Here is a 1,153,433-nt window from a genome sequence, read left to right on the forward strand (position 1 = left end):
TCTTAAAAAAAGGGAGGGGGCCTCCTGGTTAAGCTTCTCAGTAGGTGAAGCGTCTGCCTTTGGCTCAGGTCATGATCTCAGGGTGCTGGGATCGAGTCCTGCATCGGGCTCCCTGCTCGGCAGAGAGTCTGCTTCTCCCTCTGCCACTGCCCCTCCTCCCTGCTTGTGCTCTCTCTCTCTCTCTCTCTCTCTCTGTCTTATATAAATAAATAAAATCTTAAAAAAAAAGAAAAGAAATAAAGAGAGAGAGAGGGAAAAAAAGAAGAGGCAGAGATAAGATTCAGATTCTGGGCCAGCCAGCTCCAGAGACTGGCTTCTTCCTCCTGCAGTTCTTATGTGGTTGAGTCCAAAGCCCCTCCTCTTCCCCAAGCTGCAGCCACGGGCCCACTGCCATCACTGGAAGCTTTGGAGATAAAGATTTCCCACATCCCTCCACTACTCCAGAGTTCACGTTTGGTAGTTCCCTCCCAGGCATTTACCATGGGCAGATTCAGTTTGTATGTTCATTCTTGTTCTTTGTCCAATTTGGCATCCTGCATTTTTGCTTAATGTTAAAGCATTTCTCTTGCTCCTTTTAATGATTGCTCCTTGTTTATAGACTAGTGCAAGGAAATACATTTAGTTAGTAGTCGTGTGTTATAATAGTGCAAGTATGGAATATTTTTCTTCTTTCCCTTATTTTTCTTGCCATATATTAAAAAAAAATATGGCGAGGCGCCTGGGTGGCACAGTCCATTGAGCACTGGACTCTTGCTTTGGGCTCAGGTCGTGATTTCAGGTGTGATCAAGCCCTGCATCAGGCTCTGTGCTCTTGGGATTCTCTCTCCCTCTCCCTCGGCCTCTCCCCGCTCACGTGCATGCGCTCTGTCTCTCCCTAAAGTAAATAAATAAAACTTAAAAAAATATATGGCTACAATGTCAACCCTCACTCGTCGGTGTATTGACTTCTTAGTTACCCCATGTCAGCAGGTCCCTTAGCCGTCCAGGCTCATGTTGTGTTCGAAAGACAACACTGGACATTCTCAATCTGAAGGGAGATAAGCATGGCTTAAACCATGCCTGTGCCCAAGGGAGGGAAAAGTACTCCAAAAACCCAGCAGCTTATGATGACACTTTATCCCACTTCATCATTGTGCCTTCTGCAAGTACAAGGCTAGCCTCGCATTCTGGAAAGCAGTGGCCTTTGCTTGTTCGTGAGGCTGGCATGGGGCCTGGCACATAGTAGGGGCTCAGCAAATGTTCATAGAATGAGAGCAGCTCACGTAGTCAAGATTTAGTGCCCCTGGGGAAGGGATTTAAGGCTCGTCCACAGTTTATTTCAAGGGATCCAAATAGAGATCAGAGAAATAAGGCTTTAAAGTTGATGAAAAAACATCTTTCAATCAACAGTCAGGGGAAAATGCCATGGCCACAAGGCCACAGAACATTCTTCTCTGAGTGCATTAAATCGATCCACCCAGGGCCGCTCTCAGAAACCACCTTTTCCCCTCTTATGAAATCAACTATGTGCCTTTTAATGAGAAATCCCTCGTCATCCAGACAGGAGAACACAGAGTTCTGGCTTTGCTATGAACTTTCCGTGGAAATATACTTTTTTGAGTGTTCTCTCCTGAATCTATATTGAAGATATCGACTAAGGCAGATTTATTTCAGGAGTGAAAAAATAAGAGCATAAATTCACTTGGACCAGCCGCCCTTGCTGCTCCAGGAGTACGAAAAATTACCCAGATATCTGGAGGTGGGTGTCCACACGGCAGGCCCGCTCGTTCTCCCTCACACCATGTGGTAGGCTGAATTACGGTCCCCAGAGATGTTCCTGACCCAAAGCCAGAAACCTGTGAGTATGTTAGGATGTGTGGCAAAGGGGAATTAAGGTTGCAGATTAAATTAGGTAGCTAATCAACTGACGTTAACATGGGGAGATTATCCAATATTATCCGATGTGCCTAGTGTCATCACCAGGGGCTTTAAAAGTGCAAGTGGGACTCAGAGTCATCAAAATCATAAAGACAGAAAGTAGAATGGTGTTTGCCAGGGGCTAAGGGGAAGGAGGTTTTGGGGAGTTAGTGTTTCATGAGTACAGAGTTTCAGTTTGCAAGATGAAGAGAGTTCTGGGGAGGGATGGTGGTGACGGTGGCCCAACAATATGAATGTGCTTAATACCACTGAGCTGTACACTTAGAAATGGTTATATACCAAACACTACTCAATTGTATTTTTTTTTTAAGATTTTATTTATTTATTTGACAGAGAGAGACACAGCGAGAGAGGGAACACAAGCAGGGGGAGTGGGAGAGGGAGAAGCAGGCTTCCCGCGGAGCAGGGAGCCTGATGTGGGGTTTGATCCCAGGACCCTGGGATCATAACCCGAGCCGAAGACAGATGCTTAACGACTGAGCCACCCAGGCGCCCTCAATTGTATTCTTTAAAATGGCACATTTTATTTATGTGAATTATACCTCAATTAAAAGAAAAGAAGTGTGAGACTAAACAATCCCTTTTTCCTCGTTTGATAGATGATGGTGTGATGCCTGGAGCTGCTGCAACCATCTTGGAGTCATGAGGGGCACTGGACACAGTTGACCAAGTACCTCTACCCCCTTCCCAGGGGCAATCCCTGGGCCTGACTACAGACCCCACATGGGCCCTGGCACGTGGCAGGTCCCTAGGAGTTGCTTACTGCATGGACGAAGGAGGTGAGGGTGACTTCGTCAGAGTGCACATGATGAAGTAGATTCTGCCTCTGTCGGTATGTGGGGGATTCGGGCAGCAGTAGTAGTGAGCATACCTACTATGTGCAGCCCCTGCTGGGCTCTCTGCAGGCTCTGAGGCCTTTCACCTCCACAGCTGCCCTGAAGGAAGCACCAGGTCTGCATTTTACAGATGAAGCTGGAGGCTCGGGCCCAAGGTCACGCAGCCACCAAGTGGACAAGTAGCATTCAGACACACTTCTCGCTAACTCTGAACTCTTTAAAAAGAATACTAGCACTGGGGCGCCTGGGTGGTGCAGTCAGTTAAGCGGCTGACTCTCAATTTTGGCTCAGGTCATGATCTCAGGGTCGTGGGATCGAGCCCTGCAACGGGGGTCCAGGCTCAGTGGGGAGTCTGCTCAAGATTCTCTCTGTCCCTCTGCCTCTCCCCCCGACTCACACCTGTCTCTCTCTCTCCTAAATAAATAACTAAATCTTTAGAAAAATGCTTAAAAGAATCCTAATACTACGGCAACAGCTAGCCTTTACGTGGGCACCACTGAGCACCAACAACCCTGCTGATGGATCTACAAGGTGCTGTGTTAGCCCCCTTGTGTAGACCAGGAAACTGGGAGCCAAAGAGGGACAACGTCCCACAGCTGAGTGGTGGCACCCCGCGCGGGAAGCCCCAGTGTGGGAAGCTGGCAGCCACTGTGGGCCCCTGCCCCCCTGGCTCTAGCTCAGGACACTGCGCCCCCCTCCCCCCGCCACCCACAGCAGCAAGGCCAGGTGTGTATGAGCAGGACGTGGGGCGGAGGACAAGGTCAGTTGCTAATGTGGTTTTTGCCTCAGAGCCACTCACATTTCAGGCCTGTGCTGGGGTTACTGAGTGGGTTGGGGGGGGAGCTCCCAGGCTGCTGGAGGAGGCGGGGCTGCACCCACCCTGACAGGTGCACTGGGCAAGTGAGCCGGGTCCCAGGAGAGCAGTGCTCAGGCCAGGGGGGAGGGAGTGTTCCAGAACAAAGGGACAGAATTGAGGGCAGAAGTGGCCCTCCGACAGTGGTGAGGAGAGGCTAAGCCTCCGCACCAGCCCCATCACAGGCTCTGGGGTGAGCGTGAACTGTCCCAACGATACCGTTTACTAACTGTAGGTTCACACTGGCCTCTCTGGTCTTTGAAATCTGACAGACCTGGGTTCTGCCTCTTACTAGGACTTCGTCAGGGGACATATCGCTTCCATCCTCTGAGCTGCAGTCTCCCGGAGCACTAAGTGGAGGATGACCTGTCTGCACAGGTGGTGTGAGGGTCAGGAGTCAATATGTACAGCCCGTCAGGCTTTCCCTAAATGCCAGCTATGTCTCGTCACTGAGCCTGTTCTTCCCCTGAGGGCTGCAGTCGGCGTGCTTCCGGCCCGTGGTGGGCTGAACAGTGCTCTCCAAGATCTCAGGGCCCCCATCCCAGCATCTGTGGATATGCTCCTCGCAGGGCAAAAGGGAGTTTGCCGAGTGCTAACGCTCCCACCTTGAGTTGGCGAGGTTATCCCGATTATCCAGGGGGGCCCAGAGTAGGCACGGGAGCCCTTAGAAAAGGAAGAGGCAGGCAAAAGTGGGAGGGGTTCGACAGCAGGGATGGCAGGAGAGCCTGTGCTGCGGGAGGGACTGCACGCGGGCTTCTGGCCTTGGGGTTGGTGCAGGGGCCTCTGGAGTGGACCTGGGCGCCGGTGAGCTGCCGGCAAGGAAGCAGGGTCTCGGCCCTAAAACTGCCGGGAACTGAATTTTGCGGACCACGCTCCCCGCTGCCTACCGGACTTCCACATTACACAACTGTATGATGATACGTTCTGGGGCTTTACGCCTCCACCTTCGTGGCAGTTCATTACAGCAGTGATAGAGAATGAACGCACGCCTGGGGAGCGAGGGCTCGGTGCCGTCTCCGCCTTGAGCTGCGGCACGGGGGGGCCAGACTGCCCGCCCTGCTCGCCTGAATCAGCCTAAGACCATTTTCCACCGTCTCTGGCCGGAACATGGGCAGGACGGTGGAGCCTTGAAAAGGCCAAGGGTATTTGGCTTTGTGCCCAAATAAAGCTCTGGTTATGAGTGTACTTGTTTAAAAAAAAAAAAAAAAAAAGCGAAGCGCTGACCCACTTTTTCCTGACTGCTCTGGCTCAGACATGTCCCTCTAAAAGGAAATTTATTTCCAGCACACGCTGTTCCCAGAGCTGACATCACCCACCTCAATTGGAAGAAGTACTTAGAAGAGCTCTCAGGGGCTGGCCCCCAACATCTGATAATGGAGCAGAAGTTCTGCAAAAAGCTGACATTTTTTTTAAACTGCATCAGCCTGGCAGTGGAGGGGCTGGGAGCTTGGCGTGAGTTAGACTCTCCAGCCAGGAGAGTTGTTGCACAGCGTCTGGTCCCAGGCACTGAGGCCCAGCCGGGCAAGGTCTAGCGGGCTGTAACGCCGCAGCACAGGCTTCTGGCAGTGATCACAGCTGCTCAAGGGCAGAATGTCTCCTCTGGAGGGCTGTGCCTTCGGAGGGGCACCTGTCTCTGAGCAGGGCTGGGCTTGGCCCAGGGTGGCCCTGCTGATCCCCTGTCGGAGGCCCAGCTAGCCCTGAGATACAGGCACGCACCAGGCCCAGTCGGGGAGAGCGTGTGGACTTTGAAGCCAGCCAGCGTCTGCATAGGTGCCAGCTCTCCTCTCACTAACTGGGAGACCTCTGACGAGCCTCGGTTATCTCATCTGTCAAATGGGAGCTGTATTCTTTTCCTGTTGCTGCAGTAACAAATCACCCCAACCTCAATTGCTTAAACGATGCAAATGTATTCTCTTAAAGTTCTGGAAGACAGCAGTCCTAAAATCAAAGCGTCCACGGGGCTGTGTTCCTTCTGGAGGGTCTGAAGGAGAATCCATTCTCTGCTTTTTCCAGCTTCTAAGGATGCCTGCTTTCCTTGGCTTGCGGCCCCTTCCTCATCCTCACAGCTGGTGGTAGAGCCTCCCCAAATCTCCTTCTGGGCCATCAGCTTTCGATGTCACATCTCTGACAGCAACACTCCTGACTCCTTTCGGGAGGACCTTCGAGACCACACTGGGCCCACCTGGATCATCCAAGGCCGTGTCCCCTCTCCAGACCCTTAATTCAATCACACCTGCAGACCCCTTTTGCCAGGCAAGGTCACATCTGCCCAGGTTCCAGGGATTAGGATGTTGACATCTGTGGGGCCATTGTATTGCCTCCCACAAGGGTGATCATGCCTATTTGGAAGGATGTTGGGAGGTTTTGCGCTACACACGGTCCATGAGTTTGTTAGGACACCTTTTCCTGGTCCCTGTTCGCAAGTGGGGGACACAATGTGAGTCTGGACCCTGTCCACTGGTTGCATGTCCTTTCATGCCTAACATGGTACATCTCCAGGGTCTGTTCCTGCCTGGATTTGACCCCCACCCTCCTCTGCCAAGTTCAGGACCTCACTCTCCTTCCAGCTTCAGTTCTGTGTCTTCTGTTTCTGGTCAAGGGTATCATTTATCTTATTTTTTGCATATTATTATATATATTTTTAGTTTCTCTCTTTTATGTTTTCTCCACCATTGTTCTGATTTGGAACAGAAGGGACATGTCAAAGCTTGAATTTACCCCCATCCTGACTGGAATTCCATTTCCCGAGAAGCTGTCTATATGTCACCAATGACCTGAAGACTTTTTGAAGAATTCTCAAAAATGACACGTATTCCTTTTTGGGCTTTATATAGATAGCTAAATGTTTTCAACTTAAGTAGTTGCAAAAGATGTAAATCCTAGCATTTATAAATACTGCAATTTTAATGTAAAAGTGTTACTTTTAAACTGTATCCAAGGGGGAATGTAAATACCATGCTACTGTAACCCATTAGAAACATACATGTACAAACTTTCCTTGAACCTTAAAGTCATATTCCCTGAGGCACCTGGGGGGCACAGTCGGTTAAGCATCTGACTCTTGGTTTTGGCTCAGGTCGTGATCTCAAGGTCATGAGATTGAGCCTTGCGTTGGGCTCCCCATGCAGTGTGGAGTCTGCTTCAGATTCTCTCTCCCTCTCCCTCTGCCCCCTCCTGCTTGTGCTCTCTCTCTCTCAAATAAATACATAAATCTAAAAAAAAAAAGGTCATATTCCCATTCTACTTCCTGCACCAGATTTTATTTTATTTTTTTGCTGATCATCTGACATATTTCCTTTCGATAAAAATATCTACACAAATTGAAATTTAAAAAAAAGAAACTTCTGAAGCCCACAAATTCTTAGAATGTTTTTCTTCTTTGTTGATTTATCATTAAAGTTATTATTGGCACATAATTGACCAAAACATCACAAATATACTATAAATTTTGAGAAACATTAAATTGACATAAAAGTTTTTTTGAAAATAAATCTCATAATAAAATAAATGTGTTAGTTATTTTATGAATCTGTAAATACTTTTCTTAAAGTAAGCTCTGTGCCCAACGGGGGACTTGAACTCATAACCCCAAGATCAAGGGTCGCACACTCCATCGACTGAGCCAGACAGGTGCCCCATATATTTTTTGCTTGAGTGAGAGAGATTGAGCACCAGTCCTACCCCTCGTTTCAGTTTTTGCATGTAAATGTTGAGAAACAGTCAGTAGATGGTCAGTGCCTCTCAAGTCTCTGGACATCTATAACAAAAATCAAATGGTGATATAAAAAATCATTTATAGTGATTTATCAACTAACAACTCAGCAGGACTTCCTTCAGTTTCATTGAAAAAAAATAACTTAAAGTAGTCAGTTTGCAAATGATTTGTTACCTGGTCATCAAAATCATTCATGCACTGAATTTCTGGGCAGAACACCAAGAGTTCAAAATTTCAGGGTAGTACTACCAAGAATTAGCACATGACTCTGAAATGTACTTGTTACTCTTTGACTAAGAGGCATCCCATGTAACACAGCATAGTCAGAAGAAGCTGGGAAAATTGAAATACTGTTAATTCCAGCTCATCTTTGCCAAGTAAAAACAATTAATATTAATTTACTGTGTCCAATAATATTTTTGGAAATGTTCATGAAAATAATTGTCTACTGAGTCTGAAGAATGGCTATGAAAATTTTTATAAAGTAACCTATGTCGGGGCACCTGGGTGGCTGAGTCGTTAAGCGTCTGCCCTCGGCTCAGGTCATGATCCCAGGAGTCCTGGGATCGAGCCCACCATTGGGCTCCCTGCTCGGCGGGAAGCCTGCTTCTCCCTCTCCCACTCCCCTGGCTTGCGTTCCCTCTCTTGCTGTGTATCTCTCTGTCAAATAAATAAATAAATTCTTTAAAAAAAAAGTAACCTATGTCTACATGTAACACTGAGCTGTCAGAAGCAAAGTGAAATTCTTTTTGCAAAAAGAAACTTGACCTTTTCTTCATTGAAATCATGCAAAATATGCAAATGAGTTACAGTCTGAGCTGGTGGGGAGGGGAGAGAGTAAAAATAACTCAAACCCTTTTCCCTGCTGAGAACAGTAAAAACAAATGAAAGGCTTTGTAGAAAATTGTTTCTCCCCAGCACGCGTTTTACACATCTCCAAAGTTCTAATTGTAAGAAAGAATTACCCAACGTTTAGAAATGAGGCAGAGAGTTTACCATTTGCTTGTTCAGAAACCTGCTGAGTGTGAGTAGGTTTAGTCACGTGGTGGAATTTGGGGCTTTAATCAAGTTCTAAGGGCAGGTGTTCAATTCTAGAAATCTGAGAGAGATGCAGGATTCTTGGCAAACGAATGTTGTGTCCTAGAGATGCAAGTAGGAAGATTACAATCCAAACCTTACAACTTTGTTTCGTATTCATTTTGCAGTCTTGTTTCTGTATTAATTCTTCCAGGGGGTATATATTTGCTTCTCCTTCTCATGGCCTTTTTTTGAAACAACTTTATTAGTCTGCGGTCTCCCTCACCTAGCAGCTAAGTTTGAAACAGCTTTATTTTGTATATTTGCTACCAACTTTATTGAATACCTTATTACATGTAACAAAATGTACCCATTTAAAGGTAGAATTCAAGGAGAGTTGAATTGAATGTACACACCAGCATAGCCACTGGCACAAAGTACAGACATTTCCATCAACCCAGAACGGCCCTGGGCCCCTTTCTAGTCAACTCCAATCTGGGCCCCAGGCAACACATGATCCTTCTGTCATGGTAGGTGAGACTCGTCTTTTCCAGAGTCTCATATACATGAAGTCATCTACTCTTCTATGTCAGACTTGCTCTCACCGGTGCCCTGAGGGGGGTCCGCAACACGGCAGCACAGATCAGTGGTTTGTCCCTTCCTAGGCTTTTTCGTGTCCCGTTTTCCTGTTATTTCCCATTTGTGACAATTAAGAGTGAAGCCGCTGTAACCTTCACAGACAGAAGTCTTCGCTCTTCTTCCTAAGAGGGGAATGACTGGATCATCCAGCAAATGCATGTGTGTGGCATGGAAATTGCCAAACCTTACACTGGAGCCTTGGTACCACGTTATATTCCTGCTCAAAACATTTCTCTTGTTGGGAAGCCTGGGTGGCTCAGCCAGTGAAGCGTCTGCCTTCGGCTCAGGTCGTGATCCCAGGGTCCTGGGATCAAGTCCCGTGTTGGGCTCCTTGCTCAGCAGGGAGTCTGCTTCTCCCTCTGTCTGCCGCTCCCCCTGCTTGTGTACAATCTCTCTCTGATAAAAAAAAAACACAACAACTTCACAACGTTTCTCTTGTTAATCTTTTGCCGGTCTGATGTACAGCACCCCCGGCCAGGACCTAGTAAGGGGAGAGAAGAGGTTTGCGTTCTTCCCTGACACAGGCAAGCCGGGGGGCTGAGCCTGGGAACTCACAGGCAACTTGGGGGTAGCTCTCCCCAGCTCTCGCCTTTCCAGTCTCTGTCTCCTCAACAGTAGTGAAGCTGCAGTCTTTGGGTGAGCCCCTCTGGGCACTCCAGGCAGGAGGTGGGTGATCCCGCAGAGCGCCTCCTTCCTCTTCGGCCCGCACTGCCTGTGGCCCAATGTCTGAACACAGGTTCTTTTTTCCTCCCAGTTTTCTAGTTGTGGACAGTGGGAGGGTCCACCGGAATGCCGTTATTCTCCCTATATTTGCTTTTCACTTTTTGAAAATTACACTTTTGCGTAATTGTTAGATACGGAGCTAAGGCATGGGGCTTTGCCATGAAGCAGTGTCGTCTCCCCTTTTGGCATTATCTACAGTTTCTCTCGGCTCTTACAGACTCTCCCTCGGGTGAGGGTGAGATTCTATTCTCCCACCACAGAGGTAGTCTCAGGGAAATCAATTTAATGAAAGCGTGCATGCGGACACTGGGATTTTCAATGGGGAAATTGAGGCCCTTAAGACGAGACAATGCATAGCGTTCTAAGTATAGTGTATGTCATGTTTTAAGTACTTCGTAAGTGGTAGCTATTATTAGTTCCACATGATAAGGTGGGTGAGCTTTATGTGAATGACTACCTTCTTTGTAGCGTGCTACTTTATCGCATGAGGCCCCTGGGGTCTCTATGTTATCCTTGCTGGCCCAAGGTTTCTGATTCAAGCCTGCTCTCCCTGGGCTACGGCCCGTATTCTAACATCATTGTGTTTTAATTACGTAACAACCTTCCACAGAAGCCCTTACCAGTCCTGGTCCCTGAGCTAGAGACGAAGCTCGTAGACCCACACATGGGTCAGAGACTTGTCAGTCACGGCACAGGGTGGGGGTGGGTGGGGAGTCTTACAGCAGAGAGACACAACAGGGTGGAGGGAGCCCTGAGGACAGAGTCACTTCCTTTGCTTAGGGAGTCAGGGCGGCTGCACAGGACAAAGGACTTGAATTCAGATTGAAAGAGTGGGTAGAAATTTGGCAATGGACATTGTAGGGAACAGAAAGAACAGCACATGTGAGAGCTCAGAAGTGTGGGAAGAATGACATCCAGAAAACTGAACCATGGGGTGAGGCTGGACTGGTATAGACAGGGAGCAATTTTCTTTAAACAACTTTATTGAGATCTAAGTCACAAGGCACCCAATGCATCCATTTGAAGAGTACCGTTCATTGGTTTTTAGTATGTTCAGAGTTGCACGCAACCATGAGGAGCCATTTTTGAAGCCCTTGTAAGGTCCTCTTGAAGGTGGTGCTCCTGGGGCTCCCTGAAGTGACTTTTAGGGGTTGTATGGGTACATAAGGACTCACTAGGAGAAGCTGTGACAACATTTGGGTCCGGGCAGGAAAGAAAAGGGGCAGCAGCAATCCTTGTGCTGAGCAAAGTAGAACTCTAGCAGTGTTCCCCGGGGATTGTAAAGGAGGGAAGGAGACCCCCCAGGCCCCCCACCACAAGCCACAGCTTCTATAACCCGAGGCTGTGTCTTAACGGTCAAAGAAAAGGGGACACCGAGAGCGTGGCCCTGGACCAGGCTAGGCTCCCAGAAGTCCTCCCCTCTGGGAGCCTCAGGAGGCTTAACTGAACCAGGCAACTTGTACTGAACAGATTTCTTAAGCTGCCCCAGCCAGCGATGATCTTGATGAAAAGATGATGGAAGGAAATTGGCTTGCACGTACAAGCTGTTCTTTCCTTTCTGAGGCCATGGAACTAGCTCCTCTCCAAACCTGACTATGCTTTTAAAAATACACATTTTAAGGCCACACCTCTGGCGTTCTCATTCAGTACCTCTGAGTCAGGCCAGGAAATCACGGGTGTATTTTTAACTGCTTGGACTTTCTTTGGAATTCTCTTTTTAATGATTTTTCAACGACTGCAAACTTAAGTCTCAAGTACAGTACAGATAACTTATTCCTGAGCCAGTTTCGTGTAAGTGGCTGACCTGTTGTCCCGATACCCCTAAAGAAGTTAGTGTGTGTTTTCCACAAACCAGGACGTTCTCCTGCTTGACCACAACACAACCATCTACATCGGGACATTAGCACTGATAATGTTAGTATCATCTGATCCTCAGACTGACTCCAGGCAAGTCACCAGCTGTTCCTTTTCTTATTCTTTTTTGTTTCTTTGTTTCTTTTTTTTTTTTTAAGCAGAATGATCTAGTCCAGGATCATGTGTGACTTTATTTGTCCTGTCCATTCTTCTCTAATCTGGAATGGTTCCTCAGCTTGTCCTTGACTTGCAAGACCCCGACACTTGCTTTCGAAGATCACAGGCCAGCTATTTTGTGGAATGTCCCTAATTTTGGCTTATCTGCTGTTTCTTCATGATTAAATCCAGGTCACGCATCTTTGGCAGGGATATCACAGAAGTGATGCTGTGTTCTCTTCACTGCATTCCGTCAGGTGGTGCATGATTTCGATTTGCCCCATTAGCCTTGATTCAGTTTGATCTGAATCCTCTTTTAAATTTTTTTTAAAGTAATCTCCGTTCCCAACGTGGGGCTCAAACTCAGGACCCTGAGATCAAGAGTCACATGCTCTACTGACTGAGCCAGCCAGGTGCCCCTCCTCTTTTTTTTTTTAATTGAGTTATAATTGACTTATAATATTGCACGTAAGTTTAAGGTGTACAACTTAATGATACACCTACATATTGCAATGGGATTGCTACTGTTGTGTTAGCTAACACATCCCATCCCGTAATTATCATTTCTTTTTTCTTTGGTGGGAACACTTATGATCTAGTTTCTCAGCAACTTTGAAGTATATAATACAGTATTGTTGACTATAATCAACTTATTCATCTTCTAATTGTATGTTTGTACCCTTTGACCAACATCTCTGCAATTTCGCCAACCCCAAGCCCCTGGTAGCCACCATTCTACTGTTTCTGCAAGTGATATGAATCCTCTTTCTCTGCTTCAGAGAAAGAAGTAAAGAAATGGCATAGGTATGGATAATTGAGGTTAAAAATACCCTTCCACTTGATCAGTGTGTTTTGAATAATTCAATCGACGTTATTTGAGTAATTCAGAAAAATCCTGTATCAAGTTGTCAGAGAGCAGAGACATAGCCTCAGTCTTTCCTTTAAAAATTAGACTTCATGCTTGGGGCACCCGGGTGGCGCAGTCGGTTGGTGTCCGACTCTTGATTTTGGCTCAGGGTCGTGGGATAAAGCCCGCCTTGGGCTCCACGCTCAGTGGGGAGTCTGCTTGGGATTCTCTCTCTCCCTCTTCCTCTGCCCCTCCCTGCTCCCTGCTCTCTCTCTCAAATAAATAAATCTTTAAAAAAAAATTAGCCTTAGGGCGCCTGGGTGACTCAGTCCTTAAGCGTCTGCCTTCAGCTCAGGTCATGATCCCAGGGTCCTGGGATGGAGCCGCACATTGGGCTCCCTCCTCAGCAGGAAGCCTGCTTCTCCCTCTCCCACTCCCCCTGCTTGTGTTCCCTCTCTCGCTGTGTCTCTCTCTCTGTCCAATAAGTAAATAAAAATCTTTAAAAAATTAGCCTTAATGCTGTAATATTTAAGGCATAAAGAATACTATATCTTGAATTATAATAACTTCATATGTAATACACAACATATATTTCCAAGTGGATTATTATATTTTATTTTATATGTAACACAAAAAATAAAAAATATGTAATGTAATGTAATATAATATGAATTCTCAAACCACCTAGTTTGAGAATTAAGCCAATGCCAATTCAGCTAAATCTCTTGTGAATTCTTCCCTAGCTTGTCTATTTTGAATTTGCCCAGAACTGACTGACCTAGGCTCCCCTGACAAACTGACAAAATCCAAGGTTTTGGAGGCAATTTAAGGCAATTAGATTCTAACTCAGGCCAGACAAGGGTGTTTGGTTTTGGTTTTTTTTTTTTTTTGAGGAGCTACTTAGCTTGTTCCACCATCTGGTGGTCATACATGGAATTGCAGCTACTCCTGTTGCCCCTTCTCAGGATTTTTCTTTAAAAAATTTTTTTTTTCCTTGGGGCACCTGGGGGGCTCAGTTGGTTGGGCATAGGGCTCTTGGTTTTACTTCTAGTGGTGATCTCGGAGTTGTGGGATCAAGCCCCCCATTGGACTCTGCGCTCAGTGGTGGAGTCCGCTTGGGATTCTTTCTCCGTCTCCCTCTGTCCCTCCCCTCATTTACGGGTGCGTGCCCTCTCTCTCTCTCTCTAAAATAAATAAATCTTAAATTTTTTTTCTTGGGGCGCCTGCGTGGCTCAGTCGTTAAGTGTCTGCCTTTGGCTAAGGTCTTGATCCCAGGGTCCTGGGATCGAGCTCCACATTGGACTCCTTGCTCCGCAGGAAGCCTGCTTCTCCCTCTCCCACTCCCCCTGCTCGTGTTCCCGCTCTCGCTGTCTCTCTCTGTCAAATAAACAAATGAAGTCTTTAAAAAAAAAGAAAAAATCATAAAAAATTTTTTTCTTAAACTTTATTTTGAAATGTAAAATCTGAGAGGGGGCAGGGCAGCCATTGAGGGTCCTCAGCTGGGTCCTAGAGGTGCAGTTTAAAAAATGTTTTTAAAAATGTAAAATCTGATTTTCTTAAGTTGGATATATTATAACTGATCTTTAAATCTCTCTGGTCTTACAAGTGACAACCATGCGTTGGTGAGAACAGTAAGTATTAGCTGCTCACATTTATAACTCTTCAGTCTTACATGTATGTAGTGTGTGTGTGTGTGTGTTTGGAGATTTTTCTTTGTTAACTCCAAAACTTATTGCTAATATATGACAGCCACTGATGTAGATGCTAGCACGAAGAATAATCTCAATGTCAAATTAACAGTGTTTCTAACTATACTCTGTGAAACAGAAAATCTCTTTATTAATCTGTAAAAGAAAGAAGCCTAACAGAGTAAATAATACTTACTGATCACCTATTATCTGCTAGATGAATCCGTCATTTCTGAGAAAATGTCACAGCGGGTTTGCATTGTTTGAAATGTAGTAAATTGCAATCATTACCAAGCTGTGTGATAATCATTCTTGAGATTCCTGTGGATGTTAAATTCATTGGCGAAAGTTTGGTGGAAAAAGGATCATTATGTAATTTCAAAGTATCTTTTCACCAATTACTTATTAATCACAACAGAAGTCATCGATTTACAGCGGAGAGACAGCAGACTCCACCTTAGCCAAGTGATCAAAATTATCCCAATGGGACAAACCAACAGTATGTGCCCACTGACATAACATACGCAAGAGGGCTTAGCTATGGCATTCTGCAAAAAATACATAACCTGAATTTGGCATTCATTTCTATGGCATTCTGCAAAAAATACATAACCTGAATTTAATCATGAGAAAGCATTAGAGGAACTCAAATTGAGGAACATTCTAGAAGATAGCTGGCTTGTATTCTTCCAACATATTAGAATCATGAAAGAAAGGCTGAGAAACCGTTCCAGATAAAAGAATACTACAAAAGAACAACTGATTGCCACGTGTGGTCCTGGACAGGGGAAATAACTACAAAGCACACAACTGGGATGCACTTGGAAACCTCTATCCATCTAGAGAATGATAAAACAAATTTGGGAAAAACGTTAATCGTTGGTGAATACTACGGGAGTTATTTTTACGGTTCGTGCCAGTTTTCCGTGACTTTGAAACCACATAAGAAAGTTAACCCAGACAAGTGTTCCCCCAGACAAGTTCTTTGAGGACCAAGAACCGGCCTCTTGAAAATGAAGTCACTGTGTGCAAACTTTTAAAAGGAAGAGTGCGGGAGCATGGCACGGTGGCCAGAGGAGAAACCCCGATCGGCCCCCCGCCCAGCACAGCCTGGGAAAGGGCGCGTGAGCCGAGCTTCAGGAGCAGGGCTGCGCCGGCTGGAGGCCCCTGCGCGGAGGGGAGCGCACGGAGAGCTCCAGCAAGCGCGGAAGGGCTCGGCTTAGGGGCCAACGAGAGAAGAGCCGCGGCTTTGCTCCGAGGAGGAAGTTGGGGCTCCAGCACCCAGCAGCCGGGTGGGGGGTGGGGTGGGGGCAGGCTTTCGGAGAGTCGCCCGGGCTGCAGGGCGGACCGGCGCAGGTGCCAGCGCTCCCCGGCATCGGTGTCTCCATGGGGGACACAGCCGGCGTCCCACGCGTATTCCTGGGCGGAATAACCGCGTGCACACAGGGAAGGCCTTGGGGCCCTTCCCACCCGCAGCGCCCCGGCCGCGCGCGGGGACTTTGGAGCCGCTGACGCACTCGGGACACAGGCGAGGGGCTCGGTGTCCAGGGCGACGAGCGCGGAACCGCGGTCCTCGCGCTCAGGCCCGTGCGTCACTTCCGGCTGCTCGCCTCTGGCCCTCCCGCCTGTGGGGAGGTTCCGATTGGGAGCATCGCTCCTCGGGTAGCTGGGCTGTCGCAGGGGGGCTGGGAGTAGCCAACAGGACTCTGATTCTGCGGGAGGAGTTGTTGGGGACGCAGGTGGATAGCTTCCGTCCCCCGACCAGTCGCTTTCAAATCCGCCCCCTGGGCTCCCCGGTTAAAGGGCGCCTAGCCGCTGCCAGATCTAGAGCATGCGCACTCCCTCCGACGCAGGCTCGGGGAATCCACTGCTCCGGGTTTTCCGCGCAGCCGGTGGGATAGCGGAGGGGCGGTTTGGGGGGCATGGCTGAGGGGCGTGGCGCGCGGACGAAGGCGTTGATTGGTCAGTTAGAAGCCCGCTGGGGGAGCCGCTGTCGACCTCTGGCGGGCTCTGCAGTTTCATTCATTCGTTCATTCACAGAATGGATTGATTCACTCAGCTTTCCCTGAGAGTACGTTGTGTCAGAGCTGGTGCTGGGCGCTGGGGATTCAGACAGAAGTCCAGGATCTGGCTGGCACTCCGCGCTGTTTCCCTCCTTCCTGTGCAACCTCACCGCATCTCTTCTGCACTCGTGCAAAGGGAGGTGACAGCCACCCCATCCTCCTGCAGGGACCTTATCTGAGAGCTCCTTACCCCGAAAGCAGCAGTTCCCCACGGAAAGGCCTGAGCTGGAATCCCGGCCAAGTGCGCAATGACTGAGCCACTTCCACTTGACGTTCACAGGTCTTTGCGGAGGGGTTGTGAGGTTTAAAATGAGCTTTGGTGCTTATCTTGGTGTGGAACCCCAGCTTTGCCCCTCGTTAGCTCGTGCGACTTTGGGCCCTTCAGGGAGACCTCTGGTGTCCAGCGCTGGCTAAGATCATTCTTAGCTGAATCGAGGCTGAATAAATCTAAGGGGAAGGATTTCGTAAACCCAAACCAAAATTTTGGCTCTAGATCCAAAGCACACTGTTCAACCAACATACTGGTGATAAAACTGACTTGTAAATACCCATTGTCTAATTCTCTGCGTTGTTTCTCAGTTGTTCCACACTCAGGAAGGGGAAAAAAGGAATGTTACTGCTTAGTCCCCTTAAATTAGAACAACCTACCTTATAAGGTCCTTGTGAGGATTAAATGAGAAATTTCTAATGACACACTGCACATTACCTGCCAGGTAAATAGTAGCTACCATGATTGTATTATTTTGAGGGAAGAGATGTGAAAGACCCACTCAATTGGTTGGTTTTTAGCAGTATTAAATATATCTAGTTAAGTAAGTGAATCCCTTCCCGTTTAGCTTGAGCACTAGAAAGCCCAAGGGAGACATCGCAAAGTATTTGTGTAGACTGCAGGGTAGAAGAGAGCCCTACAACATGGAAAGGAGTCAGAAACCCTACGTAATACTTTTGGGGGTTCAGAAATCCTGAGGGATGATGGATTTTGCCCAAAGTGCCCCAAATGTCACCCAACCAGAACACTTTTAGTCAGGACACCAGGCATAAACTGGGATTGTTTCAGGCAAATCAAGATACATGGTCACCCTATCCCAAAGCTATACAAGTAGCATGTGACATCATTAAAATGGAACTTCAGTCTGTCCCACTGTGTCTCCAAATGTTTTCTCATACATGATTTTATTTAATCCTGGTGACAGCCTCATGAAGTGCTTACCCTCATTTTATGGTTGAAGACATTGAGGTTATGTAGGTGAGTGGTGGGGTAGGTGCTTTGTACTTGTGACTCATGTTCCAGTGACAATTCTCAACTCCACAAAGTCTCCTGGACATTGGTTCTCATCTTTGGGACTCCATGATTTGATTTTTCAGGGAAGCCTCAGATTCTGCCTCATTTTACTAGAGAAATTTCTTTTTTAAAAAAGGTTTTGTTTTGGGCGCCTGGGTGCCTCAGTTGGTTAAGCGACTGCCTTCGGCTCAGGTCATGATCCTGGAGTCCTGGGATCGAGTCCCGCATCAGGCTCCCTGCTCGGCAGGGAGTCTGCTGCTCCCTCTGACCCTCCCCCCCTCATGTGCTCTCTCTCTCTCTCTCTCTCAAATAAATAAATAAAATCTTTAAAAAAAATAAAAAAGGTTTTATTTTTATGTAGTCTCTACACCCAGTGTGGGGCTAGAACTCACGACCCCAAGACCAAGAGTCACATGCTCCACCGACTGGGGCAGCCAGGCGCCCCAACTGAAGAACTTTCTATTAGAGCTCTATGTCATCGAACTTTCCACCCCATTAGGACTTTTGTAGAGGGGATCTTGTGTGGGTGTGAGGTTGGACCTGATTATTTTAGAGGCTCCTTCCAATCCAACTTGAAGTGTCTACAAACTCCTTGAGGGCAGGTTTTGCTATATTCTTTGAATTCTGAACATTCAGATGAGACGCACAGGAAATGTTAAAGCTATGAAAGGTGAATAACTCCAGGAGTAAGACAGCCCTGGATACCCCCATGGATCAGTTTAATGCAAGCCCCTACCTTCTCTGAGCCTCAGTCTTCTCATTGGTAAAAATACAGGATAGTCTCTTCTCTCTCACAGATTTGCTGGAACAATAAAATAAATTACTGTGAGTACATTGTAAACAGAAACACTGTCCTAAAATAGCAATGTTTCCTTTTGCCAGCTTTCAATATTGCTTTCTAAATTGCTTGCCTTATCCATTTATAAAGAGAATAGGAACAAGGAAGGACTATGGAAAGAGCACAGGCCATGGAGTCAGACAGCCCTGGATCTGAATCCCTAAATAACACCAGCCACTTGTGTAACCCCAGCCAAGTGCTGTGTCCTTTCCGGGCCTCAGCACTAAGAATAGCTACCCTTGCATGGATCTTAGGAAGATAGTGTGAGCTAAGTAGTGGAGCTCTGTTCCTGGCACACAGACCTCCATCAAGGGTGGCCTCTCGTAATGTCTGTTTTTTATAACTGTCAACCTGAATTCTTAATGCCACGGAGCAGCCCCTGTGGGCATCCTTTTGTGGAGTGTTGGAGGCACTCTCCCTCAGTCTCTGGGCAACTCTCTTTTTTAGTATATGTGCTGCAGAAGCGAGCACTCTGGGCGACTCTCTTGAAAACACTTCCTGTCTCTCTGGCATGCTGAAAATCTGCTTCACCTGCTTTGCCCTGAAGATGTGTTCTGCTTATAACTCATTCCTGCTCTTTGGGAAACGATTCAATAAAAAATTGGTTTTCCACTGACCCTGGGCAGGGAGGAGGAATAGCTTATTATTATTTTATAAAAAATATGAATAATAAAATAAGTCCTAAAACAGCACTGCACACATAGCAAAGAGTCAATAAATGCTTGCTGGCTTAAAGCAAACGTGATGACTCAGTTTTTTCGTGTCTGTTGTATTTGCTGAGGGGACAATTCTTGTCTTCTGTTGATTTTTTTTTTTTTTTTTTAAGTAGGGTCCATGATCATCCGTGGGCCTTGAACTCAGGACCCTGAGATCAAGAGTTGTATGTTCTACCGACTAAGCCAGTCAGGCGCCTCTAAAAACACTTTTTTTTTTTTTTTAAGATTTTATTTATTGATCTGACTGAGAGAGACACAGCGAGAGAGGGAACACAAGCAGGGGGAGCGGGAGAGGGAGAAGCAGGCCTCCCACTGAGCAGGGAGCCTGATGAGGGGCTCCATTCCAGGACCCTGGGATCACGACCGGAGCCGAAGGCAGGCGCTTAATGACTGAGCCACTCAGGCGCCCCTAAAAACACTTTTTATTTGAAAAAGAAATACATGTAAACAGAACACAAAGACGCACAAGGGAAACAGCGTCTTCCTCCACCATCCTGTTCTCTCAGCCCTTTCTGGCGATGACACTGTTAACAATGTCTTGTGCATCTTTCCAAATGTGCTATGGACGCTCTAAGGTATGTATGTAAATTCCGGTTCAACACAGAGAAGTTCAAATCCTGGCTTCTGTCCTCGGGAAGAGCTGTTCCCCACCTTCCCTCTGGGTGGACGGCTGGGGCCCTCCAGGCAGGGAGTGGCTCCACCCACGAGAGATGGGGATCAGGCTCTGGTCCCCATCGGGCTCTGACCCTCCGGCGCGCGCCCCCGCCCAGCCCCCACGGCTGCGCGGATAAAGCGCGCCCCGGAGGCACGCCTAGCCTGCAGAAGGGGCTCTTATTCAGCCCCCGGGAGTTCTGAACATTAGCGAGCACGCCTGTGGGTGCTTGGTCTCCGGGGCGACAGGGAGCCTGCTGGGGTCGCGGGCGGCGACTCCCCAGGGGTCTTGCAGGTTCCCCCCTCCCCCACCCCACTCCTCCGGGTGCTGAAATTCGACCGGCGCGCCTTGAGGGGTTAGAAAGCGGCGCGGAGACAGGGCAGGCCCCTCCCTCGGCGTGCACCGCCCCAGGGGCCGAAGCTTTTCTGCGTCTCCTCCCCTCCCTCCCCTCCCCTCCCCTCCCTCCCCTCCCCTCCCCTCCCTCCCCTCCCTTCCCTCCCCTCTAGTCCTCCTCCCCGGCCTTCCCCGCGTTCCTCCCAAAACCCGGAGCGGAGCTCGGGCCCGGAGCGGCTCCGAGCATGCGCAGGAGGGTGCCGGCGCAGCCGCCGGTCGGAAGCGCCAGCTCTGAGTAGGGGGAGCGGTCGCAGAGGCTGCTCGGCCCCGCCGCCTGCCAGGCAGTTGGCTCCCGCTCCGGGCCCGGGCCGCCGGCTGTGTAAGTGCGAGGTGGGGGGCTCCGGGCCGGGGGTCGGCCGGCTGCGGGAGGGCTGCCTGTGTGTGGCGGCGAGCGAGGGCGAGAGGCAGCCCGCACCTGCCCGGGCCGGGGTCCACTTCGCACCCGCCCCAGCCTGCCCGGCGCCCGCCGCACACCTGCCGCCCTGGGGCCTCGGCCCTTGCTCCCTGCGGCGCGCGGCGGCGGCCCCCTCCCCTATTCCGCCCGCCGCGTCCTGGCCCCCGGGCCGCGTGGGGTCGGGGGACCCCCGGCGCACGCTGGTCTCCCTGCAGGGCGGCCCGGCCGGCCCGGGGCTACCCTCCTGTCCCTGTCCTCTTCGCTCTCCTCCGGGTTGAGAGTGCCCGAGACCCAGCTCAGCGGCCCCAGGCGCCGGGTCCTGAGATGAGAGCCTCTGTGGTCAACTCCAGCTGACCCCACGGGGGTCGTGGGGAAGGAAGCGTGCCAGCGCTGTGCTTGCCTGTGGCCATCTCCGTCTCGCGACCCGCCGCCGCTGCACCTTGTCACTGCAAATGCCCTCTAACGCACACTTTTCTGGTGTTCAGATAGGGTGCTTGTTGAATTCACGTGTTTTTATAGAGAGAGGGGTTAAAATGTTGAAAGCAGGGCTCGCTTTAGTTAAAAATGAGCTGAAGGCAGGGGGCTGTGACATCCTCCTTCCATCAGCCCCCCTCCCCCGAGTTTAAACTAGACGGTCCGTTTTTGAGAAATGGTTACAGTAACTTCCTCGTCCAGCCCAGCTAGTATTTGTTAACGTGAAAGGATAGGACTCCAGGCATGATGTTGGAGACCCAGGAATATTGCCATACTAAAGATCCGGCAAGGTTATGTTTGTTTTCCTTAAATTGTGTGGCGGACTAGTAGTATAGAGGGACAAGCGGTTGTCAAATATTTTTAAGAATAACTGCTTTATTGAGATATCATTCACATACCGCAAAATCTACCCTTTTAGAATGGACAGTGCCCTGGTGTTAGCGTATTCACAGTCGTGCAGACATCACTGTACCGGAACGTTTTTTGCCACTTCAAAAAGAAACTCCGTACTCGTCGGCAGTCACTTCTTATTCTGCCCTGCAGCCCCTGGCAGCCACTAATTTACTTTCTGTCTCCAGGATTTGCCTGCAGTGGGCATTTCATATAAATGGAATCATACACTGTGGGGCCTTTTGTTATTCGCTTCTTTCACTGAGCATCATGTTTGCAAAAGGTTCATCCATGTTGTAGTAGGTATCAGTAGTTTGCTCCCTTTTATGGCTGAGCAGTGTTCTTTCCACATTTTGTTTATCTGTTCATTAGTTGATGGACAGTGGTGTTTCCACTCTTTGACTATGAAGAATAATGCTGCTATGAACCTTTGTGGACAAGTTTTTGTGGGGGCATGTGTCTTCAAATCTCTTTGGTATGTACCTAGGAGTAGAATTGCTGTTTATATGGTAGCTCTGTGTTTAACTTTTGGGGGGAGCTACCATGTTGAAGAAATATATTTTTGATTTTTTTTAATGATTTTATTTATTTGAGAGGAGAGAGAGAGCTAGAGAGCATGGGGGGAGGGGCAGAGGGAGAGGGAGAAGCAGACTCCCCGCTGAACAGGGAGCCCGATGCGGGACTCGATCCCAGGACCCCGGGATCATGACCTGAGCTGAAGGCAGTTGCTTAACCATCTGAGCCACCCAGGTGCCCCTATTTTTGATGTTTTAATGTTTGTATTAGTCTCAGAAACTAGAACTGGCTCAGTGCCAGGTCTTATTTTGTCAGCTTCTCCCTTGAAGAAACCAGTGGAAAAGGATGGACCCTGGCGCCTGGCTCCAGTTCATCAGCTACTGATTAGGAGACCTTGAACAGAATGAGCCTTATTTCATCTGTTCGATTGAAGGTAGTGATCTCATTTCTTAGGATTGATGGGAAGTCTAAGTAGGATACATTATAGAGAGCCCAGTGAATGTCCTCTTTCACCTTATATGAGACAGACTTCCTCCCATGTAAGATGCATATTTTGAATTTGGGGCAAAAGTGAACAAGAAGTTTGTGATACTGAGCTGCTTCAGGGAAAACTTGCTCGAGGTTGTAAGGTTTATTGACCCGTGGCACGGATTTGATTGCTGGTGTCTTTTTAGTGCCTAGTCAGAACTGGAAGGGACCCAGAGGGATCATTTAGTCCAGGGTGAGTTAGTTGTTTGGATTTCATAGATTTGCAAATTCCAGAAAACTGGAGGGTCAGTAATAGGGATGTCAATTTTAATTTTCGCCCAGACAGGACAATGGAAAAGTAACCACCATCTACTCTCACCAACATTTCAAAGCAAGAATGTTTTAATGTCAAAAAATGTGGAAGCTCATTGCCTAAACATAAATTACAATACTGGTTAATACTTATAAAGCACTTACCAAATATACCTAAGTTTAGTTTTATTTTTTATTTATTTATTTATTTATTTTTTTTTAAAGAAAGATTTTATTTATTTATTTGAGAGAGAGAGAATGAGAGACAGCACAAGAGGGAAGAGGGTCAGAGGGTCAGAGGGTCAGAGGGAGAAGCAGACTACCTGCTGAGCAGGGAGCCCGATGTGGGACTCGATCCCGGGACTCCAGGATCATGACCTGAGCCGAAGGCAGTCGCTTAACCAACTGAGCCACCCAGGCGCCCCTAAGTTTAGTTTTATGAAAAGTTCATGCACTATTCTACTTTTTCTCATTTTACTTCAGACTAGAGAAATTGAGCATCTGTTCTGAGACCCGTGCCCAGGACCCGCTGTCCCCTATCTTCAGGTGGATCTGCAGCTGAATCCGCTTGCCTCTTTGTGCGTCCCGTTTTCTTGCTCATAGAGGAAGGTATTTGCAGGACCAGCAGCATAGCCTACGGATTGAGGACAGGGCAGAGTCTGGGCTCTAAAACTAGTTGATGTGCTGACCACTAGGCTGTGAGCTACTTGAAGTTGGACCTTCTCCCTTTTTTAACCCTTGAAAAAAAATTTATTTAAAGATTTTATTTATTTATTTATTTATTTGAGAGAGCACACTGAGGCAGAGGAAGAGGGAGAAGCAGGCTCCCCGCTGAGCAGAGATCCCGATGCAGGACTCGATCCCAGGACCCTGGGATCATGACCTGAGCCGAAGGCAGACGCTTCACCAACTGAGCCACCCAGGCATCCCTAACTCTTGAAAAATTTTGAAATACAGACTATAGCAAAGGTATATGTGATGTTTATGTATAGTTTAAAGAATCACAAAACAAATGCCTCCACGTCTGCATTTGGCTTAACTTCCAAAGCCTGCTGTCTCACTCCTGAACTACACTCCTCTCTCAAGCAACCACTACCCAAATTTATTTTTCTTTATAGCTTTACTTTGTGTGTAAATATCCCTAAACAATACGTTGTGTAGTGTTTCCTGTTTTTGAACTTTATGTGAACGGAATTGTACAGCTTCTACTAATCCATGACCTACTTTATTTGCCCATCACACTGTTGAGATTCAGCCATGTTCCCGCAGGGTCACTCTGGGCCATTCGTGTTCTGGGTTCTCTAGTATTCCATTGCGTTAAAAGACCACAGTTTATTTGTCCACTCTCCTGACAGTGGACATTTGTGTTGTCTCTAGTTCTGGCTTCTAGGATCCTTTGTTGATGCCTCCTGCCATCCATATGCCAGAGTTGCTCTAGGAGGGAAGTTCCTGGGCGCAGGATGTACCAGTCCGTATGCCTGCTGTCTTAGGAGGGTTACTATGATCTATATCTTTGTAAACATTTGGTGTTTTTCATACTTAAAATGTTTTGTCTGTGGAGTAGCATGATTCACAGTAGCCCAAAGCTAGGAGCAGCCCCAATGACCTTTGATGAATGAATGAGTAAATAGTGTATCTGTACAGTGGGATATAAGCATCGAAAAAGAAGGAAATTTTGATCCACTACTACAACACGGATGAACCTTGAAGACCTGCTAAGTGAAATAAGCTCGTCACGAAAGGACACAGAATGTGTGATTCGACTTAGATGAGGGACCTAGAGCAGTTCAATTCATAGAGATAGAAAGTCAGAAGGTTTGCTGCCGGGGGCTGGGGAGAGCGGGTGTGGGGAATCATTGTTTACCGAGTACGGTGTCTGGTGGGGGAGATGGAGAACTTCTGGAGACGTTTGCATAGCAATGGGAATGTCCTTAATGCCCTAGAACTGTACACTTAAAAATGGTAAATCTCATGTATATTTTACCACAATACAATTTTTATTTTGTCCTTTTATTTTGGGTGTGAAACGGCCTGTCACTGTGACTTTAATTTGCTTTTTCCTGGTTGCCATCAAGGTGGGGCGTCCTTCTGTACCTGTCCTGGCTATTTGAGTTTTGTCTTCAAAGATGCCTCTTTGAGGGTTTTGCCCATATCCTGATTGGGTGATGTTGTCTTCTTCTTATGCATGGATTACCCATTGTCTTGTGTCATTTATTGGAGAGCCTGTCCTTTCCTGCCATGCCTACAGTGGCACCTTTGCCGTATTTCAAATTGCCGTGTACATGTGGATCTGGTTCTGGGCAGGATTACATTCCATTTTTCTTTTTATCCCTGGGCCAGTACTGTGCTGACTGTAGCTTTTTATTTGGTCTTTTGTCCCCCCACACAGAGGTACTGAAATATCGTTTATATACCATACAGTTGACCCATTTAAATCTACAACTTAGTGGTTTTTAGTGTATTCACAGAGCTGTGCAGTCACCACCACAGTTTGGGACGTTTCATTGCCCTCAAAAGAAAGCCTGTTAGCAGTCGCATCTGTCAGTCGTATCTGATCTTGCTCTTGGGGGGCGGGGAGGGGGGCACAAATGCCCCTCCTCAGTGGTGGTTCTTCAGAAGTTTCTTGGCTATTCTGGACCATAAATTAATGTGTTATATTCCACAAAAATTCTGGTAGGAGGTCTAATCAGAATAGCATTGAGTCTGTATATCAAACTGGGGAGAATTAACATCTGTCTTCTCTTTCTACTCGGGAATGTACCTGGGACGCTGTCTTTTCATCCATACAGAGCCTGGCACGTGGGAAGTCCTTACTAAATGTTGGGGATGTGAATGATGAGATACCTTGTTCATTTCGACCAGAGCCTTTCACAAAAGAGAAAACCTCGGTGACCCTATGTGACTCACTTACGGTCTCATGCAGAATGACAGCCAGGGAGAGAAGCAACTCGATGGGCTCGGTGGCTGCAGTCGGTTCTCTGCCATGTGTTGCTAAGGAGGTAGCAGCATCCTTTTTGCTAATAACATCAGCGGCTCGGCTGCTTTAAATTTCATTAATTCGGACTTATCTGGAGACGGCTGTTCTTCGGTGGGCCTAGGTGTGATGTGTGCCGTGTTACTAAAGATCCGTATGTGGCGGCACTCGTGGCTCATGTCCTGCCTGGCCCAGTGTGCCCACTGAGCACGTGCTTGAATGGGGAAAGCCACAGTACAGGTTAGAATTTCCATTATGACTCAGAATTCCCAAGTTCTGTAACCTGTGGCACCTTGATATAGCCCACCTTCATTTTGGGTGCAAACATACTGAATAACTTGACGAAACCTCATCGCACAGTATGTGGAGGGAGGGCCTGTCTGCTTGTTCTCCTGGGCCTTGCGGAAGCTTCATCCGTCAGCAGGGCTCAGGGTTTGCTGGTGCTGCCACGAAGTGGGCCTTGTCCACGAGGCCTTCCCTCAGCCGCACCAGGCCCCCCTTTCCGTCTCTGCGCAGCGAAGGCCCGGACCAGATAAGTGTTCTGCAGTTGCTAAAAGCTGTGCCTTCTTTTGAGAAACACAGAACCTTAAATCTCTGCCTTCAGCCCCAACTCTTGAGGGTTTGAGAAGTCCCCCAGGGGCTGCCATACCTCTCTGTGGAGCATTGATGTGGGTGTGGTTCTTTCTGAGGGGGTGTAGAAGAGACTGTGCAGAGGATGGCTGCTGGGGGGGCGGGGGCGGGCTGGCATCGTCCCTCAGAGCCCGAGTGTGCGGCCTGAACACTTCCTCTGACCGGACCTCTCTGATCTTGACCAGTGATAAACCTCTCTCTGCTTCACGTTCTTCATCAGTAGAGTTGAGGTGGTGTCACAGAAAGGTTTAAATGAGATAACTACACGTAAACCATTTATGTCCCGGGGAGACTGGAGGTCAAATCCAGACCTTCTGATTCCACTGTGGTCCTTTTCGTTATCTCCTGCTGAGGGGATGAGGGAGCGGTGCATCGATCAGGGAACGCTTTTGGGCCCCAACTCTCTGTCGGTACCCGGCTGGGTGTTGGAAATAGAAAACAAGAGACAACCCCTTTTCTGCGGGAGCTCAGGGCCTCATGCGGGAGCCGTGGTGTTGGGGAAGAGCCGTGGTAGCCAGGTGCAGAACTCCAGGGACGTGGTAGCCCACGGCTCTGCGCAGGGCGCACCCTGCCTCCCGGGTGGTTCACATCAGAACCACCGCATCCCAGTGCGGGCCAACAGCCTTCGCAACCGTGGGCGCCTCAGATCCCCCATGTTCTCTTTGACAGAGTCTTCAAGATGAGTGTCCCTGACTACATGCAGTGCGCTGAGGACCACCAGACTCTCCTCGTGGTAGTGCAGCCTGTGGGCATCGTCTCCGAAGAGAACTTCTTCAAGATCTACAAGAGGATCTCCTCCGTGAGCCAGATCAGCGTGCGGGACTCCCAGCGGGTGCTCTACATCCGCTACAGGCACCACTACCCGCCCGAGAACAATGAGTGGGGCGACTTCCAGACCCATCGCAAAGTCGTGGGCCTCATCACCATCACGGACTGCTTCTCCGCCAAGGACTGGCCGCAGACTTTCGAGAAGTTCCACGTGCAGAAGGAGATCTATGGCTCCACGCTCTACGACTCCCGGCTCTTTGTCTTTGGGCTGCAGGGAGAGACCACCGAGCAGCCACGCACTGACGTGGCCTTCTACCCCAACTACGAGGACTGCCAGACGGTGGAGAAGAGGATCGAGGACTTCATCGAATCGCTCTTCATTGTGCTCGAGTCTAAGCGTCTGGACAGGGCCACTGACAAGTCCGGGGATAAGACCCCCCTTCTCTGTGTCCCGTTTGAGAAGAAGGACTTTGTAGGACTGGACACAGACAGTAGGTAAGTTTACCTGGGGGCCCAGAGGCTTTGTGCTTGGCTTGCTTCCTGACATCACGAAGGGGGAAGCAGGAGGTAGAATTTGATGCCACAGGGGGTAGACAGGTGCAGTCCGTGGTTTTCAGACTTCTAGAAACGGGACAGCCTTTGGTTAAGGGGAGTCCGTTTAGGGTTAGTGTGTGTACTTACTCCCGTTTCAGCTGGCCCTCTTTGTGGGACCCTCTGAGCTGCTGTCCGGGACGGTGGTCACCTGCGGCTCTTGCACACCAGAGAGCTGGCCTGTCTGAGCTGAGATGTGCTGTAAGTAAGAGGCACATCAGGTATTAAGACTTAGTATGGAAAAAAGAAAGAAAATATCTTGTTCATCTTTTTTACATGTCAAAATGATAATATTTTACATATATTAGGTTAAATAAAATATTAAAATTGGTTTCAGTTGTTATTTACTTTTGAAGATGTGGCAGCTAGAAAACTTTATGTACGTGGCTCACATTTTATTCCTGTTGGACAGCGCTGCCCTAGTGCACAGTTATGAAACTTTTATTCAGTCTCATCCCTTCGATTTATAGATGGGGTGCTGAGCCTGGAGAGGTGCTGAACTAGGAGCTAGCTGAGCGGAGCGCAAGCTGGAGCTCCTGTCTCCCGGGCTGGGCACTGTGCACGGGTCAGGCCCTTCTTCCCACCTGGTAGCTGCAGCGTCCCAGTCCTCGCTTACAGCCAGCCAAGGCGAGCGTCAGGGAATCAGCGATGCTACCAGGGACTTCCCAAAGAGCTCCTTCTGCACACGGCAGTGTGTTTATATTCTCTGTGTTATGGGGGGGTGTCAAATAGAGCAGGGAAAGGTCAGGCCTCACATTTCCTGAGATGAAGTCAGCAGCTGAGCTCTGCACCAGAACTGCAGATTACCCTCCTGTGCTCTATGCTTCCCCCCTCTGTCCCCTGCCCTGCCTCCCTGTATCGTGGCCGCTGTGGTGTCCACGCACAGAGGAGGAAGGTGCGTAGGTTTAGGTGGTGATGCTTTGCCTGGACGAGGTTCCCTTCTGCGAGGGAGAGTGGGGGCTTTGTGGCCTTGGGCACCGAGTCCCTCCTTAGTAGAATGTGGATGTGGGTCTCGCAGGTGAGGGTGGAGTGACCTCGTGTCCTGCTGGCAGATGCCCGCTGCAGAGTAGGTGCTCAGTGTGATGTTTCTGGAGTTTACCTGAGGTCAAACACTGACTTGCCATTTGTTGGTAAGTTGGAGGAGAAAATGTCACCGAACTGAGAGAAACAGGCCCGGCCCAGCCCTGGGAGTGGGAAGCACAGAGTGGCCTAAGTTCCACCTGCTCTGGTGTGCTGTGGGGTCTGCACTAGTTTTCATTTCCTCACCACACGTGTGTGTGTGTGTGTGTGTGTGTGTGTGTGTGTGGCTAAGGAAAGGGCACGTTGCACCTACGATCTGTACTCAGTCCTCGCAGTGGCCCCAAGGTCAGCACGCCAGTGCTCCCCTTTCCCACCTTGGAGCTGGGGTGGTGAGGCGGACCAGCCCGGGCAGCCGCGAGGGGCAGCACTGTGCCGCGCACCAGGCACTCTCCAAAGCCGGGCCAGAGCGGCCACCTGGTGACCTTCCCTTGCCGCACGGGGCCGCACCGCACATGGCCCCCGCACTCCCGAGCCACCGCAGCCTGTGGCGTGGGCAGGGACTGGCCTCTGCTACACAAGGCACCAGTGACTTTTTTTTGGTCATTGACTTCTTGGCTTTGAGGTTGCAGACCCACCAGAGAATGCCGGCCTGTTTTTGCCATTTGAAATCTATGCTCAATTTGGTGGGAGTAACAAGACTGTCCTGGGACAGCATGCCAGCCCATACTGCCAGGGCAGTAATGTTACCAAGTCTTTACTGAGAGCCCCCATGTGCCCGGCATGGCTCTAGGCACTGGGAATCCAGCAGTAGATCGAACTGCCCTCCCGGTGGGACCATTCTGGTCTTGGCGTGCCGGAGACACTCAGCCAGCTTTTGAACTTATGTGACATAGTGACGCCAGTGACCTCAGATCAAATACACTCTCCCGTCATCCCTGCTGGTCCACTGTTGCTTTCACTCGTCTACAGTGCTCTCCTTTTTTAAAAACAATGATTTGGTGCAGACACAGAGCCCAGCTCTGTCCCACAGCTCTTGGTAGGAGTGTCCAGCTTGAAATGGGACCGTAGTTCGCAGCTCACAAGGAAACGTCTAGGTGGAGGCCGAGGTTTGGGTGGTGCGCTGATCACGTCCACAGGCCCCGTGGCAGATTTGGCCACTGCAGGCCCCACAGCTCCCCAGAACACACGAGGTGTGGGCGTATTTCACTAGAATGTTCACATGTGTCCCACACCTCGAAAGCCCACGGGAGATGCCTTGGACATGCAGTGTTGTAGCTGTCAAAGTGATTTCTGTTCTTGTGTGTTTCTAATTTTTGCTTGTTCCTCTCTTCTTTCCTTTTCCTTTTTTTTTTTCTATCATACCGCCCTGTGAGTATGTTGTTGGGTCTGAAAAGGTAGGCTGTGAACACACCGCATTGAAAGTAGCTAGATCTCCCTGTGTGCTGCCTTCACCGCTTGAAAAACCAAAAACTTACTGCTGCCTGGATCCATATATTACCCCAATCATCTTTTCATTTTTTAATTTAAAAAATATTTTGCTTTCTTAAGCACGTAACCCATTGTTGTTTGATATCTGTTCAAATATCTGCTTTGGGGAACTTGTTTGGTCTTACTTAGTATTTGGTGGCAAACGAGCCCTTATTAATCCCTTCTGTTTGGAGGATGTGGGATGCTCGTTGATTTCGGCGGCTGCACAGGGACTTTTCCTGGGGTATTTTAACCTGGAAAGTCCAAGACTGCAGCGCCCTGCTCGATCCTGGCTTTGGAATGAACGTAGGAGGCACGTGTTCTTGGCTGTCGCTGTGTGATGTGCATGATGGAGCCTGTACCCAGCGGCTGCCGGTGAGGGTGCTCGGCCCGGGAGCGTGCTGGCCACAGAGGGACGCTGTCCGAGGACGCGGTCACCAGAGGCCTTTCGCTTTCACCTGGAGCATGCCGTTTTCTTTACTTCACCTTAGCAGCCGTCCTTCATAAAAGGGCAGGGGCTGTTCTACCATCTATCTTTTGCCCCCTCTGTGAGGGTGACTTTTCTAGATATTAGGAAAACATGGCCTTCTAAAGAGCTAGTTCATTTGGAGCTTGTGGACACAAGGGCCTCTGTAGGTGAGCGTAGTTTTCTTTCTGCTTTAGCCAGGAAGCATGCCGAGCCGGATGTGTGGTTCACCTTAGCAGCCGTGCACCTGCCTTTCCTTTTGACCGTGTGTGGGTGAGAGATAGCTGTTTCTGTCTTTGTTGAGGCTCATGCCCATCACTGGGCATGATGGGCACATCATTAGTTTGCAGCAGTGAAGCTCCAACATTTAACCAAGGTCGGGCCTAGAGGGAGAACCTTTGGCCGACCTAGCTCCTTGTATTTCTCCCTGACCCAGCTCACCCATGGGAAAAGGTCTGGCCACCACCACCGTGCAGGCCGGGAGGCCTTGTTTCTTCTTTACTGCTCTGGTCCACATGTGAACACTTTCTTCCTTCACTTACTTTGTCTCAAGTGAGATAGGCTGGACCTTCTGAAAGGTTCCCTCACATTCTAGGGTGGGGGAACAAAGCAGAAATAAGTGTAGCAAGTAGAAGACATTGCAACTTCCTGCCTGCAGACATACAGGGCAGGGATGCTGTGATGGCCGGGCTGTGCCCCGCACCACAGGGCCTTTCCTGTTGCTCCCCAGGCCCCGGGGAGCTGTGTGAGAACAGCTTTGCCTGGGCTCCTCCTTTCTTACCTGCTCACCTCTGGCAGGTATGTCTCTCTCTCTCTTTTTTTTTTTTTTAAAGATTTTTATTTATTTATTTGGGAGAGTGAGAATGAGAGAGAGAGAGCACATGGGAGGGGGGAGGGTCAGAGGGAGAAGCAGGCTCCCCGCCGAGCAGGGAGCCCGATGCGGGACTCGATCCCGGGACTCCAGGATCATGACCTGAGCCGAAGGCAGTCACCTAACCAACTGAGCCACCCAGGCGCCCATGGCAGGTATGTCTCTTAACCGGGAGCTCTTCTAGATCTCAGACCCTTCAAAGTGCAGATGACAGGAGAACCATGAGCCCCTTTTTCTGGGCCGTTCTCTTGGTCTTACCCTTGTGAGCCTCACATACCTTCTCTGAGCATCCCGTGCCAGGAGAGACCTCCTGCTCTTTAGAGGGCCGTGACTCAGCCCGCGCTTGCTGTGAGCTTGCTGTGTCCTGCACTGGGTCCTGGGGCATGACCCTGACTATGATGGGGGGGCAGGGGTGAGGAAATGAGGAAATCAAGTAAGGGACTCAGGGTTTTGACTTGAGCAACTGGTCATGTGGTGAGGCTGTCTGGTGGGGAGGACTGGGAGGTTCCTGCTGGGGGTCGAATTCCAGAATTAAATATTGGACATGTATTGTAGATGCCTATTTGACATTCAAGTGACAGTTTCAAAGAGGCAAATGGATTTATGAGCCTGGAGTGCAGGGAAGGAGTGGACCGGAGAACCACGCTCAGAGTTGTCAGTATGTGGCTTGTATTTAGAACCAAGCATGTGGGTGAGCGCCTCCAGTGAGGTGTAGACTGGGGTGGGAGGAGGGGCCAGAGCTGTGACCAGTTAGTGGAGGAATGCCCAGTCTCATGGAGGTTTTGTACGTCATTCTGAGGAGGCTGGGATTTTAGGAGCTGCTGCCATTTATCTTGAAAGTGCTGGTGGGCAGGGCAGCTTCTGAAGGAGTCTGAAGGGAATGGTGTATGGGACCTGCGTCCTGGGAAGATGGCTCCTGCAGCAGGAGGGTGGGGGTGAGCCTCCTCAGGGACCAGAGTCACCTGGGGTGGGGTGCATAGCCCTGCCCGGTCCTTGGAGGGCTCAGAGGCCTGAGGAGTGGGGAGTCCCAGCTTCCTGGTCTGTTCTTCCTGTGGAACAGAGGGTGCCTTGGGTAGGGATCTCCTGGGAGAGATGATGGGGGATTGGGAGCAGAAGCTGACCTATAGAAGGATCTATGGATGGTTCTGGAATTGTCTTTCCCCCAAGTAAGACTTTAAAAAACCCTCTTGAGTACATTGGTAGTTACTTTGGAGGAAGCAGTTCTTTTTTGATCCTTCCAAGTGTGAGGTCCTATACCGGCGGATCCAGAGATGAGTAAGACAGTGCGTCACAGGGCTTCTACCACCGGGGAAAATAATGCCCGGTTAAGGCGGGGAGGGCCAGAGAGGGGTAAGGTGCCAACTAGCCGCGCTACCTACGTGTGTCACTCGACACAGCGGCGGTTATTTGTAGACAGGTCGACAGCTGTGTTACTGGAGGAGGGAATGCTGAAGTCTTCTCTCTCAGTCGGAACAGGGGGCACCCCAGGGAAGCGAGCCAGGCACTGGCCAGCTTTGGGGGGAGGCCTGGCAGTGCTGCTGTGTGCACGGACGGGAGCCCAGGCTTGCGTCCCTGAGCGTCTGTTCGGTTGACGTCGTTCTCCTGTAATTCTGCATCAGGACAGATGCAGAGTCCCTGCACGGTCCCTTGTGTTGCTGTCAGAGTAAGATATATTCACGGTGCTGGAGTGGAACTTCTTTCCCTGTCCAGTCCAGCGGCTGTGACAAGCACGTGAGAGTCCTTGGATTTGGGACTTGGGCTGTGCTTTGCTCTTTGTTCCTCCCTTCCCTCTTCTCATCTCTGTCTCCTCTTCCCAAATGCTCTCAGAGAGGCCGTGGTCTTAAGAGAGGGGGTGGACAAAAACTCAGATAGAAATAGTGCTGTCGTGTTTGGGGGGCAGCCCTGTCTAGGGCTGAGGGACATGGTGAGGGGGATTTTCAGGACACAGAGCTCTCTGCCTTGAGTTCTGGAGACAGAATGAGAGTCAGCCAGGGGAAGGGGCCAGGGGGCAGGAGCAGCCTGGGCAGCTAGGAGGATGTGGGGTGGGGGCGTGAGGCGAGTGCCCCGTGCAGTGCGGTCCATGTCCCAGGCTTCAGGAGGGAGGCTGGGACCCTGGAGAGGACCTGTCCTGCAGGGCTTTGGAGGAACTTGGTTTTTATTAAAACTGACAGCAGAGGGAGGCAGTGAAGGGTGTCAGTGGGGAGTGGCCTTTCGGAGAGGTGTTCGTGGTTTTGATCTGCAGAAAGAGGGGCTTGGGGTGGGCAGGAGCAGCTCAGTCCCTTTGAGACCCATCCATTCATTTGTTTATTCACAACAAACCTGTTTTTGAGTGTCCAGGGGAGAGGGATGGATGCACCGGAGCAAGCAAAGTGTACTTGCCTTTTTGGAGCTTCCATATGTCAGAAGTTGATTCAGCATAGAATGTTCTAGGAACGCAGCAGCAGCATCTAATCCAAAGTGCAGAGGCAGGAGGCAGGGAAGGCTTTTTTGATAAACTGACAGTTGAAATGAGCCCTAAGGAGAGTGTGAAGCAGTTAGGCAGGAGGTCACTGGGGACCCTGGTAAGCAGTAAGGTGAGGCTGTAGAGTGCAGGGCAGTGGGGCAGTGGGAGGAGGGGAGGCAGGGGCAGCGGGAGCAGGGCTAGAACTGTGCTGGGGAACGGGTTTTGAAGCAGGAGGAGTGACCTAATCAGATTTACGGTCTGGGAGGCCCCTCCTGGCTGGGGCGGGGGATGGGGGAGGAGGGTGTGTGTGTGTCAGGGACATGGTGGAGGGGCCGTACAGAGTGGAGGTACCCAGTGGGGGAGGGCAGGGCAGCATAGGTTTGGTGTTTTCTTATGGGGAGGGCTTGTTAGTGGGGGCCATACTCACACTGCCTTGGGCTGGGCAGGAGACTGGTGCTTCCTCTTCTCTCTCTCCCCTGCCTTCTGTGATGATCTTAGTTCAGTCAGTACTGGGAACAGAGACGCCGAATTCCAGGGAGCCGGAGCATTTCTAGGGCTTTTCAGAGTTAGATCTGGAATGACTTAACTTCGTATTGAGGTCTGTCAATAGCATTCATTTAGCTAGAAACTTCACGTATTTTGGATTTCCATGGGGGTTTTATTCTTGACGTGATTGCTTTCTCAGTGAGAGAAAATTTAATTCAGCTGCTATTTTTCTTGAAAAAAAATTTTAAGAAATTTAATATTTAAAAGAATAGGAATATTTAAAAATGGCAAAGGAAGATTTCGGTATAGTTTCTTTGGTTTCTGAGTAGATAGACGTCTCTGCATTATTTAACAGTGTATCCTTGCCAGTATTTAAGGAGCTGTTGGTGATGCCCCAGGCCCCACCCCCTCAAGGCATTACTGGGCTGGCTCTGCAGGAGTGGGGATAAAGGTCTTGTTTGCAAAAGCCAAGTGGCGGGCTTTTGATATGCAGCCCAGCTCTGTTTATACAATAATAGTAGGTTTGAAGTTAAGAAAGTGGAAGATAATTGATTTTTTTTAAAAAGCTGAAACATCAACTTTCTTGTGCTGATGTTACGGAAAATTTGCGAAGGAGAATCCTACTCGCGTATTGTCTAGGTGCAATGCACGGTGGAGGTCACACGTCCCTGCTACCTCTAGACGATAACTTGGCAGGTGTTTGTGAAGTCGAGACCATTCCAGCTCCCACACTGGCCATGATGGTTGCTGCCTTTCAATTATGGAGCCTAAAGTTGCCTTCATAGCATTTTTTTTTTGTAGTGAGAGAGTCAAATAGTGCTTTCGGGGCAGAAGTCGTGCACTAGCGATGACATGTGTCCATGCATTGTATTTTGTAGACATTACAAGAAGCGGTGCCAAGGGCGCATGCGCAAGCATGTGGGTGATTTATGCCTCCAGGCAGGGATGCTGCAGGACTCCTTGGTACATTACCACATGTCTGTGGAACTTCTCCGCTCGGTGAATGACTTCCTGTGGCTTGGAGGTAAGATCATCTCATGTAGATATCAGATATGTGATTGGAAATAAGAGAAAACATAGAAAATTCGTTCTCAAAATGAAGGGTGTGGGAAGAGAAGCAGTCGGCTGTCTGGATGCTGTGGGGGATCGTCTGGGGTAACTGTCCCCGCCTTGTCTGCTGCCGCGACCCCCATCCCCCTGCCCCCGACCCGCACTGAGGTCCTGCTGGCACCTGCATGCTCTTTCCTTGACAATGTGCTGCCTTTCCTTGTTCCTCTGGGTTTTTGGGTTTGTTTTTAAACACATCTTGCCCTCTGCTTAGAATGCCATTCCCCATCTTAGTTACCTCTCACGCTCATTCTTCAAAACCTCATCTGTGCATTAGCTGACGACGATTGACTACATATGGTATATCCATTCAGCGGAACGTTAATAAGCCATGAAAATGTTGGACATTAAAAAAAAAGGAAAAAAAAGAGAGGTGGGGGTTGGAATGGGGTAACTGGGTGATGGTCAATTAAAAAAAAGAGGTAAAGCTGTGGAAGGTGACAGCACAGGGAGTGTAATCAGGAGGAACAGGGTACCGTTGGTGACAGACGGCGACTCCACCTGTTGTGGTGAGCACGGACAGCCGGATCAGTACGGTGTACGCCCGACACAGGTATCCCGTTGTCCGTGTGCTGTGCTTCAGTAAATGAAAGACACAAAGGGCCGCTTCTTTTTTTTTTTTAAATAAAGATTTTATTTATTTATTTGACAGAGAGACACAGCGAGAGAGGGAACACAAGCAGGGGGAATGGGAGAGGGAGAAGCACGCTTCCCGCGGAGCAGGGAGCCCGATGCGGGGCTCCATCCCAGGACCCTGGGATCATGACCTGAGCCGAAGGCAGATGCTCAACGACTGAGCCACCCAGGTGCCCCTAAGGGCTGCCTCTTAATCTGGATTGTCCCGAAAAGGCAGGGGATTGATGACCAGTTGCCGGGGGCTGGGCAGAGGGGCATGTGAGTGCTGGTGGCTGTGAGGCTTCCTTCTGTGGTGATGAAAACGTTCTGGAATTAGATGGTGGTGAAGGTTGCACACCTGTGAATTGGACACTGCTCCGTGGGTGAGTGGTAATGCTCTGCGAGTTACCTTTCAATTTGAAACACTAACAAATGAATTAAAAACCTGCTTCAAAGGAGAGCCTTCTCTCACCCTCTAGGCAGTGGGAGCCTGCGGTGTCTCGTACTGAGCCCTGCCTGTTATGGGGCTTGCCCTTTGTGCTGCAATTGTGTGTTTATGTGTGTTTTCCCTTGGGGGACCATCTCCAGGGGGTGGACTGGGAGGCACGGTCTGTGTGTGTCCATAATCAGCTTATTGTACGTGTCCCATAAATGCTTGTTAAATAAACATCGTGTGAGTGAGGAGTGAAATAGGGTTCTTTCCTGGAAAGGTGAGTCGGGGGGGCCTGTCAGCTACTTATGAATACGAGTCAGAATGAAGTAATGAAGTCAGTTCTTTTTTATTTTATTTTATTTTATTTTATTTTATTTTATTTTATTTTATTTTATTTATTTTATTTTATTTTATTTTATTTTATTTATTTTATTTTATTTTATTTTATTTTATTTTATTTTATTTATTTTATTTTTTATTTTATTTTATTTTATTTTATTTTATTTTATTTTATTTTATTTTATTTTAATTTAATTTAATTTAATTTAATTTAATTTTATTTTATTATTTATTTTATTTTATTTTATTTTATTAAGATTTTATTTATTTGACAGAGAGAGACAGCGAGAGAGGGAACACAAGCAGGGGGAGCAGGAGAGGGAGAAGCAGGCTCCCCGCTGAGCAGGGAGCCCAATGTGGGTTCGATCCCAGGACCCTGGGATCACGACCTGAGCCGAAGGCAGACGCTTAATGACTGAGCCACCCAGATGTCCCTGAAGTCAGTTCTTTCATAGAAGTTTAGCAACATGCTGTAGAACACAGTAAATACAAGAAATTCTTAAAATGGGCTTCTGTTTCAGAATTTGGTTTCTTAAAGTGGCCAGAGATTGACTGATTGGTGGAATATATCCGTACCCCAGTGAGCTATAACATTAGGGCCCCTGCAGCAGGCGCTTATCCAGGAAGAAAGGCCCCCACACCCATGGGGGGCCCACGGAGTGATAAGCTGAGTTGGCGGGGTTCCTGAGGAGGGGGGTGTGCTGTGGGCTACTTTCTCCTGCAGCCTCTCGTAAGCCATGGGCTCCACGACCCGTGGCTTCGTAACAGATTAGAACAGAAGCAGACAGGAGAGTCCAGCTCCCTCGTATCAAGCCAGACGTGGAAGACATTTGTAAAACTGTAAAACAGTGCTGCTCTGCCAGCATATATTTTTGTTTTGGAAAATAGTGTTCATAAAAATGTAACACGTAATGGGCTTATTATGATTTTAAAAGAAATGAACACATATTTAAATCTTTTCTTAGCTTTATTTTCAGATAGGGTAAGTATCTGTAGATGTACCCGGCACAAACCAAAGGTCTTTGTGATCCTCAGTGGGTTTTCACAGTGTGGAGGGGCGCTAAGACCACCACGTTTGAGGACCGCTGCAGAAGTAGGGGCGAACACTGTGGCACGACGTGTCTGGCCCAGGGCACGGCTAGAGACTCTTAGGCTGTAACTGCCCACATAGAAGAACAAAACGTGGCTACCTTCGAGGAGACGGGCTTACCGGTGTTTGCTCTGAGGGTGCCAGATGCATTTAGGGTGTGTGATGGGACGAGGCGGTGTGGTCCTGCTTTGCTGGTCTTGTTTTTGAATATTTTCAATCCAGGGCATTTCCTGCCGTCCAGCTCTGTAGCGTCAGAATCGGGCACAGAGCCTGCCTCCTGGTAAGCCCTAAACTTTTGGTTAAAGAGTCGAGGAGACTGCCCCTTGTCAAGTGTGTACCCAGCCTCTCGGTGAGGCCTTGCGTTTCCTGAGAGTGTTCGGTGTTGCCAGCTTGGGCCTGTGCCCGGGAAAGGTGATGGGTGGCATGTTCCTGTTTGTAACCAAGCCAGTGATCTGTAGGTTCGATCTTTGTTTTGGGGAAACATGGGCATTTCCACATAATCGAACTGTTTAAATCATTCTTAGCCACTGCAGTTTGAGCTCATTATGGGCCACTAACTTTACTGATGGTGCTTTTTTTTTTTTCACACCCAGCTGCCCTTGAAGGGTTATGTTCGGCTTCTGTCATCTATCACTATCCTGGTGGAACTGGGGGTAAGACTGGAGCTCGAAGGTTCCAGAGTAGCTCACTTCCTGCGGAAGCAGCCAACAGACATCGACCAGGTAAGCTCTGCACTTTCCTCCTGCCTGGACTCAGTTACAGTCTGTAAGCAACGTGGGTGGGTGGGGGTGTGTGTCACTTATAACTTCCCCTCTGGGTTACACCTCACAAATGTTTAGATAAAATATAAAATCTCTTGAGTCAAAAATCTTGCATGAGACATTTTCTTCTGACTTTATTGAATATTGATCTTATGGAATCTTACTATTAATGGGTTTTAATGATTGGTTGATTTCTGGAACACTTGAATGAAGTTTCTTGGTAGACTGACCTCAAAGTTCTGGGGTGTCTGGATCTTTTTCTTAATTTTTGTGTATTTAGGGAAGCTGGCCCCAGATGTTGACTTTAACAGCTAATTCAGGGCCTGGACTGTTCCTTATTTCTGGCTTGATGAAATTCTCTTAGTAAGTTGAGTTTGAGTTGCTTATGTTTGTCAGCACCAATGAAGAGTAAAAAATCTTCTTCGGAGGAGCAGACTCACAAGTGCTTGTCAAATGAACTTGACCCTTCTGACCCTTAATGAATGAACTATGGCCTCAGTCATGAAGATGAGAACAAAGAACAGAGGTCAAGGCTTTACACACAATTGCTAGGTGTGTTTTGATTGATGAGGTGTTTAGACACCTTTTCCTCCAAAGAGAAAGCCCACGGTAGTTAATGCGTATTGGATAGGGAAGTGGCCTGAATGTGTGGTTTCCTGAATTATACTTTTTCCCATGACCAACAGAGAGTGCAGATGGCCTTTAGGAGCAGGTTTACTGCGGCTGCACAGCCGGAACCGGGGGCACCTTTTGTAGGACTGCTCAGGTGGATCTGTAATGGTTCTGGAAGATATTTCATCCTTCTTTAGCACTGCGCTCCTCATGATTTCCGTGGCCCCCAGTTACGTGAGGGAAGGTACAGCAGGCCTAGAAGAGATGTGGAGTCTGAGGCTGGGCGGGCCTCTGTCTCCTGTGCTTGGACCTTGACTGGCCTCCTCCCGGTTGCGGTCCTGCCGGCCCTGCTGTGGGGCTCCACGTCCTTCCCCAACCCGAGAAGACCGGCTCCCATGCTCTCTCTGGGAGCCTTTTGTTGGAGGTGGTTGTTTCCCCTGTTTGAAGAGTTCTAGTGTGTTGAGACTGTTCTACTGATGTGATTAGTGAGACTCTAGACACTTTTTAGAGAAATGTTTCATTTTCCCCCTTGGCTGAACGTAGGCAAAGAAAAGGTTTCAGCTGTTTTTGAAAAACTGCTTTGACTGCAGTAGAGGAATGTCTCTCTTCAGCTTCGCGGAGTGTAAAAAGCTCAGGCTCTGCTACTTTTGGAGACAGCCGATGGGAAGGCGGTGCGGCAAAGCCCAGGCAAGGGCCGACAGCACGCCGGTCCCGCTTTACTGCCCTTCCGGCAGACAGGAGTCCAGGCCCGTCACCGCGCTTCGTCTCGTGTGTTGTTTTATCTTGGTGGTGACTTCAGGATTGTCTCTTTGTGGCCCCCTCGTCCTACAGCAGGGGGGCGCTGTATGGCATCTGCTCTCTGGGGTGAAGACCAGACAAACTGATGACCTAATGTTCTCCCTTGAGTTCCTTTCTCAGCAGCTGAAATGCAGGTGTTATTTACTGTTAGTGTGACCTGGAATGTTTCATCTCTTGGTGCCTCAGTTTGTCTATATCTCTAAGATGAGGAAAATAGTGACAGTGCTTCCCTCATAGGGTTCCCGTGAAGGTGTGTGAGATGTGCACGTAGAGGACCTGGGACCTGCCCTACGTGGTCCCGGATAACCGTTAGCGGCCACGTCAGATGGAGTGTTAGGTCTTTTTAAGACTTGGTAATAGGAATTCACAAGTGCAGTTAGAAGACCCTTGACAGCTCAGACCCCAGCTATATGGTTTTCCAGCAGACGTCCTCACACTGAGTTATTGTAGTTTCAAAAGAATTCTGTAGTCCCCTCGTCTTTTGCTCTAATTCCCCTTTTGTTTTCCTTTTTACACTTTCCTAGTATCCAAAAGTTAGAGGCCACAAATTCTTTTTTTCTTGGAGACTTGCATATGAACCTGTAAATCTATATAATAAATAGACAAAACTTGGTTCATTAAAAAAATCACTAGGGCATTCTGCAATTAATCTGAAAAGAAATGTTTATTGACTTATAGATGTTTCTTCTTTGTGGTTACTTCTACTCTTTGGTCTGTCTTAGTTTATTAATCATCACCATCATCATCATTATCAAAATAGCTGTGAATTATTCCGGAGCTCCCTGGCCAGGGGCTATGCTCAGTGCTCCCCTTGTGTCCTGCCTCCCGGCAGGCGTGGAACCCCATGTATCTGTGTCCCCTCTGTGCGGGTGAGGGATCGAGGCTGGAAGAGATACATCCCTGGCCCCCCGTTGTGCAGCTGGGGAGGGGGGGGCTGACTCAGGGCCGGGGCCCAGGTGCTTTGACCGTGCGGCACATGCTCTGTTGCTCTGCTGTCCAGCCTCCCACTGGCTGGTTTCCTGAGCGCCGGTGAGTTCATCAGTGCCAGACTTCCGCAGTCTCAGCCTGACATGGCCTTAAAAGAAGAGACGTCCGTGAGACTATGAGACAGAGGGGCAGATACTGAAATCGGACACTTCTGCAGTTGATTTAGTCTGAGCCAACAATGTAAAAATTAATATTTTAACTCCATAGCACTAAAAATAAAACATTTTAAAAATGATGACAGTACAAAAGAGAAGTGAGCTTTGAAAATCCACCCGTTGCTAATGACTTAGTGCTTGTTTTTCTCTGGTGATGCTTGTTGGGAGAAAAAGTTATACAGACTGAATTGGTTTTATGTAGTCATGAGTACGGAAGAAAAGAGTAAGTTAGTAAATGTTGAGAGAAAGTAACAATCTAGACTGTTTTCTTTCTGATGATGAATATGTAGATTTTATGGGACTTGAGCCTTGTCAGCCTTGCTTTTTATGGCCCAAGTATATTTCCTTACTTGTGGAATTTACATAATGTTACTTAATTTGTGTGATTATGAGAATTAGCTACCTTTTATACAAAGCACCTAAGAGGTGCTTAATAAACATTTACTGTCACAAATAGCATAGATTATTTAGCAGTATCAACTTTGAATACTGAAGAGGGTGGTTTGTTTCTGATGCATGTTCAGTAATATAGGCACATGATAATACGAGTATGATTTAAAGTGCTACGGATACAGTGACATTTTAAATTTTATTTTAAAGATTTTATTTATTTAATTGACAGAGAGAGAGACAGCGAGAGAGGGAACACAAGCAGGGGGAGTGGGAGAGGGAGAAGCAGTCTCCCCGCTGAGCAGGGAGCCCAATGCGGGGCTTGATCCCAGGACCCTGGGACCATGACCTGAGCCAAGGCAGACGCTTAACCAACTGAGCCACCCAGACACCCCTCCAGTGACGTTTTTTAGCACAATATAAAGTTTTGATGAAATTGGTGTTGTTCTCGGGCGCCTGGGTGGCTCAGTTGGTTAAGCAACTGCCTTCGGCTCGGGTCATGATCCCGGAGTCCCGGGATCGAGTCCCACATCGGGCTCCCTGCTCGGCGGGGAGTCTGCTTCTCCCTCTGACCCCCCCCCCCCCGTGCTCTCTGTCTCTCATTCTCTCTCTCTCAAATAGGTAAAATCTTTAAAAAAAAAAAAAAAAGAAATTGGTGTTGTTCTAGTAAGATGGGGAACAACTAAATTGCCTTAAGCTGGAGGACTTGATTTTTTGTACAGAATGTATGTTTTTACAACTCAGAATTCATATTGCCATGTAATCATTCACTAAAACCTTTAAGTAACTAGGAATTTGACCATAGCCAATATGTTTAGAAAAATTGATATTGAGCTGTTTTCAGGGAATAAGCTTATCTCTTTTGTGAGTGAAGAAAATTTTTTTTTCTGTATTCTTAAAAGGTTAACAAACTGAAAATGTTGATTTGACGTTTTTTTAAAATAGAGGGAATAAAAGGGGAGAACTCATGCTGTTTTACTGTGTAAATAAACATTTTTGTATTTCAACACAGTTGTATGATTTATAGTTGCCAGCTCTTTGGGAAGTATTTTGCAAGACACTTAGACTACCTACTGTTGGAAAAACACAGATGTGACTTTTATGCATCCAGGGTTAGTATAGCTCTGCTGGGTTTTGGTATAGTGCAAGATGTGAGGATTAGGCTTTGCTACAGAGTGCTGGAAGGACAGCCTCCCTGGGTCTCAGTCTCCCTGAGAATGAAGGGGCTGAGCCAGACGCCCAAGACCCCTTCCCGTTAAGGTTAGTTTCCATGAGCCTATTCTTGTTTAAGGTTCCAGAGTAAGTGCTGAATACCACTCCCTTTCCTACAGCAGAATTTCGTATGTGCTAGCTCAGCTTTTAGTAAGGTCTCTGAGCATCCTATTTTTAAAAAATCTTACTGATCTTTTCTTAGCACGCAGGCAATTTTTGTTGCACCTTTTCCAGCAACTTGGAAAGCCTCTCTGTGGCCATAGGGGGTGCTGTTGCACCTTTGAAAAGTCTTAATTTTCCTGTTTGTGAAAGACTTAACCAATGTGCCTTTAATTTGATATTTTTGTTTAGTGCTTCAGAATAGTACAGTGTCCATTATGTCTAGGTGTTCCAGTGATACCTTATTTTTATTCTGTCACCTCTCTGAAAATTCAGGTGTGCTGTGTGAACAGTGGTGAAATTGGACTTTTCTTCCGATATTAGAGACCAGTCAGCCATGCTTTCATAAAAGAGGTGGAAACAGTCTGTGGAGAGCCTTGACGCTGAAGAACTCTGAGTTCCCCGTGTGTTCATCAGTGGGGGATGATTTGGTTGCAGGGACCAAGCCTCGTGTTTTGATTGGGTAGGAGTGCGCACGCTGCCACTTGGCCTTGTGAACCTGAGTCCATACTTGCTGAGTTTTTTTTCTCATTTGAAAAACAAGGATGCTAATGTCTGCTTTGGAGAATTGTGAGGATCACAGAGAAATTATGTAAAGTGTTTAGCACAGTGGTTATCTCATAAAAGAGCTCGTGAACTTTGGCTGTTATTCTGCACGAAGCCATCATTTTATAGTCTTTGGGGATTGCTAAGGGTTTAAAATATGAAATGATGGTTTTGGGAAGAAAGATGCACTTAAGAAACGAGCGAACTATTTGAGGAGGGTCAGCAGTTCCTGTACTCAGACTTCCGCAGCAGCACCAGAGATAGGGACTTTGTGTGGTCACTCTGAACCTATGTGAAGTCACAGAACTTTTTGTTAATTAGTGTCTGTTGGGGCTTAAGGGGGCCCAATCACTGCACTCCTATTTTCTCCACCAAGAAATGGAAGAGGAGGCAGGTGGAGACAAACGGCACCTTTATTACTGATAAAGCCCCATTCTCCATGAACTTTAGGGATGCGGGAAAATCGGCAGGCTGTACTGTATCCAAAAATAAACAGACTCTCCCATCCCAGGGGGCTCTGGACCGCAGGGTCCTTCCCATGAGAGGACCTGCCCCTGTGCTCGGCGGGAAGCCAAGGACCCTGCGGCGGGCCAGCACCAGAGGAAGAAGAGGGTTTCACATGTGCAGCTCGCCTCTCAAACGTCCTGAAGTTAGAAGTCAGGCCACTTGAGTGAGGAGGACGAGCAGGGGCACGTGGTCCAGGACTGTTGTGGGGGAGACCTCCTCATGGAAACCAGAGCAGCGGGGAGGAAGGGGCTCCTTCCTTTCACTTTCCACAGGTCATGGGGTGGAGCAGAAGGGCGCTGCCCAAGAACTTGTAAATGGGAAAATGAGGAAGTATGAAAGATGATTAGAAGGGAGGTTTGTGAAATCACCTTAACAGTTACCATTTGTTGAGCACTTAAAATGTGCTACACAGGATTCTCAGTGCTTTACATAAACCAATGTTATCCCTTCATCCTCACAGCAACCCAGCCGAGTAGCCTTGATTATTGTGCCCATTGTACAGATGTGAAAATTGAGGCATAGACAGGGTGAGCAACCTGACCAGACTCACGGAGCTAGCAAGTGTCAGAGCAGGGGTCTTGGCTCCCAGAGACTGGCTTCAGGTGTTTGGGGGTGTCAGCCTGTCTGTAGATCTTCAAGGGCATCTATCCATGAGTCAGGGCTCGGTCAGCCTAGAAAGAGTGGCAGAGGGAGAGTTACATGAGTGTTGACCGTGAGAGTCATAGTGATCAGCCTTGATTGCTCGTCTAGGCAGCAGATCTGTCCCTGTAACAGGAAGGGAGTCCCAGTTAATCTGGGAAAACACCTTCCTGCTTGGCTTCCGTCCGTGCTCACCACGTAACCTCCTGCCTGTGATTGGGCTGTTGAGGAGAAGAGTGCTGATTGTTGAACTGAGATATTTTGGTCTGATTGATAATTATATCTTCTATTACATTAATAAGTTCAACCTCCACTTTTTTTATGTGAGTCTCTCAGGAGTTTGGTTAACGTGAAATCAGTCCACTGGAGCCTGATGATGCTGATAATCAAATTTCTGAGCACGTCAAGGTGCTTCTGTCCATGGAGACCTGGCTGGAGGACACCCTTTCTTTCAGTGTGTGATTTCTTTGGATAGCACCCGCTCTTCCCCCGCCCCCCACCCACATAAGACGAGAGGCCTTCCGAGCCAGATAACAGACAGCAAAGTGCACATACTCCTCTTCCCAATCAGAAAACTATTAAGTGCCTAGAAATGAGCTAATGAAAGGCTTCCAGGAAGTCTAATTAGATAAAGTCCATTTGGTAAAAAGCTGTCCATTTTTTTTGCAGCTGGGCTTTTCCTGTGCTGTTTGAAAAAACTATCTGGGCCATGTGGCTTACCGACTCCCATTAGATAAGATGAAGGGAATGTAAAAGGCAGAAGAGGGTTGTTCCAGACGGTCTGTCCACACCAGTGAGAAGTGATAGTTGGCTGTCTGCATGAGACACGAGACAAAGATTTTTACACATTGAATAGGAGAACTTTAAAGGCTCTGCAATTGGAGTGCACTTAGTATGGGGCCCAGTCCATCACTCCATGTGCTGAGAGGTCAAATAATTGATGACTCTGAGCAGAGGCAGAAAAAAGTTCCAGTCGCACCCCCTGTTTCATGGATATGGCACAGTGTAGTATATTTGATCAAGCTTTTCACTGAACAAAAAGTTTCTAGGGTTATCTGGAAACCCCCCATTCCCCAAGGGTCCACACAGCTGAGTGTCCCCTCAGGGCAGATCTGTCTGCTCTATCCCTGGGCATGGCGGTGGGGACAGAGTGACGGTGGGGCATCCCTGGCCCCTCTGACTGCCGGTCTCCTCAGCAGTGTGCGGGCTTAATCATCCCTGTCTACTTTGCAGGGCAGCTCTCAGAATTACACACAGTGGCTGTCAAGTGTTTGGCTTGGCGTGTAGTTGGCATTCAGTAGAAAGCACCTGTTTGTTTATTATAATCGTGGCTTCTAGATTACAGTGATTTTTTTGTCTGCATTTAAATATAGACGTTGCAGTACACCAAACAGCTCTTAAATAGGATTGTGGGACCTATTCTCTATATAAACAATTAAATAACTGTGCTATTTCAGTAAGAATACGTATCATTGGAATATACTCTTTTGAATGTTAAAATGATTGTAGCTAGTGATAAACACAACTCTTGGAACCAGTACTTCTTAGGGTGTGTTTTGCTGTCATGGGAAATTACCTTCTGCAGAGAAGGCTAATTGGATCTCATTGATACTTGGGTAGTTCAGCAGATGATCAAGGCTTTCAAAGCTTCTTGATAATAATGAAGTTAACTATTTTGCATTGTACCTACTAAAAGTTGGAAATCCTTCGCTTGTGAAGCATCCAGTAATTCAGTGAGTGTGTGTGTGAGTGAGTGTGAGCGTGAGATTTCAGGAGGATGGCGCTGAGTTCCTTGCAACAACTTTGCCCTCCATTCCAAGCTGTGGGCATATATTTGCACAAACAGATTATTATTCCTTGGTCATTTGGCTTATCTGTGGGAATAAGAAATTCTCGTACTTGGTTAAGGAGGTTGGGGGAGCATGCGCTTGGAGGGTGGGAGGGCAGGAGGCAAGGCCCTCCACAGTTTGTGCAGGGTATGACTAATGGCAGCTGTTCTATCTTGCCTCCTAAAGCAAAAAGGCACTGAACTTGTGACATACTCTTACTCAGAATTGCTCTCCGGATCAGATAGAAGTGTCTCAGAATTTACAAGGCGATGTGAATCATGAAATGTGATTAGTAGTTGTCTTTAAAAGTAGTTTTGTTTTCCAAATAAAAGACCATAATCTGTTCTTTCTTCCAGGGGCACAAGAAGTTCTCATTGATCCAGGTACATGATCTATGTGCTTAGTTTCTTTTGGTTCTTTTTTTAAGTGCTTGTTTCATGGTGGTGTGAATGAATGGTTAAAATTTCTGGATTGTGATCTTTGGAACATTCTGATTTAAGTAACTTTAAATCAGAACTGTTAAAAACCTGATTATGGTTTGGTCCTTGTTTGATGGGGCACCCTGTTGATTTATGTTGTCTGTTGAAGAGGGGAATTCTTCCTCCAGCATGGTTAAGTGAATGATTTGCAATGATTTAAAATTCTTTGAATGCATTGAGCATGCTTGTCCAGTTAATTTTGAATTTATTCATAGTAATGACTTTGCTCTGATTTTGTGGTTTGTGCCCTCTCAACGTGAACTTCAATCTTGATTGCATTTTGTATATGTATTCTTAACAGAGAAAGAAATTTTGTGTCTTTTACAGAGGTGGGTTTTCCTTTCTTAATTTCTGTTAATTAATATAGCAAAATCTCTTATTGCAGTGCCTAATTATTTCATAATGAGCTCTATTATTTTCTGGGTTAGTTAGAATCAATGACAAAAGGTAAATAAAAAGAAATGAAAAATTTTCTTCTTTTGAAGAATAGAAATCAGATAGTCATGTTAATAAATGCTTTGTGACCAATGCATTTACGTTAATCTCATTGTGTATCTCCATTCTGAAATGAAATTGCTTCAGGTTTGCAGGTTTTTGTTTTAACATCTGTGTTGAATCCTTCCTTTAGACTGATGTTTCGTGATAGTTTCTTTTTTTCTTTTTTTTAAAATTTTTAAAATTTTCCCCCCTTAGTTTATTGAGATATAATTGACATACAATGGTGCTGGTTTCCTGTTAGGGTTTTTTTTTTTTTTTTAAGATTTTATTTATTTATTTGAGAGAGAGAGAATGAGAGATAGAGAGCATGAAGGGGAAGAGGGTCAGAGGGAGAAGCAGACTCCCCGCCGAGCAGGGAGCCCGACGTGGGACTCGATCCTGGGACTCCAGGATCATGACCCGAGCTGAAGGCAGTCGCCCAACCAACTGAGCCACCCAGGCGCCCCTCCTATTAGGGTTTATGGAAGGTATAGAGAAAGGAAAACAGGTGGCTTTGTTTTCAGGGGACCTGAGTTGGTGATGAGAAAATAATTTGGGGATGGGCTGAAGAACTGAATGACACCCCCCCACCAGCTGAAAGAGATGAACAATCAAATCAGTGTTAGATGCATTGGTATTTGGTCAATAGAAGCTGAGCCCAATCTGGCTAGTTATGCCTGATGGAAAGTACTGAATTTTAGTGTGTCGACCACTACTTTCAGGAGAATTAGATGTTTACAACAAGTAGAAGTAGCTTTGAGCTATCAGAAAAGCAGTCATTTATTGAGATAAAAAAAAGAATACATATTTTTTATTTATGAAACTTTTCAAAATAAGGTTGAATGGAAATGAAACTGAGTTTAGAGTACTGGGGGTAGAAGGGATGGTCTGTGGGCTTTGTTATATGGGAATGTGTGGGGATCCTGCTGTAGAGGTTGAAGCTGGCGGGAAAGAACCCGGAAACCAGCATTGGGTGTTTGAGGGCATCTTCTGCAGCCGTCCCAAATTAAAGAAACGTGGACTTGATCTTTGTTTCCGAGGGAGAGCAAGTAGAACATTGAGGTTCTGCTCTCCCCCCTACCTTCCAGTTCCTGCCACTTGTGCCTTCTGGCCTCTGCTTATGGGGGCTCTGGTGCCAGGGCTGACCACAGCCTCTTCCTCACTTACTAAGGTCTGATCTTTCAGGCCATAGTCTTGAGGGAGTTCAGAGCAAGTCTTCCTAAACTGTGCCTCTTTGGCATGTGGACTCTTTTGAGCTGAAGGCAATTGGAACTCTGTGGGATCAAGAGAAACTTTTGTCCCTCCACTGGCTACCTAGAAGAATCTCAATTTGGTATTCCCAGAATAAGAGTTATTACTGGAGGTAAATTTCATCTGAATGGCCCATCGGTATAGCAGGGCATATAACTAATTACCAATCATGTGCTTTTCCTTTTATTGCCCTGTGAATTGTGCTCCTCCCTCTTAAAACCCTAGGCCTATCCCATTCCTTAGCTCAGGATGGCATGGATCCCTCATTTTATCTGTCTTTGTACCTCTGATGTATGTGGGGTTCCCAAATGTATGAAATTAAATTTGATTTTATGGTTAATTTGTCTCATGTCAATTTTATTCTTAGACCAGCCAGAAGAACCGTTGAAAGATAGAGGAAAATTTTTCCTATGCAACAGTTTCTTTTCTGCTGTTTAAACCCTGGCAAATGGGTTGGTAGGGAATCACTTCATAACTCCTAGGAGCAATGTGGTTATGATTCTCCTTAGTCTCTAAATCTGAACAGTGAACGTTCTCTTCAAGGTTATAAAATTGTTCAGCTCCCTAGAAAACGCATCCACATGAAGTTATGACAGAATTGCATCACTTCCATTTTATTTTTGAAATTTAAATGGATATACTATTCAAAACAACCTGTTTCAGAAATTTTTTTTCCTGCCCGCTTTTCCTACAACTATTTCGAAGGCCAGAAGGGAAAGAGTTTGACAGTCTTGACAGTCTTTGGATGCTTGCTCCAAAGTTTATTATAAGAACTAAGCTTCTCCTCTAGTCATTTCTAGCAGCTAGGCTTCTGAGCCCTTGATCTGCATTTGAAGTAGAATGCTTCGTGGGGTCAAATTGTTTTATTTCTTGTCACTTCTGAATATGTCCTGTCCATTCAGCAACTGTTTCAGGTGAAATGATTTTTTGGCCAATTTCAGTTAATTCAAATTTGCTTTCCCTTTTTCATGTTGAGGGGATTTTCTTCTGCCTATAATAAAAATAAGCAATTTGCGTACTGTGTGAAGGCACTGTTCTAAGGAGCTTTTTTCTTAAACAGCTTTAATATAATCTGCCCCTTTAAAGTATACAATTCTGTGGTTTTTACTATATTCCCAGATTTGTGCATATATCATCACAGTCAGTCTTAGGGCATTTTATCACCCCAGCAGCAAGTCCCGTGCCCCTTAGCAGTCACTCCCCACTTAGTCCTAGGCAGTCACTCATCTGTCTCCGTGGATTTGCCTGTTCTAGACATTTCATGTAAATGGAACCATACAACAATGTGATTGTTTTCACTTAACATAATGTTTTCAAGGTTCATCTGTGCTGTAGCATGAATCAGTACTTTTCTTTTTACTGCTGGTAATACTATTTTGTATGAATAGACCACTTTTTGTTTACCCATTCATCAGTTGATGGGCATTTGGGTTGTTTCTACTTTTTGGCTATCATCAGTAATGGTACTATGAACATTCAACGTACAAGTTTTTGTGTGGATGTATGTTTTCAGTTCTCTTATGCATAAGCCTAGTAAATAGAAGTGCTGGGTCATATGGTGACACAGTGTTTAACTTTTTGAGGAACTGCCAGATTGTTTTCCAAAGTGGTTGTACCATTTTATATTCTCATTGGTGGTGTATGAGACTTCCATTTTCTCTACATCCTTGCCAACACCTGTTACTATCCTTTTGAGCGTAGTCATTCTAGTGAGTGTGAAGTGGTATCTCGTTGTAGTTGTGTTTCGCCTTTCCCTTGTAGCTAATGATGCTGAGCATCTTTTCATTGTGCTTATTGCTATTTGTATATTTTCTGTGGAAAAATGTCTATTCAGATCCTTTACAAACCATTTTTTACTTGAGTTATTTGTCTTTTTGTTACTGACTTGTAACAGATCTTTTTATATTCTGGATATAGCTCCCTTATCTGATACATGATTTTTAAAAATTTCCTCTTATTCTTTGTGTTGTCTTTTTACTTTCTTGATGGTGACCTTTGAAGCAGAGATGTTTTAAATTTTGTTGAAGTCCAGTTTATCTGTGTTTTCCTTGTTGCTTGTGCTTTTGGTGTCATATCTAAGATACAAAGTGTTGTATATAAACTTTCCATATAAAGCAATTTAATCCTTACAAAAATTTTAGGAAGTAGGTGCTGTTCCTATCCCTAGTTTGTAGATGAGGAATTTGAGATCCAGAAACGTTCACTGACTTGCTCAAGGTCACAGCTAGTAAGTGGTGATGTGGGAATTCAGACGCATGAGTTTGTCTCCAGCATCTGTCCTCATAACCACCATACTCTGTTCCTTTCTATAGGAATCATTTATTAAAACCTCTTTGCCTATTTGATTTCTTACTATTTTTTTTTTCTTCATTGGGACCTCATCTCTTTATTTAGCATTCAGAGTTCAGTGTAGGTTTATTTAGGTCTAAGGTAGGTGGAAGCTTTGCTATTAATGAATTTCTGCATTACTCACCTTCTAGTAATGATTGTTGCTAATTGACCTAAGAAAGTCATACTTAAGGCTTTTCTTTTCATCACACTAAAAGTAGACTCATGATACAGAACATTCAAAGAAAGCATTTGGTTGATTTCATTTTGCTAACCAATGAGATAAAAAACCCAGTTTTGAAATAGATTGTAAGTCTCCTGGATTAAGGTCATTGTCTTCCTTATATCCATTTTGTTTGCTTATAGTATCTAGAGAGTGCCTTTTGTCCAGCAGATTAGTTAGAACACGGTGATCATGAATCATCATCTGTAGTAACAGAATTTTGACAACGGTATCTGTTGTTTGTTTCACAAGGGAAAAGATAATATAGAAATACTTCTCAGATCTATTTTAAAAGCTTGGAACTTTGAGAAGAGTTCCACAAACCATACAAAGCTATTTTCACTAATTTTAGATCTATCCTAGACATTTTATGGTTACATAGCAGAGTAAATTCATTAACTAGACTTGACAAGAGAAGTGTAATATTGATTATTTATCTTAATTAAAATGCTTTGGTTAAAGTAATTAGTGCTGTGAGTAAACAAAAATAAGCTTGCATTTGTATGCGACATGGGGATAGACTTCCTCTCTATTTCTGTTTTTTGGGAACATTTTTGTAGCTTTTCAGCAATGTTCTAACTTTAGAATTCTATTTTAAAATCATCACATTGTCTAGTGCAGTTTGTGCTGAGTTTAACCTGTCTTAGGCTCAGAATTTCACTGTTTCCTAGGTAAAGATTTTCCTCTCATTATACTGAGTTAGTGTGAGAATTACAGGAATTGTGATTTCTTTTCTTTAAAGATTTTATTTATTTATTTGACAGAGAGAGACACAGCGAGAGAGGAAACACAAGCAGGGGGAGTGGGAGAGGGAGAAGCAGGCTTCCTGCGAAGCAGGGAGCCCAATGCAGGGCTTGATCCCAGGACCCTGGGATCATGACCTGAGCTGAAGGCAGACACTTATCGACTGAGCCACCCAGGCACCCCAGGGAATTGTGATTTCTAGGTCTTTCCTCTCCATATGTTTGAAGTTGGCTATCAAATATGATTTTCTTTAATTTTTTGAGTTTTCATTATTCAGTTAGAATTTTTGAAAATTAATTTGTTTTAATATGTTCCATAATTCTCCCTAGAAATTTCATGTGTGTGCTATTTAATTTGCAAATATTTGTAAATTCCCCAAATTTCCATCTGTTATTGATTTCTAATATAATTCTGTTATAGTTAGAGATCATACTTTGTGTGATTTTAGTTCATTTAAATTTACTGAGATATATTTTATGATCTAGCATGTTGTCTCTCCTGCAGAATGTTCCATGTATGCTTGAGAAGAATATGTATTCTGCACTTATTGGGTGGAGTGCTCTTAGATGTCTGCTAGTCCTTTTTTTTTTTTTTTTAAAGATTTTATTTATTTGACAGAGAGAGAGGGGGAGAGAGAGAGAGCACAAGCAGGGGGAGAAGCAGGCTCCCTGCTGAGCAAGGAGCCCAATGTGGGGCTCGATCCCAGGACCCTGGGATCATGACCTGAGCCAAAGGCAGCCGCCCAACCGACTGAGCCACCCAGGTGCCCCACAGATGCCTGCTAGTTCTACTTGTTGAAGTCTCCTGTTCTTATTTTATTTCTGCTATAGGATTTTTACCATGCTTCCTCCAACTTCCTTTAGCTTGCTTAAAAATCATAACTCCTTCAGTATTTCTTCCTGAGTCAACTTCTCTCTAATTCTTTTGAAGATATATCTCCAGTCTTATTCCAGGGTTTTAATTTTTTCAGGGAAAAGGAATTAGCCTTCATGCAAGACTTGGTTCATTATGAAGGGTCTGACAGCTGTCATGGTGTCACTTTTATCACCATGCCCCCATGGTGGCTTTTTCAGTGCTCTGTGTACTGCTGTGACACCACATTCCCAGCGCCCAACCCAGTGGCCAGCTTGTTGGAGGAGCACCTGTGGGTTATGAGTGGAAGAATGACCATTCTGCTTGTGGCTTATGATCTAAGTCTGTAATTTGTCTTTTCTAATTTCATTTATATTCCCAAATGTGTATGTTTCAGTGCTCTTATATTTGCAAAAACACATGCTATTTTTTTAAATTAAGGTGTTTTTAGGATTTATGTATATATGTATTTTCAAATAATCTCTATGCCCAGTGTGGGGCTTGAAATCATGACCCTGAGATCAAGAGTTGCATGTTCTACTCACTGAGTCAACCAGGTGCCCCCACATTCGTATTTAATAGACTTGTTCTATGATTGAGTTTACCAGAATTCTAATTTTTTTAACTTTTGATTTTGAAGTAACTTAAAACGTCCAAAAAATTCAAGTTTCCAGAATGGTGCCAAGAACTCTGGTATACTCCTCATCCAGATTTCCCATGGTTATCATTTGCTTTATGATTTGAACTCTGTGTGTTTACATACAGTTTTTAGGGCCATTGCAGAGTAAGTTGCAGACCTGATGCCCCTGCCCTGAATCCCTAAGTGTGTATTTCCTAAGAACAAGATCATTTATATACCAAAACATAGTAAGGTGATTAAAATCAGGAAATTTAAAACTGCTAGAATACCTTTATCTACTCAATTCTACTAACTGTCCCAGTACAGCAGTTCTATTTCTAGAGCCAGGATCCAGCTCAGGATCACACATTGCATTTAGTTTCCACATCATTTAGTAATATTTAATCTGGTATAGTTTCTCAGCTTTTCGGTGTCTTTTGTGATACTGATATTTTTGAAGAATACCAGCCATTTATGTTATAGAATGTTCCGAAGTTTGGGTTTGCCTGAGGTTGCTTCATGATTATGATGTTATACATGTTGCTATGGGTGGGGGGATGCAGCATAAGTGATGTTGGGTCTTTATTGCATTATATCAGGAAACGCGTGAGGTTGGTTCGTCCCATTATTGGCCGTCACTTTTTTTTTTTCTTAAAGATTTTATTTATTTATTTGACAGAGAGAGACACAGCGAGAAAGGGAACACAAGCAGGGGGAGTGGGAGAGGGAAAAGCAGGCTTCCCGTGGAGCAGGGAGCCCGATGCGGGGCTCGATCCCAGGACCCTGGGATCAGCCGAAGGCAGACGCTCAACGACTGCGCCACCCAGGCGCCCTGGCCGTCACTTTGATTGTTGGCTGCAGTGGAGTTGGCTAGGTTTCTCCAGTGTAAAGTTAACTATATTCCTTTTTGTAATTAATAAATACTTTGTGGGAAAATACTTTGAAACCATGTAAATATCGTGTTTTTCATCAAACTTTTACCTACTTGATCTGGCATTCACTGAAGATTTTTACCCGAGTCAGTTGATGGTTGCCAGAAGGTGATGGTCTAACTTCATCATTACTTATCCATTTACTGGTTAGCATTCTCATACAAGTAAGAGCTTTCCTGTCCTTCTCTCAGTTCCTCCCTGCCTCCGTCTGTCCATCCATCCAGCCAGCCAGCCAGCCAGCCAGCCGTCCATCATTACTGTGGACTTAGGGATCTTTATTTAGTGGGTTCTAATCCATTGCTTTCATTCTTTATTTTGCAGCCCATTGGCTAGATTTGGTCAGTGGGAGCCCTTCAAGCTGGCTCTTGTATCCTTTGATATGGTCCTCATCAGTTTTTGAGCCTTTCTTTACATTCTGGATGGAGATATATATGTTCATTTTGTACTTTCCCTGTCCCAGCTTTGAAATCAGACATCCCTCTCCAGTGTTCTAGTTCCTTTTGTTGGCAAATGGTATTTAGAAACCAAAATCAGGCACTGAATATACCATTGCTTGCAGGCCTTTTGAGAAGTTCATAGTGTTATCTAGAGTTCATACTCTACTATCTCTAATTCCAGTCCAAAACCTGAGGGGTCTTTCCACGCTTTCCCTGTGTTATATTTATATTTTCCTTCTCTAACAGTGGGAAATCTGGCTCCCGGTATTACCGATATATTTACTCATTTTCTTAGTCCTACAGTGTATAGAAAGTAGTTTCAGAATTACCAAGCAACGTCACTATAAAAACAAACCTTTAAGTAGAATTTAAGAGTTGTGTGTGCCCTTTCTGTCTTTATACCGGATAAATATACAAGGTACCATGATCAGACGTTGATTGGGTTTGTCCTTTCATCCTTCCTGTCAAGGTAATTATGCTATTTGTTTGAAATGTAGTTAGGCTCATTTGTTTCTGTTTGTATGCCTTCACAGGGCTCCCCCATCTTTCTTCCTCCCTCCCTCCTTCCCTCCCCCTCCCTCTGTCCCCCTTCCTTCCAACATGAAAATGGTTCCCAGAGTCAAAACTATACAAAAGGTATTACCCGGAGAAGGGTCACTGCCTCTCTTACCCCTCGCACCTCATTCCAGTCTACCTTTGCAGGAGACTGCTCTCATCTGTTCCTGGTTTCTCACTCTGGTGGGGTTGTTTGTTTGCTTGTTTGTTGTTGTTGAAGAAAACCAGACAGATGTTCTTATTTCTACTTCTTGTGCAAAAGATGGCGTAGTACACACGTTCTTTTATATTTGGCTTTTTTTGTTCTGCCATGTTTGCCAGCATATCCTGGAAACTGGTCCCTGTCAGGTCATGGGGACCTTCCCCACCCATTCTCATGGGTGTGTAGCACGCTGTGCGTGTGTGTGCCACGTCCTGTTCACCAGTCTTCTCGTGGGCATTTTGATTTCCAGTTGTTTGTAATTACAAATGCTGCTCCAGTGAGTAACCTCATGCATGTGTATTTCTGTGTTATTGGCGTTGGGTCTTCAGCATAAATTCCTAGAAATGGAGTTCCTGGGTCAAAAGGTTAAAAAAATATGTAGACACACTTCTATTAGATTTTACCCCCTTTCCCCCATAGAGGTCCTAGCATTCGGCGCTCACGGGAGCCATGCCCGAGGGTGCGTCTCCTCTCCAGGTTTGTTAGCAGGCGCCTCCCCCCCCCCCCCCCGGGTTTATTAGCAGCGTGGCGCTGTGTTCTTATATTTGACCAAGTAGACGTACTGCAGGTGACATCCAACAGCTTTTTAACCGGCGAGGGCCATTTTATAGTTTCCTTTTGCAAGTTATCTGCTCATATCTTTTGCTCATTTTGTTCTATTGGATTTTAGCTTTTTCTCAATTTTTATGACCTCATTATATATTAGAGCTCTTAGCCCTTTGTGATATATATTGCAAATATTTTCTCTCAGATCGTCATTTATGTTTTAGCTTTGTGTGTGGTATTTTTGCTGTATTTTTACATAATTGAATTTATCAGTTTTTAAAATTGCATTTGAATTTGCATCATAGTTAGAGAGCCTTTCCCTGTATCTAGGTTTTAGAGGAATTCACCCATGTTACTTGAACTCCTTTTCTGGTTTTCTGTTTTACGTGTACATCCTAGAGCATTTGGAGTCGATTCCTGTGTTTGGTGTGAGGTATGGGTCTGTATGGGTCTGTTCTGAGCTTTTTCCAGATGGCCATCCCGCTGTCTCAGTACCATTCATCAAAAACTCCCGCTCTGCCCTGGTGTTCGCGGGGCCCAGGCTCACGTCCCGACCTGCTGGCAGCGCTGTCTCTTTGCTGGCCGTCTGCAGACGGCGTGAGGAGCACCCATGTCTCAGGGGTTGGTTTTTCAGTAGGACAGTGAATGTGAGTGAGCCAGTGGGCGGCTGGCCTGCCTGCTGCTGCGCTCACCACCACACCATGGGTGCCTGCCTTCTCTGAACCCTGTTGCTGCTCTTCTCTCTCACGGTTTGTCTCTCTCCTGCCTCATCTGTCTCTGCTTTATGCCCTCTTACTTCTGCTTTGTTTTATCTCTGCGTGTGTTGCCTTTCCAGTTTTGTATCTTGGATGCCATCTTGCACATAAGAGGACTCCGTAACTCTCTCCCTGGCTCTTGAATGAATGAATGATTGTTGGATGGATGCCTGAGAACCGTTGTGATGATGTTGTTTTCCGAACTTTCCCCCCCACTTCTTCTTAACTATGTCCTCTCTTTTCCTTTCCTCCTGCCTGGCCATCAGCCTGCCTGTTTCATTGATTTTTCCTCTTTGTAGACTCAGGCCGTGGTCCTGATGACTCCTTGTTTCACTGGTTCACACTAACATTGCACGGGGGCTGTCAACACTTTGTACATGTCAAGAAAGATGGAATCTATTGCATACTAGTTTTTTAGAGCTTTTTTTTTTTTTAAGATTTTATTTATTTGACAGAGAGAGACACAGCGAGAGAAGGAACACAAGCAGGGGGAGTGGGAGAGGGAGAAGCAGGCTTCCCGCGGAGCAGGGAGCCCGATGCTTGCCTTGATCCCGGGACCCTGGGATCATGACCTGAGCTGAAGGCAGTTGCTTAATGCTTAACGACTGAGCCACCCAGGTGCCCCAGAGCTTGTTATTCTTTTATTGAATAAGATGAAATCACTGTGACCCTTAGTGGTAAGCTCTCTGGTGAGCTCTGCTGTTAGTTTCCGACATGTTGTGTTGTTCTGGGTTGTTGCCCTTGGAGTTCCCCCAGCATCAATACTGGTGTTTAAGTTAATCCTTAAATGAACCCTCGTTATCATTGGTACCATTTCTTTAAAAGTGGAGGGGGCATTTGCTCCTTGATCGCATACTGTTTGGAGGAGAGGAGGGATCATGAAGAATGAAGGACCCACCTCACTCTGGCTCTTCCTTTCTTCAAGGGAAAAGAGTAAAAGTCAGTGATATAAAGATGAATTGTTGGAGCCTATTAGATAAATCAAAACTGCCTATACACTTACTAAATATTCTTTTAGCCAGAAACAAATGTATTAATGCATGAAAAACACACAAAGCATAGTATTATGTACGCTGGTGAAAAACGTAGGCCCAAGTTTGAATCCTACTTTGGAGTCACTAGCTCTGCAATTCTGAAAACTAACAAAGACTATTTAGCCTCCCCAGGACTTCTTTCCTCACTTGCAGGAACGAGGTACACTGGGAGCCTCCCTCATAGTGTGGCTGGGGGCTGTGAGGGAGAGCATGGGGGGAAGTCCTTAGCACGCATGCTGAGTCCTTCTACGTGCAAAATCATGTATCTTGGGCTCTGCTGGTGGTGTAAGCACTCCGTGTAAACCCTCACTGCTCTGAAGGGATGCCTTGTGGCTTGGAGATGGAATTCTCAGTTCTGTAAGGATTGTGTCATCGGGCCTTGATGATTTGAATCTTTTCTTTAAGAAGGTATACATTTTAGGTTTTTCAAGCGTGCCCTTTTCCCTTATTATTTATAGTTCTATCCTCTCACCCCTTGCTGTGATTTTCACAGAATCTGGAGGAAACAAGATCCCAAGCCACCTGCCTCTTCATGGTTCCCTGTTGTCGTTCTTTCTTCCCTAGCTAGAGGAGGGTTTTGTCTAGGAGCCTGTCTCTGTTTCCCTTTTCTTGGAGTCTCTCTGTCTGTGTGCCCATCTGCCACCTGTCCATCTGTCTGTCTATCCACTCATTCTTTTGTCTTGTTCCCCAAAGCATGTAAGGTAGCTTACAGAATAACAGAATACCAAATGAGCAGGAGAGAAAATTGGGCCAAGATCAGAAGCGAGGGTAGTTCACGAGCTGACATGCGTGTTATGGGCAGTGAGATGCATGCCTGGGCCCCGGAGACGATAAGGGTCGGCAACAGCCTCATGCCTAAGCCCCTAGCAGGTGTCAGGAAGATGGGGTTTGTCTGAGAGATAAACAAGTGGCTTAGCAGGAGCCCAGCTTTTTCTGTTACTGAGGCTTAAAGGGGTATTTTTTGTGTTCTATGAAATAAACTATTTCATCTTTTTTTTTTTTTTTCCTGTCAGAGTTCCATGGGTAGTTGGTTATATTCTGTAAATGGAGATTTCTCCAGAACTCTTCCCCACGTGAGTCTGATGGCCGGGGAATTCGGCCATTCTGTTTAGTGACAGAGGTTGGCCAGAAATAGAAAATGGGAGCCACAGACAGGATACTAGTGTTTGTCAGTTATAGTTCTTTAGTGCTGGACGATTTGAAAAACACTTTCATGTAGTTTGTCTTCGTTTGAGGACATGTGCGGCCTCCTGCTAGCACTCAGCTTGGAGCCGCAAGGTAACGCGTGCCGGCTGTGCCGTCTTCAAGACGGCAGAGCCAGTGATTACGGTCACGTTACTTTTCTATAATGCATCCTGTTTTCTTTAGTAAAAGGCTTCAGTAAGGAGGAAAACTTACTCTGAGTTAATTATTATTTAATACCGTGCTTTGATGGTGAGACTTGCAGGGGACGTACAAGCTAGAAGAATTTAAAAACGGCTTCCTTGTTTAAACTGCGGGGGAGGGGTATTAAGTGTTGTCCCATTTGTGCCCTTCTTTCAAACGAACAAAGAAGACAGAAAAAGCCAAAGGTTATCTCTTCTCTTCCTTTTGGTTTGCAGGTGCCCTCACGACCAATGGCATCAATCCGGACACCAGTGCTGAAATCGGACGTGCTAAGAACTGTCTTAGTCCTGAGGACATCATTGACAAGTATAAGGAGGCCATTTCCTATTACAGCAAGGTGATGTTACAACTAGCTGTGCTGTTCTAACCAGCGGCCCCTGGTTTACACTCTGAGATACTACAGTATCTCCCAATTATCTGGTTCTGTTAAGTATTCGTGTATTATTCCCTAATGCATAATACTATATACCTAAAAGTATTTTTTTATTTCTGATTCAAAATAATGTATATTTAATTTGATATTTGGAGAAGGGGGAAAAAAGACTCTCATAGCCCCACGACTCAGAGATAGTCATTTTAACCCTTTAGTATCTGTTTTCTGGTTGTTTTGTCAGCGCATATTGCCGATACCATAAAACATGGTAAGTGTTCGGTGCTCACTGTGTGGAGCCCTGCAGTTCTGATTTGGCGCATCATGTGTTCCTCTGTGTAGTTAAATCTTCCATGACGTGCGTTTTAATGCTGTGCCTAGCATCCCTTCTTCTGGATGCACCATTCTTGTTACTCTGGATTAAAAAAAAAAAATTTGAATTTCAAATGTCCTTTCTGAAATACTGAGGACAAGAACTCCAGCTGTGCAGGAGTGAGGCAGCAGGGGCAGGTGGGGCCGCCCGCCTCCCCCGCCCTTACTTCTTTGACGAGTATGCACAGTCTGGTACGTATCTCTCAGGACTGGCGGGCCTGTGAAGCATACTTGTGGATGTGTATCTCTTATTTAGGAAAATGAGGCTGTCCCACACGTGTCATTCGGCCGCTTGCTTTGTTGCCTCAGAGGTACCTCATGGGTGTCCTCCCACTGCAGGCGGCTGCCCTCTTGCAGATAGGTGGACAGCCCTCTAACACGTGGAGGTGGTCATTTATTATTTATTCATGCCCGCCTCCCGTGAGAGACTGTTGTGAGCCCAGCGCGGGGAGTGGCAGCTCCTAGAGCAACATGACGTGCCTGCTTCTACAGAGCCCACAGCTTGCTGAGGTTTGCTTCATCATCATCCTCGGATGGATACGCAGGCTTTCTCACTTCCCACTGCTAGAAAAACAGTGCTTCAGTGAACATCTTTGTACATACATTCTTGTGTTCTTTTTTTTTTTTTAAAGATTTTAGTTATTTATTTGACAGAGAGAGAGAGAGACAGCGAGAGAGGGAACATAAGCAGGTGGAGCGGGAGAGGGAGAAGCAGGCTCCCCGCCGAGCAGGGAGCCCGATGCGGGGCTCGATCCCAGGACCCTGGGACCATGACCTGAGCCGAAGGCAGACGGTTAACAACTGAGCCACCCGGGCACCGCATTGTGTTCTTTTTTTTTTAAAGATTTTCTTTATTTGAGAGAGAGTGAGCATGGGGTGGGGAGGAGCAGAGGGAGGGGAAGAGAGAGAGAGAGAGAATCCTCAAGCCGACTCTGTGCTGAGCGCGGAGCCCAACACGGGGCTGGATCTCACGACCCTGAGATCATGACCTGAGCTGAAACCCAGAGTTGGATCCTCAACCGACTGAGCCACCCGGGTGCCCCTATTCTCGTGTTCTTGTCTGATTATTCCTTTAGTTAAGATCTCTGGGAATTTAATCACTGAACGTGATGTTTACATTTATCATAAATTGCTTTCAAGTTACTCCTCAATTCCTTCCCCAACAGGGAATGAAAAGGGGTACAATTATTTATTTAACCAGTTCTCCATTACTGAATATTTTGTCATTTCAGTTTTCCTTCCCACAGTGGTAAACAGAGATCTTATAAATGCCCCAACAGAGAAATCTTTTTGGACTGATTTTTTTTTTTAAAGATTTTATTTATTTGACAGAGAGGGAGAGAGCACAAGCAGAGGGAGCGGCAGAGACAGAGGGAGAAGCAGGCTCCCTGCCGAGCAAAGAGCCCGACGTGGGGCTCGATCCCAGGACCCTGGGATCATGACCTGAGCCGAAGGCAGACGCAGATGCCTAACGACTGAGCCATCCAGGCGCCCCTGGTTTTTTTTTTTTTTTTAAGGGGACAGTCCCTAGAAGTTGACTTGTGTCAGAGCAAACATGGTATTTTTAGAGCTTACTTACACATTGCCATATTGTCCTTCAAGAAGGTTAACAGTCTGCTCTCTCACAAACACTAGCTATTAGGATATTTGCCACTATAATGGGCAAAGTAACCTTTCATTGTTTCTGTTTGCATTTGATTACCAGTGAGATACTGAGCATTTTTCACTTGTTACCATTTACATTTCTTACATGAATTACCCATTTGTGTCCTTTGCATACATTTAAGGTGGGGTGTTTTTCTTGTTGCTTTTTTTATAGTTCTTTGTATATTATGGATATCAGGTTCTTACCTTTCATCAATGTCTATTACAAATCTGTTTCCTAATGTTGCTTGCCTTTAATTTTGTTCATGAGGTTTTCTTTTTGTTTGTGGTCAAAACATGTTTTTAATATAGTAAATCTTTTCCTTATGGGTTTTACCTTCAGTATTATGCTTAGAAATGCCTTGACAATAGAATAAAACTCCTTTCCTCAGTTTTTTTAAATCTCTGAAATAGGGATGATGATAGTACCTTTCTCAAAGGGATACAGTGAGGATAGGCAGAGTGAAGTACATGGAAAGTATTGTATTAGCTGTTGTTAGCATTTTATTTATTTATTTAAAAAAGATTTTATTTATTTGAGAGAGAGAGAGGGAGGGAGAGGGAGAAGCAGACTCCCCATTGAGCAAGGAGCCCAATGTGGTGCTCAGTCCGAGGACCCTGGGACCATGACCTGAGCCGAAGGCAGACGCTTAACTGACAGCCACCCAGGCGTCCCTGCATTTTATTTTTATTTTTTAAAATAATTCATTAATGAGAGAGAGAGAGCGTGCGCCCAAATGCCTGTGAGCGGTGGCAGGGGCAGGGGCAGAGGGGGAGGGAGAGAATCCCAAGCAGACTCTGTGCTGAGTGTGGAGCCTGATGTTGAGCACGTTTGCTCGACCCTGAGATTGTGACTTGAGCCGAAAAGAAGTGGCTGATGCTTCATCGACTGAGCCACCCAGGCGCCCCTATTGTTAGCATTTTTAAAACATTTAGCTCCTTACCTATAGCTTATTTTGTGTACATTATGACACAGCAATATCATTTATTTTTTCCAGGTTACTATCTGATTGTTCTACCATGACTTATTGAATTCATACCTTTTCTCTCTGATTTGAAATCCTACTTACCCATATATTGTTGTCTAATTCTGACCTTTTTATTCCTTTCTATGAATTTCTTTTCTTAGTCTAGCATCATGATATTTTATTTCCTGTAGTTTATTTAATATATGATAGTGTGTCTTCTTTTCTTTAAAATTCCTTCCTCTGATCCCAGATTTTCTTGGCTAGTAATTTGACTTTATTATTCCTAAAGAATTTTGAAATATTTTGTTCAAGTTACAAAAGACAAACAAACAACCAAACAAGATTGAAATTTTCATGGGGCTTTCAATAAGTTTTGATTATTTTTAGGAGAACTTATATCTTTACAAAATTACATTTCTGTATAGAATATGTTAACATCTCTGCATTTATACATCTTATTTTAAGTCCCGCAATATAGTTGCAGTTGTCTTCATCAAGAAAGTGAGTGTTGTTTTTAAGTTTATTTCTAGTTATTGTATGTGTTTTTGTTAATTTTGTAGATGAGAATTTTGCCATTATAATTTTGAACTGCTAATAGCTGATACGTAGAAAGGCAGACTGAAGTTTTAATCTTCATTTTGTAACTGGTTAGTTAAAAATGATAAGTATTAAGTACTTTTTCCAGAGTCCTTTTTTTTCTGTGTTTTCAGTTGTTTCCAAGATTATCAAAGTGATCATAGCTAAGTTCTGTCAGTGGGCACACAGATGGAGAGAAGTCATGTGGCTTGCAGAACTAATTCTAGCAGTTTAGTGACTTCCTTTGGACTGGAGAAGCAGAGGGAACCCGGGTTAGGGCAGGGAAGGAAGCTCTGGACGTGCACAGGAACCAGGCTCTCCTGCCTCTGTGGCACAGCCCCATGGGCATGGCAGGTGGATGCCACCTCACCAGCCAGGTCTCACTGAGAGTTACTGGCTGCCTGTAGCTCCATGTCAGTCAGGATTCGAGACTTGTCTGCCACGGGCGCAGCGGTGGAGTCAGGTGGCCGTGGGTGATGAGTTTTCCAGTCCGAGAGTGGAAGGAGCAGACAGAGCTGGGTTTGAGTCTCTCCTCCTTTGTCTCAGGCTGTCTGACTTCAGTCTAGCTGTGTGCTCTCTTTCAGCCCAGGTTTCTTTTCTCTCGAATGGTGATATGAAGGCCTGCTGCATCGAGCTTTTAATCAGGCTAAACGATTTGTATATATTAATGCCTACTCCCGTGGCAGGCTCATTCGTATTGCTCAGTAAAGAATTGGTCATTGTCTCTCCCTCCCTGGTTGAGTACGTGTTCAACAAAACGTCTGGGAGAAACCAGTTCCTCGTGTTGTGTACGTGATGCAAGTACAGCACATGGATGTCTTGCCTGTCTCTCTGGCTGTATTTTTATTCGTTTGCTTCATCTACCTCTTTGCTCCTTTTCTTTAATCTTTTACGTCCCCCACCACCATGAAGTGACAGTAGTCCAAGAATATTTGTGCACTTCCTGGATCTGAGTGTATTTGATTCACACACACACACACACACTCACACACACACTCTCTCTCTCTCTCTCTCTCTCTCTCTCTCTCATCAGGCTACCTCCCACTTACCGAGGGAGAAACACCGCCTTTGGTTTTCATTCATTGTGAGTGATTACAAAATCTCTTAAGCAGACTCTTGGTGGCTTCATGAATGATTTTTTATTAGATTTCTGATTTGTGGCCAAGGAAATTCTCTCATTAGAAGAGATGATTGGAGACACAGACCTTCTGCCGAGATAATGGTGTTGGAAGGAACCGTAGAGAACATATGGCCCCATACCTTTCCATAGCTGAGATACTAAAGCCCAGAGAGGTTAAGTGACTCTATCACAGTCACACAGTGGCAGTATTTGGACCAGAAGCTAGGTCTTCTGTCTTCTTGTATACACTTCTTGTATACACAGATGAAAAGACAGTTGGATTGAGAGGCAGAGGACCCTCCTTGCTTAAGTTACAGTGTCTGGGCAGAGGTCTCAATATTCACCTGCCTTTAGCTATGTTCATGTAGCCTCTCTAGTGAAGGTCACTTCGTCCCTAATGGAATATTTCCACCTTAGTTTTGGAGTCAGACAGATCTGAGTTCAAATCCTGCCACCAGTCACTAGCTTTGTAACCTTGGGCGAGAAACTTCACTTTTTTTCAGTCTCATTTTGGCACATAAATTAAGGGTAATATTTGTTTTAGGGTTTTTGTTTTAGAATTGAATGAGCTAATTCCCTCATTTATTCCTGAAATATTGGTTGTATGGTTCTGTGTGGAGACCTGTGCTGGTAGGTAATTACTAAGGACCCACTTGTGTTCCAGGAAAATGCTTGTGGGAGACTAGGTATGTAGGTCGTTAGTAACTGCCCTTTCTTTTCCTAATCCCCGCTGTTTGTGGATACCTTTCTACTAATGTATGAACAATTTTTTTATGATCGCAGTTTAAATCTCTTTGTAATATAATTAAAAATACATAAATATAATGTAAAACATGTGAAAAAATGGAGTTGACTTTTATTCTCACCTAAGTGGAGGTTTTAAGGGTTTTGAAGGAAAAGAAGTTATTTAATTTCAGTGGAATAAAGTCCTTATGTTTATTGTTGTTATCAGATGGTCTATAACAATTGGTAGATCTCTGACTTCAGGGTTGGTAGTTAGGGAGGTATGGTTTCTTTTCATAAGTGTGTCTGACAATTGTATATATCACAAATTATGGACATGTCACATATTTAAAAAGAGGGGAACACAGAGGCCTGCCCTTCCCAGCACAGCGATTTCTTTGTCTGCCTTACAGAGATAACTTTAGTAAGAAGCATGAGCGATTCTCCCTTTGCTTCTTCATAATTGGGAAACGGGCAGGTAGGCCTGCCAGCCCTTCAGGGCTCTCAGCACACGCCGGCTGATGGAATGGGGTGACTCCCACTGTTTGATGCCACAAAGAGTATTGGTGAGGGACCTCCTTACCCTCAGGCGCTCATGTACAGGGACTCATCTCTGTAAACCTTTTCTTCACCTGCAAGTTTTTTCAGATACTTCAACTGAAAATCAGTCCAGCTCAGGATACTTAGGAAAAAAGATAAAGCGGGTTAGGAACAGAAAAGAAAACAGGCGGAAGAACGGCGAGCATGCAGAGTTTGGCAGTGTAGCGTTGGGCGGGGGATGGGCGCTGGGGAGCGGGTGCGGGGTGCTCCGTAGCCTGCTCCAGGCTCCGAGCCACGCACATGGCAGCTCTCCCGCCGGAAGCTACCTTGGGCGGAGCCGTGAGCACTGGAGGTGAGGCTTGAGAGCACTCAGCCAGTATTACTATTGAGTTGGGGGGTAAAGTGCCTTTTCTGTCTCCTCTGTCTTCGTTTGTCCTCCATCTCGGAGCTGAGAAGCAGGACTAAGTAACTTAGAGAGAAAATCAGAAAGGCGTGGGACACTTAAGTGCAGGGCACACAAGGATGCAGGGAGCTAGAACGTTTGCCACAAAAGTCAAATGGATTTACCACTCCAGCAGGTGTGAGAGAGCCTAACTGTGTGGCAGAGTATAGGAGATGCTAAGTGGAAATGGAGGCAAGTATCCTTTGACAATATCTTGAAATTTTGTAAAATATCCATCTCTTGTGCATTTGTAGGCTCAATCCACCAACCTCTTCTGACCCCATAACAGATGGACTTTCTCAAACACAAACCTCCAACCCCCCGTCCCCATCATGGGGGATGCTGTCAGGTCCCTGAGCTTGGGGAAGTGCCTGTGGGGTCCCGGAGTCCCCATAGTATGACTTTCATGATGCAACAGAGAATCTTTACTCTTCTTTTTGATGAGGCTCCTCCTTTCTACTGTACAGTACAAGAACGCCGGAGTGATTGAGTTAGAAGCGTGTGTCAAGGCTGTGCGTGTCCTCGCCATTCAGAAGCGGAGCATGGAAGCCTCAGAGTTTCTCCAGAATGCTGTTTACATTAATCTTCGACAGGTGGGTGTGTGTCCTCCTGCTCACGGAAGAGTTCGTGCAGCTCTTTGGAGCTTGTTGTGACGAACCCATCGGACTCTGCTGCGCTAGGATTCAGTGCGGCAGGTGCCAGCACTGCGGCCAGAACTTGATGTCCTAATTAATGTCACTCCTTGTTCTGCTTCTTCACATTATGATACTTTACTTTCAAAATCCCTCATTTTCTATCCTTAAAATTGTTTCTTGATTGGAGAAACCACTTTGCCTCTTGCCAGCTCTGCGACCTTGAAGCAGCTCTATGCTCCTTGCCTCACTCTTGTCACTTGGGACGTGACTGCCATTTGTCACCCTGGGTGGGTCATTGGGTTTCTGGAACATGAAGTCTGTTTTACAGCTCATGTTACACAGTAAGCACTCAACAAATGCTACTCAGTCTGCATCTGGATAGGATTTTACTAAAGCAAAATCATTAGAGCTCTTTGTTGTAGGTTGCTAATGCAAAATCATGAAGCTGCTGGTGTAGAAAGCTTTGAGACGTTTAGCTAATTACTGTAACTTGGATTTTTATGGACGGGGCAACCAAGTCTCAAAAGTTCAGCAGCTTGCTTAAGGATCCATGGCTGGGAGCGGAACACAGGTGACTGTAACAGCAAAGCTGTTTGCTGAGCACAGGCTGTGCTGGGGGAGGGAAGGAGGGGCGGAGGAGACAGGTTCGTGGTAAAGATAGACCTTCGGTGGTGGGGTGCGTGAGAAAAGGGGGATGGGGAGCAAGTGGCAAATGGATTGAAGCTAGTTTGGTGGTGGTGGAGGGTGTGGGGTCCAGGGCTGTCTGAGGCAGTGAGGTTCGAGCTGGGATGGGAAGGATGGACAGGAGAGGGGGAGGTGGGACCCGAGCGTTCCAGGAAGATGGCTCAGCAGGAGTGAGTCTGAAATCAGAGAGAGCACGTTCCCTGGAAGGAACCGGACCAGCGGAGACAGCCCGGAGCAGGAGCATGAGAGAGGGGGCCCGAGTCAGAGCTGGAGGTCTTGTTGGCCAGGGGAAGGGTTTGCAGTTTATTCTAAGCGCAGTAGGTTTTAGAGGAAAGACCTTATAAGCACGGGAATGATATGATCCCATTTGTCTTGAGTAGGGAGGTGTGATGTGGGGGTTGGGTGGGCAGTACGGATGCTTCCACCTGAGTGTGGGACTGCCGAAGGGAGAGAGGGAGCGGACGGTACACACGTGTGGGTGGTGCAAAGGGAACGACGGAGGACTGTGGGGGAGGGGCGGCTGGACCGCCGCCCAGGCTCTGGCTTGGTGATGCTCGTGCTGTGCTCCGAGGGAGAGCTGCGGAGGACGCTTTGGGGGAAAGGTAATAGGTTCAGTGGTGGCTGTAGTGGAAAGCCTGTTGGATATGTGGGCCTGGGGCTCAGGCAAGAGGAAGGGTAGTGGCTGGGAGAGGGGAGAGAGACTAGAGTCATTTTATATTGTGAACACATAAAAAATATGAATAAGAAGACACTCAGGCTTCTACATCCAGATTTAATACATTAATACTTTGCCATATTGACTAGAGATTCTTAGTTTTCAAAATAGGAATAAATAGAAACAAAATTGGAGCTAATGAATGTCTTTGGGTTGATGTGTATCCTACTTTTTTTGATACCTCCTATGTTATAGCCATAATCTATAAAATGATAAATATTTTAGCATACACTTAAGCACAGGGGCTCTGGCTTTACTCCCTTGGGCAGGTCATGTGCCCACTCTGTGTCTCCTTCCCTCCCCTGGGAAGCACCTCACTGTCTCTCAGGCCACTCGTCACAGTGATTCCCCGGCTCAGATGGGCAGGGAGGCTACTGGAGCAAATAAGACATGGAAGGGAGAGACAAAAATAGACAAAAGCCAATAAACCCAGTACAAACAAATAAACCACAAAGAGAAAAATCCTGCAGCGTTTGGGCCATTTAGTGTAAGGGAAACAGCACCACAGAGACTTGGAATGTGGAGTGGCGGTCACTCGGTGGCCTGAGCCGTTTGCTCCTGAGGGGAAACCACTTCGTAGGCAGGCTGGGGCCAGACCTTGTGAGCGGGGAGACCGTGGGCTCATCAGGTGTGCGTGGGGGGGGTCCTCCTGGGAGTTCATGCTGCGGGGTCCTGCAGGCCTGGAGGGCAGTCAGACAGGCTTGGGCTCACACCCTGTCTTTGCCCCTAATTAGCTGCAGAGCCTTCAGCAAAATCACTCCGCCCCTCTCTTAACGTCTTGGTGTGTGAAATGGTAGGATAGCGAGCTTTCCTGGCCATGGGAAGGATTGGTTTAGATGAGACGTGCTTGTCCAGGACTGACATGGTATCTGCCCTGCGGTAGCTCTGCAAGTGTCACAGTCAGGTGGGGGTGGGGGGGCACCGAGAAGGCCTGAAGCCATGGGACTGCGTGGGGTTGGGGGGGGTGGCGCAGGAGGGCTTGAGGCCCCAACCCTCCCCGGGGCCTGTGAACTAGGGCTGTTGCAGGTGCATGTGGAAGGTTTTGTTCCTGGGACGCTGTTCTCACAGTGCGGGCACAAGTGCACATCTTTTATTTCTTTTTTTTTTTATTTAAAGTTTTTTTTTAAAAGGTTTTATTCATTTGTTTGACAGAGAGAGACACAGCAAGGGAGGGAACACAAGCAGGGGGAGTGGGAGAGGGAGAAGCAGGCTTCCCGTGGATTTTTTGTTTTTTGGGTGCTGAGTTTGAGAAGTTCTTTATAAATGTTGGATACCAGCCCTTTATCTGATAAGACATTTGCAAATATCTTCTCCCATTCTGAAGGTTACCATTTAGTTTTGTCAACTGTTTCCCTTGCTGTGCAGAACATTTTTATCCTGACGAAGTCCTAATAGTTCATTTTTGCTCTTGTTTCCCTTGCCTCTGGTGACAGGTCCAGCAAGAAGGTCTTGCTGCGGCTGAGGTCATAGAGGTTGCTGCCTGTGTTCTCCTCTAGGATATTGGTGGTTTCCTGCCTCACATTTAAGTCTTTCATCCATTTTGAATTTATTTTTGAAGTATTGTAATCTTTTATAAAATAAACTATTTTTACAGGAAATGGTAGGTGACAGTAAGAGAAAGTGGTAGTAAGAACCTGTTTGAAAAACTTGGAAAAAGCCCCATACCTCAGCAGATGCAAGAGCATACTGTAGGACCCAGCGTATGTTTATCCCAGCACCGAGGCCTGCTGTACACCTGACGTTCAGGAATGATTCTGGGTCATTTAAGAACATTGTGGCTCATGATTCTCTTGACTAGAATCTGTGACCTCTTTGTCTCTGGTTAATTTTCTCTTCAGAGCCATTGAAATTTTTTGCAGGCTACTCTGTTCAGATATAAGAATATCCTCTTTAAACTTCTTGCTGCAGTTCCTTAATGAAGTCGTTGCTAAGGAAACCCAGGAAAAACTGGTAGATATGCACATGATAATTGTAACCTCGGAACTTTATGTCAAATTAAGCTCAAAATCAGAGGGATGGGGAGATTGAGGAAAGGCTTTTTACGATAGAGGGGAGAAGTGTGAAGATGCAGCCTAGGTAAGACTGAGACGTGTCAGTCCCCGCAGCAGGGCACCCGGCTGTCAGGACGGCGTGAGGGGAGTCCATAGTTCTCGCAAAGAAAGAAACAGTTGCATGGGGAGGGAGGGAAGTCGAGTTCCTTACTGAGAAGGGAAAGGAGAGGGGGACGGAGAAATGTCTGGTTGAACAAGGTATGGCGTGGCATTCTGGTACTTAGGAGAGGGGTGTTGTGGGGAGCAGGCCTAGAAGGAAATCTCCAGGAGAGAAGTCAGAGCTGTAGGGAGCAGATGGGGGTGGGCCTGTGCCACCAGCTGTGCTCCAGCTGAGGTGCTGCCCGCGAAGCCACAGGGTCTGGCCCAGTCCTGGCCTGGGAGCCCAGCGCGCCGATGGGAGAGGGGAGGGCTGAGAGCGGGCGCCCCACGCAGCCCCGCGGGAGCGGTGCCGTTAGCACAGGCTCTGGGATGGGAAGGCCGTTTCCGGACTTGCTGCTTGGGGGTGAGCTGGCCGGTGCTGCGGCGGGTCTTCGTGCTGGGGGCACGGGGGCTCGTGGTCTGTTCCTCCTGCCTCCGCTGTTGGAGGCTGCAGTCGCCCTTACGGAGTACACCTCCTTCGCCGCCTGCATTTTCCTGATTTCCCTCCCCTCGTTCAGTTTGTTCCATCCTCAGTTTCTCCTCACCCCCATTTTTATCTTTTTGTTGTTATTGTTGCTAAATTGTGTTTAAAAGTTGATTTAGATTTTTTTTTTTTAGAATGAGGCTGAATGTAAATAAATGCATAAACAGAATCACAGACACTGCCTTTTGAAATTCTAAGGCGCTTACTCTAGTAGTTACTTAAAAATGGAACTGAATATTAAAGTGATACATTTTAAATAACCAGGTTTGGCAATGCACACGGAGTCCAGATCTGGGGCCGTGGGGTCTCCGTAGTCCCCCGGCCAAGCATGCTTGTTGGGGAGCAGGCCCTCACTAATGTGTGTCTGGTGGCCGTGAGGAGACCGCTGTGGGGAGTGTGGTGCTCACGGGCGTTGGCGCCACTCCTCTGAGTGGCCATGGCCGTGACCGCGTGCGGGCCTGCGAGGCCTTGTACCAGGAGCACTGTGTGTGTGTCCGCATCTCATCCTTAAAGCCCTCCTGTGAGGACTTTACACTTTATTTTGAAAGATTTCAAGTCTTCAGAAGAGTCACAAGGGTAGTACAATGAACATGTGTGTACTTTTCACCTAAAAGGACAGTATTTGTCTTTTTGTGTCTGGTGACTCACTGACCATAACGTTTGCAAGGTTCCTCCATGTGGTGGCAGGAATCAGTACTTCCTCCTTTTTCATGGCTGGTTAATAGCCGTGGATATGCCACATTTTGTTTATTCTATCATCGGTTGATGGAAATTGGGTCGTTTCCACCTCCGGCTGTTTCTGAATAAAGCTGCTGTGAACAGTGATGTGCAAGTTTTTGTGAGGACATACATTTCCAGTTCTGTTGGGCATATGTAACTAGGAGTGGCATTGCTCGGTCATCCCGTGGCTCTGTGTCTGACCGTCTGCAGAACCACCGGCCTGTTTTGCAGAGCCGCTGCCTGCTTCCCTGTGTATGGCAGTGCGTGAGAGGTCCCACGTCTTCACCCCCTCACGGCTGCCCGCTGTTGTCCATCTTTTCGTTGTAACCATCCTGCTGGCTGTGAGAGCTTGTTTGGAGGTTCTAGCAGGGAGCGCAGCTACTCGTACACCCTTGACCGAAGAACGGTCCTCCTCCATCGGGGAAGGTCGTCCTCTTCGACCGAGCGTCCAGCTTTGAGAGGGACGCACATGGAGTGGTGAGGGAGGAAGGGGACACCCGCCTAGCCAGCCAGATCAGCCGAATCAACCCTGGCGATCAATGGGGTGACAGATGTCGCAGCCAGATCGCCCTCACATCCCATCCTGCTGGCTGTGAAATGTTTCATTTTGGTTTAAGTTTTCATTTCCCTGATGGCTGATGATGTGCTTATTGGCCATTTGTATATGCATGCAAATTCTTTGCCAATTTTTAAATTGGGTTTTGTTTTCTTTTTATTGTTCCGTCGTTAGAGTCTGCTATATATCCTGGACACTCGGCTCTTATCAGATACATGCTTTGCAAAAATGTTCTCCCTTTCCGGGGGTGGTCATTTCACTTTCTTGGTGATGTCCTTTGCAGCACAGAAGTTTTTAATTTTAATGAAGTCAGTTTATGTATTGTTTCTTTTATCACTCATGTTCTTAGTATTGCATCTTGGAAATCGTAGCCTAATCCAATGTCACGAAGATTTACTGTTTTCTTGTAGGAAGTTTATAGGTTTAGTTTGTACCTTTAGGTGTTTGGTCCATTTTGAGTTAATTTCTGTCATATGCGGTTGGGTTCAAGTCCATTCTGTCGAAGGCGGAGGCCCGGTTGCCCCAGTACTGTGCTCTGCAGACATTCTTCTCCCACTGAGTGGTCTTGGCACCCTGTGGAAAATTAATTGACTGTACACGTAAGGTCTGATTTTTAATTCTGTTCCATTGATTTATATCCATACTTATGCCAGTACCGTACTGACTAGATTATGGTAGCTTTGTAGTAAGCTTTGAAGTTGGGAAGAGTCCTCAAACTTTGCTCTTCTTTTTCGAGATTGTGTTGGCTATTCTGGGTCCCTTGAATTTCTGTGTGAATTTTGGGATCCGTGTGTCAATTTCTCTAAGGAAGCCCCCTGGGATTTTGATAGGGATTGGGATGAATCTGTAGGTCAGTTTGGGGAGTTTTGGTGTCTTAATATTGTCTTCCATCCCATGAGCCTGAGGTGCCTTCCATATATTTAGGTCTTTTACAGTTTCTTTCATTGATCTCTTATTGTTTTCAGTGTGTAAGTCTTACACATTTTTGTTAAATTTATCTCATTATTTCATTTTTAATGTTATTGTAAACAAAAAGGCTTTGTTTCTTGAGGGCAGGACTGTGTATCATTTATCTGTGTATTCCTAAGATTTCATTCATAGTAGGTGCCAGATCTATATTTGTTAAATGAATCTATTCACCACAGTCTCTCTCTTCCCATTTTATAAACGAGAAACCCAGATTCAGGTTATGCTACCTGAACACATACGTGAAAGTGAGAAATCAGACCCTGGGGTGGGGCACAGTGTGATGATACTGGGAGCTTATTCAGGATGGATTCATCTTAATTTCTTTAAAAAAATCCCTTTGGGTGTATTTAGTCAGATGCTTTAAGTCAGATGTGTAGAGTAGCTAGGGCTATCAGTTTCAAGATAAATTTCTAGTAAGAGGGCTATACTCGAAGCCTTATTTGTATGACTCTTTGAAGAGGATCATGTTTAGGGAGCTTGGCTAATTAGCACTTGTGTTTATTAAATACCTACAGCTGTAAGTGATGGAGCAGTGCTCATGAGAATGAGGGAACTGTCTCCCAGGGTAGTGTTGCAGTTGTGACCAGAGTCGACTCTTGATATGGTCTGCCTTGCTCGTCGCAACCCGCTACAGTGAGCTTACTAAATACTTTGCCAGTCGTCTGTTGAAACAGAGCCACAAGCACTGGTGAAGGTTCAATGAAGGGAAGTCCTAAAGAACAAGATTGAGGTTCATCCTACAAAAGCATTTTTCTGAGAGTTGGTGTTGGATCCGCGTCAAAGAGGGTGGCAGTGGAGTCCACTGTTTGGGATTCATAGGGTAGAGTACTCCTGTGTGGGAGCCCAGGGTTATACAAAATTCAAATTCTAGTCCAAGGGAATAGCAAGTGGCAAGCCCCACGGTGGGAGGGAGCATGGGTGCTTAGAGGCTGAGGCACACGGGGCCGGGCAGGCAGGCGTGCGTGAGGCGCGCCAAGGAGGTAGTAGCAGGAAACGGACTGTGCAGGCTTTGTAGGTTGTGTGCAGTCTCCCTTAGGCTTTATCCTGAGAGCAGTGTCCAGCCACTGGGGATTTTAAGCAAGGGCGTGCAGTGCTATAAAGGATCACTTTTCTGGAAGCCTGTGGAAGACTGGGCGGGAGGTGATGGGATGGTGTAGAGGAGGCGGCTTTGAGGTTTCGCAGTCAAGTGGGTCTTCATCCTAGTTCTACCATTAGTAGCTGTGTGACTCGCATGGCTCACTTAAGGAAACAGAATTTCTCTGATCAGCTGGACTGTTAATGCCCCGACTTCCCAGGATTGTTGTGAAGTTTCAGTGAGATAACACGTCTGCAGTGTGCAGCACGGCACCCAGCTCAGCGTTGTGTTCCTGAGCAGCTCTCAGGGAGGCTGTGCGCAGGTGGAGGTTGATGTGCCTTTGAAACATCTCAGTCAAGTGTCACCGGTGAGCAGGATTCACCGAGGATGTCTGTCCCCGAGCTGAGCATTTTCATAAAATCCTTGACTCTGAGGACCCCGCAACACTGATCCCTGAAAGTGAAGACATACTTTATAACACAAGTGGACAATATTAGCATTTCTGTCGTTGAAACTCAGTGTTCTTTTTTTAAAAGATTATTTACTTATTTAAGAGAAAGGGAGAGAGAGAGAGTGTGTGCACGAGCTGGGGGGGCGGACAGAGGGAGAGAGTCTCAAGCAGTCTCCGTGCTGAGCAGGGAGCCCAACACAGGGCTCGATCCCACGACCCTGAGATCATGACCTGAGCTGAAGCCAAGAGCCAGATGCTCAACCGACTGAGCCACCCAGGCACCCCCATATTTCTTTCTTTATCACTTATTTCACTAACTAGATACTTACTGAGCACTCACTTTGTACAGCCCTCGCCTGGACTCAGGTTACACAATTAAGAGCCAGCAAATCTGCCTTTTTTCCGGGAAGGAGGCCCATGTTGTTGGTAACCTTCTGTAATTTGCCTAACTTAGAGTTCCAGTTTTTGCTTTAATTGATTCTATTTTATGTTGGTCGTTTCCTGAAAAGAAAGGCATCTTATCTCATTGTCATGTTCGGATTAGGTATTTCTAAGAATTGCTGATTTCATCTGTAGTCTGTGTATTTTATTAACCTTGTAGATGGTTTTCTCGTTTTTCGGCTTTGCCCCTTTGTTTATTTTGTATGCCTCTCTAAGTCTCTATCCTATTTGGGCCCTTAATTATTTTTTTAATTAAAAAATGTCTGTTAGTAGAAAAAAAATACCAAATAATGTGTAAGTTCAGAAGATAACTAGTTTATTTTCTTTGGCAATATCATGGCCTAGCAATTCTCAAAAACCCTCTTTGCATGTGTTCCTTAAAGATGCTGATTAGGGGGCGCCTGGGTGGCTCAGTCGTTAAGCGTCTGCCTTCGGCTCAGGTCATGGTCCCAGGGTCCTGGGATTGAGTCCCGCGTCGGGCTCCCTGCTCGGCGGGAAGCCTGCTGCTCCCTCTCCCTGTGCTCCCCCTGCTCGCTGTTGCTCCTGCTCTCTCTCTCTTGTAAACAAATACAATCTTTACAAAAATGCTGATTAAGAAATAAAACTTTTTTCCCCAGTTTTTCAAAATGTATAGCCGGCAAGTAAGAGGAAACCCTCAGGGGCCAAAACAACTAGAAAGCACAAATCCTGGAAGTTAAGTGAGCCTCAGAAGCCAGCGAATGCCGCCTAGCTCTGGGAACACAGTATCAGCAGCCCATATAGGAGGGACAGGAGGTAAACCTTTGGCCTGCCCCCATTGGGAATTGGATGGCAGACCCATGTGTAAAGCCGAGACCTCCCCCAAGCCATGTTTAATGGAAGGGTGAACTGGAAAAAAATAAAATCCCAGTACTCAAAGAAAGAAAATAGGGAAATTCTGAATCTTGTTGGAAGGAAAAAAGCAACCCAAACTGAGGATTTAATTTAAAGTTCCTGGCATGAGAGTGACCATAAACTCCTGGCAGAAATATGTAAATCCTCCTGGAATGAGAAATTGTGTTTTGAATGAATCAATGAACAGTCAATACAAAAAGATCCTCAGAGGGTTTTGAATCAGGATGTTGGATCCTGAACATACCAACATTGCCTTTCTCCCAAGGTCTCATTTAAATATCCAAAAAGATTTTTTATTTTTTTAAATTTTTAAAAAAGATTTTATTTATTTGACAGAGAGAGACAAAGTGAGAGAGGGGACACAAGCAGGGGCAGAGGGAGAAGCAGGCTTCCCGCCAAGCAGGGAGCCCGATGAGGGGCTCGATCCCAGGACCCTGGGACCATGACCTGAGCCGAAGGCAGACGCTTAAGACTGAGCCACCCAGGCACCCCCAAAAAGATTTTTTAAAGGAAAGAGCCATGGTGATAATTATATCCATTGATATTATAATATGCTAGGAACTCAGAGGTGAATATGGAGTAGTCTCCTCTTTTATGGAGCTCATGTTCTATTTGAGGAGACAAATCTGTGTTTTGTGAGCCTGGTGGAGGGAGGTGTTAATACAGTCAGGCAGGAGAGGATATGAAGAAAGTGATGATGGGTGGGTGACATTTGGGTTGTGTATGGTCTTATTTAATTGGCTTTTAATTTCAGGCTCCATGATTGTCATTGGAGGGAATAGATTTTATGGAGAATATACTTAAAAAACTCAGGACTCTTTAGAATTAGAAAATGAATGCTAAGAAAGACATAGTCAAAGTTTGTGCCATCCTCAAACTACACCTCAGCTTGCTTGCTCACTAAATCTGAAGATGGTAAAAGTAGGCAGGACTTCTTGGGGCCAGAGGACTTGGTTTCTAAGATCATCCAAGAATGAATCCAAGGGTACCAGGATGAGCAGAAGTCAGGCTTTGGCTTTGCTCTGCGGCTTCGGGTGTGTGCTGACCAAGGGTGTTGATTGTTCTTAAAAGTTTCATCTCTCTTTAATGTTTGTCAAGGTGTTGAGCACATGGTATGTACACCTGCTCTAGGAGCCTTTTAGGTACCAGCCTAAGAGTGTGGGCACAACTGCGCCTCTGTCATCCATCTCTCCATCCATCTTCTGTGGCTCTGGGAACTCAGCAGAGTGATTCCTTGTTGGCTTGTCTGTCTCCTCCATGACCTTGTCAACCATCGAGGGAACAGGTCTTATGTAACTTTGTTTTGTTTTTAATCCTTTCCTTTTGAATGATTAAAACCAAAAATGGATCCTGTTACTTTAGCAGATGCTTTTTAAAGAAAGGTCCTTGGTATAAGCCTGGTAACCATGCTTTGGGATGTAGGGAAGAGAGTTACATTCTTTCCTTTCCAAACTGTTTTGACACACATATATGGAAATTTGTGTAATTTTGAATATATATTTTCTCTCTGTATAATCACGGCTAGAAATAAATGTGGGTAGAAACAGAATGTGTTTTCCACACTTGAGAATGTATGGTCTCCGCAGTTTTCTGCCCTGCTATTTCACAGTCGTTGCTGGCGTGCCATCACCAGCCCGTCTCACAGTGACTGCTACAGCCTTGTTCTTCAGGTCACTGCAGGCGCCCATGTTTGAGAAGGCTAAAGGCTGGTGAGGCATTTTTGGGAGCATCTCTGGCTGGCTAATTTTGGGTTAACGCTGGTGGCATCCGAGGTATTAACTAACAGTGGTGTCTCTCATTTCTTGAACACTCGTCGTGAGCTTTAAGCTATGCTGAGCGTACACGTTATTTCATTCAGTCTTTCCAACAATCATGATTAGATTTCATTATCCTTATTAATAAGGAAAGTGCCAAAGCTAGTGATGTCCAGATTTGGGACTGGCACTTGGATCTTTCTGATCCCTATGTCTCTGTGTCCTCCCAGATAGCCAGGAGATTCTTCCTAAGCCTGAGTTTCCTGCTGATATTACTGCTTTGTTTCTAGTGGAATAAAGCAGGTGTGAACTTACTTTCCAGTTGGAAAAGGAATAGTGAATTAACATTCGAGTTCCTCAGAGTTCATCTTATGAGTAAAGCAACTTGTCTTGAGTAGTTGTTATGAGTTACTTTCCACTTGGAGCTTCATGCAAACGTCTGGGCCCTGGTGGGCTCAGCCTTCATGGCTGTGCAGCCTATTGAAAAATTAGAACAAAGATGTTTTGATTAATATTCCCTAAAAGAGCAGTGGATTGGAAATAAGTTTGGGAATTTGATTTCATTTCAAAATTTTGTAAGGATCTTGGCCTAAAATTTTGCCTGGGACTCTTTCATATTCCCCAGATTTTGTGCTGTGGATGTCTATGCTGACCTAACTTGACTTTGTCCTGAGGCTCACAGAGCCCATGGCCAATGAGGAGCTTTTCAGTTAAGTGTTTTCCTGGGGCTCTGAAGCATTTGTGTCCAAGATTTTTCCATTAAGAGTCTTTTCTGGGGCTTGGAGTGATTGCAATTCCACTTATAATGTAGTGTTTATCATTTGGTTTCTCGTTATATTCAAATGATGGAAGAAGAACGAAAGAGTCTATTACTGATCAGAGTATTCCAGTCTTTCATCTTTAATAGTGTCCATGAAAGAATCAGTGGGAACTCTGATGGACTGGAGGCCAAGTCTAGTGATCTTTATTTTGGATGGTGGCCTCATTGAGGGTACTGGCTATAACCACTAATATTTTTACCTTCCCCAGTATCTTTTTCCATATTTAAAACCAAAGGGTACAATTGAAGGTCTGGGAGTTTCCAAGCGTGTGATAAAAGCATTAAGTACTCCTGCCTCTCCTGTATAGACCTCCTCAGTCCTCTGCTCCTGGCTGCATCTCACTGCACTGGAATCTCTCTGCAACTGGTACTGTGTGCAAAGAGAGCAAAGACTGTGTCTCTTTGAAATTTGCGTATGCACGGATCCTAGACCTAATCATAAAGCTTCTATAGGAAGACATAGGAGAATATGTTCGGGACTTTGGGGTAAACAGAAGTCCCTTAAGCAAAGGCACAGAAAACATTAACCATAAAAGAAAAATAAATTGAACTACTTTACAATTGGTAAAATTGATAAACTGAACTCCTTCACGATTTCTGCTTATCAAAAGACTTCTTTTGGAAAATAAATGGACAGCAGACTGGGAAAATATGACGTTAAGAATATGTTAAGAACGCCTATGACTCAGTAATAAGACAAATGATCTAATTTAAGAAATGACCAGAAAATTTGAACAAATGCTTTGTGATGGAAGATAGAGAGGTGGCCAGTAATCATATGAAAAAGTGTCTAGCGTCATTAGTTATCAGGTAAATGCAAATTAAAGCCACGAGAATGGCTAAAATGGAGAAGACTGTTAACATCAAATGTTGGTGAGCATGTGGAGCAACAGTAATGCTCATACATTACTGATTTGAGTATAAAGTGATGCTTCCACTTTAGAGAGGGAACGTACCTCAGCATAATTAAGGCCATGTGTGGCACCTCCACGGTGAATATCATGTGGTTGAGAAGCTGAAAGCTTTTCCTCTAAGATCAGGAACAAGACAAAGATGTCCACTGTTACCACTTTCATTCCACATAGTATTAGAAGTCGTAGCCACAGCAGTCAGACAAGAAAAAGAAATAAAAAGCATCCACATTTGTAAGGAAGAAGTAAAGCTGTCACTACTTGCAGATGACATGGTCCTATATAGAGAAAACCCTAAAGATGCCAACCAAAAACCTTTGGTTGGTGAATTCAATGAAGTTGTGGGATATGAAGTCAACATGTAGAAATGTCTTGTGTATCTGTACACTATTAATGAAATAACAGGAACGAAGATGAAATAAACAACCCCATTTACAATTGCATCAGAAGAATAAAATACCTAGGAATAAACTAAACTGAGAGGTGAAAGATCTGTACTCTGAAAACTACAAGACACTGATGATTGAAATTGAAGACAACACAAATAAATGGAGAGAGATTCCATGCTCATGGGTTGGAAGAATTAATATTGTTAAAATGTCCATACTACCCAGAGCGATGTACAGATTCAAGCAGATCCTATCAAAATATAAAAACTAGAACAAAAAAATCCTAAAGTTTGTATGGAACCACGAAAGACCCCGAATAGCCAAAGCATTCTTGAGAAAAAAGAACAAAGCTGGAGGTATTACAACTCCTGAATTCCAACTATCCTACAAAGCTATAGTAATCAGAACAGTATGGTACTGGCACGAAAATAGACATAATAGATCAATGGAACAGGATAGAGAGCCCAGAAATAAACCCACAATTATATGGTCAATTAATCTATGACCAAAGAGGCCAAAGTACACAATGGGGAAAAGACTGTCTCTTCCATGAATGGCATCGGGAAAGTGGACAGCTAGCTACATGCAAAAGAATGAAACTGAACCACATTCTTATATACCATACACACAAATTAAAAATGGATTAAATGTGAGACAGGAAGCCATGAAACTCCTAGATGAAAACATAGGCAGTCATCTCCTGGACATTAGCCTTAGCAAGAGTTTTCTGGATCTGTCTTCCTAGGCAAGAGAAGCAAAACAAAGAACCTATTGTGACTACACCGAAGTAAAAGGTTTTGCACAGCAAAAGAAACCATAAAGAAAACAAAAAGGCAACCCAGTGAAGGGGAGGAGATATTTGTAAACGATATATCCAATAAAAGGTTCATATGCAAAACATGTCAAGAATTCATATAACTCAAAACCAAAAAAACCCAAACAATCTGATTAAAAAATAGGCAGAGGACCTAGATAGACATTTTCCCAAAGATGTTCAGATGGCCAGCGGACACATGGAAAGGTGCTCAACATCACCGATCATTAGGGAAAGCAAATCACAAACATGATGAGATACCACCTCACACCTGTCAGAATGGCTGTTATCAAAAAGACGAAAAAAAAAGTATTGGCGAGGATGTGGAGCAAAAGGAACCTCATGCACGGTTGTTGGGAATGCAAACTGTGCAGCCACTGTGGGAAACAGCACGGAGGTGCCTCAAAAAATTAAAAATGGAGCTACCATACGACATAGTAATTCTACTTCTGGATATTTAAATGGAGAAAATGAAAACACTAATTTGAAGATATGTGCTCCCCTATGTTTATTGCAGCATTATTTACAAAGCCAAGTTATGGAAGCAGCCCAAGTGTCCGTCCATAGACATAAACACACACTAGAACATTACTCAGCCATAAGAAGAATGAGATCTTGCCATTTGCAATGACGTGGATGGACCTAGAGGGTATAATGCTAAGTGAAATAAGTCAGAGACCAATACCATATGATCTCACTCGTCTGTGGAAGCAAAGCAAACGAGCAAGCAATAACAAGAGAGAAACAGACTCATAAATTCAGAGAATAAACCAGTGGTCGCCAGAGCAGGGGAATGGGTGAAATATGTGAAGGAGTTGGAGGGGTACAGAATTCCAGTCATAAAATAAATAAGTCGCAGGGATGAACAGAGCGGCATAGGGAATATAGTCAGTAATACCGTAGTAACTATGAGGTGACAGATGGTAACTACACTTATTATGGTGAGCATTTGATAATGTCTCTAACTGTCAAGCCACTATGTTGTACATGCCGAAACTAGTATTATATGTCAACTCCACTTCAATTAAAAATAAAAAGATTAGTACAAAAAATGATGCTCCTACTTTAGAAAATGTCTGGTGGTCCTGTGGGCTGGGCAGGGGGCGGAGATTGAACGTGAACAGGAATAATACAGAAGAGAGAAATAATATGGTGGAATCCAGAAAGGCTGTGAGAATTTAGGGAAAGAAGGGGCAGCCCACACCAGAGAGCACAAAGACCAGCATCGGGGAAGGGTGGTGGGCAGGGTGCTGCAGTGGGGGAGATGTGGGAGCCTGCCTGCTGATTTTCTTATTCTGCCTGGAATGTCCTTGCCTGGCTGACTCCTTCTTAGTCTCCGTCTTGTGGAGAATCAGCTCTCATCTGTATTTCATTGTAAGAAGGCATCCAATGAACGGGTGTTGACAGAATAAGAAAACACACACATCCAAGTTGTCCCATTTGGCTGGCTCACGGTGGGCAATGGGACCTAGATTTACAAGGGCAGCTTGGGGGGCCAGGGAAGGCTCTGGGCCTGTGGGTATAGTGCTGAAGGGTTTGCCAGTGTTTCTGAAATGGCGTGACAGGCTCTGAACTGTGCTCCGGGAATACTAGCCTGGCAGCTACCCGTGCATGCATTAAAGAAGGTCCCCGAAAGCTGATAAGAAGACCATTTAGATTCATCTTTCAGGTGAGGGTCCAGGTAAGGGCCGTGCCAGTGGGTGTGGAGAAGGGGCATTGAGGAGTGCAGGCTGGTTGTGGTCTGTGCTCACAGAGGTATCTGGGAAACATTTATTGCCCAGGCTCCCAGAGGGGGAGAACCACCTCTGTAAGCAGTGTGGCCTTGAGCAGCAGGACGGGCTGGGGTGGTCCTTCTTGCCAGGGAGCTGGGGCACAGTGCGGGGCGGTCGTGCAGTAATTGGAGGCCCCCCCCCCCCAAGCTCAGGGCTGCTCTCTGACACTCTGGGGTGTATGATTTTGCAAAGATGTTCATTCCTCTCTGAGCTTCAGATTTCCTTGTCTATGAGCTGGGGTGATTCCTGGGATTATTGTAATGATGAAGTAAGGTGCGGTAATGTCGCTGGCATGGAAGGAACGCAAGTTGTTATTACTACATCATGGGGTTGTGGAGAGAATTCAGTCAGGTCACGGATGAAGGAAAACTCTTTATGAGTATGAAGGCTTAAGTCTAAGTTAGGTGTTGTGATTATTGACAATTTGTTGTCCGGTTACATGGTTCCATACATTCTCTGTTTTGAGCAGTTTTGTATTCGATGAAAGTCCCTGCCCAAATCCTAGTGTCTAGGGGGAACTATTCTTTCTCTTTTATAAAGGAGCTAAAAGTAGACGTCATGTGCTATGTAGCAAATGTGTTTGTTCCAGAGAAGACAGGCCTTCCTAGCCAAGGGACAGGGCGAACTTGAAGAGGTGGGCCTCATGAAGGCTTTATGCATCACAGTGCATGGTACAGGCCTGGCCTTCCTCAGGGTTTCATCATGTCTCTGTTTTATGAAAAAGTTTTTTTTTTTTTTTTTAATGTGTTTCCTTTCTCAAAAGTTTTTTTACTCCTGTCTGTGCTTCAGCTTTCTGAAGAAGAGAAAATCCAGCGGTATAGCATCCTGTCTGAGCTCTACGAACTGATTGGCTTCCATCGAAAGTCTGCGTTCTTCAAGCGCGTGGCGGCCATGCAGTGTGTGGCCCCGAGCATCTCGGAGCCAGGGTGGAAGGCCTGCTACAAGCTCCTCCTGGAGACGCTTCCTGGCTACAGTCTGTCGCTGGACCCCAAAGACTTTAGCAAAGGTACTGAAAGTCTCATTGCTGGAACTGAGATGTTGCTGGAATCCAATTACCTGTGCATTGTTCAAGCACTTCCTCTCCCAGTTAGACGGTGGGGTTCAGAGATGATGAAGCATCATCCTGCCCTTGGGTACTTACAATACAGTTACAACAAAAAGTAGTGGTGCTTTGCCTGGGGGCTGGCATCCTTTTGGCTGGTCCCTTTCCTGCCCCTGCTAGTCGTGATTGGGGTTAAGGGCAGAAATAACTGGACAAGCCATGGACACCTGTGGGATTTACAGTCAAAAGGCTCAGTGTTGCTTGTGGAGGAGCTGTTGGAGCTGTGGAGGTGGGTACGAGCTCACTTAGGCCACCTTCCCAAGAGGTTTCATAGAAGGAGGTTAGTGTTTGGGAAGTGGGCAGAGTTTTTAGAGCAATCACACGGTTGCTCTGTAGAGAGAGGATAAAGTGTATTTGAAAAGTTCCCAGTTGCGCAGGGAATGGAATCCCCATTTACTGTGCTTCAGGGAGACTGGAGGCAAGGTCCCACTGGCTCTCCAGGTACCTTTTTATGGTATCCTGTGAACGTAACTCCAGGCTGGCTCCAGAGGGAAAGCAGGCTGCCGGGTTTTGTGCAGGTCACCCCAGGAGTTGTCTGATGTGTCCTGGGATGCATAACATCTGAGAGTCCAGAGTCGGAGGCCTTCTTCTGGGATGCTCTTCCTTGCTCCTCACTGTGGAGCTGCCAGCCGTCCTTTGGGTCTTGGCTGGCTGTCACTGCTGCAGAGACGTCCCCTGTGGCCCCCAGCCTATGCAGACTCCCTTGATTTTTCCTCTTTCTTTTTTTAAAGAGTTTATTTATTTATTTTAGAGGGAGATAGAGAGTGAGCGAGAGTGTGTCCGTGAGCAGGGGAAGGGGCAGAGGGAGCGGGAGAGAGAGAAGCCCCAGCAGGTCCCAGGCCTAGTGCGGAACCTGATGCTGAGCCACCCAGGCGCCCCTTATTTTTACTCTTTCATTTTACTCTTTCACCCCTTATTTTTACACCCCTGTTTTTCTTCCTTATGGCACCCCTATAATTTGCAAGTGCATTTAAAAATCAGTTGGGGTTGGCGCACCTGGGTGGCTCACTCTTGATCTTGGCTCAGGTCATGATCTCGGGGTCATGAGATGGAGCCCCACGTCGGGCTCTGCACTGGGTGTGGAGCCTCCTTAAAGAAAAATCAACTGGGGTAATGATTTAACGTATCCCATGCCAGCCTGTGTGTCTACGAGAGCAGAGCCCCTGACTCTCCCTGTGGCCCCTGGGTGGCACATGGCAGGCATCCCAGGAGCTACGTGGCACGTAGGACCAAACCCTAAAGAGCAGCCGCAGCCTGGGTTGCCACTTGTCAAATAGAATTTCTTGGTCTTAATTTTTAAAGCAGATGAACAAAGTGTTTCTTTTGCAAAATAAAGCAAGCACATCTCTGAGTGATTTGGTACTTTTTACTTAGCCTTCTGTTTTGGGAGGAGACATTTGCCATCGTTTTGTGGAAGAGGTGGAGAGAAGGTTAGGAAGTGAGATCAAATGAAGTACAAGTGATAAATGTTGGCTGGCTGTATTTTTAATAGGAAATAAAAATCACTTTAAACTCCATCTCCACTGTTGCTCTGGACCACTTCAAACATTTCTCAGAGAATTAAATAGAAATGTACTCAAAAACCCTGCACCTGTGAATAGAAGTAAATTGTATTCTCAGGACCCAAAATGTATTTCTGTTTCTCAAAATAAACATTTTCACTAGCTGGTCACAGAAGGTCAGGGCAGGTACACAAATACGGACTGTGTGTATTTGCCCCCTTAATGGGCTGCTGGTTATCACTTGAATCTACTTGTGTTGCTGTATATGAAGATTTAGGAATATGCTGTGTATGGAGATGAGTCTTTTCCCGAGTGAGGGATTCGGTCTTCCCTAGGAGCTCGTACGAGAGAGAGACTGGCAGGGCAGGTGGATTTGCTTTAAGGCAATAGTTGTCATAAACTCCCAAATCAGGAATTTCTTGAATGCAAGAGTGTTGAAAATGTTATCACTTGGTCATATGTTGCGAATCTGGCTTATGAATAAAAAGAATCCGGTTTTATTGGAGGAGCGATTTGAATCACATAGAAATTGTGACTTGTACACTAGTGTTAAGAAAATTTATATTTATTCTTACAGTTGCCTGTGGAAGGAACTGTATCATCATGTGTTTTAAAAAAAAATCAACATGGTGATATTTGCCCAATTTTAAGGTGAGAAAACCTTCTTGATACTGTAGTGTTGAGATTAAATTGGGTTATTTAGAATTCATGGCTTGGTTCGTCATGAAGTTGATTCCAGCTTCTTAATCCTTTTAAAAATCTCTTACTTCATTTTGGCATTTGGTCTTAGCTTGTTTAGATGATGAAAATACTGCAGGGACTTGTCTTTCTGTCCTTCTCTGTCGTGTGATGAGTGCCGCAGCTTTACGTTCCAAAAGGTTTTTGTAAGACAGGCTTTAGGGCACAAGGTAATTTTGGGGTGTGTGTGTAGGTTTGGTCACTTCCAAGAATTTAAATGTAAAAAGTTATTATGAAGTAATTTAAATACATACGAATTAAAGAGAAAAGTACAATGAGTCCATCATCACCCAGAGTAAGCGATTATCAAGACTTTGCCACATGGGCTTTATTTTTACCTTTTTTCCTTTTATTTGTTCTTTGTTGAATTATCTTGGGGCAAACCCCAGAAATCATGTCATTTTACCCTACATACTCAGTTGGATGTCTGAAAAATAGGGGCACTGTGTTTCACCAGGCTTTCAACTCGACGCACATGCCTGTGAAGATGCAATTGTGTGCCAGGCATCCCGCTAGGTGTTAAGGATACTTGGGTGCATAAGACACAATCCTGGCTCCGAGGGAAATTGAAGATTGTGGAAGGAATAAATACACGAGCTTGCACGTGCCTCACTGTACCTGCTGGATAAGGCCTGTGGGTCAGATTTTGTGCACGATGCAGCAGAGGTACACAAAAGAGCTGGCCAGCGTGTGGCGCAGGGCAGTGGGAGAGGAGTTCCGTAGGGATGGGGCAGGAGGAGGCCATGGTTGGAGTCTTCATCTTTCTGCCCAGCCCCCAGGGCCCCAGACACAATACTGTGCCGTAACCTGTTTGTGTTAGAATCCTCTTATGGGGGTCTCCTTCATGAAGGATTTCAAGGTAGAGAATATTTAAAAGTAATTATTGCCAGAAGGGAGATGGAATAATAACTCTAAGAGTCTGTTGTCTTTATGTTTTAAAGATTTTATTTTTTTATTTGAGAGGGAGCACAAGTAGGGAATAGGCAAAGGGAGAGGCAGGCTCCCTGCTCAGCGGGGCTTGATCCCAGGACCCGGGGATCACGACCCAAGCTGAAGGCAGTTGCTTCACTGACTGAGCCCCCCAGGTGTCCCTAGATTGTGTGGTCTTAAAGAGGTACTTTTCACTGGCTGTGCAACCGACCCCCGACCTTAAATTTCAACCACGCTAATTTGTTTGGAGGGAGCAGCTGCAAAATTCAGTTGTTAACCTTTTTTCTAATTTAGCTATCTGCTTTTATGAGTTTTTCTTATACGTTAAATTAAAAAAGCTCATTTTTCTAGTGTCCTTGGTTGTTGCTTACGAAGGCCCATCACATATCAGTATTTTTTTTTAAATTGTATATCTGTAACTCAAATACATGCCATTGGAAACATAGTCTTTTGTTATAACCTTACGATAATGATCTCAGTTGTTATTTTTAAATTGTGTCTTTGCAGAAGAGAAGAAGTATTCCATAAAACATATCTTTTCATGGTATGAAAAAAACCTATCACTTACGATTTCTTTCTGGAGAAAGTTAAACACAGGAAGTGTTTTTTCTTGCCCTTTGGGTTTGATCATTGAGGCATTTGTCTTTAAATCACAAGTTTTACACATACCGTTAAACGTTATTTCCAAGGAAGGCTCGCGTCTTTGGTTCTGTTGCCAACACGCCCTCGTGGAGCCCTTTGAGGACACTTTGTGACTTCCATCACAGGCACGCACCGAGGCTGGGCTGCCGTCCAGATGCGCTTACTTCACGAATTGGTCTACGCGTCCCGAAGAATGGGGAATCCTGCTCTTTCTGTCAGGCACTTGTCCTTCCTGTTGCAGACCATGCTGGACTTTTTGTCAGATCAAGGTGAGTGAATTGAGTGAACGAGAGCACCCTTCATGCTGGCCCGGATAGACGCGAGCTTAGCTTCAGGTGGGTGACGCTTCCCAGTCCTCCACCGGTTAGGAGACGCCGTGCTCCACCGTGTCCTTAGCTCCCTATGCTGCCCTTGCTGTCCCCCCGGGGGGCCTGACGCCGCTGTCCACCATGCCTTCTTCCCTCTCCTCCCGGGGCCCCTCTTGCCCCTCCGCTGCTTCTGTCTCTCGGCCTCCTGCTGGGCTCCCCTTCCCTTTGCCTACATTGTATACAGTAGAAACGTGCAAGTATAACATTTGTATAGAGCGGTGCACCATTCATTCAGTTAGTTTTCACTAAGTGACCGCTTCTGTAAGTGGCAGCCAGATGGGAAATATAACCAGAACCCTGAGGACCCCAGTGTGCCCCCCAGGTACACTCCCCACAAGAACAGCTTCTTACTTTTCCCATCAGAGATGCAGCTTGCCTGTGTTTGCACCGATGGCAGCGTGTGGTATCTCTGCCTGCACGTCAGGCGACTCTCTCCTGGGCTCTCCTGTCCGCCATCTGCTCTTACTGTCACTGGGTGGCCTCTGCTTTTTGGGTTTCAGTCATGAACTGTTTGTTTCCAGCCCAGATTCCACCCTGGGCCCCAGACACGTTTATTTTGCTGCTTGCAGGACGTCTCCCTTTTCACGTCCCACAGGCACTAGAAAGTGAGCCCAGGCACAGTGGAACTCTGCGGCTTCCCCATCACACCTCCCTTTGCGCCTGGGCCACCCAACCAGGCCATGCGTGCTGCCCGCTGGGTTCCGTGAGACGCACTCTCTACCCTGGAGGTGAATGCAGGGCATTTATTGGGAAGTGCTCCTGGGATCAGTGGCAACTGAAGGGATGAGAAGGAGGCCAGACCGGGCAGAGGAACGCTGGGCCTCAGTGCAGTGTCAGCAGAGGCCCCGGACGACTGGCCTGCACTGTCGCCAAGACAGGCTCGGTGACTGGTCGCGCGGTGAGGCAGTTTTTGGAGAGGCTGCGGCGGCTGCCCCAGGGGTCTCTGAAGCTGACATGGCCCTTCAGAGAGATACCTTGCTGTGTGGTGGGGGCCTTGGCCTAATACTCGCACCCCAGCTGCTGCGTGTGCACTGCTCCCAGGACGGGGGCATGGTTTGGGACAAGGCGGCTCTCTCCAGCCGAGAACAGTCTGCGGCGAGGGCAGTGCTCCCGTCGCCTGGGGGATCCGTCCGTCTGTGCCTGGTGGTGCGTCCCCGTCTGCTCCATAGCTGCCCCTCACTCCAGCTGTCCCAGCAGGGACCTGCCTCGGCTCGGCCCCCGCGCTCCTTCTGCCCGCGCCCGGCGCTGGCCGCTGCGCCTCCTCGCCCTCTTGACTGCGGGGTCAGTGCGTGCTGCTCTCCTCCTGCCTGTGGCCGGTCCCCGACTGTTCCCTGTGGCAGTGTCCCGGGCTGCAGGCTGGAAGGGTGCCACGTCTCTCCTTGCGTGGCGGTGAGGCTTAAATACAGGAATTCCAATAACACCAAAACTCAGTAACGGTCAGCTTCAAAACCAAAGGACTGAAGTCGGCGTGTGATTGCCTTCACAAAGCCAGGGAAACGGCCCGTCGGACTCCTGGGCTTTCCTGAAACGGGAGAGGAAGCTATTCTCCATCGTGTTTTAGGCAGAGCCTGGGGGGGACCCTGGTTCCTGATGAAGTTCGGGGGCACGTTGCAGGATTGGGCGAGATTACTCTTGAGTGGGCTCGTCCTCTACATCCTGTGTGTCCTTGAGCTTCATGTGGGCAGGCTGCGTGCACTTCGGGTCATGCGTACCGCGAATGCCCGTCACGCGCTGTTCTCTTCCCTCGGGAACCTCTGTCCCCAGTGCCACTTGCTGGGATTCGGGGTCGGCTGTTTTCCCCAGGTGGCTTCCACAGCCATCTCTGGGTGAGGAGCTCCTGTAGCTTCTGGCTGCTAGTGACCTTGCAGCACTTATTCCTTCCGGGGCTTGTTTGTATCCCTCTGGGCACGGAGTGATCCAGGGGGTGTGGGCACATCAGTGCTCAGACAGAGGCCCCTGTGGATGGTGGGACCACTGCTTCTCTGTGCCCCCTTGGTTTCCGTGGCCTTTGGTGCCCATCGGAATCGTGACCGCCTTCATGCTGCCTGCAGAGTTTGGCCGCTGAGTGGCAAGACCAGCATGGCAGCTGGCTAGATGAATGGTTTGAACCTTGGGTTTCTCTGAAGCTCGAGGGGCAGATGAAGGCGGAGTTCCCAGAACTGGCCGGCTCTGGTGTCCAGTGGGGACATGGGTATGGGTCTGTCTGTTCTTTGATGAATTGAATTTTTGCTGTTTGATGGGTGACTAGCTCTCCTCAACCCTACCACCCAACAGCTGTGATGACGCAGCATGCCGGGCACAGTGTCCGGTCTGAGTGGACTCTGCCCACTGGGCTTCGAGTTCTGGTGCCTCCTGATCCATGGCACATGTCCCTCTCCCCTTTTGTCATGGTTCTGCTCTTTCCTTTGGTGCCACTTTCCCCACACAGCTCACGTTTAACTGTGTGTGGTCTCACATGTGTGAGTCCAGGAGACTGGGCCCCACATCTTTGCCCTGAGCTGCTCACACCTTCATCTGCTTCATCTTGGACTTTTTCTCTTAAATACGCATCCTCCGTCCTGTGGCAGGACGTACTGTCTCCTTTCCCCCACCCCCTGTTCCTGGTCACCACGTGACTCCTCTAGGTCTGGTTTCCCTCTTGGCAGCCTTTGACAAGTCCCAGCACGACCAGGTTCTCCTGCTCTGTTCTCTTCCTTCATGCGCTGCTCATGACCGCAATAGAAGAATCCCTACGTCTTTAGTTGGTCAATGCCTGTCTTCCCTTCTGAAGCTCTGGAGGGAGGGAGCTTGCTGGTTTTTGGAGGTCATGTCAGATGGTGATCTAAAGACACTTGAATTTAAAAAGAGAGGAGCTGGGACATCAGACTGTTGAACAAAGAGCCGTCTCCTTAGAGGTCTGTGTGTAGTGGTATTTGGTTAATTGGAGTCTTGGGAGAAAAGGTCAAAGGTCAGAAGGTCTAAAGAGTTCTTCCCTCTGATGGCTGTAACCTCAGATCAATGATGGTGTTCTTCCTGGGCCTCCATTTTCTGATTTGTACAACTGGGAGGGCACACTTTTGAGGTAGTTTGTTTTCATTTTAATGATAGATATTTTATTTTTAATTTTTTAATTTAATTTATTTAAGTTCAGGGCTTGAACTCACGACCCTGCTTAAGAGCTGAGCTGAGATCAAGAATCGGTCACTTAACCAGCTCAGCCACCCAGGCGCCTCTAATGATAGATATTTTAATTTATTGGATGACCTTTCCTTTGGAGAGCTCATGGTATCATTTATAGAGTTGCTAATTAACATTTCTAAATACCGCTGCATTGAAATGCAATGTGGACCTAGAAGAACAGCCGAGAGAGGAATCACGGGTCCCAGCCTTGAGGGAAGGGCTTCCTAGCCTTCTTGTTGTGTGTCAGCCTGTCTGGGGGTTTGCAGGTGGAGACGCCGTGATCTGGGTGCTTCTTGCCCTGCCCTCCCCCACGTGTACCCGCTCGTGTGCAGATAGACGTGAACTCATAAGTTATGAGGACAGTTGTTACCACAAAAGGCATCAGTTCCCCGGGACTCTTGTCATTTTTTTCAAGATGGAAGTTCTCACTTGAGAATTTGTGGACGTGGGAAGTGTGACTGTGTTACTGTTTATAATCATCGATACGGGGTCCCTTCCTGTATCCTGAATCCCCCCATCGATACGGGGTCCCTGGGTGTGCAGGTGCAGCTTCCATGGCAGCATGGCCGTGGACCAGTGGGCTCCGGGGTCGTGGCTGCAAACCTGTGACCTCGTCCTGTGTGCTGCACACGATTCCCTTGAAAAGGAACGGGACCCCCGACTCTGTGAAGGCTCAGGGTGTTGCACGTCCACACTGTCCAGCCCGTCTCTTCCTGCTTCTGACTCATGGTGCCCTGGCTGTGCCGTTCAACAGATGCTGCAGCATTTCTGCTCTGCCACCTTTGCATGTGCTGCCCTGCCTGCCCTCGGGCTGCGCCTGTTTCTGTCACCTTGTCCAGGAATTTGTCCCTCACTGTGATACCCGCTTCGTGGAGCCTACTGTGTGGGTCCCCACTACGACCCTGGCTCCCAGCACTGCTGGCCTGTCCCCCCCCCAGGCCCCCCAAGCACAGGAAGTGTCACCTAAATCTAGACCAGCACCTGGCACCTGCTAGGCCCCGAAATGCTGCTGAGTGAGTGGGGGCTTCTGTCTCTTAAGTCTGCCCTCTGCTGTGCCGCCCAACTGATGTTTCTTCTAGTTGGTTGCTTTAAAAACCCCTCTGGGGCGCTTGGGGAGCTCGTTCGTTAAGCGTCTGCCTTCAGCTCAGGTCCCAGGGTCCTGGGATCAAGTCCAACATCGGGCTCCCTGCTCAGTGGGAAGCCTGCTTCTCCCTCTCCCCCTGCTTGTGTGTGCTCTCTCTCTGTGTCAAATAAATAAAATCTTAAAAAAAAAATAAAACAAAAACCCCTCTGGCTCTTGATCTCCTGCAACAGCGTGTGGGAAACTACAGCCCGAGGCCAGGGCCAGTTTAGCACCGGATCTGACCCTTGGCTGTTCTAGCCTGTGCGTGTAGTTTGCGTGTGTAGTTGCTGACACCCACGCCTGTGGAAGGAAAGGGCTTGCTGCTTTCACTTCAGATTACTTAAAGAGGGGCAAGGGGAAAATTAGCCCGAGATGGAATCTTACGGCTCCAAGTGGAGGATTCCAGACGAGAGGACTAAGATTAGCCATAGAGTAGGTGTGCTACCAGGAGTGAGGTGCAGAAGAATGACCTGCTTTAAATCACTCCTGTTGGTGCCACAGTGAACACACCGGGGGTGAGGACAGGGGTGCCGCTGAGACTGTGGGACAACCAGTGAAGGAACTTGCGTTAGGAGCTTCCTCCCTCAGACTTGTTTTACCGTGTTATGGTAGCAGGGGTGCCGTGTTCTTGCTCTAGGGCCAGATGCTTTCTTAGGGAAATTTAAACTTCACATAGTTGCTTGGGCTTGTCCCGGCCGGGGTCTAAAGGATTTTTGTGTTTTACCATGTTCAGCATTTTGCTGGAGGACTCTGGGTAGAAGACCTGTCAAAGCTCCAGTGTCAGGACTCCATAGAGTAGAGATAAGTGCATAACAGTGTGTCAGATGCAAAGAGGTGCTTAATAAATGTCCTGAGACATTTATGTTATTTCCCTCCCAGGGGGCCCGGACTCCAGCTCCTCGGTCAGAGGTTGCTGGTTCTTTTGCCCGAGGTACCTTAGGAGGACCCAGGAGAAATGGAATCTCTTGTCGGGGAAGCAGCAGAGTGAGCCCAGAGGGCTAGCAAATGTGCAGGTCTCCTGATTCGTGTCCTATTTGATAATTAACAGTAGTACTGCTCCTCTTGTCTGACGGGGGTGTGGAGGGCTGTGGGTGGCAGGTGGGAAAGAGGGACGAGGGCGAGGGGAGGAACGGGCAGTGCTGCCAGGCACCGTCTCCTGGGCAAGCACTGGCGGTCAGCATGGCTGGCACGCGAGTATGCGCCCTCTCCGTGCTGCCTGACGTCCTGCAGCCGGCACGCTTAAGTGGTTGGGAACGGGACCCTTGCCGCCTTGCCACTGAAGGTGTGGGTTTCGATCAGCCCCTCAGGTCGTGGTCCAGCTGGAGGAGCACAGAATCCCAGGCCTTGTCATCTGCAACATGCACTGGATGTGCGGTTAGAACCCGCGGTCAGGCCACACTGCACGCCGCTGGTCTCTACCCCTGCAGCGGCGTGTGGAAGTGTTAGAAAGTGTGGAGACATGCACCTTGGGGTCCAAGCTCACAGCTAGCCTCAGTGTCTCCATCCCAGAAGGGGATTCCAAGGCGCATCGTCTTGCGAGGGGGGTGTGAGAATAAATGAAATAGTGACTTACCTGAAGTGTGTAGCCCTGTTTTCCCGGCTTCGTCTCTGAGCCCCAGACCTAGGTCTCCGGCAGCCCTTGGATGTTTGAGCATCGCAGAGCTCAGAGCAGCCGTGGTGCGGCCCGTCCCCCCCACAGCGGGTGTCATGCCTTTGCCTCCGGGAAACTGGGTATTTTATTAGACTGTATTTTTTTTTTAAAGAAAATATATTGAGAAAGAACTCCCATACCGTATAGTTCACCTGCTGCAGGTACCCTGGGGAATTCGTGGGGTCACGCAGCCGTCTGCACACCGTGATACGTCCTGCAGGGGCCTCGGACCTGTCAGACTCTGTTCCCCGCCCCAGCCCTCGGCAAGCGTGATCTGCTTTCTGTCTTTCTAAATCTGCTTGTCCTATAGGTGTCTCAGGTGAACGGAACTCTACAATGTGTGGACCCTCGTGTCACCTTCTTTAATGTGCCATGATGTGTCCATGCCCCGCCTCGGAGCACTGTTCCCGTGCCACTGGCCCTCAAATCCACGTGTGCAGCCTGCTCTCCCCCAGACCTCACACTCAGTAGGAGTGAAGTCGCCTTTTCCCTGGAGCTGTTTCTCGCCTTTCCCCACCTGCCTGTTCAGGCACGCCTCCCAGGAGGTCTGTGACCCTGCCCCCCTCCACCCTCCCTGCAGCTGGCAGCTGGAAGGCCATGGCCATGGTGCTTACTGCCCCGTGATCTTCCTGCCTTGGCTCTTCTCTCCCTCTTCAGTTCGCTCCTTACTGAGCCGCCTGCGCGAGCTCTCAGAGGCTGTGTCAGACCACACACCCTCCCGGCTTCCAGCCTCCGTGGCCTCATTTTGCCTTGAATAAAACCTCGATTCCTCCTTGTGGTTTACCACCCGGGTTAGCGGGTTAGCTCGCTGCAGCTTGCCACCTTTTTTGCTGTGTGTGGTCTCCAGCTAAGCATGGCTTTTATAGGTGAACATTTGCAATCAATTCGATGATAAGGATTTGAACTTTGAACCCCAATTAAGTGAAATATCATCACCCTCCAAAAAAACTTTTCTTCTCATTTTTAAATCTGTTATAAAAATTGTACTCAATTATATATTTTTGAATTTCACCAATAAGTGTGTTTTCGCACTTGCTATATATAAGTACCTACATAATATCCTTGATTTGCCCCTTGGTTCACAAAGCCTAAAATATTTCCCGGCTAGTCCTTTATGGAGGGGTTTGCCTTTGCTCACCCATGGTTTTCAGCGTCCCAGGTGCCCTGATCCCCGCCTGCCCCATCCTCTCTTGTTCACTGTGTCCCGTACGCTGCCCTGCTTACAGGTTCCTCTTTCCTTCGAGCCCGTTTGCTTTCTCAGGCCTTTTCCCTCTGCTCAGCGTGGGCGCCTCCCTGTGCCACTCTAGTCTGACCTCAAGCGGTGAGTGGCCTTCCTGACCTTTTAGTGCTAGGTACCCCCAGCCCTGCAGCCCTGTTTCCCACCACCCCCGGCCCCTGGGAGTCTTCATGGGAGGTGTAGCTGAGGGGCTGGGGCTCAGGCCTCCAAGCACATCCTCCTTCATGAGCACACGAGCGGGCTGTTTTCGAAGCAGATTGCCAAAGGCTGGTTTCCTTGTCTGTTTTATGTGATGGGAAAGAAAATACATTTCCTACTGTAAGAGTCATTGTGAAGAACAGGGGAGATGAGAGATGTCGGGGGGGGGCCTGGAAATGCTGAGAGCTAAGTGCCCATTCTGTTCAGTGCTGTGTAGTTGCTCCTTCCTTGTCTCTCCCTCTTTCTGCCCTGTTCCTTTCTAGTCCCTTGTGCCATTTGTCGGCCTTGCATATCAGATTCTGAGCTGCCAGAGACCTGGATTTGGATACCATTGTCTTTACAACTTTTGGGACCCTGGACAAATAATTTAACTTCCATCAGTCCTAGTTTTCTTACGTGTACCCTGAGGACAAGAGCATCTCCTGGGGCTGTTAGCCTTCAGCTCAATGTTCAGTAAAGAGCCTCTCATGGTGCCTGGCCTCATAGCAGGCATTCAGTGTTGAGAACATCTTAGGTGATTATCTCTAGAGAACAGGCATGAGGAAGAGCCTGGGTTAGGGGGAGAGAGAAGTCGGTATAAACAAATGGCTGCGGGAGCATCATGGGGCAGTTGGCAATTCTTTTCAGAGGTGGAAGAATGTTTGGGGTGATGTTCCATGAAGAAGGTGATCTTGACCTTGACGAACAAATCGGTTTTGCCAGACCATGCTGAGCAGGAGAAATTGTTTCACTTAGCAGTTCTTTCTCCAGTGCTGGTGGAATTAAGAGTGTTTGCTGTGGGAATTCTGGGTACGGTAGTTGGGTGTGATTGTGTTGTGTGGGCTTTGGGGAAGTAAAGTGGGTGAACAGGAGTGTACAATATGACCCAGCAGTTCCACTCCTAGGTGTATACTCAAGAGATTTGAAAACATGTCACACAAAAACTGGCCTGTGAGTGTTCATAGCAGCATTGTGCATGATGGCCAAGAAGAGGGAACAAACGTATCTGCGGGAGGATGGACCGAGGGGTGGTGGGTATAGCTGTGGTGCGCCCTTCCCGGGGTGACTCTCTTCCCTGTCCCTTCTCCCTTTCCTTTTTCCCGCCTTCCTTCCTTGGCTAACATTTGTTCACCCTTCACATCTCCGTGTAGCGTTTTTAGTCCTCCAAGGCCAGCTTGCGTTCCTTTGCAGTGTTCCCACTGGTGCATGGAACTTGCCTATGGGAGCCCTTCTGGCCCACCATATGCCCATCGCTTATTTCACCAACAGACTCCCCAGCAGGACTGCAAGCACGCTGAGGGCAGGGTCTCTAACTGGCTGTTTCTCACCCCTGGCACCTTGTGGTACGGATTGGTGTCCACGTGTTGTTGAATGTATGAATAATGCACGTTTTCTTCTTTTTTAAAGATTTACTTTATTTTATTTTTTTAAAAGATTTTATTTATTTATTTGACAGAGAGAGACACAGTGAGAGAGGGAACATAAGCAGGGGGAGAGGCAGAGAGAGAAGCACGCTTCCCCCTGAGCAGGGAGCCTGACGTGGGGCTCGATCCCAGGACCCTGGGATCATGACCTGAGCCAAAGGCAGACGCTTAACGACTGAGCCACCCAGGTGCCCCTAACGATTTATTTTATTTTATTTTATTTTATTTTTATTTTTTAAAGATTTTATTTATTTATTTGAGAGAGAATGAGAGATAGAGAGCACGAGAGGGAAGAGGTTCAGAGGGAGAAGCAGACTCCCCGATCAGCAGGGAGCCCGATGTAGGACTCGATCCCGGGACTCCAGGATCATGACCTGAGCCGAAGGCAGTCGCCCAACCAACTGAGCCACCCAGGCGCCCTAAAGATTTATTTTAGAGAGAGAGCGCTTGCATGCATGTGTGTGTGCAAGTCGGGGGGAGGAGCAGAGGGAGAGAAAGAATCCTCAATCCGAGTCCCCGCTGAGTGCAGAGCCTGACGTGGGGCTCGATCCCCGGACCCTGGGATCATGACCTGAGCCAAGACCAAGAGACAGCTGCCCAACCAACTGAGCCACTCAGGTGCCTCTGTTTTCCTCTTTTTAAAAACAACTTTATTGAAGCTTAATTCATGGAGCGCATGATTCACCCACTCAGAGTGTACACTTCAAGTTTTAGTATGTTCCCAGATATGGGCACCTGTCCTCACCATCTCTTTGAAGCGTGGTGAGCACCTCCAAGAGAACGTTGTGCCCCATAGCTAGTGGCACGTGTTGGCGCTCACATCTTGTGGAATGCATTAATAGTAAATACTTTTCTTCTGTTTGCTTGCTTTCTTGATCTGGTCTGTTTTTGCTGCTATAGGCAGTGCTATGGTGAACATCTTTAGATCTTTGGCTTTTTTAGCAGGAGGGAGATTTTATCCTGAGAGGGCTTATTGGATCAGTCATTTTGAGCATTTTTATTGCTGCTGAAGCATATTGCCAGATTGCCTCTGAAAGCATTGTTCTGATTATCCTGATGGCAGCCGTGCCATTGATTCAATATGTACAGAAGGCTACCTTCTTGTTTTGATTTGTGTTTTCTTGGTAGCTCTCAGGGTTGACTTTTTCCCTGCATGTTTGTGTACTAACTGCCTGCCTCTCACACGAACTTCTACAGTCTTCTGGGTGCTTTCCTGTCTCCTGGCTCGTTTGGCTCTCATTTGTTGGGTTTGGGAGGCAGGTTGGGTCCCGGCCACGAGGCCGACGAGATCCCCGCTGATTTGTGATGCTCAGTAGTTTGCCCTGAGACGCCCAGTTATTCAGGGAAAGCCAGGTCTGGAGCCCAGCTTTAGCCTTGTCAGAGGATGTATGCACAGCTAACTCTAAAGTCTGTCCAGTGCCCTCATAGACCCGGCTGGTGTCTGGCAGGCTTAAAGGGGTCAGGACGCCTCCCACAAGTGCTTCCCTGGACTGAAGAAGAAGGTAGCAGGAGAATGTTCTAAACATTTGATGTGATCTCCTCAGGGGACCTTGATGTTGGAAACAGAGATACACACTCTTTGTCCCGGAGCAGGCCCCAGCCCCTGCCGTCTTGCTCTCGTGGCCCTTCCACCGTGGCTGCAGGAACTTAGGGTCTGCTATCGCAAACTCCCTGTTTCACCTCAGCCTCGTTTTTCCCGAGTGGCCCCTTAGCCTTCTCGCACCAAGCTAGTGGCTCTTGAGCGTGGGAGTTTGGAAGTGTGGGCAGTGCCTCCGGTCTGCCTGTGCCCTGCGGGTCATTCGCGTGTAGTCCGAGGGAACGAGAGCCGAATGCCAGGGTGAGCCAGCCCCGCGCAACAGAGCACGTCCCACTCGGGAGCCCCTGAGGGCACTGCCTCCGTGCCGTCCCTCAAGTGCCTCCTGCCTCTGCTCCGACACCCCAAGTGCCTCGGGCCCAGAGACGGGGTGCCGGCCTTTCCTATTGCTGCTTCTGGCATCCTCCTTCAGAAGCCCCTCTCCTCGTCTGGGCGTGTCATCAGGACTCCCTGCCGCTGCTTTTCCTGTCGTTGGCTCTCCTCCTCACTCTCTCATGGTCTCACCTCCTAAATAGATCCCAGAGTTGGCCACTTGTCACCACTCGCGTGTCCTCACGGGCACAGTGGAAACCACTGCGAGGCCTCGGCTGCCCCGGCCGGCCGTCAGGGTCTCCTTGGCCTCTAGTCCTCCCCCTAGGGTCCTGCCTCAGACCGTCCGTGGGCTCCCATCATTTTCCCCTCCTTAGTTCCCCGGAACAGTCACCCTCCGTGCTCCGTTCATTGACTTAGCTTCAGCCGTAGTTGCTCCTCCTTGTGTCTCTCCAGGGAAGCTCGTTTCCACCCTGTCTCCAGGACCATGCGTTGGGTCTTTCTGCTTTAATCGTCTCCCCAAGATATTTGTGTGACTGCTTTTTCAGTACCCCTCAGGCCTGAGTTCAGACATCCCGTCTCAGTCGGCCTTATGGCCCCCTGTATCTCTTTGCCTTTTTACGGCTAGCCTTCCTCGTTGCTAGAACACGAGCTCCTTGGGGGAAGGATCTGTCTGTCCTGGGTGGACATCTCCCTACACCTAGGACTGTGTATGGCAGGTGCCCACTCAGTGTTTGTTCACTCACTGTCCAACAAGGAAAGTCATCCAACTTCCCTCCACTTCCTCTTTCCTGTTTGTGAAAGGGGCACATGAGCCCGCTGTGAGAATTAAAGACTGTTAGTGCAGATCATCCCTCTCTTTGTCGTACAGCTGGAAACTCATGAGTCCCTCCTGTCTTGTGCAGTACTCAGCTGCTTGTGGATTTGGATATTTGGTTCAAATAACACTTAGCCCTCAGGGGAAATACTCACACGTTGAAAGAAAATCTCACTGAGCCAGCAGCTAGCCCAGAAAGTACCGGGCCAGTTCCAGGGTCCTGCCTGGACCTAAGCCCCAGGAGTGTGCATTTCACCAGGACCTCTGGGAGGCCGGCACAGCAGGTGGGCTGAGAAAAGGCCTCTGATAAGTAGAAATTATTAGTAGGGTATTTTTAACTTCTGTGTTTTCACTCATTTCTGAAAACCAACATCTTCCTTTTCCCTCTGTAGTCATTATGTTTGCTTAGGAAGTGAATGCAGAGAACCACTGCTCTCGGCGGGGGGAGGGGCAGGGGCCTTTAGTGCCCCTGTGCTGTGGGAGCAGTATTTCCCAAATCAAAATTGTTGCCTGACACTCAATGAGATTTCTTGTGGTTTGTACAAGTGTATGTATGAAAAGTCATGCAAAACTACGTAAGGGGTGTCACAGTTACAGATTTGGTGAAATGCTTTCATTGAAAAGAGAGAGCCTGGGGCTGACATGAAATTGGCGGTGGTTGAGGCTGGTGTGTCAGCAGAACAGTCCTCTGTGAGGGAGTCAGGGCGGCAGGCATGTGCAGTGTTGGGGGCAGGATGAGACATGTGTGGCCATGCCCACCTCCGTGTCCCCCCACCCCCACATGCTCTTGCTTACCGCAATCCTAGACTTCTTGTGAATTATATTTTCCTCGTCATCTTTCATACTCGTGGGTATGTTATTATGTCTTCTTTACATGTTTTGAATCTAAGTAAATTATAAAATGGTATGGAAAATAAGAATACATTTGGAATTGGAGATTGTGGGTAAAATATGACCCGAACAGTCAAGAGTCTCCTAGAATATGGACTAACAGATGAAAACACAGGGTTTGGGCTCTAAGTTCTACATGTTGTATCTTATTCCCATTAAGAAGCACATACAGTCTTCAGATTTGAGTTTTTACCCTTTAGTTTTGCATATAGCAAGGCGCAAAGAACTATAACATGAACTCTGGCCAAAAATGAAGGCCATAATTTTTTTTCTTTAAATTTTTTATTGTTATGTTAATCACCATACATTACATCATTAGCTTTTGATGTAGTGTTCCATGATTCATTGTTTGTGCATAACACCCGGTGCTCCACGCAGAACGTGCCCTCCTCAATACCCATCACCAGGCTAACCCATCCCCCCACCTCCCTCCCCTCTAGAACCCTCAGTTTGTTTCTCAGAGTCCATCGTCTCTCATGGTTCGTCTCCCCCTCCGACTTACTCCCCTTCGTTCTTCCCCTCCTGCTATCTTCTTCTTTTTTTTTTTCTTAACCTATATTGCATTATTTGTTTCAGAAGTACAGACCTGTGATTCAACAGTCCTGCACAATTCACAGCGCTCACCATAGCACATACCCTCCCCAATGTCTATCACCCAGCCACCCCATCCCTCCCACCCCCCACCACTCAGCAACACTCAGTTTGTTTCCTGAGATTAAGAATTCCTCATATCAGTGAGGTCATATGATACGTGTCTTTCTCTGATTGACTTATTTCACTCAGCATAACACTCTCCAGTTCCATCCACGTCGTTGCAAATGGCAAGATCTCATTCCTTTTGATGGCTGCATAATATTCCATTGTGTATATATACCACCTCTTCTTTATCCATTCATCTGTCGATGGACATCTTGGCTCTTTCCACAGTTTGGCTATGGTGGACATTGCTGCTATAAACATCGGGGTGCACGTACCCCTTCGGATCCCTACATTTGTATCTTTGGGGTAAATACCCAGTAGTGCAATTGCTGGATCGTATGGTAGCTCTGTTTTCAACTGTTGGAGGAACCTCCATACTGTTTTCCAGAGTGGTTGCACCAGCTTGCATTCCCACCAACAGTGTAGGAGGGTTCCCCTTTCTCCGCATCCCCGCCAACATCTGTCGTTTCCTGACTTGTTAATTGTAGCCATTCTGACTGGTGTGAGGCGGTATCTCATTGAGGTTTTGATTTGGATTTCCCTGATGCTGAGCGATGTTGAGCACTTTTTCATGTGTCTGCTGGCCATTTGGATGTCTTCTTTGGAAAAATGTCTCTTCATGTTTTCTGCCCATTTCTTGATTGGATTATTTGTTCTTTGGGTGTTGAGTTTGATAAGTTCTTTATAGATTTTGGATATACTAGCCCTTTATCTGATATGTCATTTGCAAATATTTTCTTCCATTCTGTCGGTTGTCTTTTGGTTTTGTGGACTGTTTCTTTTGCTGTGCAAAAGCTTTTTATCTTGATGAAATCCCAATAGTTCATTTTTGCCCTTGCTTCCCTTGCCTTTGGCGATGTTTCTAGGAAGAAGTTGCTGCAGCTGAGGTCGGTAGAGGTTGCTACCTGTGTTCTCCTTTAGGATTTTGATGGACTCCTGTCTCACGTTTAGGTCTTTCAACCATTTGGAGTCTATTTTTGTGTGTGGTGTAAGGAAATGGTCCAGTTTCATTCTTCTGCATGTGGCTGTCCAATTTTCCCAACACCATTTGTTGAAGAGACTGTCTTTTTTCCACTGGACATTCTTTCTGGCTTTGTCAAAGACTAGTTGACCATAGAGTTGAGGGTCCATTTCTGGGCTCTCTATTCTGTTCCAGTGATCTATGTGTCTGTTTTTGTGCCCGTACCATACTGTCTTGATGATGACAGCTTTGTAATAGAGCTGGAAGTCTGGAATTGTGATGCCCCCAGCTTTGTTTTTCTTTTTCAACATTCCTCTGGCTATTCGGGGTCTCTTCTGGTTCTATAACAAATTTTAGGATTATTTGTTCCATTCTTTGAAAAAAGTGGATGGTATTTTGATGGGGATTGCATTGAATGTGTAGATTGCTCTAGGTAGCATTGACATCTTCACAATATTTGTTCTTCCAATCCATGAGCATGGAACGTTTTTCCATTTCTTTGTGTCTTCCTCAGTTTCTTTCATGAGTATTTTGTAGTTTTCTGAGTACAGATTCTTTGCCTCTTTGGTTAGATTTATTCCTAGGTATCTTATGGTTTTGGGTGCAATAGTAAATGGGATCGACGCGTTAATTTGTCTCTCTTCTGTCTTGTTGGTGTATAGGAATGCCACTGATTTCTGTGCATTGATTTTCTATCCTGCCACTTGACTGAATTCCTGTATGAGTTCTAGCAGTTTTGGGGTGGAGTCTTTTGGGTTTTCCACATAAAGTATCATATCATCTGCAAAGAGTGAGAGTTTGACTTCCTCTTTGCTGATTTGGTTGCCTTTGATTTCTTTTTGTTGTCTGATTGCTGTGGCTAGGACTTCTAATACTATGTTGAATAGCAGTGGTGAGAGTGGACATCCCTGCCACGTTCCTGACCTTAGGGGGAAAGCTCTCAGCTTTTCCCCATTGTGAATGATATTCACTGTAGGTTTTTCATAGATGGCTTTTATGATATTGAGGTATGTACCCTCTATCCCTATACTCTTCAGAGTTTTGATCAAGAAAGGATGCTGTACTTTGTCAAATGCTTTTTCTGCATCTGTTGAGAGGATCATAGGATTCTTGTTCTTTCTTTTGTTAATATATTGTATCACGTTGATTGATTTGCGGATGTTGAACCAACCTTGCAGCCCAGGGATAAATCCCACTTGGTCATGGTGAATAATCCTTTTAATGTATTGGATCCTGTTGGCTAGTATTTTGGTGAGAATTTTTGCATCCATGTTCATCAAGGATATTGGTCTGTAATTCTCCTTTTTGATGGGGTCTTTGTCTGGTTTTGGGATCAAGGTAATGGTGAAGGCCATAATTTTTAAATTGTCAAGGTAATGTGTATTATTTTGCTTCATGGTTTCCATTCCTGACATGCTTTTTACCCCTTGTATTTTTTTTCCAGATGGCACATGTGGTTTCTTGGAGAGTTTTGATTGAATGGATTTCATTTTTCATCTGGGTGGGGAGAAGGGAAGATAAGCTTGTGAGCTCTTTTGTGGGAGCTCCTCAACAAAGCAGTATAATTTGTTTCCACTGTAGTTTATACAATCCCTTTTGTTTGTTCAGAAATAGACAGAAGGGGTTGAACCAAAACCCGGTAGAAATGAAGGGAAGCTTTTGACTTCCTTTTAGTTCTGTTTGAAGAGATAAGTACTGTGTAGTACAACATAATAAGTACCTGCTAATAGAGTGCATTCTTGGTGTGGAAACCACACATGTAAAATAATGAGGTGAAGAAAAACTATCAGTGTGTCAAAATCCCAAATATATTAGTGGATTTAGTAGTTATGGGAAAATACTAATTTGCCAAGTTTTAGATAAACCAAAATAGAACATCCTGGGGTGGTATCAGAAAGGGCCCTTTGCATGTAGCCTCTGTAGGACGCCGTGGGCCAGATGGTCTGAGCTGTTGGCCCTGGAATGGTGTCTTGCTGTCCTGTTTGCTTGCCCACCGTCGGCTGCACCAAGCACTGGCATACCATTGCCCAGGCCAGACATGGCCATTTCTGGTCTAGAATATGGCAGCATCCCAAGGAATGTTCTTGTCTTCCAAGACCCATTTCTTGCCAGTTGGCCACCTGGAGTATCAAGGGATATTCCCACAGCAGGTATTTGTCCCTAGCAACCTTCTGCTCAGAGAGCATGCAAGGCTTCCCATAGTACAGAACTAGAGTTCAAGTCCCTAGCATGGTTTGAAGTGTGCTTTTCAGTCTGGCCCAGCGCATCTCTTTTGTGGAGACGCTGGGCTTAGCTGCTGTTCCCAGAACAGAGCGTCTGTGTTCACATCTGTGCTTCTTCTTCAGGGTTTGAGCACTAACCTCCCCCACCTCTGATAGCTTTCCTTGACACCTTCTGGGAGCAGAAAAGGCCTTTCTTCTCAGTTTTCCCCCACACTTACATAACAGTGCTCTACATGTTGCATGTTAGTCGCAAGTGTTCATGTCTGAGGACTGCATGTGTGAGGCTGGACAGCTGGGATCGGGGCTTCTTTTCCCCGAAGCCCCAGTCTAGCACAAAGTCAGACTCAGGGGCTCACTCAGTGCTCACTAAATCGAATTGCCTTGTTTTTCTTGGCCTTGTTTCCTCCTGGGTAGGTAAAGTGAGGATTATGCTTCCCTTGCTGTGCTGGTGTAAGGATTGGAGACAGTGTCTCTGAGGAGTCTGAAACAAAGTACGGGCTCAGAAAACCATCTTGTCACTGTTGGTTTACTTCTGACTTGCAGAAGTGTTTCAACACATGCACCTCCTAGACCAGAGAATCAAGGCAAAGACTTGTCTCCAGTACCTTCACGGGCTCACCTGTAATCATTGCAACAGTCACCTTCAAACTGTATTGACCACGATGAGCCAGATTAGACATACACTGTCTGCGTAAACCCAAATGTTTCATGAAGTGATACCTGTTCTTCCTGTGTGTGTGCTGCCCTAACAGAGTATCACAGTGGGTGGTTTAAACAGCAGAAACTTCTTTTCTCACAGTTTGGAGGCTGGGAGTCCAAGATCGAGGTGCTGGCAGGGTCGGTTTCATTGGAAGCTTTTCTCCTTGGCTTGCAGACACGCCCTCCCCCTTGTCCTCATGCAGTCACCCTCTGTGAGTCTGTGTTCTAATCTCCTCTTCCCGTGAGGACACTAGTCAGATTGGATTAGGGCCCCTGTGTGACCTCACTTTATCATAATTACCTCTTTAAAGGCCTTGTCTCCAAATTCAGTCATATTCCCAGGGCCCTACCGGGCGCAAGGACTTCAACATACGAACTTGCAGGGGACATAATTCAGCCCAGAACATGAACTATGATCCAGTCTATCCCATCCCATGACATGCTAGTCACTACCCATTAACTTGATCTTTATGACCCACGAAGAGGTCAAAGTGGCTTGCAGTAAGTTACAACATTTGCCTTTTAGAATTGGCAGTGGAATTGAAATGGAGCTGACTCGTTTGAAATGAGTCAGCTGCGTGCTTTCCAGGGTCTCTTATGACCAGCGGTCCGTATGTGTTAGCTTCTTTTCTGTGTGTCGCATGTGAACAGAATAAAGTTAATTGGCCCACGGCACCATCACATCTCCCTGGTGTCCCTGCTTCATTGATTTAGGGGAGAAGAAGGAGGCATTGGCGTAGGCTTTTCTGTATATCTTTTTTTTTTTTTTAAGTGAGTTGAATATAAATTCAAACTCATATTGACTAAGCAACTTCTCAGTGGTAGGGATCTATTTGGGGGAAAGAAATGGCATATCCCTCAGTAAGATAAAATGCAGAGACCTTCTTTAGACTGTTCTCTGGGTGAGTATCTGTACAGACGACCCCCTTTGCAGGGGAGGAGACCCTGTGTGCCGTTCATAGGACACCGGAACCAGAGTGCAGGATGACAACGCTGAGCGTCTGTGTTACATGGCCGGAGGCAGGGGGTTTGGATTGTGCCCGCTCTCAGGATGGTTTAAGAAACTGGGACATGGCTGGTGACCGAGCCTGGTTGACCACAGTGAGTCTTTGTCGTTCTCCATCGTCGTGAAGATGAACGTTCTCACTGGGTGTCCGTGGGCTCTCCTGACATTCCAGTCATGTTTTATGCACTTCTGGGGATAATTTTAGTGGAACAAGGAAGATGCAAAGGTCCAGGGACTTACTTCTCCTGAACCTCTGGGCGCTACCGTTTGTGTGGCTACGCCCACAGTGGGACGAGAGAGTGTTCCGAGTCGGGAGAAGGGCCGTGTCTGTGTGGCTGTTGATGGGTTTAGAGGATAAAACAATGGCCTAAGAAGTTGCAGGCGCTGGGGGATGTGACAGGAGGGGGCACTTGCTTCTGGCCTGGGCTTTCAAGCTCCCAGAGGCCACGATGTCACAGGGACCCCAAAGGGGCAGCGGGGACCTGTGGTGGGGCCTCGCGTGACGCGGCCGGGGGAGCAGCATGAGAGGAACGCTCTGCTGGCCTCTCAGAGGTGTTCAGTCACCTCTGCGGTAGGGTGACGGCCCCCCCACGCCCCGTGCCCAGCACGGCCCCGGGCACACCGCAGGCCTGCAGCAAGCGTGCCTTTTCCGGTCTCACCTCTGGCTCCCTTTGTTCTGACATGTGGCTTCAGTGAGACAAGTTAATGGCGTCACCAGCAGCACCCCGAGTGTGGCACGCTGACCGTGTGCTCGGCGCTCCCAGCCCCTCACAGCACCGCAGGCAGCCCACCTGCCAGTGGGGAGGCAAGCCCTGGCGGGATGCCCACACAGCCGCCCCTGCACAGCGTGTGGCGGTGGGCCCTGCACCTGGGTTTGTCCCTGCCCTCCTGGTGGCCCCCTTCTCCGGGTGAGTGCTCAGTCCTCGCTTTCCAGATCACCTGTGCCCAGTGTCCTGGTGCTGCCACCTGAAGCCTAACTCATTCCTCACTCACCCAGCTGGAATTTATCTTCTCAGAGTGCCCTTCCATATCTTTTCTCAAGGGTGCAGGGAGACAGGGACCAGGTGTTGCCCGCACTGGGGTTTCTGGGTCCCAAGAAGGTCCTGACCGCAGTCCGTGTGCACCTTCTCTGTGCTGGGCCCCGGATGTGTTCCTGCATGTGCCCCCACGTGTGGGAACCACCTGAACCCTCACAATGTCCCCACGAGGGCAGCGGCCATTAGGCGTATCTCACGGTGAGGAAATGAGGTGTGAAAGATTGGCGCTAACATCCGTGAGGCCTCCTGTGTAGTATGGGGAGGCAGCGGGGTCTGGACCCTGGCCATCTGGCTCCGGGGCTGGTGCTCCTATCCACTGGCCTCGAGGATCCCTCTCGTCAACGTGTCTTCATCGAATGCCAGATCTCCTTGCCCTGCTCTGACGAGGCACTGGGCCCCCGCGCCGTGTCGCCAGTGGCAGATGCCACAGCTTAGTGTGTCCCTGTACCCGGGTTATCTGTCAGCTGGGAGACAGCTGTCATTTGTTTGAAAGACAAGGATTGGATGAGATGGAAGGTGTCAGATTGAATTTATTCGGCTTCTTCATTTGATCGCCAGCTCATTGCTTTGCTACTCAGCCCAGAGAAAATGCGTTAAGGTTTGCCGCTTGTCAGCGTCAGAGTAGGTCGGAACTTGGCCTGGGGCAGGTGCTCTCCTTGGCCTCCCTCTTGGGGAGACGGACTCTCGGTCTCCCATTTGACCGTGCCATGGGGCTGAGGGAGGGCAGGAAGGGAGAGAAGTTGTACATTTTCCAGATGCTTCCGTGGTCCTCACTTCGATGTTGCCTCTGTGTCTCCCAGTTCGATGTCGACAGAGCGGATAGCTGGGTACCCAGAGAGCGGGCAGACTCCTCCTCCATCTGGGAGCTAGAAATCTCTGTAGAACAAAATCTTTTGTTACATTCTAACTTGTGATCACATGTCATAAAACCAAAGTTTTTTTTTTTTTAAGATTTTATTTATTTATTTGAGAGAGAGAGAGAGAAAGAGAGAGAGCATGAGAGGGGGGAGGGTCAGAGGGAGAAGCAGACTCCCCGCTGAGCAGGGAGCCCGACGTGGGACTTGATCCCGGGACTCCAGGATCATGACCTGAGCCGAAGGCAGTCGCTTAATCAACTGAGCCACCCAGGTGTCCCAGAAAGGTTTTTTTTTTTTTTTTTTTTTCACCTCAAGGATGTGACACAGAAGTGTGTTTACTTCACTTACTTCTTGGGGAAGAAACATGAGCATCTGGAAAGATATTTTTGGTTTACAAAAATTATGAAATTAGTATTACATAAAAGTAATGATTTGAGTTTTGAAAAGTAAGGTTATTAAAAAACAAATTACAAAGTGGGTCAATGAGTTTGTAAATTTAAAATGTTCTGTGAAGATTTGTGGTGGGGATTTAAGAGTTAAGCTCTTGCTATATTTAAAATATACTTTTAAAAATAAAAATCCGCTCATGATTTTATAGTTATACTTCTTTTTTTTGGAGGGGCTGGTTCTTTATTTTAAAAAGATGCTTGTCAATTTTCAGTATCAAAACAGTTGCACTATTGGTTTCTTTCTCCCAGTCGGCCCCCAAAGAGAGCCCACCAAAGGAGGGTGCATTTTAAGCCAATGAGCTTCAGGGTGCACATCTAACAGACCTCACAGAAACCTCACCAAAAAGGGGAATTGGGGAGGAAAAGAAACTTTAAAATATCAGCAGACTGTCACCCCACAGACTGTAAAGAGTTCTCAGCCAGACGGGGTGGCCAACGTGTCCCAAACCTAGAGAAACAAAGTCGCAAAATAATAAAAAATGTAAAAGCAGTTTTGTACATAAGCTATTCGAGATTTCTCTAGAGCTAACTGATACAAAGCACAGCAAGATGGCACTTTTAGGGACAGCAGCTTCGTACCCAGCAAAGGGGGAGGAGAGGAGTTTGTTTCGTGTGGCTCTATCTGAGGCAAACACATCATTTCTTTTTTCTTTCAAGGAGGCGAGAGAGCAAGTAAGTGGTCACCTCAACATAAGGGGAACATGATGCGTTCTGTGGGTGGTTGGGGTAAGGATAGGACAAGGAGTTGGTCTCAGAGACAGGTCTCACCCTCTTAATTTGTTGGGTTAAAGTTAAAAGTTGATGAAAAAAGTTAAAAATAAAGTTGCTCAAAGATACCTTAAAGCTGAAACCCCAAGTCACGATTTTGGCCACTTCTCCTGGAATCCTTCCGGGCTCTCAGTAGTGCAGGTGCGTTCCGCTTTCCCTCCTCTTGCCGAGAGTGGTAGGCTGACAAGTCACTTTCCACATATGAGGCAGGGGTTAGCCTGCCGCTTCACGACTGTGGGGTTATTTGGAATATTTTACAAATGGTTGCTACATCAGCAACAACCAAATGTGGACATCACAGCATGCTTTTAAAGACACTTTGCATTGTGCTCACATTCCCTTAAATGTTCCCAAAGGTGCTCAGGCTCAAGCCCAACTGGAATCTGGGGAGAGGCAGAGTCCGTTTGGTGACGAAGACACAGGGGTTGGGCTGGGAGAGGTGGCAGGAGAAGAAAGCAGCCTTCCAGGTAGAGATCAGCCCCCAGTTTGAAGGCCACCTTGGGGCAGGCTGGCCTCAGGCGGAGCTGGGGTCAGAGGGAGGAGCAGCGGCAGGTTGGGTGGGACTGGGGTGCTCCACATCTTGCTCAGGTCAGGCGGAGGCTGGCCCAGCACCTCTGGTGCACAGAGGGGCGCCTCCTTGGTGCATTTCAGCTCCTCTTCCAAATCGTCCCTGGTCTGCTCCAGCTCGGCTACCCATCTCTAGGCAAACTCAGCGCGGGTCTCTGCCTCCTGGAGTTGATCCATAAGAATTTTTGTCTCTTCCTTGTATTTGTGTCCCTTTTGAGAGTGCTTTCTGCCAGCAGCGCTGAGACACTGCCGGGTCTGGTCTGCTCATCCGTCTCCTGGCAACGGGACTCTGCCAGCCCAGCCCGCTCCTCCGTGTGCTCCCGGGCCCCCTCAGTCATCACCAGCTTCCCCGCCACCCCTTCCTGCCTCCCATCTGCCTCTTCTGCAGTGTGCTCGGCTTCTCGGAGTTGGATTTTCTGGAGTTCCAGCTTTTCTTCATCTTTGAGGCTCGGTTCTCAGTGACCTCCATCCCTCTCTCGCTCTCATCGGCAGCTTTCTCGGCTTCCTGGAGCTTCAGCAGGGCCGTGGCCAGGCGCTCCTGGGCGCGCTCCAGCTCCTCTTCTCCCGGCTGGATTCTACAGTTAGAATGGTGGGGTCTCAGCCTCAGCCTGCTCCCGGGCCCACCTTGCCCCTCCACTCCCCACTGCTGCTGCCCGGCCCCCTCCTCTGCATGTTCGGCTTGCTGCGGCAGACCCTGGACCTTGCGCTGCACCGCCTCGATGGTGGTGACCCCGCCATGGCCCCCCTGCCCCGGCCCCTGCTCGCACAGGCACTGCTCCTACAGTCACATTTGCAGTCCTGACCTCTGAGCTGTAATTTCTGCATGAAAGCTGGCCTGTCCCCTGAATGTCATGGGGTCCTAAATCCACTCTATCCCCAGTTGAATTAATTATCTTTTCCTTAAGGGTGTCACCATTTTCTTTTTGGAAGCCTAAAACTTTTGGAGTCGGGCCCAAGTTGTCCTGCCCATCCTACATCCCTTTAACTGCTTGGATAGGTTCTGTATCCATTCTAACGCTTGAGTTTTTTTCAGGTGGGATTCCTCTTCTCTTTCAACACCTATTTCTTGGACTTTTCACATCATGTCCTACTTCCTGGCATTGCTCCTCCCGATCCATTCTTCACACTGAAGCCAGAAATATCTCCTTGAAATGCACGCAGAGTCACACCCTTCTGTCCTTGTGAAGCTGCAGTGACTGGCCCTTCCTGTCTTAATAAAGTCTCAGCTCCATCTCAGGGGCATTCACAATCTGATCCAAGCCATCTTTTTAGCCTAATTTCATTTCACTTCCATCTACGTAATCTGTATTTCCTATATATTGGACTTCTTTGCTGTTCTTTAAGCGTGCCCTGTGGTTTTCCATGCTGTTCCTATTATAGCGTGCCCTGGCCTGCCTGCCCCGTTTCCCATGCTGTGCCTCTCCACCTTCTCCTTACCTCACTTAGCTCTGAATTCGGCATGATTTCATTATGTCCTGAGAGTAATTTTGCTCTGGTTCCCTCACCAGATCACGAACTCCTTGGGGACGGGGCCATGCCTTATTCACCTTTGATCTTTCATCATTCTGGACGGCGCTTTTACCTAGAAAGTAGTCAATACATGCGGAACTGAATTAGTTTATGTTGCCTTTTACTACTAACAAATAACATACTAGCAGGGAACAAATCATTTGTTCGTATATATTAATGGAGATCCCGCCAGGCATAGAAGAAGACTGAGGACTTAGGGGATCATGTTGTCCTTGAAGAGGTGGCATTCGGGTTGAATGTCTAAGGTAGGGATCTTCCTTACACCAACAATATTTGTTGGTTAAAGGGATGTTGAGTGAAATATGAAACAGTTTTAGAAGAAAGGGAGATGGCGGAGCATAGCCTGTTGTTATGAGTGAGAGCCTGGTGGAGAAGTGAAAGGCACCCTGAGCTAGGAGGAAATCTTTCCAAGCTTCAGTTTGCTCATCTGTAAAATTGGGACAACAGTGTCATCGCTCACATGAGCTTTTGGGGGACAGTTTAATGAGATAACATATGTAAGGTGTTTGGCACAATGCCGGGCATGTAGTAGGTCCTCATTAAATGTCAGTTGCTGCCGTGGCTCTTATTTCTGAGCACTGCCGAGAGAACAGCGTGTCGGGCTGGGAAGGACTGCACGCGTCCGTATGGGGAACTCCCGCCTCCGTCAGAACGCGGGCCTCAGCAGCTGCTCGCTCCACGGACATTTCAGGGTGCTGCCTTCTTCTTTTTAAGATTTTCCTTATTTATTGATGATTTTAGAGAGAGAGGGTGAGAGCAGGGGGTGGGGAGGGGCAGAGGGAGAGGGGGAGAATTTCAAGCAGACTCCCCTCTGAGCGTGGAGCCCGACATGGGACTCGATCCCACCATCCTGAGATCAGGGCCTGAGCCAAAACCAAGAATCGGGTAGATGTTCAACCGACTGCGCCACCTGGGTGGCCCAGGATGCTGTCTTCTTTATGCGTGAGGAGCAGTTACAAACAAACCCCGACTTTTCTTTATAAAACTGCTTTGAAAATTCACGTCTAAGTATTTTTGAAATAATTTTTTTTGTACAAATAATGTCTTTTAGAAATCTTGGAAAACATAAACAGAAAAAGAAAAAATGATGTATAATCCTGCATGGGCAAACACTTAACATTTCAGTGTAGTTTTTTGGTATTGTTTTCTATTCCTTTTAAATTGGACTTATCTTTAAATTGAATTTATTTTATAAATATAGTTTTTCATCCTGATTTTCCGTGTAGCAGAAATTTTCCATATTATTGCAGAATCTTTGTAAATGTTGTTTTTAATGATTATGTAAGTTTGCCCTGTTACTGTACTATAGCTTATCTGTTACTTCATAATTGGATATGCAGATATGATATGATTCTTTCTAATTATTTATGAAGTCTTTATTAAGATAATTTTCCCTTCTGTGTGTTTTATTAAGATCTCTAGAGATACTTAAATATTTTGTAGGTGTAGTGCTTTAAATAGATGATGATATAATGAGCTGGCGGCTTAACGTATTTGCCTTTCATTCTGGTAGAACATGTTTACATACTTGGAAAGAACAAGGGAAAATATTTAATCTCCTGGTGTACTTGAATGATTGCTTATCAGAGACTCTGACCTGCCACTACGTAAATTAAGTGAGAAACAAGAACAGAGTTATACGGGTAGGAGACAGCTGAAGTGGCTCACGGGTTTATCGAAGTCCATCTGCAGTCTGTTGAGGAAGGGCTTGTTTTCTTGGTATGTGACAGGGCTTATTCAGTATCTGCTGTTTTGGCAGATCATTAATCTTTATAGTGGTGACACATGAGACCGTTTTGACCTTTGTAATTGGACCATTATTCTGTATGGATGTATATGCAGAATGAAGAAAAGCTGAGTTGGTTTTTTTTTTTTGCTAAGGAAGATGCTTACCTTGCTGGACATGTTGGATTGGCTGTTTTAAGATATTTGTGTTTTCCTCTATATTTTCATATGTTGGAGCAGTTCGGGTGGGCAGTGTGACAAAATGGAAAAAAAACAGAGTTTGAACTTGTAGTTCTGAGTTTGAATGTAATTTAGCCACTTAGTGTCTGAACGACCCCAGGAAAGTCACGTGACCTTCTGAATGAAGCCTCAGATTCCCTCTTTGTGAAATGGGCACAGTAATGCCCAAAGAAGTCGCTCCGTGTGGTGGAAAGAGCACTGGATTTGAGAAGCCTGGACTTAAAATCCCGGTCTTGCTTGTGAGCAGTGTATCCCATCTTGGATCCTGCGGTTCATCATGGGGTGCGTGTTAATATCTAGCGGTGTGACGGTGCTGGCAACAGCCCCCGACGGAGGGCCAGGCTCTTCTGCTGACTGCCTGGACGTGCTTTGCACACACAGTTCCTGCCACTTTGGAAGTGGTTGCTATTGGGTTCCTGTGCCCACCAGAGTCTCCTTCGACAGGGACACGTGCCACTGAACCCCCAGGAGTTCTCGGTCCTCATCAGCCTCTGTCATGTTCACCCCCCCATTTCTCTTCTTGAACAAACACTCATCTTTTGGCTTCTTGAGTTTTAGCCCCAATGTCTGGCATTATTTCTTTTCAAACTCAATTTTCTACTTCTTCCTTTTCTTCCTGCCCTTGACCTCAGTGTTTCCCAGAATGTTGTCCTCGGGCCCTCCAGTATTCTGTTGTCACCTGTACGCTCTACTCTCGGGTGATTTTCAGGGCACCCAGGACCCTCCCTTCTTCCAGTGCTCTTGCCTTGTCACCCTCCAGCCGTCTTGGGTCTCTTCGTCCTTCTGGGCAGCTCCTCCGCACTGTAGACTCGGCGTGTGTGAAGCACTCTGTTGGGGTGCTATGGTTGCTGGCCTCTGAGCTCCGGCATCTCCGTTCCACTTGGCGTCCCTGTGGTGCACCTGGCCCGGACGCTGCCCACCCTGCCAGCGCCCGCATCCGCTCGCTTAGCCGAGTCTCTTCGCTCCTAAATAGCGAGGAGACTTGTTGGACTGTGGCGCCCTTGCTCACGCCCATAGGACTGTGTGTCCCAGGGCCCACGCCACACCTGGCACGCACTATTATCATCGTTATGGTTTTCATTGATTTGTTTTGATCATGGTAAGGTACACATGACATAAAATTTATCATTTTCACTATTTTAAATGTATAATGCAGTGACATTGAGTACATGACACTGTTGTGCGGTCACCACCACCGTCCGTTCCTAGGACTCTGTCTTCTCAAACAGCAGCTCTGTCCCCGTTAAACACTAACTCCCAAACTGCACCCCCGAGCCCCTGGTAGCCTCTGCCCTGCTGTGTCTGTGTGAATGGGACAGCTCCCGGGCCCTCCTAGGAGTGGGCTCATGCAGTCGTTGGCTCTCTGTGACGGGCCCTCACCGAGCATACGCCCTAAGGCTCATCCATGCTGTAGCAGGGTCAGGATGGCCTTCCTTTTTTAAGGCTGAATGCTGTTCCCTTTTATGTACAGACCACATTTTCTTTATCCATTCGTGGATGGACACATGGCTTGCATCCACCTTTTGGCCACTCTGATTCATGTTGGCGCGCACACGGCATGCGAGTGTCTGTTTGAGCCCCTGTTCTCACTTCTTTTGGGTGTCCGCCCAGAAGGGGGGATTGGTGGCTCACGTGTAACTCCAAGGAACTGCCCTACTGCGATCCTCAGGGGCTGTCCCGTTTTACCCACTCCCACGGTCACGTGGTTGCCTTTTGCATCACTCTGTCACATTGCCTTGTATGACAAAAAGAGAAAATAAGTAATGCACATTTCAGAGTTGTTGTTTATGATGTGTATGGCCGCAGAGCAATGGCATGCTCCTCCACAGCTCCGAGCTGGAAGCTGGGCTGGGGCCTCCGCTAGGTGGGCGGTGGGGGCCTGCGCGGTTCAGCACAGCCTGCGGGTGGGGGTGAGGTGGGGGTGGTGGGAAGGTCCAGCTGCCCGGTTCCCGGTGTCCCTGAGGACTTGCATGTCACGTCTTTCAGCATGGGCTGTATCGCTGATAAAGACGACCTGTCATCTCTATCTTCAGTTTATTTAGAAACGAGGTGGGCGAAAGGGGGGCCTGTTGATTGGGAACCCACAAGAGATCTCTCAGCATCATAATGTTGAAAGATCAATATTATTCTTAGGAAGGCAAGTCCAGGGCGAAGTGTGGTTCTTAGTTCTGTAAGTGGAGGCATCAGAATCGATTCTAAAAGTGTAATTTCAGGGCCCCTGGGTGGCTCAGTCATTGAGCGTCTGCCTTCGGCTCAGGTCGTGATCTCAGGGTCCTGGGATCGAGCCCCGCATCGGGCTCCCTGCTCGGCGGGAAGCCTGCTTCTCCCTCTCCCACTCCCCCTGCTTGTGTTCCCTCTCTCACTGTGTCTCTATCAAAAAATAAATAAAATCTTTAAAAAAAGAGTAATTTCAGATTGTATTGGGCCACACCTGTACTTTTTTCCGCTGTATTCTTTTATTTTCTTCTTCCTTAGTTTTTTCTTTCATATTTGGAAGAACAGGTGTGCTTATTTCTCTTCTTCTTCTTTTTTTTCTTTTGCCAGCAAAGCAAGGTTTATTGTGTGATAGTAAAGTGATGGTACAAAGCTCCCGAAGAGGGAGGGGACCCAAGAGGGTGGCCCTTTTTTTTTTTTTTTTTTTGCTGCTTTCTCTTCTTTCACTTTCTACCTATTTAGAATAACGTAACTTACTTAATGCAAACACGGTTGTCTCAGATTATTACTTTATAGGGAACACGAAGAGCTAAATGGTGAAATTGTGATGTGCTGGTTTTTATGCCAGTGTCAACTCTTGAAATGGCAAATGGCCTGTGGCTTTTTTTTATGGTCAAAAGTTTGGGCGATCAGATTTTCTGCTCCTATAAGAAACAATATAGTTAGGTGGCAACTTTCTTTACAAACGTTCTCTTTGCATGATTTCTTTAATTTCTGGGATGGAAAATAACTCTCAAGGGCATTAGGTGCTCTAGCTTGACTCAAATAATTGTTGGGTGTCCTGATCAAGATTGGACGAGATTTATAGTGATGTTATGGGCTGAATGTTCATGTTCCCCCTCCTAAGTCGTATGTCAAAGCCCTAACCACCCCAAGGTGATTTGGAGGTAAGGGCTTTGGGAGGTGATCAGGTGTACATTAGATCTTGAGGGGGGACCCTGAAGGTGGGATGAACGCCCTAGGGGAAGAGGAAGCGACACGAGAGCTCTTTCTGTCTACGCACACATGCGCCGAGGAAGGCCTTGTGAGGGCACCGTGGGAAGGTGCATATGCTGCAGACCAGAATGTGGGCTCGCACCAGGGGCGCCCAGCCTCCAGAACTGTGAGAAACACGTGCTTATGGTGTAAGTCAGCCTGTTTATGGCATTTTGTTATGGCAGCCAGAGCAGACTACAGCAATTGATTTTTAGTGAAATAAATGAAGAGTCATCACTTCCTTCTGACCAAATCATATGCTTATGGGAATGTTCGGATCTATCACAAGCTTCATTCCAGCTTGGCTTGTGGAACACGGGTTAGTACCACTGTGGCCTTGTGTTCTTCCGTGTTTGTTGTCCTGACGCTGGGTTTCTGTGGTCAGGCCTGATCTGTGGGGGCAGGAAGACTCGGTCAACTCTGATTGGAACTCCAACCTTGTTCTTCTCTTGAGCAAATCGTTTCACCTCCCCAAACTCATTCAGTATTTTTGCTTTGAGATGTTTTCAAACGTAAAGGTACAAAGAATAATAAAATGAATTCCCATTATCAGTCACTGGAGTCAATGGTTAGCAAGATTTCTATACATTTACTTCATCTCTTGCTTTTTTTATCTGCTGAATTATTTTAAAGAAAACCCCAAGATATCATTTTATTTCATGCCTTCATTCCTTAGTATGCATTACTAAAAAAAGGACATTTTCCTATATGACCACAATGTTAATATTACACTGAAAAATTAATAAGTTATTTTGGTAGCATTTCATATCAATCCACAATCACATTTCCCAGATTGTTGTCGAGCTAGTGTTTATCACCTTCAAGAGGGGGATAATGATACTCCCCACCCCCTTTCTCGCCTCTGAGCATCTCTACTTAACTTCCCCGGACAGGAAGCCTTCCTTGTCTGCCTGGCAAACCTGGGTCCATCCTCCGTCCCTGCAGCAAATATCAGTCTCTGAGGCGTCCTGTCTCACAGAGCGGGGGCACACGTGGGAGGCGTATGTGAAATATTTGGCAGTCGCTGCCCTGCAAAGCCAGGGTCACCCTCCCCCACTGCAGCCAGAGCCGTTTACTACTTGGCTCTTTCCCTGCAGAGCCCCTGTGCTGCGCACATCCGTCACGCCTTCTGACGTTTTCCATCTTAGTCTGTTCCCTCTCACACGTGCCTTAGGCAGCTTCTCTGCCAGGTTTTCTTCTGTACATACAGCTCATGATGATATATTAGCGTTCCTTCTATGTCCCTCCTCTCCCCCCCCCCCCCACCGTGGGCCTCGGACATCAGATTTCTTCAGTCGCCGTATGTCCTTATTCTTGCCATTCTTTCCCCGCAACAGCAAGACCTCCAAGTACTGTCCTCATGTGTCTGCCTCCGGGGTCTGGTGACCCTTGACAAAGACCAGTATTGCTTCTTCCTTATGAAGCCTTCTTGGCCAAATCAGGTTTCCCGCGTGCTCTTCTCCCAGACTCTGACCCTACTTCTGTGAAGTCACTTACGAGGAATTGTAACGTTCTGTTTTGACACTGTGTTCTCTTTCCACGTGGGACGCCCGAAGCGCCGAGCCCTCGGTGCTTCTGCGTGAGGGGAGCTCAGTGCCACTGTCCTCAGGGCTCTCGCTGGCTAGTCTGCATCGCGTGGATAGAGAACATGTGTTCATTTTGTTCTTTTATTTTACTCTTTTTTGGGGGGGGGTGGGGAGAGGAAGAGGTGGGGGAGGGGCAGAGAGAGGGGGAGAATCTCAAGCAGGCTCCATGCTCAGTGTGGAGCCCGACTCAAAGCTCGATCTCACGACCCTGAGATCATGACCTGAGCCGAAATCAAGAGTTGAACGCTCAACCAACAGAGCCACCCAGATGCCCCTCTTTTATTTTACTCTTGAACAAAGAATGATTCTGTGCTAGCTTTTTGAAGAAATAAGGTCAGCCTTATTTCAGACACAGAAATCCTTTAACACCTTCTGTCTTCTGAGCACTCTTGACAAGTTAGGGAGGAAGATGACAAGACTCTCCCTTTAAGGAAATTGTAGTCCAATAAACTGTATTTTTAGCTGCTATACCTTAAACAAAATTTAAAGGAAAAAATCAGTTACTATCTCACCACTTAAAAAAATTTTGTAAGTTGACCCTTTTGTCAAGGTCTAGAGAGACAGAATCTAGTAGCAATGAGCACCCCGGCCTCCAGATTCTGATCTCTAAACACCACTTTCACACTAGAAGAATCCAGGGCTGCTTGGAGTAATGGTTTGATTCTGGGTCTGGGGCTGAATATAAGCTAGAAGGAGCAAGCTGTTGATGAATAACAGGGCCTTATCTAAAGGACACAGGAATCAACATGAAGGGGCTCCGACTGGACAAAGATGGGGCAGTTTGACCATCAAGAAAGAGTGTGATGGCAATCAGTTGAAATACCAAATATATAAAAATCCACCAGTTTGCAGTGATCCTAAGTCAGGTATAAGTCTCTGGTCACTGTTGGGGGTAGTTCTCTACTCCAGGAAATACATGGAAAGTCTGTTCGCTAACCCTCTTTACTCTATCATTGTGTCTCAGGGGGGCCATTTGGTTGATGAGGAAAAAAAAACCCTTATGGACAAATTCTAGGTTTTAGGTACAGAGAAATTAAAGAATTACAAAATCACCATTTTGTCATCCTTGATAAAATAATAAATCCGGGCCACAATGTATAGCAGATGCTCAAATCCATGAGGAAAAAGGTTGATGGGACCTTTCCAGTGGGTGGGCCACACCAGCAATCGCCCAGGAGCATTTTACTCTGGAAACCGCACTATTGTGACCTGAAGCTGAGAAGCAGCCTGAGTTCCTGTGCCCTGCAGAAGCTCCAGAAGGCGTAGGTGCTCTGGATGGCAGTGAGATGAGAAGGGTAGGAGCAGGAGAATGTGCTGATAATCGTCTCAGGAGCTGAGTACATCTCCGCGTCTCCTCCCCGGCTCCTGGGGCAGGTGGCTTTCCACCTCAGCAGCAGATAAGCGTTTCACCTGCCGGAGAATAAGGAGAAGAGTGATTGGCTGGAGCCCCCTGGCACAGCTGGCAGGGAGGGCCCCACTAACGTCAAGGATTTTGAGATGTGCACCTGCTCCCCTGGCTTCTGCAGAGCCCCGACGATGCCCACAGCAGGTTCATCCCCCACGTGGAGAATGAGCAGACCCAAAGGAGGGGCCGGAACACGAAGGCCAGGGCTTCCCTGGCGAGCTGGCCCAGCAGGAGGAGCTGGCGGCCGCTGTGCCTCCCTGCCGGCACTCACTTCTCTGCGGAGAAGCCAGTCTGTAGCTAAGCCAAGGAACCTGCTAGCCTTGCAGGTGGCACTGAGCTTCGCAAGGAGATTCGTTTCCATCTTCACTTAAGCGGGGTTTACTGAGAGGGCGTAATTCGACTTAATAGGATACCTGGACCGGGAGCACTGCACGTACCTCAGACAGCTTAGGTCATTTGCGCGCTGTCGGCTGGAGCCCTTCAGGAGATTCATCATCTGTACATCGAAGACGATGTCATTATTTAAATAATTTTGTTCATCTTGTGGATGAGCATTACTGTGTCGTATCCAGGATTAATTCTGGTTGCTTTCGTGCCCTCGTGTTCTCCCAAGAATGACAGGTCAGACACAGGAGATGCCTGTGGCCGCCGCCTATCAGTTCCAATGTGTGTCCTTGCCTGGATATTTGTTATTTCTGCTCCCCGGTCTTCGAGGAGCACTGGAATCACTTTGCAGGCTTTGCCTGTTCTCTGGCAACTCTGTTTCGTTTCTCCCAGTTCTCGCCATCTCACTGCACGCCGTGTGCTCTTCTGCAGTCGCTGCTTTTTAGTGCTTTGGCTCTCTCCATTCCTAGTAGTTTCTTTAGAGGCAGCCATTGGCTCAGAGAGGTTGAGTGACTTTCCCTAAGGCAGTCACACCTCCCAAAGGAGGGACTAAGCCAATCCCTATGAACCTGGGTCTGACTCCACTGCCCCAGGCCTCACCGGGTGGGAGTGCCGTGTCCCTCTTTGACCGCGGTCCCCAAGCCCTCCCCCTTTCCCCGCAGGCCATGGCCGAGAAAATAGAGGTCAGATGGTGTGAACTCCCTGTCCCACCCCGACCCCAGTCCCTGCTTCTCTTCATTCTTCTGAAGGGATCAGTGAGAAGACCACAGGCATAGGGCCAATACAAGGTCTCGGAGAAGCCCTTTAACTCAACTTGGTCTCAGGCTTTGCGTTTGCCAGACAGGGTATCGAAATGCTCGTCTTCTTGAGTAATTACGCGTCTTGGGGTGCGGAATGTGCTCTTGAGCTCTAGAGTGTTATGAAGTCTGCGAGCATATGTTTAGAGCATGTCGTGGACGATAAGCAAGCATTTTCTGGTTCCTCTTCCCTTCCTTCCTAGCGAAGGGATGGGGATGGGGCAGAGCAAAACAGTCTGATCTCACAAAGCTCTGTTTTTGTACCAAAAATGTTGACGTGTAATTATTCCCTTAAATATCTGTTATATAGATGGACTATAAACTCCTCGGGGACAGCGCCTGGCATTTTGCTTGGTATCTAATAATTTGTGGAAGAATATTTGTCAGGTAATAAAATATACTGATTCACCAGTCCTGCCTGCTCACTGACTTTCTTGGAATTTGATAAGGATTTATTCTCTTGGGAAATGAAATCTTCTATAAGACAGTAACTTCCTTTTTTCCTGTGTACCTCTAAAATGGAGCAGTTGCTAGTGATTATTTAAATAAAGTGACTAAAGCTTCTGCTTTTTGTCTCTTGTGATCAGTGCCCCTTTATTTCTGTCAGAAGATTGGACTCAAAGGACTGTCATGGATTGGGTTAAGAATTATATTTTGCTCAAACCCCTCCCGCCCCCCCAAAAAAACCCCAAGCCCCCTAGGTTTTGTTAATTAACTTTTTTTTTTTTTTTTAATTTCTCTTCAGAAAAGAAAGATGTGACTCAGAGTCTAGAGAACTACACATGCAAATGTCCTGGGACAATGGAGCTCCTCACTCTCCCCGGCGGCCCCACCCTGCCTCCAGTGCCCTTCACCAAACTTCCCATTGTCAGGTAAGGCGGGCCTGCCTGTGTGCAGATCGGGCCCTTCACTGCCAGCGTTTTCTACAGATCTTTACAAGACTTTCCTTTTTTTTTTTAAAAGATGTTATTTATTTATTTAGGGTGGGGTAGGTTGCGGGAGGGGCAGAGAGAGAGAGTCTCAGGCAGGCTCCACGCCCAGCTCGGAGCCCAACACGGGGCTCGATCTCACAGCCTGGAGATCATGACCTGAGCCGAAACCAAGAGTCAGACACTTAATGGATTGAGCCCCTAAGGCACCCCAAGAGCTTCCATTTTGGATTGGCTAGGTGTCTGGTTCATTATCTCATTAAGGCTCCACAGCAGCACCAGGGAGTGTAAGTGTTGTGTAGAGGAGAGCATCGGGCCAGGGGTATCTTGGCCCTGCCGTGGTCATGTGCCTGTCAAAAGGCAGAGCCGGGTGCAAACCCTGGTGTGCCTGGTTCCAGAGCCCACGTCATGACCTCTGCTGTGATGCCCTGAGCCTGACCTTGCCTCTTCTACTTACAAGCTTCCAGTGGTTGCCCGCATTCTTAGACCATAGGCCCCTACAGCCCAGGAGTGGGCATAGCTGCTCGTATATTCTGTGGTGCCTTTGCTAAGGCTCTGCCCGCTCTGGGAGTCATGCTTCCTCCTCTCCGTTGTAATCTGTGCACGCTCATGCTTTCAGATTCATTACAGACCCCATTTTTAGGAAGCTTTTCCTGATACTTCCTCCTGCTGTCCACCATCTGCTCTTGGGTAGAAGAGTCCTTGGATTCCCAGAGCACCTGCTGCTTACCTCTCTCCCAGTATCTGCCACTGTGTCCAGTCCCTCTGCACAGCTCGCAGGGCTGGAGAGACTGAGGGCCCTTTGGCACATGCAAAGTGCATACTTAAAAAGGGTTTATGAGCTAATCTCATGGAATGATTTTAGAATTTCTGAAAGATTTGTTTGAAGACTGAAAAGAAGCAGTGGAATTTTGACATTTTGCCATTCATAGAAGTGCTGTGACTGTAGGATACCATGTGATGAAGATGTGACCATCTCTGAAGCACTCCCAGCTCGGCTTTTTCTCCCAGATTTCGCTCAGCATTGCAATACGGCTGGGAGGGCCTACAGAGTTACTGAACAAGTCGCTTAACCCCCCTGGGCATCCGTTTGCTTAAGAAGTTTTAAAACCCACGGCATTAGGTTATTAGGAAAAGAACATGTCAAAGTCTGTGGTGCCGTGCTTGATAACTGCGAGTTTGCTTTCTCCTTGCCTTTTCCTGGAGGCTGGTGTAGCACTGCCACATGAAATGGTTTTGTTGCCAAGGTGAGGATTGTGTGCCCCCTGAAAGGTGGGACAGAAAGGGTCACTATGCACATAAGTCCCTAGCAGGCTACCCTTGAATTTTAAGATGTCCTGATGGGCATGCATGGAGTAGTTTATCAGGCACAGTTGGCAAGCTGCCCCATCCCAAAGCCTAGGCCGTGGTCTGAAGAGGTGCTCTTGCTACTACTTGGAATTTCTCAGAGCAGACCTGCAGCCCCCGGCGTGGAGGGCCCCTGAGGAAGGGTGCTGTAGTTTTGTTTTGCACTCTGCTTCCTCGTGGCTCATCCAAACTCAGGAAGTCAGGGTCCTTGCCGGGCCTTTCTGTGTTTAAGTCTTCAGGTAGAATGTATTTGATTTGGGATTAAGTGTATGGTACGTATTTTTTTTAATTAAAATCTAGAAAAGCCTTTCTTAATAATTTTTCATCTTCATCATGACCTGGATGATTCTTAAGTTTAGGCAGCCTTGCATAATAGAACATCCTGAACCTAACAGAACATTCTAGGATTTTGATGCTGCATCTGGATCCCCAAGCTGTCAGGACTTTTGTCAGTGGAGCTGGGTGGGTTGGTCCAGGCAGGTTATTGGGACTGAGGAGGAAAAGTGCCTGTTCTCCACCCAGAGACACCAGAAGGGGACAGGCTGTGTCACGGACGCAGCCCTGGATGGAAGTTAGAAACTTTGGGTTTATTCTTCACTAGCGTGTGGCCTGGGCTCTGTGAGCCTCAGTTTCCTAATCTTTGAAATGGGCTTAAAAATTGTTCCTCATGGGGCTATTGGTTTTGTTTTAGCTGAGCTGATGCATATAAAAGCATGGAACACAGTGGCTGGTACATCCTGAGCACTCCATAAATCTCAGTTTTCTCTTGGAGATATTTTATACCTGCATTTTCATTATTATTATTATTGTGGTTGTTATTATTTAGAGAGAGAGGGAGAGCACGTGTGTGCAAGCAGAGTGGGGAGGGGCAGAGGGAGAGAGAGAATCCCAAGCAGATTCCACGTCCAGCCCGGAGCCCGAGTCGGGGCTCGATTCCACTGTGAGATCATGACCTGAGCTGAAGACAAGAGTCAGAGGCTTAACCTACTGAGCGACCCAGGTGCCCCAGTACACCTAAATTTTCAAACAGTGCACTGATTGAAAAAATACTGTGATGTTAACATTTTAATCCCTTAGCTGCCTAGAAACATAACAACAGATTGGGTGGAAGCATAATAGTCTAACTTTTTGGCAAATACTATTAAATTTTCGGTGACCAGTTTTTTGGCATTGTATCTCTTTCACTGTCAGGTTCTGTGTGGCCTGTATTGGACTGTTTAAGAAAAACTGGTTTTATGTACTAGCCACCTTGTGTAAACATGTTCTTAAGGTTCTTGGAGACTTTCAGCTACAGAAATAAGCCTTTTTTGTCCCAGTGACTCACTGATTGCATCACTCATGCCTGGTCTCATTAAAAACTAGAACTATAAACTGCATGTGATCAGGTATAGGAAGCCTCGTGGATGGGATTTTTACCCCACGGTAGCATTAGCACCACTGGCAAAGCGTAAGGAAATGCCTTTGGAAGATTTGGAAAATCGGTGTATCTCACCGTCCGCTCTGCTCCCTGTTGCTCATAGAACAGAACCCCACGTGCTTGCCTTGCACGGCTTACAAGGCTGCCCGTGGCCTGCTCTGTCTCGGATTTAATGTGAGCTCCTCTTCCTCTGGTCCTGCCAGTGCCACACACCTTGCAGAAGCACTTGGAGTCCCAAAGTGTGTGACGGAGTTTTATTCCTTTGTTCTGGCTTCATCTTCTGCTTGAAATGTCTCTGCTGCCCTGACTCTGCCTATTGTTACTTAGTCATCTTTCAAGATTTAGTTGAAGGATTGACTCCTCCATTGGCGTTTTCCTAACGCCACCGGATAGAAATGGGTACAGCTTCCGTATACATTGCAAATTACCTCGGCTGCAGGTTGGCTGTGGATAAAGGGGCCAGAGCTCTTTCTCTCCTTCAGGGGAGGTCACAGTGAGAGGGCACTGCCTGTGAACGAGGAGGAGGGCCCTCACCAAGGACCCAAGTGTGCAGGAGCCCCGATCTTGGACCTCCAGCCTCCGGAGCTGCGAGAAGGAAATGTTTGCTGTTCAAGGCCCCCATCTTTGGTGTTCTGTCATAGCAGCCTGGGCTGACCCAGACGAGCACTCCGATGGCCTGGATAGTCCCAGCCGTACAGCGGGGAATGTCTCACGTTGTGGGTGGTCTGCATGTCCATCAGGCATGAGTGTGATTTCTCAGGAGTGAGCTCTCGACGGGAGTTAGGCAGCAGAGAACTCCGAGCTGCATTGTCGTGTGCAAAAGCAAACAGAGGTGGAGGGTGTTCTGGGATGCCCCTGGAAGCTGGCAGACCCACGTGACTGCTGGTCAGTACTCGGAGCGTGGCGGGCCCTCGGAGAGTCTGTGCGCTGTGGTTAGCGTGTGGCGTTGCCGCCCTCCTACAAACTCAGCCTTCCTTGTGCCCGTCCGCGGAGGGCCGATGCAGCACTGCAGGCGAGGACAGTGCTCCAAGGACCTGTGCCTGGAAACAGGGACGTTAGCAGTTTAATTAAGAAAACATCCCAACCAGGCATTGAAGAAAGAGCTCAGCAATAGGTACATCTGAGGACTATGCTTCTGATATGCGTCACAGGATGAGTTGGTGGGAAAATGCCCACAGCCATGCGTAAGTGACCAGACCTGCTGTGCAGAATTGTCAGACACAAGCTACTTTGATGTTGGTGACGCCTCCTGGGTACGGCTGTGGCTTTACAAGAAGTGACTGGAGCCATTGCTCCTGTTGAGGACTTTCCTAGTTTTGAACAAACCATCTCATCGGCTTACAGGAAGACACCTACCTGCTCTGTGGGCGTGGGAGCATGACCTGGGCTCATCCAGAAATGGTTTAAAGTAATGATGATGCAACTTAACAAAAAAAGGGGGGGGGGCAAAATATATCCCTGCTGTAATTCTGTTCTAGAATTCAATGAGTCAAATATTTATTGAGTGCCTGAGATGTGCTTGGCCCAGTGGTGAACTCTGGGGCTTCAGTCCTGGTCAAGCAAGGGCCAGATTCACACCAGATGGTCAAGCAGGAGGCTGCCAAACCCATACCTAGTTCCTGCTGGCCAGAGCAAGCACATAGAAGTCCCATTAAAACTAGAAGCCCTCTTATATTCCTTCTAGAACTCTCCATAAAATGGTAATGTACACAAAAGCAAGTAACAGTCATGGAGACTGTTCACATATAGCAAGTTGTGAATTCTTAAAGAAGAAATGGTAGTAGAGCTAAAATGCCATTTACAGTGAACCAGTGGGGCTTTCTGGAGGGGTGGACTGGAGGCGGGCTGGAGGGCGTTCGCTGGTTGTTTTTTGATGAGCTAACACTGAGCTCCTTCAGTCTGGCAAAGAGCTCTGGAGTTAGGGTATTTTAATTGATAAGGACCAAACCCTTCAGTCAGAATGACCTTTGAGTGGCTTTTGAGTGGCTTTGGTGCTTTTAAAACTTAATGATTTAGTTATTTATTTTTAGAGAGGGAGCCCATATGTGCACAAGCAGGGGGAGGGGCAGAGGGAGAGGGAGAGAGAGAGTCCTCAAGCAGTCACCCTGTTGAGCACGGAGCTGACGCAGGACCCTGAGATCACGACCTGAGCCAAAACCAAGAGCTGGATGCTCAACCGACTGAGCCACCCAGGTGCCCCAAAGATTTTATTTTTACGTGATCTCTACACACAACGTGGGGCTCAAACTCACAACTGCGAGATCAAGAGTTGCATGCTGTACCGATTAAGCCAGCGAAGCACCCCTAAAACTTTTAAGTTAATTATATTATTTGAGACAGGATTACACATATTTATTCAAAAAAGGGCTTAGAAGCCCATGATAGTTGGGGCGGTTTTCTTGGTTGATGAAACAGGACAGTCGGCCTCCCAGATCCCAGTCCAGGTGGGGCTCCCACGACCTCATCAGGTGCAATGTTGTCCGGAATCTTCCCTCACACTTGTGTGATTGCCATGCCTGCAACCTCCCTGACGGAGCTCACACTAGAGCTTCATGGGGATCGTGAGAAGCATGTGGTCCAGTCAGGAGTGAGAGTGGGGCACTCACTGACCTGGTGGTGTGTGCGCTCTTTCCAGCCATGTCCGTCGCGCCCGGCCCAGTGTGGGGCACATGTGGCCATTTGAGTCACTGCCCATCTGTGCAGAGATACGCGGTGGGCTCTTAGATATGCTTCTGCTGTGGAGAAGGTAGATGGATTCAAAACCAAGTGAGGGAAGGTAAGCCGCTTTCCCCAACACTCCCGTCGTCCGTGTGTGTCGGGTCAGGATCCCAGCCAGTCCCCTGCAGGGCCCCACTCGGTCCCCGTCAGCCACAATGAGCTGAGCACAGCCGGCCTTTGACGTGGGGCAGTTTTCAGATGGAATCTCTACTTACAAGCCCTGCTTTGGACACTTGACCCCTGGAACTCTGCTTCCCTGTTGGCAGCTTCATAGACTAAATGTGGTCTTACTGGTTCTGCAGGGATTCATGCTAAAGGAGCTATGTGTCCTGTAGGTCAAGTGCCTTGAGTGATTGTTTTTCCCATAGGATACACTTTATAAGAAGATATTTGATGCTAAGTTTCGAGTTATGCATGAACCCTGTGGCCACTGTTGGGTTACTTTTCTGGCTAACCATGTCCTTAGAATTCCTTTGCATGTTTTAAGAGCCTTTGATGTGATCTGGAATTTCTATGCTGGTATAGATGAATCCAGTAGAAACACAGATGACATCTCATTTTTAGGTAGTGACCGTGGCATATCATAGAAACCTATTTGTGTTCCAAGAAAACAGACTCATTTTACACATGAATAAACTCTTAAGGCTCAGATAGACTGTGCCTGGTCCAAGGCTCAATAGCCTGCTTGTAGCAGGGTTGGGACCAAAACTTCATTTCTTTATACAAGTCCAGAGTTAGAGTCTTTGCCCCAGGGGCTTTGCTGTCTGTTTGTAAACAAGTGTTGGTTTAAGGAGGGGAAGAGAAACGCTTTTGCAGCCTGCTCTGTGTGAGGCACTAAAGCACCTATTATGTGCTTATGTATCTTAGCTTGCTTCGTCCTCAAAGTAGCCTGCTACAGTTTGAATATACCACTTCAGATACTCCTCCTTCTTTGCCTGAGTTTGGAATCAATAGGAACAAAGGCCTGTCTCAGACAGATGGAAGATCCGGTGAACAGCATGGCTCAGGTCTGGCCAGATGACGTTACCCCAGTGTCTAGCAGAGCTGGGTGGGACTCTGTGCCTCTTTGGGAGGGCCAGACCCCTTTCATTCTGCGTGGACAGCACGACAGAGAGTGCACCCCTGCGGGCAGGCGGGCCCCACGAGAAGGGGTTGAGCATTGCACACCCTGGTTCTCCTTCCAGATTGGCCCCCTCCCTTAAGAGGAGTGAGGGAGGGGCCCGGTGAGGTGAGGACACCCTTCCCATGGCAGCATGGGACTAGGGAAAGGGGGTGCCCTCTTCCCCCACAGCATTATCAGGTAGCTGGTGTTTCTCCTGTTTTATGGGTGGAAAGATCGAGGTGCAGGGAGATGAAGTAGTCTGTGCCAGTTGTAGAGTGGGTCGGTCCTTCAGATGGTAGTCAGGGTCTGCACACCACCTAAATTTGCTTCTCGGGCAGACTGAGAATTACCTGCAGGGGAACGCCTCTGGACTGGGTGTGCGTGGACATGAGACCCACACCGGGCGTGCTGTCTCGGCCAGCTTTACAGTTTGCTCATCTTAGTCCCCATGCAGTGCACAGGTATTTTTTGCGTGCTTACAAATGGCTAGGGTATGCAACTGTTAGTAATAAACTGCTTGGGCTTGAGTTTGTAATTTTGAACGATTTGGAAGCTGAGTTAGAAATTCAACTCTTGGAGGTGCCTGGATGGCTCAGTTGGTTGAGCGTCCAGCTCTTGATTTTGGCCTGGGTCATAATCTCAGGGTTGTGAGATCGAGTCAAGGTCTGTGCTCAGCAGGGAGTCTGTTTGGGATTCTCTTCTCCCTCTGCCCCCCCCCCCCCCGAGTGCACTTGCTCTCTCAGGTAAATGAATAACTCTTTAAAAAAAAATTCCGGGGGGGGGGCACCTGGGTGGCTCAGTTGGTTAAGCGTCTGTCTTCAGCTTGGTTCATGATCCCAGGGAGCTGGGATCGAGCCCCAGGTCGGGCTTCCTGTTCAGCGGGGTCGGGGGGAGCCTGCTTCCCCTTCTCCTGCTCCCCCTGCTTGTGCACATGCTCTCTCTCTCAAATAAATAAAATCTTTGAAAAAATAAAAATAAAAAATTCAACTTTTGGGAGTTTATTCATTCAATATTTACTGAGGTATCTATTAAAGTATTGTACCAGGCACTGGGTGCCTGGGTGCCCCTGTCCTAGAGAGCTCACAGCTAAAGTGAAACAGATAAATTTTAAGTGATTCTGATCCTGTATGAATAAAGCTTAGCGGAAGGGTCCATGCAAAGACAAGGGAGTCAGAGCAGGTATACAAGATGCAGTCCTTGGCTTCGAGGACTTTGGTCTGCTCCCTTGGATTATTGTGGGAAATGGACGGAGTCATGTGTGTGGCCGTCAGTGACGGTCCAAGGAGGGGACGAGAGCTGGAGGCTGGTGCACTGCTTCAGAGTGCTTTGTCTTGAGGTTGGGTAACATCCCGTTGTATATATGTACCATAAAGATGCTGCGCATCGCTCACCATCAGGGAGGTGCACGTGGAAACCATGATGAGCTACCACCTCACATCTGTTATGGTGACTGTCATCAGGAAGATGGGGGGAGGAGGAAGGGGACTTCATGCAGTGCTGGTGGGAGTCAGATCAGTCCGGCCGCTGTGGAGATTCCTCAGAACATTAACAATAGAGCTACCCTATGATCCAGCAATCCTACTTCTTGGGTATGTATCCGAAGGGAATGAAAACAGGGTCTCGAAGAGATGTCTGCCCCGCGTGTTTATCACAGCATCATTCACGATGGCGAAGACTTGGAAACAACCCAATGCCCGTCAACAGATGAATGGATAAAAAAAAATGTATGAAAAGAGGCGCCTGGCTGCTCAGTTGGTGGAGCATGTGACTCTTGATCTTGGGGTTGTGAGTTTGAGCCCCACGTTGGGTGTAGAGATTACTTAAAAAAAAAAAAATCTTAAAAAAAAACCTGAAAAAAGGCATCCTAAAGGAGCTGAAAGGAAAATAAAATGAAAAGCAAACAAAGGGCTCGGTCCTAGGAGGACATGCATGACTCCCTTACTGCCCCCTGGCCTTACGTTCCTGTGAGGAGGCTACACACACACACAGGGCAGGAGTGCTGGCAGGGTCACTGCCAGGCCACCCCATTTCCCCACCTCAGAACATTTCAGATCCTAACCCTATTTGCCTCGCTGGTCATGGGAGGGGGGTCACAGGTTTAAGAGCGTAGTCTCTCCTGCTGTCACCGGCTTCCGGTCCGGCAATTTGGACAACTTCTTGTCTCTGTGGTGTCAGTTTCTGATCGATGATGTGGAGGCGTTAGTAATAGAAGCCAAGCTAGGAGGGTGGTTGGGATGTTTTGTTGAGACCATACATATGAGGTGGTGAGCAGGGGCCTGGGTGTGCTCAGGCTGCGCAGATTGGCGAGTCCCAAATAAACGGGAGCTACCCGATCCCAGTGTGAGGGGCGATGAGTTCACATCTGCGGCTGGGAGAGCAGTGTAAATACAGGCTGTGCTGGAGGGGGCGGTCAGCCTTGCTCTTCATGACGCAGACGGCACGATTAACCTCTGGCCCTCCCTGTTCTCCTGTGTGCTGGGGGCATGCCCGCCAGGAGGGAGAAGAGAACTGGCCTTGTTGAGCAGTAGGTCCCGAGCCCTGACGTGACCCCTCGCAGCAGTGTGTGAGGGAGGGCCCTGGGTGCGTTCTGTAGACCAGGAGCCCGAGGGTGGAAGAAGGCAAGGCACCCACAGGCATACAGCTGGCAGGCAGTGCCATGCGGATTTCGGCCTGGTCCTTGCGGCCGCTGGAGCCGGCGGGGGGGAGCGGCTGCTGTCCAGGATGGCCCTGAGTGACCACATGCGGTGATCTCCTGCTCTTCCTGCCTAGCTGGAGTGCTTTTCCCTCTGCTCTGGGATGTCCTGTTTTTCTGACACATGGGTTTTGGTAGTATTTACGTCGAAACCGAGCTAACAAGGCAGTTGAAGTATTTTTTGTTCCGTTTGAAACACTAGGCATGTGAAGCTGTTGAACCTTCCTGCCAGCCTCCGGCCACAGAAAATGAAGAGCTTGCTGGGTCAGAATGTGTCGACCAAGAGCCCGTTCATCTACTCACCAATTATTGCGCACAACCGTGGAGAAGAGCGGAACAAGAAAATAGGTAGGTGCGTTCCTCCTGACTTTCTGGCTGTGCCCTGCCGCCTGGCCTCCAGCGGCTTTTCTAGATTCCGGTTCCTTCATGCGTGTCTGCATGGGCTCCATCTCACTTTATGCAGTTTGCTGCCATTGTCAGAACTCTGGCCCTAGATCTGATTTTTTAAAATCGATTTCATCAAAGGTGAGTCTGCGGAAGTTCTAGAAACCAGAAGACCTCTGTTATCAGGGCTGAAGCAGACAACAGAAGAGGGATCGTTGGAGCCCAGAGTGACTTCGGGATCATCCGAGATCAGAGGGTGACTTGAGCTCAGACCTGCCTGGGGGATAGGGGCAGTGCATGCCGTTCTCTCTTGGCCCTTGCAGCCCTGGCTTTGTTTGCCTGGGGGCTGAGGATGCCAATTCTGAGGGGTCTGGGGGCTCAGCAGGGACAGGTGGACCCATGTTTCGGGGTAGAGCAGGAGCCAGCATGCATTCTTGAGCATCTCTAATGCGCTTTTCTGTGTGCCAAGCTCCCCACTGGGTCCCAGCCCTGCCTGCTCCCCTCCTCCCTCACGGCAGACGCAGGGCTCGTGAGCCACCCTCTCAGTCTTCCCAATGCCTGGCCCAGCAGTGGGCCTCACTCTTTGCCAGCTCCCTCTTCCTTGGGCCCCTGACATTTTGGATAATGGTGCTGATCACTGCCAGACATGAGCCTATGTGTCACAGTGTCAAAGCGAAGGGGTCAAGAGGCCTGTCCTGGTGGGTACTTGCTGATCCTCTCTGAGGAGTTTCAGCACAAGACCTGAGAAGCTTTTGCTCTCTGCTTTTGAAGTGCAGGGCTTTCTTCTTCTGTTTCATTTCTACTCGTAATCCCTGTACCGTGAATATAGCAAAAAGGCAGCCTTAGTTCAGGAGGCCCTACTTCCCAGGGTATAGGTGCCCTTGTGCCCTGGTGGTACCACCCACCCCACAGCGTGGACCTCGGCCCTCCGTGACCTGGCCTGCCGTGCAGTCCTCGGCCTGCCTCTCTGTTCTCCGGCCTCTCTTACCTACCCCCTGCTCCTCAGACCCAGCCGCACGGGTCTGTTCTTGGAACAGAACGGCCTTGGTGCTGGCTGTGCCCTCTGCCGAGGCTCGTCCCTGTACCACCCCGGAGAGGATGCTCCTCCCAGCACACTCTGTGCCTTTGAGGCCCAGTGTTCTTCATAATACCTACGTCCACGTTCATGTTTCTGTTTCCCCTCTCTCCATTTGCTCCCCGCCGTACCGAGAGCTGCTGTAAGATTGTTGTACAGATGTGGGGAGGAATGGGTGGGTATTATGAACCCCATTTTACAGATGAGGAAACTGAGATTCAGGGAGTTCAAATGACTTGCCCAAGAACTCAGAGCAGGCCTTGGCTCATGGTGCATTTCGTGCTTATTGGCCGGCATCATGGGGCCCGAGGCCGGAGGGATAGTGTGAGCGTTATGCACCTCACATGGTCTCAGTGAAGAATTCCTACATGAATACCAGCTCTAGAAATCCTTAGCATCTGGAAGCATCTCATAATAAACTTTATTCACAATTAGTAAGTTATTTGAACACCTTAAAAACAAAGGATTTCCTAAGTGAGGAGGTTGCTCCTAGGACAGAGGGCATGACTGGCATAGGAGCACTAAACTGACCCTAAGCTGCTCTCTTGTAACGGCCAGCGGCTCTCATTCACACGGTGCCTTAGGCAAGGGTGTCGTAGTTCAGCTCAGTGCTCTTGGAGCAAGGGTGGTTTTCTCCTGCCTGCAGAGCACACACGGAAGGGGCCTGAGTGAGACACAGCACACAGCCCCTGCTCTGCACAGGGTTTCCAGGTCAGTGTAGGCAGCAGGTGGGGCAGAAACACACGAGGAGTGAGAGGGCAGGATGAGATGTAGGTCAGGTTGTCTAAAACTGTAGGACTGTCACCAGCAGGGCCTGCTGGCTTACCTGCTGAGCTTGGACGGACAATAAGCGCTGGTCCGGCGGGAGCGGGGACACCCCCGACTTTGGAAGGTGCCCCGGAGGCTCCCTTGATGGTGAGGTGGTCTCTCGAGAAGCAAGGGGTGGCTCAGGGGGCTCTGCTTGTTCATTATTTAAATCAAGAAGGCAATAGAAATGTGGGAACATGTCCTTGAAAAATAGCATCGGATTGTAAGTTCTGTTAGGTTTCTGAAATTAGGAGCCCCAAGTGTATAGCATACTGCACTACAGCGTTTGTGTGTGTCTGCGCGTGCGCACGCACGTGTGTGCACGCGCGTGTGTCTGTGCGTGTGTGTGCACGCGCATGTGTCTGTGCGTGTGTGCGCACGTGTGTCTCTCCATTGGTTCAGTCTTTTATCCGGCAGTAAGCTCCCCTCGAGTTTCTCCGTGGCCCCGTGGTTCTAATGGCGACAAGGGAGTCATGGTCTCTGCCGTCGTGAGATGTATGTAGGTAGAAGTTGGAGGGAAGTATTCAGCAGTACTTTCAAGTAGTAAGTACAAGTAAGTGGACCCATAAATAAAATAATGGCTAGTTCTAATTAGTGCCATTAAATAAGCAAAGATGGGCTGAAGTGGAGAAAAATAGTTTCTTCTGCGGTGTGGAACCTTGCCTTTCCTTGACTTTAAATATATTTTATATATTTAAAACGATGAGACTTTGAGCTTTCTCTGACAGTGTTGGAATGTTTTCCATCTGCGTTCTGGGAAATGATTTTGCTTGTGTGCTCTTGCATCCATGGTATGGGCACGAGTTCCCCCTGCTGTGGGTCAGGCGTTGTAAGGGGCACAAAAACCAGTCCACACAGATGGTTACCAGTGGTCAGATACTGCCCCTCGGTCCTCTGACCCCGCCTGCCGTTCTCACTGTGCTGCTTGGGCTAAAAGCCTGAAAACGACATTTCCCGATGCTGTTGGGTCGGCCACGGAGGCCCTTGCCTGGAGTGAAGGTGCAGGAAGGCAGAGGCGGATCTGCTCCTGGGGGCCCCCCCGCTGCTGATGGCTGCAGTGCCGGGAGATGTGGCTCTGCTCGGGTTGGTGATGGCAGCTGTGGCAGCCTTGCCTGGGGTGGCCGTGGCGGTGGCCCCATCTCCGTGGTCCAGCAGCGCCCAGCATCTGATAAGGTGCGAGTAAAAGCCAGTAAATGTTCATTAACGTGAATGAGTGACCAGCTAGCTGCAAGTGTCTCCTGGTTGTTAGGGGAGAGAGGCCTGACCAAGTAGGCATTTGTGGTGAAAATTTGTCTTTGACATTCTGATTTCAGTCTGTTGATTTTGATATGGCTCACCCTCCTGCCCCCAGGGCCCCTGCTCTGGAGGACAAGCTTGAGAGGACTGGAAGCAGGGTAGCTGGGTGGGCCTCCTGGCAGACCGGGGAGGGCCAGGGGGCTCCTGGACCCGCTGCAGTGGACGTTCCCGTGAGCAGGGCCTGTCTTCCGATGGGAACCCTCCTTTGACCTCTTTGGAGGCGGAAGACTTGGGTCCTGTTCCAGTCTCTCTCTTATTGGCTCTTGATGGTGGGCAGATCACTCTCTGGGCAGACCTAGACTCAACATCAAGTTGAAGCTTATCTCCTTTGGGCCGTCTGGGAGTTTCTGGCTGTTCTTTCTGGTCTCATTGGGGTTGGCGATAAGCTTTCTCTCCTAAAGAATGTTTTGAGGAAACTTTCACCCATTTTGTTTAGAGAAACTTCTGGAGGTTGTTTGGGAGATGGGAGGTCTGAGACTCCTTCTCAGGATCAGCTACATGATTTGTGGTGCCCCTTTTCAGAAATTTCAGAAATTATGAAGACTTTGGAGCCTGTGACAGCAGAACATTAACCCTCCCCGCCCAAGCCTGGGCCTGTGTGGCTACAGCTCCAACCCCCCCGCCCAACCCCGCTAGAGCCAGTCCTGCCTCTTTAGTTTTTCCTCTCCAATCTTAAATTGTTGAGGCTTCTTTTTATGAAAGTAATGCCCTGCACTTGTTGCAGAGGGCTTAAACAAACATCATCCAGTGATTTGTGTAACTGCATGATCCTCCAGGCATTATATCCCCAATTGACAAATGAGAAAATTAAGACTGAGCTGAATATAAATGACCTGCCCTTGGTCAGACAGCTAGTAAGTGTACAGCTCAGTCTCCAGCCCAGGTTTCGACTCAAAGCTCAGGAATTTCTTTCTTTGTAATATGGCTTCTCATCACAGTGAGAAGCCCCTGTTCATCTGGGCTGAGGATAAATTCAGTGGATGATGCAAGATTTTTCTGAAATATAACAGAAGCCTCGGCCAAAATGCATGTTATTTGTTGAATACCCGCAGGTAGGAAAATGTAATTTATATTCTGTGGCTTCTAATATGTTTTCCACAGTATTCTCATCAGCAAAGACCTGCCTAGAGGTTTGAAGAATCACGTCTTTAACCTAAAATTCCAATCTCTATAAATGAATCTTTGTGTATAATTGGGGGAGTTATCATCACAGTAGGGGCGTGGAGTGTTTGAGAAGGAGAAACCCTTGGGGGCGGTTTCTGGGACCGTCAGCACTCCAACTTGGAATAATTTACCCATCTTTCTGTCTCCTTGTTGCTAGCGTTGCCACTGTCTCAGTTCAGCTCTGTGCAGAGGTGATGGTGGTGTACGTAGGTCCTGAGCTCGAGCACAGCGGGTGAAGGCTTTTCTGTCGTTTGTGCCAGGACTTTGTGACATGGCCAGGCTCAGTGCCGAGGTCGAGGTCAGTGTTGAGGTCAAGGTGGCCTGCACAGGCAGTGGGCTACAGCCTGGCCCTGCCGCCTCCCACTTGCCACCTCAGACAAGATCCCGTTTGCCCGAGTGCAGTAAGAGGACAAGAGACACTAACGCAGAGGGTTCTTCTGAGGGTCAGGGGAGGTAATATTCCTAAAGGACCTGGCAGCTATGGAGAGAAGGTTCTGAATAGCAGTTGTGTGCACTGTCCTAGGTGCTGGGGATGCAGCGAGAAATCACAGGTGCTTCCTACTGGGCAGGTCCCTCCAATGTTGTAGAAAGAGTGCTGTGTGGCTCCCGTGGGGAGGACCTGATGCTGGGCAGGTGTTGAACAGCCACCCACTGCTGTTCTTCTACGGTTTCTGGGATAGAATCTCGAGGAAGGGCCTCCCCTGTGTGATCTGACACACTGAGGCTTGGAGAGGAGATGGTCTTCTTTCAGACAAAAATAATCATGTGATCAGTGATGTAATCAATGATTTATCTTAGATATACCCTCAGTAGAGTAGGGTGATGCAAGTATAAGTGGTTCCTTTCAAAACCCCAGGAAAATGATTTTTTAAATGTTGATTTTTTGGACCATGACAGAGAAAACACAGAGTTCCTTAGCTGCCAGGCAGAGCAACCTGTTAAAACAAGTGGTATTTTCTTTGGTTGTGCGAAGGGGCTGGGGCCTGCTGCTGGAGTCAGTGTGGGCTCAAAGATGCTGCTGAAGGGCCAGGTCGAGGTGCAGTGTGCTCTAGAGAATGGCTTCTGTGAGCCTGCCCTGGGGGTTTCTCCTGCCTGAGGGTCTGGGAAGCCCCGTGAGGAGGGGTGGGAGGAAGGAGGGAGGAGGCTGGACTTAAGTCCCTATGGCCCCACTTACTAGCTCTGTGATTCCCAGGCACATGTATTAACTCGTTTGGACCTTGAGTGTCCACCCTCTAACAGTGGGGATTATAATACCTGTCTCACGAGGTGGTGATGAAGAGTAATGAGATAAACTGCTTGAAAGTGCCTCACACTGGACAATGCCCAACGCAAGTTAATTGATTTTGAAGTTCCTTGTGATTTGCCTAACAGGGTGTCTTAAAGGAAGTAGAGGGCCATGGAAGTGGACGTGGGCACTGCTTTACTTTTCTCTTGTTTTGTAACAAATCGCTACAAGCTTAGCGACTTAAAACAACACAGGCTTATTTTCTCATCGTTTCTGTGGGTCAGGAGTCTAGCATGTGTTTGCTTGGTCCACTGCTCAGGGTCCTACAGGCTGAAATCTGGGTGTCACGTGGGGCTGTGTCCTCATCTGGAGGCTTGACTAGGGAAGGATCTGGGTCAGGTTCCCTCAGGTTGTTCTTCATTCACTTCCTGTGGTTGTATCCCTGAGGCCCCTGCTCTCTTCCTGGCTGTCAGCCAGGACCCTCCCAGCTCATGGAGGCCCTCTCCAATCCTTGCTACTATGGCCTCTTCCATACACCCACTCATGCTTTGAATCTTTTCACTAAGGAGGGATGTGGGCCCCGTAAGGGCCCACCTGATTAGATCAGCCCACTCCCAGGACAATCTCCTATTGATTAACTCAAAGCCAAGTGATTGGGGACCTTTTTACAAAATCCCCTCACCTTTGTTATAGAACATAATCCAATCACCATATTCACGCTCGGGGAGAGGGTTACACAGGGCATGTACACCAGGACCAGGGGTCTCGAGGTCCTCTCCGAATTCTGCCTTCAAAAGGTGTTGGACTACAGCTGACCTGGGAGTGACCCAGGAGGAGACGCCACCGTCTTCTCTCACATTCTTAAGGAGGAGACAGGGGAGTCATTCTCTGTGCCACTTAATGTTGACTGCTGCACCATCTTCCTAAGTACCAGCCTCTGGACCAGTGAAGATCTGTGTGACTTATGGGTCCTTATCAGGAACAGCGCTATCTGGGTTGATTTCAGTTCTGTAAAGTTGCATTTGACACACCGGCATGAATTCAGCCAGCTTAAGATGGCGAGAAACATCCATTACAAAGTATCCAAGTGGCAGTGATGACTTCCTTTTAGAGAAGGCTACAGTTACACTAGCTTTATTTTCATCTAAAGATGATCATAATGCTCACTGCTTCACTGGGAAAGTAAATTGCCAGAGGAGTAATCTGAAACCATGTGAAATATGCAGAAACACCAACTAATGCATAGATTATTTTGTGTGTGCATTTCTAGATTTCCAGTGGGTTCAAGGAGACGTGTGTGAAGTTCAGCTGATGGTATACAACCCAATGCCATTTGAACTCCGAGTTGAAAACATGGTATGTATCACCAGTCAACAACTTGCCATGAAACTAAGTTTTTACCTAATATTTGAGGCACATATCCTATGATATATGTCTGTTTTCATATTTGTTTTGCCAAAGATTATAAGGTTTCTGTGAAGGAAGACCACGTCTTGTCATGCTTGTGTCTTTAGTGCTCTTTGCTCAATGTTTGAATCAGTGAACAGACCCCTCTGATTTGAACACACATCACGTGTAGTTGATTGGATGTGAGATTTGAAATAATCATGTTGAAATTTACATGAGAGGAGCACAGGTTACAAAGTGTATGTTCTGTTGGCTACTGAGTATCAGCCTTACTTTATTGCTACAGGATGATAAGATGGTCAAGGCCTGAGGGAAGAACAAGGTCTGCACAGTAGGAGAGTGAATTACCGCACCACCAGTGGGAGCTTTCTCTCAGGTCTGAAATCCACTGTTCTGTGTCTACGTTTGTGTAGGGCATTAAAGGCTCACTTTGTAGTGCTGTCCACTGGAGCCACTCACCTAATTCCATAGTCAGTGGGAAGGAGATGTGTACTGGCTCTCCAGACTAATTCTGATGTCTCCGGGCCAGAGCCACCCACCTGCCATGAGGGTCCCATTTCTCAAGTCTCCTCTGTGCTTATTATTATGTAGCGCGGCTGGGTAACTATGGGTTATTACCTAGTACCATGTGTTGCTGTGTAGCTCTGCTTGGTACTATATGTTAGTACCTGATATTACATATTAGCATACAGTATTGCTTTGTGATTTTTTTTTCAGAGACTTGCAAAGGCTGGTTTTGAGATAGTTCATGTTTTCTTTTAGAGTTTTATGACTCATGTTCAGAGTAAGGGGTGGGCTTTTTGTGAAGATACCTTGATGAGCGCTCATGCCACGTATCATGCTGTGGGCAGGGCACTAGGGGGACCTAGACCCTGTCATGGTCAGTGCTGGGGGTACATGAGGTGCTCCAGAGCCCACGTGGAGAGTCAGGGAAGGTTCCCTGGGAGAGACAAGGGCTCAGCTGAGAAGATAAGGATGAGTAGGAGTTCACCAGGCAGACTGGTGGTTATTTAGGATGATGATTAGGCTCTCAGCATGAGACATAGGTTTCCAAAATTCTTTAGAGCTCTGAGAATTTCAGCTGCATGTCAAGCCTACAGCCCTGAGGTCACTCAGAGAGGAAGCCAACAGGGATGAGTATTGTCCTCCTCCTGTCATGCAAGAAACTGCCAGCTTTAGGGTTTGGCTCTCAGGTCAGACCTCTTAATGACTTTCTGTCTCTTGGCTTGAACAGGGAATAATTGTTCAGAGGATTTTTCCCCCAAAGTGCCTCAAGTATCAGTTGCTTGCTGCTCTTTCTGACACTTTTTTTTTGTCTTAAAAAGTAGCTTTCAGGGGCACCTGGGTGGCTCAGTCGGTTAAGCCCCCAACTCTTGATTTCGGTTCAGGTCATGATCTCAGAGTTGTAAGGTCAAACCCTGCTGCTTGGGACGCCTGGGTGGCTCAGTTTGTTAAGCATCTGCCTTCAGCTCAGGTCATGATATCAGGGTCCTGGGATCGAGCTCCGCATTGGGCTCCCTGCTCAGTGCAGAGCCTGCTTCTCCCTCTCCCTCTGCCTCCTGCTCCCCCTGCTTGTGCTCTCTCTATGTCAAATAAATAAAATCTTAAAAAAAAAAAAAAAAAAGATTGAACCCTGCCTTGCGCTCTGTGTTGGGTGTGGAGCCTGCTTAAGATTCTTCCTCTCACTCTGCCTCCCCCGACCCCTGCACTCTCTCTCTCTCTCTCTCTCTCAGAAAAAGTAGCTTTCATTTTTATCTGGTTTAAAAGTAATATGTGCTTTTTAATAAAGAGTTAGGAAGAACAATGAATAAAATAAAAATTACTACTAGAAGGTAGCCCACAAATCATGGTCAGAATTTAAAAAATGAAATTATGAAATATTTCAAGCATTAAGAAATGAAATTATGAAATATTCCAAGCATGTGAAATGTTAACAGGGAATAATAAGCGCTCCTAATATCCACCGTCCACATTTAATGACTGTTAACTGTTGGTCATATTTGCTTTTGCTATTTTAAGAAGAACTAAAATGCCAGTACATTTTGCCTGGAGACAGCAGCCATCTACGTGCTTTCTGTCTTGCACTGTTGCCCACTACCTCTGTCCTCCATGTAGATCATTTCATGCTTTGGCTCAAAATGTGGCTCAGGTGTGCTCATTACCACTAGAGCACCTGCTTCTGGGTGCTTTCTGTAGACAGTTAGGAAGAGCATGCATGCGTGTACACGTAGACATGTAATTACATATAAACCTACATGCATAATCTGCATACGTGCACACACACCTGTGCCCCCCCACACACATGTTCAGGACACACATGCAAAACTAGATCAGCCCGACTTCACCATGGTGCTGCCAGGTCTAGCCCATCTCCGCAGGGCCCTCTCTTGCCTTTGCCCTTTTCACACCTGTGTCCTTTCCCAGTGTGAGGACTGAGGTCCCAGCACCATGGTGCTGACTTCCTTGCTCAGTCCTGTAGCATGTGGAGTAGGTTCAGGGCTGCGTAGGTCGCAGCCCTGCAGAAGACAAACCCCGGAAGGAGCCGGGGCCTCATATGTGCGTGCCCCTGCTCTGTGTCTCCACGGTGGGCTGCAGATTTCTGCAGGGCTGTCTTACATACACATCATTCATTGCTTTGTTCCCTCGCAGTGGACGTTTTTGATCTCTTAGTGAATGGTGTTTTTGTATTTTATTTTCTAATATTTTTTGTTTATTGCCAGATGATAGAAATACCTTTGCTTTTTTTTTATGCTGACTTTGTGACTTTGCTAAATGCAGTTGCCAGTTCAAGTTCCATTGCTGATTCCATCGGGTTTTTATGTTACAGTTCTGTTTTTTCTGAGTAACTGTCTGCATGCCTTTATTTCTGTTTCTTACCTATTGCACTGGGTAGGACCTCTGTTACAGTGTTGAGGAGAAGTGCTGAGCGTGGACATGCCTGCAGTGTTTACAATCATGGGGCAGCTCCTCGAAGCCAGAGGATCTGTCTTGTTCCCTGTCGAGCATAGCCTGGCACATAGTGAAATGAACTGATCATTCATAGATGCATTGAGGGATATTAATTGATGATATGTTTCCATATTTTATTTTTTCTTTATGTTTACATATTTTATTTTTTCTTTACATTTACATTCCAATTTGGTAAAGCAACAAAAAGCACGTATGAAAAATACAGCCAGGAGGGCTGACATCAAGATGGAGTTGTTCAGACACCCACTGTGCTTTCCATTTCAGGGCTCTTTGTGGTAAGCACGCTCTGGCCGTCTCTGTGGCTCTCGTGGACCTTTATGAAGCCACACATCGCTGTCCTCCCGGCAGTCCTGGGGTTTGCCCGTTAGCAGATGTCCTCTGCCCCCGGGGAACCGGTGATGCGGTGGGGGTTTGGGCTGTGCTTCTCATGCCACTGTTGCTCGCTCTAGGGGCTCCTCACCAGCGGAGTGGAGTTCGAGTCTCTCCCTGCGGCGCTCTCCCTTCCTGCTGAATCTGGTCTTTACCCAGTGACTCTTGTTGGGGTCCCACAGACGACTGGAACGATCACTGTGAACGGTAAGGAGACTTGCTGTCTGGTTTCAGGTCGAGCAGGACAGCTGAACCCCTGTCCTGCCCCACTGAGGCCTGTCACCGGTCACCTGGTGTTGGTTCTCACCGACTGAGAGATAATGGAGCCGTGGCGTGGAAAGGAATGGCTTTGAGTGCATGGGATACAGGGGGCCCACAGTGTATACGGTGGGAGGGGCCCTGCTCTGTGTCAGGCCTCTTGTTCCTGTTCTGCTGGCCTCTTCCAGCGGGACTGCAGACATGCCCACAGGCTCCCCCGTGCAGTCCAGTCCTGCTGACTTCCTGGCTTCCTCTCGCTTGAGCCGACCCTTCTCTCCCCTCTCGGCCACCCCCCTTCAGAGGTCCATGTGTGCGCGCAGAATCCATCGTCCCCCTCTGCGTTGGTTGTCTGACCCTCTACATCCTGCGGCTAGTTCTTATCACTCCGCCAGAACCGCCGTCTCCGAGTCCCTAGCGAACCCAGGCTTGTCTGCCTCCGCTGCTCGGCCCCCTTGGGCACCGCTGCCCACCTGCCCTTGTGGGCGCTCGCCTCCCGTTTCTGTGAGGCGCCCCCTCTGCTCTCCTTTGCACGAAGCATCCTGCTGATGCCGCTTCTACACGCCCCCCCCCCCATGGTATTTCTCAGGGCCAGGCTCTGTCCTTCCCTCCTCTCCCTCCCCCTTCCCCCATCTGCCCCTCCCCTCCCCCCCACAGCAGGCTACCTCTAGGCAATCTCAGCCTCTCAGTGACTTTTCTGGTTTCAGGGCCCATCCCTATGCTGCTGATTCCCAGGGCCGTGGCTCCGTCCAGACCCCTTTCCTGAACCTGCATAGTCAGCCTCTAACCAGCCAGCCCCTTGGCTGCCTTGTGGGCGCTTCGCTGCAAGGTGTCCCAATGAGAGTACCCCCCCGCCCCCCCCCCAGCTGCCCTTGTCCTGTGGCCCGAATCTTCAAACTCGGTGAGGTTGTCACCATCCTGCCAGACACCCAAAGCAGGCCTTCGTAGGTGTGCTCACCCCTGCCGTCTCTCACCAGCTCCACACCTGCCCCTACGCTACTGACCAGCCCTTCGGTGCTCCCATCCATGTCCTCGGGCGCTCAGAGCCTGCAGAACAGGACCCTCTTACAGGGTTTGTCACATAAGCAACAGGGCTCGTCATTCAGCATCGTCTTGGTGGTTAGTGAGTCCGTTCTCCCTACTGCTGCCAAGTGGCCTTTCTGCAGGACATGTGTGGCCGTGTCATCTCTTAACCGGAAGTCCTGGCCCCGTGTCCACACCTGCCCCATCAAGCCTCAACTCCTTCAGCATGGCTGTGGAGCCCCCTGTGTGATCTGGCCCTGCGGTGCCTCGGCCCCCCCACCTCCCCGAGGTACCTGCCCCTCTCAGAGGCTCCTTGCACTTCCAGAAGCGTGCCCGGCTTTCTGAGCTCTGCCTGTGCTTTTCCTTCTGTTGGTGCACTTCCGGGCTTGGCTGGCTCCCGTGCTGCTCTCTGTTCTTAGCTCAGACTTCCCTTAGTCTTAGAGACTGCCCTCGGCTTCTCGCTGCTGGGTCAGGTGCCCTGCTCGGCTCTCCTGCAATGCTCTGCTGCCGAGGCCAGTTGCTCGCTGGCCTTGTCTGCCTTGCCATTCCCCAGCGTGCGCTGGGTCTGTAGTAGATACTGGGTGACTGCAAGAAGAGACAGTTCTGGGAAAGGCTGGTGTCTGTGGTGGGTGAGGGGGGTGTCATGCTGGGTTAGGATGTGTGGCAGCAAGCGCTGAGAGGGGCCCAGCACACGACTGGTGGGAATGTCGGGGAGAGGTGACCCAGAAGGGGAGAGTGGGTCGAGAAGGACTTCCTCCTACCCAGGGACCCTGAGCTTTGAAGGCCAACTAGGAATTACCCGAGTGAATGGCGTGGGGAGTGGGGGGGTGGTTCTAGGCACAAAGAACAAGTGGTCCAGAGACCCATGGAGTGTTGGGAACTGGGGCTGGCTCCAAGGAGCTGGTCCCAGGCAGAGGGACAGGTAGTGACAAGGCTGGGAAGGTAGACAGACGCCAGACCCGGAAGAGCTAAGAGGTGCTGGCTTTCTCCCAGGGGCTGCATCTCATTAAGAGGAGAGAGACGGTCAGACAGGCAGTGCGGAGGGACCCCCAGGCTGCTCTGTGGGGTATGGGCTGGAGGTGGGGGCAAGACTGGGGGTAGGCAGACCAACTCTGTAGCTGTTGGCATAATCCTGGGATGCAGTCAGGAAGCTAGGGTCACAGCTGTGGTGGGAAGTGGAGTGAAGGAGACAAATGAGAGAGGAAATAATTAAGACTGATGGGATTGACCCCTGATTAGTAACCGGTACCCACTGGATGAGGAGTCAGAGTCTTAGTGACAGAGCTCTGAGTTGGTACAGACAAGTCGCGTGCATTTTTGGCACACCTTCTGTAGGAAGTGGAAAGACCTGACCTCGTGTTATCAGAAATGTCATTAGACATGACAGAATTTGTCATCAGGTTTTGAATTTCTTTGCAGTCTTCTTCAGCGATACATAAGAAGAGGAAAATGACTGATTTTAATTAAGAAATGGAGAACAAAGGTTGCTTAGGTGAAACCACATTATGTCAGATTTTCTGGAAAGAAAAATAGGAGGGGGCATGTTGCCAGATGTGGGCTTCAGTGGAGGAACATGTTTGCAAGTTAAATTAAGTCTTTTAAGAAACGTATTTCAAAAGGAAGGAAGCGTGGGTGCTGTGAATTGGTGATTTTACGTTGCGAGAGCATTTTACCACTGGCAGAAGGTGAAGGAGCCACTGATGGGCCGTTAGGGCCTGACTCGCCCGGAACTAACCGGCTGCTCCTCTGATGCCTGTAACCATTTACTGTGCGTGCACAGAAGTCCTCACCCTGAGCATGTAGTCACGGGCGTTGTTTACTTTTCTTATACAGTGAACATTGTTTATAATAATTATCTCTCAAAATTTCACAAAAGCCATATTAAAGCTTTGCTTAAATAATTTCAAGTGCTTATCTAACCAGTGGAGGTTTTTTTTTTTTTTTTTTTTTTTTTTTGGCTTGGCAAATTCGCTAATCTTAGATCACAGTGCTTGTACGAATACGGCAGATTTGCCGGATCACGTAGCAGTTATAATAACAGTAATTGGCTCTTGAGCTTTCATTTTGATTTTGAAGACCTTGCATCACTTTTCAGATACTTACTCAGCGCCATTATGTCCTGCAAAGGAACACGAACTATCACTCCCTCAGAGACAGGCAGATTTGAAAAGCCAAATTGTCCAAGTGTTGAGACCCTAGTACTAAGTTGTGTAGAGATTTCTAGTTGATGAAGACTCACATGTGCTTTCACTCGGACCCAGGCGACCCCGTGAGGTAGGAATGTGGGGACTGGCCCCACCCGTCTCTGTGGGCACCCAAGGCTTTGGGCCGAGCTGTGGGTGACAGCTGACGGAACTCGGGTCTGGGGTGGGGGGCCATGCTCCTCCCTGCTGGGGGCGGCCTCCAGATGGGGGCCTGAGTGTGGAGGCCTTTCCAGGGGCTGTGAAGCTCTTCATTTCGCTTCCTAGGTTACCATACCACGGTCTTTGGCGTCTTTAGTGACTGTTTGCTGGATAACCTCCCGGGAGTGAAGACCAGCGGCTCCACGGTGGAAGTCATTCCTGCCCTGCCCAGACTGCAGATCAGCACTTCCCTGCCCAGGTAGGGGGCAGGCATCTGCCTTCCCACAAGAGAGGGCACTTCAGAATCGTTCTAAGCATACATTTTTAGTGGCACCAAGAGTCTGAGTTAATCTGTGATTCTTAGGACCAAAATATGGGCAAAGCGTTTCTTCAGGATAACCAGTAGACTATATGCTTTGCTTAAAGGGAAGTAGAACAGAGTTGAAGTGTTTCTTACCATGAACAGAACAAAATGGGAGATTAGCCTTTGGAATCATATTTTTTTGTGAAAAATAGTTAACTCTTATCTTTTAAAAAGTAGATTTTTTTTTTTTTTTTTTAAAGAGCATTATAGGAAAGCATGGAGAAGAAAGGGAGATACATCTCAGGAGCCCCAGAAATGATTGCTATTACTGCTTTGTGGTTTTTCCTTCCAGTGTGTATCCACCTCCTTTTTTGAAATACATGTTTGCATATTGAGATGATGTTATATTATACATAGTGTCCTGGGTTACTTTTTGCATAGCCATAGAACATAAGCTAAAAAATTCCCATTTTAATTGCTTCAAAAAGGATGTTGTAAAGATACTCAGTTTGGACGATGGAAATGTTTTAAAACAGGGCAGCTAGCAGCGATCATTGTACTGCTTTGTGAGTTTACTAAAAATGATCGAATTACGTACTTAAAACAAGTGAATTTCATGGTATACAAATAATACCTCAATTAAAAAAAGAATTTCGGTGGCTTTAGTGTGGCGTCCATGATTCCTTAAGTGAGTGTTGCTTCTAATTAACATTAATATTGTTGGGACTGAGTTATCAAATTCACTCCCACACATTTATCAACACCTGCCGCATGATCTAGGCTTGGCCTATACGACTAGCCGCCAATCAGAATCGCCCTCGACCTGGACTTTGCCTGTTGTAGGAGCTCCTGTCCAGAAGGGAGATAGATTCACCATGGTCAAGTTTGCTAAGTGCTCCTGAAAATAAGAAGTGGAGGGAGGCCACTCTCCCGTTCACGGTTCAGGAAGGCTTCACAGGTGTGATGTTTAAATTGGGCCTTAGAAGATTCACAAAAGTTGGCCATATGATCAGGCAAGGAAAAAGATGCCCAGGAAAGGGGACATGTCTGACTGCCATCTCCTTACTGTCACTCCTCCCCGCCGGACTCAGCCCCTTTCCGGCTCTAGCTCTGTCGCATCGGACGCTGGACTTAGGGACGGTTGGCACCTGTGTTGGCCGGGCCTTGGGCTGCACTGCGGCTCTACTTTCTCCTACCTTCTTTTCCTATGGTCCTGGTGGGGGGCTGATACCCTGTTTGAGATGCAAAGTAATTAGTCTCGCTGTGTTTTAGTTTTCCTGAATACCTCCTTTGCAATTCAAGTTGACTACAAACAGCTTTTACTTTGAGAAGGACTGCATGTTAAAATACAGAAAGAAGTCATTTATAGTGAGGACAGGAGTCACTCTTCCTTCCTCGACAGAAAAAGTTTACTTCTTGACTCATGAGCAACTTTGAAGGTGTGAGATGCAAAGCAATGCATTCACCTTGATTCCTTATGCTTTTATTTTCTGAAAATGTGGTTTGGATATAAAGCTTCTCTCTCAGAGCCAGCAATGGGAGTCCCCCAGGAGGCGCGTGGTTGGCTCGATAAGCCTGATTTGTTTAAACATCGTCTCTTGGATGCCAGAGGTGTGAGACCAGCATTGTCTGGAACATTCTTGTCTGTCTTTTGGACTGGTGTGGGGATATGAAGCTCTCTTGCGGCACATAGAACAGGACTTGGGTCTGACCCCGGTCCTTTGGACTGCAGCCAGGAGCAGAGCTAGAAAGCACTGGCTCGCAGGGAGGCTGTTGGGTACTTGCTGGGTGGGGTGGCCCTCAGCTGTCCATTTCTGGTTCAGTTAAGTATATGGTGTAGACTCATGGCGCTTTCTGTGGAAATCCTTCAGGTACAAGGAGGAAGAGAGTGGGGAGCCAGATGGACCCTTCCTACCCCAAGAGAGAATGTTGACCCTTTCCTCCAGTGACCACCCCCTTTTTCTTGGGGCCAGACTTCTCCAGAGCATGGTGTATGTGTTTGAACCCAAGGGCTGTGGTGCAGGAACCCCCGGGGAGAGGCGGCAGGCTTCAGGTCTGCACGCTGGGCTGCACTCTCACGTGGCACAGGCCCCACCCGACCACGCAGATGCCATATGACCCCAGGGCTCTGTGTCCCATCAGGCGCTTGCAGCCTTTGCTCGTCATTTTCACCTGTGACGTGGAGTCCCTTGTACATACTTTCCATTGATCTGTCCCTCCAGTGTCCATGGTGTCAGTCGGAATGGTTCATCTAAGTTTTCTTCTTTAATCTATGGGTTTTCACAAGGCAATTCTGAGCATGAGATTTGCAAATTTTTTAAGAGAGCACTGCTTCACAGATCATTTGAATTAATTCATTGTTTCATTTTCGGCCCCACCATAATCCAGTAGTTAAGGATTTTTATACTTCAAACACACACACACACACACACACACACACACACACACACACACACACACACACACGGCTAAGGCTGAATGGGAGTGCAGGACGCGTCTGCACGCGCAAGGTTCTCTGCATGCGGCACTCACCCTGTGCTCCTGATAGCTGGGATTCACGTTCCCCAGTCCCTGTTTCTGGAATGTGTTAAGTCTGGTGATGTGAATAGTTCTGAAATGCCACTGTTTTCTTTGAATCTTTCTTTTTAAAGTTTATTATAACTATTACTGCTATTTTAGGTCTGCACACTCACTGCAGCCTTCTTCTGGCGATGAGACATCTACTAATGTGTCGGTCCAGCTTTACAACGGGGAGACTCAGCAGCTTGTCATTAAGCTGGAGAACATTGGGATGGAACCGTTGGAGAAACTAGAAGTCACCTCCAAAATTCTCACCACCAAAGGTGGGTTTGACCCCAGAAATGTTTATCTTTTTTATTTTCAGAAGAGACACTTTAAATAGCTAGTGCTCAGAAAGTGTAAAAGCTTCTTCCTCTTTTAGTTTGATGCCATCCTGAAATTGACGTGTGAAGAACACACGAAGGAAGATAAAGGAACAAAGAATGCACCTTTGTCCCTGGTGCTGTTTACATTTACCAGATCCTCAGGAAGAATACTCTTGAATGAGTGCAGAGAAACATTAGGGGCTCAGACATGTTACCATTGAGGGATCCATCCATCCAGCCCCGGGTTTTTTGTGGGTTTAAGCATAGAGACTGTGTGCTCCCTTTTAAAGGCAGGTACTTTGTTTCCTGGTCCTGGGACATGTGAGCTGGGGTGTCGTGAGACCTGTGTTGAAGTTTTGGCTTCACCATTTACTAGCTGTTTGTCCTTTGCATGCCTCAGTTTCTTCCTGGGTAGGCAGGGGAGGTAGTACTCAGCATGTAAAGTGAAGTAGCGTGCAGTGAATATGTAGTATATTAGTGGTTAGTGAGTGGTATTGATCAAGGGGAGAGTGTATTGTACACAAGGAGGAAAAGGTACCAAGAGTAAAAAGTGGAAATACAGTCAGGTCATTTAATAAAGTTAGAGAACTTATACAGGCCAGTGAGGCCTAAGACAGAAGAGGGGAAGTAAGCTAGCAGAACTTGGGGGCATTTCCATGCTCCCGAAGTGGGGGTGAGGTGAGCCAGGCATATACAGTGGGAGCTTGACTGCTTGTGGTTGAGTTTCTAGGGAAGGGTGTACTAGCTACATCTTACTCCCCGGCAGAGAGCTCCCTCCTCGGGCTAATGTCATTACAGTGGGAAAAACCAATTGGAGTAAGTGTTCATTAGAAGTAGAGCCACACACCATCTTGTAGTTCCAGTTGGAGGGAAGGGCAGGGGAAGAGTTTGGGAGAATTTGTCTTGTAAAACATTACGCCATGAAGGAAGGAATTTGGATTGTGTAAAAAAGGGTGAATCTGAGCCCATCCCACTGGGGAGAATGCCAGTGCATCTTGCATTCCCTTATTTCTCCCCCAGATTCTGATGAAGGTGTGCGGGAGGGACCTGAAGCGTGTATCTGCCTGTCCTATCTGCCTGTCCCCGTCTGTGCCTCTCCTCGTAGGGAAATTCTGCCTAAGTTCAAGTTCTGGCTGTCACTTCCTCAGTGTGTGTTGCCTTGGGCAAGTTATTTAACCTCTCCTGGACTTTTCTTCTTCTGTAAAATAACACTAATAACAGCATCTACATCACAGGGTTATGAGAATTAAATAACATGATGTATGTACCAGTACCGTACTGTCTTGATGATGACAGCTTTGTAGTAGAGCTGGAAGTCTGGAATTGTGATGCCCCCAAGCTTTGCTTTTCTTTTTCAACATTCCTCTGGCTATTCAGGGTCTTTTCTGGTTCCATACGAATTTTAGGATTATTTCTTCCATTTCTTTGAAAAAAGTTGATGGTATTTTGTTGGGGATTGCATTGAATGTGTAGATTGCTCTAGGTAGCATTGACATCTTCACAATATTTGTTCTTCCAATCCATGAGCATGGAACGTTTTTCCATTTCTTTGTGTCTTCCTCAATTTCTTTTATGAGTATTTTATAGTTTTCTGAGTACAGATCCTTTCCCTCTTTGGTTAGATTTATTCCTAGGTATCTTATGGTTTTGGGTGCAATTGTAAATGGGATCGACTCGTTAATTTGTCTCTCTTCTGTCTTGTTGGTGTATAGGAATGCCACTGATTTCTGTGCATTGATTTTCTATCCTGCCGCTTGACTGAATTCCTGTATGAGTTCTAGCAGTTTTGGGGTGGAGTCTTTTGGGTTTTCCACATAAAGTATCATATCCAAATCAAAACCTCAATGAGATACCACCTCACACCAGTCAGAATGGCTGAAATTAACAAGTCAGGAAACGACAGATGTTGGCGGGGATGCGGAGAAAGGGGAACCCTCCTACACTGTTGGCGGGAATGCAAGCTGGTGCAACCCCTCTGGAAAACAGTATGGAGGTTCCTCAAACAGTTGAAAATAGAGCTACCATACGACCCAGCAATTGCACTACTGGGTAGTTACCCCAAAGATACAAATGTAGGGATCCGAAGGGGTACGTGCACCCTGATGTTTATAGCAGCAATGTCCACAATAGCCAAACTGTGGAAAGAGCCAAGATGTCCATCGACAGATGAATGGATAAAGAAGAGGTGGTATATATACACAATGGAATATTATGCAGCCATCAAAAGGAATGAGATCTTGCCATTTGCAACGACGTGGTTGGAACTGGAGGGTGTTATGCTGAGTGAAATACGTCAATCAGAGAAAGACATGTATCATATGATCTCACTGATATGAGGAATTCTTAATCTCAGGAAGCAAACTGAGGGTTGCTGGAGTGGGGGTAGGGTGGGAGGGATGGGGTGGCTGGGGGATAGACATTGGGGAGGGTATGTGCTATGGTGAGCGCTGTGAATTGTGCAAGACTGTTGAATCACAGATCTGTACCTCTGAAACAAATAGTGCAATATATGTTAAAAAAAAAAAAGATAGCAGGAGGGGAAGAATGAAGGGGGGGAAATCAGAGGGGGAGACAAACCATGAGAGACGATGGACTCTGAAAATCAAACTGAGGGTTCTAGATGGGAGGAGGGTGGGGGATGGGTTAGCCTGGTGATGGGTATTAAAGAGGGCACGTTCTGCATGGAGCACTGGGTGTTATGCACAAACAATGAATCATGGAACACTACATCAAAAACTAATGATGTAATGTATGGTGATTAACATAACAAAAAAATTTAAAGGAAAAAGATGATGTATGTAAAGTGCTTGGAACAGTGCTTGCTGTATTATTAACACTCAGATTTGTTAGCTGTTAACTATCACGGCTGTCACCACCACCATCACCACCATCACCACCATCACCACCACCACCACCACCACCATCACCATCTCCACTATAATCATCACCACCTCCACGTCCATCACCACCACTATAACCACCACTACCACCTCCACCATCTCCACCATCATCATCACCACCATCTCCACCGTCAACACCATCACCACCACCATAACTACCACTACCACCTCCACCATCACCACCTCCACCATCACCACCTCCACCACCACCACCTCCACCACCACCACCTCCACCACCATCACCACCATCTCCACCATCACCACGTCCATCAGCATCACCACCACCATCACCACCTCCACCACCATCACCACATCCATCACCATCACCACCACAACTACCACTACCACCTCCACCATCACCACCTCCACCACCATCACCACCATCACCATCACCATCACCATCACCACCACCACAACTACCACTACCACCTCCACCATCATCACCACCATCACCTCTACCATCACCACCATCACCACCATCACCTCCACCATTACCACCACCACCACCACCACCACCATCATCACCATTACCATTGCTGCTACCACCAGCAACATTGTCACCACCACCACTGCCACCCTTATTACTGTCACCATTGTCACCCCTGCTGCCATCACCATTTGTTTTCATTGCTGTGGAATGCTCTACCGTGTGAATGCACCACACTTTATGACTGAGCACATTTGGGTGATTTCCGTCTTGGGACTATTAAGAGTAGTGCTGCTCTTGAGTATTTTGGCACATGCTTTGGTGGACTTCTGTAGATGTTTCTGTTGAGTATATCGCTGGGTGGTGGGGTATACGTGTATTCAGCTTTAGAGCAAAACACTTTTCCAAAGTGGTTGTACTCATTCACACCATCATTGTGTGAGAGTTCTGGTTGCTCAAGTCCTCACTGATTCTTGGCATTTGTAGTCATTTTATCCATTCTGGTGGTGAGGATGGGCTGTAACTATGTAACACTGAGGTTTTAGTTTGCATTTGATGACTAGTGTAGTTCAATACCTTTAATATGGTTTTGGATACTCAGATCCTTTTTGGTACAAGTGCTTTGTCCCTTTTTCCTACTGGGTGTTCTTCCTTCTCCTCTCTGTCTGTCTGTCTCCCCCTCTCTCCTGACTTGTAAGACTTGTGTATGTTCTGGGTATGAACTCTTTGGGAATAAGTGTGAATATCTTCTCCTGTGTGGTTGCCTGTGCAGTCTCTTAGTGGTGCTTTGGATGAATGGAAGTTATTAATTTTAACATGGTTCACTTAATCATTTTTTCTTCTGTGGTCATTACCTTTTGTGTCTCATTTAAAGAAATTTGTCTACTCTTAGTCTGTGGGAAGCTTTGGTGACTCTGCCTTAGTCTCATCCTTTCTTTCCCCTATTTTTGGGAGCAAGTACATACAGATTAGGTAGGAAATGCCTCTCCAACACGAAATACCTTCATGTGGTATTTGGAATTTAATCATTGCTTATAGGGTGTGGTCATTGTTGGAACCCATGAACTCCTAGTGAATGACAGATAACCACAGAATCTGTAATGGTGAAACATGCCCTGTAACTTACCTACCGTCACAGCTTAGCAACTGGAAACCATCTTTTCCTTTTCTCAAATAAACCCAGATGGTGATCGTGTGTCCACTCTTTGTGTAAATAAACCCAGATGGCAGATCTTGTGTCCACTATTTGTTACGAACTTGCTGCTCCTTTCTGAAGCAGCGTCCTCCTGTTGTCCCTTTTGGAAGTCTTCGAGCAACTTCCTTTTGTCCTGGACCCCAGGACCTGTGTGACTAGCCTCTACCCTGTGCTTCAGCCTCCTCTTTGGCCACCTCTCCCCTTAAACTCCCATCGTGCAGGTCATTCGGATCTAATTTCAGTTGCCTGGACATTCGTGCCCTCTCTTTTACACTTTAGGATAAACCACCTTCTCTCTCTAGAGCTCACCTTGCTGACTTCCGCTCCTGCCCCTTTACCTCCTCATTTCCGGTGAATTTCCCCTCTGGGTTCCTGCTTAGTGGTCACCCTGGGAAACCTTCCCCACCTGGGCTCCTGGGTCCCCTCCTTTGTTGTCTCAGAGAGCATGGTGGGTCCACTTCCAAACAGCACGTTTATAAGTGAGAAAAGAAAGCTGGCCATCTTTTAAAGTTCTCATTGCAAGCTGCGATATGTTATATGTGGAATTAAATTAGTAAAAACAATCTGCTTCCAAAATATACAAAGGGAGTAACTCTGGTCACTTATATTCTACAGTGCCAAAAAGCTGTCAGTATTAATGAATGATCTCATATACAGGAGAAGAGGGAACAATGTCTTAAACTGGGAGCAGGAGAAGGAGTGAGGTGTTTGAGTGGGGGAAGGTAGTGGAGACTCGGTGAGGTTGCGCCGTGGGTAGTGGGGAAAACGGGCAGCATGTCTTTCCACGTGAGCACGATCTTTATTTGAGCCCAATGAGGTTAGCTTCTTTAAGGGCATCTTAAATGTCTGCTCCACGGGAATCTTCCACCTGGAATTAAATGCTTCCTTGTCTGGGCTCCTTTTTTTGTGTTGCTACGAGTTCTTTTATACCTTGGTAGTGACGCTGACTTTTACGTTTTAGCACTTACCACGTGCCGGCTGAGCAGTAAGAGGCCTGACCAGTCTGTTACTTTACTGCTGTATCACCGGTGCCCAAGGGTTAAGCCCAGTGCTTGTCACATAGTGAGTGATTAGTAAGGACAGCTAGTGCACCCACTGTGCAGGGCTGTCATGAGAGTGAAAGGTGACGGCAGTACATGGAAAGCTCTTAGGACGGCTCTGAGCACAAAAGTATGGAGCTTACGCTTGCTTTAAGAATACTTCTAGTTCTCGATGTGTCCCGTCTGCAGAGGTCTGTGTGCTTCAGGCCTTGGCTGTGCGGGAGGCTGTCTGCAGGCCTCACGTTCTCTTTTCTCCCATTCCTGACACCCCAGAAGCACCCAGAGTTTTGTCAGGGGCTCTCACGAGTCTTGGACATGTCCTGTCTCCCCTCTGAATAAACACCCTCTTCTTTAGATAAAGAGAAATTCCTGTTTTTTTTCCCCTATCTTCCTTGCTTTCCTGTCTTGTTTTAATCCCTAATCTTACCAACTCATTTTAAGAATCCTTTTGTATTTAGGATCTGTGATACTAATAGTGAAACAGACCTGTGTGGGTCCTCTCAGGAGTCTCAACCGTAGTTTAGGCCCTTACGGGGTGAGTGTGTCCCTGTGTTCGCAAGTACCTGACGTGGAGACGAGCATCTGTGATCCAGCGCAGCCAGACAAGGGCTCTCTGTCAGCGTCATGTAAATTTTAATTATAATCCATTTGTGAGCAAGTTTTTTTTTTTTTTTAAGATTATTTATTTGTTATTTGAGAAGAATGAGAGAGCATGAGAGGGGGCGGGTCAGAGGGAGAAGCAGCTTGTTTAAGATGAAAATTTCTATCTTTACTTAAATAACCATAGAATTTATTATAACAAAACCCAAATTAAGGGAATTGATTGTATCTGCTTTTTAGCCATCTTCTAAGACACGTGTGAGTGTACAAACCCAAATATTCGCATGCATGTGTACATAAAAACACCTCCCCCTTAATAACTTCTTTCTGCTAGTGTAATTTTTTTGACAAAAAGCAATGATTCCACGTTGGCGTAACTAAAAACTCCTAAGCATTCGGACTGACGCGAGATTCTGTCCTGCCCACATTTCTCATGAGTGCTGTATCGCCGAGTCCCTGCGGTTAGACGCAGACAGGGACGGTTCTCAGATGGTGGAGGTCGACAGCAGTAGCCCCTCCTGGATCACTGTCAACACAAAATAACCAGTTTCACTTGACTGCATGAAGCTAAACTCTAGCATTAAAATAATGACTGTTATTTCTGAAACCGAATCCCATAGGGGGAAAAATTAGAGACAAATGCTACACTACTGATTTATGTTTATCTGTTTGTTCTTTGCAGCACATTGCTGCACGGGATTTTTTTTTTTTTTTGAGGTCAAGCCTGAGAATTTTTTACATCGATTTATAAATGACATACAGTATTATATTAGTTTCAAGTATATAACATAGTGGTTTGATACTTTCATACATTATGAAATGATCACAATGGGTCTAGTTACCATCTGTCACCACACAGAAGTATGTACTGACTCTCTTCCCTGTGCTGTCCGTGACGTCCCTGGGATTTAGTTATTTGATAACGGAAGTTTGTACGAATCCATCCCCTTTATCTACTTTGCCCATCCCCCGACCCCCTCCTCTGGCAGTCACCAGTTTGTTCTGTGTATTTATGAGTGTATTTCTCTTTTGTTCTGTCTATTCATTTGTCTTATGTTTTGGAGTCCACATATGAGTGGAATCATGCGGTATTTGTCTTTCTCTGTCTTACTTATTTCACTTAGCATAATACCCGCTAGCTTATCCACATCATTGCACATGGCAAGATTGCATTCTTTTATGGCTGAGGAGTATTCCATCGTGTAAATACACGACATCTTCTTTATCCATTCCTCAGTCGATGGACACTTAGGCTGCTTCCATGTCTCCGTTGCTGTAGATAATGCTGGAGTGAACTTAGAGGTGCATATATTTTTTTGAATTAGTGTTTTCTTCAGATAAATACCAAGAAGTGTATTTGCTGGGTCCTATGGTAGTTCTATTTTTAATTTTTCGAGCATAGGATTTTGAAAAATTTCTCTGGATATTCCATGTTGTACCACGGTAATGAAAGGAAGAAACAGAAAGGTCCACTTTTGAGGTGTAAAAATGTATTAAACCTGACCATGAAGCTGTTGGGCTTTCTGTCCTGCGGCAGTGGCCCGAGAGACTTCTTGTCTCTGTGCGTTTCGTCTGTTGTTACTTAGATGTAAATACTGTGGTTATTTGCACTGGAGGGTGTTAATAAGCTGTTCTCTGTGAGTGGCTTTACCTATTGTTTGAATGTGTCACTCTTAAGCCACAGAACTTAAAGAAAAATAAGCAGTGAAAAATGTTTCTCAGTATACCACAGGCTTGGGAATTGTTACATTCTGAACAAAGTCCTGAAGCAGGACTTGGAACCTATTTACTGACTCCTTTTTTGTGGGTGGGGGCATAGATTGGGGTGCAGGGTTCAAGTGCATCTTGAGCTGTGCTGTTGCTTGCCTGTGTGTTCCGTGGAACCAGCCCAAGTCCTCTGGTTCCTGTGTCATTTTCCTCCCCTTCCTTCTTGCTCTGGCCACTTAGCTCTGTCCGAGCAGAGTATGCAGCACGGGCTCTCCAGCCAGTGAGAGGCACAATGGGGTTTGGAGTCTGACAGCTTTGGCTTCCAGCCCCAGCTCCGGTACTTATCGGTGACACAACTAGTCCTGAGCAAGCCGTGTGACTCCTTGAGGATGAGAGTTCCAGTGCGGGCTCTCCCCGGGACCCTTCCTGTCTCCGGTGGTCATTCGAGAACAAACAGGAATGCCTCTGGAGCACCCGGCACAGTGCCTGGCACGTGGTCGCTGGTGAGAAACAGCTCAGTTCCCTTCCCTTTATGTGGGGGAATGAGCCAGGGCTTCTCCTCCCCATTTTCCACGTCTTCTGCCCGGCCCTGGGAAACCAGGGCATCAGAGTTGTTTCTGAGTTGCTTTTGTTATGCTATTTATATATATATATTTTTTGAAAATATGGCAATATAGGGCAAAATTAAAAAAAAATTCTTGTAGAAAACTGGTTTATTACTTGTTAGCATTGTGAAAGCATGGAGTGTCTTGGGGAGTGGGAAAAAGGACTCAGTTTCTCAATATATCCCTCCATTGTCATGCCAGGTCCCACTTGCATGCTTGGGCATGGACACAGGTCCAGGGGAGCTGGGAGCAGGCTGCTGTGGGCTGCAGCAGGTTGGGGGGCCAGGAGGACACCCCCAGGATCAGGCCGTCCTCAGAAGTAGACATAGCTGTTGTGATTCCCATTACAGTCTTTGGCACCAAACACATATCCTGGCTTTGCCACTTACTGGTGGCATGACTTGGACGTGCTTATCACTTCTGTGGCAGTCGGATTCTGCGACCCTGGGAGAGGACTGTGTGGTCCTTCCGGGCATTGGGATATGCGTGCCTTGCGTCACGAGGGGTCAGCGCGCAGCAGGTCTTCCTGTCACCTGTCGTCATTGTCTTGACGCCGCCTTCACTGTTATCTTATAAAAGTGTCTGTTCTGGGGCACCTGGGTGGCTCAGTCGTTAAGCGTCTGCCTTCGACTCAGGTCATGATCCCAGGGTCCTGGGATCGAGCCCCGCATCGGGCTCCCTGCTCCGCGGGAAGCCTGCCTCTCCCTCTCCCGCTCCCCCTGCTTGTGTTCCCTCTCTCGCTGTGTCTTTCTCTGTCAAATAAATAAATAAAATCTTTAAAAAAAAGTGTCTGTTCTTCTCTCACTTTTACTAAATGTCTTTTTACATAGCTTTCTTATACTGTTTCTTAGCCCAGCATTTGGAGAAACCTCCCATCTGGCTTGCTGCCTGCTTTCTTTCTTCCCGCCACTGTGCTTGGGAGCAGGACAGCAGTGACCCCTGTCCTCATGGGGTTGGTGTGGGCGGAGGCCGGATGGTAGCACGTGTACTGTGGGCCACGAAGCAGCGGGAAGGTCCTCTCTCAGTTCCTCTTCGCATTTGTCCCTATGCCAGTTGTCCGTCCTTTGGCCCAGGTCTTCAACAAGCCTTTCCTGAGCACCGCCTACACGGTGGCCATTGTGTGGGGCACTGGGACACCCAGGAATCAGCTCCAAGTCCCTGTCCTCTGGGGTGTGGAGTGTGCTTCCACAGTCTTTGCCCCCAGCTACCTGTGGCCACAGTTGGATGTAGTCATAGCTTTGCTAACTCTCAGGTGTCCTGTGTGCCGCTCAATCCCGTCCGTCATTCACGTGCCGGTCCCCACACCACCTCCTGAAAGCTTTCCTGACCCCCTTAGATGGAGTCATGCCGCTCCTACTGTATGTGGCCTTGCTTATACTCTGTTACAGTAACAGTCACTTCACTTGGCTTTGTGTTACTCAACAGTCAGGGATTTATATCACATTTCTATACACTCATCATGCCAGGCCCATGAATAATCCATGAATCCTGTCCTGAAGGAGCTCACGATTCAGTGCGGGGAGTCAGGCATGTTCTCGGAACGGGATTAAGTTCGGACTGCACATCTCGTATGATTTCTGCCACCTGTGAGTAGCCACAGTGAGTGGATCGACTGCTGCACTCCTAGGAAGACGTTGGGATTCATGAATGTGTAGAACTCATCCAGCTCTGTGTCCCTGGTGTACATGACTGCAGTGGCCTTCTCGAACAGTTGGCGTTTTGCACAGTTGTGGGGTCACGATGGAGAAGTTTACAAACCCTGTTCATTGGAAGACCAAGTGGAATGTCTTTTAATCACTACTGTAACACCTGATATGTTCAGCTCACTGGGAGCATGGGTGAGAAGTAAGCAAGCAGGACGGAGAGGACAGAGGAAGTTAGGGTGTCTGGCCCTGCCGTGTGGGAACTTTTTTTTTTTTTTAAGATTTTATTTATTTGAGAGACAGGGAGAGCACGAACGGCGGTGGGGGAGGAGCAGAGGAAGAAGGAGAAGCAGGCTCTCCGCTGAGCAGGGAGCCCGACCCGGGCTCAATCCCAGGACCCTGAGATCGTGACCTGAGCCAAAGGCAGACACTTAACCGACTGAGCCCCCCAGGCGCCCCAGTATGGGAACCTTTGTTGTTTGGGGCCTGTGCTGTTCCAGTCTGCCAGCATGTGCTCTGATGTCCACCTCCGTGGGGCTTGGGCTTCCCCAGGAGGTACAGACGTCCAGGAATGCTGATGCAAACAGTTGAAATGAGGAAGAGGGGTGCCCGGGTGGCTCGGTCGGTTGAGCACCCAACTCTTAATTTCGGCTCAGGTCGTGATCTCGGGGTCGTGAGATCGAGCCTTGCACTGGGCTCTGCACTGGCTCCTTCACAGGCTTGTTGTCAGGGTTAGACCAGGCAACATCTTGGGGTAGGTGGACTCCTGGCTCCCCCCGCTCCTGTGTGGCCCTGGGCAGCTGGCTGAGAGGGGACGGTCGCCGGATGTGGATTCAATGACACGGTGCACGTGAAGATCCTCTCACGGTGCCTGCCTCGTGGAAGTGCTCCACACACGTCAGCCGCCCCGTGGTTGCTGTGTGGGTGACGGCCCCTAGCTCGCACCAGATGTTTGTTTCCTGCCCTGCCCTCCTTCGGGGATGTGTCTGTGGGTGCCCGCCACAGCCCAGCTGAGATCCCAGGTGATGGTGTCTCTAATTCTGCATCTCCCTTACAACCTGCTGCCTCTGGACATCTGTGACACATCCAGGCTTTCGTGCTCTGCAGCCAGGGCTGCGGGGAGCCCCGAGGACATCTCATAGCTCATTTGAGCACAGTTGATCTCTCAGTTGCAACACTTTTGAGAAATGGAAAGTCCTCCAAACAGCCAAGAATAGTGCTGTAATTATAGGTTTTAGTTTCGTTTCTGCCCCCTTCCCCTGGTGATGAATTCCTGCTACACTGGACTGATGGCCGAGAGCATTCGTTCTTTTCTACAACTCTGGGGCCTCAGTAGGTGCACTTCCTAGTTCCAGATCCTAGCACAGCGAGTCCTATCTTAGTTATATGCTGCCCCAATTTGGGTAGTGCATTAGCTCAGCAGTTTTGAACCTGTTCTGTATGTGATGGCATTATAAACTTGTAAGAAATTTTCAGACTGAGGGGCACCTGGGTGGCTCAGTTGTTAAGCATCTGCCTTCGGCTCAGGTCATGATCCCAGGGTCCTGGGATTGAGCCCCGCATCAGGCTCCCTGCTCAGCAGGAAGCCTGCTTCTCCCTCTCCTGCTCCCCCTGCTTGTGCTCCCTCTCTTGCTCTCTCTCTCTCTGTCAAATAAATAAATGCAATCTTTAAAAAAAAAAAAAGGAAGAACATTGTCTGTCACCTGGTCTGAGCTTTTGGGGGGCTTCTCCTCTGCCCTCCATCCTTATTCCTTCCTAAAATCAGAGATCTTCCACCCAGGCATGTGTAGTTTTATAGGCAGGGAGCACTTCTTCTTCTTCTTCTTCTTTTTTTTTTTAAAGATTTTATTTACTTATTTGAGAGAGAGTGAGAGACAGAGAACAAGCAGGGGGAGGGGGACAGGGAGAAGCAGACTACCAGCTGAGCAGGGAGCCTGATTCGGGGCTCGATCCCAGGACCCTGAGATCATGACCTGAGCCGAAAGCAGATGCCTCACTGACTGAGCCACCCAGGTGCCCCACAGGGAGCCTTTCTTATTTACCTCTTTTCCCCAGAACGGAGCAGTGTGCCTGCCCTGGGGACATTCAGTGGCTGTGCGGTGAGTGGTCACTGGGTGAATGGAAGGGGCAAGGTGAACAGCATGGCGCTCTGTGGTTTCCCCAGGCCGCCTTTGTGTGCCAGGCCACTGTGCCGAGGCCGCCATGCCTATTGTATCTTGGTGCCAACTCGACAGTTGTCTCCACCCACTGACGAGGCGTCCTGGGACGACGGAGGAGAGCTGTCAGGGGCGGTGTCAGATTCCTGTTTGATCCCAAAGCTCACCATTTGGCTATTACTTTTGATTTCCTGCCATGTCTTTTCAAGGTCCTCTATCCCATCACCTTAGTGATGTTTTCATTGTAAGTACTCTGCAGTCTGGTTGGGAAGTTGGGTAGGTTAATGTTCCAGATGAGCAGCGAGAGGCAGAACATTTAGTGCAAAGAGCCTGCTGTTTGCCGGTCCTGGCCCTGACCTTGGTTCTTTTACCTCTAGCTGTTTGACTAGGGGTAAGTTGTTTAAACTCTCTGAGCTTTAGTTGCCTCTTTTATAACATGAGAATAATATAGCTGCAGTCTGAAGTTAGAAGATAGTACTTAATAGATGGTTGTATCAATTATTGTTTTTATAAAGAACTCCAGGGGAGGAATCTGTCTTGTTCCCTGGACCTCCCCCTTGCTGCCCCACAGAGCCCGTCAGCATGGGGAGTGGAAAGCAGAGACAGACCTTCCCTTAGTAACTTGGACCAGCTTCTCCTAAGCCTGGTCTGTTCTTCCTGGGCACCTGTGCGGTTTGCACAGTGCAGCAGAGCTAATCCGCTGCTTCGGAGAAGTTGATCCAGCCGGTGGATTGAGTCTGGGGGCTCAGGGACACACGTGCCCCAAGTGATTGCTGTCCTTGTCATCAATCCACATTATTGTTGGGCCCTGTTAGAGGGCACCGGAAAAAGCAGCTGCATTGGCTTAGAACCCCACCTCACTCTCCTGGGGGGGCGTCGGTGCTCAGCACGCTCAGTCCTGTCTGTGGGCTCGCAGGCCAGGTTCACGGGGCTTCTCCCCATGTTACACTGGGGTGGCAGGGGGCTGGGGCAGATTTAGACACCACACTGAGAGGTTAGCGTGTGCGCATGTGTATTATGTTTATGAAAGTGTGTATATTACCTCATTGTGGAAAATTCAAAAATGGAAGCAATTTGAAATTACCTGTGATCCCACTACTCAGAGAGGACCAACATTAACTTATTGGTATGCTATACCTATATTTTTTTTCCATGTGAACATTTTTATGCAGTGAAATCCTAGTGTACATTCAATCTGGTAATCTGCTTTTTTCATGTCACTTTTTCCCCATCTGTTCTAAGTCTAAATCTGAAACGTCTTGGAATACATGCGTCCGTTCCACGTTGAACGCTTCCTGAGTGCCCCCCACGTGGCCAGCACTGTTCCTCGTTGAGTGGGAAGGACGCTGATGGCAGCCAGCACTGCTGCACGCTTCCTGAGTGCCAAGTACAGGCCTGGAGCCTCCACGCGACTTACCTGCTCCGAGTGCAGCCCCGTGGAGGGGAGCTAGGCTTGTTCAGCAGGAATCGCTAACATGAGTTGGGGGCCAGACCTTGTTCTGATTGTTTTACTTTCATTAGCTCCTTTCTTCTCCGTGACAACCCATTTTATAGATGAGCACACTGAGGCACGTGGAAGTTTGGTGACTTATCTAGGGATGCCCAACTAGAGCTAGGAGTCGAACCCAGGCAGTTTTCTCCTAAACCGGGCATTCTTAACCAGCATGGTGCCCTGCCTCTCCAGGAAGTGGTGAGCTTCAAAGGCAAGGTCTGGCCCCTGTCTTGCAGTTGGTGGAAGAGTGAGCTGCTTGACACAGGCTGTGATGTTCTAACAGAGGTGGGCACTTCAGAGCCCAGAAGAGCCACGTGGGATGGGAAAGGCATCACAGCAAAGAAGCTTCAGGGTTGGGTTGTGAAGGATGAGTCAGAATCCACCATGTAGGAAAGTGGGCTGGGAGATCTCGGCGGGGAAGCAGTGTGTGTTGATGGGTAACTGGGGCTCAGAGGGTGAGGCCAGATGGCTCCAGACACTTCAGTGCTGTCGGGGCCCATCCTCTGGTTCAGTGGGAATGCACCCCAGAGCCCTAACCTGGTTCCTGCCCATGCGGGAGAAACCTGTGTCTGAAACATAGGCCTGCTGGAATCTTTGGGAGGGGCCTTTACAGGGCCTCAGGGTCCTACCCGGTGTTGGCACTTTATACCGAAGTTGGCTAGTCCTGCTAGAGAGGATGGCTAGGCTGGTTAAAGAAGTTAGCATGTGCTTCAGTACCCTGGGGGCTTTGGGACCTGGCCTTCCAGCAGGGAGGGCCCAAGTGATGTTCTCCCTGGTGTCCCATAGCCTGGCATCTCGTACCCCCTTCCATTCTGAAATAATGCACTGGAGTGGAAAACGGAGGTAAAGAACAGAGTAAGTAGGTTAACGTGTATTTATAGACTGTGAATTACTGGGTTCTTGAGAGGATTTTGGTCCTTTCACTTGTTTGGGAGCCAAGGCGCTTGCTTCCGTTGTGGAGTCGGGCTGGTGCAGCCCGGGAACACAGGCGGCGGGCAGTGTGACTTCCGGGGCTCCCGCTCAGGCCACAGGTCAGGTCAGCTTGTGACGCTGAATCAGTGTTTTCCAGAGGAGGCTGCTGCTCGTGCTCACAGGTGGAAGAATGCTCAGCGCCCACGGAGTCTGTGCAGAAGATGGTAGGAAGGTGAAGGCAGGGCCAGCGCCGGCATCCCTGCAGTGGCTATGCTGGCACGTATGGGGCAGGTCCAGGGTCACTCAAACAGGTTCCCACTTCCTGTCTCTCTCTCTCTTTTTAAAGATTTTATTTATTGATTTATTTTAGAGAGAGCGAGAGCGAGCGAGTGCATGTACAGAGAGGGGGAGGGCAGAGGGAGAGGAAAAAGCAGACTCCACGCTGAGTGCAGAACCCGAGGCGGGTCTCAATCCCACGACCCTGAGATCATGACCTGAGCTGAAACCAAGAGTCGATGCTTAACCGACTGCGCCCCCAGGCGCCCCTCCTACTCCATCTTTTTAACCTGCCTGGCTTCTCCCCACCTTCCCAGCCATGTCTCAATAGCAGTCTCTCCAAAGGCGTTGCATCTTTGGCTGCGGGCAGGTCCCCCACTGTCCCTGTCTGTGGTGACTCTGCCCCATGTGGTCGTCAGTCTTATGTCCCAGGAGCCAGCAGGTCCCACGATCATCATCCCTTTCCCCACTACCCATCTTTCCCTCGGTCATTCTGAATTAATGTGGTAACGTGCATTTACGGAGCCTCTGCTTACCTGTGAACTAGTGGGATTGGGGATGCTGTGGTGTAGCTGGTACTTACTGAGCGCCTGTTGTATGCCACGTCTTGTACTTACTAGCTAAATGACCTTGATCGAGTACCTTCACCTTCTTGGTTTCCTGTGGGGATGAGAGCCACTAGTCTGCTGGGTTGTGGTGGTGATCGAGTGAGATCATCTGCTTGTGGAAAGGGTCTGGCCTATTCGAGGTGTGCAGTGAGTATCTGAGTCAACAGAGGGACATGGCATGGCTTCTAAGCACCTTGCGTTGACACTGCCCCATCTGTTCCTGCTTGTTCGCACCCGTCTCCGAGGGGCCACGGAGAATAAGTGTGGTCTGGGAGGTGTGCTATGGCCAGAGCGCAGCAGCTGGTTCTGGAGGGACTGTGCCTGGACCACGGACACTGTGTGGACCGTGTTCACAGCATGGGTCGACCTGTGTTCTTCAGTATGGGCCGGGGTCAAGCACTCCATCTTCCACTGGATTCTTCTGTGGGGGTCCCGAGAGCAGGACTTCATGTTTGCCTCTGCCTTGAGCTGTCTCCTTGTGGGAAGTGGATGAGTACAGTGGCCCCGGAACTGTTGGCATGCTCTGGTTTTTGACCAGGGACAAGTGACTTAATCTCTCGAAGCCTTGGCTGCCTTATTCTGACAGAGGACATTTAGCACCGAGCACTGGTTCCCAGAAAGGTAAGTAAGCCAGAGATGGAAGCAGTAGCAAGTTGGGGACTGACGGGTCTGCGGGAGGAGGGGAAGTAGCAGAGCCAGGGAGCTGGGCCCTGAGCGGGGAACCACAGCAGGGCCTTCTTGGTGGAAGGAGGGGCCTGTTTGAATGCTCTCCTATCCCCTGGTTGGCAAGCAGAGGGTCTCGCCTTAGGGTGATGGGGATGGCCCAGCACGTGACCCTCGGCCTCTTGACAGCGATAACAGCAGTTTACTCGTCACGCGTAGAGCCCGGGGGAGGAGGACACCACGGGCACACAGGGCCACGTGGGGGTGACCCTCAGGAACAGAGGGAAGCCAGGGGCTGCGGGAGGCAGGCTCTGTAGTCACAAGGGGGTGGGTGCCCCTGGTTCCTGTGGGAGGCTGTCATTGACTTGCTTGAATCAGTCCATGGCTGGCTGGGAACTGAAACCCGCCCGTGGGGGGTCAGCAGGGACTGCTCCTGGGAGGAGCATTGTTTGGGGGGGGGTGGGGAGGGTGCTGGGGGAACAGGAGCATTCATGGATGCAGGGTGGGGGCTGGACTCGTGGTGAGGCTGGTCCAGGCTCTCCTGGTTCCACGAGATGCTGAGGCAGCACTTGACGTTAGGCCTTGATTTCAGGCCTGAAGCAGGGCTTGTCTGGCAGGTGTGGGAGCCATGAAGGTGACACAGCTGCTTCTGAACAGCACAAATGGGGCCTCCCCGCCCTGCCTCCTTCCCGTCTCCCTTCCTCCCCCTCAGTGCATTAGCGCCTTTAGTTGTTACGGCACTTCACAGACACTGCTGTCCTGTGGCGTGGGAGTTGTCACCCCATTTCTACACGGAGACACCTTGGCTTAAAGGCATCATTACCCTCCGTCTGCTCCACTTAGAGACGAAAAGGCATCAGACCCAAGGCCATCTGGCTCTGACACGCAGGATCTCTCCGAGAAGGAGGCGGATTTGCTGGACAGTACAGAAGCCCCCTCTGCAGGCTCCGCAGGTCCCGGGCGCAGCACCCAGTCTTGGGCTGTTGATTTTGAATCCTTGTTTCCTGAAGAGGGTCTCTCCTACTCACTGTGCTTCTCCCACTTGACGTGGATCTGTTTCTCCTGAAGGTGACATGACCTAGACAGTCCTTGTTGTGCAGAAATTCTGTTTAGGTCCGATTCCATTTATAAGAGCAAAGGATGCATTGATTTTGTTGGCGAGAGGAAGCTGAGCAGTAGGAGCGGGGATGCTCTGGCACCCCGTGCCTTGCACACGGGCACGGGTCATTGCCTTGCAATACCCACGAGTCTGGGATTTTCTTGGTACTTTGATCTATCACATTTTAAATGGTTTGCCTTTTCCTTTGCTTTTGGGGCTGCATCAGGATTTTTCCAGGGGGATTGGTAAGTCACATACTGCCTCAGTTCCGCCGTCCTTATCACCACTGTCATTGTCATTGTAGAAAAACTGTACGGCGACTTCTTGAGCTGGAACCTGGAAGAAACCCTTGCCCAGTTTCCTCTGCAGCCGGGGAAGGTGGCCACTTTCGTGGTCAACATCAAGGTGAAGTTGGATTTCTCGTGCCAGGAGAACCTCCTCCAAGACCTCAGTGACGGTAAGCCCCCCTTCCCCCCGGTCTTAATCAGCAGGTCATGGCTCTTTGGTGCCTGCTGCTTGCTCATCGTTACTTGCTTGCCATCCATTAGCTCGAACTGACTGAGGCTTCTCCTGGGCACTTAGTTCGCCCACTGGGTTCCTCTATAGATCTGAAAGCAATAAAGGTGCTTCCTTGTTAAATCATTTCTTAATTCACGCTTTTTACTATTTTGTGCTCATTTGCCAGGAGGTCATCTTAAATTGGTGGAATTACTGCATTTTTTCAAGTATAACTGCTGTGATCTAATTAGCTATGGTGATGAAGTTCTCCAGAGACTGGTGGTTTCTGCAAGGAGGTGGCGTCTGGAGAAAATGGGCATTTATACTCGTTGTAGCATTAGGACTAGCTGATTAGGAGTAAGATTTACTGGATTAATTGTGTCAGATTACGAATGGGTGTATGCATTCATACGTTCATTTGGAGGCACTGTGGGGTGTATTAGTTAGTTCAGGCTGTCATAACAAGATCCACAGACTGTGTCCACTTGACAGAAACTGATTTCCTGCAGTTCCGAAGGCTAAAGTCTGAGACCAGGGTGCTGGCATGTTCCTATGAGGACAACAACCCTGTTGGATTAGGGCCCCTCCCTTATGACCTCACTTAACCTTTATCACCTCCTGATAGGCCCTGTCTTCACATACAGGCACGTTTGGGGTTTGGGCTTCAACACAGGAATTTGGGGGGCCACAAGCATTGAGTTGAAGGGTATGGTTTGAGGCAGTCAGCAGATTCTGTCGTTAGAACTAACTAACTACGTAAGTTTGGGTGAGCGACTTTGACTTCTCTTCGTCTCCTAGTTTATGAAATGATGATGAGCATCTCTAGGGTTGTTGTGAGGATTTGCACTCCACCTGCAGCCTGGTGAAGGTTCAACAAATGTTAGTTATGTTATGTTCCCCCATCACTCATCCTCCGTGGCATATGACATGACATTTAACTGTCTCGTATTATGAAACAAGCACTGGACTGGGCTCTTGGACCACAGGATGAGTAACGAGGAAGGGTCTGTCTCCTGAAGGACAATAATGATGATAGCAGCTAATATTTAAGAGGTTTACATGAATCAACTCACTTAATCCTCGCAGCAACCATATGAAATAGGTGCTATTAATGTCTCCACTTTACAAATGAGGACATTAAGGCCTAGAGAGGTTGAGTAATTTTTCAAAGGTCACACAGTTAGGAAGTGGCAGAACTGGGTTATGAATCCAGGCAGCCTGACTCCAGAGCCTGTCCTTGTAACTCTTCTGTAGCCCAGGGGTCAGCCGGACAAATAAGTACGGGATTAGAGCGCCCCGAGACGCAGGGACATGATGAGATGTAGCTCACTTTATCTGGTGGGGTCCTGTAGGGGCTCCCAAAGTTGATGTGTGACTTGGGCCTGAACTGGGAAGCTTCCTTGATGAAGAAAAAGCGTGGGCTTCCCAGGCCTTGCAAGAAATCCACTGGTACAGAGGCCCGGAGGCCTGTCAGTTTTGAAGTGGGTTTTACCTCCAGGGATGAGATGTCTGTCTCTCTCTGGGAATGGGACTCTGTTTCCCAGCCAGTCTCTCAGCCGTACGTGGGTGCTCAGGAATGATGCTGTCCCATTGAACTCGAGCGACAAAGCTTAGTCATGGTTTCCTGTTCCTGTGACGGGGACTGTCTTCTTCCCTCTTGTGCCCCTGAGGCATCTCCGGCCACACTGGCCACCTTGTCCCCAGAGCGTGCCCAGCTGTCCTGCCTGAGGGCCTCACCCGAATCGCTCTCTCCCACAATCAGCACACCCACACCTCACTGTTCAGACGGCAGTTTGGAAGTCTCTGCTGTGGAGAGGCGGCCCCCAGCACATCAGCTGGACCAGCACCCCATCCCTCGTCATTCTTGTCAAAGCACCTGCGTTCTTAACTGCACTTTTTCCTGGAAGTGTCATGTTGGTTTTTCCTGTCCATCTGCCTCCATCCTCTAGATGAGAGGTTTTGGGGAACAAGGACCCCATGTGTCCTATTCAGCCTGTATTCACAGTATCTAGGCCACAACGGAGAAAGAGCCTTTGCACATTTGTGGTCAGGATGAGTGAGTGAGTGCCTCTTCCCCATCTCCTTTCCTTAGTAAGCGGGCTCCACGTTGAACGTCATTACCTCTCAGGGCCCCACCTTGGAGCACTGTCATCCTGGGTGTTAAGGCTTCAACGTAGGAATTCGGGGAGGACACAGTCCATAACACTCGTCATGAAATTTGCTCTCCTGTGTGCTCTCTAGTGTTTAACCGTAACGAGCTTCCTTGTATAATAATAATATTTGATTAACATTTTGTTGGGTATATTATTAACAAAGGTAGAAAAGCAAATTTACTGTTGGACACATTAGAAACTGTGAAAATGTCAAGTGGATTTAACATTATACCAGGGCTTAAAGAATATTAGATAAGATGGATTTTTTTTCTGTTTGTAAACTGCTTGATACCACCAGACTACGTTTTTCTGCAAGTAGAGGGTTACGGGCAGAGGTTCTGACTTTTCTTTTTCCCAGGAAGGGAGTTTGGCAGAATAAATGGTGCCTCACAGCTGTCCAGGGAGTGCTTGATTAGCTCTCATCCCAGGGGCATGTCTGGGCTAGTAGACTTCCAGCCAAGCTACCTGGCTGTGAGGAGTCAAGGACCAAGGACGGGGTGCTGAGTTGGCTACCTGCCAAAGGTGGTGGCGCGCTCTCCCTGAGAGACACGACAGGAGGCCTGCAGGGGGAACCGTACCCTTCTTCCTTGTGGTGGCTCTGTGAGTTCATGTGCTCAGGCAGACAGGCTTTGTTAGGTTACTGTGTTTCTGCCTTTTGTTATAGAGCTCTGGAGTATTGCCTTTGCCCTTCCATGCTGAAAGTAAAACTGTAGTCCGAGATTCATAGCCTGGGAATACCTTCTTCTATCCTTTAAAATAAAACCAGATCAAAGGGAGCTAGGATCATGATCGCTAAGTGGTTTGTAAATATAAGACTGGCCTAATTTCCCGTCAGTTAGCTACAGCACACGTGTGAAATAGAACATGGTGGTTACTAACCAGATGCCCTCTTTACTGAGGATGGTTGTTTCCACAGCATATTGTAGGATTTGAGGCACAGAATCTTAATGTCCACAACCAGGGCAAGTCTTATAGAGGAGAAAAGGTGGGCACCAAGGCCCACAAAAGACCTTCCAGGGTCTGGTGAGTGGATGATGCATTGTATGTGTAGTTTAGGCTAAGGAGTCAAGAATTTAAGAAACAAAACAAACAAGAAAACAAAAACTCCCCCAGACTCTCAGATACAGAGAACACACTGGTGGTTGCCTGAGCAAAGGTGGCCGGGGGGCCGGGTGAAGTAGGCAAAGGGGAGCAAAAGAGTGCACTGACCTGGACCAGCACCGGCTGGTGGATGGAAGTGTTGAGTCGCCGTGTTGCACGGCAGAGCTGACATTACACCGTGGGCTGACTACATTGGCCTAACACCAGGGAGGCCGTGTGTAGCCCTGCCTGGAGTCAGCTGTGACTGACTCCTCATCTTGTCCTGGATTTAATAAAAAGACTCGAAGGACATTTTTGGGACCTCAGCGTTCTGGATGGGGCACGGGAGCAAGGACCTTCCTTGGCAGCCACCCTGCACAGCTGAGGAAGTGAGGGGCGGGCTCACACACTCTCGAGTCCCTGAGGGAGAAACCCCAGGCTCTTGGCGTTGAGCTGTGCCGAGGGGTGGGAGGGGCGGCACGGCCCTCCTCAGCATGTCCACTTGCGGAGTTTTTTGCTTCTGTGGTATGCAGGCTCTTCTCCTGGAAGAGAGAAGAGCTTCTTCTGGACTCCTGGACCTCCACAGAGGCTCTCTCGTTTGTGGGTGATTGTCTAAGTCAGTGTGCTTTGGGGGAAGATGGTAGAAAACTCTTACTCCTCTATGATGACGATGCCACTCTCTGCAAAAGTAGTTTTGAACTGCTTTTAATAATTCTTTTGACTGAGATAATATTGGTATTGGTATTCGGAAACTATGTATTGATGTGGAATAAAGTGAGTAGTTAATTTGGTGACAATCTGATTCTAGCATCTGGTCTTGAACTAGGATTCTCGTATGGAAGAAAGGAGGTAATAGATGTAAGAGAATAGAGATTAAGTAAAAACCTTGTAGTCCAGGCCTTGAATAAAAGTAACAGCATGAGAGGGCGCCTGGGTGGCTCAGACAGTTAAGCGTCTGCCTTTGGCTCAGGTCACCATCCAGGGTCCCGGGATCGAGCCCCACGTCGGGCTCCCTGCTCCACGGGGAGTCCGCTTCTCCCTCTGCTTCTACCCCTGTGCTTGTGCACAAGCACATGCACTGTCTCTCTCTGTGTCTCTCAAATAAATAAGATCTTAAAAAAAATGAAATTATGAGGTAATTTAAAAATAAGTCCACCTATCTGTCTGCCCTGTTTGCGGCCAAGGCCTGGAAACTGACCATCTCCCAGAGCAGGGAGCTTTCCGAATCCCCACGTCATGGTCGGGAAGCGCTCTTCCTGACTCAGAGAAGCCAGGGCTCCTTGGAGTGGGCCCGGTCCTGGTCTGGAGCGGGAAGTGTAGTCGGACGATCTTGACACATGGTGTGAGACCTCTAGCAAGGACGCTGTCAGAGTGAACTGAGGTGGTGTCAGGCAGACCGACCGAAGGTGCTGCCGCTGACAGTTTGAGGATCACCAAGGGTGACAGCCATTTCAGTCCTGTGCTCTTCATGCTGCTAGAATCTTCCACCTTTGCACGTGACAGGGAACCAGTTCATTATTTTGAACATGATAAGTAATGGGTGTTTATTCTGCTTTTCCATGCATGTGTACTGTTGGACCCCCCTCAGCAGTGGATGAGGGGGTTTCTCTTTACCCAGGTGCTCGAGCTAACGGTTGAGGAGGGATGATGGAATTGGAATACCATCATTTTGCGGTCCCTGATAGATGAGTGGACCAAAACTGTGAGCATCCACCTAACAGAGGAAGAGACCACCAGCCATTACGTTCCTCCTTGGGGGGAGAACACACACCTCCCGAACATCGCACCTGACACCCATCAGTGCTTTGGATCCAGCTACCGATTTGCAGGGACTCGGACGACAGAAAAACTTGTTAACCAGCACCAGTCCAGACTCGGGCCACCTCTGCAGCCCAGCCACCTGCTTTCTTCAAGGGGAAAGTGTAAGGGGAAACCGGGGTGGAGTCAGGGACAGCTGCACAGGAGGGTGAAGGTGTCAGTACCACTCAAGGACACACTTAAAAATGATTCAAATAGGGGCTCCTGGGTGGCTCAGTCGTTCAGCGTCTGCCTTCGGCTCAGGTCATGGTCCCGGGGTCCTGGGATCGAGCCCCGCATCGGGCTCCCTGCTCCACGGGAAGCCTGCTTCTCCCTCTCCCACTCCCCCTGCTTGTGTTCCCTCTCTCGCTGTGTCTCTCTCTGTCAAATAAATAAATAAAATCTTTAAAAAAAAAAAGATTCAAATGGTAAATTTGACACGATGTATATTTCACCCCCCCTCAAAGGGGTAAAAGGGCTTCCTGGAGTTGAACTTTGCTAACTTAAAACAGTACATTTAAACACCATATTTGAAAACACACCGCACAGTTAAGCACAAGCACTCTCGGCTCTGTGCTTGGGTAGCAAGACAATTAAGAAAAGCACGGAGGGCACCTGGGTGGCTCAGCCGGTTAAGCATCTGCCTTCAGCTCAGGTCATGATCTCAGGGTCCTGGGATGGAGTCCTGCATCGGGCTCCTCGCCCTGCTGCTCTGCCCACTTGTGCTGTCTCTCCCTCTCTCTGTCAAATAAATAAAATCTTAAAAAAAAAAAAAAAAGTAAAGCATGGAAATGAGTGCCGTGAGGCCAGGGCAGGGCGAGCTCCAGGGGAGGGAGGACGTTGTGATGGAGATGAGGCCTGTGGAGGCTCCCAGGGGCTGGCAGAACCCCATTGCTTGAGCTGTGCAGTGATTCCAGTAGATCTTCATTCAACAACGTACTTTATGCAGCTTGGTCAGTGTTCTGTTTTACCATAAAATGTTTCTAAAAGAACAGAAACATTAGAAATGTTTTCATAACACGGCTTTTGCATGATAGCTTTTTCATTGTACCAGATTGAAAAATTACATTTATCCATGAAGTTTTTCATCCAGGCATTGTCTTGAAGATCACATCAGGATGCTGTGCGTGCCTTTTTCTGGGGGCATGTTTGAGCATAATGAACTTTTAGCGAGATTGACGAGCTAGTGTTTTGATTTTACTGGGGTTGATGCTTTGGATGGAAACCGTCCTCCAGGTTTCTGCTTCTGGAAAGTGAATGAAAGCATCACCTGCTTTGGGTTTCCTTTTTAGTCAGTTAATTTGGTTTTCTCTTTCTGTACACTTTTTTGGCTCTCAATTTTTTAGGAGAAACGTGAGCTTTCTCTGCTGACCATTTCTGTTGGATGCGATAACCGAATGTGGCATTTCCGTTTGACTGTGGGCCACGGCGATGCTTAGCAGCAGAGCCCAGGCGAGACGAGACGGCCTCGCGTCCAGCCGGCTTTGCCACACAGGAGCCTGAGTCCCAGCGGGCGGAATGATTTGTTCAACATAATAGTGCCAGGGGCCCTGCTCAGCGCAGGGAGTTTGTCCTGCTGTTCTGTGCCCCTTCGCTCCCTTAGGGAACAGACAGGACGATATTCCCAGGCTCATGTTCGGGGTGGCTGTAGAGGATGGAATGCTGTAGTTCTGTGGACACATGGAGACTTGGCAATTTTCATAATGGGCATGTGATACTAGTACATGGGAGGCGTCTTACCCATCGCAGGGTGGAGGGTGGGAGAGGGTGAGGCTAGATCCTTTCCTTTAGATTATCCACTGCTTTTGCATCTTGAGAAGGAACCAGCTGACATTGCTGAGCAGAATTCACTGTCTCATGAACTTTGATGCTGTGGGGAGAGGGTGCTTCTCTGCCTCATAGACCCCCCCCACCCCGCTCATTCAGAGGCTGCGGACAAACGTGGGTCTTGTCGCCTCCTGCCAGCAGGCCATCCTCCAGTCCTCTTCACAGAGGCCACTGGGCAGAGATGTTCTCAGCTTCCTTCTCGTATCTGGAGTATGTTTGTATTTCCGTCTGTTTGATCCTGGAGGGGGAGTTCTCTCCAATCAGAGGTGAATTCTTTGACTTGCGTTCAGGATCCTCTCCCTTTGGACCTTTCAACTTGACCACTGGTTTTTTAAGTCATGGTCCGCGGACAGCATGCACCAGAGGCTGCTTGATAACATGGAGCTTCCTTGGCCTGCCAGCCCTTCTGAATCCACCTCCGAGGGCCCTGGGCTGGGATCTGTGTTTCTGACAGGGTTCTCTGGGGATTCCTCTGCACACTGAGGTCTGAGCAGTTTTGTACCAGTCCCTCAGTAAATATGCTCAATATTGATCTTAAAATCTAGGTAACAGAGAACAAACCCTTTCCTCAACCATGGCTTTCTCCCCAGCTACTGCTTTTCCCTTTCCTTCCCTGTCCCTGTCCTCAGGCTGCTGAGGCCAGGCCTGTCTCTGGGTTAGGGCACCACTCATCAGCCTCCGTGAGGTCTGGGTGCCCCTTCCTCCCGCCACACTCAACCGCACTGGTTCTGTCTTCTTGTCTGTATCCCAACTAATGACATTCCTAACAGTTGGTCCTTAGCCCCCTTTTTTTAAATGTCATATTGTTCTAAATGATTTTAACGGCTCCCCAAACCTACAATTCCAACTCTGTGCTGAGACTTTAAAATATTTCTGCTCCTGAATGCCACAGCTCTGTTTTCAGTTGGCTTCCTGACATTGTCACCTGGCAGTCCCCAAAGCAGCTCATGTGCAACCCATGCAGACCCCGATACGCTGCGGCTCACCCAGACCTGCGCCTCTTCCTTTGCTTCCTCTGTGGAGGAGAGCGCTGAGCGCTCGGAAGTGGACTGTTCTGTTGCTGCTAAAGCTCCGTCCACTCCCCACTGAGTCGTGTGTGTGCTCTCTCCTAAACGTCCCTGTGTCCCTCCGCCTCTGCCTGGGAACCACTGTAAGAACCTCCAAGTCTCTTGCCACTGGCCTTGCCTTCTGGAATCCATCCTCTGTTCTGTTTTTGCTTTTTCTTGAAAACAAATGTGCTTCTGACTTTGTAGTGTAACATCCTGTATAATCTGGTCCCAACTGACCCCCTGCCCTCCTGGCCTCACTTTTGCTGGGGCCCCCTTGCGTTTCATACTTTGGTTGTCCTGAAATATTGTGTTGAGTTGCTGCCTTTTCCTCCCCTTGCAATGCCTGTCAGCCTCCGCCTGCTGGCCCCAGCTTTGGTCACTTCCTCTTTGAAGGCCTCTGCTGGCCTGGGTGTTACTTTGGCACCTTCGAGTGCTATTAGTTTCTTCCATACCGTTCCAGCACCCAGCACAGGGCCTGGCTCAGAGAAGATTCCCAGCAAATATTTACTGAATGAGGGATGACAGGCATGTCGTGAAGCCACATTGAGTGTCCCTGACCCTGCGGTCAGGGAAGGGAGAGCTGTCTCGGCTGGATGATCAGACTTCTGGATGCACGGCCCTTGAATGGTGCCTCACTGAAGGGACCCCAGAGGGTAGGGTTGGAGGTGATGGGATAGAGGACTGGGCGGAGAGAGAGGGTCTGGGTAGGATGGTGGGGCAGGTGGGCAGGCCTGAAACTCCGGAGAAGCACCGTGGGCTTTATTGGAAGGTCCTGGAAACCCACAGAGAGCGTTTCAGAAGGTTGATGTGATGGAGATTGTTTTGAGAAGGTGGGTGGGTGGATTCCTCTGGATGTGGTAGGTGACAGGTGTAACAGCTCAAGGGTGAGGCATGGAGGTCTTAAGCAGGGGAGAGCCTGGTTGGCTGGGGAGGAGGGCTTCGTGCAGGAAGGAGACGCCGAAGACTTTCTCCCCCGGGCAGCCTTCCCTGAAAGACTTCATGTATGTTTGCGGCCCAGAGTTTAGTAGCTGGCCAGTTTGGTGAGCTCCTGTTAGAATTTATGCTGTTCCCTGTGGAAAAATCCATTATTTTCTTGCCTGAAATGCCTCATGCTTATTATGCTTAAGACAGGCTCTACCTACGGGAAGGTGGACACGTTCAGCTCTTTGTCCACAGTTGCAGACTTATATTAAACCACATTTCCAGGGCGCCTGGGTGGCTCAGTCCGTTAAGCTTCAGACTTGTTCTCAGCTCAGGTCTTGATCTCATGGTTGTGAGTTCAAGCCCTGTGTTGGGCCCTATGCTGGGCTCCATGGGAGCCCACTTAAAAAACCCAAAAAACCCCAACCCTATCTTTCCATCTGGCATCTCATTATGTTTTTCTTCTTCACAGTTTCGTGATAACGGGTACTTCGGCTTACCATTGCGGCCCGGGGCCGAGAGCTGCTGCTGTGGGATATATACTACATCCCCTTGTGCTGGTGCCTCACCCCAGCACTGTGCCCTGAAAGTGGGGCGCTGGTCCAGGTCTTTGTCAGGGTCTGCTGCTCTCTTTGAAAAGAAATACGAATTCTTGGAAATCTCAGTCTTATAAAGAGAAGTGACTCGTTCTGAGTTATCCAGAAATCAAAGGTGGTGGAATCTTGATGCCATATCTCTTTTCTCTTTGCAATTCCTAGATGCCCGAGGCTTTCACACACGTGAGATTTTATGAGGGTGGCCAAGGATCTTATTGAATCGTGGGTTTTTTCTGAGGCTAGAGAGTATCAAGGACGGCAGGAGCTTACCATGTTGAGGGCATGTCCTGTTGGTCCTCGCAGATCTGTTGCCAGACCCCTGAGCTGTGGTGCTGCTGTCCCCTCAGATGGTGTTTGTCTGGCGCTCGCAGCTCTGTGGCGTCTCTCTCCTGGCGCGGGTCCCCAGCTGCTGCGACCGTGTCTGCAGTTTGGTCTTCCTCGCGTACACATCTTACGGGCGGGGCTGGCATCGTCGGTGTCTTTTAATTCCAGCTCCTCGCTCTGTGCCTAGAGCTCTCCGTTTCCTCTGCCGAGTCGCCCTTGTCCCCTTCAGCCTTGCGCACAGAGTTCCTCAGGGCTCCTCCCCAGGCCCTCCTGCATTTTCTGAGTTCCCTCTTTCTCAAGACTCTCTCCTGGGTTCACGTGGCTTCACTAACCATCCCACCCAGGCCAGCCATCCTCTCTGCACTCTTGGTCCGTGTATGTGACCGCGTGTCCCGTGAAGCTCTTAACCAGGGGGGCAGGTGAATCTGGGTGGAGGTTTGGCTGGTGGCTGATGGTCCTGGGTTTCCATCAGCGCCCTCAGGCACGGTCTTTGCCGATCCTTGCCTTGCAGGTTAGGGCTTTGGTCTCGCAGGGAGAGGGGAGAGGCTGGGGCTAGTGCCGCGGCTGGCATTCCCCTCCCAACAGCTCCAAGGAGGCACGGTTTCAGGATCCTACAGCAGCCCCCAGGAGCTTTACACTCTTGGAGCCCATGCAAGGCCTTTAGCAATTCATGAGCCATTTCTAGCTGAACCTTTTTACTGGCTTCTGTGGTGTCGAGCAGAGGCCCACGTGGGCAAATGCTGGGGGCCCTGCTTCTCAACAGAGATTTCAGGTTAGTTTTCCCTGTGACTTTAGTTATCCGATCAGTTTGGGAAAAGTTGGTTTTCAGTTTACCCAGCTTGTTCTTTTTTCTTTTCTTTTCTTTTTTTTTTTTGCAAACCTAAAACATTCTTTTATTTAAATTCAGCCATGGATTCTTTACACGAAAACCATGGGAATGTGAGCAGAAGCCTGTATCCAGCTTTTTTCAAAAAATTTTTATTGTTATGTTAATCACCATATATTACATCATTTGTTTTGGTGTAGTGTTCCATGATTCATTGTTTGTTCATAACACCCAGTGCTCCATGCAGAACGTGCCCTCCTTAATACCCATCACCAGGCTAACCCATCCCCCCACCCCCTCCCCTCTAGAACCCTCAGTTTGTTTTTCAGAGTCCATCATCTCTCCTGGTTCGTCTCCCCCTCTGACTTACTCCCCTTCATTCTTCCTCTCCTGCTATCTTCTTCTTTTTCTTTTTCTTAAAATATGTTGCGTTATTTGTTTCAGAAGTACAGATCCGTGATTCAACAGTCTTGCACAATTCACAGCGCTCACCGTTATCCAGCTTTTTTCTTAAGGGTGGGAGCAATGCTGTTTTCAGTTCTGTACATTTCCGAGCTGAACTCAGAAATCCACCTCCTGGGTTGTAATGCAGACCTGCGGTCATTTTCACATTGTGTTGGCCATTTGTCAGATCACACTGCTTTTGTTTTGTGTTCAGTGGGTTATCTGCTTCCTTTCTGAAGGGCAAGATTAGCGACGCGCCAAACAGCCTGCCCGATGTTGTGTTCAGCCCGTATTGCCAGCCAGCCTTCTGACTCCCCAACGGTAACTTCACAGCTTGGTGGCTCAGCCTGGGGAAAGGTCAGCTTGCCCGGCTTCCCTGGAGCTCTCAGGAGCACATCTGTGGGTGAGAAAAAGCTTCACAACACCCCGAAGCCGAGTTCTTGCCCCAGACCTCCGTCTAGTAACCCGCGGAGGTGCCTGTATCCCCGGGCCACTGTTAACTGCAGGTGGGAAGGTTGACTCAGTTGTCTGATGTAAATTCAGGTGGGAAGATAACTTTTTAAACCACCAGGATAGAATGAAAACCCAGCTGGCTGTCATTCATCAGCAACAGGTGATCCTTTGCCGGCCCCTGTGGAGCTGAAGCCTTCAGGACCATTGATCTCCCTGCTCTCATTACTGCCTTTCCAGCCAAGCTGGTGGGGATTTGCTGGCAAGCAAATTAGGTAGGTGTTCAGTAGAAGGGATTCAGGAGGTTTTGTTTTTCCAAAGAGAAAGTGATGATTTTTATGGGTCACTGCAGGCTGGTTTGCTGTGAGCTCTGCCTGTTGATCGCACCACGTCTTGTTAGGTTTGTCTCCTAAGTATTGCCGGCCCTTCTCTTTAACCCTTTCCACCGTTTTAGGGTTCTGGTTGGTCTCCCAGCTGCTCACTGTGCTCTCTGTCCTTCCTAGAGCAGAACCTCACTGTGTCGTCCTGTTGGATGACTTCCCAGGGCTTGGCATTGACTCTGGATCAAGGCCCCGGTGTGGCTTATGTGGTCCAGCTCTTGTGGCCTGTTTACCCTCAGCCGAGCCTCTTCTCTCTCACTGAGCTCGTATTTCAGAAACAGGAAATCACTTGTGTCGCTCTAACTTGCTGTGCTCTCTCAGGCTTACTGTTTGGGGGCCGGCCAATAGCTCTCTGACTTGGCTGCACTTTGGAATCGTGGCGGGTGGGGGGGGAATCTTTAAAACCTCTTCCTGGGCCCCACCCTCAGACATGATGGCTCGATGGGCGTGGGGTGTGACCTGGGCCCCCCGGGGTTTTTAAAGTGTGCCAGATGATTCTTGTGTGCAGCCACGTGGGGGAGCCACTGATAGGGACTGTCTTCCCTCTGGTTGGAAAACTCTGTCCTTGTCTCAGGCCGGTTGTTCCAGACTCTGGGCAGACGCAGCTGCTGCTCATTATCCATTTCCTGCTGGGGCAGGTCTCCTCTCTAGACTACCGTTGAGGCTTTTAGACATTTTCTGACCTTTGATTTTCCATGTATATTTTAGATTCAGTTTGTCAGAGTCCTCAAAGTAGTCTGTTAGAATGCTGAAGGGTCTGTGTTGACCTGTACATCAATTTGGGGAAAAATTGACATTTTTATGGGAGTCTTCATATCTATCAATATTGTCCACTTATTTATCATCTCGAGTGTCTTTCAATAACACTTCAATTTTCTCTATAAAGGTCTTAAAGTATTTTACTAGACTTATTCCCAGATCCTTATTTTTGTTAAAAAGGTATTTGAGTCTTTTTATAGAAATACGACTTATACGAAGTAATGAGCACAGGTATTACATATACAGCTGGATAAATTTTTATTAAGATTTTATTTATTTTAGAGAGAGAGAGAGTGTGGCATTGGGGAGGAGGTGAGGGAGAGAGAATCCCAAGCAGACTCCGTGCTGAGCACAGAGCCGACATGGGGCTCTATCTCACAACCCTGAGACCACGACCTGGGCCGACATCAGGAGTCAGACCCTTAACCGACTGAGCTGCCCAGGCGCCCCTGATGAATTTATATTTGTATACTCTGTCATCCTTGCAGCCAGCGCCCAGCGCCGGATGGGGTAACTTGCACCTCTCCGGTTTCCTCGAGTTTTGTCACCGGTGAGAACTCTGCATAGAGAGGACTGTAACTGTGACTTCTGTCATCAGACATTAGTTTTGCCTGTTCTCGACTCAGGGAAGAAATAGAGTATAAATAGAGTATACACTCCTGTGTGTCTTTTTTTTTGCTTTTGCTTTAAACAACACATTTATTCAAGTTCTGGAGGTCAGAAGTTTTGTTTTCCTATTCAGCATTATGGCTGAGATTCCCACATGTTGTTGCGTGTTGTGTTTGTTCCTTTTTATTGCTGGATGCTATTCCACTGTGTTAAAATGCCACAATTTATCCACTCATGATGGGCGTTTGAGCTGTTCCCAGCTTTTGGCCATTATGAATAGCTGTAGTTTTTCTGGCACAGGTATTTGGTGGCCATGAACCCACATAAGCCTATGAGTGGTTTTGCTGGATCGTAGATCATATGTATGTTTAGCATTTACAGGTTTATAACCGTCCAGATCGTCAGCGTGCTTGTTTGGATTGACACACACGTCATCTGCGTGAGAGTTCTGCTGCTCTGGATCAGTCTTTTAAATTTTAGCTCTTCTGGGGGCGCCTGGGTGGCTCAGTCGTTAAGCGGCTGCCTTCGGCTCAGGTTGTGATTCCGGGGTGCTGGGATCGAGTCCCGCGTCGGGCTCCCTGCTCGGCGGGAAGCCTGCTGCTCCTTCTCTCACTCCCCCTGCTTGTGTTCCCTCTCTCGCTGTGTGTGTTTCTCTCTGTGTCAAATAAATAAAATCTTTAAATTTTAGCTCTTGTCCATGTGTGGTGGTATTTCAGTCTGGTTTTAATTTGCCTTTCCCCGATAACTAATGATGTTGCCCAGTAAAAACGGAAGAATATATTTTAACAGACACGTCACACAATTGTATGTCTGAGTGATAAATAAGCATATGAAAGGTGTGCAGTTAACCGGCTTTAATTTTTTACAGCTTTATTGAGATATAGTTGACACATGATACTGTAAGCTGCAGGGTCCTGATTTGATTCACTCCAAAATGATGACCACCCATAGCTTTAGCTGACCTCTCCATCACACCCATAATTAATTCGTTTGTGGTGAGAACATTTTTAAAGTTTTCATTTAAATTCCAGTTAACATACAGTGTAATTAGTTTCAGGTGTACAATACAGTGATTCAACACTTCCATATAACACAGGGCTCATCACAACAAGTGTCTTCCTTCATCCCCATCACCTGTTTCCCCCACCCCCACCCCCACCCCCACCCCCTCTCTGGTAACCATCAGTCTGTTCTGTATTGTTAAGAGTCTGTGTCTTGGTTTACCACTCTGTTCCCCACCCATCTGCTCATTTGTTTCTTAAATTCCACATATGAGTGAAACCATATGGTATTTGTCTTCCTCTGACTGACTTACTGTGCTTAGCATAATACCCTCTAGTTCCATCCATGTCATTGCAAATGACAAGATTTCATTCTTTTTGATGGCTGAATAATATCCCATCGTACATATACCACATCTTGATGCATTCATCAGTTGATGGACACTTGGACTCTTTCTGTAATTTGGCTATTGTTGATAATGCTATGAACATTGGGGTGCATGTATCCTTTGATTCAGTATTTTTGTATTCTTTGGGTAAATCCTTAGGAGTACAATTGCTGGGTTGTAGGGTAGCTCTATTTTTAACTTTTTGAGGAAACTCCATACTGTTTTCCAGAGCAGCTACACCAGCTTGCATTCCTATGTGGTGAGAACACTTAAGATCTACTTTTGTAGCAACTTTGTGTGATATACAACAGTTTAATATGTTATATATAATCACAGTGCTGTGCACTAGATCCCCCAGAATGTATTTATCTTCTAACTGAAAGCTTGTACCCTTCAACTGACATTTCCCCATTTCCCCACCTCTCAGCTCCTGATAACCATCAGTCTCTGTTTTTATGAATTTGGCTCTTTTAGATTCCACATATAAGTAATATACAGTATTTCTTTCTTGGACTTATTTCACTTAGCATAATGCTCTTAAGGTCCATCCATATTGTTGCAAATGGCAAGATTTCCTTTCTTATGGAGTAATGTTGGATTGTTGATATACCACATCTTCTTCATCCCATTCCTCTGTAGATGGATATTTAAGTGGTTTTAGTATTTTGGCTATAATGTTAACAATAAGCATGGGAGTCAGATACCTCCTTGAGATCCTATTTGCATTTCCTTAGGGTATGTACTCAGAAGAGGGGTTGCTGGATCATAAGGTAGTTCTAAATTTTTGAGGTGTCTCTGTACTATATTCCACAGTGGCTGTACCAATTTTACATTCCCACCAACAGTGCACAGGGGTTTCCTTTTCTTCACACCCTCGGCAACCTGTACCTCTTTTTTGATGACTGCCATAAGACGTGCGAGGCGATAGCTCATTGTGGTTTGATTTGTATTTCCCTGATGATGAGGGATGTGGAACACCTTTTCAGGTAGCTGCTGCCTTTTGTAGGTCTTCCTTCAAAGACTCAGTTCTTCTCGTTTTCAGGTTGTTGGTTTGCTACTGAGTCGCATGCATTCTTCATATATTTTGATACTAACCCCTAGCCAAATAGAGAATTGGCAGAAATTTTCTCCCATTCTGTAGTTGCCTTTTCATTTTGTTGATTGTTTTTTTGGCTGTGCAGAAGCTCAATTTGTCCCGCTTGTTGATTTTTGCTTTGGTTGCTTGTGCTTTTGGTGTCCTATGAACAAATTGCTGCCAAGACCAATGCTAAGGTGGTTTCCCCCTGTGTTTTCATCTAGAGTTTCATTGTTGAAGTTCCTGTGTTTAAGCCTTCATCTATTTTTGAGTTAATTTGTGTGAATGGTGTCAGATAAGGCTCTAGTTGCATTTTTCTGCACGTTGATTATCCACTTTCCCCAACACCACTTATTGATGAGACTGTATTGAGTATTCTTTATTCTCCTGTCAAATATTAGCTGACAGTATATGTGGTAGTTTATTTCTGGGCTCTCTGTTCTGTTTCATTAGTATGTGTGTCTGTTTTTATGCCGGTGCCATATTGTTTTGATTATAGGTCTGTAGTATAGTTGGAAATCAGGAAGTGTGATACCTCTAATTTTGTGTCTCCCCCCCCCCCCCCCCCCCCCGCCCAGGATTGCTTTGTCTATTTGGTCATTTGTGGCTACATAAACATTTTAGGATTGCTTGTTCTTTTCCTGTAAAAAATGCATTGGCATTTTAATAGGGATTGCATTGAATCTGTAGATGGCTTAGGCTAGTATGGACATTTTTCACAATGTTCTTCCAATCCATGAACAGGGGATACCTCCATTTATTTGTATCATCAGTTTCTTTCATCGAGGTCTTAACGGTTTTCAGTGTTTAGATCTTTCACTTTCTTGGTTAAATTTATCCCTAGGCATTTTATTATTTTTGATGCTATTGCGAATGGGATTTTCTTTATTTTTCAGATATCTTACTGTTAATGCATAGAAAAGTAGCTGACTTCAGTATACTAATATTCTATCTTGGATCTTTACTGGATTTGTTGATTAGACTTAACTTTTTTTTTTTTTTTTGGTTGAGTTTTAAGGATTTTCTGTAAGATCGGATCATTTGCAAATAAAGCCAATTTACTTCTTCCTTTCTGATTCAGATGCTTTTTATTCATCTTGCCTGATGGTTCTGGCTAGGACTTCTGATACTATGTTGAGTAAGATTGTGAGAATGGGCACTTTTGTCTTGTGCCTGATCTCAGAGGAGAAGCTTTCAGCTTTCACCATTGAGTATGATACCTGTGGGTTTGTCATATATGGCCTTCATTATGTTGAGATACATTCCTTCAACATTCAGTTTGAGGGTTTTTATCATGAAAAGATTTTGAATTTGGCAAATGCTTTTTCTGCATCTACTGAGATGATATGAATGTTATCCTTCATTCTGTTAGTATGACATGTCACATTTATTGACTTGTGTATGTTGAACTGTCTTTGCATCCCAGGGAGAGATCCCACTTGATCATGGTGTATAATCCTTTTAATGTGCTGTTGAATTTGGTTTGCTAATGTTTTATTGATGATTTTTGCATCTATATGCAGTGGGGATATTGATCTGAACTTTTCTGGTAGTGTCTTTGTCTGACTTTGGTATCTGGGTAATAGGGCTGGCCTTGGAAAATGAGCTTGGAAGTGTTTGCTTCAGTTTTTTGGGAGAGTTTGAGAAGAACTGGCATTAATTCTTTAAATGTTTGGTGGAATTCCCCAGTAAAACCATTTTAGTCACCTGTTTTAACCTAGTTTTTGAGCTAATTTTTTAAAAAGATTTAATTCATTTTAGAGAATGCTCACGAGCAGGGGGAGGAGCCGGAGGAGAGGGAGAGAGAGAATCTCAAGCCGACTCCAAACTGAGCACAGAGCCTGACACAGGACTCGATCTCATGAACCTGAGATCATGACCCGAGCCGAAATCAAGAGTCGGACGCTTAACTGACTAAGCCACTCAGGTGCCCATGAGCTAATTTTTGTGTGTAGTATTGTGATACACATTAGATGCTCATAAATATTGAATAATGGAGTGGACATTATAGAATATTCGAAGTATGTCCTGGTTGTAAGTATGAAGTAACTACTAATATTCCGTTCTAATCAGGTAACAGGACTTACATGATCTTTTTCTTGGTTTTTATGAAGCACTGCATAGTTGAGTAAAGTAAGCAGTTATAGTGCATGTTTTCCCCTTACAAGTATTTGTGGAGTATCCATTTTATCCCATGGACTGTACTGTTCTGGGGATTGTCCTCAGGAGTAAACTGACACCCAGTCCCTACCCTCAAGGAGCTCAGAGTCTGGTGCGGCACTGTCCAACAGAACGCTCTGTGATGGGACAGCATTCTGTTCTGAGCTGTCCGACAGGGTAGCCATGAGCCACATGTGGCTTTGATCTTTTGTGATGTGGATGGTACATCTGAAGATCTGAAGTTATTATTTGATTTTAATTACTTTAAAGGCCCATTATGTGGTGGCTACTGTTAGCACAAGTCTAGTGAGAGAAACCAGCAATTTTGCAAATGAATGAAAAATTGCAACTTTGCTAAATGCTAGGTAGGAAAGGTGACCATATCATTGGGAAGGACACGGTTTAAGGGGTCAGGGAAGGCTTTGCTTTGGAAGTGATGATGGAGGTAAGGTTTGGAGAAAGGGCAGGACTGAAGGAGGTAAAAGAGGGTGGGATGGGGAGAACGGTTTTTCACGCATGGGTAAAAACCCTATGGCAGAAAGAGCAAAAGCAGGTCCCGGGAAGTTACATTTTTGAACAGTGTGAGTGTATGAGTGAGGAACACATGCACAGTTAGTTTTTGAGAGACTTTACCCACAGGTATTAACACTAATTTGTTGGGGAAGAAAGGTTTTGTGGGATGCAGGGGTGTACTTTTTGATAGCTCCGTAAATTAATGTTCCAAGTGGAAACTGTCAGACATGTAGTTTCTGTGATTTGGCTGGCTGACGAATGAAGAGGTAAGGACATTCCCTGTCTTGTAGGGATGCTCAGTGCTTGAGGACTGCTGTGAAGAGCGCACAAAACATTCAGGTTGTACTTTGAATTTCTTGTTTCTTAGGAGAACAAGCACATGGCATGATTTGCCTTGGGACAGCACCGCTCTCCCTTTATCATCTCGTGAAAAGGCCTACTACATCCAGTCTCAAACTGGCAGTACTCTGCTGTTCCTTCCCTGATTTTTATCCTAAGATAACACATGCTAATTGAGCTATTTCTGTGGCTGTCTTGGGAGAAAGGATGTTTGTTTGGGTTTGTTTTAAAGTAGAAATGGAATAACACGTGTAAACAAGGTGTACAAGCTGTAAGACCTGAGAAGAGCCTTTTATCACCTGTTGATGAGTGATGCTGGCGGTCTTGCCCAGGGCTGGAGGCAAGGGTTGGCAGCCCCACAGCTTTGATTCCGTGTCCAGACCCCTTCCGCAGTCTGCTTCTGGACAGACACAGGGAATACCCTGTAGTTCGAATCCAGGTCGTCTTATCGCTTGGTCCTTTGGGGACTACCTTCCCCTGTGTGCACAGGGAGAAGGCCTGGGCCGGGGGAAACGGGGGCCATGGATGGTGCCACAGCTGCTTGGAGAAGGAGAGAGAGGGGGACAGCAACTCCTGCCTTCTCGGGTGGGGGTCAGGTTACCACAGTCCGTCCAGTTGTCCCCAAGGTCCTGGCCAAGAAGTTTCCTATTTCCCACCTCGCCCAGCGTGGTGACCAGGAACCCCCACTCTTCAATCCATTCGGGCGTTCTTCTTCTACAGAAAAGTGATTTATTGGTGTTTTTTTTTTTGAAAATTGTCCTTGGGGGGGCGCCTGGGTGGCTCAGTTGTTAAGTGTCTGCCTTCGGCTCAGGTCATGATCCCAGGGTCCTGGGATCGAGGCACGCATCGGGCTCCCTGCTCAGTGGGAAGCCTGTTTCTCCCTCTCCCACTCCCCCTGCTTGTGTTCCCTCTCTCGCTGTGTCTCTCTCTGTCAAATAAATAAAATCTTTAAAAAAAAAAAAAAGAAAATTGTCGTTGGATGATTATTCCTTCATGAAGTCCTTCATTCACAAAATCATTCATTGGTTCCTCTCATGTTGTTAGATGCAGGCTTGTAGCTTGGGCTGCCATGTCACACAGCTTTAGGGGGCCTTTGCATCCCCGTCCATCTGACTGATGGCCCTGGAGGTTGGCCCTGGGCCCCCTGTGTGCCAGGCAGTGGTCTGAGGGTGCGAGGCCTTTCCCATCACTTAGTAACGGAGGAAATGATGAGGTGCATGTGCTCACCCAGCAGATCTTCCTCCATATGCCTCATGCTAGGTGCCGTGATAGGCGGTTCAAGTGCAGACGAAAGATGTGCAGTTGCTGCCCGAGGTGCTTCCGGTCTGGGGGAGAGGTACATGCAGGGCACTGTTGTCCATGCCAGGGTCTGTGCGTGCTGACCAGGGGCGCTGCCCGTATTCGTCAGCGGCGTGCAGAGGCGGCCGACTGCTGGAAAGTGTTGACTTCTCTCGAAGGTGTCCAGAGAAGAGAAGGCTGCACTCGCGGACGCACATGTCCGGGCTCTGTCTCCAGCAGCCACGAGCGTTCTTATCTTGGGCTGAGTGTCCCCTGCTTCAGTCTCACCCACTAACCATCTTTAGGGGACACAACTCTGTAATATCCTGATGCCAACAGAACTGCTACATGGTTTTAAAGTCCACTCTAGTTGGTCTCCTGTGTGGCCAGGGACTCAAATGGTGTCCCTTTCCAGCAAAGGGAAGCGTTGTCATCAGGCTCCAAGGTGGGATCTTACTGGAAATTGACTCTTGCTGCCCGTTGTCCCCCTTGGGTGTTGTGAGGAGGCCTTGCTGTAGCGTGGATTTCACCCTTGGTTGCCTGTGGTTCCTGACTCTCGGATGTGTTCTTTGATGAGCGTTACGTGGTCCTGTCTCTCAGTTTTAGAGGTCATGCCCTGTTCTTTCTCAAATTGCCTGCTCATTTTTGATAGTCTCCTCTTCCTTGTTCTTTTGAGTCCTTCTAATCATCAACAAACATTAATAGCTCATTAACAACTTTCTTGGAAAATCAAACATACACTTACCAAAGGACCCAGCCATTTTTCTCCTGGATATTTAACGCAGAGAAATGAAAGCATATGTCCATCCAGTGACTTGTACAGAAGTGTTCAGAGCAGCTTTATTTGTCATAATCAAAAGGTCGAAGCAGTCTAAGTGTTCATAAGTAGGTGAATGGATAAACAAGTTGTCAGAGCCATTCACTGGAATTCTGTTCAATTAAAAGCTGTCTACCGTGGATACACATAGTCTGTTAAAATTAGCTCTTAGATGCATATGCTGAGCGAGAGAAGCCTGACAGAAAAGAACGTATAATGTGTCCGATTCCATCTGAATTAACTTCTGGAAAATGCAAACGCACCTCTGTTAACAGGAGTGCTTACGTGGGGCTAGGAGGAGGCTTGGGGAGGATGGTGATGGGTAGAGGCACAAGGGTGCCCAGGGAAGGTTGCCGTCGGTGGATGTGTTCCCTGTCTCAATCACGTTGATTGTTTGAGGAATGTCAACTCCCCGAGTTGTATACTTTAAACTTCTGCAGGTTATTCTATGCTGATTACATCTCAGTAAGGGTGTTAAAAAGGAGAGGGGTAGAGCTGCAGACCGCCCAGCGCAGGTGTTCACAGGGAGCATCTGGGGTGTGGGAGGAGCCAGGCTGTCCCTTGACGGGAACACGAGCGTGGTCCTAGGTGCAGGTGGGTGGAGGAGCAGTGATGCGGGGGGGGGGGGGCTCGTCCGCCCCACTGCTCTGCTGCCTCTCTGCTTCTCCTGGGGTCGGCTTCTCGCGGGGAGGGGGCAGGGGAGTGGGCGGTAGTGACTCGGGGGGAGAGGGGAGACTTCGGATGTGGTAGGATGCTCAGCGGTGGCGAGAATGGGCCCAGGCGTGTGGTTGTGTGTCTGAAGACATACCGCTTGGCACCGTGCGTGGCTTTCCCCCATTGATCTCGGGCTTCAGGTGCCACTGTGGGGAACGTAGATGGAGTTAGCCTGAAGTGGGGTCTTGTCAGGTGAGCTTAAGGGGAGACCAGGCAGGGGGATGATGGGTGCTTTCCAGGGAGGGGTCACCAGCCGTGCCCCGGCCAGCAGACTCCGGCCTGCTGCCTGTCTCGGGTTCCTGGAACGCAGGCACCCTGTGTGTTCACGGATGTCGGCAGCTGCTGGTGCCCACGGCAGAGACCTGGAGCTCACAAAGCCGAAAATACTATCTGATCCTTTAGAGAGGACGTTTCATGCCCTTTGGTTTGACTGTGGGACCTAAGGCTGGAGAAGGAAGCGAGGGCAAGGGGGCTGGCGGATGGAGAAAAAGTACAGGGAGTAGATGGGAGCTGCCAGAGGTCAGAGCAGGTGTTGTGGCGGTGTGGGGATAGGTGAGTGTCACTCCGGTAGATGGAAAGCACAGAGCATAGGTTCTACCGAGGAGCTCCCGTCCGTGGGCCTAGGAAAGCAAGCTGGGAACCACCCACACGCTCACTGGGTAGTTATAAAGCAGCCACGTACGTGCAGGTTCCTGAGGCCCTCGAAAGCACAGGCCTGAGTGGAGCCTCCAACAGAGGGAGTCCAGCGTCAAAGCAGGGCTGCCGTGGGAGTGAGGACTGCTTTGTCTGGATGGTAGATGAAGGCCCCTGTTACTACATGAATTTTCTTTCCTAAGCCTATCCTAGAGTTTCTGAGTGAATGAACTCCCTGCTTTTCCTATGGAAATTGAGGATGAGTATTGGCTAATTTCTGAGCCAAATGCTTCTACTCTTGGTTTTCTGGAGGATATTTTATGATAGCTGGATACCAAATGGACTTTTTTTTTTCTTTTGGCACCCATGGATTTTAAGAATAAAAATGCATCCTCAAAATATATTTTGCCTGGAATAGCATATTGACAAACCCCTACTGGGAGATCATTGTCTCTTTCTGCCTTTGAAAATGTATTTTGTTCTAGTTACTTCTTATTCCAATCCATGTAACTTGTCAAGAGAGAAATTTATGCTCAGCCTCAAGCATTAGATTCTTTTGAAAGTGTGCAAAAATGGGCACATGCCTTGAGATCCACCAGTGGAGATGGATGCTAAGCCATTGCGAGGCTCCTTACAATGGGTTTAGGGTCACGTGGCTTATGGGATGGTACCTGGTGGGCCACACAACAGCCTGGCTGGTGAAGTTTCTTAGAAGCTCACGTGGAAACAGAAGTGTGTCGTTGCAGTTTTGCTGGGTAGACCCAAATCCGACAGTCCTGCATCCTGTATCCACTTCTGATGAGCTGTGTGGTGTTACTAAGTTATGTTCTCAGACTCTTCAGCTTCATCTACAGAGTCGAGAAAAACCAATGCTCCTTGCAGGGAGTGGGGGACTGTTCAATGGCGTGTGCTGGGGCCCAGGGCCATGCCCATCACACGTAAACACTGTCACCACCCCTCCCCCCACTACAGCTGTTTGTTGTGACGGCCATTTCTTTCTGCCTCATGTGTCCCCCTTTGAGCTGTCAACCTCTCACGTTGTCACTGTGGTTGGGATGCAGCTGAATTCAGGAGCCTGTTATTTTAGTGTACAAAATTGTATTTCTGAATTGCCCACAGAGATGCTCTTAACAGAAAAATTAAGCGCTATAAACAGTAACTATGCCGTTCTCTCAAGCTTAGTTTGGTTCATTGTGATCTAGCAGACTCATCCCATTCTTAAATACCCCAAGAAATCCACTCCACTCTGGTCCTCCTGCTAGGCTGCCTTCGTCTGTTTGTAACTTTTTTGGTCTTGTCTTCCCATTAATTGTCATTCCAATCTGTTCTCTGTTCTATTTGTGATGGCCTGTGTTGGCAGAAAAATTGCCCAAGTGATGGAGCAGAATTTTCTCTCCTGCAGCCCAGCCCAGCTGGAGAGCTGCTCGTCCATGGGCATGGGGGTGAGGGGAGGTGGGGGGGGTGGTTTGCTCCTGGAGCACTGGGTTTGCTCATCTCCTCCCTCCCTTGTGCGGTGGCTCCTCTCCAGCCCCATCCTTGTCTGGGCTCCAGCCTCTCTCCCAACATTCCAGAGGCTCCTTTCTGTCTTCACTCATATTTACCCGTTACCTGTGTTTTTCATCCTCAGTTGGATTAGAGGGCAGAATAGTCTATAAAGACGTTGTAGAGAGATTTTTGTAGTCTTTTTCTGAGCTTGAAGATTATAGGTTTTTGAGATTTCTTTGAAGTTTTGAGGTCTGTGTCCAAAAAGGCACATTTCAGATGTAATTTTCAGCTTTTTTTTTTTTGCTAAGTGCATATCCTAGATGCTTCCAGTTCGAAGACATTGCAGATTTGTATTTTCATGGATTCCCTTGAAGTGGTTCCCATTTTTGAGCCAAGAAAATAGAGGTTCAAAGGGTTGTGTGAGCTGCTCAGATTCTCTCAGTGTGGTGGGAAGGATGGCAGCGTGAAGGCCCCATACCTGTGTCTTCATAGCATATCATTCAAAGGAGGATACCTCCCATCCGCAGCTTCTCCCCCTAGAATTCATGGATGAAATCTCCTACAAAGACTGTGTGTGACCCTTCTGGTATCTTCTGTTTGGATCAGCTACTGTTGATGGGATGCTTCCATTTCTGGCCATGGCTGGATTAAGGCTACTCCTGGTCCTGTCAGGGCCAGCTGGGTGGAGAAGGAACAAGGAGAAGGGGGGAGCTTGGCTTTACGACACCCTCCCCTTGCAGTCCAGGGCTCCGGACCACTTGCAGAAATGGAGACATTAGCATTGTGTTAGTGTGAACAAGGACTGGTATTTCCAAGGCAAAAAAGAACCCGTGTCCTTTGGGAGCTAGTGGTATTTGTGTAATTTGCTGATGATGGGAGCTTTCCCTAGGGAAGAGCAGGGTACATCGTGTCCCAGGTTGTGTGTGAATGTGTGAGTCAGAGTGACACGGACAGTATTTAAAATACTTTTGGGCATCTGGCCTTCACCCATCAGAGGATAACCTAGGGGCTGAGTGACCGTGGTCTTGAGCACCATGCTTGCTCACAGGCAGAGATGACCTAGGGGCTGAGTGACCATGGTCTTGAGCACCGTGCTTGCTCACAGGCTCCATCTGACCTAGAGTCTAGGACAGGTTGCTGACAAGTGTGGGTTTAGGTTTTGCAGTGTCTGTGTTCATAATGTGAGCCCTCTTGCAGACTTGCAAGCCCCATAGTGTGGTAGAGACCTTTTCTAGATGGTGCCCATGGTGCTGGGGGAGTGGACAGCGGGGAGGGGAAGCTCCTTCAGCTGTAACATCTGTGGGCTGGGGCTTTGAATGATGGGATTTCAACAAACCAAGAGTTGATGGTCGCATGTGACTTTGGGGTGATAGAGTTTTTGGTAAACATGGTGTGTAAACCGAGTGAAACATTTGGCTCTGTAACTTATTACTTCATTGCCTTAATATTTACTGAGAGTTTATGACTTGCTAGAGCCTGTGTGAGCTGCTGTGGGGGAGACAGCAGTGAATTGAGAATTCTGTCTTCAAGCAGCTGATACTCCACTAAGGAATCTAAGACCTGTGCGTAAGTTGCTCTAATAACACAAGCTGTTTCTGTTGAACAGGTGCCAGGTCCCAGGCATTGTGACAAACACTCTATATGTAAGAACTCATTCTTCCAGGTAATCGTGCAGCTTATGTGTTCTGGTTGTTCCAATTTTAGGGATGAGGAATTTGAAAACCCAGAGAGATTAAAGATTGGTAAAGATTACTCAGCCAGACGGTGTAGAAGTTCCTGGCCCATCTGACGTCCCACCCCTGGCCCTGCCATGCGGCCTGTCTTCCTGGTAGAGACTACATGCTGTGAGCGTGGGCCATAGGGTGGATAAGGTGTTGGACGCTGAGGAAGAGTTCTTGCTTTCAGCCCACAGTGACTAGGGGTGACGCACTGTGGAAGAGGCAGCATTTGAACTGACAATTTGGGACATCACGAAGATGGTTGTCAGAGGCAAGAGAATCGGAAATGCACAAAGATGAAGAAACACAGAGCAGAATGGGGATTGACAAGGGATATATTTTGGCAGGACACAAGATAATAAAACTATTGTTAAAAACTCACTAATTCAGCTTCTTTTTTTTTTTTTTTGTTAGCTAATTGGGAACTCGTTTCCACAGTAGACACCTCAGACCTGTCAATTTAAGTAGACTTGTTTGCAAATGGAACAGTGTCCCAGAAAGTAGAGGGCCAGGCACACTTAAATGTGAATCCTGACATTGTTCCTTATTTGAAAAATCAGTCAAAATTTTTTTGAAAAAACAAAAACAGAATTGTTTTTTTAAACTGTTTTATTGAAATTAGAAACAGATTCTGGAGGTGGTGGGGGATGGGTGAAATAGGTGAAGGGGATTAAGGGTCCATGTATCTTGGGCCCTGAGGAATGTAGAGGATTGTTGAATCCCCATATTGCACACGTGGAACTAATAACACTGTATGCTAATTATACTGGAATTAAAACAATAAGTAAAAAGTTAAAACGAAAGGAAACAAACGCATAGTTTGAGTTGTTATAAGGTAAACCTCTTCAATCCATCACCTGATCAAATGCCAGAGCATCGCCGGCTGAGTAGTCTCTCATCATCCTTACGCCCAAAGGAAACACTGTCCTGATGTTTACTAATCACTAGATAGAATATGTTATTCTTGCCCATTTATATAAACAGAAGTTTCTCTTAATGTACCAGTATTCGCATTCTTTCCTTTTCCTTGTAATGTATATGTTGAAGAACCTGGGACGTCTGACCCAAAGAGCTTTCTGTAGCGTGGGCTTTGTGGCTTGCACACTTGTGGCTGGGGTTTAACCTGTTCTTCTGTGCCCCTCCCTCCTAAAAATGGGCAGCTAGATCCAGAAGCTTGATCTGGTTCATCTCTGATCCTTCTGGCAAACCCAGTGGTGGTCTTGTGTTCTTACCTCACGAGACAGGGAATGTCTGGCTGTTTCTCTTTTTGTGATGTTAGAAATTGCTCATGCTCATTGCGTAGGTCAGTGGTTCTCAACCAGGGGCAATTTTGCCCCCACCCTTCCAAGGGACATTTGGCAGTTTGTGGTTATTACAGCCTGGGGGGAGGTTGCTACTGGCATCTTATGAGTCGAGGCCAGAGATGCTGCTAAATCTCCTGCATGCACAGCACAGCCCCAACATAAGGAATGTCCAGCCCCACATCTCCGTAGTGTCAAGGTTGAAAAATCCTGGGCTAGGGGTTGTAAAATAGTATTCCAGTTTTATCCCTTGTTTTTCATTTAGTTAGAATACTTTTATTTATTATTTATTTATTTATTAAAAAGATTTTATTTATTTGAGAGAGAGAGAATGAGAGATAGAGAGCACGAGAGGAAAGAGGGTCAGAGGGAGAAGCAGACTCCCCTCTGAGCAGGGAGCCCGATGCGGGACTCGATCCCGGGACTCCAGGATCATGACCTGAGCCGAAGGCAGTCGCTTAACCAACTGAGCCACCCAGGAGCCCTAGAATACTTTTATAAAGATATCTGTTGCCTTATTATTTGGTCATCGAGCTGTGCAGTTCAAATAAGAAATGGAGTTTAAATGCTTGATTCTTTTTTTTTTAAGATTTTATTTATTTATTTGAGAGAGAGCGAGAGAGCGAGAGAGAGAGAGAGCACGAGAGGGAGGAGGGTCAGAGGAGAGAAGCAGACTCCCCGCCGAGCAGGGAGTCCAATTCGGGACTCGATCCTAGGACTCCAGGATCATGACCTGAGCCAAAGACAGTTGCTTAATGGAGCCACCCAGGTGCCCATAAATGCTTGATTCTGTTATTTACCAGTTTTCAGGAAAATGAGTAGATTCTTATCCTCCACGGGGAGCCGTTTACTTTTTGAAAAAATTATGAACACATGGATTAGAAAGGGATTTAAATTGGATCTGTTAACTATGGATTTAAACCTACTTGAAGAATGTCAATCAGTTGCAATTACTATCACTCTTCGAGTTTGAACTGTCTCCTCTTTAGCCGGTGGGAGCCTCTCGAGTCAGGTGCAGAGGCTTTTGACACCACCCTTGTAGTCTTGGTCTATTTCCTTGTTCTCCCGTGGAAGGAGAGGTTCGAAGCTCATCTGTCCATTTCCGGCCACCGCGTTGGCATCCTTGGTTTCTTTGAGAAGCCCTGGTTTCTTTTCACTAAAAGGGCGAGTGATAACTCAGGACCACGGTCTGGACATCAGGGATGCTCATTATTCTGTGTTGGTCATTGTTTCTCCGTTTTTTTTTGGGGGGGATCCACCTGTAAAATTGTCTGCTTTCCTTTTGTTCAAAACCAGTGCTTGAATTCAATTTCAGGAAAACAGATTTAAAGTACCCTATATTATCTATGTGCTAACATCTTGAAATTTTGCTCTTTTAGATGGAATCAGTGTGAGTGGCTTTCCACTGTGCAGTCCCTTCCGACAGGTCGTTAGGCCTCGAGTGGAGAGCAAGCCCGTGAACCCACCCGAAGGCAGCAAGCCGGGGGACCTGAGCCACGTGAAGGTGAGTCCGTCTGCTTGGCAGCTTGGTGTTCATGGTTTCCGCCATGCCTTCAGAGGCGAGGTGTTGGGTGTTTCTTGGAAAGGGAAGGACGCATGTGTTAACAGAATCGTGTTCGTGGGGAGCTGGTGTTTCAGTATTTTCCATTCCGTGGAATGTTCTGGAAAGCAGTTACAGTGTGGCTTGTGTGGCTGAGTTGTTGCTAACTCTCTGTTACATGAAATGCTGGGAATTTGGGGGCTGAGTCAAGGAATACAGTGATTAAAGTGGAAAATTTCCTACCCTTTCCCTGATCATTGAAAAATGTATTTATTGCCTAATCATTCTCAGTTCAGGTATTCATCCCATAAACTTAAGCCTTTGGGAGCTCCTTCCACTAACTGGTTTCTAAGCCCTGAGGAAGACCGAATGAGTATACGACATCCATACAGAGGTACCTTAGGGTTTCTGGTGGAGTAGAGACTGCTGTTTCCAAGGGCCTTAGGAGAGGCCTGAACTGGAGCTTGAAGCTTTGGGGACAACTTCAGTATTTGGGAAAGCTCTGCTTGCCCGCACCCACCCAGGGACAGGGTGTAGTGAGAGGACCAGAGGTCTTCACAGCGACGGTGGGGGTACAAGCAGCAAGGTCACCGGGATGACTTGTCAAGTAAGCACGTGTTGAGGCCCAGCCTTGTGAGGTACATGCCAGCATATCCGAGGGGCCGTGACTGGTGAGTCCCATCAGGAGAGCTTGGCCATGCTGGTTGTGAGTCTGGTACAGTGAATCTGGAGCATGGATGCTATCTGAAGTGAGGTCAGGGTAGGAGGGAAATAAGCTCCTTTTCCTTGACCGAGGTCCTGTCCGTGGATGGCAGTTACGAGGAGGTAGGTTTTAGGGGAGAGTCTTGTCCACTGAGGGCTCTGCAGGGAAGAAGTGTAGCTGGGAGCTGTGCTGCAGCAGGAGTATTCATACTGTAGCTTGATTGCTGGGTGTCAGGGCTCCCCTGTGAACCAATGGGACTGGGGTATGGGAAGATGCTTCCCACCAGAGGAACGAAGGCACGGAGGCGTGAAACAGGACTCAAGTGTGGAACCACAAAGCCCTGGATTTGTGGCACAGTGATGGCGAAGCTGGAGCACTGACGTCCTTGTGGGCTCTTGAGTGTGACATCCCCTGGAGCCTCCTGATAGGCAACGCTGGATGGTTAGTGGTTCTCCTGCCCAGGCCCCTCAGCACTCCAGCTTCCCTTTGCAGTTCAGCTCCGCCGCCATGTGGCCTTCCCGACGGGGCACTCTTGGAGTTGGAGGCCGAACTCTGAAATCCAGGAGGTCATAATTCAGCCTCTTGGGGTAATGGTGGCTGTGGCGTCAATTGTGTTTTCTTGAATTGAGCGTTGCAAGGCTGAACGCGTTGTATTTCTTAGATAAATGTGGATAGATGTAGATGAGCGTAAATGTCCTGAAATGTACTCACTGAAACGTAGTTACCATCTGCTGAGGACATCCTTGTGTCAGGCACTTGTGTAGAAATTGTCCTTCTACATTCTCAGGACAAATTTTTCAGTAGATGGTCTCCTCTAAGGAGAGGACCGTGGCTCCCAGGTCATGTGACATAATCCATCCCCCACTCCAGTCCCTCTCCATTGTACGGTGACACTGTCTTTCCCTGTACCCTCTCCTGAATTTTGTTGTGAACAGCCTCAATGTCTCTTTTTAAAAATTGTAATTCCAGTGTAGTTAACATACAGTGTTGTATTAGTTTCAGGTGCACAATACATCGATTCAGCAATTCTGTAGTTACTCTGTGCTCATCATGACGAGTGTACTCTTAATGCCCGTCATCTGTTTTCCCCACCCTCCACCCCACCCACCTGCGCTCTGGTGACCGCCAGTGCGTTCTGTACGGCTAAGAGTCTGTTTCTTGGTTTACCTCCCCCTTTTTTTTTTTCCTTTTTTTCCTTTGCTCATTTGTTTTTTAAATTCCACATATGAGTGAAATCATAAGGTATTTCTTTTTCTGACTTATTTCACTTAGCATTATACTCTCTAGCTCTATCCGTGTTGTTGCAGATGGTCAGATTTCGTTCTTTTTTATGGCTAGTATTCCATTGTGTGTGTGTGTGTATCCATTCATCTGTCGGACACTTGGGCTGCTTCCATCATTCGGCTGTTGTAGATAACGCTGCAATAAATATCAGGCTGCATGTATCCCTTTAAATTAGTGTTTTTGTAGCTTTTGGGTAAATACCCAGTTCAAGTTGCTGGGTCGTAGGGTTGCTCTAGTTTTAACTTTTTGAGGAACCTCCATACTGTTCTCCAGAGTGGCTGTACCAGCTTGTGTTCCCACCAATAGTGCGTGAGGGTTCCCCTTTCTCACCAACATCTTTGTTTCTTGTTTGTTGATGTTAGCCATTCCTGACAGGTGTGAGGTGATATCTCATGGCAGTTTTGATTCGCATTTCCCTGATGATGAGTGATTTTGAGCATCTTTTCAGGTGACATCCAAATGGCCAACAGACTTCTTTGGAGAAATGTCTGTTCATGTCTTCTACCCATTTTTAATTGGATTATGTATTTTGGGGGCTGTTGAATTATATAAGCTCTTTATATATTTTGGGTACCTCAATTCCCACATCCATGCCCTTAGGATTTGGCCCCCACTGGACTTTGGCGTTCAGGTTCCGTGTCTCAGCACTTTGAAGTATACCCATCACCCACATGAAAACTTCTGTCACTTTCCTCAGAGAGCCTGGGGGCCTCCTCAACTAGTTTCTTACCAAGAAAACCAGAAGGAAAAGAACTAGCATTTGTGAAGTGTCTTCCACAGGCCAGGACTCTGCTGGGTGCTAAACACTCAGCGTGTACACCGGCTGGGCAAACACCCTACTAGGTGAGTAGGGAAGCAGGTTTACGGCGGTTATGTCACTCGCGCAAGGTCATAGGGTTAGCAGGTGGGGGATTAAGGGTCGGAATCCATGTTCCTTCTACTAATCATACCCTGGGATTGGACCCTGAGCAGGGCAGGCTCCTGTGTGTGGAGGACAGCACTGAGGCGACAGCACTTGGCATGGCGGGTGGGAAGGGGTGTGTGAGCATTCACAGGCACGCAGGAACAGCCCTCTCTCTTCGGAGGCCTCGTGGTGCTGGTAACCTATGAAGTGAGGCAGTTTTTCCTGGCTGTGGAGGTGAGTCTTCTGTGGTTTGGTTGTACTCCTGGGGAGTGGGCGGGAGTTGTGCTAGGGGGGGCATCTGTCACCTGGGCTTCTTGGCTCTGCTGAGCTTGTTCCCCAGTTCTGCTCCCAGAAGCAGGAATAACGTGACCTAATTGGAAATGTGCTAAACCTGTAAAATTATCGCCCAAGAATGGTGTAGTCATGGAAACCAGTAATTCAGTAAAAGCAGCTTCTAGGGAGCCCCTCCAGAAGTGGGAGATGGTACCATGTGTTCCTTGAGATTTCCCAGGAAGGTTGCTTCCCATTCCACTAGCTCTGACCGTGTCTATCCGTGTTGGTGACTGGTTTTCCGTGCACTGCCGCACAACAACGTGAAGAATTTCTAGGGTTGAGACAAGAGGTGTGTGAAATGGCTGCATGTTAGAAGTAATATTCCTACAAGTCAGGCTCTGCATGTGGCCTGTCCTGACCCTCAATTTCCCATCTGTAAAATGGAGTAACCTTCCTTTGTAGGGTATTTGGGAGGTTTAACTAATGTCAGAGCTTGGCAGGGGGCAAAAGCTGGATCAAATCAAGAAGTAATAACAAACAGACTTTATTCTTGTATATAAAAAGAAAAGATTTGATTAAGTGAGTCCTGCTGGTTAAAAGGGAGCAGCTGGGGATGGGTGGGGTCCGGGGGTCACTGACTGGAGTAAGTCGTCTGCAGTTACTCCTGCTTAGCCCGGCTTCCCCAGGGTTGGCGAGGCTAGTACTGACCCCTGAGTTACAGCCTGTGTGCACACAGTGTGGCAGCAGGACTGGAGTGGCCAGGGCTCCACTGAAGTCCTCCCGAGGCACCAGGACCTGGGCTGGCCCGCCGTGGGCTGGCGGAGTGAGTGGGAGGCTTCTCCTCTGAGTGGGCCTGTGCTGAGTGTATCAGTGAGGGTCCCTGCTGCCTATTGGGAGCCCTGCCTGTTGGGAGCGTCCAGCTTCAGCCTCCAGAGCTAGACTACACAGCAAATGTGGGAGCTGGCTGAGCCCTGGTGCGAGCGCACAGACGCTGCAGCCGTTCCTTGAACGTGTGCTCTGGCTGCTAACCACGGCCTGCCCTCCGCCGATAGCATGCTCCGCGCACACCCCGTGCCTGCTGAAGGCCTGCTGGAGAAGAACCCGGGAGTCCTAACCAAACCAAGGTTGGCGAGAAGGGGCGGGAATGGGCCTGCTTTCGGGCTCTGTGCGTATCTGGCTCCTGGGAGCTTGTTGGTGCATGCCTGCCCTGGTCAACAACATCTTATCTTTAAAAATCCCAGAGAATAGGTGTAATGACTGTAGCCGCCCTGGCGGCAGCTTCACCCAGGGCATCTCTGCCGGGAGCCGGGTATTGTGCTGGCTGCTTTCCATGGAAGCTTGGGTTTGAGCTGGAAGCTTGGTGCTCATGCACCTTCACTTCCTCTGTTCTCACCGCTGCCCTGACACCCTGCACAACCCAGCCCCTGTCCCAGACACCCACTCACAACACCCAAGCCTTGCTTTCCTGACCTGCGGTTTGGGGAGAAAATCTGTTCTCCCGCTCGGTTGTTAGTGAAGAGCCACTGAAGGACTGCTGGGACAGCGTGGGTAGGAGGAACGACACTGAGCACTGAGGGCTGCCTGAATTGGGGAGTGCAAGGGTGTGCTGAAGGCTCGTCAAGCGCCTTCCTGGTTAGGGAGTAGCAGAGCCCCCCAGCCTGGAGCCTGCCTGACTCTCCCACACGGGCCGGCGTTCTGTCGTGTGGACTTGCCGCACCTCACGCTTCGAGTGCATGCCCCCCTGCACACGCTGCAGGCTGCCACCTCGTCCCCGGAGCCTCCGCAGAGACTCTGCTCCGATCTTGCTCTCCTGCTGCCTTCATTCTCTGTGGGGTCCCACCAGCATGTCCGTCCTGCCAGAGCCTTTCCTCCTGCTGCTGTCCCGTCTCCAGGCCTACAGGAGCGCCTGGCACACAGCAAGTGTTCCAGAAGTAGTTGTGGAGTGAACTAACGCACAAACGTGTTCTGACAGTTTGGGGCAAGGCACTTGCTGGACAAGAGGTGTGCTGAGTCGGAGGCGGCCAGCTGCAGTTCTTTTTCCCTGGCTTCCACGGGAGGCCACTCTGGAGTGGAAGTGAGCATGGGGAGCCAGGGGAGGCTGTCCTCACGGAGCTTAGACCGTTGCACGTCCCGACCCCTGGTTCCCTGGGCTCAGGGCCTTGACGTCCTGGTGGCACGTGGCCAGTGGTGATCTGTTGCTGCTCCCACCTCTGAGATGTTTTTTTTTGGTCTTTTGGTTCTGTGGCTCTGTTCTCTGGGGAACTGGGACTGTTGAAGAGGGCCACAAAACAAATCTCAATCAATTTCAAAGGATTCTCATTTTGCAAGTATATTCTCTGACAGTAATGAACTTGGAATCCAACAACTAAATCTTTGAGGATTTTTCAAATGTTTGGAAACAAAATGACACACTTATAATGAGCCCATAGGCCAAAGAAGAGAGAAAAAAATAAAAAGAGAAAGTATTTTGACACCAGTGAACCTGAAAGCACAGTGTAGTGTCTGTGGCTGCTGTTAAAGCAGTGTTGGCTTGGGCGCGTGGCGTACTTGAGCCCTGCCTTGGAGGAGGAGGAGGAGGAGGAGGGTCTCAAGTCGAGACCCCTGCTTCAACTTTAAGAAAGTAGGAAAAATGAAAATTAAACCTACCGTAAACAAGGAAATAAAGATCAGAACACAAAGCAATGAAATCAGAAACGAAAACCCTAAAAGAGACAAGGAAACCAAAAGCTTGTTCTTTGAGAAAAATGAATGAAATTTAGCAACTAGCAGCCAGCTCAATGGGAGAGAAAGACACGATAGAAGACAGGAGTAGAACAGGTGGCATCACTCTCGACTCTATAGAGAAGGAGAAGGTAGAGAGTTGCCGTGAGCAGCTCGATGTCCGTAAATCTGAACACCGACATGAACTAGACCAGGTCTTTGCTTACAGACAGGGCTGTTCTCAGTCGCTGTTTCTGTGTCCAGTAAGGAAATACAGAAATAGAATTTTTGGTTAAAACCCTCACCATAGGGCAGATCTGGCCCGGGTGGCTTCACTCCTGCATCTCACCAGACACTGAAGGAGGATGAATAGGAGTTTTACATAAACTCTTCTTTCAGGGAGCTTGAAGGTGGGAATACTCCTGACCCATTCTGTGAGGTCCGCACTGCCCCGAAGGCAAAAGCAGACAGAGTTGAAAACAGCAACGAAGACTCCTGAGCACCATTTTAAGTAACGTGTTAGCATATTGGATTCCACAACATGGAAAATACTGATGAGTAGGATTTATCTGAGGAATGCGCGGTTGGTTTGACATTAGAAAGCCGACAAATGTAGTTCTTTTTATCAACAAACCAAGGAAGGAAAACTATGCGAGCATCTTACTGGAGAAGCAGCATCTGACAAGGTACAATGTGGGCTCCTGATAAAACTCTCAGCGAACGAGAACTAGAAGGGCACTTCCTCAGCCAGCCCGATCACATGCACATACAGAACGCTTCCCCTCCCGCTGTGCTTCCGGGCGACTGCTGAGGGTTGTTCCCCGACGGCAGCCACACACTGGTCCTGGCTCCACAGCCGTGCCCGCTCACACTGCTCCTTGCTGGTGCTGGCTGTCCCCTTGGATTGGAGGTTCCTTCTCCATGCCTTGGATTCTGGGCCTGTTCCCAATCCTCTCATAGGGCCACGCTTTGCTGTTAACTTGTCTGTCCAGCCTTCACCCACGTAGAGCCCGGCACTCCTTCCCTGTCCCCACCTGCTGCCTGCTCCCACCTCCATTGTCATTCTGTGTGTATGTCCCCGAGTTCCTGGAACTAGAAGCTCCTCACGGCTGCAGGGTGCTCCCTGCCACCTGGCACAGCACTCAGCCTTCAGTAGATTTCTCTTGATCCATGTGGTCTGGGTTATAGTTCAAATACTCCCTCTCCATGGGAATTCTGTCTTCTCTGAAGAGATTTGCGTTGTGTGGCAAAGCAAGACTGTAAAGTTAAATTCTTCTCAATCATAGTAAGGTTTAACTCTGGGATTCTTCAGAATCCCAACACATTCAGAGGATATCTTACATCATGTTAAATGTTTTGTATTCCTTCAGCTTTTATAATAAAGAACTATAAACTATATAAAGAACTGTGGGATGTTCATAAAGTTCTCATGTGCTCTTATATTTTAGTAATTGTGTTTATAAATGGACTGGTTGGAAGAATCTGCTTAAGGAACTTAGTCTTTTTTTTTTTTTTAACTTGAATACATTTGCTACGTTATGCAAAGAGCATATTTTCTTAAGGAGTGTTATAGGTGAGAAAAGGTTCCATGAGCCTTTTGGGGGCCGGGGGTAGCAGAATTAAGGTTCCCTTCATCTGGGAGGAGAAAGCGTATTAGACCATTGGTTCATGGTCATGTACTTGCTCAAGGACGTGGAGCGTGCTGGCCGGAGCATCTTGGGATGTGACGCCGGGGCGATTTAGCACTTGAAGCAGTATTTACAGATTACTTCTCTCATGCTCCCAACCTCACAGTATGCAAGTGGAAATCACTGCACAGCTCTGGAAGATTAAGTAACGTGCCCAAGGGCAAGCAGTTACACAGTAGAAGTTGAAATTCAAAGCCCGATGTGTCTGAATCCAAAGCTTGGGCTATTTCTACAATATCGTCCTGCCTCTTCATATAATTTCTAAGTCTCCAAACTTATTAGGGAGCACAAAACATTCTCTATTGATTTAAACCATATTTATAGAGCAGTGAGTATAAGCTTTTTGCCTATCTGACCTTCCATTTCAATCTGTAAAATGTGGATAATAAGACTTCCTCCTGGGCTGTTGTAAAGAGGAAAGTGTCTGCTATTAGCTTGGTAGATAAGAAAAGCTTACAAAATGGCCAATCCAATTCAGTTCCAAATTATTCCTAATCTGTCCCAGTAATGGTTAGATGGAATTTCTTTCTACAGAGTAAAGCATAAAAGCTTCAAGGAATCCTTTAATCTGCTCAACTCCTCTAAAACTTAATAAGAAACTCAGCAGTAAGAGAAGTAGAATAGTCTACTGCATGTGGAATTCTGAAACAAATGTCAGGGAGAGTTGGAAGAATGTTCCTTGAGGTTCCGTAACACCTGTGGGACTCCTGTCTGCTGTGGTGATGCTGCTCTGAACCCCCGTTAACCGTTTATCCACGCTGTTCATTGGACGACTGTTGCATGCCCAGTTCTGGATGGTGGAGGGGGTGTGTGTGTGTACGTGTGCACGCGTGTACACAGGATGAAGTCCTGGAGCTCACCTTCTGAGGGAAGGGACAAACAGCAAACAGACATGTCAGCTTATGAAGAGTGCTCCCCTGGAAAGTAAAGGTGGTGATGGGCTGAGGACTGCTTGCTGGTTTTGGTAGAACCATCAGCAAGGGCGTTTCTGCAGAGAGGCCGTAGATGCTGTCGGAGAGAGTTAAATAGTCTGTGAGGGCCGGTTTATTGTACTGAAGTTGGGACGTTGTTTGGAATATCAACATCAACTGCCAAAGTGTTTATGATATACAAGCCACTTCGCCCTGTAGATGGTTTAGTCAAAGCTAAGGATGATCCCTTATTAATCTTTGCATTTTTAGCTCCTGGTACAGGGACGGACACATGATACGCTCTCAGTAAATGTTGAATGAATGAGCAAGAAAGACAAAGAAATAGCTTCTAAAAAGTTGCTATGTTCTCTCAATTCCTTTTGCTATTAATTTTTTGCTACATTGGTGGGTAAACATGAGCACATATCCGAATCACCCAGGGGCTTGTTGAAAGTGGCGCTATCCCCCGGCTGCAGAGTTTGTAATTCAGTAGGTCCAGATGGGGGCTGGGAGCCTGCCTTTCTCACGAGGTCACAGGTGAAGCTGCTGCTGGTGTGTGGGGACCATGCTTGGAGAACCGCTGCCTTAAGGTATGGATTTTTTTTTTTTCCAGTCTATAGGACTGGACCGTAAGTATCATTAAGAACAGATCTGACCTTCCTCAAGTGACTCCTAGATTAGCTCGTGGTGAGCTCTCAGCGCGGTATGAGGGACCTCAGTGACTGATCTGTAGTACCTGGATTCCTGGGAAGGCATTTTCATAAACATTTATGATAAGATCTGAACAGAAGCATACGATTAATATATTTAATAATCTACACATTAAAATGCTTATTTTGGGGAAAGTTCAGAAACCCCCATTTAGGAAATCCATAAGCCTGCCTGATTCTAGGCCAGGCCTTTGCACAGGCTTGAGATTCATGGCGGCACCGTTGGGGATTCTCAGAGCTGGTGGAAAGGCGGTCCTCTGTCCCAGGTCATAGGCGAGCAGGGGACAGCAGGGTCTGAGCCCGTGTTACTCATAAAGTGGTTGGGACAGAGGTCACTAACTTTTCAGGGGCTCAGCTCTCAGTGGTTATTTTAAAAGGTACCTGGGGAAAGGCAAGGCAGGAACTTGGGGCTGGAACCCTAACCTCAGGACCTTATCTGAGTGCACAGACTGGGGGTGAGCAGGCCGCCCTACTGTAGGGTGCGCACAGCGACTCAGGAGTAGTAGCTTTTCTCATCACCTAGTCTTGTTAGCCTCAAAACAGACGAAATGCTGAGGGATAAATCTGACACAAGATGTGCGGGATCTGGGCCCTGAAACAGTCAGGAAGGGGAGGGAGGTCGGAAGAAGTGGGGAGCATGGAGGAAGGGGCCTGCAATTCAGAGGCTGCTTCTGGGCCCTATCGGCGCTTCTTTGTGACACGAATTGGTGTTGAGAGGGCGAGGGGAAGTCCCAAGTCTGGTTGTGAGGTTTGGCCTGAGGTGTGGGATGTAGGAGGAATGGGCAGCAGGAGCCCATTCCAGAAAGAGCTTTCTGTCGGGATGGCCATGCACCAGATGGGTCAGGGCTCCTGGGCAGACTCTTACCCAGCAGTACTCTATCCACCTGTTAGCCCTGTTCGCCCTGAGGTTTAAGATAGGCCATGTGGCATACTCAGGGCTTAAAATCCCTGATTTCCAAATAGGCCATGATGTGGCAGTCTTAGAATTTAAGTTCTTAATCTTATGATTGCCTCTGGATCACAGCACTTAAACAGTATTCTATATTAATGAGATTTACATAACCTTTTTGTAGATGCTGTTAGTGATGAATGTTTTTGATCTTTGTAGCTAGTATAGTTTGGGGTTCATTTTCTTGCTGGGCTAAAAATAAATGAACACATTGTGGCCTTCGGGATGTGACTTCATGGATTGTGTGATAGAAGCTACTTCCTTTGAGCACTTGTGGTTATCGAGTAACTTTCCATTGTTTCTGATAATCTTTGTATCTTCTAAATACCGGTGATACCTTGTTTAAGCCCTGGTAACGCTAAGAATTTTCTAGTCCATGGAATTTTGGCATTGGTCATGGTAACAGACTTCACGATTGCTACTTAACGCCATCACTTCTGCATCCAGTGTGAGTGTTGGTACATGCTTTTCCTTTCCTCCATAGGTGATTTTTGAATTTCTTTCATCAGCTCTTTCCATTAGGTTTGTTCACGCTCTTGCCCTACACCCCTGGCATCTGGCTTAAATTCTCGGCATGTCAATGAAGACTTTCTCTGAGCTTTTCTGTGACTCTTCTGCTGATGAACTCAGATCTTCACCCCCTCTCCCTCACCGGGTGGGACACTACCAGGCGCCATAACTTACCCCCAGGTGCCTCTTCTCTCTCCTCCTTTGATAGAGGTGCGATAGAGGGCTTCTCCTGTTTCTTTCTGTTCTGGCCTCCCGTGTGATGCTTCCATCACTGCCAGAGCCTGGTCAGCCAGGCAGTGTCCGGCAGATGCCCCCTCCCCAGTGGCTGTCGGCCCAGTGCGCTCCTCCGTGGCTGCTCACACCCACTGCCTCAGTCGAGCCTTCTTACCTCCGGCTGCATTCCTTTGGTGTTTTTCAAATGGCCTGTCTCTCTTCCATCAGCTCCACCTTGCGCTCACCCTTCCCCCAAGTACTGATTTTTTTTTTTTTTAATCTCTTTCTGTGAGAGAACTTAGTTTATCACATGAAGCCCCAGGTGACCGTTGTCATTTTCAGTAGGCCCTCGCATAGGCGTACGTGGTTAGCGCTGCTGCCGTCCCCATCTCACCAGCCCCGGGAGATCCGTGGAGCATGGGCACATTTCAGACAGGTAGACATTTTTTATCATTGCAGAAACGGTGCCAGCAAAGAGTAATTCGATTGTGCTGTTGAGACAAGCAGAAATAAAAGGAGTGAAGTTGCGCTTCCCCATGGCCTAGAGATCTCCAGTGGGAACCCAGAGTGTGCATCCTCCTGGGCGGTCTTATTGTTCACGTGTGGGTACGTGTGGATGTGTTTTCATGAACATGCATGCACAAATACTTGGGCATGTTCTTATAAGCATGCATACATGAATACCTGTGCATGTTTGTTCCTAGATCAAAATTAGGTCACTGTATTTTATAACTTTGTTCAATTAATCCATTCCATTTTATATTTCAGTAAATTTTCATTGCCTCTACTATGCAGGAGATATTAAAATTTGCCTCATAAGATCCCCAAGTTCTGTTTTAACTAATTAGTGCAAACCAGAATATAATCTGGGATTACTCATTGTATCTGGTCCGTGTGTCACTTGTTTGTCTTAATCTAGCACTTTTTTTTTTTTTTTTTTTTAATGCTTGTTGAAGAGACCAGGCCATTCATCCTACCTTCTGGATTTGTCTACTTGCTGCTGCATAGCATTACTCAATTTCTGTATTCCGATTTCCTGGAAACTACCACTTGTGTGTAAAGAATGTATTCAGATGAAACATTTCTGGCTAGGACACTTCATTGGTGAAATTGCTACTTCAAATTGTATCACATCAGAGATGCCCAGTATCTGGCTTTCAGCCATCAGTGAGGTTGAGATTGACCCCTGGAGAGGGCGATGGTGGTCTGAGACCACCATGTTCTTCCTCTTGCCACTAGAGAATATTCTGCACGTTGTTACTTGAGCAGTAATACGGATGCATCAGTCATACATCTAATGGTTGTAAAATCAGTTGATTATCCTTGCCTGATTTAATGTCATTAAGATTTTATGAAATGTTTTTCTATATTATGTCTCCACCCTGATCACGTGGCCTTCTCCTGTAAAGTAGCACTTTTAGCTCAACTACAGGGCTGTTCAATTACTCTGATATACGGTGCCTACCGGGAACAAACAAGATGCTTCTGTTTTCCTTTTAATCTTTAATTTCATGTTAAGGAATTGTTTATAAATATCTTCAGATGGTGAGAAATTAGTTTTTTTTTTTTAAAGATTTTATTTATTTAGAGAGTGTGAGTTGGTAGAGGAGCAGAGGGAGAGGGAGAAAGAATCTCAAGTAGCCTCTGCGCTGAGCGTGGAGCCTGATGCGGGGCTTGATCTCACGACCCTGAGGTCATGACCTGAGCTGAAATCAAGAGTGGGACGCTTAACTGACTGAGCCACCCAGGTGCCTCTGGCGGGGAATAATATCTTTATTTCCCTCTAAGGGTAGTTTTGAGAATGCAATGATAAGGGAGAACTTTTAGTTTAAAGTCCTACCAAATGTAATTATTCTATTTATTATGATTACAAATCTCATTGGTCTACAGAGAAGCAGTGCTCAGGAGCATGGACCTTGGTGTCCTAACTTAACGGCTGTGCCGCCGTGGGCAGGTTCCGTGAGCTCTCTTTCCCTCTGTCTCACCTGTGGGACCCTGGGGGTAACACTCATGCTGGCCTCCTGGGATTGCTGAGAGTTAAGAATTGATGTGGACCATCGAGACAGCCCCTGGTATGAGGGGAGTGCTCAGCATTACTCTTCTCACTCTGAGATCGAGTGGCACCCTGCTCACATACACCTGAAAACTCATCCATTTGCCCACCTCTGCTCTCTCCGTAATCCTGTTTTCATTTTCACAACTGTCCGGGGGAGAGCATTCCATTCTCACCCAGGTGACTGAGAGCACTTGGAGGGGGGTGCTGTAGACAGGCGGCCCTGAACCCCGGCGGCATTCTCCTCTCCCCAGGGGATCGCTCAGAAGTGAAAATGTTAGGGAAATTTGGAGTTTGTTTTGTAAACAGTACAGGCTGTTAAGAGTGGAGACATGTCCGTGTTGTGGCGTGCACTTGGAGCAGTTCCGAACCAGCTCTCTGACATTTCCAAACACCTTAGAAGAGCAATGGAGAAAGGTACCCTCTCTGAAGCTTGTTCAAATTGCCTTTTCCCCCGGGGAACTATTAACTGTGAAGGTTGTGGTAATTTGTTACACAGCAGCAGAAAATTAATGCAGCCGAGGAGTGTGCTGGATGCTTCACATCAAATGTGCTCTTGACAAGTGGCCAATAGGGTGTAACCTCTGGCTCTGTCCATGTGGGATGAGGCTTAGCACAGACCCTTCCTAACAGTACAGCGGTCAGTGGCATTGTTGGGGTCCAGAGTCCTTCCCGCAGTGCCGCAAGCTTCCGTGGTCTGTCCTCAGGGCCCTCTCACTCCACCGTGGCTCTGATGGTGTTGCGTTAGGTTAGTCGGGTGCACGCTGTCCCTCGCAGTGGCTTCTAGCGCTGCTGGAGACACTGATCTGTACCTGCATGCTGGTACAGACCCCCAGGCTGGGTCCTCGTCCCTTCCCTGCGCCTCATCCCTGCTGCCACCCTTTCCCCGGTATGGGGGTCCAACATGATGTGTCGCCAGCGCCAAAAGTATGACTGTATTTTCACATTCAGTGTCAGGACCTGTCATCTGCTAGAAGGTATGAATGACAATGAGACCCGAAGTGTGAAATTAGAGCTGTTCCGTAGCAGTATACACAGAGGGCATTGAACAAGTGAGTGAAGCTCACTGCAGTAACGCTTTCCGGAAGAATAAAACAACATTTGTCAAATAGCAATCGAGTGGTAAGAAACAAAGCAGCTGAAGCATCCTTAGAAGAATCCAGGAGTTCTGTGTTCTGTCTAGCCAGACCACAGGACAGCAGTGTTTAGCCAGGAAATAGGAAACTTCCCTCAAGAAACGATCTATACAACACTGGGCTGTAATATTAATGAAAAAATTCGAAAGATACGTGCTGAAACTGCATGAATGTGCAGCATTTCCATCGTAAACATGACACTGCAGTCTCCAGTAGCCATCCATCCGTTTAGAGGGAGCAAACTGGCACTCAGCGGGCTGGAAAATGTAGCCTGCAGGTTTATGTGGGGCCCCGACGGTACTCCCAGAATATTTCATATTGGATGTTTATACTGGCTGTGTGCTTTCTAGGCCATGGCTCTCCTTTCTCCCCCGTGCTCACCTCCTGCCTGCTTCATGCCTTCTTCCTGGCCTCTGGAGGTATGAGAACTTGAGATCCCTTCTGCAACATCCTAACAGTGGTCCCCAGAGAGGCCACTGGGATGCAAGGTTTTATAGTTTCATCTCCTTTTTAAAAAGCACCTTTTTATTTTAGGAGGGATTGAAAGTTGCAGAAAGGCTGCAAAAATAAGAGCGCGTTCCTGTGTATCTCTTACCAGTTTCCGCTGCTGTTCACATCTGGCCCGGCCACAGCAAGATCCCAGCATCATTGCGTTGCTGTGAACAAGCTCTGTTCCTCATTCGACTTTCACTAGTTTATCCCCCGCTGTCCTTTCTCTGTTCCAGGGTCGCATGCAGGATAGGATAGCAGATGAAGTTCAATCCTCAGGTCTCCTCTGGTTTGCCACAAGTTCTCAGTCGTTTGTTCGTGACCTTGAGGATTTTGAGGAGTAGAGATCAGATATTTTGTTGACTGTTCCTGGATTCGGGTTTCTCTGCTGCTTTTCTTTTTTTTCTTTTTTCTAAAGATTTTATTTATTTATTTGAAAGAGAGAGAATGAGAGAGAGAGAGAGAGAGAGAGAGCACACGAGAGGGGGGAGGGTCAGAGGGAGAAGCAGACTCCCTGCTGAGCAGGGAGCCCGGTGCTGGACTCGATCTTGAGACTCCAGGATCATGACCTGAGCTGAAAGCAGTTGTTTAACCAACTGAGCCACCCAGGCGCCCTCTCTGCTGCTTTTCTTAAAACGAGAAAGAGGTGACATGCCCTTCTTGTCACATGTATCACTGATGGCATTGACCTTGATCACCTGGCTGGTGTAATGTTTGCCAGAATAGTTTCCATACTGGATTCTCTGGGAGCAAGTCGCTATGTGTGCAGCCCTGGCTCTAGGGGTGGGGAAGGGAGAGTGGGAGGCAGGCTCCACTTCTGTTGGCAGGGAGCTATGGAAAGTTTCTGGAATTCTGTAAGAAGTTGCCCTGGCATGGCATTGCTTCTAGGCCCCCTAAGAGCTGGGAAGTACGTGTGTGCGTAGTAATCTGTGTATCTACACATGATTACCCGTGGATTTATCCATCTGCTTAGGGTCACACCCTTGAACTTAAACATGAGCTCACACGGATGTCTGACTTGGTCCAGGCCTGCTGGGTTTGTTGCAGTGCCTGCTCCGCCCTGGCTTACCTGTAACATTGCCAACAGAGAGCAGCCTGCCCCGCCATCCGTTTCCTGCATGTTCCCCACCCCAGTCTGCGGGTCACGCGGTTTCTGAGCTGTTTGATGGGTCCCCACGAGAAATATTACCAAGTAGAGCAGAGAGTTTCTGTGCATTTCCTTCCGTCCTTACCACCCCCGCCCCCACCCAGTTTCCAGTCAGACCTTGTCTTCCAAAGTTACTGTCTCATCTTTTTGAATATTTTTGTATATATTTTGAAGTGTACATGTGTATATTTTAAATGCATATTGGGGTGCATTCTGAAGTTTAATTGAAGCATGTAACAAAATTAAGATTTATGGATGTGGGCAGCGGTGCAGATGATGCAAAATATTTACCTTTGACTTTGGGATGAATTCTATTTATTTGTATGGCTTTGCCTTCTTAATTGATTGCTTGGAGCAGACATTTATTGGAAGTGGCATGACAGAGTGGGTATAATAAAGGTTCCAGGGGTTAGATTGCCCTGGATTGAAATTCCAGCTTGGCCATCCGCTGTGTGACACCAGGCGAGTTACCCAAAGGTCCAGGTGAAACAAATTGCTCGCAAGTTAATAGGCATCTCATGGGATTGTTGGGTAGATTGGAATGTGTATCTGGGATACTCTGCATTCTTGCTACTCAAAGTATGCTCCATCAACCAACAGCATCTGTGTCCCCTGGGAGCCAGTTGGACCTAAAGACCATCTGGCCCCAACCCCAGGTGTCCTGAGTTTGGAATCTACATTTTTACCAATATCCCTGGGGAACTTGAATGCTCGTAGAACCCTCTCTGTACTGAGCTCTGAGAAGCTGTGATCAACACCAGCTCAGTGTTTTCTGGCCTTGGCAGTGCTGGCCTCGCCTCCAGGAAGCCCGCGAGCACCCCCTGGCCCCGGGCTTTCAGACGCAGCGTTTAGCCTGCTGTGCCTTCTGTCCTCCGTTTCTAGCGGTGTCTGGCGCATCAAATGTGCTCAATAAACATTTGCTGAATATGAGAATGTTCTTAGTTCTCTGCCAACTTCTGAGAACACCAGAGGAGAGAAATGGTCCCTGCCATTCAGGAGCTGTTGCCCGGTGGACGGTGGTGCCGTGCCACAGGGTCCGATGCTTGATGCTGCGGATGCCCTGAGGAGGGTGGCGAGCCACCTTCCCTGTAGGGGCCTGGCTTCTGTGGAGTCTTGGAGACCAGCCAGCCAACAGACTCGCCCTTCTCCCCTCAGCGCATGGGCATCCCAAGGAAAACTGCTGTTCTCTGTTTCTTGAACATCGATCTTGGGTGCACTAGGGGGAACTGGCCAGTTCATCTCACATGTCCGCAAAGCTTCAGGGAAGGACTTTCTTGAGCCCTGATGTCACCTGCCCTCCTTGTCTTCAGCCTGTGCTGCTGCCCCTATGACAAATACTGATTTTCTTTTTTTTCTATGTTCTTTTTTGTTCTGTGCTTTTGAATAGATACAGCTGTTTTAAAAAGCAACATGAAACTCATAAAATGAAATCTCCCTGAGGGTTGGGTTGTGGCCTGAATGTCTTCCTGATCTGTCTGGTAAGGAGAGAGGAAATTCAAGCCCACATCACTGTTTCCTTGGGAGGGTCCTTGATACCAGGGTGGCGGACAGCCACATGCAGCATGAAGAGGAAAACCCACCCTTGGCTCCAGTCCAAGTTCTGTTCCCTGATTCCTTTGTCTTTGTGACAGTGGTCACAAGGTGCCCACAGTGACAGTGGTCACTGTGCCACTCTGGGCCTCTCCTTTCTCATCTGCAAAATGGGAGAGTAATGCCTGCTCTGCGGCTTCCTTCACGGGCCTTTGGAGAGACTGCTGTGGTAGCCCAGGGCTAGGAGGCTGCATTACCCCTGGGAGTAGCCTTTGTGGCTCCAGGTAAGCATTGGAGGCAGGACCAGACTCCGTGTTTTCCTTTTGCAAAATGACAAAACCAACTAGTTTTCATGGATCAGGAGCCAGCTTTGTTTTCGGTGCTCGCGGCTTTGCGTACGTTATCAGTAATCCTCCGAGAAGCCCTGAGAGCTAAGTGTGTGGTGCAAAGAATGCGAAGATTCTTTCTGCTCTTACAGAGCTTTGTGGAAAAGTTTCATCTTCTCTTTTTCTGGCTCAAATCTGAACTCCTTAAACTTGGCAGTAATCTGCAAAATAGTTCTGTCCTAGATGGTTTAAGCTCCACTTTGCAGACTTATATTTAACTGACTCAGGTAGGCTTTGCAATGTCTACAACACGAAGCTGTGCCCTATCCTGAAGGTAGGTCACTCTTCTCGGGTTAAGTTTGTGTTAATAATTTTTTAAGCTGAGATCTGCAAGAATCAGTGCCTTAGCTCTAAGGGTGTAATTTCAAATCTCTTGTCGGGGGGGTGTGGAGAATAACCAAGATCTCCATTAGAAAGTCACTGTGGAACACATTTTCACATTTCAGATTGTTGAGCCAGGGATTTGAAATGTTTTTACTTGGAAACTTTTCTCCAAGCAACTCAAGAATAGAGGTCTATCAGCATATCAATATATCAGCAGAGGTGTTTGAGACCCATCTTTCCCCAGCAGGATACTGGGTTTACCTCTGCTAGATTTAAACAGCCATTCTGTGGAAGTTGGGGAAAAATACCTAATAAATAGTGACAACTAGTTGTTATTAGTGAAATGGTTAGTAATGACCACCTATGTGACAAGCACACTGCACGTTATTTCTTATTCTTAAAGCAAACCTCCTTGCCGTAAGTTTTTTTGGTTCTGACTCTGAGCTTCACATAAAGTTGCTTTAACTTCCTGGAACAGCTTCCTGGGGCTTGGCTATTAACTCGGCCTGCTGGCCTTCATTGCTTGGATCTGGTTTGCAAATTATAGCCCATTCAAGGAGCCTGGGTTGAAGGCTTGTATTGCAAATGAACACAGTTGATTTAAATTCTTTGGATTAACTATAGCTCCAAGGTGCCAGCATTTTTAGAGAAGAGAAGGGATTTTGTATTTTTCTGATCTCATGAATCCTTGTGTCAGTGCTGAGTGTTCGACGCTCGGCTCCCTGCAGGGAGGTCGGGCCCAGGAAGGAAGCAGTGTCTTCGTGTCAAGTAGGTGGGAGAGCAAGAGAGGAGGTTCAAACTCAGTGTCCCTTGCTCTCAGCCTGTGGCCTTTCCACGTCCGCCTCTTCCTGGGCAGCGTAGTATCACTGAAGGGAATAGGGGACTAAAAGAGTTTTTGCTTGAATGGTAGCCCTGGGTTCACATTTAGGGGTCTGCTACTGTCTGTCACCCATGGGCAAGTTACTGAGCTTCTGTGAGCCTCAATTTCTTCATTTGTAAAACAGAAACAGGACCTCAGAATTTAAAAAAAATTATTTGAATTCAATTACTTAACCTAGAGTATATTATTAGTTTCAGAGGTAGAGGACCTTGGAATTTTTATGAGAACAGAGAAAATGCCCAGGAAAGCATCTAGCATGCAGGCCCTCCAGAAGGTACTCTCCCTCCACTCCTAGTGGCCAAAGTGATGGATGTAGTAGTGCATCGGATGGGGCAGGTGCTGAGAACTTTAGGGCCCCCCCCCATTCTCTACCAGCTCATTTGGCCTCTTGAGGAGACTTCTGCTTCTGCTTATTTGAGAACAGGGTTTGTGGGGTTCATGACTCTGGTACTCGAGAAGCCAGGTGTCAGAGAGCCCCTCACCTGTGGAATGGCGCCCTGTTCGGCTGTGGGAAGTCCCCCTGCAGTGCTTCGAATGTACTTCTTGACCTTCAGTTAATCTGTGTTCTTACACGTTTGACCTTCTTCCTTTGGTAAAGTCTGGGCAACAGAACCGAGAGAGTTCTTCAGTTGGCTGAGGTGTTTTTTTTCTTTTTTGCTTTTGTTTTTGATAAATCTGCTTCTCAAGAAAATAGCAAATTTCTGGTTAGCAACAGAGACAGGAGGCCAGCAGTCTTGTCTTCTGTGGAGCTTTTTGTTGCTTTCCCTCTGAGACATGCCCTTGGGGAGCAGGGTGAGCACCGTTTCCTGACAGAGATCTCGTTCGCTAGTGGCTCTACTTCTGTCTGTTTGGGCAGCAGGGCCCGTCCCTGAACCAGTTAATACCTGTTTGGGATTCCAGTTGGGCCATCATCCCAGTGCTTAGCTGTTCCCTGTGGGGTTTTGGTAAAGTGTTCTCCTCTGGTTTCTCACCAGAGCTGGTAGAGCAAGCAAAGGTTATTAGCTCTGATTTCTCTGGCTTCTCAGTTCAATTCCAGTCTTCACAGAAGTGTTTGTGCTTCAGAACCGACTGTCCAGTGTGGTGGTTGCATGACAGATGAGGGAGGTGGGGGGGCGGGCATCTGCCTTCCAGAGCCTGGCCGCCCTTCCAGCCTGGCGCATGGGAAGGATGAGGAGGGGGAGTTGTGTGCTGAGAGGGGAATTGGAGGGCTTCTGCCAGGAGCTGCAAACGCACAACAAAAGATTTTGGAGTTTGTGCTTTTTAATTTTTTTTAATTTTAATTTTAATTTATTATTTTTAAAGATTTTATTATTTATTTGACAGAGAGAGACACAGCGAGAGAGGGAACACAAGCAGGGGGAGTGGGAGAGGGAGAAGCAGACTTCCCACGGAGCCGGGAGCCTGATCCGGGGCTCGATCCCAGGACCCTGGGACCATGACCTGAGCCGAAGGCAGATGCTTAACGACTGAGCCACCCAGGCGCCCCAGGAGTTTGTGCTTTTACTTGTGTACATTATTCTTTCTTTTTTTTTTTTTTAAAGATTTTTATTTATTTATTTGAAAGAGAGAATGAGAGAGAGAGAGAGAGAAAGAGCACATGAGAGGGGGGAGTGTCAGAGGGAGAAGCAGGCTTCCCCGCTGAGCGGGGAGCCCAATGCGGGACTCGATCCCAGGACTCCAGGATCATGACCTGAGCCGAAGGCAGTCGCTTAACCAACTGAGCCACCCAGGCGCCCTACATTATTCTTTCTTATCACAAAAGTAATGAATGCTGCTTGTAAGAAGAATCTGGACAGTTAAGAAAAGGAGAACAGCAAAATATGCCCTGCAATCTTCCTACCCAAAACTGAGTGCTCTGATCATTTTGGTGTATTTCCTCCTGGTTTTTCTCTGCACGTCTTTTCATATAGATGAGATCATGCCTTACAGGTGATTTAGTCCTCTGGCCGTCCACTAAAACTCTGTCCTAAGCCCCTCCACGCCGCATGAATGACCCTTTGCAAGCATACGTAGAGTCTGCCCATTAGAACTATACCCGGATTCCACTTGTCTGATGCTTGGATTGCTAGTTTTTCACAATAACACTTGGACGACAGGTGCTAACCTTACGAAATGGCGAGCCTTCGGGACATTGTGAGCAGGCAGTTACGTGTCCAGTCCTTCATCTGTCACTCTTGCGGCCGCGTAGCAGCAACGCTGGTGGAGCAGGTATTGGGGGTAGCAGGAAAATGTGATTCATCCCAGCTTTCTTTCAGCAAATGTGCCAGGCACATGTCAGGCCATATAGGAGGCTGTTGGGAAGGCCAAGGCACAGAGGATTCCAGTCTGCATACGGCAGTTTAAGGGAGAGTGGTGAGAAGGGGATTGGTGTGAGAAGTGTTCGGTTGAAAAGCAGTATTGTGTAAGGGGGTGGGGGAGGGGGCGGTTGCAGAAGCAGGTCGAGCGTTACTGGGGACAGGGACAATGGGAGTGGGCAGGTGGCAAAGGGCCTTTGGGACATTAGCTACAGGGCTGCCTGTTGGACACCCAGGTGGATGTGTTCTCTTGAGGAAATTTCAGCTGGAATTTTGAGGGGGGGTCAGGCTGCTGATATCAGCTAGGGGTCTTGGCTGGGGATAATGGCTGAATTGTGTGATTCCTCAGAATGAATAGAGAAGTAAAGAGGAGCAAATGGAGCTCCCTGGGGAGGGTCCCCATTTAAGGGGAAGTCAGAAAGATGGAGTCTCGAGGGGTAGCACTCTTCCCGGATTACAAGAGGCCAAGAGGCGAAGGGCATCACTGGTGGGGAGGCTGCAAGTGCAGGGCAGAGGCGTCAAGGGGGTCAAGTTCATTAGCAGCCAGCCATCACTCTGGGGTGCTGTGCCTTCGGGGACCGGTGGGGCTCGGGCTGGGCTGGAATTCTGGCAGGAGCAGGGATCCCGATAGAGGTATAGATAGGAGATTGCATTTAAAAGACTGTGTGATACGAAAACAATGGATCGTGGATCACCACATCAAAAACTAATGATGTATTGTATGGTGACTAACATAACATAAAAAAATAAACATATTGAATTTATTAAAAAAAAGATGTGGTATATATATACAGTGGAATATTACTCAGCCATAAAAAAGAATGAAATCTTGCCATATGCAATGATGTGGATGGAGCCGAGAGTATAATGCTAAGCAAAATAAGTCAGTCAGAGAAAGACAAATACCACATGATTTCACTCATATGTGAAATTTAAGCAAGACAAATGAACAAAGAAAAAGAGAAACAAAAAAACAGACTCTTAAATACAGAGAACAGAGTGGTGGTTACCAGAGGGGAGGTGGCGGGTGGGGGGGAGGGTGAGGTGACCAGAGGGGAGGTGGCGGGTGGGGGGGAGGGTGAGGTGATGGGCATTAAGAGCGCACTTACCATGATGAACAGTGGGTGTTGTATGCAAGTGAGAATCGCTGTGTTGTACACCTGAAACTAATATAACACTGTATGCTAACTATACTTCAATTTAAAAAATAGAGTAACAACACCAAAAAAAAAAAAAAAAAGACCGTGTGGCAGAGTGTAGAATACTAAGTTTCTAAGAGCAGCACTGAGAAGTCATGTGTTCTAGAGTTCAGGGGAGGGAGAGGTTACTTATATCTGAGCGCAGCATTTGGAGGATCAGGAAAGATGCATTCATTCATGGGTTTCTGTTCATGTTTTTATATATTTGTTAAAAATCCATGTTTGGCGTGGAGCACTGGGTGTTATGCACAAACAATGAATCATGGAACACTACATCAAAAACTAATGATGTAATGTATGGTGACTAACATAACAATAAAAATCTATGTTTGTTAAAATCTGTGGACTCTATTACCTGTATAGTTTTGCATCCTTGCTGATAACAGTGACTTTTTAAAAATTTAAGGCAATGATGCTGTCATTCATTTGTGCTGGGAAAATTCCCAGTGCCCCCCGCCCCTCTGCTAATGTGCTAGAGAATCTTCCAGCTTGCTCGTCTGTTCTGCTTCCCCTCCCCTGTGATTTGAGGAGCGCCCTGTTTCTCTTGGCTGCTTCTGGGTGTTTGAGGGAGCAAATCAGAGTAATGAGAAGAGCAAAAGCTGCTCAGGGAGTGCACAGCCCTGGGGAGCGGGAGAGGGAGAAGCAGGCTTCCCGAGGAGCAGGGAGCCCGATGTGGGGCTCGATCCCAGGACCCCGGGATCATGACCTGAGCTGAAGGCAGGTGCCCAACGACTGAGCCACCCAGGCACCCCTAAGTTCAAGTCTTTAATCCATTTTGAGTTGATATTTGGTGTATGGTGTAAAATAGAGGTCCGGTTTCATCCTTTGGCATGTGGCTGTCAGTTTTCCCAACAGCATTTATTGAAGAGACTGTCCTTCCCCACTGTATATATTCTTGGCGTCTTTGTTGTAAATTGACCATATATGTGTGGGTTTATTCCTGGACTGTTTTGTTCCATTGATCTATGTGTCTTTTTATGACAATTCCATACTGTTGTGATGAGTATAGCTTTGTAACATAGTGTGAAGTGAGGAAGTATGATGTTTCCAGCTTGGTGGTTCTTTTTCAAGATAGCTTTGGTTCTTCGGGGTCTTCTGTGGTTCCATGCAAGTTTTAGGATGGCTTTGTATCTGTGTTTTACTTCCTAAGAAGCATAGTATTTAAGAGGTAGCTAACTTTAATTATTTCTAAATATAAAAATGGTTTAAAAACAGTGCCTCTACCAGTTAGTAAACAATCAGGGTCTACTTTCAGGAATTTTCTTCCAGGCCTTTCTCTGCTGTATGTTGCCTTTTAAAGTACAATACAGCACTTTTAAAGTGGGAGAAGAGCCCCATACTATGTCATGTCTAAATCAGACCATGACACGTTTACAGAGGAGGGATTCTCTTAGAGGATGTCTCCTCAAATATGCCCATCCGCCGTGGGTACTGTTTCCCCTCCATCCTCTTTTCTTCCCGTGTGGCCGTGCCACCACCCCCAGCCCACTCCTGCTGGGCGGCCCCGCTGGGGGCTCGCTATCCAGACCTGGATGGGAGCCAAAGGGTCAGACCTTGTCATGGGGCAGAGAAGGCTGGTGCTCAGACACAGCCGACCTGTTTCTTATTGTCAAGAGCTTCTGGCTGGTCACCAGCTAATGTTTTTGGATCCTTCTCAATTCAGACTTGAACACACAGAGCTGCTACATGCAACGCTAAGTGATTGCCAGGGAGTTGTGTGGCTAATCGTTTTTAATATTGCTCACCCTCTCCCAGGCTGGTTCCTTGCTTATGTCATTGGTGTCGGTAGGCCCCCCACATTGAGGAGGAAACTGTCCGCTTCTGGGGGTATGGACACAAGAAAGAGGAATTTTGTTATGCTTTGTCTGCATGTGTGTCTGCAACCAACCTTCCCTGCTCCCCAGTTATGTTGTGAGCACCTCTAGGCGGGGATCATTTCTTTCATTTTATTCTCTCCTGGTGCCCAGCATAGTGCCTGGCACCTCATGGGCTCCACAAGTATTCTTTGGACTAAAGAATGAGGGAAGACATGATCCTCTCCCTGAAAGAAATTATGGCTTGAGTGGTAGGGAAAGCTGGAACTGGGAAAAAAAAATATGGCAAATTACCTCTTCTGTCCCCTGTCACAGTTTTGTGTGAGAAATGAGTGAGGTGATGTATATGGAAGCTCTGGCTGATGCTGGAAGGTAATATGAAGGCAATTACAGTGACAGAGACAAAGCCCTCTAAGAGGGAGCAGTTGCTGAGTCCTGTTCACGAGCTAGGCTACACTGGGAGGCTGGGAGCTGAGCCATGCTATCATCAGACAGAGTAGAGGGTCACCGTGTGACACCTGGCGCGGGTGCTTGGCATCTGACGGAGGAGTGTGTGGCTGAGAAGAGAGAGCAGAGCCAGGCCAAGAAGGTCTTGATTGTCCGTATATTTTTAGAACTTGAAATTTCTTGAAGTTAGCTCTTAGGATTTAATAGTCAGATGGTACATGGACTTGTTTTGCCAGCTCCTGGTTTTCATTATAGGAGAATAAAATGGAAGGGCTCTGAGCAGGAAGTTGAAAATACACTTAATGAAATGTCACTTTCCACTGGATCAACGTGCACTAAATCTGTTAAAAATGAGTGTGAAGGGGCGCCTGGGTGGCTCAGATGGTTAAGCGTCTGCCTGCGGCTCAGGCCATGATCCCAGGGTCCTGGGATCGAGTCCCGCATCGGGCTCCCTGCTCCTTGGGAGCCTGCTTCTCCCTCTGCTTCTCTTTCTCTCTCTCTCCCTCTCTCTCTCTCCTCCTCTGTCTCTCATGAATAAATAAATAAAATCTTTAAAAAAAAATGAGTGTGAAGGTAGAAGTGTGCAGTTGAAGAATTAGCAGATACCAGTGTATCAGTGAAGTTGTTTTCTGGGTATTGAATAACAGCTTGGGGAAGCAGCCATTCTCAGAAATATTTGTGAAATTGAGTTTAAAGTAGTGGGCAGTTATTTTTGGAAGCCAATCATCCTAAGCCAAATTTCTTTTGATTTAGTTAAAGTATGTAGAAAAGAGATTAATAGACCAAGTTCTTAGAGAAAGGCCATCTTCTGAAATACTCTCTTGCTTCAACCCAGCGACTCTAAATGAATGAATTTTTTGAAAAATGTATACACTGGAAACCTAGAGAGTATGATTTCCAGGTACCCAAAACAAAGAGGAAATTCAAAATCTGACTAAAGCCGAAGTGCCTTCTTGTGATAACGTTGATTAAACAGCACTGGGCTGCCGCTGGCATGGAGAAGGCTGTGCAGGCTGCAGGCCTCTGGTGCTGAATTGGGAGGGCTTCCCAGAAGTGGGACCAGGAAAGCCTGCCACCCCCCCCCCCCCCCCCAGAGCTGGGGACTTGGTTAGGAAGCATTCCAGGGCCCAGGACTTTGGGTATGCAAAGAGCTAGCCTTAGGAAATCCCTTCCCTGAAGCCAGCAGGGAGCAACCAGTTCAGATACAAGATTGCTGTATAGAGACACTCCCCCCTCCCACAGACCCACAAACTTGGCACGTGAGATGGTTTTCTCAGAGGACGGGTGTACAGTCAGAGATTACAAACTCCGCAGGGGGAAGCCATGAAGGGGAATCTACAGGTACCACACAGGAAGGATTTGCACCTCGGGACCTGGAAATAAGAGGGTAACCGGGAGAGACTTAGATAGTCCTGTTTGGAGCGGTCCGGGCGGCATGGGAAGAAATGACATCGCGAGAAATGGAACCAGCCGGATTGGGAAAGGAACCAAGTGGGAACTATGAAAACGCTGAAGTTAAAAAAAATATATATAATATATATATAGCTATCGAAGTAAAAAAATTCCACACAGTGGGTGGGTGAAGAGGAGACTAGATGCAGTTCAAGACTGAGGAGAGAGGGCATTGAGGGGTCCCAAGGAGCCTCCCAGCATGTGCCACAGTAGGACGAGTGGAAAATGTGAGAGCGCAGTTACAAGGGTAGAATAAGAGGCTCTCCTACGTGTCTAATAGGAATTTCAGGAATAGAGAACAGGGGGAGATCCCAGAGAGGAAATATTCAGAGATAATGAGTGACAAACTTAAGAAAACAAACGGGCCCTTCAATTAAACAAGCATTATCAAGTTCGAGTTTTCACGTTGAGGGAGAATGATAAATCCTTAGATCCAATAAGCTTAAACCCTAGTGAGGATAAACATAAAATCACATAATCAAATAGATGAAAACTGTTTGTATTGAGAAAAACCTTTAAAGCAACCAGAGTAAAAGCATGTGTTATATGGGAACAAAGGTAATGATTGTTGACATTTTGTCATTAAGAATGCTGCCAGAAGACAATGGAATTTTATCTTTTACTTGGGAAAAGGAAACCATTGTTAAGCTGGGATTCTATATCCAGCAAAAATATCCTAAAAAAAAAAAAGTGAAGATGAAATAAAGACTTAGAGACAAGCACGTGCTGAGAGAATTACTCTCTATTGGACTTGCTCTGTGAGAGTCCTTAATGGACGTCGGTAAGTCAGAAGTCAGTACCTTAGATCTTGAAATGTGTTGGAAATGGTAGTAATATGGGTAAATATAAAATTATTACTTCTTGGAATTTAAAAATTTCTTGAAAGAAACCACATTTTAAGCAAAACACCCATTTAATGTTTTTTGTTTTTGTTTTTTAACATGCATAGAGTAAGAAATATGGCAGGGGTGCCTGGGTGGCTCAGTCGGTTGGGCGTCTGCCTTCGGCTCAGGTCATGATCCTGGGGTCCTGGGATTGAGCCCTGTGTCGGGCTCCCTGCTCAGCAGGGAGCCTGCTTCTCCCTCTCCCTCTGCCTGCCGCTCTGCCTGCTTGTGCATGCTGTCAAATAAATAAAATCTTTTTAAAATACAGCAAAAATAGAGTGGGAAGAAGAAAGGGAACTATACAGTGCTATATTCTTATGCTGTATATAATACTTGCAGATTAGGACAAGTTCAGTGTGCACACTGCAACCATAGAAAAGCCACGAAACTAAACAGTACAAAGAGTTAGAGCAAGGTCAATAAGGAAGACAAAATAGAATCCTAAAAGCAGGAAAAGAAGAAAAAGGAACAAAGAGATGGGACAAGTAGCAAGATAATAGAACTAAAGCCAACCACGTCTGTAATTACATTAAATGTGTAAGTGGTCTAAACATTTCAATTTAATGGTAGAGTCTATTCTATTGGATAAAAGTTATCAGGATCCAACTATTTGCTGTTTAAGGATAGGCATTTTAAATATATATTTAAATTATATATATTATATAAATTATATATTTTAAATATAAAAACAGAATAAACATAAAAGGATTGGAAAAGACCTGTGCAGACAAAGCAAAGCAGGAATAGCTAAGTAAGCATAAAACAAAGTAGATTAAGAATATTATTTGGTAGAAAGAAGGACATTTCATAATGATGAAAGGATAAATTCAAGAAGAGGTAACATTCTTAAATGTGTATGCATATAATAACAGAGCTTCTAAATATATGAAGGAAAGAACTGAGAAAATTGAAATGAGGAATGGACAAATCCATAATTATAGTTGGAAATTCCTCTATTCCTTTCTTGGTAACTGATACATCAAATAGAATATTGCTAAAGACACAGAAGACTTCAATAGCACAACCAACCTAATCTATTTGATATTTATAGAACACTCAAGGATAAAAGAATAAACATTCCTGTCAAGTAAGGACATGTTGAACATTTAGCAAGATACACCATATGCAGGGCCATAAGTCCAGCCTCAATTAATTTAAAACCATTTAAATCTTAGAGTATGTTCTCTGACCACAACAGAAATAAATTAGTAATAAATAACAATGTCTTGACTAACTCCATTATTTGGAAATTAACACATTTCTGAATAACCCACGGGTTAAAAGAAGAAATCACAAGGGCAATTGGAAAACTTTGTGAATTGAGTAAAAATAGCATATCATAATTCCTGGGTGCAGCTAAAGCATTGCCTTGAGGGAAATTTGTAGCTGAAATTTGTCACTCACATTAGGAAAGGAAAATAGTTTGATTAATGAAGTATGTACTCCGCTTTAAGAAACTAAAAAAGAAGAAAAGAGTGAATTAAAGCCAAAGTTACCAGAAAGGAGAAAATGAAGACTAGAAATTGGTGAAATCAAAGACAAACAATAGAGAAAAATCAATGAAACTAAGACCTTGTTCTTTGAAAAGGTCAATAAAATGCATAAACCTCTAGCCCAAATTGATCAAGAGAAAAAGACCTAAATTATCAGTAGCAGAATGAAAATGACACCAATCTTCCCTATAGACATGAAAAGGATAATAAAGGATTTTAATAGATATTTTTACGTGAGTAAATTTGATAATTTAGATGAAATGGAAGCATTTCTGGGAAGAGATTACCAAAATTGATTCAGGATGATATAGAAGGCCTAAATAGTTCTATTTAATAAACTTAACTCGTTATTTTAAAATATCGCCCTAAAGAACATATTAACTGGGCAGCTTTACCGGTGAATTTTATCACATTTTAATGAAGAAATGCCATTAAAAAAAATTCTCTCAGAAAATAGAGGAGGGTAAAAATATCACATTTTTTTTTTTTGAGGACAGCATTATCTTGATAACAAAATCAAAGATGTTACAAGAAAACTAGAGACCAAGACCCTTCATGAACACATATGCAAAACCCTTGAAATATTATTAAATACTCTTGTGATATACTTATTGCTGGATTTGTTTTCTTTTAATATGTAAAATGGGTAATTCATGATCCAGTGGAATTTATTCTAAGAATGTAAGGTTGGTTAACCATTCAAAATTTAATTAGTATAATTTACCGTATTTATAGAATGAAGGAGAATAAAAACCATGATCATATCAGTTTTATATATATAAAAGCCTTGACAAAACATAGCACACGTTAATGATAGGAAAGTACTCAGTAAATTAGACACAGAAGGAAATTTGCTCAGTTGGCTGATGGGCATCCACAGGAAAGTCTGTAGTTAATGTGGTACTAAGTGGTAGATGCTTTCCTCCTAGGGTTGGTGAGAAACAAGGGTGCTCACTCTTACTACCTGTATTTAACATTGTACCAAAAAGTCTAGCTAGTGCCATCAGGAATGAACAAGAAATAAAAGCCCACAGATTGGAAAGGGAAAAGTAAAACTTTATTAACAGAAAACATGATCATGTACATAGGAAATCTTAAGGAATTTACAGTGTACTAAAGTAATGAAGGTAATATAGCAGGGTAACAGGGTATAAGATCAACATACAAAAATCAATATTATTTTTTTTTTCTTAGAGAGAGAGAGAGAGAGAGTCCTAAGCAGGCTCAACGCCCAGTACAGAGCCTGATGTGGGGCTCGATCTCCCAACCCTGAGATCATGACCTGAGCCAAAATCAAGAGTTAGATGCTCAACCGACTGAGCCACCCAGGTGCCCCCACAAATCAGTATTATTTCTATATACTATTAATGGACATTTAGAAAATGAAGTTAAAATACCATGCCAGTTAAAACACATATCCTAGGTATACTAGGAGTGTACACATCTTAAGAAAAGATGTATGAGAACTGTAAATCAAAAATTACAAAAGATTTATTTTCCTTGAGAAAATAAAGACCTAAATAAATAGAAGCAAGCTGAAAGATACACATGTTCATGGATTGTAATACCTAATATTAAGATGGCAATTCTTGCCAGCTTGATTCTTAGATTCAGTGTAGTTCTAATCAAAATTCCAGCAGGCTTATTTTCTAAAGAGATCATTGCTTGGCTCTAAAATTTATATGGAAGTGCACAGGACCTGACCTATCCCAGACAACAAAGTTCTAGTCATCAAGACAGTGTGATATTGGCATAAGGATAAACACATAGATTACTGGGGACAAAATAGGGAATCTAGCTATAGACCCATCCATGTGCAATCAGTTGATTTTGGGCAAATGTGTCAAGGTAATTCAGAGGGGGGAAAGGATGAACTTTTGCAATAAACAATCTTGGAACAGTTAATTATCAGTATGTGAAAAATTAACTTCTACCCTTACCTCACACAGAAAAATTAATACAAAATAGATCATAGACCTAAATATAAAGTGGTCAACAAGTGTCTAGAAAAAAACATTTGGTCCTGGGACAGGTGAAGATTTCTTAGGACACAAAAGTCATGAAGCATAAAGGACAAAATAGGAAATTAGACTTGATCAAAATCAAAACCTTCGGCTTGTTGAGATCCACTTTTAAGGAAATGAAACACAAGCCTCAGCCTTGGAGTCAGTATTTGCAAAACCTATCTGTTAAAGGACTTGTATGTAGAGTATACATATACAACTCTTACAATTCAGTAAGATAAAGAACCTGATTTTTTATCAGAGGCAAAGGATTGACCATCTAATTCACCAAGGAAGGTAAATGGATGACAAATGAGCCCGTGAGAAACTCAGTAGCAGTTGTCAGTAGGGAAATGCAAACTGGAGCCCTAAGGAGATCCCATTATGCACCTGTTAGAATGATGAGAATTTAAAAAGTGATGGTCCTGAGTGTTGGTGAGGATGTTGAGGAGCCAGAATTTCATTGCTGATGAGAATAAAGTAGTACAATGATTGGGAGAACTACTTAGCCATTTCTTACAGAGTTACCCAAGGCCCAGCAGTTCTACTTTGGGTATTTACCCTAGAAAAGGGAAAACCTAGATCCACACGGGGATTCGACTGCATTCATAGTGGCTGTATTCACAGTAGCCCAAACTGGAAAACCACAAGAGTCCATGAACAGGTAAGTGAAGGAACGAAGTGTGATATACCCATATAATGGGCTTTAACTTGGTAATGAGAAGATGGGAGCTACTATGCCCAACAACACAGATGAATCTCAAAAACACTATGCTCTGCTGAAGAAGCCAGACCCAAAGAATACATACTGTATGATTCGATTTACAGGGAATTCTGGAATGTATAAAACCAAACTGTAATGACAGGAAGCAGGTCATTGGTTGCTGGGGGCTGTAGGTGGGGCACTCACTAACATTGATGGGGAAGAGGCAAGAAGGAACTTTTAGGGATCATGGAAATGCACGATCTGTATGTTAATTGTGCTGGTGGTTACAGCAGTAAATCCATTTGTTAAAGGCGGTGGTTCTATACACTTAATATGGTGGCATTTTATTGCGTGTTGCTTATTAATAAAATTGATTAAAAGAAACTTCCTGTGTTCAGAGCATTCTTTGTCTTTCCTCACCATTCAGCCCACTGATGTGTTCATTGCACCCTGTTTTTCTTTATCATAATACTCATCACACAGTGAGTTGTAATTTCTTTCCTCCTTGCTTCCCCCATCAGACTTTCAGCTTCTTGAGAGCAAGGAATGTGTTTTATGTGTCTATCCCCTGAGCATAGCCCAGTGTTGGCATGGATATTCATTGCTTAATTTAAGTGTGTATTTGTTATAATAGTTTCAATTTATTAATTGCCTCCTGGGTACAATCTTCTGATCTTAGTGGATGTTTGTTGTGCAAATAAAGCATCCACACTGCATTTCAGAAGCTACGGTAACATGGTTGCACCTATCACAAAGTGTATCTGCAAAAAGGCTGAAGCTTAGATGACATAAGTATTGGCTTTGGATTATTCAGCTGCTTCCTGGCAGTGTCAGGATTAAAACCCAGGGAAGTCATTTAGATTCTGTTGTTTCATGTACAGATCTTCAGCTATTGTCTGTGTGTGTTTAAGACTTGGGTTACTTCTCTGTTTTTTAGAATTGGTCTTATCAGCAAGTGGAATGTACTTTGGAGATGTGAGCCTTTAATCTCTTTGACATCAATTTTCTTTCTTTCTTTTTTTTTTTTTTCTGTTTGGGTGACCCACCCTGCCTCCCAGAGTCTGGCTGGGTCTTTAAGTTGAGCAGCACTGTTGCTTGCTTTAGTTGCATGATATGCTAAGGCACGCTACTACATAAGCCTAAGAAACTCACATGAGAACTTTGCCAGTTTCTTCTTGTTCCCTTTTTCTCAAAGAAAAAAAAGAATCTCATCACTCTCAACATAATAGACATTCATGATTCAAAACCAGCTATTTTGGAAATGATAGTATGAATTTTTTTGGCATCCTTTTGTTGGCTGATGTCCTGTTAGCTGTGTGTGCTGTTTTTCCATAGAAATGTGGTAAGGGGGTATCAGTTGGAAATCACATGGTATTGGATGGATTCTGAAACCAGGCAACACCAAAACCACCACTACCACATTTTTCTCTTCTGTGAAACTCTAAAGAGATTTTTAAATGTCCTTGACTTTAGGTCACAGTCAAAAATAGTGCCATTGCATTGGAAAACACTTTGGCAGTTCTTCAAAAAAGAACCCCACAACTACACTGTTACTCATGGCCCAGCAGTTCCACCCCAAGGCGTGCACCCCTGAGAGTTGGAAACATGTATGCGCACACAAACTTGGACAACAGTGTTTGTAGCAGCTGTATTCACAAAACCCCAACAGTGGAAACCATCCAGATGTCCATCAGCTTATGCATGGAGACACAAACTGTTGTGTGTCCATGCAGTGGAATATTGTTCAGCCATAAAAGAAACAAAGTACTGAACCCTGCTACACCATGAAGAATCTTGAAAATATCATGCTAAGTGAAAGAAGCCAGTTTCAAAAGGTCACGTGTTGCGTGATCTCATTCATAGGAAATGTCCGGAGTGGGCAAATCCATAGAGATGGAAAGCAGATTGGTGGTTGCTAGGGAGTTTGGGCGGAAGGCAAGGGGAGTTCAGAGTGATTGCAAATGGGTACAGGATTTCTTTTTGGGATGATGAAAATATTCTGAAATTAGATAGTGGTGATGGTTGCACAATTTTGTGAATATGCTAAAAGCTGCTGAATTGTACACTTTAAAAAGAGTGAATTAATTGTGTGGTGTGTGAATTATACCTCCATTTCAAAAAAGAAATCATAAATCTAAACCTTGTTTCTTCTCCAATTCTCTTCTTGCCCTTTACTCCACCCCACCGCACTCACTTCTTCTGGTTAATAATTACAATAATGTGCTGCCATTCACTAGGATTCTGCCACATGTCATCTACTGTGCTGGGCCAGTTGCTCACAATAACTCCCATTTTATAGATGCTCGTGTCATCAGAGGCTTGGAAAGTAAGAGAGCTGAGTCCCTGACCACTTTCACGTACAGTAAGCTGCAGAGCCAGAATTTGAAGCATATCTGTCTGACTTCTGGAGCACCCCCTTCCATTTCATGCAAATATGTTTCCCTGGTAAATATTCTCAGTGAGTGAATAGCTACGTTCGAGCCCTGATCTATAGACCTATCCTAGGCCAGGGCTAGCAAGTGCTTGCAGGAGGCAAGCAGGTCACCTGCTGGAGTTGTGTGGTAGGCAAGTCAGTCACTGATTTTGATAAGATGTTGAGAGGGCTGAACAGAAGATGTCTTTAACCCAAGGATTCTGGTCTGTGATTTCTCTGAAGCACCCGTCTCTTCTACTTCCCTCCTTTCTTGAAATTGTAAAGCATTAATGGAAAATCTCATCAGTTAATAGGTTGTGTGTAGGTCAGTATAAACCTACTAAAACTGCAGATCCATAGAACGGTAGCATTGTCTTTGCAGAATGGTAGCATTGTCTTTGCCTCTTCAGGGTAGGACATGACTTTTCAGTAGGTTTGTCTCCATAGCCACTGTCTTCTGCATGAAGGCTCCATGATTTTTGGCTCCGACCATCGTGAACCTTTTAACTGGCCCCCCGGCTACTGTTTCTTCTCCTCCAGTCCATTCTCTGCTCAACTGCCAAAATGTAGTGGCTCAGAGGCCATTTTGGCAGAGTACTTGGTAGCGGTTGAACTTGATCAAATTACTGTTAATCTCCCCAAACCTCAGTTTAACTGTCTGTAAAACTGGGAATGTTAGGACTTTCCTTGTAGGTTTATCGGGGGCATTAGTTTTAGTAATAGCAATAGCTCCCGTTGTGGTGTGCTTGCTGCATGCGGGAGACTTTTCAGTCCCACAGAAAGCATTTAGCAGTGCAAAGCATTTAGCAGTGCTAAGCGTTTAGCCAAGTGCCCAGGAAATGTCAACTGCTGTTGTTATTATCATATCTCTTATAAAAGTCAAATTTAATTAGGATATTCCTTTCTTAAATCCCCTCCCATTGTCTGCCAGAGATGGTTTAAGCTAAAAGAGCATCAAAGCTCTTTTCCAACCTGACACAATTCTGGCTTTTCCCTCTTATCTCCTGTGGCTTTTCCTCTTGTTCAAGGAGCACTCCTTACCAGCTCACAATGCCCGGCCACGTGCTGCTGTGTTTCAGGTGCGCTCCTGCCTTCAGGTCTAGCCAGGTCACTTCCTCACTTCGTCCTTCCCTTCCTGTACAAGGCAGCCATTGCTCTTTTGTGCTCTGCGCCGCTGTGTGCACTTGGGAGGTCGCGGGTACTGCGCCGAACTCCGGTGATTGCTGACTGATCCTCCAGACGCCACTTCAGCCTTTCTCGCACTCTGGCTGCAAGCAGTTGTCGTTCTTGCTGCTCTTCTGTCCTCTCCGCTATCCCAGGCCCTCTTGAAGGCAGAGACCTTGTATTCTGCATCTTTGTTCCTTAGCATCTCGGATGGGTACTTCCTGCACAGAGTGCCTTGGTGTGGTGTGGTCATACCCTACACTGGAATGTGACTTTTAATGCACAAAGAGGTCTAAATATTCCTTCCTTCCTGCACCAGGATTCAGCATAGCAATGTCAGGAGTGGGCACTGGGTCCCCGGCTTGCTCCTGCAGCTCCCTGGGGCCCCTCTCTCCCCTCAGCTGCTGTGTCAGGGGTTCATGTGAGTGGTGTCACCAGGGAGTGGGAGAGCCTTCGTGGTGAGGACCTCGCCTCCTCTATGTGCTCTGACGCTGGAGGTTACTTTTATACATCGCTATTTATATTTCCTGCTATTAATAACTCTTAAAAGATTAAACAGGACACAGCTGTAAGCATAATCACAAAGACCCTCAGTGACTTCCAAGTAAAGTTTTTATTTCTGTTCTTCCAGAGGAATTAATCTTCAGTTGCCGAGTTGACTTTCTATATACGTGTAGTAGAGATTCAACCATGCTTGTAATGGGTGAATAAATGAGTAATGTTTGAACATTTACTTAGTAGTTTTTTCTATGTTCTTTTAAGGGATTATTTCCCCTCGCTTATATACACTGCCACCTGTCTGTTTCTGTTTTTAGTGATAGTTTTGTCCCTAATATTTATGCGTAAGGACGGTAAGGTGGAGGAGGGCATTCTGATCGTGTAGCCAGAGACCCAGAAATGCCCAAAAGGTGACTTGCTAATTGCTTCTCCCTCACTGCCTGAGCTCTTGAAGAAGCTGTGTCAGAAAGAAGGTCCAGATGGGATCAGAGTGTCACCTCCCCAATGGCTGTGTGAAGTCCCTGCAAGCTACAGGATTGAATTTGGGAAACACAGGCTTGGGGCAGAAGGCTGAGTCTGGAGGGCCCAGGCGGGTCCATCTTCCTTCCCTGCTGCCCCCTTTCCCAGCTCTTGGTCTTGACCTCCGTCTCTCTGGTCACGGTTCTATAGAAACGAATGGCTAGGTCTGCAGCCACGCCGTCAGTTCTCTCCCCTACGGCCACGCGCTCGTCCCGAGTCTGGATTTCTCTAGCAGGATTCTTGATGCTGCTCATGGCAGAAACCCCAGCCGTAAGTGGGTCACTCAAAAGAGGTAATTGACTGGCTCATTTAATGGGGAAGTATAGGTGTAGATTTATTTTCGGATTCAGGCTTCCTCTCTTAACTCTCTTCTCTGTTTGCTGCAAATTGATAGCATATTGATATCTCAGCATCCCTATGGTGGAAATGTGACCAGCCAGAATTGGCAGGCCTGTGTTCCCCTAGGTTTAAGATGATGGAAAAGGGCATGCACTTCCCTTCTTAACTAAAAATCTTGGTCCTGCCTCCCCATCCCCAGCCACCTGCCCAAGATTGGTGGAGGCCAGCATTGGCTCGTCCTGAGCCTCAGGCCCCCCTTGAGTCTGTGTCATTCCTACCCTGAGCACGTGCACTAGGTGCTGGGTGGGGGGTTCTGGCGAGGACAGTGGGGACATGGTTATCAGAAGCAGCGTGAACGGATGTTGGACTGTGAGTGACCCACGTCCTCTGTGCTCTCCTTCAGAGATACCTTCACAGTCTCCTTGTGAGGACTCCTGATTGTTGTCAGCTTCTCCCTGGGCTCCTTCCTCATGCCCTACCGGGTGTTCCTGGAGCCTCCTGTGACTCATTCCACTATACCTCGTAGTTTGATATCTGTCTCCCTAATTGGATTTTTAATGTACTGTTTGATTCAATTAGCTAGTATCTTGGTGAGAATTTTTGCATCCATGTTCATCAGGGATATTGGTCTGTAATTTTCCTTTTTAGTGGGGTCTCTGGTTTTGGGATCAAGGTAATGCTGACCTTATGGAATGAGTTTGGAAGTTTTCCTTCCATTTCTATTTTTTTGGGGAAAAGTTTCAGAAGAATAGGTATTCACTCTTCTTCAAATGTTTGGTAGAATTCTCCTGGGAAGCCATCCAGCCCTGGACTCTTGTTTGTTGGGAGATTTTTGATTACTGATTCAATTTCTTTAGTGGTTATGGGTCTGTTCACATTTTCTATTCCTGTTTCAGTTTTGGTAGTTTATGTGTTTCTAGGAGTTTATCCATTTCTTCCAGATTGCCCAATTTGTTGGCAGATAATTGCTTATAATATTCTCTTATAATTGTTTGTATTTCTTTGGTGTTGGTTGTGATCTGTCCTCTGTCATTTGTGATTTTATTTATTTGAGTCCCTTTTCTTTTCTTTTTAATTTAAGTCTGGCTGGGGGTTTATCGTATTTGTTAATTCTCTCAAAGAACCAGTTCCTAGTTTTGTTGATCTGTTCAATTTTTTTTTTTTTAATTTCTGCATCATTTATTTCTGCTCTAATCTTTATTTCCCTTCTGCTGGTTTTAGGCTTTATTTGCTGTTCTTTTTCCACTTCCTTTAGGTGTAAGGTTAGGTTGTGTATTTGAGACTTTTCTTGCTTCTTGAGGAAGGCCTGTATTGCTATATACTTCCCCCTTAGGACCGCCTTTGCTGCACCCCAAAGGTTTTAGACTGTCATGTTTTCATTTTTACTTTCTTCCATGTATTTTTTACATTTCTTCTTTAATTTCCTGTTAACCTGTTTATTCTTTAGTAGGATGTTCTTTAACCTCCATGTATTTGTGGTCTTTCCAGATTTTTTTCTTGTGGTTGACTTCACCTTTCATAGTGTGGTCTGAAAATATGCGTGGTCTGATCTCAGTCTTTTTGTACTGGTTGAGGCCTGATTTGTGACCCAGTATGTGATCTCTTCTGGAGAACATCCCATGTTCACTTGAGAAGAATATGTATTCTGCTTTAGGATGAAATGCTCTGAATATACCTGTTAATTCTACCTGGCCCAGTGTGTCATTCAAAAAGCTTGTTACCTTGTTGGTCTTCTGCTTAGATGATCTGTCCATTGCTGTGAGTGGGGTGTTAAAATCCCCTACTGCTATTGTATTGTTATCAATGAGTTTAAGTTTATTATTAATTGATTTATATATTTGGGTGCTCCCAAGTTGGGGGCATAAATATTTACAATTGTTAGATCTTCTTGTTGGATAGACCCCTTAATTATGATATTGTGTCCTTCTTCATCTCTTATTACAGTCTTTGGTTTAAAATCTAGTTTGTCTGATATAAGGATTGCCACCCCAGCTTTCTTTTGGTGTCCATGAGCATGGTAAATGGTTTTCCACCCCCTCACTTTCAATCTGAGGTGTCTTTGGGTCTAAAATGAGTCTCTTATAAGCAGCATATCAATGGTTTTTTTTTTTTTTTAATCCGTTCTGATACCCTGTGTCTTTCGATTGGAGCATTTAGTTCATTTACATTCAGAGTAATTATTGGGAGATATGAATTAGTGCTATTGTATTGCCTGTAAAGTCACTGTTCCTGTAGATTGTTTCTTTCTGGTCTTTGTTACTTTTGGGCTCTTTCCCACTCAAAGGATCCCCTTTAATATTTCTTACAGGGCTGATTGAGTGTTCATGAACTCCATTAGTTTTGCTTGTCTTGGAAACTCTTTATCTTTCCTTCTATTCTGAATGACAGCCTTGCTCAATAAGGTATTCTTGGCTGTATATTTTTCCCATTTAGCATGTTGAATATATTGTGCCAGGCCTGCCAGGTCTCTATGGACAGGTCTGCTGCCAGCCTTATGTGTCTACCCTTTTTAGGTTAAGGACCTTTTGTCTTGAGCTGCTTAGAGAATTCTCTCCTTATCTTTGTATTTACAAGTTTCACTATGATGTGTTGTGGTGTTGACCTGTTTTTGTTGATTTTTGAGGGGGGTTCTCTGTGCCTCTTAGACTTGAATGCCTGTTTCCTTCTCCAGATTAGGGAAGTTCTCAGCTATTAATTTGTTCAAATAAACCTTCTGCCCCCTGTTCCGCTCTTCTTCTTCTGGGACTTATTTGATACAGATATTATTGTGCTTTGTGGAATCACTGAATTCCCTAAGACTACTTTCCTGATCTAATAGTTTCCTTTTCCTCTTCAGTGTCATTATTTTCCATAATTTTATCTTCTGTATCACTTATATGTTCCTCTGTTTCTTCCGTCTTCATTATGATTACATCCACTCAGTTTTGCCTCTCAGGTAGGGTGTTTATTTTGGCCTCACTAGTCTTTAGATCTTTTATCTCTGCAGCCAGGGTTTCTCCAGTGTCTTCTATGCTTTTTTCAAGCCCAGCTAGTATTCTTATGATGGTTGTTCTAAATTCTAGTTCCAGTATATTGCTTGTATCTGTTTTGAGCAAATCCCTGCTGTGATTTCTTCTTGATCTTTCTTTTGGGGTGAATTCCTCCATCTTATCGTTATGTCTAGGTTTCTGTCTTTTGCATATTATGAAAGTTTTCTATGTTTCCTGCTCCTGAGAGTAATGCTGTATTAAGAAGTGCTACACTGTCCAGGGCCTGGCACTTCAGGAGCTGTTTCTCCTGTTTGCTGTGTGCACTCTGCTGTTGTGTTTGATTGCTCTTTCCCATAGGTCAGTCCTCTACAGAGTTCCTCCTTGCTTGCTGTGGGGAGTGTTTGGACCTTTAAGTAGGTGTGCTTTGATTTGTTTGTTAAAATAAGCCTGGTTAAAAACAAAAACAAAACCTGATCCAAAAAAGAGAAAAGGAAAAGGAACAAAAAACCCCATACTGAAAAACAAAAACTATAAGCCTAATTCTAAAGGAAAAAAAAGGAAAAAAAAAAGTGCCTGATCCAAAAAAAGAGAAAAGGAAATGAAAAAATAAGCAAAAAACTATAAGCCTGATTCCCGAAGGGGAGGGGGGAAGACTGGTCCTTTTTCCGCTGGAACTGAATCTGATGCTTTGGAGCACTCTGTGATCGGTAGACTTGGTGCATGTGGGGGGCCTGTGCTGGTCCTCTGGGGGAGGGGCCCACTGTGCTGGCTCACAGTCACACCTACCCTAGTAAAGATGCTCCTGCTGGGTGCAGGGGGTGGGGTTTGGGGTAAGCGGGTCCAGCCTCCGCTGGAGATGCTGTGTTTCTCTCTGAAGTCCCATCATACTGGTGGCAGGCAGGGGTGGAAAAATGGCATCACTCTGCCCTCTGTTCCGCCGGGAGGGGAGCTCGCGCCTGCTGCTGTTCAGGAGGCCCTGACAGAAAATCGAACAATCTCCTCTCCTGTGTTTTGGGCTTTCATGAGATCCCTGCCCTTAACCTGTCTGTTCCTGGTCATCGGCTCCCTGGTGCCACAGTTCTGTGTTTCATCTTTGGCCCATGGCTGGTTCAAAACTCCAACTCTTAAAGGACCCGGCAAGGTGTGGACCCACTCCCCTGCTCTGGAGGAGAGCCTCGCAGCAATGTGTCTGGTGCCATTTTGTCCCAGAAAAGCAGTCGCCGGGCCGCACAGGTGTTTGGAGTCTATGGAGCGCAGTGGGAAGCTGCAACCAGGTTATCTGCCCTTTTTGTGTGCTTTTGTCCCTCGCTGATGCCACCTGGTGGGCCTTTTGTCCCTGGAGAGGCAATATACCCTCTTCCAAATGTACTCCAGGAGGGGGAGCGTTCTCTCCCTATACCACACTGCCTGTTCCTGGGCCTCCACCCTCCCTATCCCCAGGAGCACCACTGCCTGCCTGGCTCGACTCCGACGAATGGCGTGGACTTCTAAAACCTTAGAATTTGAGCTCCACTGTTTGTAAAAACTTGCAATACTTCCTCGTGATTCCCTGATCAGTGGTTTTGGGGGAGTGTTTTTTTTTGCTCAAACCTGATGCGCTGCTATCTCTCCCACTCTCTCTTTCTCTTTCCATGAAAAGGGGTCCCTCCCCTCTGCAGCACGTCAGCTTTTCTCTCCCCTAATTCATGTCTCCACACCTTGCACCTGCCATGTCCTCTCTCTCTAATTGTGCAGATTATTCTCTTAATCCTCAAATCGATTTCCTACGTGTTCAAAATGATTTGATGGTGATGTAGCTGTGTTCGAGGGATGAGGCAAGCCCAGGGACCCCTTACGACTCTGACATCTTAACTCCCTCCTCCCCTAATTAGATTTTTAAATTGAAGTATAATTGACACAATGACCTATTAGTTTCAGGTGTACATCAGAGGGAGTTGATTTTTTTTTATATACATTAGCAGGTGATCGCCACGATGGGTCTAGTTACCATCTGTCATCACAGTTAGGGCAATATTACCGTGTTCCCTCTGCGTACATTACGTCCCTGTGACTTACTCATTTCACAATTGGAAGTTGAATTCCTGAAGGGTAAGGACTGTCTCCCTTCCTCCACAATGCTGGCATGTGACAGATGCTCAACCAGTGCCTCAGAGGGCAGCCAGCAGGGAGCATGGACTCGGCGTCTAGCTGGGGCTGTTGTGCTGATTCACCGAGTGGCAAGTGGCGGTAGCTTCTATGAACTGTTTCCTTACCCAGAGAACAGGTATAACTATGTGTCCTTTTGTAGGGTAATGTGAGGATTCTGTACGGTGCCTAGCATGGCATCTGAGAAAAATTAAAGCTGATGGCTCTGACATGCATGAAGTAGGGGACAGTCCCACTGTAACTTCTGCTGTTCCTCACTGCCCCCTCCATGCCCCATTGCTGTGTCCAGGCCTCGAAAACTGAGTATCCTGATAGGGCTTCCACTCATTAAAACAGCAACCAAGGAGAATTCATACAGTAATTTGTTTCCAATAAACTGCTTAAAAAGGTGATGTAAAATTCACATTTGGGCCATTTTTGTTTTCGAATCTGTTTGGTTCCACTGTTGCTTGGTTCTTGCCTATTTGCAGAATCTTGTTCTTTGCTGCTGCTTCTGTTCCTCCACTGAAGGGATTCGCCAAGTGCTGGTCTTAGGAACCCCTTCTGCTAACACGGACGTGCATGTGCCATAGGTGGGGCGGGGGATGGTGCCTTCAGCCTCGGACCTGGACCGTTGGGAATCCTGCAGTAAGAGCTGCTGATCAGAGTTAGGGGGCTCTTGGCTGATTCCTCACTGTCTTTCAAGTTGAATGCGTATTCCTTTCTGGGGCATTTCTTGCCCCCCTGTCTGGTCCTCCCTATAAAGCTGGGACAGATAGACTGAGAGGCCAGGCCATATAGCTCCAGGCGCCTTCACTCTCCTGCCCTGCCTTTTCTTTGTAGCCCTTGACTACCTGCCATGCATTGCCTAGTTCATTGTGCGTCTCCTTCACTGGAAGTGATGTGTACCTTCTGTCAGGGTAAGGATGAGGTTTTGTTCACTGCTGAGCCCTGAGTGTCTTTTTATTCAAATGTAATTAACATGTCAGTTTCAGGTGTACAGTATGGTGACTTAACAATTCTGTGTGTTTCTTAGTGCTCCTCAAGACAGGTGTACCCTTAATCCCCACCATCTGTTTCGCCCACCCCTCCACCTGCTACTCTCCGGCAACCACCAGTATGTTCTCTGAACTTAAGAGTCTGGTTTTTCTCTCATTTCTTAATTTCCACATATGAGTGAAATCATATGGTATTTCTTTCTCTGTCTTATTTCACTTAGCCTAACACCCTCTCGTTCCATCCATGTTGTTGCAAATGGTAAGATTTTATTCTTTTTTATGGCTACTATTCCATTACACATATACTACATCTTGTTTATCCGTTCATCTGCTGATGGACACTTGGGGTGCTTCCGTATCTTGGCTCTTGTGAATAATGCTGCCATAAACCTAGGAGTTTTCAAATTAGTGTTTTTGTTTTCTTTGGATAAATGTCCAGTAATAGAATTATTGGATCACACGGTATTTCTGTTTTTGATTTTTTGCGGAACCTCAGTACTCCATACTGTTGTCCACAGTGGCTGCACCAGTTTGCATTCCCACCCGCAGTGCGTGAGGGTTCCTTTCTCTCCACATCCTCATGAACACTTGTTTCTTGTGTTTCTGATTTTAGCCCTTCTGATAGGTGTGAGGTGGTATCTCATTGTGGTTTTGAATTGTATTTCTCTGGTGATTAGAGATGTTGAGTATCTTTTCATATGCCTGTTGGCCATCTGGATGTCTTTTTGTGAAAAATGTCTCTTCGTGTCTTTTGCCCATTTTAATTGGATTGTTTGGTTTTTTGGTGTTAAATTATGTAAGTTCTTTATGTATTTTGGATATCAACCCCTTACTAGATATATAATTTGCAAATATCTTCTCCCATTCAGTAGGTTACCCTTTTGTCATGGTTTCCTTCACTGTGTGATGTAGGCCCAGTAAGTTTAATTTTGCTTTTGTTTCCCTTACCTCAGGAGACACATCTAGAAAAATGTTCCTATGGCCAATGTCAAAAGAATTACTGCCTATGTTTTCTTCTAGATGTTTTTTGCCTATGTTTTATGGTCTCAGGTCTCACGTTTAGGTCTTTGATCCATTTTGAATGGTCCACTTTCATTCTTTCACAGGTAGCTGTCCAGTTTTCCCAGCATACTTGTTGAAGAGACTGTCTTTTCCCCATTGGATATTCTTTCCTGCTTTGTTGAGGATTATTGGACTGTATAGTTGTGGGTTTATTTTTGGACTCTCTATTCTGTTTCATTGATTTATGTGTGTTTTTGTGCCAGTGCCATAATGTTTTGATTACTACAGCTTTGCAGTGTATCTTGAAATCTGAGATTGTGGCATCTTTAGCAAGTTTCTTTTTCAAGATTGCTGTGGCTATTCAGGGTCTTTTGTGGTTCCATACAAATTTTAGGATTATTTGTTTTAGTTCTGTGAACTATGTTGTTGGTGTTTTAATAAAGATTGCATTAAATCTGTAGTTTGCTCTGGATGGTATGGGCATTTTAACAATATTGGTTCTTCTAATTCATGAGCATGGAATATCGTTCCGTTTGTTTACCATATTCAATTTCTTCAATGTTTTATAGTTTTTGGAGTAGGTCTTTCACCTCCTTGGTTAAGTTTATTTCTAGGTATTTTATTTTTGGTGCAGTTGTAAGTGGGATTGTTTTCTTAATTTCTCTTTCTGCTACTTCATGATAAGTATAGAAATGCAACAGATTTCTGTATATTAATTTTGTATCCTACAACCTTACTGAATTCTATTTTTTTTTTGGTGGAGTCCTTAGGTTTTTGTATATATAGTATCATGTCATATGCAAATAGTGAAAGTTTTACTTCTTTCTTACCACTTTGGATGTCTGTGGGTTTTTTTTTTTTTTTTTTTTCCCCTTGTCTGATTGCTGTGGCTAGGACTTCCAGTACTATGTTGAAAAGAAGTGGTGAGAGTGGACATCTTTGCCTTGTTCCTGATCTAAGGGGAAAAACTCAGTTTTTCAACACTGAGTGTGATATTTCTTTTGGGTTTTTCATATATAGCCTTTATTATGTTGAGGTATGTTCTCTCTAAACCTACTTTGTTGAGAATTTTTATCATGATTGGATATTGTATTTTGTCAAATGCTTTTTCTGTATCGAGATGATCATATGGTTTTTATCCTTTCGCTTTTTGATGTGATGTATCATGTTGATTGATTTGGGAATATTGAACCACTCTTGTATCCTGGGAATAAATCCCACTTGATCATGGTAAATGATTTTTTTTTAAATGTATTGTTGGATTCAGTTTGCTAATATTTTGTTGAGGATTTTTGCATCTATGTTCATCAGAGATACTGGCCTGTAGTAGTATTTTTTTGTAGTGTCTTTATCTGGTTTTGGTATCAGGATAATGCTGGCCTCATAGAGTGAATTTAGAAGCTTTCCTTCCTCTTTTGTTGTTTGGAATAGTTTGAGAAGAATAGGTATTCACTCTTCTTTAAATGTTTAATGGAATCCACCTGTGAAGCTGTCTGGTCCTGGACTTTGTATATTTGGAGTTTTTTGATTAGTGACTCATTTTTGTTGCTAGTAATCCATCTGTTCAAATTTTCTTTCTTTCTCTTTTTTTTAAGATTTTATTTATTTGAGAGAGAAAGCGCACATGCAGGGGGAATGGTAGAGGGAGAGGGAGAAGCAGGTTCCCCACTGAGCAGGGAGACCAATGTGGGTCTTGATCTTGGGACCCTGGGATCATAACCTGAGCTGAAGGCAGATGCTTAACTGACTGAGCCACCCAGGCACCCCCATCTGTTCAAATTTTCTCTTTCTTTCCGATTCAGTTTTAAAAGTTTATGTTTCTAGGAATTTATCCATTTCTTCCAGGTTGTCTAGTCTGTTGGTGTATAATTTTTCATAAAAGTCTCTTATAATCCTTTGTATTTCTGTGGTATTGATTGTCATTTCTCCATTTCTGATTTTATTTGAATCCCCTCTTTTTCTTGATGAGTTTGGCTAGGGGTTTATCAATTTACTTTGACTTTCCAAAGAACCAGTTCCTGGTTTCATCATTTCTATATTTTAGTCTTTCATTTATTATTTTATTTATTATGTTTGAATCTTTATTATGTCCTTTTACTGGCTTTGGGCTTTGTTTTTTCTCTCGCTGGTTTAGGTGTAAGGTTTGGTTGAGATTGTTCTTGCTTCTTGAGGTCAGCCTGTATTGCCATGATCTTCCCTCTTAGAACAGTTCTTGTGGTGTCCCAAAGATTTGGGATTGTTGTGTTTTCATTTTCATTTGTCTCCATGCCTCCATGCATTTTTTGATTTCCTGTTTGTACCCTGAATGTCTTGACTGGTGCCTGGAATGGAGGAGGCTTTTAAAAACTACTTGTCGAATGAATAAGTAGACACTGGAGATACTGCTGTGAACTGTCTCTAGGGGTCACAGTCCCCGAGGGAGACAGGCAGGTGGACCAACAATGCATGAGGTCAATACAGGGTGAAACATGAGCCCAGAAGGAGTCTGGGAAAATTCACTTATTTTTAACAGTGGACATTGATTATACTTGTAATCAAAAGTAATTTTTGAATGCGCATCAAAACCACAACGAGGTACTGCCTCACACCCACTAGGACGGCTGTTATCAGGAAAATGGAAAAGAAGTGTTGGGTGAGGATGTGGAGATGTTGGGACCTACTTGTGGCTCGTGGGGATGTCAGTGGTGCAGCTGCTGTAGACAAGAGTCCAACAGTTCCTCATAAAGTTAGTTACCGTGTAACCCAGCGATTCCACTCCTGGGTTTAGACCTGAGCATTGATAAGGGGTATTCAAATAGATACCTGGACACTGGTGTTCACAGCAGCCAAAATGTGGAAACCCCTACCAGTGGGTGAATGGATAAAAATGGAAAGTGGACTGTTCTTCAGCCTGAAAAAAGAATAAAGTACTGACACGTGCTACAACACAGATGACCCTTGAAAACACGCTGCGTGAAAGAACAGGATTGCATTTACATGAAATCTACAGAACAGGTAAATCCATGAAGACAGACTACATATGGGTAGTTTATGAGGGGCAGGGCTGCTGGTATGAGGAGCAGCTGCTTAATGGGTGTGAGGTTTCCTTTTGGGGTGATGAAAATGGTCTGCAGTTGGATGGAGTGATGGTTGGACAATATATTGTGAATACATTAACTGCCACTGAATTACTCATTTTAAGATGGTTCATTTTGTGTCAAGTCAGATTCACTTCCATAAAAAAGTTACTGAAAACTTTGTCACCACGATCACTTGGAAGGGCTACTATGAATGCTAAAGACGCCACATCCGTGAGCGAGCGGGATTCCTCCTTCCCTGTGTGGCCGCTGCCATTGTCTGTTAGGCTGGTGACTGACCTGCTAGCGGGAGCCGAGAAGCACCCGCTGAGGAGTGGGGGTGAGGCCCGTACTGTTCTCAGCCTCCTTCTGGCCACCATGCAGCTGGCAGCTTCCTCTCCTGTGCCTGCCACATAGATTTCTGCAAACCTGCACCCTCTCCGGTCTGGCTGCCGCAGCCCCGCCCGAAACAGATCACTCTTGGGAAAGGGAAACAGCCTCTTGGTGAATCACGGGGGAAGGGAGACGTCCCTGTGTGTTACGGCTTCCTTACAGAAGTACTGGGTCAGCCTGTGTGTGGCCTTTTACTTTGGAAAGGGAAAGAACTACGTATCCCTGGCTTGTGGAATATTGACTTAAAACTCCTCTGCAGCTGCACTTTCTTGCCTGGTTTTATTCCTGAATTTCTAGTTTTCTTTGAGGTAGTCCCATTCAGATGCCTTCATGGTTCTGTAAATTCAGCAAGCCTAAAATTGAAGCTGCCTTGGTACTAGGCAGGCTTAGGTTTGAGGCCCGTGTGAGGGTCCGTGACACGGACCACGGCTCAGCACCGTGGTTTCCAGCTGTACAGAGTGGCCTCCACGAAGCCTGTCCTGGGACGGCTCCGAGGGTTAGGGAGATGGTGTGGGCAGAGTGCATGCTGTGTTTTGGTGGGGGGCATAGGTGCAAGGTAGTCCTGTTTTTCTGCCCATCCCACTTACTAAACCACCTCACCATGGTTTGTGAAATCTTTAAAAAGGCCTTTTATACAACCATGTATCCTTCACCTAATTATGAGTGTCACTGTTAGGTCCCCAGAGACTTAGCTGCTTGCTTTCTATTTGCACCACTGTGACATTGCTGTTGACATTGGCTCGGCCTGCACCCCCCTGAACCTGACTGTAAGTTCTAAGTCCTGGATATGTCCCTCAGATGGTGGCCTCGGGTGACCTGGTATCATTATGAAAGTAAAGGAAGCTGGGAGCAAACACTTGGATCTGATCCAGTCCCCTGCCTGTATTCTTCTCCTTGGTGGTGTGACAGAGACATGGTGGCCTGGGGTCCAGACGAGCCAAATAGCAGTTATCCTCGCTGGGAGACTGGGGACGATTCAGCTCCCCTCCAGCTGTTGGGTGGGTGGAGATGATACCCACTCCTGGCTGAGTTGGGAGGGGCTTTGGGCTGCCTGCCCAGCTCAGGCCTGGTCCTAAGCTTGAAAGCCACTGTCTTTGTCTGGGCAGCAGGCAGTAGACAGACATGGGGGAAGGCAGGCCGGTGGGCGAAGCCCTCGGTGCAGGCCTGTGGAGCCGGCCCTGCTGCCCTGCTGAGCCAGCCTGCCTCTCTCCTCGCTGCACACGGCCTTTGGGGCCTCAGCCTGACGTCTCTCGTTGGAGTACCTTGTCACCCATGTCACCAGGTGGCAGGGTACTGCCCTGGGGACTGCAGCCGTCCCGCTCCGGGCTTGTCCGTGCCGTGACGACGTGCATTCATGGCCTTGCCACGTTCCTGTTTGTCCACAGCCCTCCCCTCTCCCGGGTGAGCTCTGGGCCCGGAAGGCAAGGACCGCGTGCACGTTCTGTTCCAGACTCCACATGGCCCTGGGAGTGTGGGCCGCGAGTAGCCCATGGGCTCGCAGGGAGACAGAGAAAGGAAGACTTTGTACCGAGTGTCGAAACTGTGTGCTCCCAGGCTTGGGCGAGAGGGGTGGCGAACTGTAACGGGAAGTTTTGTTCCTCTAAGCTCCCGTCTGGAAAGCAGCATGATGGTGTCCCTGTGGACACCCAGCCAAGCCCTGCCTGGACAGAGTGCGGCGTAGCTGGTAGCACACACGCGTCAGAGTTCTGTTCTGGCCACTTCCTGCCTCACTGCTTGAGCATGATGATTCGGGTCACCCTCTGACGTTTCTCTTCCTGTCAGATGCCCGGCCACCTGGTGCTGAGGTGGCAGTGTGTGGCAAGGGCCCCTTAAAGGAGTGGTAGGTGGGGGGGTCAGTAAGGGCTCCCTGTTCTAAGAGATGAGTTGGGTTCCTGGGGGCATCGGGGAGCAGGGTGAACAAGGAAGTGAATGGGAGCAGGAAGGCAGTGGGTCTCTGCAGTGCGTGTCTTGAGGGGGTGAGCGGTGACAGGTGATGTTCGAAGCAGGCAGAGGTGAGAGTGGCCGATAGGGAGGGTCCAGGGCCGATGGCTGTGGTTTGGTTGGGCTCTGCTTTCCTCTGGGTGTGACCCCTGGTCAGTCACTTCAGCTTCGTGGGTTCAGTTTCCTCGTCTGTGCAGCAGGGAGAGCAGCAGGACCCGTGCCACACAGCAGATGTCGGGACTGAGTCTGCCCATCCTGGGGTGGCCCCTGCTGCACAGCAAGCACCTGCTGATGCTGTACGAAGGTGCGGCCTTGCCCCCAGCAGGGGCCGGCTCACCTGGGACTTGACCTTACGGCCAGCTGTGGCAGGTCAGGTGTGCGGTGTGGGCTCGCTGTTCTGGGAGCTCCAGGAGACTAGGGAGGGGAGCCGGGGCTGCCAGAGGCTGGGCAGGGAGATGGTGAAGTCTTGAACCAGGTGTCAGGGAGGGATGGGAAAAGATGCATGACAGGGGCATTTGAAAGAGAAAATTGGCCTGCCTCGGGACTGGCAGGGTGTGGTGGGGGTGGAGAGGGACGTGGCACGTCCGTCCTGAGTTTTCCTGGACACCGAGCCATGTCCCTGTGCCTTGAAGGCAGTAGCTGGTTATCAGACATTCCAGGGCTTGGGACAAGTCTGAGCCAGAGGAGGGGCCTGGCGGTGAGTGGCAGGCAGGGGAAAGCACCCTGTCCTCGGGGAGCCGTTCTGCTGGAGGGGATGGCCAGGGCTGTGCACCAGCAGTGTCTGCAGGGTGGGGAAGTGGAGAGCAGCGCAGGGAAGGGACGGATGAAGCAGGGTGGGGTATGGAAACTACGGGTCATCAGAACAGATGAAACTGTTAATGGCAGGGAGTTCTGGGAGGAAAACTGTGGAAAGTATCCCCCGAAGTTGTTGGCAACCTTGTGAAGTCTGTTAAGAGAGGTTTCCACAGAGGGTACTGGTAGGCAGAAGCCAGATTGTGAGGTGCTTCGGAGCCACTGGGGTCGATAAGCAGCAGGTGGACACTTCTGCTGCGTTGTGAAGTCTGCCGATACAAAGTAGGAGAAATGAGCCAGAACCGGGAAGTGGGTCTCGCGCATCTTCGTGTCCCCTCAGCCCAGAGCCAGCCCGGCTGCGGGAGGTGCGTGGCACTTGTCTGTCCCACGCTCCGAGAGGAGACACAACGATTTCCCGCTTTCTCACTCACTCCTGCACTGGAGATTTAAGGTAGCAGCTCTTTATTTGAGATAATTTCATCAGGTGAGGTAGTTTTAGCGTCTCAAAAAATTTCTCTTTTTGTTAATTAAACCTAAATTTTCTTTCTAATAGGATTTCTAAGTCCATTCTCGTTTTACAGCCCTTTTCTTGGGCCTGGAGCTAATGGGCTTTTGCATTGACCTTATTCCTTGAGATCGGAACTGGCAATTATATTCTGACCACCCCCCCTTGATTTTCCCTTTAAGATGCAATTTATTGAAACAAAGAATATGATAATTTAATGGAAATTTTGGTGTGTTTCTAAGTATAGTCAGATTGATGTGATTTTAGGACTCAGATGGTCCTTAAAATGTCGGCTTCTGTTTAAGAAACGCAGCATGGTTTTGTGAACCCGCTGGTCCTGCTGCCTGCTACTTTGACATTTATTACTGTGGTCACTCATTCGGTATTTCATTCATTCATGAAATTGGTTCACTTGGCCCTGAGACTGCGTCAGACTTGATTTTGAGTCTCCCTATCAGTCAGTGGCAAGAACAACCTCTAGAAAACCTGATGCTCAATCTCTGCACAATGACTGGCGGCTACTGTCCTCCTAATCTGAGTGCGCACTGGGCTCAGGACTCTGGGCTGGGCTCTCAGCATTGGAAGAGGTCAGTCTCTCTCTAAGGGGCTTACACCCTTAAGTTAGAACCTGGACAGGTCGACTCTGGGAGTCACTGTGAAGTAGATCAGCGTGGGTTGGGGGATTGTTATCTGTTGAGGGTCTTAGATAGGGTGGGCCTGCACCCTGCCTTTCATTAGTGCACCTTCCTTGTCTACATAGTTCCACCCCCATTTAAACAAATTACTTAGTTTGAAAATTATGGTAAAAAATACATAACCTAAAATTCACCATTTTAATCACTTTTCAGTGTACAATTTAGTGGCATTGCGTACATTCACATTGTCGAGCAACCACTTCTGGGTGGCAGAGTAATTTGGCAGTGGTGGCCAGGCTACAAAGAGTTTACGGATTACTCTTATTCATTACATATTATGGGACACCTGTGCATTATGCACTGGACTCCTGGGAATACAGATCAGAAAAGACAGGTCCAGTCTCTATGCAACTCAGACTAATAAGGAGCACCAGGCCTGGACGAGGTGACAGTGTATGGAGGAGCCTCCTACACAGAGGAAGCAGCGTGGTAGCTGAGGCAAGATGAGGAGCTGAGTGTAGAAGGAGCCCGGGGCGGGAGAGGTAGGAGGTGTGGTTGGAAAGTAGGAGGCAGGGGCCGCTGTCCCTATAGCCTTTATTTGGGTTTTCCTCCAGTAGGAAACTGAGCATTTCAGTCCTTCCTGATTGTATGTGGGGTCTATAGGTGCAGTGCAGTACTTGGGTTCTGCAGGTGTACGTGGGGTCTGCAGGTGTAATGCAGTACTTGGGTTCTACAGGTGCACGTGGGATCCGCAGGTGCACGTGGGGTCCGCACGTGCAGTGGGGTCCGCAGGTGTAGTGGGGTCTGCAGGTGTCATGCAGTCCTTGGGTTCTGCAGGTGGAGTGGGGTCCACTGGTGCAGTGGGTCCGCAGATGTACGTGGGGTCTGCAGATGTATGTGGGGTCTGTAGGTGCAGTGGGGTCTGCAGGTGCAGTGCAGTACTTGGGTTCCGCAGGTGCAGTGGGGTCCGCAGGTGTAGTGGGTTCCGCAGGTGCAGTGGGGTCCGCAGGTGTAGTGGGGTCTGCAGGTGTAGTGCAGTACTTGGGTTCTGCAGGTGCAGTGGATCTGCAGATGTACGTGGGGTCTGCAGATGTAAGTGGGGTCTGCAGGTGCAGTGGGGTCTGCGGGTGCAGTGCAGTACTTGAGTTCTGCAGGTGTACGGGGGGTCTGCAGATGTACGTGGGGTCGCAGGTGCAGTGCAGTACTTGGGTTCTGCAGGTGTACATGGGATCTGCAGGTGTATGTGGGTTCTGCAGGTGCAGTGGGGTCCACAGGTGCAGTGGGGTCTGCAGGTGCAGTGGGATCTGCAGATGTATGTGGGGTCTGCAGGTGTAGTTCGGTACTTGGGTTCTGCAGGTGTACGTAGGGTCTGCAGGTGCACGTGGGGTCTGAAGGTGCATGTGGGATCTGCAGGTGTAGTGGGGTCTGCAGGTGCAGTGCAGTACTTGGGTTCTGCAGGTGCAGTCGGGTCCGCAGGTGCAGTGGGTCCGCAGATGTACGTGGGGTCTGCAGATGTATGTGGGGTCTGCAGGTGCAGTGGGGTCTGCAGATGCAGTGCAGTACTTGGGTTCTGCAGGTGCAGTGGGGTCCGCAGGTGCAGTGGATCTGCAGGTGTACATGGGGTCTGCAGATGTACATGGGGTCTGCAGGTGCAGTGTAGTACTTGGGTTCTGCAGGTGTCTGTGGGGTCTGCGGGTGCAGTGGGGTCTGCAGGTGTACCTGGGGTCTGCAGGTGTAGTGCAGTACTTGGGTTCTGCAGGTGCATGTGGGATCTGCAGGTGTACGTGGGGTCTGCAGGTGCAGTGGGGTCCGCAGGTGCATTGCAGTGTGCTGGCACTTATGGACCGACAGGTACACTGTATCATGCGGTGGGGCTGGTGTCATGAGGTACGGCAGTCTGAGAAGGGCTGGAGGAGCACCTCTGTTTGGAGGAGGCAAGCTAGAGTGGTGTGGAGAGCACTCCAAACTCCACGCTGCTGGAGCTCTTGCACTTGGCCTGGGGAGGCTGCTGGGGGTCAGGAATGAGGCTTTCTTGGTTCGTGTCCCGGTGTTGTGTGATTGCTTTGGACATTGTGGCCCCAGGTTGAGCCGATGCTCGTATCTGTAACCTCCGACCGCGCACTGCTCAGGTGTGGATCTTGAGCCTGTTGTGGTAGCCCCGTGGTATGGGTGAGTGAACAGTTACGTCTGGGACAGGAGGACCAGGGAACCTCTGCTACTTGCTGTGTTGCTGTGAGCGAGCCACGCCATGTCTCTGAGCCCCAGCTTCTGCACCAGTGAAAGTGGGCTGAGACTGACGTTGAGCGGTGTGCAGACCGGAGCTCACTTTTGCAGGGCACCTGGGGCTCGGTAAGCAGCCTGGGAATGCCTCAGATGGCTCTGAGTCACAAAGGTTTTGCTGAAAGGAAGAGTCGAGGAGGACTGAGGCGGCTGGCTTCAGCTGACGTCCACCTGGGCTCCCGTGGGCTCCTCAGGTGTTGGCTGTGACGTGTTTACGCAGTCGTCCTCTGTAAAATAGGGATAGAATAGCCCCGTGTGACTAAATCAGACCGTGAGCAGGCACTGGGCGCGTGCCACGGCGCAGAGTGGGTGCGCAGGCACTGGGGGCTCACGCTTTGCACTTATTGCTGTCCTTTCAGAACTCAGGACAGCCTGTTTCACTGGTGTCTGCTCTCCTCCGCCGACTCAGATGGGGAGGCCCCTTGTTGGCCTGTTGGCTCTGGCTCGAGAAAGGAGAAGCCAGTCCCACGGGCCGCGGACAGCGTTGCAGTTCCTCGTGTCAGCGCAGGGGGGAGCCCGTTCTCAGCGGACCGCTTCTCGCCGCCCTCTGTGGGCTCCTGCCCGGAGGCTGCTTCAGAAATAGTAGCGAGTTTGGTGCGCTCCCCCCTTCCTCGTTTACAAGTAAGGCTGGATTTTCTTTGGATTTGCAGAGCGAGAGACCTGATTTCCTTCCTTCCTTTAGCTGTGTGGCTTGGGTGAGATTCAGAAGGAGTTCTGGATTTACCTGTGAAGTTCTGCTTTATTTAGGCTCAGGCCCTCCTTTTCCTTGCCTAATATACCTTACTGCAGACGGGCCTTGGAGGCAGGCAGGTGGGAGGCAAGCAAGCCTTTGCCCAGAAGACACCCTCGATTGCTGTGGAGTTGGAAACCAGTGTTGGGTGGGGGAGAGGTCGAGTCTTGGACAAGAATTCATTGAACACTCGTAGAGGGTCTGCTGCATGCAGGTGCATCAGTGCACAGAGGAGGCAAAGGTCCTGCCCTCGGGGACCTGCGTTCCAGCAGGCCTGGCGGTACATGCAGAGATGAGTATATTCAGGCATTTTAAATCCAAAGTGACCTAAGTGTCATGAGATTTGTGGGAGGGAAGGAGAAGAACAGGGAAGAGAGGCTGGGGGGTTCTGTGGTGAATAGAGTGGGGGGGCCCCCAGCCTGGCTCCCTCCCTTCCCAGTTCTGCGATCCGGTGGGCGTCAGGCTGCACTGGGGCAGGGACGGCGGCATGCTCACTGCTGCCTCTCGCGTGCCTGGAACTTCAGTGTCCCTGTGACAGTAGGTGCTCTCGCCATATGTGTTGAATAAATAAATAAACGAATCTGGGGCAAGTCACTTGATTTCCTCAAGGGGTGGTTTGTTGAGTTGTAAAATGAGGTTGGTCCTTGCGTACAAGTTTAGGGGAAGAAATGTGGGAGATCAGTCCAGTGTAGTACTTGGCACGTGGTAGATGCTCAAAATGTGAATTCCATTTTCTTGGGACAGTGTGCCTGTGGCAGCTGCAGAGCGGATCAGCTGGCAAAATGGGAGTGGGGGAGTGGTATTGAATTATCAAGTACAGTTTACCTTAGAAGTAATGTATTTACTAAAGAAACACTACGTTTAGTAACAATGTGTATGTTTCTTGTTTCTTCTGTACCAAAAACCATAAACTCCGTGGCTTCAAAGAACACACACTTATTGTATTACACTTCTTGAGGTCCGAAGATTCCCAAATGAAAGTAAGGCCTGCCTGCCTTCTGGAGGCTTCAGGGGAGGGTCTGCTTGCTTGTTCCAGCTTCTACACGCGGTGGCATTCCTTGGCTCCTGGCTGCCTCCTCCACCTGGGATGTCTGTGCTGGGGTCTCTTCAGCAATCTCTGGCTTGCCTGCCTCCTTCTTTCCCTTCAGAAGGTCCCTTGTGATTCCTCCAGGGTAAGCTCCTTATCTCGGGATCCTTAACTGGATCACATCCGAAAAGTGCCTTTTGTCTGTAAGGGATCCTATTGGTAGGTTCTGGGGATTAGCAGTGGACATCATTTGGGGGAGGCATTATCTGGTCTACCACAATGTGCAAATCTTTTGACCCCAGAATACCATATTTACTTTATTTTAAGAAAAAGAAATGGGCTAGTGCACAAAGATGTGTATATTAGGTCATTTGTCATAACATTATAACACCAGACTTATCAGAAGCAATATAGACCTTCAGTAATAGGGAATTAGTTAAATTATGATATCTGTATAATACATGACATTAAAAAAGAAGATCTAGAAGGACATGTATTAACATGGAAAGGTATCCATGATTAAGTAATAAAAGCTGTTAAAAAACAATATGAATGGTAGGATCCCATTCTTAGGGAATACATACATGCCTTTGTATGTATGCATAGAGAAAGGTCCAGAAGAATATACACCAAGCTGTTAACAAGGCTTATTTCCGTGTTTGGAGATTATAGGCGATTTCTTTTTGCTTCTCCCTGTTTACTCATGTTTTGACAGTGAAATGTGATAAAAAGAACCCACTTTTTTTTTTAAGAAAAATTACTGAATTGAGTGAAAAAGAACTTATGAGCTAATGCAGGTTGGCATCTGAAAGTTCGACTTTGAACGGATTTTTCTTTGAATTGAATCTTCAGACCCAAATTGGCTGATAGCCATCTTTTTTTTTTTTTTTAAAGATTTTTTATTTATTTATTCGCGAGAGAGAGAATGAGAGAGAGAGAGCACATGGGAGGGGGGAGGGTCAGAGGGAGAAGCAGGCTCCCCGCCGAGCAGGGAGCCCGATGCGGGACTCGATCCCGGGACTCCAGGACCATGACCTGAGCCGAAGGCGGTCGCTTAACCGACTGAGCCACCCAGGCACCCCGATAGCCATCTTCTTTAGCACTTCAACGTGTCATGTGGAGTCTTGTTCTGCTCTTGACTCTTTCCAGAGCCATGTGCTCATTTTGTCATCCACAGAAGGTGGCAGCTCACCCCCGGCCCCTCACCTGCAGGGAGAAGAGCAGGAAGGCTTTTGAAGAGAAAAGGAGCGCTTTTCCAGTTGGCCCACGGCATAATGGTTTTATGGTCCTTTTGTTGGAGGTGTTCTCCTTCCATATTAAAATTTTTATCAATTCTTCTGCTTTTCACATTTTTTTTTTTTAATCTTTACATGTTTTCTCAGCCATGTCTCTGTTCTGTAGGTACTGTGACAGCCTCCACATTGTATCAGGGGCTGTATGCTGTTCTTGGAGGTGTGACGTGAAGATGGCCTCCCTCCGTCCTTCTGAGTGTGAGGCCTCACCTCCTGTGGCTTGCAGAGGGCACGAAGGAGCAGAGCCCCATTCTTCCGTCCATCTGCCCCTACGCTCCTGCTGCGGGTGCAGGTTGTTTGCAGATTTCTTTCAAGGAATCGTGTGTGTGTGTGTGTGTGTGTGTGTGTGTGTGTGTGTTCTCTTGTATACTAGAAGAAAGAAAATAAATTTGTAATTACAAAATAATTTGACAGTATTTTTGTTTGGGGTGCTAACAAAAGTTTAATGCGGCTCTCTGGGCTCCATCTTTTGTTCGAGCTGTCCATAGCCCTGTGAGGGAAGCAGCACCATGTTCACTTCTCAGTGGCAGAAATTGAAGCTTTTGGCTGCTAGGTGATGACGTTGGAGTTGCACAGCTAGTGAGTGTCCAAGTTGGACTGGATGCTCAGGGCTCCTTGTTCCCAGGACAGCGCCGCCAGATGTTTGGCTCTGTGAGACAGGTGATGGCTGGTGTTGAGGGCCTCCTGTCACCAGGCCCTGCTCCCGGGACACCCAGCAGATCCTCACAATCACCCTATTGGTGTTGAGTTTTATTCTTAGCATTTGGCAAGGCGTGAGCCAAGGCTCAGAGAGGGAAGGAGACAGTCGTCCATCACACAGCTAGTGGGTTGGAGGCCTGGGCTCCCTGATTCCAAAACCCAGTGCCTTCCTCTTCTTCCTGCATCCCTTGTGGGCCATAAGCACTGACTACTGTGGTTAGCAAAGTATGCCCTGGAGCGTCACTTGCAAAGTGGAGGCTCTCAGATCAGCTATTCTAAGGGTTTGCGAGTGTCTCCAAAAAAGCGGGATGTCTTTTTTGTTAATAGTTTATAGCCTCTTTTCCTGTTAGGCATTGCCAATCAATCTGGCAACTGCAGTAAGAACCAAATTATACACTCAATTGGTTTAGCTAGCCTGGTCTTTTGGGCATTGATTGATGTCAGGGGGTCACATGTCAAGAGACCCAAAGAAACATCTTTTTGGCCAAAGGGTTGCTTATCTAAGGCTTGGAAGTGATTAAAATTGTCCTCTGTCAAGTCCCCGGGTGCTCTGTGGGTCTTCTCTTATATCGGTGTTTTCTGTGAGCCTCACATTCATGCAATAGGTGCTCAAGAAATACCAAATTAAAAGAATTTAGTGCAGTCTCTGCTGCATGCAGGGATTCTCTGTAGAGCATCTGGACGATGGCTGGGGTAGAGGGAGGATCTCTGCCTGGTCCTGACCAGTAATGAGAGCTCAGGTTCCTCATTACTCTGACATCCACAGCTTACGCGCCCTGGTCACTCCTTCCAGGGCCTGCCTAGCTTTGCAGTAGATTCGTAACGCGGCGGAGGGGGGCGGGGTCCTCCGTGTCTCAGCCTTTCTGTCCTTAAGCTAAGCTGTCCTGCTTTAGAAAGCCATCCAGATGTCCTTGCCCCATGTTTCCCGATGAGAATGTTGGCCCTTCTACACTGTAGCCCCTAGAGCCCACCTTCCCAGGGAGGGAGCCCTTTGGTAGTGAGCTAACTGTTGCATGTGCCCTGTGTTCCCAATGGAAAACAGGAGGCTTCCCATCTATGTGGGGCTCACAGTCCGTAAGGGGCAATCTGTCAGTGTTCTATGGACTCAGCTAGAAATCTGACATGGAAAGTGGGGCCCGAAGAAGGGAGTGTCATTTCTCCTTGACAGTTGCACTGAGTAAAGATTTCAGGTATGTTTATTCACTTAAATACTTACTGAGTGCCTTTCCCATGCCAGCCATGTGCTGGATAGCTGGCACCTAAGAACACTGCGCCTTGTCTCGGGGGCTGGTGGTCTACAGACATAGTGCTCCCATTCACACGAGGGGTTACTTCAAACTGAGATGAAAACTACGAAGAAAAAGACTGTGATTCTATGAGGCTGTAGACTGGGCATCAGACAAGGTGCTCTTGAGGAGGCGCTGAGGTCCGAAAGGATGAGTAAGAGCTCGAGAAAGCGCTGTGGGGATGAGTATTGAGGGCAGAGCTGAGAGGGGCTGGGAAGCTGGAGTGGTGGTAGGGGAACCATGGATGTGCAGCCCTGGAGCGCACTTGAGCTTTGGTGTTGATCATCAGGGTGACAGGGAGCCTGTGCAGGGTTGCAGATGGGCGATGGAGATGAGACCTGCTCCCCGGCTCCCGTGGAGGGGTGGTGTTTGGAGGGAGGCCAGTGTTGAAACAGGGATCCATCAGGAGGCTGTTACACTAAATGGGGGACAACGGTGGTGGCTTGGGGTGAGGTGATAGCACAGAGACGGAGAGAAATGGTTGGGTTGCACTCGGTGATGGAGGGTATGAAGAGAGGAGCCGGGCTTCTGACTCAGATACTTGGAATGATAGTGGAGTTCCTGTTGAGCAGAGGGATGTGGGAAAGAGAAATGGTCTCTTTTTCTTGCAGGGGCAAGGTAGAGATTGTTGTGAGTTCAGTCTTAGATTTGGGGAGCAAAGGGTGCCTTTGAAATATCCACACAAAGCAGACAGCTGTATAAACAGATTTACACAGAGCTCAAAGGTGATGTTTGAGCTGACTCTTGGAAAAAAGATTGCATGGTTTCCAAGTGCACAGTAGGGAAGGACAGGCAAGGCTGCCCAATGTGGAGGGTGTGGCATAAGGGAAAGTTGGGAGACTGTAAAGAGTGCGGTGTTAGGGGAGCTGTGAATGGTCGTGGGGTTTGAGAACTGGGTGTGCAGCCAAGATGGGAAAGGAGAGATTTGGGGCAGGGCAGGTCGTGGGGAATCTTCTATGCCACGTTAAGAAATCGGAACTTTACCCTAAAGGCTATCAGCAGCTAGTGGAGGGCTTTTAGTGATTGAGTGTTATAGTCAGGTTTATACTTCAGAAAAATCACTACCAGTAAAGTGAAGGACTGATTGGGTGAGTCATTCCTTCCCTCATTTGTTTCCCAGTTTCCCGTCTGTTCCACGCTCGGCGCTCAGCACTGTGTTAGATGCTGGGGAGACTGAGGTCAAGGCAGAGACTGTACTTTAATGAGTTGGTTGTCTAAGGAGGACGAGGGACCCAAAAGCATAAAACTATATTCAATATGGTAATTGTGAGAATACCCATGTATATAGAGTATTAACTCAGAATAGCTTACTTAGACTGTGTTTAGAGAAAGTTTCTAAGATGACATTAGACAAAGTTTTAAACAAATTATAGGGGAGATGGATGGTCATAGAAATTGCATTCCACCTTTCTGTCCAGCAGCAGCCATCAGCTCAAAGATAGGCCAAGGTAGGCGCTTGCAAGTCCATCCAGGAGCTACGGAGGAAGAAGCAGTCTGATGAAATGCACTTCTCAGGGTGCACACTGGCAGGACCGCCAGCTCTCTGCGCTCCACAGGGCCCCCCACCCAACCTGGCCCGATAAAGCGTGCAGGCTGGGGTACAAGGCCAAGCAAGGTTATGTCATATATCAGACTCGTGTGTGTTGTGGTGGCCGCAAACGCCTAGTTCCTAAGGGTGCTACCTATGGCAAGCCTGTCCGTCATGGTGGTAACCAGCTCAAGTTTGCCCGAAGCCTTCAGTCTGTTGCAGAGGAGTGAATTGGACGCCACTGGGGCTCTGAGAGTCTTGAATTTTTCCTCGGTTGGTGAAGATTCCACATACTAATTCTTTGAGGTTATCCTCATTGATCCATTCCATAAAGCTATCAGAAGAAATCCTGACACACAGTGGATCACCAAACCAGTCCACAAGCACAGGGAGATGTGAGGGCTGACATCCGCAGGCCCAAAAGCCGTGGCCTTGGAAAGGGTCACAAGTTCCACCACACTTTTGGTGGTTCTTGCCATGCGGTATGGAGAAGATGCAGTATTCTCTGGCTCCACCGTTACCGCTAACATAAGTAATATTTGTAAAATTCTTACCTAATAAACAATTCAGGACAGTCAAAAAAAAAGAAAAAGAAATTGCGTTCCAGGTACAGGGGTAGAAAGAACAGAATCGTGGAAGGAATGAGTAGTGTAGTATATTAGGAGACCTCCAATGGTTTTTTGCCGGAAGACAAAGAGCAAAGGGAAAGTGGTGGGAAGTGAGGATGGCCTGGATTTCCAGTGTCTGCTAGACTAAGAAAGCTGTGATATGATCAACTTTGCCTGTTAGAATGATCATTTTGTAGCTGTGGGGAGAATGGATTTGCAGGCAAGAGCCTATGAGGTCCCCTTCATGATAAAAAAAATACCCCACACTCCCCAACCCCAAAACCTCATTAGGAATGGAATGGAACTCCCTTAAATGGATAAAGACCATATGTTGCAAAACCCAATGCTAACATCATGCCCAGTGGTGAAAGACTAAACGCTCTCCCCTTAAGATCCAGAATGAAACATGGACGCCCATGCTTGCCATTCTTATTAAATATTGTACAAGTAGCTCTAGCTGGATAATTGGGCCAGGAGATGAAATCAAAATCATCCACGGTAGAAAGGAAGTAAAACGTACCTCCATTTGCAGATAACATGATGTTGTAGAAGTAAATTCACTAAAACACTCTTAGAATTAATACGTTCAGTAAGGTAGCAGGATATAAGACCTGTATACAAAAGTCAGTTGTATTAGTAAATAATTAAAATGAACAACCAGGAAATTAAGAATATAATTCTTTTCATAATATTAAAAGTTAATTAGGAATAAAATGAACAAAAAAGTACAAGGCTTGTGTACTGAACACTACAAAACATCACTAGAAGTTTAGGAAGACTGAAGTAATAAAAAGACATCCCAAGTTTACAGGTTGGAAGGCTTCATATTGTTGAGATAGCAGTACCACCCAGACCGATGCACAGATTCCTTGCAGTCTCCCATCAAAATCCCCGCTGGGTTCTTTGCAAAAATCAAGCTGATCCTCAAATGCATGTTTTTCTAGCATGAGTTCCTGGGAGAATGGCTTCACTCAGACATTGCTAACTTAATAAGAGCTTGACAGGTGTGAGGCATGACGATGTCTAAGGCCTTGTTCTAAGCCTCTGACCTATATTCCAGAGGTAATCCTTATAAGCCTGTACGTCCACACTGATGGGTGAGGAAATGGGAAGGAAGTAGCCCTAGGTCACACAGCTGGAAGCCGGGGAGCCAGGATTCCAACCCCATCATTCTGGTCCCACAACCCATGGTCTTTTTTTTTTTTTTTTTTTTTTTAAAGTAGCAAGCATTTATTTAAACTTTTTTTTTAATGTACCAGCACAAAATGTTTTAGATATATTAATCCACAGAGTCTTCACAATAACTCCAAGAGGGAGGCATTATGATTCACATTGTTTTACAGATGGAAACCCTGAGGACCTAGAGAAGTTTGAGCGCTGCCGGATCACACAGTGCTAGTCTGGGCAGAGCCAGGTCTCAAGCCCAAGCAGTGGGACTCACCAACCCGCTGTCCTAACCTGTGCTACAATCTCACTGAGTGTCCTGTCTCTGTGTCCCCCAAAATCTTCAACCTCCTCTTCAGGGAATCCAGGGCGGTGCAGCCGTAGGATTTTAGATCAAAGACTCCAAACCTTTTCCATCACATTCAGCCACTCACTTCGTTCGTATTTGGGAAAGTCAGTACTAAGACATACCCTGGGGTGATTTCTCAAATACTGACAGTGCTCTTGCTGTTTGGGACATCAGACATAAGCTGCTAATTTTGGGGAGCTATTTTTAAAAAGTTAACTTGCAAAAACAAAGAGGCCACAACCCATGGTCTTGACCCCTACTGAATACTGCTTCTTTCCCCAGCGAGACAGAGAATACAAGAGCTAAGTGGAACATTCTGAGCGAGAGGTTTCTGGACATGTAGGTAGAGGTGCTAAGCAGATGGTTGGCTTCATATCTGGAAGTTGAGGAAAGGGCTCGGCCTCTGATCAGGATCTGAGCACCATCAACATAAAAGCAGTATTATCATGGTTGGGAGAAGGTAGTGAGATGGGCAGGTAGGTGATGTCAGACTCATGTTTCACAGGAAATGAGAGACTAAAGGTCAGGGGTCGAATTGGCCTCTCACAAAATTCGTATGTGGACGTCCTAACCCCGGGACCTCACACTGTGACCTTATTTGGAGATAGTTTTTATAGAGACAGTCCAGTGAAAGTGAGGTCCTGAGGGTGGGCCCCAATCCAATATGACTGGTATCCTTATTGAAAGGGAAACTTGGAGACGGACATGCTCACAGGGAGGTTGCATGTAAATGTGCAGACAACCATCTCCAAGCCAAGGAGAGGCCTCAGAAGGAACCGTCCTTGCCGACACCCATCTCAGACTTCCAGCCCCCAGGATTATGAGATGAGAAATTTCTGTTGTCTCAACCACCTGGTTTTGGTACTTTATTCTGGCAGCACCAGCAGGCTAATGCAGGAAGGAAGGAAGAGCATCCAATAGGAGGCTTTATCAGCAGTGTCAAGTCCGTAGAGGACAGAACCCAGACCTGCCTACCGGGTCTGAGCCAGCTCCCAGTACCTGACATCACAGTGCCTCCCAAGCAGGCCTGCTTTGTTGCTGCTGTGACCTGAGGTGACATCCCCTGCTGAGTCATGTTCTGGCCCCTCCGGAGCAGGAGTGGGAGCATCAGGGACCCCTCGATCCCCCTCGATCCCATCATTGGCTGTCAGTCTCAACCTCTCCTAAGCTTGAGTTTTTGCAAACCAGATGTGGGAGTTAGAAGAGTCCTTGCTAAATGTCATCTTACCGGTTTTGATTCTCCACGTTGCCCAGTATAAGTCACTTAAAATTTCAGCTCTGCTGTCGTTCAGGTAAGCTTTCCCCGGAGACCTGTGGTGTCCCCAGAATTGAAAGGGATTTGCTTATTTTGTGCTTATCTAAGTGACTGAAAAGAGAAAAAAACCTGTAGGAGACAATACCGGAGGGGCAGCGGCAGCGGGCAGCGCCCCAGCCGTGCCTCTGGGGTCTGGGGGTAAGTCTGTCTGCTCTTGGTTCCTGGTCCCAGGACCATCTACAACAGCCCTCAGTCCCTGCTTCTTGACTCCTTTGTAGGTGCTTCCTCTTCCCTGCCCCCTTCAGTGTGGGCAGTGCTGGAGCTGGGTTCTTCACCAGTTGGCCTTTATGCTTCTGTGTATTGATGATCCCCTCTCCGCTCCTGGTTCTAGTTCCTGCCTGTGGCTCTCAGTGGTTCTCCTGGCTGATTGCTTTGATCCAGCTAGTATCCGCCCCAGGTAACTCTTGGGCTTCAGTGTTCTCTTCTATAAAACAACGGGAGTAATAATAATATACCATGCGAGGGCATTGAGATGATCGAACAAGGTAATACAATTGGAGAGTTTATTGGCAGTAGTGCCTGGTACACGCGAAGTCCTCCGTACATGTTCCCATTACTATGACCACTGTGCCACCGCCACCACCACAGGCACGTGACTATCACCGACCTCTGGCCTGCGTGTCTCACAGCGCCTCGCCACGCATGGCAGGCTGCAAGTGTTGAACTCTGGTCGGGCAGCTCTCCCGTTGCCTCTTCTCACCTGGCCTGAAATCCTTTGGAGTTTATCAAATGTTGCACATGAATTCTCACCTGTCTACCAATGTGTGCATGTGCGCCCATGTGTGTGCAGTATCCTAGAGCATCCTCTCATGCTGGTTCCTCAGGGCTCACGCTGGTGCTTCGCAAACTCGGTTAAGTTGAGCAAACACTTGGATGAGAGGAGCAGGGGATTAATCAGTATTTGCCAGCCACCTTGAAGATGATGATTTATATATATAACCATCACCGCAGCTCTTTATGGTGGACATTTGATCCCTACATCCCAACTGAACACTTTGAAGCCCAGTTGCTGATCCGAGAGAATATTACTCATACTCCTTCTTGAGTGCTGAGGAACCTGGAGTTACTTAGAACTTCCTGGTCTGTTCAGAACTAGCTTGTCATCTCGGGCCCTACTGACTGTGCCCATGGGACCCACTGCTTGCTGTGTGCAGGGAGACCAGAGCAGTGGGGAGGGGGCAGGGGCTGAGTGCACCATTGCTCTCAGGAGTGTGAGCATGATCGGGCCTGCCCCCTGGAAGGTGCCTTCGTGTATTGTGTTATTTGGCTCCACCAGACAAACTGGTTTAGCACAACAAAGTACAGACTGAAAATGTAAAAGATTTACCTCTGTCCTGTTTCTGTTCTAGATGCAGTGAACCACTCCCAAATGGGTTAACTGCTTCCGGAAACCTAATCAATAGGACATGGCTGTAAATAGTGTCTGTAAATTAGCAATTTGCAGTCCCAATAAAATATGAACAGATTGCAACAATAAATAGAAGAACTGAGCACAAAATGAGAGTAACTCTATTTGTGTTGTTCATTATATCATTCATCTTGGGCTCAGAACTCTGAATGTACCAGTTCCAAGAATCTTTTTACGCCTTCTGTTGCAAGGTGAATGTTAAGTATTATTGGATAGGAGTTTCTAAATGAATTGCCTGAAGTTTTCTCTGAACTTCAACAAGAGAGCTGGAAGGCAGGCACCCAAAAAGAAGGCTTTTTTTGGAGGGGTCTCCTGGGGTTGGGGTGAGGGTTGGAGTGGACCTGAGGCCCTCAGTGACACACTGTGACCATGGGCTGTCAGGCACGCTTACTGAGGGATTCTTACTGTCCTGAGCCTCGGTATGAACAGTTGATGGCATAGTGGTGCATTAAATGTCTCCAGGCAGTAAGAATGAGGTGATTAGTGGACAGTCCTCAAGTTTCTTCTTAGGTACTGAGTCCAGTAAGTACATTGGGTTTTTTTTTTTTTTCTCTGACAACAGAAAATTTGGCATAGAAACCACTTCAGTGTAATACTGCCGACTCTAGAAGCCAGGTATGGAAGTCCGGTGAAAATGTGGTTAATTGCTATGATTGGTGAGTGGAAGTTAACTGTGAAAGTACCGAATCCCGAGTGAGGGAATTAGTTTCATAACAATGGTCTGGAGCTATAAATACTAAATGTTGGGGTATACCTGACCTCTCAAGCGGTCTAGGTACTTTCCTCCCTCCCTGCCCATTTGTGGTGTTGCTGGTGGTGTGGCCCGTTCTTATGCCCACTTGAGGATGAGCTCCCGAGGGCAGGCCTCGGCTGTCTCGTTCATTGCCACACCCCCGAGCCAGCACCCGGCACACGGTAGGATCTCAACAAACATTCCCGAATAAGTGAATGAATGCATGGCTGTCTTCCCTGTTGATTGAAAGTCCCACAGGAGAGGTTGAGTGTGCCTAGCCTCCTACAGCCCCAGAGCCTCCTGGCGTCTGGTACTAGGTGTGGGGGTCCGGGCCTGGAGGTGTGGGTCCTAACACCATACGCTTTCCCCAGGCAGTGGGGTGTCCCTTTGTCTCTGTTTCCTCTTCTGTAAATTCCTTCTCTGTGGCTTATTTTGAGAATCAAATGAAATAATACATAAAAGATGCTTTTAAAACCGTGAAGTGTTATTGGTGATTGAGCTGTGTGTGTGTGTTCTACCTTCCATCACGGTAATTATGCTCATTTAGGCCAGAGTGATGTTCGTGCTTAAGATGAAAATAACTCCAATAATGTTCATCTAAGTTCGGATTTATTCTTTGATTCCCCATCTTCCTGCCATGAAGTTATCAAGCTATAAATAAATATTATGACTTTTATGACAAAGGAGTTGAAACAGCGCTTCTTCCCTGACACAGCCAAGTTATCTTTACAGTGTTAGCCAGTGCCATTTGGTGTCTCCTTGAATTATTGATTATGCCTTGCTGTCTCATGCCTAGAATTAAGGTATCAGCTGAGAAACAGGGTTGTTTATGAGATGTGAGCTTCTGTGTGTATGCTAAGAGCATCTGTGCTGCCCCCACTAAAGAAAATAATTCAAGTGCACATTGAAGAAGAGGTGTGTGGCATTATGGTTGGCATAGGGGAGGGGTTCCCATGTTCTTGTCTCAGCAAGCACTTAGGCTTCATCGGATTTTCTGCTTAAGTTCATACTAATGTGGGTATTTTGCTGTTGAACATTGCAGGTAGAGTAAAACATGGAACTGGGAAAAGAGGCAGTAATACAGAAAGAAAAGAATAAATTGATACTTGAATAGAAACAGGAGGAAACTTGTCTTTATTGAGCACCTGTGTTATGTGATGGATAATCTCAGTACTTCATTGGATTAGTTACCATAATCATACTGCAAGATGAGTGTGCTTATCCCTGTGTTTTTCAAAACCAAGGCTCATAGATAGTAAGTTGCCCAAGGTTATAGTTTATAAATGACAGGGCAAGTGGTTTCAGAGCATGGTGTGTGGGTTACTATAAGAAGCTTATTAGTTATTATTCATTATAAAGTGCAAGAGGCATAGTGGTAGGTGAGCACCATATCATTAACATGGAAGTAAGATTTTTATAGGAATTTAAAAGCTCAAATTAATTATAAAATGTCATAGTGTTGTTATTTAAAAATAGTTTAAAGTAGTTGTTGCTAAGAGCATGCTTTTTTTTTGTAAATTTTTTTTTTTTTTTTTAGATTTTATGTATTTATTTGACAGAGAGAGCGCACATGCGCAAATAAGCAGGGGAAGTGGCAGGCAGAGGGAGAGGGAGGAGCAGGCTTCCCGCGGAGCAGGGAGCCCGATGTAGGGCTCGATCCCAGGACCCCAGGATCATGACCTGAGCCGAAGGCAGACGCTTAATGACTGAGCCACCCACGTGCCCCACAGAGCGTGCTTTCTTAATGGAGATCCATTGGCTTGAATAGAATACACAGTTTTCAACTTGACTATATGTACACTGTCATGTTCATTGCCTGCCCTGCCCACATGCATGCATGGTACCTGTGGACACCTGCTCCCTGCGTGTGAGTGCAGGATTTAGTTCTTCACTGAACCCTACTTGGAACGTGCTGTGATATGAGTGGGTAGACAGGTGCCTGCTGTGGCGACCGTCACACATGCCTTGTGGCCACACAGCTACTTCCTGTGTTTTGTGCCACCTTCCACATGAATTCTGTAGATATACAGTATTTCCTGATACTTTCTCAAAAAAGGTGGTTTTGAAAATTTAACTAGTATATTGAACATTCAGCCACTTGTTAGTTGGATTGAGTCAACTCTATTATGTGCCAGGTATTGTATGAACTTTTATATACACTGTCTCATTTTAGGTAGTAAGTAGTGAACTTAGGTGATATTTTCAGTAAAGGAGAGACGGTGAAGATGGAATTCCAGCCAAGATGGCCCGGTGAGGTCCTGCTTTGTCTTGTCCTTGCCAGCAAAGGGGCTTAGGCAATAACAGGAAAGATTTAAAAGGAGAAAACCAGAAATACCTGTAAGTTAAAAAATTAGATAAATAAATCCCATGAAATAGAAAAAAAAACGAAGCGGTTAGCTGGGTTCTAGGTTCGTTGGTGGCTACAATTTTAGCACAGTGCAAAAAACCTAAATAAAACGGTAGCAAATCAGACTCTGATGGGTATAAAAGGAATAATATGTCACAACCAAGTAGATTTTATGTCAGAAATGCAAGGATGGTTCTAAGCCAGGAAATCTGTGTGACCTATATCATACTAGCAAATCAACTGAAAGAAAAATACAAAAATTTATTAGTTACAGAAAAGTTAAAACTCAACATGTATTCATACTGACTCTTAATAAACCGAGACTGTGAGGGAGTATTAGCTTAATTAAGGGTGTTTGTGAAAAATCTATAAGAAACACACTTAGAAGTGAAACTTCAGACACATGATCTTTTTAAGATATGATAAGAAAAGATTAAACACACAGAGGTGTGTGAATTATAACGGGAGAAACAAAACTGCAGATGGGGGGATTGTCTATGTGGAAAATTCAAGAGACTATGGACAGACCATTAGAATTTGAGAGTTCAAGTTTTCTAGATTAAAGAAATCATATCTCTGTACCAATAAAAGCCAATCAGAAAGATACAACTTAGAATATTCACATTCACACTAGTGACCAGTACTCTGCTATTGTTAAAAAAAAAACCAACTGTGTATGTAAGACCTTTATGAAGGCTGTCACAAAACATGCAAGTAGACCTGATAAAATAGCAAATGATACACTGTGTGGAGGGGAAGACTTGATATTTCGAAGATGTTGACTTACAGCCAGATCTGTGGATTACCTGTAATTCCTAGCAAAATTCCAACAGGAGTTTTAAAATCAACTTGACATGCTAATTTTAGAATTCATAAAGAAGAAGGAGCCAAGAGTAGCCAAGAAGAAAGTGACCAAGTTGTGGAGTCTTGCCCTATGAGATAGTAAAGCTTGTGAAGCAAGAGTAATTAGAACCATCTGATGAATGTACAGGGAAAGGTAGACAAATGGAAGAAAATAGAAAGCCCCAAATCAAATCCATAGGTATAGGGAAATTGGACATGCCTTATTCATTCTATGAAATACCTCTATTTTATTGCTAAAATACAATTTCGTATGTTTTATAATTGTTGTCAGCCAGATGGCAGACCTAACATGGTTTTATAAGAACCTTCTGAGGAGAATTTTAGAACTGATGGAATGTGGAATGGCAGGGAGATGTTCTAAATCAGTGGGAGCAAGGAAGAACCTTTTCATAAATGGGGCTGGCACGTTTGGTTATACATATGGGAGGAACCCAGGAATACCATAAGCAAGATCAGTATCGGACAGGATAATATTCCAGGATGAAAAAGCAACATGTTTGCAGGTTTAGAAGATTGTATAGGGGGTGACCCAGGGGAGGGGCAAGGTTTCTTCAGCTTGGCATACAGAGCATAAACTGGAAAGGAGGCTGGCCAGCTTGATTACATCACACTCTTACAAAATCCTGCAAAGGAGAATGTGAGCAAAATTTAAAGCTAAATCACATGTATATTATGACATTTTATGCATTGTTAGGTCTATATGATAGATCCCAAGTGAAGAAAAAGTTAAGGAGATAGAGGGAGAGAGAATCCACAGAAAGGGAAATGTGATCAGCACCCTTAACTAATAAAGGACTAGATTGTACGAGGGATTATCACTGATGCTCGAATCTGGAAGCAGCAGTTAGGGAAGTGGGTGGTGGAGCCAAGCAGACCTTGCGGGAAGAGGAAGCCTGAGCCAGCTCAGCCTTGCAGATGCTCCTGTTGGTTCCTCTTGCCTAACAGGTGCCTGTGCCCCGCCCTGTGATTAAATAGCAGTAGTAATGCTCTTGTAAAAAACAATGGAGGAAATGCACACTGACATGAAGTAGCAACTCCCTCTCTCCCCTGCTTTATTGTTGTCGGCAGGCCTTCAACCCTCCTGACACTACATTCATCATGCACTTTGTTTTTGTTTATTGCCTGCTCTCCGAAAGGGTGGTGGTTTTGTCTGCTTGCTTGCTAGCGTCTTCAGTGTGTTTAGCACAGTGACTGGCACATAAATATTTGTTGAGTAAGTGGATAGATGGATGGAGGGGGACAGGAATAGGTCCACATTTATAAAACCTGGACTTAGTAGAATGGGGAAATTGAAATAGCAAAGTCTGTAGTACCAGAAATGGCAAGGATGTAGTAAGATGGCAACTCTTGCAGAGTTTGGCCAAAGTATAAATCTGTGCATCCATTTGGCACTTTTAGTGAAGTTGAGGCTGGGTGTATTTTTTGACTTCTTCCCAGTGCTGTTGGAGAAGTGACCACTGAAAAGAGCTCGAATGTCTGTGAATAGGGACTCTTAAATAAAATGTGGTAAATCTGTGCACTGCAGTACCCAACGGTAGTTAAAATGACAGAAGTAAATAAAAATCTATCAGTGTGGTTAAATCTTGGAACAACAGTTTATTGAGGGAAAACAGTAAGTTTCAGAATAAAGTAATTTGTATGATTACATATCCATCGTGTTTAAAAGCATTTAATATTTACATACATGTAATAAACATATAAAAATATATGTGAATAACACATCAGTTTCAGGATGATTGTTACCTCTGAGGAAGAAGACAGGGGCACTTAGGGGCTCTTCGTGTATAAGTAAATGGGAAAAAACGTTAAGATTTGTTACAGCCCTATGGGTTTGGGTCCATGAATGATGATTATGTGTTTTAGACTACACTCATCAGCTTATGGATTCTTAGTGTTCTATCATATTGCCTGCCTTCCAAAGAAATCTGACACAAAAGATACAGTTGACTCAGTACAGCACATAAGGAAACTCCCTGATGTCTTGTCCTGCCTTCCCACTCCAGAACTAACTGGTCCCTGTCCTGAACATGGTGTTTGTCATTCTGAAGCTTGTCAGGTTGGGTATTTGGTTAGTTTGTTCTGGAGGCAGAGGGTGGCTGGGAGGGGCGTATCTAGAAGCGCGCACACGTGTGTGTGTGTGTGTGTGTGTGTGTGTGTGTGTGAGAGAGAGAGAGAGAAGCACACACACCGGCACACTGTACATGGCTGGGATCTACTCACCAGCAGCCACTGCTCAATGGCACACACATTCCTGTCAGATTCATCCATGGCATCAAGGTGAGCTCTGTAAATCCTATACTTGTGTCTAAATTCCTGTAGTGAGTGAGTTTGGTTTTGGGGTTTTAGAAGAATTCTTCCTTCATGGTTTACCTTTCTCCATCATAAAAAGGAAAATGACCCGAGCTCACTGTATTTTTCACCCCCTAGAGGGATTTAAAGATACTTCCAGAGATGGGCAAGACCTATGCAAACAGTGTACTTTTCACATCCATTGGCAGAGAGCCCCCCAAATCCAGGACATTTTCTCTAAGGCGCAGGTGGCAGGGAAGAGAAAGCTGGTGCCTGCAGTGGTCAGGATCCTAGCAGGGTGCAGCAGGAAGGCTCGGGTGTGCAGGCATGGCTCTGAGCAACGAGCAGCTATGGGAAGCTGCCAGTCCCTCTGTGCCTGAGGGGGTGAGGGCTCTGCATGGTGTTACCAGAGCTTCTGAGTGCTAGAGCCATGGAAGCATGGCTGGACAGGGCCATCAGCATGGGATGGGGGGGTCCAACCCCTCTATGCTGTGGCCGAGAGGGAGTAGGGGACAGATAACTCGACATAGTATTGCTTCATCTCGTGTCTTGGACTGACAGACTGACGGAGGAGGAATTGTGACAGGTGAGACCAGAGCCGGAGGCCCGACATCTGGGCCTGGGCAGCGGTTCTGCTCTGTATGTGTGTCCTCGGGCCCTGGACAGAGCTGCAGCCACTCATTCACTCACTGTATGGACACCTGCTCTTGTACTCGGCGCGTGCTCCTTGGACACATAGCTTGGGTGGTGCAGACCCTGCCTCTCAGAGGTTCTACTCCATGGGAACAGGGAGGCGCGGGAGGAAAACTCAGAAGCTGAGCGCTGCCAGGCATCTGTCTGTGCTCTCTCCCCTTTACTCCTCCAGCAGCCCTCTGATCTAGGCATTTCATCACCCCTCTTCATAAATGAGGAAAGGAAGGTTTGGAGAGGCTGATAGATTTACCCCAGTAAACCAATAATGTGGCTAAGCTGGAATTCAAGCCCACAGCTGTCTGGCTCTGAGCCCCCTGCTCCTGCAGAAAATAACCTACACCTTAGGAGGAATGTGGCTCAAGACGTGCCTGCAGGTAGGAGCAGCAGAAGTAGGGGAGCATTGCACCGAAGCAGGAGCAGGGTGGGACACCCCCTTTCTCGGAGCCACTGCTTACCCTTGCCTGTTGTCCTCCCCATGTGGTCATTGCAGGAGCAGCCTTCCCAGTGGGCGCGGCACGTGGAACCCACCGAGGGGTTGCCCTGCTGTGTGGGGTGCCTGGGCGGTGACTTGAGCCAGTCGAAGCAGCACCCCCAAAAGGCTGCCCTTTCTGTGCTGGGGGCTTGTTTTTGGAATGTTACAGTGAAAGAGGAAGGTCATAAAATGTCCCATAGTCTATTGTGTGCTTCCAACATTCGTTCCTTGGCACTTGGAAAAAAGGAAATTAAAAATCATTCTGTGCGTGTGTGAATGTGTGCACGAGATGCAGTGTTTCTGAGGACACGTCTTCAGATGCAAGCGTGTGGGTCTATTTTAGGCATCCTTTCTCCCAACAGTGCTGCTTAAAGATTCAGCTCAGGCTGCTGATAGGTATTTATAACCATTCTGCCGAGGGCCCCGGCGTGAATGCTGCTGCCCATGATGCTATTCTTGGAGGTGGTTGCCATGGTTCCCATTAACCCTTTGCCTTGGAAGAGTCTATCTTCCGGGATGCTTTGTTCCCCCAGGGCGCCCAGGAGCATTTGAATGCATACATGTACTCCGAAATGGAAACAAAAATTGAGTGCATTTAATGCTTAAACAGTGAATACATTTGACAAATGAATGGGCAGAACAAGTAATATAAGTAGAGGTTCCTCCTTTGCCCTTAAAAATAGAACAATAAAGTCAGCTTTGTAACCACTGCTGAGCACTGCTGAGCTAAAACCATCCTTTAAATTTGAATATAGACTCACATGTGAGGAGATAGGACTCAGTCTCTTAAGATACATTGTTCCTGCTTCCCTAGCTAGAATTTCTCCAACTTTGCAACTTAATGGTTTAAAAGAAAATCCAGGTATCTCTTTATTCTTTCCTTAAGTGGAGCACTACTACACAGAGCCCTTAGTGTCCCTTAGGTGTCCCTTAGGGCGTGAAGTCACTTCTGATTTACCTATGTGGACTTACCAGTCAGTGGGTTCAAGATAAATAGAAGAGAGACATGGTGTAATATGGAGACATAGTCCCCTTATTTTTAAAGAACCATATCGTGAGGCATGCTATGTAAGAAAGGGGGTTGGTTCTCCTGCCCATAAGTAGCTTATGGTTAGAAGAGGAATCAAACCATGATTGTAGCATGAAGAACAAAATCAGCATTGCAAAAAGATAGCACAAATATTCTCTGGAAACAGAAATGCTGCATTTGGGCTGATGGTCAGGATTAATTTTGGTTAGCATAGGTGGAGAAAGATTGCTGGCTGAGGGGAGCCTGGCCATGGGTGGCCTGTCGGGCAGTGACTGTAGCGTGAGAAACTTTGATGGGCTCTAGTGGGCTTTGAGACTGGAAAGGTGCCCCGCGGCCTCCCTAAGGAAGGATTACTGTTGTTGGAGGAGCTAGGCAAGGATTTGAGAGACATGGACTTGGCCTGACTTCTGTTTTATGAAGATAGCTCTGTGGATAATGGGGCAAGGTATCGGAGGCAGCAAGATAGGAGAACATGAAGTATTTCTGGGTGGAATTTTGAAATGCACAGATTTTTTTCTTAATTGGTATAGAAGAGCATTGTTTGTTGAATTGAATTATCTTTCATTCATTGATATTTATGCAAGAGGTTTTTTATGCTCTTGTTAAATGCCAGATAAAATGCCAGGCATACTGGGGAAAGCAAGGCATTAAGTGTATGGACCCTGCCGCACCCCCAGAAAATAGAGATGATTCTGGCTATTTAGAACATAGGACTTAGTTGGAAGGCTCTGGAGTGAATAGGCTATCTGAACGAAGTAAATGTAAAATGCATTGTATGACCATGAGTGGTTTGAGGATACAGCGCAAGGGGTCATTGCTGGGAGCCAGGATGTGTGAATTCCAGGCCCAGCTCCTTGGCTCCCATTTCCTTGTGTGTTAAAATGAAAAGGGAGGAGGGAACACTGCTGGGTTCATGGAGTGATCCTTCTGAGGGTATGGTTCTGCTTCCCGAAATTCTCCCTCTGCCCAGATCAGCCCTGGTACCCGCCCTCGCAGGGTGTGGTCTGATTATACTTCCAGTCCCCCTCTGCCCCTCTCCCCTTTCTCCCTCTCTCTCTCTCACACACTCTCCTTCTCCACCCCCTCTCCTCCTTCCTGTTCCTCTCTACCGCTCCCTCTTTCCCACCCCCACCCCTACAGCAGCCTGTAAGCCCCTTAAGGGCAGGAACTAATCTTAATTATTTATGTATTCCCTGCCCCCACAATGAACAGAGCTTGACTGAAAATAGGTACCAGTGAGTGTTGAATGAACAAATGAAAATAAAACTAAGAAATGATTAATGGCATTTTGGTAGAGTGGGTTTTCAAAAAATTATTAGGAATTATTTGAGATAGAACAGAAAGGTATAAAGAATAATATAATGATGAGTCATGTATCTACTGCCCAGTCTAAGGGCTGGGTTCCTTTGGTGCCCTTGTGTGTGAAGACCCCATCAGAGCCTCCCTCTCCATAGAGGGAAACCACAGTCCCCAGTTGGATTTGTACCACTCCTCTGTGTTTCTCTATACTTCTACTAAAAAAGTGCCAATCAGGGGCGCCTGGGTGGCTCAGTCGTTAGGCGCCTGCCTTCGGCTCAGGTCATGATCCCCGGGTCCTGGGATCCAGCCCCACATTGGGCTCCCTGCTCCGCGGGAAGCCTGCTTCTCCCTCTCCCACTCCTCCTGCTTGTGTTCCCTCTCTCGCTGTGTCTCTCTCTGTCAAATAAATAAGTAAAATCTTCAAAAAAAAAAAAAAAAAAAAGACCGATCACTCAATAGTAACTAGTACTGATTTGCCTATTTTAACTTTTGTATAAATTGCACGTGTGTATTGGAGTGGATTGTAGAGACTAGCTTCCAGGATAGTGTCAGACGCTTGTTTGGGGAGACAGCTCGAGTCTTGGAACTTATGGCAGGCTGGAAGGGATGGGTCAGGGAAGGGACCATAACGCAGGGTGGACATCAGAACCAGGGGAGAGGTCACACACGTCCCTGTGATTGAAATGATGAGGGCTCCCCACCTTGCGTATGGGCCCTGTGGTTTACAAGGCACTTTGACAGTCATGTTTTCCTCTTATCTGTATTTGTGAAATCAGCATGGCAGACACTGTCCTAATTCTATAAATGAGGAAACAAAGTTGGGAATATAATAATGCAGGGATTTCATTAATGACACTTGAGAACATTCCAGAAAACCAGGAATTCCCAAGAAACTGAGGAAATTCTGGGTTTTCCGTGGGCACCAACTTTGAAACCTACCTAATGCTGTGAGTTCCACTTATTAATGTTTATTTGTTCAAAAAAATTAGGTAGGTCAGACTTTGCAATCTTTTTTTAACCACAAGAAAAGAATGAGCATATGGTCCAGTAAGTCTTTTCTTACCATTGAATATGCTAGTGGATTGCTGCAGATCAGATACCAAGTACGAATTACAAACCTCTGGAGAATCTTCTAGAAAACAGAAAAATATAACGTTTTCTCAAAAGTGTTTTATTTAAGAAAAAAAAGATATGGCATGAGATGCATTTCCATTCTCTCTTTTAAAATGTTGCCAAAATTGTTTGGTATCAGTTGCTCAGGAAAAAAGTAACCAAATTGGCAAGCAAATGAAACCAGGAGGACATTTCAAGAACATTCTAGCACCTTCTTATGGTATATAGACATTAGAAGATGCCATTTAAAAAATGCCATGGAGTTGTTAAGGAGACTATCAATCCATAGTCGAAATTCTGAGCTTTTTTTTGTATCAGTTTGATTACTCATTCAAGGTGGATTTAAAACCAAGGTCATGTGTGCCTCCCTTTTTAGGGTGGTTTTGGGACTAACCAGTTCATCTGGTATGGAAGTGGTAAATCAGTGCGAGGAGGCTGGCACAGTCGGATGGGGGCTTGAAGACGCTTCTGCTCTGCTGATGGCATGTCTTACAGCAAGGTCCCTCATGGTTGATGGGGCTTCTCTGGCATTTTAGGCTTCAGGTGAAATCAATGTTTAAATTAGTCGAGAACAATCTAGCCAGGAAACCACTCCCTGGAGCAAGCAGGGACCCTCGGGTTGAGGCAGGTACAAACTTGGGAAGATGTCCTTGAAGGTGGAGGAACCCTCCATGTTTCATTCATTCTTTTATTCCCACGTCCACAGATTCATGTCTCCGTGTCATCACCCATGAAGCAGAGATAATGATAGAGTCCTGATGAGGACTAAGGGAGAAGCTCGAGGAAAAGTGCACAGCACAGTGTCTGCCCCTAGTTTAGGGCTCCTGTAATGCGCTCATTCCTCCTCTAGCCTGTCCAGGTACTGGGGATGCTGAGCAGAGAACAAGGCAGGGTATAGTCTGTGTTCAGGGAGCTCATGTCTAGTTAAGCCATGGCAAGACGGATGATTACTGATGTCCACAGTATAGTGAAAATATCATACAGGCTTTATTGTGGAGAAGCTGTTGGTTTAAATCCTGGTCACTGAGTGATGTAGGCCACATGTCACAGGGGCTCTGAGCCCCAGATGCCCGTCTGGAAAATGAAGAGGGTGCCCACCTGGCAGGGTTGGTGGGGAGAGTTCAGTGAGATCATGCATGCATGCACTATGCCCCACCAGGCACTGCCCCATGATATCTGCTCAGTAAATGGTGGCTATTTTTATGAACTTTCTATTGAGTTAGGCATAAATCGTAATACAGCTTCATGAAATACTGACGACCCTTGTGTGCCTGTGGAATTTAGAATTCTCTCATGTCATCACTTCTCAGATCGGGACTAGAACACTAGCAGTGCCCCAGAGCCGCTGTGGTGTCCCTGCTCCCTCGCTGCCTCTCCTTCCCCAGAGTCTGATACCACTGATGAGAGTGCCTGTTTTCGAACTTGACATGAATGACTTTGTACTGCCTGGCTTGTCACGGACTTCATGTTGGTGCTAACATGTTCATCCATGTGGTTGCGTGTGGGAGAGTTCTGTTTATGTTCTGCTGGGGTACAGTGTTCTCTTGTATGAATATACCCCAACTTACTCTCCTGTAGATGGATCTTTGCATTATTTTCTGTTTGGGGCTACTCTGTAAGAATGCTGAATGGGTCTTGTCTTTTCTTTCTTTCTTTTTCTTTCTTTCTTTTTTTTTTAAGAGCGGGAAGGGGCAGAGGGAGAGGGAGAGAAAGAGAATTTAAGCAGGCTCCATGCCCAGTGCAGAGCCTGATGCGGGGCTTGATCTCACAACCCTGAGACCATGCCCCGAGGCAAAATCAAGAGTTGGACACTTAACGTACTGAGCCACACAGGCGCCCTGTATGTTTTTGGTGCATATACGTACATGGTTCTGTGACACAGAAACCTAAGAGTGGAAATGCTGGATCATAAACTCTGTAGCTATTTTTATGAGAGAATTCTTAGGAGCAAAGTCTAGTAAAGGTGAACTGGGTGCAAAGAACAGAGAGGACCTGGGCCTGGCTGAAAGAGAAAGTTTCAAGAATCTGAACGGGCCATATGGTGGGAGGGGGGCCAGCATCCCCACAGAGGGAACAGATGTCACAGGCCGCCACTGAGCCTTGACTTGCCATCCCCCCCTTGGACTCCTGAGTTAAGGGTGCCTTAGCTGCGCCCATCTTGGCTTCTGAAACCTTTCATTTGGCTGCCCTTTCTAGGATGGGCACGTTGTGGACTTCTGTGCCTAACTCAAGAGTCCCCACGTAGCTAGGCTGCATGGCGACTTGCCGCCTGGGAGTGAGCGCTGTCAGGTGTGTAGCGCGGACGGGGTACAGCTGGTATGCCGGGCCGGTCCAGCCAGACCTGTGTGGTGTGTGCTTTGCCTCCTCACGCAGCGCAGCTGGCTCGGGGCCCCAGGCTGTGGACACCACCACCAAGCGGCTCTTGGATCAGGGTCGACTCTGCCCCTGTGTAGCAGAAGCCAGTGAGCCCCCTTTTCTTCCTTTGGATTTGTTTGGTGGTGTTCCATAACCACTTGTCTCCTTCTCATTAAGGCAGAGCACACTAGACACGTTCCTGTCACTCTGTGTTTCTGCTTGCTGAGACTCTGAGCGGACAGGGCCGGATATGCTATGTTCTGAGCTGCTGTTCCCAGACAGGGCGCTGTCAGATGGGAGGAAGAGGCCTTGTCTCTCGCCCTGTGGGATCAATCAGCCTGAACTGACGATCACTGTTAATTCCACTGCACACGGCGAGGAGCCTGCAGAGGAGCCCGAAGCTGCCCGGGGACAACATCATGCAGACAACAGGGCTGGCCAAGCCGCTGATTTGGAGAGGGGGCCCAAGGGCTTCCTTTTGGCCTCTCCCCAGCCCTTCTTACCAACACTCAGAGCAGAGAGAGTGCATGTGCCCAGCACAGGACGCGGTGCCTGCTGCCAACTGGGGCGCTCCCCCAGGACTTGGTGTTTTCATTATTGCCTTAATCATAGGACAGCAATATTGCCGTGTATGTTCCGTGTATTTCATGGAGTTTTGGTGATACCACATGATATGCTTAGGAGTACCGATTTCAGAATCAGATATACCTGGATTTGAATGTCAACTTAGTTACTATCTTAGACAAAATACATAATATCACCAAGCCTCAGTTTTTCATACAGAGAGTAGAGATGCTGATACTTACATCATCGGATCATAAATGAAATACTGAAGTGTGAAGCAGGTTTCTCCGCATATTCTGAAGAGCCTCCGAGTCATCTGAGGGTGGTGGTAATTCAGCAGGTTCAGGCTGGGGCCCAGGTCGGAGAACCTGCTTTTCTAATGGGCTCCCCCCGGAGATCTCTGCTGCTTCTGGTCCTCGGACAGCACATTTTGGGGCTTGAGGTGAAGAGCATGACAGGCAGGTTTGTGTCGGCACCCTGGAAACGATCTGCTGCCCCTTGGGTCCAGTGCAGACTTCTGCGTTCTGCACTGCTGCACCCTCCCTCAGTGTAGACCCTGTGCCCTGCACTGCTTTGCTCTGCGAAGTTGTACCCCAGGTCCTAACGTGGACCCTGCCTGCTGCAACTCGGGGGCTGAGTGTGAACCCTGCACTCCATAGCCTGGGGCCCACAGTGTGCTGTGCACTCCGTGCTGCTGCACCCTCGATCCAAGTGTGGACCCTGTGCTCCAAACCTGCTGTACTCGGGGTCCAGGTGTGGACCCTGTGTCTGCACACCCATACCCTATGTCAAGGTGTAGACCCTGGGCTCTGTACCACTGCACCCCCTGGTTCCTAGTATGGACCCCTGCGCTCGGTGCTGCTGTACCCTGAGGTCTGCGTGCGAACCCTTTGCTCTGCACCCTGGGTCTGAGTGCGACCCTGTGCTGTGCATTGCTGAGCACAGGGTTTGAGTGTGGACCCCACGCTTACACTGTCACACCCTGGGTCTGAATGTGGACCCCCGTGTGTCAGAGTGGAGACCCTGCTGCACCCCAGGTCTGACTGTGGACCCCACCCTCAGCACTGGAGCAGTCCAGATCCCAGCGCTGACCCCGCGCTCCGCCCCTTGGGTCCCCGTGTGGGGTGCAGACTCCACTCTCCGCACCTACGGTGTCCCAGGTCCGAGTGCAGACCCTGTGCTTGCACGGTCACACCCTGGGTGTGAATGCGGGCCCCAGGTCCGTACTGTCTCACCCTGTGTCAGAGTATAGACCCCGTGCTCTACACCCCCCGGTCCCAGTGTGAACCCTGCACTCCTAGGTCCGAGTGTGGACCCCGTGCTTCACACCACTGTGTCCTGAGTCCGAGTGTGGTCCTGGCACTCCATACAGCTGCTCCCCAGGTCTGAGCGTGGACTCTGCGCTCCGTATCCTGGGTCCGAGTGTGGACCACACGCTTTGCCCTGTTGCGCCCCTGGTGTGAGTGTTGTTGATCCTGGCATCTGCACTGCTGAAACTTGGATTTGGGTATAGATTCTGAGCTCTGCCTCTCTGGCTGTGTATGTGTGCTTCCTGCAGCTTATAATGCTCTCCTTTCCATCTCCACCTCTCTGGGACCTACCCACCCTTCTAGACCCCGCTCAAATACTGTTTCTCCTGAAGCCCTTGGCTGCTGCCCCTCCCCCTCTCTCCCCTGGAGTTCCTTTCTTCCTTTCTGGCTACTGCTGTTAATAGCCCTGGCCCTAGGTTTTAAGTTCCTGGAGGACCGATTAGAGTTTGTGATTCATTTCAGTTCTTCCCAAGGTGTCTCACAGTTCCTTGCCCATAAATAATGAGCACTAAGTGTATGTGTGTGCTCAGTAAGGAGCCGAGATGACAGAATTCTGAGGATGGCCTGGGAGCTGAGCTGGAGCTAGAGCGGGCACCGAAGCCCGGAGCCCCTCCTGCCCGCCTGCTTACAGCCCCTCTCCTCCTGCAGGCCCCTCCTGGTCACCTGGTTTGTGCAGCTTTGCTTTGTCTGGTGGAACCTGATTTATCCAGAGCAGGTCCTTACCTTTTCTCTTCCATTGTCTCCTGCCTCATCCACATGCATGCCACTCCCCCCCCATTTTGTGGCATGGCTTGTTGAATGTACCTACCCTTTTCTCTAAATTACCAGAAACATCTCAGATAGGAAAGGGGAGAAGGAGATCCATTTCCTTTTCTTCTCCCCATTCCCCACTGCAGTAATTTATAATTTTCCTGATTACAGCTTAGTAATTTGTCACTTTTGTTGTCATGGTGTATTCTGTCACTTTGCTCCTTAAAACCCTTGCTTGTTGAATGAAAGCCAGACTTCTCCCCTGCCCTATCAGAAACCCCACCCCTACCCCCCTGTTGACCCTTCCTGTCTCCTCCACTCTGTGTGCAATAACTATTTAGAATTCTCTCTTTAAAAATTTTATTGTGATATGAACATATGTCATTTTACCCATTTTTACGTGCGCACTTCAGGGGGTGTTAGTTATAGTCACAGTATTGTGCCACTATCCCTGTTATTTCCAAAAGTTTCCACCGCCCCATTTAGGAGTAACCCTTATTCCCCCCATGTTCCCAGCCCCTGGGACTTTGTCTCTATGAATTTGCCTATTCTAGATATTTCATATAGAATTACACAATATTTGTCCTTTTGTTTTCGATTTATTTCACTTAGCGTTAATGTCTCTAAAGTTTATCTGTGTTGTAGTATGTGTCGGAACTTTACTCCTTTTTCTGGTGGAATAATATGCCAGTGTCTATACACAGCACATTTCATTTATCCATTTTTCTGTGGATGAAAAACTTGGGGTGTTTCCACCTGTCAGCTATTGTGAGTAATGCTGCAGTCAACATTAGCATACAAGTATCGGAGTCCCTCTTTTCAATTTTTTTTTTTGGGGGGGGAGGGGAGAGAACACACCCGGGAGTGGCGTTGCTGTGACTTGGGGTAGTCCTATGGTTAGCTACGTGAGGAACCAGCAGACTGTTCTCCACATTGGTTACACCATTTTACACTTGCACCAGCCACGTACCCGGGTTCTGGTTCCTCTGCATCCTCACCAATTTTGGTTATTTTCTTTCTGCTATGCTAGCAGGCGTGAAGTGGTAGCTCACTGTGGTTTGGATTTGCGTTTCTTTAATGACCAATGATGTCTGTTATCTTTTCATGTGCTTATTGACTACCTGCGTATCTTTTTTGGAAAAAAAATATGTCCTTAAGTCCTTTGTCCATATTTTAATTGGGTTGTCTTTTTGTTCTTGAGTTGTAGGAGTTCTTTATATATTCTCAATATTAAACCCTTACCAGATATGACTTTCTAATATTTTCTTACATTCTGTAGAATGTCTTTTCATCCTCTTGGTAATGTCCTTTGCATAAGAGTTTTTAATTTTGAGGGAGTCCAAGTCATGGTTTTTTTCTTTCTTTTTTTTTTGCTCACATGTTTGGTGTCATATCTAAGAATCCATTGCCAAATCCAATGTCATGAAGTTTGACTCCAGTGTTTTCTTCTAAGAGATTTTATGTTTTTATTTATTTTTGTTTTTTGAGGTTTTATGTTTTTAGTTCTCAAAGTTGGAAAATTGATCCAATTTGAATAAATTTTTGTGTGTTATGTGAAGGAGGGGTCAGCTTCATTCTTCATGTAAAATCCAGTTGTCCCAGTACCATTTATTGAAGAGACCATTCTTTTCGCATGGAATGGAGTTGGCGTCCTTACTGAAAGCCACTTCCTGTAGGCGCATGGGTTTACCTGGACCCTCCGTCCTGTTCCACTGTTCTGTGTGTCTGTCCTATGTAAGTACCGCCCTGTTTTGATTGCTGTGGCTTTGTAGTAAGTTTTGAAATTGGGAAATGTGAGTCTTCCAACTTTGCTCTTTTAAGTATGTTTTCATTATTTGGAGACCCCTGAAATTTCATAAGAAATTGAGGACCAGCTTTTTTCATTTCTGAAAAAGTGGGTTGTTGGAATTTTGCTAGGGTTTGCATTTGTTCCATATTTTGCTTTGGATAGTACTACTATCATAATAATAAATCTTTGAATCCAGGGAACAACGGGACAAGATTTGAACATGGGACAAGATTCCATTTATTAAGGTATTTAATTTGTTTTAGCAATGTTTTGTAATTTTTGGTGTATGAGTATTTCACCTCTTTGGTTTGACTTATTCAAGCTATCTTATCCTTTTATGCGCTATTGGTAATGGAATTGCGTTTTTAATTTTCTCAAAATCTGGTGTGTGAAATACAGCTGATTCTTGTGTGCTGATCTTGTACCCTGCAACTTGGCTGCATTCATTTGTTAGCTTTGCTAGCTTTCTTATGTATTCTTTTTTTAAAGATTTTATTTATAAATTTGGGGGGCTGCAGAGAGAGCAGGAATGGGGGGTGGGGCAGAGAACGAGGGACAAGCACATTCCCCGCTGAGCAGGGACCCGCCACGTGGGGCTCAGTCCCAGGACCCTGAGATCATGACCTGAGCCGAAGACAGACGCTTAACTGACTGAGCCACCCAGGCGCCCCTCTTATGTATTCTTTGATTGGGGTTTCCTAGATACAATATTATGTTGTCTGTGAACAGAGAGAGTTTTACTACTTCCTTTCCAATTTGGAGGCTTTTTATTTTTCTTGTCTAATTGCTCTGGTTAGAACTTTCAGCAAAATAAATAGAGGTGGTGAAAATGGGCAACCTTTCTTGTTTCTGATCTTAGGGTAGAGGTATGATGTTGGCTGTGGAGTTTGCATAAATATCCTCTATCGTCTTAAGGAAAATTTCATCTACTTCTATTTTGCTGAGTGTCTTTATTATGAAAGGGTGTTGAATTTTGTCAAGTGCTTTTTCTGTGTACATTGAGATGATGTGTTTTTTTTTTTTTTCTCTGTCGTATTACTGTGGTATAAAACATTGATTTTTTTCATATGTTGAACCATCCTTATATTCTAGGGGTAAATCCAAGTCTGTCATGGTGTACGGTCCTTTCAGTGTGCTGTTCAGTTTGGTTTCCTGGTATTTTGTTGAGGATTTTGCATTTATATTCGTCAGGAATATGGGCCCGTAGCTTTTTTTTCTTGTGATGTCTTTGTCTGGCTTTGGTATCAGAGTAGAGTTGGCATCATAGAACGATGTAAGAAGTGTTCTCTCCTCTTATAGTTTTTGGAAGAGTTTGAGAAGGATTGCTTCTCATTCTTTAAATATTTGGTAGAATTCATGAGCAAGGCCGTCTGGTGCTGGACTTCTCATGGCTGGGGTTTTAGGACTGTCTCTGCTGAGAGCTACAAGGGCTCATGCTCTCCCTTGCCTGCCTGCAGGCCCAGCACACGCTTGGGTTCTCACCCAAGGTCCTCTGCTCCTCCTCTTCTTGGGTGTTTATTCTAACCAGCCATCCCCACTTCTGAGGGTGCCCTTCCTCTGTGTCTCTGTAAAGCTTTTCACAGTTCCTCTGTCACCACCGGCACCCTGTCATTGTCTTGTGACCTGTTTTCTCTTGCCCACCAGACCACAGTCTTCTGGGTAAGGTCTTTCCTGTTCATCATCGTGCATACCACCCCAGGCACATAGGCACTCACCTGGGCTTGTGGGAGAGAACAGGACTCCCTGTGCGGAGGGGGGGCTGCCATTTGTCCTCTTTGTGTCCTGCTCCATGGCAGTGAGCTTGATGAAGTGAAGTCCAACAGACAAGTAAAGCCCTGATGCCATTTCTTGGTGACTCACAGGATGACACAGGGAAGGGGATGGGAAGCTACTGAGACCGACTAATAGGGAAAGCTTTACTGTTTTAAAAACACCTCCAGCAAATTAAAACATCATTGGGTTTAAAAATCAGAAACAAAGTCTTACATGGGCTCAGCCCCTTTTTAGTGGCCCCTTTCTTCTGAGACAGAGTGCTGCTTTAAGAGAGGCCCCGAAGAAGGAGACTGTGCTTGTGCTGGCAGCTGTGGTTTCTGTGGCCATGGGCATATTACTCTGGGATGTTGTCCCCTGCGTGGATGATGCTGTGCTGGACCCTGGGTGCACAGATGGGAGTGTCCCTGTCAGTCACCAGCCTTCCGTAGCTCCCAGGGAGCAGGAAGAGTGCTTCTCTGGTCCCAGGGTCATGTGTGGCCAGGGTTGGAGAGTAGAGAATGTGTGGGACTCCACGGGTGGGGAAGGAGTGTGAGAAGACCCAGCGGTGTCACCCAGAACACACGGTCCCCTCGCATAGACAGAGATCTGGAGAGAAGCTTTGGTCTAGATGATGAAGCGCACAGGTGGTCTTTCTGCTGAAGCCTGAAGTCGGTGAGAAGTGAGTGAACGTGGGTGCAGGTGTGTGGTTGTTTGGGGCCCCTGGAGTGTCTGGAGGGAGAGGACTGTGGAGGGGACCCAACCTCAAGTTTCTGTAAGGAGCAGGTTTTGGGTGCGATCTCCGGGAGAAGGAAAAGTAAGCGCTTCGTTTACAAGAGGCAGGGTTGGCCAGGACAAAGGGCATGTGGTCCCCAGTATGGGGACCCCAGGTCTGGCCCAGCTCCTGCCCTATGACCTTCCATGCCTGGAGCAGGTCACTTAGCCCACGGAGCTTGACTTTCTCAGTAGGTAGTTGGGGGATCCTGTTTATGTCTTTTCGTCCTCAGGGCGTTGTTGCAGAGGCCAGATGAGCTATGTCTGTCCATGTGAAAGCCTTCTGAGTAGCTGAGTGCTGGGCACATGGCCATCGTGTTCAAACCCAAAGCAGTTTTTAGCAGCTTGTATAGTATAGTTTAGTATAATGTCTCTGTGGGGCAATTTGGCAGTCCTCTGTGTATCAAGAACCTTGTAAAAGTCTATGCCCTATCACCACTTCTACGAGTATACCCTGAGGAAGAAAAATCTGATGCGCCAAAGGATTTGCATGCAAAGAGGGTTATTGTAGTGTTATTTATAACAAAGAAAAAATTGGAAACCGTCTGTGTGAAATAACAGGATTGGTTAATTGAATTACTGAACACATTTATAATGCAGCCATTTTCATATTCAACCATTGAGAAGGTTTAAGAAGGACATTATGAAATATTTTTACAGTGTAATTTCAGTTCATTAAAGAAATCTGTGTATGGAAAGGAGCGTGGCAGGCTGCATGTGGATTAATGGTTGGTACCTAAGTGATGGAATAATGGATTATTTGGATTTTCCATCCTATTTTATAATTTGTTGATGATGAGGATTTACTATGCTTGACATTTTTTTGTGTGTGTAATGTAAAAAAAATTGAAATTACAAACTTAAGTTTTAAGGATAGTATTTACCCTCAGTCAGTTGAGAGTAAGCTGCCAACCTGGTGCTCCATCACCTCCGACACCTGATTGTGTGTTTCCTGCAGACAAAGCCAGTCTCTATGTAGCCACTCGTGTAACAGGGATCCTGTTTCTCACCTTTCAGTCTATTCTCATTCGGTCGTACCAGCACAGACTCCTCGTGTCTTTTTGCTACTTGGGTTATAATCCATTATGGTTGTTTATTTTGATGCTGCATTATCTCAAATTCAAAAGAAATCCCTTCAAGCTGCACTGTCTTTTTGACATACATACATCATTTTCCCCAGTGCTTTCTCAGTTTCTGGAGTAAGATGTTCCAAGTGGACATCGTACTTTCCCGGCTCCAGCTGGGCAGTTGACCATTTCTCCAGGCGTCCAGATTGCTGAGAAGCCCAGATCTGGGAGCAGAATGTGCCCACAGCTATGGAGACGTCCGTGCTCTTGGGCCCTCTCAGCGGACAGGTTCTGCACGTGTGCATGTGTGTGCATGCGTGCCTGCGCACACACACATGCACACACACACTTACCTCTCTATCTCTCTATCGGTTTACATATGGTGAGAAACACCAGTTTTCTCAGCGATACCTCTAATTCCAATCCAATGTCACTGGCTTTATCCTGATTTTCTCTCTCCATATTTCTAACTTCCTTTTCTCTCAGGGAGAAGCCTCGCTCTCATCTTGAACACATGTACTCACTGTTCAGTCACCCATGTATAGTCCATTGCCCCTGGACCCCACCAGCTCTGTGCACATGACCTTCTCATCCCATTTGGGTTCTCATGCCCTGAGTCAGGCTCTCCTCTGGCCCTGGTGTGGACGTCCTTCTCGCTCTGCTGAGGCTTCATCTCTTGGACAGGGTCACACCCAATGTGGAGACTCTGTGTCCCCCTCTTTGATTCAGGTGACCCATGCCAGATTGCCCCTCCACTAGAATTTCCTCCTGTCCCAACTTGGCCTTTCCCATTTAGCTCTTGAGGCTCTGCCACCCATGATAGACCACCCTTCCACCCAGTGCCCTCGCCCCACCCACGGGTGTCCCCCTTGTCGTTGGGCTTTGACTCATTACTAGGCCCTCCTTCACTTGGCCCCACACCCAGCCTCCCCTCCTTATGGATGTCTGCCCTGCTCCACCTGATCCGCGTACATCAGGACAGAATTGTTCAGAAAGCAGATGGGAGGTCAATTTTTTTTTTCTTTTTTCTTTTTTTTGCTAAGCAGATTGAAGTAGGGAATTCGAATAAGATGTGGAGGTGACTTGAGGCTTAGAAAGGAGGACTTGACCTTGTAACTGAAGATCCCCATGCAGGTCATCCTCACTGGCAGAGCAGTAGATGTACAGAAGAGGAGCCCTCTCAGTTGCGGGGGTGGGGGGGGCGCTTCAGGGGCTGTGGAGTTGCCTGCTCCGGAAATGAGCCTGGTCCCTGTGTGTGCAGGCCTCTCTGGGGTGGTGTCCACGCATCATCACAAGGACAGCATCCACGGGGGAAAGTGCAAGCATTTGCATCTGGACAGACCTGTTCCCAAATCTAAGCTCTGCCCTTTGTTGGCTAAACCACGTTGGCCCCTTGGGCAATTCAGAATCTTATGTGAGGGGTGCCTGGGTGGCTCAGTCGGTGAAGTGTTTGCCTTTGGCTCAGGGCATGATCTCAGGGTCCTGGGATCGAGCCCCACGTGGGGCTCCCTGCTCAGGAGTCTGCTTCTCCCTCTCCCTCTGATCCTCCTCCCTGCTGGTGCTTTCTCTCTCTCTGTCTCAAATAAATAAATAACATCTTAAAAAAAAAAAATCTTGTGTGAAATGGAGCACTGATGATCCCTGCCTCATGGGATTGTCTTGAGGATCTACGGTGTGTGGACCGTCGTCGGCTTTGATTAGCGCTAGTTCCTTTCCTTCACAGCTTTGAAAGTACATGAGTTTGCTTCACCCAGACGTTCAAGTATACCCTCATTCTGAATGTGGGGGGGCTCCAGACTTGGTGGTGAGATGCTACTGGATGATTAGAGGCACACCTTCCCTTGAGATGCTTCCTTAGCATTTCTCCGGCCCCGAGATTCCCCCGCCCTGGGTCCTCATCGCTGGTCTTTAGCCTGGCACCACTGTTTCAGACCCTCATTTGTTGTGGCTCATGGGCCAGCCTCCTGGCCTGGGACAGGGCCCACTTCCATCTCTCTGAGCTCTAGCCGGGCTCCCGTCAAAGCCGGGACCGTGATTGGTTTCCACGAAAACTCTTCTTTTGTGCTTCAAGGTAAATGAAGACATACGTGTCGGGATACCACACATAATCGATTGAACTCTGCAACAACAGTCTGAATGAACAGTGACTAGAGAGCCATGGGGAAATCAGACGACTGCTTCTCGCCTTTGGTGTTGATAAAATAAGTTAAACGAATTGAAAACTCTTAAGTTTTTGTATGTCATTGTCCCATTTTTGTTTTTGGCCAAAGCCAATTTAGATCTTTACTGTGAATCATTTTAGTAAGTCAAATAGATGCTATCTTTGTTGGTTTATTACTCACCCTGCAAAAGATGCAGTATTACCTATACTTACATAAAGTAAATTTGGATTTTACGATTTGTGACGTTAGACTAATCTAGTGAAGTCACCTTATGTCTTATTTTTTGGAAGTCTCATTTTTGGCAAGCCTTTGGCAGAGCAACAAATGCAAATATCTGTAAACTTAGACTTTGTTGACCGTCCTCGCTTGGCTCTCACTAGTGTACGTTCAGGAGCAGCACCAGTGGGGGTAATCGCCGTGATGGGATTGACTTTGCAACCAAGAACATACCTCCTTTAAATTTTCATTGATGAAATGAAATAATTTCTGGAATACATTTTTCTTTAATCATCAGTGAAATCTGTGTCTTAAAAAAGAACACATTCTTAAAATGAGTCTTTCAATTAAGGAGGCCAAGAGATACTTGTTTGTCGAACTCACTGGCTGTTTGAGTGCCTGCTGTATACCAGATACTAATCAGACAGCTGGGGATATGGTCATGCATGAACCATGGCTGCTGCCCTCCAGAGGCTTGATCTGATGGAAGAGAGCTGTGTGACAGTGCGTTTTCTGGGGGATGGTATAGAATGACAGCATGTAGCTTTCCTCCTTGAAGATTATTCTAATTGTTTCTTCAGTTGGTCTTATATTCGGTTGTGTGCTTGTATGCTCAGGATTCTCTGTTCATTTATTGTTTGTTCATTCTAAGTCAGTGAGTACGCACATATCAAGCTGCTAGCCATCCCCCTGGTGAGCCGCACTGACTTGGTGCGTGCCCTCCAGGAGCCTCTGTCTGGACACCTGTTCGTTCTAAACCTGTGTGCTCTTCATCAACTAGCAAACCTCTGCTTTGAGAAAAGTGCCCACTACACCTTGTTTTGCATCGGACCCTTTGTTCTGTCGGCCTCTTGGAAGGAGCGTTTCTCTCTCTGCTTCCAGATGGCGAACTGCCAGCCCCACATGCCTCTGTTAGACACAGACATGTTAGGGAAAGGCATGGCTCAGGTTCAGACCCGCCTCTGCCCCTGCCTTAAGAGCCTGCGCTAGGTTCCCGGCCTGTCTGTGCAGGGACTGTCTGAGGTTAAGACTTGGTCTCTCCGTGCTGTGGCCTGGAGTGCGGGGGGCCCCCGGGCTCTGCAGGGTTTCCCCATAGGCTGCCTGCAGCTGGTGGGCTCAGGGACGAGGTTTGGTAAAGTTAGCCAGACTGAGCCCCTTCTCACTACTTATACTCTGGCTGAATATATTGTCCTAATTGAATGTTGCTTTTTCATTTAAAATTCCACAGTGCTGTAATTCAAATGAGAAAGCTGCTATTTTGACAGATGATGTCATTTAATTTTAGGATCATTGTGTGTCTTGTATTCAACTGCAGACTAAATTGGACCCTATCTTGGAGCTTTTGTACATTATAAAATACTACATTTATATGAGTGTCTGATTAACTTGGCTTGATGGGGTGTTTGAATTCCCTTCTGCTGATGCTCTTTGACATGAGTCAGGGGTAGATTACTGAATTTACCTGTTTGGAACCTGGGGACTTGTGAGTCCAGTTCTGAAACAGACCTGTGAGCTTTCATTTGTCTGGTGTTGACAGTGCTCCAAAGGGACCTGCTGCTTCGTGTCTATGAGCTGGTCTTTTCCCCTGTGCCCTTCCCAGTGGATGGCCCTCAACGGGGAGTCAAGGGTGGCCCTCACTTCCTGCCAGTGCCCCTTGTCCGCTCCACCATGTCTTGGAAAGCCACTTTACTGAGTGTAACTTCGGCACAATGAGATGCTGCTCTTGTGCTGGAGTAGAGGGGAGTTTGGACAAAGATATATGCCCGTGAAACCACCAGCGCAGTCAGGATCCAGAGCATCAGTAGGGGCCCACAGGTGCCTGGCTCCCTTCCTGCACCCCTTGCACTCATTCCTGGCACCTCCTGTAATTACAGGCTACATCTGTTTTTCCAGCGCTCCATATAAACAAACGATCTTTTCAAATCTGCCTTGAAGTTTTGGTCTCGGGTCCCCGTTCCATTGTCGGAGTGTAGGTTCTGGTCATGGTTTCCTGGGTTATTTCTACAGTCTCCGGAGTGGCTTTCCCGCCCCCAGGCCGCTCACTCTGCTGTGCATCTCACAGCATGGAGAGACCTTCTGCAGAAACAAGCCAGCGCTGGGGTCCTCTCCAGGGCCTCTACTCTGTGCGTTTGCGGCCCTCGGGGAGCGCGGCGTCCTGCCCTGGGCGCTCGCTGAGCTGGCGCCTGCAGCTCCAGCCCTGGCCCCACTCCCAGCATCCTGCACTGTCCCGCACTGCGTCACTGTCCCGCATGGCCCCTGTGAGGGAGCGGCCATGGGACTCTGCTTTTAAGGATGAGAAGACAGCATCTAGGGTCTACCCAAGTCCTCCTCACTGGGGAACAGCGAGCCCTTACTCCTTTTATCAAGAGCATACCTTCAGAGTGCATGGGCTTTTGCTCTAAAAATAGAAGGGTTTAAACCTGAGGATTCTGAATGTCTTCTCTTCCAGCTCTGCAAAATTGTGTATTCCCTACAGCCAAATAATCCTGTTTTGTCTAGGAGATCACCCCACTGTGGTAGATGATGTGATTAGTACCACACAGTCCCTGCTGCTCCCCTGCCCCACCGACAGGAGACCTGATGAGGGCTGACGGTCTCTTCCCCGTGTGGGGTTTCTGATCCCCCACCCTGGGGGTGCCAGGCTTGCTCTTGGTATTTGCTTTGGCCCATGGGAGTGGAAGGGCCAGGTGGGAGATGGAATAGTGACCCCAGGGCTGTCCGTGTCCTAATCCTAGGCCCTGGTGAATATGTTCCCTGACACGGCAGAGGGCACTTGGCAGGTGTGATTCAGGCAAGGAGTTTGAGATGCGGAGATTATCCTGGGTCATCCAGGCGGGCCCAGCATAATGGCAAGGGCCCATGTGAGAGGGGGGCAAGAGGCTCAGGAAGAGTCGCAGGAGATGTGACCACGAAGCCAGGTTGGAGTGGGGCCAGGAAGGGGCGGCAAGCCAAGGAGTGTGGGCGGCCTCTAGAAATTGAGAAAGGTGAGGAAACGGGTTCTTGAGCTGCAGGAGGAATGCAGCCCTGTGAAGGCCTTGATCCGAGGACTTCCCACCTCTGGAACTCACTGGAGATAGTAAGTTTGTGCTGACTTGTCACAACAGCCATAGGAATTAGTACAGGGCGCATGCTGCTTCTGAGCAGCCAGTTACAGAGCCATCATGGGGGTGGCCTTTTCCTTTTACCTCCAACGTGGGGCTGGCCGTGTTCTGGATAGGACTGCTACTTCTGCTAAGGCCTGGAGCCTGTCCAGGGTAAGCCCCTGTGATTCGGGGCCGGCTGCATGCCCTATCTCCCTGTCCCACCCTCCCAGGGTAAGTTACAGCACCACGCTCCTCAGAGAGAGTGGAAGCCTTCCGTTCCAAGTCCGCAGATCCTTCTCTGTGTCACTCGATGACCAGGCACTGCCGTAGCTGCTGGTTTATCGCAGACACCAAACAGACATTGTTCTCATTCCTCCGGAGAAGTCAGAACATGAGGAACAAGTGAGTGTGACAGGTGACGTGGCAGGAACACATGGGTTGCGATGAGAGCAGGAGGGCGTGGGGGTGCCGGGGAGGGCCTCATGGGAGGCGCCCCTGAGCTGAAACAGGTGGGGGTAGGGGCTGTGCCTGCCGAATCGGAGGTGGGTGTGGCTGAGCCGGAGGGAGGATGGGTAGAAGCCAGGGTAGATCATACTGGCCTCGTGGACCGTGGGGTCAGGGGTCTGGACTTGATTAAAAAGGCAGTGCAGGGAAGGGTTTTTAAACAGGGAAGCAAAATTGGCAATTTCACTAACAAAATAACCACTTTGGCTACACAGTATGAAGAATAAATTGAAGAGGGCAGATGTGGTCATGGGAAGGCTGGCCGTGAGTCTGGGCAAGAGCTGGGGTGTCTTGACTGACCCTGTGAGAGCAGCATTGGAGGGAAGGGAGGGCTTTGCCCCATGTTTCAGGACCGATGACTGGACTTGCTGCTGAGGGGGAGTCGGGGCGGCGAGCAGCACCTGGGAGGACCGTGGGGCCGTCCGGGGCTCACTGGAAATAGTAGGTTTGGAAGCCTGGGGAGAGGGTCAGGTGTGACAGGGGAAACAGACGGTTTGATAGTAAGGAAGCCTGGGGAGAGGGTCAGGTGTGACAGGGGAAACAGACGGTTTGATAGTAAGGATGCCTGGGGAGAGGGTCAGGTGTGACAGGGGAAACAGACGGTTTGATAGTAAGGAAGCCTAGGGAGAGGGTCAGGTGTGACAGGGGAAACAGACGGTTTGATAGTAAGGAAGCCTAGGGAGAGGGTCAGGTGTGACAGGGGAAACAGACGGTTTGATAGTAAGGATGCCTGGGGAGAGGGTCAGGTGTGACAGGGGAAACAGACGGTTTGATAGTAAGGAAGCCTGGGGAGAGGGTCAGGTGTGACAGGGGAAACAGACGGTTTGATAGTAAGGAAGCCTAGGGAGAGGGTCAGGTGTGACAGGGGAAACAGACGGTTTGATAGTAAGGAAGCCTAGGGAGAGGGTCAGGTGTGACAGGGGAAACAGACGGTTTGATAGTAAGGATGCCTGGGGAGAGGGTCAGGTGTGACAGGGGAAACAGACGGTTTGATAGTAAGGAAGCCTGGGGAGAGGGTCAGGTGTGACAGGGGAAACAGACGGTTTGATAGTAAGGAAGCCTGGGGAGAGGGTCAGGTGTGACAGGGGAAACAGACGGTTTGATAGTAAGGAAGCCTGGGGAGAGGGTCAGGTGTGACAGGGGAAACAGACGGTTTGATAGTAAGGAAGCCTAGGGAGAGGGTCAGGTGTGACAGGGGAAACAGACGGTTTGATAGTAAGGAAGCCTAGGGAGAGGGTCAGGTGTGACAGGGGAAACAGACGGTTTGATAGTAAGGATGCCTGGGGAGAGGGTCAGGTGTGACAGGGGAAACAGACGGTTTGATAGTAAGGAAGCCTGGGGAGAGGGTCAGGTGTGACAGGGGAAACAGACGGTTTGATAGTAAGGAAGCCTGGGGAGAGGGTCAGGTGTGACAGGGGAAACAGACGGTTTGATAGTAAGGAAGCCTGGGGAGAGGGTCAGGTGTGACAGGGGAAACAGACGGTTTGATAGTAAGGAAGCCTGGGGAGAGGGTCAGGTGTGACAGGGGAAACAGACGGTTTGATAGTAAGGAAGCCTGGGGAGAGGGTCAGGTGTGACAGGGGAAACAGACGGTTTGATAGTAAGGAAGCCTGGGGAGAGGGTCAGGTGTGACAGGGGAAACAGACGGTTTGATAGTAAGGAAGCCTGGGGAGAGGGTCAGGTGTGACAGGGGAAACAGACGGTTTGATAGTAAGGAAGCCTGGGGAGAGGGTCAGGTGTGACAGGGGAAACAGACGGTTTGATAGTAAGGAAGCCTGGGGAGAGGGTCAGGTGTGACAGGGGAAACAGACGGTTTGATAGTAAGGAAGCCTGGGGAGAGGGTCAGGTGTGACAGGGGAAACAGACGGTTTGATAGTAAGGAAGCCTAGGGAGAGGGTCAGGTGTGACAGGGGAAACAGACGGTTTGATAGTAAGGAAGCCTGGGGAGAGGGTCAGGTGTGACAGGGGAAACAGACGGTTTGATAGTAAGGAAGCCTGGGGAGAGGGTCAGGTGTGACAGGGGAAACAGACGGTTTGATAGTAAGGAAGCCTGGGGAGAGGGTCAGGTGTGACAGGGGAAACAGACGGTTTGATAGTAAGGAAGCCTGGGGAGAGGGTCAGGTGTGACAGGGGAAACAGACGGTTTGATAGTAAGGAAGCCTGGGGAGAGGGTCAGGTGTGACAGGGGAAACAGACGGTTTGATAGTAAGGATGCCTGGGGAGAGGGTCAGGTGTGACAGGGGAAACAGAGTTCAGCTGTGAGGGCATTAACTTGTGGGCGCTTGTGGGACAGGCCAGGGGAGGTCAGGCTGGTGGTTGTGCAGACAAGTCTTGCCCAGCATGTAAAATAGAGGTAAGAACTTTGAGGGCTCAGCATGGCTTTGTGAAAGTGTGTACAGACTGGGTACAAACTGTGAATGGCAGCGGCGCCCAGCTCAGCCGTACCCTCAGGCTCACGGAGTCGCTCCTGTCCTTCCAGGCGAGCTCAGGGGCCCCTGCTTCACAGCTGTGTTGGCGGGTGGCCGTGACTGCTCCAACCTGTGCCCGGAGCGCTGTGCACTTTCCTGGGAGGGTGCGCGTCCCTCCTCAGACACTTGAGGGAGCTTTTTCATGTCCTGCTCCCCACCCCCACCTGTTTCTAGGTGTTTGAGATTCAGAAGATGAGTTCTTCTTTGTGTCAGATCTAGCCACACACTTGGTGAGAGATTCTGCTAGAAACCCCTGCATGTTGGCCTTATTTCTACCCCAGAAAGAGAAGACTTGTCCCAAGGCACATCGCTAAAAAGTAGCAGATCTGGGAACTGAATCAGGTCTTGCAAATTCTAGGATTTTTGTTTATTCATATGATATGTATTAGTAATGACGTACCACGAACTGACTGCCTCAAACCAGCGCAGATTTATCACAGAGTTTCCGGGGCGCAGGACCCCGGGGCACGGCTCAGCCAGGTTCTCACAGGGTGAAGGCAAGGTGAGGCCCAGAACTGCAGTGTGTCACCTGGGGCTCCACTGGGCAGGGATCTGTTTCTGAGCTCCCTCAGCTTGTTGGCATATTTCAGTTCCTTCAACTTTGAGCTGGCCGTCAGGTGGAGACTGCCCTCAGCTTCTCGGGGCTGCCCGAGGGTCTTTGCCCCATGGGGGTTTCCCAGAATGTCTTTGCTTCGCTGAGGACAGCATGGAAGAGGGCGAGCCCACAGTTGCAGGTAACGCCATCACGTCTGTGTGATCACACGTGTCCCCTCACCCTGCCATGCTCTCTGGGCCCCACCCCCACTCAGGTGGAGCGGATCACACCAGGGTGTGAACAGCAGAAGGGGAGGATTGTGGGATCATGGGAGCTGCCACAAGACCCTGTGTGGCCTGGAGGCAGAGGACCATGTCTTACTGATCACGTGAGCCCCTGTTGGAAGGGGCACAGAGCTCTGCAGAGGAGGCCTTTAGTGAATGTCGGTGAAATTTAGGCCATTGATTTCCTATCAGAGAACTTACAGTTGAATCTGCAGGAGGAGAGGCACACGAGTTTTCTTCTTTGGTGATACTTCACAGTGTGCCTATATTTATACGGTCATTGAGGAAACTGGGGCCTTGAATATGCCCTGTCATCTGTGGTGCTGCCACTGCCCTGCCCCTGCCCCTTCTTCCTGGGCCACTGTGACGCTCTGCACCCAGGCCCCCGCTCCCCCCCCCCTTGGTCAGAGCCCATCCTCTCCCTTACAGCCAGAGGATCCTTCTTCAGTGAAGTCTGTGGCTTTCCCAGGGCTCTGGAGGGAAGCCCAAGCTCCCTGGAGATCCCACTCCTCCACGGCCTTTCCTGTTCTTTCTCCTGCAGCCCTGCCTCTTGGTAATCTCCTTCTTGTGTCTCCAGGTCCCACAACACCAGAGCCCGGGATGCCCTCCTCCCTTGGTCTGACTCCTGCCTCATGTCTCTGCACCTGTGTTCTCGCCCTAAAAGGTCCTTTCACTCCTTCCCCTACTCCAGCCTCCCCATCTGTACCTGGCTTGGCAAACTCTGGTTGATCAAGATGCGATGCAAAACTTCCTCCTCAGCCAAGGCCTCTCTGGCATCCTCAGGAACAGCTCATCCTCCTTGCTGTGCCCTGCAGGGCCATGTTGATCCCCATATAGAACCACATATGTTATGTAGTAGTTTGATTTTGTTCTTTGACTTTTAAAACAAATGCAGCTTTGTGCTCTCAGAACCTTGCACAGACTTTGTCAATAGCACACGCTCTGTCAGTTTTGATCGAATTAACGAAAAGGGTGAATGAATGAGTGATGGAATTAAAGTATCTCAGTGATGCTGGGTGGAACCAGACATCTTAAAAGCAAAACCTCTTTAAGATTCCTTTCTGGAGGAAGCACGCTGTATTGTATTAATTAACTCAGAAGCTTGCAAATCAGGGAAATGCTAACGATCTCTTTTCCAGTTACTGAAACGAGGAGCTGGCAGAGCACCTGCTTCATTCATCAGCCTCAGCTTTGGTCTGGCTCGGCTTATTTTTCTGGTAAATAAGGAAAAGAAATCACACCATATTTTGAGCTGAAGGGAGTTTCTTCTAGAGGCCACATTTGCCTTAATTTCCTTTTTGTGGGTACACCCAGATACTACCCAGTTCAGGGTTGGGCCGTGGTACCTCATCTTTGGGCGCTGACCGCAGCGCCTAGAACAGGCCACATGTACACTCCTGAAAACCGCTGGGTCACTTGAAGAAGCAAATCCTGAAGAAGTCTCGTTGGCAGATTTGCCTTCACTGACTTCCTGAACATTTACCGAGCACTTGTTAAGTGAAATGAGGCCCCCAGGAGTCTGAAGATGACTTGGAGTGAGGAATTGGGTCTGCTGGGGTGCTGAGATGGGTGTAGCAATAGGTGCCCCTAGAGGGAGGTACGTCAGGGGTCCCCAGACACGGCTGCAGGACCCCTTTCTGGCTTAGATGAACTTGGAGGGTTTCAGTGGAGGAGGTTTCATTTGGGGGAGACCTCATGCCATGAGGAGGTGGAAGGATTTGAAGTAAAAACTGGCTAGATTCCCTGCCTTATTCCTTAGTAACCTCTGAGATGGCAGTACCTCCCCCTGAGAGGTATACTTGAGACCATCAGGTACTATGACAACGAAAGTGTGCCGTAAGGGATTCAATTCATTTAAATTATTTTGTTGGCGGCGGACCTCAGAGGGTGGGTAGGCACAGTGCATGAGGAAGGGGGCTAAGTGGAGGCGGGGGCCGCAGGAGCCTGGGGCGGGGCCTGGGGGTGCCCCCCCCCCCCACCAGTGGTGTTGGCTGGGTGGTGGGGACCCAGGACAGGTGATTGAGAGGAGCTATTCAGGGTGATCCTGAAAGGACTTCTGGTTGGCTTTATCATGCATTGCATTTTTGTTCAGCCAATTCATCATCCTGATCAGTTTTCCTAGGCTGTGGATAAAATTAGCCTGAGTTTCCTGAACTCAATCCAAATGACAACCCTCCTGCCATGTGCTTGCTGGCTGCTGCTGACCCTGCCTGATATCGTCAGCCTAGCCCCCTGCTGTGCATTCTGGATCTCTGCTCCTCTGTGTGCTGGCCCAGAACTTAAAAATGGCTGTGCCCCCTGGGTCTCAAGAAGACACTTGCCCTTCATATGGCTTAGGTGGGACATTAGGCTATACCTGGGAGGGGCCTGTCTGAATTAAGACTGGAATCAGCAAAATGGCTTTCAAGCTTTTGTAAGCAGAAGAGGGGATGTAGTGGGAAGAAGCTTCGACATGTGGTGGAATGCAGGGGCACAGGGCAGGGCCGGGCTGCAGCTGGGACCCCAGGCTGGGAGCTCTCAGGCCCCAGCATGCCCCAGCTCTCTCTCTCTCATGCGCTCAGTGGTTTCTTTTCCCTCTTTTGTCTTTGGCTGTTCACTGGCTCCCCTGCTTCTTCAACCCCACAGCCCCCAACAACAGCGGTCTTAGCTGTGGGTTCACACCACTGCAGCTGAAACCAGCAGCCCCAACTAGGTAGATTCTCTCAACCCTACTCTGGGCATCCAGGAGATGGCATCTTCTTGGCTGTTGTGTGTCCTCCCCTGGTCTTGTGAGGCTTGAGCCCCTTAGTGACACACATAGCCACTGGTGTCCTTGTCTGCCCAGGAGAGCATAGATGCCCAAGAGGGGCTGACTGTGCGCTGGGCAGAGACTTCACATGTTCTCCACAAAGGTCGTGAGGTAAGCGAATCCTTTTCCTAACAATCTGGAACACCAGGGACCCCTTTGGAGGCTGTTAACAGTTGTAGGGAAGGCCATTCCTTCATTCAGCATTCATTAGTCTTCTTTATGGCAGGTGCTAGCTGGCGTCTGAGGGTAACGTGTGCGTGTTTCTGTGGGTACTCTCCGGAAGTCTGGTGGAAATCTGACTGACCTGTAGCGAAGCTTTGTTTCGGCTGGGCTCCATGCCCTTCCCATCGAGCGCTCAGTCCTGGCTCTCCTGCTGTTCTGTGGGCGCTCTAGCCCTGAGGGTCCTGCTCCCTGGGGGGGGGAGGCACCTAGGTGTGGTGTGCAGGGCTTTCCCCCAAGCACATCTTGGTTCCTAATTTGTAAACTGAGATTAATAGTAACCATCTCATGGAATTGTTGTGAGAAATTAGGTTTTTATGAACTTTGTAAGCTCTTAAATTGTTAGGCAGATGTGGTTGCAAGTGACTAGCCATTGCAAGCAATATCTTGTTAGTCTTTTGCAGGTCTTAAATTTGGGGGGGGGGCGCCTGGGTGGCTCAGTCAATGAAGCATCTGCCTTCGACTCAGGTCATGATCCTAGGGTCCTGCATCTGGCTCTCTGCTCAACGGGGAGCCTGCTTCTCCCTCTCCCTTTGCCTCCCCCCATTCGTTCTCTCTTTTTCTCCCTTAAATAAATAAATAAAAATCTTAAAAAAATTTGGGAGGAATCTATTTTTTACTTTCTAGACGTGTACATTTGATACTGTGTCTCTTAACACGAGTATAGTGCTGAATCAGAATCTATTTTCCAAATTCCTTTTAAGAGAGAAAAATACCAAGCTTACCTTTGCTACTCACTGAGTTCTGTTAGGCAGCATGTTGGAGGCTGTTTCACTTCCTATAGATTTATTTTTTTCACTGCTTGTCACTCATTAGAAGCTGCCATCGTATACCTGCTATGTGCCAAGCAAGCGTTTTATGCTCATTTCATTTTTATCATTACACCAACCTACAAAGAACACAGTATCATCTCCACCTTACAGATGGAGAAACTGAGTCTTAGCAAGTAAAACTGACTTGCCTAAGTTAGTAAGACTCTCAGACTCCAAGGACCACCTTCTCCTCAAGATTCCACGCTGCCTCCCAATTGAGAACAAGGACATATAGCTTCAGGCAAGAAGACATCTCCCGTTTTGCTTGTATCGATCCTGCTTGTGAGCAGTTGCTCTGGTAGCATCTGAGTGGCTGAGAGAGCCTGAACTCTGCCAGCTCAGCCCCCCTTGGTTTTTGCCCCACCTCCGGGGAGCCCCAGGGAGCCTGTGAGCACACTCGGAAGCCATGGATCTCTTTCCCTGCCCACACAGCAACGCGCATGCTTTCTACACCAACAGACAGGGCCCACAGCATCTGGTCCTTCCCCTGAGAACCATCCCCTGTCGGGTCCTGCCAGAGGGTGGACCCCAGATCTGAGCACAACCTGGGTGGCTTACATTTACCATCACAACAGGCATTGATGGTCTTTAAGAAGCAATAGTGGTATGAATCAGTTTTAATGCTTGAGAGATATATGCAGTTCAGTGTAATGGTCCCTGAAAATTTGTAAATTACAGGCATCAGCATCAATAAAGTAATGACAGTGCTAGATAAGTGACTCATCGTCTCCCTCAGGTTTTGTACGATTCTTACCTGCTCTCAGAGGAGAAAAAAAATGATTGTTCAGTTGACTGCTTAACTGGATTGTTCTGAACATTTCGCAAGGAGAGAACATGTCATATGTAGAAATAGCCTGCCTCCAGGGGAGTGACGATCCTCACTTTTGGTTGTGAATTTCCTGCCTCTGAAAGTTGGCCAGAGTTTCTTCCAACAGGTGCAGAATAAACCCTCTCCATCTTTCATAGAGTTGCCAGCATGATCCCTCTAAAATTCAGATCTGATCGCCCCTCACCCCTGCTTTAAACACCTTCATGTTTCCTCCTGGCCTTCTGACTCAGGGTCCACCCCCTTTGCCTGGTGGGCATGCCTCTGCCCCGTCTCTTTTTTTTTCTTTAAATTTTATTGTTATGTTAATCACCATACATTAAATCATTAGTTCTTGATGTAGTGTTCCATGATTCGTTGTTTGTGCGTAACACCCAGTGCTCCACGCAGAACGTGCCCTCCTTAATACCCACCACCAGGGTAACCCATCCCCCCACGCCCTCCCCTCTAGAACCCTCAGTTTGTTTCTCAGAGTCCATCGTCTCTCCTGGTTCGTCTCCCGCTCCGATTTACCCCCCTTCATTCTTCCCCTCCTGCTATCTTCTTCTTCTTTTTTTTTCTTAACATATATTGCATTATTTGTTTCAGAGGTGCAGATCTGTGATTCAACAGTCTTTCTGCCCCATCTCTTTACCCCACTCTTTACCACCATCCCGAACAGTGTGTAGTCCCCAACCCCCTGTGTTTATTACACCTCCTCACTCGGTGCCTGCTGCCCGCTCTCCTTGGCACGACCTTCCTCTCTCTGTGTCCTGCAAGCTCCTTCAGATGCTCGCTATGCACTGCCTTCCCGGCAGTCTTTCCTTCCCTCCAGTAGTTCATAGTCTCCAAGGTTCGTTGACACCCACTATACGCCAGGTGGTCTTGTAGGTGTGTCCAGTCACCTCATCGTCCGAGCACCTGGTCCCGCCAGGTGGCTTCTCAATGATGAGCACGCAGTGCCTGCTCCGTGCAGTCCCCACCCTCGTTCCTGCTACAGTTAGCGCTCTGGTTGTAGTTCATCCCTTTCAGAGGTGTGCTCTCTGCTAGAGTGGGGGCTTCCTGCCGTCAGGGGCCAGCCTTCCGTTCTTCTTCCTCTCTGTGGCCTGCTGTGGGTCTGGCTCTGAGGGGCGGCCAGAAAGACTCGGCTCCATGGGATGGAGTGCGCTGCGCTGGGGTACTGCATCCGCTTGTTTGAGTCCACTGTTCTTAGTCACTCACCTTGGGAAACAGCCTTGTTGTGGATCACCAACCCCTCCCCAGTCCGTTCTGTCCCGGCTTTTACTTTCCTCCTATTCCAGGAGCTTTTTCTGTATCTGCTGTCATTGTGGGAACTTCTGGGGGGACCAGGGTTCTGCAGCCTCCTCCCACGTGCTTCTGTCATCTGTCGCTCATTTCCCTCCTGATCACGGCGCCCCTCTCCTCCGTCGTTAAGTTTCAAATGTAATGACCAGCATCTACAAGCAGTTACGGGGTGATTGCCTCGGTGATGGATGGTCCCATCACGATCACATCCCGTGTTGGGGTTAAAGACCTCCCCATGCAGTGCTGAGGAGACCACATTAGTGCCATCTTTTTGATTCGGCTCAGCCCAGATTTTGGTCAATGAGCATAGCAAGTTAATGACAGTATGGTAACAGATTTTTTCTTTAGGCTACGTGAGCCTAACATACTGTGTGTCTTCTGCAATGTCAGGTGCTGCTGTTAGGAATATCTCCTTTTTGGAGAGAGTTTTAATTTTTTAAAATATCTTTTTTACCCTTATTAACCCCGTGCGAGGCACCTTATGGACATGCTGTGTGGACTGGCTTGCTAGATGTGTGGCCTGGGAGAGTGCTCGGTTTATCCCACACATGGAGCAGGATGTCCTTCCACAGTGGCGGCCGGGCTGGGCCAGGCTATTACTAGGAACGCAGAGGAGAACGGGTCTGGGAGGGACTCAGACAGGGTCCTGGAGTGTGGTAACAAAGGACCACGGAGCGCTGTGGAAGCACTGGGGAGGCCTGTGGAGCTCCGAGGGGGGTGTTGCCGGAGGGTTTTGGAAGTGAGAACAGCTGATTACAGATGGTAAAGTGACTCTTAAAGAGGGCCGTCCAGGCGCCGGCATCAGCCAGTTGGCAAATGAACCAGGAGCCCAGCCGGTTAGAGGCCTGACCTGCAGGTGCGCTGGACTTTGCTTGTGACAGGCTCTGGTGTGGGGGATCAGAAGGTGAAAACAACCCCCTGTTACCAGTAATGCCCCGTGGAGGCTCTGTCCTGGTTCTGCAGCCTCATGGACTTGGGGAAACTCCCCTGAGTTGAACTTACCGCCTGGAAGGCAGGCTTCCTCCAAGGACCTGCCGCTTTGGGACGTAAGGCGGAGACAGTGTGTACCCCCTGCAGACAGGCAGCTCCGGGGGCCACGGTGGGGCTCTGTGCTAAGCAGGCTGTGCTCTTCCTCCTGTCCTCTCTGCTGCTCCCGGAATGCTCTTGCGCCAACAAGGACCCTGCGTGGGACCTGGGTGTCCCTCCCATGGCGCTGCCTCTGAAAACCTGAAGCCGGGGAGGAGGTGGTCTCTTTTCTTATCCTTACCGTAGAAATGACTCCCCAACACTGCTGCAGTTTTAAGAGCGGTCATCCTACCTACGCACGCTAGCGAGCCTGTGTGTGAGTTCTCGCTCCGTGCAGGTGAGTCCGGTCGTACGCCTGTGGCCTCCAGTCAGGGGGACCACGGAGAATTCCCTGACGCGGGTCTCTGCCTTCCCACTTTTGTGCCGTTCTCACATGGGCGTTCCTACTGGCTCGCCCCCGGACGGGACTGCTGCTGCCCTGTTTGTTCTCAAGCCCATCTTCCATGCCTCTCGCTTCCTGACATTTTCCCCATGTTCTCGCTGGAAGTGGCCCCTGCGTGCTGTGCCATGTGACGGTGGGTGTCAGCCTGTACCTAGTGCGGCCCACACTGCCTGGGGTGGTGCTTTTGTCTCCTCCCTCAAGCAGAGGACCTCCTGGGTGAGGGACTCTGTCCGTCCTCTTCGTGGGGAATCTCCACCGTGTGTAACTGCATGCTGGGCCTGTGCTGTTCTCTTTCCTGAGCCTTCTCTCTGCTCCCCAGAGTATGTGGGACTTCCTTCCACGCACCGAAATAGCCTCCTGTATCATATTTACTGCGTGCTCAGTAAATACAGGGTCATTGACTAGTAAATAATAAGCGAATGAGAAATCATGTGGAAGAGTAGTCTTTATTAAATGTCAGTGAAAGAGGAACATAAAAATGAGAAATATCTAGGAGGTGTACAGTAGGAAAGACCCAGGCCTTCGGGGCGCACACACCCCAGGTTGAACCCCACTGCTGCCTCCCCGCAGCAGGGCCCCGAAGCAGAATGCCTCGCCTGTGGATGCAGCTTCTTGGTAACAGGCTGTTGTGGGGTTGGGGACGATGGCGGTGATCCTGCAGCTGAGACTGGCCGCCGCTCAGACAGAGTTGGGCACCTCCTGGGCCTGTAGAGAGGATGTAGATAACATCTAAGCCGGTGCCCACCCGCCCGCCCGTGAAGTGGACGCCCAATGTGGCAGCTTTGTTGCTGTTACCTGACCTCCTGCCTTGGAGGCGGGAGAGGCCAGAGCTCCCGAGGATGTGTCAGTTTGATGACTGCTTCTCTTCTATAAAATGGCCACCCTGATAAAGGAGAGGGCTACCCAAAAATGTTCTTTTCCAGGGAGAGCTGTGAGTGTTTTATGGAACACACCGGAGTCCCACCTCGGCGCCTCCTGCAGGAGTCACCTAATTAAGTGTTCCCTTTGATGGAGTGTGCTGGCCCTCGCAGGGAAGCGCGCTCCTGTTCAGAACCACTTGAAGTCATGAATATTTCAGGGAGTTTTATCTGCTGAGTGTTTCTGTATCTGAATCTATCAAATGGATCGCTTTCGGAACAAAGGGCCTTGTCTGGGTTCCTATCAGGGAGCCACGCTGCTGTCAGTCCCCTTCGTCCCTTTCCTGTTTCGAAGGGACACTCCACGGTGTCCTCCCTGGGCACGTGGCACTCCTGAGGGAACGTGGCCGTGCGCGGTTGGCTTGTGCCTTGTCTCTCGTGTGCGGTGTTTGGTCCCCATTCCCACGTTCCAGAGGCAGCCAGGCTGAGGCAGATGGAGGGAAGTTGAGAGGGACTTTTGAAGGGGTGGCCTCTGAGCTTGCCTTGGAGGAGGAACTGACCTCTCTGAGGCTCAGTGCCCACCTGTGCAGGGGCCAGGGGCGGTCCTGTTGGCTTCACCTGCCTGAGCACGTGCCAGGCCTAATGGTAATTCCTCCTGGACAAGAAAGGGGCCTCTCGTGGGTGTGTCCTTAGGGGGCTCAGTGGCCAGTGGGGAGAGCCACATAAAGGCAGTCTTTAGCAGGTGTGGGGAGAAGCAGCTGGGGCGAGCCACAGCGGGGAGCATTTCACCCTCCAGGAGGGGCCTGGACAGGGCGGTCCAGGAGCCTGCAGTGAGCTGAAGCGCAGAGTTGGTGAAGCACTGGCGGGGAGCCTGGCCTTACTCTCTGCTCACCCATCTCCTGCTGGTGCCTCCCATGGGGGAACTCAGGGAGCCCAGGGCAGGGCGCCTCGCCACCAGCACGTGGGGCAGCCCCTTGGAGCATCGTGCGCGGTGGGAAGCGGGCCTGGAGGAGTGCAGGGAGCGTGTTTGGCACCGAAGACTCGAGTGTGACTCCAGGCTTACACACCCAGTCTCCTCAGCCTCTGGTGACCTTCCTCAGTGTTTGTGAGACCGGAAAATTGGCAGGCGGTGCCTGGGCGTCCAGGGGAGGGCATTGGGCTGTGTCTGTCGTCTGTTTTGATGCTGTCAGGTGGGAGAGGAAATCGGTGTTTTAAGAGTTGAGTAATGTGCCCTGAACGGTGTGGTTTATGGAGGGTGAGCTGGGTGCCCACCCGGAACCGTGCGTGGCTTCTGCCTGTGCCCACTACCCTATCTGCACACGGGCCCGAGTTTGGATGGAATCCTACTGCCTCTTCAGTTCGCTCTTCAGCCCTGGAGGGAAGTAGTACCGCAGTCTGCTCAAGGTCACACGGCTGGCGAGCGGCAGGTGTGGGGCTCAAAGCCACTGTGTTGGTTTCACTGGCCCGTCTTTTCTGGGGCATTTTTTCAGTGGCAGCCATATTTCCCTAGGATCTGACCCTGTCCCTGAGCAGACGATCCCCTTCCCCTGTTTGGATGGGTGATGGCCTGACGTTGAATGAGCTCCATCTGCTTGTTACGAGGTTTGTCCGAGACAGGGCGTGCTCACACCTGTGGTCCTGCAGTGCCCCCTTCCTTTCTCAGCACTGTCCCAGAATTGCTCACGTTGTCCCCCTCTCCCCCCCGCCCCGCACCATGCTCAGCAGTGAGAGGCCTCAGCCCTGTTCCCGTAGGTGCTGGCCCCTGGCCCCGTGAGAGACTCTTGCTGATGTCACTTCCCCTTTGCTTGGGTCTTGTAACTTTTGGTGTATAATTTTCATAAAATTTGAGCATGTACCTGGAGGTACATTAGAATCACATTTGCTTCAGAATGGGAAAAGGAAGTATTTTGGGTAGTTATAAATCACCTCTGTTTTGGTTTTAGGAAACTCCATTTATATTCTTTCTCAGTAGTTTAAAAAGATTTCTTGAAATAAGGAAAAGGAAAAAAAACCCTGCCCTCTGGATAGTAGTTTTAAATTTATTCTTAGCTGTAGTATGTTGGTCAAATGAAATCTTCATAGAATCCTCAAATACAGAAAAGATAAATGTAGAGCTACTCTGTCTGAAGCAAACTAGTAGATGTCTGGGGCTTGGGGAACGTTCATCCAGTTAATTCTGTGTGTTAATGATTATTCCCTCGAACCTCTACTCTGTGCCAGGCAGTGTTCTAGGCACTGGGAACACAGTAGAGAACAAAACAAGTAACACTTCCAGGAAGATGAAGTTCTAAGGTGGGGGGAGCCTAAACACCTCCCCCTCCAGTTCACACGGACTTGGTGCCTTCAACTCACCTGTCCTGCACCTACATACGTAGGAAGTGTGAAGGCTGGGAGGGTGGGGAGGAGGTGTGTTGTAGGCTGAGGGCAGGTGTGCCGGCACTCAAGGCCTTTCTCTCTTAGGTTAGGAAACATGCTACCAAGTCAAAACAACACAGTACCTTCTCTGTGCCAGACACTGGGTCTTTGTTGTCGTTTGCAGAGGGGCGGAAAGACGGAACTGCCCATTAAGATGAGGGAGCACTGAGCATCCTCCAGCCTCCAAGGTGAACAGAGGGCTGTGCCCCTGAGATACGAAGGGCTCAGGGGTGGAAATACGCATTTTGGGTCTAATTCTGGTTTTGCTCATAATCGTGCAACTTCTTGGATAATTGTATAGTTATTTACCCTCTCTTACTGGAAAACAGAGGGTTGGACTGGGTACACTCTTGACTCACCCCTTCGCTACTTTACCCCCACAGACTGATGAATCCGTGATTTTACCCAGATGACATGCACACGCTGATATACGTACACGTTCCTTTCTTCACATTCGAAGCCCGGGGGCCCCATGCTTGCCCTTCCTGGCCTGGGCCGCGGGCATTTCCAGGTCTTGCGCTCTGTCCCCCACATGAGCTGTGTGCATGCTGCCCCGGATTCTGAACCACGTGGTTCCCTCACAGAGGCATGTCTTCATGCTGCCCGGATTCTGAACCACGTGGTTCCCTCACAGAGGCATGTCTTCATGCTGCCCCGGATTCTGAACCACGTGGTTCCCTCACAGAGGCATGTCTTCATGATCCGGCTGTGCCGTCACTGCAGTCACCTCGAGGTCAGGGACTGTTCGTTTTACTTGCTCCTCTAGTCTCAGCACATAGCACCACGTCTGCCGGTGGTAGGCGCCATATTGAGGATTTGATGAGTGAGCGAGCGACCGTTATGCCCTCTATGGTTCTGAGGTCGTGTGATGACTGACAACTTGGGCCGACAGGAATTCCTCTAAGGCATGCAGGAGGCGGTGGGACTGAATTAGGCCATGAAGACTTGAGCAGAGCAGGAGTATAGTTTCCTCAGAAGAAGGTACACATGTGCAAAATCTCCGGTGTAATGTCGGGAGGATCTTGGGCCCCATGCAGCTCGGGAGCAGAACTGCCGTTCTGGACAGAGGCGCCTAGTGACACCGATTAGAACTGCGGCGGGTGTTTATGAAGATGGCACCGTGGGCCAGGCCGACTCGCTGCTGGCGATCGAAGGACGAGCTGCACTCAAGGGGGAGACGCCCCAGATCTCTCTTGAGCATCTCCTTGGAGCGCGGCATTGTCCGGGCCCTTTATGTACATTATCTTATTTAATTCTTGTAACTCCTAGGGAGCGACCTTAAGCCCTTTTCCCAGAGTAAGTGGAGCCTCCGGCGTGATGGCTTTTCCAAGGTCACACAGCAGGTAAGTGGAAGATTTGAAGTCAGGGTTTCTCTTGCTCCGAAGTCTGGGCTCGTGTGTTCTGTGTGACATCCTCACAGGGCACAGCCTCATTTACTCTCTGGCTCTTACCACTCGGGCTGCTTTGAGCAGCCATCTGCTCCCACCTTGGCCACTTCAGCTTGGCATCATTTCACTCTGGAGGCATCCGCATGAGGACCTCCTTTGTGCAGGGACATACGTGGTATGAACGTGGCTAGGAACCAGGAGCCCCTCTTTAGGCTGCTTCTTTTTAATTTTTTTTAAAAGATTATTTGAGAGAGAAAGAGAGAGAGAGAGAGAGAGAGAGAGAGAGAGAGTGCATGAGTGGGGGGAGGGGCGGAAGGAGAGGAGAGGGAGAATCCCAAGCAGATTCCACGCTGAGCGCAGAGCCCCACATGGGGCTTGATCCCATGAGCCGAAATCACAAGTTGGACCCTTGACTGACTGAGCCACCCAGGCGCCATCCCCTAGGCTTCTTGTCTACTACTGTGCTAACTCTGACAGTCGGGAAATTCATCTGGTCTTGTGTCAAAATCGGTTTCCCGGGCACCTGTCTCTCTCTGTAACTTTTCCAGCTTTTCTGAGAACTGCTGTCTGACCCTTACGTGCAAACCTGGCACTCGTTTTGTGGGACCCAGAGCCTTGGCTGTGCTGGCTTGGGGCCTTTGTGGAGGGGCCGAATGCCAGAGCTGAGAGGCTTTTGCTGAGGGCGGTGCTAACCTTGCCTTTGTTCTAAAGGTTGAGCCGAGCCCTGTGTGATTCATCAATCTGGCACTTTGTCATTTCTGTTTCTTTTTGATCTGAGCAGTAGACATTTAAAAAAAATTCATCATTACAAAATCTACACTGCACTTGATGATTTAACTGGGTTTAGACCTTTTGTGGCTCTTTCCCTTCGTTCCTGCTTCCAGGGAAAGGTGAGGGCTGTTACCCTTCTGCTGCAGCAGGTCTGGTGGGATGGAGCAGCGCAGCCCCCACGAAATGCCACCTGCAGGCTCCCGTCCCGAGCACAGACCCTCAAGGTGGTCTGGCTCCTTTGTGGAGCTTCTCCCGCATGGGACGCTGTATCGTTGAGGTCAGTTGAAGGACAGGGAAGCTTGAGATGAGGAAGCGCTGCCCTCAGAGGGTACCATCCCCCTTGAGTCTGGAAGAAAGATGATGTTCTCATCAGGGAGACAAGGGAGAGGTGGAGGGAGCGTGTTTCAGGAGGTGGACGAGAAGTTGGCAGGAAGGGAGGACATGTTAGGAGTGCTTCTACATGAGCTGTTTTCTCTACTAAGCACATAGCTCTATGAAGTCTACCTAGGTCTGTCTGCACGATGGAGAGGCCAAACGGCCAAACCAATCCAAGTAAGGATTGGTCTGGTCAGCCAGGGAATCCTACCCAGGAGCCGGACAGGAGATGATTCAGTAGTTAGGTGACGTCTCGGGAGAAGGGATGACTGTTGAGGATAAATGAGTAATTCATTTGTCAATTGGCCAAGTATTTGTAGAGCACGTACCACATCAGGCCCTGATTTAGCCTGGCCGCATTCATCTGAGACGAGGCCTCTGTGTGGTGCTCCTGTCATGGGATGCTGCTAAAGCATGGTAAGGAAAACAGGAGCCCAAGTCTCTGTAATCTTGCATTGGAAAGGGGGAGGCGCTGGGGGCAGGGGTAGAAATGGGGGAAGGAGAGGAAGGGGGGAGACCATGCCTGGATTTCACACCAGCGGCGTCCTCCCTCAGGTTTGGATCCCCTGCCTGGCTGCGTCGCCCCCTCTCATTAGAGGGCTGAGACAGGCTCGGAGGGGAGGTCCAGGCCTTTTAGGCACCTGTCCTTCGGACTCTGCACTTGTGTTACACTGTGATGCGTTGTTGACAGGGCCGCCTTCCCTGTGGGCCATTTCACCCCTGCATCTGCAGTTCAGTAGGAGGCTTGGTACACAGCATAAGTACTAAGTAAATGTTGAGTGAATGAATAAGCAAATGAAGCAGAGGGATATCGGGGGTCTGATGTCTGAATTGAGAGATGCGTGTTAATAAATTATTCCGATAGCTTCCTTTATCTGTTCAAAAGCACACATCTCTAGTGGAGGAATGAAGTTGGTGTGTGCAGCCTCCCTCTCCTGGGTGGATAGGGCACTGGCTGTGCATTAGGCTGCCCGGGTTTGAGACCCAGTTCTGTCACAACTGACCTCTGGCAAGTTGTGTTGTCTTGTGGAACCTCAGGACCTCCATCTGTAGAAGAACAGTGGTGTGTCCCAACGGGTCATCGGGATTACCAGCTTGGTCACCATGATGGCATCATGAATTACATTCCACCAACTATTTCTCGGTACTTACTAGATTGAGGTGCTGTAACATTTCACACCAGAGTTTCTCAACAGCAACACCACTGACGTTTTTTACCAGATGATTCTTTGTTGTGTGTGGGGGGGAGGGGCGGGCTACTGGATATAGCATGTTGAGCCGCATCCCTGACTTCTACCCACAAGTTGCCAATAGTAAACGACCTGAATCGATTGTGACAACCACGAATACCTACAAATATGCTCAACATCCCCGGAGAGGGCGGCCGGTGGCTTCTTGTGAGAGTCAGTGCCTGCCACGTGCTTTGTCCTTCGCGCTCACAGTTTGCTGAGGTGAGTCTGCTGCTGGCCAGGTCCACAGGTGAGCACGCGAGGCACATGGAGGTGAAGTGATTGCCCTAATAATGCTATGTTGACGATGCTTCTAGAAAAAGGGACGTTCCTAACAGTTTTTCTCAAGGTTCCAAGAGAGCAGAGGGTGTCGTGGGGCTTGAGTGTAAGGGAACCTGGTGCCTCACCCTCTGCGGCTGCTCTGCCGGCCTCTCCTCCATGAGACGGGGGACGTGGGCCCGTGTCCCTTCGGGTTCCATCTCTCTGAGCACCCTTGCTTTCTAGCTGCACAGTTGTCCCCCCGTCCCTGGTCACGGCAGCTGCAGCCTGGAAGCAGCCGACCGTCAGGTCAGGGTAGTCCTGCCCGGGCTCATCGTGTAGGCGTGGATCATCCTGCACCAGCACACGAAGGCATTTTGTTGGAGACACCACATGCACATAAATTTTATTACTCTATTATAATTCTGTTACTAGTTATTGTTAATCTTTTACTGTGCCTGACTTATGAATTAAACTTTAGTATAGGCATGTGTGTGTGGGAGAAAACAGGGTCTGTCCAAGCTTCTCAGCCAGCAAGGCACCTGCTGAATGTTGGGGGCCAGCCCACTCTCTGCCCCTGGTTTCCTTCTCCAGCCCCTCAGCTTCCAGACGCGTACGTATGAGATGGTTATTATTATTATGTTTGCTGTTTACTGCTTTTCTCCCCTCGCTTGAAAGTAAGTGTCTTGTGGCTGGTGGTCTTCGTTTGGCATATCGGACCGTTCAGTAGGAATTCCTCCTGATGGGTGTCAGGACTTTTTTGTGTTTATCTTTTCCCCCTGGCACACAGAGGCCAGCAAGCTTTCTTGGGTCTGTCTGGGGGCATTAAGTGGTGCCGAGCTCCCTTCCTCCTGCCTTCTACGTCCCTTTTGTCTCTCCTTGCTTTTCTCTTTGGAAGCTGTTGCTTGGTAAGAATACAGCTTTTCATTAATGTAACTCTTTTAGGATGACGACCAGTCACCAGCTTTCTAGCCTGTGGCCCATGGAGCTGTTGGGGGGCGGGGGGGCTTGCTGTTCTGTTGGCTGACTGGCTGTGATCTCCCCAGCCCAGAGAAGGTCCTCACCATCACTTGAGCATAATCATGTGCTGGGCATCCTTTACCCTCCCAAGGCTGGGCGAGGGAAATGGGCTCTCTTTCCATTTGACGGGGACCCAGGGTCACCTCCTGTCATCATCCGCCTTGGGAATGTGAAAGACACAGGGTCCCTGCCTGGAGGGCTTGGTGGGCACAGCCTCGGTCTTCCTCACAGACCCTGGAGGTTCTCAGATGGCAAAGGTGCATCGGGCTCTGGGGGTGGTTCACATTTGGGCCAATGAAGGAGAAAGATGAACAGGAGGATATTTGAAAAAGCTGTTTCTCCCACCGTAAAAGTAGTAACAGCTATGGAACGATGCTTGTACCAGACAATGCACTGTGTGCGAAATGCACACCGCTTAAGGCGACTTCACAGTAACCAGTAGGACCACGCGGTTTAGATTGCAGGTTGCCCAGGTTCTCCTAACTAAGTGGCAGAGCAGGCAGACTAGATTTTTCTGACTCTATCCCCTTTTCTTAATCCTTACACTGTATGTTTGTTACAAAATGAGAACAAAAATGTGGAAAGTATACACCATTGTTTCTAGCACGCAGAGGTAGAGGTGATCTTGGTTTTTGCGTGTCCTTCATCATCTCTCTGTTTTCGGGGGGGTGGTGGTGGTGCAGGATTCTGGAAAAGGGACGTGCTTGGGGGTTGACGGCCTGGGCGGATTCCTGGACTCGATCGCCGTGTGGTATCACAGAGGTTCCTCAGTCTCTGATAGCGCTTTTCTGATGTGTGAAGGAAGGACGAAGATGCGTGCAGCATGTGAAGTGTCCAAGAGCGGAGGAAGGAATGCAGTGTAGCTAGCAGGGGACTGATGCAGACTAGGTACTGCCTTAGGGGTGGCTCCGGTTATTCTGTAAACAAGGCACTTGATGAGTGCCTGGAGATGGGCCGAGCGGAGCCAGCCGCAGGGGAGTGGGGGCCAGGGTGCCACCTGGAGGCGTGGTCAGGGTTCTGGGGCTGAGTGTGGGAGATGGGGCTGCAGGGGCAGGCCAGGCCAGATTGTGGAAAACCTTGAAAGCCACGCTGGGGGGTCGGCTTCTGTCCTGAAGCCGTGGGGGGCCACTGGCAGCTGAAGAGAGATGGCCGGGGAGAGCAATCCTGGACTGAGAACAGTTTTTAATTCTGTTATTTTTGTAACTTCGCCACAGCGGGCAGGACAGCAGATCAGAACCCTTTGAAGCCGACTTCAGAGGCCCCTCATGCCCCTGCTTCACTGCCGACTTTCTACCGTCTTTCATCTCTGCTCTCATCTGGGTCGTGGTAGTTAATTATCTCTCCAAATATTAACTCTGTCCGTAACTTCATGATGAGATTTTCCATCATCTTCCCAAAGAGAACCTGCTGATTTCTGCAGGAAACACCCTCGGTGGTGATATTTTGGTGCCCGAAATAGAGACAGCTGAGTAGCTACCCATATGCAAGTGATACTACAGGATCCCTCCTTTGGGCAAATTCCCATCAGTTTGGGGGCCCTGTCTGGGGCTCTGAAAGCCTCTGCCTGCCTCTTTGCAGAGCACAATCTGGGAGAGCTCCTTCGGGGACTTGGCCTTTCCTGTCCCTCCTTCTGCCCATGCTTCTTCCGTGGCACTCAATCCAGGTGGGGTGTCGCCCAGATGCCAAAGCCAGTGGAGCCGTCGCCGTGTGCAGGGGGTGCTGGTGGGTGGACCTCACAGGCAGGTGCGGCTGGGTGGCTGTGAGCACCCGTAGCGGAGTCCTGCACTGGGCTGCCTGGGCCTGGGGGAGGGATTTCTCCTTCCCTGCGCCTTGTCTTCCTCGAGACGGGACGACCTCTTAGCTGCCCTTGTCACTTCTTAGGACTTCTTTCTCTGTATTCATAGTTTGTTCTCTTCCTGCCTCCAGGCTGTGTCTCCTGTGAATCCTCAAAGGCTGGCGTTCAGCTTTTCAGGCTCTGAGGCATGGTCCTCTCAGCGCTGAGCCACGCCAGTCCAGCTCCTAGGGTTGGACAGCTAACCCCGAAGTCCCGTGGTGTGCTCCAGAACTGGGTTCCATGTCCCCCCGATATTGGGTGCGTTCTCTGAGTTGCCCTCATGTGCCTCCCTCCTGGGTCATCCCGTGTTAACCAGAGTGCACTTCTCTGGACTTGGTCTTCCCACTTGTTAGAAATGGCATCAGGTTTGTATGCTCGTAATCCACCACGGAAGCTTCAGGAATGAGGTGACATCAGCCTGGTCTGGCCTTCAGCGATCCTATAGAGGGACCTCGCAGGAAGAGAGGGTAAATCTGCCTGAGAAGGAAACCATCCACATGGATAGGGAAGTGCGTGGCCTGGCCAGCTGGGCGGGTCCCCCGCCCTGTGTGGAGGTGGCGGCACTCGACCCCATCCGTGTATATTGACCCCCACCTGTGTGCGTACACAGCTGAGTGTGGCCCTGTGAGGGAGGGCAGGGATGTGGTGACCGGCTCCCTCTTTCAGTCCGGCCAGCAACCCCATCCTTGCTGGAGAGTCCTCTGCCACGTTCTGCCTCTGTAGGGCTCTTGCCACCCCTCCCCTTGGCATCCTCAGGTCTCCAGGGGTGACATTTTCCAGGATTAGCAACAAAGTGTGGAAAGGGCCTAGTGCAGAACCTGGCCTGAGCTGGCCGGAGTGTCCAATAAATACAAAATTATTTGGATTAGTTCCAACCCCCTGGCCTCCCTGGCGACTGGGAATGCGTCACCTGGTGCCTGGTAACACAGCCAGTGGAGATAAGCACAATGAGAATATTTGTTAACGCGTCAGCTGTTTAACGTCAGGTGAGAAAACAAAACTTGCCCTCAGATTAGGGTTTCCTCTGAACAGGGCATAGGAGGAGCCGACTTTCTCAGTCTTGGTTCAGAGCAGGTGCGCCACAGCGGGAGGTCTGAGGGATGATGGGAGGCAGTATTCGCAGCAAGGTGGTCGGTGTGTTTACATATGTATGTGTTGCTGTAAGGATTTCCATATTTTAGGTGGAACCCGAGTTCAGTGGACGTCAGTACGAGGTCAACCTACATATGTTCTAACAGCTAGTAGAAATAATAGAATCGCTGGTGCATTTGGCTCTGTGTAATTAAACATCTTCCTGCTCTTAGGTTTTTAAGCATGGACTCCAAAGGCCTCCTAGCCTACTCATCCATCAGGAATCGAACATCTGCTTGTTCAGCGCTCTGTGTGGCTCAGAGCATTGGTGAGGGAGAAGGCTGGGCTCCCGTCCCCAAGGAGCTCATGTAGATCTGTGGCCCTTCACGCCCAATTCAGAAATCCAAAAAACTCCCCAAAGAAAGCTTTTCTTTTTATGAAGATGGATCCAACCTATTTGGTGGTGAAACCTGACATGAATTTGTGCCAGGCCATTTAAACTCTTTATTTCACTTAGTAGGACTCCTTGTGTATTTTCTTACAGACCTAATGTGTCTGATTATAGAGTGCTGTATGGAATGGTGTGTGTGCCCCATTGCCTGTCTAAAATCTGAAGAAGTCTTGGTTATGGCAGACTCTTGGCCTTACGGGCTCTGGACCCATGTCCTGACTAATGAAATAGGGAAGCTGGTGTGGACGAGGGCGGAGCTGACTCCAGCGGATGTGTCGGGGAGGGGGCTGGGGACAGGTGGCGCTGGCGATGGGGTGTGCGGAGAGAGTTTTCTGGGCAGAGAAGGGAGAAGAGAAGGCTTTGCCGGGACGTCCGCCAAGTGAGGGCCCCGGGGACATATGCGGAGCCCCAGCCAGGACGGGGTATGGGAAACGACTGTGGAGGGCCTAATGTTTTTGTTTCTGTGTTGGTTTTTAAATGCAATTTGCTTTCATATAAATAGGATTTTCAGTTTTAAAAATGGAAGCACAAAGAAAGGTATTTAGAAGAGAACATTCCACATCCTACCTACTTCCCAGAAATACTGGTGACAAGAGGTGAGCCCCCGAGCAGGCACGGCCTGTGTATTTCCGCATGGATGGGGGAGAGATCTCTGTCCCTGGCAGTAGCGTCATGCTGTACATGCTATTTGTAATAAAACTATGCAGTGTTTTTGTACTTTAGGGTAACAGAGGAAAAAAGTAAAGGAAGTAAAATTAGGTGTGTTTAGTCATGTTTAGTCATGACAAGAGAAAAGATTCCCTAGAATCTCTCTTTAAGATGAAGAAAAGAGACCGTGAAAAACCTGAAATCACATATTTACGTTCTGTTGTTAAACTATGTTCCCATTTTCCAAATTATTGATTTCTTGTTATGAAAAATGAGGAGATTGATACTTTGCTATTCTCTACGCTCCCCCGCCCCGACATTGGCTGTTTCTTCTTTCCAATCCATGGTATTCACGTCTCTTGTCCCCTCACAGTTTCAGAAGGTGCTCTGTGTCCGTGGGGCACGGAGACGGAGGCCGAGCTCGCCACCCGTCCTTGGCCCGGCTGCCCACGCTGAGCGCGGTCTTCTCCTTCATCTCTCGGTTGGTTGGGTCTCCTCAGAGCGATTTCTGAGCACGGCTGCCCTTGGATGAGTTTCATTTTCTCTCCCAGTTTACAGATACTTAGTCGCCACCGTCAGGCTGGTCTGGAGGCGCCAGGGGTGTAACCGCAAGCAAGACAGAGTCTTGTCCTTAGAGGGCTTATATTCTGGTGGGGAGAAGGCAGGATGGATCAAATAATTCCCGAGAGTGACCATTCCAGGAAGGAGTGTGACACAGCAGGACTAGGGAGCATCTTCTGCAGAAGGGACACTTGTTCTGAGGTCTCAGTAAGGAGCGCGAGACAGCCAGGTGAAGAGCCAGGGGGCGGCGACAGTTTTCGAGTGGAAATGTCGGCTGGTGCATAGGGGCAGGATGAGACCAGCATGGCGCTTTTGAGAAGCCGTGAGGCCTAGTGAGCAAGAGCCTGCTGCCGGGGGCTTTTGTCGGTGGCACCAAGATTTGACGGGGGTGGGGGCATGGGGGCCATAGGAGCGGCCCAGGGAGGAGGAGGCCCTCTCTCTGTGCTTGAGAATGGCCACTGGGCCTGCTGGTTGGATGTGGGCTGTGGGACGGGGGTGGGCAGGGGCACGTCTGGGACAAGCAGCCGGCAGTGGCTCCCGATGAGAGGGGTCTAGACAGGAGAAATGCTCAGGAGGAGATAAGGGTGTTCTGTCAGCGGTAGGCCTGAGCACCTGGCTTGTGGGTTGTGATGTTCCCCCTCCCAAGGTGGGGATTGGATCATGGGAGAACTCAGGGATTCTTCTTAGGCAGGTCCCTTTGTCGGCCACTTAGACTCGGGCCGAGGTGTTGGCGCTGGGCTGGTGCTCCTGGGAGGGGTCTCTGCTGGGGGGAGAGGTGTGAGTGGGGGGCGCCTGCAGTCCTGGGTCTGGATGAGTCTATTGAGGGGGTGGCAAAGACTGAGAGCCCCCTGGGGGCCACTTCAGCACCTGCGGGGACGGGGCAGGGGAGTGCGCGAGGGAGAAGGCCAGCCAGTGTGCTGTAGCAAGAGCAGGAGCTGCGGGGCTTGGGGAAGAGGGTCTTCAGAACTAGCACATGGGGAAACTGAGTCAAGGGCAGACGAGGCGAGAAAACTGCTTTGGCTTTGGGACTAGAGAGAGTCCTTCAGGGGAGGGGGAGGGGAAGGGGAGTTGGGGGGGGGAGGCTCCCTCCCTCCATCACAGTCCAAACCCTGAGCTCCTGTTGCATGGCTTGATGACAGCACTCTGGAAGACCCGCCTCTTTCCCCGGCACCACACCCCCCTCTCTGACACCTGTCGGGCTGTGCTTAGGTCACATTGGTGGTTTGGCTGTGGTGTTTGAGTCTTAAAGAGGAGGGATGACCAGGCACTGGCGAGGCTGCCCCGTGTGTCTGGTAGGGAGTGTCACAGCTAGAATACGGACACTTCTTGAGTTGCGGATGCGAGCCTGGACTCCTCATTTTTATGTCCTTCTGCCGGCTTGCCCTTGTAGGGAGCCCAGCCCTTCCAGAGCGGGCGGGGGGAGGCATCATGCAGCAGCCTTGGGAGACTGTTTTGGCAGCACTTTGAGGAAGAAATGTTTATTTTTAACAGTGAATCAGAACTGAAAGGCGGTTCATCGACAGAGGCAGCCTGCGACTCCACACACGGGGAGCGCCAAATCGGGGCATTGTTCGCCAGGGCGTTTGCTCCTGTCCACTTCCACAGGGCTGTGTGGGGGCTGTTCTTCGGCAGGCCTCACAGGGAATGACTCGTCCCTGTCCCTTCTGAGTGGGTGGGCGGAACGGAGGAGAGATGGGTGCTTTGAAGCAGAGCAGAGTTGGCACCTGGTGAAATCAGAAGCTCTGCTCCCGTTTGGCGTGTGTGCTTCAGGAGACGCATGCCCGCCATGCTAGGCCGGCTGAGCTGACCGTGCCCTCCTGGCGTTTCCGTTCACGAGCCTTCTTGGCCGTTCTCAGGGTACAACGTGAAGATCTTCTGCATGGAAGAGAAAGGATGGTTCGTACTTAACGAGAGAAATTTTATCAGGATGCTAAAGATAGAAGTGGAAGTTTCTATTGTTCAGTCTGGTCTCGTCTCGAGTTTTAACCCCCTGCCCCCTGGTTTGAACAGCAGCACCCTTTCCGCAGAGGGAGCCGAAGGGAGAAACTGTGACTGGTGCGGCCCCCCAGCGCGGGCCCTGGGCTCTTGGAGGAGCCTTGGTCATGTGGTCCCTGTCGTTCCTGAGAGAGGGTATCGGCCAGCACTGGAACATAGGGGGAGCCCTCATCTCGAGCAAGTCGTGTGCTTGCCGTGAGGTTTACACGGGCATTTGGGGGGCACACGCTGGCTCTGGGAGAGTGTCTATTTCCAGTACCGACGTTTTGTAGATGATTTGGCAATAGATCGTGGATGCAGAGGCAGAGCTAGCCAGAGGAAGAGGCTGACAGCTTAGCATTCAGAGTCCAGCTGAGCCCTGTTCCTAGCTGTCACCTTGAGCAAGTTACTGAGCCTCCCCAGCTGTCAGTTTCCCATCTATAAAATAAGAACGACGGTGTTCCTGCTCCTAGGATTTATTGTGAGAACTGAAGGAGATACGAGCACAGTGCTACGCTCTGGTCTGGCACCAAACCGTACTTGGTAGAAGCATTCCAAGGCAGGGAGCTTGTCTCTTGAGGTGTCATTTAAAGTGTCAGCTCCAGTCTCAGGGCCGTCACAAGGACCCATCCTCTGGCCAAGAACCAGGCAGGACTTGCCTGGATGCCGGTCACCACTGTGAGCCTCACGTGGTCCTGGTCCCGCCTCGGTCAGAGCAGCCCCATCCCTGGGCAGCTCTCCCTAGAGCTCAGAAGGCAGAATTAGCCCTGGTGACGTGAAGCATTTTGATTTCCATGGTGGCCTTAGGAAAGGCAGGTTGGGCCAGCTGTGAAGGACCTCGTGTTTCATGCAGTGAGCTTAGATCTTGTCCTGTAGTCCACTGATTAAGGGCTATGCTCATGTTCGTCACAGAGTAACCGTTACGTCTGGATTAAAAACTGCTGGACTCCCATCTAAATCAGAGATGAATCGAAAGCAAGGATACTACCACTAATTTTAGTACTCTGTTAGGGTTTTTTAGTGGACGGTTTTACATTTATAGAGATTGATTTTCATTATAATAGTGCAATGCGTTCACTACAGAAGATACTACAAATATAAAAATGTTGGAGGAAAAAAGTCAACCATATTCTGCTGCCCGGATTCAATCCCTGTCTTTAATTCTCTTTTATATGCACAATTGTGATAACAGACACCATTTACTCTGAGTATCTGTTGTATGACAGACACTGTCCTAAGTCTTGTATTAGAACAACGCCCTGTGTGGGTTTTCTCTTTTCTACTTTGCACCCGTGGAACCTGAGGATCAGGCCAGTCATTGGTGGAGGCAGGACGGGAGCTCCGGCCTTTCTGACTGTTGCCATTTTCACAAGTTGTGTTTACATCGTTGTGTCCTGTCTTCTTCCTGCAGTGTCAGTGCGGGACCATGTTCCCATTTCAGTCAACACCGCTCTCAGTGTAATTTTAATGGCTGTAGGATATTCCAAGGTATGATGTAACCAGAATATTCTAAATATTTTTCCTAAATGTTAGACGTTGAGGTATTGCCCCTTTTACTATGAATTTCATAAACACTGCTGTGATAAACATTGTTTATCTCCATGGAAAGATTTTGTCTGAATTCCAGATCATATTCTTAGCACAGATTCCCAGAAGTATCATTACTTAGCCAAAAGGTGTGAACATTTTAAAGTTGCTTGTTATGTGCTGTCAAATTGCTTTCCAGAGAAGCTGTCGTGATTCAGCATCACCAGCTGTGTTTGAGGACGTTTATCTTACCCCAAACTCTCTAGCAGTGGACACTCTCGTTATTAGAACCTCAAACAAATGTGAGCTTAACAGAGACATAAATAATTGTGGCCTGCACGCACATGATCTTGAACGAAAGTCAGACTGGTTGGGTTTCTTTCGTTTAACAAAAGGAGAAAAGAACATGTTAAACGGTCTTTTGCAGAAGCTTTATTTCTAGCAGAAAAATTAATTTAAGCATCTGGCTGGAAAAATAGGAAATTTATAACAGTTTGTCGGGGGCTGGGCTACTCGGAGGAGTATTTTCAGGTTCAGTAGTTTATAATCCTTAACTTCGTACCCCCTTTCCTTTGTGTATCTGTCACCACCTTAATGTTAATTAGGTTGTTAAAATGCATTAAAATATCAAGACTCAGTGACACTTGTCCTCTCTCAGCTGTCTTTATTTGGCAAATTGGAATGTGTTCCCTGCTAGTGCTTTTGGAGTCATTTGTTTGCCAGCCAGCCCCAGACCAGGTGTCACCTGGTTATCTCTGGGCCGGGGAACAGCGGTGCACCAGCAGCCGGAGAAGGCACACTGCTGCCCAATGTTGTTTCAGATTCTTTCTCTCTTCAGATTCTTAGAAAAAGCTTGCTGCTGGGCCCAGGTCATAAAAACATGTGGCTTTCATGTGGGCTGATAAAAACTCAACTTTCAGATAAGGCAGAGGTGGGTCACAGGGTTCTAAAGCTTTTCTTTTCACTGACAACATCTTTCACTTGTTGAACATTCTTCGGTTTCATTTAGTTCCCCAGGGTTGCTTTGAGAAGGCTGGGCCCTGAGTAGTCAGGGGCGAACGGTGGTGCCCGTGGTCCCCCGGGAGAGGCAGAGCTCTTGTCCGGTCCTTGCTAAATGCAGCAAATGCAAGGCAAGTAAATATTCATTGAGTTCCTCCTGTAGGCCAGGCCTCTGGTTCGATGTAGAGGACAGAGAGATGCATAGAGGTGTGTCTGGCCCAGTTTGATTCCCGTATCCATTTAGGGTTGTTTTAGTGGACAGTTTTACATTTATAGATTTTTATTGTACTAGAACAGCGAACTGAATGCACGTGTATGACTATCTTTCCTGATAGCCTTCTCCCGCCGGAAGAACTCCACAAAGGATTTCCTTGATTTCTAAGTGTCTTTATGGGAACTGTCTTGTAGAGGACTCAGATGTACACTGTTGAATGCATCAGTTTTATTCTTCACCTTGGGTATGATGGAGTAAGTACTGAGAATGGAGTAGGGACAGGTTGGGGGCAGTCTCGTCAGAGGAGGGCATTGAGCCGGGCTCTGACGGGTGAGGAGCTTAACAGCTGGAGCTGTGGGGTAGATGGTGAGGGGAGAGGGGAGAAGGGCAGGTGCAGTGTGTGTGTCACGGGGGAGGGCCTGCGGACGTGTTGGCTGGAGGGGCGTTTGGGGACAGGTGGCATGGGGGCAGTTCCACGGTGATAATGGTCTTCTAGGTGCTAGGTCGGTGCCTTCTCTGAGAAACTCCAGTCACACCTGCAGAGCCAGCAGGGTGCCTTCCTGGAGGAAGCAGCTTTCTTGACTAGTGACCCAAGAAGGGTCTAGGGTTTGTGACCGTGGACACAGTGGGTCCATCTCAACACCTTCCCACAGCAACAACGTGAGGACCCCGGGAGATAATGGTTGTACAGCAACTTGAACTCTTAACGCACTGGACAGAAACTTTCTTGTTTGGTGCCTATTTCTTTGGCACTCGGGTCAGTATCCACATACACGTGGCTTGTGTAGCTCCGGCCCCAGCCCTGGGGATCACATAGGCAGGCTGGGGGAGGGGGGTAGTATTCCTAGCTGTCCTGATTGCAAGCGGAAGGTTTTAAATCTCCATGATGCTGAGTGCTAAGTGACAAGGAACACCGTGGAGGACCTTTGCTTGATGCCACAGCATGTTCTTTGTCAGAGGCCTTATTTCCGACCCTTTATGTACTTGATTCTCATGGGTCTTCCAGCATCACTTCCTCTGGGAATCTTGACCTTTTGATGAAATAGAAGTGACTCATACAAGTTGAGATTTCTTAAAACAGAAGTTAGAGATCTGCAACACCATCTGACCAGATGAAAGTGATACCTTTTCGGTTATGCTTGATTGGGCTTTTGTTTCAGCTGTATTATGAAGTGTGTGTCCCCGTCATTATGAAGGGGAGAAAGAGGGCATTGCCGGGTGCGTGGCTCAGGGACAGCGCCCGTGATTGATACCAGCACGCCAGACTGCCATCCTTGGGGCTCTTCCTTTATTCTGCATCTCTCCCTATGCTGTTTTGGGCCTTACAGCCCCTCACAGGTGGGTGTTCCTTCGCTTCTCTGGGGCTTCTTGAGGTTAAGGAACTTGCCAAATTCCCATGCCTGGTGAGGATCAGAACCAGGATTTGAGCCAGAATTGTCCTATTCAGAGTGTAAACTCTTGTCAGATTGGTTTTTGCTACTTCTGGCTTTTGGCTGTCTCAGGCTGAGGAGCTGGACGGTTGCTCAGGGGACCATTGAACAAAGTCGAGTCCTGCGGGTGTCAGAGCTGAAAGGCCAAGCTGTTGTTGGTCAGGCCTCTCATTGACTGGTGGTGATGAGAGCAGACAGGGAGGGGCTGATCTGGGTTTAGGGCACAGGCCTCTGAGTTGGGGTCTCTGTGTCCTCGTGCCTGGGTAGGATGTCCTCTCCATGCCCAGCTGGACTCCTTGGAAGACAGCACATCCTGGACTCTGAGCTGCTGCTTCCTATAGTGGGTTCAGTCCCTGCGTCAGACCCCTGTTTGTCCTGCGGTTGAGGGTTTTGTCCAGATGGCCTCTGGTTCCTTTCTTCACCTACGAAGTTCTTTCCATTCACTCGTCCCCAGCCCAGCCGCCCGTCCCATGTCCACCACTGAGGCCCGAGACCTCACCTCCATCCAGTGTTGCTGTCCACCCCCCCACCCCCGACCTCCGGCCCCCAGGAGGCTGAGGTCTGGGGTTGACTCTGAGCCTCCAGCTCGCAGTCGCTGAGCCTCTGAGCGTGAAGACAGCCTCTTCCAGTGCCGCGGGAGCCACTGCCACGAACCTAACATGCATGCAGTTTTCCTTTTGCCTTTTGTAAAAACAAAAACAAAAACAAAAACAAAACTATTTTAGAATTCCAGAAAACTTTGTACTTTTGCAAGTGACCCCATAGAGATATTTAAAAGCAAGAAAGCAAAGAGGAAATCCTTTGGAACAGATTCTTCTTGTCTATAAGCTGATTGCGGGGCAGTTTTTCTTCTTTGAGAGCAATTTCTAATTAAATGGAGATGAACCACATGCTTTGAAGACATTTTGTCTCACGGTGGTTCTGCTAGTGTTCCTGGGTTTTACATGCTTCGTTTCTAATTATTTTAACTCCATGACAAATGCAGAATAAAGTGCTTGCTTTTTGGAGGAGAAAAACATATTTTTCTGTAAGGACCAGTATGCTTATACATGTGAGGCAAATTTTGTTCTCCATCCAAGACTGTCTGGACTCTCACATCTTCCTATGGCTTTTCTGCCTCTCATCTACCCACATGATTCCTCAGCCTTGGTTGTGTCTGCCCCACGTCTCAATGTTTCTAGTCCTTCCTTCCCAAGGTCTTGCCCAGCTGCCACGTCATTCAGGAAGTCTCTGGATGTCCAGCAGGAAGGGCCCTCTCTCGGACCCTATGTCCCAGCTCTCTTTGTTTACCATGTGATGTCCCCTCTGGGACAGCACTCGTCCTGCTCAAAGGCAGGTAAATGGAAGATAACTAAAAGCACCTTCTCTTGGGGCCACTTGTTAGTCTGTGACTTGTGGGGTCACTTCCGAGTAGGGGTCCTGTCACACCTACTTTGTACATTTTTCTGTGAGAGAAAGGAAAAGAAAGCCATTGGATTATCTGCTTAATTTTTAGCCTCTCCCATTAAGCTACATGTTCCCTAAAAGCAGGGGTTAAGCCTATTCATCCATCCATCCATCCATCCATCCATTCATGCATTCATTCAATTGTTCAAGTATTTATTGAGTACCCAGTGTTGAGCAGATGAGCCAAGGTCTCGGTCTTCACTGAGCTATCAGTCTAATGGGGAGCTGTTTGTTCAAGACACAAATGTCTGTGTATTAGATTAGAATATATTTTTATGGTTGTATTTTGCATTTTATGTTATATACATGGTCACACACACACATGACAGCTGTGATTAGTGTCCTGATAAATTAGTGATGCCCCAGGGGCCAGGTGGTGCTGTCCCTGAGTTTCCAATGGGCACTGAGGCTCCCAGAAGGAAGGACCTAGTGTGGAGTAAGGATGGACATGCACCTGGACCTGGGCAGCCTGGCACCTCTTCTGTGTTCTTCCTTTGTTGTCACATTTTTGATGAGTCATCTTGGTTAAATCCTGGCTTTTTCAGAGAGAGAGCGTGATGCTTGAGGAAGTTTTTACTCTGTAAACTCAGATGGGTAAGGACAAGACCCGTGAATTAGTGTGATTGGAGAGAGCCCATTATCTGGGCCCACTGATTAGCTGGATCCACGCACAGAGCAGCAGGGGAAAGTGCTAGATCTTTTGAGAGGCTCTTGGGAAGCATCTTTTTTTTTTTTTTCTCCTCCCCACAATGTTATCAAGGGAACAGTTGCAGACTGTTCTTAGTGATGCACGTTAATGATTTCTGGATTTCAAATGTTGACGGTGACATGGTGTATGCATGTAGTGCTTAAAAGGGGTTGGACGGCTGACTGCCTACTCACCTGCAAAATGGGGATCATGATAATGCCTCCTTTCAGGACTGACAGGAGGCTTACTTGAATCACTCACGGGAAGTCGGTAGAAAAGCAAGCACGTCCTGTTAGCTCTTGGTAGCACTGTTGCTCTCCTTGCCACCATCGTGTTAAGAGTGGGTGAGCATAAGGGATTTTACTGCCTTGTTTTACTCCCCCATTGTTCAGAATCTGCGACTAGAAGGCAGCTAAGGGGAAGGGATTCACAATGCCCATGTCTCGCTTCAGAAGGGCTTTGCATAGCTTCGGTGAAACTGTGGTGCAGTAGGAAGATCACAGACACAGGGCGGAGGGGGGGGGAGGGTGACACTGGGGAGGGGGGTCCAGGTCACTTCCCTGGCTCCTGGGTACTGTAGGTGCTCCCTCCATGTTCAGTTGTCGGGGCCGATGGCGGTGGGGACGCCGACTGCTCACATGGTGGCGCTGGAGGTGCCTCCGCGGAGCTCAACCGTCAACTATCTTTGCCTCCCCAGTCTGTTTCTTCATCTGTGCAATCAACTTGCCCCACAGGATTGCTGCAAGGATTTAATGAGCTAACAGATGTGAAAGTGCTCAGCAGGCATGGATCTGGGGCATGGTAGGTGATTAAGTTTACAAAAATGTTTATTATGGAAAATTTCAAACATATAGAAAGTAAACAGTAGCATATTGAATCTCCACCTATCCACTAACCAGCTTCAGTAATTATCGACCCTCCCTCCACTGTGCTTTGTCATCGCTGTCGCTGAGCGGTGACAGTGATGATGGTGATGTTGTCAGTTACTTGTCAGGGGTGAGTTGACGCACATTTAATGCATAGATCTTAACTCTACCGTCTTCACAGATGGACACATCCTGTTAATCTTTATCCTTCTCGTGATCGAGGACGTTTCAGCCTCTCCAGAAGGTTCTCTCAGACCCCTTCTCAGTCACTCTGTGCACCTGAATTAGAGGCCACTTCCGTTCTGCTTTGTTTTGTCCTGTCTGTCTTAGAACGGCATAGGATAGGAATCACGTTGCAAATACTCTTGTGCTTGGTTTCTGTTGCTTAGTCTAAGTGTTCATGAGACTCACCCATGTCATTTGTACATCGGCAGTTCTGTTTATTGCTGGATGAGTTTTCCATTGTGTGGACCTACTTACAGTGTGTTTATCCGTTTCCTGTTGGTAGGTGTTGGAGTTGTGTTCAGTTTTTGGCTATTATGAATAAAGGTATAATGAACATTATTATAGAATTTATGGATTTAGGATTTTATTTCTCCTGGAAATACTGGTAGTTTGGAAATACTGGTGTTTATGTAGGAGTGAAATTGGTAGATCCTATGTTAAATGTGTGTTTAACTTTATAAGAGACTATCAAAACTGTTTTATAAAATGATCACACCACTTTACATTCCCATTGAATACGTGTAAGATGGGATGCCTAGGTGGCTCAGTTGGTAAGTGTCTGCCTTTGGCTCAGGTCATGATCCTGGGGTCCTGGGATCGAGCCCCGCATCGGGTTCCCTGCTCTGCAGGGAGCTGCTTCTCCCTCTCCCACTCCCCCTGCTTGTGTTCCCTCTCTGGCTGTCTCTCTCTCTCTCTCTGTGACAAATAAATAAAAATCTTAAAAAAAAAAAAGAAAGAAAAGAAAACGTGTAAGAGCTCCAGTTGCTCTGCATCTTCACCAAAATAAGAGTATTACCAAACTTTGACATTTTAGTCACTCTAGTGATTATCTTCCCACGTGTTAAAGTTGTATTTCCCTAGTTCTAATGACATTGAGCACCTTTTCATGTGCTTAATGACCATTCATAGCTCTTCCTTTTTCTGAAATGTCTCTTCAAACCTTCTGTTCATTTTATGGATTATTATTGAGTTGTCAGAGTCCTTTATATATGCTGGATCCAAGTCATTTGTGAGGTACATATATTGTGAATATTTTCTCTTTGTGGCTTGCCTCTTCACTTTTTAAAAAATTAGATTTATTGATGTATAATTTACATGCAATAAAACTCACCCTTTTTGTGTATTGATTTATGAATTTTGACAAAATCATACATGTAACCACTGCCACCAAAATCAAGATACAGAATAGTTCCTTCACCCTAATAAATTCCCTCATGCCCCTTTGCAGGTAAACCCAGCTTCTTATGTGAGACTCTTGGCAGCCACTGATCTGCTCTGTTCTATGGTTTTGTTTTTCCTGAATCTTTCTGAATATGTGGAATCATAAAGTATGTAGCCCGTTGTTTCAGGCTTCTTTCACTTAACAGAATCCATCTCAAATTTGTTGTTGCATCTATTGTAATTTATTCCTTTGGATATGTGAATGGGACTCCATTGTATGGATGTACTATAGTTTGCTTAATCATCCTCCAGTTGAAAGAACATTTGGTTTGTTTCCAGTTTTTGGTGGTTATATGTGAGTTGCTGTAAACTTTTTCCTGTGTTTTTTTTTTCTTGGTGAAACACCTAGGCACAGGATTGCTGGGTCATAGGATGAGTGTATACAGTTTATGAGGAACTGCCAACCTGTTTTCCATTTTGCATCTCCACCAGCAGTGCGTGAGAGCTCCAGCCATCCTGCATCCTTGCCCACACTCAGTCTTACTAGTTTGGCTTTCCAGTGAGTCTACTAGGTATGTGGTTTCAATCTGTATTTCCCTGATGACTGAGAATGTTAAACAGCTTTTCATTTGCTTCTTCACCACCAATAAGTCATCTTTGCTGAAAGGTAGGTTGTTGGTTTTATTACTGAGTTTTGAGAGTTTTTAGACATAAAACCTTTATCAGATATGTGCTTTAAAAAGCTATCTTAAAAAAAAGTTATCTTCCCCTGTCACTTGTCTTTTTATTTTTTTAACAGTGCCTTTTAAAGAATAGAAGTTTTAAATTAGGATGAAGTGCAATTAATCAGTATTTTTCTTTGATGGGTCATGACTTTGGGGTTGTGTCGAACAAACCTTTGCCTGACCCAAGGCAATAAATATTTTCTCCTTTGTTTTCCTCTGAAACTTTACACCTCTAGGTTTCACATTAGGACCATGATTCTTTTTGATTTGATTTTTTTTTTCCATGGTGCAAGCTCTGAGTTGAGAGTTTCCTTATTTATTTTTGGTTTATAGATGTCCAGTTGTTCCAGAAACATTGGCTAAAAAAACTTTCCTGTCACTGTGGAACTGCCTGCTCACCTTTGTTGAAAAGCACCTGCTACATGTTTGTGCTTCTACTTCTGGGTTCTCTCTTCTGTTCTACTGATTTATGTCTCCCTTTCACCAGTGCTGCACCGTCTTAATTATGGCAGCTCTATAGTATGTTTGGAAATCTGTGTGCTCCAACTTTGTTCTTGTTTTTTAAAGGTTTTTTTTTTTCTTTTGCCATTCTCATTCTTTTGCCTTTCCATATTTTAGTTTATTTTTTTAAGATTTTACTTATTTATTTGAGAGAGAGAGCACAGGCTGGGGGAGGAGCAGAGACAGAGGGAGAAGCAGGCTCCACACTGAGCAGGGAGCCCTATGTGGGGCCCGATCCCAGGACCCTGAGATCATGACCTGAGCCGAAGGCAGACATTTCACCGACTGAGCCACCCAGGCGCCCCTCCGTATTAATTTTAGAATCAACTCACTGACCCCTACCAAATATCCTGTTGGAATTCTGATTGAGATTACATGAATCTTTAGATAAATTTGGAGAAAATTGATGTCTTAACTATATTGAGTCTTTGAACGAACACAGAACACACGTTTCCGTTTATTAGGTCTTGGTTTCTCTCATTAGTGATCTGAGGTTTTCAGTACCCACACCTGGCATGCATTTACATACTTCATGGTTTGGTGCTACTGTCATCTATGCGTGGAGATAATTTTCTTCCTTTCTAACGTATGTCTTTTGTGTTCTTGCCTTATTGCCCTTGGCACGTCTTCAGTATGATATTCAGGGAGAATGGTGGACGTGTGTGTCCTTGCCTTACTCTTGATCTTTGGGGAGGCATTGAGTCCTTCACCGCTAAGTGGGGTGTTAACTGTTGGTTTTTCACAGATGTCCTTTTTCAGGTTGAAAAAGTTACCTTCTGCTTCTAGTTGGTTGAGAATTTTTTTTTTAAATGAATGGATATTGAACTTTTTTTTTTTTAAGATTTTATTTGTTTATTTGACAGAGACACAGTGAGAGAGGGAACACAAGCAGGGGGAGTGGGAGAGGGAGAAGCAGGCTTCCTGCTGAGCAGGGAGCCTGATACGGGGGCTTGATCCCAGGACGCTGGGATCATGACTGGAGCTGAAGGCAAACCACACAGGTGCCCCTGGATATTGAACTTTAACAGATGCTTTTTTCTGCATCTTTTGAGATGATCATATAGTGTTTCTTCATTTTCTGTTCAGATGGTGAATTTCGATTAATTAAAAAATTTCAAACCAGTCTCGCATTCCTGCGATTAGCCCCACTTGGTCATGATGTATTCTCCAGATATCCAACCCTGTCAGTATTTATCTGGCACCTGTTGGGGTGTGTTTATAAATGTGTATTGCTGGATTCAATTTGATAATATTTTGTTGAGGTTTTTTTTTTTTTTTTTCCCTTTCCTTTTTGGCATCTAAGTATGTGAGTAACAGTGGCCTGTAACTTTCTTTCCCTGTAGTGCCTTTCTTGGCTTTGGTCTAAGGTAATCCTTGTGTCGTAAAATGAGCTGGGAAGTGGATGGTGTCTTGTCCTGCAGCCTTAGCTCTCTAATGAGAAGGGTTATATTTTGTAGGCTATTTGTTTTTTCTGGTTGTTAGAAGGGAGCAAGGATCTTGGCAGCTTTTTATATTCTGAGTAGAAGATGGAATTCTTCATTTTCTAGTGGTCTTTTTTGATGGGAAGTTTTAACTTTGATGTTGTCTATTTTATCAATGATTTCTTTTCATGCATAGTTCTTCCTCGATTCTATTTCCCTGTAGTTTTTTCTGAAAGCCATGTAGTTTTATTACTACACTTAGATCTGGGACCTGTCTTGAATGACTTTGTGTAGCTTGTGAGTTAGGAGTTTACGTTTATTTTTGTTCATATGGAATATCCAGTTTTTCCACCCCATTGGTGTAAAGGATTCTCCTTTTGCCATTAAAAGGCTTTGCTTCCTTTTTCAACAATCCCGAGTTTGTCTGGCTCCATCACTTTCACAACTGTGTCAGATCAGAAAAGTAGTACCACCCACCCAGGCCTCTGGTTCTTCATGTGTCAGAGCTCTTGACCATTTCGGGTGGTTGTGAGGCTCTAAGACAGTGTGGATCAAGCAGCTGGTGTGGAAGCCAGCACCGAATAGCCCCGTGCACCTGGGTGATGAGGTGCGGACACTTGGCGAGGCGCTCTTTGGGGTCAGGGACTCCGTAGGTGTTTGTCTAGCGTGTCCGCCACTAACGCAGGCCCAGGTCCTCTGCTTCCTCTGCTTCACGACATGACCAGAGGGTAAGAGACATACGAGGACCTGCTGGCATGTCTCAAGGCCCCTCTCTGCAAGTATGTGCTAGCCCACGGACGGCTTGGATCACCGTGACTCCGCGGAGCCTGCACATGGGTCTCGCTTCAGGGGACGGCCCTGCAGCCGTGACAGTGAGTGGTGAATGGCCTGGTCTTTCTGTGCCCCATGCTTTGAGAACCTGCTGTGGTCTTCCGACCACCATGGCTTATTCCACAGCAAGACCCCGCTCTTCCTCCCCTCCGGAAGCTCCCTGTGTAATTATGGAGCAAGGGCAGTCTGCTATCTAATCCATTTTTTTTCATTGCAGTTATTAATTGTTGATTATTCAAAGAAAAATTCACATATTCACATATCTTTGAGTCACCGTTGTGTGTGTGTGTTTATGCTTTTTTGCCAGCACTGGACTTAAAACAGGTGTGTGGAGACTGGAGCATGAATGTCTCTGTTGCCGATGTAAGTGGCTACAATCTCTTAAGAAGGCTACCTGTTAATATATAGAATCTGTTATAATGACATTGCTGTCTTTTACTTCTTAAAATAATTCAAATGTAGGAAAAAGTATGCATGAAGATGTCCTTCCAAGCTTTATTTGTATAAACAAATGTGAGAACAGCTTCCATGCCCATCAACACAGAACGTTTTTGGTGGCTTGTGGCTCATTTAGGTGATGACAGAGGATGCGGTCATTAGAAGGTCTGTGTGTGTAAGTGATCTACATGCCTTGAGGTTCTGTCCGTTTCTAAATCATATGCCTGTGGACGCGGCCCACAGGGGACCCGCCCCAGGAGAGCAAGGTCACTTCAGACCCCCTTGCTGAGTCTGGTGCTTTGTCTATGTCCACCAAAAACCCCCACCCCAACCCTTCTGATGAATAACATTATCTTCAACTTTTTAAAGCAATAGAGGAGGGGGACTGGGGTGCTCTTTCTTTGTAGGCATAACTGCTCCGAGCTCTGAGCTGGTGCGCACGCTGTGTTTGTGCTGGGACCAGAGTCTGCCGTGGCCACTTGGCTTGTGTGTTTCAGAAAGTCATTTTTTCAACATTATTTTAAAATCCCGTTTTTCTTCTAGGTGTGTTTTAACCTTTACTTATTGTGGGTACAAGGGAAATTCAAGGGCGAATTACTTAATAGAGTAACGCAGATTAAGTAATCCTGTTCTTATCGCCAGTGGAAAGGTTCATGCATAATTCAGGTAGTTACTACTGATTTGATTTATTAGGCAAAGTGGTGTTGCTGTGCCAAATGAAGCGTTGTTACCAGTGAGGATCGAACAAGCGGCCAGAGCAGTGTTGTTTCTGGTAAACTAATTAGGCTTTGATTGCTGCCTGCAAAATACAAATGGACTAATGAAGCTCTTTTGATTTCAGAATTTCATAGTACAGGTGATCACCGATTCTTGTTTAATCTGTTGGCCTGGTTTCATTAGGAGGTTGGCTGAGTTTGAATTGCTTTTTTGAGTGAGGAGTCTTGATGATGGAAAGGTCTTTGGAAATGGAAATTATTTAATTCATAATTCAAAATTCCTCAGTAAATGTCTCTTCCAAATATAAAACTTTTTGTCACTTGGGTGCCTTCCTCCAGTGTCTTGGCCGAGGTAGGAGGTGACCGTCGTGTCTCTTCAGTCCCACCAGGAGTTTGGTCCTCGCTTGTGCTTGGTGTTTGTGACTTGAGGGCTGCCCACTGCCCCCAAAAAACACAACCCAGGACCCACACCTTCACACGTGCTGTCTCCCTTGCTGGGAACTGGGCCCATCCGCTCTCCAGCTGCTGTGTCGCCACTGTTTGTTTCATATATGGCTCAACTGTCACTTCTCCGGGAAGACTGTCCTACGATCCTGGGCAGCCCTGGTCTACCGCTGAGTGCCAGGCACGGCACTGGAGATGAACAGATGTACCTGTCACGATCCTTGCTTCCAGGGAGCTGACAAAAGAGGAGGTTGACAATTCCCATGCCAGGTGATGTGCACACCCAGACCCATGCACACCTAACCTAGGTAAGTGCCAAGCTCAGGCAACCACCCAAAAAAGTGAAGCAACACATAAACACACGTTTTATTTCCCCGGTTAGACGGCTCTTCCCTATGTACAGACAGATACGCCGCCTCGACACTCTGCATGGGGCCTGGTTCTCCCCCTGGTGGCTATAATGCACGACTGTCTCCTCCTGCCGTGGCCCTTCTGAGCTTTGGAGCTGGCACTCAAGCTTTCTGGAATTCTTCCCTTCCTTTGCTCAGCCTTTTCTGTTACCTTGTGGGCTCAGGCCTCTTGCTGACCATGTCCTTCCTCCGCATGGGCTCTGATCGGTATGTAAAAGCACCTATGTATGAGAGAAAACAGAACTTGGGCATTTTATGCCCCCTCCTTCAAGGTACGAATGTAGTGCACTTATTTGTCCTGTGACATGGTGAGGACACTTTCTTCTTTGGGTTTTCATCTTCAAAATGAAGAAATCAGGAAAGATGCCCTCCACATTTGCTTTTAGTTCTTCCCTTTGCTTGGATTTGACCAAAGGCCCACCCCATCGTCACATCAGCTGACGGTGGACAGCAATTTTCTCCTGGGATTCCAGTGACGTTAGAGCGGCTGATTTGCCAAGACCCAAACTTGACCATTTAAATGCGTAGAAGGTTGAAAAGGAAGGAAAGGGTCTTTCCTAGCCATTGCCCACCTTCTGTTGAAACCGAGTGTGACTGGGGTGTGTCCAGGAGAAGTATGTTTTACACTCTGCAGGACCCCCTCTCCTGTCCTTCCAGAGACACTTCCCCAGACACACACCTGGAGCTGGGAAGGGTGCCTGGCACCAGATGGCTTGGATTTCATGGGCAGGTGCCTTTCTTTTTCTTACGTGCAAGCGCCCCACAGAAAAGATGGAATGACCCTTGTCACCGCTCCCTCAGAGTCTGTGTTTGCTCACATTGGGACCAGGGAGTTTTGATCCCTCTTTTTTTAAGGCTTTAAAAAAAATAACACAAAGGTGGTTCTGTGAGCTATCTGCCCTACTCGCCGCTCTTGTCTCTCTACCCATTGGTCAGCGCTGAAACTCCTCCACAAGAGTCAGACCTTGGTTGACTGTTTCCCTAAAGCTAGTATTTAGGGATAAGAAGAGTCCTGGACTCTCAGGGGACAAAGCACAAGTCCGTGGTGGTTTCGACTGATGTCAGACGCCGCACACACCAGTGCACGCCATGTTCCATGTGCAGCAGGGGTGGGGGTCAGAGAAAGTCGAGTGTGTGGAGGATGGACAGGGACAAGGGGAAGGGGATGGCTGTGTGAGCTGGAGGTTTCTGCATCGTCACCTGCTGTCATTTTAGAGAACAGGAAACCAAGATGGGGAAAGACACAGTGTGTCTCCCCCTCCCCCACCCCAGAAGGCAGAACTTTGAAGGATTCTGCTTTCCCAGGATCCCCAACATCCCCCGTCTCTGAGTTGCTACCTGTGTCACAAGATCCCCTGATGGCTGCTTTTCACAGGCACATTCAATTTGAGAAGGAGCCACAAGTTCAGTTATAAAAAAGCAAGGCGAGTAAACAGGTGGTGACGAATATTAATACACGATGTATTAGCATACGTATGTAACGTCTTCCTTTTTATTACGGGGGATGACTACTTACTGGTAAAGTCACCAGCCGTTTCTGCTGCACCAAGTTTGTGCTCATTAGAAGGAGAGATGACAGTTGTGTAAAATGACAGGATCATTCGTTCCCGTCACGGAGAGGACGTACTGTCACTTGCGTTCCCATGGCAAACATCATGTCGGGGGACTCGCATGGGTAGAGGCCTTTCCAGCCCTGGATGTACTGGCGGGCACTTCTGGACCATATGCTCTGTCCCCCTTCGATAGCCTGATGTCCAAACCATTTCCAGAGAAACACCTTCCATAGACCCTCTTGCCAGGAGGTCAGCTTGGTGCCCACACGCATTGACCAAGGTTTGCAAAACCCCAGGGCCAGCTCCTGGAGGTCCCTTGTCTCTCAGAGCTTCCTGCCCCTCCTCTTTGTGCTCCTTCACTTAGGCTTCTGGAGTGTGCACGCAGGCCCCCCCGCCCCCATCTGTCCGCTCTCCCGTTCTGTCACAACCCTGTGCTGGTCACGGGGCAATGCACAGGTACAGCGTGGGTCTTCGCAATCCAGGGGCCCTGCTGCCAGGTGGGCTTAATGAGGGCCATCGTTCCTCCTTGTTTCTGTGAGCCTTTACCATCCATCTGTTTAAAAATGCTTCCTTGTCCCTCCTGTGTTTTTCTGTCCTCCTTTTTTACCATTAGAATTGAAATCTCTAATTCATGTTACACAGAATTCTAGGTATATATCAGAAAATGTCACTTTGTAAAGCAAGAAAAGGTAAAAAGCCGACCATTTCACATAATCCATTATTGTGCGAACACAGTGACATTCTTTGTATTTTTTTAGGAAAGAGTCATGTAGGTTAGTGTATAATTGGCATAGGAATTTGTTATTCCTGCCAAATATATCCATTGAGTTGGGAAAATTAATTATTTGAATATGTCATTGTAGAGAGATATGCTGTTTTGATGCATAGAGTCTCAAAAACCACACTAGATAATAAATGGCTAACTGAAATATAATGACTACACGGAGGAAAACAAATTAATTTTCCCCAGGAAAGTCTTCCCTGAGTGACTGCCATTCCACTGCCATTTCTCTTCCGGGAGCGTAGGGGTTTGGCTGGTGGAGAAGAGGACGTGTCGTTCATGGGGCTGCCAGGCGCACCTCTGGGTGCAGGGCTGCCCTGGGCCCAAGCTGCAGGACAGTAAGCACACCAGCCCAGTGGGCTGCCTCGCATGCTGGCAGGTACGAGGAGAATGCAGCTTACACCCAACCCTCCAGGTGGGGTGTATCTCACTCCTAAGAAGTCGAGTTCTTCTGCAAGGGTGGAAACCCTTTTGCAGTTATCGTTAGTTCGACACCCGCCGAGAGCTCAGTAGACGGAATACGACTCCAGCATCATTTTCCTTCGGAATCAGTGTCTGCTCTTGTTCCGTTCAGCCAGCCATTCAGCACGCATTCCTCGTGGGCCTCTCCGGCCGATGGAAGTAGCTATGGAATGGCTGAGTGCTGACGGAAGCGCCGAGTGGGGCAGCCTCGGGGTGACGTCCCAGCAGGGGCGCCGCTGGAGCTGCCTCGTGAAAGCCTAAGCACTTACTAGACGGCGTAGGAGGTGAGCGTAGGAGGTGAGGCCTCCATGTGGGGGTGCAGACGGGAAGGAGCCTGCAGGTCCCCCGTTCTTCCTCCGATGTTCATCGAGCACCTCCGTGTGCCAGGCCCCATGTGTGCGCTTGCTGAGTCCCGTGGCGTGCCAGGCTCTACGGGATGTGTGTTGAGGACAAGACTGTGAACAGGTGAGGTCCGTGACCCCAGGAGGCAAATATTCTAGTGGGAGAGCAGGTGATATGCAAGCAAACAGGACAAGTGCTGCGGTGGAGTACACGGGGCACTTTGCTGGTGATGAGCGGCGGTTCCGGGAGGCTGGGGGATGTCTCAGGCGCTTCTGTCAAAGCTGTGACCTCAAGAGTAGAAACGCGGCTGGAAGGCCCGAGGAAGTAGTGGGGGCACAGCCGGGGGGGCACAGACCTCAGGGCGGAGAGAGTGGGGCTGGGCCACAGGGAATGGGGAGAGCGAGAGGAGGTGGGGGGTGTGGGGGAGGCAGCAGGAGCCTACAGGAAGCCACATTCGCTGTTTTGGGTTTAGTCCAAGTTGGAGATTATGGTACGGATTGATCTTGCTGGGTGGTGTGGAGCATCTGGCCATCTTGGAGTGGGGACATACGCAGCCCCCTAATTGTGACGTGCCACGTGCAGGGAAGGTGGGGTCCGTCTGCTGGCTTCACGCAGGCCCAGTCAGTGTTCTGGCGTTGTTGGCCCAGCCCAGCTTCTTCCTGCTCTGCCCAGCAGATCCACGCTGCACCCAGACTCCCAGGGGTCAGGCTGGCTGAGAGTGTTGGCTTTATCCTCAGGGCAGGAGGGTGAGCTCCAGGGAGGAGGGGAACGGGAACGTGGATGGCAGCAGATACTGGGCAGTGGGCTTAGCTTGGTTTATGATTTGTGAATGTTTCATTGCATGGGACATGCATCCTGCTGGGATCCCTGCCCTGCTCCTTGCACGTGATAGAAGTGGGTCTGATCTTTAGCAGCTGGTGCTAAGACTGGCCTGGACCCTTAGGGCTTATCGATTTTGGTGCTGTCTTAGGACCGAGAGGTACCCAAAGCCCTCCGTTGCCTGGCCTGACTGCCTCCCTGTTCCCAGCCCTGCCCAGCTCTCCCTGCCCTCCCATTCACGCTCCTGTTGTATTCAGTTTCACATTTCTCTTGCTTTATGCTTAGAGCTTGCCCAGCGGCTCCCACTCCCTTTGCCCACCTCAGCCTCCTTCTCCTTGGGAACCTGGCTGAGACACCCTGTCTTTGGGGCAGCTTCCCAGACTGCTGGAGCTGGCCTCTGCTTTGTGCTTCTGCACAGCCCTGTGCTCACTGTGCTGCCTTCTCCTTCCTTTCCTCCTTGAGTGTGGGCTCCCCGAGTCCAGGCACCAGCCCTCTCCCTGCCCCTGACCCCCTCCCTGCCCCCGACCCCCTCCCTGCCCCCGGCCCCAGCCCCTCTGTCAGCACCTGCACACACGAGGTGTCAGAGCTGAAGAGGAGGCCAGGACAGCCACAGAGCAGGATGGCACCAGCTGCTGGGTGGTCTTGGGAAGTGGCCGTCTTCCCGTGGGCAGCTTGCCCGTTTCTGAGCAAGGGAGTACTCGGAAATCAGGATTACACCAACTGTAGTGTGAAACCACATGGTGGGCTTGTTGTTACGGAAATCTTTCAGTGCTCCCCCCGCCCCCCCCCCCCCCCCGCAGTGTCCGCAGGTCGGTTTTTCACTTCTAGCCTCACACTGGATTTGAATTATCTGGGGATGTTTCTTAAAAAGCCAGGATCCCCTGTGAGACCCACTGAATCCAGACCTGCTCACGTGAGGGAGGGGTCTATACCGTCTCCCTGGGCAGTTTCAGTGGGATGGAGAAATGTGGGCCTGTAATGCTCCCCCACTCTCAGAAAGTCCCGTTTCTTGGCCTGGCTGAACACTGGCATCACCGGGCTGGCCCAGGGCCCCCGCCCAGAAATACGAATTCAGTTGATCTGGAGTGTGGCCTTGCATGGAGGACGGCGGAAACTCAGCAGGTGAGCGTCAGGGCTGAGCAGCTGTTGGCAGGCTTGCCCTCATGCTAGAACTACTGGAAAATTGGGGGAAAATGATTTAAAGAGTGGCTGGCAGGTAACAGAACAAAAACAAAAACAGGAATCCAGCACAGCATCGTGATCCCTGAGAGGAGAGAGACAAATGAGGTGAGCCCTATGATTTGCCTTGGCGCTGTGCCAGGCTGTGTAGGGAGAAGAAACTCAAGCGAAGCCTGGAGTCCTGCTGAGCTGAGGAGTGGAAGTCAGGGCTGAGGAAGGCTGAGGCCGCTGAAATCGTGGGCTGGAGTCCCAGAGGAGGACCTAGCAGAGAGCGCACTCTAGAGTCTGCATAGGCCTCACCTTGAGCTCGTCGCTGAACCCTAAGCCCTTTACATGGAGAGAGACCTCTGGAAGCCAGGAAAAGAGCTAACAGGTGAGCATGAGCTGGTCAATTCCAAGAGCTCACACTAGGGGCTAGGCTGCTCTGGACTCACCCTAAAAGAGCTGAAAAACAGGCCTCGAACTGAGCACGCTGATGCACAAGGACCTTAACAGGCAGGCAAAACCAACATCAGGCTTCAGTGACATGGAGTGTCCAGGGTCGTGCAGAGTAGCAGAGACATGGGGGCCGTCACGTGGGGGCTTGGCTCCTCAGCACAGGCTCAGAAATGATACGGAGGGGCTCGCGTTGGCATGCACAGACTCTGAGACAGTTACTAGATTTGTGCTCAAGGATTTAATGAAAATGTAAACATTCAGAAGTGGAGGGAAAAGAACAAGATGGAACTTTTACTGGAAACATAACTGGAATTGTTCATAGACTATACGAAGGCATATTGTAACAGTGGTAAGACAGCCCCAACCAAAAGTGTGCAAAAGTTTGACCAAATGAAAGCAGGTCTGTGAAGGACCAGCACACGTGTGGAAGGATGGCCAAGGTTGTAGAAATTCAGGGAAGAAAACTCAAAACCAAAGGAGATACCACTGCACACGCAGCGCACCAGGAGGCCCGTGAGGAGCGGAGAAGCTGGGACATGTGTGCGGCCGGTGACCACGCAGAGTGGTGCTGCAGCCACTTTGGAGAGCTGTGGGCAGAGTCCTCTAACATGAAGGAGAGCTCCCGCACTATGAGGTAGTCCCAGTCCATGGCATTTACCCAAGAGAAGCGAAAACTTGGGTCTACACAAGACTTACAGATGAACGTTCATTGCAACTTTATTCGGAATAGCCAAACACTAAATAACCCGGGTCAAGCAAGAGGCAGATCAGCAGTGGTGGGATTGTACACTACTCGGGCCTATAACAAGGACCACACCACGGCACACTCGGGAACTTGGGGGGTGGGATTTAAAAGACGTTCGGCTGAATGCACGAAGCCAGACCCAGAAAGTACATACCGTGTGGCTACGTGTGTATGAATTCTGGAATAGGCAGACCCGTCTGATAGACTGCAGTTGTCCATTTTGCTGGGGATGTGGGGCTGTGAGTTGTCAGCACAGGGGCAGGAAGTAACTTTTGGGGGGTGATGGGGAAGCTTTGTCTTTTTTGCTGCGTCAATTATATAATCGTGTGTTTGTCAAAACTCGTAGTCCCTATTTAAGTGTCAAATTCAATCTATTGTATAGAAATTATTTCACTGTCATGGATTTTTTTAAAAAAATGACCATGACAGCAACTACTTGTACAGGAGTTTTGGTCTGCAACAGAGTTGGAGAGTTGGAGAGCTGCTGCGTACGAGGCCCTTCCGAACGTGACCTCTGCCTGCCCCTTCCATCTCAGCACTGAACTCCTTGTCCAACTGTCACTCTTTATGCCCTGGCCAGAAGCCCACAAGGCATGTCGTGCGGCCCCCAGGCCTTCCTGGTGACCCACTGCCATCCTGGCTGTTGCCACCAGGGCCCCTCCTGCCCCGTCTCTGTGGTCTCTGCTGCACCAGGGGGACAGGTAGGGCAGACCCTGCATCTCCTTGCCCGCCCAAGGTGTCTGGAGAGCCAGAGAGGCTGTAGGCGTGGGAGAGTCGTGGAGGACGCCCGTGATGGGGCTTGAAGAGATGAGGGTGGCATCCGATGCAGTGAAGGGGCTTCAAGGAGACATCCTCAGCAGATTTAGATTCTCACTCACAGGCTCTTGGGTGGACACCATGCCCTGCGAATGGCGGCCGGGAGGGCATTTTGGAACCAGCTGCCAAAGTGACACCACACCCCACCCCTGCACCTTATATATTAAAGAGTCTCAGAAGTGGCGGGAGAAAGGAAATTAATTTTCCGTCTTCACTGACTGATTGTGATCTCAGCTCATTTACGGGCTGACCCAAGATTCTACAGCGAAGCCGGGGACAGTATCCCCGAAATTAGGAGCAGTCACGCCCTGGGAGCTGTCACATTTGCTGGGAGCTTCCTGTATGCGATGTGCTTAGAAAGACAAAGACTTATGTCTGGTGCTGGCCACTGTCTGGTCCATGTGGCCGCTCTGGGAGGTGCGCCACCGCTCGGAGGGCAGCAGATCCAGGGGGCGACGCTCGCACCGCTCCGCACCCATCAGCCTGCGAATGCTGAGCTCTCCTGGGAGCCAGGCCAGCACCGCCGCACCCACACATTTGCTCTCCCCTTTGATGGGACACTGCCAGACCAGCACTATACCCCCGTTCTCCACAAGGGGAAACTGAGGCCAGAAAGGTGGAGAAGCTTGCCCCCACGCTTCATCCACGTAGCGGATAGGTGGGGGAGCCCTCAGGGTCCTGCCAGCCGCCTCTGGGGCAGGTCTTCTCATTGCATTTAAGCACTGGTGCTGCTTGCCTTTCTTTGTTTTTTTCTGACCCAACCTCCCACGTGAAATGACAGTGTTACCTAAGAGCATTTCAAGGGACTGCTTGGAAGATAGGCTTTTTTTGTAAGAGAGTTCTCTCAGGCTAAATGGTGGGATCTAGATGTGAACACTGACAGTCTGGTGTTGTGCATGTCTTTAGAAGAAGTGAGGTGAAATGGGGACAGAAGTGGCTTTGGTCAGGCAGAGGTGGTTCCCGATTCCAGGGGCAGGGACTTTGGTGCCTTGACCTTTTCAAGTCTCTGTTCTCTCTGTGGAATGCAAATAGAATGACCATCTTGTGAAGCTTTGTGAATGGAAACTTCTAGCAGGATGGTAGATGTGTCACCAACACTCAAATGATGGTGTCCTTGTCAGCTCTGCTTTGCCCCAGACCCAGCCTTGATGTTTTCCATGGCCCTGGGGCCCTCCGTTTTCAGAGTCTGGGGTGTAGGGGAGCCCCATGTCACAGTGGAGTGAATGTCCTGTTCTCTAGTCCCCTTCCTCACTACATGTGAGCCGGTGTCAGTGCTCCCAGGCAGGAGAGAAGAGGCCTCCACGATTCCCTTGTGGGGTGACAACCGAGAGGCGCGGGGTCCTTAGATGGCACAGGCAGGCCACAGGCGGGGCATCAGGTACTCAGGCCTTCTGCTTGGAGGCCTCTTTGTTCCCAGTGGCCTCTCTGGTCTCTGGTGCCTCCCTTGGGGTCTGGCCTAGCCTGAGAAGGTGCGCCCAGAGCTCCCTCAGTGTTCCCAGCGGCCTCTCCGGTCTCTGCTGCCTCCCCTGGGGCCTGGTCTGGCCTGAGAAGGTGTGCCCAGAGCTCCCTTCCTGAGGGCCGTGCCGTCACAGTCCAGCCTTCATGATGGCCACATGTACGGCTGTCCTTCGGTGCCTCAGATGGAGCGAGCCTGTGCAGTTGTGGAGGCCGGAGCTCCCAGTTCCTTAGTGGGAGTGCTGGTGTGCGCCAGCCATGCTAGCTGGGGGGGTGGGCGCTGGTATGTGCCAGCCATGCTAGCTGGGGGGGGTGGGGTGGGCGTTGGTGTGCACCAGCCGCGCTAGCTGGGGGGGGGTGGGCCAGGGTTGCTCGTGTGCTCCAGCTGTGCTAGCTGGGGGTGGGGGCAGGGTCGCTGGTGTGCACCAGCTGCGCTAGCTGCTGGGGGGGGGTGGCGCTCGTGTGTTCCAGCTGCGCTAGCTGGGGGGGGGGGCGCGCTGGTGTGTGCCAGCCATGCTAGCTGGGGGCAGGGCGCTGGTGTGCACCAGCCACGCTAGCTGGGGGACTGATCTCCTCCTCGTTCCTCTGCACTGTGACCTGCTGCTTACTGCCTGCAGAGCCTTAGCTACCCTCTGCCTCAGCTTGCTTCCTAATCTGTAAAGTGGGAATACTGCCCGTGACTGTGGGTGAACGTGAATGAGCACATCTGGGAACCGTGGTTAGCGTGGTATCCACCACCAAGTGCTCAGTAAATGTTACTTACTGCTGTGGCTGTCCCTCGCTTGCCGTGAAAAATTGTGTAACTTTATTCTTAATTGTTTACCTATTTTGAAATAGTTTCAGATTGACAAAAAAGAGGCAAAAATAGTTGAATTTCTGTTGGCCCTCCTACTGGCTCCTCCAAATGCGAATGTCTTCTGTACCCACAGTGGAATGATTAACAGGGAATTAACCTCGATGCAGGACTACGGGCTTTACTCCAGTTTGTCCGGAGTTTTCCTTTACCGGCGGTCAGTGGTCAGGCGCCAGGCCAGGCCTCCTTCATACCCTTTGGTCTGGGACAGGCCTTCTGACTTTGTCTTTCATGGTCTTGACAGCAGCAGAGGACTGGCCGTTTTTTTTTTTTTTCTTTAGAATGTCCTTCAATTTGGGATTGTCTGATACTTGCTGGTGATGAAAGGGAGGCTAGGCATTTTTGGTAGGAGTAGCTTCGAGGGATGTGTGCTCGCCGCGAGGCACTTGGTGTCCTTCCAGCTCATTCCTGGTGATGGCGACCTTGATCGTGTGGTTAAGGAGAGGTCTGTCAGATGGCTTAGAAGTTACTTGTTTTCGTTTTGCAATGAATAACTGCGGTGGGAGGCACGCGGAGACCCTGTAGATAGCTGCTTCTCCTCTCTTCACCAGCGTGTGTGCCACTGGAGAGTCCTCCACCTTCAGTGGTTGTGACGGAGGATTTGCCAAGTGGTAGTTTTTCTATTTCCACCCTCCCTCCTGCTTTCGTCAGTGGGGACTCTTTCTGTAGGAATGGGACGCCCCTTCTCCATCTACTCACTGGCGGGAGGAAGTCCTGGATCTCGGTTTTATTCTGTGGGCTAGAATCCCTCACTGCCATTACTTGTTGGGCAAATTTGCTCAGGCTTGACTTGTACTTTGCACACATTTGAAGAGGTTTTCCTACATTTCCTTCTTTTCCCGGACGTCCCCCAGCCGCTGCCCCTCCGGAGCAATACTGTGTGCTGAAATACCTTCAGGTGCTCTGTGGTTGCTGTCGTGGTTTTGGATTAGCATCCTGAAACCTCTGGGCTGTTTACCCAGAGGTGTGCATGCGGTCCCAGCGCTTCTCGGAGCCTCCCCCATCCCTCCGGTGACCCCTTGCTTCCCAGCCAGCCTTCCTCCATCCGTGTGCTGAGAAGAGCTGCCAGAGGAGAAGGGCGTCTCTCTGCACCCCCACCTCCCCCTCCTCTTCTGCTTCTCACACTCTGATTACAACGAAAAGAACCACAGCTGATGCATTTGGATTGGAAACACAGTTACACTTAATGCTGTGCTCTTATGTGAGGATTAGAAATGTTTGGTTGCTAATAATGAGTTTAAATGTGTGCTCTTCTTGAGTTTCTTCTCTGCAGATGCCTCCCCAGAAGTATCTCAGGACCATGAAGTGATTTCTATCTTATAGGAGGAGGAACCATCCTAATTAATTACCTTTAAATAATTATAAATGTCCTTTATACGCCGTTTGGTATAAATCTCTGGTGAATACAACTTCCCTTTTCTTGAGAATATGCTGTTTCATGTTCTTAAGGGCAAAAAAAAAAAAAAAAAGCCACACTGTACTGTTCGGGTATAGATGGGTGGGAGCCGGCAAGCTTCTGCTTCTGGAAGGCCTTGGCTGGTGCGGCTTCCATGCCTTCTTGCCCCCTGGTCTGGAAAGGGAGACTGAATCCCAGGTGGGAGGGAGGTGAGCAGACCGTGAGAAAACTGACTGCGGGCCGCAGAGGGCCGCCAGGAACCCCTGAGCGCCGACTCTAGGCCGGAAGCGGCTGCTCCGTCCATCTTGGCAGGTCACATAGTGATCGTGGGCCTCTCACTCTGCTCTGTGGTTCCATTTTTAAAGGCCCACCTGCTCTTTCAAGTCTTGGTGGGAGAGCAGGGAGGGAAGGGTGGGCAGTAGTTGACCTGAACTCTCTTGCTAGCTGTTACTGGTCCCTAATGCCTCATGCACTTCAGGAAGCTGTCGAAAACCAGAGTACATCCTTGTTGTTAGCATCTTGTACAGAGTGGCCCCAAGTCCCTGTGTACGGGGTTGTGTCTACACAAGTTGAAGATCTGAAAATAGCAACCAGGGACTGCTCTCCTGGTTTCTAGCCCATCAGTGAGAGAGGGGGTGCACAAAGGCACCCCCCCGCAGCACATGGGGGCTGTGTGGCCACCTCGCATCTGCACTCTGCATGGCCGACACGGTTTCTTCCTTCCTGGGGCTATTGATAGTTTCCTCTTGTCCAGTGTTTCCTGGTGAGACCCCAGGCTCATGACCGATCACTTCCTTGGTCCCCCACCTTCCTGTCGCTCCTCCTTTCCCCTTTCCCTCCCCCTCCACACATATTTCTAGAATGTTCATTGTGCTCCAGGTAGAATGTGCTGGGGACTGGGGAAGGTGGCTTGAGTCCCTGGGAGAGCCAGTGAGGGGCCGCGAGCCCCAGAGCGGCACAGGAGGAGGTGGTCCCACAGTAACAGAGGCAGATCCCCTTTACATGGGCAGAGGGATGGTGGGGCCAGCTGGCTGGCCGGGTGGGTAAATGCAGGTACGGGGTGAGGGTTGGGATTGGCAGGCCGTCCCAGGAGCAGAGTGCAAGGAGCCCAGGCTTGTGTTCAGACACATCTGAGTTCTAGCGGAGGCCAGAGGTCAGAGTTTCTTCATCTGTCAGACCAGAGGTTTGTGGTGAGGATTCTATGACAGGATGTTTGTCTAGCACATAGTAGGCTTTCGCAGACGTTAATCCCCTTCTTCCCTGACTCCCTGATGGGAGGCCCTGGACTCCCCTGCTCTGTGCCCACAGCACCTGCCGAGTGTGGTTTGTGCCAGACCCACCACAGCTTTAGAGGGAACTTCCCGTTATTACTTGGAGGAGTTCTTCACTGATCTTTAGGACTCCCCGGGACACCGTTGCCCAAGCTGACACCACGCATGACCACCTGGCATGCACACGGAGGTCCCCACTGCCCAGTCCCCCTGCTGATGTGGTGCAGACCTTGGGTCGAGGGGCCTGGCTGCTGACTCCGGTCTCCATATGTCCCCTGTACACTCGGCCGGCAGGCCGCTCGCCCCTGCTCTGCTCCGCACGTGGTCTGACAGCCGTCGTCGTGCGTTTCACACGACAGGTCGAGCAGGTAGCTTCCACTGCTGGCTCGGTGCCTGTCTGGTGCTGGGACTCGGTGGCAGTGGGGGGAGGAGCTGCCGCCACTCGACCATGGGCTGGTTTTCCCATCCGCACAAGGAGGGATGCAGCTACCATCTCAGAGTTACCTTGGGGGTTCCGTGAGAGACCCTCCATGCTGCCAAGCATGCAGCGTGCCAACAGACACCTGGTACCTCCCTGATAGTGTTCCTTTGTCACGTCCAGCCCCGGGTCAACGCCCCCGGGTGTGGCGGTGGGGGAGGAAGTAGCCCTTGTCCTCCTCTTCTAGCTGATGTTTTCAGAGATTGATGAGCAGAGGGAAGAAAGCATGATGAGGAAGCCTCCGCCTGCTCTTTGGGCTGCTGGAGAAATAATCTGGTGGTCTCTGAAGCCTGCACCGTCACATTCATCGTCATGCTTGATGGCAGGCTTGACTGTAAGTGTCAGCTTTCTTGGAGGCTCTCTCTTGCCACACGTGGGCCATCAGTTCTGTGGGCCATCCACAGGGCCCCTATTAAGAGAACTGGAGCCCGCTTGCAGAACAAGTAACCTTTGAAAGCTCCACTTCCTCAGGCAAATGGCAGGGCTGATTTGGAGCTCATTGAGTTTTCCATTTAGCTCAGGAAGGGAGCACTTCCTTTTTTAAGTCAGAGGATCTGCCTCTTCTTGCCAAAAGTCTTAGGAGCCTCAAGCACTGGGACAGACTCTGGGCCAGCAGCCCCGAGTCCTGCGCCTTACTTGTGGCACTGCCCTTCCCAGGTTGTGTGGCTTTGAGGGAACCTACTTTACTTATTGGAGCCTTAGTTTCCATGTCTGTGAAGTGAGCGAGTCGGGCGGTGGTCCTGGGAGAACCCTCCTCGCGTGAACTGGAAGTGGTGGGGCGGGTTCTGTGATGGCGGGAGTACAGGTGGGGATGCTGCGTGGCCTGGGGTGGTTTTGCGAGCAGATCGGACGTCTGCCTTCCTTCTGCCTCCTACTCTTCATTTCTCCCTTTGGGTAAACCTTCTAGAATTCTGATTGTGTTCCAGGCACTGGGGTTACAAAAGATCACTGACGCCCGATTCCTGCCCTCAGAGAGAGGGTGATGCAGACTCATTGATGGGAGACCCGAATAAGAGGAGTGCAGATTTCTCAGATGCTGAGGACCCAGCAAGAGTGCCCACCGGCCCGGCCACTCGTGTGGCACTGTGGGCCCCGGGCTCCCTCCACGCTCAGCTCTGCTCTTCGGCTGCCTTTACGGCTTCGGCCGAGTCCCTTCGGCTCACAAGCCTCAGTCCCCTCCTCCATACACCGGCCTCTCCCTGCCCCCGATGCAGGGCTATAGGAGGGACAGCTAGGGAGTTGCTTCGCACAGTGGGGCAAGGCTTCCCTGGCCTGTGCTGGCGGCGCCTGGTGCTGGGTGGTGGGGACACCGGGTGTTGTGGTTCAGTGGAGAGAGCACAGCTCAGGAGGTAGACAGAATGTTCCTCCTGGGCCACAGATCCGTGAAAACTGTGTGCCTCCACACCTGAGCTGTAGATAGCAACCTTTCTGAACCTTGGCCTTCTCTCCTCTGTCAGGCAGAGCCCTCGGTCTGCAGTTCGTGGGCAGCTGTGAGAATTTGATGAACTGGCACCCGGTGTATGACAGGCATGTGAGGCCCACGGTCAGTGGTGCTGCTCTCCTGGTCTTCCCACCTGGCCCCCCACGGGCTGCACAGCGATGGGCCCACAGTGTCAAAGTGCATTTCTGGCAGGGCTCCTAGTGAGGTTGTGTCTACAGCTGTAAGCATCCTGTGTGGACAGCAGAGTGTTTGTCCTCTCCTGAGTCATGACAGTTCCCTGAGCACGTTCTCTATGCCACCTTGTGACGTCGTGGTGCTTGGCCACCTCTGCTCGACTGGGAGACGGGTGCCTTGCGCAGGGGTACACGTGTTCATGCAGAGCTCACTGAAAACCTCTGTCTCTGTCTCCAGGAGGGTCATGAGAGGGCCTTCAAGCTCAGCTCCTGCTGGATCATTTAAGAAGATGCAGCTGGCTCTTGTGGCCAGGGCTCCGTGCGTGGCCTTGTTCTGCGTTCTGGTTGGGGGCCTGCGGCTTTGGCTGGGTCTCCCATAGCTGGCCATGTGCCTCTGGCCCTTGGTGGCCTTTTGATTCCTGGGGTCACCCCCGCCCACCCTGGGAGCTCAGCTTAGGACCCCTTCTCCTGGTCTTTTCCTCTTTTGGCCATCTGGACAGTTAGCACACAAGGAAACGGAGTTCCTGACCTCTTCCCCAGTGGTGTCCCTTTGCAAGGTGCACCGCCACAGGGTGTGTCCTGCTGTTCCCGCTGGGGTCTGGTTGGAGTGTGATGCCCGGATCGTGGGCTGACACGAGAGTGTGCGAACATGTCTCCCGCCAGGTGCCGGGAAGGCGCAGCTGTTAGCATCATCCCTCTTGTTCTCTGTGTATTTCCCCAACAGAGACCAGGGAGCTGTCTCCTTGCAAACGGGGGGAAGTAAGCCATGCTGTTGGAGTCCACCAGCCACCCGTGCCTCTTCCGTCATGAACGGTGTGTTTTCTCGTTCCTTTTATCCCACGGCAGTCGCTGGTTTTCTCCTGCATCTGGACATGATGTGACCCGCCTGTCACCTCTGACCGCCATGCCCCAGCTCTGCCGCGGGGCCTCGGCAAATGACTCACAGCCCGTTTCCTCTTGACCCTTACTCTACCCTGGGTTCTTTGCAGTGCATTCACACCCGAGACCTGCCCTGTGGGTCGGAGCTGGGTTTATTGAGCACCTGTGGCTTCTGAAAGGAGCGTCTGCTGGGGGGTGCGGGTGCGCCCGCCAGGGCTGCGTGACCGCACAGCCTCAGATGCAAGCAGCCCTCTTCAGCCGGCTGCCTCTGCTTGCCCTGCCCCCGAGGCTGTGCGGGGGGGAGGCTGGAAGCCCATGTGGGGGCTGCAGGCCTCCTTTGCAGGCCACCCGGCTGAGCCAGTCACAGAAGAGAGGGGTCCTTCTTCACAGCCAGTTCTGCCAGAGAACAGAGCAGTGCCCTGAGATGCGGTGGGAACCTTTCCTGGCTTTTTCTGTACACATTTCTGTTCTTCACAATTAGCGTACAGAATAAGGGACATTTCCCCTGGTTTACAGATGAGGAAGTTGGAGTCCAGAGAACAGCGTGAAGTACTCTGACCAGGCTTGTTGCTGGTGGAGCTCAGACCCGAACCCAGCTTTTCATTTGCAGCTCAGAATGAAGGTTCAAAAAAACCATTTATAACTTAGAGCTATAATACAAGCAGTTATAACTTAGAAATGGGTGAGGGGGGCATTGAACAATAAACCTTTCTGTTCTTCATTCCTAGATTCTTTAGAAAGTAAGCGGTCAAGTATCATTCTCTGAGCTTCTCCCAGACTTTGTGCCTTTTGGCAGGTGTGCACTGCACCATGTCTGATAACCCTCTGTCAACTGTTTTCTGCAGGAGGCACCTTGGAAAGGCCCTCTGAGGCTGTGGTCGGCAGGAGCTCCTGCTGCGACCCCCAGCCTTGCAGATGGTGTGATAGAACCCCCTGTGGGCTTGGCTGGAAGGCCAGGGCAGGCAGCAGGGAGAGAAGGGGCCCAGTGGCTGTGAGGAGTCGGTGGGGGGGTTTCCTCTCAGGCCATCCACCCCTGTCTTTCTAGCCTCATCTTCCAGCACCTGGAACGTCTTATGCAGGTGCTCCTTAGGTAGAATGTGGACTTGTCATACCATGTGAGCCCCACGGACCCTGTCTAGAACCAGTCCCAGATTTCTGTTCTTTCTGGTTAAAATTCCACTGTTCTTTTACGAAGGACAGCAAATCTGTGGACAGTCAACCCCGTTAGAATATTAATAGTTCAAATTGTAGTCTTGGTGATAACTGCTTTTCATTTTTCATGGTTAAATAGACCAATATTGACTCCGAGTGACCGTTCAGTGGAAGGAATGAGGTGAGGGACATAACCAGTCTGGGGCTCCTCACCACGTTGGGGCTTCCTCCTGGGGCACCGTGGGTTTTGTTCCCCGGAAGTCCGTGAGCGCCTGTCTTTGTTAGGCAGTGAGGTGGAAGCGGCGGGAGCCTGTGACTGTTTAACCGGCATCCTCGTTGAATGCTCACACCTGCCCCTCAGGCGGGTAGACTGTCAGTGTGCACACAGGGGCCCAAGGCCCAGCGATGCCATCTGCCTGGGTCACTGAGCCCGTGAACTGCAGAGCTGCCGTCTGACCATCAGTCTCCCCCTTCAGACGCCTTGTCTCCTCCCTTCTTTTTCTTGGCATCTGTGCTGGTGGTGGGGTGACGAGAGGCAAGGACTCACGTGAAGCAGGGAGTCCGGTGCCTTGGTGGCGACTTGGCTCTTGTTTTGTGGGTGAAGTTCTCTGCCCACATTCTGCATCTTTTGTTTTTAATACTAATGATTTTTTGTGATGACTTACTAGTCGCTAATCCTAGCTTACCTTTGGCTTTACTGTTTTCAGCTGACAGAGAATGTTACTCTAATTTTTATTATTTAGCTATTTTTAGTCTTCTGAGTGAAGACATCTTAGGTGAGTTTAATTAGGAATGCATATTTAGCACACAAGGGGTAATATTCTTACACAGCTGTGCATTAAAAATAGCATCTGCAGGACTATAAGGTTTCCATTTATAATACAGATTTATTTTCCCAGAGGCCAAGAAGCCATAATCCTCTGAAAGCCCTTAATACCGACGCTGAAGGTATTCCGTGCATTCGCCGACTCGGTGCGCGAGCCGGCTGCGCTGGGGGCACCACCTTGCCTGGGGGACGCCCGGGAGAGGGGCCCGATGTTTAAATGGGTCACTGCGCCTGTTTTTACAGTGGTGCTGGGGGTCTGTACTGGCAAGGACCTCAGAGCTGGACAGACGTGGGACTGAATCCCGTCGCTGATGAGCGTTGGGATTCATCGTGCCAGTGACGGTCTGAGACACAGCTGCTCTGTTGGCACGTGAGAGGTTCTGTGGGGCCGCGGCCAGGGTGGTGTCTGGGGAGTTGTTGTCCAAGTACAGCGCCACACATCCTGGCCTGTGTGACCTTGTTGTTTTGTTGTTACTGGTGGCTCAGCTGCTTGTGACGCAGCCCTCCTCCCTGGCCCTGAAGCTGCTGGGGCCAGGCTCTGGCTGGCCTGCCGGGCCGTCCCGTTGGCCTCCACTAGTCTGTTTCCCATCTTCCCGCCCTAGCACCTGCCTGCGTTCAGCTGCGGTCAGACATCACACCGGCCAGGATCAGCCTGGTCTCCTCTCTTTTCCAGCTTCTTCCAGAACGGCCGAACCCTCTCCTGGTACTCTCCCAGCAGGGCTGGGTAGCACGGTGTCCGGCACAGGGTGTGTGCTCAGTAAACGTCTGCTGGAGAGGCCAGGCCTGCGGCCCTCGGCTGCCCTACCAAGGAACAGTGGAAGGGGTGGGGGTGTTTGGCTGGCAGCCCTGGCTGTCTTCAGGTGGGTGGCAGGGTTTCAGAGGGTGCCTAGTGACCCCCTGCCTGCACGATCTGCGTGGAGAACAGCAGAGAGGCAAGGGTGTGAGTGGCAGGGTCTGCTTACCTACTGGGAGAAGCTGGGTTGGAAGTCTGGCCTCCCTGCGGCCAGATGGGCTCACCACTGCCTTCCACACAATTCAAGGGTCTGTGTCATCACAAGCAGAGCTGAGGACTACTGTTCTCACCCACAGGGTGGGCTGGCAGGGCCCCTGGAGGAGAGGGGCGGGGAGCCCTCAGGACCTGTTCTTGCCCTGCATCTCTCCAGTTAGGGACGTTGCCTTTAGCTACCATCTCCAGGTGTTGGTTCTCAGAGCGTGGTCTCTGAACCAGCAGCTTCAGCATCCTGGGATCTTCTAGAAATGAAAATTCTCAGGCCCTACCTGACCTGCAAATCAGAAACATGGGGGGCTCAGCAGCCTGTCTAAGTCTGTTCTCCAGGGATGTGGATGGAGGTCCCAGGGCCAGAGCTTCAACTGGCAGGTGTGCTGGGGGCGGAGGTGCTGACCTCTTGGGCCTCAGGGTGGCCGGGCTGCAGGCATATTGTATCTGGCTACAGCGATCTTGGTCTCTTTACCCCTGTGGGCTGCACTCTGCTGACTTCTCTGTGAGCTAGTGCATGGAGAGGGTGAGTGGCAACTCTGGGCAAGTCCTTCATGTGGAAGCCCCAGAACGGAAAATAAGGGTTCTCTGCAGAGGTGTGGTCTGGGACATGCTACCTAGTCCTCCTTTGGCCTCCTTTGGCTCCCCTGTCAAATGGGGCTGAGCTCTTCTCTGACAGATTTTGAGGCTTAAACCATACAATGAATAAATAAAACTGAATTGATGTTTTGTAATAGATGGTCATTAAAAGGCAGTTTCCTTTCCTGTTGTCCTGGAGGATCTCAGAAGTGGGAGCAATTCATAGAGGGGAAGAAGAAACCGCAGGTGCCGGGTTTTGCTGTCACTGCTGCTTTGCAGGAACCCCTCCCTCTCTGTCCCAACCTTCAGTCCACGGTGGAGACAACTGACATCTGCCCGAGAGATAGGAGAGGGGCTCTAGGTGGGGGCCTCTGGTGCAGCTGAGCTGAAGGGTATTCCCTAAAGCAGTGGTTAAGTTGATTCCCCCTGTGGGGTAAAGGGCTGAGGTCCAGAGAGAGGTAGTTGCTCACTGGGGCTGCCGGCTTGCAGGGCCTAGAAGTGTCCCTGCTGGCCAAACAGGCAGGAAGTTTCTGTTTTCTGTTTAAAGAAAAATTTTCTGGAGTGGGAAAGAAGCCAAGGCCACAGGCTGGAAGAGCTGTTGAATCCCCGAGAAGAGCAGCAGAAATAAGTTTGATCTGCAGCAGCCCAGCTCCAGAGAAAGCAAGCCTTATCAGATGGGAGGCTTTGCTGTGCTCACTGCCTTGTGGTCTGAGCAGCCTCGTCCGGCTTTGGCAACAAGCCCTTGCCCAACTGGCCACTCTCAGCAGGGTCTGTGCCCTGCAGGAGACAGCCTCGCAGGGGCAAGAGCACAGGCCTGGGGCTCAGAGTGCATCGAGCCCCCTAGGACCCTGGGCCCTGGAGTGAGTCCTTGAAGCCTGGCTGAGCTCCAGGTATCTCAGCAGGCAAAGGGTAGTACGAATAGCCATGCCGAGGCCTTTCCTGAGGGTGTTGGGAGTCTGTTCTCGGGAGCACCTGGAACCATCCTTCCAGCACGTATGTGCTCTGTAGGGTAGTTACATAGTTCACAGGTTTTTCTTTATTTCTGGAGTCCAGACTCTAGAATCCTTGATTTGTTAATACTTTGAGTGTTTTATTTTGAAAAATTTCAGACATGAAGTTGAAAGGATGGTGCAATTAACAAGCATACTCTTTCCCCTGCTCCTCCTGGGTAAGTGAAAGTACCAGTGGGAAGTAAACTGAAGACTCGATGTTGTTTCCCCTTCCAGTTGTCTTCCCTGGCTCCTGAGAATAAGGACCTTTCCCTCAGTAACTGCGGGACCATTGTCACACCCATGAAATCAGATGTCGGTGCCGTGACATCATCTAATACACGTTCCATATTTACCAAATAATGATTTCTGGATAATCTCTTTTTCCTGATTGATAAAGAGTGCATACTTTATTAGTCTACAACCCCTCCTTCTTCCAATATAGCTTGTTCTAAGATGTTTTCTGTTTTGCTTCCCTGACAAGAGGCTGGAAGAGATATTACTGCTCTCTTGGGTGCCTCTCTATATGGGACCACCTTGAGCAAGGGCCCAATGGAGGGTTCTCTCCATCCCCTTTCAATGGGGTTGGTGTCATAGGAAGGGTCAGATTTGAACGTGAGCCTTGGCCTTGGTCAGGTCAGTTGTCTGTTCCTTTCTGGAGCTTGGATTCTCCAGGTAGAACAAAACAAAACAAAACAACAAGGTTGCTGACTTGATTATTTCTAAGACCCCTTTTTAATTCTGACTTTTTGTAGCTAAGATCACTGAATTTTTGTTGTCAGGAGGGAGAGCTCGAGAGGTTGCTGAGGTCATCTTTGCTGTGCCCTGTGGCTCCAGCAGCTGCTCACTGTTGGAATACTGAGGGAGAGCTCATCACTTCACAGGACTCTCGTGATTTTGACATTTCATTATATATACATGTGTGTATTTTTTTTTCCTGCTGGGTGTGGTGTATCCATGGTATTGATCCTAATATCTCCTTCTCAGGGCCCAGGGATGGAAACTGTCTGGGAGATGCCCAGTGTGTGGGGAGTGGAGCTGGCTCAGGGAATCCCAGTGGCTGAGGGCTTATTTTCTTCTGCTCCTGTTGGGGCTGGTCATCCTTGGAGATCATTCGGACTGTGAGGTACACCATGTAGTTGTAGCCAAATTCATACCTGGATATTGGCTTGACAAGATATCCATTGAAGGTAATACAGCCCTAGCATCCAAGGTTTCTACCTTTGAGTGGGTATCTTTATTGTAGTTTCAGGAGTCCTGGGCTTCCTCATAGCCAGGATGCCTTCCAAGGACTCCTTTAGTGCCTGCATCACCACCTTCTTGATGTCATCAGAATTGGCCACCTCTAGACAGTAGATCATATCCCTCACACCATGTTTGGCAGGGGGACAAAGAAGTCCTTGCCATTGTGCACCCATTCAGCTTAGGGATGACCTTGCCACTTGACCACTGGCCTTGGTAGTGTCAGTGGATGCAGGCATGATGTTCTGAGCAAGGCCATCAAGCTACACTTTGTCAAAGGGGTCACCCCATCCTCTGGGAAGCAGTGTTGGTATGCACTGAGGTCATGAGTCTCTCCACCATGCCATAATTGTCATGGGTAATCTTGACTAGGGGAGCTTGGGTGGAAAGCAGCTTGTGGTAGATTAGGCACTGCTGATAATCTTGAGGGAGTTGCATGCTTTTTGTGACTCCTTCTCAGGAGGGGAAGGAAGAGATGGCAACTCCTTTGATTCCACTCTTGAGGTGAGTGTCACACATTCCAAGATAGCTGCAGACTCCACAACATACTTAATAGTGTTAGCATCACTCCATTTGATTTTGATGTTAGTGGGTTCTTGCTCCTGGAAGATGGATACAGCGTTGTCTGTTGATCACAAATTTTCTGTTTGCAACTTAGATAGACCTTTTTAGATTTGTGATGGGTGGAATCATATTCAGTGGGCAGACCATGCAGTTGTTAAATGAAAAGGTCAGTGCAGAGATCAATGATGGACCTTGTGTCCACTTTTCCAGAGTTCAGAGTTCAGAGCAGCCCTGGATAGAGCAGGTGTCTTAACACATCCCAATCCATGTACTCTGACCTTCATTATCAGGTCTTAGGGATGTAGCTGGCATGATAGCATAAAAGTGTAGCTTTCGGTTAAGCAGAGTAGATCAGTGAGCTTCTGCTATGAACCTTCCATATGCACAGACATCCTTAAGTCTTTTGTCAAGACATGTAAGCGAAAATTAGGGAAGGAAAAGTTGAACACACTCCATGGTTTAATGACTGGAACATAAGTTTTGGATTTAAATATAGCTGGCATTTTAACTATTTAACTGTTGGGCACACATTAAATCATTCTGTTTAAGTTTCCTTACCTATAAAAAAGTGGATAATAGTTACATTTTTTTTTTAAAACCTCATTCAGGGAAGTACATAGTATACTGGGAGACCCTCCAACTGTTTATCTGGTATATGTACAGCTCCCCAAAATAAGAACCTGGCTACTTAGTCCTCATTAACAAAAAAGTATCCTTCCTTCTCTGTGAATTGAGCCTTTCTGATTCTTGTACCTCTCTTGAGTAAAGCCCTAATTGCATTCCAACCATTTGAGTAAATGAACTCCACGTTTTCAGCCTTGGTTAACAGACCACATGGCCCCGTGCCTATTAGAGCAGCAGCATACACTGGCAGTGGAGGGATTGTGAATCCACTCTCTAAGGCTAGAATGCTATTAGGGACATAATGAAGGTGCAGCAGTGTGAGGGAGGATGCCAGGGCTAATGAGATCAAAGACAGACTTGTCACAGATTTAATGTTGGATGAGATCTCATAGTGCATTTGGTTTGGGGCCAGGATTCTAAGATGTGGATTTGAGCTCTTTCTCTCTTCCACACTGATGTACTCAGCTTTCCATGAGTACCAGGTGCCAGAGCCTAATGTTGAAACGCTTTGAGTTCTGTCTCTGTGGACCACAGTCGAGGTGGGAGCAGGCCCGTTCTGAAGCACTGAGCTGCGTCCTGTGGGGGGCGGGGCACAGGATACTGCATGCCTCCACGGAGGAGAGGTGTGCCTTTCACTTGACTCTGAAGGTGGAAATTGGCTATGTGGATCTGACAGAGTGAGCAGATACTGGCACATTTTGTTTCCTACCAAGACTGCTTTGTGGATCTCTCTCTCCTTTCTTAGTGTTTTTGCTTGACCCTACCCAAGGCTACTGTCATGCTTGATACTGGGTGTTTTTGAATGAGGATGGCCACCTCTCTCTTGAATCAGTTGCTGTGTGTTCTGCTTTGTTCCTGTTTTTTTGTAGTCTGCTCACCTAGCAGCACACATGAGCCGGGGTTGGATGTCCGTCCACTCTCATCCTATGTTTGTTGATTATTCATTGGAGATGTTCTCTATATGCACTCTTGTCAACCCAGACATGAATAAGATCTGGCCAACTAGAAACATAAATTCATGCCAGAATGAGATACACATCCACCAGAATAATCATAATTTAGAAAAATTGACACCTAATGTTGGCAAGGATGTGGAGCAACTGGAACTCTCTTATGTTGTTAGTGGGAGTGTAAAATGGTAAACCTAATTTGGAAAACTGCAGATCTTATTAAATCAAATATACATCTGTCATAATGACCCAACATTTTCACTCCTAAGTGTTTATCCAAGAGAAATGAAAATATATACCCACAAAAATCTTGCACAAGAATTTTTTTTGTAGCAGTTTGATTTTTATTATCCGCAAATTGGGAACAACTCAAATGCCTATGAATTGGAGAATGGATAAACAGATTGTGGTGTATTTTTACAATGGAATACTGCTGAGCAATGAAAAAATATGTATCTACGTCTGTCATGATCTGTATCCATCTACGCAATAATGTGGATGAAGCTGGAAGACATGTTGCACAAGGGAACCCAGCTATAAAAGAGAACATACTATATGATTCTATTTATGTGAAATCCAAGGGATGGCAAATCTAATCTGTGGTAAAAATTTTCGGAAAAGTAGTCGCCCATGAGAATGTCTGTCTTGGATTAGAAGGGGGCACAAAGGAGCTTCCCTGGTTGGTGGAAGTGTTCTGTATCTTTGTTAGGCTGCTAGTTACATGGGGAATATATTTAGCAAAACTTAACTGTATACTTGGCTGTATACTTTTCCTGTATGTAAGGTTCACCTTACATCAAAAAGGAAGTACTGACAAATACCAGAGCTCAGTTGGTAGATTTGCTCTTTGTAATAGTATGTATTAGCAATTACGACACCACTTTCTGTGTATCTTATGTGTGAGCAGTTGAGTAAATACATTGAGGATGATGGGACCTCCTCCATTTCTCACAATTAGAGAAGGTTGTTACACCTATGGAAAGGGGGGAGGTTCAAATGAATCTTGTCTAAGTTTGGAACTTGAGGTTTCACTATGAACTCCCGGTTTGTGGAGATTTCTATATCATTATCCATATATATATATATATATATATATATATATACACACACCTGTGTCTATATAAAAATAGATACAGAAATAGGTATCAACATATATGTGTGTATGCATATGTAGGCACAGGCATATGCATGCACTTCAGCCTCAAAGCAAGAGCATCTTAGTAGCAATGAGCACATCTAGGACCCATTTCTTGGTATCATTCCCCACAAAAATGATCCAGTCTTCTTCAGAGAAATGGCTAGTTTCCAGGGCAGGAAAAATATGAGATGATCCCAGAACATCCTGTTGTTCCATAAAGTAAGGAATTGCTTAAAGATCAATGAGGGCGTGTCACAGGACACAGCAGCTAGCTCGAACAGATGCCAGACCTGGGATAGTCTTGCGTGTCAGCACGAGTAATGACCGTAACAGATTATAACCCATTGTATAAAACAAGAAGCTGTTAATCCATGTGGATATTAACCAAATAAATGGGGAAGAAAAATCTCTTACAGTAGATTGGCATCTAATAAATGTGAGCTGAATGATGATGTTAGAAGACTATTAGTGGATGCTGTGCTAGTGGGTGAAAATTTAATGAGGAGAAAGGTATTTACCAATTCTCAAAGCATCTCTACACAAATTACTTATTGATTACTAGGGGAAAAATAGGAACTAAACAGAGGCGAAACCTTGCAGACATTATCTTATATTTATCTATATATTTATATGAAAGAGACTGACAGGATTCTAAAACAATGGGATAAAATGTGAACAATTTTTGCATTAGGTAATGGGGAATTTTTTTGTACTTTCAGCTTTTCTGTCAATTTAAGATAATACTGAAGTTAAAAGTTTCAAAGACAAACTTTAAAGTAGCAGAAGAAAACAGAATTAGATTTTATAACTTCAAAGTGCAGGGTGTTTCCAACCATGATTCAGGAACCATAAAAAAAAAAGTGTAAGAGATGTGAAAGATTGATGCATTAACTAGAAGAATGGTAACCATTTCTGCAAGCCACATAAACAGCGCCAAGACTGTGTCCAACTGTGAAAAATATTTGCGATTTATATCACAGGCAAGGAGTAATTCCCTTAATATATTAAACCTGTAAGTCTGGAAGAAAAAGGACTGATAGGTCAATTTAATAAAAAAGGTCAAATGATATCAACATACACTTCACAAAAAAAGATGTGAAAATGGCTGCTTTTCTTGTTCCCCAAAATCAGATTTCTGACTTGGTCTTTTAACGGTCCCGGCCACATCCCCCTCCATGTGAACCTGGTGTCCCAGCCCATCTCAGCCACCGAGGGACTGCTGTGCCTCTCGAGTATGAGCCATTTTGATGGCTGTTGTTGCTCAAACCCATTCCTGCATTATCGGGGATGTACCATTTAATTTGTAGTCACTTGGCATCTTTAAGGCATAATTAACACTGAAGAAAGACTTTGGCTGAAAGTGATAATTAACTGGAAAGTAATGGTATGGCTTTCATCTGCATGTTTCATTGACCTTAAGTAAACCGTAGGTCTGGTCTCTTGGGAATGAACCCCAGCTGGGACCTCTGGTCCTGAATGTTTGACTTATTAAGTGGATCATATCACAGCTATTAATCTTATGTCCTATCACAGAAATAGAGCAGAAGGAGATCTGTGGTGACAGGTCCAATTAGGGTCTTTAAAAATTAGAGATCTATATCTTAGACATATAAATTAGGATACTGTACAAGAGTGATGGTTTCTCTCTGGCAAGAGCCTTATTTAGATTAGAAGTCATGAAACATTAGTCATACAGAATGAATAATAATAGTTTATTTAGGAACTGGTAAGAACCTGAGGTAGTATCTGGCACAACTCTGATTTTACAGATGAGGGTATGGGGAACTAGAGGAGCGATATGACTTTTCCCAGATTGTGTGAGGTTTTAATTGTGATAAATCATAATTTCACTTGATGTTTTTTGCTGTAGAACCTGGGAATCCTGACGTAGCATGTTTGTATTGAGACATGAGCAGTCCCCCATCAGTGTGGCCCACACTGTTACTTGGAGTCTTTTAATGTTTGCAAGTAATCGTGTGCCTATAAATGGTCAGAAATCAACTTTGAGTATAAATTGCTTTCTATAAAAGACAGGCACATTAACTGTACAGTTTGACGAGTTTTGACAGATGTATATCCCATGTAACCACCACCACCACCACCATGATGTAAAATATTCTCATTACCCCCAAAAGTTTCCCTGACCCCATTATAGTCAATCCTTTCTTGCCCCCAACCCCAGGCAACTACTGATCTGCTTTTTGTCGCTAAAGACTAACCTTTTCCAGCATCTCCTATACATGCAAGCATGTAGTATAGCGTACTGCCTTTTTCACTTAGAATAATGTTTTTGAGATTCTTGCATGTTGTGTGTATCAGTAGTTCCATTTTGTTGCTGAGTAGTATTCCATTTTATGGATGTACTACAATTAATCTAGTCACCTACCTCTTCTTGGACATTGAGGTTATTTCCAGTTTGGGATTATTATGAATAAAATTTCCATGGATATTTACATACATGCCTTTGTGTGGATAGGTCTTTTTATTTTTCGTGGTAGGAGTTTTATTACTGAATAATATGTTAATTCTTTAAGTTTGTAAGGAATTCTGACTAGTTGTTTTCTAAAGTGATTGTGCTGTTTTATATTACCACCAGCAATTTCTGAGAGTTCTAGTAGATTCCTTATAAGATTTTGGTTTTTTTGGTACATGATAGTGTTGTCTGTGAGCAGACAGTTTTACTTCCTTTCTGGCATGTATGTCTTTAATTTTTTTTCTTACCTTATTGAACTTGCTAGGATCTCAAGTACAATGTTGATATAGGAGTAATGACAGCTATGTCCTGGCCTTAATCCAGATAAAAATCTGAACATTTAGTTTACCATGAGATGTGGTTTTAAACTGCAAAAGTTTTTCATGGGTGCACTTTGTAGGTTGAGGATATTCCTTTCTATGCCTAATTTGTGGAGATTTAAAAAAAAAAATCTTAAGTGGATTTTGAACTCTGTCAACTGTGTTTTCTGATGCTACTGAGATGATCATGTGGCTTTTTTTTATTGTCTAGTAATAGTCTCTTAATATTGTGAATGAAAATTAACTGATTTTCTGATGTTATCCCAACCTTGCATTGTTGAGATAAACTTACTTGGTCATGATGTGTTTTTCATCTTTTCTATTACTGAATTTAGGATTTTTACATCTAAATTCATGATGGATATAGATCTGTGGTTTTCTTTCCACGTAAACTCTGTGTTATTTTAGTATTTGGGTAAGACTGCCTTCATAAAATGAAGGGGGACGTTTCCTCTATTTTCTGAAGGTGTTTGCATAAAACTGGTATTGTCTCTAACCTGAGGTTTTGATAGAATTCAGCAGGGAAACCACCTGGCCTTGGCCTTCCTTTAGGAGGGCTGTTTTCAGTCGTGAATCCAGTGTCTTCAGTTGACATGAGGCTCTCAGGTTTTCTATTTTTTCCTGGTTCCGTTTGGTAATGTGTTTATTCAAGTTGAATCTACTGGCACTAAATTGTTTGCAATATTTTATTATCCTTTGAATGTGTGTAGGATCTCTGCTGACATTCATTTTCATTTTTGATATTGGTAATTAGTTTCTTCTTTTTTTTTGATCAGACTTAGAGGATTATCATATTTATTGATATTTTCAGATATCAATTTCAGATATCAAACAGATAGATTTTTCTCTATCTGTTTTCAATTTAACAGTTGCCTAATTCTGCCTTTCTTGCTGAGATGTTGTTCCTTCTCATCCAGCTCCTGGCCTTCCAGGTGTAATAGTCTTTGGTATCCATATATCCTAGGATACTTCTCTGTAACATATAACAATTATCTAAAGATGTCTCTGGCTTGTGTCTTTAGCTAGACTTGAGTCCCCGTAGGTGGCATTGTGCCTTCTGCCATCATCCTTTACACATAGTAGACATTTGTTCAGGGTCAGTGAGTGAGTGGGTAGATGGATGAATGAAGGCTCTTCTGAGTAGTTTGCAAAAATGGCAAGAGAGCGGGCTGTTGCAGCTATGTGGCTCTGCATTTAAATCCTGGATGTGCTGCTTCCTGGGTGTGTGGCCTGGGCCAGTCATGTAACAGCTCTGAGCCTTGTTTATGCAAACAGGGCTTTCCTTGTAGGACTCTTAAGAACATTAGAGTCAGTGTGTGTAGATGACTTATCATGGTATTTGATATCTAGTGGGTGCACAATAAAAGGTAGCCACTGAAAGTCCTTTTATTTTAGCTCAAATAATAAGTTGTATGCCTAGAAAGTTTTTTCTTCAGTTCCTTGCCCATTGCTGATTTCTGTAATAGTCTTTTTTCCAAGTAAGGACTGCAGCATACTCTGAGAAGGGAAAGTCTTAGGGTAGAGTAGCACATTGCTTCTCATTATTTTATGATTGAAAGAAAAGTTGGAGCATCCTATGTCTTTTACCTTACCGACCCACTTTCTGTTTTTATTAAAATATTCCAACTTTATAGAGCCAAGGAGGGGTTTTTTTGTTTGTTTTTTAAGAAAGGAAGGCAGTAATACTCAATAATTTCACAAAATCTTTAATTTGCTTGATTTTTATAAATTGTTTTCCCTGTAATCCTATTTTTTCCTTGGTTCTTTACAGAGCAAAAGACATAGCCAATTCCAAGAAAATAGAAACACAGACTATTTCTTCTTTGTTATGTAGTACTTGATTGTTATGTATCCCCATGAATTTTTTGCTGCCTTCCTAGGTGATTTCTACTCCATCACTCCCTGGATTTTTAGTTTACCTTAAAAAAAACAAAGTCCGTGTGACATTGGTGTTCCTTCACAGGTTTGGGCATTTCAAGGCCATTATTCAGAATGTTTGTTTTCTTGAATATTTTCTTGAGCCCTTTTTAAGTGAGGAAGTGTAGATGTCCTCTTGAATCAGGCGTGGCTTTATATCACATGTAGGCACAGTGAGGGCATTCCTGGTGGTACAGAAGTTGAAGGGAACCTATAAGCTTCTAGGTGTGAAAGACACCTTGAAGAAGAGGGGTGGGAGTGAGCTTTTAAAATGACTCAAAAGCCTTGAACAAACATTTCTCCAAAAACCATAATAAAGGGCCAGTAAGCACATGAAAAGATGCTCAGTATCACTAGTCATTAGGAAAATGCAAATCAAAACCAAAAAGAGACACCACTTCACACCTGTTAGGAGGGCTATTATAAAAAACAAACAAACCTATGAAACAGAAGATAACAGATGTTGACAAGGATGTGGAGAAATTGGAACCAGTAGGCACTGTCAGTGGGAACATAAGATGATCTAGCAACCATGGAAAATGGCATGGTAATCCCTAAAACAAACATATAAAGAAATGAATACCCTAAGGACTGAAAGCGCCATCTCAGGACCGCTATGTGTCTACCCATGCTCATGGCAGTGTTATTCACAATAGCTGAAAGGTCGAAGAAACCCAAGTGTCCCTCAACAGATAGATAAACTGTGGCCTGTGTGTGCAGTGGAGTGTTTACCTCCAGCTTTAAAACGGACGTTCTGACACCTGTTCCACCATGTATGACCCTTGAAGACATGAAGCTGAGTAAAATAAACCAGTCCCCAAAGGACAAAAGCTAGGACTCTGTTTTTTACAGGAGGTTCCGAGAGTCCTCTAATTCATAGAGACAGAAAGAGCATGGTGGTATCCAGGCCTGGGGGAGGGCAGGAGGCGGTTGGTGTTTAATGGGGACAGAGTTTCAGTTTGGGAAAATGAAAAAGCTCTGCCTATGGATGGAGGGTGGTGATGGTTCCACAACTCTGCGGATGTATGTCATGCCACACAACGGTACATTTAAAAATGGTCGAAATGGCAAATTTTATTATATATATCTTACTGAGATAAAAAAATGGCGGGGGGAGAAATAGCACTGAAATCCATTTCCGGTTTCTTCCCATTTTAAACCACGTTGCCTCAAGGTATCAGATGGCGAGGTTGCAGAGGGAGAAAGGAATTCTTTTTAATGAGTGTCTACTTGCTCCGCTGCTGCATTGTCTCAGCGAATCTGTACTGCGCTGTTCATTCCTGTCCCCGTGTCACAGTGGAGAAGCGGGCTGAGAGTGGACGGAAGGCGTGCCCAGGGACCTCGGGGAGCCAGTGGGCCACTCTCAGCCTGGCCTCCGCACCTGCTCCCCGCCTGCTGCACCGTCCTGCTCTGCACGTCTCGAGTCTCTCGGGAAAGTCATTGTCCTCCTCGGGGTGCCCTGTCTCTGAAGACGTGCACGTACAGGGTGTGTTCTTCATTTTAAAAAAGTCTGTAGCTGTGGCCGCCTTTCCCTTGGAAGGGAGAAACAGGTCAGTGAAAGCACGGACAGGAGGCCGAACACTGTGCCTTGCCAGGAAGGTTTATCGAAATACTTGGCTCTTGAACGTGGGGACCAAGGCAGGTGGCTCCTGTGCTCACCTTGCTCTTACCAGGCGAGGGGTGCTTGGGCCCCACCTGGAGCGCACAGCTTTGAAGCCCCAGTTGGCCGTGGCCCGTGCCACCCATTTCTCTGGCTTCTCTGGGCTCCGTGAGCTCTGACTTCTACGAGCGTCACCCGCGGTCAACTGATGGCCAGACGTGGATACTTCCCACCCCCCTTTTTCCAAGGCTTGGCCGCGGCAGGGGCGTTCTGGCCCATCTTCCCGAAGGGCTGCCTGCCTTGGGTTTTTCCATGACACCGGCCTCTTGCCCCTTGTTGCTGGTGTTTTCGGCGTCCTCTCCGTGACACCACAGCCCCATCCACGGAACGGAGATCTACTTCTGTTTTCTTCTTACAGTTTATCAGTAAGCTTTTTACATAGAGAACCATATGGTAAATATTTCAGTTTTGCCGGCCAAAAGTGGTCAGCGTCGTATGCTCTTTGTTTTCCATCGTTGTTGTTTTACCACCTTTTAAACCTGTAAAAACTGCTCTCGGGCCAGGTGAAACCAGCTGCAGGCCACGTTTGGCTCTCGGGCCATAGTTTGCTGATGCCTGTGTTAGGACTTCACGTGGAAGGTTGAGCCACTCTAGTGAGGGGTTGAGCTGGGTTTGAGATTTCTTGTTGCCACGGTTACTTGGGTGCCCCACAGGCTCCAAACTCGCCTGGTGGTGTCTTGTACGAGCAGGGGAGGGGGAGGGGACCGAGGTGCCAGGCGTTTCTCCCAGAGCAGTCATCCTCCATCCTCAGCCCTCCCTGCACGCCGGCAGCACGCGTGGGGTCTTTCCACACCTTTGTTCCTCCCCCACTGGTGCCGGTGGCAGGAGCAGGTGGGACTTCTCTGCTGTGTCCTTATCCCACACTGTGCACCTGGGTCTTCTGTGTTGGGCTCCCTTGGACTCCCTGCTCCTCCCTCACCTAGCAGCCCATCTCTGCCTAGTATCTGGTGGGCATTGTGGATGAGTGGGTTTCCAGCCCGGCTCGGTGGTGGGGGACCTCTAACCGCACTGGTACGGGATTCTGGCTCAGAACTAGCTTCTGCCCCGCCGTGCCGCCACCCCCACCCCCCCCCCCCACGGGAATGGATATTTGTCCCTGCCTTTGTGCCCTTGGCATTGGGTGCCACTCCTCCAGCTTGCTTCAGAGGAGAAAGAGGGGTCTGGATGGGGATGAGAGGGGAGGGTGGGGTTGGGGCTGGGGTTTTGGTTTTGTACCCTTCCTTCAGTGGTTGCTGACCCCCTTCCTCCATGCCGGTGCTACCGTGGAAGGCCCCCTCTGCTGTCCTGCACCCTGGCCAAGTCCTTTGTGTGTATCCCCAGGGAGGTCCATGGTGAAGAGCCGGGAGTGGGTGGGGCCTTCCTTCTTGTCTGGGTTCCCAGGGGGTCTTCCCTGTTATTAGAGCCCTTCCTCAGCCTTTAGCAGTTCATTGACCTTGAGCTAATGCCTTCCCACTGGCCTGTGTGGTGGCTGGCTCTACGTTTGCTGACAGGCGTCCCTACCTTACCTTCTAGAAGGACCTCGTACCCCCTTGGTCTTCTGGCCCCACGGTTGCCCTGGGACCTCATCTCTTGATGGGTTCAAGGAAGTGTCATGAGTTTGTAGCTCGTCAGCTTTACTAAGACCGCCGGCCTGGGAGCCATATGCTACCTCCCTGAGAGAAGGGTCATCCCCCCGCCCCCGCCACCCCCTCATCTCTGTGTTTAAGTGATGCTGATGGAAATGTGTTTTCCTCTCTAAAATGCTCTATGAGCCACAGAAGGATTTTGGAGCCTTTTTCCATTTGCATGTCTAGGCTGGGAATTGTTAGTGCAGACGCAGAGGGCATGATAGGAAAGATGGTGCAGGTGCCAGGTATTGGAGTTGCCCAGTTGGGGTTCTCTTCAGCCTTTCCTAAGTGAGGCCTGCCTTCTGGAAGAATGCTGTTCAACTTCGGGATTGTTAACTTATCATTTTTTCATCATTTTAGACCCTGGAAGCTATCCTGAATTTCAAATACTCTGGAGGTCCGGGCCACGTTGAAGGATACTATAGGAACCTCTCCCTGGGGCTGCACGTGGAAGCCGAGCCATCTGTATTCTTCACCCGAGTCAGTACTCTGCCGGCAACCAGGTAAACAGATCTCTGCTCTGTCATGGCCTTTTTCTAGAGTCCCACAGCACGGCGTTTGGAATTCTGACTTCCGTGTTCCTCTTTGTCCCACCTCTAGTCAAATCCAAACCACTGTGCCAAGTTGCTTAGCCTCCCTGGGACTTAGGTTCTGCATCAGAAAAACAGGCATTATACAGAAATGCTTTTTTCAGTTAGTTGTGAGTGGATGGGCTTTACACCTTCTCAGGTGGCATAACAGTGATGTTAACATTGCAGCATGCTTGTTTGTGGTCATCATCGTATAGGACGCGTTTTCCACGCATTGCCCTGAGCCTGGTCCTGGCTTCAGTCTGGTTCAGCTCTCCTGTTGGTAGGGGGTTCAGCCGCTAGCCCCATGTCTGGGCACTCCTGGGGGAGTCCTACGTCTTTTTCTGTGTCTCTGCTGGCATGCCAGTAAAACTGTGTGCCCCTCCAGGCTGTCCAGCTTCTAGGCACCTCTGTTCATGGAGCCCCCAGCTGTCTGGAGCACTGGCCTGTTTCTGCCCAGGGAGCCCTTCTTGGACAGAAATTTTCCCTCCTAGTTACTTCTCCAGGTCTCGTCTTCCATCAGGGGGAGAGAAGTCAGTGTGTCTACTTCAAACCCAGAAGTGGCGAGAGGTCCTAGAGGTATTTTTCTCTAAGGTGGGAGAATGACCATTTCCCATCTGAAACTTTGACCTAGGGTGAGCTGGGAGTGGTGGGGTCTGAACGTGGTGGGCGGTGTTCCTGCCCACTGGAGACCCTCTGCCGCTCAGACCCCTGCCCCAGCAGCCAGGCGCCTGTGGGAAACAAGTGCTGATTAGCACTGAGTACTTGACTATCTTCATGTCCGTTGCGTCTTACCTATGGGTGCAGGGTGCAGTGGGATAGTGTTTATTCTTAGTAGAGTTAAGGTGGCAGTGGCGACGAGCACCTCTGTGGCCTCGAACTGGGGAAAGAGCATCACATGCGGCATCCCCCTCCTCTCCACCAAAGGATTCTGTACTCCACAGTGTAAAATAGACGGTTGGTGCTACCCATGTTAATGCTGATATAAAACTCCCTTTAAAGTGATACAGCCCCAAATAATAAGTGTAGTTTTAGTTTATAGGAAAGACTATTTTTCTTCCCGGCCATCAGAGAATGGCTTCACAAGAATTAGTGGCTTAGCTTGGGCTTTTTAGCGTCACATTTCATCATCTGTCACTTTTTCAGTCCGTGGAGTAATAGTCTTTCTTGCCAAGGCTCGCCTCTGTTTTGAGTTTGTTGTATAAACCATCAAAGCGCTTGGCCCTGGGGGAGCCGTGGCCAGGACTGCTGCCAGACGCTGTTCGCTGTTCCCGTGTTTTAGGCCCTTCCTGTGCATTCGGGCTGCTCCATGATGTACCTGCCGTGTTTCCTTCTCATCCCTGCATCGCCTGCTGCCACTGCTCTTATAAATAGTTCTTGGAAGCAGCACAGGTTGTCCCTGAGTTGCGTTTGTTCCCCCCTTTTGATATCCGGTTTGCACGTCACGGCCCCTGCTGCTCTAAATGACAATTTAAGATGAGAAAAATGCTACCATGTGGAATGGAACAAACACACACTTGGAAGAGTCGTTGGTTAGCACAAGTGCTGCTTGGCTCCCGGATTCCCCACCCATTGACCCTGCTCTCTTTTCTGTTGGCTTGCATGGTCTTCTTCCTGCTCTTGGGATGGAGATTGGATTTCTTCTAATCCTCCCTTTCCATCCCTGCTAAGCCTAATGCTCCCCAGATCCTGTGGATTGAGCCTCTGAAATGTCTCCTAATCACCCTCTACATTTCACTGCACATCTTGGTTCCTTTTCCTTGGGACTCTAGGAGTAGTTGCCTGTGTGGTTCCCCCTACCTCCAGTTTTGCTCCTGCATTATCCTGTAAATACAGATGTTCCCATGTCACTGTCTGGCTTAAAGACTTTCCCAGTACTTCGGAGATAAACTTCGAGGTCCCTACTGTGATATTCAGGGTACATAACGATTTGACCTAGACCTTTCTCTTGAGCCCCCAGTTCCATTTGCTCCCCAGTTCTCCGCACATCAAGTGGAGATTCTCACTGGGTATGTCAAGACAGTTTCCTGCAATGTGCCTTTGCATACATCTTTTTCTAAAACTCTTCTTAAACTATCATTCATTTACTTAACCTTTTGGAAAATCTTTGTTGGCATTGACGATCTGTGTCACCATTTTTGTAAAATTTTCCCGAATATGACTATATACAGTGGGTTGGCCCTTCTTTGGGTTTCTATACTTCTAATACAGTACTTACCAGACTGTAAACCTTTAAACCAGCACCTTCAATGTTTCATTTATTCTTAAAATCAATACCTGCAATGTTTCACATGCTATATAAAGGACTCAGTGGGGTAAGAGATGGATAGAGCATAGTCCTTGTGTTTCATCAGCCTGATAAAAGCTCATCAGGCAGGAATAATACCGAATGGAAACATGGGTCTATATTAAGGAATGTTGAATCCCAAAAATAGAAATAGCAAGTGAATAAATATCAGAGATTCTTCCCCTTGCTTAATTTCTTTAAAAGACTATTGACTATTTAAAGAAAAAATAAGAGCATGTAATTTTATAGTGCATATCATATATAGAAGTGAAATATGCAATAAGAAATAGCACAGAGAAATGGAAGGGAAATGGAGTAGAGGAGAAGTGGTAGTTCTTACATGTTATGTGTTACCACATTCTAGCTTCAACCATATCATAAGTTAAAGATGCAAATTGTAAACCCTTTAGCAACCACATAAAGTATGGATAGTAAGCCAGAAGCGCAAAAATGGGTTACTAAAAAATACTTAAACTGAAAAGCAGGGAAGAGGTGGCAAGAAAGGAGTAAAGAACTAGGAACATACAATCAAATAGGAAACAGATAGCAACGTGGTAGACTTAAATCCAGTGTACCAAGAGTTACATTAAATGTAAATGGACTAAAGACTGTATTTAAAAGTGGAAGTTGTCAGACTGTATTAAAAAAAAAAAAAAAAAACTAGAGTCAATTAACATGTTTTCTACCAGAAACAGTTATGTACAGTTGAAAAGCACAAAGATGGGGGGAATATATGCCATTCAAACAGTAATCATAAGAAAGTTGGTTTGGGTATATTAATATCAAACAAATAGACTTTGAGGAGAAAAAGAGATAGGATAATTTATATTGATAGAAGGGTCAAATCATCAAGAATACATAGGAAGCCTAAACTCAAATATACCTAAAAACATAACTTCAAAATAAAACTGACATCTCAGGGAGAAATGGAAAATGCCACAATTATAGTTGAGTATTTTAACACATGTATCTTGGTATTTGATAGAACAAGCAGACAGGAAACTAGTACAAATATAGGAAACATGCACAGTTGTAGTAAATAATTCCAGCTGATATTTATAGGATGCTAAATGCTTATGTTAGAAAAGTTGAATGGTTCAAAAAATAGTAAAGAGTAGTGATCATTGAAATAGAAAATGAAAAAATAATATGTAAAGTCAATGCAACCAAAAGTTGATTCTTTGGAAAGATTAATAAATTAATAAACCATAGCCAGGACAATCAGAATTAAAAAGAGAAAGCACAATTACTAATACTGTGAATGAATCGCTACAGATCCTGTACACACTAAAAGAATAATAAAAAGTATTTTATGATAAATCATATTCCAATAAATTTTACAAATGAAAAATGTGTTGAAAGACAAAAATTAACTAAAATTGACACGAGATGAAATAGAGTCCCTGAGATAGTCACATATCATTTAGAGTTTAAAATCTTAATTACAGCTAACGTGAGGCTCAGACGGCTTCACTATGAAATACATCAAGCTTTTAAGAAAGAAATAATACCACTTCTACAAAAATTCTTCCAGAAGTAGACAAGGGAGGGAATACTTCCAGTTCTCATTTTATGACACTGCCTTCACCCTGATGCCAAATCCAGGGAGAGACATTGTGAGAAAGTAAATGTTATGACCAGTATGCATAATTGAAGAAATTCAGAACCAAATATTAATAAATCAGCTCCAGCAATATAAAAAACGGAACACAATATGGACAATTCGGGTTTTATCCAGCAACACAAGATTGTTTTACATTGAAAAATCAGTGCATGAAGTAACAGAATAAAGGCCAAAGTAAGATGTCAGGGACGCCTGGGTGGCTCAGTTGGTTAAGCAGCTGCCTTTGGCTCAGGTCATGATCCCAGGATCCTGGGATCGAGTCCCGCGTTGGGCTCCCTGCTCAGCGGGGAGCCTGCTTCTCCCTCTGCCTGCCACTCCTCCTGCTTGTGCTCTTTCTCTCTCTCTCTCTCTCTCTCTCTGACAAATAAATAAATAAAATCTTTAAAAAAAAATAAGATGTCAGTTGATGGGAAAAAAAATCATCTGACAAAATTCAACATGTATGATAGAAACTGTAAACAAGGCTTGGAGAACTTCTGCAACCTGGTGTAGGGCATCTACAAACCCCTAAAATTATATAGTTAACATTGTGCTTAATTATGAAAGGCTGAGCACTTTTTCTCTAAGCTCAGGATCAGTCAAGGTGAGTATGTTTGCTCTTGCCAGGATATTCATTACTTTTCTGCCAGTTCTACCTAATCAGAGCAATGAGATGAGAAAAGAATGAAAGCTATAAAAATTGGAAATGAACTATAGTTATTCTTTGTGTGTTTTCATGATACATGTGATCATGTACATAAATATCTACCATGAGATCTACCATGCCAAGAGATTATTAGAACTAATAAGTCAAGTTAGTAAGATTGTAGGATGATACCATATTATATTCAGAAATCAATTATAGTTTTATATACTAGCAATTAATTTGAAAATGAAATTTTGAAAATATTTGTATTGTAATAAAAATCATATAACACTTAAGGGTAAATCTTTTTACATATGATCTCTACCCTGAAAATGACAAAGCACAGGCCAGGGAAATTAGCACTTGAAAAATTGGAGAGGTATAGTATACCTTGCTTGTTGAGGTATACCAGTTTTCCCACACTGGATTGTAAATTCAGTGCAATTCCAATGAAAATCTCAGCAGGACTTTTTTTTTTTTTTGAGTGCAATTGAGAAGTTGTTTTAGAAATTATTTCAAAATGGAACAGGCTGTTGCCAATGGACTAGACACATGTCTTGACAAAAAAAGTTGGAGGGTGTAGGGTATGATTTTAAGACTTAATATAAAGTTACAGTAATTAAACGAGTGCTATTGTTAGAAAGATAGGCAAAGGGATTGATGGATCATAATAGTCTAGAAATAGACTTTCTCATATATGATCAAATGATTTTGTTTAAAGATTTATTTATTTGAGAGAGATAGAGCACAGAGGGGAGGGGCAGAGGGAGAAGGAGAAATTTAAGCAGATTCCATGTTGAACGTGGGCCTCAATCTCATGACCCTGAGATCAGGACCTGAGTGAACAGCAAGAGTCAGACACTTAATTGCCACCCAGGTGCTCCTGATCAATTTATTTTTAAGAAGGTATGAAAAGAACTTTATGTGGAATGAAAACGTTTTTCAACAAATAGTGCTGGAAGAACTGGGTACATACGTGGGGGAAACATAGCTCACCCATAGATCACATCACACACAAAAACTGGGTGCCTACGTGGGGGAAAACATAGCTCACCCATAGATCACATCACACACAAAAACTGGGTACCTACGTGGGGGAAAACATAGCTCACCCATAGATCACATCACACACAAAAACTGGGTACATACGTGGGGGAAACATAGCTCACCCATAGATCACATCACACACAAAAACTGGGTACATACGTGGGGGAAAAAATAGCTCACCCATAGATCACATCACACACAAAAACTGGGTGCCTACGTGGGGGAAAACATAGCTCACCCATAGATCACATCACACACAAAAACTGGGTGCCTACGTGGGGGAAAAAATAGCTCACCCATAGATCACATCACACACAAAAACTCACTTGAGATAGATTCTAGACCTAAGTGAAAAAACTTTATAAACCTTTTCAAAGATAAAGTAACAAAGTATCTTTGTAACTTTGGTGCAAAGATTTCTCAGATGGGATCAGAAACTACTAACCGTAAATCAGAAAGTCGATAAAATGGATTTTAACAAAATCAAAAACTTCACCTCATCAAAAGGCAGGCTGCATGCTGGGAGAAAATGTGTGTTACATATGTGTGCAACAGAAGTCTTATATCTGACATATATAGTGAAGTCTTTAAAAATAAACACTAAGAGACAATCAAAAAATGGGCAGAAGATTTGAACAGATATTCGCAAAGGAGGGTGTACCAATGGCCCACACTCACCTGAAAGTACTCGGCATCATTCATCATTAGGGAAGTGCAAAATAAAACCACAATTAGATGCCACTGTCTACCCTCTCGTGCTGCCAAACTTAGGACTGACAAGATCAAATGCTGGTAAGAACATGAAATAGCAGGAGCCTTCAAAAATTGCAGGAGTGTAACATGGAACACACACCGTGAGGCTGTTACTCGCCGAGTGTGACATCTACCTGCCCAATGACCTCGCAGATGTTTACTCAAGAGACATAAACATTTGTATTCACGGAAAGATTCCTGCAAGAATTTTCACAACCGCTTTCTTTGTAATAACCCCAAACTGGAAACTAGTGAAATGCCCATCAGCAGGGAATGGATAAACAATATGCGGTATATCCGTGCAGAGGAATATCCCTCAAATAAAATGAACTACAGGGATGTGCCGCAACACCGAATAAGCTCAAAATCGTGATGCTGATTACTGTATGACTTCATTTATACCAGTTTCTAGAAGAACAGGAGAAAAAGTCTGAACCACGGTGGGCTGTAGGTTGAGGTGGGGCAGGGCAGGAATTGACTCGCAGGGATCAGGTTGCTGACTGTCCCTGTGCATGTGGGACCTCCCAGGTTTTAGCTCTGAAATGCCCTTGCCCTGGGAGAGCCCTCAGTGCTGAGCAAACCCAAACAGGTGGTCACCCTAGAAGGAAGAGCGTCTTTTGAGCTGATGAAACCTTATATATCTTGATGGAGGTAAGGGTTACACGATTGTAGCAAATGTATATATGTATATATAATTGGAGAGAACACCTGATTTTTTTTTTTTTTTTACTGGAGAAGGCTGGGAAGGTGGCATAGGAAATGAAAAAAAGTGTCCTAAATGTTGAAGAATGAGTAGGGTTTTACCACCCATTCCCTGGGAAGAATGGAGGAGTGTTGTTAACTGTTGCTCTGTTTCCTTGGCTAGAGTTTGAGCTCTGTGCAGTCCAGAGCCTGGTTATTAGCCCTGGTGCCTCAAGGCTTGGCACCTATGGCCCATGGTAGGGCCATATGATACTTAAGGAATGATTGAACGAGCATAGGAGGTCCTTGACTTAACGATGGCTTGACTTACGATTTTTCAACCTTAAGATGGTGTGAAAGTGATCAGAACTCAGTAGAAACCATTCTTGGAACTTGGAATTTGGATGTTTTCCTGGGCCAGTGATATGCAGATACTTGCTTGTTATGCTGGGCAGTGGTGGGGGGCTGGCAGTCAGCCAGCAGTTACGCGGGTCAGCAACTGGCAGGCTGAGAGCTGTTCTGCACACACACGGCCCTTCTGTTTGTCACTTCCAGCACAGTATTCAAGAAATTGCATGAGATATTATAAAATAGGCATTGTTAGATGTTTTTGCCCAACTGTAGACTAATGTCAATGTTCTGAACACATTTAAGGTAGGCCAGGCTCAGCTGTGATGCTTGGTAGATTAGTGTATTGAATGCATTTCAATTTATGGTATTTTCAATCTAGGATGGGTTTATCAGGATGTAACCCCCGTCGTAACTGGAGGAAGATCTGAAGATGTAAAATACCAAGAGTACATTTATTCAGGTGTCTCTTGTGTAAAAGGCATGACTTAAAAAAATTATTTAAGCTCTATTTTCCTTAGAGACCCATATGAATTGCATGGCCTAGAATATAGCAGAATTATCATGCATTTAATTTGGACACTCAGTTTTTGCACTTTATTGAATTTGATGTGACACAGTGTATTGTGAATTCGTTATTTTTCATCTTGCTCAGAGATGAAGATTTTTCTGTTAGCATCATGTCATTTTAGAGTCAAGCATCCCCAGAGATGGCTTATTTCAACACATTTGCATTATAAATGAGGTCCAGAGAGGGTATGTGATGTACTCCGCATCCTCACAGCTTGCTGGCGACAGACTGGCATCCGTGTATCATGGCTACAAGGCCTCTGCAGCACAGACAGTTGGATGACCCACTGTACATGGAGCCTGGGTGGAGATTCAGGCTGATTCCGGTGCAAAAAGAAGCCATATAGACATCAAAAGATAACTGTTACTGGCATAAATAGAGCCTACTCTACTTTAAAACCAAAATACAAATGGATATTAAGTTGTTTTGCTCCTTGGGATTGTTTGTGTATCTGCTTCTCTCATGAATATTGATAATATATGCAGTTCTTCTCACTGGTAATTTTCAAATGTTAGTGTTTTGGGAGAGAAAGGGGGAAGGGAAATCCTATTTATTCAGGGCCTGCTGTATTCTAGGGAGTGTCCTGGGTCTCTTGGACTCAGTGTCCCATTAAACTCCAGAGAACCCTTTGAAGCGGGCATTGCTCTTTGGAGACGTGGCCGTAGACTGAGCCGCACGTCCATGAGCAGAGATGATATGGTGTGCATTAGGGTCTTCTTGGCACCAAAACCCATGCTTTCTGTCAGCTGTCCTCTGAACTGGGAGTGCGCAGTTCTTCATTCGGCCCCTTACCCGCCCCCCCCTGCCCCCCCGCCCATCTTTGGAGGCGGTTGGCTCTCCCAGGTCTGCCTTCCTGCCCCTGACTGGAGCTCTCCCCGTGGCCCTGCCCTCCTCACTGGGCTGATGGTAGAAGTAGGTTATGACATAGAGGAGGCAGGTGCGTTCTTGACACCAAAGCACAGTGTAGATGGGGGTGGAAGTTCATGGCTCTTCTCCCTGCTTCTCCCTCACGGGTGTACATAGGTCTCAGCTAACTTTTATTTAGGAGATCAATTACTTTGAGTTTCACAAAGCTGGCTGGTATGTTGGCAGGGACCAGATTGAAATGGATCGGGCCATGCCGCCCCTGTCTCAGTGCCCAGCCTTCTTGCCTGAGGAGCAATTTCTTTCTAGCCTGTTAAAATAAATGATCCAATCTCATACATTGCTGCTCGGAGCTATGTGAAAAATACTCTCCTCTGAGCAGGGCGTAAGGTGTAATCATTATTACATTATTAATAGAAATCATACCACTTGACACATCACAGCACTTATCCCTGGCCATTTAGAAAAATTCCATTTCCCCCCATGGGGTAAGACAGCTCAACTCTGTGGGGAACATGTGCTCATAGACCCATAATAAAGGCAATCTTAATGTTGGGTTTTATCATGGTAGATCTTTTTCAAGTTGCTACATTTATTTATTAAGTTGGTCTTAAGTTAACAAGAATTTAGAATTTTAACAAGCACCAGGATTCAGAAGGAAATGTACCTGTATCTGATTTCAAATTTTGATTCTACTGCTTATTTGCACTGTGGTCTTGAGCAAATCATTTCTATTGCTTTAGCTTGAGACAGAGATAACATTGATCTTGCAGAGCTGTGGTAAGGTTTTAAAAATGTCTCTCAAGTACTAATGTAGTGCCTGACAGGAGGTAGATCATTGCAAAGGGTTGGTTGGCATTTTCTTGCTTGTGTGTGCACGTGCATGTTCCAACTCTGTGCCAGATTCTAGGGATGAAGGGATGAGTCGGTCACTTGAACACATAACAACCTTGCTGCAGCAGGCCCTATGGGCTTCCTTGGGATGTCCCTCCCCTCAACTAAGTGAGTGGTCTGTCTGCCTGTTCCCCACCCTACCGCCAGTTCCCTGAAGGCGAGCGCTCCTGGACTCACCGCTGTCTCGGTAGCACCAGCCAATAAAATAAGCAGTCAGTACTCAATGGAATTGTTAAATAAATATCACAGTGGGGATGTGAACAGTGCATGGTGTGAACTTTGAGGATGGTTACAGGAGGTACGACAGGAGCTTTTTGGGGTGTGGGGACAGGAGAGTTGTATCATCCCCTGTGATGGGAAGCGATAGCCAGAGGAGGGCACACGCAGAGGCGTGGTGGGGCGCTGGTGTGGATCTCAGCCACTGCTGATGGGGGCGTGTCTTAGCCTGGCTTGGCCCCACCTACCCAGCCAGCCCCAGAGAGCAGCTTCATCTTTCGCACATGAGGCTTTATTACCAGTTACACCTAGGGAGCAAAAGACTCTTTCCTCCTCCTCTCCTGAGATGACAGAAGATGAAATGATGTTTGGAATTCTGTTGGGCTGATTCAGACCCCATATCCGTGTTTTTTCAATTTATTTTGAAATAGCTATAGGTTCACAGGAAGTTGCAAAAAATGTACAGGGTGATCCTGTGCAGCCCACATCTCACCTTCCCCAGTAGGATATAAAATAGGTCTGCAGTTGGGAAATGTAGAAAATATTGAAAAGAATTACTTTAAGTGCCAAATTAAGACTCCTTTGTAATATTTAATGAACTTGGCAATTTTTTTTTCAACTTACAGGTAATAGCAAGGTATTTAATGTCAACGAGATGTAGTAGGCCATGAGAGGACTGGTTCCCAAATAAAGGCCTTCAGAGAATGTGTGTCCTGGGCTTCGCTCTGGTGTCCATGCCCAGGAGAGCCCTGATACGTCTGCAGCAGGGGTGGCCCTCCTTCCTCTGGGGGGGCTTGTATCGTTCAGACACTGCTCTTGGTGGTTGCTTCCCATCTCAGATCCTCCAGGAGGATGGTCAAGCCCAGGGTGGAGGACTCGCCTTGTTGCCTCGTGGGAGATGCAGAGGGGTGGTCCAGCCAGTGAACCCATGTGTGCGGGCCATGAGACAGGGCAGCCCGCCACTGCCTCTGCGCCACCTCCCCAGCAGTCCCCGAGGCCGGGCTGTGTGGAGTGCTGTGCGGAGTGCCCGGGGGACATGAGGAGGGCTGCCTTGCTTCTTTTTTTTTTTTTTTTTTAAAGATTTTCTTTATTTATTTGAGAGAGAGAGAGAATGAGAGATAGAGAGCACGAGAGGGAAGAGGGTCAGAGGGAGAAGCAGATTCCCCGCTGAGCAGGGAGCCTGATGCGGGACTCGATCCCGGGACTCGAGGATCATGACCTGAGCCGAAGGCAGTCGCTTAACCAACTGAGCCACCCAGGCGCCCCAGGGCTGCCTTGCTTCTTGAAGAACCTGTCTGGCTGGTGTTGCCGGCCACGCACAGCCCCCGTGCCTCCAGGTGCCATGGCCATCAGTAGTTAGCACGTCAGGTTAGAGGGAGCTTCATCCACCCCTCGCCCCCAACAGCTGTTGGCTTGCGTCCTCTGAAATGATGAGCACACCTTCCATTGTCTTTCCAGCTACTAACATACTATAGACCTGTAGAGGCCAGGAGGTGGGACCGAGCCTGTCGTGGGCCAGAGCAGCTGGATGTAACATCGAGACTGACGCTGACTCCGTAGTTCACACTCTCTGGTTCTGGGTGCACCACCTCCCAGGGACTTCCTCCCAGTTTTCTGTTTCTGCTCACAGGTGTATCTTGAGGGTACTTTTATGTCTTACTGATACGTAAACTATTATTCAAATCAATGGTTTTAAGTGATCCATATTTTATCATAGATGATTATATCATTAAATGTTGCATATTGATGTTCATTTTATAACACTATACTTATACTAAAGACAGTTAAAGTTTTTCTATTTAACAAATAATATACACTAATATATTTTAGAAGTCTCATTTATAAACTTCAGTTAATAGTGCCTATGTCACGGGGCGCCTGGGTGGCTCAGTCAGTTGAGCATCTGCCTTCTGCTCCGGTCATGATCTTGGGGTCCTGAGATGGAGCTCGGTGTTGGGCTCCCTGCTCTGCAGGGAGTCTGCTTCTCCCCCCCTCTCTCCCCTTGCTCATGTGCTCTCTCTCAAATAAATAAAAAAAATCTTTTTCTAAAAAAAAGTGCCTACGTCATGTTTGATTTAGGGATTGAACATATGAGTAAAGGTAGATGCTATAAAAGCACAGTTGGCCAAAGTTTCTTTGCAACCTTATGTTTAGAATTCTTGCATTTTGCATTTTTTAAAGTTTTCCTCGTTTGTTTAATCATCGTAAAGTGAATCTCAAATGGTGACGCATGAAGTGATTTCAGGTAGTTATTTGCAAGTACTTTTCTATAAGCAATCCTCTTTGAATTCAGCTTGTCATCATTCCCAGAAAATGAAGAGCCACATTGGACGTGCTCATCATTATGCGTTATCTTTGTGAGGCACAGGTGTCTTGACGTGCCCAGCTCACATACCTGGTGACAGTCACCCGAGGCTGTCTCACACTCTTCCTTGCTCCTGTCTCTTACCCATGGGGCCTTATGAGTACAGGTTAGGCGATGGAACGGACACTGAGTGGTGGGGTCTTCACAGCTGCTATGGTGTGGTGCTGGTCTGTTGGAAGATGAAACAGTGCTGTGACCGAGCCGTGAGCATGTTTCTTGGAGCGCTCAGCCTCTCAGATGGTTGCTTTCTACTTAAGCATCTTTATTGAAACATCATTTACATACCATACAGTCCCCCCACTTAAACTGTAATTTAGTGTTTTTAGTAGATTCAGAGTTGTTCAGTCATCACCACAGTCTAAATTTAGAACTTTCCATCCTCCCAAAAGAAGCCCCGTACCTATTACCAGTGGCTCCTAATCACCCATCCCAGACAACTGCAAATCTCTTCTCTGTCTCTGCAGATTTGTCTGGTCTAAATATTTTATAGAACTGGAATTACACAGTATGTGACTATTTTCTTTCTCTTAGTATAATGTTTTCAAGGTTCATCCATAGTGAAGTATCATCATACCGTTCGTTTTTAGGGCTGAATAATATTCCATTATGTGGATATACTCCATTTTTTGGTGCATTCATTAGGTGATGGACATTTGGGTTGATTCCATTTTGGGGCCATTAGGAATAATACTGTTTTGAATATTTATGTACAAGTTTTTGTGTGGACATTGTTTTTATTTCTCCTGGGTGTACCTAGGAGTGGAATTATTGGATCATACAGTAACTCTATATTTAATCATTTAGGGAACTGCCAGACTGTTATGCAAAGTGGCTGCGTCATTTTGCATTTGTATTTGAGGGTTCCAGTTTCTGCACAGTCTTGGTGACATTTATTATTCTGTGTCTTTGTAATTATGACCATCCCAAATTGCTTCTCTTATAGGGAAGTTTTTAAAACAGTATTTAAGAACTTACTAACTGAAAAGTTAAAATCAGAGATACTTCATGCCATACTCAAACTGGGGACTTTTTTTTTTTTCTGAAAAGAAGATTGAGAAAATAAGGCTTGTAGAATTTTGATAAAAGACCACACGAATTTGGCCACCAGTGTATGTGGCCATCCCTGCATATTTTGGTTTTGTGTTTTCTCACTTGACTGCACTCCTTGGGATGACTGAGCGTTAACGTTTGGAGCCTGGGCAGCCCCAGAGATATTGACCAGATTCTGAGGGGTTGAGGAGAGCAAGAGCCCCACTTACTTTCTGGTTGAGGCATGACGGTTTTTAGATAGACTCAGACCTTGGCTTGGGAGTTTCTCAGGCTCACTTTGAGCTGAGTCAATATTGAATAATTAGCTGGGATTGCTCTGTTGGCAGGGTTGTGTGCTTTCCCTTTGCTGCACCACTGACAGCTACCAAGCTAATAAAAGCACCACCTCTCATGTCTGTGTAATACTCTGCTTGAGTTTTTTTCCTCCTTGTAGTTTAACAAGGCACTTTCACCTATTTTTCCATTAGGGCCCCCTCATAATTTATGATAAAGACATTCTTGTCACCCTTGGGGAAACTGAGGCTCAGAGAAATTAAATGACTTGCTTAAGACGTTACAGCCTTCAAGCTACAAAACTTGTATTCACAACAAATTTTATGCACTAAGGCCCATCAGACTCATCATGATGTTAATTTTTTAATTGCATCAATTAAAAAAATTTAAATTGACATACAATAAAATTGGCTTTCTGGTGTACAGTTTTATGAGTTCTAAGTCATTTGCAGATTTATGTATTTACCACAATCAGGATAAAAAACAGTTCTATCACCCCCCGAAAAATTTGTTCCTTGTACTACCCCTTATAATCTTACCCTGCCCCACCCCTCAACAGGTGACCACTGATCTGTTCTCCATCTCGGTCTTGACTTTCCCAGAATGTTATATAAATGGAATCATGCTATATATAAACGTTTGAAAGTGAGGTTTTTCATTGACCTCATTGATTTTGAGATCTATCCCATATTGTTGAATATATCAATAGTTTGATTTTTTTTTTTTTGTTATTGCTGAGGAGATTTCCACTGTATAGGTGTACCCTAGTTTGTGAATTCTCTCACTAGCTGAAGGACATTTTGGATTGCTCCTAGCTTTTTGTGATTATGAGTAGAGCTGCTATAAATACCTTTGTATAGTGCTTTTGTGAACATAGTTTTCATTAGGAATTTTTTTTCATGGCCTAGAATATGGTCTATTTCCTGGTGAATGTTGCTGAATGCTTGAGAAGTATGTGTGTTCTGTTGCTCTTGGATGGAGTGTTCTCTCAGTGTCAGTCAGATCCAGGTGGTTGATGGGGTTGTTTCTTCTATATCCTTGCTGCTTTGTGTCTACTTGCTATGTCAAATTGCTAAGAGAGGAGTGAAGTCTTCAACTCTGTGATTGTGTGCATTTCTCCTTTCAGTTCTCTCAGTTTTTTCTTCATGTATTTTTGAAGCTTCTGTAACAGGCTAGGTGGATTTATGTTAAGAATTATTATGTATTGGGCGCCTGGGTGGCTCAGTTGGTTAAGCGACTGCCTTCGGCTCAGGTCATGATCCTGGAGTCCCGGGATCGAGTCCCGCATCGGGCTCCCTGCTCTGCGGGGAGTCTGCTTCTCCCTCTGACCCTCTTCCCTCTCGTGCTCTCTGTCTCTCATTCTCTCTCTCTCAAATAAATAAAAAAATCTTTAAAAAAAAAAAAAAGAATTATTATGTATTCTTGGTGAATTAATGCTTTTATTATTATATGACTTACCTCTTTATTTCTGCTTATTTTCCCTGCTCTGAAAGTATACCCTGAAGTATCTAATACTAATATAATACTAATATCTAATACTAATATAATATAATAATATAATGGTTTTTTTTATAATTTGTTTGGCATATTTTTTCTGTTCTTGTACTTTTAGCCTATCTATATCATTATATTTAAAGTGGATTATTCTAGGTAACATATGGTTCAATCTTGTTTTCTTAGTCTTTTCTGACAGTCTCTATTATAATGTTTAGGCCATTTATATTTAATGTAATTCTTGATATGTTTGGATTTAGATTTACCTATATTTTCTTCTAAAGGATTTAGACATTTAGTTATATGCTCTATTTGAAATTTAACATTTAGGTATTCAATCTATTTGAAATTTATTTTTGTTTTGGTGTGGGGTAGGGATATCATTTCTCTGTGTGTCTGCCTAACCATGTGTACCAGCACTATTTACTGAATCTTCTCATTAACCAGTACTGCTACTTCAGTCATATATCTAGTTGCCTTATATTCATGGATCTGTTTTTAGGCTGTTTTTTTCCATGTATTTTTATATCCTTGCCCCCAGCAGTGCCTTCATTACTACAGTTTTATAACAGCACTTGATATCTGGTTGGCCAAGTCCTTTCCAAACATCTTCCTGACCATTGTTCTGTATGTTCTTGGCCCTTTGGTCTTACATATAAATTTTAGAATCAGTGTGTTGACTTTTTGACTGAAACTGTTGGGATTTGGTATTGAGTTTCATTGACTTTATAGACATTTCAAAAGAGGTGACTTATTTAAACATATTGTCTTCCCATCCTTGAGCATAATACATTTCTGTGTTTATTCATTGTCATTAATACCATTACCAAAAACTTTAAAACTATTCTCCGTAAACATTCTGCAAACATTTTTAAAAAGATTTATTCCTAAATGCATTGCTATTATAAATATACTTTATTAAAAAATTCTTTTATAACTGCTTTTAGTTGATATATAAGAATGTTATTAGCTGTATGGATGTGTCTTTACCTGCTATTTAACAACCTTTAGAATGTATTTTTCCTCACTTTACAAAGTGACTAAACATTTTATTTTGTAAACTCACCTCATCTTTCCCAGGCTTCTCTTGTCACAAGAGTGTGATTTCCATGAAAGTGACGATCCATTTTTCTTGTTCCCTTCCATATTCCCAGGGCCTGGAACAGTACCTGGCACAAAGCAGGTACTCAGTAGATGTTGTATTTGTTAGAGGAACTAACACAGTTCCTAATTCTCAACAGAGGAGACCATGCACACATACTCGATTGAGGTGGGTTCACATGCACCACTCTCTTTGCCTGGACATCATCGTCCCCTTCCCAGGCAGGTGGGCCTGTCCTTCTAAGACTTGCTCCAATCTAGTTCTTCCAGGAAGCTTTCCTGGGTTTCCCTATACTTCAGAAGGATGGAACCAGGAAAAAAAAAAAAAAAGACAAAACAGTAAGCTAGAATTAAAAGTAACTGTAAGCTCAGATGGAGTATAAAAGTTAAGAAGATCATCCAAAGTGATGCAGAAAGATACACAGAGTAAAGGACATTATGGTGGGTACAAAATGCTCCTTTTGGAGTTTAGGAAAGGGAATTAATTTATGAGCGATGGATAGAAAGCAGAGATCTTCCAGTACATTGTGATGCCAACAATTAGGAGGAGCAGAAACACTGGATGAGGAGGCCCCCACACTCAGTGAGTCAGAAAAAATAGAGGACAAAAAAGTGTGATGTTCTGTTGCTCATTCCCGTGCAGTTTTCTAGCTGCTACATTCTGTGAGTGAAAACAACATATATTTGAGTCTTTTCTTCCCTGCTTTTAAAAATCACTTCAGTTTTCTTCCTCTGATAAATGTTTTACGAATTCCCATTCCCAATGAAAGATTTTGCTGTGATTAAAGATTTCATGAAGTTATGACAAAGGCAGAATAGATCTTCATTCTTGAAAGCTCATTTTTCTGTGAGCCGAGTGAAGAGGCCTCTTGTATGCAGCTGTCAGAGCTAATGAATATTTTCCAAGTGCTGAACCTCTGGGGGAAACACTCCCACCCAAGGAACCTAGAATCAACCAGCGTGAGCCGGCTTTTCTGAGGATGTGTGATGCAACACCTCACAGCAATGAACAGCAGAAACAAGAGAGCTGCTGCCCTACCTTCCTCCCCTGCACGTGGGTTATGTGTTCACGTCTTGAATAATCGGCGTTTACAGATGCCCCGTGGCCTCTGATGGTGATGATGGGCGTGTGCTCGTGTGTGCGTGTGCACTGCCAGGGCACTGCTCGCTTCTCCGCCTCAGTTCCCTTCCCTGGAAAGAGCAGACAGCAAGGTTTGGGATATTTGTTTCCATCTACACGAAAAGCACAGGATTTTGAGTTCTGTGTCTGCGGTGTCGGTCACCTTACTGGCGCTGTGGCCATGTGCTGAGCATCACTTTCTTTACCTGTGCGCGGGTCTGGGGAGGACAGCCTCGAGGGCGTCGAGATGAAATGAAGAGCCGACAGCCCCAGCACACGGGGCTGTTTGCCCTCCTCCCTTCCTTTGCTACCGGCAAAGCCTTGAGAAGTAAATTTGAGAATTGAGATGCCCTTGGGAGGGTCATGTTCTGAAGACACAGTAAGCTGAAGGAGACCCAGTGCACAGATGCTTTTCTGAGTCTTTCTTTTCCCTGTGAGAAAGTACTCGCCCCGCTCCAGAATGGCTTCTGCGTCCGTTGCTGACTTCTCTGTCTGCTCTGGTCATGGGTACAGCTGTCCCATCCAGATCAGCACACACTTACTGATTCCTTGCCTTGTGCCCGCTGGGGTACGCGGTATTTAAGACACTGGCTGAGCTTTAGGCAACCTTCCAACTGTAACAGGAGTCTACCAAATGGGGATTAGCACGGACAATGTGTGTGTGGTTGGGGTTTGTTCTGCATGTGTAGTTGATGAGTCCAGAGGGCCAGAGGCTCTGAGGGGCCACTTCAGCTACTGAAGACGTCACGGCGTCCCAGACCCCTCCTGGCCCCATTCGGATCCATAGCCTCTGTGCCTCCAAATGGGTGCTGAGCTGCTTGGCATCCTGTTCATCTCGGGGCAGGGTGGGCAGGGAGGAAATGGGGAGCCTGAGGGGTGAATGCCTTCTTCCCTCGGGGACAGGTCTTCTTGGGATAAAAAGCCTCCAGAAGCCTATCCTTATTGGCTAGAACTTTGTTTTGGGGACCTCCCTGTGGCAGGGGGCACTGGGAGCTTGAGTATGTTAGTGTTTACCTTCTGGACCAGAGATGTATGATGGGGTGGAGGTTTCGGGAGGGTGGGAGTGAGTAAACCTGCAGTATCTTCACAGCTCGTAAGAGAAGGAAGGTGTAGTCTGTGTAAGGCTCACAGCAGGTGCGCACACATACCTGGGATATGGTTCTCCACGTGCCAGTGCCCAGCACCTTGTTCCATACCTGCAGAAGGCAGCAGGCACCTGCTGCTGGGGTCATGACTCGGACGCAGTGTTTGGTGATCGGCACCGTGTGCCGCGTGCTTTCCCCCTGGTGGTCTTACTTCTGGATCGGGTTTCTAGTCCTCACATACACGAGGCTTGGAGAACTCTGGTTACCTTCCCAGGGCCACTTGGTTTGTCAGGGGCACGCCGGGCTGGATGGATGTGTCACCAGGACCAGGGAGGATCTGCTGCCCAAACCCATTTTGCAGAGTTCAGTTAGCTCAGAGTGAGTGCATATGATCCTTATGTCTGGGGCATGTGCCATTGTGATAAATTGCACCTCTGACATCCTCAAGCAGTGGGAGGTCTTTTGGGAGGAGAAAACATCTAAGCTGCTCTCGTTTGGCTTCCAGACGACCCTCAGCTTTCTCTTGTCCTCTGTGCAGCAGCCGGCAGTGCCACCTACTCCTGGATGTCTTCAACTCCACGGAGCATGAGCTGACCGTCCGTGCCCGCGGCAACGAGGAGCTTATCCTGCATGCCGGCGAGTACCAGCGGTGAGTGTCCCCACCTCCTGCCTGGGGGACGCTGGGATGAGCCTCCCTCTGAGATCCCAGAGGGAGGGCAGGCTTGGCTCCCCCTCACAGGAACCCTGGTCGTGATTCAGGTTCCGTGAAAGATTCTGAAGTGGCTTCAACTTGGAGGCAAGTGTGAAGTCAGAGTGAAGCTGAGTGGCATCCATCTAAGGAAGCCAGGGCGCCGGTCCCCCCTCCCCCGCCCCAGGACCCTGAGGCACCTGGACAAGACTTCACTTTTCAGTTCTTAAAGCTGTTATCTGGGAAGTGTTGGTCTTGATTGTGGAGCCTCTGTCAGTATCAGTAGGAAGTCCCTTGAAGGAATTCCACAAACAGGCAGGCATGGCTCAGACTTCTGGGAGAGGGGCAGCGCCACCCAAGCCCATTCCCCAGAGGGCAAAAAGGTGGCTCTGCCAGGCCCTGGCACAGAGTCAGCCATGGGCCGGGCCTCGCAGGATCTGAGTTGGAAGTGAGGGCTGACCAGGAGTGAGGCCAGGCCATGTGGGCATGTCCTGAGGCGGGTAGAGTTCCCTGACTTTGGGAAGATGCTCTTCTGCTCTGGGGACCCCTTCCCCAGGCACCCCCTGTCTGCCTGGTCTCTCCCCAGATCCACCTCTGTGTCTCTAAGCCCGGCTTGGATGTTGGGGGCATGCCTGTATAGATGGAATTATCGTTGGGATAAGATGGAGGTGGAATACAATTTTTATTTTTAGTTGCAAAATACTTCCCACGTGGAGAAAACACTTTAGAAACCAGGCACATGTATCCCAGACATAAAGCACTTTGTTAGCTTTTATTTGCCCTGGATCTCTCTGTGTCTCTTCCTGTCTTTCTCCCTCCTTCCCTTCTCTGTATTGTCTGTGTCTTTCCCTTATTTTAAGGAAATAAAATGTTAAAAAATAGCTAACATTAACAGAGTCAATGGGGGAAATGTATACTCACTCCACACTCACCAGAACGATTGAAGTAAGAGACCCTCCAGTTTCGAGTGTGGGTGTGAAGGTCCAGTAGCCGGAACTCGCATGCCTTGGCGGGAATGTGAACACGTGCGGCCGCTTTGAAGAGGGTCTGCGGTTTCTTACAAAACTAAACATACCACCTACTCGGTGCCCAGCAGTTCCAACTCCGGTAATTTATTCAGAAAAAGTTTAAGTGTTTGTTCACAAGAAGACCTACACAAGAATGCTCATAGCCAAAAAATAGAGCCCAGATGTCCATTACGGGAGAGCGGATAAACACAGGGTGGCATTTTTCCTGCAAATGGAATGATACTCAGCACCCAAACCTAGCACATTCCTAATACATCAGTAGGGTGACTTCCAGGAATGGAACCCTGAGTGAAGGGGGCCTCCCTGGGAAAAGCAGGTACCGTGGGACTCCATTCACCTGAAGTCCCAGAAGGAGCAAACTAGTCTACTGTTGGAAAGCTCTGCCTCTGGAGTGCTTGGGTTGGGGTTTGAACAGGAAGTGGCATGGGGGTTTTCCAGGTAAGGTCTTGGGGTACAACCTGATATGTGCGTGTGGGCTGCACGTGTGTTTGCATTTGTGAAAATTCACATGTGCACTTGATTTGTGCATTTTGTTGTAAGTCAGTTTTACATGCAAAGGAAAACTGCACAAATGTTGATCTCTAAGTGCAGCTATGCCGCTGGGGCGTTGGGAGGACTGTGTGATCTCGGTGGCCCCTGGAATGCCTGAGGACTAAGGTGAATGACAGACGAGGGGTGGGAAGTGGAGAGGCCAGATGATAGGCCGCAGAGTACAGTGTTAATGGTGCGGACTCTTGCAAGGGGCATCGAGGGTGTTCCCGGAAGAATTCTTTCAACATTGTCTTTGACATTTTTCATAAGAAAGCGTTGGGGAGAAAGCGATGTTGGAAAAAACACGGGGAAGACTAGCTCGGCCCTCCTTCCTGTCTCACCATCTTCCTCCCCCTCCTCGGGGGGTTTGCGGTCTGGGAGGCGATGGAATCATTCATACCATGTTTTGCTACTTTTACTGTATTTATATCTACAACCAAACATTATTTTCAGAGTTTTTTATGACAAGCGGTTCTATATCACATATGTCTTTTTTAAAATATGTCTTTTTATAACTTTAAATCAGCATTATGCTTTGGAGATAAATATAAATCTAGTTCTCTCCTTTCGACTGCTATTTATATTTTGTTGCATGAATACACCACTTTATTCATTTCTGTGCTAATCCACTCCGAGATTGCTTCAGAGTGTTGCCATTTAATGTGCTTATTGTTAATGATGCCTGTGAGTGCAGGGTCAGGCCCTGTGGCCCCTAGTGCAGGACCACTGGGGCTGATAGCCGGAAGCTTGAGGCCCAGTGACTTGGGGGCATCCCCCCTGGAGGTCTCCTTGTCTAGGCCCCTGCAGAGGACTTGCTGTATGGGGGCTCCTGTGCTCCCGCATGTGGACCGCGGAGGCAAGCCCAGGGTCTGGCGCCTGGCATAGGACTGGCTCCTTTGTAGGGCGCACGTGCAGCCCCTGGGGTCTCCACCACCCACAGCTGCCTGGGCCCTGTGCTGTTCTCCAAATCGTGAAGGAAGCTGTCTGCTCTCCACCTGTCATTGTCCAGATGTTTTGATGTGGTCTGAGATCCCAGAGGACATAAATCTGGTCATCTTATGACACTGACATGAAACCGGTTGTTACAAAATATAAATCGTTAAACTTGTTCTTAGCTGGATTGTTCGCATCGGTCGAAGGCTGAATGATGTTGGCAGTCTCACAAATGATCACAAATTAGTCTTGGGCTTCAGGCATCCTCATTATTGACCTTTTTTCTTAAATTCATATTTCTCTATGCTCCTAGCTCACACATTCTTTATTCATTCATAAAATATTCACCCAGTAAATAATGATACTTGGAGAACTTGCTCTGCGGTGCTCCAGGAGTGCCTGCGTGAACAGGGGACCCCCCCCCCCACCCAGCACAGGAGCTAGGCGTGGTGAGGGTGACGGGTGTCTCCCACAGCCGGGCTCCAGCCTGACGGGGCATCTTGCTGGCCTGTGGTGGGACTGGTAAACCAGAGGTCAGAAGTCCTCTCTGGCTCTGCGCCTGCTGTCCCCACTAACTGGTGGTGAGTGCTGGGGAGCCCAGTGTTTGTGGGGACGCAGGGAGGTACTTCCCTTCCTCTGTCCGAACGTCTCTGGCCTTGCCTAGATCAGGTCAGACACATGCTCTACCTCTGGGGAGGGCGTCCCAGTGCTCACACATCGTTCTGCCGGAGGAAGCAGAGGTGGCTGAACCTTACCTGGCAGCCCTGGAAAGCGCCTTGCAGACCTCAGCCACGGGTGCTGTCCCTATGGACCCAGGCTTCTCCTCAGTGCCTTGTCCCTTCCAGGAGTCCTGAGCTCAACCAGTCTCCTGCCTCTTGCCTTCCCCCTGAGGAGCCGTCCCCAGCGTACCTCAGGCTGTGCCCACTCCTGAAGAAGCCTTCTTGGTGGCCAGGCATGGCCACTCCGAAGAGGGTCGGGCTCTGCCCCTCGGTGACTCCAGTTTAATCCATCCACCTGCATGTGCTGTTCCCACTGCTGCCTGGGGAGTGGGTGGACGGAGCGCTTGCTGCTGGAGATGGCACAGCCTGCAGCCTGCTCTGTGATGAAAGGCCATGGTCCTGGGACTCGTGAGGCTTTGCTCCTGCTCTTCCCAGAACCCAGGCAGCCCTGGGTCAAGAGGCATTTGACTTCCTTTTAAGGGTGGCCTGTACTCCAGGAGAGGGACCAACTCGAGTCCTCTCGGGTTGTTGGGGTGCCTGTACTGCTCCTCCCCTCCTGGTAGAAAGGGGTGACCTCATCCCACCCAGGACAGGAGCTTGTGTCCTTGGGAGCACGTAGGAGCAGTGTGCTTCCCAGGGGAAGAAGCAATGGAAGGCAGAGTTACTGAGCCCGTGTGTTTGGAAGCGAGGGTACTTGAGTCCTCATGGTACTTTTGTGGGAGGTTTTGTCTGCATTTTACGGATAAGCAAACTGAGTACAAGATCAGAGTCACTTTGTGGGCTCTGCATCTGCCTGACTCCATGGCTCTGCTTGCAATGGTGACTGAAGGTTAAGAACCAGTTCCGTTCCTCTCCCCCTTACACTCGGTGCAGCCTTCGGTAAGTTGTGACCAGCACTGTCAAGTCCACTGTCAAGTGTGAAGGCCGGCAGAAGAAGGGTAGATGGAGAAATATGCTGGGTTCTTGGCATCCAGAGTGTTTATGAATTCATTCCTCACATGTTCCCTGAGCGTCGGGCTGGTGCCAGGCCCTGCCAGGAGGTGAGACAGTGAGCGAAGGTGGCACTTCTGTGTTGGTGTGGAGTAAAGGTGCACAAACATACAACTGGCATGCACAGTGAGGGGCATGGAAAGCACGCAGGAAGAAACCCGGCACAAACGGTTGAGGGGTGGCTGGGAAGGCTTCCTGGAGGAAGGGGTGCTGATGTCGAGCAGAACACTGAGTAGGAGTGAGGTGGGGCTGGTGTACAAGGGGACGGCAGCCCAGGTGCAGGGACAGTGTGCTCTCAGGAGTGGCAGGAAAGGGTTCTCGATGGAAGGCTCATGTTCTTAGCTCAGAAATACCACTCTCATTACCATGTTTCTTAGAGATCTCTTTCTAATCTTACAACTTAAGCAACAGCATTTCAGCAAACGGATGTAGAAAGTACTGTCTCATCTCCCTGATCTCTTCCTTAGAAGGTCCTCTGGGAACGAGTGACTCATCTCTCCCTCCGGAGGGTCTGTGGCATGGTTGGTGCATCCATTCTGTAATTAGGGATGATGAGTTAAGTCACTTTTGCCAAACGTGATTCGGGATGCTCAGTCTGTAGTGATGACGTTTCCAGGGGCTCCCCACCATCCGTCGCCACGTTCAAAACGTCGTCCGCCAGCCTTAGCTGGATGCAGTAACACCCTTTTCCTCTGAGGGCAGCGTGTTGCGCACACCATTTGCGTGGTCCGTAGCATCTTTACGCCTCATGGCCGAAGTTCAAGTGTGAGCATTGTGCTCATTTTTGCCTCTGAGTAAGAGAGGTCAGAGCTTGCCCAGGGTCATGTAGTGGTTGCCACTGGAACCCAGGGCCGCCCATTGACCACTGGGCCTCTCTCCAGGAGCTGTGCGCAGCTCTTGAGGCTGGGAGTCTAATTTCAAAAGATGACCAGAAACCATAGAAAGCTTTTCTGAGTGAAACAGCATCAACTTCCTTAAGAAAATACAATGTTGCCAGTGGCAGATTTACTGGTAAATTAAGATGATGATTATTGTGGTTTATTTGCTTAATTGTCAAACCATTAAAATTAAATTTCATGACCACCCTCATTTATGTATGCATCTTTTTAATCTTTGGTGATAGATGTTATTCTGTGCCTCAAGCTACCCCATTTTGTTCCCTCCATCACACGGACGCACTGCCTGCGTGGCGGGCCCGGCAGCAGCGGGTCCAAGCGCCCCCTCCCCGGGGAGGTTGATGGCTGGTTGGCCACGTGCAGAGCCGCCTCATTGCATGCACCTGAGCGTGGCCTTCGCTCCTGGAGGGTAGCTGCACCTCCGTGGCTCTGGAACTTGGCCTTGATGCTGACCCCGTGGCTGAGCGGGCCAGGTGGGGGGTCCCTCCAGAGCCTCCCATCTCTTGCTAATCTGTGGCGGGGCTGCAGCCTGTAGCCCACCCTCCCTGATCGTCATCCCTTCTTAGCAGATGAGGAAACAGGCTCAGAGAGGTGACTAGCGAGGAGCCGGCCAGGGTCACCTCCTCCTCCAGTGTTTTTGGCTGTGATCTCACCAAAATCTTCACAGGCGCATGGAGGCAGGGACGGCGATGGCATGGCGAGGACCGGCCTGGGTGCCTGTGGCCGCTGAGCGCCTGGCCTCAGAAGTGGGTGACGGTGATCTCCGTGCAGCTTTAGTTCCCATTGCACTGCAGCTTCCTGTATCCCCACGTCTAGAACAGCCCAAACTCACACACCTGCCCCCTCCCCCCCCCCCCCCCCGCCCAGCCACCGTAACCCCATTTGTCTTGTTGAGCTCCTTCATGGGCTCGAAGAACCTCGTGAGGCATCCAGGGAGCACCTCATTGTGTGCAGCCCCATGCTCGTGCTGGGCGTTCCTCCACCATATTTATACTTGCTGCCCATCCTCCATCCAGGGTGGCACAGCCTGCCCCTGGCACCTGATGAGCCTGTGCCCTTGACCTCGGCGGTCCCTCCTGCCGTCATTCTGAGTCGGAGGGCTTTGGGGATTTTCTTTTTCAATCTGGAAGGAATATGGGAGAGTCCTTTAGAAGTGGCTTCCAGAAGCAGGGAGAAAGCATCTTGACACGTTCTTGTCCTTTCAGCTGACTGATGGGGAAACTGAGGCTCAGGTCTGTTTAGCAGGTCCTGGGCAGTGATGGTAGAACCGGGGTGTTCAATCCCCTGTCCAGAGCAGCCTCTACCACCCCACTCTGCTTCCCTTGTAAGGAGCAGTTTTCAAGTTTCCTAGTGGACATGCAGATGGCTCTTGAATTGGTAGGAGCCCCTGACGATTGGTGGGCAGCAAGGAGAAACCCTGGAGTCCAGCCTGGAGGAGCAGTGGGGTCGCGGAGTCAGCACCTTGGATCATGTAGCCATTTGCTGACTCAGATGGTGGAGAAATCCTTCCTGTGAGAAAAGGAAAAGATGACTGGATTGGATCCATACCCCATGCAGCTAGCTCGTCCTCAGAACCCTCAGACGTGGGGCATCTTGTGGGCTTTTGTTCTGTGTTCCTGACCAGAGTCTTCCCTCCTGTGCAGGAGGTGGTGGTCCTCACACGTGCCCCCGCCCCAGCTGTTGGTGGTCTGGAGCTGCTCTGTCTGCGGACCGAGACGGAGTGGGCACAGACCTGGAGCCTCCCCCAGCCCGTGTCCAGGCCCAGCCACCGGCTGGCTCAGCGGTCCTGGGCGAGTGGTTTGGCATTGGTGAACCTCCAAGTGCTTTTCTTTATTTTATTTTACTTTTTTCACTTGTATTTAAATTCCAGTGTAGTTAACATACAGTGTAATATTAACTTCAGGTGTATAATACAATGATTCAGCACTTCCGTATAGCACCCTGGTGCGGTGGTCATGACACGTGCCCTCCTTCATCCCCATCAGCTGCTTCTGCCACCCCCCACCTACCTCCCTTCTGGCAACCATCAGTTTGTTCTCTATAAATAAGAGTCTTTTCCCTGATTTTTCTCTCTCCCCTTTGCTCATTTGTTTTTTTCCTTAAAGCCACATATGAGTGAAATCATATAGTATTTGTCTTTCTGACTAGCTTATTTCATTTAGCATAATACCTTCTAGCTCCATCCATGTTGTTGCGAATGAGAAGATTTCATTCTTCTTTATAGCTGAAAAATGTTGCATTATACACACACACACACCATACACACACACACACACACACACACACACACACCACATCTTTATCCATTCGTCAATCAATGGACACAGGCTGCTTCCATAATTTGGCTACCATAGATGCTGCTGCTATAAACATCAGGAGTGTGCCTATATCCCTTTGAATTAGTATTTTTCTATATTTTGGGTAAGTACCTAGTAGTGCAACTACTGGGTCATAAGGTAGTTCTAATTTTAACTTTTTGAGGAACCTCCATACTGTTATCCAGAATGGCTGGACCGCCTTGCATTCCCACCAACAGTGTAAGAGGGTGCCCCTTTGTTCACATGCTCACCAACACCTTTTGTTTCTTAAGTTGTTGATTTTAGCCATTCTGACCCGTGTGAGGTGGTACTTCATTGTGGTTTCGATTTGTATTTCCCTGATGCCGAGTGATGTTGAGTATCTTTTCATGGGTCTGTTAGCAATCTGGATATCTTCTTTGGAGAAATGTCTGTTCAAAAAATCCATTTTTAAATTAGATTATTCATTTTTTGGATGTTCTATAAGTTCTTCATAGGTTTTGGATACCAACCCTTTATCAGATATGCAATTCTCCTCTCCCATTCCATGGGCTGCCTTTTAATTTTGTTGATTGTTTCCTTTTGCTGTGCAGAAGCTTTTTATTTTGATGAAATCCCAATAGTTTACGTTTGCTTTTGTTTCACTTGCCTTTGGAGACATGTCTAGGAAGAAGTTGCTACGGCCGAGGTCAAAGAGGTTGCTGATTGTGTTCTTTTCTAGGGTTTTTATGGTTTTAGGTCCAAACGCTTTTCTTTAAAATGGAGACAGTAATACCTGTTACAGGTTGTTACAAATACTAATGTTAAGGCATGTCAAGTATGTAGCGCCACCCACGACCCACAGTGGACTCCCCAGGTGGCAAATAGTTAGTCTTTAGTGCCCTTTGTCACACCTTGGGAACAGTTCCCACCAGCCTCGCCACCTTGGCTGGAGCACATCTCAGCCTGGGTGAAGGGCATGCGTTTGAGGGGTCATGTTTCCTTTTTGGGGAGATGACTGTCCCAGAGTTTTGCTTAAGTAATTAGTTGTTCTTTGGAGCCTCATTTCCCTGGCTCCTCAATGGTGTCTGAAGTGGAGGTCGAGAAAGGTCTCATGGATCAGGAGTCAGAAGCCACAGAGAGGATTCCATGTAAAGAACTGTTACAGAGGCATGAGGTTGTAACTAGGTGACTGTGAGTGTGGGGTGCACCAGGGAGGCTCTGGTGTAGCAGCTGCAGGAAGCATCCCTGAGGCTGGCGTCCCAGGCAGGGGGTTAGGATTATTAGAAGCTGGCGACTGTGGGCATGGAGCTGATACTCACCACTCTACGGGATGCCTGAGGTCTGGGGTCTCAGAGGGGAGAAGCATGTTGCTGGGCTGCACCGGTTGGAACCCGGGGTGGAAGGACATCCCTCAGGTACAGACAGGCAGCCCTAGAGGGAACATGTCCCTCCTTCTCCCATGTCCCACATCCTCCTTGCACCACTACGAGGCTGGGAGAGCAGAGATGTGGCTTGCAAAGTGGATGCCTGCAGGACTTGCCAAGTGGGCCTTGTGCCCCCTGATCTCCTGGCTACAGTTGTCTTGCTCTTCTGCATATCCATGGATTCTTGGTTGGTGTTTATTTTCTACTGCACATTCTCACTCCTGCCAGACTAGAGGGCCCCAAGCTGTGCTGCATATTGGCATTACGGGGACCTTTGAAAAAGAGCAATGCCTGTCCTCTCCCCACCTAACCCCATGTCTTGGTCTGATTGGTTGGGTGCCGCCAGGACACCAGGATTTGTGACTTTAACATGAGGCTAAGTGCAGGAACCACGGGGCCAGACAGTAAATTATTTGAGAGCAGTTTGTATCTTGGTTGTTCTCAAATATCCCCCCTCCTTGGTCTAGTGTCCAGGAGTTGGTAGGTGCTCAGGTGATGTTTGGTTAGGAGTGGGTCAGCTGTCGGCAGGCTGCATTGTCATTCCTAGAGGCTCTGCTCTTGGGGGGTCTGAGGTTTTCATTCTCTATGTGGCTCCAGGATGAAGCCTCAGATGCTGAGGTCAGGGTAGAAAATGCTTTGATCAGTTGCTTTGAGTTGAGTCATAAGGGGCCGTGGCCTGTGACAGTGCAGTTGTACCTTTGCATATGTTGTCCCTGGCCTGGGGGGGTCTGATATTCCCCCCACATTCTGCTTGGGAGCTGTGCCGGGGCCTGGGTTCACTGAGAGGAAAGCATGCCTTTTTCTAACTGGTCTCCAGGGGGAGTGGGGTTTTGCCACGCACCCACCTGGAGACAACGTGTGTTTGTAATATACAGGAGGGCACCCTGTCCTCCCCGTAGCCCCGGGTGTGCCCTCCTAAAGTGTGATTCTTCTCATTACCTTAATCTGATAGTAGATCTGTTCCTATGGGGAAAACTTGAGAAGAAAAGTGTAATATTTTATTCCTTCCGGACACCTTGTTGGTTCTTGAAGTTTGGGGCTCACGCTCACATCAGAGTTGTGCCGTGGGTGTTTTATAAGTAGTTAGAGACAATGTCCCTATGACGTGTTTCATTAGAGTCTCTGTAGGTGTTTGGTGGAGGTCATGGGCGTGGGCATGGGCATGGGTGGTGGTAGGATATGTACCCACCGGGGCACATTCTTTAATGCTGGAGGTTTAAAATCTGTAACAGATAACCTTTGGCATTCGTTCATATTTCCATTTGTTCTCTAGTTGGTGCTGTCACAAGAGCTGAGAACCAGACCTAGTGCTTTGTGTGTGCAGCCCAGGCTCACGGCAGACTGCCCACCCCTGGTGGGGCTTGGGGCGGGAATGAGAGGGCAAGGGTCTCATCCCCTAGCAGCCAGGGGTGGGGTGGCTCGGGATAGCTTCTCCATGCAAGACTTTCATGGGAGCCTTGGGCCAAGAGGAAGCTGGCGAAACAAGAGCAAATTGGGTGGGTTGGGGGGTGGCTTTGGCAGAGGGAATAGCCTGTGACAGCCAGGGGGTCGGGGTCGGGGAGAGCACACGGGGTTCTGCAGGCTGGGGACCGTTCAGAGTTGCAGCTGCAGGCCAGAGAGGAGAGGCCAGGGTGAGGCAGGGAGGCAGCAGGGCCTTTGAGCCAATGCTGGGGCTCTTTCTGGGGGGAAAGGGATGGTCACGAGAGGATTTTAGGTAGGAGAGTGTCTGACTGGCCTCTAGGGAGTGTCCGGAAAGGGTGACAGCTGGTGAGAGCCTGGGTGCTGGTCAGGGGAGGTCACAGTGCTGGCGACTGGGGTAACTTTGGTGCTGAGAGGAGAGCCTGGACACCAGAGGCCCTCAGCAGGGAGGAAGAGTTGGCAGGATTTGGGGTGAGTAGTGTGAGAAGGAAGGGAAGTTTCTAGTTTGGGCAGCTGGGTGGATGGTGTTGCCGTTCACTGCCCCTGGGAGCGCAGGGCTTGGAGCGGGCTGGGGGAGGAGTCTGCAGTGTGCACAGGCTGTAGCCACAAGGCTGCCTTCCTTGACCTTGGCCAAAGAGCACTGGATTGAGAGTCGAGGGTCCAGCTTCCGATTGCATCTAGAGAAGATAGAATGAAAGTGGTGTGACTTGCATGGCCCTTTGACCATGAAAATTTGACCATTTTTATTCTGTTCTTTCCTGCGAGTGAGGGAACAGGTCTTCTTGCGAGAGACTGGGAGGGCCAAGCTCTCCCGTGTCCTGGGATGGACATTCTGTGCAATGGAGGCCTTTCTCTGGAGCCCTGTGGGAGATCTCAGGTTGGGGAACCTGGCTCTCCCGGTCCTCATGGGGCTTGCTCTCCAGAACAGCCCAGAGAGCCTTCGGGTACCCGGATTAGGGGCGTAGACCCTCTGCAGGACTCCAGGTATCTGCTCTTTCTGTTTGGGCACAGCTGGTCCCTCTGTTTCCTCAGAGGCTCTTCCTGTGCTTTCCAGCGCAGAAATGCAGTGCAGATCCCACCTTGGGCTGGAGAAGTAGAAAGAGGTTTAAGCGGTTCGTCCAGGTCTGCCCCGGGCTTGGGGCCTCTGGATGGACAGGTATGAAGCCAGCCCAGGGACTTTCCTCACTGGGGGAAGGGTCTTGTGTGAGGCACTCGGTGGCCCAGAAAAACTGTGCCTTCCTTGGACTGTGGCTTCCACAACATTTTTCATGTAATGAAGGAGGTACTTCAGAGTGGAAAACTGTCTTGGAACGTGGGTCACAGGCAGGGTCTTGGAGCTGAGTGCTTGCCAACTGGAACCGTCGATGGCAGACCAAGTGAAATGGGATGGAGATACTAGAGTCATCTAATTTGTGTCAGTTCAGAAAGTCTCTGTGAAGTTACACTAACTCGAAGACGGATTAGCCACTGGAACCTGCCCGAGGTAGACATAGTAAAACCAGCACCGTCAGAGAGCTTTCCTGGCCTTCCAGAGTGCCAACCTGGATGCCTGTTGGCCATGGCAGAGAAGGGTCATCCGAGGCTCTCTGCACTGACCTGTGCTCCACCACCGTACTCCATGTGGTCACGTGAGCGCTCCACCACAGGCAGATGACTTGTGGGTCTCTGAGGCCTCCTCTCCTGCCCTCTAACCGGGTGATCCCCACTTGCCAACTGAGGAGACTGAGGCTAGGCGAGATCACATGACTCGTCCCAGGTGACACTGGGCTTGCATCCGAGCCAGGCTTTGAGCCAGGTTGTAAGATGCTCACGGCACTGAGCTCCGTCCTACCCACTCATTATGACCAAATCGAGAGCTCCTATCAGGAACCACGCCATGTGCCAGGCCCTGAGACGCACACAGCAAAGGCCAGTGGCTCTGAGGCCTCACGGTGTGTTGCGGGGGAAGGGCCCGGGCCCGCGGCGAGGAGAGCAGAACACAGGCCAGGCAGAACAGGAGGCCCGGCGTGCTTGTGTTGTTCCTGGAGCGCAGGTGCTGAGCCTTCCAGTGGGGGAACAGGCCTCCGCCCGTGCGGGGCCACCTTGCCGGCCGCCTTCCCGGATCTTTGTCCGGGGATGCCTAGACTACATGTGTGTGATCCACGCACGATGTATGTCCTGTGTGCACGCGTGTGTTCAGAGACCTGAGTTTATACACATGCAGTAAACTATGAATGTTATTCGTAATACCTGTGGAATATTATCACAGCTCATAGGCTTTGTCTGAATTTGGCTCGGGGCTGACATTCTCTCCAGAAACAGTGTAAAGGCCGGGAGCTCTGGGGCCATGGAGACCTGGGTCACAGTCGCCCTGCATTATTCCTGCTCACTGTTTCATGCCAGGCAAAGTACTCACCCCAGCGTCAGTGCTGGCATCTGCAAAGCAGGGACCGTGATGATGCCTGCCTGGTGAGGTGGGTGTGGGCTTGGGTCCCTGGCATCGAGCCTGTCCAGCATTTAGTAACGGCTCCATACATGGGAGGCTACCTCTGTTTTCCTAGAGAAACTTGGAGTGCTCTCCCGTGTCGGTAGTACATCATTCTGAAGAGGAAAAGAGGCAAAGGCCCCTTACAATGGGGCTCCAAGGGAGTGGACAACGTCTGCTCTTGTGAGCGCATGACCTGGTTGGCGGATGGTGCACACTAGCAGCATCCCAGAACCCCACAGGCCCGCTGCGTCCTACTGCCTGACAGCTGTGCCCTCCCTCCTGACTTGAGGTCGTCCTGGAGACTCCTGAGACTCAAGACAGGGGACAGAGTGGGCTTCCCGTGCTGGGAAAGAGCTGATGACTCCTGAGAGGGGTGCCTGTTTCCAGGGCTTGACAGGGACCCGAGGACACAGATAATAAGCTGGCTCAGAGAGGTGCAGAGGTCGTAGGACTCCAGGGCAAAGGCTGCAGGTTTCCTATAAAAAACAGAGCGTATGCCCATGTCACTTGAGCATCCCTCCCCCCCAGGGACCAGTTTACTGGGGAAAGGTTTTTACCCCCTACTCCTAGTGTTTGGACAAATGTATCATGACCTGCGCGCACCGTTGTAAAGTCCTCTGCGCTCTGCCTGTTCAGCCTTCCGTGCTCCCAACCCTGGCAACCACTAATCCTTTTACTGTCTCCTTAGTGTTCCCTTTTCCAGAACATCCTAGAGTTGGAATCATACACGATATAGCCTTTCTGATTGGCTCCTTCGAGTTAGCGATCCATGTTCATTTCTCTTTAGCGCCGAGCAATACCTGCAGTCTGGATGGACCCCAGCGTACCGTGCACCTCCTGCAGCACATGTTGGTTGTATCCAAATCTTGGCAACGATGAGTGAAGCTGCTATAAGCATCCATGTGCAGGTTTTTGTGTGGACAGACGTTTTCAGCTCCTTTATGTAAATACCAAGGTGTGTGGTTTCTGGATCACATGGTCAGGGTATGTTTAGTTTTATAAGATTCATTGTACATTTTTAAAAACCAAAAACAACGCAGGCTTTGTTGGCCTTTCCACCACACTGTTTCCAGTTATCGTTCCGTCGCAGGAGGAGATGAAAATGACAGCCGCCCTGTTTGACCAGCACTGTGAGGCCCCGCATGGTGCCCACCCATGGTGCACCCCCTTGGTGACCTTTCTCGGGAGCGCCCTGGGCCACGTGGCCTGCCCGACCATCTCTGTGTCCTCTCAGACGGTGTCCACACTCCCTCCACCCCCCCGCGTGATGTCGGCACCTGCTTCCCAGTCTCTCTGCCCTGGGAGCCACTCGGGCCGGGCTCCCGTGCTCGTCAGCTGTCCGTGTTGGCTCCCGGCCAGGGAGAAGCAGATTCGAACCCCCTTCCATCTCCTGCCCTTGCAGCCAAGGTTCTCTGCAGTAACAGGAGACCCAGAATCCTTGTGACTTTGCACAGCGTGTTTCCTGGGCATCCCAGGGTGCTGGCTCTCGCTCTGCTCGTGTTGCTGTCATTCACGACTCACGTTCTATCTGACAGGTGCTGGTTTCGTGGCAGAGGGAAAAGGGAAGGGGACAGGCCATGCGACACCTCAGGAGCATGTTACTTCCACACGTTCTGTTGGTCCAGCAAGTCATAGGCAGCCTGAGATCGGGGTGTGGGCGGACGGTCCCCTAGGGAGGGTCACCGAGTGGGTGTGGACATTGCTGCGACCTCCGCCCTCCAGCCTGGTGCCTTCTGCTCTCATCCTCACCCTCTGTGAAGGAGGCTTGCTTTGTCCTCTGTGAACATTGGCTATGGTCAGCTTATGCGCTTTCCCTCCTTCCAGCGTTTCTGCGGATGGCATTCCTGGTGCCATGGTGCTGAGGAGGGCACACAGAAGTGCCTGTGGGGCCTGCGTGATGCACGTGTGCGTGGGGGCTATTGTGTCTGGGGTTTACTGAGCACCCGTCGGATTCAGGCTACCCTGCCTCTCCCAGAAACAAGCCCGCTCGCTGCTCTTGGGCTTTGTGGTAGCGGGACCGGAACGGACACCCAGCGAGGGCCCAGCACTGTGTGCCTGGCTTGTATCCTTCTCGGCTTCTCAGTGACCCGAAGGACAGGCAGACCTGAACCCCCTGGTAACGGGAGACGGACTGGCTGCCCTGGCCCCGTGGGAGAGCAGCGGAGGGGGCTGCACCCTCACCTTTCCCACGGTGTACGCCCATCCTTTCTGGAAGATTTTTTTTGTTTTCAGAATTGGTATATACCAAGGACCTCTTTCCCGCTAAGCCCCCTCCCTCAGTGAGGCCACACTGCCCTCCCAGATGCCCGTCTGCCTTGCTTCCTTCTGCACTGCTTACTGGTGATTAGGTTAAAGGAGATTCTCTTATTTCCAATTAATCATCCCTCATGAACCTGTTCTGCATTCAGCACACAGCACTCCCTACTTAACATGGAGCTTCCTCTCTCCCCTCTGGGATTCTTCTCTGTTTTTAAAAAGTAATTGCATTATTTGTGTTTGCTCCTTGTGTTTAGGGATGTTTCTAGAACAAGGAACCAGAGGTTATGGTTGATGAATGCTAATGGACACCTTGATAGGAAAATCATAGTTAGCCCATGCCAGCTGGGGGCTCCCAGAGGCCAGGAGGTGAAGCGTCTGTGCTTTGGGAGCCTTTGTTCTTGATTATTTCTATTAAAAATTCATGGAGCCGTCGTTTTCTGCTTAAACAGGCCCTCACGAACACCTCGTCCCCTCACCATCCCCAGCTCCATGCACGAGTCTCATGCTTCCCGTCCGGTAGGGCTGATGCAGACCCCAGTTTGTTCCGAGGAGGCCGGGGGCCCAGGGTTGCTGCTGCTGCCTCCCCCGGGTGTTCAGCCCGCAGAGAAGGCAATTTCTTGAGGGTTGTCACGTGGGGAGAACCTCCGAGAGCCCAGCAAGGCCCAGGATCACAGCAGGGATGTTTCAGAATACACAAGAATATTCTAAATACTCCTTCTCCATTAACAGCCCTTTCTAGATGCCTGGATGTGTGAGGCAGTGTGCCAGGTGTCCGGGTCCGAGAGGAGCAAACCTGGCACCGTAGTTACAGGTGGTGTAGAGGGGAGGTGGGTAGTGCCTTGCTCAGGGTGTGCCCGCTCTAGGGGCCGAAGATGGACCAGGTGACTGTTACCGCCAGCCGGGCAGGCTCAGGACAGACAGCGAGGAGGGCCCTCGGCCTGCCCTGCCTTCACGGGATCAGCATAGGGTGAGGGTTCCCGTTTGGCTGGTTTGGGGACAGCATCCCTCGCTGTCACCTCCAGCACACATATTAGTGCACTGTGGTCATAGTTCTTTGGTAGAAATGTGTAATATTTTGGGACAATTAAAAATCTAGCCTCTATCAAACATGGCATAACTTCAAGCACTCAGCAAATGTGGGGAAAACCAATCTTGCCATGTTTCATTTCCCTCTTCAACCTCTTAGTGTTTTCCTAACTCTTCTTAGTATCATTTTGGAGATGCCGTTCTGAATACTTGTAATGATTCTTCTGAAAAACACCTGACCCTTGACTCTGAAAGTTGCAAGGGGTCTTTGAGATCCCCAAAGCCCAGACCCCATACTACCGATGTGGGTCCTTAAGCCCAGAGAAGGCAAAGTGGCTTTTCCAAGATGTTGTAGCCAGTTGGTGAAAGAACCCAGACTAGACTTGGTTTGGTTTTTGGATTCATGGATGCTCCTAGTTGCTTTATCTTCCCAAAGGCTGTGGGTTCTTGGTGTGGGGTTGGGCCAGGGATCTCCGAGACAGGGTGTACTGTCCGAGTCAGGTGTAGGCTGGTTTCTCCCTTCTCTCAGCCTGGATTCCCTGCTCCTTCTTGACCCAGGCCAAGCCTCATCTCTGCCAGAGGCTGTCCCTGACCTCCTGAGATGCTACTTTCCTCTCCCATGTCCTACGGCACCTGCTACCTGCCTGCCCCTATGGTTAAGGCTGTGCTCCGCCATTACTGAGTTCTACAGGTGCCGCTCCCCAAATAGATGGGGGCGCCGGGAACCGGGACCGTGCTTAGTTATTTTCTCTCTCCCCAGGGTCAGTGGCGCAGTAAGTGGTTAACCAGTGCGGTGGACAGAACAGGGCCCCCGCCCCCGCATCTACATCCTAATCCCTAGAACCTGTGGTGTGTTTCCTTACGGGGGAAGGAACTTTGCAGATGTGGTTAAGTACCTTGAGATAGGGAGATTATCCTGGTGCCTTAGTCTGCTTGGACTCCTGTAACAAAATGGTTTATAAACAATAGCAACTTATTTTTCCCAGTTTGGGAGGTTGGAGGTCCAGGATTAGGGGGCCAGCGTGGTCAGGCTGCAGTGAGGTCTCTCTCCTGGGTGGTGAACGGCTGCCTATTCATCAGATCCTCACATGCTGGGGAGAGGGTAGTAGCTCTCTGGCCTCTTCTTATAAGGGCCCCTCCCTCATGACCTGCTCACCTCCCAGAGGCCCCACCTCCAGATGCCATCGTACTGGGATTAGAGACTCAGCACTGGAATTTTGGAGGGAGGCAAACATGCAGTCCGTTGCACCTCGGGTATCCAGGTGAGCCCAGTGTAATCACAAGGATCCTTACCAGGGAAAGAGGGAGGTCCTCACCTCTGGGGCAGGGCAGCTGTGACAATTGAAGCAGAGGTTGGAGGGAGCCAAGGCATGCAGGGGGCCCCCAGAAGCTAGAAGAGGCAGGGAAACTGGCTCTCCTCCGGAGCCTCCTAAAGAAACGCAGCCCTGCTCACCCATGTGAAGACCTCTGACTTCCAGAACTGTACTGTGATTTGTGTTGTTGGAAGTTTGTTGGGTAATTTGTATGTGGTGATGTTACAGCAGCACAGGGAGCGAGAGGGAGGATGGGGCGCCCTCAGAGGCCAGCCCAGGGATTGGCTCTCGGGCCAGCCCCTCACTTTGATGAGCGCAAGGTGGATGGTAATGCCTGCCCTGCTTTACCTCCCGGCAGTTCTGAAGTGGTTTGGAGAAGAGACGGTGGGGCACATAGCCCTCAGCCACCCCTGCGGGGTACCGAGCAACAGCTCTCACTGTGCTGACGTGCAGTCCTGCCTTCTGAGCCATGGGGGTCTTCAAACTTGCGCTTTCTGAGGCCAACGGCCCTAAGGTTCAGACTTCAGCTGCTAACCATGTTCCTGCTGCTCCCTGGTTCTATATTTGGTCTGGTTCTCCGTCTCTAACAGCTTTAACAGTTCCCTTTATAAAATCTGTGCAGAAGATTTGCAAATGCACGGAGTGTGCCCTGTATCTTACCCGAGCCCAGAGGGCAGTGACGGTGGGCGCAGCTAGACCCTGCGCCAGGGTCTCTGTCCAGGAGCCTGCCTCTAATCTTCACGGTGGCCCTCAGGATGGTGGCCGCTGTGACCGCCGCATCTTACAGATGGGGACACAAAAGCCCGCCGAAGTGAGGCTCTCTGCCCCGGATTTAGCGGCTGCTGTTGGTTCTTGCCCGGGGCTGCAGGTATCAAAAGCAAAGGCTTTCTAGTCCCCACTTTGCTGGACACCCATTATACTCATGTCTGTGGACTATTCTCAGCCCGCCCGCTACATACCGGTAAGAGGGTGGTTTTTGTATACTTCGGGGTAAAAACTTAGAGGTGGAATAGGTTATTATGTTTCTTCTGCACTTCTCCGGATCTCACGCTCTGCGCTCTACCTGGGAGACCACTGTGCTGGGCGAACAATGTGATTGCCTGCTTTGTGCCAAGCCCCATGCTGGGTGTCTGGAAATACTGTGTCCGCTCCTCCTAATAAGGTAGATATTATTCCAGGTTTCACAGGTGGTGGCTGAGGGGATGTCAGGCCCTTTTACTCGTTCCTGCACCAGGATTTGCTGAGGGCCTGTCACGTGCCTGCAGGCCGCCATTTTCAGTTCTGTGGATTTACCTGTGCGCACAAGCCAAGACTCTGCTCTCCTGGGGCTGACATTCTAGTGGGCACATACCGATGGGCGATGTCCGGTGATGAGAAGTGGCAGGAAGGGGTGATGAGGAGGTGAGGAAGAAGAGCAGGATGGAGCCTCGCAGGCTCGTGGACGTGCTCTGGATTTACTCAGAGCCAGGAAGGCCCTGGAGGGTTTTGAGCAGAAGGACTGACATCATCTATTATTTGGGGATCAGCTGGTAGGTCCAGAAAGGGGGTTTCACACCCCATCTTTGTGGCTCTGAGGCTAAGGAGAGGGGACCCTCTCCTTACATCCGGGCCTTCCACATGCTTCTGCTGTCCTTGCGCTGCTGGATCTGGGGCCTCGTGAAGTGGGCTGAGGGCATTTCCCCCATTTTCCCCTCATCCCCCGGTGGGCACAGCTCCTGTGGTGCACAGATACTCAGGACTTGCCCAGGAATGGACCGCAGGTGCTGAGGGATGGTCCCCTGCCTCCCATGTTTGGATGTCCTGCCATGAAATGTTGAGGTTTTCATGAAAGTAGACACATCTTCATGCTGCAGCTTTGCCACAAAGCCACTTGATAATCTTCTAACAAAGAGTCTTGAAAGCTTCCGAGCAAGTGAATGATTCCCTCCTGGAAAGCTCTCCTAGTGAAAAAAACATCTATAGACCAAGTGTTGAACGCAAGGCTTGTATTCGTGTTATTTATAGAAACCAAAATGTCTGACAATGGGGCATGACTGGTAAATTACGCACATTTATATAATTGACTGTTATGCAGCTATCAGAAATTGTGTTTTTGTAGAATTTATGCTGCCATGTTCAGTTGTCCCAGTGAGGACAGTGACGCCAGCAGACACAGGCAAGGGAGACACACTCCTTACATGGCAGCGAGGAAACATGCCCCTGGGTGTGTGATGGGGGGTCATACCCAGAGCAGGAGGCCCAAAGCCGTCCCCTCAGAGGCCCCGATGCCTTGGTCTGCAAGGCCAGGACGCACCGGGGCTGCTGCTGGACCCCTCTGCTCAGGTTCCTGCGAAAGCCCTGCTGTGTCCCTGTCCACCGTGTGCCGACCTTCACGGATGCTTCCATGAGGCTGGGTGAATGCGAAGCTCGATGCTCAGGATCACAAGACACGGCACCTACCTCTAGGCCCAGACTTCAGGTGGACCTGAAGTTTATTCCTGCTTCGTGGAGAAGTGTCCACTACTTCATACGCGGAAAAGGCAGGAGGCAGGCTGGTATTTATGATACGACATGCAGTACCTAGAAGTCCAGTAGCATAAATAACGCATATGTGTGTTCACGGGAAATGCAGCAGAGCGTTCACAGTGAGAATCACGGGGGCATCTTTTCCTTCTGTGTCCTTCAGTTTTTCTCTTGTGCTTGCCGTGTTATTTGAAATACAGACTTTTTTTTTTTAAACTGTCACCACAGGGCATGACCAAGTGCTTTTTGGGGTTCAGAGTGCCCTACTCCCCCTTTATTCCATTTTTATTGCTCTGTGTGTGCATTTGGGTTTGCTTGCCTTCTGTCTACCAGAAATCCCCAGTGTCTCTGGGGACGGAAGCTTCATGTTTATTCAGGCTAGATTTGCACTCAGCGCTGGCCCATCTCGTTGCCGACCCAGCACCTTCCAGCCTTCACCGCCCTGCCGCGGCCACTCTGTGGAGTAGTGTGGGAGTCTTTGGAGATCCAGACTGTTGTTCCTGACCCCGAAAGAAAATCAAGCTTGTTCAGGAAAGCAGCTTTTGGGTTTTCTGAAGCCCTGAAATGATCGCAGCCAGACAGCTGGCCATCCTGTGTTTTCGCTTCTCTCTTGGCAGCGATGGAGTCTTTTCCCACCTGGGTTCGCTCAGCCCCCAGCGCCGCCTCCGCCGTGTCAGAGCGCGTGGACGAAAGTTAGCTGCTTCCCGTGTGTCATCTGTGTGGGGGAGGGGATTGCCTCCCTGTGGGTGACTTCCGATGACCCTCCACCTGGCGGCAGCAGCCCCCTGGCTTACTGTGCTGTGCGCATCTCACCTCGTGCTCCCAGCTCCACGTGGCAGGCAGACGGTGAACGTCTGTGGGCCATGACTGCACACACGTGTGTGTGTGTGGGGGGGGTTGTGTGTTCCCGCTGCTCCTGCTGTTGAAATGCCACCTTAGATGTGTGCAAGGGGGAAGGCAGACATTCCTGACTGGAATCTGATGTCCCCTAATCTGGCTCGCTGAGTTTTCTTTTCCCTGCTTGTTCTGACTCATAAGGACGTGTTTTGTTGTTGCTTGTTTTATAGAACTTGGTATTGGGAACAGTTGGACCCTGCAGGCAAATCTCCAGGCCTTAGGGGTTAGGCCTCTGGGCGCCTTGGGCTTGTTCTGCCCTCCTCAGGGCACCACTGGGAGCCCCCAGGGGCACAGTCATGCGGGATGAGCAGGAGCTGCGGCCCCGTGCCTGCCAGCCTCTGCCCCAGCCCGGGAGGTGTGGGGTGGCCAGGCAGAGGCAGTCAGGACGATGGCTGGGTTTTCTGGTGCAGCGGACGGGGGCCACCAAGTGTGGGCCTTTGTGCAGGCTGTGGACCCAGGTGGTGCATGAAGCTGGCCTGGTGAGGGGTCACACGGTCTACAGGCATAAATAGCCTTGACAGGGGAATCAGGATGGGAGGCAGGTTTGGAACAGGCACAGGATAGGAGTGGGCGTGGGGGCCAAGTCCCTCCGTCGGGTGGCTTCACTGGGGCGTGTCCCTCCTGATGGGAGTCACACCTCGCGTTGCCGCACTTGCCTGTCCAGGCCCCGGCAGTTGGGTGTGGTTGGAAGACCCTCCTCGCGGGATGGGAAGGGGCTTGCCACAGCCCCCCACTGTCAGCTGTGGGGCAGGGTCCGGGGATGCTCATCACAGGCCACGGGGCCAAGCAGTTGTATGTGAATTCCAGCCTGCTGCTGGGTGAGATCCTTAACCCCTGACCTCACGATTTCTGCCTCTGACGGCAGTTCCCTTGCGAACAGCACGCGTGCCACCGCAGATAAGTGTTGGCCGGGGCCCGTGTGTGTGCCCATCAGCTGTGTCCTGCTCCCAGCCCCCCAGCCTTTGTTCCTTCTGCCCAGAGCATTGACTGCCCTCTCTCTGGGCACGTGGCCTTCAGAACCCGCGGTTCTCCTTGTCAGAGGGAGCAGAGTGTGGGTCTCTATCCTTCAGGAGGACGGATTTGACTGAGCTGGGTGGGACTGGGTGTGGAAGTGACTCGGACATTAGTCCTGCCCCTGCAGAGTGCACCGTCCCCGAGAGGAGACAGCACAAGACGCACATACAGACGGTAGACAGGGGGTGCTGCCTTGAAACGGGGGAGGCCCAGACTCCGGTGTCCTGACGGGAGAGCCCCGGAGCCCTGGGTGTGAGGAGCTAGCGTGGCCTCAGGAGGCCCCAGAGCCGGCACTGGTGGAACAGCAGGGTTTCGGCAGGCTGAGCTGATGGGGAAAAATTAAGCAAAGGCATGAAGGTATAAAATAAGTGGCAGTATTTAGTTGGAGGAATGAAGACACTCAGGCCTGCTCGAGAAGTGTGAGGTATTTTGTCAGGAAAAGTGTCCTGGGCTTGGTTCTGGGGCTGGGACAGCGGTGAGGGCCTGGGGCGGCCACTCTTCCTGTCCACCCGTCTCAGGCGTCTGGTGTCGGTTGCCGCCTTCACGTCGAACTGCCTTGTCTTTCATCCCCCCACTGTGGCCTGACCGTGGCCCCGACTCAGTGTGCCTTTCTGTGCGAGCCCCCACTGCCACCTGACGTTCAGGATCTTCCTACTCACAGAGCGGCTCCTAGAGGGCTGTGGGTGGAGCCGGATAATTGGCCAAAAGGTCAGGTATGTTTGGGAACAGAAAATAACAGGTCAGTTTGATTAGAACACCGGGTCTTTGGAGGGAAGAGGAGGCGAGTGGACGTGTAGGCTGGGACAGCTGGTGCCCCCTCTCATGTCACGTGGACCTCATTCTGCGGGTGGTTTCATCCAAGAGGAGCAGAGCTATTTGCAGTGAATGTCCCGCTCGGCACTTTGCTTCTCCACGCAGCTTTAGCAGCGCACAGCGTGCTTCCTCTCTGAGAGCACCGGAGGCCAGCCCCTCGTCGCCAGGGCGTCTGACCCTCCGTTCTCGTCTTCCTCCTGAGCAGCTACAACTAGTGGGGACAGAGCAGCCCATTCACTGAGCGCCAGAAGGGCGCATCCCGTTGTCCCGTGACCCTCCTGTGGGGCCACCTTGTCTGGTGCTGAGGACTGAGACCCAGAGCCGTCTGCCGAGGTCCTAGCAGTGTGCGATGGGTCCCTGAGACCCCAGCTCCGTCGGGCTGCACAGTACCTCTTGCCCTCTCCTGGCTTACTATACAACGAAAGGGCTAGCCTACACTAAAGCATTAAGCTGTCTGTGCTTTTCGCCTGAGACAGGTGTTTGGAGGAGGCAGCTCTGCTGGATGGCCTGTCACCGCCCCCCCCCCCCAGGGCTGTGCCCCCGGGGTCATCCAGTCCTGGGACACCTTGCAGGCGGCGGGCCCTCCTTGCCCACGGTGCCTTCCTGTGTGTGCTGTTTCTATGGCAACTCACTCAGCCTGGGCCAGTCCGAGTATCTGCAGACAAAGGTGGCTGTTGATGTTGGGACTCATTTGGATTGTGTTGGCTATTTTTAGCTCTGGTGAGGAACATCTTTTGATTTAGAAGTGTTGCAGGATGAAATATGCTTCTAGAGCATACCAGCTCACTCCATGTGGAATGTGAGCTCACCATCTCTGAGAAAATGGCTTTTTGTTGCCATTTTCCCTCAGACTCAGAGGCGAGCTCCAGAAGTGCCCCTCAGTTCCCTCGATTTACTTTCTCTTGTGCTTTTAGCTGAAACCCCACAGACTTTTCCGGGCTAATTAGAAGAGGTGGTGGTTCTTTACCAACTAGAAATGATTGCATGTGACTCCCTGTGCCCAGCGCTGGGCCCTCTAAGAACTGGCCTGAAAGCAAGGTGCTTTCCTTCCAGGACGGGGCCCCCTCGGCTCCCCCTTTTGCAGTGCTCTCCCAGGCCCAGGAGAACCAGGCCCTGTTAGGATAGACGGGGTGCCTCTGAGGACAGGCTGTATGTGGACACTGCTGGCCCGCAGGCTCAGTTTATGAATGTTGGGGCCACCATGATACCCCAGAAGTCAGTCCTGGTGCTGTGACTCACTGTCGTGGGTTAGCTGGGCACAGAAGGGCAGGCCTTGAATGATTTCCAAAATTCAGTTCAGTTTGACGGTTGAAGATTCAGAGTCCCATCTGTACTTTCTGCTGTGACCCTCCTGTGGCCGCCGATGAGCAGGGGCCTTGGAGACATGCCCTCCTGGAGGGCGGCGCTGCACCCTCTGCCCGAGTCCCCAGGGGCCCTTGCTCGCTGGGGCTATAGTGAGAAGTTGAACTTGACGAGATGTTTTTGTTGAACTGAAGAGCTGACAGGAATGTGGGCCTATGTGGACAACTGCTGATGGTTCCTTTGATGGTGGCATGCTTGTGGATGCAGTGGTGGGTCTGTATGCTCAACATTTGTCCTCACTCAGAGCATGGAAAACCTTCGCAGGCTGCACGATGAAATTTGAGTGTCTGCCTTTGTTTCTTCAGCATCAGCCAGTGAAGGCTACTGTCATCACCCGAGTGAGCATGCAGACACAGACGCAAGTGCAGGCGCTGAGGTGACCTGGTGGCTCCTCTCATGAGATGGTCATGGAGATGGCCTAGCATCCGCTTACGTTGGTGGGTGACTTCTGTCTCCATCCGCTCGGGCGCCTGTCACGGCACCACAGGCTGGGGCTTCAGCAACGGGCTCTGGTTCCTCACGGTCCTGGGGGCTGGAAGTCGGTGGTCAGGGTGCCGGCCGATGCCTTTCCTGGTGAGGACTCTCCCTGGTTTGCAGACATTGCCTTCTGCCTATGCGTGCATAGGGCTGGCCCTCTGTGTATGTGCGCAGGGGGTGGGGGGAGAGGGTGAGCCCTCTGGTGTCTCTCCTCCTGTGGGCGCTGGTCCCATCCTGGGGCCCCACCCTCATGACATCATCTGACCCTAAGCCACTCCCAGAAGCCCTGTCTCCAAGTACCATCGAGTTGGGGTGCAGGGCTTTGCCGCGGGTGTTCAGGGGACAAACATCCAGATTGCGACCCAGTTTCATGGAGATACAGCTGACACATGATACACTGCACGGATGTAAATCGTACAGTTGGATGTTATGGCATATGTTTACCCCCGAGGAACCATCACCAGAGTCAAGAGAATGAGCATATCCTCACCCCCAAAAGTTTCCCGGCGCCGAGACCCAGTGCCCAGGTACATCCTGACGTGGTTTTCTCTCACTGCAGATGTTGGCGTTTTCTTAAGTTTTCCACCAGTGAACTCTGTGGGACACACTCCTTCCTCGTCTGGCTCCTCTGAGTCAGCGTAATTATTTTGAGACTTGTCCATGTTGTGGGCACACCAGTGTTTCTGTGTATCTTCCTGATACTTGATATACAGTCTTTTTCAGCTTCGCCATTGGAATGGGTGTGTAGAGGGCTATCCCTAATGATCAGCGAGCACCTTTTCGTGGACTTTTTTGCCGTCTGTCACTTATCTTGGTGAAGTGTGTGTTCCAGTTCTTTATTTTTGAAATGGTTAATTGCCTTAGTATTGAGTTTTGAGATCTTTAGTGTAGATACATAAAAATACGTAATTAGATAAATGATTTGCAAGTATTTAATTCCAGCCTGCTTTTATCTGCTCAGGTGTCAAAGAGCAGTTTTTTCCTCTGATGAAGCCTAATCGATCAGTTTGTTCCTTTGTAAATCATGTAATTTGTTGTCCTATCCAGGAAATCTTTGATTATCCCAAGGCCACAAAGATTTTCTCTTATGTTTACTTCTAGAAGTTTTGTCCTTTTAGGTTTTACACTTAGATCTGGGATGCCTTTTGAGTTCCTTGTTGCACAGAGTGAAAAGTGCGGCTCAAAGTTTATTTTTTTCCACAGAGATAAGCGACTGTCCCCAGCACTCTCTGATTGCTGTCGCCTTGCTGCTTGTGACCTGCAGTGTGGTGTAGGGCTCTGGCGCGGGCCTGCTGGAGTCCAATCCCACTTACCGGCGGCAGGACCTTGGGAAATCGACTGTGGCCTCTTAACCCCCAGTACCTCATCGGCAGAGTGTGGTTAACAGCAGAATGTACTTGCTGGAGTTGATGCAAAAACTTCTTAGATACTCTTCCTGACAATATAATTTGTAATAATTTAGATGATGTATTTGACACACTTAGTGTGGGGTCTGGTGCATGGGAAGGGCTCGGTTCATGGTGATACTGGTGTCCTCACTGCCACCATCACCGTGCATGGTGAACATCCTGCCTTACCGGCCCCTCAGCCTGTCTTCGGGTGTCCCGGCATGTCTTGTAATATCACGTTCTCAAATGCAGGCACCCCTGAACATTCACAGCTGTCTTTCTTTCTGTTCCATTTTCTTGGCACAGTGTCCCCTCTGGTTCCCTCTTCCTGGCTCACTCTCTGCTGTTCTGGGGCGGGGGGGGGGGGCGGTCGGGGTGCCCTCCGACCAGCCCAGCTGCTAGGGGCCTGTAACATCTTAGCATTCTGGCCCAGTTCAGTTCATTTTACCCTAGCCTTCCCTGATTTGGCCACTTATTTAACTGTGTGACTTGGCAAGTCACTTAAGCTCCCTGAGCCGATTATTCCTTAGAAATAAGAAAAATGACTTCTCAGCCTTGTGAAGATTGGACGGGACATCGTGGGACACCACGTACAAAAGTGCCTGTCTCACCGTGGCACACACTTACCGTGCATCTGTCTTTGGAAGTAACACGAACCAGGGCGTTTGCCCCAGGAGAGCAGAAAGAAGAAACACAGCAGCCATTCCGAGACTGAATTTAGTAAGAGATTAAGTTGTGGAGTAGAGGGAAGGCAAAATATACCCTTAGATTTTCAGGCTGGAGACATGCTCCTTTCCTGCTTCTTACACCTCAGAAAGAAGGAAATCAGAAGAGAAAACGTGTCCTTTTTCTCCCTCCTGATGATGCTCAGCAGGCACAGTGATGGCAGCGTATGTCCTCTTACTTCCATGCTCCAAGGGCGCGTCCCCTGGGTTGCGCTGAGCCAAAACGACTGAGCGGTGGGCTTCAGATGGTCTTCCTGTGCCTCCCTCCCATCCTGTTGAGGCCCCAGTGTGGAATCGGAGACCGTGAGCCCCCACCACCTGGGGCAGAGAGCAGTCGTGGCCATCAACTCCGCCGCCCTGAGTAAGCCTGTCCAGAGCCTCAGCTCCTTCCCTGCGGAACCCACATTCGATCCTTAAACAAGCCCCTTTGTGCTGCTGCCCCAGGGACAGGGGACGGTCACGAAAAATTGCCACATGCCTGCTGTGACCCAGACATCCAGGTGGGCTTGGGACACGCTGGTCCCGTTGAGCTGCCACATAACCCTTCAAGTTGATGTAACTGTTAGCCCCATTCTACGGGTGGTGGACGTGAGACTCGGGACCCTACAGGGATTCCACAGCGAGGGGTGAGTGACCTCGGAATAGAGAGCCGGTCTACGTGATGCGCGTGCTGGTGGGGCCTGTTCTGTATCAGGACCCTTGTCGGGCCTCTGCTTCCTGAGATCTTCCTTTGTGGGGGAAGGGCAGGGCTTGAGCCGGGTAGTTGGGGAAATACTGCCCAGCCAGTCCCCCTCTTGGGATTCATAATGGACATGAGGGATTCTCCTTCTTCCAAGTGTCCATTCTCCACAGGACTCTGCCTGCTTTCCTTCACCCCCCCAGTGCCTTCACTTACTGGTTTTTAAATATTTTGTCCAGAATTTATAGTTGTTTTCTGCAGGAGCAGTTGGGGCTTACTCAGACATACTAGAACTTTTCTGTTTTTTAAAATTTCATGTTTCCCAATTTATCTGACGATGGTACCCTCATTACACCGTGTGAACACCAGCAACAGTTCTGGAAACAATTTTTCTATGCTCTCATGCATTACCTGTCCTGGAAGCTTTGGGATTCCTATCACTTGCCCAAATGATCAATTCCTCCTCCAGAGAGGGTGCTTTTTGGTCAGTTTCCAAGCCGTCAGTAAACAGCGACCATTGTTTGCCCTGCCTTTGTCACCTCTTGGAGGACAGGATGGGAGTGCCACCCAAAGCCCCTTCACCGGCTGCCACGAACGGCCCGCCTGCACATCGTGGTTTTGCTGGAGCTTGGTACACAGCCTGGACGCTTCCCTGTCTCCTTCTGCCATCCGCCTCCCAGGATGCAGTCTCCACCCTGGCCCCGGGCTTCCCAGTCTAGCCGCCTCCAGGCCGAGGGTGGTTGGAGGCAGGTGCCATCAGATCCTTTCTCCTGAAACGCTCCAGAGCTGTGAGTGTGGGGAGGGAAGGGGGCTTAGTCCGAGGGTCCGCTGCTCCCCACCCAGCTGCTGTGCTCACGGCTCCTTGGGGGAGGTTCTCCGGGTGAAGTTGGGGCTGCTTTGCCCGCCTGTGGTGTGCAGGCCTGGGTGGGGTATGTCCTGCCGTGTCCCGGCCACGTGCCGCGGCACCTTGTCCCCTTCGCTGGCCCGGCGCGGGCCTGCCGCCCCCCCGAGTCCCGGGCTGTGCTCCTCCCCCATCGTCCTGCGTGTGCTGGTCTGCCGTCTGCATCGCTCCCGTTTGCGTTCTCCAGTCTTCCCTCATCTCCCCGTGATGTTTGGTCTCCTTCCATCTGGGCCTGTGGGCTTTCCGCAGCATGAAGTTTAAAATGAAGATGATGAAGATGATCTCAGTTGGGATAGAAAGTAGAAAACACTCCCCCATTAAAATAAAGCGCAGTTCTGGTCCCTTCCTGTTGCTCTGTGCAGGGGCTCATGCAGTACATGGAGCGATGGCAGGGAACCTGACTCCCAGGGCTACTCCGAAGTGAGAGTACCTTCCAGGCAGTGAGGAGCCCCCAGAGCCGGGCCACAGCCGGAGCAGGTGGGGAGGGGCACACCCTTCTAAGGACTGTGCGTGGAGGAGGGCGTATGCCAGAGAGCCCTAGGCAGAAGGCCAGCGGGCTGGGGGCAGCTCGTAGATACATTTGGTCTGCCCTGTGTCCATAAAACATGGAGCCACCATCTAGAAAACAGAGAGATTTCAGATTCAATGTGGTTTCTGGTGCTCCTGAGGAGTCAGGAGATACAGGGTAGCAGGGAGCCACGTCCTGCAGACCACCTGTTTGCGGGAGCCAGACCCCCTGCCCTGCCCCCTGCCTCCCTGCACATAGGGGCCATGTCAGTGCACAGAGGGGGAGACCGCCAGGCCTGGGGGCACTGTCGTTGCCACCCCGAGCTTACAGGTTTGTTTCCAGTTCCAGGACTTAGGGTTCAAAGATACTTTGACAATATCAAATGAACTGCTGCTAGAATGGCTAAAATTAACTCAGGAAACAACAGATGTTGGCGAGGATGTGGAGAAACCCTCTTACACTGTTGGCGGGAATGCAGGCTGGTGCAGGCACTCTGGAAAACAGTATGGAGGTTCCTCAAAAAGGTAAAAATAGAGCTAGCTACCCTATGACCCAGCAACTGTACTACTAGGTATTTACCCAAAGACACAAATGTAGTGATCCAAAGGGGCACCTGCACCCCAGTGTGTATAGCAGCAATGTCCACAATAGCCAAACTGCGGAAAGAGCCTAGATGCCCTTCAACAGAGGAATGGTTAAAGAAGATGTGGTATATATGTCTAAATGGAATATTACTCAGCCATCAGAAAGAATGAACTCTAACCATTTGCAACGACATGGATGGAACTAGAGAGTATTATGCAAAGCAAAATAAGTCAGTCAGAGAAAGACAAATACCATATGATTTCACTCATATGTGGAATTTAAGAAACAAAATAGGGGATCATAGGGAAAGGGAAGGAAAAATAAAATAAGATGAACTCAGAGAGGGAGACAAACCGCAAGAGACTCTTAGCTCTAGGAGACAAGCTGAGGGTTCTGGAGGGGAGGGGGGTGAGGGGTGAGGGGATGGAGTAGCTGGGTGATGGGCATTAAGGAGTACGGGTGATATAATGAGCGCTGGGTGTTATATATAACTGATGAATCCCTGAATTCTACCCCGAAACTAATAATACAGTATATGGTAACTAAGTTGAATATAAATATAAAATTTAGAAAAAGAAAAAAAGATGAACTCTTGCTGGATGTGATCAGGCTGGTGTGGTCCATCACAGTGTGAGCAGTACCCACTAGGGGCCATTGCAGGGGACAGAGGGCCCCAAGCACACACACTAGCTGCTGACACTAGGGCCCTGCAGGCTCCAAGAAGAGAAGTAAAGAGAAGCCCCCTCGAGCTGGCTGTGCAGGGGCAGAGCCGCCCTAGCAATGGCCTGGGAGGGCAGGGTGGGGGGCTGCTGAGCTGTCTCCGCGGCCCCATCGGACACGCAGACTTCTTCCTTTGGGGAGCCTCCTGCCCCCTGTGACGCCTCCCTCTCCTATTTGCCGCCTGCTCCTGAGGCTGCTCCTGCTCGGCCTCGTGGTAGTCCTAGCTCATCCTCCCCACTTCCCTCCCTGTTCCACCACGCAGCGCTTGCCCCTTCCATCTCACAGGCTGGCGTAGCCCGCAGCTGAGACGGCACCTCTCCCAGGACCTTTCATGGCCTCAGTCAGGGCTTTTGCGCGTTCTCTGGCTCCCGTGGCACATCCCCCATGTGGAGCACTTTCTGCAGCAGGCTGTGGTCACCTGCCTACCTCTCTGTCCTCTCTCCCATGAGACGGCCAGTTCCTTGGCCATAGAAACTGTGTTTTATTGGCCTTTCTGTCCCAGGACCCCGAGAATAGGGGTTACTCTGTACCCGTGTGTGGGGAGGAAGGGCGGAGGTCAGTCTGGGAGACAACCGGGGTATCTCTCTTGCATGTGTGGAAGCTTTCACTTAAAAATAGACTATTTCAGGGGTGCCTGGGTGGCGCAGTCGGTAAGCATCCGACTCTTGGTTTTGGCTCAGGTCATGATCTCAGGGTTCTGGGATCGGGCCCCACATTGGGCTCTGTGCTCAACATGTAATCTGCTTGAGATTCTCTCTCTCTGCCCCTCCTGATTGTGTGCATGCTCTCTCTCTAAAATAATAAATAAAATCTTTTAAAAAAATAGACTATTTGAAGTGACAACTCCCTATTTGTTTTCCCAGGATTTCCATGTAGGGACCACTGATGGGGAGTTTGCTGGGGGCTTTGCTGGACCCCTGGAGACACTTGCTGGGGTCCATGGGGGAGAGGCTATGGTTATTGGTTCCTTCAGAAATTCTTTGTTGTTCCCGTCATCAATTCCATATCGTAAAGGACTTTCCCCTACTCCCATTTCTGTGGCTCTAGGGTTTTCGATATCAGCCAGACTTCTGAAAGATTTTTCTAGTTGAATCAATGTCCCACAAGGTTGATTTCTCTGTTTTCGAATCCCCAAAGGTGCAGAGCAGTTGAGGAAGCATACCTCTCTTTGCAGGTCTTATTAAGGTGTTTTCGCCATGTTTGCTTTTCTGAGCCGTGTCGGCTTTGGAGCAGATGGACGGGTCAGGGTGTCACTGTGTAGGGCTGGCTTGGTCACCCCATGCCTAGCTCAGAAGCACAGTGGCCAGCACAGTAGCAGGTCACACTGATGACCATTGCCTCTTCTCACTCTGCCTTCCTGCTGTTTCCCTCTGTGGGCCATCCCGCGGGCCAGGAGCCGTTCCTGAACTGCCTTGCCCTAATCCTCTTCGGACCTGCCTGCTTGCGGTCTCCTGCATGGATGCTGCCCGTCTCCACCCGCTTGCCCGCCATGACCCTGTTTGCTTTGGCCACGTCATCATCCCCTGTGCCAGCCCCCACCCCTCTGCGTTCTCCCTGCGGCCTCCAGCTGCTGCCCTCGCCCTTCTGTCCAACTTCCCAGTGATGGAGTCCTTTCTTCTTCGTGGTGGCACCTGTTACCCCCGCAGAAATGCTGTATGCTTGTCTTGGAACAGAAGGAAAAGTGTGAGGAAGATGATTTTTCCAATGGCGCATAATCCCGCCCCCCAGACAACACCCTTACTCTACAGACCCACCTCTACGGCCCCGGCTGTGTCTAGTGAACTTGATTTGTACAAAGTCAGGATTGCTTTGTGGCCGCGCTTTTGCAGCCTGCCTCCCCCTCCACCCTCCGCCACGTGTAACAGGGGCTCTTATTGTCCTTCAGGAACAGTTTGTCACGGTTTCACAGCATCTCATAAACACGGTTAATCGGCACAGCGTCCCACTGGGGATGTGACCTGGTGTCGCCTGCACCCCGCCCCCCCCCCGCCTCCTGCCTGAACTGCAGCCCCTCTGCTCCGTCAGCCTGCTGCTAGGCTAGTGCATCCTAGGTGGGTGCACACTCACCGCTCACAGGGGCTCTCCCCTTCTGGGGTGCTGCCCGCGGCGCCTCCCTGCCTCCCACAGGGCTCGTGCCCAGCTCAGTCGCGGTTTCTCTCCCATCTGTGCCAATGTGTGTCGGCCCCCACTGGCCGTCGCTCCCGATGGCTGAGCTGCACTTCATCATCCCGTGTTTCTTCTGTGTGCTCAGGCACTTCTTACAGAGCTGCAGTCAGCCTGCATTCTGTGAATGAATAAACACCCCGCGTCCTCGAAAATCACTTTGGATTTTCTGTCTCTGGTGGGCCTGGGGAGGCCTGGTGGCGTGTGCCAGATGCTTGGTCGGCCTGGGGCTCTCCTGCCTACTGGGTCCGGTCTCAGCGGGCCACGGCTGGGCTTCCAGGATCCTCCACCTGACGGCCCAGCAGCTGGACGGGGCAGCACGTGGAAGGTAGAACGAGGCCGATGCGAGCCTCCCCCGCAGCGTGCAGCCTAGTGCCCCAGTCCCACGCGCCCCAGAGCCCCTGGGCCTCCCCGCCGTGGGACGTGGCTTCGGAAGACCATGTGTGCATCCCGTGTGTGTCCCAGTTCCCACGTCCGTGCCCGAGGGTAGGCTCTGGTGAAGAGGAAGGAGGGGAATCGATGTGAACGTACATTAGATGGTGACACAGGAAGTCGTGGCCAACATAGTGCTTCATCCGGTATCATCAGGGCGGAACCAGAGTTTGTGTAGCCTGTGAGTTAAACCTGAAACAAATTTCAACATTTTTTTTTGAAATACAGGTCTAAAGAAACCTATTTTAAGGTGGAATTCAGGTCTGGGGGATGCTTTGTACAAACACACCCCATTGTGTACGTGTTTCCTGGTTTGGGGCTCTGCGGGGAGACTCGACACCATCGTTGCTCCCTGTGTGTTGTAGGTGAGGAAAGTAGAAAAGGAGGAGAGAGTTTCTGTGTCCTCATTGTGGCCCTGTGCTCCGCACTGCACTGGACACTAGGGACATTTTCTCTCCTTTAACTCTTGTAAGGGTGCTACGGCATCGGCATTGCTTCTCATCTCGAGGACAAGGGCACTGAAGCCCAGAGGCGAAGACACGGCCAGAGGTTTCGCAGCTGCGCCTGATCGTCCTGCAGCCAGAGGGAGTAGGCAGGACAAGGGCGTCCCCCTCCTAGAGTCTAACACAAAAGCAGGTGTGATGACAAAAAAGTCAGTCTCTCCCTCCTTCCCTTTCAGCAATGGTGTTTACAGAAACACCAGGTCCCCTATTTGGAGTCATCATAGGACAGATGGTTTTGCACGAAGACGTCATTGTCTGACCGATAGCATGTTTGCTGGTGGCACACACTCCCACGATGTTGTCCTACGGGGTCTTTACAAGACTTGTGGAAGGTGATTTCTGGGCGGGGGGCTGAGGTTAAGTGACTGCCTAGAGCCGCAGGTCTCTGGGGATGCCCCCATCCTCTCTCCTTTCTACTTCTACTCCCAGACTCCACAAAGAAGGGGTCCCTTCATTCTCACGGTGGCCAGCGTATCAGGCATGGTAGTCCCCGTTTCTGGGGTGGGGAGCCCCATACCTCAGACCAGCCCCACTGTCTGACCAGGGTTCTGAACCCCCATGTGAGTGACTCCGTGTGCCGCTGGAGTGGTGCCCCATCTGCATGGACGCTCTCCAGAGGGCCCTTGGGGTTGGGTCCAGCATGTCCCCTCGCTGCAGCAGGGATGGGCCTTCGACCACGTGCCCAGCCCAGAGGCTTCTCGGCAGGACGGGAGTCTGTTTCCTCTGGGTGGAGGAGAAGGAAAAGAGGGTCACGTAGCATTTGAGAAGCAGTGAGTTGGGTCGCTGACCATGAAGTGGAAGACCGTGTCTCTGCTGTGGGCACCACTGGAATGGGGCCAGGATGCCCGCCCGTGGTGCCCGTTCCCAGAGGCAGGGAGAGCAACGTCCACAGCACCCAGACTTGCGGTTGTCTGTGTGAACTGTGAACACCGAGCACCGTGACCAAGCAGCCTCTGCAGGTGCAATCCATGTCACGGTCACTCTGTTCTTGTCCCTGTCTCGGAGGGGACTGGCGGATCCTGAAAGCCAGGGACTTGCTGCATTCACCTCAAACAGTGATGGCACGGTGTCCACCCCCAGAACGTTGCGTGGAGTGAGAGTAGTGGCTGGGCTCAGTCTTGTTAGGGGGTTTGTTCTCAAACATGAATTCTGCTGAGCGTAACTTCTTACGTCCACTTCTGTAATTTGGTATCAGCTAAGGATGGAGAAATTTGTGCAGGCTTCTATCACATCAGATAGGGTCCTAAGATAGCAGGTGGCTCCTACTAGCAGCCACAAACGAGAGCACATGATTTCTCATCTTTACCTTACCTTCCAGGCATTATTATTGCTGTTTTGCTGGGGAAGGAGTTAGGTCAGAGAGTTTAGGTCATTCACTTGTGCTCACACAGCAAGTGAGGCAGATCTAGAATTCATATCCTTGGTCTCTAAGGGCTGCTCTCGGGGGAAATTAATGTTGAAACAGGTGCACATGGAAAACTGTTTGTGGGCTTAGGTGTCAAGTATGTATGAATCCATCCCACAGCTTCCTACAGGTGGAACAGAAACCAGGGCAGGGTCCAGGATCAAGCAAATGAGTAAGTGTGTGTGGAAGAGTCTGAGTCTGAGACCCGACCATGTGTGGTCCTCAGAAGAGAAGCCCAGACACAGGTGCAGAGGCCTGAGCCTCAGCATGCAGAGGTGTCCTGCTGTGGTCAGGGTGCCGGGGGGAGGCTGTGGGGGTGCCTGGGACTTTGGCCCTATTGTTCCGATATGGCCTCTGTGGACACCAGGGTCCTGCTTTGCCCTGGCATCGAGGGTTTGTAACTAGTCGCTTTACTTTATTCTACTTTACATGGATCAATAGAAGATAGGAATAACTCCCTGCGGGAGATGTTAGCTCACTCAGTACCTAGCTATCACTTAGAGTTCACTTAGTTGTTTGTGATGCGGCATTTACTCACTGAACCGTGGGTCCTAGGTCTTAAATTCGGAAGGGACCTTGGTTATGGTGTTACCTGTTTTAGAACAACTGTCAGGGTGGTATTACCTGTGGCATGTCTTCAGGCAAATTAGCCCATGGCTGGAGAAGGAGAAGTGGGTCCTAAGAACCATAACGCAAGGAACAAAGTAATAAAGGCCCCAGGTAGATGGGTAAAGGGCTGGAGGTGTTGAGGGGAGAAAGATGGGTCCTGGCTGAGGAATTGGGGAGCTTCTGGACGAGGTGGACATCGAGCTAGGCCTTGAGGGGGCTGTGTGCTGTAGCGGGGTGCGAGGGCGTTCCAGGACAAGAGTGGGTGGTGCTTTGCCGGAGCAGCTGGGTATATGCTGCGGCAGCTCTGCTCCTCACTGTCGCGACCTTGAGCAAAGCTTGACCGCGTGCTCACGGTACAGTTCCCGAGCCTGCCCCGCACGCCCGACCTGTCCCAGAAGTCACATCAGCCAACCGTAACCTGTGTTTGTGGCAGGGGACGAGTGTCCCGGCCACGCGGTGTTCCTCGAGGCTGCGGAGCCTGAGTGGGGGTGTCACCGTGCCCAGGCCTGGGGGTCAAAGCCTGACTCAGCAGGTTGAGGCACGCCCCCCCCCCCAGGTGCCTGCCCCGTGCGCGGCCCGGCAGCGGGCAGGCCCCTGGACGAAGGCTCTGGGGCTGCCTTGGGGGGCTGCCTGTCCCCTCTGGTTTCCGAGGGCTCGTGCCTGAGGCCAGTGCTGCCAAGCTCCAAACCACTGACGGCGGAGTCGCCGTGGGCTTCAGCTGTACCCTCAGGACTTCCTCAGCCTTGTCTTTCATTCTGGGTCCTGCACCTGCTGTCAGAAACTCCTGTAATGCTTGACGGGGTCTCTGTGAGGAAGGGAAACTTGAAGCATAAATCACGCGGAGCATTTTCTAATTTGGCTGTGCGGCTCTACAGCTCTGGGGGGGGGGGGCACCCATTCTTTGGCGTCAGCAGAGCTGCTCCGACAGGCCCCTGCCGTCTGCCACAGCGGGACACGTCGCCGAACCATCGCCGTGCTCAAACGGGCTTCGTCTGGTCTCACGTGGGTGCTCTCCCCGTCCTCGTCTGCCTCGCGGGGCTGGTAATCCTTAATGGCTGTCTGAGAAGACGTGATGGTCAGAGCCTCAGCCTTACTCCACCGGGCCGTGGTGTGGAGGTCGGGCCCTGTGCAGTCCGGGCCGCCCCAAGGCGATGGCCGCACACAGACGAGCTGGGCACAGGGCCGGGGGCCCTTGGTACACACCGGCCAGAGGCTCGAGCCTGAGCTCTGGGTTGCTGACCCTGTGTTCCCTGTCACCGCAAAACTCCTCCTCCTCCTGGGGTTCTGCCAGTAAGACGTTGTGTTTGAAGACTGCTGTTATTGTGTTTGCCTCACGGGGAACCTCCCCGATCTCCCGTTTCCTCCTCTGAAGTGGGGTGTTCTCACCTGGCTCCTGACATGCTTGTGAGGGCTGGAGGTGAAGGGCTCCCAGTGCACAGGTGACAGTACCTGGCGATATTCTGCCCTCACGTACCTTATGTTCCTCTCAGAAAGCCAAGCCCTGCCTGTGACCTCACGCTCGTCAAGGTCAAGGTGGGTTGGAGTCGTGTGCGTGCCCCCGCCCGTCCCCTGCTGGAGCAACCTGCCAGGTGGGAGTGTGGAGCTAGGGCCTTGGACTTGCTTCCTGTGCAGGGCAGCAGGGCTGGAAGGGAGCAGGCTCTGGTGCCCGAGGGCCGATTCCAGCAGGGGCTTAGCCTGCCGTGCCTCAGTTTCTGCATCTGAAAGGGGGGGCACTGCAGGGTCGTGAAGCGTCCGTGACCTCATGCGCACGTCTCCATGTGGTGAGCACTCACCATGTCCCTGTTGTGATTTCCCCATGGTGATAACCCTGTGTGACCTCCTTCCCTCCGCCTTCCTCTTCTGAGCCTCTCCTGGGGAAGTCTGGGCCTCCAAGGGCCTGGCAGTCACTGTGATTACTTGAAAATGAAGTGTCTTTTACAAATTTCCTCTTCTGTGGAATGCTTCTTCTTGTATTTGACAGGTCTAGAAAGATTGAAATTGTCTTTGAATATTAATCTTGTCACTATTACCTTTTCGTCCTTTCAATGTCTTAGCTGGAGAGGAGCTTATAAATACCACTAGTCTGTTTCCTTAAAGGCCTCCATAGTGCTCACTATCCTGAATGCAGAACAGAAGCTCGATTCAAAGCTTCGGTCAGTCATTAAGTCCCTTGTTTTCCAGCGTGATCCTGAGCCAACCGTCTACCTGACCTGCGGTGGTTGAGGGTTGCTAGAGAGAATTGTTTAGGGTGCATTTAGCTGCCCTGCTCTTGTTCACGTTGTGTGTCAACGACAGGCCGGCTCTGCTGGCCCAGCACCTATCACGTGCCATCCGTGGTGCTCAAAGGTTTCGCTCTGGCACCTGTATACAACAGCGAGGTTTAGAGAAGCAGCAGAGTCCAGTCGCAGCATCCGTCGGTGATGTCTGCGGCCTTCTGCGTGCTGCTCCCGGGCCCAGACACCCTTCCCTGTGAGGGGACTGTCACCCGCATTTGGCAGTGGGTCAAATGAGATTGCAGTGTGTGAGGCGAAGAGCTATGGGCTGGAAGTGAGGTTGGAAAGGCTCCTCGGGTCAGCCTGTTCTCGACCCCCATCAGTGAACCCCGCGCAGCCTCGCTGGGGGCACCCTTCCACCCACGCCCGCGAGTCAGGCCATGGCTTTGTGTCCTGAGACACACGCAGAAGCATGGTCTCTGAAGAGGCACAGGATCATCATCCTGAGAGCCGAGGAACCCTGCATGTGAGGAGAGAGAAGCTGGCATGGCCCGCGGCGAGGGGCTGCCTGGGCACGGAGAGGGCTGAGCTGCGTGTTTGTCCTTTTTGGCAAGTCTGAGGCCAGTGCTGTGTTTGAGAATGGCTGTGTCGTAAAGTGATTTAAAGGTGCCTTTCTTAACTAAAATTTACCAGACTTTGTTTTATCGTGGTGGCTCTAAGTTTTAAGTACATTCATTTGTTGTTCATGTACTCTGTACCACGCAATGCACAGCCTCGGGGACGTTCGTGTCTAAAATGCGGCAGACACGGTCCCTACCTGTATGAGCTTTGTTCGGGAAAGCAGCAAAAAAAGCATCTAAAAGCTAACTGTTAGAGGATGGCTTATTCATTGTTTAATTTTTAGGAGAATTGCTTTATATTTTGAGCAAGCCGAACCAAGGATAATTGTTGATTTCACTAAATCCTTGCTGGTCACAAATGCACCACAAAATACAGTTGTCCTCAGAGTGTATGACCCGGTCCAGCACAGGCCCTCCCCACCCCCCCATGTCCTCCTCCTCAGGGTGTTCAGCGCTTGGTGTTTACATTAGGGATGGTAGGAGCACAGAAGACCACACACTCCTCCTCCCAGCAAGCCTCCGTTTCTGAGAGCCCTGCAGCATTCCAACACAAGTGCGGGAGGAAAGCAGGCAAGCCCCCCGAACAGGCTGCATACAGGATTTGGGGGTTCCCAGGGGGAATTGGGTCCTTGCTTGCTAATGAGAAATATAGCACCTGTGCCGGGAGGAGGGGAGGGGCCTTGCAGGTGCAGAGTTGTGACAGTGGCAAAGCCCGGCGTGTGGCCGGGGAAGAGTGACAGCCACACGCCAGCCGGCACGCCCTGGGGGGAGGCAGACTCCCTGGCTGTTTCCACGTGACACACAAGGAAACCGGCTGCTGGGCGGGCAGTCACTTGCCAGGCCAGGGTTTGAGCCCAGGTGTCACTGGCTCTGGAAGCCACATGTTGGTCAGGTGGTTGAGAGCCCCCGTCGTGGAGGACCGTGGTTCTGGGCTGAGGCATTCCCACCACATCTTTCGGTACCTCTTGGTAGAAGGACAATGGAAGCAGTCAGCTGCATGTCTTCCAAGTACGCGACTTGGTCAGTTTAGACACTGGGCGTCCTTCAGCGCCACGGGTGCCACCATTCTGAGCTGTGTCCTCCCTGTTGGTACGTCACGTGGGTCTCCTTCACCGCCGACCAGTATTCCATTACAAGGATGTGCCACTCTTTATTTATTCGCTTACCTATTGGGCTTTTGGGTAGTTTCTACTCTTGGACGATTACAGACAAAGCTACTGTGACCGTTCACATGCGAGTCTTTGAGAGACTCCTGTTTTCATCTCTTTTGGAAATACCAGGAGCCGGCTTACGGGTTTGTGTGACAGGTCTGTGTTTGACCGTCTGGGAACCCGCCCAGCTTCTTCTGGGGGCTGCCCCTGGGAGCCTCTTATGTCCGTGTCCGCCCCGCACATCTGGCCAGTGCTGGGTGCGGCTGGGCGTGTGTCTGGTCTGGACGTGCGTTTGCCGGGGACCGCGGATGCCGGGCGGCTTCTCCATGACCTCCTGCACACACGTTGCCCTTCATACACCTTATGTTGCAAAGCATCTGTTTCAATCTCTTGCCCATTTTTGGTTGGGTTGTCCATTGATGCTCTCAGCATGGAGTCTGGGCACAAGTCTCCTGTTTGATGCGCATGGTGTGAGGAGTCTCTAAAGTTTCAAATTTTGGTGAGGTCCAGTTTATCAGTACTTACTTTTATGCTTGGTCTTCAAGTTTGCTTAATTTCCTCTGTCATTTCTGTTCTATTGAACTCATTCTGTGAGATTACTCAAAAATTCTATTGTATTTTTTTAAGGTCTAGAATTTCCTTTTGCCTCTTTTCAAAAATATTTTCTATTTTCTTACTATAAAGTCTCATTTTTTTTCATTCCTTCCAAGTGTGTTTTCCTTTATCCTGGGGAGCATGGTTATATTAGCTGCCGTAAAGCCTTTGATAGTCCCAGCATTTAGATGAGCTTGGGGTTGACATCATTGGTTCTTGAGAATTGGTTGCATTTTCCTGGGTTTTTTTTTTTTTTCTTTTTTTGCCTGGCAGTTATTTTAAATTGTATTGGGACATTGTGAATGTCATTTCTGTAGACTCTGTTACTCTTTATAAGGCTCTGGAGGACACTGATGGCTTGTTTTGGCAGGCAGCCTCTCTCGTTAGGCTCTGATTGTGAATTACATCTCCCCTTCTTTGGGTGGAGGTCAAGATCTTCGCTCTCCCAGCTCCGTTCCCCAAGTCTCTGCTGTGCTGGTTTGGGTCTGTCCACGTGTGACCTGGAAATCTTTAATAAGCAACTTTGGACTTTATAGCATTTGTCACTTTCTAGGGTGCACACACTTCCCCATGGCCAGTTTCAGCCTCCCGACGCGACACCACTGAGTGGAGCGCAGGGAGGAGATGCCAGCAGCTGGCTCCTGTGATCTGTATGAGCAGGCACACCCTGGGTCTGGGCCCCCCTGGGCCCCTCAGGGTCAGACTGCGGTCCTTGCAAACGTGGTTCCAATCTCACATCTGTTCTCCACCACCTTAGTGTGCTGATCGGGGTCCGTCCTGTGTATATACAACTCAGGTGAATCTGAAACATGTATGTATGTGTGTAGGGGGTCAAATCCCAGTCCTGTTCCCTGAGCCTTTGCTGTGTTGGCTCAGGGGATCCCCTTCTCTGGTTCGCTCCCCTCTTGGATTCCCTCCACACATACTTGTCCTGACACTTCTGGACACCCCCTCTCCTGGTTTTACATCAGAGTTGCAGCCCTGGGGAAAGGGAGAGGGACCATGGGAGGCCACCCCTGTGTGGGGGTCTAGTCTCGTGCGACTCTTCCCTAAGCCCACCTCCTTGCATTCTTCCCCCAGAGCTCAGGAGGCTGCTTTTGTATCTGTCTGGACTTTGCTTTGTCGTCAGTGGGGGCAGAGAGGGCTGTGTCAGGTTCACCCCACCTGCTCGGGCTTGGAGGGCTCGGTGTGGCTTTAGTCCCTCTGTTCTGCCCTCTGCGGCCACACAGGACAAGGCTGCCCCCCTCATGCTCGTGAAGATCGTTCAGGTTATCAAAGGCAGTTCTCAGTGATTCATTCAGCAAACACCTGTTGAACACTTCAGTTCCAGTTTTGTAGAAGATGAGGAAGACAGTTTCCTCACTCTGTCCAGTTCGTGGTCTAGTGGATGGAGAGGGGTGAAACAGGTGTGTCAGGAAAGTGCCTGGTAACACAGCTGGCACAAACCACTAGTGGTCACTGTAGCAAGGACGTGGTTCTCATGGAGTGCGAGTTGGGGACAGGGCAGAGCAGGCTTTACAAAGTGGGTCCCTGAGGAATGAGCCAAGATGCAGCCCCGTGACTGTGCAGAAGGTCCCCTGGGACTGGTGTGTGTGTGTGTGTGTGTGTGTGTGTGTGTGTGTGTGTGTGAGAGAGAGAGAGAGAGAGAGAGAGAGAGAGAGAGAGACACACACACATAACAGTTGAGGACTGAAGGTGCCTGGGCCCAGGCGGTGGGGGGCCTTTGGGTGCCTTCCTGTGGAGCTTTTGAGTGTCCCCCAGGTTCCCTCTGCCTCCTGGGCCTGGATTACGTGCTAGGGTGGATGTGGTAGATGGTAGGAAATGATGCCAGCTACTATCGTCACCTGAGTGTGTACTCAGTGCCCAGGGCACGGCTTGCAGCTTTTTAAATACCCAGCACTGCACTCTGGGGTTGGCATCATTATCATTATTTTTATGCGAGAAAATGCTTCAAAAGGCCAAATGATTTACCCAGGATGACACAGACGTTGAGGCGGAGCTGGGACACAAACCCAGATTTCCACGTCTCTGCAGCCCTGAGCTCCATTCGTCACCCTGCACAGAGCTCAGGGCCCAGGCTGGGAGGACAGGCTGCACCCTGGCCGTGCCCCTGTCCCCAGGTTTGGCGCACACCTTCCAGGGTGTGCGGGGAAATCTGTTTCCTGTTCCTGGGTGTTCTCATCTAATTTAGGAAATAAGAGCTTTAACTTAGAATCAATAAAATATGCAGTTACATGTGGTAGCACTTTGTTGTTGTTGTTAAGTAATGGCAGCTGATTCAGTATGAGTGAGGCACTTTGTTAACAAAATGGGGGGGGATTTCATAGCCTTCGTACCAGCCAGCTCTGTACTGAGTGGTTCTCTCTGGGGGCATAATGCTCCGGCCATAAAAAGACTTTGGGGCTGCCTCTTTGTTGAGCCAGCATTTTCTTCCGCACCCACGTGTCAGGCACTGTGCCTTGCACTAGGAAGGTGAGGACAGATAGGTCTCTGCTTGTCACACGGGGAGAAATGCACATTTAGTGCTGATCTTTTCAACAGACGCTTTTCAGAGAAACTACTAGAAGCACAGAGGGTGAGAAAGGAGGTGGTTCGGAGGTGACTCAGACCCGTGAGGGTGGGCTGGTAAGCAAAGTGCCGCGTGAGCATGGCGTGGCATGGCAGCGTGGGGACAGTGGCCGCGTAGTGCGCTGGCAGCGGGACGCCGGTGCGGCTCTGCGGTGCTTGCACAGGCTGCGGAGAAGACAGGCTGAGCTGTTCCGAGGGCACCAGGCCACAGGGGGAGGCTGGTGCAGACCGTTCCCAGCCTCACGATGATTCGACTTAGGTTTTTCCACCTTGCAGTAGTGCCGAAGGGATGCAGGGCATTTGGGATGTGGACCTTCTCCTGGGCCAGTGATGTGCAGGGTGGTGGCAGCGGTCGCAGCTCCCAGTCCGCCAGCGATCACAAGGTCATGAGGGCCAGTGAGGACACACCGTAAACCATTCTGGGCCCACACAGCCATCCTGTCACTTTGTGAACAGGAGTCCACGTATTCCATGGGACAGTCAACCCTTTATTATAACAGGCTTTCTGCTGGATGGTTTGCCCACCGGAGGCTCACGTGAGTGCCGTGAGCACGTGGAGGCGGGCGCAGCTCAGCCATGTGGTCGGTAGGCTGGGTGTGTTACATGCATTTTGACTTTAAGATAGTTTCAACCTAGGATGGGTTTACTGGGATGGGACCCCCTCTGTGTGTTGTTGCTGTCTTGGTGATGGCTCTCCAAGGGACTTTATCAGCACAGCTGCTCCTGGAAATAGGACGAATTAAGTCCCCCACTTCTTGTTCTCCCTCCCACCTGGGTTCAGGGCCAGGGTCTTTCCCAGGATCACCCCAGCCTCCTCCCAAGTGCCTGCCTCCTTCTGGCCTCTCCCACCCCCCACTTCCGTGAATGCAGCCCTGTGGCTCTGGGGGTGCCGCCCCCCGCCTAGGCCCCTCTGGGGCTGTGTGCTGCGTCTAGGGCCACATTATATTCGGATGTCATTCTGGGATGTCCCTGCAGCTGTCTGGCCCACTCGCAGCTCCCCGGGCACACACTCCTAGTCCAGGCTGCACTCGGCCGCCTGAGTCCACCGGCATCCTGCTGACGTCTGCTCTCAGACCCAGCGGGGCCCAGACGAGGGCCACGTATGTGTTAGGGGTTCCTATTTTTAAAAGTTTCATTCCTCCCTGGCACTTTTGCCTCTTTGAAAGAATTTTGGCCTTCAGGAAATGTGTTCTAATTTTTATTTGCTAAAGGAAATTCCTTTAATTCTGTATCCGTGTTCTGTAAAGATATTCTGTATTTCTGCTGTTTGTTGATAGCCATGCAAATGCGACTTTGCACACTGATGATAATCAGGCAGTTTGTGATTTGTCTGTCTCTTTGAGAATTCCATACCTTGGGAACTTCATTTCTCTGATGGCAGTTCTCATCTGGGCCACTGCACTAGCCTTCATACTGGCCTTGTCACCGGTGACTCCGTCCGGCTCCTTCCAGAAGCACAGATGACTGCTGCCTCCCTTCTGCTAAACCTCCTTGGCCCCCTTTGTCTAAAGAAAGCTCTGGAAGCTCTAGGAAACCCCTTAGCAGGGCACAGAGGTCCTTTGGGGTCTGCATCCACTTGTCTTACGCTTATCTCGGCAAGCGGGAGCCCTTTAGATCCGGGACAGTTTGTATACATTGTGATCCGTCTCCTGGGTGCGAGGTACAGGGCGCTGGAAGAGGGGGGCACCCCCACGTGGAAGGAGGCAGGGGCAGGTCTGCATAACCTGGCATCTGCCCAAACCCGGGGGGCAAGGGGGGGCGGAGCGATGAGGCCGTGCAGGAGGTGATGCGGCGTGCGAAGGGGCAGGAGTAGAGCAGGCTTGGGCAGAGCGTGTGTCTGGTTTGGGACAGATTGAGTCTGAGGCACCAGTGGGAAGATGCAGTGACGATGACAATAGCCATGAAATAACGAGAACTCCTTATGAAGCGTCTGCTGTCCCAGTTAAATCCACAGATCGCCTCTCTTTAGACAGGCAGTGTGCTCACTTTACAGGTGACAAACTTGAGGCTCAGTGTTCAGGACGCCCCTGGGGCACAGTGCAAGTATTGTTAAGTAGAAAGAGCACTGTCTTCTGGCAAGAGAACGGAGTCCGCGGAGGTGACCCATGTGCTTCTGGGCTCGGCCCTGGGGACTGGTTGGCGTCTGCCAGGCCACCTGTGATCCCTTCTGGATCACTGTGATGTGAGGAGACCTGGCTGCCCTGGACGCAGGCGGTACCCCGGCTCCCTGCCCACTAAGACTCACATGCCAATCCCCTCAGGCGCTACTCTGGCCGGAGGCCCATCTCTCTCTTCTGTGGGATTCAGACTCTGCTGTGACAACACTTATCACCTGGAGGCTAGTGAGATGTTGGACATCCTGGCAGGGAAGCTGGCCCGTGGGGAAGTCCTTGGTAAGGGGCCCACTGCACAGGTGCAGACGCAGTGGGCTGCCCCGGACCCCGGCGAGAATCCCCATTGCTGAGTTAGGAGAAGCAGGGGCATAGCCCTGCAAGGTAGGGGAATTTGCGTCCTAACATAGAAAGACCTCTGCCAAAAGAGCTGAAAACAACATGGTGATTTTTAAAGGCTCAGCTCCATTTCACAGGGACGTTTTTAGACAAGGGAATCTTTATTCCCAGGGAAGATAATGGAAACACTGTTGTCCTCCAGCATGTTCAGTATATTTCCCTTCACCTTTGAGATGGGTGGTATAGCAGGATCCTCACCCTGCGTTCTGATCGGTTTCCGCATCCGATCCGTCTGTAGCTGCTATACGGAAGTTATTTTAGGGTCATTTAACGCTGTTGGTTCTTTCACTTCTGACTAGCTTGATGAGGGAAACCGCTACAGTCTTAAATCCAGATGTCAAAACTACTTCCATGTATTTCTCTTGCATTCTTTCTTTGGTGACATACTAGGGAAAAAAACTGCCAAAGATGTTCCTTTTTCTTCTCACTGTGTCTCTGTTTTTCTGGGCCTGGGGTTGTGCTGAACAGAGTGTCCCAGCTCTGCCCCTACTCCCCGAGCCCTGCTCCTGTCTGCTCATCCTCCCCCAGCCCTGTGGTGTGTGATCCTTTGTGATGCACCCCAGAAGGGTTGCCTTCTGGCTTTGGAATCTTGGACCCAGGCCCTGTCACCTGGACCGGAGGGAGGAGCTCGTGCTTCGCTGTGGATGCTTCTGGGTGCGGGTGGTGGGCTCTGGGTGCCCCTGCTGGCCCTCGCTGCTCCTGGCCACCATGCACACCTGGGCCCTGCGGAAGGACGCTTGGGGCCAGTCCTTGCCTGGGCCTCAGTTTCTTCACTGGCTCTGGAAAGATAGTAAAACCCATTCCTAAGATTAATTACATGGGAGATCATTGCCAAGGCTCAGGAAGGGTTCTTTTCCTCCTCCAGTGGCTGCGTTTCTGTGCTGTTTTGATTTCCTCTCTTCTGAAAACCAGCCTTCACAGTCCTCTCGGCGTGGGTCCCCCACCCGGCGGGGCGCAGAGGAGACGTGCACAATCCCTCGTGAGGCCATGAGAGCCTCATTGTCTGGCCGCCGCCGACCTCTCTGGCTCTGTCCCTTTCCAGTTCCCTGTGTCCAGTTCGTTGTGTTGACATCGCAGGGTCCCTCGCTCACTCTCCTCTGTCACGTCTGGCTCTCTGCAAGGGATGCTCCCTCCTCACCTGCACCCCTCTGGTGCTCGGCTCCTCCCTGCCTTGCCGGCCCCAGCTCAGCCAGCGCTTCTTTCCGGCCATCCCTGACATGGCTGGGGCAGGGTTAGCTGTCCCTTTCCTATACTCCTGCAGCATCCTGTGCTTTTGTGTGGCTTAGCGCTTTCCATCCCCACCACAACCTTACCAGTTTGCCCGTGTCTCCAGAGGGAGAGGCCCTGCTCCTGATCCGCCTTCTGTCCCCGTGGCCTGAGCTTGGGGCCCCCTGCATGGCAGCTACCCTCTGCACACCTTTGAGCTCACCCCAGGGTGGGTCGTCCCGGGTTCCTGCCCCTTAGTGTGGCCCCGGGCGGCATCCCTGTTGGAGCCACAGCGTGACTAATGTCCTGCCCGGCCCTCACACGTTAGCTGGCAGAGCCTCAGGGGGCACTCGTGTCCCACGGGAGCAGGCCCTGTGCTGCAGCTGCAGTGTGAGACCCGCACCTGGCCATGGGTCAGGAGCTGCCCCCGGCTGGGGAGTCCGCTGCGGCACCCACCCCTGTAGAGACAGGGTGCCCGGGGATGCAGCCACGTCCTCTGCCTGAGTGACGGAGGGGACGCAGGCTCTGTGACCGTCACGTGGTTGCTCCTGACCTCCCTCTTTGAGTCCAGCAGACCCCAGGTGAGTGGAGAAGCCGCTGGGAAGAGCCTTTGTGCTCGTGCTCCTTCTTCATCTGAGAGCGCGCCGCAGCCTGAGCGGAGGCGGCCGGTCCGAACCCGAGCTCCTGCACCGCGCGGCTGCGCAGCGGCCTCCTGCAGCCTTCCCTGGGCTCAGCATGACCTTCGGGAAAAGCAGATCCCCCCCAGTCTCTCGGCCACAGGAGGTGGAATCGCCAACATGGCTTAGTTTCAGTTACAGTTAGAAAAGCCAGAGGGAGCCAGCACTGATTATGCACCAGCTGTGTGCCATGGCCTAGGCCCTCTCCTCCGTGCTGTCATGTGCTGCTCACAGCCACCCAGTGGGACAGGCTTCCTTCCTGGTCAGGCCAGGGAAGCTCAGGGACTGGCCCAAAGGCGCAGCTGAGCGGAGGCAGACCCAGGCAGAAACCAGCTGTTTCAGACTTTAGAAGACTAGCAGGAAACCAGCAAGGCAGCTGATAGATATTTTAATCTTAGAACAAATTTCTCCGGAGTAGCCGGTGAAGAGTGTTGGAGGAAGACCCAAAGCCTGTCCTTAGAGACGAGCTGATCGGGGGAAAGGATTTCTGATGCTTCAGAGAGGACAGGCCTGCACCGGCCCGGTGCATGCTGCTGCCCGCGGAGCTCCCCGGGGGCCTTACTGAAAGCAGTGGGGAGCACAGGCGTGAGAATCCGGCAGTAGCCTTTGAGCGGGGCTTCCGTCTAGCATGAGGTTTCCGGTTCCCGTCTGGGCCGGGGCTGGAAATCACGGAGGAGACCCAGTGGGAGGGGACAGCCGAGGGTACAGCGGGAGGCTCAGGCTTTCACGGTGGTCTCGGTGAAATGAGGTTTGCGAACTCAGGACACTGAGTGAACAGAATAAATAGCTAGTGCTTCTCGGGCATTTTATGCTTCACAAAAAGCCTTCATAAATGCTATCCCATTTGATCTTTATTATGATAACTCCCTTAATAGCTATAATCTTTGATAACAGCTTTATTGAGATACAATTCACATAGTGTACAATTTGCCCATTGAAAGGTGCACACCTCAATGATTTTTTTTAGCATATTCACAGAGTTGTGCATCTTAGAACATTTTCCTTGCCCTCAGAAGTAATAGTTATACATTTTTAGCACCAATTATATGCCAGGGGGTTCAAATGAATTCTCCACAATCCTAACACTGCAAGGGAGGTTATCCATTTTGCAGATGCAGAAACCGAGGCCTGGAGACACTCGGGTAACTTGCCTCTGGCCACAGAGGTCACAGGTGACAAAGGATGGGTTAGGACCCAGGTCTGTGTCGCTGCAGAGCCCATGCTCCTTTGTCCACACTGTTCTCCATCCCACGTGGGGCCTCACGGTGAGGTGACCCGCCCTGGATCCCACGCCTCGTCAGGAGTGACGTCAGGGCGTGAACTCCCGTCTGCTGACTTTAACTTCTGCCCCTTCATGTGGTGCTGCCGAGGCCACGGGGAGGAAGACCCGGGCCTGGCTTCTTCCTGCCTTTCCCCGAAGTGTGGCCACACGGATCCAGCAGGGCCAGTTGGCCCTGTTAGGCGGGGAAAGCTGCCCCGTGGGAGGCCAGGTAGAGGGAAATCAAATTAAAAGTGATGCTGGCCCTCACTCTGCTTCCTGCAGTCCAGAGAGGGAGGGTGGCTGGCAGCCTGAGGACATGAAGAGGGAATCTCATTTTCCCGAGCCCTGTTTTCTGCTGAGAAAGGTCCTAAAGCAAATGTTGATGTACAGAAATGCAGAGTAAGGCCTTGTGCTTCCACAGGAGCGCTGGCCTCGGTGGAAGGGGCTGCTGTGTATATGCCACACAGTGGGCCTGGCTTCTCTGCAGCTTCAGCTTACACAGAAGAAATATGTGCAACGTTTATAAAGGAAGTATCTGCACGCATGGGGGGTATTTCTGAGGCTGCATGTGCAAGCGCCCATCCCCTGACCAGTAGTCACAGAGCCAGCCCAGCCGTGGAGACACAGCAGCTGGACCCGCCCTGTCCCGGAGCCCCGGGCGTGATGCAGGTGCCTCAGAGGCTGGGAAAGCGGGGTGGGCAGGCAGGGAGACCTTGCAGGGAGGCCGTGTCTGGCTGGGTCTTCCAGGGTGGGGGGAGTGAGCCCTCTGAGGTGGGGCCAGGCAGGCAAGGGCAGTGTTGCAAGGCGACGGGTGCCGTGAGCACAGGTCCTCTGTGGAGGGCAGAAGCATGGGCTTCGAGTCCACCTTCTGTCCTCACAGCTGGTAACCGTGGTGGGCTGTTTGCCTCTCGTGAGCTCCGTTCGCCCGTCTGTAAAATGGGTGTGTTGAGTAGAGAAAGAGATAGTGTGTCTCCAGGTGCTTTTGTGAGTGCCACGTGGGGGTGTCTTCACTGGCCCCACTCTCCTGCCAGCTGGAACCAGCTGGACTTTGATGAAGGAACCAAGGTGTTCAGACCAGTCACTCTTCTGAGAATCTGTCCTGCCAGTGGGAGGCCACTGGTCACCTGACAGCCACTCGAATCCCCACCTGCCTTCCTGAGCTCATGGAATCCAAACCCAAAAGGTAGGTGTGTTCCAGACACCTCCTGTTTACGATGAGGAACTTGAGATTCAGACAAACCAAACACCTCAGAGACGTGGCCTTCCTTTACCTCTGAAGGAGCCTGGGCATCTATCCGCAGCTTGCCCCAGCCTGTGCATGGAGCAGACTGGGTGGGGGGCGGGCACTGGGCCTCAGACCACTGCCCACCCCAGCCCCAGGCTTGGTTATAGGCTGAGTGGACCCCCAGTCCAGCCCTTGAGCCCTGTAGCCGCACAGACCATGGCTGCGGCTGGTGGGTCAGGCACCTGTGGACACTGTTCATTTCTGGGCGCCCGTCAGGTGTGCCCCTGGAGTTTAGGAGAGCGGGGATGCCTCTCTGGCCCCCTCCGGTCACGCCTGCTTCAGACTCCAGGCTCTCCAGGCCAGGTCTTGGTGAGGCATTCCCCACCTCCCGTTTGCCATCTCTGTGGCCTCGGGCAAGTTACTTAGTTTTGCTACATACAGATTGAATCCCTCTTGGGGCTGCCGTGAACCCAGAGCTGATAGCACCCAGACGGCCGGTGCTTGGTGCGGTCCCTGGTGATGCTCTGATTGCATTGTGCTGGGCTTTGAGTTTTAGAATCCAGTGTATCTTTTCTCTTCACTTAAAATTAATAAGGAAAGGGGGTGCCTGGGCGGCTCAGTCAGTTAAGCATCTGACTCTCGATTTCGGCTCAGGTGGTGATCTCAGGGTCGTGGGATCGAGCCCTGCGTTGGGCCCTGTGCTCAGTGGGGCATCTGCTGGAGATTGTCTCCCTCTCCCTTCCTCTCCCTCTGCCCCTCCCCGCTCTTTTAAAATAAATACATAAATCTTTAAAAAATAATACTACAGAAGGGTTTTTCTTTATTGTAATTGATCCATGAGGCTTAAGGGGGAAATTTTCTTCTTTGGGTGTGATCCAGATGTCAGTGTTCCTGCCATTTTCTGGGCTGTTTAGAGCCCTTCCTCAGTCAGGATGGATGTCTCCTCAAGGCTGACTGCTTCCTTTCACTTGGGTTGTACTTCATTAGAAAACCGATAGGCTGGTCTAGTCAAGCAGATGCCCATGTGACGCAGCACATAAATTTGGAATACCAGTGTTATAACTATCAATTATCTCCCAATGAAAGTTCAATTTAATTATATGTGGCTAGCCCTCCTAAATTCGACTCCCTGATTTGTATTTAAATGTCATCATTATGACTTCCCTGGTGAGGTTATCAGCTGTTCAAAGACTGAATCATATGATATTTTTAAAAAACCACTGCTTTTATATAGACTCTTCAGAATCACAGCACCTTTTTCTAGTGCCAACTCTTGACTATTACTGTCACATTTGGCCATAAAATTAAACGTGAAAATTGGCATTCAGCAGTGGTATTAATTTTATTTAACTCCGACTCATCAGGATGATTGGAATGGAATCTCGGTGGCGAGCGTCTGGTGGGGAGGCTGGACAGCGCACCCAGGATGCTGCATGGAGACTCATGGGTACATTTGAATCGAGAGTCTCTGTGGTTCCGCGAGCGGCCTGAGGTGATTTCTGTAGCTGTGAGCGCCTTGGGCTCTTCATCTGGGACTTGGGATTAACCACCATGACAACAGCTGCTATTTATACAGGGCTGCTGGTGTCCTGGCCACTGGGCCGACCATTTTGTGTCTACTGTCTTATTTAATCCACACGAAACCTTCACAGGAGGGGGTTTAGCCCGTCTGAGGTGAAGGACCTGAGCTGCAGTGTTCTGTGCACCGTGAGGGACCTGGGAGGTGATGCCACCGTTCCAGGAGAGGCTGTGCTGTGAGGGTGTGGGCGGTCGGGCCAGTCTTGGGCAGGGCTACGTTTGGATGCTGTTACTAGGATCTGACGGAGTCCTGTCCCGGCACATGCGTGTGGGGCCTGGGCCTCTCCCCCATCTGGGATTCAAGCCTGGTCCCTGCAACTAATCCAGACGCCCCCTGGCAAAGTGCTAACCACACTTACACACATGCCCAGACTTCTTCATAGAGTGAACAGTGAGCCAGTGGGCATTCTCCCTACTTTAGAAAATGAGGTTGGATTAGAGAAGGTAAGGGGTGTGGGCAAGAGACACAGAGGACTCAGAAGGCCCTCAAGGGGAGCCGGCGGCCTAGTCCTGGAGATTGTGACAAGAGCCAGGTTCTTCTACCCTCTGCCCATCTACTGGAGACCAGGTGCCTCCTGGCGTCCCTTGCAAATGTCCTCCTGCTTCTGAGACTGCCCTGGACAGGGAGCCCAGAGACCAGATTCTTGCCCCAGGTCAGCCGCTGACCATAGATCACGCACTTTTGTGCCCGGCATCGTGTCTTTACTTGATTACAGATAGAGATCATGCCACTCTTGACAATGTGGATGGGCCTGGAGGGGGGCTTGTGCTAAATGAAGTAAGCCAGACAGAGAGGGACAAACACTGTAGGATTTCACGTACATGTGGAACCCAGACACACACAGAAATGAACGAACAAGGAAGCAGAAACACCCATAGATATGGAGCCCAACTAGTGGTTGTCAGAGGAGGCAGGTGGGGGATGGCGGAGGTGGGGGATGGGGATTAAGAGGTGCAGACCTCCTGTTCTAACATAAGTAAGTCACGGGGATGAGCGGTAGGGCCTGAGAAATGCTGTTGGTGATACTGTAACACACTTATTGTGGCGAGAGTTCAGGGTGTGTGTGACGGTGTGTATCACTGTGCTGTATACCTGAAACTAATACTACGTGCCAATCATACTTCAGATAAAAATGAAAAACATTAAAAACCAGTAGAAACAAACAACAAGAACAGCAGAGCCATCCTGAACACGAGGTGTCGTGTGAAGGATGACTTCCGTGCTGGCGCTAGCCCCCGGCGAAGGCCATGCCGCGTGAGGGCACGTGCGCTCACCGTGGGTCCTGGGCCCCCCTGCTCTCCTCTCCTTTTCTTTATCTTTTCTGAAGATTGTGTTTTCCAGTTTTGCTGTGATTTGCCCGAGGTTCAGCCATGGTTTTGAATTATTTTTTAGACACTTTTTTAGGGGATTGCCCAAGTACTCTCTGACTTGCGTGGCCTCACCCCAGATAAAAGGAGTCCATGGGTATGAGCTTAAACCCGAGTGAGGAGGGCTATGCCGGGGAAGTTGTCCTCGACAGGCGCCTCCCGTGCCTCCTTACGGCTTGGTGCTTCCTTGTTGTTAGGCAGAAGGCTTGCTCACTGAGCGTATAGACGTGAAGTCGTTCAGGGCATTAAGCAGACCCCTGCCCGTGGGCTCGTGGTGGCCCGTGTGCCTGCATGAGAAGGTGTAAGTCCTCAGCTATCCCTCTCGGGACTGCTGACTGCATTTCCAGGCCATGCGCCGGTGGGGTCAGAGCAGGGTGTCTCTCTCTCTCTCTCTCTCTCTCTCTCTCTCTCTCTCTCTCTCTCTGCCTGCTGCCGCATTGGTGCCCTGTGCACATCCTCCCAGTTGCTCCCATCCCCAAGAGCACTGCTGTCCCCAGTCTGCGTGGCTTCCTGACGAAAGCAACAGCCTCAAGCCATGATGGCTGAAGCCAATTACATAGCTGGACTCAGAGCTAGGGCGGCTCCTGGGGCACCAAAGCAGAGGGCCCCTCCAACGCTTCACATAACGCAGCAGGTTTCGGCAGGTGGAGAGCTCACGCATCAGGACTCAGCTCTGGGAAAACAGGTTACGAGTCACACATTGCTCTCCCCGTCCTGGAAGGGAGGACGGAGGAGGGGTGGTGATGCTTAGGGGCTGTGCTCCCTGTGGTTTGGGGAAATAATCCTTGGCTTCTGGACTTGGCATTCTGGCTCCGGGATTTTGAGCTGGGTGACCCTAGTGAGTTACTCAGCTTCTTGGTACCTGAACGTTATCATCTGTGGGAAAGGAGGGATGCTGCCCTCAGGATGCTCGCCAGCATTGTGTGTTGCAGGCACTGGGGGTAGAGGCTCTTGTAAATTCGGGGAGCAGTGGTTTGTGGATGTGGCAGCAGGCTTTGCTGTCCCTGGCTCTGCGTCCCATGCCAGTTCTGCACACAGCATGAGCAAAAGCTGACTTCCCGTTAGGTGCTCTGCCTGAGCAAGAGAGTGCCCAACAAAGCTAAAAACAAAACAGTAGCGCTGAGTCTGTCCCCCAGATGCGGGGCGGCCAGCTCTGTGGCATGCGGCAGTGGCTGATGCCCACAGAGCTTCCGCGCATCTGTAAGAAAGCAAATCACACTCCTCTTTAGGAGTGTTGTCATTGATCAGATGAATGTATGTGCACAGTACTTAGCATGGGGCTTGGCACAGAGCAGGTGTCCAGGACATTTCATTTCCTTCCGCCTTCTGTGTTGTGGGCACACCTGACTTACAATTTCATCAAGGGTGGAGGGGGATGATGCAGTCTGATGCTTACTTCGTCAGAAATTGTTCAAAAAAGCTCTTTAGGAAAGCAAACAAATCTCACCCCAGTGGCCACAGCGTCCAGTGTGTGTTCTGACCCTGAGGATGTGGAGTGCTGGCTGGACTCTCTCCCTCTGTGTTCAACAGCAAGAGCCTGGGATCCAGAATGTTTCCAGACCCATTTCAAAGGTGAAAGTTATTAGTTGCTTTTGGGTTACCCGGTGATGAACTGAAATTGGCCTTTTTAGTGAAACCTAGGAAATATTCTGACCTTTTGCTTGAAGAGAACACTCGTTTGCTTCAGTCCACTTTCAAGGTTGGGGACTGGGTAGAGCCCTTGCTGACTGGGAAATTAGAGGCGCTCTTGATGCACACATAGACACCTCACAGGGGAAGAAAAGTATGGATGAAAAATGGCTAATAAGCTTCTGAAAAAATGTTCAGTCTCGGGAGTGATTCAGACCTGCCAATTAAAACATCAGTGAGGTAGCATTTCGCCTCTTCCTAGTGAAGCCTGAGAATCCCTCATGGCCAGTATGGGAGGGGTGCCGCATGTGGGGCACCACCCTTGCCGCCCGGGCACACGCCTAGGTGAGAGCCTGTCTGAGAAGGAGCTCAGTGCTCCACCCTACTGGCCTTGACCTTTTCCGCCCCTGGATTCAGTCTCTGCTTTGAGATATGGGCTCCACACACAGCATAAATGCGGACAGGAAATTGAAGCACAAAGATGTTTAGGACTTTTTCAATAGTAATATTTTAAATAATTGGGAAATCTCTGAAAGTCTGAAAGTAGGGTGATTGTTAGGTAAGCACTGGTATGGCCTCATGAAGGGACATCCTGCAGACTGATTTTTGGTGCTGTGGAAGTGTTCATAGTGCATTGAAAGTAAAACAAGGGGTAAGGGGCGCTTGGGGGGGGCTCAGTCAGTTAAGCAACTGACACTTGATTTTGGCTCAGGTTGTGATCTCCGTCCTGGGATCCAGCTCCTAATCAGGCTCCCTGCTCAGTGGAGAGTCTGTTTCTCTCTCTCTCCCTCTGCCCCTCCCCTTGTGCTTGCTCTCTGTCTCTCTGTCTCTCAAATAAATCTTAAAAAAAAAAAAAAACAAGCTGTAACGTAGGGTATGTACATGAATAAAATGAGATGTATAATAACTTACACACATACAGATAGAATCATTTGAACTACACTGAAATACAAATACTTAGGAAAAGGATTCTAGAATTAAGACATTACAGTTAGAGTATAGGCTTGAGTCCTTTTTACTTTTTTATGCTTTTTGCTATTTTCCCACCTTTTTCAGTAAGCCTGTCTACTTTTACAGTCAGAAAGGAGTCCATGTAGCTTTCAGACGGAGTTCTTGTTACGAAATACCCCATATTCTCTGCTGACACCGGGTCTCTCGTTCTCTGGGGCAGCTGAGCTCCGGACACTGCCTGGCCAAAGGCCATATACTTATGGGCAGCTCAGTAGTTTGCTCCAAGCTGCCAGGTTCTCAGGATCTCCGCTTGGGCTACAGTTTAACACGCAGACACCCTTAGTTAAAGAGCGGGCCCTCCTGAGTGGTTCAGGGAATGGCCCCAAAGGCCACTTAGAACGTGCTGGGCTTGGCTGAATGTTCTGGCCACAGCACCGTCTGTGATAAGGCTGCACGCCTGCTCTGATCCTCTGACTGACTGACTCTCTGTCATCTTTCAATCGGAGCCAGAACTTCGGGGGCCTCATGTGAAGAAACCCCCTTCCTCCCCCTCTCCTTTCATCCCATGCACGTACCGCACCTTTATTAAGTACCTCGTGCATGCTCGCTTCTGTGCTAAGACACAGGGTTTCGAGCATCAGTGAGACACAGCCTCTGCCCATGGGAAGGTCACGGTCAGGAGTGGGGGCAGGCTGCAGGCAGCCCATCAGAGCGCCTGGGCCCAGGTGCGGTAGGGCCTGGGGGTGCGGCCGAACAAGGATGAGGTACAGAGGTTGGGCAGCTGTGAGGCGGGAGAGGCGAGCATTGGCCCAGGGTGTTGGGAAGGTGCTTCATCCACTCGTTCATTTGTTCAGGGGCTGCGTTGCCGTGGCGTGCAGGCATTACCCAGGCCTGGGCAACCGTGGCATGGCCACGCAGATCTCTGCCCCCAGGGAGCTCAACTCCAGTAGACCCAATAGACAGTGAAGCCCACAAGTAAGTGTTTTACAGCTCGTGACAGACGCCACGGCAGAGATTAATGGTGTCGTGATGGTGGGGCGAGGGGAGGTGCGTGGAAGACCTTCCTCAAGCTCCAGCCTTGAGAATGGGGGTTCAGGAGAGGAGGCTCCCACCCTGGGAGCAGTGAGCACTAAGGCTAAGGCAGGAAGAGCCTGGGGTGTTCTAGAACCTGCCGGAAGGTAGAGAGGGCTAGACACACCAGCAGGTGGGGGGCTTTGGAGAGGACCTGACAGTTGGCAGAAACCTGAAGGGGTGGGTGTCACAAGACACGGTTCTGGATGTGGAGGCCAGAAGGCGACGGGAGGGGCGCAGCTGTGGGGCGTGGCTTGGGTGACGAGATGACAGGGGGCGCTGCTGAGGAACCTTTGGGGGTTGCCAGGGTGAAATGATTCTCGTCCTGTCTGATTTCCCACACTGCATCCCGTCTGCCTCGTCCTGGTCCAGAAATGACATTTGCTCTGGGGGTATGTGAGTCTTCTCCGAGGTTGGGGTCCCTGACTGTGTCTCCGGTTCTAGGCTGTGTGTTGAACCAGCTCCAAAGCCAGTGCTGCCCTGGGAGTCCATTACTTCCTTTCCTTGGAATGAACCCGTTATGAGTTACTCTGATGATTCACTATACGGTCTCATGCGGGCATGTGCTGGTTCTCTAGCAGCCAGCAAAAGACACTGCCCTGCTGATTCATTCTCTGCTGTTTCCCCTTCTCCTAGAATGGCCATTCAAGTGGACAAGTTCAACTTCGAGAGTTTCCCAGAATCCCCTGGGGAGAAGGGACAGTTTGCAAACCCAAAGCAACTGGAAGAAGAGCGGCAGGAAGCCCCCGGCCTGGATATCGACAGCAAGCTGGACGTCCACTGGAGAATCATATCCTTTTCACAGTGGCCGCCTTGGCGCTCGGTGCACCCTGCTTGGGGCTTCTGCCCGCTGAGAATTACCCCGGGGGGCCTTCACCACTGGGTGCTAGGCACACAGAGCTCAGAAAGGGCATGCCAAGGAGATATGGACCATGGGTGTCCTTCCTCAGCCCCTTCCTGGTCCCAGGGCCCCACGCACAAGGTGTGGATTCAGGGTGAGGAAAGGCCGCCTCCCTGAAATGTCTTGGGTCACGTGTTTCTTGCCAGTGTTGATGTTTGTGTTAATGACACGTTCTCACGCCAGCCTGTCACTGCTGGGCTTGGGGAGCGTCACAGAGTGACAGCTCAACACTGCACACAGTTGTCTGGGAAAGTGGAGTCGCGTTGCGCAGCTCCCCGAGGCACCAGAGTGTTTCGGGAAGGGTGGTGCTGCACAAGAGCGCCTGGCACTGGACAGGCCCCATCCTGGACTTGACATCACACCAGAATCCCAGGTGCACTCAGGTGTGTGCTCGGCGGGCTTACAGAGCACCTGCTTTGGGTGGGGTATTCTGCGAGGCACCCGAGAGGCCGAGGGGGAAGGAGGAGGCCTCCACGCGGCTTCCTGGCCTCGTTGGGCGTGGCTGTGCCTGCCAAGGGTTCAGTGCACCTCAGGGGCCGGGCAGAGCGTCGTGTTGAGTCTGCGCGGTTCAGGGGAGGAAGCTGCGGGCGCAGGGCAGTCAGGGAAGGCTTACATTAGGGGGGCTTCTGTAGGGTGAGGGATGCCCTAGAGGTCCCAGGGTGTAAGAGGATAGCTCACATGGAACGTCTCCCAGGAAGAGGCAACTCTGATGTAGATGTCTTGGTCGCCTTGTTCACACGTGGGTCCTGTGCTGTGTGCTGCCAGGTCATCCTGGACCGTCTCCCGGGATTCTGGAAGGATCCTCAGTCTGCAGGGGGCAGTTTCCAGGAGTCGAGGCACATTCCTTTGTGTACACTAAAGAGAATCTTGGGCTGGTAGACCCCCATGCCCAAGGAGCTGGGACAGAATAAGTACTTCCCATGTTAAATTGGAGGATTGGGGAGCCAGACGTTTAAAACCTGTGCCTGGGAGACTGTGCATGACAGTGGCCGTCACGGAGTTCAGGCGTTTGTCTTTGTACAGCGGGGTGTGAGAAGGAGGGATGACTGGAGTCCTCCCTCTCACGCTCCTCGCCGACAGCCAGTGCTCGCTGCTGGAATGAGCAGAGTGGTGGAGCCCAGAGGGAGGCGGTGCTCACCCTGCGCACAGTCCCACCATCTCCTTTACTCCTTCCGCTTCTGACTGGTACTCTCGTTCCGCGGGGGAGAGTTGAGCTGAGTCCCCGTGAGCCCAGCCGGGACGTGGTAGGGCCGGCTGCCCAGGGAGGTTGCAGGCAAAGCACCGTTCCCAGCCCTGTCATCAGGGAGGGTCGAAAACCTCTGTCCTGTTGGGGGACAGCAGAAGGCCCGGGGCCCTCCTGTCCTGGTATCTGTGGTCACGATGCTGAAGCTGGGGGACTGGGGTTGGAGAGGTTCTGTAAACTCTGGATGTGCAAGTCTCCATGTGAGGTAGGAGATGCCCTGCTCCTGGGCCTCAGGGCCTTTGCTTCGCACAGGGCGCTCTGTGCAGAGCCAGGGGGCCTGGTTGTGAATGAGTCGCCTCAGCCCCATGGAGGAAGAGGCAGTGTGTTTGAGGGGCCCAGCAGGAAGGCATCCGTCCTCCTGAGTGGTCTCACTCTGGGCATAGATAAGAATAGGAAGCCTCAAAAGGGGGGGGGTTTGCGCCCCTGCCTCCCCTCGTGCCAGGGCCACTGCGGCACCTGCTGCAGACATACCCGCGACTTCCCAGGTGCCGGCCCTGGGCTGGCCCTGGTCATTCACCATGGTGGATGGCTCTGCCGCCCCGTCTTAGAGATGATGACTGCCAGTCAGTGCGGGCACAGGCACCTACCGGAAGCCCTGGGCGGGGATGTGCTGCCTTCCAATGGGATGATGCTGACCCTCAAGATACTTATGTTCTCTGAAAACAATGGCCAAAAATGTGCCAAAAATATCTTTGAGTTTCTCTTGTTTTAGCTTTGCCTTCTTTACGAGGTTGGCATCCCTGTTTTCTGTATTGGCTTAATAATTCATGTGACAAATATTTACTGTTAACCATGTGCCAGGCACATCTGTCTCCTGAATGTACTGATTGGAAGTTTTTGAGAGACTGTACCTATAGGCGGATTCGATTAAAGAGAAAGAATATTAAGGATCTCTCTCTCATCTGGCAATGACATCTGGCATGGGATGGATAGCAGACTTTTGCTCTTGTAAACCTGGGTCCAAGCAGATGGAAAGACCAAAGATTGAGTTGGCTAATATTTTATTATGCATTTTAGTAATGTTTTCTCAATATTTAGACTTTATACAAAGATTTGAGCCTGATTTGACACTCATCTACAGGAACAAAAATGGACCATATGTAGCATGTAGGGCTGGATAGATATGTTTCCGTGGGAATTGTGGATCCTGCGATAGATGCAGGCTCATCTGTCTCCGTCATGTCTACAGTGACCAGATGAGCAGCTGGGGACGCCAGGAACTGCAGCCCCACTATTTACCTGGATAACGAGTGCTCATGTGCTGGGCCCTGGAGATGCCCCCAGTCCAAGGGAGAAGACTCAGAGATGGGTACTTACAGCGCAACCTGGAAGGGCTGAGGCAGGATCCTTCCTGAGTGAGGGCTGGCACATTGCAGAGCTGTTCGTCCCCTGTGACTGCTAACACAGCACGCAGACCAGAGAGGTGGTGCGATCCAGGGGCCTCCCTTCCACCCTCCCTCTCTCCTCCCTGCCTCTCACCTCCCCCTTCCCCTACCTGCCATCCTCAAAGATCCGTATGAAGCTCTTTCTCCTGCGTTACCTCTTCCTTATCGCCAACCTGAGCCTGGTCATTTTTAAAGGGACTTTTCCCCCTCGGCAAGAGGGACCGGCAGGTGTGTAGCGTCTGTGTGGATTTCTGGGGGTGGGAGAGTGGCCTGCACAGGCGGCATCGGGCCCAAGAGCTGGGCTCGTGTGACCGACATTGATGCTGTCTGCATGAACACAGCCTTGCCTCCCGCTGCCCAGCACAGTCCCCCTTCCACCTTCTTCCCTGCTAGCTACCGCCACTGGAAGGTCTTTACTGAACTTGGGAAACCTTGACATAGCCGACTTTGTTGTTAGCAGATACTGGCTGTCCACGTGTAATCCAGAAAATACCTGTGTTTGGCTTTAGGATGCTGCACGGTTGGGGCCAGAGCCCGGGGTCTGAAGGCCCAGCTCTGCTGCTTCCGGTGTTCCCGTGGGGAGGCTGTGGCCTGAGGGCCCCGTGTCCCCCTCTGTTCAGCCAGGGTGAGAATAGCTACTCCAGTTTGCTGTTTGGGTTAGTTCTCACAATCCTATTTGCCCTTTTGATCACCTGCCAGGTGTCAACCAGGATCTTCGCATTTTTCTGACCCCAAACTGGCAAAACTGATAGTACTCTGGTTTGAAAAACAAGTACATTTTGGGAGTTAAAAAACTTACCTGAGCTAACATAGCCAGGATCCCCAAACTCATGTTCTTTTCCTACTGACTACTTGAAGTGAGGCCCCATGGTCCACATGTAACCCTAGCGCCTAACCCTGGAAGGTGTTTGCAAGGGGAGCCCCCTTTCCTGCCAGCAGAAGCGGAGCTGCTTCCAGGACCTGGCTCGGAGGAGGCTTATCCTGCACAGAGGTCTGGGGGCCAGGCCTCAGCCGTGTCCCCACCTCCACCTCTGATTGAACCTGTCGCCAATGGTCCAGGATTGTAGTTCTGAGAGCCCCTCAAAGTAGCTGGTTCTGGGGTGGCTGGAGATTGGCCATGTCTGTATCCACTTTCCACTTGTAATTCAGAGAGGAGTGTCCACCAGGATCTGACTGAGTCTTCCTCATCCTTGATGCATGTCCTGTCTCCCAGGGTGCCCACTTTGTCACTGACCTCTACCTCTTTCACCTCGCCCGGCCGGAGCTGACCCTTCCCTTGGACTCCTGCAACACTCAGTGCCTAGCTGTCATTTGTTACAGTCTTTACCAAGTATGGGAAAGTTCATTTTTTTCCCCAAGTTCACCCCCTTGCTAGGCTGCGCTGTTCTTGAGTCCGTGCTGTGTCCTGTTCCTTTAGCAGCTACTTACTGATGACCTGCTGTATGCTGGGCTTGTGCTAGGCACCGGGGACCTCCGTGATGAGCAAAATCAGGTGTGGGCCCTGCCCTGATAGAGCGTGCTCCTTTCCTGGCCCCAGTGCTGCATGTAATCCCCCAGCATGTAGGTATTAAAACCATTTGGTGAATGCATAGCTTCCATCTCACCGATGGAGCAGACTGAAAGGTTGCTGGCTTAGTTGCACTATGCCGAGGGTTGTGGTGAATATGTGAAGGGAGTTTTAATGAACAAGGTTCGTCTTATTGGAAGCCTGGCTCCTTTTCCAGAGGGCAGCCATGCACAGACGATCTGTGCTGGAAACAGATGAAGGATAAGTGTGGAGCAAGCTCGGTGTCATCTCACATTCTCATTTTCCTTGTTTTTATTGCAAATCTCCCTCCAAAGAGCGTTTCAGGGGTTGGTGAGATACTCGCTGACATATCAGAATCCAACCCCGGGTAGGTTTCATGGCAAGAGCTGTGCGCACAGTTCAGCTGATCCCTGTAAAGGCCAGTGATCCGGACCATCTGGGCAGCGTTTCCGCCAGGTGGTCTGATAAGCACGTGTCTCCTCTGCTCTGTCTGGAGACCCTTTGGAACCATCTGGCTGCTTTGAGGGCCAGGTAGAGACTCAAGGAGCCTAACTGCAGGCTGGGTTTTAGATGCCTAAGGACTGATGGCCCAGGGCTGGAGATGGAATATCTTTGCAGCACGCAGAGGTCACTTACATGCAGGTAACTAGAACATGGAAGGACACGGAGCAGGGTAGCTGTTCTGAGCGCAGGGCCGTGCGTCCAGAGCAGGCTGTGCATTGCTGAGCAGTGTCTGTGTTTGGCCTTGCAAACATCAGTTGCCCTCTGTGAACCCAGGAAGCTCCACAGGCTATGACATTTGTCGCTGGGTTTTGCTAGAGTCTCACAAGCATAAGCCTACAAGACTATCGGCCCATTGTCCTCAGTTTAGTTGGTCCTGACCAGGACAGCTGGCCTGGGACATGGCCCCACCTGGCTTTTCAATTTTCCAGACTGTGTTCTTTACAGTATGGAGATTGTGCCTTCAGCTGACCCTCTTCTCCCTTTTAAGGCAGGGGCAGAGATTAAGCTGTGGACGGTGGACTGCCTCAGGTCACCCTTGACCCTTCCTAACTGGCTGGTGGTTTATTCTCCAAGATGTTCTTAATGGAGCCATGTCTTCCCATCCCCTGAAAAAAATTTTTTTTCTTAAAACAAGATCCCTTCAAAACACGGTGCACTATGTTTTTCTAGTAGTCATGTCAGGAGAAAGTGTTTAATCTAAATGACTTTAATACAAACAGCTCCTGTTGTCAGTATGGCTGATTTCTTGATCATCTTAAGTGAAATGCAGGGTTGTATTTTGTGTTTGCCTTGAGGGAGTTCAGCTTCTCAAGCTGTTGCTGATCACTTGGTTCCGAGGCCTTTCATCCCATGGTGGAGCAGCGTTGCCAGCCTAGAGAAGCACTGTGCCCAACCTCTGAGGCTGTACCATTGCCCCGGCTCTTTGGCCTGTGGACCCAGACTTGATGGCTGTCTCCCCCAAATCCAGACATGGTAGCCGTGCACACCTTAAAATTCCTTTGAAAGGAGTCGGTTTGGCACACAGCATAGATTTCAGATTTGGCTCAGGAGAGTGGTAAAGGGCTTCCTGAGCACGCAGAGCACTGTTTCAGATCTGTGTGTGAGAGTGTGTGGTGTCTCTATGTGTGGGCACATGTGAGTGTGGTGTGCGTGCGCTGTGGGGGGTGTGTGTGCATGCGCACATGTGGTATAGTGTGCGTATGAACATCACACAGACCGATATGCACAGTGTGGTGATTGGGCGCGTGTCCTGCTGGTACACCTTCCGTGTCCTTTAGGTGTGATAATTACTGTGCATGTGCATCTCTATATAACAGAGTCACGAAATGACCTCTCACACCTATCTGGCACCTACTAAGTGCCAGGTACTGTTCTGAGTGATTTATATGGATGGGCTCACTTAATTTTCACAAAGACCCCTAGGAAGTAGTTTTAGGCACATTCCACAGATGGGGAAACTGAGACTCAAGGAGATTCTCTCACTTGTCCCAGGTCTCCAGCCAGTGAGGGGCGGAGCTCGGATTTGCACCCAGGCATCTGGCTTCAGAGTGTGTGCTCTTGGCTCTGTGCTGGGGACAGCAGAAGAGCATCTGGTCTCTGCCAAGACCTTTGTACTACCCCCATTTTCCAAAGGCCGAATGAGGTTGCGGTATTCCTCGGGCACCCTGCTGATTGGTGCTGGCCCCCCTGTGGGGTTCTCCCCACTTCACCTGCTCCACCTTCTGCCCAACAGGACGGGCAGAGATGAACCATTGCAGACTGTCCCTTGGCAGCTCACTGGGCCATGTGGCATTTTCTGTCCAGTTGGGTCGCTGACCCCAGGGAGCTGAGCCGAGATGCAGGCCACCCCTGCTGGGATGAGAACAACCCACATCAGCATTCTTAAAGTTCACAGTGCAGATTGGAAAACACAGTCATGGGAAAGAGGCTCATTAATCACTTAAAGCAGTCTTTCCATTAGTGTAATTTCTATTTATGACAATCTGCTAATTTATTTGAGCTGAAGTGGGGCTGGGCTAAGTCCCTGCACCTGTAGTTTCTCCAGATCTGGCACGTGGGGTTCAGACAATCCATCTTCCTGGGGGGACACCCAAGGTACAGGCCTGCCCCCTCCAGGACACGCACCTGGAAGCCAGCTTGGAAGCGACTGTCAGCACTCTCGGGCAATGGGCTTCCAGCTTTTGCTCAATAGGCTGTGGGCAACAACTGGGAGTTCAGATCGAGGGACGAGGCTGGTAGAACTCAGGCCCGTGGGCTCAGAGGAGAGTCTGGCTGGCCCCTGGGCTACAGGATCATCCAGGGAAGAGTTGGTTGAGCAATCTTTTTTTTTTTTTCTAAAATACAAGACCAGTTCATGGTAAGCTTCAGTTCCGTGAATAAAGACAAGGTCTCAAAAACTGCTCAGTGTTTTCAAATTGCAGTACATTACCAAATATTTCACTGCTAATGGTCTAGCAGAAGATGAGCAGGAAGGTATGTTATTAGCTTTCTGCATTTTCCTTGCATCTAGCTGTTTTTCAAAGATTTGGAAGCAAGCATTCATGGTCCCCAGGACACGTAGAATATTAACTGAATATACATGAGAATGCTATAAATAAAAAGGCTGTACAAAAATACTAAGTTTAATTAATAATGATGAATGACCAATAATAATATATAATCCTTGCACAAAAGACTGGGCTCCTTAAAAGTAGGAATGCTCTCATCTTAGTTGGCCTTTCGTCCCTAGCAGCTAACACAGTACACATAGTGGGTGTTGACAGATACTTGATGCGAATCCCTGGAATGGGGGGGCATGCGGGGACAGATGCATATGGCAGGTACAGGACAGACACACTACAGGGTGCAGCCATCACAGCCAGGGGAGAAGGAAAGGGTTGCTTCTGGGCTGGGGCTGGATCAGAGAGGACATCCCAGGTGAGGTGAGATTGAAGCTTCGGTCATTAGAATGGCTGAAGACGGTTCCAGGCAGGGGAGCACAAGAGTAAGGGTACCGAGGCAGGAGACTGCACCATCTGTTGTAAGAAGTACTTGTAGCTCAGCACAGCTGGTACACATTCTTGGGTGCAAGGTGTGCAAAGGGAGAGGTCAACAAGGAGAGAAAATCATGGGGAACTTGTATGAGGTTCTAGGGAGTTGGATTTTTATCCCAAGAGCTGCAGGTGGCCACTCCCAGATTCTGAGCAAGGGAGTGGTGTCCTCAGACTCCTTTTAGAAGACGGCTCTGGTGGAGCAATGAAGTGCCCTCCTCCCCACCCCACTCTCTGTGGGCCTGCTGTTGCCATGACGGATTTGTGTCTGTGTTGCGGGATTATGCTGCCTTTTGGGAATTTGGCACAAGAGTCTGCAAAGATGTACAGGGCAGTGCAGGTCTGTCTCTGCTGTCTCTTTCTGTCTCTTGGTAAGGCCTTTACAGGGTGTTGAGTTGAAATAGAGGATCACTGCCAGGATTGGGGTTCCCGTTGGGCTCCAGGTACCTGACACCCACTTCTGCTCTAAAGGGTTACAGTGGAAAACCAGAGCCGTATATGTGGAAAAGGAATATAGCACGAGGTCTCTCTGAGCATGGGGATTACCTGTTATGTTCGGTTGTGTATCTTCTATAAGCATGGGCCTCCTGTAGTAGGTGCTCAATAAATATTCACTTACTCAAGCTTGTGTGGGTAGTGACTTGGTGATAAACTGTGGCCCTGTACAATTTATAACTTAAAGCTACCAGTACAATTCCTTCTGCATTATTCCTGGAAAAACTCACTTATTCAGTTGACTTTTACTGCCTCCCAGCTCTGTAGATCTGAATTAGAGACTTGGAGGTAGGAAACCTGGTCTTTGCCCCCAAGGTGCTCACCCTGGCTTAGTTGGGGGATCAGTTATGACAACAGATGTTTGGAGCCCAGGGTAACCAATATTACTGCGGGAATTAGGAGGGAGCCCAAAGCTGAGGGACAGCCTGCCAGGTATTGTGTTGGTGCTCACTGTTGGCCAGATTGGGGCTGTGCTTGCCATGCAGGAAACATCATCTCTCCCCGTCCCCAACTTTCCGGGAGGGGACCTTGCTTACACATGCCATGCGATGCTGGAACTATGTACCATTATCTTATCTGTAGGACACACCAATGCCCTGTATGGGCTTGAGCCAATGTTGCTGAACACATCTGTGTCCCCACTACCCTCAGGTCCTACTTCAGAACTTCATGGATCACCTCACAGGAGGAAGAATGAGCCATTTAGGGTCCAAGAGACTTTTGCCCTCAGTGAGGTGCCTTCTGTTCCTTTAAAGACATCTTAAAGATGGGATCCTGACCCAGTCTCTCTGCTACACTGTGGAGTTAAGATACATCTCCCTGGAAATGTGTGGCATGTATGGAGAAGGTCTGGCAGGGAATGAGCAGTGCACTTGGAGTCGAGGAACTGAATGTGAACCTCACACTCCCCCTTCTTGGCCGTGTGACTTTGGGAAAGTTTCTTACCATCCCTGAAGAGGTTTCATTGGCCTGACATTGTTGTAAGGGCTGTATGAGATGATCTGTAGGTAACTTACACATAATACAGGCTCAGGAAAAAGCAGCAGGCATTTATTGAGCACCTGCTGTGTGCCAGGCACAGTGCTGGTGACCAGGGACATCACTTACTCTCCTGCGGCTCATGACCACAAGCAGTCCTCTGAATTCAGCTAAGCAGTTGGGAAGGCGTGGCTGCCTGCTCATTGACCTTGCTGGTTTGGGGAGGGGAGGGCAGAAGAAGTTAACACTGAGCTAGGTCCAGTCCTGGACCCTGGGCCTCATGGCTCACCACCTCCAAGGATTTGTGACCCCCTAGGAGGAGTGAGCAAAGGGCAATGACTCCAGGTAACTCAGCTATGTCTTTAAGGCAGAAGTGGCGAGCACGAGGGCACCATAAATGGAATTTGCCATTCCTTGCTGGGGAGTTAGATGCTACCTGTGGGAGGCCCCAGAGGCAGAATGAGAGTTGTGCTAACCTGAGCTGGGAGTTTGTGTTCTCTTTTGGTTCAGGCACATGCGTTGTTCATTATTATCTGTGGATGTGGCCTAGGAGACCCACAAAGCCTGGGTCCACACCAACAGGGGTTCCACAGTCCTGCTGCAGAGTTACCATCCCTGCCCTTGTAAGGGACAGGAGCAGAATCTCGGGACAATGACTACTGACTACTTGGAGATGTGACTGCTGTGTCCCGGGTGACTACAAAGGGGTTTAAAGGGAGGGAGCTTTTTCAGCACCGCGGAGAGTTCCCGACAGATCTGGCTGGAGGGAGCTGGCTCGTCCAGCTCCACGCTGGATGCCAGGGCTGACTCCACCACCACTGGCAGCCTAGGGGCCCTGGCTTGAGACGTGCCCTGTGCACAGAAAGATCCTTGTCTGTCAAGTGGAGGTCATGGGTCCACACCACACCCAGGTTTACTGTGAAGAATTGACACAATGTTTACAGTAAACTGTCAGAAAGTGAGGTCCAGAACATGGGCTCTAGGGTCAGACTGCTTGATCCTGCCGCTCCATAGCTGTGTCAGCTTTCTTACTCTCACCATGCACCCAAGTTAAAAAAAAAAAAATCTTTGAACAGAAATAGCAGTCCCTACCTTATACCCGTCAGGTTCTAAAGTCTTAATTTAAAGATAATATTAAATTGAAAAGATACATATTATACCTTTACCAAAGAGCCTCTCTCATGGGAAGCACTTTGGAAATGTTCTAATAGAAGTGATGACAGGGATTATAGTCACCGTCATCCTTTATCGATCTCTTGCCCCAAATGCTGTGATCTGTGTATTTAAGAAACAGTAGCTGTTGCCACCTTTGCCTTTCTTATGGGACGTTGCAGTTTTGCCTGTAAGAGTGATCGACAAAGGCAACTGCATAACTGACTGGTCAGCTGGCTTTGCGTTTGTATGTCCAGGCTCAGACACCAGACTGTTTTGTGGTGGCTTATCGGGCTGAAAGGGAGGGGTTGTGCATGCAGGTAATTAGCTTTATTAGCTCAGCTGTATAATTTTATGGCTCACATCCGAAAGCAAATTAATACAGAAATATGCTATTGGAATAGTTTCCAAAGCCCCAGTGCCATTTGGCAACTTTGTAATTACTCACACACTAACTTGCTCCTCTAACTAATCATTTCCAAGCTCCTCATCCTGGATGCATTCATTAGGCACTATTTCTGTTTTGCAAGCACCGTGGTGCGATCTGCCTCGAAAGTCTGGCATATATATATATATATATATATATATATATATATATATATTTTTTTTTTTTTTTTTTTTTTTGGAAGAGGGAGTAATATGCCATATTCTGAGGTCTTAATTTTACACCCCTGGAAAGAATCAGGAAAAAAAGAAACATGAAAATGTGCATGTTAAACCCAAATCTGCCAGCCACCTGCTTGCTGAGCTCCTCTCCCTTCTGAGTGGGATGAAGCGTGCTGACTTTTATCAGCCCTGACCTAGGAGCTCCATCATGCCCCGCACGGTTTCAGGTCTGCAGCTGCTCCCAGCCTGGTTTCATAATGTTACCAGCAGAGCTGTACTGTTTATTTTTTCTAAAATTTTTATTTTAAATGTGTAAAATATGCACATGGTTCAAATTTTTTAAAAGGGTGTTCCCCTCTTGCCCATTCTCCCCAAATGCCCATTTTTCTTCATTCCTTACACGTACTTCAGAATTTCTCCTGAAACTCTTAAGTAACACATAGACTTTTTTTGTTTTTACACAAAAGTATATGCTGTTTCACATCTTGTTATTTTTTCATTGAACTGTTTGCCTTGGAAAACTGTATTCATAGCGAACTTTCTCCCTTTCCGATAGAGCAGTGTGAGTCTTGTGCCTGTATTCCCATAGCTTTGCCATTATGGGGGCGTTTCAAACTTTTTGACTTTTGCTGATCTGGTAGCAGCATTGTTGAGCACGCCCTCTTCCCTTTCTGGAGCTGCCATGCTATGGCACTAGCACACCAGGGTTAGAAGGAGCTCCCAGGGAATCCCTGCTCCGCCCTCCCGGCTTCGGGTCCTCCGTCTGCAGGGTGCAACTGTAGCCTCCCGCCGGTTGAAGGGAGCGTGGAAAGCACTTGCCACAGAGCACGCCCCAACAGGAGTGTTCCTGGCATTTGTACCCTTCCGTGTCCCCCTCTCCAGGACCCAGTTGTATGTCTTTGAGTCTGAGACTTGGAATTTGTCTGGGAGCGTTTCCTGTACTGGGAATTGGTCACCACCACTCTGTGAGTGAATTTCTCTGTGCCTATGAGTCATGTGGCCCATTCGATCCTAGATGAAACCCAAAACCAAAAGAAGTGCAGCTGACTCCTTTTGCTGGCACTGCGCATGCAATCTCACTTCCCCTCCATCTCTTTGATTATAGTGAATCACAGAGTGCTTTGCAGGGACCCGGTCATGAGCCAAGGAGGGGGCTTGATGTCTTCTTTTTGAAAGAGAAAGTAGGTCTTCACATGGTGGCCACAAACGGAGAGGAGAGAAACTTAACTGCTTTTCTCCACCGCCTGGCCAGTCCCTGGGCTCTAGTCCTTCATCGGACTCTGCAGGGGATGCGTTTTCCCAACAGGGGGGTTGCCTCTGGATGGCGCTGGGGCCATGGTGGCAGGGGGATGCTGACCCGAGTGGGTGGTGGGATGGGGGCTCGGGACCGATTCAGCACAAGTGATGACTCCCAGGAAGGACACCACTCCTCAGGATCACCAAGTAATCTGCACGGTGGTCTGTGCTCTCACTGGGGGCTGGCATTGGCCATTCCTGGTCACTCCCCTCGGGAGGAAGATGACCCCTCCTCACCCTGCTCCACCATGGGTCTTGTTGGTTCAGGGACTGGAAAAGTGGAGTCCCAGTGTAGGACTGACAGAAGCCATCCCCTCTTAGAGACCCACCCCAAGTAAGAGGCCATTGCCTAAAACTTCTAAGTCCTCCTGGAAAGGCTGCTTCCTGTGTTTCCCCATGGTGGCAGGTTGTGCTGCTATGGCCGATTGAGCAACAAGGATGGAAGTAGACCAGCCATGTGGTGGCTGTGGTCAGGCTTGCAGTGCTGAGTGGTGGCCACAGAGGAGTCCACACAGAACTGGGCCAGTGTTGCCTGGGAGTGTGCTTGCATCCAGCCCGTGCCTCCTGGGCAGGGAGGCGGGCTTGTGTTAGCCAAGAAACCCAGCCACACTCCCTGGTAGTACCCTGTGCTGCTGGGTAATGGGCCAGGCCTCATGGCCATCTGTCACAGCAGGCAAGTTCCCAACCTTTCCGAGACTCTGTGTCCTCACGTATTGAATAGTAATAGCCTCATGTGCCTGGTTCCGTGCTGAGGGTTCCAGCAGCTATCCCGTGGTGATGCCAGAGTAATCCCCTCCGAGGGTCCTACTCTCCCCTCTCTAGCGGTGAGCGTTGGGGGCGATCCCGTACCAGTGAAGGTCGGTCTCTGATGAAAACCACCCATTTCTGCATACCTGCAGTCATTCAAATATGCATGCATGCTTTCATTCATGAAGTGACTTCAACATTTATCGAGCTACCACTGGGGCCCAGGCATTGTGCAAGACGCTGGCACTTGAAAGATGAAAAAAGGTGCTCATGATGCAGCCAGGGAGACAGATATTGAGGCATTGATCGCTATAATCCTTGGAGTATAGCCGTGAAGAGCTTTGTCAAGATACTATGTGGGGCGCCCGGGTGGCTCAGTCGTTAAGCATCTGCCTTCAGGGAGCCTGGGTGGCTCAGTTGGTTAAGCGACTGCCTTCGGCTCAGGTCATGATCCTGGAGTCCCGGGATCGAGTCCTGCATCGGGCTCCCTGCTCGGCAGGGAGTCTGCTTCTCCCTCTGACCCTCTTCCCTCTTGTGCTCTCTATCCCTCATTCTCTCTCTCTCAAATAAATAAATAAAATCTTTAAAAAAAAAAAAAAAGCATCTGCCTTCAGCTCAGGTTGTGATCCCAGGGTCCTGGGATCGAGCCCCGCATCGGGCTCCCTGCTCCGCGGGAAGCCTGCTTCTCCCTCTCCCACTCCTGCTTGTGTTCCTTCTCTCACTATGTCTCCCTCTGTCAAATAAATAAATAAAATCTTAAAAAAAATACTATGTGACTGTATGTACGTGGGGGGCACTCTACATAGGGGCACTTGTGCTTCGTCCGAAAGACGGAGTAGGAGTCAGCCAGGTGGAAGAGGAAGGAAGTTCCGATGCAGTGAGGTGCCTGCCCCTCCTGGGGGGGGGCGGTCTTTGCCCTGTGTGTGTGCTGGACTCCGCGGTCCCCTCTCCCTCCAGGAAAGCTCTGCACTCTTCCCCAGTGAGATTCTCTTCCTGTCATGCTCCTCACCTTGGGAAGTAATTTAATACCGTGTGTTGCATGTTAAAATTAGAACATTCAGATCTGTGGGTTGAAAGAAAGAAAAACAATCATTCAGTCATTATCCATGAAAATTAAACACCGTACAGTGTCGTATTCATAAAGACAGAGACCTTCCCAGCCAATAAATTCTTAATATTGAGCAGTTCCTCTTGAGAAAATTAAATTTCTGGGAACTGAGAGTGGGTTGCCATTTACTCAGGAGTGTGGCTGTTTGCACAGGTAATGTTACCTGGGTGCTGGAGTTGAGAAAGCCCATTATCTTCAGCTGCTGTGAAAGCAGGTGGCCCAACCAGTAGGCTGAGCCCCTCTTCCTCCTGGGGAGCCAGGCAGCCAGTCACAGACAACCACAGGTATTTCTGAACCCCACTGTGGACCTAAATGCCTGGTTCTGGGGAGAATAAGCTTTTTAGGAGCTCAGAGTCCATAACGGAGACAAGCTCTCCGCATTGTCTTAAAGTAGAGCAAACAGGCCGGGGTGGCTTCGGGCCTCCTCCGCCATCCAGCCAGGCACCCAGCTCAACCTGTGAGTCTGATCAGGTAGAGCCTGAGCACAGCTCAGAGGAGGAAGCTACAGGGGGCTAGTGGGCAAGAGCGGGCAAGAAGATGTGGGCAGAGAGGGTTCTCCATTCTGGAGCTTGACTTGACCAGAATTGGTCTCCGTGTGAGGCCTGGGCCTGCCTTTGCATGCCCCCTCCTTCCCTGTGTCAGCCTGTCACTGACTATGTCTGCCCCGTGGGCTCCAAGCAGTGGGGGTGGGAGTGCCGAGTGCAGAGTCCCGAGGTCTGGGTGCGCACTGGTCCCATCCATGACGTGGGGTGTGCCTATAGGGAGTCACTGCCCCCATCCTGACTTGGGCTGGGCAGGGGCCGTGCAGGTCACCCCTGAGGTCCAGCACATCCCAGATGCCGGTTTCTACCATGCAGGCTCCCCATGACGAATATTGGATTTGGTTTGTCCAAGGTGATGGAGCTGAGGGGCGCTGTCTCCCCGAGGGGCCTCGGCTGCCATTGGGGAGGTGGAAATTGGCAGGACCCTCCCCTGCTGGCTCCCATGCCCCCACCCCCTGTGCCGAGAAGTGGGCACCCCTCACCGAGCTGTGGTGACGCACCCGGGTGATGGGGCATCTGCGGTGTTGGGCGGGAAAGCTGCCCCATGGCCCCTTTCAGGGGGCAGGGCCAGCGGGGCCTTGGGGTTGGGTGTGGGCACGGCAGCTCGTGCGCCCTGTGGCCTTGGTTTCCCCTTCGAGTGGATGGGAACAAGCCGCCTGTGCTGCCACCTTTGCCACGTTCCTTTCTGTGACCGTGAACGTGAGGACGCCGGGGTCCTTGGAGAAGTGGGTGCACATGGTCGCTGGCGTCCCGTGACCGAATTTCAGTGTGAGATCTTCAGGGTCATCCGTGTTGCAGCGTGGGCCAGCATTTCCTTCCTCTCAATGCGGAGCAGTACTCCATTGTGTGTCCAGACCACAAGTTGCTTATCCATCCGTCTGTCCATGGACACTTGGGTTCCTTCCACTTTTTGGCTCCTGTGATTCATGCCACACACAGGGCGTGCGAGTATCTGTTTGAGTCCCTGCTCTCACTTGTTTTGGGTGTCCTGCCCCCCCAGAAGGGGGATTGCTGGAAGCCGGCATTGTCTGTTTGCAGCTCTGTCTTCCCACAAGCCTGTGAGCTCCTTGAGTCTTGAGTCAGTCTTAGCTGTGCATCCCCAGCCACCCCAGGGCCTTACCCTAAATGTCCACTCCAGCAGCTCCTTGTTGACCCAGTGAGTGAATGAGGTAAATGAATGAGTCCTAATGCCCAGGTTGTCCCAGGACCACACGTGATCGTTCCACGTGCCGTGCAAAATCTCTAGCAATCCTACTCTCAGTTCCTCACACCTAGACTCTGCATGATGGGATGGTGAAGATGGCATTTGGGGAATTTTTCTCAGGGAGCGAATTATCTCTGGAAGCACTTTGGTGAATTGCTTGTGGTGGGGTAAGATCCCCAGAGGAGCCTGAGGCCCCAGCAGTGGTGGCTGAATCCCTGAGGCGAGGGGGGGACAATGGTAGGAGAGAGGGGCGAACATTCACAATAGGGGACATTTATGCTGTGCTCACTGTGGCCAGGACTGCTGTTCCATTTGTTCTCAGGACAGTCCTGTGAAGTTCGTGTTGCTCTTGAGCCCATTTCCAGATGGTGAAACAAATTGAGAGAATGTAGGTAGACTGGTGCTCATCAGCAGTGGTGCCAAGACTCAGCACTCAGTGCAGAGCATTTGGAACCCACAGTTCTAGCGGCAGGGGGCAGGTGCTGTTTGCTCAGGGCTTCAGTGCCGCTGTGTGGTCCCCAATCTATTGGAGAGTTCAGCTTGGCCGGAATGAGCCTGCTTTCACGCCTGCCCAGCTGACATGAGGTTGGTGTGGAGCACTGGAGCTTGGGGTGGAGAAAGCCCCCAGCGTCTGCAGACAGTACCAGCAAGAGTCAGGCACTGGGCTCGGGGTAGGGAAGTTTTCAGGTCTCAGCCTCTGGGCCGAATGTTGAGGGCCATGGGCTCCGGAGGTGACAGAAGCGTGACCCCTATACTGCTTGTCTAGGATGTTTACCCATCCTGAATTTGTTTATTCATCAGACAGCAAGTCTGTGAACCAGGCACTGGTGCAGGCCCCAGGCCAGGGCTGGGCCCTCATGCAGCTGTGAGGTGGGCGGCCAGGCTGAGCGCTGGAGGACCGGCACAGCTGGTGTGGATTGCCATGGGGACACCTGAGTGCCTTCGGAGCAGGGACGGAGCTCAGGGTAGGCTGGAGACTCAAAGGATGAACCAAGATAGGAGGGAACAGGGGAGGGAAAACATTTCCAGGCAGAGAGCACGGATGTGGGAGGTAGTTCAGAGAGAGCACACGGTATTTTGGAAGGATTGAAAGAAGTCCAAAATAGCCAAGAAGGACTTAGGGGTGGAGAGGGAAGCAGGGAGTCTAACAGGTTGCTGTGCTGGGCGGAGGCCTGTTGCTGTGCGGCCAGCCTTGCCCTCTCTAGCTTGCCTGGATGCTCGATGGCTGTGTCTATACTCCACGGTGCCCCTCCACCTAGGTGCTCCCATCCAGGTGATCCCGTGGCCCCCCTGTGCCAGGCCCTTTGGCAGGAGACACTGGGAGCTCTAGTCTCCCTTCCCCTGGAGCCCTGGGACCTCTGCGCCCCCAGCCACGGCTTTGTCCCCACACAGCTGCCCTCAGGCTTGGTGAGTGCAGTCCTCCGTTCCCGTGCTGTCATCCTCACCAGGATGTAAGCCTCTCAAGGTCAAGTTCATGTCTGATCATTTCAGTGTCCTTCTCGTGTCTCCATCCCTGTCTGGTTCAGACATACTGTGTGCTTGTTGAATGCAATTAACTTGCTAAAGGCAAAAGGAAGCGGGTTTTTCTCCTCACTTCCCTAATCAGGGAAGAATGTCAGGAACTAAATTCTTCCCTTTTGATTACAACTTAAATTCTGAGGCTTTAATTTATGTAGGGAAAGGGGAAGAGGCTTGCAGATCTGTTTCTGAGAGCCACGTTGGCTGTTTAATATTAGTGCCCAGGAGACATCTGTTTTCTGCATTTCTGAACCTAATTTCTTCATCCGCTGATACTTGTTGAGAGACTGTGACTTCCTCCATTATGAACTCGCCTGAGTGAGCCCATCCATAATAGTATGTGTAATTACATCAAGATGTATATAACACGACAGACATGAAACCAGCACGAAGCCGACCCGTGTCCAGAAACGCGTTTGGTTACATTGAACAATGAGCCATAGTTTGTTTTATTAAGGAAACACAACCTTCCATTTCCTGTATTCCCCCCCCCACACCCCTCTAGGAATTGCTGTTGGATTAAAATTATCCCAATGAATTTCCCTTCTTTATGCGACAGTAGCTTGATTTACCTGATTTGGGTTCAGGGAGGAGAGATACTTGGCATGTTAATATGCCTATTTTCCACACTCAGGTCATGTCTCAGCAGTTGGTTGGATATCATTTGAGAAGAGGGGGACATAGATCTGCTGGGGGAGGGTTCCTGTCTGGGTGTCCGTAGAAGCTTCCAGAACTCTTCCTCCTGTCCCCGGGGCTCAGCAGGAGCCGAGTTTTCCTTGACTGGCACTCACCCCTCTCTGAAGCGCACGGGCGAGGCAAGCGTGGAAGGACTCCTAAACCAGCTGGTCCTGGAGCACCTGCAGCTGGCTCCTCTTCAGTGGGGTGAGTACGCGCCCGTCACCTCTGGGCGAACGCGCCTTTCCCTGCAGGTGGCCGAGTCGGCCGGCTGACCATGGCAAGTCTGCATCTTGCCTGAGCACGGCTCTTCAAGCGCATCCCATCAGCACACACTTGTGAAAGGGTCAGCGCCCTCAAACACACGTGGTGATGGGTGTCGAGACACCCTCACGTCCCAGCTGCTGCAGAGTCTGACATTGCCTGTGGCGGCCCGTGGCCTTGTGCCTACGGTGTGCCTTCTGTCTGCATGTCTGGATCTTGAGCGGTTGGCATGGGGACAAGGGGTGCTGCCTCCGTGCTCCTACTCCTCTCTGGATGAACTCCGACCACGGGGTTGGCACGGAACAGTGTGTATTTGGTAAAGACCTGAACTTGGTCCTCAACCCAGGAGCGTTCACTGTGATTAGCACCGACGATGTACCTGAGTGTTTGCTTCCTGGTCTACCAGCAGCTTTGACCCTGCTCTGTGCCTTCCTAAGAGCAGCCAAAAGTATCTTGTTGAGGAACAGACTAAGTGTATTGCTGTTGAAGTGAGAGACTTTATTATTTTCTGGAAATGGTTTCATTATCTAATCTACTTTAGGTCAGTTGCTGGCAATCAGCTATATTTTACCTCAGATATCATTGTAAATTAGTATCAAGTCTCTTCTCCAGGTAATCGAAGTATCCTCTCCCCCTTTTGCATGCGAGAAACACATGGGAATTGTCCCAGGGGCCATGGGCCTTTCGGCTGGCCTTCCCTTGCTTCCCATCAGTTTGTGAGAACCCCTGTACTGCATGGGGGACCCCCTCCCCCACCGGTCTCCCTGCTCCTTCAGGTGAAGGCCAGCAGGAGTCCCATGAGAGGCCAATGAGTGGACCACATTTTACTCCATGCATCCAGCCTGAGTGGAAGGAAAGGGGGGCATTTCTGCAGAGAATCAGTGTGTGCACCTCTGGGGGCTTCCCTCGGCGCCCAGATACTTTTCTAGGTTGGAACATCCCAGCTCCTGGTTACCTGGGCACAGCCAGGTACTTCCACCAGATGTGGGCAGCTGAGCAGTCAGACACCCAGTCCCTCCCGCCTCCAGGGCTGGGACAGGCCTAAGAAACCAGGCCTGTGAAACAAAATGAAATAAAATGTGTGTTAACATATTCTGTCCCTCAAAAGAACTTCCCTGAGGCCCAAATAGTCACGCGGCGGCAACCACGCCCTGCAGTGGGCCCAGGAGGGTCCAGACTCCTTCCAGAGCCCAGCCGGAGGGCCTTGCATCTGCACTGGATTCCTTAGAGGTGTTTAACTTTTCTGTTTTTTAACAACGTTTGGGTCCGCTGTCCTACACACATTATGGGCACGCCAGTATGTTGGTAGATAACACAGGTTTAATAATATTATCCTGGAGAGGACGCATGGCTTTAAAAAAAAATCATCCTAGGACCTGGGAGGCATTTGTGCCAAGAGGCCTTGCTGGGAGGGCGTTAGCTGCCTCCTGGCGGCTCCCCCAACGGGGCAGCTGGGGGCCACACCTGTAGTGCCCCAGGCATCTGACCGAGCCGAGGTCCTGCGCTCACAGCATTAACACCCCCAGAAACCACGCGTGACGTTTTCCCAGTCCGAGTGTCATAATTTGGTACCATATCTGGCTGTTTCCAGTGAACATCTTTTTGAACAGATTTTTGCTTGATTTTTTGACTAGACCGGTTTTCTAGTTTTGGAGTTACTAAGTCAAAAGATGTGAATGTTAGACTCTCGAGCTGTTTTGTCAAATGAACCTGTGACTGTTGATGGTGACGTGGCTGTTGTAGGAACCAGGATTTCTGAAGTCCCTTTCCCTTCTGTGCGGTGAGCACCGTTGCAGTGTGGTGGCCCACGCGAGCTGGTGGGCAGTTTTGTCTGTCTCCGCAGGCCCCTGGCAGTCCCCAGCGGAGCAGCGTCTTCATCCCTGGCCTCAGCTCATGGCAGCGCCCGCCTGCCATCACCCCAGCTGTGGGTGATGCCAACATCTCAGGCCGTGGGTCTGCCCGTCCCCTGTGCCCCCCCATGATTGGGCTCTCCTAACCACTCTAACAGGGCCCTCTGGCCTGAGGGGTCTCAGAGTTTCTGTGCAGGTTGCCTCGGCTGGGCCCTCACTTACCCAGCAGGTGCTCCTGGAGCTTCCAAACGTCAGCCCGCTTCGCCTGGCTGACTGATTTCTTTCTCTGACTCAAGCAGGCTCAGGTGGGTAGCTCAACAAGATAAAACCCGTTATTTTGAAGTAAACATTTTGCACGTGCCTGTCACGTGGCAGGCAAGGCGCCCGGACATCACACCGTCACTTCTGACACCCCTGCACGCTGTGCATGTCCTTTTCCGAACGAGGACACCAAGGCTCGTCCAGGTCCAGGGTTCTGTCCAGCACCTGCCCAGCCGAGGGATGACTGGTCCAGGTTCAAAGGCAGATGCCAGGGCACCTGGGTGGCTCAGTTAGTTAGGCAGCTGCCTTCGGCTCAGGTCATGATCCTGGAGTCCCGGGATCCAGCCCCACATCAGGCTCCCTGCTCAGCAGGGAGTCTACTTCTCCCTCTGACCCTCCCCCCTCTCATGCTGTCTCTCTCTCTCATCCTCTCTCTCAAATAAATAAATAAAATCTTAAAAAAAAAAGGCAGATGCCCTCACATTGGCCTTTCCACCAGGTCACTTGATCAAAGTAATATATTCTCACCATGGAAAGCTAGGGAAAATCAGAAAAATTGGACAGAGAAAAATTACTCTTTTCCCACCCCTCAAAACGATCTCTATTTCATGTGTATTTCTAAGCCTTTTTGCTATCCTCAAATTTAAATTTTATTCATAGAGATGATCAGACCAGGTTTGTACTTTGGTGTCTTTTTTTTCCCTTGAAAAACACAAATATTCCCCGTGTTACAAACATGTCTTATACATGCCATTGAAGGCCAGGTTATAATTTCATCAAGTGGACACAAGGTAACTTAGCCGCTCTTCTTTGTTTTGAGATGTTCATTGTTCTATAAATCATATGCACTGGCTTGCACAGAGAGCTTTTTTGTGTTTTGGGGTCATTCTCTCTGCAAGAATTTTCTGAAGTTGTTCATATTTTCTGGGGTGTTGGTAGAGCACAAACATGTCCGTGTTGGCTATGTGATGGTGATGATATCACCCGGTAGATGGGCATGCCGCCAGCACCAAGCTGCTGTGGCTCTTGGTCCTGGCTCTGCTGCTGCCTTGTGCTGGAACTTCCTTGGGCAAGTGGACGAGTTCTCTGAGCCTCAGTCTCTTACTTGTGAACTGGGGATGCTGAGGGCACCAAGTCGTCAGTGAAGGTGTGACGAAATGCCTGTGATCCTGGCGGGAGCATGCTCCTCTGCCCGTCCGAGCAGGTGGGGGACCTGTGTACCAGTCGGTCATGGAAAGGAGGAAGTGGAGATTCTGGGTTGCATCCAGAGGCACGGCGGGGCAGGGGCAGGTCAGAGCTGCAACAGGGCTGGGACAGGGCCTGGGACTGGACCCCAGGTCGGCATGGTTGGGCTGTGGCTTTTTTTTTTTTAATTTAATTTAATTTTATGTTATGTTAGTCACCATACATCACATCATTAGTTTTTGATGTGGTGATCCACAATCCATTGTTTTCGTATAACACCCAGTGCTCCATGCAGTACGTGCCCTCCTTAATACCCATCACCAGGCTAACCCATCCCCCCAACCCCCTCCCCTCTAGAACCCTCAGTTTGTTTCTCAGAGTCCATCGTCTCTCATGGTGCATTTCTCCCTCCGATCCCCCCCCTCATTTTTCCCTTCCTTCTCCTAATGTCCTCCAAGCTATTCCTTATGTTTCACAAATAAGTGAAACCATATGATAATTGACTTTCTCTGCTTGACTTATTTCACTTAGCATCATCTCCTCCAGTCCCATCCATGTTGACGTAAAACCTGGGTATTCATCCTTTCTGATGGCTGAGTAATATTCCATTGTATATATGGACCACATCTTCTTTATCCATTCGTCTGTTGAAGGGCATCTTGGCTCTTTCCACAGTTTGGCTATTGTGGACATTGCTGCTATGAACATTGGGGTGCATGTGGCCCTTCTTTTCACTACATCTGTGTCTTTGGGGTAAATACCCAGGAGTGCAATTGCTGGGTCATAGGGTAGCTCTATTTTTAAATTTTTGAGAAACCTCCACAATGTTTTCCAAAGCGGCTGTACCAACTTGCATTCCCACCAACAGTGTAAGAGGGTTCCCCTTTCTCCACAACCTCTCCAACATTTGTTGTTTCTTTCCCTGTCCATTTTTGCCATTCTAACTGGTGTAAGGTGGTATCTCAGTGTGGTTTTGATTTGAATTTCCCTGATGGCTAATGACGATGAATATTTTTTCATGTGTCTCTTATGGGCCGTGGCTTATGTGCTGTGCCTCTCATCTCCCTCTGGAAACTGTCCTGTGAACTAGGGGGCTGCACCTCTGTGCGGGAAGACAGGGCGGGTTGCAGAGCCCAGCATGCTCCCTGACCGCCTGTCTAGGGGCTGTCTCCAGTCCATTCCGTCAGTACCAGTTGTGACTAATGAGGCTGAGCTGATTCCAGTGTCCCCCTACCGTGCCCCCTTCTACCTCCCTCAGCTGGTGACACTTTTTGTAGCTTCCTAGATACATCAGTGATGGGCTGTGCTTTCCTTGATGGCCAGCAAATGCAGATTAGGTGTTGGCTACCTTACAAGGGGGTATTTTCAGTGCACATTCGCCATATCATCCTCCGTGAGCCCCGCCATGCATTCCGGCCCCAAGCTGTGGTGTGCAGACGGTGCGTGCACGCATGGGGGTAGCAGGTCCAGCAGACACATGAGACTGGTGTGGGAACACCTGCTGCCCTGCCTCAGGGAGCAGCATGCCCTCACATTTGGGGAGCAGGACACAGTGTCCAACCCATGCAAGTCTGAGAGATCATCACCACTATTCCCTTTTTACAAAGTAGAAAATACTCAGGGTTTTCTGTTACCTAAGGTTACATGGGGAATGTAGATGCTTGGGCTCAGGGTTTTGTCCGTTTATTCAGAAGTTATTTATCTACTGACCCTCTGCTCTGTCGCAGGCACTGTCCCAGGTGCTGGGGACCCACTTGTAAGTTAAACTCCATCCCTGCCTTTAAGACACTCCCAGTCTGATGCAGGTGGTGGATCCAGGTCCGTTAACAGACCACACAGCCTGGCGTGTGCAAGGTGGGAGCTCATGCGGGTGACCCGGAAGCAGAGGCAAGAAGGAGCCCGGGAACCCAACTCCTGCGGCCACCTTTTTACGAAGGAGCCAGCTGTGCCCTTGGAGACAAGGCACAGGACCACCTGCAGGGCCCATCCCATCTGAAAGTTGCTCCTCCTGTCTTATGGCACCTGCTGCATTCAGCCCACTCCCTTCAGGAGTCTGGATCTGGGGGGGCTGAGAAACCAGGCTGTCTTTACCTTGAGGATGGGCTGCATCCCAGGGACTGCCCTGCAAGGGGTCCTTTCATCAAATATGTCACGTGGAGGCTTTGTGGGGTTTTATCTCAGACCTGAGATTCGTGCGGGATGGCTGTAGTGAGTGACCACGTGCAGTCGTGTCTCAGACACCTTGGGAGAGAAAGCGGAGAGCCAGGTTCCAGCCAGCCATCCAGCGGGACAGGTGCCGCAGGTGGCCGTGGGGGGCGCCCAGGCCTCCCTGGAGGCTGAGCCTGCCCACTGACCCCTGCCTGTTTCCCAGGTAACTTAGCAGTGGCACAGGGCTGTGGATTTCTCCAGACCTCTGCTCCTGGGTGAGGGTGCTAGCCTGTGGGCACACTGATGAGGCGGGCTTTGCTGGGGCCAGGCTGATCAGGTGGTTCAGTAAGCCAGAGAGCTGGGTCAGCCTGGGCCGAGGACCCCTACCCTGGTGCCCAGTGATGGCAATGGCCCTTCTGCCTGAGATCCAGCTGGCCAGGAGGTGGATGCAGGGGACCCAAGGGACCATCTCACCATCCCTTGGGCACCTTTGCCAAATACAAATATGTAAATTTATAAAGAACAGAAAAACAGAAAAAAATTTGTAAAGGATACAAAAGTAGTTATATATTTTTTTGAAGAAAAATGATTAAAAAAAAAAACAAAAACCCGTACACAAAGAGAAAGCCCCGGGCCACTCTTGATCCCCTCCTTGGGTATGACCCTGTGGGCTTCATGGGTCCCCTCCTGTCCTTTCCCTGGTGGCTGGCAGCCCTGCCAGAGGGGGCCGGCTGTGTGCCCGGGATGCTCCACACACTCTGTCCTCACAGCCAGCAAGGGAGGCACCAGCGTCTGCATCCATGGAGGGACCGAAACCTGCAGAGCCTCTGCTGCACATGGCTCAGGGTGCTGTCCTGTGTCCACACGGCTCACAGGGCCGGCCCGTGTCCACGCGGCTCGCAGCGCCGTCCCGTGTCCATGTGGCTCGCAGGGCCATCCCATGTCGGGCTCCGGAGCCTGTTCCCACGCTTCTGTGAGACCCCGTCTCCCCTTGCCCCACCTCGCCCCCTCCACCCGATCTTCTCCTTGGTCCCAAGCATCCTAGTTTTAAAATAATGTTTGGGAGTGCTGCTGAATTGTGATAATTTCCCCCAAAAGAACAACGTATTTGTGGGGTGCTCACTGCAGTGCCTCAGGAGCTCTATGGGTCCCTTTCTTCTTTCTTCTCCATAATCACCCACTGAAATCAGCATTATTATATACCTCTGGAAGAAACCAGTGAGTGAAAAGCTGATATAATTCGTCCCTGAAATTGCTATTTCCGCATCTGGTTGCTCCCTGAGAAGATGCTTCCTCACTCTGGCAGGCTTCTGCTTCTTCCTTACGCCCCCTGTGCTCCTCCCCCCTCCCCCCCAGCAAATGGCTACTGAGCACCTTCTGGGTGCTCGTCTGGGCTGTGCTCACGGGGACTGCCCCTGAGTGCCCAGCTCTCGGTCCCCCTCAGCTTCAGCTGCCTGCCACTTTCTTTGAGAGGCACCTTCTTTTAGGAAGGGGATTTCTGCAGTAGGATTTGCTTGTGGGAGAGGAGAATGGGATACAGGGCCCTGCCTTGCATCCCTTGACTCTGAATCTGGGAAAAAGGTTCCTGTCTCTGCAGTGTGGTGTGTGGTGAGCTGGTGTCCCCTGGTGCCCTCTGGCTCCACAGGTGCTAAGAGGGCGGGTGTGGGTGCAGTTTTCAAGCTGCGAGAAGACGCTGAAGGAGAGTGTCTGAGATCTGCAGGGTGGCAGGTACCAGGCTTCCAGTCCCTGGTGAGCATAGAGTTCATGAGGGCTCCCTGCCCACCGGATGTGGGCCAGGCACCCTGGTTATGATAGACCCAAGCCACCGAGCCAAGAAATGTCCCAGCTTTTGGACTCGTGCCCGTGATTAACACAACTCCCTTTGTGGAGAACCTCCTGGGATTGGCCTCTACTGTCGTTGAACATGTCTTATGTCACATAGTCCCCACAACACCCCTGAGAAGTTGGAAAAACCACCCTTGTTTTATCAAGCTCGAAAATCAGAGAGATCATGTCCCCGTCACCGGTATATGGGTGGCAGAATGAAGAGTGATTCTAGGCCTGACTCGACAAGACTCCTGTCTGCACCCTCACCTCAAAGGGAGAGACTCCAATCAGAAGCAGGTAGTCCCCCGCACCCCCAAACGTAACCCCAGCGAGGCTGCACACTGAGTGTTTGGTCTGTTTCCTTTGCGAAGACAAAATCGTGCACAAGTGACCTTCAGAATTCAAGAGTTGCAGAAAGCTGTGAAGCCATCCTCCCACAGAGCGCCCCGGCCCACCGCCTGCACTCTGCAGGTGCCCACTACGGTTTTGTTCTCAGTGGGAGCACATGAGAGCTTCTCTCTTTCTTAGGGACGGTGTTGGGTATCACCCACACACCCCCACCGCGGCACACCCGGAGCCACCACGTTGTTCCTCACCGCTGCATAAGGTGCGTTGTCCTTCACTGACTCTGTCTTTTCCCCAACCCTCAGGTGGCTTCTGATCATTTGCTTTTTGAAACATTGTTGGAACCAGGAAGGGTGACAGTCCTTCTGTAAGTGAGGCGAGCTGGAAGACGCTTATTTTAAATTCAGCCATCTCTTTACAAATATCTTCCATTTCTGTGTCATGCTTAGAAGGACTTCCCTCCTCTACATTATACAGATAGTTTAAATTCTCATACGTCCATGGGCTCATCCATTTTAACATTTAGGACCTTTATTTATGTGGAGTTTATTAAGGTGTGAGGAAAGAGGCGTTGATCCACCCTTTTTCCAGAAAACTATTTAATTGTCTCCAAGTCATTTAATAATAATCTTTCTCCACTAATAAGCAGTGTCATTTTTCTCATCTGTTCAGGAAGAGTTTTGAGCTCTCTTCCATCCATCCGTCTTGTCCACCCATGAGCCAGTACCACCCTTGTCACTATTACGGGTTTATAGTATATTTTAAGATTTGCTTGGATATTTGCTTCAATGTCATTTTCTTCCCTTCCTCTCTTGTTTCTTTATTTAAAATTGTGGTAAAACCACATAAATATGCCATCTTGACCATACAGCCCAGTCATGCTAACTGCATTCATGTTGTTGTGCAGTGGACCTCTACCTTTTCTGTCTTACAAAATCAGAACTCTGTGCCTGTGGAACAGCTTTCATATTTTTATTTATTTTTTAAGTAATTTATTTTTTAAAAAGATTTTATTTATTTGTCAGAGAAAGAAAGAGAGCAAGCACAAGCAGGGGGAACAGCAAAGGGAGAAGTAAGCTCACTGCTGAGCAAGGAGCCCGATGCGGGGCTCCATCCCAGGACCCTGGGATCATGACCTGAGCTGAAGGCAGATGCTTAACTGACTGAGCCACCCAGGCACTCCCAGCTTTCATAGTTTTATATAACTTCAGAAAGAGTTCATTTTTAACAATTAAATTTCTAATGGTATCTAACTGCCTTTTCTCCTGAAGTCATTTCCCCACTTCTGTTTATTTTATATAATTTTGCTTCCTCTTCTCTTTCTTGATTCAGCTGGCTAGTAGATGATCTACTCTGTTCCTCAGTTCTTGTCTCTTCTCTTTAATTCTGTCCCCATCTTCTTTCTGCTTTATGGGGGCTCACTGTGTTAGTTTGCCCTCACTGATTGAGCTGCATATTTAATCCATTTATTTAAAATTTCCTATTATTTCTATAATTATTTAAGGCTATGAATTTTCCTAAAATTACTGCATTATCCATGTTCCGATATTTAACATTTTCATGATTGATATTTTTTAGGAATTTTGCAATTTTAATTGGTTTCATTTTTGTCCCAAGAGTTGTTTAAAACCTACATGTTTTGTTTTGTTTCCTGAATTTGTTCTGGCTTTCTAATGTAATGGCCTTGTAATCAGTTTAGTGATATTTTCACCTCTGAGAATTTACTGAGGTTTCTTTGTGGTTTTTTATGACCACTCCACAGGCATTTAAAAGGAAGATATATTCCTTGTTTTAAGTGTATTGAATTACAAAATATATCTGTTAACCCCTTCATCAGTTACATTGTTTAGGTCTTTAGGACCCTCACTTATTTGACCCACCGGGGACTTTGAAAAGTGAATTACACCTGCTGCTGCCTCGGGTCCTTTTCAGCCCGAGGGGATTTCTGTGTGGTCGGTCCTTGGTGCGTAGATGTCCTCCCTGTTCTCATCTTGCCACACACTCTCCATCACTCGAAGCGCCCTTCCCTGTCTCCTTCCGCGTTTGTGGCCTTGTCTGATACTGTAACTCGTCCCTGGTTGCTTCTTGTTCTGCTGGTGTGCCTTTGCCTATCATTTTATCTTAAACATTTGAGATTTCCTTATTTCTCCACGCAGTTCTCTTAGATGAAGCCTGGAGTTGAATTTTGGTTTGCGATCCAGCTTTAAAGTGTTTTTCATTAATATGTGAGTGTAGGCCATTTGCCTTCCTTGATATGGCACATATATTCGTCTTTTTTTCTGCCATATATTCTGTTATACGTTTTGTTTTTATAAGTCTTTTGACTTTTGTGGTCTGTGTTTTCTTGTTTTGTTTTCTGTGATGATTTTATTTTTCTGCCACTTTCTTCCTAAAATCTCCTACTTCTCTTGTCTGACTGCCCCACCCTCACCACCTTCTAAGGCCTTCCCTGCTGTATTCTTCTTCACAGTCCTTATCATTCTCTGAGAGTTCATTATATATACAGATTTTTTTTCCTTGTGTGTCTCTCCTCCCCTGCTGGGGTATAAACTCTGGGGAGGAAAGATCTGTTCTTCACTGTATTCCCAGAACCTAGATCGGTCACCGGAACATTTAGTGCATGCTGAATAAATATTTGCCGAAGGCATGAATGAGGTGGTCTTCACAGCGTGTATCTGAAGTGGGTAGTTTAGGGCCAAGAACTCTTACGGGATCACAGTGTGAGTGGGCCTCAAGGTTGACTTGCCTCCCACATGTCGTGCCGGGGTCCTGTGCTGGTGGGACTGGGCCCCAGCCTGCTTCCTTCTGGCCGGCCCCTCTCCTAGGCCTGCATCACACAGGGGTAGGGTGTCAGCCTTGCCGTGCTTTATTTTCATTTTTTGTCTCACCTGCATTATTCCAAATGTGCTAAACAAACACAGAGCACATGCTTAAGGCAAAGTGTTTGAAATTAAGCTGTTTAATTTCTTAGGATGGAAAAAATGTCTGGAAGCGAATGTGGGTCAGCTTAGGCTGCAGTACTAAGAGGTTTGGGGGAAAAATAGCCCCTCCCACTTGAGGACCCGAGAAGGAAGCCATCCTTAATGAGGCGCTGGCCTCCGGGCCACTTTGAAGCCAGACCTTGAACAGTCAAGCCAACTTCAAAGACTCAGCCTCCTGACCTTTCTCAGGCTGCTCCTGACAACATCCTTCTCCCCAAGGCCCTTTGCTGGTGACTTGTCCCTGGACCGTTGATCCAGTGCAAAAGCTGGGAAAAAACAGCCGCATAACCTTCACTCTCAGGGTTGCCAGTTATACCAGAGGACGCGCTCCTTAGCTTGCAACAAGTTCACCACATCTCCCTGGATGGTGGACATGTGTAGCTCCAGGTGGGGCAGAAAAATGCAGGCACCGGCCCATCTTCCGAAATCACAGCAGATCGGAAGGAGCACAGCTCTGGGGGCCAAGCGCCTGGCATCTCCCCACTGAACCTTTTCCCTCCATGAGTGTGGGTCTGTTGTTTGGCCTGCAGAACCCGGTCCCGAATCCGCAGATGGACCCCAGTCCCACTGCCGGTGAGGGTGGGGAAGACTGAAATGGCAGGATATGGGCATGCCTCTGTGACATTGCACTCCCGCAGGGGAGACGTGCTCAGACACAACAGTGGTGATTAGTTGTCTTGTGTTGAGGACTCCTGAGGATGTAATGATAAAGACACACGCAAACAAGGTTCTGCATTCCCTTTTCCAGAGAGTTGACCTCTTCCTACAAATGTTCCATCCTGGTTTGCCCAGAATTCGCTGGTTCTTGCTGAAGAACCGGCTTCACAAGGGGGTGAGAGCAAAGCGCTGTTGTGACATGGTGGCCGCAGGCTGGATGGCTGGGTAGACAAGACCACCTCACTCTGTCCCGTCAGGAGCCCAGGGCTCAGAGCCATAAAGCTTCTGCTCTGAATGCCATGGTTCGTACGTGCCATAGAACTCAAGGCACACCCACGCCCCTCTGGTCTAGGACGGCCGCACATGGAGACCAGCTCTCCTCTCCGTATGTGTGGCTTGACAGCAAGAACAAAGTGCAGCCATGGGAAGGTGCCAAAAGCCAGGCCCTGCCCGCCTGCAGGACGCCCGCACTGCCATGAGCCACGTGGTTCCTGGGACCTGCGGGCTGTTAGGTTTGTTTGTTGCGGCCTCAAATAGCCGTGTTCAGGTGGCCAGGGTGGGCTGAAGGCCCCTCAGCAAGAACTCGTGGCTCTCCTGCCCTCCGTGCATTGAGCACTTGCTTCCTGAGCACACACCATGAGCCCAGCTCTGGGCCAGAAATGGGGGACAAGGGGGTGGGCTGTTAGGAATGCCAAAGGCAGTGTTGCCTGGTGTGATGGAAAGAACTGGGTTTGGGCCTCAGCTCTTAGTGATAGTCCTGGCTTATTGGATGGCCGTGAGTATGTCACCAGGATTGTCAAAACCTCCCTGCCCTTGGGGACACAGCAACATGCAGGAGAGGCTCAGAGCCTGGGTCCCCAGGCAGCTGACCGTCTCACAGGGAGGCATGACCTTTTCCAGGTGGCCCTGGTGTGAGGAGGCTATGCCCCCACTTTAGCAGGTCATGAGGAATCTAGAGAAGTCTAGCTACAGTTGGGGCATGCTCTTTGTAGCAGGAAGATGCAGGGGTACCACGGGTGGCCTGTGTTTTCTTTGTGAAACAGGAAGTGGGATCACATCAAGGGATGGGGGAATGTCAGCAGATCTGGGAAATCTGAGGATACGGGAGAGTTTACGTACAGCAAGGGGCACAAAAGGAGCTAGGCCTTGGTCAGGATTCATTGGAAGGAGGAAGGGAGGCAGGGATGTGGTCAAGAGAGAGGCAGATTCCATTCCAAGGAGAGCTCTGTCGGAAGAGGCGGAGTTCCCAGCACGAGCTAACAGATAGAAGGTTCTCGATCCATACCCATGAGGGAGTTACTGAAGGGCCCCGTGTGGGCAGGACCGGGCCAGGGGCAGGGTGAAGGCTCATCACCCAGCCACCAGTGAGTTTTGCCCTGGATTGTGTTTCCAGGTAGGTTTGCCAATTTTATTTCCCCTCCAAACTAAATTGATGGTGGGAATACAGACGAGCCAGCACAGGCCTCATCCTAGAGTCCAGGGACAGACCTGCACGCAGCTGGTGTTGAGCAGGTGGGTGGACTCTGGTCCCACGGTATAGGATGCATGCAGGGAGCAAGACCGTCATGGGCCATGGGAGTGGGTGGGCGCCCCCCTTCCCCCCCGCCCGGAGAACAGGCCACACCGTGGTAGAGGTCAAAGGCTGACGAGGACTGGGAACGTGGCAGGTGGTCACAACAGCAGGAAGAAGTAGAGGGCTCTCGGCAGAGGCATCTCGGTCACCTCCCGCTGCAGAGACCTTAAGTGACAAGCCAGCACTGTCCTCAGTGACACCCAGTCCTTTCCTCTCCCCGCCCGCTCAGCAGGTGCTCCCGTGTCCCAGGCCTGTCCCAGCCCAGGTTCCGTAGCTCCTGCGCTCAGGTCCTCACCTCTGCCCTCCCCGAGAGACCACCCTCTTCCCACTCTGGGTGGCACTTATATCTGTGTGTTTCATTCTCTGAATGTGATCTTCCTGAGGCCCGAATCCATCCACTATTTGGTTTCCCAGCCCCTCGTGGCACTAGCATGAGGCTCTGGGCCCAGACTGACATGGAGCATAATTTCTGAAGCAGAGTCAGGGCCCAGGGTCTGACATAGGATATGGTGCTTCTGGGTGTAACAGTCCTGGGGGTCTCCTGGACCAGCAGGACAGTTACAGACGATTGGAGCTCAGAGGTCATCACAGTATTTGACATGAAAGAATGGCAGGGTGGGGAGGGCATGCTCTGGGAAGCATGCCCAGGGAAGGGAAGAAATGCTCTGATTGGACCTTCTGTTCTAGACCCAATATTAGGTGTGGAACAAACTGGTTTAAATTTGTTGGGCCAAGTTTTGAGAAACCACAGTGAGAATGTTCCATTCTGTGTTTTATCATGGACCTGTGTCCTCCATGGCACCCGGGTCTCATGTGGATGCACCTCAGGGCAGCCCGTCTCACTGAGCACAGAGACGTGTGTGGGAGAATCAGAGCCACCCGTGTGCCCTGCTCAGGAGTGACATTCAGCTCCCAGGGGCACGGTACCGTCCTCTGCCTCCGGGAACCCTGCGATGGTCTCATGAGGACCACGGCCTGTATTGTCAGGTGGTTTTCATAAGCTTGTTCTCAGTTTGAGGAAGATGTGGGCTTTTCTCTAGAAAACCAGATAAACTTGGTTAACATGCTTTGGACAGCTTGGGGGCATCATTCATTCAGTTGTTCATGCTGCGAGCATGTGTTCAGTGCTGCTGTAGGTCCCAGCACTGGGCTAAGTCCAGAGATGAAGGATGTGTCCTCAGCAGCTCAGGGGCACCATGCTGGCTGCGTGGGAACGGAGCTGACATCAGTACCCGCTCTCTGGGCACAAGGGCGAGAGCTGCCGGCAGGACAGTCTCTGCTTGGCCATTCCCTCTTTCAGACCCCAGACCACCATGCTGTCATTACAAGGAAGCATTAATTCACCTGCTTTCTGATGTGGGTGACACCACACACCTTTTCCATTTCTGGAACCATGAACTTCATTATGCAGAAATTCAGCTTTGCTTAGTAAGCACTCGAGAGCCCTGCTTTCACTACATGTCTCTGTGGGTCATTAGGACAGTGAGCAGCATTGATTGCTGCTTCTAAAAATGGAAACAGGATGGGCTTAATGATCAAGAAAGGCACGGTGTGAGGACTCTCCCGTGTGCAGAGAATCCACACTCGAAGAAGACATCCGGTTCCACCTGGGGGCATCTCCATTCAAGTCAGGGTCACTTCCTGAACTTCAGGGGGCCAGGCGTTGGGGGATGGGGCAGGAAGAGATGAGGGAGTTCCAGCCCTGGAGAAGCTCCAGGTCCATAGGCTTGGCCTAGGCATCCCTGGTATGGTGTTGTCGGTGCCTTGTGTGGGGCTGAGCAGGGAGAGTTCAGAGAGGAAGCAGAGGGTGAGTGAGGGCTAAAATTCGGGGTGGAAGTTCAGCAGGAACAGGAAAGGTCCTGGGAAGACAGCAGGATGAGCCAGGGCCGCGAGGTGGGATGCGGACAGTGTATTGAAGGGGTGAGGGGGTAGTGGCTGTGTAGTGGGTGGTATGCCCGCATTAGCAGACCCAGGTTGCAGCTCTGCTTGCTGGCTCTGGCCTGGGCAGGACTCGTGGTGCATCATCTTTTGGCTTTCAGGCCCCTCCTGGTGCGGGTTGTGTGACAAGTGATGATCACAGCAGTGTGGGCTCTCCCACGCGCATCTCTCCCCACCTCCTCCCCGTGCAGCCACTGCCCCTTCCAGGACCTTCCCAACTGTCCACTGCTTATAAACATCTGACGATAGAGCGCAGAGAAAATGTAAATCAGTTGCAAAGCACATTGCGGATCTTGGCGAAGATGCAGAATTTCTTGAAGCAGGTGAAAACCATACGGGAGAGTGGGAGAGCTGCTGTTGGACCCCCCGCCCCTGCCCCCCAGCCCTGGGCCAAGGAGGGCCCGTGGGGCAGAGCCTGCAGGGGCCTGAGAAGGCTCCAGGCTCCAGGAGCCTGCTGAGAGCTCCAGGAGGGCTCCAGGCACTGTGGGCACATGGCCGTCTTCCCACCCATGCTGCGGCTGCCGATGCAGACTGGACGTGCCACGCTGTGCTCTCGCATACAGCGGTTAGAGAAGGCCTGGAGAAGTCCTCTCAGCCCGACTCTCGGCTCTTTTAAAGAATCGCTACCTATAGTCAATGTAACCTGAAGTTTATTAACTCACCTCAAGTAAACTTGTTTTCATCATTTCTTTTCATTTCACTTTCAAAGTAAGGCCCCAGTCACACCGTATTTCCACAGTGTGCTGTGACGGGTCCCATTTGTATATGGGTTTACTTAAAAAGTTGCCTTTTTTGAGCAGTTCTGAGATGGCCAGGCCTCCTTTCCTTGGGACAGCTGTCTGTTCAGTGGCCAGTTGAGGACACTGAAAGGCGGGGGGCCACGGAGCAGGTTACTTGGCTCCCTCGTGCCTTCACCGGCGCTGGCTGCCCCCCGCACCCCACCGCACGCTCTGTGGCAACGGCTCACGAGCAGCCCACAGCACCTGCATCATTTTCCTGACAGGACAGGGGCTTACGCTTCTGGCTGGGAGGTGGCAGAGGGCCAAAGGGACCCTCTGCCCCGCTCCTGACTTGGGGGACACGGCGTGCACCCCCACTGCCTCCCTGGCTGGCATGTCCCTGCGCGTGGCCGTTGGCGGCCGTGAGACATCAGGGCACTGGACTGACGTTAGCAGGCAGATTGGGGTTCCTGCTGTCCCCATCACTCCCCACGTGGTGCTGCATCTCCCAGGCCGTGGTCAGAGGTAAAATGGGGACCATCTCTCAGAGTGGCTGTCAGGCCGCACTTGGAGCTTGTGTCCAGTCCCACGTGAGCACAGGGAAGTAGGGTTATACCCCCTGCTTGGGTTTCTAAAGACCTGTCCACCTCAGATCCCCATGGGCTCCCGTTGTCCTCAGAGTGCAAGCACGCTAGCGGGACCTCCAGGGCCAGACCTGGTCACCCTCTGCTGGCCCTTGGCCTCTCCTCCTGCTGTACGACCTACACGCAGCTTCCAGAAACCTGACTCTCACACTCCTGTGCCTTTGCACCTGCTCTTCCTTCTGCCTGGACTGCCCCATGCACCTTCCTGCTCGCCTTTCAAAACGCGGCCCAGGCACCCCATCTATCTGAGCCAGCCACCCCTGCCCCATGCTCCACGGGCCTCTCGGCCGTTCTTCTCCCGCACTCGATCGCCCTGGCCCTGTTTTCTCTCGCAGACGGGGAGCCTCCAGGAGGGCAGAGGTGTGGCCGAGTCATTCCTGTGTTCCCATGCTGAGCGCAGCACCAGACTTATCACAGGCCCTCAGAGAGCCTCTGAATGGGAGGTGAGTGCGTGAATGAGCGGAGGCCTCGGGATGAACGCAGGGAGGAGGCACAGGTGGCCGAGAAAGTGAGTGCGGGAATGCATGAGTGCACACTCTCACCTCACCTGGTTTTGCCTGCACCTTCTCTCCACCTCCTCCCCTCCCCCCAGGCCTTCTCTGGCAGGCACCAGCTTTTGACATGAGAAGAAATTCATTCTGAAAGCAAGTCTGTCACATTTTCAAATGGAGACCGTGCTCAGATGCAGTCATTGCAGCAGCTCCTGAGGAAAGAAAGTCGTAAATCCCTTCGCCAGTCTGCCCACTTTGCTGTGGGCCTGCATTACTCCTGCGCCTAAGGGAGAGCAGGGTCTCGGGCTGCGGCCGGGAGTGGGTGGGCTCGCTTCCCTGTGTCCTGCTCTCAGAGGCTGGGGGCAGGAGAGGGAGGAGCGCTGAGGGCTCTCGGGTCCGTCTGCGGTTCCAGGATGTAGCTCCGAGGCTTGGCACTGGTCCTGAGAACGTTCCAGGTGGCGGTGGTAACAGTCAGAAAAGGCACATTATAGTTAGGCAAGTTTCTGCCCTGGGCTTGGGATCTCCCAGCTTTGTCCTGAATCTGCAGCCCTGCCCAGTGTCTGTACCCCTCCTTCCCACAGACCTGCTCCCCAAATTCCCAAATCCCTGAGGTGCCCATGATGGGGTGGGAGGGACGTCCACACGGGAGCGAGGACAGATAAGGTAAGCTCTGAGAGAGGGAAAGCGCTACTGCATTTACTGAGTGTGTACTGAGTCCTTCCTGCTTGTCTGCTCCACCTCCTCTCATCCTTGATGCCCCAGGGAGGTGGAGAACATTGTCCATTTTACCTAGAAGTTCCTTGCGTTTCCACCAAGCAGCCTGCCTCCCAGTGTCTGGTTCTGTGGGAGGCCCGTGCTGGTTACGCCTGCTGACGGGCCGGGTGGCTCGGGGGTCGCCTCAGAAACTGTGGGTTCTCCCTGCCCTATAAACGTGTCGCATGGCTCCCATCACAGGCACCAGGGCCAGGCTCCTTCCCAGGAGAGGAGAGTGCGTATTCTCCAGCAGCTCTTGGGTGCCCTGCACCTGATGGGGCTTCTCATCAGCTGCCCCACAGAGGGCGCAGGTGCTGGACTGGCTGCGTACCAGTCACGGGAAGAATAGGCACAGGGATTCTCTACCCCTTGCCTCTTAAGGGTTCTTATTCATACCGCAGGCCTGGGGCTCGGAATCCCCATGTTTAGTGAGCCCCCACGCAGCTGCTTTGAGGAGCCAACTTGGGAATTACTGCTGTTCATTGTCTGGGGTCCCGGTTGGACCGGCAGCATGGGGACACCATTGTCATCGGAAGCTGCGGAGCCTGAGGTTGCCAGTCCCAGAATCCGAATCTTTCGGCCTATTTATGTATTTCTCTTTTGGTCTGTGGGCCAGCTCCTGGTTATAGGGTAACCAGGTAGGCCTGATTGTCTTGTAGGCATGTTTGTGGAGGAGGAGAAGTCTCCCGCCTCTCCGAGACTTGAACAAATAATAGTTTAATGATTGACACGCCTGCCTCAGGAGCCCCGTGCAGCTGCCAAGGAGGGTGACTAATCACACGGCGGCGGGAGCCGGGGAGCCATGCAGACGCCTGGCTTCATGCTGGCAAGGGTGGTGGCCAGGCTGGTGTCATTTGCAGAGGGCACGCAGAGGCCAGTGTGCTTCTAGCACCGGCCTCGGCGCCCACTTGGCAGTCCCTTTGCATAGCTCCTTCAAGAACTCACCATTGCCGGCGAGGCTCCGGAGAGGTTCGACCAGAAGGGAGGCAGGATAGGAGTTCTTTAGGGTAGTGCTTGTTAACGATTTAACCGTGTGCCTGGCACTATGCTGAGCGCTCCTCACGAGGTAGCTGCCGCGATCACTGGAACGCTGTGCCACATGCCCCCACGCGTCGTCCCTCGCCCCCACCCCGGGTGCAGACGAGGCTGCTAAGGGTGGGGTCCTTGCCCAGGCAGAGTGGGACCTCAACCCAGGCCTGGCTCCGAGCTGAGCTAAAAACATTGGCAATGGCAGCATCTGTGATCTGAGGCCCCAGGGAACCACGCTGGCCCTGTCGACTCTGACTCAGAGAGAAGGAGATGATTTCAGTTCGTGATGTCCCAAAGTCATGGAGGGAGTGCAAAAATCTTCAGGTGTCAGAAGAGCTCCGCCTGCAGAGGTTCCCGAGCACAGGGAGCCCCCTAAACCCTCCCAGGCTCGGACGGGCTGCTAGAGCGTGATGAGTGTTCTACCGCAGGACACTCAAAGGCAAAGCACAAGCAGATGTGCTCCTTTTCCTGGTGCTGTGATATTTTTCAGATGGTCCTCACAGTGAGACCCTTTGCCCTGAGAATCCCAACAGAACAATGATTGTGTGTTTGCATATTTGTTATATAATTATATATAATATGCATATGTGTATCTGAATATGTGATAATTACACATGATTACAATAACCACATGACATCTGTAATATAAAAGTATTAAATAATTACAGATTGATTTACAAATGAAAATAACAAAATCAGAGTAAGAACCCTTTGCCTCCTCTTTAGCATTGCCGCACGTTGGTCCCCAGCTCTGCCACCATGTGCCCCAACCATGCGGCAGAGGCCGTGCCCAGGCCCTCAGAGCGAGCACCCCGTGCCCTGTTCACCTCTGTTTTCCACTTCTTGCCAGGTATGCTCCTGGCCCCCTCCCAGTTCCTGACGACTGCACCTGAAGGAGATAGTCACAGCCTTGTGGGGCAACCTGTCTCCCATTTCCTGGAGCTCAGGAGTAAATCATGCCCTTGGGGAGGTCAGTGGTTAGGGACCTGTTCATTTGTTCATTCACTCATTCATTGGTTTGTTTGTTCATTCAGCAGTGAGTAGCTGCCTTGTGTTCATCCTTCTGGTAGCTCAGGATGAACTTCCTTCCCAGCCTCTGCTAGCGGTGGGACTGACAGCCTCTGAGTCACTGACTCAGTGCCCCGTGGTGAATCCGATGGAGGGAAGCACAGGGGTACATTCTCTAGCTCTTTCCAAAAACAGAGGAGAGATTTGGAAGGTGCTTCTGAGTGACCGTGTGCTGATCTCTGGACCTCCCCCTGCCACTCACCCCACGGGGACCCAGGCTGCAAAGAAACCGGTTGTTCAGGTTGCCAGGAAGAAGGTGGTCCACACATCCGTGTTCATGCCCGCGGTGGCGTGACTGACAGGTGCCGGGTTTGGGGCAGGCCAGCCGGCACAGGCTGGAACAGGGCAGGTCTTGGGTGAGTGGCCTTCCCAGATTTGAGGGAGATGCTTCCATGTGCTGATGGGACAGGAACAGTGGACTGCCAGGCCATGTCACTTAAGAAAGAACATTTCATGAGAGGCCTGGACTCCTCTGGTACCAGGAAAGAAGATGCAGAGAACAGTCCTGGATAAGGAACGACGCGTGACCTGCTCAGCACTTTACACTCTTGCTCGGAAGGTGGGGGTGGGCGCCGCGGTTTCCTCTGTGCACGGCCAAGGAACCTTCATTCTCAGCCTCCTCTCCCCACTGTCCACCTGTATTTTAAAACACTGTGCCCCAGCCTGTTCAGTGGAAGATGACGAATCCTTTTTCTCGTCTCATTAGTCAAAACCACGTATCTACCAGCCCACGGTAACTGTGTAACCTCACGGAACTGAGAGATGCTAGCCCAAGGGGCAGGGGAGGGGAGGCGGCATGTATTGTTCCTTTCCTCGGTTTGTGCTGCCTGATGGAGGGCAAACACGCGGTTTCCAAAGGACTGTTTGAAATATTGAAAATCATTACCATCAATACCATCAGCACTTTTAGGAGCCTCAGGTAGGAGCCATGCGTGTGATTCCTCTGTGTCATCTTCCGCATTTGGAAAGTGCCCGTGAGATTCGGGATCAGGGCCAGGGCAGGGAACTGACGCTGGGTGAGCGCTCACTGTATACCCGGCACTGGGTGAGGGGCTTACAGTCCAGCGGGGGGGCCAGGAGGGAGCAGATGCCTTTCTGATCCAGCGCCCAACAATGAGGTGGGCGTGTCCAGGGGGACAGAGTGCCGGCAGGGGCAGGGGTCTGACCCCAGAGATGAGGTGCTGTCTGCATGGCAGACCCTCCATGTTCCGGAACATCTACGGCATGCACGCTGGTTAACCTAAACCAGTGTCCTTTCTCTGCCACCCTGTTTTGCACAGATGGAGCCCACTCAGATTCCTTGGGGTGGCTGGACTGTTTGCAGCCTCATGACTTTGGAAATCTCTTTCTGATGCCCGCTGAGTTTCTCCAGAGTGTTAACAAGAAAATTACTTTATGCAGCCCCCACATATTCTCTAAAGTCATTAAATAGACATACTTCCAGTAAGTCCATGGGACCCCTATCCCATACCAGTTAGTTTCCCCATTGAAAGTCTGTATTTGGCTTCTGGCACCCTCCAGGCTTCCTGGGCTGTATCCCCATGTCCGTGACCCCGCTCTAGCTGTGCTTCCTCTGGAGGACCAGCAATGTGCATGACCACACCAGGGCCTGGGGCCTTCTGCAGAACATCCCGGGCACTCTGCCGCCCAGGACACTTTGCATTTTCAGGAGAGCCACCATTTATCAGCCACCCTCACACTGCTCCTGCAGTCAAGATGGGAGAGCAGCTGGTAGCATTCGGGGCTCAGCATTTCTACTTTGAGTTGCTTTGGGTCTGAGCTGCTGAGTTCTTACTGAAAGCACATGGGAAGGGTGTGAGCTTTCGAATCACACTGACTTGGGTTTGAATCCGGTCAAGTTCAAGTAACATACTGTATTCTCTGACCCTGGTACAGTGTTCTTCCTGCTCCCGCGGTACCTTTTTTGTACTTCTCTTTAGAACCTAGTGTATTGTTGTACAGAAATCCCTCTCCTAACCAACAGGGTAGGCTCTGAGAGTCCGTTCACTCGCCTTTCCATCTGAATGTCCAAAAGGAACACCATCTAAGTGACCTATAACCTCATCTGCTCGTTGGGGGCTGAGCTGGTGGGCATGTTCTTGTTGTTTGGCTGTCGTTATTCTCATGAAAGGCGCTAACTAAAGAGAAAGTCTGTGGATGGAGGAGCCTCTGCAGTTTGTTTTCACATCGTGGTACCCCCTACAGACCAAGATTTCCTTTCAAGCAGGGGGATGTTGTCTTCATGTGGTGCTCCAATGTCTGGAGTGGTCCTTGGCATGCAACGGGGCTTCCAGGGTCATCGTTGTGGGGGTGGAGAGGAGGGTGGGTAGGTGGTTGGACATGCAGTTGGGTGAACAGACGGATGAAGGGTTATCTGTGGACAGAAGGGTGAAGTGGATCAGTGAATGCGTGACCAGTGAGCGGGCAGGTGGTTGTACGCTTTTGTGGATGGATAGGTGGTTTGGTTGTCCAACTCATTGACCTACAAAAAAGTGTTCTTTGTGGGGCTTAAAGTCCTTCAAATGGCAAATTATAGGGCTCAGCATTTACAGACGTTTTGAGAAGTATTCTAGTCTCTTACACTTCCTTGACAGTTTGGTGACTTGTGGTTGAAGCGTTGTCACAGGACGCCTTCTCTCGCGAGGACCAGAGCGCTGCTCGGGCTGTGGTGGTGAGACAGCCGCTGGGAGGTCCTGCTCTCGAGGGCGTTGCTGCTCCGGGCCACGTGGGAGAGCTCTGACCTGGGGTCAGGAGCCCTGGGGGCCGGTCTGGGCTAGGCCGGCTCCTCCTCATCTCATGAGCCCTGCCCACTTTGCAGAACTGAGCATTAATTGGAGTCCTGCATATAAAATATTACCCCTGTGATTGACATATACCGAACATTCAGAAGTCTTCCCCATGTGTAACGTGTACTGGGGAGATAACCAGTGCTGGGGCACTTTGACGATAGTCCAGCCCCTGGCGGTTCAGGGCCCCAAACAGCTGGGCAGAGGAATAGGGCTGGGCTCAGGTCCAACTGGGGAGCTGATACGGGAACCAGGAACAGAGCCAGAAACTGTTGGAAGCCCGGGCACTTGTGGGCAGGGCGAGTCAGAGCACAGGCCCTCAGACCACAGGTGGCAGACCTCTCCAGGCCCTCTTCCTCCAAGACCAGCGGTCATTGGTGCTGAGCCGGGCTTCACACTCAGGGGCTCTGGGAGTACTGGCCCTTGACTCAGATGGACTCGGAGAGAAGTCCTGATAGGGTGACCTAGAGGAAGCTCCTCCCCCCCCACCACCCCAGTGAAACCAGCAGATGAGACCACCTCCCAGGGTGGTGGTGGGGGGCAGGGGAGTCAGTGAAGCAGAGGGCGAGGAGCACTCCCCACGGTTCCTAGCATGGAAGTGCTACCATTCACTCTCGTGGTAATATTACCACAGCCGTAATTCACTGTCCTATGCCATATTATTGAATAGTACATTGTGTACTATAGACTATAACTAAGAATATATTGTCTGTTTAATATGGTGAATAAGTGCATTTGTATTATAAAATTATAATAATTATTGTGCAGTGCCCTTGTGATTATTAAGAAATTCTTAATGAGGAACATAATGAAGATGTAGAACCAGAGAAGAGGCAACAACTAGTTTCTGTTTCTTCCCGGCTCTTGGCACCCTCTCCGAAGTGGTGGCTTGGGCTGCCGTGGGTGCCTGAGCCGATGAGGCAGGCAGGGGCCGGCCATCGTGAAGGCTTCCCGGTGAGGGGAGCTGTGTCCTGACGGCACAGAAATGACGGCATTTCCCATTTGCACTGTGCTCTGTGCTGTGGCCTCTTGTGTGTGTTCTTGGAGGTCCCAGAAGATCTGTCTTGTCCTCAGGTGTCCTAGGCAAAGGCAGGAGGAAAGAGCGGGATCCAGGAATGGCCTCGCCCGAGAACTGCGGGGGATGCGTTTTCTGAAGATGCGGACCCTGGGGGCCGGCGGGCACCTGGAGCTCACGCTCAGAGACACAGGGGCTGGGCAGGTGTGCCTTGACATCACCTGTATGGAGAGCTTTTCAGGATGATGCCATTCAATGTTTGATGTCTGCAGAACCCTCCGTGCTGAGCAGATCCGTCTCCGGCCCGTGTGCTGGTCAGTGTGGACCACCAACCTACAGCGGGCGGGCCGGAGCCACCTCACCCAGAGTCAGACGCACACGCTGAGCTGAGGCAAGGCTGCTTACAGAGAAGAAGACAGCTCAGGCACGTTTGGTCTGGAACATAGGCGCTTGGCTCTGGCGTCTTCCTTTTGAAGCACTCAAATGCATCTAAGTATATAGATTTCTATTTCCAGGGTCGGGCGATGTATATGCACACATCCACATTTATACGGAGAGGGTTGTATCTATACATACTTATGTCTATATATAGAAAGAGTTCCAACTTCAGACACACGCACACACAGGCTTTGCATATACGCATACTCGCGCATGTGTACTCCCTATGGCACGTCCCGGTGTTCGTAATGCTGGAGGTTTACTCTGGGTGATCAGCCGTTGCGTGAAGTGCCCCTCAGCGAGTGTGCACACGTGCATGCATGCGTCTCACGTTCTGTGACCACGGGAGAGGCCCCATGGGTGTGGGGGTCAGGGAGACCAGTTGCCAGCATCTCTTCGGCGGGGTGGTAAGGCGGCCGGTGGCCTGGGGGGTGCGCGCCCAGCTCAGGGACGGGCAGCCCGCCCCGTGATGGAGGCCTGGCTGACGCCGCACAGGCCCACGGGCTAGAGCGCGCCTGTCGCCTGCTGCCTTCCTCTGTCCCCTGCTCCTCTTACCTCCCCTCCTCCCTCGAAGGCCTATTAAGAAAGCCATTTAAATGGCGTGAGCTGCCTGAAGGAGGCAGCTGTGGAGCTTCCCAGCGCAGCCCTGCCCGGGGGCTCAAAGTCTCCGGGTCCTGGAGACCAAAGTCCAGGTCCCTGGTGGCGCAGGGCACACGTCAGTGGGCTGGGGGCGGGGGGGCAATGCTTTGTCGGTGGTGCTTCTTGTGTGTGTCTCAGAGGGGTCTTGACATGGGCCCCTCTCCCCACCCCTTCAGTGGGAACGGGACTACTGGGGCGCTTCCCAGGCTGGCCTAAGGCTTCTGTTCTCATTTTCCACGTCTGTCTTGAAGCGTAACATGGGGCTGAGCGAACATGATCAGCTGGCTCTGGAAACCCACGTGTTATGTTTGCGTGTGTGCGTGTGTGTGTGTGTTTCCCCATCTCAGAAGCCTCATATGCCAGCCTTCCGCTTTCTTGGCGGAATCCCCTGGTTTTGGAAAATGGATATTTGTTCCCCCAGGGCCTTCTGGTTCCGAAGGGTCTTGCAGCTTCTCCCCTCCCCGGTGGGTGGAGCTTCCGGCTCCTGGGTGCCCACGGGTGGCCGGCATGTGGGGGCCTGGTTGGGCAGGGCAGTTGCAAGCCCAGATCCTGGCATAGTTCTCGCTTAATAAAGCGATCTCTGAGTGGTGATGGAAGGAAGGAATGTGTTGATTGGCTTGACCAGATGGTTTCAGTAGCTTCTCAGTGACTTTGGGTCATCAGTGTGATGCAGAGGGTACTGATTTGATGTGGTATTTCCACAACTCTAGCCCGTTGTGCTCAGGGTGGCCTCTCTGGGAGGGGCTGCTGGGCACCGTCCCGGCGGAAGCAAGCACCCAGGGGAAGGGGGATGAGAAGCCCTTCATCCATGTACGGTCTGTGCCCACCCAGGAGGCCATGGGGACCTTGTAGCCTCACATCGGTCAGACTTCTGAAACTGTCAGCCAGCTCCCAGTGTTTAGATTTGAGCCTCTAGCCCAGATGAACCAGAACTCTGAGATAGCTTATGGTTTCTGTCAGAGACTGCCGTCGTGACGTGAGCGTGAGAGTTAATTTCTTTAGTTTGTGAATATCTGTCCTCACTATTCATTTTCTTCCTGAAACGATGGGTTCATTGGGTCTGCTGTGCTGATTTAGGACCCCACCGAGGTCATTCAGCCTGGAGCAATCAGAACCTGAGATCTGTGGGCTGCGGAGGACTGCCGGCTGCCTACGAGCCCAGTTCACTTTGGCGCTGATGGTTAACTCTGGTGGGGAGCGCCCCCATCGCTTCCTGCCAGGACTGTTCCAGCAGCTCCTGCTGCTTCTCCCTTCCGGCCAGAACGTCCATCTGACACTCCAGGCCCTTCCCGGGCTTCTGGAATCCTCCAAACGCCTCCGGCGCCCCCCACAGCCAGGCCGCTGGTGGATGCCTGTCTCCACCCATGCCTTTCCCTGCATCCCTGCTCGCCTTTCAAGCTGCACGTTCCCTCCTCCATGATGAACCCTCCCGCATCCCCTGGTCCCTGATGCTTCCTGTCCCAAGCACTCCTTCCCCTAGCTGTGATCCGGGGGCTGACTCAGCTGCCTCACGTACTGTCTGTGAGCACGCTGAGAACAAGGACCGTGCCTGTGACCCAGAAGGCTCTCTAGGTGGTGTCCCTTCAGGTGAGGTTTGGCTCTTGTAGCAGAAACCCCAAAATAATAGTGGCTCAAGTAAAGTCAAAATGTCTTAGTCACAGAAAACCCTGGTGGCAGGCAGGCCGACGCTGGTAGGACATGCCGAGTGCCAGGCACCAGGACTCCTGTGCCGCGTGGCCCTAGGAGTCTCTGCTGGCTGCTCCGGGGCCAGGCAGCGTGTGGGGTGCATAGCCAGCCAGAGGAAGGAAGGGGAAGGAGGATGTTCCCTCACCTCAAGGAGACTTGCTGGAGTTTGCACAGACCACATCCGTACCTTCCAGGGCCACACCTGACGGCCAGGGCAGCTGGGAAGTTTGGCTTTGTTAATGGTGGCCAAATGCCCGGCGCAGTGTTGGGATGGCTTACTGTAGAGAGAAAGCATATTAGGAAGCAATTAGCAGTCCCTGCTACGGAGACGTATTTCAATTTTGCAGACTTTGATGGAGCACCGTGTATATTTGTGAGAACCTGAGGTGGGAGGAGTGGAGAGCATGTGTTTATAATACAAGCCAGCGTGTTCTGTGCTAGAAGATGGGGGGAGCTGTTGAAGTCTGGCGAACCCCACCGCCAGGCTCTGCCTTCTAGAGGTTGGGCTTGGGGGTGAAGGGCGGGGCGGAACGTGGCTGTCCTCAGGCCGTGTGAAGAGTAAGTAGCCAGCCCTGAGCTCCAGTTTACACGCTGTGCCAGTGTCCCGGGGCGGCTGTCACAGCCATGAACTCGCTGGCTTAAAGCAGCACAAACTTGTTGTCTTGCAGTTCTGGAGATCAGAAGTCAGAAATGGGTCTCACTGGGCTAATGTCAAGGCGTCGGCGGGGCTGTGTTCTTTCTGGAGGCCCTAAGGAGAACTTCCTTTAGTACCTGCTTGAGTGTCTAGGGGCTGCCCATATTCCTGGGCTCATGGCCAACTTGCTGAACCTCTGTCTTGGTGCCTTAACCTCTGTCTTGGTGCCATCTCTCTGGTTCTGACTTTTCTGCCCCTCTTTTCACGTTTGAGGACCCTGGTGATTATGTTGGACTCACCTGGACAATGCAGGTGAATCTCCTCATCTTGAAGTCGGCTGAGTTGCAACCGTAATCCCATCCGCAGCCTAAACTCCCCTCTGCTGCATCGCCTGTCACGTTCCTGGGCTCTGGGGGCGGGCCTTCCTCTGCCTCCCATGCCTGCTAATAATTACAGAAATTCTCAGGAGTTTAACTTAACCCAGTGCACAGAATGGACCTTTCAGGCCTTTTCCACCTGGTGCTGCAGGGGCCTAGGAGTCAGAAAGCAGTAAACTGGAAGTTTCAAGTCCCAGCCCTGCCACCATGCGGCCCCACTGGTTCGCTTCTCTGAGCCTTGGGTTTTCGTTTCTGACCTGAGGACACCCGTCTCTGCCCTCTTTGCCCCACAGGACCGTTGATTCCACAGATATAGGTGAATATCTGCAGTGTGCTGCTTATTCCTTCTCTGATTCAGTATCAGTGAGTGCCGCTGTGTGCCAGATGCAGTGCTGGGCACCGGGTGCAACCACGTGAACGAGACAGACCGTCTCGTCTCCAGCTGCCTGCAGTCCAACCCCAGGCAAGGGCCGGACCGGCCGCCTGGGCATACTCATCTGTAAAATGAAAATGCTCACACCCACCTGCTGGACGATAGGACATTAGGTTGGTTGAGACCTGTCCCGGGCAGAAGCTCCATGGGGAGGCTAAGTGGGCAAGTATGGAGCATCACTCAGTGGGCTCACCTGTGCTCCCGGATGCATTGACTTTGAAAAGCTAATGGGCGGGGCCGTGAACTCCAGGGTGGTGGTGGCAGAGCCTCTGTGCCGTGCTCTCGGAGGACCCTGCTGCGGTGGGCCAGGGCCAGCTCGGACTGCCCCCTTGCCAGGGTCTGCCCTGCATCCCGAGCCTGCCCCCGCCTCCTGGTGCTAGGGGAACTGTGATCATGGCCCTGGTGAGAAGGCAAGAGAAGATGTTGATTCGATTTACAAATGTGATGGAACGCCTGCTGATTGTGTTTATTTGTCAAGGCTGCTGTGAAGCCGGTGTCCGTGGGGGGTGTCTGCGGATCGAAGCCAGTATCCGCTCTGACAGGAGGTAGAAGCGGTTCTTTCCTCCCTCAGACTGCTCGCTCTGTGCGTGGCCTGCTGGAGGGCTTCTCTCAGCACAGAGCCTGACGGTAGCAGAGGTTTTAAAGCAAGTTGCTGCGAGCAGGATGCCCCCGGCCCAGGCTGTTCCCTAAATGGGAGGAGGAGGAAAAGCTCCAAGGCCAAGCAGGGCCACTGTTCCGATAGCCATAAAATGAATGCTCCCTGTAGCTGTCGAGAGAGAGGCTGCAACCTGGCTGGGTCAATGCCAGAACAATCTTTTAAAAGCATAGATCCAGTGGCCAGAAGAATCCAGTCCAGACTTCTAGTTCCCAATACAAGGGCCTCACGGCCTGGCCTCCGTGCAACCTACTGCCCCATTCTCTGCCGTGAGCCAGGCTCCCCTTCCTCTGCGTCTCCGCTTGCTTGCCTCCACCTCCGCAGCTCCTCCCCCGGCTCTCGCTGTCCAGGCTCTAATGCCCTCAGTGCTAGGAAGTCTTCCCCAGCGACCGCAGCAGGCTTCCTCTGTGCCGGATTCTGTTCTAGAACCTGTCACGTTGCCTCGGGGTGGTTCAGGGCCTGGGTCTCCTGCTGGCCGGCGAGCTCCCGGCGGGCGGACACTGGCCTGCTGTGTGCATCTCCCTGGGGCCTGCACAGGGATTCCTTCCCTCAACTCCCTACTGTGAACGAGGTGAATTCTGGGGCTGCTGTAACAAGATATACCACAGACTGGCCCAAGGGGCTTAAAACAACACAAATTCATTCTGGAGCCTCGGAGTCCAGAGTCCAGGTGTCAGCAGGGCCATTTGCTCCCTGAAGTCACCAGGAGGGGGTCTTTCCTTGCCTCTCCCAGCAATGCTTGGCATTCCTTGGCTTGTAGCTGCCTCCCCGGTCTCTGCCGACGTGGCTCCGTGGCCGTCACTTTTGTGTCTCTGTTTCTCCTCCTCCTGGATGGATACCACTCGTTGGATTTAGGGTACACCCTCAGCTGATTGTGTTTATTTGTCAAGGCTGATGGATGATCAGGATGATCTTTTTCAGAGTTCCTTAATTGTATCTGCCAGACCTTGTGCCCAAAGAAGTCACATTTTGAGGTTCTGGGTAGACATAGAACTGGGGGGACACTCTTCAACTTATCCCCCAATCTTGCCCCCTTTCCCCAGGAGAGTCTGGGCTTCTCTGCAGGGCGTGCCTCCCCCTGCACGTGGTCATTAAAGAGGGCCCAGTTCTCGGGAGCTCTGATGCCAGTCCAGGCTCAGCTGCTTGTGAACCATGTGGCCCAGGACAGTCGCAGGTCCCAGCTGCCCCTCTGCCACCTGCTGCACCAATTACATTTAAGCTCGCGGGCTTGGTGTGGACCGCATGAGGGAGGGCACAGGTGATAAGTGTAACAGGTGGAGCCTGGCACTTAGGGGACCCCCGGTGGGTGCTCACTGAGTCTGCATTCACCTGTGGGGTTCCTGGGCTCTGGATCGAGTCTGTGTCTCCCCCACCCCCTGCTCCTGAGGCCCTCGAGCCCACCCCGTGTGAGGGTCCTGGCACATCAGCCGTGCCTCTGGGGTAGAGGCTGTGGGAACAAGGGCTCTGGAGGCCCGTGGGGAGGGCAGAGGAGGACACTGTGTGTGGAGCTGGGGGCCCCAGGGGCGCTGTGGTCTCTTCCCATCACTGGGGGCCACCCCCACCTTCAGGCTTAGAGAAGTCAAATGACTCACCCAAGGTCACCCACCTTATCAGTGGCAGAGCCGCGAGCCAGCAGAAACCCAGGCTCGGGTTTCTCCAGATCCCAGATGGTTTCCAGAGACCAGCGCTGGCTGATGAAATGCAGCTGCCAGCTCTGTCGGGTGCACCTCAGCCCCCCGCGGGCAGCCCCCAGCCCCCCTGAGGAGGCGCGTTCCTCACAGGCACTGCTGCCTGTGGGCCTGGGCAGCGGAGGCCCTTGGTGAACAACCGTGCTTCCCTGAGCAGAGCTGGTGTGGGTCCCGCTCTGCTCTGGAGGGACAGGGATGAGGAGCAGCCTCCACCCAGAGGCAGGAGGTGACATGGGGGCCGCGTCCAGGAGGGTCTTGCGGGAACCCCCACATGGCTGGGCCAAGGTCAGGCAGGAACAGGCAGACGCTGTGAACGCCTGCCCCAGAACGCGCCCTGAGACCGAAGGCGAGTGAGAGTCATGATGGGTCCGTACGCGGCTCCCCCATGTGCTCTAGAGCCGGCAGCCTGTAACGAAAGCACCCTTGGCTCCCTGCTCAGCCGTGACCTCGGCCCCCCAGGCATTCTTGGGGCGCCATGCAGGGCTGCCCCATCAATCACCAGGAATTGGCGTTCGGGTTTGCTCTGGTGCCATGACTCCCACGTTATATGGCAGCAAAATGTCTGGTAAATAGCGTTCATTCAACAAATATTTGTCTGGTGCGATTTGCCACGCCCTGGGCTTGCAGTGGTGCTCGGGTCCCATGACCTTTCCTTGGCCCACGGCCCGAGGTCCCCCCAGGTGAGGGCTGCAGGCTGGGAGCCGTTTATAGTGCTTCAGAGTGCCGTGGGCGTGTGTCGTGCTCTCTCTGGGCGCAGGTGGCCCAGAGCAGCCTCCAATTCCATGTACGTGACTCTTTTTTTTTTTTTTAAAGATTATTTATCTATTTATTAGAACCACACAAGCAGGGGGAGCAGCAGACAGAGGGAGAGGCAGGCTTCCCGCAGAGCTGGGAGTCCATTGCATGGCTCCATCCCAGGACCCTGGGATCATGACCTGAGCCGAAGGCAGACGCTTAACGACTGAGCCCCCCAGGTACCCTGATGTACATGAATCTTGATGGAACATAGCAGTCCTGTGTGGCAGCCGCTACAGAAGCAAAGTAATTATGAATTGCTGCGCATCTTTGGCACGCAGTTTCTCAGAAAATGAAGTCCGCTGGAGACAACGGTGCAAACGCTGCCACGGAAGCTTTGGTCCTAGAAGGGAGAGGCCATGTACTTTCACGCCGGGTCCCAGTGCCTGGCACGGGGCTGGCACTTCCCATCTCTGGGACGTACGATGCTCACTTTCCTGACACACTGGCCATTTGCTGCCCTTGGAACATTCCTTTCTTCCATCATCTTGTTAATTAAACAGGGGAGGCACCCAGCAGAGTTGGAGTCATCCTGGGGAAGTGGCATTTCAGCAGTGACCCGAAGGAAGGGTGGCAGCCGCCCCAGTCCCAAGGAGCGGGAAGAAGAGCGGCACACAGCGTCCGGTGGGGCAGCTGTGGAGCAGTAACCTCTAGAAGGGGCTTAGACTCTCCTCTCACGAGTCACTTCTAAATGGACAAAGACAGAATCCCTTTGACGCCAGGCCTCAGCGCATTTCCTGACCTGCGCCATCCCCAGTGTCAGCCCCTTGTGGCCGGGCTGGTTCCTCCCTCAGCCCCCAGGGGCGTCCAAGTCACGCCTCACTCAGGCCCTACTCTTACTGCACTCGCTGCCTGGCCGCGTGTCCCAGGAGGGCAGGGCTATGATGCTCACGTCCCCCGATAACATCCCCAGCACTGAGCACAGGGTCAGGCACCTAGGAGGTGCTCTGTTTGCTGAATGCACGAAGGAGCAAGTGCCCAGGGCCTTGCCCGCATCACGTTTCCTGCAAGTGGTGGCAGGCAGCCAGGCAGGCAAAGATGGGAGAGCATGTGGGGCCAAGGGAACAACTCAGCCAAAGCCCAGGGAGGGACAGGTAGTTGCTGCTTACCTATCTAGGGATGCATGCAGTATGATTTAGTAGATGTTTCAACCAAACAGGCCTCCCGCTATCAAAAAGGGAGAAATTGCCCGTGGACAAGGTGGCTGTGCATATTTTTACCAGCCGTGGCTCCAAGGCTGGCTGACCTGGGCTGCTGCTGCCTGCCCCCTGCAGCTAGGTAAAGGCCTTGGATTCCCCATAGAAGGGGCTGGAGAGGGTGGGTATAAGGAGAAGAAAACTGATGATCATGTTTCCAGGCAACCCCTGGACACCGTTCAGAGGGACCATCTGTCAGAGGCAGCCATAAAAATTCCTTTGATGGGGCTGAGAATACCCGATGGGCACCAGCTGGGCAGCAGCTAGCCAGTGGAGACAGCTGTGGCCACCTAGGTACACCGACATGTCCCGTCCTCATAGCCAGTCCTGGGGAGCCGGCCACCCAAGAGGAGCAGGCTGACCCAGTCCAGCCACGAAGCCCGCACCCGGGAGTGTTCGGGGCGCCCAGCCCGGTTGCAGCAGGAAAAGAAGGGTGATGCCTTGGGTGGCTTCGAGCCCTGACGGAGAAGGCACAGACCCGAGAGCATCCCTTCCACGGCCCCCAGCACCGTGCACGCGCCCCGAAGGCCCACGGCTTCACATGCTCACACGCTCATGTTCACTTCGCAAGCACTTGGGCTGCAGCAGGAGGCATGACAGATTCGGTCCCCACGCTCACAGAGCTTGTGGTCCGCAGGGAAGAAAAGCAATTCGGTACCCAAAACGTCAACGAAGGATCATGAGGACTGCACGGGAGAGCAGGTGAAGGCTGAAGCTGGCGCCCAGAGCCCTGGGGAGATGCCTAGTGCTGGGGGCGCCCCGCCCGCACACGTGCCCTCTGCGCTCGGCATCCTTGTCTGTAGTGACAGTGCCCCTTCCTCCCCTGCCACCTCGGGGCTCCACGAACACAGGGTGGGAAGCAGCCCTTCCTGACGTCTTCACAGCCAATGGGGGCTCCTGCACTTACATCATGACGATAAGGAACATGACCTAGCTGGTGACCTCCAATAGCCCTTCTTTTTATGCAGATGGATTCTCTTGAGCCTCGAAGTTTACAAAGTATTTTTCTGTCCATTTTCGTATTGGTTCTGTACCCTAACCCCACAGCGGGGTCTACTCTCTGGACCTCTCTGTGAAGTTCTTTGCTTCCTGCTCAAGGTTTCAGGACCAAGGCTGGACTTGAACCCAGGTCTCCAGGCTTCAAGTCCTCAGCCTTGTTTTTCTTTTTGAGGGAAAAAAAGAAATAAGAGTCTGAAGCAGCAGCAAGCTTCCCATTAAGCCTCCGACTCCCCGAAGGGAGGCACATCTTACTGTTGGCAGCAAGAATAGAAAACGCTGGAGCGTTTGAAAGATCATATTCTTCAGCTTATAAAGTAAAATGTCTCCAATTAGAAGCATCCTCCCGGAAGAACAATTGTTTCTTCTCAGAACAAATTACGCGTATGCCGAGATTTCTCAGAGCCTTGGTCTCTGCTCATGGGAATTCAACAGAACATTCCGAGTGACTTTCGGGAAGCCAAGCCCTTTCTCTACTGTTCTCTCGCAGCATCCAGATGAAGAGCCATCAGTCCTGAGGACTGTAGCTGCGGCTTTGGCTTTGGGGATCAGATGGCCTGGGGCTGCGTCCTGGGGCCTCTGGTGCCTGGGGCATGGGGAGGAGCCCAGGAGGCAGGCACAGGCCTAGCCCCAGCCCCGAGTCAGAACCAGAGCAGGCATCCTTTGATGCCTGAGAAGGGAGGACGCATTCCTTCTCCAGGAGCACTTTCCTTTGTGCTGTTCCAGCTTTCTTTGGTGAAAAGCACTATTTATATATATATATATATAAAATACAGTTTGTCCAAGCCAGGTGGGGTCCGCCCTTCAGGATCGCTACACTCTTCTTGCTATTCCTGCTTCTGGGGGCTTTCCGGGGAAACCTTTTCATCTTCAGTGTCCCTCTCATGTCTTAGCAAACCAGTGAGGCTTAGAGTCTCTTCGTTTCATTCTGACGGCTCTTATCAATTTCCCCCTTAATTAAAGAAAGCGGAGTTGGCAACGGGGCCCCTTATCTGCTGTCGGCCGGGCCTGGGTCAGTTCACGGCGGCGGCAGCGACTGACCTTCCTCAGTCTCCCGCAATCTCACCGGGGTCATTAGTCCAGCTGTTTCGTGGATGTGGAGTAGACGCACAGATGGATGGGAGGCTGGGTCCAGAGAGGGCATGCGCGCACACGGTCACACTCCCATCCCCGGGCTGGCGGGAGCAGCAGAGCCGTGAAGGCCCTTCCGACCCTTGGCCTCAGTGATCTTCAGAATTAATCAGACATGATGTATCCATGACCAACAGATAACAGGCAGCTCTGCTGTGGTCGTAGGGGCTGAGGAGGCCAGGTGAGCTGTTCGGGTGGGTGGAGGCTGGGGGTGCTTTCTCCCCCAAGCCCCCTAGTTTAGAAGCCAGTGATCATGCTCATACTCATTAACAGCAACTCCCCAGCAGGAGAATCACCTAACACTAGACCGTGCCACTGCAGGCCCTCCCAGCCAGCCCCATGGCACGTCGCGGGGCCACCTTTACCTCTCATACCTTTGCCCCAGCGTGTCAGCCACCCTGTCCAAGCTGAAGTCCGAAAAGCCGCAGCACACGGACTAGAAAGGTCCTAGCTGGATGACTGTGGGTGGTTGGCGGTCCCTGGACCTGGAGCGGACACAGCTGGCCCCACGCAGCGGGGCTGCCACTTGGGCGTGTGACTTGAGCTGAGTGCGGCTCCACGTCTTGACATAAGGGTGCTGCTGATGGAGCCCGTGTGTCTCTCAGTGTGACCCCCTCACGCTTTTGCGCAGACTGAGGGAAGGGAGGTCAGCGTGTAGGACTGCTTATAACCAAGGACAGGTGGGGAAACGGACCTTTATAGCCTGCCAGACCGGAGTCCAAGCTCGGGCTGTTCTACTGACTCCGGTTGGCTGGTTGAGTGGATCTCTCTGGGCTTCCGCTCCAGCAGTTGGAGGCTCGGTACGATCGAAGTATGCATACATGATGCTCCAGGAGGTCCCTGAGGGCTAAATCCTAGAGGACAGCTTCCCTGGCACTCGCCACACGGTCCCACTCTGTCTCATTGGCAGGGAGATCCTCACACGTACTGTGACTGTTGCTCTCCATCTTCTTAAAAAAGCTACTTCCCTTTCAATATGTACATCATATAATGAACACATAATTGGCCCGGGTTATAGGAATCTTTGCCTAATTATTCCCAGGACTCTGCTGTCCTTGGAGCTTTTCCCAGATAGGAATTTGTAGCCATGGAATTGCCCAGAGTTTCTGCTGCTGGTGAGTGCAGGTGTGCCCTGACGGGAGTCACACCTGACCTTGGCTGAGGTTATTGCCCAGCAAAGCCTCACAAATGTGTTAAGCATGGCACCAGCAACTGCTAAGAGGGCAGAGTGGCTAGTTATTATTGAGCACCTACTGCATGCCAAGCTCATTAGGGACTGAGGTGGGTATTTTTCTTTTAAAGATTTTATTTATTTGACAGAGAGAGAGACAGCGAGAGAGGGAACACAAGCAGGGGGAGTGGGAGAGGGAGAAGCAGGCTTCCCGCGGAGCAGGGAGCCCGATGCGGGGCTCGATGCCCCAGGACCCCGGGATCATGACCTGAGCCGAAGGCAGACGCTTAACGACTGAGCCACCCAGGTGCCCCTGAGGTGGGTATTTTATCCCCAGTTTACATCACAGGCCCACAGGGTCCCATGGGCTCCCCGAGATCATATGCCTGGCTGGCGTTGGGGCAGGGATTTAAAGCCAGGTCACTCCAAACGAAAACCCGAATTGTCTCTACTGCCGAGACTCCTCCTTGCAGACGTCACTCACCTTTCTGATCCCAGTTGAATTATGGCAGCTCTGCCTACTAATAACCCCCAGTGTGGCCCTGATCCCCTCCCCCACGTTCAAGTTCCTTCTCTCCCTCCCGCCTGTGAAGATGGAAGGAAGCTAAAATCTGTCATTCCAGTGACAGGGAACACCTTATGAGTCCATAATGTCCTTTAAATGGATCTCTCCAGTTTGGTACCACTTTCTTCTGGAAATGCCCCACTTTTTCACCTATTCTGGGGGGAGGGCCGGACCTGCCAGTGCACCGTGGGCTTCGTGTGAGGAGGGGACTGGGTCTGCTGCCCAGCTATGATCTGCAATCAACCGGTGCCAGTAGCCAGATTTTTTGTAACCAGCTTCTTCCAAGCCAGTGTGGAGGAGGCTGGATGGTCACCTGAGGGGAAGAAGGTCTCAGCTGGGGTGGGAAAGGATCAGCAGCCTGCCCAGAGCGCTCCTTATCCAGCAGGCAACAGGAGAATCCTCTGGAGAAACCCAGGCAGAAGGCCCCTGCTTTGGCAGGATCTTGAAAGTTAGAGGAATCAGCGAGGGTAAGGGGGCTACAGGCTTCAGGAAGGTTATCTGCTCGGGGTACTATAGGGCTGGCATCCAGGTGTTTCTTGGGCAGAATTCTTGCCTGCAGCTCTGGGGAAGATGTGGCTTCCCAAAGTCATTCTTGTTGTGTGCAGAATTTAGGACTGAGACCCCATTTCCTTGCTGTCAGCTGGAGGCCACTGTCAGCTTCTAGACACATAGCCCCTCCATCCCAGACCTGCAAGGGCCTATCACATCCCGTTCCTGTTTTGCATCTCTGACTTCCTCTTCTGAGAGCAGTGGAGAAAATCCTCTGCTCTTAAAGGACTCCCCCAATTAGGTCAGGCCCACCCAGATAATCTCCCCTTTGCCAGATAGGGTCACATTATCACATAGTGAGATACCCCATTTTTAGGTTCTACCCACACTCAAGGGTGTCGGTCACTGGGGGTCATCCTAGAATTCTGTCTGGAGGTAGGGACAGCCGACCCAGCTTGGAGGCCAAAACTGGTTCCTGGGGGAGGCTGTTCTGGGCAGAATAGTGAACAGTGAGTAGAAGTCAGCCAAGGTAAGGTGCTCCAAGCACAGGGCCGACCCCTTTGCTCAGTCCGATGGGGCTTATTTGTGTACTTCTCCCCAGAATGACACATGCTCTTAGCTAGGAGCTCATTGCATTCGGGATGGTGAAGCTAAGGCCTAGGGCAGCGGGGCAGGCCAGGGAAACGCAGCAATCGGACTCCTCAGCCACCCCCCCACACCCCGAACTGACTAGAACAGGACTCTGGCTGGGATGATAGGTCTCACAAGCTGTTGTGCTGGATGTCCTGGGCACCTCATCTCCACGTTGCAGGAGCCTGGTTAGATTTCACAGACTCAGGTGACCTCGTGCAAGGGCTGCCTCTCTCCAGGAAGGTCAAGGCAGAAAGGACTGTTTTGCACTTTGATGAGAAATGCCCTCCCGAGGCCTCAGATTCCATCTGGGGAGACCTGCGAGTCCAGCAGGGCAGAGAACGCCTTCCTGACCAAACTCAAGAGCCCTGGAACGGGGCCCCTTGGGTGACCCCTGCCATAACATTAGTGGCAGGCGAGAGCTGGGATGGCCCGGAAAGCAGGTTGGCAGCACGGGCACCGTGGGACAGGAGGCAGGACCTGGGGCACAGGGAAGAGGGCCAGCTGAGTGACTGTGGCCACAAAGCTGGGACAAGGGCCCTCCAGGATCGTGATGAGCAGGTTGGGGTGGTGCCGGTGACTTGCGGGCTCCTGCTGTCCAGGCACGTGCTGGCTCTCCCACCAGTCAGCCCAGGTACCCCCAGCAAGTGACTTAATCCTTCAGGACCTCCGATTCCCACACTAAAGTGATTTCAGCAATGGCCTCACTGCTACACACTTGCATAAAAATGGGACTGTGTTCAGAGTGTCTCCTATGTAGTGCCCGGCCCCCAGTCCAGTGGCTGTGACCACAGAGGGCTAGTGTGTGTGGGCGTATTAGTGTGAGTCCGCTCGTGGAGGGCGGGTGATGGATGGGCTCTCCCCCTGAGGATGACACGGGGGCGTGCCCACAGGCGGGGGGGGCCAGGGGGTGCCGTCCCTGGACCTTAGCCATCCCAGCTCCTTAAAGAGAGCACGTGTTATAATTGAGATGGTTTGCATATGAGATATATGTGTGTTAGGGTACACATGCACACACGTGTGAGTGTACATATGTATATATTAGTGTATGTGTGCATGTGTGTTCTGGTGCATGCAGGTGTGCACCTGTGAGTATATTAGTGTGCAGGCACAATGCACATGAGTGTATTAGTGTGTACACATACATGTACGTGTACATTAGTGTGTAGGCACATGCCAGTGTGCAGGCTTGCTTATATGCGTATATGCACATACATGTACGTGTGCTTGCATTCAGGTGCACATGCGTGCATGCGTGTTAGCATGTATGCATGCATGTGTGCATGTCTGAATGTGTGGTAGTGCATGCATGCATGTACATTAGTATACGTGTGCAGATACATGTATGAGTGTAGATGTATGCATTAGTGTGTACGCATGCATGTGTGCATGTCTGAATGTGTGGTAGTGCATGCGTGTGTGTGCATTAGTATACATGTGCAGATACATGTATGAGTGTAGATGTGTGCATTAGTGTGTATGCATGCATGTGTGTTAGTGTACACATCTGTATGTGTGTATATATTAGTGTGAGCATGTGCATCTGTGAGTGTACTTGTGTATATGTGTGTGCACAGTTGTGTATGTATGCATGTGCATCCAAATGACTTATGTGTGTGTGCACACATGTATATATGTCTATATTTGCCTGAGTGTGTATGCATGCATGTGTCTGTGGGTGATCTGTGTGTACACACACGTGTGTATATGTGTATATATTTGCACATGTGCATCTGTGAGTGATCTGTGTGCATGTGTACACAGGTGTGTATATAGGTGTATATTAGCATGTGCATCTGAGTGATTTGTGTGTACATGTGTGCACATGTGTGTATGTGTATACTAGCGTGTGCATGTGCATCTGATTGTGTAGTGTGGGCGCACGTGTGTGCATATATGCATATGTTAGTGTGAGCATGTATGCATGCAGGTTGGGGTAGTCTTCTTTCTCTGGCCCCTGTCTGTTAGGACCAACTATCAGGGAAACTTGTTGATAGCTGGGAGTCCCTTCTGACCTGTGTCCCCATCCCTCTTTGGTAACTTCCTGTAAGTTTTATTTCTGGAATCTGTCTTGAATCTGCCATGTTTTCCCTTTCCTGTGCTGGGCCTTCATGCAGACCCTCCCCCTGTTGTGCCTGGGCCACTGCTATCATCAGCCTCTCTCCCCACATGCCCAGGGGACCCTGCTCGGAGGTCCTGGTGCCAAGACTTCCCGCCATGTCTTCTTGCCACAGAGCGCTTGCTTACATGTCTGCACCCACCAGGCTTCCTGTGGAGCTAGCTCCTAGCACATGCCTGGCATTTAGCAACACATGTGTTCCATGAATGGATGCACACCTCCAACCCACCCATGTACGCAATCCAGAATGATCTTTCTAAACGCAGCCCATCAGCCTGTGTGTGGCCTCTCTCAGCGGCTTCCCTATCCTGGACTCCTTAGCTTGGGGCACTCAGTGACCCCGGATCCATGGCTCTGTGCACAGGGGACACTCAGCGCCTGTTTGTAAATGGTGGAAGAGATCGGGGTGCTACACCCCTAGCTCTGTGTTAACCCGTGGCCTTGCGTTTTATCGCCTGCAGTACAGGGACCCGCACCGCTGGGCTGGCTGTGAAGGGTTGGTGACAGTAACATGAGCTATAGGGGTTGCCTGGCAGATGGTTGGTGCTCAGGAATACTGGTCCTTTGCTTCGCCCCTTGCTCCCCATTCTTCCCTTTGCCCTGGGAACCTGGGCGCCTGGCTGCGGGCCCCACAGTTGACTGGCATCTGCACCCTTGCTGCACCATGAATCCCAGCAGATGCTGTTTAATAACCCAGGTGCTGAAAAGATGCGTCTCTGTGCTGCCTCCTGTTTAGGGGGGATGGGGGTGGTGGGAAACCAAGAAATGGGGCAGAAAAGAGGCCCTCGGCCCTACAGACTCCCTGATGGCTCTCGGCCCCAGGGCTCCACGTGGTGATTGTGGGAGCGTGTACACGGGCTTCGGACACTAGCGGGGGTCACTCAGCACGCATTCTCCTGGTTGGGACACAGGGCAGCCGCTGGTTCTGCTTCTCACAGCGGCATCAGAGCCCTGACTGCAGTCCTCGGGCACCACTGCTTCAGCTACACAGAGGAGGTGGCCACTCTCCCTCTGCGGGGAAGTCATGGGATTGAAGGAGGCTGCAAGTATAAAGTGCCTGGCACGCCGGAGGCCCTAGAGCAATCTCACCTTTGCTCGGGCCTCCAAGGGTTTCATAATTGCTTCTCCTTCCCTGAGGTCTGTCTCTTGCCTCCTGTTGCTGGGTCCCCGGGAATGTCCCCCAGGATGGCCTGCCTTGGCCTCTCACCCAAGGATCCTCTCCTGTTGGACCGTCTGTCTGCCCTTCAGGGTATCCCCGACGAGGATCTGGTTCGGGCTCCTCCAGCCTCCTCTCCCAGCACGCCATCCCTCGCACAGTCACCGTGTTGCTGGCCAGAAACCAGGGCCATATCTAAGGCCTTGTCCTCCTCTGTCACGTCCCCTGGTACCACCCAGGACTCTGGCAGGGTCCCTGCCGAGTCTCCCCCTCCCCAAGTCACTGCCCTCCTGGCTTCAGGTGCGCCTTATCCATGGCTGACTGTTCTCCCACAGCTGCTGCCCCAGGGAGGATGGGGGCCACAGCCTCAGCTGCCCAGGCCCTGTCTCCCCTGGTCCACCTCTCATCTCGTCCTTTCAACCCCACGGCCACTTTGCCGGAGCAGATCACAGATCTCCAAGGGTTCACCAGTGCCCCGGAATTTGTTCCCAGCTCCAGAGCTAGGTTTCTGGCTGCCTGTGGCCACACAGCTCTCGAAGCCTGCCCACCACAGCAAGGAGCAGGAGCAGCTGGGAGAACCTCTCCTGCTGCCCTCCCACCCCTCCCCTGCCCCCAGCCAGCTCCTGCCACCGTGGCCTCATGCTTGCATTCACGTTCACCCCGGGAGCCTCCCTGCCCCATAAATATTCAGGTTTATGCAAGTGTGAGGGAGGGAGCAGCTGCAAGTTGTTCAGCACCAACACGCAGTTCTGCCCGTTGTGTGGGAGGTGCGGCCACTCTGAGAGCACCCGCTTTTCTGTTTGGGTGAGCTGCTCCTGGGTCCTCCGTGGGGCATGCGGCGCCGGCTCTCCCACAGGGCGCCTGGCTAAAAACAAACCAGCCAGGGCACGCGATTTCCCAGGGGTAGAAGTCACCTTTTCCTTAGAACTTATTATGGAAATTAAATTTCCATTTTTATTGGGAACACTAATTGATCCTGCAGGGATGGAGGGCAGAGATTCTTGGGTCAGAGTGTCAGATCAGGGAATCCTGAGGCCGTGCTTGCTGCCCCTAGCAGCTCAGCTCCTCGCCAGTCCTGCAGCCCTGCCCTCCGTCTTGCCGCCTGTGTCCCTCGTCCAGCCAGCCAGCACGAACAGCACTCCCTGGGCACAGCTCTGAGTGCTGTGCTGAGTGATGGGGTGGGCCGGACAGCCAGCCTTGATGGAATCCCGCACCAACCCATTCTGGACCCAGTGCAGCCACGGGCCCCACACGGGAAGCCAGTTGCAGGAGTCCTGGAGCTGCCCCTCCAGCTGGCCCCACACGGGCTGCTCTGTGGGTCGTGCCCCTGGGTCCTTTCCGGGTCCCAACACCAGATTCTGCACCCAGCCTCCTGCCCACAGTAAGATCATTCCAGTCCCCTCCTGCTTGGGCCCACGCTCCTCCAGCGCTCAGCTGGCCCATCCCAGTGGCCAGCCTACCTGGCCCAGTGATCCAGGGCAGATATTTGTAGCTCATCCCAAACCCACTTGTCCTTACTTGGAGCTTAATCGCCAAGTTTTGCTTAGAAACAAAAGAAGACAGTCCAACAACCACAGCACTCCAGGTGCCCCTCTGAGGGGGGGGTGGGGAAGCTGTGCTGTAGAGGGGTATCTGACTTCCTAATTCTACCGTGTAACATAATAAGTAACCCCTGATGTTTGGAGAGTGCGTCACGGGCCACAGGTTTCTGGCATACCCTTTGTTTTGGGGTTGTTGAAAGAGAAGACTGGCCCCACCTCACCTCTTTTTGCTAGGAGAACCAGGGCTGGGCCCGCTGCCCCCCCCCCCGCCCCCAGGCGATGGTACCTGGAGGACCAGCCGACTCACTCCCTGCGCCCACCTGTGCAGGACTCTCCCTCTTTGGCCACAGTGGTGTCTCCCTGCACCCCCACACCCTCATCAGTCTGCCCACGCTCCCCGGGAGACTGTGCTCCCCGTCCAGCACCCACCCCAGCATCTCTGGGAGCCCTAGTTCCTCTCGACACTCTGTGTAAGGGAAGGATGTTTGCCCTCGGCATGCTGACCTCCCTGTTGGAGACTCTCATGAGCATCGGGGAGGCTCTGAGACATCCCAGAGTACAGGTGTCTGAATTACAGCAAGCCCCGCCAGCCCAAACTTAGGTCACAGGATGCTTGAGAAAGGAAAAACCCCTTAGCTCCTTTCAGGCCCGTGTCCGTGAGCATACTTGTGGAGGGCAGCGCCCACCGACTTGGGGCACTCAGTGAGGGCCCCTCACGGTTTCTTCTGCCTTGGCGGTCCTGGCGTCAGTGGCCACGACACACGCCGGACATCCCACAGGCCCCCCGCAGCATTTCCATGATCCAGGTCCCTGTTGACATGGTCTCCTCCCCCGGTTTACGGGAGGGGGAGGGGGAGGGGTGCTTCATAATCTGCCCATGCTGCCCAGCTTATTCTGACCTCTGAAGGCAGTGCTCTTTCCAAACCCCAGAAAAACGTTTCATGGTTCACCATCGAGCGTGGGCATGGATCCTTCCAGGAGCCTCTGGCCTCCTCGCATCCCTCAAGGTTGGTCTTCCTCCTCGGGCGACTCCCGCACACTCCGACACCCACTTACTGCCCGGACCGTGCTCTGGTGTCCCTGTCTCCCCCTCCCACAGGGGAGATCCACGAAGGCCAGCACCCAGTCCTCTTCCTTCCCAGTGTGTGGCAGTGCCTGGTGCAGGGCCAGAGGCCCGGATGTCCAAGCAGCATTAGAGAAATGGTCACATCCCCTGATCTCACTGGGCTGCCTGGATCCCCTGCTTGGGTCTCTGGTGGTTTTGGGGGGCTGTAGAATGACATCCTTGGCCTGGCGGCCAGGTTCCACCCCACTCCCCAACATCCCTGCACCTTGGACTTTCCTCCAAACCCCCTCTGCCATGTCAGGCACCAGAACATTCACCTAGAGTGAATGTTTGTGTCCCCCACAGATTCATATGTTGAAGTCCTAACCCCCTGTGTGGTTGCCTTTGGAGATGGGGCCTCTATGGAAAGAAGGTTAAAGGAGGTCATAAGGGCGGGGCCCTGGTCTCACAGGACTGGTATCCTTGTAAGAAGAGAGATCAGAGGGAGCTCACGCACTCCCCATACACTCACACCAGGGGAGGCCATCTGCACGCTGAGGGGCAAGCCCTCGCCAGACCCCAACTTCCCAGCATGTTTGTCTTGGACTTCATCTTCCAGGGCTGCAAGAAAGAGGTGCCTGTTGTCGGAGCCCCAGGCCTGTGTCTATTGTTACAGCAGCCCGAGCTGACCAAGACAGTGGGGAGCAAGGCTCTGTCCATCTGCGTGTTCGCAGAGCCTCGGGCCACACGTGGTCCCAGCTCCTGACAAGTCTGTGTGCTGGTAGGGGACACGCGTGCAAGGGCACCCCGCAGTGGCCAGCCCCACTGCCTCCTCCCTGGGGAGCCAGGGCAGAGCCCGCCTCACCCCATCCTGCTGCTCTTGGCTCAAACGTCTCTTCAGTGGGGACCTCTTAACATGCATCTGTCCAGTCCTGTGGCGCTCTCTTCGAGCAATGACGGTCTGTGAACGTGCACCCCTCTTCTCACGAGGCTCTGAGCCTGGGTCTGTCTGTCCCCAAGGGTCGGGCACAGGCGTCGGGCAGTATGTGGGTTCAGCCCTTTCCATTCACAGCTGGGAGGGTTGCACTGAGAAGGCCGTTGTGGTCGTGACCTGCGAGCCATCTCGGGCCAGGGTCTGTGTGGCCTCCCCATGTCTGGTTCCTTGGTGCCCAGCACTCGGCCTGGACTGATGCACAGACTGAGGAAGGCACCCATGCACCCCAAGGCCTGGCACAGGTCCGGCCCAGCTCAGCTCCAGTGATGGCGTTTGAGTTGAGTTAGAGAAACTGATTTGCCCAGAGCCTCAAGGCCACAGAGCTGCTGGGGCAGCTGGGTGGGGGCGGACGCATGCGCTCCCCAGTCCCCACCTGGGACCCTTTGTAGCACGCTCGAGCCCCTGATGAAGCCGTGCTGACTGAAAGGGCAGAAGTCAAAGCCGTTGTGCTGAGAAAGAACTCTCAAATCTCTCTGCTTTATTGCTCAGCCACTTAACTAATTCTCAGAGTGGGGAGCAATTTAGGCCCAGCCAATAGCCAAGCATGGTGCTGTGATTCATTCTCTCTCCACTGAGCTCTGCGGGGAGAGCTCCAGCTGCTACCTTTTTGATTCCTATTTACCAGGTTATTACGGTGCCGAGAATCCTTGATCGCTCTACTCTGAAGCCCTAACAAGCTCATGGATCCTGTAAGCAATGATGATGGTTAGACCAATTATCAAGCCTTGCCACTGGCATAGGTTTGCAGTCTAGAAAGCACTTAAAAACCGTTTATTACATTTTTTTAAATTATAAAGTAGTCCCCATTTATTTTAACCGGTGAAGTAATACACAGAGGTATGAAAGGTATTGATCTGCCTACTGTTTCCATCCTTCTGAGCAGAAACCTGGTACCAGCACCCTTGTATACACACGGGGATTTCTATCTCCCCACACGTTTCTCTAGGCTCATGTCACTGCGTATTGGTACATTTACATACGTATGAGACGTACTTGGTTTACACACATGGGACCCTACTATGTTTGGCATCCCCCTAAGGTCCATGGACCTGACATTTCAGGGCAACCCGAGCCTGCTGCCCAGGTAGGCACTGCTGTGGTGGTCCCCATCCTCGTATTTGCAAGCTGCTGGATGAAATGTGCCATTCCTGCTCTGATTTGCCTTGCCTCAGCCACGGGTGAGCTTGGGGAGCTCCTACTCATGGACCTTGCGAACAGCTCTCCTTCAGTGCCCCGTGCTTCCTTCTATAAGATGCCTTCTTTCTCTTACCCGTTTGTAGGCCATAGCCTGGGCGTAAGAACCGACTGTTAGATGTGGTACAGGTACCTTTTCCTGCTTCTGGTGTTTCTTCTGGTTTTGTTTAGATGGCTTTTGCTGTATAAAGTCCACTTTCTGCGGTCAGGTTTGTCTGTCTGCTTAGGAATGCCTCCCCCACTTGCTGTTATACATCTGTTCTCTTCATTTCTTCTCTTTTCTGATTTAAAATGTCTATCTGGAATTTACTTGTATGTGTACAATGAGGTGGATCCTGATTTTTTTGTTCTGAGATGTTTAGTCTGTTGTGCCAGGACCAGTTTATTTTATTTTTTTTAAAGATTTATCCATTTATAGGAGCACCTGGGTGGCTCGGTCGGTTGAGCGTCCCAACTCTTGATTTCGGCTCAGGGTCGTGAGATCAAGCCCCGCATCAGGCTCCACACTCAGTGGGGTTTGCTTCCCTCCCTCTCCCTCCCACACGTGCAAGGGGAGGGGCAGAGGGAGACAGAGAATCTCAAGCAGACCCCTGCCCACTGTGGACCCCAGCGCGGGGCTCGATCTCAGACCATTAGATCATGACCTGAGCTGAAATCAAGAGTCGGAAACTTAACTGACTGAGCCACCCAAGCACCTCAGCACCAGTTTATTTAAAAAAAAAAACCCACTCTTGGGGCGCCTGGGTGGCTCAGTCGTTAAGTGTCTGCCTTCGGCTCAGGTCATGATCCCAGGGTCCTGGAATCGAGCCCCGCATCGGGCTCCCTGCTCCGCGGGGAGCCTGCTTCTCCCTCTGCCGCTCCCCCTGCTTGTGTTCCCTCTCTTGCTGTGTCTCTGTCAAATAAATAAATAAAAGCTTTAAAAAAAATTTTTTTTAAAGTAAAAAAACCACTCTTTCTCCTCCTAATCAACGTGCCACCCGTGTGATATATTTCATTTCTTTATAAATGTGGATCTATCTCTGGAGCCTCTTATCTGTCATATTGAAGAGATTTGCCTACTTCTGCACAGATACCATCCCTTTTATCATGACTGCTTTAGGCTGTGTTAATATCTGCAAAGCAGGTCCCTCCTTGCTGTTCTCTTTATACTTTCCTTAGTTAACATGTCCACGTGAAATTTAAGAGTATTTTCGTTCAGTTGAAAATTAACCTTCTAATTAGAAATTAGAAACAAATGTATATGTATGTGTACAGTCGAGCCTTGAACACAGGTTTGCACTGCAGAGGTCCACTTATAGATTTTTTTCAACATATACAGTATAGTCCCGTAAATGTATTTCTTCTTATGATTTTCTTGGCAGTTCCTTTTCTTTGGTTTTATTGTGAAAATACAGTACATACACCGTGTAACATACAGAACAGACGTTAATCAACTGTTACACTATCAGTAAGGCTTCTGGTCAACAGTAGGCTGTTGGTAGTTAAGTTTGGGGAAGGAAAAAATTATACACAGGTTTCTGACTGCATGGGATGAGGGGTCAGCACCCCTAACCCCCCATGTTGTTCAAGGATCAACCATGTAGGTAAAATATGTGCTTTTTTAAATAAAAATGTTTCATACAATTTTGTCTTCTGTTCCTATTTTTTCTGAAGTCTTCTGATTTTTTTTCATCAAATGACTTTTGGCATTTATTAATATAATCGTAATTTCGTTCCTGTTTTAAATGTTGTGGTGATTCAGGCTGATAGATTTCTGAACTGTCGTCTGAAGAAACCTCCCTTGGTTGTGGTGAATTCTGTTCTTTTGATGCACTGCTGGATTTGGTTTACTAATATTTTATTTAGGTTTTTTTGCCTGTGTGCTCATAAGTGGAATTTAACTAGTCTCTGAAACACTGTCTCCCTTGGGCCCCCTCTTTACAGTAAATTCCAGATAGACTGACACTTTAAATCAGAAAAGAGAAGAAATGAAGAGAACAGATGTATAACAGCAAGTGGGGGAGGCATTCCTTATCCTTGGGCATTCCCCACAACAATGATCCTGCTGGGGAATAGCTGCTGTGATTGCCAAGCGTACGAAGGGCTGAGGGGTCGGGGAAGTGATGTGGTTTTTGCTGGGAGGTCATGGAAGGCTTTCTCGAGGTGCTGACACTTGAAGAGATCCTTCCAGAATGAGTGAGACGGCAGAGGGGGACATCTGTCCAGGCGTGTGCTAGAGTACATGTGGAGTTGCTCACATTTGCAGGAGTTCTGTGACTAGTTAACATCACACTGGTAGCTGGAAATCAGCTGGATGGGAAGTATTTACACCATGGAAATTGGCAAATATGACAAGTCAGGTTGTTGTTGTTGTTTTTCCAAACAGCACGCTGTTGAACACTTTGCCGCTGTTTGTCTTCTTACCTTGTCCTGAGCTCCTAAGCAGAGTGACGCGCGGGCCTGGCACCTGGAAAGGGGGGTGCGGCAAACGGAGTCAGAGAAGCCGGGGCCGAGGGCGGGTTGCCTGATGACCCCGAGCCTGTCTCCTCATCTGTGAAATGAGGCCGATGAGCCCCACGTGCGTGTGTAATCAGCGTGTGTCAGTCGCCCAGTTAATATTGATGCAGTGGCAGCCTAAGAACACAATCGTGAGATTCTGCGTTAACTCGGCACGTTGTTGGGGTCTTCCTGTTTGTCTCGGGGATTCTGGAATGGCTCTGTAGGGCATGGATGAGGCCCCCTCCCCTCCAGGGCGCAGTTCCTAATGTCTCCTGGCCCTGTGCTGTTGAAGGTCGTCCCCAAAACTCCTCCCCCTGAGCCGCGGCTGGTGCACCACACCGTAGGGAGCAGGGGCTCACGGCTGTGCCCTCCCGCAGTGGCAGACATGAAAATAGCTGGAACGCTCACAAGGGAGAAGCCTGCTAAAGTGAGGGCTGCCCATCGCTCTGCCCCCCAGCCTCGTGGCCACAGTGGGCAGGAAGCAGCCGCGGGGGGCAGGTCGGGAGCGAGAAAGCGAGGTCTGACCAAGTCCGTGCGGCGGGGAGACCAGGGCGGCCCAGGGGGCTTTCCCATACCCTGCAGCGTCTCGTTGGGGAGACACGCGGGACGTCACGGGCCTGGGTTCCTGGAGCCGCGCTGAGCCGCCGTTCGTCCTGCCCTGGCCTTTCCCTCTCACTCATCCTCCCAGCGGCTCCGCGGGCAAGGAGAAGGGAGCTGCTGAGATGCCGCGGCCATAAGTAACGTTCTAAGACTCTAAGACTCCGTCTTCAGAGAAGCCAGAGCCGTTCTGGCCTTGGCGTCACGGTGGAGATGCCTGAGACTTTGGGTCTCACCAGCTGCGCTCAGTGAACGGGAGGCAGCCTCTCGGAGCCTCCCCAACGGGGCTCCTGGCTGGGCGCGCAGTGTCTGCTTGGAGGCAGGATGTGCCAAAGCCCCGGGCGCCAGTCCGGTGCCCAACAGTGGTTGGCACGTGTGCCTGTTCACGTCCAACCTGACTGAAGACAGGACATCAGTGGTTTATAAAGATTCATAGAGAAACACGAGAACAGACATTTAAACCTGGGCGGAAGGAAAGCCAGAGCGTGTGCGGGGGGGCAGCCTGGGGCTGCAGGAGGGCTCTGAGCAGCGGGCGGGGGGAGGAGCCCCAGGGGCACCCCGTTCCCAGCAGGGCTGGGGCCCACGATGGCACTCCCATCCAGAAGCTCGGCCAGCTCATGACCATGCTTCCGTCTCTTAAATGTGACTATTAACCTACAGAGGAAACGATCCTTTTAGGAGGCGTTCTTTCCCACTTGGAGGCACCCTCAGATGACAAGTCTGAGGAGAGCAGTTAGAGGGAACTCCTGGTGACCTTGGGACACTCGTGGAGGCAGGTCAGGATCGGAAGGAAGCAGACAGCTCTGCTGCCCGTCTGCAGCCCCTACCACCCATCTCCAGGGTGGGGTGAGCCCGTCGCCCCGAATCCCGGCTGGCCCCTTGCAGCTGGATGTCAAAGCCGTCTGCATGCGTGCATCACATCCCATACTGTCCCCAGTGTGCACTTGTTGGACTGAATGGGGCATTCCCTGGGGTCACCTTACATCCTTTCCCTGCCTCCTGGGCCTCTCCAAACCCTGGCTGGGCCAAGCTGCTTTGGGTCTAGAAGGGGCCCCTGGCTCTCACCCCCACTCTCTGAATAACCAGCTCTCCCTGCTTTGCCTGAGTGACTCCTCTCATCGCTCAGGTCTGGCTTTCCAGAAGTTTCCCTGGTCAGCAACTCTGCCTTGAGCGCTCTGTAGGTTGTCCGCTGGACATTCACCAACTGTGATGGTTCTTGCAGGTTTTGCCCCGTGGTAGAGAACACGGGCTTGGGAGTCAGGCTGCCAGGCTCACCTACCTCCTGGCTCTGACACCTGCTTCCTGTGATGCCTCACACGGGTTCCGGAGCCTCCCTTGGCCTCAGCCTTTCCCTCTTGTCTCAAAGGGTGGCTGTGGTGGTTCAGGGTGCGAACAGGAGTAGTGGATGGACTTGTCTCCCGTTCGCTCACGTCCCAGGCCTGTTTTCTCCACCGCGAGCTCCCCCCCCCGCCCCCCGGCGCACGGTGCTCGGCCCTCGGGAAACACCAGTGGGGTAGACAGTGAGTGAATGAGTGAACGCTGGATGTGAGCGAGCACTGAGGAGTCCCGGGGACTTAGAAAGAATTTGAATCTCAGGGCAGCTGTGACCTTGAGCAGGTTGCCTGCTCTCCCTGCACCCCCAGGATGACTCTGACCCAGGATGATGATGTTTGCCTTCTGCTGCTGGGAAGAGGAGAGCCCTGAGATGTGGGGGAACGCCCGAGGCCCGGCAGTACTGGGGCTGTTCTGCTGCTTCTCCTTCCCAGCTGTTACTAGCGGGAGGATGAAGTGATGGTCTGCAGCCCCTCTCACCCAGTCTGGCCCTGGAATGACGCTGGCCCAGGCAAGAAGCAGGGAGCTGCTGGGTCCCTGGCTGGGCCCTCGACTGGGTGCCTGCCCCTCGGCCATGCACAGTGCCAATGGCAGCAGGGGACACGCGGTTTCTGGGAGCCTGAGTGGCCCTGCTGTGTCCGTTCTCACGAGCTCCACGGGCATGGGGTCCTGATGCAGCACCGCCTTCTGTCTGTCTTTGGCGTTCTTCCCAGATTTTTCCAGCATCGGGACACTGCCCTCTTTTTGTTTTTAGGCCAGCTAGCAGAGTTTGGGGGATGCTTTGAAATCCGACCTGGATTCAGAGTCTGACTCTGCTGCTTGTTAGCCAGAAAGCCCTGGAGAAGGGGTATTCGGAGCGTCCGTTTCACGTCTCCCTGAGAACTGAACTTGGGACAATAGAAGCTCATCTCCCCTAATGAGCCCCAGGTCACGGGTCGCCTTCCCTTCCTTGTGTAGTGCTCAGGGCCTTGGTGTCTTCTGTCGGCCACTGGCCCCACCTCTCACCTGTGAGTCTCCGCCTCCTGCGGACCACTGCCTGCTCTGCAGCAGTCCTGTCCTGTGTCCTGACAGCCAGGGGGTTCTGGAACCTTCCTGGTTTCTCATCCTCTCGTTTCTACCAGAAACCCATTAGCCTGGACACAGGCTCAGCTGCCAGACTTCATTCCACCACCGCCTCGCCCAGAGGCCGATCCTCCCCTTCTGACATCCCAGTTGGGCCCTGGCCCCCAGGACAGAGATGTCAGGTGGGACTGGCTGGCTGTGGCGGGTGCTGGAGCATCGTGGTTCTTCTTTCTTGGCCTTCACGTGTGGAGGGTGGACGCGGGGAGCAGAGGAAGAGGGAGGGAGGAGAGAGCTTCGGGGCCAGCTTGTCGTGGGCTCATTCTGGTGTCATCTCCCCCAGGAACCCTCTGACTCCTTCCCAGCTGGGTTGAGCTGTCCCTCCTCTGGATGCGGTTCATGCTGCAGCCCCCTTTCTGCGCAGTCACTGTGTGCTCTGTGCCGTGTTCTGTGGGCTCCTGGAGGCCTGTGACATCAGCTTCACTCTCTGTCACCAGAGCAGTGCCCCCAGGAGCCAAGGCCCCACCAGCTGTGAGCAGCGCTGGGCGCAGGAGGCTCCATGGACCTCGTATGGACTGTTCGCTTCTTCGCATCCATGCCACTCTGGTGGCCGGCGCTCACTCTCCTCCAAGCCTGGGCCTGTTTGGCTCAGTGCTATTACTGGCACATGCTATACTGAGAACTGGCGTCAGCCATCCTCCTAACAGGAGGTCTGGGGGCGCGCCCCTCCCTGGAGCTCTGCGGGACAAGAGAGGTCTTGACTTGGACCTTGGGGCAGCGAGACGCCTGGCTTGGCCCTCACACTCTGCTCACCCTGTCACCCCACTAGCCATGCAGAGGGTGCATCCTTGTGACGGACCTTGTAGAGGACATGGAGACTCAGAGGTTATGTGACTTCCTCAAGGTCAGGCAAACTCGAAGTCCCCTGGTGTGGGTTGCAAGTCCTCCTGCTTTCTTCCCCTTGCCGAGCTGGCTGGGCCTCTCCGCTGTCACCCCCTTCCCCAGGAGACTCTGGGTAGCCTGGAAGACAGCCTGGAGGAAAGGGCGGAAGTGGGAAGGAATTGCCTTCCTGAGGACCCGCCAGGGGTCGGGCACGGAGCTCCCTTTTCATGGGACCACACGCCACATATTTGTACAGTTACATCCACGTCTGACATGCTGGGCTCCTTCCGTCCTCCCACCGCCGAGCAGGGTGGGCACCGGGCCCACTTTCTAGCTGAGTGCAGGCCTGCTCTGCACAGGACCCAGACTCGGGACACCAGTTTGTGTATTCCTGGATACCGACGTGCCTGGGACTCTAGAGTATTATTTCATTCATTAATGTTGCCCTTTGATGATTAATTTTGTGTAAGAGTATTTTTTATTCAAGTTAATATGCACACGGGGCAAAAAAGCCAATTAGTTGCAGGAGACAAGTGGTGAAACCCTCAGTCCTGTCTCCCCGTGTGGCTGAGTTCTGACCCAGAGCACTCTGCCAGTGCCCAACTGCTCGGAACCCACCTGGAAGGGCGTGACTGAGCTCACGTGAACAGCGCCCACCGGTCTCCGTCTCCAGAGTCTCTGGGCCAGACATCTGCTGACTTCCTGCCTCTACCCTCCGGCTACAGGCAGATTGCGGTTTTAGATTAAATCCCCACAGAGTTTCTTCTGTTAATTTTTACTATGACAAGGTGAATACTCTCACAGCTGAGCCAGCTCTGTGCTATGGATTACATTTCCTTCTTTGTGTAATTTTTTTGCTTTTCCTGCAGTTAATGATTGCCTTTTTTTTTTTTAATTTTTCTGTGACCCTAAGTTAATTTTCTTGAACTTCTTCACCAGAGCTCTGAAGCCCTCACTCCACCACTAGGCCCCATCAGCTAGCCTGCAGGGTTTGCCTTGTTCCTGGTGGCCTCCTGTCTCTGCCCATCTGGTCTGTGCCCCGCAGGCAGCCAGGCCGCCCCCTGCCCCTCCTCCCCCAGCCTTTCCCTCGCTGGCCTTCCCCTTCAGCTGGCTGGAGCACATCCTCCAGCGCTGTCCCAGGAAAGACTGTATAGGGAAAGATAGTCTGAAATACTGCACAGCTGAAAATTATCTTTATTCTCCCACAAACCTAATTGATTATTCGCTTGGTTTTAGAACTTGGATTTCTTTTTCCTTCGGAATTTTGGAGACATTTCTGCTGTCTTCCAGCTTCCAGAAACTTACATATCTGTAAGACATGAGCTTCCAAGTTCCTGTCGAGATAGCTCCTGCTCTGGGAATTCTGAACTCCTGACTTTTGGGAATAAGCAGCCTCCCTCTGTCAGGAGCCTCTGGGGTCCTCTCTCGTTCCTCCAGCATTCTGTCATTTCACATAATCCGCTGTGGTTCTTGTGGAAATCCTTTGTACAGCGCCCTTAGTGGGCCATTTCCTTGTGGGGGAAAAACCACTAGGACAGTTTCTTCTGTGATTCTGTAATTCTCGCCCTTCTGCTCCCTCTGTTTTCTCTTCCAGAACGCTCGCTAGCTGGAGGTTGGGCCTCCAGAGCTGCTCCTTTAATTTCCTTTACTCCCCATCTTGCATGTCTTAGAATTTTCACTCCGCTAACCGGCAAGTTTCTCCGGGTTTATTTCCAGTCTGCATATGCAATTTCTTTGTTCCGGTGACATCGTTAGTCTTCTGGGGCTCATCCTTGCTCTGCCACTGCCCCTTTCAAGCACCTGGGTCTTCTTCACGAACGGACAGCCTCCTCTGGTCTCGGAAAATGGCAAACACAGCTTCCTGTGAGGTTTTCTCTGCTCCTGACTGGCTTCTGTTTATTTCCCTTGTTCTCTGTAATTTCTCCCAGGCTCCTTCACTGTGGAGGTGGTGTCCCCCAGATGACTGTGCCCCATGGCTGTCATTCCCATCAAAGAGGGACCCCCAAGCTGGTGGAGAGGAGTGGGGGCCCCTCCAATGACCCGAATGCTTCGGTCTTTACTCTGGACTGACCCCCTGGGTCTGCTGATGGGAACATCAGGTCAGGGAAGGGGTTGCTCATCTCGACACTTGGTGTCTGGACCCCACAGGGTCTTGGGTCCAGAGGCTCCCTGGGTTAAGTTCTGCTGAAAATACGCCCTCTGTCCTTCCTGACTGAGGTCCACCGAAGCCCCGGATGTTTGGGGAGGAGGAATTTGAGCATCTGTGCTGGTCAATGTTTAACAACCAGCTCTCTGGGGGAGGGGGTGGGGGAGCCCCGCTGTGTAGCATTTGCTGGGTTCTGAGACGCCAGTGTTCCTATGGTGGCCAATCTCAAGCTACCAGCACGACGTCAACCGCCTCGGAAGGTCCTGAACTCTGTCGCTGCGCCGGCGTCCCGCCCCTCACCTCCCGCCCTGCTCCCTGGCACTGCGGCTCTGTTGGGCGGCTTACCTCCTCACTTCTTCCCAGAGTTCATTGCCCTCTTTCTACAGTGGCTGTCACCTCTCCCTCCTCCTGGCTTCAGGCCTCACTTATCCCATTGCTGTCCTGTTGGTGGGTGTCAGGAGGCCGTGGAGATGATTATGTGTGTGCCGTCTGCCTGCCCCCCAGAACCCCTCCTCCACCCGTGTCCTTCCGGGTCCCCAGGGACCCACACCCAAGGCAGGTGCACCCACAGCAGCACCTGCTCAGGGAGCCCTCGGGGAGGAGGGTGGGAGTGGGGGGCGCAGGGTAGGAGGAGGGGTTGGTGGATTTCGGTGCCCTGGGGAGAGCGCGGCTGACCTCGGGGCTGGCCCATCACTGCCGGTTGGTTGTCTGGTGGTGAGGCGGCTGGGGCACATGCCAATGGCTGGCGTGGGTCGGGGTGTGACGGTGCCGGTGGGCACAGAGCCCGAGAGACGATGGAGGCTGCAGTGGGGGGAGGAGGAGGGGCGACGGGGTGGGAAGGAGACCCAAGTGGAGGGACAAGGGCCCAGGACAGGTTCCTCGGGGCCCCGCCGGCACCGTCCGCGCTGAGCACTTTCACCGCTGCCCCTTCTGGAGCAGGCCGTCGCCCAGCGGCCTCCGGAGGCTTCTTGCTGTTCCCGGCTCCCAGTCTGCCTCCCTGCCCGTCCATCACTACCAGCCTGTGGGCGTCCTTAAAGAGGCTATTTCGCTCCCCGTCACGGTGCCACGGAGTCAGTGTTGCTGATGCACCTCTCCCCGGATGAGACTCTGCCTTAAAGGCTGTTTTAGAAAGGGCTTCTGTGCAGTCCAAGGTCAGTTTTTCCCTGTGTGGTAAATGCTGAGGAGGACACATTAAGCGGATTATCTGCACTTTGCATTTGTCACCCTGTCGTCAGAAGGGTTATCACATTAGATGTTCTTAGTGCTGAGATGTTACAGTCAATAGAGATTTATCCTGGCCATGGATCTCGGTTGGGTATGGGAACACAGGGGCTTCAAGTCAGCACATCCTCTCCAAGGACAAGAGACATAGAAACCCCGCCCCGACCCACAGAAGCCCGCACGTGGGTGCTCACAGCCTCAGTGGTCGGGTTAACCACTTGGAAAGGCTTTATGGATCAATATGGACACTACTCGGAAACAGAGAACGCTTGTCCCTGATGCTCCATTCCCCGGGAGCTGCATGGCAGATCCCTCGAGCGTCATGCTGCAGAGATGGGGCTCTCTCACATGCCACACGCGCACAGTCACCCCACGGGTACCATTCCACGGTCAGCAGCTGACCTAGATGCCCGTCCGCTGATGGACAGATGAACAGAATGTGTCTGTCCGCACAGTGGACTATTACTCAGTTATACAAAGGAAGGAAGCGCTGATAGATGCTTGACACGAATGACAAATGTGAAAAGTATTGTGCTAAGGAAGAGAAGCCGGACATGAGATGTTGCATGTTGTGCGATTCCATTTATATGAAACATCCAGAATAGGTCAGTCTGTAGAGACAGAAAGTAGCTGCGTGGCTGTTGGGCAGTGGGGGGAGGGTGGGGAGTGACAGCGGGCCGTTACAGGGTTTCTGATGGGAGGGATGAAATTGTTCTGGAATCAGCGGCTGTGGTTGCCCAACCGTGAATGAACTACAACCTGCTGAATGGTGCATCTTACATGCGTGGGTTGTGTGTTCCATGACGTCCGGTGGGACCCAGCCCTGCCTCTGCTGCCCTCCGGCTCTGCCACCTTGGCTGAGCTCCCACGACTTCCTGGGTCTTGCCCTCCTCTTGATCCCCAACTGTAGGGACACCCGTCCCATCTGTGCCTGTCCCCGCATCTTGTGAGCACGCTTCCCGTGTGTGGGGAGCTTCCCACATGGTGGATCCAGCCCATCAGGGGTGAAGTGAGAACTCCGTCCCCATCCCTGGGCTCCACCATCGGATGCCTGCACGTGGTCCCTCCAGCCAAGCACCGTTCCTGAGCACCCGCTGGGGGCCCTTACTAGTCAGGGAGGGAGTGTCCTGGTCCTTGGGGAGCCCAGACGCCGAGCCCTGCTCGGGGGAACTCCCCCCACCTTTGCCAAGCCAAGAACGTTAGTCCCACAGTACCTGCACCTGCACCACCTCGGTCCTCAGGTGTGTGGGGCCACCTGGGGAGGATCAGGTCCTGAGCTGTGCACCGGGCTGTCCTTGACGATTTTTACTGATAATTAAGGACACATTTACCAAGCAGCTGGCTTGGTGCCTGCTATTTTAGGAGGGACTTAGCAAAGCAAGTTCCTATCCCTTCCCACCCACCCCCCCACCCTTAGCTTCACCAGAGACTCTACTAGTGCTGATGAGGGAGGGCTGTAAGCGGTCCGCCTTGGAGATTCAAGGCGCTCCTGAAGGCAGGGGTCCTGGGGGCTGACATTCCACCGGAGAACACGGCACACGGGCCTTCCCCACCAGCTGCCCAACCAAGCACCAACTCCTTTCCAAAGTCAGGCTCAAGGAAAATTTCCCCCACGCCCCCATCCCTTCCATAGGCTGCTCTCACCCAGGAGGAACGAGTGGGCTTCTCCGTCCCCATCCTGAGAATCGGGACCCTGGAGGAGAGAGGATGGCTTTCGATGAGAAAGGCCTGGGTGTGAGTGTCACAGCTGCCTCTTGAGAATTGGGGCTCTTAGCTGCAAGCACGAGATCCTCCTCTGGCCAACCTATGCAGAAGAGGAATGTCTTGGAAGGATGTTTAGGAAGGGGATCCAGGAACCCCAGGGAGCATCTCCTGCCGCTCGACACTCAGCTCTCGACTCTGGCTGCCAGTGCTAGCACCCTGCAGGCCCTGCGTCCTTGGTGTCCCTCCCTGGGGCCCCAGCTGGAAGCATTGGGTGGCTCAGCCACGGCCCTGGGCCTGGGCTCCCGGCGATGCGGAGAGGGAGGTTTTCAGACACCGGATGACGACGCCAAGAAATTGTGCCTGTCCTCTGCGCCATGCGATGGCAGGTGGCTGTACAGTCTCTGAGCCTTGGCTTCCTCACCGGTGAGGAAGGTAAATGCTGCCGTGTCAGGTGACAGGGCTAAAGGGTACACATTTGTGTTGGGTGCACGGCGTGACGCCTGGCACAAAGAACGCTTGTCCCTGATGCTCCATTCCCCCCGGGAGCTGCATGGTGGATCCCTCAAGCATCATGCTGCGGAGACGGGGCTCCCTAGCATGCCACACGCGCACAGTCACCCCACGGGTACCATTCCACGGGTGTGATGTGAGGATGGGTTCGCTTGGACCAGCCTTTGTACTGCGAGGGGCTTGTAGGCTGGGATTCCTGTCCAATCCAAGGTGGGCTTTCTTGTTCATGAAAGCACACTGGGGCGTCCTCTTTGGGGTGTGGCGCACACTTACTAACTGGTCCCTGGGGCCCAGGTTGTCCAGGCGTGTGCGTTTGTCTTCCTAATACATGTCACGACTTACCAGCCATTCCTCTCATGCCAAGAACTCCTTTTATAACCCAGCCCATGGGCTTGCATTTGGAAAGGCTTTATGGATCAATATGGACACTACTCAGAAAGAAGCCCTCGCCCTCTGAGTAGGGCACATTGGCCCCGTTTCACAGATGGCATTGCCGAGTGCTGTTCCTCACACAGCGCCTCGCATAAACGCGCGGCGTGCTCCGTAAATACTTCTTCAGCAGGTGAGACAACGATGCAGTTGGGATCCAGGGAGTTCGGCATCTTCCCCCAGGGCAGAGCTGACCAGTGGCAGAACTGCCATGTCTGGGGGGGCCCCGACTGCCCCACCAGGGGTGCCGCCCTCCTGTGACCCTGATGCATCCCCCCACTGAGGGACCTATGCGTGAGCAGAGGTGTTTAGGACAAACACTTTTAAATCCGGCTTTCCTGTGTGGACTTTGGAAAACTCATGTAACCTCTCCAAGCCTGGGTTTTCCCACCTCAGCGGTGCCAGAGCCCTGCCTCGTCAGCTCCTCAGGGAAGCGTCCCGGATGACGGGGTGCTGCAGTGCCGGCCGACGCGGATGACCCTGGCTGGGCAGTGGGGGGTGCCGATTCCTTGTCTGCTCGTGCGCCTCCCCTCCTTCCTGATTTTATGGCGCGGGTTAGGAGGGCAGAGAGCGCTGTGTGGCCGGGCCACTTAGCCAATCTGGGCTGCACTGTCCTCCTCCATAGAGTGAAGGTGACACTGGCTCTTGCCTCAAATGGGTGTGTGGGCTTGAGTGAGATCCTGTGCCTCAGGTGTGCAGAAGGGGGAGGGCTCTGTGGTCCCACCTGCTCTGGCAGGCGGCCTTAGCTCCAGCCTGGCCGTGGCCCGCTTGTCCTGGGCATGGGGGAGTGCTCCCCCACCTGCACCGTGGCCCTGCCCGCTCCTCTGATCCCTGGCAGCTGTGCAGGGAGAGCCCCCCGAGCTGAAGGGGGTGGCGGGCCTGGCCCTCGATGTCTCGGGGGCCAGCACCGCCAGCTGCATTGGTGCAGAAAGCGTGGGAAAGAGGAAGAAACAGGCCAGTGTCCGCATCCATCCTGTGCTCCTGCCTCACTGCTGGGCCCCTCGCCACCTGTGCAGCGGGCAGGAGCACAGCTGGGGGGCTCCCCAGCACCCTTCCTGGGGAACCCCTGCCCGCGGACGCTCGCTCCACAGCGATCCCGTCTCCTCACTTGAGGACGCGGGCATCGTGGGGGTTTAGGGACAGCACGTGTGTGGAGGTCCGGGCACGGGAGTGCAGTGATGTCAGGCCACGAGCCTGAACCTCTGGCTCGCAGCTTCTCACTTGCCTCGGCCTCCAGCCGAGCCAGCTTCTGGCCCGGGTCTCTCCCAGGCCCTCGGCAAGTGCTTGGTAGATAATGGACGCTTATTAATAATAGATATTGCATCTTATATATGGTTTGACACATTTACTAAAGAAAGAGTGATATATCGCTTGCTTCTGAAGAAACTGTTTCTCCATAAAACGGCCAAAACCCCACGGTGCACCAGGAAGACACTTGTCATTTCTTCCACGCCGGGGCCCAGTGGTCCACAGTGCCACCGAGTGCATCCCGACAGCCTCCCGTGTTGTCCCTGTGGGGTCTGGGGCACCTGCTCTGCCACAGATGGACCTGGGAGGAGCTCCATGCAGGCTCATCCCCCACCCTGCCCAAGGAGACAAGGAGGCCCTGGAAAGGCCCCATCCATCCTCTTTACAGGACAGCCCATCTGGCTCTGCGCGGGAGGGAAGTGAGTTATCTCTCCTTCCAGACCCTCTAGCTTGACCCTCAGAGGACAGATGAGGGAACGGAGGCCCAGAGCCCCTGCCTGGGTGAGGCCGTGTCCATGGGGCACCAGCCACCCAGTCCACAGGCGGCAGAGCAAGAGGTTATGAGGGGACAGAGACATGGAGGCAACAGTGACACACTCGAGGCCCCACAGTGCACGACCGCGCAGGTGGTGGCGGCTGCTGGACGAGTGGGGGTTTTGTCTTCAGGGCAGCAGCGATGGCTTCCGGGTCCCTGTGCCCAGCACAGAGCCAGGCTCTGTCAGCGTTTATCGGGTGACTGATAGGAGGCCACCTGGCCCAGCTCCCCGCACTGCCCATCCTAGAGGGCACTGCTGCTCCTCTAAGGAAGAACTCCCAGGAGCCCTGGGGGTCCTTGCCCAGGGGCTTAGCGTGGACGGGGAAAGGGCATAGAGTTTTCATGGTGATGATTTGGTTCAGAGCACAGCTTCTACCAGAGCCCTCCGCAACTGGACAGAAATGTAATTGCGGAGGCAGTGGGCCCTTTTGGAAGCCAGTAAGGTGCGACGGTTCGGGTGGGTTGAGCGCCAGCATTCGATGATGGGCTTGTGAGGATTCCACTTGTCTGCAGAGTTATCCGCACCTGCACAAGAAGCAGGATGGTAGGCAAGCAATGGCCCTCCAAAAGGTGACTGGTCCTCATCCCTGGGACCTTGGGAATGGGAGCATGTATGGCCAAAAAGGTGGTCTTTGCAGATGTGATTAAGTTAAGGAGCATGAGATGAGATCATCTAGCTATCTGCATGGGCCCTAAATGCAATTACATCTGTTATTTTGGGGGAGGTTGTGGCCCTGCGACCTGGGAGGCAGAGGTAGGTGACGTGACCACAAGCCAAGGAGTACCAGCAACTACCAGGAGCTGGAAAAAAACAAGGAACAGAATCTCTCCCAGGGCCGCCAGAGGGAGTGCCGCCCCGCCAGCACCCGATTTGGGCCTCGTGATACTGACTTCAGCCTTCTGACTCTAGAACTGTAAAAGAATAAATTTCCATTGTTTTAAGCCACCAAGCTCGGCATTTCCAGATCTCCAGAAGCTTTTCTTTAAGGTAGTATTTCTAAGTAAGGTAGTATTTCTAAATCCCAGCTCTAATGAAAAGTCTTTGTTCCCATACAAGTTGGTACATCCAGTATCTCTATATACTAGCAAGAAACAATCCAAAAATGAAATTAAGAACAGAATTCTGTCTCCAGTAGCAGCAAGGAGAATAAAATACTTAGGAATAAACCTAACATAAGAAGTATATAGTGTGTATGTACACTGAAAATTATAAAATGTCCTTGAAAGAAACTGATGAAAATATTTAAAAACCCAAGTAAATAGACATCCTTTGTTCATGGGTTGGACTACTAATTTTGCTAAGATATCACTAGTCCCCAGACTGATCCACAGATTCAACACAATCCTGATCAAAATCAAAAGCTGGCTTCTTGGCAGAAATTGACAAGCTGATCCTAAATTCTTAGGAAAACGCAAGTGATCCAGAATAGCCAAAATATATTGAGGGGAAAAAAAAGAACAAAGCTGGACAACTTTCACTTCCCAATCTCAAAGTTACTATAAAGCTGTAATAATCACGGGATGCCCGGGTGGCTCAGTCAGCTCAGTCCAACTCGATCTCAGCTCAGGTCTTGATCTCGGGGTCATGAGTTCAAGCCCCATATCGTGCTCCACACTGGGCATGGAGCCTACTTTAAAGAAAATGCTGTAATAATCAGGACAGTCTGGTATTGGCACAAGACATATAGATCAATGGAGTAAAATTGAGTGCCCAGAAATAAACCTTCACATTAATGAATTGATTTTTAACAAGGTGGAAAGACAGTTCAATAGAGAAAGAATAGTCTTTACAACAAATGGTGCTGGGACGACTGCATATCCATGTGCAAAAGAACAAAACTGGAACCCTACCTAACACCATGTGTAAAAATTATTGCTAAATGAATCAAATACCTAACTTGTAAAAGCTAAAATTATAAAACGCTTAGAAGAAAACATAGGAGTAAATATTCATGACCTTGGATTTGGCAGTGTTTTCCCAGATTAGACACCAAAGTACAATAACAAAAACAAAAGATAAACAGGTTTTCATCAAAATTGGAAACTTTTGTGCTAAGGACACCATCAAGAAAGTGAAAAGGCAACCCACAGAATAGAAGAAAATATTTGTAAATCATGTGTCTGATAAGGGGCTGGTATCCAGAATATATAAAGAACTCTTACAACTAAACAACAAAGACAAATGATCCAATTTAAGAATGGGCAAAGGACTGGAATGGGTATTTCTTCAAGGAAAAATCAAATGGCCAACAAGCATATGATCAGATGTTCAACATTGTTAGTCATTTGGGAAATGCAAATCAAAAGCACAGTAAATGCCATTGTCATCTCTAGGATGGCTAGTGTTAGTGATGATGTGGAGAAATCAAAACCTCATACATTGCTGGTAGGAATATAAACCAGTGCAGCTGGTTTGGAAGCCAGCCTGGCAGTTCCTCAGAAAGTTAAACATGAAGTTACCATATGGCCAGGCAGGCAGTTCCACTCCTAGGTATATATACCCCCCCAAATTGAACACAAAAGTGTATATACGTGAATGGTCACAGCAGCTTTATTCATCATAGTGACAAGTAGAGACAGCACAAATGTCTGCCCCCCGATGAACAGGTGAACACAGTGTGGATTGTCTGTGTAGCAGGCATTATCCGCCCATGAAAAGAAATGCAGTACTGGTCCATGCTACGTGGGTGAGTCTTGAAAACATGATGCTAGCTGAAAGAAGCCCAACACAAAAACTCACCTATTGTTTGATTCCATTCATTTGAAAAAATGTCCAATAGAAGCAAATGTGTAGAGATAGAAATGAGATTGGTGGTTGCCAGGCTGGGAGGGTTGGGGGATAGGGTGGGCATGACTGCCCTCGCCCTGCCTCTGAGCACCCACCACGGGCGGGGGCCTGGAACAGACCCACCCAGAGACTGGGGTGCACTCCTGGCTCTGAGGCCCAGCATCACTCAGTGACTTCCAGGGCCCCCCACAGTGCACAGCTAGGCTCTGAGCACCCCCGAGGAGCCCAGGACAATGCTCAGGGGCTGACTTGCGGGCCTCGCTGTGAGCAGCACGGAAAGGAAAGGAAGCATCTCGAGCACGCGTCCTCCCCCACTCCCGTCACCATCGCCGCCGAGCCCATCTCACGCTGTACTAAGAATGTCAGGTTCTTACAGCAGTTTGAGCCTGAGGCTGGCCGCCACCTCCTGGGCTGGGTTTGCTCCGTGACTGTTCACCACGGTCTGATGACCCCGAGCATCCACGCGCTGGGGTCCCTGTTCCCTCCCGTGCCATTTTGAGGATTGATCTCAGGGTGGTAATTGGCTCATGCTCGGCTGGTTTTCAATTCCAAAGGTCTGCCTCCCACCTCTGGAGCCTCCCAGGGGCCTGGGAGAGTGCTGTGAGCTCTGGTCACTTCCTGCACTCGCACTGCGGGCTCTGGGTTTCAGGTCAGTGCGGAGATTATTTTTCAGATAATTGAAAAGGATGCTTTCAGGTGCTAAATGATGGTCATAAGTGCTCATCAAAGTGTCCACTTACTGATGACCTCACCCTTTCCGCTGCCTCCACCACCCAGCTTTGATTACAGATCCTATCAGCCGCATTGCCTGGCAATTAAGCCACTTGAGGCCCGGGGAAAGCAGTTTCTGAATCACAGAAGCACTGACTTCTTGGGCCGGAAGGTCCCTGGGGATTATCGGACCACCTCCCCGACTTCTAGGCAGTGTTTGAGAGCTTGGTGTCCAGGAGAAGCATGGGGTCTTGCTGAAGGGCCCACGGAATGGTCCCTGGGGATGCACGGTGGCAGCCTGGCTCCCCACACTTGTCAGCAGGGACCTTTCTTATGCTGCGGTTGTTGGTGGGTGGGGTCACAGGCAGGATACAAGCCTGTGTCTGCGTCAGCCTGGATCTGTGTCAGCCAGGACACCTGGGTCCCCATCCCCGACCCACGATGGCCTGTGGGGACCTGGGCCAGGCTGCTTCACCCCCTGAGCCTCGGGTGTAAAGAGCCCGCCTTGGTACAAAGAATCAACTTCTGTGCGTGTCCTCAGTCTCCCCACGAGACCCCGCCAAGCTCCGTCTTCCCTGGGAGCTGAGAGGACTAAGCGAGTGAGGTATGAGGAGTGCCCCGCACATAGTAGGTGCCTCATAAACCCTGGTTCCTGCCTTTCTCTTCCCCTGCTTTCTTCACCCGGGCTTAGGAGTAGATGTGCCTTCTCAGGCCACGGGCCTGTCGCCGGGTCCCTTTAGGACACACACAGCCTCCGTCACATGAACAGCTTTAGAAGTACAGTGAACTCTCAGCAACTCCGTGCTGCTTGTTGGGGACGCAAGGTCGCGCAGTCCGTTTGCATGTCTTCCTCCAACACCTGTCCCTGCCAGACCCCCTGAAGCTCAGCTATCAAGAACTCCCAGGCAGACACAGTGTCCACCCTGCCATGTGCACGAGGGCCGCCTCTGCGGGTCCTGGCCTCGGACCTGTCAGAGAGTGGAGGGCAAGGCTCGGTCTGCAGGGAGCAGGGGACGCCGTGGCCGGCCCTGTGCCAGGAACAGGGCCAGAAATGATGGCCAGGTCATTGTCCTGCTCCTGGGGAGTGCACTTTCACACCTGGGTTCCCAAAGTGCCTCCCCGAGCCCCTTGTGGGGACCACTGCCCCCAGCACAGTCGAGGCTCCCAGAAGTCCCCCATGTAATGAGAACATGGAATCCATTTTTCCTGGTACACCGGTCAGTTGACAACAACTTTGGGCAACCCTCTTTGAGTCGTCCAGTAGTTTGGCGCATGCCGGAGGGGCCAAGTGGTGTGGTGTGGTGTGGTGTTGTAGACGGCGCCAGGTGGGTTCTGAGCTCCTGGACAGAGCCAGGACAGAGGGCTAGGGGGCACGGGGGTACGAGGGAAGCCCGTCCACGGGCACCAGGTGCAGTGAGGAGAAGCCAAGTGAAGAGGGACAGGGAGGTGGTAGAGGTAAGGAGGGTTGTCAGCGAGGGCCTCACACAGGAGACCTGTAGGGAGGGAGGGGCACAGGGGGCCTACCACCCCCAAATACGATATTCGGGGGTTCTCCCGGTTACTCCCATACCCCTTCCAACTCAGCTGGTGAGATAAAGTGCCGCTTCTCCAGTTCGGAGCTGCTCCGGGTCCTGCGGCCCGCCCTCCACGTGCCGCCTCTCTGACAGGCAGTGCCCTGCCCCCTCGTCCTCAGGGGCCTCCTGCCCTCGGGAGTGTGTGCCCATGCACTGAGGCGGGGGCTTTGGAGCCAGGCAGTGGGTCTCTTCTCTCCAGGAGTCCACAGCGTGGGACCCAGTCTGATATGGGAGCAGCCACAGAAGGACGAGCAAAGGGGGTGTCTGCTGGGAGTCAGGGTGAAGCTGCCACCCAGGGCACAAAGGGGCCTCCAAGGACGGTAGTGCCGCGGGGCGGGTGTAGGGGGCCCGGACCACAGCCTGCACTGCGAGGGGGAAGCTTTGAGTGTCCTGGGCAGAATCAGGAACAGGGAAGAGGAGGTATGGGCACCCTGCCCCCTCCCATAGCTTAGTCTTCACAGCACCCCTGGGAGGTAGTAATTATGTCCCATTGTACGAAGGGAGGAAACGAGGCTCGGAGAGCTTAGTAAGTACCCCACGTAGGACACACAGCCCAGTAATCAGTACAGGCTCCTCTGCCCCTGAGAGCTGGGCCACTCTGACCTCCTGGCTGAGCGTGCAAGACCAGCGAGTCACTCGTCTCAGGCAGCAAGCAAGTCCTGCAGGCTCTGAGACTGCGGGAGCCCCTCGGTCACCCTGCTTTCCTCGGAACGATGGTAACATTCAGCTGCTGTTGATCGCTGTCTCTGGACAAAAGGATCCCACAGGTGGTGCAGCCTGGGCCACCCCGCCTCACTGGCCCGTGGATGCCACGTGCTCAGGCCTGCTCCCACGGAGAGGCTGCTGCCTCCCCCATGGGTGCAGATGGGCACAGGCCTTGCTGTCACTGGGGGCTGCCGGGGCTTGTCACAGACAGGAGAAGCGGGGCCCCTGAGGCCTGGCCCTGGTCTGCCTCTCGAGCCCCGTGCTCAGGCTTCTGCCAGCAGGCAGGTGCTCTGCTCTGCAGGAGCAGCGGGGCCTCGCTCTCCCACACATGGGAGAGGGAGTGCCTGTGCATGTGCGCACCCGCACCCAGCCCACGGAGGGTGCCTGTGGCCGGCCACCTCAAGAAACGTGCTCCCTGCCTCACCAGGAGGTCTGTGTCCTGCCTACAAGCCCCGTGTCCTTCTCCTGCATCAGGTGCTCTCCGCCACGGCACTGCGGACATGTGGGGCCGCATGCTTCTCTGTCGGGGGCCGTCCTGTGCCCTGTACGATGTCCAGCAGCACCCCAGGCTTCTGCCTGCTAGATGCCAATGGCACCCTCCCCCAGATGTGACAACCAAAATGGTCTGCAGACATTAGCAAGTGCCCCGGGGTGGGGGGAGGCAGAATCGCCCCCATCTAGAACGCCGGCTCTGCAGCCCCCCCCTTTGGAATGCTCCCAGCACCCAGGGCAGTTCTGTGGCTGCAGGGCCCGGCACGCAGGTTATGCCCAGTGAGCATGGACCCCTGGGTCTTTGCACCCCACACCTGTGCTCCCCAGCGTGGCACTTGCTGGAGAACAAAGCCGCCCTCCTGGTGTCATTTATTCTCAGATGACAGTTTTTGAGAATCTAGGCGGTCAATTCAGAACTTCTGAATTTGATTAGCAGGGCTGAGCTCTTTGGCGTCAATGTTAGCCGAGCACTTGGGTTCCTGGTTCAAACAGAGCTAAACTTATCTTTGGGAAAATAGACTGTGTTTGAGGCCTAATCATAGGCATTATAGCCATTAATTAGTAATAAGATTCAATTTCCCGGTGTCCTTGCCCGCGTGTGTGTCCTGATGCAGAGATTGTGCTGTGAGCATTTTCCACAGATGCATTGACAAACACCTGCTGTCCCAGCTCAGCAGTGACACGTCGTCATGTTCCCCAGCCCAGCCAGGCCCCAAATAACCCCATTACTGAGAAAGATGATCCATACCAAATGTCCTGCCCGTAGTTGGGAGGGGCGGTGGAGGGGAGAAAGCGGGAGAAGGCAGCCAGCGAAGCCCTCCTTAATCAGATTACTGATTTCACATGTTCCAATTGAGGCTGTTAATAAAATGGATGTGCTCAGCCCAGTGTCGAGATCTCACTCAATCAGGCTGCCTTTTTGTCTTCCCTCAATAACACGCTTGCCTCAGGCTTGCTAAGCCCCCCGCCCAATCCCCTGCCTCCCTTTGGGGCAGGGTCGAAGGGGTGCTTACCTTTTTTCCCAGCCCTGGAGACTCAGTAGCAAGTACACAGGATCCCGTGCTGCGTCTGGCCAGGGTGGGAGGCCACGTGGGTGTTGGAGGAGGGAGGTCTGGGCGCCCCAGGCTCCAGGTGTCCTAGTGACTCACCCTCCCACACCCCCCGTCTCTGGCCACTGCAGATGGGCACCAGGATCCTGACCACGCACGCGTGTTTTCAGGTTCCACAAGATGGTGGCCACGAAGTGTGGGACCTCCAGGAAGCTCTGCTCCAGGCACGCAGCCCTCCCCTCTTTTAAAGTGTGGCTCAGCTGGGCTAAAATTGAAGTAGCCTGTGGGACGGTAAGTCCCAGTCTAAACAAGTGTGCGAAGGCGGGTCAGGTGAGGCCTCTGTGATAAGCGTGGCCGTGCAGATGGGGCAGCGTGCATAGCCGGCCACCTCCATGGGGTTCTCTGAGGTCCTGCCCCGGCGCTGCGCTGGCCCCCGCGGCCGAGGCCGAGCAGCGTCTGCTGCCCGGGAGGGGAGAGTGCTCGTGGGGAAGCAGTGCTCAAGTGGGTGGTGCACTTTCCCAGACAAGAGTTCCAGACTTGATATTTCTGGTGCAGTTTTATAATTTTACGATGTTTAGATTAACATTCATGCTGATTTTAGCTGCACTGAGTTCTTTACTCCCACGATTTGCATCTTAGTGTATAGAAATTTCTCATATTGGAGAGAATCAAGTGTGTTGTGTTTTGGCTCTTTTAAAACAAGGTGCTCTTCATTTGGACTTTTCTTCCTAATCCCTCTGGTCTGACCTGGAGAGCGTTGGCAGAGGGTCTCCGGTCTGGCCCCCAGATATGGTTTTGTCCCTTGCACAACGCTGGGTAGGGTGCACATGGAATCCCCTATGAATGCAGGCAGCCTCAGTGCGATGTGACACGTGATGGGTTGACCTTGTGTCGGGCAAGGGCTGTGGGCCATGGGCCACAGGCTCTGTTCCCTTGGGATCGGGATTCCTGCCCTCTCTTCATACATACTCCTCTGCTGGGTCTGTCCTTTCCCTGGGGAGGAAGGGAGGCGGCAGACGGAGGCCAGGCACGGGCTGTGTGTGCCCCCAGCTGCCACCACTGCACACAGGCGGCCACCCCGGGACCCATGGGAGGGGAGCCAGAAGCCACTTCCACAAGCTCCAGGGGCCCTGGTACACGGGATACATCATCACCAGTGGCCACAGGCCCCGCGGACAGACCCGCTGGGTTTTCTGGCCCTCAGCCTCAGGCCAGCAGGGTGGCCCGGGAGAGGCTCCCACTGTCTCTGAGCCTCAGTCTGCTCTGATGAAGACAGGGCCTTTGCAGGTGTGCGAGGGGTAGAGCTAGGGAGTATGACCCCGGTGGGCCCCACCATTACTTCCATAGTGGCGCCTGTTGGGAGGTCCCTGCGCCCGGTTCCAGTGGTGTTGCCTGGGGGGCAGTCTTGGCCCCAGGATGTGGACTGCCTGATGGCTATGGGGCCCGGCAGGTGTCGGCAGCAGGGGCTCCAGAGCTGGGAGTCCTCCCGTTCCTTGCTGCACTCCCTCCCCAAGCAGCCCTGTCTTTGCCCTGCCTGATGGTTACCAGTTTTGACAGGCCAGGCTATTTTTAGAAACCTGTTCCCACTGCTTTTCCCTGTGGGAAGAAGAAAGCAAGTTAAATTTTAAATCAACCCACCACCCCTCCTCCTCCCGCACACACCAGCACACACAGTGGCCACTTCGGGTGTGAAGCCGTGCAGGAGGGGCTGGGAGGGGAGGGTCTGCCGCATGCCAGGCTCAGCGAGGGCCGCTGGTGTCCATGGTCTGGGCAGCAGTCCTGTCCGTGCGCGCAGTGTCGTCGCCGTTGCTCCCAGCAGGAACGAGTTCAGGGAGAAGTGGCTTCTCGGGGCCACATGGCCAGGAGGGCCAGCAGCTGTCCAAATGCCCTCTGCCATACCTGGGGATGGGTTGGTGGCAAGGGAGGCCCCCGCGGGACGAGGGTGCATCCCCCCAGTGCGCAGACGGTTCTCTCGTCCCAGGCAGCCCTCCATGCCTTCCAGAGCTCTTCTGTGCCCGGACTTGTTTCGTGCTGATAGCCCTGGGGAGCAAGGCCGCATCACGGTTTTCACCCTTGCGGCCTCCGCGAAATCACATGTTGCTCCAGGTCACACCTCAGAGCTGCTCTCCCGCCGCGGTCCCTGGGCAGAAGCCCGCCACGTGCAGACGGGTAGGTAGCACCCGATCAAGGGCAGGGAAGCTTGGAAAACAGGGAGGTTGATCTGAAAAATAAATGTAAAGTCAAAGGGAAGAAATTTAGATGTACGTCAAAGTCTTTGGCTTGACCCATTCACGCTGAAGCTTTTGTTGAGTCCGTTTCCTGTTGTTGGAAAGGAGACCCCAGGGGGGTCAACTCCCTGGGCTGAGGTCCTCACCCATCCTGGGCGGGCACAGTGGCTCTGCTTCCGGGCTGTGAGGAGGCTGGGCTGTTATACGCAACTGATGGATTATTGAGCTCTACATCTGGAACTAATGATGGGCTGTATGTTGGCTAACTGAATTTAAATTGAAAAAAAAAAAAGGAAGAAGAAGAGGATGGAGGATGCCCCCACACACAGTTCCTCAAGCTGTGGCAGCGTGACAGTGAGTGTAGTTCCCGGGAAGGGGATGGTGGCACCACTCTCCCTGCTCTGGGCGCGCGGGCTCTGTGACTGCACCCTGCAGAATGAACACTGAGCCCCACTGTTGCTTTACACCTTTATTTTATTATTTCTATTTTTTGTAAAAGTGAAATCCTCTTCAGATGTCCTTTGGTTAGCAAAAGTTCAGGTATTAATGTAGGTCTTCTATAAAAGCAAAATGGACGGACGTGAACCTGTGAAAAGCAGGGGCACCTGTATTCGGCGAAGCCATTGTCCTTGGGCGTCCTCCTTGCCAGTGCCTTCTCCCCCCGCCTGTGTCCCCTTCCAGTCTGCAGTCCGCCTCCCGTGACTGCAGGTTACTTCATGCTTCCCAGAGTTTTAGATCGGTGGATACTTACACTCTGTACCCTTTTTTGGATTGGACCCACTTCTTTCACCCAGAATACCTATTTTGAGATTTATTCATGTCGTGGCATGTATCGATAGTCTCTTCCTTCCTGGGGCTGCGTAGAGTCCACGTATGCACACACCACGTGTCCCTTATCCATTCATGTGTAGGTTGACATGTGACTTGCTTCCAGTTTGCGGCTGTTAAAACCAAAGCAGCTATAGCCATTTGGTATAAAGGTCTTTATGTGGACCTGCGCTTCCATTTGTTTGGAGTCACTGCCTCGGAGTGGGATCGCTGGGCTGCAGGATTGGACACCTTCTGCACATCACCTCCTGCTGTGGGTGTCTTGTGTCTTCCCTCCCCATCAGTGCGGCTAGAGGTGCACCAACTCCACACGCTGCTCAAAGGACCAGCTCCGGTTTCACTGTTCTTCTCTATTGCTTTTCTCTTTTCTATTTCAGCAATTTCTACTAGGCTGTTTAACACTTCCTTTTTTTGTTGTTGTTGCTTACTTTGGGTTTAATTTGTTCCTCTATTCCTAATTTCTTAACATAGAAGCTGAAATCATAAATTTGAGATTTTTCTTTTTTTCTTCTAGTAGGTGTTTAGTGCTATAAATTTCCCAGTAAGCATCCCTTTATTGGCATCTCACCAATTTTGATATGTGGTTTTCATTTTCACTCCATTCAAAATAATTTCTAATTTCCTGTTTAGTTTCTTCTTTGACCTGAGGGTTATTGGGAAGTATGTTGTTCAATTTCTAAATATTTGGAGGTTTTCCAGATCTCTTCCTGGAGATTGATTGCTAATATAATGTCCTTGTTGTCAGAAAACATACTTTGTATGTCACAAACTCTCTCTCTTTTTTTTAAAGATTTTATTTATTTATTTGGCAGAGAGATACAGAGAGAGAACAAGTAGGCAGAGAGGCAGGCAGAGGGAGAGGGAAAAGCAGGCTCCCCGCCGGGCAGGGAGCCCGATGCGGGGCTCGATGCGGGGCTCGATCCCAGGACCTTGGGATTATGACCTGAGCCGAAGGCAGCCACTTAACCGACTGAGCCACCCAGGCGCCCCTGTCACAAACTCTCTTAAAATTATAGTCCAGAATATGGTCTATATTGGTAACTATTTCATGTGTACTTGAAAGTAATGTATATTTTGCTGTTTGAGTACTATGTTCTATAAATGTTAATTAGATCAACTTATTTGAATGTGTTGTTTGTCTTTTATGCCCTGGTTGATTTTCTGTTTACTTGAATCATTGTTGAGAGAGGGGTATTGAAATATGCACCAACAATTGTGCATATCTCTGTTTCTATTGGCAGCTCCATCAGATTTTACTTTACAAATCTTAAAGCTCTGTTATTAGGTACGTAAACGTTTAGGATTATGTCCTTTGATGAATTGGCTCCTCTATAATTATGAGATAACATTCATCATTTCCTATTATCAGTTGCTCTGATATTAATATATTCACTCCAGCATCCTTTGCATTAGTATTAGCACGATATACCTTTTCCCATACATTCAATTTTAGCCTGTTTGTTTCTTTGTATTTAAAGTGCATTTCTTGTAAGCAACATATTGTTCATGGGTCTTTTAAAATTTTATTTCGTTTTTATCCTGACAATCTCTGCCTTTTATTTGGGCCCATTTACATGTAGTCTGTTAACTTTTAACATAATTATGAATATGCTTAGGTTTAAGTCTGTGATCTTTGATTTTCTCTGTCCCAACTGTTCTTTTCCATTTTCTTCTTTTACTGCCTTCTTTCGGATTTAAGTATTTTTGTGATTCCATTTTACAAAATGGACTTTATTTTTTACAACAGTTTTAGGTGTACAGCAAAATTGAATGGAAAGTACAGAGAGTTCCTACATACGCTCTATACCCCCCTTCTCACAGCCTCCCCCACTGTCAGGACTCCCCCCCCCCCCGCCAACCCAGAATGGCACATTTGTCACAATCACTGACCCGACACGGACACATCAGTATCACCCAAATTCCATAGTTGTCATAAGGGCTCATTTTTGGTGTTGTAAGTTCTATGGGTTCGGATACATGTATAATGACATATATCCGTATATCTGTATTACAGTATCACACAGAGTAGTTTCACTGCCCTAAAAATCCTCTGTGCTCTGCCTTTTCATCCTTCCTTCCCTCTAATCCCTTGACAACCACTGATCCTTTTACTGTCTCCACAGTGTTGCCTTTTCCAGAATGTCATATAGTTGGAATTATACAGTATGCAGCCTTCTCAGACTGGCTTCTTTCACTTTGCAATATACATTTAAGATTCCTCCATGTCTTTTCATGGCTGATATCTCATTTCTTTCTAGCCTAATATTTCATTGTCTGGATGGACCACTGTTTCTTTATCCATTCGTCTACTGAAGAACGTTTTGGTTGCTTCTAAGTTTCGGCAGTTGTGAAAAAGCTGCTAGTTTTTGTGCAGGCTTTGTGTGGTCATAAGTTTTCAAATCACTTAGATAAATAGCAAAGAGCATGATTGCTGGATTGTATGGTAAGAGTCAGTTTGGTTTTGTAAGAAACCGCCAAACTGTCTTCCAAAATGATTGTACCATTTTGCACTCCCACCAGCAATGAACGAGAGTTCCTGTTGCTTCACATCCTTACCAGCATTTGGTGTTGTAAGTGCTTGGAATTTGGCTACTTCAACAGGTCCACAGTGCTATCCCATTGTTTTAAATTGCAATCCCCTGTTGACATATGAGGTGTCTTTTTAAATGCTTATTTGCCATCTGTTTGTCTGCTTTGGTGAGGTGTCTGTTCAGGTCTTTTGCCCATTTTTAGTTGGGTTGTTTGTTTCCTTATCATTGAGTTTTAAAGGTTCTATGTATATTTTAGATAATAGTCTTTTACAAAATACCAAATATTTTCTCCCAGGCTTGTCTTCTCATTCCCTTGACAATGTCTTTTGCAGAGTAGAAGTTTTCGATTTTAATGAATTTCAGCTTACCAAATCTTTTATGGATGATGCCTTTGATGTCATATTTTGAAAGTCATTACCATGCTCAAGATTATCTAGATTTTTCTTATGTTATCTTCCAAGATTTTGTAGTTTTGAATTTTACGTTTAGGTCTGTGTGACACATTTTGAGCTACTTTTTGTGAAGGGTAGAGCGTCCGTGTCTACATGCACTTGTCACAGTACCATTCGTTAGAAAGACCATCTTTTCTCCCCTGTATTGCCTTTATTCCTTTGTCAGAGGTTGGTTAGCTCTATTTCCCTGGATCCATTTCTGGGCTCTTTATTCTCTTCCATTGATCTATGTGTTCTTTCACCAACACCACACTGTCTTGATTACTGTAGCTTCATAGTAAGTCTTGAAGTCAGATCGTGTCAGTTCTTTGACTTTGTTCTTTTCCTTTAATATTGTGTTAGCTGTTATGGGTTTTTTTTCTTCTTCTTCTGTTTGTTTATTTTTCTTTCGCCGCTTCCTGTAAAATTTAGAACTAGTTTGTCAGTGTCCAAAAAATGACCTGCTGGGAATTTTATTTTGATTGCATTGACTCTAGGAAGAATTGACTTCTTGCCAATATTCAGTCCTCCTGTTCATGAACATGGATTATCCCTCTATATATTTAGTACTTCTCTGATTACTTTCATCAGAGTTCTGTTGATTCCCTCATGTAGATCTTATACATAGTTGGTTATATTTATACATAAGCATTTCATTTGGGGGCGGGATACTGGTTGACTTTTGTATATTTACCTTATGTCCAGCAATGTAGCCATAATCACTTAGTTCCAAGAGGGTTTTTTTTTTTTTGTCAGTTCTTTTAAATTTTCTACATAGATGATCATGTTATTCGCAAACAAAGACAGTTTATCTCCTTTGTTGGCTTATAACTGTAACTCTTTCATTTTATTATTTTAGGGGCTTTTTTAGGGTTTATAGTATACATCTTTAACTTATCACAATCTATGTAGAAGTGACAATATACAATTTTATGTATACTGTAAGGACCTCATAATAGTATAGTTCCAATTCTTCTTTCTGAACTTTAATACTATTGTTGTACATTTTATTTGTATATATATTACAAATCCCACAAAACATCTTTATTTTATAGGGATTTAAATAAGTGGAAAAAATCTTATATTTACCCATCTAGTTACCATTCCTGTGCCTTCATTGCTTCTTCTTGATCTGTGTTTTCACTTGGTGTCATTTTCTTTGTGCCCAAAGGTTTTAACATTTCTTAATGTTCAGGTCTCCTTCTGCTAAATTCTTTCTGCTTTTATATTTCTGAAAACAATCTTTATGTTACCTAGCTTTTGAAAGAGTTCTTTTTAGCCTGGTTTCAAATTCTAGGTTAGCTGTTCTCTACCAACCGCTCCCCCCCCCGCCCCCCCAGGACTTTAAGATGGTGCTCTACTGTCTCCTCTCTTACCTTGTTTCTGATCAGAAACTGCTGTCATTCTTCTTTTTGTTTCTCTATATGTAACATATCCCCCCAACCCCCTTCCCCAGCTGCTTTTAAGATTTTTTTTCTTTATCACTAGGTTTGAGCCATGTGATTATAGTGTGCCTTGGTTTAGTTTACTTAGTATTTCTTGTGCTTAGGGTTAGATTGGCCTTTGGGATCCAGGAATTTATAGTTTTTATCAATTTCAGAAAATTTTTAGCCATTATTTATCAGTCATTCTTTTCTGCCTCCCTCCATTCTCCTCTGTTTCAGGGCACTCCAATTGCAGATAAGTTGGGCCGCTTGAAATTTTCTAAGAGCTTACTAATGTTCTTTTTATAAAATATTTTATCTGTGCATTTCATTTTGGATAGTTTTTATTGCTGTGTCTTCAAATACACTTACTTTTTCTTCTGCAATGTATAATCTGCTGTTAACCCACCCAGTTTGTTTTCATCTCAGATATTGTACATTTCACTGATAGAAGTTTGAATTGGGTCTTCTTTGTGCCTTCTGTGTCATTGCTTAACTTCTTGAACATCTGGGAGAGATATAATTGCTTTAATGTTCTCATTTGCTAATTCTGACATTTGTGTCAGTTCTGGGCCTGTTGATTGGTGGTTTTTTCCCTCCTCATTGTGAGTCATGTTTTTCTGTTTCTTTGCTTGCCTGGTAATCTTTCACTGCCAGACATTATCAATTTTATCTTGTTGGGTGCTGCATATAAATATCCTTGAGATTCTAGGACACGGTTTTATGACTTAGAAAAAGTCATATCATTTTGGTTTTTGCTTTCAAGATTTTTGGGGCAGGACCAGAGCAGTGTTTAGTCTAGGGCTAATTATGCCCCACTATGAAGGCGAGAGCTTTCTAAGTAGGCCAGCACCTTATGAATGCTGATGTTTTGTTGTCTGCTGCTGGGAGCAGGCACTATTCCTGGGTCTGTGGGAGCCCCAACACTTTTCCCTCCAGTCCCCCCACCCTGGGCGCTTCTGGTACTTCGCTGAGTACGTGAGGGGAATCTTCTGTAGTCCCCCTCTTGCTCTCATCTTCCGGGTTTTCTGTCCTGTGAGCTCTAGCTGTGTTCATCTCCTGGACTCTCTGCCCTGTCTTCTCAACCCACAGAGGTGTGGGGGCCCCTCTCCCCGTATTACGGTCCAGAAGCTCCAGCTCGCCTCATTTCTTTCTCATCTCTCAGGGCTCACTATACTTTGTTGCCTAATGACCAGTCTCTTGAAAACTGTCATTTCGTGCACTTTGTCTCATTTTGTCTTGTGCCAGAGGGAGGGTAAGTCTGTCCTTGCTACTCCTTCTTGACGGGAAGTGAAAGTCTCTTTCACTCTAGATGTTTTGACATGATTTTGTTTCACCAAAGTGCATATTGTGTAAGAAGTCTCATGGCCAGGATGAATAATTTATTCATTATTGTCAAGAAGAAAGTCATTTATTTATTTATTTGCTCGTTCAGGAAATGTTTACCCAGCCCCCTACAAGGCCAGGAGGAGAACACTGGGAATAAAACAGGTTTCCTCTGTGGCTAATTTGGAACGAGATCCAAGGAATTTTAACAACTCCTCTGGGAAAACTTCAGTAAAACAAAGCCCTCCATCATTCACTCAGCAGACATTTACTAAGCACCTGGCATGTGCCAGGCCCCGCTCGGCACTGCCCCGAGGAGTACATGGTCTGGGAGTCATACAGGGACAGAGAATCCAGAATACTACCTACTGAACGCTAGAACAAATCCATAGAAAAGGCGAGTGTGTTTCGTTCTGACCATGAGGTAGAACGTTCCAGAGAAGGTGCCAATGGAACTGAGTTTTGAAAGATGGTCAAGGCATGGGGCCACAGAAGCTGAAGGATCAAGGTGTGTTCAAAAAGGTGGAAGAGCTCTGGGGTGGCTGGAACCTGAGTGTTCAGGGCTCAGCCCACCTCAGAGGAGGCTGGCAAGGGAGACTCTGTGCGGGGTCATGTGAAAGCCAAGGGGCGTGGGAGCCACAGAGGGATGAAGGCATGTTGCATCTGTGGTTTAGGAAAAAATGATGATACGGTCATTTTATATGAATTCAGAGGCATGATGGACTTTTGTTTTTATGGTCTCAAAATCCTTTTTGTTTCCCTGAAGGAACTTTATTGTAGTTTCTCAAGTAAAATGTATTTTTTGGCTTGGGAGCTCTTGAAGCCAGCACACACACGTGTCTTTCCATGACACAGATGTGTTCCCTTCCGCATATACATGCATGTGCACACACACTCGCCCATACTCACAGGCAGACAGATGGAGACGGAGCTCCCATCGTGCTCGGGGCCGGCTGGCAGACGCCACTCTGGAGGCTGGGTTCAGGGCCTGGCGCTGCAGTGAACTGGGCCATCGATTCTGAATCAGACTCCCTGAGTGAGTCGTGCGTGTCCCCGTCTGTAAACGGGCCGTGCTAACCCGTGGGTTATGGCATCCGTCCTCACCGCTGGGCCTTCCAGCCTTTCTGAGGAGGCCTGCTTCTTTCTGGACCACAGAGAACAGACCGGTCAATGCTGAACCACACACAATGGGGAGGACGTTACGTGCCAGCTCCCGTTCCCCAGTTAGTGCCCTGGCCTAGTGGGGCAGGCTTCACTTGTGCCGCCGAGGGACTCTGGATGCCCAGTTGTCCGACTGGGCTGGGCCTGGCGTTTGTATGCCTACCAGTATCCTTGTAGGGTACTATGTCTGGATCCCGAGGGACTACTGACTAGTGTGGGCCGGGTTAAATCTGCCCAGCCCTGTCCTCTTGTCTTTGGTAAGGTCGGGGCTGGGCTGGAGGCTAACACCCACAACTCTGGGAGTGCCCAGTGAGAGGAGAGTGACAGCCCAGCTGCAAGGGCACCATGAGCCACCAGGCCGGGTCTCGGGCAGCCACTGTGCCGGGCATGTGTCCTCAAGACATCACAGCAGTCAGGGGTTGGGAGGAGACCTGCCTTCGGGTGGGCGCCACAGGCAGAGTTGGATTTCAGCAGCAGAAGTAGAGAAAGAGGTGCTCCATGTGGGCACAGCTACATTGAGGCCCGGGCACCGAGGCTGGAAGGATAGATGGTCATGGAAGACAGGATGGGGCACTTGGTCCTGGCTGGGGTCAGGCAGGCTTTGCCGTAGGGCCCCGGGGAAAGAGAGAAGTGGCTTTCCCAGTGCCCCATAGCACACAGGGCAGGGGGCAGGGGTGACCCAGCCCATCAGGCTCACAGCCCAGACTCTGTGCTCACACCCAGCTGAGGCCATGTCTGTTCTGGGGTGACCCCTTGCCTTGTGCCAGCCTGCAGCCCTGCCTCCCAGACGTGGCCTTAGCCCCTCGACTTGCTGGTGCTCTAGGAGAGCAGCTGGTGATTTTTCGCCCTGAATGACACGCTTCATGCCTGGTCTGGGCCAAAGGCCCTCTTCTCAGTTTCTGGGAAAAGCAAATTTATCAGCTTGTGAAAAGGGGGAATGTTTACAGGAAAGAAAGACACAAAACGAATGACTAATCACAGCCTGGCTCTCGGTCCCCAGAGACCAATATTCTAGTCTCTTGCATTTATTAGAAAAGGGAGCCAAAGAGAGCTCATCCAGAGAACTGGGGCGCCCTGAGGGCCTCCTGCCGGGGTCCCTCCCTTTGTCGACGGGAGGCCACCGGGGCGTGAGGGGCAGGTGGGGAGAGACCTGCACTCTCCCGGGGGTCCAACCCCAGGCTCTGCAGCTGCTGAGAAGCCTCCTGGGCCCACTCTGGGCGTGCTGGGGACCCCTTGAGTCACAGCTTTCCACGTGCCTCTTTGTGCGTTACCCAAGGTTGATAGCCTGGGTCATGTCCGTCTGTGACTAGTCCACTGTGTGTTCTGTGTCACTTGGACTCCCAGGAGTGTGTGCTGGGATTGGGGTTGGGCCCGAGCAGCTGAGGCCAGTTTGAGCTGTACCCGCACTTGTCACTGAGACGCATGCCCTCCCCTCACCGAGCCTTCCTGTCCTTATCGGGAAATAATCATCTCCATAACGAACGGCAATGAGGAGCTCTTGGGTTGGCAGGGAGACACCCGCTTTCCTTCGGTAAATGTTAGCAAGCACCTCTTCCCTGCCGATTGCTGCTTCTGGCCTGGGGAACACAGTGCCCGCCCCAGGGCGAGTCCAGGAGCTGGGAGTCCGGGGAGCACCTGCCCTTGCTGAGGGGTCGGCAGGAGGGGGCCTAGCTGGAGCGGCAGGTCTTCCCTTGTCCACCCACCCAGCCCAGAGAGCTCCCCTCCCCGCCCCTCCCCTCCTGAGTGCCCTCTTTGCTGTTTGCTCATCCTGCAGCTGCTGCACCGCCCCCCCCAGCATGGTTTCCAGCCGGGCCCCTTCTCAGAACTGATCCCTACCAACAAGGCACACATCCTCTTGGCGTGTTTTCTGCCTTCCTCACCAGAATATGAGCTTACTGAAAGCAGGCACTTGGTTTGAGGTTCCATTTCTTTTTACAATTTGTGTTTTTTCTTGAAGAATGTCTGGCACACAGGAGGAATTGAATTAAGGGTCATTGGGTAAAAGAATGCATTGATTCTTTGATTGATTGCTTTCAGGCACAGGGGCTGCCACGTGCAGAGGCCCATGGAGATGGTGCGGCTTGCTTTAGCAGCGGGCCCCAGCACTGGGCAGCAGGTGTCTGGGAGGCACTGGCAGTGACAAAGCCGTGGGGGCCACGAAGCCGTGGGGGCCTTGGTGCAGGCACCAGGGGAGCGGCCTGTCCTTTGGGGAGGACCCTACCATCACCACCTCAGTCACCCGAGAGGCAGTCTGCTTTGCCGGATACCAGGGGGTGATTTTAGCTTCAGGAATGACTCCAATGCAGGCATAGCTTCTGGCAGCCACTGGGAGCTTTATCTTCATTTACTTTCACTTTAATGATCCCAATTAGCACTAAGTACTATCTTACTTTTCCTTCGGATTTTAGTTAAAACCTATTAAAGCGCCCAGAGCGAGGAAAGACAGAGGCAGAGACCTCCGTGTGCCTGGCATTAGGCTGGTATGGCCAGCCTCACGTGGCCCTGCCGCACGGTGCTGCTGGGAAGGCGAGCACTCCCTCAGGGGCACCGCTACCTGCTGAGAAGCGGCCCGGGTGTGAAGCCTGGCCTGCGGGGCTCCTGAGAGGTGCCATAGTGGGGAGAGCAGGCTTTAGGCTGGAAGGTGGTCAGCCCAGCCAGGCCCCACCTCCTCCATGAAGCCACCCTGCAGAGACACGCTTGGGCTGCACTGTATCATCAGGAGATGAGCAGGACTCCAGGCAGGGCGGTGGGGGGTCAGCCGGGGTACAGCCCACACAGGGAGCTGACAGGCACAGTGTGGGTCACATTTCTTAGTGACCCTGGGGCCTTGGGGGTGTGGGGCTGAGATGGGGTGGCTGTGGAGATGGCTGGGGTGAGGGGGTGCAGGGGCTGGAGAAGGCGCCCTCGCAAGGTCCTGGCTTGGGCTGCTCCATCGTTTTTCCGGATGCCCACCTTCCTCTGCAAGCGAGTCTGCAGCACCCGGGAACAAGGGTCCCCACTCTGGGCAAGGGTGCCCAGGCCCTCTCCTGTACCCCGCCAACAAGGACACTGCGACTGCTGTGGGCCTCTGGCCCGTCTGCTCTTCTGCTCGGCCACTTGCCACTGGCGGGTGCCCATGGGCAGGCTGCCTTCCATTTCCTTGGCTCCAGAATGAGGGGATACCCTTTGCAGGGTCCCTGTGGGGGGAGAAGAGAGCACTCCCTCAAGTTCTCTTCCTCCTCACCCATGTGCACAGACCCGTGTGTGAGTGGGCTCACCTGTGCACACATGTGGGCCATGTTTTGGCTTGATGAGTGAGAACTTTCCATTTGGATCCCAAGTGAGTTGGTAAGCAGGCTATAGGCTATACCTAGGCCTTGGAGATTGGCAGGACTGATCAGTAGCCATCACATTTGTTGATTCCTGGCCAGAAGTGGCATTGGGCCATAGGGCTTTCTCCTGGGACTGTGTGCCCATCACATCTGCTGTCCCTCTGGCCGCTGTCAGATCTGGGCCCAGCTAGCAAAGCTGCCTGCTGTGGCTCACACCCACCTTCCCATCTCCGTACTGGGCACCCATGTGCCCTCCATCTGGATCTTTCTCTCCCTCCCCTGCCCGCATCTGCCTGAGCTCTCTATGAGGGCCTGTGTCACCCAGCTTTCAAGGGCCCCAGGCCAGGGGCCCTTGAAAAGGACAGGGCCCTTCCCAGCCAGCCCAACAGCTACCCTGTTGTGTGGGTAGAGAAATTTGACTCTCCTCATGGTACTTTGCATTTTCTCCTTGTGTTGAGCTCCTTGACTCAGCCCCACCCCAGAACACTTGGCCAGAGCTGGGGGAGCAGGGCTTGGGCACCAGAGCTGGTCCAGCCATGTGATATGGTCCCTCGGCTTCTGGGGGCCAGTGTTCATGTTTGTGGTGTGAGGAGTGGCCATTCCTGTCTCGCTGGCTGTCACGGGAGTTAAGTGAGGTGGCATGTACAGAGGCCCTGGGGCCGGCAGAGGCTGGGAGCTGTGGCTGTGGTCATCGCCGAGGGAAGGGATGGTGGTGGGTGCAGTGCAGCAGCTATGGACCAGGGCTTGTGGGGGCTGGGCCCGGGGCTCACGGACACTCGGGATGTGCGATGGATACCGTTACAGCAGAAGCGTGCAACAAATGGGCAGTTCCCTCTGGAGAACAGGATGCTCCCTAGATGCCATACCCGCTTAGCCTTGCCCCTGAAGAAGGGTCTCTCAGGAGGAGCCGGGCGGGGAGGCTGTTGAATGCAGAGCCTCAGCCCTGTGACCCATTGTATCCTCCTTCCTGTGGGTGTAGCCCTGGGAGGAGGGCCCTAATAGCAAACCCCATGGGTGGCCTGTTGAGTCCCCCACCTGTTGCTGGTTAGGCACATCACAGATAAGGAAATGGAAATGCCCCAAAGGGGTGTGTTCTCTCCAAGGTCCCATTGGTGGTAAGTGTCAGAGCCCTGATTTGAATGATGATCTGATTCGAGAGACCCTGGTACAGAGGTCAATATGTGTTTGTCGAAAGAAGGTTTAGCTGGATTACAACTTGCATTTGGAGAATGCGTGTGAGCCTCTGGGGGCAGCTGGGGGCAGAGCTCTTACGCTCACGCTGGGGTAGGGATGCAGAGGGTGGACCGGGGAGGAGGCCTGGCCTAGCCTGGGGCCACAGGGGCTGCAGGCTGGGCCAGTAAGCTGGAGCGGGGGACCTCAGGATGACCCAGTCCCCTCTGCAGTCATAGGTCGGGGTGGAGCCTGAGCAGGGTCCTGCCGAAGACACATGTCCTGTAAGGGCTACCAGAGCTCCAGGCAGTGCCCGGTCTTTGAAACTTCTTTCCATCTCTGTTCCTTCCTGTTTGGGGCCAAAGGGATTTGACAGGTTCCCTGAGGACTAGTGAAAAAGAAAAAAAGCAAAACACTCCACTGTTGAATTGCTTTGTGTGTTAGATGTTTTGTCTATGAAAATTGCTCGGTGATTATTTTTGTGCCTGTAACCCTTCTGGGGATAAAGCTCTCCAGACTGGATCCGTGTCCTTAAAAGGGGCCACCGGCGGTTTCCGAGCTCCGGACCCAGCATGGAGAAGCCCAGCTAAGCAGCTCTCCTACCCCTGGCCCCAGCCAAGGGGCCCACCAGGGAGCAGCTCAGGGACGTGGTGTGATCGGCCGGGCTGATGTTCATTCCCGTGTGTGAGGTTCAGCTGTGGGAAAAGCGCTACATCGGGTGTGATCCAGAAGCAGACTGGTGTGGGCTTTGCGTTCCCAGACCATGTGTCTCCGTACCCGCTCTCGCATTCTTGCTTTTGGCCTCCAGACTCCCTGGCTCACCACACAGGGCCGCCCTGGAGCTGGGCTCCTCTGCCTTCTCAGGGCCTTCAGGATCCACTGCCTTCCGCACTGGATGTGGGTCCGGACCCCTGAGCGGAGCACGAGCCCCCCCTCATTTTCCTTTCTTAAACTGACTCTCCTGCCCTCACCTCTTGTCCTCCTGCCTGGGCCCAACACGTCCTTTGAGATCCTGGCTATCCACCTTCTGGGGCCTCAGAGCGTTCCGAAGATCAGATGGAAGTGGCCATCTGTTTGGGAAAGTGCAGAGCTGGGCACAAGCACACGGCTGTGAGTCTTCCAGGCAGGACGCTGTGGAGGCGGCCTGAGCTTCCCAAGGCCCGCCCTCCTGTGGAGTCTCCCCTGCAGTGTGGCTGCCCCTTCCTCCTGCTCCCAAGCATGGGCACCCTGACCTCCCTTCTCCGCAGAGCCTCCTTCTCTGGCTCCCGGGACGCCGCTCTCTGGGCAGCACCGCCTGCTCCTTTGTGGCCCTGCCCTTAATCTCCCCTCCTCCCGGTGCGCGGGTGCTGACATCCCCCCAACCGGTCACCTGAGCCCCGGGGGTTCTCACCAGTGCCACAGCTTCCCTCTGCCCCCACCCTCCACTCGTCTTTACAACCAACATCGAGTTCCCATGCCAGACTCTTTACCCTGGAACCTGTACAATCTGGTGGTTCCAGAATCTTCACAAAGCTCGACAACTGTCAGCACCGTCTCATCTGAGGACACCTGGGTCCCCGCTCAGCTGTCCAGGCTGCGCTGGCTCGGCTCCTGGGTGCGTCCGCACCGGCCCCCTCACGCACCCCCGGCCACGCTGCACCCGACCGCTTCTTACCTCACCACCCATTCACCTGGCCTGAGCACCCTCCCCTTTCCTCACGGCCCACGTCACTCTGTCCCACTCACGGCAGGCCGAGCGAGCCTGCAGAACCTGTCAGCTCCCACGTCTCCTCTGCTGAAAGCCCTCTGGGGGCTTCCGTCTCACCTGATGGAAAGCCCCGCGCGTCCCCTGCTCTGGAGGCCCTCCCGGCTTCAGCCTGCTGCCCTCTGGTCTCGTCTCTGCCCAGGAGCGCCACGTGCTCAGCCTTTCCACCCGCCCTTCCTCGGCCTGACACATGTTCCCACAGGTATCTGTGTGTCCAGCTCCTTCCAGGCTTGGCGTCACTGTCACCTCCTCACAGAGACCATCGCTGACGGCCGGCATAGAGCAGCCTTGCGTCTCTCCGTCACCGATAAACGTAGAGGGGTGCACACGCGCGCGTCTGTTCGCTGCTTGCTGGTTTCCTCTCCTACCAGGGGTCACCCTGGAAGTCAGGGACCTCACTTGGTTCCCAGCACTGAGCACAGTGCCTGTAACGTGGTGGATGCCCAGTGAAAGGGCTGGGGGGAGGGATGGACAGATGGACAGACTGAAAAGGGCTCTCTGGTAGGGAAGACTTAAGCCCTAACTTCCATCTGATTTTCAGAGTTCCCCGTGACTCAGTAAAGGCATTTCAATACGGAATTGTTTTCCTAGATAAATCCTCAGATTTTTTTTTTTCTCACTCTCTCCAAAGACTAGGCCTTAGTGTGGCTGTGGTGAAAGATCATGAGCTTTGTCTTCAGACAGAGCGTGCCCTAATCCCGGCTCTACGGCAGGGCTTTAATCAAATTACCTAACCTACCTGAGCCTGATTTTCTTCTCTCTAAAGCCTAGCTTATAGGGTTATTAAGAAGACAAAAATGAGTTGCTTGAAACATGCCAGGTGCTGCATCTAGCACCTCGTTAGTGTTAAGGCCCTCGGTAAGTATTATCCTTTTTCCTATTCCATCAAAAAATGGAAAAAAGTTTCAGCCAGTCCCGTTATAGAGACCCATTTCCACTTTCAGGAAGCCAAGAGCCGGGACGGCCCACGTGCACTCGGGCTCAGAGGGGAAGCAGTGAGCCGGGACGGCCCATGTTATAACATCAGTCTGTCTCCGCCTGGGCTCTGCTACGGCTGCAGGGCCCTGGCTGCTGCCTTGCCCCATCCCCATAACCCCAGGAGCCTCAGGGCTGGGGTTTTGATCCCCATTCTCTGGGGGACAGAGTGCAGCTTAGAGCTAGGATGGAGGCCTAAGTCCCATAGCTAAGAGGGTGGCCTGGGGGCCCAGGTTCCCAGGCCTGCACCCCCTTCCTGAGCAAACACATGCTGCTCAGAAGATGATGGAGATGACTGAATTATTTAAGAGAACAGACTGTTTTCAAGCAGCCTGATTTGCAGGCCCCTTATATGCTCACGACAAACCATCCCTCTGGGCCCTCTGAAGCCACAGCTCCTAGCAAGCCCTCTGCTTGGCTGCTCTGTGTGCGCTGGGAGCGCCACACAGGTACTTGCTGGCCGTGACTCGGACTGTTTGGAGTCAGGGCTCCTTCTCCTCTGACCAGGTGTGGTGGGGCCCCTCCCTCAGGGTGGGCCAGGAGGGAGCGTCCCTGTCCCATAGAGGGCCATCTGTCCCAGTGTGGAGAGTCCAGAGGAGAGAGGTGTAAAGGGGAGCAGAGCACGGGAGGCAAACGTGCACTGTGGGTGGCCAGGGGAGAGGCGAGCAAGAGGGCGCTGGAGCTCCGGGACAGGGGTGAGGGCACCTGGCTTTGGAGAGTCGGTGGCTGTGTGGCTCTGGGTTCAGGGCTGACCGTCAGGGGCCGTCTCTGGGGGGCAGCCAGCCCAGGGAGCAGAGAGGAATGGGAGGGTGGGCCCAGCACGACGCCAGGTGCTGGAGGTGCTGTCGGGCGTGGGGTCCATTGTCCTCACTCTCCCGCCCTGAACCCTGAGGGGCCCAAGGATTCTAGATTGATTTGAACTTGGTCCCCTCCCTGTCCTTTTGAAGGTGTCGTTGTCAAGTTAGGAAGAGGGATAAAACAAATTTTATGTCATGTCTTGTTAGCTCGATGTACAGCTTGTGAACATTCGGGCACTGGCTAGGTGGGTCTCCACTGGTGCTCCTGCCCTGAGCCCCACAGATGGCGTGGGTGGGCCCGGCCAGCCCGCATCTCTCCCCCACCTCTGCCAGCAAAGGTCGTGGCTGCCGACCCCCCGGGCGGCACCTGGGGCCCTGCCCAGGACGCCGCTCTGCGACTGCAAAGAGCAGACCTAGCAAGCAGTTGTTTCAGTCCCGCGGAGGCAGTGTCCTTGGCCCACAGAGCTATGGGCTGCTCGTCAGTGGACAGTAAAGGGCCCATCAGCCAGACCAGGAGGGAGCAGAAAGGCTGGTTCTGACCTCCCATCGCCCACCTCCAGGGCGCAGGGTCTGCTCGTCAGCAGGCTTCCCTGAGCGGGAAATGGCCTCCTCGGGACGCGTCCGTGCATCCCACTGCCCTTGCCCCTGCTCCCCCAGCCCGCCAGGACCCCATCACGGCGTTTGTTGTTTCAGAGTGCGTCCCCGCTGTGGGTGGGCACTGGGAACCTGCTATGGGTGGGCTGTGCCTGCAGAACTGTCCCCCTGTGGCAGGTTGTGTTTTCCTCAGACGCAGCCACAGTGGTGTTTCCCAGTGTGGCCTCATGCTCCTCCGTCAACAGGACGGACCTCCTTCTGCACCTGCTGGGATCGGGAAAGGCCCTGTGGCTGCTTTGACCCCCAGAATATGGCCGAGGCGTGTCCAAACCTTACACTGGCCTGACGTTCCCTTGCTGCCCGTCGGGTGTCAGCAGCACATAGGCAGTGTGACCACACTGAGACCACGACACTGAGGGGTCACGCAGGCCTCCAGGCGGGGGCGGGAAGGAGCGAGGGCCCCACGGACGTCACACGGATCGGAGACAGACGGCCCCGCCGAGCCCTCCCTCGACCCCTGACCTCGGCTCAGAATCAGGAGCCACACCAAATGGCCATTGGAGCCCCTGTGCGTTGGGGAATTTGCTGTGCAGCCGTGGTCACCAGCGCTCCCTGCTCCCAGGTATATTCCCATCGTAAAGCCTTCTCCACAGCAGGCTGGGGCCGCCTGACTTCTCTCTAGCGCCCAGAGGCTGCCCTCACAAGGTCCAAACTGAGCGGCCTAAACAACAGAACTCTCTGGTCTACTAGGTCTACTTGCGGCTCTGGCCGCAAGTCTGAGATCAAGGTGTCAGTAGGGTTGGTTCTTTCTGAGGTTGTGAGCGAGAATCTGTTCTGTCCTCTCCCGACTTCTGCTGGAGAGACAGATGGTCCACAGAGACCCACACAGGAAGACTGTTCACTCCGTGCTGTGCTGCTAAGATACGAAACCGGGACTGCAACTGAGGGCCGGTGGGGCCCAGGGAGGACCTCTCTGGGGAGAGACCTTGAGTTGGGAGCCGCATGATGGGCAGGGTCCGGTCATGTGCAGATCTGGGGCAGCATTCCAGGCACCGCAGCACATGCAAAGGCCCTGAGGTGGCAGCATGAGTGTGCATTTGAGGCACAGAAGGAAGCCCCGTGGGCTGTGGGGAAAAGACAGAGATGGGCAGGAGCCAGGCTATAGAGGGTCCTAGGGAGGCTGCTGCAGTATGTGGGTTTTTATTCTAAGTGAACTAAAGAGCCACTGGTGGTTTTTAAGCAGGGAAGTTATGCAATATGACTTCTACAGCTCTGTGGAGAATGAGAATAGCAGCCAGGAGGCCAGGTAGGTGGAGCTGGTGGGTCTGGCTGGTAGAGTGGATGGAGGGGATGCGGAAAGGGGGGGCGTAGAGGTGTCACTGGGCCTTTCTTGAGCTGGGGTGGAGGCGGGAGTGAAAGGCAGGGTCCATTGGGCCCCCACATAGGGCTGCTGGGGAGACGGCTGGCTGTGTGGGCTGGAGCAGAATGAGGGTGGGTCCTGGAAGCAGCTTGGTGTCGGGGCCAGGCCTGGGAGGTGAGGGGCTGAGGCAGCTCACAGCCTGGTGGAGGGGGTTCTCCGTGGGCGTGGCAGCCCTGTCCCCCTCCGAGCCCACGGGAGGGGCCTGCAGGCCAGGTCTCACCACCCAGAGGAGGGGCCTGCACTGCGTTCGGGGGTGGACAGTGAAGCAGGGCCCTCAGACACTGCAAAGGTGTCACAGACGTGGGCTGTATGCTGGGTAAGGACAAGCCTTCCCTGAACTTCCCCAGGCCTCTGCTTTCTGGCCCACAGCAGGCGGCAATCCTACCCCTCCGCAGCTGCTGCGGGACTGAAGGTGCGCGTGGGGAGCTCCTGCCCCGTACCCAGCCCCGCGCGGACCAACAGAAGCCCTGCGCTACCCTTCAGAGTAGAGCACCAGAACTAGCCTGGATGGCCCGCCAAGTCACCCCAGGACCTCCGGTCCCTGCCGAGCTCCCCAGGGCAGTCATCGTGCTGCTGAGAGCCTGTCCTGTAAACCCCCCCAGGCCCGGGGGCTCCGTGTCCCCAACGCCCGGTGTCCAGCTGGGGTGTCTCACATGGTAGCTGAGGAGGATGAGGGCCTCCTTGTCCCGGGCTGTGGGGTGCAGGGCATGGGATCAGCCCACAGCAGCAGCCCCTCCAGCCTTCAGGAGTAAGGGGGTCTACAGCCGCTGTTGCTATATTTGCAGTGGGCGTCTTGGAGCTCACAGGGGCCCTCGGGTGGGCACCTAGAACCCCGTGAAGGAACGTGTTCAGGGGCAGCCCGTTGGCCATCATTCACTCAGGCTGGCAGGGATGACGGGCGGGCGGGCAGACCCGTGGCCAGGCAGGTGGGGGCTCCGTCCCTCCTCTGTCTGCCTTTGCAGTGGGTCAGCCCCCGCGTGCCGGGTACACTGAAAACACAGTCTGCGTTCAACAGGGAGATGGCTCCCAGGCGTGCTGGGTAGACCCCAGGATCAGAGCATGTGCTGAAGCGGGGATTGCTGCAGCCCCCTGAGGGCCCCTCACTGGCACCCAGACCAGAGATGACCCACGGAGACTGGGAGCAACAGGCAGTCCCCAAAGGTGGGGTGGGGTACCATGGGACTGCCCGAGGAGACCAGCAGGAGCTTGGAGTCCTAATTAAATCTCCTGGTTATCAGGTTGGAGCCCCCGCCCCCCGCTCCCCAAGGAACAGACTGTGTCTGCAAACCGCTGCCTGTCTCCCAAGCCTGGGTAGGGAGGGTGAAGTGGTCCTGGGCAGATGGCAGCCCCAGGGAGCCCCGCTCAGGTGGGCCGACCTGCACCAGCTGCTCCAGGGCCCGGCGGGCTGGGGTCTCTGCTCATCATCCAGCATTTCCCTAGCACCTACTGGGCCAGCGCTTGGAGCAAGCTGACCTCCTCCCAGCCATCCCTGGGCCTTTGCTGGTGGGCAGTGAAGGTTGAGGAGACAGTCCAGTGGGAGGGGATCGGGTGGGGTCTGATGGGGTCACACAGACAGACCTTCTTCTGGCCTTGCCACACCCCAGCCTCGAGACCTTGGCCTGGCCTCAGCACAGTGCTGCACCCCATCTCTGGTGCAGAAAGTAAGTCTCCCACCGAGTGGTTTTGCCTGGCTCCGGAGCGGAGGGGGGCGTCTGCAAGCGCTCAGCCCGTGTCCCCACCCTCCCCTGCCTGTATCTCTGAGGACTTCTTTGTCTCGACTTTTTTATTTTCTGTTAGTGAGAAACTAGTCGGCAAATGGGATGAGATCTGCATCATTTTACATAAGGTTCAACCCCGTTTATGGGGGTGGGGGTTGGATTTTTCAGTTGTGCCAAGATTGCTTCTCTTAGGATTCCCCAGCCTAAGAAGAAAGAAGCTTAGCCTACCCTCACCCCAGACTTAATGCAGGGCCTGAGGTTCGGGGAAAAGCTGCATTATTTTGTGTCGTAGGGGCAGACCCGCAGAAGTCCCCACCAGCACGATGGGAAGTGCAGTGACCTGGAAGGGACCCGTGCGTGCTCCTCCATCCTATCAGCAGGCACTGTTCAAGTCCCCCCGGAGGTCCGAGCGGGAGCTGAGGGTCAGGAGCTTCCCCGCTGGGGCTAATGGAGCCCCGTGTGATCCCGTGCGCCCTGGGCAGACCCTGGAGCAGCTCACAGCCCCTACCTGTGCTGAAGTGACGGGTCAGGAGACCAGCAGTCAGGGCTCCGAGCCTGTGCTCAGAGCAAGGTACATCCTGGCACGGGGGGCCGATGGAGGCCCCTTGCTCTACTTGGGCAGGTGCAGCGGGGCTTCACAGAGGAGGAAGCAGGGGCAGGAGCTGGGAGGAGTGAAGAGGAGACCCTCTTGGCTGCTGGGGCCGGAAGCTTTGCCAGGTACCTGGCGTCCTTTGGTGTGCTGATTTGTGGGAGCCTTCTGAGCGCAGGGCCACTTTCTGCCTGTCCTGGAGAGGGAGGGGACAGGCAGGGGGCCCCCAGTCTCCCGCCACTCCACCAGGCTGGGCCCTTCCTGGCCCATCTTCCTGCCACCACCATCTCTTCCCTGCCCTTCGCTCTCCCCATCTGGGATTGGGAGGACAGAGAGTGAAGGGCGTGTGTTCACCCACCATGAACCCCGAGCCCCGGCCTCCCCACCCAGAGGCATGCTTCCCTGGGGCCTCCAGAGCCTCTGGAGTAGGCTGTGTGAACCACACATGCGCAGGCCTTGTGTTTAGAGGAAGCCTGGAGGTCAGACACCTGCAGTGTGGTGGTCCAAGTGGCTTAGGCTCACAGAGGCAGGGCTGGGGTTTGGACCCAGGCCTGGGAACTGCCGATTCACACCCTGCCCAGTGTAGTCAAGCAGCTTGCCATCCTCCCTAGGCCTGGGGTGGAGCACATGTTAACCCTTCAACCCCGGGCTTGCAGTGGCCATGGGGAAGCCATGTTGTTCAGGAGAAAGCGTCTGGCACATGTTGAAAGGAAAGGAAGAGTATTCCACGTGGTTGCCGCAGGGGTCGAGACATGGAGAGTGGGGGGCGATCAGGCCCAAGTCCATCAGCAGACAGACAGCAGGGGTCTAGAGCCCAGGAGCGGAGGAGGGGTCGGCAGATGGAGAGGTCACGGACAGGAGATGTGAGGGCATTCTTTCTGCGGGCAGGCCACGTGATGAGACGGGGCGGGCAGGGTTCTCCCTAAGCTGACTTGGCAGGATTTGGGCCCGGGGGAGGAGGGTGCAGAGGAACCAGCTGGAGGTTTGCTCCAGAGGCGTGTTTGCCAGCCCCTCCCGGCCGTGCCTCTGGAAGCTCCTCGGGGTCCCCAACCCCCAGCCCACACCCTACACTTCTGTCTGTCGTGCCACCCCTGTCGGACTCTGCTGTGCTTTTCGTCACCTCCCCCCAGCTGCGCAGTTCAGGGCCTGCCACACGGTCACGAGATGCTCCTGGTGGGAGAGGGTGCAGGCCCATGGAGGTCCAAGGTCGCCGCCACGGGAGTCCCGAAGGCCCTCCCTGCTCTGAGGTCTGTGGGTCAGCTGGGGACCAGGCACCCCATCTAGACCCACGGGTGGCAGTGGGGGTGGTGGGGGGGCTGGGTGCCCACAACTAGAGCGGAGAGGGAGAGGCTAACCTCCTAGGGCGGGCCATCAGAGGAAGGGTGGTTTGTGTCACCTCCTAGATGGCCTGTTCTGGGCCTCCTCCATAATGTGGGGGTCCCAGGCCATACCGCTGCCCGCGAAACTGCTGGGCAGACCTGCCCTGGCCTGCCCCCTGTCCCTGTCCCCACTATGTAGTCAACCTCTGGGGGCCCAGTGAGGGGCCCATAACCCAAGAAACTTCCTGGAAAGAACAGGCCCTGCCCAGCGCTGAACAGGAACGTGATGAGGGACGTGAGCACAGCGATCTGTCTAGAGACCTCCGCGGCACCCCCACCCCGCTGCCCTGTGCATCACAGGTGGGAGGGAGTCCGTGTCTGCCTCCCCCTCTGGGACCCTTTCCCTGCGCCCCACAATCAGCGTGAGAGCGAGCAGGTCAGGACAGTCTGTGCAAGAACCAAGCCCAGGTGTTCGGGTGTTCTCTCCATCAGCCGAGAAGACGTAGAGCCCAAGACAACACAGCCACCACCCACAGTAGACCCTGGCGTGAGCTCTAGCTCCCGCTGATGCATGCAGGGCGGGCGACGGGCGCAGCCAGCCACTCACAGGCTTGGGGCAAAGACTGATTTGTGACTAATCCCCCCCCCACCCCAATTGTCTTCTTCTCTCAAGGAGGCCACCTTGGGGCCTGGGCACAATCCCTGGGACCGTGCTGTTTAAAATAAAAAACGAGGGCGCATCAGCAGGACCACATTTTTAAGGACCGGAAAAGCCCTCCCGGCCCCAGGGCCCAGGCAGGAGCCTCCTGGCGCGCGTCTCCCTGTGGGCGGCGTCCCCCTTGGATAACAGTGGTGTGTCTGCCAGCAAGCACTCACTGAGCGCCTACGAGCTGCACGACTCGTGGGCGGTGCAGTCAGTCTGGAAGACGAACGCGTTCTGTGCGCGGGCGCATTGGGCAGGGCCTGGCGCGACCAAGCCCAGGAGCAGGGTACCCACGACCCCAAGGCAGCGCCCAGCTACACCCAGGACACGCACAAGTGCCGCGCCCAGGCCAGGATTCATGCCCGTTAGCAAGACCGTCTGTCCCCTTCTCGTCCTCTGGCCACACGTGTGCTAACGCCCCGTCAGAAACTGCCCCTGGGTCGCATCTGCTCCGTATGGGCTGCCATGGCAGGGAGCGGGTCATTATCCGAGGGTGGGATGGCACCCCGGTCTCAGTGTTGTTGCGGGGAGCACCTGAGCTGGTCATGGGTGCCCGTGCCCCTGTTGCCCTCTCGCTGACCAGCCACAGCCCGGCCAGCGGCCCCAGAAGTGGACGGGGATGTGGCCTGAGCCCCCCCGCCCCCGCCCCGGATGGCACTGCACAGGTGCCCCGGAGCTGTCACTGGGCAGCTCCCAGGGCTGTCAGCACCAATGGGCACAGGCTGCCTGTGCCACGTTGTCCTGATCCTCAAAGCTGCCGGCTGGCAGGGAAGGGAAGGGGGGCTGATGGGGTCCAGCTCAGCAGTGTGCTGACGGTGGGCATGTTCCCGTCGTCCCTACGGCTGCCTTCAGTCTGTATTCCAATTGAGGATTCTGGAAGTCCTAAAATGAGTGGCTTGCCACAGGGGAAACAGCAAATAAATGGCAGAGTAAGAGTCAGCGTGGTCTGTTTGATTCAGGCAGCTGAGTAAAGGCACAATCAAGGCCCCAGGGAAGCATGGGAAAATCTGGAAGGAGTAGAAAGGCTTGTGTTGGAGACATTAGTAGATTTAGGCCCTAAAGGTGAATGAGAGTTCAGCAGGCACTGGGGGTATCCCACCCTGAAGGAAGAACAGAACAAATTAGTAAAGCAGGAAAATGCAATTGAGAAATATGATAGAAAGTGAATGAGAGAGGGAGGCAGAAAGGGATGGATGGATGGTAGATGGTGGGTGGATGGAGGGATGGAAGGATAGCAGGTAGATGGATGGTAGGTAGATGGATGGTTGGGTGGGTGGATAGATGGATGGTAGATGGTAGGTGGATAGATGGTAGATGGATGGATGGATGGATGGATGGATGGGGGTGGATGGGGGTGGATGGATGGATGGGGGTGGATGGGTGGATGGATGGATGGGGTAGATGGTAGGTGGGTGGGTGCTGGAAGGATGGGGGATGAATAGAAGAGTAGATGGATGGATGAGGGCTGAACGGGTGGGTGATGGATGGGTGGGTGATGGATGGGTGGATAGCAATAGATGGATGACATGTAGTCTAGTGTTGGTCGAGTTTGTGAAGATAGGAGATGAAGTATCCAGCCTGTGGACACAGGAGCCCCATAGCTAGGCAGGTTAGAAGGAGCTGTGGGGGTCACGTTAACTGGGGGCACGAGAAAGCCATGATCAGCAACTTCAGAAAGCAAAGAAACGGGAGCCTGACCCTGTTGCCAGTGGTTATACGCTGTTGTTGGAAGCAGGTGCGCAGCATGCAGAGACAGAGAAATGAGTACAAGCCAGTGGAGAGCCCTGATTCCTGGAGCAAGGATGCTTATGGGTGACCCGGTTTCTGGAAGGCCCAGGCTTGTCTGAGCGCCAGGGGCTGTGGTCTTGACCCCTGAGCATCCCTGGCCTCCAGACCCCATCAAAGATGTGTTCTGTTTAGTTTTGGCTGCTGGTCATTTCACAGCTGAGAAATCCACTGTGATTTTCAGACTGACATCTGACAGAATTGGGTCAGACTTTTCAGATGTGTGGCCAGGTGTGCCGACTGGGTGGGCTGCCCATAACCTTTCACTGGAACGGACTAATTTCAAACGGCATATTGATCGGCTCTGTGGGGAGCAGAGCAGTCATTCCTCAGGATGGCCCCTGTAGCCCCCTGGCTTCGCCCAGGCCTTGCCCTTGACAAGGCCTCCCCCACTCCTGCCTGGCCTCTGCAAGCCTCTGAGCGGGCAGAGCCCCAGCTGAGCTACCTGGTGGAGGGGCGAGGGCTATAGGCTCTTGTGCTGGAGGTGCACTCGGTTCCTCTGTGTCTGCCGGGTAATCCGTCCTGCCTGTGTCCCTGGAGGCTGCCGCAGGGGACAGATGAACTCACACAGAAGCAAGCAGTGTGAGCTCTGCAGTTGAATCTCAGCTCGGGCGGGTGCCCTAACCTCCGTGTGTCTCATCCATAAAACAGCAACAGGAAGACCCCTTCATCATAGGGCCCTTGTGAGCCTTAATGGGATAATCCATCCATCCAAGGCACTGAGAACAGTGCCAAGTGCACAGGGAGCCTCGGAAGAGTAGGGGTTCACATCCTGTCGTGGTGGCGGAGCCAGCGGCTGCAGGGAGCCCGGGAGCAGGGAGGCAGACAGCGGCTCTGGGAAGGGACCGGCCCTTCCCTCACACACACCGTCATTCCCAGGCATTCACTGGTCAAGAGAGGAGCAAGCCTCGGCCCTGTCTCTGCGGCTCCCAGTGTGTGGGGACATAGCAGGGACAGGCAGGGACAGCCAGGGTGGCCCAGGCTGCAGTGGGGAGGGCTTTCCGGGGAGTGACCCCACCCTGTGAGCAGACAGCACACACACACAGGCCTGCACACAGAGAGCATCCTGATGCTCTGTGGCCCCCCCCCTTTTTTTAGAGGGTGGGGAGGGGCAGAGGGAGAGAGAATCTTAAGCAGGCTCCTTGCCCAGCACACAGAACCTGACCTGGAGCTCGATCGCACAACCCCAAGATCATGATCTGAGCTGAAACAAGAATCAGATGCTCAACCGACTGAGCCACCAGGCGCCCAGCTCTGGGGCCCTTTATTGTCCAACAACCCTCCCAGGCAGGCATGCTCAGCCCATCCTACAGACGAGGAGACTGAGGCTCGGTGAGGGCTGCCCATCATGGCTTGTCAGCCCCTCCTCCAGGGCAGCCTTCGCATGCACCGACTCCAGTCACTGCCCTTTGGGTGTGTCCTTCCTCCTGAGCATTCTCCCCAAAGCTGTACCTGCTCAGGTGTGTCGTCTGCGGTCACGGGACCAGGGAGCCCTTTCTGCAGGGACAGCTGGTGGCAGTCTTGACATCACTGCAGAAAGCTCGGTTTGGGAAGCCCCAGCAGGACTGTCCTGCTGGAGGAGCAGGGCTCTCTTGCATTGGCATGACATCAGTGAGAGGAGCAGGCGCTCATGTGACGTGCGGCAGCCACCAACACTGTTAGAACAGCACCTCCAGGAGCATGCTGCCTGCTTGTGGTGGGGATGGGGGCCCGTGGACAGCTGCAGTGCAAGTGGCCCCTCAGGACACATCCCCTGGGCCCGTGGGGCAAGCCCAGGGCTCCTAGATCCTGCCCTCTTGGGGCTGGAAGGCGCATTGAGAGAGGCCACCCATCCTTGGAGGGAGGCAAGAGGCCTGCCCTGAGAGTGGACAGCTACAAGCCTGCCAAGTCCCTTCTTCTCTGGCTCTGGTCTGCCCAGACAGCCCCGGGGGTGGTGCAGTGCAGGGGTGCAGCCTTGCCCCATGCTCCTCCTCTGCAAACCTGGGAGGACCCAGCCAGTAGCAAGGGGCAGCAGCCTGAGGGCACGTCTCGTCTGTGCTGGGGTCGGCTGGGGTGGAGCGGCCAAGGACGAACGGCACACAGGAGGTGGCCAGGGCCCCAGGGAGACGTCCCTCTGGGAGGTGGTAAGTCCACGCTCATTCGCAGGGTGCCGGCCTTCATCAGAGAGAGTTGGAATCTTGCACACATCCTGCGCTCGGGGGCCTCTGGGATGTTCAAGTGCTAGTCAGAGAAGCTCAGGCTGGGACCTGGGGATGCCGCTCCGGGGGCCCGGGTCAGTAGGAGCAGCTCTGGTGAGGGTCTTTGGGGCCAGCATGCCACCCATGCCGCACTGGGGGAGCGGGGCACCTAACCCTGAGGCGTCTCTGCTCCTCCTACGACGTGCCCCTGCACCATCCAACCCCTTCGCCCTGGGTGGGGTGGGCTGCGGTGCCAGGGGCCCCTCACCCTGTCCTGGGTCGGTGCGGGCCTCGATCCCCCCCGGGGCCCGCTGCATCTTACTCGTTGCTGCACTGCCTGCCCGAGCCCGGGGGAAGCGGGGGGCCCTGTGCCCGACCATGTGAGCCCCTTGGCCCCCTTCCAAAGGCAGTGCAAACTCGGTGGGGCCGTGCTCTCTGGTGGCTCAAAGGGGCGCCTTTCTCACGGCGGGAGCAGCTCTGACCCTGTTCCCAGTTACGCACAGGGCAGCAAGCTCACCACCACCCCGTGGTTTGGTCACTCGGGCTGCTCGGAAGGTTCTTTTGTGGCCCCAGTCGTCCCTGACGGATGTTGTGTCCAGGACACTGTGGTTCTAGGGGAAGCTTTGGTTGTTGCCATTTTAGTCTGTCTGACCCATGAACATGGACTAAGCACCAGCCAGATGTCAGGCCCTGGGCCGTATGGGGGGGGTGCGGGCAGGCTCCTGGCACCGTGTTCGGCAAGCCCACTAGGGGGGAGCAAGGATAGCGCCCTGGCTCGGCGGAAGGAGAGGTCTGTGCACGGCTTCCTACGGTCCCTCAGCGGGGCTGAGCCCAGGCACGAGAGCCAGAAAGTAATAGCCTGCTTTGAAATCATCCCTCTCATCTGTCTTGTGTAGCAGTTGGGGAAGCGGAGGCTCAGACAGGGTGAATGATTTACCTAAGGTCACACAGCGAGTCCTAGATGGCTGAGTTCATTATTCACTTGGCTCGGTGAATGACCCCTGAGCCCCTCCCCTTAAAGAGCAAGTCCCTACCGGAGGCAGCCTGTCACAGAGCTCTTGAGTTGGGTTCGTGCGTGGTGTGACAAGGAGCTGGTGTGGGGCTGGGTGTGGTGCAGGCAGTCTTCCTGGAGGAGGTGCTGCTTGAGCTGAGTTTTGAAGAGGCCAGTAGGAGTCCGCAAGGAGCAGGGTTTGAGGGGCATCGCATGGCTGTGGGAGGCTGCCATATGGCAGGGCGGGGTCACAGGGCACCAGGGAGAGTGACACAGACAGGGAGAGGCAGACAGCCTTGAGCTCGGTCTGGAATACTCTGAAGAAGCCATCAGCGCTATCCCTACACCGAGCATCCTTTTAGGTCTTCTCTGGAAACCCTTTATCTTCTGCTTTGCTGTCTCCCCCGCTGGACAGGCCTAGGAGTCCAGGGTCCTGGCCAGGCCTGCAGATCACGGTGGGAGGCCCCACATACACAGGCCCTGCTGGGCCCTGGAGAATGGAGCGCCCAGCCGCAGGCCTCAGGAGCTGCACCCCCAGGCCAATGCAGAGTGCCAGGGACAGCGACCCAGGCACCGGGGGTCGGGGCAGGGGGGGGAATGCTTCCCGGGGAGGGGAGGCTGAGCTGGATAGGTGGGCAGGGCAGCCTCCCAGGCAGAGCAGCAAACATCCCGTGGGGACGGCTTCCCACGCCGCCAGCCCCTCCTCGTGCCGGCTCACCGAAGGAGGGCCTGCGGGTCTTGGGCTCGCCCTGTGGTGCTGGCTGTACCGCGCGTGTGACCCGGCCTGCAGGTGAGGAGGTCTGAGGCTTGTTGCAGCACCACGGAGGCAGTGCAGGGCTCCCTGGGTGCCGGGAACCCACTCTATGGAGAAAGGCTTGCGACGAGATGAAAAATGAGTGATTGAAAAGGTATAGACATTGCTCGGGGACAGAGGACTCATTTTAAATTCTCTGCTGTTCCCAGGAAGAGGACTCTGCATAATGCAACCAGCCAGTGGGCAGATTTTCCACTTTTCTCTCCCACTTTTCTCCCAGTTTATCTCCTGTGGTCTGAAGTGCTTGTCTGAATCCAGGTGGTGGAAGGGGGCGGACTGACTAGAGGCTTGTCCCCGGCGAGCCAGGGTGGTCCCTGTCCCAACAGACAGGAACGGGGACCGGGGGCTGGTGAGCTCCGAGCCGCGCTCCGGCGTCTCCTTCTGAGTGCTGGGAGCTCGGTCACATGGGCGCTCGAGGCCTGCATGTGTCACCCCTCAGCGTGGTGACAAACAGCCCCAGATTTCAGGGACCTAACACCAGCCTTACCGTATTTAGGTTTCGTGCTGCTCTTGGTGGGGGGACCTTTCTGGAACTCATGGGGGGACCCCAGTTCTGTCCATTCTGTGGCCTCACCCTCCCGTGGCCTCCCCCGTGGCCCCTGGCTCCACTCCTCCGTCTTGGTGGGGAGATGGGGGTGGTAGGAGGGATGTGTTTATGGGCCAGGTTCAGGGGGTGCCATCTCCCCTCCGTGCCCTGGCCAGGACTCCATACCATGTTTGCTCCCACCGCCAGGGAGGCTGCAGTCTGGCTGTGCGCCCGGCAGGAAGGGAATGGTGTGGCAAACACTCGGCCAGCCTCTGCCACCAGAGCCTTCTCAAGCTCAAGTGTTCCTTCAGGGAAAAGCAGGGAAGGCTGCCTGATGCCGGGGGCGTGTGAGCAGAGCCTTGCGACACAGAGTGGGGGTGCGTGCCCATGAGAGGGCACCAGGACCCCAGCCCAGAAGGCCGGGGCGGGGGGGGGGTTGCTGCAAATGCCACCATCAGCACAGAGTCCTCAGGCGAGGTGCGTGCGCTGACTTTGGTGGCAGGGAGACCCGGGTTCAAGTCTCTGTGACTAAAGGAGCCACTGCCTGTGGCCCCTCCTCCCAGCCCCCTGTGCTTGTTGGGCATTTGCACTCTGTCCAGGCTCCCAGCTAAGCCGTCTCTCGGGCGCATCTCCTCTGCTCCACGTGCCAACCCTCTGGTGGGTATGGGGCGTGGTGCCCGCATTCAGAGGAGGAAGCAGAAGCCATCTACCTGTGCCCGAGAAGCCTGGCCCCGTAGCTGTAGAGGGTGTCCATGGGCTGGGACCCTGGACCCATGTGTTTCTTCCCATGTTCAAGGCGGCTGCTCACCACAGTGCACAGATAGGCATGGGCCATGCCAGGATGCAGCCCAAGACCCCTCTTCTGGGGGAGTTGGCCCCCCACCTGTCCTGGGCTCCCTCCACACCCCCCCCCACACCCCCCCTCCCCTGCAGCACCGGACGCCCTATGCCGGACTCGCTGGCTGGTGGCCGTGCTCCGTAGGCTGGAGAGTCTCTCCATGAGAACTCCAAGCTGCACGGGCCTCCCCTGCAATTCTAACTCGCCTTAATTTTAATTTAATTCCCTTTAATCTTTAATGAAAAGTTGTAAAAGTAAATTATTTACCCATGAGAGGCAAACGGCTCCTCAGGAGCTGCTCTCCACTTGAGGGTAATTACACGTGTGGGCCTTGAACAGGCTCCCTCCCTGGATGCCGAGGAGGAGGCATTCTGGTTTATGAACTAATTAGCTACCTCAATAACTGTTAAAAATGCATGCCATTTGGTGGATTGAGAGCAAAGCTCCGGCCTCATGTGGTGCACACCCTGACAGTCACCGAGGGGGCAGAGAGAACCTGTGTTCTGGCCCTGTGACCCATGGGAGTCCTGTTGCTGAGCTGAGCTCTCCTAAAACCGCACTGTGGTTCTGGGGCAGACGGAGCTGGCCCTCCTCCTGCCTGTCATTCTCCATCTCTGCACATCTCCTGGTCTGAGCCTGCACACCCGAGGGCATGGCCCCCTTCCCTGCAGTGCTGGGGGCTCACAGAGTGGGGGTAGGGGGATGGGGAAGAGTGAGGGGGGCTGTGCGGTCTGCCGCCCCCTGCCCAGGCTATGCACTGCCTTTCTGCATGTGAGGCCCTTGCCCAGAACACCATCACCCCACCTCCTGGGCATGCCCATGCTTCTAACCTCTTTTCCAAACACTCTCTCAATATACAATCGAGTAGCCAAATTAAATTTAAAATGTCCGGACTAGGGAAAACCACATGTGGCGTAGTTGGTCAAGACCTGCGGGAAAGGGCGTATGTGGGTGTAGACTGTGGCGCGGCTCACTGAGGGCCAACGTGGTGCTCTAGATTGGTGCGCTGTTGGCGCTGGGCTTCCTGTTAGCCGAAGAGAGGTCCATTACCTGGCTCTCAGTGGCAAAGAAGGAGAAGGTGTCAGTTAGTTACTACCATGTTGGCATCCGAGAAAGTTCACCACTTTTCACTGGATACTTGGACATTGCAGGGTTTTGTACTGGATCTGCCTGTACCTTCTTCCAAGGGACCCTGCCAGTTGTTGCCAGGGGGAGGGTGACCCCTGGGCCCCTCACCTTACCGCTCTCCTCACGTCCCAGGCTTGGCTTGTTTTTCTGCTGGAATTCCTTTCCTTCATTTAAAAGGTGACAGAGCTTCTGTATAAATTCCCAAGCCTCATCTGAATAAAATTTGACTCTAAAAATTAGGCCTACCCCAAATTTATGATGACTAGAAAAATGTGTGTGTCTCGTGAGGTTTAACTTTTACACGTGATTTCACTGAAGCAGGCTGGGTAGAGCCTCCCAAACCTGATGCACTTCGGCTGTTCCTGGGTCTTCACCGAATTAATTTCTATTGAATTGTTTTCACATCTTTAAAATGTTTTATCCAGAATTAGATATTTGGGCCCAAAGTCTACTTGGCCGTCCCATTTCTTACAATGACCAAAGCTGGGGAGGGTTGAGGTGTGGGGTGAGGGCGGGTGTCCTTGCTTGGAGCTTGAGCTCACCTGGCCTTGGGAATCTTGTCCTAAAGGAGAAGTGCGCAGGTTGTCGGATAAGCCAGTTGAGCAAGAAATCCACCCTCTTTTCCACTGAAGGGGATTTGCACATGACCTTGGGGTGGGCTGGTATTTTAGGCGTTCCCTGCCCCTTCCGAGAAGCCTGCTGTGCGGGCTGGCTCCACCAGGCAGGTCAGACCCCGGCTTCCGCCCCTGTTCACCCTGCTCCTCTCTGTTGCCCACTCTGAGCGAGACTGTGGGCACATGCACATCAGAATTGGATGCTCAGCCCACCCCGGACACAGTGCGACCAGGACGTTCTCTTGTGAAAAGTCTCCTGGAGGTTAGAACCAGGGCTGTTCCCAGCTGGTTGGCAAATGTCTCCTGATGGCCAGGAGCACACACCTGCCCCTGACCCCGTGCCCACCCTCTCTGTACAGAGCACACTAGACAGACACCTGTGGGCCCTGTAGGCCCAGCCTGACTGCCTGCCGCCTCTGACCTGTGTGTTCTCAGGATCAGTCTCCTCATCGGGGTACCCTCCCCGCCAGCTCTGTAACCCCTGCTTCTGACCTGCCCCACTCCTGCAGCCATGCTCTCCGCCCCTGATTGTCCCAGAGTCTGGCCTCGTGATCACTGGTGGCCTCAGACTTGCCAGGCCCCTACTCTCTGTTATGCATGGGAGGAGAGGGTCCCACCGAAGTCCCAGCCATCTGGCCCTGGGCTCCAGAAGGAGTGGGAGCTAAGGGCTTGGGATTCCAGAAGGTTCTCACGGCTATGAAAGGAGTGAGTCAAGACTTCACCAAAGGGCCCTGTGGGAGAGTGAGGGCCGCGGCAGCGTGACCGGGCATGGCTGTCTCAGAAATACAAAGCGAAACCATCATGAGATGCCACCTCATGCCCCCCAGGGTGGCTAGAACCAAGAAGACAACAGCAAGCGTGCGGATGTGGAGAAATCGGGACCCCGCTCCCTGCTGGTGGGAATGGGAGATGGTGCAGCTGCTGTGGAAAGCACCCTGGCAGTTCCTCAGAAGGTTAGAGAGAGTTACCGTGTGACCCAGCAGCTCCACGCAGAGCTGTGTGTTCTAGGGCGATGGAAACCCACGTCCACGCAGACCGCGTCCACGGAAGCCCAGAGCGCCATTGCCCCACGTCCACGCAGATCACGTCCACAGAAGCCCAGAGCGCCATTGCCCCACATCCACACAGACCGCATCCACGGAAGCCCACAGCGCCTTTGCCCCACGTCCACGCAGACCGTGTCCACAGAAGCCCACAGCGCCAATGCCCCATGTCGACAAAGACCACGTCCACGGAAGCCCACAGTGCCACTGCCCCACATCCACGCAGACCGCATCCATGGAAGCCCACAGCGCCTTTGCCCCACGTCCACGCAGACCACATCCAGGGAGGCCCACAGCACCATTGCCCCATGTCCACGAAGACCATGTCCACACAGGGGAATCCTGTCTCATCATAAGAAGGAGTGGAGTGCTGACGCCTGCTACAAAGCAGATGACCCTTGACAACATTATGCGAAGTGAGATCAGCCCAGACAGAAAAGACCACGTACGATTCTACTCCTGTGGAAGTCCAGAATAGGGAAGTCTAGGGAGCTGGAAACTCAGTAGCAGTTTAGGGCTGGAGGGAATGCGGAGGTGGGGGTGAGGCTAAGGGAACGGAGGTTCTTTTGGGGGTGATGGAAACATTCTCAAGTTGTCTGAGGTGATGGCCGCCCAGCTCTGGAAATGCAGGAAAACCCACTGAACTGTACCTTGTACGTGGTGAGGTGTATGGTATGTGATATGTATCTCAATAAAGCTGTTAAAAAAAATAAATGGGCTCAGGATCCCCGGGTTGCAGCAGGGCCAGCGACTGAGCCTCTCCGTGCCTTGACTGTCCGTCTGCACAGTGGCACAGGATGGATGACATGGGGCCTTGGAACAGGGGCTAGGACACAGCCGGTGCTCGAGGAACCGGCACGCTTGTCACCAACGAGAGTAACAAGGAAGTCCGTGCCAGAGCGTGCTGGAGGCTTGCGTATAGAGGCTGAGTCCACTGAGCTCTCCGCCTCCTCCTGGGCTTCTTCGGATCACGGAAACCCCTGGAGTGAACTGCACAAAGTAGATTGGCAGATCCCGAGGGCCGTGCCTCTGTGCCTCCAAGGCCCCGAGAAAGGCCGGCTCCTTCCTGGCACCAGCGATGAACCAGAGCAGAGCTCAGAAGAGGCAGCATTCGTAGAACCCAGGTGGGGGCCTAAACTAGCCTCGTGTCAGCCAGAGCTTCTTCAGCTCCTCCTGGGGGGAGATGGGAAACTGAGGCTAGAGGGCAGAGCCCCTGCCCCCAAAAGCAGGACCCCAGCCTCCATGCTGATTCCAAGACCTGGGTGATGGGCACTCCATCTGGGCATCCTCCTCCAGGAAGCCCCCGCTGGTCACATGGGAGCAGCTCATGCTTACCTCGCTAGCCCACAGCAAGCTCTCCAGGGCCAGGCTCCCACAGAGCTGGGTATCGGGGAGCAGGCCGTTGGACCCAGGCCCTGGCAGCTCCATCAGCTCCCTGCACCTCAGTGTCCCCACGCAACAAGCACACCTGTTCTGTGCGCCCTCCAGGAGGAACGTGAGGTTGCCAGTCGGGGGCTTGGCCCCAGGTAAGACACCTGCAGGTGGGGGCAGCCCGAGACCCCACCCCCGCCCAGGGTGCACCCCTCTGCCCCAGCCTCACGGCTGGCTCCCAGCCTGAACCCGCACCCAACAGTGGCTGCCCTTGGCCAAAACGCAGGCTGGCATGGGCAGCTTCCACTCTCCTCGTGCCTCTCCAGAGTCGGCCCCCCAGGGCCCTTCCTTCATCTCAGCTTCTATTTATAGCATGTGCTTGTGCCAGAGCCCGGGGACGTGCTATAGCATAAACGTGGCAGCGGTTTCAGGAGGAATTCTGGGCCAGACAAAATTAAGTCCGTGACTCTGGCTGGTATTAAAAGGGAAGGAGAAGCAGTCCCGGGGGCGGAGGGAGATGGGCCATGGCCCGATTTAATGCTGTGAGGGAAGAGACTAATCTGCTCCCGGGAGATTTCTTACAACATGAGAATCTCCTGCATAAATAACGTCCTCTATGAAAGTTTGGTCTGTGAGTCAGGGACCCAGAGCCAGGCAGTGGCAGGCTGGTCCTAACGTCCTCTTTGCAGGGCACTTCAGGGACATGGCCAGGTCCCTCTGAGACACAGGTTACAGACAAGTGACCGGGGGCCAGAAGGGGGGCTGGGCACAGCCAGTGAACGGAGGTGGGGACTCAAGCCCAGCCCCAGAGCACACTCATGCACTCGTTCAGCCACTTGGTCGCCCCCCAGATATCAAACAGAGTGAGTGCCTGCCTGGCCTGGTGTTGGGGACATGGGCAAGTGCCAGTTCTCATGGAGCATCCAGGGAAGAAGGAACACAGTCAATAGTTAAGCAAATGGGTAAACAAGAGATAAGATGTCAAGAGCCATGAGAAAACAGAGAGGGTGTGAAAGAGTAACAGGGGTAGGAGGACTCTTCACTGTGTGTTCAGAAATGACCTCTCGGAAGAGAGGGCCAAGGTGGCAAGAATAGCAGGTGCAAAGGTCCTGGGGCAGGTATGTGCTGGGCATGCTAGAGGAACAGGAGGGAGGTCATGTGGCTAGAGCAAGAAGTGGGGCAGAACAGCAGCCCCTGTGATGGGGGGCAACTCTGCTGGAGCCATGCAGGGCCCTGGAAGCCAGGGTCAGTGGCCGAAATCTGATCGAAACTCCCTTTTGTTCTGAGTGTAAAGAGAAGCCGTAGGCCAGCCGAGGGGCAAGCAAGGAAGTAAGGAGATTGAGTGGCATTTTTACACCATCCCTTTGACTGTTGCATGGGAAAGGGTAGAACAGGAAGTGTGGACATAGAGGTCTGCTAGGAAGCTGGCCTTGGGCTCGGGTGGAAAAAGGAATTCTGACTGCTGACCCCGGATGTGCTGATGGGCTGGGCATGGGCGCCAAGGTGGAACAACCTTGGTGTGACCTTCAGGTGCGCGGCTGGGCCTCTGTGATGCCATCCTGGCTACTCCAGGCTACTCTCCCCATCTCAAGGTTCCTCCCTTCATCACAGCTGCCGAGTCCCTTTTGTTGTGGGAGGGGACGTATTCCACAGGTTCCAGGGATGAGGACGTGGACATCCTTCGGGGAGCGTTATTCTGTCTACCTCACCATCCCCTGTGCTGGTAAAGCAGAGTCAGGGTTCCGGAAGGTTTTGGTGAAAAGGTTGACCCTCCAGAGCCAGGGTTCTGTCCGTCCTGCTCTCTGCTCCTGAGCAGCCCCCAGGAGGAGGTCCCCTGTGCACGGCTCCTGGGCAGCTGTGGTTGGCTGAGGAGGGGGGACGCCTCCTGGGCTGCCCCCCACCCCCCAGGGCTCCGTTTCCCTGAGGCCTTGCAGCCCACGGCTCTGCCTCTCCTCCTTGGGCACTTGCTTCCAGCCCCCGGCTCTCGAGGCCCCCGTCCCCGCGGGCACTCAGGCATCCCGTGGCTGAAGAAGGGCCCTGGAGCAACCACTGCCTCCCTGCCCCGCAGGCCTGGACTCCTCAGGGGGGGTGTGAGTCCCAGCGGTAATGGGCCATGAGCACCCCTATCTCGGCCCGCCCGGTCCTGATTCTCACAGAAGCCCCAGAAATGTGTCCTGCTCTCCCGTCTGAAGGAGCGGAGGCTGAGGCTCGGAGAGGGTGAGTGGTGGCGAGTGCAGGAGAAAGTACTCAAACTGCAGATGACAGGAGCCCCCGCACCCTGCCTGGAGAGGGAAGCAGGAGAGGTCACCAGCAGCGTGGGGGGACATGGAGGAGGTGACCCTGGAGGCCAAGGGGAGAAATTAGGCCCCACTCACTGCTGCCACCAGACCCCGACTTCCGTGAGTGCCTCAAGCCCACCCTGCCGCGGGGGGGAGGCACCATGGTGGCCGTGAGGGACACTTGGGCAGGGTGTGCCAGCTTTAGGGGACACATTCACTCACCGGTGTCCCGCCTGCCTGGGGGGGAGTCCAGGCCGGCCAGTCTGCTGAGCACGCAGAGGAGCTCACCCACCACCACTGTTGGGGTCCCGGTCTTGCCGTGGGTGCGTGGACGAGGCACCCACCTTCCCTGTCTAGAGGATGGGGGGCTGGCCCGCGGAGCCCTCACAGGGACTTCTGCAGATGGGACTCGAACTGGGAAGCAGTTAACGGGTGGCTCTCCTCCCTCCAGGCACCTCAGGAATGAATCCCAAACAGCTTGCCTTTGGGAAGGGTTTAGGTATTCATTCCCAGATCCTTCCTAGTGGGTTCCCTGAACCGCTGGTGGCCAGCGCAGGCCTCTCCTCTGGTCTCAGCTGCTCCTCCCGGCCTTGCTCAGCGGGGCCTTCCGCGCAGGCCAGGACACAGCTGGTCCCGGTCAGAGCCAGAGAAGCGAATTAGTTACAGCAGGGGGTGCGCTGGGGCGGCAGTGCTGATGGGGTGCCAAGCCCCACCTGAGCATGGCCAGCATCCTCAGCATCCTTAGGCACGTTTTCCCCAGATTTCTGAAACAGCACACCATGGGTCCCAGGAGACACTGGCCATGGCATCCTTCTCGATGCAGGAAGCCCGTTGTTCTCTCAGGGAACGGTGGACCCCTGCTCCGCTCTGCTGTGTCCTCCCAGTGATGTGGGGAGTTCTGGGGCCCATGGACCCGATCTGAGATGCTGGACTGCAGAAAGGAAGGAAACAGCTGCTTTCTGAGCACGGAAATTCTCCAGTTTGGTGGGCAGTCATTATGGGCGCCAGATCCTGGGGTGGCATGCCCGGCTGTCCCCGTTTGCCTGGCACCAAGGGCTTCCTGGACGCGGGACTTCCAGCACTAACGCTAAGCTGAGCTGGGACCGTTGTCACCCTGTGCATGAGGACACAGCAGGTAGCAGGACAGGTGGGTCCTGCCCCTCTAGAGGGCCGCCCCCCTTCTCCCTGGGGAGCAAGCAGTCGCAGCTCCAAGTAAGAGCCAGCGATTTGGGGGTCCAGGGACTCACCTCAGACCAGGGCAGGGAAGGCCTGGCTGGGTCCTCTGCCCTCTGTCTGGTCCTCTTGCCTACCCCAGGCCTCTGAGGCCAGGATCATCATCCCATCTTTGCAGATGAGGTGAAGGAGACTCAGGCTGGCAAAGGCCTCCCCCGGGATGAAGGGTGGAGGCCAGGTCAACACCCTAGCTCAGCTTCCTGCTTAGCCAGGGGCCTGTCCACTACCCCTGCTGCCCTGGCCTGGCCTCAAGGCCACAAACCCATGCTCCTTCTAGAGAGTGCAAGGGAAGGTGACCCCCAGTAGCTGTGTACACAGCATTGTCTCCCCTCCCCCTTGCGCGGGGTGGGGGAGTGGGAGCAAGCAGAGCTGGATGAGCCAGAGGCCAGCAAGCGAGCAACCCACACAATTCTCTGCAAGGAAAAAAAGAGCAGAGATGTAATGAGCCAGCCACCCTTCACTGATTTGCACATAATCGTATCTTTCCCTTAATGGAACCAGCCACCGAGGCGCCCTGACACCTGCTCTCTCCATTCTCCCCGTTTGATTCAAGAGGTTTAGACCGTGCCTGGTCGCGTTCACCGTTCAGCAGACATGACCGAGGCCCACCGGGCCCACCGGCCCGTGCCGGCGCTCAGTGGAGGGCCCCCCGTCACACCCCTGTCGCCGCAGCCTCTCGGTCATGCGGGACTGAGAACTTTCTGCATGTTGGCACTTGTGCACTTCTGCGGCCGTCACCTTGGCTGCAGGTGCTAGCAGGTGTTGAGGGCCCGGTGGAGGATGCTGGAATGAATGAATGTTATCCAGTGATGGCCCAGTGCCCACACACCCCGCCCCGTGGAGGCTCTGCCCCCTGAGGTGGGAGCGTGGGGCAGGTGGAGCGGGGCGGGGGGCTTCCCCACCTGGGGAGGTGGGGATGCGCTCAGGGGCAGGCTACCCTGGTATCAGCTCCTCTTAGAGACACTTTACTTTCGTGCCAGTAGTTCTGTTTGCAACACCGGATCCTCAGGACGTGAGGCAGGAATTCAGACGGAGCTCAGTATAAAAACGTGCACAGTGGGGATATTTATATACTGAAAAAGTGGACACGGCCTCACTGGGCTCGGGTGGGTAAATTACAGTTTATTCCTTTAATGGAATCCCCTGCAGCCTTTGAAAACATTCTCACAAAAATGTCAACATGTGGAACATGGTTCTGTTCTCATGGTCCCAGAGCGCCAGCCACCAAGCCACAGCGGTGAGGACATGTGGGGAAAGGGCTGGAAGTAGGGGGGAATTGTAGAAAATTAGTTTTATTTCTATGAACTTTCCAAATTTTCTATGAAGAAACAGAATATGGGGGGGAGACTTGATCTCAGGCTTTCTTGGAAGAATGGACTTGGTGGGACGCGTGGCGGGTGGTTCTGGACCTGCAGTTACTCTCCACCCGCACCCAGCTGCACACAGAGTGGCCCCGTGCGCTGCCTCCCACCTCTGCCCGCCCCCTGTTCCCGGTGTGCCCCCTCCCTGTCCACGTCCACATGCACGCACACTCCCACTCACGCTCACATGTACTCCCATGCACATACATGCACATACATGTTTGCACACACGCACACTCCCACACACGCGTGCTTACACACTCATACTCACATGCACAGCCACACACTCCCACTTAGACACACACGTGCTCTCACACACTCGTGCTCTCACACACTCATACGCGCACACATACGTGCATCTCTCGTACGCGCACTCTCACCCTGTAATGCACACACGCACTCACGCCCATCCCCGGCTTGGCTGCGCAAGGTCAGCTGAAGAGACGCAAGCACTCTGAGGACAGCCCTTCTGCGCAGGGAGGGTTTTCCTCGCCGCCCTCCAAGGCAGGCCACCCCCCAACTTTCCTCCAGACCTGTGCCTCCGGGACCCTGAGAGGGGCCTCGGCCTCCTTGCTTGGGCTCCAGGGCCCCCCCAGCAGCTGGGCGGGGGTCTTCCCCGCGGTCACCTGGTGGCAGAAGCAGCAGCTGCGAGTCAGGGGGTGTCCCCGGTCAGCCTGGGGATGCGACAAGTAGAGGTCAGCCGAGGCAGGCTGGCAGGGCTTGGGGTTGGCCCCTTGCGGCTGCACGGCGAGTAGCGAGTGATGCAAAGTCACAACGCAGCCTTGGGCCCCCTCCCTGACCTCCACGGTCGGGTCAGTGAGCCGGCGACCTCTTGCCTGGCCATGTCGGTGTGTAGGGCCGTCAAAAGAAGTGACCGCAGACCGTGAGCTTCACAGAGCAGGCATTCGCGCCCTCACGGGTCTGCAGGCTGGGTGTCACCTGGGCTGTGCCCCCACCGGAGGCTCCAGGGGAGGCTCCTTCCTGCTCGCCCAGCGTCTCGGCCTCCAAACTCTGCCTCCGTCTTCATGTGGCTTCTCCTCCAAGTCTGCTACCCCTCATCTGCCTCTCCCCAGGACATGTCTCATTCTCAAATCCCACCCGTGCCTCCAAGCGGGCCCCCCAGACCTCCCCTCCCACCATCCTATGGGGATGTCCTGGGGGTTTGAGGGGAGTGGGAGGTGGAAAGCACAGCACTTTCCAGTCTACCGACCCCCACCCCCATCTCCCCCACCCCTCTGCGCCCCCCATCCCCGCTCTGCTCCTCGGGTTCCAGACCTTTGCCCAGCTAGTATCCTGTTACCTCTGTGGTGCCCCCAGGATGGCCCCGCCCTCCCTGGGGGACGCTGGGCAGGCCACGGTGCATGTGTGTGTGGTGGAGGCCCAGCCAGGTCCCAGGCATACCACGGACAGCCCCTGCCACGTTCTTCCCTCGGTTCTGAGGCTCTCTCCTGGTTTTCCTCTCCACCGTGGGCCGTGGCCCCAGCTCAGCCCTTTCGGGCAGGAGCATGGGAGACCCCGGCTGACCCCGGGCCCCTCCGGCATGGCACAGACCCTCTGGGGCCAGCTCTGGTGTCCGCACCTGTCTTCTCCAGCCTGCACATCTGGACAGCAGGGACTGGGCCACGCATCTGTGCTCAGCACCCAGGCTGCACGGAGGGGGCGGCTGCCGTGGTGGGGGAAGGAGTGAGGGAATGAATGAATGCATGAATGAATGAATGGCAGACAGGTGCGCAAGGCCAGCTGGGCAGTGCCCTTGACAGTGTCGTGTCCTGTGTCCCTTGCAGATGTGCTGGTGGACGGACAGCCCTGCGACTGTGAGGCCGCGGCCTGCCGGGTGGGCGACCCCGTGCGTCTGGAGGTGCGGCTGACCAACCGGAGCCCGCGCAGCGTGGGGCCCTTCGCCCTCACTGTGGCGCCCTTCCAGGACCACCAGAACGGGGTGCACAACTATGACCTGCGCGACGCCGTCTCCTTCGTGGGCTCCAGCACCTTCCACCTGGATGCGGTGCGTGGTGGTCTGCGAGCCCCAGCGCAGCCCCCGTGGCCATTGGCCCTGTATCCCCAGACCCCCGCCCCCGGGCCGTGGGCTTAGTGGGGAGCAAGCGCAGACTTGTCTGTGCCGACCCTCGTTCATGCGACTCACCACAGGACCCCCCGAGTCCTGGCTGTGGTCCGGATGGAGAGACCACCCCGAAGCTTGTTAAGGAGGCGGGGCAGGTGGAGGAGGCCTGGGATAGCGTCAGACCTGCTGCCGTCACCGGCCTCTGGCCCCGCTCAGTCAGTGCTCCCGGCCTGGTGCTGGCTGCCCGCGGCCCAGCGGGCCCAGTGACACCCACACAGCACAGCCCTCACGGCCCATTCACCTGAAAGGACGCCTCATCCCAACCACTCCCCAGCCTGCCTCCACCCCCACATGGCCCAGGAAAGGAAGTGCTATGCTCCCTCTGAAGCCAGGAGCTAAGGCTCAGAGAGGGGCAGCCGCCTGCTTGGGGAGGCACAGCAGGGAAGCCCTGGAGGGGGCCCTCCCCTCCCCCGTTGCCCCCACGTCCAGGCAGGTCCAAGGGTCTCCTGGTGGCTTTGGGGGTCGGTCTGCTCCGGGCTGACATCCGCCCCTCTTCCCACAGGTGCAGCCTGCGGGCCGGTCGGCCTGCCTGGGAGCCCTGCTCTTCCTCTACACGGGCGACTTCTTCCTCCACATCCGCTTCCACCAGGACAGTGCGAGCAAGGAGCTGCCGCCGTCCTGGTTCTGCCTGCCCAGCGTGCACGTGCGCGCCCTGGAGGCACAGGCCTGAGCCCCGCGGCCCTCCTCTGGGGCCCTGCGGCCCCTCCTCTGCGGGCATGGGTGACCCAGCAGCCACAGGGGCCCGGCCTGGCCCCCACCTTCCCTCCGTCAGTCCCCACCCCTCCTCCCCCATCTCCTGCGAGTGCCCCAGACACGGCAGCCTCACCCCTTCCCGAACCGGCCAGCAGGGCCCTCTGCTGGAGCTTGGCACTAACCAGACCCCAGAGAGCAACACCCATCCAGCCCAGCCGCCCCCCGCCATCCCCCCCGGGTCCTGGCACCTGTTGCTGTGACCTGGGGGTCACAGCCCAGCCAGGAGAGAGGAAAGGTGGGCATGAGGGAGGGCCACGGCTCGGTGGGGCCTGGGGTACCTCCCGGGAGCCCCCTCACACCTGGCCCTCCCCCACCCCCAGTGCTGGCTCTTCTCCCGAGGGCCCCAAGGCAGCCCAGGCAGGAGGGGTGGGTCTGTGCATCAAGCAGGTCCATCTGCCCACCCCCCCCCCCCAGCAGGCAGACATCCAGGCCTCTGCCAGCTACCCCGGGCCTGGGGCTGTGTCCAGGCTGGGCTTGGGGTGCCATGGCCTGCGTGTGTCCGTGACAAAATCTCCAATAAACGGCCCGCCTTGCTTCTCCGCTGGTCCACTGCGTCCGTGCATCTGCTTGCCCGGCGTGGTCAGGGGCCACCCCACCCAGCCCATCAGCCCCTGACTCAGGTAGGGATTCCCACGCACGCGGGACAGCACACGGAAACTGCCTGTGACACAGCTGGGGGCCAGCAGGGGGCCCGTGTCTGTCTGTCCCTGTGACCCCAGCCCCTCCCTTGCATGCACTCTTTGGGCCTGGCTCCCCAGCCCCGGTCAGAGCCCTGACTCGAGCCCCACCCCCCAGTCCTCGGCCCCTGACGACGGCTCTGGCCATCTTGGCCTCCTGCTTTCTCTCACGTGATCCACGCAACATCTGCCTCTCTCTTGCACCCCGCTCCAACACTCGGGAAGACGTTCGGGCGTGACAGCGGGCATAGGTTGGGCTGGGCGTCCCTGGCCTGATGGGACAGTCCCTGTTGAGGCCACAGCCCTCGACCTGTGAGGGCGGGCTCTCCCCTCGGCCCTCCCCTCCTCCCTGCTCCCTGGGGGGCCGCCCGCCCGCTCGTCCCTGCAGCAGCCACTGTGACCTGCAGCCCTCCCCGCGGGCAGGCTCCTGGTGCCTCTGTGCCCACAGCATCGGTGTGTCTGGCACACGTTGGTCCCGGGGCAGGACTCTGGGCCTCCCTGTTTCCACAAGGCTGCCCAGGGCAGCAGGGATAGCACCGACTCGCTCTCGGGGACCATCGCCAGGCTGTCGTGGGGCCTGGGTGATCCCCAGGAAAGCTGCGGGCTCGGGGCAGGGGAGGACTTTCCTGGCCCCACCTCTCAAGGAGCTGCATGGTATCCACTGGGGCGGCACCTTCCAGTGCCTGGTGTGGCTGGGACACTCGGCCCCTGCTGTGCGTTCAACTGCTCTGGGCCTGGGGGCGCTGCCTCCCTCACGGGGCGGGGGGGGGGGGGGGGGGGGACGGCGTCTCCAAGGGCCTGGAGCACATAGCAGGAGATGCTGGAGGGGGACCAGAATCCTGCAGGGGTCCTCCCTGCTGCTCCAGCCTGTGTCCCCCGGGGGGACCGCCTGCTCCCATACTTCCCTCTGATGTGGGTGTGCGTCCAGGCCCAGGCCCCAGGGCTAAGCTGCCACCTGGGGTCTTGCAGGCTGCTTCCCTCTTCGGGGCTCCCACCGGGAGGGTGAGCAGGGCGGGAGTCCAGCCTGGGCCTGCAGGGCTGGGCCGCCCTGGGGAGGGGCACTTTATTCAGCTGGCACCAAGATTCCCTGGGGGCTGTGGTGGCCCGGCGCCCCCAGCTCCTTCAGACTCACTGCTCACGGGCCGTGCTCCTCCTGGGGCTCCACCCTGAGCAGCGCCCCCTCTCCTGGCCGGAAGGAAGACATGGAGCGCCTCAGCAGAGGCCGGCCCCGGGAGGGTCTTGGTCTGAGTGTTTTGCTAGGACAGTGAGCTGTTCTAACAAATTATCAAACCTGAGGAGGGGGTAATGGGAACCCCAATTTATAGCTGGTTGGTTCGAAGTACAGGTGGCCAGGACTCGTGAAGAGTGTCTTCAGTGGGGGCAGTTTTGTGGGACTGAGCCCTTCACCTAACTCCAGGTGGTTCACGTCAGAACTGAGTTGACCTGTAGGACACCCAGCCAGGGTCCAAGTGGGGAATTGACTGGGGTGGGGACCCTACACGTGGCGTCAGAAGGCATGGTGAGTATAGAGGACAGGTTCCCTCACTAAGCCAGGAAGGGAACAGGCCTCTGGCCCCAGGACCCAGTGTCCAGGCTGCCATCCATGGCCTCCTGCGGGGCAATCAGGGTGGGCATGCTGTGGGTGGTGTGCAGTGCCCTGGTGCCCATTATCAGCCGCCTGAAGCTCACAGCTCCATAGGGAAAGCACGCAAGGGAGTCTACCGTGGCAGGAGCTGGGGACTTGCAGCAGAGATGGCCAAAGCCCTTCGCTCAGGCGTAGAAAACTCCTTCCAGGGCCATGTGATCATCTGTTTCTGGCTCCCCCAGGACAGGGCCAGGTCTGACCTGTTCCCCATCCTGGACACTCATCCACAGAGATCAGATGGGCAAGCCCGCTGCAGGAGGCCTTGTCCGGGGTCAAGTTCTGGCTCGGCCACTTCCTCAGCTCATCACCTGGGGCATCTTGGCTGTTAGGATTAGATGAGGGGTCCTGCACTGCCCTGCACATAGTAGGTGCTCACTAAATGGCCAGTTGGCCCCTTGGTCAGAGTCTGGGAATATGCCTTGTGTCCCCAGGCAGCAGGAGGCCCCATTTGTGGTGTCCATTCTGCACACCTGTTACAGGTGAGTCACCCTGACGGGTAGGGACCATGTGAAGCTGTTCATCCTCAGCCTGTGTCCAGAGATACCTCCAGAAGGAAGCAAGTCCCTGGCTACTACTGCTGAGCTCTGGGGGCCGCTTGCCAGTGCCAGGCAAACAGTAAGTAAAGTAGTACAAGGGAAGGACCTGGTCTTACTCTGGCCCAGCCCGAGGAAGGAGCCCAGGACCCTCCCGGGCTTGACTGGGTTATGCAGAATGCCGTGCTTCAAGCTGGGAGAGCGGCACCTGCCCCAGCTGGCCCGCTGAATGCCGCATGGCTGGTAGGTGGGCCCGTGGGCTGGTGCGCGGGCCCATCAGTGGGAGCCAGGGCACGGACCCCACAGTTGCAGTGGGGATCTCTGGAGAAACTAAAGGGCTGTTTGGTTGGGTCTGTGGGCAGGAGGATCAAGGAAGGCTTCCCGGAAGAGGTGGCATGAGTGGGGGTGGGGGAGGAGGAAGAGATCTCTAGGAGTACGGGAGGGCTGAGTGAAGACCTGGAAGCAGGACAATAGGCGCTTGGGCCCGTGGAACACAGAGGGACCAGGCCCTTCCTCTCAGCCACTGGGGGCTCATGGGGCCTGTGCTCTGCTGGGCCAGGACCCAGGAAAATGTGATGGATGACCTTGGGGGGACATGGGGAAGGGGGTTGGGCTCTGTTTGGGGTCAGATGGGGGAAGGACCTTGGTCTTGCCGCCGTTCACCAGGGGAGAAGGTGGAGGAAGAAGGTTTGAGCAGAAGGAACAGCATGTGCCAGGAGGCCTGGCACAGACCAGTGGGCAGATGCGTGTGGACAGTTAGTGTGACGGAAAGTGCATGGCCCCAGGGCTGAGGGGGGCAGGGCCTGCCCAGGAGGCACGTGGGGGCCCCGGGGCAGGTGAAGTGCTCGCTGAGTCGAGCCCCTGGAGCCCAGCAGAGAGGCCAGGCCAGGAGACAAGGGATTGGGGGCAGATGGCTGAGGAGGGGAAGCAGGGGGGTTGTGGCCGGGGGTGTTTACGGGCCTGGTGGGCCCGGGGGAGGGGGCCATCGGCCACTGCCCGCGTCTCCTCGTGGCCTGGCGGTCTGCCCCGCAGTGCCCATCATGTGCTCCAGGCCCCCTCCTCCCCCCGCCGGCCTCTTCTCAGTCTCCAAGCCTGTTCTGCCTCGGGGCCTCAACTGTCTTCTCTGCCCGGATGGGTGCTCTGCCCACAGGCCTCACATGGCCTCTTGCATCTCGGTCTCAGCTCCACATCGCCTCCCATGAGGGGACTTTCCTGACCACCCAGCTCTCCATGGAGGAGATGGCCCGATCTGGAATGATCTCTATGCTCACTCATGCATTGTGTGCTCTGTCCTCTGCCGAAATGTGAGGCCCTGGGAAGGTGGCTGGCAGGTGGAGGGCCCTGGGTGGGAATCGGCTGTGAGCCATCCCCAGCCTGGGGGCAGTGCCCTGCGGAGTGGGCAGAGCACTAGGTTGGGAACTCAAACACAGCTCTAGCTCTGCCTTGCTGTGTGACCACGGGCTGGCCCCTCCACTTCTCTGAGCCTTGATTTCTCTTCTGTAAAACGGAGATGATCGTGCCCCCTCAGTGGGAGGTTAAGCGTTGTATCTAAAGGGCCTGTGACAGTGTGGGCATGTCTGGGTGCCCAGAAAACATTTGTGGAATGAAAGAATGAGCACAGCCATTCACCAGCTGTCTTGGCCCTGCCTGCTGTGAGATGTGTGGCCTTGGCAATGCCATGCCGCCTCCCTTGGCCTCACTGTCCTGCTCTGTAAGATGGGATCTACCCCGTTTCAGTCTCCAAGTCCCATACCCACAAGAGCAGAAGACATGGGGCTCTTTCAAGGATCTCCTGGCCTCCTAGATGCTCTGTGTTGTCCAGATGGGGCACGCTGAGGCAGGCGGGACCCCACGTTCCACCACGTGAAGAAGGTCGAGCAAAGCCAGGAAAGGATGCTTTTCGGTCTGTATTTATCTAACTCCCTCCCCCAACACACACACATACGCACAGTCAGTGAGGAGGCCACAGGAAGGGGAAGGGGGAGAGTTTGGGCACAACGCTGGGCCTGGGTCATCAGGGCCCTCAAGACAAGAAGACCCAAGGACCCCCCTCCCCCCCCCGCCCAACGGAGAGGGGCAGCCTGGAAATCAGGAGAGAGGAAATAGGACAAAGCGCTCGCTCAGCCCCGCAGAAGGCAAGATGTATCTCACCGCAGCAGCCTTTGTCGAACAAAAAAATCACAACAACGTAAATGACCATTAATGGGGACTGGACAAACCAACTGCACTTCCGGAGACGAGGCCAGTCGGGCCAGGCGGTACCTGCAGAGCCAGCGTGGCCGTCGTGGGTGCCACTGATGCACGCAGCCGACCCCACCCAGGCAAACAACCTCCCCGCAAAACTCTTATGATTTCTGTGCATCAAAAGCTGTCTAGAGAAACACGTTTAAGAGGTGGAAGGAATACATGCCTCCCTTAGAATAGTGGCCTCCTTTGAGGTTAAAAGAGACTTTCAGAATGGGGTGCAGGGTGGGGGCACTTTAGTCCCTTTGCCCTTGCTTCCCAAGTACATGGGGGAGGGGGAGGGGGAGGAGAGAGAGGTGTGACAGAGATGGAGATGGTGGAGAGCGGGGTGGGGAGAGACGGTGGGGTACAAAGATGGAGGTGGGAGAGATGAGGTGGAAGCCTAGGAAAGCTCACTCCGAAGGACAGTGTTTGACTCCGACTGGTGAGCATATTGGCAATTGCCATTCTTCTTTGACTTTCTCTATTTTTGGTGTCCATAAATAATCACTTCACAGCAGTTATCAGAGAAGATACTGAATGCAACAAGGGAGAAGTCTTGAAGGGCAGGGGATGATGTTGTCTCTTTGGAGAAGGGAATGTTAGAAATAACCCGGGCACCCTGAGAAATCGCCCAGCCAGAGCCTGTGCTCCCATGCCCCCTACCCTTTCCACCACCTGAATGCCCCCACTGCCCTTGGGTTGGGGTGAACTGAGTCAGGCCGCGTGTACTGTGAGGAGTTGGAGCTTTGTCATGGGGTCAGCGTGAGCACGGGAAGGAAGCAGGGGTGCTGCTTGTTGGCATTTGCGTGGCTGAGTCATTCCAGTCACGGAGCTGTGTTACATTGTGTTAGCATTGGCCGAGGCAGGAACCCAGGAGCAGGTGTCTTGGTGAGGGCTGCACGTCCTGGTTCCTCCAGGTGCCCGTGCCGTCAGCTCCCGAGCACTGTAGTCCTACAGCTGGGGGATCTAGAGACCTCCTCCCTCCCAAGGGCCAGGAGAGGCTATGCCAGGAATAGGCTGTATCCTTTTCACTTCACCAGCTGAGCCGGGTCGGTTTTGCCCTCCTGACATTTGTTCCTGTTGGGCAGGACAGGCCTACAATGGCCACATAATCACCTAGTTGTCATGCTCTGTCATCCAAAATTCACCAAGCACAGCAAAGATCCCTAGGGAGATGCCTGAGGAGCTGAACCCCAGCTCAGCCTTTTGTCAACTCTGACCTCAGACAAGTCATTTAAATTAAGCCTCTTTGTGCCCTCAACATTCCTACACATGATAGCAACTCCCCAGTAAATCCTGGTTTCCTTCTCTACCCTTCTCATTGCCTTTCTTGGTTCTACCAGGTTCATGTCCAGCCATGTGCCTGGCATTCCACCATTCTAGGAAGCTTGACACCTAACATCTCTGTTCCCCATTAGCCTCACTATGTGGGTTTATTAGGTAACATGAAATAATATGAGACAGATCTTTCTAACACATATGCTCAAGTGAGAAACGGACGGCCTGACAAAGGAGTGAGCTCTGTAACTTGTCACGATGAGCTCTTTGTATTCAAGCAAAGGCTGGATTTGTGGATGGTTTCAAAAGACCATCCCTGCCAGCCCAGAAAGCACTGTCATTATGATGCTTTACGAGGCAGCCTGGTGCCAGGAAGCTGAGAAGAGAGTGGTGTGCATGTGGTCACCTGGCTCCTAGGGCTTCTGAACTATGTCTTAAGGGCTTAAGACAAATAAAAAATAAGAACAAAAAGAGGGTATCAACATGATGGGTTAGGGGCCCAGACTAAGACTTTTACTAAAAACAATGAAAAATAATGGTAATTATACAAAAAACACATTTGTGAGTGCATCTCTTAGCTGGCAGGAAAGTGAAAGATACACAGCCCAATACCTGTATGTAGGCAAAATCCAGAGAGGCAAGTGATGGACTGATGCCAACTTTCACTTTGAGGGTTTTTTGTCAAAGCAGGGCCATCAGTTTTTGCCATCTTACAAAGGAGGAAGACAAATCTCTGAGCCCATCAGGTGGGGATTCTAATAGGAGACTGCTCCTCATTAATTTGGGAGCCCAAAGGATTAAATTCTTAGTAAAAGATAAACTGAAAATACCCCCTACCCTACTCAGAAAGTAGAAATAAAACTTCCCTATCTCCACCCTTTGATTCCCACCCAAACTGGCCCTCCCATGAATCTGCAGTCCCAAGTCACACTCCCTAAATGCCTTCCCCAAACTTCGAGTCATTCATAAGTTTGAAAGTGGTCCTACACATCTAGCACCCCTGCTACCACATACCTGGCATCTTATAGATGTAAACACATCCTTTCTAAAGGAATTCACATTTGTCCCACAAATTTCCAAGGGTTTCTACAAGGAAACAGAATAAGTCTGTGCTAAAGTTATCATATACAAAAGGAGACAGTGCATCAAGTATGAGAGCCAGAAGAAACAAAAACTTAGGCTCGACAAAAGAAATCAGAGATTTGTTTTATCACACATAGACTATAAAATAAGTATGCTTAACATGTTATGAGAAATGAAAAAAGATTAAAATGAGTAAAGATTTAGAACATCATAAAACAATCAAATGGAGCTCCTATAACTGAAAAATAGAATTAAAATTAAATACTTGATGAATAGGTTAAAGAACAGATTAAACCCAGCTCAGGGGAGAACTGGTGAATGAAAGAGCTGAACACATTATTAAAAAGGCAGCCCGCAAGGACCAGAAAGCATGAAAGAGACTTAAGAAAACATGGAGGACAGAGTGAGAAGCTCTCACATATATCTAATCAGAGTTCCTGGAGGAGACAGCAAAGAGAATGGAGAAAAGGCCATATTCAAAGAGATAATGACTGAGAACATCTCAGAATGATAAAGACAAAAATCCACATATTTAAGAAGCTCAACAAACTCCAAGTAGCATAACACAATAGGCATGTCATAATATAATTTCAAAGACCAGATGCAAAAGGATAATTTAACAGGAGCTAGAAAGACAAGACAAATTACCTTCAAAAAAAAAAAAAATAGCAGATTGCTTGATAGCTGACTTCTCATCAGCAAAAACAAAGTTCAGAAGTCAGTGGAATAATACCTGAGAATGTGCTAAGTAACACAAATACTTTTCAACAGGTGAAATGACATTTTCATATTTAAAAAATAGGGTTTTCCACCACCAAAACCTCATTAAAGGGAATTCTAAAGAATGAACTCCAAGCAGAAAGGAATTGATACCAGAAAAAAGCCAGAGATGCCAGAAGGAAGAAACAATAAATGAAGTGGCACATACATGAGTAAATCTAAACAAGCATTTACTGTGTAAGTAATAATAATTATGGATTATGGAGTTAAAACATAATAGAATTAACATATATAGCAAAATAACACATAAATGTTGGTAAGGTGATGGTCAGAATCAAAGTATTCTATGGTGTTTTAATTTCAATTTCAAAGGTTTAGGATGAGAGTAAAGATACTGATTAACTTAGATTCAAGCTTTGGTGTTTTAAACGTGGAAATTTCAATTCTGGGGTTAACCATTAGGAAAATGAGAAATACCATGAGCAATTTCTAAACTAGATACTCGAAAAGGAATTTAGAAAGCACAGTTATTCCGTCCAAAAGGAGGCAAAAAGGGAAAGAAAAAGGGCCACAGAAATAAATGAAAATGCAAAACAAAACCACAACAATATTATCCTTATATTATAGCTGGGAAAAATGAGGCACACAGCAGTTAAGTAACAGAAGTGGTTATAAAATAAGTTATAGCAATAAAGTACGAATATAACCCAGATAAAAGACTACACGAAAAGGAAAAGGAAAAGATGTGCCAAGAAAATACCAATAGAAGAAAGTCTAAAGCCAAAAATAAATTACTTCTAGAGATAAAGACAATGACATCATGATGATAAAAGTGATAACTCACCAGGAAGCTATAATAACTCTAAATATAAATGCAACCAATAATATAGCCTCAAATACATAAAGCAAAACCTGATAGAACTACAAGAAGTAATACAAACATCTCTGTAACGGAAAGATCAAGAAAACAAAAAGTGTTAAACATAGAAAATTTGAAAAATTCAATCAAATTTGATTTAATAGACTTATGGAGACCACTTCACTGAACAGATATAGAGAAACATTTTTTATCAAGCACATATGTCAAGATTTGCTTTATGGCCCAGTGTGTCGTTGAAGGACTGTTATCATACTAATACAGTCTCTGAACCCAATATGCTTGGTTAGAAATCAATTACAAAAAGATGATTATAAAAGTCTCATGTATTTGGAAATTAGGTAACACTTATAGTTAACTCAGAGTTGAAAGAAATTACACTGAAAAGTAAGAAATACTAAAGTTGAACAACACTAAAAGTATATATTAAAACTTGTGGGATACAGATAAACTAGGGATGTTTTATAAAGTTAAATGCTTATATTCAAAAGAGGGAAGCGTAAAAGTTAATGAACTAAGCACCATTCCCAGGAGCTGAAAACGATGGTAGAAAACACCAAAGAAGATAGAAGACTATAATAAAGATAAGATCATAAATTAATAAAAGAAGACACACAATAACAAAAAGCCAAAGGTTGTTTCTTGAAAAGGCTAATAAAATTGAGAAACCTCTGACTAGACTAATAAAAAGAAAAGGCACAAATAACCACATTACAAATAAAAGGACATCAGATACTGCAGACAATAATAGGATATTATAAAAGGAAATTATGAAGAACTTCATACCAATAAATTTGAAAACATAAATGAAATATACATTTTCCAGAGAAATGTAATAAAAATTGAGATTTATGATAGTAATAATTAGGCTGAATAATCCTAAAGCCGTCAAGAAATCAAATTAGTACTTTAAAAACTGTTACAAAATGACAGTCCAGGCCCAGATGGTTTTTACCAATAAATTCTAGTTCAAGGAACAAAACATTCCAATGATACACAAAATATTTCTGAATGTGGGGAAAGAGGGAAAACACTGATATATTTTTTATGAGGCTTGTATAACCTTAATATGAAAATCTGATGAAGACAGAATGAGAAAAGAAAATTTCAGCCTAAATCATGCATCAACGTAGATGCAAAAATTCAAATCTAAATGTTAGCAAGCAGATTAGTGATATGTGAAGAAGATAGCATATCACGACCAAGTTGCATCTATTCAGAGAATGCAAGGTTGGTTTTACATTGGTAAAGATACTATGAATTCACCACATTAACAAATGAAAGAAGAAAAATCATATGATCATTCATATAGATGTGGGAAGAATCTTTGAAAAAGTCAACATTCTTTCATGACTTTCAAAAAAACCCCTCACCCCACTCCCCCCAATAAAAACCTCTTAGCAATTTAGGTCTAGAGGAGAGTGTCCCTAACCTGATAAAAGGATATCTTTAAAACTATATATACAGCAAACCTTATTCTTAATGCTGAACTATTGTAAGCACTCTCTTTATAATCAGAAACAAAACAAGGACGGCCATTATTTCCACTTCTGTTCACCACTATTTAAGTGGTCCATGTCAGCACAGAAATGCAAAGAAGAGAACAAATTAAAAGGCATAAGGCTAGAAAAGAAGAAACAAAACTGCCGTCATTTGCACATTATGTCATCGATTGCACAAAAAATCCTAAAGAATATTCAGATTTATTAGAATTAATAAGTGCTTAGCAAACCTGTTGGATACAAAGTCAGTATAGAAAAATCCACAGCATATTTGTACCACAGCAACAAATGGCTAGAAAATAAAATGATAAAATTTACCATTGATAGAACTACAAAAGAATATAAAGAATCTGTGGCAGGCAGAATAATGGCATTCCATAGATGTCCAAGTCCTAATTCCCAGAACCTGTGAATATATTGGGTCACATGACAATGAGGAGTCATGGGTATAGGTAAAATTAAAGTCACTAATCACCCAACTTGAAAACAGGGAGATTATCCTGAAATATCCAGGTGGGCCCAGTGTATTCACAAGGATCCTTAAAAGGGGAAGAGGGAAACAAAAGACTGGCAACTTGAGAAGAATTTAGCCTGATATGCCTGGCTTTGAAGGTGGAGGAAGGAGCCATGAGCCAAGAGATGCCTCAATCTTAGAAGCAAGGAAACAGATTCTGTCCTAGAGCCTCACAAAGAACACAGTTCTCCAACACCTTGCCTTTTGCCCAGGGAGACTCAGTTTTGAATTCTTCTTTTGAAGACTTCCAGACTATAAGATAATAAATTTGTGTTGTTTAAACCACTAAGTTTGTAATAATTTGCTACAGGAGCAATAGGAAAATAATACAGAACCCAAGAGTAAGTCTTTTCTTTGATGTGCAAGACCATTATGGAGAAAAAAATTTATTGGACAGTATTAAAGAAGGTCTAAATAAATGGTGGAACACTCTGTCTCATAAAGATATAAATTCTCACCAAATTGATCTATAGAACCAATGCAACCCCAATAAAAATCTTCTCAACTTTTTTTCGGTGAAACTTAACAAGTTGATTTTAAAATTTATTTAGAAATGTAAAGCCCAGTAATAGCCAACATACTTTTGAGGAATACATCAAAATGTGTTATGATACAAAATAAATAGGCACTGCAGAATAGAAAAATGGATGAACGGAGAGCCCAGAAACAGACCCATGCACATATGGACACATGATGTGTGAAATGTTGCTACCACATGCCAGTGGAAAGAGATAGACTTTTCCTTAAATAGTGCGGGGAGAACTGAGTAGCCATAGCAAGAGACATCAGACCCTACTACACACCACATATAAGAATCTGTTCTAGGTTAAGACCTAAATGTTAAAGCCAAAGTATAAAACATTTAGAGGACATTATAGATCTTTATGATCTTAGGGTAGAGATGGATATCCTAAATAAGACATAAACATCACAAGCCATAAAAATGATAAATTTTCACTATATTAAAATTAAGAACTTTTGTTCATAAAGTGGAAAGACAAGTCAACTGGGAGAACTATGAGAAGGGTCTGATACTGTAATGAGATTATTCAACCTGGAAATAATGTAAGTCACTTATGCTCACAATCCATTGAGAAGAGCAAGTTATATGGCCCCATTATATGGCCCCACCTGACTGCAGTTGGGGCATGTCTCCTATAGGGAGGAGGGGAGAATGGGTTATAGTGAGCACCAGAAGTCTCTACCACTCCTAGTAAACCTGAGCTGGTCATACCATATGACCCAATGATTCCACTAGCATGTATATATCTTAATGAATATTTAGCGGCCTGTGCAACATGAGCCATGTGCCAGAATGTTTATAGCAGAATTGTTCATAATAGGAAAGAGGGACATAAGCCCATATGCCATATTAAGAATGGAATGTATAAGTACGTTGTGGCATATTTGGATAGCAGAATACCATACAATGGTGAATATGCAACAACATGCATACACTTCAAAAACAATTTTGATGGAACGAACAAAGCAACCGAAGAACACATTCATTATTATTCTAATTACATGAAGTCCCAAAAGCAAATAAATCCCTGTATTTATTGAAGAAACGTGCATAAATTGGTAAAACAAAACAAAAACAAAAACATAAAGACAAACAAGTGAATAATTGACACAAAATTTAGCATAGATTCTTTCTGGGGTAAAGAAGAAGGATGGGGTTTTAGAGGGGTAAACAGGGGTCCTTGGGAATTAGGTAGTGTTCCGTTTATTCACCTGAGCAGTGGAAACTTAATTATATGCCTCTCTCCAAAAATTGAGATGTTCAGTTCAGGCCTGTGTGACGAGAATTGTCAAAGACATGGCTTTCGGTAAAAAAAAAGATCCTTTGGCACTGATTCAGCAAACTAATAAAAAATTCTTCCCTTCTTCCACCTTTAGAATTTAGTTTGCCATTTCAAACCTGCTGATTAATCGCAGTATGTTCCTGGCAACCGCACAAGCCAGCTCCCTGAAAATGAGTGAAGCTGGAGCCCTCGGGCAGGAGCGCCTTCAGCACTGTGAACAGCGACCAACAACTGGCTCTCCAGAGAGTCGTGGAAGGGCAAACATCTTCAAAGTAAAGACTCAGACCACCAGCAAGCGTTAAATAGAACCCAGGTCTCCTGGTGCCTAATCCAGTGTTTGTTCCGTTGCCCCTGGCTTTGGAGAAAAGGACTGGAACTCCTCCATGAACCAGAAAGTCCCTGGGGGACTTCCACGTGTGGCTTCCATGTATGCCCTTGAAACCTTGGGCTTAACAGTCAGTCCAGCAAGAGTTAGGTCCAGACTCTGCCCTGGCCCTCCGAGTGCTCTGCAAAGTCACTGCACCTGTCCAAGCTTCCATGTCCATCAAATCCCCTTCCCACAGTGCTGCTGCGAGAATTCAACGATATTAGACGTATCACACACTCAATACAGTGTCTTGTGCACTGGTACTCAATTAAACACAAGAAAATTCCCTTAGCCTTTCCCTCAGTGGATTTCAAATCTGAAAGGAACTGATTTTATGGTGAAACAATACTACTCTTTAGAGTCTGTTTTGGAATAAGCTCCATAAATTTCCATATAAACTCTTGGCATTTGCTAACAATGTCTTACTTGTCTCAGATTTGTCCAGTCCTGTTTATTTTACTCTGTCACACCAAGAGGTGCTCAGAGAAGAGGGTGACTAGATGCCTACAACACATCACCGGTGCCAAGGTTCCTTAACCACATATCATATTTCCAAAAGAAACCTGAAGGATAACATACTCTTCTTTCTAGTAATGGCTAGATTCTATCTGCTAGTATTTTATTTAGAAATTTTCACCTATATTCTTAAAAGACCATTGGTCTATAGTTCCCCTTATTTTGTATTTTTTGAGATATTTGTATCCATTGAGAACGGATAAGGGATTTTCCCTCCTAACTTTTTACATGGCCTAAAATAGTTTAAACAGCATTGGAATGATTAGTTCTTCAGAAATTAGATACCACTCAGCTGTGAGCCCATCCGATTGTGGTGTCTTTTCACTAAGAGACCGCCAAACACCTTCAATCGCTTATATGGTAATTGGTCTATTAGAATTTCCCATTTTTTCTTGGACTGATTTTCGTAATTTACTTTTACCAGGAAATCACCCATTTCCCTAAGGTTTTCAATTTGTTATCACAGAGTTGCATAAAATATTCTCTCATAACTATTTTTGTCCCCCCTATATCTGTTCTCATCCTGGTATGTCTGCCTGCTCGCTCCTAATCTGGCCTAACTGCACTTTCTCTATTCTCCATAATTGGACTCACCAACACTTTCAAAAAAATTTTATTAGCCATTTCAAAGAACAAGCTTTTGCATTTACATATTCTTTCACTATTTAAAAATGTTTTATATTTCTTCAATTTCAATTCTTATCTTTATGAATTGCCCCTTTATTTCTTTTGTTGTTTCTTTTCCTGATTTCTAAACATGTCGCTGTGTTCAGACTTCCCATTCTAGTGAAGGCACCTCGGGCTGTATGCTTCTGAGCTTTGTTACCTCCACTCCATAGGCTTGAGTGTGAAGCATCTTTGTCTTTGCTTTCCAGATAGTATGTGACTTCTCCTTCAGTTTTCTCTTTGATCCAAGAGTTCTATAGGGATGTTTTAAATCTGCAAGTAAAGTGTTTGCCAGTCCCTTTTTATCCTTTATTTCTACTTGTATTGGATATAGCCAGAGCATGACGTGAAAAACTGTTCTTGTGTTCTTGAATTGGATAAAATTTTCTTGGTGGCCTATGATACACTGACTTTTAAAAAAAAATACATACTGATTTTTATTAGTGACCTTTGGAAATATGTGAAAATGTATTCACTATTTGAGAACATATGTGCGTACATATAATATTCATATTTTATAATTTTAATATAGCATATATTTATAGAATATATAATAATTCTATAATTATGTAATACATATAATTTTATATACATGTAATTTTATATTATATATATTCACATTTATTTGTTGCATTGTTCAACTCTGGTGTTATTCATTTGTTGTTTTTAAATTTCAAGTGTACAAGAAAACAGACAAATGTAAGGTACACTATATATTCATCACTATTCAATAACTGCATTTTACCATATTTGTTTTATTTATCATATTTGTACTGGGGTGTTTAAAATTAAAGTATGGGTTTCATGGCATTTCACCCCTAGATAGCTGAGTTTACCTCTTTAATAAAGAATGAGGCTTCTCCACATAATCATGGCACCATTACTGCACACAAGAAAATTATAGTGATATTCTATGACCTTCTAAAACTCCATCTACATTCAAATTTCCCTAATTGTTCCTCAAATTACTTTTTTAAAATCTAACTTGTTCAAACTAGGATCCAATCAGTAACCATGCAATATATTGGATTGCTCCTTAATTTCTGACACTTTTGTCCATTTCTGATAGAGATGTGCAGTCGTCTCTCACTCACTCAGTGAGCCTGGTCCTAGTGGGCTCTGCCATACATACTCAGCTTACTCAGCTTTATACCTGTTTTTTCCTGTTACACGCTCATGGCTGTATGTCACTTTATTGCATAATATTCTAACTTATCACGTGTAAGTATTTTTAACTTTCTTGAGATTAGTATCTGTCAGTCCCACTTTATTTTAATTTGCTTTATCCTTGTAAATAACTTCCCAGTGATTTATTTAAAATATTTAAAATATCTTTTTTTTTTCAGGTGTATGTCTAATAAACAGCCTATAACTGACTTTGTTCCTTCCTTCTATTTGTTGAACCCAGTGTGACAGTGCCTTTCTGTTACTGGGAGACTTCAGTTCTTTCCATTCAAGATAATAACTCTTGTATTTAATGTAGTTTTACAGTAGTTTGTTGTTGGTTATTTCTTCTGCATCATTGTTTCTCATTTTTGATGTTTCGATCAAGCTCCTGTTCCTCCCATTTTTCCCTTTGTTAATTTGCAAGTCCCTACGTATGTCCTTCTGTTCTGTTCTGGACTGAACATTTGTGTCTCCTCGAAACTCCTGTGTAGAAGCCCCACTACTTAATGTGGCTGTATTTGGAGAGGGGCCCTCTAAGAACGTAACTAAGGTTAACTGAAGGCTTTAGGGTGGGGCCCAGATCCGACAGGATTAGTTTCCTTATAAGAAGAGACACAGAGTGACTTCTCTCCCCCTACTCCCCTCAGCACCTGCACAAAGAAGAGGTCCATGAGCACACAGCAAGATGGCGGCCATAGGCAGGCCAAGGGACAAAACCCAAGTGTGAGATCTACCTTGCCAGCCCCTTGACCATGAACTTCCAGCCTCCAGAACTGTGAGAAACCAATGTTTGTTGTTCACACCCCCCAGTCTGTGGTATCTTGTCATGGCAGCCTGAGCGGACACTGAGACACCATCCCTTGCACTGATGGCCACCTTCTCTTCCCTGTTTGTACAGCCAGACACAGATTTCTCTACCAGTAGCTAAAAATAAGATGACAGCTATTTCACACAATAAGATGTTCTATTTTCCCCCTAATTACTTCTCCTCGGTCCAATAAGATGACACTTCTAGAATTCTTTTATTTTCTTCCTCTCTTGTCCCCGTCAAAGATGAGATCCTTGGAAAGTTTATCATTTCCCCCCTGCCCATAACTTGCAGAGGTTGCTGAGCTATGACTTTTATAAATTGACTGTCATTAGAGTTTTTGCTTCCAGTAGGGACCTCCTATTTCAGGAGCTCTTATTTAGCACTTGGATGACACAGTCCGAGACAGGTCTATCCTTATTCATTTTGATTTAACGTATCCACGTATCAAGGTCCGCTGCTCACCACTGTGTCTTTCCCTTTTCATATTTCTTCATTTTGTGGGCTCTGTGCTTTCTCACTTACTTCTGGGTTTCAGCCTTCTCTTGAGTCTTTTCCTTGCATGAGGGATGAACAAGGACTCACGAAGTGCTCCCTCAGACATCTTCCTTTTGTGCGAGTGAGTGAACAATGGTCCGGCGACAGGATTCTTGGGCGAAGGTCTTTGCTGGGCATCAGGTTGGCCTGAACCCCCCAGGCTTGGCCATGTGCTATGCCTTGGTCAACAAAACATGTTTAGAGGTGATGTAGGGCATTTCTGGGCAGAAGCTTTCGGGGCCATGGCAAGATCTGTCAGATTCCCATCCCCAACAGGGATCTTAGAAAACCCTGGCGGGGCAGGGGGTGGGGTGGAGCGTCTGTCGGCCTGGGTCTCAGAGGGGCCTCAATGAGCAGAGCTACCTGTCAACTCACATGAGTCAGAAATAAGCCTTTGTAATTTTAAGCCACTGATTTTTTAATTAAAAATTTTTTTTTCGGTACTGCTATGTTTCAGTCAACTCAGGCTGCTACAACAAAATTTCACAGACTGCGGTACTTAACCCACAGACATTTATTCTTACAGCTGGGGAGACTGTGGTCAGAATGTCCGTGATCAGGATGCCAGCAGATTCAGTTCCTGGAGGGCTCTCTTCCCGGCAATTGTGTCCCCATGTGTCAGGGAGAGAGCGAGCTCTGGTCCCTTCCTCTCTTCATAAGGTGTCCAATCCCACTGTGGGGGCCCCACCCTCCTGGCCTCATCTAAGTCTGATTACTTCCCAAAGGTCCCCCCTCTAAATACCATCACGGGGTGGGGGGTGGTTAGGGCTTCAACATGGAATGTGGGGGAGACATAAATGTTGAGTCCATAACATGCTGTGTAATCTATCCCGCCCTGACTGATTCAGAGATGGTTAGGACAGGGGCACACTCCCTCCCTGGGTGTAACTCTTCCCTTCCTGCCTGGCTCTGAGCCCCCTTAGATGCCATCATTTTCCTTTGTCAGCTCTTTGGGGGCTCAGATCTGACTCCTGAATGCCCCTGTGTTAGTCTGAACCACCCCCACCAAGAAGCAGATGCTGAGATGCAATTGAACACACGGGAAGGAATTTTACTGGGCAGGACGCCTATGAGCGGAAATGGGGAGAGAGCTGAGAGAGTCATCACCACTGATGCAGAGCTGACCCCAAGGGAAAGAGGAAAGAGGGAGGGAAGGAAGGACAGGAGGGCGGAGGCCAAATGCTCATTTGAATTCAGCATCCCGCTCAGAAAAGGCAAATAGACTGGAGGGTAAAGAGAGGCCTGAGCCCCAGAGCCTGGACCTGATCCTTTCTCTGCACGTTCCCCATGACAGCGGAGAGACGCATACGCTGGACCTACTGCGGGTCAGGTTGGCTGAGAGTGGGCTGCATGAGAACAGAAAAGGGTGGATGCATTTGGGGCTGAGCTGGGGGCAGTACTGCTGATGATGGACCAGGGATGCCAATAGGAGCACAGTGCCTTGGTCTGTGACGTGGGAATGCCCTGACCTCACCTTGCAGCCTCCAGGGCCCGGACTAGGAAACTGGCCCAGTAGATGCTCAACAGAACTTTGTGTCCAGAAAGAATGAATAAATAGAGCTCTGTTCTGTTCCTATAATCTCAAATTCTAAGATCGAGGCTGGGAGAGACAAGACACTGGGGTGGAAACACCAAGGAAGGGGGCAGCCGGTCATCACCCCTCCCACCTTCTATCTGACCTACCCCATGCTCTCCCTCCGCACAGCCTAGTTCTCGTCTCCTGCCTTCTCTCTGCCGCCCAGTTCTCTGGCTGCTGCCTCCCCCCGGCGTGGTCCCGAAGCCCCCGGGATAGTTGTGTGGGCGTCGTTGGTGCCCCTGCACTTGGAGAAACAGCAGTAGCTTATGAGAGAGGGAGGTTCAAGACGAGGGGCAGAGACACACACAACCAGCAACACTTCCTTCAGTGCTCACCTGGGCCAGGTACTCTGCGGAGAAGAGCTCAGCATGCACCACACCCCCATCTCACAGATGGGGCAACAGACTCAGGTGAAGTGACAGGCCCGGGGGGCAGACAGCCAGTAGATGGTGGAGCCAGTAGATGGTGGAGCCAGGATTCCAACCCAGGACCATCAGACTCCAGAGCCCACCTGTTTGTACTACCCCTGCCTTAAGTACAGAGACTGTGCCCATCACCCTCCCACCGATCAGCCAGGAGCCTTCACTGCCCCCATTCTGCAAGGGAAGGGCCTGGGGCTCAGAGTCCAGGGGCCTCATCCACGAGATGTTGGTGCTCAGCTCTGAGCCATGCTGGCCCCGAGTGCGGACAGAGCCCTTGGCCGGGACACACCTCTGAGCACAAGGTGGCCTGTCCAGCCACCCCTGCCTCCGAGCCTTGAATCCTGAGGTACCCATGCTTGAGTCAGTCTTGATGCAGGGATAACTGCTTGTGTGGTGTTAGGACCGCCTGGTTGTCATCTACCCGGGAGATGCCTGTCTCCCCCAGGGCTGCAGGTGGAGGCGAGCAGGACAAAGACAGGTGCACAGCCTGTGATGTGGGTCTGGGTCAGCCTGGTGGCATCAGGACCTCCTGTCTCCCTCCAACCTCCTCCCCAAACCCTCTTGAACATCCACTGCCTTTGCCCTCCCACCTGCTCCCTTAAACTGACCCGAGCATCAGGATGTAGCAGTCTGTGTTTCCCAGAGCTGGACCCCATTGCCAAAATGCTGCTGACTTCCCTGCAGGGGAAATCCTTAGGATTTGGGGTCTTTATTTTCTTTCGTTTTATTCTATTTTCTATTTCTACTTTTTAGATTTTATGCAAAAAGTATTATTTGTGATCAAGAATAAATAAAGGGGCGCCTGGGTGGCTCAGTCAGTTAAGCATCCACCTTCGGCTCAGGTCCTGATCCCAGGGTCCTGGGATTGAGCCCTGCGTCGGGCTCCCTGCTCGGCGGGGAGCATGCTTCTCCCTCTCCCTGCTGCTCCCCCTGCTTGTGCTCTCTCTCTCTCTGACAGATAAATAAATAAAATCCTTAAGAAAAGAAATAAAAAGGACAAAATGATTTTAAAAAGAGTCAGTGATTCAATCTGTCACCATTAAAGAGATGATCCGCATCGGGACGGAGTCAGGGGCAGTGATTTTGGGAACTGGGACGCATCCTGGTGCTGCAGGAATCATACTGTGTCTGCCAGGCCTGCCCTAGGGTGTCAGAGGCCAGATAGCTTCAGACCCTGCAGTGACTGCCCCCCTGCTCAGCCCCAGATGCCCCCAGTCTCCTGTGAGCAAGAGATGCTCGGCAGTGGCCTCTGGCAGGCTGGTGACATGAGCTGTGCACGCTGCAGCCCCAGGGCCTTCAGAGCCATCAGAGTTGGACTCGTTATTGTTTTAATTGGCCATTCATTTCCTGGGGGCCTTTCCCCCTCCAGGTCAGAGGGCTCCCCAGGCCCGGGACATGGGCTGATGATGCCCCACACCCATCCAGTGGGGAGTTATATGGCTCAGTTCTGTCCACACCGTGCACAAGACTTCTGAGTCACTTCCAGTGAGAATCCTGATGATCTGACCCTGTCTCCCACCCCGCTGGGGGCCTCGGAGCCCTAATCTCTGATCTCATCTGGCCCACCTTCCCCTGGGCCCACATTCTAGCCACATTCACCTTCTTGCTCCTCCTCGAACAAGCCAAACTCCTTCCACTAACCCCAGAGCCTTTGCATTGGCTGTTCCCTCTGCCTGGATGCCCTTCCCTGAATAGGAACATGTCATTCCATGTCTCAGTTCAAATGTTGTCTCCTCAGGGAGGCCATCCCTGACCACCACCCCCAAATATCTCTTTGCCCACCCCACACGGTGCTGTCCCCCGTTTTCTCATCTTCCTACCATCACCTGGCTCCAGCTTTACCCTGCTGCTTACCTGGGTTTTGGGTTCACTCTCCCAGCAGGACGCATGCTCCAGGACAGCAGGGGTCCTGCTGTTGGCTCCCCAATCCCCCTTGCAGGCCCTGGAGGCAAGAGATGGATTGATGAACTGCAGAGACTGCCCTGGGCTCAGGGGACCCAGGAGGTGGATGGGGTCCGAGCTCTGCCGACGATGACTCCCTGGACTTCTCGGGGTCATGGACTCCTTATCTGTCAAAGGAGGAAGGAGATCTAATTGCTAGTGTTCCTTCCAGCCCTGGGGAGGGGGAGGGACTTAAATCCTGGACTTGGCCCTACTATGTGCACATCAGGGTGCAACGGAGCCTGTTCCATGTTCACAGCAACTGCGAGAGCTGGGGATTAGCCTGTTCCGTGGCCTGGGGACCCGAAGGCAAAGTGCCCTCTGCTGGGAAGCCCTCTGGGTTCCCCAGTCTAGGCTGACCTGGGCTCCCACAGGCCCCATGTGACCCAAGGGTCTCCAACTCCAGACCCTGCCGTCTCCTGTCCACCCGGCAGAGCCCAGCACCCTCCGGTACAGAGAGCCCAGTCTGGCAGGGGACGCTGGGGGCAGAGAGCAGGTCAGAGGCAGAGAAAGCTTCTCAGAAGCGCCCAGGAGCTTGTACACAGAGCGCCCTGCGTTCGTCCAACCCAGTGAAAGTTTACCCAGCCCTCCTCTGTGCAGGGGACCCAGGTGGGTTCCTGTCCTTAGGAAGCTCCAGGCCTAGAGCAGGGGTGGAACACTAGGGCTGAGTGTCCGCCAGGGGAGCCGGGGCCATGCCCAGACCCAGCCTGGGGGCAGGAAGCCTTCCTGGGGCGGGGGGGGGCTGGCTGAACGGGAAGCGCCCTGCCTCTCTTCCTTCTCCCTGGGCGTTGACAGGCCCGGAATGATCCCAGTGGTACACCTGCCAGTCCCCGAAATAGCAGCTGTGTGCACGGGGACCCGCACCATGCTGTGAAGCTGCCACCACCTCGGCTGCGTTTGCAAAAATACCTTCTGCCACACAAAGGTGAAAATGGCAGAGCCAAGAAGCAGGCTTCTGAGAAGGGAAAATATTGAAACACCTTCAACGGGCATCGGTAAACCCTCGGCACAGGCACAGCAACCCCGTGAGGGGCTCAAGTCAGCTCCCACCGGGAGGGTCTGGCTGCGTGGTGGCAGTGTCTCGCCATGCAACGGGCGGTGGCTGGCCCATGGGTCCCCGGGCCGCTGGGGCGCTGCAGGCAGCTGGGCCCAGGAGGAAGCCCTGTGTTCAAGATCCTCCCAGCCAACGACTGGGCTGGGATTGATTAGCAATGTCTGCCGTGGGCACAGGCCAAGGGAAGGTAACCTATCTGCCAGGTCTGGTGAACCGGCCCCTGACCCCACCCTCTCCAGACCCAGTCCCCTCTCCTTCCTCTGTCTGAGCCTCTTCCTTGGCATCTCCTCTCTCTCCCCCTCTGTCTTTCTTGTTCTTTCTCCTCCTCCTTCACCGCAGTGCACCCCCAGCGACATCAGTCTCAGGCCTAAAGTGTGGGGACCTACAGGATCCTGGCAGGCCACCGCATCTGCACAGCACTTCTCCCTCTCTGTTCTGTGCATCTACTTCTTCCTACTTTCCTAAGAGACACCTCGTGTGGGGCAATGACTGCGGACCTCAACTCTGCCCCTTCATTGCCATCGAACAGTGCACCTGCTGGGTAGCTGCTGAGCAGCCAGGAGCTGTGTACCTGCTATGGGGAAGCTTCTGGAAGACGTGCTGCCAGAGCTGAATCTTGGAAGATGAGGAGATGAGAGCCCAAAGAGGACAGGGAACGGTATGCAGGCAGAGGGAACAGCATGAGCAATGGCACGGAGGTGTAAGGTGCTGCGAAGACCGTTGTGCTGAGAGGCTGGTCCCGGAGGACGGGAGGCGGGAGCTGAGGGTGGTGATGCCGAGGGTGGGCCTAGCTTTGACCAGGAGCTCCTGGAGGGTTTTCAGCAGGGAAGTACAAGAGCCGGCGTGTTCAGAAGGTAGTTCAGAAGGTTGCAGGCAGAGGAGAGAGGGGGATGGTGCGGCTGGCGGCTGGTGGCCACCGGCACCTGATTTGGAGGAGGGCTCGCCTGCGAGGGACCAGAAGAGGGATCCAGGCTTCCTGCCTCTCTGTGCCCAGCAATCCAGGGCTGGGGCCCCGGTTCCCAAAGAGTGGCCCGGGACCTGGCTCTGAGGCCAAATCTGTGCCCAAAGACAGATTCCATGGTCCAATGAATCTGGGAAAGGCTGTCCACAGCCCTCCTGTCTGGGGGTCATGCTGCCTCCTGGCAGACTGAGGGCTCTGAGAAATCCTGAATTTTCCCATTTAACCAGTGTCTCCAGTGCGGTCAGAGACACTTTCTCCGTGACACACTTATTCATATCCCAAAGAGTGTGGCAAGCTCCTGATGGGCCTGGCTGCCCGGTTACACAGTGCTTGCTTCTGCAATCTGCCCTGCTGGTGGCTTAAAGGGCAGATGTGCCCTCCACTGCAGATGTCGTGGCCCACGAGCCATCAGTGAGGGATGGCAAAGCTAGGGGTGCAGGGAGGAAACTATAATGCTGGCATGGGGCCCGCAGGGCTTACTGCCTCACCTTTCCCATCTGCAAAATGGGGGCAAGGATTCTGCCTCCTCTACCTATTTTCAAAGATGGGGGCATTAACAGGGCAAAGCATTAAACACACCCAAGGACTTGTGACGTTCTGGAAGCCGTGGGCAGTCGTGGCTGCTCGCCGGCAAGTGGTCCGGGGCAAGCAGGGATGATTTTGCTCGTGGAGGCCCCAGGCCCCAGCGTGGGAGCCGGGCCTAGAGCACGGCGGCTCCCTGCCTTCAGCTAGCAGCAGGATCGGTTCCACAGGGGGCCGCTGTGGAAGGACCAGGCTGGGAGTCGGGTCCACTCCGACTCACTGGGGGGCCAGAATACACCGCTTGGCTTCCCTGGGTTAGATGGGGTAATACGCCTTAGCCCCTGGAGGCTAAGAACATGACCAACGCGTGTAGAGAACCTCGCAAACAAGTAGGCAGGAGAGAGTTATAAAACTATGATGTTCTTTATTATCTGATCAAATACATTTGTTTGTACTGAAGAAGACACTGAGGTCCAGGGAGGCCCAGGGACAGACCACTGGAGGGGCACGGACAGGCTGCCAGTGGCACTGGTCAGGCTTGGGATTAACTGACAGTGGCCTAAGCTGCACAGAGGATGCATTTGTTCCCCTAAATCAGGTAGTTCTTGCTTGGGGGGGGGTGCTTTCCTGCCTCCCCCCCCCCACCTCTGCCCTAGCTCCTCTTAGAAATGCTTTCCCAGGGTGTTTCCAGTTGGTTGGAAGCTGAGCCCTGCCCAGCCAATCTCTGGGGCCAGGGGCAATCCTGGGCTCCAGATCCCTCTCTAGCTGGGCTGGAGCTGGTGCTCCCAGAACCACAGAGGTGGAAAGGGGCTTGGGTTCCCCAGAGGCACTGTCACTAGTCTAACCTCTTTGTGGACAGTCAAGGGGTACCGACCCACACTGCTAGCTGAGGAACTGAGGTGGAGAGTGCTGGGGGCACGGGGAAGATGTCAAGAGCCAGGTTCTGCTTCACGTGCTCACTTCCATCTGTATGTCGAGACCATGGGAGGAGTGTGGGGTGTTGAGAGGGATGCGTGTGAGGGTGTCTGGGTCCTTGTCCAGCCCCCAAGACCCCTCCCTGAGGTCTGACTCCCTGGGCTTGTTTCTTTTGAGTCTAAAGGCCATATCTTAGAGGCGAAAAGGAGGAACCAATTTTTGGGGGGGTGGTCTGTGGCTATCCAAGGCACGTGGCTTTGGGGTCAGAAGGCAGCTGGAGTTCTTGAAGGAGTGCTGGACAGAAGCCGGGCAGATGTTCAAGAGTGGGTTCTAGATGGTATTCGTCCTGTGTCCCTGGGCACGTGATTCTCTCCGTTGGGAGTGTTCCCATCTGTAAGACAAGCAGTTCGGACTAGTTCTTCTCGCGCACAAAACGGTTTTCCTGAAAGCCTGTATGGAAATGGAATAAAAGCGGTTCTCTACAAAGTTTGGGTTCTGTCGATGGAGAGCAGACCAGCGCCACGCCCGCCCCCTCTGCCGCGCTCCCGCACCTGCAGGCACGGACAGCCTGGACTCCCCTACCGAGTTGGCTCAGAGCGGGACCACCTGTGGGTCGGAGTCCAGTGCCCCCTGGTGGCGCCCGGGAGGGCAGGCGGCGTTCGGATGGCTGAGGCCCGACGGCTGTGACTCAGGGGTGGCGCTGCTGCAGGGCGGCAGGAGGCCCAATTGGGGTTCCGTCGTGGGCCGAGCCCCGGCGCAATTAATTAACAGCTGCGGGAATCCTTGTCGGCCGCTCGCGGTGACTCACCGGGGCCAGGCTCATTCGCCGAGCGCAGGAGCCTCGATTTCCAAAATGAATTCTGGGGGAGCACCTGCTCCGGGCGGGGCTCCCGGTCCCTGTGCCTAACGGCGCCGTCAGACCCAACGCAACCCCGACAGCGCAGATGTGGCCACAGCTCGATCTGTCCCAGGGCGGGGGGCGCAAGCACCCGTGAGTCCCAGAAATGGGGTGGAGAGCGCCCCAGCAGGGGAGCCTCGGTGAGGCATAGGGTTCCCAGACTCGCCTGGCCCCGAGTCCCTGCGGATGGGGAGCCCGAGCACCGCCTGAGGGGGCGATCCAGAGGGGTCAGCGCTCCGGAGCCCGCGAGCCGCGCAAGGTTGGGTCCATTCCCTGGCCTACTCCGCGGTGCCCTTGGCCACTTCTGCCCGGTCTCTTAGACCGCCGCCTGGGGGCGTCCTTTCACCCCAGTCTCCATCTCTTCCTTGGCTGGGGTCCAAGGAAGGTCGCCAGACCCAGGAAGGGGAGCCCTGGGTCTCCGCGCCCTCAGCCTACCCATTGGGAGCTCCACTGCTCAAGTGGAGATTAAGGGGTTCGGTGATCGTGGGAAACTCCTCGACGACCTGAGGGGGATTGGGGGAAGTGGGCAAAGGTGGCTGATGTGAGAAGGGGATAAAGCCGGGCGAGGCCTCCTCTTCCGACTCAAGGAATAGCTGCGCGCCTACCGGAGACTCGGCTTCCCTCCCCGGGCTGGTCGGGAGTGGGGCCGTCGCGAGGCACCGGGTGCAGGAGGAGAGGAAGGAGGTTCTGGGTACACCCGGCGCCCAGCCTCGGGGAACCAAGGATTGTTTCTAGGGAAAGCATCGGGGAGGGGACAAGGAAGGGGGAATGCCGCATCCTTCCCTGAGGCCCGGACCCCAAGAGTGGCCGCCGGTGCCATCCTCAGCGCTCTCAGGGCATAAGAGCTCAGGATCAGCAGGTGCTGGGCCACCTGTCCGGCGACGCTCGCGGGGGCTGAGGCGGCCCTCGGGACCCCACCACGCGATGAGGAGGTGCGCCCGGCCAGGGACACGCGCCGGCGCCAGGTGGCTGGCCCCGGGGAACGCCCTCCCCTCGTGCTCTCACCCTCCCCCCCACCCCCACCCCCACCCCCACCCCCACCCCCACCCCGATCTCTCCTCTCCCTTAAGCTGCTGGTCGGCCTTCTCGGGCTGAATCCCGTTTCCTCCCCCAGGCACGGTTCTCTCAAACTGTCCGCCCCGCGTGGCAGCAGGCGCTCTCGGGGAGCTGGGCGAGAAGGACCCCAGCAGCCTCATTTATCCTCCCATCCCCCCGCCGAAACCTGCCGGTGGCTCCGCCTCCCACCCCCACTCTGGCAACACCCAGGCCTCGGCCCGCCTCCGCCCCCTCCCCAGCGGCACCGGCCGCCCCTCCCTGGCTCCCTCCGCGTGCGCCGCGCGCCGCGCTCGGTCTGCAGCGGGAGCCGCCGCGGCCGCCTCGCCAGCTGGCTGGGGACCAGGCGGGAGGTGGCGCGCCCGGGAGGCTGCGGGAGGGAGGGAAGAAGGGAAGGAGGGAGGCCTGGCCTCGGCGTAGCCCGGCCCCCGCCCCCCGCGGCCCTCCCGCCGGAGAGAGGTGCCGCGCGCGCGCGCGCGCGCACACACACACACACACACGGAGGCGCACACACACACACACGCACACACACGGGCACACATACGCACAGACACACGCACACACACTCGGCTCCCTCCGGCGCGCACGCACGCAGCGCCCCTGGCAGACCAGCGCCGCGGCCGCCTCCCCGGACGCCCGGACGCCGGAGGGCCCCGACCCCGGCGCGGCTCATGCGCCCGCGCCCATCCCGCAGCTCCGCGAGGCCCGCGGGACCCCTCCCGCCGCCGCCGCCACCGCCGCCGCGCCCGCCGCCCCCGGAAGAGCGGGCTGGCCGACCGCCGCCGCGCCGTCCCCCGGCCGCCCCCGAGGCCGCTCCGCCGCGGGCCCTGCCGCCCTGGGGCCGCGCCCCGCTCCCGCGCCTCGGCGGCTGAGCCGAGCAAACTTCGCGGACCGGCCGACGCCCGGCGGGGACCCCAACGCGTCCCCGAGCGCCCGGGTGGGCGCGGGGCGCTCGGACCTTCGGGCATCGGGCGGCCCCGCCCGCTGCACCTGCTCGGCCCCCTCCCCGCCTGCTGGGGACTCCGGAGACGCCGCCACTTCGCAAACTTTTCCACCCCCCCCTCGGGGGGGGGGCGAGGAGGGCTGAAGGGGAAGGAGGTCCCGCGAGGCGCGCGCAGACCTGCGGGCTCCTAGTTGGGCGCCGCCGCCCGGGAGCCCGACCCGGAGGGGCGCGGGCCCCGGCGGCCGCCCTCCGGCCGCGCTCCGGCTCCCGCTCCCGCCCCTGCTTTTCCGGCGGGAGCGGGGGGCGGGGTGCGGAGGGCAGCGCGGCCCGCGCGGTGCCCAGCGGGGCCGCCGTGCATGGCCCTGCGCAGTGGGGCGGGCTGCTTCGGCCGGGTCTGGCGCAGGGTGTCGGGGCTCCCGGACGCCTGGCCCCGGCGCTCGAGCAGCCTCCTGTGCCTGTCCGCCTTCTCGCCCGAGCCCGGGCCCGCGCCGCCCCTGCCCCGCCAGCCGCCTCGCGGTGGCGGCCCCAGCGGAGGGGGGCCCCCCCAGCCTCCCCGCCCCCCGCCTCCCCGCTGCTGCTGCTGCTGCTGCTGCTGCTGCTGCTGCCGCCGCCGCTTACAACTTGGAGGCGGCGGCGGCGGCGGAGGAGGCGGCGGCGGCCGCCGGGCGCTGCAGTGGGACGCGCGCGGCTGCGAGCCTGCGGGACATGCCCCCCGCGCCGGCTCCTTGCTGGCGGCCATGAAGAGGCAGAACGTGCGGACTCTGTCCCTCATCGTCTGCACCTTCACCTACCTGCTGGTGGGCGCCGCCGTCTTCGACGCCCTCGAGTCGGACCACGAGATGCGCGAGGAGGAGAAACTCAAAGCCGAGGAGATCCGGATCAAGGGGAAGTACAACATCAGCGCCGAGGACTACCGGCAGCTGGAGCTGGTGATCCTGCAGTCGGAGCCGCACCGCGCCGGCGTCCAGTGGAAATTCGCCGGCTCCTTCTACTTTGCCATCACGGTCATCACCACCATAGGTAAGGGCTGGGCGCGCCGCCGCCGGGCTCCCGGCGCCCCGGGAGGAGTCCGGGGAGGCGGCTGAGCGCGCGGCGCAGGGCTGGGTGTGGGGCGCCGAGGGTTAAACGCAGCCTGTCGCCGGGGGGCCCCTCCCGCCGCGCCCCCTCCTCTCTCCGGAGCCCCCGCCTCTCCTGCGCCTCCGAGAGCCTCAGCCCTCGCGGACCCCACCCGGAGCTGCGCTCCGCGCCGGTGTCTGGGCCGGGCGTGCGAGCCCCGAGCGAGCGTGCCGGAGCCGGGAGGGCGGAGGCGCCACTTTTGCGAAGAGAGTGGAGCGCTAAGAATAATCCCGTAGCAGACACCCACCCACCCACCGCCCCAGCGCGGGCTGGGCTGCGCGGGGTTCCAAGCCTTACACTTACTACCTCTCCGGGACTTGGAGAGGGCTGGCCTGGCTCCGCGGCGCGGAGAGGGACTTAGGCGGCCGGGGACCCTCGCAAGCCTCCAGCCTTCTCTGAGCCCAGATTTCAGCTTTCCTGCCTCCTTGGCTCCTCTTAGGATTCTGGTGCCTGGTCGTGCCAGGACCTGGGGGATGGGGGCGGGGGGAGTTTGTTCTCTGGTGATTGGGGTGGGGGTGGCAGCCAGGTGACAGGCTCTGAGAGGGCAGGGGAGGGCGGGGGCAGGGCAGGACCTGTCCACCCCCAGGCTGTGACAGTGGGTAAGGCAAGTGCGCTTGTTGCCCAGAAACTGGGGAGGTTCAGCCCTGGTCTGGGGAAAGAGTCCAGTTGGTGCTCCCTGAGGAGTCCTGTGGGGTCCTCTCCCCAGGGCGCTGGCCACAGAGCGAAGTCTCTAGTAGGTGCCTAGGGCAATGCCCCCGCTGAGGTCAGGGAGTTTGGAGCGCCCGCAGGTGTGACACTTTGAGACCTTGGGAACCGGAGCAGGTCACTTCCTCCCGGTGGACATGGCAGTAGGTAGGGTGGTGTCTCTGTGGTTTGCAACTTTCCCCCACGCGGCACCCTGCCTCTGCACAGACATCTCCTTGCACCTGTCAGGGCCACCGTGTTGGCTTCGGGGGCCTCTTTTCTGTGCCCGTCCAGTCCCCTGTGCCGCCTCGCTGTAAGAAGAGACCTCGTTCCTGCTCGCCCTTCTCTCCGCCCTCCGCCCCGAGTCCTCTGGACCTCCTTCTCTAATTTTCCCCTTGCTATTTTTCTTTGTCTGGAAAGCTCTGCATGCTGAAAAAGCAGGATTGCTCGGTGCCATATGCAACAGGAAGCGCCAGCACAGGGCGGCCTGTCTTTGCTTCTTGGTTGAGAAGACTTTGTAGAGAGTCATCTTGTTTGAAATGTTTAATTCATTGGTGCAGGTTTTTATGTTTTTGGAAGGAGATTGCTCTTCTGTTGTCTACATAACTAGCTCTGCTCCCGCTTGCCCCATGCGCTTGGCCCAGCGGCCAAAACACAGAGAAGTCCTTCCTTCCCCACCCTGTGCTTCCAGCGCCTGAAAGGGCCAGGCGGTCGTTACCGTCATCCTTGACTTTCCAACTTGCAGCCTGAGCTGTGGCCGTAACGTACAGAGGCACAGGGTGGCCATCCCGGGGATACAGGGACCTGTTTGCTGAGAACCTGAGAGTGGAAAATTTGCCTCCACGACTGACTGCCCTGGGAGAGAGACCCCTCATTCCCTCAACATGCCTTTGGTGATCTAGCTCCAGCGCCGGTGACATCTGCCAGAACACTGGCCCCAGGAGTGACACGAGCACCTGAAACCTGTGGCTGGTCTCACGAGCCGAGCCACAACAGTGAGGAGAGGATTGGAGGGAAAACCAAACCCCAAGATGCTCCCATTTACCTGAAAAAGTAAATAGTGAGACTGATAAAGTTCCCATCAGGGTGTGTTTATTGATCCTTACTGGTAGTCCCCGGCGTATGCTTCAAACGCTCAAGGCTCCAAAGAGAAAAGTCAAGGAACCTGTGGCCAAATGGAGGGTGTTGGTCTGACGAGGGGCGCAGGTGGGACTCCTGTCCGTCCAGGACCAGAGGGGCGTCTGATGACTGTGGATTTTTCTCCCTTCCTTCCTTGAGTTTCCACCTGAGTTTCTGGAAAGAAAGGTTGGAATACGTATGTCAGGACAAGGAAGAACACACTGCCTTAACTCAGCTGCCCTGACCTGAGCTTGGAGCGCAGGGAGCTGGCTCGCGACCCGAGTCGGGTCATACTGGAAAACTGCAGGCGGGTCATTTCTCTTCTCCCGGCGCGGTTTCCGCACCTGTGGCAGGAGCCAGGCGCAGTGCTCACCTGCCAGGTTGAAGCTGAGGGCTGGCGGGCTCCTAGGTGCTTGCCGACACCTGGCACTGCGCCCTGCGCTTAGTAGGTGTGAATCCACGCTCTTTGACAGAGGCCCGAATCCGCTGTCTGCCCTAGGAAGCTGTTTAGCAGAAGAGCTCAAATTTATAGGAAACAAAGCACCTTTCTAGTTAATTCTGTTTGTTTTCTTCTTTTTTAATATAAATGCAAATTAAGGTCCTCCTAGGCCTAGAACAAAAACCAGCCTCAAGCCAGTCCCTCCAAGGAACTGTCTCCTATCGGACAGTGATATTAATGAGTCAGGTGAATCTTCGTGGGTGTTCTTATTTTTAATCTAACCTTGAGCGATTTCTTGAGCATGCTGCAACTTTGAGCTCCAGTCAACGAGGCGGGCAGGAACCAGTGGCACTCATGGTCTGTAAGTGAATGCCGCTTCTCCGATCCAGTTACTAGCTCACTCTCTGAAATGAATTTTAAAAACAATGTAATTAGCACTTTGCGCCGGATCCATGGCCGCACCTCCATGCCAGGCTGGGAAGGGAGAGCACGCCGGCCCCCTGCCCGGCTCTCCGGGGAGCCCGGGCACAGGCACTGCGGGCCGAAGGAGGGGAACACAGGCCCAGCGGGCCCAGAAGGGGTACCTTTGGTGCGGCCGGCTGTGGCTTCCCGGGCTCCCTTCCTTCCCGCCTGTGGCACCTGAAGCCACTTGCGGGGATGTGGTGGTGGTGACGTCTAAGTGGCCGGTGTTGAAGATGGGAGCCCCCCGCCATACCCCGTGGTGCTTGTCTGCTTAGCAGGATGGCTGGAAGCCTCTGCCCCTCAGGCCCAGGGCCTGCCTGGAATTTATCAGCTCAGCGCAAAGGCCTAAGGGACCCCTGTGCCCCCGGGCAAACCTGTAACCTTCCTACCGGAGGTGCTCTGGACCCACACAGCCCCACGACCAGCCCTCCTCTGAATGCAGAAGGGAATCTCCATGACGCTTCTGTTTTGACTCTTAACATCTGTGATCTCAGTTGTCACCCCCTTTAGGACCGCGAAAGATGAAGAAACCCTGCTTAGAATTCAGATCTCATCTGCAGGGGCCAGGAGGACCAGTAACACTGGTCTGCGTAGGGGAGGGACGGAGGGGGAAGGAGACGTGGGTTTTTGGTTTCAGCCTCAGTTGGGGAGGAGCAGTGCTTCTCCGGGCCCCTGGGGAGCATCCGAAGCCAGTCGGTGGCCCTGGACACCGGGGTGACTGGCTTAGGAGGCAGGGTCTGTGGCTTGGTGGGGGGGGGACAGACTCTGGGAAAAAGTGCTGGGGCTCCAGCAGGTTCCTTGCTCAAGGTCCCTCCTGCAGGAAGTGAGAGTGTAGAGGGCCATCTCCGGGTTCTCATCTGCACGTGGAACCTGAACGGGGTTTCCCCGCCATGGAGAGCAGGTTTCGGTTTTTTTCTGGCACTCCTGGGTCTCCTTTCCAATACAGAGTTTACACTCTTGCTGTGTGCCTGCCCCTGCCCGGTCTGCGTCACCCCTGAGACTCTGGGGACCGGCTGTAGATGACAAGATAAGTCCTGGCCTTGAGGCCGGAGGGGAGCTGGAAACCCAGACAGTTGGTCCCGCTCCAGCATTAAGCAGGGACAGCGGAACTCAGTCAACCCGTCCGCACCCGTCCGCACCCGTCCGCACCTCTGGTGCAGGATGCCCAGCGGGAGTATTCCTTGGGGGGGGGGTGCTGTTTGCATCCTCCTGGCAGGTGCTCACCCTCCAGGGAGGCTTGGCCCTCCCCTCTGCCCCCCACTGCCTCCCTGAGCTGTGTCCCCGCTCCTGTGCCTCCGTCTAGGCCGGCACGGCCGGTACCCCAGGCGAACTGTGTCTGTACCCCCATGCCCCCCACACCTGCAGGCCCGGCACCGGGTGGGCGTCTGGAAGCAGGCCCTGAGGGGCAGAGCAGGCTCGTGCCACAGGGAGCGAGGAGCTTGCACACACATGCGCTCACCTCAGCCACGAGACTGGTGGGAGTATTGCCCCACTTGCTGGATGAGAAAACTGAGGTGCAGATACAGCAGCACAGGGAGGCAGAGGGTCGTGAGCTCTGTGATGCCCTGTGGGCTCCCGCTGTGCCTTTGTCCCGGGAGCCAAGGATGGGCCTGTAGAACATTCCATCTGCACCTTTCTGCCTCTCCCTTTCTCTCCACTGCTCAGGAGCCCTGCTGTGTAAGACCCAGGTGAGGGGCCTGCTCACCCACACACGGCTGCTGGCAACGGGCAGGAGGCCTGCGAGGCCCGCGGATGGCTCCTCCCCCCCCCACCCCCCCCCCCACCGCCAGGCCCTGCCTGGACCTGGCCTCGCTCGAGGTGGCACTGGCCCTCCAGTAAACACTGCCTATTTATAGACGTCGTGGTGGAGGCAGAGGGGTGAGGTTCCTTCTGACTCTGGGTGACATGAAAGAGACGGCTGTCCTGAGGTGTATGCACACCCAGCTGAGTGCTCTGAGGCAGGACAGAGGTCAGACGAGACTCAGGGTTCCAGCTCTCATTGTCAGTACCTGCTCTTTCCTGGGTCATCTCCCCAGTTGGTCCAGGGAGGTCAGAGCAGGAGCAAGAGGGGAAGCAGGCCCTGGTGCACAGCGCTCCTCCACAGGCCCCTGTGTTCACACGTCCGTCCGTCCGTCCGCCCGCCCGCCCGTCCACCCATCCCCATGCACCCACTCCCCGGGCCCTCCGGGCACCTGTCTGTTCATGCTCTGGGCATCCTTGTGTGCGGGGAGCCATCCTTCTGGACCTTCACTCACCCTCTCGCTCCTTCGCTTACTTACTCCTCTGAGCCCTCCCTCCGTCCTCCATTCCCCTGCCCGTTCACTGCCCATCGGGGGGGTTTGCCCATCTCCTTCCCCTGGCGTGCGGCGGGGGGCGGCAGTGAGCGTGCTCAGTGCCCCTGCTAACGGCTGGGTCCGTGCGACTGTTCTGCTGCTGGGATCTCCGCAGTCTTCCAGTCACAGCTCCTTCCCCAGAAATACTCAGCCGATGCCAGTCACTTTGGATTTTAAAAAATGTTTATTGAGGGGCGCCTGGGTGGCTCAGTTGGTTAAGCATCTCACTCTTGATTTCGGCTCAGGTCGTGACCTCAGGGTCTTGAGATTGAGCCCTGTATCCAGCTCTGTGCTCAGTGGGGAGTCTGCTTGAGATTCTCTCTCTCTCCCTTGCCCTCTCTCCCTCCCCCCTGCTCATGTACTGCCCCCCAATAAATAAATAAAAATCTCTAAAAAATATTGAATTACATGGGCACCTGGGTGGCTCAGATGGTTAAGCGTCTGCCTTTGGCTCAGGTCATGATCCCAGGGTCCTGGGATCGAGCCCCGCATCGGGCTCCCTGCTCAATGGGAAGCCTGCTTCTCCCTCTGCTTCTCTCTCTCTCTCTCTCCCTCTGTCTCTCATGAATAAATAAATAAAATCTTTAAAAAAAATTAAAAAATTGAATTACAATGTTCACACAGAAAAGTATACTTACCAAAAGTATGTTGCTCAATAATTCTTTTTTTAACGCTTTTTGTTTGTTTGTTTTTAGTTTCAGGGGTAGAATTTAGCAATTAATCAGTTGCATATAACACCTCGTGCTCGTTCCGTCAAGTGCCCTCCTTCATGCCCATCACCCAGTTACCCCTCCCTCGATCCCTCCCCCCCTCCAGCCACCCTCAGTTTACTCCCTAGAGTTCAGTGTCTCTTACGGTTTGCCTATTTTTATTTTATTTCTCCCTCCCTTCCCCTATATTCATCTCTTTTGTTTCTTAATTTCCACATATGAGTGAAATCACATGGTATTTATCTTTCTCTGATTGACTTATTTTGCTTAGCATAATATTCTCTAGTTGCATCCACGTCATTGCAAATGACAAGATTTCGTTCTTTTTGATGGCTGAGTAATATTCCTGTGTGCGCGCGCGCGCGTGTGTGTGCGCGTGCGCGCGCGCGTGTGTGTGTGTGTGCGTGCGCGCGCGTACGTGGGTATGTATATGGTCATCTTCTTTATCCATTCATCTGTTGATGGACATCTGGGCTTTTTCCGCAGTTTGGCTATGGTGGACATTGCTGCTATGAACATTGGGGTGCAGGTGCCCCTTCAAATCACTATGTTTGTATCCTTTGTGGTAAATACCCAGTAGGGCAATTGCTGGATCGTATGGTAGCTCTATTTTCAACTGTTTGAGGAACCTCCATACTGTTTTCCAGAGTGGCTGCACCAGCCTGCATTCCCACCAACAGTTGGCGCATCCTTGCCAATACCTGTCGTTTTCTGACTTGTTTATTTTAGCCACTCTGACTGGTGTGAGGTGGTATCTCACTGTAGTTTTGATTTGTATGTCCCTGATGCCAAGTGATATTGTATTGCTCAGTAATTCTTATAAACAAACCGTGCCTTGTCACCAGCACTCACATCAAGAAATAGTATTACTAGAGCGCCAGAACCTCCCTCACCAGTCAGCTTCTTTTTGAATGCCTCTAGTGACAGGGAGCTCATTACCTCGCATGTAAGGTAGTGGTATGTGTTTAGATGAATGTTGAGGTTATTACATGAGGTTCTGATGTGGTGGGACCACCATTGGAGAAGAGGTGTGTGTGTGTGTGTGTGTGTGTGTGTGTATCAGGGGGTTATTCTTTTAAAGGGGTGACCAGTGTCTATGGTGGTCACCTAGAGAGGGGTGAGAAGATCTGCATTCAGATATTGGAAGTTGGGAGGCCAGGCCCAAAAGAGGGGAGGGACCTCACTCAGCACATGGATGTGGGGGTGCAGCTGGAGCAAGGAGGGTGTGCTGAGGTAGTCCAGGGAGCCAGGACAGACAGGCCGCCAGCCCAGGGGGCCTGCCCCTCTGAGTTAGAGCATGCAGCGGCCGCACTCTTTGCACCAGCCTTGCCAGAGCACCAGGAAAACAGTGGGGAACCGATGTCCTGGGTTCAGTAGAACCCCAGGAATTTGGAGGCGAGGGCCCCGGGTGGGCCAGGCTGATAAAGGAGGAGCAGTCTGCACTGTCAGGAGAGTCCCACGGGCAGCAGAATTCTGGGACATGAGCGCTCCGATGGGGGTCCCCTCCACCCAGGGGAGTGTCCTTCTCCATGCCAGCTTTGGGGGCGGGGGCTTGGTGTTCATTTCATCAAGGGATTTTGTCTGAGCACCCATTTTCCTGCCTGTCCCAACCCTGGGATCTCTGGCTGTAGAAGGGTCTCCCTTTTTAGCTAAGGGCACCCAACCTGTAAGCTTACAGCTCTCCAAAGGAAGGGGTGAGCGAAGTTTGGTGTGCCTCCTGTTCCATAACCGGCTTCAGGAACTTGAAGATAGTCCCAGGTCCCTGCGTTTCTTCCAGACATGCCTTCCTAAGCCTAGTGTGTGCGCTCTCCGAGTCCCGTCCGACCGCCGGGGAGAGCAGACTATCCTCAGCCCTTGTCGAGGTGTCGCGGCACCTCTCCTGATGCCCCCGCTGGGCGTGCTAGCGTTCCCGGGCAGCCCCTCCGCGCGTTGACATGGCTGGAGCTTCGAGTTCGTGCAGGCTTCTTCCCTGTGCTGCTCAGCCGCAGCTTCTCCGTCTTGCATTGGTGTGAACCCAAGGACAGTCCCTGACGGCGATCTCTGAGCAAAAAGTAGAATTATGTGCTGCGTACCCAGAGAAGAAGGGATGGTTGATGGGAGAATTTGCAGTGGTGGGGAGAGAAGAAAATTCAGGAATGAGCCTGAGTGTGTTGGCCCGGCTGGTCAGGACACTGGGAGTAGCTGGCAGCGCTGGGGGTTCCCTGGCTGGTCTTTCCAGGCTGGGACCACTTCCCCGCGCCTGCTCCCTCCTGGGCTTTCGGGGTCAGCCAGGCCTCGAGCAGTGACAAAACCTGCCTGGGGGCGGGTAGCCCCTCGCAGGGGTGCTGGCTGACGGGTGGGTGAGCCCTGGGCCGTCCCTATCGTTCTCATGTGCCCAGCCCTGGGAGGAGACAGGGGGTGGCCCTGGGTGAAGGGTGGGCTCACACTAGAAGAGGGGACAGTGTGACCTGGGGGTGGTGGTGGGGGCGGGGGCAGCTTCGGTGTGGCCAGGGGGAGGCTGGGCCCGGCATCCAGAGGGTGGGGGAGGCAGCTCTGTGCCCTGCCTGTGGCCGCAGCCTTCCCGCCCGGATGACGCTGCGTGCCTCCTGGGACTGAGCACAGAGGGCTCCTCCGGCTTCAATGTGTGCTCTGGGTCCCCAGCACTACCACTGGCGACAGACCCATGTGAGTGAGTTGGGCCCCCGGTGGGAAGACGCGCCCATCTGTGAAATGGCCTTTGAGGGACACTGGCGCTGTCAGGTATGTGGGGTGCAGCACGTTCGGGAAGGTGAGGCCTCTCGGCGAGCGTCATCAGGCCTTTGCCTGAGCTGAGGGGCACAGGGGTTCCTATGCATCTTCGCTGCACCTTCGGCACCGCCTGGCCCTTCCGGCCTCCCGCCCTGCGGCCCTCCCTCTCCCTTCTTCCCCATGGCCCTCCACCTCTCTCCACACCCCCCGCACCGCACTTGTCTGGTTGTTCCTACCTGGGACCTTGCCCATGCTGTTCCATCCACCCAGCCTGGCACAGCGTGCTCCCAAGGCGCTGAGACTGTCCTCGCGTCTGTCCCCTGGACACTGGCCAGAAGGTGACAGTGCATGCTTGGGCTATGTTGGCTCTGTGCACGTGAAAGCTGCTTGGCCCTAGGAGGTGTTTGTTGATTGACTGTCCAGTGGAGGGTCCCGGGTCCCCGGGAGTGGTAGTAAGTGTGTGAAGCAGGTGGCGGTGGTGTCTTTGGGTCCTGCTGATCATTTGTTGGAGGTGTGCAGTGTGGGCACATTTCTGGGGTGCTGTGAGTTTCGGGGGTGGGTGAGGCCTGCCGAGGATGAGGGGCAGAGCCTGGGGGCTGGCAGCTACTGGGGGGCCTCCATGTCGAGGCGGTGGCTGCGGCCCCAGGCCCCCAGAATCCTCTGTGTGTGGGCACCTGCCCCTCTTGCTGCCCCCGCCCACACCTTCCAGCCCAGGAGGAGCTTGGTGAGGTGACTGCCGGCGACTCTCGGAGCTTCTATCAGGTACTTCTCTGGCAGTGTTCCCACCTCTGTGGGCAGGAGACCACGATTTCCTTGGAGCCACAGCGAGGATGCTGGCGTGAGCGCAGCAGAGAGCACGGGACTATGTGGAGGGCCCCGGCTCTGGCCTGTGGTGCTCTGGGTTCTAACACCGCCCCCCCCCCCCCCCCCGGAAGCAGGTGACCTTGGCCTAGGGCAGCATTTGCCCCGCCCACCGCCGACTTCGGGGCTGGATACTTCTTTGCAGTCGGGGCATCCCGTGCACGGTCTGCTGCCGTCCGTATCCCTGCCTCCACTGACTCGCTCCCAGTGACACCCCCCAGCCAGTGGTGACAAACGTGAATGTCTCCAGACGTTGCCACATGGCCCCCAGCCTGGTGACTTCTCTTCACTGAGCCTCTTCTGTGGAATTGGAGAGGAAGCTGCCTTCTGCAGATCATGGCGGGTGGGGGCCCAGTGGCGTGTGTGTTTGTGTGTGTGTGTGCACGTACGTGTGTTTGCATGTCTGATCGTGTGAACTGTGTGTCTTATTCACAGTGTGTGCCCTGGAAAGGGAGCTCTTTCCCTCTGCTCAGAGGACACATAGGGAGAGGCAGTCCTGCTGTGGGGTTTTTCAAGGGAAGGCGACTCGAATGAGCTTTCAGGCACTGTCAGTATATAGATGGGCAGTGAGAGCTCAGGTGGGGCTGAGGTGAGCTTGTTCGTGTGGGGTTGGGGGGAGTGTCACTCGGGTAGGGGTGAGTCACTCAGGTAGGGGTGAGTCACTCAGGATTGATGGGAGTCACTGGGGGGGTTGGGGGGAGTCAGGTGGGGTTGGGGGGAGTGTCACTCGGGTAGGGGTGAGTCACTCAGGTAGGATTGATGGGAGTCACTGGGGGGGTTGGGGTGAGTCAGGTGGGGTTGGGGGGAGTCGCTCAGGTAAGATTTGGGGAAGCTACTCAGGTGGGATTGGGGTGAGTCATTTGGGGATAGGAGTGAGTCCCTCAGATGGGCTTGGGGGAGCCACTCGGGTTTGGAGGGAGTCCCTCAGGTGGGCTTGGGGTGAGGCCCTCAGGTTGGTTTGGGGGGAGTCCCTCAGGTGGGCTTGGAGGGAGTGTCACTCAGACGGGCAGGGTGAGCTCGGTGGTGTTGGGGAGCATCCTGGGTGGACCCTTGGCTTCCACCCCTCAAGCAGAAGCTGTTAGGCCGCGTTGTGGTGGGAAGCGTAGCCCCTGCTCCCGCCAGGCTATATGGCCCTGGGTACGTCTGGAGACAGCTCTGGACTCTGTGGCCTGCCAGGTGGTATTGGGACCTTTGTGTCTTTTAGAGTCGGTGTGAAAATTGTGCTGGTGGACAGGGGTTGGCTTTGAGCCACATGTCTTGTGTGGGCCCCAGGAAAGGGCCAGGCTCCAGGATGCTTTGGGGGACTAGGGAGATGTTGCTGCAGGGTCTGGTTGTTATGAGGGGTCCCCCAGTGAGAGTGCCATTTCTGGGAGCTCACAGACTGTGCACCCCAGTACTGAGGATCCCTGGCATTTGGCAGAACGGGTCTCTCATCGATGAGGGACAGTGTCCAGGCCAGAGGGACCCAGATCCTGGCAGAGTGGATGCTGGTGTGTGTTGATTCACAAAATACCTCTCACATCACTGAACAGTAGTAAGCAATGGCAGAAAACATTTTATAAAGGTGGGGGGAAGGCCCCACAACTCCCCTGTGGGTCTGTGGTCATATAAAAAACGGTTTTAGCTTTTCATGTTCACATCCTCATCATTGCCCATGTGTGCCCACTGTTTTTATCACTTTATCAGAATGAATGTGTTAGAGATTGTTTTCAGCTGCCTGTAGCAGAAAACCCAATTAATGGCGACCTGACGAAACAGCAGTTTCATCGTCCTCAGTTAAGGAGTCTGGGGCAGGTAGATGGGCTGGCAGGCAGCTCCGTGATGCCCTCAGAGACTCCAGCTCCCACTGTCATTCTGCTCAGCCACCTTAGCTTGGCTTTTGTCCTCAGGCTGGTGCCTCAGGGTTCCAAGATGGCTGCATCACCACTGGCATCACCTCCAGCATCCTCCTGGGAGCGAGAAGCCAAAGAACAAACGAGAAAGGCATGTACCATTTGGGCTTGCTCTTAGCCACAGAGCCTTCCTGGATGGCCCACCCAAGGTTTCTACTCATAACTTACTGGCCAGGACTGTGTCTCATAACCAATCCTAGCTGCAAGGGAGTTTGGAAAATGGGGCGTGTTGTTTCTCAAACCTAACTGGGGTTCTGATGGTGAGGAAGGAGTGGAGGTAGGTGTCAGTAGGCACCAACAGTGTCTGTTGGGGATGCCTCATGGTTCTGAGCCCTTTTTTTTCCCTAAGTTTATGTCCAGCTTTCCCTTGTGTTTCTGCTGTCTTAAGGGAGATTTATTTTTATGGCTCTGCATCCACTAAAGGAATGTACTGTCGTCTTTTTATGCCTTATTTATAGCAATTTAACGTACCTTTTTTATTTTCATTTTTTGCCAATTATAGGTAGTGCTTTCCCGAACGTGTGTGTGTGTGTGTGTGTGTGTGTGTGTGTGTGTGTGTGTAGATTCTTCTGGGTTCTTACTTGAAGATTTTTGGTGGTGCTGGGATTCCCAGGCCAGGGGGCGCTTATGTTCTTACTGTTTCAGAAGGTTTTTGTGTGGCCTGGACCAGGTGGTACAGGGTTGGAAGGCTGGTGTCCACTGCTGGGAAAATCCACCCTCGTCCCAGACACAGGAGTCCCGAGGGGGTCCACAGGTGCATTTGTAGTCCTAGAACCCACAACCTTGTGAACACCATGGAACCAGGCAGGGGCAAATGAGTTGGTGGGCCATGGTGTAGCCCGGGGATGGGAAATTCTGTGTGGTCATTCTGGAAGGCTTTTCCATTGCTGTGCCCAGAGTGCCATCACTGGCTGGCCCTGAGATACTGCTTGTCCCTGGGATTGTCTACTTTACAATGCAGGTTCTCATCCTCTACCATCTTCCATGCACATAACAGCCCTGTGACATAGGTGGGATCAAGAATTAACCCTGTTATGCTGATGAGGCTCAGAGAGGTGCAGTGACTCACCCAAGGTGACACAGTAGAGTTGGGACTTGAACTCAGGTCATGGGCCCTGAAGCCCAGTGTTCTCTCTGTCCCACCCCCCCAGCCTTCCCTCCATGCTCCCAGACTGTGGGCTGCATACAGGAAAATCAGCCTCCACGATTACCATCTGACACGAGGACTCAGAGGCCATCTGGTCTACCCTCTTTGGATGAGATGAGGCCATGACTTAACCCTCCAGTGACAGGGAGCTCACCGTCTTCCTAAATTAGTAGGGAAAGGCTGATGTGGCATCCGTGTTCAAACAAACAAAAGAGGCAGAAGATCTCTCATCTGCTTGTTTTCGTTATGCTGAGCAGAGCTTCCCAGGGTGAGTTTAACCTCCTTTTTCTTGCCACAACAATAGTGATCAGTCATGGGTTGTCTAGAGGGTTCTCGTTCCTTACAAATACTATCTCAACAACTCAGCAACCTTATGAGATAAATGTTTTCATGTATTCCTATCTTAAGCTGACGTGGAAGATCAGGGAGGTTAAGCAATTTGCCCGAGGTCACGCAGCTGCGGAGGACTTAGACCCAGGCAGTCTGGCTTCAGAGTCTGTGCTTGTAACTATATTGTTATATACTGCTGCTTTCGACCTTTTGTATCAGTTAGCTAGTGACGTGTAACAAATCACCCACAACTGTGGAGGCTTAAAACAACAGCCGTTTATTAGTGCTCACGGTCTGTGGCTCAGCTGGGCACTCTTTCACACCACTGGCCTACAGGCAGACTGGGACAGCCCTGTTCTCAGCCACTGTGTGCGTTTTCCTCTGGGTGATGGCAGAGGCACATGAGGGCAGGGAGAGAAGTACGGTCCCTCGTGCCACACCCCTGCCATGACTCTGTCATTTTGCCCACAGGCCATTGGCTGCAGCAACTCACAGGAGGCCAAGGGCAGCACGCGCACCTGCCCACGATGAGGCCGAGTGGGTGGAACGCCTCACTCATCCTGCTGGCTGACGGAGAGCCCGTCCACACCCCTTGGGTGTGGCCAAGGCCCTCCCTGCTGTCTGTAATCAGGCCAAGGCCCTCCCTGCTGTCTGTAATCAGCTGCCAGGCGCAGTGGAGAGGACAGAGCTTAGGACTCTAATCTGGGTTCGAATGCTGCCCAGGTCACAGCTCTAAGGTGACGTGCTCTTTTCTCATCTGTCGAGTAAACGGTGCACCATCTCCCTCTGCGGGAGACATCTCGGCCTGCCATGACAAAGCACCACGGTCCCAGGGCTGAAGTAGCAACAACTTGATGTCTCCCACCTCTGGGATACAGAAGTCTAAGGTCAAGGGGTCTGCAGGGTTGGTTCCTTCTGAGGCCACTCTCCTTGGTGTGTGGATACCCTTTCTCTCCCGTGTCCTCCCGTGGTCGTCCCTCTGTGCGCGTCTGTGTCCTCCCCCCCTCCTCTAACAAGGACACCGGTTGCTTTGGAGTAGGGCCCCACGTACAACCTCAGTTTACCTTGATCACTTCTGTAAAGACATCTCCAAATACAGTCACATTCTGAGGTCCTGGGTGCTAGGACTTCAGCGTAGGAATTTGGGGGGACACAGCCCAGCCCATCACACCCTCCTGGGGCTGAACATTAAGTGAGAAAAATGGAGATGAAAGCACCTCGTCCAGGGCCTGCCACGGAGCACTTGCTCAACAGAGGTTGGTCCTGTGTTGTGATTGTGTGGCCCCGACCTGCTAATTACTCTGTTGTTATTCTCAAAATCTGGTTGTATGTTGGGTGACAAGGCCACAGTGGTAGAGTGGACCCAGCGCAGGGTGTGTTATCAGGAGACCTGAGCTCAGATCCCTGTGCACCACTTACTGGCGGGGGATAGTAGCAGCAAACTCCCTCCCTCGTCCCAGCCTCAGTGTCCCCATGTGCAGACGCGGGGTGCTCCTGCCTCCTTCGGCATGTCTGGGAGGTGGGATACATGAAGCCTCCTGTGTTTCTTTGAGACTTGATCGTGACTGGATTTTTAAGCAGGTGGCATGCAGTACTTCCGTAACTCACACACATGCACATTAATGTTAAGTTTTTGGTGTGATCGTCTTATGATGGTTCTGTATAAGAAATGAGTCCTTATCTTTTGGAGACAGATACTAAAACACTTAGGGATGAAATGCAGTATCTGGGATTTGCTTCAAAAAAATCTGAATTGCAGGGGAAGTTGGGGAGGGGGGTGTGGGTTTGGATGGAACAGGATTGGTCATGAGCTAATTACTGAAGCTCAGTTATTTGTATCTGGGAGTCTATTATACTGTTTTCTTACTTTAGTACATATTTGAAAATGTGCATAGTAAAAACTTAAACCACTTGAACAGAACATAGGGTAGGAATGGCTGTCCCTGGTCAGGTCCAGCCCCTCGGCCCTGCTCCCAGGAGGTGGCGGCTGCCAGAGGCTTGCTGTGAAGAGGACTGAGCACTTCTTTGGCTCCCACGCCGGCCCTGGCCTGCTCACAAGCTTTCTTTGGCCTGTACGTTGCTTGAAAATATTTGGAATTAGTTGCCGACATGTATTGATCTTTTAAAAGAGCCAGCTCTTGGTTTTATTTATTAGCTAGGTTGTCTGTTTTCCTGACTTTTGTGTTTGTATTTGTGAAATACCTATTTTAGGTTCTTGAGGTGTGTTTCTTTTTCCTCACGTTCAAGTGAACACCGAGCATTACTAGGGGCTGTTGTTTTTTTAAATAAATGCATTAAAGGCTACACATGTTCCTCTTTGTGCCGCCATGGCTGTCTCCCATCGATCTGTTACGATCATGTATTCATAAAGAATTCACCAGTGAGCCTCTTTTCTTTAATCCAAGAATTAGTTGAAGTGTGCTGTTTTAATATCACGCACTTCGATGCACACACACTTGTGTCAGCATAGTGATTTCACACGTGAGCTTGTGGCCAGATTGTTTGGCTGTTATACCTGCCTTGGCCATTTACTAGCTGTGTGACCTTGGTTGTGAAATGCAACCTCTCTGTGCCTTGGCTTTTGCCATCTGTAAAACGGGGATAGTAGTAGTAATGACAAGAGCCACAGCAATCAAGGTTGTCAAGAGCACGAAGTGAGCTGTTGCATTCCACAGATTAAAAAGCACTCGCGGTCATCGGGCATGCACTATCTGGAGATGCATTTCTGATGTGCAGCTTCTACATTTTAAAATTTATTGGACTTTTTCCTTGGAATAAAAGGATTACTTTTGGTAAAGTTCCATGGGTTTTGGAAAAGAACATCTATCTCCCCGGTGTGCATACTATCTCCCTATAAAGATCAAACATGTTTATTACGTTATTCAGATCTTTTTCAAGGGTGGAAAACAAGCAAATGCTAGCTAAGTCAGCGTGCGTGCATGTTGGGTGAAGCACACAGAGTGGGTTTTTTTTGTTTTTTTTAAGATTTTATTTATTTATTTGACAGAGAGAGACACAGAGAGGGAACACAGGCAGGGGGAGTGGGAGAGGGAGAAGCAGGCTTCCCGCGGAGCAGGGAGCCCGATGCGGGGCTCGATCCCAGGACCCTGGGATCAGGACCTGAGCCGAAGGCAGACGCCCGACGACTGAGCCCCCCAGGCGCCCACACACAGAGTGTTTTAAACAGTCGCTATTTTGTTGCCTTTTGTGCCTGGAGTGGTGCCTGTGCTCCGTGCTGGTCCCCACGGCCCCCACCCGCATCGCAGTCACACGTGGTCCCCTTGCGCACTCGCTTGCACGGCCAGGCCCCACAGGCATCCCGCCCTGCACCCCGGTTTATGGTCACCTGATTATCATCATCATTATGGAGGCCTCCTTCATTTCGGAGGGACATCTGTCAGTGTCTCTGGTGCTTTGCCATTGTGGTTTGCCCGCGTCCCCTTGTGTTTCTGATAATTTTAGTTTCGTGGATTTTGAAGCTTAGATGTAGGAAGGTTCGTGTTTGCTGTTTCTTCTTGGGGGAGAAGCTTTACAAAGCAAGCTTCTTTATTGTTTTTGATACTTCTTGCTGTAAGTCCTTCCGTATCCTGAGATTACGTCTGTGCCTGATTTCTTCCATTAGCCTTTGTGATACAGATGTTCATGTTTTTATCTTCTACTTTATCCTTTCTCTTCAGGAAGATGGTGGCACGGCTTATAACAAAAGGTGTAAAAATAAGGCATAAAGGCAGGTCAAAAATCTGCGGGTGTGTGTGTGTGATTCGTACATAGTAACCCTCATGATGGCTCCGAGAGACGCTCATGTGTGCTTGGGGCTTCCGAGGACGAAGGACGGAAGGAGAGCCTGCCAGACGCTGGGCGCGAAGTTGCAGAAGAGCGTGCTCTCGTGCCTTCACTGAGGCCTGGCCCAGTGAGGCGCTGGGGTTGGGAGCATCGAGGGGGGACCCAGCTGAGGTGTGGCCAGCCTGGCGGCACCCGGTGGATGTGGATTCCCCAGGGATGTCCGGTAGACCGTCCAGCGGGTGGCGGTGTTGGTCCCGTGGGTCCACTCTCCGGGGCCGTGGGTGCCCAGGCTCCTTGGATTTTTTCCCTCCGTCTTCGTTCTGCGATTTGTGCTTGGGCTGGTTGCATCATCTCTGTTCCAAGCAGAAGAAGGATGGGACAATGGTCAGAGGGGTTGTGCCCGCTGCGCACACTTTCCTGGAAGCCCCCAGCAACTTCTTCTACTTATTGGCTGGGGGTAGGTCTCATGGCCACACGTGGACAGTCAGGGGGTGAGGTGCGCATGCCCCATCTCACGTGTGCCTCCGGGCCCCGGGGGACGTGGAGCCTGGACCCCTGGCGGGGAGGGACCTCCTGGCCTCCTGCTCAGTGGCCCTGCAGATTCTGCACCCACGCTCCCCATGATGGGGCCAGCCCTCTGTGCCCTTGGCCTTGGCCGGCGACTGCACATCCTGATAGGTGACCTGGTGCCCCCTGGTCAGTGGCAAGCCTGCAGGCAGATCTGCTTCCCCCATGTGCGCTTTCTCTCCCCATGTGGGAAGTGAGCCCGCAGTCTGGGTTGGCTCTGGGGTCTCCTGCTGCCGCAGACATGGGCCTTGGCTGCTGTATTTGGCATCCTGGGGTGTCTCAAGAATCCCTTGTTGGAGGAACCGCAGAGAAGATGGGGCTGGAATGGGAAACGCTTTCACAGGGGGGCACCCCAGAGTGAGAAGAGCAGGGCTGTAGGGGTGAGTGGGAGAGCTGCCTGGTTTCCAGACACCTGTTCTCCACCCTTTGGCAGGGGACTCCGACATTGACGGGACATCGTTCTCCGCTTCGGAAGCCTTTCTTCCTGGGCCCAGCGGCCACCTTGCAAGGAGGGGGTGTTAAGTATGCTGGGACCATTTTCTCTCCTTCCTGTCAGGGGGCTGTTGGCCACCAGCCAAGACCTCGCCCTCATGTGCTTTAGAAGAGTCCCTTCGGGGCCCCCTTCCCCAGCCCCTGATGCCCCTGGCTGAATCCCACCCTCCCTCCCCCAGACCTGGGAGACCTGGCCATTCAGGGTATTCTGGGTTTTTTCCTTCGGGTTTTGTTTTCCAGGCCAGCCTAGGTCCTTTCTGGGCGCAGAGAGGAGCCCTCTAATTTTTGGCTTCCTCTGGGGATGACCTAAGCATTTGTTTTTAAAGGGCTGGCGGGGGCCACCGGCATTATGCAACACTGCACTGAAACCACGTTACCCATTGGCCTTCTCCCAGGGCATGCATTTCTGAGATGGCTCAAGGCCTGTGCTAATGTGCATTGCACTGGCCATGGGCCATCAAATCAGATCGAGTCACTCCCTTGCTGAAAAGCCGTCGATGGCTCCCAGCAGCCTACAGCATGTGGCACGGCTTCTCATGGCTCTTGAAGTTGGACCTCTTGCCTGCCACTCAGCCCCATCCCGCACAGCACCCTGTGCCCTGCAGACCGAGTTACCAAGCACTAAAGCCCCTTCCTCCGTGAAGCCCTCTCTGGCTGGTTAGGTGCCCCTCCTGTGTGTCCTGTGGCCCCAGGGCCCCCGCCGGCTTGGCACCTGTCACCCTGTGTGCAGCTCAGCCTGTCCCAAGCCCTGGCAGGGCTGCCTTCACCTCACTGTGGCTGAGGCACTTGTCCACCAGCCTCTGGCACCGAGCAGGCCCTCCGAGAATGTTTGTTGAATGAACATAGGCATGTAAACGGAACAGCTTCCATAAAAGCTATATTTAATTGTTCTAGAATATTCTCCATGCCTTTCAGAAAAGCAAATTCTTGAAAAACAACAGCTGAGTGGCAGGTGTTGGCATGACATGGTGGGTAGTTGCTGGGGGGTGGTCCCGCTTCCTGTGGGATCGGGGTTCTGCCTGCACCCCTCAGCCTCTCCGCTCACTCTGACGTACCTGCTGACTCTGCTGCCTTTCCTCCAAATACCCGGGCACCTGCAGGGCCTGGCCTGGCGTCCATGGGGCTGCCAGGAGCTTGGGAACGGCGCCCTCTTCCTACCTGGGGCTGGGCCACTTTTCCAGGTGGCTCGCTCCCAGCACCCCCCAGCTCCAGGCCGGGCCACCTGTCAGCAGCCCTGCTCGGTAGCTCTCCCCAGCGGTGCTCCCTGCACTGGTCCTCATACCGCCCTCCAGTCCGGGGACCTGTCCACTCGGGTGGTCAGTGCCCCACCCCGTGAGATGCGGCTGACCCACAGTAAGCCTCTCAAGCAGGCGGCCCTTGTCCCAGCTCCCACCCCCACCCCCCGGGGGCTCTGGGCAGTCTGCACACTTCTGAGACGTGCGGATTCCCTCTGTGCCGCCTGCTGCTCACCTTCACCCTGAGCCGGTTCCTTCAGGGAGGTCTGTGCTCCTGCCTCCCTCTCTGCGCGGGCTGGTCCCTCTGCCTGGCATCCTTGCAGGCCACTCTGCTGTTCCTTCTGCTCGGTGCACCTGCGTGGAGCGGCCCGTTAGAGGGGAGTGTGCCCCGGGCTCAGAGCCGCTGCGGCCTCACTCTCTTTTGGGGGCACGTCCTGGCCTGGCCTGCCTCCCTCCAGCTGAGCAACCTTGCGCAGTCTGCATGGCGCTGTCTCCACAGGTACCGTGGGTATGACAGAGGCTCTGCGAGGGTTCCGTGACCTCACGTGGGTGCCTGGCACACAGCACGGGGTGATTGTAAGTGCGCAACGGGACGAGGAGGCTGTGCCGGGCCAGACTCTGTGCCAGGTGCCCCAGTGCACAGGTGTGAGCTGAGCCCTCGCAAAGGCAGGGATGAGCCTGGGAGAACCCTGGGCTGGACCTCAGCTCTGGAGCCGGAGAGTGAGACTGATGGGCTCAAGTGCTGGCTCTGCCATTTTCCAGAGGCTGGCTGCAGATGTGGCAGGTCACCGGTCTGTGGCCTTGCTCTCTCCCCCTCGGACTGGGGCTCGCCAGAGTGTCAACCTCGGAGGGCTGGGCCTGGGTTCCGAGAAGGAATACAGGTGGCGGGCCTGGCACACGGTGGGTGCTCCCCTCACCTAGGACATACCCTCTCTCCATAACCCAGAGCAGCTGGGATGTGGGGCAAGGTGCCCTTGAGGGAGAGCCCTGGCTGCAGGGGTGGGGAGGCAGGGATGGTGGCAAGGGCCGCAGCCTGCCCCCCTCTGTCCAGGGAGCACAGATGCAGGCTTCACAGGGTGGTGGTCATGGGGAGGTAGAGAGGCAGACCTGAGATGCTGAGGTCACAGAGGGGCAGCACGGCTTCCTCGGGCTCACCTCCCGCCCCTCCTCCTGCCCGGGCTGTCCCTGAAGTGGCCCTGGGTGGGTGCTGTCCAGCCTCGGCCCCTCTGGAGGTGTGCAGGACCCAGCCAGCCTCAGGAGTGGCCACCTGCACGTTCTGAAGAGAGGCCCTCGCTTTGATGCCTCAAGGGGAGTGAGACAGGAGATTGGAGTAAAAGAGCCACCCTCTGTGGCCCTGGTGAAGGCTCCTTCCTGGAGCTGGGGCATTCCCTGCCCCCTGTGTCCCCCTACCCCCGGAGGACCAGGCCCTGGGACTTCTGGTCCCTCCACTTCTGCTGCTGCTGACCAAGGCCGAGCCAGGAGTCCCCACTTGGCTTGCTCTGGGCAGAGGCGGTGCCAATGCTGGCTGGCCGCGGGTACAGCTCCCCAAGTCCCCACAGGCATGGGGCGGGGCCGGGCGGCTCAGGGGAAGGGACCCGGGGGACCTGGGAACATTGGGCTCCCAGACCAGCACCGCAGGATGACGGCCCTGAGCCTGGCCCCCGGGGGTGCTCCCTGCACCTGGGACTCTCCCTCCTTCGGTTCAGACACGGGCCGGGGGGTGCGGCTGAGGAGGGGCCCCGGGCTGCGGGCTCAGTGCGGGCGGCGGGGCCAGAGCAGAGGTGGGGGGGCCCCGGCGATGGGCCTTCGTCCTGGTCCTGGCTCCTTCCCTGTCCCCAAGCCCTCGGTGCTCGCGGCACAGACGACGGCTGAACAAACGTTCCTTTATTCATGAGTGGACCCACGTGGCATCCCGCTCTGCCCGCGGCTGCACGGCTGCTCCCCGCCCTGGCTTCTCCCCTGCCGGCAAGGGGAGCCTGCGAGTCTCTGGAAAGACCTGGTTCGAACCCCTGCCTTCGTCCTCACAGGCTGTGTGGCCTTGAGTGAGCTCCTTGACCTGTCTGAGCAGCATGTCCTCTGGAAAGTGGGACCCCCCCCGTGGCACGGGGCAGGGGCTCAGGGATGGCTGCTGGTCCCTGCGGCTCGCCCCTCAGGGTCACCCGGGGTGTCCGCACCCGGACCCAGCGTCCTGCATTGACGGGTTACTACCTGCATCAGTAAGGATTGTGTTGATGTCTTGTAAGAAAAATCTGACCCCAGTGGCCCAAAGGGTTTGGGATTTTTCCCGGAAGGGGAAGTTTGGGTGTCAGCAGGCCTGGCTAGTACAGCTGCTCAGAAGGTCAAGGACTCAGCCCCTCTGGCCTTCTCTGCCCCTGTCTTTAGTGAGTGGATTTTATTGGCCTCCGAGGCAGGGAGAAGGGGAGCAGCCGAGGGGGGGTGCCCTTGGGGCTGCACCTGAGTCTCAGGGACATAGGAGCTCTCCCACAGTGCTGCCTCGAGTGAGCGGCCACTCTCACTGGCCAGATCAGGGTCCCGTGGCCACCCCTGGTGTTTCTAGGTGGGCCCATTGCCGTTCAAATAAAGCTGGGGTTCTTGTAGTGAGGACGAGGGGGTAAGGTATCTAGGGGACAGTCTACATGCACTCCCTGAATCAAATGCTTATACTCTGAAATGTGCTTTAAAAAAATCAAACCTGCAAATGACTCAGGGGACTTCTTTCGGGCCCTCTGCCGAGGCTGCTCGGTCTCTGCCACGGTGTGGTTGTCAGCGCTGGGTGTCACTGGCCTGGGGACGGACGGTGCAGCTTTTTTGCCCACGTAAGGTCTGGGGAGAGAGGTCACTCGTTGCTGTGTCTGAGAGCGAGGACCTTGGTCCGAAGACGGGGGCCTGTATGTCAGGAAGGGCCCAGCGATGGCCCCAGCCTGGCCATGTGGGGCCAGAGGCCAGCCCGGTGTGCCCCCGCCAGTGGCCCCCGGCCTCAGGCCCTCAAAGGGAGTGGTGTCTGTGGACGTCAGAACTGGCCATGCAGGAGAACCAGGGACCTTCCCAACAGAACCTCATCCCAGAGGACGGCCCAGATGCGTGAGGACCCGGCTTCCCGGAGCCTCCTCCCAGCGGAACCGGGATGTCCCTGCGTCCCAGGCTGCAGAGCTGGGAGCGAGAACAGAGAGGGCCCAGGCTGGCCCCAAGTGAAAGTCCAGATGCCCTTTGAAGTGACCTGGAGAAGGGTGTTGTGAGAGCGTGGGTGAACAGGGGGCAGTGGTCCCGGGGGGGGGGGGGGACAGTGACCTCGGCGCTCTCAGCCCACAGAGGGGAGGGGGGTCCAACTCCTGAACCTGAGGGGGGAAGGCCATGCTACCAGGCAAGACCTCTCTGAGTCATTCCAGAACCTTTTACCCTGAAGGGGGAGTCCATGCCGTGGGTGGGATCTTGATTCCAGAGCTTTCCAGGGCTTGCCATGGCCCCGAGACGTCGGGGGAGGCAGGTGGGGCTCCAGAGGCCAGTGGTGTCCTGGCCTGGCAGGCGTGGGCGGTCAGTGAGAACCAGCAAGAATCTGCCTGCTGTGCCTGGGCTGCCCGTCGCGCTTGTCCTTCGGGCTGGGCTGCCGGGTCCTGCTCCAGCCACAGACACTTGGGAGCAGGTTCTCTTGCTGGTTCTCTTCTCCTTTGTAAAGGGGTCCGGCCCACTTTCACCTTCCACAGAGTGCCTTGGTCTTTCGAGAAATTGCTCTTTCACTTGGCCCTGAGCTGCCTTTGGGGGTTTGCACAAAACAGCAGCCATGGCGGGCCGGGTGAGGAGCGCTTCTTGGTGTTCGGGGTCAGCCCAGCCCACAGGACAAGTGTTGTGGAAAGAGCCACAGGCCTTGGGGTCAGGCAGGCCCCCTTCTCTTTGGTGTGACTCTGTGTCTCAGCCTCAGTTTTCCCATCGGCTGCAGGAGGCTTTGTGCACCCAGAGGTGACCGCAAAAGCATGTGACATCGGGCAAGACATAGCTGCTGCAGGATGCAGGTGCCCGCCCTCCACCTCGCTGCTAGATGTGAGGGCTGGGCGGCCGGGCGGTGACAAGCAAGGGGGCAGCTGTTTACCAGCTGGTGTAGAGAACTTTGGCATTTCAGCAACACGGTGTTCGTATGTTGGCAAGCACCACGAATGACAGGGGTGCCCGTCGTGCAGGGGACAGCGGTGTCTGTGGGGCGTCTTCTGTGCAGAGGGCAGTCCCCAGACGTCTGGTTTGGTCTCCAAGCCCCCAGGATGGGGTCCTCATCCTCAAGCCCGGCTGGAGCTCCTGGACGGGGAGGCCCAGGCCCAAGTGTCCACCATTCCTCTGTGATACCCACATCTGGTCGGCTGGGGGATAGCACTTGTCCCTACTTCCTTTCCTTGCCCTGAGTCCCCAGAATTTGCTCTCAGCTGAACTGGGGCTGAGCAGCTCCTGAAGGTGGCTCTGAGGACAGTCGACACTTGGGCTGGCCTGTGATGGCCTGAACGTGTGTCCTCGGTGGGAGGTGGGGCTGCAGGGGGACAAGCCCGCGCTGGATGGCTTCTCAGGGAAGCGTGTGTGTTCCTGAGCCCCACAGCCTGGGCCTTCCTCCTGCCTTCGAGGCCTGCCCCCCAAGGGCCCTGGAGAAGTGCGCCTCTGTTTTATGAAGGGTAAAGTGAGCGCATCCTTGGGAGGAGCTTAGCACAGTGCCTGGCACATGGCTAACTTGTAATAATCACTTACTCTCATAGAATCAGGGGCAGGCAAAGGCTGGGAGGCCCTTTGGGAGCAAACTTTCCCATTCTCCGGGTGGCCCAGTTCTGAGGAATCTTAGTGCATTCGTCAGGCACAATTTATGGGTGTGCGCCAGCCCCTGCTAGGAACAGAAATGAGTAAGTCATAGGTCTTGGTTCTCAAAGGGCTCACGGAGCGGGGCGGGAGAGAGACAAGAACTGGCTGATGATGGTGCAGGGGACCGAGGGCTAGAAGGTAGGAGAGCACTCAGGGACGTATCTTTGTCAGCATGGGCTAGCTGCTGGAACAGACAACCCCAGAGGCCAGGCTCAGCACGGGACAGGTTTATTTTCCTCTCATGTGAATGCAGGTTAGAGGCTCTGCTCTGCTAGGTCACTCCGGGCCCCAGGCTCCTTCCAGCTTGTGGCTCTGCTGTGCTCAGGTCCTTGGTGGCCTCTCCAGTTAGCTACCCAGTGGGGAAAGAGCCTGGAGGCAGGGGCAGGGCATTCTCACGGGATGGATCCAGAATCACCACTGTCTGGCTCCTCCCGTCCCAGTGGGTGGCACGCGGTCACGTGGTCCCGCCGCGCCGCAGAGGAGCCTGGCGCCTGTAGGCTAGCTGCGAGCCCAGGAGGGAGCCGGGGTTTGTGAGGTTTGGCGAGCCTAGCGGGGTCTGCCGCAGAGGCTTCTGGAAGAAGCTGAGTTTGGCTCAGGCTGTGGAAGGTGGCCGGGAGCGGGGAGCCGTCAGCCTGGGCAAGGGCCGAGAGTGCCCAGCTCATTTTGGGGGCCCGTCAGGGGGTGGGAGGGGTGGAAGGAGTGCGGGCGGCCTTAGGACGTCTCCCTGCCGTCCTCCCGGCCCCCTGTCCCTGGGTCCCGGAGTGTGTGGGGTCTGTTTCCAGTTCAGGGACCGCCTGTGCCCCCGGGCAGGGCCTTCCCAGGGACGACGGTACCTCACTCCGTCCTTCCACCTCTGCTTTTTTGGGGCTGGTGGACAGCCGGGGCTCCGGGTGCTGAAGTAATCTTCCTGTGGCTCACACAGCCAAATAGCGTGGAGCCCGGATTGAATCCTGGTGTGTCTGACTCGACGGCCGGCACTATTTCTAGAACCCCACGCTGTGTTCCTTCAGCAGGCTGAGAGGACATCGGGGGCGCGGGCCCCGTGTGGGCGAAGCTCTAGGGGGAGGAAGTGCCGTGGCCCGGGGCTGCCCTGCCAGGGGACATGGCCCTCGGGAGCGGCTCTCAGAGAGGCACTTGCCGGGCACACCAGCCTCTGTAGCCTCCGCCCGGGCCTCGAGCTCTGGTTTGCTCCCTGGCCTCGGGGCCAGCAGGAGTTTGAGCTTGGGTGACCCCGGCACCATGTTCCTTCCCGTAGAGATGTCAGCAAAGGAGGAAGGCCTGAGGCAGAGCCCGGCAAAAGGGGAGGGGGGCTGACTGGCCAGGTGAGGGTGGCCCAGGTGATGCAGGCAGAGCCAGGCACTGGGGTGGTGGGGTCCAGGGTTCCAAGTCCCGGCTCCTCCCTCCATACCTGTGTCCCCGGGGATGAGAAAGAACCTCGGGTTCCTCCTCTGTGAACCGGGGGCGCTGGGTCCCCTACCTCGGAGACAGATGGCACCGGGGACGTGGACATCTGTCTGGCCTGCACCCTGTCTTGGTCAGTTCAGGTGGCCGTAACAAAATACCACAGACTGGTGACTTAGAGAACAGAGATTTATTTCTTACAGCGCTGGAGGCTGGGATGTTTGGTGTCAGGGCCATGGCCGGGTAGGGGCCCCATTCCTGGCTTGCTGGCGGGGCCCCCTTCTGCTCTCAGAGCGAGAGAAAGCTCTGCTTTCTTCCTTTCCCTAAGGACACTAATCCTGTTATGGGGGCACCGCCCTCATGATCAAATCTACACCTAATTACCTCCAAAAGTCATCCCATTGGGGTTAGGATTTCAAGATTCCGTATGAATTTTAGGGAGACACAAACATTTAGTCCAGAACAGCTCCCTAGATGGGCTGGCTGTGAGATTTGAGCTGGGGGCTTCTGTCTCCCTGGCCTGCTACAGGGGTCTAGAGCCCAAGGAGCCCAGACAGAGGGGCGAGCCCAGGGCTGCAGGGAGGCAGAGCTCCTTGGGCGAGAGCAGCTGGGTTTGGCTCTGGGAGGAAGGGGCCCTGAATCTGGCCTTGGAGGAAGGGCTGGCCCAGGGGGTGGGCGTGTGCTCATTGTGATGCTGGGGTGAGTTCTTTCCTCTTTGTTGGACGCTGAGGCCCCTCCCCCATGCCCGCTGAAGCAGAAGCAAAGGGAGGAGGCCTGGCCATCTCTTGGATGGCATTTTTGCAACCTGCCAAGGCACTTAACCCGTTCTCCCAAATATGCGTAGCTGACGCTTTGCACGTATATGTGTATGTGTGTATATATGTATATATATATGTCTTTTACATGCATCCTCTTTCCAGCCTGCTGTTTGCCAGCCGTGCAACCCTGGTGAGCTCTCGAAGCTTTTCTAACCTGATTGTCCCCATCTATGAAATGGGCTGGCGGCGCTTACCAGGTCAGACCATCAGGGCCCTTAACTGATGCATTGACTGCAGAGGTGATACGTGGAATGCACGGGGTCCCCGCTGCTCACCTGGCCCCTGCTCGGGACTGCTAGGGCGTCCTGTCATGACTCCTGGCATAGGCTTAGCCAGGCCTTCTTCTTTGGGCTTTGTTGAGATAGAGTTCACATATCCTACCATTTTCTCTTTCAACGTGTGCGATCCCATGGTTTTTAGTATATTCACAGATTGTGCAACTGTCCCCAGACCGCGGCCAGCTGTAGAGCCTGCACGTCACCCCAGAGAGACGCCCTGAGTGCTTTAGGCCTCACTCCTGACGCCCCACCCCCTGTTCTCCCAGCTCAAAGCAACCGCTGGTCTCCTCCCCGTCTCCGTCAGGCCAGGCTTTGAGCCCGTTTGCTGGGTGTTGGTTTGGCCACTCAGGGGGGCATCAGGCCCCTGAATCTGAGGCCCCAGGGCTTCCTTACTGTCATTCTCTGTGCCCACACCCCATTCTAAAGTGGGGCAGGGCGGGGGCGCTGTCCCTAGTGAGCAGGTTGAACCTGTGGCTGTGGACATCTCCCCTTGTCTCGTTATGCTCCTGGACCACCCCCCCCCCCGCACTGGCTACTCCCCAACTCCCCCACTCTGGCCGGCCTGGCACCTAGCCTCATGCCTCATGACTCTTGGGAAGATGGGCCCAGTGAGGAGCCTGTGAAGGTCTGCAGGCTTGGCCGCTTCTCCCCGTGGCCCTCCCAGCCCACACATTGTAGGATGTTGCTGGACCCCCAAGTCCTTCCCCACACGGTCCCTTGGAGAAGGCACGGGCCTGGAAGCGGGGCTGGACCCTCTCCATCCCTGTGCCGGGCCATGTCCTGGAGAGCCTGGGCCCACCCTGCCCCACGTCCCCTCCGCTCCCCACTCCCCGGAGGCGGTCCTCAGGCGTGGGGCCGTTGCCATGGGAATTGTGTATTGGGATCTATTTTGAGACCGTTTTGTAGTGTGATTTTTAATACTGCCTGGTGTTGGCTGTTGGTTTTTCTACGTTTGCCCAAGTGAGTGGAATTCGACTAGCCAGTGAAGTTTGGCCATTTTTGTTCCTGGATATGGCGTTGCCCAGAACATTGAGCAAAGAGTAAGAGGTGACGGGGGCCTTGCAATGACCCCCGTCAAAGCCTGGGCTCCCCATCCAGCCACTGCCAGGTGCGGAGGGGCTGACACAGGGTCCGGCCTCCAGCTTCTGCCTCTGATCAGCTGGGTGACATCAGTGGGTGGGGCATGTACCCTCTGTGACAGAGGAACCCGGGGAGCACCTCCTGGGCTCCTGGGAATTAAATGAATGCTTGGGGGTAGGGGACTGGCCATTGAGCCTTGGCAGGTACCACGATGAGTAGCTGCTGTTGGCATTAGCTCCAGCTACCGCCCGGCCTGATGCAGGTCTCCCTGCTCTTGGCTCTTGCGGCCCCCAGTGTCCCCTTCATGGCATTCATCAGAGTGTGAACAGAGTGTGCTCATACACTTGACGTCTGCCTGTCCCACCGACTGTAGACCCCACAGGGTCCGGGCCGGTGCGGTTCCTGCCGTGCCCACTGTGTGCCTGGCACAAGGAAGCCATGAATAAACACACACTTGGGAGTAAAGAAGGAATGTAGGCCAGTGGCCTTGGGGATGGGCTTAGTGCTGCCATGCAGGGACAGAGCCGCAAGCCTCCTGTCCGTGGGAGCTTCTGGAGGCATCTCTCACCTCCCCTGGCAGGCTTTGGGGTCCTGCTGCTGAGGTCACAGAGCAAAGAAATGAGCGTGTTGCCAAAGGGAGTCTGGGACATCATCACCTAGGAGGGATGAGTCAGGAGAGGGAGGGAAGGAGGTACTGACCATGGAGTGCTCATCTTTGGGGTCAGGCCACCTGGGGCCCAGGCACCCTCTGCAAAGGGGCTAGCTTTGCCACCTCTGGCTCCAGGAGCAGAATGGGAGGTGACGTGCCTGCGCCCCTGCAGGCTGGCTTTTGCCCTGTTCTGTGTGCTTCTTTCTTATTACTGAAGGTGTTATTAGAACAGACGTGGATGCAGGAAGGGAGCCCACGGGATGAGCAAGATCTAAAGCTGAGCTGAGCAGGGACCACTAAGACTCCCACTCCATGTGGCTCCGGGGCGGCGGGGGGGAGGGTGACCCAGCCACAGGTGGTTGTCATGGGCGGCTCAGGGCCCGTCGCTGCCCTGTGGTGGGGACATCTCTGAGAAGGCTGGAGGCAGGGAGGCCAGGCTGCCCGCATTTGCCCCACTGCAATGGTTTTCACCTTAAAAAAAAAAACAAACCATCTTAACCGCACCAGTCATACCTGATCCTTGTAAGACCAGTTAGAAAACACAGGAAGAAGACCTCCCGCTCCCCTCCCCCCACCTTTGTGGTTCCGACTCCAGATGTTGCCCGTCCACACTTTCCAGACATACATACAGCTGGTGCCTGCTTCTTGCGCTTGTTTATTTTAGAAAAACAGGTTCGTTCTACCCTTGGCTTTCCTTTAACTTCGGTGTTTTCCATTTAACGTCTCCAGAACCTGCTTTCATGACATAAATATAACACTGCAGCTCTGGAGGGCCGTTGTAATGGTCTGTGCCATGGATAAGCCGTAGGAGCCCTTCTGTGTTGGAGATTTAGATGACCCCAGGTTTTGGTCGTCGTGAGGTCTGCCGTGGTGACAGTGCTGTGTGCCGTCCTTCATGTGCCTGTCCACGCCCCCTCAGCGCACACCCCCAGATGGGCAGCTCGGTGTCACACATGTCGGCCCCGTTCCATTCCGTCTTCATCCAAGAGGCTTTCGGGGATGCAGGAGCTGCCTGGGCTGTGCGGGTGGTGCCCGAGTCAGCTGGCCCCTTGCGTGGCGGGCATGGGGAGAAGCTGACGTGTGGGATGCTCTGCACGGGGCAGGCTTCCCTCCTCCTGGTTGATGCTGAGGCTCCTTTGCTTCCAGGCATTTGTGCATGACGCCAAGAGCCACGGATTAATGTCCCTGAGCCTCAGGGTCCTCATCTCAGCAATGCCGCTGTGTGTCCACCTTGGAAGGGCAGCGTCACGGGGCCTGGCCCCTCATGGTGTCAAGCGCGGGGCTTTCCAAGGAAGGGCATGATGGCACCACTGGGTGGGCGGCACCCCAGGCAGGCCTCGAACATGGAAGTTGGGTCTTCGTTCCTTCCCCTCCCGGGACAGGGCCGGGCCAACCGGGGACCTTGGCCCACGTCAGCAGAACCCACCTGGAAGCGAATCACTTCACTCCGTGCCCTGTGTTGTTTGAGATGGGTTTGACGAAGGGGAAGTGGTCTGCAAGGGTGGCAGGTGGGGGAGGGTGTGGACAAGGGGGAGATGCAGCGCCCTCCGCTGTCAGCCGGGTGCCGCCTGGGGCTCCTGCAGGTCGTCCGGGAGGAGAGAAAATGGGTGCCCGGTGGAGTGATTGGTATTGCTGCTGAAAACGTGGTGCTGCAGTGGGGGGGTCCGAGGCCACAGAAGTCTGAGGGATTTGGCGGGCCCGGGGTTTCTGATCAGGCCTCCTTAAGGAGGGAAAGGCAGGCTGTCGGGGGTTGACCCGGCAAAGGCAGTGTTAGCCCGGCGATTCCCAAACAGAAGGGAGCAGGAGCAGGCCAGTTGCTGTCCCACTGGGCAATGTGGTGCCGGAGCCACAGAGGTTACATGAGGGTCCTGCTCAGGCGCCCAGGCTTTCGAGGCCTGAGCCCAGACTCCTGCCCACCCCCCCGCCGCCCCTCGGGATCCTGCGATGGCGCTGCCCTCCCAGGCCACTGCGGAGGGGCCGGGCGGCCCGATGCTGGGGTCTGTGTGTGCATCTCCCTGTGGGTGTGTGGCCCCGTGGGTGATAGGAGGCTGCCCGGGCCCATGGGCCCCTCATTTTCCCCACAGGAGCAGGGCAGCATGGGGAGGATGCGGGCAGAGGCCAGGGTCTGGGAGTTGGCCAGGCTCCCGCCCCCCGGGGCTCGGCGGCCCTGGTGCTGTCTCAGGGAAGGCCCCGCTGGATGGCGACCCTTGGGGCCTTCAGACCCTCGCTGCTCTGCCCGCCCTTTCACGCTTGTAAAACTGAAACAGTTCACGAAGCAGGAGCTGGGCTGGGCTCCTCCTGAGGCTGCTGCTGGGCTCCTCCTCTCCCCTCCCCTCCCCTCCCCTCCCATCATCAGAAAAAGGTGAGGATCCCATTTCTGTGAAATCGATTCTCTATCCACTGCTGTGGTCTGTGGGTCTCCCAAGCTCAGGCTCGGGCGTAGGGGCGGGCCTGGTGGGCAGAGTGGGCCCGAGGGCAGTGCGGACCCCGCCACGCCAGGCGTTCTGGCCCCAGGCTGCCTCTCCCACCCTCCCTGTGCCCAGGGAAACACCAGCAGAACGGGGAAGAGACCCGTAAAAGTGGGACCTTGGTGTATGTATTTTATAAGTCAGCCAACACCTTTAAGGGGCGGAGTCCCCAGGGAGCAGGCTCTCACGGAGTTCCTGCCTTGACCTTGGGGTCTGGCAGCTTTGAACCCCAGATGAGCTCACACTTATCATAGGGCCTTGGATGACTTTCCTCCATCTGTGGGGTGTGTCCTGAGGCCCTGGGCTCGTGGGGTTCTGACAAGGATTCAGAGATAACGGACATCCAATGTGGGGTACTGGCATACCCCAATCCCAGGAGCTTCTGTCGTCCTTGACCTCGGCTCCTTCCCCACCTTCTGGTCTCAGACCCCACATTTGTGGGTTGGTGGGCCCGGGCCCCGGGGAAAGGAGCTAGCCAGGGGCTACATAGCAGGACCCCAGCTGAGGCTCCCCACCTGTAATGGGGTGACAGGTGTGAGGATTTCTCCCTGTGGAGTGGAGGTGTGGAGTGCCTGGCCCGTGGGAAGCTTCTGATCAGCAGTGACCTGCCGCTGTGTGTGGACCAGTCATGCAGAGATGTTTTAGGGTGTGGCAGGTTGCTTCTCCGTCCCTAGCGTGAGTTCGTCGTTTCTGCAAGTCCTCGGTCTCACTGCGTTAGTGCTGGAACCATCTGTGAGCTGAGCCCTGCTCTGTGTTCTCTCGTATCACAGAGTTGCTTGTAGACAGATTCACGTGGTGCCTCATTTCACGAATGCGGGGACATCAGCCCGACTCCCATCCCGCTCGGACGGCTCTGAGACCACGTGGCCTTGGCCACATCATGCCCCGGGCACACAGGGCCGAGCCAACCCCTGTCTCCCCGTGGGCCCCTCCACCACGGAGCCCTCCGGTGCCGGCCGGGCGGGTGGTGCAGCTGACTGGGCGTGGCCTCACATGTGGCCACAACGGTGCTGCAGTGGACAGCGCAGCGCCTTTTGCTCTAGGGCGAGACCCAGCTCTCCAGGCCGGGGCAAGGCCACAGGTCACGGGTTGCTGAAGAGGTGGTGAGATGCCAGTTAAAAGATGCAGTGTAATGTGGACCTGGATCTTTTTGTGGCGCCAGGTACCTCGTGTTTGCGTGGCAGGTATGTGAGCACCTCCTGTATGCGATGCTGTGGTGGTTGAGAGCACAGACTCGGGCGGCTGGATTCGGGTCTTGGCTCTGCCGCCCACTGGGTGACTGATGGAATGGGCCCCCTCTCGCATCAGTTTCCTCATCTGTGAAATGGGACGATCATGGTGTCTGTAGAGCTCATAGAGAGAGCCAGACCCATTTAAACCTGCCAAAAGCCAAGAGGTAGGTGTTCATGTGTACTTATTTTACATTCGATGGATGTACAGCACAGCAGTACATACAGTGGGGCTTAGCCCCCAGCAAAAGCATTGTGCATCGCTTTACCTGTGCTAGGCAACAGTACATGGGGGCAGACCGAGGCTCAGGAATCTTAGGAACTTGCCTCTGGTCGCCCAGCCGGTACCCAGTAGAAGCAGGTTCGCACCTCCCCCCTGTTAGGTGGTTACTCTTACTCCTTCCCGATTTTCTCCATCTGACGTTAGGGATGCCTGATTGCTACGGGATGCACGCCTGGTAGCTAGGCTCAGATCCCAGGTGGGTCCTGAGTTCTCCCTTGAAAGCCTGAGTTATGGGGGCACTTGGTTAATGAATGAGCACTTTCTGCATCCCAGGTACGGTGCTGAGGGAGTAGAAGGGGGGCGTGGATGAACTTAGCTCCTGTGGAGTGCTTTGCAGCTGAGATTCTCCCATGTGGCCGTGCTAGGTGCGGTCTGGGGCCTCACCTGGCATCTGGGGAGACAGGTTGGAGTCTTGGTGTTATCCAGACCTGTGTCTTGTATTCTGACAAGGCACCCAGGGTATTGTGCTCATTCAAGTCTGAGAGGCGCTGGTCTGGACAGTGGGCTGTAGGTCATCCTGCCCTGGCTGTTTTGAGGCAGATCTTGGGGGAATGACTTCCCCCCCTTTGTGCCGCCACGTTCCATTTCACAGGAGGGGAAGTTGTTAGGAGTGGGGTGGGGGCAAGGAGCTAAGCTCCATGAGGACCCCCTGCTCAGTGCTCCGGGCAGGTGGAGAACCTAGCAGTCGCTCATCGTGGTAAGCAGACTAATGCCCCCTCGCCCAGAAAGCCCATAGCCCTGGGAGCATGTGCCCTTGCTTGGCAAGGGAAAATTACAGTTCAGATGGAGTTAAGGTTGCTAATCAGCTGACCTTATGACAGGGAGAGTGTACTGGATTATCCTGGGGCCAGGTGTAATCACAGCGTCCTTGGAAAAGCAAGGCGAGGGCCAGAGTCAGAGGTGGAGAGACGGGGAAGTGATGCCTCCCGCCTGCTTTGAAGGTGGAGGGAGGGACCAGGGCAGCAGAGTGCAGGAGCTCCCGGAAGGAATGAGATCCCCTGAAATCCTGATTTTAGCCAGGTGAGACTGATTCTGGCTTCTGAGATCTTGAAGTGTAAGAAACCTGTGCTGTGTTAAGCCACCAGGTTTGTGGCACTTCTTTTGAGTAGCTACAAGAAACCAATGTGGTCAGTGGATGTCATCCTGATTTCTTTGTGTCAGATTATACCGGGGTCTGTCCATACTTGTTTTGGGAAGTAAGCGGCCCCCCAAATCGTTCAGGTAGGACTACCAGAGACCTCCGGGGGTGGGCTCCTTTGTGGGGGTGGGGTGCTGCCCTGGTGACAAGCAGGGGCAGGGGAGCTTCCTTTTGACCTCCTGTACACTGAAGGGGTCACCCCACCCGCACTGATGCTACTCCCGGCCTGAGGTTTGTCGCCAGGCTTCTGCCCTCCCACCGCACCCCAGCAGGGCCAGAGGCTGGTTGGAGACCTGCTCTTTGGAGGAATGTCAGCAGAGGGTGATGGCCAGAACTATAATCTCCTTTTTGCACTGAACCTGTCTTGTGAACCGTAACAGCTGGTGGAGAGCAGGGTCAGCTGCTGCGAAGCTCAGTATGAAGAGCTTAGCCCCCCTACCGTAATTTTCCCTTCCCCTGCTACCGTCCCTGTCCCGCTCTGGCCACACCTGTGCCTCCTGCAGGCCTTCCCCGCCCTTCCTCCCCCAGCCCTCCCAAGACTTCACTTCCTGAGCCCCTGGCAGGGAGGGTGGGACCACTGGCCTCCCCGCTTGCCTCCGCCTCCATGCTGCCCTCCTGTGCCTCCCTGCCCCCAGCAGAGTGAGCATGTGGGTAAGAGGCCAGGCCTGGAGGCTGGCTGGGCACGTAGGACCTCAGGAGCAAAGGGACTCAGGGAGGCCCCGGGGCGGGCCTGAGGAGGAGGGGGAGGCCATGAGACAGGCCCCCGGGGCGTGGACAGCACCGAGCTCCTGAACCCAAGCAGTGGCTCTTGAGGTGGGGCTTTGAGCCTGGGCCAGGCCCTGGGCAGGTGCTGCCCAGCACCGCACTGTCAGGCCCTGAGCACCTTGGCCTCAGCTGAGGCAGTCCCAACACTGTGTCCACCTCACCACCTCAGACTGGACAGCAGGGCCCTTTAAGGCAGTTGCCATGGCAATGGGGATGCCGTGTGGTGTGGGCTCTGGAGGGCAGGAGTGGGTGGGCTTGGTTTTCCTGGGCGGTGGCTCTCGGCCGCCCCCTGGGGGTCGTGAGGTCCAGGCCTCATTCTTCCTTGGGAGTGGGAGCTGGGCCCGATTTCCACTCTGAGCCTCAGTTTCCCCACAAAAAGGAGATAGTATGAAAGCCCTGAGGGCACCCCTGTAGGCGTGGGGTATCTGCCTCCCCTCCAGCTCCAGCCCAGGAAGCAGGAAAAGAGCTCCCACCTCCTGCTTTTCCGTGAACATTGCCCAGGACTCCGTCTTCCTCTCGCAGTTCTGATTCGTCTTCACTTCCTGCCACGACCGGCTCTGGGCCCACCTCCTGTGTTTCGTACTGATGCCCTGGCCCTGCCTTATTCTGCCTCACGAACAAAGGGAGTTTCCATTCCAGTTGGGCAGCTACCCCGCCCCCAATCATGGTTCTTCTCGGTGGCTAGAACAGGGCTGGCAAACAGTAGGTGCTCATTACGTGTCTGTAGCCTGCATGGGTGGGGCCCTACCGTGCGGCTCGAGGTCTTGGGGGTGGCTGGGGAAGCTGAGGCTCCAGAATCCACCACACTTGAGTCCTGGCTCTGCTCTGGGAGAGTATCTGGAATTGTGCGTTTTCATTGCACTTTTACCAAAGATGCATGACAGGTGCAGGTGCTCAGCAGGAGGTGGGGGGGGGGCTTTGAGGGTGCTCCCCTGAGAGTGGGGAGGGGGCAGCAACGAGGGCTCTGAAGCTGGGCTCTTCTACCGACAGACACAGCTGATGTCCCCGTGCCTCAGTTTCCCACCTGGAATATGGCAACAGTCACAGACATGTCGAAGTTCTCAAAACAGCCTGTGTGGGAGTGGTTGTTTTGTGCATTGAGTACGCCCCTTGATGACAAGGCAGCATGTATTTTTGACAGTCAGTAAATGTGTGTTGACTGAATGAAGAATATATCCAGTATGTGGGTTTTACTGACATCTTTTGCTTTATGAGACTGAGTTGGGGCATATAGCTCCAGTCTTCCTCACGAGCTGTGACTACTATTTGATGCCTGTGATTTGGTGGTCTAAGTGCTTCATAGAGATTCTCCTGTTTAATCAATATCGTAATATTTCAGACAGGTGGAGGCTCAGTTTCATCACTAAGAGTAATACCTTTGTAAAGGTGTCACTCACCTGGAGCCACTTAAAAGTAAACAAACTGAATAACTCTGACCAGCGGTTTGAGCAGACAGTGCAGTCACGGAGCCTGGATAGGAGGACAAAACACAAAGTTGTTCACCGAAGCAGCTCGCTCCTGTCCCGTTCAATGGGCAGGGCGATCAGAGAATGCCCGCGGCGCCCTCCCTTCCTGTGGCATCCCTGGCAGCTGCCCTGGGGCCCCTGTGGCTCCTGCTCTGGCCAACTGACCAGACCCTGGCCTGCCTCCTCCAACTGCCCCAGTGAGGTGGCAGCTTCTGTGTTCCCCAGTCTCCATTGGAATTCTTTCTGTTCTAAAGTCTTTTGTGGCTTCTCATTTCCTGTCAGAGCCTGAGAGGTGAGACTCCAAAAGGTCCAGCGACCTGCCCAAGGTCACACAGCCAGTTAGGGGCCCCAGGACGCCTGAGTTCAGTCCTGGCTCAAGCCAACACCTGCCTTCCCACTGCTCTGTGGCCTGGCCCCCCTGGGGAGATGAGACAGGCGCCCTGGGGGCCGCCAGGTGGGAGCCGAGCCCCAGGGGACAGGCAGGGCTTAGCCAGGAGGACCATGCCGGAGACAGGTGGAGGACAGAGCATGCTGTGGCGCTGGGGGGCTGGTGGTGGGTGTGGAAGGGCCCTGGGGGCCAGGGTCTGCAGGAAGACACGGCTGGGAATTTGGGAGGGGGTGCTGCACCCGGGAGAGGTGTCAGGACACGGTGTGGTCTGGCCCTTGGGGGCTGGGGAAGGGAGGCTGTGAAGAGGGTGTGGCCTGTGTCGGGTGACAGGTGACAGGAGCTTGTACCTGTCCCGGCCCAGAGGCCAAGGCTGGCTGGTGACTGGTCTGGAAGATGACTGTGGTCATTTAGCAAGTATCTGTGGCAGAAGACGGAGCATTGTGTGAGCTTGAGCCCTGCTAAAATTTGGCCTAAAAGAGAAAGCAGTCAGTTGTTTGCAGGGCGACGGTGGGGGGTTGTGGGCCACGTCCTGGAGGAGTGGTCATCTGAGCGGGCTCCCACCTGAGGGGCAGGGGGAGAGGGGAGGGCCCCCGGGAGAACGGGCAGGGCCCGAGGGGCAGAGGGAAGAGCGGGGCCAAGGCCCGCAGCGGGGCACGTGCTGCGGTATCTGGGCCTCCGGGTGGCGGGAGGCGTGGGCAGCGGAGGCAGAACAGTGGCGTCCTCGGCTGAGCCAGCTCGGGCTCCCCGCTCAGGTCACTGGGCCTTGCCTTCTTCCTGTGCTCCTCTCCGCTCAGGCCTGGCTCCCTGGCACTGGGGGACTCAGCCTGCCCCCATCCTGGCTCGTCCCAACCTCCCTGGCTGTGCCCATGAGAAGGGTGGCACAGAGGGCCCCGTGTCTCCTGAGTGTCCCCCAAGTTTTATGGCTTAGCATCCATTAGAGGGACCTCTCCTCTCTGGTGCCAGCCCCTCGCCCTCCTTCCCAGGGCCCTTGTTCCCTGGGTGCAGGTGAAGAAGCGGAGGCTCATGGGGCTCCAGCGGCTCTGGTTGGCTGTAGGCAGGAAGGCTCTCCTGAGCCCTGCCTTCTCCCCGAGGAAGCCTCCCTGACCGCCCTGGATGTGCTTTCTCCCCCTGACTTGAGTTGGCAGGGCCCAGGATGAGGAGGCCTGGGGTTGTGGGAAGAGCTGCCTATGTGGCCTGAAGCAGTCACTCCCCCCCTCTGGGCCTTGGTTTGCTCATACGTGAAATGGGGACGGCAGCACCTTCCCTGCAGGGTGGATCTGGGATGTTGAGGATCACCAGGACCCCGACACGGGGCTCGGCCCTGCTCCGCTCCCAGCTGCCCTGCCGGGCGGCGCGGCCCTGGCCATTCTTGCTCCGGACCCTGTGGAAGTCTCAGCCTCTCCCACCCTCCCTCCCTACCCCCAGCTCAGGGCTCTAGAAAATCTGCCTAGTCAGGTCTGAATGAGGGAGAGCCAGCCAGCCAGCGTGTCTGGGTGGCGAGAGAGGCTATTTTGGGAACGAGCCGGGGAAGGAGTGTTTTGTTTGCTCCTCGTGATTACAAGCGGTGGCAGAGTCCTGCCCCCCTCTCCTCCCCTGGACACTGAGGGAGCCGAGTGAGGCTCGGGGAAGAGAAGGAGGGACCCGGTTCTCTGTGAGATGGACTGTCAGACTTCCTAATGACCAGAGGCCACCTGGGTCAGCAGCCCCCATCACTTGTCACTGTCCGCTTACAGCTGAGCCATGTCTGAGGGAAGGGGAGTCGGGGGGGAGGGTTGAGAAGGCAGGGAACTCGGATCCTGACACACCAGACTTTTATTTCCAGCCCTGCCATCTGCCCGTGTGTCCACCCGTCCACCCACCGACCTGTCCGCTTCCAGCCCAGCCATCCTCCTGCGCGTTCTTCCGCCCACCCGTCTGTCCCCCAACCATCCATCCATCCATTGGTCCATTTAGACCATCTCTTCCCCTAACCATGCATCTAGCCATCCGTCCATCCGTCCATCCTCTCACTATTCCTATACATCCACCCATTTTCCACCCATCCAGCCACTCAGCCACCCATCCTTTTGCAACAGGCACCGTGGGTGCTCCATAAGTCTGTGCTTGGTGCTGTATGAAGCCCCAGGATAGAATGGAAAACAAGATGCCTGCCTTCCCCAGTAGGGGCCATGATTAAACAAGGGACTCTGTATTTAATGCTTATCTTCCCAGATCTTCCAGTATCTCCAGGTGCTTGGAAAGATTTGAACAAGGTGCCGTGTGAGGGAACCACATAGGGACCAAAATGAAAGACTCTTGGAGGATGTGAGCTCAGCTGGGACCAAGGAGAGTCCAGGTGTGTGTCCAGCCCACACCTCCACTGTTGCCGCCTTAGCTGAGGGAAGAGCCTGGGGGTGGGGTGGGGGAGGCCCTGAAGTGGGGCTGGGGGCTGGGTGGGGGGGGGGCGGTTAGACAGCGCTTGGCCCTGAGTGCTGGAGAGCGCCTGTCGGCTGCCTGCCCGTTGGGTAGAATCCACGGGATGCCTGGCGGGGTCTGGCTGTGCGGGCACGTGCTCTGAGACCGGCTTCCCGTTCCGAAGCTCACCCTCGCTGACCAGAGCTGTCCCCAGATGAAGGGGGCTGGGGCAGTGGGACACAGCACCCAAGGGGCCTGGGGCTTGTGTTTTACAGTGAACGTTAGAAATACTCCCCAGAGCCTTCCCTGGCTGTGTAAGCAGAAAACTGAGATAAATCTCAGTTATTCTTAGGTTATGCATGGTCTTATTTAGAGTTTTCTTTCTCTTAAAAAAAGACTCATCCTTTTCCTCCCCAAGAGTATTAAACAGGAGAGCTCTGTTCTTGAGGCAACTGAGTGGTCAAGGCTTTAGGCTCAGCGTCCTGGCCCGGGCACTGACTTGCTGTGGGGCCTCTGTGCACGAGCTCGCCCACTCTGGGCCGCCACTCCCTGCCCGCCCTCCCGGGGTGAAAGGAACATGGGGATTAGAACTGACCCCTTCTGCTCTGAGGCTCTGGAGTTTGGGGACCTGAATGGAGAGGTTCCTGGCAGTGTGGAGCAGAAGCTCTTGGGAGGGTGCTGCCCAGGGGCTGAGTCGAGCTCATCTGGGGAGGAATGAGCCCCGGGGGCCTCCAGAGGGCGTGGAAGACAGATTTTTCTTGAGCTGATAATACCGCCTCGTGTTTGTAGAGCGATTTATGGGTTTTGAAAGCATTTCCCCTTGTGTCATCTGATTTGAGTTTTGAATATCTTTTAAACAAGTGTTTAAATATAGTGACACCCCAGAAATGTCTGGAGAGAAGAGGAAGTGGGGGGGGTCTCTGGTGGGTGTCCTGAATGTGGGCCATTGGAGTAATGAGTCCTGAAATTGGGAGGAGGGTTACCTGTTGGGGGTGGGGGTGGGTGGCTAGAGTAGGCAGAAGCTCTGGGTAGGGGACCTGGGTTCGATCCAAAGCAAATATGGCACAAAGAAATAGACCATTTCAGGTGTTCTTTTTATTAAGATAAAGCCAAACGTGTGTAAAATATGTTCATAACAATTTCCATTCTTGGCCATATATTTGTGATCTCTTAGAATAAAACACTTTTCAGGAGTGGTCTCTGTCCCTTGAAAACCCAGGATGGAATCAGAGGCCCACAGGTCTGGTGGCTTTTGTGACTACTGTGGGTCCCTTCACACCGTGAACACTGGGCGGCTGGGATGTGCCAGGGGCTGGGCCCCATCGCGTCAACATCGGAGAGCTGTTTGAGCAGAGATTGAGTGTGGCCGGGGCGGAAGGAGGGCCCTCAGTGACCCACAGGCCATGGCAGCGGACTTTCCAGGCTGTGGGCGGCATCGCCGTCCCCGGCTCCCCAGACACTGAATTCCCACCGTAGGAGAGAAGGTGAGGAGGAGTTGGGGCCAGGAGCCCCTGCCTGGCCCCTGTGGCTCAGAGGGACCCTCAGCTGCTGCCAACGAGGAACCTGGACATGAGGAGTGGCCCGAGTGTGCCACCTGCTAGCCGGGCTCCCGGCAGCAGGGGCTGACAGTGTTTGGCTGCATGGCACTTGGCGTATTTATGGGCCCATAAAATATTAACTCATCATCACGTAGCACTTTTCTCCTGAATGCTCTTTAGGGTCCGTAATCCCCCCTCCCACTTGGAAGGCAAAACAAATAACCATTTAATCAACCTCCGGCTCCCAGCCTGAGAATCCGGCCGTCGGAGGATGCCAGGGTGGGCAGCACCCCCCATCTTCCGAGTATCGGAGGAAGCCCCCACGCTGTACAGGGAGGGGTGCTGGGGGGTGGCCGCATGGGGGGCAGCCAATCAGGGGATTGAGCGCTGAGCTCTTGGGACACGGAGCTGGGGGGGTGGGGCCCCCAATTTGGGCAGCCCCCATGTGCACACGGTCAGCTCACCATGCCCCCCGTTTGCTTGGGTCGTAAGTGTCCCCATGTGGCCGATTCTGGGCTTTTTGGCTTCAGCCTGCTGGGAGGGCCCTGTGCCTTGTGGAGCCGCTGTGGTGGGTGCTTTCCACTTGTACCCCATGAGCCTGTGCCTGTCACTTTCTCATTTCATCTTTGCCAACTGGGGATGACATTACCCAGTTCCTGGGGGGTTTGAGAGCAAGGGCATTTGAGCGTCAGACTGGTGGTGCATGGGGCTCATAAGATGGGGAAGTTTGGAAGTAGACTGGATGTCAGGTCCTTGGGGGCTGGGCCTCAACCGATGTGATCAGAGGTCGGAGAGGGCCAGAGCGGAAGGATGCGGTGGACAGGCGGGCTCCTTCCTGGGCTCAGGCCAGAGCATCGGCCCCATCAAATGAATCTAGAGCAAAGAGCCAGCGTCCTTGTGCACAATGCCAGGGAAAGACCTGGGCAAGGGGCTGGATGGGGCTGTGGTTGGCAGTCCCCACCAGGACCACGGGTTGAGGGTGTGTGGGGGGGCTCCTGTTCCTAGAGGTGGACCAGATGCCTGTATCTCTGGCCGTGGAGGGGGGGGGCATCGGCAGTGCTAATGGGGGCCCAGCTGGGACTGCAGAGTGTCCGAAGCCACGGTGCCTCCACGCCCCCCCCCCCCCCCCCCCCGCCCCAGGCTCCAGCCCTCCTTGCACATCTGGGGAACAGCTCAGGACAGGTCATTCAGCTTTGGTCTTGTGGCTAGGAAGAAGCAAAGTGGAACTTAAAACGTGTTTCTAGTGACCTGTGGCCCAGCAATCTCGTTTCAGCGTTCATCCAGATATTCTTGAGCTTTCGATGTTAATGGGAACAGAGGTTCTTAGGGCTGGGTGGGGCTCTAATGGCCGCCCACCCAGGCTCATTAGAATCACCTGAGAGGGACTAGGGGCTGAGGGGACGAGGGGCTTGGTGGAGTCTCCGTGAATCTCCAGGTTGAACTCACTGAGGGATGATGGGCAGCTGCATTGGTTCTCCCACCAGTCACGGGGCAGAGACCCTCACCCACATTTTGGGCAAAACGTCTCATTTCCCAGGGATTTCTGGTTCTTAAAATTCACTCTGGTGCAGTTGCAAACGTTCCATCTCAGCTCAAAGCCAGTCCCTTCCTGCTCATAGTCCGATGACAAGGACCCTAATGTGGGGCCGGGCCGTAGTCCCTCCCCAGGGGCCTCCGCCCTCAGTGGGGAGGACAGGAAGAAGGGTGGGCAGGGGAGAGGAGGAACAGCCACAAGCAGCCAGCTCTGCTCAGCCCCTTCCTTGGTCCCCAGTCAGCCCCTGCCCCTGCGGGCCTGCCCTCGGGCGTTTCGGGGCTGTCAATAATCATTAATGCTTGTTAAACTGCTGTGTGTGCCAGGCGGTTAGTGTTCATGGTGAGATGTGATGCAGGCTTGGCTGGGTGGGGAAGTTACTAGCATCACATAGAGTTGTGTGGTGACGTGCAGGAACTCCGGCTTACTGGCATTAGTATGCCCCACTGTGGCCCCTACAGTCTATTCAGATAGCGACCAGAATGATACATTGAAAATCAAACAGATTCACTCCTTTGGTTCTTATTCTGGGTGAAATGAGAAGCCAGTCAGGAGTTTGGAGCCAGGTTCTTCCCATGGACACAAGGCCCCACTTGATCTTAATTTACGTGGGTAGGCTGCTCCTACCACAGGACCTTTGCACATGCTGTATTCCCTCTGCCCGGAATGCTCTTCCCCCAGGTATCTCCCTGGCTTGCTCTCTCACTGCCTTTCGGGAGATGAGAAAAGAGGACCCTTTTCTGGCTACCACTCCTACCCCTACCTCTTTCCTTAGAATTCCATAGAATTTCATAGAATTCCCACTCAGTTCCCATGGAGTCTCCATTCTGGTGCGGGAATGTTGTTACCACTTATTAGGTGGTGCTACGTTGTTCTCTGCTCTATCCTCAGACCTTAGAGCATGTTAGGTGCTCAGTAAGTATTCTCTTAAGGAATGACTGAGACGAGAGGTTAAGTAATTTCCCCAGAGTTGTACAACTAAGAGGTGGTAGGGCTGGGATTGGAAGCCCTAGAACCAGACCCCATTTGTCTTGCAGCTGCTGGGGAGCCATGGAAGGCACTTGAGCAGGGGAGTGCCCCTGTCTGAATAGTGCAGGAGTATCAGGCATGGGCCTGGCTATGGAAAGGCCACCTACCAGGCTGGGGCTGCCCTGGGGTGGGGTGAAGAGCCCGCAGCAGGAGCCCAGTGAGGGATGGGATGCACGTGGGACACATTTGGGAGTGACTGTGGCCCACCCTGGTGACTCTTTGTTTCTGTAAAATCCACCCTTGCTGCCAGCCCCCAAATCAAAGGGCCCAAGCTCACCGAGCTGCCTCCCGTGCCCCAGGCTTCAGCGTCTGCATAATTAAACACACACTTCCGACACGCTACCGGGGCCAACTTTCCAGATCACGTCTACTTGGAAATCTTGCCATTTTCCTCCCGCTGAGTTGGAGTGAGAAAGGATAATTTAAGGGGAGCGCACCCATCTTCAGTGGACGTGAGCTGCGTAGCCCCAGTGCAGGCTGAGGGTACGGGAGGAGGGCCGCGGAGTTGGGGAGGCAGAGAACACTTCTCGGAGGGCACATATTAGCTCATTTTGTTATTTTTGGGAGGACATTCACAGAAGGGGATTATGAAAATCGGTGGACATCATTCCTTTGGCTTCCAGTGGCTTCTCTCCCCTTCTTAGTCGTCACCTCCTGCCACGGGGGACACGGGAGGGGGAGACTGAAATCTGGAAGGACAGTGACCCCCTCAGGCCAGCTCCCGAGCTGGAGTGGCGGGCAGTCCATGTGCCCGTGCATACGTGTCGCAGCCGGCCCTGCGGTCAGCCCCGCCGGGGTCAGAGCCCCTCCAAGGGCACCGTAGTCTGGCGGGGGGCTCCTTGCACGCAGACCTATAGGTCCTTCCCGGTCTGCAGGCTGGGAAGATGCTGAACCCGGCTTGCGCCTCGGGGCCGGGCTGGTGCCAGCCAGGGTTTGCAGTCAGCAGTTGGCGACGGTCAGCGGTTGGCGACGGTCAGCTCCCGAATTTGTGTGCTGAGCTAGTAGCCTCCCCCTGGGTCGTGGGGTGGGAGGCAAGAGCCCCATGTGAGGGGTGACACTGCGGCCACCACTGTCTTGAGTGTGGATTGCTGGGGTAGCCCCTCACCCCGAGGTCAAATGCATATCCTAAAATGAACAACTTTAAAGGGTGCAGTCCAGCAGGCTTTCGTGCGTTCCGTGTTGTGCAGCCACTGCCTGTCTCGTTCGAGTTTCATCCCTCTCAGCGGAGACCCTGCATCCGTAAACACTCACGCCCCACTCCCCTCCCTCCAGACCTGGCTGCCACCCATCATCTGCTCTCTGTCCCTAGGGATCCGCCTATTCTGGACATTTCATATAAATGGAGTCAGACACCATGTGGCTTCTTGTTTCTGGCTCCTCTCACTCAGTGTCTTGTCTCCGAGGTCCCTGCATGCCTTAGCCCATGTCAGACCTTCATTCCTGTCTAGGGCTGAGCAATATCCCACTGGAGATGGACCGCGCTTTGCTTATGCGCCCCTCTGTTGACGGACACGGGGGCTGTTGCACCTGTTGCTGCGGCGAACATACGTACACGAGTATTTGCTGGCGTCCTCCTTCCAGCCCCTTTGGATGTGTCCCTAGGAGAAGGAGCGCTGGTCCGTGGGGAAGCTCTGTGTTTGATGTGTTGAGGGACAGCCTGTTTCCTGTGGTGGCTGCACCGGTGTATATTCTGTAGTTCCTGCAGAGGGGGCGGGCAGAGGCAGACATTGGAGACCTGTGCGTTTCCTTTCAAGTGAAAGTCAGGGCAGGTGATCTTGGGAAGCTCTGGAAGCTTCCTCTGGAAGCTCCCTGTCACTCTCAGAATAAAAGCCAGTGTCCTTCCAGTAGCGTACAGGCCCTGCCGATTGGTCCCTAGGATGTCATTGCCTCCTCCCCCTCACCAGCAGCCCAGTCACCCTGTCCCTCTGCTGTCCTCCTATGGCCCGGCATGCTCCTGTCTCAGGGCCTTTGCATGGCTGTCCCTTAGCCATGGTGGGGGGGGGGTCGCTGCAGAAAATCATGGCATGTGCCCTTAGCACTCTCGATCCTACTGTATAGTGCACTTACTGTGTTTGGTGTTCATTTTCTCCTTTCCAAAAGAGTCTAAATGTGCTCATTAAATGGGTGTGAAATGTGTGAATGCAGATGAGGACCCAGATCAGCTTCTTCCTTAAGCCTCCCACAACTTGTCAGAGGCCAATGGTGTGGGGAAGCCTGGACCCACCCCACAGCTCCTCCCGCATCCTTCCCGGGCACCGTTCCTGGGCCATTCCGCTGGCACCTCTTCTTGTGCCTTTGAACCTCACACTTGCAGGGAGAGTGGGCGAGCCTGCGGTGCGTGGATGTGCTGGGGCTGCTGATCAGGGTTGGACCACTAGCCAGCGTCCCCTGTTAGAGGCGTTAGAGATCCAGGCGGTCATCCCTTTGGGGGTGACCACATCAGCTTACTGTATGAACTAAGACGTACCAGTTAGTGTTCAGCTATAAACTTACCCCCATTTCTAAGAATTTGTGTTTATCGTGATTGATCTTATCTTGTTTTAAGATTTTAAAAGGCTGGAAAGATGGCCAGCATGGCCAGGAACAATACCATTCATTCATTCAATCATTCGGCCCATCAGTTAGCACATGTCCCTGGAATACCTGTTATTCTCATGTGTAGGACCCGCCTTGATGCAGACACGGTACCATCCTTGAGGACACCAACATTTACTGGTGGGCTGTCCCTCACTGTTCTGTGGGAGGCTTCTGGATCCTAATCTGGGTCATTAATGAATGCAATAATAAAAATATTGCTCAGGTCAAGATAGAGCCCCGTGGCTGGCCTCTAGAGACCTCCTTCCATGTTGACCTGGTACTAGAATCCCTGTGGTTCTTATTAACAGAAGTTCAGAAGCCACTGACCTATCATCTGCCCACGTTCCCCTGTCTTCTCCGCAGGAGACAGGAAGAGATTCAGGAACTGATGAATTTGGCAAAATGTCCATTGTTGTTGGTCTTGGGCTTTGCACACTGAACCGGTGCCATGCGTCTGCAGGGGCTGGTGCAGGGCCGGCAGGAGAGCGTGGAGGCCTGTGTGCTGTGGTGCGGCATCCCAGCGGGATGCGGATGCCCCACGCAGAGGTGTCAGAGGCGGAAGCAGCTGGCTTGCGGCTTTTCCAGATAGGTGCTGCCCCCAGGGCTCCCCTGTTCCCTAGACCCAGGCCTCAAACCCTGGGGAGGGTTCCAACCTGAGGAGTGGGGGGAGGAGGGGGAGTGTTAGGGGAGTTTCCCGGGGTCTCCGCAGGGACAGGTCTGAGGTGCAGGGGACCCGTCTGGCTGCCTTGGGGGTGGAGGCTGGGGAGAAGGTGGGAGCAGGTGCGGGGGGGGGGGGCCCTGGGCAGTGATGATGGAACACTCCTGTCTACCTCTGGAGGACTTCAGTGGGCAGTGCTCAAGAAGCCTGGCTAATTGGCACCAAGTGATGTGAGGGACCTCCTGGTGAAGCTGACCCTGAGACACAACGTGTGCTGGGCTGGCGGTGGCGGTCCCAGGTGCTGGGAATGTGCGGGATGGCAAGGAGGCAGGGAAGGGGGTTCTACCAAGCACCTGCTCGGGGCCTCACATTGTGCTCCCTGTTTCTAGAACGTCTTCTCTGGTGGAGCTTCCTACACCCTGAGCCAGGAGGTGGTTCAGGCCTTGACTAGCAGCAGGGAAGCCCGGGGCTAGGGAGGGTCCATGCTCTTCCCTTTGCTTGGATAAGCCCCCTCCCAGCCTTCCAGCCTGGATCTTGAAGGACCCTGCCCTTTGCATGCTGGGGGCAGGCACCTCTGCCCTCTTGAACTGAATCCTTGAGCTGGGTGAGCCCTAGCCTTTGGAAGGTGAAAGGATCCAACCTCTTCTTGTAGGTGGTACCCCTCGGGCCCAGAGAGGGTGCGTGAGGTCCCCAGAGTCACACAGCATGAGTCTTCCACCCAGCCTCAGTGCCCAGGACCTCACGGGCACTCTCCAGGGATGCTCTGGCGGCCGTCCTTGCTGAGGGGGCAGTGGTCCGTGGTTCCCTTTCTTAATTCTGAGGTGACAGAAGTGTGCATGGCACAGGGAGGGAAGCGTCCTCATGTTTGGGCCTGATGCAAGCCTTCCTTCGGCCTGGTGTGGACCCAGGTGGGTGTGGCTGCAAACCCCTGTGCCACAGGTCCAACGAGCAGGCCTGCCGAGCTAGCTTTCCTCAGCTCTGCATCGAGGGCAGTGGCACCCACCTTAGAAGAATGTCAAGTCGAAGCCTCAGGACCCATGTGCGCGGTCCAAGCCTGCTCACTCCCAGGCCCACTCTGATCCGCCTCTGGCTGAAAATTCCTGCCCAGGAATATTGTCTAAACCGTGGGCTATGATCCATTAGTGGGTCATGAAATCGAGTTAATGGGTCACAGCCAGAATATTAAAAAATGAAATAGAATAATAGAATGGAATCAAATAACAGAATAGCAAGAGAGGGAGCCGTGCTGGAGGGGGAGCTTGGTCCTGAGACGGGGCTCTGGGCACCAGCTGCTGGGATGCTGGGTGGCACCCGGTCCTGGGCTCGGGTCAGCCCTCTGGCTGCCTGAGCTTGAGCGTTGGCTGTGACACCTGCGAGCTGGGGATGCGGGTCAGTCCTTCCCCATCCCCCATCTCAGACAGGGTGACAAGGGCCACACTGGTGCCCACATCTCAGTCCTGAAATTTCCTTATCTGCAGAAGGCTTTGCACGGACCTGACCCTACAGAATAAGAGCGTTAAAGGTGGATTACCTTTATGTCAGTAATAGCTACCAGAGTAGTCCAGGGCAGGTGTCGGGGAGCCCCCATAAGCGCCCCTGCTCCCCACCCTGGCCTTTCTGGGGCCTGCCTCAGAAACTCAGGCAGTCCTCTGTGGGCCCCTGCATCTGAGACTTTGTCTAGCTGCAGCCAAGTCCTGATGGAAGGTGAGGTTTGCCGTCTCCTCCGGGGAGCCCTCTCTGGGTGGTCTGGGGGGTCTGGGCAAGGGACACCTCCGCCGGCTCCCAGCCTCTCCTCCACATCCCGTCCTTCCCACAGTCCACAGTCTAGGGACTGAACAGGGTGGCCTCGAACCTGGCTTCCGATGGGGGGTGCTGGCTCCCCACTGACCAGCCCTAATCTGTTTGCTCAGAGCTCCCTGAGCTCCCACGGCATCTGCACACAGTGTGTTTTTAGCAAAGATATGAATGAGGGAGAGAAGGGACGCTTCTTCCCCACCTTCTCCAGGGTGCTTCCCATTGGAACAGCAGAAAGGCTTCCTGTAAGGGGGAGCCTTACGGAAAGGGAATGGCTTGGAGACACAGAGGTGCGGGCAGCACGGCACAGGGTGGAAACTGCTGTGGGGTTGAGGTACAGGGAGCTGATCTGGCTTGGCTTGCATTTTGGATTTTAAGCTGCTGAACCTGGTGCCACCTGAAGTCCCCGCTTTGTGGACAGTGACCGGGTAGAATGAGGGGGCATTAGAATCCCCACGTGACAGATGAGAAAACCTCTGGCCTTGGCTGGTTGGTTCACAGCACACGTGGGAGGCAGGAGGATGGGGCCAGGGGCATGGGCACGGCAGAGTGCACGGGGGCCTCGCTGGGTTTAGGGCTGGTGGGGAAAGGTCTCGATGATCAGACCCAGGGGTCTGGGCCTCTTTGGTGGGCCTGGGGAGGGGGGTGGTCCTTAGGTGTGTTTGAGCAGGGGGATGGAGCTCAGTTGTCCCCTTTCTGACCCCAGGGCACAAGTCATGTACTTGGGCTGTCTATCCCCAGACCTGCTCCCCTGCCAAACAGAGATTCGTCCTGGTGTCCCGGATGGATTAAACGCTCACCCTGGAGCCAGCCGGGCGGAGCCCTCCGCCTGCATGGGGGTGGCGTTTGGAGGGACGTATTTTTTCCTTTGGGGGAGCGGTATGGCAGGGAAGGAGGCCTGGGAGCTGTCCTCCTTGATGATTTCACCGTGGAGAGAGTGATTGGAAAGCAGGGTTGGCATTGCCATCACACAACAAATTTGGAAACCAAACCACTGCTGGGCTTCTGGATCCAGGTTCTGGAATCTTCTTTGCTCTCACCCCAGTACCCCATCCTTGCAATGTCTCTCTGTCCTGGGATCCAGCTTGGGGCTGCATACGTCCCACCCACCCACTTGGCAGTGGGGCCCCCTGGCCAGGCTCCTCATTTGAAGGCAAATCCATCTCTCTGTCCCCAGGAACAAGGAGGGGCAGCGGGTCAGCACAGCAGTGCTCACCCCCAGCCCCCCCCTCCCATTCTAAAATGTTCTCAGGGGGAGGGTTTTGCTGCCAAGAGAACGGAGTTTCTCTCCAAAGGGCCCTAATTTCCCCCTGAACTCGTTTGTGGCTGGCTGTCCCTTCTTGGGGCAGGCGTGTTGAGAATCGTCCGTGCTCCGGGCACGTAGCAGTTTTGCAGGGACAGGTGTGGAGAGACCCCAGTTAACGCACGACACGGCATGTTGCCCATTTCACGGGGGCTGCCAGAGCCAGGCCCATCATCCCTCCAGTAGTGAGCTGCGCTCTGTGGTCTGCGCCTGCGCTGGCCCCTGCGTGCTGAGGGGGCGGGCAAAGCCGGGCTGGTCTTCAGGAGGGCAGGCTGTAGAGGGAAGTTCTCGTAGGGTCTTGTGCATCCAGGGCACCCTGGGGTGGATCCAGTGGGCAGCTGCAGGGCACGGATGGGACTGTTCCTGCAGAGCGGCCCAGATGTCGTCCACTGCCACCTGCAGACCTGTGGGTCACAGGGTAACCTAACCCAGTGGGAGGGACGGAGCCCCTACGTGGTGCCGGGCCCTGGGCAGGGTGATTCCCCGCTCTCATTAAATCCTCTCCAAGAAACCAGTGAAACTGGACCCGGGTAGGAAAGTCATTTTGACAAACAGGCGACCCAGTGGTACGTGTGCTTCCTGACCGATGCGTTCAGTCACAAGCACCGTTGGTGGGCCTGGGAACGGCCATGTGCTGCAGGTGACATCCGCGTCCACCATGTGTCATGGTGCCCCCATCTGCGAACACGGCACGGAGATACATATTGTTTCTTGTTGTTCGCGTGCATGATGGGAGTTGCTCAGTGTCGGCCAGAGGGGGCTGAGGAGGAGGCAGGCGGGGTTTTATTTCCCCATCCAATTTCTTGGGGCCCCTCAGTCCTACGCACAGCCCTCCGGGCAAAGGGCTTCGAAGCTGGCTGGTACAGGGGCTGCAGGAGCCTGGGGGGACAAGCCAACCACTGTCTCGGGAAAAAGGTGTGCGGCATCCCAGGCTGTGGGACTAGTGCATCCATCGTCCCAGTGGCCATTGGCAACGTGGCTTGTTCTGTGAACAGAGCAGTGCGGCGTGGCAGGAGCTGGGGGCATTTTTTGCGGCGGGCTGAGGACAGTTAAGGAGGTGGGTCAGGTGACAGACTAGGGTTCCAGTCACCAGCTTGACCGCTGCCATCCCCAAATAGGGATGCTTGGCGGCCGAGATGACCACACTATCATTGACCACCACAACCTGAGCACAGCTGACGTGGTGCCCGTGGACACTCATGTTATTGACTCTTCGGGGGCTGGAAGGAGCCCCGAGCATAGGAGGCCCTGTGACCTGAGCCTTGCCTGGAAGCCCAGGGGAAGGGGGTGATTGGGCGGTTGGAGGTGTGTGTTGGCAGGCTCAGTGGAGGGGAGGGGCCCAGGCAAGACATGGGACGGTGGCTCGGTCCTGGCACCGGCCTGGCCTCTCCCGATGGCATCTGTGTACTGATGGGGTGGAGCTGGGGTCCTCTTACAGGTGCGGATGCTGACCTCAGGGAGGTGATGTCCAGGGCCTCTCTGGGCAGTCCTCCTGGTGTGCGCGGCGGCAGCCAGCCGGGCTGGGGGCTGGCTGGTTTGGGGCCTCAGCTGGGCCGGCACTCTCTGCTCCATGGGGTCTTGCCCCCGTAGGGCTGGGGTCTTGTTGCACGGAGGCTGGGCCTGGAAGGCAGTCAGAGGGGGGCAAGCCCTGAGGCAGAAATGCTTTCCAGGTTTTTATTCCTCCCATCTGCCACAGTCCCTTTGGCTAAAACAAGCCACGTGACTTGGCCTAGATTCCAGAACCCCAGAGCGGTGCGGAAGGAACCCCCGGCCGGCGCAGGACAGACGGTCTTGTGATTTGTTGTCTTCCTTCACCCACTTGCTTGGTGCCGGGCACTTATTCACTGTGTGGGCCTCGGGGTCCACTGGCACCTGTGGGCAGAGAAGAGCAAGCACTGGATTTCTCGGTCCCCTACGACACGCCGGGTACCGTGCCAGACAAACGTGCAAAATGATGAGGTGCGTGTGGTCGGACTGCCTGGGCCCTTCACCTTCTCTGAGCCTCCGCTTCCCCTTCTGCAAAGTGGGACCACACCGGTGTCCGCTGAGGGGACTGTGAGAGCAGGTACAGGCGTATCCACCTGGCATCACTTGGTAGAGAGTAAGCGCTCAGTGAACGTCGGCAGCCGGTATTTCGTGTATGGGAAAAGCAGAGCTCAGAGAGGTGAAAGAACTTTCCTGAGGTGGCTCGGCCAGCATCCTCTCGGTGCCCCTGCCGTTTATTTAATTCACATCGCACCTGGACTGGCTCCATGAACCGCAGAGCTCCATGTGAGCGGTGCTGCCTACATTTGGCCCAGTTAACCTGGCGGTGAATGCCCAGGCCGAGAGGGGCGGTCCCGGTGTCCAGCACAGGAGTTACTGCCGGGGGTCCCTGTCCAAGGGAGCATGAGGCTGTCTTGGATCCAGCTGGCCCTGAGGAGGGAGAGGGGCTGCTGCCTGGGGCCAGGGGGACCCCAGGGGCCAGAGGGGGTTGCTCTGGGGGCCCTTCCTTCTCACCCTGGCAGGGGCCACTGAAAGCCACCTGAGACCCCGGGCGTGTGTCCACAGCAGCGCCCGCCCTTGGCCACTGCAGGGCAGAATTAGCAAAGTCGGAGCATCGGGCGGTGGGGAGAGGACTCTGCTCCTTGCTGCGGTCTGTCCCTGATCTCATACCAGGCGGGCCTGTGGGGGAACGGGCAGGAGGTGTCCCAGCCAGACCGGGGTCCCTCACATCCCTCCCTGTCCCAGTTCGCAGCCGGCTCCATTCTGCCCTGGGGGTGGAGGAGGCGGCGAGATTCAAACCGAGAGGACGCTTGGACCTTGCTGAGGTTTGAAGGACTGAAAGGGCCGGGGGGGTTACGGGCTCTTCCCGGGATGTCCTGGATGGCCAAGGGGACGGGCAGGGCTCGCCCGGCGGGGCTGAAGGAAGTGATGGGGGACAATCTAACCAGTCGTTACAGCGGTGAAGTTCGGGTTCACGTATTTTGGGGCTCCGCTCTTAGGTGCGTTATAATCCTGATGCCTTGCTGATAGATTGAAACTTGGACCATTTTAAAATCTCCTTCTTGGGCTCTGGTAAAAACGGTCTTAAGAGTGTTCTGTCTGATAGCAGTATAGCCCCTCAAGCTCTTTTGGGTGGTTTGCCTGATATTTCTTTTCCGTCTGTCTTTTTGCTTTAAACCTGGTAGATGTCTTTGAATCTGAAGTGTGTCTTTTATAGACAGCATGTAGCTGGATCATGTTTTTGTGCATTCTGCCAATTTCTGCCTGCTGGATAGTAGTAGGTCGTAAATTTATATTCAATTACCAGTAAGGTAGGATTTAGGTCTGCCATTTTGCTGTTTGTTTTCTCTATGTCTTTATTTTTTATTTTTTTTTTTTGGCGCCTTGATTCCTCCATTCTTGCGTTTTGTTTTTAAATAGGTATTTTCTAGTATACAATTTTGAGTCCTTTGTTGTTTCTTTTACTATTACATGTTTGTTTGAATTATTTTCTTACTAGTTGCCCTGGGGATTATAATTAACATCTTAACTTTAAAAAGCGTAGTTTGGATTGATACCAACTTAATTCCAGTGCTGTGCAGAACGCCATAGAGCTCTGCTCCCTCTCTCTTCTGCACTATTATTATCATACAAATTACATCTGTATATGTTATAAGCCCTTCAACACTGCTTTATTATTATTGCTTTATTCACTTACTACTTAGTGAGACATCGTTCTCATACTTGCTCATAAGTCAGTAGATGTGGCTTCTTTTATTCTTTGAACATATTTGTAACGGCTGATGTCATATCTCTACTAATCTCTGGATTCCTCCCGGAGAGTTTCTACTGACTATGGGTGGGTGGGCCATTTTCCTGTGTCTTTGTGTCTCTTAGAATTTTCTGTTCAAAACTAGATATTTAAAATGATGTCTTATAGGCAGCTCTGGAAATGAAATTCTCCCTCCCCTTCAGGGTTGAATGTTGTTCTTGTCATTGTTGCTGCCTGTGTCCGTTTGCCTAGTGACTTTCTTGGATGAATTCTCTAAAGCCTGTATTCTTTATCATATGTGGCCATGACGTCTCTGCTTGGTTTGCTTTGTGGTCGGCTAGTCATCGGTTAGAGATTTCCTTAAATGCCTTGAGCCAGTAAGTCTCCCGGTCTTTGCCAAGGGAAGCTATGTGTGTTTTGGGGTACACAGTGCTCTGGCAGGAAGTATACAGCCCCATTGTGGGCCATCCCAAGTGTTTCCCGGTAACGTACACAGCCCTGTATACATGGGGGGCCTTTTAGATTCCCAGGGGTGTATCCAAGTGTTTCAGAGTCTCCCATTTCCCAGTTCTTCCTTTCTAGTTTTATGGTCCTCCTCTTGTTAGCTCCACCTGGTAATGCCCATTCAGGCAACTGCAATGTTAAAAAATGGCCTGCGATTGTTTTCAACAAATGCCCTGGGGATATGGTTTATCACTGAGCAAGCTCTGAGTCAGATCAAATAAAGACAAGCCGTGGGAATGGAACTTTTCAGGGAGCTCCCAGACAGGCCAAATAATGGTGGGTCGGGGAGGGGGGAGGCTTCAGAGGTACTCTGCCCCCTCCTGTGGCTGGTGGATGCTGTTTTTCACAGTTACCATGATTTCTGGGCTTTTGGTTAATGCTACCGTGGAGCTGGGGACAGGGAGAATGGAATAGCGTAAGTTAAAACGCCATAAAGCTTCCCTTTCTTACTGAAATCTAGTCTTTTTTTTTTTTTTTTTGAATAAACACTTCTTGGATTATTGCAAGTCTGCAGTTAATTTCCAGATTTCAAAACAGCTGATTTTGACACTTTTGGGAGTGTTCTCATTGTTTGGAGGAACAGATTTTCTGGGGTCCTTACTCTGCCGTTCTGGAAGTTGTCTGCCCAGCAGTGAGGTTCCGTGACCTCAGAAAGCACATTAAGGATTGGGTTCATCAGCAGTAGATGGGACCCACTTGACCTCTGAAGCATGTTTCTTCATCCAGGAAAATGGGAGCAATCATCTCTAGCAGCTGGGGGTGTAATGGGATGAAGGATCTCTATTTTTGAATTTCTCAGAGTGCTCGGCCCAAGGCCGGCATTGCATTGGTTCCTGGTGTTTTTATACGGTAAGAATAAAATCCCAAGGGCCAGAAATGGTGTGCTTTTGGCTAAAACACAAATGGTTATTAGCAACAGACGCAAATTGGAGACCACTGGAGTCCCCATTGAGGATATTTAGGTGAAGAAATTATGGCACATCTACTTGAAGCTTATGAGGAATTAAAAACGATGCTGATGAAGAATTTTTGCTGGGAATATAATGACCCATGTATTTTTTTTTAAATAATTTATTCGAGAGAGAGAGAGTGTGTGAGAAAGAGTACGAGGGGGTGGGGAGAGGGAGAAGCAGAAGTGGGTGCGCTGAGCAGGGAGCCCGATGCGGGGCTCGATCACAGAACCCAAGATCATGACCTGAGCCGAAGGCAGGCACTTCACCGACTGAGCCACCCAGACATCCCTCACATTTTCTTATTAGAGAAAAGAAAGCAACACAACTGCTTCTGTATTTCTCTCAGCCCTGGAAGATGTGTTCAGCAGAAGGACTTGGAGGAAGCATGACCAAAAGCTCACAGGGCTGCCTTTTGAAGTGGTGGGATTATTGGTGATTCTTTCCTGCATCTGTAGCCTTTTTAGAAAACTTGGTGATTGGCCACAGCAAGCAAGTAGTATTCCTACAATTAGCAAATTACAAAATGGGAGAAGCTAAGAAGTAGGAAATAAAATAAAGAGAAGTAGTTGGAAGCCTAGAAGTTAAGAAGGATTAGGTCTTCGGGGATTTTTCCATTTCTTGTTTTGAGTTTCTGTTTTTGATCTCTGCAAGGTTAGGTGACTGGCCCAAGGTCGTGCAGCTGAGACATGGAGGAGGTGGTGCAAGGACCTGGGTCTTCTCTAACAGTTATGACAGAGTCATTACGAATATAAAGCAACCCCCCCCCCCCACTTAGAGCTGTTCCCCTTGCTGGTGGTGTTCAGCACCAGATAGTGATGGACGTTGGTGGTGACAGATTCAGGAGAGAGTCCACCCAAGCAACTGTCCCCCTTGGCTTTTTTCAGGAAGGGTATCAAGGGCGATGCTCTTGGGTCAGGCAAGATTTTCTCCCTGTGGGGCTGGTAGAAAGAAACTTTTATTGGTGGGCTTTTGCCTCAGGGGACCCTGTGGACTCCTGTACAGACTGCCTAGGCCCTGGAGACCCGTCCACTCTTCTGCCTCACACCAGGCCCAGAAATGAGTGCCAAGCCCATAGCCCTGCTTGTGTTCGGGCTGTGGCTCTGAGACCCCCATCTGGGTGGTTCTGTAATGCTGATGCCAGGGCCTGCTCCCCGGGTCCTGGTTCTGTGGGTCAGGGCCAGGAATCTGCATTTTGATCGGCACCCTGTGCATTCCCATGAATGGTCTGTGGCCATGCTTTGAGAAGTGGGCTAGGGAGTGCAGGAGGGCTGGAGTCCTCTACAGGAAGTGACGCGGGATTTGCCGAAAGATGTGTGGGTGGCCCGGGGCTGGCTCCAGAGGTAAGGGGACCACCGTTGGGATTTGCACGCACTTGGGCCAGGCTGTGTGCGTCACACATGATGCCCACCTCACTGGACTGTGGGGAGGGTTGGGTTTGCTTTGCCTGTGACAGAGGAGGAGACCCCGGGCTCAGCCAGGCAACCGGGAGGAGAACGCAAGTCCAGCTTGAGGCCAGCCCGGCGTAGGGCTCCCTGAACGTCCGCCCCGTCCTGTCGGCAAGGATGGCCTTCTGCTCGCACCCTGACCCAGCTCTTACAGCAGACCGTCCTGGGATGACTGTGCTCTGGGGCAGGTTTGGGTGGCAGAGGGAATTAGGTTTCTACTAACATTTGTTGAGCGCCTACTGTGTGCTCCACGTCGTGATGTCATTTCCGGCCGGTCACGGCACTCTGGGGAGGAAGCTCAGAAGCGATGGGCATCTTGTGCGGTTCCCAGCGTCAGCGTGGCTTTTGCTGCGTACCGGGCACTCCTTCGTCAGAGGTCAAGGGCTTGGCCAGGTCCCTCCTTTTAGCCCTCACAGCCACCCCCGGCGGCAGGACCCATCTCACTCCCAAGTGACAGAGGGGGACACAGAGGCCCAAAGAGGACGTCTGTGACCTGAGCCCAATGCTTTTCCCAGGCCCATCCCTCGAAGGCTGCCTTCCCCGGCGCAGCCTCCCTGCAGCCAGCATCCGGGCGCTCTGGAGGCTCCGGGGGGCCCACGCCAGTGGCAGCCACGGAAGCCAAGCCGGTCCCTGTTTTCCCCAGGGCTGAGCGGGGACGGCCCGTCCTGGCAGAGAGCTCCCTGCCCCCAGGCTGAGGCGGCCGGCCCCGTCCAGCCTCCTGGGCGCAGGCTGTCTCCTCCCCACCCTGCGCAGGCAGCTCGGGACACCAGGCTGCTAACAAGACAGATGCAGAGCCGCTCTCACGGTCCAGGGCCAGCCCTCATCCGCAGACAGCTGGGTAGCTGCGCCAATTAAGAGGGCTCCATGGCTCTGGAGAGATGAATGGAGGCCAGCTTCGGTTTGTAAATGCTTCCTGCAGTGGGCATGGAGGTGTCCGGGCCGGCCCTTCTCCACGGGGCAGGCGGGCCTCCTCCGATGTGGAGCGCGGGGCCGGATCCCACTCACAGGCAGGGGCCGGGCGGGCGGGTGGGCTCGGCAGGTGAGTCCCCGAGTCAGCACAGCTTCTCTGTGAACTGGGGATATTAGCGCCCCATCCGAGAGTTCTTCCCTCACGCCCTCGTGATGATTGTGCCTTCTGTGGACCCGGCACCTGACTTCGAGCTTTCAGAACAGGGCTCCACACAGAGCGTCGTCCTCATGCTCATCCTTATGCCGTGGTCGCTCCCGTGGTCCCCATCACCGTGGCCACCACGGTCACAGGCTCCCCAGTTCCTGGCACAGCACCTGACACATACGAGGTGCTCGGTAGTCACCTGTTGAATGAAGGAAGGAATTAAACAAGGTGCCCACCTGTGCTAGGCATGGGGAATGCAGAAATGACACAACCATTTCATCCTCCGATAGGATGGAAGGAGATGCCCCCAGCCTGGACTGTGACAGTCTGTTCCTGTAAAGGCAAGTGGACACCCTGATGTCAGCCCCCTTCTTGTCCACTTCGGTACTTCCCACCTGCCTCTTTGCTGCCTTCCTTTCTTCCTGCCCCGGCCTCCTTCCCTGCCCCGGCCCCCACGCCCCTCGGTTGGCCAGGCTGCCTGCTTCCATCCTCCCCCCCGGGACACTGACCAGTGTCCATTGCGCTGTCATATGTGGACCAACCTGACCTTGCCCTGGCAGCAGGAGGCCCAGGGGACAGGGATTTGGGGCAAGAAGGGGGTCTGGATTTGAATCCCCGCTTTGTCAGGTGGTCAGCTGAGTGACCTTGGGTTGGTCATTAACACCGAGCCTCAGTTTCCTTGTTCAAACTATAGGTGTAGTGATTGTACCTACTATGGGCCCTTTGGGGTTTCGGATGGTGCCCGGCCCCTGGCTGACATCGTTATGCTCTTAATGGTTCTGTTTTCATTTATTCCTTCTTTTCACAAATTGATATTGAGGCTCTACTATGTCCGGGACGTTGGGGGTACTTAGGGCAGTGAATAGCACAGGATCTAGAGTGCTCCGCACGGGGCACCGCAGGCCTGACTCTTCCTGGGTCTGCAGGCAGCAGAGGAACGACGCAGATGGTGACTGAGCCAGGGACCAGCAGGGCTGCCCCTGGTCGGTGTGTCTGGGTAAGTGGCTTCTCCCCATCCACAGATCCGTGCTATGCCCCAGGCAGCACCCCTTGGACAAAGTCCCTGAAAGTTTCTGGCAAAACACAGGTCACACACCAGGCAGGCCCGGCCTGCCTGGCGAACGTATTTATTTATTTATAAACTACCAACTGCCCCCTCTGCTCAAGGATGCTATTTACTCAGACTTTCCATCCCATGTGTAATGATGCCAGCTGGAGAGACACCACAGGGGACCTTCCTTGTCCAGCCCTTTGGCGAGCAGCCACCCTCTGTGTGCCAGGCATGGCCCCAGGGCTCCAGAAATAAGTTGGGGTTGGAACTTACCCTTGAGGTGTTCCTGCTGGTCTGGAGGGGGTAGACAGGCTCCCCCGTGCAGATAACCCAGGCGGCGTCCATAAAGGCCCCTTTACAGGGGACGGGAGGGTGTGGGAAATCTCAAGAGATGGCTATAGTGACTGTGGACTCATAGTCCCTGTGACCTGCGGGCCCTGCAGGGAGTGAGGGCTGCAGCGAGGCCAAGGGCAGCTTGCTGGCACACAGACACAAATGCCTCTTGCTGAGACGTTGAGGACTTACCAATATGGGCGGGGCTTTGCAAACGTTCGGTCTGCGCCCCATTCACAGATGCATCTGGATGCTTGCCTTTCAGAGAAGGGGAAGGTCAGGCCCCCTGCCCCTTCGCAGGCCACCCTGCTGGAGCTCCCTGGTGGCTCTCCACCTTCCTCTGACCTCTCAGACAAGTCCTGCTTTCTTGTGAATGGCACTTCCCTGGTCCCAAAAGCCATGTGAGCTTGAGACCACCAGCCGAAGGGAGCCAAGCAGCAGGAGTGCTTTGACTCAGCCCTGTGGGTCCCCTCTACTGAGCCATCCCAGCCTGGGGCTGAGGGGAAAGGGGGTGAGCCTGCAGGCAGGGTGTGGAGCAGAGGAGGGGTGTTCAAGGCCAGCGCACGGCATGTGCAAAGGTCCTGAGGCATAAGGCAGAAGAAAGAAGAATCATGTGTACCTGGGACAAGCTCATGGACAACATTTACAGGGCATCTTGGAAAGGCAAAAATCAAAGCACTGGGGGGTCCAGGGGGAGGTCCCTGACTAGGGAGGCCCATGCCTGGTACTTGTATCTGTTATGTCAACCACTCCCAGCAAGCCTCAGGGGGAGGCACGGTGTGAACTTGGTCTCCCGGACAGAGCAGTGGAAGCCTGTTCCTGAAGTCGAGCAGATGAACAGGAGTCAGGCCAAGGTGGTCTGCCTCAAAGCCTGGGTTTTTCTACTTTGCCTTGAGACTGGGGGATACCTCGGGTTACTCTTATGTAAGGAAGGGTCTGGGCTTTGTGTGTCTGTGCGTGTGCACATGTGTGCGTGTGCGCGTATGTTTTTCGCAGGTGCCGGAGGCAGCCTTTTCAGAAGAGCTTGACACAGGGCGCTCTTGTGGCAATTGAGGATCGTCCACCTCATAGTTGTATGTCCTTGGGCAAGTGACTTGGCTGAAATAATTAATCCCTACAACTTCAAGAGGCTGGCACTATTCTTATTCTTGATGTGCCAACAAGGAAACCGAGACAGAAAGGCTATGTGCCAAGCATTGTTTTGTGCTTTTTATAAGCACTCACGTTTAGTGCATGTTTACTATTAAAAATGAGGCAAGTGGGGGAGCGGGGCTTCTAAAGTTCTTCAGTTTTATCTTGCTCCTTTTTTTGTTACTCTCACCAGAGTGTCCAGGGACACAGAAGGGGTGTGTGTGTGTGTGTGCGTGTCTGTGTACGCACAGGGCCCAAGATCCAGTTTCTCCTCCGTGAGATGGACATGTGTGTCCCAGCGCTGGTCACCTGGCAGATAGGAGGACAGGGGGCAGAAGGGCTTGTCCGGGGGCTGTCCGTGTCTACACCCAATCAGGGTTCTCCTCGGGTCTGGTGGGCGATGTCCGTCTGCACCGGTCTGCTTTTGGGGTTCGGCCTCTAAGCTGGTAAATGATAACGTCTACAGAGTGCTTACTGTGAGATGCTCTGCAGGTGCGTCCCCGAGGCTCAGGGGCTCAACGCAGTACGAGTGACTGTTCCTCTCTGGGCAGTCACTGCCGGTCAGCGTGGCGCTGTTCCCTGTGGTCATTCAGGAACCCTGGCTCCTGTCAGCCAGAGGCTTTGTCCTCCCAAGATCCCGAGTCCTCTGCATCTTCAGGGAGAGCGGGCCGGGAAGAGGGAGAAGGGGGTGGACAGAGAAGAAAGAGGGGGGTGGAGAGAGAATCGTGAGGCCGCTGTTGATGGGCCAAGCCAGAACCCTGCTGTAGGCCCTGAGTCATACGGCTGTGTCTACTTGCAGGGGACAGTGTGGGCCAGCTGTGTGCACAGGAGCAGGGGGAGGTCACGTATGTGGGTGGGCACCGGCAGTCTTGGCTGGAACCCGCCCGCGTCTGTTGCTTCTTGACAAAATGAGCATCTCTCAACGCTTGAGGCCCTGGAAGTGAGTTGGCTGCCACAGGTGCTGAGCAGGAAACGAGTTCAGTTCTACCAGCTCTGATGTGCCCTGGCTTCTCTGCAGGCCCTTCCTACACAGCGGGAGCTCCATGGAGCCGCGCGGCACCGAGGACCTAGTTAGAGAGGCAGAGTCCCAGGCCCCCAGACCTCCTGGCTCAGGACCTGCATGGTCCCAAGATCTCAGGCCCTCCGATCCCCATGAGCCCCAGAGTTCAGGAAGCCATGCTTTAGAAGCCACAGATGCAACACTTCTTACCTTCATTTTAGCTTGTTAGGTGTCCGAGAGGCACAGACATTTGTGATTGACCGTGTTCAGCTCTGGATGGGCACCCTTGTCTTTGCTCCAGGCCCTATTGGCTCCAGGGGCTTGAATTGTGCCCATTTCACGGATAAGGGTGAGGGTCTGGGTGTCAGGCCCCGTAACTCCATGTCGCTTGGATCCCTGTGTGTCCAGAGCTCCTGTGGGGCTTCGGGGTAAGGAGGACAGACCTTGGAGAAGGTGGCATTTGTGCAAGGGGCCCTTGAAGAGGGCAGGTCTCCATCCAGTGGAGGGCAGGGAGTGTCTGAACGGAGCGGTGGATCTGCCAGCCCGTGGGGCTGTGGACGCCCGCCTCGAACGGCCGGCACTTAGAGCCAGGAGTAATTTGGCATTCCAGGGTCTGCGTGTTCGGTCCCATCGTTCTTTCCGGTGTGAACGGTGTGAACTCTGCTCGCTCCCTCCCTCTCGGGCACTCCAGGGAGAATTAGCTCTGAAAGACAGTCTCCACCATCAAACCGAAAATGTATCAGTTATTAATGAATGGGTGTTAGGCCTTGCTCGATTTCATATTTTCAAAAGTCAACCACATTTTGTATACCTTTTCCTGTGAACTTGATTTTTTTTAAATGTGGGTTTGTTTCACCACATTTTCTTCTAGTTTCTTTATTCGGGGGAATTTTGTACTGTGGGTGAGGAAGAAAGGAGGGAGGAAAAGAAGAGGGGGAGCTTTTACTGGGAAGGGTCGCAGGAGGCAGGAAGGAAAAGGCAGGCTTCTGGCACATTTTGGAAGGCACGGGTGCCACCGTCCCCGCAGTGGGATTGGTGTTGTGCCGTGGTGTCAGGGGCCTGTGGCAGGAGCCCAGGTGTTGCGGGGGGGGGGCAATAAGGGGCGTCTCCCCACCCACGCTGGCGGGTAACAGCATTCACCTGCAGAGGGCGGCCCCTCCCCCAGAGTGAGGGAGTTTTTAAGCCACTTAGCTCAGTTCCTGGCCCAGCCGACGTCCGCCGTCATGGTGGTTGTGGTCAGCGGCTCCGCATTACGATTGTTACTCCCTGTCATCAGCGCTGCAATTGACGGATGGCGACTTCTGATGAGAAACTCAGCACAGAACACGTCCCCTTACGGGAGAGATGAATGGCTCTCCCCTCTGCAGCCCAGGCCCTGGATGCGGGCCCAGGGAGACGGCTGCGGCAGGACCGGGTCTCTGCGGCCGGCGAGTGCCCGCCAGAGGGCGCCCGTGCTTCTTTGGTCGCTGCCGCCTGTCCCGGAGCCGGCCCCAGGGAGAGCCTGACAGCGTGAGGACAGGGATGGACAGGGGGGGACAGAGGCCTCCAGCCAGTCTCAGCCCCTTACGTGCTTCCATGTCCCGTGGCAGAGGTGCCTCTGCAGAAGCAAAGTGGTCTGGTGGGTGCAGGGCGCTGGCCTCTCCCAGGGCCATGGTCCATGCTCCTGTGGTCCAGGCCTAGGGTATTCGAGTGGCTGGGGCTGGTCTTGACCTCGTCATGCCGCTGGTGTCCCTTATGGTCGGGTCAGAGCTGGGACCCCGCAGGTGCCTCATCAGAGCCCCACGCCCCTGAGAGATGGGTGCGTTGCCATCTCGTGGCTGGAGGGAGCTGGCTGGGCCACCCCTGGCTGCCCCCCAGCCTGGTCCTCACCTCTGGGTCAGAGGGTGCCACTGTGCCCCAACTCTGTCCCCCACGCTGTGCCCTCAGAGCTGCATGCCGGGGGCTTCCTGTTGGCGGAGGTGTCCGTGGGTGCTTCGGGGCTGATGTCTGTCACCTGTGTCCAGAGGCCCGAGTGGGGGTTGTTAAGCGAGCCCAGAGACTGTGGGTGCCAACCAGGGGAGTGGTGCTCAAGTGGAGGGCCAGTGCTAAGGCTGCGTTTCCCCCCACCCTGCCCCTCCGGAGCAGACCCACGGGGAGGGCGGTGCTGCCGAGATCCTGGGCTTCTCCAGAGTAGCTTCAGTCCGTGCCCCTCCTGCAGGCCCCTGGGCCCAGACCAGCTCAGCGCCTCCTCCCAGAACCCCACAGACCCCAGGCCTCCGCCACTCCCCTCTTTCCTCATCCTCAGGTAGAAAGAAGGAAGAGTTTTGCTTTAAAAACAAGCAGCTGCTTTGCTCTTTTCATTGAAGTAAAATTCATAGAACATAAAATTCACATTTGAACATCTTCAGTCCAGTGACATTTAGTGCATTCACAGAAGTGTGCAGCCACCTCGGCTGTGTCTAGTTCCAAGACAATTTCATCATCCCCAGAGAAAACCCCGGATCCATCAGGCCTCCTCTCCATACTCCATACTCTTCCCGCCCCCGCCTCGGATGACCACTCGCCCGTCTCCTGCCTCTGTGGGTCTGCCTGTTCTGGGCGCTTCCTATAGTGGAGTCCTACGTGGACCCGAATATCCTTCCTCTTCAAGGCCAAGTGATGTTCCATCGTAGGGATAGACCGCATTTTGCTTATCCGTTCATCCACGGGTGAACGTTTGGGTTGTCTCTCCCTTTTGGCTTTGTGAATCATGCTACCGTGAACATGGGTGTACAAGTATTTGAATACCTATTTTCAGCTCATTGGGCTGTATACCTAAGAGTAGAACTGCTAAAAATAATTTTTAAGGAATGTATTTCTTCGTTACTTTGGTCTGTGCTAAGAGCAGACAAAGCCGCTGAGCCAACTGTAAAGCCCAGCCTCTTACTATCATGCTGATGTCCGGGTGGCGCATGCAGTCCGCAGCAGGGCCCCCTGGATGCACCTGCACCCCAAGGGTTCCCTGATGCCCGCCCCGCAGGGACATTTTGGGGACTAAATGGGATGCACCCAGGGCTGCCCAGGCTGCTTCCTCCTTCATAAATTGGGATAATAACACTTCATTTGACCGGATCCTCGTAACACGAAAGAAACGGGGGCAGAAGTGCAGCCACACGGAAGAGTCTGGGCCAGGGTTTCTGGGTGTCTGCAGTCTGGGAGGTACTCCTGAGGGACAACCACAGACCAACGAGAAGATGAAATGTCCACTTGGCAGAGCCACGGGAGCAGGCACCAGGTCGACGTGTTGAGCGTGCAGGCTCCCTGTGGCTAGCACGGGCTACGCCCTCCCTGGGCACCCCGCGTCTGGCCTGCCCAGTCCTTGAACGGCACAGAAGAGGAGGAAGGCCTGTTGTGAGCTCTTGTCAGAAATCCATGCCTTATGAGCTTGAATATTTTTCAAAAATAAGTTTTTAGGTTCCCTTTCCCCCTTAAGACAAAATGAAGGGAAACCAAAAGGGAACTATTTGGGAAATTAATAATAATTTTAAAAGCCTACGAGGGAATTGTTCTTTCATTAAAGAAAACCCCAAATCTGCCAGATTTTCCTTTAGAGAACACAGGGTGCCAACCCTGTGAATAAGCAAGTCACTGGGGTCTCCTCATGGCTCCAAGAAGGACTAAGGGCTTGGGACGGGGAATCCAGGGGCCCTGGGACAAGAGCCTCAGTGTTCTCATCTGTGAAATGGGATCACGTGTCCTGGAGTGGAGTTCCCAGCTGGGATTATAGGAGGGGCTTTGGTCTAGCCAGGAGGACTGTGCCCACCTCGGTGTGGCTCTCGCATCTGTGTGGGGGCAGGGCTGGCCTCGGCCCACTGGGGGAGGCGCCTCCACGGGCGATGGCATCTCTTGCTGCCTTGGTTTGTGCATCTGTGAAGTGGACGGACTAGCGTTTGCTGCCCCAGGGGCTCACGGCCCCGGAGAGAGGGTGGTGGGCAGTGGCGTGTGGCGGGGCTCGCTGACTTTCACTTCCTCCCCTGCCTCCCCTTTCCCGCCTGCTGTCCTCTGGTTCTTATCTCCTTTCCCCCCATTTCTGGAGCATCACGACCTGTGTTTTAGACAAACAGATGGTCTTTTTTTTTTTTTTTTGGTTTGGCCTGTGCCACGTTTTAAAATGTCTAATTAGACACCAATTAGATTCCACATCTTAAAAAATCGGTATTTCCAGCTTCTCCTTAAAAATCGGGAAGTTGGGCCGCCCTGGCCTGTCCCCCATTGCCCGGTGGGGGCACAGCTGTCTCTCAGAGGCCCGGGCTGTCCCCCTGGCCGCCGTCCCTCCCTCCCACCTGCTCCCTCACCCACCCATCTCCGCGCAGATGGATCTGAGGCGCTTGTAAGAGAAGCTGTGTCAGGTGCAGGGCGTTGTGAATTGCAGAGAGCTGTGTTACCCGTATAAAACCCCTCTTCATTATTTGTAGTTGTGCTAAGGTGTAGAGCCCATGAGTGTTAATCAGTTATGATCAAAACACTGCCTGAAGCCAAAAGACTTATTGGGGAACAGGCTGACTGTGAGTAGAGCAGACTCTAGGCTGGGCTCAGACACAGGGGTGGAATGATACATCCTGTCTCTCAGGTTAGGGAATTCCCCTCTGTGGTTGCGCTCAGCCTCATGGTGCTGAAATGACTTCTGTGGCTCCAGACGTCACACTCTAGCACCCTCCTAGTCCGGCAGGAAAGAGCAAAAGGCTCATTGGTTCAGGGCTGGGCTGGCAACCCGGTTGGAGCCCACAAGAAGCACCATCCCCTCTCGGGTTGAACGGGAGACCTGCACATAAGCCCAAGGCCGCATGGTGGTACCGAGTTCTGTTACATCGTAAGAAGGGTTACCCCACCTGGGGCAGCTGCAACAAGGGGCATCCCTCTCAGATGAGCGTGGTCAAGCTTTGTAGTATCTGGAAGGGACTGCCTTACTTTGTAGTCCCCTTTACAGAGAGAAAGCCCTCGCTTAGAAGGTCTAGGTGGCTTTCCCAAGGTTATGGTCAGTAAGTGGCAGATGGAGCCAGAGGCAGACCTTGGGAGTTACTGATCCTACCCAGGAACCTCCTGAGGACCCTTCCTGCCCACTCTCCACCTCCCTGTCCCCCGTAGGCCCCATGAGTCATTTTCCTTTTTGGTGTTTGCAGACACCTGGGTCTTAATAATCATGCGGAGCTCATTCGGGGGCTTGAGCAAGGCCAGCACCATGGGAGGGTGGATGAGTGGAATGCTTGTTGCACACTGAAGTGGGGAGCCAGCCAGGAAACACGAGGGGCTGAGGGCGTCTCCCCTCCCTGGCACTTCCCTGCTCAAAGCCACCCTGAGTCATTCTTTAATGGAAAGTGTGCCTATTTTAATTCCTATCAGCACAAAAACCTTGTGTGTCCTTCATAAATATTTCATTCTCTTCCAGCAGCAGTTTCCCACTGCCCAGTGCCTGTGTACAGCCACCTCCTTCCCTGTGCGGGGTGGTCTGTCCCCGGCCCAGGCAGCTGTGGGCCGGAGCGGACGACCACGTCCACCCTCACCCAGCCCCTGGCTGTGATGGCAACTGTGGCTCAGGGAGCAGCCTGGCCCCCCTGAACTGCACAGAAAAAAATGAGGGTGCCTGGGGAGGGAGGTGACCACCTGAGGTCCCTAAGGGGCAGAATCAGGGCTCCAACCTGAGTTAACCCCACCGTGGGGACCAGTCTTGTCCACTCCTTTGAGGTGTCCTGGAGTGGGAATTCAAAGCTAGGTCGATCTCTTCTGGCCAGGGGATCAGGGCAGGCTTCAGGGACGGGCACTCCAGAGCAGGGAGGTTTTGCCAACTGTGCAGGGTGAGGTAAGCCTGGGGAAGTCATTCAGGCCAGCTGTCGTTGGGCCCAGGCCCCCAGGGAGCTTGAGGGAGCCGCACACAGTGCTTGAGCACTAGAATACCAGGGGTGAGGCTGGTCCGTGACCCACAGTGCCCAGCTGCCTTGCTTACTTTTCCCAGTGGAGAGAGCCTGCTGGACACTCATGGTGTCTTTAATGAAACACTGCCCAGAACAGGAGCCAGGCCTGGCTAACTTCTCATACCTGGTGGCTGTCAACTTCTGGAAAATCTAGTAGGAGCCAGCAAGGAGCACAAGGTGTCTTGCGAGGGAGGGCTGCCTTCTAGCCACAGCTGGTTCTTCGGGGAGCCCCAGACCCAATAGAAATGATTGGTTTTATGACCCTCCTTGCCTGTGTCTCTCCCGTCCGGAACGCCACAGACTGTTCATCTTATTTGTTGCCCAGCTGCAGCTGGGAGACTCGGGCCTCTTCTCGGAAGCCTCTCCCGGGACAGATCAGGGAGGCTGGCTAAGCGTACCAGCGGGGCCGTGAAATCAGCTTGGATGAGGCGGTGTCTTGGACAAAGCTGCCCCCCCCAGCCACGCTGGGCCCAGCGGTGGGCTCGGGACTGGCCAGGCTTCCCAGGTAGTGCCCGGAGGACAGAACCCGTTTGCACAGTGATGCATCCGTCTAAATTCCACGCATCTCCACTGTGCCGTACTCCGAGATCACAGAGGTGCGTCAGGAGTGGGCAGTACTGTCCTCAGAGCTCACAATCTGGCCAGGAGGCAGTGGGAGGAAGGGAGGAGAGGACCCCCCTGCCAACGGCCCGGACTGCAGTGGCCTCAGCTGGGACTCTCCAGCAGGGTCGGTCAGTGTCTGTGGGTGAGAGAGGAGTGTGGTCTGGGGGGGAGGGGCTGCCCTGGAGGCCCCAAGCCCCCAACCTGGGTTTGGGGAGGAGCCGGTGCAGAGCGAGCTGGTGGCTGGTCCTTTCCATCATGCCCAGGCCTGGATGGCCCAGGACCAGCGTCGCACCTGGGCCTGGAAAGCCGCACCCAGCATCTGAATGCCAGCCTAGGGTGGGGGCTCAGCTCCAGCGGGGCCCCGGCTCAAAGGCTGCAGTAACAAAATGCCACAGACTGGAGGGGCTTAAACCACAAATACTCTCACAGTGCTGGAGGCTGGGAGTCCAAGACCAAGGTGCCGGCCCATGGAGGGCTGGGGGCGGGCTCGGGGAGGGCTTTCTTCCTGGCGGCAGATGCCTGCCTTCTTGCAGTGTCCTCATGCGGCAGAGAGGGAGTGAGCTCTGGTCTCTTCCTCTTCTAGAAGGACACTGACCCCACCCTGAGGCTTGTCTTCATGACCTCACGTAGCCCTGATCCACCCCCTAGTGCCCCACCTCCAGGTATCATCACATGGGGGATAGGGCTTCCACCCAAGAATTTGGGGGCACAGATGGGTGCAGGGAGGGGGCCTGGGGATCTGAAGAGAGCCTGTTTCTCATTCCAGCTTCATCTCTCTGCTCCATTTCACTGATGGGGAAACTGAGGCGTCCTTCTGGGATGCCGAGGAGTGGCAGAGCAGAGTCTGCAGACAGCTTTTCAAAGCAGGGTTTATTGTTTTTATAGTCCATTTGCCCTTTTCAGATTTGAAGCTTCAGAAGCTCTTTGCTGGCCTGCTGTGTGGAGCTGGGGCAGCCTGGCTGCCTCTGGGCCTCGCCTTGCCCCTCTGAAGATGGGGAGAGTTGGCCTTTTCCAGGGCCGACTTCACGCCTTCCTCATAACGAATAACTTGCAGCTCTTAGAATGCTCCAGCCCCCTCCAGGCTTAGCACATCGGCAACCTCCTGGAGTGGGGGTTCTTCTGCTGGAATATGGGGGGGGGGCAGGGCGCAGGGCCTTCCTTAACGTTCTCCTAAAGCTTCTTCACCACATGCACGCACACCGGCTCTGCCCTCCCGCTTTACCTGCCCTGCCCTGCCCTCAGTGCTCCTGGTGGGGAGGCCAGGATCTGGGTTCGGGCCTGGTTCTGCTGACGGAGAGGGCCCAGGCCCAGGGAGAGGGGCTGACTGGTAGGAGTAAGACAGGGCCTGACGCACAGAGTAATGTCAGAATCCAGCAGGGGTGCGCAGCCTGAGCAAACTCCTATTTCATCCATCAAAACTCTGAAGGCTCCTTAGAGGCAGTGACCCTAAGCTGATGTCCCAGTCTGAGTTGGGTACTCCTCTGTGCTTCCCCAGCATCTGGCACATACCAGGCAAAGCAGGTGATTCTGACACTGTGCTCTGTCTCCCTGGGAGCTGGTGGTCTGGTCTTTTTTCCTCTCTGATTCTCCAGCAACCCACACGGGGCCTGGCCTAGGGAGGGCTGTAGCTGGCATTCAACCCACGGCCCCCTCTTGCACACTTCCTGGGCCCCAAGCACTGGCCCCACCACTCAGGGGAGCTAAGCTGGGTCTCAGGTGCTGGGGTCCCCCTGACAAGGACTCTGCTGCCTCAGGGCACCACAGGCCCTTGAATTCGATTCAGAGCTGTGTCCTTGTCAGCTCCAGTGCGGGGCCAGGAACCTAGGAGCATCTCCGGGTTGGGGCCTTGACTTTACCCGGTGCCACTCCACTCTGTCCTGGCCGGCCCCACGGCACTGTGCAAACTCTGCTGGGTGGAGGGAGGGGAGACAGGGCCTTGGCAGGGGCCAGGAGGCTGGGGTGACACCAGCTGCTGTGTGCTGAGGGGGGGGGAAGTGGGATGGGTCAGCACCTCAGGCGGACTCCTGGCTGACTCATCTGAGCTCCCACACCCCGGAGGTCGGGGAGCACGGTGTCGGGGTGCAGCATTGGGGGTGGCTTTTCAGACGGTAAGTGCAGTCACCATCCTGGTCAGCAGTCCCCACCCCCGGCGACCTGGCCCCCTGTGGCCATCCAAGCAGCCTATCAGGGCCAGCATTGGGGTCATGAGCAAGTTTGTCCCTGACCCTGCACACGCAGAAAAGTTAGCAGGAAGGTGTGGGGGGCACAGCTTGGTGTGGAGGGATGCTGTGAGCTGCTGTGTCCCCTTGTGTGCAGGGAGCTTTGCACCCCATGGCCCAGCTGGTGGGGCTCAGGGTGAGGCTCATGCTGGTCAGTGCCGGTCGCCTGCAGGGCTGCCACGCCCAGGGCTGGGGAAGGATGGCCCCATCCCTCGCAGGGCGGCTGCATGCCACTCTCCTCTCCCTTTCTCAGCCTCCGCCTCCACATCCAGCCAGTGAATTGAGGGACGCTGCGGAGGCCACATGGCAGCGGTCCAGAGGCATCCATCTGGGACAGCCTGGTTTCAGTAGCTCTTCTGTGCCCTGTGCATGCCTCCTGAAACTTGTGCAAATCATTGTAGACATTGCTTTGCCAAAAGGATGAATTACTCATTTGCAATGGTGGAAGAATGAACGGTATAGTCCTAGGTGGGATTCCTGAGGTTATGTTGCCCCTGCAGGGCTCGGAGGTGGAGGAGGGACTCGCTCTGGAGCCTGGGGAGCCTGGGGACTTAGTGGGAAAACCGGGAAGAGCTGTAGCTGCCCAGCTCCCAGGACTGGTCCTAAGCGGGGGTTGGGGGACAGGGGTGATCGAGGAGAACAGGCAGCTCTGACTGGGGGTCCTCTGTGGCCTTGACACCCATGCCCTCAACGTCCGTCTAAGGCCCGCTCGTGCTGGGCACTGGGAGGGCCCTGGTCATGGGCTGGCTGGCTGGAGCCCCTTGGGAAGATTTGGGGGAAAGAAGTCCCTGTGGGTCCCTTGTGACAAGCACAGGTCCTGGGACACAGTCAACAGTCTGGGCACGTCTGAATGGAAAACGTCAGAGCACAGGACTATAGCTCCCAACCCAGGGAGGCCAGAGAGCATCCATCCGTCCACAGATGAAAGAACCAGTCCTCCAGGACCTGAGTTGTCACACAGGTTCTGTGAGAACATTGGAGATTTGTACCTTGTTCTCCTCTTGGGAAGGAGGGGCGGTCTTCCCAATGTCTGGCGCATGTACATTTTGTATCTCTCATCTCATCCTTGTAACTTGTAGATAGGATGTACGCTAGTGAATTGTAAATACATACAAACATTCCCTGCAGCACACGCATCAGTGTGTACGCATCCTGTGCCTTGAGTGTAGTCTACATACGCACGCACACATATACTGCATAGACAAAGTCCGTTCATGAATGGGGGCGTGCTATGGGTATATTGTATATGCTTTTTATGTATTGGTATGATATATATGGTATGTGTATGTGCCTGTATGTTTCAGGTCCATGTATTACTCTATCCACTCATACATACTGTTCATGAAGTTCCAAGGGTGTGCCATATATGTTCTATAGAAAGTACCCATAGACGCTACGTCTGTGTGTCACACAGATGGTTTATGCATACTCTGTGCGTAGACAGGTGTAGACCTGTCCATACGCAGCGGCTGTAGTGTTGTATCAGAGCAGAGATGGGGAGCAGATCGAGTGGAGAATACGCGCAGTGTATCCGTTAGGACCTTTGCAGGAAGTAGCAGTCTCAATTTGAGAAATTAGTGGGCTATTTATAGACTCTTCTGCAAAGTGTGGGTCTGGTGGAGGGAAAGGAACCAGGGAAGGTGTGGCATTCCGGACGAAGAGTGACGGAGAGCTGTCTGTATGTCTGGGAACAGTTACTGGAACTGTAGAGAGTAGCTCTGTGCCGTGAGCCTTCTGGCAGAGGTGGCTTATTACCAAGGTCCTCACCTTCCTCCCTTCCGCTGACCTCCTGACCAACTAACTGGAAACTGGAGAGCAGGGTGGAGGTGGGTGCATCCGGAGGGGGAAATTGAAGATATCCTGCCTGGCTGTCTCTTTCCCGGAAACATTGCACATTCAGCAACTTGTCCGTCATTGTAGCGGGAATAGTCCTGTGCCCAAACCACAGGACCCTAGGAGATTAATGTGGAAGGCCCTGAACTTTGGTGGCATTCACCTCCCACGCCCTTCACACACACACCTTCCTAAGGCTTGTCCCCACTGTAATGCAGCAGTGAGATATACCTTGGGGCATCAGAATGATGAAGTCCTTTCATTCTACAGTAGGACAGATGGCAGAAGACCGGACACAGGGTCTACAGACATACTGTTGTCCAGCCACATGAAGGAATCTGCTTCTGAACATCGATACTGACAGGAATGGGTGGGGTCTGGGCACCCCATGTGCAGTTGTTGACCCAGCAAATGCTGTGTTGGTTTCCTCTAGTAAATGTATCACATCTGGAGCCGTTAGCTAATATTACCACTTTACTCAGTTTCCAACAATCTACTGCTTTCCACCATCCATCTGGCTTTTGTATCCGCTACACAGGTGAGCTATCTAGAGATATACTGGGATTCCCACCCCCGCATTTTGTATAAATATAAACCCACTTGTTTATCAAGATGTGCTTCATTCTTTCCTGGAGACCTAAGCCTCCATCTGGTATCATTTCCCTCTAGGAAGAAGAACTTCCTTTGGTAATTATTCTGTGCAGATCTATTGGTATCAAGTTTTCTTTAATGTAAAAATGTATTTTGACTTCATTCTTAAAGGATATTTCCTGTGGATGGACAATTCTGGGTTAACAGTCTTTTTTTTTTTCTTTAAAGCTCCTTAAAGATGTTATTCCACTGCTTCCTGGCCCCTATTGTTTATGATTAGAAGGAAGAGGTATTCAAATTATTCTCTAGGTGATGCTTTCTCTCTGGCTGCCTTTAAGATTTCTCCCTTTGGTTTTCAGCAGTTTGAGTCTGATGTGTGGTTTTCTTTGTATTTATCCTATTTGGAGTTCACTAGGCTCCTTGAATCTGTAAATCTGCGTCTTTCACCAAATTTGGTTAATTTTGGCTATTCAAAACTTTTTTGGTCTTATTTTTCTTTTTTCGGGGATGCCTTTTGATATTTTCCTGACGGTCTCTGAGGCTTTCAAAATTTATGTTTAATCTGTATTTCTCTCTGTTCTTCAGGTTGGATTTCTATTGCTATATTGGTTGCTCTCCTCATTGGCTTTCTGTTTCCCCATTCTATCCTTTCTGGTCTGACTCCCAACTTTATATCATCTTCCCTCTTCTGCGAGGAGTATGGGGTTTTTGAGGGGCTGGAGCTCAATGCTGGCTCAGTGGGGTTGAGGGCCAGGGAGGATGAAGAGAGGGCATCCTGGAGGTAAACAAATGTCATCTCTCTAGTGAGAGTATGGCCCCTGGGGCAGGTAGGACATGGCACAAATTCCTGCCAGGGGAGAGACAGACCATAAGTGATAAAGCCTTGGTATAGAGGTATGGGCTTGAGCAGTCGGATGAAGCTTCCTGTGGGAGACAGTGGGCAGGGTGGATGTCTTGGGGTCTGGTTGGTCCCTACAGAGTACAAGGCGCTGACTAGGTGCTATCTGACTCAGCAGATCTGCACAACCCCACCTGGAAATTATTATTATCCCATTTAACAGATGAAGAAACCAGGGTTGGGAGAGGTTTTCTGGTGCCCAAGATAATACAGCTGGTTAAATGACTAGGAGCCCATGAGCCTATGGCTCAGGGTAACACCAGGGAAGCCTTTCTTGATAGGGCAGGATTTGAGATGTTGGAGGGCCATATTCATCCTCCAAGCTCTCAGTCCAAATACTGTCCATGATTCAGGGTTGATTCCCCCCCCCCCCCCACACCGGGTGGTATTAGTCACAGAACTTGAACTAGAGCCTACTGAGATCCTATCCCTGGCTCTGATATTATTACTAAGTAGCTGGAGGACACCTGGCAGGTAACTCCACCCTTCCAGCACCCCATCCTCACTCAGGATGTGAGGAAATACGGACTCAACTTTGCACAATTGATGTAGGGGATTAATGAAGTGATGTGCTGCAAAGTTGCATGAAGAGTTTCAAAAGCACTTACACATGTGTGGTTCTTAGAGGATTATTTGCTCCCTCTTTCCTGAGAAGCCCAGATTCACACAGTGGCACACTCGTATTCCTTCATTTATTAAAGAAATCTTCTACATGCGAGGTGTTACTCCAGGTGTGGGGATTCAGCAGTGAACAAAATAGATATAAGTCTTTGCCCTCATGGTGTTTATATGACACTCTGCCGTTACTCCTCTTCATTCAAAATCTTCTGCTTTCAAGCCTCATTCTTGGTGCCTGAAAACCCTGGGTTCCAATCCCAGCTCTGAAGAACTCAGGTTATCCTACTGTTAAGTAACTTAGTTTTCTTGCTGTTGGTGTCAGACTCATTATGCCTAGTTTGTAGGGTTGTTAGGAGGTCAGAATGAGGCCCTGGAAGACAAGGACTCCACACAGAGCCTGGTATGCAACAGTAATGTCGATCCACGGTGGGCGTATTTATTTAATTTTCTCCCTTGGACTCACTACTTTTGCAGTCTTATTAGTGAGTATGCTGCTTTTCCTTTTAAAACCTTTGTTTTGCTCTAAGAAGAACAATGAAATGCCCTCTGTATTCCTCCTCCGAACTGCCCCCAATGAAATGCCTCCGAAGCACCCCTCCCATCCCGAAACTTCAAAGGACACTTCACTGATTCTTCCTTGTTCTTTTTCCCTCCCTCCAGGACATGGGCATGCCCCAGACTCCATCCCAAAGTGCCCCCACCCCCTTCCTCAACCCCAACCCCAACCTCAAGGCATTTTCTTCCCTGGCTCTCCCTTGGCCTCCTCTCCCTCTCACCCCCAGGCTACGGCCATGCCCAAGCCCCATCCCAACTGAAATGCCAAGTCCGCCCCCACCCCAGACCTAACGGGACCTCTCCTCACTCCTTCTCCCTGTTTTCTCACCCCCTCCCCTCAGGTTATGGGCACGCTGCCCCTGGCACCGACGCGGGCAAGGCCTTCTGCATGTTCTACGCTGTGCTGGGCATCCCGCTGACGCTGGTCATGTTCCAGAGCCTGGGCGAGCGGATGAACACCTTTGTGCGCTACCTGCTGAAGCGCATCAAGAAGTGTTGCGGGATGCGCAACACGGAGGTGTCCATGGAGAACATGGTGACCGTGGGCTTCTTCTCCTGCATGGGGACGCTGTGCATCGGGGCGGCCGCTTTCTCCCAGTGCGAAGAGTGGAGCTTCTTCCACGCCTATTACTACTGCTTCATCACGTTGACTACCATTGGGTTCGGGGACTACGTGGCCCTGCAGACCAAGGGCGCCCTGCAGAAGAAGCCGCTCTACGTGGCCTTTAGCTTTATGTATATCCTGGTGGGGCTGACAGTCATCGGGGCCTTCCTCAACCTGGTGGTCCTCAGGTTCTTGACCATGAACAGCGAGGACGAACGGCGGGACGCCGAGGAGAGGGCGTCGCTGGCCGGAAACCGCAACAGCATGGTCATCCACATCCCCGAGGAGGCGCGGCAGGGCCGGCCCCGGTACAAGGCGGACGTGCCGGACCTGCAGTCTGTGTGCTCCTGCACCTGCTACCGCCCGCAGGAGTACGGAGGCCGCCCGGCCGCGCAGCAGAACTCCTTCAGCGCCAAGCTCGCGCCCCACTACTTCCACTCCATCTCGTACAAGATCGAGGAGATCTCGCCAAGCACATTGAAAAACAGCCTCTTCCCCTCCCCCATCAGCTCCATTTCTCCTGGGTTACATAGCTTTACCGACAACCACAGGCTGATGAGGCGGCGGAAGTCCATTTAGGGTGTGGGGCTGCCGAGGCCGGCAGAAACAGTCCTTTGTCCGATTTGACCTCGAGTTCCACTGGCCCACCTCGTCTGTTCTTTCTTATTATGAGTATCCTTTACCGTTGTCCTCATTCTCTTTATTACTTTCTCTCCTTCCTTTCTCCGTGGTTTCCTCCCCCCCGCCCCCAACATCCCCGGCGAGACAGAGCAGGCCAAAGGGAAAAGAACGTCCCGTCCTCCTCTGAAACTCGCGTCTGAGCATGAAGCATGGATTTCTTCCTTCCTTCCTTCCCAGCGAAGTATGCCTTACATTTCTCCGCAGCCTGCCCCATCTCTGGGGTGGCTTTCCCAGGACAGGTGTGAGACCAAGACCACCAGGCAGAGCTGAGAGGATACCCAACCCAAAGTTGCACACCAGGCTCCCAGCCGGCCAGTGCCCACCCACGTGCTGTCTGACCTGACTCCTCTGTGTCCTCCCCTGATCGGTGGGTGGCTGTGTGTGTGTGTGTGTGTGTGTGTGTGTGCGCGCGCGCGCACGCGCGCATGCATGTGTGCAGACCGTGTGTGAATGAGGGAGTGCACACATCTGTGTGCTTTTGTGTGTGTGCACCGCGTGACAAAAATGGAAAGTATCAGGTATTCACAGTTTTCTTTTCCATGACAGTTCTGTTAATAACCTGCTTTCAGCGGCTTCCAAACAAAACGGGAAACCAAAACCCACGAGGTTTTTGATTTATCGTTCTGCCAAATCGAGCATGTTCCATAAGCGGTCTTTCTCCCAGACGTGTCATGACCATATTTTTTAAATGCTAGGTTCTAAATTATATTATTAACTTCTTTTTAGGGGGCGGGTGGGAACGAAGACACGGATCATCTTAGCTTGCCAGTTCAAAAATTTTTTAGAAGCATGCACTTTGTGAAACTGGTATGCATTATCAACGCAAGATGACAAAACTAGCAACGGAGCAGTCCAAAGCCAGTAATAATTTATTCAAGGCATTGCTATCATCTGCAGTTCCAACAATTTACCATGCAACTGGAAGTGTCAGGGGAAACTGGAAAATTGTTGGAGCCACAGAATACTTTGTTACTTCCCTCTTATTTACAGGATGGTGGTGGCGGCGGCCGTGGTGGTGGCTTGTGCGGTATCTACCTGCATAAGTAAGAATTATAGTTTGGGATGTTTGGATGAGAATGGGTATTAGGTGGATGTGGTTTATTTTCCTAATAAAAAAAAATGACAGGGCAGTCCTTGTTTAAAAAAAAAAATATATGTATTTCAAGAAAGACAGTCTCTAATTGCATTTGATTTGTAAATAAGGGCGAGTCTGTGTTGGTCTCAGGAAGCGTTTAGAGGCAAGGAGCCGTGTCTTGGCCTGCTGGGAACTTGTCAATCTCAGGGGACAGTTTTCCTGAGTAGTGGAGAACTTCCTCCCCATCATCCCTTTGGATGACCCAAAGGGAAGGCCTGTTAATCTCCTGGGGGAGGACTAGGCTATACACTGGGGGCCTTTTCTAATGACAGGAATAAAGACAAATCTGGAATTTAAGTTCACAGAGGTGACTTTCATTTCCCTTGTCCCCTGCTGTTTCTGGAAGTCACCCGTCTTCCCATGCCTTTTTCATACACCAAGCGTTCAGGGCTCCTGGATAGAAACAGGCTTTGGCTTTGGCCCAGGAGGAGCGGTGGGAGCCCCCGGGGGCGCTCCCAGAACGGAGGCTCTGCTCCCTAGAAAGAGACCTTCAAGATTCCAGAAAGGAAAAGGCGCCGAATGCCACCAGTCCCAAGCATTTGGGCCATTGGACTGAAATGCAGGCGTCCAGACTCCTCTGAAGAGACGGGCACTGTAGTGTTTGTGGGCCACAGGGCCTGTGGGTGGGGTCTGCGAACCGCAGTACTCAACCTTCAAGGTGGTCTCGATTCACTCATTTGTATATATATATTTATATATATATTCAATTTTGGGGCTCTAAAATCTGTCCAGAGAATAGAAATTTTTTTTTCTTAGAAGAAAATTTTCATTTTTGGGAAGAGGGTCATAGGTGTGAAAATATTAGTGCATCTTTGCAGAGGGCCTCATGCTTTGGAATCCATGTGGGGTTTCTCATGAAAACCTTTGTAAGATCTGTCCTCAAATGGGGTGTAGGGTCATCTTTGATTTATAAGGGAAACTGAGGGACGAGGGGGTGAGTGGTTTGTTCAGAGCTGGTCTAAGAAGCCGACTCCTGCCCATGGTGGCATCTTCACTCAGCCCTCCAATGAGGGCACCTGCTTCTCTCTGTCCACGGGTAGATGCCTCGGACCCCTGGAGTCAGAGGAACATGGGCTCAGCCCTCCACTCAGGGCTGCTTCCCTGACTAAGGTATCTGTGTAAAGTGGCCTTTTTCTGTTTGAATGCTTCCAGTGACAGGGAGAGCTCCTCCTTTCCTGAGGAAATTGAGAAAACATTCCATATTCTATATTTCCACAGAGCTGACTGTTCTTTATACAATTAAGGATTGTGGGATGAAGTTTTTTCTGTTCAGTGATGACCACGAACTCAAGTATCGGAAGCAATGCGGAATCTGTCTTGCTTCCATATCCTTCTTAGTTCTTGGTTTTTGGCTGTTGCTCAGCCCTCTGAGGGGCAGTAAGAGAATCTTCTCTTCCAAAGTTAAATATCCTTGTTCACCCTTGGAGTATTCAGGGCACAGTGGGAAACCTTGGTTTGCTTCCTTTGGGAGGTGCATCTTTTTCTCAGAGGGCCTGGAGTGGTCTCTGGCCAAGGAGTCCTCCATGCACACCAATGAGGTGCTTTCTTGGGGACAGCGAGCTAACGGCCTCCAGGGTCCTTCCCTCCTGATAAAATGGGGCTGGGGCATCTCCACCCAGAGAGCTTGGCCGCCTGAGATGGCTCAGTCAGCAGGAGAATCTTCAAAAGCCAAGAGGAAGCTTAGTCTGAATTGCCTCACTGAGGTCCCTCATTTTCAGAGGAGGAAGCTGAGGGCCAGGAAGGGGGCCCTGGCAGCTCAGATCAGCCGGGCAGGCCCTTGGTCTTTCCAGGTGTTTCCCTCCTGCTGTCTTCCTGGCTAAACAGGAAGTTCACTGCTGTTGCTTACACCCTCGAAGGTCCCTCTGTGTCTCAGGCCCCGTCTGATTCTCCCTCCCACGGTGGGTGACTTCTTTCCTAAGTCTGGTTTCCCGGCCCTTTCTTCCAGGGAGCAGTGTCCATGAAGTGAGGGGAAGAATTCACACGAGGTTGTTTGGAGACAGGTTTCAGCTTCAGCCGGGACGAGCCAAGGAAGAGCCACGTTCCACCAGAATCACAGGGCACTGGCCGGCCACCCAGTTCTAGAGGTCAGGCCTAGAAATCAACATGCCTCATAGGTCCTTAAAGAGCTTTCAGACTCTTGCTTGAATGGTTCTCCAGCTGAGAGATCTCAATCCATCCACTCCACCAAAGACAGGAGGAAGGTGGGCCGTGCCACAGGTCTGGGTGCTTTCTAGAGACCTTCCCGTTTTACTCTTCACCACGCCCATGCCAGACGGAAGGTGTTATCACGCCATGGGACTGTTAGACTCTTATGTGCCTAGGAGTGAACCCACTGTCTGGGTTTGGAGATGCCAGGTTAGCCCCAGAACTGGAATCAGGTCTCTTCTTTCCATCCATAGCACTCTGTCTTGAAACCCAGGCAGCAGGCCCTTAAGCACAGTGGGCTGCTTGGTGCTCCCTGAGCATCTGTTGTGCTCCTGCTGTGCATCACTGATGGGGAGGAGGTGCCCACACTTGGGCATGATCACAGCAGGTCGTTTGCAGTCCAGAAATCCCCACTGGGAGAGGAAGCAGATGGACCCATCCTGCTGCCTGGGAGGCCCGCCTTTGCAGGTGCTCAAACCCCATCTATAAAGGGGGGAGAGTGACTGCAGAATTTGGCTCACCGTTTCTTCTCTGCGTGTAGGGCCTTAAGTGGGGGAATGTCTGGACAGTAACTCAGAGGCCACAGAGAAACCTAGGAGGTCACTTTTCTCTGCCTCACCTCGATCTGAAAGCCCTGTGGATCCTGATTCTTAGCCACAACCACCAGAAGCTGGAGGGAACAGGTTAGAGGCATTCACGGTCTGTGCGCATGGAGTTGGAGAGGAAGGTAGGGGAGCAAGCAATGATCAGAGGAGAAAAACCACCCGCCACTGAGGTCTGTGGCCCTATTTCTTTCTGCATTTTTTTAGAATAATTGGCCCTAATTGAGATACCAGTTACAGGTATCCACGGAGGTGTAAATCCTGAGGCCTGTGCAGGAACGTGTCCGTTCTAGTAGTAGGTTAGATACCATGCCCTCAAGTGCCCTCGTGCATGTGGCTTTGCTCCTGAAGGGGGGGTCAGCCTGGGGCGGGGGGTGCTGTCCTGTGCGGGCCTGCTTCACGCTGCCTGGGGCTCCAGCGTGGGTTTCTTCCAGAGTTATGGCTTGTCTGGGACTCTGGATACATCCCAGGTGAGGAAGGGTTCGTAGGCAGGGAGGGGCCCACACCTCCTGCTTCACTGGGCCCCCAGAAGTCATTTCTCCTCCCTGGGCCTCTGTTGCTGTCCCACAACACAATGGGATGGGGTAGAGTGGGTGGGATTTAGGAGCACCTAGCACAAAATGAATTTGTCCCATGAAGACATTTGGCCCGGGATGTTCCAATCAGTGGGCACATTTGAAGGTTGGGACACCAAAAAGAATACCAGAGACCATTTCGTTCGGCAGGGTGCTGCGGAGATGGTGCCACTGCTTGTCCCCTCTCCAAGAAGAGAACGTCATCGCACGAACCAGGCCCCATGCGTTCCAGGTTCCACAAAACCCTGGGCATAAATCCACCTTATGTGGCTCTTTCTTGACTACACCTTGGTAGACGTTGCTGTTTCCGGGGGGAGTTCTATTTCCGCGTGATTGTCCCCCACCAATTTTGGAAAATTCCAGATTAAAGAAGAGTTGAAAGAAGAGTATGATGAACTTCGTATACCTGTCACCCAAAGTCACCGGCCTGCAGTACTTTGTCCCATTTGCTTGACCCTCTCCCACCCCCACCCTGACGTGTTTGGAGGATGAAGTGGGGTCTGCAACTTTTAGGTGGTTCATCCAGAGACAAAATGATCTCCCGGGAACAAGAGCATTCTCCTAGAGAACAGTGCCGCTAACACCCTAGGAAATTTAACATTCACGCAATATTTTTACCTAAAATACAGCCCACATGCACGTTTTCCCAACTGTCCGCAAAATGTCCTCCAGAGCTTTCTTGTGAATCCGAGAGACAAGGTCACATCTCACATTGCCTGTCTGGTTGCCCCAGATTGCTCCAATCTAGGACATTCTTCCTCCCCATTTTTGTCTTCCATGATGTTGCCATTTTGAGGAGTCCAGGCCTGTTGTCTTGGGGGATGCCCCGCAATCTGCTTCTGTCTGCTGGTTTCCTTGTTTAGGGAATCGTAGGGAAGACGACAACACAGCAGTGTTGTGTAGCCACGATGAATGCGTTTGATAATGTTTGGCTCTTTCGAGACTTCTGTGGTGATTACCTCCTCTCATTGTAGATAAGCAAGTCACACTAAATGTTGCTTTCCTCTCTTGAACTAGTGGAAGCTTCTAGAGAGGTGTCCATGAGTCCCTGGATGCTGGGTCTCATTGCCCAAGCCAAACACCACTCGGCTATTTCTCAGTCCTGACGTGGGTCTCTCTGCCATTTGAGCGCCGGCAATCTTTACCCTGAACACCTGGGGGGGGGGGTGGTGTCCAGCTATAAGTAGACATAAAGCACAGAGATGGGCTTTCATCGATTACAAAGCTGGATAGCTGGCATAACCCAGTAGGATTGTTGTAAGGATCCCTGGGAGCTAGCTGGGGCGCTCTGCACCCGGTAGCTACTCAAGCGAGTAGTAACGATCGCGGAGCCTGGCCTACCATTGATAATCATAAAGCTGTAACTGGCTGTTGTAGCACTCTTGGCCATTCAGGACTGTAATTGGGACCTCTTTGAGATATTTGCATTGGCAAGTTCTATAGCATGGATTTTTCCGTGCTGATAACATAAAGCAATCCACCTGCTGTGGCTAAGTAACCTTTCATTTTGATCAAGAAAATACACCCCTGCGGATTCTCTGAGCCTTTGCCCATGCTGTTCCTGCTACCCGGAAAGCCTCCCTGCTGCTCTCCAGCATGGAGGTGGAGAGGCGTGCCTCTCACTTATCCTTCAAAGGCCCCTGATGGACTCAGCGAAGCCCTCCTGTGGGCTCCCTAATCCTTTCCGTCACGCAAGAACATCCTGGGACGCCAACTCTGACGGCCCGGCCTTGAGAGCTGTAAGTGCTGAGCCGCGCCCACAGAGGGGAGTAGAGACAATCAGATATCTCGCCGCTCGCCTAAGTGGCCATTCAGCCCCGTTATCAAGGCATATCTTCACTGCAAATGCAGGCAATGGCTCCATCCCTGGAAATCGATGCCCAGCCACATGCTCAAAATCCATCACCTGCCATCAGACATTCAGTGGCACCTGCCCGCCAGAGTGGAGTATGCCACGTGCCAACGGCCACGAGCTGCCCACAGCTCGCCATTACCCGTGGAGTGGGTGATTGGCGCACCTTCAGTCCCCAGAAGCACACTTGTGACACTTCACCCTGCAGTGGGGAGGGGGCCCCGTGCTGGGAAGGTCTCCAGGAGCCGGGTCAGTGCCACGTTCGCGCCGAAGTTCCGCTAGTGAAGGCTGAGCAGCGCGGACACGCGCAGCGGGTGGCAGGAAGCCTTAGGCTCCACACCTGGGACAGAGGCCAGTGCAGATGCTTCCTGCCTCCGGGCAGTGCATGGGGCGGATGCTGTTCAGGCTGGGGCACCTCACACAGCTGAGACTGGCTTCTGGCACTCACAGATAGGTGGTGGTTTTTGCCCCTCTGAGCCTCAGTTTCCCTCCCTTTAAGTTGGAGGTGAGAAATAAACCCTCCTGCACAGAGCGGCTGTGGGAACTGCAGGAGTGACTTTGGGCACCTGGTCCATGCTGGGCGCCACGCTGGGGTTCTCACTCAGAAAGGCCTGTTCTTGGGCTCCTACGGGTTACTCCCGGCATTGGACTTGAGAGGAAAATGGAAAGGCAGTGAAGGAGTCTGGTCGAGGAACTCAGGTAGGGCTTCGTGGAGGAAGTAGCTCTTGGAAATCTCTGAGGGGAACCTTGAAGGAGCAAGTGGGTGCTGACTTAGGCAGATGCAGAGTGTGGCCAAGGCACCGAGTGTGGACATGCCAGGAGCACAGATTACACCCAGCGTGACTGTCCAGGCCCTTCACAAGCTGGTCACATCCTAAGTCGTTTGATCCATTCTCATGCTCAAGAACCTTCCCTGGCTCCCCGGTGCCCACACGGTAAGCTTATTTCAAGGCCCTTCCTTCTCACACCTCACTTCTGTGGAGGACTTGTCCATCCTAATGTCCCTCCTGGGGCCTCCTCTTGTGACAGAGCTCCAAAGATAGAGGCTGGAGTCTCCAGACTTGAATCCTATGGAGTCCTATTGTTTGGGTGGAGTGGAGTGTTGTGTTTTGTTTTTCTGAGTCTTCTGAACGTTTGCTGTAGTTTACATGGGGGAACATTTCTGGATAAGGTCTGCTTGGTCTTTCGCTTGAGCCTCTGGAGGACTCGTCCTGACAAAGCTGAACAGCTACTGAAGATTACCATGGAACTAACAAAAGGAAAATGTTGTCTGATTGTTGGGCTCACTTGGCGTCCACTTCCTGATCAACTCTACGAACAATGGATTTTGGGGCTGCCTGTGACCAGGGCCTCAGGGACTGAACTAAGGCCTCTTGGGAGTTTTGAGATGCTGGTCTGGGCCCCTGCTCTTAGTCTAAGTTTCTCCCCTGGAGTTGGAGTGTCTTGTGGCTGTGGTGCTGAGGGCAGGGTCCTTCAGTAACGGTGTGCGCCAAAGAGCCAGGGGTGTCTGTCTTGGTGAGCACTGGAGGCTCAGATCTGTTCTTCTTTCTTCCCACTGGTGTGTCCAGGCTATGGCCGAGGTCAAGGAGTGGCATCCTGTATGGAGCTCCCCCTGCCTCCCCGCCCCCGGCAATGCAGTGTGGACTTTGATTTTGAGATGAGGCCTCTGGGTAATGGAGGCTGAAAAAACACTGGCCGGGTGGGAAGGAAGTCTAGCCTAGAAAAGCTGCGCTGAACCAGGATTCAAACCTTGCCTTTGTGATTTGCTGTGTGACCCAGGGCAAGTCACTTCACTTCTCTGGGCCTGAGTTTCTTCTTTTCTAGACTAAGAGGTTTGGCCAAGGTTCTAAGTTCCCACCCTCAGCACCCCCGCCCCATGTCTGCCTCATTGTCTCTGCCACCAACTCCAGCCTTGGGGAGGACTGGCTCGGCTGACATCAGCCAGCATCTGGAAGTATTTACCCAAACACCTTCTGTTGCAGGTGACGCTCTCCCAGTTAGCTTGTTTTACTGGCATATGGATCCTTAATTAACCAATAGCTTCTTACAGTGTCTTTGCTTAGTTTCCTTGGCTGTGCAAGGCTCCCTGGTTGCGCAAGGTTCGTGTTCTAACGAGAGCAAGTCTGAGCCCAGGGAAATCTGGGACTCCGTATCTGCAGCACTCATCCACACTTAACATGAAGAGGGGGGTGGGCCCCCAGGATTTGCCTTCCCACTAATCCTGAAACCCCAATCCTGCCCCTCCGTCTACCTCTGCTCTTCACCTGCTGCATGCTCGGCTTGCCCTTAGGTCAGGATTCTCTTTGCTTCCTGGGTGGATGCGTCGTCCACCTGCAGAAGTCACTGGCTCAGCACGGGGCCTTGTGCCAGGCCCCATCTGACTCGGGTCAATGGTCTTTGCTCGGCTGGGACTGAGCCATGATGGATCGCGGGCCTGCGTGCAGAGCGGCACTGACTTCTGCTGCTCGTGCGCGCTCCTGCTGGGCGGGAGCAGGGCTCCCAGGCTCAAAGAGGGCACATTGCTGGAAGGGCATCCAGGGCCCTGACTGCACACTTCTTCTCCTTCTTCCCCAGGCTCTGTGCTCAGGCTCACAGGGAGGGGGTGCGTCCCCCTGCTTGCCATAAGAAAGGGACACAGGGGACTGCCCTCAGGAGGAGGCAGAAGGGGGTCACTTCCAGGTGAACAGGGAGGCTCCGTGATGGGGGAGGCAGCATTTCACCTGGGCAGGCATGGGACAGGAGAAAGTTCCAGGCCCCCAGGAAGAGTATTTGCTGAATCTCTCTGTTCCTTCACGTGGTTCAAAAGCCCAGTTTGGTGCCAGTCACCAGGGAGGAAAGCCTGAGAGGAGAGCCAAGCTCAGACCAAGCCTTTGATTGTTCTTACCAGTCATGCAGAAGTGTGGCCTCAGATGTCTATTCTTAGTAGCAAGGGCCCCAGAGGGCAGACCCCAGGCTAGCCGTGTGAGTTCTCTGCGGAGGGCGGGCTGGTGGACCCAGGCAGGAGGCAGTAGGAGTCACAATGTGAGTCCAAGGTGCAGGCCTCCCAGAATGGCCATGGGGTCCCCAGCACAAGGCAGAGGGCCCAGCCATGGGGGACAGAACTCTGGTTGAGCCCCCTCCATAGTCTGTTCTGTGTCACCTGGGGAGGTCACCCTCTCAGGGAGGTAGACCTGAAAATGGTTTGGAGGAGGTCATCCTGGTGGACATGCCCCTTCTCTCTGGGCCTTTGTTTCCCCATCTGTGAAGGAATGATCTGGAAAGGTGGGATTATTCCAGAAGGCCTGGAGCTAGAAAACCTGGTCTTGTAGATGTGGCCTAGGTTCTGTCTAAAGCCCCATGGGACACACGGGCATGGCCTTCCTGTCACCTGTGCCTTCTTGCCTGGTGACCGTGGGTTCCCTCATGGGAAGAATCAGGGCGGGAGGAAGGAGAGGAAGCCATGCCCAAGGGTGAGGTAGCTCTACTCGGGGAAGCTTTTATTCATGTTTCCCCATCACTTCTGGACCCCCACGGTCGCCCCTCCAGAGGTCCCAGTTCAGGTTCGTGGAAGCCTCAAGCCTCCAGAGAGCAGGTCTTGGTTTTGTGAAGTTGAGCCATCGGCCTTGGTCAATAAAAACAAAGCTTCAGCTTCACCTCTTCTAGCTCCTCAGCTCAGGGGGGGGGGGCTGGCAGCCTCAGGGGCCGTTGTCAGCACCTGGCCCTGGGTCCCTGCCTTCCCCTTTGGCATTGGGCCACGTGGCCTCAGGCAAGTCACCTCTTACTCTCTTCTGTGAAGGATGAAATGGCCAGGTGAGAAGCAGGTATCCCCCAGAGAGGTGCAGGGGGCGATGAAGGTGATGTATAGGGCACTTGGCTGACATTTCGGTGGGGGACAGGTTTGCAGGAAGGGCAGGGCCAGGTGCTCCCAACAAAGGGTCCCTGACCTGGGTCATCTCCTCTCTCCTAGGGACAGCACGTTTCCCAGGTACAGCTCTGTAGACCTCACCCCGGTGAATTCTGTCTCTACCTACTTCCTCCAACCCTTCTGTTGATGTGTTCTCCTTGGCGGCCCCACCTCTCAGTTCCCAATGGACCAGATGCTTGGTGATGGTGTGGCTGGGAGGTCTTCTGGGGACCCAAGGCCCACCATCCCCCTGGCCCCAGACAAACCTTGTAGAAAGTCTTGCCTTTCCTTAACCTAAGAGGACAGAGCAGCTCCTAGGTGTACAGCCATGGGAGTCCTGGTGGCCCCTTGGGGCCCCCCCTGTGTGGTGTGATCTGCTATTTACAGAGCACGTGGGGCATCTGCCAGGAGCCAGCCTTAGCCAGAGGCCCTGTGGGGAGCGCGACCGTCAAGGTCTCCAGCCTCAGAAGGCTAAGCTCCAGTGCACCACGTGCCTCCAAGATGCCCGAGGTCCATAACCTGAGTCAGGGGAGCAGGTATGGGAATCAGAACATGCCTCAGCAATCACTACAGCTTCTTGAGCTGAATTTTAGGACTTGGGTAGAAAAATAAAAATCCAATGCAAGGGAAAACATGATATTGGGAACCCAGTGAAGCAGAACCCACAATTGCCAAGATTTCTCTATAATTTGATGGCTCCTCAGAGAATAACACACTCCTGAAAAAGGCTAATTATATATTTGTTTATTCAGCCTACACATAGCATTTTGACAGCCATTTGGGGCTGGAAGGGACCTCCAGAGGTCATCTCGGTCAACCCTCCGCTTTATCAGAAATCTCCATGGAATATAGGTAATGCACTGGATTAGGGGAAACTGTTGGCACCCCAAGGGAACTTGAAGGAGGAAAACCGGCTTACCCCGACCGGAAGGGTTGAGGCCATCTCCTCTGCCCATGAATGTCGATAGGGGCGGGGTGGGGGGGCGGTTTGCCACTAAACAGACACAGGCAGAGGCTTCAGGGAGGTGGAGGAGGTTTTAAACCACTGATCTGGTTAACAAGGAGGAAGAATTTCTAGTCTGTTCCCAGCAGGCCAAGAAATTGCAGATGCTCCCTCTAAGATGTACAATTTTTAATGTCAGCCAACTGTGTGTCCTTGTACCTCAAAACTTTGACAAGATAAAAAGCATCATTTGTGACCCAACACATAGAATAGTTATTGAATTAGTCCCACGCTCACATGCCTTGAAAGGATGGGCCTATACACACAGGGGTGCTCTCTCGGGGGGGTGGGGCACGGAGATGTGGATCCTCATGTATTCATTTGGGGTGCGTGTGTGTGTGTGCGCGCTGACTGGGTATCTGGATTATTATTTTGGGGGGCATAGTTGGACATTTTCATGTCTGCACGGTAAGAGGACATGGGTCTGGTTCTGAGGGTGTGGATGTGGCTGGAAGCCACGTTGAGGGTGAACGGGATGCTTGGTCCTGAGCCCCTAAGCCAGGACCTTCCTTCCCATCCTGGTGGGTGTTCAGGATTGGACCCCAAGTCTCCCTGCGGTCCAGGCATCGGACCTGTGGTGGGAAGCCATACCAGATTCGGCAAAACCAGTGATTCCAACCGGACCACAGTGTACCAAATTCAAAGCAGCCTACTGTTTTCCTTTTGTGTTTCCCTTTTGTTGATCTTCTCCGGCCCTCTCCGCCTGTGGGGAGGGCGCCTTCACAAATGGCCTTAGCATGCCGTTCTGAAGTTTAACAGAATGAGACAACCATCAGACGAAATCAGAGGTATTTATTATCACAGCTTACCTGAAGAATGACAAACAAAACTGTATCACCAATGTTTACAAGTCCAAGTAGACATCCAGCCCGTGTAAAATATGTAATTTATGCAAGGGATTGCATCTTTCTTTTGTAACGAATGCACTAAAGCAACCCTGTATATATTTTACAATGTCTTTACAGAAAAAAAAAAAAAGAATCATTTACTGTAGTGTTGTAAAATAATGCACTTTTCTAATTTTTTCATTAAAATCTCTATGGCACGTTTGCAAATGTGTCTTGGTCTTCCTTCACTAAGAAAGGTTCAGAGTCACCTTGACGCAGCTTCTCCCCACCTTCTGACGGCTTTCTGGAGCGAGGGGGATGGCGCCTGAATGGGGCGGCCCCTTTGCTCATGGTCCTCCCCACTAAGAAGCCTTTTCCTAAAAACCCCGACAAAGACCTCCATGGAATGGAGACCTGATTTGGCCCGTTTCTGTTTTTTTCTGCTTAAGGGACCTTAGTTCAAAACATGAGACGGCCCCTTTCCCTTTTCACCTGCTGTCTGAGCGCGGAAGGAAGAAGGAAAAATCGGCAGAGCACAGATGCTCAGGATTCGTGCTACAGTGAAGGCAAAAATCTGCTCCTGGCGACCTGTGGTAGCTGCCCGGATGTGCGGGCCTTCCTGACCTGACTCGTGTCCCAGAGTCATGGGCATCGTGGAACTTGTCCCGGGGATGCCAGGGTCAGAGCTTCCCGGGATGGGGTGGAGGGTGGTGTGGTTCTCAGATTTGGGCATCACACTCACCAGAGGTCTCCCCAAAACAGATTGCCAGGCCCCACCCTCCGTGTGGGTCCAGGATGGGGCCCCGAGAGTGTGCGCTTCTAAAAAGGCCCTGGGGGATGCTGATGCTGCTGGGGTGGGGCCCCCCACCTTGACCCCAGACCGTGGTCTCCATTCTGTCCCAGCTCAGATTAAGGGGTGATTCTGGCCAAAAGCACATCATGGGAACCCCACAAAGCCAGTCTGGGGGGAAATGTCCTTGCGCCTGGGACACCTGATGCCCTCCTAGATGTTCAGCTTCCTCGGGGGTTTGCCGGAGGCGCTTCCAGGAAACAGACCGACCCTGGCGAGAACCTGAGCTCTCGGTGGCTCACGTCACCACGGTTTGTCCCCCAAACGAACACCTTGTTTCAGGAGCTGGGTCCTCCAAGCCACGGGTGGGCAAACTTTCTGCGAAGAGCCAGCCAGTACACAGTTTAGATGTGATACAATAACCCGGTTCCGCCAGTGTGTCAGGAAAGCAGTCAGGGACGGTGTATAAAGGAACAAATGGAACTGTGTCCAATTAAACGTCATTTATAGAGGCTGAAATTGGAATTTCAGGACATTTTCATGGTAACAAAATATTATTCTCTTGGTCCTCCCGCATCTGATAACAAAAGTCACTGAGCTGGGGGGCCATGCAGAGACCCCTATTGTTAACCCTTCGGGGGTCTCCTGCGTAGAGGGTCAGGGAGGGAGCCAGGGTGTGACAGCTGTGTCGCTCAGGTGTCTGTATCCTGCTTCTTCCAAAAGCACAGGGGCCAAAATCTGTTCACGGGTCGGAGGAATCTTTATTCTTCTTGGGGGGGGGGGGCTTCAGAGAGATTATTAGTCCAGCCTGACCCAGACTAGCCTGCCCTGACCCTCACCCCATGCTTCCTTTACCTTCCTCTGTACCACGCACACCTTCTACCCCAACAAGGGCCAAGACACGCCATAACCCAGCAGTTGCAGGTAAGGGCCAGATGCAGCAAGCCTCGCCCCGGAGGTCGGGGATGGGGGCAGGGGGCAATTGTCCCGAATCCTGCACCGCACAGACAACCTGCTCACACCGGTCTCCACATCCTGCCTTCGCAGGGCTGAAAAGACAGGACGCAGCCCCCGTCAGACGGCTTTGCTGTATGTGTCACTGGCATTTCAGAGATGAGGAGCTCACTCTCCCCCAGGAGGCTCAGTGCGCAGCCCTCCACCGAGTGTGGGCCCAAGCAGCTTCTGGCACACAGGGGGTCTCAGACGGGAAACCTGCTCGCTGTGGCTTCCTCCTTCCTTCCTTCCCCTCCCCCCAACAGCGGTCAGGAAACACTCGGGCCTGCATTCCCACTCGCCCGTTCCAGAGGCCACGTGGACTTCAGTAGGCATCGCAGACAGGAGGTGTGCGACAAGGGACTCGCGGCCGTCCCCTCCCTGCCACTCAGGCCCCTCCCTCTCTCGCGGTGCTCCTGTAGGTCAACTGCATCCTTCTGACTGTTGAGCCCAAAGAACTTTGGACTTAACCCGTCACTCCTCTCTTCCACCCGAAATCCAATCCCCTAGAAAATCCTGTTGGCTCTTCCTTCAACATTGGTCCAGAAGCTGGCTCCTTCTCACCCCCACCAAAGTCCTGGTCCACAGTGCCAGGTGGCACCTGCATTACTGTGCCATCCTCCCCTCCCCCGCCCTTCACCTTCCTTACGCTCTCTGCTCCAATATCACCTCTTCTGGCCCCTCACTCCAGCTTGCTTTGTCCCCATGTCACTATCACCACCTGCCATTTCCTATTATGTATTTTGCACATTTGCTGTATATTCATTCTTTACCCCCCCCCCCCCCAACCATACCCCCACACACTAAAATGCCCAGCAGGCAGGGATATTCACTGATATGCCTCAGCACCCAGGACAGTGTCTGGATCTGATATTCATTAAGTACTTGTGGAATGCTTAACTGATGAATAAGGTCAGAACCTGAGCCCCACCCATGCCCTGCAGGGCCAGGTGAGGCTCCTGGCATCCTTCCGTGCTCCCTCCACTCCTCCTGAAGGACAAGCTCATGGCCAGGGGTGGCCTGGAGTGGCTCAGACATCCAGAGGCTCAGGCATGGCAACCATCGTAGTTTATGAGGCAGGGAGCCCGTGCACAGAGGGGGCAGCCTTGGGAAGGGACCATCAGGGGACTTGGTAGTGGGGGCCATGTGGCTCCCAGTGTGTGGACTGGGCACCCAGGGCAAGCCTCTTAGCCCATGAGCCAAGGCAAAGCTCTCTGGGAGGTATTTTCTATCCTCAGTGAATGAGGTGGTTAGTGCTTCCTGAGATGGCTGTGCATGTGCATGCACGTGCCTGAGTCCTGTAATTCGGGCAGGGCCCTTTTCCTATCCTTACTATTTTAGCACAGCTCAGAGGGATGTCTGGGGCAGTGGCAGCTGCAGAAGTTTTCTTGAGTCATGGCTAAGTGGAGGATTCCTTTACACCCCTGCTTGGAGCTGGAGGTGCAGTGAACACCGGGGTTCCAGCTCCCACTTCAGGTGCCCCCCCTTTAGTACCAGCTTCTCAGCACTAGGGTGTTGTGCTGCTGACTTAATTGGAATCCAGGTGTAGCCCCCACAGGTCCTAGGGACCTGGGAGCCTACTCAAGGAATCTGTTCGTCAACACCCATCATTGTAGTTTTCATCGTGCACTTGTTATAATTTAAGTGGTCATTATTTTTATTAAGTTCTGGGTATTTTTCTGTTCATTCCTGTATCGCACAGATTTTCACCAAGTTATAGGGCATGTTTATGATAGCCCAGTGTTAAATATAGATATACAGAACATTCACTTTGGGGGTCCCTGAAGAGCACCCCAAAGGGAAAAGCAATCATACTCCAGGGTAGCTGGAGACCAAGGTGACAAAGAGGTCCTGTGACTCCTGATTGGAGCGACAGGCCACAGTGTAAAGAGCAGGAGATTCTGAAGGTTTTAGTCTCCCTTGCCTCAAATGAAAAATCCCATAATCAAAAAGCCACAGGGTGGATGCTCCAGATTGCAGGAGCTGGATTTCAAATCGATCTGCCTCTATGGGCACCTCTGTGTCCTCCAGAATGAGTAGTAAAAGGAACTTTATTTTCTGATGATTAATAATTTTTCAATCAGCCTGGATAAGTCAGCTCTACCGTTTAATCTCTCCGTGTCCTTGGACACTTTCCTCACCTGCACGCGGGCAGGGAGACACTGTTAACTAAGAACATAGTAGTCACCGCTTCATAAACGCCAGTGACTACTCTTATGTGCTAGGCGCGGTGTGGTTTCCGCTGGCGGCGGGGGGGTGGCGGGGCGGCGGGGGGGCTCTGATACTTTTTCACTTGTATCCTTCCCTTATTAAGTATTTGTCACCATTTAAAAATATATATAATTTGTTAGAGAAGCTTAAGGTTCTCAGCACAATGGAGAGGAAGGTGGTGAGAGGTCCCCTATGTTCTTGCTTCCCTTCCCCAAGCCTCCCCATTATCGGGGTCCCCCGCCAGAGTGGTGCATTTGTTACAATTAACGAACCTACATGGATGCATCAGTAACACCCGGAGCCCAGAGTTTACGGGAGGCTCACGCTGCGTGGTGTACACTCCGTGGGTTTGGACAAATGTGACCACACGTACCCATCATTAGAGCGTCATACTAATGTCCTGCCTTAAAACCCGCTGGGCTCCGCCTGGTCATCCGCTAAGTGCTTTTCAGGTAGTAGCAGCATTTCTCAAAGCGTTCCACAGAATGCTAAGCTCTGGAAGTTGCTCCCCATCCCTCCCCCAGAAAGGTTACATGCCTCGCTATGTTTTATGTCCCTTTCCTGGAGATTTTACAGCCCACCATGCCACAACTTCTCACAGCCTTTACGGTCCTGAAGAAACTTTTGAGCCTTGTTGCCCCAGCAACTCCTGAGCACATCTGACTGAGGAACCCTCTGCCCCCAGCACACCAGCTCACAGGCATCCCAGCCCCGTGCGTGCACATACGCCTTCCAGCCCCCCACCCTCCAGGCACACAATGGCGGGGGGACGCTCTTCTTGGTCCCCTGGGTGAGTGGATTCCTAGGACTATCTTTACCCAACGCATCATGAGTGAAGCAAAACAGGTCACTTCACGGCTGGACCATTAACTGTCAGTGTGAGAACTTCCAGAACTTTCTTCCTTTCTGCTATGCTGACAGGCTTCAAGACAGTGGCTGCTGAGTCTGGTTCCTGAAGTGAGGAGGTGGGGCATAGGGTTCCCAGGTGGCCAACGGTAGACACAAAACAGGGAAAAATACATTTCGATCACGAAGATGCTGGGGTTGTAGTCACAACTGGTCCCACAACTATATCCCAACTGGTCCACGTCTCTCGGGACACTGGTTCCACATGGTTGCCTCAATAAAAATTCATCAGATTAGTGACTGGCCCACAGCACCTTCATGGGGCAGGTGCACGCGATGAACTCCCACTTTGGGTCTTGTCTGGGTCAAGCACTGCCCACTCCAGTCCCATCCCCATACCCGAGATTCATTTCCTTTTCATACATATTCCCTTGGGCATGTCCAGCACCTTGCCACAACTGGGAGAGGCTACTTCAGGGGCTGGGGACTCTCTCTACAAAGGACGAAGGCGAGAAGCCACTTCTCCTGAATCGCCAGCTCGCTTCAACCAGCGGTAGTGGAAGGTGACTAGGGTGCAGATAAAAGCCTGGACCTTGATTTCACGATGTGTCTAGAGCTGGTGTTGGATAACAAACAGAGCCAGGGCCGTGATTCCAGGCCTGCCAAGCTCTCATGAGAACCTGAGTCACTCATCCGAGGAGAGAATGAAAGATGTCTCGATGCAGCTCAAGTGGCCCGGGCTCGGGCGAAGCCTGGACAGCCCCGCTACAGTGTTCAGGGTCTATCAGCTTGGCAGTTGGGCTGCCCTAGGAGCTCAAGTCCACTGTCCTGGCAGGCTCTGTCCACTCAGCCCCGGACAGATCGAGAACGGCATGGATAAACAAACCCCAAGAGCTCCCTGGCCCACCTGCAGGGAGCCCCCAGTGGGACGAGGTCAGCCTCCCCGCTCCATGCCCACGGTGCAGTGTCAGGTGGAAGTGCTCCTTACCCCCACCACACCGCAGGTTTCTTATGTGTAAAACCGGGCTCTTTTGAGGAATTATGAACATCTCCCCGCGAGCCAAGGTACCCACTGAGTTAATGTATGGAATGCTTGTAATCAGTGCTAGCGTGTGCCAGGCACTGTTCTGAGACGCTGCTTTCTGTGGTCATTAGTTCGGGTCGGATGTATGCATTCCAGACACGTTCCCTGGGCCGTCTGTCTGCTGTGTGCTGTCTGTCTACCATGCAGAGTGGCTTCTGGGGTGTTTATTTGCCCCGTGCCCCCTTTGGCCCCTTATTCTGGTAATAGTCCAGACTTGAGCCAGTTTACTGACGCGGAACCGCTGAATGAAAGGGAGGCCAGATCGCCTTGAGGAAAGATCCAGCTACACTGCCAAAAATTGATACTATTAATCTTCCTCCCAGCCTTCCCTGAAGGGACCTAAGGCCATTTACCAAGGTGACTGTGCGCTGTGGGAATGGGGATAGTCAGACTTTGGGGCGTTTCCTGGTGCTTGGCTCTGAGCTGACACTAATTCCAGAAGACTCAAAACGTCACGGGGTCCACCGCCAGCGTAGGGGCTCGTGGAGGTCAGGTGGTCAATGCCGTTTGGCTCAGGTCTCACAGTGGGCCTCCCAAGCCACCCTGTGTTAAGTTCCAGACGAGTGGGAGAGTCGTGCTCAGCAACGGGCAGAATCCTGACACTGGAAATGGACCTTGCCCCCAGCCACGGGCTGGCTCGGCATCCAGGCTGCGCTGGTTAGAGTGCACCGTGCCCTCTGCCCGCCAGGGTCATTGCTCCAGGAACAAACCCGTGACCCAGATCAGCCAATCAGAGCCCTCCTCTCCCTCCCCAAACAGGAACTGGTGGGGAAGGGTTCTATCTGCCACCAGCTGTGGCATGGGGCCTCTGGAGGCAAGGAGGCGGAGAGGATGAAGCCAGCATTCGGGCTCAGCTTGCAAAGCCTGGGTCTGTGAGTCCTGAATCGAGTCATGCCTAAGGCCAGTCCCACCCCTGCTCTTTCTCCGGGCAGATGAGGTCATCAGTTTTCAATAAGCCGGTGAGAGTAGGACAGTGACACGGGCTCCAGCATCGCAAGTCAGATGCTGAGCCGGGAAGCTTCTAGGTGCCTCTCCAGATCTCTCTCCACCTTGATCCACGCGGCTGTGTGTCCATGGAAACAAAGTCGTGGCTTCCATTTGGATTTGGCCAGTAAGGAGCTCTGGCCTGAAGTCTGGAGTTTGGGGGGAGGAAGGTGGGAGCCATTTATTCCCTGTTGCCCTGGGGAGACTCGGGTCTGGGAGGGTGGGGATTTCTAAAGCAAGGCTCCCAGCCTCTGCCAGGTGGCCTTCTCCATAGTCCCTGGTTTTCAGATTCAGAACTACCCAAGATCGTTGGCACAGAGGTTAAATGATATCGTGCCGTTCACCCCCACACTATCCTTTATGGCTTCCTGATATTCGGCTGGTGTTTGAAAATGGTCCCTGCATTAAACTATGCTCAAATCATCCAACGTGATGATTTGTCCTGCCTTAAAACCCACGGTCTCCCTCCTGGTAGACCCTGCCTGCTGCAAACAGGACAGGCTGGCCACACTCCGCCAACTCAGCCTCAGTGCACACAGTATCGGGAGATCATCTCATTGTGAGAGCTGGACACACAGCTCTGTCCCAGCAAGGACCTTGGGAAAGCGAACTTGGTTCTTCTAGGAAAGGAAAGCAACTGCTTAGGAGATGAGCTGTCATTGGTCCTGTTGCCATGCACGGTGTCGGGTCCTTCTGGTGCCAGGTTTCCCACTGGAGACTTCCCGAGAACTGGCACGCTTCACGAGTGAGGATGGCCCTACGTCTAGAGCAGAACTCTTGTGTCCACAGCACTTTTTAATGGTTTGCTCTGGACCCAATGTTTGTGTCTCCTCCAAATTTGTATGTTCAAACCCAGCCCCCATGCGATGGTATCGGGAGGCAAGATCTTGGGGAGGTGATTGGGCCACGAGGGTGGAGCCCTTGTGAATGAACTTGGTGACCTTATAAAGGAGACCCCACAGACCTCCCTTGCCCCTCTGCCATGTGAGGACGTAGTGGGAAGACAGCTGTCCGTGAACCAGGGATTGGGTTCTTGATCTTGGACTTCCAGCCTCTAGAACCATGGAAATAAACTTCTGTGGCTGGTAAGCGGCCCAGGCTTTGAAATTCTGTGATAACCACCCGAATGGACTGACACAGGCCGTCCAACAGCAACTCAACCTCTGCTAGAAACAAATCTAGATCGAAGATTCTTTTTTTTTCATTTTAAGTGTTATTGAAGTATGGCCAGCATTACCGAAAAATGCACCCATCTTAAGTGTATGACTTGATGAACACTCACAGACTGAAGCATCCATGTTGCCAGAGTCCCAAGTCCAGAAACAGAATACGACAGGCACCTGAGAAGCTGCCCTCACCATTGCCAGGCCCAGACTCCCCAGCAAGGCAACTACCGTCATAACCTCTAATTGTCTTGTTTAGGTTTTCAATAAACGGGACCATAAGTGTGTACTTGCTAGTGTCTGCTTCTTTGGCTTGTGTGTAAACTTCGCCCACGTTGCCTGTTGTTACAGTGTGTTTGTTCTAGGAGCGTGCCAGTCCAGTAGATGTCCATGTTCTTTCTAGTGATTAGCTATTAATTATGCAGCTAGGAATATTCTGGAACACGTCTCTGCTTACAAAAGCAGTGGGATGGCTGCACTGCTGGAAGAATCTACTAAGGGACAATATACTTATTTGCATCACTTTTCCAGAGTCCCACAGCCCCACCCACATCTGTGTGAGGTCCAGTTCCTATTGGGAGCCTCTGGCTTCCACAACACGCATGTCATCCCTTACCCCTTGCAGCCTGACCGATGCAGCTTCATCAGGGATGGGAACCAGGTACCGATTTTTTGATCTGCCTAATTGTAGGGTCATCAATGATCCTGCTCAGCAGCTGACCATGTGCGTGGCTGAACTACAACACAAATCAAATTCGCAGCTCTCGGGTCTGTCACGTGTGACACCCCCCCCCGCCCCCCCCCCCCCCCCCCCCCGCCCAAAGCTCCCTCGGTTACCTGGTCTCTCACTCTGGCTTCCTACAATTAATTCACAGTCTCTGGATCTCAATTCTACTTCTGGGAGAGAGAATCTGATGGGCCACGCTTGGTTTGGGTTTACCCATCGGTGACTGGCATGGTGGTTTCCGTGTAGGGGTAGCCAGCGTGGCCTGTGGTAGAGAACATTTCTGCTCCAAGAGAAACACATTCCAGGTTTGCGGAGATGACCACACTCATCCTGCCTCCTCTGTAACTGTTTACTACCACCCCCCATTTCAAGGCTCCCTCTTATTCCCATTAATAATCATGTTCACGGTGCCTTCTCATTTTCTTCCTGGGACCTCCCTCCTGTGCCCTTCCTTCTTCCTTCCTCCAAGATTTCTTTCATATCGTGGCTGACCATCTGTCCAGGTCATGTGGCCATGTGTCCTGCAAAAGTGGTATCTCATCTCTGCTGAGAGGCAAAGAGGCCGAGATCGGGAGAGGAAGAGTGGGCAGCAGAGTGGGTGGGGAGGACTTGGGGGGTCGGTTCCCAACGGTCACATCAATATTCACCTGTAAAATGGGAATAGTGTTTCCCTGGCCCGTGTGGCATGTCTGCATGTCTGGGCAGAGGATCTGATGAGCAGATGGCTCCTTCATAAAAGACAAAGTCACCCTTTCCTTTGCACAGATACAGTCTCTGGCCACAGAAGCACAGCTTGGTGAGGGTCAGCCCTCTTCCCATTCTCACGTGCCACCTTGGCCCAGCTTGCCTGTGCAGTGCACAACAGGTACAACCGTATATAGCAGCCTTCATGGTTTTATGTACCAGACAGGTTAAAATATATCATGCCAAGCATCACGCAGAGAAGAGCTAAATCAGAGACCCTAGTGCTGACCAAGTGCTCAATCCCAAATAGGTCAAAATATTAGTTAAAGGTAGATTCTACTCTGTGGGCATGTTTAGTACAGGTTCAGTCCCTCATACACAAAACCATGTATTTATTGAGTAAGATGAGCTCAGTTTTGAGCCATATTTTTTTCATTTAATTCATTCAAGAAATAGTTGCTGAGAGCCAATTATAATGCCAGGCAGGCACTCCAGGTGCCTGGGAGTCGTAAGTGAATATTAGGCACAAAGATGCCTTCGAGGAGCTTCTATCTGGTGGTAGTGGATGAGAAATAATGGTCAAGAGAGTCATGATGCCATCATTTGGAGGTGTGGTCATGGGACAGAGGAGAGGGGCCGGAGTGGGGGGACCTGGAGCCCAGCAGGAGGTGGTGCCCTGTGCAAGCGGCTGATCTCCCTGGAAGGGTGACCTTGAGTGAAGACTGTAGGGAGGACAGGAGCCAGCCAGGCCGGCCAGTGACAGGATGCACACGGTTAAGGGGAAGCCACTGGATTCCTCCCTTGCAGGGTCGTGGCTGAGTGTGCTACAACAGCGGCATGCTGGGGTCTGCGGGGCAGCGAGGGGCGGTGGGGTTGGCAACTGCGCAGCCCACAGTCCCCTGCACCCCCTCTGCCCTCATGCACCCCCGCAGACATGGGGAATCTGCCCTCCCTCGTCTGGGTAGTGCCAAGTCTGTCTGCTAACTGCCCAGCTAAAGAACGGAGCTGGAGGGGACCGGCCTTCCCGAGGTGACAGGGCGAGCTTGGCCCTTGCCTCTGACTGCGCCCCTAGGAAGCAGCGCCTGCCCAGCAGGTGGCTTCAGGGTGCCAGCATGGATTTTTCCACACAGCACAGGTGGGGCCGCCCTGCTCCTGGCTTCAGTGCTAGGAAAGACTTGTGTTTTCTGCTCTTCTCAGCCAGTAGAGAAGAGCCCTTCTTTGCTGGCCAGGCTTCTGTGCCCCTCCGCCAGGGTCCCAGGGTCGCAGGCCTGGGTAGAGGCAGAGCCCAGTGAGGAGGGAAGAGAGGAAGGGCCTGGAGTCCCAGCTCAGAGCAGATGGCGCCGGCTTGCGCAGCCGCTCTGCCTACCATGAGGTCCCCACAGAACCATCAGAGAAACAAGCCGGTGAGCCCGGCCTCCCGCGTTGTCCCGTTGCCATGGCAACGCCCCAGGGCAGCACCAGGAATAGATGGTTTCTGAAGGGGGAGTGGGTGGCATCTTGTAAAAGATGTCAGCAGGTGGGGGGAGGGGATTTTCCCAGAGGGATTCTCTGAGTGGGCACAGGGCCTGGGCCACTCCCCCCAGGTTGCAGGGCTCTCCCTTCCAACCCCGTCTGGCCAGCAGCAGTTCCTCCTTTCATCCTTGAGACAAGTGTCCACTGCCTGCATGGTGTCGGTTGCAGTGCTGGGGGTGATGGGGGAGCCGTGTGTGAAGTCCCTGGGGCACACGGGGGGCATAACCAGTGCTCATTCATCCCTGGCCCTTGCAACCTTTCCCGGTTAGAGGGGAGGTGTAGGGCTCGGGGGCAGCTGGGCCTGGGGCCCAATCCCGGGTCTCTGCCTCTTGCCAAGAGAGCCCTAGGCAAGTGCCTCAACCTCTCAAAGGCTGCAACGCTCAACTGGAGCAGAACCAGGAGGATCTAGGCAGGAAGAGATGTATTTCAAGGAGTTGGTTTACACAATTGTGGCATCACAACTGTGGCTCAGCAAGTCTAGAATCCATGGGGCAAACCACCAGGAGGGGCAAACTGGAACTCACGAGCACGGACTGAAGCCACCGTCCACGGGTGGTGCGTCTTCCTCCTTGGGGAAGTCACCTGATTATGGCCTTTCCGCACACCTACAAAATCTCTTCCCAGCAGCAGGGTTAGGGTTTAGGATTAGGGTTTAGCTGAATAACTGGGGACTGTAGCCAGTTCGACACATGCGTTAAGACCACCACAGGTGGCTCCTCTGTAGAATGGGACTAGTAGGGTTTCCAGAGCTTGCTACATGGTGAATGGGAGGTTTTCGTTTTGGCCTCCTACTAGCAATAATGACAGGCGTGCCAACTGCCGCAGTCCTTACGGAACGCTCACCAGGTGCCAGGCACCTGCTCAGCACCTCTGATCCTCACCATGACCCCGTCTGGCACATGATGATCAGAAGGCACCTGCCAAAGATGAGAGCAAGTCAAGTTACCGAACTCCATCCCTTCCAGGAAGCAGCAGTGTCCAGAAGCCAAAGAAAATGTTATTTTATAACCAGGTGCTTGGCCGGAGGCTTTACATAGAAGACAGCGGAACGGGTGGGAGAGGAGGGAGTCCCAGGTGGTGACAGTGAAGTGCTCTTACCGATGTGCTCGCTCACGAACATTCACTCGTTCTGCAGACAGGTTGCAGGCCCCTGTCCCCTCACCCCAGCCCTCGGTGCCCCCTCTACAGGGGGTGGCATTGGCCTCACTGATTGCGGAGGACACGGAGCCTGGGCTGAGGGTAAGGCAAGGAGTCAGACCCAGGTCTGCGGCTCAGGGGCCCACGCCCTCTTGGATACTTCACATGTTTGGAAGAAGTACACCTGGTTCGGCTTTGGGGCGCTTGCCCTCAAGCTCTGAGGCCGGATTCTGGGACAGCTTCCTTGTGGGGGTGCATGCTGGCCATTCTCCAGGACTGTTCTCTGCATAACTGTCCCTGTTCTGTGCCAGGGCGCTGAGCCTGTGGACTGCATCACCCGGGCGCCTCTGGCTTCTACGTGGGGTAGTCAGTGGCAGATGCTGGCAGGACGCGGAAGGTGGAAAGAAAACAGGATATGTGCTGACCCTTGATCATGCCCTGCCTGTCCATGGAATGGCCACGGTCCATCTGTGTCTGGTCTCCAGCAGCACCCTGCCCCCTGCCCCAGGCCCTCCCAGGCCCCAGAATGGAAAAGATTCTCCACAGCCAGACCCCCAGGCACCTCGCCATCCCTTCCTGGTCTCCCAGCTCTGTTAACGGTCCCTTCGTTGGACTCTCTCCAAGGAAACCATTCGGCTGTTCAGTCTGTTTCCTGCTGGAGCGCCCCCCACCCGCCCCTGACAGGACAGGTGGGCCTGGGGCCAAGTGGGCAGGAGCCCACCTAGAAGGACAGAAGGCGTGTGACAGGAACTGAGGCAGGGGTAGGCAGGGGGCAAGCAAGGACCACCCCACTCTGCAGAAGTACAACATGCTTTGTGAGCCTTTGAGGAATGCCAGGTCTGGCCCCGCTTGGGGTTGTGGGAGACAGCGGAGTGCCAGAGTCATCCCAGCTTGCTTGCCACTTCCCTGGCTTTCACACTGGATGTCCCTCAACCTGGCACTCCCCAGTCCCCCGCAGACGGGCACCTGTGGTACCCCAGAGTGAAGTCACCTACGTTTGCCAGGCAGGGTGCTCAGTGGCCTCACCACTCCAGGGGATGCCCAGGCATGTCACCAGCTCCAGGCTCCATGGAGGGGGGAGCAACTCTGCCCCTTTGCCTTGGAGCCTCTTGTCGCTGCAGGTAAGCTAGGCAGGCCCTCTCGCCTGCCTCAGTTCGGGGAGCTTGCAGCCCAGAAATGTCCCTTCCCCCAGTGATTCCCTCAGAAGGCCTGGCTAGGTCTAATTGCCTGACAGATTGCACCCGCAGGGCCCAGCACAATTACCGAGTATTTAATAATAATTAAAATAGATAAGTGTTCGTCTTTTGCACCTCCCGGTAGGGTCTGTATTTCCCTAGGCATGCTTAATTGTTACAATGACAACGTCAACTCACAAGCCACCTCCTCTTCAAGTCCTGGCAGGAGAGAGGGAGCTGAAGCCTGTGTGTGATCAGCGATACCAGGCAGGGGATTGGGGTTACGCAGTCTTGCCTTTGCACACATTGTTCCCTTTGCCTAGACATCTCTCACCTCACTGACCATAAATCTGGTGCCTGCTCTCACTGGCTCAACAAACAGCCCATTGGGTATCACTCTGCACCAGGCACCCTCCACGAGTTGGGCAGACGGCCCCGACCCAAAGCAGCAGCACAGAGTAGTGGCGCCAGGGCCTGCTCCGTGCCCGTCACCCTCCCCTTGCCCCTAGCTGAGCCAGAGTCATCAGCACAAGGTTGCGTGGGTAAACCTCTCTGAGGGGCTCACTCCCTGGGGCCTGAAGGGGACTTTGAGGTGACTGGCAAACTCTGGTCCCACCCACCAAGGGCTCTCCTTTGAGACGTTAAGGATCATGGTCTGCTCTGAACAAAACTGAAGCTTCTCGAATCAGACAGAGTGCATGCCTTCGCTTGTTGAGGACAGTGCCCCACCACCAGGATACTGTTGTCCTCAGCCAATGAGAAGCCGTGAATAGGTTTTGGGCAGAGGAAGTCCATTGCCCGAATCCTTTGCCATGAACCCTGTGAGGCCTGGCCCAGCCCCCAACACGCTCCTCCTGGCTCTCTGCTCCCCGGCCACCGCCGCCTTCTCTCGGCACCTTCGGGCACCTGCTGTGCTCCTGATCGGGACCTGGGCCCTGTTGGTCCACACGGAATGCACCCTCCTGGTCAACCCCTACCCATCCTTCAGTTCCCACAGGGCCTTCTCAACCACACCTTCCTGCTCCCTCCATGTAAATTCGGTTTTTCTCTTGTACTATTATGCTCTGGACTGGTCTTCCATAGCATTTACAAACATTTGTAAGATGATATGAGCCAGCGAAGGGGACAACATGCCCCGGCCCCCTAGAAAAGAACCTGACTTGCGTCACTAGGTCTCCATGCTCAGTGTCAGAGTGCCCGTCACACAGCGGGCACTGAATAAATGTTTGTGGATTTAAATGGATAAACAAAAAAGTTGGGCTTCCTTTCAGAAGAGAAAAATAGATATTTGGAGGAATCATCCTTTATGGAAAACCAGTTTCTCTCGCTCTTCCTTCATCCACCCCCTGAACTTATGTACCAAACACGTCTGTGGCACTAACTGGGTGTGGGGCCTGTGCCAAGTACTTTATATACATTATCTGCTTTAATTGTCACCACTTGACAAAGTGGGAACTATTATCATCCCCAATCTGGAGCACAGAAAGCTTAAATAATCCTCAATAACAGAAGGCTTCAGAGATAGTCGAGTGGCAGAAGACAGTAGGGAGTTTTAGATCTTCAATTCAGGGACTATAGAATCACGGAGAGAAACTTCTTCGAGTCTGTAAACTGAGTCAGGAATCTATTCAACTTTGTTCAGCTACCTGACTTCTTCAGGAGCTCAGATGTCTTTACAGACACCAATCTATTAATGTTTTTGTTAGCAAAAAGACCAAACAAAAAATAGTCATTGTAGAGTTCATGTGTTTGCTTTTGGTAGAAATAGATCCTCAGAAGCCCTAGGTTTCTTTGATTGTATCTTAATTAAAATAGGATTGAAACTAGAGACCACAATATTCACCTCAGTTAATGAGAGTACCTTAAATAAAACTTTTATAATAAAGCTGTTGACATTCAAGTGCTTTGAGAATACAAAGCACTGGGTTAGCCCGGCAACAGCTTTAGTTTGGAAAGAAGGAGTCAGGAAATATTTGCATAATAGTGTCCGTAACATTTAAACTATACTTGCTCTGTATTTTATCATAAGATTTTGAAGGAAAATTATTTACAACTTAGAATGCTATACCCAGCAAGACTAACAATCTTATGGGCCAATACAGAATAAAAACAATTTCAGACAAAACGAGCCCAGGATCTTTCTTACAATGGAAAGAGTTTTCTCCTTCCTTCTCTCCAGAGTTTTCTGATTCATCCTTATTCAATCCAGACTGCTTGGTACCCAGTAGTCATTCTGGATCTTCAACTTTGTTTAACATGTGTCATGTCTGGTGTCCTTGATCCCACTTTCACTATGTGCTCCATTGCTTTGTTGGAGCAGATCCTGTGTGAGCTTTCCGCAAAATTATTCCGTGGGAAGTTTTAGGAGACCTCTTTTTCTGTATTAAACAGTCTTGACTTTACCATATTTTGATTCATATTTTGAATAGAAATAGAATTTTGATTTGGAAATTATTTTTCTCAAGTTCTTAAAGGTGTTGCTCTCTTCTAATGTTGCTGTTAGGAAATCTAAAGAAATTCTAGCATCCAATCCAGTGTATGTGAGTTTGTTTTCCTCTGGAAATGTACAATTTTTGTTTTATCTGTTTTTCTACATTCTCATGATGACGTGTAGGGGTGGATGTGTGCAGAGGACTTGGCAAACCCTTAAAGTCTAGAAAGCATACCCTTCATTTCTGGATAAACATTTTTTCCTTTTCTGGCTTAACTTTCTGGGTCTCTCATTGTTCACATTTTCTATTTTCTGGGATGGTCTTTTACTATTGGCATAGTTCATCTTCTAGTATTCGTCTTTTTGCTCTTTGCTTACTTCCTGGAGATTTCCTCAAAAACCATCTTAGAGTCCTACTGAGTTTTTCTTGTCTGAATTTTTTCAAGTTCTAAAACTTCATTTTTGTTCTCTAACATTTTCCCCTAAAAAATAGCATCCTGTTTCATGTCATGAATGCAGTATCTCTGAGGATATTAATTTTTCCCAAATTTCTTCCTACTTTGTCTCAGTGATTTTTAGTATTGTCTTTTTCTAGCTTGTTTTGGCCTCTGCTTTTTGTTAGATGTTTCCTTCAGATTTCTGGTAACCTCTGGTTGTCTGCTAATGTTTTAGAGTGAAGAATGAGCTGATGGGGTCTCTGAGCCTAGGGTGGGATGTTGAGGGTGACCTTCAGTATGGGCAGATCTAGCAGGGCCCCTTTATTGAGGGATCCTGAGGCTGGTCAGAGCTCTTGGAGTGTAGTCTTCCCACCTCCTGTCTGAGGATGAAGGTGAGGCTTCCAGTGCTTGGGAGCAGAGAAAGGAAAACGAGCAGAAACAGCTCACATTCCATGTATGCGTGACCACTTAGCGCCCTGGTTTTCTAAAAGTACTTCTGAACCTATGTATTCAGGTGTGCTCTAGGCTAGAGATTCTGTTTGACTCACTCACTCCAGCAAATAAACCTTCAGTCTTCTGCCAGGGAGGGGGGAGGGAGGCCATGAGGGGCCAGAGAAGGTTTCCAGAGCTGCTTCTAAACAGCAATCACTGAATCCACCATATTTGAGCCTCTGTTTCCACCTCCACCTCTAGATGTACCTGGTGCTACTGATCCTGGAGGCTTCTGTGGATTCTGTGGTGTATGTTTGGTTGGCTTCTGGCTTTGCCTACGGCCCAGTTAGTACCCAGCTTCCCTACAGAAGGAAGTACTACCATTCTGGCTGCTTCCTGGTGATGGAGATTTGTGGCTGTCTACTCCTCCTGTTTGTCTGAATTTAGAGCTTAAAAAAAAATCCCTTTTCTGCAGTTTTAGTGGTCTTTCCCCTCAAGCAGACCAATGCCCACGTTCAAGAGAGCATTCACGGAGGTCCTGGAAATAATAGCCTAGAAAAGATATTTTTACAGGCTTGCCAGGGAAATGAAGCAGGGCCTGGGATGAAGGCCTCAAGGGATCCATGGTCACTGTGTCATCTCCAATGGCAAATGTACTGTGTGCCAGGCACTTTATCTGTGTCTTACACACACTGTCTCCACAACAAATATCACCCTCACTTCCACATGGCTTGGGAGAAACCCAGACCAACCAGGGCATCAGAAAGGCAGAGCTGAGAAGGATTTTCAGTGAGGTGCTGAGGCAGGAACTATGAAGGGCCCACATGTGGACTGAGCACATCCTCCATTTCCCTTTCTTCTAGGCCCTTTGCCTGAGTAAGCCTCCCCATACCTCCGTGCTCCTGTAGGATTCCAAAATCAGAAGGCAGGCCCTGGAGAGACGTGGAACTTTCTTCTGCTCTGACAGTTTGTACTCCAATGCACAGTCTGCCTGGGATCACCCACATCTTCTCTTGAGTTCAGACACTGTAGCAGGTCCTATTCCCACTGAGCGCAGACCATGCTTGGCCAGTCCCTGACTCCAGCGGTCTCTTCCACTCACTGTAGGCAGCCTTAAGAGGTACTTGGATGCCAGTGCTCTCTATCCCCAGGGAGTGCAGTCTTCCTGGGGCAGTGTCTATTCTGGCTCTTTCTGGGAGGGATTTTCCATGAGTGGCCCCAGCCATCCCTTGGGGGATTTTCTTAAAAAGATTTTATTGAGAGAGAGAGAGAGAGAGAGAGAGAGAGAGAGAGAGAGAATGAGCAGGGGAGAGGGGTAGAAGGAGAGGGAGAAGCTCCAGTTGAGATATTTGACCATTTTTGGCTGGCACAGCTCCCAGGATATGAGATGCGGGGCACAAGGGGTTGCTAACTGGCATCTAGTGGGGAGAGATCAGGGATGCTGCTAAGCACCCTACAATGCACAGGACAGCCTCCTCTACCACCCCCCTATAATGTTCTAAAATGTTAATACTAAATTGTGACACCACGCTCTGGAAGATACCTCATCAACAGGTCTAATTACAGCTACTATTTATTGAGCATCTACTATGTAGGAGGTACTTTACATACAACATCTCAACTTCGACAAACTTCTGAGTCTGGAATTGACTGCCTGCCCTCTGGAGAGGAGAAAACCAAGCAAAGAGGGCAAGCCAGTTCCTCATGGTGCCCTCTCCTGAGGACCTAGGGCACAGATTCAGAGTGAGGTCAGGCTGACACCAATGCCCACACCTTTGATGCCCACACTCCTGGGCACACAAGCCACACAGAGCTGCTTGCAAAGCTGTGGGGTGGGTTGTGTTAGGGACCTGGTAGTATGGAGCTGTTGCTGGGGGAGAGAAGAGCAGGCAACTCGGTGCCTAACACACTGAATGGGGGGAGGGGACTGCTCTTGGGACAGAAGGAATCACATTTAATTCTTTGAACAATCCATTCACATGACCCCAAATTCAAAAGGTACAAAAGAGAATTCAGTGAAAAGTTTGCCTTCCATTCCTGTCCCCCACTGACCCAGTCCCCAGCCACACAGGCAGTCAATTCAGCCAGCTTCTTATATATCCTTCTAGAAATAAGATATTTAAAATGCTTAGATTTCTTTTGTAATTTTTCTACAATGAACACATATTGCTTGTTTAATGAAGACAAACAGAACCCAAGAGAGAATAAAGTTGCCCATAAGCCTATCCCCAGAAAAAGTCTCCATGAATGCTCTGGTTTTCTATTCATTAGATATATAGAGAGCTCTGTTTACGGATAGGAAAATAACGATTTGGTATGGTAGAGACCTTCCTTAGCAAGACAGGAAACCCCAGAAGCTGTAGAGTAAGAAGGATTTGACTCAAGAATTTAAAATTTTGAGTAACAATAAGCATTATAAAGTTAAAACACAAATAGCAGCCTGGGGGTATGTTCATCCTTTTAATACCAAGGAGCCAGAGTCTTCTGAAACCCATAGGAAAGATGAAAGTTCACATCTTTAATATGCAGATGGCTCACTTTCCTGTCCTGCTTAGGAAGATCTCCAGCACACCAGGCTTCTTAGAACTTTTCCTAAATGTTCTCCTAGCAGGTTCATTATTCATATTTTTTATACTTAAATCTTTACATTTTCACATTTATGCATGTAAACCTTTAACCCACGTGGAGCTCATTTTCGTACACAGTGTGCTCTAGGAGAGGCCTCAATGTGCTCTTCCAGATGGGAGACCGTTACACCAGCAACTGTCACAGACAAGGCAGACCTTTCCCCACTGAACTGAAATGCAGCCTTCATCCTAGGGTGAGCTTCCCAAGGTTCACAAGTCAGGACAACAAAACAGTATCAGTAGAACTTCAGGAAAAGTAAGTCCTGATGCTCATGGAGATGTAAAGATGAACCATTAACTGTTTTAATAATGAGGAAAAGTGGGGGGGGGCTGTGACCATTTTGAGAAGAAGTCAAAGAATACACACATTTATAGATCAGAAATATTACAATGAACAAGCACATGGAGCTGAAATGGCATTTTTTAGGGGAGGGTGGGGGTTCATTTGCATTTCACAGCAGGAATTTTGTGTTTTTATCAGTTGACAACTTAGAGTTGTCACATAGCTCCCATGAAGTCAGAATCCAACTCAGAGTGCTGCAGATACAGCCTTCCATTTTCCACCAAGGCATACATTTTTCCCTAGTGTCTTTCCACTTTTACTCAAGATGAATCTTAAAAAAGGATTCTTGACTACATAGTAAGGCTGGTCTCATTAGTTCTGGCCTGATGATGCACATAGGTGCACTGAGGGTGGTCATCTACCTTAGAGGCCTGAAGTTTGCTTTCCTACCAAGTTCACATGAAAAGTTTCAGACTGGACATTTAACAAATGAGTCCTCAAGAACTTTGAAGATCATACAGGGGTTTGGAGGACAAAGGAAATACCCTGGAAGTTGTGCTCTGGGACAAAACTACTCTTATTTGCAAAACAGAGGTACACGCATAGTTGTATTTCTCTGAGACCATTGCTCCTAAGTGCAGTCTCAACAGACTAATAAATTTATTTAAGATTTTATTTATTCATTTGAGACACAGAGAAACAGAGAGAGAGAGAGAGAGAGCATGAACAGGGGGAGAGGGAGAAGCAGGCTCCTCACTGAGCCAGGAGCCTGATGTGGGGCTCGATCCCAGGACCCTGGGATCATGACCTGAGCCAAAGGCAGACACTTAACCATCTGAGCCACCCAGGCGCCCCCAGACTAACAACTTCAGAACAAACTAGTTAGCGCATTCAGAGACAACTAGAGAGAGTAACTGAGAACTGTCGGGCATATGCCAGCATTTTATCTATCAAAACTCATGAATACACATAACACAGCTTTTGCCATATTCTTTATACAACTTCTCAGTGTCAAAAATGGAAGTATTTTTAATAGACCCAAAGATATAGCCTCTCTGTAGCATATAAAAATAAGCTTAGTAATTTCTGTCAGGATTCTATTTTACTTAGAAAGCATCTAAGCACCCAGGGAGTTCATTAACTCAATGGCAGTCCAAAGTTTTACATTATCTAAAGATCTTGAAATTATCTTCAAGTTGACAAACTACAAAATACAATGTTGAGATAAATACAAGTTCATCATCATGATTCAGGTTAGCTAAAAGTATACATTTTTATTCTACTTGGATATGTTCTTAAACTGATACAGATTTACTGCTCAAAAGAGCCAACATTATTCCTACATGATTAAGACTATGAAAAATGTAAACATGTATTACACTTAACACTAATAAATCAAAGATCTAGCTTTTTGTTGAACTAAAAATATTAGTCTTATTTGCTAAAGATTTACTTAAATTATGTGAACTTGAACTCTTAAAGTATTTGAGTTGGCTTTTTACAAGTAGCTTTGAGATATGCATATAAGTTTCAGTGTTACATGTATAATGCCATGTTTTTGGTATATTTATAGTTATGCAAAAATTGCCACAAATTTTGGAAAATTTCCATCACCCCTAAAAGCAATCACTTCCATCAGCCCTAGAATTTACTTGGTCTCCTTTGCTTTGCCCGTAATGGACAGTTCATATTAATAGAAGCATATAAATATGTTGTCTTTGTGTTTGGCTTCCTTCATTGAGCACAATGTTTTCTCAGGTTCACCAAGTCATGGCATGGATCAGTAGATCATTCCTCTTTATTGCTCATGGCATTCCGTTGTATGGATAACCACAGAGTGTATTATGAATTCATCGGGTGATGGACACCTGGGTTGTTTCAGCTTTGGGGCTATTCTGAATATACTATGAACATTCATGTAAAAGTTCTTGTGTGGATAGAGGTTTTCCTGTCTTTGAAGTAGACACTTAGGAGTAGAATTGCTGAGTCACAGGTAACTCCTGAAAAGAATTTGTGTTAAAGATTGAGAAAACTGCCAAAGTGGCCCCCATTTTACTTTCCCACCAGCAACATAGGAGAGTTCCAGTGTCTCCATATTATCATCTGACTTCTTGAATTGCAGCTGTGCTGGTGAGTGAAGTGGCATCTCTGTGGCTTTGTTTTGCATTTCTCTAATGACCAATGAACATATTTTCATGTGCTTGTTGGCCACGTGAACATATGCTTTGGAGAAATGTCTAAGTCCATTGTCCATTGTCCATTTTTAACTGGGTTGTCTTTTTGTTGAATTGTAAGTTCTTTATATATTTCTGGATACAAGTCCCTTCTCAGATAGATGGTTTGCAAATATTTTTTCCTGATCTATGGATTATCTTTTCACTGAGTTGGTTTTGAAAGGAATGGTTTTTTTTTTTAAGAAATATTTTTTTCCGTTTAGTATATTTGAAGTATTAAATTGTAATTTCCTTCTTTTCTCAGAACTAGGAATATTCTATTCATGAGTGCTTATTTAGCTCTAGGAAATAATCAGAAAAGAGCTCATTTACTTTAACAGATGTTATAATCTAATTTATTGGAATCATTTGGACATAGGAAAAACCTTACTACTTAGAGGTAAAAGGCTTTCTGAATTTCAGACACACAGACCTACAGAGAGCTTATATCTTCAATGCTGGAATCTTAGTCATTGGTCAAGGGTAAACACAGACCCACAAAACTCACTAGTCCAGATATTAAAGAGATGTTCTCCTTCCTGGTGGGCATGCAGTTACTAATTGAGGTCAAAACAGACAAAGACTAACATCAGATTCTCTTTTCTCAATAGAGAAGAATCTCTAATAAAGCATTTGTCAATTTACAGAGATCACTCAATGGTGAGATCGTAAAGCCAAAATCTCTAATCATTTCTGCCACTAGTAAGAAGTTACTTAAAAGGCCACCAGTAAACCAAAAAGGAAAAACACAAAATTAGTAGAGAGGAAAATTAGAAATAGAAAAACAGAGTCAGCAATGTTTTATTGCTGCTTTGGATTTATCCATGTGACCCAAGAAAGACAGAGATGGGCTAGAACAGCCTATGAGGGGCACTTCTCTGGTGAAGAAGTTTAGCTGACTCTGTGAGGTGCATCCATTGGGCATCCCAGGGGAAGACCTCCAAAATTATTTAAGTTTTTAATCTGAATCATGATTCTCATAAAAATGAACACACATTAAAATTTTCATCTAATTGATGGGGAAACTGGTGAGGTGGTACAACCTGTTCAAAAGAGAATCGGAAGCAAAAAAGAACCCCAGACCTACTTGCAGATCAGGATGTTGAAATGAATGTGTAAATGGAGACAAGAATCTTTCCCAAGCCTGGGGGCTGATGACAGAGGAGAGTTGAATCCTTTCGCAGAGCCATTAGTTACTTATAACTCACGACGTAGTAAAGTATCTTCCCTAGAATCAGCAGCAGGTGAAGTGTGTGCTGGACAATGCTTATGTGTGTTATTTTGACAACACTGTGCTGTTTTCTTAGAGTAGCTTTGTGATAAGTCTTAGTATCTGGTAGTGCAAATTCTCTGTGAGTCTGTTTCTGAACACTCACTTTGAATTTGAACATTCATTTGAACATTTCCTCATAAAAAATTCAGTGTTTTGATTAAATTTAAGAATTATCCTTAGGCTCTGTTTTGTTCTATTGATCTATGGGTCTTTTTGTGCCAGTACCGTGCCATCTTGATGATCATAGCTTTGTCATAGAGCTTGAAGTCTGGCATTGTGATGCCCCCAGCTTTGGTTTTCTTTTTCAACATTCCCCTGGTGATTTGGGGTCTTTTCTGGTTCCATACAAATTTTAGGATTGTTTGTTCCACCTCTGTGAAAAATGTTGATGGTATTTTGATAGGGATTGCTTTGAAGGTATGGATTGCTCTGGGCAGCATAGACATCTTCACAATGTTTGTTCTTCCAATCCATGAGCATGGAATGTTTTTCCATCTCTCTGTGTCCTCCTCAATTTCTTTCATAAGTGTTCTGTAATTTCTAGAGTATAGATCCTCTACCTCTTTGGTTAGGTTTATTCCTAGGTATCTTATGGGTTTTGGTGTAATTGTAAATGGGATTGATTTCTTAATTTTTCTTTCTTCAGGCACATTGTTAGTATATAGAAATGCAACAGATTTCTGTGCATTGATTTTGTATCCCGTCATGTTGCTGAATTCCTATGTGAGGTCTAGCAATTTTGGGGTGGAGTCCTTTGGGTTTTCCACATAAAGTATCAGGTCATCTGTGAAGAGTGAGAGTTTGACTTCTTTGCCAGTTTGAATGTCTTTTTTGTTTTCTGATTGCTGAGTCTAGGACTTCTAGTACTATGTTGAACAATAGGATTGAGAGTGGGCATCCCTGTCGTGTTCCTGACCTTAAGGGAAAAGCTCTCAGGTTTCCCCATTGAGAACGATATTCATTGTGGGATTTTCAAAGATGGCTTTTATGATATTGAGATATGTTCTCTCTATACCTACACTTTGAGGAGTTTTAATCCAGAAAGGATGCTGTACTTTGTCGAATACTTTTTACAATGGAATATTACTCAGCCATCAAAAAGGATGAATACCTACCATTTATATCAGTGTGGATGGAACTGGAGAGTATTATGCTAAGTGAAATAAGTCAATCAGAGAAAGACAATTATCATATGGTTTCACTCATATGGGGAACATAAAAAACAGCAAAGAGGATCATATGGGAAGGGAGGGAAAACTGGGAAGAAATCGGAGGGAGACAAACCATGAGAGACTAGACTCTGGGAAACAAATTGAGGGTTATGAAAAGGGAGGTGGGTGGGGGGATGGGGCAACTGGGTGATGGGCATTAAGGAGGGCATGTGATGTGATGAGCGCTGGGTGTTATACACAACTAATGAATCGTTGAACACTACATCAAAACTAATGTACTATATGTCGGCTAATTGAATGTAAATAAAATAATTATCCTTGGAGTTCTGGTTGAAAACACATTATGTTCCTATGTTTACATTATGTTGCATTTATAGGTTTACATCAATAAGAGTTTGATAATTTTTAAAAATTATAATTCATAATTGTTATATGTAAGTTATATAATTCTGCACATTCCCATCTAGGGACATAATAGGTCTTGTCATTTGTTCAGGTCTAGTTTTATATCCTACAATAAGATTTAGTAACATTTTCCATACTAACCCTGGACCATTTCAGACAAATTTCTAGATATCTTACAGACTTATTGCAACTGTGAATGGGATTTCATTTCATTTTCATTTCTAGTTTTTTTGTTAATATAGAGAAAGGCTATTTTTGGATGCAAATGTGATGGATGTTCCTCACAAGACATTAAGTTAGGTTAAAAACAAAACAAAACAAAAACAACAACAACAAAAAACAATTTTCAGTGAAGTCTCCAGGGTTTTCTGGGTTTACAGTTATGCAGTTACAGCAGCTATAAAGATTGTCTCTTTTTCAAATATTTGTTCTAAGTATTTGTTTTTTGTATCTTATGGTTAATATTTCCCATAGTCCTTATAATGTATAAGGCAAGCACTATTTACCAGAACTTCTCGTATTTTCAGATTAATATCTGAAACCTGAAATAGGGTAGTTTCATTAAAACCCAGGACCAGAAGTAGTTTTAATCCTGGTTTACACACAATTTTTATTAGGAATTAGTGCTGGTTTATATGAAATGCTGATTTGATAGCCGTTAATATAATTTTTTACCTCCTTTGTCATGTAATTCATTACATTAACAGGTTAGAATTCCTGATGTTGAATTTTTGCATTCTTGGTCTAAAACAGACTTGGTCATTGCCTAGGATGTTGCAGGCTGGCTTCCATGGAAATGGACTCCAAGATGGAGATTTACATGTAGCAAGAACTCTGACCCATCTAGGTCCAGAGCTCCCCATGGGGCCAGCAGTCCAACCTCTCCTTCTGTCCAATCCTTGGTCTTTTCTCCATCAGAATTGTCTTGGTTTGAGGCAAGGAGGCTGGCTTGCACCCCCTACATCCCCAGGGAACGAGTGTAACCTTGGATCCTGGTGAGGTGGCACTCTTCAACGAAGGTCGATGCAGAGAAGAACATACATGAGATTTATCCACCACCAACCCTCCTATCAGCTGGAGCAATCCATCAAAGAAAGGGGTGGGCAAGGTCTGCATGGGGCATTATGTCACTATTATGAATGGCATTTTGATATGCTACCAGGTTCCATCATTTAAATTTATAGTCATAATGCAATCTATATTTTTGGTTCTATTTTAGAAAGTTCCTCATTTAATTTTTTATATCTCGTGGAACCTTACTATCAAAGTCTGTTTCCGGTATTTGAGGTCCCTAAGAGAGCTCACCTAGGAGGCTGCATGTAAATAGAGAAGACCAAGGACCAGAGCTTGGGACTAACACGTGAAGGCTGGGCAAAGGGAGAGGACACAGTGAAGAGGCAGGGAAGAGAGGAGGAAGCCAGGAGAGGGGTGTGGAGTTCCAGATGTGTCACCATGGCAGTCATTTGATTTTCCCCATGTGAGAGGAGCATTATGGGGTAATTTTTGTCCCCACTCCAAATGTTTCCTTCTAGGTAGAGAGTTCAATGAATGTTAACTCTGGATTTTGTCTCAGGTCTTCAATGCAATTTGCCTCAGTGAGAGTAACTTGACTAAATGCTAAATTTGGGAAGAATAAGTCAGGCATGCTCAGTTGGTCTCTCCCTTTGCTCCTCTGGGCTCCACCCTGCCAGGGAGAATACCAGTCTCCTCCACACTTTCAGGATGGCGTGGGTGTGTTTACTTAACTTGGAGCTGTGTAGTAGTAGCTTTGTCACTGACAAAGACAAACCCAGAGGTTGTAAGTTCTTGTGAGAGCCAGAAGGGTTTGCTGAACGAGCCATCTTCTGTCTCCTTCATTGGCATGCTGGAACCATCTGAAATGGGTGGGCAACCAGGGCAGGAAAGCCCTCTACAGATCCAGTTTGCTTTTCTACTCTTACAGTGAAATTCACACTTCAAGCTTTTGTGGTAGTAGACTCCAGACTTCTTAGTTTAGTACTGGTAATCTGGGATCTAGTATATCTGATGTTATATTCTCTGAACAATGAATTAAGTTTTTAAACAATATCCAAGTATTAAAACTATCTATGTTTAGTTTGTATATACATATGGAATTAAGGATTACATGCATGATCAGATTTACTACTTGCAACAATACTATGATTTACATGCTATAATTGACCCATTAATAGTAACATAATTGGCTTAAATATGGTCATTTTTAAAATAACACTAGTTCCATGTTTGGGAGAAAGTTTTCCAAGAGACCACTTCTAAGCCATATGTGACTGCAATGGTCTTGCCCCCATCTATGAACAGCCAGAATTGAGAGCACCACACAGTATTGTGAAAGACAGTATTAGCAAAAACGAAGGATAAAGGACTTAAACCCACTAAAAACAAAACAAATGCCTGACTCTCAGATTGGGCTAGAAAACCACTTCAGCTACATGTTCTTTTATAAGGAACTCACTTGAAGTGGTTTATATCCTTCTGTCTTTAACCTTCTGTTTTTATTTCAGGGCAATATAAACTAACAGAAAGGTGGCATGGAGAGATTGATTCCAGGCACGGAACAAAATGAAATGAAGGGCTATTTTATGTTGATAAACAATCCAAATCGCAATGGAGAGAAAATAGCTCGTGCTAATTAACATGTTCAGTATACCTAGATCCACAATGAAAGTATATAGGAGCATAGTTAGGCATTCTTCGAGCTCTGAATTTGTGTCTGCCTTTCCCAAATTCTACTGAAATAACAGTCTGATAACGTAGTGAAAATTCTCTAGTGCTAGTGTCCTCTTGGGAAGAGTCCAATGGTTGCAGCTGGAACCACTACAGAATCTGTGTTGAAAGGGACTTCCCCTTCTCACCCTTATGGATGGAGATCCTCCACAGACACATGAAGGACTTAGGAAATCAACAGAGAATTAGCCTGAATAGACAAAGCAAATATTCTAAGACCTCATAGGGAAAACTTAAGACATTTGTGAAGTTCCTTTTGGTTGGGAGCCAAAAGACCCACGTTAGCTTACTGCTTGTCTATTGCTGTGTAACCAACAATCCCAATGCTCAGTAGCTTAAAACAAGAAGGCATTCTCTCTCATGGTCCTGTGGCTTGACTGGGCTCAGCTAGGTGCCCTTGCTTGGGGTGCTTGGGAGTTGCTGCTCTGTGTCGTGATTGTAAACCACAGGTGTCAGCATAACTGAAGAGTCCCTAGGTACCCAGGGTTCTAATCCCCCCAGGGTGGCATTGGGCCACAGAAGTCTTTGTAATGGGGCTGTTCTATGCAGTACAGGTTGCTCAGCAGCATCCCTAGCCTCCGCCCGCTAGAGGCCAGTAGCAATCTCCTCCCCCAACCCTGTACGTGACAAACAAGACTGTCTCCAGATAGAGCCAAATGTCCTGTGTTAAGAGATAACCTCTTCCACTTATTTCCCATCCCATTTAACCACAGGGAAGAGTCCTAGTAATGTGATCTCCAGCGTGCCAGGCATTGTAACGATCTATGTAGAACCAATCACAAACCGCTGACTAGATTTTAAGCTATAGCCAATCAAATAGCTCCCTTTCTTTGCTTCCATGCCTTCCCCCTAGAAGTCTTTCCCCTGGCTCCTGTTTGGAGCACTCCTAACTACTTCTGGGTTAATGTTGCCACATTTGAGAAGATTTTTGTTTATACAAAGTGTTCATTTTAGTGTGCCTCAGTTTATCTTTTGACACTGGATTTCCATTCTGAACATCTGCTTCCTGAGGCCGTTTGCAGTAACAAGCATCCTAAAGTCCCCCGAGAAGCAAACCTGGAGTTCCTGCTGCCTTTTTCTCCCTCACTTCCCCATTCCTTTGCCAGCATTTCCCGGGATCATCTTCCAAATAAATGGTACAACTTATCAAGCACATTAACCCTTTGGGTAACCAGGGCAACCCTGGAGCAAGGCGGCCAGGAGCATGTGAGGTGGGACAGAGACTACAAAATCCACATGCCGACATGTACACCTTTCAAAGTCTTTGGGTTCTTTCTTCTTCGTTAGAGAGATTCTGGCATCTTGACTTCACTAAATATAGGCCAACATTGAACTCCTCTTTAGAGCAACAACTGATTTACTTCTACTTGAGACCACACATTCCACCTGAACCATTGTAGTAAGGGCTCTGTTACTGATAATTTTGGACCAATGCAATTCCATTTCTTCTTCCCTAATCTAGCACCCTTATAATCTATTCCCACACACATACTTAGGTTTTGGCTGATCTAAAAACCCGAAGTTGCAATGCTGACTGTGTGTAAGCTATTGCTTATGTTCAACTTCTGTCCACTGGGTATGTTTGGATGTAATGGTCTGGTCTGCAGGAAGTGAGGATTGATGGAGATGCAGAGTCCCCATAAGGTAACTTCCCCAGGTCAAGTCAGTACAGCAGCTCTAGGCAAGGGGAGGTCTGGGTCCTCAGCCAGGAGAGGAGGGGCTACTTTGGCAGAAGCGGGACTCCGTGGGATTTGGAGGTTTGTGATTGAGAATAGGATCCTGGAAATCAGAAAGGGGATTATTTGAATGCATTGGACTTTCACCATAAGAGCCCTGATGTGCATATGAAGTTTTGTAGTTATTTTGCCACTTGAAGGACTAAAATTTGGGTTTTTCTTATATACTGACCCTATAGCTATAAGAGAGGATACATTCTTTTAGGAAAGCCTTAAAAGCTCTGATTCTCTGACAATGCCTTCCACCGAAAAAGTTTGAACATGTCATTCTTGTTCTGTAAGCTCTATCAGTACAAATGGAAGTAGCCACCTCATTTCTTGGCATTAAATACCACATAATTGAAGGTACAGAAAACATCATTCTGGTGATTTTCTAAGTATGTGAGTCTGAATTCGATATGTATTGCTTGAAATGCCTACAGTGATGTTTTTAAGGAACAGGAGTTACAGGGACCAAATCTAACTTTCAGGCTCTCTGCTACAGAGAGCCAATAGGTGCTTCTCCCCAGAATTCGAGTCCCCACAAATATCACTCCAAACTTCACAGCTCTTCCATAGGGTAATGGGGGATCAGGGAGGATGCTGCTCAAGCTCACATTTGGCAAGCACATGCATTAGAGGTAAAGAAATGGGTTCTGTTTCTGTTCCACTTTTCCAGGCTTGCAGGAATAGATTTGCCAGAGTCCCCTGCCTCTAGGGTTCTAGATTTATATTCTATTAACAAGAAATTGTTATTAGATATCTAGCCCCCAAGACACCGGGAGAGCAAAATAAACAACCACCAGCACAAAAATAGTTTAAGCTTGTTTTGGGAAAGACAAACCAATGAATATGTTTCTGCATTTGTTGGCTTCACAATGTGGAAGTTCTACATTGGTGGGAGTGGGGAAGGAGGAAGATGTCCCAATTTTAGCAAGGGAATTGGATAGCAAAAGAACAGTTTTTACTAAAGAACTTTGATCTTGGACTTTGATTTGTTCAAAATATATGTAGAGATAATTGGGTTAAAATTAGCGCTCAGCAATTGCAAAGTTTTGAAAGATGCCTTCTCAACAATCAATTACAATACTTAATTCAAGACATGAAATTTCCATTGCTAAATTTGTCAGACACTTATTTTAGAATCCCTTATTTATGATACGTTTGATACGTTTGCGTCTTGGCCAAGTTGGATGTTGGAGAAACTTTAGAGTTTCTTCGCTATTTACTTAGATCAGTGATTCATGGCTTCCAAGTATCCTAGCATGAATAAACTGATAATCCAATATTAAATATAAAGGTTTAGGCTTTAGCTTAAATTTTGATTTCTCTTTTAGGAAAAGGAATTCTTTTCTAGAACAATCAGACTTGAGCTTAGAAACTATTGGCTTAGAAAAAAAGCTTTTCACGCTCAGTAGAAGCAAAAACAAACAAGTAAAAGTGTTTCTAAGGCTTAAACTTACTTGAGGCTATTGTTTCACAGTGGAAAGGATGTGGAGGGGGATTGGTCAGCTCAGTTCTCTTTACCTTTCAGAAGTCCCATAATAAAGTAGACTTTTGCTATTTAGTATTTCTATAATTGGAAAGTAAAAACATGTATAATACAAGTGGGAATTTTAAAATTTCACTTTGACAGTTGTCAAGTTTGACAGATGTTGCTAAGTACATTGGGGAAAATATTTTTTTTGTAGTAAAGTGCTAACAGGCTTTAATAATTGAATTGTGATTCAGGTTTTCCCCTCTAATACCTACAAAATTGCTACTAATGCAAAAGTGAATTGTAGGTATATTCTACTGTACACCATGTGAAAACAAATATGTGCACTAAAAGTCAACTTTAGATATTTGCACTAAAATTGAAATAACTGCCTATTATGTAGGTTTCAGGATTTTTGTGAATTTCTATAGAAACCCCTTTATATACATCATTACTTCGTTTATTAGGAATATGTTAATACACCTTTTGTACATGGTCAAACCAAAAAGGTTATTGGATTATAGTATTTTTTGTGGACTTTATTATAAAGAGTAAACAAGCCTAGTTCATATGACCTTTGGGTATATTTTTTTAATGGCAACATTTGTCATTTTTCCCTTAAACGCTTTCACTGATTTTCTTGATAGTTTTAATTTCTCCATCGCCGCATATTTCCTCCTCCAGAGGACAATGAGAAATTGTGGTTTAACACCAGCATTTCCTGTGAAAAAACATTTGAGATAGTGGATGGATTTTGTCCACAATATGGGATAATCTATAGATAACTGGTCCAGACACTTCAGAAACACCAATGTCATTTTTAAAAATGAAGGAAACTTTTGAGACCAAAATCAACCATTGCAGGAGCTCCTCTCTTTAGTTTGAGGAACAACCTCTGAAAATTTACTCTGCTAGAAGATCAGGGAGAACACTGGCAAAAGGTGTCAGAAATCCCACCCTTTATTTTTTTTAGAACTCTTGAGATTAGTCAAAACCTTACAACAGGGCGCCTGGGTGGTTCAGTTGGTTAAGCGACTGCCTTCGGCTCAGGTCATGATCCTGGAGTCCCGGGATCGAGTCCCGCATCGGGCTCCCTGCTCAGCGGGGAGTCTGCTTCTCCCTCTGACCCTCCCCCCTCTCATGTGCTCTCTCTCATTCTCGCTCTCTCAAATAAATAAATAAAATCTTTTAAAAAAAGCTTACAACAATCTGAGGAGGATTTCTTCAAGAAAAATGGCTGAATCTCCATTGCAGCAGTGAGCTTCAGTGCATTTTCCCATCCCCTTCTCCCCAGCCTCAGGGTAGCCCAAACACTACAACAGCTTTGCAACTACGGTGGCTGTGAGAACCAGTAGCCCGGAAGCCACTGGAAGAAATAGAACAATTTGGAGCTCGGAGCTTCCCCACAGCCCCGTCCACAAAGAATTTTCACTATTTGGCCTGAAACACCACCGGAAAGCTCCATTCTCAGGAGTCACTGTGACCAGTCCGATGCCAGGGTATTTTTTTGAAAATAATCAGTGGCAACTGCGAACATCAGTGATGTCTGAGGAATCATTATCAGTTGGAGATAATAAAGGCTGAGCAAAACAAACTTTAAGGGAAAAACGAGAATGAGAGGTCTCTAGCATGATTCAAAAGGCTCCAGATGGTCACACACAGGTGAGAGCTATGGCATACCAGGGAAGACCTGAGAGGGCCCTAATCTCTCACCTCTAGTTGACCTTGGCCCTGTGCTAACAGGAAGTGAAGGCTGAGCAAAAGTCATTCACTGCCTGCCAGGGCACCGATAGCTTGACCCACCACACAAAGATTCACTTAGCAAAAGCTGGGAGACTACGGGCTCAGGCATTTAAAGAAATATGTCCAGTTATTAACTGATTCTTGGCTGCACATGATAGCTTAGTGAAGCCTCTGTTCAAATAGCACTTATTTTACAATTTTAATCCAAGAAAGCAAAAACAGCAGGAACAAAAAGCAACAACAAAGCTAGGGGGAGAGGAAGATCTGACTTCCAGTTAACATGTCCAATATAACAAAAAATTACAAAACTCACAAAAAAGTAGTATGAACCATATGGAAAGAAAAGGCAGCTGATGAATGGTCCCAAAGGAAGCAAAGAGGTTGGACATACTAGATGTAGGCTTTAAACCAGCTGTTGTAAATATATTCGAACAAAAGACCTGTCTAAAAACTAGAAGAATGAGAACAATGTCTTGCCAAATATTGTTAATAAAAGTTATAGGAGAACAAAATTATGGAGTTGAAAAATAACTGAAAAAGAATACCTGCTGCAGAACTCTTGTAAAGTGGCAGAAGCATCAGCAAACTTGAAAACGCAAATTGAAATTACCCAGTTTAATTCACTCAATGGGGCTCTAAGTTCTCCAACTGCTACTGTCAAGATGTCTATTTCTCCCCTGAATTCTGTCAGTTTAATATATTTTGTCATTAGATGCCTAAATGTTTATATTTTCACATTGAATTTTTAATTAACATGTTGCATCCTTGTCTCTTATAACCTTTGATTTAAAGCTATTCTGCCTTATATTAGTATAGCCACCCCTGCTCTATTTTGGTTACTATTTGAAAGTGAAAGGATGGAAACTGATTTCATGCAATCTATTTAGATCTTTGGATTTAAAGTGAATCTCTTGTAGACACCATATAGCTGAACTTAAAAAAAACCCATTCTGCCAATCTTTTTATTGGGAAGTTTAAGATTTGAAAGAGTGTGCATGAGCGTGCAAGCGGGGGGAGGGGCAGAGGGAGAGAATCCTCAAGCAGACTCCCTGCTGAGCATGGAAACTGCCTTGGGGCTCCATCCCATGACCCATGAGATCATGACCTGAACCAAAACCAAGAGTTGGAGGCTCAACAAACTGAGCTACCCAGGTGACCCTCATCGGAGTTTAACCAATTTACATTTAATTACTGATAAGGAGAGATTTCTGTCATTTTCCTCTTAGCTTTTGTGGTACCTACTTCCTGCATTAATGTCTTTTTAGTTGATTTTATAGTAAAGCATTTGGATTTTTCTCATTTCCTTTTGTGTATATTCTATAATAATTTTCTTTGTGATTACCATAGGGATTGCATTTAGCATGCTAATGCAATGACATTCTAATTTGAATTTATGCTAGTTTAACTTCAATAATAGCACATAAAAACTGTGCTCCCTTTGGGCTCTCCCTACTCCTTTTGATTGTATTGAAGATGTAATTTTGTGACAACAGTGTGTGCCTCCAAACAGATTAGTAATTTAAAAGATTAATCCATTTATACCTTTATGTAGAAAAAGTGGAGTTACAAACCATATTTATAATACTGGCTTTCATAATTACCCATTTACCTTTGTTAAGATCTTTATTTCTTTATATGGCCTCCAGCTACTGTCTAGTGTCCTTTCATCTTGCAGGACTACCTTGAACATTTTTTGCAGGATATGTCTTGGCCATGAACTCCCCAGCTTTTGTTTTTCTGAGAAGGTCTTATTTTAGGCCTTACTTTTGGAGGATAGTTTTGCCAGGTATAGAATTCTTGGTTGACATATCCAGAGGACTAAGGGGGGGGGGAACCCACAAAAAAACTATTAGTTCACCGCTTTTATCTTCCAAAGTTTCCAATGAAAAATCTGTTGTTAATCTTATTAAGGAACCCCCTGTATGTGGTGAGTCATTTCTCTTGCCATTTAAGATTTTCTTTGAAAGATTTTATTTTAGAGAGTGGAAGAAGGGACAGAGAGGAAAGAGAATCCCAAGGAGACTTGATGTGGGGCTTGATCTCATGACCCTGAGATCATGACCTGAGCTGAAACCAAGAGTTGGATGCTTATCCAACTAAGCCACCCTGGTGCCCCAAGATCCTTTCTTATGAAAATTTATAATGTAAGATGAACTCAAAGAGGCCCACACTAAGACACATGATATAAACATCCAAGAAGCATCATAAACTTTAAGCATTTCATCAAATTTGGGAAGTCTTCAGGCATTTTTTCAAACATTCTCTGTGCCCCTTTATTTCTCATGTCCTACTGGGATTCTCAATGCACGTATTGGTCCACTTGGTGGTGTTCCAGAGATTCTCTTGGGCTCCAAGTCCGCCAAAAAAAAAAAAAAAAAAAAAGAATAAAAGGTGAATTTTCATAGTCCTAAGTTCAGATTCTTCTGCCTGCTTAAATATGTATTTGAATCTCTCTAGTGAGTTTGCTTCAGTTACTGTACTTTTCAGCTTTAGAAAATTTTGGTTTCTTTTTAGTTTTATGCCTTATTGATATTTCCATTTTGCACGTATTTTTCCCAACAGGAAGGGGAGGAGCTTAAGATAATGGAGGGGGATACAATGGCTATTTGCCTGTCCACCACCCCTCTATGCAAATACCAGGGATCTGTTGCTTCTGGTCAGATACCAAAAGCATAGATCCCTGATATTTGGAGGACAGAATTCTTCTTGCCCCCACTGGCTCACATAAGCTCTGTGTGAGCTGCTCAAATCCCGGTGAGTCCTTTGTGGATACAAACTGATTCTAAAGGCAAACACAGAAAGACAAAAGTTCAGAATAGTCAACACAATACTGAAGAATGAACAAACGTTGGAGATCTAACATTACCCAACTTCAAGATGACATAGTTACTGTGATCGAGACTGTGTGGTATTTGTGAAAAAGTAGACAGATCAAGGGCAGTGAACAGAAAGCCCAGAAAGATACACACAAATATAGCTTATCCTTTCTCTTTTGTCTGTTTTGTTGTGAAAGGTCTCTTCAACAAATGGTGCTGAGCAACTGGATGTCGACATGTTAAATATATGTGTATATGAATCTAGACACAGACCTTACACCTTCCACAAATTCAAAATGGGTCACAGACTTAAATGTAAAATGCAAGACTAAGACTTCTAGAGGATAACATAGGAGAACTATCAAGATGATTTGGAGCTTGGTGATAAGTTTTTCATGGATTGTGCTTTAGATGTAATATCTAAAAAAAACTCAGTAAATTGGACTTTGTTAAAATGAAAACTATGTGGCTGTCTTTCATTCTCTTAACAGCTTTCACAGACTTGGAAGATGTTGAGTTTTAAGATTTTTTATATTTTGGATACAAGTCCTTTACCAGATGTTTTGCAAATAAAAAAAAAAGGCAACCCAATTCAAAAAAATGGTTAAAAGAACTGAACAGTTATCTCAGCAAGGAAGAGCTACAAATGACAAGTAAGCATATGAAAAGATGTTCAACATTATGGGTCATTGGGAAATTGCAAATTAAAACAATGAGATGCTACTACATACGTATTAGATTAAAAAGAAAACTGAAAAATAAGCAGAGCAGAACCTCAAATTCATCATTGCTGGGGCAAGGGGCTCCGGGGTTGAAAAATGGTGTGATCACTTTGACAGTTTGATAGTTTCTTACAAAGGTTAACACGTCCTAACACATAATCCAGCAATTGTGCTCCTAGATATTTCTACCCTCATTGATTTGATTTCACACAAAATCCTGCACATGTGGAGGTTCAAATTAATAGAATTACCATATGATCCAGTAATTCCACTACTGACTACCCAAATGAGAACATTAGTGCAAAAAGATATGCACCCCTATGTTCTTTGCAGCATTTATAATAGCCAAGATATGGAAGCAGTCCAAGTGTCCACTGATAGTTGAATGGATAAGGATGTGGTGTATATACACACAATGGAATATCACCAGCCATAAAAAGAATGAAATCTTGCCATTTACAACAAGGATGGGACTAAAGGGTATTATGCTAAGTGAAATAAGTCAGAGAAAGACAAATACCACAGGATTTTATTAATGTGGAATTTAAGAAACAAAAGACCAAAAAAATAAAATCAGGATTTTTAAATACAGAGAACTGGTGGTTGCTAGAGGGGAGGTGGGTAGGTAGGTGAAATAAAGGGGATTAACAGTACACTTATTATGAGCACTGAGAAACCTATAGAATGGAACATTTTACACTTGAAACTAATATATGTTAACCGTATTTCAAAAAAAGTGCTGCACATAAATGCTTATAGCAATTTTTTTTTAACAACTGCTAAAAACTGGAAGCAACCATGGTATTAATTCAATAAATGAACAGTGTTATACCCATACAATATATTACCCAGAAATAAAAATAAAGGAGCTATCAAGCCACAAAAAGGCATGGAGTAAATTTAAATGCATATTGCTAAGTTCAAGAAGCCAAACTTTAAGGACTATACTGTAGAATTCCAATTATAGGATATTGAAATACTATAGATACAGTAAAAATATCAATGGTTTCTAGTGGTTTGGGGAAAGGGAGGGAGAGAGGAAGAGGTGGAACAGGATTTTGGGGGAAGTGAAATTATTTTATGGGATACTGGTGGATGCCTATTATGTATTTGTCAAGACCTGTAGAACTTTAAAACACACCGACTAAACTTTAATGTACACAAACTAGAAAGTCAGTAGGTTAAGGAAGCCCAGGCAAGAAGGCAGACTGACAAGAATCTCACTATAGTGTATGTGTATGAAACCCTCCCTGGAGAGGACAAGGGGAAAGGTAATGACCCAATAACACGAATGGAGGCTTTACAGATGAAGGTAAAAGGAACAGCATAGGAATATGCTCTAGTCAAGAAAGTTGTTTCCCCTGGGGGTATATGTAACCGCCTAATTCTGCTATAGATGTACTAGGAGTGAACAGGTAAGTAAATGGATGGTGAGGGGTGGGAGTCAGATTTCTCACCAGATTCCTGGCCACCAGGGTATACAAAACCAAGGTGTGGTAAGGATAGGCAAGAACGCCATGAACCCTACATCTCACGGTATTTTTGGTCATGACTGGCATATTGGAATGTGATGAAATCCTAGATTGGAAAAAAGTTACCAAAGTATGTGGGAACCATCATGTAGGGGCAAAGTTTCAGTTGTCCAGGAGACAAATGGAAAGGGCAACATGTTGTATATGCTGAATGAAGGCTTAGGAAAATTTAAGATGCCCCAGTTATTGAAAATTAAAGGCCTCCAGTTGATTTCTCTGGTCCTAGGATGCATCCCAGTGCCTGGCTATCTATATTGCTATAATGTTTAAAGTTGGAGTCACGAGCCTATACTTCATAGTCCAGGATGGTCTTGACCATCCATATGACCAGTACCAATTTGGCAGAGAATTACAGTTTCTGGGGTGTTAGACTTATCTGAGTCCCTCCCCCTATGCTGGAGCATAGAGGCCAGCCATGGAGTCGCCATCTGTCATCATAGCCTCCAACCCCAGGATCTTGTTCACACCTAGAGGCATAAATCTATGTGGCTTTGTGTTTGGTAGGAAATACTAAAATATTAGAATATTGGCTTGAGGAAAGCACTGTGTGAAGCCTTATAAAAATACTGGATGCCAAGTTTAAATGAGAGAAGTGACTTATTACCATAATTATCTTCCTTGTAATATTTGGGATATACTTCTATTAAAACATTTGTTTTCAGTAATGCAAATTTAACTGGGCACCCTATGTTTTATCTGGCAATCCTCTTGCAAGGGGAAGGTTATAAAACAAGTAAACAAGTAAAAGGGTAAACAAGTAAACAAGGTGGAAGGTTTTATTTCAGAACACCAGTGTGCTTGGAGTAAAACATGCAAAAACTCCTATTATCCTTTCTGAGTCCAAGGGCTATGCTGAATTGGACACTTCTATGTAGCACTAGCTAAGTATACTGGAGATTCTATTAATATGGACCAAACTGCAAATTGAAATGAATAGAAAGAAAACTTAATACAGCCAGTGAGGTATAGATATGAATCGGTGACCAATTATATTCAGTCAATCAGAAATCTCAGCTTAAAAAGGGCTTTTTCATCCTATTCGTCTCTTTCTAGCTTTTGAGTTGGGCTTGGAATCATTGTCAGGCCAGATATCCAGCTTTCTGTTATTTTTTTAAACAAATTTCAAACAGTCAACGTGGTATGGTGAGTACATTCTGTAGAAGTGATATAGCAACATGCAAAAAGCTGGGGATAAAGATGTGTCCTGCTGGGTGTTAAGTTTGGAAATAGCAAGTGGTAGCCAGGAGTCCGAAGTCTGTAGATAATGGCCCTTAAATGCCACAGTAGAATCCTGTAAGCTGGGCTCACTGCATGAAACCAGGGTTGTAGGAGATGTGAATTTTTAAAACTATCACCATGGGGCCCTTTCAACATTTATACTGGGCCTAAATATAGATGACTGGCACAGCCATACTCAACCAGTTCCAGTCCTTATTCACTCAAGACATTTTCCCCATTCTTTCTCACGTGCTAGGTGTTACACAAGACAATGCATCCCCTTCCACCAGCCAAGTTCAGAGGTGGAAGTCAGCCTCTTAGTACATACTTGAAACATCTACAGGGCTTATTACAACTGCTTAGGCCCCACCCCCAGAGTTTGATTCAGTAGGTCTGGGATAGGGCCCATGAGTCTGCATTTCTAAAACATTCCCAAAAGATGCTGATGCTGCTGGCCTGGCAACCACTCTTGGACAACCACAACTCTAGCTTTACCACCATTACTACCAATAATCTACTTATCTCTAGTGATGGAATCCTTGTCATTTGGCTGGTAAGTGATCCACCTTCCAAGATCCCATTCTGAAATTCTGCTTCCTAGGAGGACTTCTGGTAGCAACTGTCTTGCACTGATTATCCCAGAAACATAGGAGGATGATGCATACAAGTGGTTTAGGAAGGGAAGTGCTTCCAGGAGGAAGTAACAAGGAAGTGGGGATGACCAGCATAAAGGAAGGGGAAGCCAAGCAAGGAGAAGATTTCACTTAAAGCCCCATTGTGGTAGCTGCTACTCATGCCCCCCACCCCCCGCCCACCATGCAGGAAGGGCAGGGTCCAGAGATCAGACACAAGTTCCCAGTTGTCCTCTCCCAGTGAGGTCAGATACTCAGCTCTCCCAGCAATGATGTGTGACCTCTCACATGGAACCAGGGAAGCTCATGTGAGCCTTCATGTCCAGAGTTTTTACTGTAGGTAGGCATGGGATGGCCACATGTGTGTGGGACCTTAGTATTCAGACCCTCCAGAGGTCAAGCTGGTATCTTGTGGCCCAAGCCCCCCACCATAAAGCACACGGTTAGCATAGACTGTCTGGTGTGGCTCATGGTCCCCAAGTAAACAAAAACACACTCATCAGGCAGGACATTCCAAGGTGTTAGAGATTCTCTCTCAGGAGCCAGGCCAGGGTCAAACCCTTCTTTAGAATAAGCAGGGTGTAGACAACTCAGAAGTACTGGGTTAATCCTTTAGTACATATGTACAATTCTTCCTTTAAAGCTGAAGCCTCCAGTTTGCAGGCAATACTTTGGTTCCTAGGTTCATGACAGTATCAGCCACAATCCATCCTTTTTACATTTAAAACCCACTTATTTGATATACCACTACAGGAAGGTCTCAGGTTTAAAGTAGACTGCATCAAGAGGTGGTCACTCAAAAGGCTTCAAAATAGGCATGTCTCCCATTTGCTATCACTCCCAGTGACGCACTTGTGGCTTTGTCTTTCTTCCTGATCCTACAACTCTGGGACTTTTAGATTTAGAGGCACTGGTTCCCAAAAGGGGCATGCTTGTGTCAAGGGACACAGCAAAGACCTATTTAAAAATGAGCTATGATTGCTGCCTGAGCACTCAAGCCTCCTTGAATCAAGGGAAGACACCCCATCTTGGCAGGGATAACTGGCTTTAATCTGCAGGAGGGAGCAGGGCTGCTCTTATACAGTGGGACAGGAAAGAATATGTTTGGCACCTAGGCAACCTGCTTGTATGTTTCATGGTAATCCCTTCATCTGTTTTGAATATAAAGGGGGTACGCGCACAGCATCCATGGCCCCAGAAAAACGATTTCAGCTCAGGTCCATGAGAGATGAGGACCTTGTTCATGCCACCAAGAAAGCCACAAAGACCAGCAGAGTTATAGAAGGGTAAGAGAAATCTGGAATGTAGAGGGTGACACTACATATCAGCTGAAGCCCCAACAGTAGCTCCTTCACAGGATTTGTTTCTAACTTTCTATTTTTTTCTTCTATAGTTTCCTCAGGAGAAGTCCTACTGGAACTCTAGGGGAACTTCCCCTAGAACTTATTCCAAGAAGTGGCTCTGGGTCGTGCAAAGGCAATGGTAGACATGGTCATATGTTGTCCACATTCCTCCCTAGATACAAAGAGCTTCTCCCCCTCAGCTACCTGAAGTGCTACAGAAAGAAAGGGTTACCAATCTAGGGAATTGCCTCAGCTAAAGAAATCTTTGCCTAGGGTCGAGCACCATTCCCAGGGACACATTCTGGTGGAGAGTACCACTGACCCTACAGAGAATTCTGAAGTTGGGATGATGATTCAGTTTTCTTAAGATGGGGGAGAGGGGCAAGCCTGTATGCTCTTAAGTGGTAAGTCAACTTCTCTGCCCAGTACTGCTGGATCAATCCTTCTACAGAGGTTGCTTCCAATAGCACTTCATGGTACACTTCCTGTGCATTCATCTCCGTCTCAGAAACTGCTTCCTGAAAAGCCCAGTCTACAACAGTATTCACCCTTAAAGACTATGGTCAGGCACATTCAACCTCCCAAGCTTAGGCTATAATAATTTTCACCGAGATGGAGAATCTGTACAATCCTAGAAACATTGCATAAGTGCAGGTGTCTCCTCTTCAGGAATGATCCATGACAGAGAAGCCACAGTGAGAACCAAAAAGGCTTCATCCCGGAGGACCTCACATAAGAGGGAAAAGGGACCTTGTCTTCAGAGATTCAGGTGTGGAGGAGCAGGAGACCAATACTGCTAAGGAAGAGATGGCTCTTCCTGTCAAAGCAACTCCAGCCCCCTTCTAAGACCAATACAACTCAAAGAGGGAGCACGACTGCTTTGCTGAAAGTGTATCCTTCATTCCTAAAACCTGAGATTAATCAGATCTGGAAAGATTGACAGCATTTGACAGGTTTTGCAACGTCTAGGGATTTCAAAGGCAATCTCAGCATGGGTCATAACTGCATCTGATATGGTTATTGAGCCAAAACTTTACTATCAGCTCATTAAGGTTGAGGGTTGAAGCCAGTTCCACCAAGGTAACCTAATATGCATGCATGGTCTTGCCAAACACCTCTTCCAATATTCTCAGCTGTTCTAGAACTAAGATTATGTGGTTCTAACATCTTGGTTTTACTGACATGAGATCCTTTGGGAGTACAATAGCTCGGTCAGATGGACCCTAAATAGTTCTCCAGTTGACGGTCTCCCAGAAAACATCTTAAAATGGATATAACATTTATATAACAAAATTCACCAGTTTAACCATTTTTAAAGTATACGATTCAGTGGCATGTAGTATGTCCACAATGTTGTGCAGCTATCACCGCTACCTAGTTCCACAATGTTTACATCATCCCAATAAGGAACACATACCAATTACTTCTTCACATGTATTTGAGTTACTGTCTAGTGTCAAGTCTGAAGGACTTTGTTTAGCTTTTCTCATATGGTAGATCCATTAGTGACAGACTCCCTCAGTTTTTGTTTATCTGGAAATATCTTAATTTCTCTTTAGATTTGGAGGATAGTTTTGCCAGATATAGAATTCTTTGATGAGTTTTTTTTCTTCCCCTTTCAGTACTTTAAGTCTATCATCCCAGTCTTCTGGCCTCCATGATCTGATGAGAAATCGGTTGTTAATCTTACTGGAAGATACCTTGTACATGAGTTGATTCCATTTTTGTCCTTTGTCTTTTGACAATTTGATAATGCATCTTGATATGGAACTCCTTGGAGTTCATTGAAGTTTTTGGGTGAATAGATTCATGTCCTTTTATCACATTTGGGAATATTTTGTCCCTATTTCTTGAAATATTTGTGCTCCTTGCCCACTTTCCTATATGCATCTTGGTATGCTTGAGCAAAGACAATGAGCAGGCCTGCGGATTGACCAGATGTTTCTTGTGGTTTCTACATATTTGAGACTGAATTTAGGCTTTCAGGAGATTTCCATGAAGGGCTTGCTTGATAGAGAATTGTCCTTGTTCTATCTTGCAAGATAGAACAAGGACAATTCTACCACTCACCCTCTTCTCCATCTTAGGAAAGTTAACACTGCATTTTTTCCTCCAAGATAACATTTTAATGCAAAGAAAGATGGAAAATCCACTTCTAGCTCTACCATCCACTATTATCAGCTCCCACTCTGCATTATGGGCAATGTTTGAAGAAGCCTTCATCTTAATACATACTACTCCAACCCTTAGTGGAATACATGGTCAGTCCTCCACCATATCCCTTGAATCACTATGCTACAAGTTCTGTGCACCCTGGGTTGACATCCTGGAATCTGCATCTTCTTTGGAGGCAGCCCATGGGCTACAGAACCCACTTTGTAACACGGTAAGCTTAGAATTAACATCTCACCAGAGGTACTGTTTAATAAATGACTAATAAGTGTCATGAGTATATATAACCCATATTTCTCAGTCCAGGATAATTCTGAAGTATTTGGTTTTGTACTGATTCCTAGAGCTTTTCTGAAGGGTTAATCTCTAGTCTATCCCTGTAGCAGCCAGTTTATTAGGACCCCACCGCCCTTATTGTCAAGCCTTCCTTTCCCTGTATCACCTCCCCAACTCCTTTGCCAGCACTTCTTCACACTCAAAGTAAACCCTTGTCTCAGGGTCTTATATAAATCTTAGGGCCTGATTTTGGGGGAATCCAGCAAAGACAATGGTATAAGCCCAATTCTGCTGAAACATGGCAAAAGATTTGATCCTGGCTATTGATGTGTTTTGCCTTAAGATCAGATGTTAGTTCTTTCTTCAAATGTCACATGTGGAGTGAGAACTAGGTAGGAAAAGCCAAAGGAAAACTGCTTCTGCTAAAGAGCATTGTCAAAGCTCAGGTTTGATTGTAAGTGAATTAGAATGATATTGGTCACTAGCTGTGGAAGAAGCAAAGTTGAAAGCTGAGGCAGGCCTCTCCCTCACTCCAAGATTTACTGACTTTATCCAACTTGTATAGAGGCAAAAGGAACAGGAAGTTTTTGACGGGAAAAGTGTTACAGCTAACCAAAGCCCACCCCTCCCAACCCCGTTAAGTCATGTTGCCCTCATAGGCTTTTTTTCCTCCCCTACACCTCTCAAGTCCCTTCACATTAGAAGCCTCATAAGAGTAGAAGCCTTGTCCATCTTGTTCACTGATGCATCCCTTATACCTAGTGCCTGGTAGATCAGGTCAAGTGACTAAAGGGTTAATGAATCTAGAAGTCATTTGTGCGGATAATCAGAAGATCTTAGAACTTTCCAGGTGGAAAGTAATGCTAGAATCAGCATGAAGGTAAAGGCGGATATGGTATCTTTTCACAAGCCCATGCAAACACACTGCCTTCAGAGGCTCACCGAGTTTCCTGAAGGAAATGAGCACAGATGTAAAACAGGTCATCAACAGTATTGCTTTTGGTAACAGCCACAGGGCTTAGCTGATGGCTAGGGAATGTGATGCTGGTTGACCTCAGCTAAAGCCTTCAACATCACACTTGCCTTTATTTTATCGCATACATGCCTGGTCCCACTTGCCTACTTGAGATCCTAGTATAAGCTCTTCCACACAGGAATAAACTCTAGAACACTGCATCATATTCCCGTTTGAAGACAAATGGCTCATTCTTGGATTAGATGCTTAAGTGACCAGGAAGCCAGTTGTCACGGTCTTATAGTCATGTGCTCATTTTTTTTTCATGTGCTCATTCTTAAAGCTCATGTGGCAATCAGATCAAGGATCCTATACAAAACAGTCCTAGGAATGTTCCTGGCACGGACACTACTATTCCATTTTTATTTGTTCTTCCCCATGCTGTACTTTAAGTGAACATATGCAGTGTTACCTACCATAGTGGCAGAACCCACCCTTAGGGCCAAGCTTGGTCTCTCCCCAAAATGGTATTGGTCTACACTCACTCATTGCCATGGAAACAATCTTAGGAGTCCATTAGCACCATCAACCATTATACTGGACTCAGACCTCATAAAGATTAGAGTTTACTAGAAAAATTCCCAGAGATGTACATACTCTTAAGGGGCCTGAAACTTAGATTTTTAAAGCCAAATGTTTTTAATTTGAGAAGACACCGGGTTATAGACTTTTTGATAAGACTAAAAATATCACCTATTCAACATTTCAGAAGAATGCCAAAACCATTAAATATGGTCTTGTCCTATTCAAGGGTCACATTAGCCCTATTTTTCATTTTTCAGAGTAGCAGGGAGATTGTAGCATGCTGGCAGAAGGTTGTATACTGTTGTTTGAGAACCACCATTTTGGCAAACATCTTCTGATGTCACCCTTGTGGACACTGACAATTCTAAAGTACTAGTGGCAAAGACAATAAAACCAGAATAGGAGACAGGCTGTGACCATCATAAAAGGAGTTTTAGAAATGTCCTCCAAAGCTATAGACAAGGTGTTAGACCATAGTGTTTTCTCCTCCATGAGAGAGCTTTAGTGTATAGTATATAACCATATCATCTGTTATGTAAGAGGAACACTACATTAACTCGTAAGATTTTTACTTATGGGCCATTTGCTACTGCCTTTTAGTTCAAGTTTTCAACTAAGAACACAGAACCTCATCTAGAATATTTAAAGACAGTTGGCATGTGTGATAGTTAATTTTATGTGTCCCCTTAATTGGGTCACTGGGTGCCTAGACATTTGGTAAAGCATTATTCTGGGTGTGCTTGTGAGAATGTTTTTGGATGAGATTAACACAAATTGGTAGACTGAGTAAAACAGAGTGGATGAGGGCCACCACAAAACAGAGAGCAGTTGAATACCTGAGTAGAAAAGACTGACCCTCTCCTAGGACAGAATTCTTCCTGCCTGACTGCCTTCACACAGGGACGTCAGTTTTCCTGCTTTTGGACTCAAACTGGAATGTTGGCTCTCTGCTTGGATCTCGAGCCTGATGGTCCTTGAATGGGAACCACATCGTTGGCTCTCCTGGGTTTACAGCTTGCTGAGTCACCCTGTAGATCTTAGGACTTGCCCACCTCCACAACGACACAACTTATCTGATCTATCCTGTTTCTCCAGAGAACCTGGACTAACCTAGCATGTCTGGTTAGTGGCATTTCCCATCAGTCCAGTCAGCATTCCAGCAGGATGCCCATCACATCATCAGCTCTCAGTTACTTAGTGTCCTTAACATCTACTCTATCATCCATGGATGAGACCTGATAAAACCCCAGGAGATTATCCTTGTGTACAGGGGCAGGAAACCTAGTATCACATCATTTGGGAGATCAGCACAAGGGTACCAGGTCTGTGGTAAGTCTAGGGCTATAGTTCAATTCCCCTTATCCCCAGCATCAGGTTATAAAGGCCTTCAGCCTAATTGGAAGGCCAGACTCCATTCCTTCTCCACCAGGAACTAGTTGTGTTGCTTTGATCAAGTCCAGCACCAAGCCCACTTCCCCCTCCTAAAGTGGGAGGATGGCCTCTGTATACTTCAGACTAGAGAGAGACACATTCTACATTATTCCCCGACCCCCAAGTTGTCTAGAACCGCAGTACTCACATCACCATGAGTCACACTGAAACATTCTGCCTAAAGAAAAAGAGATGGACTAACCAGAATTCAGTTTATCAAACTGAATCTTAATGGGCCAACATTTACTTAGGTTATATGAGCAAATACTCAAAGTCTATAGTTAAGATTTTGTCTTATAACAGCACTGAAGTCTGAAACCCAGTTAGTACTTTATGAACATATTTATTAAGAACATATTTAAGGTTAGTTGTGGGTTTCCTGGGATCAGCAGAGAGTCCTAATGGCCTCCTAGGTTTTGCCGAGGCTCCATCCACCTCTTATATCCCCGGCATAGTTAATGCAGTTGTGTTACTCTAGAGGGATCTATAGACAAAGGCTTCATGTTTATTCAGTTACTGCTAAGAACCAACATCAAGAATTTCAGACCTTGTTTTACTGGAAGCATCCTAACTTTCTCAATCCCAGGGAGCAACTATCACAATATAGGTTTATTTGAATCAAGCAAGTGATAGATACACTGAAGCTTTACATAGAGCTCTACTAGTTAATAAGGGAGGGTGTATACCCATTCACCACTTAATCCTCAGAGACCACAAGAACTATTGAATTAATATCCTAGGACCGAGGCTGGCTCTCCATGGGCATTGCAAGGGCAGATATTGTCCCTCAGTTTGAATCACTAATTAACAGAATCACTAATTAAAGACTGTTATGCATCTTCCCATTTAGGGATCGGCATGACTGCTTATAATCAATAGAGAACTACACAAGGCTTGGCTGTCTCACAATTGCCAGGTTAAAGTGGAAATTAATGAGGAGTTCAACAAAGAGCATGAAGAGCTTCACTGCCTGACTCTCCTACGTGTGCACAAGCCTCCACCCCCCAGTATTTAGTAGCCCTCCACTGCTTCCCTCCAAGCTCTCCACCAGGTATTAGTTTCCATGGTGATGATGTCAAATTCCTCCATCCCTCTGCTGCTGCTCTTCCTTGCCCTATCCTTTTGAATTCATAACCCAACCCTCCCCTTGGCTTCCTGAACTGAAGATGAGTTCAGGATCCCTTTCTGAAGGACACAGGAAGCTTTCAAAAGGAAAGAAGTCTCCTAGAAGGGGTGTGGTTCTGGCAGGACCCTCTTCCGGTCTCCTCTGGATCCCCTTAGGTATCTGCATTCCTGTAGCCCTGTCATCCCCTTGAAGGGCGAAAGAGCTGGTTAAGGAGGGAGGAAGGCAGCCAGAGAGCTTGGATGACAGGTTTCCTGAGGAAAAACAGAGCCCTTGCCTTTGTGCCCTGTCCTCTGTTTTCGCTCAATGTTAGAAACATGACAAGGAAGGAAGGAAGCCTAGAAGGGAGGATTAAGTTAGGATGAGGCTATAGTGAATGGGGGAAGAGAAAAAAAAAATAGTGGAGACCAATTCAAACTAACCTTTAACCTGTTGCTTAAATCCAAACTTGAGAGGATTAGAATCTAGACTTGGATTAGATTTGTGTGCATGGCAAGGTGGATAGAGGAATCAGAGTGGTTCTGACATGGCCATCTGGGTGCAGAGTGCGATCAGAAAGGGAGGAAATTAGGCAGGCAAGAATGAACACAAGATCCATTCTTGTGAATGGAGTCAGGAGAGACCGTCAGACATGTAGATGAATACATACATGGGTCTGAAGCTCTGGTCACATTCAGGCTGGAAGTCCGGAAGGTGAAGAGATCTATAGGTATTATCACACACTGGGGCTTCCACTTCTGTCATCCAGGGAGAAAATTCTCAGGAGGCACAGCCTAAAATTCAATGGAACAGAACCATTAAAGAGAACATGGTAGAAAAAAGGAGCTAGCAAAGGAGATGAAGCAACAGCATGGGGGTGGGGAATAATCAGAGGGAAAACATCTAAGAGTGAGCAGAGCCTGGGGCATGGAAGAAGCACTAGCATCAGACTTGAAGCACAGGAAAACAATGGGCAGAAGTGGCATCTCAGCCCTTGGTAGAGAAGCCCATGATGACATAATAGGAACTTGGACACTCCACAACCCTCAGAAGTTTCTCCTTGAAATCCTGTGGTGCTCTAGCCTCCTGATTTGAGAAAAGTCAAAAGACTCAGAGTTAAGAATGGAGAAGCTCCAACCTAGGGTTTGTCAAGAAAACAGACAAGGAAAAGCATCAAAAAGAAAGTGAAAGACCAAGAGATAGTCTATTCTAAAAATATTCAGCGATATTGGCAAGATAGCCTCCAGGAAGACTTTTCTGGAATCGTGCACTCTACACAGAATTCAACATGCCTTCTGGTTATTAACAAGCAAGCCAGCCTGGGCTCTGTCCTCCTGTAGGTGACAGCTCTCAAGAGACCTGGCTAGGGCTGCATGAGAATTCAGCCATGCACCTGACCAGCATCAGCCAAAGAACTCAACGTGGGCTTGATCTGCAGTGCCAGTCAGGAGCCAAGACACAGGATTACACCTTTGTCATAGTCACAACCCAAGGGGCCCTCTCCTGGTAACTGGTTTTGAACTAGGTTCCTCAGCAAGCAATCAAGAAACCAATTGTTTCCTGTAACACTCCCAGCAGAGCCCTGAGAACTTGTATGGAGCTCTTTTAGGCCTTCCAGCTTTCTGAATCACCACTAGACTGGGCCCCAACTAGATAAAAACCATAGCTGGACCCAGTGGCCAACTGAGCTATCACTGTGGCTCCCGTGAATTATATTGGAAGCTGGATCACCTCACTCTCCACAGCCCAACCCTAGAGTCCGGTGTCTTTTTTTCCCCCTTCATGATTGGGAAGGAATCCGTGGCATTCCAGATATAAAGATGCCCCAGCTTAACTTCCTACAGAGTACCTCAAAATACAGTTCTGCCTCACTAGGGGCCAGTGAAGTCTGAAAAACACTTTCCCCATGTTCCCTGGGAAGTGTCATTCCCCTCCCAGGACCTGCTTTCTTCCTCTCAGAAAGGGGTAACTTGAACTGAGAGGGGTTTGAAGTAGGAGATTGCATCCCTGCCCCTTAAGCTTTGTTGGGGACTGGGAATGTGATGACAGGTAGTGAATTGTCAACGATGTAGTAGGAAGCAGGATCTATCCTCTGTGGCTGGGGACTCCATGCTTCTAGACTGGCCCATGTTCTATTGGTAGCTCATGGAACAGTGAATACTAGGAACATTTTAATAGATTTAGGTCCTGTTTTTATTAATAGCATTATTGTATGTTTGAAATGGGAGTTATTTTAGCCTATAACACAGTTGCATTGGGAATTATAACTTCAAACACATTTCAAGAAAACATTAATTTTGAATAAATGAGATATCACTTAATCTTTTGTGTTACAAAGGATACATTCCTCTCCTACACCTACATCAGCACAAAGGAACACATCGGAAACTGAAAGCAGGTGGGATGGATTGAAGAAAGACCATGAGTTAGTCACAAAGAGACTGACAATCATTTTCTTCAACTTCTGTCAAAGAATATGGTTAGTGTCACCAAATTCAGGGCCATCTAGGAAGAGATGACCAGTCTCACGAAGGGTCAGAAGCATCCTGGCATCCCTCCTTACTGGTCGTGTGAGGCAGAGAAAAGAAGGGGGCCTCACAGCACAGCTGGGTCAGCCTGCACCCCAGGAGCCCAGAATCTCCCAGGTATCGAATTCCAAGGGAGACCCTTCCCTCCAGATGGGCTGCCCCTCTACTTCACCCTCACACCAGTGGTCAGATAAAAGGTATTTCAAGCAAGCAGTCTCAGAGCTCTAGTGCTGGGGAGGACTGTAGAGGAGCATCAGTTAAGGACACTGCCTCTGTGCAGGGGACAGCTCTCAAATGAGCCCCATGAGTTTTATCCATGGCAGTGTTTTCCCATTACTTCAAGACCTGACTCCTTAGAGCCTCTGCTGCATCAGATGGTTTAATGCATTTGGAGACAGGGCCCCTTGCACCATTTGATTTGGATGAGGATATTGTCTAGAAGTTCAAGAAGCAGTTAAAGGCTGTGGCCAAGGTGCACTGGTAGAGAAATCAGTTTGAGAAGCCAGTAGAACCATTCCCAGGGATAGAGTCCTCCTCCTGGAACCAGTACTCCTGGGCTTTTATTCTTAGTGCACATGAACTTGCCCCATCCATGGCAGCCTTAGTCACCCATTGTGGCCTGGTAGCCTTTTTGTCGTGGTCTCCTCACCATCAACTGGGTCAATATTGCTGTATCCTAAGAAGGAACCTCTGGATCAGGCTTAATTGGAACTAGAGGAGCTGCTCCTAGCCTCCCAGAACCATCTTGTGGTTAACTGCAAGACAAAGGATTTCAGAGCTCATGATACCATCAGGCCTCTTTCCTTCTGTTCCCAAATCAGATGCCCATTAATAATCAGACCCTCTGAGTCAGAATCCACTGGGGATGCCATGCAAAAATACAGAATCTTCCTGGGAACACTTAGTGCTTTTTGTGATCTAAGACAGGTTCCTTTGGCCTGTGGTAGAAGAAAGGCTCCAAAAACTTGTGCTTTCCATCCCTGGACATCAGTTGGCAATGGGAAGATGGGTCAGTGTTTTGAGTAACGAGTCAAGTTTCTGTCATGGTGACATTTTATCCTTGAAGGATACCCAAAGTTGGCCAAGGTCACAGACTCGGATATATTTGGGTAAAAGGTTCACAGCTGAGAAAGGAGCTAGCTCTGTGACCCTTTTGTGCTTTTGTTACGGGACATGGGGAAAAAAAAAAGCACTTCTTGCTTAAAGCTACCATCAACCACAGAAGTGGAGCTTTAGGTGGGGCGGAGGTGGGGTGTATGCAGCAAAACCTCGGTTTCATGCTATCAGAAGCTGAACAAGGAGTTCTGGTGGCAACATGGTGATATGGGTCAAGGAGCCCCCGATAAGACCAGGAGAGACTGTGGGAGGCAGGACTGCCAGCAATGGAGAAGAGAGCTCTACCGCTTTCTAGCCACTTTCAGATTTTCTAGTTCAGCAGCTCTACCGTGGCCTTTCTGGGATCCATTTACAACTCAGGCCTCAGGCACTAGACACACAGTTACATGAAGGAGACAGAACCATTCTCTGCAAGGCCATGGTCCCTTCTCCAGATGAAGATTTGCTATCTTGTGGACAATATTGAAATATCGTGAGCTACCTTGGGGGCTTGGCTCTAAGGCTTCTTCTGTGGTGGACAATGCTGGGGAGACAATCCTGGGATCCAGTGGCTGTATCTTATTACTGTGCCTTTCAGAAGGTGCTGGCCTGATAGAGCATGGAACAACCTCCTGCAGACACAGCTAAAGCACCAACTCAGAGGCAATCCTCTGCAAGGACAGGCACCATACTCCTGGATGCATGGAAAAAGGTCTCTAGAGTGCTATGTCCCAAGGGGAAGGGACATATGGGTATGGGAACCAAGAAGTTGAAACAGCAGAGCCCTCCACCCCTTGCCATAACTCGCAGTGACTCACTGGGGAACTTTGTGCTTCTTGTCCCTGCAACTCTTGCCTCTGCAGAGTTAGACTAGGTTCTGTTCCTCAAGGACAGCACACTCCTGCCAAAAGGTCCTGTGACCTTTCATTCATAACTGCTACTGGGTATTTTGGGTTCCTTGTGTCCAGAACCAGCAGGCAAGAAGGGCCACCATTCTGGTAGGGGCATTGGCCCTGATCATCAAAATGCAATGGGGTTTCTGTGACACCAGGAAGCAGAGGAGAGGATCTAGGTCATTGAGTAGTCCTCTTGGACACGTTATCGTCCATTCACTCAATCAAGTGTGACTAGTACAGCAACACCAGCCTGAGAAGGGAGGAGTATCAGTGGCTCAGACCCCTCAGGAATGAGAGTTTGAGTCACACCATCAAGTCAGTCACTGAAACCAGGCAAGGTGTGGGCAGAGAAGAGAATTTAGGATGGATAGTGGAGTAAAAGCATGAGCGCCAGTTATGCCCTGAGACTGCCTGCAGGGACAGGCACTAGCTCACTCTTCCAACCTCTCCCTTCTAAGCTTGCCTATTAGGGGCTGAAAAGTTGCTCCCCTACCCATGTCAGGTAGACTTATGTGGCACAGGTGAGGGCCAGGGCAGCCATGAAGTATATGCCTTGGGTCTTTAAGAAGGAAGATGTTCACCTCCAAGGAGAATCCTTGTTTGACAGGCTCCAGTGGTCAGTGATTTCAGAAGTCATCCCAGCATTTGATCGGACCATGTATTCTTCCTAGGCATCCCCTGCCAGTGACTCTGTAGCTCTACCCCACACTGGACCTCTAGGGGCAGTGCCCTGGAGTTCCCCTATTTGGTTGGAGTGGCCAGATCTGTACTGTGGCTGGGCCCTGCTGCGGGAAGAGGAGGAGGAAATGATGTGAAGTGATGGGAGACCATGCACTACCCGCCCCCCACCCCCTGCCGGCTACCTTATCACGAAGAGCTACAAGCTGACATAGGTGTTACTTAGCAGGTTTGTTCACTGGGCCCAGAAATGTCAGAGAGATTGCACTTTGAATAGTCCATGGAACAGAGACAAAGGGGAGTTTGGCGGCCTGTTGTCCCTCTTTTTTTTTTTAAATTTTTTATTGTTATGTTAATCACCATATATTACATCATTAGTTTTTGGTGCAGTGTTCCATGATTCATTGTTTGTTCATAACACCCAGTGCTCCATGCAGAACGTGCCCTCCTCAATACCCATCACCAGGCTAACCCATCCCCCTACCCCCCTCCCCTCTAGAACCCTCAGTTTGTTTTTCAGAGTCCATCATCTCTCATGGTTCGTCTCCCCCTCTGACATACTCCCCTTTTCTTCCTCTCCTGTTATCTTCTTCTTCTTTTTTCTTAAAATATGTTGCGTTATTTGTTTCAGAAGTACAGATCTGTGATTCAACAGTCTTGCACAATTCACAGCGCTCACCATAGCACATACCCTCCCCAATATCTATCACCCAGCCACCCCATCCCTCCCACCCCCAACCACTCCAGTAACACTCAGTTTCTTTCCTGAGATTAAGAATTCCTCATATCAGTGAGGTCATGTGATACATGTCTTTCTCTGATTGACTTATTTCACTCAGCATAACACCCTCCAGTTCCATCCACGTCGTTGCAAATGGCAAGATCTCATTCCTTTTGATGGCTGCATAATATTCCATTGTGTATATATACCACCTCTTCTTTATCCATTCATCTGTTGATGGACATCTTGGCTCTTTCCACAGTTTGGCTATTGTGGACATTGCTGCTATAAACATTGGGGTACACGTACCCCTTCGGGTCCCTACATTTGTATCTTTGTGGTAAATACCCAGTAGTGCAATTGCTGGATCGAACAGTAGCTCTAATTTCAACTGTTTGAGGAACCTCCATACTGTTTTCCAGAGGGGTTGCACCAGCTTGCATTCCCACCAACAGTGTAGGAGGGTTCCCCTTTCTCCACATCCCCGCCAACATCTGTCGTTCCCTGACTTGTTAATTTTAGCCATTCTGACGGGTGTGAGGTGGTATCTCATTGAGGTTTTGATTTGGATTTCCCTGATGCCAAGCGATGTTGAGCACTTTTTCATGTGCCTGTTGGCCATTTGGATGTCTTCTTTGGACAAATGTCTGTTCATGTCTTCTGCCCATTTCTTGATTGGATTATTTGTTCTTTGGGTGTTGAGTTTGATAAGTTCTTTATAGATTTTGGATACTAGCCCTTTATCTGATATGTCATTTGCAAATATTTTCTCCCATTCTGTCGGTTGTCTTTTGGTTTTGTGGACTGTTTCTTTTGCTGTGCAGAAGCTTTTTATCTTGATGAAATCCCAATAGTTCATTTTTGCCCTGGCTTCCCGTGCCTTTGGCGATGTTTCTAGGAAGAAGTTGTTGTGGCTAAGGTCAAAAAGGTTGCTACCTGTGTTCTCCTTTAGGATTTGGATGGACTCCTGTCTCACGTTTAGGTCTTTCAACCATTTGGAGTCTATTTTTGTGTGTGGTGTAAGGAAATGGTCCAGTTGCATTCTTCTGCATGTGGCTGTCCAATTTTCCCAACACCATTTGTTGAAGAGACTGTCTTTTTGCCATTGGACATTCTTTCCTGCTTTGTCAAAAATAAGTTGACCATAGAGTTGAGGGTCCATTTCTGGGCTCTCAATTCTGTTCCATTGATCTATGTGTCTGTTTTTGTGCCAGTACCATACTGTCTTGATGATGACAGCTTTGTAATAGAGCTGGAAGGCCGGAATTGTGATGCCGCCAGCTTTGCTTTTCTTTTTCAGCATTCCTCTGGCTATTCTGGGTCTCTTCTGGTTCCATACAAATTTTAGGATTATTTGTTCCATTTCTTTGAAAAAAGTGGATGGTATTTTGATGGGGATTGCATTGAATGTGTAGATTGCTCTAGGTAGCATTGACATCTTCACAATGTTGATTCTCCCAATCCATGAGCATGGAACGTTTTTCCATTTCTTTGTGTCTTCTTCAATTTCTTTCCTGAGTATTTTGTAGTTTTCTGAGTACAGATCCTTTGCCTCTTTGGTTAGATTTATTCCTAGGTATCTAATGGTTTTGGGTGCAATTGTAAATGGGATAGACTCCTTGATTTGTCTCTCTTCTGTCTTGTTGTTGGCGTATAGGAATGCCACTGATTTCTGTGTATTGATTTTATATCCTGCTACTTTACTGAATTCCTGTATGAGTTCTAGCAGTTTTGGGGTGGAGTCTTTTGGGTTTTCCACATACAGTATCATATCATCTGCAAAGAGTGAGAGTTTGACTTCCTCTTTGCCGATTTGGATGCCTTTGATTTCTTTTTGTTGTCTGATTGCTGTGGCTAGGACTTCTAATACTATGTTGAATAGCAGTGGTGAGAGTGGACATCCCTGCTGCGTTCCTGACCTTAGGAGAAAAGCTCTCAGCCTTTCCCCATTGAGAATGATATTCGCTGTAGGTTTTTCATAGATGGCTTTTATGATATTGAGGTATGTACCCTCTATCCCTATACTCTGAAGAGTTTTGATCAAGAAAGGATGTTGTACTTTGTCAAATGCTTTTTCTGCATCTATTGAGAGGATCATATGATTCTTGTTCTTTCTTTTGTTAATGTATTGTATCACGTTGATTGATTTGTGGATGTTGAACCAGCCTTGCAGCCCAGGAATAAATCCCACTTGGTCGTGGTGAATAATCCTTTTAATGTACTGTTGGATCCTATTGGCTAGTATTTTGGTGAGAATTTTTGCATCCATGTTCATCAAGGATATTGGTCTGTAATTCTCTTTTTTGATGGGGTCTTTGTCTGGTTTTGGGATCAAGGTAATGCTGGCCTCATAAAATGAGTTTGGAAGTTTCCCTTCCATTTCTATTTTTTGGAACAGTTTCAGGAGAATAGGTATTAATTCTTCTTGAAATGTCTGATAGAATTCCCCTGGGAAGCCATCTGGCCCTGGGCTTTTGTTTCTTGGGAGATTTTTGATGACTGTTTCAATTTCCTTAGTGGTTATAGGTCTGTTCAGGTTTTCTATTTCTTCCTGGTTCAATTTTGGTAGTTGATACATCTCTAGGAATGCACCCATTTCTTCCAGGTTATCGAATTTGCTGGCATAGAGTTGCTCCTAATATGTTCTTATAATTGTTTGTATTTCTTTGGTGTTGGTTGTGATCTCTCCTCTTTCATTCATGATTTTGTTGATTTGGGTCATTTCTCTTTTCTTTTTGATCAGTCTGGCCAGGGGTTTATCAATCTTGTTAATTCTTTCAAAGAACCAGCTCCTAGTTTCGTTGATCTGTTCTACTGTTCTTTTGGTTTCTAGTTCATTGATTTCTGCTCTGATCTTTATGATTTCTCTTCTCCTGCTGGGTTTAGGCTTTCTTTGCTGTTCTTTCTCCAGCTCCTTTAGGTGTAGGGTTAGGTTGTGTATTTGAGACCTTTCTTGTTTCTTGAGAAAGGCTTGTATTGCTATATACTTTCCTCTCAGGACTGCCTTTGCTGTATCCCAAAGATTTTGAACAGTTGTGTTTTCATTTTCATTGGTTTCCATGAATTTTTTTAATTCTTCTTTAATTTCTTGGTTGACCCATTCATTCTTTAGTAGGATGCTCTTTAGCCTCCATGTATTTGAGTTCTTTCCGACTTTCCTCTTGTGGTTGAGTTCTAGTTTCAAAGCATTGTGGTCTGAAAATATGCAGGGAATGATCCCAATCTTTTGGTACCGGTTGAGACCTGATTTGTGACCTAGGATGTGATCAATTCTGGAGAATGTTCCATGGGCACTAGAGAAGAATGTGTATTCCGTTGCTTTGGGATGGAATGTTCTGAATATGTCTGTGAAGTCCATTTGGTCCAGTGTGTCATTTAAAGTCTTTATTTCCTTGTTGATCTTTTGCTTAGATGATCTGTCCATTTCAGTCAGGGGGGTGTTAAAGTCCCCCACTATTATTGTATTGTTGTCAATGTGTTTCTTTGCTTTTGTTATTAATTGCCTTATATAATTGGCTGCTCCCATGTTCGGGGCATAGATATTTACAATTGTTAGATCTTCTTGTTGGATAGACCCTTTCAGTAGGATATAGTGTCCTTCCTCATCTCTTATTACAGTCTTTGTTTTAAAATCTAGTTTGTCTGATATAAGGATTGCCACCCCAGCTTTCTTTTGGTGTCCATTAGCATGGTAAATGGTTTTCCACCCCCTTTCAATCTGGGGGTGTCTTTGGGTGTAAAATGAGTCTCTTGAAGACAGCATATTGATGGGTCTTGTTTTTTAATCCAATCTGATAGCCTGTGTCTTTTGATTGGGGCATTTAGCCCATTTACATTCAGGGTAACTATTGAAAGGTATGAATTTAGTGCCATTGTATTACCTGTAAGGTGACTGTTAACTGTCTGTTGTCTGTGTTCGTTTCTGCTCTTTGCTGTTTTTAGGTTCTCTCGTTGCTTAGAGGACCCCTCTCAATATTTCTTGGAGGGCTGGTTTCGTGTTTGCAAATTCCTTTAGTTTTTGTTTGTTCTGGAAGCTTTTTATCTCTCCTTCTATTTTCAATGATAGCCTAGCTGGATATAGTATTCTTGGCTGCATATTTTTCTCGTTTAGTGCTCTGAAGATATCTTGCCAGTCCTTTCTGGCCTGCCAGGTCTCTGTGGATAGGTCTGTTGCCAATCTAATGTTTCTACCATTGTAGGTTACATATCTCTTCTCCCGAGCTGCTTTCAGGATTTTCTCTTTGTCTCTGAGACTCGTAAGTTTTACTATTAGATGTCGGGGTGTTGACCTATTTTTATTGATTTTGAGAGGGGTTCTCTGTGCCTCCTGGATTTTAATGCCTGTTTCTTTCCTCACATTAGGGAAGTTCTCTGCTATAATTTGCTCCAATATACCTTCTGCCCCTCTCTCTCTCTCTTCTTCTTCTGGGATCCCAATTATTCTAATGTTGTTTCGTCTTATCGTATCACTTATCTCTCGAATTCTGCCCTTGTGATCCTGTAGTTGTTTCTCTCTCTTTTTCTCAGCCTCTTTATTTTCCATCATTTGGTCTTCTATATCGCTGATTCTCTCTTCTGCCTCATTTATCCTAGCATTTAGTGCCCCCATTTTTGATTGCACCTCATCAATAGCCTTTTTGATTTCGGTTTGGTTAGATTTTAGTTCTTTTATTTCTCCAGAAAGGGTTTCTCTAATAACTTCCACGCTTTTTTCAAGCCCAGCTAGTATCTCTAAAGTCATGATTCTGAACTCTAGGTCCGACATCGTACTAATGTCCGTATTGAGTAGGTCCCTGGCTGACGGTACTACCTCTTGTTCTTTTTGCTGAGGTGATTTCTTTCGTCTTGTCATTTTGTCCAGAGCAGAATAGATGAATGAGAAAACAAAAGGCTAACAGGTTTACAACGTCCCCAGCAAATATACTGTATACAAATCAGAAAAGACCTGAAACCAGGGGAAAAGAAAGGGAAAGAAAGAAGAAAGAAAAAGAAAAAAAAAAAAGAAAAAAAAAGATAAAAACAAAAACAAAACAATTCAGAAAAGGCAGAATATGATCAAATATGATCAGGCTAGTGCATAGATCAGTGCCACACACTAGATTTTGGGCGTATTTTGGTCTGTTAGAAAAAAGTGCCTCCTAAAATTTTAAAGGAAGAAAGACATATATGTACAAAATAAGGGTTGATACAATGAAGGGATGGAAGATGACTGTAAAGATGAAAATTATAAAAGATTTTATAAAAGGACTTGGTAAGATAAGTTGTTTGAAAAAAGAAAGAAGATTTAAGGAAAAAAAAAAAAGGAAAAAGGGAGAGAATGTGATCAGGCAGGAGACTAGAACAAAGCCATACACTAGTGGTTTAGGGTATATTTTGATCTGTTAGAAGAAACTGTACCTCAAAATTTTAAAGAGAGAACAACATATATATATGCCAAAAACAAGGATAACTACTATGAAGGGATAAAATATGACTCTAAAAATGAAAAAAAAAAATAATGTTTTTTTTTTTAAAAAGGGATTTATAAGATGTTGGTTGAAAAAGGGAAAAAGAAAAATAAAAAAAAGTCAACAAAAATTAACTTTGATGAAATAATGAATCATGGTAAAAAAAAAAAAAAAAAAGAAGCCATGAATCTATGTGCAGTATTCCCCTAGCGCTGGAGTTCTCCTATTCTCCTTGATCGATCAACTTGGTCTTGGCTTGCTGGCTGTTTGTGCTGATCTTCTGGGGGAGGGGCCTGTTGCTGTGGTTTCCAAATGTCTTTGCCGGAGGTGGAATTGCCCCGCCCTTGTCGTCCGGGCTAAGGAAGCTGCTCCGGTTTGCTCTCAGGAGCTTTTGTTCCCTGCAAGCTCTCGGTACAGCTTTGGAGGACCAGGGCGAAAATGGCGGCCTCCCAGTCTCCGCCCGGAGGAGCCGAGAACTCGGGGCCCCACTCCTCAGTGCGCCCCCAGAGAAAAGCAGTCACTCCCGTGTCCCCGGTCTCCGGCCGCACTCCGTGCTCACCCGGCCTGTGATCGAGCGTTTCTATGTCTGGCACCCGACCCCGCTCGGAGTCTCCAAACCCAGCAGATCCCTGCAGTGCGTTCCCGCACCGCTCCTCCCCGGGAAGGAAGGGGAGTCTCCCCGGATCTGCTGCTTGTTGGGTCCCTGCTGGGGGAGCCGTGCCCTGACTGGGCCGCAGATCAGTTTATGGCAACCCAGAGCTGAGAGCCCGCGACTCTGCTCCGTCTCTGCAGCCGGCTTCCCTGCTCTGATACCTGGGAGCTCTGGCGCACTCAGGCACCCCCGGTCTCTCTGTGACCCCAAGGGTCCTGAGACCACACTGTCCCGCGAGGTTTCCACCCCCCGCTTAGCCACTGCAGCGACGTCCCTCCGCCGAGCCAACTTTTAAAAGGTCCAATTTTGTGCTCCAGGCTCTATCACTTGCCAGAAGCGGCCGACGGAGGCCCCTCCCCCGCCGTCTATCCTCCCGAATATCGCCTCGGCTTCACTTCTCTGCACGTCCTACCTTCCAGTAAGTGGTCGCTTCTCTGTTCAGAGAGTTGTTGCTACTCTCCTGTTCGATCTCCTGTTGAGTTCGTAGGTGTTCAGAATGGTTTGATCCCTATTCAGCTGAATTCCTGAGACCAGACAAAATCTAGGTCTCCTACTCCTCCGCCATCTTGCTCCGCCCCCTTCCCTCATCTTTCTTGTAGGTCAGGCTTTATCCCCTGTGGAGCTGGATCCCATACTTCGAGACACCTTCACTATCTTCTTAGGAACCCAAATAGTAAGGTCAACCTTCAACAACCCAGCTTGTCACTCCAAGTAATACGGAGAAGGTAAAATCCTGGAGTATGTACAAGATTATCACCAACACACTCTGCAGCCTTAGAATAAGCCATTCTTTTAGAGTCAAGTAGAATGTGTTCACTTCGTGAATAATTGCCCATGAAGCAGCTTTCTCTTCAGAAGAGAGTTAACCCTGCTTCCCACAGTGTTAACTGATGTGCTTGCAGTGTATCTGCAGCCATGGGCCTAGCTCTGGAAGGGCTGACACCCCCTGGCATGGGATTCTGGAGAGCTTAGGGGGTGGTCATAAAACGTACCATGTAGAGACTTCACTCCGAGAGAGATGCTCCAGTCAGAGATAGTGGGTAGTGGAAGGGGGACAGGGCCCTGATCGAAAGGTGGACATGGGCTTTCAAGATGTAGTACACAACAAAGGAAGGTACACAGATTTTCCATACACCTCCTGTCCCACATGTGCATAGGCACCTCCATTATGAACATTCTCCAATAGGGTTGTACACTTTTAATGAACTTAAAACATCACTGGGTATTACAAGTTTATAGTTTACTTCAGGGGGTCCACTCTTGGTGGAACACAGAAGATTTTTAGGGTAGTGAAAACACCCTATGATGCTATAACAAGTACATGTCATTGTACATCTGTCAGACATAGGATATACAATGTCGTCTCCATTTTAAACTTCCTCTGAGCAGTCTCCTGCCAATATCATAGTACCAACTTCCACTGGTCCTTTTCTGTGTGGAGGGCTTGGACCCCGAGAATCCTTTGTTTGTACTGCCCTTGGGGCTCTTTTTTCTGTGCCTGGGGAGCCAGGCCTATGGATTGTTCCAGGACAAGGAGATCTGGCGATGCAAGGGTCAGGAAACCCCACCCTTCACTGGTGGCAGGGGAGTCATTAAATACCTGCTCCCAAAAAGGGTCTTCCGTTCTAACAATCACAGGGGACCTTCCCCTCCCATTGTAAGGACTACCCACATTCTGAAGTATGTGTTGTTCTCTATGGGCTCTTTACATTTAGTACTGGTAAAATTCAGGGGGGAAAAATTAGTTTAGGAGACTTGTTTCCTTGGATTATTGTCCTCATGAGAATGAACAATTCAAATCTACTCATTGGTAGCTTCCATATTTGATTCCTATTATAGCTCTGTCTCCGATCAGATGCACAGATGCCACAGGAAGGCAGCTCTTTAAATTCTGGGATGTCTGAGAAAAGCGACTCTAAGTCTGGGAAGTTGACCTATTTGGCTTTTCCTCCAGTACCCCACCCTTCAGAATTCTATCAGTCCACTTCATTTGCAGGGCCACTGAATCATCTTTCAATGGAAGCACCTCTTCTGATCCTCTCCAAGAAATACCAGCATACATTGTACTAAATGCTGTATTAAGACTCTGGATTGGCAGCCTTTCTGTGGATAAGTTGAGGGATAGACATTTTGCTGAGGGGGAGCCAGGAGCCTCCAGATTTCTTAGAGTGGATCAATACCCTTCCAAGGAAGAAATGAGCATCATTTCTAGAGAACTTGTGGACTGTCAGGTGGAAGTTCTAGAAACCTGAGTCATGTTGGCCATTTATCTGTCTGAAACAGATCAGAGGGCAGAGTGGCACCTCTTTGGTCTGAGTTTTGGGAAGCAGCTCTTCCTGGGCCCTGGTAGACCCCTTCTCCTTCCTGAGCTCAGGAAAGGGCTAGCAGGATGACACACAGCCAGTGTCACTGCATTTGGTCCCAGGACTTTGTCTCCTCCTGTCTCCAATCAAAGAATTCCCTGACCCTCAGCTACCACCTTTGCTGCCCTCACTGGCTTAGGAAGGGAAAACTGAACCTCATTCCTGAGGATCTGAGCCTCCAGTAGACACTCTTCTCAGGTCAGGTTGCTGCACTTAGCCATTCATAGTCACAACTGGGAAAGGGAATACAAGTGTCCAAATGGATCACTTGAGTACCGCATACTTTGCCCACTGCCCTCCTTGTATACTGGCAGCTCCACACCTTTATCTGACCAGCCAGGGTCAGCCACTCGCGCTGCAATTATGACTTTTCTCGCCAGTGGGTCCTGGACACAAGGAATCCAAGTTGTCTGGACTGCAGTCACATCCTATGGTTCAGTGGGACCCTTGCTGTGTCCTCTGGCAAGGGTGAACACTCCCTCCCACCCTTTCCCCCCAAGGCCTTCTCTTGGGACTAGGCCTCCAATGCTGCAGAGCTGAGTTTGAGACAGTAAACACAAAGTGCCCCATGGGTCATTGGAAATGATGGTAACAGGGTCACACCTACTTTCACCTCTTGGTTTCTAGACCCATGTTCTTTCTGTTGGGGTAGAACACCATAGAAGAATTGTTTAGTGTGTGTTCCAAATCCTGAAGGATGGCACCCATCCTCACAGATCATTGCTAAGCTGGTGCTTCAAATGCACAAACAGTAAGCCAATACTTTGTTTCATTAGGACCATTCCCTGTGGGGCTATATGCAGATGCATACCTTTAGAACCTTGGGGACATGCAATGTGACTTTCTCTTTAGTTTGCTGTGTACTCCATGCGCCCTTTCCCCACCACTGATATCTCCATCACCCTGGGGTTTGCCTGATTACATAGCCCAAGTGTCATGTCAAGGCCATTTGGTCCACAACCTGGACCTGTTGTAGAGCCCTTTCCCGTTCTCAACCACATACAAAGCTGGCAGCCTCTTTCAGGTCATGCAGTATATGGGTTAGAACAGTACATACGCCTAGATCCGGAGCACACAGTCTCTAGAACCTTATGGTGACTGGTGAACATTGTGATTCTTTGGTGTTGTAGATGTGAGATGCCCCAATTGGTCTTTTCCTATAAAGGGGTGTCCCAGTGTGCCTTGAGCTCTTGAATTCTACAAGGATTTTGGGAACTTATTTCCAGAAGAATTTGAGTTCATCTCCTACCCTCTGAGGTACATGTGTTTTACCAAGGCCTCTTGCATATTAGTCTCCTCTTACTCATCATGCGTGGTCATCATGACACTGAACTGCCTAAGCATCCTGCAGGGGGAGGAGAATTCATTATATTGACAGTCATTCTAAACTATAGTATAGACAGAACAAGAAGTTTACACAGTCCTGGAAGAAAATTGAACGCATATGGTGGTCAGGTCCAGGAGTTAGGCAAGAGATCTTGACTCTGACTATTGTGTCCTTTGCTCTTCATTCTTGCTTTTTGATCCTACACACAGGGCAAAATATTCAGATACTAAGCATAACACTTGGCTGACATGTTCTTAATCATTTCCACTATTCTTTGAAAGTCATGGTTCCTTGGCTACAACAGTCCCAGTGTTGTTCTCTGACCACTGTTCTTGAGCCGTATAGGGATGTGGAATAATCCCCTTGCTAATCAGTGAGCCAGGTTCCACGAACACCTCTCCTGCCTTCAGCCCAGTCCCGCAGGAAGCCATCATTGTACTCAGGGTTGCTGTATCCCTCTCATCAGGGGGTTCCTGATAACATTCACATGGGCATGATCTTCCATTCAACTTCTGGACTCCTGTAATACATGCTCCCCATCATGCCCATTCCACTGGGCCCTTCTTCCTTTCTCTGCTGCTAACTCCAGCATTTCACTTAGAAGCTCAAGGAAGTCCATGCTGAACAAGGTTCCACCCAGTGAGTTTCCAATGTCCCATGGGATCTTGGAGTATATTCCAAGAAAGTGCCTCCAAGTTGACAAACTCCCTCATTCCATGTTAATTCAAGCCCCTTTGATCAAGCATCTTCACCATCCGGTCCTACATGTACTGCTCTGGCTCCTACAGGCACATGTTAGCTAATTTTTGCAGAGACCAGCTCTGGTTCCCCTGGCTCATTTTCTCCTGTACCACATCGTAGAAACCCAATCATTCCCATCAGACGAGTGGTATGCTTAGTTTCTTGGCTGTAAAGGGGCTACCAAGGAAACCAAGATAGTCCCACCTGAGGAGCCGAGGCAGGGGAGATTCAGCACTGTGTTCCAGGAAAACCTGCAGCAACTTCTCCAGGAGATGCTGGCTTCTGAGCTCAGCAGCGCGTCAAGCCTGGAGAATTCCCAAGAGCAGGAATTAAGGATCCTGTGGCCTGCTCCACCAAGGAGGCTGCAAACTTTTGGGAAGAGTCCAGTTTTCAAAGCTTGGTGCTGTGACCACATGGCTGACTTTCTTACCGGGATGAGGATCTTGGCCTTTGGTAACCATAGACAGAGGTGCCCAGCTAGTGTCATGTGGGCATAGAGGAGCCTCAGGAATGGAGTTCCTGCAGCCAGAGTGGCCATTCACATGCTCTCTCTCTTCCTCCCTGGCCCAGGGGCTGACTCTGCCTCATCTCATCTGTGCAAGTAAGATTCAGCCTCAGTCTAATCCTGGCTGTGTCAGGGGCCTTAGACCCTAGCCTGAGAGCAAGAACCAGGCTTTTGGGCGGGGTTGAGTATTTAGCCCCTGCATATTTCACAGAACCAGAGAATGCCTGTATCTTGGTTTTCTCAGACTCAAACCTTAGCAGGAATATGGAAAACATGTAGCATTCAGAATGTGCAGGCATTTCAGAAGCCCTAGGATCATTTAATCAGGAATGAACATGAATTATGGAGATGAACACTTGGATAGGTCTCCTCCACCAGCTCTAGTTTTCTCAGATACTTGAGACCTCTTGGAAGTTTCTCCCAGCTATGAAGAAACTAGTCCCTAGAGGTTCAGCCAAAAACTGTACACAAAGGCTCTACTTTTATGTGAACTGACTTCTTTCAACACTAATCAGAACACTGAAGAAAAGTCCACAGACACAGGAGCCCCATTTAAGTTTAGAAAGTTAAGTAGGAGCATCGTGGTAGCAGAAAGAACACCTCAGCCAGGCTGGTAGAGCCTTTACCTTGGGTCCTTGTGCCCAAGGCCCTGCCTAGCCACACAGCACTGCACCGCCCCCAACCATTCACCCCTGGCTTTCACTTCCAGTCTGTCCTTCATGTCCCCCCAGCTTTTCTCTTTTGGCAATTTAGAGTTTCAGTTCACCGTTGTGCAATACCAATTTCTACTGGAACTTATACAAGTCAGTTATTTTGTTAAGCACTAAGTTTTCCTTTTTGCTACAAATTATAACATAATCACATCTGAGATGGTTACAGAAAAATAGTAAACTCTTACACTGTTGGTAGGAATGCAAGCTGGTACAGCCACTCTGGATAACAGTGTGGGGGTTTCTCAAGAAGTTAAAAATAGAGCTACCCTACGACCCAGCAATTGCACTACTGGGTATTTACCCCAAAGATACAGACATAGTGAAAAGAAGGGGAACCTGCACCTCAGCGTTCACAGCAGCAATGTCCGCAATAGCCAAACTGTGGAAGGAACCAAGATGTTCTTCAACAGATGAAGGGATAAAGATGTGGTCCATATATACAATGGAATATTACTCAGCCATCAGAAAGAATACCTACCGTTTACACCGACGTGGATGGAACTGGAGGGTATTAAGCTGAGTGAAATAAGTCAATCAGAGAAGGCAATTATGTTTTCACTCATATGTGGAATATAAGAAACAGGGCAGAGGACAATAGAGGAAGGGAGGGAAACCTGAATGGGAAGAAATCAGAGGGAGACAAACATAAGAGGCCCTTGACCCTGGGAAACAAACAGGATTGCAGAGGAGGTGGGTGGGGGGTGGGGGGTTGGGGTAACTTGGTGATGGGCATTAAGGAGGGCACATGATGTGAGGAGCACTAGGAGTTATACTGAGCTGATGAATCATTGAACATTATATCAAAAACCATGATGTACTATACCTCAGCTAATTGAATTTAATAGTTAAAGAACAGCATAGAATCACAGGAACTTTCTACACCCTGGCCATAATGAACCTATAATATTTCTCTATTTCATGAGGTTATACTAACTTGAAATTTTATTTGAATTTACAAAGTATTGTGATTGATTGAGAGGCTCTGAGCAAACACTATAAATTAGGGGGAAAAAAGTCTGTTACCAAGACAAAGTTGTACCTAATTCCAGATTTACCAAGTAAATCCTACAGAGTGATTTTTAGTTGGACTGATTAAGTGTCTTCATTTAAACTTAAGGCTTAACTTAAATGTCCACAGGAATAAGGTGCTGTTTGGGAGTAACTGCCTATAGGTCTATGAGAATTAAGACACAAGGTCTTAATGTACTTGCCAATTAAGTGGCTTCTATTTTCATTTTTATCTATAAGGTCCTACGGTGATTGAGGATTATGGTTTTCTTGTACATAAACTAATTCCCTATTTCCAGCAATAGGATGGTGAAGTATGGCTTAATACAGTCAGTTGGAAAAGAACTATGGGATGGCCTGCAAGATCTTGTTTTTCCTGTAAGTGAATACTGATGCATAAGGACTTAAGCTATCAGCTTTTGATTTTGACTTCCAGGTTTGTTTTTACCCCATTACTATTGTGAAAAAATTTAAACATATGGAAAAGTTGAAGTTTTCTAGTGCTCCACCACTTACTCTAACATTTTGATATTTGTTTTGTTGCATATCTAATTTTTTTTACTCTATGTTGCCTAATTGAACATATTAAAGAAAACGCTTATCTTACATGCAGCAAGTTTTTTTTGATGCATTTCCGCTACAGGAATCAGCTGCCTTTGCCCTAAATACATCATATTAGTTAATATGCATGCTCCAGTTCAATATTTGTTTACAAGCTTCTTCCCTTTGACATAAAAACCACTTGTGATGAGACGCACAGATCTTAAATTGTGCCATTTAGGCCATTTTGGTAAATGCCTGTACCAGTAACCCAAACCCTGATCACAAAGTCCTCACTGCCCCCAGAAATCTCCCTTTGAGTCTGCTCTCCTCCACTTTGTCCCCCCTACAGCTCAGGACACTGAAGACCAACAGTAGAATTTACATTCTTTCTGGATCATTTATCATTTCACACAGTTTCTCTTGTTTTCACTTTCCTTTTTGTCAAGACCCTTCTGCCAATGGATTCATAGTCCTTCAATACTTCTAGCCCTTTAACCTTATAAATCTAAGGGGAGCTATTACTCCAAGGCTTGGTTGTTCCTGAGGAAGTCTGGGTCTAACAGAAGACCTGCACCCTGGAGCTTCCCTGGTCCTGGCACATCACACTACTTCAGCATGCCCTAATGTATCTTACTAGTTCAGCTAAGTCCTTTTGTAGGAATTATCTTGAAACCCTGAACTAAGACAACACAAAATGGAAACCTCTTCATAAAGCTGGACATGTGGATGGTCTTTAAGACAGTTGATATCAGTAATCATCCTGGAGTTTCTCAGACTAATAACTCCTAAGAGACTGTTCCCTAGCCAGTGCACAGACCGATCAGCTCCATCCATGAGCTCAAGCATCATCATGGATTGTAGAGGTCTCTTTAATAGGGTCTTGATGCCCACCTGCGGCAAGTGAGGTAACAAGCCATTTCAGCCACCAGCTCCTTCAGGGTTTGCCTCATTTGAGCCACTTTCCCCACGATCATCCCCTTCTTAGTGTTCAACACCCAGTGACCAACAGGTGGGAGCATAGAAGACCTAGTTGTTTTGATCTAAGGTTGTTGGACTTGGATTCAAGTTCAATATTTCTTTTGCCCTGTCCTATGCCTAACATACATCTATCCTGTCAGATGTGTTTTCCATAAGATGTTGAGAAACAAACTGAAATAGGCCAGAAATACAAGATTCAGAGAATAAACAATGCTTATTAGAGATAGTTGGTCATTGGCATTTTGTACCTGTTTTTGTGTAGGCAAATACAGAAGGGTCTTGTTAATGCTTCATTCTTTCATTGTTGTAAAGTGACAAAATTAATGTTGAAAGCTAGCAGTTTTATAGAATACCAACAAGTAGCAGGACCACAACTATCAGGATTCTTACCATCCCTCTCCCTCTTGGTGGCCTCTTTTGGTCAATGGCAGAAGAAATAAGACCATCCAGATCTTAACCATTGTAGCAATTCCAATTAGAGAGTTTTCCTGGGAATGTAGTCTGTAGTTAGACTAAAGTTACTCCTACTCCTTTAATTGCCTAAGATGTAGAAACATCTGACTTAACAGATGTACAACTGAATCCTAACCAGAGTCCTGAAAGCGTCATCCAACTCTAATAGGAAGTTACTGGAAACAGAAGGCTTGTTAGTTCTTATAAACAGACCTAGTAGCTAGGGACCTAGGTTACGAAGGGTTGTTCATGTTGAAAACAGGTCCAAAAATCCAGCTGGGTCTGTTCTGGAGAGCCAGGTGGTTTTTCCTTTTAACCTATAGATTTGTTCTTGACCATATTTATGAAGTTCCAGCAAGAAGTGTTTGTGCTAGCTCCAATTCCTCCTTGCCCAGATAAGAAGAACCAAGTACGATGTAATTGTTCATCACAACCATGGCTAGTGAATTTAAACTAGATTTTTGGGCCTCTAGAGAGGATCATGTGTCACAAGTAGCTTTTTCTTGGGTGAGAGAAGTTACTGACCACTTTCTATTTGCATTATTCCTACCATGGGAATCCATGCTTGCATTGCATGCAAGAGGGAAGTATTGCTCTTGCCTCATTTTGGAAGTTTCTGGAAATCCTTAGGGAAGAACAGTCCACTGGAGGGGAGGTGGTTTTAAATATCTGGAAGTCTAACAATTTAACCCCAATACAGAGTTAGTATGGGGCAGGGGTGGAGTTAGTATGGGGCAGATGTAAGCCTGGTACCTGCATAGTACCCGAATTAGACACATACGGTGTTGAGAGTACAAGTATGATTTATCACAGACTTAGCCTAAATCTGGACACTCCAGGTAGGCAGATTCTTTGAGTGGATGACATCAATTCTTATAAGGCAAGAAGTCGTCTCTGCAATAGTCTGATTCCTTCAAACATAACCCACTACAAGCATATATTCCTGTTGAGCTGGCTTTCGCTGATAGGGTTGGAATGAACTCAGCAGCAGTCCCAACTCTTGTAAGAGGTTTAAAACTGGAAATAGTATTAATGATGTGAGGGGAATTGAAGTGCTAGAAGGAATCTGTAGAAGGAAGTCTGCCTTCTGAAATGTTTAGAGGAGGAGCTATTACATCGGTCTGCAGATTAAGGATAAAGACAGTGGTTCCTCCACAGTGGCTTATGGCCAAAAAAGGAGGCCCAGTGTCAAGTACCGCCTTGTTCTCTGGGGAAGTCAGGAGGGCCTTGAATGGCCTTACCACAAATTCCCCACTAGACTCCGTTCCCGTGGAGAAGGCACCCCAGCCAAACAACCCTCCTTGTTTAGGGACCAGGAACAATTTCTGCTTATCCTTGAGTGGCAGCTTTCAGGTCCTGGCCAGCCCATGGAATAACTTGGACAAGCCAATGACATCCTCCATGGGAACCAGGGGGCACTCACACCCTTTGTCACTACAGAGCCTGCCTTTCGCAACTCCTAGTTGTTTTTCCACTGTTCCCCCACTTGGCCCCATGTGGTATGTGTTCTCACCTAGGCTGCATATAGGACAAACTTCTGATATCCTCTAGTCTAGTTATATCCCTGTAGAGTAGTAATTACTCACTTGCTCATCCATGGGTGAATAGGAGGTAATTAAAACAGTTCTATTCTCAGCAGTGGTCATGGTCTGAGAAAACATATCCAAGATTGCTTTGTTTTTGCTTAAGCGTCAGAAGAGGGGCATAGGAATCAGAAGGATGAAGATAAGCAAACAGAAGTGTTTAGCTGGCTGCTAGGTATTATCAAAGTACAATAGTTGGGAGTAAGGATAGGTGCTGGGGGAAATCCAAAAACCAGTGTTCTTTCATGGTCTTGAGTCTATTCCCTGTAGTCAGATTAATTTCATGGTTGTGGCTGGAAGTGGCCTGCTCCCTAAATAAGCCACCCACCAGAAGATTCTGGAAGTAGCAGAGAAGACAGTATACTGCCTAGGGACCTTGGGACATGAGCAACACCTCAGCAGAGAGTTTCCAGGGTTGTCATCTAAGCTCCTAGATGCCCTGGCCTGGACACTGGGGAGGTCTGCAGCCAGGAAATACTAAGAGGCACAGACAAGAAATAGCCCCAAGGAACAGTTCTCTCCAGCCAGAAGCCTGGGAAAGGACACCCAACGGGACAAGAATGCTTTCCTGGCACCTGCCCATTCTTGGGGTGAGAACAGAACACAAACCTCTTCCTGACATTGAGCACTACTGCAGCAGAATTCACAGGAAGAAGCTTCTCTTCTCTCTGCAATGATGAGGAGGTGCCCCTCTCCCAGAGCCTGTGGGCAGCAGCACCCCTCCCCCTCCAGCTAACATGGAGGGGATGCCTGGGAAGAGTCGTCATTTGGGCAACACACATGGGATCAACCAGAACAGTTCTGCAGGTGCTTCGTTGACTGAATTGACATTTGATCCACAGCTCATGAAAGTGATGTACATCCTGAACAGACAGATCGACTACCTGCTCAAATGGGAGCATAGGCTTGTTTTATAAGCCTGATTTCTCAGAGTATAGCCCAAAATTACTCCTACAGAGAGCCAGGAAAATTTCAGCTTGAAGGGAAAGAGACAAGAGATGAACACTGAGAACAGATTAGAATGATCAAAGAAGGATTGTCAGATGCTCCAATAAACAGTTATGAACACTTGAAACACGTGGAAAAAATAGAAAATCTTGAAATAGGAGACGTGCATTTCAGTTGGAGAACTTCTATATGATTTTACCAAGTTATAACTCACTGGACGGACTCTAACAGAATGGAGAGGACAGAAGAAAGAATCCATGAACTTGAGGTAGATCAGGGTTCAGATTGGGTCAACAGAACAGCATGGCCTGTGGAACCAGGGCCCATCTTGAAATCACTGAGGTGCCCCTACTCCAGCAACATGCAGGAAATTGGGTCAGCCTTGAGCTTCTAGATTCTCTTCGCATTACTAATTCTAGCTCTACACAGAACTTCACCTCCCAGGAAGATTTGTAGAACAGGCTGGATAGGAAAGTTCCTTCAGGAGAGTTAAGACTGACTGTCCCAAGGGCACTCTAGTAAGAGCAGGATCATTGGGAAGAACATCTGCCCTGAGCTCTGGTATTCTGTGTTCTGGTCTTGGTTACAGCCCCAAAGACAAATAGATGGACTTAGTATAGCACTGTCCACCCTCCTAAGAGAAAGGACAGAACAGTGCCAGGCAGAAGAGCCAGGGAGGGAGGCCCAAGAGCCAGCCTTGAGCACTAGCCCATCTGTAGGCAAAGGCTTTCCCAAGCTGACCTAGTTCATGGAGCTGGCACCTCTGGCTAATGAGAGGTCAGAGCCTGGCTGAGCAGGTCAGAGCTCTACTTTGTCCATGTTGAGAAGCCAGGGGAACCCTGTTTCTCAGGATGGGGTGGTGGTGTTAAGAACCTGGGTGTGCTTTGAGCACATGCAATGAGGATGCTTTAGGGAGAGGTGTGCCTCAGGGTCACTGCTGTGTTCGGTGATTTGGAACTTGTCAGGAGATCCTCTGGGGAGGGCAAGTTGCTGCCTTTGCACAAAGGTGAAGAAAGAAGTATTGCCTGGTGGGCACCTTTAGAATTGGAAGACCCAGCACATTTGGGGATACTGCTCAGATCCATGGAACAGTTTACCCTTACAGCTACTATTTTGGAGTAGGATGCTAAGCAAGGAGGCTTTGCTTCACCTAGGCCAGGATAGGAGCTGCCATGCCACATAGTCTTCATCTCAACAGATATAACATGGAAAGGTCTATGGTAGAGAGAATTGCAATACGGAGCCACCGAAAAGCCCCAGTTGGAGGATCACAACAGATTCCTGGAGAAGAAGCAGGCGTATTCCTGCTAGTTTGAAAGTCAATTCCTCGCTGGGTCCTGGGAGAAATATGTGCCTAGAGAGGGGTCACTAAATGCCTAGAGCTTTCCAGTGACCAAACTGTCATAAGCTGGAGGTCATCTGACACAGTAGTCACAAGATTATACTGCACAGCAAGATGTCAGTACAACACAAATATTTGAGACCAAGCTAGCTCAGGTCTGGAAGACTCAAGTAAGCTTCACCAGGTTATTGTCTTGAGTCTGAGGATTATTCCTGACTATTTAATCTCCGGTCCTGATTTGAACCCTGATCATAAAGTTAATGAGGGCTTTTCTTAATCTGTGCATGACCATCAGGACTGAGCAGCTCAGCCTGACTGGAAGGAGATTGAAAACTTATGCTAGACTCCATCCTCTGTGCATATTGTGCTGGGGTCTACCACCTGGAGAGACCCATCAGTCTTCCTCAAACTTGAGTGGCTAGTAGAGGGGCATTTTGGGGATTCTGTCTTTTGACCTAGGCCAGATGCATTCTTTAGACCACCAATTTGGCCTTCTTTTCCTGGAATCCTGGCAGTGTTGGGTGCCCATCTAGAGGCCCACCGAGAATCCAGTTTCACATGACACCAGTGGTGGTGCAAGTGCCCTAGAAGTGGAGTCTAGTCTGGTGGTAACCCTAGAGGAGGTGGCCTTTGTCCTGACTAGAATGCCCTCTTCACCATATTGATTTGCAGACATGAACTTCCCAGCCTCAGTGCTTCCAAGTTTTTCTGGGCCTCTGGCTAAGAGATAGGGGGGTGGCTTATGGTATGAGCCAGCTTCCTCTTTCTCCAGGAGTACAGGCAGCCAGCTTCCTCTCCCTCATTCCAGAGCCACAGGCTCCCTCCCTGGACAGATGCCTTTCAGGTCACCTTTTTCCATTTCTCATTGGCTCAGCCTTCCTTGACTCCTTATTGCTAATGTCACTTGTCACCACAGACCACGTTCTCTACATAACTTTACCTTGCCTTGGTTCCCTGTAGGATCCTGCCAATGGTTTCTGGTATATATGCACTTACAAAAATACTCTTGCCTTGATCATGGGAATGGTATCATGGGTCTATACATGTGTCCAAACTCAATGTATACCTTAAGCATGTGTAATTTTTATATAAGATACACCTAGATAAAGCTGGGGGCAGGGAAGACCTTATTTCTGACCCTTAAGACAGCATAGGGCTTAAAAGGCACAATCCCCTTGACCTTGTCAAGGAAACCAAGGGTTCTTGCAGGAACACAGGACTTCCCTAGACAGGATGCTACCACTTCCTCTACAAAGGATTCTAGCACAGTCCTCTCCTAGTGAACACAGTATGTTAGGGTCGAAGCCCACACCACAGGCTCAGAGGGGGATCAACCAGGCCAAGTGAAAGATGGCTCTCTGCTGAATCTCCTTAGTCTTTGGAGTGCTGTCATATTTGATTCTAACAAGAAACACTGGGCATTTGTGGCCAGAGTTCTTGCTCCCTGGCCGTACATCCATTTCCTTGGTTCATTGTGAGGCCCTCTGTTTGGAGTTCAGGAGGTCCGTGCTGGTGCTCCAGGACAAGATGATCTAGCATGAGAAGGGAGGAAAGGAGAAACCCTGGGGGCATGGTGTGGACCAGTTCAGAGATTCTGAAGAATGAGCTCTTATTTCTAGAGGAGATATGCAATGAGTTCCAAGGATGAGAACCTAGGAATTCACATCTTTGGGGAAGTCAAGTTTCAAGTCAACTGGGTAATTTTAAGATAAAGTGGAGTAATTAGAGTCAAGTTATTTATGATGAATAAGAACGTTTGTATGAGAAGGGATCTAGAACTCCAGGCTCTAGACAAGCCTCAGGAGAGTCAGAAGGCAAAATCTGGTAAAGAGAAATCAAGATTAGGAATTTAAAGTTGTGGTGGTCAAGTAGGTAGTCTGAAGAGGTTAATAGGTCTAGTCTTTACTATTTATTGTCTGGACTTAATTTCAAATACAATGCCCCAAGACATTTGATTCTTTTGGGATTCCTGATAATCCTCTAGCAGAGCTGCCCATATCCTCAAACTCTTCTGGAGGTTTTTGTTTTGGTGCAACACAAATGTGGCTGCCCCTCTGAAAGCATCACATCTGCTTCTGAGGCCTTCTCACATCTCTAAAGTTACAGGGCTTAGACATGGGTGCAAGTTTTCTTAGCAACTCCAGAACATTCCTCATTTCTCCCTCAAACTCCACATCTAAAGCCCAAGCATCATTTTCCACCCACTTTACCAACTTGTTGCTATTATCTTCTGACCCTATAGTGACCATCCCCCCATTCACTGACAGTGTCTGCTCCTTCCTCTCCTCTTCCCTTCAGCACTGCAGGTCACACATGGCTACTTCAACATACATGAAGAGCTGTGTACAGAGTAGTTAGCCTCTTTGTTTGGACCTCACTGCTAAAGATCTACCTTTCTACTCCACCTAAATTCAGTCAATACCCATGACTGCCTGTAGATGCCATCTTGAATTTTAAAGGAATTACCTTCAAATTTTGACAAATCTGATATCATCGCAGGTCCTACCCCTTTAATAGCCAGTTGTTACTTGCCAATGAACCTTTCTGAACTTCGTTTGGGTGACCCATCCCCCATAATGATTTGCTTGCAAACCCTCAACTCTGTTGTGGTCTTTCTCCCTCAGTTTACTTGACATGGGAAAAAACCCTCATCCTTCGCTACTCTCTGGGTGGAGTAGAATATGGGGAAAGTTTAAGACAAGCTTTAAGCAGTTCACTTTCAACAGCTATTTGTGCTTATGGATCTCAAACTTATACCTAACTCATGACTTTCTCCTCAAAAGTATTCCTCACACTGGCCTCCCTGGAGTATCCAACAGTTGTCTATTCTTCCTGCAAGAGGTTTTTTTTTTTTAGCCCATTCTCCCCTCCACTGCCATGCACACCCTGGACCGAGCCATGACTCCACGTCTTGATTTCTACGTGATGCTCTTAACTGGTCTCTTCCTCCCCTACCACCTATTCTCCACAACGAGAACTTTAAGGCTCTCAATGGCTCTCACTTTGGAAATGGGAATGTAGTGGTGAGCTTTACGTAGAAGACAAAGTCCTTAAAGTCTTTACATGATCTCTGCCCTAAAACCTTACTCTATACTCATTTGGCTACATTGTTTACCCCACTGACTAGGGCATGGGCTTTTTGCTGGCAGAGACATTTGTTCCCTTAGAACCACTATACGTTATTCGAATAAACTAGCATCCATAGGCTATATTGTTTTTCACTTAATGGTATGTTCTATACGGTATTAGGGGGTTATGTTTCCACTGATAATGTACTTACTGTTCAAGTGGACCAGAAAGTAAACCAATGAGAAACACTGGTGGCTTTAGCTTTGCTGGTTTAGTGAACATGTTTTACTGGTATAGAAAGAAGTCTAACAAGTTACCTGCCCAACTGTAGTTGTTAGGGCACTGAGCTGGGTTGAGTCCCAAGAATCACACACAGCAACCCACACATATGGGTAGGAGAAGCCCCATTCCTAGTTGAGTTGGTAGGAGGCCCCATCTTGCCAGGCTTCCTAGAGCTCCAACGCCGTCAAATAGGTGTTGACTTGCTACTCAACACAGGAGGTGGTTTTCCAGCCTTAAGAATGGATCTCCTAGGAATGGTCTATTGGGCAATTCCTGAGTAGGTACCAGTCTTAAGGGATTCTCTGAACCAGCCATAGGCTTAGGAGCCAAAGTCTTATCCCGGGGAGTGAGGTCTAGAGGAAAACGGGCTGAGTGTGAAGAGTATTGGCTGTAGCTTTCCCTACACAGCTTCAGCCCATATCCTAGGGCCATCCCAGGCCTTGAGCTCTATAGGAGTCTGTGGAAGAAGTGGGCTTTTAGAGTGCTCTACCAGGGTTTTACCTGAACAGCTTAGCTCCAAGTGTGCAGAGAGCTACTAATGTGTTTTCCTTGCCCATGTGGCACATTGTGGGGAGTGGAGTCCTGCTTAGGAGATGGGAGAAAGCAGAATTGCTTATGCTCAGGTTCCTTCGGCAGTAACAGAAGCTATGCAACAATCTCATTCTCCATGGTCTATGTTAGGACATCTGTGTATCCTTGTCTTTCAGTCTCTGTACACCCTTTTCTCATCGGGCTGCAGAAGAGAGAACACTTGCCATTGTCTTATTCTATAGGAGGCAGTGACATTCATGAAGAGTGAAATGGTTAGAATAGACTTATGCCCTTGATCTTCACAGGAGGTGGGGACATGTTGAGCTGGGAAGGAGGGGTGGCCTCATTTTCCTTTGAGTATCCTAGGACCCCCCCCACATACCTTTTTCTAAGCATGAAATGTAAGAATCACCCACCTCCAATAATGTATATATCTTGAGAAGAACCAAAGACCCCTCCCCAGTCCCTAGTTGATTCACTGTAGCTAATTCAGTTGAACACCAATGTCCCCAATACTCTGAACTACCCCCAGGAGTCCATGGGCCCAAGTTTGACACTTGAGCTTTCAGAGAATAGAAACTGACAAGCTAGTGAAGGACCCACAAGTCTTGAAGTTCTGCCCAACCTCAAAGTATTGTGTCATGTGACAACACCTTACATGTTCTAGATACCCAGGAGATATAATTAGGACACAACTTCAGTAATTCAAAGTACTACAAAATACCACTACTGAGTCACCAGCAAGGCAGAATTATAGATCTTACTAGGCCCTGGCAAGTACCTAAAGCAGCTGAAACATTCCTATACCAACTATGCGGAGTGAAGTACCTTTTGGAAGACTATTCTAGTGTGTTCCCCTCCCCACCCCAAAACCAAGCACATAAAGCCTAGGATGCAGAGATTTTTATTTCAGAGTGCATAAATAGGAGGGTGCACTTATGTATACTAGTTCCCATATCCAACATCATGACAGCTTGGGGATGCTTCCAGTTAGCGCTACCACCTTAGTGTGTAACACTAGAGTGGATAAGTGAGAATATATTTATAATGAAACACTGTACAGCAGTGGAAGGGGACTACTGTTACACATAGCTTAAGAATCTCAGATGAGTGTGGAAAACAGGAGTATATCGAAATAGAATCATAGTATGTAAAGGTTCAAAAACCATTTGTTTTTTTTCAACTTCTATCACTGTTGATTAATTTTGCCTTTGATAAGGATCAGAGGCAGCACAAGGAAAGCATCTGGTTTGTTGGTAACGTACTTCATCTTCCTGGGTCATGATTCCCCGCAGATGTTCACTAACATTTTGCTAATGCAGTAAAGTAAGATTAGGAGAACATTGAAAAGGACAAAATTCAGACTGGTGAATTCAGAGAGTCCAAATTTTGTAAGTTTGTCTCGCAATGTTTTTGCCCAATTCCCTGTAATTGGGGTCTTTATGATGGGGTCCTAGAGAACATGGCTGGAGACCCAGACTTCCCTATGACCAGCAGGTTCACTATGGAAAGCACCCTTGGCTGGGCTGGCCTCAAGTGTGGGATTTTTCTTCTTCTTTTTTTAAACACTTTTTTTTTGTTGTTTTAATGTTCAATTATCCAACATCTTAAGGCTGCCAGAGCAACTGTATTTTGCAGTGGATTCCTTAGCACCACACACTTGTTTTATCAGCTTGAAGGAAGACTTGACCAGTCATCTGGGAACAGTGGTCTTGTTCTCTGGCTACTGATTTGCTGAAATCTAGTAGTCTTCGGCAATATTGGGAGCTCAAGAAATTGTTGCTAGCTGAAATAAAAACAGTAAAGACATCCTGTGTGGCCACATAACCAGCCAGTCCTATTGATGTGATGGGAACATTGTTTCCTGGACTCTGCTTTGGACACCCACACTGAACCAAGGAGCAACAATGACGACTTACGCTCTACTTATCTCATCAGGCCTGGTGAGCATACTTCCTCAGGTCCTGAAGGCCCTGCAGGAGGGAACTTCAAGTTGTTCCCTCTTTAAGGTCTGCTGGAGCTTGGAGGATAGAGAACTCTACCCATGGCCCCCATCCCAGTTATAGTCAGCAGGTTGCTCTCACCCCTGCTCCCAGTCCATGCAAGACCTAGGTCCTGTCCACCATTCTGTTCAACTCTGCTACCTTTACACCCATCCTATAAAGCAGACTCCAAGATCCCAGTTTTATCTCTGGCACACACTTCCTTACCCCCTTTCTCAGCCCCTTGTGTCATGTACTTTATCTAAGGCTTTGAGCCTCTGCTCATCCCATGGATCATGGTAACAGTGAAGAAGTCCCATGGCAGGTCTGTATGGGCCAGAGTCTTGTCACACACTAACGAGCTCAGAGGAAGTTCAACCAAGGCCCCCCTCAACATATTAAGTTTGCTTTGGAAAAAAAAAAAAGACTCCATATTCTTAGGGCAGTATACTATTCAGTATGATACTATGGTGGTGGATAGGTCATGTGTTTGTCTAAGCCCATAATATACACCAAGAATTAGCCCTAATATTAACTATGGGCCTTGGAGGATGGGTCCATGAAGGTTCATTGGACAAGGGTACCATCTGGTGGGAGAGGTTCATAACGAGGGAGGCTGTGTGTGAGGCAAGGGCATATATGAGAAATCTCTCAAGTTTCCCTTCAGATTTCTGTGAACTAGAATGGCTCTTAAAGGTTAAAGATAAAAAGCAACACCCAGACTGGCCCCAAACTATACTCCCAGAACTGGGCATCTGGAAGGACCTATCAAACTTTCACAGGACAGGCTTCACAGCATTTTGTAGGCTGGTCTTATTCAACCTATATTGGTCACTTCAGTAGACGGTTCTTGGGACAGAATGTTAGACAAGTGTCCTGAGCCAGAATTGCCTTAATGTCGTCATACAGGAGACCACCATCTTCAGTTTTGATCAAGGGTAGTGCCAGACCCGCGCTCTACTATCCAGCCATTCAACCAGGTGAGGCCCAGAACTGAAGGCCCCTGCCCTTACGTGCTCTGTGCCAACTTCCTCCTTGATGAGTTATCAGTCCTTTGACAGGTAGCCACCAAGCCATCCCCTAGCCTGACCCATGTACTGGGTACGTAAGCAAAGCCTGACAGACGAAGGCAACCAGACATCGAAGATGGGATCTCTTCCGGTGACAAGATTTAGCTTTTTCTAAAACAGTGTGGCAGTAGTTCTAGAGAGTCCACCTGTTTGGCCAAAATAGCATTAAGGTCCTTGGTCAGATAGTCCCTTGTTAAAGTTAAGTTTTTTGTAGGAAGGACGTTGGGAAAGTTTCAGTAGCAAAGGTGGTATTCAGGAAAATCCACCGCAGAACATCCAGGTACCACTGAAGGGGCACTGCCAGCCGCCATTCTTGACAGGTGGAGCTTTACAACTATAGACAAGATGCCAAGGTAGTGCTTTCCTGGCACCAAAAATCCTGGCTTCTACTCCAATCTCAGGTTTCAGTTTTAAGTACTTCGTTTGGGTACACCCAGCTTTAAAAAAAAAAAAAAGAAAGTGTTATAGCCAAGAAGCTAGCAGATCAAAGACTGCCATCCTTACAAGTCAGTATTCATGAGCGAGAGTACCACTTGCCAAGCTTGTTCATCTAGTACAAGTCACCACAGGCTTAAGTTCATACATGGGCTTAGCTTTCCTCAACCCCCGATCTCATTCCCAGGGCCCTCAGTCAGACATGGATTTCAGAGGGTTTGCAGAAAGGGATGGTGAGCCCATTAGGAGCTGCCATTGCACTTAGTAGTCATGGTAGCAGCACCATTGCCCGATTTAGAACCCAACCGAAGGAAACAACAGCTCTTAGCCCCTTCTCACTATAACTTCAGGATAGCTGCATAAATCCCCGAGATCCCAACAAAGCCATCAGTGCAAGGACGTTGGAAACCGAGGAAGTGTCATTTTACACTCCTTCCAAACATCAGAGTGGAATGGGGAATTGTGGAGATGTACCTGCTTTAGGGGAAATGGCGACTTCCACACAGAACAACCCACATTTGGAGCACTTAGAAGACTCTAGTAGGGATAGGTAGTATTTGAAGGTGTGGGGAGGCAGCTCAGAAGAGCTCCACTAGAGGAGAGCAGAGGGGGAAATAAGCACATAGAGGTTAGTTGAAGTCAAAGTCTCAAGACCAAATCCAGAGCAGGAGCAATAGGGACCAAAGAACAGCTTGCAAAGGAGACATGAATACCTAGAAACTGGTCAACCTCTGGACCAGGCTGCACCTGGGCTAGAGCCCCTTTAGGCCAAGTCTTCATGGCAGATCTAGAAGCGGAGATTGGAATCTGATTGGAACATTCAGAACCCAGAAATTTGGGAATGTCTTACAAACAAGCTAAGTCTCTAGTATTAGTGGTTTTCAGGATAGAGATCCTGGTTTGGTGAGAAGATGCAAGTCTAGGAGGAGTTGAAAGACTTCCAGAAGATGGCGGGGTGGAGAAAATCCTGGAGAATGGATAGAAGATACATTCCTCCAGGGCAGAGAACCGCAGGGAGTGACAGATCCCCAATATGCCTTCTGCAACTGAGAAGTCAGCCTCGAGGAGCCAGGAGAACCACAGAGGTGTCGGCAAACAGATGGTGTGTCCTAGGAAGGGTCCTGGAACTCCCAGGTAGGCAACCAAGGGATAAGTGTTCATCCAACCCAGAAAGCCACGCTTTGGAGGGCCAGGTACAGGAAAGGTTTCCAAGCTCACCATGACCTGTGTGACTAGAAGTCTTGTCAGCAACATTGGACAGCTTTCCCTAGGCACACTGGTACAAAGGCCCCGATGAATCTCTGGCGGCTAAGAGAATTCAGGAAGATACTAATAAGGAAAGAGCCAAGATTTGTCTGGGTCCCTGGGGTAGAAACCCTGGCTCCCCCAGGAGCCCTGAGACCTCAGAGCCTTGAGGACCATAAGTACATAGACTTATCCAGATTTTACCTCTGGAGGACAGTGAAGCCCAGGTATATAGAAGTGTCCAGCCCTCCATTCACAGGCAATGACACAAAGTTTAGGGTAGGAGGAACCAGCCCCGTTCTGCCAGTTCTACCCCACGCTCTTACTTTAGGCAGGTTGCCTATGGTGAAGATAATCCTTCCATGCTTCCAATCTTTCTGGTGATTTCAGATGAGGACCTGGTTCTCGATTCTGAAAGAGAAATATACATTCCATTTGTATTAGGGGGGACATGGGCTCGAACTTTGACAACTACAAGGTTACATCAGAAAGTTTAAACCTTCTTGCTCTCCCTCCCACCACTCCCCACCATAGAATTTTCAGAGCTCTTGAGTCACTGATGTATAGATTCTGCTTTTGGCTCATTCAGGTTGAGCAATCTCACTTCATAGCAATATTGTTAGTCCCCTTGCTCTTAAAGTTAAGGCCACCCGTGATTCTTAATAGAAGTCAAGAGTGATACCTTGCCAGCCATGCTGGGGATGGAGGAATCCCTCAGAACTGGTGGGTCTGCTAAGTGCTTTCCTGATCTTTTCCCCCATTTTTAGAACTTTTCATCACGGTCAATGCTGCACGATTTTGGCAGTACTTTTGGCCCCATTAGTGTGACCACCCCCCTCGGAGGACTCTTATGTTAGGGTCTACTCTCCTTGGACTCAATTCTCAGTAAAAGCATGCATATCCTGGGAAATGGTTTATTCCCCCTGACCACTTGGCTATAGGGAGTTTGGTTTCCTTACAGTCTTAAGAACAGGGTACTTTAACCCCCTCCCAAGATTGGGATAGCAGTCCGTCTGAAAGTTCCTGATCGGCACTTGTGAAGTAGTCCGGAAAAACAAAACAAACCTTGCAGTTCACATCCCCCTGAAATATGGCCTGACCTGAAACAATCCTTTCTTCTGGTTTCCTTGCCCCACCCTCCTGCCTGTAAGAAGGTCCCATTTTGTACAACTCAGTATTGTTCTACTTGTATGGATTGCTGCTGATTCATGAATGACTTAAAGCCAATTAGATCAAAAGACAAAGACAAACTGGGGTACTTACTCTCAACTAACAGCTCATTTAGAAAGAGCCAGCTCCAGAAGTCAGCTGTTAGAAGGTTCAACAAAGATCCTTTCATTCCTTTTGAAGCATTGCCCTGATCCAACACCCATTGCAAAAGGTGTGCTCCAGTTCTACACAGGAGGGCCCTACGCTCACGAAGAGAGTCGTTTTCAGAGCTGTCCTGGGATGGCACTGGAGGTCTACTGGGCTCACGTTCATTTTTGCTGACTTGAAAGTGAGACTCAGGGGAAGGTATAGTCACATCCTCCAAAAATCCAGCCACAGGGATACACTTCAAAGGAGGCCACATCATCTGGGACCCAAACTGAAGGCCCATAGGGACATTCTACCCATTTAAGTAGATCTTGATTCACTGTCTTCTGAAGCATGGTTGGTACTAATATTGTATGTGGCCAGATTTGTCAGACTATCACATCAAGCCTTCAGGAAGACAGGCTCTAAGCCTGATCTCGGGATCCTGGTTTTGGAGAAAAGGATGTGGATGTGGTTGCTCTCAAATGGAGAGCACCCAGGATTCAGAGCTCTTGATATTTTTGTGTACTTCAAGCAGGCAGTTGCCTACCCATCATACATGTTGGTCACCAAGGTGCAAGTTACCCCAAGTTCAGTTTAGTCAACACCTGTAGCTTCATACCACTGTTGTATTTGTTGTGCACATTATGGGAATACTAATTCTCAGATCAGGAATCTAGGAGAGCTCCCCACCTCCCTCCTCCCAAGGGGTTAATGCCAAGACAGAGCCCGGCTCATTAGCAGCCTGTGTCCCTAACTATGGCCAACCTCATTAGACAAGGACCAATGCCGACAGCAGGATCTGGTAGCATGTAACTGACAGGCATCGCACTCGCAGCTCACCAATAGCTTAGGATTAGTAAGGACAAACCCTGTAGAGCTCCAAGTTCAGGGTTCTCCACTTGGCTTCAAACTCCGTTGCCAACCTCTAACCACACCTGTCACACAGAACAAGGATGCTCTTATCTGCAGGCTTATTCCAGAGGCCCTAGCCCTCTGATGGAGCTTTCTTGCAGAACTAGACCAGACCAGCAGTTGCTAACTTTTCTGCAACTATTCACTTTGTATTTCTTGCTGCACCATAATCCCAGCCCAGGGTCCAACACTTGGTATTAACCTTTGCTAATTTTTACCACTTGATTTCAGTAGAGACTTTCCCTCTCTAGAAGGAATTATCAGCTACTAGGGCTATACTCAAGTTCAGAACTGTTGAGCCAGAGGAACATAACTCCTAGGAGTCCTTGAGCTCTTAGAATAGCAGTCTGAACCGCGCCCCCCCCCCCCCCACACACAACCAGACAAACCATAGGTAAGGGAAAGAAACCTGAAACAATGGAGCCTGAAACTTCAGGCAAACCCACGCCTAAGGGGGCTGCCCTGAGTGCAGGGGGGTCTGAGCCACGTCTAAGGGGGCTGCCCCGAGTGCAAACTTGCTCAGTCTAGGCTACTCGGCTCCTGTTTGGATTCCAATTTGGGGCCTTCAGAACCTTACCAGGAGCATAGTCTAGCTAGGGTTCGTTCCCCTGGAACTGGATAGAATGGATTCCTCTTGAAAGCAGCCACCATCCCCAGAACTTGGCATAGTTCAGGGCAGCTCCCAGTGCCTTAGAGGTCCTCAGCAAAACCCATGTACCTATGAGCTCTGGAAAGCCCTCAGTTGGAATGCTCCAAGTATTCTTATGGACCGGACAGAAGACCTAATGCCCAAATACCTTGAAAAAGGTTTTCTCTTGCTGGGGAAGACAGCCACAGAAAACTCTACATCTGAGCCTGTACAGGCATCCTTTGTGCTATCGCACTTTTAAAAACACAAACTGAAGGTTTGTGGCAACCTTGCACGGAGCAAGTCCATCTGTACATTCCTCCCTCCCCATTTACTGTCTCTATATTACACCGGTAGTTCACAACATCTCAGACTTCCTTATTCTATTTGTTATGGTGATCTGTGATCAGGGATCTTTGAGGTTATAACTGCAATGGTTTCAGGGCACCACGAACCACAACCATAAGACCACAGATTTAACGGATAGGTGGGTTTGGACTACTCCCATCTGGCCTGCTCTTCAGGTCTGACACTATTGAAATTAAACCAGTTAATCTACAATGGTCTCGCAGTGAGATGGGCCCCTTCCTTCCACTTGAACACAACTAAGCTTAGTGAAGGAGGGACATTGAAAGCCGATAGGCCAAAAGCTAGGCCTCGTGACAGTTAACCAAGTTGTGAATGCAAAGGGAAAGTTCTTAAAGGAAATTAGAAGTGCTGCTCTGGTGAACACAGCCAAGCAGCCTTATTATGGATATGGAGAAAGTGAGCGGTCCATTTGGAGGGTCAAGCCAGGCACAACATTCCATCAAGCCAAAGCTTAATCTAGAGCAAGGCCCTAACTAATTCTGTGAGGGCAGAGGGACATGGGGAAGCTGAAGTTTGAAGCTGGCAGAAGTCAGTTCCTGAGGTTCAAAAACTGCTTCCATAACGGAAGTATAAGTTGATACAGCAAATTACTAAGATCTAGATAAGATAGTGAAGACTTTATAACAAGAACAGCCTTGTATTGCAAGATGATGCCATCTAGGACTTCTATTAGATTGAAGTTTGAAGCCAGGAATTTTGAGGAGAGCTGCCTCTCGTTAGGGGCAAATGCAGCTGGTGACCAAGTTGAAGCCAATGCTCATTGACCATTCCAAAAATCCTAGGGCCCTTAGGAATTAGGCTAGATCTACTCTGCCTGTGCTCCATCAGTGGAGCAACAAAGCCTGGATAACTTAACATGGATTTACGGAGTAGTTCAAGCTTACTGTTGAGAGCTGCTGCTCAAAGATCTAATTAACTCACTGAATGCACCTAGATCACCCAAGAACTGATGAAGACCTACAGCGAGATTAAGGTGTTCCTGCCTTCTAACAGCTTTTCTGCAGCCTACAGACCAGGGAGTAATTTGGGCTTTCAAGTCTTATTTAGGAAATACATTTTGTAAGGATACAGCTTCCATAGACAGGGAGTCCTTGGATGTATCTGGGCAGAGCAAGTTGAAAGCCTTCTGGGAAAGGATTCACTGCTCTAGATGCCATTAAGAGCATTCATGATTCATGGGAAGAGGTTGAAGTGTCAACATTAACAGGAGTTCGGAAGAAGGGGATGCAGTGGATGGAGGGGCTTGTGGATGATTGAGGGGCTCAGGACGTCAGTGGAGGACGTCCCCGCAGATGTGGTGCAGAGAGCAGGAGAACCAGAATCTGAAGGGGAGCCGGACCCGGGACCGCACTGCCGCGATCTCGGGCTAGAACTAACAGACGCGGAGGTGCCGCTCGGGGCGGAACAAAGAATGTGCTTTCCCGAGATGGAAGCTGCGCCTGGAGAGGATGCCGTGAAGACTGCCGGGAGAACAGTTTAGAATGTTCTGTAAGCCTAAGTTGATAAGGCAGCAACAGGGTTTGAGAGGACCCCAGCTTTGAAAGTTCTGTGGATAAAATGCTATCAAACAGCATTACATAGCTATAGAGAAGTCGTTGGGGGAAAGTCAAGGGGGAAAACTTCAATTGTTGTCTTAACTTGCCACCCCCCGGGTCAGTCAGCAGCTGTCAGCACTGGGGCGGACCGTCCACCAGCAGTAAGGTATGGACTCACTGAAAGCTCAGATGACGGTTAGCATCTTTAGGGATTATTCAGTTCAGGTGTAGTATCTTAAGGCTATGCTATTGCACACTTAATAGACTACAGTATAGCATAAACACAACTTATGTGCATTGAGAAACCAAGAAGTTCATCTGACCATTTATTGTGGTGGTCCGGAAGAACCCGCAGTATCTGAAGCATGCCTGTACGAACAGACCTTTCATCTAGGAAAACAAGCGTTACCTCCCCTGGAGGCTAAGGAGTCTGTACACCAAGCACCTGGAGCCTCCCAAGGTCCATCACAGGGACCACCTGGGCTCACCCGCCCTTCGTAGGATGAAATCTAAATGGCCTCAGCTCACACCTCATAGGACAATGTAAGTTGCTAGGTGCACAGGACCTGTTTCAGTGAACAGCCTCAACACGTGCACTGTACGTACATTTGATTGTAGCAGGAGTGGAGGGTGTGGCATGGCGAGAATTTAAAAGTTAGACTGATACAGAGACTAGACCAGCCACCTTCTACTCCTCGTTCCCTAAGGCAATGTTAATGCCATACCAACAACAAAGGCACTTAGGGGCTCAGCTTTGCTGTCGTCTTCACATTGTTCCTTTACGTAGACTCCCACGTGGTCCCCCACCCACCTCCTATGTGGAAGGGAGGACTTTTGACGGGCAAGATGCTAAGGACAATTTTTCTCAGCAGTGATGGATCGAGGGAACGACAGCTTGGACACACTAGAGCAGAAAGGCAGGCCGAGAGCGAGGCAGGAGGATCTGTAGTGGCTTCCCCTAAGCTCATAGGGGAGGGACCGCAGTGTTTTCTGCACCATAAGGGGGACTTAAAGACGTAGCAATATTTATAGCAGGACAGCATAAAGCTAGGCAACGCTCCATGTCATTTCGCTCAGAGCTGTAGGCTTACAGACGCTTCCGAATCCTCTGCGTTTCCCCGTTTCCCACAAGGAACGCCAACATCACCTGCATTTAGAACAGGCTGCATCTGCTGGCCGCTCGTGGCAGTGCTGGGGGCTGCCTCGCGCAATCCAGCTAGCATCCCACTTCCAGCTGGAGGCCGACTCCACCGCCCACAGAAGTGGTGCAGCTGGCGTCCCCCGACTTTGGGCCTACTCCACGTTGAAGTGGGGTCCGTGAAAGCCTCGGGAGCTAGTCCTTACTCCCGGTTTTGCAAGTGAAGGCTCCAAAGCCGTTAAGAAAGCCTAGGTTCACGGTGGTAGGAAGGAGTCAGGCTACAACTAGACTCACGTGGCTGCTTATGAAATAAGCATCATGAAATAAGCGCCAATGAACTGAATGGAACTGGGTCCAAATTCCTTTTCCAACAGGGACTTGGCGGTGCTTTGAGAAAGCCCCGGCTGACAAGATTTTTCCCCTCCTCTCCAAGGTAGGGGATTAGAGGTTCTGCTGGGGAAAGTGTGCAACCAGGTCATCAGGAAAGGTGGGACCTAGCATCAGGGTCACCTCCCCTTGGGGGCATGAATGCTGACTAGAGAAGAACTGGCAAAGAATGTTGAGCCCCTGCCAGTTCGGCGGGGGTGGGGCGAGGTTTGGTGCATTTTCGGTCATGCCACACCCAGTCTTAACGCAGGAACGACTTTTAAGCTTTACAAGGAAGGTTACATTCTGTAGCTCTTCGCTAGCGAACTCGTGCCTGGAGAGCACTTTAGGGACAGAAGTGGAGGTCCCCACACTTCATAAGTTAGGGAGAGATGGTCTTAAGGTTTTCTGGGGGGACAGTTACAGCCAAGAATTACCCCCCGCTACTGCTCATTCCAGGACTAGGCTGTCTGACGAAGTATTAGAGAGATCTGAGGAAAAGAGCCTATTTTAGTCACCGCCCAGAAAAGGAACCAGCTTCCTGAATCTCAGGCAAAACTGTGGCAAAGTCCTTGCACATCTCCTTGCTGCTGAGCACCTTACTCGGGTGCTGGGTGGATCCAGCACGAACAGGGACCAGGAGTCTTGACCCTCATGAATTCAGATCCCAGAAGCCACGTAGACCTCCAGGACCCCGGGGAGGGGCGCGCCTAAGAGAACTGTCTGGTGCTTTAAGTGAGCGGCCAGTCCCGTTGCTCAAAGGAAGCAGCTAGAATGTAAGAATTCGGCAGCTGACAGCGCATCGGCTCAAGTTCATCTACGTGGTGCCACACCACGGCTAGCTCTCCTCTCTGAGCCCGTTAATAACCCAGCTCATGAAACACTGGCACGAAGGGCCAGAGACTGCTGGGCCACAGACCCCAGGCTTCCCAACGTCTGATTCAGAGGCTTTGCGGGGCCCTGTCTAGGGTTCTCCCACCAAGACTGATTTCCATAAAATGGGGGTGGGTGGCCTTTGAAAGCCTGCTCTAGGATTACCCCCGAGGTTGGGCCCACAAGGGGTGGCCCAAGAACAGGGTCCTTGCCCTGCTCTGGTGGATGAAAGAGCCCAAGCTTTACTCTAGCATTCTCAGCCAGGGACATGCTCCTGGGGCCCTCTCCGGAGGGAGGGAAGGAAAGACCTCAGATGTGGAGGTGCGCTAAAACAGGCTTTTGTGGGCTGGAGCCTCCTTAGGTTTTAGCAGGCTGAGAAAAAGAGAAGACAGCAGCTTCCTCAGGAGGAAGGAACCCAGAGAAAGAGCTAACCTTGCCAGCTTGAAAGCAAATGCACAGCACCCCCCCCCCCCCCCCGTCAGAGGGCTTATTTGGGCAGTGTGTGTGGGGCCACCGGGGGCTGACCACCCAGGGCAGGGCCGACAGCTCCTACCAGCCAACCTGCCTCTTTATAAGCCTGCTTCCTCCCCACCCCCCTGTTAGCTGGGAAGATAGCCACCTGCGTCAGCAGCCACTCACCTGCCCTGCCCCCGCCAGCCTCCTGCTGGATTTTGGGAGCTGACAAGGGGCAGCTGGGGTCTTCAGGGTCTTCAGGGTCAGAGCCATGAACACTGCTGAGCAGGGCAGAGGGGAGAGGCTTGCAACCGTTCTCTGGGTCTCCGCAGCTTACAGTGAGCGAGAAAACCACTCATGGGAGGTCCTCCCTGGCCTTGGGACAGTCGTCGGGAGAGGGGGCCCTTTTTCTTGGAGAGCTGAGGGTTCAGGTGGGGCAACCAGCACATCCCTGTCTGCCTCTGACTGTCCCAGTTTTAGCACTGGAGTGCTAAAGAGTGCTAGGAGACCCCCTGGTCCTAGTCCGGGGCAAACCGGAGGTTGGCCACCCTCGTAGAGGAAGATACAGTGACTTTGCCGGGTCTCTGGCCTCCCGCAGCTGGTGGGGCTGGGGCTGGGAGCTGTAAGGGAACACTTTGCTTTATTTAAATGCCCTTAAGTGTTTCTAAGCCACTTAGATTTACAAATCACCCTAAACATATTCCAACTCTGCCTATTTAAAGACCCGAAGCATTTCCTATACTCTCAATTCAAATTGTTTTAATTTGGGGGTAGAAAAGCTGAGACTTTTGCGAGATTTATTAAATGTGTACCTCTGTGTCTTAGTTATGAACAAGCTCACCAGGTGTGTGGAGACTTTTTTTTTACAAGTTTGATTATCCCCTATTTGAGGAGTTAAATGTCAGGTTTTAACTGTTAGGACCCATAAAAGATGGTAAGTCGTCCCAAAGGTGAAGACCCCACAAACAGAATGTACACGGTTAGAGTTAAGAATCTGGAATCTAATCTAAGCACTCTACAGTGGTTGTAGGTTTATTTCATTTTATTTGTCCTCAGGACTGGTCAATCCAGTGAGTTCAATGAATTACAGTTTTGGGTTCAGTGACCCGCTTTGGTGTTAAAGCAACTTGAAACTATTTCATTTAATAGTGCTTACTTTGATACACGTGTTGATGATTTTAGCTAACACATTTTAAAGTTAATACATAGACATTTGTTAAATTGTCTGTGTGTAGTTTAAATAAAAATATTTCCGTATAAATAGCATAAGGTGTTTGTAAACCTTTAGTCTCCACCGTAGGGGCCTTTAGTTCACTTTCAAGTCACTTCACGAGATTCTCATCTCTAGAGAGGACTACCAAGCACTCCAAATACCTCATCTGTTTCTAAGGGACATTAGAAGTAACTTCTCTTCAGCACAATGAGCAATGGCCAAGCCATGTGGCTGGCTTGAAATAGTGTGTGGATGCCACCACCCTTGGATGAACGGGGTCTAAGGACCTCAGGACGGAGCAGCCCATCAGCCCAGCATTTCCCTGTACCCTGTGGGGAGAGCAATTTGTGGGGCTGAGTTCTTCCTCCTCGGCCTCTCTGCTTTCATGGAGGTCTCAAATCCCCTGAAGAGATGAAAAGCTTGGCCCATCCTGCCTTAAGATATTGCATTTGCTCACAGTGAAATTTTCACGCTGTCTTTGGAACGCTCGGGGACAAAGTGTAGGGAACTCTCCACACTTACAAAAGTAGAGCATAGAGCTGTTTAGTACTGATTGCTAATGCACACTTGCCTGTTTGTCAGAATGGGCTCTAAGCCTCATCCTTGTGACACTATCTGGTGGTGGGTTGTGGGGGAGGGGACATACCTCGCACCCGCCACCATGGCCTGATTACTCCTTTAGAAACAGCAACAAATAATAATCGTGGCAATTGTGGACTGGTCAGATTGCTTGAAGGCATTTTGCAAAAGCATTTTTAAAGTCGTATTCCCCTTTGCCACACACCTGGATGACTTGCTCTACTCATTTGCAAAAGAGCTACTTTCTGCAGACGGTTCTTTGTGCCTTGGACTAGGGGTGATTTAATTCCCGCGTTCACAGAATGAATAAGTGGTGAGCCCAGCGGTGTCTGGCTAGGGCATCTCCCCGTCTTGAAACTCCCATCCCACCCATGTGTCCAGCACTTCTTAAGTGCTGGGAAAGGATATCCCCATGGTGAATAGAAGTGAGGATAATCACTACCAACCTCTGTGTTCATGGAACTTCCAGTTTAGTGGGAGGAGGTAGATAATAAGCAATGATTTCCTTTCTCGCTCGTGGGATGGAGACTGTGCTGCAGAGATGAACAGTACGGAGCAGGTCAGTGGGGGTGGGGGGTGCACAGTGCAATTTAAAATCAGGTCAGAGGTAGAATTAAGCGAAGGTGAAAGGCCTAGGCCCTGCATCCATTTAGGGGAGAATCGTTTAATCGGGGGGACTATTTGTGCCAAGGTCCTCAGCTTGGACTCTGGTTTGTTCCAGAAACAGCCGTATAACCAGTTTCTCTACAGTGCTGAGGGGAAGGAGCTAGCGAACGTGGCAAGAGTGGGTTATTGCCAGGGTACCTGTGTCCTTAAAAGCCTTTGTCAGGACTTTGGCTTTTCCTTTAGGGGAATGGAAAAGCCTGGAAGGGTTTGAGCAACACAATCTGATGTACATTCTTAAAAGTATATACCACAAAAGACGTTTTTAACATGTGCGTCGTCCCTGGATCAGCAGACTCAGCTGAACCTGGGAGTTTCTTGGAAGGGCACATTCGCAGACCTCACCCCTGCCCTCCTGAGTCAGGAACAACAGCAGCCTGTTTTTTTCACCAAGGCCTCTAGGGAGGAGATAAAATACAGCACTCCCAGGTAAATTTGAATATGTTTGATAAACAATGAATAGTTGTTTATGTGACTATGTCCCATGCAATATTGCATACTTATACTAAGAAGTACTTATTTATCTGAAATTCAGATTTATCTGCGTAGCCTATATTTTTATTTGTTAAACCTGGCAACTGTCCCTCAGCTGATTCTCATGCACGCTCAAGTCTGAGAACCACAGTTCTAGAAGCTGTTGATGACCCACCCAGGTGCCCTTGGCCTGGATGATAGGGTAAGGGCCCCCTGCCCTGTGAGTGCTGATGGCTGATGGCTCTCAGGGGCCGCCTTCTGGGGAGTATTACCCCACAGTTGACCAGAACCACCGTTGGTCCAGAGCAAGTGACTGAGAATGCTCTTATGTCAAGGGCTGACAGCTCTGTTGTAGGGTTTATTCTTCAGAGCCCTCCCCACTGTGGATCAAGCTAAGGCCAGACTTTACTGAGACCCCATCCTGGCACTGCTCTGCTCTCTCTCCTTGCATATTCTGTGTCCCCTACAGATTTTTTTTTTTCCCCAAGAGAACTTCTTCAGTATGTTGTGAGCATCCAAATCCCCTTTGCAGGCTCTGCTTCTAGGGTCCATGCCTGAGATAAAGGGTCACTCTGGCTGCTACTTCGAGGATAGCCTCTTGAAACGAGTGTGAAGCAGTGAGATGTTAGCATCTTATTGCACAAGCCAGTGGTCTAAAGGGGGTGCTGTCAGGGGAGGGGTCGGGTATTGGGTAAGTTTGCAGGTACAGTCAACTGGACCTGCGGGTGAGCTGGAGGGAGTACGAGAGAAGGAAGCCAAGGGGACTCTCGGGGTTTTGCCACTTATCACTTACCCAAGGTGGGTAAGACCAGGAGAAGATTGCTGGGGGCAGGATCCAGACTTCGTTTTCTTTTCTTTTCTTTTTTTTTTTTTTTACATGGTAAGTTTCAAATGCCTTTAGCCCATGCGAGCAGGTGTGTTGGGGGGTCAGGTGCGGTCACTAGGTTGAGATGAGAATTTGAGCACTTTCATGGGCAAGCAGCCATTAACGCCATGTTGTTGGTCAAGGTCACCCATGCACGGAGTCCAGGGGGGAGTGTGGATAGAGAGGTCCAAAGACTGCCCCTGGGGACTTTGTTATTAAGAATCACGACAGTAATAATAGATTAAAGGAAATGGAGGAATTGCTGAGAAGGAGGCCGGAGCAAAGTCAGGGAAATGTGCTGTTGTGCTGGAAGGCAGGTGAAGACATCTTTGCCTGATGGAGAGAGGAGTCTGAGTAGGTGGGTTCTTTCTCTATGGAGACCACACTTGCTGAAGTCTGCTCGCTCCACTGTAGGCACCGGGATGCTCAGCCCACTGCCATGTTTGCACACACATGTTCACACACCCTCACTCACACTCTCACATACCACTTACTCACATGCCACACTTACACACACTCTCACCAGACTATGCACTCATGCTCTCACACTCATGCTTTCACGCTCGTCCACATACCGTACTATACACTCACACACCTCTTACACACTCAGCCGTCACGTGCCACACTTACACACCACGCTCGTGCGCACATGCTCTTACCCACCACTTACTCATGCTCTCACACACACACTCACGCACATCTCTCGCTCTCGATGCTGATGACTGCGCCATGCCCAAGAGCACCTCCTCAGGTGGCCATGGCGGAGGAGCAACAAGAGGACTGCAAGTCGGGGGAGAGGAGAAAAGGGAAGGGGAACAGAGGGGGGCGGAGAGATTTGGAGATGCTATGCCGTTGGCTTGAAGACCGAGGAAGGAGCCACAAGCCAAGAAATGCAGATGCCCTCCAAAATCTGAAAGAGACAAGGACATGGATTTGACCCTAAAGCCTCCTGAGGGAGGAGAACAGGTGGATCAGAGTCCAAGAGGAGGAGCTTTGCTGTCAGAAGTGCAGATTAGGGTATCAGGGCCAAGAGCCAGAGAAGGCAGGCGCCTTTAACAACTGGGGAAGGCAAGGGAGCTGACTCTCCCTTGAGCCTCCAGAAGGAAGACGGTCTGCCCACGCCATGATTCCAGCCCCCACAAGGTGCGTAATAGGACTTCCGACCCCCCAGAACTGCAGGAGAATAATTTTGTTTTGTTTTAAGGCACTAAATTTGGAGTTGTTACAATAACAAAAGGAAACAGATCCAGGAGGAACAAGACCCTCTCCGAGTGTCTTTTCCATCTGAGGGGAAAGTGAAGTGGGAGCACAGACTCAGGGCACGGGCTGTCTCCTGGCCTGCTCCCTGGGCCCTCCGTCAGAGGTAAGGGCCCCCCTCCCCCGTGTCTCTAACAGGAGAGACCCTCCTTCCCCCCCCCCCCACACCTGGCTGGCAGTTGGCCTGACCCACAGGCTGTCCTGCACTCTCCAGTCTTCTGGCCTTTTGCTTCCTTTCGCAGGGGGCATGAGCATGATTTGCTTTGTTGTCTTATGAGGTTGATCTCTGGCTTCTAAGTGGGTGCCCTTTGGTGGCTGTTGGATGAATCCCTGTGCTTATAACATAAATTATTTCTGCTTCAGGTATTACAAAGTTGCACTGCTTCACCTCTGAGGAATTCAGCCTCGGAAAAAAATAGCCAGAATACGAATTATCACCAATTTCTGAGGAGGATTGTCTGCAAAGCAACCCAAGAGGACTTAGCCTTCATTAACACATGGTTTCAAGTTTTTTCCAGTAGCTCCCCAGCATGCAGAGGAATGTTTTATTTTTTTATTTTTATTTTTTTAAATATGAAAGTTACTTATTTCTTTGATTTTTTTAAAAGATTTTATTTATTTATCAGAGAGAGAGAGAGAGAGAGAGAGACAGAGGCAGGCAGAGGGCGAAGCAGGCTCCCTGCTCAGCAAGGAGCCCGATGTGGGACTCAATCCCAGGACCCTGGGATCATGACCTGAGCCGAAGGCAGACACTTAACCGACTGAACCACCCAGGCGTCCCCAGAGGCATGTTTTAAGGGGCAGACCTGTTTGCTCATGGGTACCTGTCTACAGTGATAAAGGGCCTGATGTGAAGCACGTGAGGATCCAGTACACCGCGGAAGACCTGCGGATGGGAAGGAAACGAAGACGGGACCCAAGAGGATCATGGAGGCTGGAATTCTGCATCTGCTAGACTCACCAGTTTGGGGCCTGTGGGTGTTGCTCTCATCTCTAAATCCTCTAAATCACACTTTTCTCATCTGCAAGCGAGGGGCACTGGGTCTCCTGGCACCTCGGCACAGTCGCTGTAGGGCGGCGCTGGTGTGCGCCAGTCAGCCCTCCCTGTAAGAGGGACTCTGCCACGAGGAGGATGGCGGCGGTCAGCCTCCAGCCTCTGCATCTTTGGGACCTGCCCCCAAACTGCCCCCAGGGCGACTGAGCAGAGCGGGGAAGCCAGAGGTAACACGTCTCGCCCCACGCAGACAGGTTGCTCTGGGTCTGCGGACAGTCCCGAGGAGCCTTTCCCAGAACCGCGTGGGGGTGTCTCTCTAGTCAATGTCCTTTCCTTCCCTGTCTCCTTCCACAGAGGTCAGCCTGTACTGCAGTCTGAAAGCTCAGCACGCCTCTGGGGGCTCCCCTCCCCATCACCCCTCACAGATAGCCCCCACCCCCTAGAAAACCCCATGCATCCGTTCTTAATGTCTGCTTCCTAAAGACCTGGCCAGTCACACCTACACGTGGAGAGGTGCCTAGTTCATTGGTGTGCCAATCAGTGAATCTTCACAAGGGGAACACACCCAGGTAAACAGCACACGGATCGAGAGAAAGACATGACCAGTGCCCAGAAAGTCCCCTTGCATCTCCGACAGCTTCTACCCCCACCGGAGATGAACCGCCACCCTGTTGTTAGCATAATCATGAAACTGAAGCCCTAGAGATTCCAAGAAAGAAAAAAACTACTAGAAGCCACTCTCATGAAAATAGATGCAGACTCCTTAACAAATATGAACGGATTGAATCCAGCCATACAGCCTTTTTTTTTTTTTTTATAGCCAGTAATACATCTGGAAGCTTGGCATCTCTTGAAACTATTCTTTCCTTATAAATAAAATTTGAAAACTTTGCCATGGACTTGGAGCACTCTCACCAGGGATCTGTGATGGTTATGATCGCTTCTTGGCTTGTCCCCTCGGCGGGGCTGAACAAGTCAGGCATTACTCAGGAAAGCACTCACCTCGATGCGGCTGTGAAGGAAGAATCCACAATGTGTCCACTGTAGTCCATAATCAGCTGCCTTTAAATTGGGGGGATTATCTTGAGTGGGCCTGACTTAATCAGGGAAGACTTTAGAAGAGTGCTTAGGCTTTTCCTGGGGGGAAGGGGGGAGGCTCCTGTCTGTGCACAGGACTGTGGGGCTCCGGCCTGCCTGTGATCTTCCCTGAGGCCTGCCCCACAGCCTTCATACCTGCTTGGTGGCCCCTGCAGTCTTGTAACCACTCTCTCCCCCACCCCTCCTCCTCCCTCGTCTTCCCTCCCTCTCCCTCTCCTTTTCCCTCCCCCCTCCCCATCTCCCCCTCCCTCTGCTTCTCCCATCCCCTTCTGCTTCCCTCACGCTCCGCCCCACCCTACTGGCTCTGTTTCTCGGATTGAACCTTGACTGATACAATGACTCTGTTGCGGTTGCCAAGTCAATTATTCTACTTGCAATGTTTCCAAAGCCTTTGGGCAGATACTTTTATTTTAGACGAAGTCATACTCTTGAGTTGCTGGTTTCACAATCTGGAGTTGCGGACAGCACCAGTGTCAACAGACGGAATTTCCCGGCCCACCCATTTTACCAACCAAATGTGTGATCATGGACAGGTCACTTTAATTCTCCGGTCAGGCTTTCACGGTGAGGGCACCGAGGTGGTGTTGGCTGAGCTGCTCTCTCCCGCCCAGCGCACCGCCCCCCTCCCCCCACCCAACCCCGTCAGAGCCAGACAGAGGACAGAGGGCAGAGATGCAGCTTTGCAATTTTACTTGCTCAGTTCAAGGTTTTCAAGGTTGCTCTTTTCTTCGATGATCTCTTCCAATCATCATGTCGTTTTGGACTTTTGGCTTTTTGCCCAAGCTGACCAAAAAAAAAGTATTTTTACAAAGGTGAGTATAGTAGCGATCAGTTTGGGGATGCTAAGTGTGCATCAATGGCTGGTGACAAATAGCACATTTAATACAATCGATGACAAAGCTCTAGATCTTATTATTTCACACTTTGGATTCACTTCACTTGCTCAGAGTCTCCAGAACGTGAATAATGAACCTTTTACAGTTTAAGGGTCTAACCTTTATCTGGCAAATGAGATTACATAAAGAATCTGAAGGATAATTTAAGGGACAAAATAGAAATTTTGAACTCAAGCTGGTGACCCAGGAAAGGGACAAGGTCACCACTCCACGCTCCATTCCTATGTGACTCCCTGGATTTCCAGGAAACTTTTCCATCTGGGGTTTTGCTCAAGCCGTTCCTCTGACAGTGTAGTTTTCCCTCCAGGCCCTTGACTCTGGCCACGTGAGTTGATGTCCCCCAGCCTCCAATTCCTTCTCTGTAAGATGCAGCAGGGCTGGGGTAGATGATCCCTATGGTCCCTTCGTTCCAGCTGGGAAAATTGGCTGAGCATGAAATCTGAATATGAAATTTAAGCATCACCTTTCTTTGAAAAGTGGAAAACAGAGTAATGAGAAAACTGCCTCGGTTATTATTTGAAAATGAGGGATTGGGAAGATTGATGTGTTTGCCCAGGAGGAAAATAAGCTTGGATGTTAGGTCTGTAAAGTGTACCCTTTATGAAATTGTGAATTTTTCAAGAGGAAGAAGTGATGTGCTCTGGGGCTTGTTGCTTGACTTGAGGCATACGATGTATTTCTAACCCATGGCAGGACTGAGAGAGTGGTGAGGCAGGGTGGCCCGCAGTCCCGTGTGCACCATTTCCCCCCCCCCACACTGCACCCCTGCTGTCATGGCCATCTTGTTCCTTCTCCTTGCCATCTGGGTCAACCTGCTCACCCCTGTCTTTGACTCCCCATCGCAGCTCTCCGCTTTGTTCCGTTGGCTCACAGGCTTCTTGCTCAGGCCAAGCAAATACTGCCTTCTGCCAACAACCCCAGGAGGAATGGCATCGGGAGTGAGTAAAACACCAGCCGAGTCTGCAGAGATGGATAAACGGGTTTAGATTCAACCACTATTTATCGCATACTCACCGGGGGCTGCACTGCACTGGAACTTTTAAAGACACCGCATCGCAACAGCCCCGTGGGTTGGTGTAGTGGGCTGAATGGTGACCCCCTCCCCTCCCCAAAAATGGTATAGCCACATCTTAATCCCCACAACCTGTAAACCTTATCTTATTTGGAAAAGGGTTGCTGCAGATGTAATGAAGTTAAGGATCTCGGGATGAGATCATCTTGGGTTATCCAGGTGGGTCCTAAACCCAATAAGCGTGCCCTCAGGAGAGAGAGGCAGGGGGAGAGTTGACAGAGACAGAGGGGAGGCGATGTGGCCAACAAGGCAGAGTGCAGTGAGGCAGCCAGCAGCCCAGGAATGCCAGGAGCCTCCAGAAGCCGGGAGAGGCGAGCAACAGGTTCTCCCCCAGAGCCTTTGGAGGAAGCGGGGGTCTGCTAACACTTTGATTTTTTACTCAGGTCTCAGAACGGTGATAAAATAAATTCTGTTGTTTTGTGCCACACGGCTGTGGTAAGTTACCATAGCAGCCCTCGGAAGCTAATGCACAGCTACCCTCCACAGGGGCCATAACCAACAAGAACCTTGGACGCCACTGGGCTCAGTGGTCTCCTGATACCTTTTTGCAATAGGATCACTTTTCCAAGTCCCACTGCTTCCTTCCTACTGGAAATATGTGTTTTTTTTTTGTTTTTCTTCCGTGTAGCTGTCCACCCTCACGCAGCTGTGTACCTCGGGGAAAGCTGATGCCACTGCAGTGGCTGGGCTTTGCCTTGTTCCTTGCAAACGAAGCTAGGGCCTCCCCTGGCTGATGAGTTATCCAGTAAGGCCTGGTATGCCTTCTGGGAAAGGAGTCTTAGGTCCTAATAGTGAAGCAGGAGGTGACACTTTTCTTCCACAAGGTGTCAGTGGATCCTATGTGAAGCTGAGAAGATTATAAGCAATTGTCCCCGGGCTCCAGGGGGGAGCCGACCCCGAGGATGAGAGAATGGACAGAATGCAGAGACTTGGTCCTTGTGGCTATCTTTAAGGCACTGAAGCTGTGTTACCATTGGACTTGATCCTGAGTTGACAAATGTCTTTCGTTCTCATGCTAGCTTGACCAGGGATTCCTTTATGGGATGCCAGAAGCTTCCTGGGCGGTCGAAGGCCCCCCACCGGCCTCCTGTCCTGCTTCTGTTGCTCACATCAGCCGCTGAAGTGACTTTAAGGATCACTGAGGCGCCGGGTATTGAAAGCAGGCATTGAAGACACCTCTTCTTTTAGAGATGCAACAAGATGGAGAGGAAGTCAGTCTCTGGGTCCAGAGGACTGTGTAAATTACCCAGCTGTATTTTATAGAAATTTTAAAGGCAGAATGTTTTGTTTTATTCTGAGGATAGGACCAATGTCTTTATCCAATGATACAGGTTTTAATCAAGATGGTCTACTTACAGAATTGGACAGAAGCCACTTAATCTCCCTACTAGCCCAACAAGGCATTAGCTGTTCTACATGTGGGAAGACTTAGGTTCAGCGCTCTGGTGTCTTGTGCAAGTTTACATGGCTACTAACTCATGGGGCCCGGAGTCAAGGCCAGTTCTTAGATTCCCAGGGCTGCCTGCTAATTAGCTGAATTAAATCGGTACTCCTCACTTTCTCAACAGACACTTGCAATTTATCAGGTGTTTATATCTTTTTGAGTATTACTTTACGGGAAAACATTTCAAAAGAACTGGAAGATGTCAATCAAGTTCAGTATTCCGCTGAGAAAAGTCAGTGAAAACTAATTCAACATCTAGCTCGGATTGTGATCTTAAAACAAAATAGTGGCTAATAAATTTTGAAAAGGTGTATCTAATGAGGGGCAAAGTTGAATCCTGGAAATAGCTAGGGTTTGGTTCTGTAAATCTTACTGTTTTTATCTGAGGAAGGGGGGACTGCCTAGAGTAATTTATTTTGACATTGTTCCGAAGAAGCGAATTCCTGCAAAAGCACTTTGTGAAAGACAACAAATGACAAGGGGAGTCACCATGCTGGGGTTTTGAGTTTGTCATTGACCTGGGACCAGTCAGGAGACGGTATCTCAAGAAGTTAAAAATAGAACTTCCAGCATTTGCACTACTAGGTATTTACCCAAAGGATATAAAAATATAGATTCTAAGGGGTGCATTACCACTGTGTTTAGAGCAGCATTATCTACAATAGCCAAATAATGGAAACAGTCCAAGTGTCCATCGACAGATGAATGGATAAAGAAGTGGAATACATACATACATACATACATATATATATATATAGTGGACTATTACTCAGCCATCAAAAGGAATGAACTCTTGCATTTGCCATGATGTGGATGGAGCTAGAGTGTATTATGCCAAGTGAAATAAGTCAGTCAGAGAAAGACAAATACCTTATGATCTCACTCATATGTGGAATTTAAGAAAGAAAACAGATGAACGATGGGAAAGGGGAAAAGAAAAAAAGGAGAGAGGACATAAACCGTAAGAAACTTTTAACGATAAAGAACAAACCGAGGGTTGATGAAGGGAGGTGAGCAGAGGATGGGCTGATTGGTGATGGGTATTAGGGAGGGCACTTGCTGTGATGAGACCTGGGCGTTGTCTGTAAGTGATGAATCACTGAATTCTACTTCTGAAACCAATATTGCATTGTATGTTAACTAACAAAATTTAAATTAAAAAAGTAAGTAAAGGGCGCCTGGGTGGCTCAGTCGGTTAAGCGTCTGCCTTCGGCTCAGGTCATGATCCCAGGGTCCTGGGATTGAACCCAGTATCAGGCTTCCCGCTCAGTGGGGAGCCTGCTTCTCCTTTTCCCTCTGCTGTTCCCCCTGCTCATGCACACTCTCATCCTCTCTCTCCGTGTCAAATAAATAAGTAAATAAAATCTTTTAAAAAATGAGGGAAAAAAAGGAGATAGTTACCACATAAGAAACTTAAACAGAGATTTTAATAGAGAGAATTGCTAGTTAGTAAGCCAAAGGATAGAAAGGAAACTCTCAGGTGTACAGAGGTGGTAATTTCAGGGCTCCGGGATCAAAGGGAGAAGCCTAGAATAACTTCCATTAAAATTTAGACATTTATAGGAGGGGTGGCGTTGCTCAGAAACTTCTGAGGAAGGGGCTGCCCCATGGTGCCGGTGTGTCTGAGGGGCCCTGAAGAAGCTGGTTCTGTGAGTGTTGGAGAAGCTGCAAAGTGGATCCAACCACTCCCAAGAGAAGGGAGCGTCCATCCAGGGTGGGGAAGCCTGGAGCTGCCATGATCACAGGAACAGGAAGTAAACAGGAAGTGCATGGGGAGCAAACAGGAAGGAGCGAGTATCCTCGGTCTCCCCCGAACTGACTTTCCTTTCTAGTGTCCCTCCCACCTTTGCCAGTGCTTAACAAGGCACCAGAAGAAATATGTTTTGTGGTCCCATCCCCAGCATCACAGAGCAGAGCATTGACTTAGTAGTTGGCACTTGGTCCTCATTTCCAAGTCCTGCAAGTTCCTTGCAAAGTAGCTGTTGTCATTTCCATTTTATGTTGTAGGAAATTGTAGTGTGAGACATTACATTTTCCTGGAGTTCAGCCAGAATGTTCTAGAACCAGGATTATAATCCACTTGTGTTTGACTCTACAAAAGTCTCTTAGGGTGAGTTTCTGACTCATTTTACTTCATGTTCAGTGACAATATTCAATAAATATTTATTACGCTCCTAAATGCCGAGCGCTATTATATGGAATGGGGATATCGTAGTGAATAAATCATCATCCTTCTCCTCCTGGAATTTATCTCTATTAAGCATTACAAACACATACACAGAGGCACATTATTTATGGTACGAGTCTCACAATTTTAGGAATTTAATAACATTTGAATGTATGGCATACAAATAAAAGTAACAATATTTTTACCAACGTAGCAAATAGGAAGGGAATTTTAGAACAAAATATCAGTGGACTCTAAATTCCAAATTTTCCACAGGCTTCTGTTATACCCTCCATTCCCATAATCTACTTTTTTCTAGGTTGTTGAACACTTAACTTGCTCAAATTTACACTTTCTTATTTTTGCCCTCTGATTCCGAGGTACACATGGGGAGGTTCTATTTGTTCTACTCTTAATGCTGTTGGTTTCCAATTTAATTATATACAGCAAGAGATGGTGAACTATCAGCTCAAATTTGTTGAAACATTTTTATGAGGTTTGTGAGGTGGAGAGTGTGTGTTATCTTTTACATTAAAATATACCATTATTGTAGATTTGTCCATTTTTGTCTTCAATTTTTATCACATATAATTCGAGGTTACGTTTTTTGCCCAAAGACGTAAGCAAGGTCCTGCATGTGATATCTTTTTGATGGGTAGTTTATTTTATCCTTTTGTTGGGTTGATCCTTTTTATTCTTTTAATATTTTTTCTTTTGGTTCTTTTTTTATCTGATACTAAATGTTACTAAAATAACTTTCTGGGTTATAGGACTGGAAAGCTGTTTTCCATATTCATTGTCAAATTATATTCTTGAGTTAGTAACTAACCCTTAAATAGTGCTTCTGTGTGTCACCCGTGTTCTGAGCACCATTACATACAGGCACACGCTCACTGCCCATAGCGCCCTCTGTGGTGGTTACGTCCATGTGGCAGGTCAGGAGACTCAGGCCAACTGTGCCCAGGGCCACAGAGATAACATGTAGTAGAGCTGGGTTTCGCCCACCGGTTCTGGCTCCAGAGACATGCGTTTATCCACAACTTTTCATTGCACATAAATTATGACTTAGTGAGAATTTGGAGTTGAAAGTTACTTTCCTTTGGCACCGTGAGGATACTATTCCATTTCTGCATCTTTTTTTTTTTTTTTCCTGATGAAAAATCTGTCCTCAAAAGGATTTCTTTGTAGGTGAACTATTCTTTCTGGAAAGCTTCTAGGATTTTCTATTTTCTTTATGTTTCAAGTCTCTCAAAACATCTAAGCCTTTTGCTTAGAACTCAGTATATCATGTTTTAATGGGAGAGTGTGTCTTGCAAAGAAGAAAAAAATCTTCACTTCTGGAATATTCTTGGTTATTATTTCCATTGTCAACGTCCATTTACTGCCTTCTTCCGGCACTGTTATCATGTGGATGTTGGAGGCCCCCGGTAAGAGCCTTTGTGCTTCTTGCCAGATCTGTCACTTTCTTTGTAGTTCCGTGTTGCATTCTGGGTGATTTCCTCGGCGCCATCTTTCCTTGCACCATCGGCTTATTCTACCAGGTCTGGCCAAGAGCTCATCCTAATGGGATTGCTAATAGTCACTTTACTGTGATATAATTCACATACCATAAATTCAACCCCTTTAAAGTGTACATTTCAATGTGTTTTGGTGGAGTTGCATCACCACCACAATTTAAATGGGGGACGTTTTCATCACTCCAAAAGGAAATCCCATCCTCATCAGCTCTCACTCCCCAGTGTCTCTGTTCCTGTCAGCCGTCCAGTTTCCTTGAGGGGAACTAATCTTTCTGTCTCTGTACATTTGCTTGTTCTGGACATTTCGAACAAAGGGAAAAATATACTATGTGGCCTTCTGTGTCGGGATCTTTTTACTTAGCATAAAGTCTTTAAGTTTCATTTATATTGTAGCATGAGTTAGTACTTCATTCTTTTCAGGGCAGAATAGCTTTCATTGTCTAAATGTACCACACATTGTTTATCCATTCATCAGTTGATACACATTTGGGCTATTTCTACTTTTTGGCTGTTATGAATAATGATGCTATGAACATTCAGGCACACATTTTTTGGTGGACTGATTTCAAGTCTTTTGGGCATATACCTAGCAGTGGAATTGCTGGGTCATACGTTAACTCTGTTTAACTGTTTGAGCAACTGCCAACCTGTGTTCCAAAGGGGCTGCGTTATTTTATATTCCCACCAGCTGTGTGTGGATCACCCAGCGAGTGTCATGCCATCTCATTGTGTCTGTGATTTGCACTTCTGTAATGACTGATGAGGTTGAGCATCATTTCATGTGGTTGTTGGCCACTGGTATGTCTTCTTTGGAGAAATGTCTTTCAAATTTTTTTGGTCTGCTTTAAGTGCCCCCCCCTTTTATTATTATTATTTTTTTTATTTTAAAGATTTTTATTTATTTATTCATGAGAGACAGAGAGAGAGAGAGAGAGAGAGAGAGGCAGAGGGAGAAGCAGGCTCCCCGCTGAGCAGGGAGCCCGATGCGAGACTCGATCCCGGGACTCCAGGATCATGACCTGAGCCGAAGGCAGTCGCTTAACCAACTGAGCCACCCAGGCGCCCCCCCCCCCTTTATTATTGTATGAGTTTAAAAAATATTCTAGATAAAGGGCCCTTATTGATACATGGTTTGCAAATGTTTTTTCCCCACTCTGGGTCATCTTTTCACTTTGTGGAGAGTATCATTTTCACCACAAAAGTTTTTAATTGTATTGAAATCCAGTTTATTTTTTCTCTTGGTGCTTTTCTGTCGTGTTGTATCTAAGAAACCACTGTCAACCCCCAGGCCATGAAGATTGACTCCTTTTCTTCTAAGAGTTTCATAGTTTTAGTTCTTACATGTAGATCTCTGATCTGTTTGGGATTTTGTTTTTAAATGGTACGAGGGAGGGGTCATCGTGACTACAGTTGTGATGGAGCCATTTGTTGAAAATACAATCTTTCCCTCATTGAATTTTTCTGGCACCCTTGTTGCAAATCAATCAACTGTAAGTGTATGCATTTATTCCTGGGATTTCTGTTCCATTTATTGATCTATGTGTTCCTCCCCCCGCATCATGCTAGTATAACATCACCTTCATGACATGACTGTACCTTTGTAGAAACTTTCAAAATTGTGCATCATCTAATTTGTTCTTTTTCAACATTGTTTTGACTGGTCTGGGTCCCTGGCACTTCCAAACGAATTTTGGAATCTTCTTAACCAATTTCTGCAGAATAAAGCCAGCTGGGATTTTGAAAAAGATTAAGTAAAATCTATAGGTCTCTTTGGAGATTACTGTTGTCTTGCCAATATTATGTCTTCTGATCCATGAACATGGGCTTGTGCTACATTTATATTGATTTTTACTTATTGGCAAGAACATTTTATACTTTTCAGTGTGTGAGTCTTGTACTTCTTTTTTAAAATTATTTTTAAACAATTTTAATCTTTTTAATGCTATTATGAATGGAATTGCTTTCTTAATTTCATTTTAGGGTTGTTCGTTGCCAGTGTATAGAAACAATTAAAGTTTGTGTATTGATCTTTCATCCTGCAAAGTTGCTGACCTCACTTATTAGCTCCAGTGGGAGCTCCAGTGGATTCCTTCAGATTTTCTACACACAAGATGATATCATCTACAAACAGAGATAGTTTCATGTCTTCCTTTTTTCCTTTTTCTGGCTTAATTGTCCTGACTAGAACCTCCAGTAAAATGTTGGACAGCAGTGGCAAGAGCAGACATGCTTGTCTTGTTTCTGACCGCAGAGGCTGAATGTTCAGTCTTTCAGCCTTGAGGATGGTGATAGTGGGTTTTTCACAGATGCACTTCTGTCTGGCTGAGAGGTCTCCTTTGTATTCCTAGTTTATTGAGTGTTTTTATCATGAAAGGGCATTGGGTTTTTGCCAAATGCTTTTTCTGCATCAATTGAGATGACCATGTGGTTTTTGTTCTTTATTCTATTAATACAGTGTGTTACAGTGATTGATAAATCATAGACCCGAACATAGTTTTATCAGCAGGATTTTTAAGCCTATGTTCATGGCCTGGATCTCCCAAACCCAGCTTCAGGTTCAAGCAGTGAATGTCTTCCTGCCTTCCTAGGGGACTTGAGAATATTCTTTTTTTTTTTTTTTTTTTTTGGTAGGAGTAGTATTTTATTTTATTTTTTTTTAGGAGTAGTATTTTTTAATTATTTATTTTATTTTTAAAATTCTTTATTTAAACTCAATGTAGTTACCATATAGTGTAATATTAGTTTCAGGGGTAGAATTTAGTGATTCATCAGTTACATACAAAACCCAGTGCTCATTCCATCAAGTGCCCTCTTTCATGCCCATCACCCAGTTACCCCATCCCCCCAACCCACCTCCCCTCCAATTCTCTCAGTTTATTTTTTCTTGGTGTCCCTGATAGCTAAGAACAGGGTTTGTGCACCATAATATTTAACCAAAGAGAAAAAGGATTTTTGTTCATTTTTTAAAAGATATATTCTAGTCGCCTAGAATGAAAATCAATGAAAAATTGAAATTGGGAAAAAAAGGTTAATGTAGATTAGCTGCCCATGACCTGCTCACTCAGACCCCCTTATCCTCAGGGTTTAGTTTCTTCCTTTGAGCCGAGGACAATTCCTGTAGTTGGGCTGGCACTGTCACCATGAGTGGTGCTTCCCAGCTCTTGTTTCTGCAGCAACAGCAGGTCTGTTTTACCTCACCTGGGCTCTCATAGACTAAAGGTTTCAAACTGCTAGGCCTCTGGTTGAGCTAGACCCTCTGGAGACATGGAGAGTTTAGTTATATGCATAGAAGTGAAGGGATCATCCTGGGGGGGGGGGGCTCGGCGTAGCACAGTGGTTCTCAAAGTGCGTCCTTACACCAGCACCAGGGGACTGGTGAGAGATGCAAACTTGGTATCCACCCCCCACCCCAGACCTACAGAATCTCGGAATCTCTAGATCCGTGTCTCAAAAAGCCCTCCAGGTACCTCTTGTGAGGGCCAGTGTGTGAGTTCCCCCAGGGAGAGAAAGAGAGTGCCCAGAATGGCCAGTGAGCCGTTGGAGCCGGAGGCTCTATTTAAGTCCAGGGAGATGAAACGAGAGAGGAGGAAGAGAAGTTTAGGAAATTAAGAAAGAGGCTGTGATGACGGTGTATGTGGGCGGGGAGAAAGGAGACAAGAATTGAGATGGTTCTGGTTCTGAGCGGGGGTGACTTGGCAATGCCATGGACCAAAATAGGGAACAAGTAAAGGAAGAGGAACAGGTTAAAGCAAGAACAGGATGGGCTTTGTACCTGACTCACCCATATATTTTGGAGTCAGGGTTGCTGGTTGAAAATCCCCAGCAAGCCACTCTGGAGCGGTATGACTCTGCAGTGAGTCACTTAAGCTCTCTGAGCCTCTGTTGCTTCAGCTGCACGGAGACTATAAATAGTAACGTCTTTGTGTTGTCTTGAAAATCAAAAAATAAATAAATAAATAAAAAAGCAAATTGCTGCCTGCAAGAGGTCATGTTAGGTCTAGAGTACCATACATATATGCCAAGTCTTGAGAGTCAGGAGGAACCTAGGTCAATCCTCTCTGACTTGCCACTTGTTATCGGGAGCCTTGGTAAGCGTCCTATCACTTCTGGCCTCAGCTTCCTCTTAGGTTACTCGAGGATACTCGACTCTACCTCCATGGTTGTTAGAATGAAATGAGGTCACGTGTGTAAGCCGCTTAGCGCGGAGCCAGGTGCTGGGAAGTGCTCAGTAAGTACTAGCCATTATTATGATTACTGAAAGTAATGTTGAAGACAGCTTACTTTTAAGTGTACAACATACATTTCCAAAGCTCTAGTTCTTACTGAGGACTCAAGTTTAAGTTCAAGTCAGCTTGACATTGCAGTTTTCTTTGGAGTGTATTAAGACCAGCACACACAGAAAATGCCTCAGAGCCCCCACTGGGGCCTTTGCGAACTGTGGAAGTCTTCTCTTTTGAGGTGAGTATGCTTTTGGATCCTGTGAAATGGGAATGATAGTGTGAATACATGCGTTCTGTTTTGGGAGGGTATCCAAAAAATGACCCTAAAATTATTTATGATTATTTTTTGCCAGAGACAGGTGCAAGAGGGGTTGAATCATGGGTCTGTGTTGCTGTGGTAGGAGCTGCCTTTCTCCAGACCCCTGCCCAGAAATCATGCTACACCCATGGCATCCGTCATGGAAACATTTTGTATCTTCCCCTTTCACTGCCATGGGGCCGTCAGTAAATGTTGCCCAGAGAGCAAAGCTAGAGCTGCTTGTGTGAGCCTCTGATGAGACCCTAATTGTGTCTGCAGCCCCAAAATTTTCATCTAAGCCCGTTGTTAACCTGCGTTCCCATCGGCACCATGAACACAGCTCTATTATTCCCACACTCTGGCTGTCTCCTAATCTAGAAGAAGCAGGTAACAAGGGCTTCCAGTCGCCCTGCTGGGGAGTGAGGAGTTCTGCTTCTGTTCCCTGTCTCCCGTCCCTCCTGCTGCAGCCACACTGGGCTGTGGCTCTTCTTACTCGGATCCCCAACAGCCTTCTCATGTGCTGCTGCCTCCAGCGTCTCTTCCCTATGAGACACACAGAGGCCGCAAGCAGTTTGTCTGAATCCAGTTCCGATGGGACCACTGCCCCACTCTCATCCCTGGAGGCGGTCTGTTCTCAGTTGGGAATCAAATTTAAACTTTTCCACTGCCACCCCCCTACTTCCTCTTTTCTTTTATCCTCTGCTTCTACCGCCCAGATGACTCCATCCTCCCTGAATATCCACAGCTAGAACCAGCTCTGTCCCTTTTCCAGGGCTTCCACCGTCTGGATCCCTGCCCTGTCTCTGGGGAACATGGCACTCCTACCGGCCTCTACCGGCCTTTGACACTTGGCTTAAATGCAACCTCATGCATGAGGTCTCTCCTCATTCCCATCCCCACCACAGGATTCACATGCCCTTCTCTGCCTTTCCAATACCAGGAAGAAACTGCATAGGCCATGAAACAGTTATGTTCACAGAGTCTCAGCCACTTGCCAAAGCGATCTGGAAATAAGAACCACATTTCCTTCCACTTCCTAGGGCTCCTAGCTCTGGTGGCATAGGACCCATCTGCCTGCACAGTCCGGTTCAGACCGATTATATCCAGATCCTGTTCGTGTCAGCATTTAGCTCCATTTAGCATGTTTAGTGAAGTATTGCGACTCTGAAGAGTAGCAATTAAACAGGCCTGAGAGACCCACCATCTCAGATGTTTCTCCGTGGGGGGAGGGGGGGGTTCGGATGCAGAGCAAGGCTATGTCAGGAAAGCCCGAACCCCTCCCCAGCCGCCCATCCCCAAGGGTTTCCTTGAAGAGCCTGAGCCTGGGGATATAAACAAACTGGCTCAAGGGTACAGTACTGTGGCCCAGGTGAGCATCAGAGGGATTAGGGTCATCCTTTCTAGAAGAGTCAAGTGTGCCTGCACTGGACCCCAGTGGTGGGAACATCAAGGAATCAATGCTTAAGAAAGAGGACCCCTCAGGCGAGCCGCACTCCAATGGGGTTACAGTGTGGGGTGGTAGGGTCTCCCCACTCTTTCCGCCTTACTTAGAAGCAGGACTAATTCTGTTAGATCAGCTGAACCCCTGGACAAGAAAGAGTTGCTGGATGTACTGGGAAGGCTGCTCCGTGGGCCTCCTGGAGCCGGCCTTATTCATCCGCCCCGGCTTGTGGGAAAGGGGTCTGGTAGCCTGGACGCTTGCCTTGATTTCATCTCATGAGGATCCCATAAAGCAGGTGCTGTTGGACGGTAGTGTCTTTCTAAACCCAGGGCCAGACTCTCATCAGATCCAGCTCTCAGGCAGGATAGGGGTTAAAGGCTGAAAATTAAGGTATAAATTAAACAACAGACATCTTTCTTGCCCTGACTACTCTGAAATATTTAGGGATGAGGAGGCCCGACTCTGCCTGAAATACAAATGAGCAAGAGGAGGCCTGAAGACCTGCCATTTGGTCAGTGCGGTGGGAGCTGGGGCCGGGGGGGGGGGGGGCGGGGGCGGTCTCCCGCTCTTGGGAAGCCACTTCCTGACTCCAGCGTGGCACTCGTCAGGCGGATCGGCCAACCGCAGACGTGCCAGAAGGGCTACAATCTGGCCTTGACGTTGCAGATGTAACTTTGGCACCTCGTTCACCACTGGCAATGAGATCTGTGTTTGCATGAAAGTGATCCCTTTGCTAACACTCAGTGCTTTTCAAAGTCATCTCTCAATCTTTCGAGCCTTATGGCTACTTTTCCTCTGACTTGAGTGTTGTATCATCTGGCCCCTGGAAGCTGACTTTCTGGGTTGGCATCTGCCTTCCACCAAGTCCCTAATGGGAGCCTTGAACAAAGTACTTAATCTCTCCTTGCCTCAGTTTTCTCATCAATACAATGGGTTTGTTTCTGAGGATTAAATGAGAAAATGCAGGGTAAGTGCTTACTCTGAAACCTGGTCTATTGTCAGTTTTCAATAAATATCAGCTTTTATTAATAAGGTTAGACTGGTGTAAGAGTCAACTGGGAAGATATATTTGGAAACGTTTTGCAAACACAAGCATGTAATGAATCCACTATTATGATTTGGGCTGTTTTCTTGTTCTCTAGAGCTGACACAGACAGGACACGTACTGTTTCTAGTACACACAGGTACCTGTACCTAGAGAGATGCGGGAATGTACCCCAGGTCCCCTGGTATCTGATGGAAGGGTGAGTCCCACATTGTGGCAGCTTCTCTTAGCACATGGCTATGGGGCCCGGGCATGACACAGGGCCTCCGGAGGGCCTGAACCTCCAACGTCAGAGGCCACCAGGGTCTGCTGGCCTCCCCCCACATCTGTCACGTCTTACTTTCTCATGGTCTCCTCTGTGCACACTTGCACACGTCTGTGGTGACACACCCCGGCCCTTTACCATTTTTCACAATAAATTAATTTCACTCAGGAGATGTATTGTTGAAAACTTTCCTGTGGGTCTGAGAAGTCACTGGGAGCGATGGTATAAAGCAGCTCATAGTTTTCTCCATCTCCCTGGAGCTCCAACCCTGCACGGGGCTGCCTCTGCGATGGCTCTGACACCATCTCTAGGTGACATTCCTGCCTCCTGCAGAGCCCCCCCTGGGAAATGGAGTCCAGCCCCACTGCCTCACCTGGTTAGAGCTGTTCAAGAAAGTCAGGGCTACTGACCTGAGCTCTGCTTCCACACTCTCTGGGTTCACATCCAGGCTCTTCAGCTTCCTAACAATCTTGACCAGGACATTGAAGTTCTCTGCGCATGTTTCCTCATCTGAAAAAGGGAAATGTTTTCCTCTGAAAATGGAATCAAAATCTAGGATAGAGATAGAACCCTGCTTTCCTGGTTTCTTCTGCCTGACATTGCACCTCCGCTTTTTATTGGACACTAGCTGAAACCCCTTCAGAATCTGCCGTCATTTTACAAACAGAATTCCATTTCTTCTGCATGGCAGACTATGACAGCAGACACATTCCCACGCTAGGGTAAGTGTAATTAAATTCAGAGAGTTTGTAACTTGTTCTCAATCACAGAAGTGTTACGTGTGGCAACCACAGACACAAATCCTAATTTCTGCCTCCTGACTCCAAGGCTAGTGCTCTTTCCTCTAGAGAATAGAGGGCAACAGGCACATTCCCCTGCAGCTACTAGGTAACTACAAAGACAGACAGACACAGACACACGTACCGGCGTGTGCGTGTACATACACACATCATTCACTTCTACAGGGGGATAAGGGGGCTCAGTTCTGAGTGTAACAATTTACTCAGGGTAATAATTCTTCCCTCTTGAAGTATCTCATTTAAAAGGTACGTGTTTTGCTTTTGGAGTCATAAGATTCCAGCCAGCTCACTCTGGATCTCAAAGATGATTTCTCATTCCCTTTTCTGTTGGAAACTGGTCACTCGACTTTTTTGCATGTGTAATAATCTCATGAAAATAACCCACATTTATTGGACCCATTGGAACCGGGACTAGTCTGAGTGCTTTAACACAAATCAAATTAATCCTCACAATGCTTTGAGTAGGTATTTCCGTTATCCTGATTTTGCAGGTTTGAAAAATGAGGCAAAGAACTTTTAAATTCTTGCTTAGGGTCACATAGCCAGTAAGTGATGGAACCACATTTCAAATCCATGAAGTCTGATCTTGATTACTAAGCAATCCATCCATGATCACTACCTGAGTGTCAACTTGATACTGACATTTTAGTAGATACATTCATATATTAACTTTGTAACTATACAAAACCCCAGAAGGGTAATGTACCAGTTAGGACAAAAACCAGGAAAGAAGACACCATTCTGCACGGGAGAAGGTCATGGAGTGGCTGTGACCACCAGCCGGCCTGCGAGCAACTCCTTTGGGATGTGCTCTCTGTCCCCCCAGCTCCCATACCCACCCACATCCTGGTCCCATAGTGGGAGCCATCTTCAAGGACTCCACCTTGAGACAGCATGGTGTTGTTGAGACCATCTGGCCAGCAAATGTGGCTGAACCCGGTTAAGCCCTCTTTACACACTGAAGATTCTGGCAGGTGGGTGCAGAGACCTCCTTATGGGGTGGTGCTCAAGGCAAGCCTGGTAAGTAAGTCCCCTTGCTTCTTGAACTTGCCACCTACTGATCTGCAGTGGCCTGCCTCTTCCTTCCATCTCTCCCTGTCCTCCACATGTGGGGGCCACTTTGGGAACCAACAATTCTGAGTATTTGAAAGAGAGGGAATTTAATGTAGAGCATTGCTCCAACAGGTCCTATAGGAAAGCAGATAAATCAGTACGCAATGTTGAGCTAGCCAAGACTTAGTAACACCAGAAACCCGCTTCTTTTCAGGTTTTGGTGTGAGGAGGTACCATTACTGGATCCTGGTGGCTAGTGTTCCCTGACAAGAGCGGGCACCAGCATGGACCCAGCTGGTGACCGGTGTGGCCGCGTAAGAGGCCAAGCCAGTGTGGGAACGCTGCCTGAGCCACATCACAGGGGAAGAGAAATGTGTGGGATAAGATTGGCTTTTTGTAATCAAACTTTCTCCTCTTCGTTAGGTTATAATGAACCAGGAGCACCTTCCTCACGGATGACACTGGGCCAAGGATGGCTGTTTGGAAATCAGAGTGGTGACTTTCAGCCCTGCTTGTCTCTGGCTCTGGAGCATAGAGTCAGGTACGTAGCAGGTGTGCTGCTGCGTGTGTTCGTGGGCTGAGCCCTTGAGAGAATACGCGTGGGACTGCATCACAAAGCGCCAAGCGAGCAAATCTCCCTTAGAGTGCATTGACTTAGCTTCTGTTTCTACTTCGATAAAGCGCGGATTAATCCCATTTGCATACCTCCTCCTTCACTTTGAACATTTGCCAGCATTCATTAAGACCGTGTCTTGGAATTAGCAAAAGATCCTTCACTGAACCACCAAAGCTTACAAAAGACTTCTTATCAGGTAAGAGGGTCTAGCCGTTTTTCCTCCATCCTGAGTAACGACCCGGCTGATGCTTAGGCATTGTGTTTACATATATGTTGTTGGAGTGAGCACTGGAGGCGCTGTGTGTGCGTGGCCCACGTGGCAGGGGACGTCTCTCTGCCCCGAAGGTCCATAGAAGACAGCTTTAGCTCTATGTTGCACACTCTGGAAGCCCTGTACTTAATGCTCTATGCATTGCCAGTGGTGGCAGTGTGTGTGTGTGTATGGCTCTCTCATATGTTCATCTGTTTCTCTGGCTCAAGACTCCTGCTTCTGCTGCGTTAGGTGAGTGGACACACCACCTGCTGGGTTCCTCCTCTGTCCGTTACCACATGCACACGGGCACCCACACAACTGCACACTATTTATACCTGGTGGCAACTTTCCTGAGAGTTTGGGAAGAAGGAGGGAGCTTGGTTCCCCTGCACAGTGTAATCAAGACCCAATTCCCTGAGCATAGGACGGGCTAGTCAGTTCTACTCCCCAGCCCCACCCTTCCCCCCCTTCCTTCTGGATGCTCCACACACTCGGCCCTTCCCAGGATTAAGCATGTTAGCTTCCTCATGTGCTTCCTGCACCCTGTTCCCCAAGACTTTGTGTCTGAGTGTTGACTTCAAGCAGATTTTCAAGGTTCCTATCAGCACAGAGATCTTTTATTTTGGGGGTGCAGCTCGAGGTCCCTCTTCTCACAGATGTTTATAATTAAGTTGGGGAGGGGAAAGTAGAGGGACAGAAGGAGGGACAGGAATATCTACAGATACTATGGAAGCATTTTCTCACCGAGGGGAAAGGGGACTCAGAACACTGGAGGAAGCTCTGTGATGGTGGCGGGTGCAGAGGAGGACAATCACCCAAGTTTAAGATTGGTTGTAAATAAACGCAAACACGTTGGAATGGAATAGATGATCTTTCTGAACCCTATTCCATTTATTTTAAGGGAGCTTAATTCTGGTGGAGGAAAGGAAGGAAGGAAGAGTAGAGATGGATGGGGGGTAACGCACATGTTCTTATGTACGTTCTGAGCATGTTCAATGTGCTCCCAGCTCAAAGATGAGAACATCTCTCTCTGAGGGTGACCATGGTTGACAGGGTGAGAAGTGCAACGTTTGCAGATTAATTTTGAAAAGAGAGCTGACGAGACCTGCTGATGGATTGCACATGGGTAATAGGAGAAGAGAGCAGTTAAGGACGGCACCTAAGTTTCAGGCTGAAGTCAACCAGCGATGCTCATGACTGAGTGGGCGAACCTTTGGAAGGGAGGGATCAGGAGCTATGATTTGGCTTTGTGAACTTTGTTTCGACTACGAGATATCTCAATAGATGTTGAGCAGACGTCTAGAGAAACTGGAGCTCATAACTTAGCATGTATATAAATGTAACCTTTGAGCCCTGGGGCACCACCATTTACAGGACGGAGAGAATAAGCAAAGGAGTGACCAGAAAGGCAGGAGGAAATTTCAAGAGAGTGTGGTCTCCCAGAAAATAAATTCAAGCACGCCACATTCAACTGTGTCAAATATTGACCAGAGATGGAGTATGATGAGTCCACAGAGTTGGCCACTGGCCTTTGTATGATGGCAGAGGGGTTCCGTCAGGGTGCTGAGGGCAGGAGTTTGAGAAGAGACTCAGAGGTGAAGAAGTGAAGAAATGGTGGGAACAGACAATAATGCTAAGTTTTACCACAAAGAGGATGTAAAAAGTATCTGTCTCTTCCAGGGTAAAAATATTAATGATAATTAAGAATCCATACTTTCATTCTGAAATAATACTTTATTACTTTAATTTTATTTTACTGCTGGGTTCTATTTGCCTGTAATTTCTTATGAGCTTTTATAGTACTATTTTGAAGGGAGACTTTGATTTTTTTCTTATGCTATCTTCATCTGGGTTTGGAAACAAGGTTATATACTGGGTTTAAAGCATTTCTGTATTGCTATGTTTTAGCCCTGTTTATAAAGGATAAGAATTTTGAAAAAAAAAAATTCACTTACAAACCGCGGAGCACTTTTCCAGAAGTAATTCCTTAACTACTTTTTTTTTTTTTTTCCAGTTTGGTCCATGGCTACTGTCCTATTCAGCTTTTCTAATTGTTTCATTTAATTTATGACATTTTTGTATTATAAAAATGTTTATATTCAGATTTTCTAATAAAGCAACATTTTAATATTGTATTCTCCTCTGAGCCCATTGGTATATCTTTGTTTTAAGGTGCTAATTTATACGCCTTTGAATTTTTGTGTTTTCATCTTTATACTTTTTCTCTGCAATGTGGGATGGCTTTGCAAATTTGTTATCCATATCACTTATGTTGTTCTATCCCTTTTTATATTCACTTAAAGATTTTAGAGACTCTGGTATGGATTCTGAAGATACTTGTTGCTGGCTTTCCAATTTCATCTCATCTGTGTCTTTCCATGTTGCCTCGTTGACTCAACTTGTTTTATCTTTACGGTTTTCTGGTACTCTTTGCAAAGGAATATCTTTCATTGTACCTTTTGACAATTCCAAACAGCATTCTGGAGTTTCCTATGTCACTGAACTAGATTATTTTCAGGGGACTACTCTGTGGATAACCTTGACTTTCCCTACTCAACCCATACTTCGTAGAACCAACGTATATTTTTTCTCCATATTCACTATGGAATGAAGTTGATATTTTTTCAAGTTATGTTTTTGCCAAGAGGGTGTTCACACAGTGCTCCTCTGGGCATATTGAAGTGATGGTCAGAAACTTCCCAGATCTGCAGCTGGTGCTGGAGGGACCTGTTTCTGGCAAGCAGGCTCTCGGGGTGCTGTCTGGGGCACCGAAACTCCTCTGCCTGACCCTCTCTGCTTCACTTGGCCAGAACCCCGTCTCCACGCAAGACTCCTTTCTCTCTCCCTTTAAGTGAGACATCTGTCTCAGCTTCTGGCTGCCCTAACTACCCTCAACTCCTGTCAAATCTTCCCTCATCTACCAGTACTGTCCTGAAAAATCAAAGTTTCAGTGGTCTGCCTAGATCCATGTACTATCAGTTTTGACCACCCCTTGTACCAAAAACTGACCTGGGCTGAGCTGTGTCCCTGATCAATTTCCTGGATAAAAGAGCTGCTACTTCAGTAAAGATAACTGTATTATAAAAAGAAAAATAAATCAATATTTGGTGATAACATCCCAGTGCAGAAGTCCCTTCCACTGATTAAATCCCCAGTGGGGATACCTTAGCATTTACTACTCTATCATGGAGACTTGAATCATGTTATTTATGGCTAGGGCTTCAAAAGTCACATATACCTACCAATTCACATCCTACCTCCAACAAGAAGCTTTCCAAGATTACCCTCTTCCAATTGCTCATCCCTTGAAACTCTAAATATCTACAGTTTTATCCCCTTAGAGGCGATATTTAAATTGGACATATTAACTTCTGTTTGGCATTCTATAATTTACAGAGCAGATTTTGCATATGTTATTTATCTTAACACAGCATCTCTTTTAAGTAAATAGTATAAATTGTATTTTGCATTTGAAGAAACTAATAATGAAGAAATTGCCCCTGTTTACCCGGTTAGTACATAGCTGAGGGGATAGAAAGAAATGACTTTGCCAGGTTCTGTGTTATTAACATTTCTGTTCTGTAAATGAGGAAATCAAGACTCGCAGAAGTTAAAGAAATCACTCAAATAAACACAGATATTTAGTGTGAGAGCCAGCCTTTGAATCTTAGTCTGTGTGGGTCTAATACCTCTGGCCTTTTCTCTGTGTTGACAAGAACTTGGTCACACACACAGCAGGGCTGGATTGTGTATCTCTCATGGGTCTTTTTCTCTCAAAAAAAAAAAAAATCATACGAACACAAAGAGTGGATGTCATTAATTATATTATTACTATTGTCATTACCACCTCCAAGGCTTAACTGAAAATGCACCCACTCTGGATTTTGTGTGATTCTCTGGGTCAGAAAGAAATACTTGTTCGTGGGGTCTCAGGCCCTTTGCACTTACACAGCTTCCATCTCTCAAGGCTGGGTTTGTGTGTGATTATGCACCTGTCTCCTCCAGCAGGCTCCTAGAGGTTGGGTTCTGTGACCCTTGTCTTAATAGGATACCTTTAACATCTTTAGTGCTCATTAAATGTATATTGAGAGGATTTTTATTTAGAACTTGCAGAGGAGACTTGCACACTTGCCCCTGTGCTGACTTTGCTTTGTATCCTTTCACTGTAGTAAAGCTTAGCCATGGGTCCCACTGTAAGGCAAGTCCAATGAGTGCTCCTCAGGAATAGTCTCTGGGGCTTCAGCTACATCTCCGTTAAGTAGCAAAGTCACAGACGGGGACTGCATTTTGGGGCACCCCTACTTATCCCTCAGCATACGTTGCGTACAGGCACATGGGTTTCCTTCCTGTCTGTTCAGAGAGTGAAGTGTTGTTTACTGTTTTGGAGGGAAAGGTTGGGGCCACTGGGAGGACCAGCGCTGCAGAGAGGAAACTCAAATTCAATGTGCTCGATCTCCTTCTGTGTGCACCTAGCAGAGTCAATATAAAGAGAACGATCTGTCTCATCATTACATACTAAGCACGCCATGCATATTCATGCGCCCACACTTTTGCTTATGCAGTTCTTCTGCCTGAAATGCTTTCCTCTTTTGGCTTCCATTCTCAGCACTACACCAGAACAGAGCTCACGGGCGCCTCACCCTCTTCCCCATGGTGGAACACACGACAAAAAAAAATCCTGAGGCTTCGGTTCGGGTTGCGTTCAGAGCGTTTGTTGATCACACACCATTAATGGATCAAATTCTCTCAAGGGCTGAGAAGTGGTAGGAAGTGAGGTCATGGCAGAGTCTGCATGTGGGGGAGTGGGAAAACCACAAAGCCTGCGTGAAGGTAGCTCAGGGTGCCTGGGATGAGCAGTCATCTCCTTAACAAAAATATTTAAAATCATATTGAAGACATTAAAAGCATATGAGGCTAAGCCCAGGAATGAAATGTTTGGGCTCATTTTAGATGAAAGGGGACATATTTTTGCATCTGTTCTTTCCAGCTCATTATACTATCTCCCACAAGTTCAACAAATTAAAATCTGGCTTGTTTCCATCTCATTAGGGATCAATTTGCATGAATTATAGGTTTGCATTATTCAAGACTTGTGTTTAATTACAAGAATTGGGAAAGAATAAGAAAAGAAAAAGAACTGACGGAAGAAGTTGCCTTCACCTTTAAGTTCTTTATGCTGGTTTCCCATCTGACTTTATTACCAAAGCACGGAAAAAACCTCAGGGTTCAAAGCAACTGAAAAAGGGAAGAACCAATCCTTGTGGTCAACTGCAATCTTCTGCCTTCTGCATTTCCAGCCCCACCTGTCTTTGGAGGCCTGGGTCAAGTGCCTTGTCCTTAGTGGGGAGCAGAACGTGAATGTGAAAGAAGCAAGAGCTTGTGAATTAAGGGGACGTGAGTCTGACTCCAAGCCATGTCCCTATTCTGATGAGCACCAGTCTAGGTGCTTCCAGACATGCTACACTATTTCATCCTCCCCACAAGACTGCAGCGTATGCACTGTTACTTCCCCCTCATGCGTGTGGACCTGGAGGCTCAAAATGTGGAATGACTTCCCCAAGGTCCCCAGAGCCCAGGTGGAAACCTGTGTCCGTGTGCCTGAAGGCAAGCTTTCAGATGGTGCCTGCAGGACACAGATGGGTGTGCCTTCTTGGGATATAGTCCCCTTTCCCCTCTTGTTCCCACCTGAGTTGCCCTTGCTTCCTTCCTGTCCTCTGCTGCCATATCCCCACTCTCTGTACCACTGTCATCTTCTTCCTCCCTCTCTTCAGACTTGGCCTTATCAATAAGAAGAATAAAATAAAAGCTGTCATCGGTCTACTGGTTACCAGCCAGATGGAAGCAGCAACAAGTTAGTGGTGGCAAGTAAGCATTCCATGGCTTGCTTGCCCTTCAACCTCAGACAAATCAATTATTGCAACTGTCTTAAGCCTCAGATTTTACATCTGTATTTTAACGTCATGAAACCGATCTCACAGGGTTTTTGTAAGCAATGATTGAAATGATTATCCGAAGTACTTAGCATAGGAACTGCTCAATAAATTATAGTCAGAGCGGATAATTACAGGATTTGAGCTTATCACTCAAACATTACTGGTAAACAGTACTATCACCCCCATTTTACGGAATAAGAAAAGGAAGCTGAAGTGATCTAGTATCATGCCATAAGTAGGTGGTGGGGGCAGAGATACAATGTCAGGCCCACTGGGCTTTGTAGCCTCTGCTTTTCCCATTATACTTCCTCCACGGGCCTTTGCAGTAGGTTTCTAACAAGACCCAGCTCCTCCTCCTTATTTGCAGGTGCATCATGCTACAAAGTAAACCTGACTTTATCATCCCCTTCCTCTATGGGCACTCTTTGGCATGAGGACTGAGGCTGATTTCATGCAATCTCAGCTCTAAATTTGGAACAATGATATTGTGTGTATGTGTACATTTATATAAGTAGACTTAGTCACATTGAAAGTAAACATAAACATCTCATGGATCAGAAATCAGAGATATCCTGCTATAATTAAGGAATTGCTATGCAAACCTACTGCACACATGTGCAATCGTGTGTTCAAACTCGTAGTGACCACTGATATGGGGGACTCAGGCTTAGTGCATGATAATGGGTACTCCAGGATCATTGCATGAAATAAGGAGCTCACAGTAGGTGGGGGAGGAGCTTGCCATTAAAAAGAGGCAGATAAAATTTGTGATCAAGGCCCAAGGCTGTGGCCAGAAGGATGTTGCTTTCCCAGAGGAGCAGAGATGAGCAGAGGCAGCCCAAATCAAGGATTGGGAAAAACACCATCCTGACCCACAGACTGGATCTGGAACATCCCTGTGAGATGACAATATTCTATGTGGTTGCAATGGGAACCCTAGGAGATCATGTGGAGAGAACAGTACTAAGAAATGCCTGCTAGGGGTATGTAATATGTTTTTACCTAAAAATTTAAAAACTCTATAAGAAAACAAAAATGAAAGTGTACTTGTTTGGAAGTAAAATGAGAGGAAATCAAAAAGGAAAAATTCTATAAAATTGTGGAGCATTATATGACAAAAACAACAGAGGAAAATTAGGAACAGGTGGATAAGGAAACAAAGCCTTTAGAAATTCTAGGGAAAAAAATTAATTTAATCAAATTAAAAGTCAACAGGTGGGACAACTCTAAAATGGACCCAATCAAAGAGAGATCTAAGAATTGGAGGGTAATTGTGACAAACTCACCCAGACCACGATGCTGAAGTATAGGATGATGGGACATGAAGATGTTACAGGACACTGGGGACAGATTATGGCATTGTATTACATGCTTAATAATAGTTCCAGAACTAGAAAGGATGTGAAGTGGCATATGTAGTAATATTCTAAGAGAAACCATTTCCAAAGTGAAGACAGGCATGAGTTTTGCTGAGTAAAATAAAGTAAGTCCACACCTAGTAACACTGTGGTAAAACTCGAGGACATTAGGAATAAAGGGAAACTCTTACAAGTTACCAGACAGAGAAGCAAATATTAGGCACAAAAGAACAACAGCTAGACTTGCTACAGAACTTTTCATCAGCTATCCTAGATGCTAGGTTAACGTCTTCAAAATGTGGAGGGGAAATAAAGATCAACCTGGAATATTAAACCCAATCTACATTATTATTCCAAAGGGAGGTGAAATGAAGTTGTTTTCAGATATGCAAAGAGAGTTTACCTCAGTCTGACTCTCACTAAAGCACCCAGCTGCAAAAGGATGTATTGGAGCAGGAAGAGAGATGAATGTGGAAATTTGGCTAGGATATAAGTTAAAAGAAGAAGGAAGAAAGAAATCAGTAAACTATGTGGATAAATCTGATTAAATCTTATCTTTCAAAAAATATAACAACGAATAAGAATATCACTTATTTGTTTTATACAGCAGAGGAAAATGCTAGACAGTGGTAATGACAGGTGCATTAATGCAGAGGGGGTCCGTGGGGCAATTAAAACATGCCAGAATTCTAGCACTTTTTGTGGGGGGAGAAAGATGGTGAAAAATATTGACATTGAATAACTTCATAAGTAGTTAGTAAAATGTATATATTTTGAAATTTTAAGAATCACTAATCACTAATAGAAAAGAAATAGAATCAGTAATCTGTACGAGCAAAGGAAAACCAATAAATCTCTATCAACCCCAGAGAAAGCAAAGAAAAAGCATTTTGGTAAAAATAATCAAATGTTATCAGTAATTACAATAAAAGTAAACAGATTATGCTTGTGTATTAAAAGACAGAGTATATTAGATTTGATAAAGCAAAATAAAAAATGCATCTATGCTGCTTACAAACGTCACACCTAAAACAAAAGCAGCATGCAAAAATAAAAGTAGTTGAAATTAAAATGATGGGAAATAGTATAAAAAATGAATGTATCAATGCTATTATCAAGTAATGTGAAAAGGGGCGCTTGATAATGATAAAAGGAATAACTTGTCAAGATATAATAATGAATTAGTATGCACATAATAACACAGCCTCCAAATACATATAGCACAGTGAGAGTCAAGGCTTTAATATGACCCACAATATCCTCTGTGCTCTGGGTAGATAGAACCTGTCCAGTTTATATCTTCATGCATGCTGCATACTCCGCACATAGAAATGCTTGAACACATCAAGTAGATGTTTCTGCCTGTCCCTTAGTGTTCTAGGCCTCTACAAGACCAGGTCACCAAAAACACTCAAATCACTTCCCTTGTGAGAAATTCCTTTACCCAAAGAGCCCTCTCTTCTAAGTAAAAATTGTTTAGAAGTCAATTTTTTTAATGGAGAGTTATGTAGTTGCCCATTTGTGGCAGGAGAGAGAGATCTCAGCTCACTGGCCTTTAAGTTGCCTGGGAAGTTCCTCCTGGTCAGGATAGTCCAGAGCCAAATAAAGAACTATTGATCTAGTTCAAGTCTCTTATTTTACTCATGGTGAAACCAAGACCCATAGAGGGAAAGTGAATTCCCGAAGTTCACATGGTGATATGGATACCAGCATGAGGATTAGAACTCCCATCTCTTGTGCCTCAAGATTCTTTCCTGCCTGCTATTCTCACCCCAGCCTTCAGAGATTGTAGAATGTAGACATTTATAAATGGAAAAGGCCTTGGGCATCATCTCAGCCAGACCCTTATTCTGTAGCTGGGAGCACCAAGGTCCTGAGAAAGGGATCCTCACAGCACCCATCACTTAGCTGTAATCAATTATTGCCATTGGTTTTGGTCTAAAACTGCACAAGCTTCAAGTCTATATAACCTTGTTTACATCTGAAGGGCAAAGTGGCCCTCGCTCTATGTTCCTCCTCCCTTTATTGTTTTAAAACATTCCATTATTTTCAATATAAGCTAATATATTTTCATTGTAAGAAATCAAGAATGAAGACTTGTATAAGAATTAGAAGCAAAAGTTCCCCTTTATACCTTATTTCCAAAATGAATTCTCCAACCCAAAGACAAATGCTACTAATTTTTCATGAACTTTCCAAACATCACCTCCTGCATTTACAAACACCCTACACATCTTACAAACACCCATGCGCGCGCGCGCACACACACACACACACACACACACACACACACACACACACACACGAACACTCCATACATATGCAGTGTTGGTGTCTGTTATGGGCTGAATTGTGAACCGCAAAATTCCTATGTTGAGGTCCTAACCCCCAATATTTTGGCACATGACTGACTGCATTTGGAGACAGGATCTTCAAAGAGATGATTAAGTTACAGTGAAGACATTAGGGTGGGCCCTGATCCCGTGTGAGTCCTGTTCTTACAAGAAGAGGAAATTTGGATACAAATCCGCACAGAGGGAAGACCATTTGAAGACATGGGGAGAAGACATCCATCCACAAGCCAAGAAGAGGGGCCTCAGAAGAATTGACCCAGCCAACACCTTGATCTTGGATTTGTAGCCTCCAGACCATGAGACAATAACTTCTGTTGTTTGAGTCGCCTATTGCGTGGCAGCCTGAGCTGACTGAGACACCAGATTTAAGTTATCCTGGATCTTCCAACACAAGACAAGTTACTAAGCTTGAGTTTCCCTATCTGTAAAATGGAGTGATAACATCTACTTCTTGAGTTTTTGTGAAGGGTCTTAAACCAGACATTGCAAAGTTCCTTGCACGTAGGAAGTATACTGTCTAGCTGTGAACTCTTTTGTCCCCCAGTGCAAAACTTATCCCTCCCATCAGACATTAAGCCCACCGAGAACAAAAAATGTATAGGAAGATCCTTTTACATCCTTCAGTAGGGACTGATACATCAAATGTGCTACCTACATTTCAAGATCATTCCTTCTAACACCTGACTGCACACCATGGCACTATTGTTTACACACCCCCTTTAACATGTTGATTCCTGAAACATTGTTACAAGCGCTCTCTTTCTGCATAACCCCCAGCTCTCTTGCCTTTTCTTGCTCTGTAGTACTCTCTTGGAAAAGCCCCAAACCTGTAAAAGAACTCTTCCTTACTCTGTACCTGCACAAGTTGGCTAAATATGGCAGGAGGAGCCCAGAACACCATAGTCTTATTTAAATTTATGATTGAATCTCTACGGTGTGGTCCTTTGTGCAATCCCACAGTGGTCCTACCTTCCCTGGTCCTGTCTTCCCCACTTGGGACAATGGTGTGCCGTGCTTCTCTGTTCAGACCTCCAACACTCCCCCCACCCCATCTTCACTCTCAGTGATGGCCTTGCTTCTTGTTCAAAAAAATAGAAGTGATAAGAAAAGAAACTCCACACGTTTCTGCTCCCACACGTCCCCACCTGTCAGCATCTGTACCTGCACCTCCTGCCTTCTCTTCCCAGTACTGCAGATAAACTCCCTAAGAAACATTTGGGAGCCAGACCCTTCCCCCTGCATGAGGAGGCACCCATTCTCTCCTACTCAAGGACATGGCAGCGGTAACTTTCCAGTCCTTTTTGCAGCAATTTCTCCCTGTACCAAGTCATTTTCATGCACACGGAAGCATGCAGTGACTTCTCCCATCTTAACAACCTAGCATTGGTTTCACTTTTCCTTCCCTGCTCTGCTCCATTTTCTGCTCCTGTTTACAGCAAAACTCCCTAAAATAGTTGTGTACCCTTGCTTTTCAAAGTTCTTCCCCTCTTTTTCTCTCTTACGCTCCTACCACCCCTTTGTCACCACCTGCTAAAGACATGGCTCTTGAGAATATCAGCACTTGTTCAGGCTGTGAAACCCTGTGGCCCCATGTTTGCAATCCATAGCTTAGTGAAACCACGAGCAGCACTTGACACAGGTGATTTCATCCTTTCTTTCAGGACAACACATGCATTAGTCAGGGTCTTAGCAGATGCAGATGAGATACTCATCAAGGATTTTTAAAGAAACATTTTAATGAATGGACTATTTGGAGAAGTGTGACAGGGTAAAGGGATATAGATTCATCCAGAGAATAACCACCCCAGGAAGCTGTCAACACTCCTACACCCCAACAGGGCAGAGGATGGAAATGTTGTTACCAGGACCTTGTTGAGAGTTGGGGCCAAAGAAGGGGGAGGTAGGCACAAGGCTTGGTCACAGAGGGATGCAGTCCCCCCCGGAAACACTTTGAGGAAGAATGGCTTGGGAGTAATGAATATCCCCACCTCTCTCCTGGCACCCGCTGATGTCCTGACAATGATTCTCATTGGCTAAACCCAAAAGGAAGCCAGAGGGCAAGGAAGCCCACAAGATGCATTAAGTAGGTGACAGCCTTCCAGGACACATAACAGCTGGAGAGGACAAAGAATGACAAAGGCTGGTGGTAGCAATCAGAGAACAGGCAACACACCAATTGTTCTTTCTTCTTCTCCTATCACTGACCTCCCCTTCTCTGTCTTCTTTGCTGGGTCTCCCCCACCCGAGCTGGACTTCCCCATGATTCAATGCTCAGACCTCATCTTTTCCCTCTCCACATTACCTCCGTGGCCTTTTCCAGTCTGAAAGCCTCTAATAACATCTGCCTGCTGACGACCCTACACTTCTGTCCCACATGGATCTTTCCTCAGAAACCCACCCTGGTATAACCAATCACCTGCTCGACATTTGTCCTTGAGTATCTACTAGGCACCTCTTATTTAACACGTCCAAAATTAAACTCCTGAGCGGCACCCCAAAATCAGTCTTCCCCATCTCAGTTAATGGCAACTCAATCTTTCTAGAGGCTAGGTCAACAGTCTTGGCACCATTCTGGCTGAAGTTTTTAATCTCATACCAAATATCCAATTTGTCGGCATATAATTTTTACTCCACCTTCAAGATGGCTCAAGGATTCAGTACTTTCCCTCACCTCGACTGCTAAGACCATTGGTCAAGCACCATTACTGGTTGCATGGGTTATTGCCGTAGCCTCTGTGGAGGCTGCTGTGGGTGTGCTGCCAAGACCTCTGACCCCTCAGAACTGAGCCTACATTCCTAGCTGCTGGTAGGGTTGGTGGCTGAAGGCTCTCATGGATCCCTCTCTGGGAAGTGTCCTCCATGAAATAGAACTGCTCACTCCAAGTCACATTTTCACTGTGGAGTCAGCACTCATCCAGTGACTAGCCACTTTTGGGTAGGAAGCCCCAGCCATCTCATCCCATGGTTGGACAACACTAAAGGGCCATCCCAGCTTCAGAGTGCCATGGATCAGATGAGCTTTTTTACACCTGTACCTCTGTTCAAATGCTCCCTCTGCCAAAACCTACTTTCTTCCCTCCCTGTGTACATCCCTCCCCTCAAATGTAATCCCTGGCACACTTTCTACATGCAAGTTTCCATCTTGGAGTCCATCAGGGAAACATATCTAAGACAGCCTGCCTATAGTGTATCCCTAAACACTGTAGCAAGAATACCCTTTTAGAGCTTAAGTAGACACTATGGATGACAGTAGGGCAGTTCCTCAAAAAAATAAGCATAGAATAATCATATCCAGCAATTCCACTTCTGGATACATACCCAAAAGAATTGAAAGAAGGGTCTTTTTTTTTTTTCTTAAGAGAGGAGAGAGGAGAGGGCAAGAGGAGGGGCAGAGGGGAGAGAGAATCTTAAGCAGGCTCTATGCCTAGCGCTGAGCCTGACGCAGGGCTTGATCCAACAACCCTGAGATCATGACCTGAGCTGAAATCAAGAATTGGATACTCAACTGACCGAGTCACCCAAGCACCTTGAAAGCAGGGTCTTGAAGAGATATTTGTACACCCATGTTCACAGCAGCATTATTCACAATAGCTGAAAGGTAGAACCAACCTAAGTGTCCATTTACAGATGAGTAAACAAAATGTGGTGTATCCATACAATGGAAAATAATTCAGCCTTAAAAAGGAGTAATATTCTGACACATACTACAATAAGGACAAACCTTGAGGACGTTATGCTTGTAAAATAAGCCAGCAAGAAAAACACAAAGACTGTATGATTCCACAAGCGCGAGGCACCTGGAGTAGTCCAACTGGTGGAGACAGAAAGCGGGGTGGAGATTGCCAGGGGCTGGGGGAGGGGGACATGGGGAGTTGTTTCATAGTCACAGAGTTTTAGTTTTGCTAGATGAAATGCCTTCTGGAGACAGGCTGCACAACCACGTGAGTGTATTTTACTACATCACCAAACTGCGCACTTACAAATGGTTACCATGGAAATTTTGTTATGTGTATTTTACCACAATTAAAAAACATAAAAACCCAACAGAAATACTTAAGTTGGATTATGTCATCCCTGCTCAAAACTTCTTACTGATTCCCCCTTTCACTCAGAGCATGACCGGAGTCCTTATAGCCAAGACCCTTGGTGATCTGGCCCCATTCACCCAGACTCTGGTGTCCTCCTCAGCCTCATGGGCCTCCATGAAGGCCATCCAACATGGCTGCCCTGCTGCTGCTTCTGAGCACCTCCCTTCCTTTCCCTCTGTGTGGCTCACCTCCTCTCCCCCTTCAAACCAGTGCTCAAGTTCACTTTCTCCTCCATGTGGGCTTTCCTTCTCTATTTGATTACAGCTGGCCCTTCCCCAGCACTCCCTAACTCCATCCCCTACTTTGCTCACCTCCTTAAACCTGAGGATTTTCTCATACGCTTTAACACTTCCTTATTGTAAGTATTATTGGTCAGCTCTGCCCCTCTGGAACATCCTCTGTAAGGACACCCATTTTGCCTCTTCTTTCATGGCTCTATCACCAGTGCTGGAAAAGTGGCCAACACATAGGAGGTGGTCAACAAATATTTGTAGGATGAGTGTGTTGGGAGCTGGTCATGTATATTGTTAATGAAATAGAATTTGTTTGCCCCTTCTCCATAGTTAGGATAGTTAAGAAGGAATTTTAAAAACACAATAGTGTTTGGAATATGGTTTTCTTTCATGGATTTAGTTTCAGGAAGGATTTAATAAACAAGTAATTTATTTTCAAGAGGGAATGCTCCCGAGAATGAAGGCTTCTGTTCCCAGTGTGAAGATGCTCTTTGATTTTGCTTCATGGGATTGAATGAACACAGCTTGTGATGTTTTTGTCCCACTTTTGGATGCATTTAGGCTAAGTTCCTGGAAAGGGAGATGTCCTAGTTAGAAAGGCATGAGTGATGTATCTAGCAACATGGCAAGGTTTCCAAATGAGTGATCCAAGTAGGTCCGCATGAGGTAGAGTGAAGGGAAGCGGTGTCAAGGATGAAGACCTCCACTGCTCACCTCTGGGCCATTGCAGTACCACAAATCTACTCTTACCCATTTATTCGGCAAATATGAGCATACAGAGGACTGCTACTAATTAGGAACCATTCCAGTCATGCCTTTAAGACTGGAATTCAGTAAAAGGACCCACTGAAGATTGTACCATGACTTCAGCTTATTATATATCTTCCAAGCTGTAGGGCTGAGGGAGCAAGGAGGATGAATTATTTATTTTAACTTCAAATTATTGGACCATTTATTAAAATAACTATAAAGTCATGATCCATTATGCATTCCAGTTTATTGTGTGCAAAGGTGTTAATTGGTTTTCCTGGATTCAGGGAATTTTACCTCTGTTGGCACCAGTGTTCAGCCCATGTTTCTGAACTGAAACATCTGCATTCAGGCTTCAGCTCCCAGACCCAAGCAAATAGGATGATGCTATTTGATAAAGTGGGCTACCTTCAGAGTACAAAACTTTTCAAGTGTGTTGAGTAATAAAATATTACAATTTCATATTTGCCCCTATATAATTTTTTCTCAAATTCAGATAAAGGAGAAATTTATCTTCTGGTTTTTTTTTTTTTTGTTTTTACTAATGAAGACATCCAATTTATCAGTGTTCCAGACCCTTCTGTTGTAGTCAATATGGATAAACACAGGGAATGAAGATAATGAACAAATCCATCACGCCCCAAAGCTTCCTTGTGTGTCCCTTAGTAAGCTCTCCTTACATTCTTCCTCATTTTCTCAGGTTCCCAGGCAACCACCAAACTGCTCTGTCATTAGAGAGTAGTGAATTTTTAAAATGGACTCATGCAGCATGTACTTCTTTTGTTTGGCTTCCTTCATTCAGTATAACTATTTTGAGATTCTTCTGCATTACCGAATGTCACAATGGTTTCTCTTTGTTCTAAGTGGTATTTCATTGTACGGGCCTACCAAAGTGAGTCCATCCATTCATCTGTGGGTGGACACTTGGGCTGTTTCTCAGTGTTCGCCTATTACAAATAAGGTGGTTAGGGCATTTGTGTACAAGTCTTTGTGTGGACATATGCTTCCATTTATTTGGGGCAGTGACCTGTGAGTAGAGTGGCTGGATCCTATGGTAGGCGAATGTTGATCTTTTAAAGAAACAGCCAGACTGTCTTCTACAATGATCACACCATTTACGTTCTCACCTCCTGCTTCACTGCCCAGTGGAGATACAAGTGTACCTTGGCCTCCCTCTGATGACACCCAGGATGGGGTCTCATACTTCCTACTGGGTGGCATTGGGAGTTCTGGCTCTTCACATGGTCTCCACTGACCAGAGAAGGGGAGCTTGTGCCTTGTTGCAGGTGGGAAGACCATGCCTCCCTCCTTGGCCTTCTCTGAGCCACCATGAGAAGGAGGGCAGCCCATCAGAGCCTCCAAAGGACAGAAGAAGTCCAGCCCTACGAGTTGGTGTGGTGGGGGTGGGACCCCAGTTTCTTCCTGTGGTGTTTGCATGGAGCCAATTGGTTATTGTTTAAGGGTTTCTGTCTGGATGGTCTGCCTCTCTGCTGGCCATTCAGCTAGAGAACAGGCTTTCACTGGGGCCATCTTGGGCCATAGCCATTGTTATCTCTGAGTTGCCATTTTCTTTGGCTCTAAGTCTGGGATGATTGAGGCAAAAAGAAAACCCAGGGAACTCACCACCACATCATTCCTTGGCTCCTGAGTTTCCTGGATGGTCTGCCTTCTTCCCTTTACTTCTCAGAATCCTGCTTACATATAAGGTCCAAGGACTTCAGGCATTCTAGGGGAAGGGATAGGGCAAAGCACATGTTCTCCATCTCCCTGAAAGTGTAAGGCCCAAGAGTGCTATTTTGCACCCCAATGGTTTTAAATTATAATTTTTGATGCTTTCTTACTAGTATACAGAAATGCAATAGTTAAATATTGATCATGTATCCTATAACCTCAATACATACATATTAATTCTCAGGTTGACAAAGCACTCTTCTATTTCTGGTTCGTTGAGTGTTTTTATCATAAAAGGGTGGTTTTTTTTTTTTCCTTCAAATTTTGTTTATTTTGTTATGTTAATCACCATACATTACATCATTAGTTTTTGATGTAGTGATCCACGATCCATTGTTTTCGTATAACACCCAGTGCTCCATGCGGAACGTGCCCTCTTTAATACCCATCACCAGGCTAACCCATCCCCCCACCCCCTCCCCTCTAGAACCCTCAGTTTGTTTCTCAAAGTCCATAGTCTCTCATGGTTCATCTCCCCCTCCGATTCCCCCCCTTCATTTTTCCCTTCCTGCTATCTTCTTCTTCTTCTTTTTTTTTTAACATATAACATATCATTTGTGCTACGGTGAGCACTGTGAGTTGTGTAAGGCTGTTTAATCACAGACCTGTACCTCTGAAATAATACATTATATGTTAAAAGTGTGACGGGTTTTGATGCTTTTCTTCCATCTGTTGAGGTGATCACGTGGTTTTTGTCCTTTGCTCTATTAATATGGTATTTTGCATGTTGAATCTTGTATTCTTGGGATAAATCCCATTTGGTCATGTTGTGTAATCCTTTTTATATGTTGCTGGACTCAGTTTGATAATAGTTTGTTAGGATTTTGCATTTATATTCATAAAGGATATTGGTCTATTGTTTTCTTGTCATGTTGTTTGACTTTTGTATTCGGATAAAACTGGCTTCATAGAATGACTTGGGAAGTGTTCTCTTTTCTACTTTTTGTAAGAGTTTAGGAAGAATTGGTTTTCCTTCTTTAAATGATTGGTAGCATTCACCAGCAAAGCTGTCTTGTCCTGGCTTCTCTCTGTTGGAAGTTTTTGATGCCTGAATCAGTCTCTTCTTATTATAGGCCTATTCAGATTTCTATCTGCTTGAGTCAGTTGTAGAAATTTGTCCATTGTGAATTTAGAATATCTTTCTAGAAATTTGTCCATTTCATGTAGGATGTTTCATGTGTTAGCATAAATTTTCATAGTATTTCCTGATAACCCTGATTTCTGTAAAGTCTACAGTGACATCCACTCTTTCCCTTCTGGTTTTAGTTATTTGAGTCTTCTGGGCTTTTTCTGGATCCATCTATATAAAAGTTTGTCAATGTTGTTGATCTTTTCAAAGAACCAGGTCTTGGTTTTTCTATTGTTTTTGTATTCTCTATTTCATTTATTTCTGCTCTAATCTAATTTCCTTCCTTTTTCTTGGTTTGGGCTTAGTTTGCTCTTTCTTTATTTTGTTAAGGTGAGAAGTTAGGTTATGCTTGAGATCTCTCCTTGTAAATGTAGCAGTGACAAGAATAAATTTTCCCCTAAGTACTGCTTTGGCTGATTCCCATAAGCTTTGGTATGTTGTGTTTTTGTTTTCATTCATCTCTGTGTATTTCCCAATTTCCCTTGTGATTTTTTTTGACACATTGGTTATTTAGGTTTGTTTTGTTTTATTTCCACATATTTGTGAAATTTCCCAAATTTCCTTCTGTAACTGATTTCTAATTACCATTGTGGCCAGAGCACATACTTTGCATGATTTCACTTCTTTTAAATTTATTTGGATTTGTTTTATGGACTAACAAATAGCCTGTCCTAGACAACGTGCACTCGAGAGGATGGTGCTCTCCACTGTGGGTAGATGGAATGCTCTACAGATGCCATTAGGTCTGGCTCTGGTTTATAGGCTCAAGCCTCCTCTTCCCTCATTGATCTTCTGTCTAGCTGTTCTATACATCACTGAAAGTGTGCTATTAAAATATTCAACTCTTTTTGTTGAATTGTCAAGTTATACCTTACATTCTGTCAGTTTTTGCTGCATATTTTTTGTTTGTTTTGGTTCTTACTCTCTACTCTTAATGAGATTTTTCTGGAGATGAGGCTCATAACTATACATTTTTAACATGTTCACTGAAGTTTGAGAACCCTAGTTCAAGTGAGAAAACCATATTTCAGATGTTGACTGGAGTGCAGAGAAGGGAGGAGACTTCCCGTGTTGACAGCTAATCTAGGGTTAGCCTGGTGAACTGCATCATCAGTGAAGTCAGTGCAGTTAAGGTCTCTGCTCTTATCTTGGGAGAATAACCAAACTCCCTGACACAGCAGCAGAAACACAGGAAAATTATAACAGAAACACAACAAAAACCACAAGAAAACAATAAAGCTCAAAATAACAACACTAACATGATGGATGACATTATTTGGCAGAAATGAAATGTCTGATTGTAGCGTGGAGGACCACAGCTGCTACTGGACAATTTCTGGTGATTTGTGTGCCCTTACTTCTCATTGTTATACAGACAGACACTTAATTTCCTCTCACACATCTCATTCCAAACTACTGAAAAACGATATGATATGGCTCACTATAATATCATTTTCTTTAACTTGTCCAGACACAAACACATCATTTATATGTCAATCTGTTTTATTCCTCTTTCATTAGCCTGAGACAATTCAGGCAGTATTACTAGCCTCTTGGTGCCATAAACAAAAATGATTATGCCTTGATAATAAGTTCTAGTAGAATAGATATTTCAAAAGTATGCCTGCATCCCATAGTATTTAGTAGAAAGAACCTAATCTTAAATATATTCATGTAATCCATTCCGAAATCAAAACAGAAGAACGTAGTAGAGCCAAGAGGTCTTAAGAACAAATGTATAAATAAAAGTATAGTTGATTTACTAATTGTTCTTCCCTTTGGAAAGTCTACATTATAAGTTTGTTTTACATGTTTAAAGGCAGAATGGCTTTTTGTTCGCATACATTTTCTTTCTTTCTAATTTAAATTCAGTTAGCCAACATACGGTACATCATTAGTTTTAGTGTAGGGTTCATTGATTCATTAGTTGCAGAATGGTTTTAATTAGCATTTGCTATGTACAAATCATCCCAAAATGTAGTGGCTTAACATAACATCTTTTGTTGAGTTTATGAGTCTGTTGGTCTGCTAGGCAGTTCTGCTTATCTGTCTAGACTTAGCTGATCTTGGCTGGGGCTTGTGAGTCTGTTTGGCATCCAGAAACTCAGCTAATGCTCCAGGGTTCTCCTCCATATAGAATCCCATCCTCTAGCAAAGGAAACCAGACCCATTGCTGTGGAAACTGGTCTTAAACTTGAGAGAAAGCTTGCATCTCCTCTTGGGGCCCAGGCTCCAGATGACATGACATCACAGCATCTGACCGGCCAAAGCAAGTCAGAGGGTGGGAACATAGTCTTCAGCCTTGATGGGAGAGCTGCAAAGAAGTGTGACCTTTTTTCTCCCCACTCTACCACAGAGGTCTGCCTAAGACGTCTGAATGGTTCTGAGTTCCAGGATAATTTGTACGTGTACATTTTAAATTCTAGATTCTAGACAGTGACCTTAAAGAGCAGAGTTGACAAACAACAGCCCATGGGCCAGCTAAGCACACTGCCTCTTTTTGTAAAGTTGTATCAGAACACAGACCCTTATCTTCTATCGTCCATGGTGGCTTTCATGCTAAAACAGCAGAGGTCACTCGTGCCTGAGATGGAATGACCCACCTAGTCTAAATATTTATTATCTGGCCCTTTACAGAAATAAAAGGCTGACCCCTGTTCAAAACCATCATGCAATATCAGGGACTTACATGCATTTTTGCTCATGACCACATTGGCACCAAGTGGCCAGTCAGATTGCAAAGCATACTGTTTAAACTATTTTCAATTTATTCTAGTTTCTACCTGGAAGGGCAAGTCCTATCCAGTATTCTTTTTCAAAATATCCTGGCTAGTATCCCATGCTTACTTTGTGAGATGTCCCAATATCACAATAAGATTCAGCTTGGGGTTGTATACATGTAAGTTGGTTTGAAAAGAACTGATTGCTGTACGACATTCAGTGTGCCTACCTGGGAAGAAGTACACTTCTCTCCTCAAATGTGCTGTATGCCCATCAAGAAACCTTTGTCAGATTTTAGTGTGGGGGTGTTTTTCTTTTTTTTTTTTTAGTTTTCATGATTTTGTTTGTTTTCAGAGAAGTTGTGTTAATTTATTTTAAGCTTGTTGAGGTAGTTCCTCCTTTTTATTGCTCTTATGAGAGAAAAATGTTTTAATGTACTTAATAGTGAATGTTCAGGCACATTAGAAGAAGCCATTAAGAAGCACTTAATGGGGTAATTTAATTAAAGCCGGTTCTCTGAGGCTCTTTGATGCAGCCCTGTATTAGCTGCCTTTGCACATCTGCATGCATTTGGAAGTAGAAAACTATATACCTCTTAAAAGTATTTACAAACACACATCTTCCACGGGTCTTGTCATCAAACAGCTGCAACGAATACTACCCTCCAGAGACACCTGTGCACCGCTCATGCAGCCCTCTCCTTCCTGCCCGGTGCTTTTAGCCATTCTCAGTGTATCCTGAAGGCCAGGGCTGCACCTTCTGGTCCTTTTGCTGCAGCCACTCAAAATACTGTGGGTGACTTTTACGGAAACCCCATGGTCACTGGTCCCTCTTTGGGTTCCAACGTGGCTGGGAAAGCAGCACCTTCCCTTCCTCTCCTTGGCAGGGATCTCGATGTGGCCTTGACAATGATTTGGGATGACTGGAACCTTGGGGTGGAGGGGATGACAGCCAGGGAATGGGAGAGACGGGGAGGGTACCACATGTCCCTCCCCGCTGCTCCAACAGGCCAGCCAGAGACAGCTTCCCCAGGATCTCTAGCACCACGTCTCAGGCTCGCCCATCCGTACTGCGTGCTGGGGCGTGTGGTAGGGACGGAGCTTCCCACTGGACTCTTCCTTCCTTGTGGCTTTGCTTTGAGACAAGAGGACGTTTCTGGGCTCCTCTCAGGTGTGCTCATTTCCATTTAGCAGATGGTGGTTTCCACTTCATTGCTTTGTACATTGGCAGCCCAAGTCCATGCTCGGGCCACTCCCAGTATGTCTTTGGCTCAGGGAAAAGGCAAACGGTTGGAGGATAATTTCCTGTGCCTATGAATTGGTAAAGGTGCCAAATTGCACTCATTTCAAATCATGCTTGTCTATTTTTAAAGGATGGTTTTACTAATTGGACTAGGCAACTCTGTTAACCTAATTTTAGTGTAATAAGGAGGGAAATTAGAATTATTGTCACATAAAGATGCTTTCATGATATTGTAGTTGGTCTTTTTAAAAAGATCTTATTCACTTATGAGAGAGAGAGAGAGCGCACGAGTGGGGTGAGGAGCAGGGGGAGAAGCAGACTCCCCACCAAGCAGGGAGCCTAATGCGGGGCTCGATCCCGAGACTCCGGGATCATGACCTGATCTGAAGGCAGACGCCCAACCGAGCCACCCATGTGCCCCTACTTGCTCTGTCTTGAGAAGGTGCACTATGGCCATGACTGTCCTCTAACAGAATTTGAAGGACATTCTGGGGATCCAAAGAAATACTTCTCCCATGCTGTTCCAAAGACAGAACTATAAAGAACTCAATGAATATTCTAAAATAACATTTGTTTTCCACATGAGGAAGATTTATTTTTACAAACTCAGATGTTCAGAAATGGAAATAGCTCATTTGAAAGGTAGTGAGCTCACCGGCATTGGAGGTATTTAAGCAGAGATGAGAGGCTTGTTGAGAGAATAATTTGCTTGGGATTCTTTATTATTATTTCCTAGTGTTGAGCATGGCATTTTGCATTTAAGACAGTGCAGAAGGGCGGAAAAAACACAGGCGCTGTGGAATCAGACTCACCTGGTTAAAATCTTCTATTATTTACACTGGGGCAAATCACTTAATCTCACCAAGGCTTGGGTTCCCCTTCTGTAAAATAGAGGTCATCCAGATGTCACTTCTCCGTGTCTGTTTGCTAGTGCTGCCAGAACAAAATACCAAAGAGTGGGTGGCTCAATTATAATTTTCTCATAATTTTGGAAGCTAGGAGTCCAAGACCAAGGTATCGGCAGGGTTGGCTTCCTCCAAAACCTCTCTCCTTGAATTAGAGATGCCGACTTCTCCCTGTGTCCTCAACGTCTTTCCTCGCTGTGTGCCTGTGTCCCGATCTCTTCCTCTTAGAAGGACATGGGTCAGATTGGATCAGGTCCCACCCCACTCACCTCACTTGTGAAGGCCCTCTTTCCAAATACAGTCACATTAGGAGGTCCTGGGGGTTAGGGCTTCAACATATGAATTTTAGGGGGACACAATTCAGCCCATTACATTTGCTATCATCGGGTTATTTTTTGTCCACATGCAAAGTCCTGGTGTTCACACCATTACCAACCGGGAACTAAGTGCATCTTCCTGTTGGACTAAAATAATCCACCTTCAGAAAAGCTGTGGGTGAAGATTTCACAGGATGGAGGAGGGACTTCAGTTTACACCCCCTCCCCCACAGAACACGACTTACGATCATGAGCCTGCTTTTCTCTTTGTAAACTAGGGCCACACAAGCCAGCGTTTCCCTCAACGAGCATCCCCTCCCTACTTCAATGCCTCCGTGCAGTAACTCCCACCTTTGAACAAGTGAGAGTGTAAAAACCAATCTCCCTTAGATGGCAGATGTGGCCTTAGAAGTTTCAGCCAGTTGCTTGCAGCTTGCCATGGGAGCAGCATGGAAGGAATGTTTCCTGTGCCTCTCTGGGACTGCTGAGTTGTGTGTGCTTTTTCTTGGTTCTCCCCCACCTGCCGCTGCAGGAAGAGCAAGCTTCCACACCCTTTTTTCTCTGCAGATTCCACCCCCCCACCCCACAGATTCCATTACCAAAGGCGCCCCCTTCCACTAGGCAGAGATGAGCATGTCTCCCACACTCACCTGAGCACACCCACTGGCGCTCTTCAAAGGGGCCACGTCTTAGCGCACCCCCTCCTTAGAAGGCAATTTCCAGAGATCTTCAGAGACTCCTTGGCAGCCCCCACCCCCAGGAGGCTCACCTTGGATTTCTCCTGACTATATGCAGCGCTGTACACTCTTACCGGGAGGAATTCTGCTGAATAAACTTCTTCATCTTGATTCAGCAGGCTAATAATTACATGTGTCTCAGGTGGGCGGAGGGAGGGGCAGGCGCATTAACCATGCTCATATAAGGCTTTTTTTTTTTTGAATGAATGTGTGAATAGATGAATGCTATAAAAAAAATTCAAGGATTCAAAAGGGTATTGTACTATGTGAGTTGGCCCTGAGATTACTTTGATGTTCTTTTCTCAAAGGTTGTTGTAGAATTCAGAATTGCTAATTCCCACTTGCTTCTTTCCCATTGCTACGGAGTCCTATTTTCAATAGCAAGCGGTTACTGAATGCTCACTCTGGTGCTTTGGTTATGTTGACTCATGTAGTGCTCCCAGATACTCTGTGAGGAGAGACTCTTGATATTGTCCCTTTTATTCCGGGGAAACTGAGGTAAAGAGAAGTTAGTCACCCATCCCGGGTCAGGCAGCTATTTAGAGGCACAGCTGGTTCATGTTCAGGCCCTTTGGGTCTAGAGCCTACAGGTGAAGCCCCGCACCCTTCTTCCAACAATTGTGTATCCTGAACTCATCCAAAGTTCCATGATCAGGCGTGTCTTGAGTCCAAACTGAATGATGAGCTGATCAAGCAGCAGCCAAGAGGAAGCATAGTGGCACCAGGGAACTGACTGTAAGTGGGAGCTGGTTGGCAGGGACATCCACAGAAGCTGGGAGCCCCAAAGCATCCTTAATCCAACCATCCCCCTGGCTGCTTGGCCCTCTTTGCTCAGCACGTTTCTGTAGACTGTGCCTGATTCAAATGTCCTGCCGCTCCTTCCAGCTGACTGCAGGATACTACATATAGCTCCAAGCCTCAGCTCCACCTTCTGATCATTAATACGGGCAGATTAACACCTGGCTAAGAGTCATGGTGAGTTCGCAGAATAAGGCTATTAGCCCAATGTCCAGAATACAGTATGTGCTTGATAATTGTTAGCTGCTGTTAGCATCGTTAGCCTCATCGTGTGCCTAACATTTCACAGTTAATATAGAACATTCACACATTCCAGTTTCGTAGGAGGTAAAAAAAACAAATAAATAGGTTTATTATTCTCATGTTGGAGGTAAGTTATCTGAGTCTTAGGAAGGGAAGGGCTTAAGGTCATATCCACTTATAGAACATGGCCCAGGGATGCTGGGCCCCAGAAGAACACTGCCCCCCAAATCAAATCCATCAACCAATCAAAAAACTATGCTGTGCGTAAATATTTTCCCCATTGCAAGTGGGGACGCTGAGTCTCAGAAAATTACTTATTTTTTTCCTAAGGAAAACTAAGCTTGTAAGTGGTAGAGCTTAGTGTGATTTTAGGTTGTCAGTCTCAGCATCTGAGCCCTTTGCTGTGTTACCTCCTTCGCGGGTCACTTTGCTCATGCATTCACTTGATGCCATGCCACCATGCCCGGCACTCTTCTAGAGGATGGAGACACAGCTGGGAAGCAAGCTGTGGGGAGAGCTGGTGGAGTCTTAGCTGAATGGGAAAGTCGTGCCATAGTCCTGACGCACTTTGGGAGCAGCAGAAAAAAATGCCTGTCTTGGATTCGGGTGAGCAAGGGGAGCTAAGAGGGGTGGGGGAGCCCAGAGGACGCAGAGTTTTTCAAGCAAACAACAAGGACAAATCTAGCTGCTGAGCTCTTTATATATGTTCATCACACATTTATTTTCAAGGGTCAGAACCCCAAATCCAAGGGACTTACATTTTTTTAATTTTTTAAATTTTATTTTGTTATGTTATGTTAGTCACCACACATCATTAGTTTTTGATGCAGTGATCCACGCTTCACTGTTTTCGTATAACACCCAGTGCTCCATGCAGGAGCTTACATTTTTTTTTTTAAAGAGGAATTTACGATTCTCCTTTTTGGAAAGCCATTGGGGGAAGCTCAGGAACCAGCCTCAGGACCTCACCTGAGGACTTTACCCTCACCTGACCCTTCTCTCCGTCCACTAGGGAAGTTCAGCTTCTCTCTGCCAGTGGCCTGTGTCCCCCGCGCCTCCACAAGGGGAGTCCCTGCTTGCCACTCGGGCGGGAAAGCAGCCCCTCTCTCCTGCACCCAGGGGCGCACGCCCCCCGCCCCGGGATGAATTCTGGGCCACTTGGGTCATGTGACCTGTCTTCCTGCAAACCCGGCTCAGGGCTGTGAGGTAAGAAGCCCGGAGAAGCGCCCGTGTTTGGCTCTTGGCAGCGGGAGGGAGGCCAGGGGTGTGCGCAGGGGAGGGTTGTGGGTTTTGCTGGTCCCGTGGAGACTGGTCACTGTGGCCGTGGAGGCCACCACAGACTTGAGGGAACCTGTGACCCAGGACGGACACTGGAGCAGCCACAGAACGACTGTCCCTCGTTCAGATATTTTGTTTGCCCGCTGGCCTGTCCACCAGAGGACAGGCTTGCAAATCCCGGGAAGGGAGGAGCCGGGCCCACCTGTTCCCTCTCCTGCACTTGAAGCTGGCACCAGGGAGGCTAAGTGCAGAAGGATGTGAAGAGATGGCGCAGAATGTGAATGGAAGTCACTCTGCCCCTTTCCTGGAGCTCATTTGCAAGCCTTTAATATGTAAATGTGTCTGGGGGAGCTCCCAGAGGGAGTCTGGGCTTCATAAAGGGTGTGGGAAGGGGTGAGCTCCTCAGGCAGGAAAGAGCAGGAAGAAAGGCACAGCATGCTCAGGAAATCAGAAATAACCAGGGAGGGTGTGCAGGCCCAGGACCAGCGGTGGAATTTGGCGGGGGGTGGGGGGGGTAGACCTGGCAGGTGGTGGGGGGGTGCCTTTAACCAGGCCATTCTAGGGAGGGTGTGCTCTGTCTGCTGGCCAGTGAGACCTTGGGCAGGCCTGTTGGTTACAACCTGATTTGATTTGTGGTTTGCAGTGTTTTAAAATGTTTTCTCTCCCTTGATCAATATCGTTTATGCTGATATCTTAATTCTCTGTATTCTAGTGGTGCATGATTTGCCTCGAAGTGGAAGGGAAACATTTAAACATCCATCAGTGGTTAAGAAAAAGCCACACTATGGGATTGGTACTGCATTACCAATAACAGGGATGCTGCTGACATGGGCAGATGGACAGATGTGCTGTAAAGTGGAAAGAACACAAGAAGGACAGGAATAGGGATTTCCCACTTATTATTCTGGAAAAGAAAATTTGGGAATAAGGAAAAGTACTGAAGGAAATGTAGAAATCATGTGGGCTGAGTTTCTGGGCCCCAGATTGGGCCAGGTCCTGGACTGCTTGTGTCAGCCACTGAGGAGATGCAGAAGGCCAGGGGTCCAGGATGGTCTCCAAGGGGCCATGACCTCTGGAAATTGAATACGAATCAAGGCACACACGTGCATTTTTCTGGGAAAGAAATCTTTGCATCCATCCCATGTTCAAAGGTCCCGAGAGAGGCAGAGACCCACAGAGGTGCTCAGAGGTAAGTCTATTGGGGAAAGACGCTGTCCTGTTCCAGGAGGGTGACCCCTTAGAATGCTAAGAGGGTCGATTTTCTTTTCTCTGGAGATCTGGGGACAAGGATTTGATTGTGACAGTCTGTGGCTGCTATGCAGCACCCAATAATCGGATTATTTTGGCAGAAGGCTACTTCACTGCTAATTGGCACAAGGGAGGGCGCCAGGAGCCAAGGTGTCCAGCTAGAGGAGGGAGGGGGAAATTAGAGAAAGCTTGAACACTGAGAGGTGCCTTTGGAGGCTATTAAATGGGGTCTGATTGGGAGCCTGTCACATCTGGTTGTTGTGATAATTAGATTAGGAAGCAGAGAGAAGCAGAGAGCAGGCGCCCATTGTAATCTGCGCAGACTCTGCCAGAGGCCCAGGAGATGGATCTGAAAATAGATGGTCTGCAGAGGTGACCTCCAGACCAGCACCAGCCCAGAGCCCAGGCTTGCAGGCCCCAGGCCTGGAGGGCATCTTGCCCTGTCGCTTCCAACCTTGTCCTGGAACCATCTGAGGATTAGAATTCCCTGGTGTGCTTGTTCACAAATCCAGGTTCCCAGTTCCTGGCCCTGCACACTCCAGGCCAGGAGGGCTGGGCTTGGCCCCTGCGACTCCATTTTAAACAAGGTCCTGGGTGATCCTGATGCACGTTCAGTTTAGTTGCCACTGACCTGGTTCATCATCCACATTGGTGAAGACCTGGAAAGGGGGCAAGGATGTTTGCCCGGATTCACATCATAAGCACACTGACACCCACACCATGCCATGCACTTTTTATATGTTATATCTTATCTATTCTTCCTGGATGGCCCTGCAATGGTGACTTTACTCACTGTAGTTGACAATAAGTGTACTGAGGTTTGGAGAGGACCAGAGGCTTGCCCAAGGTCACGCGGCCAGTGAGTGACAAACAAGAGATGGCACGGCTGCCTCCCAGGACCCCGCGGGTCACTGTTGTATGGACTCCCCACCATGGTCCACAGAGCCCCCACCTGTGAAACGGCAGGGTAGCCCCTCACTGAGTGAGGATGTCCTAGCTGGTCCCTGTAAAGGAGCCCAGCCAGTATTAGGCACTGCCCCCCAAGATCTAGGCTCTTGGCTCCAACTTTAGCCTCCTCACATCCCTCCCCCATGATGCGTGTAGTGGCTCAAGTCTTGTTTGTGGAGAGAAGAAGTGGAAACCTCAAACTCTTAATTCCTAGTTCATGATTGTCCCCATGAAATCATGCATCTTCCCATAATAGCATTTTGACCCAACTCCCGTACTCTTGAAGAGTGGTTTTTCATTTAGGATCAGTTTTCCTGTCTAAACCAAGATGGGGCAGTGTGTCTTGGTTCACGATTGAGAGTGCTGTTTCTTTCCAGGGCTGATATTCAGGAATTCCAGATTTGATATTTCATTGTGGCCAGTGATATCAAAAATTATCTTTAATTTGTAATAAGTTAATACATTTTTAATAATTTTTAAATTATTAAATTAAACTGTGCCTCGTGTAGTATAGTTGAGAACTTAGAGTCTACCCTTTAAAACATCTTTTTTATTCTCATGAAGTTCATGATGTATGATGTTAGGTTCCGGACCAACTCCTGTGGGTGAAACCAAATTTTAAGAGCCTGAGACATCTGTTATCTCAACCTTTGGTGGTCAGGGTCCACACAGGAAGAAGATGGTACACTTAGTTTTTCTAAACAGCAGGTTTATTGAGATGTAATTTACATTCCATAAAATTCACCCTCCTCAAGTGTGTAATTCTGCAGTTTTTAGTATAGTCACATGGTTGCACAACCATCACTACTATTTAAAAAGAAATCCCACACCCATTAGCAATCATTTCCCATCTTCCCCTCCCTTCAGTCCCTGGCAAGCACTGTATGTATTGATCTGTCTGGACATTTCATATAAATGGAATCATATAATCTGTGGCCTTTTATGGCTGGCTTCTTCACGTAGCCTGATGTTTTAAAAGCTGGTCTATGGCATAGCATTATCGTCCTTCACTGTTTATTGCCAATATTCTGTGGTAGGGCCATGTCCCATTCTGCTCATCCACTCATCAGGTGATGTACATTTGGATTGTCTCTACTTTTTGATTTTGACGACTAATGTTGCTATTAACATCATGTATAAGTTTTTGTGTAGCTGTAAGTTTTCATTTTTTCTGGGTATAAACCAAAGAGAGGAACTGCTGGGTCCTACAGTAACTCTGTGCTGAACCTTTGGAGGAATGGCCACACTGTTGTCAAAAATGGCTGCATCGTTTTACACGCCCCAGCAACGTACAAGCACTCCAGTTTCTCCATCTCTTCATCCATACTCGATATTATCCTTCTGTTTTACTTTATCTACCCTCATAAGTGTGAAGTGGTATTCTAGAGAGGTTTCATTTTGCATTTCCCTGATGACTAATGATGTAGAGCATCTTTTCACATGCTTATGGACGGTCTATAGAACGTCATTAGAGAAATGCCTATTCAAATGTTTTGCCTGTTTTTAATTAGGTTGCTTGTCTTCTTAATGTTGAGTAGTAAGATTTAAAATATATATACTGGTTGCTAGACCCTTATCAGATATATGATGTGCAAATATTTTCTATTCCCTGAGTTATATTCTCACATTTTTAAAAAGATTTTATTTATTTATTTATTTGAGAGAGAGAGAGAGAATGAGAGAGAGAGAGAGAGAGAGAGAGAGCACATGAAAGGGGGGAGGGTCAGAAGGAGAAGCAGACTCCCAGCTGAGCAGGGAGCCCAATGTGGGACTTGAGAGAGAGAGAGAGCACATGAAAGGGGGGAGGGTCAGAAGGAGAAGCAGACTCCTGGCTGAGCAGGGAGCCCAATGTGGGACTTGATCTGGGACTCCAGGATCATGACCTGAGCTAAAGGCAGTCACTTAACCAACTGAGCCACCGAGGCACCCCTATATTTTCACATTTTTAATGGTATCTTTTGAGGCAAAAAAGTCTTACATTTTAAAGTCCAGTTGTGCTTTTGTTATCACCTCTAAGTAGCCATCACCTGACCCAAGGTCACAAGGGTTGGCTTTTTTGTGTCCTTTCAAGACTTGTGGAGTTTCAGCCCTTTCATTTAGGTCAACGAGGCACCCTTAATATTCCGGAGACTTTGCTGCAGTAAATACCTACGAAAGTGTGGGCAGGGTGAAGGGAAGCCAGCAGGGGTTGTGCAGGGCCCCAGGGCTGTAGACGAAGCTTTGACCACCCCAGCACCTGCAGGGCAATCGTAGGAAGTGGAAGGTGGAGGAGTTCTGATGAGAGGCTGACCCATGGGATTTGTGACCATAGGTTGGGTGATCTAGGGTGACTGAGCAGCACATGGGGAGAACCAGAGAATGCATTCCCTGACCCACCCTTCCTTCCTTCTTCTGGTCTCATCAGCTTCTCCCCATTGGCTGACCCCATCCAGAAACCAGAATTTATTCAGAGGAGCAGAGTCACCATGAGACGAGGGAATAAAGGATTCATTATCAGAATTAGGTCCCATCATTTGTTGGAGCAGGTGTGGAATGCAAGTCCAGAAGTCAGAAAAGGAGGCACTCACCCGTCAACCTGAGACTTGTTTGTCCAGCTTCCAAAGTGGTGCTGAAGGGAGGAGCCCACAGACTGGTCTGTGTGTGACCACAGCTGAGATTCTCCTGGTGGCCCTGGAGTCACTGTGGGTCAGCAGAGTGGGAGAAAGAGCTGGACAGAGTGGAGGAGAGTGTGGATGGCCTGGAACCCAAAGAGCATCTTTGCATCTCTCTGTCATATCCACAACACCTCCAGAGAGTTATGGCAGCTCATGCACTTCTCCTTCCAGACCTTGAATAGGTCCCTCTCTTGGACAACTCTAACATGGCATCATCCAGGGAAGAAAATTATGGGGAATCCAATCCCCAGCTTAGCCGAATCAGCACAGCACAATTCAACTGTCCACTCCTGGCCAACACAACATCTACCTTGATAGCCTCTCTAGCCAGTTACCCTCCAAGTGAAAACACAAGCAAAATCCTGCTTCAGCCTAACATGAAACGACTAACCTCATACAAGTAAAAACACTAACTCTCTCCCCAAAGGAGAATTCAAAGTCCCACATGTTCACTTTATCCATCTGATGGTATTCATTGCCATTTTAGCTGAGTCACACTCCCCTTTGATAGCCTGTATCTCACTTCCTGAGATACAAGGTTAACCACTAATAATATATCTTATGCCAAATTGTTGGAAAATGGCAGGAAGAGAGAGAGAGACAAAGAGAGAGACCTGGTTAATATTACACAAATATGCTTATATAAGAGCAAGAAAGAAATTACTCAGAACTACAGCAATCCTCATTTCTGCAACTGGACCACATAGTTGTTGCTAGCATTTACAACCTTCTGTCATCTATGCCTATTACATATTCCCTTTCCCTTCAGCAAGAACCTCAGATGTTTGTGGTTCCTTAGTTGGTGGGTTGATCCAAACCTTAATTCTTGAAGCGGCTAAACTATTTTCAGTTTTGTCGGTGTGTTTTGCAATTTTTTTTATTGACTTTCATTATGGGATATAGGAATGCTAAGAGGTACCCAGATCTCTTGAATTCCAGACATACTTCTCCTTGCCCCTGTTGATGATAGCAACCCCTAGTCCCCTTCATAGCCAGGGTCAAGCAGCCCAGCCAGTACAGTAGCTCAGATTTGCTAGTGTTCAGGTGGCAACCTAATTTCCAGGTCAATGGAATGAATGGTTGCCGTGTCCCCTGGTAGAAATATTCCTCCCTTGGGAACTAAACTCTTTAAGCAGAAAAGTGGAAAATTGCAGGGATCAGTTACAAAAATGTTGCTAGTGGCTAGTGGATCGTTAAGGGAAAATATGAAGAACTACTCCTATTTCCATCTTGAACCCCAGACCTGGCAATCTTGGCAAGGAAGAAACTACTGGGTATCACTTGCTGATTCTGAGCATATACCTTATCCCTTCAAAGTATGGCCAGCCCCTGGCATCAAAACTGAGCTTTCAAAAGGCCACATCACCATTCTATAGAGCCAGCTGATCCGTGGGACCATGGTACACTGGTAAATTACATGCATATGAGCCCATTGCTACACTCCATTCGCTATAAAATCTTTCTTGGTCAGAAGTAATGAAGTGTGGATTACCATGATGGTCAATAAGGCATTTAGTAAGTCCAAAGATGCTGGTTTTGGCAGAAGCACTGTAGACAAAAAGGGCAAATCCACATCCAAGGAGGTCTCTCTTTCAAAGAGAACAAAGCACTGCTTCTTCCATGATGGAAGCGGTTCTATTAATCAATAGATTAATTGCCACCAGTTACCAAGTGGCAGTCTGGTTTCCTTCAGAGAAAGGTGCCAAATCGGGGGCTTGCTGTTGGCAGGTTGGGCATTCAGCAGTGACTGCAGCCAGACTGGCTTTGATGAAGGTAAGTCCATGGTGCTGAGCCTGTGCATAATCTCCATCCCTGCCACCATGCCCTCTGTTCATGAGCCCACTGGTTAGACAGGATGACTGGGGAAAGAGAGGAACTGACATCCATAGAATTAGTCATTTCATCCACCTGATTGTGAAGACCTGCTGGAGATTGCTCTTAGTGAGCGTTCAGGCATGACACAAACATCCTCACAGTTGTGCATATTCAGAGAGGTCTGGCTGCATTCCTCTTCCTCAGACCTCCCTGTCAGCAATTTTCCAACCGTCTTACTTTGAGGTCCAGCCAGGCTTAGTCAGTGTTCATGAACTAGTGTAGGTGTATACCTCTGTCAATGTCTTCTTTCAGGCCAATTAAATGACCAGAGGGCATTGCCTGGGCTTCTGACCACTGTGAGGCCCTCTTTAATGACTTTGTTGTCCTCTGGGTCTGCTCCTCAATATGGCGGAAATGTTGCTGCTGCTGCCCATTTTTGGATAGTGCCAGAATTTTGTGCAGAACTCTCTGTAAACTAGGCTTGAATTCTTTCTTCCTCAGTTAACTGGTCGTAGGGAATTCCCCATGAAGCAATGGGGCTAACTTGAAAGAGAGGAGGAAATATGGCAAGAGTGGGAGCTACGGGAATCAGAACCCCTTGGCCATGTAATTCACTTGAGCTCAGATCCCACAAGGCCAGTCTTGGACTTACCATTCCCACTTGATGGTGGATTGCTGCGGTGCATGCCGGGCATCGTAACACGTTGGATCAGACAGCATCCAGTTCATGATGGGTACCTCGGGTTGCCTAGTAATTTGATGGATTATGGACAAGCATTTGCTGTCTGCTGGGGGCCTGTCCGAGGCAGGAACTGTCAAAAGAATAATCTCTGGAGCTGTGCTGGGATTCTTCTATGAGACCGGCTCAGGGCTCCAGAAAGCATCTGTCTCTACCATAGGCACTTTAAACACCATCAGATTTGCTGGTTATATGGCCTAAGCTGCTAGAGCAGCTTGAATGAACAGCTTCGAACAGATCTAGTGCCTTTCTTCCTCTGGTTATTAATCAAAACGGGCAGCCTTTATGTGACTTGGAAAATGGGTCAGAGCAGCTTGACCAAATACAGTATATGTTGCCTCCCAGATCCAAAGAGACCCACTAGATATTGTGCCTTCTCATAGTGGTAGGAGGGACCAGAAAGGGCAGCATGTAGTTTACGTTGGAAGGAATATATCAATGTGCCACACACCACTGGATTTTCTTGGAATGTAAGATTCTGTAGGTCAGCCATTTAGAATGGGCTCAACTGGCCAGTCTTCTGCTGGTTCCACCTGAGTTTGCTCAGGTGGCTGCAGTCATCTGGTAGCTCACCTGGGGTGGGATAGTCCCTGCTGGATCAACAGTTGGGTCTCGGTTGAAGCTCTCTTCCTACACTGTGGCTCCCATCAGGCAGCCCTTCCCTACAGTTTCAGTTCTTGTTGGCTTCCAGTATTCGCCTCCTCCCTTCATCCACTGATCCCCAGGGTCATGATGACTTCTTCCTATTGTCTGTACCTGATTTTCCACAAGGCTCCCCTCACCTTTTTTAATAGGCTCCTTTCTCCATGATTTTCATTCACTCCTTCTGAGTTGAGTCACCATGCTTCCTGTTTAAACTTGAGTGATTCAGGGATCCATAAACACAAAAACCCTTTAGTGATTAAAGTTCATATTCCTCAAGGAAACACATTCAAACCTTGAAATCTAAATGTCTGGAAAAAAACTGGTTTTGTTTATTCTCTGTGCATATTTCTGCTGCTTTCCCCTTTCCACAGTGTGAGTGGTTTATGTGCCATTTCTTCTCGTTTCGATCTCCTCTGGATGGTTTGGCTCTTTCTATTTCCTCTGACCCAGTGAGGATGGCTTCTGGACTCACTGCTCATCCCAGAAGAAGCAACGCTTTCTCTCTAACAGTTGGAGAACAGATTCTGCCTACTTGGGTGACTTATAGAATTGCTGGAGGTTAAGTCATCTGAGATGGATTGCAAGTCAGTGTTAGAAAAAACTCAGTTCAGCACTTTCTTTTGGGATTTGATTAAATGCCTGGTGCCAGGTTTCACTGCACCTACTAATTCCACAGAGGGTGCTTTGGGCTTCATATTTTCCTCTCAGTGTAGGTTTGCTATCCCAATTTCTATCAGAGAGAGACAAGAACGAGTCACCTCTGTGGCAGTTTAAGGATGGGCATGAAGTATTTTATACTGTTCCCGTTGAAAATGGGATCTATTTCCATCTTCTTGAGCCTATCTGGTCTGGTACTGCTTTTGCCAATAGAGTACATGAGAGGTAATCCGATGCTTGCTCTAAAGCTACATTTTAAGAAGACCAGCAGTTTCTGCCTCCTTCTTCTGGAAGACATCTGCCATATAAGGATAACTCTCCTGAGATCACCATGATGTGAGAAGCCCAAGCCACACAGCAAAGTTCTGGCAGATGAAATGTCATGTGGAGACAGAGAGGCCACAGAACACAGAGATGCTGAATATGCCTGTGAAGAAGCCAACGTGGAAGGGGGTCCTCCCACCCAGCTGCACCCTACTTGATGCCACAGGGATCAGAGTCAAAGTGCAGGGTCCAGGCCTTCCCAAATTCCTGACCCACAAAGTCATGAGAAAATCAAGATGGTTCTTTTAAACCACCAAGCTTGGGGGTAGTTCGTGATACAGCAATAGGGAAACACAACAACTTCTTTCAACAATGTTGCCCCAGTAATTATTTCCAGTAAGATGGGAAGAAAGAGTAGAATTTCCATTCAGTTTGATTTCTCTCTGGATTTGGGGTTGACTCACCCATCCTGCTTTATGGCTGAGGGCGGGTTGGGGAGTGGTGCTATGCTGTACTTCTCCCTGTAGGGCAGATCTGGGGGACATGGCAGGGAGTCAAGGCCGGGAAAGTTGGTGAGCATGAAGGAAACATGGGTACCCAAAGAAGGGAAGATCTTTTATCAACACCTTTCTTAGCTGGCCAACATTTATGTACCACCCGTCATGTGCTAGACAGTGTAGAGGCATACCTTGTTTTACTATGCTTCACTTTATTGTGTTTCACAGATATAGTGATTTTTACAATTAAAGGTTTATGTAACTCTGTGTTGAGCAAGTCTATCAGTGCCATTTTTCCAACACTGTTTGCTCATTTGGGGTCTTTGTGTCACATTTTGGTAATTCTTGCAATATTTCAGACTTTTTCATTATTATATTTGTCATGGTGATCTGTGATCAGTGATTGCAACATGCTGAAAGCTTAGATGATGGTTAGCATTTTTTAGCAATAAGGTATTTTTAAAATAAAGTATGTACTTTTTTAGACACAATGTTATTACATATTTAATAGACTATAGTATAGAATAAATGTAATTTGTAGACGTACTGGGGAAGAATTTCGTTTGACTCACTTTATTGCAATATTCCGTTTATTACAGCAGTCTGGAACTGAACCCCCAGTATCTCTGAAGTATTCCTGTACTAACCACAGGGAATAATAGATGAATAATGACAGATGCATGCTTTTCAGAAGCTTGCAGATTAAGGAGTGCACAGATACAGAAACCAATGACTAGGCATCATGTAATAAATGCTTTTTGTAGAGGTACAGGAAAGAAGAGATGCTCTGCTTCCTTAGGCAATAAACACTAAACTGAGTCTAGGCAGTGGTGCATATAGGCTGGGGAAAGGAAATACATTACAATCAAAAGGAAGATAGTGCAAAATCAAAGAAGTATAAAACCTTCTGGAGCTATAGTTTGACTAGGGCATAGATAGAGAGAAACTTGATTATGGGCTGTGGTCTTTATCTCATGGGTAAAGGGTATATTCAGCACTGTGCTGGAAAACTGGCTTTCAAAAACAAAATTCACTGATTTGTAGACTATGCCCTTTTATTTTCTAGAGTAAATAGTCCCACCAGGGTCATTTTCAAGTAAACAACAGTTTTACAATTGGCTTGTGAGATTCCTGAGTATTAACAATTCACTCAGAAGCCAGTATGAACAGACTACAGCACACCACTGGGCCAACTGAAGGATTTGGGAGTGACATAAACTAATTTGTATTTTACAACATCACTCTGGGTGACTGCTTAGGAGCCCATTGTGATAATCTGGATGAAAGATTCTTGGGGTCAAACTAAACTATGTGTATATATACATATATATGTATGTGTATATATATAGTTATATATAATAAATATATTAATATTAAATATATTTTAATAACTATTATTAATTATTATTATGTAATATAATAAATATATTTTAAGGAATTGATGACTGGTCAGACACAATGAACAAAGAAAAGGGGCCAGAGATCAGCAGAGAGTTTGCAACTTAAGGATCATGTCATGAAGAACCTTGCATGAACATCAAAGAATCTTGTCTTTAGTAGGCAATAGTCACTGAAAGATTTTAAATAAGGTATGGAAATGATTGGATATGTGGTTTTATCCTGAAGACAAGTGATGTCTCTTAGAAAACACTTATGAAGAAAGGCTCTTGACATAACCTTATGTTATAATAGGTTAGGGTGATTGGTTTTAATTTTTTTAAGTCAATTTCAAATAAGAACGTCTTATCCCAGAGGTAGTGATATATACTATGTTCATGGAAGAGCAGATTCACTATAAGATTCTGATTATGTTTAATCTAAAAATTTAATGCCAAATAGCTTACCTTTTTTTCCCCTCATGGAACTTAAGCTTATTCTAAAATACATACAGAGAGAAAAGGGTCAAAAAATGTCAGATATTAAATCTTATTACAAAGATGGGGCAATCAGAACAGAGTTCTATTAGCACAAGGATAGGAAAATAGACTAACAATACACATCTCATACAATTAAGTGAGATACACATCTCATACAATTAAGTGCTTAGAAGAACAACTTGACAAATGGGACTTAAAGCATAGGTAGTCTGTCTGTCCATCTATCTATCCATCCACCCCCCACCCATCCATCCATCATCCCTCTGTCTCTCACCCATCCATCCATCCATCCATCTATCCATCCATCCATTCATCTCTCCATCTCCACTGCATAGTTAATACAGTATTTAGGCTTCCCACCTACATGTCTCCCTTTTGATGACATCTGCCCCTTCTTCACCAGCTCCTGGGCTCACTGCAATTGGGCTTCTGCCCTCACTAAGATTGTTCTTGGGAAGGTTGCCCATCATTTCTTCTCTCCAGCCCCATCCTGCCCAACACCTCTCTCTGCTTGCTTTTCAGGCTACTTTCTCCCTGTTGAAAACCTTCCTCTCCTGGTTCCTGGGCTGTTACCTTTACCTGTCTTCCTCATATCTGACTGTCCTTCACCTGTCCTCACACCTGCCCAGCCTCCTTTCCATTCTCCACCATGGGCTGCTCTTCCCCTGCCTCAGCACTCTTAAAATGTCAGCATCCCCATGGTTCCTTCTTCAGTCCTTTTCTCTTCTGAAACTATTTTGATTGCATGCTCAATTATGACTGGTCATCCCTCTGGGTGACCTCATACATCCTTTTGGTATAGTTCCTTCCAGGACACTGTTGACTTTCAGATCCCTAATATCTCCACCCTCACCTTGACAGTGGCCCCAGAACTGTCTACCTTCTGGGAGGATCTCCTCCTCCCCCTGCACACCTACTCCTCTGCTTCCCTACCTGGTCTCTACAGATGGCCCCACCATCCTCCCCACCATGTGTACAACCTGTTACCATAGCCTCTTGGTTAAATGACAAGCATTTCTGTACATACAGTGAAAACAATAAATCTAATAAGGTTTAGTGACAAGGTACTATTTTTCAGGCGTTGTGCTAAGCATTGTACATATTTCAACTCCTCATTGACATAAGAACCCTGTAAAGTGGGTACTATTATAACCCACAGTTTTTCAGATGTGGGTGAAGTCGAGTAACTTGTTGCATGGCTGCAAGGAGGTGACCCCTTAATAAGGCAGCCTATCCTCGCCGGCATCCTTCCTGCAGAGGGAGTATCCTAAACCCATCAAACATCAACACTTGTAGAGCAGCACCTAGAAAGCTCTTTGCTGCCCCCTACTGGCCAGAAACTGTGGGTGAGGACAAGAAAATCTATGAATTTGCTCTATGTTAACAGTTGGGACTTCATATAACAATTTCTGTGGGTTTTATACGGTGGTTCCTGTTGTGGATGCTGTGGCATTGGCCCCTCCAGCAGTAAAAGATCTCTCTCGCCAGCTGCTGGGGAGGCTGTTAGCTGGCAGTTCTTCATTCTTGATGTTTTGGGAACTGCCTCTGCTAAAGAGCACTACCTGGCCCCGGGCGCACCGAGGCCAGCTCACAGCCCTGATTGCTCAGGCAGTAGTGGAAATTCTGGTGCCTCCATCCAACTCAGGCCAGTTCTGATGGGTTGTCCCAGCTTTAGAGTTTCCAGTAGTTTCCACTGAAGACTTTCACAGTCTGACCTGAACCCTTTCTTTCCCACAGGTGAGGATCCTGAGAGTCCCTCTCCCCCACCCCTGAAAAGCGTCCTGCCCCTTATTTCTGCCTCAGAGCCTACTTCTGGGGACCTGAGTCTGGGGCCACTACCCTGGAGCAGATGGGACACACTGATCATTCCCAGCCTTGAGTCAGACTGCCTGGAGGGGCCCTCTAGAACCTACATTTTTGGTGTGCACCTCAGGTGATCCTTGTCTTCAGGAAGGTTTGTGAAAGCCTCCTGGGAAGAGATCCTGAGGTGGATGTCAGCCAGACCTGGGTCCCAGTTCCAGTCCCGCCACAGCCTCGCCAGCCCTGGCAAGTTGCCTAACCACAATGCTTTCCCCTTATCTGGAAACAAACAGACAAACAGACAAACAAAAAACAAAAAACAAAGAAAAAGAAAACAACTTCCCTTCCTGAGATTTCTTAACACTTGGCTTAGAGGCTTGTAAAATTTACATAAGATAATGCTTGCTAATCATATATGTTTAGAAGCTTAGCAATGTGCTGCGTACAGAGCCGCTAGTCCCGGTCTCTTGCCCTCCTGAGAGGTAGCAAGAAGACAGTGCAGAGAAATTTTGATCTGAGCAGTGCAAAGCAGAACACACCAAACCCCCCTGTCCCACAGGATCTGGGCTCCAGGCTGCTTGAAATTCCTTTGGCTTAAGACCTTGTCTTTTACCCTCATTAACATGGGCATACCCTCTGGGTGAGATCAGTTGTCACTCAAAAAATTCCTGAAACTTTAGCCACAGCTGTGCTGATCAGACTCTCTCCAGGGCTGGTTTGAGGGGAGCTGGGATCAAAAGGCACTGAACACTGGGGGGAGGAGGCACTAGTGGAGCCTCGGGGAAAGCTCAGGGAGAGGAGCTGTGACAATACTGTGGCCAAAGTTCCACACCTGTCTTGGTCCTTGGCCTTGGGCGTACCTGGCTACTAAGATTTGGAGATCCTCCCCACTCATCTCCTCCAGACTCCCTGATGAAGTCAGTCCCGGGGACCCTGTGGTCCAGATTAGAGTCTGAGGGAATGACTGCAGTGTCTGAGTTGCCATCAGCACCTTGAAAGGAGAATGGCATCGGCAAAGCCGGGTGGAGCAACCTCCCACTGCTCAGAGCATGACCGCCCGCTTGGTGTTTTCAATCCTGAGATGACATCGCTGTAGCTCCTGAGGTCCCCAGCTGGCCAGCCCTTCCCTCACCAGATGGTGTCACTGATCTGCCTGAGGGGGGTGCATGACCTACACCTGTGCTGAGCACCACAGCTGATGTCCAAGAATGGGAGAAGGAAGGAGAGCAGGCAGAGGAGGAAAATGGGTCAGTTCAGCAAGCAGACACTGAGAAGGACTTAGGCACACAAGACGCTCATGGGGGAGCCTGTGAGAGGTAAATGGGGCTGGTAAGGAAAGCTTCCAGACTCCAGTGCAGGTCTGACACCTGAGACAGGAAAGCAAGGGGGATGCAGACCTGAGCAGAGAGCATCTCTGTCTGCAAGGCAAGTCTGAACGGGGCCCCAAGCAGTGCACACAGAGGTCTGGAGCAAAGACAAGCCAGGAGAGGGGCCCCACCTTGGGTGGAAATGGCCAGACCCCACTGCCCTGCCGTGCTCAGTCACGGCCATCTGGAGGGGCCGCAGCTGGCCGTTGCCAGGGGACAGCAGCCCTCGCAGTGCACAGGAAGTCCCCCCCAAGCTGTGGACCTCGATGATGGCCGTAGAGAAGAAGGCTGAGCAGGAAGGAGGCAAAAGGGTAAATATGGGAAGTGGAGGAAGGACAAAGAGGAAGGGGCGGGGAACAGGGTTAGGCATGGCACAAGAGCATAGGGATGCTGGAAGACGCTCTCTGTCATATTCCAAAAGGATCAAGTCTGACTCTTACCTTCAGGAGTCAAAACTCTCATTGCCCGCTCAGCCACATTGTGCCCCTTGGGAAGGGGCAACTAACCCTTTCCGGGGCTTGTAATACTAGCAAGACCCAATGGATGTACAATGTCTTCATTTTCCCAGCAAACTCTGCCTACCTTTTCACACTCCATACCATTATGTTGCTGTGTCAGGTTTGAGGGTCCCTTGTGAAGTTCTTTTTATATGCCATGTTATTTAAAATCGATCAGAACTTGGAGATGTGAACAGCACCATCATGTTTTGGGGTCAGCAAAATTCAACCAGAAAGATGAAGGGATTTGCCAAATGCCACACAGAGGTGAAGTGGCAGAGCTGGGACCTGAACACAGGTTCTCTTACTATGAATCTTGAGCTTCAGTTTGTGGAAGCAACTACAGGGGGTCCCCCAGCATGGGCCCCCCACCTTCAGGTCAGCCTGTCTGTGCCAAGCTTGGTCTCATGACGGTCAGGGGCATGCCCCTCCCCACAAACAGGCCCTGAAACCATCCAGAGAGATTTATCTTAAGTCTTGTGGCCTGAGTATCATAAAAAGTAGATTTTTTTTTTTTTTTTGCATAGTAGCAAATGTTGTATTTCTAGTTCCGCATGAAAAGAAAAACAGTAATAAAACCATGGTGAAAAAGACACCCAAGGTATCAGATCAGTACAAATTAGCAAAGAAACTCAAAATAAAAACAGCTCCTTAGTGGGGAATCTTTTAAAAAAGGCTCCTGTCTTTATGGTACTTCACTCTTTCCAAAAAAGAAATAAAAAGCACTTGATGTGCCTAGAATAAATTTGTGAAAAATACGTGTTTCTGTTTCCTTCCATCCTAGTAGGATGCCACCTTCTAGGAGGTGTGTATCCTTCCATTCCCATCGAGAGGCACTGTCAGCTTCTCTCATGTCATCCTCTGCCCTGGTGAGCTCAAAGCACTCATTTACTGACTCATCTTGAGCCAGACATTCAGAATCTCACTGGCTGTTGGCAAGAGACACCCATTCCTCACTACGTGGGCCTCTCTGTGGTGCAGCTCACAGCAGGGCAGCTGGCTTCCCCCAGAGTGAGGACCCAGACAAAGAAAGCATGAGGAAGGACAAGCAAGACAGAAGACACAGTCTTTTTATAACCCAATCTCAGAAGTGTTATCCCAACCCTTCTGCCATGTTCATTCATCAGAAGTGAGTCGCTAAGTCCAGCCCACATACAAAGGGAGAGGATTATACCAAGGTGTAAGTGTGAAGATGCTGAGGTCATTGGGGGCCATATAGAGACTGCCCCCCACTCTGAGTCCTGACCTGAGGAGATCAGTGGAGCCCAGCTGAGTCCAAGTAGACCCAGAACTGAAACTGACCTAGAGACCCATAAAAGAGAGATAAGTAGTTGCTCTTCTAAGTCAATGAGACTTGGCAGTTGGTTCTCACTGTTGAGAAAGGTGGCTGAAGCAGTCAGTCAGGTGGACACCTCTCCATTCAGAACTTCCCATCTGCCTTTTCTAATGTGTTCTCCACAGGACCTATACGATATCATATATACAATATAGCATATACTATAAAAAATATGCTATGTATTTTCCCAATTGAGATTGTTTATTGTTTGGCTTTTCCTTCCAGAATGTACGTCCTCTGAGGGCTGGGACTGTGGACCATTTTGTCTGCTGCTCTGTCCCTAGAGGTTTTCAGCATTTAGAAAAATGTCTGGAATACAATATCCTCCTGATAAATATTTGTTGAATGGATGAATGACTAAATGCTGAGGGAAGAGACAGGCCTGGGGGATTAATTATGTCAAAGAGAATCTATTCTCAGAAAGAACAATGATTGTGTAGATTGTCTGGGATTCATGAGGCAAGTACTTTGGGGAAAATTCTGGGAACTTTTGTCCCCACTTGAGTGAGATGCTCTTTCCCTCCACAGGCTGTGGGTTATTACTGGTCAACTCAGGGTAGGTGAGAAGTTTACATCAGTGGTCCAACATGTTAGAAGAAGTTTTCATCCAGGAGGAACAACTTGACATTTAGTTGGAGCAGTCACAAAAGAGAGAAGGAAGACAGACATGCAAAGAACCCCCTGTAAACCGGCTGGGGATGCAAAGTCTACAGTGAATGCCCTTTGATTCCTGACGTTCCTGTGGTGTTCAAGATGACTAGCTTGTGTGTCCTGTACTTGACTCCTAGGGCTGCATAAACAAAGTACCACAACTGGGTGGCTTAAAACAACAGAAATTTATTCATATAGTTCTGGAGCAGATGTCCAAAGTCCAGCTGTCAACAAAGTTCGTTTCTTTTAAAGTGCTCTAAGTTCTGTTCCACGTCTCTCTCGTAGCTTCTGGCAGTTGTGACAATGCTTGGCTGTCCTTGGCTTGTAGGCACGCCACTCCAGTCTCTGCCTCTGTGGTCACATGGTGTTTTCCCCGTGTGTCTCTGTGTCTCTTTTCCTCTTCTTAGAAGGGCATGAGTCATCTTGTTGGGACCCATCCTAATGATTCTCACTTTAACCTGATTTTATCTGCAAAGACCTTAATTTCCAAGGAAGATCGGTCACAGTTACTAAGGGTTGGTACATCAATATATCATCTGGGGGACACAATTCACAGTTCTGCTGTCCTGGAGCCTAAGTGTGGTTGGTGAGGCAGAAGGAGAAAGGGAAAGTTCCATGCTGTAGCCACAGGCAGCATATAGTGTGTGCATGCACACACATGCATGCATATGTGGGCACACACACATGTGCACACACCCATGTGCATGCATGTGCACACACACATACACATACACGCACACGCACACAATGCACACACCCGTGTGCATGCATGTGCACACACACATACACATACGCACACAACGCACACACACACACACACACACTATAATTGAATATTAGCTCTTATTCCTGGGTTCCAACCTGACGTCGTAAATCCACCATGTTCACCATGTTCTTAAACAGCCTTTTCCAAACACAAGTCCTGGATTGCCCTTTAGGTCAGTCTTCAGAAATGAGGGGAGAAGTCGAGGGGCAGAGAGCTCCTTCTGCATCTAGCTTGATCCAATCCCAAGGATACCAGGGTTTAATTATCAGAGCACATAACTAGGCATGAGGTGGGCAAGGTTTTGGGGATGGATTGAAATCAATATGGCATCTGTGCAGAGACCATTGCCCGACAGTGTGTTGTTAGCAAACTCCAATTAGACAAGGCAGCTGAGTGGCTCTGTCGATAAGCTTCACTTGGCTTTCTGGGCAGGGTTCCTAACAAGACTGCTCACAAACAGCACCCACAAACATCCACTTGGAAGAGGAGGCTGCCTTATGGTGAGAGAAAGCCTTGTCAAAGGGCAGGATGGAATGATTGAGAAGACCTGCCCCCTCCCCCCACAGGGCAGGGGCTCATTATAAGTTACAACTATAGTATAATGGGATTGTTTTTTAAACTGCTGCTTAAATACCCAAATTCACTGTGTCCTTCAAAACACGGCCTTTAGGACACTCAGCCCTTATTCCAGTGAAGGGGCTTTGGTGTGGAAGGCCAGGGAACCCCTCTCCAGCCCTATGCCCCCTCCTCTGGTCTCCTCTTGGTCCCACCTCCTCTCAGAAGCTTTTCTGGGTGACTCCAGTGCCTACTTTCCTCTCCTTCTTACAAAATCTTATGAAATACAAAGTCTACAATTCAGAATTTATTTTCAAGGAGATATTTAATTTGTATGTTAGCCCTTGATTCTATTATAAACCACAGGGATTTGGTGAAGGCAAGACTGAGGACTTCCAAGGCTATAGCACTCTCCTGCCTAACACCTACCAGAACCTTAATAACTGCCTGACCCTGTTCTAATCATTTGGACTAACTCAAGCAATCACTTCAAACATCCTCTGGAGCAGCCGAAGGCCAGTTACATAACTTGTTCAAAGTCACAAAGCTGGTGAGTGACAGAGCCAGGATTTGAATACGAGCCGGGTTACCCAAGAGCCCAGATTCTGAAACCCTTCACCCTTCTGGGTTGCAACCTGCCACAGTCTGTCCTGCCTGTCTGACTTGGACTGGCTCTTTGGTGTCGTTGAGCCGCAGACCTGTACCAGGCATGGTAAAATCTTTTAGTGTAGTTGTCTCAGCTTGTGACCATCCCTGAGCCATCTATTGGGTAGGAAGTGGCTGGTGAAGAGCTGATAAATTGAAGGGCTCTGCCCAAACAAATCAGAACCCCTTCCATGTGAGTGCACATGATCTAAGACATAGGGCAGCTGATGCTGCCACCTGTTCCCTTGGTCTCTTACCTGGGCTGGGAATGAAGGGATTGAGAGCCAGTCTGGGAACTAGAGGCCCACCGTCCCTGCTTTCTGGTACAAAATTCAGGGGAATCTGAAAATTCTAAATTTAAACTTAGCCTGGTAGGTGGTTATGACTGCATATTTGTCAATGTAGGAGAATAGAAAACATCTTACTAACAGCTTGCCAGCTTGACTGTAACTTGTAAATAATCAGATACGTGGGCCTCTGTTTGCATCCTTGCTCTGGGTCTTGTGCATGTTGGGGGCTGGCCTGCGTGTGAGCCATGGGGAAAAATAAACCAGGTTGGGCAGACAGTGGTAGAGTGAAGTGGCTATTTTAGACGTGCTGGCCAGGAAGGATGTCGCTCTCTGAGTGGAGACCCAGGGGTAGGGAGGAGTGAGCCCAGAGTGATCTGTAGGGAGAGATCCTGGCAGAGTGAGTACCAGGACTCTGAGATAAGAGGATGCTCGGCAGGTTTGAAAAGGAAAAAACAAAACCGAAACTAGTGAGTGTGGCCAGGACAGAGGGGCACAGGGAGGGGGCAGGAGATCAGGAGAGAAATATGTTCAGGGGCCAGCATGACATTTGGTGGTAAGAAGGCAGTTTCTGCATTTATTCTGAGTGAGGCTGGAAGTTGAGGGAGTCGTTTTTCCCATTGAGTTTTCCAGTCTGAAGTCAGTGAAGGAGAGGCAAGCAAAGTAACAATGACCCAACACAACAAAAAACCAATTAAAGAATCACAAAGGACTTTTGAAACCGTGTCTTCAGCAGACCAGTTCCTCAGTGGTCGGAATAGAAATGACTCTTACACACACTAAGAATTTAATTTCTTATATCACATTTGCTAAGTGAGATGCAAGATCTCTGGGGCAGGATGGTTTGGGGATTTTTAGACACCCTCGAAGTGGATTCAGAACCTTGGGTTGACCACTGTCTTCAGTGAACAGCTGAGTGACCTTGGGCCCTGGGTCCAGGTAGAAGACTTGAGTTGTGAACTTGGTCTCTGACTCTTAAATTGTTTTTCTTGCAAAATATTTTAAACATGCAGGAAAGAACAGAAAATAGCATACAAAGCAGGGAAGCACTCAGCACCCAGTTCTACCTCGTACCATCACACCACGCTTGATAATAAGAAACATTGTAGACATGATGGACACCTGAGCTGTTAACTGTGGTAACAATGGATGGCCCCATATCACTTTTAGCGATCACTTCACATCTGTCGGCTCATCCTATTCTCACCACAGTCGTCTGAGGTGGGCACTAAGACTCCTCCTTTTATAAAGGGGGACAGTGAGGTGCACAGAAATCATGCAATTTACAAGGTCTTACTTGTTGGGGGGGAAGCTGATTCTGAGTTCTTACCCACCACACTCTATTGACTTTAAAACATAGATTTTGGAGTTCTTTCTAAACTTTATAAAATTGGTACCATACTGGACTTATCATAGTGCAAATTATTCTTCTTACTATGTTTTTGAGATTATTCCATGTCAACATATTCCGGCATTCGTTCATTTGTCTGAAAATGAATTGAATAGTATTCCAGTACTGAAAATTTCCAGATTCATTATTAATGTTTCTGTTGATGAATGTTTATAGTTTCCTTTTTAATTTCTCTCTTACAGATAGGACAAAGAATACCCTTATCTCCGTATAAACATGTCTCCTTATGAATATTTATATGTGTTTCCCCTGGGAAATGGTTCTAAGCTCTGGTTGTACGTTACGGAGAATTTAAAACAGAGCATTTTTTTAAATGGGGGAATACATGCGCACTCCAGCTCTGGATATTCCAATTTCATTAATCTGTCTGTTTGGTCTGCTTTGATTTTGCAGCTTGCCAGGTGATTCTAACATACATACAGATTTCAGAAGCACCACCTTAAGCCACATCCCTCCATGCAGAATTACAGGATCATCAAATTTTGTACATACCACTAACTCGTTCTTCACCATAGTATTCCCAATTTACGTCTCCATCAGTGATGTGTGAGGATGTGTAGCAATTTCCCCTGTTTGTTGCCTGGTGTCGGTTATACATGTTTTTTCCCTCCCTCTTTTTTGATTAGTATTGCTAGGAAATTACCAATGATATGAATATTTTCAAAGAATAAATCTGCCTCTGATGATTTTCTTTATTTTACGTTTTCTGTCTAATCCATTGAATTCTATCTTTTTATTATTTTATTTCCTCTTCTATGCTTCCTTTTTAATTCTTTTTTTTCTAGTTTTGTGAGATAGAATTAGGTCAGTACTTTTTATCTTATCTCCCTTTCTCTTCCTTTTAATTCTTTTTTTTCTAGTTTTGTGAGATAGAATTAGGTCAATACTTTTTATCTTATCTCCCTTTCTAATGTTTGGCCTTAAGGGCATGCATTTCTCTCTAGGAACTGCTTTGGCTGCATTATAAAAGTTTTGCTATATAGTATCTTTACTGTTCAGTCAAAACATTTGTACTTTCTGTTGTGATTTTTTTTTCTTTGAATGATACATTATTTTAAAATGTATTGCTTAATTTACAAATAATTTGGTGATTTTTAAATTATCTTTTGACATATATTTCTAGCCTAATTTCACTGTGATCAGAGAATATAACCTGAATAATTATAATCCTTTGGCTTTTTTTTTTTTTTTTTTTTTGTAAGGCTTGCTTTGCAATCCATTACATGGTCAACTTTGGGAAGTGGTCATGTCTACTTGCAGAGAATGTATATATGGTCAGTCTGGACACAGTGTTCAATATGTGTCAAATAATTTTAGTTTGGTGTTTTGTTTTGATTTCTTTATCTGTATGGAGTTTTTCCCTGGATGACCTACTGTGAGAAGTGTGATAGAACTTCCAGGGTCATTGTGAATTTCTTCAATTCTCCTTTTGGTTTTGTTAGGTTTTGACACATACGTTTTGAAGCTGCACACAGGTTCAGAATTGTTATTTCTTCCTGATGGTTTGGCCCCTTTTTCATTAAGGAAAAGTGGTTTTTCTTTAGTAATGTTTTTGCCTTAGAGTCTATTTTGCCTGAATCCACATGAACTGATATTAGTATAGCTAAGCCAGTTTTGCTGTTGCTATTGTTGTTGTTGTTAGTATTTGAATGATATGCATATTCCACCCTTTGCTTTGTATATTTCTGTTTTTATAATAAAGGTATGACTCTATATGCAAAAATATTGCATTTTGTATCTACTTTGATAATCTCATTTTAATTGAAATGATAATCATTTAAAATTAAAATAAGCACTGATATATGTAAGGTTCTATCTTCTTACTATTTGTTCTCTACTTGATCCATCCATTTATTGTATGTTTCAATTTCTCTTTTTTTGTTTTTGCCTTCTTTTAAATTAAAAATATTATTGTTCACTGTATCCCACCATTAAATTAGTTATACATCTGTTACTATTCTTTTAGTGGTTACCCAGTGGTTAGAATGTGGGTCCTTGATCTATTTTGTCTAACAGAAAAACATGAATGTAATCAATAGAATTTGAATATTCTAAGGTCCTAGCATTATGAGAGAACTGGTAAGACTAACAATCTGTATTTGATTTGTCATAAATCAAAGATGCATGGGTAGCTACTAGAACGCTGAAAGGAAACTAATATCATCCTATAATTCCATAGCTAGCAAAAGTAGTTTCAAAAATGAAGGCAAAATAAAAATACTTCAGGAGGAAATAAGAGATAATTTAACATCAGCATATCTGCACTAAATACCAAAGGCAGAGAAAATGAACCCATATAAAAATAAAGAAATGAGGGGCACCTGGGTGGTTCAGTCGGTTAAGCATCTGCCTTCAGCTCAGGTCATGATTTTAGGGTCCTGGGATCAGGGTCCCTGTTCAGAGGGGGTTCTGTTTCTCCCTCCCTCTGCTCCTCCGCCCACTTGTGCTCTCCTTCTCTCTCTCAAATAAATAAATCTTAAAAAAAAAATAAAGAAATGAGAGAAGAAATGAAGAGCCAAAATTTAATCTATACTTGGACCTGAAATTCATAAAAACAATGCAAAAGATGGGAGGGGTACAAAGAGCTAGAGAATTTTAAATTTCCACGATCATGGTGAAGTGAAATCCAAATAATTTAGCATTTTAGCCTCTCCTATCATGCAGCTTCAAAACTCAACAAATGTCTTAAGCAGGGATTGGCCAATGCTTTCTATAAAGGGTCAGCTAGTAGATACCTGATTTAGGCTTTGCAGGCCATATGGCCTCTACTCCATTCTACTGGTCCAGCAGGAATGCAACAGCAAATAACCCGTAAATGGCCATCTTCCAGTGAAACTGACTTGAGACACCATTTTGGAAATATATAGTTTGGAAAATGTATAGAGACTTCCTATCTGAGTATGTCTATTTCTGGAACTCGTAACTATGCCTTCGCCACCGTTTATGTCTTCATTTCCATGGTTTTAAAATTAATCTTGTATCTGTTAGATCAAATCCTCCACTTGCTGTTCCTCAACATTGTCTAAACTCTCCCTGACCTTTTGCTCTACAGTGCGTGTTTGCAGATCAGTCTGCCAAGTTCCTGAAAAGCCCCATGAGACTTTTTGGGCTAATGGAGATGTTCTAAGTCTAGTTGGGCGGTGGTCACACCGATGTAGATGTTTGTCGAAACTCATCAACCCGTACACTTGGAAATAAATGCATTTTGTTTAATGGAAATTATAGCACAAACGATTTAAAAAGAAAAGCCAACCAACCAATGAACCTTGTCAGGATTTTTCCTGGAATGCCAATGACTGTGTGCTTAACAATGGAGGAGGACTGACTTATTTCTAATGAATTCACTCCAGCCTGGATATATGGAGCATCTACTATATGGCAGTCCACTCTGCAGGTCTTTATGGTAAATCTTCCCACGCTTGACCATGATATATAGATCTTCATTTCTGCAGGTCTTTATGTTTGAAATTTTTTTCTTATAGTCTTTGTGATAAACTTGCACACATTTTCCCTTAGTTAACCAAAGTTTTATTGCTATTAATGACTGAAACTATTTAAAAATGTAAATATCTAATTGGTTTTTATTGTTGTTTAGAAGTGTTCTTGATTATTGAGTTATTTTCTCTTTGAAGTAATGTCTCTCAGAGCATCATTTCCTGCAGTTGTAAAATATACAAGTTGGGTTGTTTGAACTGTAAGGTCCCTTTTAGCAACGTGATTCTATTTTTTTTTTTTTCCTTTTCTTTGGGCTTGCTGAAACCTTTAAGAATGTCAAGGACACTTTTAAAATTACATCATCAAAAGACCTTTCTATTTATGTTTAAAGCATGCCCAGTCCCAGTCTGGGTCACATTAGGGCAATTTCCTTTGCAATTTATTCCTATTGTCTAAAGAAGGCATTGTCTGCATTTTGCTTTTTAAAGAAGGAAAACAAAACAAACAATTTTCTTTTCAGAAAAGGCAAAATGTACCGATGTAAAATATTTGTAAGATACAGAAATATGTAATAGGAAAAGCAAAATCCTTCTGAAATCCCATCTCATTTAGATGACCATTCTAATCAGTTTGCTATCCATTTCTCACGGGTTTTGGTGCTTATACTGTTTATACATACTTATACGCTCAACAAGCATTGTTGATTTCCTACCTTGAGAGTCAGATTTCTTTCTCATTTCACAACATAGGGTGCATCATTGTTATCCTCGCCTAATACCTCTAGTGCCCTCCCATGATTTAGGATGAAGGAAGACCCAGCACTCAGCTCCCCAGCCTCATCATGCCCTGCCTATCTGCTCCCTCACTCTTGCTCCAGCCTCCCTGCCATCCTCTCAATCCCTTGGAAGTACAATGGTCCATCCCAGTATTGGGCTTCTGCACATGCCATTCCTGTCCCCTAGCGACCTTCCTCTTCTACTTCTATCTTTAACTCATGCCAATTCTTCAGATCCCAGCTCAGTTTCCCCCAGAGTATGCTCTGGTATCCATCTTCCTGAAGACATCTTCAGGAAGATGCCATTTGATTTCTGGACTCTGTTGGAAACTGCCATCCCCTTCCCTCTGCCATCATCAGCTTCAGCCCTACACTTCATTCATGTGGACGCATGCCCTGACACCTATCTGAATGTCATCCCCTTATAGACTGCCCACTGCTTTGGCCTCTCCTGTACCAGGATGTCTGTTTTTCTTTAGTGCAATCACTTGCCTATCACCACCATGATTAATTATTTCCTCCCATCAGATTGAGCTGTCACCTTTTGTGGATTATATACAGGATCAGGGGTTAGCCCTTGCTAGGTCAGCCTCTTTTGTTAACTCTATAGCCTCCCATAAAACGACATGTCATCCAAAGCCAGGTGATCACAGACATTGGCATTGGGGATTTGCATGTGGTACTTGCTATAGAAAGAGTTACAAGGCACTTCTCTTCAGGAGGCAGAATGCCCAAGTTGGGGGTGTCTGGGAGTTGGCAGATCATGGAATCATTTTTATATGTTCTGGTGACTTTGGAGAAAGGCTGTAGCCTGTACACACTCCTGGAGTTTAAAAAACAAGTCTAATTGATTTCAGGGACAAGGCGAAAGATTAAATTAAACACATTGCCAAGCCCTTGAGATATTTCTGGGTCTGTGTCTATTCTGCAATGACGAGGGCTTCTGAGGTCTGCGAGGCAGCACTCATCCCCTGTCTGCAGGGTGGAGGCTGGGCTGAGAAGCAGATTGGGGCAGTGTGAGCTATGCTCAGGAAGGTCTGGGGTCCAATCGTTAGGCCATAAGGGACATCCAAGCCATTTAGAGACAGATTCTTCAAATCTAAAGCCACCTGGAAATCATCTCAATGTAGGCTCTCATTCCCTGTAAAGAATGATTTGAGAAACAATTGGACAAAGATGGCTGGGTATTTAATTAGGATGCTTTGCAGATCACTGTGCTGGAAGAGCAGTGGAGGGAAGTATTTAAACATAGACTTTGAGGGGCACCTGGGTGGCTCAGTCGTTAAGTGTCTGCCTTCTGCTCAGGTCATGATCCCAAGGTCCTGGGATCAAGCCCCTCATAGGGCTCCCTGCTGGGCGGGAAGCCTGCTTCTCCCTCCTCCTGCTTGTGTTCCCTCTCTTGCTGTCTCTCTATCAAATAAATAAATAAAATCTTAAAAAAAATAAAAAATAAACATAGATTTTGAAGGTGAAAATTCTGTATCAGATCTTGACTCCACCAGATTCTAGCTGTGTGATTTTTTTTTCCTTAGAGTTATTCAGTTCTTCCTGCCCTGTTTGTTAAAAATTTATTCTTTTCTCCAGTGAAATGTCAAATAACAAATTACATCTATGACTTGATCTATGCCTTGGATCCATTCATCTATTTGTCATTGTTATACCAATGCCACACTCTCTTGGAGACTGTAGGTTTCTATTAAGTTTTGATATCAAGTAGTATGAATGCTTCAGATTTTTCTTCTTCAGGATCATTTCATCTGTTATAGGTCCTTTGCATTCCTGTTTAATTTTAGATAAAACTTGTCTCAACAGTAAACTTAGTAGTGCCAGATATGGATAACCAGCATCCACTGGACATATTTACCGTGTGTTGAGCAATATGCCAAGCACTTCAAAAGCATGAACACATTTAGTCTTCAACACAATCCTAAAGAATAAAGGGGAAAGGGGGGTCTGGGTGGCTCAGCCGGCTAAGCGTCCAACTCTTCATTTCGGCTCAGGTCATGATCTCAGGGTCGTGGGATCGAGCCCCGTGTTGGGCTCTGTGCTCAGTGCAGAGTCTGCTTGTCCTCTCCCTCTGCTCCTCCCCCTGCTCTCTCTCTCATAAATAAAATCTTTTAAAAAAGAATAAAGGGGATGAAGAGGTACAAACTTCCAGCTATAAAATAAGTAAGTCACAGAAATGAAAAGTACAATGTAGGGAATAGAGTAAATAATTGTAATAACTGTGTGGTGACAAATGGCGACTACACTTACCGTGGTGAGCTTTGCGTCATGTTGAATCGCTATGTCACTTACCTGAAACTAATGTAACATTGTATGTTAATTTTACTTCGATTTAAAAGAAGTAAATAATTTTAAAAAGTACTCTTAAGGATATAATATTATAGATGCAAAAATTGAGAGTTTAGAAGTTTAAATGAGTTTGAAGTTTTAAACCAGTTCTCTCTTTCTGCAAGCCCAAGGGTCCTAACCTGTATTAAAGGATGCCTCCAAAATCCTCCACCTTTTTCATGACTTACTATTTTCAAAAGGGCTTGATTTTATTAATCTCAGGTAAAAGGGGCATCACAGCCATCAGGGGCAGATAAAAAGTTAACCAAATTCAACTCCTTCAAGGATTTTTTAAAAGTTATAATAAACAAACAGGTATCACCAGCGGTAATTAGTGCACCCATTGCTAGAGAAAGTTGGTGATAGTTTGTGAACTTCACTGCAAAGATAAAAGGTCTCCTTTTCCTCTCACGATTCGCTCAGTATGTATCTGTTCCCCCATTGCTGTCATTTTCATAGACCTCAAGGCCACGGTGAGAATTCATCCCAGTTCCAAATCAGGGAGAGCGTTTTGGTGATGCTTCCATGGAAGTTAAGGAAAGGTTTACAGACCAAGCAGTGGCAGAAAAACAGAGTCCTTGAAAATGATTTCAAATTAAACTGATATACAATTGCACTCCTGGGCATTTACCCCAAAGATACAGATGTAGTGATCTGAAGGGGCACCTGCACCCCAATGTTCATAGCAGCAATGTCCACAATAGCCAAATTGTGGAAGGAGCCGAGATGCCCTTCAATAGACGAATGGATAAAGAAGATGGGGTCCATATATACAATGGAATATTACTCAGCCATCAGAAAGGATGAATATCCAACATTTGCATCAACATGGATGGAACTTTATGGAAGAGATTATGCTAAGTGAAATAAGTCAAACAGAGGAAGACAATTATATGGTTTCATTCATATGTGGAACATAAGGAATAGCTTGGAGGACATTAGGTGAAGGAAGGGAAAAATGAAGGGGGGAAAATCGGAAGGGGAAATGAACCATGAGAGACTATGGACTCCAGGAAACAAACTGAGGGTTTTAGAGGGGAGGAGGGGTGGGGGGGATGGGTTAGTCCGGCGATGCCTATTAAGGAGGGCACTTATTGCATGGAGCACTGGGTGTTATATGCAAACAATGAATCATGGAACACTACATCAAAAACTAATGATGGACTGTATGGTGACTAACATAATATAATAAAAAAATTATGAACTGATACATAAAGATTTGGGTCTCTTTGACCCCAAACCCATGGCTTGTACCTAGACCTCTGTTCTGTCCTGAGTGAGATGAGTAAGGTTTTTTGGAGAACCAAGTGCTGGTACCATGAGCATATCTTCTCGTGAGCTATTCTGTAGGGTGGGTTCCCTTTCATATCCATCAGCTGTGTGGGGTATTAGAGGCCATGTGGTGCTCTGAAACAGGACACACACTGGGAGCCCAACCAAGGACAAGCTTCACTGAAGGCTGCAAGAAGTGAGGGAAGCCTCTTTCCAAATGTACACCTGTTCAGCTCAGTTTGGAAATGTGCTATTGACAACCAAGAACTCTACTTTACCCCTGAGGAGTCAAGAAGCAGCACCAGAGTCTTCCCGTGTTCTGAACTTCTGTATTGGGACAGCTCAAATTACAAGGACATTCTCCTTTCCACCACCTGAGATACACTGCCGTACAAATTTCATTCCTTATTCTGCCGTTTTGGATGAAAATGACAACTACAACTCCTCTTCTATGTGGCTGGTCTTCTCCATAAGTGAAGAACATGATCAGGCCTCTCCAAGATATTGGCGTAGTATCTCATTGTGCAGCACGCGTGGACATTTTCCTTGGGCATTTCATTTCATACTAAAAGCCTATGGGGTGTATAGGTAGTGTAATAACCCCCCTGCATCTGTATGCAACCCAAACACTCTCTGCCATCAGTATAATCCTCTCCACAGATAGGTAGCATATAGGTGATGTTTGAGAACAATTCTGGGTTAAAGATACAGATTTGCAGGCACATAGGGTATAGAAGCTACTGGGGTAAATGAAACTCACCAGTGTACATGGACCAAGGGTTTTGAACTCCCTGAAATTGTGGTCTACATTTCCATATACTTGTTTATGGGACTTATCTTGGTGAAGGAATCAGAAATTTTCATCAGGTCCCCTAAGGGGGGATCCATGACCCCCAAAAGAGAGACAAGAATGCAAAGCTTGGAGGCCTGGGGACCCTCCGGATTGAAGGACCAGGTAGACCAAGGGTAACTTATGCCTGAGACTGAAAAGATTAGTATGACCCCAAAAGTACTTATTAAGATCTTTCTCTGTACATAGGAGTTGGAGGACATATGGACATTCCTGTTGCACCCAGATCCTTGATTCTCTTTGTCTGATGAACCCTAGATTCCTGACAGTGGGGTGCTTCCTACCTGTCTTCCCTCCCCCCACGCCTCCCCGCAGCCATTTCAAGAGGTAGAACCAAAGTTGCCTCTGATCAGTAACCCAGAATTGAGTGCAGCTCCCCACTCAGTAGTCACAGAGCTGTCTGGCTTAGGAAAATGGAAACTCTTTCTGCCCATCCACCTGCCGTGCTGGCTGCTGACCCCTGCCACCAGCGTCTTCTTTATCAGCTGGGTAGAGAATTGGATGCAACTCCATTATCTTTCCTCTTCACCCCGCAGGGCCTGACAGAGACGTGTTCAAGGGAAATGAACGGGCTTCTGAAGGCTTCATTCAGGCTCCATCTTCATTACTGGCAGGAACATCTGAGGAAGAATCTGGACCTGCTGGGTCGGGCTGTCTCCATGGGTCTGATATTGGCTCTCCGCAGTATTGCATGAGTTGCTTAGAATTCAGAGTCCAAAGACTTCTGGAATCAGAAGTGAAGTCTTCTCCTCCTTGAAACTTAGCTTCGTCATCTGTAAGGTCAGAAATTGGACTTTCTAAGACTCCTTTTTGCTCTTAGATGGCTAGCTATGCTAGCCACATTTTCTTTGAGATAAAAAACAGAGGGGATGAGCAATTAGCCCAAGATCACACAGCACATTAGTAGAAAAGCCTGTATCGGAATCTAGGTGTACTAATGATAAGTCTGACTTCTGCCAAGAAAGGCAGGACACAAATCACTTTGAAGGTGAATTTTCAAACCAACCAAAGTGCTTCTGTTCTCATCCGCACCTCCTTGGCATGTGGAGAAAGAAGAGGTGCAATGAACACAAATCTCAGCAAACTAACGTCAAGGCTGCCTGCCCACAGATTGCCTTTCCCCATGAGATGGGGTCAACAGTGCAGTTTCATTAGTGGAAAGTCCTTTATTCAGGTAAGACTATCTTTAGGGGAGTTTCTTCCCACCCACCCGCCTCTCATTCCATCATTAAAGGGAAACACCCTTAATACCTAAAGGCCTTTGGGATGGTCATCTCTGTTGAGGGTGATGTCGGGAGCTACCCAGAATTAGTCGTTCTTCTTTGACTGAGTGGGTCTGTGCCAGGTTCTGTGATAGGGGCTCCCCATGAGTTGCCTTGTTTTGTCCTTGTAACAGCTCCCAGGAACGCTCTTCAAAGCACAGAAACCCCGACACTGCGCTAACCAGTCGGAACAGATGCCAACCACAAGCCTCAGGCTTTCCTGGGGGGAACAGGAGCAACACCAGGCCTCCTCACCCCTGTCTTTCAGATGAGGAAACAGGGTCAGAACAGAGAAGCAAACACTGCCAAGCTCCCAGGAAGCGGCGGAAGAGAGCTCCAGCTCAGGAGACCCGAGCTAGGCCTGTGCTGTCAGTACGACCCCACCTGCCGCTCTGAGCAGAGAAGGCACCTGTTCCCTTTCAGGTTTGGAGCCAGGCCAGTGTTTTCTGGAGGATTCAGGGTGGAAGAATGAGCTTGTAAACCTCCTCTTTAGTGGTTGCTCAGTTTCTCAACCTGATAAGGTCTTGCCTCCACTGCCGGGGGAATTTCAAACAGCACCTGCTTATACGCCAAGGGGATAATTAAGAGGGTTTTCCAAGGCAGCGTCCACGAATGAGCTGTTGTCATTGTCTTTAGGGGAGAGAAAGCCCATCTTTCTCGGATCTTCACCGGCCTTATGGTGAGGAGCAGGGCCCCTGTGGGATGGGCATTGAGCTCCAGGCTTCCAAGAATTGGACCGGACTCCTGAGTGGGATGCATTTTCAGCAGCTGCTGAAGAAAGACTTCATTGAGAAAGTCCCATGGAACAAAGACCCGAAGAAGGTGAGAGAGTGAGACACACAGCATCTGGGGAGGAGTGTGAGGACCGTGGAAGTAGTGCTGGGGGAGGCTCTGAGGGGCAGCCCTGGAGGCTGGGCACTGTGGCTCCATGCGGCGAGAGGATGGTTCTTGCTGCTGTGTTGAGAACAGTCTTCCGAGGCCAGTGTGCATGTGGGGTGGTGATGCGGCGGCTGGGAGGCTCTAAATTAACAAGCCAGACACTTTGATGCTTAATCAAGGAGCACGGGTGTGCTTACGGCCCACGTTATACCTGATGGGGGTGAGGCCACCCTCCTTCATTTTTCAGACCTACCGTCTTGAATACAGGGCTTGAAGTTTCCACCGAAGGGGAAGTGAAGCAGCAGGACCCACATCTGCTCCTCGGTGCCTCCGCATGCAAGCGGCATCCTTCCCACTCACAGCCCGCCAGACAGAAGCAGTCCCTGGAGCAGCTCCTACAACACTGGGAAGGAGCGGAGACCTGGACGCCCCTGAGCCCTTGTGCTCCCACCCACCACCAAAAATGTGTGCAGAGGGCCTAGCACCCAATGCCTACCCACAGCGGGTACCTGTCAGGGGCAGCTCCCCTGAGATCTCTCCTGACATCAGGTCCCTCTCTGTCTCCCGCCCTGCGCGGCCCTGGCCCCTCCTCCACCCTGCTGGCTACCGCGATAGGCCATGGAGGGTAATATTAGCGAGTCTTAAACCCTACACCGCACAGTGCAGCTTACCAACCACAGTTTTATTTCCTCCTTGTAACAACCCTTTTAGGAAATCAGGGCTGGAATCACCAGCCTTCAGCTCACCGGGCCGACCTTGGTGCTATGCACACAGCAGGTACTTCATGAGTATTTGTGGAATGCATTTGCTGCCTGAATATTTGCCTGGAGGAATCAGACGGAGAATAGGGTCGTGATTGGCCCATGGACCCATGGGATTCGATTAAATATTGGGATTATGTAAGAATTTCTATAAATCAACAACCCTGGACTCTTAGAGTGAACCCTGTGCCGGGCACTCTCTTAAGTTTCTTCCTCACGGTAATGCACCGAGGTGAGGTTGGTGATCGTTCCTGTTTGGAGATGAGGAAATAGGCACAGAGAGGGCATTCAATGGCTGAAGGTCACAGAGCGAGTGGGTAGCGGAGCCCGGACTTGGCTCCAGGGCCCGTGCGCTGGTCCCTCACCGGCTTGCAGCCAGCCTTCCCCACACTGCTCAGCTGCCCTCAGAGAACTGGCAGATGGTCCTGGGCCTGGTAGAGGGCTAGTGCCTCTCATTGTAGCAGCTGCTTTCCATTTGTGCCAGATTAGCAGGCCTGGCGGTACTGACGTATGTCACGGGCATCTGCACAGTTTACAGACGGGGCACGTGTGTGCTGGTCACCGTGGGGCCCTGAGCCTGTTGTCTGCCCACAGGGCTGCAGGTGGGCTGGCTCACCTTCTCACCCTGGGCCTCTTCCGTCACAGGCTGCATTCGCCCCCTGAGCACATGCCCCTGCCTCCCAGGACGGCCGCCTGGCCTTGAGGTCCCAGCCTGGACCAGACAGCACCTCCAACTTCGGTGCCTTCTGTTTATCCAATGTGGTAAACAGCTGTGTGGATAGCAGCAAATTACAGAAAACCCTACAATGGGTGGTGTGAGAGGATGAACTCTGTCCCCCTCTGCAAATTCCTATGTTGAAGTCCTAACCCCCACTACCTCAGAACGTGACTGTGTTTGGAGATGGGGGGTCTTTAAAGAGGTAATTCAGGGAAAATGAGGTCAATGGGGTGGGCCCTGACCCAGTACGACTGGTGTCCTTAGAAGAGACCAGGACACAGACACAGACACACACTGAGTGTGACCACGTGAGAGACATGGGCAGGAGAGAGGCCCCAGGAGGACCAGCCCGCCCACCTCTTGACCTCAGACGTCCAGGCTCCAGCTCTGAGAACATACCTTTCCACTGTCTCTGCCCCAGCCTGTGGCACGTGATACGGTAGCCCCAGCTGAAGACCAGTGTGAGCCAATGCAGGCCTCTTCCGACTTGGAGGCAGGTTGTCTGGGGCCAGTGCAGTTTACTTGTCAGGGGCCCAGAATATTTCTCTCCTTTTAGCTTATTATTTTCATGTTTACAGATGGATTCTGCTTACCAGGTAGTCAGGAAAGGGAAAAAACAAGGATTTCTTCCTGTGTGGCCTTATCCCCTCACGCTAGGTTTTCCCAAGTTGAACTTTCCAGAACTGAGTGACACGGCCACCCCTGTGGTCAGGATCTGACCTGGGGGGGCTGATTTCAGCGGTGCTCATTCCCTCCCCAGATAAAGTGGGGCTTCCACAAATAGGTAGAGGGGCAGACGAGTGGACAGTGATAGACACCCTATCCTCTGCATAAACCGAGGGCACCTGTTAAACATGAAGCCGTGTGGCAAGACCTCATCTTGGAGTTAGGGTCACCTCAGCTCAAGGTCCATCTGCCCGTGAAGTGGACGCAGGTGTTCACGTGGCAGGGCTGGGCACACCTGGTAGGGCTGTCTGCCCCCTTGCCAGGACATCTCTTCATAGAACGTTGTGACAGCACAATCCTTTGGTTGTGTAGGCTCATGAGCCATGTTTATTTGCAAATGAGCAACCCACGCCCACGTGAGCACCTCTCGGGACTTGCAGAGAAGAGGCTGGGTGTTCAGTCTGCTCTTTTGAGAACGAAAGTTAGTTCCTAGAGGGTTTTTGGCCCTGCGTCCATTTCCAGTTTGGTCATTCATCCTCCTGAGGTACAACCACTCATCTCTGGGGATGGGGGGAATTGCTGGGGTGGTAGGTGTGAGCCCTGGAACGACTATATCTAGCCCAGACCCTGGGTGTCCCCAGAACTAGAGAAAGCTCCACTCTAAGCTCCAGAATCCTGAAGGGCTGAGGCAGGGAGATGGCCACTCAACAGATAGGAGGCTTTCAGTGTTGTGCCTGTTGCTGGCCGGGTGTCAGGGTCTGGCTGGTGTGGAGAGGGGCTGAGCAGAGAGGCTGACTTGGAGCCCCGAGTCTGGAGACCCTCTGCTCATTAGTGCTGCTCCCTGTGCTCTGCTAACATCATCCAAGGGATGTTTGCACCTAGTGAAGGGAAGTAACTGTCTGCTGGTCTCAACTTCTATTCTGTGATATTTTGTCCCAGCAGCCTGAGCAGACTGACACAGGAACTTGAACTTTCTTTCCCCCCAAGTTCATGAAACATTATCCTACGTCATGACCATCACTGGTACACACAAGAACCCTCTCTCGTCTTTCATGTGTGGACTGCTGACTCATTCATTCATCATTCACAGTTCCTTCCCTTCCCACTGCAGTGAGAAGCTGCATGAATGAGTTTCGTACGTATCCTTGAGGAGCCCATTCATGTGGCAGAGTCTATTTTTGCCCCTATAATCAGAAAGTAGGACCATGCATGCAGTTTCTGTTCACATGGCATGGAGAGCAGCATCCATGTACATTCTTGCCCCAAAGTCATGTGACTTTTACATCCCTTACCACCATAGAATCTGAAGGGAGCTGGACTGTCTAAAGCTCTTCTGTCGCCATCTTGAAATGATTTAAACATTTTTAATAAGGGACCCACATTTTCATTTTGACTGGGTCCCACAAATTATGTAGTCAGTCCTGCTGCCTGGTCACTTTAAGATCCTTGGTATTTGGTTTTCACTACAGCTGTCTTTGATTTGGTTTTAAGAGTATGGGAAGAGATCTTACTTTCTGTTTTGCTATGCTGCATCACGCCAAGACCTTTGGCATGAAGAGGGAAATGAGAGATTATGGGATTTAAAGAACTCATGTTACAGGTGGGAAATCCAAGGACCAAAAAGGGAAAGTGAGTTGTCCAAAGTCACACAGCAGAGCCAGGAGAAGGTTGCTATTTTTCAGGCTTCTTATCAAGATGAACTTCCTTTCATTCATTCAAACATGCAGGCAAGCATTTTTAAACCTATGACCATGAGCTGCCCCCGCCCCCCCTTAGGTGCAATCCACAGAGACTGGATTGGCCAGCAGCACTGAAGGAGACATTATCTCAAGAAACTTAGAGATGCACGGGAGAGACAAACACACATTCAACTAACAACACACGTAATGTGATATGCCCCAGGGTGATATACAAGACAGGCAAGGTTCAAATTCGGAGGCTGTCATTTAGCACTAGATGGACGGAGCAGGTTAATTCAACATCCATGAGCCTCAAGTTTTTTCCTCTTAAAATGAGCCCGTTAATTGCTGTGCTCATGTCAAGAGATGATGAGAAATAAGCTCATGAAAGGGTTTTATAAAAACTGAAAGGTGCTTCCCAGGGGTGGAACTTACCACAAGGGTTCATTTGGAGAGCAGGCTGTAAGTGCTTGGGACCAAGCAGGTGCCCCCTGGGGGTGTGTGAATGCGCTATTAGAGTCACGTGCACGGGAATTGAAGCGAGGTGGTATTTGGTCAGAGTTCTGACCCAAGGGCAAGTGCTTCCGGTCCTTTAAAAGTAACCATTATAAAACTTATTATGAGTTTTTAAAACTCCACTTATGAGCAAGGTCCTCCTTGGAAAGTCTTCAATATTATTTATTTATTTGTTTCTCTATTTCTTTTTATTTGAGAGAATGCGTGCACACATGCGAGTTGGGGAGGGGCAAAGGGAGAGGGAGAATCTCAAGCAGGCTCCCAGCTGAGCACAGAGCCCCAGGCAGGGCTGTATCCCATGACCTGGAGATCATGATCTGAGCCAAAATCAAGAGTCAGAGGCTTAGCTGAGCCACCCAGGTGCCACTTGAATATTTTTAAAAGCACATTGCATCAAATTTTCAATGATGTTTGCTGGTTCTCCTTCCCTCCTACAGCCCACAGTGGTTTCCTTCACAATGTCCGTGTTTCCCTTTTGTGCTTTGGTTCGGGGCCATGGCTCAGCAGAGGAGGAGGGTAAAACGGGACTGTCTCCGAAACCGTCTGCGGCCCCGGCAGCCACTGCTTATTGCGTCTGACCTCAGCAGAGCAGCTTTCTCCCAGCGTCTTGGGGAACTTTCTTGATTTGATTTACAAAATCCCAGCCATAAAGAAGTTAGAGGTTTGGCAGTGGACACAGACACCTTCCAGGCCATTCGGCTGTTGTGGCCTCATTTAATTAACTGACCGTCTGTGCAGGCTTGATACGCGAGGCACAGAAATCAGAGGCTTTGTGGAGCTTAGAAGAAACAGAGCGAGTGAGTCAGGTTGGAGGGTGTTTCCTCCTCCTTCCTTGGGGGGATGACAACACCTGCTCTCCACACGGTGCGCAGGCATGACGCCCCATGCCCCTTCCCTCGTCCCTCCGAGAGGACTCATGCTCTGCCTGGAGGAGTCCCGGGAGCGGAGTGTAGCCCCAGCTCTGCCTCAGCGAGACTCTCGACCGTCCATGCATCTTCTTGCCTCGTTGGCCTCAGTTTCTCAGGTATACTGGGAAGGAGCTGGACTCTGTGATCTATAAAGATTCCTTCAACTTGGGACACCTGGGTGGCTCCATCGGTTGGGCGTCTGCCTTCAGCTCAGGTCATGATCCCGGGGTCCTGGGATCGAGTCCCACATCGGGCTCCCTGCTCCGTGGGGAGCCTGCTTCTCCCTCTGCCTGCCCCTCCCCCTGCTTGTATTCTCTCCCCCCCTCTCTCTGACAAATAAATAAAATCATAAAAAAAAAAAAAAAAAGATTCCTTCAACTCTTCCCTTCAGGAGCAGGCACCAGAGGGGATCTTAATCCATGCCAGGCCCTGGTGCTCGATGCTGGGAAACTGCCATCAGGGAACCCACCTTATCAAGGGGGAGACAGAAAACGCGGGCGTAGGCGAGCAAGGGAGAACAGCCAACTTTCAGGGTGTGGCATGTGCTCTGAGGGAAGCACAGGAAAGAATGAGGAGCCTGGAGAATCTACATCTGACCTTGCTCTCCCTCCCACTCCTGCCTCCTCTCCGTGAAGCCAGGAGGCCCTGGAGCCGGCTCGCTGGACAGAGAACGGGATGGAAGAGGGATGGAAGATAGGTCTGGGGGGGGGGAAGAGTTCACATCTTTCACATCCTCAAAAGAATTAGAAATGATGTCAAGTTCTTAACAACTCATTCAAAGAATTGTAGTCAAAAAGTGTCAATGTTTTGTACATTGATGATAATGAAATTACTGCATACCTAACCATGGTATTTTATGTTGGGGAAGAAAAGACAGCTTTACAGCTGGTGAGTAAGCATCAAGGAATTTGGGAAAAGGACAAGACAACTTTTCCCTGACCCCCTCTTAATATATAACAAATATCTACATATAAGACTAGAAAGTAGTGACTTAGAAAACAAACATAGAACAAGGTAGTATTTGTTTCTTCAAAGTTCTAATAATTCAGAAAACATCTAATAATACTGATCAAGAGAAAAATAATAGTGGGTAAACATAAACGACAGGAATTAAAGTGGGACATAACTGCAAATATAAAACATTAAAGATATAACTGTCTGTTACAAATGCAGTATTAGACAAAATGAAAAAAATATATACATAATCCCACTTTGATACAAATGCTGCCGTGGAACAGAACTCATCCCCAACTCACCTCTGAGGCACCTGAATGTAACCTCAGTCCCCGAACCAAGCAAGGATGAAATACAAGAAAGAAAAATTCAGGCCAGGCTACTGAATATAGATCCAAAATTCCTAAACAAGATATTAGCAAACTGAATCTAGACAAGGAAGTGGGACAGAGAAAAGCTAAGTGCTCTGTCCAAGAGCTTTTGAGTGTAGGTGGCTGAACCGGGACTGGCCTCCCCAGTGTCGGTGGCCTTAAACTTAGCCTCTATCTCCAGAGACAGGGTCCTGCTTGATGGTGATTCACAGGATGGTGTTGAGAGGTCTAAACTTTTGCAAATCAGGAAAAATCAGTATATATCAGTAGATGGGTTTTGAGTACCTTGGTGGCTTCTATCATCGGTTCTGCCCCAGCTCTTTTGCTGACCAGGGTAGGGCGAGGAACTCATCTCGGTTTGCCTGAGACTCTTCCTGTTTTAGAACCACAAGTCTCACTTGCTGGGTAATCCCCTCAGTCCTGGGCTGATCAGGACCATCTGTCACCCCCGATGAGGGCAACCTGGCATTCTGTAGGTTCCTGATCACTCCCTGCAGCAAAGAGGATGGGAGTTGGGCAGAACACTCAGTTTGCTTAGTGACAGCCGTAAACAGAGACGCAGAGTCCTGCACCACGGACACAGGTCTACGGAGCCCTTCCTGGTGCTGGAACTTGATGCAAGCCCCCACAAACCTTGCCAGTTATCATGACAATGACCCATCAAGATGAGCCTCATTGGTCCCCACTTTGAATGGGAAAAGGAAAAGCTAAATGGACATAAGGCAAAAGGGAAGAAAGTGTAAATGAGTTAATCAATTAATAAAGTAGTAACTTCATTGCTTCTATTAAAGTGACATCCTTGATTAATACGGTGGCTCTGGGCCTTACCCCAGCTCACAGAGCCCACTGGAGCTTGAACAAGCTGCCCCAGGCCCCCACAGCGCAGCACAGGCTCCCTCCTTGGACCCGGCTGTCACCTGAGGCCCTGCCCACAACCTCCCTCTGCTCTCTCCTGAAGCGGGCAGGTGGCCTGGCCCATTGCTGGCTGCAAGTCAACAGAGGACAATTCCGTCTCCTTGGATGGGAGAGAGGTGGCCAGGCAGCTCTGGTAAAGCTCCAAGAATACCTGGGACACCTGGCATGAGGACTTCCGCATTGCAGACTAGAGCTGGCTTTTGGAGCCCTCACAAATACTATTTCTAGAAGGACTGGGCTTGGAATTTTCCAAGATCATCAGAATTCCCTGGAAGCTCGGAATGGTGTTCTCAGAACACCACTGCTGGGCACAGAGCAGGCGTTTAGTGGAATTCAGGACTGTCTGCCTCCAAAGTCTTTGCTTTCCTAACAAGCTGGTCATTCATTTCTTTCTACTTCTAGATGGTGAGCACTCTCAGCGTTGGGGCCGCCATCTTAGCATCTCCATATTCTCTGGGCCCCAGGGATGTTCAGGAAACGCTTCTCTGCCTTTTTGGCCCCCTTCCCTTCCCCTCCTGGTGTCACTGCCGGGTGAGCAGCCTCCACGCAGTGAGGGCGAGGCATAAACTTGAACTTGAACTGTCTGTGCAAGCACAGACCCAAGTCCACACTGCTTGGGTGGAGTCATGGAAACTGGGACTGTAGACTTCGAAGCCAAATGGATGTGGGTTCAGTTTCTACAGATTTATTCCTCAGCCTCATTCTTTTCATCTATGATACAGTAGCTACCTAATTGAGTACTTTTATAGCTATAGATTGTGTTGATTTGAACTGGTAGGCAAATATTCCACAAATAAAGTCAATCTTCAAAGAAGTCTGGACTTTAGTTACTTTTTTATAAACTGCAGGACTTGTCAGAGCTTCTCATAGTCCACTGGATATTGTAAGGCTTCAAGAAGACTCTATGTGAGCCACGTATGCCGAATGCACGGGGTCGTTTTGTCAAGGAACATCTTAAAGGACTAGTGCTTTTGGAACCCACTTTGGGGAACACTGACAACGCCTTTGGAAGGCAATAAAATTTGTACCTGCTCTCAGAATTGTTCTCATAGTTATTACTGTTGCTTTATTACTTATTTATCAGTTGAAACAATACAGGGGACCTGGGTCTCAACAAACCCAAGATCATGTTTCAAAATTCACAAACGATTTTCTGAACAGAATTTCATGCTGGATTCGGTCAGGCCCATCTCCTGTGAATTTCAATAGCTTTAGAATGCACAAATTGAAAGTAGACAAAACCCTTCTCTCCTTGCTAATTGGGATGATGGCTCATAGAGAAGAGATCAACCCATGTCACAGTAGAGATGATGCTATTGCTTTTAATTAACCATACAGGGACTTGAGTGATAGTCGTCCAAACGCACGCGTGCTTACTCACACCCCAAACACACCAAGTCTTCAAGAACCGGTAACAAGGGGACATCAGATGCAAACACCACTTGGCATTTTCAATTGTCTCTCTTTCCATGAGACAAGGTAGAGAAAAGAAATGCAGACAGAGAAGAGGCAGATTCACAGTACTGGCCTTCCTGTGGGACTTCGTCAGGGGTATGTTCTCATTCCTTAGACACTTTGAATCCCAGTCACTTAAATGATGAATGATTTTCCATTACTTCCACGCACATTCCTATAGCCAGTGAGTGCTGCTGGTCTTTAAGCCTGTCCAACATCCCCAGACTGGGAGTCCACTTCTGGGTTCTTATCCAGGGTTTGCTGTTGACTTGCTGGGGGTATTTGGGGAGGCACTTCTGCTCTTACCCTCCGGCCCCTTCTAGGAGGCTGGATCCTTTTGGCCGTGAGAACCTTTGGGCTTGGCTGGCCCTGACTGCTTTATCCCAATTCAACAAACATTTGATGATCACCTGCTAGCTTCTGGGCCCTGGTTGTATGGAAGACCCCAAACTCACTTCTGATCTCAAGGACCAAACAGTCTAGTTGGGTAGGGAAACAGAGACACACAAATGCATGCATATGTAAGGAACTCAGGAGGGGCTGGAGTCCTGGTGCCGACCACTGGGCTTGCTGACCGCTGAGAGAGCCCCCTGCGGCTGCCTGTTGCCCTCCCTCCCACCTCCCTCCTCTCCTCCCCTCCCTCTTCTGTCCCTGGCCTTCCTAAGGGTCAGGCCCCCCATGACCCTACATTTCAGACTGTAGATGACAGGGCATGGCTATGGAGGAGAGAAGGTATCAGTGTACATGATTGCAGGGGCTCAACTTTACTGGGACTGAAGGCCACTCACAGATAGCCACATGGAGGCTCAGAGAAGTTAAAGTTTTGCCTGTTGTCACTCAGCTGATAAGCGGCAGAGATTGGATCTGCACCTTGTCGGCTCGTCTGTTCTGTGAATGTTGGTGTTGGTGCTTCACCTACCTGGCAGGTGCACCCAGCCTCCACAACGGCTCCCCAGTGTCCCCTTCTCCTGACATTTGTTCTCCATGAAGAGAGCATGCCCTCTCCCTGAGGACAGCTTCCAGCCAATGACTGGCTCAGAAGGAAGCACAGATGGCCAGCTCCCTGCCTGCCGGAGGTGGGGGGAGCAGCTCTGCAGAGACCCTCCCCCCACTGGGATCAGGCTCAGCTGAGGTCCCTCCTTTGCTCTGCTTCCCTTGTTTCCTTGTGGGTCACCCCCTCACCAGGCCAGGTCGACCCCACACCTGTCTCAGGCTCTGCTTTTGGGAGCGTGACCTAAGATGTTCTCCCAGACCCAGACCCCTCCCCATGCTGTGTTGAGATTACCACTCAGTCATTCTCTGTCCTGGGCTGGACCCTGAGATCCTGGGGGATAACAGTGAAGTAGGTCATGAGGTGATACTGCCTCCTGGCTTCCAGGCCATTTGGCCGATGGCTGGCTGGACGTGAGGTGCAGAAGGGAGAGAGGGAGGAGAATCTGCCCCTCTGCTGCTGCCCTGCCTTGCTGACCCATCAGGACCTGCACCCGTCTCTGCCCGGCTCTGGCTTTGAACCCAGCTCCTAACACTGAGTCCTCCCCTCCCCTTTTCTCTAGGGGTGGCTGTGTCTCCCCTACCCCCTGCCGCTGGTCCCGGGCCTTGGCATCCTTTGTCAGGGTCCCTTCTGTAAAGGGTCCCTTTGTTCCAAGTCTCTGCAACATTTCCGGCCGAGGGGGACATCTGTTTCCCGCCAGGTACCCCGACTGCTTCAACTTTCATTTGACAGGTCGACTCAAATTGATTGCCAAAGGCTGCCTGCACTGGTGTGTTTTGAAGGATTTGGGTGTTTCCCCAGCAGGGAGAGTGCTGTGATCTATTAGTGATGCCTGTCCATGCGCAGCAGGGGAGGGTGACATCAGTGCCACACGGTGGCGGCTCGGTCCCTGAACTACATGATCAGTCCCCGAGCTCCCTTCCAGCTCAGACTTCTAGACCCATTCATTGATGGACACGGAGATGAGCTTCCCTGACCAGAGCAGCCTAAAGAAGACCCCGGCCAACAGGCTGGCAGCCTATCGTCACATAAACCATGGCACTGTGGGAAACACCTGTTCTGCATGGCTGGTTAATCCTGACCCGGTGTTTATGGACCCAGGTGCTGCTGACAATGACCGACCGCCAGGGGGCGGACTTTCACAGGCTGTTGGCGGGCAGGTGAGAAAAGACAGGTGGTCCTTTGAATGCAAACCCTTCCCGCTGCAGGTGAAGCTAGCCCTGTGTCATCACGAGGGCACCCTTGGAGACAGGAACTTTTTTTTCAATTCTTTCCTCTACCCCAATTCTCTTCCCTAAATTCATATTTTCACCTAAAATATTTTTTGATCAGCTATTCTGGAACAAATCTTGTGGTATGTTCTGAGGGGGTATAAGAATCACCCTACAGCCCTAAGCCTATGAGGGCAGGTGGGAAGTCCTAATCATGTAGATCCGTTACTGAATTCGATTTAAATTATGAACGTGGAGAATGGGGTGGTTACTTTAGTTAGAGAGACGCTTCCTCTACGGAAGACCTGAGCTGCGTGAGGAGGGAGTCAGGTTAGGACCTGGTGGGCTACTGGTCCAGGCAGTGGGAACCAGAGCCACAGAGACCCTAGGGCAGAAAGATGAAGGGATTGGAAACCAGGCTGGGGCATTTGGACTCCATGGGCACCAAGCAGATCAATGAGGAGGAAGTGGAGGGGGAGGCGGGTGCATTGGGCCAGCTGAGGGCTGAGCCAGGGCGTCCAGCCACATTCCCTGCAGCTGGGGAGCTGGGGGATGGTGAGCGGGAGCTGGGAGCAGATGGGAGGGGGAGGAACAGTCCTCAGGTCCTCATGTGTGTGATGCAGACCCTGTGTGTGTCCTGGGCTGCGTCAGGCTCAATGGGGTTCTGCGTGGGAGCGTGTTTTGTAAACTACAGCACAGAGGGCATCCTCACTCTCCCATTGTCAGCGAGCCAGCACCAGGGCTGTTAATCTCCTGCATGGCAGCAAGTGTGCTCTCCCTGATGTCCACCCAAATTCTCTCAGCCCTGCGTGGTAGAGCCCCTATAATCCCTAAAGAAGTGTGTTTCTCCCTCCCTCCCCTCCCCGCATGCATCCAGCCTTTGACATCCTATCTCTGTTTCTTTCAAGCTGCCTACATCTTCCCTTCCTCCCCAACCCACCCCTGGCAGTGGTTTCAGAACTTCCCTTTGGGGTCCTCAGGACCTTCTAGGCTCCTTCTGCCCTGAATGTCCAGCACTTAACAACTCTGTGGGCAACTGAAGGCCATTTAGGAGGGATAGCAGGTGCTGGAGCCCCGGGGATGTCCTGTCCAAGCTCCTAGGCTCTCCTCTGAGGTGTCTTTGCCTTCTTCTTTACCCTCTGAACTTCTATTTGCCCTTCAGAACTCAGTGGACTGACCTTTTCTGAATCCTCAGGATGCCCCTGAGGGTTGGAGCTGTCTTGTACCCTACAGGGCTTAGCACAGGCTCCTGCTTAGTGGGGCATCAGCAAAAGCTCATCCAGATATGAATATGTGAGCCAAGGAACAAATGACTGAACACAAGTCGATGGGGACATTTCTCCCAAAAATGCACATTGGAAGAAGCCCCCTGACCCCCTGCCAAAGTGTGGCATGCTGAGGGCAAGCCCACCACATCCTAGGAAACTCCTCTCAGGCTGCAGAGAACAATAAATAGATAAAAATATCATTTTGTCTTCAGCTCTCCGTTCCTTTATGAGGTGCCCGTAGTGAATAACCCCAGATTCCAATTAGCAGCCCAGGGCCCAAGAACTGAAGGGAGGCTCTGCTCCCTCCCATTGTGAGCAAGTGAACCAGTAATAAATCCCCAATTAGCAAGAAGGAACATGGATTGAACTTTCTCTTCTTGTCCTCCACTTTTGTTTAGTGCTCCCTGTAAACAGGCTCTGTGGCTGGCGTTCAAGAGGAAAGAAAATTGAATTAAAATTATTTTAAGCTTGCAATGATTAATGTCATGCCAGGTAAGCCATGGAAAGGGATATTAAAAGACTACAAAAATCATTCTACCTTAAAGCAGCAGAAGTGATCTTCCTGTATAAGAAGAGTACTGTGGACTGGGCGGCCGACCCAGCAAACAGCTGTTTCTCATAGCTCTGGAGTGCAGGGAATCTGAGGTCAAGGTGGTGGCAGATTTGGTGTGTGGTGAGGGCCATCTTCCTGGCTCACGGACAGCTGCTCATGTAGCCTTTCCTTAGTGTGTGCTCCTGGGGAGAAAGCTGTCTCTCTTGTTCATTTTCTTACAAGGGCACTAATCCCAACATGGGGGCCCCACACTCATGGCTTCATCTAAAACTAGTTATCTCCCAAAGGCCCCACCTCCAAAAACCATCTATCACATCAGGGGCTAGGGCTTCAACATATGAATTTTGGAGGGACACAAACATTCAGCCAAAACAATCCTTTCACAGGAAACAGCTACAAAAACATAAACCTTCCAGGGGGATGGTAGCACACTGTCTCTACACATCTATGTGATGGGCTCATAGATAACATACCCATGAAGAGCGTAAAATACATATGGGTATATCCTCTCCTCATGGAACACAGTGCATAGATGCATTCTACAGGCACATAGCAATAAGGATCATGGTCAAAATCAGGCCAACTCTGTGACCCTAGAAGCCAGGTTAGGATGTTCACCTTCATTGAACCCACTGCCCTTGTTTTTATTTTTATTTTTTTATTTTTATTTTTTTTAAAGATTTTATTTATTTATTTGAGAGAGAATATGAGAGAGAGAGGGGGGAGGGTCAGAGGGCGAAGCAGACTCCCCGCCGAGCAGGGAGCCCCATGTGGGACTCGATCCCGGGACTCCAGGATCATGACCTGAGCCGAAGGCAAGTCGCTTAACCAACTGAGCCCAGGAGCCCCTGCCCTTGTTTTTAAAATGGTGATGCCAATACTGGATTTGATAGGACTTTGTGAGATGTTTCTGCATGAAACTTTAGCACAGAAGCTGATACCTCCTGCATACGTACACACACAGAGACATGAATACTATAAGGACATATGTTTCCACCTTGCTTATAAGGAATAAAAATTGAGTTCTCGTGTGTGTGTGTGTGTGTGTGTGTGTGTGTGTGTGTGTGTGTGTTCAGTTTAGAATACTATTTTCAACAGTTTTCCCCAAAATATTTTTATGTTTGTTACCATCTTGCTATGATTCAAAACCAAGTTCAGGATTTAGAGTTGGATCTGGATTCACGTCGTGTCTTTGCTGATCTGCAAGATACTTTGCCTCCCTGAGCTTCAGCCTCCTCCTCCATAAGGTGGGAAAAGTATTACCTTAGAGTGCTCAGGGATGAAAATATATAACTTATGAGCTTGTTCATTCATTCTAAAAGCATTGCCTTAGTCCCCTTCTCCCCCAGGGGAAGAGGATAGAAGGAAAAGCGCAACGGAGTTCCAGCCAAAACAGTAGGGAAGATGTTAAGAGTGACCCCATAGGTGGCAGAAGATGCTCATCTTTAGACTACCATCTCCCCCGCATCCCTGAAATAGAGCCTATTGGCCCCTGCCATGGCTTGCTCCACAGCCTCCTTCAACCCAGGAGCTGAAGCAGTTTTCATAAAGTGTAAGTGATATTGTGTAAGTCCTCTGTTCATACTCCTCCGGGGCTTCTTACCCTTCTCACAGTGGAAGCCAGTTCTCTTTCTCTCAGGTTGCTCCATTTCCCCTTCTCTCCTGTTGTCTTCTACCTTTTATCCTTGCTCATTTCACTCCAGCTACCCCAGCCTCCTTCTTGTTCCCAGAACAAGCTGGACTCACTGCTTCCCCTGGGGTGATTCTGTCCCCTCTCCTGCTGTGTCCTCCATCCAAAGCACCCTTTCTCCCAAGCCCACAGAGCTGGTTTCCTCTCTTCCTTCAAGTCTTTCCAAGTGTAGAGAATGCCTGACCTAGGTCCTGTTCCCTGGAGGAAGACACTGAGAGGGAGATAACCCTCAGGAGGGGGGTGGAGACTGTTCTTAAGAGTGGCACTTCTATGGTGTGAGGGAAGGTGTGTTGGCAGAATGTGTTTGCAGCAGAGGCCTCGTCGGCCCCAGAGCTGCAGCCAGGATGGTCCTTCCAGTTCAGGGCATAGGGCCAGGTCCTTGTACCTGGCACCGGCTGGTCATTGGGTGTGGGCTGCAGCTGGGAAGGGTGTGTGTCTGGGGTACGGCAGCTCTCTCTGGGTGAGGAGGAGCAAACGCTCCGTGAGCCTTGTTACTGGTTCTGGCCAAGGGCACCCAATCCCAACATGCATCAGTTTCGATCATGATGATTTATACCCGTTCTGAAGAGGAAGAGGTCCAACACAATTTTATTTGACACCAAGTGGGTGATTGATCTCTTTGAGAAATGGTGCAGTATTAGAGGCTCAGTCTTGATCTCAGCGGTTGATAGGATGGGCATTTGTGGCTTGCAGAAGCCAGGGCACCCTTGGTGAGCAGAACCCATGCTCTAACTTCCATCCCTGCCACCATGGTTACCATGGTGACCATGGTTCTATTGATGGGAAATTCTGGCCACGTGGTCAGTTGATGCCCTGTGATCAAGTGTTCCTTCACTACCAGGACCAATTTTCACCCTGGTGCTGTTCACTGGCATGGCCTTGCTCCAGACACTTGGGTCCACTTTGTGATTCTCCTTATTAGGACCTGCCCAAAACCTCACATGGCATCTCTTCATAGCACAGATACTTCTACTACCCTGGGGCCTGTCACTTCACATTGGCGCTACTGCCTGAACTTTGTCTTGTCCCGCTCAAACCTGGTAGCCTCTGTGTCACATAGTAAATAATTTGGAACAGAATCCCAAAGTGCAGAATATGCACTTCCTCTGGGACCTGGTGAGGGCTACCAGACATAGTGCTTCCTTCTTACTGTGTGGAGGGACATGTGGATGTTGTTATTTGGCATTTTCTTTGGTGGGAAAGTCCCAGAATACCCCAGACCACTGGATCCTTGAAATCTTAGTATATTTTCTTTTTCCCCACCCTTTGGAGCACATATTTCTTACAGAGAAAGATCTGCTCCCCCTCACCCAGAGAGAGCTGCCTCCCCCAAGACACACACCCTCCCCAGCTGCAGCCCACACCCAGTGACTGGCCAGTGCTGGGTACAAAGACCTGGCCCTATGCCCCTAATGGGAAGGACCACTGATGGGTTATTCAACATTCTTGCTATATCTTATGCATCTTGTCCAATGAGCAAATGTCACCGATATGTAAAAGCAATGTGATGTTCTGTCATCCAGGCAATGTAGGTCCCTTCAGACTCTAATATTTTAGGGAGGAGAAAGTTAATATAGCCCTGGGCAAGATAGCAATCATATCCTGGTGTCCTTCTGAAAGGAGAAAGAACTGCCTCGAGGTGTCCTTCCTGTGAGGACTGGAAGAGAATGGCATAAAACCAATGGCTGCTCCAGGTGCCTGGAGCCCTAAGAGGGAAGGAAAAGGCAACATAGAATAGGAGAAGATATTTGTAAAGCATTCACCTAACACGGGACTTCTATCTGGCATATTAAAGAAAAACTAAAAACCAATAAAAACAGATATGGAATCTAGTAGAAACCTGGACAAAAGACTTGAGCAGAGACTTCACAAATGGCCAATAAATACAAGAAAAGATGGTCAACTTTCCAGAAATAAAAATCAGAGACACTATGAGATAATACCACACACCCACCGCAAAGGGCTACATTGATAAACATGGGCAATGCCGGGTGCTGGTAAAGATGCAGAGCCATGGAACTCTCATACATCACTGTGTGGGGATGACAAGTTCAACAGCTTTTTACCCTGGCATGCTCTGAGACTCAGCAATTCCATCCTCCTGTATCTTCCTGAAAGAAATGTGTGCATATAGTCATCAACTCATACAAACATGCGTGTTCAGAGCAGCAATTTCTTAATAGCCCCAAACTGGAAACAACCCAAATGTCCGTCTAGAGTCGAGAAAATAAAAAAGGTGGTACTCTCAGTTAGTAAATACACTAACAATGAGAAGGAGTAACTACAACTATAGACAACATCGTGGGTGAATTTCACAAACTGTTTTGAAGGGGGAAAAAAAGCCAAATACAAAAGAAGACATGCTCTATAATTCCATTTGAATGAGGTTTAAAAAATAGGCAAAACTCACATATGGTATTTGAAATTAGCCATGTGATCACTCTCAGGCAGTAGGTAGTGATTGGAAGGGGGCATAAGGCATATTTGGATTCTGCTGATGATCTATTTCTTCATTTGGTTCTTAGTAACATAAGTGTGTCCGGTTTGAAAAAAAATTTCATTGAGCTGGATAGTGTTCACTTTTTTGTATGTATGTTGTACTCATAAAATCTACTGTGCAAAAGTGAACTTCTTAATATTATCATGTACTCGCCTGCTCCAAACTTTTCAGTGACTTTGTCTTCCACTCAAAAGAATATCTGAACCCATTGACCAATTCTCTTCAGCCCTTGGTCCAACCTGTTTCTACAGAAGGCAGAGTAATGAGGGGGGCTCACGCCTGAAACATACTGCCTGAGGTGGAACTTGGGGCATTTTGTACTCTGTTCTCTCTACTTGGAATTCTCCTGCCCCCATCCCAAAATGCAAAACTTGTAAAAGAGTAGTTCCATTTGACAAAAAGTTCCTAGAGGTTAAGTGACTCCTCTAAGATCACATGGCTGATCAGCTGGGAGAATTCAACCTTGAACCCTAGTCACTGATGTTCTAGTCCAGGTCTCTTCCCATAGTCATATGTCAGTTCCTGGAAGGGAGAGACAAGTCTAACTTGTTTTTGTAAATTTTCTTGTGGCTTAAAAGGCTTAGGAAGAATTTTGATGAATTGAATGGCTTTCTTGAATTGACATGGCTCCTGGATGAGCATTCGGTTCGGTTTTGGGGACAATACAGAAACATTCAAAATGAAATAACAAATGTGTGTTTCAACGTTAGGTGAAGAGTTCTCGCAAAGCATGATTAATTGCCCAGTGGCCAATGTAGACAATGTTGGAGTTTGAGTTGGAGAGATCTCTATAGGCTGGGTTACACGGGGAAGGTTCTGAGAGGGGCTGAGGCACTGAGCTGCATGACTGGGAGGGTTTGGAAAGCCACCTGTGGGGGACCACTCCCACGTGGTGCAGTTGAACAGCATGATCCAAATACTCCCAGGGGTGCGTTGTTGGAACAGTGACGAAACGCGCTTGCTGGAGGCAAGTATTCGCCAGGAATGAAGGGGAAATGTGATGGGACAGCAGGGGAGGTATAGCTTTTGGAGACAGTTGGATGCTGGAGAAAGAAGTTTAACTTTATTGCTGATTCATCATTTTTTGGTTTTGTTTTTCTTAAATGAAACTTGAAATAGCCTGGCAAGATTATAAATCCTGGTTTGAATGTCAGTGGCAGAGTGGAAATGAACTGTGTCGAATACTTTTACTTGGTATCACATCTAGACCTGCCCCTGAGCAGTTGCAAAGGAAAGGCATAAAATAGCAACATCCAGTGGTTGATGGGACACACTATGTGCCATGGACACAGTGCTTCCTAGCTCACTATTTTTTTAAACCCTTGTTGCAGCTCTATGAGATTAGGTAGTGCAACTGTGAAAAGAATTGAATTGACTTTGGGGCCTGGTTGCTGGGGTCAAATCCTGGCTCGGGCACTTCCTGCCATCACCAGGGTCTGCGTCCTGGATCACCTCTGTGCTGAGGCCACATTTCCCTTGAGCCATTCCCAAGTAGTGAGTGAGTGTTGCAGGGATTCTGCTGCAGGCTGGCACTCCTGCAAGGGGTGCCATTCCGCCCCTTGGGTAGTGTTGGCTGGAGAGCTCTTGCTGACTAGACTGATCTTTCTCCTTATTGTACTGCATTCTGGGACACCTCCCATCCCAGAAGCAGTGGTGGGGGACAAGTGGACCCTTGCACTTTCAACAACAAAACACAAGAGAGAGAATACAAGATCTAAATATGAAAGATATGCTGTATTCATGATTGGAAAACTCAGTGTTGTCAATCCCCAGATGGATCTAGAGATTCAATGCAATATCAGACAAAATCACAATTTATGTGAAAATGCAAAGGACCTACAATAAACCACACAAACTTGAAGAACAATACAGTGGAAGGACTTATTCTACATTATTGAAAGACTTACTTTAAGTCTGTAGCAGGGTAGCAGTGGCACAAGGAAAATCAAATATACAAATGGAAAAGAAGGGAGTGTCTAAAAATAGATCCACATATACATTGTCATCTGCACTTGCTATAAATTCACTACAGTATTTCAGTGGGCAAAAGATTATTTCTTTCAAGAAATGGTACCGGAAAAACTGGGTATCCATATGGAAAGCAGTAACCCTTGATTCTTACCTCACGCCATACATGAAGGTAATTTGAAATATATCATAAATCGACATGTGAGATGAAAAACATTAAAGTTTTCAGAATAAAACAGAAGAGAATATCTTCATAACTTTTGGGTTTCTTGAACAGGATGCAATAAGGCATTAACCAAAAATAAAATTATAAATACAAATATATAAAGCATATATATATGTGTGTGTGTGTATACACATATACAAAATTATAAATATGTATATATAAAGCTATATATATGTATATATACACACACATATATAATATATATACATACTCTATACATATATATGATGTAATTAAAAGTAAGAACTTCAGGGGCGCCTGGGTGGCTCAATTGGTTAAGCATCTGACTCTTAGTTTCAGCTCAGGTCATGATCTTGTGGTCGTGGGATCAAGCCCCGCATCGGGCTCCATGCTCAGTGCAGAGTCTGCTTCAGATTCTTTCTCCTTCTCCCTGTGCTTCTCCTTGCTCGCTCCCTCTCAAATAAATAAATAAAATCTAAAAAAAAAGAAAAAGTAAGAAGTTCTGCTCATCAAAAGACATTGCTAAATGAGATAAAAGGACAAGCCACAGATCAAGAGAAGACTTTCATAGTACATATATCTGACAGGAAACTCATATTTCAAATAAATGAAGAATGAGTACAAATTAATAAGAAAGACAACAATAAAAACTTGGCAAAGACTGGAATTAATACTTCACAAAACAGTATCCAAATGACTGGTAAGATTACAAAATGTCAAAACACCATTATTTTGGGGGGAAATGTAAGTTAAAACTACAGTGCCACTTAGATAATCTAAAATGTATTTAAAAAGCTTCTGATAATGCCAGTTGTCAGTGAGGATTTGGAGCAACTGGAACATTCATACCTTGCTGATAGCAGCATCAGTTCGTAAAATCATTTCAGACAATACTTTGATGTTACCTATTACATTTAAGCACATGGCAACCCTATGATTTAAAAATATTACTTCTAGGTATACACCTAAGAAAAGTAAGTGCATGTGCTCATACGAGAAGAAATGTGTAAGAATGTTCACAGCAGCTTTATTCATAGCAGCACAAAACTGGGAGCTGTGGAGATGTCCATCCATAATAGAATGGAAAAAATAAATTGCAGTGTGTTGATGCATTGGAAAACCCCACAGGGGGCACTGAGAGCTGGAGGCTGCCTGCTGACCCCAGGCCTGCTGCTGGGTGCCAGGCGGCAGCTCCTCTCCAAAGGTTCTGCTGGTGCAGTTCTAAGCGACCACAAAACATAGATCATCCCAGTCCCTGGAGACTAGAATATAAGGTGTGTGGAAAGGAAAGGAAGACGGTCACAAGCACTCTCGGCTCGTAGACCTACTGCACCCCTGTCTGTGCACTGTGGAGGGAAGTAGGGGAGGTGTAAAGGCATCAGGAGCAAGAAGAAATCTGGGGGCATGCAAGAATTCCCTTTCTTCTCTCTTTCCTCTCTTCCTCCCTTCCTCCCTTTTGCCACCTTCGCATCCACCTCTCCTCCTTCCTTCCACTCTTGCTCTTTGCTCCTTCCTGTTGTCCTTTCCTTGAAAGGAATCAACAACAAGTGTAGAGATCCCGGGAAGAAGGCTAAGCAGGAGCAGGGGTCACCACGAGATGGAAACATCACAGAAAACAAGCCCCACTGACTGCAGGTGTTCCTGACAGCCCACTCCCAGGCCATCCAGGGTGCTGGCTCTGTGGTTGCCTGTCCTGGGGCCCAGGAAGATGACAAAGCTCTTTGGAGAGGCAGTGGATTTGAATAATGCCTCATCTAAATGCAGGCAGCAGCATGTGGGATAATTATCCACCACCTGAGCGCTCTTCAGCCCTCAGGCCTTGGAGCACGGAAGTGCCAGGCAGAGGTGAGAAGGCTTCCAGGCGTGACAGCCTGTGTGGGGCACTGGATACCTGAGTGGCCAGTCCAGAGCTGCCGTCTGGAATTCAGCTTGAAAACTTTTTTGGATGCATGTCAAAGTGAGGGATGGCCAGTATAGCTGCCAACTCTGCCCATCAGACTGGACAGGTATAATGACCTCTGGGTGGCTCAGATGCGGTGGCAGAAGGGCTGGAGTCTTGGAGCAAAATCCTAGTAGAGATGATATAAGCAGGAATAGTCCCTGAGCACTTGGTCCATGCCAGGCTCTGGACCACACTTGTAACGTTCTCTTCGTGAGAGCTGTGATGTGAGAGTTACTAAGATGGAAAATAACCATTTTAAGGTGAAAAATATCCAGTTTATTGAGTGTTTGCTACTAAGATGCACTGTGCTTGCACTTGAGGTGGATTGTCTCGGTACTCATAGCTCAATGATGCAGGTGCTGCTATAACCCCATTTTAACAAGATGAGAAAACTGAGGCCTAAAGATAGGAAATATCAATAATTTAGGTAGTGTCTGGAACCAGGTGTCCTGAGTCTGAGCAACTGGCTAGAACAGCAGGGGTGCAAAGATGTCACCCTAGAATTTGCTATCCTATGGCTGAGAATGACAGGTGGAGCTTTGCTTTAAAGGGAACCTTGAAGTTACCAGTTAATTCCTTGGCCTCCCACTTCCTTGCATCCTCAGTGGGAGCAATCACACCTGCCCTGATGTCACCACTGTAAGGATGCAGAGAAAGAATGAAAATACAGCGAGTTCCAAGAGTGACTCTTGGTATCCATGGCAGTGCCCTGATCTCCTTGAAGGAAAAGAAAACTCAAGAAGTAATACCCTACAGAAGAACATGGATCAACAGGGAGACTGATGCTCTATGGCCTCTGCTGTGGGTCAGCCCAGGAGCAAGGGCGTCTGACATATTAGATCCCCCCTTAAAGATGGGGGAACCAAGCGTCAGTTGAGTGACTGGTCTTACAAATATTTTCACTGTGAGGCAACCAGGACAATAAAGGCTTCACATGTCAAATCATATGAGAAAATGTAGAGGGATTCAGGGTTGTTACCATTTGTAAGAAAATGGTGATGATGATGATGAGGATGATGGTGATGATGATAGTGATGATGATGGTGATGGTGACAATTTGATGGTGATGATCATGGTGATGATGATATTGATGCTGGTGATGATGATGGTGAGGATGATGGTGATGATGCTGGTGATGGTGATGATGATGATGTTGATGATGGTGATAACGGTGATGATGATGGTGATGATGAAGATGATGATGGTGGTGACATCATGAGCTACCACTTACAGAGAGGTCATTATATGACAGGAGCTCTTTTTTTAAAATAATTTTTTATTGTTATGTTAATCACCATACATTACATCATTAGTTTTTGATGTAGTGTTCCATGATTCATTGTTTGTGCATAACACCCAGGGCTCCATGCAGAATGTGCCCTCTTTAATACCCGTCACCAGGCTAACCCATCCCTCCACTCCCCTCCCCTCTAGAACCCTCAGTTTGTTTTTCAGAGTTCATCGTCTCTAATGGTTCGTCTCCCCCTCCGACTTACTCCCCTTCATTCTTCCCCTCCTGCTATCTTCTTCTTCTTCTTTTTTTTCTTAACATATATTGCATTAGTACAGATCTGTGATTCATCAGTCTTGTACAATTCACAGCGCTCACCGTAGCACATACCCTCCCCAATGTCTATCACCCAGCCACCCCATCCCTCCCACCCCCACCACTCCAGCAACCCTCAGTTTGTTTCCTGAGATTAAGAATTCCTCATATCAGTGAGGTCATATGATACATGTCTTTCTCTGATTGACTTATTTCACTCAGAATAACACCCTCCAGTTCCATCCATGTATGACAGGAGCTCTTATACACACTATACTATACATGTGCTATCTGATTGAATCATCACAAAACCTCACAGATGAGTATTATTATCATCCCAATTTTCCTGTTGGAGAAATTGAAGCTCAGAGAGGTTTAATGCCTTGCCTAAAGTCACAAGCTATGTTTTTCCTCAGAGAGGGGAGTGGGAGTGGGCAGGTCTCTTGCTATGCACAGAGGAAGGGCCATCCTGAAGAGTGTGTAGCAGACATGACCTTCAGAGAGAACTGGGTTAGAACGGGCAGAAGCAGCTAGTCCTTGACAAACATCAGCCATCTCTGCAGCTGCAGTTCTGCAGCAAGAAAATGGTCTTCCAGGGAGAGGAGTGGGTGCTCCATCCCTGGGGCAGACATGCATGCAGAAGGTATGTCAACAGGCTAGGATGCTGGAAATGGGCTCCACAGGGTGGAGACCAGTCTCTGTGCTTCTTGCTCTCTGCAGTTCTGTGGTAATGTTTCAGTGTCTTCAATCCAACTTCCTGTGCTTTTTGCAAGAAGCAAGATCGGGGTTAATCTGCTACCAAGTAAAGGCAACCATTTGCAAGTTCTCTTGGGGGAAAATGCAAGATTTGCAAAGTCAAATCTGATTAAGATACACAGACTTCCTTAAGGAACAGTGATTATGCATTACAATGAAAGGATAAACAGAGCCCAGAGTGGTGAATTCAACAATAGGCCTTCACAGCTGGGAGTATCAGTCGCCTTTGATAGGGAGCTTATTGTCTGTGCATAAATTCTCCCAAATCTCCCCCAGTGGCCTGGCAGAGGAATAAAAAAGAACCATTTTTCTAACCTTCTGAAATGAAAAGGAGTCCCAGTCCTCCTATGATTGTTGGCTTAGCAAACACTCCTGTCTAACCACCACATTTGTTGCCCAGGGTCTCCCTGGGGAGCCAGGTTCAGGCTAGAGGAACTCACTGTCCTAAAAGGAGGAGGAACAGGGGCACCAGCTTAGGTGGGGAATAGCTGTCAATAGTTATGCCCCAAATTAGATAAGCAGCATCAGAATTCACACAGGGGGCACGTTCATCTCAGATCCCTCTGTAGGACAGCATTTCAAAACCCATTCCACAAGGAGAAGGGGCAAGGGAACAAGAAGGGACAGAGGCATCCCCTATCTTTGCACCATTACTCACCACCATAGTGGTTTAAAGTTCAGAGGAGGTGGGGAGGGGATTTTGTATGCCAGAATGTTGCTGAAGAAGTCTTGTGGCCGTGGAGCTGGGCCTTGAAGGAAAAGAACTTGTCAAATGGTGCTTTCCATGCCGTGTGCCGTACACTAGCCCTAGCTCCCTTCTAACTTCTGGGTCTTGGTTTCCTCATCTATTCAAAGAGAGGATTGTCTTCAAGTGCAGGTTACAAATTCAAATGATGAAGAGGTTGGTTGGGTTACAAACATGAGAGAAGCAGCCCTGACTACAGATGCTAAGTATCAAATACAGGCACTTGGTGTTGGGAGGGCAAAGGGCTGAGGCCAATGGGGCTCCTATGCCCCTTCTTCACTGGGCAGTGGCTCCAGCCCATGGTGGCCAAGTGGGAAAGTACAGAGTGTTCCCAGATGGTCTTACTTCTAAAGATGAGCTTGAAATCTGGATTCTTACGAGAAATGTTTTTGTGATTAAATATTGGCCAGTAAATTATCTTTAAACACCCAGAACAAATGGGACATAATCTGAGAGGCCAGTTTGACCTTCAGTCTGCCGGTTTTCAACTTTTATCCTAGAGGATAAAAAAAGGTTTTACCAAGAAGGTGTTATGGACTGCATGCTTTGTCTCTCCCACCCCGTATTCATATATTGAAAGCCTAACCCTCAATATGCTGGTATCTGGAGGTGAGGGCCCTTGGGAGGACATGAGGGTGGAGGCCCCATGATGGGATCAGTGCCCTTACAAGAAGAGGAAGGAAACTAGCCCCATCTCTTTCCACCATGTGAGGACACAGCAAAGAAGTGGCCATCTATAAACTGGAAAGGGGTCCTCACCAAGAACCCAAACTTGCTGGCACCCTGATCTGCAAAACCTCCAGAACTGTGAGAAATGAATGTTTGTTGTTGAAGCCACCATAGTGTGTGCTTTTATAGCAGCCCTTCCTAAGACAGATGAGCCAGCTTTGGGACCGGCAGATCCCTCCATGACCACCACTCGTCCCCTCTGCCTGGGGGCAAGGGCTCATCCGTTTCCTGCTTATGCTCTTCCAGAATGCTGTGAGCAGGTGCGTGCATGTGTGTGTGTGCAGTGTGTGTGACCTCCCTGGAGGTGGGGGCACAGACTCAAGTTGAAGAGAATTTTGCTCTTCCCTATGTTTGTGGAAGCTCCACAATGAGTGTCCAAATGGCTGCTGAATTATTCTTTTGGTCAGCCCCAGAGAGTGCCTGGCAGAGGTACCACTCGGCGGGGGTGGGGGGGGCGGTTTGAGAGGGTGATGCACAATGAACGCTGATGTATTCAATCACATGGCAGCCTCAGGATTGCCTGGGCTTGGGCTGCACAATTAGAGGACTGGCGTAGGGAGGGAGTGGGCTAGTAACGGAGCAGAGACCAGGGGAAGAGGTTGGAAACTGAGTGCAGGTGGCCTGAGCTACTTGCCCCCAGCTTCCCCTTGTGACCATGATTCTAGTAACACCAAAGGGAAGATCAACATCTTAACGTTTGCGGGGCACCTCTATGTGGCAGGACTTGACAAGTTATCATAATAAATCTTTACAACCACCCCAGGCACTAGATGGGATCCATTGTTGGCTTGCAGCCACATAGTAAGCCATCTGAGCCAAGAACCAAGCTTGGGCACTTTCCTCCTCCACCAGCTGGTGGAAGGAATGGCCTGGTGCTGCTCATGTGAGCTGAGGGAGAGGCACCAGGGGACATCATCACGGGCACTGGCAGCTACTCTAGCTCCTAGCTCCTGCCTTCAGTCCCGATCATTTCGTTTGTCATTTGGTTCAGAACAGAGGATGGGAACCTGCTCTTCTGGAGGCCAGGAGAGCTGAGTAATGTGCCACTTGACAGTGGGTACCATGGGGGGTACGTAGAGCGCCCCCAGTCCAGCATCGACTAAAACATATGAGTGGGACCACACGGGCCTCTGCCAGGACCTGCAATACACCTGGAATTGATCACCAGTGGACACCAGTGCCAGGCATACGGGGGCCTGGACCCGGAAACAGACCTGCCCTCTGGATGGACCAGGTGGAAGGAGATACAAGCCTTGACATGGGGCACAGAATAGGGGTCTTCTGGCTAGCAGACCCCACACTTTTATTAGCTTTTGTTTGTTTGTTTCTGGCTACCCAATAAATTACCTCAAAATCTCAGGGGCTTTGAACAATCAAGATTTCTATTTCTCATGCACCCAACTGAGGGCCGGGTTTGGCTTTTCTCCAGTATCTCTGCTCCCAGGCCAGCAGCTTCCCAAGGCTGTGTCTGCTTCTTGAGGAGGCGGCATGAAAGGAGCAAAGCAGACAAGGAGACAGGGCACCTCCTAAAACTTTGTGTTGAAATGGATGGACCTTCATGGCCCCGTAGTCCCCTGGCTAAAGTCCATATCTTGGCAAGGCTCTTCCCAGGCCCATGGGTCACATGGCAGAGTGGGGCAGTCATTCTGATACAGGGAGGTTGTGGAAAATCGGGAGCACTGGCCACTTCCCTGATATCCTAACATGAAATAATAATATGCCCTCTTCTGAAAGACCTCAAGCCAGCTGTTGCCTCCCTATACCATACCTGTCACACCAGTACAAATCTCTGGTGCTCTATTCATCTGTCAGCTTTTCATGGCACAGACTGGGGTGGGGAATGTTCATCCCCATGGCCCCAGAGCCCAGCACTGTCACAGGAAAGGCCGGTGTTATGAGCATTGAAATCATGCCCTCTCTCTAATTCCCCCACCAAACTGTGATTATTCCTCTTTGCACGTATTCTGAATCACCTTCTCAAAATGAGATTTTCATGCCCAGATCCATGTATCCTTGGATGCTACCTAATCCCAAACAAACAAAATAGCAAAAACCTGCAAAGTTATATTTGCAGCGGCTTGGAGCCCCTTAAAAGAAAGCCCTGAGTATGTCACTGCCGTGTTCCCCATGGCAGAGCCTCTGACTAGCACCCAGAGGACGTCATGAAGTCTTGATGAATGTGACCATGTACAGAGGCAGCGACTCTCAGAGGCGTCACGGCCACTTATTTACCAGCTGCTGTGAGCCTCCACCTCCCCATCTGTAAAAAAGGGGGCAGTGTTGAATAGAAGGCAGGGAGTGACCAGAGCACTGAAGGAGTGGTGTTGGAATCAGACAGAGACTATGAACCTGGCGGGGGTGGAGGGGCACTTATACTTATTCTCTGTGCCTTGACTTCCTCATCTAAAAAAAGGGCATAAAAGCTCCTAACTCCTAAAGTTATCCTGAGGACACAAGCACATGGCAGATTTGGAAGGGATTCTGTAAAGCATTAAGTATAAGGCACTTCTGATAAGGTTTAATGGCATTGGAATCATTGTCCCTATCAAAAGTTCAGAAATAACAGAAGTAAAACTAAGTAGTAATCAGTAAAAGTTTTTGTGCATACACCAAAAGACAGTTTGCAAACTGGGATCACTCAGTACAAAACATGGAATGAGGCTCAGGTGTACAATGTTATAAAGAAGCTTCTATAAGTGAGAAAGCATTGACTGTGTATTCTTCATAGTGAGTGGTTATGATACTAGAACTTTCTTTCATGATAGGGAATTGGTCAGTGGTTACCTCATGCCAACCCTGGGAACAGTGTAAGTTTTGCTTATGATTTCCGGAGGCATAAGTAAAAAATGACCCAGTTCAAGTTAGTCTTGCAAAATAAGCTAAATTAAGCTTTGCTTGTAGGACTAAACTGGTTTTGTCTGCTCAGGGAATTCTCAAGGCTGGTCTCTGTTTGTTTTTGATTTAACATACCTATTAATTTCTTTAGACCAAACAATAAACTGTGGTTTGCTCATCTGTGATGAGTGGTAGGGTATTTGTTTTGTCTTTTTTATTGACCCAGCTGCTGGAGCCCATCTGCACCAGGCACGGACTGGTGTGATGAAGTCTGCAGGCTCTTGGTTCCCCAGCCCAAAGCCTGCTCTCTGTCACTTTATTGTCTTGTGATGCCAGGCTTCTGGAAGTTCACTGGCATCCTAGTGCGGTAGGTTATAAAAATGACGGCAAAGTCTCCCCTTCTCTGCATCCGCACCCTGGTAATGTGATGTTACAGAGTCTAATTCCCTGCCCCTTGGATCTGGGTTGGCTGTGTGACTGGCTTTGGTCAGTGGGTAGTAGCAATCATGATGTAAGACTTAACCAGTGCTTGTCCACTGGGGCTTACTCTCTTGTAGCTCTGGGAATCCCACTGCCCGGTGACAAGCAGTTAGCCTGCTGGATGAAGGGAGACAAATGGTCCAGTCTCCCTCTTTGCCCTATCTGGCACCCAGCTGAATCTTGAAGCAGAGCCACTAGCTGATTGGGGGTTGACCACATGCATGGGTCCAGTTGAGAGCAGAACAGCTCAGTTGAGCCCAACCCACATTGAAACCTATAGAATCATGACTGCATAAATAGTTGGGGTTTTTTTTTTGTTGGTTGGTGTTGTTTTTCTAAAGATTTATTTATTTATTTCAGAGAGAGAGAGAGAGAGAGAGAGAAAGAGAGAGAGCATGAGACGGGGGAGGGGCAGAGGGAGAGGGAGATAAGCAGACTCCCCTCTGAGCAGCAAGCCCAACGATGCAAAGCTCAATCCCAGGACCCTGAGATCATGACCAGAGCTGAAATCAAGAGTTGGAGGCTTAACTGACAGAGCCACCCAGGAGCCCCCATAAATAGTTGTTTGAGGCCACTAAGTTTGGGTTTATTATACAGTTAAAGCTAACTGACACTATCAGGACCCCAGGTCCACACCACACATTCTCTGTCTTGATAGGGAACCTTCAACAGGCATGGGACATGTTGGTAAATGGAGTGAGGGCTGTGTCTGGGTCTCCAAGACTACCACCATGTTCAATGATTCGCTAGAAGGACTTACAGCACTGAGAAAAAGATGTCATAGTCATGGTTATAGTTTATTACAGGAAAAGGATACAGATTGAAATCAGCAAATGAAAAAGGCACAGGGGGAGGAGTCCAGGTGAAAGCAGACACACACACACTCCCAGCTGGCCATGCCTGGTAGAGCTGTGTGGACAGCGATTGGCTTCCTCACGACCACGTGTGACAACATGTATGCAAATCGTTGTGCCACATGAAGGGTAAGAGCCCCTCAGTGGTAGGAGAGTAACCAGCTGAGAAGTCTTGTGGCTCAGAAGACACCAGCCGTGGGCTGTGGGTAGGAGCTTCATGTGGTTGGAGCACAGGTTGCTGTGAACATCACAGAATCCTGTCATTTAGGTGAGAGCTAGGAAACCAGCCTCTAGCCACAGGCCTTTTTAAAACTTTTTTGGGTGAGTCTCCTCTCCCCTTGGCCTTAAGTGACCCAGGATGGAATGAATGGGTTAGATGAAACCACCTCCAAGGCTTCACTTAATCCGTGATGCTATGACCCTCCAAACTTGATAATGTCACCTGCAGGAGTCATTGACTCGGGGTCTGGATCCTGCCAGTGTCCTTTAAATGTCATGGATTGTATTTTCTTGTTATTATTCTAATGATTCACTTGCCTTCTCATTCATTCCAAATGGAGATGTAATCTATTTCCAATCCCCAAGATAATCAAGTTTTTAATGTAATTATGGAAGAATGACCTAGTTAGCATAAATAACTCCACATCTTGGCCATCCCTTGAGAGATGTGAATATTGTGTTCGTTCACTTAACAACCGCATGGTTAACCCCCGCTGTGTGCCAAGCACAGAGTCCTGGGCAAGGGGCGCGTAGATGAAGAGACTTCAGTCCGTGGAGCTGACAGGTCAAAGATAGACAATGGTAATAAGGAACAGCCATGAGGCAGGGAGAGCCGTGCATAGCTACAGGGAACATTAGGTGCCATAAAAGCCCAGATGGGCCACCCACCCAAGCTGGCACCCAGAGAATGCCCCCCAGAGCAAGAACCTAGTGTTTAAGATGAACAAGGGTTGCCAGTGATATAGGTTGAGTGTGGAGGTGCTTGGGCAGCTTGTGGCAGGGAGAAAGACGACAACATTCCCCAAGCAGAGTGTGAACTGGGTGCTTATGAGGAGCCATGCACCGCTCTGAGTTCCTTACCTGCACTAATTTAATCCTCAATTATGCGGGGCACCTGGATGGCTCAGGTCATGATCCCAGGGTCCTGGGATCGAGCCCCGCATTGGGCTGGCTCCCTGCTGGGCGGGAAGCCTGCTTCTCCTTCTCCCACTCGCTCTGCTTGTGTTCCCTCTCTCTCTGTATCTCTGTCTGTCAAATAAATAAATGAAATCTTAAAAAAAAAAAAAGACCCCTAGGAGACTGGTGCCCTTCTTGTCTCCTCAAAGAAGCATAACCTGCAGTCAGGGATATGAAACACAGCCCAAAGGGACCAACTTAGGTTAGTTCTGGGCAGAACCTGATGCTGACACTCCAAATGAGAGCAAGGGGCATATTTGGGGAAGTGCTTCCTGAGGCTGGAAAGTAAGAAGAAAAGTGGGACCCTGTGGGTCTAGGGAGACCAGGAGGGGCTTGTGGGAGAGGCTGAGTTTGGTTTGTAATTTCATGGAACCAACGAGCGATGGGACTAGGCCTCGAGCCCGTGGGTAAGGTACCTGCTACAGGGACCCTAGGGTGGAGCCAGGGGCATGGAAGACCACAGGGCAGGGGGTCGAGGGTGCTGCAGCAGGATAGCTAGGCTGTGTGAGCTTCGAGTCACTCAGGCTGGACCTTGAGTACCGACTCCGTGGGTCAGGGTCTAGAAGGGGTCCCAGACTCCAGTACCGGCTCACAACGTACTGTCTGACCTTCACAAAGTTACTTGGACTTTTGGGCCTCAATGTCCTCACTGATAAATGAAGCTAATAGGATCTACATAGAGGTTTGGAAGTTTAATTTCTCTAATGTAGATTAAGCAGGAGATCTGTCGAATAACGCAGCGATAGTAGAGGATAATGGAATGAGTTAGTAAGTTAACCAGTGAGTGAATGAATCTGCGAATGAAAAATCTTGAAGGGAAGAAGACTGAGGATAGAGCCTGACCCACACCGCTGGACGCCTCCCTCCAGGTTACTGGTGGTGCATTATTCGACATTCTACTTTTAATTGCAGCTGCCATAGTAAGAGGTTGCCAGTATTCACTCCTAGACTCTAAGGCTCTGTGGCTGTGTGACCTTGGGCAAGAGACTACCCTCGCTCTAAGACTCAGAGAACAGGAAGTCAGTGGCAACCATCTCATAGAATCGTGGGGAGGGTTCAATGACATAATATATGTAAAGCACCCAGCACAGTAGAACTTAAAAATTCACAGTCCTTTGAAGACCTAAAAATACTTTCCCCAAATATGAGCTCATGTGATTCTTGCAGATTCTCTTTGGTGTATGTAGGTCAGAAGTTTCCTTGGTTGAGAAAACAGAGGGACAAATATAATGTTATTTTTTTCTGAGGTCAGGAATACCAGGATTAGATCTGTGGCTCCTTGACCTCACCTCCTGTGCCTTCCTGGTAGGGCCAGTCCACGCATCCACATGTCATCTCTGACAAATTCTTACCCATTCTCCAAGATTAAGGTCTCAGGCCATTTTCCTTCCATGACATTCTGAAAAGAATCACGTAATTTGTTCCAAGTTCACACAGACGCAATGGGGCATCCAGGTCTAGAATTCCTCCTATATTCTCTTAAGAGTGTAACTCTTAATTACACTGCCAGGAAAAACTCTGAAAGATGGAAATGCACAAAAAGGTATGGGGGTATCCTTGGGATGGAACACCAGGTATCACCTAGCAAACCCCATGGGGTAATCTGAGCGCACTGGGGTCTGAGCCCTTCAGGGTTTCCACCTGGGCTAGTTTTCAACTCTGTAAGTTAAAACAAACAAACTTGAAGTTGAAGACAATGATTTTTTTCTAATAGAGATGTAAATGAATTTTGTTTCATCTGGTGGTGATGTGATGGATTTTCCCACCCCACCCAATGGAAGAGCTTATTTCAAATATTATGTCTGGTTGGACAGTAACTGGTTTTGCCTCCATTAGCATATTCATTTCAGCATTCCTGAGTTCTGATTATGTTTCTTCAGGTTTTTCTCTTGAGAAGTTTTAATATCTTACCAGATCCCTTATTAACTAATGAAATCTTTTGACATGTGTTCATTTTACACCTGCATACAAGTCATGATTATTATTATTTTTAAAACTGCCTTTTAACAACATCATAGTGGGGTCAGGAGAGAGGGAGGGAATAAGTATATATTTGAAACAGAGAGGTGTAGGTATATGTCAAAGAGACATATACAAAACTGTTTGCAGAATGAATACTACATACATTTAAGCATGTCTTCAAGCATTTCTTTAGATAAATGCATACATATATCTCTAAGTACATAAGCACACAGCCTCAACACCGACTTTGTAAAATGTATGAACTTTGTACATTTTAATATTTGATATTTTCTACCAAAAACAAAAAAATTCTCCCATTTTACATTTAGATACCGATGGAAGAAATGTTTCCTTATATCGTTCAACATTGATTTTTGTAACTAAATGATGTATTATATATATATATATATAGAGAGAGAGAGAGAGAGAGAAAGAGAGAGAGAGATACCTTTATTTCAGGAAATTTTAGCTTTATTTAGGAGCCATAAAGCCAATACCTGGTGGCTATATATCTATTCACCTATTGATCTATGTAGAGACAAATGCAGATAACCATATCCCACCCCAAATTTATTTTCACTCCTTGAAGACCTTGGTACTAACTATCCCTACATTTCAGGTCAAGAGCTGTTCTTTAAAAATTTTTTTTATTCTTTGAACTTATTGAGATATAATTGACATATAACACTGTAAATTTAGGGTGTACAACATGTTGATTTGATATACTTATATATTTCAAAATGCAGGCTCCATTCTTGATCTGGGACTGAAGTTAACTGGATCTGACCTTCGGTCCTAGCTGCCCCTGACGAAAGCAATTAAATGTAATTGAAACTGTGGTCCAATTAAAATTGTGAGGAACATCATTAAGTAGGGGGAAATGGAGGGGGGCAGGGAAATGGTTGGGTCTCCAGTACCATCTGCATAATGCACCTGCCACTGTTGCATCTCACCCAGCAGGCAAGCTTTTGAGAGTCTTTTTTATACTCATATACTTTATACTCAGTATACTTTATACTCAGTGTACTTTATACTTTTTTTTAAGATTTTATTTATTTATTCATGAGAGACACACACAGAGAGAGATAGAAGCAGAGGGAGAAGCAGGCTCTGCGGGACTCGATCCCAGGACCCTGGGATCATGACCTGAGCCGAAGGCAGACGCTTAAACATCTAAGCCACCCAGGCGCCCATATACTTTTTTATACTTTAATAATCTCTGGACTATTAAAGGTAGGGATCCTTAGACTCCTGGGCATGTGCATTCTGGAAAAGTGCTCAAGCTTTCAAGGGCACTCATATATGTCAGAGAAAGGAGAAGAGGGAGAAAATCACTCATATTTATGGAACCTCTTCTGTGGCCAGCCCTGAAAGAGGCACTTTTTACACAGTATCTCCACCATCCCTATCTCCATTTAGAGATGAAAAACACGAATCCTTGATATATAAATGATAGTGTGTCCATGTAATAATGTGCCAAACAGCCATAAGGAAATCATGCTTGCAAGGATTTTTTTTAAAAGATTTTATTTTAGAGAAAGAGTGTGTGCACATGCATGTGTGCACAAGAGAGAGGGGGAGAGAGAGAGTAGGGAGAGGGGCAGAGGGAGAGAGAGAATCTTCAAGCAGACTCCCCACTCAGCATGGAGCCCAACGTGGGGCTCAATCTCACGACCCTGAGCTCATGACTTGAGCTGAAAACAAGAGTCGGACGCTTAACTGACTGAGCCGCCCAGGGGCCCCTGCAAGGATTCTTAGTGACATTAAAAAATGCTCATCAGATCATGGCAGGTAAAAAAAAGTCATAGTGTAAAAGTGACTGCAGTATGGGTTCAATTTTGTCAAATAGGAATAAATAAATAAATATAGGCAAAACGTCTTCCTTTCTTCTTCATACCCTGCTCCCGAATGGAGAGGAAGAAGATTTATTTCACATACACCTTATCTCGTGTTCTTTCTCCTTCTGGCCAAGCCTGAATGGTGGGAAGGAGATGACATTTTAAGAAATTTTAGAAGAACTTTTTTTTTAAAGTTTACTTAAGTAATCTCTACACCCAACATGGGGCTTGAACTCACGACCCCAAGATCAAGAGCAGCACGCCCCACTGACTGAGCCAGCCAGGCACCCCTAGAAGAAGTTTTAAGAGCTAAGTACTCCATCTTCAGGTACTGAAATGGTAAGAAGGCCATATAAATGTTTGTACCTCACATTCTTAGGAAAACAATTTGACTGTGGAGTTAGTGTTATGCTGTGCAATCCTTCTCCTCCTGTAAAAGCAAATGCTAATCTAAGAGTGAAGGTCATAGTTGGAAAGGAGAAAAACATATGAACAAGTCTAAAGGAGTATCTTTATTACATACACATACTTAGCTTTTCTTTAGTTCAGTGGATATTATCCTGGCACCTGATATGATCCAGGCATTAAGCTTGGAACTGACAACGTAAGAGCAAAACTCACACAGTCACTGCCTGTTGTGAGTCTCACAGTCCAAGGGCTGCACAAAGCAATAAGAAAATCACAGCACACATGGTCATTGCCATGACGGTAAGTAAGTGCCCACGCTTACTGGAGCAGAGACAACACCTTAACTCACCCGAGAGGTTACACAAAAGTCCCCACAGGAGCTGGTATCTAAGCCAAGACTTGGAGAGTGACAGTTCACAGGTCAAATACAGGAGGGGAGAGAAGCTTACGGAACACCACGGTAATGGGACGCCTGGGTGGCTCAGTTGGTTAAGTGACAGCCTTCGGCTCAGGTCATGATCCTGGAGTCCCGGGACCAAGTCCCACATCAGGCTCGCTGCTCAGCGGGGAGTCTGCTTCTCCCTCTGATCCTCCCCTGCCTCATGCTCTCTCTCTCTCAGTCTCGCTCTCAAATAAATAAAATCTTAAAAAAAAGAGAGAGAGAAAAAGCACACCACAGTAAGTATCCAGACAGAGGAAGCAGGCTCTGTTTCTTAAAATATAAATAAATCCCTGTGGTTGTTAGCATGGATTGTTGTGAGGGAGGCAGCGGGGATGAGGCTGGACATTGAGTAACTTTGCACGGAGAAAGATTGGACTACCCAATGTTTTTGGATTTACAGTTGAGTGTGGTGGAGAGTGAACACATTTAGTTCTTCTGCAAAAGGAGATGGTGATAAAGGGGAGTAACGATATAAAATGCTATAGGCCCATAAAGACAAATGAAGTGGGCAGGCAGTAGGACTGATGGTCTTCTGGGAGAGGGAAATCAGACAAGTGAGTGGAAATGAAGCAGCAGATAGGGAAGGCTGAGCTTAGAGCCCTCATGGGAGGGCTTGCGGTTAGGAAGGGACACAACCCTCCTTCAGAAAACCACAGGGGATTGCGTATTCAGGTGACAGAGACGCAGTGAAGATCAAGGATGGAAGCAGATCTGAAGTCAAATACATTCACTGAAAGTGGATATCCAGAACAATTTATGTTCCCTTTTCGTAGGAAGTGAAGGATGTCATCCAGCGAAATCGGAGAGAAAACGAGGAAAGAAGTTGCCGAGGAATCTAGGAAACCATGGACTTGACCCAGGGAAGCAAGAACAGTGAGTAAACACATGGATAAACATGGAGATAGCTTGACAAGCATTCCTGGTACTCGATAACAATAATTAAAATATATATGATTTAAAAGAGTAATCAGATGGCAACATAATTGCATATGGTCTAGCAGGGGTTTATCAGAATCAAGCTGATAACGATTTATTTGTATGATTTTGGGAAATAAAGATACATTTTTCATTACTCTTAGAATGCATAAAGTAACTTTAATTGTAAAAAGTCAAGGACCACCTCTAAAAGATTAGAAATAAACAGGAAAAGTGTGAACAAGTTCCAAATTGGGAAGTAAAACAAACAAAATTAGAGAAGAAAAAAACCTCAAAAAGTTTAGCAGATGTTTCCAGAGCCCACCCCCACGTTCTCAGCCTACCCTGGAGTGAAGCTGCAGAGCTCCCCCAAAAGGCCAATGTCTTCGTGCTTCTCTCTGCCTCCATGCGGCAGAGTTGGCACCCCAGGATTCACATGGGGTCATAGTCGCAGGCACATAAAACAGTATTGGCAACATGCCAGCTCTTGTGAGGGTGGTGGGTCCTCACTGTTCCTTTACTATTATATTCTCTGAGTTGAATGTATGTGTGTATAATCCTCCTGTGGTTCATATTGTATATTTTTAAATTGTGGCAAATTATATGCAATGTAAAATTTTACCATTTTAACCAATTTACAGCTCAGTGGCATTAAGCACATTCATACCGTGGTGCCACCATTACCACCGGCCACCTCCAGAACTCTTTTCATCTTCCCCAACCGACACCCTGTCCCCAGGAGACAACAACACCCATTCCCTACCCCACCCCAGTCCCTGGTAGCCACAATCCTACTTTCTGTTTCTACGAATTTGGCTACTCTAAGCAGGTACCTCATAGAAGTGGCTTGACCGTCATTGTCTTTTTGCGACTGGCTACTTTTATCCAGCATCATGTCCTCAAGGCTTGTCCATGTTGTAGCTGGTGTCAGCATTTTCTTCCTTCTTGAGGCTGAATAATAGTCCACTGCATGTATACACTGCATTTTGTTTATCATCCATCCGTCAGTGGACGTTTGAGTTGCTTCCACCTCTGGGTTATTTTGCATAGTGTTGCTGTAAAAGTGGATGTGCAAACATCTCATTGAGGTTCTGCTTTTATTTTTTAAAGATTTATTTATTTTAGAGAGAGAGAGAGCGCGCGCATGCAAGCAGGGGGAGGGGCAGAGGGAGAGAGAGAATCCTCAAACAGACCCCCCACTGAGTGTGGAGCCTGAGGGGGGACTCAATCCCATGACCCTGGGATCCTCACCTGAGCTGAGATCAAGAGTCAAACGCTTAACCGACTGAGCCCCCCAGGTGCCCCGAGGTTCTGCTTTTAATTCTTTTGGATAAATACCCAGCAGTGGGATTGCTAGAGTCTATGGTAGTTCTATTTGGAATTTTTTAAGAAGGCTCCATAATGTTTTCCACAGCTGCTGCTCACCATTTTATATTCCCACCAGCGGCGCCCAAGGTTCAAGTTTCTCCTGCATAATATTCTGAAAGAAGAGGAAGCCATGGTTGACTGGAGCCACCTGCCCCAGACAGAGTGGAAGGAACAGCGGCACCCAAGGGGGTGCGAAGCTGACTTGCAGGCCTGGCCTGCCTCTGCGGCAGTGAGGGGCCCCCCCGGCTGCCCATTCAACCGCAAAAGGCAACTACCTTCTCAATCTCACTCAGAGCCAGGAAATGAGAATGTAATTAACTATGAGATATAACTTCTGACCATCCAATTGACAGAAATTAATAGGATTTGTAAAATTCATGGCTGGCAAGGGATTAAAGGAAAAAGACTTTTCATATATTGCTGATGGGATTATAAATTACTATGGTCATTTCAGAAAGTAATCTGTTCTATTAGAATTAAAAATGCATCTAACTTTTGACCCAATAATCCACTTTGGGGAATATATAGTACAGAAATAAAATTACCAGCATGGAAGAATAGATGTACAAGGATATCTTTGTAGTATTCTTTGTGGCAGGGGAAACAACCTGGAAAAAATGCAATTATGGTATGCTTATTATTACTGCAACATACTTATTTCTCTTGATAGAAAGGAGCTACAACTTTGTAAAAGAAAAAATGCACTTCACAATATATAGACTATAGACAACTGTATGATTCTATGAGTACAGAGAAAAGTCTGGAAGATATATAAACTACTGTTAAAACTGAGTGCCTAGGTAGTGACTAAACCTGGTATGCACTGTTAAGAAATGGATACTGATTCCAGGATTGTCCAGCATGTGGGGTGATGGGTGGGGTATATCTCATGGAAGAAAGACTTGAATCAAATCCTAAGTCAGTGACTCACTAAGACATGCTACCTTCTCTAATGGGAATGTTCATCAATGGCTTGCCAATTTGGAAATTCCTATTCACCTTTGGAATTCCAGCCTGAGCATTTCCTGCCTCATGAACACCTCCTGATTCTTGTTCCAGGTGAGGATTTCTTCCTGCCCAGGAGCACCTGCTGCCTAATGCACAATTCAGTCATAGCACTCTCTGCACAGAGCTGCAATTCTGTGAAGGGCTCTGAAATGCTTTATTAGGCCATAGACTCCTCAAGAGCAGGAGATGCGCTATCACTTTTCACTCATTCATTCATTCATTCATTCTACTTTGACCCTTCTGCCCTTTCCTCCTTCCCAGCCAGGACACAGGCCCTGTAATTAGAGGAATTGGGAATAGCATTCTTCACAGTTATGTAAATTGAAAAAGGTTTTAGATCATAATGTGAGGCTGGAGAAGGGCAAATACTCTTATCATTATAAAGTCAAAGTCATACTTGCAAAAACTATGAATCTCTTAAGTCTTAGGAGACCTTTTGGCAAGAAACTCTGCCTCCTCCAGGAGCCCCAACAGGCTTCCGAGCCCTGATTAGTGATTACGGGCAGGTAAAGTGCAGATCCAGGAAGTTGCCTCTTGACAGCCTTTCACCAGGGCTCAGAAAGAGGTCTGCCCTTAGCACACAGGAGAGCACTTGACACACAGACATTGTTGTGATGTTTACTACCTGCCAGAACTGGATACAAGCAGTAGGTTAAGAAGCTGCATAGCAAATATTTTCTCCACCTCCTCCTTTTTGCAGTCTCGGGTATTAACAGGTGACATCTCTCCTCTACCTTCCCAGGCGCCTAAAGAGATGCTGACCCCCATCCCAGCTCCGGGTAGACCCCGGTTAATCAGGGTACAATCATCCATTTCACTAGGGATCCATTTAAGAAGAAAGTACTCAGGTGGATGTGATTCCTCTGTTCACAGGATTTGTCACCTCCTTAGGAATAATTACCTGTGAGAGGGTGCTTTCCTGGATGCTTTTGAGAAAGAAGCATCTTGGCTCTTAAGGGAGATAGCCCAGGGACCAATGGTTGTTGTTTCTTTGTATTCGAGGCCCAGGACTGCTGCAGCCACCTTCGACTCCCAAGGGGAAAGTGTCACCTGCAGGAGGACAGAGTTGGGGGGAATCCGAGACCCCGAGCCAGAACCCTGCCTGACCCAAGCCTGAGCACTGCACTGTCTCTGGATGTGCTCTCTTCTGCGGGCCAGTAATTCTCTCATGGAGATAGGAAGGGGGGAGAAGTCAGCAACAGGGAACAGAGGAGAGGTGCCGGCAAAGCCAGAGGTGTGTGTGCTCGAGGTGGGAGGAGGGAGCGTATAATAGGTGGGAACCCAGACAGCCACTCGCAGAGCAGGCACTCCGTGTTTCTCAAGGAACCGGACCTTTGGCTGGTGCCCTTCTGCCTGGACATCGATTTCTCCTCTACAGATGGGGATCTAGTCTCCATAACAGCTGCTTCTTGGTTAGCCAGGCATGGGGTCGATGCTCACAGAATGAGCCCTGGGTTGGGGGCCGCCCACACTGGTGGGGCCTGGCACCTTCCAACTCTGTCTCTGGTCTTGGGCAGAAGGGCTGCCAAGTAGTTGCAAGCTAAGGCCCCTCTAGGGTCTGCACCAGTGGTCAATGTTTAATGACTGTTTAGAAAAAAAAAGCCCTGATTTGTAGCATTTGCCAATTTTCATGAAGTAAATACTCCCAGTGTGGCCAAATCCAAGCTCCTGATGTTGTCACTGGATGTGGTGTTAGGGAGAGATGCTCACACGTGGTTCTTCTGAGCTCTCGCGGAGGCTCCAGCTCACCCCTGGCTTCCACAGTCCCGTCCCTATTACTCTGCACGCTCTAAAATGTTTGTCAAGATCTTTTCCCTCCTCTGGCAAAGGTGGGTGAACGAGAAGCCAGGCAAGGGATACAAGCTCATGCAATTTGTCAAAATGATTGATACTGCTCAGCCAGAGGGCCAGGGCAAAGGATGCTTGCACAGCAGACTGGGAAGGAAGAGTGATACCTATAATACAGAACGGGACATGCAATTTCGGAAAGTGGATTTCGTTTTTTCTTAAACAAGAGGGATAGGTAATGCCACTCCATAGCCAAGGCTCTCTCTGGAAACCTCAGACATTATCATTCTGTCCTTGCATTTTCTAACTCGCTCTCTCCAGTCTCTCTTGCAAGAGGACAGCATGACAAACTGCCCTTATCCAACTCCCAGCCCCGAGCTCCTTCCTTCCGACCTTTCTTACAGGTGGATGCTTTGACCTCCGAGCGGCAATCCTACCACTAGTGGGCTGGGCGGGCTAAGCAATGTCTTCCTCTCCTTGGCTTCAGGCTTCTCACCTGCAGGACGGGGCTAGCAACACCCACCTCACATTCACTCACTTAGACGTATTTTTGAGGGGCGCCTGGGTGGCTCAATTGGTTAAACTTCCGACTCTTGGTTTCAGCTCAGGGTCGTGAGACAAAGCCCCGTGTCGGGCTCTGTGCTTAGCAGGGAGTCTGCTTGAGATTCTCTCTCCTTTTCCTTCTGCCCCTCCCACTAGTGCTCTCTCACTCTCAAATAAATAAATCTTAAAAAAAAAGAAATATTTTTGACACCTCTCTTGTTGCTTCCTGCGAATCCCAGCTGTCGAGAGGAAAACATTTGGCAATCTGTGGAACATGCAAAATACAGTTTGTGCTCTGTTCCTTCATTTCCCTCCTGGCTAAGCCCCACTTCACCAACCACGTCTCTGTTCCAAAGTCCCCCTGAGATTCTTCCTCTGCCCAGGAAAAAGTCCACATTCCTTTAGTGATTGGACTCTTAACAGTTAAAATGTTCAGGAAAAAAAATTTTTTTTTTTTTTATCAAAACTGAGGCTGTGCTTACTCTCTGACCAAGTAATGTCATTTCTAGGAATTTATCTTATAGACACACCATGGAGCAATACACACAGGCAGGGTGTCTGTTGTGGTATTGATTGTAACAGGAAAAATAAGACAAAAATACCCATCCACGGAGGAAGAGTAAAATAAAGAAGAGAATATAAAATTGCCAGAGAGATGTTTCCTGGCGCTTGGCACTGCACCTGGCATGTCATAGGTTCTCCGTACATATGGAACACAGAAACTGCAGTGTGGCCATTTCAAAGAACAAGGATCTAAAGCAACTGAGACGGATAAGTGAAAAGGCAAGGAGCAGAACAGTGTGTATGGTTTGTTTCTATTTTGTATAAAAGATCCCCCTTCTCTCTCTCTCTCTTTAAATGCATTCAGATGTCCAGAGAAGATCTGTAAAGCTGCATTTGGCATTAACTTTTATTTATTTATTTTTAAAGATTTCATTTTTTTTTTTTTTTTTTTGATTGAGAGAGAGAGCGAGAGAGCGAGTGCATGAGCAGGGGTAGAGGGAGAGGAAGAAGCAGACTCCCTGCTGAGCAGGGAGCCCAACTCGGGGCTCGATCCCAGGACCTCAAGATCATGACCTGAGCCAAAGACATACGCTTCACCAGCTGAGCCACCCAGGCGCCCTGGGATAAAATTTTAGAGAATGAGACTGGAAGACCTTTTCCAGAATCTGCCTTTCTCATTAACAGTATGCATTAGACACATTTACGTGAAAATAAGCCCACTCCGCTTGCCCGTGTGCGGACTGCCACAGACCTCCCCACAGGGGGTTTTCATCATTTGTTTGGGCTGCCACTTAGGCTACTGCCAATTCTTCACAGGCATAAACAGCGCCAGGGTGAGCATTCTTGTGCACATATCTCTGTCCTTACAGACTCGGTGCCCGGGTGCTAGAGAAAGGAGGTGTTTTTCATGTTGACATGGGACACTCTGCACTTCTTGATTCATTCTGAAATCATAAAATGGCTCCGTCCTTAGCTGCGAGACTGGACCTGGAGATCTCCCAATCCCAGTTTCCTCGTCGTGAAGTAGAAGTATCTGTCCCGAGGAGTTGTTTCCAGAAGAAGATCAATTGATGAACGCCAAGTGTTCAGCTCTCAGAACGCTCCCCGTAAGCACACACTGTCTGATCAGTAAGTGGCAGATGGGATGGTTACTTGAGTCACCAGGGATGAGAACAGGGCAGGGAGAGCCAGCCACGCTCAAGGGAGCTGTGAGCTCGGAGAAGGTGGGAGAAGGGTCAAACATGCAGCATGAAACACGCAGAGTGTGGGACTGGAGAAGGGGATTCACTTCTGGAGCAGCTGGCTCCCTTATTCCTCCTCTTTTCTGGAGACACACCTCTTCCAGGATGCTAAGCAGACAGGCCCACATCATTGGTGGTGAGGAGGAGTCTCCCACCCCACGAGCAGCAAAGCCAGGACAGCTTGGTCAGTGGAAGCCACGACATGGCCAGGCTGGTCCCTATGTGGAGTCACAGAGGTCACATCGTCATGTCCATGGGTGTCAGGTCCGGGGGCTGTGGAGGTCTGGGCTGCCAGCTATGGATGTGTGTGTGTGGGGGTCACCTTCTGGGTGCCCAGAAATCCTAGAGGGATCCAAGGGCAAGAGCAGGTTTGTCCAGGCATCTTAGGGCACTGGATGAGTTAGTGCCCATCTCTTTTGGCTCAATTGAACAAAGTGGGGAACAGGAAAAGACAGTCTTTCAGGAGATTCTGAACTGGTAGGAAACTATCAGCATTCTGTCTCAACTGTTTCAACCGCTTTTTTGAATCAAAGAATCTTCAAATAGGAAGAAGATCTTTAAGACTTTTTTTGTGGTTGGTGCTATAGGGAAGCTTCTGCCACAGACGAGGGGCTAGAATCTGCTTCTGTCGCTTTCTAGCTGAGCAACTCTAGTAAAATTGCTGAAGAACTCAGCTTCAGTGTCTCCTTTTGTAAAATGGAGTGACGCTCCCCACCTACCGTGTTGTGAACATTGGACACGGGGCAAGCGAAGGCCCAGAGAGACCCCCAGCATGTGGGATGTGGCTGGGATCATTTTCTTTTTTTTTTTTTATTTTTTTATTTCTTTTTTTTATTTTATTTTTTTAAATTTTTTTAATAGATTTTATTTATTTATTTGAGAGAGAGAATGAGATAGAGAGAGAGCACGAGAGGGAAGAGGGTCAGAGGGAGAAGCATACTCCCTGCTGAGCAGGGAGCCCGATGCGGGACTCGATCCCGGGACTCCAGGACCATGACCTGAGCCGAAGGCAGTCACTTAACCAACTGAGCCACCCAGGCGCCCTGGGATCATTTTCATCCCTTTCTTGCCCCAGTGCGCCTTGAGACTCTTAGTAGGAGACAGGCAAGTGCTATATGAACTTCATTCATTCAGCAAGTACTTGCTGAGTGCCCTGGACATGCCAGGTACTGTTCTAGGCCCTGGGTGCATAGCACCTGCGCTCATGGATTTCATATTCCAGTGTGAGATTTCAGATGATAGAAGCATACTGTGAGGAGTGAAGATTACCCTGAAGACGGACCGCCAGCGCCAGGAGACTGGGTGTGATGTGGGTGTGGGTGTGAAGAGGGTGGTCTGGGAAGGATGGTGTGAGGTGGTGAGTTTGGACCAGCAGCCTGAATGAGGTGAGGACACAGGCTATCTGGAGAGCCACCTGTAACACCCCACAGCAGGGGAGGGGTTCGTGTTTGGGAAGGATGGGATGGCTGGAGCCCACTGAGCCCCATGCAGTTGGAAAGGGCCAGTGGACAAATCACCAGGAACCCGAAGGACATGGGAAGAACTTGAGGTTTGATTTTCTGTGTAAAGGAGAGGCTTTGAAGGGTTTCCAGTAAGGGTGATGCAGTTTGATTTACTGTCTTAAATGATCCTTCCGGAGGGGACCGTGAGGAGTGTGGCCTGGGAAGGGGGAGGCGAGGAGGCTGCCCAGAAACTCCTTGACATCCATTCCAAATACCCTCCACCCCCACCTGCAGAGGAGATTGAGACATGGGTCCTTTATCCCATTAAAGTGAAGGCAGAAAAGATTACTTAGCTCCCTGGGGAAAAGCCCTTATTCAATTTGCAGTCATGGCTGCTTTTCAGTGCACATCATCTGAAGACTCTGATGCATCCACCCTCCTGTGGGCCCTTGCTGGAAACACTGGTGAGGCTCCCCCAGAGCCAGTCTGGGACAATTTCACCATGGCCAGTTCCTATGCGGTGCTGCCCAGGACCCAGATATAAGCGTGGGCCTGGACAGGTGAGGGCTGTCATCACAGGAGACCAAGGACTCCGAACACCTGCTCATTTGCTCCAAACTGGAAGAGCCCAGGTCCCAAGAGCAAAGAGGCATTGCAAACCCTATCTTATGTTTTGGTAGGCACACATGTAGTTTCTTAAAAGAGAAGTATGCAATTTCATGGAAGGAAATAAATGGATTCTAACCAAAAAAATCTCATCTTTTTGTGTAATTTTCTCTACTCTCCTTGAAATGAAAGGGAAATGTAGCAAAGAGGAAGCTGGTATAATCCAGTAAAGTACTGAAATAGTGGGTCTTTGAAGGATTAAAAAAAAACCCTCTGTATAACATCCATTGTTTAAAAATGTAATTACCCTTGTGGAAATCCCCATACAAAGATCACGAGGGAAACTGGTGGCCAAAGTGAGGCTTATTATGAGCACCCCGCAGCATGGTCTCAGGACTGTCTCAGGAGTGGAGGTGGGTGAGGTAGAGGGTTTTCAGGCAAAGCCGAGTCTTATAGTGGTCTGCGCACAGATTGTCTAGAATTTGCAAATTAGACAAGTAGCTAATCTATGCGCTTATCTTCGGAAGCACAATAAATATGGCTGTGGTCTTACCATGGACCATATGAAATGAAGGAGGTACTGATTTTATGGCAATTTATGCTGAGATGCTTTTTGTTGTAATTGATAATTGGTTACAGTTCCTCCATCTTGCCAGTTAAGGTATAGTTTATTTGCAAATTGTGGTTTCCATTTCATTTCTCCTCATATTAGGGGGACTCATTCTAGTCATTTCGTGGTTTTCCCTCTCTTTAAAGCAGGTGGGAAGGATGATTTTATCTGACATTTAAGAAACGTATGATCCTTGGAGCACTGGGTGTTATATGCAAACAATGAATCATGGAAAACTACATCAAAAACTAATGATATATTGTATGGTGACTAACATAATAAAATAAAATAAAATAAATAAATACAAATAAGAAGAAAGAGTTACAGGCTTCAGAAAAAGAAAAAAGAAAAAGGAATGTATGCATCCTAATATTCTATAAGTTAGCAAAAAGCAATAAGCCCCAAGCTTTTGTGAAGCACCTGTTGTATACGTGAGAACCTTGTTAAGTGTTCCCAGAAATGTGTGTATTCCTTCTTCCACATAGTTTATAAAACTACTAATGACAAATGTTATACATGTCATTTAAATACTTTATGTATGGAACTGGTCTAGAAGAGTGTACTATAAACCAAGATAATCAATTTACTTTTGGTGATAGGATAAAAGGTTATGTATGTATGTATGTATGTATGTATGTATGTATGTATGTATTTATTTTTGCTTCTTTACCTACTGCTTCTACTGTATTTATCTCTTACTCTTTTTCTGTCTTTTAAACAAAACTTATTTGCTTAGTTATTAATTTTTGAAGCTATTTCTTTCTGTACCCCAGTCTGGAGAGTACTCACTGGAAATCCTCTTGAAAGGTGGAGCTTGCGAATTTGGGGCAAGGGATATACCAGCAGGTGACCCCCAGGAGGCCTGCCTAGGGCTGACAGCTTTTGTAGGATACTTCCTGCCAGGTAAGACCTCTGGTTCTTTTCCCTGAAGAGATGGGCTGGGCATTCAGAAGTTGCTCTGTGTCACCTGTTTGCCCTTGTCATCCCAGGCTGACCACACTCTTGAACTGACCAGTATGCACCTCACGTGAAGCTCACATGGAGCCCAGTCAGTAGAAATGCACCTGTCGCTTTTGCTGAGTACCCTAAGAGTGCCAGAGACCCTGGCAAGAATTGGTTGAGTGGATCGTTTGAAATATTGAAGCATATTTGGGCAGTTGCTACTTTAAAAACTGTAACTGAGACCAGTGATTCCTTACACAAGCATCTTATAAAAATACATATAGAAGTGGCAGTCAGATATACCAGTCTCTTCCAAATTTCCAGTAAGTAGTGACATGCAAAAAAGATGGCCCCTTCTAGGTTTCAGATTTATACTCAATGTACTTTGCAAACTTTGTCTAAATTGGGAGCTCTTACCTAAGAGACCCTCTCAACTGCATCTAAGCCAGAGAGTGTTCTTGAACTATTTCTGTATTGTCTCCACTGTGATCAGAGTCAGTATGATCCTATGTCAAAGGCACAGGATGCTTGCCCTGCCTGTCTTCTTCCCACTCCTGCTGACACTTGAGTGACCTGCAGGCTTTGGGTACAGCAGGTCCCCTGGGATAGTGCTGCCTTGCCTGCCTCTCTAGGGCAGGACTTAATTTGGCCACTGTGAAAGCACTTGTGCGCGCATTAACCATCTCAGCCCCAGTTATCAGACTGGTATAATCTGACCACAGTTCGTCTTTCATTGAAAATTCTTATCCCAGCAGAATTATAGAAAGCCAGTCTTCTACCTGTTAGAATCACCTGGCTTCCTGTTCTGCTGATCTATCCTAATTTAGATGGAAGAGGTATTTCAGAGAAGTTTTAAATTTTAGGGCTTCTAAATGGTGTCTGCATCCCCATTGCAGGAGGGTGCAGTCAAATGGTCATGAGCTTGGTTTCCAGCTGGAACATTGCCATTTGCTAGCTTGGGAGCTTACCTTTACCTTAGTGAACCTCACTTTCTTCATCTGTGAAATGGAGGTAATGATCCAGTGAGTAGGGGAATTGAAAGTTTTAATAGAGGGCACATGGGTAGGTGTACAATAAATGTTATTTCCTTTGTGATTTAAAAACCTGGGAATTGCCTCACTGAATATATAAAGATGGCAAATAGTCATGTGACAAGATGTGCCACGTAATATGTCCCCTGAGAATCACAAATTAAAACAATGAAATCCCACTACACACCTATGAGAATGGCTAGAACCCAGAGCACTGAAAACATCAAATGCTGGCAAGGATGTGGAGCAACAGGAATGCTCATTCATGGCTCGTGAGAATGCAGAATGGTGCAGCCTCTTCGGAAGACAGTCTGGTGATTTCTTACAAAACTAAACATTCTCTTACCATGTGATCCAACAATTGTGCTCCATGGCATTTACCCAAATGAGTTGAAAATTTATGTCTACACAAAAACATGGACCTTTGGGGCCCCTGGCTGGCTCAGTCGGTGGAGCATGTGACTCTTGATGTCAGGGTCGTGAGTTTGAGCCCCATCTTAGGTATAGAAATTACTTAAAAATAAAATCTTAAAAAAAACCCACATAGATCTTTATAGCAGCTTTATTCTTAATTGTTAAAACTTGGGAGCAACCAAGATGTCCTGCAGTAAGTGAATGAACACATGAACTGTGGTCCATCCACATAGTGGAATCTTATTCAGCACTAAAGAGAAATGAGCTACCAAGCCATGAAAAGACATACAGGAAACTTAATGGTTTATTACTAAGTGAGAGAAGCCAGTCTGAAAAGGCTACACATTCTGATGCCAAGTATATGACATTTTGGAAAAATTGAAACTATAAAGGCAGTAAAAAGACCAGTGGTTGTTAGGGGTTTGGGGAATGAGAGGGATGAACAGGTAAAACATTTTTAGGGCAGTGAAACTACTCTGCACAATACCATAATGGTGGAGACATGTCATTATACATTCATCCCTACCAATAGAATACACAACACCAACATGAACCCTAGTGTGAACTATGGATGTGGGTGATAGAGAGGTGTCCATGTAGGTTCATCGATTCTGGCAAAGATTTCACTTTGGGGGGGGGATGTTGGTGGTAGTGTTGTGGCAGGGGGAAAATATGTGAGAACTTTTAATACTTTCCTCTCAATTTTAGTTAAGAACCTAAAACTGCTCAAAAAATGTCTATTAATTTAAGAAAAAAATCTATCTCTGCTTGTTCAAGCCACCTGATATGTGTTCAACACTAGAAAGTTTATTTAAAAGGAAAGGGCACAAAGGCAAATATTTTAAAAGTATCAACTTAATAAATTAAAACTTTCTATTTAAATTATAAGTGGCCTTCATTTCCAAAAAGTCTACCAGTGAGGAGGCAAGTTTTACAAGGCCTAACGTCAAGAAGAAAGCTATGAAGTATTTAGAATTTAGACTACCAGACAGGCAATCTGAACTTTATATTATGCTCAAATATCAAATGAAAAATTCATTCATGTAGCTGAGTAAATGGCTTTTTATTGGGGTAATTAGTGTTTCTTAAATCTTGGAACTGAATATTCAAATGCCAGTGTTTAATATCATAAGCTCAGACTCAAATCCCAAACCATCCATGTCCTATTGCATGTGTCCTCTTTACTACTATAGCTTTACATAAAAGCTGAGGCTGCACACGCAGCAACCTCTTCATGAAAGGATTATTATGACCAGAATTTGTGGCTAAAAAATAATCACCTAGTGAATGGACAAACAAATTGTAGCAATTCATACAACAGAATACAACCTGCCAGTAAAAAGGAATGAAACCGTCGGCACACAAACTCCCTGCATGAATTTCAAAGCCATTATGTTGAACAAAAGAAGACAGACATAAAAGAATACAGACTATATGATTCCATTTATGTGATGCTCTAGGAAAAACAAAGATAACCTACAAGGACAGAAAGGGGTCTTGCCATCTGTGTTTCCTGGGCTGAAAGACCTGAAGCGTGAGGATCTTGTAACTGTATCTTGATTGAGGTGACAGTTCCATGAGTGATTCCATTTGTCAAGATTCATCAAACTGTTCCCTAAAATATGTCTCAATAAAGTTGATTTTAAAATAATAATTTAGGGGCACCTGGGTGGCTCAGTTGGGTAAGTGGCTGCCTTCAGCTCAGGTCATGATCCCAGGGTCCTGGGATTGAGCCCTGCATCAGGCTCTCTGCTCAGGGGGAACCCTGCTTCTCCCTCTCCCTCTGCCTGCCATTCCCCCTGCTTGTTCTCTTTGTCAAATAAATAAATAAAATCTTAAAAAAATAATAATAATTTAAAAAACCCTGATAGTGAGAAATATCATTAGTGACCCCCCACCCACCCCAGCAGTCCTATTGATTCAGTGGTTACCATCTATCAGGGCTTTGCTCTTATTCTGAGTTTCCTATCACCTTCTCAATTGTATTCAAAGTCTGGCATAATTTTGAGAGTGATTTTTCCTCTGGTGATTGTTCAAAGCTTTTGTGGAGAGTAGATGCCCTCCCCTGCACCAAAATAAATATTGGACTAAAATCAGAAGTGGTTGATAGCATTACATAGTGCATGTTTTTTCTTTTTTATGAGAAAATGTTCTGAATTTTAAATGTTGGTAACTTACTGAAAAATTTTCAGTTTCTGACTTCTCTGGAAACATCAGCTTTGCATTGCTGTGTTGTAGTTTCACAAAGCCTACAGCTTTGGATCTGCAGAGAGCTGCCTGTTTTAGATGAGACTGAGTGCCCTCCAATAATCCACAGTCCCCACTCTTCCCTATTGCATTGTGCCAAGCCACTTTGTTTATATTACCAGTTTTGCACATTTAGGCAATTGAATTTACCACCTCTGGACTAGATGGTCTAAGCTATCCTTTCTTTCTGGTGAAGTCATTCCATCTCATGATAGAAGATTCTGGAAGAGAGGAGCCAGGATATCATGGTGGGGTATGAAGCCATGACTTTTGAGGTAGGTGCGTGAAGCACAGGGAAGAGAAGACTCAGGGCTCCCTGGACAAGGCTATCATGGAATGAGGGCTCTCGTGTGGATGATTTATCCTCTGAGTCCCTGTTGGAGGCAGGTTTTCCCAAAGCTGGATCTGGGACGGAGACTCTGAAATTGACGATCAGTGGAGAGCCAGAAGAGGGATCTACAGGTAAGTAAGGACACCAAAGGGGACAGAGGCAAAGCTAACCCATTTCAGCTGAAGTCTATCCTCAGTCTGACCCGGGGGGAGGGCATGAACCACGAGTGGCATCATGGAGCTGCCCAGTTGTGACAAGTAGGTGTTTGAACTGCTGTATCAGTGAGTCATTGGCTGTGGGCCTCCGGCTCCCCTCAGGTGGGGGCATGACCTCCCAGCAATTTCTAAGACAGGTAGCTCATATCCACCAAAGGTGTCCCTTAGGGAGGGTATGGTACTCTCAGTAGCTGGAGGGATGAGGGCACTGGCCCCATGAGAGGGGTCTGGGCAGAAAGCATCTGCCTCTACTTCAATCCCCAAGTGGAACCAGGGTCAGTGGTTGGAGTTTATTGGCAACTCACCTCAGCTCAGTAGATAAGAAATTGAAAAGGAGAGGTGTGAGTGATGGAAGGGCCAGCCTCACAGGTGGTGAGCCCTGATAACTGTGTGTTCAAACAGAGGCTGCATAACAACTCATCTGTCTGAGAGACAGCTCCATTTCGGGTGTCCTTCCAAAATTCCTTTGAAAGCAGAGGCACTTTGATTCTGCAAAGAGCTCCCTTTCCACCCCGGTCTCTTCCTCTGCCTTTAATCCAAATGAGGACAATGCAAACAGCCCAAATTGGCCCCACACAATTACCATGTGCAGGCCCACAGCTCCCTCCCATTTAAGCCCCGCGACAGTCCTATGAGAAAGAAGTTGAGACCCCCAGTTTTCAGATGTTGTGACCAAAGTTCAGAGAGTTTGAGTGTCTTTCCCAGGAGCACACTGTGAGCACATAGACAGGCCAGAGGCAGAAGCAGGTTTGAGAGATGCCTGGCTCTTTGCCCAGAAAAAGCTGTGCTAAACAAACAAAAACAGCAAACAAATAAAAAGTATAAGTTCATCAAAGAGAATCATGTATAACATGATAGAAAGGGCCATGGGGATTCCCAGAGGTAAAAGAAGAAAATGAAGACCAGAAAAACAAAAAAACCCAAATCAATGCAAAGCTGAGATGAACATCTTGCTGGGGAAAGACATCACGGAGATGAGTCATGAAGACATCAGTCAGGGCTTTCTTTCTAAAAGTTACGGGAGCAGGGGTGGTCCTGGTGGTTATGCTAATTAATTGTTGAGTCTGAATTCCGAACAGAGTGCGTCGCTAGGTCTGAGCAGGATGGCTAGAAACAAGCCTCCTGTGAATGGGTCAGGAAGGGGTTTTCTGAAAACAGCGTTCATTTTGATGCCTCTTAGGCAAGTGCAGTGGAGGCAGATAATTTTCCAGTTTTGGAGTCCACTCCATGTCTAAGAATCGATGGCACGGGCAGGTGCGCTGGCGTCACTGACTGCAATAATTAGGAATGCAATTGTTTAATGTGATGGGAAAGTCCAGTCCTGCCATCTTAGAGGAGGAAACTGAAGCCCCGAGAGGGTGGTTTTCCTGGGTTGTGTCACAAACAGAGCCACCATCATAGTACAGATGCTCTGAGCCCCATGCATTCCAGCTTTGTGGAGCAGGTCCCCAGAATGAGAGGTCAAATAACATCCCTCCCATACTGTTTGCCTAGGGCTCAGGAGTTTGTTGAATGGAGCAGAGAATGAATGAATGAATGAATGAACAAATGAATAAACGAATGAAGAATGAATGGCATGGCAGAACTATGTTCCAACCAGTAGCTGGTCCTCAGCCCGTCACAGGGCAGCAGGCTTTTCAAGTGGCTTAAGTGGAACAGTTTGAATGCCTTGATGTTGATATTTCAAAATGTTTCCTCTCTCAGAAATCACAGTCTTTTGAACACAGTCCCTTCTGACCAAGCTGGAATGATGTGAACTTAGAAGAAATATTTGATCTTATATTGCATTTCCCCAACCTCAGAGACATTTGTTTAATGGTCTGTGTTAGGACGTCTGTGTTGATGGCCTTTTGTTCATTCCTGGACTGAGGGCAGAAGGTGAGAAGTCTCATTCAGTGATGCCATGAGGGCTGATGCCTTCCACCCGGTCCTGCTGATGGAGCAGGAAACTTGCATGCATATGGATTCCCACAGTGGTTCTGGTGGAGGCGACATTTGGCAATGCCTGGAGACATTTTCAGTTGTCACTGGTACCTGGTGGATAGAGGCCAGGGATGCTTCTCAACCTCCTGCAGTACATAGATAGAATGACCCCCACTGCAAAGAATGACCCAGCCTTAAAAGTCAGTGGTGCTGTGGTTGAGAATCCCTGGATTAGCTGGAGAGCCAGACTACAGGACTGAGTTCGAATTAGAGGTGGAAAAATAACTTCTTTGTGAATAGTATTCATGTCTGTCTGTATTGTTGTCTTTCAGTCAACAAATGCAGAAGACATTTAATAATGTTTTTAAAAAATCATCTACATTCCCACCACCTTGAGATAGGTCTCTGTATTTCTTAGATAGCACTGAGGGAGGTAAAATTGGGCTTTGGGGTCAGATGGTCCTGCGTTTAAATCCTGTGGCCACCACATGTTAACGGAGAAGCCTTGGAAAAACCATCTTGCTTTTCTAGTCCCAGATTTCCCCATCTATGAACCCAATAACTCCCACCTCTGAAGGCAGTCGTGCAGCTCAAACCAATTACCTTTTTATTTTTAAAAAATATTTTATTTATTTATTTGTCAGAGAGAGAGAGAGAGATGGCGAGCACAAGCAGGAGGAGCAGCAGGCAGAGGGAGAAGCAGGCTTCCTGCGGAGCAAGGAGCCTGATGCCGGACTCGATTCCAGGACCCTGGGATCAGGACCTGAGCCGAGGGCAGCGGCTTAATCGACTGAGCCACCCAGGTGTTCCCCAATTAGCTTTTTAAAGTACCATGCACATGGGCGCCTGGGTGGCTCAGTTGGTTAAGCGACTGCCTTCGGCTCAGGTCATGATCCTGGAGTCCCGGGATCGAGACCCACATCGGGCTCCCTGCTCGGCGGGGAGTCTGCTTCTCCCTCTGACCCTCTTCCCTCTCATGCTCTCTATCTCTCATTCTCTCTCTCTAATAAATAAATAAAATCTTTAAAAAAAATAAAGTACTGTGCACATAATAGGTGCTGAAATATTATCTTCTGATCCATGGGTATACATGTCTTCAATAGAACTGCCTTCACCATGGGGCGCCTGGGTGCCCTTCTCCCTCTCCTGCTCCCCCTGCTTGTGTTCCCTCTCTCGCTGTCTCTCTCTGTCAAATAAATAAATAAAATCTTTAAAAAAAAAAGAATTGTCTTCACCTTGTTGCACTTTTCCATACTACTTTATTTGCCAATATTAATCAGGCTTTTAGGGTGAATAAGCACCATTTCCAATTGCTTTGTAATTTGCCAACAACTGGATAATCCATACCTTACTTAATGAATCCTCTCTTTTTATTATAATGAACACCTTTGTGCAGACAGCTGTCCCCCAACCAGGGATTCTCTCCCTCAGGTAGATTCTGTATGAGGGGTGGTTATTGGCTTAAGGGGCATAGGCATTGTAATGCACTTGGGAGTTTTAGGACACAACTTCCATAAGGAGCCAGAAGCCAGGGTATGAAGTACCCACAGGAGGAAGGACCAGCTATCTGAGGATTTTGAAGACAGATCAGCCTGTGCCATGTCTGTAGTGTGCTTCATCAAGTTCAATCAAGTTAGCCTGGACACAATATTTTAATCTATTATGTCACCTTCATTCCAATTCTGTAAGTTGACCCAGTAATGTCCTTCATAGTAATTATCCTCTGCAAGGTCCAGTCTAGGGTAAGGTACAGTTCTTGATTTCTCTTGACTTAATAGATTGAGCAGTAACTGTCGGCTGCCCATGTGTCCTTACCCACGTTCTAGTAACTGTCTCCATAGCAATCTGTGGGTCAAAGAGCCAGCTGCCACTCCACCCTGCTGCTTATTGTGATAATTGCCCCCACCTTACTGATGACAGTTAAGCATTGCCACCTGGCCTCTATCATTTAGAAGTCCTCTTATTTCTTTTGCAATGTAACAAAATTCCAGCCATCATCCTGCCCTTAGAGGACAGTCACAAACTCCTCTGTGACACCGCTGCTTCTCTCACCAGCGCGTGTCTTGCCGTTGGGTGAACTGGACTGTCCTCCAGCCCCTTGTGCAAATGTAGAGAGCTGGGGAATTTCCCATATTGACATCATGTCAGCTCTAGCATGCCCACCTCTCTCAGCCTCGGATCCTATTTCCAATGTCACTTGTTGAATGTCATGACTTTTCCACTTCACTGTGGGCATTAATTTCTTCAAGGTTCCAGGAGCCATCCTTGCAGTATGTGGGATCCTTGCTAGTGAGTTAAATCCTGAGTCAGGAGAGTATGCTCCAGGTCTACCACTTCTTATCTAGGCTTCTGTTTCACTGGGTTAGTACCCTCAGCATCCAGTTCCATAATGTTTTGCTGGTTCCTGCCAGTGCATGTTGGCAGGACTGTAGCTCCGTTGGGGTATGGACCTTGTCCTCTAACTGGCAGTTTTCCAGTCTTGTCATGCTGTGACCTAACCCTAGTTATTGGTCTGGCAGCCATAGGGGAAGTAAGTGTATATATATATTTTGCAATGCAGAGTCCTGCATCATCTTCACGTAAAGGGTGGTCTTAAGTAAGAAGGAATGGGACAAGCCCGAATCTTTTGAGCAATTTTGAGATGAAAGATTTTCAAGTGTATCAACCAAGAAGTCCACATCCCATGTAACATCGCAGGCTCCCTCTTCTTCTCAACCATGGCCAGGCACTCATGTAAGGCATTGCTGAGTTTCCAAGGTTGATAATAAAACTCCCCTGGAACTCTGCTGCTCTTGTAACTAAGAGCCTTAGCTTTTACCCCATAGCTGCAGGAGATGAGTCTCTCTACTTACTACTGAGAAAGTTCTTGACCTTAGATTCTGTAAGGAGAATTAAAAGGGTAATGATTGTGTGGCTTCATGTCGTGAGGATTTAAGGTGATTGTGTTTGTCAACAGCTTGTGTGAGTTTATGATGTGGCAGATTCTCAACAAATGTAAGTTGAATCTGTTATGATTATGAGAACCCAACTGGGGATAAGTAGGGAGTGGGGAAAGCTTCCTTCCTTCTCAGCTGTGTCACTCTGCCTCACAGTCATGTAACTCCTGCACCAAAGGGCCTCAGCTCAACAGCAGACAAGCGAAGATGAGCCCTGCTTCCCCAACCTCTGCCTTCCATCATGCCAGGCAAGTTACACTTTTCATTCTTCATACAAGCCTTGGGCGGATTCTATGGCTCTCAGGCCACTTTTGGTCATTAAAAAGTCCAGTCTAATCCAGTTTAAAGCATAAACTTCTAGCCCATTCAAATCTCCTTTCTCTTCTTGCAGTGTCTATACCTGAACCCCATCCTGAGGTCCAGGGTGAGAGGAGCACAGGACTTTCCTATTTCTTGCCCCTCTGCTGGTTCTAGCTCCTCGGGAGGAGGGAGGATGGGGGAGGCTTCAGAGACTGGGGTGCCGCCGCTCCTGGTTGTCTCATCACACTCAGATGCTGCCTCTTTAACAGAGCACTTGTGGGGTTTTTTCCAGCTCTCTCAGAAACCCCCTCATTGGATATTCCCCTGGCCATGGCCTCCATTCTGTTTGGGTCTCCCAAACCCCTCTCAGATCCTGTCTCTGGTGGCATGCCTTATCCTCTTATTGCAGAAGTAAAGTGTCCTTGCTCTGCAAATAGTCATCTTAGGTGGGGACCAACCAAATACTCGGGCCCATCTTCTCTCCATGGTCTCCACTGTTGCACTGGGCTGTGGTGTGCAGACAGTCCCACAGCAGCCCCCTCTCCACCGTGGCATCCCTTTCCAGGTCTCTGCTGCCCTGAGTCCATGTGGACAAGGAGAAGAGGGGGCAGGTGGTTAGATTAGAGTGTTGGCCAAACCCCGTTGTATGAGATTCCTGGGGCTGCTGTAACCAAGTACCACCAACTGGGAGCTAACCAAAAGAAAGCTGTTCTCCCACAGTTCTGGAGGCTGGAAGTCTTAAACCAAGGTGTCAGCAGGGTTGGTTCCTTCTGTGCTGTGAGACCATTCTACCCTCTGGTGGTGGGCTGGCAATCTTTGGTGTTTCTGTGTTTGCAGGTACATCACTTTAATCCTCTGTCTTCATGCAACGTTTTCCCTGTGTCTTCACGCAACGTTTTCCCTGTGTCTTCACATGGTCTTCTCTCTGTGTGTGTCTGCCTCTGTGTCCAAATCTCCCATCTTTTATAAGGATGCCAGTTATATTGGATTGGGGCCCACCCTAACGACTTCATTTTCACCTGGTTACCTCTGTAAAAATCCTATCTCCAAATAAGGTCACATTCTGAGCCACTGGGGATTAGGGCTTCAACATAGTATTTTGGGAGGAACATAAACCCATTAACGCTGGACTTTTCTGACCCCAGAGCCTAAGCTCTCCTGAGGTAGAAAGCAGGGAGTGATGAACTCTATGAAGGGAAGAAGGGCATGAGGTCAGGGAGGCCCTAACGAAAGAGGTGACCTGAACAGATGCCTTGCGAGAGCTGGATGCAGGAATCCCCTGGCAGAGAAAGCGGAAGGACTCCACTCCTCTCTTCCAAGCAGCCAGACTTACAAGTTCCCCTCTTTCCCTTCTTCCCCAAGAGCCTCTGTATCCTAAGTGAACTTGGGACCCTACAATTCCTTATAAACACCCATCCCAAAGGGCAACTCTGAAAGGAGGCTGATGAACAATCAGCACAAGATTATCTGGTTATACTCAATCCCAAAGCATCATTTTTCTTAAGTGAAATGAAGTGAAAAGAAGTGAAAAACTCATGATCACTGGCTTCCCTCTTGAATGCTTCCAAGTATAAATTCATTTCTGCACTTGTTAGAATGACTGAGGGGCTGTTGGGTTGTTTCTATTTCTGGGTGAGACAGAGACCTACCAGGGAACCCAGGGAAACAGACGATGCTATCTTTACCCTGCTCCAACGTTGTTCATTACACACACTCTGTGAATGATGGCCAGGCCACAAAGATGTCTAGCCAGCTTAGTTCCTGTTGCTAATTTGGTTGTATTTGTATTTTTCAGAATGGTGACAGATTTTATGGCTCAAAAATCCCTGTTTTTCTGTTGTGGCTGTTCATTTAAGGCCATTCATTCCCCCAACACAGCTGTAGGCAAGTGTGTGCTGAGCAGTGGGTATACTGTCCTACAGACACCTAAAAGTCAAGGTGTCCAATACAGTGGGGGCTAGGTGAGCACAGAGCTTGCCTCCAGGGACCTTTCTCAGTGCTCTTCCCTCCTGGAGGCTCTCCAGTCCTTAAATGAGGTGACATGTGGGAATGTCTGGCTCATAGTGGGCACCAATTTTGTCTCCCTTCCCTCTTTCCCTGTTCCTTCTTGGGCCATTCCGATCTTAGCTCTGTCACTAGATAGCTCTGTGACCTTGAGTTTTTGTTTTCTAAGCTGTAAAGAAGAGGATGATACTGGCTATCTTTCCAGAAGCCTCTTAAAGTTATTAAATGTAGCTACCTATGTAAATCACCCTCAGTGATGAGGACCAGGACCAAGAATTATGGAAATAACTCTCTACCTGCACCCACTCTGTTTTCCTATTTTATGTGGGTCCCTACATTGTGCAATCCACCACAGCAGTCAGTGGAAAATCAGGGAAAGAAAATAAATGATGGAGAAGAAATATGATCTTTCCCTGGCTTGGTGTGAAAGTGTTGGGGAGATAACCCAGGGATGCCTAACTGGCTTCCATTTCACCTTTCCACCTGCTCCTGCACGGTCAGGCATCTGTCCCTATCCTTAGGGGAACGGCTCCCCAGTCCATCTCCAGCCGAGATTGTTTCTTCCGAGCACCACATGCAGGTATTCATGTGACCTTGGATACCCTCCTGGCATGTCCCTCAGACACCTAAAATCAAGGTTCCACACCTGAGCTCACTGCTGCCCTCAACCTGCTCCAAGACCATGTTGCATGCCTCAGTATCTGGCACATGGTTGTTGAAGCCAGACACTTCCTAGACATCCTCCTCAGCCTACTTCCACCACCCAATCAGTCACCACCTCTGGAGTCTTCTGCTTGAATAGGTGCCTCACCCCACCTTTCAAGCTACTGTCTTAGGATAGACTTTCTGTGCCTTTTCTGAAGCCACTATATCAGCCCCTGCCTTGTCCCACCTCTGCTGTAGTCCATCCTCCGTAATGTTGAGGTGGTTCTCTTCCTGGAAGCAAATCAAAGCAAACCTCTTTGTGCTGCTTCCATGCATGCAGCCTCCCACTGCTCCCCAGCAGTCTGCCTGGTGAAGTGTGAGCTCCTTCTCTGTGTCACTAAAGAAAGTTCAGGCTGCCTTTGCAGATGCCCTCTCCTTAAATGTGAATGCCTTCTCTCTCTATGCATCTCGGCTTACTCCTCCAGCATGGCCTCTTGTCCATCCATCACTCTTCAACTCTGAAATACTTTGCTTCCCTCTAGAATACACCTGTGCTCTTGCTTGCCCCATGAGGCATCTAGGCAGGTGGGTTACTCCTGGCGGTGATACTTGTCCACCTGCCCACTCCCCAGCCATCTTTCTGAGCTCAGCTCAAGCATTCCCTCTTCCAGGAAGCCTGTCCTCATCTCCCTGACCTGGGTTAGATAACCCTCCTCTTGGGTCCCACACACTGCCATATTTAATGATCTCTTTTCTCATCTGCCTCTGCCCCTACACTCCAAGGTCAGTGCAGGCAGTGACTTAGACAGTGTGCTGGGCGCTGGCAAGTAATCCATTTCTCACATGAATGAATGAGTGGGGGAAAAAAAGAAGAGCTGAAATCCTCAGTACCACCATCCATACCCACAGAGAAGCTCAGACTGATATTCTTCCCCATGCTTTTCCAAGTAGAATGAGAGCAAACCCTCATATAATGAATCTTACTTTATAAGATATCTTCACCCTCATTTATGTCATGGGACCCTCACAAGCCTGTGAGGCAGGGGTTATTGACTGCACTCTACAGGTGAAGACGACTGAAGAAGAATACAAACAGAGGGACCGGACATGGAGGTGTGCTGGGCACTGGCCTCTTGTCATGGGATGACTCATTTACTCCTTCCAACAACCCTAGGAGGGATCTATTATGATCCCCATATTATAGATGAAAGAGCTGAGCCACAGAGAGGTTCAGTGACTTGCCAGGTAGAGCTGGGATTTGGTTTCCTACACACCTTTGTAGCTTCCAAAAAAGCAGGTCAAACAGCTTAGAAAGAAATCAGTGTGGCCAGAATATGGTTTGTAGGTGCTTAATGAGCATTTGTTCTATTAAAGTGGCTTGCACAAGGTCACACTGAGCCACCTGTTGAATCCAGCCTTCTTGCCCCACCCTCCAGCCCCTCCTGAGCAGAGCTGGGCCTGCCTGGGAGCGAAGCCCAGCAGCCCAGCCCCCTCGTCCCCTCTCAGACAAAGCAAGGACAGCTGCATCACATGGCTCAGCTGGGCTGGGCCCGAGCTCACAGCCAGGGTCTGGGAGAGAAAGGCAGCCCAGTGGTCTGGACACAGACACATCATGCTTTTATGTCACACCAAATGCTTCCCCTGAGCATCACCCATCACCCTAGCAGCACATCAGTGGTGTCTCATTCCGTCTAGCTCCCCTGCAGTAGGAGCCGCTAGACCCTCTAAGCAGACAGCACATATGTGCTGCCCAGGCTGCTCTAGCAATGAGCCGAGTCTCACTGTCTCTCTCTGAATTGCTCTCTGCTCATCACGCCTCCTGCCCTGGCTTCTGAACAGTGAATGCTGGCTACTATGGTGATGGGCTAATATCTGAAAGAACTCTGGAAATGATTTCTGTGCCTCGACAGGACCGGTACCAGAGTTCTGCCTCCCAGGAGTGCAACTTGTGCCCTGCCTCCACTCCACTGCCCCCTGGGGAACAGCTTGGGCCAGGCTGCAAGGGAATGAAATGTGGTGTAGCCTGAGGATGGGAAGGAGAGGGTGCGGGAGAGGGACTGATGTTAAAGTCACATTTACTGAGCACCTAGTTTGTGCCAGGCTTTCTGCTGCATGCGTCACATCCATTATTTCCTTGACCACTCAACTGTTCCTGAGATGGAATTGTCTCCTGATTCCCATTTCTAGAAGATACTGAGGCACAAAACCACATCATTCTGTAACTAAGTGATACAGCCATTATTCACTCCCCAGCTCTTCTGACTCTGATTGTGGTCGACATGAATACACTATACACTCCTGAATGTCATGAGTCAACTTTTTCCTTTTCCAACCATTTCCCCCCTCCTCCCAGCCCCTGGCAGCCACCATTCTACTGTGTGCTTATATGAGTTTGTTTTAGGTTCCTCATATACATGGAATCCTGCAGTATTTGTCCTTCTATGACTGGTTATTTAACTTTGCATAATGTTCTCAAGGTCCATCCATGTTGTTGCAAATGGCAAGATTTCCTTCTTCTTGTGGTTGATAATATTCCATTTTATGTATGTGCCACATTTTCTTTATCTATTCATCTGTTGATGGACACTCAGATTATTTCCACTTCTTGGTTATCAGAAATAGTGCTATAATGAAGATGAGGGTATCGGTATCTCTTTGAATTTTTTATTTTAATTCTTTTGGATAAATACCAGAAGTGAGATTCCTGGATCATATGGTAATTCTATTTTTTTAATTTGTTGAGAAAATTCCACCCTCTTTTCGATAGCTGCTGCTCCATTTTACATCCCCACCACTGGTGTACCAAAGTTCCAATTTCTCCATATCCTCACCAACACTTGGTATCTTTTGTTTTTTTTGGTAATAACCTCTCGGGTATGAGATTATAGCTCACTGTGATTTGGATTTGTATTTCCCTCATGATTACTAATGCTGGACACCTTTTCATACACCTGTTGATGAGTGAATGTCTTCTTTGGAGAAATACCTACTCAAGATCTTTGCCCATTTTAATTGGATTATTATTACTTTTACTATTATTGCTATTGAGTTGCTGGAGTTCCTCATATATTTTGGACATTAACCCTTATCAGATATGGTTTGCAGATATTTTCTTCCATTCTGTAGGTTGACTTTTCATTTTGCTGATTATTTCCTTTGCAGAACAGAAGCATTTTAGTTTGAGGCCATCCCACTTCTCTACTTTTGCTTCTGTTGGCTGTGCTTTGGGTGTCAGATTCAAGAAGTCATTGTCAAGACCAATGCCATGAAGCTTTTCCCCTTCATTTTTTTCTAAGCATTTTATAGTTTCAGGTATTTTATTTATAGCTTTTATCCATTTTGAGTTGATTTTGTGCATTTTGTAAGATAAATAAGATTTTGTGCATGTGGATCTTCAGTTTTCCCAACACCGTTTGAAGAGACTGTCCTTTCCCCATTGTGTATTCTTGGCATTCTTGTCCAAGATCAGTTGACCATATATGTATGGTTTTATTTCTGAGTTTTATTCTGCTCTCTTGGTCTATATATCTGTCTTTATGCCACTATCATACTGTTCTAATTAGTATAACTTTGTAATATATTTTGGAATCAATATGTGTGATGGCTTCAGCTTTGTTCTCCTTTCTCAAGATTGTTTTGGTTATGTTGGTTCCTTTGTGGTTCCTTTTGAAATTTAGGATTGTTTTTTCTATTTCTGTCAAGAGTAGAATGCCATTGGGATTTTGGTAGTGATTCCATTGAATCAGCAGACTGCTTTGGGTAGTATGGATATTTTAACAATACTTAGTTTTCTAATCCATGAACGTGGGATGTATTTCCATTTACTTATGTCTTTAATGTCTTCCTTCTTATTTGGATATTATCCCCTGCAAATCTTTCCCCATATGACTCCTTTGATCTCTTACTCCAGCTACCCAAAGTTGTCTTTCCAGTGAACCTCCCTCTGGAAACTCAGATGTACGTAATCTGACCATATTCTCCCTGATTGCTGGTGATGTTGAACATCTTTTCATGTGCTTATTTGCCATCTGTAGATCCTATTTGGTGAAATGTTTCTTCTTGTCTTTTGCCCATTTTCTAGTTGAATTGTATGTCTGTTTGTTTTTCCTGTTGAGTTTTGAGAGTTCTTTATTATGAGTCTGTTGTCAGATATGTGCTTGGCAAATATTTTCTCTCAGTGTGTAGTTTGTCTTTTTATTCTCTCAACAGGGTCCTTTGCAGAGCAAATGTTTTTAATTTTGATAAAGTCCAATGTATCAACTTTTTCTTTTATGGATTCTGCCTTGGTTGTCCTGTCTCAATACCTTCAGTAGGCCCTTCCCCAAAGAGGAAAGGCACCCCGTCACTTCCAAGGGTGATGAAAGTCCAGGTAGTAGACTTGTGGTCCCCACTGACATTGTGAGGTGGGCTCCTTACTGCCAAAGTCCTGGCTTCCTGTTCACCTTGACCCACTCTGGCAGGGAGTGGGGTGGGAGGGAAGATTGGGATGCTTCCTCGCAGCCTGGTAAGAGTAGAAGCATAGCTCTCCATTTGGCCTTTGCTGATGGGGTGGGGATAAGGGCCACAGGTTTTGTTTTGTTTTCCTGTGTGTTTTGGCCAGAATAGAGCAGTTATTGTCTAAAAGTTTTCTGCTTTGTGAGGATACCCTTGCCTTGTCCTTTGGCTAGAGACAGCAGGCTATGTTGGGCTTTTGGTGGCTTCTACCTGTCCTCTTTTCTGGATTGCCAGTCTCTCCAATATCTAGTCTAGAATTTTTGTTGCAAGAAGAAAACCCAGGGAACTCACCACCACATCACTCCTTGGGTCCTGGTGTCCCCAGCCTATCCTCCTCCATGGTTTTATATAGAACGTTCAGGGATTTCAGCTGCACCAGAGGGAGGCAAAGGGAAGAACATGTCCATTCCAGCTTCCTTGGAGTGGAAGTCTATCACACAGTCTGGACATGCAAACTGCTCAAGACACAAGGGTTTGGAAAAAAACATTGTGTACAATTTTTTAGTTTAAGCCTATTCACTAGCAAAGAGACCTGTAGTATAGCCATCTGACAAAGGCTGTGGGCTTTGTTTTTCAGCTTCCTGGGTTCAAATTGTGTGATACCTCTCCTACTTGCTGGGTTTCTTTGGCCTAATTATTTGACCTCACTATGCCTTATTTTCCTTGGCTATCGACTAGGAGTCATGGTGGCATATTCCTCATGGTGTGGAATTGCAGATGAACCAAAGAAAAATACATATTCCAGCTTCTGGTGAGGCAATTAATAAATATTAACTATTTTTATTAAAAGAAAACATTTAGTAGTGTAGTACAGGGCACCTGGAGGCTAGAAGCCCAAATCTCAGGATTTCCCCAATTCTCCATTTCTCTAAATCATCCAATTTCCCATCCATTCCTTCCTTTCTCCTCCCCTCCCTCACATTTCCTCCTCCTTCCCTTGCCTTCTCTCCCCCTACCCCACCTCTATTACTACCAGTTAGCTGAGCACCTGCTCTGTGTCGGTCTCTGGAGACAACAACAAGTAGAGCACCGTCTACTCCCTCAAAAACATCCGAAGTTAATAGGGGTGACAGAAACATGGGTGGGTCATTGCAACGTGATGCTCTGAGAACTCCAACAGACGCCTCCACCAGGTACAACATTGGTTCTTCAAGATACAGATAAATGCCGTGGGGAATCAGGTCTCAAATGACTATTTGCATTGGATTTAGTCATCCATTTGTAGGAGGACATTAAGAATAAACCCTCCCTAATGTGGCTGCAATGTTTACAGTCAATCCCAGAAGCAAATGGCATCAACCCCACAGGAGCTACTGCGGATGTAGGAGAAGAGGATTTTTTCATAGGCTGAATGCAGCCATCTGACTTACAGGGCTGCCAGCCGGATGGGGTGTGGGATAATAGAGGCCATGAGCTTGGAGCCATTAGGTATTTGATGTACCACCCAGACAATGGTGTGAATGTGGATTTGGGAAAGAGCTTTCAGCAAAACAAAACTCAAACCAAATGTGCTTTGCTGAAAGCTGTGTTACACGTCGGAAGTTGGCAAACACAGAGGGTGGATTCAGGCAGCAATGCACTCACCTTGCTCTGGCAGGCAGAGCTCTAGCGTGGGAGGCATGTCCTGCTGGGAGGAAGGGGCATCTCCCCGCAGATGGCAGCCCAGGCACAAAGGGCTGGAAGGGCAGTAGACATGTCTGAGGCTAGATGCAGGCCTGGGGGCTGATTTGGAATAATGTATCCACTGGTACGGGGCATCTGTGGGATTTGGTGGGAGACTTAGCGGGTGAGTCGAACCCCAGCTCTGCCACTTTGCAGTGTGGCTTTCGGCACATCATTTTATCTGGGTGAGCTTTTGTTTCCTCCTCTGTGAAACTAGGGCAAAATATTGACCTCATAGGGCTATTGCAGTAAACCACTGCTGGAAGAGGAGCTGATGTGCCCTTTGTATGTGGATCAGTCATCTCAAGAATAAGGGACAAAGCCAAGGCCCCATGGTGATGGGAGTGTACTGGTTCTGGGACCACCAACTAGTTCACTGTGGCTGGGGGCTGGACTCAATAGGAGGAAGGGCTGGAGCATGAGCAGAAAAGGTCAAGAAGTCCAAGTGGCTTACTATTCTAAATGCATTTGGTTTCCCCATCCAACACAACCCGAAATGTCCTGGGTGAGAAGGAAAATGGGCTGGTTCTGGGTCACCTGCCTCTCTCATGAGCCCAGCTCTGTTGAGAGCTTTCCCAGAGCTCATCCAGGTTCCAGGAGTCTCTAACTCAGGAACACTTTAAATCATTTTAAATTGTGTAAATGAAAGCTATCTATGATGGATTGAAAAAAAAAATGGCCACGATTCTCCTCCCCACCCTGTGTACCTCTTGAACCTGGGCTGGTTCCACCTTGCTTTTCCGGCAGGGTAGAAGCGATGCTGTACCTGTTCTGAGCTCAGCTTAGACAGAACTTGCACATTTGCTCTTATTCTTTCACCCAGGTGCAGTGTGAACAAGCCCAGGCTAGTCTCCTGGAGAATGAGATGCCGCAGAGAAGACGCCGGCTCTTCCTGCCGAGGCCATCCTAGGCCAGGCAAGCTGCAGCCAGCTGTAGAAACAGGGCTCAGCAGAGCTGAAAGCAGAAGAACCACCCAGTGGAACAAGCCCAATTTGGGGGATAAATGACTGGTTGTCTAAGCGGTGGTCATCTAAATCCACTAGGTTTTGAGATAGTTTGCTGTGTAGCAAAAGCCTACAGACTCATGAAAAGATCCTCAACATCATTACTTATTAAGGGAATGCAAATTAAAACCTCAGTGAGATACCACTTCACACCTGCTAGAGTGGCTGTAATCAAAAAGGCACACAATAAGAAGCATTGGTAAAGATACAGAGAAACTGGAATTCCCTCTGTCTGTGGGCGGAATGTGAAACAGTGTAGCCACTCTGGAAAACAGTTTAATAGTTCCTTAAAAAAGAAGTATAGACTTAACATATGACTCAGAGATTCTACTCCTAGGTAACTACTCAAGAGAAATTGAGACCTATGTCCACACAGAGTTAGACATGAATGTTTGTAGCATCATTATTCATGGAAACCAAATCGTAAAATCAATCCAAAAGTCCACCAAGTACTGACTGGATGAGGAAAATGTGGTACGTTCATGCAGTGGAATGCAACTTAGCAGTAAGAAGGAACAATGCACTGATACCACTGCAGCAAGGACAGACCTTAGAGCATTGTGCCACGGGAGAGAAGCTAGATCTATGAGCTCCCAGAACAGGCAAATCTGCAGAGAAGGAGAAGAGATTAATGTTGGCCTGGCTCTGGGGATGGAGATACAGAGTGGCTACAAATGGTCATAAAGGGTCCTGATGGGGTGGTAAGAAATGATTAAAACTGGAGGATGGAGATAGTTGCATAACTCTGTGAACTGAATAAACATCACTTAATTGGGTATGTAGAACAGGTGAATTTTATGTCATATTATACCTCAATAAAGCTGTTTAATAAAAAAAATGCCTACTGCTTCAGCGACATGACAACAGGATTCCAGAAGATACTACAGAAAGGCCACGCTCGCACCCCCCCCCCCAAATCTTCCTGCCGCAGCCCATGGTTTCCATCATCACGTGGTCGCTGCCGGCCAAGACTAGGACTGTGCACGCTCAGGCCTGGCTGCTATGAGCTCTCTGATTCTCCGTCTGCAGTTTTCATGGAACACTGCCTACTTCTCAATCCCCTGATAATTTTTCATGCCTGCATAATATTCTGTACTTTATAAAAAACACACCGGATATGTGAACTTTGCTCTTGCCTCTTGCCACACTCTTAATACTTTAAGGAAAATCCTCCAAAATGATTGTATGCATATGGTAAGATAGCTTTTAAAGTAAAATAATATTTAGAGATTATTTTTTACTTTCTTTCCCTTGAATTACATCTCCACCCTTGGAGCAATGTTGGGTTTGAGTGCCTGAATAATCACACACTCAGTCTTTCACATCCCTCAGGCTGATCCCTGACGGGAGCTGCAGGTACAGAGAGAAGCAGGCTGGGACTCTGTCCTCAGGGGCCCAGGTATGTGGGGTGGATGACAAAGCATGCCTTGTGCCAATAAGAAGAAAGAGCCTCGAAACTCCAGGTAAGACCAGGCTCAGGGGTCCCCTCATCTGGAAAGCCACTCCCGTGGCTGCCTCCATGGGAGGGTCAGCTGGGCTGGAACGTCCAGGGTGTTTCCCTCACCCGTCTAGCAGCTGGTCTGGCTTCGTCACAAGGTGTGCCAGGGCCAAGTTCCGAGATAGCAAAACAAAAGCTTCAACGTCTCTCCCAACCTAGACGCCAAAAGTTGCACAGAGTTCCATCCATCATGATCCACTGGTCCAGGAAGGCAGCCCCAATTCACCATGGGGGGAACCTGCACAGGTGTGGGGACTCAGGGGGGGCGTGGTCACTGGAGCCATTTTTCTAAGAATCTGTCATAACACAAATACTTTGCAATCCCCCTACCCCTTTTTCCTGGAGTATGAGGTTATGTACTAATTGTCACAAAGGTGCATAGCAAACTAGGTAAAGAGCCCAAGGTAATGCTTCCCCAAGTTCCAGCTAGTTCATGTGAACCTCACAATAGAATAAAAAGTCCTCACATTTATGTACCTTTTATAATTTATACCATTTTCTGGTGGTGATGATGAGGATACGATAATGATGAATCCTCCCTGAGCCTTGCAGGAGCCTAGTTAAATCTAAGTTACATCATGGATCTCTCCCTGCATTAATTGGCGTGGGCTGTCATAACGAAGTACCACAAACTGGGTGGCTTTAAAGACAGAAATGCAGCATCTCACAGTTCTGGAAGCTGGACAGCTGAAATCAAGGTGTCAGCCAGCCTGGTTCCTTTGGAGGTTATAAGTGAGAAGCATTCCAGGCCTCTCCCTCAGCTTCTCCTGGTCTGGTGTAATCTGTGGCGTTCCTTGGCTTATAGAAACACGATCCCCATCTCTGCCTTTACCTTACGTGGTGTTGTCCTTATGTGTCTGTGCCCAAACTGACCCTTTATATCAAGACACAGGTCATACTGGATTAAGGGCCCACTGTATTCCAGTATGACCTCATCTTGCCTTTACTGATTACGTCTGCAATGACCCCTTTTCTGAGTAAGATCATATTCTGAGGTACTGGGAGTTCAGGCTTCATATATGAATTGTGGGGGACATGGTCTGTAACACCCCTTTTAACATGTGTGCAAAGTGAGATTCTATAGCCAGTTTTGCAAGCAAATTGAGAGACCCTACTGTCATACTTTGATGCACAGGAACAGTATTAAATAGCTTTAAGGACTGTAGAGATTGTCTTCTCCAAGTTGTTTCACCTAGAGGAGAAAATGGCATCCCCGAGGGACGTGGTGAGTTTTCCAAAGTCACTCATCCCTGAAACTCAGCACAGGGGCCAGAGACTGGGGCACCTGATGGCATCTTTCAGAAATGTTTCTGCCATATCACACTTCATTCTCACTTGCTCACAATTTAGTCCATTCCTGGGACTTTAGGGGACAATTTTCAAAAGCTCTAAAGGGCTCTTTGGCAAGGCCTCCTGACGTCATACACCCTTTGCTACCTTAAAACAAATGTGCTATAGGATGAAATCCCCCAAGATTGAGCCTGCCTGGCCCACAGCCACAATTATCCCGAAAGCACTGGAGATGCTGTTGCCCCCAAGACAAAATGACAGGCTTTTGTGGCAAGAAGAAAAGTTCCCAGGAATGATGTCTCAGTTAACAACTGGTAAAATACATTCAAAACGCTTCCATTTTATTAATGATCAACTCTGCCAAAATGGAGACTTGGCTCAGCTCAGCAGCCTGCAGATTTTAACAAGGAGACTTCCACTACGACCAGAATAAAGTGAAAGGGACCGAATTTACACCCCGCCACAAGCAACTAGAAAAATAAACTTACATTTCATTTGGATATATACAATGTAATATATTGCTAATGGACATATATATGTTATGGATGCGCAGAGCAATTTTCAGACATTGGACACACACAGCAGGGGACTGAGTTCCCAAAGAACGGGAAACCAAGTGCGTCCTGCAATTTCCAATACTACCTCATGGCAGTTTCCTGGGTACAGCCGAGGGATGGCTGATCCAGGAAGAGCCCCACGGTCGCACTGAGCTGAGAGGACAGAAGAGTTTGGGGAGGTCACGGGGATAAAATTTGTGAAGCAAGATACCAAAGAAAAGAACACTTGTGAGAGAGAACCCTTGAGATCTGCAAGGGGGGTGGCCCCCTAGGCTTTGGATACTGGTCTGATTTTGTGACACCCGCGGCATTTGGTAGTGTACTCAGAAGGGTGTCGCTTTAGCAGGGTGGCTAAATTAGCTCTGGTTGCAGGCTGCTTTGGACCTGCCCTGACAAAGATGATAAGCAAGCCTCAGAGGACCAAACTGATCTGAGCAACCTGACTGACCGAAGCCAACACTACTTAAAGGAACACCACAAAGTCTCGCACCAGGACAGTGTCTGGACTTCAGCCAATCATATCAAGTAAGCAGCAAAGTAGGAAAATACCACCGAGAACCCAGAGAAAAATCAATAAATAGAAACAGATGCAGGAATGACGGAGATGATGGAATGATCAGATAAGGAATGAAAGTACTGTTATGTGTGCCACATATTGAAAAAGAGAATACCATCAATACAGAGAAAAATAGGAGATATAAAAATGCTTTGTTAACATATAGTGTATTAGTTTCAGAGGTAGAGTTTAGCGATTCATCAGTTGCATAGAACACCCAGTGCTCATTCCATCAAGTGCCCTCCTTCATGTTCATCACCCAGTTACCCCAGCCCCCACCCCCTTCTTCCAGCAACCCTCAGTCCGTTTCCTATGATTTAGAGTCTCTCATGGTTTGCCTCCCTGTTTTTATCTTATTTTCCCTTCCCTTCCCCTATGTTTTGTTTCTTAAATTCCACATGTGTGAGATCATATGATAATTGTCTTTCTCTGACTTATTTCACTTAGCATAACACCCTCTAGTTCCTTTTTTTAAAAGATTTTATTTACTTACTTGACAGAGAGACACAGCGAGAGAGAAGGAAGCAGGGGGAGTGGGAGAGGGAGCAGCAGGCTTCCCGCTGAGCAGGGAGCCCAACGGGGGGCTCGATCCCAGGACCCTGGGATCATGACATGAGCCGAAGGCAGACACTTAACGACTGAGCCACCCAGGCACCCCATACCCTCTAGTTCCATCCACGTTGTTGCAAATGGTAAGATTTCATTTTTTGATAGCTGAGTAATACACCATCGTATATATATAGACCACATCTTCTTTATTCATCTCTCATTGATGTCTGGGCTCTTTCCATAGTTTGGCTACTGTAGACATTGTTGCTATTAACATTGGGGTGCAGGTACCCCTTCAGATCACTATGTTTGTATCACTTTGGGGTAAATACCTAGTAGTGCAGTTGCTGGGTGGTAGGGTAGCTCTATTTTTAACTTTTTGAGGAAACTACATACTGTTTTCCAGAATGGCTGTACCAGCTTGCATTCCCACCAACAGTGTAGGAGGGTTCCACTTTCTCTGCATCCCCGCCAACATCTGTCCTTTCCCGACTTGTTAATTTTAGCCATTCTGACTGGTATGAGGTGATAGCTCATTGTGGTTGATGCCAAGTGATGTGGAACATTTTTTTTTCACTTGTCTTTTGGCCATTTGTAGGTCTTCTTTGGAGAAATGTCTGTTCATGTCTTCTGCCCACTTCCTGACAGGATTATTTGTTTTTTTGGGTGTTGAGTTTGATAAGTTCTTTATAGATATTGGATACTAGCCCTTTATGTGATAAAACATTTGCAAATATCTTCTCCCATTCTGTGGGTTGTCTTTTAGTTTTGTCCACTGTTTCCTTTGGTGTGCAAAAGCTTTTGATCTGGATGAAGTCCCACCTTTTAAAATGCACTTCCAGAGGTAAAAATTACAATATTGAATTGGAACATATGGGTTGGAATTAACAACAGAATAGACCCCAAGACAAAAACAATCAGTATGCTTGAACACAGAGGAACAGGGAGTAGCAAACAATTATTCAAAGGAAGCACAGGGGAGAAGGAAGAGGGAAAAGCATGCACAGAGGATCAGGGGTTTTCTCATAGGATCAGTTTATCAAAATACATGCAATTGGAGTCCTTAGGAGTGAAGAGCCAAAAAAAAAAAAAAAAAGTATTGGAAGAAATAATGGCTGGAAAATTGCCAAATTGATGAAAATTGTAAATAGAAAAGACAATTCACACATACCAAACAAGAAAAAATTAGCACTGTGTATTATATTCAAACTGTTGAAAAAAAACAATGATAAAGTGAAAATCTTAAAGCACCCAAAGAAAAGAGATATCCTTACCCCTCAGCATTTAGTATATGATATAATAATAGCTTTAAAAAAAACAAACTAAAATAAATAAGTAAAATATAAAAACCCAGAAACTAGGCAAACCCAAAGATAACAGAATGATATCTCGAAGTGCAGGAGGGGAAAAAGAAAGAAATGAAAACAGAAAACCCTGTTAACCTGGAATCCTGTAACTGGCAAAATACCTTTCAAAACTGAAAGTAAAACAAAGACTTTTTCAGACACTTATCAGCAAAATTGCACTAACATAAATGATGAAAGGAAATAATACCAAATGATATCTGGATCTACACAAAAATCCAGATTTTATCCAGATTTTTATGGCTTTTATGAAAGGACCGTAAATGGTAAATAGGTTGGTGGAGATGGATTTTCTCATTTTTAATACCCCTGAAAGATAATTGAATTTTTAAAGCAATAACAATTTCAGAGGTGGGATTTAAACCAAATGTAGACGTTAAATGTATAATATCATAACAGCTCTGTGTGGCGACAAATGGTGACTGCATTTACAGTGGCGGGCTCTGTGTAATGTGCAGAATTGCTGAATCACTATGTTGCACACCTGAAACTAATATAATATTGTACATCAATTGTTCTTCAATTAAAAATAGAAAAAAAAGAACTATAACATAAAGGCTGGGAAAGGAAGATGGAATAAGCTGTCATAAGGTTTTAAAATTATATGTAATGTGCAATATATTTGACACCCAGAGTGCCCACTTAAAAGACATAAAAAGTCATAATATCTTTTAAGATATTAGTTGAAATAAAATAGATAAATTGATTGCAAACCAGGAAGGAAGAAGAAAAAGGAGTAGAAACAGATGGCACAAGTAGGTAATATATGGTAAGATGGTAGATGCTCAGCAAACCGTATTGATAAATACTATAAATTCATAGCAGCAGATCAAGGGAACTTTTCATGGTGATGGAAATGTTCTAGATTACAATGTGGTGGTGGTTACGTGACTGTATACCTTTGTCAAATCCCATCATACTGTACAATTACGATTCGTGAACTTCATTTGACGCAAATCATATCACAATAAAGCTGTTAAGAAATAAAACAAGAGGGGTGCCTGGGTGGCTCAGTTGGTTAAGCAACTGCATTCAGCTCAGGTCACTTCCTGGAGTCCCAGGATCTAGTCCTGCATCCGGCTCCCTCCTCAGCGGGGGTCTGCTTCTCCCTCTCATGCTCTCTTCTCTTCATTCTCTCTCTCTCTCAAATAAAAAAATAAAAATCTTTAAAACAAAAACAACAAAAAAGAAATAAAACAAGAGGATGAATGGGGAAGAAGGGAGAGTGCAAGGGGCCCCAGGTCACAATGGAAAGTAAATTCATACACACACAGGCATGTGTTGTAGGTGAAGAGTTTTGCTGCTTTTTTCTTTTTTAAAGTTAATAAATTATTTGCACAATGTATTTAGAAAACACCAGAGTATGGAGATTTTTTTTTTTAGATTCAATTAGCCAACTTATAGTACATCATTAGTTTCAGAGGTAGAGTTCAATAATTCATCAGTTGTGTATAACACCCAGTGCTCATCACATCAGGTGCCCTCCTTAATGACCATCACCAATTACCCCATCCCCCCACCACCTCCTTTTCCCCAACCCTCAGTTTGTTCCCTAGAGTTGAGTTTCTCATGCTTCGTATGTTCCACGTGTGACTGAGACCATTGATAATTGTCTTTCTCTGATTGACTTATTTCGCTTAGCATAATACCCTCCAGTTCCATCCATGTCAATGTAAATGGAAGGCAGCGATGCTCACCACTATACCACCAACGCCATGTCAATGTAAATGGTAAATATTCATCCTTTCTGATGGCTGAGTAATATTCCATTGTAGATATGAACCACATCTTCTTTATCCATTCATCTGTCGATGGATATCTTGGCTCCTTCCATTGTTTGGCTATTGTGGACATTGATGCTATGAGCATTGGGGTGCAGGAGCTCCTTCAGATCACTACAGTTGTATCTTCAGGGTAAATACGTAGTAGTGCAATTGCTGGGTCATAAGGTAGTTCTATTTTTAACTTCTTGAGGAACCTCCATCCCATTTTCCAGAATGGCTGTACCAACTTGCATGCCCACCAGTGCATCCTTTCTCTGCATCCTTGCCAACATTTGTTGTTTCCTGTCTTGTTAATTTTAGCCATTCTGACTGGTGTGAGGTGGTATCTAATTGTGGTTTTGATTTGTATTTCCCTGATGCCAAGTGATGTGGAGCATTTTTTCATGCATCTGTTGGCCATTTGTATGTCTTCTTTGGAGAAATGTCTGTTCATGTCTTCTGTCCATTTATTGACTGGATTATTTGTTCTTTGGGTGTTGAGTTTGATAAGTCCTTTATAGATCTTGGATACTAGCCCTTTATCTGATATGTCATTTGCCAATATCTTCTCCCAATCTGTAGGTGTAGGTTGTCTTTTAGTTTGTTGACGTGTAGGTTTCCTTTGCTGTGCAGAAGCTTTTTATCTTGATGATTCATCATCAAGTTCATTTTTGCTTTTGTTTCCTTTGCCTTTGGAGACATGTCTAGCAAGAAGTTGCTGTGGCTGATGTCAAAGAGGTTACTGCCTATGTTCTTCTCTAGGATTTTGATGGATTCCTGTTTCACATTTAGGTCTTTCATCCATTTTGAGTTTGTCTTTGTTTATGGTGTAAGGAAATGGTCCAGTTTCATTCTTCTGCATGTGGCTGTCCAATTTTCCCAGCACCATTTGTTGAGGAGACTGTCTTTTTTCCATTGGATATTCTTTCCTCCTTTGTCGAAGATCTTTACAATCTTATCTGTCTAGACATTAGCACTGTTCTTTCTCCTGGATATTTTTCCAGGCATAAACATACACACATGCTCACAGATACACAAGTATATTTTTCTTAAGATTATATTATCCACAAAGTTTCCAATCAATATTTTGGAAGCAGCTTATGTTGATAAATATAAATATATTTTTGTAGGCACCATGTTAAGAACTGCCTGGAATTCCGCTGTGTGATGTGTTTATCTACCTATTCTCATTCCTGTAGGATGGCCAGGTAGGCTGTTGCATAGTTGAATTTTTGTCCTTGGCAGTATTGCAGTGAACAGACCTACGCTTGCATTTTTTTTTTCATTTGCTTTATTGTCTTCTTAAGATAAATCCTAGGACTTGGAATCGTTCAAGCAAAGGGAATACACCCCTTTCATAAAGATATCTACAATCCCCTCAAAGATCGTGACAGCTCATACTCCTTCCTGGCAGAGGATTTGGATTCCATGGTCTCACACCCTAATGCACCACAAATATCATTAGACTTTGGATCTTTGCAAATGGATATGTCACCTTCTTTGTTTCAGTGTGTGCTGTGCGCGTGCGTGTGCGCGCGCGTGCGCGTGTGCAGGCGTGTAAGAGCTTTTGTGAGATGTTTCCAGAGGCTTTTCAGCGCTGTTACAGGGCTCATCAAACTCAAAACACAGGAAAAGGTAAGACTGGGACTTCTTCATAACAACCCTCTGATGCAAATCTCTGTGGTGCCTTATAACACATTTTCCAATAGGATAGACCATGTGAAATGAACATGAGAAGGCCCACCTCCCAGGGTTGCTGTGTGAATCCTGGCAGTGAAGTATATAATGCTATATAATATCACACTCTTTCTAACAGAAAAATTGGAAACCACTTAAATGTTCAACAGCTAGGGGTTAGCTCAATAACTTACACCACCCCTATAATGAAACACAGGGCAGTGAGCATAACAGCATTATAAAAATGAGCTTATTGAGCCAGAAAAATGATCATGATCGATTGTAAAGTGGGGAAAGAAGCAGGTTATACATAGGTATATAGGCTATGACTTCATTTTTTATAAATAACTGTATAGGTGAAGGTAAATTTCTAGTTGTATGCATGTTTATATTCACACTGATTATTTCCGGATAGGTAGATGACTTTTTTTTTTAATTTTTTATTGTTATGTTAATCACCATATATTACATCATTAGTTTTTGATGTAGTGTTCCATGATTCATTGTTTGTTCATAACACCCAGTGCTCCATGCAGAATGTGCCCTCTTTAATACCCATCACCAGACTAACCCATCCCCCTACCCTCCTCCCCTCTAGAACCCTCAGTTTGTTTTTCAGAGTCCATCATCTCTCATGGTTCGTCTCCCCCTCTGACTTACTCCCCTTCATTCTTCCTCTCCTGCTATCTTCTTCTTTTTCTTTTTTCTTAAAATATGTTGCGTTATGGGCGCCTGAGTGGCTCGGTTGGTTAAGCAGCTGCCTTCGGCTCAGGTCATGATCCTGGAGTCCCGGGATCCAGTCCCGCATCGGGCTCCCTGCTCGGCGAGGGGCCTGCTTCTCCCTCTAACCCTCCCCACTCTCATGTACTCTCTCTCTCTCATTCTCACTCTCTCAAAAAAATAAATCTTTAAAAAAAAAAATATGTTGCGTTATTTGTTTCAGAAGTACAGATCTGTGATTCAACAGTCTTGCACAATTCACAGCACTCACATACCCTCCCCAATGTCTATCACCCAGCCACCCCATCCCTCCCACCCCCAACCACTCCAGTAACACTCAGTTTGTTTCCTGAGATTAAGAATTCCTCATATCAGTGAGGTCATATGATACATGTCTTTCTCTGATTGACTTATTTCACTCAGCATAACACCCTCCAGTTCCATCCACATCGTTGCAAACGGCAAGATCTCATTCTTTTGATGGCTGCATAATATTCCATTGTATATATATATACCACCTCTTCTTTATCCATTCATCTGTCGATGGACATCTTGGCTCTTTCCACAGCTTGGCTATTGTGGACATTGCTGCTATAAACATTGGGGTGCACGTACCCCTTCGGGTCCCTACATTTGTATCTTTGTGGTAAATACTCAGTAGTGCAATTGCTGGATCGAATGGTAGCTCTAATTTCAACTGTTTGAGGAACCTCCATACTGTTTTCCAGAGGGGTTGCACCAGCTTGCATTCCCACCAACAGTGTAGGAGGGTTCCCCTTTCTCCACATCCCCGCCAACATCTGTCGTTCCCTGACTTGTTCATTTTAGCCATTCTGACGCGTGTGAGGCGGTATCTCATTGAGGTTTTGATTTGGATTTCCCTGATGCCGAGCGATGTTGAGCACTTTTTCATGTGCCTGTTGGCCATTTGGATGTCTTCTTTGGAAAAATGTCTGTTCATGTCTTCTGCCCATTTCTTGATTGGATTATTTGTTCTTTGGGTGTTGAGTTTGATAAGTTCTTTATAGATTTTGGATACTAGCCCTTTATCTGATATGTCATTTGCAAATATTTTCTCCCATTCTGTCAGTTGTCTTTTGGTTTTGTGGACTGTTTCTTTTGCTGTGCAAAAGCTTTTTATCTTGATGAAATCCCAAAAGTTCATTTTTGCCCTGGCTTCCCGTGCCTTTGGCGATGTTTCTAGGAAGAAGTTGCTGCGGCTGAGGTCGAAGAGGTTGCTACCTTGTGTTTTTTTTTAGGATTTTGATGGACTCCTGTCTCACGTTTAAGTCTTTCAACCATTTGGAGTCTATTTTTGTGTGTGGTGTAAGCAAATGGTCCAGTTTCATTCTTCTGCATGTGGCTGTCCAATTTTCCCAACACCATTTGTTGAAGAGACTGTCCTTTTTCCATTGGACATTCTTTCCTGCTTTGTCAAAGATAAGTTGACCATAGAGTTGAGGGTCCATTTCTGGGCTCTCGATTCTGTTCCATTGATCTATGTGTCTGTTTTTGTGCCAGTACCATACTGTCTTGATGATGACAGCTTTGTAATGGAAGTCCGGAATTGTGATGCCGCCAGCTTTGCTTTTCTTTTTCAATATTCCTCTGGCTATTCGGGGTCTCTTCTGGTTCCATACAAATTTTAGGATTATTTGTTCCATTTCTTTGAAAAAAGTGGGTGGTATTTTGATGGGGATTGCATTGAATATGTAGATTGCTCTAGGTAGCATTGACATCTTCACAATGTTTGTTCTCCCAATCCATGAGCATGGAACATTTTTCCATTTCTTTGTGTCTTCTTCAATTTCTTTCATGAGTATTTTATAGTTTTCTGAGTACAGATCCTTTGCCTCTTTGGTTAAATTTATTCCTAGGTATCTAATGGTTTTGGGTGCAATTGTAAATGGGATCGACTCCTTGATTTGTCTCTCTTCTGTCTTGTTGTTGGTGTATAGGAATGCCACTGATTTCTGTGCATTGATTTTATATCCTGCTACTTTACTGAATTCCTGTATGAGTTCTAGCAGTTTTGGGGTGGAGTCTTTTGGGTTTTCCACATACAGTATCATATCATCTGCAAAGAGTGAGAGTTTGACTTCCTCTTTGCCGATTTGGATGCCTTTGGTTTCTTTTTGTTGTCTGATTGCTGTGGCTAGGACTTCTAATACTATGTTGAATAGCAGTGGTGAGAGTGGACATCCCTGCCACGTTCCTCACCTTAGGGGAAAAGCTCTCAGCCTTTCCCCATTGAGAATGATATTCGCTGTAGGTTTTTCATAGATGGCTTTTATGATATTGAGGTATGTACCCTCTAACCCTATACTCTGAAGAGTTTTGACCAAGAAAGGATGCTGTACTTTGTCAAATGCTTTTTCTGCATCTATTGAGAGGATCATATGATTCTTGTTCTTTCTTTTGTTAATGTATTGTATCACGTTGATTGATTTGTGGATGTTGAACCAGCCTTGCAGCCCAGGGATAAATCCCACTTGGTCGTGGTGAATAATCCTTTTAATGTACTGTTGGATCCTATTGGCTAGTATTTTGGTGAGAATTTTTGCATCCATGTTCATCGAGGATATTGGTCTGTAATTCTCCTTTTTGATGGGGTCTTTGTCTGGTTTTGGGATCAAGGTAATGCTGGCCTCATAAAATGAGTTTGGAAGTTTTCCTTCCATTTCTATTTCTTGGAACAGTTTCAGGAGAATAGGTATTAATTCTTCTTGAAATGTCTGATAGAATTCCCCTGGGAAGCCATCTGGCCCTGGGCTTTTGTTTCTTGGGAGATTTTTGATGACTGCTTCAATTTCCTTAGTGGTTCTAGGTCTGTTCAGGTTTTCTATTTCTTCCTGGTTCAGTTTTGGTAGTTGATACATCTCTAGGAATGCACCCATTTCTTCCAGGTTATCTAATTTGCTGGCATAGAGTTGCTCCTAATATGTTCTTATAATTGTTTGTATTTCTTTGGTGTTGGTTGTGATCTCTCCTCTTTCATTCATGATTTTGTTGATTTGGGTCATTTCTCTTTTCTTTTTGATCAGTCTGGCCAGGGGTTTATCAATCTTGTTAATTCTTTCAAAGAACCAGCTCCTAGTTTCGTTGATCTGTTCTACTGTTCTTTTTGTTTCTAGTTCATTGATTTCTGCTCTGATCTTTATGATTTCTCTTCTCCTGCTGGGTTTAGGCTTTCTTTGCTGTTCTTTCTCCAGCTCCTTTAGGTGTAGGGTTAGGTTGTGTAATTGAGACCATTCTTGTTTCTTGAGAAAGGCTTGTATTGCTATACACTTTCCTCTCAGGACTGCCTTTGCTGTATCCCAAAGATTTTGGACAGTTGTGTTTTCATTTTCATTGGTTTCCATGAATTTTTTTAATTCTTCTTTAATTTCCTGTTTGACCCATTCATTCTTTAGTAGGATGCTCTTTAGCCTCCATGGTAGGTGAACTTTTTATCTTGGAGGTTTCTTCAGATTCTTCTGTGATGGATAATGTGTTGCTTATGGCAAGAAAAAAGGCAATTTTATAAGAGCAACCAACACCGAGATTATTTAAAGTACCTAATAGGCACATAGTAAATGCTCATTGTCCTTTGACATTTTCAGCATCTTGGAGTGCAAGCAGCAATTGTCTTCCCTGTGCCACGGGAAGGGTGGGGAAGCCGAGGCTCCAGAGTGCAGGTGGTGGACCCCAGTTACCCGGCCGATGGGGCAGCGTAGCTTTGTAACTAGTGCTCTGACCCCAAGCACATGCCTTCTGGCTCTGTTTGGAGTGTTCCTTTTGCTTTGCTTTCTGGTAGGAAAATCCACTGCAGCCTGGCACGCATCCCCACCTGTCTCTTCCAGCAAGGGTGAAGAGGACTTTAAGAAGCTCCTGCTGCTGGACCTCACCAAGGAGGGCTCAACTGCATCTGCATGGATGGGACATTGCACCTGTGAGCTGGACTGCTTCAGCCTCTGGGAGAAGCCATGGTATTGAGGCTCCAGAGGCAGCCCATTTGTTGGAGCTGATGGTGGGCTACCCTGGTGCCATCAGAAAGGTGGGTGTGGGAGGAGCACCAAAGGAGGAGCCGATGGGATCACTCAGAGCCCAAGTCTACCCACACCTCCCACATCTCAGGCTTCAGCACCACCCGCAAAGGCGGGCAGGCTGAGGCACTGCCTGGGTGAAAGTGAGAGTCATTTGGGGCTGACAAATCTCTCTGTAGGTCTGGATGACAAAGCTCAGTGGATGCTTGAAGAGCAAGCTTCCCTGTCTATGACAGCCATTCACCAGCCAAGTCACCTGAGAAGGAAGGTGGATGACTGTGTTCATGGGACCCACTTCACACAGAGGTTAAATGACTGCTCCAAAGACACAGAGCCAGCAGGCAGTCCAGTGGGTTGGAGCCCACACTTCCCAGGGTCAAGCACACGTGCACCCGTGAAGGAACACTTGGCATGGTGCCTGCCATCAGGAATGCTTCCCCCTCCCCGCACTCCTTTGGCCTTTCCTTCCCTGAGAGGCAGGGTCAGGGGACCCAGCTAGAGGGCTTTGCCCTGAAATCATAATCCCACCACCATAGCAAATGCCTTAACCTCTCTGAGTATCCACGTCAGCATTCAAGAGCATTCCCCAGAAAAATTTCCGGCACCACAATCCCTGCTTCCAGCTGTGTTACAAGGAGACCCACCTTGAGACCATTGGTACCAGGAGGGGTGCTGAGAAACAGCCTTGAAGGCTGGGGCTTGAGAGCTGGAGCCTGCACCAGCCCTGAGGGAGCAGTGATAAGAACTGTGGACCAGCGTGGTCCCAGCGTGGAATGCCACCCCCTAGCCCCAGGGTGTCCATGGCCATGACAGACGAGAGCACCTAAGTGGGGGTCAGCAGCACTTGGCGGGGTGGGGCTGGAGGTAGGGGTGGGTAGTGAACAACTTGGGAGTGGGTCAGAAAATGTGGCCATCACGAGAGGGTACCAAGGGTGCTTTGCTTGCCAGGTGGGGGGAAAGGACACGACGTCTCAGAAGGGCCTCCTCAGGGACATGGAATGATCTAACTCCACGGAGGCCCAATGCACAGAATTGGGACAGTTTAGGAATTGTCCCACAGGAGAAAAGCCACCACCAAGATGGAAACACAGCTGGCCTCCTTCGAGCGTGGTGAGCTCCCCAGTGCCAGGAGCGTCCCAAGGGGAGGCGGACACGCACTCAGCCGAGGAGCAGTGAGCAAGTTAAAACACGACTGGGGCAGGGTCCACACTCCCCCCCCCTGCCGTCTCAGAGAAGGGAAGTGGGATGGCCAACCTGGGCGGGTCTGGAGGCCACAGCTGGGCAGAAGAGCAGGATAAGAACCAGCCCTGTGTGAGCATGTGGGCCAGCTCGCAGGCCGCCCACGGGGGGCAGGGGGCATCATGACTGAGGGCTGACAACTAGCCCCAGACCTGTGTCTGCGTCCCCTGAGTCTCTGCCACTCTTACTTGTGCACCTTGGGTGGGCTGCTTAACCTCTCAGCCCCAGTTTGCCCATCCGTAAAACGAGAGTAATTACACCCATCTGGGAAGGCATTGAAAAAAATAATTCCAGCAGGTGGACAATGAACTTCGGGAGGGTGGGGGGGTGACTATGTTTTCTCTCTCTTCCCAGCAGATAGGAGAACGGCTGATTACGGTGGGTGTTCAGTGCCTGTTTTGTGAACCGAGGGACCCGGTGAAGGCTGAACGGGGTGGAATGGGTCCTCAGCCTCACGAAAGAATGGGCAGAAATCAACGGAGGACATTTACTCTAAGCTTAATGATCATCGCACCCCAACACGAACAAACATGAACGTGTTATCTGACAGTCCCGGTGGACCTTTACCCCTACATCCTGGTCACTGGCCTGTGATTGCACGTGCTTTCCTGCTTAGCCAAGAAATAGGAGCCCCCTCTGAGGGTAACCTCTCAGAAGGGGTGTCCTCCTCTGTCCCCTCTGGTTTGGAGGGCCCCCTCTCACAAGGGCTCCATGTGCAGAAAGTGGGTGCTTTGGCCATCAGTGAAAGGCCAGCAAGACCCCCTCCACCGGCGGCCCCCCCTGGTGAAAACTTTGCTCAGTCTCTGGTGACACCTACTGGTGCCTGGTCCGTGGGAAGGAGGAAGCCTTGAGACATTTGGAATCACAGGGTGTTGGGAGCTGGAGATTATAATACCCCCTATTACAGCTAACGATCACGACTGCACCACCGCGACCACACTGCTCACCCACGGCTGGGATCCCCTGCTGCCAGGCTGCTGTCCGCCCCCTCGTGTGCCCAACAAACCACTCCTCGAAGAGCCCCCCAGCTGCTGAATTGCAAGAGTAAATGGGATGAGCAAGGCTGCCCGTTGAAAGCCCACCCTCGGCTTCCCTTTATACTTAGGGTGAATCCAAACTCAGCGCCTGGACGATGAGGCCCCACACCGCCTGCCCCCGGCAATGACCCTGTTTCCACGCACTCCTTCTGTTCTGAGACCAACAGGCCTCGGAGGGTCCTTCTGGCTTGGACCTTCTCCTGCCGCTCATCGTCATCCTTTGCGTTCAGCTCACATGCGGCCTCCCCTAAGGGCTTCCCTGACAGAATGGATCCGGTAAGCAGCCTCTGCTCCAAGCCCACATGCTGCATTGTCTGCTTGGGCCCCAACAACAGCAGTATGTTCCAGAAACAGAGATGCAGGCTAGTGGCAGTTCCCGGCTCAGTCTGTCTCTCCTGCTGGAATGTGAGCCCCAGGGGGGCAGGTGGCCCCCTTTTTTGCTCCTGCACTGGTGCACAGGGAATGCAGGCTTGCAAACTCAGTCGACTTGGCCTCAGGGAGGGGCAGGCAGGCAGAAATGCAGCACGAATGCCTGGTGCCAGGCCCAGCAGCTGCCCAAGGACGCAGTTTGACCCCTCTCCCGTTTGGACACGCCTGAGAGGAGCGCTGGGGTGGGGGTCACCCTGGCAGAGAGAAGCTTCTGCCTCGATTTCTCACTAATCTCTAGACAGGGCTGGAATGGTTTGGTCTAGTCAAGGCCTGAGACTGACTTGCCACCTCCTAGTCGGGGACAGTCCCCTAGGTCATGGCACATAGCACACATCAGCCCATGCTCACCAGAACTGCTGGACTGGACTAGACTGGACGGACAATACCTCTGAGGTCATTCTCCCAGGAGGTCATGGTCAGTCTGGGCCCAAGTTTAAACCTATTTCCAGTGCCAGCAGCTTAGCTCATGCTCAGCGAAAACTGGGGCTGAATTCATAAATGAAGATTGTGGTCGCTGCAGAGCACCAGGCCAGGGGCTTGCAGATGGTAATTTTCACAAGGATGGTGTGCAGGAAGGGACTTTTTCCAGTACTCTAGGTAAGTCACTTGACAAAGAAGAGGTAAGAGGTGAGCTATGAGTCTATGACCTGAGGCTCCCTCCTGACCACACGGGGAGGGGGCTGCTCTGCTCGGTCACCTTGTCCTAGGTGCCCTCATGGTATGGACACACACACTCCTTTCAGCCTAAAAGATGTGAATTGATGTGGTTCAAAATGCAAGAGGGTCTGCGGTCACTGGGCAGAGGCCCAGAAGTCAAGATGTCCCACCTTCATGGTCAAGATCAAGGTACCAAGTGCTTCCATAAATTCCAGGGGTGGCCACAGAGCAGCAGAACCCAGCAGCACCCTCAGCATATAATTATTGCGCACCCACTGTGTAGAGAGGTGGGTCCTCACCCTGCAGAGCTGTTCATGCCACAGCAAAAGCAGCACCGCACCCCCTCACCCCTGCCCATTGCCCCAGCGACACTCGCCTTTGTCTACATCCTGCCCAGCTTGGTGAAGCGGATGGTGGAACAACTAAGCTTATCAAAGATGGGCTAAAATATGCGCCTTGCAGGATTGTTGTGAGGCTTAAAGACCATCATATGCCTAATAGGTGGCCAGGGTCGCCAAGTGACAGCAGGAAGCTGACGGTCAGGTGCTGTTTGCTGGCTCTCCGAGTCTGACACTGTGTGGGAAGGCACCAGAATGTGCTCCTGGAAGCCCCTCAGACACTTGCCCCGGCCCCTTTCCTGTTCTAGATATTGGACTTTCGAGAAAGGTTTTGTTTGAGGAAAGCCTTTATTTCTCCTGCAATACCCACTGCACCCCCCCATCAAAAAAGAAAAGAACAATCGAATTGTGCACCATCACGTGTCTAGAAAGAGCCCCACACCGTGAATTGGGGGTCCTGGCTCTGGTCCCAGTTCTGCCCCTGACAGGGGCTGTGATCGTGGGCAAGTTGCTCCATTTCCTGGAAATCATTTTCCCCATCCAAAAACTTTATGATTTCACCTCCCTCTCTGGTGTGTGAGGGTTCGACTCAATGTCAACACTGCTAGGCAACCAATAACTAGATGCTCATAAGGAAGAAGCCCGCTGTTTAGCCAGGCTTGCAAGAGTCAGCTCTAAAGCCAGGAGCCTGGTTCAAAAGTTACCTCTGCCCCTTCCGCTGTGTGACATTGCATAAATTATTAAACCTCTCTGGGCCTCAAATTGCACATGTGCAAGAATGCTGAAGTCAGAACTGCTGTGGAAATCAACTGAGATGAGGGGGGCCTAATGCACGGGCCCCAGGCTGGTACATTACTCCTTGTTGCTTAGATATGGAAGGAGAAGAGCATTGCTCAACACTTCCCTGCATGACAAGAGCTCCCTGCAACCATTCATGGTGGGCAGCCCTCAGAGAGCTCTGAGCAGTCTGGGGTAGGAGCCGGAGAGAAGGCAAAGGGGAAGAGAAGGCACCTTTCTCACTCACACAATGGGCTGCTGAGAAGCCAAAGGTCCATCATGCGATGGCTCGGGGTCCTGACGCTCTCCCTCTCAGCTGGGTGAGGACGCCCTGCCTTCGCTCACTGGCCCCAGAGCCAGAGTCTTAAACATCTGTGCCATTGCAGAGGGCCCACGCTGTGCGCACGAGTAGGGCAAGTGGGGCCACTGCTCTGCAGACCAGCTTCTGAGGAAAACCCTGCTTTTCCTGCCCAGAAGTCAGTCCCTGCAGGGCCCAGTCTCAGGGACCCCCAGCCTGACCCTAACTTCCTTCCATCTCCAGGATCCTGCGGATGGGTCTGCCACCCTATGGGTGGTGGGAAGGGATCCAGACAATGGGTCTTCCTCCTTTCTGTTCCAAGGCAATGGGGAAGGGAGGTCTGCCAAAGTTTTCCCCGAAGAGTTCTGGTATCTGCTGCTGAGAAAATCCTGAGTGAGGACATGGTCGCTCCCTCTTTCTCAGGAATGGAATGAAAGGGAATCAGAAAGCCTCTAGGACAAACCAGCACTGTGCCAGATCACAATGTACTTATTTAATCTCCCCCCAGTTCAGCAAATTGTTACTATTATGCTATTTCTTAGGCACTTACCTGCTCCTAGTTAGACACCGTGCAAGTATTATACTTGCCTAAGCGATCATGTAGGTAATTAAGCCCATGAGCAAGGCTTTTTTTAAGCAAACTTGAGAATACAGATAAGCAAAGGGAAGGTAAAATCACCACTGTGAGCATCTCCCAGTACATTCTTCCAAACTTACTTGGGGGTTCTCTGTATGCAGAGTGGTGTGGTGATTGTGAACGAGACTTCTGGAATTACATAGAGTTTGAATCCTGTTCCAATCAGTTGCTGGCTGTTGACCCTGAACAAGCCACCAAATGTCCCTCGGCCTCGATTTTCTTAGTGTGAGTTCGCCTGTAACATAGGGACGCTGTCGGGAGCAGAGCAGGTGGATAATGCAGGTCAAGCTGGTTCTGAGAGTGAGGACCTCACAGGTGTGGGGAAAGGCATTCATTCAGAATATCGTGGAGCAAGTAGAATGTGCTGGACATGGTGCTGAGGACCAGGCACAGGGTGAGGTATGTGGGGATGGGGCATTGCATTTGCATTTCACCTTTCCCACTTTGTCTCTCTGCAGGTCTGTCTGGGAGAGAAAACTGCTGAGGGAAGCTCAGCCTGAAAAAGAGGAGACCTTAACCCCAGAGAGGGTAGAACAGTCTTCCCATTTCCCTCTGCGGGGTTGGCTGCTCCGGCAGGGGGCCCAGCTCTCACTGGCCACCACCAGGTGCTTAGCGGGCATACAGTAAAGGAGTGATTGCACGGACAGTTCTGAGAGAGGTAGGAAGTTGAGGGTCTGAAGGAATGGAGGGCTGGCCCCAGTTTTCATGGGTCCTGGGACCCAGCAGAGCTGCTCAAGGGCAGAGTGGTCGGTGGAGGACAGTGGGAGGCATGGGAACACCTCGGAGACTGCACCTTCCCATGCCAGCGTTGGCTGGCCAGCCTTGGAGCTGTGGAGGAACTGAGCTCTCTGTGTCCACTGGAGCCTGATTCCTCCCCTGCCCCCTCGGAAGACCTTCATCTTGTCTGTGGCTGGCTGAACTCAGTGGAGGCCTTGTGAGATGCTGGCTGAGCCGTGATCGCTTCCTGTCTGGTACCCAGTGGGGCCACTGGCTCATCCTTCCCCTGCTCCCACTGAGCCTGCTGAACCCCAATCGAGTCTCCATCCTGGGTTTTGAATGCAGCTGGATTTTAACATACAACTCGCCCCTTGGGAGAATGTACGTAAAACACAGATCCTTTGCTATTTGACTTCGAAACGTGTTTTCCCCTCTTTGTACAATGAGAAAGGATCTCACCCCCCACCCCCGTTATCTGGAAAGTATCCATCCCAGTGCGCAGAGGGCATCCTCCCAATGCTGGCACCTGCTCTCACTGCCGTCTGACCTGGAGGAATATCCAGGAAACTGAAAAATGGGGACAGAGGAAGAGCTAGAGGCTGGGCATGGTTGTCGGCTCTGCAGAAACACAGGCTAAGGGTGACTGAGCATAGAGGTCTTCAGAGACCCGTGCAATTCTTGCATCACCCCCCCTTGCCTCCTATACAACACACAACCTCCCATTTTGTCACTGAGAAGGAGTCCTGGTTAGTTAAAACGGCTAGCCACTGGTCACGCGGTTGCTGCTGGATGCAGTAGCTTAGCCGTGTCTCAGAGCTACAGAATTGTCCTCAGAGCAGCTGTAAGCAACCTGCATCCCAACATCTGCTTGCTTGCCTTTATGGACAGGGAGCTCACTCCTATGTGGAGGCATCTTTTTCACCTCCCGGATTCCAGGAGGAAGAGCTTCCGTCACACAAGATCTGAGGGAAATCAAAGTAAACAGGTAGAGAAAAATATGGACCTAGCAAAAGCTGCTTCCCAGGGGCCATCCTCATTGTGAGCAGACCCCTCCTTTTATCCCTCACATTCAAAGAAGAGACCCACCCACGAGAACCGTTAGATACAGTCCCGAATCCTCATAACTCACCCTTGTCTTGACAAAAGGATCATTTCTCTGATTGAGCCTAAATGATTTGCCAGGTCAACCGAGGACTATTGGATAACAATGTTCTGGTCCATCAGTTTGCTCTTTTGCTAGAAAATAAGGCATTTCTCTTTAGCAGACTCATTAATTGGATTCAGAAATATGGGAGGAACCCCAGTGCCCAGAGGCATTCAGTTTCCTTGGAAGTAAAGGGACACAAGACTACAAATGGAGAGAGGGAGAGAGAGTTTCATTACTATAAGGTCTTCACCCACATGATTATGGAGGCTGAGAAGCCCCATGGTCTGCCATCTGCTAGCTAAGCCCTAAAAAGCCCAGTGGTATAGTGCCAGTCTGAGCCCAAAGGCCCCAGAGCCAGGAGCCCCGACGGTGTAAGTCCCAGGCTGAGGGCAGCGGGACACAGATGTCCTCTTCTAGCCACCAGTCAGAGAACATTCTCTCTTCCTCTGCAATTCTATTCCATTCTGGCCCTCAGGGGATTAAGTGAGGCCCACCCACACTGGGGAGGGCAATGTGCTTTACTCCATCTGCCAGTGCAAACACTAATCTCTTCTGGAAACACCCTCATGGACACATTCAGAAATCATGTTTAACCAGATATCTGGGCATCCCATGGCGCAATCAAGTTGACACGTAAGATTAGCCACCACAGATGCTATCCTATCTTCTTGCCAAATATCAGAACATTCACTCAACCAGACCCCCAAAAGACACCCAGAAAACCTGGTGGAGGGTGCATTTCAAGAGGCATTTGTTCTGACTTATCCTGATAAACTGAAGGTTTTTTCAGCTACTCCATGCTAGAACCTTTAGCCTCAGAAAGGAATGTGTAGGTTACTTCAGGATTGAGACACCGCAGTTTGGGCACAACATCTAGAAGTATTGGGAAGGTCCCCCAACTTCTTTGCACGCATCCCGAGGAGAGAGCTTGCTTCCAAACACAGGTGGGAGTGTCAGTGCACCCAGCAGGAGAGCAGACCGTGCCTCAGTGGGTCACCTTGGAATGGGGTCTCTCACGAAGTCCAAGGACTCCCTTGTGGTCAAGTTAAAGGACCTTGCAATAAAGTGGTTTTGAAATGATTCCTGACCCCAAGTCATTTTCTCTGTCAGGCGGTCAGAGTTAAAGTGATGGATTGTCACAATCAACATAAAACCAAAGCTGTCAGTTTGCTAGATCTAGGTTTAAATATTGCTCCATCTGTCTGACTCTTTAGGTTTAGACGACCAGTTCTCTGCCGTTTCCAAGATGGATTAGTTTGCTCAGGCTGCCATAACAAAGTGCCACTGACCATGGCTTGAAGAACAGAGGTTTACTGGCATTCTCCTTGTTTGCGCCTCTGTGTCCGAATCTCCCCTTTACATCAGGCACACCCTGCTCCAATAGGACTGCCTCTGAACTTGACTGATGACATCTGCAGTGACTCTGTTTCCAAACAAGGTCACATTTTGAGGTACTGGGATCTGGGAGTTCAATACAGGAATTTTAGAAGACACAGTTCAGTCCAGAATACAAATTAACACCAGTTTATTGGGTTTATTACACTTCATAGTACCTTTTAGGGTAAAGGCTGAAGATACCATTTCTCAAAATGGGAATTGCCTGATTCTGGTCCCCTGCTGCATATTTATAATGAGGTCCCAAACAGGTCTCCGATGAGATAGTAAAACCCAGAGACACTGATTAGAAAACGAGGCCACCCTCTGCTCCCGGGACTCTACAACCACAAAACCACCATGGTGATTGAAGAAACCCAAATTACTTCAGGTACATTATCTTGCCCAATTCTCAAAATAATCCTGTGAAATGACTATTATCTTTTTAGTTTTCTAAAATAGTCAATTCATGGATGCTAAACCAAGGGATTAAGAGACTCGTCCAGGCAGTTTACTGATGAGAAGGGCTAGCACTCGAACCTGGGACTCTGAGTCCCACAGTGAGCACTCTTGGAATATTCCATAGGTCACATGAAAGGGACTCAAGAACTTTTGATTATTTTCCTTTCCCAGGGAGGAGTCCCAGGAAGAAGGCTTCTGTCCTGGTGGACTGTGGGCTTGGTTGTCACCACTCTGCTGGGCTCTGTCATTTGGAAACGTACGCTACATTGGACATGAGGAAACGCGTTTGGGTGGATTAAAATGTCATTTGTGGCCTTCTGCCTACATTGCTGGTTGTTTTTTCTCCAACAGCAGCACGATCGACAAATAAAACATTTTATCTAATGAAAAATCTCCATCAATTTGGATCGATTTAGCTTACAGCACTTTTTCCCAGGAAGAGAGTTGCCATAAATAAGAGTCTATCTATGTTGAGAATAATGGCGGGCGCTCAAAGCACCCAAGGTATAAAGTTGCCTCAGCTCTTTCCAAGACTCTAATAGCAATCCTAATTATATTCATGATTTACATGGCTGTTTCCTTCATCCACTCTTTCAGAACCGTGCACAGAGCTCCTCCTATGGCATACAAGACAACTGTAGGACTTGACTTTTGCTGTTCCAGATTAGGGGAAATGCTCTGTCTATACCTTTTCTTGAACTACAGTCTTCCCCTTCTTTATCTTATTCTTCCTTTAAAACAAACTGCAAATGTTACCTCTTTCAGGGATACCCGCCTGGCAGGCTGAGTCAGAGCTTCCTGTGTCTCTGCATGCATTCTTCTCGAAGTTTAATCAGTACATGGGACATGGGGCATTATCCTTGGTTTACTTTGTTGGACCTCTGCTGCTATGGGTTGAACTATGACCTCCTCCAACCTGCCCCCCAAGAAAGGTCACATTCTGAAGTGTTGGGCATTAGGATTTCAACCTATTTGGAGGTAAGGCATTTACAGAGATAAGTTAAAATGCATTCACTAGGGTGGGCTCCAATTCAATAGGACTGGTGTCCTTATAGAAAGGGAAAATCTGACCTAGAGATAGATATGCACAGAGGGATGACAAAGTGTAGAGGCTCAGGGAGAAGATGCCATCTACAACCCCAGGCATACCTGAGGCCACCAGAAGCTGGTAGGGAGAACCAATCGTTCCCTAGTGTCTTCAGAGGTACATGTCCCTGACAACACTTTGGCTTCAGAATTCTAGTCTCCAGGACTATAAGACAGTCAGTTTCTGTCATTCTAAGCCCCCCAGTTGGTGATGCTCCATTAGAGGCACCTTAGTTTCCTGGGGCTGCCATAACAGATCAGGTAAAGCAAAGGATTGGGATATGCAGGATGTCAACAACCTGCCAAGTTAAAGAGTGGTTTGACCTTGCCTGGCTCTTGGGAGGTAACCGCTAAGCCCTTGGAACCTCCTGCCTGGTTGAGAAGGTCTTTGTTAGCACAGACTCATTGGTGTGGACCCAGGACCCCAGGGAAACAAGGTGGCTTATGGTGCAGACCTCGGGCCACATGTATCAGCTTGACCTCTGGAGGGGCTGGAGTCTAAGGTCAGCCACGTGGGTGGTCTCTGGACCAACCCCCACTAAAAACCCTGGACACAAATTCTTGGGTGAGCTCCCCTGGTTAGCAATGCTCCGGGTATGTTGTCACACATGGCTGCTGAGAGAATTCAGGGCTGTCCACCCAACTCTACTGAGAAAGAGCAAGTGAAAGCTTGAGCATCATGCCTCCTGGACTCTGCCCTGGGCAACTTGGCCACTCCTGACTTTATCTGTAAGTTTCACTGTGCTCTACTGTGAGAACAATGGCTTTGCTGAAGTCTGGATCCTTCTGGTGATGCACTGTGCCCCTGAAGCACCACTAGTCTTTGAAAGGGACATAGGCTGCCAAGAAGGAGCTCACACTTTGCCCAAAGTCTCCATGCATTTGTTAAACATCTGCCGTGGCACCTCTGGGGGTAGAGACCTCTTTAAGCATCCTGGTGGAAAAACCAAGGAAAGCATGGATAAGAGAGAAATTGACAACTCATGTACCATTTACCTTTGCAAATGTATACATTTTTCCTGACATTGGCTTTATCTGGATTTCACATCAGTGACCTTTTTCTAATCTTCATCTTTGTCAGAATTATAAAAAGATTACATTTTTTGTGCAGGGTTTAACTTGTACCACTTTATAGTAATTTCATATTTTGTATTCAGAATTCTACAGAAGTCTTTGATCTTCGCTTGGATTCCCTAGGTTTTCCTACTTTACAGGGAACATTAATGGTGATTCAGGATGCTGGAATTGGGGTTCACTTGGAGTCTGTATCCAGGAGTGTTTGAAAGATCTGTATTTCTCTTCCCCAGTATGCGATTGTTGAACACATAGCCCTTGGTCACTTTGGGAAAGGATAAAGAAATCATTCCCATGATCTCCTGGCATGGCCTTGCATGGTAGGACATTTCTTCATGAAGACCCAGCCTCTCCTTCAGTGGATGGGTTTGAGATCTTGTACATGACTCAGGTGTGAAAACTAGGTAGGAGATTTTGACTTGCCATTCAGATGATCAACCCCAGCCTTGTGTGCATTCACTTTTGGTCTATCGTGATGGAACATATTCAGCGAGAGTTCTGCTGGAGGTGCATGCCTCCTGCCCCCAAGATCAAATGTCCTCATGGCCATGTATTCCTGCCGGTGGGGCCACATGGTGCCATGGTCCCCACCTTCAGTGCACTTTAACGCAGTGTTGTCCAGCTGACTTCTGAAGCCCAGTCCCTCCCTGGCCTCTACTGCACCAGAGTCTCTCCTGTTTATTTCCACAGAAGCCTGGTTCTGTGGCAGGTCCTACTGCCATCCCAGCCTGCAGTGGATGGTATCGCCAAGGCTTTGAGCAGTGCTCATGTCCCTTCACTAGTATATTCTCCTTGCCGTTCTCAGTGATGATGGGGCCCTGACCTCTCCTCAGGAAAATGGTCAGCTTTTGGATTTATTTAAATTTTTAAAAAAGACTTATTAAGAAGAGAGAGTGAGTACACAAGCAGGGGAGGAGCAGAGAGAGAGAGAGAGAGAGAGAAGCAGACTCCCCACTGAGCAGGGAGCCTGATGTGGGGCTCGATCCCAGCACTCTGACTGAGATCATGACGTGAGCCAAAGGCAGATGCTTCACTAACTGAGCCCCCCAGGCGCCCCAGCTTTTGGATTTCTGAGTTCCACATAATCACTCCCTCCCAGTGTGCCCACCCCTCTGCGCCCTTTTGGTCCTTTCCTCCTTGTCCACCACAGTGGCGTTGGCGTCTTCACATACTTTATCACGGGCTGCCCTTTTCCCAAGCTTCCAAGTGGCATTCTGATGCTCCAAGTTCCCCGCAGGGTGTTAAGTCCTGTGTGGGCAGTTTCTCTAACTATCCTTATTATCTGTGCCTCTCTACCCAGCACTCCCAAGCAGGTCCTTATGGTTCCTGCTGATCTATGGCAACCACACCCTGCAGCCCTTACAGAGTAGAATCCTTCAATAGCATAGCCCACCAGGGCTAATGGAAGAGCTTTCACCCTCAATGTGGGTCAGGTAGCCAGAAACAGTGACAGGGCCAATCGTGAGGGGAAACATCATCCTGTAGGCCATGCCCCTTCTGCACACCTAAAGAAATGGCCCAGACACACAAGAGACAGAGTGTTCAGGGGACTCAAGTTTCTTAGGTACATCTGTCCAGGTGTCCCCACTACAATCCCAGACCTCTCTCCTTCCCCATCAGGGCCCCAACGTCATCAGAGAAGACTTGTCTAGGCTGGTAATTGTAAGTATGATGGAGAGAAGCCATAATTAATCCCTGCGCCTGATTGTTAGCTTGGCCTGCCCTCCAGCTTCGAGGGATGGTGTGTCATTGAGTGCTGCCAAGACTGCCCTCAGACTCACAGGCTTTCCTTTAAGCTGGCGATTCCATGACCCATGCCTGTTACTTTCTCTTTCTGTCCTTTTCTCGACTATTTCTCCCAGCCAGTGTGCCACCTGGCCCTGGCATCCCATCCTGCTTCACCATAGGTGAGAATCGTGGTGTAGGTTTCCTTCCCAGAGTGAGAGTCCTCCATTTCACCTCAGTGGGGTGCGACCCAACTCTAGAACCCTCTCCTGGCACAACCATCTTAGGTTGGGTTCTCTAGAAGCAGTGCCTCGAGTAGGGATTTGAGGAAGAGCACTTTAGGAAAAAACATGTGAGCAGAATATTGATGAGGACAAGGCTGAGCTAGAGTATAAAAGTGGGTGATGTACTGATTGTAAGGAAGAGCCTGGGCTTCTGGCTGAGAAAGCCAAGCCTGTCACAGTGCCCCCACCCATGGAGAAGTGCACCTGAGAGGTGAAGGGCTGTTGTCTCCCCATGTCCACTGCTGCCATGCATGGCCTGTCCCCCCTGTGGTGCTGTTAGACAGGTGGCCAGGGTCTCTGCTTCCAGGGTAATCCTCATCCCAACCTTCCTGCCTGTAGACATGCCACAAACACCATTTTCCTAAAACCCTGACTCATCACAAAGCTCTCTTAACTTACCAGGACTCTTGGCATCATGCTCACCATGCTCCTTAGCCTGGCATAAAGGTCCTACCTCTGCCAGCAGTGTTGTGTCTAGCAGCATTGCAATGCTTCCTGAGCGACCGTTGATCTTGCTTATTATATTCATTGCTCTGTGTGCTCTCCTCACTGTCTACCTAGTGAACTCTTACTCATCCCTCAAAGTTAAGCTCAAATGCTACCCACTCGATAACCCTGATCACACCACATCATGATTATTTGCTTTCCTGTCTCTGTACCCGCTGTGTAAGATGCTCAAAGGCAGCAACTCCTTGGGCACATGCATCCATCTCTGCAGCCCTGAGGGCCTAGCAGAGCGTCTCTGTCTGGCACTTCTGCAACGTTTATTGAATGCATGCATGATGCATGAATATATGAAAACACAGATGTAGGATAAAAATGGAGCAGACAAATCCATGCATTCTTTCATTCATTCACGCTTGTATTTATGCCTACAGCATCCTTTCAAAGTTTCAAACAGATCACAGATTCCCTATCGCTTTTTCCTAGATTTTGAAAATAGTACTAGGCATGTGAAGGGGCCATAGAGAAGTGTATTTGACACCGTGGATTCTGAATAAGACACCCCCATTTCTATCCAGATGAGCCCTGAAGCTCCCTCCCCAACTGTGAGCTCTGAGACTCCTGGGAGATAAGTCACCATGCCCGTGGACGGTTGACACGTGGAGAGTAGTCTTGTCCATATGGCTCTGGGCACACAAAGGGCCTATCTGATCCACCATCTACTCTCATGATAATCGACTAGAGAAAGGTCCATCCAGGTTGGGGCTGGAGCAAAGGCTGAAAGCCTCCTCCGTCAGTTTGCATACAGCTGAGTAATAGGTACAGCCTGTATGTGTTGAATGGAATTCAGCCCCTGGATACTTTCACATTTAGCTATTGCCAGTAAAGATTGGAGGCTATTAGCATTTAAATGCCCTAGATCATGAAGATGGGAGCCTCATGCAGGAACAAAGAGTGGACCCAGGGACTTGGAGAAGCAGATTTTGGACTGGCCCTGAGACTCGCCAGCTTCATTCAATCACATGAGGTCAATGAGCCTCAGTTTCCCTATCACTCACTGCCGACTTCATGGGCATGCAAGCTTTCATGTGCCCAGAAGAGCCCCTGTCTGGTTTAATTCAGTTATAAAAACATAGGTTCAAGGAAAGGAATTTCCAGAAGATAACAGAGCATTAGCAGAGGAGGCTTGTGAGCATGTGCATCCACGTTTCCTCAGTGCCCGCTGGGACACAGTGCTTATAGCGCCCAGGGGCACAGAATTCCAGGGACCCTCCATGGGTGAGTCCTCGGTAAGACTCAAAGCCAGGACAAGGAGAGCACGTTGTATGTATGGCTGAGTACTCGGAGGCCTGGCAGCCCCGCGAAGTCACACTTTTCACGGGGACCAAACTTGCTTGCATACCAGGAGATGACAGAGGCTTCCTCAGAAACCATGAACAGCCAGGGGACCCTGTCATACGCTTTCTTACACAGGTCCCTTTCTTGTTTTAGTCCACCGCTTGCACGGACAGGGACGCCATGACATGGGAGGCCCGGGGAAGACAATCCCTAGCGCTCTTCTTTCTAGCCTTCCCGGACTCATCGGTAAACCCAAACTAAAGAGTGTGTGCACGTCAAGAAGTGAAATGAAAACATCCAAGCTGGTTTTCTGCAGTGTTTACAGACACACAGGAACTACAAATTACAAGCTGTATCACTTCACTGCCTCTGCATGTGTGTTGAATGCTCGGATCCTTGCATTTAAAACTATCATTGCACGTTGCAAAGATGAACAGTAAAATTCATGCAAACAACTTAATTTTAATTTTTCCTTACCTAGAACAACATTAAAAAGCCAGAAAACAAAAACAAAACAAAAAACACCATAACATGTGCAGGACCTCAGGAGAAAAACGTTTCATGTTTTAGAATATTTCCTGGTAGCACCCGGCTAGCTCAGTTGGTAGAGCATGAGACTTTTAGATATTTACTGGCACTTTTCCCCAATTTTTTTAAACAATTTTTCCCGTATTTTCTTCTTGTATCAGGCCCTAAAAATTATGTAGATCAGGTTAGAAGATTCCACTTGAATTATTCTTAATTCTATGACTTTTATTTTTTTAAATTTATCTCTATTTTTTAATAAGCATGTGTAACTTTTTGACAGAAGACCATTATAGCATTTTTTTAAAAAATAATTGAGAATGTATCTGGTTACATCTTTTGTACAAAGGATCTTGAAGAACTTACCAAGTTTGAGGAGAATATTAATGACTTGGGAATACTGCCTTGGGTATATTTTCTTGTGATACTCCAGAGCCTGTTTTTGTTTATTAAACATCTTCTACAACTTGCACAGAATGCTAATCATTTTAAGTTTAAATACAAATGTAGACACGGTGCCAGTCTGAAATTTAGCCCCACACATCCTGTATTCCTCTACCGCCAACCCTGCACCCCACACCACAGACCCCCATTTCTAATTTCTCTACCTTTACATTCTTTCCAGTCTGCCTACTTGTTTCTAGCATCTGCCCAGGATGAAGCCACCATCATTCCACCAGGAACTATTTCAGCAGTATCCTAATGGTCTCTCTGCTTCATCATGCCCTGTTCACTCCAAACCTGGCTTGGAGAATGACATCTTAACATGTCACTCTGATCATGCCTCCTGCCTCGCCCCATGTTTAAAATCCTTCCAAGGCTTCCCAGTGCCTGTGGAAGTAGGAATCGATCATGCCCTGGACACCTCTTCCTCTAGTCCATCCCAACTCCTTTTCACACCTCGCTCACCAGGAGCCCCTGCCTTCCTTGAGATGCCCAGAAGGACCCAGATTCTATCAGGTCCTTGGGTCTTTGCACACATGCTTGCAGCTACCTGGTGTCCCCCCATTCTTGCCGGATCAGTTTTTATCTATTCTTCCAAATTCAAATCACATTAGACCTTGCCTCCTCTAGGAAGCCCTCTCCACCACCCCCCACCCTGCCGCCCCGATATCTCAAGCTGGGCAAGGCAAGTCACCCATGTGCTCCTAAATAGCGTCTAGGACATCCTCCAGCTAAGCATTTAACCCATCATACTGAAATCACAGCTTTGTGTATCTGTTTCTCTCTCTAGATACTGAGCTCATGGAGAGAAGAGATTTTTGTCTCATGGATAACTGGAACCTCAGCTAACCTATTAGTAGGTCTTAGTAGATGACAGTCGGTTGGATTCCTTTGTTCTCTCACCACCTGCTTCTCTTCTCCATTCCCTTTTAACAAGAATGTCTCAAACAAGAACAAAAATGTCCACTTATAGAAATGAGTAAATAACCTGGACCTGCTTCCACCTCCAGAGTTCGCCAACCAGCAAGAGGGAGAAAAACAAGCGGTTATCCTCCCGGGCACCTTATCCTGAGCCACTGAATATCTAGAGCAACCAATCCTGCCAGGGAGTCAGGAAAGACCTTTCCAGCACAGACTGTCCAGGGAGGAGCGGAGAAGCATGGAGTAGGCACCAGTCCCAGCGTAGATGCAACCCATCACCAAGCAGTGCAAGTCACCAGTTGTCCCCCTGGAAGCCACATAACGTGTCTGCCTTTGTGGCCTGGGAGAGTCACTACCTCATTGTTTTTGCATCAAACAATTGCTTCTTTATCTCGCAGTGGCTTGTATCAGAATTCCTTTACCTCGGGAACATTTTTCAACTTCCTTCCCAGCCCTTATTTATTCTGGGCAATTCATCTTTCCTCTTGCTGCCCTTTGCTGCCACCCAGTTAATTGCTTAGTCGAAGGTTTTCACGTCTGTGCTTCCTTCCTTACTCAGTATGCAGGGAATGCAGCATCCCCCCCTCCATCTTTTAATTGTGGGAAGATATACTAGAGATGCAGCTCCTATCTTCTTACCTCTTCTTCCCCTCCCCATGGAAAGGCTGAGGGGAGATGAGCTGTCCAGGGCTGCTGGCTGAGGCCAGGAGAGGGGAGCCTGGCTCTGTGATGCCCCTCCCACTGCCCACACCCAGAGCTGAATGGAAAAGAACCCAGCCCTCCTTGTTTTGGGTTTCTGATGGTCCCAGAGTTATTTACCATAATGTAATGAGTTCCCTTGGAAAAATGGAACAATCTAGAAAAAGACTATTTGAAGGGATGCTCGTAGTCATTTTCTGAGAATCGGAGAATCTGCAATGCGGCGGGGGGGGGGGGGGGGGGCGGGCTCTGAAGCCTCCAGGACTCCAACTACCAGCAGCCTCAGACCTCCCTCTGCTGGGGACCCCCTTCCACAGATCATCATGGCTTGATCTGCTCCTAAGGGGTTCAGGCCTCTGTGCACAGATGCCCTCCAGGCAAGTCCGCCCTCACCATCCTCACCTGATCAGTCTTAAAACGCCGTTCCTGCTGAATGATGGCAGCTTTTATCCCCGCATGAAATTATCCATGTGTTCATTACTATGCTTATTTCTGGTTTCCTCTCAAGATAAGTTCTATAAATTCCAGGAAAGCAGGGAATTTGTCTTGCTGCCCACTTCCACTCTATGGTAAGGCACTCAGAAATATCTGGTAAAAGAATGAGGCCTTGGGCCGAGTTCAGTATTCCTTCTGTGAAACAGACAGTGATATTGATGACATAAAATCATCATCATTTTTAAAACTTACCTATTGGCTGTTAACTAAGGTGCAGGCACTATATTCAGGAATAGGTGTCATCTGACTTCAAAGTCTGGAAACTCATCGAGTTACCACACACAGCGGGTGATGGATGTGGGATGTATCCCACACCTGGCTCCAGGGCTGCAGCCTTTCCCCAGCTGCTGCTTGCCTGAAAGTTCTCACACAAAGCATCCCCCGAGCTCTGTGCCCAGAACAGCCCCAACAAGCCCAAGGTCACAGCTGCTGGAATACATCCCTTACACAGGGCGCACTTCACTATAAAATAATGGGTCTCAAAGGTCCCTATCAAGGACCCCCGATACAAGACAACGACAAACACAAACTACATAAAAAGGGTGTTTTGCATGGAAGGAGCGCTCAGAAGACAAAGCTGAGGAACTTCAGCTCTTTCAAGACAGGCTGCCCCCCACCTGCCCTGGGGCGGGCGGGCCTGGCTTGGCCGGTTCTGCAGCACCTGCCTTTCGGGGTGGTGGGGTTTGGAGAACAATGATGAGGACAGTAAGTTACAAGAATAACAGTGATGATGGAAACTGCATTGCAGTTTTGACTTGCATAAGATTAAGTGCTTTGTGTAGCTCATCTCAGTTCATTCTCAGGCAGCCCTGGGGGGCGGGTGGGGGCGTTCTCAGCTCCACATCAGGATGGTCCAGCGAGCTCGGAGGTGTTGCATAACCAGGCTACACCTCCCAGCCAGCAGGAGCCCGTGCTTGCATTCCGACTCCCTGCCATCCTCTCTGAAGCCCGTGATGCTCCAATCACCCCACGCTCCCAATGCACCGTATGTCCTCTATGAAAAAATTTTAAGATTATCTTTCATTTTATGCAGAACTGTGAGTACAGTTCTCCCATTCCTCTGTTTCATATAAAATGGCACTTAAACTCTGCCAAACAATAAGAAAAATTCAAAGGAATTTTTAAAAAATGTATATATAAAAAGTAAAGGAAAGCAGGGATAGGAAAGAAAACCACAGGTCGTCATTTTGCTTGCATGGCCAACTCTTGCGTGAACATTAATGCAGGACCCGTTGCCACGATAGCATGGTCTTGACCCAGACCCGCTACCCTCCACCACTGCCCCAAATTGGTTGGAAATCTCACCCTCTGCGTTTTCCATTCATGGCTTCCTGGAGAGAAGTGAAAGTTACAGGTTATTTATTTTTCCTATTGAATGTGCTTTGAACACATCAATTTTCTATATTCTTTGACAGCATTACTGAGGTATAGGGATATACACAGAACCACATTTAATGTGTGCAATTTGTGGAGTTTAGGCAGATGCCAACATCAGGGATACTGTTGTGACACTTAAGGTAACATAAAAACAAAGGGACATAAGGGGAATTTGGGGGGTGTTGGATATTTTGGTTTGGTTTGGTGTTGGTAAGTGCACTTAATGGAAATCTACCCTCTTAGTTTTGAGGTGCACAAAACAGTACTGTGGAGTGCAGGTGCCATGCTGTACAGTGGGCTTCTGGAGCTCATTCGCTCAGGACAACTGAAACTATACCCACGGAGCAGTGACCCCAGTCCCACCCCTCCAGCCCCCTAAGTGGGGTCATGCCATGCTGTCCTGTGACTGACTTATCTCACAGAGCAGGGCATGCTCCGTGTTCATCCATCCACTTTGTTGTAAATGGCAGGATATCCTTTTTTAAGGAAGAATTCTTGTAATTGCCAAATTTCAGGTTTATTCTTTTTATTCAGTCCTATTGTCAGGTGAAATTCTTCACCTTGTATTTTCTGAAACATCATCATTACAGCTCCTTTAAAGACGTTGTCTGAGGATTCCAATAACGAAGTCCTCTGAGGTCTTGCTGTTCCCCTTTGATGCTGTTTCTCGACATATCTGGTGAGGTTTTGAAAGAGTTGTCTGACATTGCACGTGGAACACAGAGACTCAGGAGGTCACCCTCTACTAGGTAGACGGAGTGGGGTCAACACCCAGGCCACATGGGGCTGGCTGAGATTTCTCTGTAGGCTTGTAAGGCTCTTTCAGCCTGAGAATCATCCCGACGCATGGGTTTCAGCTGATAACCTGGTGACCTTACCAAGACCCATCCTCCTTCATGGATGGTGAACGCCAAGTCTTGTCTTCTTAGCACCTTGAGATTATACCCAATGTTATCCCGTTTTTCAGTGGCTTTCAATGAACTTGTTAGACCCTTACCTTGCTCCCTTTAAGAACGCCTATGCTCTGGGAGAAAGCTGAGTGTTGGTATCCAAGATCCCATGAGAAACTGGGCCCAGACAAGTGGGCTCAGCTCCTGGCTGCCTCCACAGGCAGGAGGCTTCTGTTTTTCTCTTCTGCCCTATGAGTGAGATTTCTCATTCTGCTGGTTTCTCTGCCTGTTCTCAGCAGCCTTCTGCCGGTTCCTTTATGTGGGATTCTCATGTGCTTACCCTGAGATGAATCAGCAAATACACTGAAGGAAAAGCAGGTACTGAATGTGAGCTTTTCTCCATTCCCCTTCACTCAAGAACCTTGCTCCCCAAATCCTGGGTGCTGCCATAGCTACCCAGCACCTTCAAACAGATCTTAGCATCTCATTTGGCCCCTCTGTTTACTCCTGGGGCTTGCCTTGCTCTGCTTCCAGCCACCTCATCAGGGCTGGGGGCAGCAGTCCTCATGAAGCTCGATCCAGGGGGTGGCATTTCTGAAAATCTCCAGAAATGGGATTGATGCAGGCAGGTCATTTGGCAGCTCCGGCAAAAGAGCTAACCCCGGCAGGTTGTCAGCAGAGTGAAAATATAAGACACGTAGAAGAAAATGGATAGAATGGAGTCAGGAGCAGAATCATCTGGAATGGCTGGAGAAGCCAGAGAGGAGTGGGGAAGGAAGCTGGAGGAGTGGTTGGTCACCAAGATTAAAGGATCTTGAGTTACAAAGTGGAGTTTGGGCTCCTCCTACCCCCATGATGGAAAATACTGAACGAGTTTGACTGGAACAAGAATTTAAGACTAGTCCTTTCAGCGGACCATGCAGACCATGAAGCAGCCCATGGTCGGGGGGGAGGAGAATCTGGAGGGGTTTGGGAAATTGGCAGGAGGTTAACAGGAGAGTTTAGAGAGTATTGGATGATGTGTTTTCCACCTCCTTCCCTCTGATCCTGCTGTGATCATGGAGCTCCTCCTGGAGGGAAAGATCTGCCCCGATCGTCCATGAGTTTAGAAAGGACAGAGGCATGCGAAGAACACCGTTTCTCCTCGCCATTGCATGGATCCGTCAGGGTTTGCTTTCCTTTGGGACAATGGCTCTGGCCAACTGTAGCTTCCAGGTAAAGGAGCCTCCTCCTGAGGAGAGCCAGCTTACCCCTGGCCTGGCCTGCAGGAAGCCACACCAGAGACTTGCAGGTTCACGAGAGGATTTCCACAGCCGGCAGGGCCACGTGTCTCTGCTCAGAGGGGCGCTCACGTTAGCTAAGCGGAGAGGAGAGGGTCAGAGGACCAAATGCCATTGGATTCAGTGGTAGTGAGATGCGGCTTTGTCACTGCAGGTCGATGGGCCCAGCCCATTCCCTTCCTATGGGCAGACCAACCAGCAGCTGTAAGAATTCCTGAAACCTCTGAATATACCCACAGAAGTGGAATTACAGGTCCAGGAAGATAGTCGGAGATCAGCACACTGATATTTATAAGCCCAAGTGTTTCTTGCAGTTTAATTTATGAGTGAAACCCTAAAATGCCCTGATGGGGGGTGAGGAGGGTGAAATAGGCTGCTTATGACCAGCATGCAAGGATTCAAAGTTATATTTGGTAAAATAAGCAAGGATATGTGTCATACAGACAATACATTCATTTTACAATGCAGGTTGAGAAAGAATGCATCGAGTGTGTGCATATGTGTGTGCGTGCATGTAGAAATGGACAGACTAGAGAAACACATCAAGTTTTTAACATTATTTATCTCAGGGTGATAGTGCCATTATTTGAATTTTCTGCCTGCTTCACAATGAACATGTGTTTGTACTTATAGAAAATACGTTTGTATGTCTATACTTGATGATATTTGCACATTAGATATTAAAATGTTTATAACCTGATAATGTTTGCACATTAGATATTAAAATAGGATTTAAGGATATAAGTTTTAAATGGCTGAGTGTCCTAGAAAAATACTTATTTTTAAAAGATTTTATTTATTTGAGAGAGAGAGTACATGGGGGGAGGGTTGGGGAGGGGCAGAGGGAGAGAGAATCTGAAGCAGACTCTGCACTGAGCGTGGAGCCTGATGCAGGGCTTGAGCTCACGACAGGTAGATCACAACCTGAGATGAAACTAAGAGTCGGAAGCTCAACAGACTGAGCCACCCATGTGCCCCTAGGAAAACACTTTTAAAGTCAGGCAGACCTTTCTTAAGTGCCAATTTCCAGTTCTCAGATCTTAGATTTAAAAAAGCAGTTTATGTTTTATTTCACAAAAATTGTGTAAGTTGTTCTCATTAATCCCCATTTCCAATCCACAGAACTTAGAGAAGGGTAAAGCACCCAGCGCATCAGGAAGCTTTGTTATTGTTAAGGAATCATAACAACATTCCAGGTTTCTTTTATGCAGAGACTCGAGCAGGTGTGGCCCAGAGCAAAGGATGCTGACAGGACAGCCCGGCCACAGGGCACAAGGCTGCACTGTCCTTGGGGTGAGAGTTCCGAGGCTCTGGGCAGCACCTACCGGCACAAGCATTTGTTTCTCTCTGACTCTCCTCTTTTATGCTCTACAAGGACCTGCTCTGCAAGATCTTTCCTGTGCATGTCAGTGACTAGCCAGGGCACAGACAGCCATCCTGCCTCCTTCAGAGGAGCAGAGAGAGGTGCCTGCTCCCATCCATTCTTCTCTTTTATTCTTGGAGACAACTCCCTGAGGACCTCAGGCATCAGTTTATTAACACCTTCAAAACACAGGCACTCAAACATGGCGCTACCCTGACCCCGTGCACCTGAGCACACATTCTGCTCCAGGTACTACAGGAGACATTGCAGCCCAGCACGCTCTGACTTCCAGCCTGGGCTCCGGTGACACTCACTTGCAGTTGGGCATTGTTTTAAGCAATGTTTTAATTCAAGCTCTGTCTAGTTTTAGCTGTATGATGTGGGGTGAGTCACTTCCTTTGGCTGGGCCTCTGCCAAATCTCCGATCTCCCCACCTGGGAGGGCCTTTATGCATCATCTTGTCCAAACTCCTCATTTTGTCAGATGAACAATCACTCCGCCCCCAGCCCAATCACCCTATGGTCCCGAGGATCAGTCTCAACCTACCCTCAACCCCTCCTCCAGAGAAGTGGAGGCTGGGGCATCACAGGCCAGCAGAGGCGGCTGGTGACTCATGTGCGTGGAGGGGCCTCCTCTGCTCAATAGTCTCTATCAGAGTTGCTATGTGCCGAGCAAATTCATCAGCATGGAATCTGATGCCCCAAGGAATCTTATTTCCGATTTTAGTTTTCTGTTGTCAACATGTCTCTTGATGATTTCATCTAGGACTAGTACGTGTTAGAGCCCTACTCTGTGCTAAGCAAGTGCAAGGTATGCGAATACTTTAAAATCTCTAAATTATAAGATCTTCATCCTTGAGAAGAGGATGATGTTAATGTTTGTGAAGTGTAAGGGCTCCTGGGTGGCTCAGTTGGTTAAGCGACTGCCTTCAGCTCAGGTCATGATCCCGGAGTCCTAGGATCGAGTCCCACATCGGGCTCCCACCTCAGTGGGGAGCCTGCTTCTCCCTCTGACCCTCTCCCCTCTCATGCTGTTTCTCTCTCTCTCTCTCTCTCTCTCAAATAAATAAAATATATTAAAAAAAAGAAAAAAATGTTTGTGAAGTGTAGACATTAAGAATTAGGTACAGGGATGGCTGGCTGTCAGCTAGTAAGTGGGCTGTAAAATACAGTGGATGATGATTACTGAAAGAAGCTGGAAATCTTCTGAAATCCCATTTTTTTCCAAGTGAGGAGACTGAAGTTTGGGAATGTTGAGTAACAGGCCCAAGGTTTGAACAGCTGAATCTTAGGTCTAGGACTCAGACCCTCTCTCTCCCCCAGATCCAGGGTGCTGGCCTTCCTTGGCATCCTCACTCCTTTGCTCCAAGTCTATTGCTCGGTGCCTGTGTCACGGGGCCTTGGTCCCTCATTTTGGAAACTAATGCCCTCTCCTGAGTTCAGTGGGGTCCATAGAGGAGGGCCTCATCACCTGTGTTTGGGAGTTACTCTCTGTCCTCAGGGATCCTGAATAGAGTACTTGAAACAACCCTGGTGTGAGATTTGCCATGGTTTGGGTCAGCCTCCATGTCAGATTATACTGTATCTATTCAGAGTGAATTGCATACAGTAGGTGTTGACAAAAGCAGTACCAGGAGGAAAGTTATCTCAATAAAGGCCTATATTGAGAAGAAAGATCTCAAACAGCCCAAGGCTGCTGTACATCAAGGAGCTAGAAAAAGGATAAAGTGAGCCCAAAGTTAACAGAAGGAATAAGACTAGAACATAAATGACTAGAAAAATAGAAAAGATGGAAATAAGAGCTGTTTAAGATAAATAAAATTGACAAACTTGAAGCTCAACCAAGGAAAAAAGATACATTTCTGATTACATTTATTTGAAATAGGAGACATTACAGCTGATACCATAGAGATAAGAAGGATCCTCAGAGGACCATGAAAATGGAATGGTGGGAGAGAGGAATGGGGGCTGGTTGTTCAATGGGTAAGAAGTTTGTTATGCAAAATAGTTGTAGAACTCTGCTATACAACACGGTACCTGTCCTTAGCAATACTGTATTGTGTCCTTAAGAATGCGTTAAGAAGGGGCGCCTGGGTGGCTCAGCCGTTAAGCGTCTGCCTTCGGCTCAGGTCATGATCCCAGGGTCCTGGGATCGAGCCCCGCATCGGGCTCCCCGCTCAGGGGGAAGCCTGCTTCCCCCTCTCCCACTCCCCCTGCTTGTGTTCCCTCTCTTGCTGTGTCTCTCTCTGTCAAATAAATAAATAAAATCTTTAAAAAAAAACATTAAAAAATGCATTAAGAAGATAGATCTCACGTTAAGAGTTCTTGCCAAAACACAAAAACCCATAAAAAGGACACAAGGAAACTTTTGGAGGTGATGGGTAGGTTTACTACCTTTGTTGTGATGATGGTATCATGGTGTTCGCATGAGCCCAAACTCAAGATGTATACACTAGAGTTAAGCAGGTTTTTGTAGATGAGGTTACCTCAATAAAGCAGATTATTTGTTAAATAGATGAGGGAATGAATGAACATCCTCACTTCCATACGTCATACTGTGAACTCAGGGTAGTCAGAGGACCACAAGGCAGCTCAATGACTCAGTAGGAAGACCAGACTCTGGCACCAAACAGAATTGACTTCAAATGCTGGCTTTGACTCAGATTAACACTTTTGAGTCTGTTTCCTCTTCTCTAAAGGAGGGTAATAAGGGGCGCCTGGGTGGCTCAGTTGGTTAAGCATCCGACTCTCGATTTTGGCTCAGGTCCTGATCTCAGGGTTGTGGGATCAGGCCCCGCACGGGGCTCCTGCGTGGAGCTCAGTGGGGAGTCTGCTTGAAGATTCTCTCTCCCTCTGCCCCTCCCCCCTGCTTGTGCACATGCTTACACATGTGTGCTCTAAAAAAAAATCTTAAAAATAAAAGGGTAATAATAGTTCTTACATGGTTGTTGGGAGGATAAATGTTAGCTCTTGTCTGTGTGGTTATCCTGTTAGGATAAATGATGAGATGCTAAGATCTGGTCAACAGTCCTGGCTTGAGTTGCCTCGTCCACTGGAGGGGCAGAAAAAGGGCCACAGGCTGGGATGGCCTTCAGTAGGTCCTTTCCAGTTGTTTAGTCCTTGATCCTTGGAAATATACTCAAATAAGCACAGGTGGATGTTGGTGTGAGGCTGCCTTGTGGGAGCAGCTGAGTCATTCTGGGTTAGATGTGGAGGCTGGATTCCACCGGGATAGGCCATCTAGGAGTAGAAAAAGATGTGGGCTGGTTTTGTTGCATTTTCTAAATTGTGCTATTTCCATCGAGTTCTATTTTAGTGAGTCCTGGGAGACCCTCTGCTCTGGAGACCACAGCCAGACTTGGTAGAGGAACCTGGAGTGGACAGCCCTGCTGCCTCTTCCTGGGCACGCAGCGCCCTCTAGTGGCTTGGGGTCCAAGTGTCCACTCCACGGTCCTTCATGCAGGCATTCGCGATGAAGGGATGCTCCGGAGATTTCTGCTATCCTCTAGGCTGTCCTGCTTCCCTTGGGAACGTGGAGCTGTAGAAGCGAAGCAGGACAAAGGGAGCCTCCTGTCATGTTCAAACGTGGGTTCGTGCAATAGATCTGGGCTGTACTACTAACTTGCTGGATAATCTACCCTTATTTGCCTAAGCAATTTGAGTCTGTTTCTTCAGAATTATGTCCTGAGATTCAAGAGGGCAGATAATGCAGGGTGGAAGTAGCCTGAGGAAACCCAGTAGATTCTGGCACCCAGATTCACATTAAAGATTCCCATTAAAAAATTAGCTATGTTGATTTCAATATTTTCCTTTCTCTACTAGATAAAATTGTTTAAGTACCCCCCCTCCACCAAAAAGTGAGGTAGCTAACATCTCTTGAGAGAATAGATGAGTGCTAAGGAGTGGTGGGTTCACAGGTCTCCAAAACTTATGTCCTACCCTCTAGGAGCTCATAAACCCAACCAAGAGAAGGAACGATGCAAGAAAATCCGTTTTCTCAAGATGGTTGCATGGAAGTTAACATCCCATACTTGCTTCACAGATAGGAAAGGAGTGATGGTTCTAATAACCAGACCAAGTACATAGGGCACCTCAGGGAGGGAGATGGCAGCAATAGTCATGTGAGCAAAGTGGCTTAGGGGTTAACTGCAATGCCTGTAAGTCTACTGCACCTTGAGAAGAACAGTTAGGAAGTAGAAATAGGTATGCCACACCCTCTGACCCAGGATCACACTCCCAAGAAATCATTCTAGGCAGATATTTTAGATAACATTTTCTGGATAGGATTTTAATTAAAAAAAAAAAAACTTTAACAGGACTTTGTAAAGAATATAAGAAGCTGGAAGTACTCTAATGGTAAGTAGAATTATATTCATCAGACTATTATGGAGCCACATAAAAATAGAATTAGGAGGATACTAAAGGTGGAGGAATGTATGCAATTAAGTACAAATATAAGAGCAGAATATAAAGGTGCACCTGTTTACATCTAAAAAGGATATATATATATAGATAGATAGATATATACACACACTGAAAAAGCTAACCTATCAGGACAATGTGGTCTGGGATGTTAGTGTCTTAGGCTAACAACAGCAACAACAAAAAACGAAGATCATACATATTTTTATGTGAAGATCTTAATCCTAATACATGTTGAATTTAAAGATACAGTTTATTCTCAGTTGCCCAAGAGTGAGGACCAAATGTGATGTGACTTCAGAATGGCGAGCTCTCTTCTAGGTGGGGTGCTTTGTGCCGACATCTCAGAGTTGGTGACACATCTGCTGAATAATCAAAGTAGGAAAGTGTTAGTGGTCACTAGGGACAGACAAACCAGGGGTTAGGAACCTGTCTTGCTGTTCAACCTTGGGCAAGTTATTTAAACTTGTTATGACTTGGTGTCCTCATAGGTGGAGTTAGGTAATGATAGGACCAGTCTTTAATGTAGCCCTAACAAGAACCATTAGTATTTGTTGATATACAAGATACTCTGCATAGTGTGCAGAGTTACCATATTTTGAAGTCTTATCATCCCTCTCATCATCATCGTTGTAGTTAGAGTTGGATGAGGGCAAGGAGGAGAGATTTTACAGACCAGAAATGGTATGGGGATAGGGCAATTAGTTTCTGAGCAATCCCTTTTTTTTTTTTTTTGAGTAGAAGGTGACAGACAATGCCACGGGGGAGGTCTGTGGAGAGGTGTACGTGCCTGAGTAGACTTGAATTCATCCAAGAGACTTATAGGGAAGATGTGGGCACAAGAAGATAAGCACGTCTTAGTGGGACATGTTATGTCAGTGATCAAGAACTCAGATTTGGTTGGGAACAGCAATATCTAGAAGCCACCTCTGCAGCATCTTCACTGAAATGCATATGGCTATATAAAACCTCATATGGAGTTTATGCTCCAATTTCATGCCTGTGACACTGGAAAAAGTAAGCAAATAAAAGAAATTCAGCTGAATTTTATTGAGTTAGCTGACTCAGCAGCAGAGCGAATTTTGGATTGCACACTCATAAGTTGTCTTTTATTATTATTATTTTTTTCAATTTTCACTGGGGCCATAAACCTGACAGGGGAGGAGAAGGATAAAACAAGAGCCAGGACCACTCTGTGTCCCAGAGGGGGCTATTTTTCCGAATGCTCCAACATAGAATGCCGGATGCCCACGGTGGCAGGGGTGGTGCTTGAATGTTCTACAGCAGGCGCTAAAATTCAGCATGGTGGCTCAGCACGTAGGAAGGCCTCATCACTTATGTGATGAGGAAAGAAAACCCAAGGCTCAAATTAGGATGGTTGTGCAAGATGTAGATTCATATTGTCCACTGAGGATGTGGGGTGCCACTTCCAGGACCTCAGACAAGTCTTGGTCTAGGCCCGTTTGTTCTGAATCCAGGTCCCCTGAAGTCCCTAAAACTTCTTTGTCCAATTCTCAAGTGCTGCTTCAATGTTTTCAAGTCATCAGAGGCAAAGAAGGATTCTTCCACTCTGAAAGATTGCCTGCCTCAAAGTCCACAGCAAAGGTCAAGTGGCCCCAGTTCAGCCACTGGCATAGTGACTGGAAGGTACTTATAACCCCTGGCTTAGCCCTGACAGAAGTCCACTCCTTACAGTGGGTGAGAGTCCTGCATTTTCCATGGCACCAGATGCCCTTTTTAAATTTTATTTTTTTACTACAAAAGATTGTAGCAGGAGGACTAAAGTGAGTTATAATCTTCAGATGTATTATTGATTGGGCAAATATTATCCACTCTGTCAAACCTCTGTTAGATGTTGTGTAGACCAAAGAAGATAATTTCTATTAGTTGACATGATGAACACTTTTCATTCTGAGGGTAAAAAGCAAAAAAACAAACCAGTACCCAACCCTAGTTCTTTCCTTGAAGGACTTCTTGCTCTAGAAGAGAAAACAGACAGTGACCAGGTACTGTGATTTAATGGAGAGAATATCTGTTTCATTCAGCTATTAATAAGAGACATTCTAGTCTCTCTGAGCATTAGCAGACCCTCTCCCAAGCTCTCAACTTTTTAGAGAAGGTGCAACTTGCCCAAGGCCACAACTAGTAGGTGGCGTGAGTGGGATCATTTGACTCTAGATCCCCCAAAATCAACCCCCGTGCTGGCCAGTGCTGTTTCCTTCCATTCTCCTGAGATATTTTTTTTTTCAAAATCTGGTGAAATTCCTGATATTTAAAGCCCTTTTTGAAATAAAACCATGATTCTTAGCCAAACATCAGAATCACCTGGAGGATTTGTTCAAACAGATAGCTGGGTTCCACCTTTCAGAATTTGATTCCAGGTGATGTTGATACTGCTGGTCCAGGGATTTTAAACAAACTATTTCATGTATTATATGGTATCTACATATGAAGAGTGGGTTATGTGCGTATTTGGATAAATAGCTCTTTGAAGTCCCCTCCCCATCCCCACCCCCACACAGTTTAACCCCTGATCCTGGTTGCTCATTGCTGGCTTAATCAGCAGCCCCATCTCCTATTCTTAGCCTGTGCATTAATGTGCATTATTCATGGTTATCAAGTTGGATAACTGTGGTTGAAGGCCTTCTATTTTTACAATAATTAAAGGGTTTAGGGAAAATAAGTTTAGTTGCTTACGGTGCCCTCAAGTAGCCTTGTGGGATTGGGGGCAAAACGCTGAGATCAGGAGAAGGTGCCAAGAGCCCTGTCCGTGGTGCTGAGGGGCATGTCAGAGTTTTCAGTTCATGGGATCTCACAGCCCCAGGCAGAGATGGAATAGGGTAGTCTGCATTTTCCCTCCAGACTCTTCTGATGTTCAGGTGCCAGCCAAGTCTAACAGGACAGGAAGGGAAGGGGAAAAGGGATTGGACCCTTGACAGCAGGAGCGGTGGGGCAAGTGCAGCTCACAGAGAGAGGGCCAAGAGATGCCCAGCACTGATGTTAGCACAACGTCATTGGTCATCACTCTGCACTATGCATGTCCCTCTGCTTCTCTCATGGTTGTCAAAGTGCTGAATCAAGGTGGTCAGGACAGCCTAAACCTGTGAACTTTGAACATGATAGCTTTGTTTAAACCTAGCTATAGAATCTGTGAGACCATAGCCCCATAAACCTCATCTATAAGTTGGCAATTATAATAGTCCCTGCCTCAGAGTTAATGTGAGGATTAAGTAAGTAGCAAATGCAGCTAATCTTGAGTAATTCCACATAGTATAGTCCTTTATATACTACCCCAGAGAACTACTGATGTTTGTATGCACATAATAGCATCATCTGCACCCCAAGAGAATGCCTCTTATTCCCAGAAGCTAGCCAACAGCTTACCATGCCATAGCTCTGAGAGTCAGCCTAAAAGTTCCTTCTTTAATGCCCACAGCTTAAGATATACCATACAGCTTCTCAGACTTTGATGTGCATGCAAATCATGTGGGCATCTTGTTAAAATGCCCTCACTATTCAAAGTATGGTCCAGGGACTAGAAGCACTGGCATCACCCGGGAGCTTGTTAGAAATGTAGAATCTCAGGATCCACCTTGACCTGTTGAATCAGATTCTGTCCTTTAACTAGCTCCACAGGTGATTTGTATGCATGTTAAAGCCTGAGAAGCCCTGGATCAGAGTGCTGCTAGGAAACATGCTCTGGTGTGTGTAGGGGGGTGAGGGGCGGAGAGGAGGTTTAGAGGAACACTATTCCTTGGCTCATTGTGAATGTGGTCCTCTCTCCTCCATGATGATTTATTTCATATCTCATAATGCGATTTCTTAGCATTTACTGTCAGATTATTATTTTTCCATGATTTTCATTCTTGTAGGAACTCCATGAGGTAAATACTTCATTCTACAGGTCAGCAGATGGGAGTTGGTAACTGTGACCTTAGACAGGTGGTATTAACTTTCCAAATAGCTGGGCTGTGATCAGACCCCGGATCTTTCTTCCCAGTGTGTGTTAATGCTTCTCTGCCCAGAGGTCATCACATGGAGGACCTTCACATCTGCCCTAGTCACTACTCAGATGACCTACTTTTATCTTCTTCCAAACAGATGAAACAAATTCTAGCATAGAATCATTGCATACTAATAACAAAGTGATTTCCCTATGAGCTTTTAATAATAAATGTGAACACTGAACTGAAGGAGATAAGGGAGTCTCCACATAGCTGTTTTTTTCTAGGTCTCACCCCTGAGGTAGCTGTGGGTGCAGACAGTCCCTGGATCCTAAGGTCCTGAAAAGTGGGGTGGGTGATGAATTTCTTTCTTGATGTGAGCCTTCCACAGGGAGGATGGAGAACATTTAGATGGGCTCTCAGAACCGGAGGGTGCCTGGAAAGATCAGAGGTGTGGACAGAGGAAAGAAGCAAAGTTCTAAACATGTATCCAAGCTGGCCAGGCAATCCTGGTGCAGAGACTCCATGAACTCCCCTCCCCTCTGGGATTAAGGAGAGTATATTCCCTAATACTTGCATAGATGTGTTTAGCTTTCAGAGAGTTCCACATTCATATCTGGTTCCATCCTCTTACTGACCTCATGAGTAAAGCACATTGGAAATTCTGATTTGTTTTACAGAAGAGAAAACGGGGGTTCAGACATCCTCCCCTTACTACGTTGCCTGATGTTGTTTACAGCATCAGTATCCAGAACGCTTTTACAAGCAGAGTCTGAAAGCATTACCAATCCCTTCGTTACAAGTGGGAATCTGAGATGTGGAAGGTCAAGGAACTCTTCTACCCGGTTAATTTCTTTAAATTCAGAGCAGTTATGTATTTTTAAAATTAACCCCTGGGTCAGCTGGACACCACCTTAAGTGAAAGGTTTATGTTCAAGGTATTTGTCTTGAGCCACAATCTTTGCCCTTGGCAAGAACTAGCCTGGTCAGGTAGCACCGTGCTGAAGGGGTCTGTCCAGACCAGTTTCTAACAGGGAGATAGAGCCAGGACTCATTCTCTATGGGAAATAGCTAACATATTTTTTTGCAAATGCTTTACCAGCCCCCAGTAATGTCCACATCCATGACCATGTGACAGCAATGATAAGCTCTGAGTTTCAGACTCATTGGTAATAAGATGCAGATTAAAGTGACTTACTCAAGTTACAAAGTAGGTTAGAGCTCCAAACTGAGCAGAGCTGTTCTGAATCCGTGTGTCGGTACCAAGATTTCTCAAAGGATATATAAACTGATCACCTGCAGAGAAGGATTTCAAGTGCTTCTAGAACAACTGATCCTTGGATTCATACAAGATGACAATCAAAAATCTCAGGTGGGGCCCAGGATCTGCATTTTATTATTTTTAGCTATTTTTGAAATTTCAATATAATTAATATAGTGTTATATTAGTTTCAGGTATACAAAATAGTGATTCAGCAACTCTATACATCGCCCAGTGCTTATCGTCATAAATATACTCCTGAACCCCTTCACCTATTTCCCCCATCCCTCACCCACCTCCCACACCCTTAACCATCAGTTTGTTCTCTATAGTTAAGAGTCTGTTTTTTTTTTCTTTTGTTCACTTAAGTTCCACATGAGTGAAATCACATAGTATTGGTCTTTCTCTGACTTATTTCACTTAGCATTATACCCTCTAGTTCCATTCATATTGTTGCAAATAGCAAGATTTCATTCTTTATGGCTGAGTAATATTCCATCGTGTATGTATGCCTCATCTTCTTTATCCATTCATCTACCAATGGACACACTTGGGCTGCTTCCATAATTTGGCTATTGTAGATAATGCTGCAGTTAACATAGGGGTGCATGTATCTTTTCAAATTAGTGTTTTTGTGTTCTCTGGGTAAACAACCAGTAGTGGAATTACTGGATCATATGGTAGCTCTATTTTTAATTTTTTGAGGAACCTCCATACTGTTTTCCACAGTGGCTGCACCAGTTTGCATTCCCACCAATAGTGCACGAGGGTTCCTTTTTCTCCACAACCTCAGCAACATTGGTTTCTTCTGTTTTTAATTTTAGTCATTCTGACGGGTGTGAGGTAATATCTCTGTGGTTTTGATTTGTATTTCCCTGCTGAGTGATGGTAATCATCTTTCCATGTGTCTGTTGACCAATTGTATGTCTTCTTTGGAGAAATGTCCATGTCTTCTGGCCATTTTTGAATTGATTTTTTTTTTTTTTTGGTGTTGAGTTATATAAGTTCTTTATATATTTTGGATGTTAACTTCTTAGTTGATGTATCATTTGTAAATATCTTCTCAGATACATCATTTACAAATATCTTCTCTCATATGGTGTGTTATCTTTTTGTTTTGTTGATGGTTTCCTCTGCTGTGCCAAAGCAGTAGTCCCAATAGTTTAATTTTGCTTTTATTTCCATTGCCAAATGAGATAGATGTAGAAAAATATTTTTATGACGGATGTCAAAGAGATTACTGCCTATGTTTTCTTCTGAGAATTTTATGGTTTTAGGTCTCACATTTAGGTCTGTAATCTATTTTAAGTTTATTTTTGTGTATGGCATAAGAAAGTGGTCCAGTTCCCCAGTGCCATTTGTTGAAGAGACTTTTTCTCATTGCATATTCTTACCTCCTCCTTTCTTGTAGATTAGCTGACCATATAATCATGAGCTTCTCAGCTCTCTCTTGAGCTATGCCTATTTTTTGTGTCAGTGCCATACTGTTTTGATTACCACAACTTGAAATCCGGGATTGTGATACCTCCACAGTTTTGTTCTTTTTCAAGATTGCTTTGGTTATTCGGGCCATCTGTGGTTCCATTAAAGTTTTAGGATAATTTGTTCTAGTTCTGGGGAAAATGTTGATATTTTGATGGGGTTTGCATTAAATCTGGATTGCTTTGAATACTTTGGACATTTCAACAATATTTATTCTTCCAATCTATTAAGTATGGAATAGATTCATTTTTTTTGTATCATCTTCAATTTCTTTTATCAATGTTTTATAATTTTCAGAGTACAGGTCTTTCATCTCCTTGGTTAAGTTTATTCCTAGATATTTTATTATTTCTGGCACATTTGTAAATGGGACGGTTTTCTTAATTTCTCTTTCTGCTACTTCATTATTGGTATATAGAAATGCAATCAATTTCTGCATATTGATTTTATATCCAGAAACTTTACTGGATTCTTTTATCAGTTCTAGCTAGCTTATCAGTTTTTGGTGAAGTCTTTAGGGTTTTCTATATAAAGTATCATGTTATCTGCAAATAGTGAAAGTTTTACTTGTTATAAATCTGAATGCCTTTTTTTTCTTGTCTGATTGCCATGGCTACGACTTCCACCACTATGTCGAATAAAAACAGCAAGAATAGACACCCTTGTCTTATTCCTGATCTTAGGGGAAAAACTGGGATCTGTGTTTTAAAAGCTCACTGGCAATCTTCACGTACAATTTTGAGAAATGCCATCAGTACCATTTGACTTCCACATAAATATACCACATCATGATGTGTATTTTTCTTGATTTTTTTTTCTCTCAACTCCCAGTGCCTGCAATAACATTCAGAAAGGCTAGTGGCCTTCAGTCTACTTGGCTATTTTTAGTACTTACTATGCCATTAGTATGTGCCTGACATGACATCACCATAATCTCCTTTGAATATCACAATGATTGTCAAAGAGAGGCACTGGTAACCCCAGTGAACAGATGTGATGCTAAGGCGAAGGAAGCATAAGGAACTTCCACACAGGCATCACAGCTAGAGAGATGGGTTGAGCCTGAATTTGAATGCAAAACAATCAGATTCCAAAGTCCAAAGGTTTTGAGCTAAAATGCCCCAAATGACCGTGTATAACACAGTGCTTAGTACATGGTGTTTCCTTAATCATGTCATATTTGGGTAACCCACTTATTCTCCACATTAGAACATGGGGAGTATAATACCAGCAGAAGGGATTGTGCACAGAAGATGCCATGAGGGGTAGAGAATGTGTGGTACAGAGTAGCTGCCCATTAAATGCTAATTCCTTTTGACCTCCTGATCCTGTACTGCATCTGGCTGTTCAAAAAGGTGTTTGAGCCAAGCAGAATTGCACTCAGAAAGAAGAACTTGACACCCCAAGAGATACAAGCATCCTCTCCTGGATCCATCAAACAGGCCTGGGCAGGCCCTGCCTCCTTTAAGACCCTCCCCACACAGGAAGCAGAACAGTGAGGACCCCAGGGAGTGTTCTGAAGCAGGTGCTGTTCACAGCTCTCCTGCAGTGTTGCCCATGCTGGCAGCCTGTCCTGTGGAACCTGCTTGCAACAGGCTGTGACTCTAAGTCACTAGCCACTTTAGCCATAGCTGCTTGTCAGAGCATCTCCCAGGTGTCTTCTGCATGACAAGCAAGGAGGGATGAGTGCTCATCATTTCTTGAATTGAGGTCCAGCTCCACCTGGAGCTGTTCAATGCTTTATTTTGGAGAATATCAAGACAGGCAAGAAGGAGGGAAGAAACACGATGAGTGCCCTGGGGGTTGAGGGTCTATAGTGACTTCTGAAAACTTCAAGAGTACAAAGGGTAGCATTCCCAGAGCTAGGTCTTGTATGCCCAGGATTGGGGCACAAGGGATATTTGACAAGGATTCCTCATTGGATGTGGACAAAGCTCTTACTTTGCTTTTCATTTCTCAAAACCAAACAGGTACAGCAGATAAGGCACAGACCAGAAGCTCCCTAAACCTTGGGGCTTTCCTGATTACTGGTCCATAAAACTAGCTAGGTGGCCACTGTCCCTGCTACCCTATCAATGAAGTCATCACTAGGCTCTCCAATGGGGGTAAGCAGCTCTGGACACGTCTGTGGTGGATGTACCTAGTTCTCCATGTTAGCTGATCCAACCATGCCTTGTATTTAAGGACTTGAACATCTTTTTGAGGGACACAATTCAACCCATTTGTCACTAGGGATCATTTGTTCTCAAGCCTGAATCCTTAGGGAAGGCAAGTAGAGTTCTAGATTTTTTTTTTTTTTTACCTGGCTTGTGGAAACAATTTTAGTTTACTGGAGAGCAAATAACAATATGCCAGAAATAGAACTATGGTACCCTCTTGGTCAGCAGACAGCAAGAATTCTACCCAGCTCTGGACACAGGGTTATTGTGTTAGTTCTTAGACCTTCTATAACAACTAACACAAACTGGGTAAAACAAATTTGTCTAATTCTGGAGGCTAGAAGTTTGAAATCAAGTAGACAGTAAACTTTATTCCTTCCAGAGGCTCTAAAGAAGATGCCGTTCTTTGGCTCTCTCCCAGCTTCTGGTGGTTGCCAGCAATCTTTGGTTTCCCTTGGTTTATAGATAATCCCCACCAATCTCTGCCTTTATCTTTTATGGCTTTCTTCCCTATGTATGCAGACCCTATGCATCTGTGTCCAGATTCCCCTCTTCTATACGGATGCCAGTTATTGAACCAGGTCCTTGAATCTTAGCTCACTGCATCCAATAAGACCTCATCTTAGCTTGATTACCTTTATGAAGACTGTTTCCAAATATGGTTATATTCACAAGTACCCATGATTAGGACTCGAACATCTTTTTGAGGGACACAATTCAACCCACTAGTCACTAGGGATCAATTGTTCTCAAGCCTGAATCCTTAGGGAAGGCAAGTAGAGTTCCAGATTTTTTTTTTTTTAACCTGGCCTTGTGGAAACAGAATTTTAGTTAGACTATATATCATGGATCCCCCTGATTTCGTATTTCATAAAATATGGGAATTAGAAAGACATTGAGTATTGATCAAAGATAAAGGTGACCAAGCACCCACATGTGGGGGTGCATGTTCTGATGGATTTCCTTAAGGTGGTAATTGTTCCTTAGGTCATGGTTTAGTTCACTCATAATACATCCTCAAAGTGACATGATTGTGTTGGTGAGCTTAAAGATGTTATAAGGTTAAGTGATAGAATGTATTTATTTTTATCCTAGCAACAAGTGAAGTAGATATTATCTCTGGGCAATAAACAGCTTGAGGAAGAGAGATTAAGCAACTAGCTCTGGACACATAACTAATAAAAACTGAGAAGGGGAGATTTAAAATACAGGTTATTCACCCAAATTCCTCACTGAACTCTGAGCCCATTCAAAGGGATGGGGAGCACCTCTCACTGTATAGCTAGCTGAGTGATCTTTGTTGGGTCACTTCTTCATCCCCAACAGTACGAAGACTAGGACTGCTTGCCCTGATGGGATTTTTAAGGATCGTTACAGGTAAAAATGCCCTGTGAGCTCTAAGCTGATGGACGCATACACTGAGGGTTGAGAGGAGGGATTTCTGTTTTCCACAGTGGTCTGTCATAACTATAGCTCTTCTGCCAAGAACTAGAACAGGTGTGGAAGATCACTCACATATAAAGAAAAAAGAAATCAGCCTCTCTGTAGTTCAAAGAAATGCAGTGAAGTTACTCTTTGAAGCACCTTCCAGCTGAGTCTGATCAGGAGAAGGTGAGGCAGGATTGTTTCATAGAGCCAAATTTTATTCAGGTTGTGGGGTCTTCCTGTGTAGTCAGCCCTAAGGAGGGTGGTCTTTAGAACTTCCAGAAGTTTCTTCCAAGGAGTAAAAATTCTCTTATCCCCTCAATCAGCTTTTCCTCAATATGTATTTCTGAATCTTTAGTTATAAAATGTATCTATAGTACTTTAAAATAGTAAAAATCCATGTTAGACCCTTGGAAACCAGAGAATAATGTCTAACAGCTTCCCCCCAACTACATCACAAGTCTTATATGTATTGGTTTCAGGACATGCTCTTAGGCATTTTAGTTTTTATGTAAGATCACGGCCCACATTTAATTTTGTATCTTGTTTTTTCCTGCTTACTCCATAAGTCTTTTTCTACTTTGCTTTAGACTCATTTAGAAGTATCAGTCCATTGCGTGTGTATACTATAATTAATATACCCATTTCTCTATTATTTAAGGCTCTTCCTAGTTTTTCCCCATTAAAAATAATGCCTCAGGAAATTTATATAGATGTTGCTTTTCTTTCTGAGACATAGAATTATGTCCCTAGGCTCAGATCCCAGAAGTGAATTATTGGGTGAAAGACTATGAATATTTGTGTGGCTTTGGAAGTACTTTGTCAAATCGCTTTCCAAAAGAGTCATTACACTAAAGGGGGGCAGGCAGAGGGTTTTACCCCTCCCTCCACCAGCAATAGTTTTCTCCTTTAACCATTGATGTTTTGACACTCAAAGAACTCTCATTGTTTAGATTGGAGGTCTTTGCTCATTGGTGAGATTTGCTGTCATTACATATAGATTTGCTTCATAGTTAGGATTCCCTTAAGGCCTGTGTTCTTTACACATGAGACTTCCAAGTGGTATTTGGCATCAGGGGAGACTCAGGCACAAGGCAGCTAGTTGATCACACAGATATGGGGTCCACATAGTGGGGCAAGGACTTGAGCCTCACGCTTAGGATCTGGGGGAATTGAATAGTTACGGAGAGGGAGGAGGAGAGCTAATACACAGGGTCCATGGAGTGTGGTGTGCTCATTTGCCATTCATATCCCAAAAGGGAGATGAAAGCCTGGGAATGAGGAGTCAGAGTGGCCACTGTCCAAAGGTGCGGGCTCATCCCCTAACCTGGAGAGATGTCACGAATGGTTGTAGGGGCCACGTCTAAAGCTCCCAGAGCTTAGTACAGCCCTTGTCCCATGGCACACTCTTGCTAAGGAAGTGTCAGATTAATTAGCTACCTGTTAACAGGTAGTAGGAAGGCCAACACATGTGCAATGGGAAAGATCCTGGAATCAGGCCATGTGCCAAGGATAAGGAGCTGGGATCAGGTGAGAGGCAAGGCAGGTGCCAGCTCAGGCAAGCCCTAGAGAGCTGAAGGCTGCTGCTGGCAGGACTTCTAGTAGCTGAAGCCACAAGTTCTTTACCGAAGAAAGAGTCCAGGGGACCTCCTGGTATGTGGTACATAAAAGGCATGCTTCCTGGACTGTCATTATGTCCCCTCTTGTCTGTCAGCAGAAACCCGGTTTATGCATATAGACTTGGAAAAACTAAAATATGATCTTGAAGTCACAAATCTGAGCATGGTAAAGCTGATAGGGATGTTAAGGGCAACCCAATTAAAATCCCATATTTTAGAACTGGGAGAACTGAGGCCCAGAATAGTTGGCTGCTCAATGCCACGCTGAGTTAGAAGGAAAGGTAAGCTTGTACACTCACCATCTCCCATCTCCAGCTCTGGACATGACCTTGGGGGTCAATCCAGCACTCCATCCTCTGAGGGACCGCAAGAGACATCCATCCCCTTGTCAGACTCATTTGCCTGCATTCTTTTGCCACCCGCTGCATGCACTTGCCCAGTCCAGGATACTCATTTTCTATATTTAGACTCAGAATCCCCAGTGGCCCTAGGGAGTCATAGACTCTCTCCAGAAGTAGAGAATCCTCAGAAATGTGTGCCGAACAGCCATACCCATTTGTGGTTTGCCACAGCTGCACATGGGCATTTCCAGGTTAGGGGACTCCTTGTCTGCACCCTGGGAGACAGGGATGCATCATGGTGATGCAGGAGCCCTAGCTGCCCCAGGCCTGGACACACCCTCAGTTCTGCAATCAATGTGCCTTATGATACGAGGGGATCCATCCGTCTGCACACTTGTTTTTCCATCTGTCAAATGGGGTGTCTATGCCAGATGCTCTGTAAGTGCCCCCCACCCCCAGATGTGACAGACTATACGCAGGTATTTTCTTGGCAACAGTTTTGGTTGCTTATATTTCAGCAAGAATGAAGATTTCATCTCTCCCTGGAAGAGAGATGGCATTGGGCAAGTGTCCCCGCACCACCTTGGCAGAGAGCTGGCTGCCATCCGTCCCTGGGTTTGCTTCCCAGCAGCCAGGTGGGGAAGGCACTTCTACCTCCCTTTCTCTTAGAGTTTTTTGCCTGCCCTGAGAATTAGATCCACATAAGACAGATTAGCAGGAGAAAAGTGTGTACATTTAATACAAGGCTTACTTGATGTGGAGACTTCCTAAGGAAAGGCCCAAAGAAATGGCAAAACAAAGGATTTCTATTAGGTTGAACAAAGAGGCAATTGTGGGAAAGTAACCAAACTCTGTGGGTAAGGCTAAAGGGAGATCAGACTATTTTGACGAGGTCTGTTTGTATAGAATTCTCTGGGTCTCAACTTTGCATCCTTGATCAGAATGGGATTTTCCTTCTCAGATAGGTAGGTAGATAGGTAGATGCCTTTTCACATGGGAATTTCATCTCCTGCTTTTAGGAGGGATTGCTGGTTTTCACTCAAAATGGTCAACATGCCAGAGACACAGATTTTGGGGTAGCAAGTCTTGAACTCCTTCAGCAGCATTCTAGGACATTTGCTGCCAGGAAAGCTGAGTCCAGCTCACATTTCAGGCTCTTTAAAAAGATGCAAGTCTGGGCACAACAAGATGCGCAGGGCCTCTCTTTGGGTCAGGGAATCCTGCTTTTGAAGGACCATGTGGCAGGCCAGCCAAGGGGACAATAGGCTTTGCTGACAAAATGAAATCCCATGAAAGCTAACTTGAATTCCAGAGTGTAGCGGATATCACAACAAAGAATCTACTGGCCAGTTTGGCAGAACTTTGTATGCTATGATCTCTATTCTTTCTAGGAAAATCTATTCTCCCTGAAAAAGTTTTGCTCATTGGTGACTAGTCAGTGTTACAAGAAACAAGGTTTTCCAAGGTGTTTAGCATCTAACCTGGTGGTAGGAAGCTCAGATAATAGGACTCCCGTGATAAGAAGTTCTACTAAAATGCTGAAAGCATTGGCTTTGGAGTCAAACAACCTAGACTTGCCCTGAACTTGCCGCTTACAAGAGCTTGGCTTGGACAATCTACTTAAAGTCTCTAGTTGCCCACCTCAAGATTAGAGAGTATACTCACCTCTGAGAGATGTACCAAAGATGAAATCAATACACGAGTGTGACAAACAGCACAGGTGGTACCTGGTAGATACTCCACAAACATTCAACCATCAGCAGTCTAGGGTTTGGAAGGACCATGATCACAATCCATCTACTAATGTGGACATCATCATCTTTTCTTGATTCCAACTCTGCCTTATTTGGAAGTGACTGCCCTTCTGACAACTTACTATAACATCACCCTCTACGTTTTGACAGGGATTTCAAATAAACACTTATTACATACCTTTTGCTGGTTTACTGGGCAAGGGGCTAGGTGCTGAGAAGACAGATTTACTTGTTCATTTGTTAACTATTTACTGACCCCAAACTCTACAATCCTAAACACTGGGTCTCTGAGATCCCCATCTCTTCAGCTAGAGGATTCACATCTTGAGATTTCAGCCTCTTGGTTCTCAAGTTGGTAACAAATGCTGAATTATGAAATTCTGGCTATGTTTTCAGGAAAGATTACTTTCATAACCAGCTTGTTGTATAATTTCAACTGAAAATAAAGATTTTCTTAGGACGCTATACCATTATTTGGTGCTTTGTTGGTGACAGACATGGTTTGCCTGGTGACATTTGGAGCAAGGCCAACCAAGGCAACCTCAGATAACAACTACTTCTTTAAAAAACACTTTGGATTAAGCTTCAGACCGTCTATAGATTTCTTGTTTTCTATATGTGGTATTGCAATTGGGTTTGTGTGGACTCTGCTGATAGAGCATTCTGGAAGTCATTATTGTAACCCCAGCATTCTTTGGAACTTGAGTCATTGCTCCATGCATTTGTGGGGTGGCTATTCAGTGATTGCATTGGAATCAGCCAAAGCAGTCCATTAATTTGTTCATTTTTTAAGTGTTCATTGGCAGCCTCCTGTCTGCCAAGGCCTCTGGAGGATGTAAAATTGAGTCAGATGAGGACTGTGCTCTCAGTCTAGAAGAAAGCGCAAGACAGGCAACCTGCAGGGTACAGAGAACTGGGAAACCCAGGAGAACAGATAGAATTGGTATAAAGTATTAGGTTGGAGAGATCATTTCTGGACAAGAGGTGTGGAATAAGACAGCTGAACCATGCTTACGGTGGCAAGTTGAATTGAGCTGTGACAGCATTTACACCATGCATCACTGTCTGCATGCCCTGCCCTGCTCCCATGCACTGGGAGCCACTTGTGTTCATTCTGGCCATTCTCCCACAGACGATGTTAAGACCACTGGAAACAGGGAGGTGGGTTCAGAGGCTGCACCAGTGATTTAAGCTGGATGAGGACACAGAGGACCATAGGCCTGGGTTAGGACTGGGGTGAGTGAGGCCGATTCTTGGTGAAGGGGCTCTGTACCTATGCTGTGCTGACCTGTTGATTTTCAGCTGAAGGTAGAGAAACAGATTCAAGAAAGCCTCCCCCCCTTCTGCCCCAAAGCAGGTATTAAAAAATGTTCTGCTCTTCCTAAAGAGTGGGCACCTCTCTCAAGGGAACTTTATCACCAGAGACTGGGAGACAACACCAATCTGGGCCTGCACAAACCAGCCTACTAAAGTAGCCTATCCCCTCCCCTCCCTTTGTTTGCCGACCTGTTTCCTAGTTGCTGTCCCACAACTTACTGCCCCCAGGCTAAGCCTCATTGGCTGGTCACATCCCCATGGTTTATCACACTGCGTGTAGAAAGGTGTAAAAGCTCTGGGGACTAACAGCCTTTTTTTTTTTTTTTTTTTTAAGATTTATTTTAGAAAGAGAATATGAGCAGGAGGGACAGAGGTGGGGGGGGTGGGGGGAAAGAGTCCCAAGCAGACTCCCTGCTGAGTGTGGAGTCCGACGAGGGGCTCCATTCCAGGACCCTGAGATCATGACCTGAGCTGAAACCATGAGTTGGTCACTCAACTAACCAAGCCACCCAGGTGCCTCAGGATTAACAGCTTCTTTGGGTTTTTTTCCTTCTGAAAACCCCAGTGTACATGTAAAAATATTAAATGTGTTTGTTTGTCTCCTGTTAATCTGTCCTATAACAGCTTAATTTTTAGAACCTAATAGAGTAGAAGTTTCTCCTCCCGCCCGCCCTCCCAACTATACTGGGGAACAGACATCAGGCAGGTCTTCATTTTCAATATGAAAATGGTTGCTAATTTCCCAGTTTTGTTTACAGAGGCTTGTACATGGCAGAAAGTTGAAGAAACAAGCACACAGACCCTCCTGGGCATGACGTTCGCTCACACACGCCATTCACACATGTGAAGGACGCTCACACAGGCATAAGATGTTCACTTAATATTCATCCCGAATTCAGGAACATGGGAAATGCAAGAATGGAGACAAAGTTGATGGGATGTCAGTAGAGGGAACTCACCACTCTGAGCAAAGATCCAGCCAGTAGACTCAACTGGACCTATTCTGGTAGAAGGCACTAGAATATTTAACTCCCAGTCCTGGAGTCTGAGGTTCAGAGGGGTCAAGTACTGTGTTCAAGTCCACAAAACTGGTAAGAGGTAGAACCAGGATCAATTGTTCTAGTTCTGTCACTGTTGTTCTGTAAGTTAGGAATTATTTCTTAAAAGATTGCTATAAGCACTAAATAATAGAATTTCTAGTTTAGGACCTGGCACTTAGCAGGTGCTCAAAGTACAGGAACATACCTTACTTTACTGTGTAAGTACACAGAGCTTCCCAAACACAGAACGTTAAGGTTGATGATACCATAGCAAACCTGTAACCCGACTTCCTTGCTGTACAAGAAACGGAGGTTCAGCGATGGGTGTTGGGGGGCGGCTGTTCTGGTCGGGGTTAGGTATTGACCCAACAACGCTCAGGTCTCTGGACTCAGGGTCCTTTGCTATTTCTACTACATCATGCTTTCCCTCCCCGCCCACCCCATGTCTTTTCCCCACCTCCTGCCACACATGGCACCCTCTCCAGCTTTTCTGATTCCCCCTCTCTTCCCCTTCCTCTCTTCTGTCTCCTACATTGACTCAGTCACCAAACACTAACTGAATAAATGTTTGCAGTGTGCGAGGCATTAACGTTGGCCCTAGTGATGCAACCATTGTGACGGTTTAGGCTTTTGCAGAGTTCTGCGTTTTGTGCGACCTTGTAGGATTTCATACATCCTGGAGCTTGAATGATTTTAGGTGTGGTGTGTTCTGTGTTGGCCTCAGACTTCATTGCTCCCTCCTGGTCCCCCCTACTGATTCAAGCCCCTGCAAGGCATTTCAGCTGTTGACCATGATCTTCTTCCCTCTCCCCTTCCCCTCCAGATGGTAGTCTCTCAGCATCACTTCCCACGCAGGGAATCAGGGCTCCTTGGAGAAATAGAGGATTGCTAGTGTGGACAAGGAAAAATTCAAGAGGAGCCTGGGGCAGTTTGTACCAGAATTCAAGGAAGCTCTCAAAGAATAGTGGGCCTTATCAAAGGGACCTAAGAGCCAACATAAAAGAGCTCCTGGGGCCAAAGATTGGAAACTCTTTGTAAAATGGAATTTTAAACTGCAAAGAACACCCAGTAATTATGAATTCATAATGATACACTCATATTACACACAATTCATTAAGAAGCATTTGATTCTTATAATTAATAATTATAAGAAAAAATTTAAGCATAATTCCTATCATTTCTGAACAAATTGTATTTCAAGGTAAGCAAATAGTCCTACTTGAGGAAACTAAGATTTTTGAATAATTTTGGAAGGAATGGGAGAATCAGATTAAATCAGACAATCATCCATCAATAAAACCATTAGATATATTGATAAGACATTTTTTAATGGAGAAACCAGGCAGACCCCCCTGCATCACTGATCAGTATACTTAGTGATCCCCAGATATTATTTAGCTTCTGATGTGTTGCCATGTAAAGTACACAGAAGCACTCAAAGTATTTATGCCAAAAAGTTGGGCTTCATTATATTGGAGTTTAGTAGAAACAAGGTTCAGCAAATGATAGCCCATTGGCCAATTTCTGCCTGTGCCCTGAGTTGTGTATGGCCAGCACAGTAGGAATGGTTTTATTTACAACCTTTAAGTGGCAGAAACTAAGAATGTGTCAAGAAAACATATATGGCCTACAAAGCCTGAAACACTATCGGGCTCTTTAGAGTGAAAGGTGGTCCCCAGGTTTCTGGGAAAATTCAGGAGTTGCTGATTATAGGAGGATAGCACATGGATTCAAGTAGGCAAACCCAGAATGTGGAACAAGGAAACTTTACCTATTTTCTGTAACAGTAATTAGAAAGAAAAATTGGGATGGGGAGCTGGATGGCTGGAGAAAGAACAATATTCGAAGGATGTAGCATTTTTGTAGGTGGGTGTCTGGTTCCTGAGTTTAAGAAAGTATACATTTGACAGTAGGAAAACATAAGGATTCTTAATTTTATAGCCGATTGTATGGCATATCAAAAATTTTAGAAAATAGACATTTTTCTTCACGTTATGTAATGAAAAAGTGACCTATTTGGAATTTGCTTAAAAATACTTCAGTGAAGCAAGAAATAAAAGGGAAAGTGAAAACAAGAGAAGATGAAGCAAATGTGTGAAAATACTGATTGTTGAACCTGGGAGTTTTTTTTTTTTTTATTATTACAAAAGCTCTAGAACTTGAGGAAGCACAATCCTGCTATATTTCAATAAATTAGTGTTGTGATGATTAGGTTTAGGTGTCCCCTTGATTGGGCCATGGGATGCCCAGTATCTGATTAAACAATTCTTGGTCTGTTGAGGGTGTTTCTGGAAGAGATTAGCGTCTGAGTTGGGGAGCTATGTAAAGATGGCCAACGGACGTAAGCCATCCTCTGTCATTGGTCCCTATGCTCCTCATGTCAGCAAAGGTGTGGCCAAGTAGCTGGTGACAGGGATGGAAGTTAGCCATGGACCAAACAGCACAGGCTCCTATTTACCAAAGTTGATTGAATGATTTGGAGCCTCTGACCAACCAGCCTGCTGGCAACAGGGACCAAAGCCAAGCCCTGGAACGGCATCATTACTCTAGGAAACCAACTTGGACATAAGCAGAGTATATGGAACTTGGTCCACTACAGGAGGGGCAGTGGCTCATGTCTGATCCTCTATATGTTCTGGGGATGCGTGTGCCTCTCCAAGGCCTTGCTGAGTGTTTGATCCCCTGGCCTGGACCTTATATCTCATTAGACCAGGGTACCCACTTTACATAACAGACAGGACAATGATCACAAGTACACAAATTGTAGGACATACTGTGAGACACAAGCACTGCCCGCCTGATGAAGCATGAACAGCCATGAGCAGGGAGAGCTTTAGGGCAACCCAGCCCCAACCTCCAGGGTTCAGTAGATGCACTGAAACAGACATGACAACTGTTCCCAGATCTACATGGTTTCTCCTACTGGGGACATGAAAAGGTGGAACCCAGTGGGGCCACACTTAACATCACTCCAAAGGTCTCACTTGGCACCTTTGTGTTTACTGCCTCAGTAAGTCTGGGTTTTGCAGGATTAGAGGTCCTGATCGCCCACCCAACAGGGAATGATTTCACTGTGAGGGGGCACAGTAAGTAAGCTATAGCTCTTGGGAACTTCAAGCTGCTTAGGTCAAGAGACCAGCAGACAAGAAGAGGTATTACAGTCTTGCTCAGAGCAATTAGTCCCAATCATCAGGAGATGGGACAGCCGCTCTGTAAAGGGGGCAGGAAGGAATATGGTGGCACCCAAGTAACCCATTTGGCTACTTCTTGGAGTTTCTTTGCTTAGTCGGGATAGGTAATGGGAAGTGCAAATGGATTCAAAGCGTCAGAGATGAGAGTCTGGACCCAACAGAGTTGCCACGCAAGAAACACAGGGTCTAAAATGGAGAGTGAGGAAGAGTTATATCAGTTGTGGGTCCAGGTCTGTTCTGAGGGGAGGGTGTAGTTCATCCTACTAACCTTCCTGAGTTTTTCCAGGAAGACAGGCCCTCAGGATCCTGGAACAGCTGTCCGTGGACCAGTATGAAGACAACCACAATCCTCCCATCCTGTTCACACGGCCCCCACCTGCTCACTCACACGGCAGGGGCAGGCGGTGTGCAAGGGCTTTCCCTGTTACCCAGCAAGCCCCACTTGCTTCCCCCTCCTGCCAGTGGTAATCCTTGGGCCTTTTCTTATGAAGGTTCCACATACCACATTGAGTCTGCTTCATGGAGGACGCACCCCGAAGCAAGCTGCCTCTAATATTGTTGGAGTGCAGAACATGATCTTGTGCCCATCATTAGGATTTGTGGCCACACTTCAGGAAACAAGTGGTTTAACACAGTTATGTTATAATCATATTCCCATCTCAGAAGTTACTTCTAAGAACATCATTTCCCTCTAATCTATGAAGAAACGGAGCTCAGAGCAGAGGTAAATTAATATTTAGCGAGAAAGAGCCACAGTAGAAAGCAGTTCCATCTGAACGTCATGAAAAAGGTTTATGATTTTGTTTGTATGTTGAGTGACTGGCTGACTATTAGCTAATAAATCCTTGTGTGGAATTTTACAAGTCATACATCTGATTCATGAGTTACTTCCTTCAATCCATACAAAAATCCGGGGAGGCCAGCAAGTTTTTCTTCAATCTCATGTTATAATGAGGAAATTGAGCTCATTCTTCTCTCCTATTCTACCTGTTTCCTCCTCCACCTCCTGCCAGCCCACACAGTTCCTGCAAAATAATCATGATGTGAGCTCTAAAACTGGACTTGATCCTTATTGAACTCAAAAAGATGTATGTATCACCATACCATTTGTATATTTTGGCACTTTAAGGGATACATTAATGAATTAGCTACTTAAAGTCTCTAAACCTCAACTAAAATAATTGCATGGAAGATTTGCACACTGTAGAGCACTATGCAGATGGACAATAATGAACCCTAAAAATACAGGGACATTCCTAAGCATTCTGGAATTCCTAAGTCTTCCTAAGTTTTTAAGGTAACAGGGAAATAAGAAGGTACAACAGCATACTCCGTGGATGGGAAGATGCAGCCCTGCATTTGAGTACAAGAGAATGATTTCCATCCAGATTCACAGATGGGCACATTAGGAAAGATTTAGCACCATAGGCTGGAGGGTAGTTTAGAAGCTGATAGGGAGCCAAGAGCAATAAAATGGGTGGGACCAGAGGGGGCATCACTCAAGCAGTGACCTTCACCTGAACTCCAGTGAGACCCAGACTCAGACTAGTTCCCAGCACACGCTGAAAATAAAGCCTGCTTCTGACAATTTCTGGAAGCATCCATGGTAGATGTTATAAATAGTCTATCTGCTGAGAAACCTCAGCTTGGGCAGGAGGACTGGAGGATGTCAGCATCCTCCCTCTTCCCCCACCTCAACCCAGTTCAACCTCTGGGGTGTCATGATTTGCTCTCCTTCTAGGTTTTTCAGTGCTGTGTTTTTTATTGCTATTTTAAAAATAGCTCTTAAACCTGAAGATTCATGATACATCTGCAAACTTGTCAGGATTTTAATGTACTGCACCCACTAATGGACTGGGGAAGGTGGTGGTAAATCCAAAAATAGAGGTTTCACTTGAAACCACGTGGCAGTGACTAGATTTCTTGTCACCGCTGTCGGGTGCATGTGTGTATGCATGCATGCCAGGGAGTTAGTGATTGTATTGTGTGTTTAACACACACTTTCCCTCATTTATTGACTTTTACCTCACTCCTGTTTAGGGAACGGATAAATGTACCATCGAGAGTGGGCAGAGATGGGAGTGTGGGGTAGGGGACACTTTTTCTGGGATAGTCATTAGAGTAAGTATTAGAAATTCCTTGGGGCACCTGGGTGGCTCAGTTGGTTAAACATCTGCCTTCAACTCAGCTCATGATCCTGGGGTCCTGCATCTGGCTCCCTGCTCAGCGGGGAGCCTGCTTCTTCCTCCCTCTCTGCCCCTCCCCCCAACTCGCGCACTCTCTTGCATGCACTCTCTTGTAAGTGAATACAATCTAAAAAAAAAAAAAAAAAAAAAAGTGACCTTGTTAACTCCTTCTGAGAGGAAAAAAAAAAAAAGCTTGAAGGTCACAACATGTAGAAAATAGGTTCCTGGGGTGTCTGGGTGGCTCAGTCGTTAAGCATCTGCCTTCGGCTCAGGTCGTGATCCCAGGATCCTGGGATCAAGCCCTGCATCATTGGGTGGCCTGCTTCTCCCTCTCCCATTCCCCCTGCCCCTGTGTTCCTTCTCTCTCTCTCTGTCAAATAAATAAATCTTAAAAAAAAAAAAAGGAAAAGAAAAGAAAATAGGTTCCTTACAGCTAATCTATTCAAGTGTTCTTTGTCATGGGACTTACCCATGACTACCTGGCAGATGACTTTAGAGACAAAGGCACAGGGCTTAGGTTATCTTCACGTGAGTGAGATGGAGAAGCACAGATCCAAATACTGGGCTACCCACAGTTTTGTGCAGCGTTGGGACAACATCCCCAGCTAACTGATCACCCTGAAGATTTAGCTCTTAGATAATGGGAATATAAGTAGGAAGAAAAAATTCTGACCTCAAAACTTAACTCCCAATGTCTTTGAAGTGCAGAAAAGCTAAGTGACTTGCTCAGTTTCCTCATCTCTAAAACAGAACAATAAGTATTGCACATGCTCTTGCTCTCCCTCTCTCTCGAGAGAGAGACCAATACACTGTGATGAACTCACTCAATGCTGAGGGCAGAAAAGCCACCGTGCCAGAAGGGGAGATTGCTGTGTGCAGCTGGGGTGACGTGACATGCTTTGGGGGTCCTACCTGCATGGAGCTGAAAGCCACACAACGGCTGAAGCAAAATAGGCCAAGGAGGACGGGACATCCTCCTGAAAGTAAGGAGACTTTCAACCTCCAGTAGAGGTCAGTCATTAGCTATGGTCACCTAGGGAGATGTGAACTTCCAGGCACCTCCAGCTACCTGGGGTGGAGTCAGAGGAGGCCCAGTAGCAGCCCAAGGAGTTTGCTTTGAGAAAGTCCACCCTCATACATAGTGATTCACCTGGCTTTTGAAGGCGTTATTCTGGGCTACAATGGCCCCAACAACTCCCTACATCTTTGAGAGTGGCACTCCCCTCTTCCATTCTGTAAGAGGCTTTATGATGACCCTCCTGGCTGAGATGGGTCCATTTTATGCATTCCATTGGGCCTTTCTTACTATAATACCTCCTATCCCACAGGTCAAAGAACTAGTGAGCATTTGGTCAGTTGCTAACTGTGTCCACCCTGATTATACATTTGGGAATTGGGGCAGTAGACCATTCGGTTCTACTGATGGTCAGAGCTGGGCCAGAACTCCATTTATCACCTGACCTCCATAAGTTCATACCCTTCAGGGGTCCCAAAGCCCTCCAGTGAATCAAGTCCGCTCACATCTATATCCCAAATCCCTGTAAACAAGCAGGTGCTTTTTCCCCATCCAGTCCTTTGAGAAGGATGGAGAAAAATCACTACTAGAGGGGTTTCAGATTTTGTTTAGATCACTAACTACAGGTGTCATGACACTGCGAGATCCATTCTCAAGGTGAACCTTCCCTTTTGATAAATAGGCCTTCAGACTAAACTGGCTCGGTTCTGAAAATTAAGAGAGTGGCCAAGACTTTCCTTTAGCCTCCTGCTCATTCTCCCTTTCTTTCTCAGCATACACATGTGTGCACATACATATTTTCAAACATACGTATACAGACAATTCCTTTGTTAACCGTCTATCCAACGGTCCTTATGAACTCCATGGTGTATTGGATTCCGGTGAGTAAGGGCCCTTGGTTGTCACTGTGGTCTCACCCTCTAAATATGATTAGGTAAGCCTTGACTTTGATAGTTGTAGTCCCTCCATGCCCTCTGCTACTCTGTATCCCACCAACCCACTGACATCAGCTCTAGAACAGCACCTCCCAACATCACCCTCCACCACAAGAGGATAGCTCCCACTGAGTTTCAACAATGTCAGTGCCCTCCCCGAGCAGGTTTAATTGAGAACAGCATCTTCCAGGCCCCTCTAGAAACCAATCAGTTGATAGGTATATTAGGCTCACTCAGATCAGTTCTAGTGTGCCTTCTTGCCTGAGCCTCTGACCACTTCCTTAAGATTGAGACAGTTCCTCATTCCATTTGACTTCCCCTACCCCCTTTCAGAACACCTCCCAACATGTAGTAAAGTTGTCCCCAAGGACCCTTGCCAAGGCATTAAAGCCCAAGCCATGAGAGAATGCTCTATATCAATACTCATTCTTCCTTACTTTTTCACCTTTTTCTGGTCCAGCACCCAGATCTGCTCTCAGGTGTACTTTCTCGGTTCCTAGTAATATCTTTGGGTCAGATCTTGCAGCTGTTCTGATAAATCTGTTATTCTTTGAACATTGTCGGCATTACCCCAATTGGGTCATGAGACTTGACCCTAGTTATTGGTCTTGAATCCAGGAGCAGAGATAGGGCAGATATCATGCAGGGCAGATACTGTTCTCTCAAGTTACCTGCCTCAGTTGAACTTCTGCATAGACCATCAATAAATGGGGGCTGATGTCCTCCAGAGCAAGAGTGAGTGGCCCCCTTTTGCATGCCCAGAGTTCAGGAGATCTAGGTTTTGAATGGTATCCTGTGCATCCACCCACAGATCCCAATCACAAGTGTCAGGTTGCCATTCCTTCCCTATCAGGGCCTTGGCTTGGGCGTAGTTAACTTTCCCAGGCTGAAAAATCGAGCCTTCTTTGAAATTGTTATTCTTACAACTACATCCTGGGGCTCATCTGTGGTCTGGCCATAAGAAATGAAGGTCTCTTTAGATGTGGTCATGAAGGCTTTTTTAATTTTCACCTTACATTTGTTGTTGGCTGACTTGAGCCCTTCATTTTCTCTTCTGTCTCCATTTTGCCCTACAGTCCCTCATTGTTACTACCTCCCCTCAGTCTTCCAAGTGCAGGAGTAAATAAATAAACAGAGAAACCCTTCCACCACTAGCTCACCCCACTTCCCCATGGGTGAGAGTCTTACTCATCCTGTCACCATGGCAGGAGTTTCCAATGCTCCATTTACGACCACTGATATATCTGTGGACCACCTGGCCAATGAGCGACCTGGTTTCTGAATTCCAGCCTTCTAATGTGCTTCTAGTACCTTAGATCAGGTTCCCTGTGATGTAGGTGTGTATGCAAGTGGTTCATTAAGCATGCAAGGTAAATTGGTAATGGAGTAGAGGACATAAAACAGGAAAGGGGAAGAATCCAAACAAGGATGAAGTTCCAGTTAAGGTCCTGCAATAGGACCCAAGTTTGTCGGCCTGACCTGCAGCAAAATCAGTCATGGAGAAATCGAGTATGCGGTGAGGAAAGGGTTTATTGGAGAGGCAGCCAAATGAAGAGTCCAAGAGGGGAGGGCAAATCTGCCTCCCTGAAGGAGAGTCAGGGAAATTTAAAGGCTAAAGTAAAAGATCTGGGTAAAAAGTTGCAACTGCATTTTTAGTCCTGTTAACCCTTTGGTTACCAGTTTTAGTTCCAAGGAGTGTCCCTTCTATAGATCACGCAGAAGAACTCTAGAGTATCCTTACAGCTCAGACTTGCACCTAAGGTTCTATATTCCTGTACCTATTAGTCAACGAAGTTGACTAAGGGCAACTGGAATTGGGGGCAGATATAAACTCACACTTTCAGTCCTGAGCAAAGTGGCCCCAACAGCCCAAAAGCAGTTAAGGAAAGCTGTAATTGCACATTGGAGAACTCCAAAGTTTGGGATGAGGCAGACAGAAAAGCAACTACATAGCAGACCCTACCAAGGGTCTGATACATTTTATCAGTTTTATAAATCTTAAGAAAAGGACAGACTCAGGGCAGCTATGCTCCTCTTAAGGCAAGCTTTAAAAGACCATTAAATAAAAAGATGCACTTTAAATATAAAACTGTTAAAAATTAAAGAATTATTGCAAAGAGGGTACAAAGAGTTCTCATATACCCTGCATCCAGCTTCCCCTATTAACATCTTCCATCAGTATTTACCACAATTAGCAGATAGACATGTTATTAACTACAGTTCATACTTTAAGGAAAATAAGATATCTGAATAATGACCTTTTTATATTCCAGTATGCCACATTACATTGTAGTCATGACTCCTTAGACTCCTCCCGGCTATCACAATTTCTCAGAACTCCCCTGGTTTTTTATGGAAAGGGAGGAGACCTTACCAGTTTTGAGGACTGCTGGTCAGGTATTTAGAATCTTCCTCAGCTAGGATTTCTGATCTCCTCATCATGATTAAACTGGGGTTTTATATTTGGGGAAGAAAAGCTCAGGAGTGATGTACAATTCTCCTATTTTATCAAGGTTATATATTCTCAATATGACTTGTCACTACTTGAGCAGGGGGTTATGGTCCGCCTCCTTAAGGGTGGATAACTATAGAGATCACTTGGAATTCTCCTGCATGAGAAGTTTGTCTAGCCCTGCCAACCACTTAATTTCATTCAGTCATTTATTTGTATCACAGTATGAACTCAGATTATAGCCCAAAGTATAAAATATCTAATATCACATTTTTTCCCCATGAAATTCTTCTAGTTTTGGCCATTGGCTGGGGGAGGGAGGCTTAACTTGGTTCCTGTATCCCTCTAACATATTCCTATCATTGTGTTTTTTTTTTTTTTCCATATTGCACACTTCCTTACATTTTAAATTGTAAAATGCTCCTGGCTTATCTTGTAGATTGTCCTAGAATCGGCCATTTCTCCAAGGAGCCCTGGTTCCTTTTACTGGAGAATGGTATCAATAGCAAACAGCACACGTAGCATCCAGATCCTTCCTTCTGAGTGTCATTGCTTCTAGGCCCTTCCAGCTGACAGAGCAAGGAGACATACATGTCTGTACAAACTTGCATATACACCTATACACTCACATAGGTTGCACATACATCTAAACATTTGTCTTACCATCTGCCTGTAAGATGAATAGGAACTCCTATGGGTGCCTCCAGCTCTAATCATTACCACATGGGTCAATCTAGCCTCCTTCCCATGCCTATTTGTAGCCTACTTCAGTGAGAAATCTGGCCTCCATCTGCCATCTGTTCATGTAATTGTTCAGTTTCAGTACACATGTACAGTGACTTTGGCATTGTTACAGTTGCTCGCCATGAGCAACAAAAGGTATCACCTAGAATACAGTGCTTAGGAGCAGTTCCTTCTGTCTTTAGCCCTATAGTCTCCCCTCATCTTCAGTTGCTTAGTTTGGCTTTTTATTCCCTTGCCCCTTTAAGTTCCACACAGGTGTAGTACATTTCCATTCTTTTTGTCAGTGTCTTTCAATCCTGGGGTGTGCCAGACTCCTAAACACAAGTTGTGAACATTAAGGTTTAGTCATTATGCTTCAAAGTTCTTTGAGGTTTCACGAATGCTTGATGTCTTATATTCACCATGACAGTATCCTACAGTAGAGTTTCACTCCCTGATAATATCCCTGAGCTTCACCTAGTCCATACCCCCCCGCCCCCCCCGTAGGTACCTTTTTCCAGACTGGCTTCTTTTGCTTAATGTTTTGCATTTGGGATCCCTCCAGATCTTTCTTGTGGGTTGATACTTTTTAATAATCAAATAATATTCCATTGTATTTGATACCACAATCTGTTTATTCATTCACCTACTGAAGGACATTTTGGTTGTTTCCAGTTCTCGTGAGTATGCATTGTTGGATTCAATTAGCTATTATGTTACTGAGAAGTTTTACATCTATATGCATGAGGGATAATGGCCTATACTTCGCCCCTTATGTAAGGACTTCCTGATTTGGATATTATGTGGCCAGTATTTCTAGAACTACAGCACAAATTAAGTGTTACCCCTACTTCTGATTTTTGGAATACACTCATGAATTGGTATCTTTTCCCCCCTTAAATGTTGGATAGAATTTAAAGTCTTCTGGGTCTGGTGCATTTTCTGAATTTTTAGTTGTTGGTCTCATTTAATCTATTCCTTGTTTGAGTTTTGGTAGTTTCTATCTTTCCGTAAGTTTGACCAGTTTCATCTAAATCACCAAAACTCATACCATCCACTTTTTTCAAAGAAATGGAACAAATAATCCTAAAATTTGTATGGAACCAGAAGAGACCCAGAATAGCCAGAGGAATACTGAAAAAGAAAAGCAAAGCTGGCGGCATCACAATTCCGGACTTCCAGCTCTATTACAAAGCTGTCATCATCAAGACAGTATGGTACTGGCACAAAAACAGACACATCGATCAATGGAACAGAATCGAGAGCCCAGAAATGGACCCTCAACTCTATGGTCAACTTATCTTTGACAAAGCAGGAAAGAATGTCCAATGGAAAAGAGACAGTCTCTTCAACAAATGGTGTTGGGAAAATTGGACAGCCACATGCAGAAGAATGAAACTGGACCATTTCCTTACACCACACACAAAAATAGACTCGAAATGGTTGAAAGACCTAAACGTGAGACAGGAGTCCATCAAAATCCTAAAGGAGAACACAGGTAGCAACCTTTTCGACCTTAGCCGCAGCAACTTCTTCCTAGAAACATCGCCAAAGGCACGGGAAGCCAGGGCAAAAATGAACTATTGGGATTTCATCAAGATAAAAAGCTTTGGCACAGCAAAAGAAACAGTCCACAAAACCAAAAGACAACCGACAGAATGGGAGAAAATATTTGCAAATGACATATCAGATAAAGGGCTAGTATCCAAAATCTATAAAGAACTTATCAAACTCAACACCCAAAGAACAAATAATCCAATCAAGAAATGGACAGAAGACATGAACAGACATTTCTCCAAAGAAGACATCCAAATGGCCAACAGGCACATGAAAAAGTGCTCAACATCGCTCGGCATCAGGGAAATCCAAATCAAAACCTCAATGAGATACCACCTCACACCCGTCAGAATGGCTAAAATTAACAAGTCAGGGAACGACAGATGTTGGCGGGGATGTGGAGAAAGGGGAACCCTCCTACACTGTTGGTGGGAATGCAAGCTGGTGCAACCCCTCTGGAAAACAGTATGGAGGTTCCTCAAACAGTTGAAATTAGAGCTACCATTCGATCCAGCAATTGCACTACTGGGTATTTACCACAAAGATACAAATGTAGGGACCCGAAGGGGTACGTGTACCCCGATGTTTATAGCAGCAATGTCCACCATAGCCAAACTGTGGAAAGAGCCAAGATGCCCATCGACAGATGAATGGATAAAGAAGAAGTGGTATATATACACAATGGAATATTATGCAGCCATCAAAAGGAATGAGATCTTGCCATTTGCAACGACGTGGATGGAACTGGAGGGTGTTATGCTGAGTGAAATAAGTCAATCAGAGAAAGACATGTATCACATGACCTCACTGATATGAGGAATTCTTAATCTCAGGAAAGAAACTGAGTGTTGCTGGAGTGTTTGGGGGTGGGAGGGATGGGGTGGCTGGGTGATAGACATTGGGGAGGGTATGTGCTACGGTGAGCGCTGTGAATTGTGCAAGACTGTTGAATCACAGATCTGTACTTCTGAAACAAATAACGCAACATATTTTAAGAAAAAAGAAAAAGAAGAAGATAACAGGAGAGGAAGAAAAGTGGAGTATGTCAGAGTGGGAGACGAACCATGAGAGATGATGGACTCTGAAAAACAAACTGAGGGTTCTAGAGGGGAGGGGGGTAGGGGGATGGGTTAGCCTGGTGATGGGTATTGAGGAGGGCACGTTCTGCATGGAGCACTGGGTGTTATGAACAAACAATGAATCATGGAACACTGCACCAAAAACTAATGATGTAATATATGGTGATTAACATAACAATAAAAAATTAAAAAAAAAATAAATCACCAAAACTCTGGGCCTTGCATTGTTAATACTATTATTTTCATGGCCCCTCTTTTATGTGATATTGGTAATTTGTGTCTTTTATTAACCTGGAGAGAGGTTTATTGCTTTTATGGAACTTCAAGGAATCTTTTGGTTTCAACTGAGTTTCTCTAGTTTTCCTGATTTCAACTTTGATGATTTTTTTAAATTGTTTTACATTTATGTTGCTCTTATTCCTCTCACCAACTAAGGTTACTGACTTGAGACCCTCTTTTCTGTCATGTTCCTTTAATGCTATACATTTCCCTCCGAGCATAGCTTTTGCTTCATCCCACAAATTTTGATAAGTGGAACTTGTTTGGTTCAAAATATTTAAAAATTGAGCCCTCTTTTAGCCAGGTGTTACTTAGAAGTGTGTGGATTTGCAGATATTGGGATTTTCTACACCTTATTGATTTCTAGTTAAATTTAAAATAAAACTCAAAGAATGTTCTCAGACAATAGTTAGTTTATAGCCCAGAATGTGGTCTATTTTGGTGACTATACCACACAAGCCCAGGGGCAATGTGTGTTGTACTGTCGGAAAGAATGTTCTAGAGAGGTCAAATCAACTTGTTGATGCTGTCAGTTCAACTTTAATTGGTTTTCTGCCGCTTTGTTTCATCTTTCAACCCTATCAGCCTTGGTCTTAAATTTCCATGTTCTTTGATGAATATATTTTTTAAGATTGTTAGGACTTCTTGGAGAATTGGCCCCTTTATCATTATTGGATAAAGAAGGCATTACATAATTTCAGACAAAGCAGATTTCAGAACAAGGAGAATAGATTTGGCCATTCCCCCTTTCTTTTGATCAGTGTTAACATGGTGGATCTTCTATCCCTTTACTTTTAAACCTGTCAATTTCAGTGGGAGGAAAGAAAGGTCACACTACAGGTAGTCTACAAGAAACATTTTCGCCCTCATGCTGCATCTGGCCACTCTCCAGGGATAAATTCTTCCTGCTGGAGAAGCACAACCCACCCCAGGTAGAACACACTGTGCAGAAACTGCTCAGGTCACATAATCCCTGATGTAGGGATCCCCTGGTTCTGGGGCCCTGGACCCCCCACCCATGGGCTCTGCCCTGCCCAGGTCCCTCGATGTGGGGCTGGAGGGTCTGGGCAGTTTTCTGGAACCAGACTGCCTGGCTTCAAATCCTGGCTCCACCTTCACCATCTGGGTCTTTGGGCAAGTTTCTTAACCCATCTGGGCCTCAGTTTCCTCCTCTGTGAAAGGAGACACAAAGAGCATCACCCGTTAAGGTTGCTGTGAAGGCAAAATGAGGCATGGAAAGCACTTAGCACTTAGCAAGCCCCTGGCGTGTGAATGTGGGACATTTTCGGTAGCTTGGCCACTTCCCCACTCTCCCCAAACCCTAGGCTCACAAACTTCTCTCTGCTGCTGCCAGAGGTCGGCTGTCTTGGAGTCAGACCGTACTCAGGTCCTGGATGCTCTGTCCCTATGGTCCACCTGGCTTCGAAGCGGGGGTTCACCCAGCAGCTGACCGTTGACACTTGTTGGTTGGCTGTTTTCCCATCCTTGGATACCAAAATCGGCCTGCTGGCCTGGACTTCCTTTCAGTATCTGACTCCCTGTCCTCCTACCACCTGGCTCCCCCTGTATCTGTGGCCAGATTCATTTATAAATAAATTACTCGACTGACACCAAAAAAAAAAAAAAAAACAAAACATTTTAAATAAGCTTTTAAGTGGTATATTTAGGCCATTTAAAGACATTTTATATCTCAAGTAACAGTCTTTTCAGGCTGTCCTAACAAGATACCATAGACTGGGTGGCTTAAATTATTTTCTCACAGTTCTGGAGGCTGGGGAATCAAAAAAAAAAAAAAAAAAAACAAATCAAGCTGCTCCCTGATTTAGTCCTTGGTGAAAAGGTGGCTGTTTGCAGACCAGGTAGAGATCCTTCATTGTGTCCTCATATGGCAAAGAGAGCCAAGTGAGCTCTCTGGTGTCTAAGAAGGCTAATCCTATTGGATCAGGGCCCCACCTCTATGAGGTCATAGAAACTTAAGTACTTCCTTAGAAGCCCTATGTCTGAATATAGCACTTTGTATCTCCCCAGGATTCCTATGTTGAAGCCCTAATCCCAAATAGCCCACAACAGAGCCCTTAGTATGTTAATCTTAGTTGTAAGTTCTTCCACAATCCTAAAACTTGTGTCCTATCTAAGTCTAAATCTGGTGTTGTCTTTTCAGACCATTTCTTGCTTTTTGGTCTCACCTGTATTTGTTGTTGTTGTTGTTAAAAGCCAGATATGTTGTACCAGATAATAGGACCAGAGGTAGGTTGGTTTTTAGTGTGAGGATTTATGTTAACCTTGCCAGGATTTGGGCTGTTTAATGGTAGACTTTGGCACTCCCTCTTCTTCCTAGAAAGTCATCAGGAGGGGTGCCTAGGTGGCTCAGTGGTTAAGCATCTGCCTTTGGCTCAGGTCATGATCCCAGGGTCCTGGGTGACTGTATTTCATCTATTGGGCATGCAAGAAACCATATTATTGTCCACATTGAACAGATGAGGCTATAGTTCCAGAAACCCCGAATGACCTACTCTGAGCAACATTAGTAGGGCTCAGAGCTGGGATTTTAACTCCAGTCAGGCTCACCATAGACCCTGCAGACTAAAGTGGTGTTCCCCAACTCCTAGGAGCTGTGGGACAGTCTTTCTTCACAGGCCCCATAAAGTAGAGCCAGGGAATATTGGTGTGACTGGTTATGGATCTTGTAGAACACCAGCAGCAGTTATGATTCCCTGATCCTTCCCCACCCCAAGGCTGGAATTTTTCTAATTCATCCACCCAGATGGTCAGCATTTTCAGTTAAATCCTCAGAGGAGGTACCTTTCCAGAATTCCTACGAAGATAACTGTGGTCCTGTATTAAATGGGGGGAGGGGGGAGAACTTTTTGGTTCCCAATTCTTAAGCCTGAGCCTGGTTTCCAACCTGAGATCTGAACTATGCTATGTTGTTTAGAATGTGTTTCTGGAATCTAACTTTAGTCTGGTTCTCTGACATTGACACATTCATACAAACATTAGTTAGAAAGGTCAGGCATGGGTAAAGGCTGGATTAGAGATAATTATGTACATGTGAGTATGGTTGGATCTCAATTCAGAATGGCTTATAATTGAGAAAGTCCATTGTATCAAGATGATTAATAGGGACCAAGACATAACCTTCATGTCATCTATACAGGTTGTGATGAAGGATCCTGAATGCTCCACCCACAGGATGCCGAAATTTTGCTTTCCATGAAAACTGCCTATGGTTCTGAAGGAGCCCTACAGGTTAGCACTTCACTGCAGAACGTATTCGTATACTGGATTTGAACTTCATACACAGTTAAAAGAACTCGGTTTTTCCAAGGGAAATTTATTGCCAAATGCCATTTGCCAAAATATCCTCCAAGAAGCCTGATATAAAGGTGGATCATCTATTAGAAGCCGTATAAGTATATATTGCTCTTGTCCTCAAGAAGGGTAGTTCTCTTCAAACCCATGGCACCCATCACATGAGAATTTAACATAGGCCTGTCTATGGTTATACAGGCTTACATGGGATTAGTGGTCCCACCCTGGGAAAACCAACTCCTAGACAGCATTATAGGAAGGAAAGCTCAACTGCAGTGAGCTCATGAAGAACAGAAGCAGTGGAATGTACTTAGGGTTGAAAATGAGAGGCTCCATGTTCAAGATCCAGGTACGCCCATTAGCAATATGTCCTTGAGCATAATACTTGACCTTCAATTGTTATCCTCATTCTCAACTTTGTACAATGTTACAATTACTGATCTTTGCTCCACAGCATTGTCGTGAGAGTTGCACAAGATACAAAAACACTGCCACTTATGTGTTTTGAGTGTCCTGGAGCACCTCATTCAGAGTCTTTGACAAGGTAGAACTCCTTAAGAATCTCCATTGGATTGAATTGTGAAGCTGGCATCAGCAACTTCTGGTGAAGAGGAAAAGGGAAGAAAAAAAAAAAAGAAAAAAGACTCTGATCTCGTGTTTGGCAAACCCAGGGAGAAGAAAAATGTGAACCATCCTCTTAATGGAAGCTCCGTGCAGCAGTCTGCATTAAGATTCTGGAGGAGCAGAGGAAGCCTGCCTCTCTCATCCTGTACCCGTCCTGAAACACTCCATCATGGGCAGAGGGGCTCTCGTGGCTTCATCAGGTGGTTGAGCGTAATCAAGTAGGGCTGGCTGTGTGATCGGGTGCCAGGCGTCTCCTGATGCTTACAGGAAGCTTGCTCACGCAAATTCTTCTCACACTGTGTCTGGAGCTCAACAGAACTCATTCTTCACAGGGAGGAGGACACAAAGCTTCATTTATTACCGCACAGCATTAATTCAGTTATTCTGGGTTATGGAGAAAAACCCCATATGGTTCTAATTCCAGTCCTACTACTGGCTCGCTGCTATGTGAGCTCGGAGACTGTATTTAACCCTTAAAGGCCCGCTGTCTTCGTGTTTGTCAGGAGCAGGACAGGGCCGTGGGAGCAGGCCGCACAGCGGCCGGCACATCCTAAAAGGGTATTTGAACCGGAGCTGACCTACGTGAACAACTTTCTCACTGCAAAGATTAAAATCTCTTGAATTTAATGGCCAAGAATCACAAGTTTGGCTTATCAAACTCATAATTTCACTTCTCGTTTTAGGTGTTATAATTTAGAATATTAAATTAGTTTATATCAGGACTGTTTATTTTTTTTTTTTTAAGTTTTTATTTATTTGACGGAGAGAGACACAGTGAGAGCAGGAACACAAGCAGGGGGAGTGGGAGAGGGAGAAGCAGGCTTCCCGCCGAGCAGGGAGCCCGATGCGGGGCTCGATCCCAGGACCCTGGGATCATGACCTGAGCCGAAGGCAGCCGCTCAACGACTGAGCCACCCAGGCGCCCCCAGGACTGTTTTTTATAGGATCCTCAAGACCATTCAGGGTGGTGTTGTCCCACTCCATACTGGAGATCTGAAGCCTCAGAGAAAGTAACCTGCACAGGTTCCACAGCTGTGATGTAACTGGGGTGGGTTCAGCCCAGGTGTGATTCTGTTCATATACTTACAGCTGTGTTCCCCCACCCCTGCCCTGGGGCAAACATGGCTTTCATTAAATTGGTCAAATGCCTTCATTATCTCCATAAGAAAGTAGGAGTGGTTTTAGTAATCCATTGTTAGTCTCTGGGAGTAAACTATCAGGTCAGTGCTAGGACTCCTTTCCTCCTCCAAACCCCTCCCTCCCTTCCCTCTGACTGCTGGGATTCTATGTACCAGGCACTCTGCTCCCCCATTCATAGGTTTGGTCAATCTTCCTAACAATTCATGTAAGAGATCACATTATCTCCCATTATAAGATGGAGAAACTGAGGGTCAAGGTTTTCTAGGCTAATAAAGCTAATAAGGGCTTCTCTGGGATTCAAATCGAGGCTGGCTCCAAGGTCTGAACTCTTCCCTTGTCCGTCCCTCTGAGGATGTACCTGCCGAGCACTTACAGTGTGGTTGTCCCTTTAACTGCTTTGAGGTTTGTTGAGAACCATCTTTCTTTCAAAAGTCACACTGTTAAAATAACACTCAGACACATGAATAACGGATACAGTATAGAATCTGCTCTTGGCTCTTAGGGGCTAGGAAAAGCACTTCGAGTATTCGGAGAAAGAAGGAGCTTGCCCCTGGGGGATGAGAGGGCTGGGGTGGGGAAGGCCATGGGAGATGGGAGAGGGCAGATCCCAGCAGGACCTAGTGAGCAGCAGATGAGCTCTCCCACCTGGAGGCTCCCCGCATCCTTTGCTTGTGCTAGTCTAGCCTTTGGAGACTCAGCCTGAAAAGCAGGTCATAAATGAAAGGGAATTGGATGGGTATTAGGACACCCGAGTTCTGGGTCCCTCCGCCACTCCTTCTTCTCTCTCCCCGCCTCCCAAGGTTATTTTCAACAGGATGTATTCCATGTATTGAACACCAACTGCATGCCAGGAACTCCTCTAGGTACCGGGGATTCTTCAGTGAACAAGATGGGCCAAGATGGGCTCATGGAGATTGTGTTGTATAAAGGAAGCTAAAGTGGTAAACAAGGGGAAAAAGTAAAATTAAGTAGAGCAAGGTAAGGAGCACAAGAAGGCTTGTTGCTTCGATGTGACTTCTCAAGGAGTAATTGGAAAGTCTTGGAGGGAGCTGGTCATGTAGATAGTCAGGAAAGAATTCAGATGGAAGGACCGACCAGAGCAAAGGCCTACAGCCAGGAGCGTGCGTGGTTGGACCAAGAATATTGAGAGGCCAGGGCAGCTGAGCAGGGAGAGAGCAGCAAAGCAGGAGAGGCCCTACATCATGCGGGGCCCAGAGGCCACTGCAAATACGGGCCTCCACCCTGAGTATAACTGGAGCTAAGTGAATTGTCTGACTAGAGCAAAGACACAGCAGCCACAGAAGTCTGTTAAAGACAAGCCAGCCAGCGGCCGGAAGGCCGGTTAGGAGGCTAGCGTGGCAATCCAGGGATGGGTCTGGCCTGGCAGCCATGGCGAATTGCCAAGCACTGTGAGCCCAATCTGGGCCTGGGCCAGGCACTGGGGAGGTCCACCAGATAGAGCCCGGAGTGGAGCAAAACTGGCGGGAAAGCAAGGCCAGCATAGAGACAGGGAAGGAGGGTGCTTGCAGGCAGGGCTTGGGAGCTGCTTCTCCACGGTCCCGTGTCCTCTCCAGGAAACTGAGGAAGGTGAACACTCATTTATGCTTGGGATTCATCATGGACTGATGGGGGCCCAGCATCACTAAAGACTGCTCCTTCCTGTGGGAACAGACAGTTCGGGGCTGCTCCCATGGGAGCCCAGAGCAGGTACAAACTGAAGCGTCCATGTGGGCTCAGAAGGCATGTCCTCCGGGCTGAGTCAGGGAGATCTGAGCCAGGAGGCCCTTAAAAGAGCAAAATGCCTCCCTCTTCTTCCCAGCCGGTCACTTCCTCCCCCTCAACTTTGGCTGAAGCCGCTCATCCATTCATGTGGCCCCTGCATACACATGACATTTACTAGGTGGTGACAATGACCACACACAGGGACCTGGATGGAGGGGCAGAGATGGAAGCAGTGGGGTGGGGGTGTAGGCCCGGGTGTGTTGATTCACAGCGGACAGATCGTTGAGTTCCTCCCAAGTAAGAATGGGTCATTTCAGTTGAAGCTGGTGTCTTGTTTTAAGCTTTCTCTTAATCCAGGAGATTAAAACCTTCCCTAAGAGCCGTGGGGACCCATCTTTTTGGCCCCACCTGCTGGGCACAGAGCAGACCTATCCATTGGGCACTGAAGGCACAGCACCCAAGACTCCAAGTTACCTTAAAGGGCCCATAAAGGTGTTCACGAGGATTTTAGTTGCTTTGAAAAATCCGAAGGATGCACATAGTGAATTCAGCCTGCATTGTACTGGTCTTTGTACCAACGTGGTCAGAATTACATTTAACAGCATTCTAGAGGAAGAGGTCTACAAAGGGCAATGTGGACCAAGACTTGGGCCCCTCAGAGTCCCTGGGGCATGATTCCCAGCCTGGTCTTCCTGCTGGAGACCACGTGATAGGGACATCGTGGGGGTATTCTTCTATGAAGTGACTTTCTTCCTGGAGTCTGAAAGGAGGGTTGTTCCAAGGAGAACCAACACTTGAAGTGGGCCAGGGTCAGGGTCACACAGCGTCTTGCAGTGGGTGCACCCAAGCCCTCTGATTCTGGGCTGGTGCTCTCTGTTGATAAATTAGTAGCCATTATCAGCTATCCGAAATAAGGGACGGGTGCTGGCTATTCAACCTCTTTGCAGATGATGCACTCCTTACAACGTGTAGAGGTGGCTCTTCAATGTTTTAAGGTAGTTTTTTGAAAGCTTTGGGATTTCCCTGAAGGTGCCCTTTTTTAGTAGAACCCATCTCTGTAGTATAGACAGGGCCAATATCAGGAACAGAGGCAGTAACGTTGACCGAGTCTCTCATACTCTGCAAGTTGGTTTTTGCAAGATCACCTCATTTACTCCTCCTGAGCCCGCTCTGCGGTGGACAGCACTGATCCCACCCTGCTACTGGGGAAGCACTTAGGGAAATGGAGCAATCGTCCCATTCATCGTAGGGTATAGGCAGAGGTGCTGAGATCAGAACCCAATTCTGCTGGGACGAACACTTCTTCCTGCTAGAAGATGCTGCCTCTGTAGGGGTGCATTTCTGACACACCCAGACTCTGGCTGGAAGGAATCCATGCTTGCTTGGGAAACCCTGAAGGGATCTGGCCTGGACCAGTGCTGGCAAGGCAGGTTTCCAGTGACACGTTCTGTCCGGGCCAGTCTGGCCTCTAGCTCACTCCCTTCTGCTGCATTAACAGGGAGGGCTGATGGGCTGCTAGCTGTCAACGATGGGACCCTCAACACTGAGGAGGGTGGGGATTAAGGGAGTTGTGCCAGTGGCAGCTGATGCTGGATTTGTTTTACTTCTCGAATTTTTAAGCCCTTCTGCTCTTATCCTGTTCCACCATATAGTAACAGCATCACCTGGGATGAACAATGTTCTAGGCACTTCATGCAGGGTTCTGGGCTTGGTGTCCGGATGCTCCAAGTGTTCCAGAGCACACGGCTTCAGCTCTGACCAGTAGAACATCATGCTGTTCGACTTGGAGGCACGAAGAACAGGGACCGAGCAAGAGATAGGAAGCATCTTAGGTCCTCTTGTGCAAGCAACCTTTTTATTTCAGAATGCCCCTGCACTTGACCATGTGAATGGCCCCCTGGCTTGGAAAGAATTGCCGTTTTGAATTTACATGATTGCATTTTCTTTGTGCACAGACAGGCTGCCTTTGTTAGCATGCTAGTTGGTCTGGCATGAAAAATAAAACATACCTTCATAATAAATCAGACTTCTAAACTGTTATGTTTGGTTAAACGAGAAGAAAAAAAAATGGCAAGGAATACATGTCTCATCCTCAAAATAGTTCTTTTTCTACAAAACTTGCATGAGGAACACTTGCCAGATACTATAGCCAACTATAGGACTCTGAGGAGACCAAAATAACAAGCAGTCCACCATTATTACTATGACTTCTACAAGTAGCATTACTAGTATTATGATTACGTGTTTACTATGTGTCCCCGGGACACAGAGCTAAGTACTTTGCATGCTTTCAGTCAGTTTGGGCTGCCATAAAAATACCACAGCCCCGGGGGCCTCAAGAGTATATTTTTCCATGGTTCTGGAGGCTGGGAGTCCAAGAGCAAGCATGGCTGGATTCTGGGGAGTGCACTCTTCTTGGCTTGCAGATGGCTGCCTCCCTGCGTTCTCACCAAGTGGAAAGAACAACACTGATCTCTTCTTATAAGGGTACCTCCCCAAGGCTCCACCTCCAACATCATCCCATTGGGGGTTAGGGTTTCACCGTGAATTTTAGGTGACATTCAGTTCAAATCACACACATGAACTTCTTGAGTCTTCACCATAACTGATAAGATTCCTATCATTGTTATTTTAGTGATGAAGAAACTCAGATTTAGAGAAGTATGAGAACTGATCTAGGTTCACACCAGTAAGAGGCTGACCAGAGTTTCAAATCAGATGACGACATCAGATCTGTGCTGTTGCACACTATAGGAACCCAAAGGGGCCACGATGCAGACATGGCAAAACCTTCTTGTCCATCATTAGCATCTTTTCTTTGTTGTCCATGTGTAGGATCATCCATTTTTCCTCAGAGGATGCTTTCAAAGCATTTTCCCTTTCACTTATGCTCTAAGATAATTTGAATTCCTCCATCTGGAAAATACTAAGACTCAGCAACATTAAGGCACTTGCCTTTTTCCACCTTTCTAAAATACCTATTTTGAACCTGGAACCCTTTTCCTACGTTGCTTGTTTACACAGGAAAAGAACAGAATACACTGATAACTGCCTCGCTTGTAATGAAGTGCTGTAGCCATGTGAATATTCACGCAGAACGTTGAGAAAAGTTACTGCACCAGATTGAGAAAGTTCTTTCACTTTGTTTTTCTGAAAAAAAAAAAAAAAAAAAAAGAATCTCTGAAGTACAACCATAGGTGGTCTTGGGAAAGCAGACTAGTTAAATAATTCAGTTCAACATTTACTGAGAGTTTGATGTACTCAGCTGTGGGTGAAATGCTGGGGCTGGGGAGGGGAAGACAGAGGCGCGGCAGGGGAAGCGCTCACTGGTCAGGAGCTAGGGCACTAGAAGAACACAGGTGCACACATACCCATAGGGCAAAGCAGAGTGGGGCAGGTGCCGCAAGCCTTCTGAGAGCAGGCAATCTCCTGTCGGATCAGCAGTGTGAGGTTTCAGGAAGAGAACTTGTGGTCAAGCAGCCCTGGGTTCAAGTTTCAGCCTTAACAACCACGGGACAGCCCTAGGCAGGTCACTTGGTCTGTTTTTACTTTCCTGCCTCTTCTGCAGAAGAATACCAGGTACCCAGCTGCATAATGGGACCATAACCACAATTCATCCAGTGCTCGGCATGGGCCAGGTTTGACAAACCTCAGATAACAAAGGAGACCAATAATCACTATTTCCAGAATCATGCTGATTATCGGTCACCTGGAGAGACAAAACCTATAGATTTATGTAGTTTTACATGCCTCATCCCTAGCAGCTCTGACTCAATGGCACCTGGGAATCAGCAGTTAGAGCTTGCTTTATTGCTGAAGTATCACGGGAGAAGGGCACTCAGCTTGAGTGGGCATCACCCAGAATAGAATTCCCAGAAGCTGGAAACTCAAGGTCACTGGGGAAAAGCTAAGCAGTTAAGCAACCCCTTTTTGCTGACATCTAAAGGATGGAATAATTAAAAGTGAGTGGGAATGGGGATGCCGGAGGATTTCTCAGGAGGGAACTTAGGCATTGGTTTGTGGACCGCAGGGAGCCACTGATCAGAGATGGGGAATGACTTGAGTAGAGCTGGCTTCTACACTTTAGGAAAAACAGCAAGCCAGCCCAACCGTTTCTGGAAGGTCCACAGGTGAAGAGACAAGCAAGAGGGCATGTGGGCTCCTGTAACTACCCACCCCCAACATGAGAACCCTGAGAAGCTGCATTCACAGGCTGAGGACACGTGTGGGGAGGGAGGATGCACAGGCAGGCCCTCCCACTGTTCAGATAGAACACATCCCTCTACAGGGGGCTTCTTCAGGGACAGGTCAGTAGAGAATCTGTTCCCTCCTATTTGTACTGCAAATCATCCCAGACTTCTGTCTTGCTGCCATTTTTGTTTTGTTCTTACTTTTGGCCTGGATGAAAACCCAGGGTTTGTAAGGTGTGCTTCCCTGGATCTTTTGTGTACTTGTCCTATGTAAATACTTCTTTCCTTGTCCACATTTCTTCTCCTTCTGCATTTGTCTGGTTTGGGTAGCCATTCCAACTCCATGCTTTTTGCACATTTAGTCATCTTAGATGCTCTCTCACCAAGACCTTTGATGAAAATGTTAAAGTGCCACACCAGGCTTGGAGGCTGAGAGAGTAAGTCTCCACAGCATATTCCAGAAAGCTGTCAGACGATTCAGGAGATGGGAAAGAAGTATGCTTCTTATAACCACTCTGGTATTTAGTTACTTCTACTCTTCCACAACACAGAGTCTCTTGAGTTCTCATTTCCCAATGGATTCATGGGAGTTTTAAGTCCCACTTGGTCTTAATTCACAGACAAGTTATTGGCTGGCTTCCAAATTCTGATGATCTGCTAGGACTTCCTAAATGCCTCAAGACCTCAAGGGAAAGCAGTTCATTTTGTTAGACAGTGGGGACCTTCTGTGGGAGGTCCTGGGAACAAGTGGAGGGGAATCTTGTGTAGGTAGAAGGAGAGGAGGCTTTCTATTTTCCTGGGCTGGTGAGCACATGAATCTTCCCTCCTTTATGAGAAACTGAATTTTTAAGCAACCAAAGCTGGGAGCTACATGGATCTTATTTCTTGTAAAGTCCTAATGCCTCTGCTGGAAGCATATCCTTCACCCCCATCTGAAAAGAGGTCCACATTTTCATTTGATGTGGACCTTGCTAAGCCTTCCACTTTGTGATGGGTCTGTAGCTCAGGGAGAAAAAGGACAATAGTATTAAAGCTCAGTGTGGGTCTGTTAGATCCCCAAATTCACACACTCCCCTATCCAGTTCCGTTTCCAAGTCTCTATCCTTCCATCTGGATTCTTTAATTGGTCCCTGGTCACCATTCCTACTACAAGGGCATAATTTCTAACCATGCCTACTTCATGTGCAGGGACTGTTCTTGGCAGAAGGAGTTATATACAAAAATGGACAAACTCCTTTCATGGAGCTTATGGATCTCTCCACTGGAATTCATTTAGGTGTCTTCAGTCAGCACGATGGGGTGGAGTGATCTCTTGTTTAAGCTCTAGTGTAGACATCTTAGCAGGTGAGCAAAAATCAGATTGTAGAAGTCAGTCAGTATGGGTATAGGAAGAGAGAGGTTTCCAGACAGGGACGAATGATGCCAAAACAAACACAAAAAACCACTTTACCTTAGAATAGGAAGAAAACTGGTATGGCTAAAGCTTATTAACTCAAAGATGTAGTGGTCCTTGGGGTGAGGATTACATAGGACCTTATGGGCTGAGGTTAGAATCACTCCAGTGGAGATATAAATGTGGTGTAGAGGTTGGGATTTATTTTCAGAAATCACCATAGGTTTGTGGGAGAAGAGGTCTCCTACTGGCCAACATGAAGCAGGGAGACAGCAAGTGATCATTATAACCCAGGCAAGACATGGTGACTTGGACAAGAACAGGAAACAAGGAAATGGCAGGGGGTGGCTTGATGGACAGCAGAAGAATGCTTGGGTGGTGGGGGTGGGGGGTGGGGAAGGGTGATTAGAATACAAATAGCCTTTTCAAAAACAAATGAGAACATGTTTGTTCACTACTAAATGTCTTTTACTAGCTCAGTGGCTCTCCATGTGCCCATTCCCAGTCATCCAGACTTTCCTGCCTTATTTCCAGGGACGGTCAATAGTATATTATATATTATCTATACCATATACAATATGGTATACTATGTAGAATATGGTATGTATGGTACATAGTTCCTTACAGATGTTATGATATTATATACATAAATTATGTAGTTCCCTATAGATGTTGTGATCTTACTGTTCTGGACGTTTGCACATGCTGTTCCCACGAGGTTTGATACTGATTGAAGGAGCTCTGCAAAGTCTTCAGTGATCTAAACCTTCAGAATTCAAATTCACGATTGTAATAGTATGTGTTATGGACTAGAAGTTTGTGTCCCACCAAAATTTGTAAGTTGAAACCTGGACTTCCAGTGTGGCTGTGTTTGGAGATGGGGCCTCTAAGGAAGTCCTAGGGTTATATGAGGTCATACTGGTAGAGCCCTGATCAGACGGGGTTGGTGTCCCTATAAGTAGAGGGCTCACTCTCTCACAAGGGTAGAGGGATAAGGTGGCCACCCGCAAACCAGCAAGTCTCACGAGAAGCCAGATTGGTCAGAACTGAACTTGGGACTTCCAGACTGTGCAGAGCAGAGACTTGTCTGTTGTGTAACCCACCCAAGATGTTTTGTCATGGCAGTCTCAGCAAACTAACAGCATGTAAGTTGGGGTGGGGGGTGCTAATAAGTGGCGTTCATGTTCTAGGACCCTTACGTTATACCATGAGAGTTTTAAAAAAAGTGCTGATTTAGGAGCACCTGAGTGGCTCAGTTGGTTAAGCATCTGACTCTCGATTCTGGCTCAAGTCATGATCTCAGAGTCATGAAATGGAACCCCTGTCAGGCTCCACACTCAGTGAAGAGTCTGCTTAAGACTCCTTCTCCCTCTCCTCCCACCCCTACCCTGTAAAATAAATCTTTAAACCAAAATAGCACAATTGGCTTCTGCACATCTACTCCGGTGAGCCTGCCTCCCCAGAAGGTATGGCTTTACCATGTTACTGCCACTCACCTATCCCTCGGTTGTTTCAGAGACCGGAACTGTGGATTGGGATGGAGGTTCATGCTCTACGTTGTCCCCTTGGGCCCATCTTTTTGGCAGTCACAACATGGGACCCTTTTAATCACCATGTACCTGGACAGCCCCCACCTCTAAATTTAGGTCTCCCCTTGTCAAGGGTTCGTTCAGTAGCTTTCCCTAATGGTAGGCAAGTAGCATGACATAGTGACAAAATTTTCAACATTGAGAGTCTTCCTTAGTTACAAGCTCCTGAGCAAATTCCAATGCCCTGCTGCCCAGCCTGATGCCTGCAGGCTCCCAATTCTTACGGTGACAAGGCTCCTGGCTTCTGAGAGTAGGCACGGAGCGCACAGATTCTCCTTATAAACAGTCAAACATAAGCAAGTGTCTGGTAACCTTCCTACTTAGAAAGCTTTAGTCATGGTTGAAGGGTTTCCTACCCAAGAGGTATCCTGAGCCCTAAGAACATTTTTTTCCTCTCAATCCTGACCATGCTAAAGTGTTCATCACTCCTGGATCTCCCTTAAATGGTGACTTGTCCTCCAACCATTCTTAAGATTTATCAAGATCCCAATCTAGCACAGCAATTTTATAACTGCTTTCAACAAGGGAGGAGGGTCTTCTGTTTGCTAAGGTGCTCTTTCTCGGGATCATTTCTTTCAGGGAAGCACCTGGCCGTTCTGCCACAACATATAAGATGTCACAGGAAGTCAAGTTCAGCCAGGGCTCAGTGGAGCAGGGGAGAAGTGAACTTCTTCTGGATGAAGTCCTGTGTAGAACATGGGGTGTGAGCATTCTAGGAGAAGATATTGTGCAAACCCAAACTAAGAGATCTTTGGTACATACTAGAGCTCCGTCTTCTAGAATAAGATACAGGTTTTTTTGTTTTGTTTTTTCAAAAAGGATTTCTGGAAGAAAGCCTAGGAGAATGACTCTGCACTTTTAGAAGAAATAAATCTTGAGTGATCAACAGTTTTTGAAAATAATTCTGCAGAGGAGAGGAGAGGCAGAAGTTGACTTGTCTAAGATTGATTCCCTTCAGTCTGGCCTCCCAGAAGAGGAACTGGTCCCTTGCAAAGCTTCACAGAAATCATCTACAACTCAGTTAAGGTAGTCAATCCTCAAATACAAATGTTAGATTCTAGACCCCACAGAATCACAAGGGAGGGGGTGTTTGTTCTCAACCATGAGCTTGGAGATGGCAGTCCCTGCTGTGAGGGTAACAGGACCGCAGCAGCTAGGTTTGGATCTATCCCCTGGCCCTTTATAGGGAAATCTGAAGTTCCGCCAGCCCATAAATACCTCCCAGGCAGGGTAATTCTGGAGCCAAGGTCAGTGAGACAGCCCTACTCACACTGGAGGGGCTAGTTTCCCTGGTTGTACAGCTTCAGATTCCCAAATCATAAGCAGTAGGGGATCCTCTTCCAGGGTCCTGCTGTCCTGCCACATGGCTCTATCCTACCCCCAGAATACAAGGAGTACCAGAGATACTCATGCTACTCTTAAGTCTCCCCCTCCCCCTGCAATGAGCAGTACTCAGATAGGCATTATTAGTTCTGCTCAACCAAGGGTCTTCGTTGGAATGGAAGCCGGCGTTCTAGCCAGGGCGTCTGCTCTGGCATTCATAGTGGTTTTCTTAAAGTGAATTGGAGGGTTAGGGACTGACTCTAACGCCTGACCATACCACCTGCAGCAGACCTTTCTAACCCCAAGAGGGGTTTCTAATAGGAGTCTTGGGAACTGGCCAGGTAATGTTCTTAGGAGTAAGAGAAATGGTAGGGAAGTATGCTTGCACAGGGGAAAAAATCTCTTGTTCCGTGATCTGGGAGACCCAGGGGTCAGGGCAAGGATGTAGCTTGGAGAATACAGAAGCAGGACAGGAAACCAAGCCTGGATGTCTTATTTTTGCATGATAGAGGACACAATCCCGAATTGAAAACCAGTTTCATCAGGAAGAGGACCTGATTTTGTGGAAGCAGAACAGCGTCTCTAAACATGCAGCAGGTTCCCATCTAGACCGCTCAAAACCCAGACAAACAGGCAGAGGACAATGGTTATATTGAGAGAATGTCAGTGATGCAAACTTCCACTATTTTGGAAGAGATCTACCTGGCATGGATAGGAAGAACATAGGACAACATGAAACCCGGACATTACAGCCTGGCTAATCCCAGGTTTTAGGCAGAAGAGCAGTTACTCAGACATTCTTACTACAGCATAAGGATATAGGTCCCAAGGCAGATCCTGATGGATGAGTTTCAAGGCTGCTGTTATTCCTGGGAAATCAGTATGGGAGCAGGGCAAGGTGTCGGGGGTGGGGGGGGGTAGAGGGAGACAAGCACTGCTGAGTAATAAAGTCGGGCTGGTTCTATGTGGAGATGGGTGAAGCAAGAAGAAGCCCAGGAAGAGGTCATGAACATCCCCCAGAGGGCCTCTGTGGGCTCAGGCCATTGAGAAGGAAAGGGCTTTTTGGACCTGGACTGACTGGTCTCCATTTCTATGAACCCAGCAGCCCTCTGGTCATAACCTAGGACAGGCTTATCTCAGTAGAAAACTTCAGATCTCCCAAGGAAGCCCTCAGTGTGAAATCAGAAGTCTCAAGGCAACTGATGGCTGGTTAGTGTTGTGGAGGAAGGGGTTAAGTTTAGCAGCCTCACCTTGTGAGGCTGCCCAGGTGAATGAATAAGTGGGTCCCCCTTAGGAATATAAGTTTCAGAACATTACACATCTATAAAGGAGAGATGAGTGAATACAGAGCACAAATCAAGTCACACTGTGACCACTGAATACAGTGGGAAATCCACAGTAGCTACAGAAGCCATTTGCCTGTGGGAGTAAGTGGATGTGAAGTAGGTTCTTCCTAACATGATCATCGGATAGAGACTGCAACATCCTCATCACTTCTAAGGATGTTGCTTGCAGTACGTGGTAATTACTACCCCCAGGTCGGTACCTTAGATGTCCTACACTCCTGGATGGATTCTGGCAATAAAGTTAGTCAAAGTCTGGCAGATAGGAGATGGGTTTCTCCTTAATAGCCAATTAGTTACCCCTGGTATATTTTGCACACCTAATTAAGCAGAGTTACTTAGAGTAAGCAAGTCAAATGTAAACTTCTAACCATCTCCAGTGATTCTGGCCCCCCTACACATCTTTGTTCTTGCCAAAATGCATACCGTCCAGCTTCTTCTGTCCTTATTTCGAGATAGCCAGCTCCTAGACCAGTAGACCTCAGATTTCAGGTACACTCAGCTCCAGTCTATGCAAAGGTGATTAGACCCTTGATTACACTGACCGGGAAGGCATGAGGAATGAGCAGGAGATGAAAGCATTTACAGGGAAAGTTGGTCCCATAACATTTTCCAGGTATTTACCTAGGCTACAAAAATTTTGTACCCGAGTCTAAGTTGTATGAAACCTTCAAAAAGATTGATGTCCTGACTAAAAAATATGTACACTGTCTTGAGCTAAACTGAAGCAGGTTTCTATAGATCTCATGGGATTAAGTCGGGCAAGAAGGCTTTGTGTTGTCTTCACAGTGGCAGAAGCTGGGGGAGAGTACATTCCATTTTCCAACTATGGAACAATTCCTCAGGCAATGTTTCCAAATTCAGGCCTATTATGCCAACCTTGTGGCCCAAGGGAGGGCCTGGGAAGGCAGAGAAGCCTTTGGGCTCCTCCAAGACTCAGTTTCCCTGTCGTTCCAAACTATTGTACTTGCTAGAACGAAAGGCCTGGTTAATTGGTCTTCTGCAGGTCCCTGAGCACTTCTCCAGGTTTGGAAGTTGGGCATTTCCTAAAGCCACTTTGAAGAGATGGGTGAACATGGACCATACTGCAGCTTAATCATACTTATTCTTAGGTGACCTAAGGACTCCTAGTAGTGTTCTCCAGAGACTGCTGCAGCTGGAGAAGGCCCTTCAGGAGACCCAGAGAAAGACACAGCTGTTGCAGGGGCAAAGGTTGCCAAGTGCTACCCTGCCCCACCCATGGCCAATGGCAGAGCAGCTGGTGCATACTTTGGCTTCAACAAATGTGACTCATTCATCACATCCTCAGCAGGTCTGCAGTTCTGCTTCCTGGCTCCTGTGTAGTCAAGAAATGGCCTCTTTGCCCTGACTTCACTCTTCCCATCAGGAAGAAGAATGGAGGACAGAGCTGGCCTCACAGGAGCCCAGAGCCTTTAAAGCAAACCTTGTAACCTGAACAGAGTCCCAAGAAGGGCTAGAGTCAACAATCCACTAAAAGCTGCCAGAGTGGACAGACCTGTGTGATTTGTCTGGGAAGAGGGTTTTGTAGGTGTTCTTCCTCTGCACCTAAAGTTTCAGAGGAAGATATCGTCCCTCTCAGGTGGACTGGTTCCTTGCACCTGTCCCGGTTTCAGAAAGAAGCCAGGTTAGAAACCAGGTTCAGTGGACCTGTGTTGGTGGCCTGCTGTTACATGAACACTGACGTGTGTGGACTGAGAGCGCCATGGTCGTGTTGAGGTTGGCCTCCCAGACCTCAACCCTGCTCCTTCTTGACCAGAGTTCTGTGTCACTTGTGTCGTCCCTGGGTCTGTCTGCACGGAGATCCCAGGAAATAACTCACCATGGAGGTCAGGCCTGGCTGCCTTCTCTGGGCCACCCAGTCACTGTGGCTAGGTGTAGCCCCCTGCCAAGGAAGGAGCAGTGCCTGCCACTAGCCAGGACTTTCATATTTATAATGGCTACCCAAGCTCCATCTTCAGCCATCCTGATAGTCACTGCCTTGAGAGATTTGAAGTGAACAAAATTCATCTGTCAGAGAAGGCATCCGATGGGTGACTCACCCAAATCCCTTTCACTTCTGGCAAAGTCAGACCCTGTTAAACCTGCCTTGATTCCTGTCTTTCCATCCCATTGCTTTTATGTGGCTTAATAGCACCTCAGTGAGAACAAGGACTTCCTTCAGTCCTGCAAAAAAGTCAGGGCTCATGGGAATAACACATTTGTGGTAAGTATAATAGCTTTTGAAAATGAAGCCAGGGAAAGTTCTAGAGCTCAGAAGTCTAAAGAAGCTAAGAAAAATTAATCGCTGAGCATGAGTGCACCAACATGTGCTTAGCGGCAGAGTGCCTGTTGTTCTAAGCAAAAGCACTGGACAAGCAGATGTCGGCAGGAATGAATGCTCCAGGTAGTGCACAGTCACACACACCATGGTGTACCCAGAGAGCCTGTAGGACAATGACCTTCTAGTCACAATGAGCAGCACAGATTCTATAAATACACTGATGCAAACTTCAGCCATGTCTTATTCATCTTCTAGCTGGTCTCCTGGGAATCAAACTCCTCTCAGGAGCTTCCTGGGTGAAATCTGAAACTGGCCCCCATAGGCAGAGGGGCGGGGAGAGACTGAAAATGTAGGCCACTCCAGGTTGGTAGGTAGCTGTTTTCATAAGGAAAGGGAACCTCCACACAAGGCAGGTCTTGGGGGCAGCAAGAGAATGGATCCCCAGACCTGCTCACAAGATCTTAAGAATTGATAGAGACCTTAGCTGGGTTCACCTTAAGTTGTGTCCTTGGAGCAGCCTCTGGGAGCGGGGAAAGGCAAACAGAATGCTCACTCCTTATTCCAAGGCCAGGGAGGGGGTGAGGAGGCTCAGAGTGCTCATGTCCAGCTCACAGGTCAATCAGCATCTTGTCTTTTCTAGGACATTTCCAACGGGCCTTCCTGGGACCCCGCCCCTCATTTCCTGTCTCCTGCTCAGAGATGTCCTCACAGTTGAGAAGCAGGGCAAAGTGTCCCAGGGCAGAGGGGACCCAGAGAAGGGAGACAAGACCGAAAGGCAGGAAGCTTCTAGAACCCCATTTTCACACGAGTGTTCCCCAAGACCCAGCAAAGTGGGGCCCTCCCACAATTTAAGACAGAAGAATCACCTACTGTTTCTATGTGACCAGGAGGGATTGGACAGAAAAGGTTTTCTCCTAGAAAGGAGCCAAAGCTTCCAGGACCAGAGACCACACTCTTCAACTTTAATCTTTTTCTGCCTTCAGATCCCCCACCTGCATGGCTGGGGGTGTACAACTGTAGATGGGCCTTATTCTCAGAGCCTTATGATTAGCACTGGCGTCTTTAGGAAGAGAATCTGTCTCCCGTGCCTAAGTGGAGCCAGAGGAGGGGCCATCAGCCTCCCAGTCTGGCTCGCACATCATCTTTTCAAGATGCCTCCATCAGACCTCTTTGCAAGAATGGTACATATCCCAGTTCAAGAGGGAATACACAAGATGCCAGAATACACAAGATGACAGATGTATCTGGGCATCCTCATTAGACTTTTTTTTAAAGGAGGGCCAGGGAAGCAAAATTAGTTTTGGGTCATGGAGTTTCTCCACAGGAGGTCCCATCTAGTACAGAGAACACCTCTCCAACAGCCACCTTTGCCTTAGGGATGCCACCGGGCAGTGTTGGAATGGTCACCTTGGTTCCAGGTAATCACGTTTCACAGGGCCCCATGTTCTGTGGACAAAAACCACTTGAAGTCAGTGATTCTGGGAGGGATGCTTGGGCATCAGTTGTCACTTGCTGCCTTGAGCAAGACTGCTTCGTGTCACATCTGAGAAGCCGGGAACAGTTTGCAGCCCAACAGCACCCACAATCAGGAAAGGGAGTAAAGATCAGCATCCAGGCCCAGCAGGCAACAGGGAGAAGCAAATGTAACCAAGCCAGGGGTACGGGTGATAGGTTCCCAGGGCAACCCTGCTCCAAGCCATAGTCCCAAGTTCCAAGTCCCAGGCTTCAGCTGATGCCAGCCCCAAACTGTAGTAACCCATCTCTTTAACCAAGATCCTCATTCTTGAACATCATCACTTCAGATTTCCCCCCTCTCTAGCTACACCCTAGTAAGAATTTAAAGATCCAGTGCTGGCTTTGCATCAAGCATGAGAATTTTATTTTAGGGACCTCCATCATTGGCTAGACCCAGATACCCAAGAGCAAACAGGTCCTTCATGGCCAGTCAGCACCATCTTTTGATTGGTGATGTGACATCTCCCCCATCCTTCATTGTGTATGGAGAGCTGGGTTTTCTACATCCTTTTACTTCTACGGAGCAATAACAGGCCAGTGTTAGAAGGGAATTTTGCCCCTTAATTCACAGAAAGTCACATTGCTCCAGATGGTCACACCTGGCTTCATTATATCTAGGCCATCCCCTTAGCTGATTGCCAATAGCCACCTTGCATCTATTCTCTCTGCCTTTCCAGTGAACAAGGGTGTAGCAGGTGGTATAGGAAAGCATCCCTTCATTCTTCTCTGGGACCCCTCAGCAAGGATTCTGCTCCCACAGGGCGCCCAGAACTTTCCCTTGGGCAGCCCAGTTTTATGGAGCATTTCCCTTCATCAAACCCATTTCCTGACAAACCAGAGGCTTCTGAGGGCCCCAAAACTCCTTCTATGGGTAAAAAAAAAAAAAAAAAAAAAAAAAAAAATGGAAGGGAATGGTCTCCGGTGCTTGATTCAGGAAGGCCGGCTCCTACGGTGCAGAACTCCTCAGGAGTTCTGCCCCCAGGAGGCATTGTGATAGTTGATTCTGTGTATAAGTTGATTTTGCGTGTATAGGTTTCCATTAATTCTAATTAACAGATAGGAAATCCATTTTAATCTCTGCACACACATCTATTTTTGTGACTATTCCTAGCATTTGCCAACCCAGTGCCTACAGGAATGGCAAACCTGTTTCAATACTAAAGTTTGCCCGTACCCTCACTAGAGGGAGGTCACTACCAGAACTTCGAGTCCTGAACCCATACTCCACATACCATGGTGCTCTGGTGGGTTACTTACTATAAAGTCCAACTAACAAGGCTGAGAGATGGGCCAGAACAATAGACCAAGGCATATCAATAAATCTTCTGAACCAGGCTTATCTGGTCCAAAATAAATGTCCTTTATTCATCTTAAAGGCTCTCTAACCCCTGTTCCCCTTGCTGTCCACCTTAGTTAGGCCTCCTGAAGTTACAGTCGAGAATAATAAGTGGGAGAATGCCCCTTTTCTTACTGACAAGGGAAACTAGATACAAGAAGTGGCATTTTCTGTTCTTCAGGGCCTCCAACATGAGCAGCAACCCAGGCACAGGATCCTGAAAGACCCAGTGGAGCCTGGGTTCCTAGGACAGGGAGGTAGTTCCATGGGCTACAGGATGTGCATGGCCCCAGACGTAACCTAGAATCTCCCATTGTTAGGAAACAGACTAGTGGCTCTAGGAAGAAGCCCAAACCTAGAGCTCCCAATTCTCTAGGGATGAAGAGCACACCCAACACCAGAGGTCTCTTCTCACTAGGGACACTGAAGTAAGACTTCACTTTAGTGGTCAGTAGAATCCATAGGATCACCAAGGAATTTTATTTTCTTAAGTAAAGAATCAAGACAGCTTCAAGTTTAACCACACTCTTGGAGAGGATTTCAGAACTGGTCCTGGGATAAGGACCAGCTACGTGGAACTCTAAACATTTAGGAGAATTTCATATGAACAAGGAACGCCGAACCCTCCCCCACATAGTCCTAATCAAAACACGTAGCCAAGATCATGAACTAGGCACCATAAGTCAAGAGTCCATGGGGATGCACAGTTGTGCACTGGTCTCCCAAACAGGACTTGCTTGTGACCATGCCCAGGCCGAACGGATGCTTGGATTCAGTGGTGTGATAGAAGCAAATCATCATCCTGTCTGATGAGGCTGGAGCCATGTAGCCCACTCAGATGTTGCCTGAGGCAGTCTTCCATCTCCTCGCATTGGCTGGGCACAGTGGGGAGAAAGCTGGCCTTGTCCAGGATTTGATTCGGGGATCACCTACAAGGTCCCAGTGCCGGTGGAAAGTGGGCTAGCAATCCTAGGATTCTCATGGGAAAAGGAGATTGCGACCCAGGGCAGGGGAGGGGGCACATGGCTTACACAAGTGTTTCCAGGAGCAGGATGGAAGGACAAGCATGTTGCAGGGTTACTCAGAGACCACATTAGCTCCAGAGCGCTGTGCTAGGTTAGCAGAAGCCTTGTTGTGTCTGCAAAATTCAAATCTTTCCATCTGACCAATTCTGTTTCCCCCCCCTCCCCTCCCTTCACTGCTGCTTATGCCTCATGTCCCAAACTTTGTCTGGGTATCTGCTTCTTCCTGAGACCCTACACTTACTAAGATTTAATAATCCATTAAGTAGCTTTATGGAGACTAGCCTTGTGTAAGTGTCAGCCTTGTGTTAGAAGGCCTTAAAAATGGAATTCTTGTTGCACTGTCTGCTGTGAAGCCCCTACAAGAGCTGGCAGACATGATTATTGATCTACTGTTCAAAGGTTCTGATAAGATCTAAATGGCTTTTTCTCCTCTCCTTTGGCTAAAGAGCAAACTTTTCCAGTGATTTTGGAAAGGGTCATAGATATCCCCGCTTCAACTTCAAGATCTCCTATGGACCCAAAAGAAAAGTTGACCTGACCATGGGAAAAATCTCATCCCTTGCTGCTCGGCCCCATGGCCACATCCCATGTTGGATGTAAGTTCTTGGGCAGTCTTTCCTCCTGGGTCCAATCCACCTGACCCCCTCAAACTTCTGCTGGAGCCGTGTAAGTTCTAGCTTCTGGTCACCATTTTGCTAGCCCCCATATCTCGTTCTTCTCCAGTCACGACCCTGTGATTCATATCTTCAGCTATCCTCACCAGCATCCGTTATCCATCCTTATGGTGTGGTGATACTTTTATTTTGGGACCTAGAACATTCTCTCAAAGTTGTGTTTTGAGAATAGATCTGTGCGTTTGAGATACTGGGACCAAGGCAGACCACAATTATCCACAGTCCTGCAATTACCTAGCCCCAGATGATTCTATGAAGACCGTTCTTGATTTGAACTTCAAGGACACTGTGGTGGACCAGCAGAAGGCTGGAACTCCCTTACATTATCTGGCATCTAGATGGGCTTATCTTTTAAAAGGAAAAAGATTTGAATGGTAACATCCAGACATTCTCAGGAGTCCTGAACTGGTCACTCAAAAGAGTGCTCAGATTCATATAAAATAAACAAGCTCCTTAAGTCCTAGTGTTACCTTGTTTCAGGTTGTCTGGGAAATGTAACGACAACTTTTGAGTTTGTTCCTAGAGATTCTGGGATAGTTATTGCCCCTCCTATGCTTATTTTATTTTTTTAAAGATTTTATTTATTTATGCATGAGAGAGAGAGAGAGAGAGAGAGAGAGAAGCAGAGGGAGAAGCAGGCTCCCCGCTGAGCAGGGAGCCCGATGTGGGACTCAATCCCAGGACCCCGGGATCATGACCTGAGCCGAAGGCAGACACTTAACCATCTGAGCCACCCAGGCGCTCCTATGCTTTTTAGAAGCTCTCCAGTTCTCCTGAAATTACCTCTTGGGCAGTGACCAGCTCTGTGGTAGGTAGACACCTTGAAATCCTTCCATCCCACCCTTTGAGTCTACTATTAATGCACCTTGAACGGCAATGCAAATCGTTTGACCTCCTGAAAGTCCTCTAGCTTTTTTAAAGCTTCATTACCAAAATATCGACTCAAGATCTGAAGTTAGAGTGAACAAAGTATGCCTCAAGTCAAATTTGGAGTGGTAAAGTTTTTTGAAGACTCAAGAGGTGGTTGGTTGCCACACACGTCCAAGTGATTTAATAGGTTTTTGATTTAATAGGTTTTAATTTAATGCAAGAGATTCTTGCATGATTTACCTGGAGAACTTCCAGTCCCTTAAGATTTATACCTTGAGACAAAAGGAGAGGGACTATTAGAAGTCTTCTTTATACCATAATTATAGGTCCTGTCCAGCCACAGGCTGTGTTGCTACTTCATTACCCATACTTTCAGCTTCTCCTTGTTCTAAGGAAAAAGGAGCAGCCTAAAATTCTAAAACTTAACAGAAAGGAATTCAAGCTGACCTGGAAAGTCTCAGCCTTGCAGAAGTCTTATTTCTAGTCTTGCTCTGGCATGAAACCCAGTGGGCCTCCTTATCTTAAAAGGTGAGTTGAGGTTTAAAAAAAAAAATCTTGAACCCACCTGTTGACTTTGATATCATACGGCCCAAAGGCAAGTATCTACGTTCCACCCAGGCCCCAGTCAATCTTTAGCTTCTTCTCCTGCTTTTAGGATTTCCGATTCCAGGTGTCCTATTCAAGTTTTGGCCTACTACTTCTGATTTCCAACAAACTTTTGCAAAGTTCCTCAGACCTACTGTTTTCCACCTGACTTTGTGTACAGCTATTCTATTATCTCCTTCTATTATCCAAAGTATACTCCTCTTTATGTGGAAAGTCTTGTTTACTCAGTGCCTGGAGACATATTCCCAGTCCCACTTAAAGTTGGAGGGAATGAACAAGCTGAACGTGTCCACTTTGGATGATGTGTGTCTGCTTCAGGAGGAATCCTAGCAGTTGTATTCTAATGGTCCGAGGGACCACTATTAGCAACCCTAACCATAGTTGCACCACCTAGGGATACAGGCTCGGGAAGGCATTATCCCTTTAAAATCATGGTGCCCCAGTTGTGACTAAATTTTAAAAGGTGACACCAGTTTGCGATTCCCTTCAGATACCTACTCTGACAGGCTCTCAAATTATCATGAACATCCTTCAAAATTTTAGAATAAGCAACAGTCCATGACATTGGCAGCACAATTCTGTGTAATAGGAAGATACTCCATTCATAGGACATTCTATAAAGCTACTATTTCCAGAGCCTCAGGAGACTCCAGAATTATAGTCCCCAGGTTTCCCCACTATATACTGAAAACCTTAGCCAATTGGCTGAGCAGTTTCAGTTTAGAATCAAAAAAGCTCATAATGCTCATTCTTAAAGAATGTGATTCCAAGACTATCCCTAAGGTTGCGGCGTAGTCTTTCTCATTACCCATGAGACCATGTTGGAGTGGTTACACTTTGAAGGATAAAGGACACCTGCTCTTTCACACTGATGGTGTCTCCATGAAACATACCTGCTGAGAACATCAGGAATACTGGAATGGAAGCCAACTCACCGTCTATTTTTTCACTTACTCATCTGGATTACCAAGCTGAAGTCTTACTTTAGCTTTCAAACCTTCTTATAGGCGGTGGTAATCCCCTTTGTGGACCATGAGTAATCCAGTTTCTCCTGAAGCAGCTTCATCAGAACTTTCCTCCTGATATGGAGGCAGATGAAACTAACCCTGGGGTCCCTGACATGTCAGGCTCCGTAGGAGCCACTAATTCCAAGTATCCATAAGACGCTTCTAAAGCCAAACCCCCAAGTTCAGTATCTTTACAGACCCCCTCATAAGAACTGTGGCAACCAACAAGATATTGTGCATGTACTTGTCCTCTGAACTAGGCCCTCCTAAATAGTTTCTGCCCCCAACAAGCTCAGGGACCCATTCCTCATCTGAGGAACTGTGACCATATCATGGGCAGAGTCCAATTCCTCTCTCCCTACCTGGTGTGTGGGAAACCTCTTGACCACCAAGTAGATCTGCAGTTTCTTTCAGTTGCTTTCCTGCCTTGCCCTGAACATTCAGGGGGACAGGCTAGTACCCCTCTGAACTCTACTCCCCCTGAAGATGTGCTGCACCATAGGGCTGTCAATCTTGAAACTTCATGTCTTCAAGTGTTTAGCCACACTTTGACTTGCACCTGCTCCCTTGGCAATCACAAATTGTTGAGGCATTATTCTCTCCCAGGGTGTGTATGCGTGTCGGTCTAGTCTAATTTCTTGGGCTCTGCAAGTGTCCAGAAGCTCTCATGCCTTATGACCTGGCACTATCATTGTCCTAAAGGCAGGTTACAGAATATTGCTAACTAGGATCCAAGATCTCCTTGTCATCTTACAAATTAATTCAATGGATGGAAGAATAGGTACCCTCAGGAGATAGAATAGAGGAGGTAAAAGTAGTCAAGAGAAAAATGGAAGATACAGAAGCAGCATAGGAAAATACACGATGCAGAAGAGGTCCAACATGCACGCACTGTAGGTTAGGAAACCAGGATAGACAATACTTAATAGCAGCAAGTTTTCCAAAGAGTTAATTCTTATCAACTTCTGCCCGCCTCCTGCAAGAACTATTTTGCCTTAAATCAATGTTACAAATAAGCCTCTCAGTGTGGTCCAAATTCAGCTTAGTCAACCCCTATCAAGTCCTAAAATTATACCTGGGTAGTTATCAGAATCCAGGATTTGATTCATGTCATGGGAGGCTGGTTCCCTCTAAGCTGTTGTGATATGGCCAGGGAAGTTCTGGGTCTCCACTTTGCTCGTGCTGGCACTAGCTCAACACAAGCTACGTGGCTGGAGAACGCCACCATGGTCCGTGTCTAGCATCTACCCCTTTGGGCAGAACTCCTGGGCAGCAAAGCATCTTGGCATTAAGTTTGGGCAAGGTTACCTGAGATTTGAATTGTTCCCAGCTCAGGAGTACAGGAAGTAGCCACGACTTTTTAACACACGGATAACAAAGGACACAGTTATTCATCACTCCAGATCTATTCCCTAATCAGAGAACGTTAAGACTTGTGAAATGTAAGATGGTCAGGTTCAGTTCTAGATACACAATGCTCAGGAATGTTCCCAAAGGAATCTTGTCGTACTGTTGGGGAGAAACTAGTTGGAATTTCAGGAAGCATTCTTAGAATTTAGAATTTTAAGAGAGTAGGAGAGAGGCTTCCAGGAAAGCTTATCCCCTCTCAAAATGACACATCCTGTTCCCTTCACCACCCTCATCAGAAACTTGAAGCTTCTCCTAACCCAACAGAGTATGCCACCTAAGATTTTCCAGGACCTTATAGTCATAGCTATCTGGTAAACCCCCTCACAACCTTGTCCATCTGTCTCTCATCCCCCTCTATGCCTGCCTCTAATACATCCTGCATGGTTAAGAAAGGGGTGTGAGAAAGGTTGAACCCCAACTTCAATTCCCATAGTTACTGGTTTTCAGTGCAGATGTGAACCTTCTCTAACCTTTTATGTGATCAAAAGATTCTGAGAATGAAGACCGTTTCCAGAATTGAGATATTTCAGGTCCGTTAAGTAGACTGATAGGTGAATCAACCTGAGGATATATGAAGTAGACAGGTCTGCCTATTAATCTGTAATTTGATGGTTTGACTCATCTTCTTAAGTCTGGGAAATGAGACACAGCACATTTCTTCCAACAACCATTTACACAACGATTGGGAACAGTAGGATGTAGCAGGTTTAGAGGACACTCGAACAACTACAAGGTAGTCCCACTATAGCTACCTCACTGGGACTTTGATTTCAGGCAGCACAGACTTAAGATATGGGACCCAGATATCAGAGGGGCTCCACTAGGGATGGAGGAGCCAGAGGGAAAGAGGAACACGCAAGGGACAACTGATGCCATGGCAACGGATACCACAGAAGGAAAGCACCCTCCATGGAAGTGCCCAAGAGACCAAAGGAAGCAGAGCATGTAAAAGATTACATTGATGCAGCCACAGGTGTTCCCTGAATTTTGCCGATTTTGATGGGCAAGTCACCCTGAGGACAGATGTCATGTATTAGGCAGTCACTGGAAAGCCTGGAATATTGTAGTCAGTCTACTTTTATATAGAATGGAGTAGCTACATAAAAAAAAAGATACATAGAGAGCCTGAATATCTAAATCCTCCACTTATAGTGGTAGAAAAAGCCCCATATGACCATAGGTCAAAGCATGGGACATACTGGGATAATTTGTAGGTAAGAGCATCTGATGACTGGACAGAGAGGACCATCCCCAGATTCATTCCCCAGGATTGCAGAGAATGCCAACTGCTCGCTGACCAAAGACATACCCTAGGACCCATGGGGTAAGGGAGAGCAAGGTCTTGCAGGTATGTAAGTGAGGAGGACCTGGAAGGATTTTAGCACTTCAGGGAGTACACCAGGGACTTGCTTAGAAGGTTGCCTTTCAGGAAGCATATTTTTCAGTTATTCTGTAACTTGCAAGATTATAAATCCTTCCAGAAAATTCCAGGGAGAAGTTTAGCAGATACTAGAGAAGGGAAGGAAATCCCATGTAAGGATGTGGTGACTAGAAGGGGTATCTTGGGCACAGACCTCCTAGAAATAGGAGTAGGAGTCCAGGAAAGCCTGAAGTATTTAGGCACTCAGATCCAAAAGGCACAGGGTTTAACCCAGAATCAAGAAAAGCTGTACTATAGCCTCTAAGAACTACAGGACTCCACAGCAGCCACTGTGGTACCACAACAGAAAAGGTTAACAGGGGAAGCCCCTAAGATTGTCATCAAAAGTCTGAGGAAAATTCCATTAGGTCTTTGGAAAAAAAGTTTTGGTGGCTTTAGCTATTATTGTGACCCATACTTTTGGAGGGTTTTAGTATAAAAATAGTGAAAGTCCACACCCAGGGGGCCTACTGGTGAGAAGCCCTAGCATTAGGAAACACCGGGGGTCCCCAGTACTCATCCTTCACCAGCAAGGTATTGTCGCGGTTCCTTCTTTCTATTCATCACTGCACTGCCACCTCCAACAGTGAAGACAGAAGCTCAGAGCTTTGGGCCTATGGGTCCCAGAGCCTGGGGCCCTATTCAGTCTTTCTGCTACCACATGTCCCAATTAAAAAAAAAAAAAAAAAATCACCAAACCACATTCTTGCAGACTTATTGAACTCAGACTCAGGAAGTAGGAAATGGAGATTTAAAATACATGAACTCATTGTGGAGGGTTTGTTCTGAGGGCCCCATTTTCCCTGCAAGCAGAAAGCTGGTCTGCGAAGATAACTGGAGAAAGCAGTTGAATCAGCTCCTTGGCTGAACTCAAGCCTGGTGCATTCTGAAAATACAGGCATACCCTGATTTTGCTTTGCAGATATTTTCCTTTTAGAAAATGAAATTGAAGGTTTGTGGCAACCCTGCATCAAATGAGTCTATTGGCACCATTTCTCCCCTTAAGAGCATTTACTTACTCCAGGTCTGACTCCTCCATCCCTAGTGGAGCCCCTCTGATATCTGGGTCACATATATTAAGTCTGAGCTCACGTTTCAAACTTTATTTCTTGTGTGATCTATGATGCTACTGTTGTAATGGTTTTGGGGCACCATGAATCACACTGCTAAGATAGGCAGCCCACTGACTGGCCATTCCCCTCTATTTGCCATCTAGGACTTTCAAAGCTAGAGAGAAGTCAATCCTGAAGTTTTGAAGCCAGGCAAACAGCCCGACTCTCTTGCTAGGGGCTCATGCAACAAGTGAGTTTAAGTCGAAGTCAGTGCTCATTTACCATTCCAAAAATCCTAGGGCCCTTAGGAGTTATGCTAAATCTACTTTCCCTGTGCTCTATCAGTGGAACAACAAAGCCTGAAAGACAGCATATCTGTTTATGACATGGTTTACTGAAGATTTTAAACCTGTTGAGACCTACTGCTCGGGAGAAAAAGATTCCTTTCAAAACATTACTCCTCACTGGCAAGGCACCTGGTCACCCAAGAGCTCTGATGGACACTTACGGCACGATTTTTTTTTTTTTCATGCCTGCTCACATCCATCCTCTAGCCCATGAATCAAGGGGTAATTGACTTAAGTCTTATTGAAGAGATAAGTTTCATAAAGCCACAGCTGCCATAGATGGGGATGCCTCTGGTGGATCTAGGCAAATTGAAAACCTTAGGGAAAGGATTGGTCCTTATCTATTCTAGATGCTGTTAGGAACATCCCTGATTCACAGGAAGAGGTCAAAACAAAAACAGGAGTTTGGAAGAAGTTGATTCCAGCCCTCATGGAGGACTTTGAGGCATTCAGGACGTCAGTGGAGGAAATTCTTGCAAATGTGGAACTAACTTGAGAACTAGAATCAGAAGTGGAGCCTGAAGACGGGACTGAACTGCTGCATCTCATCTAGAACAGGTGAGGAATTACTTCTTATGGAGGAGCGATTTTGAGTGGATTGAGACGGAATCTGCTCCTGGCTAAGAGGTTTGTGAAGACTGTTGAAATGACAACATAAACTGAGTTGATAAAGCAATGGCAGGGTTTAAGAGGTTTGGTCTAATCCTGAAGGAACTTCTACTGGGGGTAGAATGCTATCAAACAGCATGACACATTAGAGAAACCATTTGTGAAAAGAAGAATCAATGTGGCAGGCTTCACAGCCCTCTTAAGAACTTGCCAAACACCCCAGCCTCCAGTAACCAGCACCACCAAAGCAAGACCCTCCACCAGCAAAAAAAATGGACTCACTGAAAGCTCAACGGTTGGCGGTTTTTAGCAATTTGAGGTACGCATTTAGACCCACTGTTGCACACTTGGAGGACAGTATAGACCTCACTTCTACGCACGGGGAAGCCAAGAATTATGGGGATGCTCGCTTTATTGTGAAGGTCTGGAGTAGAACTTGCAGCATCAGAGGTATGCCTATACCTCCTGGCCTGGCCTTGTCTCAGGGACCCAGGCGCTGCAAGTGTGCACTTGCAACCACTCAGGGAACCGGAGAGACCTCCAAGTATGGTGCAGGAGAGTCCTTCCAGAGGAACTAAGAATGCTTGTATGATAAAGCTTAAAAATGAAATAGTCACCATTAGCTTTCCCATCTCACTAGCTTGTCCCTCTGCATCAAGGACAATGCTGGAGGGTAAAGCAGAAGGAGAGTCACATGTTCTGTTAGGAACAGGAGAGCTGTGGCCCCATCAAAATGTAACTATAGATTCCTCACAGGCTGCTGCTTTGTGCTCAGTTTTCCTGGTGCGGCTCATTTTTTGGAGGACATATGCTAGGGGCTGATAATGTGCATGGAGACAGAAGATCTTCCAAGGCACTGCTAGTTGGACTCAACTAGAAGGACCTGGACTGGTGCGTCAGCCACAAGCTTGCGGCGGGAGACTTGGGAGGAAGGGGCTGACAAGTCTTTGACAAGACTGTGGATTGCATACAGAGATGACCAGGAGGACCTGGATTGGAGAGAAGCGCTCAGAGGACAAAGCTGATGTGAAGGGAAAGCGAGTAAAATTTCTCATCCTCCCAACACACACCCTGTCCCGGTTTATTGTTACTATAAAACCTCTCCTCACTGGACGCTCTAGGACGGGAGGGGCCTTACACTTTATCCTAAGGGCCTAGGGTAGGGCCTGGGTCATCTAGACTCAGCAGCTGGGAGGAAGCTCTACAGTGCAATGTGCGGAAGTGGACAAGGAGGGTAGATGGGCCTGGATGCGGCCCACGGAGCAGGTCCACCTTCCCACCTCGGGCTCGACTTCCTTCAGCAAGAACAGGGTTTACATGCACAGAACCCACCTTCCAGCCAGGGCACCCCCTGTGAGATGCAGGCTTGCAGCAAAGCCCAGGTTATAGGAAGGGAATAGAGGACGGAAGACACACAGGTCCACAGTGGAGTTTCAAGTAGGATCACCTTGAACTCCTAGCAGGCAGGAATCCATCTTCACAAGCTAGTTTTTATTTCCTAAAAGGTCAGCTTTATTTAGTGAGGGATCTTATTCGGTGCTGGCCAGAGTGGAATCAGCCACCCGGGGCAGGGCGGCAAGCTCCAAACTCCCCCGGTCAGCACTTCCCTGTGATGTGCTGAGCCACATGTGAACGGCAGGGTCAGCGGACTGTAAGAGCTGCTGCAAGACCATACGTGCACAGGGAGAGGGGCCCACTGTCCCCAAAGACAAACTCCATAGCACGAGCCCAAGACAGGACAGGTTCCCCGGACTCCAGAGCTAGAATCCATTCAAGTGTCCGGAACAGTGCAAGGATCATCCAAAAGGGCACCTGCACCCCAGTGTTTATAGCAGCAATGTCCACAATAGCCAAACTCTGGATAAAGATGTGGTACACACACACACACCGGAATATTCTTATGGTTCAAGCTAACACATTTTGTTATGTTCAGTTAGCCAACATATAGTACATTAGTTTTTGATGTGGTGTTTGATGCTTCATTAGTTGTGTAGAACACCCAGGCTCCTCACCACACGTGCCCTCAATACTCATCACGCGGCTGTCCCGTCCCCTCACCGCCTCCCTTCTGTAACTGAGTTGGTCTCCCTCCGATTTCTTCCCAGTTTTCCCTCCCTTCCCCTGTGGTACACAACGAGTTACTCAGCCACCAATACAAAAATGAAATCTTGGAATCCCTGGGTGGCTTAGTCATTAAGCGTCTGCCTTCAGCTCAGGATCCCAGGGTCCTGGGATTGAGCCCCACCTTGGGCTCCCCGCTCGGCAGGAAGCCCGCTTCTCCCTCTCCTGCTCCCGCTCCCACTCCCCCTGCTTGTGTTCCCTCCCTGTCTGATAAGTCAAATCTTTACAAAAATGAAATCTTAGCATCTGCAACAATATGGATGGAACTAGAGGGTATTATGCTAAACAAAGTCTGAGAAACAATTGTCCTGTGATTTCACTCACATGGAGCTTAAACAAACCAGAGGAGCATAGGGGAAGGGAGGAAAGGGACAGTCAGAGGGAGACAAACCATAAGAGTCTCGTAACACTAGGAAACCAATGAGGGCTGCTGGAGGGGAGAGGGGTGGGGGGATGGGGTAACTGGGTGATGGGCATTAAGGAGGGCACATGATATAATGAGTACTGGGTATTATATAAGACTGGTGAATCACTGAACTACCTCTGAAACTAATACACTATGTTAATCAAATTTATTTATTTTTTTTAAGGAAATTGATGGGCAGTTTGTTACTGCAATTTTCTAGAATTCTGCGTTGGCCATGCCTCTGGTCCTTCCTGCCCTCAGGTCAGATGGTAGAATAAAGGCATTGAGTCACTCTAGCTGGGAGACCAAACCTACAAAGTAAGGCAGGGACACAACAGCCACTGGTTGGGGGACTCGTTCATTGGTGGAAGCACCAGAAGGTTATGCTTGGGTACCCTTCACAAGGGGCACCTCGCCTCCCAGGGCCTGGAGGGGGCATGGGCTGCACTTTTGGCATCTTGCCCACTCCCTTCCACTTCCTCCCTTGGCTTTTCCTCCTTAGGGCCCCTGTGATTCTGGGAGCTTGCCCAGACCATCCTGGGTCACTTGTGTCCCAAACGCATGGCTTCCCAGGATATCCAACCGTCACAGTAGCTGGTGGGGGGGACTGTAGCAGGACTAACTCCCTCTGGACTTCATTCTGCCTTGAGGTCTCTTACCCCTCGATCACAGTTATGCTATGGAGTTGGGGATGCTTTTGCAATATTCCCCAGGACAGAACTGTGTGGCTGTAACGTTAACAAAAGTCAAGAGGAGGGGAGACATTGCTCACCCCTGCAAAGAGCTTCCTGCATAATGAACAGAATGTGCAGGCCTATTTAGGAAATTAAGGTGAATTCAGGGGGACATAGGTTCACAGGAGTCACAATGGTCTGTAACTAGAAATGTGAGCACTAAGAATTAGTCATTTGGTTTAAATAAATTCATATTATTAGATTCTATCTAGGCTTAATCAAAAATAACTGCCTGAGTGAATGCTCCGGTGTTATCTGGTCCTTCTGCAGCTCTGAGCCTCAGTCTCGTTGCTGTGTGAAAAGCTACGTGAAGCAGAGCTACTCTGTTGTCCATTCCCCTCTGATTTTGGCGTGTCCCACTCTCCTACTAGTAGAGCCACGAATAATGGTGTCTAGTAAATTCTCAAGGGTAAAACCTGACACGATCAGGAGGGGAAAAAATGAAGTGTGACTGTCCTTCTCCTTCCCCAAAGAATCATCCCTCTCAGAGGTTATGAGAACAGGCTGTGTCAGAGGTTCTAAAATCTCCACTCCAAGCCAGTGATGGGGCTAAAGGCCTCTACGCTGGTTCAGTGGTTTCCAGACTATCCTATCCACCCTCAGCAAAAAAATTGAGCACACACTTCCAACAGATCTACAACTGTAATGTGTCGGGTAGGTTATGAAGCATTAGCAACACACAATTTAGAGAGGATAATTAGAGTCCATGCTGTCTTCCGGAGCCCCATCTTCCATGAACCCTCCGATCAGCACCTTCTGTTCCCACCAGCAGAGAGGCAGATAGACTTGGCAGGGCCCCAGGTGTCCCTAAGTGGCCTAGGCTTCCTCCCTTGCTTTTCCAGGTTAGATCTGTTGGCACATGGCAAGCCCACGGGGGAGCTAGGGAGTTTTCAGGTTTTAATGGAGGCACTGAACAAAGACAGAACACGCTGCACGAAGGAAGTGAACCAACACCTTCCTTGGCATCAGCTCAAGACCTTTGACTGACCCCTCAAGCCCAGGGGTACCTGTAGCCTGCTTCTTTCCCTCGGCTTTTCTCCCCCTTCAAAACGCCCTTCCCTGCACAGAGATGGGGAGAGGGCTTTCAGGACTGGAGTCTGCCAGCTTTTTGGTTCTCGAATAGAGTCACTTTCCTTGCCTGTCACCTGGTCTCTCAGCCTACTGGCCTGTCGTGTGGTGAGCAGATCAGACTCGGGGCCCACAACGAGATAAGGGACACTTTATACTGACTGACCCAGGCTGGCCCCAGAAGGCCCTGGGGTCCCTGCAGTTCAGGATCAATCCCGATGGAAGGCAGACTCTCCCCATTCTCGAGGCCCCAAGTTGTTGCCCCAGGACAGCATTGGGTCAAGCCCAAAATAGTCATGTCTCCCACCACCCCAGCCCATATACTCCTGGATCCAAACCTCCCCTCTGCTCAGCAGCCTAGCCTCAGAGACCACTTCCCACCCCCACCCCCACGAGGGGGGAAGCGAGGTGTCTGGGAGAAGCAGCAACACCCCGCACAACAGAGGGGCTGAGGTCCTCAGCCGAGAGGGGTCACCCAGACATAGCACATCCCCACGGCCTTAGAGGGTTAATGAGCTTTGCTGAAATCACAGGAGGAAGGGCTGACTGGATACAAGATTGAAGTAGAATCAGACAATGGGGCTATCCGATTTCGGCCCCAGGCTGACCTTAAGTGGCAGGATGCATTTGTCGTTCTACTTAGGGATTGGTGGAGGATTTTAGTTGTGCAAGTTTGAGAGAATAGCAAAGTTCACTCGTGGCTGCCCACATGCCACAGGTGCCCCGTGTCCTCCTTGTTGCATAGTCCATGCTCTTGTGTAAGGAGATGCTTTTATCATGTTGGCCACCATACATCATTAGCTTTTGATGTAGTGTTCGTTGATTGCATATAACACTCAGTGCTCCATGCAATATGTGCCCTCCTTAATAAGGAGATACTTAATCACGGTCTTGAATTAAGGACCCAGGTTCTCAAAGCCTGCAGCTGCCACGTTAGAGGCCACTTACTTCTCACAGCTGATTGGCTGCCACTCTCTTGGCTGAGGCTGAGCTCCTGGGCCTCATTAAGACTTTGTGAAGGTTAGAGAAGGTTCCAGTACCAACCGTCTAATCCTCAGCTACAACAGGTGTCCCTTAAAGACTTAGAAGGCAGCACCCGACAGTTTTAGGCATTAGGAGGACAGCTACCATCCACCATGCAGAAGAGTGAGCAGGAGGTAGAGTGCAGCCCTCCCGTTAAGGAGTCCCACTTACTGTTTTCCTTCTAGGTCTACGGGTTGCAGAGAGCCCGGCTCCATCTGCTTCCTCACTGAGGACAGGGGAGGAATACTAGGAGCCACCTTCCCGGCTGAGACCTTCCCCTGCCGCTGAGGCTTCCCTGCCTGGAACTCCCCACACCCCACTTCCCAGAACCCAGGGCAGCCTTGTGTCCCCACCCCATGCCTTTGCTTCCACGGCAAATCCCCCAGGCCTCTATCTGCTACGCTTTAGAGGGTTAGGAGAGAGGAGGTCTTCTCTGCCTCGTTCTTTCCAGCGAGGGGGCTCGAACTTCACCCAGGCTCACTCAGCTGACAATGTGCCCTTCTCAAGGTCCTTTTGCTGTCAATAAAGTGGGGAGGGAGGCTGCCTCTAAGGAGAGGTCAGCAGACCTGGCAGATCCACAGCTCCTCTGAGAGGGGCCACCAAGGGGCCCCCCGTGTCTGCCCCTCCATTGGCCAGAGTGAGCTAGGAGTGCAAGAGAGACCCCTAGTTAGAGCAGGCTCAGGGAGGACACAGCCAGAGAAAGAACATACGGAAGAAAAAGCAAGAACTATGCCCTGGTGAAAAGCAAAATCATACAGGCCCGCCAGCCCTCTATCTCCCTGGAGGCCCTTCCCAAACCAACCCAGTTCCTGTAGCAGGACCAAGCACCCCCAGCACCTGCCCTTGCTGAACAACAGAGCCACCGAGGCAGGTAACTCCACAGCCACAACCCACCAAAATAAGAAGGGCGGTCTTAGGCTTCTCCTTATGTACTCCTTGCTCCTCCCCAACAACGAAAAGTAACAGTACCCACCTGGGCCTGGGGCACTTTCCCTGACCTCCCTTTGCTAGGGGGCAGCTGGGGCCTTTCAGAAGCTCAGAGCTCGCTGCTGCAAGCACCTTCGTCCACATGGAGAGAACAGTCAGGGAACAGGTCTTAAGAATTGAGCAGCTTATTATTCCCTTGGGAAATCTGTGGCTCTTTCATGGGGCCCATCAAGAGTGTTGGTCAGGGGTTGAAGGGACAAAAAGTATCACCCCAATTCTGAGGGAAAAAACTTAATTTGTGAAGCTGTATATGAACTTGGCCTCACTCGGTTGATAACATTGTGTTATATGGTCACAATCTACAGTAAATAAATTCTCATGAGGTTTCCTAAAATGTCTGTTGCCATTAGAGAATTACCTTTAAAATAATGTCGTACCTTGGGGCGCCTGGGTGGCCCAGTTGGTTAAGCGTCTGCCTTCAGCTCAGGTCATGATCCCAGGGTCCTGGGATCAAGTCCCATGTCAGGCTCCTTGCTCAGCAGGGAGCCTGCTTCCTCTGCCTGCCGCTCCCCCTGCTTGTGTTCTTTCTCTCTGACAAATAAATAAAATCTTTAAAAAATAAAATAAATAAAATAAAATAATGCTGTACCTCTTCAAAAATATTAACGGAGTCTGACACCTTTTAATTCTTATCGTGTTTACCTTGTTAGTAAAATATATGTATACTCATGAAATTTAAATTTAAGAGTTTCCTTTAAGAAGACAAACAAAGAGCAGACTCTTAACTACGGAGAACAAACTGGTCATTAACCAGAAGGGAGGTGGGTGGGGAAATGGGGGAAACAGGTGAAGGGAATGAAGAGCACGCACATCGTGATGAGCACTGAGTCATGTATAGAATTGTTGAATCACTATATGGTACACCTGAAACTAATATAACACTATAGGTCAAGTATACTGGAATTTAAAAAAATAAAATTTAGGAAAAAGAATTTTCCTCAAGAAGTGAGACAGTTTGTGGCAGTTTCTGTAAAATTGTTTAACATGAATTTTATCTTTAATTTGCTTTCACTAAGGTGATGATATTAATCTACTTTTCTGTCTTTTGCTGTCACATATTATTACGTGACAGTTCACATTGAAAACTATTTTCTATGCTCATATGATTTCATTTATCCAGAGGATTCACTAAAGAAGGGCATACAGCCACTAGCTCCACCCAAACCCTGGTTAACTGCCCCAGAGTCTGTCCCTCCACCTGGGTAGTGAGGATATGCTCCCACTGGTAACCCAGAACTTCCCACTCACTAATGCGATCCATATGCTTGTCCTGTGGAGGGGAGGTGAATGGTCACGCCTCTTTGGCCACCCCAATTCTGGAATTTTTTTTCCCCTAAAACATGGCAGCCTTACTTCATCCAGATAGCTCGTCTCACATGTTATGTCCTCAGAGTAGCTGTCTAGGCACGAGGAGGGTTTTATCAGCTCAGAGACTTGGAGGATAACTCAAGGCTGGATTATACAGCTGCTGAGAAGAAGGATCTGCATTATTTTCCTGGTGCTCCACGGTGGCCCTGGCATCATCCTAAGACAGGCCAAATACATGTTTAAGAGTATCAGAGTAAAAGCAAAACTGCAAAGATCTGCTCCCTGCACTTGAAAGCCATCGCCGACCAGAGTTGATGATACACTAGCTTCTGTCCACACCCAGTAAGGAAGTCCAGAAGTTACAAGGGCCTGTCTTCACAATTTATCCTGAATCTGGGTCAGAACAGGATCTACCTCCAGAGATTTAGGACTGGACTAAGTACATCTGTGGAGCACATTTGACATCAGAATGACTATACAAACTTACATTCCCACTGGATAGAGTGGTATGCATGCAATTAATGTTTTCATTTGAGAAGACATCCATGAAATTATTAGTCCAAACATAGCATATGAACATAGCACCCGTTTGTGACCATGCCAAATCCATGGGTCCAAACTCCAGGCATGGTACAGCTCACCTTGGGAATCAGGAGCCTGAAGCAAGATGTCCCTGGATGCCTTCATTACTGGAAGCTCTAGGGAGAATTCCTTTCATCTGAGCCATCCAGTTACTGCCCTGTGGACTCCTCTGGCCTTTCCTGCACTGAGGTGAGACCAGGCCTACAGGCATTGAAGAGACACGTGAGCTCCACTGTGGTAGGCAGAAGCGCTGAGAGAGCAAGAGAGGGAAGTGAGATACGATTTTGCAAGATTACTTGAATGGTTCAAAGTTACTTCTTTGTGAATTACCATCTTCCATTCTCCTGGTCCTTTTGGATGTACTATATTTGTCCCAACTCCACAATGTATTCTTTTTTTTTAAATTTTATTATGTTATGTTAATCACCATACATTACATCATTAGTTTTTGATGTAGTGTTCCACGATTCATTGTTTGCATATAACACCCAGTGCTCCATTTAGTATGTGCCCTCTTTAATACCCATCACCAGGCTAACCCATCCCCCCCACCCCCCTCCCCTCTAGAACCCTCAGTTTGTTTCTCAGAGTCCATAGTCTCTCATGATTCGTCTCCCCCTCCGATTTCCCCCCCTTCATTTTTCCCTTCCTGCTATCTTCTTCTTCTTCTTTTTTTTTTTAACATATAATGTATTATTTGTTTCAGAGGTACAGGTCTGTGAATCAACAGTCTTGCACAATTCACAGCGCTCACCATAGCACATACCCTCCCCAATGTCTATCATTCAGACACCCCATCCCTCCCACCCCCCACCACTCCAGCACCCCTCGGTTTATTTCCTGAGATTAAGAATTCCTCATATCAGTGAGGTCATATGATACATGTCTTTCTCTGATTGACTTATTTCGCTCAGCGTAACACCCTCCAGTTCCATCCACGTCGTTGCAAATGGCAAGATCTCATTCCTTTTGATGGCTGCATAATATTCCATTGTGTATATATACCACATCTTCTTTATCCATTCATCTGTCGATGGACATCTTGGCTCTTTCCACAGTTCGGCTATTGTGGACATTGCTGCTATAAACGTTGGGGTGCACGTACCCCTTCGGATCCCTACATTTGTATCTTTGGGGTAAATACCCACTAGTGCAATTGCTGGGTCATAGGGTAGCTCTATTTTCAACTTTTCGAGGAACCTCCATACTGTTTTCCAGAGTGGCTGTACCAGTTTGCATTCCCACCAACAGTGTAGGAGGGTTCCCCTTTCTCCGCATCCCCGCCAACATCTGTCGTTTCCTGACTTGTTAATTTTAGCCATTCTGACTGGTGTGAGGTGGTATCTCATTGAGGATTTGATTTGGATTTCCCTGACGCTGAGCGATGCTAAGCACTTTTTCATGTGTCTGTTGGCCATTTGGATGTCTTCTTTGGAAAAATGTCTGTTCATGTCTTCTGCCCATTTCTTGATTGGATCATTTGTTCTTTGGGTGTTGAGTTTAAGAAGTTCTTTATAGATTTTGGTTACGAGCCCTTTATCTGATATGTCATTTGCAAATATCTTCTCCCATTCTGTTGGTTGTTTTTTGGTTTTGTTGACTGTTTGCTTTGCTGTGCAAAAGCTTTTTATCTTGATGAAGTCCCAATAGTTCCTTTTTGCCCTTGCTTCCCTCACCTTTGGCGATGTGTCTAGGAAGAAGTTGCTGCAGCTGAGGTCGAAGAGGTTGCTGCCTGTGTTCTCCTTTAGGATTTTGATGGACTCCTGTCTCACATGTAGGTCTTTCAACCATTTGGAGTCTATTTTTGTGGGTGGTGTAAGGAAATGGTCCAGTTTCATTCTTCTGCATGTGGCTATTCAATTTTCCCAACACCGTTTGTTGAAGAGACTGTCTTTTTTCCATTGGACATTCTTTCCTGCTTTGTTGAAGATTAGTTGACCATAGAGTTGAGGGTCCATTTCTGGGTTCTCTGTTCTGTTCCACTGATCTATGTGTCTGTTTTTGTGCCAGTACCATACTGTCTTTTTTTTTTTTTTTTTTTAATGAGAGAAAGAGAGCATGAGAGGGAGGAGGGTCAGAGGGAGAAGCAGACTCCCTGCTGAGCAGTGAGCCCGATATGGGACTCGATCCCAGGACTCCAGGATCATGACCTGAGCCAAAGGCAGTTGCCCAACCAACTGAGCCACCCAGGCGCCCCATGCCAGTACCATACTGTCTTGATGATGACAGCTTTGTAATATAGCTTGAAGTCCGGGAATTGTGATGCCTCCAGCTTTGCTTTTCTTTTTCAACATTCCTCTGGCTATTCGGGGTCTTTTCTTGTTCCATACAAATTTTAGGATTATTTGTTCCATTTCTTTGAAAAAAGTCGATGGTATTTTGATAGGGAATGCATTAAATGTGTAGATTGCCTTGGTAGCATTGACATCATCACAATATTTGTTCTTCCAATCCATGAGCATGGAACGTTTTTCCATTTCTTTGTGTCTTCCTCAATTTCTCTCATGAGTGTTTTATAGTTTTCTGAGTACAGATTCTTTGCCTCTTTGGTTAGATTTATTCCTAGGTATCTTATGGTTTTGGGTGCAACTGTAAATGGGATCGACTCCTTAATTTCTCTTTCTTCTGTCTTGTTGTTGGTGCACTGATTTCTGTGCATTGATTTTATATCCTGCCACTTTACTGAATTCCTGTATGAGTTCTAGCAGTTTTGGAGTGGATCTTTTGGGTTTTCCACATACAGTATCATATCATCTGCAAAGAGTGAGAGTTTGACTTCTTTGCTGATTCAGATGCCTTTGATTTCTTTCTGTTGTCTGATTGCTGTGGCTAGGACTTCTAATACTATGTTGAATAGCAGTGGTGATAGTGGACATCCCTGCTGTGTTCCTGACCTTAGGGGGAAAGCTCTCTGTTTTTCCCCAGTGAGAATGATATTCACTATGGGTTTTTCATAGATGGCTTTTATGATATTGAGGTATGTACTCTTTATGCCTATACTCAAGAGTTTTGATCAAGAAAGGATGCTGTACTTTGTCAAATGCTTTTTCTGCATCTATTGAGAGGATCATATGGTTCTTGTTCTTTCTTTTATTAATGTATTGTATCACAGTGATTGATTTGTGGATGTTGAACCAACCTTGCAGCCCAGGGATAAATCCCACTTGGTCATGGTGAATAATCCTCTTAATGTACTGTTAGATCCTATTGGCTAGTATTTTGGTGAGAATTTTTGCATCCATGTTCATCAAGGATATTGGTCTGTAATTCTCCTTTTTGATGGGGTCTTTGTCTGGTTTGGGGATCAAGGTAATGGTGGCCTCATAAAACGAGTTTGGAAGTTTCCCTTCCATTTCTATTTTTTGGAATAGTTTCAGAAGAATAGGTATTAATTCTTCTTTAAATGTTTGGTAGAATTCCCCTGGGAAGCCATCTGGCCCTGGGATTTTGTTTGTTGGGAGATTTTTGATGACTGCTTCAATTTCCTTAGTGGTTATAGGTCTGTCGATGTTTTCTATTTCTTCCTGGTTCAGCTTTGGTAGTTGATACATCTCTAGGAATGTATCCATTTCTTCCAGATTATCTAATTTGCTGCCATATAGTTGCTCATAATATGTTCTTATAATTGTTTGTATTTCTTTGGTGTTGGTTGTGATTTCTCCTCCTTCGTTCATGATTTATTTGGGTCATTTCTCTTTTCTTTTTGATAAGTCTGGCCAGGGGCTTATCAATCTTGTTAATTCTTTCAAAGAACCAGGTCCTAGTTTCGTTGACCTGTTCTACTGTTCTTTTGGTTTCTATTTCATTGATTCCTGCTCTGATCTTTATTATTTCTCTTCTCCTGCTGGGTTTAGGCTTTATTTGCTGTTCTTTCTCCAGCTCCTTTAAGTGTAGGGTTAGGTTGTGTAATTGAGACCTTTCTTGTTTCTTGAGAAAGGCTTGTATTGCTATATACTTTCCTCTTAGGACTGCCTTTGCTGCATCCCAAAGATTTTGAACAGTTGTGTTTTCATTTTCATTGGTTTCCATGAATTTTTTTACTTCTTCTTTAATTTCCTGGTTGACCCATTCATTCTTTAGTAGGATGCTCTTTAGCCTCCATGTATTTGAGTTCTTTCTGACTTTTCTCTTGTGATTGAGTTCTAGTTTCAAAGCATTGTGGTCTAAAAATATGCAGGGAATGATCCCAATCTTTTGGTACTGGTTGAGACCTGATTTGTGCCCTAGGATGTGATCTATTCTGGAGAAGGTTCCATGGGCACTAGAGAAGAATGTGTATTCTCTTGCTTTGGGATGGAATTATCTGAATATATCTGTGAAGTCCATTTGGTCCAGTGTGTCATCTAAAGTCTTTATTTCCTTGTTGATCTTTTGCTTAGATGATCTGTCCATTTCAGTCAGGGGGGGGTGTTAAAGTCCCCCACTATTATTGTATTGTTGTTGATGTGTTTCTTTGCTTTTGTTATTAATTGCCTTATATAATTGGCTGCTCCCATGTTAGGGGTATAGATATTTACAACTGTTAGATCTTCTTGCTGGATAGACCCTTTGAGTAGGATATAGTGTCCTTCCTCATCTCTTATTATAGTCTTTACTTTAAAATCTAATTTGTCTGATACAAGGATTGCCACCCCAGCTTTCTTTTGGTGTCCATTAGCATGGTAAATGGTTTTCCACCCCCTCACTTTCAATCTGGGGGTGTCTTTGGGTCTAAAATGAGTCTCTTGCAGCCAGCATATCGATGGGTCTTGTTTTTTAATCCAATCTGATAGCCTGTGTCTTTTGACTGGGGCATTTAGTCTATTTACATTCAGGGTAACTATTGAAAGATATGAATTTAGTGCCATTGTATTGCCTGTAAGGTGACTGTTACTGTGTATTGTCTGTGTTCCTTTCTGGTTTATGCTGCTTTTAGGCTCTCTCTTTGCTTAGAGGACCCCTTTCAATATTTCTTGGAGGGCTGGTTTCATGTTTGCAAATTCGTTTAGTTTTTGTTTGTCCTGGAAGGTTTTTATCTCTCCTATTTTCAATGACAGCCTAGCTGGGTATAGTATTCTTGGCTGCATATTTTTCTCATTTAGTGCTCCGAAGATATCATGCCAGTCCTTTCTGGCCTGCCAGGTCCCTGTGGACAGATCTGTTGCCAATCTAATGTTTCTACCACTGTAGGTTACAGATCTCTTCTCCCGAGCTGCTTTCAGGATTTTCTCTTTGTCTCTGGGACTCTTAAGTTTTACTATTAGATGTTGGGGTGTTGACCTATTTTTATTGATTTTGAGAGGGTTTCTCTGTGCCTCCTGGATTTTGATGCCTGTTTCCTTCCCCACATTAGGGAAGTTCTCTGCTATAATTTGCTCCAAAATACCTTCTGCCCCTCTCTCTCTTTCTTCTTCTTCTGGGATCCCAATTATTCTAATGTTGTTTCATCTTATCGAATCGCTTATCTCTCGAATTCCGCCCTCACGATCCAGTAGTTGTTTATCTCTCTTTTTCTCAGCTTCTTTATTTTCTATCATTTGGTCTTCTACATCACTGATTCTCTCTTCTGCCTCATTTATCCTAGCCATTAGAGCCCCCATTTTTGATTGCACCTCATTTAATAGCCTTTTTGATTTTGACTTGGTTAGATTTTAGTTCTTTTATTTCTCCAGAAAGGGTTTCTCTAATAACTTCCATGCTTTTTTCAAGCCCAGCTAGTATCTTTAAAATCATCATTCTGGGGGCGCCTGGGTGGCTCAGTCCGGTAAGCGGCTGCCTTCAGCTCAGGTCATGATCCGACGGTCCTAGGATCGAGCCTGCTTCTCTCTCTCCCTCTGCCTGCCACTCTGCCTACTTGTGCTCTCTATCTATTTGTCAAATAAATAAATAAAATCTTTAAAAAAAAATCATCATTCTGAACTCTACCTCCGACATGATACTAATGTCCATATTGAGTAGGTCCCTGGCAGTCGGTACTGCCTCTTGTTCTTTTTGTTGAGGTGATTTCTTTGGTCTTGTCATTTTGTCCAGAGGAGAATAGATGAATGAGAGAACAAAATGCTAACAGGGAAACAACGTCCTCAGAAAATATACTCTAAACAAATCAGAAAAGACCTGAAACCAGGGGAAAAGAAAGGGGAAGAAAGAAAAAAGAAAAAGATAAAAACAAAAACAAAAACAGAAGAAAACAAAAAAAAAAAAAAAACAGAATATGATCAAATATGATCAGGCTAGTGCATAGATCAGTGCCACTCACTAGATTTTGGGTGCATTTTGGTCTGTTAGAAGAAAGTGCCTCCCAAAATTTTAAAGAAAGAAAAACATATATGTACAAAAATAAGGGTTAATACGTTGAAGGGATGGACTATGACTGTAAAGATGAAAATTATAAAAGATGTTATAAAAGGAATTGATAAGATAAGAAGTTGTTTGAAAAAAGAAGGACGAGGATTTAAAAAAAAAAAGAAAAAAAAAGGGAGAGAATGTGATCAGACAGGAGACTAGAACAAACACATACACTAGAGATTTAGGGTATATTTTGATCTGTTAGAAGAAACTGCATCTCAAAATTTTAAAGGGAGAACAACTTATATATATATGCCAAAAATAAGGGTAACTACTATGAAGGGATAGACTATGACTCTAAAAATGGAAAATAAAAGTTTTTTTTGAAAAAGGGATTGATAAGTTGTTGGTTGAAAAGGGAAAAAGAAAAATTCAAAAAAAAAAAAAAGACAGTTAAAAAAAATTAACTTGGGTGCCTGGGTGGCTCAGTCGTTAAGCGTCTGCCTTCGGCTCAGGTCATGATCCCAGAGTCCTGGGATCGAGTCCCACATCGGGCTCCCTGCTGAGCGGGAAGCCTGCTTCTCCCTCTCCCACTCCCCCTGCTTGTGTTCCCTCTCTTGCTGTGTCTCTGTCAAATAAATAAATAAAATCTTAAAAAAAATTAACTTTGAAAGACTAAAGAATCATGGTAAAAAAGTCATGAATTCTATGTGCAATATTCCCCTAGCGCTGGAGTTCTCCCGTTCTCATTGATTGGTAAACTTGGTCTTGGCTTGCTGGCTGTTCGTGCTGATCTTCTGGGGGAGGGGCCTGTTGCCATGGTTCCCAAATGTCTTTGCCGGAGGCGGAACTGCCCCGCCCTTGCTGGGTCCCAGCTAAGTAAGCTGGTCGGGTTTGCTCTCAGGAGCTTTTGTTCCCTGCAAGCTCTGGGTACAGCTTTGGAGGCAAGAGTGAAAATGGCGGCCTCCCAATCTCCACCCGGAGGAGCCGAGAACTCGGGGCCCCGCTCCTCAGTGCGCCCCCAGAGAAAAGCAGTCACTCCCGTGTCCCCGGTCTCCGGCCGCACTCCGCGCTCACCGGGCCTGTGACCGAGCGTTTCTATCTCTGGCACCCGACCCCGTGTGGAGTCTCCAAACCCAGCAGATCCCTGCGGTGCGCTCCCGCGCCGCTCCTCCCGGGGGAGGAAGAGGAGTCTCCCCGGATCTGCCGCTTGTTGGGTCCCTGCTGGAGGAGCAGTGGCCCGACTGGGCCGCGGATCACAGTTTATGGCCACCCCGAGCTGAGAGCCCGCGCCTCGGCTCCGTCTCTGCAGCCGGCTTCCCCGCTCTGATACCTGGGAGCTCTGGCGCACTCAGGCACCCCCGGTCTCTCTGTGACCCCGAGGGTCCTGAGACCACACTGTCGCGGGAGGATTCCACCCCCTGCTTAGCCACTGCAGCGACGTCCCTCAGCGGAGCCGGCTTCTAAAAGTTCCGATTTTGTGCTCCGCGGCTCTAGCACTTGCCAGAAGCGGCCAGCGGAGGCCCCCTCCCCCGCCGTCTATCCTCCCGAATATCGCCTCGGATTCACTTCTCCGCACGTCCTACCTTCCAGTAAGTGGTCGCTTCTCTGTTCAGAGAGTTGTTGCTATTCTTTTCTTCGATCTCCTGTTGAGTTCGTAGGTGTTCAGAATGGTTTGATCCCTATCCAGCTGAATTCCTGAGACCAGACAAAATCCAGGTCTCCTACTCCTCCGCCATCTTGCTCCGCCCCCGACATAATTTTTTTATACAGAAAGTGTAAGATGGTAATAATAAGGGCAACCATGAAGAGGAGAGGGAAAGGGAAATTTCATAGTATCTGCTCAATTTTTGTATAAATCTAAAACCGGGTGGGGTTTTTTTTTTGTTTTTAAATAAGGTCTATTAACTATAAAATATATATACCTTACCAGAGAAGGGGGTCAGAGTTACTTGGTGAAAAGGCATACAAAAGGACATCACAAAGAGGGGGCATGAGATTAGAGCAGGGGGTGAGAACTAGTCATGCGTGTGTGTGTGTGTGTGTGTGTGTGTGTGTGTGTGTGTGTGTGTGTTGAGGGAGGCATTCCCGAGGGTGGTCTGTGGGGGCGAGCGGGGTCAGGTAGACGAGCAGAGGGGCACTACCAGCAATCCTGAGTGACTGGCCCATAGATATAGGGCAATGTCATGAGTGATGAACTGGGCAGGCAGGCAGAGTCTAATCCACGGTGCCGGTTTGGAGAATGAACTTTATCCCGTTGGGAGCTGATTTTAAATAGGGAGACAGACAATGTGTCTTCTGAGATGGGGTTGACAATGTCCACATGTCTCGCCTCACAAGCCACCCAGATCACATATGGGGAAGGCCTCCAAGTCTACTGAATGCTGACCCAGAGCAAGTTGCTGACAAGTGTCCTGCTTCTACAGAAGTCTCAGTGTCTCAGTCTTTCAGGGGAGGATCATAAAGCCCTTGATCTTCTAACTTCCCATGTAGTTTGTGTGTGAGAATGTCCACACAGTTTAGAGGCCCATTTAGAGGCTCGTGCAGGGTAACCAGCAACAATCAGAGAGCACTGCCCTAGGAGGTGACTGGGTGGTCCGGCTCCGAGGACACGTGAGAAACACCCACATCCGATGATGTGGCATGGACTGGAGCCAGACCCCAGAAAATGAAATTCACAGCATGGGATTGTGTCATAATCCAATTTTCTGAAGTAAAGATATAGAAGGAAAATGACAGAGTATGTGTAAAACCTTGAGATAAACACACACACACACAAATAAGTGGAGAAGAAACCAGCATGTGTTGTGATTATCCCGAGGAAGAATTATTTTATTCAACACGGCCAACATTGATTCTCATAAATATCACTTCAGAAACAATAGACAACTAATCTGGTTATAAAAGCAAACAATAATTACTATTTATTGAGTGCTTTCTACATGCCAGGCACTTGGCTATAATTTCTCCCATTTTCATAGTAAAAGCACTAATTTGCCAATATCAGCCATGCAGGAAGCAGGACCAGGCTCATAACCACACTCTGACTTTAGACTCCATGTTCTCAGTCATGGTACTTTTCTGTCCCCAACTCTGAAAGAATGAAAAACACCCTTCAATAAAATTCAGCACCTCAATCAAGTAATTCCAAGAAGATTTTAAATGTTCAGAATGGAGCATTGTGGAACAGCTTGGGGGACAGAGGTGGGTTCAAGTTCTAACTCTGCCACATACCTGCTCTGGAAATGGTAGAGAAACTCCACAAGCTCAAGTACTTCAGTTCACAGCGTCCTTGTTCGAATGAAATGTGATGGCATAAATAAAATGTCTAATACCTGATACATCACAGAGGCTCTGTCCATGTTAGATCAGCCCTCATCATTTCATGTCTCATGATTTGGTCTCCTGAATGGATTTCCCCAGCATCAGGGAATGAACTGATTACTTTGGCAGCTATGTCTCCCAGTGAAAATGAAGATGGTGATACCCAGTTTCGTGTCATTAGCTTGGTAAGGAGTCATCTTGCAGAGTGAGATGAGCCCCAGAGAGCCTCTAAGTTCTGTTCTCTAGGTATGTGAGGTTGTGCACCAGAGTTTGAGCTCATTAATCTCACCAACATCCTGTCTGGACCAGCAGTCAGCCTCCCCTCTCTGATGTCAAGGCAAACATCTCAATTCCTCTTTGATGACTTGGTTTTTATGGCTTCTATTGATGACAGTATAATCATATGGTTATTAGCATCCTAAACTGCTCATCTGGATGGCATATCCATAATAGTTGTCTGAGAGAATAAAAACAAGCTCTCTCAGTTGGCAAGCTCAGAAGTACACACCCTGTTGAGGCAGTGATCTCATTCCCCAGCATCGGTGTGGCCCCTGGAGCCAGCCTCACCGGGATCCCCTTACCTCTCCCCATGCCATGGAGGTGGAATTTCTGTCTACTGAAGGGAACACTGCATGGGGAGCTGTTACTCTAGGCGTGGTACAGGGTAGGAGCTCAAGAGTTACAGAAAGCAAGGATCATAATTTTATAGGACAATGTCCAAAGTTCCTCTTCCTGATATTATGGGTTATTTATTTTTCTACACAGCCCTTAGGGTACTTGGTACAAGTTCTCAGGAAGGAAGATGACAGATACAGATACCTACTTGAAGAAGACAGCGTTTTTCTGTTTATTTATTTCCTGATGTATCCCAAGCATCTAGAAGAGTGTTTGGCAACATCAGGGGTATAGGATATATCCCCAGGGCCTGATACGTCACTGATACTCTGTCATCACTTATCCCAATACCATCCCCCTTCACCATCACTGGGACCATCACTAAAAACTAACCACAGAACAATGGTGCTTCATGCTGAATCTCTGATCACACACACTCCTAATTGGTTTCCAACCCTGAGACCAGACGAAATCCAGGTCTCCTACTCCTCCGCCATCTTTCTGTAATTCGGTTTCCAACCCTGGAATGTTCATTTAAGCATTATTACAATAGCCTTATTAACTTCACTCATCAACATATCTTCAACTATTATGCATGCCCTTTTGTTCTACTGCCCAGTCTAGAAGAGACAGATACCAAGAGGCTCAGATTACCCAATTGCTGAAAATAGGTTTTTCTGATTATTTCCCCAAATGTCTATCTTGTATTCTCTTGTTCCCACTTCTGCAGGGCTGGTTCAATTTCTCTTTCTCACTTAGATGGACCAGTTCCAAAACTTCCTCATTGCTTGCACTGTTTCTAATGCATTCCACCACTACCACCCATCCCCCAGTGAAAGAGAACTTCCTGGTTGCCTTCTAAATGTTGTGCTGATTGCCCTACTTCTCCTAGGCTCGGCATTACCTTCCAAATACCAACTGAACTCCCTGGGGCCTTTGAAGGTTCTTGGTCGTTTGTCCCCATCTCCACTTCCTCCCCACCTGCCTCCTCTCCCTTCCATGCTGTGATTGCACCACAGCAAATGATTCATCATTCCCAGAACACACACCTGCCCCCTTTCACCTTCTTCCCTCAGCTGGAATATCAAATATCTTTATCCTCAATAGGATCATCCTTCAAGACAAAGTTCAAATATGACCACATACATCAAGACTTTTTCTATTTGTCCCTTTGGTTATTGAAATGTACCCTACTCTCATACCTTCTTGCGCTTTTTAAAGATGCAGTGTGTTTATACATGGGGGTAGAAGTATTTATATTCACGGGTGTATCAGCCTACGTCCTCTAATATTTTGGAAGATGTAACATTACAGAACGGCCACAATACGTTTTAGCTTTTCCAGTCAAGAACTGAATCCCAGAACTGTCACCAATAACCAGTGAAAGATGGGACAGTGAACATGGAGATGTTTAAATAATCATTTGTAGCCATGGAGAAAACCAGCTGGTTACCACGATTAACCCAAACTCACTTATAAAGAAATGTAATGGCAACTGATATTTAAGTGGATGTCCTGTAAGCAACAGTTACCTAAGCTTCAGTTTCCTGGGGCCATGGTCTCAACCCCTTGTGACATATTTTGATGCACATCAGCCATGTGATGCTGGCCAGAAACCAAGATTGTCAGTTCTCAATAGCACAAACTATAGGCTGGCTAGTAAATAGTGGACTCACACCACCGTACTGTAAGTTCAGATTACCCGATTTCTGAAACGGAAAACTCAGGGCCTTCACGTCTTTCCATCTCCCTGGATTGGAGAACTATGTGCCCCTCCCTAAAGATAATCAAATTCCTGTGCATATGCTACCGTGTGCTTTCCATTCTCGGACTCACCTGGTGAGTGAGGCATGCATCCCACCATTCAGAGGGTAGTGTGGTGGAAGCCTGGTGGATGTCGGGGAGCAGAGAAAATCAGAGCAAACAGACTGAGTTCATCAAGAAAGCCAACAAGATTGTTATTCCAGGTGTGTCTCATGGGCAATCTGTATGAAGTTGCCAACAGAGTTCCGCAGTCCCAGGGGGATTCAAGGTGAGGCCTGGGATCCAGAGTGCTCACCAGCATTTTTAAATGTTGTGTGCATGTGGAACTGGGATTTCAAAGCTGCTCTGGCACAAAGGGATCAGAGGGAGGCCATTCTGATCCAGCGTGTATCAGGCTGTCCCTTATCATGCTGGGAACCCTTCTCCATCCTTGGCCCAGCACAGGAAGGGCTTTGTTTCCTTTCTATTTTTTCAGAGGGGGGGTTGTGTTGAGAATGTGAATATACACTAAATAGCTCAAGAGCTTGAGGAAGCGGGTCTATGTCTCGTGTAACATTGGAGAGAGTGGCATTATCTTCACCAGAAAGAAAAAACAAAACGAAAACAGAAAGCACCTCCAAGTCAGTGTGAGCTGGATCGGCACAGTAGGGCATCATGTTAGTGTTCTAGGGCTCCTGTATGACGTGTCACAACTGGGTGGCTTCAGGCAACAGAACTGTGTTCTCTTGTAGTTCTGGAGGCTGGAACTCTGATGAGATCAAGGTGTTGAGGAGCCATGCTTACTCTGAGGCTCTCGGGGAGAATCTGTTCCATGTTTTTTTCTTGGTCTCTGGTGTTCCCAGCAATCCTTAGTGTCCCTTGTGTGTAGACGCCCCTCTTCGGCCTTCCTTGGTCACCACATGGTGCTCTTCCCTGTGTCTCTGAGTCTTTTCTGCTTTTCTTACGAGAACACCCATCGATTTGGCTTAGGACTCACCCTAACTCAGTGCAACCTCCTCTTAACTGGATTATACCTGCAAAGACCTCATTCCCAAATAAGGTTACATTCAAATGTACCAGGGGTTAGGACTTCACCATATCATCTGGGGGGACATCAATGCAGCCCATAAAGCATCCAAAAAGCAGTGGACAAGAGCACATTGTGCAGGGCACCCCCTCAGTCTGCCATGAGAGCTATAGAGACAGAACAGGAAATGTCCTTGTGGTGTGATAAGGTTACCCCCGGTTCTCTTTATCTAGTATTGGGAAGTAGGCTGATACCTTGAGACTCGTCATACCCTTGAAGTTTTTGGGTAAGAATGGAATATAGGATTTTCTGGGGTCTGGGTATGCAAAGAATAGAAAAGGAGTGACTTTATGCCTCAAGCTGTTGGAAGGGGTCTCGTACCTTCCACCACTTACTTAATTTCATTCCATAACAATCGTACAAGACTTTCTGTGTTTCAGATATATTTCTAAATCCTGGACTCTTCCTCCAGCCCCAGAAACGTATGTATCGTACACCCCAAGCATGAAGTACATGGTGGGAGGGCATCTGTTAAACGATAGACATCTGTTTGTTTGTTTGTAAGCCTGACTATCCCTGGAACACAAATGAACAAATGGGCACCTGAAAACTCTGCCATTTGGTCAGTTCTTCAAAACTTTGGAAAAGGTCTTCTAGCTCATTTTGAAAGATGATTTCCTGGCTTCCAGGGCAGAATTTATCCAGCAAATTAACCAACCGCAGATGCACCAGGAGGTTGCCATTGGCTGGGGCCCTGCTAAGGAGACACTGGCACCGGCACCCGACTTGGCTGCTGGCAACAAGAGCTGGCTTAGCATGTTAATGACCCTTTTGCCAAGCTCTTAGTGCTTTTCAGATAATTCTCCACCAACAAGCCTACCTGCTATAAGCACTTTATGTATTTATTTTTTTCCCTAAGTGCATAATGTTATCCTTATCTGTTTACGGGACAAATGAGACATTTCAATCATGGTCTCTGTGTAAGATCTCCGAGGATAAAATCTATATCTCTATTTACACGCTGTATGACCTTGGGCACATTCATTAATCTTTCTTTGAATCAGGTTCGTCTGGTGTAAAAGGGGGCTGACAAATCTGATAAGAGAATTAAATAAGATAATTCATGAAAAGCACTGACGCGGGTCTGCCCCTTAGCAAGAGCTTAATAAATGAAAGCTTTTGTTAATACAGTGGAACCCCGTGATTACACAGGTCAGGATATATATGAAACTAGCAGTAGGCTTCCATCTTCCATTGCAGGCTCACTCACTCTTGGCATTTGACTAACCTTGAAATAAAGGTACTTCGCTTTTTTTAGACAATTGCATTGCTTTGTCTCACCTGCAGGGGCTTAACTATAATGTAGTCCTGGTGCCATATTTGAATGGAGTTGTATGATTGGAAATAGATGTAAAAACTGATGTGGTATATACATGAAATGTCACTTTATGATTTGCTATGTTTTCTTCATATTCTCTCTCTCCCTCTCCCTCTGTCTCTCCCTGCCCCCCTGCCCCCCTACCCCGTGTGAGGACACAGCAGGAAGGTGACCATCTGCAAGCCAGGAAGCCACTGAAACCCAATCATGCCTTCGTCTGATCTCAGACTTCCAACCCCCAGAACTGTGAGAAAACAAATACCATCTACGACACACTGTTATGCCAGCCCAAGCTAATACACGCCGCTCTACTACTTCTCTATTAGCTCGCACCTACGGACTTGTGTGCAGCTCCCTCACGGTAGTTTACAGAGTGGGAAAACTGCGTGTAGGATGGACTGCCATTACAGGAAGCACATGGCCACTGCAAGCCAGCCCCACATAGGAGTGCCCTGCAGGACAGCTGTGCGGGGAGGTGATCTCAATGAGAAGAATGTGGGTAGTATTTATGTGTGTTCATTATGCACTGGAATGGGCATGCCCACAGTGATTGCAAATGGATTGATTGGCTGCGCAGGGAGTTTGAAAAAAAAAAACAAACTATGGGGAATTAGGTGTCATATAGATGAGCAACATATGCATGGACCACTTAGAGCACAGTAAATGAAGATATTATGATGAAACTAAATGAGCACCAGGAGACACAGCTTATGGGGAAAACCCTCAGTAGTCAGGAGGATGAGGTAAACATCCTCTGGTTGTCAGCCAGCCTCTTTCCCCAGGGACGCTGGCACCTTCTCCATGGGCCTATGCAAAACACATCTATGACATCAGGAATGAAGACTATGTTGTGTGGCCTGGAAAAGCTGGACATCCTTCGCCAACCTGGACTGGCCATTGCTACTGCCAAGCCCTGAGAGTGTCTGCAGCGGCGACGGGGCTAGGTACTCAGTTTATAGGTGATCGTGCATATTCAGATTTGCCCCAGGGTTCATCCCTCTTGTCCCAGCGTCCCATTAGCTCCCCTTTTCATTCTCAGAAGTGTCCTACTTTGGAAAATAAAGTGCATGGTCACCACCAAATGCAACCCCTCTGCTACCAGGTGGTTGGTGGAGCCGTTTACCCTTCCACAGTAGAGTGGGCAGCGATTTATTCTAATGGAAACACGTACATATTCTGGATACACATTTGTCTACCCTGCAGGAAATAGTCTGATGGAATCATCCCTCAGCGACGTGTGGAAGTCATTAGCATTCTGTCCCACTTTGCGCTGACACTAACCAAGGAGATCATTTTATGGTGAAGGAGAATTTAGAATAAACTAAAACTTACAAATTAATTTTTTTCACCATGTGCCTTGTAAAACAAAATCACTAGCTTGATAAACAGAGGGATCGAGTTTCTGAGACTCCACACACAGAATTGAGGTAGCACCCAGCAAGGTTAGGATGCTGTATCACAGAACGAGGGGTGTCCCTTAAACCAACGGCTATTTGTATTAGTCAAGAGTCTGCATCCGAAGAGGAGGCAGAAACCACACGGCATTGTGAAAGTGGGAAGTTTAACATAAAAGATTATTAGCTAAAATTGGAGATGGCCCGTCAGGGGACAAAGGGACATCTACAGAATACAATGGGGACAGATCTGGAGAGCAGACACACTGCCATTAAGTCTGAGGCAGGTTACCCATGGGAGGACAGACTTCCAAGAGCCCCGCCCCTTGGCCGAGACCAAGACCCCATCTCCGTGTCCTTCCGCTTCCCACGCACGCAGCCCTGTGCTTGATGGGTTTGGATGTCTAGTGCCCAAAGGATGCCTATTTGGACCAGGATTTACAGTAAAATGTATATTAAATCAGAATGTGAGACTCACTCCTAAGCATTATGGGCTCCTCATAATGTCATACCACCCAAGACAATGAAGAGGGTCCCTGCACTTGCTGGGGTGACCAATTCTGATCACCGATGGGAAGTTTATTTCTAAAAACCTTTGTCAGGAAACTATGGTGTCAAGAAAGACAGTGTGTGAAATCCAAGAAATGCACTTGACTATTTCTTAGATACCTCATACCCCAAAATAATAGCCAATAGGAACTTTTGGCAATCCAATAAAGAAAGATCCTGCGTGAATAAAGGCATCAGTGACACCACCAGGAAGAAAATTCCAATTACCTGAGACTGTCAGAGGGGTTGGAGAAGATGAGTTAGGTGGTGGTAGCAGAAGGCTCCAATTTACTAAATTATTCCTTTGACTAACTATAGAAGCCATAGCTACCACACGTTTTATTGATTAATATAACCCCCCACACACACACACTTCTTTCCACTAGTTCACCACTTCTAGTGGTACCAACATACAAGTTTCAGGAGAATTTAAATATATTGACATTCTCTGGATCCCTCATCTTCAAAGACCTGGTAACAATCTCTAGACTAAACAGAGTTTAAAAGTACCTGGATGTAATATGCTAGTTCAGGTTCTCATGATGCATTTCTTGCTATTTCTGGAAGGTTCTCCAGGATATGTCTCGTTTGCTGCCACACCAGCTGCCCCAAGGACGGGGACCCAGCCACTTACTACATTTGTGCCCAGGACAAATCAGCTCCTCTGAACCTTGGTTTGCCCATCTGTGAAGTAAAGAAAGATGCTAACCTGCTGCCTGGGGTTACTATGAGGCACATGAGGTAATGTCTATGAAGGAACTGGGAAAACATTAAAACAGCATCAAATTGTGTTACTTTTTACTGACTGCAAAATTTTTATATCATGCTCAAGGTAGTTAATAGAAAGACTCTTTAAAAACTTTCATCTTGGTGTCTGTATAAAACAAAATCCTAATGAAAAACAAGACAAAAAAGAGAAAAAAATATGTACAAACAAAAACCTCAATGAACAATAGGAGTCAAAAGAAGAAAACAGGGTCTTTCTGCAAATGCCTAGAAACATGTACTGATATCTTCCTCCTGAGGCCTACCAGAGGCTTCTTGCTGCATTGCCACAGACTTACCATTAGCTGGTTCAAAGTCTAAAGTACACAGTAGAGGGGCGTCTGGGTGGCTTAGTTGGTTAAGCAGCCAGCTCTGGATTTCTTCTCAGGCCATGATCGCAAGGCCCTGGGATAGAGCCCCACGTTGGGCTCCCCACTCAATAAGGAGTCTGCTTCAGATTTTTCTCTCTCTGCCCCTCCCCCTGCTCTCTCTCTCTCTCTAAAATAATAAATAGAAAAATCTTTAAAAAATAAAATAAAGTACAGAGTAGACCTAAAGCAGAGCCTTCTTTTTTTGTGTGTGCAGGGCCCACTTGAAAACTAGCAGCCTATGGGTTACCCAGTAAATGGATTTGAAAAGTATTCCCAAATGTGGTATATGGTTACCTCCAAAATTCAGAGAGAGAAAGAGAGAGAGAGATTATAAGGTAGATATACACACACCCTATTATATTTTCTTGTAAGGAATATATATATATTTCTTGGTTCTATTTCTCTGGAGAACCCTGATTAATACAGTAAATATGATCTGGAATTTGAAACTCTTTTTCTTTTTTTAAAATAGATTTTATTTATTTATGTATGTGACAGAGAGAGAGCACAAGCAGGGGGAGCAGCAGAGGCAGAGGGAGAAGCAGGCTTCCCGCTGAGCAGGGAGCCTGACGTGGGGCTTGATCCCAGGACCCCAGGATCATGACCCCAGCTGAGGGCAGATGCTTAACTCGCTGAGCCACCCAGGCGCCCTGAAACTCTTTTTCTTTATCTGACTCAATTCGGTGTATATTTCCTTATGCCATATTTATTTTTTGTTGATTTTAAAATGTAATGAAGCACAACACGAATAGTACATACACTTCAACACTTTTAGGGCAATCTCTGTGTCCTTTCTGCAAATCCTTTCTGACCACTATTTACCATATCCATGGTGTCCTTTCCCTGATGCCTTATTATCAAGATCTATGACCTGATCCCCCCTCTCCTACCCTGAGCTCTTCAGTGGAGCCTCCACATTGTGCGATAGAACAGGGGCCCTCTATGGGAGTCTGCTCCAGCTGCCATAACAACACACCACAGACTGGGTGGCATCAACAATGAAACCTCATCTTCTCCTGGTTCTGGAGTCTACAAGCTTGGGATGGAGGTGCCAGTGGGCTTGTTTCCTCCGGAGGCAGAGGCTTCTCCAGCTTGCAGACAGTAGCCTTTCCTATGTCCTCACATTCCCTTGCTCTGTATATGCACATCCCTGTGTCTCCCTCTCTCTCACAAGGACTCTGCTCCTGTTGGATCAGTGCCCCACATTTACGACCTCACTTGACTTTCTCATTACCTCCTTAAAGGCTCTCTCTCCAAATATAATTGCACTGGGGATTAGGGCTTTAACTCAGAACATTAGGGGGACACAATCAGTATATAAGATCCATTTTCCAAATCCATCATTCTCATGTTATTTTTTGTGTTCTATCTACACACACACACACACACACACACACACACACACACACACAACATAAACCCTTTAATTAATTTTCCATATCTCTTTGAAGACTAAAATCCTTACCCTAGCCTGCAAGACTCTGAATGGTGGGGTTGTAGCCTATCCTTCCAACACCCTGCAAGGCCCCATACTTCACCCCAAGGACCAGGCTTATTGGACTTCCATTCTGCACCCTTTTCAGGCTCTCCTCACCACAGCCTTGGCAGACACTTCCCTGTGGCCTGGGGCAGGTTCTTCCCCTATCCCATTGTTCATTCTCATAGCATCCTATACCTCTGCTCCCTGGACAGTGGCATAGTGGGATTCTACCCTGACTTTGTGATCCTCTGATATTGCCACCCCCATCTACACTGCATGCTCGGGTGTGGGCAGACGTCTTGCCTATTTCCCTCACCTTATCTTTGAAGTCCAGCACTGTGCCTGTCACAGCGTAGGCTGAGTTAACACTTGTTGAGTAAATTAATAATGTCCTTGCTGAGTGCAGGTGCGCAGATACTTTCTCCCATTTCTGCCCCTCTGCTGAAGTTAGAACATATATCCTACTGGTAGGCAGAATAATCACCTTCCAGAGATGCACATGTCCTAACCCACAGAAGCTATGAAAATGTTACCTTATATGCAAAAAGGGCCTTGAGGATAAGATTAGATTAAGGATTTTAGATGAGGAGGTCATTCTGAGTCATTATGGTTGGGTCTTTACAGGTGAGGCTGGGAGGCAGGAACGTCAGGATTGGACTCAGGAACACCACACTGCTGGCTCTAAAGATGGAGGAGGGACCAGGAACCCAGGAGTGCAGGTGGTCTCCAGAAGCAAGGAAAGGCAAGGGCATGGACCTACCCTAGGGCCCCCAGAGGGAGCACAACATGCAGACACCTTGCTCTGAGCCCAGGGAGATCCACTTCTGACTTATGACCTTAGGAACTAATGCATCTCTCTTGGATGGCATTCACGTGAGTACTCTTCTTATGATCCTCAGTAGGGCTCAGATTCCACAAGGACAGGAACTATAGCTTCGGTACCTCTCTTTATAGCCAGCATGGTGGTATCCCCCTAAAACTGACCTCTCCGATGGTTTAACTTTTGAGGGTTTACTATGATTTACTTTAATGGAGGCCTTGGTGTGAATTATGGACAAGGGGAAGTGAAACTGAGGGATTCTTTGAGTTCTACTTCGTATTGTATTAATTTGTGAAAAAATCAATATAGCATGGAAAGAGAATTCAGCCAAGGCGTTTTCTTCTAAACATACCATGTGCATTTCTTCCTCCAGACCCTTCCCTATGCTACTTCTTCTGCCTTACAATGCTTATCAATTCGTGCTTTCCACTCTTGCCATTGCCACTCAGAACAAAGATTAGGAGTGCATTACTCACTCGCCTCATTCAAGGGAACTCATCAGAGAACATTTCCAGGAAATCCCAAGGCTATCCTCAAGGTTGCATTTAAAGTATTTATCAATGACTTCAGGAAGTGAGCTCATCAAAGACCCTGGGAACTATGAGGTATTGGTGGACCTGCAGAGATTCCATAATAGTCACTCAAATTCTCCATCATGAATGATTGTCTCCTAATAGGGTAGTAAAACTTGTAATGGAAACATAAATGCTTGTAAGTCTGAGCTAAGAAAAAATATCTAGGCTCATTTAGGGTAAAGAGGGACATATTTTTCACCTCTGCTTGCCTATTCATTATGTTATGTCTTACAAATTCAACACTCTTAAAATCAGCTTTTTTCATCATACTAAGGACCCATTGATGAATTAGGGCTTTGCATTATTCAAGTACTTACTTAATCAGGATTTGCTTTAAAAAGAAAAAAGAAATGATAAAGCAGTTTTGACCTTTTAACTCTTTACATCAGGTGTCAAATTTGGGTTTGCACTCTTATAAAAGGAAGAATTGGGGCATTGAAATTGCCTGAAATAATGAAGTTTCTCTTGCTTAACGGTTGATACATTTTCTTGCTCTGAAATGGTTCCATATCTTCTTCTGCAGTTCTAAATTGTCCTCTACAGAGGCTTGGACAAAGTGTCACATCCTTAAAGTGGAGCCAACTGGAGATATGACAGAAGCAAAAATGTTTATTACATAGACTTCTGCTGTGCTCTGCAGGGTGGAAGCTACTCAGGGACAATATTGCTCTTTATGCTTTCATAAATGTTATAAATAACACTTCACTTATTTTCATAAGTGGGATTTATCCAACAATCCTGCAAAGAAATAACTGTTTTTCCCATCATTTTCAAACACGAGAGCTTGAAGCCTGTAAAGATGAGGGGACTCACCCAATCTGAGAACCTGAATTTTTAAAGTTCCAATGAGAAGAATTTTTCCAACTTGGAGAGGCAGAGAAGGCTTTTATAAAAAAGGAGCACTTGGCTTGTCTCCTAGTCATATTTTTTGGGGAAAGCATAAATATGGAAAGTGTAAGCATTCAGGGTAGAAGAAATAGTGCTTACAGAGGCACCAAAGAACCAGTGTTCATGAATTTTTAAGGAAATGACTGTAGACTGATGAGTGATTTACCCGGAGAACAAGAGGGTAGATCATAAAAGGGCATATAGAATACTGTGGACTATTTTAGGGGGCAATAGGGAACTACAGAAACTCTGCCACAGAGGAATGATGTGATTAGAACTGTAAAAACTACCGTGAAAGGAAAATATTGGCAAAGCAGCAGGGAGATACCAGTGAGGATAATCCCCCAGTAATGTGAGTGAGTGGTAACGTCCATTGGGAATGAAGAGGAGGCAATTAGAAATTACACACAATATATAAGGAGCAGTCACAGTTGACACTAGGGATTTGAACCTTGGTTATGCACAAGATGGTTGAGATGCTATTGCAATGTTCCTAGAAATAGACACTTGTCTACTAAACCGATCCCAGCTAAAGCAGTGGCAGTTGGGTTGAAGAGAAGTATGTTTTTCTCCTGCAACTGTGCTTAGAGATACACTCAGAGTGTATTCAGGTCAGGAGACTATTTTCCCGATGGTGCTGCTATGGAGACACTGTGTCTATAGGGTATAACTGGAGTCCCTGGAGGGAGCATTGGCAGGCTATGAGGGCCAAGCCAGTGAGGTGGGTCAACATGGTGGAGGTCTTGAAAGTGACTTCTGACATTTTGAATTCTAACTTCTCAGTCCATCGTTTTAGAAAATCCTTCTTTGTACTCAGTGTAGACAGCTTTCATCCATAAAATATCATTCAAGAAAACATGACTGGGTATGTACCTAGCAGATGTCATTTAGAATATGTTTGTAATGTGAAATAGACGTGTCATGCACTAAAGAATCCATAACTTTGCTCAAGTCAAGATGTACTACACCCATCATGATCTTCATCTCTGAGCACCATCCCCCTGTCAGGGAAGATCAGATTCATCGGGCGGGAAATGCGCCTTTTGAAAACCTTCTACTTAAAAGTATTACCACCTACATGTCCGTGCTCTTCTGTGGCACCACAATCGTTTCAGTAAGCATTTTGTGGCCCGGTGAGAAGACAGATAACTGGCGTACAAATAATATAGTTTCTTATGAGAGTTGGGCATGTATAATTTGTCTCCTTACATTTTCCCCTGAACCATGCCTCATTTCTTAGCTTGGGAAGGATGGTACACATCTCATTTACTCCCTACACACATCCTGTCTAGTACACATCAGTGTCCTTGACTCTACAGGTAAAGAAATTGGCACACAAAGTGGTTAAGTAGCCCTCGTTCACAAGCTGGTCATTGAAGATACAGGATTTGGACCAGTCCTGGCTATCAAATGCTCCTTCTATCACATGACAGCATAACACAGCCTTGGTCAAAGATGTCTGTGCTGTAGCTTCCTTGTTGCATAGACATTAGTCAACAAATAGATATCGGACAAGGTTACACACTGTACAGGCAATAGGATGATTGCACAGTCTCTGTCCTCAAGGAACGTATACTCTAGTGGGATAAAGAGATAATTAGCAGTGAAGTACAGTAAATTGGGTAACAGATCTGGGAAAGGAGGTCTGGGGGCTGGGGGACAATGGGAGGACAGAGCAGTAAGAAAACCTCACTTTGGGATCTCTGGGAGGGCCTCCTGGAAGAAGTGTGGAGTCCTTGGAAAATAAGTAGGAGTAAGCCAGATAGGTGTACATGGTCCCCGGTGGCTAGTATTTAAAATCTAGGTCAGCAAAGAAAGAAAAGGAGGAGGAGGAGAAAAAGGTGGAGAAAGAAAAGGAGGACGACAGTTACTGGACGAAAGCCTCGCATACAGAAATAACGGCTGAACATGTTTATTGTAGTCTCCCAACTATTTTGTGTGCAAATATGGGACCAGTGCATGTGGGGCTATTGTGTAGACACAGATGTATTCATTGTCCCCCAAACAGCCATGTATAATGTGTTGTATTATACACCCTGAAGCCCAGGCAGATGTGTCTGTAGCTCCTTGGCAAGCCTTGAGGAGCTTAGGTGATCTCATCTGACAACTGACAGGTCCATGAGCAGGGTCTCAGCTATAAGACTAAGATACATTGGTTAGAATTTAGTGTGAAGATTGAGCAGGTAACATTTCTAGTATGGTCTAAATGAACACACACACACACACACACACACACACACACACACACACACACACACATACACACACAAGCTCCCACGTCCACACACAGACACACAGGCAATCCAGGGCAGAGCCAGGGCAGTCCCTGCTCGCTTGCAGTGGAAGTGGGAGAGACCTTTCCCATGAGTGTCTAATTGAGAAATTCCCAGAATCCTACAGTCTAACTCACCTATGTACTTCCTCGGATTTTCTGAGACCTACATCCTGGTGAATGGTTTTCTAAATAACACATCTTTGGGTCTTTGTAGATGTGTGGCAGGTCCATGGAAATGTGCCAAACGTGACAACCCTCACGGTTCTGGCCCAGGGCTATGTCTCACAAGTAAACAGAATGTAGGTTCTTCTTTGCAGCTACCCCAGGTCTGTGGAGATCAAGCATGGAAGCAGGATGATCTGGCCATTAAAATGACTATGATTTTATAAAAATGCAAACTATCTTTAGTCAATTAGATGATCTTGTTTTTAGTTTGTTTCATTTTGCGTTTTGTTTTTCCCATCCCAGAGGCATTAGAGGAAACACAATTTATCCTCTAGGAATACGGACCAGGTGAGACAGAGTGAGGGAACCTCCCTCCTGCCTTCTGATTGGCAGTAGAATGTGATTGGTGGGCTTTGGGGTAAAATCCTGACTCTGCTTCTTGCTATCTATAAGACCTGGAATAAATCATGTTATTTCTGTGGAAATGCTCCCCTCATCTGTTGCGTATGGTAAGAAAATTACACTGACTCGAGATTAACTGAGGTGACCTGTCTGATGGTAAAGGACTTGGTTTCCCCTCCACCCTTGCATGTCCTTCCCACTATTGACATCATCCTCCATCGTTCTGTCACATGGGGTCTAGTACCACCACCACCACCACCCACCTATCTTTCCTGCCTTATTGTTTGATCAGAGCTCCCTGTTTAAGGAATAGATTCAAACTGTAAAGGGTCTAACACATCTATGGAGAGCAGTGGTTTTCCATCTTGACTGCCCCAACTCATCGAGGGAGCTTTTTAAACAAAAACCGTGCCCTGGCAAGTCTACGCTGGTCTAGGTTGAGGCTTAGACATCACTTTCAGAGCTCCCCAGGTGATTCAGAAGTGCATCCAGCATCAGAACCATGGCCGGAGGATGGTGTTTCTCAGTGTGGGACCAGAACACACCTACATCTGGGGTGCTGGTTCAAAAGCAGGGACTCTGAGACCACCCAACTGCTCCCTCAGACTCTCAGAAACTGGAGACCACAATATGCATGTTCATCAAGCTCCCCCCATGATAATTATGCTCCATCAAATTTGAGAACCAGAGTTCATGTGCAAACCTCTCACTTTTTTATATGTGGACACTAAGGCTTCCAAAGTAGAAGAACTGACCTGAGATAGCAGCCAGGCCATGGGGTCTCGTCCCAGGTATCCTGAGATATAATCCAGCATTCATTCCAATGGGTTATATTCCAAAGAGACAGAAAATCTGAAAGCTCTATTATACTTTGTGCAGAAAATTAAGCAGAAACTTTCTGAGTCAACTGAAAGTCAAATAAAATTTATAATAGAAACATTAATAAAGCCATAAAGCAAATAAAATTTAAGTAATCCACATTAATGAGATACAAAAAATTGTTTTTGCTAAAATAAAAGAAAAGCCTGCTTGAAACATGACATGAACATAGCAATGACCTCTAACTAGGAGGGTTACTTAGATTTCGACATGGCTTACTTCTTTGTGACAGGTGATTTCCTTACCACCTTTCTCATTCCTAGAATAGAAAACACACACACACACACACACACACACACACACACACACTGATAGTACCACTTACCATGATACCGGTTCCACTTTACTTGAACAGACACAAACACATCACTTATGTATTGAACCATCATGTTTTATTTTCTCATTAACCTGAAAGAATTAAATCAATGTAACTGGACATTTCATGACAGTAGAGTCATAAACACAAACCTATATCTGGGGCTAACAATGTCTGTTCATGAATGTGAAGGGATCCAGGGTCTGTACATTGTTTTTCAAAATCCTTGCAATAAATTTGCACCTGCACACACATGCACACACCTTCACATATAGAATGTCAAGATCTGGGACAAGTTGGGCCGACCACAGTTAGAGAAACACCAGCTTTGCAACATAAAATAAACATACTTCATGACTTAGATTTCCCAGGAGATAAAAACAATTAGAAAAATCAACTGTACCTTTGTTTTTAGCTCTGCATTTATGAAGTAGATGTTTGTGCTAAGTAGGTGATTGTCTTTTGATATCTGGTTTGACCAAATGAAGATTTTTAAGAACAGCTTCTCATAACGAAGCAAAGTGGAAAATTCAAACATGCAGTTGAAATGTGCACTCACTCTACCAAGTGTCCATTTGCTGGTCTAGCATTTAACAGACCAAAAGGTCTATTTTACAATCAGTTTTACAGTATCATTCAATATCTTCAATATCTAATATCAATATCTTGGTATATCATTAACTGTACTTATTGGACATGAAATAAAAACATTTTCTTGCTCATAATTTTTCCAATTAAATATTCTACCTCTGTGATTGTTTATGACCACTTAGGGGATTTTATTCCTGCAAGTATACTTGGGTATCATGTATACAGATATATGAATAATATTTTATTTAGTAAATCTACCCAGCTTTTTATTTGTGATTTTTAAACATCTATTTTATTCTTTTTTAAAAGATTCAATTAATTTATTTATTTGAGAAAGAGAGAGAATGATCGTGAGCAGGGGAGAAGCAGAGGGAGAGGGACAAGCAGACTCTGCGCTGAGCGTGGAGCCTGACCCAGGACTCGATCTCATAACCCTGAGATCATGACCTGAGCTGAAATCAAGAGTTGGACGCTTAACCAACTTAGCCACCCGGGAGCCCAACATCTATTTAATTCTTATAAATTTTACTCCAAACCAGTTTTCAAGTAGGTCTCTACTTTCTTGTTATTACTACATTGTTCATACTCAAAACTTTTCTTTCTCTGCAATTAATTTTACACGTTAGATGAGTATCTCCCTAATTTTTCCCAAAGCCAAATTTTAAAATACTATCTAAGAAATCATCAAATAATCATTTTAACTTCACATTTGAACCACTGCCCTTCCGTATATTACTGTTTAAGTAATACGTGATGTCTCTTTCTATTACATTTTCCCCCTCCTATACCAGCCCCGCAGGACTTCAGTTATCTTAGGTTTACAGTAAATGTGCTATCTGGCAGGTTAGAACCCCCTCCAGTGATCTCCTTTTATAAAATTGTCTTGGATATTACCCTATGTTTATTTTCTCAGATTTTCTTCAGAATCACTTTGCCAACTAGCATAACATCACAGTAAGATTTAGGTAGCGCCACGTCCAGGCTATAAACTGACTTTTGACAAGTCATAATTTTCACAAAATTAAGTGAGCCTCTCCAAGAACACAGGACAGGTCTCTATACACTTTTAAACTTTTGTTTTCAAATACTGTGTTTTTAAGGTTATCACCAGGTACTGCATGCATTTGTCATTGCTCATGTGACAGGTAATGTTTTGATGATGCCAAAGAGAAAAATCAGAGGCACCTTCCTGAGTGTAGTTTGTTTGTTTCCTGTGCACACATCTGGGAGTAATAAACATCAATGTTTCCAAGAATATTTGAAAATCTAGAACTTTCACTCGACTCCATAATCAAATTGCCCCACTAGCCTCATTGCCCTTGGCCAGTATTTCAATGACCCCTTGCTCTTCTTCCCCTTTGGAACCTTGAACCACTCACAGCCTGTCCTATAGTCTTTGTTGTGCCATCTGGCTCTTCTGCTGAATCCTCTCGAAATTTGTCACTGGCTCTTTTTCAGTCTCCCCCTTGGTCCTTGGCCATAGCCTTTCCTTATGCTCCTTGGCAGGGGGGCTGAGTGCACTTTGACAATGATTCAGTATGACTTGGGACCTCAGTGAGGAAGTGACCAGAGCCAGGAAACAAAAAAAAGATGGTGATGGTGCCTCTAGTCATTCCTCCCTGGCCAGACATGCCAACAATGTCCCCAGCCCTGGAATCCCAACATTGCACTGGGCACTGCCATCTCCCTCCCACAGGCTGCCGGCTTCCTTCCTAGGGACAGACTTCCTACTTGATTTGTCTTCTCTCTTAATTGTGTGGGAACCAGACCCGTGTTCCTCTGTGCAGATGAGCGCTTTCTCCAAGCACTTCTCAGGTGCTCTCTCTCCCACTTACCAGATGGCGGTTTTCACCTCATTGCTCCGTAAGCTGGTATCTCAGATTCTTCCCCAGGCCCCTCCCAGCATGTCTCTGGCTCAGCAGAAGGCACGTGGTTGGCGATTAATATCCTGTGCATACATACTGGTTTTTAAAAATGTGCTTCTTTCAAATAATGTTTCCCATTCTCTAAAGGCTGATCACTAACTGGGGTAGGCAACATTTGGAGAAAGAACTTGGAATCATACAAGTATTCCTTCACAATATTGTGGTTGTTCAGCCCTGAGGACAAAAGGGTCATTGTAACTGTGACTTTCCCTCTAAGAGTTGGAAAGATTTTCTGATAGTTTGAGGAAAATATTTCTTTGATGCTACCACAAGATTTTGAATTAGGAATAAGAGATTCAGGTTCAAACATTGAAAGCAATAGTTCTTTCTATTTTATAGGATAAATTTTACACCAAGGAATTTAAAAAATTAAACAGACTCCATGGGAGGGGAAGTGAACTTTGTGTCACCTTTGGTGTTCAAGCAGGAATGGGATGGTCACCATATAACTCTTCAAAGAAAGCATTTTTTGTGTGTGATTCACCATTTTACCACCTTACAGCAATTATCACTTCTTGGCTACTTTAAGACCATTACAGAAGAGTGTAAAGAATTCAATCATTGAAGCCAGACAAATCTAAATTCAACCTTAAGCTCTATCACTTACAGGTAATTGAACTTTAGACAATGACTTACCAAATCTCAGGCTGCTCTTCCATAAAACAGACGTTTTGCAGGTATCTTTTTGTTCTCTTGCTGACATGTGCTGGGTCAGTCTTTATTCTCTGCTAAACTGGAGCAGAAATCATCCTCTTGGACTTCCTTGAAATAATCCATCTGCACTGAAGCCTGTGAGCACAGTGGAATTTCCTGAAGTTTCCAAGTCGAGTAGGGTTTATATTGCATCCCACACACATAACACACATCTCACAAAATGGACTAACTTCCCCAATGTCCCCTCCTGCTCATGTCTCTGCACAGGCTGGTTTGTTGTCTTTTATTTCCTTCCTTCTCTCTTCTGCCTGTACCCTCTCTCTCCACAAACACTGTCCTTATGGGCATCCGTTCCTTTCCAGATTCTACCCTGACCCATCTTCCAATCCCCCATGACGCCAAAAGATACAACTCCCCAGTTAGCATCTCCAACCAGTAGATGCTCTTCAAAGAAGGGGCTCACAGATTTACAGAGGATGAGTCCTTGGGTGAACTTATACCAGGACAGCTGTGTGGTTTCACTTCTATCTCAAAAAGCTCATAAAAATATGTCTCCTTAATAAATATAATACTCTCTTCATAAGAACAATTTTCTCAGTCTTGATTCAACGAGTTAGTGCAATGGCTTGGCTGCCTCATTCATAAGATGATTCATTGCTATGATTCAGGGATGTAACACATGTGGGCCCCATTGTAAGGGCTGCTTTGGAGAATGAAATAAGGAAAAAGAGATGGAAACAATTACAAATTCCCAAAAACAAAACATTTCCAAATATACGGCTGAATTGATGAATGCCATAAGGGAATTTCAAGTTCAGTGGAGGTGCTGAGAACTGAACTGAGTCCCGGCTCCCCACCCATTCATATGTTGAAGCCCGACTCCCCAGTGTGATGGTATATGGAAGCATGGCTTCTGAAGGTCATTCATTTTTTTTTAATTTCACCTCTTTTTATTTTTATTTATTTTATTTTATTTTATTATGTTATGTTATAGTTTTTGATGTAGTGTTCCATGATTCATTGTTTGTGTATAACACCCACTGCTTAATGCAATACATGCCTTTGTTAATACCCATCACTGGGCTAACCCATCGCCCCACCCACCTCCCCTCTAAAACCCTCAGTTTGTTCTCAGAGTCCATGGTCTCTCATGGTTCATCTCCCCTTCTGATCCCCCTTCTTCATTTTTCCCTTCCTTCTCCTAATGTCCTCCAAGCTATTCCTTATGTTCCACAAATAAGTGAAACCATATGATAATTGACTTTCTCTGCTTGACTTATTTCACTTAGCATCATCTCCAGTCCCATCCATGTGGATGGGAAAGTTAGATATTCATCCTTTCTGATGGCTGAGTAATATTCCATTGTATATATGGACCACGTCTTCTTTATCCATTCGTCTGTTGAAGGGCATCTCAGCTCTTTCCACAGTTTGGCTATTGGACATTGCTGCTATGAACATTGGGGTGCATATGGCTCTTCTTTTCACTACATCTGTATCTTTGGGTAAATACCCACAAGTAGTGCAATTGCTGGGTCATACGGTAGCTCTATTTTTAATTTTTTGAGACACCTCCACACTGTTTCCCAAAGTGGCTGTACCAACTTGCATTCCCACCAACAGTGTAAGAGGGTTCCCCTTTCTCCACAACCTCTCCAACATTTGTGGTTTCTTGCCTTGTCAATTTTTGCCATTCTAACTGGTGTAAGGTGGTATGTCACTGTGGTTTTGATTTGAATTTCTTTGATGGCTAATGAGGATGAACACTTTTTCATGTGTCTGTTAGCCATTTGTATGTCTTCTTTTTGGCCGTTCATGTCTTCTGCCCATTTTTTGACTTGATTATTTATTTTTTGGGTGTTGAGTTTGAGAAGTTCTTTATAGATCTTAGACATCAGCCCAGTCCTAAAATTTGTATGGAATCGAAAAAGACCCCGAATCGCCAAGGAAATGTTGAAAAAGAAAAACAAAGCTGGGGGCATCACGTTGCCTGATTTCAAGCTACATTACAAAACCATGATCATGATCACCAAGACAGACACATAGACCAATGGAACAGAATAGAGAGCGCAGAGATGGACTCTCAACTCTATGGTCAAATAATCTTTGACAAAGCAGGAAAAAATATGCAATGGAAAAAAGAGTCTCTTCAATAAACGGTGCTGGGAAAATTGGACAGCTATATACAGAAGAATGAAACTCGGCCATTCTCTAACACCATACACAAAGATAAACTCAAAATGGATGAAAGACTTCAATGTGAGACAGGAATCCATCAAAATCCTAAAGAACATAGGCAGTAACCTTCTCCACATCGGCCACAGCAACTTCTTTCAAGACACGTCCCCAAAGGCAAGGGAAACAAAAGCAAAAATGAACTTTTGGGACTTCATCAAGATAAAAAGCTTCTGCACAGCCAAGGAAACAGTCAACAAAACAAAGAGGCAACCCACAGAATGGGAGAAGAGTTTTGCAAATGACACTACAGACAATGGAGGTCATTCAGTTTTATAAAGTCATGAGAGTGGAGCTCCCCTGATGAGATTAGTGTCACTATAAAAAAAGGAGACACCAAAGCTCTGTCTGCCATTTGAGGGCATTAAGAGAAGGCAGCCATCTGCACTCCAAGAGGAGAACTCTCACCTAACCTGCTGCATTTTGTGATAGCTGCCTGAGCTGACTGATCCACAAGGCCTTCTGTCCAAATCTCACACACCTAACCACCACTCAACAGCAGCCTGCAGCTCATGAGAGACCTTGACCTCACACAGTTTATTCTCCATGCAGAGATCCACTGCCCACTCTTCACAGCCATTCTCTGTGCTCTGTTAGGCCAGACCCTAAGAAGTGTATCTGCTGGCTTCCTTGCCCTCTAACTTTCCTTTGGGTTTGGCCATAGAGCAGCATTGGCAGAAGATCAGAGGCTGATATGAAAGACTGATGAGGCCACAGTCTGGTGGTGGCTGCCTCCCTCCCCCACTCCAGCCCCTTCTGGGGTCTTATCAGTCTGCATCCCCTCCTTGGCCCTGAATGGCTGAGGGGGTGGCTAGCTGCACCCCAGGTTGCTTGTCTGGCGGTGACTCAGCATCCTGTGCCGTTCTCTTAAAGCTTCCCTCACTTCTGTAAATATTCCCTTCTTTGTAGGGATTTCAGTTCAGCCTTCTAATTGTAATTCAGTTTCCTAACAGCAGTGCTGGCCCTGACAGACACCTTACCCAAAGCCTGTTAGAAAATCTTAATGGTTACTTGTTCCTGGATTCCGAATGGAGCAGTACGTTTGTGAAGAAAACGCTGGGATGAGGCACAGCCGCACTAGGGGAAGACATGATAAGTAAGAGCTGCTCTCACCTGAGGTCCATGGATCTGCATCACAAAGGGCAAAACCTTTCCAAAACCTCTGGGCCCAACAATGTTTCACAATGAAGAATGTTTTCAAGTTTTAGAAGGCTAATATCATACAATGCAAGTTTCTAATATTGTGCAATGCCCAAAAAGCGTCAAGGGCGGGGCTCTGATAAAACTCATTACTATTTTTGCAGGGAGACGTGAATACTCATAAGAACGAAGTAAATGAAAACCATAAAAATGTCATGCCATTTCTAGCTGGGTTTTCCCACCAGATGATTTACAAAATAATCCTTGGGTTTTCATCTACCTTCCAGGTTTATTTTGAGATCGTATTAATTAAAGCATTTCCAGCCAGTAGCACAGTGTCTGGAATATAGTAAGTATGTACCCAACAACGTCACCTGCTATCACCCCATCGACATCATCACTGCACAATTGCACAGAGCTTTCCTATAAACCAGTCTTACTTGTGGGGAGGAACGCTCTGGTATATTGCTCAATCCCACCAGGTTATTGGCGGGGGACCGGATCTCAAAGGGTAGTTTTTCCAGCTGTAGATGGCTGGTGAGCAGAGCTGAAACATGAGTTCAGGTCTTCCATCTCAAAGTCTGGGCCCTTTTCCTATATGTATCTGTTTATTCAAAGGATGAGGAAAAAACATCTCTAGTATAATCCCACGTGCTTAGAAAGAAAAGCACACTACAAGGAAAGGTCCAGAGGGCAACACAGTAAGTTGTGCATGGTGAGTGACCAGGGGTGGACGGGCTCGTGTCAGCCACCAGACGAGGCACAGTGGGATAGGAGGCACCCGTGGATGGAGGTGGCCCACAGGCACTGGAAATGGGTAAATCAGTTTGCTGTGTGCATTTAATTTCCTAGAGAAAGACACGTTTATATTTGTTACATTTTCAAAAGTACAATGGGCGGTAGTAGACACACAGAAGTGTTTGGAAACAGGGCCACGGAGGAAGAGGGCATACCATTCCAGGGGGCTGACCCTCCGTGAGGTGCTTTCTTGATGTGGGTTTGATTGTGACAGTCTATAGATGCTCTGAGGTCCAGTAATCAGATTATTCCGGCAGAAGGACATTTCACTGCTAATTAGTATAAGGAGACCTTCCAGGCTTCTAGGGTCAGAGCCTGGCAAATGATAAAAGGCCTGGGTCCTGAATGGTGCCCTTGGAGATGTTTAAATGGGTCTGAGCAGGAGCCTGTCACATCTTGTTGCTGTGATAATTAGATTAGGAGGCAAGGGGAGGGAGGGAAACCGTCCCATGTAATCTGCAGAAGCTCAACCAGAGCCGAGGTAGAAAACTGGCAGCAGAGGGGACTTCCAGAGGTCACATTCCCTGAAGGCTATAGAGCCAGAGTTTCAGGCCTTGATTCATGGAGTCTTTGGTGTCTGAGGGCCCTTTGAAGAGCATCTTGTCAAGTGGCTTCCAAACGTCAGTCACTCGGTATGCTTGTTTGAAAATACAGCTCCCAGGCCCAATCCTGCAAATTCAAGGTTAGTAGACTTGGGTTTGAACCGGGATCGGGGGTCTGTATTATAAACAAGCTCCTGGATGACTCCGAGGCTCATCCGTTTGGCAGTCACTGACCTAGCTCAATGTCGATGTTCTGCAGACAGGACACTGGAATGAGGAGTCGTGCTTGAGATGGTGTCCACGGCAGTGCTCACGTGGTGCCCAGTACCACGCTCGTTTCATCCCCCTGGGTGGCCCTGCCATGGTGGCCATGCTTGCCCTGTTTCATAGAGGAGGATACTGAGGTCCTGAGAGGACCGGGCACTTGTCTACCATCACAGGGCTAGTGAGTGATGACTGTGAGACTGGATCAGTGCCCCCCAACCTTGCCAGAAGAGCTTCTTCCTGTGGGCCCCAGGCTCAGCATGGCCTGGCCCCTGCCCAATCCCTAACCTCATCCAGAAACTCCCTTTACCCCATTCGTGATGTTCCAATACACTGGTCTTCTTGCAGTTCCTCAAAGAAATGTGCAAAACTCTTCTGACCTCAGGGCCTCTGCACACGTTGTTCTGACTGCCTAGCCAACTCCCCCGCAATTCCTCACGTGTGTCCTCTTTCACACATGCTCTAGGGCAGAGTAAACTCTGTGGCTGGGTGCACACGCACATGCACACACACATGTCTGAAGCTGTTTGGTCCTTTCCAGTGCTCTAAGGGTAACAGCAAAAATTCTCACCAGGACCTGGAAAGCCCTGTGCTGTGCCTGCCCACTTCCCTCTCTTGCTCCAGCCTCTTCCTCACACTTGGGGCTTGCAGCCCCTTGACTTTTCCATCCTTGAAGCCCTCTACATGCCTCCTGCATGACTTTAGCACATGTGTGTGTTTTGGCTGTGTTTTTGTTTTGGGTTCCAGAATGCTATTTCTCCCCTATTCTTTCCATTGATTGCTGCCCCGTTATGAGCACCGCTTCCTCAGGGGAGCCTTGCCCTGCCCTCTCCAACTGCACAGCCGCCCAGTCATATTCTCAGTGCATCGTGTCAGCTGTCCTCATAACCCGTGTCATTCCCTAACTTCAGTTTTTATTTACTTTTTTAAAAGATTTTATTTATTTATTTGAGAGAGAGAGCAGAGCAAGGGGCAGAGGGAGAGGGAGAAGTAGATTCCACACTGAGCAGGGAGCTGGATGTGGGACTTGATCTCAGGACCCTGAGATCATGACCTGAGCCGAAGGCAGACGCTTCACTGACTGAGCCACCCAGGCACCCCCTTAACTTCAGTTTTTAAAACTGATCACCTCTTTCTTCTATTACGTTACCATAGTAGGTTTTACTCATTAAGTCCCAGCACACCACACAGTGCTTGGTACACAGTAGGCAGTCAATAAGAACATTTGGGTAGTGCCATCAAATGGGCCATTTTGGTATGCACATGAGTATCACCTCTGCAGAAAGACGTTCCCTGACTGCTTCCCAAAGTAGGTTTCCCTGTTAGTACTTACTTGTCTCATTCACGGCGGTAATGACGAATCGCAATTATTTGGTTGACTTTTAATTTTCTGAGTTCCCCTAAGGATGGAGGCCACATGAAGGCAGAAACAATGCCTGCCTCGTTCACTTCTAGAACACGGCTTGCACTTATTTGGTGTGTGGTGTTCGCTTGGTGGGTGAACGGGTAGAAAAGCAAACGCCAGGTTCTCAGTGCATGATTCTCTCCTTTTACACGCATCCCTCAGCCTCCTGCCCGGAGCCCGGAGACCCACTCACACTGTGATCTGGGAAAGTGATGGCCAACGTCTGGACCTTAGCTTTCCCACACAAAGAAAGGACATGTGGGGTCACACAAGCTCTTCCCAGTGTGGACACTCAGGAGTTCTAGGATTCACTATTTCTTTTAATGGACAGATGCCATTATTATAATTTATTACTTCTAAAAGGCTGTGTTGGACTCAATTCTGAGACTGAACTTTATGTCTTGGATGGGTGTTTGACATCTGAAAGATTAGGGCAAGTTCAGACCTTAATCCCACAGGTTTACCCAAATTTTACCATAAAATACACTAAAAGGTAAATCATCTCAACTTCTTAACTTCCTGGCAGGAAAGAGATGATGTACGTATATGCAAGGAAAATTTACATCAGGGCAATTTGCAAAGGGAACTATTTCATTCCGTAGACAGGATTTAGAGGGGTCCAGGAGGAAAAGGCCATGTTGTGAAGCTAGTGACAGTGGTGAGCCATGGCCCCCTAGGCACACAGGGTTGGTGTGGGGACAGTTACTGGACACAGAGAGAGGGTGGGCTGTATGGAGAGCATCACCTAGGATGAGCTGTGATGGTGAGCCAGGCCACGTGGTCAACCTGCAAAGATCTCACAAGGAGAGAGTCAAAAGAATAAAAAGTGATTTTTATCACTTCCCCCCCTCGGATTTCTTGCTGATGCTCCCAGAGCCAAATCCATCCCAGGAGCAAAGGGAAGGGGAGCCTGTTGATGCATTCTGTTTAGGTCAGCATCTGCAAGCCAGAGCTACGTGAGAAAGGGGGCATGTGTAGGACGGGAGAGGTGGTAGGCAGAAAATGTACAGCATACGATTTTAAGGGGACATCAAAATGCAATAAAGTAGAATTTTACTAAGGTAAACTTGAATTGCTCTAAGTTATTTATAAAGTATATAATTTGAAAACATCAGCATTTTAACGGTTATTAGTCTCAAATTACTAGTGGCACATCTGAACCGTTTGAGGTACATCCAAGAATCCTCACCGTGTTGTAGGAGGACTATCAGAGAAGATGCAAAAAAAGATTATTTAGCTGGAACATACATGACTTGTTATGTTCCTGACAAATATTTCTAAAATGTAAATATGTCAATTCAAAGAGTATAATTATCTAAAAAATATGTAACTTATTTGCAATATCATCTGCATATATTCCTTTAGGTTCTCCTTCTGTTATAGGAAATAAGAAACATGATATATAACATATATTAACACAATTTTCAATTCAATGACTCCAAAGGCTTGTTACCCGCCAGCCATATAAGCACCTGAGAACAATCACAATCCTTGTATTATCAGCAAAATTACCATTACAGTAATGCATTTTATATGAGCTAGCCTGCCCTGTCATTATTGAATCGTTTGGATTAATGATGCTTAGCGTCCGATTATTCATGATGCTTCTACCATATCATTCTTCTATGCCATCCACTGTGGAAAATTGTTCTTCAATTACATTTTCACCTCTCTTATTGAACTGAAAAAGTGTTAGACCAACACTCCTTCCAATAATTACTAGAAGAGCTTTATAGACATATAGATATGTAGATTATATGTATCTATATATCTAGATATGGATTTCATCTCACAATTCTGTGGATGTGTAATAAATCACCCCAAATATATACATGTATACACACGCCCACATTATATATAGATACACATTGCATGAATGTATAGAAAACTAACCCCAAATTTCGAGGTTAAATCTAACCCAAATAATTTATTATCTCAAGATCCTCCAATTGGTTACATGGTTCCAGCTGGGGAAGCTCAAAGAGGGCTGGAGGATCCATTTCCCAGAAGGCTGGGCAGCAGTTGATGCTGGTTTTTGGCTAGGACCTCAGCCAGGTCTTCAATTCTCTACCCAGCCCCTCCAGGTGGCTAGGTTGAGTTTCTCACAACATGGCATCTAGGCTCTGAAAGGAAACATCTCAGAAGTGAGTGTTCCTGGAGACCAAGCCTCAGGGCCCATGATGTTTGCCAACATTTCATGAGCCAAGAGTTAGTCACATGGCCAAGCCAGGCACATGAAAGTATGAAAAGAGACCACAAAAGGGCACATGTACCAGAAAGTAAAGTGCACTGGATATATGTGTGTGTGTGAGGGGGAGAAGGGTGTCACATAAACAATCTACCAAGGAGGTTGGAATTGGGGGACAAAAATTGCAGAGAAAACAAAACTAAACTGAGGTGAATTCAAAATTGGATTGGATGTTGCTTCATTTATCTGAGTTATTTTTATGTAAATAAAAATGCCCCAAAATAACCAAGACACTGTTAAAGAAGTAGAGCAAACATGGGGAATTTCCATTATCAGATATTAACATTTATATGAAGTTAAATAATTAAGACAGTACAATAACGGGTGCAAACAGGCACATACAGGAATGGAATAGAATAAAATCTCCACTAACACAAACATGCACATAAATGCAATAAATAAAATAATTATTCTGGATCAATTGGATATCCATATTTTTAAAATATAAATATTGATTCCTTCTTCCTTGTGTACATAAAATTCATTCCAGATGATTATAGATCTAAATGTAAAAGGAAAATTGTTATAAATTCTAAAAAGTAGCATTGAGGAATGGCTTAATGCCATGGTGTAGGCAAAGATATTTTAAGTAGGGAAAACATACACTTACCATTAAGTATTTTTGAAAAGACAATTTGTCTGGGATATAATTAAGAATTTCTATTCATCAAAACACACCAGTGAGACAAGTGTGCAGGCCATGGGTAAGAGAAGACGATTGTATCTGATGAAGGACTCCTACCCAGAATAAATAAAGAAATCTGTTAAATCAGGAAGAAAAAGAAAAATGGGCAAGTGGCTGAAAAATCAGTTGGCAAAAAATTTTATCCAAAAGGCCAACATATGTACGTGAAAATGTGTCCAGCCTCTTTACTAATGCAAAGTCAAACTATGATGAGGTCCCAGGAAAGGCCCTCCGATGTCCGGAAAGCTAGAATAAACCTGACTGGCAATACTCAGTGCTGGTGAGAATGTGTCATCTGCAAAAGCTCATGTCAAGCCGGCAGGAGCATAAATTGTCACAACCATTGTGTAAAATGGGTGGGCAATATCTATAAAAACGGAACAAATGAATACTTCATTGCTCAGAAATTCTATCCTTAGGTAACAAGAACATTCATCCACCAAAGCCCTGTGTAGGGGATACCATGGTGGCCCTGTTTGCAACACAACTGGAAATAGCCCAGTGTTCATATTGCGGTGAAGTGAATAAATCAATGGAGAATATTCACATAGTGGAATATGAAACAATGAGAACTAAATACTGTCATACACAACAGCATAGATAAACCTCAGAGAGATGGTATTGAGTGAACCAACCCAGACGCAATGGGGTACACATTGTGTTGTGTGTGTGTGTGAGTGTGTTTGTGTATCATGTCAGCCTGTGTGCATGGGTACTGTGTATGTGTGTGCGCGTGTGTATGTGTGTTAGGTAAGTTTGTGTGCACATGTATTGTGTGTGTGTGTATGCATACGTGTGTATGTGTATCATGTCAGCTTGTGTACATGTGTATGGTATGTGTACACGTGCATTATGTGTGTGTGTGTGCAAACGGGTTTGTGCATTGTGCATGTGTGTGAGTGTGCATGTGCATGCATATTTCAAATACAGGAAAACTCACCTTTGGTGGTAGAAGTCAGGGTCGTGGTTACCATTGGAAATAGGTGTTGTGACTGAGGGGACTCCCCGGGGGCCTCAAGGCGGGGGTGCTGTTATTTTTTTTAGTTTTCTCCTTGACTTGGATGGTGGTTACATGAGTAATTTTTACTTGGTGAAAACTCATACAGCTGTGTTTTTTTTTTTTTTAATATGGGCGCTTGGGGGTTCAATTTTATGCTCAAATAAGAGAAAGCTTATTTCTAGAGTATTCTTTAGTTACTAGATGTGTGATCATAAAATGTTTTATGGCATTCTGATTTGGAGTTGTTTCTGATGGTTGGGCTCCTATGTCATTTCTTCCCTCCATTATCAAACAACCCCCGAGCTCCTGCTATGTGCAAGGGCACTGCTCGTACCCCAGGAAGACTCAGTAAACAAACCCTGCTGAAAGTCCTTTTCTCCGGGAACTTGCATTGGACTGCAACGTGAGAGGGCCTTGCTAAGCCTGAGGTCGCCTTCTGTTGGAAACACTCTGCGAATAGTTTATAATACCTCCATGCACCTCGTGGGTGTGCCAGTGCCCTGAACAATCTAGCGATTGAGACCAGAAGCGGCCGCAGGAAACAGACCCACTCTGGAATCGCCCTGGGAGATTGCAATGATGACAGAGTTCACACAGGGACATAGGCTTTGCAGTGATGGGATGTGTGCCCTGGATTTCCTCTGCAGCTACCATGACGTGCACCAGCTGAGGGCAAGATGTGGATTCAGGGCGTGACTAGACCACTCCGTGGCTGAGTTGACAGTGGTGTGTGCCAAGACCGAAACGTGGGCTGGCAGACTCGGGCTGGCCTGGAGAGCTTGTCTAGAGAAAATGACAAGCTTAAAGCCTTGAGTTATCAACTCAGACTACAGGTAGAAAACCAGAAAGTCTCCATGGCAATTGCAAAGTGACCCCTTATCTCCCATAGCGGCAGGACACAGGTGGGTGCGGGTCAAGCCCAGAGTCCGTAAGGGCCACTGATTCACAGTGATGACTGGATGGTAATTCTGTTAGTTAAGGATCCAGGACTGATGGCGAGGGGGGGCCCCGGGGGACGGAACATTCACACAGACACGTGCGACTTGGGAACACTGAGCTCTCATTCCTCTGAGCGTTGCTTGCAGTGAAAGCAGTCCTCTGTCACGTGTGAAGGAGCGGCCTCTCCCGGCATCTACAAACACATTTACAAAAACAAAACAAAACAAAACAACAAAAACAAAAACAAAAAACAAACGCTGGATTTCATAAAAAGTGGTTGATTCACAGGCAATGCCAACTCTCCTCCGGACAGCCCCCAGCACTCTTTGCCTCTGGGCTGATAACAAGAACTGCACTGGGGCCGAGCAAAATTGGAGGAAGGGAGGTCTGCTGCAGGGGGAGGTGCACCTCTGAACACCAGCCAAGCCACAGAGTGGGACTATGTGGTATTGACGCAGTCTGCGACACCCGGGCAGGAGAGTGTTCTCGGGGCATTAGACCACGGGAGATGAATATAGCGTTGGATTGTGCCAAATGCCCTGAGGTGGGGCTGCTGTGGTCTGAACACCTGTGTCACCCAGCGTTCATATGATGAAGCCTAACCCCCATGGTGAGGGCATCTGGAGGTGATCTGGAGGCCTTTGGTGGGTGATTAGGTCATGGGTTCAGAGCCCTCATGAACGTCATTACTGCCCTCATAAGACAGCCCAGAGAGCTCCCTTTTCCTTCCACAGTGAAAGGTCTGCAACCTGGAAGAGCCACTCACCCGACCATGGTGCCCTCAACCCCGGACCTCTAGCCAACAGAGCTGTGGTGGGTCTGTGGTGTTTTGCTATAGCAGCTTGAGCAGCCAGACAGAGGCACTCATGCAGGACGGGGATTTAATATGTTGGGTGTGGCAGTAGCACTGTGCTTGGTTAGCTAACTAAGCACCATGCTCAACACTGGCAAATACCCAAAGAGGCTGGCAGGCAGGGACACCCCTGATGGACCCCCCAAAGGCCCTGGGGCCAGTTAGATGGGATTTCAGTGAGTCTATTGGGTGCAACCTGCTTAGATGCTTTGTAACCATGCCCCTCTCAAAGGTCCTGGAGGACATTCCCTGCATGAAAACACAAAGAAATGCCTGGGGGTGAGGGGCACCAGCATCTCTGAACATCACTATGATGGTAGGGATGATGGTGAGAGGCATCGCCTTGAAATCAGGCTCCTGATTTCAAAGGAATGAGGGATGGGAAGTGAGGGACTGGGTGACAGGGCCTTGGTTCCCAGACATAAGGTAAGCACCAGCGCCACGGTAAGCATGGGTAGGAGAGATGGGCCTGTTCTCACAGGTGGGACCTGGTGGTGATGGCTACTTGATCACGGAAATACCTGGATTTAAGTACTTGTGCAGCACTCCTGAAAACATATGCACAGGAGAATTCCAGACCCAGCACACATGCACTTGGCTTGAGTCTCCATGGCAGGGACACCTGGTCTTTTCCCCAATTTGATCCCCAATTAGAAGTCAGCTCACAGACCCAGACTCCCTTCATGGAGAGGGAGGGGCTCCCTTAGAGAAAGGATTTCAAAATGTAGCAACAGATGTGCACATAGATGTGTGCTGCAGATCGTCCCCTGTCTGCTCAGGGAAGTGTGTCCAGCAGACAGGAACATGGTCATGTGGTATTAAAGAATTTGGCCTTCATCTTACGGGGAAGGGGACCGACCTCAGGATTCTGAACGATTATGTGACAGAGCCCTGTCTATGCCTTAGGACAGTTATTCTTGATCCCCGGCCTACAAGCTTCAGAGGCCGGCGCTAAAGAAAGGTTTCTCAACACAGGAAGTAGGATTGGAATCAAGACACACTTAAAGATGACAACTGTCAAGCTCTGGTGATGGGCTGGATAGGAGAGGCTTGGGGAGAGGAGCCAGGCATAGGAGATGAATCTGAAGAGGGGATCATGAAGTGTGAAGGCCACGGATGCACTCAGAGGAGCCTGAAGCTCGGTGAACTAAATAGAGCCACCGAAGGATTATAAATGGGAATTAGATAATTAGGAATGCTGTCTTATCCTGAAGACACATGGCAGCTCCTACAAATTATGGCTACTGGTCGGCCGTAGCAGAAAGCTCCATCAGAGTGCGTTAAAGGTCATTGGCCTTTAAAAATGACTGTTTGAAATGGAAACATATTTCTAAAAAAAAAAAAAGAAAAGAAAAAGATGGCTCAATTTCAGAAAATCTAGCAATGAGATTCAACACATTTACATGTTAAAGGAGAGGAAAGGAGTGAGCAACTTCACATGGGAAACGAAAAGGATTAGCAAACACATATTCACGCAAGACAGCTCTCTCTAAAATAAGAGCATGCGGGGAGGAAAAATAATTTTACCTCCACCCTTCTAGGTTCTCGGCCAAGACACCGCCCGCCCCCCGGTAGTAAAAGACAGAATAACAGGAGAAAAGCAAACAGAGCTTCAATAACATGTATACCTTCTGTCCATAAGGGAGAGATCCAGGGAAACTGAGTAGTTCTCCAGATGGCTGAAGCCACCACCTTAAATACCATCTTCCACTAAAGACAAAAGAATATGTTGGGGGGGAGGAGGTCGTCAGTTATGGGAGGTTTCTAGGCAAAACAGTGAGGGAGGGTAGGGCTGTCATGCAGCCGATGTCCCTGCCTTCTCCTTCGATAAGACTTTCCAGAGATTTGGTCATCCTTCTCTTCCTGGTATGCAGAGGGAGACACATTCATGAATGGAGACCTCCCAGGGAAGTGTAAAAGGCTCTTACAAAAAGGTAACTTCCACTCAGCTTTCAGAGCTTCTCCTGTAACTTAAAAACTAGAGAAGCTGTTTCTTAAAAATAATCAGCCTAAAATAATCCTTATGCCAAAGAGGCATATTTTGGGGTGACAGATTCTGCTCTCCTTCAAATAAAATGAACTTCCTTATCTTGAGAGATAAAATAGGAGTTACAGAACAAAAATTTAATAGGCCACATTTACAGATTTTAAACACATGCCAATTACTTAAAAATCAGTATAAGAACACCCTTGTGAGTGGTAGGCAAATGCGGAGAGTGGTTCTTTCAAGGTAGGAAGGCCTGAGGACACTGAAGATGGCACATGGAGGGTTGTGGTCTGTCTGCCAACTTTTGGGTGTGTGTTTTAAAAAGAAGAAATCTGGGGGCGCCTGGGTGGCTCAGTTGGTTAAGTGTCTGCCCTCAGCTCAGGTCATGATCTCAGGGTCCTGGGATCAAGCCCCATGTTGGGCTCCCTGCTCAGTGGGGAGCCTGCTTCTCCCTCTTCCTCTGTCCCTCCCCCCACTCATGCTCTCTTTCTCTCAAATAAATAAATTTTTTAAAAAAATTTAAAAAAATAAAAAGAAGAAATCTGAAGCAGAATGGCCAAATATCAGGGTGCCTGGGTAGCACAGTTGGTTAAGTGTCTAACTCTTGGTTTTGGCTCAGGTCATGATTTCAACGTTCTGGCTGAGTCCCGAGTCAGGCTCTGCACTGAGCATGGAGTCTGCTTGAGACTCTCTCTCTCCCTCTCCCTCTGCCTCTCCCCCTACTTGCTCTCTTTCTCTCTCTCTAAAATAAAATACATAAAATCTTTAAAAAAAAAAAAAAGAACAGTCAAATATCAGTAACAAAACTTGTTACTGAATACATGATATTGTTTTCTGTAGTATTCTATATGTTTAAAATGCCTAATAAACATTCAGGAACACATATACTGCTTTAAAGAAAACTGTCTAAATAGCACACATGTGTATATAGCCAAACGTGAGTTCCCCCCACCTCCAACTGTTCCCCGCCCCCCTCCCCAGCTCTGATATCCTCCGTATTAGCGAGCATTTGACCTCCACAGAGGCAGACAGCATGCACCCTTTTTCACCCTGAGGTTTTCGCCCACTCATCACTGAACCTCATGCATCCCAACACTGAACGATGCTTAGCAAGGCTGCCTGGTTTCCTCCCCAGGGTGACATCATCCCTGTCTGCAGACCTCCTGAGGCCTCTACCTTCCCAGCAGCAGGCTCTCATCACCACCACCCCGCTCTTCTAGTCTTTCCCTTACACCCTCGATAGCCTAAAGTTTCCCTCATGCCAGTTGAATATGTTCTAGAGACCTGCAGTACAACACTGCGCCCATTGTCAGAGAGTATTGTGCCCTTGAACAAAATTGTCAAGTGTGTGGATCTCATCTTAAGTGTACTTAAGCCAAAAACAAACAAAAAAGGAAAATAAAGGGACAGGAAGAAACTTTGGCAGGTGGTAGGTATGCTTATCACCTTGATTGTGGTGATGGCTTCACAGGCGTATGCAGGTATCCAAACTCATCAAATTCTAACACTAAATACGTACAGTGTGCTGTGTTATCAATTACACCTCAGTAAAGCTGTTTCCGAAAATATATTCCTAGGGGCGGCTGTGGGGCTCAGTCGGTTAAGGGTCTGACTCTTGCTTTCAGCTCAGGTCATGGTCCCGGGGCCCAGGCTTGTCTCCAGCCTCCCACCACCTGCTGTCAAGTGAGACCACAAAGAGTTAACAATGAAGAGACCACTAATCCTTACGCATTTGGCAGACACACTACAGAGCACTTTGGGAGAATTAACTCATTTAGGAACAACCTATGAAGTGGATGTTATCATGCCCCCACTTCACACATTAAACCGCAGCCTGGAGGTTCGGTGGCTTGCCAGGCGCTGCACCTGCAGGCAGAGGTGAAGACCCACACTCACTCTAAGCCTCCTCTCCCTTCCCCGGCCAGAACCTGCCTGGCTGCTGCCAGAAGGAGCTTCCTCAAACAAAGGAGAGTTACTGTTTCCCTAGCTGAAATGGCTCCAGAACTCCCCACCTTCTGTAGCTGCAAGGCATAGACTATCCTTCCTTCCACATCGGCACCCTGCCTACCAACTGGCCCCAGACTTCGAGACGGAGGCCCCAGTGCGCCCCCCAAATCCCCCAGTGATCCCTCTTGCAGGATCCTACTGCCGCCATGGGCGGGGGGGGGGGGGGGGGGGAGCGCAAGCTGCGGAAGCTGCGGAAGCTCTTTGCTGCCCCCTGCTGACCGTCAGAAGCTGTGCGGCGCCGGTGGTGGGATCCTACACACCAGCTCCGGCCATCCTGGGATGCTGGCCTTGGATTCCAGGATCTTGTTTTGCAGAGCGCAGTCCTGATGCAGTGTAGTTTAGTGGAGCGCTTTCCGAACTTGAATCAGAACCCCCAGAGGAGGGACTCTGGAATCTGGAACCTTAATAAGTGTTTCAGTAGATTTTTATAATCTGGCATGTTTGGAGAAATCATGATACAACAGAGAGCATGTGTTCGGGATCAGGGCTCAGCTCTGCCCTTCACTACTGCCCTCCCACCGCATCATCCATCCCTCCACCTGTCATCCACCATCCATCCATTTCTGAGCATCTCTCCCCTTTCAAACATGCGGCCATTATTACTGCATCTGGGAGGATTTTGTGGCGTTTGACGAAGATGATGTTGGTCAGATAATGCTGGTCCCTTTCTCTTTTTATGGGTGGGGGAAAAAGGGAAAAATAGTACCAAAAAAAGGGGGGGGGAGGAGGAAGGGAGGGAGAGGTTAATGTTTTAAGAGTTCTTAGCAGTTTCTGAGTTTTGCCGAGTACTTAAGACTTCCTTCTTGGACCTCAGACATATTTTTCTTCCCCTACTAACATGCACGTGTCCCCAGAAATGGCTCCACTATTACTCAGACATGCTTGCATCTCTTAAGGAGAACAGCCATGCTCTGTGTGGGGGGCTCTTCCTAGGACCAGCGTGGTGCAGGGCTGGCATCAAGGGGCCTGGGCGCCTGGGGGAGAAAGAGCGGAAACCCTGAAGGAAGAAGAGAAGCTAGGAAGGGAGGGGGGCGAGGACCCTCCACCAGGGCCCTGTGCCTGTTCTTCCCAGCGCTATGGAGGTGTGATTGACCAATAAAAAATTGTCTTTATTCCAGGTGCACAAAGTAAGGCTTTGCTATAGATATCCATTGTGGAATGATCACCTCCATCAAGCTGATTAGATCACCGGCACCTCCCCTGGCGGCCTCCGTGCGTTTGCGTGAGGACACCTGAGATCTGCCCTCCCGCCACACGCAAGGACACAGCCTGCTATTGCGACATGTGGCCGCTGTCCCTCAGCGTCTGCCCTGAGCGTCCTCTGACCTGGCAGCAGGTGCGCCCTCTTAGAGCTCCTCCTTCCACGCCTCCCCCTCTCCCCACCGCCCTGGCCTTGCACGGCCCAGAGCACAAAGGAGAGTTACAGCTTTGAGAAAGCGCCTTCGCCTCCAAGCGCGCCACTGTCACTTTGAAATGAGAGTGGGACGGGCAAGGCGATGAGAGTAGCAGAGTCTTTCACTTCTGGGACTCCTTCTCCCCACCCCTCGATGCCAACATCCAGGGTTCGCTCAGCCTGGGCACAGGCTTTGAGCCAGCCCCCAGACACCTCCCCTCCTGTCCCCTCCCCCCTCTCCCGCCCCTTCCCCTTTGTTCCCACCTCCCCTCCTGTCCCCTCCCCCTACTCTCTCCCTCCCCCCTCCCCTTCCCTTCCCTCTCCCCCCCCTTCCTCCTTCCCTTCCCTTCCTTTTGCAGCGCGATAAAGGTGCACAGTGTGACTTGTTTCTTCCCCAGAAAGGCGGGTTTGGGGCCAGTCACCTCCCAGGAAATGATGGGGATATTTCTGAGGTGGGCTCCAACCCCAAAGCCCTGCCCCTGCCCCTCTCCCTCCCCTGTCCTGGGGCTCTGGGCTGGACAATGGCAAAGAACCCTCACGCCCTCCCCTCACTTCTTACCCTTGGTCCCCTAAGCCTCCCCCACAGGCTGCCCAGTCCCTCTCCTCACAGACCCCACCTCCAAGCAGTGTGGCCCCCACTGCTGCAAGTCAAAGTGCCCTTGGGCTCCTCGGATCTTCTCCACAGTCCACCTTCAGAGCAGGCTGCGCCAGACAGAGGTAAGTGGGCACGAGGTTTCTAGTCTGCTTTCGTTATGATTTAGTGCGGTGGCCCTAACTGAGTTCTCATCCAGGGCCATCAGCTAATACTGTTGTTGTTTCATTATTATTAATATTTTCTAAAAGGATTGCCTAGCTTCTTATCTGCAAAACGAATGCAGCCATAACTTTCTCAAAAGGTTTTAGTGAGTAAAGTTAATACATATGTATATATACATGAATGACAGCGCCCGGCTTCTAAGTGCATATTATCATAGTGGTTTATGAAACATCCCTTCGTCGTACAAATCATTAACCCTAACTTATAGGTGATCGTGGGAGAGTTGCTCACTAAACACGCACACACAAAGCAGAAAACTCCTCTGGCTTTTGATTTATGACAGTCTCAGGAAGTATCTGCTTCAGGGTGCTATCTTCCACACCAAGGGGCAGAAATCTGCCAACATGAGGACTCTGGAGACCTTCCTGGTCAGCAGTCCTCGGAGGTCCCACTACAAACAGGCACAGCCCAGAGATGGAGGAGGAGTTCACTCACAATTATTGATTAGATTTAGATTTTTAGCGAATGTTCCAGACAGACTTACAAAGCTATTCAAGACTTGTCGCCTTGTACCATCAGCTCCTGGCTGTGGTCACGGCTCTGATGGTAGCCACTGAATGACAACAGCAGGCTGGGACTCAGTTTCCCCATCTATAGAATGGAGGGTGGAGGGAAGTTCAGGAGTTATGGTGCAGAGGCAGAGCCACCATCCCTATTTGGCTGCTTGGCCCCTGAGACAAGGTGCCTGGTCCAGGAAACACCAGGAAGGCAGTCCCATTGAGCACACTTTCACTAGGCACGGATGCGTGACTACAGTCTGGTTAAATCATGCCAGTCTCTGACAACATGGTCCCCATTCCAGTTCATGGTGCATTGACTGTGGGTGAGGACCAGGACGCTTGACGGGCCAGGCAAGCGGACCTGAGGTGGGGGCGGCGGATGGAAACTGGCCTCTTGCACCCCTCCACACATTGACTGTCAGGATTTTCAATGAGAGGAATAAGCTGGTAAGGTCCCACGGCTGCCACTTACCAGCTCCGTGACTTTTGCCTGCTTAAAAATTTCTCAGAGGGAATAGGAATACTTACACTTGGAGCGTGCTCTGAACATTGACGTTTGGAAAGACCTTGGTAAGAAGTTAGAGCCCGTGGCTTAACGGGAGAAAGAGGTGACCATTCTTACGAAAAGTATAGTGTTGCACACGCAGCGGTTCACAAGCACGGACTGGATATTAAGTTTTATTATTACTCTCTGACACTCTTGGGTCCGTAGGAAAGTGGGTCTTACGAGACAGTGAGGGTTCTCATTCTTAAAATTATAGAAAAGAATTCAAACTGGCTTTGAATTGGAAGAGTGAGCGATTCGAAGACACCTGCTAGAGGCCCCAGGTCAGGCCCCGCACACCCCCACTCTCCCTTCTCTTCTCCCGCTCATTTCCATTCTCTCCTCTCTCCTTTTCTGTCTTCCTCCTTTATCTTGGTCCCCTTTCCTCTCTTTCTTTTCCGTCTCCCTCTACAGTAGAGCACCATAGGGCCAGATATAGGATGAGGAAATGAGAGTGCTTCCTTTCCCTCAAGAGCCTTCCTGTCTCCTCAGGTCAAAGAGGGAATGACCTTGCGAGGAGGCAGCACGGGGTCGCCCGCGGTGGTCACTCGGAAAGAATACCCTCTGTCTCAGTCACAGTGAAGAACAAACTGTTATGGGGGCGGCAGTATATACCGCTACACCCAAAATCAGACCCGGACATTAGAATATAACTTCCGTGCGTATTATACAAAACTTTACTTTTTTTCCCCTCAAACGATTTTTAAGGTTATGGATATAATAGGATGCCCTGGCTTAGATTAGATTCTAAAATTTTGAAGATGGGACACCGTCCTGGTGATTAACATAACAATAAAAAATTTTTAAAAAGATGTAAGTCATTTCCAGACTCAAAGAGTAGACCAAATTGAACAATTTTAGGGCAGACTAAAGTTTGTTCTAGAAAATCTACTACATGGTAGTGCACATGTAGAGAACTTCTTATCCTGTCTTGGGGGAAAAATTTTAATTCATCAAAGCAACCCAAGTGAGTCCTGTGAGACAGAATGAGAAAGGACATGTTCAGCTTAGTTATGGGAATTAACTGGATGTAGAAGAAGAATTTCTACAGACTTTGTTGCTTCAATTGGAGAAATGTCACTTTTCCCTGTATGGGATTAGATTGTTGTAGTCCTGATTTCGTGTTCTTCTAGAGGCAGATAGCTTCTCACAAAAGCAATCGTGAGCTGAGATCTTGAGAGCCCCAGAGAAAAATCAGGACAATTAAGATTCACCTCATGCTGGAGAAAGAAGTAGGAAAGCAACACAGCAAAGCTGCATGGTGTTACTTCCAGCTGAGCACCAGAGCAGCAGGTCATGTGGTGTCTAAAGCCATAAATCAAGGCATTTTTAATTTTCAGTTATGCACCAGACCTAACCTTAAACCTAACCCAACAAGTGGGAGACACAATAGACTCCACGTCTCTTAAATAGAACCCGTCACGCATAACTACTTGGCCCCAACCCTCCCAACTTTCTTTCCTGTCTCGGCCATAATATGATTGAAATTGCCCCAGTTAGCACCATGACCCCTCAACAGTAGGACATTTCCTATTGGATCTGGTCGGAATAACCATCTCTTCTGTTCCAATTTCTCTTAGTCATTCAAAGGTTATGTTAAATGCATAGCCCTGTGAAGTTTCTTTGGACTCACCTGCTCTATAGAAGGCATACTTCCTCCTGTTTCCACGTTTCACATACTTTTGTCAAAGCACACCACATTTTGGAAAACAGTACAGCGTGGAATGAGGTAAGTGAGCCAAGCGGTTATTAGAACCCACTCTAGAGCAAAGTACTCACATTAAAATCTCGATTTCACTACTGGCTAGCAAAATGATTTTGAGCAATTTACTTAATCTCTTTAAACCTCAATTACCTCTTCATAAACATGCAGATAATCATAATAGCTGCTCCAAGAGCTGTGAAGACTAAATACAGCAAAGCATGTAAACATCTGAGCACGGTATTGAGCATAGGAACTATGCTCAATACCTATATCCACTATCATCACCAACATCACCATCATCATTCCCATGATGGTCATCATCATCATCATCCCCACTGGCGGCATCATCACCATCATCATCAAGATCAACATCTCTGTTGTTATCATCTGTGCTCCCAGGTCTAGTTTCACTTCTTAGATTTTGGAACTCCTTGAAAGCAGGCTTATGTTTCATTCATCTTTATGTCTAGCAATAACAGAAGATGTCCAGCCCGATAGACAAAAAAGTTATCTCCTTTTGGGGAATGCAGAGGTACTATAATTTTATTCCATTTTACAGATGAACAAATTGAGGCCAGAGGGTGAACTGACTTCCCTGAGGTCCACAACTTACCTACAACAGGGCTGGGCCCAGTAGGCAGGCCCCTCTCGTTACGCCACAGTTCCCCTCAGGCAGTGGCTTAAGAAAACAACAGGAAGTAAGAAAGCCCAGAACCCCAAAGCTTCCAGGAAGAAAAAATTTTTGACAACTGGGTTTCAACATTTCAGTGATAATTGGCTACAATAGAATCAAGATTTTTTTTTTCCCAGCAGAGAAATAAAATATACCAACAGACAGTGGCCAGATCACGTATGATAACTCTGTCCCACAACCTCTGCAGCACCCAGCTAGGAAGCCAAACCACCTCCATGGCAATCCTTCCAGAATAGTCAAGACTTGGGCAACAATTGTCAGCAAATCTGTTCTTTTTTTTTTTTTTCCCCTTACTTCTGCTCAAGACCAACCAAACATGCATTTAACCCAACCACACAAAAGGCCCATTTCTAGTTAACCTGCCAACTCCCCCGTGCCACCCAAAGCCAATCAGGACACATAAAGCTTTCCCATTCCTCTGCCTGCCTGTGAGTCTGCCAAAGAGAAATGATAGTGGCTGAACCTTTCGCTATAACAAGTTCTGGATAGATAGCCTCTGTTTGTTCTCATTTGGCTGGTCTTTGTTATTTTTTTGCATATTTGAGATGAGTAACACTTTACCAGGGCCAAACTAACAAGAAGATTAACGGGAGATGTAATGTAACAGAAATGGCAGGAGTTTACCTAATTATCTCCTGCACACCCAGGCTCTCACTCCCAGGGCTCAGCCCCTCCAGCCAAAGCCACCACAAAGTTTACTGTTGACCTCCCTGCCCCTAGTCCTTGGGGCAGTAGTGACAGGGAGGGGCCCTAACTAGGTGGTGAAGGAAAACCTACATAAATTCGTAGGTTGAGTACGTCTTGTTTTGTATGGTAACAAGTAGCTGCATGTAACTACAGACGTTTGGAACGTTGCTTGTAGGAAGTGAACTGTGCTGTAACATGCACACCAGATTTTAAAGACTTAATCTAAAAAACGTAAAATATCTCATTAATAATTTTATTTTAATTACATGTTTAAAACGTTTTCTTAAAATATATCATTAGAATTAATTTCAACTTTTCTTTTTTATCCTTTTAATATGTCTACGAGAAAATGAAAAATTTCTCTGTGGCTCACAATAATGTGTTTCTATCGGACAAGATGGTCTAGACCCCGGAGAGCGTAAATTCTGAACTTCTCAGCTGGCCATCCAGACTCACCATTCAGTGGGGTGAAGGAACCCAGGAGCAATTCCACCTGCCCAACCCCTAATCGCTCCATGTTCTCCAGACTTGAAACAAATCTCAGGCCCCCAACCTTGGCCTATACCAGTGGTTCTCATAGATTCCTTCTAGGACCAGCATATCCTGGGAACATTTCAGGATTGCAAAGGCTGGGACCCTGTCTCGGAGCTACTGAATCTGCAACCCCGTGAGCGGGCCTTCCAGGTGACTGTGATTCTCTCACACGGGCTTGGTCGGAAACGCCCTGGAGCAGGTATGATTTCACCCGGCCATTAGTAACCACCCTTCACCCCCTTTACTCCTGCTAACAGAAGCCCGGAGGTCTCCCGGGTGGTAAGCACCTCAGTTTGGGGGAGGCACTTCTCCCACCGAAGGGCATGGGGCAGCGTGAGTTTAGGCCGGTCTTGGACATCCTGTTCTCCTTCACCTGAGGCTGACTTTTCTCACCTGCTTTGAAGCTGAAACTAATGGTTGCCTGTTGGCTGGGTTCTGGTCGGGGGTACAAGGCAGCGAATGACGTCTCTTCTGTGATAGCTTTTTCTCTTTGGTGAATGTGAAGCCCCCCTTTTTTTGTCTGACCTTTTCGTTCCTTCTTGAGAAGCTTTTGCTTGAAGGCAGGTGCTCTGAGCCGCAATGGCCTCCTTACAACATCAAGGAAAAGGCCAAGTGGACAACAGAGGCTGACCCGGAGCCCTGGAACCGTCCAGCTTCTGCAACAGGCCTGGCACAACCCATCACCTGAGCACTTCTGCTGGGTAAGGTAATGACACGTCTTCTTCCTTAAGCCCTTGTTCCTGGGATGTTCTGTTTCTAGCAGCCGAGTACATTCAAAGTTATATAAATCTCAGGCCTTCTCCATCTACTGAAATTCTAGCCGCCTGTCAAGGCCCATGCCAATTTCACACTTTAGCTTTCCGTGAGACCCTACTATGGCTCCGTCACTGACAATGTTGAATTTTCCCGGAGCCTGTGATCCCAGAGAACAGAGACAGTTAAAGAACAGACACCCTCCACCCCTCTGTACCCCCTCCCACACCATTTGTGTTCCAGGAACCAGCTCACCGCAAAAAAACCACTTCCCCATATGACTTAGATAAGACTCATGATACCCTGTTTACCTGTGACAAAACCAGACACAGACCTCCAAGTTCCCATTACTTGCCCCATAAGTGATTCGTGACATGCATGTTCCCACTGATCATAAGAAACTGAGCTTTCTCTCCTTCCCCAGACCCTGAATTTGACCCACCCTCAGCCTGAGTCTCCCTTAAGGATCCTCTTGAGAAAGACTGGCCTCAGAGAAAAACTTCCCCTTCTAGACTCCTTTGCTTCTCCCTAAGAAAGAAAAGTTGTTTTTGTCTCATCCTTGAGAGGCTCGCAGATTTCATGGCTCCCCACGTTGCAACACTTCCCTCCCCACTCCTTGAAATAATCCTTTGGACTAGCCTCCCCTTACATAAATTGGGATTGTTATGTGTTGTTTTAATCTGATATGACCATCACCCCCACACACATACATACGCACTGCTATAGTGAGCCTCCAAGATGGCCCCATGGCCCCCACTTCCCAGTCCACGCACCCCTGTGTAATCCCCTACCCTGAGTATGGGCCGGACCTAGTGATGCACTTCAGTGACCGGAATACAACAGAATGCTGCTGTGTTTGATTCTAGGTTATAAAAAGACTGCAGCTTTCATTTGGGGCGCTCGTGCTTGGTCTCTCAGATTACTCACCTGGGGGGGAGCCAGCTGCCACGCCCTGAGGACACTGTGAAGGGTCCTGCCTACAGCCCTGTGATGAACTTGGAAGGGACCCCCATCCATCAAACCTTGAGATATGGCAGCCAGGGGCTTGAGGACTCCTTTGGGGGACACCCTGAGCCGGAGCCCCCCAACCGAGCCACACCCAGGCTCCCAGCCCTCAGAGACGGGAAGGATTGTTTCTTTTTCTCTTTTCCTCAGAGAAAAATCAGGCTGTTATTTCCGTTTTCTCTGCTGTTTGGAACCTACTGTGCATCTATTCCCTTAGTAAATGCCCTTATTTAAAAATAAATATCTAGGGGCGCCTGGGTGGCTCAGTCGGTTGAGCGACTGCCTTCTGCTCAGGTCATGATCCTGGAGTCCCGCGTCGGGCTCCCTGCTCGGCGGGGAGTCTGCTTCTCCCTCTGACCCTCCCCCCCTCATGCTCTCTCTCTCACTCATTCTCTCTCTCAAATAAAGAAATAAAATCTTAAAAAAATATAAAAATAAATATCTAAATATATTTTCATTAAACTTCAGTTATTATTATTTCTATACGTTGATTTCTATCCTCCTAAAAACATTTGTACACTTTACTTTCTCACTGAACACCCTTCCCCCACCTCTGAATTCATTGTTTTTCATTTACTTTTATTTTTAAACCTAACTTATAGTGTACAGCGTCCTAAATGCCCTCATGTAAAATATTTTTGTACTGTTCCATAGAAATAGCTTAATTGGAATGGGCAATTTTTACATATATTCCTGATTTCTCTGGCCCTCCCTCTTGGCTTTGGTGATCTTCATTTCTTTACTGTTTGTTTGTTTTTTAATGAGAAGTTTGCTTTACTAAAGAGGAGATCATTTTGATCTAGTCTAGCTCATTCTAATGTAACTTTATAGTACCCGTGGTTTCTTCTTCTAAAAAGTCAACAAACATATTTATCCTCTTGTTAGCAAGAATATGTTCATATTAGTGGGTTGTTTTTTTTTTTTTTTTTGCTCGTTAAGGCATATTTAAGCCCTTGATACAGCGTACCTTTTTCAGCTTGCTGTTTGTCTTAATAATAGCCATACTTTTTAGATTATAGATACATTTCCTCTCATTTGATACTTGTCCTAAGCCCGGGAGGAAAATAAGAAAATTGTTGTATTATTCCCAGCTTTCGGAGGAGGGAACTGGGGCTCAAAGCAATGAGGCAACAGAGGTAAGGTCCCAGGGCCAGGAGGAGGTAGGGTCCAGGCATTTCCACAAAGCCTTGTCTTCTGTCTACTCAGCACTCAGGGATTTTCATGCCCATACCCCTGGGAAACTGAGCCATGCACATTCTCATTCCTTCATTGGTTTTTACATTTGTTTTTCTGGCCCATTTGGGGTGGGAGGATTTCTCTCCCTCCCTCTCTACTTCTGTTTCTCACTCCTCCTCCCTTGCCCCCCCCCCCCCCGTCCCCTTGAACTGCAGGTGTAAGTCCCCTTAGGAGCATCCAGACTTTCTCTTTGATGGTGTGTATAGCAGAGATCGCTGTGCCCTGGCCCAGCTCCTGCCCCTTCTGCTGGGCTTTTCTCCTCCCTCTTCCTTAGTAGGCCCCCACATGCTTAAGGAAGATACGAGCTCAGATAGTACGCTCACGGCACTTTTATTCGGCTTAATCCCCTGAACACCAGGGGAGTGTGTACAGGCGTTGAACTTGCCTTTCAAAGATGCTTTTGGTGCCCCAGGTGGCATTTCCTCCGACCCTCTGATTTCAACCACACCTGTAGAGATTTGTGAATAGCCACACTTGCTTTGAGTCTTCCCCTCGTTTGCCTTAGGGACTTCTCTGAAGCCCGGGGAATTCACTCAGTGTCTCTACAAAAGTGCTGTCAGGAAGTGTCTGTTGCTGGTCTTTTCATCATTGATTTTTAAGTGTCCTTTTGTACTGTGGATTTAAGACATTTATCAGGTACGCGTTGCAAGAATTTTTTCCTAGTCTGCAGCTTACCTACGAATTAAAGATGTCATTTGATGGTCATACTGAAACAATTGGTTGGGGTCCAATATTTCTCTTTATTTTCTTTCAGGATTAGTACTTTTGTGTCCTAAGAATTCTTGGCCAAATGGTCACGTATGTCTATATCCAGCTCAAGGTTGCATGTAAGTGGTGAGAATGGCCTTCTCCTTTGCCTGGTACCCAGTGCTAGAAAGGAATCATTCACTATTTTACAATTAAGTATGATAATAGCTGTAGATTCTCATAGATGCCCATTATTAGATTGGGTGTGTTATCTTCTATTTCTGTTTAGTGTGGATTATGATCATGAATAGTTATTAAATCATATCAAGGAATTTTTAGCCTTCCATTAAAATGATCATATGATTCTTTTTTTTTTTTTTTGTGGAGGCATAATTGATTGACACTCTTAATGTGGTGAGTTTTGTTGGACGATTCTCAAATGCTAAACCCACCTTACCTTCCTGAGACAAACCTCACTTGGTCACTTTGAGAAAGGATCACTCTATGATTTACACCTTGGCCACCAGCTTTTCCAGTCCCTTCGTCCTACCTGCATCTCTCTCCTGCTTCTTCCTCCAAGCTTCAGCCACCTGCCACCCATGTTCAGGGAAGCCCCTTGTGTGCTCGGGGTAATCTCTCTCACTCTCCTGCCCTGCCTCCATCCAAACACAAGCATTTGTACTTGGGAAAGGCTCCATCCAACTTGGAAGATCTCTCTCATCTCTCCCACCTGCCTTCAGCATTCTACTGTACGTACTTGGTGAGGGTCCTGGGGCAACATGGTGGCAGGTGACCATAGCTAGCTTTACGATGGGGCACCGAGGAATTCCAGTCCATCGCGTGAGCTCACATGCGGCCATTCAATGTCTATCAAAACGTGTGCGGATGCCTCCTTGTCACCTTCTATGTCACATTCACTCTTCCTTCTGCCATGCCCCCAGGGATGAAACCAGGAAGAGTTCATCCCTTTCCAGCATTTTATTTCTTTCTGCCTATATAGACGTGTGACTTTTTACAAAATTATGATCATTTATTTTATTCAGCTTGTTCTTGCTTTTTGGGATGTGGGAACAGTTCTTGAGACTTTATACATCTTAACTGAAAGGGATGATCACATCCTTGTCTTCCATTTTTACTTCCCTTAAATTCAGGAATAGTATGTACCTGTATTTAACCAATACCTCAGAAAATTCATCTTGGTCATACTTGCAGAGATTTAGAAAATGAATAGTCCGGATTTGTCATGTGCGACTTGTTTTATTGAGTCATCAAGAGTAACATGGATTAGTAAAAATGAATAGATCCTTAGAAGCCAACAGGACATAACCCCCCCCCTCATATTTTAAAGTATAGAAAACTGGCCCAAAGGGGACAGAGGACCAGCCCAAGGTTAGTTATAGAGTCAGGATTCTGACTTACCATACATTTATCTTTCCACTTTTGAAGTGCCTGCCTCTTGGAGCTTCAGTTCCCTCCCCAGTAAAATAAGGGGGTTGGATTAGATTAAAGGCTGGTGCCTCTCAGCACCATGATTCTATTTTTTCCTTTCATCCTGCCTGCTGGAGCTTTCAAGAATATCAAGGACATGATCCGTGTTACATCATTGGAGGACCTTTTCTATTTATGCGTAAAGGTCTGTCAGACCATGTCTGGATCACAATTCCGGGAGAAAGAATAGCTTAGTGTTAAAAAAGAAATAATAACCACAATGAAACAATTTTTAAATTTATCCTCACCAGGTCCAAATATGCTCATGTAAAATATTTATTAGGCATTGTCCAATGTAATAAAAACACCACAGTTTCCTTGTTCTTCCATTCCCAGAGATGACCACCATAGAGAGTTTAATAGACAGTTCTCACTGTCTGTTCTCTCCAGATCTCTAGGGGCTCACATTAGATCTAGGCTTTTATCCCTCACACAGGTATTTGTTGATTTCCTACTGTGGCTAGAATACTCTGCCAGATACCAGGGTACAGCAATAACAAGGCAGGCACGGTCTCTCTACTCTCACGGACTTTACATGTCAGGGATGGAAGCAGACAAGCAGTAAACAGAGGAATGAAAGTGGCCCGCAGGTAGAAATGGCAGAGTGACTGGGAAGAGGGCTGCCCTGGAGAGGATGATCAGAGCATGTCTCTTTCACAAACGGAGATCCAAGTAACACAAAAGAATCAGGCATTGTAATGCATTAGGTTGGAGTGAGCTGGGGACAAAATGCAAAGGCCCAGAAGAGGATCCAGCTTGGCGCATTGGGCCTCTCTCTGGGAGCATGGCTGGGGTGTGCAGAGAGGGGAGTGTGGAACGAGATGCAGTGAAGAGCCGGCTTCCACGCCACACAGAGCCTCGGCAAGGGAACGCAGGGTATAGGCTGAGGGCAGTGCACAGTCGCTGGGAGGTTTTAAGAAAAGACTTCAGAGTCTAATTCATAATTTAAAATTGGATAAACAGAGGCACACATGTATAATTCATGCTTATGCTAAAATAGATATATATTTGTATATATATGCACATTTTTATTGAGGAGATAGTCCCTCATCGTTCAAGAAGGATGGGGTTTTTCTGTGTATCCTCTGACATGTCTTTCAGGTAAGCTGTTCCAAACATCTTCACTTGTCAGGTTCTAGAGATTGCACACAGTTCTTTTTGACAGCACTGCTCACATTTTAATCATCTCCTCTTTAAGGGGACTTCATGTTGAGGAAGCCGACACATCACCCTGACAACCATGATGCCTGGGCTCCTGACTGGCTTCTTCCATGAACTCTCTGTCTCATCATAGGTAAGTCCCTTCCCCTCTCTGTGCCTGTCTCCACATCTCAGAGTCCTTTGGCTTTCATGGCCTGTGACTTTAAGTAAAAATCTGACATAAGCAAGACAACTTGGGGGAGGGGGATAATCAGCTTTGACCTCAGCTCCTGAGCCCTGAAATGCTGCCAAGTCTTTTTCCCAGAAGACAAAATTGAAACAATTAATGTAATGAGAATACTGATCTCAGAGAGGGCATCTTCAGAAAGATAAGGAGAATAACTAAATAACACTCCAGTTATAGATTCAAAGTAGGTAATTTGGTCCAACTCCCGTTTGAGAGTTTGATGATCCTCAACATCGCCACCTAGTGGTCATTCTGGCTTTGGCTTGATGATGTCCCGTGGAGGAAGCCCGCCCTCTGAAAGAAATGTGCCTTCTCCTCTGGCAGGCTCAAGATCAGCCCCCCACCATGTTAAAGAAGATTTTTTGTTCTAGATGCTTCCACACCCATAACTTCTGTTGGAGGCTTCTGAGGCTGCAATCCCTGCACTGGGGTGTTCTTGATCTTTACAGTGTGTCCCCTGCAACTGAGTCCCAGCGGCCTGGCCAAGAGAGAGCCCTTCCCGGGGACCGTCAGGCTCGGGCTGGTCATAGGCCAGTGGTGCTCACTGGTAGAAGGGCACTGCACACAGGGTAATCGCGACTAGTTGAAACAGATTCCTTCTTTGAGGAATTCAGCATGGAGGTGTAAAGAGACCATGAGTGTAGGGGCAGCGGATCCCCTGCCAGGATGGAGTGTTTGCACTCCTAATACCAGTCACCTTGCCACTGAGATCTGGGGTGAGTTTGCAATCCCTCCCTAAGCTCTAAGGGTGTTTAAGCAAGAAAGATCAAGTCCATTCTCCTTGCTCTGTTGACTAGCCTAGGTCGATAGATGCCCAGTATTCTCCTAGCCACAGGGAGTGCCTTGCAAACTCAGGATTTTGTAGGGAATTCTGAGAAACAGGCTTCATTCTATGGTTTGAAAATAAAGGCTTGGAACTGGACCTTCTACCATCTTTCCGCACCGCATGAAAAGGCAGTTCGAGAAGGAAGCAGATGTGCAGAGCTGGGCAGAGCAGGGAGGCTTGCAGAGAGATAGGGTGGATCGATAGAGCTGTCCTGGATCCCACTCTCTGATCACCTGAGCTGGTTTGATTGGAGATCTCCGTTACCCATGGAAAAACGGGTGTGTCCTCTCAAAGACACAGAGGTGGTGTGCATGTGCTGTATCACGGTCAGACCCAGCATCCCTGAGTCCTCTCTGTGTGGGGCTTGATGATCGAGGCCAGAGCTGAGAGCTAACTCGGGTCCTGAGCATTCTGGGCCCTCGAAGTCGACACATCTTCCACCTTCCTAGGTGGGTTTTTTCCACAGCCTCTTATGGTTACCTTATTTCACAACATACATCTGATAACATCTCCTGCCTGACTCCTGCTTAAAACCTTTTGTTTGGTTTTCAGCGGTTCTAAAATACAGAACAAAATTTCTCCTATGGTCTATAAAGACCTAGGAGAAGCTCACTCTCAGGTCTTCCTTCTTTTTTTAAGATTTTATTTATTTGTGAGAGAGAGAATGAGAGACAGAGAGCACGAGAGGGAGGAGGGTCAGAAAGAGAAGCCGACCCCCCGCCGAGCAGGGAGCCCGATGCGGGACTCGATCCCGGGACTCCAGGATCATGACCTGAGCCGAAGGCAGTCGTCCAACCAACTGAGCCACCCAGGCGCCCCTCTCAGGTCTTCTTGACCTGTTACTTCCTTCTAGAAGCTAAGTACTCTGCCCCCCCCTTCCTACCTCACCTGTCACCAGCTCCTCCTGTGTCCTATTCTGCCAGCGGGCATGTGTGGTGAGCCCACGAGTACAAACACCAGATCTGCTTTTGCTCATGGTTGCCTTCAGTTCCCGGCACAGAACAGCGGGCAGGAAATGAATGAATGAATGAATGAATGAATGAATGAATGAACAAATGAATGAATACATATTTTTCTGCCATTAGCTGAAGGGGTTAGTTCTTGCCAAACTGACTGTCTACAATTAACCCTTCCTGAAAACCATCCAATGATATGAAATCCAATTCGAGAAGTTTTCTAGATGTTGCATGCTATCAGAAAACATGGGAAGGGAACGTCTCTTCAGTATGTCAGAGCAGGCTCTCCTGCTCAGTGATGCCTTGGGAACATGCAAATCACGCAATTAGAGTTATCTGTTGTGCTGGGTTGAGGGAGAGACTGTGGCTGCCCTATTCCTCTAGAATTTAAGAAATGACTTCAGGGGCAGGGAGTGGCTTTTATAAAATGCATTCCTGGGGTGCCTGGGCGGCTCCGTCAGTTAACCATCCGACTCCTGGTTTCAGCTCAGATGGTGATCTCCAAGTCCAGGGATCAAGCCCTGAGTCGGGCTCTGAGCTCAGAAGGGAGTCTGCTTCTCCCTCTCCCTCTGCTCCTGCTCGTGCTCACTCTCTCTCTCAAGAATAAATAAATAAAATCTTTAAAAAATACACTGAAGAAAAAGCAGTGAGAGGAACACTACTCAGTATGCAGCAGGTGTTCAATAAACCTGCGCTATTATTTTTCCCCATGAGGTCAAAATCCACCTCAATGTCTTGTTACCTGACTCAGAAATTCCAAATCCCACTCCATGAAGGGGCATGGCCAGAAGACCCACAGGAGGCTACAGCCAAAGGCGGAAGGAGCCAGGCCTGCTGGCATCACAGGGCGGGAGGGTCGGTCTTGCCAGCAGAGGAGAGGCTTCGGCAATTTGCTGCCACCGCTTCTCTGTAGACGGAAGGGAGCCTCAGGAAGAGCCAGGCCTGATTCCGTGTCCCCCAGGCAGAAAGTGCAAAACCCCCCGTCCTCCCTTAAGCTCAGTGGACACCCCACTCTCAGTGGAAGGAAGAATGGGCAATTGTGTAGCTGGCTCCCAGGAATTGAAGTCAGATTATGACGGAACATTTTGTGAGCCTGGAAAAGCAGGTCCTCTGGGCCCCCTAAATTGCAGAATATTAGAAATGGAGGTGGTCTTAAAGGGATTCTGGCACTTTCCTGAGGCCAGAGAGGGAGAGTACCTCCCCCATGGGAAGCTGGAGGATTGGCAGGAGTGCAATGCGCTTGTCTTGGCCCCAAGTTCAGTAATTTCCAGTTGGCCTCTGCTCAGATCATGCGTATGGCAGTTCTTTCTGAGAACTGAATCCTAGGGGGAGGCTGCAAAAGGCCTGCAGCCAGAAGGCTCTGCATGCTGCCTGCATGGCCCCTGGGGGTGGCAGGTGTGCAGGGCAGAGCAGCTGCTTGCTGGCCCGTCCCCTCCTTCACTCTCAGACTCCGGGGACTCACTTCACCTCGCCTGCCCTCCACATCCTCATCTGTAAATCAAGAGAGAAGGACGGGACATTCTGAAGGACCCTGTCGACTCTGAGGTCCCTGTGGTCCACCTTCCCTAGTCAGAGGCTAAGTCCACCCACCATCTCCAAAACGTCCCACCCTGGACATAGTCAACATAAGAGAGGCATTTGGGGAGAAGTTGACAGAGAGGAGAGGCTTTAAAAAGAATTGCACGAAGGGAAAGAAGCCAGTCACAAAGGAACACATAGTGGATGATTTCATTACAAGAAAGGTCCAAGAAAGGGGAGTCCACAGAGAGGGGAAGGGGGCCAGGGGCTGTAGGAATTGCATGCCCCATGCTCGAAGCAGCAGGTAGCCCAAAAGGACCTTCCCGTGTGCCATCTAACTGAAGCCAGGGAACGACCGTGCACGAAACGATAATTAATCTCTGATTCATCTCCGCAAAACTCAGATCCAGAGGGGAGCAGTGGCCTCCTGGGTGGCAAGGAGGGAGAGGGACCCCATCTGCCCCTCTGGTCTCTGCACCACAGCCCCTACCCCACCTGCCCAGGCCCAGGGACACTTACTGAGAAGAGCAGGAAGTCATGACCAAATGCAAAAGGTGGTCCAGGTGTATCTCAACAGGGCCTCTGAGCTGCCTTTCAAATGCAGCTCACTCAGCCCTTCCAGAGGTGCTGCCCTCGGCACCGGAGAGCCACCCTTCGCTCTCTCTGGCCCCCTCGCACCCAGGTCTCTGGGTGTCCTGGGCAGCCCCCACCCCCACATGCTTCCAGCCCCACTGACTCAAGACCCCTGCCGTGCAACATCTTGTTCTTTCTCATGGGCTCCTCTTCCGAGTGGCGGGCTGTGTCTCCAGATTCTTTCCCCTTGTGGTCTCCATTCGTACCTGCCCCTGCACATCCTGAGGTTCCACAGCCCGCGTCCCAGCCACGCCAAACTCAATTCCATCAGTATCTTCTCCGCCAGACCTTCTCTCAGCTCCCATGTTTATTGGAGGGTGTAGAACCCTCAGGGCCAGAAAGCTGAGTTGGTAGTATTCCTCAGTTCGTGACACCCCAGCATCGTCACTGTGAATCTATTCCAGCTCATTCTCCCTCTCTCTCTGGCTCTGTCTCTCCTTCTCTGTCTCCCTCTCTCCATCTTTCTCCATGTCTCTCCCTCTCTGCCTCTGTCTCTCCATCCCTGTCTCTCTCTCTGCCTGTCTCCTTTTCTCTCTCTGTCTCCCTCTCTGTCTTTCCCTCTCTCTCTCTTTCTCTTCCTCATTCTGTTTTCGTTCCTTTCCCTCTCTTCTCAGTGATGTCCCTTGCCTTCCAGATGGGTAGCTGCTACAATGTGGGATTATTCCCTGTATATGTGGGTGCCCTTGTGAAATGGGTAACACTGTTTTCTGTGCCTGCATTTTAAGTGTATACTGGGGACACTGTCCTGATATTTCATTCTGAGATGAAGCCACATGGCCGAATGTTCCTCTGGTTCGTTCCTTCCGACTGCTTCCTGTCCCATAGTGCGTTCACACATCTTACCTGTGACCCCACTGGCAGGCACCTGGGCTTGCTTTCTAATACCTGCTGCACAAACAGAGCAGAAATGAGCCACCTTGTATCTGCTCCCTGTGCAGCAGCTTATCTGTGGGGTCATTGGCTGTGCACCTGTCACCTTGCCTGTACCACCTGTCCCCCCCAGTACAGAGGAAGCAGCAAGCTTGCTGGGCCACCAGCGTCCCTGCATCCCCCTTGCCCATGTCCCCTCCGACATTCTGAATGGAACTTCCTTGTCATGTGGGTCAGGGTAAACGTTGTACCTTTGTTTACATTAGCATTTTTTTAATTACTAAATTTGGACATTTTCAATAACCACGTTAGTAACTTAGGCTTCCCCATCTGTCAAGAGGCTCCTTATAGCCTCGGCTCATATTTCTACTCCGTTGAGGCCTTTTATTTTTTTATATTCAGTAATCTTTTTTATTGCCGATATAAATCATGTATCTGTTTCAGAAGCTGAAAGAATCTTTTCCTGGCCTGTCGTTAATTTAATTTCTATTTCTTTGAATAGGGATCATTATTTCCCACATGAGAACAGTTCTTGTTCCCCGGCAGTTGGGGCTTTCTGCCTGCCTTTTCTGTCCCTCTTCATCCCAACTGACAACCCCAATGTGCAGCATCTCGGAGCCCAAACCACTCATTGGCCCTAACTGCTCTGCCCGGCTCTCCCGACTGCCAATCACCAGCCCCGCCTGTGCTTGAACTTGGCTCCCTCCTGCCAGTCCCCTCACTGCCGGGGCTGCGTCTCCCCGGCTCTCACCTGGACTGTTCCCAGCCTTCTGACTGGTCTCCCTGCCTCCAGCCCCAGCCTCCTCCCTCTCCCTGTTCCGGACTGCTCCATGAAAGACCATTCCAGGCACACAGCCCAACTCTGTCCCCCGCCTGCCTGAAATCTCGCAGTGGACCCCATCAGCCTGGCAGTCTCCCTTAACACGGCTGCAGATCAGAATCATCGGGTGAAGCGTTTTTTTTTTTCCTTTTTAATCAGAATTCCTAGATCCCGACCCAGGATTACAGGATGAGAATATGAGACCACAGGCTTGCAGAGCTGTATTTTAGTGTCTGATTCACGTGCCAAACTGTCTTCCCAGTATACTCTACACATGGTGCTGTTTCAGACCCCAGTCCCCAAGACCGCATGGTCTACAGGAGGTAGCACCAGAACCGCCATGCACTGAACCGTTGTTTGAGTCTCTGCCTTTGCAAGATTCATGCCACCTTTTGGGGGATTCTTTCCCTTGCCTTCGACTCAGTTTAATTCTTCAAGTGTTCATCAGCCCACCCCTTCTTCAGGAAGCTCTTGTCTTGCTAGCAGCCCTCACAGATGTCACCCTTCCTTGGTGTCCTTATGGCGTGTCCCTCTGTCGTCTGCCTTGATCCTCATGCTTTCTAGCAATTCGTCTTTGTGTTTTCCCATTTCACCAGACTCTGAGCTCTTCGAGACTGAGCAGGGTTCACAATCATTGTACCTGGGACAGTGGGTCTAGAATTTCTGCAGTGAAAAGAAGGAAAGTGAAACCTGATTAACAGAAATCTCGGCTATCTACAGAACTGTAGGAACTGCAAGCAAGAACACAGCCATTTGCTAGAGGCACAATGGCATCTTTTACAATATGAATGAGTGTGAGCTTCTGAGCCCAGGGCTTAATGCCCACAAGTTTACTGCAAGACATGGTTATCTATGACTACTTAAGAAACCACTCCAAACTTAGTGCAACAACAAAACCCAATAATATACCACTTTCATCATCATCTGTTAGTATTATTGCTGCTCCTCATGGTGTGGGGGCCAACTGGACCAGTCAAAGGCTCTCACTTATGTCTCTCATTCAAGTGCAATCAAGTGTGGCTGAGATGGACTCTCTGAAGGGTCCATTTCCGTGTCTATCAGTTGGGGGCTGGTCGTCGGCTAGGGCCTTTGCTGGGATTGTTGGCAGGAACTCCCACACGTGGACTCTCCATGTAGCCTGGGTTTTCTCACGGCATGGTGGCTGGGTTCTAAGAGCAAGAGTCTCAAGAAAGAGCAAGGAGCAAACTTCATTTCATTTCATGACCCTAAGTCACCTGGGGTCACTGCCCCTACAGTGCATTGGTCAAGGCAGCCACAAATATCCACCAAATTTCAAGAGGAGGGACACACACCCCTCCAAGTATCGGGGAGTGGTGGGTCACACTGTCAGAAGAGCATGGGGACTATTGTTATGACTGCATTTGGAAACCACAACCTGCCCTATCAGTAAGCTACTGAACATCTCTGAGACTCCATCTTCCCATCTGTTAAATATGGACAATAGTACTAACTCCATGGGAATGTTGGTTGGGAGTTTTAAAGATGGTATTGGGCTTCGGCTCAGTACATATTAAGCATCTGCTATGTGAAAGCAGGAATGGGTTGACAATGCCTGAGGTACACAGCCATAATGCATCCACAATAACTATTTGTTTCAAACTCCCTGTGGAAAATGGCAACATGCAGTGCTCCAAGTTGGAGTCTCCGTTTGGGAATGCGCCTTTCTGAAAAACAGCAGAGTCGTAAATTACTGCAAATTCTCCCCTCAGCCACCACTGTTCCCCTCCTGCCTGTTCTCACCTTCTTTCTGGGCTGCTTTCATCCCAATCTGGGCATATTTCCAGCATCCAACACCCTTAAATGTTTTGTCCTCAAATATTTCATTTTGGAAAAAATCCGGGTGTAATTAAATGAACAGCCCAGTCTGTGTTGAGGAAAAAGACAGAATATGCCCATTTATACTAAAAGAAGGTCTGTGAGTCTCTCTTCCCTTTCATCTTATTATGTCTCTCATATTCACAGATTTCCTCCCACAAATCACACTATACAACATGCACAAATTGTATGAAAGAAATACGAGGCTTAATTTTTTAAAGATATTTATTTATTTATTTTTATTTATTTATTTAGAGAAAGCGTAAGCAGAGGGAGGGACAGAGGGCGAGGGAGAGAGAATCTCAAGCAGACTCCCTACCGAGCCCAGAGCCTGACGTGGGGCTCCGTCCCACGACCCTGAGATCACGACCCAAGCCCAAATCAAGAGTTGGATGCTTAATCGACCAAACCACCCAGGTGTCCCTGGGGCTTATTTTTTTATCATGCAATAATTTATACTTATATACCTAAACCATTGTCTGATACAGTGACCAAATTAATGAATGCATATACATGTATAAACATGCACATGGAGGGTTTATGTAATATATGTAAACACTAAGTTAGAAAGAAAAAATTAACCATGAATGTATTACCCAGATAATAACTACAGCATTACAACACCAATGACTCAACACAGGTGAGACCACCCAACCCATCCTCTGCCTCCCATGAAGGTAAATTTTATTCTGAATTTTAAATTTATTATCCTCTTGCTCTTTTAAAAATACATTTACACTATATATGTACATGTATACGCCCAACAATACAGTATTTAATTTTGCTTATTTGGGGACTTTAAATGCTTTCAGTAGTGAAGTGGATAATTCTGAGATGGAACTTGGTAAATTACACAGTAGTAACTATGTTGGAGCACTGTAGAGTGATTTATGCCCAACCTAAGGAATTCAAAGTCAGTTAAAAGTAACAACAGCGATGTCCACAATAGTCAAACTATGGAAAGACCCAAGATGTCCATCGACAGATGAATGGATAGAGAAGATGTGGTATATATACACAATGGAATATTATGCAGCCATCAAAAGGAATGAGATCTTGCCATTTGCAACGACGCGTTGGAACTGGAGGGTATTATGCTGAGCAAAATAAGTCAATCAGAGAAAGACATGTATCATATGACCTCACTGATATGAGGAATTCTTAATCTCAGGAAACAAACTGAGAGTTGCTGGAGTGGTGGGGGGTGGGAGGGATGGGGTGGCTGGGTGATAGACATTGGGGAGGGTATGTGCTATGGTGAGCGCTGTGAATTGTGTAAGACTGTTGAATCACAGACCTGTACCTCTGAAACAAATAATACATTATATGTTAAAAAAAAGAAGAAGAAGATAGCAGGAAGGGAAAAATGAAGGGGGGGAAATCGGAGGGGGAGACGAACCATGAGAGACTATGGACTCTGAGAAACAAACTGAGGGTTCTAGAGGGGAGGGGGGTGGGGGGGATGGGTTAGCCTGGTGATGGGTATTAAGGAGGGCATGTACTGAATGGAGCACTGGGTGTTACACGCAAACAATGAATCATGGAACACTACATCAAAAACTAATGATGTAATGTATGGTGACTAACATAACATAAAAAAAGTAACACCAGCACCACCACAGTCCTTGTGTATAAAGTGTATCTATAGGCTTGGCCTGCAGGCCTCCAGTTTAAAACCCTTGGCTTTGAAGGAAAAGTCTGAACACCAAAGGCATAGATGTAGGGCTCCCTAAAATCTATCCCCCACTTGCTTACCAGCTTCTTATTTCACTTGTAATTAAAAAAGACTTGGAATAATTACATTACTTATATACTGCCAATAGAAGTATAGATTTGTCCAAATGTATGGAAAAATTTTAGGACTCATTTGGTATAACCAATACTCCATGACTGAGCATACCGTTCAACATAATATATACTCAATGGAAATAAATGCATATGTGTATCAAAAATATATACAAGAATATTTTATATAGATTTATAGTACCTAAACTAGAAGAAAATGTACATGAGGAATTACCAATACATATTCCATCCCACATGCATTTCTTACAATAAGACATTGATACTTCTCCATTGAAAGGTGAGGGTTGTAGGGGCACCTAGGTGGCTCAGTCAGTTGAGCGTCCAACTCTTGATGTTGGCTCAGGTCATGATCTCAGGGTGGTGATATCGAGCCCCACATCAGGCTCCATGCTCAGCAGAGAGTCTGCTTGGGATTCTCTCTCCCTCTCCCTCTGCTTCTCCCCTACTCCCTCTAAATAAATAAATAAATAAATAAAACCTTTTGAAAGAAAGGTGAGGGTTTTATTTTTCTCGTTCCTTGAATCTGGACAAAGCTTTGCACTGCTTTGACCAATATAATGCTGTGGGAGTTATTTTGTGTGACTTCCCACTTGCAAGCTAGGTAGTAAAAGGAAATTTGACTTCTGTTTTGCTCTCTTACTCTCTCATACCCCTCAGTTTTGGAACTCGGGCATCATATTATGAGGCATCCCACTTCACATGAGACCCCCTCGTGTAGGAGCTCATGCTCCAGCTGGCAACCAACATCAACCACCATGCACTTGCGGGTAAAAGACCAAAAAAAAAGATATTGCCAAGGGCAGACACGCCTGCCTGACTGTGCTCTGTCCAAAGTCCTGAATCTATAAGTACAGTAAGTGGTTGTGTTATGCTACTAAGTTTGGGGATGAGTTGTTATGCATAGTACCTGGAACAACTATACACAAAAATTAATAAATATCACAAACATAAAAGCTAAAGATGTCAACAGAAGTGAATACATACTGATGAGTCCCTTGACACCAAGTTCAAAATCATGAAAAACCAGCTTATAGTCATAGAAGTTGGAAGAGTGGCTAGTTTTCAGGGTATATTTCCTAGGAGAAAACAAGAAAGAGGATCCTAAATGTGTAAATAATTTCCCACATCTCAAACTGGATGTTCATTTCATGGCTATATTCACCTGTAAAAATTCATCAGGCCTTACACAACAGATCCCAAACTACTTATCCAAAAACAAAGTTTACAAAAGAAAAAGCAGAGCTGTTCTTTTTTCTAAAGATTTTATTTATTTATTTGAGAGTGAGAAAGTGAGAGCGAGGAGAAGGAGCAGGGGGAGGGGCAGAGGCAGAGAGAGAAGCAGGCTCCCGGCTGAGCAGGGAACCCAACTCAGGGCTCAATCTCAGGACCCTGGGATCATGACCTGAGCCAAAGGCAGATGCTTAATTGACTGAGCTCCCCAGGCACCCCCAGAGCTCTTCTGATTGAGGTGGGTATGGAGCCCCTGGGGTCCAGTGGTTCCACTCCCTCTTATACCAGATTCCTGGGGCTTCATAGGAATGGAGCTTGAAAATCTTGTGACCAAAGCCTTTCTCAGTTTCTATCCCACTACCTTTAAATCTCCAGGACCTACCATAATGTCTGGTATGCAACAGCTGGTTAGTAAATGCTGAATTCATGAGTGCATGAGGACATGCAAGATAGCTTTTATTTGTCCATGGCCCTACAAGAGTTCTTTCTGGTGGACTGAGAAGAAAAAATCATTTGGAAAACTTCTGGAACTGCACTAATTCTTTCAGACATTTAAGAAGTTCTTTCAAATCATTTGACAAATTACTATCCATTTTTAAAATTATTGTCTATTTAGTAAATTTTGTATTTTTTGTTCTTCCAAGTAGCTGCCCTTCTTGTCGGGTATGAGCTTAGACTGGTCGTCTCATGCCATTAATCCTAATTGGTATTTACACGGAGAGACCTGGGGCACCCTCCTCAGAGGAATGCTAAAAAGAGACAGGAGTTGCATTCGGGTGTTAATAGACAACTATGTTTTGTATACTTTCTTCTGCTTGTTGAAATTCTGTTCATTCTTTAAAATTTTAATTAAACATTTTATCTCTCTTAATGCCTTTTCTTAACTTTTTAGACAGAATTTGTGGTTCCCATCAGAGAGTATTATATAATATATATGTATCCTATATATTATATATAATATTATGTATATATTCAATCTCTAGTGTGTTATATAATGGGATATATGTGCATATCCTTGACTCTATCAAGAGAGAAGTGAGAGATATTAAAGGGAATATCTACTGAATGCCTCTTATGTCCCAGCAATATGTTAAAAGAGCAATATAGTTTGACCAAGTGGGATTTATTTCAAGAATGGAAGTTTGGTTTAAATGTTAAAATTCTAATCACTTTAATTTACATATTAACAAAATACAGGCAAAAGGTGGATTGGAACACAAAAACGGTATCTGCTTGTCATCACCTTAAATCAGCTTTGTACCGGAGACACTAGCCTGTGCAGTCATGCACAAAAAAATATATAAAAGCTATAAAGATTTAATGTGGAATTTAAAAAGCCATTCCTCCTCATAGCTGACATGATTATGGATGTAGAAATTGCCTAAATCTATAGTTAGAATTAATAAGTCAATTTAGCAAAGATGGTTGAAATAAGGAATTATAAGTTCTATATAAAAACAATTATGCTTAAATATTCTAGCAGCAAAGAATATAAAAATAAAATTTAAAACACTACTATTTATATTTGCATAGGGAAATTATCAAGTACATAGGAATAAATCCATGGAAATTATGTAATATTAAAAATTATCAGATAATTGATAATAAATCTAAGGAAAAGTGTGTAAAAATCATACACAGATCAATACAAAATATTGCTGAGAAAAATTAAGGACTATTTAAGTAAATGGACAGATAATCCATGTTCATGAACTAAGATACTTAATATTATTAAGATTTCAATTCTCCCCAAATTCAGTTAAGAGCCAATATAATTCCAGTCAAAATCCCAGAAGTTTTTGTTAGTGTTGTAGATATTGATAAACAAATTCAAATGTTTTATGGAAATATTATGGACATAGAATAGCCAAGACAATACTAAAGAAGAAAAAGTTAGGGATTTATAGGTTTCAAGACTTAATATGAAGCTAAAATAATTAAGTCAATGTAGGTATTGATACAAAGAGCGATCTGTCAAAACAGACCCCCATGTAGACAGTCATTCAGTTTACTTGTGACACAGGTTTTCACTGGGAAACAGTCTTTTCAATACATTTTGCTAAAAAAATTCTACCATGTGTACAGGGAAAAATGAACTTTTCTCCCTGTTTCACAATCTAATTTGAGTCAGACAATTATAAGCATAATTATGAAAGTTAAAATAATCTTTAGACTAAAATGGTAAAATACCTTCATAATCTTGTTTTTGGAAAAGATTTTTTAAATAGACTACAAACCACTAATCAAATAAGAAAATAAGATAAATTAGAATTTATTAAAACTAGGAAACTCTGATCATCAACAGCGAATTTGTTAATAAGTGATGAGTTGGGCCATGCCTGGATAACATCTGGGATACATGCCATATCCTGGGCACCTCTGTAGCCCAGGCCCACCCCAGAAACTGGCGTTCATTAGTGCCCACAAGGGTTGCCTTCTTCCTGCCCTTCTTCCTGCCCCCATCTGGTGGCCTCTTGCGGTGCCATACTGGCATGAGTCTCTGGCACTATACCTCATATTGAAGACTTGATTCAAGGTCTGCTATCTATTAGTGGTGCTGTAGTTTGCAAAGTTTCAAAAGGAATCATTTCAAATAGCAAAGATGGAAGATTTAATTTGAATGGTCCAGTACATGCACAGACCAAAAAATATTTTTATGTTGCCAAAAAAAAAAAAATGCATACATCTAGGAAACATAGACTTTGGAATCAGACAGATACAGGTTCGAATTCCAGAGATAGAATTTTCCTGTTGGTTTTACTCAAATCGCCTTGCCCCTCTGGATCTCATTTTTCTTATCTGTATTGGGACACCTATTTAGTAGTTGGTTTTAAATGATTAAAATACCAAAATCTATTCCATGAAATACCAATTCTCATGATGCCAATAAATACTCCCATCTAGTAACCGACCCAGACAGCCAAGCAATAACCCCATAACCCTCAGCCCCAAAGGGCCATTTCTTGGTTAGTAACTGACAGCTTCCCTAAGTTTTGCCCCACTTCCAGCTCAGGACCAACAGGAAAAAGAATAGTCACCCCTAAACAACCACAGAGGATGCCCCACTTATAGTTAGCCCACCTCCAGCTCCCCCAGGCCAACAGCCTCTAATCAGGGCACACCTGAAACCTGCCCTTTCTTCCACTATAAAGTTTTCTCTGTCCTCTGCCTGCCTTGGAGTCTCTGTCAGATGCAAGCGATGGTGGCCAGAATCCTTGCCGTAGCCAACTTGGAATAAATAGCCTTGGCTTGTTCTCTTTCAGGTGATCTTCATTAATTTTTATAGCACAGAGGTGTGGAACTGAGTGTTTTGGGTAAAGAACTAAAAGTACATACTTGGAGGTGGTGGTGTGTGTGCGTGTGTGTGTGTGTATGTGTTTCTGTGAATGTACATATGTGTAGTTGAGGGGAGGGCAATAGCAGGTGAGTTTGGATAAATAGGTAAGAACAAAGCCAAATAGCCTTTTATATAATATAATAGTTAACAATTGTTGTGCAATAATATTAACACAATATTAGCTGCTTAAAACAACACACATTTATTATCTCAGTTACTGTGCGCCGAGAGTGCAGGCATTCTTAGTTTCAGTCAAGCTGGGGCTGGTCTCATCCAAGGCTTGACTAAGAAAGCATCTGTTCCTGGCTTCTGTGGCTGTTGGCAGCATTTGGTTCCTTGTGGACTGTTAGTCTGAGGACCTCAATTTCTTCCTGGATGTTGGTTGTAGGCAGAATAATGCCCTCCAAAGATGTTCATGTCCTCATCTCCAGAACTTGTGAATATGTTCCCTTCTGTGGCAAGACACTCTGCAGAATGACATGATTCTCTATGTAGAAAACCCAAAAGACTCCATCAAAAAATTACTAGAACTGATACAGGAATTCAGCAAAATGGCAGAATATAAAATCAATGCACAGACGTCAGTCTCATTTCTACACACTAAAAATGAGGCAGAAGAAAGAGAAGTCAAAAAATTGATCCTGTTTACTATTGCACTGAAAACTATAAGATACCTAGGAATAAACCTAACCAAAGAGGTAAAGGATCTGTACTCTGAAAAGTATAGAATACTCATGAGAGAAATTGAGGAAGACACAAAGAAATGGAAAAATGTTCCATGCTCATGGATTGGAAGAACAAATATTGTTAAAATATCTATGCCACCCAAAGCAATCTATACATTCAAAGCAATCCTTATCAAAATACCATAAACGTTTTTCACAGAGCTGGAACAAACAACTCTAAAATTTGTATGGAACCAGAAAAGACCCCGAATAGCCAAAGGAATGTTGGTAAAGAAAACCAAAACTGGAGGCATCACAATTCTGGACTTCAAGCTGTATTACAAAGCTGTAATCACCAAGACAGTATGGTACTGGCACAAAAACAGACACATAGATCAATGGAACAGAATAGAGAACCCAGAAATGGACCCTCAACTCTATGTTCTACTAATCTCCAACAAAGCAAGAAAGAATATCCAATGGAAAAAAAGACAATCTCTTCAACAAATGGTGTTGGGAAAATTGGACAGTCACAGGCAGAATAATGAAACTGGACCACTTTCTTACACCATCCACAAAAATAAACTCAAAATAGATGAAAGACCTAAATGTGAGGCAGGAATCCATCAAAATCCTAGAGGAAAACATAGGCAGCAACCTCTTTGACCTCGACCACAGCAACTTCTTGCTAGACATGTCTTCAAAAGCAAGGGAAACAAAAGTAAAAATGAACCATTGGGACTTCACCAAGATAAAAAGCTTTTGCACAGCAAAAGAAACAGTCAACAAAACTAAAAGGCAACCGACAGAATGGGAGAAGATATTTGCAAATGTCTTATCAGATAAAGGGCTAGTATCCGAAATCTATAAAGAACTTATCAAACTCAACACCCAAAGAACAAATGATCCAATCAAGAAATAGGCAGAAGACATGAACAGACATTTTTCCAAAGAAGACATCCAAATGGCCAACAGACACATGAAAAAGCGTTCAACATCGCTCGGCATCAGGGAAATCCAAATCAAAACCTCAATGAGATACCACCTCACACCAGTCAGAATGGCTAAAATTAACAAGTTAGGAAACGACAAATGTTGGCGGGGATGCGGAGAAAGGGGAACCCTCCTACACTGTTGGTGGGAATGCAAGCTGGTGCAACCACTCTGGAAAACAGTATGGAGATTCCTCAAGACATTAAAAATAGAGCTACCCTATGACCCAGCAATTACACTATTAGGTGTTTTTATAAAGGATACAAACATAGTGATCCAAAGGGGCACATAGACCCCAATGTTTATAGCAGCAATGTCCATAATAGCCAAAATATGGAAAGAGCCCAGATGATGTCCATCAACAGATGAAAGGATAAAGATGACGTGGTGTATGTATATTATGTATGTATATAACATATATATAATATATATATAATGGAATATTACTCAGCCATCAAAAAGAATGAAATCTTGCCATTAGAAATGATGTGGATGGAAGTAAAGGGTATGATGCTACCAAATAAGTCAGTCAGAAAAAGATAAATGACATATGATTTCACTCATATGTGAAATTTAAGAAACAAAACGATGAACAAAGGGGGAAGGTAAGAAAAAAGAACACAAAATCACCGAGAGAGGGACAAATTGTAAGAGCCCCTTAACTCTAGGAAACAAACTGAGGGTTGCTGGAGGGGAGGGGGTAGGGGTAGGGGTAACTGGGTGATGGGCATGAAGGAGGGCACTTGATGGAATGAGCACTGGGTGTTATATGCAACAGATGAATCACTAAATTCTATCTCGGAAACTAATAATATGCTATATGCTAATTAAGTTGAATTTAAATTAAAAATTTTTTAATTAAAAAAAGATACAGGGTGCCTGGGTGGCTCAGTTTTTAAGCGTCTGCCTTCGGCTCAGGTCATAATCCCAGGGTCCTGGGATTGAGCCCCACATTGGACTCCCTGCTCCGCGGGAAGCCTGCTTCTCCCTCTCCCACTCCCCCTGCTTGTGTTCCCTCTCTCACTGTGTCTCTGTCTGTCAAATAAATAATAAAATATTTTTAAAAAAAGATACTCTGCAGATGTGATTACATAAGGACCTTGGGATGGGGAGTATCCTGGATTATCCAGGTGGGTCAATCTAATCATGTGAGTATTTAAAAGTGGGAACATCTCCCAGTAACTGCCAGTCAGAGAGAACCCTGACAACAGAAGAATGGTCAGACCAACCATTGCTGGCTTGGAAGATGGAGGAAGAGCATCATGAGCAAAGGAAGGTGGGCAGCCTCTAGAAACTGGGAAAAGCAGGGAAGAGGCACGCCCCCTAGAGTCCCTGGAAGGAACCTAGATTTTAGCCCCTTGAGACCCGTGTCAGACTTCTGAGCTCTAAAACTGCAAGAGAAGAAATCTGTGTTGTTTTAAGCCACCAAGTTTGTGGTGATTTCTTACGGCAGCAAAAGGAGATTAGCAGTCACCTTCGGTCCCTTGCCACACGGTCCTCTCCATAGCAGCTCTCAACATGGCATCTAGTTTCTCCAAAGCCAGCAAGGGAGAGTATCTCTCTGCAAGATGGAAGTTATAATTTTATGCAACATAATCACATACATCCAGATCATCACCTTTGCCAAATTCTACTGGTTAGAAGCAAGTCACTTGTCCTGCCCACACTCAGAAGAGGTGGCTACACAAAGGTACCAACACGGGTCACAGATACCATGTTTTTGCACCTTCCTGCAGGTCAGTGGTTCTGTCTCTTCTTGCCTCTGCACATTTGAGGGATGTCCATGACCACATCTTTTGAAACCATGGCCTCTGATCCTGGGGAGCCTCCCAGTGGAGGGAGTCAGAGCCGCTGGGGTCATGAGTGGCGGGAACTGCAGATGCAGATGATGGGGGGCGACACCGGGATACTTGCAGGGGAAGGGCATGATCAGGTTTGTGCTTCCAAATGGAGCATCTAGCTGCAAGGTGGGATGCTGGGCCGAACCCAGGCAGTGATGGTGCAGATGGAGAGGACCTGTTTAATTCAAGAGCTATTCACACAGTGAAATCAGTTTGAATTGAGGACTGGCCAGATGAGACCAACTCTGTGTGGGGAGACTTCTTTCTACATGTCTGTCAGGCAGGGCCACACTGGACAGATACATGGTTTGTGCATGGCACAAAGCTCCCCACCAGATTGAGCAAGGGGCCTACTGAAATCCTGCCTGGGCTCTGCTCATGGAGCAGCACCCTGCCCAGGCGGCGTCTACTCCCAGAGGGTCATCTCTGTAACTTGTCCACCTGAAGACGGTGTTATTTTCTAAATCTCTCTAGAAGGAATGTCCTTTTATCATTTGCACAAAGGTACCAGATAACAAGTCCTGTCTTCATTTTTACAAATGTCTCCATGAAGTTACCTACTCCCTGGACACAAGATTTAGAAATAAGTGGCATTTTGCTATTAACTCAAAGGGATCTGGACTCTAATTTTCATGTCTTCCCCCCCCCCCCCACTGCCAAGCAAGCTCCTTCATTTATATAATCCCCAGATCCTATACCAGTGAGAAGTGCGGCTGATGCTTTGTAAAAGTCTGTTGCATTGAAGTGCCTGATTGGTTTGCAAAGGGGTGTGAGTAATGAAACGCCCACATTGGGGCTGCAGTGAGGAAGAGCCCGTCACCACACCACTGCTATGGTGCCGCCTGGGATGTGGGGTCTACGCCGGGTGATTTGCATTCATGACCCTTGCCCTCACAACAACCCTATCTCCTAGGTGTCCTTGTTCTCAATTTCCAAATAAGAAGAAAAAAAAATACAAGACTGAGTAGGTTAACTAACTAGCCCTGGGTTGTGTAGTTAGTAAGCACAAACCTGAGATCGAGCTTCGGCCTCCAGACACCAATCTGATGTGGTTTCGTCTGTGAAGTGCCTCTCATCACAAATTGTCTGAAGGAAAAGAGAAGGAGGATCACAGGAGCCAGCTTCCACCAATCTGCTCTTTGAGATTATTTTTCCTCTGGGTTGGAGTAGGGGAGAGTGTCTAATGCTGTATTTTATTTTTGCAACTAGGCTAAGTTATTCATCATCCTGCAATGCAAATGTTTATTCCCACAATTTATCATTATTCACATACGTGACACCCATAATTCAAATAAGAAAACTTCTACAGGAATGTAAATTATGAACACTGTCAATCCAACTTCACAACCCCAGATGCCTGTGATGTTATGTGTCAGATTCATCCCATACACACAGATTTCAAGATGATGCATTCCCGAGCTAGCCACTACTTCAAAACAAAGCATACTGGATGAGGGCCACAGGGAAATACAGTTTTGAACAGTCTGTGCAAGAGGAGGAAAGATGGGAAATTCATCTGCTGGCTCATTCCCCCGGTCTCCTTTCTTCATTGGTCAGCTTGACAGAGTGTTAATTCCTTCGGATTCAGGGATTGTTATCTAGACCCTGCAGGAAGCCTCTGGGGAAGCCAGAGCCTCTGGTGTGGTCCAGCCCTGCCCAAACACAGGTTTGGCTTCCTCTCTCTCACCAGGTGATGGTGCAAATCAGGGCTCATATACTGTGGCCACTGTGCTCAGACCTTTATAACAGCATAAAGTCCAGTAGCCTTTACCAGGACATTGCTTGCAAAGAAACAAGACATGGAACCAAGAGATGAAAGGAGGCACATGGCCAGGCTGATGTAAGCTGAGGTATAATTCAGGCTCAGTTCAGTTGGAACAATAAACTGACCAAATACTTAGAGAAACAATATATCATGTGAAATGTTATCAGTATAATACAGTGTAAGAGTACATACGAATACTGTGCAAACAGGACACTAGCATCAAGAGACACAACAATCACTAGCATTAGATCTTCCAGAACTTCGGGTAAGTAATGCTCAGAGTTTATGAATAAGTACACTTAAGATGAATGTTAAAAATGAAAAGTAGAATGGAAACCAGAAGAGAACAGTAATATGCTTGTAATAGAATATCCAGGAACGAAAATAGTCATTGGAATTTTAAATAAACTTATTGAATGGGCAAAAGCACACACTTAAAGAAGGTGACAATACAAGTGTGGGATGTAGACATTAGAAGTGATGACATTGCCATATCACCCCAAACATAATCCAGAGAGATGGAGATAGAACAAGATGAAAGATGAGAATTTACAAGGATCTTGGGAAAAGGCATAATGTACATGTAATAGAAACAAGACAACGACAGGGTCAATATGTAATGGGGTAATGACTGGAAAAATTGAGAACCGCCCAGAATTTCTTAGGGACATAAATTCTCAGGAGGCACACAAGTCCCAATACAGATGAATAACCAGAAAGTCACACCTTGGACCCATTGCAGTGATAATGAATAATGCCAAAGGCAAAGAGAATATCTAAACAGCTCAAGAGAAGAGAGACATTGCCTACACTGGCATGGCATTTAGGCTAAATTACTAGGTTCTAGGAAAGATACTTTCGTCATTAAGATGTCTCAAGCCACAGGGTTTTTCCATCCTCCAGCCTCCAGGAAGAGGACAGCTCCCATGGAGTAGAGGGCCCGCTAGGACCAACCTGCCCAATAACCCTCCTGGTCTTGGTCCCAGTTGAGTGTTACCCTGCTTCTGCCAATGATGCTGTATCAAGAAAACCCATGCAAATGAAGAGCAACCACAGGCGGGCCAGGTGACCCACAGTTGAGCTCTATTTGATTGGGTTTGTTTGAGTGGAAGTTGGAATAATTTGCAAAGGAGAGAGCCAGCTACAGTGAGGATGCCCTAGCCACACAGAGGGCTGCACTGAACCTGACACGTGACGCTTGCCTGTCCTTTCTTTCCTATCACATAAACCGGCTATGTGTTTTTAAAATTCAAATGGGCTCCTTTGCATAGTCTTTCACTGTTGGCTCCCACCTGGTGAAGGTAGGAGAACCACCAGCTTTTAGGATGGAGACCCGAGTCTCTGCTCTGCATGGGTGCTGAGTTAGGGACTGTGACTGCTCAAGGCAAGCACTAAGGCAATGCCAGTTTGGGCTCCACCCTGAGATTCCTGGACTCTTCTCTTTACCCCCAGATGGCTTGTCCAGGTTCAAACATGCAGTACTCAAACACCCAATCCTCCCTTGTTCCCACACCCATACCCCTCCTGTTTGTTTTAAGCTGGAGGACGTAGGGACATTGGATGAAAACAAGCATGGTCATCTAAACAATGGACTCCAAAGAGAGAAAGGAAATGCCAGCCTCACTTTATTTTCATGGCTTTTTAAGCCACCTTGAGAGTGTTCATCTCAATGTACTTGAGGGAACAAAAAACCAAAACACAAAGCAAAAAAGAAATAAACATATAGAAATAAAGGCAGGGCACCTGGACGGTTAAGCATCCAACTCTTGTTTTGGTTCAGGTCATGATCTTAGGGTCATGAGATCGAGCCTCATGTCGGGCTCATGCTGAGCGAGGAATCTGCTAGTTTCTCTCTCCCTCTGCCCCTCTCCAACTCTCTCTCCCTCTCCCTCTCTCTCTCAAATAAATAAATAAATCTTAAAAAAGAGAGAGAGAGAAAGAAAGAAAATCTCTTATACCCACAGGCTGACTGCCATCTCTCCCAGAAGAGGTCCTGTCTCGAGGCAGTTTGGACAAAGACCATCAGATGAACTGAAGCAAGTCAGGTCACACTGGGCCTGTGTTACCAGCTTCAATTCTTCCTCCTCCAGAGTCTCTTTGGCTGCTTATTTTAAAGAAGACAAATATCTTTTATTTTTTTTGAAGAAGCAGTCAGTGGGGAGACAGTCTACCTGGGCAGAAGCGACTCCAAGTATTCTCTAGTTTGAAATGGTCCAATGGAGCATATCAAGGTATCTGACCTTGAGACCAGGAGGAACCAGGAGACAGTTGTCTCTGGACTTGCACATTTGGATTTGCCCTCATCCATCTCTAGTGCAGCAGTGACTTTAGACAATCAGAGCATGTGTCTCTTCTTATACACCCTCTTCCATATGCAACCTCAAGTCCAAACGCCTCAGCAAGACCTGCCTGTCATGACCTGCTCTTGCCCGTGTTCCCATACCCAGCACCCTGTCACCACCTGCTTGGAGCCGCTGAGCCCCCGGCTGCACCGGATGGACGCTGCTCTCCACTCGCCTAATCTAGGCACTTGCTTCCTCCTCTCCTTTGATGTTGTCTCTCTACTGAAGCCACCAAACTAACAACCGCTGTGATCCAGATGTGAACTCAGAGCTGAGGACAAGAAGGTAGCCCCTGACACATGGCAACTGGCCTGGTGTTCTCCTGCTGATGTGAATATTTCCCAGCACATCAACAGCAGACAAGGCCACTCTGTCCAAAATGGATCATGAATAATGACTTTATCCAAACCACAGAAAGGACCAAACATGCCCCACTCCTGGCTAAGAGAGTGATTGCAGATTCTTCACAAACACAGCTTGAACCTCCCTCTGATTTCCCCTCTGTGGGGGAGATATTCCTGTAGGTAAGACTTAGGTCAGATGCCCACTATGGAATTACCTGCTTCTTCATTGCATCTGAGGCAGAGCACAGCCCTGTTTCCTTAAACCCTCCCCAACACCACCTAGTACAGACCCATATCCCATGTAAATCTACTCCAGGAGCATCTTACCGAGATGCCCCATGGCTCTCCACAGAATGCTTCTCCTTCACAGCCGCCTAGTAAACCAACTTGTTCTCACACGTGTGCTCCTGGCAGTGACTGGTCAGAGGCCAGGGACCATGGTTTCATCAGCGCCTTGTCCTTCCACGCTCACCCATGTGAGTTACAAGCAGCAGGTTAGGGAAGAGTTTTGGGGCTTTTCTCTTCATTTTCATGGCCCTGGAAGCAAAGTTCTCTCCTATGTTTTATGGCCCATGTTCCATTTCTTCCATGATCCTCCGTTCTCTCTCCAACTGAAGAGAACTCCGTTCTCTCTCTCAGCACTTACTGGGGCATATGAGTCCCTAGAGAAGAGTTGTCCCACACAACCCACCTCTAAGTGGAGGTCCATCTATATTTAAAAGAGTGACAAAGCAGTGCTATAGGCTGTGACAAAAGACTTTAGGGGATGTAAGAGTGAAGGCAAGACCATGAGACAAGGGAAAGGTGATTTGCTTTTTTGCCTTTGTGATCACTCTCCAATAAGCCAACTTGGCAGTCTGGTGTTCTGGTGGTCTGGAGGTCCTACACCTTGGTGCCCAACCCCCCCCCACTGACCTCCCCCAGGATCCTGCTTCTGAAGGTAGAATCTGTTCCTGGTTCTCTTCCACTGATCGTATGGTGTGTATACCACCTCCTGCGTGGAGTGCCCACAGCATACTAGGTGCCCATAAATATGTTTCGGATGATTGGTGAGTGGCCCCTGGGGCTTTCCCCAATTAACTGGAAAGTGTTCTCTTCTCCTTTGTTGTGTCTCTAACTCAATGCCTCAGGATTCTACTCACCCTTCAGGGCCCAATTTAAGCGACACCTCCTCCATGGAGCCTGCTCTGGAACTCACCATGAGAGAGAGTCACTTATCTCTCTGTATTTCCTGAAGAAGTCAGAAAATGGGTGTAGAGAAATGAGTATATAGGAATGAGTGAAGACCAAATCCATGGAATGGAGACACTTCTTTTTTTTTTTAAGATTTTATTTATTTATTTGACAGAGAGAGACGCAACGAGAGAGGGAACACAAGCAGGAGGAGTGGGAGAGGGAGAAGCAGGCTTCCCGCCGAGCCCGATGTGGGGCTCGATCCCAGGACCCTGGGATCATGACCTGAGCCAAAGTCAGACACTTAACGACTGAGCCACCCAGGCGACCCGGAATGGAGACGCTTCTAAAATTCACCTTGATTTTGCCCATCCATTCCATCCCATGCCACAGAGAAAATGGTAAACACATGAAAATCCCATTTTGTCTTTGGGTTTTGCTCCTTTATGAAGCAGCCATAAATAATAGCCTCATTACACAATGCAAATTCCAATTAGAAGCTCTCAGCCCAGAAGCAGAAGGATGGGTTTGCTCCCTGCCATTGTGAGCAAACGAACCAGTAATAAATCACCAGTTAGCAAAGAGGAACAGGGCTCGAATATCTCTCCTTTTTGTTTTTAGCCCTGTAAACAGGGCTGTGAGGCTGACGTTCAAGAAGAAAGAATGTAGAATTTAAAGTCATTTTAAATATGCCATGATTTCTATCTTGCCAGGTAAATTATTTAAAATTGCTCAAAAGTAAGACTAAGGAAAGTAATTCTAAATTCAGAAGAGACACAGTCATATATGTATGTATATCTGTGTATGTATGTCATCTATATATGTATGTCATATGGATATAAATGTGTGGATATATATGTATGTCATATGGATATAAATGTGTGGATATATATGTATGTCATATGGATATAAATGTGTGGATATATATGTATGTCATATGGATATAAATGTGTGGATATATATGTATGTCATATGGATATAAATGTGTGGATATATATGTATGTCATATGGATATAAATGTGTGGATATATATGTATGTCATATGGATATAAATGTGTGGATATATATGTATGTCATATGGATATAAATGTGGGGATATATATGTATGTCATATATCTATGACATTATCTCTTTATAGATAACAAATACCTAATATATTGTTATGGCCGTTTATGGGTCAATTTATAGTTTATATAAAGGATGTCCTATTTAGAAGTACTTCTATTTATATGACACCATATATATATATATATATGAACATAAAGTATATGAACTATAGATTTGCAAATAACATAACCATTTATGATATAAAATAGATTTGAAGACATATTATGCCCATAAATAAAATATACTCTGTGTAGATCATGATACGATACATGGCAAATGCATACTGGCCAAGCATCAACTGGATTTGAATTTGAGCCCAGACCCCTCACAACTGTGTGATCTTGGGGAGATGCTGAACTTCTTATATGAGAGTCAGAGTGAGTTGTTGGAATTGTATGGGAAAATGTGCACAAAACCTTATGAAGGCCCAGAGCAAGTGCTCAAGAACCAGCTGCCCTGTCACACTTACCTAGTTCTTGGCACCTGGGACCACATAGACCCCGCCCCACATTGTCCTGTCCATGGACACCCCTGACTTGGTAAGCCACAAAGGAGGCACAGGGTGGGCAAGCGACCCTCGAGCAGAAGGGCTGTTGGCACTTGTTTATTGCTGAACACAGACACCTTCAGCTGACAGTAGGAGAAAGGGCTCAGAAGCACACCGTGGCTCCCACTTCTCCCAGTTCTACGAGACACAGGAGGGAAAGCCCCATCAAAGGGGATGAAGAGCAGCTTCTATAGGATGGGCAGCCATTCGTCCCAGGGAGGGCTGGGCTCAGATCAATTTCTTGGTGTTTGTCCCCCACCATCCCTCATTCAGCAGTCTACCAACCAGTCTGTGTAGGAACTCACACGATCATTCACATAACTCTTCCCTATTCATTCATCTGAACATATACTAACATCCATTTCTCTATTAACATGCTGAAATATCCCTTTATTTACCCAACTATTGACTCTCACATTCATTCAGATACACTTACTTACAGTAATTATTTCTCTTACAAATCCATTAATTTTCCCTTCCACAGATTTGTTTCCTGACTGATTTATTTGCATGTCTGTTAATTTAGTATGCATTCTAACATTTACCCAACCATCCATATGCACGGGTTCATCCATACACTTACCTACTCATTGATCCATTCAATGACACCTAACTCACGTACACATCACTTATTGTTTCTCTTTTCACACACCAGCCCATCCATCCAGTTATAAATTCTCACATTCCCTCAGAGATCCTTTATTCACTCATCGATCACATAGCCTATAATCTATCCACATGTCCCACCATCCATGCACCCACACATCCGCGCACATACATCCTCCATCATCCCATTCAGTCAGAAAGTATCTTGGAGACTCTCTTATCTGCCAGCCCTGGTGGTCCAGATGCGAAATAACCTGAGTCTAAACTTCTTGCAATGCTGCCTTAGAGGCAACATGATATCGCAGAATGTTAGGAGCTTTTGGTGTTTATAATTAAATTAGTTATAATTAATTCTGCCACTTCCTAGTTGGGCAATATCAATTATATGAATTATCCTTTTTGAACTTAATATTCTCATTCTGAAGAGTTGTGAGTTGTACATACAATTATATGTAAACACTTTTTCAGACAATTTCAGAACACAGTTCCATGTAAGCAATGGAAGTCCCCTTGCTTCTGCCTCCCTGAGGTCAACAAGACCTTGTCCCACCTCACACCTGGCATCCCGGGTGTGGGTTGGTCTGCCTCCAAGTTCCTCTCTTAACTCTCCAACCTTAAAAAGAGTTGAAGTCTATGAAGGCCCCCCCAAAAGCTCCTCCATGCATTTGCCATGTTACTGCTCCCTCCTGGAATACCTTCTGGTCACCAGCTGTACCAATTGTCCCCATCCTCGGGGCCCGGGTCAGAGCTCATTCCTACCTTGGAGCTCTCCCTGACCTCTGCAGGCCCCTAGCTCTCCCTACCCTGGGCCCAGAGAGTCGCGTTAGCCGTAACAGAGTTCGCATCCGGTCACCTTCTGCCCTCTGGGTTGGGGAGGGCAGAAATGTAAACAAATGATAATGGTGAACTGTGAAAATGCTCTAAAGGGAGATATGGAAGAGCCATCTGTCTGTGGCCAATAAAGGAACCACTGACCCTGGCAGGGGGTTGGGGGTGCTGTTCATAAGCAAAACAGAATCTACGATGCATTCATGTTGGATGGTGCTGACAGGGAAGAGAGATTACCCAGAGGGCACAGGAAGAAGCAGAGCTTCGGGTTGGCTTAAAAACCTGAGCCCTGGCAGCCCGCGGGGCACCCAAGGCAGGCCCAGCATCTCTGAACTTTGCACTGGAAACATGAATGGCGTTTGGTCTGAACATCACGTCCCCTAAACGCAGGCTGCGGGGAGGGTCCGGTCAGGCGGCTGTGCTCTCGGCCCCTGGCCTTCTTGCCCAGGGTGGCCTGAGCCGTCCAGGAGGCTGAGCAGAGCCAGCGGACAGGCAGACAAAGTGGCTGCAGGGAGTGAGCAGATGTGACCGGCTTTGTGCTCCCACTGGGCCGGACCTTGGCCACTGTCTGGAATTCACTTCACAAAACTTTGCTGGAAGAGTGTCAACACTGTCAACCACACTGGAGTTATGCAATGTTCTACAGATGGCTCGGCCATGGTGCGGTTGGGGGGGAGTGGGGAGCATCATTGCTAGAGCTTTGAGAAAAATAATTATAATGAGGATTATAATGAGGACAGTAATAGGAGCGGCCAGCTCACGGCCAGCTCCGTGCCAGCCCTTTGGGGCACGAGTGCCTCTAAGCCTCTCTCCAGCCACAACCGCAAGCTGAATGTTGCTCGCCCCACATTACAGATGACAGCATCACCAATATCTGTGGGTTGCTAACCATCCCTGGTGTTGTACTAAGCATAAGCACGCGCTGCCTCATTTACCACTCATGTAACCCCACAACAGAAGGGCTGCTGTGATCCCATTTCACAGATGAACAAACCAAGGCTGGGGGCTTTCAGTATTTGCACACAACCCTACATTGTGAGCCAGGCTGCAACCCACATCTAAGTTCCTGCAAATCACCAGCAGAAAGTCTGCAGGGGAAGAGTGAGGTCCGGGACCGTGGAGGGCAGGGGACCGGAGGGAAGGACAGCGTTCCCTTAGAGCAGCTTCGGCCCGGGGCGGCGGACAGACTGAGTCAGAGGAGCGACTACGCCCTTTTCATGGTGGCCTTGGGAACCAGCTCATCACTTAGGCCACCCATTTCCAGGGAGTGAACAGTAACACCCTCCCTGGTTATCACGGTGAGTTGTGTTCCAAGACCAAATGCAACATTGCTGCACGCTAAAATATGGATAAAGCCTGCACACGGCTCCTTCATGCCCATCACCCAGCGACCCTATCCCCCCACCCCTTCCCCTCTAGCAACCCTCAGTTTGTTCCCTAGAGTCAAGAGTCTCTCATAGTTGAGGCAAACCGTACAAAGCAGGTGCTGCTCTTATTCTTTAATTCCAAACCAGGCCCAGAGAAGTTCAGAGACTTACCTGAGGTCACACAGGCACTTGAAACCTGGATGGACTTGTGGTGCCCTTGTGCCCTGGGGGCCCTGGTGTCACACATCACCAAGCATGATGGAGAGCACACAGGGCATGGAAGGGGAAGGCTCAGCGGGTAAAATCAGAGGAGCTGCCCTCTCCACAAGAGGCACCATTTTTTGGAAGCTCAAGTTGTCCAGCAAGCGAAAGGCTATGAAGGAAAGTACTGAGTGTCCTGTTCCTGGAGGCATCCAAAGAAAGGCTGCCCGGGAAAGGATGCTGAGGGGCGGGCTCCTGAGGAAGGGGTGGAAGGTTGAAGCAGAGGACCCCCAGAGCCCCTGCGCACTGTCACAGTCAGGGCTTCTAAGACAGGGTTCAGAAGTCTCCAGGTGTGCTTGTCTCCTGTGACTTGCATAAGTCAGCAGGACCTGTCTTCTGTGGAGGTTAAGATTGGGGTCAGTCAGCTGACAGATGAAGCCAGCCATTTCTCAGTTTTCTTTCAGAGAACACAAGAATTGCAAAGTCCGATATGACAAAGAGACACACTCTTTTAAAGGAAACCATTGGTTGTGCTTCGCAATGAAATGGTAAACAGGTGGATGGTGGCTTTGCTGACAGATATATGCAACTGTGAGGACCCCCCCACCCCAAGGCAAGCCGGCTGCGTGTATATATATTCTTAAATTTTTCCCCGGGGGCTGGATAAAAGAGGAAACTGTAACAGCCTTTCTACAACCCAAAGGCAAGCCGGTCTCGTCCTTCCCCACGCCTCAGCCCAGACAATCTCCCACCTAACATTTACTTCTCCCAGATCTTCCTGGGGAAAGAAGTCTGCAGGGCAGCACTCCGCGTCTTTCAGACAGAGAAGGAGCAAGGAGTCCAGCTCGTTGAGAAATGGCTATCAAATCCATTCCACTGTGACGGATCAGCCACTTTGGGATCGTCACCGATACTGTGTTCATCCTGCGGCCCTCACCTGGACGGCAGTTCAAAGCGGACGTCACCGCCAGAGGAGCAAACAACGGGGCAGCGCCCACATTGCCTTTCTGCAAATTGCTCTCATGTTTACAAGGTGTTCCTGTTGCCCGTATTGGGTCCTTCCATGCCTGCATTCTCCGTCGTCGTGGCCGGTAGCCACATGTACATACTTGCATTTAGACGAATTAAAATGAAATGAAATTACAGATCCAGGTCCTCCGTGCTGGGAAAGGCAGTCTCGCGCACGCGGACGCTGACCCCACTTGGAGGCATTCGGAGGAAATCTGGCTCCCGCATCACTTCCTTACCGAGAGGTAACGAGCCCACATAGCCCGAGCCGGGCTCGTCACCCCGCGTGGGAATCTCTTGCCTCACTTGAGGCTCAGGGAGGCTCCTCCTTCCGCTTCCGCGTGTGGTGTGTGCCAAGGGCTCCCGGGCACAGCCCTAGCTCGCCATGCTGCAGACTCCAGGGCACAGGGGTCCTCCGACTGTGGCACAAAAGGGCTGCTTGTAGGCCGGTGGCCGCTGACCTGCTGTCCCCGAGGGACCAAGGGACACAAAGCGGCTGACTTTGCCCTGTCTCTCTCTCTGTATGTCTGTGAGTAACATTTGTTCCAGGCCACGCTTCGCTGCCTGTGTTTTCCTTGGTGACCCCGGTACCAGGATGCAGTGGGCAGGAGGCTTTGGAGCCCCCCTGGGATTGCCAGCCGGCGCGCGGCATTCTGCTCAATAGTCTGGCACACCGGCCCCATCGCAGGTGCTCAGTAACCACAAGTGTTTCTGGGGAGCGGGGCGGCCACGCCGACAGGCCACATCCTGCTCTCCCACGCAACGTGTGTCCTGCTGAGGAAGGCACGCACCTCCCCTGAACCCCTGCTGCTGCTTCTAAAACCTGGAGGGGATGGGCCTGTGCCGTGGGTTTGTCCTGAGAGTTAACTGAGATCTCACACACACACACAGACACAAACACACCTATGCACCTACACACACACACCTACACACACAGACACCTACATACCTACACACACACCTACACACACACACCTACACACACACACAGACACCTACACCCCCACACACACCTATACACATATACACACAGACACCTATACACACATACACATGTATGCCTATACACAGACACCTACACACCTACACACACACACCTATACACCTACACAACAGACACCTATATACACACACACACATGCACACCCACAGGCACAGGCACATATACCTATACACATGCACACAGACCCAAACACTTACACACACACACACACACAGGCACAAACACATACAACTATGCACATAGACACACAGCTACACACTCACATGCATAGGTGCACGCATATACACGCCTAGAAACACACACACACATGAGCAGATCCACACATATATGTCACATGTACACAGGTACACATATACATACATGTCTATACACAAACCTGCACACATATACACACGTGCACACACTTACACATAATACCATTGCACATATACAAAGATACCTATTCACATATATACTCACACAGATACCTGGACACATACACAACTACACACATACACACACATATTCACACATTCACACACACATATTCACACATTCACACACGCACGCACACACACACACACACACACACACACATAAAGTCCCTTGAACTCAGTGAATGGCAAACACATTTTGGTTGGATTTCCTTAGGCTCTGGCTCTCACTCTGCTGGACCAGGGCTGCTTCCCCCTACCCCCACTCCCCACCTAACGGCACATGACATGCAGGGCACATGCTGTTCGTCTGCTTCAGGTAGCTTCCATCAGGAAACAGAAAGGCTCTCTGTGTCTCAAACAGAGGACTTACAGCGGGTGTATTGGTTTGCCAGCCACCATTATAAAGTACCACAGACAGAATGGCTCCACCCACAGACCTGTCTTCTTCCACAGTTCTGGTGCCCAGAGGTCTGAGTTCAAGGTGTCATCAGGGTTGGTCCCTTTTGAGGCACATGAGGGAAAACATGTTCCAGGCCTCTCTCCTGGCTTCAGCCGGTTTGCTGGCAAAAGTTGGTGTTCCTTGGCTTGCGGGCAGGACACATCACCCTAATCTCTGCCTCCACCTTCACACAGTGTTCTCCATGTGCGTCTGTGTCCACATTTCCCCTTTCTGGGAACACCAGTCATGTTGGGTTAGGAGTCCCCCCTATTAGAATATAAGCTCTTCTTTAATGAGGGCCCACAATGACCCTACTTCCAAGTAAGGTTACCTTCTGAAGTACAAGGCTTAGGACTGCAGCATAGGAGTTTTGGGGGACTCAACTCAGTAGGGAATTGTTCCCCCCGTGATGGAATGGCTGAGATGCCCAACAAAGGAGAAATCCTCCACACTAAAAGGTACTGCCACCCTTGGTCTGGAAGATGAATTGACAGATCCTAGAAACCAGGGTTTCTAAGAGGCAACTAAAACCACGCTAATACCATGGACCTGGGACCATGGGGGAGACAGAGCATGGCCAGTCGATGCTCCCAAAATAAGAGAAAGAGAAGTACCCTGGCTTCTCTCGTTTAGCTGCCTCATCTTCCTCTTGGGCTCAGGCTGGCCACTCTCACCAGGAAGGCAGGGACCAGGATGTCTGGGAGCGCAGTTCCCTGCGGTGTGCTGGGGTCCCTGCGGTGTGCTGGGGATGCGAAGGGGACCAGGGATGTGAGAGCAGGCTGACTGTACCCAGCACCAGGCTCTCATAACCATGCTGCTACGTTGGCTAAGCCTGTTGCATGGCAGGATGCTGCATGATCAGGTTTTTTCCCCTTCCAGGGCCGTGTCTAGCGTCTATTACACAGGGACAAGTTCTCACAGAATTACAAACGGCAGTGGACGAGTCATTACCGCACAAGCAGGAAAGAGGGCAGGCAGCCCGGAATTTAGAGAAGAGAGGACCATGTCAGCCCGAGTGGTTCCTGCAGCAGACCGTGGGCCGGGTGCTGGGTCCTCGGGAGCTGGAGGGGCACAGGCTCAGGGTCAGAGCTCCAGCTGGGTGGCTGCACCACGTCCAGCTCAGACTCCGCTTTGACCACTTCCTCACTTTCCCCTCATCTAATGCATCAGGGATGCTTCTAAGCAGATGTTGTAAGCCCCAATATACAAATAGGCTAGGCAGGTATTTGAAGAGAGGGGGCTGCATGTCAGAAGTGCCAGCTGAGGACAGGGACATGATAGTGGGGAGGAGGGGCACTGACTGTGGCAAAAGGACACCCACCCTTCTGGGGGCACCCCTCACCCACAGCCCGCCAGCGCTCCGTGTGGCCTTCTTCCAGAGAAGCTGGGAAACTGAGTTTGAATGTGAAATTGCCAGGTGTTTAAATGACGGGAATTGATTCAGATTGTTTCTTAATACCCCATGGACAGTAATAATAGCAATAATGACCAGAATGACCATCCTAAAGGCCCAGTCTGACTGCCGGCCACCAGGTCTGTCCTTCGCCCTAGAGACACGGGCCTGGCTCCCACGGGCAGCTTCTCCCTGGTCCTTGTCCAGCCACCATGCTTTGGGAGACATGGGGCCTGGGACATCTTCTTTCTTTCTGCCCACCTGTGCCCCTTCCAAGGCACAGTTAACAGCAAGCCTGGATTTCAAGCTGCTGGGACGCACGTGTGACATGTCAGGCGCGGGTCTGGATGTAAGTCTGTCCAGCTCTGGGGAGCAGGAGAAGATGGAGAGCCAGGTCTCCGTGTGGCAGCTGGGCTGAGCCCTGGCTGGCCGTAGGGACATTCGGGCAAGGCAAGCAGACCTCGTGTGCAGCCCAGCCCCCCCGTGCCCACCAGTGTGGTGAGGCCCAAGGATGGGGGTGGTACAATCAGAGATCCTGAGAGAGAAGCCCTTAGGGCAATGAAGTGAGGGGAGCAGGGCCAGGGCAGGAGCCCAGGGGAGATTCCAGAGGGGGCAGTGTGTGGGGGGGGTGGGGTGGGGCACATGCACACAGCTCAGGGTCAGGGATGCAATGGGTGAGCCTTTGATAAGTGTTTGTTTGGTGAGTGCTATCCCTCCCTCCCTTTGGGGGTCTGCATGCCTGAGGCCCTGGCGCCCTGAGGCTGAGGGAACATACCTGGGAGTGGGGGTTGCAGGATACAGGGGAGGTTGGGAAGGAAACTCAGCTGGAAGTGGTTTAGCTGATGTTCCGTCACTTGGCTTGCCACCCCAGAGGGGGGACGGAGAGAGAGACAGATAGAGATAGACCCAGAGAGAGACAGAGACAGAGAGACAGAGCTAAAGACCCAGAGAGACAGCGAGCATGCTCCCCAGCGAGCCCAGATGGTGCTGCCTGGAGCCAAGAGGCTTCTGGAAGCCCGTATTCAGTTGGCCTTCCAGTGATGGCTTACTCCTTCTTTCGGTTGGCCGCAGAAAGCGCCTGGCTCTTTGCTAGCTGTCAGTTTACAGAATTTGGACCCATTCTAACTGTGACTCCTAAAGGTGGCCTCGGCTTAGCGCACTGGCTGCCCTGGCATCCAGGAGGGACCGGGTCAGGCAGAGAAGGAGCAAGAGCTGGGTGAGACAGGAGAACACAGTGTGTCGGGCGGCACGGCCTGCTGCTTCAGATGAGGATGGCCTCAGAATGTCGCAGGTGTGGTGTGCATGCTACCAGTCAGGCCGAAACCTACATCTTCCTAATCTGTCCTCACCACGACCATGCACGTTAGGCATCACTAGGCTCCCTCTTCTACAGAGGATGAAAGCGAAGTGCAGGGAGGCTGATGTTTTGCCCGGGGAAACAATTTTTAACTGTCAGAGCTGCCAGATTGAGTCACTTTCTTGGCCACCCATGCGGTTGAGATTCTCAGACCATTTAAGGGTGTGAGGCTCAGGCAGCTCTATATTATCCTGCCTTTGGGCACCCCACCCCCAGAGGCCTGCATCTCCCAACATCCAGCTGATTCTCCTCCAGGCTGCAGAGCAGGTTCTGGAGGAAGGAGCGAGCCCACACCCTCGCCTCTAGGCTCAGAGGCTTGGAAGTTCTGGGGTGTGGCTCCGCCTCTGCCCCACTCACCGAGACTCTGATGATCACCTCGATCCCTCCTTTTACCGGCTCATTGGGTTTTTGCTCTTATTTTTATTTCGCTTTTATAATTTATTCAGTATTGATTTTTCTCTGAGTTTTTGAGCTTCTTACACAGAAGCTGAAGTTACTGATTGTACAGTTTTCCCCTAATGTTGGCACTAAGGCTGGTGGTTGCCCCCCAAGCACTTCCTCGTCTCTGTCCCATGATGTGTTTCATGTTATGTGTGCCTGTGTGGACAGTGTGAACTGTTTTATGATTTCCATTGTGATTTCTTTTCTTTTTTGACCATGGGCTACTTAGGAAAGCATTGTCTAGTTCGCAAATATTTGGGGATTTTCCAGATATCTGAATCTTACTGGAATTTTCTAAATGAATTCCATTTTTGTTCAGAGCACATCTTGTGGGTGCGTTCAACACCTTGGAAAATGATTTAGACTGTCTCATGCCCGAGCATATGCTTCCGTCAATGGATCTCAACTGGGGGCGGTTTGTGCCTCCTTCAGGGGATACTGGGCAATGCCTGTGAACATTTTCGGTTATCACAGCTTGGGGCGAGGTTGGTCCTGACACCTCACAGGTAGAAGGTCCGCTAAGGTGCAAACATCCTACAATCCACAGAAACTCTCCTGCCCCCAAGAATTATCCAACAGAAAATGTTAATATCACTGATTGGAGAAACCTTGGGATTGATTGCTCTGATATTCTATCTTTGCTGATTTTTATCTACTTGTTTTATTGATTACTCAGAGAGTGGCACCCAAATTCCCAACTATAATAGTGAATCTGTCACTTTTTCCCTTTGGTTTTACGTGTTTCACAAAGCTCTATTCTTTTTTTTTTTTTTAAGATTTTATTTACTCATTTGAAAGAGACAGAAAGCACAAGCAGGGGGAGAAGCAGAGGGAGAGGGAGAAGCAGGCTCCCACTGAGCTGAGAGCCTGACTAAGGCTCCATCCGAGGACCCTGAGATCATGACCTGAGCCCAAGGCAGACACTTCACTAACTGACCCACCCAGGCGCCCCCCACAAAGCTGTATTCTTAAATGCATACTGAATGTATATTCTTGAGAAATGGACACTTCTATCATTATAAAATGTCTTCATCCCTCTTGTCCCCAACCAACCACCTTTCCCAACATTTATGTGACAACAACCGCTTTCTTAGGCTTACTGTTTGCGTGGTGTATCTCACCCCACCTTTTAATTTTCAAAGAATTTTAGGAGCAGAAAGCACATCAGTGGCTGCGGAGACTGGGAGTGAGCAGGGAGAGAGTGACAGTAAAGCATCAGCAGGAGGTAATTCCAGACAATGATAGGAATGTTCTGGGTCTGAACTGCAGTGATGGTTACACAACTATATGTGTGTGTTTCAGCAAACTGAACACCCATAAGACTGACTATTACTCTGAGTGAATAAAGCATAGTTTAAATAAAGGCAATATGGAAAAAAGTTAAAAAGCATTTTATCAAATGCCCATTTAAAAAAACCAAAAAACGAAAACTGTTGGACCAGGAGGTCAAGACATAGTAAGTATCTTAGATAAATGCATTAAAATATCTCAGGAGGAAGGGGCACCTGGGTGGCTCAGTCAGTTAAGTGTCTGACTCTTGATTTCAGCTCAGGTCATGATTTCAGGGTCAATGAGATGGAGTCTCAAGTAGCGCTCATGTTCAGCATGGAGTCTGCTTGAGATTCTCTCTCTCCCTCTCCTCCTGCCCCTCCCCCTGCCTTACTTGCTCTCTTTCTCTCTCTCTCTAAGAAAAAAAAAAAATCTCAGGAGGAAGTTTTGCATTTCTCTTCATCTTAAATACTAAACTTTTAAAATCTATTTCTTGGGGTGCCTGGGTGGCTCAGTCATTAAGTGTCTGCCTTCGGCTCAGGTCATGATCCCAGGGTCCTGGGATCGAACCCACATCGGGTTCCCCGCTCCACAGGAAGCCTGCTTCTCCCTTTCCCACTCCCCCTGCTTGTGTTCCTCTCTCACTGTGTCTCTCTCTGTCAAATAAATAAATAAAATCTTAAAAAATAAAAATAAAAAAATAAAATCTATTTCTTTGTGTTATTTTATAGTGGTTGCTTTAGAGATTAAAAGACACAAATAGACATCTATGACACAGGAAGGTTGACCTTCAGATAACATTGCACAACTTTTAGTGTAATGTAAGAACTTTCTAAGAGTCCCACTTAGAACACCTGCCACCTTTGTGCTCTTGCTGTCACATTGGTTTTTAAATTTCTAAGCCATGATATTTAAAACTCGTGATACATTGTTACTACTTTTGCTTTTAACAGCCAATTGCTTCTTTGTGTGCATATATATGGGCCTGGGTGTGTGTACCCATGTGCTCATACACACATACACAGATAATAAAAAAAAAAGACACTTTGTATTTACCCACAGTTTTGCTTTTCTTCATGTTCCTTATTCCTACTGATAGAACTGAGCTTCCTTCTGGTGTCTTTTACCTTCAAGTTGAAAAATTTCTTTTAGTATTTCTTACAGTGAAAATCTACTGGATATGAATTATCTCACGTTTTACCTGTTTGAAAATATCTTTGTTTTGCCTCTGTTTATAAAGACTATTTTTGATGAATATGGTAATGTCAATTGGCAGGGTTTTTTCCTTTCTCACTTTAAAAATATTAGTCCACTAATAAAAATAAATAAAAATAGTACTCCACGTATTTTTAAAGCGCACAATACTGCATTGTTAACCATTGGTACTTTGTTGTACAGTGTATCCTTTTCACAAATCAAACAAACAACAAAAAACAAACAAAAAAGGAAACCATCACCAAAAACATGCACAAAAAGACATTTTGGGAAGCAATGGCTATATTTAGTGCTTAGTTTGTGCTGATGGTATCATGGGTATATTCATAGGTCCACACTCATCAGGATGTATATATTAAAAGTGTGCATTTTTTTGTATATCACTTATACCTCAAAAAGCTAAAAAAGAAAAAAGATGCCCTGGAGGACAGATCAGGAAAATAATTCACTATTCCATTGTCTTCTGGTTTCTATGTTTCTAATGAGAAATCTGCATTGTTTTGTGTCCCTGTTCCTTATACGAAATGTTTTTTTCCCCCCACTCTGGCTCATTTTAATATTTTCTCTTTCTAATTCGTTTTCAGCATTTTGACTATGATGTGCCCAGGTGGGTTTTTTCATGTACATAGCCCTGTTTGGAGCTATCTTGCTTTTGTGGGTTGATAGCTTTCAGCAATTCTTTTTTTTTTTTCTTTTTTAAAATTTTATTATGTTATGTTAGTCACCACACAATACATCATTAGTCTTTCATGTGGTGATCCACAATCCATTGTTTTCGTATAACACCCAGTGCTCCATGCAGTACGTCCCCTCCTTAATACCCATCACCAGGCTAACCCCTCCCCCCTCCCCCCTCCCCTCTAGAATCCTGTTTGTTTCTCAGAGTCCATAGTCTCTCATGGTTCGTCTCTCCCTCCAATTTCCCACCCTTCATTTTTCCCTTCCTTCTCCTAATGTCCTCCATGGTATTCCTTATGTTCCACAAATAAGTGAAACCATATGATAATTGACTTTCTCTGCTTGACTTATTTCACTTAGCGTCATCTCCTCCAGTCCCATCCATGTGGATGTAAAAGTTGGGTGTTCATCCTTTCTGATGGCTGAGTAATATTCCATTGTATATATGGACCAAATCTTCTTTATCCATTCGTCTGTTGAAGGGCATCTCAGCCCTTCCCACAGTTGGGCTATTGCGGACATTGCTGCTATGAACATTGGGGTGCATGTGGCCCTTCTTTTCACTACATCTGTGTCTTTGGGGTAAATACCCAGTAGTGCAATTGCTGGGTCATAGGGTAGCTCTATTTTTAAATTTTTGAGGAAACTCCAAACTGTTTTCCAAAGTGGCTGTACCAACTTGCATTCCCACCAACAGTGTAAGAGGGGTCCCCTTTCTCCACAACCTCTCCAACATTTGTTGTTTCTTTCCCTGTCCATTTTTGCCATTCTAACTGGTGTAAGGTGGTATCTCAATGTGGTTTTGATTTGAATTTCCCTGATGGCTAATGAGGATGAACATTTTTTCATGTGTCTGTTAGTCATTTGTATGTCTTCTTCAGAGAAGTGTCTTTTCACATCTTCTGCCCACTTTTTGACTTGACTCTTCGTTCTTTGGGTGTTGAGTTTGAGAAGTTCTTTATAGATCTTGGATACCAGCCCTTTATCTGTAGTGTCATTTGCAAATATCTTCTCCCATTCTGTGGGTTGCCTCTTTGTCTTGTTGACTGTTTCCTTTGCTGTGCAGAAGCTTTTTATCTTGATGAAGTCCCAAAAGTTCATTTTTGCTTTTGTTTCACTAGCTTTTGGAGATGTTTCTTGAAAGAAGTTGCTGTGGCCGATGTCAAAGAGGTTACTGCCTATGTTCTCCTCTAGGATTTTGATGGATTCCTGTCTCACATTGAGGTCTTTCATCCACTTTGAGTTTATCGTTGTGAATGGTGTCAGAGAATGGTCGAGTTTCATTCTTCTGCATGTGACTGTCCAATTTTCCCAGCACCATTTATTGAAGAGACTTGTCTTTTTTCCATTGCATGTTTTTTCCTGCTTTGTCAAAGATTATTTGACCATAGAGTTGAGGGTCCATATCTGGGTTCTCTATTCTGTTCCATTGGTCTATCTGTCTGTTTTTGTGCCAGTACCATGCTGTCTTGGTGATCACAGCTTTGTAATATAGCTTGAAATGGTGCAACGTGACGCCCCCAGCTTTGTCTTACTTTTTCAACATTTCCTTGGCGATTTGGGGTCTTTCCTGATTCCATACAAATTTTAGGATTGTTTGTTCTAGCACTTGGAAAAATGTCGTTGGAATTTTGATCCGGATGGCATTGAAGGTATAGATTGCTCTGGGTAGCATAGACATTTTAACAATGTTTATTCTTCCGATCCATGAGCATGGAATGTTTTTCCATCTTTTTGTGTCTTCTTCAATTTCTTTCATGAGTGTTCTGTAGTTCCTAGAGTATAGATCCTTCACCTCTTTTGTTAGGTTTATTCCGAGGTATCTTATGCTTTTGGTGCTATTGTAAATGGAATTGTTTCTCTAATTTCTCTTTCTACAGTTATGTTGTTAGTGTTTAAGAAAGCAACTGATTTCTATGCATTGATTTTGTATCCTGCCACATTAGTGAATTGCTGTATGAGTTCTAGTAATTTGGGGGTGGAGTCTTTTGGGTTTTCCACATAAAGTATCATGTCATCTGCGAAAAGAGAGAGTTTGACTTCTTCTTTGCCAATTTGAATACCTTTTATTTCTTTTTGTTGTCTGATTGCTGTTGCTAGGACTTCTAGTACTGTGTTGAACAATAGTGGCAAGAGTGGGCATCCTTGACTTGTTCCTAATCTTAAGGGAAAGGCTCTCAGCTTTTCCCCATTGAGGATGATATTCGCTGCGGGTTTTTCATAGATGGATTTTATGAACTTGGGGAATGTTCCTTCTATCCCTATACTCTGAAGAGTTTTAATCAGGAAAGGATGTTGTATTTTGTCAAATACAAATACAAATTCTCAATCTTTCTGCATCAATTGAGAGGACCATATGGTTTTTCTCCCTCCTCTTATTAATGTGTTCTCTCACATTGATTGATTTGCGAATGTTGAACCACCCTTGCATCCCGGGGATAAATCCCACTTGGTCGTGGTGGATGATCCTTTTAATGTATTGTTGGATCCTATTAGCTAGGATTTTGTTGAGGATTTTGGAATCCATATTCATCAGGGATATCGGTCTGAAATTCTCCTTTTTGATAGGGTCTTTGCCTGGTCTGGGGATTAAGGTAATGCTGGCCTCATAGAATGAGTTTGGAAATTTTCCTTCTGTTTCTATATTTTGAAACAGCTTCAGTGGAATAGGTATTATTTCTTCTTTGAATGTTTGGTAGAATTCCCCAGGGAATCCATCAGGCCCTGGACTCTTGTTTTTTGGGAGGTTTTTGATCACTGCTTCAATCTCGTTACTGGTTATTGGCCTATTCGGGTTGTAATTTCTTCCTGTTTCAGTCTTGGCAGCTTAAAGGTTTCCAGGAAGGCCTCCATTTCATCCAGATTGCTCAGTTTATTGGCATATAGTTGTTGATAATAATTTCTAATAATTGTTTCTATTTCTTTGGTGTTAGTCATGATCTCTCCCCTTTCATTCATGATTTTATTAATTTGGGTTCTTTCTCTTTTCTTTTGGATAAGTCTGGCCAGTGGTTTATCGATCTTATTAATTCTTTCAAAGAACCAACTTCTAGTTTCGTTGATCTGATCTACTGTGTTTCTGGTTTCTAATTCATTGATGTCTGCTTTAATTTTAATTATTTATCTTCTAATGCATGGCTTAGGCATTGTTTGTTGCTTTTTCTCTAGTTCTTTAAGGTGTAGAGTTAGTTGGTGAATTCGGGATTTTTCTATTTTTTTTTTTTTTTTTTGAGTGAGGCTTGGATGGCTATGTATTTCCTCCTTAGGACTGCCTTTGCAGTATCCCATAGGTTTTGGACCGATGTGTTTTCGTTCTCATTGATTTCCATGAATTGTTTAAGTTCTTCTTTGATTTCCTGGTTGACCCAAACATTCTTGAGCAGAGTGGTCTTTAGCTTCCAAGTGTTTGAATTTCTGCCAGATTTTTTCTTGTGATCGAGTTCCAGTTTTAAAGCATTGTGGTCTGAGAATATGCAGGGAATAATCGCAATCTGTTGGTATCGGTTGAGACCTGATTTGTGACCCAGTATGTGGTCTATGCTGGAGAAAGTTCCATGTGTGCTCGAGAAGAATGAGTATTCTGTTGTTTTAGGGTGGAATGTTCTGTAAATATCTATGAAGTCCATCTCATCCAGTGTATCATTCAGAGCTCTTGTTTCCTTGTTGATTTTCTACTTAGATGATCTGTCCATTGTTGAGAGTGGAGTATTGAGGTCTCCTACGATTAACATATTGTTATCAATATGACTCTTTATTTTGGTTAACAGTTGGCTTATGTAGATGGCTGCTCCCATGTTGGGGGCACAGATATTTACAATTGTTAGATCTTCTTGTTGGATAGACCCTTTAAGAATGATATAGTGTCCTTCTGTGTCTCTAATTACAGAGTTTAGTTTAAAATCTAATTTGTCTGATGTAAGAATTTCTACCCCAGCTTTCTTTTGAGGTCCGCTGGCATGGAAGATGGCTCTCCATCCCTTCACTTTCAGTCTGGATGTATCTTGAGGTTCAAAATGAGTCTCTTGTAGGCAGCGTATGGATGGGTCCTGTCTTTTTATCCAGTCTGCGACCCTGTGCCGTTTTATGGGAGCATTTAAGCCATTCACGTTGAGAGTGATTATTGAAAGATATGAATTAATTGTCATCATGTTGCCTGTGAAGACATTGTTTTTATAGATTGTCCCTGTAAATTTCTGTTGTATATCAGTCTTGGGGTCTTTCTCCTTTTATAGAACCCCCTTTAATATTTCTTGCAGAGGGCTCCGGGGTGGCTCAGTTGGTTAAGTGACTGCCTTTGGCTCAGGTCATGATCCTGGAGTCCTGGGATCGAGTCCCGCCATCGGGCTCCCTGCTCAGCAGTGAGTCTGCTTCTCCCTCGCACCCTCCCCCCTTCATGCTCTTTCTCTCTATCTCATTCTCTCTCTCAAATAAATAAATAAAATCCTTAAAAAAATATTTCTTGCAGGGCCGGCTTAGTGGCCACATATTCTTTCAGTTTCTGCTGGTCGTGGAAGCTCTGCATCTCTCCATCCATTCTAAATGAAAGCCTTGCAGGGTAAAGTATTCTTGGCTGCATGTTCTTCTCATTTAGTACCCTGAATATGTCTTGCCAGGCCTTTCTGGCTTGCCAGGTCTCTGTGGGTAGGTCTGCCGTTATTCTGATGTTCCTCCCTCTGAACGTAAGGAATCTCTTCCCCCTAACCGCCCTTAAGATGGTTTCCTTGGTTCTAAGATTTGCAAGTTTTACTATTACATGCCAGGGTGTTGGCCTGTTTTCCTTGATCTTGGGAGGGGTCCTCTCTGCCTCTAGGACATGAATGTCTGTTTCATTCCCCAGATTAGGGAAGTTCTCAGCTACGATTTGCTCAAATACATCTTCTAGTGCTCTCTCTCTCTCCACTCCCTCCGGGATTCCAATTTTCTGACATTGGAACGCTTCATGGTGTCACTTATTTCTCTGATTCTATTTTCATGGATTCTGAGTTATTTTTCCCTGGCTTCCTCCTTTCCCTTTTTATCTATTATATTGTCTTCCAGGTTGCTTATTCGTTCTTCTGCCTCAGTTACCCTAGCTGTTAGATTGTCTAGATTGCATTGGATCTCATTGATACCATTTTTAAGTTCTGCCAATTCAGCTTTCATTTCTGCCCTTAGAGACTCTATGTTGCCATTAATTGATTTCTCCATTCTAGCCATTGTCTTCACAATTGCTCGCCTGAATTCCATCTCCGACATCTTGGTTATATCTGCATCCATTTGTAAATCTGCAGCATAAGTCATGATCTCTGAGTCTTTTCTATTTTGGGGGTTCCTCCTCCTAGTCATTCTGTTGATGGATGTTTGAGGGAATGTATAGAGTCCAAATTATCGACCAGAACCCAAGCAAGATGCACCTGTTTTCTAGGGACCTTAGGGCTGCTGGCCTCCTGTTTTCCCAGCCTGTCTTCTGGGGGAGGGGCCTGCCGCGCTGTTACTCAGGCAACCCTGTTTGGGCGGAGTTGCCCTGCCCCCCTGTGGCGGGGGATGGGCTCAGTGGGAATCAGTTTTTTGGGGCTTTTGTTCTCTGGTGGCTTTCCCTGGCGGCTTTCCGTGTCTCTTCTGTGAGTCAGAGCAGAAGAGACCATTTCCAACCCTCTGTCTGAGAGCAGAGAGACCGCCGTCTGTTCTTCAGTGAGCTCTCCACGCCACACCGTCTCTGTTTCTGTCTGTGCTGCTATAAACTGCAGCGGCCTGGGTTGTGCGCCCCTCCGCAGCGCCCCCAGTCCTGCCTCCATGTCGGGGCACATCTCTGCCCTTTGTGCTTCTAAAATCGCCAGCCGCCCCCAGTTCACATGTGCGACCCTGCCGCTCCGGGTTTCTGCCCCAGGGGCTGCCCTAAAGTCCTTTCCCTGCTGCTACCGGTCTGCGAGTCTGTGCCCCGTCCCCAGTGCACAAGGCTGTCCCTCACCGGCGGTGCAGGATCCCCACGGCCAGGCTCCCTCCCACTGCCGTTTATCCTCCGATATCTGCCCACGGAATCACGGCTCCCCACTTCGTACCTCGAAACCAGCCGCCTGCGATATTCTGTTTGTAGAGATCCAGATCTTCGTACATCTCAGGCTGGTTTCGTGGGTGCTCGGACTGGTCTGGTAGATATCCAGTTCAATTCTGGGGACCAGTTGAAATAGGGTCCCCTACTCCTCCGCCATCTTTCCTAGTCCCCACCCACTTTCAGCAATTCTGCAAATCCTCAGCCACTATCTCTTCAAATACCTGTCACCTTCTGCCACCCCAATGACACACACAGCTGACAGCCTGATGTTGCTCTCTGTCCGTCAGGGTCTCTGTGCCTCCTCTCTGCCCTCTCCTTGTCTTCCTCTGTGTGTTTAGGCTTGATACTGGTCATTCTGCCGTGTGCTCATGTTTTCTGCTCCTGTCCTCCACCGTGGGGCTGTGAAGCCCTTCAAGTGGGTTTTCCACTTCTGATATCGTATTTTTCATTTCTGGTATTTCAATGAAGTTTTTCTTATAGTTTCTGTCTCCATTAAAATTTCCCAACTGTCCATATGTCATACCATTTTTACTATTTTCAGCACTTTGGCATATTTTTTATACTTATTTTACCAATTCTGTCTTCTAATTTTGAAAGCCCAGCATCTGGGCTGTCTCTGGCTCTGTTTCTAGTGATTGTTTCCTCTCTTGACCATGGGTCACAGTTTCTTGCTTCTTGGTATGTTTTATAATTTTTTATACTGTGCCAAACATTGTATAAAAAAGAATGGTAGAGATTTAACTAAATAACATATACCTACAGGTAACGGCACACTCCTCCTGACAGGGAACCAGTGTGTGGGGGAGGAATGCCTAGTCAACTTAATCTGTATTTAAACTGAGATATTTGCACTTTCCACAATTGGCGTCCATTATTTTTAAAGAGATAAGAAGACATTTCCTTGGGATCTGAACACTGAAAAAACTCTGGAGATCTCTCTCTTTTTTAAATTTAAATTCAGTTAGCCAACATATAGTACATCATTAGTTTCAGATGTAGTGCTCAATAACTTAACAGTGGCATATAACAAGTGCTCATTCATCACATTACTTGCCCTCTGTAATGCCCATCACCCAGTTACCCCATCCCCTCCACCCACCTCCCCTCCAGCAACCCTCGGTTTGTTTCCTATAGTTAAGAGTCTCTCATGATTTTTTTCCCTTTCAGATGACTTCCCATTCAGTTTTCCCTCCCTTCCCCTCTGATCCTCTGTGCTGTTTCTTCTATCTGGAGATCTCTCTATGCTGCCAGATTTTTGACTGTTAAGCCTCTCTCTCTCTCTCTCTCCACAGATACCAGCGTTTGGGATCTCTGGGAGTAATTTTTTGCCTCCAGTCCTGTCCCTGGATTTCAAGGTAGAGATCTCCCTCTACCTTGACCTCAGCCCCCATAATGCAGTGCGGCTAGAGCCCTCAGCAAAGACTTGGGGGACCTCCGAGGGGCTTCTCTCAGCTCTCTTTTCTTGCATCTTGTCTGGGAAGTCTGGTGTCCCACCCCCAAACTTCAGAGGGTCTCTGTAGTGCACTCTATAAAGGATGAGTAGGACTCTAAGGTATTTCTCTCTGCCCTCCTGTCCTGCCACTGTGTGGCAGAGGAAGCACTGAATTTCCAGGAGTTGTTACCACCATTATGGATTGCTGCACACCCTGGCAATACTCTTCATTCTGTCCAATGCATCTTTGTACCTCCTCCCCACCCCAACTTATCACTTAAAGACATAACTCGGTGTCCACTAAGCTTTATACCTACTCCCCCAGCCTGGATACAGTATGTTTTCATATCATCTGATGCTTCTTTTAATGGTATCTTGACGTTGCACATCTTAACGATCAGTTTTACTCTCTGCCTCTTCTGTACAGTGAGCTTTTTGATGACAGGGACCACCTCTCTTCCTCTCTGTACCCCCCGTGCCTGGAATGATGCCCAGCGCACAGTAGGCATGGAGTACATGCCGCAGCTGCACAGCTGGGGCTTGGGTAAGATGAAGTTATCGAGGGATGTCAGAGTCTCCGATGGAGCTGCGCTGCTGAATCATCCTCCCAAACTGGCTAACCAATTGTTTTTCTTGAGGGTTTGAAGTCAGATTTAACGCCATTATTATGGAGCAAGCAAGAAAGAGAACTGTTATAATAATGATGAAGGAAACTTGATGAAGTGACATTTAAAGGGCATTGTCAGGAGTCCAGGACCCCGGTTAGAGCCTCCTCAAGTGACATTATCAAATCTGTAGTTGTGTGGCCTCCTTGACTAAAAAGGGCCTTGAAGCTGATGTTGTCCAATGTCTTCATTTAAGGAAGAAGAAGACCAAGGCCTGGAGAGGGTGTTTATCCCCCCAAAGAAATATAGCAAGTAAGTTTGTAGAAAAGCTAGGCGGCACCCGGAATTTTATCCCTAGTCTGTAAGACGATGATTCAAATGTTTAGAGTGACAAGTGTCCCAACTGCATCTAATCCCTGGTCATTCCCGCAGCATGTGCACCCCATGTGGGTCGCTGTCCTGCCGTCCTCACTCTTGGCACCCATTCCTGCCCATTCTCCACGATGAACATCATGTTCCCCCTCTTCTGTATAGTCCTCCCTGACACCCCACTGTCTGCCCCCTCCTCGGAGATCCCACAGCCCCATCCCTGCCCTGGTCCCAGCACACATCATGCTGGACTATAGTGTCTATTTGAACATCTGTCTCCCCACAAGAGCATGAGCCTGGAGCCCAGGCTCAGTGTCAAGACTCTATGAACACTCAATGGTGCAGTCATCTGGTGCTGTGTCTGTATCAGGCATTGGTCCAGTGACTCTCCTTCCGTAATACTCACCAAGCCCCAACCAGGAAAGGGCCATTAACCCACTGCTACAGAAAAGGAGGAGTCTCTGGATCTATTCAGGCCTTCAGTTGATTGGATGAGCCCTCCCCCACCGTTATAGAGGGCAACCTGCTTCATTCAGCTTCCACCAACATAAAGGTAAGTCTCATCCCAAAACACCCTTACAGAAACATCCAGAATAATGGTTGACCATGTATCTAGGAACCATGGCCCAGCCAAGCTGACACGTAAAGTTAACCATCACAAGCCAAAAATATAACCAAGCCCATCTGCCCATCCTTTGGCTCCATGTGTAGCCCGCTCTCACTACCTGGCCCATTAGTATTGGTACCAGAGCCCATTGCAGATCCCAGCTGGGCTCCTGAGAGAGAGAGAGAGAGAAGTTAACTAGCTAGCCACCTATGATGTCAGCCACGTGGACCATAGGTGGCTGGCATCCCAGGAGCTTCGGTTCACTTCATCTTATTAAAACAGTGTGTCCATCCTCAGGAATCCTGTGCTGTACCTTCATGCATGGGCTGTTCACCAGATCTGCTGCCCTGTGACCTGTGGGAGCCCTGAGCTCAGCCATGACTCAGCATCAGAACTCCGGGCCCAGGATGCGAGAGAGCAGGACTCTCGCACGAGCAACAGAGAGTGGGGAGGGTGGATTTCTGGGAAAAGTCCAGTCTGCAGGGCTTGGGGTAGGCACATGTTTGGGTCTTCCAAATATAGCAAGTTCACTTCCCTCCTTTCCTGCACAGCCCATTCCCCCGAAGTTACCTTCCCTGCGTCCTAGTGATGCACGGGCTTTGGTGTCCAAGACCACACGTGGCTGTCCTCCCCAGCTGGGACCTGGGCTGGCTCAGAAAGGAGCCACAGCCCTGGGCGGGGGTCATTTTCCCTGCAGCTCACCAGAGGGCCCATTCTTGTGGGCATCAGCCCTGGCGGGAAGGGCTAGACAGGCCCCTCTTCTTGTGAGCTCACCCTGCAGGCGATCTCTCTCCACCCCCTGCCCTGGTTCCTCCAGTGAGTCTTCAGGGAGAGCTCCACTCCGGGGGGCCAAGCCAGGTCACAGCCCTGTGCGACCAGGAGATGCAGGGGCCCCTGTTCCCTGCCTGATGCTGGAGCCACCTCCTTTGCATCCCTCTCGGTGCTCATCGACTTTCCTTGGGCAGTTCACACAGCCAGAGGAGCTTCATCACTTGAGAAGTGGTAGGAATGAAAGTCAGCTTTACTGGGTGCCCACCATGTCTCACCGGGGACTGGACTTTCAGCACCTCCAACCCTCACCGGTGGTGCCGTTGTAACCTGGAGCCCCAGGCTGTGGCCAAGCAGATGCCCTGGGTTACTGGTGCTGGACGAACGGGGCAGGTGAATAGCACATCTGTTGATTGCAGTCTACATTTTATGGACAAGCACCTGAGGCTTGGTGTTGAGTAAGTTGCCCTGGGCCATACAGATAAGGAGGGAGCACTGTAGTCCAGGTGAGGTTTGTCAGACTCCAGGTCAGGACCCTGAGATCATGACCTGAGCCAAAACTGAGGGTCACTCGCTCAACTGACTGAGCCAATCAGGCGCCCCTGAGCTCTGTATTGATGTGGGAAGTGCCAACATCCCACACTTTCCTGTTTGACATACGGACTGTCTCAGAGCAGGGCAGCGATCTCACTGAATCACTGGTGTGGGTCTGGCCTCGAGCTGGGAGCACTGAGCTGGGAGCACTGAGCACTCATCCGTGCAGCAGGGCCCTGGGTCCCAGTGCAGGAGAGGAGGGAGCGTTTCTTTCCCAGGCAACGGGCAAGTAACAAAATGACCTAAATCACTTTTCTCAAACGCAACTCTTGGGTTCCTTTGTTGATAATAGTCCCCTCTAAAAGAAGTGTGGGGTGAGCCAGGTCAGTAACGCCCCACCTCAAGGAATAGGAGAGACTTGTTGCGAATGGCTGTGGTGTGGGGTGGGACACACTGATTTTTTTGCCCTGGGGGAGGGGGCGGCAGGCTTCTGGAGAAGCAGAGCTGGGTTTCAGGCAAGGGGCCTGGAGATCTGAGTGGCAACAGGGCTTGGGCTTGGGAGTGAGCTGGTCTGGACCCCAGCAGGCTGGCATGGGAACTGGAGGTGGGCAGGAATGCCCTACTGGCCCTTGGCGCTTGATGTCCCCACCGTGCTGGCTTCCACGGGAGGTTAATGACCACCTGCCACACGGCAGCCCTCAGACGTGGCACCCACACTGGCTTCCTGCCCCAGAACAGCTGCATGCATGGCTCCTAACCCCTGCCTCCCTTTCTCTTGGCTCCAAAGCCCTGGGTCCCCCCCGTGAGTGTCAGGGAGGGGACAAGGAGCCCCCAGCCCATCCCTACTCCCCTGCCTGGCAGGCTCAGACTCCAGGCCTCCGTGGTGTCGGAGTCACCAAGCTGTGTTTGGTAAAGTGTTTTACGGAAAACAGTTCCTGTGCAGATCAATTTGGGAAATAGGGCCCGCAGGGTCAAGGTGTCCCGGGCTGTTCTGGAATGTATGCATGGTGCTGTGAGTCCCCATCCAAAGAATCTGTTGCAGTTTGTTTAACCTGGTATTTCCCAGATCATCATGCTGTTTATTTCCTCTCTCCGTCCTCCCCTCCCTCCTCCCCCTCTCCTCCACCCCTGCCTCTCCCCCTCCTCCTCTCCCCCTCCTCCCCTCCCTCCTCCCCCCTCCTCCACCCCTGCCTCTCCCCCTCCTCCCGTCCCTCCTCCCCCTCCCTCTCCTCCACCCCACCCCTCTCCCTCCTCCTCTCCCCCTCCTCCCCCCTCGCCCCTCCCCCTCCTCCTCTTCTTCCTTGTTCCCTCCTTCTTTCCTCCCCCCCAACTTTTTCTTGAAACATCTACTTAGAGCTTATAGAAGACAGTTTTAGAAGTATTCCTCGGAGCCAGTCCTGACCGAGACCAGACTGCTCTACTGGTGACATTCTCACTGGGAGAAGGATCTGGAAACAAGCTGCCCCCTCCTGCTTGGTATCTGGATCCTATCCGGGTGGGGGGGCTTTGGGCATCTGCATCTAAAATCCATAGTCTGCAACCTCCACTTGTTAAGAAATTGCATTTCTGCCTCAGTTTCCCGCTCAGTACTTGGCTCCTGTCTAGGACTGGAGGTCAGCCCAGGGACCCAGAGTGCTCACCTGGGATCCTGCAAGCAGGGTGGTCCCCTTGAGCCCCAACGCCTCTCTGATCCTGCTCCAGACCACATATTTGGAACTACGCCCTGCCCTGCGTGACTCCAAGTATTCCTGCAACCCATGGGTCCACTGGGAAGATGCTCTTGCTTGTGATAATTATTAAAACAGGGGTTGTAGTATGTGCCAGATAGTTTACATGCATCTTTTAATTTAATTCAATCTTTATAACAACAGGTAGTATTTTCCAGAGGAGGACACTGAGGCTCCGAGAGGTCTCGCCCCTGTGCCCTAACTCTCGAGATAGTCCCCTACAGCGGCTTCAGTGCCCCATCGCACACAAGAAGGAAGATGAGGCTCCTAGCGGGCAAGCCCCTTGCCTAAGTTCTCCCAGCAGAAGGTAGATACGTGTGTCCCTGCTCTGTCTGCCTGCATGGAAGGTTCTGATCCAGACAGAACTGGTCAGTGCCACCTCCGGGGAAGTGGAGGTGATGGTAGCAGCAGGTGGGGCCAGTTGCCTGGGTAGGAAACTGTGCCCAAGTCCCGGCTCAGAAGGGCCTCTGGGATGGGTAATTTAACGTATCCAACTGACTGGTCCACCAGACCCCAGCTTCCTGGTTGAAGATCATTCTGGATATGTCTTCAAGAGTGTTTCTAGAAAAGATTAACATGTGAATCAGTGGACTAAGATGTCTAGTGTGGATGAGCATCATCCAATCCACTGAGGGCCTTGTAGAACAAAAAGGCAGAAGAAGGGATTAATTCTCCCTCTGCCTGACTCCTTGAGCTGGAGCATTGGTCCGCTCCTGCCCTCGGATTGGAACTACCCTGGGTTTCCTGTGTTGGTCTCCAACTTCAGGCAACAGGTCATGCGACTTCTTAGTCCCCATAATTGATGAGTGTTCCAGATAGATCGGCAGATAGAGAGATAGATGAGAGATAATGATAGATAGATAGACAGAGAGACAGATAATTTTACTGGTTCTTTTTCTCTGGAGGACTCTGATTAAATACAGCCTCATACTTGGTTTGGCTCTGCTGTCATGGTCTTGAAATTTTTAGCAGTTTTATCGTGGAACTTGTGTTTTGTAAGTGAAGTGTCATGGGACAACGGAGCAAGTGTGTAAGCACGGAAGATCTGCCCAATGCTCCCCACCCCAGCCGCCCTGCTCTCCACTGCCCCACAAGCACAGAGCTTCAGGGGACCCCAGAGCTCTTGGGGCTCAATGAGACTCACAGGGAGCCTGAGGTAAGTGTGTTACACCTGTGACTGGGTAAAGTGGGGTCGGCACAGAACTTGCTTCAAACACAAAAGGAAGGCACTGGAATGCTAAGAAATGTGAACAGCCAAAGAACTCAATTCCTTCCTTTCCTACTCCTGTGACTTTCCGGTAGGGATCAAGCACGTAAGCTGAACACAATGAAAGATAAGAGGGAGAACAGGTGAGCAAACCCTGTTTCCTTCTCCTGGTTCTCTGCTGTCAGCGAGCAGGACATAGACGGTGCTGTGAATGTGCCCATATTGAAATGTGAAATAAAAACTGTCGAGTTACTTTGCCGTAACATTTCCATTATCTGGTAGGATCAAAATGCATATGCATGTGAGAAGCTACAAAAGACGACTCATATAATTTCCTTAGTTCTTCATCTGAGTTAAATGCACTTGCATTTGCATTGAAAACTGGCCTCGCACAATATAAAGATGGCTGGTAAAATTCATGCCGGCAGTGTAAAATTCTATTCTTCTTTACTTAGAATGACACAAAATATCAAATGAAAAACCACCATGATAACTAGGAGAGCGATCTTGGGAAAAAAAAAAAAAAATCAAACTTTATATCAGTACCTTTGACAGCACTTTTTTGAACAAGGCACCTTGTGTTTCCATTTTGCTCTAGATCCTCTGTGTTATGTAGCTAATCCTGAAAAGAACATTTTCAAGTTGAAGGGGAACTGGGAGGACTTTACTCTAATTCTCCTTCTACAGATGCAAAGGAGACCAGAGCAGGGAGCGGGTGTGAAATCAGGAATGTTGCTCCGGCCTCCCGCCTCACCCTGACCCAGCAGCTGCCCCACGCGGCCCTACGTCAGGCTCCAGGGAGCTCCCGAGCCGCCCTGGGCCGCGGGCTTCTCTCCGAAGCTGCCGTGGGTCCAGGCCCTGGCCAGCTTGGCCTTCTTGACCGGCCTGTTCTGAGGGCAGAGGCTGTCTGCTTAACCATTTTCTGAGAAAGTCCCAGGAACCCTGCCCCCCTCCCTAACAAAGTGTCTTTAGCCATGTGAACTCCCATGCTGTGAGGCCCGTGGCCCACCGAAAACCTCCATTATGGCCGACACAATGCATGAATGTCCCAATCAGCCTGGAATCCTTATTCACTGTATTGTGTCCGGATACAGAAGGGCGCCTTTAAGTATGGAGAAAAGGGGGGGGGGGCGCGTCTTGCCTTGGGCATGGAAGGCAGCGGTCCACCCCGTGGTTGTGGGGCCTCCACTTTCCCACGGCTCCTCCCCTCCGGCTCGGGCTTCATCCTACAGGCTTTGAATCTGAAGGTCATTTCCAAGGTTGACCTATTCGGGACATCCTGGATCAGTGGAAGAGAAAGGTGCCTGTGCTGGGGAGGGCATGGGACCGCACAAACAGAAGGCTGGCCTGGGCGTTGGGGGTGGGGCCGTGGGGAGTTGGGAGGGCAGCAGGCCCAGGAAATGCTCCACCTGGCCTGGGTTTGGGAGCCTTGCAGCCGACCTTGCTTTAGAAAAGGTGCATCTGACAGCATTTTTTGTCCCAGATTGGAAGCATTTCATTGCTCTGTCCCTAACCAGATCTGCTCATTGCTCCCTACCACTGTCCCTCCCCTTGCTCCTTCCATCTCGTGGCTGACCAGCGTCCTGCTCCAGGCTGTGGCCCTTGTCCCTGCTGCTCTCCTCTCCCTGCCCCGGCCCCCGAGCTCCACGTGCAGCCCCAGCTTAGCGCAGGCCCTCAGTCTGCTCCTAACCTGAGACAGCAGGTATTCTGCACCAGCTAACTCTAATGCTGGCGCTTATGCGGTGGCTCTGGTACTGACAAGGGCCCCAAGCGCCAGCTCGTGTCTCCTAGCCCCCTTTTTTTTTTTCTAAAGTGAAACTCCTTCCTCTCTGTGCGTGCTGGCCTCCAGTGTATAAAAGAACTCGATATCCAAAGATCCAGGCTCAAATTCTGATCTGCTGCTCTCCGGAGGTGGAAGATTGGGTGAATGGCCTAACCTCTCTGAGCTCCCAATTTCTCTCAACTCTCCAGATGATTGTGGGGTTTAAGCAAATCAGACCTTCTAAATTGGAATTGTGGGGGCTGGAGGTTTTGAATCGCTTTTAAAATTTCCCAGGTGATTCTGCAGACCAGATGGATTCCAGAACCACTGATCAAGAGAAGGACAAACAACTAGCAAAGAAGCTCAAAGGAGGGTCAGGGTGGGGGGATAATTCTTATGGTTCGATTTTAGGGTCTCATGAGGCTTCCGTTGCAAAAACATTCATTTTCCAGGAAGAACAGCCATTTGATCCTCTGTGAGCCATTCCTGGAGGAGGGGAGAAGAAACTCTGGAGGGCACATGGCAGTGAGGACAGACAGGGAAGCGGCCTGATGGATGTCCTAGGCCCACAGATCTCAGAGAAGGGAGGAGTGCTGGTCCTTCTCTCTGTAAACCCAGAGTCCAAGCCCTGTTTCCCAGTGTCAGCTGCTACTTCTTAGCCTGTAACCTCGGGTGGGCACTTCCCTTTCTGGCATCAGCTTCTGCAACTATAAAGGCGAAGATAAACCTGTGCATGTTGCCTCCAAGGAATCATGGTCCAAGGAATCGTGCATGTGAATCATGCAGAGACTTTGTCAAAGAGCGGATGACGGGGCTTTATCCCACACCTCTGAGCCAGAATCTCTGGGGTTTCTCAGCCAAGTCTGCAGCCCATTAACATTAGAAAACAAGTTGCCTACAATCGTTAAGGCCTTTTCTAGCTCTGATGTTCCAGAACAGTGTTCTCCGAAACCCACCCCATTAGTGAAGAAAAACATGGAGCATATATCTCACTAGTGTATTTGATTTTATAAAGTGTGTGTGTGTGTGTCTCTGATTACTAAGGTGTTTTGAATATCATAAGACATAATCACAAATAACATTTTTAAAGTCATTATAAAAAATAAACATATTTAAAGTCTATATAAAGAGGTGAAAGACTCCAAAGAGCCAACACAACATTGGAGAACAAAGTTGGAGAACAGAGACTATCCAATTTTAAGACTTTCTAAAAGGCTACGGTAATCAAAAAAGTGTAGTCTTGGGAAGAAAAAAAAAAAGGACAAATAGATCAGTGGAACAGAACAGAGGTCCCGGAAAAAGACCCACATAAATATAGTCAACAGATCTTTGATACAGGAGCAAAGGCACTATGGTGGATCAATCATCGTGCTGGAACAACGGGACAGCCACATGCAGAAAAATGAATCTTGACACAGACTTTACACCCTTCACAGAAAGTAACTCAGAAGGTACCATCACCTAAATGTATACCTCAAGCTATAAAATTCCCAGAAGGGAACACATGAGAAAACCTAAAAGACCCTGGGTATGGTGATGCCATTTTAGACACAACCCCAAAGATGTGATCCATGAAAGGAATCGCTGATAAGCTGGACTTTATGAAAATTAAAAACTTCTATTCTGCAAAAGACACTACCAAGAGAATAAGAAGACACACCACAGAGCAGGAGGAAATATTTGCAAAAGACACATCTGATAGAGGACTGATCCGAAATATACAGAGAACTCTTACAACTCAACAATAAGAAAACAAAAAATTGATTTAAAAAATTGGCTAAAGACCTGGAGTGCCTGGGTGGTACAGTGGGTTAAGCATCTGACTCTTGGCTTTAGCTCAAGTCGTGATCTTGGGATTGTGAGATCAAGCCCTGCATCAGGCTCTGCACTCAGCGCAGTCCCTTCCCCTCCCCCCCCCACCGCCACAGTGCTCTATCTCTCTCTCAAATAAATAAATAAATCTTAAAAAAAAATTGGCCAAAGACCTTCATAGGCACCTCACAGGAGAAGACGCACAGGCAAGTAAGCACATAAAAAGATGCACCATATCATTTGTCATCAGGGAAATTCCAATTAAAACAACAATAAGATACCACTACACACCTATTTGAAAGGCCAAAATCCAGAGCGCTGACAACACCAAATGCTGGTGAGGATGTGGAGCAACAGGAACTCTCCTTTATTGCTGGTGGGGATGCAGAATGGTGCATCCACTTTAGAAGACAGTTTGGCAGTTTCTCACAAAATGAAGCATACACTTACCTTATGATCCAATTATACACCTTGGTACTTACCCAAAGGAGTTTACGTTTATATCTACACCAAAATCTACACATGGATGTTTATAGTACCTTTTTTCATAATTGCTAATATTTGGAAGCAATCGAGATGTCCTTCAGTAGGTGAGTCGATAAATTAAACTGAACAATGGGATATTGTTTTGTGCTAAAGAGAAATGCACTATCAAGCCATGGAAAGACACGGAGGACCCTTAAATGCATATTACTAGGTGAAAGAAGCAAGTCTGAAAAGCCTATGTACTGCATGATTCCAACTATATGACATTCTGGAGTCAGTGAAAAGACCCGTGGTTGCCAGGGATGTAGGGGCAGATGAATAGGTTGAGCACAGAGGATTTTTCGAGCACTAGAAATACCCTGAGATTATAATAATGGATACATGCCATTGTACATCCAAACCCATAGGATATCTAACACCAAGAGTGAGCCCTGATGTACATTAAAGACTTTGGGCGATAGTGATATGTCCATGGCAGTCCATTAATTGTAACAAATGCCCCAGTCTGCTGGGGGATGCTGATCAACAGGGAGGCTACAGGCAGGTGTGGGGCAGGGGGTATATGGGCAATCTCAGGACTTTCCTCTCAAGTTTCCTGTGAACCTACAAGTCCTCTGAAACAAGTATTTTAAAAATGGACAGAAAGTCAAACATGATTAAAAATCTCCCCTAAGAAAATAGGCAGCCTCCCCCCTCCCCAATTTGAACATGTAAAATATGAGGTCACATGGGAATAAAATTCAAGAAAAGCAGTGTTTTGAGTGGTCTGAGTGTCACAATAAAGCAAGAACAGATTCTATGAAACTGAATGAGCACAGACAGAGAAAGTGTGAATTAGGCAGCTTCCTAGTGCACACCTGACCCTCCCCCAAGAGGGCAAGAAAGTAAGGGTCTCATGGAGATCAGGGGCTGGGCCAGGAGTGGATCCCCATCGCTCACAGAGTTGCCTTCCTTGTGTGTTAGCAAGGGCTGCCGGCATAGTCTCTCTGGGCCCGCATGCGTCTTCTCGCTCATCCTCCATTCTGCAGGCACCCCGTGTGCAGACCGCTCTTCGAAGACTGCAGGGCTCTCGAAGAGGGCCGTGGCTAACTTTTGTGAGCACCTACTAAGGGCCGGCACGTCTGGCTCATTTCACCGCGTACATTGTAGTTACACTTGAATTCCATCCTTGAACCCCTGTACAGGTGTCCAGATAAAAGGTCAGGATGAGAATGGGTATGTTGTCCCAGGCAAGGTGGTCAAGTAAGTCGCAGGACAGGGATTCAAGTTACGGTCTCTAAACTCTCTGCCCTGTGTCCTTCAAGGGGGTGACATTCTGAGGTGTTGGCCTCTCTCTGAGACTCCGGATGAGGTCCCCTCCCCACCCCTGGGAAACAAAACGAGGCCCCTCCCAACTCTCTCCTTGTCTGGGTAGCCTGGGGTCTGGGCTGGCCCAGGGTGTGCAACCCCCCCCCACCCCAGCTTAGTCTCGCCCTGTAAATATTTGCCGGAGCCATTGCCACTCTCAGCAAAGGTGGGTGAGTGCAAAGCCGGGCTGGGCAAGTGCTCACAGGCAGTTTGTCAACATAATTGATACTGCTGAGCAGAGGGCCAGTACAATGGATGCTTGCCGAGCAGATGGGGGAGGATGTGTAATCCCTGTAAGATAGACAGAAGCGTGTAATTTAGGAAAGTGGATTTGTTTTTCTTGAGCAACAGGGATAGGTAATGCTGCCCCATGTAGTCGGGACTGTCTTTGGAAAGCACAGACACTCATTATTCCTCTGTCCTGCGTTTCTAGCTCTTGTTCCAGAGGCATCCATTACAGGATGGCAACCCCGTGAGCCATCCATCCTCGCTGGCCTCCTGGCTCTGGTTTCTGCACCCTCCCGGCTGCCCACATGTGGACACAGATTGCCTGTTGGGCAGCAGCGAGCACTCCCTGGCAGTGGGGCACTGGGCAAGACTTAGACCTCTCCATGCTCCTGTTTTCTCCTCTTTACAGTGGGGATAACATTATCTTCTGTGTATTCACTCTTTCGTTCACATGAAGCATGTTTATGGAGCACTGATCACGTGTCCTCTGAGCAATGACAGAGATGACTTGTGGGCTGGGTCCAACCATCCATGAAAGGACTGAGCGGACAGTAGATGCTGCATGCGTGAGATTCCCTTCCTTTTCCCTCTTTCCTAAAATACCAGTTTAAAAATCAGCCTCACCTCTGCAAAGCCCCTGTGGCTTCTGCCCTGGGAAGGAGAAAATCTGCATTTCCTTTTTAGGCTCTACACATCCAAGAAAAAATGTATCTATCAAAATTTAAATCATCCTTTGACCCCTGGGCCACACCTAGGATCCCTCCCAGAAGCACATGCAGGTAAGAACCGAGTGAAATATGCACACAAGGATGTTTATTGCAGCAGGTTGTAACTGAAAAAAGAAGTGGGCATCACCATCTATCAGCTGAGGAACTGTGAAGGAAGTTGTGGTCTTTGCATACAGCAAACTTAGAGACACTCTTCCTCACGTGCTGTCTGCCTTGTGAGGGGCATCTAATATTGGTGGAACAGGAGTACAAACAGATGGAATGCAACATGGTCATTCACAGAAACAGGAACTGACATTGACGGGTGCCCCAGATACTGTGTTAGGCCAAAAAAGATTCAAGCAACAGACTAGGATGCGTAGAGTATGTTCTCATTTTACAGAGTAGGATGTGTCTGTGTCTGTACCAGATGAACGTCTTTGAATGAACAGAAAATATTAGGAAAGCTACAAGGGAATCTCTTCAATAAAGATTTTTGGAGAGAGAAATGGGGAGCCCTGCTTTACTCATCTGTTTTACTTTTCCCACTTAACCACACAGCACAAGCATCCCCCACTGTAAGGAACATAACCATATATCACCATTTGGGCAACTTCCCATTCTTTGTTCAACCGATCCCCTACTGCTGGACATTTTGACCATGGCCAGTTTTTCACTTTTATAAACAATGCTGATTTGAACACTCTCTCGGAAACATATCTTTGCTGGTAAATAATACATTCTTGCAAGTATAATTGTTGTCACCTTTATTGCTGTTACTTCTGGTTGTCTTTGATCACCGCATGCCGTTTAATTGATTTCAAAACCAGGGAATTGCTCAGCCTTTTACTATTCTCAGACAGAACAAACTGACCTCTGAAGCTCACTTTCCTCACCTGAAAAATAAAAGTCTATCACTTGAGGTGCTGCCAACTAAGAAGATGATGGCCAGTAGGGAAGCTCTGAGGTCGTGGGCAGCCCCTCGCCCCCTCCCCAGTGCCCGGAGTCTTAGGAGGGGAGCTGCTGATGTTGATGTAACAGATTCTGAAACAGGGAAGCCCAGGGCACGGAGTTGGCACACAGGGCATGACACCAGCCCAGGAATTGGTTAAGTGGATTTGGCAGGGTCACACCACTCAGTCTCTGGTTGAATTATTCCGAATGGAACAGCGGGGACAAGACCCAGGAGGAGGAGATTCCGAGTTGCCAGGAAATCAGAATTTGATTTCTCGGCAGACAATTGCAACTGATTTTCGGAAATCAGAGGATCTCAGTGCTAATGGGAAACTTTTCAAGTCGTCTTCAGGGTGGGCTATAGAAGAAAGTGTAAGTTTTTGGAAGAAGACAGACTGGATTTGAAGTCAGGTGAACAATTGTGTCAAGTTCCTTAACACCTCCAAGCTTCCGTTCGTGGATGATGAAACGAGGACCTTATTATCTCTGCCATGTGCCGTCCACCAGAAATAGGGTACACGAGTGTCTGCAAGTGCATCTAGCACACGGGTACTCACCCAATGGCCATTGCTATTGCTATTATTATTATGCTCTCTCTCGGAGACGCGAGGGAGTTTTTGAAGGAGACAGCAAGTCAAAGAGTATGTTGGCCCTGTACCAGCTCTCCCCTGCCCTGGGACAGTCACTGTCCCGGCCTTAGGGTTGCAGCAATGACAGAATTTCCTGCCCTCTTGGATCTCATTTCTGGCTGGGAAAACAAAGAATAAACACATAAATATAAAATATGCTGTCAGACAGGGGCTTTGAAGAACCACAAAACCAGAAGGGAGTAGAGAGAGATGTGGGGCTGGTTTAGATTTTTTAAAATGTTACCTTATTGTGGTAACAGTTAACATGAGATCTGCCTTTCTAATACCTTTTTTTCCTTCTTTTTTTTTTTTCCTAATACATTTTTAAGTGTATGCTGTGGTTTGGTTAACTATAAGCGCGTTGATCCATGCCAGGATCTCCCCAGTTCACCAGTGCAGGCCCTCCAGCAATGGGTGGCACATTTTCCCCGTTTTCACAGCCCATTCTGCTCTCCAGATGTTTATTTCCTTTACGATGCTAACCTTAAAAATAAAAGTTACACCAGCAAAAGTAGATTTATTCAGGAGTAACAGGATTGCAACTCAGGATATGCAAGCTAGGGCAAAACCACAGGCAAGTCCAACACAAAAGGTGAGGAAGGTTATTTTGCAGAGAAGGAGAAGTTGGCAGGGGCTGTTTTGAAGGAAAGTCCACTGGAGAAGAGCAAGAGCTCAGGGTGGTGAGGTTTCTTGGGCTGAGTTGCAGGGGTGGTGGATTTCTTGTAGGAGAAGCAATGTACATCTTTCCCTGTGGGGGGCCTGTCATTGACAATTCTTTCCCCCTGTCTCTTTCTCTGTTGGAGCCTATAATTGACACTTCTAGGATTCCCCGCCCCCATGCTTCCCCTTCTGGCTCCAGACTCCATCTAAATGAGCTCTCCCTTTATTAATTTTCTTACAAGGGGCCAGATCTTACTCCACCCAGCTTTGCATCCCCACTGTCTGATTCTAGTATGCTCTCAAAAAATGTTGAACTAAATTAAAAAATGCAACCTTGTAGTCCTCTATGGATGGAACCTTGAGTCCCCCTCCATTCTCCCTCTCCATTGGAGATTTCTTTTACCTGTGGTTACAAGTGGGAGCTGAAAGCGCCCCAACTCCCACCCCCAGACTAGCCTAGGGCGCCGTCTCTCTGCGACAAAGTGGTCTGCCAATTCACCTCCCTGACTCATGCCCTGCCCCACCTCTGCCCAGGGGCCCCACAAAGCCCCACACTGGCCATGCCCCTGCCCTTCTAAAGCATGTCAGGGACTCCTGGTCGCCAGGCTCAAGTCCACACTCCTCTGCAGGCCTCTCCACCCCCATCAACCACCTGGACCTTGGCCATAACCCGCCCTCTCGCCACAACCCCCCCAGCCCTAACTCCAAGGTCTTCTCTTTCACATGGCCCCGGGTGGGGGGGGGGGCCGTGGGGGGGTGGGGGTGGTAAGGGATTAGGGGGAAGAGGACCTCCCATTCTTTAGTCTCCTGCCTCCTCAGTAGTGGATCTAGAGTTTGCTACCTCCCTCATTCTCTGACTCATCCACCTGTGTCCTTCACAGCGCTCAGGATCACTCGGTATTCAGTATGGCAGTCCACTTCCCTATGTGCTGGCTTTCTGTCCTATCTCCCTCCAGGATGCGCAGAGCCAACCCGCCTGGGCTCGCCACTCTGAGATATTTAAACACCATGGGGACAAGCCCCAAGTGAAAAACATCGTGCACCTGGGACGACTCCTGTTGGCAGTTATTGTTAAACCACTTGTCTTAGAAACAGGATAGGGCCAAAATGTGACGCCCCATACAAGCCCCACTTAAAACAGAGGCCCTGGGCTCCAAAAAGCACCAAGGAGCTGCCTGAGTGGTCTGCCGATATCGACCAATCAGGACAAGGCCCTTCCAACCAATCAGGAGGACGCACTTCCCCCACTCCTTTGCCTCATTAGCATACTTGACCGTGGGAACCTGAGCATGAACTTCATAAGTGCAGGTCCCTGGTCTGTATGGGGAGGCCTCCCTGAGCGCTATCCCTTGGCTCTGTGTCTCCCTTCTGCTTGAGCTGTAGCTCCAGTAAAACCTTGCCTGTGCCTTTAACTTCTGGGTCTGGCCTGGTTTCTACCGTGGTTGGGCCCGAGAACCCGACTCGGTAGCAAATCCCCCTCAGCACCTGGATGGTCCTAGCACACACAGGCCTGGTAACAGCTGAGAAGCGAGTGTGCCTCTTCCCTACCCTACCTTGACTCTGATAAGCAGGGCACCTGTCTCAGCCCGTCAGCGTCCCACGGCAGGATCTGTTTGCACCAGCACACCTCCTCTGCTTCCTTGAGACCGCTCCTGACCCTGCGGGGCACCAAGCGGGCGCTCAGGAACCAGGTGTGGAGTGAATTGTCACGGGGCAGCTGGGAAATAACGCAGGAGAAGAAGGAAGCGGCTGGATTGCTGAGAATTCCCTGAGTGTTCACAAGTTTGCCCCATACTGTCTGTTAAACACTACTAAGCAGGCAGCCAGAGATGCCCCAGAGTTCCGAAGCCTGTTCCGGAGTGGCGGGGAGGGGATGGAGGAGGTCATCCGGATTAAGCCACTCTCTCATCCAGTTCAAAATACCCCTGCCTGGGCCATTTTTAGGAACGGAGGTCAGAAAGAAAAAGTAGAGGAGCTCCCTGGGCCAGCACCTGTTCGTTCTCTGCTGCTGGGGGTTAGTTGGGAAACCCTATAAAAGGAAGCAAAAAGTGTTCTGCGGCTCAAGAAGAGGCCCTAAAGCAAACGTGTTTATTTGCGATTCCAGAGACAGAGTCTACTGAAGTTGAAAATGTGCCCCCATGAGGAGCGCAGGCTCATAAGGGCAAACCACGAAAGGAGAGAGTCAAAATATGTGATACAGGATTGGCTATTTAGCCAACAGGTATTATATTATCTCTATTCTGGCCAACGTAGAAGGAGGTGTCCTAGAAGGTGGTGGAGGTGCGATTGACAAAAGTCCTGAGTTCATGGTGTTGCAAACATTGATACAAAAGAGAGACCTGGGTCTTGCTTCAATATCCTTCTGACCTGTTGGCATGACTCTTAGCAATGCTGACTCTATTTTTAAATCTTTGCTCACTTCTCATCAGACCTACCTGGCTCCTGTCCCCCTCTTCTGAGAGACCTTGGCAGGTGACTGAAGCTCCGCGGGACTTCCAGGTCCTCATCTAATAATAAGGACCTGGATCCACCCCTTCCCCAGGGCATAGAGAGAGCCAGCAAACAGGGCCACCTGTAGGAAGAGACAGGTAGCTCCTGGGACAGGTGGGGGGCCCTCCTTGCAGGACACACGGCAAAGTCACCCCAACCCCCTGGCCCTCTAAATTTTCCAAACTGGCCTACAGCTGCTTCCTTGTGGGGGGTAGGGGGGGGGGCTATTTCAGACCAGGCTGTTAAAGGGACCAAAATATCCGGTGGAGTCTATAACTGGACAGGGAGTTGTCAGCCCCTGTCCCAGGCTTCCTAGGGCGGCCTCTTTACTGCCTGGAAGCCGGGCTGCCCCTGCCCCTTCCCGCAGGGGCGCACCCTCCCGCCGGCTTGGCTCCCGCCCCCCAGGGCACAGACCGCCGCCCTCCCGGCCGCCGCCGCCCCTCCCGCCGGCCCTCCTCCCAAGCCCGCCCACCGCCGGCTCCTCCCTCCGCGCTCCGAGCTGGGGGCTCCCACCGCCCGGCCACTTTGCCCCTGGGGGGACCGAGCAGCTTTGTTCTTGGGCAGCAGCTGGGCTGGCCGCCGCTGCTGCAGTTCTCCCCGGAGGACCTGTCTCCCCTTTCCTTATTTTTGTGTTTCTCCAGCACTTTCTGTTTTATTTTCTAAGTTCGAAGCCTTACCTTTTTGCCCTGTTTCTTTGGTTATTGGTTTTAAAACTAGTCTTTCTCAGGACCCCTGGCCTGGGGGAAGCCCCCAGACTTATTACAAGTCTTGTCTGGAGATTGAGATTGCTACATTTGGGGGGCGGTGAGCGGGTTTGCTGGTGGGTGGACCCCCCCGCCCCCACCAGGAGGGGGCTGCCTGGGGCTGGCTGCTTCTCTGGACACTGCTTCCAGTGGATCCCCGCCCTGGACTGGAACCCCAGCTGGTATCCCTTTGAGCTTCTCCCTTGCCAGGTAAGGCCGGGGTCTCTTCTCTGGAGGCTGCTGTAGGTAATGGGGCTTCAGGCTTAGACCCATCTACCCTTGGGTCGATGGAGGAGCCGTGGGTGCATGGAGCTGGGGAGAGTGCCCTTTCCAGACTGAGCTGTTTCCTTCTGGAGCTTGAACATCAAGCATTCTGGGGAGGGACCTGGGTCCTGAGCTGACAGGTCTGTGCTTTGCCAACTTCCGAGTAAAATGAAGCAAAGTCAGTGAGAAGCTACCTGTCTGGTTGTAGGTGAGCAGTGGGAAGGCAGGAGCCAGAGATGACTGGGGTGTGTTGGATACAGGGGCTTCTTTCCAAGCTGCTACTTTTAAAAGTTGTTGAGATCGCCCAGCCTCTTTCAACTTCCCAGTAAGAAATTTGGAGTAAAAGCCAGAAAGGTGGGGAAAAGGAAAGAAAAAGACAAACAGCGGAGAGAGAACAGCTTACCTGCAGTTTTGCATTATTTTCAGGGAACGTTACCTTTTTGGTCTAAATTTAGATCTCTTTCCTTCTGAGCAGTTCATTATCTCTCTCTCAATGGTTGCAAACCCCCGGGGCGGGGGGGGGGGGGCTGTTTTTGCCCTTTTTTCTGTCTGTCCTCCAATGTAGCGGGCCAGAGGTTCTGGTCCCAGGTGATGAAGTTGTAACTTGAATTAGTGGTGTTCTTAGACCATGTGCCCCCACTTCTCCGCACTCCTATGGAGACTCTGAGATGCCAGGGGCCACACTTACCAGGCATCCCTTGGAGAAGGGGCCGCCCCATCAGCCAGTCCTGGAGCGCTGGGCTGCATCCCTCTCCCCAGAATTTTAACCTGCTACTGGGTCATCTTCCAGAGCCTGTGCCAGCACCTCTGTCCCCTCTGTCTCTGCACAGGCCATTCCAGCCCCCAGTCGGTCTCATTGACGGTGTATGCCCAGCAAAATCCCAGACAGCCCGTGAGAACGCCCTGGCTTCGGGAGGGATCCTGGGACCCCTTCTAGTTGAGTTAATTGCACTGTTTCAGGAAAGTTCTAAATTCTAGGGCTTCGGCGTGGTCAGAGGCCACTGAGAGGGGTGGGCTGCCTGGTGAAGGACAGGAGCTCCTAACCCCGTGGCTTTATAGGGCTGCCTGAGCTCCCAGACTGTCCCGGGAGCCTCAGTGTCCTCATCTGGCAAGTGGAGGTCATGGAAGGGATGCGGACAGACAGTTCTGGGAGAGCGGGGCTTGTGGAAGGCGTGCACCACGTCTCAGCAGCCTGTGTTTGTCAGCTCCGGGGAGGGAGCACCCCACTCCCACCCCAGATTTCGTTGTCCCTCTGCTGCTGAGGAGCCGACGGTGACTTTGGGAAATTGTCACCCTGTGGTCGTTGGGCCTCTAATGCCAGGCAAGAGACTGGATGAGAAGAAGGGTTTCTTTTCTGGGGATGCAGGAGCGGCCCTAGGGGATTCATGGGTCCTTTAGAACAATCAGAACAGGAGTTTGTAAGTGGTTTTCCTGGTGCTTCCAAATTTCATCAGGTGTTTAAAAAAGCTTCTCTGCATCCACAGAATGGTTAAATAAGGAGCTCGTGGGCTGATCCAGCCACAGAGTTTTAATGTTTCACAGGTTGTTTTATTTTTTATTTTATTTTTTTAAGATGTTTATTTATTTATTTGACAGAGAGAGAAAGAGCACAAGTAGGCAGAGCAGTAGACAGGGGGAGAGGGAGAAGCAGGCTCCCCGCTGAGCAGGGAGCTCGATGCGGGGCTCCCTCCCAGGACCCTGAGATCATGACCTGAGCCGAAGGCAGACGCTTAACCAACTGAACCACCCAGGCGCCGCATGGTTGTTTTAAATTTGATTTCATTACTTGCCAGTAAGTTGTTCAGCAGATTTTATGTACAAGTCTTAAACTTCGGTTTTTCTTGAAAAATGAGAAGAAAGGACAACTTTTTTCTTGCATAAGGTCTGAGCGGCCACCCACTTTAGCGAGGGCTGTGCCCTCTCCGCTGGTCCACGTTTGTCTGTGTGAGTAGCAGGGGTCTCCTTGGACCCTGGAGTTTGCCAGCTCTGCACTAGATGATCCAGGCTATCTCCCCCACCTTGATGCCTTTCTAAGAGGGGTGCAGATAAGTGGAAATGCTTTCGGAGGAGAGAAAGCAGGATTCCTGGGAACGGAAGCCATGGCTCACGTGGAAAGATAATTGCCACCCCAAGAAAGGTCATCTGGCGTGGAGGAAAGAAGCTGTGTGGTCGCGGTGGCCTGCAGGAATGGCATGTAGGAGACGCAGCTGACCTGCTCTCTTCGTTCCCAAAGGGTGGAAGTAGGAGGTCCTGGTGACGGAAGTTTTGTCGGACTCTGGATTCTTGTCTAGGAGGGAGAGCTGTGCAGGGACCAAAGGGATCCACTCATTGCAGGGGGAGAGGGTCCCCCTATAGTGGAAGTATTTAAACCAAGCTTGGATTGCCATTTCCAATAGCTGGCAGAGGGCTGAGCTGGGCTTGGTGGACCTTTAAAGTCTTTTTCCCAGCTTGAGATCCTGCACTTCCTGAAGGCTACCTCTCCAGCCTCAAAATTCGGCTACTCCCCTCCTACCTCCTCTCTTCCTTCAGTGCCCTTGCTGAGGAAGGCTAGCGCAGGTTGGGGGTGTGGTCACTAGTGGTGAGGACCGGTGAGCTCTAGGTAGCGTTCCTACTCGGTTTTAGCAGCAAAGAGATGGAAGACCAGTGTTTGAACCACTTACCCGAGGACAGGGAGAGAGGATACACCGAGTCAGGATTCAAAGCCCCTTCTGGGTGATCAAAGCCCATCGTCATTTCACCAAAGGCCCTTTTCCTTAGGCTGGGAAGACTTCCCTTTAGAATGGAGCGTTGTTAGGGATACAGGCCTACAAGAAGAACCAGAAAATGAGAAGAGCCCACAGTCATTTTAAGGGTGGGAAAGGTCCTTGAGGATTTTTTTAGCCAATCCACTACTCAAGAATTGGATACATGTTGTGATGAGCACTGGGGGTTATAAGCCAACTAATGAATTGTTGAACACTACTTCAAAAACTAATGATGTACTATATGTTGGATAACTGAACATGAAAAAAAAAAAAAGTTTTGGATACATGCTAGGATGCCTGACAAAAGTAACTAAAAAATCAAGGAAGACCAAGATTGGTAAGAGAGGAAAAGCGCAATTTCCCCATCGTACAGATGAGGAAACAGGGTCCAGGAAAACATGAAGGACTTGCCTGCTTCCTGTTTAGAGACAGAGCTGGGTCTCAAACACAGGTCTCATGAGGTGCCGGGACACGGAGGGGTTGGCCCTCTGGTCCTCCTGCCCAGGACTTGGCATTGTGCGTGTGTGGGTGTACACACATATGTGTGTGTGTGTGTACATGTGTGTTGGGCAGGGTTGGTACCATTTTGTATTGCTTCTTAAAATTTCTTCAAGCAGGTGAGCTAACCATTCCTGTGTGCTACGGCAGTGAGCATCTCTGTGCACACGATTTCCCCCATGTTGCCATATGATGTGCTCTGATTATTCCCAAGGAATAGGGTTTCTGGGTGAAAGGAGGCGGACGTGATCATGTTTTTGGGCGGTATCAGGACTGAGCATTCATGACAAGCTGAATGCCAGGTACCATCGTGGCACAAAATAAGGGAAGTCTTGGTAAATAACCCAGGGATGTGTGGAGGTCGGACCTGCCAACCCTGTGCTCTCAAGGATGCTAGAATCCTTCTGTGACAAAGCTGTCTGGCCGCCGAGCTCCCTCCTACTGCCCATGACCGAGGCCGGGTGCCTCAGGCAGCATACTCCCAGTTCCTGGAAGCTGGCTCCTTCTAGTTAATTCTGGCTATGTTCTGGTAGAGATGGGAGTATCATTTTAATTTTTTTTGAAGTTTGGTTCATTATAAAATATTGGGGAAAAAAGGAATTGACACTATCTTCTGGTTGGAACTCACTCAGGGGAGAAGCCTCAGCTCTAACTGTGTAGTGGCAGATCCAGGACATTGGAGCTGGCCTTGACTGCCTGGTAGCCAGGTTGTTGGGGGACAGTATGCTCGTGAGTCCACAAAGACAAGAAAAAGCAAACGGACCTAAACAATAAAAGAACGTGTCCCTTAAAAATAAAACAACTGCAAACTTGTCTGTGACTGTGGATTCAGAGTGTCTGCATATGTTTTTGCCAGATAATCCCTCCTTCTGAGAGCTCTTTCACCTGAAGAAGGTTCTAGGAGCATCCCAGCCACCTCACCCCATCTCCTTATCTGATGACTGCATCCCACATCCTCTCCGGTGTTTGCCCACCTTCCCGTGGTCCCCCTCCAGGGGCAGAGGAGTCCTCACTTCCCACGGCAGCCTCTGATGCCTTGTTGAATATCTGGTGAAAAAGTCTTTCTTTTATTGAAATGAGAGTTGTCTTTACCGCTTCCATCTGCCAGTCCTTATTTCATGATTTTGGAGCTACTTAGCATAATTTAAATTCTGTTTCTGAAAACAAAATAATGTGCCCCTGAGCCTATCTGAGATTGAGTGCCAACTGGTACCAGACTGGGTGCTTGGCATTCTTCCATCATTTACTGTTGTGAATTAGCTCTGCTCTTCCCGGGTGTGCAGATGGGCAAACTGAGGCTTAGGGCAGTCCCGCAGTGAGTAAGCTGCAACAGAATTGGGATCTGAACCCATGTGTGAGGCAAGCTCATGCCTTTGCCCAAAATTCCAGACAGTATATAAGGTAAATGTATGGAATTGATACAAAGAGGCAAATAGACCATTTAGAAGTCCTTTTTACTTTAAAAAAAAAAATTGTTCTCCTTAGAATAGTTTAAATTACAAAAGTAATAAAAGCATATTGTTACAAGTGAGGCAGGATTAGCAAACCCCTGCATCCCCCCCCCCCCCTTAGCCCCTGCCCGCAACCAATAGTAACATTGTGGCAAATAGCTTTTTATAACATTATATCCAAACATACACATAAATCAAAATCCAGTGTTTGAACAGTTTGGGAACAATAACAGTGAATTCTAAAACATGTTTATGTAGCACGATGTCTGGCTCCTAGGACTGGACTCCGCCAATAATTGAAAGGTTGAATTGTACTCTGTTCTGCTTGGTCTGATGCTTGCTGTGAGTCCACTGGGCAGTGGCACAGTGGTCCCCATTTGCTTTTGGCAAAACTGACGGACAGAATGAGGCCCTGGGTAGATTGTTTCCAGGCCTCAGGAGAAACACCTAATGGCAACCTAACTTTTTTTCCTTGCTCCCGAGCTGCTGTGGGCAAGTCAGCCTGGGCTCTCTGTGCATCTTGGGTTCTTCGACCCCAGCACCCCATGCTGCTGACGCTCCACGTCATCAGCTACTTTAACCCACTACGGGCTTGTCTGTTTCGGCCTCTAGGCAATGAATGCCTTGAGATCATGGGTTTCACATTATTTATCTGTGAACTGCCAGTGTCTGCAACATGCTGGGCACAGTGGGAACTCAACAAGTCTTTGTGGAACAAAGTAATTTCAAAATGGTGTTGATCAAGTGCCTGGCACATAGGAGGTATTGAATTAATGAAATTACAATTTAATTTAAGTCACAATTAAGTGAGTGAGATATCAGTACTGGAGAAGTCCATAGGGATATTTATGCCACCTGGCACTGTGTCCCACACACAGGTGTGCTCAACAGCTGTGGCTCAGGGAGGGCAGCTCTGGCACCTGCGCATTGTTGAGGCCCGCCTTGAACCCAGGGACTGGGCCATGTTGGTGGGGGTAGGTCTGGCTCAGGTCTGAATTTGGCCCTCCTGTTTGCTAGCTGTGTGGTTTCTAGCACCATTTAGAACATCTCTGTGCAGGGGTGCCTGGGTGGCTCAGTTGGTTAAGCATCTGCCTTTGGCTCAGGTCATGATCTCAGGGTCCTGGGATCGAGCCCCAAATCGGGCTCCCTGCTCAGTGGGGAGTCTGCTTCTCCCTCTCCCTCTGCAGCTCCCCCTGCTTGTTCTCTCTCTCTCTCTCTCTCTCTCAAATAAGTAAACAAAAGCTTTTTTTTTCTTTTTAAATAGAACATTTCTCTGCAAGAACCCAGGGAAGGAGCTCTGATAGCCTATCGAGTGTCAGTCTAGGGCCCTGGGATCTCTGATGGATGAGCAGGTCTGACATCCTTAGCTCCTGGTAGGTCAATTTTCTACCTTCACAAGGTCATAGGGGCCCCAGGACTTCTCTTCAGTGACACTAGCTTGTTCTTAGACTAGGGAAGAAAGTGTCTGAACCCACTTGATCACCTCCTCTCTAAAGTGATTTAATAGCTGTGTACCATATACGTAAATATAAATATCTAAAATCCCTTGCATCTTTGGTCATTTAACAATAGCTCTTCCTAGAGTACCTGCATGGCTCAGCCGGTTTTTAAGCGTCTGACTTTGGCTCAGGTCATGATCTTGGGGTCCTGGGATGGAGCCCTGCATCAGCCTCCTCCTGCCCCTCCCCCCTGCTCCTGCGCTCTCTCTCTCTCTCTCTCAAATAAATAAAATCTTAAAAAAAAAAATAGCTCTTCCTGCAGGGGTCCATCCAGTTACCGTTTATCATGCTCTGAATGCTAGGTGTTCTTAGGGACTGAAGGATGGATGCAGCCCAGCCCTGATACCAGACAGTTGGGTGTGCTAAGGGTGAGGGTTCAGGCGTTCTGTGCTGGGGAGGACAGAGGAACACTTCACCCCGCGATCGACCACTTGCCAGACACCAAGTACTCCTACGGTGCAGACACTGGCACTGAGTGGTTAAATGCAACCCCCACCCCTGTAACTTCTGCAACAATCCTAGAGCTATGTAGTCATTGCCTTATGTATGCGGAGAGACCTAGAGAGGTTAAGAGACCAGTCTAAGGACAAGATAAGAGCAGATGCCTCTGCTCCCCACGGCTCCCCTCCCTTCTTCTCATCCCTTCTGTGTCAGAGTGTGACTTGTCAGGGTTGGGGTTTCATGGAAGGCTTCCAGAAGCCAGAACACCTAAGCTGAGTCTTGGGGAAAGAGAATTCGCCACACCACTTTTATTTGTTTCTCCTTTGGGCCATCCCCCTTCGGTGTAGGGTCCCAGAGGCAGACACACTGCCTTGTTGGTCTCCATCTTGGGGATGCTGGTGTGGCTTTGGGATGGGCGGGGGATACAGTGTTTGTGGCATGAGCGAGCACTTGTGTGGGTGGGGTGGGGAGGGAGTGCAGAAAAGCAAGGCACTGTGGTTGAATGAGGCGGCAAATACACGAGTGGAAAAACGAAGGAGGGAGGGAGGGAGTTAATCCACATTGTCACGTTTCCACCAGCCACGCCTGGATAGGTTTTCACGTGAAAAGGAAAGAGGGCTGGTTTGTGATTATCCTTTGCTCAAACAAAACTTTTCAAGAGGCTTTTCTCCTGTCCCTCTTGCTGCAAACTCCCACCAGGGAATGCCCGGGCTGTGTTTACAAACTGGGCTTTGCCAGGTACTGCGCAGTGCAGTGGAAATGAAGGGGGCTCCTCCCACAGATCCCCTTGATGGGGAGACATTCTGGGGCTTCCCCTTGGCTTTGTCCTGGGATCTCAGCATGGCGATCCAAAGCCCTGGGCTCCTTTAGGAGCGGAGCTGGAGAGCCCCATACTGCGACAGTTCGGAGCCCTCTAATGGAAAGCAAGCTGATCCTGCAGAGCCTCCGTGCCTGGTGCATCCCTGTGCATCCCTGACCTTTCTCACATGCTTGTGCCTGCAGGACGACCAGGACATGGTGTGCGGTCTGAGGCAGTACCTTGGAAGAAGAGAAACACTCTTAGTGGATAGGCAAGGACCATAACTCCTGCGCGAATCCACAGGCTTGTTCTTTCACAGGAGTAGAAGGTTCAAAGTTGTTTAAAAAATATATATATATTTTTTATAAAACATAAAAGAGATCTTCCCATTATTATCTAAGTGATAACAGAGTTAAATATAGTTCAGACACTCAACCCATTCACTGATTGGTTTGTTTCTGTGACATTGGTTCATGGAGGGCCTGCTGTGTGCCTGTCACCATTCCAGGCACAGAGCAAGAGAGACCAGAGACACAATCCCTAAGTCTAAGGAGCTCAGTGGAAAAGGCAGGCCAATAAGTAGGTCAATTTTATTTTATTTTTTTAAAAGACTTTTTAAGTAATCTCTACACCCAACGTGGAGCTCAAACTTACAACCTCGAGATCAAGAGTCCCATGCTCTGCTGACTGAGCCAGCCAGGCACCCCTAAGTGGGTCAATTTTAATTCCACTTGTGGGGTGCTAAAACTCAGGGGTTGTGTGGAAGCCTAAAGAAGATAGTGACACACTTCTTGCTTGGGAAATCAGGGAAGGCTTCCTGGAGGAGAAAGCACCTAGGCTGGGTTTTGGAGCATGAGTAGGAGTCTGCCTAGCAAGGAAAAGAAAGCATCTCCGAGGCCATGTCAGAGAGTCAGGAAGGGAAAATACTGGGGTGTTGGAGGAAGAAAGAGAAGTCTTTGAGGTTGGAGAATAAGATTCATGAGGTAAGGTGTGGGGGCCCTGAACCTGGAAAAGGAGATTGGGGTCAAATTGAGAAGGGCCACAAAGAGAAGACTTGAAGGTGGGAAATGACAGGAACAGACCCGTCTCGTCCGATAATCTCTGTGCTGAGGGTGAGCAAGCCCTTTGCAAACTCAGAGTGTAACACAGGAATTTATAATCTGGTCCAGAGGTAGGAGTCTCCTTCTCAGAAGGGAAACGGTCCTCAGAGCTTATGTGCAGTGTATGCCCTCCAGCCGAGTGGGGGTCAGAGACTACAGGGTCTCTAAAGGTGGGGACACCAAAACCCTGCTTGCTGGAGCCCATGTGAGGGGGGCACGCTCCCCTGGGAAAGGGGAGTCAAGTGCTTGATCCCCCTTGGCAACCGCGCTGTCCCTCAGCTTCCTCATCTGAAGATGGCTAACGCCTCTCTAACTCCCTCTCGTTCCCTCACTTTAAAATTAGAGGTGTGCATAGTGCCTTGCGGAGTTGTGAGCACTTGGGTACTAGGACCATCTAGACCTCTAGACCGGAGTGCGCGTGAAGAGGGGCAGAGCGGGGATTGGAGCCCGGGGCTGTGGCAAGTGTTGGGAGGAACCACTCTCAGAAGTCTCGATCCAGGTTATGTGGTTTTGCAGAGACCCTGTTGGCATGAATCAAATCCTGAGAAGGATTCTTTGGTGATGATAACTTCCTTTAGTTGAGTGCTTGCAGCTTTTTTAACTTTTATTTTTATGGCCATCCTTTTAGGGCACTGAGCTAGGGGAATGCCTCCCCTCAGCTGGTGAAGTAGGTTAACCCCCCACCCCTGTTACAGATGCGGCCCCTGAAGCTGGGAGACAGGACCAAGATCAGGCAGCTGGGGAATGGTGGAGGCGGGTGAAATGCCCTCCCCGGCTCTCCCAAGCACCCAACTGCTCCGCACGGCCCAGGACCTCATCATTCTCCCCTAGGAAAAGGGGAGCCTACTGGGACAGCACCTCCATAATCAGTGTGGCTACTGTAGCACTATTTATACCCATTGCTTCATCAGACCAGACGCTGCTCAAAATAAGTTAAACAGAAATATCTTTCTGTGTCCTCAGGACCCTGTAATCTGAGACAGTCTCTTGTGAAAGGCCCCAAGACAGTGTATTTGGAGGGGGGAAAGGAAGAAACGAAAGAAGGAAATATTGGGAAGAATTCAGCACCGAAGATGTGAAAGAAATAAGAACAGGGTGTGGCAGCCCTGAGACGTTGGAATTAGCTAATGGAGCAATAAAGAGCATTTGATTTGCATGGGCTGAAGGGAGGGCGCCCTCCTGCCCCTGCTGCCCTGTTGGCCTCGGAGGGACGCAGGGTGCGGGATCTAGATGGATTTTGGAAGTCTGCCCTGGAGGGGAGGTTGAACAGGATCATTCTGGGAAAGCCTGTCTAAACTGGGCTGAGAATCAGAGCTGAACAGAGGGGAAGCAGAGGCAAGATGTAGAGTGAGGACAATGTTTAAGGAACCAGGGACGCTGTGTGCAGGAGGCTGGGTGAGTTCCAGAGAGCAGGGGCCGTACCTGCTGGCCTGCCTAAGCACACACCTGCTCTGGGGTTTGCAAGAGAAGGAACCACAGTGCAAATTGGCTTGAGTTTAAGAAGTGAAGGTGGGGAGGCGTTTGCTTCAGGCAAGCCAGCTCTGGTGCCTTTGGACTTTGGGCAGCACTGGGTTCGGTGCTCAAGTGGTGAATCTTATCTTGTTGCCTCCCCCCCATATGTGTCTCCATTCTCCATCAGGGTCCCTTGTGTCGTGACAGCCTTCAGCATCTCTAAACTTGGCACCTGGAGTAGAAATGTACCTCTCTCTGGAAACTCCAGCAGAGGTCCCAGAGATGGCCCAGCTTGCTTACGTGCTTGACCCTTGTCATATTCAGCGTCCGGGAGGATGTGGTCTCTACACTGGTCTAGTCCGGTCTGGTGCCACCCCACTGGCCAGGTGGATGGCACCCCCTCCCGTGAACCACATCAACGGAGCGTGGGAGAGGAGTTTTTGGCAAAAGCAAGAGGTGAATTCTGCTTCCAGAAGAAGGGAGTCTAGAAGGGTTAAAGCAGAGGTGGGACCAGGCAGGAGACATTCCCTGGGGTGCAGGAGCGCAGGGGAGAACAGGCAGGAGTGGTCTCAGGGTGCCCAGGTCTATGGTCTTTCTCTTCCAACTCCCCTATAGCCCTTTAGATTCAGCACCTTTCTGGAACTGAGCAAATGATTCAAAATCGATGAGCATTTCCCTGCGTGTTATTTATAGCACAAAACTCCAAGCACTGACATTCCAGGGCCCACAGTCAGCCTTGGATGGTCCTTCCCACTTACCTCTTGATTTCCTTCTGGAGGCAGCCGGTATAACCTTGCCCCTTGTATTTCTGCCCAGCAGCACCTTTGGCCTGCTTACAGCTGGAGCCTCCTTGTCATGCAAACAGCTGCCTTGATTGGGTACCAACCCAGCAACCCAACCCAACCCAAGCCTGCCTCCCTTTTGTGGTATGACTCGGGACCTCACTCACCCATGTCCCATGGAATCATGGGAGTGCAGGCGGCCCCCTCCCCTGCTCCTGCACTGCCTGCTCACCCATTCCCTTCTCCCTGGGTCACAGGTCACATAGGGCCGAGCTGACATGCAGTCAGGTGACAGAGGGGAGGCCAGAGAGGTGGGTCAAAGCCAGCCCGTGAAGGTCTATGATGGGGGACACTCTGAGCTTTGTCCAGAGGCAGTAAGCCAGGATTCATCCACGAGCTTATGGATCATATTTGTGCAGTAGGGGCCTCACGGGGTTCTTGTGAGCATGTGCAGACCATGAGGTTCGGGGGAATCTGAGGGCTGAGGCTACTTCCCAGGCTGCTGGTTTCAGGAATCCAGGAACTGAGTGAGGCTTCTTAGCCCTCACCGCACCCCTCTTTTCGGATGGCTGGCTCCTTCCCATTATTCGGATCTCTGTTCAATGTCCCCACATCAGAGACTGTCATTTTAACAAAGTGTAAAAACCGTCCTACCCAAATCAACACCTATCACTTCATCCTGTTGTGCTCAAATCGGCTCTTCTCTGAAACCGTATTGTTGCTTCACTTGTTTCCTTGTTTCGCGTTCTCCTCTTTTCCTAGAAAGTAGGCTCTGCGGAGACAGGGATATTGATTGAATGATTAGAAAATGCCCGGCACGTGGTCTGGGACGTGGTGCATCCTTGCTGAGTTAATAAATCAACGACTCAGCCAACCATGCAGAACAGTGAAGCAGCAGGTGCCGGCTTTAGGGTGAGGGTCGCCTTCCAGGTCCTCCGGGGACCAGTTTAAGAAATATGCGTTGTTTGAAGAATAGACAGAGCTTGAGTTTCATTCACAAATTGTAGCAACTGGGAGAGAAATGACTGGCATCCTGCCCCTTCTTAGGGGAAAAAAAAAAAAAAACAAAACCCAACACCAGGGAGGAAATATTTTTGAATCCCGCAGCATAAAGAAGGAGGCCACATCCCTCACTCCAGCTCCATCTCCTTCAGCCAGATGAGTCCTGCGCTTTGGCGATGTAGGGCTTAAGCGGATTCCATTTAAATCTTGCGATGCGCTACCGAGGAGGACACAGGACTGGACGGATGTTCTTGCTCGTTAGCAGGACCCAAGATTGCGGGAGGCCTGGGCTCCTTCTTACCTCCCCTCCCGCCAGGCACCCAGGCATGTGCCACTGTTGTTGGAGGACAGAGACCCGTCCTTTCTGCTCCAGTGAAACTGACCCTGAATCTAGGCTCACGGTGGCCTGGGATTGAACCCCAGTTCTGTCACACCCTGGCTGTGCGATCCAGGGCACATACTGTAACTCTCCTGGACTTGACACCCCTTTGCCAGCTTGTCATGAAGAGAGAACACGTGGCAGAAACCAGCACCATTCTGTTTGCGTGTATCTCACTGTGTCCTTGTAAGTTTGTTCTAGTGTTACCGCCCAGACAGTTGGATCAGCTGCCATCCTTTAGGTTTTGACATATATTTTTACTGCCCTAGGAGTCCTCTATGCTCTCCTTCCCCACCCCAGCCCCCTGGCAGCCATGGGTCCTTTATGGTCTCCACGATTTTGCCTTTGCCAGAATGTCACAGAGTTGGAATCCTACGGTGTGCAGCCTTTTCAGATTGGCTTCTTTCACTGACTGATAAGGATTTAGGGTCCCTCCATGTCTTTTCATGGCCCGAGAGCTCATTTCTTTTGAGTGCTGAATAATATTTCCTTGTCTGGGTGGACCACGGTTTACAGATCTGTTCACCTACAGAAGGACATTTTGAATGCTTCCACGTTTGGGCAATTGTGAATGGAGCTGCCATACACATCCACATGCAGGTTTTTGGTGTGGACATATGTTTTCGGCTCCTTTGGGTAAACACCAAGGAGCATGGTTGTTGGACCACATGGGAAGAACATGTTTAGTTTGTGAGAAACTGCCAAACTCTCTTCCCGTGTAGCTACGTCATTCTGTGTTCCCACGAGCCGTGAGTGAGCATCCTCACCAGCATCTGGTATTGTCCGTGTGCAGACTTTGGCCATTCTCATAGGTGTGTCGTGGGATGTAGTTTTATTTTATGGTTTTCTGATGCTCCGTGGCATGGAGCATCTCTCCACGTGATTACTGGCTGGCTATGTATCTTCTTTGGTGACGTGCCTGTTCAGAACTTGGGCCCATTCTTTAAA

General features: G+C 48.7%; 2 protein-coding genes, 1 long non-coding RNA gene and 2 pseudogenes across 6 annotated transcripts; 4 read left to right on the plus strand and 1 right to left on the minus strand.

The window, feature by feature from the left end:
- The first annotated feature begins 20,390 nt into the window (after window positions 1–20,390).
- Window positions 20,391–561,500, plus strand: TRAPPC9 (trafficking protein particle complex subunit 9). Of its 4 annotated transcripts, none has more exons than XM_088022741.1 (23): window positions 20,391–20,508; window positions 27,017–27,610; window positions 35,338–35,483; window positions 38,637–38,765; window positions 46,995–47,021; window positions 59,674–59,795; window positions 66,681–66,806; window positions 83,255–83,471; window positions 87,505–87,648; window positions 120,996–121,122; window positions 130,658–130,803; window positions 137,677–137,762; window positions 141,233–141,359; window positions 144,899–145,031; window positions 147,756–147,919; window positions 165,589–165,741; window positions 193,800–193,924; window positions 357,297–357,439; window positions 376,442–376,552; window positions 432,817–432,969; window positions 451,207–451,298; window positions 559,871–560,091; window positions 560,711–561,500. In XM_088022741.1, the coding sequence occupies exons 2-23, from the start codon at window positions 27,027–27,029 to the stop codon at window positions 560,876–560,878; spliced, it is 3,444 nt and encodes a 1,147-aa protein (XP_087878867.1). In that variant the 5' UTR covers window positions 20,391–20,508; window positions 27,017–27,026; the 3' UTR covers window positions 560,879–561,500. The 4 variants fall into 4 exon arrangements, with proteins under 4 accessions (XP_087878867.1, XP_087878868.1, XP_087878869.1 ...); XM_088022742.1 differs by having other exon boundaries at window positions 376,445–376,552; XM_088022743.1 differs by lacking the exon at window positions 46,995–47,021.
- LOC114211093 (uncharacterized) lies at window positions 109,302–113,387 on the minus strand (annotated as a pseudogene).
- LOC114211121 (large ribosomal subunit protein eL15 pseudogene) lies at window positions 246,639–253,759 on the plus strand (annotated as a pseudogene).
- A 27,023-nt stretch (window positions 561,501–588,523) lies between the features above and the next one.
- Window positions 588,524–663,375, plus strand: KCNK9 (potassium two pore domain channel subfamily K member 9). Its single transcript, XM_028105544.2, has 2 exons — window positions 588,524–589,187; window positions 662,534–663,375. Exons 1-2 carry the CDS (start codon window positions 588,524–588,526, stop codon window positions 663,373–663,375), a joined length of 1,506 nt encoding a protein of 501 aa, XP_027961345.2.
- Window positions 663,376–1,066,634: 403,259 nt separating this feature from the next.
- LOC114211168 (uncharacterized) lies at window positions 1,066,635–1,070,707 on the plus strand. Its single transcript, XR_003609677.2, has 4 exons — window positions 1,066,635–1,066,826; window positions 1,068,463–1,068,628; window positions 1,069,551–1,069,699; window positions 1,069,844–1,070,707. It is a non-coding gene; the product is annotated as an uncharacterized LOC114211168 (long non-coding RNA).
- The last annotated feature ends 82,726 nt before the right edge of the window (window positions 1,070,708–1,153,433 follow it).

This window comes from Eumetopias jubatus, unplaced genomic scaffold (genome assembly GCF_037043125.1).
Source record: "Eumetopias jubatus isolate StellerSeaLion01/CBP00866 unplaced genomic scaffold, mEumJub1_p1.0 scaffold_4, whole genome shotgun sequence".
Classification (NCBI taxonomy): domain Eukaryota; kingdom Metazoa; phylum Chordata; class Mammalia; order Carnivora; family Otariidae; genus Eumetopias; species Eumetopias jubatus.

What these genes read in the sequence shown, in the direction of transcription:
- TRAPPC9 (XM_088022741.1), top strand. Translation starts at nt 27,027, where the DNA reads ATGAGTGTCCCTGACTACATGCAGTGCGCTGAGGACCACCAGACTCTC. An exon ending in TGACTTCCTGTGGCTTGGAG is followed by an intron (nt 35,484 to 38,636) that starts GTAAGATCATCT and finishes TTTCACACCCAG; the next exon opens with CTGCCCTTGAAGGGTTATGT. An exon ending in ACCAAACTTCCCATTGTCAG is followed by an intron (nt 121,123 to 130,657) that starts GTAAGGCGGGCC and finishes TTGAAACACTAG; the next exon opens with GCATGTGAAGCTGTTGAACC.
- KCNK9 (XM_028105544.2), top strand. Translation starts at nt 588,524, where the DNA reads ATGGCCCTGCGCAGTGGGGCGGGCTGCTTCGGCCGGGTCTGGCGCAGG. An exon ending in CACGGTCATCACCACCATAG is followed by an intron (nt 589,188 to 662,533) that starts GTAAGGGCTGGG and finishes CCCTCCCCTCAG; the next exon opens with GTTATGGGCACGCTGCCCCT.